This window comes from Elephas maximus, chromosome 4, assembly GCF_024166365.1.
Source record: "Elephas maximus indicus isolate mEleMax1 chromosome 4, mEleMax1 primary haplotype, whole genome shotgun sequence".
Lineage (NCBI taxonomy): Eukaryota > Metazoa > Chordata > Mammalia > Proboscidea > Elephantidae > Elephas > Elephas maximus.
The window spans coordinates 133,422,682-134,576,114 of NC_064822.1; the positions used below are offsets into that span (position 1 = coordinate 133,422,682).

General features: G+C 38.4%; 3 protein-coding genes and 1 pseudogene across 5 annotated transcripts; 2 read left to right on the top strand and 2 right to left on the bottom strand.

Annotated features, from left to right (window-relative positions):
• The first annotated feature begins 3,978 nt into the window (after nt 1-3,978).
• TPH2 (tryptophan hydroxylase 2) lies at nt 3,979-331,828 on the top strand. Of its 3 annotated transcripts, none has more exons than XR_007517278.1 (13): nt 3,979-4,052; nt 5,548-5,705; nt 8,207-8,356; nt 11,530-11,713; nt 11,823-11,923; nt 18,217-18,284; nt 42,653-42,849; nt 48,368-48,503; nt 72,264-72,390; nt 121,252-121,347; nt 134,061-134,194; nt 188,150-188,286; nt 331,743-331,828. XR_007517278.1 is itself a non-coding variant. In XM_049883908.1 (12 exons), the coding sequence occupies exons 2-12, from the start codon at nt 5,607-5,609 to the stop codon at nt 134,500-134,502; spliced, it is 1,467 nt and encodes a 488-aa protein (XP_049739865.1). In that variant the 5' UTR covers nt 3,979-4,052; nt 5,548-5,606; the 3' UTR covers nt 134,503-134,655. The 3 variants fall into 3 exon arrangements, 1 of the variants encoding a protein (XP_049739865.1); XR_007517279.1 differs by lacking the exon at nt 331,743-331,828 and adding an exon at nt 273,087-273,148; XM_049883908.1 differs by lacking the exons at nt 188,150-188,286; nt 331,743-331,828 and adding an exon at nt 134,328-134,655.
• On the bottom strand, nt 67,576-69,677 carry LOC126074800 (proteasome subunit beta type-3-like). Its single transcript, XM_049881610.1, has 2 exons — nt 69,664-69,677; nt 67,576-68,125 (listed from the first exon to the last, which is right to left on the bottom strand). Exons 1-2 carry the CDS (start codon nt 69,675-69,677, stop codon nt 67,576-67,578), a joined length of 564 nt encoding a protein of 187 aa, XP_049737567.1.
• A 97,671-nt stretch (nt 331,829-429,499) lies between the features above and the next one.
• On the top strand, nt 429,500-917,117 carry TRHDE (thyrotropin releasing hormone degrading enzyme). The gene is made up of 19 exons (XM_049883907.1): nt 429,500-430,404; nt 445,534-445,807; nt 576,474-576,600; nt 710,128-710,282; nt 713,271-713,384; nt 739,728-739,865; nt 788,864-788,929; nt 809,562-809,627; nt 810,280-810,467; nt 823,623-823,711; nt 830,751-830,884; nt 830,972-831,027; nt 871,491-871,638; nt 873,501-873,598; nt 874,065-874,172; nt 906,438-906,605; nt 907,302-907,442; nt 911,452-911,533; nt 916,974-917,117. Exons 1-19 carry the CDS (start codon nt 429,500-429,502, stop codon nt 917,115-917,117), a joined length of 3,201 nt encoding a protein of 1,066 aa, XP_049739864.1.
• Nucleotides 736,155-736,964, bottom strand: LOC126074801 (zinc finger CCHC domain-containing protein 17-like; annotated as a pseudogene).
• Nucleotides 917,118-1,153,433: the final 236,316 nt, after the last annotated feature.

Genomic DNA, 1,153,433 nt, shown 5'->3' on the forward strand with positions numbered 1-1,153,433 from the left:
TCCTTTTTCCATTTGTAACTGCTACCACTCTAGTTTTCATCAATTCTCTTTCCTCTAACGAGTCTTCCTGCCTTTTGGTCTATATTGCACACAGTCACCAGACTAAATCCTCATAAGCTATCACGTTCATTAGGCTGTAGTCCCAATAAAAAAGTAATAACTGCCTTCCCTTTATATGTAAATTTTTATCCTGGCATTCGGAGCTCCAAAATACTCGGCCCTTCATTCTATTTTTAAGTTTTAGATTTGTCTTTTAGGAACTTATCTTCCTTTGACTCTTCTTTTCCTTCCTCTCTGAACTTTTTTCTTATTCTTTAAAAAATTTTTTTTTCATTGCTTCTGAAATTTGGTGTTCCCCAGGGTTTTGTTCTTGGCTCTCTTCTCAAACAACATATTCTCCATGAGTGAAGTTATGCTTGCACAGCTTCAGTTATTTGACAATACCTAAATTTTTATCCCCACACATCTGTCAGTTTTTCTTACTGTGGTGGCTTGCGTGTTGCTGCGAGGCTGGAAGCTATGCCACAAGCTTCTGCATCCAGCTCTGGTCTCACTTCAAGTTTTAGATTCATATATCCAAATTCTATTAGACATCTTTACTTGGTGGTTCACATGCAATATGTATAAAACCTAATTGTAAAAATTTCCTCCCAAAATGTTATTGTTCCTATCTGGCCTAGTTCAATGAATGACACTATTATCTACCCAGTTCACCCAAGTCAGAAACTTAGGAGTTATTATCCTGACACCCTTTTTCTATTTCCACATCTAAATAGGGAGCTTGTCATATGGGTTTTACCTCCTTAACATCTCTTGTCCTTTTCATTGCACCCGTAATGCTCATTGTCTTAGCCCAGGTCATCATCCCTTTAAGAGACTCTTCAAGTCCTAAGTGATTTCTGCCTCTCCTCTTGAAGTCCTCCAAGCTGCCGCTTTTCTAAAATATCAGTATGGTTTAGCTATTGCCCTGCATAAGCCCTTCCAATTGTTCTCCTTTTTCTAAAGGAGTAAGTGATAAAGTGCCAAGCTCCCATAAATGTCACTAAAGGTTTACCACGTCCTGGACCCTGCTGACCTCTTCAGCCTTGCTTCTCACTGGGAACCTTTGGCCCAAACCTATGCTTCATCACTGTTGAGCAACAACAGTTCTCTAGGTTTTCTCGTATTGCTCCCCCTACCTGGAATCAGGAAACCCTGCTGGTGTAGTGGTTAAGTGCTACGGCTGCTAACCAAAGGGTCGGCAGTTCGAATCTGCCAGGCACTCCTTGGGAGCTCTGTGGGGCAGGTCTACTCCGTCCTATAGGGTCACTATGAGTCGGAATCGACTCGACGGCACTGGGTTAGGTTTTTTACCTGGAATCACTTCTCTACTATCTTCCATTATCTCTGGCTGACAAACTCACATTTATTTATTTAGGGCTAAACTTGAGTCAACTCAGATTTATTAAAAAGTAAATTATTTCAAACTTCAGCACTTCATTATTAGTAACAAGTTAATTTCCACATACCTCAAACGCTGATGAGAAGAGCTGTGTTGGACCGTAACCAGTCATCAACACCTCAGTGTGAATGAGGATCTTAGGGTGGATTCTAAATTGTGAAGTGAGGCAGACAGAACAAGAGAACAGCCGGTACTTGGAGTAAAGAAGAGGCAACCTAGGGAGAAAATTTCTCTACCTTTACAATTTTGCACAGGAACCCTGGTCTCAGGAATACCCTCTCTAGCTCCTAATCCTAGTTTACTCAAAATCATGTAAACTGGGTTCTCTAAAATTCTGATTCATATTTTACTACTACTAATTACTGTTCAAGAACCAAGGCCCCACCATGATAGAAAAAAGAAGCCTGTTCTTTCTTAGAACTTTTGTATGTTTTTTTGAACATTTTATTGTGGTTAGGTGAAAGTTTACAGAACAAATGGGTTTCCCAATCAACAATTTATACAGTTTGTTTCATGACATTGGTTGCAAACCCGTGAATGTGTCAGCACTCTCTCTCCTTCCTCTTTGGGTTCCCTGTGTCCATTTGCTCAGCTTTCCTGCCCCTCTCTTCCTTCTGACCTTTGCTTTTGGGCAAATGCTGCCCTTTAGGTCTTCTATAGTTGATTGTTCTGAGGTGTACATTTCTTGCTGATGTTATTGTTCATTTTATAGGCCTGTCTATTTTATGGCTGTAATGTGATCTCCGGAATCACTCCCAAGTTCGAACTGTGTCTACTAAGGGCCATAGTCTCAGGGGTTCCACCAGTCTTTTTCAGACCAGTAGTTCTGGTCTTATTTATGAGCTTGAATTTTCTCTCCCACTCTGTCCTACTCTTGTGGTCTTGGTGAGAGCTGTCAGTAGTGGTAGTGGGGCATCATCTAGTTCTTCTGCTCTCAGGCTAGTGGAGGCTGTGGTTCATGTGGTCCATTAGTCCTTTGGTCCAATTGCTTCTTTGAGTTTTTGTTTTTCTTCGCTTTTCTTTGCTCTGGATGGTAAGAGACCAACTGTTGTATCATAGATGGCCGCTCGCAAGTTTTTAAGACCCCAGTTGCTACTTACCAAGGTAGAATGTAGAACATTGTATGGATTATGTTGTGTGAATTGACCTAGATGTCCCCAGAGACAGTGGTCCCTAGCCCTCCAACCCAGTACCTCAGTCCCTGGAAATGTATGGTGAAGGCTAAGAAGTTTTCATGGGTATATTTGCAGCATGTACACATATATATATACATGGGTGTACATATCTACCTATGTATCCACTTGTACATTATTATTACTGTTGTTGCAATATTGTATATGTATTAGTACTTAGCTTTCTTGCCTTTTACTTTTGTATGCCTTTCAGGGTCTTCCTTTACCTTATGTTGTATTGACTTCCCCCATATTGTGTATTATGTCTCCTTTCACCAAAGTTAGTGCATATCCACTTATTGGTTTTCCTTCCCCCCTCTCCCATCCCTAGTAGCCATCAAAGAATGTTTCTTTCTGTGTGAAAACTTTTTCTTAACTTTTTACAGTAGTGGTCTTATTTGACCCTTTGTGACTGACTTATTTCACTCAACATAATGCCCTTTAGGTTCAGCCATGTTGTGAGATGTTTTGAGGATTCATCATTATCCTTCAAAGTTTCGTAGTATTCTACTGTGTGTATGTACCACAGTTTGCTTAGCAATTCATCTGTTGATGGGCACTTAGGCTGTTTCCATCCTTTTGCTATTGTAAATAATGCTGCAAAGAACATGGATGTGCATATGTCTATACATGTCACAGCTCTTATTTCTCTAGGATACGTACCTAGGAGTGGTATTGCTGAATCATATGGTATTTCTATTTCTAGCTTTTTGAGGAAGCGCCATATTGTCTTCCATGGTGGTTTTACCATTTTACATTCCCACCAGCAGTGCGTAAGAGTTCCAATCTTCCTACAGCCTACCTAGCATTTGTTGTTTTCTGTTTTATTTTTTTGATCGGTGCTATTATTATCAGTGTTAAATGGTATCTCATTGTAGTTTTGATTTTCAGCTCTCTAATGACTAATGATTACAAACATCTCTTCATTAATTTGTTGGCTGCTAGACTGTCTTCTTCAGTGAAGTGTCTGTTCATGTCCTTTGCCCATTTTTTAATTGGGTTATTTGTCTTTTTGTTTTGAGTTGTTAGAGCTTTCTATAAATTTTAGAGATTAGACCCTAGTTAGATGTGTGGTAGCCAAAAATTTTCTCCCAGTCTGTGGGTTCTCTTTTTCATTCTTTTGGAATAATCTTTTGATGAGCATAAGTATTTGACTTTCAGAAGGTCCTAATCATCTAGTTTATCTTTTGCTGTTTGTGTTTTTTTAGTTATGACAAACCCACATTAAAAGATTCAGTTCAGGTAACACTTCCCCTAACGTAGCATTAACCAGTTTGTCTCTTGTGCATCTAATGTCTTCTGTAGAGAAGTCAATATATTTTGTTTCACTTATCTATTCACATGTCTACTGTTTCGGCTAGACGGTGAACTTCTTGAGGGTAGGGACCATCTCATTCATCTTCGCATCTCCAGGACTCAGTTTCAAAGCCTAACACAAAGTAAGTACTTGACAAATTTTGCTGGATTACACATCTCCCTAAACTTGGTTATAGCTGAAGTAATCTATGTATGATCTCTAGCACCTACTTTTGTTAAGATATTTTTACTTATTTGGAATATCTTTCCTTGAGAGCCTGTACAATATAATGTTTAAGAGCATAGATTCTGGAGCCAGAGTACTCAAATTCAAATCCTATCTTTCTACTCCTTAGCTGTGTGAAGCTTTGGCAAATTACCTAAACTCTCTGTGACTTAGTTTCTCCATATATATAGAAAAGTGGTTAGAATAGAGACTGACAAATACTAAGCACTTAGTAATATTAGCCACTATCATTATTATCATTTATTTCAATCAACCTTTTCAAATTTGCCTTTTATATTGCTGGTCAGAGCTGATCTTTAGAGAAAATGCAAGTCAAATGATATTTATAGAATTAGATTAAGTAATAATCACGATCCCCCAAGACTCTGGAAACAACTAAAATCCAGTTAGTTTATCCATTCCTGTTTTGAAAATTTTCATCTTGTGCAGTCCCAGATGTTTAATTTTGCAGTCAGACAAGAACATTTGGTCAAAGGTCTTCCTTCTTCAGGAAGTTAATATTTTCCTATGGCATGGTGAATTATATGACTTCCCAAAGTTTGAATAGTAAGTATATTAATTGATCTGTACATGTCAAATTGCTGGATTTGATCTAGTTACAAGGGGAGAGGCAAAATTCGGGAACCATCAAGAGCATCGAAGAATGACTGATATAGAAGCATTTAGTTTCCTTCTACTTTCCACTTAGTGAGGCAAATTCTCGGGTTAGTGTCTGAGCTATGAGCTGTATGCATACATGGCTAAATCAAAGCCTCACATTCTTTTTGCAGTACAATTGCCTGAACATCACACTATGTAGTGGTATTACTTGATTAGGAAGCAGTGACTTTTATGAAAGCCATCACATGTGCACACACACGCACGTTGCTCATGTGCACAATCTTAACACACGTCAGGTCAGAAACAGCTTATTAACACAGAGTAAAACAGCTTAAGGCTTCAGCAGTGCTGCTGATCTTTCCTAAATTATTTTCCTCTTTTGGGAAAGGCATTCAGAAGCAGGAAGTACGCAGCCTTTGCATTCATAATCACTTAAAGGCTGAGGTTAACTTGCCATTAGCAGGTTCGAGAGATGAGCCCTAACCTCAGATGTTTTTCTTGTACAAATAACACCCCCTTGTGTATTGTTCTCCACCACCCCCGCTCAAACAGCTATTCAACCTATGAAACAAATCGCACCATGAGCACAGATAACTGGCCTGTAATCTGACTGTGGCCATCAGCAGCCAGAAATGAATTTCTCTGTAATCAGCCTTCCATCAGTCCCCAGTCACTCATATAAAGGAGCCAGGGGAGGGGAGGGTTCGTATTGCTCTTCTGCACCAGGATTCTGGACTGCGACCCAAACTGACTGCTGATCGCAGGCCACTTCCTCTCTCAATCTCCACCAGCGCTGCTACCATCCCTCTGGTCCCCCCTGCTGCAGAGAAAGAAAATTACATCGAGATCCATGCAGCCGGCAATGATGATGTTTTCCAGTAAATACTGGGCAAGGAGAGGGTTTTCCCTGGATTCAGCGGTGCCCGAAGAGCTACTTGGCAGCTTAACAGTGAGTACTGAGTACCTGGCACTCTTGAGAGGAGAGAAAATCTTCTAGGGTAGCGGCTGTCTTCTCCTCACCATATGGACACCTGGTGTATGCTGAGCACACACACCTCAACTCCCTCCTCCTTTATCATCTTTCTCCCCTACCCACCTCTCCCTCCTCCCTCCATAAAGTGAAACAGGTACTAATTGCTACTTGCTTAAACTTCCTTTCCTCCAAGTTTATCAGTATAAAGTTTAGAAGTTCCTGAAAATTAAGAATAAGTGGAAACCATATCTTTTATCCACAACCAAAAAATTTTTGAAACGCCATTTATTATGAGGAAGAACAGAGAGAAGAAATTAAATAGACCTCTCTGATTCCCACAAAATTATTTCTTCTCCTACACCCCACTCCATTTACAAAGCCCATAAGTAGAAGTAATATTTTTTTTATTCTCGCCTGTAGATGTAGGCTATTGGAATAAAAGAAAGATCAGGCTCATTTCAAATGTTTTTCTGCATTCTTCATTACTCCATTTTTTTCCAGTTTCATTGATAGAGTAATGGAAACAATATACCCATTGTCTCAGTATTTACAGTTTTTATATTCTAAATGTTAACAGAATAAAAACATAATATTTTGCAGGGTTTTGGATCCTGATTTGAGGGAATAGTTACAGGAATTAATAAAAATGGCAGTGAAAGAAAAACGTATTCAGGTTCCTACTCGTTAAAAATATTAAGTGGTATTACTTCACTTATTATCGGAGTTTATTGACTAATTCCAATTCAGCCTGTACCATAGAAGAAAATCTGTTTTAGTACTGTAGCTCCAAATAAGTGCCAGAGGCTTACATTGTGCTGACATATTATTACTGCTAAAAATATTGAAAAGTAATCACGGCAAGTTTTGTAGAATTATTTAAATCAATTTGCAAAAATGAGGCCAAAACATAAATGGATTTTCTAACATTTAAATATCATGAATATTTGGAATGAGATATTACTTTGAGGAATTTGAAGTTAAGATGAACTGTTGGAATAAAAACAAAGAAAAGACAGAGTTATGGTTAGAGTATGACCCTTTCATGTAGAAAATGCTTCTATAAGATCTGTGTGTTGTATGGTGAGGAGGAGGCAAATGGTGAGAGAACTAAGGCATTTGAGTTTTTAATGACCAAACATACTGTCAAATGTCAATGTCTACATAAACTTCTTTTCTTCAAGTCATAAATAATAAAATATTATTTTTTATCTTTTCTATGATATATAAATCTAGCAAATAAGGCAATACTAACATGTGAACCTAAAGTCAGTAAAGAAATGAGAGGATGAAAACAAATCACTATCCTACGGGTCTCCATAAAACATACATTTCTCAGTTTCACGAGGCTGTAATAGATAGGTGCGATGGTATTGTATCAGGATTTCCCAGGAAGAGAGTTCTGTTTACCCAATTCTACATTTGCATATGAAGAACACAAACTGTGTCAGGATTTTGGATCACCTGTCAAATGAAAAGTTCAGCTTCTTTTTTGATAATGTGATAGAGTTGCTTGGATCTGTCACTTATCAACATTTACAACAGGAGTAATAGCCGTTCGTAAATCATGTATTACAATATCTCGAATGGCTAACGTGTTAATTCTTTTCAGTTGGCCAGGTTCTGCTGTTTGCTTCTAAGGATTAGCTTTCTTTCTCTCTTCTTCTCTCTTTTCTTTGTGGCCGAATTTTAACAGCCATTTTTCAGCCATCATGTGCCAACCCAGATGGCCTTAGTTTTAAATGTTTTCCTATCCTTTGAACTTGTACAGGCGGATCCGTGTTGACAATGTGGACCTAATTGCAGAAAGTAATGTCATTGATTTCAGTGCATGTCTTATCGTATTTCAGATTGAAATGGCTATTTTGTTCTTAAAATTTAATTGAAGCTAAAATTAGTGTTGTGAAAAACATGCGTGGTCCCATGTTGGATATACTTTGTAATTTTTATAGTTTCTGTATGATACAAAGAACGCTGGCTATGCAGTGGTTAAGAGCTCGGTCAGCTAACCAAAACGTCAGCAGTTTGAATCTACCAGCCCCTCCCTGGAAACTCTGTGGGGCAGTTCTACTCTGTCCTGTCCCTATGGGCCGGAATGACTCGGCAGCAATGGGGAGATTTTGTATGATACAACCAGGCTAATGGACCAAATTTTTTATTGTAAAATAAACCTAGAATGGTAGGGATTATTCATAAATGATACTTCATGCTTTATAATACTCATATTTTTCTTGCTCTTAAAGTGAAGCAAATCTGGTCTCCCTTTACTTTCAACCACTAGATGATGTCATAGAGCACTGGAAAATAGTGTCCCAGAGTAAATTAGATCGATATTTCTGACTGAAAGTTATGAGTGAGATAGCAACTTCACTTAGAGTTTATAGGATTGTTAGGGAATCTCTAAAAAAGAAAAAAAAAAAAAACCTAATTATGAAGGACTCTGGAATTCTAACTAATATTTTTTCTCTTCCTTCCTGAAGCTAAATAAAGCTAGCTCTGGCAAAAATGATGACAAGAAAAGCAAGGGAAGCAGCAAAAGTGAAACTGCTACTGACAGTGGCAAGACAGCCGTTGTATTCTCCTTGAAAAACGAAGTTGGTGGATTGGTAAAAGCTCTGAGACTCTTTCAGGTGAATGTAAAATATCATTTACGTAACTTTCAAAGTGGCTGTGCACTTGGTCACAAACCTGCCATCTAGTATGAAACATTACTGAATCAATTTCTGGATAATGTGTTGAAGGAGTCAAAGAAACCAAACATCATGAGGCTTTATAGGAAGAGTTCGCCTGGCGAACAATGAAGGAAGCAGATTCATGTGGACTATGATTTATTAATTCAGAGTTAGGCTGTTAGGAACTCGGCAGACTGCTGCCAGGTGAGGAAGTCAGTAATTCAAAGTTGTGACCCTAACACCTGAAAATGCAAACACAAAAGGAGCCAAACAGGGTTCCTCTTAAATATCAAGAGCCCGCAGGATGATTTGATTTGTGCACACGTCCTAGAAACATGTTTATCGCACAAAGTGAGATACATGAGTGTAGGCAGTTGGCACTCCACTAAGCCTCATCGTTTCATGAACTTGTGTCTTTTTTGTAGACATGAGACACACTCCTTATAGATGTGTGGTAGGGTTAGCTCTCCCTTTATCTTGTAGACACGCAGTGGCCTTTTCCCAGGTCCAAATCAGTAAGAGTTGAACCTCAGGAAGGAGCCTGGTTGCGAATGGGGCTAGAAAAGCCCAGAGAAGCTGTGGCCTTCTTGCCAGGGTATGTCTGATGACTCCCCTACCCTTCAGCAAGCACCCTCACTTACAAATGCATTTTACCTGGGGACATTGGCTGCTGATTTGAGCAAAATAATGAGCCTAGCTCTGCGAGGTGCCTTGGGCGGTTCTTACAGTGGAAAGATGGCCTAAATTGCTGTCAGGGGATTCAGACCTGTGTTCTCCTAACTTGGCTGATCACTAACTGCTTCCAAAGTTCAGCTTCTTCATTTGCAAAAGAGCAATAATTCGAACCTAATAGGGTTGTTGTGATGAAATAATACGAGTGAAAGTGCTTTGTAAAGGATGCGTAATCATGATGCCTCGATGATGACCATAGAGGGGGGGAAAAGCCACCTGATTTGATGATGTATTTCCTCATTCTCTCTTGACCTCAAAGGAAAGATCAGGCACCATAAATAGAGGTAATGGAAATCTGGAGAAATCTTTTATATGTAATTGTATCATCGAGGGCTGTCTTCATACAGTGTCCAAAGGCAGGCCAATTCAATTTGACAGCTGGATGCAGTGGAAAAATCCCTGGAGAAGGAGTTAGCAGCTGTAGACTAGAGTTTTCACTTTGCCCTCAGCTGGTCATGGGGCTTTAGCTAAACCACTTAACCCATCTGGACCTCGGTACTTAACCCATCTGGACCTTAGTTCCCTTGACTAAAAATAGCTACTCTGCCTCAATCAAAGGACATTAAAAGTCCAAAGTGGCACAATGTATAGGAGAAAGTTTCTTGAACCTTGAACTTAACATTAGTCTTATTTTTATTAACAGCAATTGAGAAAATGTGGGTTTTTGCAAAGGTTAATAAAAACATAGAAATAGAGACCTTTTCCTGGTCACAGGACTAGTTCATTTATATAAGAGAGGATGCTGATGTGGTCTTACTCTGGCACTGGAAACTACCTGTTCTGTTCCTATACAGGACTGTATCAGGAATTGTGCTGAGAATCAGAGTGTACCATCTGGAGTGGTGGGGAGGTGGTGGAGTAGAGAGAACTTAGTCTTGAATTAAGGAAGTGGAAAGGAAACCTACATCACTTGGGAAATTTAAACCTTATTTTTAAGTAATAAGTTATTGCCCTCCCTCTCACACCTTATTATAAGGAGACTTCATCCCTGAAATTCCTTGTGGGCAATAGTTGCAGCAACACATCCTTGGATAAAGCCAGCCTGGAGGTTGCTGAAGGAGGACAGTTACCAAGTGACCCTATTTAAGGTTTTTTTTTTTTTTTTAACCCTTGTTTTGCTTCTTATGGCCCCCTAAGTGAGGTCCCTGGGTGATGCAAATGATTTGCGCTCGACTACTAACTGAAAGGTTGGCAGTTCGAATCCACCCAGTAGTGCTTTGGAAGAAAGGCCTGACAATCTAATGCTGTAAGATCACAGCCATTGGAAATTTCATGGAGCTCAGTTCTCTGCTGAAACACATAAAGTCTCCATTGATTGGAATCAATTTGAAAGCAACGGGTTTTGTTTTTGGTCCCCTAAGTAAGTTTTCTTTAAGTAAGTTATTAGTTTGTTTGCTATTTGCCTTCAGAGATCCTCTTTTCACTACTTTTCTTGCTCCCTCTTCTTTTCCTACAATGTGGGCTACAATTTGACGTGTGTTTCCCAAACTTTGGTCCTTTTCATATCGCTTTCTGAATGTCTAACTACATTTGCCTGCCATCTATACTATTTACTTACTTTTTAAATTATTTTTAAACTTTAGTTCACAAGTAAACCTTATATTGCTATAAAATCAAGGTTTGAGTTTTAGCTATGTTTTTGGAAATATATATATATATATAAAATATATACATATAAATTGTAACCCGTTTTTTCCCCCAAATAACCACCAGAGGATGTGGACCACCCTGGGAAGTGATGATTTTTACAATTATAATACATTTTATCTCTCCCTCTCTCTCTACCTACCTATCTTTCTATTTTATGTAAATCTTTATATGTATCTTTTTATACCTCTTTATGGAGTCCCTGGGTGGTACAAACAATTAAGTGCTTGACTACTAACCAAAAGTTTGGCGATTTGAACTCACCCAGAGGCACTTAGGAAGACAAGCCTAGCAATCTAATTCCAAAATGTCATAGCCTTGAAAACACTGTGGAGCACAGTTCTGCTCTGCACATGTGGGGTTACCATGAGTCAGAATTGACTCTGTAGTAACTGGTTTGTTTTTTGCCATATGTATGTGTAAATCTTTATATGTATATATTTTATATATCATATATAAATTCTTATGTATATATATTTCATGTATCTTTATATATCTTAAATGCCTCTTCTCTTTTTTAATGAGGTAGGAAAACCTACACACAGAGACATAAATATACAGTTAGCTTATTAATAGAGACAATGGTTGGAAACATTTTCATGTTGGAGTCAATCAAAGAACGAGGAGATTTTCTTTTCCTGTTTTGTGGGCACTTGGCATCTTGTTGCTTAACAGTTGAACAGGAACAGCCTGTATCATCCCTTTTATCATGCTCTGAAGGTGATTTAGAGATGTTGTTTATGTTTTTACAGGAAAAACATGTCAACATGTTACATATTGAATCGAGGAAATCCCGGAGAAGAAGTTCTGAGGTTGAAATCTTTGTGGACTGTGAGTGTGGTAAAACAGAATTCAATGAGCTCATTCAGTCACTGAAATTTCAAACCACAATTGTGACACTGAATCCGCCAGAGAACATTTGGACAGAGGAAGAAGGCAAGGCCAGTTTTTGCTTGTGGGGTGATTTTGCACTCTGACAAATTCTGCCGGGGGAAAACGCCATCTGTGAGCTAATATTTCTGAACATGCATTGTGTTTTCCACAGAGCTAGAGGATGTGCCCTGGTTCCCCCGGAAGATCTCTGAGTTAGACAAATGCTCTCACAGAGTTCTCATGTATGGTTCTGAGCTTGATGCTGATCACCCAGTAAGTGTCCAGTAAAATCATTCCACATGTGCTCTTTGAGCTCTGCCCTTGTGCCTGGCAGTGTGTGCCATGTTCTGTGCTGCCGTGCTTTCTTGTAGAGCAATTTATTAATTATTCTCCATAGCTGAGAGCAGACCTATAATTTATAAAACTTCCCTGCACACATGCTTGGCTAGAAACAGGTTAGAAGGGTGACATTTCCACATAATATTTATTTTTACAAGGGTTGGCTAGAGGAGGAGATTCTAAACCTTGGAGAATATTTCTGTAGAATTAGACAGCCTGACATATACTTGCAGATGGTGACCCTTGGAAATACAATGAACTGAAATTGATCACACCTCTGGGAAACTAGGGAAGACTTGGCATTATGGGGGCTTGGTGAGAGAATAAAATTCTCCTTGCTATTTCCCTTGACTGGAGGTAGTTAGGAGTCGAGTAATGTGGTTGACTTCAGTCTCAATGGAAAGGCGGAGGGTTTTAGAACAAGGCCATGATGGAAGACACATCTCTTCCCATGCCTACCCTGAATCTATCTACCGCCATCTCTCCACTACTTCAATAAAAATGACCACCTTTAAAGAAATACGATACCTGGGTAAGCACTTCCCATTATTTTTCCCCCTTCACATCAGTTTTTATTTAACACAAGAGACCTGGAATGTCTTTACAGTCAGAATGAAGTATAGCTAATAGTCGGCAGAAGTAAGCAATGCACTCATTCATTACAGGCATATTTTTTTCTTCCTAGTACACCTTGTCTAAAAATGGACAGGTGAAAGGGAAAAGCCCAAACAGCTTGGTCATGTTTATAGAGGCCTTCGTGGTCTGACGGTAACAGTTATAGATATTTATTTAAATGGAGAAAATCTGGGAATCTGACAGTGTGATTATACTCCATGCCCACTCATTGCTGTCCAGGCAATTTTGACTCACAGCAACCCTACAGGATAAAGTAGAACTACACCAAAGGTGTAATCTTTACAGAGGCAGACTCCCACATCTTTCTCCTGTGGAGCGGCTGGATGGGTTTGAACTGCTGATCTGCGTGCTTATGCAATGGTTCTCAAAGTGTGGTTTCAGGACCAGCAGCATCAGCATAACCTGGGAACTTTTTTTTTTTTTTTTTAATTTTATATTGTTGTTGAGAGTATACATAACAAAACGTACACTAATTCAACCATTTCTACATGTATAACTCAGGGACATAGATTACATTCTTCCATTTGGGCAACCATTCTTACCTTGCTCTCCTGAGTTATTCCTCTCTCTTTGACATAATCGGGAACTTGTTTTAGCAAGCCTACACTTAAGTTTGAGAACCACCACTTTAAAGGAACTATGACAATTCCAACAAGAGGGAAAATTATAATCACATCAGTCATTTGGCATAATATACTTTCAAATAAATGGCCAAACAGACCTAATTCAATTGCTTATTTTCCAAAGGCTGAACTCACTCAAAGACATGGTATATTACTTGCCAGCATAGCCTAAAATTTTAGGCTATTGGAAGTAATATACATGTAAGGCTCCTTAGAAGACCATTAGAAAAACATTCAAAAGGGTCTTTAATAATCTTGTCTGTTAGCTTCCTCCTGCTGTCCCCCCAACCCCTGGGCTTGGAATTGGCACAGGTGCCTGTATGAAGGATTAGCAGTATTAGACACCAGTTGTTAACTTGCAGGATGACCTTGGGCAAGTCACTCTACTTCTGCACCTCAAGTTCTTTATGTAAAAAATGGAAATAAAATGCTTACTGACCTCAAAGGGGTGTTAGGAAAACCTAGTTAACAAAATGACTGGAAAGCATTTTGGCAAGAGTAAATGCTTAATTCCAGGAATGGAGGTGCTGTATTAAATCCTCCACACCAGTGCCTGGACAGCAAAGGGTTTCTCCCTAACCTGCTGTTTCCAAATGCTCCCCTTAGTCTAGTTTGAAAATTACTTAACTTGGAGAAAGGGGTTCAGCCATTTTAATGGAACAACCACAGGAACCGCTGACCTTGCTGTGAAAAAAATCTATTCTGCCATCCAGTGCAAATTTTCCTGTGCTTAATTTTAATCCATTACTCCTAATTACACCCACCTATGATACCTTCTCTTCTTTTCTGTTCAGCCACTTGAAGTAATTGCAAGTCCTTAGCAATTCTATACTTCAGTGATCTTTTTTTTTTTTTTTTAACCATTTTTCTTTTGTAAGCACTCCAAATGTTCATTATGTAAAAGTTTGATAATGGTAAGTTGGTGTTTCTATACATTATTTTTTGATGAGGATGGAAAAAGAGCCTGAGTACTTTTTATGCCTTGGAATGCTCTTATCTCAGTCTTGAGTCGGACACTGGGACCCCTGTAATAGCATAGCTCAGAAAGGGCTTAGAATACAAGAATCAGGTGGCCAAGGTTCACTTTGTTGTCAGCTGCGTAGAGTTGGCTTCCTGACTCATGGCGACTCCATGCACAACCAAATGAAACACTGCTTGGTCCTGCACTGTCCCGATGTTCAGTTGCAGATGGGACCATTGTAATCCATAGGGTTTTGTAGCTGGCCAGGCCTTTCCGCCTAAGGCTTTCTGGAAAGGGTTACATATCTAGGTCCATGCCTTTCCAACGGTAATAAGCACACAAATCACCTGGGGCATCATTTAAAAAAGTAAGACGTGATTTAGTAGGGCCCAGGTGGGGCCTGCGATTCTGCATTTCTAGCAAGCTCCGAGGTGGGGCTTATATGGGAGGCCTGGGGACCATACTTTGAAGAGCAAGGATCTAGACGGGGAGGGTCTTCAAAGCATGGTTCAAGGTGCTTGTTAAAATGCAGTATCTTGAGGCTCACCTGAAACCTGTTGAATCAGAACTTTCAGGGAAGGGACCTGGAATCTGCATTTTAAAGGGTCTACAGGAGATTCCGATCAGCTCTCAAGTTTGAGAACTAATATCCAAGCTCAGTGGTTCTCGCCCCTATCTCCCCGTTCAAATCATCTGGGGTCCTCGCTGAAAACATTGAAATCAGGATCTCTGGGCAATTGTCCAGGCTTGGAGTATTATTTAAAGCTTCCCAGATGATTCAAATATGCCAGTAGGGTTGAGCCATTTGGGTTAGCTATTTGATGAGTGCCAGTGTAAATTTAACTGAATACTTTAGAGTGCAGACTGGGTCTTCAATTCTCCTTGATTTAAATGGAAGGGGGGGGGGGAGGTGTTTGTATAACAGGTGCTTCCTAGGCACTAGGGTTGCCAGATATAGCAAAAACAAACAAACAAAAAAAACACAGGATGCTCAGTTAAATTTGAGTTTCAGATAAACAAATAATTTTTTAAGTATAAGTATGTACCAAATATTTCATGGGACATACTAATACTAAAAAAAATTATTGTGTATCTGAAATCCAGGTTTAACTGGGAATCCTGTATTTACTTTTTCTGGCAACCCTAGCCCGGCTTCAGTCCAGAATGGGTGGCCAAAGAATGCTGTGTCTCTAATTGTTAGTGTTGTTAGCACCCCTGTTTTACTTGCCAGTCCATGGGTCAACCCAGGAAGCTCTGGACTACCCACGACACTTGCGTGATCACCACCACACTAGGCTAATGAGGCATGATGAGTAAATTACTCTCCTGCATGCCTGGAAAATGTGCAGGTGTTTAGTCAAGATTCTTCAGAAAGCCTAGCAGATTAGGATGCTGTTACCATGGTGTCTGGTCTGGCAGAACCAGGAAACAGATGCTGCGGTTTTCATGACTCTTTCCCTTTTGCGATAGCCCACATTTTTTTTTGGATAATAAAGATGCTTGGAAATCTTCAGCTTTACCATTGCAGGTTGTCAGGTTTCACTCATGTGTGTTGAAACACTTTTTAGATTGACCATATCTACCCTCTACATCACACACACCAGCTATCATCGAGTTGACTTCGACTCATGGTGACCTCATGTGTGTCAAAGTAGAACTGTGCTCCATAGGGTTTTCAGTGGCTGATTTTTTAAAAAAATTTTTTATTGTGCTTTAAGTGAAAGTTTACAAATCAAGTCAGTCTGTCATACAAAAATTTATATACACCTTGCTATATGCTCCTAGTTACTTTCCCCCTAATGAGACAGCACATTCCTTCCCTCCATTCTCTATTTTTGTGTCCATTTGGCCAGCCTCTGACCCCCTCTGCCCTCTCATCTCCCCTCCAGACAGGAGCTGCCCGCATAGTCTCATGTGTCTACTTGATCCAAGAAGCTCACTCTTTACCAGTATCATTTTCTATCCCACAGTCCAGTCCAATTCCTATCTGAAGAGTTGACTTTGGGAATGGTTCCTGTCTTGGGCTAACAGAAGGTCTGGGGACCATGACCTCTGGAGTCCTTCTAGTCTCAGTCAGACCATTAAGTCTTGTCTTTTTATGAGAATTTGAGGTCTGGATCCCACCGCTCTCCTGCTCCCTCAGTGGTTCTTTGTTGTGTTCCCTGTCAGGGCAGTCATCTTTTGGGTTGTCAGTGGGCACCATCTAGTTCTTCTGGTGTCAGACTGATGAAGTGTCTGGTTTATGTGGCCATTTCTGTCTCTTGGGCTCATAATTACTTTGTGTCTTTGGTGTTCTTCATTCTCGTTTGATCCAGGTGGGTTGAGACCAATTGATGCATCTTAGATGGCTGCTTGTTAGCGTTTAAGACCCTGGATACCTCAGTGGCTGATTTTGCAGAAGTAGATAGCTAAGCCTTTCTTCTGAGGTACCTCTGGGCGGACTCAAACCTCTAACCTTTTGGTTAGCAGATGAGTGCGTTAGCAGTTTGACCACCCAGGGACTCCATCTATCCTCTACAGCAGGAGTATTTACCCTTTTTTTAGGTCAGAGACCCATATGTAAATGTGATTACTATGGTCACAAATTTTTGTATACACACATTTTTAGGGGTTCACAAGCTTGCCTATGAAACACAGTTAAAAAAATTCCTGATTCATAGCACAGGAAAGAAAATGCTAGCTTATGAGTTGTGGTTGCTTTGTTTGCACAGGGTGTTCAGGTGATCTCAGAGGACGTTCTCTCCGCCCCCTCCTATTAGTAGTCCTCTTGTCATTCCCAAAAGAAAGGCCTTTAACCATGGAGGTTCTTCATTTATGTCCAGCAGATACAGTCCTGTGAGGATTTCTGGCCTCAAGACCTGTTCTTTAGGTGGACAAGAGAATGGGGTGATTTTTCAGTGAGTTTGAGGTTCCTCTTGAACAGCCCACCTGTACCTGGCAGAAATGTCTTAGTTGCAGCAGAGGCAATCTAGGCTGTTGTAGACCTGGTTCCATTCTCCTATTCTCAGATCTCATAATCCAGGTGACTTGGCCTCCATCCTTGGGGCGGTGCTTGGTCCCTGGTTCTCCTTTTGGGTTGCATAGATAATAAAATAAATTGACACAATTCCTCCTGGGCTTCCAGCGGTATGAAGAAACAGTCTCAGAAAAAATTGAATATCTGAAAGTACATGAAGGAAAGGAAAATGGAATGTCTGTTGAAGAGAGGAGAGATTTTTGAGTAAACCAGAAATCCCTCTCAAAAGGATCCTACTTGACTAAAGAACGACAGATGTGGTTTTTCATTTTCCAGGTGCATGGTGATGGATGAAAGTCTAAAGTTGGCTAAGACTAATTAGAACCATAGGAACTCAATGTGGAATGGAGCTAACCTGCTACCCTGCGCATGAGTCCCTTTATAACTGATTTTGCATTGTGTGGCTGTAGTCATAAAATACAGCAAAACCTCTTTAATTCATACTAATTTGGATATTTGATGATTATTCTGAATAATAGAAAGTTTAATAAATGTACCTTTATTAGTCGTCTATATAAAATAATTAAAATTAGGTTAATTTACTGAATAACCATGTTAAAGGGACCTGTTTTAATAAATGGGAAAAGATTAATTTGTGATTAAGATCAATTACAGGAAAAAAAATGAAAAGAAAAATCAATTACATGTAAATAATACTTGAAAACCAAAAGATACTGTTCATAATATCAATTTCCTAACTAAGCCATTCTGCCTACTTAGTGGAAAGGTAAACTTTAGTCCGAATTCCCAGCACACATCCCAAATTAAAAAACTGCCCAAATTTAAAGAGCCTTTGCTGTAGTTTTTTTTTTTTTTTTTTTTTTGCTGTAAGCACAATTCGCTTCTGCCTGTGCCATCAAGATGGTCATCTAAGGATAAGATTTACATTTGAATTGAACACTCAATAAACACCACAGTGATTTTCTTTTAGGCCTTCTGTGGCTAATTTTTCTGCACTTTGTTAAATAACTTAATCTCTTTTCTGTTTAAGGGATTTAAGGACAATGTCTATCGACAGAGAAGAAAGTATTTTGTGGATGTAGCCATGGGTTATAAATAGTAAGTACCTGTATAACTCTTGCTTGCAACTTGTCATTGGCCAGTTAAGAAAAACACATGCTGTGTTAAACAGACCTGTCTTCTCTTCACTTCAACTTTTTCAGGAAACTGAAATGAACCATTTTAAACGCTTGCCAACTCTGTAGGCTTTAAGTGCCAACCTTGACGTTTGACATCCTGGTATAATTGTAAAATAATGAGCCATGTGGGCCACGTGCCAAGTGCTACATTTTCACCATTGTTTTCGTAGCTCCACTAAGGCAAAGATCCATTTTTGAACACTTTGCTGGGCCTGGAAAATGTGTTTTAATTTTACTTTTGACTTGACTTTTTTGTAACCCCCTTTAGTGTCCAGCTTCCCCAATGAAAATAGAGGATTCAGCAAGAATGGTGAAGTGGCCATAATAGAAATGTGTTTGCTATAAATGGAAAGGGAAGCTTCCTGTAAGTTGGAGAGTTTATGAACGAGTCTCATACCTTATCCCGGGTCGGGGTTGGGATGAGAGTGGAGAGCCGTGAGATGGGGATGAGGACTGTGCACAGCGCACAGCGAGCGGTAAGTGGCAGTGAGAGGATACATCTGGGACCGCAGTAATGTGGTGTGTTGACTACAGGCCCTACCTAGGAAAATGGAATGAAGTTAACCTCCTCTGTGTTCTCTGCTCACTAGTGTAACTTATCGGCCATCACGATGCTCTCTGTGCTTCGTCTGGTATGTGATCAGCTACAGAATTTTGTCACAGAACAAGATGTAAATCCATACCTGGCCGAGGAGATTCTTCTTATCCTAGTTGAGACTAATTGAGAAGCTTGACTGTTCTGTAGGGCAAGTTTGTTCGGGGAGAGAATGTAGGACATTCTCTGTATTATGGAGGTTATCAGTGCTTGGTTTTTTAAATTTTTAAAATAGTTTCCTAAAGAGTGTGACATCGTCACTACCACTTGCTGGTGAGTCGCCTCAGACTCGTGGTGACTGCACGTGTGTCGGAGTAGAGCTGTGCTCCACAGGGTTTTCAATGGTGACTTTTCAGGAGTAGATCACCAGACCTATCTTCTGATGTGCATCTAGGTGGACGTGAGCCTCCAACCTTTTGGTTCACAATATGTATGTATGACAAGCATAATATGATACCAAAAGAAAGAAAGAAAGAAACAAAAAAACTCTTTGCCATTGAGTTGCTTTCAACTCATGGCGACCACACAAGTGCTTAACTCCAAGTGAGAGGATCCCTCATTGTGCCTTTCATCGGACCAACCATTTGCTCATTCCTAACTTCACCTGATGCTTTGTGCTTCCCCTCCCTCCACCCAAGCCCAGGCATCCTCCATCCTGTCTCTACCCTGTTTAGAGTCATGAAAACCAGGACTTCTTGGCACATGCTTTCCTACTGTACCTAGTCCATTCTCATCTCCTCTGCTCCAAGCAGCTCCTTCAGCCTCTCCATGGTGACTTTCTGCCCCCTCACAACATCAGTGCACACAGCACAGCCTTGTCCCAGCCCAGCCTCATGCCACCACTCTAGCCTCAGCCCTACCACTCACTAGCTGGGTCTCTCAGTGTTTTCTAGTCACATTGCTATGAAGGCACTGGCACTCTGATATGCTGAGCTCACTTTTTCACACGAGGCTCTGGTAAGTCATTGTGAGCTATAACACTGGGTCCCCGTGGCTCACAGGCCTCCCCGTGAATTAGGGCCTGCTTACGTAGATGGAGGTTTGGGAGGGGTGGGGGCAGGCAGGCCTTGGGGCATGGCCCGTCTGGGACATGGTGAAAGCTCAGTGCCTGGTAGAGCCTTTTCCCTTAGATAAAACAGTTCTGGAGAATTATGTATAAAAACACATATATGTGTATATATAAAACTACATATCTATATATGTGTATGTACATGTATGTGCACACATATGTATATATACATACGTACGTATACATTATACATACACTCATATACATATGTACATATACCTGTATGTATAATACACACACATATTATGTATGTGTATAACTCTATATACCGATATACATATAGGTATATATGCATACATACACATATACATATGTGTATACATACACACATAGCAGATATATGTACATATACATGTATACACAGATACATATATAAAAGATTTTGGCAGCATAGTGATTAAGGGACTATTTTTTTTTTCAAATGTTGCTATTGTGGTGATACTAACAAAACAAAACAAAAAACCCCAAACCTCCTAGTGACCCTATGGTGACACTATTAGAATTGGTATGTATGAGGCAACCAGTTTCAAGGAGCATTGAGAATAGGGAGCTATTTTGTTGTAAAGAAAACCTATTTAGATGGGGATAAGAGGAGAGGAGCATGTATTGTCAAGATGATGAAAGGCGAGGCCCTCAATGTTAACCAGTTTTCATCTGCCACCTTCCCACAGGTAGGTGACGAGTGGGATTGAGGTGTATGAAGAAAAAGGTAGAAACTGGAGAGTGAAACTGATGGAGGTGTTATACAAAGAAGGATTAGGAAGTGCTCAGGCTCCAGAGGCCTGGCTCTCAGTAACTGAATGTTCTGGAGACCAAAGTAGGCAAGAAACTGCTGATTTGCCATTTTACAGTAAGAAAAACTCTCATATGACTCATGAAGCCCTTCCTGTTGTCACAAGACCAGAGGGGCCTGCGGGTTATAACCTGAGGGTTATTTGGTGGATGTAAAGTGAAAGTAAATGATGTTTAACTTAAGAGAGTTTGAGGGGCTAGTGGCATACTTTGCTAATGGGATAGGAATGTTCCACATCCAGGGGCTATTATAACCTTCTCCCCAATACTGTTGAGTCCAGACTGACTAGGTAAACTAACAAAGTGAATAAAAACTGAGGCACTGGAGTCAGACAATCTGGGTTTGTGTCCTGGCTCCCCTGCTTCCTAGCTGGGTGATTTTGGAAAGCTACTGAACTTCACCATGCCTCAGTTTCTTCATATGTGAACTATGGCTGAAAATAGGCCCGGTCTCACAGGGTTGTTGTAAGGATTAAAAAAGGGAATGCGTGTGCTGTGTTTAGTACAGTGCCTGGCATGCGATCAGTTTTCATACGTGTCGGCTATGATTCTCACATGTTCCCCCACTCCTTTCCCACAGGCCGTCTTCAAAGTTTCCAGCTGACCCATTGTCTTCTTCTTTAGTTAATACCATTGTTTATGCAGCAGTCTTAACACATGACGTAGTTCAAATTTCCCTACAAGTATTGCTTGCAGGGAACTTCTTCAGTTTCCTATTCGAAGACTTATATATAGCAATGCTTTTCACATTGAACAATGTCCCTCTTTATGCAGAAATTTCATTGAGCCCCCGTCTGTCAGTTTGTTGTACTGTGGTGGCTTGCATCTACGATGCTGAAAGCTATGCCACTGGTATTTCAGATAGCAGCAGGATCAACCCTGGTGGACAGGTTTCAGTGGAGCTTCTAGACTGACAGACTAGAAAGAAAGGGTCGGTAAAAACCCTATGGGTCACAACAGAATGTTGAATGATATATTGTGGAGGATGAGCCCCTTAGGTTGGAAGGCACTCAAAATACACAATGGCTGCAACAATGGGTTCGAGTACACCAACAATTTTGAAGATGGCACAGGACCAGGCAATGTTTCATTTTGTTGTACGTGGGGTCAACATGAGTTGGAGCTGAAGTGATGGCAACTAACAACAATCATATTCCCATGTTTTTTGTGTGTGTGTGAGAAGCTGCCAAAATAGAGATAATAGATTGCCAGTTGCCTTGAAGGCTTCTTGTTAGTGGACAGAATGTGGAAGATGCCTATCAAAGCCAAAACCAAACCCCCTGCTGTCAAGTCGATTCCAACTCATAGTGACTATATAGGACGGAGTAGAACTGCCTCATAGGGTTCCCAAGGCTGTAATCTTTATGGAAGCAGACTGCTACACCTTTGTTCCCCTGAGTGGCTGTTGGGTTCAAACCGCTGACCTTTCAGTTAGCAGCTGAGCGCTTAATCACTGTGCCACCAGAGCTCCTTCAGATGCCTACCAAAAAAAAGAAAGAAAAACCAGACCAAACCTGTCAAATCAATTCTGACTCATAGTGACCCTATAGGACAGAGTAGAACTGCCCCATAGAGTTTCCACAGAATGCTTGGTGGATTCGAACTGAGAACACTTTGGTTAGTAGCCATAGCACTTCCAGGAGTGATTAAAATCAGGAAAATCCAGGACTTGTAGAAAGTAGAGACCAAAGGATCATTCCTTAATGTTCCTCATGATATCAAGACTTCTTATGAATATAAGCTTGAGACTGGATAGAGGATAGCCAGACAATGTGCGTGTGTGTTTGCAAGCACGCTTTTGTGCCATGTGCATGCTATGGGGAGCCCCTGGATGATGCTAATAGTAAGTGCTTGGCTGCTAACGAAAAGGCTGACGTTTCAAACCCACCCAGAGGCACCTCAGAAGAAAGCCTTGGTCATCTGCCTCCAAAAGGTCACAGCTATGAAAACCTTGTGGAGTGCAGTTCTACTCTGAAACACATGGGGTTGCCATGAGCTGGAGCTGACTTGTCGACAACTGGTTTGGGTTTTTCTTTTTGGCAGTCTAGGGTGCTGGTGGGGGTTGGGGCAAAGATACTAACAAATTCCAAGTGGGCCTTGGCCATTGTCTCCAGTTTGTCAGACATTAAGTAAAGTTTCCTTTTAGTTTACAGAAAATAAAGATGTGATTCCTAATTGAAATCGGTATTTTTCTAGTGCTTGTGGCTTTCTGAGTGAGCAAAGGAGAAAGATGTCAATAAAATAATTACTTAAAATAAGCTCATTTAAGTGGCTGTTGGCAGTCGGCTATGAACTGATTTTCCAAACCAAAGCTTGGAACCACTGGTCTGAGGAGTAGATAATTTGAAATTATTTTCAGCATGGGAGGTCTCTGCAAATATAGATGAGTGATAAAAGTAGGAACCATTCTGACATGGGGAGAATGAGTCAATTCCTTGTCGTACTCAGTCAAAGTTTCCTTGGCCCTGAGGCGGACTCAAAGATATGGTCAGAAATATAGAAGAAGGTAGACCATAGATGCTTTTGGGCTGTAGTTGGGACTGGCAGGAGGTAGTCTGAGGTGACTGAAGGTAAGGAAAAGGAAAAGAAATGAAATACAGAATAATATGTATTGAAACCACAGCCAACAAGCCTCTGGGGGATTCGTGCTGAATACTGTATTTCTTATGATAGCCTTGAAAGGATAAAGCAGGGGGAAAGAATCAACACAAGCAGAGAAAAATGAAAAAATTCCACTCTATGATGAAAACACAGCAGGCTCAAAGTCTGTATTACCATTAACCTGAAATAGGAGAGGGAGCGGGGGAAGCGTCAGCACGCTGGGAACTGTCGATAGCTGCCACTCAGGCGAGTTGCTGATTGACAGTGCTGCCAGAAACACGATTGATTACCCAGATGCCTGCAGCTGCCCGCAGACAAGCTTGGCGATGTGGCCGGGAGTGGCGGGGAGGCCTAATTTCTCACCAATAATAGCAGAGGAAACATTCGTTAGTGCAAATATCATTCTCCATAGAAGACCTGAGAATGAATGCTCTGGATGAAGAGGGCACTGTTTCTAACATCATCTTTGAGAGATGGTCCAGCAGGCCGATCACACCCCATCCCCAACACGCAAATAAATGCAATTCTGTATAAACAGAAAAAAAGCACTTCATGATTAGATAAAGTGCTGTGTCTACAAACTTGCAGTTCAGAGGCAGTGGAAGTACGTGGGGGGCTGATGGCATGTGGAGGAAGAGAAAATTATGACTGTGATGTTGTAGCTGTTAGGTTTGTCTGAAACGATCTAGTTTTCTGTCACTGGCACCTTCATATTTTAACCTTGGCATTGGCTTTGTTGCATTTCTGCGAATTCCACAGTTGCTATATTGTTGGGAAAAAATTTAGTGGCACATTTTTTTTTAATTGACTAGAAATAAACAAATTTTTCTTTGAAGGCTATTATAATGATTATTTCTCAACAATATGCACACGTATTTAATTTAATTATACTTTTGTTGGGGGCGGTGGTGGTTATTTCAATCCATTTTACTCTTGGAAAGAAGCCCTGAGCTCTGACTTTAATTATGCCACTCTTGTTTGCTTCAATTAATTTTGAATATTATTGTGATCATGTTTTGTTATGAATGTACTTGCTTCTGGTTGAAATTAAGGTAGCACATAAACCTCATGGGGGTGCTTCCTCTTTGAATTATGTTTCTTTTTTTAAAAAAATAATTTATTTTATATTTGTTGTTGTGGTTGAGAATATACACAGTAAAACATACATCAATTCAACAATTTCCACATGTACAATTTTCAGTGACATTGATTACTTTTTTTTTGAGCTGTGCAACAATTCTCACCCTCCTTTTTCAAATTATTCTTCCCCCGTTAACATAATCTTACTGGCCCGTAGGTTTCCTATCTAATCTTTCGAGTTGGTATTGTCAATTTGATCCATATAGATAAATCTTAAAAGAGCACAATGCTCGAGGGGACATTCTTTACTATTTAAGCTAAACTATAGTTTTAAGAAGGCTTCAGGGGATATTTTTGGTTTAAAGTTTATCTCAGGGCAATAATTTCAGGGGTTCATCCAGCTTCCATGGCTCCAGAAAGTCTGGATTCCTTGAGAATCTGAGATTTCATTCTGCATTTTTTCTCCTTTTGAGCAGAATTTTTCTATAGCAACTTTGATCAAAATGTTCAGGAGTGGTAGCCAAGCACCCTCCAGTTCTCCTGGTCTCATGGCAAAAGGGAAAGTTGTTCATGGAGGCAGTTAGCCACACATTCTATTTCCTCCTCCTATTCTTGACGCTCCTGCCTCTGTTGCTTCAAGAAAATAGAGATGAACTGTTGTGCCTTAAACGGCTGCTTGCAAGCCTTTAAGACCCCAGGCACTATGCAATGAACTAGGAGGTAGAGCAGAAGCACTAACCACCATATCAGGTCAATTAACTGGGATGTTCCATGAAACCACCGCCCTGAGCCTCCAAACCAAGGAACCAAATCCCATGAGGTGTTTGGTTGTACGTGAGTGACCTCAGCAGCTATCTTTTGTTTGTCTTTGTTATAAACACATCACACAACTTTTGCCAATTCAATTTTTTAAAGGTATACAACTTATTGACAGCAATTACGTTAATCAACTGTGCAGCCTCACCCTTGATCAATGCGATTTTTCCATCACCATAAACTGATGGAATCTGAAATGTAAGTAGGTAAATGCAAATGTTAAAAGGCACGGTAAACAAGAGAATTTCAACATGGCAGAATTTTCTACCTAAATCAAAGTTGGGAAATTCCCTAATTTGCCCCAAAAGCTCATTTGATTTCAAATTCAGGAATCAAAATGGTTCTTTAACAGCTCTCAGCCTCAGTTTTCTGCTCTGTAAAATGGAGATAATAATAGCTCCTCTGCCTCTCTCTTGGGAGTATTTTAAGGATTAGATGAACTAAATGGAGCATTGTTCTTAATGTACTTTGTTATTATCTTTACCAGTAACAGTGATCCAAGAATCTAGCTCAAAGGCCTGGGGTCAGACCCCCAACCAACTTGGTTGCTTTTGCCCCTTTAGGTCTGAGAGAAGCAGTGCGCGGAATCAAGAGTGTAGAAGGTGGAGCTGGACTGCCTGGGGAGCTAATCCTAGATTTACCATTTACCATTTACCCTGGGCAAATTATTTCAGTAATTTATGCCTCAGTTTCCCTACCTCTAAAATCAGGATAACTATACTACTACTTTACAGGATTATTATGATACTTAACTGAGGTAATATATTAAGAGCACTTAGCACGCTGCATAGGAGGTGCTGCATCAGCATTTGTTAATACAACTTTTTTCTACTCTAACTGATCTCTCATTTTTGTCTACCCTCATGCTCTAACCTCCCCCTTTTATTGAAGTTCTATTCACATAACATAAAACTTAACATTTTAAAGTGAAAAATTCAGTGGCATTTAGTACATTTGCTACATTCTGCAATGACCACCTCTATCTAGTTTCAAAAGATTTTCGCCACCCCTAAAAGAAAACCTGTACCCATTAAGCAAGTACTCCCCATATCCACTTCTCATCAGCCCCGGGAAAAGACCAATCTGTTTTCTGTCTCTATGGATTTAGCCATTTTGGATATTTCATAGAGGTGGGATCATATATGGCATTTTGGGTCTAGCTTCTTTCACTTAATATAATGTCTTTGAGGTTCATCCATGTTGTAGCATGTATCAGTACTTCATTCTTATTCTTATTTATGGCTGAATAATATTCTACTGTGTGTGTATACCAAAATTTATTTATCCATTTATCCTTTGATGAACATTTGGTCCAGACCTTTTTATTACCCTTTGGTTGCCACCCTTCTCCACTTTCCTTGGCTAAAGCTTTCTTTAATCTCTGACTTTCTTCTGGCTTTTATACTGTATTAGTTATCTATTGCTGTTTAACAAATTATTCCCAAACTTATCAGCTTAAGAGAAAGCATTTACTATCTCACACAGTTTCTGATGGTCCCGAATCGGGGAGCAGTTTAGCTGGGTGATTCTGAGTTAGGATATTTTGCGAAGCTGGAGTTAAAGTATTGGTCACGGATGCTTGACTGGGGCTGGAGGATCTGCCTTTAATATTCTCACTCACATGGCTATAGGCAGGAGATTTCAGTTTGTCTCCTTGTTGATCTCTCCACTGGGCTGCCCAAGTAGTCTCAGGACATGGCAGCTTGTTTTCCCAGATCGAGTGATCCAAAAGAGAGAGCAAGGCAGCATACACAAGGCCTATCTCTTCACAAAGACCATCACTCCTGCTGTATTCTCTTGGTTTCCCAGACCAAGCCTGATACAATGTGGTAGAGGACTATATAAGAGCATGAATACCAGCAGGTGGGGTTCATTGGTGGCCATGTTGGAGGTTGGCTACCACATGCACTTAACTTTTTTTCCATTTTATTTATTTATTTTTTAATTGTGCTTTGAGTGAAAGCTTACAATTCAAGTCAGTTTCTCATACAAAAACTTATACACACATTGTCATGTGACTCTAGTTGCTCTCCCTGTAATGTGACAGCACACTTCTCCTCTCCAACCTGTATTTCCTGTGTCCATTCAACCAGCTCCGTCCCCCTCTGTCTTCTCATCTTGCCTCCAGACAGGAGCTTCCCAGTTAGTCTTATGTGTCTACTTGAGCTAAGAAGCACACTCCTCACCAGTATCATTTTATGTCTTATAGTCCAGTCTAATCTTTGTCTGAAAAGTTGGCTTCAGGAATGGTTTTAGTTTTGGGCTAACAGAGAGTCCCGGGGCCATGTCCTCTGGGGTCCCTCTAGCCTCAATCAGAGCATTAAGTCTGGTCTTTTTACTAAAATTTGAGTTCTGCACCCCACTTTTCTCCTGCTCCATCAGGTCCATTTTATTTCTTCAAGGCCCTCCTTTACAGCTCTGTCATGGAGGATGCTAGTGCGTTGTCCGCAGAACTAGTCCCTATGAAAACAGAGGTAGCATGGTATAGCAGAACATGTGGGAGAATGTATAGGTTTTGGAGCTAGATAGAACTGGGTTTGAATTCCTGCTCCAACACTTATAAGTTCTGTGACTATGGGCAGTGACCTAGTCTCTTTGAACCTCTGTGCCCTAACCTTAAAATGGGGACAATACCTTGCATGGCTGAGAGGATTAACAATAATCACAGGGCCCAGAATGCCGACTGGCACAAGGAAGTGTTGAATCAGTGATAACTATGATTATTATGGTCATGTGTTAAGTAACGTCAACATGAGAAATCTCTGAGCCTGTTAAAAGTAAAAGCAGACAGTTTTATTGAGGGAAAAACAATTTACAAATTGGGCAGCACAGGGCGAAAGCACAATGTGCTCTGAAGCTCAGACAGTGCAGGGGGTTTTTACACAGTGAAGCAATTTTGTGACCACAATCATATCTTGCTTAATATCAGCTAAGTTATTTTTCAACCTCACACTCCTTAACACATCTTGTGCATTGTGAGGTACATCTGTGCCAGCATGTGTCCTAGAATTGTCTTGGACCTTCTTCCTGGGACACATCCTGCAGTGGTCACAAGAACAATTGCCACATCCTTGAGCAAGCATAGCCACATTTTTTCTCAAAAAATTATTTTGCAGGGTACAGTAGAAAGTTACAGGGGTCAGAAGCTGCATCCTTGAAGTAGAAGTTAAACTCATAATCAAAATGGAGTTTGGCTCACACCTAAGTTCAGCCAACTTTCCATGTCAGGTAGCTGAAAATTGGGATTACTCTCACACAGTAGCTAATAGTTCCTTGCTTCCATATAAATCAATTGATAAACTCATTTAAAACTAGTAAAGAACCTTAAGGAGTGAAGGATTAAGGAATTTCAGGCTCCGTTTTGGACTGGCCTATAAACCCGTTGCAGTTGAGTCTATTCTGACTCATGGTGACCCTACAGGACAGAGTAGAACTGCCCCATAGGATTTCCAAGGCTATAAGTCTTTACAAAAGAGGACTGCCACATCTTTCTCCCATGGAGCGGCTGTTGAGTTTGAACTGCTGACCTTTTAGTTAGCAGCTGAGCGTTTAACCATGGCACCACCAAGACCCCATTGGGCTGGATTACAGGAGGTTTTAAAAAATTGTGTGTGTGTGTGCGTATGCACGTGTGTGTACGCACATGTGTGTACATGCACACCTTTCAGGTCTACATAAATCATGCACGTGGCTTGTTTCTTCCATCTGAAAACTTGGCCTTCTCCAAGGTCTTCCCAGGCTGGTGAGTCTCAGTCAAGCTAAGGCTGGAGGGTGCAGGTTGGGGCTGGGCCACACTGGGCCCTGAATGTCTGATAGTAGTAGAAATGTTTGTCATATGTAGACCTCTCAGTTTGCATATTTAGCCAGCTTTAGCTTCCTTTTGTTCAATTCCTGCTATGTGGTAGGCACCATGTTAAATGTGTCACTTATGTTCTGTCATTTAACCTCAGAATAAGCCTTTGAGGTAGGTGCCATTATCGTACTCATTTTGAAGATGAGGAAACTGAGGGTGAGAGACATTAAGTAACTTACTAAAGGTGACACAGCTGACAGTGTCACCTGCATAAGCACCAGTTATTGATGCTTTAATTTCTCTGAAATGGAGTGGTAAATTAAAAAGTAGAACAAAGCCAAATATTTGTAATACTGGGGCTGTTGCCCAGATGACTAGCATAGTTTCTGAGGAAGGTCATTTTCAGGGGTTTCAAGAACATTTTTCTTGTACAATCTAAATCTCTGTCTCTGCCCAAGAGGTTATACCTTTTCTTCTTTTGTTCTGAAGTGGCTGTAGCAACTTCTGCTTGACATTGTTGATATCATACACATGCTGAAAACAGAACTAAATGACTTGGCAGTTTTAAAAGTTATCCTGCTTTTTACAGAAAACCTGTTGCCTTAAAGTAGATTCAGATTCATAGTGACCCTGTAGGACAAAGCCGAACTGCCCTACAGGGTTCCCCAGGCTGTTATCTTTACAGAAGCAGACTGCCACATCTTTCTCCTGCAGAGCGGCTGGTGGGTTTAAACTGCTGACCTTACGGTTAGCAGCCGAGCGTTTAACCACTGTGCTACCGGCGCTCCTTCTCTTTATAAGAGTCCCTGCATATTTGAAATGCACCATTCTGTGAGTATTTAACACACTTAAGGCTTTATAGAGCCAGGACTCAGACCAGCCCTGTCTGACTTCAAGGCTGAGCTGTCTTTTGCAGGTTGCTGGGGACATCTGCCTGGCTCTGGCTGCAGAGCAGAACGGATGTGCCAGTCTTGTGTGGCAATTTTGCTCTGACTGCCCAGGCCCCACGCTCTTCTCCTTCCACCCCGAGCCTGACTCTCATGGGATCTAGAGGGAATGGAAATAAACACAGCTGGACTGAGGTTGAAAAACAATTGCCGGGGATTCGCTGCTCTCTGGCTTTTCCTGGTGCCTAGCCTATTTATTTCTTGATTTCTAAAATTGTACCCTTTGTGATTCATTTGCTCTGAGTGTAAGTACACAGCTAAACAGAGACTATAAAACAAAACAGCCCCATGAGGACTAGCGTATTTGAAAAGCGCAATCACCAGCCCGGCAGGCACAGTCAGTTTGGGTGAGCTTGTGGCTATTCCACTTGGCTCCATCAGAAAGAGAGAGAGGATTTTCTCGTTCAACACTGGGTGTGAGGATTCTAACCTTCCCTCCTCCATCAAAGCAGAGAAGGGCACTTTTTAGCCACCCTTCTTCCCCTACCCACAGCCCTAAATACCACTTGATGTCAGCAGGAAGCCTGCTAAATGGAGATTTGATAATATGCCATGCATTTTAAGGTGCTTGATTAGACAAATACAGAATTGATGTGCCTTGGAATGAACATACTGGGCTTCCAAGCCAGCATCCCACTTCTTAGGAGGTCTTCTAAGTTTGCTCTTTCTCTGGGTGACTGGGTGGGATACAGACACAGGTCTGTAAAGAAGGAAAGAGATGGACGATCAGACACAGTGTTGGCTCTGGACACTGAGTAGAGCTGTGTTCTACCACCCTGCCTCTCACCTAAAAGTGCCCCAAACCAAAAAACCAAAACAGATGCCATCGAGTCGATTCCAACTCATAGACACCCTATAGGACAGAGTAGAACTGCCCCATAGTTTCCAAAGAGCGCCTGGTAGATTTGAACTGCCGACCTTCTGGTTAGCAACTGTAGCACTTAACCACTATGCCATCAGGGTTTCCTAATAGTGCCCAGTCCAGTGCATTTTGGAGGTTGCCCCTACACACAGGTAACCATAATAATTTAGCTTTGTTTTTGAGCTGGAGGATTACCGATGCTGGGTTTTTGCCTAGGAGGCATTTGCAATTACTGCAACTTGCAGAAAAGTAACTGGGTGGTTCCACCCCTCCACCTTTCCAGAAACTTCAGTTGACCTTAGCATTTCTCATTTCATGTGAGGAAAGGCATGATTTATGGATCCTGCTTGGTTTCAGAATGTAGCTTAAAGGAATACATTACTAACAGGAGTGGTGAGTGCTACATTACCTATAGGCGAATCTTAATTGGAAACATAACAAATAGAAAGTAGAGGAAGAATGGGTGGGAAGGCTATGCTTTCTTAACAGGGACAGAACTTAACTGAGGGGATGCAAGGTTTTATCCTTAACGATGTTTTCTTCATCAGTTTCATTGGCAGATGGTCACCTTGATGAATCGTGGGCTCTATTGTAATGTGGAATCACGCTTTAATTTTCTCTTTTTTTCCTTCTCTGCCTTTTTGAGAGGAGGCACCTTCGAAGGCAAATATGTTTTCTCCCCGCCTGAGCTAATTTTATCCCATTCCATTATCCTCCATTGATTTGCTTTCCCGGACTTTGAATGAAACTGAGATGTATGTGGCTGTTTGGGTGCTTTGCAACTCCTGCATAAACACCAGTTGTTGATGCTTTAATTTCTCTGAAATGGAGCGGTAAATTGAAAAGTGGAACAAAACCAAATATTTGTAATACTGGGGTCATTTCCCAGATGACTCTAATGGTTTCTGAGGAAGGTCACTTTCAGGGTTTCAAGAATGCCTCTCTTGTAGAATCTAAATGTCTTTCTCTGCCCAGGAGGCCACACCTTTTCTTCTTTTGTTCTGAAGTGGCTGTAGCAACTTTCACTTGACATTGGTGGTATCATATACAAGTTGAAAACAACAGCCAACGGAATTAAATGACTTGGGTCCTTAAAAAGTCGCTCTGCTCTTTATAGAATTCGCAGCACATTTGAAATACACAGTTCTTTCAAGTATTCAAAAGGCTTCAGTCTTTATAGAAGAATCATTTTCATGCCAAATGTTTCTCTCTACCTGAAGTTCAGCTCAATGGTGGAAAGGAAGGGAGACTGAGAGTTGCAAAGAAAAACAAAAGGGAAAATTGATTTGGCAAAGGTTTTTCCTTTTCATTCTCTGGGCTTGATGGGTTTTTTAGGGGTGCGTGAATGCCTCAGTAGGATGTTGTCTGATTATAGCACGCTCTCACAGCTTCGGAAACCATTAACACAGTATGGCCTGGCATAACTTACTGACAAGGACAGCAGATGCACCCAACTCTAATGGGTTTCACAGGGGATGAGGCATGGGTATTTTTGCTTTAAAATGATTTCCACAAACATGAAGGGTTAAAATTACTTCTGCAAGTCTTGAGAGGTGAATGGATTTATACCGAACAGTGCCGTTTTGTCATCTCCCAACCTGTTCCCAACCCTGCAAGGAAGCGATGAAATTTTATTTATTTTTGTACGGCTGGAGAAAGGAAGCCAACTATATTGACTGCCTATTACAGGCACTGGCCCAAGCACTTTACAAATGGCACCTCATTTAATCCTCACGGTATTGTGCAGTAGTATCATTTCCCTCAGTTTCAAATGAGGAAACAAGGCCAAACCTAATGCGGGGTGCGTATTGGGTTTTCCATACCTACACTGAGGTATAGTGGTTAAGAATGGGGTCGCTAGAGCTAGGCTCCCTGAATCTAAATGCCTGCTATGTCATTTTCTAGCTTTTTGATCTTGAACAAATTACTATGTCCATAAGCCTAAACTTCCTTAGCCATAAAATGGGGATACTAACAGTCATTTAATCACCCTATAAGGTGAGCATTAGAAGCCCTTTGTTGGTGCAAATGGTCAAGCTCTTGGCTACTAACACCTTGGAAGAAAGGTCTGGTGATCTACTTCCAAAAGGTCACAGCCATTGAAAACTCTATGAACACAGTTCTACTCTGAAACACGCAGGGTTGCCATGAGTTGGAATCAACTGGATGACAACTGCTTTGGTTTTTTATTTCAGGGGAGTATTATTTGAAATAATTAATGTAAAAATACCATTATATTTATTTTAAGTATTGTTCCACTTAAATGGATGAATGAATAAATGTTATCATTAACTTTTGTAGGACCATCTAGAGTACCTGTATTCCCTCATCCACCACTGAAAAAGGTCAGGACCCAGTAGTTACCAACATTTGGTCCCTGTTGGGCTAAGATGCAAGATGTATTAGACTGAATTGAGAGTGCTTGGAGTTTGTTAATGAGCCCTAGCTCTGAGCCTCTTCAGCCTGGTGTCCTGAGATTGCTGGCTGTCATTGGAGACTGAGAATTTCAGTTCTTTTCTGTACTTTGTTCTTTGAGTTCAACTTCCTTGTGTGTGTTGAGTGTGCACATATCGATGGATGTTAGACCCATTGTTGTTGCTGCTGATATTTAATTTCATGGCCATTTTTGCAGATGAAAATTACTCCTCTAGAATGTGAAGAAGGCTTTCTGCAAGGTGAGAAAATGGTGGGAAGCCCTACCCTGTGGAGCACAGGACAAATAAAAACAAATAATTTCCAGAAGTTAAATCTTCACTCCCCCCGAGGCTCCCTAGGTGCAGTAGTTTATTTTCATTATGTCTCTTGTAAAGGCAGCACCAATATTAACAATGTGAACAAAACAAACTAACATTTTTGTTTGCTACCATCTGAAAGCTCCTTAGGGCCCATAGACTCATTTGTGAAAATTCATGTGCGCAAAACTCATTTGCAAAAGCAAATAAAATATGTGATCACAAATGCACTTTACCTGACTGGCCTAGGGGACTGGCTGAAAATGTGTTTGTGCCTTTGTGTTTACTCTCTGGCGTGACTTAGCAGACTTGGGGCCTCCAATCTCTTCACCAAACGAGCCCTGATCAAGCCACATTAAGACGACTTGTTGGAATAAGTCATCTTAGTATAACTTGGTATGACTCAAAAATCCCTGTCCTCAAGGAGGATGCGTTCTAATGGGAGGATAGATTCAGCAGAGTAATATTTTGAATATTTCCTGGTTATTACTGATCATATTTTATCATAGTTGTTGAGTATGCTTTATGGTCCACATGCTGAAGTATAATTTTATCAAATACAGACTTTTCTTACAGGCTCTTGGAAATGAGTAGAAAAAATAACATTTGCTTCCCAGCAAGTTTTGCTGGAAATCATCTAATCCATTTAGGATTTTCTTTTTCCTGACTGGTGGCAACATTTTTTGTTCAATCTCAGAGGTGTAAGTGACCTTCTTGTTGAACACTTATCCAATATATGGCCACCTCTAGAGACACTGGTTGCAGGCAATACTCTTTCAGGAAAAGTGGTATCAACCAGCTGGGTGATGTTACAGGTCACTGGCTATGAGAATGAGAAAGAGAAAGAGTCATCAAGTAGTGATGGAAATTTCTACACATTGGTGTGTCACCTCAATGGTGAGAAGTGTAACAAATGCTTGGTAACAATGAATAATAAATTTTGTGAAGGATGAATCCTTTTTTTTTCTTTTTATTGCAATAGGTTAAAGTCAAGATTATGTTTACAAAAATGTTAGAATAACACTGATCTCACTCTTCTGTATTCTTAACGTGCTTTCTTCGATGGGAAGGAAAGGGAATGAATTACACATGTTGTTGTTGGGTGCTGTCAAGTCAGTTTGAACTCAGAATGATCTCAAGTGACAGAGTAGAACTTCCCCATAGGGTTTTCTAGGCTGTAATCTTTATGGAAAACCTGGAAGCCCTGGTGGCATGGTGGTTAAGAGCTATGGCTGCTAACCAAAAGGCTGGCGGCTTGAATTCACCAGGCACTCCTTGGAAACTCTATGGGGGCAGTTCTACTCTGTATTATAGGGTTGCTGTGCGTTGGAAATGACTCGACAGCAATAGGTTTTTTTTTTTGATCCTTACAGAAGCAGATTGCCAGGTCTTTCTCCTGTGAAGCCACTGGGAGAGTCTGAGTCACCCACCTTTCGGTTAGCAGCCGAGCACATAATCATTGCATCACCAGGGCTTGCTCCCTGGAGACTATGCAGAATTCAGGGTGTGCTTACTGAGGAGCACAGCTCAGGTGTCACCTAAGTCAAGAAGTAAAAAAGATAGGAACCTCTTGCTTTGATGTTCCCATAATCTTTCTCCAAAGGCCCTGTCTAGACCCTCAGAGGAGCTGCTAACTGCTAATGAATTGCAAAGCTGATGAATTTTGCATTCTACCTCTTCTCAGTTCCCTTTTGCAAACCCTCCAGGTAGAAGTGTCAATCAAGAGAGACAGGCTTAAGATGGGAAAGGAGAGAAAAGATGAGGCAGAGATGAGAGGGATAGTCTATTCCAGGCAGACAAACAGCTCTGGAATAAGTGAGGTGTCTCTTGCCCTGAGGAACATGTAATGAAATAAAATAAAATAGAAGAGTTCATTTCTAACTGTTTCTATCAGATTCACTGGTCCCCTTAACCAATTCTCTGTTTACCATCTGCTCTGTTTGGTCTTTGCCACTGAGGAAATCCAACTGTTTTCAAAGAACACAACAGGAGTTGTATTTCAACCAAGTCTTGCCATCTTGATGTAAATACTATGCATTGCTGCCTGCCATGTCTTCCTCCACCGAATAAGTGAATTGCTTCCCGCACTGGAGTTCCTCTAAAGAGAACACAAGCAGAGCAATTGCATCTCACATTAGGAATTCTAGTAGCAAGGGCTCTAGGAGGCAGCCAAGACATATCACCATGATCACATATTTTCCAATTCTCTATAATAAAATATATATATAGATGTATAAGAAAACTAGCTTGCTGTCGGACCTGTTAGAGGAGAAGATCAGACAGTTACATAAAATGAAAGCACTGTTGCTTATTTAACTGACTGCGGAATGAACTCCCACAATTTCAGTCTCGGTGGGGTACATATCGTTAGATTTCAGTGTCAAAAAAATATTTTTTAAAACAACTTTGCTCCAACAAGCTCAGGACTGCACGGAGAATGACTGTATCTGCACCTTGCCCCCCAATTAGTTTGTCTCTGCACTTTCTACTTGCTCCTCTCTGCAGGGACCGAATTATCTCCCCTCTCTAGGAAGACCGGGATTTAACCACACAGGCAGAAAGACGCCTCCCACAGCTTTCAGTGTTTCCAAAGAAAGTTCTTAGTCATCTCTGGGTACCATATTCCACCAGGGAATTTTTCCTATTGTCAAGCCTGAACCCCACGATGACTATTTCAGCATTTTCCTAGCACTGCCCTCATTGAACAATGGTTTCCTGTCGTGCTTATAAAGCCTTAGCTTGCCATTCTTATGGCAGTGAATGGAAGCTACTGAAAAGTCACATCTGTTTTTCTCCAGTGAATCAGAAATCTGTGAGTCATAATTTCAGTAGTCGTTGACAGTTCTAGAATCCTAACTAATTCCATGTAAAAGGGGGATGTTCCCTAGATACCTAATTATACCATTCACATGTAATTAGTTTGTTGAGGAGTCTCATCTTGTTGGGGTTTATTATCAACGTAAAATGGTTTTTATTTTTCCCACTCATGGCTTTCAACCATGTTGTGTTGAATCCTACTTTCCTGCTGGGAAGCAAGTTCCTTAGCAACATCTAATTTCCTGTGATTTTCCATTATTAGCATAGTCTCATTTGGGTATTTAAGACCCAGTCCTAATCATTTAAAAAATATTAATCTTAGACTGGATTCAACTGGTACTGCTCCCCACCCTCCAGTGTTTTGAGTGGATATGAATGTGGGCGATAGGGTGGTGGATGTTCTGGCTCTGAAACACCTTCTTCCCTTCCCTCTTTTAGAACCTAGTTCTTCTGGAGTTGAAGGCTGAGAGCAGAGAGGGAGGAAGAGGCTGAGGTCTTTTTACATGATTGTTGGAATGTCAGTGTGGGCAGGCCCCTGACTGCATTCAACCTGGTTCAGACGAATTATTTCTTACAGTGTGGTCTCTGCATAGTGTCATGTGCATGTCTTAGTCATCTAGTGCTGCTATGACAGAAATACCACAAGTGGATGGCTTTAACAAAGAGAAATTTATTTTCTCGCAATCTAGTAGGTTACAAGTCCAAATTCAGGGTGCCAGCTCCAGGGGAAGGCTTTCTCTCTCCGTCGGCTCTGGAAGGAGGCCTTTGTTCTCAATCTTCCCATGGTTGAGGAGCTTCTCAGGTGCAGAGACCCTGGGTCCAAAGGACTGCTCTGTTCCTGGTGCTGCTTTCTTGGTGGTATGAGGTCCCCAACTCTCTGCTTGCTTCCCTTTCCTTTTATCTCTTGAGAGATAAAAGGTGGTGCAGGCCACACGCCAGGGAAACTCTTTTTACATTGGATCAGGGAGGTGACCTGAGTAAGGGTGGTGTTACAATCCCACCCTAATCCTTTTAATATAAAATTATAATCATAAGATGGAGGACAGCCACACATGGTCTAACCAAGTCGATACACACATTTTTCGGGGGGCATAATTCAATCCATGGCAATGCAGTTTTCTTGGGACTGGATCATTCTCTCCATCTCCATGCCTGCATTATGTGCCCATCTCCATTGGCCTTGTCAGTGGTCATGCTTTAGTTTGTTGTTGTTAGGTGCTGTCAAGTTGGTTCCGACTCATAGCATCCCCATGGACCACAGAATGAAACATTGTCCGGCCCTGTGCCATGCTTGCAATTGTTGTTATGCTTGAGCTCATTGTTGCAGCCACTGTGTCAATCCATCTTGTTGAGGGTCTTCCTCTTTTCCGCTGACTCTCTACTTTACCAATCATGATGCCCTTCTCCAGGGACTGGTCCCTCCTGATAACATGTCCAAAGTATGTGAAACTTAGTCTCACCATCCTTGCTTTTAAGGAGCATTCTGGTTGTACTTCTTCCAAGATAGATTTGTTTGTTCTTTTGGCAGTGCTTTAGTTTGGAATATGAAGATAACCTTCTCCAGATTGGGCATACCATAGCTTGGGCAGTCATCATGCTCCTGCCCTTTAGTGCTCCATCATGAGGGCTAATGGGAATCAGTGGGGTCTTCTTCTCTCCCACGAGAACTGAGGGGAACTGGATGGGGTGGGGTTTCCCCATTTTTCTTCCAGACATGCCACTTTGGGTCCCACAGAAATTTTTAGACCTTTCTGGAACTCTACAGGGCAATTCTACTCTGTCTTATATGGTTGCTCTGAATTGGAATCGACTCAATGGCAACGGGTTTGGTTTTGATTTTGAGTATTAGGCTCCATGTTCACGGCAACCTCCAACTTCAGAAGACACATGTCAAGTGTTCCCTTTTCTCCACCGTAGTGTGCCATACCCCTAGACTTCCAGAACACTCTTCCAAGGACTGTCTCGCCACTGCTCCACGTTGGCGGTAGCCCCAGGTTGGGCTTGCTGCTCAGCAAGTGTCCAGTTGGGAAGTGAGATGCTAGATCTCTACTTCTTGCCAGCATCTGCAGTCCTTATAAACGATTGTCACGGAGCACGCTATAGATAGAAGTGGAGTTCCTGGGTGGTGCAAGTGGTTAATATGTTCAGCTGTTAACCGAAAGGTTGAAGGTTTGAATCTACCCAGAGGCTTCTTGGAAGGAAGGCCTGGCAATCCATTCCAAAAAAATCAGTCGCTGAAAACCCTGTGGAGCACAGCTCTACTCTGACACACATGAGGTCTCCACGAGCTGGAGTTGACTTGACGGTAACTGTTTTTTAATAGATAGATGCAAAATGATATATATCTTAAGCCTGCAAAAGATTACGACACTGCCCCGGTGGTTCTTCTCATGTGTAATTCATACACACACACACACCCCCAACGTTAAGCCATAATAAGTACAAAGAAGTGCGCACATTCTGATGTTTCCCTTGATTACTGTATTTATTTTTTCAAATGTCAAATTTCAAAGTCTTAAAGAAATATGTGGGTACCCATGCATTCCCAGTACCCCAAGCACATGATTATTCTGTTGGGGAACCCAGCACTGCCTCACAGTGTGGCTGAAAAGGTTAAATGAGGGAATAAATATGAAAGTATATGATACACAAATACAAGCTCATATCAAGATTACATATGAAATTTTCTATATATGAATATATATATCAATAAGCTAATTTTAGTTTGGTATGTGGAAATAAATTAGTGTCTGAAGTACATTTTTATTTAATTGGTATGTACAAATCAGTTAAGATGACCCTCTGTCTTGAGCCAGACTGACTGGGTTTTAAGCCTGGCTCCATGATCTTAAATAGCTTAACTTCTCTGAGCCTCAATTTCCTCATCTGTAAAATGGGAATAATAATAGTAGCTACCTAGTGGAGCTAGCTGTTGTTGAAAATCAAATGGGTTAATTCATACGAAAATATTTAACCTTGTAAAGGTGTCTGGCATATAGTAAGCTCTCAAATATTAGTTATTGTTATATACCTATGCAACCCTGGTGATGCAGTGGGTAAGAGCTTGGCTGCTAACCAAAAGGTCGTCAGTTCAAATCCACCAGCTGCTCCTTGGAAATTCTATGGGGCAGTTCTATTCTGTCTGGTAGGGTCACTATGGGTTGGAATTGACTCAACGGCAATGGGGTATACCTATATTCACTACATAGAAAAATTAGAGTTTTTTTTCTCTGTGTTTTTATAGAAATTAAATGGCTAAAGCTAATATTTACTTTATAATGAAGTTGATTTTTAAACATTTACCTTAAGAGAGTTATCTGCAAGGGGAAGGGGTTGGGTGGTGTGAGAAATCTCTTGATATGATCACAGTTAGACTCACCTGGATTGAGGGTAGCAGCAGGACACCATACCAGTCATTAACTCAAAGAGCAGACTAGTTAGTTACCCAGGAAAACAGATGAGAATAGCAGGGCTTTGAACCAGTTAGGTCTCCTTCAAACCTGGGCTGAGAATTTGCATTTCTAACAAGTTTCCTGCTCAGAATTTGCATTTCTACCCCAGATATAGTGAATCAGAACCTACATTTTAATAAGATCCCCAGGTGATTCTTATGTATAACTTCCTGTGAACTTGTTAGAAATGCAAATTTCAGCAGGGAGCTTAAGAAAAATGCAAATTCTCAGCTGGGGTTTGAACCAGAATGAACCATTTCGAAGCCCTGGAGAATACACATGACCCAACCTTATTCCCAAGCTTGTGACACTGGAAATTTATTAAGTCACAGACCATATAACACTTCTTCCCGTCTAAACTTATATTTCCTTTCTTTCTGCTGCTTATACTCATTCCACTGGCTAGCTTCAGGTCTCCTTGGAAATGCTACATGTTTGCAGATTGATGTTGAAGGGAAAAGTTTGACCTAACGATTCTTCTCAAACAGCTTCTTAATATTTCATTTATTGTTTCAGGCTCATCGCTTCCTTACCTTCTGAGTGTACACAACTCTTATTAGCTATATTGGCTTACCTGACTCAAATTGATTTAGCTGAATTTTCTGGAGCCAGAGGAGGACCGTTTATATACTTATTTCTTTACATCCTGTCTATTTTTATCTTTCCATTTCAAGCTTTCATTTTAAATTCATCACAGATGCTAGGTCTTAGCAGTTTTGATCTTCCCAGCAAATATTTGCCAGGTTGTAATTTTTTATTTGCTATCAACAGCAAAATGTAAACCAGATTAATCTTGTTCTAATTTGGTTTGTATAAAACCTAGTCTTGGTACTTAGAGAATGAAATGTTAATTTCTAGTTCCTTCTTCAGTATGTGTTATTCCTCTTACCTTATGTACTGCGGTTATATATATATATATATATATATATATATAAGTGTTTATGTATATGAACAGTTGGGCAGTAGGAACCACATTTGGGTCTAAACTTTGAACAGAAAGTATTGTGGCAAGAACACAGTGAAATATGTAGAAAGGTTGGGGGGTGGGGGTTCTGTTTGATGATCTGCTCTTGTGTTTGTCCCCCTTTCCTTTTGTACTACCCACCTCAGTAGGAACTGCTACTTTTTGATCCCGGCTTATTGGAGGTGCCGTGCATCTGGGGCAACCCTGAGTGGCGTTTTGCTGCTGTGTACGCTGCCTGTTACAGGCTGGATTACACAAATTGCAGGGGCAGGATTCCTAGTTTTGTGTGTGTATTTGGATTTCCACGTGTCATGCATGTGTATCTGCTGGCTGCAGGGGCAGACTCTGATGAGTGGTGAGTGCGAGTGGGGCGGGGGGCAGGGGGTGAGTGGGGGTGTGCTGCAGGCAGCTGTTGCGTGTGTCATGAGGTTTCTCAAACCCTGGTTGCACTTCTGGGATAAACCTATTGCTGTCAAATTGATTCTGACTCATAGCGACCCTATAGGACAAAATAGAAGTGCCCCATAGGGTTTCCAAGGCTGTAATCTTCAGAGAAGCAGACTGCCCTGTCTTTCTCCCATGGAGTGGCTGGTGGTTTCGAGCAGTCAAATTTTCAGCCAGCAGCTGAGCACTTCACCACTGTGCCACTAGGGCTCCTTCCAGAATAGGTATCTTAATCAGTGGCTAAATTCGGACTCTGGTCCTTCAAACAGTAGTTTGCAAAAAGCACATGTACATATTCCCCTCCTTCTTCCCGTCCCAGCTTGCCTTGGGCTGTTCTGTGTCCACAGCTGCTGGCTGCTATTACTACATCATTTCCTCCTCACCTGTCTTTTTGTCAGGGAACCTGCAGACCCTACCTGGCCAACAAGGTTTAGCTCGTTTGCCTCCTCCAGGAAATTCTCTTTGACCAATCCAGCCCAAAATGATCTTTCCATATTCTAAACCAGCATCAGCAAGCTACTGCTTATGGGCCAGATCTGGCCCACTGCCTGGTTTTGTAAATACAATTTCCTTTGAACAGAGCTATGCCTATTCACTTATGTATTGCCTATGGCTGCTTTTGAGCTACAATGGCAGAGTTGAGGAGTTTCAACAGAGACCGTAGGGCCTGTAAGCCTAAAATATTTACTATCAGGCCCTTTACAGGAAAAGTTTGCCAAACCCTGCTCTAAACTGAGAGGACTTAACCATGTGCTCTTCTCAGCATGACTTGCAATAAGTGCTTCTATTTTGTGGTTTGTGAAACTCTCGCTTTTAAATTCAACATAGTCTTTTAGAATTTCCCATTTTGCCCTGAACAAATAATCTCAAAATTACACTTGGAGATTGGGGTGAGCCTGGGCAAGGGACAAAGAGAACCCACAAGGCAATTTTATTTTCAAGAGACGACATCCATTTATCACTGCTGTCAGGTGATTGCAGACAAGGCTCTCGGGGCACAGCTTTGTACCTAAAACCAGTTTCTTCCAATCCTGAAGCTTATGTGTTACCGGCTTCGGTTGAAGAACATAAACCTTACCAAATTTCTGTAAAGATTTGTGAAGATGTAACTTAATTGAATCCAGTCATTTATATGGAAGTCCAACACACACATAAAATTAGAAGGTTAGCATTTACTTTATAAAATAATACCCAGTGGGATCCTTTTAAATGCTCAGGGAGTCCACTTATCAAGAATCTGACTTGGGACAGGCATTAAAGTGAGAATACAGTTATCTTGGTGCTCCAAAGCTAATTTTATTTATTTTTCTTCTCCCTTGTTTAGTGGTCAGCCCATTCCCAGGGTGGAGTACACAGAGGAAGAGACTAAAACTTGGGGCGTTGTGTTTCGGGAGCTCTCCAAACTCTATCCCACTCACGCTTGCCGAGAATATTTGAAAAACTTCCCTCTGCTGACGAAATACTGTGGCTACAGGGAGGACAATGTGCCTCAACTTGAAGATGTCTCTGTGTTTCTGAAAGGTAAGTCTCATACCGGCTGTCTTTTCCTGGCCATCAACCTCACTTGCCTCCCAAGGACATATATTGCAGCAACGGCTCTTTTTACAAAAGGAAAGTGAGTGATTTTCCCAGCCAAGAGGAATCTAAAAAAAGGACCATTGAACCAACAATTACCTGTGGCCATCCTGGAAGCAGAGGCAGGGACTCTGAGCAGGAGTGATTGACTCAGCTGCTTCCATGGCTCAGGGACTTGCTAAGGCCTCTGTGGTAGGTGGTTATAAATGTAACATCCCAAAAGTTGTTCAGGGTTGAGCTTTTCCTCAGCCCAGAACTACTCTGCTGGGGATACGTAGGTATGGAGTGGCTCCAAACGCTTCTTTTTACTTGTTGCTTTTTTAAAAATTATATACCAGATAGAGAAATGTCATGGCTAATGTTGAACGTCAGTCAGTCAGTCAGTCAACATTTTTAAGTATAAATGTGTGCCAGGGCTGTACTCATTACTGATGTTACAGTAGTGAACAAAATGAGGTATACAGTCACCTCAAGTTCACCTTCTCTCTATGGTCACTGTCTTCACTGACCCTCCTGGCACAGCAACTAGGACAATTTAGTCACCTCCCCCACATTTGGGAGGCAGGCAGAATTTCATGGTGGCCCCACTTCCGCCTTTGTTTTTCATTGTGGTTCAGTGCTTGGTTTTCTGTTCTTCCTCTTCCCCCCTTTCATATGCAACAGTTCTAAAAGCAAAAACATCATTGTCTGCCTCCTTTTTGGACCTCACTTCCTTGCCTGCCTTCTCTGTTTCTGTCAGTGATACTTTATTTTCTAGAGTCATCAAGCTTTGCTAAGGACTCCTCCTTTCAAACTCCTACCCTTCCCTGCCCCCCAATATCCAATCAATCTCTGTATTAGCTTCCTATTGCTTCTGAAACAAATAGTTACAAACTGCGTGGCTTATAACAGCACAAATTTATTATCTTATGGTTTTGGAGGCCAGAAGTCTAAAATCAAGGTGTTGGCAGGGCTACATTCCTTTTGGAAGCTTCTGTTTCCTTGCCTTTTCCAGCTTCTAAAGTCTGCCTTCATTACTTGGCTTGCAGCCCCTTCCTTGAATCACTCCAGCCTCTTGTTTCTATTGTCGTATCGCATTCTCCGACTCTGATTTTCCTACCTCCCTCTCATGTGGATTCTTATGATTACATTAGTCCCACCTGGATAATCCATGCCACTGTCCCCATCTCAAGACCCTTAACTCAACCACATGCAAAGAATATAAAGTAGCAGTTTTAGTTACAAAATTATGGGCATCTTTGGGGGCCATTAGCCAGCCTACCACAGCCTTCAAATATTGAAACTTTTGACTTTATGAACCATTCTGAATCTGCCCTTTTCTTTCTATTCTACTGCCATCACTGAAGTTGAGGTTGCCATCATTTTACAACCTTGGCTCTTGTATTTTCTCCCTTCTATTTTTTTACTCTCCTGCCCACTGCTTCAAGATAAAGCTTACTATTCCTAAAATATTACTTTCCTCCTGGCACCTCTGCTGAGAAATTCTCAGTGGCTCCCCATTGTTTTATAGGGGTCAGTAAATATTTTTATAAAGGGCCAGATAGCAACTGTTTTATACTCTGTGGGCCAAGAGGCAATATCCAGGCAATTATGTAGGAAGTAATATGATTATGAAATCCCTGGGTGGTGTAAACATTAATGTACTGACTGCCAACCAAAAGGTTAGTGGTTCAAGGACACCCAGAGGGACCTTAGAAGAAAGGCCTGGCAATCTACTTCCGAAAATCAGCCCATTGAAAACCCTATGGAGCACAGTTCTACTCTGACACACGTGGGGCTGCCATGAGTTGGAATTGACTTGATGGCAACAGGTAATATAGCTATTTAATATGTAACTATTAAAAAAAGGTAAAAGCTATTCTTAGCTCATAGAGTGTACAAAAACAGGTGACAAACTGAATTTGGCCTATGGGCTATAGTTTGCTGACCCATGTTTATAAGATCAAGTCTGAGCTGTTGATCCTGACTTCAAGGCCCTGGCCCCGCTTTCCAAGTTTGTCCCCTGTTACGGCTGCCCTGCACAGACCGTCTGCTCTAGCTGTGGGTTCTCCATACCTTTGCTTAGGCTCTGCCCTTTGCTGGGAAATGTGAATCTTCTCCACCTGCTCAAATTCTACTCATTCTTCAAGACTCAGAGTAAGTCCTGCCTCTTCCATGAATCCTGATCAGTTTGGTCACCATGATCTCTCCCTCTCTGATTTCATTATGTATCGTGCTTATATCAGGGAACGATAGCATGGTCTTATAGGCAGTATGCTGAGAACCACATACAGCACTATGGGTATGGTCATGGTGGAGGATCCCAAGTGTGAACATCACGGACTGTATTTATCACTCAGGAAAAGAGATTGAGAACCACTGGTCAGTATCATTTACACCATTTTCACACAAATAATGCACACCTTCTACGTTTGTTTGCCAACGGTGCCTTCCCCCCATGAGGTATTTTTGTATGTGCCACTACACCAGTTTTTTGGTTAAGAGCTACGGCTGCTAACAAAAAGTTCGGCAGTTTGAATCTACCAGCTGCTCCTTGGAAACCCTATGGGGCACTTCTACTCTGTCCTATAAGGTCTCTATGAATTGGATTCAACTTAACTGTGATGGGTTTTTTTTTTTTAATAAAAAAAATTAGTATAGTGAGCTTATGAAAATACCTCACGAAGGGAGGGCACAGTTGGCAAACAAAGGTAGAAGACGTGTTATTTGTGTAAAAATATGGTATTTAGCACCACACCTAATTCTGGATAATTCTTGTTATTTGTAGTAGTTGTGTTTTATAAAGTTGCTATGAACACTGAATTAGTGAACACCAAACCGTTGTTCCTAGGAGAAATACAAGGTTAGGTTCCTGCAAACCTCTGGTCACAATATTTTCATCAACCAATCAGTACCTAGCCTTTTTTTCATGTGTGTTTCTGTTTAAAGACATCTAATTTAATAAGTATTGTTGATTGATTAACATTTTACTTCCAGCCAGCAGCATGGTAACTCATGCCTGAACAACATTTATCTAGTATTTATTTTCTCTGTCAGGCACATCACAGTCTCCTTGTGCTTAGGAACACTAGACAGCACTCCAGCACTATGCTTGGGGGCCATTTTTAACAGTGAGATCATGAATGAGTAGCACAAAAATGTGAAAAAACGTGGCATTAAGTAGACCCTGAAAAGAACACTTGTTTACAGTGTGTGAGCAAAAACAAAAGGCAGAACGTCAGCTTGTTCTATCTCAGCTGGGAACAAGTGCCTCGGATGACTGAAATTTTTTGCCTCTGCCCCACGAGTATTGATTTTGGAGTCACAAATAATTTTTTTTTAGTGAGTAGGCCAATTTTCAAATAGATAATCTGTTAGTAATGAGGATTGACTGTGTATATGTAGTTTAACTAGTTTATGATCCCTTTAATTACTTTGTCCCTGTCATGTCCCTCTTTGTTTCTCACAGTTATGCACATATTATGTATTTACCATGGGCTTGGTTGTTCATATATGAGGATTACTTTGTATTGTTTTTTCAAACCTCAGTAATTAGCATACTATTTCATGATTTTTGCCATATCTGTCTCCCAACGTTAACCTTACTAACTTAATATTTTTATGAGAGGCAATATGGTATCGTGCTTAAAAGCAGGGATTCTGGATGCAGAAAGCCTAGAATGAGTCTGTGTCTTGCCACTTGCTAGCACTTGTTCTGTGCCTCCGTTTCCTCCTCTGTAAGTGGAAGTAATAATCATACTACCTTACAAGATGGTTATGAGGGAGAAACTAATTGATATACCTTAAAGCCTAATACATATTAAGTATAACAGAGTCTCAGCTGTTATTATTATTCACAATCCTTGGTGAACTGGTTGCTGGGAGCTCAGTTTGCATCGCTCATTAAGCCAAAAACCAAACTCACTGCCATTGAGTCGATTCCAACTCATAGCAACCCTATAGGACAGAGTAGAACTGCCCCATAGAGTTTCCAAGGATTGAACTGCTAGCCTTTTGGTTAGCATATGTAGCTCTTAACCACTAAGTATTATTATTTCCTTCAATTGATTCCATTTTTAAAAAGCTGTTTTAAAAAGGAAACTACAAACAATAACTATCAGGTGCCATCAAGTCAACTTCGATTCGTGGCGACCCTATGCACATCACTGTAGAGCTGTTCTATAGCGTTGTCAATGTCTAATTTTTCAGAAGTAGATCACCAGGCTTTCCTTCCAAAATGCCTCTGGGTGGACTTGAACCTCCAAACTTTCAGTTAACAACCGAATGTGTTAACTGTTTGCACACCCAGGAAAAAAATAAAAATTCTTGATGTGATAGCTGCATACATTTTTTGAATTCATGTGAAAACATATTACTACTAAAATTAGATATATAACTATTAAAATCATTCCTTATGTGTACGGGTACTTGTTTTCCATGTGTGGGATACACTGGCTTAACTGACATAAGACAGAAAAAGAAGAGAATATACTTATCTTTTTGATACTCAGTGGTGAACAATTCAAAGCAAAGGCTTTTGGGATGAGCATAATGGTGCTAGAATATGGGTCTGAGGAGGCAGGAGATCAGTGCTTATTCCATGTAGGTACCAGAAAGCCCAAACTGACCTTGTTTTATAAGCTTAATTCGTTCTTTTTACAAATATTTCCAACAATTCTGAGGTACTCTCCTAACGAGCTGAGCTTTTTGGACTGGGAGTCTTGACACTGCTGGCATCAGGGATGAGAACAGCTCTCCTGTCCTAAGTTTTCTGTGCCTTCATGAGAGGGAAGCGTTAGGTGGCCCTACCACTGAGAACACTGTTGACCCACAGCCTACCTGAGTTAGTGGTATAGGGTCATTTAATAGATTTTATTGTCTTCTGGTGGTTTGGTTTCCACTTACAATAAACCAATAGAACATGTAGAGCGTGAAGTAGTCTATCTAGCTCTTCAAACTGCAGTAATTAATATGATTGCTCTCGTAGTATCACAGAAAACAGCAATATAGAATGAAGGGGTTAGGTGGCATTGACAATAGAAAGCTACATGTAAACCGATGATCCCAAGATGCTACTGAAGGGGTCTAGCACCTGTGTGTTACTGAAAACATGCACACAGAATGGGCCCCTAGGTGTGTTTTTTTGAAAGACAGCAGGTAAATGTAGTGAGCATCACTTTAGACTGATGTCTTTCCAGTTATCTAAGGTTTGTTGATCTAATCTGGCTCTTGAATTTCAGTCCTTAAGTATCTTTTTTCACCTTTCTTTCCGTTCTAATGAATGTCTTGTTCCCCTGGAAACCATCATCTGCAGGTACATTTTAGTAACCAAAAGCCCCAAACGTGATAACAGCTAACAGTATATGTCATTCACTTGTCAAGAGCTTTAGTACCTTGATTACATTGTTTCTAGAACATTCTCGTAAATGATAGGCATCCCTCCTTGGGCACTCAAGTCAATTAGTGCTTTCTGTTGCTTCTTTAGAAAGGTCTGGCTTCACAGTGAGGCCAGTGGCTGGATACCTGAGTCCGCGAGACTTTCTGGCAGGACTGGCCTACAGAGTCTTCCACTGCACTCAGTACATTCGGCATGGCTCGGACCCCCTCTACACCCCGGAACCGTAAGTACCCACATTCTGTGCTCAGCTGAACAGAGACTATCACACTGCAGAGTGTCAAAGCTTACATTACTTGAAAATGACTTAGACCCTCTTCCACCTCTAAAGTAAGTTCCATCTCCCTGGCCAGTGAGAGCCACACCACTCACATCAAAGAATGAAGGGCTCACTGAAAACCTCCAGTGGCTCTCAGGTACTGTAGAATAAAGATCAGACATCTCAGCTGGGTATACAAGGCTCTGATAGTCTAGCTCCAGCTTGTCTCTCTAGCTTTATGCCTAACACTGAACCTTCTGCTCTGGCCAGGCTGTTGATGGCATTCTTTCTTTAAAAAAAAAAAAAAAAAGTACAATTTTTATAAAGCCATGATTCACAGAGAAGTTTTAGAACTTGCATTTAAAAAGCTAAATTCATACCAAAACTTCAATAATAAGGATAATAATAGTGAACTCATGTTGAACAATTACTACTGCCAGGTGCTGCTCTGATGAATTCATTTAATCCTCACAACAACCCTGTGGTGTAGGAATTGTTATTACCTCAGTTCTCTGATGACGAAATGAAGGCACAGAGGAGGAAAGAAATCATTGACACAGCCAAGCCACATGTGACTTTCTCATACATTAAGGAGGTTGACATAAACACTCCATGTTGTTGTTGTTCTGTTACTGCTGTTGAGTTGGCCCATGACTCATGGTGATCCCATGCACAAGGGAACAAAATGTTGCCTGGTCCTGCACCATCGTTGTGGGTCAGACCATTGTGATCCCCAGGGTTTTCATTGGCTGAGTTTTTGGAAGTAGATTGCCAGGTCTTTCTTCCTAGTCCACCTTACTCTGGAATCTCCACTGAAATGTGTTCAGCATCATAGCAACACACAAGCCTCCCCTGACAGATGAGTGGTGGTTGCACACATCATCTCTGGCACAGAAGCTGAGAATTCTACCACTGAACTACCACATACTCCATAGCAACTCTTGTTACTAATCAATCCGCTCTCCTTTGGTCTTTTTCATCACCCCCAAACTCAGAACTCTGTGTTGTGCTCTTGTTCTACAAGAGGTTCTGAACATCTTAAACACATCTCCTATCCTGCCCATCATTTCCAGATACATCTAGGATTTATGATGCTGTTTTGACTCTGTCAGCTTTTGTTGAGAGAATACACCTTGGGAGCTTTTATTCTTTCCCTCCTGCTCTATGGGTGGGGAAGGGTTGGGAGAGAAGCTAAGAGGCAATGCTGTACTGCTCTATCACAGGTGTGTGTGTGTGTGTATGGGGTAAAGTGAACCCCATGTGTTAGTAATTTGTCCTCGACCCACATGGATTGTACAGTTTCCTGGGTGGTACACTTGTTGCTGAAATTGAATAAGGTTCTTGCCTCTCACTGGTCAAGAATGAGCAGGTAAGGCACGAAGAGTTTTCCACATGAGCAAAGCTTTATTGAAGAGGCTTGCAAGCAGAGATGAGGAGGGCTTAAACAACACACACCCCTGTCTCACAGAACAAAAGACTTGCCTGGGTTTTTAAAGGTTCTTGGATGGGAAAAGATTCAGGTTTATTCATAGGCATAGGTGGGGACATGTTAACTACCCCGTGCGCGCAGCAGCTTTCCAAGATGGCTCCTGTCCCAGAGGCCTCTGGCGTTCGTAGCAGGAGTTATTATGGGGTGTTGCACCTGCACAGTCTTTTGCTCCTCAAGTTCGATTCTCCAGATGTGGCTGCAGCCCCTCACTGTCCCTGGTGGAAGGTCACACAGTGGTCACAGGTTGATGTTCTGTGCTTGTTCCTGGGGCAGGTTTTATCCAGCTGCTTCTGAAACGCAACTTTAAAGAAGTTTGTTGATACCCTGCCCCATCGTTCTGGGGAATGGCTTTGTTTCTGCACCCTGGCCCATTTCCTGTTACTTTGTTTGCAGGTTTGGGACCCTTCTGTTCCCTGTCTTACCCTGGCCCCTTTTCCTATTGTTGTTGTCAGGTGCTGTCAAATCAGTCCCTATCCATAGCCACCGCACGTACAATAGAATGAAACACTGCCAGTCCTGCACCATCCTCATAATCATTGCTATGTTCGAGCCCATTGCTGCAGCCACTGTGTCAGTCCGTCTAGTTGAGGGTCTTCCTCTTTGACACGGACGTTGTACTTTACCAAGCATGGTGTCCTTCTCCAGGGACTGGTCCCTCCTGATAATGTGTCCAAAGTATGTGAGACGAAGTCTTACCATCCTTGTTTCTAAGAAGCTGTACTTCTTCTAAGACAGATTTGTTTGTTATTCTGGCAGTCCATGGTATATTCAATATTCTTTGCCAATGCCGTAATTCAAAGGCATCAATTCTTCTTTGGTCTTCCTTATTCATTGTCCAGCTTTTGCATGAATATGAAGTGATTGAAAATACTATGGCTTGGGTCAGGTGCATCTTAGTTCTCCAAGTGACCTATTTGCTTTTTAACACTTTAAAGAGGTCCTTTGAAGCAGATTTGCCCAATGCAATGTGTCGTTTAATTTTTTTGACTACTGCTTCCATGAGCGCTGATTGTGGATCCAAGTAAAAGGAAATCCTTGACAATATTTTCTCTGTTTATCATGATGTTCTTTATTGGTCTAGTTGGGAGGATGTTTGTTTTCTTTATGTTGAAGTATAATCCATACTAAAGGCTATAGTCTTTGATCTTCATCAGTAAGTGCTTCAAGCTGAATTTTCCACTGCCTTCAGGATAGATGCATTTTACATCTTCTTGTGCATTCTTTTACTGTCCCAGCACAACACTCCTCAGAAAATCTGTCATTTACGCTTCCTATTGTCTGTCTCTTACATGTATTTAACCATGCTAGCTTTTAACATTTTAAACTGGCATCTTACTTCTTCCTTGAAATCATAAGCTACTTGAGAGCAGTGTCCCTATATTATATATCTTTGTATTCCTTTTTTTCTTCTTTAATTTAACAAATATTTATAGGGGGATTACTATGTGTTTGCATTCCCTGGGTGGTACAAATGGCTGCTAACCAAAAGGTTAGAGGTTCAGCTTCACCCAGAGATGCCTTGGAAGGAAGGCCTGGTGACCTACACCTGAAAAATCAGCCATTGAAAATCCTATAGAATACTGTTCTAGTCTGACTCACAAGGGGCCACTATGAGCTGAAATTATTTTTTTAGGTAAGATTAGGGCTAGACACTTATTTGAATGGAGCCCAAGGAGGCAGAGACCCAAAGACAGCTGGCCAAGCCCTTGCTGGCTCCTCTAGCCTCAGGGTCTTTGCACCACTGTTCTCACAGCCTAGAAAGTTCTTCCCTAGATATGCTTGAATTGTCTGGGAACATGCTTGAATTGTCTGGGAACAAGGCAATGTCCTTGCCCGCAAGGATGAATGGAGGAGAAAACAATGAGCATATAAACAGATAATATGGAGTCAGATAGTGATGGGGGCTCTGAGGACAGACAGGGCAGGGCAAGGAGATGGAGAGTGAGGGAAGCTGGGTCTTCAGGACAGCCTTTTATGAGGTGGCATTAGGACAGCGTCCTGAACAGGAACATCTGGGGGAAGAACTCTCTAGGCTGAGAGAACAGTGATGCAAAGATCCTGAGGCTAGAGGAGCCTGCATGGGCTTGGCCAGCTGTTTTTTGGGTCTCTGCCTTCCTGGCCTCCATTCAAATGAGTGTCTAGCCCTAATCTTACCTAATTTGTTACCCACTGTTCTTCAGGCCACTCGGTTTATCATTTCGCTCAGGAGATGCTGTTTTACTCGAATAATCTTGTGATTAATGGGCTGCCATGGGAAGCCCATTAACTGGGGAGCAGAGAGCCCTTGGAGGTGAAAGCAGTTAGATGGCAGATGACACCCAGCGTGGGCAGGGATTAGAGCCAGTCTCTGAAGTCTCTCCCTCCCCCTCCTTGGCTGGGTGAGGCCCACTGCCCAGGGGAGTCCCTGCAGGATCACTACATCGTTTTTTCGACTCCATCCAGCTTCCCTGAAAGCGTTTTCAGGGTAAACAAAGGTTACTTATAGGACTCCAGACATTTGGAAAAGAAATGCTTCTTAAAGTGGAGTGAGTGCTCAAAGGAGCCTTGTCAGAGTTAAAAAGGCAATCTCTAAATCTAGCCCAGAGGGTTTACAAATGGCTGTGTTTACAAATAGCAGGCACTTTGTTAGTTCCCTTGGAATAACTGGCCCTCCTGAGACCTGCAATAGCGTGCCAATAGGTATGCAGAGAGAGAGGGCAAAGAAATGAGATTTTAGCCACAGAGGTCTATAAAATTTTGGGATAATGTGTTACATTTTTACCAAAGTACTTTCAGCCAATTCATTCAGCAAACATTTATGTGCAACGCGAGGAGGGAGGTGCAGCAGATTCAAAGATGAATAAAATATAGTTGCTGCTTTTGAAAGCAGCTCACATTCTAGCAGGGGAGATAGAAACATAAATAATTATGAAAGAGTGTGGTTAGGGCTATCATTGGGATGTGTGCAAAGTGTTAGAGCAACACAGAGGGGGGGCAGTCCCAGAAGGCTTTTCAGAGAAGTTATAAACTGAGTGGGGTCTAGAAGGGTGAACAGGAATTTTGCTTTTGGACGAGACAGGGTGAGGAGGTAAGGAAACACTTTCTAAATGAGGAAAGGGCAAGTGCAAACATGGGGAGGCATGAAGAAGCCTGACTGAGTAAGGCTTGTTTGTCCAGAGTGGCCAGAGCACAGGTTATGTGTTAGGGAGAAAATGAATCTTCATCACATCATGAAAACCAGTTGCTGGTCGAGTTGATTCTGATGATCACGATCCCATGTGTATGAATAGAACTGTGCTCCCTAGTTGGGCAGACTCCAGTCCCCAACCTTTCAGCCAGCAGCCCTGTGTGTTAACTGTTGGCACCACCTAGGGATTCCAGCTCACATGGTAAAGGGCTAGTTATCAAGCTGTGTCATCTGGGCTTGATATTGTAGGCAATGTAGGGCTGGCCAAGGTTCTTAAGCATGATCAGGTAAGTGTATTTGAGGAAGATGACTAAGGGTGGGGGTGGAGGATGCGTGGAGTACGGGCCAGGTGGAGAGACGCTGGTATCAGCAGAACCAGGCGGGAGCTCACATTCCAGGGAAGGAGAACTGTAAGGTATTGAACTAGGAAAAGTCAGTGGGAAGGACAAGAGGACACCTATGTGCAAAATGTAATAGAGATGTAATTAACAATATTTGGTGATTCCAAAGGGAGTGAGGCGAGAGCAGGGTCGCTAAGGTAACTCTGAGATTTGTAGATTGGGAAGCAGAATGGGTAGTCATTTCTAATAATGATGGAGAGTACTGGAAGACGATCAGGCTGCGGAGGGAAGAGGAGGATTTGGTTTTTGGGCGTGTTGTCTTTGAGGTGCTAGGGGGACCTCCAGATGGAGATGTAGGTAGTCCCTGACTTATGATGCCTTAGAATTATGATGAACTGTACTTACGACCTGTCCATTTTTTCTTTTTTTTATATCTTATCATTAAAAAAAAAAAAATTTTTTTTTTTTATCATTAGTAATATGTACTACATACAATCTTACGGCACATGGTTTGTTGATGTTGTCATTCTCACGCCAACCCCCAAAGTCAAGTAAAGACTGGATTTATGAAGATGCTGATAACAAAGGCAATAATAATGAAAACTAAAAAAAAAAAAAAAAAAAAAAATTTGAGACATTGGACTTGCATCAAAACTGACTTAATGACTGAGTTATCTGAAAGGAACCCTGTCGTAAGCTGGGGACTACCTGTAGTTGGAAATAAGGGTTGGAGTGCAGATGTGAATTTAAAGTTCCCATTATAGATTTGAGTGTTTTCTTCTTCACTGACTCCTCTGGCTACATAGAGAAGAGGAGATTCAGTCCAGAATGGAAACTTGGGGTTCACTAACTTGTTGTTAAGGGCTTTGGATTGATTCCGACCCACAGCGACCTTATGTACGACAGAATGAAACACTGCTCAGTCCTGTGATTTCTCACAATCCCTCCAGTTCATTGTTGTAGCTGCTGCGTGTCAATCCATCTCACTGAGGATCTTTCTCGCCCTCACTGGCCCTCTACTTTACAAAACATGATGTCCTCCTCTAGCGATTGAAGCCCTCTTGATGATGAGTGCAAAGTAAGCAAGTTGGACGATGTTCTGTGTGGTCCGTAGTGTTTTCATTAGCTAATTTTCAGAAGTAAATTGCAAGGCTTTTCTTCTTAGCCTGCCTTAGTCTGGAAGGTCTCCTGAAATCTGTCCACCATGAGTGACGCTGCTGGTATTTGAAATATCGGTGGCATAGCTTCCAGTATCATAGCAGCATGCAAGCCACCACAGTACAACAGACTAACAGATGGTGGAACATTAATTTACAAGCTCTTTAATGTTTGTGGGTTTATATTATTCATTCGCTTTTTAAAATTATTATTATTTTATGAATAGGTAATGGATATATATGGTTCAGAATTCGAAGGGGACAAGAGATAAGAGTGTACTGTGAAAAGGGAGTTCCTTTCCCTCTTCCGTTGCTCTTTATACCCAGTTAATCCTCCCCATGGAGCCCTGGTGGTATAATAGTTAAGTGCTTGGCTGCTAACTGAAGGATTGATGGTTTGAACCCACCAACAGCTCTGTGGGAGAAATGATCTGGTGATCTGTTCCTGTGAAGATTATAGCCTAGGAAACCCTATGGGGCAGTTCTACTCTGTCATATAGGGTCACTATGAGTCAGAATTGACTCAACCAATGGCACACGACAAAAACAACCCTCCCCAGAGGAGACCTGCTACCAAGTTTCTATTGCGTCCTCCCAGAAATACTCTGCACAGACAAAACTCTCTGTAAAGATAATTTTAATCTTTGTGTTTTGAAAAGTTCTAAGTCCCTTTGCAGCCACACGTTTTGAATCTATGGGGCACTATACCGCAAGTGATGTTTCCTGCCCGGCACTTCCACAGGCACTATCTTAGTGATGAAATCCCATTTCCTCAATTGAAAACCAGCAAGAGGGCAGATGCTCCAATTTGTGAAGTTCAACTTGGCTACTGTGTTTGGTGCTTATGCTCTGCTTCCACGTAACTGCCTTCAATAGCTGAGCTGTTGTAGTGGAGGCGGTTCTAACGAGACAAAGATGAGCCCTGAAGATGCAGGTGGATGAGACTGAAAGCAGCAAAACGCCATTATATGAAAAAGTTTTTTTTTTTTTTTTTCTTTTCAGTCTGGGTAGAATGTATTTTGGCATCACAGCTTTCAACAGACATTGGATTTTAAGCATGTCTTTGACTTGTAAACATTTTAATGACTCTGGGTTCTCTACACCTGGCCAGTTTAATGGAACTCGAATTGAAAAAGTGATGGCAGGTTGGATTGGCTCCCTGGAGGGAGCTTTTCTGGCTTGGGGGGCAGTAGAGAAAGTCCCGGTGAGTCAGCGATTCCTGATTTTCCTGGTAGGAGGAGTTACTTTTCCACACGTTTTTACCAGCGCTGAAAGATCACCTATTCTGCTAGAAGCAGAGGTATTATTGCTCTTTCTCCCTTTGGGCAGTGCCTGAGGCAGTGATCCTGCTTTGCCTCCTGCTTTGATCAGCTGTGATGGCAGCAACTTTGTCACTAATCAGGTATTGAAGTCTGCAAATGATTTCTTTTAAAATAATCAATTGAGTCAAATTCAAGGTCATTCCAATAATAGCTTCCCTCTCAGTTACAGGAATGAGAGGGAAAGATGCAGAGTTACAAGTCACATGGATATGCGAGCATCACCTGGCATGTGCGTAGTGGTAGAACAAAAATTATAGAAGTCCTACAATCTTCCTGGTCTCCTCTGTGTCTGTTTGATGTCCGTTGTGGGCTGTGTTATGTTGAGCCCTCTGGCTACCTAATCTTCTTCTACTCTAGGGTTTTTTAGCCTTGGCAGTCTTGACATTTTGGGACAGACATTTTCTTTGTTGTAGGGGCTGTCCTGTGCGTTGTAGCATGTTCGGTAGCATCACTGCCCTCTACCCCCAAGATGCCAAGAGCATTTTTCCACTTCCACCACTTGGGGCAACCAAAAATATCTCCACACATTCCTAAATGTTCCCTGTGTGACAACGTCGCCTTTGGTTGAGAACTTCTGATAGCATGTATTAACACTGCTGCTCTGTCTGCCAATTATTGTCATCTTTGGTGGCACAGTGGTTAAGAGCTCAGCTGCTAACCAAAAATGTCAGCAGTTTGAATCCACCAGCCACTCCTTGGAAACTCTATGGGGTAACTCTTCTCTCTCCTGTAGGGTCGCTATGAGTGGGAACGACTTGACAGCAACGAGTTTGTTTTTCTTATTCGTAGAAGAGTAGTCCCTGGGTGGTGCAAACTGTTAAGAGCTTGGCTACTAACCAAAATGTTAGTGGTTTTAATCCACCCAGAGGTGTCTCAGAAGAAAGGCCTGGCAACCTACTTATGAAAGATCACAGCCATTAAAAACCCTATGGAACATAGTTCTACTCTGAAACACATGAGGTTGCCATGAGTCAGAACTGACTCCACGGTAGGCAATTTTCATCCCCCCCCTTAGAAGCAATCTGTAGAGTTTACGTTCTTACTAAAACACAAACCCGAGTGTAGCATTCTATTGTGTAACTTCTGCTGGTTCCCTGTTAAATATAGGGAAGAATAAAACCTGCTCCCATTGAACCACATCTTCTTCTCTATTTCTGCCCTCTCCTAAACCCTGTGGGGCAGCTACGCTGGTCTTCTCGCCATGCTGGTGCAAACCTGCTGGTTCACGCCTCCATTCGTTTATACAGGTGGTTCCCTCTGTGTGGAATGCCCCATCGCTCTGGCAAAATCCTTTAATTCTTTAGGACTAGGCTTAGTTGCGACCTTGCCTGGGAAGACTTTCTCAGGCAGAGTCAGATGTTCCTGTAGCACTTTGTCTTCTATTTTAGTCCTTACCACATAGTATGGTATGGTAGGTAATGATTCGTTCAAGGGTCCATCTCTTTCATAGGACTGTAATCATCTCAAGGTCAGGAACCATATTGTCTTCATTTCTGTATCCCCGGCATCTCATACAGTTTCTGGTACTTACTTAGTTGGTACTCCATTAATGTTTACTGAATAGGTGAATAAATGAATGAGTAATCCTTTGTCTTTCTCTTGGAAAAGCCCATTCATGCTGACACCTGCCTCCTTCCCCTCTTGCTTCCAATAGAAGCCTTAACTGGTCACCCTCAGTGACCTTTCCACCTCTTTCTCAATCCCCATAGAGAAGCGTGAATGGCTTGTGGTCAAGTCATTAAGAGGTAGGATAGGGTGGGACTTGGGGTCTATAATGAAGGCAATGGCTCCGGTTTCTGCAAGGGGGTCAATGATTTTTACAAAATTATATGTAAGTAAGCTGCCTTATTTCTACAGAGTGTGGTGAATGTGGCCTTAATGTGAGCATTTCTGCTTGGGGGTTGGCTAATTACACTAATTACTTTTGCCAGGGAAGGCTTCACGGAAGACGTCAGAGTTTGTTACCACTGAAGGAGGGAGGAAGGGGGGAGTGGAATGAGGGATTTCATAGGTGGAATGAATGGTTTATGGGTATAGGTTCAGCTGTATGAAGGCAGGAAAGTTGGCAGGAGCTGAATGGACCAAGCCTGGAGAGTGTGCCTCATATTTCAGTGGGTTGGTGCTGGGTGTTTCAAATGCATGCAATGTAAGTTCCATGAAGACAGTGACTGTATTTGTCTTAATGACCAGCATCTTGCCAGTTTCTCTAGCACAGAACCTGGCACATAGCAGATGCTCAATTAACTTTGGTTGAATAAATAATGATTAAAGAGACATGCCAGTGACTATATGAATAAGGGTCATACCTGTAATGTCAAATAGCAAGTTCAAGTGATGTGTGAAGTGGGTAGCGAATCGTCAGTGGCTTCCCTCTCCCTTTTTGGGCCTTCACGGCACCCTTGGCCAACACTGTGGCTGCTCCCTGCTGATGTTGTTGCTGTTGGTAATTGCCACTGAGTTGATCCTAACTCATGGAAACTACATGTGTGTCAGAGTACAACTGTGCTGTGTAGGGTTTTCAGGACTTTCTTCTGAGGTGCCTCTGGGTAGACTTAAACCTCCAACTTTTTGGCTAATACCGAGTATATTAACTGTTTGCACCACCCAGGGACGCCAAGGCAAGAAGGCCTTATTTTCTAAGGATTTGTTGCTATATAAACCCACCACCATCTTGTCAATTCCAACTCATAACGATCCTATAGGACAGAGTAGAACTGCCCTATAGGGTTTCCGAGGCTGTAATCTTTACAGAAGAAGACTGCTGCATATTTCTCCCAAAGAGCTGCTGGTGGGTTCAGACCACTGACCTTTCGGTTAGCAGCTGAGTGATTGATTATACACAGGACAATTCAGTCTTGTCCTCTTCAATACAAGACAAACCACCCTGGTCCAGATTTCTGGATGGAGACCAGAGGGAGCCAGATGACTCCTGGTCTGTCCCAGGTACCCTTTGGAATATAAAGCTTTCATTGCCAAGTTGTCATTAGGTGCAGTCGAGTCAATTTTGACTCACAGTGACCCTATGTGATAGCGTAGAACTGCCGCATAGTGTGTCCTAGGCTGTAATCTTCATGAGAAGGAGCCCTGGTGGTGTAATAGTTAAGTGCTTGGCTGCTAACCAAAAGGTCAGTGGTTCGAACCCACCAGAATCTCCAAGGGAGAAAAGACCTGGGTATCTGCTCTGATAAAGATTGCAGCCTAGGACAGCTAGGGCAGTTCTACTGCGTCCTATAGGGCCACCGTGAGTTGGAATCGACTTAATGGCACCTAACAACAATCTTTACAGGAGCAGATCACCAGATATTTCTGTTATGGAGCCGCTGGACGGGTTTGAACCACAAGCTTTAGGTTAGTAGCCAAGTTCGTAGCTTAACCGTTGCGCCATCGTGGCTCCTTCAATGCACATCCATAGCACAAAAACCCCTTACCTTGTCTGTTGCTCAGGGAGAAGAAATTCGGAAGTTTAAATATGAAGATACATCCTCTGACCTCCTTTGAGGTCAAGCCAGTACAATATCTGTCTTTCCAGACAAGCACTGCCAAAGTAATAAAGTAGTTTTGCATTGGAAATCTCTTTTTAAAAATGTATGAATGAAAATATTTCCTAAAATTGTGGTAACATTTGCATAGTATATAATTTAACCATTTTAAAGTGTTCAATTCAGCGGCATTTAGCACATTCACAGTGTTGGGCAACCATCACCACTAGCTCCCAAACAGTTTCATCACCCAAAAGGAAACTTGGCCCCCATTCCACCGTCTCTTCCCAGTCCCTCCTGCCCTACAGTCTCTCCTGCCCTAGCCTCTGGCAATCACTAATCTGCTTTCTGTCGCTATGGGTTTAGCTGCTGCCGATATTTCAGGTCAGTGGAATCTGATATGTGGCCTTTTGTGTGTGGCTTCTTTCACTTAGCATAATGTTTTCTGGGTTCATCCATGTTGTGAATGAAAACATTTAAAAATATTCATTCTATTTTATGTTTCTGATGTGTTTAACCTGCTAGTAACAAAAGTATACTTGGCACGGCATAGTAGAAGCTTTTTCCATCATGGAGCTCTCAGATTGAGGGCTGGGTTGGGATGATTTATTATTCAGCAAATGCTGATGTGGGCATGTCTTCTTATGCTGGTTCCTGGTGTTGTCACTTTTCAAATCGAAGCGCAAACTTTCACCGTTAGGAAAAAATTCACATTGCCATTGACTAATATTGCAACCTTTATTGCCATTATACAACTAAATGCATTTGCATTAAGGAAAATCTTTTTTTTGTTGCAGTTGAGCATTTTAGGGGCAACTAATGTTATTTTTTCAATATAACTGTTTTAAAGTTTAAAAAAGGATTAGCCTTCAGGTGATTTTTCTTGTAATTGCCATTGTGTTTCAATTTTACAAGAAAAATAAAAGTGGATTATTTCTGACAATATTTTTCATCTCTAAATAAAGTAAATGAATTTTAAGCCCTGGCTTCTTCAAACAAAACCCTTACTAAAACTGGCAGATGTCATTTATTTCCTTTTCTTGGGGCTCAGACATTTATTCTCATTTGTTACATAATAATATCAGCAGGTAAAGACACGGGCTTTCACATTTATAAGAGAGGTTGGCTGGTCCTCTCTTGACTGAACAGATGCCTCTCACTAGGTCTGTAATGAGAGCAAAATATGTCTTCCTAACTTTTTCCCTTGGTTCCGTGGGAGACATTCTGGGTGTGCAAACTTGTTTGACTTCAGCCCTGGATGTTGTGGGTGTTTTTAATATCAGATCTTGCCAAAGCCAAGCCTGGGCACTTACTGCAGAGCAGGGAAGATACGCCAGAGCCTTATAGAATTTAATCTTCCTTCTTAGGAGCTCTGTTTACCTTAAACTTGCTGTTTCCCAAAGGATACCCGAGTGGTGCCAAGCTTCCTGCCCTGCCAACTGGCTTCCTCGGCAGTGTCAGTCTCATTTTTTGCTGTTCAGGATAGCAGAACAGCATTACTACCAGTGATTTTCAGAAATGGCATTCTCAGAAAGCTGATCCCATCTGCCTCATTTTCCTGCTTTCTCATTCAGAGACTGTGTTCCCAGCTTAGCAGCTATCTTCTCCCTCAGGAGTGTCTTTTAATTTGGGCTACACCCAGGGCCAGTTAAGCTGTTAAAGGCCCTGAGATTTGATCAGGTTATTATGAATCCTAGGGTTGTGCAAACGATTAACACTCTTGGCTACTAACTGAAAAGTTGGAGGTTTGAGTCCGCTCAGCGGTGCTTCTGAAGAAAGGCCTGACAATCTACTTCCAAAAAACCAGCCATTGAAAACCCTACGTTTCACAGTTCTACTCTCATACCTATGGAGTCACCATGAGTGGGTATCTACTCAACTGTCACTCGTTTTCCATCCTGCAATGTAGATAATTTCAACAACAACAATAACAGCAACAAAAACCAAAAAACCAAACCAAACCCACTGCTGTTGAGTCAATGCTGACTCATAGCGACCCTATAGGACAGAGTAGAACTTCCCCATAGAGTTTCCAAGGAGCGCCTTGTGGATTCGAACTGCCGATTTCTTGGTTAGCAGCCGTAGGTAGCACTTAACCACTATACCACCAGGGTTTCCACAATAGCAACAGCAACAAAAATATTTCTAGTATGAGTAGCAAACATGTAAATATTGACTCTTACGTGCCAGGCACTCTTTTAAATGTGTATATGGATTAACTCATTGAATACAACAACCCTCTGAGTTGTTACTATTTTAAGTTTTAGACGAGGAAACTAAGGCACCAAAACCAAACCCAAACCCACTGCCGTCGACTCAATTCTGACTCATAGGGACCCTATATGACAGAGTAAAAACTGCCTGATAGAGTTTCCAAGGAGCGCCTGGTGGCTTTGAACTGCTGACCTCTTGATTAGCAGCTGTAGCACTTAACCACTACGCCACCAGGGTTTCCAAACTAAGGCACAGAGAAGTTAAACAACTTGCCCAAGGTCACATAGCTGGTAAGTAAAGAAGTCAGGATTTGAACTCAGGGAGTAGTGTCAGCATTTGTGTGCTTAACCACTTATTCTATGTCGAACAGTAACACTGAAGAGAAAAACTCAAAACTTACATGCATACTGAAGTCCAATAGCTTTTTCCTTGGTTTTCTAATTACAAATTTGGTATAAGGTAGTTGAAGGCGTGACTTTCTTACTTTTTTTTGGTGGCCCTTCTTTGCCAGAACCCTAAACACGTGCCTACTGGATGGTTTAGCACCATGCTGTCCCTGCCAGTCGGTCTGATTAATAGGCTTGTTAGAAGCCTACTCTCTCCTTTGACCTTCTCAGAGCCACCTTTAGCCTGCCCCATTTATCAAGAGGAAGCATCTCCAACTTCAGGAAAAGACTCTGGGCAAAAGAAAGGGATGGCACCTCACTACAGCCCAGTTATGCAGGTAGGCAGCTGCTTTGCCTGTGTCCTCAGGCAGAAGGACCTAACGGACTGACTGCCAGGAAGTCCGGCGCGGCTCTCAGCTGTCCGTGTGACTGTTGGCAAGCCATTTAACCTCCCTGTGTGAGGGATGGTGAAATAATGCTTTGATCTCTAGAGAGAAAAAAGCTTTATATAAATACCAAATAGGTCCACTTTTACTTGGCACCTCCTAAATTCATTTGTAGGCTGATGTGTCTCGTAAAATTCCAGCATATCCTTAGTTACAAGGCCAAGTTCCTAGACCTGGGCTCCCAGGTTTTCAGCCATAATTTCCGTCTAGTTTTGTGAGGTGCCTAAAAGCAAAACTAACCTCTAAGATTTTTTTTACACAGCCTTTTGTCTCAAGAGCTCCAAGCACTCTGACAAAAACAAAAAAGAATCCTATACATTATTTAAAATGTGTATTTTGAAACCATATTTGTGCCTAAGTGCCCTGATTTTGTTCATTTTGGCTATAATAAAATTTCAACTGTTTATCTATTTTTTTTTAGCAGATTCAAAGCAGGACTTTGCCTTGTTCTTTTTTTCCCTTCATCAACCAGATTTGTCTTCCTTCTGTGGTGCCCATAATCCAAAATTAGCACTTGTAAGCATCCTCACCTGAATACACATTTATATTCCCTCAGCGCCCTGCAGCCAGGGAGAAGTTCATTTACGTAACTTAAGGTGTGGAAGACTGAGAAGACCTGGGAGAATTTTTTTCTCAGGAATATTTGCATTTTTAAATTGTAAGCGCAGAAGAATAAATTTGAAATGATAGAATTTTGGGCCGGGAAGAGGTAACTACTGTTTTTCCCTCTTCACCACTCTGTGGAGAATCACCTGTATTGACAGGCCCAGAAACCATCGGGAGAGAGAAGGAAAAAGGGTCTGACATGCCCCACCATATTCCGCTTGTCCGGCATCATTCACTCATATCTGTGAGGCAGGCAGTAGTCATTGCCACCATTTTACAGATGGGAATTCAGAGGTTCAAAGAAGTCATATACTTTCCCTCAGGCCATATAACTAGGAAAAAACAAAACCAAGATCTGGTTCAAAGCCCTATTTTTCTACTAGAAATTAAAAAAAAAAAAAAATTAAGACTTAGGTCTCGCTTGGATTCACCTGTATTTGGAACAACTGAGCCCCATTATTGCTGCTCTTTTCTGTTGAGTTCAAAAAGGATCTATTGCATGCCAGGTTTTCTAAGCAGTGGAAAGCCAAAGATGAGCCTAAAATGATCTCTGTCCTGGAGGAGCTTACTACTCCTTGTTTAAGTGATAAAATATTTTCTAAAAGGGCAAACTTACTCAAGTACAATAGAATTAGGTATAAATACAATTTCATATAGTATGAATAGTAATAGCTAACTTCTTGGGAAATTATGCTCTCAAGGCACTATCTCACCAAAGCTTTTAAAACCATCATGAGATTGTTGTTGTTAATTGCTTGTTGCCTTTGAGTCAGCACTGACTCACTGCAACCCCATGTACAACAGAGTCTTTGCCCGGTCCTGTGCTGTCTTCGTGATCCTTGCTATGCCTGAGTACATCATTGTGGCCACTGTGTATTCTGAGTGTCTTTCAACCTAGGGGGCTCATCTTTTAGCACTATGTTGGGCGATCCATAGGGTTTTCATTATCAAGTTTTTAGAGGTAGATAGTCAGGACTTTCTTTCTAGTCCACCTTAGCCTGGAAGCTACACTGAAACTTGCCCACCATGGGCAACCCTGCTGATGTTCAAAATACTGGGGGCACAGCTTCCAGCATCACCGCAACGTGCAAGCCACCACAATATGACAAACTGACAAGGGGGTACCCTGATAGTCTCCATTTTATAGATGAGAAATTCTAAGTCTGTGGTGTCCAATACAGTAGAGTTGTGACTATTTAAATGGAGCATTAGCCACATTTCAAGTGTTCAGTAGCCACCTGTGCCACGTGGCTACCATATTGGACTGTGCAGATATAGAGCATTTCCATCGTTCTAGAAACTCCAATAGGACGACATTGCTCTAAGTAACCTGCATACACAACAATGTGGGAAATGGGCTTAGGTCTGACTCCACAGTATACGCTTTTAACTCTTCTATTATGTTGTTGTTGTTGTTAGCTGCCATGGAGTCGACCTCTGACTCATGGCGACCCCATACGTTACAGAGTAGAGCTGCTCCATTGGGTTTTCTCAGCTGGAATCTTTTACGGAAGCAGTTTGCCGGACCTTTCTTCCACGGAGCCACTGGGCAGGTTTGAATCGTCAACCTTTAGGTTGGCAGCTGATCACAAATCGCTCGCACCACCCATTATGCTATATTGCCTTCTTAATATTTTGTGGAATTTGGGGGAGGCACAAGAGTTAAAAATCTCTTATTTCCTTAAGAAATAAGAAATATCTCAGGAAAGGTAGGAAAGTAGAGACATATCAAGAGTTGCCCTTTCGTGGTACTTTTAAGGGTTGGGAATTATTGCCTTCATGAGAGTGGGAAAGTTAGTACTTGCTGTTTGGCTGCCCTTTTATGGGACCTTAAGGTGACCTTTCCCGAGTTATTCTAGGATCATGCCTTATTCATTTTTAAGCCTCAGTTCCTGACATAGTACCTGGTCCATAATAGGCACACCATAAATGCTTCTTGAACTGAATTTAAAAAAAAGATAACTATAATATCTGCCAGTCTCAAAAGAATCCTAATGAAGAAGAATAACAGCAGTGGACTTTCTTATGATTCCTAGGGGGAAAAATGCAAAGAAAGGTTTCCTCCAGAGCCATAGCCAGGTGCTCGGCGCCGCAAGAGGGCCACATATGGATTTATCTATACCGAGAGGGGGATGTAAGAGGAAGAATATTAAGAGCTGCCTGAAGTCTTATCTGGGCCAGATTTTACAGTATGCTATTTTCAACCTAAAAAAATGCTGTATATGGCTCCAAAGCATGCAATGAGTGAGAAAAAAAAATTGGTTCAATACCAAATTAACTCCCGTTATCATCTCCTTAGTGCAGTGAAAACAAACTGCGTCACCCCTGGCAGCGTGTCCCACGTCCCTGTGTATTAGCCCAGATTAGTTGCACTTACCACCAAATGTTGTGTGAAAGCAGGAAAAAAAAAAAGATACCCTGTTTTGGCTCCTGGCTCCATCCTCCTGCTTCTTTTCACCATTGCAAACTCTCCACCCCTCCCAGCCCTCTTCCTTTTCTTCTCCTCATGATTTAGCTCAAGTGTTGGCTTCGGTGTCGTTTAGAACAAACAAAATCTATAGAAATATGTTTTAAAAGACAGATGCGCTGATTCAGGATGGGAAGCAAGCCTTGGACGCTCACTCACTGCCTCTTGAAGGCTTTAATTTACAGCAAAATAAAAAGGAGTTGTTCAACACGCAGCATGAGGACTCAACTTTGAAAACTGATAAGAGGAGAAAAATGCCAGACTCATTTTGAATTTGAACTTAACAACCTGGACCCTTACTTCCCCTGCAGCAAACTGATCACAACTTTCTCAGAATGATTTAACAATTCCCTGGAGATGGTTTGCCCAGACCCCTTTGTAGGCCCATTTCAGCGGGCTTTAGAATTCCCCTAACAGGGCTTATCAGAGAAGATTCCAATTTAGAGCAGCAAAAGTTCAGTGTCTGATATCAGCTCTAGCTGTTTTTTTTCCCAAAGAAGACACGATGTTTTACTGTGTTAACCGTTTTGAAAGGTCCTACATTTCCGGAGAATGGAGCGCTTTGGTGAAAAGGACCCTGGAGAGCATTATTCAGGTGAAAATGCATCAAAGGGATGTGAGTTAAAAAGAGAAAAGTTTGCCAATGTAGAGATTAAAGGCAGCATGTGCTGACAGGTGCAATTACAGCTGAATAATTGAATCTTTTAAGAGAGATCTGGTGAGATAAGGCAATAGTTGTGGACTCACAAGGGAAACAGGTTCATAATTAGACCCTCAGGGGTCCAGCTGTGGAGGATAGTGCCAACGGAGGGATCTCGAAGTACTCTACATGCAGGACATAGTAACACTGGCACTTGCGCTTTGTGCAATGGAATAAAATAGCATGATTTCAGCCCAATAGAGCTTAACAGGTAAAAACTCTATAGAGGAGGCTCTGTGATCCTGGTGAGGCTCAGCCTTCTCCTTCAACTACCTCTAGCCTGGAACTTCTCTCAGCCCCTAGGAATGGCGAGCAACTCAGCTTCTAATCCTTTAGTCTCTTGGACATCAAAGAAAATGTGAATTTTTCCAAGTTAAATAATTGCTATGATAGAAAAAAAAAAAAAAAGTGAGTGACATTAGAAGTCTTTCTTAGCTCTTTGGCAGAAGAGTTTTTAGCGTCTCAATTTCTTTTCTATACATACCCCTTAGCCAAAGACACTGGGATAGAGAACAATCCGGTGTTTATTTCTGAGAATGTTCCACCGAAGTCATAAAAGGTAATAACTGTGTTCCTGGCTTTGGAATAGAGGTGCTTAAAGCCTTGGCCTGGCGAGTAGCGAGGTTACTATACGTACTGTGCCTGCACTTTGTTCAGACATCTGAAGGGCAGCTCTGTCTCAGGGTCTCTGCATGGAGACAGAGCTGATAAGAGGGTATAAACTATCCAGATACAGCGTTATCATTTCTACCTACAGCAGGGCAAAGGACGTCACTAACGCTCCATTAGTAATTGTGTTAGACATTTTGCTTCAGGCTTTCATTCTTATTAAAACAATGCAACTTACTCTGCTGTATCGTATGATTTTTTTTCTTTAAATTTATGATCTTTTATCCTCATTTATGTACTAAAAAACAAAACAAAACAAAAATCCATTGCCGTCAAGTGAGTTCTGACTCATAGTGACCCTACAGGGCAGAGCAGAACTGCCCAAGAGGGTTTCCAAGGAGCACCTAGTGGATTCAAACTCCCAATCTTTTGGTTAGCAGCCATAGCACTTAACCATTATGCCACCAGGGTTTCCCATTCATGTGTAGTGGGATTAAGTCATCATTCTAATGCTAAAACCTAATGCTATTAAGGGTTTTTAAATTGGCTAATGAGTTAGTTTCTGATAATGACACCGTAAACTTAAATTCAGGGGATAGCTCCTTTTCTATCATGGGGAATTTTTTTTTTTTCTTAAAGAAAAACTATTTTATTTTTTTAAAAAAGTGGACTTGGGGGTGCAGGAGGAAGAGAGGGTAATGCCATTAGGGCCTTCAGTGTCCTGGTGGTGATTCTGTCCTTCACACCGATGTGGACAATGACTCCCATTCTGGACACCACATTCTGATCCACAGTCTTTAGCATGTCCTGGGAGATGGTTTCAAATAAGTATTCTGGATCCATGCTGGGATCCCAGAGGGACTTGCACATCCCGTACATTTGTTCGGCAAAGGTGCTACTGACCACAAAGTGGTCTGGCACTATGAGGCAGCCCATGAGGCCCCGAGAGCAAATGAAGGGCTTAAAGGTCTTCAGGTCCAGCCCGGTGATGTAGTAGGGGCCAAACCATTTCTCATATAAGAGATTGGCCACCATGCTCCTGTGAGTACAAGGCTTGATCTGCTGACCTTCCTTCAGCTCACACGGGTTCAGCTGGTACTTGAGGCAGATGGTCTGAACATCAGTGGCGAGCCTCATCAGGCCAATGTACAGATGGTCTCCCATGGGAAAGATCTTCTGGAAGTCTGTGGTCACCATCTGGGTCTGACTGTATGGGGTAAATTTAACTTTTCCCAAAAAATTTGGTCCTTGGGCTTGGTTCCTGGGAGATAATCTCTAAAACCTTGGAATTTCCCAGTGACTGAAGTGTTTTTGATGAGGCCTTCAGACTCCATCTAAGGGTTTTGCTAATGAATGACTCAGGTTAGGGCTGGCCAGGTCATAAGAAAAATCAGGTGCTATCTCAGTTGAGGAGCCCTGGTGGTGCAGTGGTTAAGTGCTCTGCTGCTAACCAAAAGGTCGGAAGTTCGAATCCACCAGCTGCTCCTTGGAAACCCTGTGGGGCAGTTCTACTCTGTCCTATAGGGTCCCTATGAGTTGGAATTGACTCCACGGCAATGGGTTTGGTTTTGGTTCTGGTTCGGGTTTACCTCAGTTGACCTGGGAGTGAGATGGGTGGGTGACGATTCATTCAAGCATGTCTAAGTAATGAGGTCCTGATAAAGGCTCTGGAGAAGAAGCTCCATTGGCTTCCTGGTTGGTGGAAGACATCAATGCATGTGGTAGGGTAGCGAATCCCTTTTTGGGGAATGAAAGTTCTACATTAAGAACCATCCACGACTTCACCCTGTGCATCTCTTCATTTGTATCCTTTTTGCTGTAATAAAACTATAATTGTAAGTATAGCACTTTTCTGGATTCTATGAGTCCTTCTAGTGAACTAACAAACCCAAGGGAATAGTGGGAGTCAGCAGGTCAGAAGTTGGGGTTGGGGGAGGGTCCTGGGAACCCCTGAGCTTATATGACTGCTTCCTGAAGGGGTAGCAGGAACCTCTGAATTTATACCGAGCAGGTCAGAAGTAAGGGTGTTGCGAGAACTCCCCAGCTTGTGGCTGGCATCTGAAGTCTTGGGCAGACTTGGCAGTCTGGAGGACTGTGTCTTTTAACTTGTGAGTTCTGTTCTAGCTCCAGGTGGTTCGGGTCAGAGGAAGAAGTTCTGCATGTACAGCTGGTGTCAGAACAAAGGTAGAACAGCGGGGAGCAGAATTGATAGAGGGCATTGATTTGATTGATCATTGCAGTTTAGTGTGAGATGTGGAATAGATTGATTTTGATTTTTCTCTAGAGTCCATTGGTACCTAGGTAGATAGAAGACTGTCTTCTGCCTGAGCCTTCTTCAAGTATTTAACAAGCTCAGAAGTAAATCCCATATTGTACCAAGAATCAACAATCACTGTAGCTACAAGCTGCTCTATTCTTTTTACATTATGAAGCACTTAGCAAAGTGTTATACATGCTGGCCACTATCATTATGAATATATTTTAGTTTCTGTTAACCTTGTTTATTCATAACATGAGCAAATACCACCTTTGGTATGTCCTCATAGTTTGACATCTGGTCTAATTTGGAATTCTCATTGCCGTATCTTCTGCCTGGATCAGTGGCGTTGCTTTAGTATTTATAACATGGGGGAAAATTAGGGTATTCAGGTTTTTATAATTCCACATGGGTGCGGGCTACCTGATCTTTTTTTTAAAAAAATTGATCATAAGGGTTGAGTCTGTACGGACTATTTACCTATTTACCTTTCTCTCACCATCTTCCATTTTTTCTCCAACATTCCACAATGCTAGTGGAATTAAATATGGAGAGCTCAAAATTCAATAATCACATTCAGCTTTAGTTTTAACTGCTAGCTGCTTAAAGCATGCTAGTAGCGCTCCTGTCATCAGCAGCTATAACAGTGGTTATAAGCCCTGGCTATATTTTATTATCACCAGGAGATTTTTATAAAAACTACAGATGTACAGGTCTAACTCTGGGGTCTGGCTGAGCTGGGTTTTGGTAGGACCTGGCCACTGGTGTTTTAAAAAAAAGTAGATTGAGAGGGTCGATAACCACTAAGAAACCCCATATTAGGAAAAGAGACAGGACGTACTGTTCTGGTTGAACAATTTGCCTCCAAAATTCACGTCTACTCAGAACCTCAGAATGTGACCTTATTTGGAAATAGGGTCTTTGAAGACATAACTGATTTATGATGAGGTCATACTAGGTTAGGGTGGGCTCTAATCCAATCCAGAGACCCAGAGAGATAGCGAGAACACCAAGTGATGAAAGAGGCAAGCCAAAGAATACCAAGGCTTGCCAGGAGCCCTAGAAGCAAGGAAGAGGCAAAGTAGGGATCCTCCTTCTACCCTGAAGAACTGTGAAAGAATAAATTTCTGTTGTTTTAATTACCCAGTTTGTGGTACTTTGTGACAAAAGCCCTAGGAAACCAATATGCTACCAATTTACAATTTAACAGGCTCGACTAAACTCTCTCCCCTCAACCTAAGCCGTACTTTCCTCACTCCTTTTCTTATTTGGCCTACATCTGCAAGTTAAAACAGAGCAGAAAGAGTATAACATTGGACTCAGAAAACTTTGATCTCAAATCCAAAAAAAACTCCAGTAGTCTCTCTTAGTAACAGTGTGACCTTGGAAAAGATGCTTAAATGTGCTGAATTTTAGTTTCCTCATTTGTCAAAAGGGAATAATAAAGTTTCCTTTTAAGTGAAGATTAAATTAGTAATGTGATATGAAAACATTTAGGACAGTGCCCAGTACATAATAGGAGTGCAGCATATCTCAGTTGCCTTGCTGTCTTGACTGTCCTTTCTGCCCTGTTCTATCATGTCTTGTCTGTCCTATCCTGTCTTATCCATCCTGTCCTGTTTGCCTGGGGAATAAACACCACATATTCTTTTCTACAAATTATGTTTATCTGTAAAAAAGAAGCTATTGGCACACAGTTGACGGAATGAATTTGAAGTGTCTTTTAATATGCTATTCACCTATTCCCTCAACTGACATGTCTATGAAATGGCTGGCCAGTGTTGGGGATATGATTTGAAGGTGTGGGAACAAGATTTTTTTTTCTATTGGGTGATGCAATCTGTTTTATGTGGACATCAATCTTGTGCCTTTGATCGCCATTGCATTTGCTTCAACTGCATGACCAATCTGACCTACTTTATATTTGTAATAATAGTGGTAGCAGCTGGCATTTATACTACAGCACCTATTTGAAGTGATGCACTTCAGAGGAGTACAGGTGAAGCTAGGATCAATTACTACCTGGACAATTAGTTTTTTTTTTTTTTTGTGAAGAAAATAAAATGTTGCTGTGTGTTGATCCACCCCAGAGAGTCATAGAGAAATCCATTCCAATCTAGCTTGGTATATCATGGAACAGTTTGTGATTCATGGCAATGACTCAGGAAGGCTTCTGCCTTGCTTTGTTGTGACACATACCTGTCCTTTGCCCAGGGATAGGCTCCAAATGGAAGCTCAGGCAAATAGGGAGGTTCGAAGCTGCTGTCATTACTTAGTTCAGGCATATCAAAGCAGAGAACCAGGATGGTCTTTTGGTGCGCAGGCTCAAAGGAGTTGCTTGTGTTAGGAGCAGAATAAATGGTCTATGCTAAAAGCCACTCTGATAATGGCAATATGACCCTCTGCTGCTTCCCAGTGCTTGGCAAAGTGTAACATGGGATGCTCTGTAGCTTAGGGGTTAAGAGCAATCAGAAATCATGACAATCTGGATTCAAATTGTGGCTTCGTCACTATCTGTAATAAGACTCGGCAAACTTTTTCTGTAAGGGCCAACTAGTAGATATTTTAGGCTTTGAGGGCCATATAGTTTCAGTTACAGCTATTCAACTCTGCCCTTACAGCCAAAAGCAGTCATAGCCAATACATAAATGAATGAGTGTAGCTGTGTTCCAATACAACTTGATTTACAAAAACAGACAGTGGGTGAGATTTAGCTTGGGGATTATAGTTTGCCAACTTCTGATCTATAGGATCTTGCACTAATTACTTTTATTCTCAAAGGTTGTTTTGAGGATTAAATGAGAAAATTTATGTAATAAAACATTTACCATGTTCTTGGCACGTAGTAAGCACTTAAAAATAGTAGTCTCTGTTATTTTATTTAAATGACTATATAAGACATTGATTGTAAGATGCTTCTAGATTTCAGAGATGTTAAAATGTGATAAAAAAGAGTCTCAGAGTTGATGAAATATGGTAAAGCAATTAATTATATTAACAAGGTTATATTTAAGATTTTAAGTCTTTTGTACCAGTGGTCATTTAAAGCTTCTTGTATAACACTTCTTTATGATGTTCTTCTTGTCAGAGACACATGTCATGAACTCCTGGGTCACGTTCCATTACTTGCGGATCCTAAGTTTGCTCAATTTTCACAAGAAATAGGCCTGGCATCTCTGGGGGCATCAGATGAAGATGTTCAGAAACTAGCCACAGTGAGTCCTTTTCATTTCCAAGCTAAAAAAATATTCTGTTGTGTACATTTGTAAGTAAAGAAAGCCTCAAAGCTATTGACTATAAATCATAATTCGAACACTTTGGAGAGGGGCTGGTAGTTTTACTTCTTTACATGTTGTGTTATTTTGAAGCACAGTGTGTTCTTGGTTTGTTAACCACCAAAATATTCGTATTTCATTCTTTTAGTTCAGGAGCTGGCTAGACGTAAAGAGTTAGGTAGTAAATAGTTTAGGCTTGCAGGTCCTAGGTCTCTGTTGCAACTACTTAGCTCAGCTTCTGTAATGTGAAAGCAGCCACAGACAACATGTAAATAAATGAGTGTGACTGTGTTCCAATAAAACTTTATTTACCAAAACTGGTAGTGGGTTGGATCTGGCCTACAACTTGCTGACCCCCGGTTCTAATTCAATGTTTATTTCCTAGAAATATTAGTAACAGAAAAATATATAAATTTATGGTAAAGGAGGTGTTGTACTTGGGAGTATCTCTTTGCTTAGTTAATGTGGTATGGTCAGACATAACTTGAGTCATTAATAAGAAACTCAGGCTAAACACTTATTATAAGCACAAAACCTGAAAAAGATATAGTACAGGCAGTCCCTGGATTATGAATGAGTTCTGTTCCTAAATGTCTTTAAGGTGAATTTGAACATTTAAGTTGGGACAGATAGGCACGTTTCGTATCTAATATCAGCTAGTCAAATGTTTTTCTTAGTATATAGTGTACCTTTCTATGCATAAAAAAATTAAAGAAATACTTCTAGGTATACTAAAACATCTTAAACATAATAATACAGTAATTATGTTTTGATGTGTGTTGCAAAGTGGCACCCATATGTTATTATGAACCATTATATGTACCTGGGATTTTTAATATAATAGGCTTTACGGTGGTTGGTTCATAACTACGGGTTGTACATAAGTTGGATGTTCATAACCTGGGTGCCATGGTTACAGCAAAGTTCTTCTCAAAACAAGCAATGTGAGAGGAAAGTAATGTTGTAATGTTGGCTCCTACCTTTAAGATGCTGAGGATTTAGATCTAGTTTTATTTTCATCTCATTTCAAAGAGCTCAGGGTAAGAAAGAGGAGGCTTAACAAACTCACATACCTATAGGGACCAGTCCGTTAGCCCAAGTGAGCAAAGTCATCAGGGGAAGAAAAATGGCATCTTAAGTTATAGCTATCTGATACAGATACACATCATTGGCTTATTAGACATACAGGAATATTCTTTGCTTCTACCAAGAAATAACTTTTCTCTTAGATTTCTTGAAACACACAGCCCTTTCAGTATATCTTTTCTTTCCTACTTTTGATAGAAATATTGGACCTGAAAAATATTTCTCTACTAAAGAAAAACAGCAGTGCAAGAACCATCTAAATGGTAACTGATCCATGGTGTCATTATAGGGATTAACAGGGATTAGTAGGGACTGCAGTAAACTAGAGAGAACATGCTGCTTCTACGGCAGAAGCCTGGTTCTGTGCTCCTGATGATGGTTGTCAGGTGGAGTTGGCCTTATGTTGCCAAATCTTCCAAAATTTTGAGAGATGCTGAAAAGCAAGATTTCTAAGTAAGTTTAGTTATTTTGGCTCATTAAAAAACAAAACAAAACCTGTCACCACCATTATGAAGTGAGAAAAATATGTCTATAGACTGAATCTGGCTCTTGGCTGCCAGTTTATAACCTTTGCCCTAGGGTTTTCATTTTATGTGTATTAGTCATCTATTGCTGTGTAACAAATTACCCTAAAACTTAGTGGCTTAAAACAGCAATTATTATCTCACAGTTTCTGTGGGCCAGAAGTTTGAGAGCAGCTTGGCTGAATGGTTCTGGCTCAGGGACTCTCATGTGGTTTCTGGGCCTGCAGTTATCTGAAGGTTTGGGGATTTGCTTCCAAGATGGCTTACTCATGTGGCTATTAGCAGGAGGCCTCAGTTCCTCATTAGGTGGGCTTCTCCACAGGCTATATAGTATCCTTATGACATGGCCACTGGCTTCCTCAGAGCAAGTCATCTTAGAGAGAGAGAAGGATGCGTGATGCCTTTGTGATTTGATTACCTACTGTTCACTTTGGCCATATTCTATTCATTAGAAGGAAGTCTCTAAATCCAGCCTACACTCAAGTACAGGGGAATTAGGCTCCACCTTTTGGAGAAAGGAGTGTCAAAAAATGTATGGAGGTACTTCAAACCACCACACAATGTGTACTCTTATGTAGTTCTCAAACTTTGGCTCTGGCTTTAAACTTCAGGTTTTGAAACCTTTTTCACACCTTTAAAATTTCTCTTGAAATTTTCTAGGTTCAATTTTTGATACCATGGAGCTTCTCTTCTTGATCATAGATGAATATAGTTTTTACCTGTCTGACTCTGAACAACCACAAACTGGGATTCAGCTCTACCAGGCTCTGTGAGGAACTGACCATATGTGCGTTCAAAGAGAAGAGAAGGAATAAAGTAGAGGTTTATAGATATTAATGTAGATGGATCTTAGTGAGTGCTCTTATTTCTTTCTTAAAAACAGTTATAAGAAAGCAGTTTTATTGTCCCTTATTTTTCCCCTCTATCTAAATTTTTTTTTTTATCAAATGATTCCACCATGCATCTGGCAGTTTGTCATACTGTGGTGGCTTGCATGTTGCTGTGATGCTGGAAGCTAGGCAGTCAGTATTTCAAATATTAGCAGGGTCACCCATGATGCACAGGTTTCAGCGGAGCTTCCAGAATAAGACAAACTAGGAAGAAGGACCTGGCACTCTACTTCTGAAAAAAACTAGCCAATGAAAACCTTATGAACAGCATGGAACATTGTCTGATACAGTGCCAGAAGACGAGCCCCTCAAGTTGGAAGGCACTCAAAATACAACTGCAGAAGAGCTGCCTCCTCCAAGTACAACTGATCTTAAAGATGTGGATGGAGTCAAGGTTACGGGACCTTTATTTGCTGATGTGGCACGACTCAAAATAAAAAGAAAAGCTGTAAACATCCGTTAATACCTGGAACATGGAATGTATGAAAAATGAATCTAGGAAAATTGGAAGTCATCAAAAATGAAATGGAAGGCGTAAAGATTGATATCTGAGGCGTTAGTGAGCTCAAATACACTGGTATTGGCCATTTTGAATCAGACAATCATGTGGTCTACTGTGCTATGTGTCTTAGGCTGGGTTCCCTAGAGAATCAAAACCAGTAATGTGTATAAATATATATTTAGACAGATTTATATCATGGAAATGGCTTACACAATTGTGGAGGCTGGAATGTCCCAAGTCCATGTGTCAGGAGAGAGGCTTCTCCTGATTCTCGTAGCCACAGTGCTGGTGAACCCAAGATCGGCAGGTCAGAGAGCAGGGCTTTCGCTCACAGGCTGTGAAGATCGATGAATACCAAGATCAGCAGGCAAGACTGCAGGTAAGCTGCTAGCTCAAGTCCCAAGAAGTGGAGATCAGATGAATGGGAGCCAGCTGCAGAATCCAGCGAGAGCAAAAAGCCCATGAGCCCTGCCAGAATGTCCACCCACATTCCATGCAGGTCAGAAACCCAGGGAAACTCCCTTTCAGCTGCTTGGCTACTCACAGCAGATGCTATCATGCAGGTGATCACAACATCATACGACTGCCAAACCACTAAGAATCATGGCCCAGCCAAGCTGACACACAGCCTTAACCATCACACAGGGAATGACAAACTGAAGAGAAATGGTGTCCCATTCATTGTCAAAAAGAACACTTCAAGAGCTATTCTGAAGTACAACGCTGTCAGTGATAGGATAATATCCATAAGCCTACAAGGAAGACCAGTTAATATGACTATTATTCAAATTTATGCATCTACCACTAATGCCAAAGGTGAAGAAAGTGAAGGTTTTTACAGACTTCTGGAGTCTTAAACTGATCAGATACACATTCAAGATGCATTAATAATTACTGGTGGTTGGAATGCAAAAGATGGAAACAAAGAAGGATTAGTAGTTGGAAAATATGGCCTTGGTGATAGAAATGACATAGGAGATCACATGATGGAATTTTCAAGACCAATGACTTATTCATTACAAATAACTTTTTTCAACAACATAAACAGTGACTATATACTTGGGCCTCAATGGAAGGAATACACAGGAATCAATTAGATGACATCTGTGGAAAGAGACAATGGAAAAGCTCAAAATCATCAATCAGAACAAGGCCAGGGGCCGACTGGAACAGACCATCAATTGCTCTTATGCAAGTTTAAGTCAAAGCTAAAGAAAATTTTAAAAAGTCCATGAGAACCAAAATACAACCTTGAGTATATTTCACCTGAATTTGGAGACCATCTTAAGAACAGATTTGATGCATTGAACACTAAGACTGAAGATTGGATAAGTTATGGAATGACATCAAAGACATCATACATCAAAAAAGCAAGAGGTCATTAAAAAGACAGGAAAGAAGGAAAAGACCAAAATGGATGTCAGAAGAGACTCTGAAACTTGCTTTTGAAAGTGAAGTAGCTAAAGCAAATGGAAGAAACGATGAAAGAAAAGAGCTGCACAGCAGATTTCAAAGGGTGGCTCAAGAAGACAAGTATTATAATGAACTGTTCAGAGAGCTGGAGTTAGGAGTTAGAAGACCAAAAAAGGAAGAATGTGCTTAGAATTTCTCAAGCTGAAAGAATTGAAGAAAAAATTCAAGCCTCAAGGTGCAATATTGAAGGATTCTACAAGCAAAACATCGAACAATGCAGGAAGCATCAAAAGAATGTGGAAGGAATACACAGAGTCACTGTACCAAAAGAACTAGTTCAACCACTTCAGGAGGTAGCATATGATCAGGAACCAATGGTATTGACGGAAAAAGCCCAAGGTGCACTGAAGGTACTGGTGAAAAGCAAGGTTCCAGGAACTGATTGAATATTGATTGAGATGTTTCAACAAACGGGTGCAGTGCTGGAGGTACTCACTGGTCTATGCCAAGAAATTTGGAAGAAGCCACCTGGCCAATTGATTAGAAGAGATTCGTATTTGTTCCCATTCCAAAGAAAAGTGATCGAACAGAATGTGGAAATTATCAAACAATATCATTACTATCACTCACAAGTAAAATTTTGCTGAAGATAATTTAAAAACAGTTGTAGCAGTACATCGACAAGGAACTACGAAAAATTCAAACTGGATTCAGAAGAGGACATGGAACAAGGAATACATTGAGGATGTTGAATGGATGCTGGCTGAAAGCAGAAAACACCAGAAAAGATGTTTTCCTTTTTTTATTTTTAATAATTTTTATTGTGCTTTAAGTGAACGTTTACAAATCAAGTCAGTCTGTCACATATAAGCTTATATACACCTTACTCCATACTCCCACTTACTCTCCCCCTAATGAGTCAGCCCTTCCAGTCTCTCCTTTTGTGACTGTTTTGCCAGTTTCTAACCCTCTCTACCCTCCTATCTCCCCTCCAGACAGGAGATGCCAACACAGTCTCAAGTGTCCACCTGATACAAGTAACTCACTCTTCATCAGCATCTCTCTCCAACCCATTGTCCAGTCCCTTCCATGTCTGATGAGTTGTCTTCGGGAATGATTCCTGTCCTGGGCCAACAGAAGGTTTGGGGACCATGACTGCTGGGATTCCTCTAGTCTCAGACCATTAAGTCTGGTCTTTTTATGAGAATTTGGGGTCTGCATCCCACTGTTCTCCTGCTTCCTCAGGGGTTCTCTGTTGTGCTCCCTGTCAGGGCAGTCATTGGTTGTGGCCGGGCACCATCTAGTTCTTCTGGTCTCAGGATGATGTAAGCCTCTGGTTCATGTGGCCCTTTCTATCTCTTGGGCTCATAATTATTGTGTGACCTTGGTGTTCTTCATTCTCCTTTGATCCAGGTGGGTTGAGACCAATTGATGCATCTTAGATGACTGCTTGTTAGCATTTAAGACCCCAGACGCCACATTTCTCCTTTGTTTTATTGACTATGCAAGGGCACTTGATTCTATGGATACAACAAATTATGGATAACATTGCAAAGAATGGGAATTCCCGAACACCTAATTGTGCTCATGTGGAACCTGTACATAGACCAATAAATAGGCAGTCATTTGAACAGAACAAGGGGATACTGCGTGGTTTAAAATCAGGAAAGTAGTGGGTCAGGGTTGTATCATTTCACCATACTTATTCAGTCTGTATATTGAGCAAATAATCTGAGAAGCTGGACTATATGAAGAAGAACGTGGGATCAGGATTGGTGGAAGACTCATTAACAACTTGTCATATGCAAATGACTCAACCTTGGTTGCTGAAAATCAAGAGGACTGGAAGCACTTACAAATGAAGATCAAAGACTACAACCTTCCGTATGGATTATATACCTCAACATAAAGAAAACAAAAATCCTCACAACTGGACCAATAAGCAACATCATGATAAATGGAGAAAAGATTGAAGTTGTCAATGAGTTCATTTTACTTGGATCCAAAATGAACACCCATGGAAGCAGCAGTCAAGAAATCAAATGACATATTGCATTGGACAAATCTGTTGCAAAAGACGTCTTTAAAGTGCTTGAAAGCAAAGATATCACTTTAAGGAGTAAGGTGTGCCTGATCCAAGTCATGATATTTTCGATTGCCTCATGTGCATGTGAAAGCTGGACAATGAATAAGCGAGACTGAAGAAGAATTGTTGTCTTTGATTTATGGTGTTGGGAAAGAATATGAATATACCATGGACTGCCAGAAGAACAAACAAGTCTATCTTGGAAGAAGTACACCCAGAGTGCTCCTTGGAAGTGAGGATGGTGAGACTTGATCTCATGTATTTTGGACATGTTATCAGGAATGACCAGTCTCTGGAGAAAGACAACGTGGTTGATGAGGTACAGGTTCAGCGAAAAAGAGAAAGATCCTCAATGAGATGACAGTGACTGCAACAATGGGCTCAAACATAGTAACAATTGTGAAGATGGCACAGTGTTTCATTCTGTTGTACATAGGGCTCTATGAGCCGGAACATACTTGGCGGCACCTAACAGCAACATCAAATGATTAATTAATGATTATTTAATTCCATTACTATAACAAACATTTACAAAGAACATGACATAGTCCTCATCTTTCAGAAACTTATAGCTCATATAGATAAAACTAAGACTTTCAGGGGAGGGAAAATTCATCCTGTAAGATAAGAAAAATTTAGCCAGGTTGAGATGAGACAAAGGATGGTTAAAAGTAGACGGATAGATAGCCTAGGATTCAAGATGGTGGCTTAGTCAGACACATCATGCCATCCATCTACACCAAAGACCTGAGAAACAAAGTGAAACAGATACAGATGACAACTCTGGAACCCTGAGCATCAAATGAAAGGCTATAGAATTGGATCAAACACCAGTTGGAAAAAGAAACTGAAGGACAGCAGTGAACACGGAGCTATACAGAGTAGAGGTACCCTGCCAGACAGCCCAGCACAATAGGGCCATTTTGAGACAAAGCCAGCAGTGACCCTGGCTGAGGAGCACAAGAAGACAACATCATGGAAAGCCCGGTAGAAGACAGAGAAACTGTCAACGTACCTGGAGTGAAGCAAGGTGAGTAGGACATGACCTGGAGCTAAGGAGGGAAAGTACAGGTAAGAAGATGAGAGCTTCAGGGATCCTGGCATACACAGAGCAGGGAGGGACCCAGGACCCAGAGACACGGCAACTCTCCAGCAGTGGTACCTGACTTTTAGGGTGGATGGTGAGCATGGAGCAATAGATGAACCCACCCCCCTTTTATTGTTTTCTTTTTTTTTTCTTCTCTCTCCCCCTTCCCTTCTCACCTGCCCCATCCTTCTCCCACCAGAAGAGTGCCTACATGATTCCGGCTTCCCACCTTGCCCCTCTCCTGACTGGGAGAGTGCCTGTGCTCCCCCCTGTCACCTGCCCTATGCCTCTCCCTTTGGACAGAGAACTTGCGTGCTCTGTGGTCAACCACCCCACTTCCCCCAATGGAGGGAGAGCCTCAGTACCCTATGGATGCCCACCTTGCTCCTTGCCTGTCACCTGACCACCTGGTGAGCAACTGTGAGCACTCACATACCTCTGGATAGCATCTGCTCAGTACGCCCTCAGCTGTCTCACGCATATAGTGAATAGTGATGAGGGCTTGCTCTGCCCACTGTTGCTTTGCCCAACTAGGAGCAGAAAGTGAAGACTCCTGTGCCACCAGACTAGTGATCACCAAGGCATGCCTGACCTGCCCGGACTGATAAACCAAACCAAACCAAACCAAACCAAACCAAACCAAACCAAACCAAACCAAACCAAACCAAACCAAACCAAACCAAACCAAACCAAACCAAACCAAACCAAACCAAACCAAACCAAACCAAACCAAACCAAACCAAACCAAAAACGAAAAAATCATAGTTCTTTACCAACACCATAACTTAAAGGCATCAATTCTCTGGTCTTCCTTATTCATTGCCCAGCTTTCACATGCATATGAGGTGATTGAAAATACCATGGCTTGTGTCAGGTGCATCTTACTCCTTAAAGTGACATCTTTGCTTTTTCAACCTTTAAAGAGGTCTTTTGCAGCAGATTTGCCCAATGTGATATATCATTTGATTTCTTTCTTTGAAGTTTTCTTTTTTATTGTACTTGAAATGAAGGTTTACGGAACAAACTAGCTTCTCATTAAACAGTTAGTACACATATTGTTTTTGACAGTGGTCAACAATACCACACATCGACACTCTCCCTTCTTGACCCTGGGTTCCCTATTACCAGCTTTTCTGTTCTCTCTTGTCTTCCAGTCCTTGCTCCAGGGCTAGTGTGCACCTTTAGTCTCGTTTTGTTTTATGGGCCTGTCTAATCCTTGACTGATGGGGGACCGTCAGGAAGGACTTCATTACTGGGCTAAAGGGGTGCCCCGGGGGCCATACTCTCAGGGTTTCTCCCACCTCCGTGAGGCCAGTAGGTCTGGTCTTTTTTTGTGTGAGTTAGAATTTTGTTCTACATTTTTCTTTAGCTCTGTTTAGGACCTTCTATTGTGATCCCTGTCAGGGCAGTTGGTGGTGGTAGCCAGGCACCATCTAGTTGTACTGGACTCAGTCTGGTGGAGGCTGCAGTGGTTGTGGTCCATTAGTCTTTTGGACTAATCTTTCCTTTGTTTCTTTAGTTTTCTTCATTCTCCCTTGCTCCTGAGGGAGTGAGACCAGTAGCGTATCTTAGATGTCCACTCACAGGCTTTTAAGACCCCAGACACTACTTACCAAAATAGAATGTGGAACATTTTCTTTATAAACTATGGTATGCCAATTGAGCTAGATGTTCCCCGAGACCATGGTCCCCAAAGCTCTCAGCCCAGCAATTCGGTCCCTCAGGGAGTTGAATGTGTCTATGAAGCTTCCACGTTGTTTGATTTCTTGGCTGCTGCTTCTATGAGAGTTGATTGTGGTTCAAGTAAAATGAAATCCTTGAAAACTTCAGTGTTTTCTCCATTTATCATGATGTTGCTTATTGGTCCAGTTGTGAGGATTTTTGTTTCCTTTACACTGAGGTATAATCCATACTGAAGGCTGTAAGTTCTTCAAGTCCTCATTACTTTCAGCAAGCAAGGTTGTGTTGTCTACACATTGCAAGTTGTTAATGAGACTTCCACCAATCCTGGTGTCATGTTCTTCCTCAAATAGTTCAGCTTCTTGGATTATTTGCTCAGCATACAGATTGAATAAGTATGGCAAAACGATACAATCCTAACGCACAGCTTTCCTGATTTTAAACCACGGGATATCCCCTTGTTCTGTTCGAGCAACTGCCTCTTAGTCTATGTACAGGTTCTGCATGAGCATAATCATGTGTTCTGGAATTCCCACTTTTTGAAATGTTATCCCTAATTTGTTATGCTCCACACAGCCGAATACCTTTGCATAGTCTATAAAGCACAGGTCAATACCTTTCCTGGTATTCTCTGCTTTCAGCCCAAATCCATTTGACATCAGCAATGATATCCCTCATTCCACGTCCTCTTCTGAATCCAGCTTGAATTTCTGGCAGTCCCCTATCAATATACTGCTGCAGTCACTTTTGAATGATCGTCATCAAAATTTTGCTTGCATGTGATTATTGTTTGATAATTTCTGCATTCTACTGGATCACCATCTTTGGAATGGGCACAAATATGGATCTCTTCCAGTCAATTGGCCAGATAGCTGTCTTCCAAATTTCTTGGCATAGACCGGTGAGCACCTCCAGGCCTCCACTGTTCGTCGAAACATCTCAATTAATATTCTGTCTATTCCTGGAGCCTTGGTTTTCACCGATGCCTTCAGCGCAGCTTGGACTTTTTCCCTCAGTATCATTGGTTCTTTATCATATGTTACATCCTGAAGTATTTGAACATTGACCAATTCTTTTTGGTACAGTGACTCTGTGGATTCTTTCCGTCTTCTTTTGATGTTTCTTGCATCAAAATTTTCAATATTTTGCCCATAGAATTCTTCAAAATTGTAATTCAAGGTTTGAATTTTTTCTTCAGTTCTTTCAGCTTGAGAAAAACTGATTGTGTTCTCCCCTTTTTGTTTTCTAACTGGAGGCTTCTGCACATTTCATTATAATACTTTTCTTTGTCTTGCCCTTTGAAATCTTTTGTTCAGCTCTCTTCCTTCATCATTTCTTCCGTTCTCTTTAACTACTCAACATTCAAGAGCAAGTTTCACAATCTCTTCTGACATACATTTTGGTGTTTTCTTTCCTGTCTATTAATTGACCTTTTGCTTTCTTTATGCATGATGTCCTTGATATCATTCCACAACTCGTCTAGCTTTCAGTCATTAGTGTTCAATGCATCAAATCTATTCTCTAGATGGTATAGAAGTACATCCACATACATATATAGGTTAGGCTGTGGATATTTTTACACACATATTTGTATGTACAGCATGTATATTCATATATATGTAATAGAGCACAAAGGAGGCACAGACATAGAAGCTTCCTAGATACATTGAAATACCTTAAGGGACTGAGCTACTGGGCCTGAGACCTGACACCATGGTCTTGGGGGATATCTAGGTCAATTGGCATAATCTAGGTCAATTGGCATAACATAGTCCATAAAAAAAAAGTTCTGCATTCTAATTTGGTGAGTAGTGTCTGAGGTCTTAAAAGCTTGTGAGTGGCTATCTATGATACATCTATTGGTCCCATCCCATCTGGGGTAAAGGAGAATGAAGAAGACCAAAGACACAAGGAAAATATTAGTCCAAAGGACTAATGGGCCACATGAACTAGATACTCCACCAACCTGAGCCCTGAAGAACTAGATGGTACCTAGCCATCACCACTGACCCCTCTGACTGTAATCACAATAGAGGGTACCAGACAAAGCAGGATAAAAATGTGGAAAAATATTCAAATTCACAAAAAGGACCAGACTTAATAATCTGACAGAGACTGGAGGAGCCTGATACTATGGCCCCAGACACTCTTCTAACTCAGAACTGAAGCCACTCCCGAAGGTCACTTTTCAGCCAAAGATTTGTGTTTTATCGATTATGCAAAGGCATTTTATGAATAACGTTGTAAAGAATAGGAATTCTAGAACACTTAATTGCGCTCATGAGAAGCCTGTACGTAAATCAAGAGGCAGTCATTGGAACAGAACAAGGGAATACTGCGTGGTTTAAAGTTAGGAAACCTGTGAGTCAGGATTGTGTCCTTTCACCGTACTTATTCAATCTGTATGCTCAACAAATAATGTGAGAAGCTGGACTATATGAAGAAGAATGTGGCATTAGGCTTGGAGGAAGATGCGTTAACAATTTGCCTTATGCAGATGGCACAACCTTGCTTGCTGAAAGTGAAGAGGACTTGAAGCACTTACTGATGAAGATCAAAGACTTCAGCTTTCAGTATGGATTACACCTCAGCGTAAAGAAAACAAAAATCCTCACAACAGGACCAATAAGCAACATCATGATAAACGGAAAAAATGTTGAAGTTGTCAAGCAGTTCATTTTACTTGGATCCACAATCAATGCCCATGGAAGCAACAGTCAAGAAATCAAAAGATGTATTGCATTGGGCAAATCGGCTACAAAAGACCTCTTTAAAGTGTTAAAAAGCATAGATGTCACCTTGAAGACTAAGGCGTGCCTGACACAAGCCATGGTATTTTCAATCGCCTCATATGCATGCCAAAGCTGGACAATGAATAAGGAGGACCAAAGAAGAACTGATCCCCTTGAATTGTACTGTTGGCAAAGAATATCGAATATACCAGTGACTGCCAAAAGAACAAACTAATCTGTCTTGGAAGAAGTATAGCCAGAATGCTCCTTAGAAGCAAGGATGGTGAGACTTCTTCATCCATACTTTGGACGTGTTATAGGAGGGTTCAATCCCTGGAGAAGGACATTGTGCTTGGTAAAGTGGAGGGTCAGTGAAAAAGAGGAAGACCCTCAATGAGATGGATTGACACAGTGGCTGCAACAATGGGCTCAAGCATAGCAATGATTGTGAGAATGATGCAGGACCAGGCAGTGTTTTGTTCTGTTGTACATAGGGTCACTATGAGTTAGAGTGGACTCAGTGGCACCTCGCAACAACATAAGACAAACAATAACACATGTGAGGAATGTGCTTCTTAGATCAATAAAGTATATGAGACCAAATGGGCAACACTTGCCCAAAAGCAAAGATGAGAAGGCAGAAAGGGACAGGAGAACTGGACAAATAGAATTGGGGAACTGGGGTGGAAAGGGGGAGATTGCTGACACATTGTGGGCATTGCAGCTAATGTCAGGAAACAATTTGTGTATAAAGTTTTGAATGAAAAACTAATTTACTAATTTGCTCTGTAAACTTTCACCTAAATCACACACACACACACACACACACACACACACACACACACACACACACCCCAAAGTAGATAGATGGTTTCAGTCAGAATAAGAAATGTTATTCTGGTTTGAGGGTCAGCAGGAAATGACTCTTTACCACTTTGAGGGCCATGCTGAAGCCCAGGGTTGCATTTTGTATTAAGTTTTCTTTTGCTACTTTAACAAATTACCACAAATGTAGTGGCTTCAAACAACACAAATTTATTATCTTACAGTTTGGCGGTTAGAAGTCCTACATGGGACCACCAGGTTATGTTCCTTTCTGGAGGTTCTAGGGGAAAATCTGTTTTTCTTGTGTTTTCCAGATTCTAGAGGCCACCTGCATTCCTTGGCTTGTAGTCCCACTCAAAAGCCAGCCATGTTGTATCTCTCTGACCTTTCTTCTGTTGTCACATCTCTCTCTCACTGACTAGAGCCAAGAAAAGTCCTCTTGCTTTGAAGAACTCGTGTGATTAGATTCAGCCCGCCAGAAAATGTAGGATTATCTCTCCATCTGAAGATCCATAAACTTAATCAGCCTGCAGAGGGAACATAGTCACAGGTTCTGGGGATGAGGGCATAGACATCTTTGGGGGCCACTATACCTTTGTTTCTATTTTCACACTTGAAAGAAAGAAGCTAATACTTGTATCTTGAAACCTATTTTTCTAGGGCCAGTGAATTTGTAGGATTGAGTAACTTTTCTTTAGGGGCTTACATTCCTCAGCAGGATGCCAATACCTTGGCCGTGGATTGCCCAACTCCAACAGCTAGAAACACTTCCATCTGCTAGAGATCATTAGGTTACCAACCCTGTTTCTCTCTCTTTCTCTGACTCTTGTCGTTTCCCTGAAGGTACCTGCTTTTCTGCAAAAATTGATTCAAGTCAACAGGTATCCTTTAAGTGGCTAAAGAGTCCTCGGTACCATGAAGTAAGGCTAGGGAAAAGAGAAAGGTAATACTTACTTCAAAGAACTCATAATCCAGTGCACAAAAACACAGAAAACCCCAAAGTTTATAGCAGGTTTTATTCACATACATGCACAGATACGTAGAAAGGGTAGATTTAAGAGCGACTCTTCCAAGTGTATGTGAGTGAGCTCTGAGTTCAGTGTTGGGGGCTGGGATTCAGAATTGGGGGCAGGGATCCAGCAGAGATGTTCCTCTCTATAGGTAATAACTGGCAACAGGCAAGGAAAGGTCAAATGTCCACCAAAGAAGCAACTTGTCTGGAATCTTGCAGTGGGTTTATCAGTTTTTTTAAAAAAGGAGTGTAAACTTGCAAAAGATTTTGAGTCTCTCTTAAATGTGCTGGGCATTTGTGTGTGTCCATGAGTTTGGGGGGTACTTCCCCGTGGTTTAGCCTGATCTATTCTTTTTTCTTTTCTAATATTACATGGGTCCCTACCCCAACTCCTTTTGTTTTTTTGTCTCTCACCAGCCTTACAGTTCCAACTATTTCCGAGTTTATAGACTGCCTGTTTACTTTGAAAATTGTTTTGTAGACCAAAGGGACATTTGGAAAGATTACCCCATGTGATGTGGAAAGTGTAGATGACAGACTCAGTGTGAGGAGGCTAGGGAGATTTTTCCCGAAATGATACTAAAACTTCCAGAACTATATCCCATCCCTCAGTTAAAATGGGATGTAAAACTGCTAGAAGATGCTCTTGAGAGAAGACAGAGATTCCAGCTGGGTAATTTCAAAGTGAACCCTGGAATAAATAACCTGTTGGATAGCATGCATATTAATGGCCCTCAAGCCATGCACTGAAGCTGGAAACCCAGTTTAATGAACCATTTGCAAAGACTAAGAGATTAAGAGTTAAGGCCTCAGTGGGAGGAGAGAAGATCCTTAGGGCGGGGGAGTAGTGGTGGTTAGCCTGTTCTCAGCTGTCCGGGTGAGAAATGGAGGTATTATTAGCTGAGTTCCTCAAAGTTGTTTTCATTAAGTCCGTTGAAGAAGTACTGGAGGAAGATGAGAGATGCGATGTAACAAAGGAGACAAATCCAGAGAGGACAAATGGAAAACCACAGAAATCACTCTTTATGCAGAACAAAGAGACAGGCCATATTATTCTTTGACTCTAGGTGAGATTTATATTATTAATGACTCTGTTTATATAGTGCCTGTTTTCCTTGTTTAGTGAATTTAAGCACTTACGAAAAAGAGAGTCATGCCTAGTGAAAGCAGACACTTAATAAGTTTCTGTGAGGTACCGTCAACAAATCCATCTAAGGGAGAAAACAACCTCCACCAGGACTAATTGGCACTGCCAGACTCTGTTTTGTCCAAAGCTGCTTTTGAACTTCTGGGTCTGATCTCAGAGGGACTAGACTATCGCCTGTAGCTACCGCATCTCCTTGCTATATTTCTGCATGATATTTATTTTGACGTTTTAATAATGCTCAGTTTTGAGAATGAAGCTATCTCCCCTGTTTTATGTGGGCAGTGGTTTCTATGCCCCGGGAACCTATTGAAATGAAACTGTTTTGTGTTTGAAGAAATTCATGATGATGCTTGGTAAATGTGTTTCAAATGCATTGTTACACACATAGATAATTTGCCCCCTGGTGGATAATGAATAAGGCCGCTGGTTTTGGCGGGCACTCTCCGTTCATAGGCATCAGAGCTGTCCAGGGTCTGTGCATGATAGATATGCAAAAATATTCCCAATAAGGGCCGTGTAGACTGTGCTATAAATTCGAGTCCAGCCATTTCCCACCATAGTGCTGGTTTAAGTGGGTTTAAAAAGGATCAGTGTCTATTTCAGGAGTTGTAAACTTAAATGACTTCAGGGGCTTTTTTTTTTTTTTTAAACTTAAATGACTTCAGGGCTAGGTAGGCACCAAACGTGTGAAACAGCCTGATATAAGACAGTAAGGAGTATTGGAGCCTGTGGAGAACTAGAGAATACACGTTAACCCTGTAGGCCTTTAAATTAAAAAAATAAAGCAAAACAAAGCCTTCTGTGATTGCAAATTGAGTCTGCAAACTGAAACAGAACCATAGGGTCTCACTTGCCAGCCTGTGTATCTAAAGTTAGATTATATGTTAGACTACACTATCCTCAAGGGGCAAGCTCATGATGTATTCATCTTTATATCACATAGTAGGTACTGCTTGCTGAACAAATGAATATTTTTCCCAAGAAAAGATGGCTATTACAGTGTTCACTAGTGATAAGGATCTTACTGCAATCGAATTGCAACTTTAAATAGTTAAAAACTTGATTCTCATACATATGCACAGAGCATGTGTCAAAGATTTATTTAACTCATTAACGAGGGAAAAGCAGGATGGTAAATCTAGTTCAAAGGAGAATTTGAGAGACTGAGAATATATAGTCAAAGAAAGAAGGAATCCTAGAAAAAGAGGCAAAATGGTTTATGTCCTACGGGCACTAAAACCATAACCTTGAGGTTATCTGTTCCACCAGGTTGAAATCATCTGCATGTTTAGTAGACAAAAAATAATTTGTAATTTATCAATCTTCACAAGTAACATCTAACTTTACAATATCTGGGCCCCAATCAATAGTAAATAGGAAGTCAGACAAAGGTTATATGCCCTAGATCAGTGCTTTTCAAACTATGATGTGCATACAATAACCTGGGGGTCTTGTTAAAATGCAGATTCTGGTTCATCAAGTCTGGGGTGGGGTCTGAGACTCTGCCTTTCTTTTTTTGATTTATTTATTTTCAATTGTAATTTAGATGTAGGTTTACAGAATAATCAACTTCTCATTAAACAATATGCATATTGTTTTGTGACATTGGTTACCAACCCCACAACTTGTCAACACTTCCACCTTTTCGACCTTGGGTCTTGGGTTTCCTATTACCAGCTTTCCTGTCCCTTCCTGCCTTCTAGTCCTTGCCCCTGGGCTGGTGTGCTCCTTTAGTCTCATTTCGCTTTATGGGCCCATCTAATCTTTGGCTGAAGGGTGAACCTCAGGAGAGACTTCATTACTGAGCTAAAAGGGTGTCGGGGGAACAACTCTGCCTTTCTGACCAGCTCTGTTGATGCTGATGCTGCTAGTCCAAGGCTCACGGTTTGAGTAGCAAGGTTCTAGAGAATCAGGTGACGTTTTAGACAGGTGGGCCAGTTAGATAATGCTTGAGATTGATTACACAGTAATCTTTTAGCCTTATTTCCAAATTTTGGATTTTTTTCCCTAAAAACTGGATTAATAGGGTATTTCCAGACAAATGTTGTGCAGTGTGACTTCATCAATTTATTTAGAGATTCTAATGCAGGACCTGACAATGGACTCTTGCATCTAGGAGTGCCTCATTCTTAGTTCTGTTTGGTGTGCCTGCTCTCACTCTGTCCCATTGTTGGCTATTATACAACATGACTTGTATTATTAACTTTTATGGGAATTTTACAGAAACTTGCCGATCAGGTGAATTTAGGAACTAGTTCTAGAAATATATTGATGTTCCTTCCCCCAAATGTTAGTAAATGGAAAGGGGTGTCTTTCACCAAATGGTGCATCGCTTCCTACGATGCAGATGGCTTTGATTCAGTCTCTTCATTTCTCACATCATAAAGGCATTTGAAGCGGACAAAGCTGTGCATCAGCCGTAGGAGCAAGCAATCAGTATGAACACACCACAGATGTTTCCCGAGCAGAATAAACCAGCCTCTGGCCCTTCTGGAATTTTTCCCTCTACCAAGTGTTCTAGGCCATCCATTCAGTTCTGTCGACCCTGAAGTACGTTTACCTTCACTTTGTGATCAAAGGAACTCCATCATGGGGTCTGGGTAATGATGATGAGGGAAGAGTCTTGGCCAAGGGTAACGAAGGAAAAAAAGTAGTCTTTCCCAGAATATGTTCCCTGAACGTTAGCCTTAATAAATGTTATGAGTTCTGTAAAAGAAGGGATCGGCGGGCAAATATATTTGGGAAACACTGGATTAAATAAAGCAAATAACTCTGTTTATAACGTGTAGGACTTTTCAGAGCCTTTAATACGATAATGTGCAGAGCCAATCTCCAAAGTGATAAAAAAGTTAATTTTCCTGACTTACCCTATTTCCTACATCCTAAGATGTTATCGGTTGTAAAACATACCATTAATTTAGTAGCAGCTTTTATTGTTTTTTCTGCCAGCAAAAATTTTTGACATAGTTTCTAAAGTGAAACTCCATTTTGGAAATTATTAAAATGTGAAAGAATTGAACTTGCAAATTAAAGTACATTGTGTAGTTGGAGGAGCCTCTTTATCATAGAATGCATCTTAACGTCCCAAGCTACTCATATTACAAGGGGCACCATTTAGGACATACCAGCCTGGAATGTTTTTTGAAAGGGTGGAATTCATTGTGAGAAGAGACCTGAACACCAGGTCTTTTTTTTTGCAGGAAAGATTCACCCAAAAAACCAAACCCACGCTGCCAAGTCGATTCCGATTCATAGCAACACTATAGGACAGAGTAGAACTACCCCATAGGTTTCCAAGGCTGAAATCTTTATATAAGCAGACTGCCACATCTTTCTCCCTTGGAGTGGCTGGGTTCGAACTGCTGACCTTCATGGTTAGCGGCTGAATGCTTTAACCATTTTGCTACCAGGGCTCCTTGCAGGAAAGAACTGTCAGGAAATTAGTAATATAGGGTTCTGCTTGTACTTTCCTTTATAAAAATAAATAATTTATTTGTTCCAAGTAAAAGAGATTGCATTGATTGAGGCTTTTGATGGTTATGAATCAAGTGTGTTTGAATTTCCAGGTATAACTGGTACTTTCTCATGCTGATAGTAGTAATGAAAGATTCAGCCAGCCTTAAACTAATAATCGACCACAATTCACATTAGAAGTATAATTGGAAAGGTAACCTTAGTTTATGAATTGCTAATTAATATTTTCCTCCCTGCTGAGGACTTTAGCTTGTTTCCCAGTGTCTCACGTCCCTGCCCACCTGGCTAGGGGGCTGGGAACCTTCAATGCTGAAAGATTTATGCCCAGCTGTAGTTCTTTCTGAACATGGGTGACATTGAAAATGACCATTTCACTATCTCTACAGAAAGCTTGAAATAATCCCCAGGCTTTATTTGTTCCACATAGAGTCTTTGAACTAGTTCAGCTGAATCATTTGAAACAAAGCTGACGAAGAGCTGGAAGGAATGCACTTTTATACATTCTTCATTGAGATGTTTGGGTGGATGATCAGTTTGTGTGTTATTTCTAAGAGCAACTTAATTAAAAGTTAGTAATATCTATTCCAACTCATTACTTTCACTTTTATGTCTGCTGTGCATATGGAAAAGTAGTAGCATTTTGCAAGGCACGTTGTAATTCTTTAAGTAGCTCCATGAAGCTTAGCTTCTGTCCTTTTTCCTTGTTTTCACCACTAACTTCCTTTAGTCCTTCTCTGTGTGCTCTAAGCTCATGCTTCCCTATGACTATAACTCTCATCTGAGAACTTTGATATTTGATATTATAGCTGAGGCTATTTTTCTCTCTTCATTTTTGTATGTTTCACTGATGGTATTTGTTGTTGCCATTATGAAGTGTTTGCCATCTATTTATATTATGATGAGAACACCGCAGTTACTTGGAATTAAAAAAAAAAAGAACTCTTCATTACCCACTATGTTTAGAAATAAATACATTTGCAGTCTGGACTAGCTGGATATTTTTGCAACTCAAATCTTTTTTTGTCATTTATAACTATATCCTAGGGGTCTCAGAGCCATCACATAACTGCAGATTAAAACAAAACAAAACAAAACCTGTTTTAGATACTTGGAGGCTTATAAAAATAGACCTGCTTGGTGACTGTTCATTCTCTGTTCGTGTGCTGGTGGCTGCTGAACCTCTGTGCTCTGTATAGCGTTCATTTTATGAACGCAGCAGCACCACATTTGACAGATAGGGTCACAGCACTAATCAGAGCTTGATGAAGATGCTGTTCGGGATGTTTGGGGAGAAGTATGGGATATAGTTCACTGGTAGAATTCTTACCTTATATGCAGGAGACCCGGGTTTGAATCCCGGTGAGTGCACCTCATGTACAGCATTGCCCATCTGTCAATGGACACTTGTGTGTTGCTAGATGCTGAACAGGTTTTAGCAGAACTTCCAGACTAAGATGGACAGATGAACTAAGAAGAAAGGCCTGGAGATCTACTTCTGAACGTCAGCCAGTGAAAACCCTGTGGATCACAACAGCCTGATCTGCAAACAATCATGGGGATGGTGCAGAACCAGGCAGCATTTTGTTTTGCTATGTATGCAGTTGCCGTGTGTTGGAGTCCGATTCAACGGCAACTAACAACAAGAACATGTGATGTGGTGGAAAGAGCTTGAACTTGAAGTTGGCACAGCTGAGTTTGTGTGTCAGCTTTGCTACTTCCTAATCCACATTCCCAAGAAAGGTGATCTAACCGAATGCAGAAATTATAGAATAATATCATTAATATCACACACAAGCAAAATTTTGCTGAAGATCATTCAAAAGCAGCTGCAGCAGTATATCAACAGGGAACTGCCAGAAATTCAGGCTGGGTTCAGAAGAGGACATGGAAGCAGGGATATCACTGCTGATGGCAGATGGATCCTGGCTGAAAGCAGAGAATGCTGGATGGATGTTTACCCATGTTTTATTGACTATGCAAAGGCATTCAACTGTGTGGATCATAACAAATTGTGGATAACATTGCAAAGAATGGGAATTCCAGAACACATAATTGTGCCCACTAGGAACCTGCATATAGATCAAGAGGCAGTTGTTTGGACAGAACAAGGGGATACTGCGTGGTTTAAAGTTAGGAAAGGTGTGGGTCAGGGTTGTATTCTTTCACCATACCTATTCAATCTGTATGCTGAGCAAATAATCTGAGGAATGGGACTGTATGAAGAAGAATGGGGCATCAAAATTGGAGGAAGATTCATTAACAACCTGTGTTATGCAGATGACACAACCTTGCTTGCTGAAAGTGAAGGGGACTTGAAGCACTTACTAATGAAGATCAAAGACCACAGCCTTCAGTATGGTTTGCACGTCAACATAAAGAAAACAAAAGTCCTCACAACTGGACCAATAAGCAACATCATGATAAATGGAGAAAAGATTGAAGTTGTCAAGGATTTCATTTTACTTGGATCCACAATCAACACCCGCGGGAGCAGCAGACACGAAATCAAAAGACGCATTGCACTGGGCAAATCTGCTGCAAAGGACCTCTTTAAAGTGTCGAAAAGTGAAGATGTTATCTTGAAGACTAAGGTGCACCTGTCCCAAGCCATGGTATTTTCAATCGCATTACATGCATGTGAAAGCTGGACAATGGATAAGGAAGACTAAAGAAGAACTGACGCCTTTGAATTGTGGTGTTGGCAGAGGATATTGAATATACCAGGGACTGCCAAAAGAATGAACCAGTCTGTCTTGGAAGAAGTACAACCAGAATGCTCCTTCGAAGCAAGGATGGTGAGACTGCATCTTACGTACTTTGGACATGTTGTCAGGAGGGATCAGTCCCTGGAGAAGGATATCGTGCTTGACAAAGTGCAGGGTCAGCGGAAAAGAGGAAGACCCTCAATGAGGTGGATTGACACAGTGGCTGCAAGAATGGGCAAGCATAACAATGATTGTGAGGATGGCGTAAGACCAGGCAGTGTTTCGTCCTGTTGTGCACAGGGTCGCTATGAGTCGGAACCGACTTGACTGCACCTAACAACAAACGTGTGCCCAGGGACAAAGCACATAACTGTTTTATACCTCAATGTCTTCTGTAAAATACGAATAGTCTTCTACCACTGAGCACTAAAGTGACAGACAAATTAGGTGAAATATTTTTTGACGTATGCTATCCTATTATCTACCTTACCCAAGTGTCTACCACCCATATGTCAGCTTTGTCATACTGTGATGGCTTGCATTTTGCTGTGGTGCTGGAAGCTACACCCTAGTATTTCAAATACCAGCAAGGTCACCCACGGTGGATAGGTTTTAGTGGGGCTTGTAGACTAAGACTAAGAAGAAAGGCTTGGTGATCTGCTTCTGCAAATTAGCCAATGAAAACTTTATGGATCACAACAGAACATTGTCCAACTCACTTGCTTTGCATATGTCATCAGGAAGGATCAATTGCTGGAGGAGAACATCATGTTTGGTAAAGTAAAGGGCCAGTGAGGTTGAGGAAGACTCTTGGGAGGAATGACTTGGCACAATACCTGTAATGATGAACTTGAACATGCTGATAACAATGAGGATGACACAGAACTGAGCAATGTTCTGTTGTACATAAGATGGCCATGAGCTGGAGTCAACTTGATAGCAGCTATGTATATATCTATCTACCCAGGTGTGTTTTACTCGATCTATCTCACCAGTACCGAGAAATCCTAACTGTACCAGGACAAAGCCCTCTGCCCTCCACCAAAGGAGCTATGTTGTTAGTTAAATAATTTTAAAGTCATTTCACACCCCCAAGTTCTGTAGTTGTTCATCTAGAGATAACTTCTTCTCCCTATGATTCAAAAATCCTGGCATTGAACCCTTCTTACTTTTTCTTCTCAAAGTAAGCTAGAATGTATTCATCAAGCACAGAATATTTCTGCAGTCATTTTAATTTCCATACAGATGTATAAAAGAAGTTTTCCAGTTTAACTACAATGGGGCTCTCAAAATCTTTGACTTATATTAACAGAAATATCTATAGTGTAATTCCATTTCTAGCAGAAGCTGGGAGAAGATGGTTGGGATTTTTTTAAGAGCTAGAATAGCAGAGGAAATGTTATATCAAACGATAGGAATTTAATTACCCCATTCCACAAATGTAGTTTTCAAATAAAGGAGTCGAAAGGATTTCCAAAGCTATTCTTCTGAACTGTGATATAAAAACCCAGCATTCATTTAGTAGATGTAAAACGTATTACTGTACATTATGAGCCACCCCAATGAGTGGCAGCACAATAAGAAACATGACATGAGATTGAACACATAATGATTAAAAATCTCTTTGCTCTCTTCTTAAAATATTGCAATTTACTAAGAGTTTTATATGCTTGTCACTTTAAGGATGGGCTTTTCTAGTATATTTCTGATGGCTGGATTTCACACTGGGGAACGGTCTCCTAGAAAATGGAAATGTGGTCGTTTGAGGGCTTAAATCCAGACAAGGTGTAAGTAAGAAATGCTGTTATGGTTAGGAGGAATAAATCACCCAAAGGCCTCATCATTCTTTTCAGGGTCTGAAAGACTGTCCTTTACAGTTTCCATAAAAAAATCATTCCCTCAGAGTGCTGACATGTTGTGGAGTTGTTAACCAATGTCATAAAACAATGTGTGTACTAACTGTTTAATGAGAAGCTAGTTTGTTCTGTAAATCTTCATCTAAAGTACAATAAAGAAAAATATGATTAAAAATTTAATTAATGGAAACAAATGGAACAACACACACACACACAAAATTATTCCCTCAGCAATAAAAGGAGGGCTGATACAATCCCTAAAGTTGGAACTCCTTTATTGAAAAGTCTTTACAAAAATCTTTGTTTTTCTTTTATGACAAAAATGACACATCTTCATTGTAGAAATTAAAAAAAAAAAAAAAAGGATAAATGAAGAAAATAAAATAAAAATCATTCACAATGCCACAGCAGTGGTAACCACTGTTAACATTTTGGTATAGCCTTCAGGTTTTTCTGAAAAGTCATTTTGCCATGTTCAAATAAGAACTTGGTAAAAGGCAGTCCTGGCATGGGAAAAGGAGTAACGTTGAGTTCATCCATTTATCAAACACTTAAACTGTCAGGAGAGACTTTATTACAGAAGAAAGAACAAATTGGAAGTCCTCTAGAAATATGGGGCTTATGACTTTTTACTCAGGTACAAAGTGAATGTTGTATGTAGCTAATGAGTTTTGCTTCCTTTTCTTTTTTTGAGCAAATAATAGTAGATACCACGTTTTCATTAAAAAATTGTTTTTCATGCATATATACTCAATCTTGAAATTTTACTTCAGTCTTCGGTGAGTGCTGCTTTTCACTAGTCCAATTATGTTTACCCCTCTTATCGTCCTTAAATGAAATGTTTATGAGTAAGGTCATAAACATTCTCTGGTAGCAAATGTATTCTAAAGTTTCCCATAGCACTAAATCCTAGATCATCAGACTGGAAGGGAGTTAGAGGGAAAGAAGAGATGTATAAGATAGAGTGAACACTGTTGTAGACGATAGTATGTGTTTTTTCCTGGAGTCTGTGTACCTTAGGGATGTGCTAGTGAGGCAGTATAGAGTACAGGTAGTCCCTGATTTACAATAGGGTTTCATTCCTATGACTCCATTGTAAGTTGGTTCTGATGTAAGCCTAATACCTCATTTCTTTTTTTAAGTTTTCATTAGTATTGCTTTTTATTATCAATATCTTTACTTGCTTTTGGGGGTTGTCATGAAACTGATATCATCAGCAAATTGTGTGCTTCAACATTGTATGTAGTACATATTACTAACAACAACGTGCAAAAAAAAAAAAAAAAACCCACAAAAAACAGATGGTTGTAAGTGCTCCTTGCCATAACTCCAATATGTCATAAATCGGGAATTATCTGTAGTGGGTAATTCAGAGTGCAGGCTTTGGGGTCAAAAGGTTGTTGTATGTTTTCCACTCCATTCCAACTGATAGCAACCCCCATAGGGTTTCCCAGGCTGTAATCTTTACGGGAGCAGATCGAGAAGCGGCTGGTAGGTTCCAACTGATGACCTTTGGGTTAGCAGATGTGTACTTAACCACTGCATCACCAAGGCTCCTTGGGGTCAAATTGTTGTTGTTAGGTGCTGTTGAGTTGGTTTCAACTCATAGTGACCCTATGTACAACAAAAGGAAACACTGCTTGGTCCTGTGCCATCACAATCCTTGCTATGTTTGAGTCCGCTGTTTCAGCCACTGTGACAATTCATCTTATTGAGGGTCTTCCTTTTTCTTGGTTGCCCTATACTTTACCCAGAATGATGTCCTTTTCCATGGACTGATCCCTCCTGATAACCTGTGTAAAGTGTGTGAGATGAAGTCTTGCCATCCTTGCTTTTAAGGGGCATTCTGGCTGTACTTCTTCCAAGACAGACTTGTTTGTTCTCCTGGAAGTCCGTGATATATTCAATATTCTTTGCCAGCACCATAATTCAAAGGCATCAATTCTTCTTCCTCATTCATTGTCCAGCTTTCACATGCATATGAGGCGATTAAAAATACCATGGCTTGGGTCAGGTGCACCTTAGTCCTCAAAGTGACACCTTTGCTTTTTAACACTCTGAGGAGGTATTTTGCAGCAGATTTTCCCAGTGCAATACATCATTTGATTTCTTGACTACTGTTTCCATGGGCATTGATTATGGATCCAAGTAAAATGAAATCCTTAACGTCAATCTTTTCTCCATTTATCGTAATGTTGCTTATGGGTCCAGTTGTGAGGATTTTTGTTTTCTTTACGTTGAGGTGTAATCCATACTGAAGGCTGTAGTCTTTTATTTTCATCAGTGTTTCAAGTCCCGTTAACTTTCAGAAAGCAAGGTTGTACCACTGCATATAGCAGACTGTTAATGAGTCTTCCTCCCATCCTGATGCGGCATTCTTCTTCATATAATCCAGCTTCTTGGATTATTTGCTCAGCATACATATTGAATATCTATGGTGAAATGATACAACCCTGACGCACACCTTTCCTGATTTTAAACCACACAGTATCTCCTTGTTCTGTTTGAACAGCTGCCTCTTGGTCTATGTACAGGTTTTGCATGGGCACAATTGTTCTGGAATTCCCATTCTCCAAAATGTTATCTGTAATTTGTTATGATTCACACTGTTGATTGCCTTTGCATAGTCAATAAATCACAGGTAAATATCTTTCTGATATTCTCTGCTTTCAGCCAGTATCCATCTGACGTTAGCAATGATATCCCTCGACCCACGTCCTCCTTTCAATCCAGCTTGAATTTCTGGCAGTTCCCTGTTGATGTACTGCTGCAACCATTTTTGAATTACCTTCATTAAAATTTTACTTATATGTGATATCAATGATATCATTCAATAATTTCCACATTTTGTTGGATCACCTTTCTCTGGAATGGGCACAAATATAGATCTCTTCCGGTCAGTAGCTGTCCTTCAAATTTCCTGGCATAGATGAATGAGTGCTTCCAGCCTTACATCCGTTTGTTGAATTATCTCAGTTGGTATTCTGTCAATTCCTGGAGCCTTGTTTTTTCCAGCGCTTTCAGTGCAGCTTGGACTTCTCCCTTCAGTTCCTGATCACATGCTACCTCCTGAAATGGTTGAACATTGACCAGGTCTTTTTGGTACCATGGCTTTCTATATTGCTTCCATCTTCTTTTGATGCTTTCTGCATCATTCAATATTTCGGCCATAGAATCCTTCAATATTGCAACTTACGGCTTGAATGTTTTCTTCAGTTCTTTCAGCTTGAGATAAGCCAAGTGTGTTCCTCCGTTCTGGTTTTCTAACTCCAGGTCTTTGCACATTTCATTATAATTCTTTATTTTGTCCTCTTGAGCTGTCCTTAGGAATCTTCTGTTCAGCTATTTTAACTTCATCATTTCTTCCATTTGCTTTAGCTACTCTGTATTCAAGAGCAATTTTCAGAGTCTCTTGTGACATCCATTTTGGTCTTTTCCTGTCTTTTTAATGATCTTTTGCTTTCTTCATGTATGCTGTCCTTGATGTCATCCCACAACTCATCTGATTTTTGGTTATTAGCATTCAATGAGTCAAATCTATTTTTGAGATGCTCTCTAACTTTAGGTGGTATATACTCAAGGTCATACTTTGGCTGTCGTGGTATAAGTCTAGGAAAATTGGAAGTTGTTAAAAATGAAATAGAAGCTTGGAGATCAATATCCTAGGCATTAGTTAGCTGAAATGGACTGGCCTTGACCATTTTGAATCAGATAGTTATATAGTCTACTATGCCAGGAATGACAAATTGAAGAGGAACAGTGTCACATTTATTGTCAAAAAGAACTTTTCAAGATCTATCCTGAAGTACAATGCTGTCCGTGATAAGATAATATCCATACATCTACAAGGAAGACCAGTTAATACTACTATTATTCAAATTCATGCACCAACCACTAATACCAAAGATGAAGAAATTGAAGGTTTTTACCAACTTTTGGAGTCTGAAATTGAGAAAGCATGTGATCAAGATGCATTGATAATTACTGGTGATTGGAATGCGAAGCTAGAAACGAAGAGGAAGGATCCGTAGTTGGAAAATATGACCTTGGTGATAGAAACAGTGCCAGAGATGGCATGATAGAATTTTGCCAGACTAAAAGATTTTTTTTAATGACCTAGTCATTGGAAATGTCTTATTTCAACAACATAAATGGCAACTACACACATGGACCTCACCAGGTGAAATACACAGGAATCAAATCCACTACTTCTGTGGAAAGAGATGACAGAGAAATTCTGTTTCATCAGAATAAGGCCAGCAGCCTATTGCTGAAAGAGTCAAAATACCTGGGTTCATATCCTGGCTCTGTCACTTCCTGATTGGATACCTTTAGACAAGTTACTTAACCTCTCTTTATCCTAGTTTTTTCTTCTTTAAAAATGAGAATAATACCAGTAAAACCAGTCACTGTTAAGCCAATTCTGACTCATAGTAACCCCATGAATGTCATAGTAGAACCGTGCTCCATAGGATTTTCAAGGGTTGATATTTTGAAGTAGGTCATCAGGCCTTTCTTCCAAGGTGCTTCTGGGTTGACCTGAACCTCCAACCAACCTTTCAGTTAACAGCCAAGTATGTTAACCGTTTACACCACCCAGGGACTCCAAAAAACTGGTTGCCATCTATTGGCCTCTGATGCATGGCGACTCATGTGTGAGTAGTACTGTGGTCTACAGGGACTTCAATGGCTGATATTTTCTATCTCCTCTAGTGGAGCCCTTGTGAGGATTAATGAGTTAACCTATTGTAAAGCTACTTAGCACTGTGCTAAGCATTCAATAAATGCTAGCTAGTGTATTTGCTTGCTAAAAGTGAAGAGGACTTGAAACACTTACTAATGAAGATCAAAGACCACAGCCTTCAGTATGGATTGCACCTCAACATAAAGAAAACAAAATTCTCACAACTGGACCAACAAGCAACATCATGATAAACGGAGAAAAGATTGAAGTTGTAAAGGATTTCATTTTACGTAGATCCACAATCAACAGCCATGGAAGCATCAGTCAAGAAATCAAAAGATGCATTGCACTGGGCAAATCTGCTGCAAAGGACCTCTTTAAAGTGTTGAAGAGCAAAGATGTCACCTTGAAGACTAAGGTGCGCCTGACCCAAGCCATGGTATTTTCAATCACATCATATGCATGTGAAAGCTGGACAATGAATAACAAAGATCAAAGAAGAATTGATGCCTTTGAATTATGGTGTCGGCAAAGAATATCGAATATACCATGGACTGCCAAAAGAACGAACAAATCTGTCTTGAAAGAAGCACAACCAGAATGTTCCTTTGAAGCAAAGATGGAAAGACTGCGTCTTACATACTTTGGACATGTTGTCAGGAGGGATCAGTCCCTGGAGAAGGACATCATGCTTGGCAGAGTAATAGGGTCAGCAGAAAAGAGGAAGACCCTCAATGCGGTGGATTGACACAGTGGCTGCAACAATGAGCTCAAGCATCCCAATGATTGTAAGGATGGTACAGGACTGGGCAGTGTTTTGTTCTGTCGTGCATAGGGTTGCTATGAGTTGAACCAACTCGATGGCACCTAACAACGAGAACAACAATAAGTGTATTTGACATGATTGTACTCTTAGATATCTAGGTGGACACATCAGTAAGCAATAGAGGGCAGGACAAGCCCCTGGAGAGAATTTCTGTTCTTTTGAGTGGCCTTGGGTAATTCTCTAAGTTTCAGCAACTCAGGTTTTTGCCTCTGAAATGCAGACTATGCTGTTTATATTACAAAGAAGGTTTAAATGCAGAGAACATGCTACTTTGCAATGTAAAGTGTTTTAACCATAAATAATAAAGTAAGGCCTCCCTAAAAGATGTCAAGCTTCTCTCTGAAGATGAAGGAGGCCTCCTGTCTGTTAAAAGTACACTTCCACTGAGTGAACGTAGAGAAAGCCAAGTTGCAGGAAGCAGCTTGGGAAAACAAATGAATTAATATTGTTTGTGCTGGTGAGAGCACATAAGATATGAATTCCTGACTAAACTTCTCAAGCAGATTAGGAGCGATGGTATTCATTGATACATGCAGCACTCCCTTAATAACTAAATAAAGCAATAAATTTGGGGCTTCAAATCTTGGCTGCTCCTCCTTATGAGTTCAAGCAGCTGAGAACTCAAGCCAGGTGTTTGCAGTTTAGCTGTAAAATGTATGTGTTAACATAAAAGTATGCAAAGAAGCTTCTGGAAGAGTTCCAAAAGGTGTTGTTTGCTCTAGTTTTGATGCATTTGGATGTGACTCCATGCTTGTACCCAAAGGTCCTATGCTGGAGTCTAACTAGCAAGGCTGGAAAATTCTCTAATAAAACAAGGGGAGATACCTTGTAATGGCATAATTTAGAAACATGTGAATGTTTAGCTCTTGTCAAACTTTTTTTTTTCAGTCTGCTTACTTTTTCTTCCTCCAAATCTGATTAAGAAGACTTTGTTTTTCTAACAGAAAAATCAAGGCTAATAGAGGAGAGAGAAGGGGAATTTTATTCTGCTTCTTTACAAAGGTGTTCTAGCAAAGGCATGACCATGCTGGCTTCCTGCTAAATATCTTTTCCACAGCTCTGATAGAATCAATTATGGCCCATTCATTTATGCATTCAGTAAATATTTACTGAACGTCTACTGTGTGTCAGGCACTGGAAATTAAAATGTGGAACATGTAGACATGATCCTGCTTTTGGGGGGCTTACACTATGGTGTTGGCGAAGATACCATGAACTGCCAGAAGAATGAACAAATCTGTCTTGGAAGAAGTACAGCCAGAATGCTCCTTAGAAGTGAGGATGGTGAGACTTTGTCTTGCTTACTTTAGACATGTTATCAGGAGGGACCAGTTTCTGGAGAAGGACATCGTGCTTGGTAGAAGGTCAATAAAAAAGGGGAAGACCCTCAGTGAGATGGACTGGCACAGTGGCTGCAACAATGGACTTAAACATACCAACTATTGTGAGAATGGTGCAGGACTGGGTAGTGTTTTGTTCTTGTTATGCATGGGCTCACTATGAGTCAGAGCCAACTTGACGGCACCTAACAACAACAGCCTAGAGAAAGCTACGGATGAGTGAAGTGGGATTGAAATATAGCTTGATAAGTGGGAGAAGACAGGCACTTATCTTAACTTCAGAAAGAAGGGGTGTGATCAAAGGTGGCATCCTGGGGGAAGACTACCTAAGCAGTGAAATTGGTTATTTTCTATTTGCTGTTATATATGCTTACATATGGAATGGATGTTAACCTTTCAAAAAACTTTTGCATCTCAATGGGCTATGTCCATATTGGAAAGCTCTTTAACTCGGGTTTCAGGAACTGTTGCCCCTGCAATTAAGCCCAATAATTAAGCACAGTGACACACGCAGACCACCACCCGCCTGTCAGTTTGTCGTACTGTGGTGGCTTGGGTGTTGCTGCGATGCTGGAAGTTATGCCAGCAGTATTTCAATTACCAGCAGGGTCACTCATGGTGGACAGGTTTCAGTGGGCCTTCCAGACTAAGACAAACTTAGGCAGAAAGGCCTGGAGATCTACTTCTGAAAATTAGCCAATGAAAACCTTGTGGATCACAACAGAACACTGTCCAAGTCACTTGCTTTGCACATATCATCAGGAAGGACCAATTGCTGGAGGAGAACATTATGTTTGGTAAAGCTGAGGGCCAGTGAGGGTGTGAGAGACTCTTGATGAGATGGATTGGCACAGTTGCTGCTACAATGGACTTGAATGAGCTGGTGATTGTGAGGATAATGCAGGACCAGGCAACATTTCATTCTGTTGTGCATAAGGTTGCCATGGGTCGGAGTTGACTTGACAGAAGGTAACAACAATAATACCCATCACCTACTGCCGCCAACAATAATAGCCTACCCATAATGTAATTTCTCTGTACATCCAGAGCTCTGAGCCAGGGGATGAGTCAGTCACAAAGATAACTATGGTCTTAATTGAGCGGAGCAGGGAGCCTTCACCTAAATTAGAGCTTTTACATTGATTTAATGCTTGACAGGTTGTCATTCATTTGAATCTCACAATGGCACTTTGAGATAGGCAGCACTCATATTATTATCTCCAAACACAGTCCTTAGTGTCAACATGGTGCCATGTGCGCACTGGCATTCAATGGAAGTTTGATGAAGAAAGAAATCCCCATCCCCATTTATAGGTGAATAAAGGGAGGCTTAGACGAGTTAAATGACTTGCTCAAGATCACACGGGAAAATAATGGTAGAGGCTGAGCTATTTAGATTTTCCATCTCCTGATCCAGTGTACCAAGCCACTTCTCAGGTATCAGGGCAAAGTGTGACCAGGTGAGGCATGCACTCGAGTCCTCCAAGCAGATTGTTGTTATACAGTGAGTTTCAGATTCTTTAAAACACTCTGTTCTCTAAAGAGATTACAAATCAGTGTCCCCTACTCTGGGTAATGTCTTTGGTATCTATCTATCCATCTGTATGTCTCATCTTTTATCTGTTTTTGCCTACATCTTGGCTAGATTAAAAAAAAAGTTAATTGCCTACTATAGTGGGTTGAATTGTATCCCTCCAAAAAAGATATGTTCAAGTCCAAGTGCTTGGCACCTGTGAACGTGACCTTATTTGCAAATTGGATCACTGCACACGTACATAAGTTAAGATACGATAATACTGGATTAGGGTTGGCCTGAAATCCAATGACTGGTGTCTTTATAAGAGAAAGGAGGGAGATCTGGGGACAGAGACATAGAGGAAACACAAAGAAGAAGGCCACGTGAAGACAGTGGCAGAGATCGGAGTGATGCAGCTAGGAAACGGCAAGGGAGGAGTCTTTCCTAGAGCCTCTAGAGTAAGTCCCCAGAATAGTGAGAGAACACATTTCTGTTGTTTTAAGCCACCTAGTTTGTGGTCTTTGTTATAGCAGCCCAGGGAAACCAATACAGCTACATTTATGCCTCAGAGGTTATCCCAGGAACTTCCAGATTCCTGTTGTTGCTGTTCCCCTAATGTCTCTTTAAAAGGCCAGCCTCTCGGGCCACCTGCCTTTACACAAGGTGACAGTTGGCCAGAGCAGAGTCACTGTTGTCCCCATTACATGGGGTATGTGGTACTCAACTGAGCCTCATCATAAGTCACCTGCTTGCTCTCTCCTGAGAGGAGATTAGGGGAAGGGGGAGAGAACAGAGGAGTTCGCATTCTGGACAGCGCCCAGCTCTCATGGTAGCCAGACAGTAAGTTTGATGAAATAGCTTGCCATGAAACACCAAAAAGGTTTCAAGTCACACTGCTTTTTAATGTTTCATGAATTCCCACTATCCCTTACCAAATTTATTATATGTCCATCAAATAATGCATCTAAATCAGATGTAAGCAGGTTGCTGTAGCTTAAAGCAATGCTATATAGTAGTTTCGTAGTATGACTTTTTAATATAAATGCAATGTATTTTATTTCTAACCTAGCCTGATTTATTGTAGTCTCAGCTCTCCTGAGCTGTGCTAATTGTGGTACTATTTGTGACTGGTAAGACTCAGAAGACTCACCTTTCTTTTATGACTGTCTTACAGGGTGTGCTCCTCACTGGCTCCTGGTGGGCCTGTGCTGTCACTTGGCTGGTCCAAGGGTCACAAAAGAAATGCAGGAAACCTGCTTTAATGCAAGCCACGGAAGGATGGTTGCAGGCAAGCTAGATAGACCCCCAACTTTGCTGGCACACAGCAAACTCAACTGTCAAGAACATGGTGCAAATGTTGATTCTAGGATCCTGTAGTGTTCAGTCACTCTTAGGAGGACAATGTGGTATAATGCAAAAACATGGACTTTGGGATCAGGCACACCTGATTCCAGTCCAGCTCTATCATGCTTTAGGTTTGCACAAGCTACTTAGTCTAGGTCTCAGTTTCCTCATGTGAAAAATGGGGGATTTGGTACTTGCACCCATCACTTGTCTGTTGGTTTGTTGTATTGTGTTGGCTTGTGTGTTGCTATGATGCTGGAATCTATGCCACCAGTATTTCATATATTAGTAGGATCACCCATGTTGCACAGGTTTCAATGGAGCTTCCAGACTAAGACAGACTAGGAAGAAAGGCCAGGTAATCTACTTCTGAAAATTAGCTGGTGAAAACCCTATGGATCACAACAGAATATTGTCTGATACAGTGCGGGAAGATGAGCCCCCCTAGGTTGAAAGGCACTTAAAATGCACGGTGGCCACAACAATGGACTCGAGCATACCAACAATTTTGAAGACAGTGTAGGACCAGGCAACGTTTTGTTTTGTTGTATGTGGGGTTGTCAAAAATTGGAGCCAAGGCAACGAATAACAATATCAAAGTACTAGCACACAGTAAGAATTCAGTTAAGTGGTAGTTATTATTTTTATTTTCTCCATTTTACAGACAAAGAACCTGAGACTCAGAAAGGCTAAATGACTTTCTAAAGGTCAAGTAAATGGCACTTGAACCTTGGTCTCCCACCGCAAAGTTACCATATTATATTACCTTCACAGTGTCTGCCTCTCAGGGTCGTTATGCTTATGAAGTAGAGGACTTAGCACTGTGTCTGGTAGAGTGCAGGGCTTCAGTAATTGGTAGCAGGGGCATAGAGGGTAATGAGCGCCCAGGGGCAATCTCTAAATTGCCTCCTCCTCTCAATTTAAGATGAATAGACTTTGATAGCAGCCGTGCCTCAGCAGAAATACCTTCCTCCGCTCTCATCTGGTTGCCTCAGTCAGGTGCCTTCCATATTTGTGGCACCTCGGAATGTCATTCTGCATCTCCTCTGGGGCCCCCGTGAACTCACACCCACGGGCAAGAGCTCCCCTCTGCTCCCCCCTCCACCCCTGAATGGCGGTGATTATTATTAGAGATAGGGAACTCAATGAGCTGAAACTCCATCTAGACATTCAATTACCCGTAGGCCCTCCTCGTAACAGGGACCCCAATTCACAGGTAAGTCTTTTCAGCCCCATTTGCACATATAGAGTGTGAGAGATGATGATGGTGGTGACGGTGACTAGAAAAGAAACATGACTTCATGAATAAGAACATTAAATAGAAGGCTGTTCGGTGCAACGGAGTGGCAAGAATGCCTCTCCCTGCTAAACATACCTTTCTCACCCATATTCAGACATGTCGTCATCTTTCTGGACTCCCGGCTCTTGCCTGGAAAGTAGTAGGTGAAAGTGTGAGCTCTGTAGCCCTAATGTCCAGGAGGGTGTTACTTTAAATAATGCAGGGATAAAAATAAAACGACCCTCTCAAGTTAGTAGTGACTCTCCACGCTCACTTGGGAGTCAATAGAAGCCTCATTTTTCATGTTAGCATCCGAGAGCTGACCTTTACAATCACCACATCTGGGGAGAATGTGTGATTTGGTGCAGAACATTTTAGGGCAGGCCAAAGGATGAATGGCTGAGAATGTGTTCATCATTTTCTTCTCCTTCAAGGGGCTCAGAATTCCTTTGGTTATGAAAGTCTGTTCTTGGGCACTTCCAAACTGATAGCATTTACTTAAACAGGCCTTCTGGGCAAAGTAGATTAAGCACATATATAAGTGGGATGCTGAGCAATGCACCTGGTATGAAAATGATGAGGGCAGGGACGTGGCATATCCTCCGAGTGAAGTTTAGCCATTTCAAGGTAGCTAGTTTAGTTATATAACAAGTTCAGCACGGGGTGGTTTGGAAGAAGATGGAATTCCAAACTCTGTGAATCACTTTGTTAAGGCGATATTGCATTGAGGCTCGTGTACTACATCTAGGGTCCGAGGAGTGAAACTGCTGAATATAAAAACCAGCTTTTGATTTGGGAAACTCAAAATACCTGCAGGTCCAGAAGGCATAAAAAGAAGTCTATTTATATTCATAACACTCTTTTTAAAGAGCCGCAAAATTTTCTGGAAAACAGAGTTAGATGGATGGTCATTCCACAGAACTTATCTCCAGTTGGAAATAGTCTGATCTGTTAAATGAAGGTCTGGGCAGTGACGCTGGTATAAATTCCTTGTATCTGCTGATTCTGAGCAGACTGCGATGTGAACCACTTTGGGGCTTGGACTTACCACAGACAAACTCCTCCATAGCCTGCCCAAAGAAGTGAGCATTTTCTCTGGCTAGGCTCCAGTTGGCTTCCAATTTCAGACATGGCAAAGTGAGAGACTTTCCCCCTGACATTTTTGGGTTGAGGATCCAGATGTCAGAATCAATGGGGTTTCAGAGTTGCTACTTGTGGTGAAGGAGGCCAGAGCCACTTAACCACAAGACTGCTGAGCTTCCTCCAGAGACAGCTGCCAGTCAACCTTCACGCATGCTCCCAAAGGCCTGCAGTGTTCCAGGCCTAGGCTGTGCAAGGAGGCCGGCTCCTCCCTCCCTCACTGGCTTAGGGGACATAGGCTATTACTGAAGAGGGCACAGAGAGAGGTCAAGGAACAGATCTGTTTCTGAACATCTAAGTAAAAACTGACTTGATGGCTACCGTGGAGGGGTTTTCATCTTTCCAAAGTCTGTAATGTTTGAAAATTTGCTGAGGGTAGTAGTTGCTGACTGGAAGGCTGGCGCTCACCCTGATGGTGTGGCTCATGGGGAAACTCTTCTTGCTTAACTATTTCCTTCCTCCCCCTCCTCCCTCCTTTCTTCAATATTTGTTGAACACCTGCTATGAGTGAGGCAGGGTGCTCGAGACCAGACATTAACACAAACAAACAAGTCGGAATGCCCCCGACCTGACCTCTGGGAGCTGAGAGTTGGGTAGAGGGGACCGGCAAGAGAGCTGGCGATTTCAATATGGTTTGATAAGTGTTATATTGGGGGTGAGAATAGGAGCATCTAATCTGACAGACTGTCAGAAATTAGGTGAAGGGGCTGGGTGATGATAAGAACATTCTAGTTAGAGGGAACGCTGTGTGCAATGGCCCAGACAGGAAGCTGAAGGAATCATGGTTATTCTGCGCAATTGCGCATAGTTCCCTGTGGGGTGGGGAATGGGAGGAAGAGAGTTGAGAGATGGGGCTGGAGAAGGTAGGGGCTAGGTCATGGAGGGTCTTTCTTTTTTATGTGGTAAATATAGATGATGTTGTTCTTGTTATCAGGTGCCGTTCAGTTGGTTCTGAGTTATAGCAGCCCTATGTACAACAGAATGCAACACTGCTGGGTCCTGTGCCATCCTCACAATTGTCGTTAGGCTGAGCCCATTGTTGCAGCCACTGTGTCAATCCATCCTGTCGAGAGTCTTCTTGTTTTTCACTGATCCTCCACTTTATCAAGTGTGATGTCCTTCTCCAGGGACTGGTCCCTCCTGATAACACATCCAAATACGTGAGATAAAGCCTCACCACCCTCACTTCCTAGGAGCACTCTGGCTGTATATCTTCCAAGACAGACTTGTTTGCTTTTCTGGCAGTCCACAGTATATTCAATATTCTTTGCCAGCACCATAATTCAAAGCATCAATTCTTCTTCCATCTTCCTTATTCATTGTTCAGCTTTTGTATGCATATGAGGTGAATGAAAATATCATGGCTTGGATCAGGCACACCTTAGTCCTCAAAGTGACATCTTTCCTTATTAACCATTCAAAGATGTCTTTTGCAGCAGATTTACCAATGCAATATGCCGTTTGAATTCTTGACTGCTGCTTCCGTGGACATAGATTGTGGATCCAAGTAAAATGAAATCCTTGACACCATCAACCATTTCTCCATTTATCATGATGTTGCTTATGGGTCCAGTTGTCAGGATTTTTGTTTTCTTTATGTTGAGGTGTAATCCATATTGAAGGCTATGGTCCTTGATCTTCATCAGTAAGTGCTTCAAGTCCTCTTCACTTTCAGCAAGCAAGGTGGTGTCATCTGCATAACGCAGGTTGTTAATGAATCTTCCACCAATCCTGATGCCACATTCTTCTTCATGTAGTCCAGCTTCTCAGATTATTTGCTCAGCGTACAGACCGAATCAGTATGGTGAAGGGATACAACCCTGATGCACACCTTTCTTGATTTTAAACCATGTAGTATTCCCTTGAACTATTCAAACAACTGTTTCTTGGTCTATGTACAGTTTCATCATGAGCACAATTAAGTGTTCTGGAATTCCCATTCTTTGCAGCGCTATCCATAATTTGTTATGATCCACACAGTCAAATGCCTTGTGCAGCCAATAAAATTCAGGTAAAAATCTTTCTAGTATTCTCTGCTTTCAGCCAAGACCCATCTGACATCAGTAATGATATCCCTCATTCCACGTCCTCTTCTGAATCCTGCTTGAATCTGGCGTTCCCTGTTGATGTATTGCTGCACCACTTTTGAATGATCTGAAGCATAATTTTACTAGCATGTGATATTGTTTGATAATTTCTGCATTCTGTTGGATTACCTTTCTTTGGAGTGGGAGCAAATATGGATCTCTTCCTGTTGGTTGGCCAGGTAGCTGTCTTCCAAATTTCTTGGCATAGACAAGTGAGCGCTTTCAGCGCTGCATCCATTTGTTGAAATATCTCAATTGGCATTCCATCAGTTCCTGGGTCCTTGTTGTCTCCAGTGCCTTCAGTGCAGCTTGGACTTCCTCCTTCAGCACCATCAGTTCTTGATTATATGCTACCTCCTGAAATGGTCAGATGTTGAGCAATTCTTTTTGGTACAGTGACTCCGTGTATTCCTTCCGTTTTCTTTTGATGCTTCTCTGTTGTTCAATACTTTGTCCACAGAATCTTTCAAAACTGCAACTGGAGGCTTGAATTTTTTCTTCAGTTCTTTCAGCTTGAGAAATGCAAAGTGCATTCTTCCCTTTTGGCTTTCTATCTCCAGATCTTTGCACATTTCATCATAATTTTTTACTTTGTCTTCTTGAGTTGCCCTTTGAAATCTTCTGTTCAGCTCTTTTACTTCATCATTTCTTCCATTCACTTTAGCTACTCTATGTTCAACAGCAAGTTTCAGAGTCCGTTCTGACAGCCATTTTGGTCTTTTTTTTTCTTTTCTGTCTTTTTAATAACCTCTTGCTTTCTTTACATATCATGTCCTTGATGTCATTCCACAACTCTTCTGGTCTTCAGTCATAAGTGTTCAATGCATCAAATCTGTTCTTGAGATGGTTTCCAAATTCAGCTGGAATATACTCAAGATTGTATTTTGGCTTTTGTGGACTTGTCTTAATTTTCTTCAGCTTTAACTTGAACTTACATGTGAGTAACTGATAGTGTGTCCCATAGTCAGCCCGTGGCCTTGTTCTGACTGATCATGTTGAACTTTTCCATCGTCTCTGTCCACAAATATACTTGATTTGATTTCTGTGTATTCCATCTGGCGAGGTCCATGTTAGAGTTGGTGTTTATGTCATTAAAAAAAGGGTATTTCCAATGAATAGGCCATTGGTATTGCAAAATTCTATCATGCGATCTTCGGTATCGTTTTATCTCCAGGGCCGTATTTTTCAACAACTGATCTTTCTTCGTCTCTAAACTTTCACGTTCCAATCACCAGTAATTATCAATGCCTTCTAATTGCATGTTTGATCAGTTTCAGACTGCAGAAGTTGGTAAAAATCTTCAATTTCCTCATCTTTGGCATTACTGGCTGGTGAGTAAATTTGAATAATAGTCGTATTAACAGGTCTTTCCTTGTAGATGTATGGATGTTATCCTATTACGGACAGCATCGTACTTCAGGAGAGACCTTGAAATGTTCTTTTGACAATGAATACACCGCCATTCCTCTTCAATTTGTCATTCCTGGCATAGTAGACCATATGATTGTTCAATTCAAAATGGACAATACCAGTCCATTTCAGCTCACTAATGCCTAGGATATTGATCTTCAAGGTTCTATTCCATTTTTGATGACTTCCAATGTTCCTAGATTCATACTTCTTACCTTCCATGTTCTGATTATTAATCAGTGTTTACCACTATTTTTTCTTATTTTGAGTTGTGCTATTAGCAGCAGATGAAGGTCCCAAAAGCTTGACTCCATTCATGTCATTAAGATTGACTCTACTTTGATGAGGCAGTTCTTCCCCAGCCATATTTTGAATGTCTCCCAACCTGAGGGGGTTTATCCTCCAGCACTATATCAGACAATGTCCTGTGCTATTCATAAGGTTTTCACTGGCTAATTATTTTCAGAAGTAGACCTCCTGCTCATTCTTCCTAGTCTATCTTAGTCTGGAAGCTCTGTGGAAACCTGTCCACCAAGGGCGACCCTGCTGGTATTTGAAATACTAGTGGCAAAACTTCCAGGATCAGTGCAACACACAAGCCACCATAGTATGACAAACAGACAGATGCCTGGAATATACACAGACACACACATACTACACACATATTTACTACAGTAGGCTTTATATACATATATGTAAAACAAAACATGTGTACGTATGCATTTATGTATGTGTCTGAAACAAAACATTTGCCATTTCGCCATTTTTTACGTATGCCGTTCAGCGGTATTAATTATGTTCACCATGTTGCGCAATCATCACCATCACCTATTTCCAAATTTCGCCCTCACTTGGAGGATCTCTTCTGCCATGAGAAGAAGTTTGGGTCTTTTTTCCAGAGCAGTGGGGACAGTGAAAGTTTTCAAATAGGGCCGCTACATGATCATTGTGACTGGGCATCAGGCTCTAGAGATGGAATGTCATAGAGTGGGTCTTTTCAGAGTTTCAGGGTTGTTGTACCACAACTGTGTGGGTGAAAATTCTCTCTGTCAGTTCCAGAGACCAGGATTTGATTCTTGGCCAGTACACCTCATGTGCAGACACCACCTGTCTGTCAGTGGAAGCTTGCGTAGTGCTGTGATGCTGAACAGGCTTCAGCAGAGCTTCCAGACTAAGACGGGCTAGGAAGAAAGGCCTGGCAATCTACTGGCAAAAATCTGCCCCAAAAACCCTATGGATCACAGTGGTCCTATCTGCAAATGATCATGGGGATGGTGCTGGTCTGGGCAGCGTTTCGTTCTATTGTGCGTGGGGTCACCATGAGTCAGGGGCCAACTTGTGGGCAGCTAACAACTGTGTGGGTGGCACTGATCTGAAGTGAATGCTTCGCAAACCTGCTAGTCTATGAGCCAGAGGGTGATGTTTCTTTTTTCCTTTTTTAAATACCATTAAAGCCTTGTGTAGGAGCCAGTAAATGTTAAATGATAGTAAGTCAGGTGGCCTTCTTTGAAGTTAAAAACGCTCCCAGATAAGCTGAGGCAGGGCGCAATAAAACAGAAGTAGCCAGAGGGCAGTTAAACAAAAAGCAAAAAAAAAAACCAAAACCATCCATTTATTCCTGCAAGCAACCAAAAAGATATAGGCAACAATAGTTAAACACAGAAAAATCCTGACTAAAACAGCTCTGCCGAAAATCGCCTATGTCAATGTATTCTTCAATAAAAGCTCTTTTCTGCTGACACTACTTTTTTCCTTATGGATGTTCCTTTTATATATGATGGTCAATTTTCCACAAGGTTTGCCATAATGTTTCCTCAGAGCTTAGGTTTTTACATTTTAACTTGTTCGATGGCCGTTCTTAACCTAAGACAATGTACGCTGTTTTCAGAAATTCAGGGTCATCGCTTTGTAGCTGACAAGCCGTTCTTCAATTCTCAAAACTTCTCCTTTTCTCCACTTGTTTTTGTTTGTCTTGGTTTGGGGAGACTTACTGGTAAAAGAGGCAGTCTCTTCTGGTCCCAGTGGAGCCTGCAATTTCAAACATCTTGTAATTTGACTGACTCTGCCCTATAAGGCACAACCTCAGTGCCTGTAACACCCCTCAGCCTCTCAGGCCTCAGTGTCCTAGACCATGAATGATGTTCCTCTTTCCAGGAACTTCCCCTCTTCTCACAGTGCATTTATGATCCCATTTACCCTTCAACATCCAACACAACCTTCATATATATGTATTTTTTCTGGTTCTGTGATAAGCGAACTGCAATTTCAAGACAGTGAGAAGTTTGTGGTAAGACAAAAACCAAAAACCAGTTTCTGTAGAGGTTATTCCAACTCATGATGACCTCGTGTGTGCCACAGTAGAACTGTGCCTCATAGGGTTTTCAGTGGCTAATTCTTTAGATCACCAGGCCTTTCTTCCATGGCATCTCTGGATGGACTCAAACTGCCAACCTTTCTCTTGTCTCCCCATCCATACTGTATCTTACTTGAGCATAGAGACCGTACCTTACACTACTTTTGTATTTTCAAGTAAAGTTTGGTGCAGGGGAATTTAATAAATATAAATTTATAAAATGTGTTTTAAGTTGTGACCTGCTGAGAGCTATGGTGGTTTCCTTTTTGAGACTCAAGGACAGAATATGGTAAAAAAAAAAAAAAAAAACGAGTGTAGAAATCTAGGTATAGCTACAGTCCCACAAGGGATTCGAACCAGTAGTACTTGGAATATATATAGTGACTGACCCCCAAACAGGTGAACTTGAGCAGTAGTTTCCTTTTGCCAAAGGGAGTCTTTAACAGATCAGCTGTGGTCCATGACTGCAGAGGAGCCTGTTGGTGGAGACTGTAACAGTGGACCAGCTTCAATGACTTCTAGCTCTAAGTTTCTGACATTTCTTTCACTCTCGTTTCATACAGCACTAACCCGGGACGAAAAAATGAAGTATGTGAAATCCTCCTTTCTGCTACCTCTGGAAGCCCAGTTCTAAAGAACTTTCCCACTCAGGGACCTGACTCTGCAGAACAATGCGTTGGGGATAGTCATTGACAGTCTAGTATGATTTGGTTTTACGTGTGACTTTTGTGAGCACTTGTATTTTAAATGGCTAACAAAGCTACAACAAAAAAATGGATGTCTAGTAGGATGTTTTATGCTCTATGATACTCAAGTGAGCGATGGGGGAGAATTTAGGTGCAGTGAGGCCTCCATGGCAAAGCAGCCTCCATTTTCAGTTTTGCTTCCCAGCGTTGGTTTTTGTTGCATTGATATTCCTATCCAAAGCTTCCTGCTTAGCTATCAAGCTTCGTTCTTATTCCAATCTTACTATCATTTGTGATTTAGTCAAGTTTAAGGGATTTTGAACTAAAGGCGGGAAAACACTTCCTCTTGTAAACTGAAATTTTGATGTAGCTAAAATTCGAACTGTAGTAGCGGGGATGGGTGGTAGAGGAATGGATGGGAAGGGAAAAAGGGACAGATTTTGTTCCCTTTGAATATAGCCTGCACCTTTTAAATAACTTTTCATATGTATTCTTTGACATGGAAGGATGCTAGAGAGAGCTCTGTGAAAGGGAAGCTGAGAGATTTGGAGACACTTTTACGGGTTTTCGTCTGCACTTAACCAGAGGTGCAGACCCCCCAGTGTTAGACCATCTTTGAGTGGCATTTATCCTTTCTCAGATTAATCTTTTTGTTATGACATGGGCACCAAACAGAACAGGTGCTTGTTAGCCTAGTGCAGGAGCAGGCTCCTGGAGGTCCCAGCTCTATAGGCATTAAGCCTTTATTTGTCGGAGCATGAAAAGTGATGGTGGTGGTGGGGAAGGTGTGCCAGACGGATCTTTGAAGGGGGCTGGAGCAGCTTGGGTAGCGCTTGGGGAGCTTGGGGGTAAGGGCGATCTACACCTATTCAGGAAGTGTTTCAGTATTTCAATAACAGGAACAGCCAGTGTGACTGATAGTAGCCCTGTGTTCCTAAGGAAACATGTTCTTTCCATGAGGAAGGAACATTGGATTTAAAGTGAGGAAACTTAAGCTTGATCCCTAGCTCTCTCATCTGCTAGTTGTGGAAACTTGACAAATCACTTGAACTTTAAGTCTCAGTTTTCTCATCTGTAAAATGGAAATAATAATCTCAGTGGTTTAGGGTCATTGTTAAATTCTGTTGTTTAGTGACATCTTCAAGCATAGAAGTGTTTCGGGCTACTTCCCCAAGCACTACATATTAGATTACTGCACTTTTTGAGTGGTTGGACCAGTTTTTCTATATTTTTCTTGTTCTTCTTTTTTTGTTGGGGTGTGGGTTTGGAAGCTACGTGACTAAACTTTGTCAGAATTGTATGCAAGATAAGGATAAATAGGATCTGAGTGAGGGCCTGAGGGATTCTCTATCACATCAAATTTAGTATATCTATTCCAGGAATTTTTCAAGCTCTTTGCTGCCTTGTTGCTTCCTGCCTATGTTGTGGATATGTGAATAATGGAATTCTGGATGGGGAATGATGCATGTGATTATTTAAAAATATGTGCTACCAATATGCAAAGATCAAATTTTTAGTGGAGGTGATAGTCTATCATTCACTCATTCAAACATTTATTAAACAACACCTGTAAAACACTTTCCTGGAGAAGGTGAAAGTAGGACACCAGGACTGGCTCCTAGAAGTTGGCATAACCACTTTAAAAATATAGAACGACTCTCAGGAAGAGCTAAGGTAATTCTTTCAAGAGATGCAGGGGGTGAGGGATATGGGAGGCAAATGGACCCCTCAAGAGAAAACCTGAACAGTTAAGTTTCTTTCCCACCAGGAGTTCCTTGAAAAAGTACACCTCTTCAAGAGCTCTTTAATTGCAATAGCAAGAGCTCAGGTACCTAACACCAAACGGAAGAGGGTTGTTGCACGGATTTTTTTTGGTAGATCATCATGTGGTACCATTAAATATTTTGTTAACATGATTGAGGGCTGTAGAGTTGATTTCCCCAAACTTTTACTACTGCCCCTTTGGCTAGGCCCCAATGGTTGCGTTATGAGTCAAATTCACGGCAAAAACGTGTTTGAAATGGTTGTGTTAATGGTGTACTACCAGTAAAGACCTGAAGATGGCAGCATTGGGTGACCTATCCCATTTCCTGAGCGCACTGCCCTACACAGCACGTCCCGTAGCTACCTTCACAGCCCTGTTTGGGTTTCAGATTGTCACTCAGACTTTCTTCCGCTTAATGACTGTATGTGTGTAAATGACTCTGCTTTTATTCTGTGGAAGAGGTCCTATCTATCATTTCTGTTTTGGTTTTCAGTTAATGATTATATATAATTATATTAAAATAAAATATTTATAAATAATTATATGTAATTAGTGGTATGTAACTTTGGAATGAATGAACGTCAGCTTTGATGAAGGGTAATCTTCAGCCTGGGAGGTGTTGGTCTTAGTATTTTTATTTGTTTCTGTGTAAAAGACATTAGTGGCCAAGAACCTGCAATTCTCTTTTGCAGGTGTTCTTACAAGGTTCAGGGTTTGTTTGTTTGTTTGTTTTTTGATAACAGGTAGGGTATTCATTTGGTAAATCTCTAGGGAATATATTATAGATCCATATCCGGAGAGTGCTCTGTGGATAACAAATGATGTTTCCTTAAAGAAACAATTAATTATCTTTGAATTCTGAACGGTCTTCAAGAGGTCATCCAGTCCAACTCTAAGCAGGCTTTGCATTTAAAACCAGAGAATAGAAACACACAGTCACCCCCCAGCCCCTAGTAGTGATCATGTCCAGGGCACATGCATTTTGAGGTCTCCACTGCCATTTGGAAGCAGAAAGAGAAAAATTACCCCAAGCAAGTCCATAATTCAAATTTTGCCATCACCTGAGGTTCAGGTGCGATATACCATTTCTCTTTATCTGTAAGCCACACATGGAACTGCAAACGGGGAACTGTCTCAAAGCAAAATGTCTAATTCTCTGAGGAAAACGGGCTCTGGAAGCAGCATCTAGGGAACTTCCTTGGTTGAGGACAGCAGGAAACCAAAGGGAAAGGCAGAGAATGAGCAGATGGAGCTGTGTAAGGTCAGAGTTGCTGGATCGACTCCCAGATGAGGTATGGGGCCAGAGAGCATCTGAGCGATGGAAGGGAAGACACACAGTGGCTTGTTCCTCTGAGGTTGCCCTGATTGTAGAAGCATGTGGACAAAAGATGCACTGGTGATAGACTTAGCTCTGACTCTTTAGTCAAATTGATGCAGACCTTTTAATTATTTCCTTAAAATAGGCCGGAACACCAAATCTACGTGAAGACCATGTGTGTGGCACACCAGATTTTCTCGGAGGCTCTTTTTGCTTTTTTTTTGATTTGGATCATAGCCATGATCATGTATTATGTATGCATTGATGTAGCATAAAGAAAATTAAAAATACACTTAATAATAAAAAAAAAAAACACAATAAAAAGAAAAAAGTTTTTTTTTTTTTTCTTAATAATAAAAAAAAAACACTTAATAGGCTGACCTAAATGTTCCTGTAGCTGGCTCTGTATATGTATTTTGGGGCCTTTCTAGTATGACAGCCCCCAAAATAGGGTTTTCTAACATGACTGCACTTTTTGTTTTCTTGAACTCTTCTGTACTCAGTGTTAAGACTCCAAGGATTTCATGCCATGTGCTATAAATGAAATATCAGGTAGGGAAATCAGCCAAAGGTGCACTCAGGAAATGCCATGAGATTCCAGTTTTTCTCTATTTTAGACTTTTATTTTCCCATTTTTGGTAGTACATGGAAATCAGGCATCTATTAATCTTTTACCTAGGAACTTTAAAATGTGACACATGTCGAGCTCTTTAAAATACTGAGTTCTGTATCTCTTAAAGGAGCCCTGGTGGTGCAGTGGTTAAGAGCTACAGCTGCTAACTCAAAGGCCAGCAGTTTGAATCCTCCAGCCACTCCTTGTAAACCCTATGGGACAGTTTTACTTTGTCCTGTAGGGTTGCTATGAGTCAGAATCGACTTGATGGCAATGGGTTTTTGGGTTATATCTCTTAAATGTCACTAACCAGACTGGTTCTGGTAAATCACTTCATCTCCTAAACTTCAGGTTTTTTTTTTTTTGGTAAAAAAAACAAAAACAAAACCACTTGCCATAGAGTCAATTCCAACTCATAGTGACCTCATGTGTTCAGAGTAGAATCATGCTCCACAGGGTTTTCAAAGGCCGTGATCTTTTGGTAGTAGATCACCAGGCCTTTCTTTCGAGGTGCCTCTGGGTGTACTGGAACAACCAACATTTTGGTTAGTAGCAAAGCACTTTACTGTTTGTGCCACAAGGAAAAAAGTAGGGCTGAATTTCCAGACCTCTTCCGGGACTTTTATTCTATAACTGTATAATCACTTCTCTTTATTATGCCTGGGAATGTACAAAATTTTTTGGAGAAGAGAGTTGAGAGCTCTATTCTAATGTTTCACTACCTGTTCACATGTCTTATCTTATTTTTCTTATGAGGCCTCTGTGATATTGACTTTTTCCATTCCTCTGCCACTCCCTGGCCCAAGCCATTCACCACCTTTGTCTCTTGACTCCCCCACCTTCTAACTGTTCTCTGTTTCTATTCTTGCCTCCCTACCATCAATCTGTTCTTCACACAGCACTAGCATGATCTTTTGAAAGTCAAATCAGAACATGTCTTTGCCTAAAGCCCTCCAGTGATTTTCCATTGCCCTTGGAAATGCAAACCCACTCCTGCTTTCAGGGCCTTTGTATTTGCTTGTCCCTCTACTGGGAACTCCCTTTCCCCTAGATCTTTGCACAACTGGCTTTTCATTTTTAATGAAAAGCTGCTTTTAAAGCAGGTTGCAGCTTAAATATCACCTCCTCATAGAGGCCTTCCCTGATTGCTTTATCTAAAATAGCATGTCCCTTGCTCAATATCTGACACATTACCTACCTATTATCTACGGAGTATTTTCTACCTGAGATTATCCTATTTATTATTATTTGTTGTTGTTGTTGTTATTGCCTGTATCATATTTGCTTCAACATATATGCTTCATAGAGTCAAGGACTTGTTGCCTTGTTTATTGTATTTCCTTAGCTCTAGAGCAGAGTTTCGTATACAACAGGTGATCAAGAAGTGTTTGTAGAATGACTGAATGTCACAGGTAGGAAAACCATAGCCCAGAGAAGTTGTGGTCATGTAGCTAATTAAAAAATGGGTTTGGGACTGGAACTCAGGGCTCCCCGTGTGATTTGTTCCCCCAGATCATTGCTGCCACACAAAAAGCCTACCTTTGAGATAATTCATTCATTCACCAGTTGTTAACTTATTCAACACATATATATTGAACTCTTTATGTTTCAGACACTATTTTAGCTCAGTGATTCTCAGCTGGGGTGAAGTCACTGCCCAGGGAATATTTGGCAAGGTCTGGACATTTTTGGTTTTCATACCTTGGGAGGAGGTTGCTACTGGCATCTAGTGAGTTGAGGCTGGGGATACTTTTAAACATCCTACAATGCACAAGAAGGATTTATCCAGCCCAAACTGTCAATGGGGCCAACGTTGAGAGACCCTGCTCTAGAGGAACAGACAGAGATGTATACCTTCACAGAGTTTATAGACAGTGGAGGGAGACAGATGATGACCGGTACACAGCAAACATAAAGAAACTGCCAATTATGTCAAAACGTAGTAAGTGTGATGGAAAAGAGAAGAAAGGTAGAACAGAGTAAGGGTGAGTATTGGTGGCCACTGTGAGTGGTGATGAAGATAAGAAGGGTTGTCATTTTAGCCTCTTCAGGAGGTGAATCAGGAAAGGAACTCTAGGCTCTGGAGGTTAAGCTTCATGACCTGGAAATGACCAGTTGTTGTTGGGGTCTAGCCAGTGCTGCAGAGCATTGGACCACTCATCTTTAGAGATCGTCAGCGTATTTAAAAAAAAAAAAAATCCTCCTAAACCAAGGGATATCTTAACCTCCAAATAAAAATAGAACAAACTGCCAAGGGCTAGAAATAATTATTATTTTCCGCCCCTTTTCAGGAGTGTTTAAATTCTTGTCTTGCTCAACACCTTCGGCGCTCTATCATGGCTAATGCAGGGCTGTGTTAATGTGATGCAATTTTTATTGCTCATTGTCAGCTTCTCACTTTCTTTCATAGCAAAACCAGCATGATTTCAGCCCCTCAATGGCATCGGAATCTTTTTGGTTGTATAGAGATTTCTCTGTTTGTCTAGGTTGGTTTCCTAAACCCAGCAGAACGAGTTCAGAATTATTAATGTCCCGGGGAAGCTGTAGTAGTTGACACTTGTAAAACTCAGGCCGATGGAGTCGTTATTAAAAAAAAAAAATTACATACACACCTATGCATACATTTCACTAAACAATTATACTAGAATTATGTTCTCAATAATTTGGTAGTCATATACTCGGTTTTTGGTCTCTCTTTTGGCTCTTTACCACTGCACACCAAGTGCCAAGCTTTAGCACCTAGTAGGCACTCAGAAGAAGCTCTGATGGCACAGTGGTTAAAAGCCATGGCTGTTAACCAAAACGTCAGCAGTTTGAATCTCTCAGCTGCTCCTTGGAAACCCTATGGGTCAGTTCTACTCTGTCCTATAGGGTCACTATGAGCCAGAATCAACTCGGTGGCAACCAGTTGGTTTTTTTTTGTTTAGGTATTCAAAAAATGTTTGTTGAATGAACAAACAAACTGCAAATAATCAATTTAGAATCCTTCAGTTGTAAGTTATTTTTCCACATTGGCATGCACCTAATTTATACCACTAAAACACAACTTTGGAAAGATAGTAGCATATCCTATGGCATTATCATTGCGACATACTCATTCATGTCTAAATGTATGTCTTTTTATTTTTGAAATTATTGCAGGGAATATGATTGGACCCTTAGGGTTTCTAAATCCTGGAAGCATAAGAACCTGAGTACTTAATACCTTTTCTTCATACCTTTAACCTAAAAAAAAAAAGCACCTTTAACCTAGGGAGGGATTATTAAGCATGAGAATAAAAGTTTCAATAAATGTTCTTAACTCAGATGTATTTAAACTTAGCAGACAGTGGTGAGGAAATTATGCATAGCGTGCCTTTTTATTCTACTGCAGAGTTTGTTGACCATTCCACTGGATGTATGTCCATGTACTTTTTTTCAGTGCTATTTCTTCACGATTGAGTTTGGCCTTTGCAAACAAGAAGGGCAGCTACGGGCATATGGAGCAGGACTACTTTCCTCTATTGGAGAATTAAAGGTATGAAGCTGTAAATGAAAATATCCTTCCCAAGCAAACTGGTTCAAGGTCAGGGAAAATATTGCTTTGTTTGTCTGAGCATTTCTACTTGCAGATACCCCATAAATATTTAATACAGAGGATTTGCCACCTCAGATGTGGGTGCTGACTTAACTTTTTGCACTTCTGAAAATGGGTCATGCCTTTCTGGGTTTGTGGTGTGACTCAAATGGACGAGCAGTCATGTGCAGAAATCAACAGGAGTTACAAATGTATGTTCAAATGTTGGGTAACAAATGGCTGGCCTAAATTCAGAGCCGAAAAGAAGGCAGTAAGCTAGCAGTGATTCTACTAATTGAAATTCCCTTGTGAGGGTGGCTTGGCCACTCTGATTTCTGTCACCCATGGCCTCCCATCAACTTCCCAGCCTCTACTTCCAAAGGGGAAATGGGGGGCTATTTTAATTTCTTCAAAGTTAACATGTATTAAAACATGTTATCTTTGGGAAAAGTAAAGCCTAAATAAGGATACGGTCAGAAAGCTATAAGTGATGCCTAGAATCATGCTTTTTTTTTTTTTTTTGCCTTAAAATACCGTAAAATGATCATTTATTGAGAAATGTTCAGGCCTGGGGCATTGAGATAATTTAAATATCCTCGTTACTTAGGAATTGCTACCTATACCACAGGGGAGTAGCAATTTTTGAGGAATTTAGAATGCAATGTGATATACAATCTGGAAATGATTCTGAAAATAATTTAATCTTTGATTATTCAGAATTAATAAGAATCTTTGACTACTCAGACTTTCCTAGGGTTTTTATTTTGAGCATTAATTATCCTTATATAATTGAGAAATATGGGGTTATTGGAACTTTTTTGTTGTTTATATTTTTGAAAGATGCAATTTAAGTGTAGTTTCATTGAGATTGTTTACTGTATGAATCCATGTGGTCATCCCTCAAACATTTGTTGAGCACCTGTTGTTGCTGTTGTTTGTCGTCAAGTTGATTCCGACCCATGGCCACCCCTGTGTGCAGAGTGGAACTGCTGCATAGGGTTTTCAAGGCTGAGACCTTCTGGAAGTGATTGCCAGACCAGGCTTCTGAGGCACCTCTGTGTAGGTTTGAACTGCCAACCTTTTGGCTAGTAGTCAAGAGCTTAAATATTTGTACCACCCAGGGAACGAGTCTGTTGAGTATCTACTATATGCTATGTGCTGTTCCAGGCACTGGGGACGCACAGACAAATGATGATGATAACACACACACAAATGATGGTGATGAAAAAAAAGAAGAAAATAGCAACCTACTCAACAAACACTTTAATAGATCTTAGTATTTTAGGTGCTGTGGATATATATGAAACCCTGGTGGCGTAGTGGTTAAGAGTTTGGCTACTAATCAAAAGGTCAGCAGTTCAAATCCACCAGGCACTCCTTGGAAACCCTACAGGGAAGTTCTACTCTGTCCTATAGGGTTGCTATGAGTCGGAATCGACTGGACAGCAGTAGGTTTTTTTTGGTAGATATGTTAACCCACTTAGTTGTCATAACAATCCAATGAGATAAGTGATATTATCATCACAGATAAAAAAGATTGAGGCATAAAGATGTTAAAGAACTTGCCCAAGGTCACATAGTGGTAAGTGTTGGAGCTGGTCTCAAATCCAGGCAATCTAGGCTCCAGGATCTGTGCTCCTAACTGCTTGGTCATCCTGCCTGGGAATCCCTGCTACCAAGGAGTTACATTCTAGTGCAAGAGGTAAACAAGCGATCAGATGATATAAGTGTATGACAGTGTGCCTGGTACGCATTAAGGGGGGCTGGGAAAGGTTCCCGATAAAGGCCCAGTGCCCAAGCTGATTTTTTTTTTTTTAAATTGTGATTTAGGTGAAAGTTTATAGAGCAAATTAGTTTCTCATTAAGCAGTTAATGCGCAAATCATTCTGTGATGTTGGTTGCCAACCCTGCAATGTGTCAACACTCCACCCGTTTTCTTGTTTCCATTCGTCTAGTTTTCCTGTCCCTTCCTGATTTCTCATCTTTGCTTTTGACCTGGTGTGTCTATTAGTCCCATATACATGATTGAACTATGCAGAATATCCTTCATGTGTGTTATTGTTGGCCTGATAGACCTGTCTAATCTTTGGGTGAAGGGTGAACCACAGGAGTGACTTCAGTACTGAGTTAAAAGAGTATCTAGGGCCCATACTCTGGGGTTTCTCCAGTCTCTGTCAGACCAGTAAGTCTGGTCTTCTTTTGTGAGTTAGAATTTTGTTCTACATTTTTCTCTTGCTCTGTTTGGGACCCTCTATTGTAATCCCTGCCAGAGCAGTTGGTGGTAGTAACCAGGCATCATCTAGTTGTTCTGGGCCCAAGCTGATTCTTGAAAGACAGAGCAGATGGAACCCACGGATCAGTCAGAGGGTAACAGTGAGTGCACCTCTGAGACCCTAGTCAAAGCCTGACGCATTCAGGGAACTGCCCAAGCCTCAGCATGGTTGGAGTAGAGCGTAACATTTAATATAACATAAGCCTGATGTAATGTGGGAAAGCCATTTTACTAAATTCTAGAGGAAAATATCCATTTGGGGTCAATCGCAGCGTGGTGGCCAAAGCCCACTGCACCAGCATGATGTTATATCCCTCCCTGTAAGTAAGATCATGCCACTTACAGAGTGCTTCTTGATGTCCCTCCCTAAAAAAAAAAAAAAAAAAAAAAAGTTAGAAGAAGATGTAGCTCTTAAGCTACATCTATTTACATTCTCCTCAGAAGGTTTATAAATTACCAGAAACAATAGAAACAAGTCTCTCTCATTGCCCCAACTTTCCACAGGGTGTTCTGCCCTGGTTAATGAGGCATGTGTAGACTGCACTGGGGTGAATCTGTTGTTTTTGTTCCTACTGGTGCAGACAGAATCGTTTGGAAATGGAAATCAACCAGAAATATGTACACTGAAGGGCATTGTCCACTGTGCCTCTTCTTGTTCTGGTCCATCACCTCCAGTCATCAGCATTCTTCCATTCTCAAATTTCCACACTCCAACATCCCGATGATTGCCACTTTGGACCATTTTTACAGTTCAGAAGTTCTTTCCGTAAGAAATATCTTTTGATTTTTCACAGAGAAAGCATAACACAAGAAGCTTTCCTGAGCACCTCTTTCCCCAGCCTCTTCCCTGCCCTGCCCTGTAGGGAGCGCTCATAGCTGTCTTTCAGCACTTCTGAATTCTCTGTCCAGCAAACTTGTTTTCTTTTTAATTGTGGTAAAAACATAACAAAACCTGTGTCAATTCAACAACTTTTAATGCACAATCAGTGACATTGATTACGTTCAACATGTTGTGTAACTGTCACCACTATGCATTTCCAAATGATTCCACCATCATGAACAGAAACTCAGTGCCCCCTAGGGAATAACTGCTGCTTGCCCTCTTTCTCCCACCCTCGTAACCACTAATAAGCTTTGATCTCTTTATATTTACCCATTTCATCTAAGTGGGCTTGTACAGAATTAGTCCTTTTGTGATTGACATACTTCCCACTGCATAATGTTTTCAAGGTCCATTCGTGTTGTGGCATGCATCAGGACTTCATTTCTCTTTACGGCTGGGTGATATTCCATTTGGGCAGCTTTTATTTGAAAAAACAAATGATGGTCCTGGACTCAGGTAGAAATAACTTTATTAATAGCATGATAATTTCTGTGAAAACACTTAAAATTTTGAATGCAGTACTTTTAGTCACAAAATATTTTATGCTGTTCCAACTGCAAACCAAACACAGATCCCAGCTAAATGGTTGGAGGTATTGGTGTAATATTTATAACTTTTATGTAAGTATCCACAATTCACCTTTTCTCTTGAACGGAACACATTTTAAAATAAATTTGTGCTGTAAGAGGCTAAATTTTCCTGAGGCATAGATAACGCACTTCGAAATTGGCCAAGTACTTCTAAGAGGTGTATGTAGTTTGGAGGATAACTGTCATTTTTCCCTCTCCCTCTGTCTTGTTTTTTTGGACAGTGCTTACTTTTATCTTTGAAGAGAGAAACCAAATAAATATGGAAAAGTTTGCCAAACCCCCAAAACCAAACCCATTGCCGTCAAGTTGATTCCAACTCATAGCGACCCTATATTGGAAACCCTGGTGGCATAGTGGTTAAGAGCTATAGCTGCTAACCAAAAGGTTGGCAGTTCGAATCCACCAGGCGCTCCTTGGAAACTCTATGAGGCAGTTCTACTCTGTCCTACGAGTTGTTATGAGAATTTTGCCAAAGCTAGTATAAATCTGATAACGATAGATTTTTTTTTTCTTTTTAGCAAAGGTTTCTCTCTCTTTTCTTCCAATTGCCTGTCCTGTGATGTGCTTTCATTGGAACCCTGGTGGTGCAGTGGTTAAGCATTCATCTGCTAAGCAGAAGGTCAGCAGTTCTAATCCACCAGCCACTCCGTGGAAACCCTACGGGGCAGTTCTACTTTGCCCTGTAGGGTCGCTAGAGGTCTGAATCAGCTCAACTGGCGAAAGGTTTTGCTTTCAGGAATTCGAAAAATGTGTTTCGGTGGAGCCTTTCCATACTTTCCATTACTGAAGAAAGCAGTTAATTATAAGCTAAAGTATGTGGAAAACTGACTTTTGAAAATAGGATAGTTGATTGGTGTTTACTCAAAGTCTAGCATGTTTTCCTTTCACACTGTTTTCCTCTCTATCCCAGAGTTGACCTAGCTGTAAAAGTCTATTATTTTTTCATTTACTATTCACTCATTTATGCAACAAACACTAAATGGATGGTCTCAGTTCTCAAGGAACTTGGAATCTCTAGTTGGAATGTTCTAAGAAAGTGATCGATATGGTTTTTTGCTGAAGCCAACTCTCTTCGAGAAGCAAGAGTGAAGTCCCTTCACGTTAGATAGTACGGAAGTGATTGGCTGAGCCTTATCTCAAAGAGTTACTCCATCTCAAAAGCAAAAGACACTGTCTACTTTTTCCTGGGTAAGGTTTAATTCTTTACCTTTGTAAGGTCAGAGTTTTTTTTTTTTTTATTGAGTAGCCTTAACATCTACCCCATAGCAGTCACTGAAATCTTATACATAAATACATCTGTTCTGCTTTCATGTTTGACACAGCTGTTAGATTTTCATGTTTTTAAAAAAGTTATTGTAATTATTATTATTTTTTGGCTTAGTTTTAGGATATCCTTGCATGTAAATTTATTGCATTGTCTTTGCTATAGCTGTTAATCAGCATTTGCAGAACAGCTTTATATTTATTACAATCATTTGTATTTACTACCACTTGCAATGACTTTGTGAGGTAGTCAGAATTACCACCATGCTACAGAGAAGGGGCTCAAGCAGCCTGCGGAGTGTCTGGGGTCATCTGGTAGGTCAGCAGTGTGGCTAGAGTTAGGACTCCCTGCTCTGAGTTCCCCACCTCAACCCTTCTCAGACAGTTCACGCCTGCCTTCCTCTTCCCCTTCACTGTTAGTAATGACAGAGCAAATGCTAGAGCATTGGGGAGCTGGAAACGGTGTCTTTGGCCTTTAGGAAGGGATTCCTTGAAGAGGGAGGTAATTTCCTTACCCTGGCAGCTTATTCAAATAGTTGAAACCTTCAGCATCACTGATAAAGAAAAAAAGAAAAGTGTGAGGCTATTGTTGCCCAGTTTGGTAATAGGGATATTGTCACATTGTGCTTTGGTTAGCAGGACGAATATTTGAAAAAATACTATATATAAAGGTATATTTGTTGTTGTTCTGACGTGGGCAAAGGTGATTGTGGTGTGAGTGTAGAAGTGCTTGAAAATTCTTATTTGGAATCTAGGGCCCAAACTACCCATAAACCTGACTTCACACTGAGTTGTTTTTTTCAGCCGTAACCAGTCCTAATATAAAGAGTGAGGATCACAGGGTTTACATCTAGAATAGTTGAAATAATAACCTCTGCGTCATTGCTGCCTGTGTTGTGGCAGATGGCTAGGAGGAAGGAAGAGTGTAAATTGATTAACCCAGGGCAGACACCATTGTAGTTCAGGACTGGTAGCCTCATATCCGGGGCTGTTTCCCTCTGGATGGGTTTCAGACCCCAGGGGGAGAGGAGTTACACAAATAGTGGAAGGTATGGCTTGAATGCATTTTTGCACCAAGCATCTCATCTAGACTGCGTTAGTAATGATAACTGAATATACTGAGTGCCCCCATGTACCCCATGCTTTCCCTTGTTTAATCCTTACCACGACCCTAACCATTTAGAGTTAGGTCAGACCTCACAAGTTATAGGTACTATTACACACAAGTTATAGATAATATTGCTATTCTCATTTTCTAGATGTGTGACTTGAGGCCTATAGAAGTGAAGTAACCTACCTGAAGTCATGTATCTAGTTAGTAAGGGATGGAGCCAGATTTCAGCCTCAATTTTTCTATCCTATTTAAAGGCCTGCATTCTGAATCACTTTATTATCCACTAACAATTGGGTTCTGGGAAAATTTTGAAGTTAAAAAGGTGATTTTATATTCAAAAGCCTGGAATGGCAAATAGATCTTAACTTCTGTGCTAACCCCATTGCCGTCAAGTCATCCCAACTCATAGTGACCCTATAAGGCAGAATGGAACTGCCCCATAGGGTTTCCAAGGAAACAGACTGCCACATCTCTCTCTCTCAGAGGTGCTGATGGGTTTGAACTGCCAACCATTTGGTTAGAGCCGACCACTTTAACCACTGCACCACCAGGGCTCCTTGCCACTTGGTAATGCCATCTGTGTTGGGGAAGTTGGAAAGGCCATGTCCAGACCCAGTGGGAAAGGCTGCTGTCTTAGTTACCTCGTGCTGCTGTAGCAGAAATACCACAAGTGGGTCATTTTAAAGAACAGAAATTCATTTTCTCATAGTTAAGAGGCTAGAAGCCTGAATGGGAAGATTCTTGTCTCTTTCAGTTTCTGTAGTTCTAGTGTTCCTTGGTTCCTTGGCAACCTTCACTTGGGGTCTGCTTTCCCCCATTTGTGCTTGCTTGTCTCAGTGTCTTTGCTGCTGTTTATATATTCAGAAGTAATGACTATAGGGCACACCTTACACCGATATGGCCTCATTAACTTAACAAAGAATCCGTGTCCCCAAATGGGACTCCATCCACATGTATAGGGGTTAGGATCCAACACATATTTTGGGGGCACATAATTCAATCCATAAGAGCTCTATGCTCAGTTTATACTGGCCGAGATAGGGTAGGGGGTAATGGTATGAATGCTATGTATTTGTAACCCGTTGCTGTCGAGTCTTTTCTGACTCCTAGTGACCCCATGTGACAGAGTAGAACTGCCTCATAGGGTTTCCAAGGCTGTAATCTTTATAGAAGGAGCCCTGGTGACCCAGTAGTTAAAGCACTCAGCTGCTAACTGGAAGGTTGGCAGTTCTAAGCCACTAGCTGCTCCATGGGAGAAAGATGTGGCAGTCTGCTGCTATAAAGATTGACAGCCTTAGAAATCCTATGGGGCAGATCTACTTTGTTCTGTAGGGTCGCTATAAGTCGGAATCGACTCGATGGCAGGAAGTTTGGGTGTGGGAATCTTTATAGAAGCAAACTGCTAAATCTTTCTCCCGCAGAGCCTTAGAATTCAGGTAGGCCAGTCTTTTTAGTTTATGAAAGAGGAAGCTGGGGCCCAGCCTGGGGAAATTTTGCTCATTTGATATCACACATCTAGCTTCTGGGAAAGCAAAATTTAGAACCTGGGTCTCCCAGCTCCCAGTCTTGTCCCCTTTCCCTCAGCACGGTGGTTTAATCCAAAACGGTCCTTTTAGACAGTGTTTAGGTGAGAGAAGGTGACTCTACCATTCTTGCACTTTAAAAATGGTTTGAGAGTAAGAGATTCTCTCTGTGTTATAAAGCCTCTCGCTCCAGGAAGTTGGGTTAATTCTTGCAGACTTTGGGATATCAGACTGTTAACATTTGAGGAAGGATTCACTGCAGAGTTCCCTGGTGGCATCTGCTGGCTCAGTGTTTACAGAGAATTCACTCTGGGCACAGAAGACAGGGTCACAATAGCTGCTCCTCAAAATCTCACTGGCTTAGAGAGAAATAGGGATAAGCGTTGAGAAGCAAACTCAGTAAGGCTTCACTCCGTTGGGCAGCAGCCTTTGCAACCAAGGGAGAACACGGATGCTGTTTTACACCTCCTTGGGCCACAGTCTAACATTCAGAGACAGGGCCTTGTGGTCTGCAGGGTGTTCCTGGCAGTCATCACACTGGAGGGCTCACCATCAGGTAAATGTGGTGACTTATAGGTGTGATTGCCACCTCCTTCCTTGGCCTCATTTACTAGCTGTTCCTACAACTCCCAGGGTGGCATATGACCTTCTTGTCATTCTCCAGGCTAATCATTGGGTACTATTATTGTCCTAGATTGTGTAGCAGCCAAAGAGTGGGAGCGGTCCCTATACTACAAGAATGAAAAGGTCCCCAGCAGGTAACCAGCAGACACAGCAGGCTCCCAGAGGACACACTGCATTTTTGAGAGCTTAAAACATTCAACTCCCAGTTTTTCCTCTGAATATTACATTAGGCAAATGTAATATGTATCACCTAATTGTCTTTGCCTCAAATTATATGCTGAGAATCCATGGATTTTTCTTCAAGTCTGAGGCAGAGCACCCTGCCCTCTAGTTTACAGGGTTTAGTCTATCAGAGCCAAAAAATATCAAAACAATCGTCAGAACTTTTCTTGATCCACTCTAATCCCCTTTACCAATCGAAACAGACTAAATGAGCTCATCTGAGTATCTGGTGGAATCGTCACATGGCAAATTTTCTGAATTCAGTCTTTGCTATTGCACACACACATTCTGGAGGCACCCTATATACACAGAGTGACTACTAATATTGCTTACATCCTATCGAAGTGCTGCAGACCCAAGCAGGTGAGTTTCACCCTCTTCTTGCTCTTGTCCTTGACCCCCATGAAAGGTCGGGTTGGCTCAGCAGGATGCCTCAGGGGAGCCAGGCTGAAATGTCCTTTTAGCCTGTTCTGCTACCACTCTGCCCTCACTGCCTATTGCCAGGATGAGAGGGTAGAAAGATCGAGGACACTGTGTCAGTTGCTGTCCTTCCTTCCATATGTTCTGCGCATGAATGGACACTTGGAGCAACACATGAGAGATAAAGTGCAAACCAGAGTGTCTTGCTGCAGAGAAAGCAACTTCTAATTCTGAAAACCACGGCAAGCCAACAAGAAACCATTCTCTGCAGAGGAGCAGCAGCTCTCATAAAAAGGACATTTTGTTTCTTGAACCTGTGAAGTTGTTTTTAAAATGTGAACAGAATTATTAGTCATGTGGAACCCAAATCTGCTTGTTGTTCACTGCACCTCACTGAATCTAGCACAGATGCGTTTGCAGGTGTACTGACCTTCTGCTCATAATGAAGCTGTTCTCTGGGCCAAAAAAAAAAAAAAAGTGAGTTCACTCTGCGAGGCCCTCTGCATCCCCCAACTCATATATGCAGCGACCTGGACAACGCAACGTTGCAGGAAACCAAATCACACACAGGATAGGGACCACGTGCCCTTTCTCTCCGGTGCTGGTCCTTTGGCTCTCAATTGTGTTTTCAAACTTAGGGAACTACAGTCTTCTTCCTGGAGGGCTACAAATCATCCCATGCATTTTGAAATTGTTGGGAAACGCACCAAGAATATTGAACAGGAAAGATTTTTTTTTTTTTTCTTTTCACAATTTCTCCAGAAAACCTAGCAGTTAGAGATTGAGAAGGTAGAACAGTACTTTGGGTGGCTTTCAGTGGCTGGAACACAGTGTCTTCAGAATCGCCCAGCCCAAACCACTCATTTACAGTCGAAGAAATGGAGGCACAGAGAGGTTAAATCATTTGCCAAGGTTACTGGTGGAAAAATCAAATCCCTATCCATCTGTTATCGATTTTTTTACCCTCTGTTCTATTCTGGGAAACCCTGGTGGGGCAGTGGTTAACAGCTTAGCTGCTAACCAAAAAGTCGGTGGTTTGAATCCACCAGGCCCGCCTGGAAACTCTATGGTGCAGTTGTACTCTGTCCTACAGCTTCGCTATGAGTTAGAATTAACTCGATGGCAACGGGTTTTGTCTGTTCTATTCTAAGGAGCACTGGTGGCACAGTGGTTAAAGCACTCGGCCGCCAATCAAAAGGTTAGCAGTTCAAACGTACCGGCCATCCGGTAGGAGAAAGGCGTGGTAATCTGCTTCCATGATGATTACAGCCTTGGAAACCTAATGGGATAATTCTACTCAGCCCTATAGGGTGGCTATGAGTCAGAATTGACTGGATGGCAGTGGGTTTTGGGTTCGGTTCTACCTCTGTTCTGACACCAGCTGCACATGCCATACTTCTTCCTCTGGCCCTAACCACCTGGAGCTAGAACAGAGCTCACAAGTTAAAGGGCACAGTCCTCCAGATGCCAAGTCTGCCCAAGACCTCAGACACCAGCCACAAGCTTGGGAATCCCCATGACACTCTCACTTCTAACCTTCTAACAAACTGGATTTTTTCCTACTACTTCTTCAGGATGCCCTGTAAGCTCAAAGAAAAAAAAAAAAAAATTGCTCCGGGGTCCCCCAAATCCCCCTCACTTCTGACTTGATGGCTACAAATTTGGGGCTTTCATTTGTTTCCTCAGGATACCTGCCATAATCTCAGGGGCCCCCAGGGACCCCTAACTTCTGACCTGCTGGCTCTCACTACTCCCTTGGACTTGGTAATTCACTAGAATGACACACAGAACTCACAGAAAGTGCTGTACTTATGATTACAGTCTTATTATGGTAAAAATGATACAAATGAAACCAGGCATAAGGCAAAGTCTGGGAGGGTTCCCAACGCGGAGCTTCCACATCCCAAAAAGGCACACACTACCCTCCTGTGTACATTAGTGTCTTTCACCCGTGGAGCTTCTGTATCCAGAGCCCTTACTGGGGCCTCATTATGTAGTTCAAACTCTAGCCCTCCTCCCCTGAGGTTGGTTGATACTATGAGGTTGACATCATGCAGTGGGTCTTTCTGACATAATTAACCCCCACCCAACTTGAGTCATAAACCCTCAAGTGTGGTCTGGAATCTTCACCAAAGACGCTTCAATCATTAAGGAAAGTCCAAGGTTTTAAGGGGTTATCTCCAGGAACCAAGGACAAAGGCCAAATTTTTTGAGTAAAGTTAATCCCACAGTTACCCAGTTAGATAGCTAGAGCCCAAGTTTTCTAACACTCAGTTCAAGGCGGTTTCAGTTACCCCTTTTCTCTTTCTTTCTGCCTCTCTTTCCCAACTAATTTACCATGAAATTAAGGAAAGCACAGAACCTAGGGAAGTATTTCTCAAAATATACTTTACAATCCCTTAGATCAGCGTCACCTTAAACAAAACCAAAACCAAACCTACTGCCGTCGAGTCGATTCCGACTCATAGCGACCCTGTAGGACAGAGTGGAACTGCCCCATAGAGTTTCCAAGGAGCGCCTGGCGGATTTGAACTGCCGACCTCTTGGCTAGCAGCCGTAGCACTTAACCACTACGCCACCAGGGTTTCCTTAAAAAAAATAAAATAAAATTTACCTTTAAAATGCAAATCTTTAAATCTAACCCAAAACCAACCAACCAACTAACCGACTGAGCGACTGACCGACCAAACCTGTTGCTGTGGAGTCGATTTTGACTTATATAGGACAGAGGAGAACTGCCCCATAGGGTTTCCAAGGAGCAGCTGTTGGTTTCGAACTGCTGACCTCTTGGTTAGCAGCCAAGCTGATAACCACTGCACCACCAGGGCTCCAAGTCTCACCCAGACTTACTAAGTAAAATTGTGCCCTGAGTATCTGCATTTTTCACAAGCTTCTCAGTAATTCTTGTGCATATTAAGTTTAAGAGCTATCCATCTGGGATCACTAAATAGGCAGGTGACAGAAATGGCCACAAACTTGTCATCATTGAGTTTATCTGGAGAATGCAGACACACAGTGTGCTTTGCTGTTCTTAGTGCCAGCCATGTGGTGAGCAAAATAGAGCTAATGACGGTTCAAAGAGTAATTACACTTGCTTTCCCATTTTCCTAATGCCTGCTCTGGGCATAACTATAGCTATTAATATTAGCTCTTTTATTCCCCACCTAGCAATATTTATCTGCTATATATTGCTCTGCTGTACTCGATGGAAGGTAAATGAATGCTTGCAAGTATCCTCAAATATACAGACCCACTACAGATTCTGTTGGTACACAGTACTTGGCCTCAAAACGTCTTGCAATGACTCCACCAATAGTTCAGGCAGAGCCCCAATTACCTCTCCACGCAGGTAATTATTACTTCTGCCACTTAAGTGAAATTTCAGTACATTGCTTATAGCAATACATTTATGAGTGTATTTATGCTCTCCCTGCTTCTACTTAGAGCAGAGATTTAAAATTCTGCTTTGCTTGGGGTATAGCTCTGAACGCTCCTTCAGAATAATTTTGGCTGATAATAAAAAAAATACCATATTCTTATTTTTTTTTCCCCTCAGCACCTGATAGATTAAGGAAACAATCAGACAAACAAACAAATGCCCGATTTATCCTGCATATGGGAGAGCTTCTTATTTCATGGTAGACTAACAACCGAGCAGTCGTGCAGGAATTCTGAGCTATCGAATGTGTTGTAGAACTGTGATGTCACGGCTCTTTGGAAGTCTCATTATGGAGTTTAACAGGTTTCGTGGTATGTCTTGCAGCATGCTCTCTCTGACAAGGCATGCGTGAAAGCCTTTGACCCAAAGACAACCTGCTTACAGGAATGCCTTATCACCACCTTCCAGGAAGTCTACTTTGTTTCAGAAAGTTTTGAAGAAGCCAAAGAAAAGATGAGGTAAACTTGTTTTTCTTCCATCTAAAGAAAAATCACTTTTTATTTTTCTAGCTCTGCTCCTTTCTTCTGTCTATGTATCTCTTGTTCCAGTAGGGGTTGATCGCATATCCTTCTATTTCTGTTTATTCTGCAGGGACTTTGCAAAGTCAATTACCCGTCCCTTCTCTGTATACTTCAATCCCTACACACAGAGTATTGAAATTCTGAAAGACACCAGAAGTATTGAAAACGTGGTGCAGGACCTCCGCAGTGATTTGAACACAGTGTGTGATGCCTTAAACAAAATGAACCAGTATCTGGGGATTTGATGCCTGGGAACAGTGTTGTTGTCAGCATGATCTGTTCGGGGTTTAGCAGCAATTCAGTCAATGTCATATAACAACAATAACTTTCTGTATCATGGCTAGGCTAGGAAGCATGCAATTCTGTGTACCCCTACCTGCTTGTAACTTACTGTGTTAATGTGCGAAACACCACAAGGAACCCAATAACAGATAACCACTCATTGTATGAAAGATTATAATATGTATAAATGTCTTAAATAGATTTGACATTCTTGCTTAGTGTCTTTAACCAAACTGTACCTGTTTAAAGTTTGTAACAACTAACTCTCTTACGATTCTAGCTTATGACCTTTTCTTGCCTGAATCTAAGCCTTTCCTCTGTGTTCATTAGATAAAAGGAAAATAGCAGTGAAGTTGTTTCTGTTTTCCATAGTATCACTGTTTTCACAGCATTATTTGAGATAAACCCAGAATCGTATGAAACAGCCTATTATCACAACAATAAAAGGTTCAGTACTCTGTTTCAAAAATCGTTGAGGTAACACAGCAGTGGGAATGATTTTTGGATTGAGTATTTATATATTGTGAGAAAAGAGAACTTTGCATTGACCTTGTAGAAACTGAATTGTGGCATGCTTCCCGAAGTATCTTGGAAGATAACCCTTTCAGAAAGGACATTAGAAATACTGAATAAACCAGTTGCTGTAAAGTCAATTCTGACTCCTGGCAACTCCATGTGTATCAGAGTAGAACTGTGTTCCACAGGGTTTTCGGTGGTCTTTCTTCCTACGCATTTTTGAGTAGACTTGAGCTTCCGCTTTTTCAATTAGCTGCTGCTCAGCCCTGAGCCATTAACTGTTTGCACCACCCAAGGACTCCTGGAAATAATAGTGGAGAAGAAATTTGGGGGCTATGGATTTTACCCTGGAATAAATGAAATTATCATGCTCAGGTGTTTGACCCATTTCTTTGATTAGAGGACAATAAAATCATAAAGCTACAGAGATTATCTTTGATTTCAAAGGTGTAGAAAATGAGTTTTAGAGAGGCTAAGTGACTTGCCCAAATTGCACAGTTGGCTGTGTATTAGCATTCACAGTCCGTTGCAACCTGATTTTGGATTGCTGAGAAGTTCAGCTTAGGGTACGCTTGTGTTTATGTGGGTAGTCAGGGAAGGGAAACTAATACCCATCAAAACAAATGTTTAGGACTTGGCTTGTGATCAAGAGTTGCCAATATTTCAGATGTATCCTCTCTCAACCCCAAACCCGGCTAGATCTCTGGAAGGTTGTCCACTTTTCGAAAGTTTTCCCCAAATTTGAGTAATTTTGGGTAAACTTTAGTGATATACCACATTTTTTGGTGGTCCTTGCCGTAAGTGTAATTAGTTGATTAAATGAGCAAATAATAATCTATAGATGAGTGAATGAATTTCATCATCTTCTGGTTTCTTCACCAAACACAACAGGTGTTTCTCTGATTCTGCTTTTGGTAGTAGAGAATACTGGGTGGGGGCGGAAGGGATGAGAAAAAATAGAGGAGAAAAAATTCAGGAAATAATTTTGGAGTTAGTTATTCTAACAGATTTACTTGAGCAGTGCTATGGATTGAATTGTGTCCCCCCCAAAATATGCGTCCTAAATGATAACCTCTAGCCTGTGTTTTTAATCCCGTTTGGGAATGGGTGGGTTTTGTTATGTTAATGAGGCAGGATTAGCATAGGGTGTGTTTTGAGTCAATCTCTTTTGAGGTGAAAAGAGATTAAACAAACAAGCAAGAGAGCTGAGATGGGGAAAGAGAGATGCTGAGCCACAAGAAGATTACCTAGGAGCAGAAGCTCAGAAGAGACAAGGAGACTTTCCTCCAGAGCACACAGACAGAGAAAGCCTTCTCCTAGAGCCAGCACCCTGGTTTCACACTTCTAGTCTTCTAAACTGTGAGAAAATAAATTTCTGTTTGTTAAAGCCATCCATTTGTGATATTTCTATTATAGCTGCACTAGATAACTAAGAGAAGCAATTTCCAAGGATGTTCTTTTAATAAGAAATTACATATAATTTGAAACTAGTTCATACGCTTGAATGGGGCCCATTATGAGTCAGAAATTTCTGGACTAAATATATTCAAGAAGAATATAGGAAAGAGTTAAAATATACATCAGGAAGAGGTCAAATGAAGATGAGAATTTAGGGTTTTGGTTATCTTAATTATTGAGGACATTTCATTTTCGAAGAATTCTCAGAACAAGTTGAATTTTTGAGAAGGGATTTGGTGGATAGAATGTGAGGGTCAAGCAATTTAAGTGTTTTTTTTTTCTAGGTTAAGGGGAGAGTGCCTTGAAAAATTATTGGTGGTGGGGGAATGATGAGCAAGCTGTGCCAAATTAAAAGAATCTAGAAGGAGAAAGAAGTGAATTCTTCAATAGTTTTATAGATCCGTAGATGCATAGTTTGTTATATCATATTCTACAACACCTAGTTGACTCTGAATAACTAATTAAACAAAATAATCTAGAAAGTTCCAGAACTAGTTGCTAAGTTTTCTCAGAGGAGAAAATTGGCTAAGAAACTCTTAATATCTGTCTTCCATGTTGTTTCTGTAATTCAGTGTCACTTTAGACACAATAAAAACCAAAAAGAAAAAAAAAAACCTCAAAACTTAGATCGCTAACATTGCTTTTACCGTCAGGCCCCATGAGAAGAGCTTAACTAAATTTATTTAAGGAGGAGTTATATTTAATTGCAAACCAATTCCCTCAACAAAGGTGACACTTGAGCTGTCTTATGATTGGCTTATGGTAGAAATAGCAGTTTTCCTACATGTGAAAAATCTATTCTGTTTAAAAAATAGAGGAGTTGCAAAGCAAATAGGCTTTCCCACAGAGATTATATAGGTGTCATACAAGGAGGAGGAATTACTTGATTCTTTTCAGATTTGTTCTCCATTTGGAATAGCAGTAACCATGGTTTTCACTGTGTGAAACAATGGAATCATGGTTTTCATTTGTTGTGAGCGCTTAACATGCAAATGCCATTACAACTAATGGTGGGAAAAATCCTATAAAATTTAATAGCCGTCATAGGAAAAGGTTTGGCAGAAAAAGTTCCTGAAGGAAATTGTGCAACAAAATAATTGTAGCCAGCTTCTTGTCATATCTGATACCTGCTTAGTGTAACCATTTGTCTCCATTATGCCTCATGACTTAAAACTAATTAAATAGATCCAAGGGCAATTATAAATTTAAAGACACTTGCTCACTGTCATCGCACTGTGAGACTCTACTTTGGCTTTGCTGCTGACTTCTGTAATCAGCTAATCAGAAACCCACACAAGGTTCCCAGGCAAGACCAGGTTTTTTATGCATCATACTTTACAAGAGACAGCCAGGATCGGATTAGTCCAGTTTTCGCCGTATTTTTGTCTGCTGTGAAATAGGGTCAGGCATCTAGTATATTCTTGCATGATCAGTTTATTTGGCATCATGAGGCAATAATCAACTGTTGATAAATTGCACCTTTTAAAAATGGGGAACTTTGATCCAAGGTGTTTTTTTCTTTCTTTTTTTTTTTTTTTTACAGTTGTGTTAAGGGTTGTGAGATTTGGGTTTCTGGCTTAGTTTCATTTTTTTACTGTGTAATTTAGAGACAATGCTTTATGGGGATAATATAACTGTGCTTGCTTTGCTTCATATAGTAAATGGGCCTGACCTAATGAATGTAAAGTATTGCAACATTTACCAACATGAAAAGTCTAAAATGAAAAACAGTCTGCTTTAACGTGGAAGCAAATAGAAATACAAAGTTTCATTTTCAAATGGAGTCATGGCTCACATCATCTCATTTTCTTCATTTGAGAAGGAAAACATTAACACAAGATGTAGCTGTCCTCCAATTCATTTGATCTAATTTTCAACTTGCTAAAGTATCAAGCACTGATGCTTACTCTCGCGAACCTTGTCTTACTTATAATGAAAAAGGAAGCAGCCCAGAGTTTTCCAGTGTGTCTGTTTTTATTTCCCAATTTCCATAGACATTCTTTTATTTTGGGAAATGATTCTTATGCAGATGGCTATATTCTGGAAGGAGTCAAGGGAGTTAATAGTGGGACACTTCTTCTAATATCAGGTGTACATATGTTCAAAATAAACCAGTTTTGGAACGTGAAATGGTGATTCTTTATGATGGGACACGTTGTTGTTATTCTTGGGTGCCATCGAGTCGATTTTTGACCCATCGCAGTCCCATGTGACAGAGTAGAACTTCCCCATAGTGTTTTCTAGGCTCAGAATCTACTCTATGGTAATGGGTTTGGTGTTTGGCAATCTTTATAGAAGCAGATCACCAGGTCTTTCTCCCATGGAGCCGCTGGGTGGGTTGGAACCACCAGCCTTTAGGTTAGCAGCTGATCACTTAACTGGTGCATCACCAGGGCTCCTTTCATGTAACCTGGGGAAGGATCTCAAAAACCTTCAGCCAGGCCACTCCTAGAATGTATCAGCCACTGAGGATGCAGTGGTGAACAAGACAGAGGAGACTCATGCCCCCTTGGAAACTATACCAGATGGTTTGAGTTGTGGCAAGTTACATGAAGCAAATAGTCATGGTGATGTGATAAAGAGCAATGAGGGGAAGAAAGGAGGGGGAAATGGGGAAAACTTTTCTGACCAAGAACTATGGGATAAGAAGAAGCAGGGCATGAAGAGGGTTCTGGATAGGGTTTTCCTGGCAGAGGGAGGAGCAAGACCAAAGACATAATTCAGGTTGGTGTATTCCAGGAAGAGCTAGACTGACAGTGGACTGGAGTGGAAGGAGAGGAAGCCAGCACGGGAGGCAAGGACGAGATAATGCAGGGCCACAAGGGGGTCAGTTGTGCTCTAAATGGAGTAGAAAGCCACTGAAGGGCCGTAAACAAGGCAATGACAAAATCTGATTTACATTTTGAAGAACTCACTCTGGATGCTGTGTGGAAATAGATTGTAGTAGAATTGGAGAATGTGGTGGGAACAAGAATAGAACCTGTGAAACCAGTTAGGAGGCCATTGCAATATTGGGGATCTGCAATGTCAATACCTCTCTGGATCACCCATGGGTGTTACAAAAAATAGTTGTGTAGTCATGCGCTGTATAACATCCCTGTCTTAGTCATCTAGTGCTGCTATAACAGAAATACCACAAGTGGATGGCTTTAACAAAAAGAAATTTATTTTCTCACAGTCTAGTAGGTTACAAGTCCAAATTCAGGGTGTCAGCTCCAGGAGAAGGCTTTCTCTCTCTGTTGGCTCCGGAGGAAGATTCCTTGTCCTCAATCTTCCCCTGGTCGAAGAGCTTCTCAGGCACAGAGTCCCCAGGTCCAAAGGACAGGCTTTGCTCCAGGCACTGCTTTCTTGGTGGTATGAGGTCCCCAACTCTCTGCTTGCTTCCCTTTCCTTTTATCTCTTGTAAGATAAAAGGTGGTGCAGGCCACACCTCAGGGAAACTCCCTTTACATTGGATCAGGGATGTGCCCTGAGCAAGAGTGCTGCATCCCACCTTAATCCTTTTTAACCACAGGCAGAGATTATGATTTATAACACATAGGAAAATCACAAAATGAAGGACAGCCACACATGGACTAACCAAGTTGACACATATTTTTTGGGGATACAATTCAATCCAATACAATCCATTTAGGCAATGTCTGACCCAATATACGTCCAAAGTCTAGTGCCCCTTTGAGGAATACCCACAGCCTCAGTCAGCAGCAAGCCTGCCTGGCCAAGCCCCACCTGTGGGAACAGGCACTGCTGCCACTGGGAGGAGTAGGGCCCCATCCTGCTCCTGAATGCCCCAGGTTGGCAGGCATTGGGGCCCAGTGGGGGTGAGGGTGCTGGGCCACCAAAACCGCTTCCCTGTTGCTCTGGACCAAAACTAGAGCCTCTCCACTGTGACCTTCATGGGGCTGCAGGGCCATGAGCCCTGCAGGACCTGACCGAGCACTCACTTGAGGTGTCTGTAGCAGGAACCGCCCCAGCTAAAACCGCAAAATGACCCAGGCCATGTGCCCTAGAGCTCCAGGCTGCACTGATCCAGGTGTTTGCACAATGTCCAAATCTCATAATGTCACATAACATCCTATTTCACAAAATGGTGCTGTAGATGTTAAGCAATACATGACTGTAACTCAGTAATTTAAAAAGCTAAGTGGGTAGGGAAGAGCCATCAGATGAAACACTGGAGGAAGCTGGAATAACTGGCACCTGGCTGATACACATTTGGCTGGAAAAGCAGTCATCCAATGTCATCCACTGTCTTTCACAAATGCTTAAAGCTTCTTTTGACAAAACAACATCATCTTAAACTTTCCCTGGCCAGATCTTAAGGACAAAGATCCAGGCTGGAAAGCTAATGCAAAATTTTTTTCCCATCTTGTGACTCACAGATTGTCACTGCATAAGTGAAAATGAAAGTAAAGAACGCTGGTTGCATTATTGTGGTGCTGACATATAGGGTAATTCAGGACAAAAAAAAAAAAAAAAAAATCACAACAGGCCAACTAATTAGTTGTGTTTCCTGTCTACTCTGGCCTTTTCTACAGGGATAGGCCATAGAAATGTAAGTGAATTGGTTAAGTCTATTTCCATTCTTTTTATTGCCTCACATCTTCCCAAATGTATATTTCAGATATCCCAGGAAGGGTTCACTTGCTGTGATTTCTTCCTCTCTCCAAGAAGGATGGGTCTGGTACAGCAGCTGAAAGTACATTTCCTTCTTTGGGGAGATCACAGACAGCCTAATGTTCTACCCGAGGGCATCTGTGATTACGGTGCCTGCAGACAGCACTCTCATAATCCAGTCTAGATACAGTTTTTATGATTGAACAACATAAACATCTGACAGATGTGGGCAGGGTAATTTGAAAGCTAGATAGCACAAAGAAATCAAGTTCATTTTCTGTCAAAATCAGATCTTTAAAATAGATGGGAAAGCTAGCTCTCATTCTATAGGTTGAGAAGGATGATATTAATCACACAAGGTGGTTTTGGAATTTCCTCAACCCTTCCTCACTCCTTCCAAATCCCTTGTAGTCTTCTTACTTTTTAGTTTGCTCATTTCCATGGAACTAGCAAGATGCTGATTCAGTAGGTCTTTTATTCCCAAAGGTTTGCAAACCACTGAACACATCTAATGTACAGCTTGCCCAATTTTAGTGAACAGCTAACTTCACAGACGTTAATGAGGCCAATTATTGGCAAGTGAATTTGAAGTGAAGAACACATTAGGCTTGCCACTATAGCAGTTATTTGTTTATTGGGATTGATTTGAGGCAAACTTCCTTTTGATCATTACATCTGATTGATCACTGCGCATGGCATTATGAAAGAACGAGGTTCCCAAATCAGATAGATACTTGGAGGAAAAATCTCTACCTTGCATGGGCAGAACATGTCCCCCTATCCATTTTAGTGTGAAAGCCTAGCTATTAAATCGGAATAGATCCTAATTAGTCTCCTCACGCATCTCTAAAACTTTTTAGTCTTTCTTGTTGAGCAGAACTTAAAAGGAGCCTAAATTTCCCCCTTGCCCACATATAGCCAATATCAAAGAAAATAACTTGCAGGCTAATACTTACTGCTGAAAATGAGCACAGACATGGCAATCCTGATTTGAAGTGGCATTGGAAAGTATAATTTGATTCACCCAGCCAGATGATTACTGCGGGTACAGACCATCAGCACGGCCCACTCCAGGACATTTGAATTGGTGATCAGCTGACAGCTAATTGCCAGAGTCTGCCTCTTGAGCTTTTGCCTGGGAACAGAGTGAGCAATTCCCATTACTCCTACCTAGCTTGGACTGAGGCTTTTCTCTCATGTTGAAAATATGCCTTTTAGGATGGTTGTCATTCTGCTTATATTAAACAACTGTTGTTTGTCTAGCATCCATATATCCTTTGTCAGGTCAGTGTACCCCTATTTTTCCTTTTGTGAATCCCATCCCCACTTTTCATCCAACCTGGGGTGGGGCTGACTCAAGCTCCAAGTTCCAGTGGTAGGCTTGTGACCAAGATTTTGTCAATGAGATATTATATCTCCCTCCTGCAACAATTGACTCGGGGTGGGCACATGCCCTGAGTTGGGCCAATTAAGGTCAAACTCTGTACTTTCTTCTAGAACCATTGAGAAAGAGGTATGCGACTTTCTTCTGTGATTGTCAAGGAGGTGGGAGGTAAACTTAGAACTTCAGGAGGCCACCATATAGAGAAAGTATATGAGAATGAAGTCAACCCAGAGGAATGCAACGGCAAGAGTATAAGAGAGGGAAAAACCAAACCCACTGCTGTTGAGTCGATTCTGACTCATGACGACCCCATGTGTTACAGAGTAGAACTGCTCCATTGGGTTTTCTTGGCTATAATATTTATGGAAGTAAATTGCCAGGCCTTGGTACAGCTGGGGGTGTTTGAACTGTCAACGTTTAGATTCATAGTTGAGTGCAGGCTGTTCTTAATGACATTGTATAGGTCATGGATTCAGCTATACCTAAAGTCAGATGCACCTTTGGACTTTTCAGGTTCATACGCTAGTAAATGGCCCCCTCCACCCTTGCCCTCATTTTCCCGCTGCTGTCACTGATGCCAAACCAAATCTGTTGCTGTGGAGTCCATTCCAACTCATCATGACCCTATCCCAGAGCCCTGGTGGTGCTGTGGTTAAGAGCTCAGCTGTTAACCAAAAGGTTAGCAGTTCGAATTCACCAGCTGCTCCTTGGAAACCCTGTGGGGCAGTTCTTTGTCCTATAGGGCCACTACGATTCAGAATCGACTTGACAGCAATAGGTTTGGCTTTGTTTTTATGAGTCACAGGTACCAAAAGAGTGCGGACTAAGGCTTTACCCCCAGGATAAAAGCACAACAGGAGAGGCAAGAAATTTTAGATTTGTTATCTTCACATTTTCCTCTTGGTTCTGGAAATCACGACTTCCTGAAGAAGAACTATTTATATGCTTTTGGCTTATTCTGTGTCATAGAGATATGGGATACCTGACCTGTTTATCCTCTCTAATGTTGGAAGCAGTGTGACTTCTTCCAACGAGTTGTGGCCAGCAAGATTGCTTAACAGAATATTTAATGGGGTTCAGGTGACAACTTGAGATACAAACTGTGGGCCACTGATTTGTTTCATGGGAAAAAACATCAAAGAGAATTAAACTTAAACTGAGAGGTGACTTAGATAACCACATAAAAGCTTTTCTGGTCCAACTTTTCACTGTAACTTTTGGGAGGATCTGGTTTTCTTTAGGACTGGCCACTTTTAAACAAAAATTTTCTTCCATATTATAGTAGAAAGAACACGGGGTTTGGAATTAGGTTAAAGAGGTATAAATTCCCATTTTTCTGCTTGCCAGCTAGGTGATCTCTACAAATTTGTTGATGCTTTCTGAGCTTCAGTTATGTTTTCTGTAAAATGGTGTCTTAGTTATCTAGTGCTGCTGTAACAGAAATACCACAAGTGGGTGGCTTCAACAAACAGAAGTTCATTTTCTCACAGTCTAGTAGGCTAGAAGTCCAAGTTTAGGGCATCAGCTCCAGCGGAAGGCTCTCTCTCTCTCTCCGCTCTGGAGGAAGGTTCTTGTCATCTATCTTCCCCTGGACTAGGAGTTTCTCCTGCGGAAACCCCTGGTCCAAAGGGTACATTCTGCTCCCGGCCCTGCTTTCTTGGCGGTATGCCGTCACCCTTCTCTCTGATCACTTCTCTGTTTTATATCTCAAAAGTGATTGGCTTAAATTGTAGATTAATCTTGTTGATTGAGTCTACATAACTTTGGCTAATCCCATCTCATTAATATCACAGAGATAGAATTTACAACACATAGGAAAAATCACATCAGACGACAAAATGGTGGACAATTACGCAATGCTGGGAATCATAGCCTAGCCAAGTTGACAGATATTTCTGGGGAACACAATTCAATCCATGACAAATGGAAATGAAAATATCTCATTTATAAAATTATCATGAAAATTAAACGAGAGAGTATATATATATATAAAAAAAGCGCTTTAAAAATAAATGACTTAACAAATACTAGTTTTCTTCTCATTTCTAAATCTATCAGCCCTTAAACATTGTCTTGGGAGTTGTCTCCAGCTTTTCCTATACTTTTGGATGATAAAATCCTTGTACCTTAATCACCTAAAGGAGTACTGTACCGGTGTTATGGGTCATAGTTTTCATTTCTGTGAATTTTCAGATTTTTATTTGAGAAGATTTTAGTAGAACTGACTGAATGTCATTCAGATGTAAATCTGTAGGCTGGTGGTCATTTGCATGATGGCCTTAAGTCACTACCTGGAAATAAAAGCAACTAATACTAATGAAGTTTTGCAGTTCCCTCTGGACATCAAAATTTATATCTATGAAATGGGAATAAAAATATAAAAAGCATTCGAGTTAATGAAACAATATAAAGGTTGGAATCCTCCAGAAGAAGGACACTAACCAAATCAAACTATTATTCATAGTTCATTGAGTTGTGACAAGTTGGCTCTGAGTCATTCCACCACTGTCTACCTCAGAGAAACTAAAATAGAAGGCAGAGAGATCAGTGGGTATTATGTTCCTGTCACAGTCCATCTGCTAAAAGGCAGGCACAATCAACCCTCTCTGTGTCAAAGGTACTATACTCCCAAGGCTCCATTCAGAAAGCAATTGCTAATGCTTGTCTCTGTTGGAAATAAAGTCCTGGTCAGAGGGAACAAATTAAGTCCCGAACCAAAATGTTATTTTGTTCGCAGAGCAGGAAAGGGAAATGCTAAGTGAAAACAGGAAATTGGAATATTATGTGTTGGGAGAGCAATTCCTTTCATCCTTGCCACTAATGGACGAAACAAAAAGTGAACAATTTGTTAGATGTGATGATTCTCTAACACTAACTGACAAGGTTTCCATTTCTGAGACCTGTTCCACATTCAGCTGCGTGTTTTGTGTGCAATTATCTATCTACCGCATTTCATAAACAAGATGGCTGAAACGTCTGTGAAGAATCACCATAACTGCTTAAATCCTTCCTGGCAAAAGAAAGAGTGAGGGAAAGGCAATATGGAGAGTCTCCTACCTGCCTTAAAATAACCACCGTTCTCCTTTGAGCTGCCCTCTTCTCTGGAGAATTCACTTTTAGAACAATGATCTCATATAAGAAGGGAAGCTGTAGCTGGATTCAGTTTCACTGTGAGCTTTATTCTCGCTTCCTTTTCATCTTGGCTGTAAACTAAACAACTTTGAAAGGAGAGCTGACACTGTCTAATGACCAGACGACACACTGAACAGTTATCCCATGGCTTCTCTTTTATTAGGAACTAGACTAGGCACGAGGAAACTGACATGGGATGGCTCTCCTCATTTCTGTAAGGATTATAATTAAAGACAGGTCCACTCTTAGCTTTTTTCCATTCTAAAACATTTATTTTGTTGATGGTTATTTTTGTATTATTTGTATAATCTGAGTTAGCTTGGACAAGAAGAAAAAGAAGAGCTTTATTAGCCATGACACTTATGGAGCCTAAGAGCAGGGATGTGGTAGACCTCTGAAATGGACTAGAGCTCATAACTAGACAGACTGCAGAGTTCTCTCTGCCTTCATCTCTGCCTTTTCTCTATGTCTTTTTATTTGATTCTACTCTCTGGGACTCTCTTTTATTCTTCTTTTTTTCTCTGCTGATGAGATTTTCCACTTATCCATCTGCAGTGACTCTGTAACTCCTGTGTTTTATGTGTTAAAGTTTTAGCCACAGACAGGCTTATTGTCTCTGACTTCACATTCCAAATTTGGGAATCTAGAAAAAAGAATTTGATGGATCCAGTGTGGATCTGATAACTCTTCCTGATCCAGCTGAGTATGACCAGAGCAGAGAGGTAATGTGGTTTAGCTATGGCTGTAGAGATCTTCTCCTGTGGGTGGGTAGGCAGTTCTGAGGGAAGATGGGCTGGGAAGAAACCCAAAAAGATTTTTATATTTCAGACTACAACTATAGTCCCTTTTTAAAACTCACAGTGGCTAATGGATTTGGTCATTGGCTCCTAAGAAATTAGATTTGGGGTGGGCCTTTCCTCCTGCATCTCATTTTTATCGCACCTTTTAGAAGATTTTTTGGTTTCTTACCCAAATACTCTGATTTTTGGAGAGAGTGAAGTGAACTCCTGTTAGTGGTAAACACCACCTTTGGCCATTCCATTGTTCCCCTCACCCTGTTCCCAAACCACCTTGTACCTGACAGCATCTCAAATGCAGGCAAGAAGGGTCCCTGAAGGGTGTCTCACGTTATGTGGTAGGCAGATAGGAGAGGCAGTGGAAACAGAGGAGGAGCATCAGGAGAGGAAGGAGAGAGATGTAGGTGGGTCATGAATGTGTGGTCCCAGAGGCAAAAGAAGATGACCTTGAAGGGTAAGAGCTATGCATTCCGAAGAGCAGCATCCATAGCACCCCCAGAGGTGTCAACTGAGTGCCTGTGCACTGGGCATAACGATGAGCAAAGGAAGACAGGTTCCACGCCCTCGTGGAGTGTATGTTCCTCCTGGGATTCCTGCCTCACTCTGGGACTGGTGGTTCTTTTTTTTTGAAAGCTTGGTAAATTTTATTGCGTCTAGTTTCTGTCAAGATGCTACTTGAAAGCCAGGCTGACATAAAAAATCTAATCCCATTTGACTAGCTAGATGCCACATATATGAGAGATTTGTGGTATGTTTCCTCAGTTGCAGTCAAGTTGATTCCAACTCATGGCAACCTAATGTATCTCAAAGTAGAACTGTGCTCCACAGGGTTTTCAATGAGTGACTTTTCAGAAGTAATCTCCTGGCCTTTCTTCCAAAGCACCTCTGAATGGACTCAAACATCCAACCTTTTAGTTAGCAGCCGAGCACGTTAACTGCACCACCAGGGGACTCTTTGTGGTATGTACCATGGGAAAATTTGGTCCTGCTGCCTTACCCTGTCTTAAACTTTCCCAATACTGTTTTCTCTGGAATACTGTGACCTTGTAATTGTATCATGACTTGGGCTGTATAACCCAGAAAAATAAAGGCAGAGGCTCAAGCCTACACAGTGTCAATGTCCCCTTTAATCTTAGACAGAAGCTGACTGATTAGCTTCACTAATGCTTCAGAGTAGAAGCCTCTACTGTTACTAAATATATTGCCTTTGAATAACCACACTTGATTTTTGAAGATATTTACAGCTTTCCTCTTCTCTTTCTTGAGATGTTTAGTACTTTTTTTTTTAAGGAGGTAAAATGTTTCACTAGCTAATCATAGTTTATCATTTAGAATTACCTGTCTCAATCCAGAGAAAATTAGATAACTGTGCACTAATATTAGTTAGCTTGTTTTGTCAGGATTAGCTTAATAGCCATTATTTTCAGCATAATTGCTATACATAAAATGAAATCAAAGAGAACATAATGGCGGATTTGTCTGAACACAACATCACGTTGCCTTATTTTTTAGAGGCATAGAAAAAAGTTAGAAATCTTTCTCTCTTTTTTTAAACAGAGTAATTTTCTTTGGTTCTTTCTGAATCAGGTTTAAAGCTTGTAAAGCAGTGAGTGCTTGTCAAGTGCAGATGAGAAAATGGGTCTGGTTAGGCCTAGAAGACTCGTGGATTGTTTTATTGCTGTGATGTTGTGATTAAGAGTGTTGTCACTGGAGTCAGATAACCTGGGTTCTGTTCCTAAGCCTGTTGCTAACTAGGGTAATTAACTTAATCACTCTATTTTATGTGTGAAATGGGAACAAATAATAGTACTGACCTCATAGTGTGGCTGTGAGCATTAAATGAGATGATATATTTAGAGCACTTAGAAGAGTGCCTACCACCTAGCTCACAGAGTTCTTGTGAATAGAAAAAAATACATGAAAAGCATTTGGCCCAGTATCTGGCACATGACATTTATAAACATCCAATAAATGTAAGCCATTATTATTCTATTCATTGTTATTTTTTAACTATATGGTTACATCTTCCTACCTTTCATCTTTTATTATACAAATAAAACATCAATACATTTCTTTTTTAATTGGGAAGGAATCAAGAATAAAAAGAATGGAAAAGAAAATGTGCCTCTGTGATTCACCTCCATCATGGCCCTCCACAAATACAACAGTTGTCAATCTTTAGTTTAAGGAGATTTTGGTTCCCCCGTAATCTCAATCAGTCCTTCCACACCATTCTTTGATAGCAATATCTTTTGTTTTTTCAACTTATGCACAGTACCAAGCAAACACAACTTGGAGCTAGGTATACTGTTAGTAATTTTGAATATCTACACCCCCTTTCTATGGATTGTATTCACAAACACATGCCTTCTTTGTGCATGGGGTCTATTTGGGATCATAGTGTGCGTATTGTTCCTTTACTAGTATTTTTCATCCTTGCAGTTCTTTTCACATCATGCTTTTTCTTTTTTAACAGCTGCATTGCATCTATAGCACAAATAGACCACAATTTATTCATTATTTCCTTTTTAATGGATATTTTTGTTTCTAATTTTCCAGTAGTACAAACGATACTGTAAGAAAAATCCTTTATATTCTTACTTCTAACATGTGAGACTATTTTTATGGGATAAATTTCTGAAAGTGGAATTTCAGGGTAGAGGAATGTGCAACTTAAAATTTTGATTGCAATAGCCAACTTACCTTTCAGAAAAGACTTCGTGAAAAAGTTTCACCAATTTAAAATGTCACTAACTACGAGAGTGCCCATTTCTTATATCTTCACCAATACTCAGTATTATCTATTGTAAATATATTTTACCAATTGGAAAAACAAAAAATAAAAGTGTCATCTTATTGTTGTTTAATTTCCATTTCTCAATTGCTAGTGAAGTTATATAACTTTTACCAGATTTTGAAAGTTTCCAGCCATTATTTCTTCAAGCACTTTTTTTAGCCTCACCCTCTTCCTCCTCTTTTTTCAGGACTATAATGGCAGAAATGTCAGCTCTTTTGTTATGGTTCCAAAAGTCTCTGAGGCTCTGTTCATTTTTTTCCCAAGTCTATTTTCTCTCTATTGTTCATATTGGGTAATTTCTGTTGTTATGTTTTCAAGTTCATTGTTCCTGTCCCCTCTATTCTGCTGTTGAGCCCACCCATTGAGTTATTTTTTAATTTTAGTTGTTGTATGTTTGAGTTCTAAAATTTTCATTTGGTTCTTCATTATAGCTTCTATATCTTTGCTGAGACTTCTCTATTTCATTTATTTTAAGTGTGCTTGGAATTGCTTGTTGAAGCATTTTTATGATGGCTACTTTAAAACATTTGCCGGATAATTCTAACATCTCTGACATTTTCTGTTGGTATCTATTGTCTGTCTGTTTTCATTCAAGTTATTTTCCTGGTTCTTGGTATGAGGGGTGATTTTCTATTGAAATCTGGACATTTTGGACATTATGCTATGGGACTCTGGATCTTATTTAAACCTCTATTTTTGGAACTTCCTCTGATACTACACTGGCAGGGAAAGGAAGGGGCATCACCTTGTTTCTACCAGAAGAGAGTAAAATCCAGGTTCCCCATTCAGCTTCCACTGCTGAGAAAGGGTGGGAGTGCCTTGTTAATACTCCTTATGTGGTCTTCAGTGACACTGAAGGAGAGAGAGGCCATGTTATTGCCCAGTGAGGATGTAAATCCGAGCACCCTACTCAGCCTTCTCTGACACCATGCCAGTGGGTAGAGAGGGGGCTTGGTGCACCTAGTTGTAGCTTGTTAAGGGTAAAATTCTAGGCTTCCCTCATCATCATTGCTAGTGTGGTTGTGGGGAGGGCCACAATTTTTTCTGTAGTTTTGGCTGTAGTATAGCAGTTTCTGTCTTGCCAGACTGTGCCTTTCCTGGTGCCCAGTCTAGGATATATGAGGCAAAAAGAAAACCCAGGAAACTCACTGCTGTGTCATTTCTTGAGTCCTGAGTTCCGTAGCTGCTCTGACTGACTTCTCCTCATCTTTCAGAATCTTTTATTTTTGTTATATATATATGAACCCTGGTGGTGTAGTGGTTAAGTGCTACGGCTGTGAACCAAAGAGTTGGCAGTTCGAATCCGCTAGGCGCTCCTTGAAAACTCTATGGGGCAGTTCTACTCTGTCCTATAGGGTCGCTATGAGTCGGAATCGTCTCGACAGCACTGGGTTTATATGTATATAAATACACATTATATATGTGTATATATATATTATTCATATAATTTGTAGGGTTTTTAGTCGTACTTAGCGGGAGGAATAGGTAGAAGTATGCCTACTCCATTTCTCTGGAAGCAGAAATTCCTCAAGCCACTTTTATATGCTTATGTCTTTTTTGTATTTCTTTTTTATTCCTACCTTTTGCCATTCTGGGCAGCCCTGGTGGCACAGTCATTAAGAGCTTGGCTGCTAACCAAAAGGTCCATAGTTCAAATCCATCAGCTGCTTCTTTGAAACCTTATGGGCCAGTTTTACTCTGTCCCATAGGTCGCCATGAATCGTAATCAACTCTGGAAATCCTGGTAGCATAGTGGTTAAGAGCTAAGGCTGCTAACCAAAAGGAGGCAGTTCGAATCTGCCAGGTGCTTCTTGGAAACCTTGTGGGGCAGTTCTACCCTGTCCTATAGGGCTGCTATGAGTTGAAATTGACTCAGTGGCAATGGGTTTGGTTTTGGTTTTGGTTTTTGCCAGCCAGACTGTGGCTGTCCTGAAGACTATGGGGAGGGGAAAGAAAGAGAATTAATATTTATTGAGTGACAATTGTGTGAGACACTTTACATTTATGACTTTATTTAATCCTAACAATAATCCAATGAAGTGCTATAAATGTTATTTTACAGTTAAGAAAACAAGCCGAGAATGTTTTATTTGCTTGTCCATAGTCATACAGTTAGTGGGGAGCTGGGATTTGGACCCTGGGCAATATTTTGTTCTGTTGTACATATGGTCACTATGAGTCAGAATCTACTCGATGGCACCTAACAACAACAAAAACCACATATTTGACCTTAGAAATCCAAACACAATAAATACTAGTACAATAGTTAAAACCATCTACCTCAATGTTTTGCACTTCTGAGATCAGTGTTTTATCAGGTTGTGGGAATTAAGGGCAAAGGAGGAGTCAAGACGATAGGATGATGGAATGTTAGATGTAATCAAAATGCCCACAACGAAGGCAAGAGCTAGTTATTCTTATTTTTTCTGTAGGCACTGATATAAATTGTGTGTGTGTGTGTGTGTGTGAGAGAGAGAGAGAGAGAGATTTATTTAGAGTAAGCTAGAGAAAGGGAAAGAAACAGAGAAATGGAGACAGAGACTGAAGGGTGACATTGAGTCTGCTTGTGCTAATTACAAAGTGATAGTGTTCGTGGAAGAGTGAGAGCACTGTGTTTGCAGGCGAATTAATATCCTGACCAAAAAATGGTGAGAATAATGAAGATGTGTGTGGGTTCTTATGACTTCTCTCTGCTTTTTCCTCTTGATGAACTAGAGACTATGCTGCTTGCTTCTTGCAGTTGTAGACCAGCAATAGGGCCCTTACAAGCACTGTTTTGGGTGTCATTGTCCTAGAAACACACTGCATGTCTCCTTGGGATTGGAAGGCAACAGAGTGAGTGGTAAGTTAAAAAATTCCTGTGCCATCAAACAACTTGATCTCATAGCATATACAGAACATTCCACCTAACAGCAGCCAAGTATACTTTCTTTTCCAACACACATGCAACGTTCTCAAGAATAGACTACATATTAGGTCATAAAGCAAGTCTTAACAGAATCCAAAGCAACGAGATATTATGAAACATCTTTTCTGGCCATAAAGCCATAAAAGTAGAAATCAATAACAGAAAAATCAAGGGGGAAAAAAAAATCAAACACATGGAAAATGAACACCACCCTGCTCAAAAAGTACTGTGTTATAGAAGAAATTAAGGATGAAATAAAGAAATTCACAGAATCCAATGAGAATGAAAACACATCCTACAAGAACCTTTGGGGCACAGCAAAAGAAGTGCTCAGAGGTCAATTTCTAGCAATAAATGCACACATACAAAAATAACAAAGTGCCAAAATCAAAACATTAACTCTACAGCTCGAACAAATAGAAAAAGGGCAGCAAAAGGAGCCCTCAGTTACCAGAAGAAAGCAAATAATAAAAATTAAAGCAGAATTAAATGAAATAGAAAAACAATGGAAAGAGTTAACAAGATCAAAATCTCATTCTTGAAAAGATCAAAAAAAATAGATAAATCATTGGCCAAACTGACAAAAGAAAAACTCAAGAGGAAGCAAATAATCCAAATAAGAAATTAGATGGGCAACATAACAACAGATCCAACTGAAATTAAAAGAATCATAACAGAATACTATGAAAAATTCTACTGTAACAAATTTGAAAATCTAGAAGAAATGGACAAATTTCTAGAAACATACTACCTACCTAAACTAATACTAATACTAAATACTAACACTAAAACTAATACTAATACTCCCAAACTCATTCTATGAAGCCAGCATAACCCTGATATCAAAACTAGGTAAAGACACCACAAAAAAAGAAAATTATAACCAGTATCCCTCATGAACATAGACACAAAAATCTTCAACAAAATTCTAGCCAATAGAATTCAACAACATATCAAAAAAATAATCCACATGACTAAGTGGGATTCATACCAGGTATGCAGGGATGGTTTGACATTAGACAAACAATCAATGTAATCCATCACATAAATAAAACAAAAGCTAAGAACCACATGATCTTATCAATTGATGCAGAAAAGGCATTTGACAAAGTTCAATACCCATTCATGATAAAAACTCTCAGCATTATAGGAATAGAAAGGAAATTCCTCAACATAATAAAGGACACTTATACAAAGCCAACAGCCAACATCATCCTAAATGGAGAGAGTCTGAAAGCATTCCCCCTGAGAACAGGAACCAGACACGGATGCCCTTTATCACCACTGTTACTCAGCATTGTGCTGAAGGTCCTAGCTAGAGCAATTAGACTAGAAAAAGAAATAAAGGGCATCCAAATTGGTAAGGAAGAAATAAAAGTATCTCTATTTGCAAATGATAGGGTCTTATACATAGAAAACCCTAAAGAATTCACAAGAAAACTACTGGAACTAATAGATTTCAGCAAACTATCAGGATACAGGATAAACATACAAAAATCAGTTGGATTCCTCTACACCAACAAAGAGAACATTTAAGAGGAAATTACCAAATATATATCATTTACAATAGCCTTCAAGAAAATAAAATAATTAGGAATAAATCTAACCAGAGACATAAAGATCTATACAAAGGAAACTACAAGACATGACTGCAAGAAACCAAAAGATACCTACATAAGTGGAAAAATATGCCTTGCTCATGGCTAGGAAGACACAACATTGTGAAAATGTCAGTTTTACCCAAAGTGATCTACAGATACAACGCAATACTGATCCAAATTCCAATGGCATTTTTTGGTGAGATAGAGAAACAAATTATTAACTTTATATGGAAAGAAAAGAGGCCCTAGATAAGTAAAGCATTACTGAAGAAGAAGAACAAAGTGGGAGGCCTCACACTACCCAATTTTAGAACCTATTATACCGCCATGGTAGTCAAAACAGCCTGGTACTGGTAAAACCACAGATACATAGACCAATGGAACAAAATTGAGAATCCAGATGTAAATTTATCCACCTATGAGCCGCTGATATTTGACAAAGGCCCAAAGTCTGTTAAATGGGGAAAAGATAGTCTCTTTAACAAATGGTGCTGGCATAACTGGATATTCTTCTTAAAAAAAATGAAACAAGACCCATACCTCACATCATGTACAAAAACTAACTCAAAATGGATCAAAAACTTAAATATAAAATCTCAAATGTTAAAGGTCATGGAAGAAAAAAGAGAGACAACACTAGGAGCCCTAACACATGGCCATAAACAGTATATAAAACATTACTAACAAAGCACAAACACCAGAAGAGAAAGTAGATAACTGGGAGCTCCTAAAAATCAAAGTATTGGACTTTGTCAAATGCTCATTCAAAGACTTCACCAGAAGAGTAAAAAGATTACCTATAAAAAAAAAAATATAGACTGGGAAAAAACTTTCAGCTAAGACATATTCAGTCAGGATCTAATCTCTAAAATCTACAAGATACTGCAAAACCTCAACAACAAAAAGACAAATAACCCAATTAGAAAATGGGCAAAGGATATGAACAGGCACTTCACCAAAGATGACATTCTGGCAGCTAACAGATACATGAGGAAATGCTCCTAATAATTAGCTGTTAGAGAAATACAAATTAAAACTACAATAAGATACCATCTCACCCCAATATTAATCCAAAAGACAAAAAATAGTAAATGTTGGAGAGGTTGTGGAGAGACTGGAACACTTATACACTGCTGGTGGGAATGTAAAATGGTACAACCACTTTGGAAATCAATTTGGTGCTTCCTTTTAAGAAGCTAGAAATAGAAATACCATATGACTCAGCAATCCCACTCCTTGGAAAATATCCTAGAGAAATAAGAGCCATCACATGAACAGATATGTGCATACCCATGTTCATTGCAGCACTGTTCACCATAGCAAAAAGGTGGAAACAATATAGGTGCCCATCAACAGATGAATGGAGAAACAAATTATGGTATATTTATTCAATGAAATACCATGCAATGATAAAGAACAACAATGAATCCACAAAATATCTCATAACATGGATGAATCTGGAAGGTATTATGCTGAGTGTAATTATGCTGAGTGTAATCAGTCAGTTGCAAAAGGCCAAATACTGTATGAGGCCACTATTATAAGAAGTCAAGAAAAGGTTTCAATGCAAAAGAAAACATTCTTTGATGGTTACGATGTTAGGGAGGGAGAAGAGGGGTATTCACTAACTAGATAGTAGACAAGAATTATCTTAGGTGATGGGAAGGACAACACACAATACAGGGGATGTCAGCACAACTGGACTAAACCAAAAGCTAAGAAGTTTCCTGAACACAACCAAACACTTCAAAGGACAGAGTAGCAGGGGCAGGAGTCTGGGGTCCATGGTTTCAGGGGACATCAAGGCCAATTGGCATAACAAAGTTTATTAAGAAAATGTTCTGCATCCCACTTTGGGAGTGGTGTCTGGGGTCTTAAAAGCTAGCAAGTGGCCATCTAAGATGTACCATTTGGTCCCAACCCACCTGGAGCAAAGGAGAGTGAAGAACATCAAAGACATAAGGAAAATATTAGTCCAAGAGACAGAAAGGATCACATAAACCAGAGACTCCATCAGCCTGAGACCAGAAGAACTAGATGGTTTCTGGCTACCACCAATGACCACCCTGACAGGGAACACAACAGAGAGTCCTTGATGGCCCAGGAGAAAAATGGGGTGCAGAACTCAAATTCTAGTAAGAAGACCGGTCTTAATGGTCTGACCGAGACTGGAGGAACCCTGGAAGACATGGCCTCCAGACTCTCTGTTAACCCAGAACTAAAACCGTTCCTAAAACCAACCCTTCAGACAAAGATTGGACCGGACTGTAAGACACAAAATAATACCTGTGAAGAGTGTGCTTCAAGTAGATACATGAGACTAAATGGGCAGCTCCTGTCCAGAGATGAGATGAGAAGGCAGAAAGGGACAGGAACTGGTTGAATGGACATGGGAAATCCAGGGTGGAAAGGAGGAGTGTGTTGTCACATTATAGAGAGAGTAACTAGGGTCACATGACAATGTGTGTATAAATTTTTGTATGAGAAACTAACTTGAGCTGTAAACTTTCACCTAAAGCACACACACACACACAAAATATTCCTGTGCTTATGTTCTTGTAGTGTCATTCTTCCTATGACCCAGCCATGATCTCCTATTTTTCTTTGAGATGGATGGATCAAACTTGTCCAATTCATTCATTCAAAATATTTATTGGGCAACAATTATACATTCGAATACATATATATCTCCCACGTGTCTGTTTGTTGTACTGTGGGGACTTGCATGTTGCTTTGATGCTGGAAGCTATGCCACTGGTATTCAAATACTAGCAGGGTCACCCATAGCAGACAGGTTTCAGCTGAGCTTCCAGACTAAGACAGGCCAGGAAGAAGGACCCAGTGGTCTACTTCTGAAAAGAATTAGCCAGTGAAAACCTTATGAATAGTGGCAGAACCTTGTCTGATACAGTGACAGAAGATGAGCCCCTCAGGTTGGAAGGCACCCAAAATATGGGCAGGGAAGAGCTTCCTTGAAGTAGAGTCAACCTTAACGACATGGATGGAGTCAAGCTTTCAGGAGCTTCATTTGCTGGTGTGGCATGACTCAAAACGAGAAGAAACAACTGCAAACATCCATTAATAATCAGAATGTGGAATGCATGAAGTATGAATTTAGGAAAATTGGAAATCGTCAAAAATGAAATGGAACACATAAACATCGATATGCAAGACATTAGTGAGCTGAAATGGATGGTATTGGCCATTTTGAATCAGACAATCATGTGGTCTACTATGTCGGGAATGACAAGTTGAAGAGGAATGGCATTACATTCATTGTCAAAAAGAACATTTCAAGATCTGTCCTGAAGTACAATGCTGTCAGTGACAGGATAATATCCATACGTCTGCAAGGAAGACTGGTTAATACGACTATTATTCAAATTTATGCACCAACAACTAAGGCCAAAGGTGAAGATTTTTATCAGCTTCTGCAGTCTGAAATTGGTTGAACAGGCAATCAAGATGCATTGGTAATTACTGGTGATTGGAATGTGAAAGGCAGAAACAAAGAGAATGACGTGTAGTTGGAAAATATGGCCTTGGTGATTGAAATGATGGCGGAGATCGAACGATAGAATTTTGCAAGATCAATAACTTCTTCATTGCAAATACCTTTTTTCACCAACATAAACGGCAACTATACACATGGTCCTCACCAGGTGGAATACAAAGAAATCAAATCGACTACATCTGTGGAAAGAGATGATGGAGAAGCTCAATATCATAAGTCAAAGCAAGGGCAGGGGCTGACTGTGGTAAAAAAACCCATTAATTGCTCCTATGCAAGTTCAAGTTGAAACTGAAGAAAATTAGAACAAGTTCCTGAGAGCCAAAATACGACCTTGAGGATATCCCACCTGCATTTAGAAACCATCTCAAGAATAGATGTGATGCACTGAACACTAATGACCAAAGACCAGAGGAGTTGTGGAATGACATCAAGGACATCATACATGAAGAAAGCAAGAGATCCTTAAAAAGAGAGGAAAGAAAAGTCCAATGTGGATGTGAGAAGAGACTCTGAAACATGCTCTTGAATGTTGAGTAGCTAAAACTAAAGGAAGAAATGATGAAGTTGAATTGAACAGAAGATTTCAAAGTGTGGCTCAAGAAGACAAAGGAAAGTATTATAATGACATGTGCAAAGACCTGGAGATAGAAAACCACAAGGGAGAAACACACTCAGCATTTCTCAAGCTGAGAGAACTGAAAAAAAAAAAATTCAAGCCTCGAGTTGCGTATAAGGATTCTATGGGGAAAATATTAAACAACGCAGGAAGCATCAAAAGAAGATGGAAGGAATACACAGAGTCACTATACCAAAAAGAATTGGTGGACATTCAACCATTTCAGGATGTAGCATATGATCAGAAACTGATGGTATTGAAGGAAGAAGTCCAAGCTGTCTGAAGGCACCGTTGAAAAACAAGGCTTCAGGAACTGACGGAATATCAATTGAGACGTTTCAACAAATGAATGCAGCACTGGAGGTTCTTGCTCATCTCTGCCAAGAAATTTGGAAGACAGCCACATGGCCAACTGACTGGAAGAGATTCATATTTATGCCTATTCCCAAGAAAGGTTATCCAACCCAATTTGAAAATTATTGCTGAGTGTGATCTTTTTTAGGATCTCTTGCTTTCTTCATTAATATCACATGCAAGCAAAATTTTGCTGAAGATCATTCAGAAGTTGTTGCAGCAGTATATTGACAGGGAACTTCCAGAAATTCAAGCCAGATTCAGAAGAGGACGTGGAACCAGGGATATCATTGCTGATGTCAGATGGATCTTGGCTGAAAGCAAGGAATAGCAGAAAAATGTTTACCTGTGTTTCATTGAGTATGCAAAGGCATTGGACTGTGTGGATCATCACAAATTATGGATAACATTGCGAAGAAGGGGAATTCCAGAACACTTAATTGTGCTCGTGAGGAACATGTACATAGATCAAGAGGAGGTCGTGCAAACATAACAAGGGGATACTGCATAGTTTAAAGTCAGGAAATGTGTGTGTCAGTGTTGTATCCTTTCACCATACGTATTCAATCTGTATGCTGAGCAAACAATCCGAGAAGCTGGACTATATGAAGAAGAACGGGGCATCAGGATTGGAGGAAGACTCTTAACGACCTGTGTTAGGCAGATGACACAGCTTTGCTCGCTGAAGTGAAGAGGGCTTGAAGCACTCACTAATGAAGATCAAAGACCGCAGCCTTCAGTATGGATACCTCAACATAAAAAAAAAAAACCCACAAAAATCCTCACAACTGGACCAATAAGCAACATCATGATAAACAGAGAAAAGATTGAGGTTGTCAAGGATTTCATTTTACTTGGATCCACAATCCACACTCCTGAAAGTAGCAGTCAGGAAATCAAAAGACGGATTGCACTGGGCAAGCTTGCTGCAAAAGATCTAAGTGTTGAAAAGCAAAGATGTTACCTTCGAAACTAAGGTGCACCTGATCCAAGCCATGGTGTTTTCAGTCACCTAATATGCATATGAAAGCTGGACGATGAATAAGGAAGACCAAAGAATTGATGTCTTTGAATTGTGATGTTGGTAAAGAATACTGAATATACCTTGGACTGCCAAAAGAACGAACAAATCTGTCTTGGAAGAAGTACGACCAGAATGCTCATTGGAAGCAAGGATGGCGAGACTACCTCTCACATACTTTGGACACGTTGTCAGAAGGGATTAATCCCTGGAGAAGGACATCATGCTTGGCAAAGTAGGTCAGCAAAAAAGAGGAAGACCCTCCACAAGATGGACTGACATCAGTGCAACAGTGGACTTAAGCATAACAGCGATTGTGAGAATGGTGCAGGACTGGGCAGTGTTTCATTTTGTTGTACATAGGGTCACTATGAGTCGGAATTGATTTGATGACACCTAACAACAACATTATATGTATATATAATATATATATCACAGAGCAATGTGTGATGTGTGTGTGTATACACACATATACACATGACACTTTGCTCTGTGATATAAACATCATAATGGTGAACAAAATGTGCACATGATATCATCCCACATGGATCCAATAATCTGAAACAGGAGACAGACGTTAGTGAAATTATCACAAAATTAATGGAAAATCTCAGTTATAATGATTTCTATTCAGGAGAGGGATTGGTGTTGGAGATGTCATAGGTTGTTTGAGAAGTTTCCCTGAGAGAGCGAAGTCTAAGCTGAAATCCCAAGGCTGACTCAGACGTCACCTGGTGAAGGGCATGGATGGATGTGGTGAGATGCGAAAGAGTTTCCAAGAAGAGGCAATAGCATGTGCCGCTCAGAAGCATGGACAGGCCATCATGTGTGATCATGGTCAGCACTGCTTTTATCCTAGCGTGTAACAGGAACTTACTTATACTTTGTGTAAATGTTAGGCCCAAATGAATAAGCTTACATTCAGGTCACACAGGAAAATATACTGTTGAAAAATAATTGAGTCTAACTTTGACTGGGTTTATCAGACAAAAAGGGAAAAATCATGAAAGATCAAATACGATAAAGTCTCAACTTCATAAGATAATGTCACTATGCCTAATGCACTGTAGATGCCCATTCATCCAACTACTATGCATTGAGCACCTGTATGTGATAGAGGCCCTGGTGGCTCAGTGACTAAGAGTTTGGCTGCTAGTCAAAAGGTCAGCAGTTCAGACCTACCAGCTGCTCCTTGGAAACCCTATGGTGCAGTTGTACTCTGTCCTATAGGGTAGCTATAAGTCGGTATCGACTCGATGGCAACAGGTTTTTTTTTTTTTTCTATGTGATAAGGATGAGTTCCTCAGTGGGCAAACGGTTAACACGCTTTGCTGCCAACCGAAAGGTTGGAGGTTCAAGTCCACCCAGAGATATCTTGGAAGAAAGGTCTGGCAAGCTACCTCTGAAAAATCAGCTGTTGAAAACCCTATGGAGCATAGTTCTACTCTGACACACATTGAGTCGCCATGAGTCAGAACTGATTTGGCAGCAACTAGTTTTTTTTTTTTTTAATGTGATGTGGCGATACATCATATCAGAATGAGATATCAGCCAAGCCCTGAAAAGATGACAGGGTGAACTGGCTATTAAAGAGTTACTACTGAGCTGATCAACTCAGGCAGATGTTTATTAGTTCATACAAAAAAGCTATCAACATTAGTGATTAGAATGAACAATTGACAGTGGAACCCCTTGAACTCTCTACTTGGTGTTTAGTCTATGGCGCTTCTTATCATTTTAGTTTTTGCACACTGACATACACCCTCTCCTCACTTATCAATATGGTTAGGTTCCAAAGGTCAGGCTTTTATGCGAAATCAGTGTTATGAAAAAATGGAGGATGACCACATCAGATCACAAAATGGAGGATGACTACATCATTACATAACTGCGAAATTACATCATTCCGTTACTGCCATACCACTGAGAATCATGGCCCTGACAAATTGACAAAAAACCTTACCCCTCAAAGCTGGCACCTTGGCGTTTGTTACTGCCAGACATACACCGTTAATGTACAAAATATTCGGATAGTGGACTTTTTGCTATTGTCATAAATGCAAAATGTTCGATAATGAGATAGTTTACAAGTGAGGAGAAGGTGTACTCTGTCTCCCCAAGTAGACTATAAATTCCTTGAGGATGTTGTTGTTGTGTGCTGTTGGGTCGATTATGTCTCACAGTAACCCTATATGACAGGGCAGAACTGCTCCATAGGGTTTCCTAGGCTGTAATCTTCACGGGAGCAGATTGCTATGCCTTTTCTCCTGCACAGCCACTTGTGGGTTTGAACCTCTGGCCTTTTGGTTAGCAACTGAATGCTTAACCATTGTGCCGTGAGGATGAGGACTGTGTTTTATGTGTTTTTGCTTTCACAAGTCCAAATATCATGCTTTGCTCAAAGAAAATGCTCAAATACGTTTTTTGATGGAAGGCCAGCATAAAGCAGGTTCTGAAAACTAATGTCATATGAGTGATGCCTAAAGGAACAGGGGAGGTTTAGGCAAAAGAATACCTGCTGGGAGCATAGGAGAACTGTCTTCAGACACCTGAGCGATGTCTGCAGATTGCCTTCCTGAACCACTCCTGTATTCATTCAGTTGGGCCTTCACATTTTGTGAGTTTTTTCCAGTGCCTGTTTAACCAAATTATAGCCTAGCTTCCCTTTTGAGCTTCAAGAGAGTCAGACTTCCTTTGAATGATGTTTTGCTTTAATCTGTAAGTAACAAAAGGTTTCTTTATTCTTGAAGTGGACTTTTCACTATACTTTCACTAGACTTGGGAGACATTCAGTTCTTCGGAACATTTAAAAAATAGTTTTTGAAAGGCAGAGGAAGATTACAAAAATAACTCCCAGTGCAGAGTCTTGTTTATTATTTATCAGAAACAAATGTAGGTCTCTTCTTGCTTTTAAGTGTGTTATCTCATTAATCTTCACAATGACCTTATGAGGTAGATGCCTTTTTTATGTTCTTTTCATTTTTCAAATAAAGAATTGAAATTTGGAGAAGGTAATAACTTACCCAAGGTCATACCGAGTGCTGGTGTCGTTTCTTAAAACCCAGAATGTCTGAACCCATAGCCAAGTATCAGAATCCAGAACCTCTGTGTTGCCTTGCCTTACTTGTGCCTGACACTGGGACTGCACAGATGAGTAAGACTTGATTTTTGCTCTTGAGTAGTTCATTGTCTAAAGCAAGAGCTAAGTCAGACCCAGTCCACAGTCTATCTCTGAAGTCAGGCTTTCTGTGTTCAGATTCCTGCTCCACGACTTAGCAGCTGAATGACTTTTGACAAGTTACTCATCCTTGCCATGCTTCAGTTTTCTTGTGTGTAAAATGGGGATAACAATACTACCTACTTCACAGTTACTGTGAGGATTAAGTGAGATAATACATATGAAGCTCTTGGAATAGTACATGGCATGTAGTAAGTGCTCAACAAATGTTAACTGCTATTTTTACTATCCTTGTAATTGTTATTGAGGCTGATTGATATCTGGGCTGTAACACCTGCTGAAGGAAGAAAACTAGTTCCAAGTTTCAAAGAGATTCCCTTCCATTCCCCAAAAAGGACAATTTAATTGGGACATTTGGACTTTGTTATGGATTGAATTGTATCCCTCAAAAATATATGTGTCAACTTGGCTAGCTCATGATTCCCAGTATTGTGTGATTGTCCACCATATTGTCATCTGATGCGATTTTCCTATGTGTTGTAAATCCTACCTCTATGATGTTAAGGAGGTGGGATCAGCAAATGTCATGTTGATGAGGCAGGACTCAATCTACAAGATTAGGTTGTGTTTTAAGCCAATCTCTTTTGAGATATAAAAGAGAGAAGTGAGCAGAGAGACAAGGGGACCTCATACCACCAAGAAAGAAGCTTCAGGAATAGAGCCTGCCCTTTGGACCTGGGGTTCCTGCATGGAGAAGCTCCCAGACAAAGTGAACATTGATGACAGGGACCTTCCTCCAGAGCCAACAGAGAGAGAAAGCCTTTCCCTGGAGCTGGTGCCCTGAATTTGGACTTCTAGTCTACTGGGTCTGGGTTGGAGGCTACTAGACTGTGAGAGAATAAACTGTTTGTTGAAGCCATCCACAGGTGGTATTTCTGTTCTAATAGCACTAGATAACCAAGATAGGCTTTTCAAGATGCTCCGCTACCAAAAACCAAATCCAGTGCCATTGAGTCAATTCTGACTTGTGGCAATACGATGTATTATAGAGTAGAACTTTTCCATAAGGTTTTCTTGGCCTTAATCTTTAAGGATGCAGATTGCCAGGGTTTTCTTCCACAGTATCACTGGATGGGTTCGAACCATCAACTTTTAGGTTAGTAGTGGAGTGCAAACTATTTATCCCACCCAGGGGCCATTTTGCTCAGCTATCAAGACTGTAAAATTTGGCTTTCTCCCAAGGACATGGTGTTTTTTAGGCTTAGAGTATTTCTTTGTCATTTCCTTTTGGCTGGAGTTTGGAGCAATTCATGTTTTCTCACTACCTGGAGATAACTATTTTTTAAATTCTATTTTATTTTTTTCTGTAGTTCATTTTCAGGTCTTATTAGGAGGTAGGACAACTATGGAGTTGTAGCTAGAACCTATACTTTTTAGGCAAATCTACTGATTTGGAGGTAAGTGTTGTGACATTAACTAGTTCGTGCGAGCTGTTTCATTTCAGAGGTCTCAGTTTCTTTCAGGGCTTTGAATGAGGTTTGTTTTGGTTCAACCCCCTGCTAGTTATTTGCATTTCCACCCAAGATATACTGAATCTGAATCTGCAGTTTGACAAGATTCCCAGATGATTCTTATGCACATATAAGAATCACCTGGGTATCCATATGAATCACCTGGGGATCTTGTTAAAATGTAGATTCTGATTCAGTATATCTGGGATGGAAATGCAAATTCTCAGCAAGGAGTTGAACTGAACTGAACTTGATAGAGCCCCTGGTTTCTTTCTATGTATAAAAAAGAATTGGAGCACATAATTTCTAAGACTACTTCCATTTCCAAAATTCTTTTCATGTTCGATTTAGTGTTTTTTTCTTTTTCTATACCAATATCTACAGGCCAGATTTCCCCCAGAGTACACAGAACCCATCTAGTCCCCTGTCATATGGTTATTAAGGCTTTTCAAGTGTTTCAGACATGATTCCCTATTGCCGTTGAGTCGATTCCGACTCATAGAGACCCTGCAGGACAGAGTAGAACTGCCCCATAGAGTTTCCAAGGAGCACCTGATGGATTTGAACTGCTGACCTTTTGGTTAGCAGATGTAGCTCTTAACCACTATGCCACTGGGGTTTCCCAGACCTGATTAATCTGCTAGAAAGTGTATTAATACTCTTGAACATTTCTTAGTGCCTTTTCCCCGTATCATTCAATGACCTTTCCCTGCTATACCTCGGTTATTAATTGCAGCTCCCTGTAACCATGTTCAGAAAACTTTTCCAGAGTCCCAGTTTGAGCCACACAGGCAGACATGTTTTCTTCCATTTCAGTCCCTTTTAAATTTTTGCATTCTCATCTACTGTGTTCATAATATGTTCTCGCACATTAATAGTGTATTGTTTTTCTATTGCTGCTGTAGCAAATTACCACAAGCTTAGTGATTTTAACACAAATGTATCCTTTTATAGTTCTGTAGGTTAGAAGTCTAACAGTTTAAAAAACAAAAACAAAAACCAAATCTGTTGCCATCAAGTTGATTCTGACTCACAGCAGTCCTACAGGACAGAGTGGAACCAACCCAAAGGGTTTCCAAGGAGCGGCTGGTGAATTCGAACTGCCAACCTTTTGGTTAGCAGCTGAGCTCTTAACCACTACGCTACCAGAGCTCCAACACTTTTTGGTTAGGCTAAAATCAAACTGCCAGCAGGAGGCTTTAGGGGAGAATCTGTTTCCTTGCTTTTTCTAGGTTCTAGAAGCTGCCTGCTTTCCTTGGTTCATGTCCCCCTTTCTTCTTCTTCAAAGCCTGCAATGGTGATTGGGACCAATTTACGCAACGCCACTCTTACCTTGCTTCCATCATCACATCTTCTCTGACCCTTCTGCCTCCCTCTTTTGCTTTTAAGGAGTCTTATTGGGTTATATTATATTGGGTTTACATAAATAACCCAGTATAATCTCCCTATTTCAAGGTCAGCTGATGAGTGCACTTAATTCCATCAGCAACCTCCATTCCATCTGTAAATTTTGTTCCCCTTTGCCATGTAACCTAAAATAGTCACAGATTCTGGGAATTAAAATGTGGACATCTTGAGGGGGGAGGGCATTAATCTACCCACCGCAAATATACAGAGACGTAAAGCTACAACTCCAATACGTAGACTTTATGCACAGCTTTGTTCACGCCTTACATTTCCTCACAAGATCAAATAGTGAAGATGTTGGAAGGAATCGACAGCAACGCTGGCCAAGTGTTGCTAAAGATTCCACACTGGTGATGTTAGGTTTGAAATCCTTCTCTATAAAAAAAAACTATATCCCCTATTATTTATAAGATTAACACAGAAGAGAATCCTTTTCTTTCTGGCTGCCTACTGCCACCTAAAGAACAAAGTTTGTTTGGCTAGTGTTTCTCTTTTTAATGGTCTTAGAGGCGGCATAAAACATTATAAAACATTTATTTTAGTATCTTTGGGCTTATTCAGGTTGACATTCAATTTCCTCTTCAACACTGCTGAGTAGAGGAATATACTATATCAGCATAGACCGAAATTATTAAATACAGAATTAAGTATCGATAGTGGAAGAGTATCACTACAGTACTTCCTGAAGGCATCCATTCTTCCTGAGTGCCTTCAATGGGACTTCATGCCGGCCTGAGTATACAGAGCTAAATAAGACGATTACTTGATTTCCGGGTGCTCCACTCTAATGGGCAAGGCCCACGTGTACAGTTGCCTTTTATGTTGGTGAAAAAAGGTACCTGCAATGAATAAGTAGTTGATTTTGCACAATTTTATTATTTGATCTCTGGCATCATTTCTATCACCAAAGCCATATTTTTCAACAATTGTTCCTTTTTCTTTGATTCCGACTTTTGTATGCCAATCACCAGTAATTATCAATGCATTTTGATTGCATATTTTATCAATTTCAGACTGCAGAAATAGGTAAAAGTCTTCAATTTCCTCGTCTTTGGCATTAGTGGAAACTCTGGTTGCATAATGGTTAAGAACTACAGCTGCTAACCAAAAGGTTGGCAGTTCAAATCCACCAGGTGCTACTTGAAAACCCTGTGGGGCAGTTCTACTCTGTCCTGTAGGGTTGCTGTGAGTCGGAATCAACTTGATGGCAATGGAATTTTTTTTTTTTTTGGTTTTGGCATTAGTGGGTGGTGTGTAATTGAATAATAGTTGTATTAACTGGTCTTTATCGGTGTGTGGATATTATCCTATCACTGACAGCATTGTACTTCAGGACAGATCTTGAAATGTTCTTTTTGATAGTGAATGCAAAGCTATTCCTTGTCAATGTGTCATTCCCAGAATAGTATACCATATGATTGTTCTATTCAAAATGGTCACCACCAGTCTATTTCAGCTCCTTAATGCCTAGGATATCAATGTTTAAGCATTTCATTTTTTACAACTTCCAATTTTCCTAGATTCATACTTTGTACATTCCACGTTCCCATTATTAATGGATGTTTGCAGCTGTTTCTTCTCATTTTGGGTTGTGCCACATTAGCAAATGAAGGTCCTGAAAGCTTGACTCCATCCGCGTCATTAAGGTCGATTCTACTTTGAGGAGGCAGCTCTTCTCCAGTCGTGTTTTGACTGCTTTCCAACCTGAGGAGCTCGTCTCCTGGCACTATATCAGACAGTGTTCTGCTGCTATTCATAAGAGTTTCACTGGCCAATTTTTTTCAGAAGTAGACTGCCGGGTCTTTCTTCCTAGCCTTAGTCTGGAAGCTCGGCTGAAACCTGTCTGCCATCGGTGACCCTGCTGGTATTTGAATACCAGTGGCATATTTTAGAACATCACAGTAACACACAAACCACCAAAGTATGACAAACTGACAGACATGTGGGGATTAACATCATAGAGGTTAGGATTTACACAACACATAGGAAAATCACATCAGATCACAAAATGGAGGACAGCCACACAATACTGGGAATCATGGCCTAGCCAAGTGGACACATTTGGGAGACACAATTCAATCCATAACAAGTGGGTACCAGGATTATGCCTGCAGTAGTTAATAAGGTTACAACTGAGTGTCTAATCATAACTTCTGCCATATCTGAAGGGGTTCTTTCACTTTGAATTTTTACTGAATTTATACTGTGAAATGAAAACTGCATTCAGTTCATTATCTAGTTAACTAAGAATAATCATATATGATAAACTAGAAATGATGATAGTGAGACTAGAATTTTTCAATTCCTCGTCACTAAGAAATGAGTACAAACCTTAGCTCTAAGTGGCTCAGAGGACAGTTTTGATTCCAGGTTTCTCTCCTGTTCCATCCAAGTCCTGTTGATCCTCTTCCGTGTATCTCCTGATGTTCTTGTTCTGCATTAGAAGATTACCTCCTTTGAACAGGACGTTTCTTACTATTTGTAGCAAATTTTAGTTTCCTTCTGCTACTTAAGTGATAGAGTCCATCATAGTGTTCAAAAGGGAATTATTCCCTTCTCTGTCATGCTAAATTTTTCTCATTTGTTTCTTACTACCCTAGCAATGTTCTCCCTGGCTTTAGGGTCTTCTATACTCCTGTTCTGTTCTGTGAGCTGCCTAGTCATAGTAGTTTTGTCTAGTGTTCTGGATTTGGGCAGAAATACTGAGTCGAATTGTGCCGTAGCATAATCACTGTTCTCTTTCCTATGTCACACTGTTTAATATTCTTCTGAACTGGAGCAGGTCGGTTTAATTATTTAACGACTTCCTGACCACACTCGTGCAGACTACACTAGTAAATGATGAATGTAAAGTTACAATATAATTTATTACATTGAAAGTTGTATTCTGATATGAAAAGAATCAAAGAGAAACTTCAATGTAGAAATTCTCGTCTTCTTCGGAATTCAGGAGCAGTCTTCCTTAAAGGCAAGTGCGTGGCCTTGATGCTCTCAAAATGTTGTTTTTATTCCAATAATTATAAGATGAGGCCTTACACAAATAACAACGAAACTCAAAGTCCAGTTCAGGCAGATAAAGTTTTTTCCATGTTTACGAAGGCCTTACTTTAGGAACGAATCATTTCATCTCTGTGTTTTGCTTGTCTAAATTCTGGTCTAGATTAAAGTAGCAGCAGAAGCCCTTTTATCTAATGCAATCAGGATGGTCATAGGTTATTTAAATTGTTTAATTGAAGAAGTTGGTTAAAACAGAATTATTTTAGAAAAGACACCTTAGAGATTTTGTTTACCTCAACAACATGTATATTTACATTAAGTTGCCAATACATTTATATAGAGCCATGGCCTTCATTTTGAGACCATAATTGAGTTCTGCATAATCTTTCTTGCATTGTTGTTTGCCTTCGAGTTGATTCCAACTCATAGTGACCCTATATGACAGACTAGAATTGCCCCATAATCTTTACGGGAGCAGATCGCCAGGTCTTTTCTCCTTCAGAGCGACTGGTGGGTTCAAACCACTGACTTTGCGGTTAGCAACCCAATACTTAACCATTTTGCCATCAGAGCTCCACACCCATAACTCATTGTCTATGAGTTCTGATTTGGCCTTTTTAAGTGGAGTGATAGCCTAAAGACACTAGAGAAGCAATCTGAGTGCCAACACCTTCTACACTTTTATGATTCTTTCAAAAATATTTTATGGCTATCTCACACCTAATCTGATATGATATTTTTAGTGACTCACCTTTATAAAGCTTTCTAAAGCATTCAATATGTTTTCAAAAAAGACACAATGCTGTTTTTGCATTCACGTATCAGTCACTTACATAATATTTCATTAAATTGTACATTTATATGATTACAAAGATGAGTTTAAGAGGCATAAACAGGGTTGGGAAGAAATGTAACTGGCTCTTGGCAAGCATCCAACTCAACTGGCAGGTGTAGAACTGAGTGAGCAGAATAGAGAGCAGTCTGTTTGCCAGGGACTTCCTCACTTCTATGGGCTTCAACAGATAAGCTTTATAAACAGATGGAAACTGCGTGATCTGACAAGTTGGTTAAGTGAAGATGGGTTGAGAGAGTTCTAGCCCTGGTGGTGCAGTGGTTAAGCACTTGGCTGCTAACTGAAAGGTCAACAATTTGAACCCACCAGCTGCTCTGCCAGAGAAGGATGTGAGGGCAAATTGGTTCCTTAAAGATTGTAGTTGTTGTGTGCCTTCAAGTCAATTCTGACTCATAGCTACTCTGTAGGATAGAGTAGAGTAGATAGATAGAGTAGGAAACCCCATAGGGTTTCCTAGGCTATAATCTTACTGACGAAGATCAAAGACTACATCTTTGAGTATGCATGACACCTCAACATAAACAAGACAAAAATCCTCATAACTGGACCAATAAGCAACATCGTGATAAACAGAGAGAATACTGAAGTTGTCAAGAATTTCATTTTACTTGGATCCACAATCAACGCTCATAGAAGCAGCAGTGAAGAACTTGAAGAACATATTGCGTGAGGCAAATCTGCTGGAAAAGACCTCTTCAAAGTGTTCAAAAGCAAAGATGTCACTTTGAGGACTAAGGTGTTTGTTGTCTTAAGCAGCTACTTTGGACACCTAGTAGCTTAGTTTGGCTCTCAGTTCAGCTCAGCTCAGCTTCCTGACTTATTTGCATCACCATAATAGCCTTTCCTGGTGGTGTAGTGGTTAAGTGCAATGGCTGCTAACCTAAAGGTCTGCAGTTCAAATCCGCCAGGCGCTCCTTGGAAACTCTATGGGGCAGTTCTACTCTGTCCTATAGGGTCATTATGAGTTGGAATTGACTTGATGGCAATGAGTTTTTTTTTTTTTTTTTTTTTAATAGCCTTCCTTCATCTGGTCTTCCTTCTTCTGCTCCTTTTCCTCTATGGTCCTTCTGAACATGGCAACCAGAGCCATCCCATTAAAATGTAAATCAGATCATGTTATTTTTTTAAATCCTTCTAAAAAATTCTCATTTTCCTAAAAGGCATTGAATGATCTTTATTCCAGCCCCTTATTTCCATGGTATCATCTTTACTTTTTCTTGCCTCACTTTGTTCCAGGCATACTGCCCTCCTTGATGTTCATTGACTATGTCCCCCATACCCCTGACTCAGAGCCTTTGTACTTGCTATTAACTCCTCTTGAAATACTTTTGCTCCAGATATCAATATGGCTTGCTGTCTCATTTCCTTCACGTCTTTGCATGAATGTTACCTTCTAAGTGATGCCTTAAATATTCTATTTTCTCCCATTCTGTGCTCTTCAAATCTTGCCACCCCCAGCATTCCCCTCACCCTTGCTTGCCTTGTATCTGTGCTGTACTTATCATAATTTATCATACACATATTTTGTTTACTTTGCTTATTTTCTGAATGTCTTTACTCTAATGAAGGCTCTATTCTACGTCCTTTTAGCTGAGGTTTTCCCTCCTGTTGTTTATTGTTGTATCTCCAGTGTCTAGAAGAATGCTTGGCACATAGTAGACCCTCAATAAATATTTGTTGAATGAATGAATGATTGGATGAGTTGTACTGTTCCATCACTATTTAGTTCTCAGTGGGCAGAGAGATGATTCCTTTGCTTATTTGTGAATGTTGTTGTTGTTGTTGTTGTTGTGTGCCATCAGGTGTTTTCTCCTCCTGGAGCAGCTGGTGGGTTCAAACCATCTACCTTTCAGTTAGCAGCTGAGCACTTAACCATTGTGCCACCAGAGCTCCTTATTTGTGAATATGTAACAGTAAATATCTTAGGAATATTTATCTTTTGAAATATTGACTGTTTATATTCTCTTAAAGTGCTAAAAAGCAAAGATTTCACTTTGAGGACTAAGGTGTATCTAACCCAAAACCAAAAAAACCCAACAAAAACCAACTGCTGTTGAGTCCACTCAAGCTCATGCGACCCTATAGGACAGAGTAGACCTGTCCCATAGGGTTTCCAAGGAGCAGCTGGTGGATTTGAACTGCCAACCTTTTGGTTAGCAGCTAAGCTCTTAGCCACTGTGTCTCCAGTACTCCCCAGCGCCTTACCCAAGCCTCAGTATTTTCAGTTGTCTCATATGCATATGAAGGCTGGACAATGAATAAAGAAGACAGAAGAAGTACCGGCGCCTTTGAGTTATGGCATTGGAGAAGAATATTTAATACACCATGGACTGCCAGAAGAATGAACAAACCTGTCCTGGAAGAAGTACAGACAGAATGCTCCTTAGAAGCCAGATGATGAGACTTCATCTTACTTACTTTCAACATGTTATCAGGAGTCCCTGGAGAAGGACATCATGCTTGGTAAAGTAGAGGGTCAGCAAAAAAGAGGAAGACCCTCAATGAGATGGATTGACCCAGTGGCTGCAATAATGGGCTCAAGCATAGCAATGATTGTGAGTATGGCGTGGGACCGGGCAGCCTTTTATTTTGTTGTTCACAGGGGTCACTATAAGTCGGAACCAAGGCAATGGCACCCAGCAAAAATAAAGTCAGCTTTGGCTTTGGGAATTATTCTGTCAGAAAATTTTTATAATTTGGATATTAATTAATGAGTTATTAAAGTACACAGTAGAGAATGTATTCATTGAAATTACTTCTTTTCTACAAAGCTTGATTTCCATCTTTCCTTCTTCTTCTTTAAAAAAAAACCCAGTGCTGTAATATTTGCTCTGATTCGTTTTTTTTCTTCTGTAAAATGGCTGGTTTTGCAATTTCAGCAAAAATGGCCTCAGTTGGAGAAATAAATAAGTTTAATTCTCCTTTAGGTTTTGAGATGATTAAAATTGAGAATAGGTGGGATGTTTCTTTCATATGTTATTTCTTCAGCTTTATAATTTTATTTTCTAGCTAGTTTATTTTTCTAAGCACTCCTTTTTTTTTCCTCCTCTGATGGCAAAGTAAATCGCTTTACCTTGCAGAAATGTGCCAGCAGCATCCTGCAAAATCTTTGAAGAGGCTTAGCCATTGTCATTAATTTTGGAAGATTCATGGATCCCCATAAAAAACATAAAAAGTCAGTGCCTGGAAGCTGGTGATTATTATTTTTTACTTTTCTTCTCCTTCATATGCAAGGGGTGGGTGGGCATATTTCTTTAGTTTTAACGATAGTGATACATGATCACAGATAGTCATTCTTCCCAAGCTCTAATGGGAGGGAGTGACTGCTCATCCAAAAAACTGGAGCCTGGTATGCAGTAAGAATTATGTGTGTCTGGATGAAAGGGATTGGTTTGGGTCTCCGAACATATATCAATAAGTTTAGTTCCCTTTGTATATCTTATGAAGTTCCTTTCATTTCTTCTACTTTATGAAAGGTGATTGAAGTAGAGGTTTAAAGGAACTAAATATATTGCGGCAATTCCTTGCAACTATTATGTTCCCCTCCATATGTCAGGCTGAGGACAATTATCAATAAAATGTATAGAATTATTATATGGCACTGACACTTGCCACATAGCACACACATTTGTAAAGGCACAGGGAATATGCTGGGTTAGGCTTTCCAAGCCTTTACAAATAGCTCTTTTGATCTTTATTTTAATTCATATTTAAATGTTTTTTATTCATATTTTAATCTTCACTTTTGTACAGGGAAAAAAATATTCCTAATTAGCCTGTTTCTTTATGTTCCATATCCCAAAGGAGGATTTTTTGGGCAGCAATGCATAGTCTTGTTTTTTTCCCCTGAAATGATCAAATGAGAGTTTCTTTTTACATGAAAAAAATTGAACTTACATGGTGCTATTTTTAATGGCTGGCATAGATTAAGAAAAAAATGCTTTACACTCAGTATTTGTTCTGTTTCCTAACACTAAAGCAGTAGATCAGTGGGTCTATGTGAATGACTAGTCACCTTAGCATTCTTTCCTACAGAAACTTTTTGCATTTGTCACTAGGACCTTCTGATGTTTTCTTTGGGGCCTAATGATCTTTTGCCCCCATGTTTCTTCCAGAAAAGAAACAAGAGAACCTAACGTAAATAGACAAACAGGAAGAAAAATGAATGGACATATCACCCTGGACATACTTTGCAGATATTTCCAAAGTTAATTTCTCGCAGAGGAAGGGCAGTAAGCAGTCCTTCACTTTGGAAGGTCAAAGTCTTATTTTTAGCCATTTAAAATGGGAATGTTAATAAGAACACAATTAGAGCAAACACTGTACAGCCCATGTGAGAATCATCAAAGTTATGAATAAGAGGAGGCATTTAAGTGATAAACATAATTGCTGAAATCCTGTTGGAGAGGGAAAAGAGATCAGACTGAGAATATGCTGTGGGATTTTAATCAGATCTTTGTTCCTTTTTTTTTTTTTTCCCCTCTTCCTCTTGGAGGAGTGTCAGGTAAGCTATGGTCTTTCCCTTGGGTCTGGAGGGAAGGGAGTGATGAAGCTTCATAGACAAGGTAGTGAATACTCTCTCTCCCTGCTTGCCTTGTGATAGCCCCAGCTACTCCTGGTAGGTTTCACTCTTTGCTGGAGTCACACCCACAAGTACTGGAAGGAGGTGGGTTTTCCTCCCTGTGAAGGCACACAGGTTCTTATGAGTGAACTGCTGGTAAGACTTTATTTCTACGGCAAAATAAAAAAGGGACTTGCTGGACCTTAGGACATCTTTTTAAAACTGAAAAGCACTGAAACAGGCATTATTATCTAAAGAGGTTTTATGTTTCTGCTTTCAGAGAATGTGTCATGGCAAGCATTCAGTTTATCAATACCTATTCACTGAAGCTTATTTTGTTTCAATGTTCCAAGTTTTCACATCTGCTATCATATGGCTATACCAGGACACTGAGGACACATGGAGCTTCTTGCTTTGTGTGATTTAGACTTTGGTTGTCCAAAGGCAGGAAGCCTCACCCAGCCTGAGGAGCCGTCAGAGCAGCTGGTTAAGACCAACGCTTCTGTAGTCACATTGCCTAGCTCTGAGTTCTGGTTCTCTTGCTCACTAGCTGTGTGACCTTGTTGTTGTTAGATGCTATCAAGTTGGTTTCAACTCAGCAACTGTGTGTACAACAGAATGAAATGCTACCTGGTCCTGAGCAATCCTCACAATTGTTGTATTTGAGCCCATTGCAGCAGCCACTGTGTCAATCCATCTCACTGAGGGTCTTCCTGCTTTTTGCTGACCCTCTACTTTACCAAGCATGATGTCCTTCTCCAGAAACTGGTCCCTCCTTGATAATATGTCAAAGTAAGTGAGACAAAGTTTCACCATTCTGGCTTCTAAGGAGCATTCTGGCTGTACTTCTTCTAAGACAGATTTGTTTATTCTTCTGGCAGTCTATGGCATATTCAATATTCTTCACCAACACCATAATTCAAAGGCATCAGTTCTTTGGTTTTCCTTATTCATTGCCCAGCTTTCACATACATATAAGGTGATTGAAAACACCATGGCTTGGGTCAGGCATACCATAGTCCTCAAAGTGACATCGTTGCTTTTGAACACTTTAATGAGATCTTTTGCAGCAGACTTGCCCAATGCAATACTTTGTTTGATTTCTTGACTGCTGCTTCCATGGGTGTTGATTGCAGGTCCAAGTAAAATGAAATCCTTGACAACTTCGATATTTTCTCCATTTGTCATGATGGAGCTTATTGGCCCAGTTGTGAGGATTTTAGTTTTCTTCACGTTGAGATGTAATCCATACTGAAGGCTGTAGTCTTTGATCTTCATTAGTGTTTCAAGTCTTCTTCAGTTTCAGCAAGCAAGGTTGTGTCATCTGCATACCGTAGGCTGTTAATGAGTCTTACTCCAATCCTGATGCCCCGTTCTTCTTGTTATAGTCCAGCTTCTCGGATTATTTGCTCAGCATACAGATTGAATAAGTATGGTGAAAGGACACAATGCTGACGCACACTTTTCCTTACTTTAAACCCCTTAATATCTCCTTGTTCTGTTTGAACGAGTGCCTCTTGATCTATGCACAGGTTCCTCATGAGCACAATTAAGTGTTCTGGAATTCCCATTCTTTGCAATGTTATCCATAATTTGTTATGATCCACATAGTCAAATGCCTTTGTGTAGTCTATAAAACACAAGTAAACATCTTTTTGGCATTCCCTGCTTTCAGTCAGGATCCATCTGACATCAGCAATGATACCCCTTATTTCACATCCTCTTCTGAATCTGGCTTGAATTTCTGGCAGTTTTTTTGTCGAGGTACTGCTGCAACTGTTTTTGAATTATCTTCAGTAAAATTATTGCTGTTGAGTGCTGTTGAGTCATTTCCAACTCATAGCGACCCTGTGTGCAACAGAACAAAACACTGCCCAGTCCTGAGCCATCTTCACAATCGTTGCTATGTTTGAGCCCATTGTTGCAGCCACTGTGTCAATGCATTTCTTTGAGAGTCTTTCTATTATTTGTTGACCCTCTACCAAGCATAATGTTCTTCTCCAGGGACTTACTGTGACCTTAAAAAGCAAATAAACAACAACAAAAAAATAACCAAAAATCAAACCAGTTTCTGTGGCGTCAGTTCTGCCTCGTGGCAACCCCATTTGTTTCAGAGTAGACCAGTGCTCTGTAGAATTTTCAGTGGCTGATTTTTCAAAAGTAGATCACCATGCCTTTCTTTCAATGTGCTTCTGGGTGGGCTCGAACCTACAAGCTTTTGGTTAGCAGCCAAGCACTTTAACCATTTTTGCCACTCAGAGACTCCAAAAAGTATGTTCTTTAATCTCTCTGAGCCTCAGTGTTTTCATATGTAACCAAACCAAAACCAAACCGGTTGCTGTCAAGTTGATTCTGACTCATAGCGACCCTATAGAACAGAGTAGAACTGCCCCGTATGGTTTCCAAGGAGCTCCTGGTGGATTCAAACTGCCAACCTTTTGGTTAGCAGCCACAGCTCTTATCCACCATGCCGCCAGGGTTTCCTCATATGTAACATGAGGGGTAATAATAGCATCTCTCTCAGAGAGTCGTGGTAAAGTGTTTAGAACAATGTCTGACACATTGCAGCCCATGAGCTGGGAGTGGAGAAGCTGAGAATAAGAATGATTCTACTTTGCATTTAATGTGAGATGTGACTGAACTGTACAAAATTAAAGTGACTCATTAAAAAGTGCTACAGCAGCAATGAATGTTATTCCATCCCAACACTTAGGTGTAAGAAATTTTTTGCTTCTCTAAATCAAATTTAATCTTAACTAAGCCTTTATCTCATTATATGGTGGAAATTCAATCTTAGCAATTGTTGTTTTCTCTATCTCCGGGTTGGGTAAGTGTGTTGGGCTGAGATGGGAGAGGGGGAGGAGTAGAGGATCCTACAGTGAGGATATTTGGGGATAATTTTCATGTCTTTAGTTCTAATGAATCTCTGCCCAAGTACATGTCAACCCTTGAAGGGGAGAGGATCTGCTGGTTCAGTTACAAGGGGAGCAGCCTGGGTCTTTGTGAGTCTGGGTGCCCAGGCCCTTAGTGTCCAGTCTCTCACACTTTCAGGGGCCAATCTACAGAAATAAGTTTTAAATTGCTGACTGATCTCTCAAACAGTTGGCAATGAAAACTGTGATGGTCAATAGAAACTGCTCATTAGCGCCCCTCCTCAAGGGGGGCCCAGGGCACACACCCTACCTACCAGACCTTAGTTACACCTCTGCGTGCCTTTCAGGGTCCCTGACATCTGCCTGCTTCATGTAACCTCCTCGTTGGGGAACCTATAGAACTGAATTCCTTTCCTAGTCTTTGTGGGGGAGCTCTCCCTCCAAGCATTCACCTTTTTTCCTTCCTTTTTTCTCTGCAGACCTGGCATAATTCCCCAAACAAACTTAGACTTTTAGGAACAAAACAAAACAAAAACAGATTTGGAAAGATGCATAATCTTCAGGGTGCTCTTGCTTTGGCCTTGCAGAAAGAACTCCTCTGAGAGAAGAAAGCATGAAGTCCTGATGGCCATCTTGGAACAAGGAAGGAAGGTTACAGGCAAAAGAAAACATGTATTAATCTTTCACCATTTTGGTTTCAACATTGTGTGGAACAGGGAAGTTAATTTTCTCTGGAGTTCCTCACAGACCCCTTTCACACCTGCAAAAGTCATCTTCTCAGTTGCGCATTGAAATCAGTAAGTCATGCTCAGTGGCAGCCAATACAGCTTTAGTAATTTCTGGCCAGTTTTATGGACCACACTTTTTCTTTCACTGGCAAATGCAGATTGATTCTTCTCACAACAGAGGTCCCACATGGTGGAAGCCTGATGCACAGCAGGGCCAACTGAGGGCTCCAAACCCATCAAGGTAACACTGAATCAATGATATTTGGTCAAAGTTTTAAAATAGATTTTTTGTTTCATAGAATTGAAATAAATCAATTACATTTATTTCTGTAAAAACACCATGGACTAGATTTTTAAAAACACTGTGAACCAGTCTTTGGCCATCCATAACTTGGAATCTTCGCATGGCCCTTGAAGGAATTACGGACAGTCTGCCTCTCCCTCCCACAGGCTCACTGGTCTCCTCCTATTCTCTTTTCTTCTCTATTTCTTACCATTTGTTCCCCGCTTAATCTCCTATTCTCTTTTTGGTACTTACTCTTTCCATCTCTCCATTTTTCCTGGCTCTTTTCTAATTTTCTAGTACAGGATAGTTATTTTCTAACCCCATCAGGGAAAATCAGGCCTAAAGAGACTGTTAATTTCTGCATGGAAGGTTTTTTTTTTTTTTTTTTTTTTTCCTTTTCTTTAATCTGAGTACTTATTTTCCATTAAGAGAATGTTACATATATATAACTTGATGTCAACTTGTTATCCTTTTATTTCCCTATCCCAAGTATATAAACTATAATTTAGGGAAGCAACATAATCTCAGTAAGTATCATTCCTAGAGTTCTCATCACAGAAAATAAAGCCAATTTTCTCTATACCAGATTAAGTGTATGTGTTTGTAACCTGGTACTCTTTTGGATCTTTTAAAGACAAAGCAGCAGTATTGATGTCAGGACTTTAATTTCCAAAGTTCAGAGATTTTTGTTGCCATTAAGACTCTGCATGAAAAAGATGTTTCACTCTGTAGCAGCATTTTTCTGGACGTGGCTAGTTACCAATTATCCTTGCATTGCACCCAGTGATTATATGTATATATATGTGTGTGTGCGTATTTGTGGGTACACACACACACACGTACACACACGTATATATATATATATATATATATATATATATATATATATATATATATATATATATATATATATATATATATATATATATATATGGGCCCTGGTAGTGTAGTGGTTAAGCAGTTGGCTGCTAACCAAAATGTTGACAGTTTGAACCCATCAGCTGCTCTGTGAAAGAAGGATGTGGCAGTCTGCTTCCTTAAAGATTTCAGCCTTAGAAACTCCACGGGGAAGTTCTGTTCTGTCCTATAGGGTCGTCATGAGTCGGAATCAACTCACAGGCAATGAGTTTGTTTATACACACACACACACACATATGTATATGTATATATATAGTTAATCTCCAGCTTACGATGGGGTTCCGTTCCGATGACTTCATCGTGAGCTGGCTCTGACGTAAATCCAATACCTCATTTTTTTTTAGTTTTTATTATTATTGCCCTTTATTATCTGTATCTTTATAAATCTGATCTTTGTCTCTGGGGATTGGAAACAGTACATATAAACTAACAGGTATATTTTAATACATGCATACATAAAAACATAGAAATCATAAAAATTTACTGTGATGATGACAAAGAGTTAGATGAGGTTGGCATTTTGTCAGTTGCTGCAATAACTCCAATTGTGGAAGGTTCTGGATCATCTGGCTTATCCCTGGGAATGGGAATTGTGTTTTTAGACAAAAAATTAGTGACCATTGTCTGTATGGTCCTTTTCTTTTTTCTTCATGCATTTTTCAGTAACATCTTACCGCAGAGAGCAGTGGACAAGGAAACAGAGACACCTTTTCTCTCACCTTCGTTATATGTATGCTGGATGAGGAAACCAAAGCCCTTTGTGTTTCCATTGTATCCTGTACATACTCCTTTTATAGCACCTGTCTCTGTGTAATTGCGGTTATTATTTTCAAATGTCCATCTTCCTTACTATTAAAAAAATAACTATTAGACTATGTTTATTCAACAAACACTTATTGAGGATCTACTTTGTGCCAGACTTTGTTCCAGGCATGCAAGATATGGTAAAGACAACATCAAAATATTCTCTCTCTCTCCGCGAAGTTTACAGTCTAGATTAAGGGTTGCAAATCATAATGCCTTCAGGCAACAAACTGATAATGAAAATGAGTGGATTAATCCAGACGTAAGACACAGACTCACTTTCTTTGATTATTAAATGTGTATAAATAGTTTTCACTTTCACAGAGTTCATGTTATGTTCTAGATTTTCTGAAACATGAGATCCTCTTGGATTATCATTTGCTTTTCCAATTTTGATAGAGATATATTTGAGCTATATTTCTCCTCTATGAGAAAAACAATAGTGTGTGATAATAAAGGGCAGCTAACACTTGGCTTTGATATCAGGGAAGCAATGGGGAGTGGTGGGGGCTCTCACACATTGTAGGACAATGCCTTCTTCAAAGGAAACACCAAGCTGCTTATTGTCACGTAAGCAAATCAAGTGGATGCCGACTCATGGCATGGTGACCCCATGTGCATCAGAGTAGAACTGTGCTCCATAGGGTTTTCAGTAGCTGATTTTTTCAGAAGAAAATCACCAGACTTTTCTTCCCAGGTGCCTCTGGGTGGACTTGAACCACTAAGGGTTAACTGTTTACACCACCCAGGGTCCCCTATAGTCATATAAGCATGCTAAATCTTTTTTTGTTGTTGTTAGTGACATGGAAGAAGAAGCTGGATAACTGCTAGTTTTGTGTGAACTCCTAATTTTAAAATGATTGACTCAATTAAAAAATTACTGTGTAGGCCACGCTAAATATATGTGCCAGTCAAATTTTGTTCACAAATTTTGTGGACAGTTCCTGTTCTCTGTGTGAGACTGTAAATTCCTTGGGAATAGGTGCCTTGTTTTAATACTAATGACAATGTAATTGGACTGTAGACTGTAAAAAGTGGGCATCATCAAAGGTTTTAGGCAGGCAAGAGATACGCTGATACTTGGGCTTACGGGGAGAAGTAAACTCCTTCAACGGTGGTAGGTATGATGAATTGCCATGGGGAATTGACTATATTTGAGTTTAAGGGGGAAACGTAAACTCCTTTAACAGTCCTGGGTGTGATGGATTGCCATGGGGAATTGACTAGAGGCTGGGAGGCCAGTTTGTCCAGGAAGGAAGACACCCAACAAGTACAAATGAAGGTAAGATGGGAGAAATTACATTTTCCATATTTTTTCTTGCCTCTGATTGCTATGGACTGAATTGTCCCCCAAAAAGATATGTTGAAGTCCTAAACCCTGGTACCTGTGAACGTGACCTTGTTTGGAAATAGAATCTTTGAAAATTTCATTAGGTTAGTGAGGTCATACTGGAGTACGATAGGTCCTAATCTTTTCTGTCTTATACAAGAGGAGAACATTCAGAGTTACATAGAGGGAAGACAGATGCAAAGGTGTATTTAAAAGCTAAGAAACACCAAGATATACCCAAGACTGACAGATCCTGGAAAAAAACAAGGAAGGATCTTCCCCTAGAGTGGACAGAGAAAACATGGCCCGGTCAATGCCCGGAATTTTTATTTCTACTCTCCAAAACAGTGAGACAATACATTTCTGTTCTTCAAAGCCACCCACTTTATGGTATTTTGTTATGGCGGCCCTAAGAAGCTAAGGCACCGGGGCAGGGAAAGAACAAGGTGAACCTGAAACATATTTTTTGGGGCAGAAACCAAAGTGCTTAAAGACTACTTGTTAAAAGGATTGTAACACTGTTTGTACAGGAAGAAAAAATAAGGTGATACGTGAATCTGGGCTCTAGATTTTTTCCAGAACAATCGAAGGGCTTTTACCTAACTAAATTTTATCATTCTGTTACCAGCAGCCTAGGGAGAGGAGTGAAAACTTTGGGCAGAATGATGGATATTAGATTTTGTGTAGAAAAATTTTCAGCACGTGAAGAAAAATCCATTTTGACGTCACCATTCAGTGTTCTGACATTCTCTAGGTTGGTGCGCTGATTTACGTGCTGGGTTGGCAATGACGGTGTGCTCTTCCAGGCTGTTGGTGGGAGACTCTTAATGCCCCCCTCCCCCTTTTAAATGGCAGTAATTTGTTTTTGCTTTACTCACTTGTTGCAGAATAGTATCCAGTTTAGCTGCTCACACTTGTCGTCATTTCTGTGTTGCTCAGGAAGGTTGTTTTAATTTCGTATGCTTTCCTTTTTTCCTTTCCCCTGAAGAATCCTTTATCGAACAGATCATAACTCATTTGCTCCTCTTGAAAGCTGGTTTTCCAGGCTTGCTGTAGGCAGGCTGATTGGATAAGAAACAGTCAAAAGGCTTTCTCCGTTATCTGTTTTTTCCAAGTCTAGGTCAGTATTCTGTATTTATAGAGGTTTAAAGAACACAGGTGTCTGATATCTCTTTGCAAGTGTCTGATTCCTACTTTAGCTTGTAAACAGTCATCTCGAGAGAAAACTAGAGGAAAAAAACCCCTGAGTAGAAGGAGTTTATGCAGATGGGTTCAGATTAGCGTTATTCGTTAACCTCGGCAGTTTGTATTGGTTAATCATCGTTCCCACACTGTACTTTGGAAGATTACTTATTAGGTGGTGTAAATGTCCCTTCAAAGACGTTCTTGCTATTTCATTTAAAAGGCAATGAATTAGCTCTGGACATCTGCCATCTATAATTTCTATCTAGTGGAACTGCCCTTCTTCATAGCATATTAGATTCTAGCGCTGGGAAAATTGCACTATCAAGTAACATCTTGTTTCTCTAGCAGGGAAAAGAATTGAAATGAGAATAATGTCAGTCGTGGTGATAACATTTACATACTATTTTTGACACAAATTGTTTTAAATTCACTTTCAAAGTACCAAATAAATACATACTTAAATTGGGAAATGTATACAATGTGACACGTTATTTTAAAACATACTCAAATTTTGTGGTACATAGTGAGATAGCTCAAATTCTGAAGACGGCTAGGCCTGCGTTCCACCTTAGCTCAGTCACTGATTAAGTGTGACCTGGGTAAATTACTCAACCTATAACCCGTCACTGTCCAGTCGATTCCAACTCATAGCAACCTTGTAGGACAGAGTAGAGCCGTCCGTAGGGTTTCCAGGGAGTGGCTGGTGGATTCAAACTGCTGACCTTTTTTTTGGTTAGCAGCAAAGTGTATAACCATTGTGCCACCAGGGCTCCACTCAATCTCTACAAGCCTCAATTTCCTCAGTGCAAAATGAGGACAAAAACCAACCAAACAAAAAACTACTTTGTAGGGTGATTGAAAAAAAACAAAGGATTACAAGGGTTAATTAGACAAGGCTTGAAAAGCACTTAGCAGAGTGCATGGCACATGGTCCCGTTGCCGTAGAGTGAATTTTGACTCATAGTCACCCTATGGCATGTGGTAGGCCCCCAATAAAAGGTAGCTATAATTGTTTATTACATCAGCTTCTTCCAGGAATTAATCTATTTTTTTGTTTTTAAGTTTGATGTATGCTTGTGGATTTAATTCCTTGAGACATTGACTTGTAGGGTTCGCAACAAGAATGAATTGCTTAGAATCCAGGTTCTATTATTTACTTAACTGTGTGACTATGGACAAATTATTCATTCATTCATGCAGCCCTGTATCCATGCATTTCTTCAATATAATTTGGTGCTATTACGTTCAGGTTCCAGCCACTGGGGATAAAGAAATAAAGAAGAAAGATATGGCCTTTATCCTTATGGTGCTTGCATTCTAAGAGGGCATGTTTTTGTTCTTAGCTGTCTTTGAGTCAGCCCCTGATTCATGGTGACCCCATGTATAGAATAGAATGAATCATTGTCAAGTCCTGTGCCATCCCCATGATCGATTTCAAATCAGACCATTGTGATCCATAGAGTTTTCATTGGCTGATATCAGAAGTAGGTCACCAGTCCTTTCTTCCTACTCCATCCCAGTCTGGAAGCTCCACCGAAACCTGTTCAGCATTATAGCAACAAGCAAGCCTCCACAGATAGATGGGTGGTAGCTGCACACAACAAGCATTGGCTGGGAATTGAACCTTTTTTATCCTGCATTTTTTTTTTTTTAGGAGGCAAGAGTTCTACCACTGAATCACCGTTGCCCCCATAACAAAACATGTTAGACAACCAAAAATAAAATAAACAACAAAATAAAATATTTTGAAATGGTGCTATGGGGATCAGGAAATGTCTCTCTGGAGGGAAAGGGTCTCACTGAGAAGATTAAGAACTAAATTATGAAACAGCCAACAAGCAAGGATACATGAGAAGAGTGTTCTAGATAGAGAGAACCCTAAGTGCAAAAATGAATTAACCAGTAAGCAAAGTACACACCAGGTTATCAAAGATGTGGTGAAAACAGGTGAAATTGTGCACTACAGATTAGTAAGATTAGTAAGTAAGCACAAGTAAGTCTGTGTGTACCTTGCATATTGGGTAATCTGTCCCTGGCAAAAGCCCTCAGGGGAACTAGCTTGGTGTGGGTGGGGGCCAGAAAGAGGCCTATCATTTGGGGTCCAGTGAGCAAAGGAGAGAGTGGTAGTAGATGAGAACAAAACGGCATGCAGAGGTCAGTTGATGGCCTTGAACCCTATGGTAAAGAGTTTGAATACAATTTTAAGAATAATAGAAGTCACTGGAAAATTTTAGTCAGGTGAAAGATATGATCTGATTTTTATTAAAATTTTTTAGATTTATTTCCTTATATGTAATTGTATATAATTACGGGTACCTGATAAGATGTTGCTATGAGTCAGAATCGACTCAAAGGCAACAGTTTTTTTTTTTTTTTTTTTAATAAAGATGTTGTAGAATTAAATGAGATAACGATGCAGGTAAAATACTTTGCACTGACGTATATAATTACGAAATAAAGGTTAGCTGTTATTAGCTACGGTTCTGTTTGTGTAATTTATGTTGTTATTCCAGCTCACCTTCTTTGTTGCTGCTGTTGAATTTAGATGGCGTAATCCCTGCTTTCGCCTGACTTTGCATATGGGGAACAGCAAACATCTAGGGGCGAGTGAGCCAGGGTTAGAGATATCCTCTATGGCCGTGAAACAGGAATACTCATATTTTAGCTAAGATACTCTACAATATGAACTAAGCAGTCATGACTTCTAAGTTCATTAGTTCTGGAACAGAGACTTCCAAGCCTGGCTGCTTATAGTAATCACTGGGAGAATTCTAAAAATTACAGATTCCTGGACTCTGCCTCCGAGGTTTTGATTTCGTAGATCAGGGGTGAGCTATTAAATGTATTTATTGTTGTTGTTAGTTACTGTTGAGTTGATTCTGACTCATAGTGACCCCCTGTGTGCAGAGTAGACTGCTCTATAGGGTTTTCAAAATCTGTTTCCTGAGGTGCCTCTGGGTGGGTTCGAACTGTCAACCTTTGGCTAATAATCGAGTGCTTAACTGTTTGTACAACTCAGAGAGTTAGTAATATATAATATGCACTTTTACAAAGTACCTTAAATGCTAAGCCAAGTTGTTATGTATTGAATTATGTTCCCCCTAAAAATTTGCTGAAATCTTAACCCCCGGACCTGCAAGCTACCAGGCGCTCCTTGGAAGCTATATAGGGTAGTTCTCCTGTGTCCTATAGGGTTGCTATGAGTAGGAATCGACTCGATAGCACCCTTTTATTTTTTTTTACTGGGGCCTGCAAATATGACCCTGTTTTTTTTTAGCAATAGAGATTTTTCTTTTGTTATGTTAATGATGTCATACCAGTGTAGGGTGGATCCTGGACCTAATCACTTCTGCATTATAAAATGACCAGAATAGACACAGAGACACACACACGGGGGAAGACAGGTGCCATGCAAGGATTGTCTACAAACCAAGGGATGCCCAAGAACCAAGGAGTGCCCAGAGCTACCGACAAGGAAAGAATCAGCATGGCTGAGACCCTAATTTGGACTTCTAGCCTTCAGAACTGTAAGAAAATAAATTTCTGTTCTTTAAAGCCACCCACTTGTGATATTTGTGTTACAGCAGCGCTAAGTAACTAAGACAATGTCCATGTGAGGTCCAAGGTTTGGCTGATAGTAAAGAACCCATCAGTGGGCTAGGCTCAGCTGGATGGAGGGGAACAGGGCCGGCTTTCACACAGCAAGCACTGTGAAACAGGCCGACAGGTAGGTTCTGGTATCTGGGAGGCCTGGCAGTGGTCTGCAGACAGATGTCCTGGCTGGCGGGTTAGGATTGTCCAACTGGCAGCAGGCAGGCTGTGAGTGTCCAAGCAGGCAGGTGGTCAGTGCAGGGTTAGAGCAGGTAGCAGTCACCATGTCATGGTAACAGGGGCTCAGAGTCTGGCCTCCATATCATGAAAGGAATGAGAGAGAAAAAGATGGAATTAAAGACCCACAGGAAAAGGGTACAAGCCAAGAAGTCAAGCAGCAACTCAGTTCTTGAACACAGGGTACAATGTAGATAGAGGTTTGGGTTTAAGAGCCTCAGAGCATGGAGCTATTTTGAGTCTGCAGGTGGGAGTTAAGTGTTTGCAGCTGTGTTGCTTGGAGGCTAGGAAAGGGAACCAGGCTGATATACAATTTATAGTACCTAGGAAAAATAATAGAAAAATAAAATGTTAGCACCAGAAGTGACCTTAAAGTTGCTCTAATTTAACTCCTTATTTTATAGGGAAGGTGATGAATACTATTGAAGGCCACCTGTATTTGAGGCATCCGTCAATTGCTTTTTATAAACTGACCCATCTGATCCTCATAGCCACCCTGTGAATTAAATAGTATTTACTTTACAGACGGGTCAGAGAAGTTAAGGAATTTCTTCTGTGTCAGATAGGAAGTCAGTATTTTTGCTCAGATCTGTACTATTTTAAAGCCCTGTGATATTTCTCCTTCATAAAATAACAAGTTATAGCAAAGTTGGGCCTAAAATTCAGCCTTCTCGACTTCCAGGTTTATTCTATTTCCAATATAAGAGAAATGACTGTAATTTTATTTACATGGGTTGACTTAGAAGGAGAGGATCTAAAATGTCAATATCTCCCTTATCTCACTTGATCTGAAACCATGGATTGACTGATAATTTCCACTGGAAGCCTTGGTTTCCTGTGTTTGAGGGTTGCAGAAAATGGATTTATGCTGAAATGAACTCAAACACAGAGGAATGGTTGCATGGATTAAATTGTAACTTTGAGTCTCAGCTGAATTTTCCTATGTATAGTCTCATTCAGGGAAACCAGAGAATGCTCAACTAAAAAAATTAGGGGAGAAAAAAATCAAATAGGAAACTGCTAGCCAACTGTTGTGAAGCTTGTTTTGAAAAAGAGGTGATCTGATGGACTGGGAAGAGGCTAATGACATCCTTGCAGCCCTGCTATCACAGCCCTATTAACCCTGCAGCAGGAGCAGGGAAGACAATGGGAGCACTCGCCAGGATAGAGAAGGAGAAATTTCCAAAGCCACCTGAAAAGCTAAATAATTATAGAGTCACTTGAAAATTAGCCAGAAACATGGCATGAACAAGTCACTTAACACCTTTATTCATCCTGTTTGAATTGCAGATAAAAGCTTTCTCTACGTGCTTTATGGAGACAAAAAAAAAAAAAATACATGTAATTTTTGTTGTAAGATTCTTCCAACTATTCCACAGAGAATTCTATCTAAAGACAATGCATTGTTATTACCACTTCTTTCCTCTTTGTGTCTAGGGAGATTTTGAAAGATATTACAAATGTATCAGATGGATTAGGGATAATATGGTCCCCATTCTCTAGGAGCTCAAAATCTGTAGATATTTACGTGTCTAACATATTACATATTTACAAACCATGTTTCCCCCACTACCTACATATAGAAATGCAGATGAATCTATATCTGTATCTATAGCTATATCATTATCTATATCTATCTACTATCTCTATCTATCATCTGTCTATCTCTATGTAACATAGAAGATGTCATTGTGCAGCATATTTGTGTAAATCACTCTCAGGCTAGTCAACTGAATCTCCTTCTCTGATATGTGTTATGTTATTTGCTTTGCTTTTTTCCCCCTTCCTGCCTGTGCTCATTCTGCAAGCCTTGTCTAAAATTTCTGCATTTATTGAGATGCTATTCTACTTTCAAGGACTTTCTCTAATCTCACCTTGACCTTGTCAAACCTTCTGCTCACTCTGTTTCTTAAATCATTATTGTAGTTATCTATAGAATATAATTTAGTTATTGACAATTCTCTAATTGCTTCATATACCCCATTTCTCTGACTCAGTTTTAAGAGTCTGTAAGAATTTTATTTTATATATAAATTTTGGTATCTTGTTGCACCAAGTACAATTTTAGGCACGCAAAATGTGTTCCTCAATGTTCATTTGCTTCTTCCTTCTCATTGTCTCCCTCCTTTTTCTTCTTTCCTCTCTCTCTTTTTCTTCCTTCTTTCTTTCCTCCCTCCCTCCCTTCCTTCCTTCTATCCTTTTAGACATTTACCCTCAGTAGTCTACTACGTTTTTGATTTTCATTTGACCTAAATTTGTTTAGGAAAACTAAATAGCTCTGATTTTGTAATTGTCTTCTTTTAGTACATGTGGTTAGAAATGGGGGCCTGTCCAAATTCTGGCTTTTATAAATGTATGGAAATTTTCTTTGTGTCTAGTATAAAATTGATTCTTTTGGGAAAAGTACCTATTTTATTTCTATTTCACTTTATCTAGGCCCCAACATCTCTGGAGACCAATCAGTTTCTCACCCAGATCTGCTTCAATAAAGAAGAATTATGGTTCTATTTAGAATAATTGTTGACATGCTTTGCCAATGAAAACACCAGATACAAGATGAATCTCATGAGAAGGTAATGTCATACTGCATTTCACATACTGGTTTTCAAGTGAATACAGTGAAAAGATGCTATAGAACCAACTACTTTAGATCAGATTTTGACAAAAGGCAATTTCATCTTGGACCTCGTCCAAGGTAGTTAGACCTTTTCCGTAAGGGATTTAAATGACTAAAAGCTAGAACGTTACAGCGAGTCTCCAGGACACCTTCCCATAGCACAACTCTGTCCAAGCCCTTGCACAGCCTGCTAGTTCCAGGGACATGCTGCTCCTTCTATCACAGATGCTCCTCTCTCAAGTATGCACTTTCTTTGATTCGCTCAGATGCTCCTATCTCCTCTTTCTTCCACAAATCCTCATTTTTCCGAGTTCTTTGACAGTGTCTACGAAGCACTGAATCTTATACACATCCATTTCTTTAAGCTTCTCTTTCCTTTTAATTTCTAGTTAGACATTTTGCAGCTACTCTACAATTGAGTGACTGTCTTGCTACCACCACTTTTTCCTGGCTTGTTTAGCCTCCATTTTTTTCTATTTAGTAAGTGGTCAAGCAGAGAAAACTCTTGCCATACTCCTATATTTTATTGTATTTGCTTGGCTTATTTTTTTATAGTTTTCTTTTCACCTTAGAATCATACATGAAACCACTTGGGAAAGTATAAAGTGTTTTACAAGCATAGGTAACATTTTTGTACTTGTTATTATAATAAGATATTCAATAGTAAACCTATTTGTTTATTCTCCACTATTTTTGACTTCGACTTATACACTTTTATGTCCTCCTTGTGAATAGTTGAACTCCCATTTTCAGTTGAAAGAAAATATTGAAGAGTCTAATGAAGCACATTTATAACCAAAGCTCATATATGAAGAGATTCTGTCTTATATAGGTTCTGAAATACCGCCTAGGTGAAGATTGTGCTAAGGATGAGGCAAGATAAAAAATTAAGTTCAAATTCTTTCTTGAATGGTAGCTAATATTTCCAGTGTGCACTGAAAATAAAGTAGTTTACCAGTTACTAAGTAGGCTTGAATATGATAGGAAAAAAGTATATATATCTGGGATTGAAGTGCAAGCTCAGGAAGAGAGACGCCTAGGTTAGCTTTCTTGCCTCCTCTGGTCCCCATTTAGGTGCAGCTTGCTTCTGAAGGAAGCAATCAGCAGTGGTTTATGATGCTCAGACATTTCTATGAGGCACGCTTGCCGAAAATCATTGATGTTTCTGCTTTAACTAGATTTAGTTACTTTGGGTTGAAAGCACCGCGCTGCCTGAAATCTCATTTTACTAAACCCACCAGTGAGTAAAACCACTGAGTCCTTCAGGAAAATTCCATTGCACAGTTAGAGGAAACTGTTAATTACAGCTACAATCAGCTCTAAAGCTCTACCTTAAAGGTACAGGAATTCCGCCTGCTCCAGCTGGTCTTTGTATCTAGCCCATGTGGTGCCATTCAAGTGGTGTCATGTGGTTTAGCCTCTTTCGATGTGTTTCCTGGGAATCTATGATTTTTGCTTCCCTGCAAAATGCATTGAAAAGAAGGCCATGAACCTTTCAGGCATCTTGTCTCTTTTCCATTCCTGGGTTTCCAGGCCTCTCCTTCCTGCCCCTCTTTAGCGAAACAGCCAATTCTTAAAAAAGAAATCTAAACTAGCCCTCATTCTCAATTATTTATGAAACTGGCCCCTTTGCATAGAAAATCCAAAGACGAACTGTAGAATTATGGATTATAAAGATTTTTTTTTAATCTTAATGAAAATTAATTTGTTATGAATGGTTCATCATAACATATGCCAAGAAGAGCATGCCAGAAATAACAATCTGAAGGAACACATGGGACCTAACGCTTCTATACTTTTGCAAGAGTAAAAGAGATCATTGAAACAACACATGTCAGATGCTATTACTGTCATATTGTTGAGGCCATCTGTTAAAAACCAAGATCAGGACCTGCTGCGCTCATTGAATTTGCAGCTCTGGAAAGGACAATGTCAAGTGAAATTAAGTTGATTCTGTTAAGAGGGGTATACCTGAGGGATTAAACAACAACGACAACAACAAAACCTCACGTTATTTCTGTAGATGTACGTACAAACATAGCAGTCCTTTTTGGAAAGCACTCAATTTTGCATCATTACACTAGCTATTCAGTTTTTGAAACATAAAATTGCCATACTCGTTTGTATGTTTAGATAGATATTTGAATGTATGCATGTAAAGATGCCATATGTGAATATATACCTGATCAAGTTGGCACTTAGAATACTTAGAGGTTTTCAGAATAAATCAAGGAGGGCTGTAAAAGAATATCTGATAATTTATAAATGAAAAAAACGTGCTGTTCCATTTTGATATTCTGATGAGGCCTGAAAAGTGGAATTTAAGAGTGGTTTTAATGAGACACATGCTTACTTTTGTGCCATTCTGGCTTTTATATTGAAATATCAAGCTGGTTTTATTAAACAATAACTATGTGGGCCTCCCAGTTTCCTATATGTTTCTTTGGGCAGCCTTTCAAGTGTTCCTGCTAACATTTCCATTTGTCTGTATTCTTTGCTTTTTTTTTATTCTCTCCCAATACACCCTCCCCTTACACAAATAACAAAAAAGTTCTCTTTCTCACTCTATTTCCTAACTCTGATCAGGCTCTGTGCACAGGGTTCTTTAGTAAAAGCATATTTGCCTAATTCATTGGTTCTTGGCCAGTGGCCGAATGCATTAGGCAAATTATGGACAATCCTTCAATATTGTTTTCTCATCTATAAAATGTGGCACAGTGGTTAAAAGCTTGGCTGCTAACCAAAAAGGTCGGCAGTTCAAATTCCCCAGTCGCCTCTTGGAAACTGTATAGGGTAGTTCTACTCTCTCCTATAAGGTCACTATGAATCAGAATTGACTCCACAGCAATAAGTTTGTTTGTTTTTTTAATGTTCTTTTCAGCCCTGGTGGCACAGTGATTAAGCTTTTGGCTGCTAACTGAAAGGTAAGTGGTATGAACCCCCCAGCCCCTGGACAGGAGAAAGATGTGGGAGTCTGCTTCCATAAACGATTTACACCCTTAGAAACCCTACAGGGCAGTTCTAGTCAGTCCTATAGGGTCACTATGAGTTGGAATTGACTCGGCAGCAATGGGTTTATATTTTTAACCTCCTTTTCATCTCTAGAAGTCCGCTATCCTAGGAAAGATGAAGTCCTGTATATGTTTATGAAGCAGAAGATGTTTTAACTTTATCTCAGTAGACAATGTACGTTTAATAGATATAGCAACCAACCAACCAATTGCTGGTACATAGATTCTGATTCATGGTGACCCAGTGTGTGCCAGAGTAGAACTGTGCACCTTAAGGTTTCCTTGGCTGTGACCTTTCAGAAATGGATCAGCAGACTTTTCTTTTAAGGCACTTCTGGGTGAGTTTGAACCACCAACTTTTTGGTTAGTAACCAGCCTGTTAAACATTCACACCCCCCAGGGTCTTCTATATATAGCAAAATTACCAAGAAAATCTAAAAGTTTGAATAATAATGCTCGACATAAATCATTAACCACTAAGAGGGAGATCACATTTTCTGGATAGTTTTCTAATTTTCCTTTAGATATACATTTCCACTGTGATTTTTTTTCATTTTATCCCATGTTCCACCACAAATTCATATCTATTTCTTCCCTTCTCTTCCTCCTTCCCTCCTTATCTCTCCCTCCCTCCCGCTTTCTCCCTCCTTTCCTCTCTGTCCGTCCATCCATCTGTCCATCCATCCATCCGTCCATCTATCTACCTACCTATCTACCTACTTACCTACATAGGTAGGAAGCGTAAGCATAAGTTATCCCTGTGGGCAGAACAGAAGTGTGCTCCTCTCTCCAACAGTTTATATATAAATATAAAAATGCTGAATCTGGTTGATTGTTCACCGTCTTGGTTCTACCTACAACTCTCAGGGAACCTATTGCCTACCATTCCAGGCAGTCTTCAGAATTTATTTTAAAGAGATTACACTTGTATACTAATAGATATTGAGGATCAAAATGCTTTATGCCTTGCACTTTGTACTTCCAATAAAGAGGAACCTGTTCATGCATTTGATTGAAATGTCCTCTGAACTTAGTGACATCGTAAGCCAATGATGTATTACGATTCTTCATGGATTGAGAGAGGTTCTCTAACCCCCTGGGAAATTGTAATTGGTTTTTATAGATACTTGATTAAATTGGACAAAAAATTATTGTCTACTATTTTTTTTTTATATGCAAGGTTAAAAAAAAAATTTTTTTTATAGGCTATACAAAATAAAGCTCCTTGCTCTTTAGTATATTATAATTTGGTTTTAAAAAAAGTTAATATTGTACTTCATTGATCCTATGATATGCATTTTAATATCTCTAAAATTGAAATTCTTCTTTCAATTGATGGCTTAACATAGTTTAATTGTCAGCATTTAAAATTTCTTAGTGGTATGTAAAATTATGTGTCTTACAGCTAATATGATGAGATTTAATGAGATACGGTAGCACAAGCAATTTGGGCAATACTGCCTGCTGCTCCATTTGATGAGCACATGCCTGGGGGTGATTGTGGATTAGGAGATGTGAATCTGTAATTCCATAGGTTGATCTCAGTTCCTAGTTCCCACATGCCTCTCATTGAGTGAGCATCTCACCAGGTTAAAAATGATTCTAGATTTAAAGATATGTCATTGTCTTCCAACATACTCCCCAAATACAAACCAGTTACCTCATTTTGAATTCAGTGGAGGAAACGGCAATCTCTGTTCATAGTGGAGGAAACACTGGATTGTTCTAGACTTTCTGAAAGATAATATAAGAACTTCAACTTGACTTCTTTCTAAGAGATTTATATGACTTTTTTTTCATACATCATGACTAGAAGACCATGTAAGGTGTGTATTCACTTTATAGAACAAGACAGGATATGGCATTTTTGTCCTTAACATCAAGACTCTATGAAGACTAAATCATTTTCATGCATTCATGCATTTGAATACATATTGAATACCTATTGTGTGCAAGGTGCCTACTCAGCTTTGGGATAGTAAAATAGGGAGAGACTAAGAGATATTGTTATGAATTTTTCCTCCAATAATTTTTAAATCTAATTTAGAAAACTATATACAAATCTTTAAATGAGCAAATGCTTGCAATTGTTGATATTAAATGAGTTAATATTTTAAAATGTGTTTAGAACAGTGTTTGGGACATTTAAGTACTACATGAAAGTGTTAAAAAAAAAAAAGGAAGAAAGGCAGGAACAGAGGAAGGGAGGAAGGAGGAGAGAGGGAGGGAAGAAGGGAAAGAGAGAAAGAAGAATGGACAAATTATAGTGTAGGATGGTATGTGATAAATGACCTAAGAATGACACCAAAAAAATACTATGAAAATTCAAATAAAGAGATCTCTTCTACCTAAGGATGCTCTTAGAGAGTAGAACTTTTAAACCAGGTCTGTAAGCATTCAAGTGGAGAGATAGAAGAGAGAGTATTCCTGATCTAAAGAATGTCACGAGAAAAGTCCATGTACACTATTTTATGACACTAGAACAAGCTTGTTGGATGTATGTAGGGGCCAGAGGAGTAAGACAAAGACACAGGAGATAAAGGCGATCAATAACACAGCATGTCTTGGGAAGATGTAGGAGGTAATGGGATCCAGAACATGTGCAGAGGGGTGAATTTTAGATTAAAAAAACTAACATCTATTCTTCTGAGCAAGAAGAAAGGGTAGATATGGATGCAGATAGATGAATTGATTTTAGGGGTCAGGAATTTGGAAGTAGAGGGAGTTATGTCTGATAGCTCCTATTTTCTGTCTGAAATAGCAAGAAGGCAAGGCTGTTTGATGATTTGGAAGGGCATGGAGTGTGTGGTGGATGTGGTGAGTGAGCCAGTGAGGATTAGAGTGACGAAGCCTTAGAATAACCACTAAGGGAGGAGAAGACAAAATTGAAGAAAGATAGGAACAACTACAAAAAACTGCTCAGCAACTCAGGAAGCCCATATAAGATTAGAAACCACAACCAGTAGCAGTCTGTGAAGTTGTGAGATTCCTCATTTTGTGGCCCCTTGTCGCTCCTGGTTGCCCCTTTCCTCCCCTTGTTTCCTCGCCCCTTCACTTGTCTCCCCTCCCCTCTTTTCCCCTCATCTCCCCTCCCCTCACCTCCCCTCACTTTCCCTCTGCTTTCCTCTGTTGTTTTCTCTCTTATCAGCCAACATAATAGTTTTTAATACAGTCTATAAACTCTGGTGGTGTAATGGTTAAGTGCTATGGCTGCCAACCAAAAGGTCAGCGGTTCGAATCCACCAGGTGCTTCTTGGAAACTCTATGGGGCAGTTCTACTCTGTCCTACAGAGTCACTATGAGTCGAAATCGACTTGATGGCAGTAGGTTTGGTTTGGTTTTTGTATGTTCCCCAAACCCACTGTTGTCGAGTTGATTCCGACTCATGGTGACCCTATAGCACAGAGTAGAGCTGCCCTGTAGAGTTTCCAAGGAGCACCTGGCAGATTTAAACTGCCAACCTCTTGATTAGCAGCTTAACCACTAAGCCACCAGGGTTTCCTTTTTTATGCTCATGACTCCTAAATTACCTCCAATATAATGCTCTGCCCCAAACTCTATACCCATGTATCGGCTCATATGTGGAGCCCTGGTGGCACAGTGATTAACTGCTTGGCTATTAACCAAAAGACTGGCAGTTCGACCCCACCAGATGCTCCTTGGAAACCCTATGGGGCAGTCCTACTCTGTCGGAATTGACTCAATGGCAACAGGTTTGGTTTTGATTTTTCACGTACCATATAATTTATTTATTTATTATCCATATCCATGTGCAATAAAAGCTGCACGTGATCAGGTATGTTTATCTGCTTTCTTCACTGATGAATCCCAAGTATCTAGTATAGCATCTGGCACATGGTAAGCACTCAATAAACATTTGTTGAATGAATAAAACAATGAGTAAATGAGTGGATGATGATAGAGTACTTGCTATATGTCAGACATTTTGCTAAGTATTCCATAAGTGTTACTTGTTATTTTTATTGTTATTTTTTAGTTGAGGGAGAGGAATGGAGAATGCATTCTGGGCAGGTTTGAGAGGATAGGGAGGAAGGCTTTTAAGTTGGAACAGGTTGGCAAAATGGATTATGACCTTAAAATAAACTCTAGCTGGCTATTGTTTTCCCTATAAGAACTTTCTGGAAGATGGTACCTTTGGGAGAGCATACTTAGGAAATAATTTACCCAGGGATAATTATTACTAGCAGGAAAGAGTCTTTTCCCACCCTGATTCACTCAATGGAGACTACTTTTAAGTAATTATCTTGGTTAAGTTTTATTAATCTTTTGGCACTGAACGCAATGGCGCACTTTATTGGAGGACACTCTTCCCCACTGAGGTTTTAAAACTCTTGGGGGAGCATTTGAATGAGAATAGAATTTGATAGCAGGGTTGATTTAGGAGTGGTTGTTCACATTTTCCTGACTTTTTCTTTTTTTATATCTTGAATGTTTGGGCAATTAGTGAGCTTAAGAGAGAACTGCAAAATTTTAGTTTAGAGAATGTGGGATCTTTTGATTACTTTGAGTGAGTTTTTATGCCTTTTGAATTTTGATGCTTCGTTCCTGTTTTGCCAGTTGCTATAAATCTTGAAATGGCTTATCTGCTGAGATGGACATGAAAGTTTTAGGACAGACCCATGGAGAGAGGAAGACATTTTTTCTTAACCTTATACATTAGCCCTTATGCCACCCCTAGAGAGAACCGCTGTTAGTGGTTTGGTGTATTGTGCGTGTTCTACCGTGAATCATTTAAAAAATTGGATAGACTTCCCTTGGAGCTTGTTCATTGGGCATCAAAACCAGCTCATAGTCCACAGGCCAGTGATGCCTTCTTTGCGCTGTGGACTTGTCTTAGAATCTAATAAAAGCTATAGGTTTCTTTCTCCCAAATCCTCACATGTTATGCACCCATTTTTAGATTTATTATCATTAGTTTCACGGACAACCTGAATCCTATAATGACCTTTGGATTCTAGGTTAAAACCCTTAATGTAAAGAAGAAGGCTCTTTTTCAAAATTTTAAAAACATGATGAATAATAAAAAATTAAAATGTTTTTTTTTAATTAACTTTTATTAAGCTTCAAGTGAACATTTACAAATCCAGCCTGTCACATATAAGTTTACATACATCTTACTCCCTACTCCCATTTGCTCTCCCCCTATTGAGTCAACCCTTTCAGTCTCTCCTTTCGTGACAATTTTGCCAGCTTACCTCTCTCTCTATCCTCCCATCCCCCCTCCAGACAAGAGTTGCCAACACACTCTCAAGTGTCCACCTGATTTAATTAGCTCACTCTTCATCAGCATCTCCCCCCCCCCCCCCGCCCCGACCAGTCCCTTTCATGTCTGATGAGTTGTCTTCGGGGATGGTTCCTGTCCTGTGCCAACAGAAGGTCTGGGGAGCATTGCTGCCTGGATTCCTCTAGTCTCAGTCAGACCATTAAGTATGGTCTTTTTATGAGAATTTGGGGTCTGCATCCCACTGATCTCCTGTTCCCTCAGGAGTTCTCTGTTGTGCTCCCTGTCAGGGCAGTCATCGATTGTGGCCGGGCACCAACTAGTTCTTCTGGTCTCAGGATGATGTAGGTCTCTGGTTCATGTGGCCCTTTCTGCCTCTTGGGCTCTTAGTTGTCGTGTGACCTTGGTGTTCCTCATTTTCCTTTGCTCCAGGTGGGTTGAGACCAATTGATGCATCTTAGATGACCGCTTCTTAGCATTTAAGACCCCAGATGCCACATTTCAAAGTGGGATGCAGAATGTTTTCATAATAGAATTATTTTGCCAATTGACTTAGAAGTCCCCTCAAACCATGTTGCCCAGACCCCCGCCCCTGCTCCGCTGACCTTTGAAGCATTCATTTTATCCCGGAAACTTCTTTGCTTTTGGTCCAGTCCAATTGAGCTGACCTTCCATGTATTGAGTGTTGTCTTTCCCTTCACCCAAAGCAGTTCTTATCTACTGATTAATCAATAAAAAAACCTCTCCCTCCCTCCCTCCCCCCTTCGTAACCACAAAAGTATGTGTTCTTCTCAGTTTTTACTATTTCTCAAGATCTTATAATAGTGGTCTTATACAATATTTGTCCTTTTGCCTCTGACTAATTTTGCTCAGCATAATGCCTTCCAGGTTCCTCCATGTTATGAAATGTTTCACAGATTTGTCACTGTTCTTTATCGATGCGTAGTATTCCATTGTGTGAATATACCACAATTTATTTACCCATTCATCTGTTGATGGACACCTTTGTTGCTTCCAGCTTTTTGCTATTGTAAACAGAGCTGCAATAAACATGGGTGTGCATATATCTGTTTGTGTGAAGGCTCTTGTATCTCTAGGGTATATTCCGAGGAGTGGGATTTCTGGGTTGTATGGTAGTTCTATTTCTAACTGTTTAAGATAACGCCAGATAGATTTCCAAAGTGGTCATACCATTTGACATTCCCACCAGCAGTGTATAAGAGTTCCAATCTCTCCGCAGCCTCTCCAACATTTATTATTTTGTGTTTTTTGGATTAATGCCAGCCTTGTTGGTGTGAGATGGAATCTCATCGTAGTTTTAATTTGCATTTCTCTAATGGCTAATGATCGGGAGCATTTTCTCATGTATCTGTTGGCTGCCTGAATATCTTCTTTAGTGAAATGTGTGTTCATATCCTTTGCCCACTTCTTGATTGGGTTGTTTGTCTTTTTGTGGTTGAGTTTTGACAGAATCATGTAGATTTTAGAGATCAGGCACTGGTCTGAGATGTCATAGCTGAAAATTCTTTCCCAGTCTGTAGGTGGTCTTTTTACTCTTTTGGTGAAGTCTTTAGATGAGCATAGGTGTTTGATTTTTAGGAGCTCCCAGTTATCTGGTTTCTCTTCATCATTTTTGGTAATGTTTTGTATTCTGTTTATGCCTTGTATTAGGGCTCCTAAGGTTGTCCCTATTTTTTCTTCCATGATCTTTATCGTTTTAGTCTTTATGTTTAGGTCTTTGATCCACTTGGAGTTAGTTTTTGTGCATGGTGTGAGGTATGGGTCCTCTTTCATTCTTTTGCAAATGGATATCCAGTTATGCCAGCACCATTTGTTAAAAAGACTGTCTTTTCCCCAATTAACTGACATTGGGCCTTTGTCAAATATCAGCTGCTCATACGTGGATGGATTTATATCTGGGTTCTCAATTCTGTTCCATTGGTCTATGTGCCTGTTGTTGTACCAGTACTAGGCTGTTTTGACTACTGTGGCTGTATAATAGGTTCTGAAATCAGGTAGAGTGAGGCCTCCCACTTTCTTCTTCTTTTTCAGTAATGCTTTGCTTATCCGGGGCTTCTTTCCCTTCCATATGAAATTGGTGATTTGTTTCTCTATCCCCTTAAAATATGACATTGGAATTTGGATCGAAAGTGCATTATATGTATAGATGGCTTTTGGTAGAATAGACATTTTTACTACGTTAAGTCTTCCTATCCATGAGCAAGGTATGTTTTTCCACTTAAGTATGTCCTTTTGAATTTCTTGTAGTAGAGCTTTGTAGTTTTCTTTGTATAGGTCTTTTACATCCTTGGTAAGATTTATTCCTAAGTATTTTATCTTCTTGGGGGCTACTGTGAATGGTATTGATTTGGTTATTTCCTCTTCGGTGTTCTTTTTGTTGATGTAGAGGAATCCAAGTGATTTTTGTATGTTTATTTTATAACCTGAGACTCTGCCAAACTCTTCTATTAGTTTCAGTAGTTTTCTGGAGGATTCCTTAGGGTTTTCTGTGTATAAGATCATGTCATCTGCAAATAGTGATAACTTTACTTCCTCCTTGCCAATCCGGATACCCTTTATTTCTTTGTCTAGCCTAATTGCCCTGGCTAGGACTTGAAGTACGATGTTGAATAAGAGCGGTGATAAAGGGCATCCTTGTCTGGTTCCCATTCTCAAGGGAAATGCTTTCAGGTTCTCTCCATTTAGAGTGATATTGGCTGTTGGCTTTGCATAGGTGCCCTTTATTATGTTGAGGAATTTTCCTTCAATTCCTATTTTGGTAAGACTTTTTATCATAAATGGGTGTTGGACTTTGTCAAATGCCTTTTCTGCATCAATTGATAAGATCATGTGGTTTTTATCTTTTGTTTTATTTATGTGATGGGTTACATTAATGGTTTTTCTGATATTAAACCAGCCTTGCATACCTGGTATAAATCCCACTTGATCATGGTGAATTATTTTTTTGATGTGTTGTTGGATTCTATTGGCTAGAATTTTGTTGAGGATTTTTGCATCTATGTTCATGAGGGATATAGGTCTGTGATTTTCTTTTTTTGTAATGTCTTTACCTGGTTTTGGTATCAGGGAGATGGTGGCTTCATAGAATGAGTTGGGTAGTATTCCGTCCTTTTCTATGCTTTGAAATACCTTCAGTAGTAGTGGTGTTAACTCTTCTCTGAAAGTTTGGTAGAACTCTGCAGTGAAGCCGTCCGGGCCAGGGCTTTTTTTTGTTGGAAGTTTTTTGATTACCGTTTCAATCTCTTTTTTTGTTATGGGTCTATTTAGTTGTTCTACTTCTGAATGTGTTAGTTTAGGTAGGTAGTGTTTTTCCAAGAATTCATCCATTTCTTCTAGGTTTTCAAATTTGTTTGAGTACAATTTTTCGTAATAATCTGAAATGATTCTTTTAATTTCATTTGGTTCTGTTGTGATGTTGTCCTTCTCGTTTCTTATTCGGGTTATTTGTTTCCTTTCCTGTATTTCTTTAGTCAGTCTAGCCAATGGTTTATCAATTTTGTTAATTTTTTCAAAGAACCAGCTTTTGGCTTTGCTAATTCTTTCAATTGTTTTTCTGTTCTCTAATTCATTTAGTTCAGCTCTAATTTTTATTATTTGTTTTCTTCTGGTGTCTGATGGGTTCTTTTGTTGCTTACTTTCTATTTGTTCAAGCTGTCAGGACAGTTCTCTGATTTTGGCTCTTTCTTCTTTTTGTATGTGTGCATTTATCGATATAAATTGGCCTCTGAGCACTGCTTTTGCTGTGTCCCAGAGGTTTTGATAGGAAGTATTTTCATTCTCGTTGCATTCTATGAATTTCCTTATTCCCTTCTTGATGTCTTCTATAACCCAGTCTTTTTTCAGGAGGGTAGTGTTCATTTTCCAAGTATTTGATTTCTTTTCCCTAGTTTTTCTGTTATTGATTTCTAGTTTTATTGCCTTGTGGTCTGAGAAGATGCTTTGTAATATTTCGATGTTTTGGACTCTGCAAAGGTTTGTTTTATGACCTAATATGTGGTCTATTCTAGAGAATGTTCCATGTGCGCTAGAAAAAAAAGTATACTTTGCAGCAGTTGGGTGGAGAGTTCTGTATAAGTCAATGAGGTCAAGTTGGTTGATTGTTGTAAGTAGGTCTTCCGTGTCTCTATTGAGCTTCTTACTGGATGTCCTGTCCTTCTCCGAAAGTGGTGTGTTGAAGTCTCCTACTATAATTGTGGAGGTGTCTATCTCACTTTTCAATTCTGTTAAAATTTGATTTATGTATCTTGCAGCCCTGTCGTTGAGCGCATACATATTTAATATGGTTATGTCTTCCTGATCAATTGTCCCTTTTATCATTATATAGTGTCCTTCTTTATCCTTTGTGGTGGATTTAAGTCTAAAGTCTGTTTTGTCAGAAATTAATATTGCTACTCCTCTTCTTTTTTGCTTATTGTTTGCTTGATATATTTTTTTCCATCCTTTGAGTTTTAGTTTGTTTGTGTCTCTAAGTCTAAGGTGTGTCTCTTGTAGGCAGCATATAGATGGATCGTGTTTCTTTATCCAGTCCGTGACTCTCTGTCTCTTTATTGGTGCATTTAGTCCATTTACATTCAGCGTAATTATAGATAAATAAGTTTTTAGTGCTGTCATTTTGATGCCTTTTCATGTGTGTTGTTGGCCATTTCATTTTTCCACATACTTTTTTGTGCTGAGACGTTTTTCTTAGTAAATTGTGAGATCCTCATTTTCATAGTGTTTGACTTTATGTTAGTTGAGTCGTTACGTTTTTCTTGGCTTTTATCTTGAGTTATGGAGTTGTTATACCTTTTCGTGGTTACCTTATTATTTACCCCTATTTTTCTTAGTAAAAACCTAACTTGTATCGTTCTATATCGCCTTGTATCACTCTCCATCTGGCAGTTCAATGCCTCCTGTATTTAGTCCCTCTTTTTGATTATTGTGATCTTTTACTATTGACTTCCATGATTCCCTGTTATGTGTATTATTTTATTTATTTATTTATTTTAATTAATCTTAATTTGTTTGTTTTTGTGATTTCCCTATTTGAGTTGATATCAGGACGTTCTGTTTTGTGACCTTGTATTGTGCTGGTACCTGATATTTTTGGTTTTCTGACCAAAGAATATCCTTTAATATTTCTTGTAGCTTTGGTTTGGTTTTTGCAAATTCTCTAAACTTGTGTTTATCTGTAAATATCTTAATTTCGCCTTCATATTTCAGAGAGAGTTTTGCTGGCTATATGATCCTTGACTGGCAGTTTTTCTCCTTCAGTGCTCTGTATATGTCGTCCCATTCCCTTCTTGCCTGCATGGTTTTTGCTGAGTAGTCTGAACTTATTCTTATTGTTTCTCCCTTGAAGGAAACCTTTCTTTTCTCCTTGCCTGTTTTTAAAATTTTCTGTTTATCTTTGGTTTTGGCGAGTTTGCTGATAATATGTCTTGGTGTTTTTCTTTTTGGATCAATCTTAAATGGGGTTCGATGAGCATCTTGGATAGATATCCTTTCGTCTTTCATGATGTCAGGGAAGTTTTGTGTCAGGAGTTCTTCAACTATTTTCTCTGTGTTTTCTGTCCGCCCTCCCTGGTCTGGGACTCCAATCACCCGCAAATTATCCTTCTTGATAGAGTCCCACATGATTCTTAGGGTTTCTTCATTTTTTTAAATTCTTTTATCTGATTTTTTTTCAGCTATGTTGGTGTTGATTCCCTGGTCCTCCAGATGTCCCAGTCTGCATTCTAATTGCTCGAGTCTGCTCCTCTGACTTCCTATTGCGTTGTCTAATTCTGTAATTTTACTGTTAATCTTTTGGATTTCTACATGCTGTCTCTCTATGGATTCTTGCAACTTATTAATTTTTCCAGTATGTTCTTGAATAATCTTTTTGAGTTCTTCAACAGTTTTATCAGTGTGTTCCTTGGCCTTTTCTGCAGTTTGCCTTATTTCGTTTGTGATGTCTTGAAGAATTCTGTAAATTAGTTTTTTATATTCTGTATCTGATAATTGCAGGATTGTATCTTCATTTGGGAAAGATTTTGATTCTTTTGTTTGGGGGGTTGTAGAAGCTGTCATCGTCTGCTTCTTTATGTGGTTTGATATGGACTGCTGTCTCCGAGCCATCACTGGGAAACTAGTTTTTCCAGAAAATCCGCTAAAAAAAAAATGCAGTCAGATCCCTATCAGAGTTCTCCCTCTGGTTCAGGCTATTCGGATGTTAATGAAGCCGCCCGGGTAGGGTGGGGGAGGGATCAGAGAGATAGGAGAGCAGCACCTCAGAATATAGCCAGAGTTGCTTGTCTTGCTTGGAATGACTATTATATCTGAGATTTCCGTGGGGCGCGTCGCCTATGTGTGCTGGCTGTGTGGAGATTGCCCCTGGGGGGTCTGGCCCGCTGGAGTCACAGTCAGATCCTCTGCTGTCAGCCCCATGCCCAAGGTTAAGGTTCCCCTACTGGGACGGTGCACTGCCGACTCCAAAATCAGTTGCTGCCTCCCGGGGACTCCCCGACCAGCCAGCCGCGTCGCCGCGCCACTCCCACGAACCGGCTGGGCCCCCCCCCGAGTCAGCTCAGGAGAGTGGAGCAGCTCCCCGCGCCTGCGCCACGACCGCGTGTCCCGGCTGGGACGCCGCTTTCTCCGCTCCAAGACCAGTCACTGCCTCCCGGGGGCTTTTCCCACTGGCTGCGCCGCCACGCTGCCCACGCGAACCGGCTGGGCCCCCCCCCCGGGGTCAGTTCAGGGGGATGGAGCTGCTCCCCGCGCTTATGCCGCACCCGCGCCCCGCCAAAATCCCGGCGGGACGGCTCCCCGGCTGGGACGCTGCTCTCCCCTCTCCAAGACCCGTCACTGCCTCCTGGGGACTTCTCCCACCGGCTGCACCGCCACGCTGCCTGCGCGAACCGGCTGGACCCCCCCGGGGTCAGTTCAGGGGGATGGAGCTGCTCCCCGCGCTTATGCCGCACCCGCGCCCTGCCAAAATCCCGGCGGGACGGCTCCCCGGCTGGGACGCTGCTCTCCCCACTCCAAGACCAGTCACTGCCTCCCAGGGACTTCTCCCACTGGCTGCGCTGCCATGCCGCCTGCGTGAAGTGGCTGGGCCCCCTCCCAGAATGAGTTCGAGGTCTAGGGCTGGGCCCCTTGTTTGTGCTGTCTGCCCCCCTGGACTCTGCCCCAAATCGGGCGCTGAAGGTCACCTGACTGGTATGCTGGCTCCAGGCTCTGAAAACAATCGCTGCCTCCCCGTATTTGTTCGTTCTCCATCTCTAAATCTGTGTTTGTTGTTCAGAGTTCGTAGATTGTTATGTATGTGATCGATTCAGTTGTTTTTCCGAGTCTTTGTTGCAAGAGGGATCTGCGGTAGTGTCCACCTAGTCCACCATCTTGGCCCCGCCTCAAAATGGTTTTTTATAATACATTTTTTCAAAGGTAACTATGGTAAACATTTGTTGCTTTTATCTAACACATTTTCTCCCTTTCTTCTGGTAAAACTACCCAGCCACCTTGTTCCGAGGATGGGCATATGACCCAGGCTGCACCAAGAACGATACCTAAACTTAAAAAAAACTAAAACTTAGAATAGTTAAATATGAAAATTAAAAAGAGACTGCCATTTCACCAAATATGTAAGAATCTATGCGTCTTTGCACCTGAATGAGTGTTTTTTTTTTTTTTTTTTCCACAGTAATCACCTTGGGAGATTTCATTTCAATTATATTGTCATGACTCAAAATATTTTGAGTTTCTGTTCTGGGATTGACTTTAAAACAAATTTATGAGCTATACAAGAAAGTCAGATTATCAGAATGCTTGGTTAAAAGTTACAGAAAACTCCACCCAAATAAAAAAGAAAAAAAAGGGAATTATTATTAGTCCATGTAACTAGAAAGTTTAGAGGGGAGCTCTGTTTTCAAACACAAGGCATGGAGAAAGCCAAACAGTGTCAGTAGGATCTAGTTTCTCTCTCCTTGTCTCTGGTCCCTGCCCTCTTTGTGTTGCTTCCATTCTCAGACAGGCTCTTCTCACCTGGTGGCAAAAGTGACTATAGCAGCTGTAGTCTACATCATTTCACACTCAAGTCCATCAGAAGCAGATAACATCATTTCTGGTAACTCCCAGAAAAATGCTGACACTCTATGCCCACAGTGAAACATCTCTAAGGCAAAGGAAATACAGCTTAGTTCTTGGGGATGTGCTTCCTCCTAGAGTCTTAATTTCTCTCAAAATGTATGGACTGAGAGCAGGGGAGGAGGTTAAGTGTCAAAATAGGGGTCTATTGCTAGATGAAGGGAGAAAGAATACTGAAAATGCTCACTCTATAGTTAGTTCTTTTAATGTCACAACACATTTGTGATTCAAAACACCCACCTGCTTCACCAGACTTGGACCCAGTGCATCAATAATGGCAATAACTTACTACTATCAGAGATCACCTGTATTCCATCTGGTGAGGTTCACATGCATAGTTACCATTTATGTTGGTGAAAAAAGGTATTTGCAATGAAGAAGTTGTTGGTCTTGTAAAATTCTATCATGTGATCTCTGGTTGTTTCTATCACCAAGGCCATGTTTTCCAACTACTGATCTTCTTCTTTGTTTCCAACTTTCACATTCCAATCATCAGTAATTATCACTGCATCTTGATTGCATGTTTGATCAATTTCAGACTGCAGAAGTTGGTAAAATTTTTCAATTTCTTAACTTTTGGCCTTAGTGGTTGGTGCATAAATTTGAATAATAGTTGTATTAACTGGTCTTCCTTGTAGGCATTTGGGTATTACCCTATCACTGACAGCATTGTACTTCAGGATAGACCTTGAACTGTTCCTTTTGGCAAGGAACTCAATGCCATTTGTCTTCAATTTGTCATTCCTGGCATAATAGACCATGTGATTGTCTGACTCAAAATGATCCATAACAGTCCATTTCAGTTCATTAATGCCTGGGATTCCATGTTTATGCGTTCTATCTCATTTTTGATGATTTCCAATTTTCCTGGATTCATACTTCATATATTCCCCGTTCTGATTATTAGTGAATGTTTGCTGATCTTTCTTCTCATTTTGAGTCATGCCACATCAGCAGATGAAGGTCCTGAAAGCTTGACATTCAACCATTTCAGGAGGTAGGATATGATCAAGAACAGATGGTACTTAAGGAAGAAGTCCAAGCTGCAATGAAGGCATTGACCAAAAACAAGGGTACAGAAATTGATGGAATACTGATTGATATGTTTCATCAAGTGTATGTAGCCCTGGAAGCACTCACTTGTCTATGCCAAGAAACTTGGAAGACAAATACCTGGCACACCAACTGAAAGAGATCCATATTTGTACCCATTCTAAAAAGAAGGTGATCCAACAGAATATAGAAATTATCAAACAATATTATTAATAACACGTAGAAGTAGAATTTTGGGGAAGATCGTTCAAAAGCGGTTGCAGCAGTATATTGACAGAGAACTGCCAGAAATTTAAGCCAGATTCAGAAGAAGACATGGAACCAGGCATATCATTGCTGATGTCGGATGGATCCTGGCTGAAAGCAGAGACTATCAGAAAGGTATTTAACTGTGTTTTATTGACTATGCCAAGGCATTTGACTGTGTGGACCATAACAAATTTTGAATAATGTTGCAAAAAATGGGAATTCTAGAACACTTAATTGCACTCATGAGGAACCTGTACATAAACCAAGAAGCAGTTGTTCAAACAGAACAAGGGGATACTGTGTAAAGTTAAAAAAAGGTATGTCAGGGTTGTATCCTTTCACCATACTTATTCAGTCTGTATGCTGAGCAGATAATCCAAAAAGCTGAACTATGTAAAGAAGAACTCGGCATCAGGATGGAAGGAAGACTCATTAACAACCTGCAATATGCAGATGACACAACCTTGCTTGCTGAAAGTGAAGAGAACTTGAAGCACTTACTGCTGAAGATCAAAGACCACAGACTTCAGTATGAATTAGACCTCAATATAAAGACAACAAAAATCCTGACAACTGGACCAATAAACAACATCATGATAAACAGAGAAAATATTGAAATTGTCAAGGATTTCATTTTACTTGGATCCACAATCAAAGCCCATGGAATCAGCAGTCAAGAAATCAAATGCTGTGTTTCATCAGGCAAACCTGCTGCAAAAGACCTCTTTAAAGTGTTAAAAAGCAAAGATGTCACTTTAAGGACTAAGGTGTGCCTGACCCAAGCCATGGTGTTTTCATTCACGTCAAAGTTAGACATTGAATAAGGAAGACAAAAGAAGAACTGATGCCTTTCAATTGTGGTGTTGGTTAAGAATATTTAATATTCCATGGACTGCCAGAACAATGAACAAATGTGTCTTGGAAGAAATACAGCCAGAATGCTCATTAGAATCAAGATGACAAGACTTCTCTCATACTTTGGACATATTATCAGAAGGACCAGTTCCAGGAGAAGGACTCATGCTTAGTAAAGTACAGGGTCAGGAGGAAGAGGAAGACCCTCCACAAGATGCATTGACACAGTTGCTGTGTCAATGGACTCAAGCATAACAATGATTGTGAGAATGGCACAGGACCGGGCAGTATTTCTTTCTATTGTACATAGGGTCACTGTGAATCAGAACCACCAACATCAGAAATAATTAAAAGAATGTGTTTCAGGTTTTAAAAGCCATTCCAAGGGAGGCAAAAATCAGAACTGGGAAAACACAATTTACTCAGAGCAGTTATCTCCTAATTTATGTAAAATGGAAGGAATGAGGAATAAGACAAAGAAGTCATAAAGAAGCGTGTAAGCAAATGATTACTTTTAGCCTGCATTCTTTAAAGCCGTATCTTAAGAAAGAGACTATGAAATTCTTAAGGGATGTTTGTAACATTAAATTTAAGAAAAAATGACCACCTAGTAAATATATTAAGTTTGGAGAAATAAATTCTTCGAGCGTTCCTTGTGGGCTCAATTACGTACAATCCGTGTTACCGATTATAATGTTCTTTGTGCTTAAGCTTATTTATTACCAGATTTATACATGTGCTATTTTACTTATTTTTGTCTGTTGATCTAGCAGTTTCTGAGATGAATGTATGAAAATCTTCACCAACAATTGTTGATTTAGCTGTTTCTCTTCCCTAATTCTTCAGTCATTTAAGAATATGTACATTTCAAGGCTATGATGTTAGATGTATGTACATTGTGTATATATATATATATATATTACATACACATACATATACTGGGGTTGGGTTACATATACATATGCATACATATATACGTGTATTCATGATTGTTATATCTTTTGTGTATAATGTTCAATTTACCAACGTGTGATATCAGAATTGACCCGTCAATGAGTTATTTTTTTTCCTTATGACATTTTTCACCTAAGGTTCTATAACCTGACCTTATTTTAGTTCTTATTTTCCTGATGTATCTTTTTCCATCCCATTATTATTAATAGTTCTAAAGTTTCTTTCTTTTCCCTCCTAATATTTGCCCTAAAATTCTCTATCTTTTGATTGATGAGTTTGATTCATTTACATGTATTGTACTTATATTAAGCCTTGTATTAAGTCTTATTTCTATTATCTTATTTTGTGTTTTCTAGTTCTCATTTTTTCTTTTTGTTTATTTTCCCCTTCTTTTGTAAACTCCATTAGGTAGATAGTTTTTTTCCCTGTTGGCTTGAAAACTATACATTTTATTTTTTTCTTGTGGTGTTTATGCTCAATTTATTAAGTCTTGCACTTGTCCTTATTTTTCTCTATCAAAAAGTTTGAAAGATATTTATGTTTTTTCACTGAACAAGGTAAGAATTTTAGTACATTTTCACTTCCTTGTGATATCTTCCCTCAAACCTCATTCTTTTATTATTGTTTAGAATTTTAGTGCTAGATTTTTATGGGTATACTTTTCTAATTAACAACACGCAAGCCTCCACAGTATGACAAACTGACAGACATGTTAATAATCAGAATGGGGAATGTACAAAGTATGAATCTAGGAAAATTGGAAATCATCAAAAATGAAATGGAACACATAAAGATTGATATCCTAGGCATTAGAGAGCTGAAATGGATTGATATCAACCATTTTGAGTTGGACAACCATGTGATCTACTATGCCAGGAATGATAAATTGAAGAGGAATGGTGTTGCATTCATTGTCAAAAAGAACATTTCAAGACCTATCTTGAAGTACAACGCTGTCAGGTATAGAATAATATACATACGACTACAGTGAAGACCAGTTAATATGACCATATTCAAAATTATGTATCAACTGCTAAGGTCAAAAATGAGGAAAATGAAGATTTTTACCAGTTTATGCATATAATTCAGCTTCTTGGATTATTTGCCTAGCATACAGATTGAATGAGTATGGAGAAAAGATACAGCCCTGATGCACATTTTTTTTTTTTTTTTTTAACTTTAAACCATGCAGTGTTCCCTTGTTCTGTCCGAATGACTCCTCTTGATCTAAGTAGGTTCCTCTTGAGAACAATTAAGTATTCTGGAATTCCCATTCTTTGCAGTGTTACCCATAATTGTTATGGTCCACACACCTTCAATTGATACAGCTGAGAAAACCCTTTAATGTGGGCAGCCTCTAGCAGTTCAGTGTCACCTTGGCTAGGCTGCCGCCTACACCAATGGGCCCCCCATCATTGCCATTCTCAGTAACAATCACCCCACTTTTATTTAAGTAGCATAAAGGATGGAGCTGAAAAGAAGAACAGTACCAATTTGGCATTTGAAATAAGTATTACAAACATAGATTGTAGAGATTGTAGGATGGAGTGATGTTGATGGGCCTTGACTGGAGGGAGAGATTAGAATCATGATATCAATGAATGATTAGAAGTATGTAGGAGTTCACTGATAACACATGGTAGGTCACTGGTAGTGCATGGTAGGATATGTCCATATAGATCTGGCTTTTGTAAGCCAGAAAAAAATTTTAGTTATAACAGAGAGAAAGTTGCTAAAACTTGCTCGTACTATACTTAGTGAAATATTTGTTTCTCTAATCTAGATTTGGACCTTAAATATTTGTACCCAGAGCATCTTGTCTCTTGTTTTGGATTATCATGTGCTATTATCTATCATTTAATGCTCTGTAAACACAAAGATAAGGAGCTCTGGTGGTGCAATGGTTAAGCTAACTGAAAGGTTTGCAGTTCTAACACATCAGCTGCTTCTCGGAAGAAAGATGTAGCAATCTGCTTCCTTAAAGATTTACAGCCTTGGAAACCTCATGAGGCAGTTCTACTCTGTCCTATAGGGTAGCTATGAGTTGGAATCGCCTTGAAGGATATGGGCTTGGTTTTTTTTTTTTTTTTTGGTTAAACACATAGGTGTTTCTTTTTTGTTTTGGTATTAAAATAAAAAATTTAAAAATCATGCTCTTGTTTCTTCTGCAGTTATAGGCATCAGTTTATAATAGAATCCCAAGTTACCTTTGTCAAATTCTGAGACCAGTGATGTTGGCACTACCTGTTGAGGGGCAAGACTGCCTTTAACTGAGGTACCAGAGAAGACAAGAAAGCAAGTACACAACAACTCAGTATTCATGCTTTTTCTGAAAAATTGTCCAGTCTTCCATCCTGTTCTCCCAAGATACTACCCAGAGCATTGTGTTCTCCTTTTTTGTGTCAATTAGGACATTGATATCCTAGGCATCAGTGAGCTAAAATGGACTGGATTTGGCCATTTTGAATTGGAAAATCATATGGTATACTACCCTGGGAATGACAAATTGAAGAGGAATGGTGTTGCATTCACTGTCAAAATGAACATTTCAAGATCTATCCTGAAGTACAATGCTGTTGGTGATAGGATAATATCCATAAGCCTATAGGGAAGGCCAGTTAATACAACTATTATTCAAATTTATACCACAACCACTAATGCCAAAGATGAGACAACTGAACATTTTTACCAACTTCAGAAGTCAGAAATTGATCAAACATGCAATCAAGATGCATTGATAATTACCGGTGATTGGAATGTGAAAGCTGGAAACAAAGAAGAAGGAACAGTAGTTAAAAAAAATTGGCGTTGGTGATAGAAATGACACTGGAGAGATCGCATGATGGAATTTTGCAAGACCAACTCCTTCATTGCAGATACCTTTTTTCACCAACATAAACGGTGACTATACACATGGACTTCGCCAAATGGAATACACAGGAATCAAATTGACTACATCTGTGAAAAGAGACAATGGAAAAGCTCAATATTATCAGTCTGAACAAGGCCAGGGGCTGACTGTGGAACAGACCATCAATTGCTCCTATGCAAGGTCAAGTTGAAACTAAAGAAAATTAGAACAAGCCCAAGAGAGCCAAAGTATGACCTTGAGTATATCTCACCTGAATTTAGAGACCATCTTGAGAATAGATTTGACTCATTAAACACTAATGACTGAAGAACAGATGAGTTGTGGAATGACACCAGATACATCATACATGAAGAAAGTAAAAGGTTATTAAAAAGACAGAACAGAAGGAAAAGAACAAAATAAATGTCAGAAGAGACTCTTAAACTTGCTCTTGAACATAGAGTAGCTAAAGTGAATGGAAGAAATGATGAAATAAAAGAGCTGAACAAAGGATTTCAAAGGGAGGCTTGAGAAGACAAAGGAAAGTATTATGATGAAATGTGCAAAGACCTGGAGTTATAAAACCAAACGAGAACATGCTCAGCATTTCTCAAGCTGAAAGAACTGAAGAGAAAATTCCAGCCTTGAGTTGCAATATTGAAAGATTCTATGGGGAAAATATTAAATGTTCAAATGAAGATGGAAGGAATACACAGAGTCACTGTACCAAGAAGAATTAGTTGACATTCAACAATTTCAGGAGGTAGCACATGATCAAGAACAGATGGTACAGAAGGAGGAAGTCCAAGGTGCACTGAAGGCATTGGCCAAAAACAAGGCTTCAGGAATTGACAGAATACCAATTGAGATGTTTCGACAAATGGTTGCAGCACTGGAAAGGGTCACTCATCTATGCGAAGAAATTTGGAAGACAGCTACCTGGCCAGCTGACTGGAAGAGTTCCATATTTGTGTCCACTGCAAAGAAAGGTGATCCAACAGAATGCGGAAATTGTCCAACAAAATCACTAATATCACACACAAGTAAAATTTTGCTGAAGATCATTCAAAAATGGTTGCAGCAGTACATCAACTGGGAACCTCCAGAAATTCAAGCCAGATTCAGAAGAGGACATGGAATGAGGGATATCATTGCTGATGTAAGATGTATCTTGGCTGAAAGCAGAGAATTCAAGAAAGATGTTTACCTGCATTTTATTGACCATGCAAAGACATTTAACTGTGTGGATCATAACAAATTATGGATAACATTGCGAAGAATGGGAATCCCAGAACACTTACCTGTGCTCATGCAGAACCTGTACATAAAACAAGAGGCAGTTGTTCAAATCGAACAAAGGAAAACTACATGATTTAAAATCAGGAAAGGTGTGTGTCAGAGTTGTATCTTTTCACCATACTTATTTAATCTATATGCTGAGAAATAATCAGAGAAGCTGGAGTATGTGAAGAAGAACACCACATCAGGATTGGAGAAAGGTTCGTTAACAGCCTGTGATATGTAGATGACACAACCTTGCTTACTGAAAGTGAAGAGGATTTGAAGCACTTATTGATGAGGATCAAAGACTACAGCCTTTAGTATAGATTACACCTTAAAATAAAGAAAACAAAAATCCTCACAACTAGACCAATAAGCAACATCATGATAAACGGAGAAAATATTGAAGTTGTCAAGGATTTCATTTTATTTGGATGCACAATCAACACCCATGGAAGCAGCAGTCAAAAAATCAAACGATGCATTGCACTGGGCAAATCTGCTGCAAAAGACCTGTTTAAAGTGTTAGAAACCAAAGATGTCACCTTGAGGACTAAGGTGTGACTGACTCAAGCCATGGTGTTTTCAATCACCTCATATGCATGCAAAAACTGGACAATGAATAAAGACTGAAGATGAATTGATGTCTTTGAATTATGGTGTTGGTGAAGGATACTGAATATATCATGGACTCACAGAAGAACGGACAAATCTGTCTTGGAAGAAGTAGAGCCAGAATGCTCCTTAGAAACCAGGATGGCAAAACTTCATCTCACATACTTTGGACATGTTATCAGGAGGGACCAGGCCCTGGAGAAAATATTGTGTTTGGTAAAGTAGAGTGTCAGTGAAAAAGAGGAAGACCTTCAACAAGATAGATTGACATAGTGGCTGCAACAATGGGCTCAAGCATATCAATAATTGTGAGGATGGCACAGTGTTTTGTTCTGTTGTACATAGGGTTGCTATGAGTTGGAATTGACTTGACGGCACCTAACAACGACAGAATACTTTTAGTCACGAGTGACTGTAACCCAACTCAAACTATCTTAAGCCAAAGAGAATTTTATTTGCTTAATATCATGGATTGAACTGTGCTCCCCCAAAATGTGTGTCAGCTTGGCTGGGCCATGATTCCCAATATTATGTGATTATCCACCATTGTGTCATCTGATGCAATTTTCTCACATGTTGTACATCCTACCTCTATGATGTGAATGAGGTGGGATTAGCAGCAGTTAAATTAAAGAGGCAGGACTCAATCTACAAGATTAGATTGTGTCTTAAGTCAATCTCTTTAGAGATATAACAGAGAGAAGTGAGCAGAGAGACAAGGGGATCTCAAGAAAGCAGTGCCAGGGAGCAGAGCACATCCTCTGGACCTGGGGTTCCTGCATGGACAAGCTCCTAGACCAGGGGAAGATTGATGACAAGGACCTTCCTCCAGAGCCGACAGAGAAAGCCTTCTGGAACTTACACCCTGAATTTGGACTTCTAGCCTCCTAGACTGTGAGAGAATGAACTTCTGTTCATTGAAGCCATCCACTTGTGGTATTTTTGTTATAACAGCACTAGATAACTAAGACACTTATGTAACAAAAAATTCCAAAAGAAGACGAGGCATAGGTGAATCCACAGCACCATTGTTGTCAAGACCTAGTCTCTATCTCTCTCTTTGACTTTCCTGTGTGTTGGCTCCATTTTTAGGCTAGCTCACCCTTTGTATTGGCAAGATGCAGTCAACAGCTGTTAGTTCACATTGTTTCCATTTAGCACCACAGCAGACACATTTCGGGGTTGGCAAACAATGTCACGAAACAATTTATGTATTAACTGTTTAACAAGAAAGTAATTTTCTCTGTAAACTTTCACTTAAAGCACTTTAAAAAAAAGAGAGAGCTCTTTTCAAGAGCTCTTCTTAGAAGTCTTATCAACCGTTTAGGTCATGTGTCTATCCATTCGTGAAACAATCACAGGGATCAGAGGTCTGGGGTATACTTACTCCTGGATCACATACTTACCTTCATACTAAGTTAGGTTTGGTCTTAGTCAACTGCTAGGCAAAGGATGGATGGGTGCCAGGTAAACAAAAGTAATAGAATACACTACATCATCTTTGTCAAGTTTGGACAGTCAGAACGTATCTGGCAGATAGATGAGGAGCAGTGGAGAAGAGGACTAATGAGCTCAGGCTTTAATAGTTTAATGTCTGTGGGATATTCCGTAATTGGGTAATAGGGATCTGGAGATCAAGAGAGAGGCTAAGAAGTCTCCTCATGATTTCAGAAAGAAATTATATTTCTTGTAAGGCCTTAGCTTTCTAGAATGGAGATTCTGAACGTATTTAGCCTCACAGCATCTTGTAGTGCCATTTTCGCTTTGACTATCATCAGCTACAGGACCTTCTCTTTCATTCCTTTCTGTCATTTTCCATGGTATTCAGAATTAAATACTAGGAGATATTTTAGTCTTTTTGTTCATTGTTACATCTGTAGTGCCTAGAAGAATACTTAGCCCGTGGTGAGCATTCAAAAATTATTTGTTGAATAAACGATTGAATAAATTGCACATGTTATTTTACATATGGACGCACCATGGATTGGTATAATGTTATAATAATGAATTCTGCTTTGTCTACAATGCTTTTCATGATGAAATAGTTTCTGGTTGAGTTTTTTTTTGTTTTATTTTTTTCTATGGCTATGGTAACTTGTTTCATGGCCATTAATTCTTCTTATTCAATGTAGACCCTTTGTATTGTGCCTTTGTATGCCCTTTTGGAATGTGACTTTTCTGTTCCTATCATCCAGAGGCAGAGTCTCTTAGTTCACTTCCCTGAATTGGGACGAGACTTGTTTTGCTTTTACCAATAGAAGGTGGCAGAAGTCAAGCTGTGTAAGTCCTAGAACCTAGGCCTCAAGAGGCCTTGCGCCTTTTACCTTTGCTCTCTTTATATTTTGTCCCGAGACCCCCATATACAGAAGCTCATGTAGCCTATTAGAGGATGAGACGCCATGAGCAGGCAAACTATGGTTCCCCAGCCAACAGCCAGAACTAACTGCCAAACATTTGAACAAGGCCATTTTTATCTCCCAAACCAACCGTCTGACTGAATGTAGCTGCATGAGTAAATCCAGATGAACCCAGGTCAAAGCCTATACAATTGTGAGAAATAATTAATTATCGTTGATTTAAACCATTGATTTTTGAACTGCTGGTTACATAGCTGAGGCTATCTGAAATGTCAGCATCTCATACTGAGAATATTTAGGTCTGAAAACTCTGAGATGTCATTCTTGGATTATAATATGGTAACTAACAAGTAAAGGTCAACTATGAGTAGTTTGAATTTTTTCTCTTAAATCCATTACCTGTCTATTGTTTCATTTTGTTGTGCTTCTTCTACTCAATTACTTACGTATCATGAAAATATTAATACCAGCTTTCTTTCAATGCTTTTATTAGCATGCAGAATTTTTAGAGGTAACTAACAAAACAATGGTTTCACGTACATGTAGATCCCAACCTGGTTTCCTAGGTTAACATGTAGATTCAAATCTAATCAAATAAATGTTTCAGTGGAAAACTCCACATTACCATAAAAAAAAAAGTCTAAGATAAATACAGAAATCCAGAGTTGAGGTTCAAGAAGACAGCTCAAAGCTGTTTATGTTTCCTGAAAATGATTCAGCTCCTCTCACTTTTATTTTTGTGTTGATCCTAATGTTAACATCAATGATGAATTTTAAAATCAGGCAGAGTCTAAGATGGCACATTATTTCAGAAGTCCCAGGAAAGTATCTGGGTGTGTAGAGATTTCTGTAGATAATGAAGGCATGAATGAGCTATATTTTCTGGCTCTTTACAATGGTTCTATCTTAGAGCTATTAAAGATTAATAAAATACACCTGTGAATAGATCTTCCTTTGCATAGTGGTTAAGAAATCAGCCTTTGGAGTTAGACTCCTGTGTTAAATTCTAATTATATCACTTATAGACCGTGTGACTCTGGGCAGGCTCCTTAATTTCCTTGTGCCACAGTTCCTACCTCTGTAAAAAAGGGATGATAATAACACCTATCTCAGGTTTGTCATGAGGATTAAACAGGAAAATGTGCAATCTCTGCACATAGTAACCACTTAAACGTTACTTAATACTATGCCTTTCCAACTGCTACCATTATTACTCTTTATACTCTCCTTAGTTGGTCATTAATATATACTGTCTTATTACTTGTTGCTTGTCATAACTCTAGGACTGTGAACATTTAGCACAAACCTAATGACTTTTTGGCTGATTCAAGCTTTTGATTCTTACAATTAAACAGATGTAGGATGAAGTCAGGGATGTATAGCATGAAAGATGGTCTCAGTGGAGTCAACTAGATCACTACAGGGTGTTTGTTGCTGTCATAGTTATTTATCTTCCCTGGACATCTGTTCTACTTCTCATGAGGGAGCAAACAAATAAATAAAGATTTCTGAAAATTGCTGTTTCCTGGCTCTTTTGGGATCAGGTGAAGAATTGTTGTTGTTAGGTGCCGTTTAGTTGACTCCAACTCATGGCGACCCCATGTACAGCAAAATGAAACGTTGCCCCATCCTGCATCATCCTCACAGTAGCCAGCATGTTTGACCCCATTATGTGCCTTTTGGCCCAATCCATCTCACCGAGGGTCTCCCATGCCCTAATTGCCCTCTACTTCACCAAACATGATGCTCTCCTCTATTGATTGATTCCTCCTAATGACGTGTTGACACAGTGGCTGTAACAAGGGGCTCAAGCATAACAACAATTGTGAGCATGGCACAGGACCAGACAATGTTTCGTTCTGTGTTCATAGGGTCGGTATGAGCTGGAACTGACTCCACGGCATCTAACAACAACAACAACAATGATGTGTCCAAAGCAAATGTGTCAGATAATGTTCTCTTATGATTAATAAAGTTTTTGCTGGCTAATTTTCAGTAGATTAGCAAAACTTTCTGCCTAATCTGTCTTAGTCTGGAAGCTCCCCTGATACCTGTTCACCATGGGTGAACCTGCTGATATTTGAAATACCAGTGGCTTAGCTTCCAGTATCGTAGTAACATGCAAGCCAACATAATGGGACAAATTGACAGACGAGTGGTGGAGATGAACAACAGGACCCTTGAAATAGAAATGACCTCTCTTTCTCTTGGCTGTATTTACCTTTTCAAGGCATATTGTGATCATGACCCAGTTATCCTACCAAAGTGCAGGCTTGTTTTTATTTATTGACCCATTGTCTGGGTGTTGACCCCTTACATACATGTATCAATCTGGGATCGGATGGCAGCTCAGTCCTTAACAAGATTTTCATACTTTTCTCTGAATAGCCATAATTCATTTTGGTTGCTAAATTCATCCCAGGGTATATTATGGGTAAAATTCCAGGTCTGCTAGATGCAAACAAAGCTGCATGGGGTGTACTCCAATTCAGAAGTAAATGAAGGGTAAAATGCAATGCTAGTCTGACTGCAGTCCAGCTAATTCGAATCTCTTTGCCCTCCATCCTTCCTGTGTCAGCATAGCCATACCAAAGTGGATTCTGTGAAGCTGATTGAATTACAGCATTTAGAAGCTTAATAAGCTGCTAAATGTAAATCCTGACCTGGGGAATTTTGCATGGCTAATGAAGGCAGAGTTTGGTGTCCATGATTGCATTGCACAGCTTTACTGAAACAGTCAATAAATATTTACAAATCCATTTGATCTACTCAGTTTTTCTGCTCATAATATAGGTAGGGTGATAATGTTTGAATCACAGCTTAGCTCTTTCAGGGAGGATGAAATGAAGGGAGTGAAGCAGTAGACATAGGGTGAGTATCTGCTTTGAGACCTGGTTCAAGGACGGCCGATGTGCAATCCTCAAAGTATTGTGTTAGGTGATTACAGTATCAGCTCTATGAACAAGGAGCTTTCTACCAAAAAGTCTTGCAAATAGTTTGTCTCTGGAAGGAAATCAAGGGGGAGAGTGGAGAAAAGAGAATACAAAGGCTTTGTGCTATGAATGCTGGATTTTTCCATTTGAAATCTGTAAATAAAATATAGATTTTCCTGGCACTGAGTTAGATTTGGCAGATCCTTCATTCCATTGATCTTGAGGGTAATAATATTTATCATAGTGTAATCCTTTTAGTAGAAGCAAAAATACTTCTGACTGAAGAGACTTCCAATTACTCATGTCCCTTTGTTATTGTGCCATTATCTTTATGTTTGTTTTGTCTATTTTGGTGAAGGGAGAACAAACTGAGAAAAAAGTAGAATTTGAAATGGTACAGGGTGGGTCCTCTGGAAAATGATAAATGCACACGTAATTTTTCACTTTAAATTAGAGGCAAAGTTCATTTCAAAAGTAAAAACATAATTAGTTATAACGACAGCCTATTTTGTTTCGATCATTTTAAATTTCAAAATGTGTTGCTAAATGCACAGATTCTTTTCATCTGTTCTCCTGTGTGGGGCTGTTGCTGAAAGCAAGGGCCTCCACTATGGAACAGAGGAAATCTTTATAAAGCAGTAATCAAGCATAATGAGCACAACTGGGAGCACAAACACTTGGTGCAAATTATCCTTTTCTAGAAACCGGCCCTCAGGTATATTTAAGTATCTGGACATGCTCAACCTGTATCCAAGGTGCTTGGGCAGTCTGAATACCCTCCCCTAGATAATAGCAGGGATTAGAGTAAGGCATTAGGAGAGTGATAGAGTGACATACACATATATACACAGTTGCTTCAAAAAGCTTTCCCTGGAGCCAGACCAGATCAGTCATCTAGGGTCCTCCCCAAAAGAGGTAGAGGGGTTTGGCCCCAGGGACACAGAGAAATGCCAGTAATTTGATGGGTCCATAAAATACCCAAATAACCTCAGTATCTTAGATTACCTTGAGACAGAATCCCCACAGCCTTGAATATTTTATGGAGTGAGGTTCTACTCTGATACACATGGGGTTGCCATGAGTGGGAATTGAGTTAATGGCAACTGATTTTGGGGTTATAGAGGCTTGACAATTTTGACCCAACAGCAGGCAACTCTGATGGGCCTTTCTAGCCAATCTCTGTGGGTTGGCTGCTTTACAGTGCGACTTCTTCTGCCCAATGTGGCTTTCTTCTTCCCAAGAGCACTATCTGCACACTAAATTTCATCTTAGAGTCAGCTTCCTAGAGAGTGCAATCTGTAACACATTGCGAATATTTAGGGTCCAATTGAAATACAGCTAGAATTTAGTCAAGTAGAAGGAGCATGCCCAGATTGGAAAGGTAAAGAAGGCAGAGATTAAAGTCTCTTGTTCATAGGTTTTTTGCTGCACTACTAATGTCAAGTCCAGTTTTTAGAATATCTTATCCTGGAGAAGTATTGTGAAAGAATATCTCTGAATAATATTTTTTTTCAGCATATTCATTGGAAAGCCTACCACTAATGGGAATCCTACTTTAAGGGGATAGAGTTAAGGCCTCAATATAGCCACAGGAAAAAGACACCAGCAGGCAGAAGGGATCTAGGCATTCATAACAGCAATAATAAAAGACAGGACCTATAGCAATTTTTGCCTAAGCCCGTGTTGTACAACTTCCATTTACTGTGAATCCTGAGGTTGAAGAAGTTATGAAGAATAGAAGTATCTATTTTTTCTATGTTCGTACAGTCCTTATTTCACTATTTAAAGAATATTGTTTTAAGGATAGCCTTTCCTACTAGAGTATAAGTTTCTTAAAGGCATCGTCTTTGTTTGGGTTCCCCTGGAAGCAGACTATGAAACAAAGATTTGAATGCAAGTGACTTTTTGGAAGCAAGGACATACAGGGACTACCGAAAGGCAAAACCCAACCAAACCAAACCCGTTGCTGTAGAGTGGATTCCAATTCATAGCGACCCTATAGGAGAGCATAGAACTGCCCCACAGAGTTTCCAAGGAGTGCCTGGTGGATTTGAACTGCACACCTTTTGGTTAGCAGCCATAGCACTTAACCACTATGCCACCAGAGTTTCCGCTGAAAGGTAAGTGGAGAGGAAAGAGAGCAAAGGGGAGGAGACTAATTCCATTATTAAGTTGGTTATAGAGGCCTGCTTACATATCTTAGCATGGTGCCCCTCGAGGGTCAAGAGAATTGGGGTATTTACATACCTATGCCTCTTAGTCATTGGTAGAGGGCCGAGTGGGAGTGGGGGGGTTAGGAAGGTGAAGAGGTTTAGAAAGATGTTAATTCCCTGGCACTCTTGTTCTGCTTTGGAAGAATAGCTTCCTGAAAGATGTCCTCAGGCACAGAAATGCAGATACTGTCAGGTAGAAGTTGGAACACACCAAATCCATGAAGCCCAAAAGATATGAATATGGGGGTACGATTTGACAGTGTCTTCTCAGACGTGAATTATTCATTCTCATATTTGCACAGGGCACTGTGCCTGGCACATAGTATGTACTCAGTATTTGTTGTTGATTTCCTTAAAGATGAGACAAAGCTTAACCATGTGGTCTTTGACTGCCAGGGCATGAGACTCTCAGCTGGCTAGAGAAGAAGAACGCGCTGTGGCTCAGGTCATCTCTTGTTTCTGGAAGACAGACTGGAGAGGGTCAAGCATGCTTACACTCAATTCTTAAAGATTAATACTCGGTTTCTCTGATAAGCTCTAAATTAAAGTTGGAAATTGCCTAGTGCAATTCACGAAGGTGCATACACAAGAAGAGAGGAAAAAAAATCTGATTACAATTTTATTTGCTGACACTCCCTACCAATTTCTGTTCAAGTGCTATTTTGCTAATTAATGGCTGCTTAAGAAATGCCATGTGTCAGCAATGAATCACTTACTTTTGTTGCTCTTCAGTGGTATATGGATAATGAACAAGGACAAGTCACATAATTAAAATTGAAAATAGCCTCGCTGTGGGAAAGAGGCCCATCAATGGGAACAAGATATTATACTTGCCAGTACTGATGTGAGGCTGTTATCAGTTGAACAAGTTAAAGCACAAGAGGAGAATTTATTGATGTATATAAGCAAATAACCAAGGTGCAGGAAGGATGGATGGAGCTGTCCTCAGGGACATTGGAACCAGGTAGCAGAATACTACTTTCCATCTCTCTTCTATGCCTCTCTGTGTGTTGCCTTCATTCTTTCATGCTAGCTTTTCCATGGGGTTGGCGGCTATGGCTACTGGTGGCTCCATGCTTACAACTTACAACTAACATAGATGTTAGGGAGGAAAAGTCTCTCTTCCTTTCAAGTTTGAAGAACTTCAGAGGACTAACTTGTCATGAGGGTCATGTGACCAGGGAAGTGGACTGCAGTCTTTAAGAGTCACAAGATTTGAGGGAACATTTCCCAGAAGGGGCAGGTGCCATTGTGGATGAACAAGACTATTGATGGCACCCCTCCCATTCAAAGTGAAACTGTTAAGAAGCAGTACAAGGCACTCCCCCCCCCCAAAAAGCAACCAAACCCATTGCTGCCAAAGTAGATTCCAACTCACAGTGACCCTATAGGACAGAGTAGAACTCCCCTATAGAGTTTCCAAGGAGCACCTGGTGGATTCGAACTGCTAACCTTTTGGTGATTGAATATGTGATTGAAATTCTAGGTGAATAGTCTGGATTAAAGCTGCCATTGTAATTCATGGAATGGGGACAATATAGCTCAAATGTTTGGGGTGGTTGAGTCTTGAACTGGAATTTGAATAATGGGTAGATGGGAGAGAAAAGGCATGATAGATGAATAAGGCATGAATTCAGGATTGAATAAGGGGAACTGGTGAGCCTGGCCTAGCTGGAGCAGAGCTCGTCTGTGTTTGGGAGTAGAAGAGAAAATTGAGGAGATGAAAGATTATAGGGACAGCTATGTGTGCCAGGCAGGGAAATCATAATATTTTGAGTCCGAGAATAATATGAAAAATAATAATGATAATAATAGCAAATGCTTAAATAACACTTACTCTGGGCTGGGAGCCATTTTAAGTGCTTTATATAATATTAACTTATTTTGTCTTCATATTATCTATAAGTACAATTGTTCTCCTCAAATTACAGAGGAAAAAACTGAGCCATAGGTCTTACATGGTTAAGATCATGTAGCTGATATGTAGCCGTCTAACTCCAAGATCTGTGCTTTTAACCATTATGCTATACAATTTAAAGGTAATACGTATTACTCTTGAAACTTAGTAACACCTAACATTACTCTTGAAACTTAGTAACACCTAACATTTGCATAGTGATTTACACACTACAAAATCCTTTTATCTACATTAAGTCATGAGTCTCATAACAACCCCATGAGTTGAGTAGAACAGGTATTTATTTCTAGCACCATTTTATTTTTGAGACCAGTGAAATGCACTTGCCTCATCCCATGTAATTTCTCTAAATTCATGTGGCTGGACAGTATTTGGACTTTCAGCTCCTGTGTCTGGTTAGTGTCTTTGCCTCATTGTTTAAACGTTAGTGTATTAATGATGGATGACAGCGTAATGCAGGCTGATGGAGGAACCAAGAGTGTGCAGATGATTCAGGAGGTTGTCTAGGACATTCAAAGGAAAAATGGTAGGAGTCCAAGTTACAGTAGTTCTGTGTATTTTATAGACTAGAAGGAGAAAAAAAGTTTTTAATTTTCAAAATTAAACTCAAATGTCTTCTGATTCTCTGTAAAGGCAAAAATAATCATATTCATATTTTCCTGTGAAAAAAGTCATTTAAAATATTGAAATCATCTACTTCAAGAAATTAAACATTGCAAACCTAAGAGTTTATTCAATCAGTGTGAAGAATACTAAAAAATATTCTTTAGTTTTTCATTAACTTCAGTAAATTAAAAGGTAAGTAAAAAGAGGAGAGGAAAAGTGGAAAAAATAAAAGAATCAAAAAGAAATAAACACTGAGAGAACAACAGAGAGGGCAAGAAGCTAGTGAGAGAGGAAGACAGGATGAGTGAGATTACATATGTGAAAGAAACTAGCACAGATCCTGGCACTATCTATAGATTTGTTGTTGTTAGATGCCACAGAGTCAGTTCTGACTCATAATGACAACAGAATGAACCACTGCCATGTCCCGCACCATCCTCTCAATTACCATTATTCTTGAGCCCATTGCTGCAGCCACTGTGTCAATCCATCTTATTGAGGGTCTTCCTCTTTTTTGATGACCCTCTACTTTACCAAGCATGATGTCCTTCTTCACGGACTGGTCTCTTCTAATAATATGTCCAAAGTACATGAGATGAAGTCTCGCCATTCTTGCTTCTAAGTAGTATTCTGGCCGTACTTCTTCCAAGACAGATTTGTTCATTCTTCTGGCAGTCCATGATATACACAATGTTCTTTGCCAACACTATAATTCAAAGGTGTCAATTCTTCTTCAGTCTGCCTTATTCATTGTTCAGTTTTTGCATGCTTGGGTCAGGTGCACCTTAGTCCTCAAAGTGACATCTTTGCTTTTTAACACTTCAAAGAGATCTTTTGCAGCAGATTTGCCCAATGCAATACGTTGTCTACTTTCTTGACTGCTGCTTCCAGGGTATGGATTGTGGATCCACATAAAATGAAATCCTTGACAATATTTTCTTCATTTTATCATGATGTTGCTTATTGGTCCAGTTGTGAGGATTTTTGTTTTCTTTATGTGAGGTGCAATCCATACTGAAGACTGTAGTCTTTGATCTTCATCAATAACTGCTTCAAGTCCTCCTTGCTATTATACAAAGGTATTAAAAAAAATTTTTTTTATATATATATATAAAGAAGCTTAGTACATTTTTAGATGTATTTTGGACTCTGATGTTCAAAATATTGCTATCAGTTACATAAATGACTTTTGAAATGTTGATTCCTCACAGACATTTACTTGCTTGAATTCTTGACCATTATAGATTCTACTCTTTTTTAAAAATTTTATTTCATTGTTGCTGTTGAGAATATACACAGCAAAAACCTACAATTCAACAGCTTCTACATGTACAATTCAGTGACATTGATTATGTTCTTCAAGTTGTGCAACCATTCTCACCCTCCTTTTCTGAGTTCTTCCTCCTCCGTTAACACAAATTCACTACCCTCTCAAGTTTCTTATTTAATATTTCAAGTTTATCTTGTCAATTTGATACCATACAGATAGATCTTGAAAGAGCACAATGCTAAAGGCAGGCAATCTTTATGAGTTATGCTAAACTATTGTTTGGTTTGAAGAAGACTTCAGAGGATATATTTGTTGTTGTTGTTGTTAGGTGCCGTCGAGTTGGTTCTAACTCATAGCAACCCTATGCACAATAGAACAAAACACTGCCTGGTCCTGAGCCATCCTTACAATTGTTGTTGTGCTTGAGGCCATTGTTCAGCCACTGTGTCAATCCACCTCATTGAGGGTTTTCCTCTTTTGTGCTGACCTTGTACTTTGCCAAGCATGATGTCCTTCTCCAGGTACTGATCCCTCCTGACAACATGTCCAAAGTACGTAAGATGCAGTCTCACCATCCTTGCTGTAGCATTCTGGTTGCACTTGTACCAAGACACTATAGGATATATTTAGTCTAAGGTTTAAAGATTATTTTAGGGTAGTAATTTCAGGGGTTCATCCAGCCTTCATGGCTCCAGAAAGTCTGGAATCCATGAGAATTTGAAATTCTGGTCTGAGTTTTCCCCCTTTTGATCAGTATTTCATCAAAATGTTCAGTAATGGTAGTCAGACACCATCCAGTTCTAGTCTCATAGCAAAGGAGGCAATTTTTCATGTGGGCAATTAGCCATATATTCCATATCCTCCTCCCATTTCTGACTCTCCTTCTACTCTTAGTGTGATAATCAGAATGATCTAATATAATAGACATCTCCACATTGTTAAAAGCATTGGTAATTTATTTATTCAATAAATATTCATTGAACATCTTCCATTAGCCATATACTACCCTAGTGGTCTCAGCCCACATACAACTGTCCTGAGACTACTTCTCGTTCATAGAACTCTATCATCTGGAGTCAAAAAATCTTATATACCAATGGAGTTTATTTTCTACTCAACTTTGAGGAACAAAATGCAACAATAATCTAAATATATGCCAAAATCGTAGGACAGGAAATGAGAGAAGCTCCCAGAGTATAGCTGTAACCCTGTGGTTTCCTCTGCTGGGTCCTTTTGTTGACTAAATGTGGGTAATTAGGCGAACTCTCTCTTTCTGAACCCTTCACAATCTAGTACGAATGGGTTGGACTATCAACTGTTTCATACCTCAACAAAAGTTCTATGTTGGTGCAGCCTGGAGCTAAATCCTAAGGTGTCTCTGGCAGTTGGAGATGCAAAATTTTCAACTCTTAAAGCTACTGTGGCTCTTTAGTGTGTTGACTAAACTGCCAGATATGAGACATTGGTGGTTCAGTGGTAGAAATCTCACTTTCAATGCCAGAGACCAGGTTCGATTCCTGGCCAATGCACCTCAAAGACAGCCACCACCCATCTGTCATTGGAGGCTTTGGGTATCGAGATTATGCTCTATGGATTACACCTCAACATATATCCATTGCTGTCAAGTCGATTTTGACTCATAGAGGTCCTATAGGACAGAGTAGAACTCCACTATAGAGTTTCCAAAGAGTGGCTGATGCATTCGTACTGCCAACCTTTTGGTTGGCAGCTATGACTCTTAACCACTGTGCCACCAGGGCTCCAAAGGGGTTCTTAAGTCGTTCCACTGGGGCCTCAACATAAAGAAAACAGAAATTCTCAAAACTGGGTTAATAAACAATATCATGATAAATGGAGAAAATACTGAAGTTGTTAAGGATTTCATTTCACTTAGATCCACAATCAATGCCCATAGAAGCAGCAGTCAAGAAATCAAATTGGGCAAATATGCTGCAAAAGACCTCTTTAAAGTGTTAAAAAGCAAAGATATCACTTTGAGGACTAAGGTCTTCTGATTTAAACCATGATGTTTTCAATGACCTCATATGTTGGCAAAAGGTAGAAAATGAATAAGGAAGACCGAAAAACAATTGATGCCTTTGAATTATGGTGTTGGCAAAGAACATTGAATATACCATGGACTGCCAGAAGAATGACCAAGTCTCTCTTGGAAGAAGTACAGCCAGAATGCTCCTTAGAAGGAAGGATGAAGAGACTTTGTTTCACATACGTTGGACATGTTATTAGGAGGGACCTGTGCCCAAAGAAGGATATCAGGTTTGGTAAAGTAGAAGGTCAGTGAAAAAAAGGAAGACTCTCAATGAGATGGATTGACACAATGGCTGCAACAATTCAAACATAGAAACGATCGTGAGGGTGGCACACGACTGAGCAGCATTACTTCTGTTGTACTTGGAGTTGCTATGAGTTGGAACTGTCTTGATGGCACCAAACAACAACAACGATGCTGAACAGGCTTCAGTGGAGCTTTAAGATTAAGATGGACTAGGAAGAAAGGCCTGACTACGTACTTCTAAAAATCAACGGTGAAAACTCTATGGGTTACAAGAGTCTGATCCCAAAACGATTACAGAATGGTGCAGGAATGGTTAGAGTTTTGTTTGCATGGGGTTGCCATGAGTCAAAGGCCGACTCAACAGCAGCTAACAAAAACAACGAGCTGCCAGATACCACAGAGAGTCTCTGCAGGGCTGAGTATTATCCATGGCTCTGATCATTTGCTGAGACATTCAAACTTATTTATTATTACAGGGCTCTGTTCAGATGTTTTTGAAATGTATCATTTAATGAATTGACCTATGTAAACTTGCTGGAGTTCTTAGCTGTTTCACTTGGTTTAAAGGACTGTGCACCTGCTTTCTTGGAACTGGATTCACAAATAGTCATGAAGTGGCCTTTTGTTCTGCCTGCTTTCCTCTGGCAGTTTCTTCTTGGAATCTAAGTAGGAAAAATTGCCTGTATTTCAAATGATGAAATTATAGCTTCCTGGTAAAATGCCAAGGGCAGTCCAGTGATGGCGCAATGCTGACGCTCAATCCAGCTAACTCTCAGAAGTGGTCTTGTCCCACACCACACCTGAAAAAAAAAAAAAAAAAAAACCAGCCGGATTTATTTAGGCAAATGATAATCATTAACAATGAAAATGGATGATTATAAAGTGGTAAAACTCCTTTTTATCCAAACAGATTTTTAAGAGCAAAGTTGGTTAAGGAGCCAACACATTGAGTTTTCTTGGTGTGGTAAATACTGAAACAATCAGGATAGCAGCTCTTCACCTTCATCAAGAATGGAAGAGAGAAGAAGGAAGATATAGATGGTTTTCAGTTTTTACAAATGTTGACAGAATAGTCATAATATAATATAATAGGTCTATGATCTTGGAGAACTGATACATGTATTTTTTCAGGCTAACATCATCCCATTTGCAAAATGAACAGACACTGTTTATTTTTTGCAAATAGTCAGCTAAGCTAATGCCAGCTTCTTTGATGTTTCAGCTTTAAGAAAGTTGCATTAATGGAGGGCAATTATGGTAATATGAATTAGGAATGGAATTATGGTAATTGAAAACTTCTATGGTGACAGGTATTTGTGAGACCCTGGTGTTCTGGTGCAGTTCAGGACTGCTATTAAGCCCATGGTAATTAGCATTTTCCCCCTTGAAATGGTTGAAAGAATAAGGGAACATAAAACATAATTTGACAGTATAAGACGGGAACTGGCAACAACATTAAAACCTACAGTCAACCCGAAGAAACAAACACACTGACAGTCTTGGGCTTTTTAAAAACAGAGAATCAGAAGAAAATCACAGCTTTGTTTGGGGCGGCCCAGGAAGCTAAGCATTTATGTTGTGGGTCTGCAGCACAGAGCCATTTATAACAGCAACTTGGAGTATAGAAAGTCATTCTTTCTTTCTGGCTTAATTTCCAAATACAGTTGCAGCACAGAAGCTGTAGGTCCCCACAGTCCAAAGCATCAGAAAGCTACAACAAAGTTAGATGAATCACTCTACCATGTTCATGCAGTCATTCAACAAATGTTTACTGCTTGCCTACTCTGGGGCAGGTGCTAGAGTTATAAGGCAGATACATGAGGCTTCTGCCCTCATGGAGTTTTTGCAATCGAGCATAAGAATTTAGATCTCTTTGGATCCACCTTAAAGGCAGGGACACATTCTGTTAGATCCAGGGTTTGTTCTCCGGGCTTCCCTCATCCTGGAATGGTTAAAAGTGCTATTTTAGCTCTAATTCTTTAGACTTTGTTTCTGTCTTGGTGATTTCTCCTGAGTTCTTTAAACACAGTAAAAAGGTAGTGTCAATAAGGTAGGATATGTTTGATTGCAAATAACAGAATATTTGACTAAAAGCGTGCATATATATGCATATACACGCATATACCTACATATGTGTGTATATATACATTTTTTTTCCACTAAGGCTCCCATTCTTTCCCATTGTCTCTATATTAGTGATGCCTCCCTAAAACCAAAAACCAAACCCATTGCCATTGAGTCTATTTCGACTCATAGTGACCCTATAGGGCAGAGTAGAACTGCTCCATAGAGTTTCCAAGGAGTGCCTGGTAGATTTGAACTGCCAACCTTTTGGTGAGTGGCCGTGGCACTAATGCCTCTCTAATGGTACTTAATAGTACCAAAATGGCTGCCAAAATTTTACACACCATGATGGCTAATTTTTATGTGTAAACTTGCTTGGCTACAGTGTCTAGTTGGTTGGTCAAACACGAGTCTAGATGCTGTTTTGAAGTTATTTACACATAACTAACATTTATATAAGGAGCCCTTGCCGTACAACACTTAATTGCTCAGCTGCTAACTGAAAGCTTGGTGGTTCAAACCCACCGCCACCAGCTCTGCAGGATAAAGACCTGATGATCTACTCTGGTAAAGGTTAGAGCCTAGAAAATCCTGTGTGGGCTGTTCTACTCTATCACATGGGGCTTCTATGAGTGAAATGGACTCATCAGCACCTAATAACAACAACAACATTTATATCAATTAACCTTAAGTAAAGCAGATTACCCTCTGTCAGGGGACAGGCCCAGCAAGAAAAAGACCCTCACTGTGTGTCCTGGCAGATAATCCAAAGAACTGACACATAGCCCTTTCCAGATTCATACATTCATGGAAACTTACTGACACTGGCAAGCAGCTGCTTTCTCCAGTGGCGGCCGGCTGGAGTATTTTCCACAACCACCTAGCAAGGGACCCAGCTTATATACCATTCCAGTTGGGACCAAGGCTCATTGTTTCTTCCCACGTCCTCGGGTAGTCAGCGTTCCCAGGGATTTCACATCCAGGCCCAGATGTTTTCCTTCTTGTTGCTAAGGCATTCTTTGGCCTTGGCCGCTGGCCCAGTCATGCCACTCCCGGCCTTGTACCTTAGCCTGAGTCCATCCCAAATTCATCCCTAGCATGCTTCGGGGAAGAGCAAAGCTGACTCCATTAGGGAGGGGATGCATATAGCTGAATAGCATTACCCTACACCCCCCATAATGTAAGTGGGCCTGACCTAATCAGTTGAAGATCGTAAGAGCAAAAACTGAGGCTTTCCCAAGGGGAGAAGGATTCTGCCTCAAGACTTTAACATAGACATCCTGCAGGAAGTTTCTCACTGCCTGACCTATGGATTTTGGACGCAAGACTGCTAGAGCTTCCAGCCTGTTGCCTGACCTATGGATTTTGTACTTGCCAGCCCCAACAATTACATAAGCCAATTCCTTAAAATCTCTCTTTGTCTCTCTCTCTCTCTATATATAATTGATTTGGACTGTACCAGAGGTACAGAAGCAAGGATGGCAAGACTACGTCTCACATCCTTTAGATGTGTTATTAGGAGGGCTCAGTTCCTGGGGAAGGACATCATGTTCAGTAAAATACAAGGTTAGCAAAAGAGAGGAAGACCCTCAAAGAGATGGATTTACACAATGGCTGCAACAATGAGCCCAAGTATAGCAACAATTGTGAGGATGGTGCAGGACCGGGCAGTATTTCATTGTGTTGTGCTGTAGGGTCGTTATGAGTCAGAACCAACTTGACGGCCCCTGACAACAACAAAGCATAATCGATTCCATTTCTCTGGAGAACCTCAATACCCAGAACAATGTCCCAAGTAAGAGGAAAAGGGCAAGATCAAAACTGCCTTTTCTTTCCAGGGAAGAAGTTCTTCCTAGGGAAGAATTTTTTTTTTTTTTTTTTTTCCCACAGAAACCACTAGGAGACATCTCCTTATGTCTCTTTGGCCAAAACTGAGTCAGAAGACTATTTTTTTTGAACTTACTAGTTGGCAAATGAGAACAATATTGGCTTGATTGCTTTAGACAAATGGCTACTCATTGCCTGCAGCTGGGCACATTCCCACTCCATCAAAATCAGACTTCACTTAGCAACAAAGAAGGGAAATGGCTTTGGTTGCACAGGTGTGGAGTATTGTCAGAGACATGGAAAGGCCTCCAGGTACTTTCCCTCTACTTGCCTTCACCATTTATAATTTTTCCTTCTGGGTCTGATAATCTTTTAAATATCTTCCTATAAAAATGCAAAAGCTTTTGGGAAAGGCACTACATTAAGTCCCCAATACCTCAGTCTGTCAGATAAACTTTAGTAAGAGAGAGTGGGACACCATGAAATCACTGGGAGTCTGCAAATTTAAGGTGAGGTTAGTACTGAAAAAGTGGAAAACCATGTAGAAATGTAAGATTGGGAGTGCTGAGGACACATTTTCACTATATAATAATTTTACCAACCTTCTATGGAGAATGTCCAAAATGAGCCATATTTATAGAATATCTATTACCTGCAGAGCACTTTATCTTGTGGGCATTTAATTCCTATAACACAGGATGAGGAAAGATCTCCCTTTACAAGTGTGAAAGATAAGGAACAAAGAGGTGAAATAACAGGTATAAAGTCATGCAGGAATTTGAACCCACTCAGGTTTGACCCAAGAAGAGATTTGATGGGTTGAACACTAATGACTGAAGACCAGATGAGCTGTGGAATGACATCAAGGACATCATACATGAAGAAAGCAAGAGGTCATTAAAAAGACAGGAAAGAAAGAAATGACTGAAATGGCTGTCAGAAGAGACTCTGAAACTTGAATTGAATGTTGAGTAGCTAAAGAAAAAGGAAGAAATGATGAAGTAAAAGAACTGAACAGAAGATTTCAAAGGGCGGCTTGAGAAGACAAAGTGAAGTATTATAATGACGTACAAAGAGCTGGAGACAGAAAACCAAAAGGGGAGGACACACTTAGCATTTCTCAAGCTGAAGAACTAAGAAAAAATTCAAGGTTCAAGTTGCAATAGTGAAGGATTCTATGGGGAAAATGTTAAACGATGCAGGAAGCATCAAAAAAAGATGGAAGGAATACACAGAGTCGTTATACTAAAAAGAATTGGTCAATGCTCAGCCATTTCAAGAGGTAGCATATGATCAGGAACCAATGGTACCGAAGGAAGAAGTCCAAGCTGCACTGAAGGCATTGGCAAAAAACAAGGCTCCAGGAATTGATGGAATACCAATTGAGATGTTTCAACAAAGGGATGCAGTGCTGGAAGTGCTTACTCGTCTATGCCAAGAAATTAGGAAGACTGCTACCTGGCCAACTGACTGGAAGAGATCCATATTTATGTCTACTCCCAAGAAAGGTGATCCAACCAAATGCAGAAATTATCAAACAATATCATTAATATCACATGCAAGTAAAATTTTGCTGAAGATCATTCAGCAGTTGTTGCAGCAGTATATTGACAGGGAATTGCCAGAAATTCAGGCCAGATTCAGAAGAGGGGGTGGGTCCAGGGATATCATTGCTGATGTCAGATGGATCCTGGCAAAAGCAGAGAACACCAGAAAGATGTTTACCTGTGTGGATTATTACACATTACAGGTAACATTGCAGAGAATGGGAATTTCAGAACATTTAATTGTGCTCATGAGGAACCTGTACATAGATCAAGAGGCAGTTGTTCAGACAGAACAAGGGAATACTGAGTGGTTTAAAGTCAGGAAAGGTGTGAGTCGGAGATGCATCCTTTCACCATACCTATTCAATCTGTATGGTGAGCAAATAATCTGAGAAGCTGGACTATATGAAGAAGAACAGGGCATGAGGATTGGTAGAAGACTTGTTAACAGCCTGCGTTATGCAAATGACAAAATCTTGCTTGCTGAAAGTGAAGATGACTCGAAGCACTTACTGATGAAGGTCAAAGACCACAGACTTCAGTACGGATTGCACCATAACATAAAGAAAAACATTCCTCACAACTGGACCAATAAGCAACATCATGATAAACCAAGAAAATATCGTCAAGGATTTCATTTTACTTGGATCCACAATCAATGCCCTAGAAGCGGCAGTCAAGAAATCAAAAGGTGCATTGCACTGGGCAAATCTGCTGCAAAAGACCTCTTTAAAGTGTTGACAGGCAAAGATGTCACCTTGAAGAGTAAGGTATTCCTGACCCAAGCCATGGTGTTTTCAATCGCTTCATATGCATGTGAAAGCTGGACAACAAATAAGGAAGACTGAAGAAGAATTGATGGCTTTGAATTGTGGTGTTGGTGAAGAATATTGAATATACCATGGACTGCCAAAAAAGCAAACAATCTGTTTTGGAAGAAGTACCACCAGAATGTGCCTTAGAAGCAAGGATGGCGAGACTATGTCTTACATACTTTGGACATGTTGTCAGGAGAGATCAGCCCCTGGAGAAGGACAACATGCTTGGTGAAGTACAGGGTCAACAAAAACGAGGAAGACCCTCAAGGAGATGGATTGACAGAATGGCTGTAGCAATGGGCTCAAGCATTAACAGTGATTGTAGGCATGGAGCAGAACTGGGCAGTGTTTCATTCTGCTTGTACATAGGGTCACTAGGAGTTGGGACTGACTCAAAGGCATCTAACAACAACAGGTCTGACTCTGAAGTCCGTGGTTTTATCATTGCATCACATTTCATCTCAAATCCCAGCATAAACATAAGGTAATTTGGGAAAGTATCTGTGGATACGGTTTGCTATGTTTTTCTGACTGTTGTGAATTTTTCTCGTTATTCAAAGCTAATTTCTGTGTAACATAGAGTCCAGCAAGATTACAAGCAAACTGAGGGAAAAATTTAAAACTTTGCTATTATTATTAGGTGCCATTGAGTCATTTCTGACTCATAGCAACGGTATGTACAACAAAAAGAAACGCTACCCTGTCCTGTGCCATCCTTCCAGTCGTTGCAATGTCGGAGCCCATCATTGCAGCTACTGCGTCAATCCATCTCCTTGAGGGTCTTCCTCTCTTTTGCTGACCCTCTACTTTACCAAGCATGACATCCTTCTTCAGGGACCGATCCCACCTGATGACATGTCCAATATACTTGAGACAAGCTTTAGCCGTCAAATCTGAGGTTAGCATTTAGTACTTTTGAAAATGTACAGGTAATTAATGTTCTGACTGTAGGTGACCCCTATCGCCATGGTCCTGCAATAATTTATTTCAGATGACACATTGGTAGGAGATTTTACATTGAGTAGAGTTGTTTCAATATGGAAAGAGGGGAGAAATAGGGATATATATCTCCAAAGGGAAGTACTGTTTTGTAAATGAGCCTAAATGGCCAGTAAAGACTTGTGTTATTGTTTTGGGAGAAAATGATGGAAAATAGGGTGACATCCTAATTTGCTCAAATGAGAACTATGTCCTATTAAGTTGGCAAGTGCAAGCTTTTCTCTTTTCCTATCACTCCCAAGCAATCTGTGTTTGTGAAATGCATCATCTAGACTTCAATTCAGCAGAGGGTAGGTAATTGACCAAGTCAACTTGTCTGCAGTCAGTGATTGTCATTACCAGCTATTCCACATCCTCTGCGAGTAATCTGAGGGACAATTCAGTTACTGGAGTCTCTCTGCTAGAGAACAAATGTTTTCTTGCTGTTGAACATTAACTCATGTTACAGATGTAATTGAAACAATGATGTAGTCCATCTCAGATTGCAGGGAGGCTGGGCCTGTTGATGACCTGATTTCCGCAGCTTGATGACTTATGCCAGATGCATGAGTGTGTGTGTCTTCGACAGCTCCTGGCAATAAAAGAACTCTAAGCAGAAGGAAAACCTGTGTGTTAACCATTTCTGTTTAGATTCTCATACTATTAATGAACAAACATACAAATAGTTAAAGCTTTTCTCAGTAATTCAGAAAGACTATTTTCTTTAGTCCTTACAGTAGAAAGGGGAATGAAGCAGCTCTCCATACTAGGAAGAAAATCACATTTGGGAGTGTGAAAGAAAAATTTGACAATTATCCCTATAGTTTTAAGGTCTGAGGAAGAGAAATGACAACATTTTATTATAAAGAACTTTTAATTGAAGTAATTAGAAGTAAGAGTGCTAGTACAGGCTGCAAGATTGTCAGAAGGGAAATAGATTTCTGGTCAAGTTTGCTGAGCTTGGAGGCTTCTGGTGAACTTTCATGATAATAATTAACATAATACTTCTGAGGCATTTTCAGCCCTACCAGAAATTATTTTTCTCTGCCTCATTCCTCTTACAGATGAAATAATAATGTCCTAGCACTTAGTTGGCATCTTTCATTCTGATGGGTCCCTTGGTTCTTAAACAATTTTTCTATTTCCACATGTGTGAATAAGTATTTACATAGAGTCATTTTAGCAATTGGCAAAAATCTCAGCAATCCCACTGGGTAGCGCATTGCAGCTGTTCAGTATTATCCAGAAAAGCTACAGTGTTTGGGGGGTAGGGTGGGTATAAAGTTTTAAAAAAAAAAAAGTTAAAACCCAATGTTAATATTCTAGGAAGAATCTGGAAGGTAGACACAAAAGGATTTGGATTTGGTTAACATATACACACTCCTGCTTCTAACGTATGAGCCGTGAAGTATCTGGGAGCCAGGAGGGGATTAAGAGCTTGGTTTTAAAGTACCTTTGAAATATGGCGCTGTCAGCAGCGGGGTTTTCTGATGCTGTACTGGAGCATTCATTCAGCACTGATGCCAACCAGTGTCTGTCACTTCACTGAATGAGCAATATACTTCCTGTAGCATGCTGTATTTTCTCCAGAGGTCTCATTCAAGGACTGGTCATGTCTGCTATTTAGGTTTTAGGAGCTGCTAAGTGACTGTGATTAGCCATTCAAGTTTCATTGAAAAAGAAATAAAATAATTTAATTGCTTTAAAAAGATGCGTACACTTACAACATTGGTGTAACTGGAATTTGAAAAGTGATGGCTGCATTTCCCCAGCAAATAGTGTAGTGCCTATATAAATATTAATATTTTAAAGTGCCTAGCACATAGTAAAAACCAAAAAAACCAAACCCAGTGCTGTTGAGTTGATTCCGACTCATAGCGACCCGATAGGATAGAGTAGAACTGCCCCATACAATTTCCAAGGAGCACCTGGTGGATTCGAACTGCCAACCCTTTGGTTAGCAGCCATAGCACTTAACCACTACACCACCAGGGTTTCCTAGTAGGCACCATTAATTAAAAGAACGAATGAAAGCTTTGGGTTCCTGAAGTAACAGCTCTTACATTGTATAGTGGTAAGTATTTTTTAATGTACTTTCACAGGAATTGACTCTTTTGATTTCATTGATATTATACTAGGCTTAATTTGATATTGTGGCTGTCAGATGAATTCAACATTAAGAAATTCATCATAAGGAGATCCCTTTCTTTTCTTTTTGGCAAGCTGTTACTAACACTCCTAGACTGATTAAACTTCCAAGGCCTGTTCTCAACTTTCATGCCCGCACCCCCAACTATAAGAAAGTGCCTGGCTCAAAAACATGCAAAGCTATGTTTTAAATCATATGATTCTTTCCTATTTTGTTGGTGTTCTAGTCAGCTTCCTGAGCCACCGTGGACACCAGGAGTAGGCATGTGATCCAAGGGTAGTCATTGCACAGGCTGGCCAGTAACGTATGACCTATATCTTTGTTTACAAAGAGGAGTTGAATCATGTATCCTTTCTCTTAAGAAATTGCAATTAAGATCACAGAAAAAAAAATTTCAGGTAGCAGGGAAGCTGAAAATGAAAGGGAAGCAGGAATCAACTAGTGGCTGTGGCAAGCTGAAATCCACAAAACCAAACCTGTTGCCATTGAGTCAATTCTCATCCATGGTGACCCTAGAAGACAGAATAGAACTGCCTCATACGGTTTCCAAGGAGCAGCTGGTGGATTTGAACTACTGACCTTTTAGTTAGCAGCCATATCACTTAACCACTGTGCCACCAGGGCTCCAAAGACATATGAAAGTGACAACAGAGCAGAAAAGATAATGAGTTGAGTGAGAAAACTGCTTGGTTGTGAAGAGAAGGAAGCACATATATAGGAATCTTAGATGCTGTGAATGACTGAATGAGACTGAGGTCCCTGAGAAAGAGATAGAGAATTATTGTGACAACTTCCTGTCCAATCTGTGTGCATTTTGTAATAACCCTTTTATTTCATGAGGTGATTGAAGTGTGTCCTTGTTCCATCCAACCAAAAGGGTCAAAAGATATGTGATACACATCGGCTGGTGAACATAAAGTAGGAAAGCTTGGGCTTCTTTTCCTGGATGTGATATTACAGCAATTGATTTGATATCTTTGGGAGGAATAAACAAGCAATTGTCTTGAAATGGCATCAACTTTCTACATGACCTGGGTCTTCTTTTTTTATCCACCAGAGTACTTAGGTGCTGCTCAGCATAAAGTGCTCAGGAGGTTCCTTGCCTTCTAGAAGCTTATATTCCATTTCAAATAGTTTTTTTGTTAAGGTTTTACCTTAGAATTCTTTGACCAGGATGGTCACTGTCCCTTCCAGTATCTGTGTGGTTGGTTTACCAAACCAGGCCTAGCTGCAGATGTTGTGTTTGAGGAAATTTGGGGCCAAGAGTGATACTCTCTTACTTCTGAGAAACTTAGTTTTTTGTGCCATGGGTTCCTGAATCTATCATTTTGAAAGATAAAGAAATAAAGGAAAAAAGAAGAGTGTGTTGGGCACTAACTCAGCCAGCTGGTCTTAACTTTCCTCTCCAATATGGCTTTTCTGTCTTTTTAAAATTTCTGGGGTCAGAACCAAAGAAAGTTTTCAGGGATTACAGGTTACTTAATTTCATGCAGACGTATCTGCAAAATAGGGGAAATAGGTCTTGTCCAGCTCTCAGAGCCATCGTCGCCTGTTTGTCAGTTTGTTGTACTATGGTGGCTTGTGTGTTGCTATGATGCTGGGAGCTATGCCTCCAGTATTTCAAATACTAGCAGGGTCACCCATGGTGGACAGGTTTCGGTGGAACTTCCAAACTAAGTCAGACTAGGAAGAAAGGCCTGGTGATCTATTTCTAAAAATTAGCCAATGAAAACCTTATGGATCACAAAAGAACATTGTTCCACCTGCTTGCTTTGGACACATCATCAGGAGGGATCAATTGCTAGAGGAGGACATCGTGTTTGATGAAGTAGAAACCCAAAGAGGGTGTGGGAGACCCTTGGTGAGATGTATTGGCATGATAGCCACAGTGATGAACATGGTGGTGATCATGAGGATAAAGCAGGTCTGGACAACATTTTGTTCTGTTGGACATAAGGTCTCCATGAATCAGAGTCAATGTGATGGCAGCTAGCAACCTCATAGAAGTGTTGTGAGACTTAAATGTTAGATCATGTTCACTAAAACTTACTGAGCTCTCAAATCTGGACATACTAGATTATTCTACACGACAGAAATATTTCTCCTGTCCTGTTTGTGCACCTTATATTGGTGTTCCTGAAGGCTCCATCATTGTTCTTCCCTTGGGCTCAAGCTCTTTCTGGGTGAGCTCATTGTCTATGTCCACAGAATATGATGTCATCTATGCTGAATAATTTATGCTGAATTACACCAAAATCTTTACGCCGATGAGTTTTTTTTTTACAGCTTCAGACTCCAATATTGAACTCTGAAAAATATCTTTATCAAGATATTTCACAGACACCTGAAGAGTATTCCAAAATATCTTCAGTGACTTGGAGATAAGAAGGTAGAGGGTTTATAGATCAAATTTGGGAACCCACAACTAGTGCAGATTGGGGAAAGAATATAGAATATGAGATACAAGTGAAGAAAAAAGGGGCTAAGAAATTTATTTCTGTGGTGGCTTGTACTGTGTCAACCTAGCTATGGTGGAACTATGTTTTCTAGAATTCATTTCCCTGGTATAGTCCCATCATGGGTAGGGTTAACCACAAGAGAAATTTGCCTGAGACTTGGAAGGTGGAAGTGAAGGAGTAGCTAGATCTCAATGTAGGGCCAGATGCTGTTCAATGATCTGCCAGCTGATTGAGTTGATCTGCTCGTTCACTTGTTTGGCATGAGGCAGCAGCCAGACCAGCTTTCCTTCCTTTCCACAAACTCTCTCTCCTCCTCCCTATCCTCCTTTAGTGTCTATGAATCCTGTCTTGGGTAGTAAAGTATGGGTCTTATTCTGCTTGTTGCTCACACCATCAGTGTTGGAACTGGTGAGAGAAATACAGACTCCAGTTTGTCTTTGTCGGTTCTATTTTGTCCTCATTGGTTCCAGCTTATTTTTGCTCTTGTCTGATTCATGCCCATAGTTTCTTCTGTACTGCTTACTTCAGGCCTGTATTACTTTCCTAGGACTGCTGTAAAAAATTGCCATAAACTGGGTGACTTAAAACAACAGAAAGTTATTCTTTCACAATTCTACATGTTAGAAGTCTGAAATCAAGGTGTTGATGGGGGCAAGGCCATGTTCTCTCTGAAGAATCTAGGGGTGGCTCTTTCCTGCCTGTTCCTAGCATCTGGTGGTCACCAGCAATTCTTGGCATCCCTTGGCTTGTAGACAATATCTCCAATCTCTTCTTCTGTGATTACATGGAGTTCTCCTTGTGTGTGTCTGTTTTCTTATAAGGCCACATTCATTGGATTAGTGCCTGCCCTAATCCAGTATGACATCATTTTAACTAAATATATCTGCAAAGACCCTATTTCCAAAGAAGGCCTGTGGTTCTGTGACATGAATTATTGGGTATGCTATTCAATCCAGTACAAGGCCCAGCACCAGAGGCAGAAGCAACAGTTCACACAATTTCGAAGGGTCTAGTGTCTGTGATCTATTCTTTATTCTATATCACTTATCGTGGTTTTGCTCCTCTGATTGAACCCTAGCTGATATAGCCTCTTATAAAATCAGCACTTGTCTATTGGTTTAATTGACTCATTGATTAGTTATGACATTAAAAATTCTCTCCACACAAGAATTTCAGATAAGGAACAGAACAGGTTGTTGGGCCAGTCTCTTCTGTAATAGAACATCATGTTTAAGAAAATGATTTTTGAGAGAAAGAATTGCCAGGCAGGTTTTTTGTTTTTGTTTTATAACGATAAAATTCATAATTTAATTGCTTAAGTAAAGGTGAATTTTCACTGTTAGCCAAACTCAAAACACTTAGAGCATCATTTTGTGACATTTGAAAGGAAATCATTTCTTTGGATATTTGAAAGCTCTTTCTTATATACACTTTGCACCAGAGGTCACAGTATGTGTATCTTCCATATGCAGGTACACCACTTATCTGTCAATTTGCTGTACTGTGGTTGCTCGCACTTCGGTATTTAAAAAACCAGCAGGGTCACCCATGGTGGACAGGTTTCAGCAGAGCTTTCAGACTAAGACAGAGCAGGAAGAAGGACCTGGTGATCTACTTCTGAAAAAATTGGCCAATAAAAACCTTATGAATGGCAGCAGAACATTGTCTGCTATAGTGTCAGAAGATGAGCCACCTCAGGTTGGAAGGCACTCAAACATGACTGGGGAAGAGCTGTTCCTTGAGAGTCAACCTTAGTGATTTGGACGGAGTAAAGCTTTCAAGACCTTCATTTGCTAAGGTGGCACAACTCAAAATGTGAAGAAACAACTGCAAACATCCATTAATAATTGGAACATGGAATGTACAAAGTATGAAACTAGGAAAATTGGAAGCGGTCAAAAATGAAATGGAACACATAAAGATCGAAATACTAGGCATTAGTGAGCTGAAGTGGACTGGTATTGGCCATTTTGAATCAGAGAATCATATGGTCTACTATGCCAGAAATGACGAGTTGAAGAATAACATCACGTTAATCATCAAAAAAGAATATTTCAAGATCTATCCTGAAGTACAATGCTGTCAGTGCTAGGATAATATCCATACTTCTATAAGAAAGACCAGTTCATACAACTATTATTCAAATTTACACACCAACCACTAAAGCCAAAGAGGAAGAAATTGAAGATTTTTACCAGTTTCTGTAGTCTGAAAGTGATCAAACATGCAATCAAGACACATTGATAATTACGGATGATTGAATGCAAAAGTTAGAAACAAAGAAGTATTGGTAGTTGGAAAATATGGCAGTGGTGATAGAAATGATGCCGGAGATTGCATGATAGAATTTTGCAAAAAGAACGATTTCTTCATTGCAAATACCGTTTTTCAACAACATAGTGACTATACACGTGGATCTTACCAGATGGAGTATATAGGAATCAAATCAACTACAGCTGTGGAAAGAGATGATGGGAAGCTCAATATCATCAGTCAGAACAAAGTCAGGGGCTGACTACAAAAACAGACCATCAATTGCTCATATGCAATTTCAAGTCGAAGCTGAGAAAATTACAGCAAGTCTATGAAAGCCAAAATATGACCTTAAATATATCCCACCTGAATTTAGAGACCATCTCGAGAATAGATTTGATGCATAGAACACCAATAACCAAAGGCCAGATGAGTTGTTAAATGACATCAAGGACATCATACATGAAGAAAGCAAACGGTCATTAAAAAGACAGGACAGAGAGGAAATACCAAAATGGATGTCAGAAGAGAATCTGAAACTTACTCTTCAACTTTGAGTAGCTAAAGTGAAAGAAATGATGAAGTAAAAAAGCTGAACAGATTTCAAAAGGTGGCTCAAGAAGACAAAGTACAGTATTATAATGAAATGTGTAAAGACCTGGAGATAGAAAACCAAAAGGGAAGGACACACTTGGCGTTTCTCAAGCTGAAAGAACTGAACGAAAAATTCAAGCCTTGAGTTGCAATATTGAAGGATTTCATGGGGAAAATATTGAGTGATGCAGGGAGGATCAAAAGAAGATGGAAGGAACACAAAGAGCCACTGTACCAAAAGAATTGGTTGATATTCAACCATTTCAGGAGGTAGCATATGATCAAGAACTGATGATGATGAAGGAAGAAGTTCAAGCTGCACTGAAGGGATTGGAAAAAATAAGGATCCAGAAATCAGTGGAATACCACTTAAGATATTTCAACAAACAGATGCAGCACTGGAGGTCTATGCCAAGAAATTTGGAAAGACAGCTGCCTAACCAAACAACTGGGAGAGATCCATATTTGTACCCATTCCAAAGAAAGGTGATCCAGAAGAATGCATAAATCATTGAACAATATCATTAATATCACACATAAGTAAAATTTTGCTGAAGGCCATTCAAAAATGGTTGCAGCGGTACATTGACAAGGAACTGCCAGAAATTCAAGCCAGATTCAGAAGAGGATGTGGAATGAGGGCTATCATTGCTGATGTCAGATGGATCTTAGCTGGAAGCAGAGAATACCAGAAGATGTTTACCTGTGTTTTATTGACTATGCAAAGGCATTGGACTATGTGCATCATAACAAATTATGAGTGACATTGCAAAGAATGGGAATTCCAGAACACTTAATTGTGCTCATGCAGAACCTGTACATAGACCAAGAGGCAGTCATTTGAACAGAACAAGGGGATACTGTTTGGTTTAAAGTCAGGGAAGGTGTGCCTCAGGGTTGTATCATTTCACCATACTTATTCAATCTGTGTGCTGAGTAAATAATCCAAGAAGCTGGACTATATGAGGAAGAAGGTGGTATTGGTACTGAAGGAAGACTCATTAACAACCTGCGTTATGCAGATGACACAGCCTTGCTTGCTGAAAGTGAAGAGGACTTGAAGCACTTATTGATGAAGGTCAAAGACTACAGCCTTCAGTATGGATTACGTCTCAACATAAAGAAAACAGAAATCCTCACAACCGGACCAATGAACAACATCATGATGAACAGAGAAAAGATGGAAGTTGTCAAGGATTTCATTATATTTCAATCCACAATCAACGCCCATGGAAGCAGCAGTCAATAAATCAAATAATATAATGTGTTGGGCAAATCTACTGCAAAAGACCCCTCTCTGTAAAGTGTAAAGTGTAAAGTGTTAAGGAGCAAAGATGTCACTTTGAGGACTAAGGTGTGCCTGACCCAAAGCATGGTGTTTTCAATGACCTCATATGGATGGAAAAGCTGGACAATGAATAAGGATGACCAAAGAAGAATTGATGCCTTTGAATTATGTTGTTGGTGAAGAATATTGAATATACCATGGGCTGCCAGAAGAATGAAGCACAGCCAGAATGCTCCTTAGAAGCAAGGATGGCAAAACTACGTTTTACATACTTGGGACATGTTATCAGGAGGGACAAGTGTCTGGAGAAAGACATCATGCTTGGTAAGGTAGAGGGTCAGAAAAAAAGAGGAAGGCCCTCAATGAGATGGATTGGTACAGTGTCTGCAACAATAGGCTCAAACATAGCAACGATTGTGAGGATGGCACAGGACTGAACAGCGTCTTCTTCTGTTGTACACAGGGTCGCTATGAGTCAGAACCGACATGATGGCATCTAATAACAACACATGCAACTGGAAATTTCAGCCTTCAAACATGTGTTGTTCCTTATTCACAAGGGATTTCAAATCTATTGTTTAAAGTACATTTAAATATATAATGCACATCCTTTAAAAATACAACTGCCAAAATTTTTTACCTTAAAGAATAAAAAAGAATACTGTGACTAAAATAAAAGTGAAAGCTAGAAAAAAAGACAACACTGTTCTGAATTATTGTGAAAAAAAAAAGGAAATATTAAAACACAATACTGGGTTGCCACCCTTTGCTGGTAGATAATCTGACATTTATGTATCTGGACTTTCTTTTAAAAGTAAATTTATAGCATACAGATCATTTTTACTTCTAAACTGAAGATGTTACAAATCTAATGGAAACAGGTGATGACTGGGCTTGTGTATGCCAGAAGGGACTTGCAATAGGAAGCCATTGTAGAGTAATGAAAGCACTATTTTAGGAAGATTAATCCTATGGAAGTATGAAAAGATGGGTCAGAAATGATGCGTGAGTAAAAAAGTAATTAAATATATTAATTTTTTTCCCTACTATAAAACTAATGTGTTCTAATTAGAGGAAATTTGAAAAACGCTGATAAGAAGAAGAAAATAAAGCATTCATGAGGCTATCATTCTAGGATTCCAAACCATGGTAGCATTTTCTACTAGTCCTTTTTCCTGTTTATGGTTACATAATTCTAAGCACGATGTATGTATGATTTTTATCCCAGTGTTTTTCCATTTAACATTGTTGAAGAAATTTGGAAATCGGTCAGTGATTCATATTAAATCTTTTTATAATGGTTGAATTCATCAATACCTCTCGAGAATATACGTTTTTCGTTTCTTTGTTGCAAGTTTATCGAGGTACGGTCGTGTGCTATAAGCTACTCCTATGTAAAGTGAACAGTTTGATGAGGTTTGACAGATATCTACTCCCATGAAACCTCCACCAAAATCAAATTATTGAACATTTCCATTACCCTCAAAACTTTTCTCACGCCCTGTTACAATTACCCTTCCTCTACTCCCATCCCCAGGTAAACACTGATCTATTTGCCGTCATTGTGTGCATTTTCTAGAATTTTATATGAAAGAAATCTTGCAATATGTACTTTTTCTGTCTGGCTTCCTTCATTCAGCATAACGTATTCGAGACTCATCCGTATTGTTGCATGTGTCAGTAGTTCGTTCCTTTGTATCACTGAGTGGGGTGCTATTACGTAGCATGTAATTTCCTCCACAGAATGTGCAGAGAACGGCAACGCCACGCTGAGATGCAGATGCCAGGCGCCGCCGACACATTCGATTCGTAGTGCCTGTGGATCAAACTCACACCTCAACATAACTACGTATTTGAGTGTGTCATAAAATTTGGGGCCACCTGCAAATAATCAAAATCTCTAGTGTTAAATTCAGTCGTTCATTTGAAAGATATTAATTCATTTATTTGAAATAGATAAATTTGCTAGGCAATGTTTCAGATACTTGAAATACATCAGCAAACGAAACAAAGATCTTTTCCTCGTTGAGATAATATTGTAATAGAAGACAAGACATTATGTTTATAATAAATAATAAACATAAGCATGTAAATCATACAGTTTGTTAGAAAGTGATAAGTTTTACAGAAAAAAGAAAAAGTAGAGCTGGGTAAGGCAGACTGGGAGCGTCAGGGGTGTGTTTGGGAGATAGGGGAAGGTTGCAAGATTAAACAGGGTGACCGAGGCGTCAGTGAGGCCTAAGTTCTGATTCTGGAAGTGTCAAAGATCTGTTTACCATAGCATTTTCCACACAATTCTTTGTAAACATTATATGGCTGTACAGTATTCACTTGAGTGGTTATTTTGTGATTTCCTTCACCAGAGGTATAGTTGAGTATTTAGGTTAGTTCCAGTTTTTACTGCTATATATAATGCTGCTATGAACATTGTTGTGAATAAAAGTTTTGAATTATTCGTTATTTCCTTAGAATAGATTTTGAAGAAGTGTAATTATTATAGCAAAAGGCAAAATTATTTTCTTTCCTTTACTTTTTGGATTTTTTTAAATTTCAACATTGAAGCATTATTGTATTCCCTAGCTAAACCCTTATTGATGTGATATATTATTTCTTAAGACATTTCTAGATTCAATTTTGTGTATGTCTGAAAAATAAAATTGTCCTATAATTTATTTTCTAATGTTATTATTATTATTTTTTTCTGCTTTGGTATTAGGGTTACTCTATCATCATAAAATAAATGGGTAGCTTCCCTTCTATTTTTCTTTTCTCTGTACTAGTTTGTTTTGGGTGGAGATTTTTGTTCCTTTGAAAGTATGATAGAATTACCTATAAATCCCCTGATCTGGAGTTTTACGGAGGGAGAAATTTTTTTGCTACTGTTTCAATTTTTAAACAGTTACTGGTTTATGTAGGATTTTCATTTTTCGATATTTAATTTTATTAAAATATATATTTTTCCCTAGAAAACTATCTGTTTCACCCAAGTGTTCAAATGCATGCGTATATAGCAGTTATTATATTATAAAAATATGACTCTATTATAGGTATGTCTCCTGTTTTATCATTTTTGGTATTATTTATTTGACCCTGTTTCTTTGGTCTTAATGAGTTTTGCCAGTTTTTTAATTCATATTTTCAAAAAATTAATTTTTAGTTTTATACTTTGTATTTCTTTCAGCTTCTCTATTTTTAATTTTTCTTTCATTTATACCTTTTTTTTTTAGAGTTGTTTCTGTTGTTTCCCTACATGGAGCTGAATGCCTAAGTCATTTTCTAAAATATCTGGTTTCAAATGTGTAGCACAGAGTTGATCCTATTCCTGAGCTCAGGCCATGAGATCATCACCAGCCGAGAGCTTCATCTCTTTAATTGTTTTGCTCTTTCCTTCGTTTACTATCTACGATTCCCCCTTATTCCTCAAGCACTGACTCCTATGTATTTAATATATGCCCTTCCATTTATTATTCATACGTTTATTTTCACCCTTATAAAGTATATAGTATTTCTTGTGTGCGTGCTTTTAAAACTGCAACAACCAGCCAACCAAACAAGAAAACAAAACAAAACAAAACAAAACCATGACTATCACCACTGCTACCACTATCCCTGACCTAAACTACGTATTAAAACAAAATACAAAGCCATGGTTATAAATAAAAACAGAACAGACTCAAGAAATAGATCAATAGGGACTTGGTACTTGTTAAAATTGGCATCATATATAAGAGGGAAAAGGATAGATTATCTAGAATAAGGTCTCCTAAAAAATAAGGTCTCCAGACAGATGAAAAACCAAACAGAATATAATGGAGGAGAATATCTTTGTGGTCTTGGGATATGGAAGGATTTGCTAAACAAGACCAAAAAAAAAAAAAGAAAAGGCAAAATAGCCCTAGGGGAACTATTAATCAATTTGTCTACATTGAAATAAAAGATTTCAGAGTTCCAGGCAAAACAGGAGAAAAACAGAACAGAATTCAAATTCATGAAAGACCAGACTTAGTAGTCTGACAGAGACTGGAGGAACCCCTGAAACTATGGCCCGAACACTCTGCTAACCCAGAAATAAAACCATTTCTGAAGCCCACATTTCAGACAAGATTAGACGGGCCTATAAAACAAAAAATAACACATGAGGACGCTTCTTAGTTCCATGAAATATATAAGACCAAATGGACAACTCCTGTCCAAAAGCAAGACAAGAAGGGGCAAGAACTGGATGAATGGACACAAGGAACCTGGGGTGGCAAGAGGCACTGTGCTGTCTGTCACATTGTGAGGATTGCAACCAATGTCACAAAACAATATGTGTATAAGTTTTTGAATGAGAAATTAACTTGAGCTGTAAACTTTCACCGAAAGCACAATTAAAAACAAACAAACAAACAAACAAACAAACAAACAAACAAACCAAGATTTCTGCCAGCTGGAGAGCACCACAAAGTTAACTGATAGGTGACAGATTTGGGAGAAAATATTTGTAAACTAACAAGAAAAACTCAAGAAATGAAATAGAAAAATGGACCAAGGATATGCATAATAGGCATATGAAAGTTTCTCAACCTCACTATTAATCATAAAATTGCAAATAAATATAACATAACTACAAACTACTTATTGCCACAGAAAAATTAGAAAGGCAATATCAACTGCTGGTGAGGATAAAGGGAAATTGGAACCTTTATGACCTTCTGTTGGGATTGTAAATTGGAGTTGCCATTTTGGAAAGCAATGTGGTGATAATAAAAATATATGTATATTTAGGTCTCTTTACATAGTATCAGAATCCCTGGGTGGTACACACAGTTAAGCTCTTGACTACTAGCGGAAATGTTGGTGGTTTGAACCCACCCAGAGGTACCTCAGAACACAGATCTAGTCACAGCCTTGAAAACCCTATGGAGCACATTCTACTCTGGACACATGGTGTTGCCATGAGGTGGATTCAACTTGATGGCAAATAGCAAGGACAACATACATAGTGCCAAACTGTTTTCTCAAAAGTGCAGTGTCTTATGGTATCTGTTACTATATCCTTTTTAGTATTTTACGTATGTATGTATATGTATAGAAATATATATATTTAAGCTTAGCAAAACCATATTGTTACTTTAATTTTTTAATTAATAGCAAAGTTGAAAATTTTACAATTTCTTCATTAATGGATTTCCTCTTTGTAAATTATTTGTCCTTCAAAATTTATCTTTTGGTAACTTGATGTTTTCTTCTTATTGATACGAGCTTTCATATAAAATTATTTTTATTTTGATATATTTGCATAAAATTTTTTTGATCGTTTGCATGGTTAATTGTGCTGTAGTTACAATTGACCCCAAAATTACAGTTATCTTTTGGCTGCTGGTTGGTGACAGCTCTTCTGGGATTCGCCAGGCTCTGCTCCGCATGTGTTCTTCATCCTAGGATCTCAGCTCAGAGAGCAGCCCCAATCTGGGACGTGCTATTTTTTTGTGGTGGAGAGTAAAAATCAAGAGAACTGTTGGAAATGGCTCTTAAAGTTTCTGTTCTGAATTAGCCTTTGTCACTTGTGCTCATATATCATTACCCAGAGCAAGGAGGGATGCACAGCCAGTCACATGGCAACGGGCAGGAATGGGCAATCCTCAAACCGGCAAGGGAGTAATGAATGATTACAGAGTTTATTTGCAGATGACAAGTTAAAAAGATATGTTTATTTTGTTGTTGTTGAGAATATACACAGCAAAACATACACCAATTCAACAGTTTCTACATGTACCATTTAGTGACATTGATTACATTTTTTGAGTTGTGCAGACATTCTCCTTTTCTGAGTTGCTCCTCCATTAACATAAATTCTCTGCCCCCTAAGATTCCTATCTAATCTTTTAAGTTGCTGTTGTCAATTTGATCCCATATAGATAGTTCTTAAAAGTGCGTAATGCCCAAGACAGATATTTTATACTAGTTAAGCTATACTATTTGGATTTAAGAAGAGTTCAGGGTATATTTTTGGTTTAAGGTTTAAAGGTTTTCTCAGGGCAATAGTTTCAGGGGCTCATCTAATCTTCGTGGCTCCAGAAAGTTGTCTGCAGTCCATGAAAATTTGAAATTCTGTTCTGGATTTTCCCCCTTTTGATCAGGATTCTTCTATAGAATCTTTGATCAAAATATTCAGTGATGGTAGCTGGGCACCATCCAGTTCTTCCAGTCTCATGGCAAAGGAGGCAGTTGTTCATGGAGGCAAGTAGCTGCACATTCTTAAATCCCGATGCTCTTTCTTCCTCTGTTGCTCCAGGTGAATAGAGACCAATTGTGCCTTAGATGGCCACTTGCAAGCTTTTAAGATCCCAGGCACTATGCAACGAAATAGGAGATAGAACAGAAGCGCTAAACAAGTTATTAGGCCAATTAACTGGGATGTCCCATGAAACCACCACCCTATGACTAGTCTTTTTTTTGAAAGGATTAAAATTCTTTTATTCTTTCCCTGCTATGATGTAACAATAGAATATGAATACCTCAGGGATAGATATTTAAACAATAAGAATTTTCACTGGGAAAGTATCCTGTTGTACTTTTGGAGGTGTGGCCTGCAGCTAGGTTGGGTGTTTAATTGAAGTAGGCAACGTGGTAAACCTGTTGGTTTTCCTGCTGGAGACTGGGGAGGCTAGCTGGCTGACTAAAATAATACCGGCAATTAACTATACCTGAAGAAAGGAGCTGGGGTTTCATAGCCATGGAAGGTTTTGAGGGTTTAAAGGGTACATCGATTTTGGGAGACACTGACAATCCCAGTCTTTCAGGGGGCATTTCTTTGGGGGAAAGTTTTGCCCAACAGAAAGTGCACCAGAAAGTTAGGTCAGGCACTTTTGGGTACAGAATTAAAAAGCAAAACAAAACAAACAAACAAAAAAAGCACAGCCTCAAGACACAAGTAGTTCCCTTTTCCAGTTCCTAAATCTTCTTTGATTAATGAGGTTCTTTTAATGTGAGTGAGTCTAACCTCCTCCCAACACCCTTGCACTTACCCTCCAACACTCCGAAAAGCAGTTGTTACAAAAAATTAGCGACATTTGAGACTGTGTTGGCATCTCCTGTCTGGAGGGGAGATAGGAGGGTAGAGAGGGTTAGAAACTGGCAAAATTGTCACGAAAGGATAGACTGGAAGGGCTGACTCATTAGGGGGAGAGTAAGTGGGAGTATGGAATAAGGTGTATATAAGCTTATATGTGACAGACTGACTTGATTTGTAAACGTTCACTTAAAGCTCAATAAAAATTATTAAAAAAAAAAAAATTAGCACCATCTTCAGCTCCAAATCTGCTCACACATCAAATCTTGCTGTTTGAGGAGATTATTTTCTTTCAGTAAGTATTTATGGAGCGCTTTCACATGCCAGCTCTGTGCTGGGTGCTGGGGACACAAAGATGAATAGAGGCTTGTCCCCTAATGAGTGGACATGGACACATATAGTTATCTTTTAAGGCAGACTGATAGAGCCCAGAGGAAGGACATATTTATTTGGCCTGGAGGAGGGTGGGTCAGATGAAGTTTCATAAAAACTTCATGTCGGCAGGAGTTCTAACCGGGACAAACTGGTTCCAAGCCCTGTCATGCAACATTTGACCTCGATCTTGATGCCAAGGAGAGGTTTTCCAAGCAGAGAGACAACACTTCAGTCCCTATGAAAAGAAAAAGGAAGATCAGCTCCATGTAGCCAGAGAAGAGAGAGTATGGGAGGGGGTGGTATAAAACCAGGTCACAGAAGTAAATTGGGGCTGTGACAGAGTGTGGATTTTATTTTATAGGCAATTGGGGAGCGATTGAAAATTTTAAAAAACATACACATAGTAGCAAAGCATGCAGATCTGTGCTTCGGAAAATAGCTATTGACATTTTGAACATGAGTTATAGAAACAAGAGATTGAAAATTGGGAAATCAGTAGGAGACTAATGCCACTGTTCAGAGAAAAGTAAATAAGAGTCCTAATGAAAGCAGTGCCCGTGGAAATAGAAAGGCGGGGGCAGATTAATGGGATGCTTCACAGGTAGGATGGATAGAGTTTGATGACGGATGTAATGGGTGAGAGAGGGCGCAATCAACAGTGGCTGAGGTTGTTAACTTGAGTAAAACAATGAGAGATTACAAGAAAAGCAGGCTTAGAAGATAGGGATGGTGTGGCTGGGGAAGATAATCTCATTCGGGTCTTCTAACTGGTTCGTTCTGGTTTAAACCCCTGCTGAGAATTTGTATTTCCACTCCAGATATACTGAATCAGAATCTACAGTTTAACGAGATCCCCAGGTGATTCTCATGTATGATAGATTTTGAGAACCATTGCTCTACTTGTGGTTCTCAGAATTGGCCCCTAACCAATAGCATTAGCATCGCCTGGGAATTGTTAGACTTCCAAATTGTCGGCAGGAGTTCTAACCGGGACAAACTGGTTCCAAGCCCTGTCTGCAACATTAAGCAACCCAACAGTTTTTCCAGTAGCTTAGAGTACTTTTCCATCTGTTGGTTGAACTTCAAGGTAGACTAAAAACTATATTGACATCATAGCATTTATGCTGAACTTGGTGTCCCTTGATGTGTCCAAAAGGCTGGCCATCTCCTGATGTCTGCTACGGTGAGTGTGCTGCAGCCTCTGTGGAGTATGTAAGTGACATACCGTCCTGCTTGGTTCTAAGCTAGGTACACTGCTAGGACTGTGAAAGTTGAAGCTTCCCTTTTCTGACAACTGCTGCGTCTCCTTTCACCTCCCTTCAGCTTTTCCCTGGGTGACTGTTCTTTATGCAGAGAGAAAGCAAGCACTGGAGACAGGTGATGTTGCTGACTGTTAGGAGAGCAAAGTGGCTTCTCACGGCTTTTGTTTGTGCTGGCAGTTCAAGCTGTTAATTCACTCCTTGTTCTAATTAGAGTTTGCCAGGCCTTTGGTCGAACTTTTTTTGGAATAGACATGAATATGTTGTGGTGGAACTGACAGGTTTCCTTGTCACTGGCTCAGGCTGGTCTCTGATTTTCTTCCCATTAAAATTTGGATCAGAAAAGTAAGCAGAGTGTTGAACATTCAAATCAAGGAAATAAATTCTTCGTTCTTTTTTTTTTTTCTTCTTAAGTGTGTTTCTTGGACGATTCTGGAAAAAGGGCTGCTCCCCACTGGGCATCATCCTACAAATAAGATATATTTTGACATACCTGCAGAATTGATCTATTGCTCAGGCTCAGGAGAATAGTAGTAGAAGAGAGAGGATCATGGGAAGAAGGCTCAGGGCTGCATGCAGAAGAGAGACATGATGGCTCTGTTACATAGGGCTAGAAGCAGATTAAGCTTTAAAAAAAAAAAAAAAGCTTTAGGGCCCCTCAATTGCATGGGCCCTCTCTGAGGTCCTGGAACGGGCCCTAGCAATGTGTTGGCTTGGATATATATTTTTGTAAAATTTTATTTGCATATACTCTTTCTCAAAGAGGACTTCCCCAAATTGTATAAGCACTGTTGTGGTGGCTGTTGTTAGCTGCTATCAAGTCAGCCCTGGACTCATGGAGACCCCATGCAGAACAGAATGAAACACTGCCTGTCTTGTGCCATCCCTGTAATTGGTTGTGGATCAAACCATTTTGATCCGTATGCAGTTCATTGGCTGATTTGTAGAAGTAGACTACCAGGCTTTTCTTCCTAGTCCGTCTTAGTTTGAAAGCTCTGCTGAAACCCGTTCAATACCATAAATCCATAGCAACACACAAGCCTCCACTTACGAAGGGTGGTAGTTGCATATGAGGTGCATTGTTCAGGAATCGAACCCAAGTCCCCTGCATGGAAGGTGAGAATTCTACCACTGAACCACTAATGTATTAAAAAAAAACGTATTTAGGCTCCACAAAACCTGGGTATACTCTAATTTATGGCCCTAGAAAAAGAAGAGAAAGGAAAAATCCTAATGTGTACTTCTTTGTGCTCCCTCTGTGCTGTGTGTTAGCTTTTTCTGGCTCACTGTTACCCTACGATTCCAAATGCAGCTGTTTTCATAGCAGGAAATTTGGGGGTTGGGTATAGGAAAGGGAGTGGGAGACAGATTTCAGCTGGTCGGTTTGGTTCTATAATTTGCATAATTCCAGATAAACAAATGATGAAAGCAATGACTAATAGTTATTGTGATACTGCCTTAATTATTTCAAGCCAACAAAATGGTAGTATGTTATTTGACGCTACACTCTTTATGCTTGCTCTGTTTTGGATATATGTGTGAGCTTTAAAATTAATCACCATAACATGCAAAGCACTGTTGAAAAAGGAGAAAAAAAAAAAAAAGGAAAAAGAAAAGACAGGAATGTGAGTATGAATGTAAAAGTGCATTAAGTTCCAACATAAAATCAGATGAAACCTGGCAATAAGCCCAGGACTTGTGCAGTTTTGGACTCTAGCTCAATCACTTAAAATTGGCATTGAAGTGTCATGTTCCAGAGGCATAATCAGAATGACCAGGTCTTAGTAGCCTGTCTAGCTTTGCCAATTTGCTTCTGTTTGTTATTAATTCGTCATGTCTTTTCCAAACATTTCCGTACAATCTTCTTGTTTGAAGCACATTGCCTTTCCTTTTGAGTTCTGCAGAACCCCCATGAGGTATGATGCCAACTTTATCAGCCTGGATTTTCCATTGGTGACACTGAGACAGAATGAGATGAAGAGGCTGGCCTTGGGTCTTTTATTCAATAAATACTGGGGACAAAGCTCGCCTGTGGTCGGTAGACTTGCCAGCCCTCTACCTGGCGACTGGGACCTTCTGCTTTCATGGTTTTACTATGGGGGTGTATGTGTGTTGTTTTAGCGTACAAGTTATTTTTAAATAAAAGGGCTAGGGAAAAACGTGTTATCTTAGCTGCCTCAAGCCCCTGAAAAGACTCACAAGGGCTATTTACTGGTGATAAAATACAAGTGCCTTGTTGTGGGATGAAATCAATACGTAGTGTTCTCTCGACTTCCTGCTGAACTCCGAGGAGATTAAGTTTGTTCTGCCTTCGCTGAGGATTCTTCTCCCTTTAGAAACAAGCTGTCGCGCTCTCATCCAGGTCTCGGGCTGAGTTATGTTGCTGGGACAGATGTATTGCCCCTGGAGCTTTGACTCTTTACAGCCCCTTTTTTGTGATCAGTGCCGACATCACCGCACCGGGCAGTGCAGTAAGGGCAATCTCGGGGTTCATTTTTCCTGGAGACGTCTGCGCTTCCTCTTGTGCTGCTTGGTTTGGTGTTGCTATCAGCCCTCTGTTTATTTGCTTTGACAGGGCTACCAATGTCTGTCCTTCATCTGGGCCATGAATACGTAGTGGAAGACTCAGGACTCAATTAATTCGGAGATTTCTGAGTTTTCTGAATTGCGGCTGGCTGGGGGAGGGAGGATGCCTAGGCTTATTTTCAGTGCAGAATAGTCGGTGCTGTGAGGCTATGGGAACATCTGCAAAATGGGCTCTTTATGTTTTAAAAAAAACGTGCACTCTAGTGGAACAGGACCGTTATATACCCCATTAGCGTTAGTGTCAGTGTAGCAGCCTCAGAATTGCGTATTGGTGGGAAAATATTGATAGCAGAGTGTAAACCACTGCAAATGGGAAATGTGATAAAACTGTCTTCATAGGACCTGTAATTTATAATTAAATAGGCTACATTGAAACGATATGAAATAGAGGCCTGTATGTCCAATGGAATGGGAAGTTTAAAAGAAGGCTGCATTCCCATGGGCCTGTTGTTATTGCTGTGTGTCACTCAGTTGATTCCAACTCGTAGCAGCTGGATATGAGAGTAGAGCTGACCCATAGAGTTTCTTAGCCTGCTGTCTTTAGGGGAGGAGATTGCCATGTCTTTTCTTGCAGAGCAGCTGGTAGGTTTGAACCATCAACGTTTTGGTTAGCAGCTGAGCGCTTAACCATTGTGCCACCAGGGCTCCTTCCTTGGCCTATACCTATTGCCATCAAGGCAATTCTGACTCATAGCGACCCTCTAGAGGGTAAAAACAAACAAACAAAAAAGAGAAATAAAATGAACTTCTGAATGGATTGTATGGCCAGTGTATGGCTGATGATGGTACAATTCATGTTTTTAAATCATACCTTGGTTTTGTGTAAGATTTTCACAGGTTAATATTTTATGTACCCTGATGTAGTAGTTAGCTGACAGCAGTAAGATTTTTCATTGACGTGACCATTTTCCACAGCATGCGGATATCCATTTGGTGGGAAGATTTCCACAGACATGTAGCTGCTCTTTTGGAGAGTGAGAAATGACTGGTTTATAAGTCTAGTGAACTTACAGCCAGTCTTACACAATCGCTAAAGCCCGTTTGTAACTTCCAAAACAGGCCCTTGAAGTGCAAATGAGAAACAGTATTTTTGAAAGTCAAACCTTTCTATTTTTAAGAGTCAACTTCTACAAAACTGAGAAAAGCATCTTGTGATTCCAAAGGGAAGACCCTCAAGGAAGCTTGGCATATAGTTTATGCCAGAAGAACAGATAAGAAAGAGAAACAAAACAGTGTTCTGAACCCTGACTGAATGTTAGAATCATCTGGGGAAGCTATGAAAATACCTACTGCTAGGCTAATTGAGTCCATATCTCTCAGTAAAAAAAAAAAATTTTTTTTTTTTTATCTCTCAGTAGTGACTGGGTATTAGTTCTTAGCAAACACAACATAGCAAACCAACAACTCCCTGGATTTTTCTAATGTGCAACCAAGATTGAGAACACGTATAACTGGGAAAATCCTGGACCACCTGATCTGGGTGGCAGAAAGAGAGGGAATAAGATGAGGAATATTAAAGGAGGTATTTGGGGACTGAGATCAGGAGACTAGGTTTGGGTGGACCATACGGAAAGGATGGGATTCAGCCCGCAACACTGTCCAACCTCATGTACTGCTAACATCAAGTAGTTGTGTGGAAGGCACCAACTACAGGCCAATGATACTGTCATTTGAGTATGTGACTTGCTGAAGAGTCACCTTACCTGTATTCTTTACTCTCTGAAGAGGACATTCCACAGTTGAGTGTTTGTAGATTGTTCTGAATTGAACAGCAAAAGTGACACTCAATTTGCCTGGACTCTGCTGAGTCCTATTCAAGTTGCCCTAGTAGAGTTTCCATTTTCAATGGTGCTGAACTACAAGGAGGGTGTCCTTAACACCTTGAAGTATGGTGAGGTTATGCAAAGGACGGCACCTGAAGTTAGGGGGAAATAGACCCTGTTGCAACTCACTCTCATTATGTGAAGAGAGAACAAATTCAAATGGAGAGCACTAGATTTGCTTTACAAAGAAAGGAATTGTGAGGATAGCCTTTGACTTGCCTTTCCTCCTCTAATTAAGGGTTACCATGGTGATGTTGAAACAATGCTTGATGCACCTGGACATATATTAGGACTTGGCTCTCCAGTAGGGTGCTGCTGAGATAGTCTTTTTAAAAGAACATTTAAAATTACAATTAGCAGATCTGGGTGCGAAAGGAAGAAATACAAATGAAGGTGCTGACACCTGTGCCATTTCCGCCATCAAATTTTAAATGGCAGAACTGATTTTTATTTTTAATGTTGCAAATGGCTTTTAAGGGTAAATTCAAATGACTTTTTTTTTTTTTTGTGAGCAACATTTAGATTTCTAAAAATTTATAGTAATAAAAAGTTTAGAGAGATTATAATAGTCATACTTGCATAGCTTTAATGTTAATAATAGGGTGATAAAATACTAAGGTGTGTGTTTCATATAAAATGCATCTAAAGAAAGAGCCAAAAATTCTCATGAGGGAAAAGTTGAGGATTATTGAATCCTTTTCAGTGTCCAAGTATAACCATTATGAACTGAAATATTTTCAACCAAAGAAAGAGATTTAATTTTTTACGAAGAAGAAACCTTAGGAATGTCACAGGTGGCAGTGATGCTGAACAGGAAAATATAATTCTCTGCTCCTTGTGCCAAGTAAGCTGCCATTGAGATCAAAAGTGCCGTGCTTTCTAAAGCACTGCTGGATCCGTTCCTTATTGGAAATCAAATTTAGGTTATTATGAGAAATAGTCTTATTTAATGAGAATATAATTATTTTTAGTATGACTAGTAACAACCATGATATGAGTGACAGAATGTGGTAGGTGCTGGCTGGCTTGAGAGTCAGGCTGGGGATTCTGCAGCTGACCCTCTCCTCCTGCCTTCCTTTGTTCAGCTATAAGCTATTGTTGTTAGTTGCAGTTGAGTCGACTCCAACTCATGGCAACTTCATGTATACGGAGCAGAACTGCTTTGTAGGGTTTTCAAGGCTGTGAGCTTTCGTAAGCAGAATGCCAGAACTGTCTTCCAAGGTGCCTCTGCGTAGATTTGAACCACCAACCTTTTGACTAGTAGTTGACTGCTTAATCATTTGAGCCACCCAGGAACTCCTAGGGCAGTCATTTCAATGGATTTCATAGGTTTTTCAGAAACAGACAACAAAAATGGTGTAAATCACTAGGCAGAATATAAAATTTTCTTAAACTTTTAAACAAACTGAGAAGAGGATTAGGAAGGGTTAGTAAATCTTAGTAACTGCTTAGTAACTGCTGATGTAAGGGACTAAGATAAAAGTAATCAGAAAACTCCTACAATGTCATCATTTTGCTTTGTCAAAAGTTTTTTTTTTCCCACCAAATAAGAATACAAGATACCTAAATTTCAATTTCAGATAAACAACAAATGATTTTTTTTTCTTTAGTATAAGCATATCCCATGCAATATTTGGAATATACTTATACTTCAATACAGGGTATCCTGTATTTTATCTGGCAACCTAAATAGTTGATCACCTATGAGGTGAGACTTGAGCAGGGCCTCAAGAAAGACTTCTATATATAAAATATTCTTGTCCCCCCACTGGCCACTCTGGTGCCTGAAGTTCTACCAGTAAACCATTCCTTTGAGTTAAGGCATCCTATCCAAGAAGTCTTTACTTAAATGCAAGTGTGTTACACATTATCACATTATTTTATCTTAATTTACCAGGGACTGTAAAGTCTGTTGTAAGTCCCCACTTTTCTGCAAACTCAACATTGTACACCAAATACCTTGTGTTTTCCGCTAGTTTATTGGGGCAGAGCCCTGGTGGTATAGCGGTTAAGAGCTATGGCTGCTAGCCAAAAGGTCAGCAGTTCAAATCTACCAGCTGCTCTTTGGAAACCCTGTGGGGCAGTTATACTCTATCTTATTGGGCTGCTATGAGTCAAAATCGACTGGACAGCAACAGGTTTGGTTTTTTGTTTGTTTGTTTGTTTGCCATGTTCAATTACCAGATTGGAAATTTCCTTGTTATTGATGTTGACCTTAAAAAAAAATACTGATACTTAAATTTATCTTCCACTTTTGGAACTAGAGTTAGACAGATTATCACTGTTTTTAAGGAGCCAGCCTGTAGCCAGGTCCCAAACTCCAGTCCTGTACAGTTCAGGTGTCCTATTTTCCTAGAAAGACTTGGTCTATGGCATCTTGTCATGCCTTAAAGCTGTTTCTGGAGTGACAACACAGATAGGTGAAAGACAGTGGAAAGAGAAGGCATTTGTTGCTCCTATGGAGGACGTGGAACTGGTGATATAGTGGTTAAGTGCTACAGCTGTGAACCAAAGGGTCGGCAGTTTGAATCCGTCAGGCACTCCTTGGAAACTCTGTGGGGTGGTACTACTCTGTCCTATAGGGTCGCTATGAGTCGTAATTGACTTGAGGGCACTGGGTTTGGTTTTTTTGGATGGAGAACATGTGAAGTGGGGGAGCTTGATTTTTAGGGGCATGACAGAACTTAGTGGCAAAGAGAAAGAAATATGGTGAAATGAGAAAGTTATCTAGAATATAGAAGCTCACTCATAGTTATTCTGGGCTTTTGCTACTCTTGGATTTCTATTCTGCCTGCCCAAATCCATCAGCTCTTTCCAAACAATGTGCACTGTACCTCGTCACTTATTTGGAATGGACATACCTCCCCTATGTAAAGTGTGAAATAATATATTTTCCATTCAGTTCACCCAAGAGAAGGTTAAAATGAAGAAGGCACAAAGCAAAACCCAACTATAAAGAAAGATTCGTGGCTTAGAATTTTGTCCCATCTTCACTGATGTTTAAGCTTCAGATTGCCTTCATTAGCACACTTTTTGGTACAAACCTGACTCTTCTCCCATTTCCTCAGACATTCCTGAATTGGGAGCTAGAAAATAGATATTGACTGCAAAGAGTTAAGCTTCTCTTCCAGGGTAAATTTCAGTTGGAAGCTGCCAACTCTGCTAGGTTTGAATGGGTCTCCAGGCTCTCCAGGTTTGGTAAAGTCCTTGGATTCTGCTCGAATCTGTTTCTTTGCCTCATTCTGGATACTCCCCAGGCTAAATTGTACTTCCACCTAGCAGCTTTCCTGAGTAAAGTTCTGCTCTGGTTCCTGAATAAGTGACTTCTTTCCTAACTGGACCAAAGTACTATGCTCTAGGACCTTAGCTCTGACTTTGTCGTTGGTTTTTTTCACTTTTCCTGGAGGTAAGCCTCATGCCTCATAAGTACTTTGTAGTTGTTGGGTGCTGTGGAGTAGATTCCGACTCACGGCAGCTCTATAGGACAGAGTAGAATTGCTCCATAGAGTTTCCTAGGCTGAAATCTTTATGGGAGCAGATTCGCCAGGTCTTTTCCCTCCTGGAGCAACTGGTGGGTTGGAACCACCAATCTTTCAGTTAGAAGCCAAACACATTAACTATTGCACCCCCGGGGCTCTTTCATAGGTACTTAGTGCCATGGATTTGTGCTTTGAATTAAACAACTTGATTCTCCCATCAAGTTTATTACCCCTGAGCCTTTGCTCACACTTCACTCGTGGTTGGAATGTCCTCCTCTCTTCACCTCTTCCACTTGCTTTCCGCTTTGCCTGTGTAATTCCTCATCTTTGATATTTTGGACAAGAAATACCCCCATCAAGAGTGTCCTAGTACACACACTCTCTAAGAAGGCTGTTATTTGCTCCTTTTCTCTGCTCCTGGGATATCATCCAATTATCAATATCTGTTCTCTAGCCACACTGCACTGTCATTATTGGTGTGCAATTCTACCTCCTCCATGAGAAGTGGAGGGTAGTTTGAGGGCAACTGTATCACCAAAGTCTACAACAGTGCTCCTGTTATGACCCCTATTACATAGGATTATAAATATTTGCCTACAATGTAAGAGACACTTGAAAAAATAACTGGACAAATGAACACAAGAAAAGGTCAGTTTTATCTTCTGTGGTCCCTGATTCCCTGTGTATGGCCCATTTCATTCTGTTTCCTTTATGAAAACCCTTTTCAGTCCTCAGCTCATTTGGGTCCCAAAACTCAAAACCCACTGCCATCAAGTCGATTCCAAATCATAATGACCCTGTAGGACAGAGTAGAACTGCCCCATAGGGTTTCCAAGCAGCACCCGGGGGATTCAAACTGCTGGCCTTTTGGTTAGCAGATGTAGGTCTTAACCACTGTGCAACCAGGGTTTCCACTCATTTGGGTAGCTGAGGTAAATTTTGAAATTAGTAAATGATTAAACCTTTCTGGTACTGCTAACTATTTTTTCCCGATTCTTGAGTTTCTCTTTAATATCTTTTTTCCCAGCTGTTTTCTCAGTCAAGTAGTATACAAATCTCTTAAACATATGATTTTCATTAAAAGTAAAAATTGTTCCTTCATAGGTTTTGGGAGCTGAAGTGGGGACTCATAAAAGTGACTTTTCCTGTTTAAAAAATTTCCTCTAAGGACATTCCTGGTACTGGTCATATATTCAAATTCTTATTTCTTATTTTTAGGCATTTCTCAGTACTAGAAGCATGCCACAATAATAAGAAAGCAAGAAAACAATTTAAAATAAGGATTGTGTATAATTAAAGACACTTAGGAGTGAGTCGTGGAGCCCCTGGGGGGTGCAAATGGTTAACGTGCTTGGCTGGTTCCAGTCCACGCAGAGGTGCCTCAGAAGAAAGGCCTGGCATATACTTCTGAAAAATCAGCCATTGAAAGCCCTGTGGAGCACAGTTCTACTTTGACACGTATGGGATCAACACGAATTAGAGTCGGCTCGATGGAAATTGGTCTGGTTTTGGTTTAGGATTGAGATACATTTATACCTTAGATATTTAATTGGCTAGACTACACTGAGAGAACAAACCCTTGTCTCATATAAGACATTCAATAAACATATATCTTCATCTCTCACCCTTGTTTTTATTTTCTTGCTCTTAGGCTATTTTAATAAGCTCCATTCTCTATTTCTTCAATTTCAAATAAAATAAATAATAATAGTAACATAGCAATGATCTCCAAAGATCCCTTTTGTCATGTTATTACCTTACTCAAAAACTTGCAGTGTCTACAGGGTAGGTTACTTAATTTGTCATCTTACACTTCAGTACTGCTCTAAGTGTGTTATTTCTAACTCCCTCACATAAATTCTCGTCTCTAGCTAGTTTGGTCTGTTCATTCATCCTTCAGAATGCAGTGTCCACTCTCACATCTTGCTCCTATTTATGCTACCCCCCCCATCTGGATTGCCTCCCTAATCTTCTATCTGTTATTCCTAATTATTTTTCAAGGCATAACACAATAACATAGGGAAGCTAACCCTTCCAGGTGTGAACACATTTTAAATGGGGTAGAATTAAATCAATGACTCAGAAGAGAGAAGTGAAGAATAGATCTAAATACACAGGAAATTTGGTATATGAGAAAGTGGCTTTAAAATTAATTAGAAAAGGATGGATTATTCATATGGCTACCCAATTGTAAAATAAAATAAAAGAAAGCTATAGTTTTATCTCATCCTTGTATTAGCAGGGAACTCCTACTTGTCTAGACTCATTATTTCTATAAGACTACTTACTTCTGATAGAGTAACCTTTCTGGCCTCTTTTGGTCAGCCTCACTCCTCCCCACAGGAGGTGTGATGTACCTGATAGAAGAGTTTTGGAGAAGGATCTGAGCAGGCTTAGTTCAGCTACTTCAGGCTCCTCTCCTTTGTGGGGTGAAGTGAGCTGTTCTCAGAACGTGCACGTTCTATTCTGCCTTGCCACTGCTGGCAGATCTACCCGAGTTGAGTGCTAAGTTTGCTTAGTGGAGTATGATGTAGGCAATAGGGTAAGTTACATTCTATAATCCAATCTTATCTGCGATGAAGCTGATTATTAAAAATCTCCATCTCTATGAAAATAGCATCTACTTACCAATTGGCTTTGAACTTGGAATAGGCGAGGAGCATGTTTATTATCACTCTAAAACCTCAGTACCTTGTGCCAAAGTACCTGCCACATGGACCAAAGACAGGAATTTAAAAACCAAATAGAATACTAGAAGAATACATGGCTGAATATCCTTTACAATTTTGACGTGACCTTTCCAAACTCTAGACATCTCTCATCATTGAAAGTCATGTTGAAATCTTTCACTTCCCATCTCCCATCCTTATCCATCGAGACCCAATACTTGACATTTATTTATTGCCTTTTTGTGTGTGCGTGTGCTGGAGGTCTCTCCAGAGGAAGTTGACCAGAGATTAAACGTGTGTATTTTCTTTTCTTCAGCAAAAGTGCTCAGCTAATCATGTGAGAACCAGGAACCAGTTCCCGTCGAGTTGATTCTTTTTTCAATTTTTATTATTATGATTTTACTTTAGATGAAGGTTAACAGAACAAACTAGCTTCTCATTAAACAATTAGTACACTTACTGTTTTGTGGCATTGGTTACTAGCCCCACGACATGTCAACACTCTCCCCTTCTAGGCCTTGGGCAACCTATTACCAGCTTTCCTGTCTCCTCCTGCCTTCTAGTTCTTGTCCTTGGACTGGTGTGCCCCTTTAGTCTTGTTTTGTGAGCCTGTCTAATCCTTGGCTGAAGGATGAACCTCCGGAGTGACTTCATTACTGAGCTAAAAGGGTGTCCAGGGGCCATACTCTCAGGGTTTCTTCAGTCTCAGTCAGGCCAGTAAGCCTGGTCTTTTTTTGTGAATTAGAATTTTATTCTATATTTTTCTCCAGCTCAGTCCGGAACCCTCCACCATGATCTCCGTCACAGCATTTATTGCCATTTTTGTTGTGTTATGTTATCCTTACTAGATTGTGAACCTGTTGAAGAAGACAGTGTTTTAGTTGTCTTTGAATCCTTAAAGTACTTTCCAAAGAGTAGATGCTTGATAGATGCTGAGTGATATCAGTTGTACCGAATAGCTCCTTAGTGATCACTGCTAACTAACTCCTGCTACGGTGACTTTTCTTAAATAATATGAAGGTTATTGAATTTGTCTTGTACTTTACAATTTTCATTACACTGCATTACAAATTACATGGCTTATCTTATTAAATCTTTAAGGAATCCAGTGAGATGAGCAGAACAAATCTTATTTCCATTTCTTAGTTGTGACCAAAAAAAAAAAAAAAAAATGAGAGATGAATTACTCAGTCACACCATTTATAAATTACAAAATCCAGTTCTTCTAATTCCTAGGAGATAGCTCTTTCATCCTGCTACAACTGCCTCTTATATGAAGGTGAGAACCTCAGGTGACTTTCCAGAAACGTAAAAAATCTCACAGCATTAGAAAATATATGACATCTCCAAGGCACCAGTTGAAATTTGATGTGAAATTCCATCTGACATGTTTGTAGTAGCTTTAATTATTTAATCAGTTTAATAACAGAATATTTACAGAAGCCACAAAAATCCCTGGGCATAACCAATTTCACCCATAAATCAGACATTTTGCATCTCGGTTTTCACTCTTCAGTTCTGTTTTGTGGACTAATTGGCAACACTTGATGAAAATTTAAGATATAGACAGACTATAACAGGTGGAGCAATCACATCTTCACAAGGAAATTAATTTATACACACATGCAAATACATATGCATATTCATAGGCTTTGATCCTGCCAAGAAAAGAGCCCCAACAGTGTGGTTAGCTGCAATTATGGCTAAGTGTCATAAAACAATTTTGGCATATCATGGCGCCCACAGGAATCACAGTGATCTCTTGGTTCTTGGTCTTCTAAGCACGTTTCAATCTCATATGAATTCATGCTTGCAAGTGTTCTTTTTTTCTGTTTTGTTTGTCAGAAAAGTAATTTGACTACATCCTGCTATTCGTTTCGTGATTTTGGGGACATCGTGAAAGCAGCTATCTTGCAAGCTGGACTGGAACGAAATGTGTCAGGATGATTTATAGGAATTGCTGTGACTGCCACGATGAACAGACAACTCCATATATGACAATGTATACGCTCAAATGCCTTTTTACAAGGACGTTTTTCTCAAACTTCCTGAGTTTTTTTTTTAGTACTTCCGTAATTACATGGTTATTATTGATGGTTTGAGCAGAAGCAGTCTGTGATTACTTTGTGCTTTTTTTTTTTTTGGCAAGTTCTCACATGATTTTTCTGGTTTGACAGTTAAAAAAAAAATTAAAAATAAAATACTTCTTTGAGTCCAGAGTAGGCTACAGACCTGGCTGAAAGGTGTTCGGTGACTAAATATGATTTTCCCCAAAGGGTAAAAATGAACTACAAAAGAAAACACTTTTGATGTGTACTGAGTAAGAAAACTCAATATTAGTGATAAATTCTCATACTTCCTTTTTGTACATAGCAAATGGAGGGGGCGGAAAAGACCATTTATTATCATGAAATGTTTCATTCAACACTTCAGTCAACATGGATTAAGAAAAAGGCATTTTCACGTGAGCCATCTCAGTGATTGTTTAATTTTGAAGTCAATAAATATACAAGTAACTTAGAATAGTGTATGTTTAAGAAATTTCCATTATTGTTTCTCTGTTTCTAAAAATTGAAGTCACCAGCTTGGCATTTGTATGTTGTTTCAAAGCTAGAAGCTTAGAGTTGTATTGGGTATTTGCAGAAGTGAACACCCATGCTTTTCTCCCCACTTCAGAATAAACATAGCAAATTATAAATAATACATGATCATTGTAAAACAAAAAAATCAAAATGAACTCAAAATGCAGAAAAATATAAAGTAAACAGTACATGAAGTCCTATCATTTTTTATTAGAACAATTGCTAATATTTTGGTAAATATTCTATTAGACATCTAACTATAGAGATATGAGCACACACATAGTACTAAAATTGGATCAAACCAACTATATAATCTTTTTTTATGCATTGATACATTGTGAGCATTATTCCATATCAGTAAATACAGATTTGTATCATCATCACCAGTGGTTACAAAGTGTTCCAGTGTCTGGATATTCCATGGGCTCTTTATTCCCCATTGTTGGGCTTTAAATTATTTTCATTTTTGAGCCTTTATAAATAACATTGGTTCAAAGACACAAACATATACATATCTTTGAAAATTCATTCAACATATTTGTATTGGATTCTTTCTATGTGCCCAATAGGTGTTGGTGATATAGTGGCGAATAAGAGGTTTAAGTCTTCTGCTTTTATGGAACTTACAGTTTAGAGGGAAGTCAAACAAACAAGTAACCAAGATAGTTAAAAGTAGTGATAAGTTCTTGAAGAAAATACAACAGGCAAATATAACAGTAAAAGAATGCAAGGGACAGGTAACTTTAGCTACTGTAGTCAGGAAAAGCCTCTATAAGGAATTGAGATATTAGGGGAAACCTGGGTAGAAGGATCCAGAAAGAAAGAATATCCCAGGCAACTGCACTAGCACTGATTTAGGATGACCTTGGAGTGTTTGAAGAACGGAAGTTATGATCAGTGTATTTTGAGTGCAGCGAGTGGCAGGGAGAGTGTTAGAAAAAGAGGAAGAAAATAAGAATTGAGAAGTAGGCAGGGTTAATCCTTTAGGGGCACATGGGCTATGATTAGAAGTACTCTAATTGGGTTTTTAAGCAATTTCCAAATGCTTTTTGAGAAATTCAGGTGGAGTAGGAGCTGCTGATTTTAGGTGAAGGAGCAAGGGAACAAAGCATTTATTCAATTTCTCATTCATCAAATATTTATGAAGCAATTGTGTCATGCCAACCATGCTCTAGGCCCTAGAAGTAGGATGTTAGGAATTTACTAATGGCCAAAGCAGAGAGAGTCCTTACCCTTTTGAAGCTGACATTCTAGCTTCATATACTAGAACGTTCAGCAACAACGTGTGCTGTGAAGAAATTTAAAGCAGGGTATCAGTGGGATGTGTATATGTGTATGTGTGTGTGTGTGTGTGTGTGCATTATTTCAGATAGGGTGATCTGGAAGACCTTTTAGAAGAGATAATACTTAACAAACATAGACCTGTAGTGAAAAAGTGAGCCAAGTCAATATTCGTGAGATGATTATTCTGGACAAAGGGAACAAATCGATTAGCAATTACAATGGCCTTCTAATTGATGGCCCTAAAAATCCCAGGAAAACTGACTGGCTAGACTCAGAGCACAGAGTGTGAGAACTGTCCTGGAATGTGAAGTCAGAGAGATATCTAGGGGCCTCAAAGACTCTAGTGAGAATTTTAGCTTGTCTTCTAAATATAGTGGGAAGAAATGGGAAGGTTTTGAGTAGGAGATATTTTAAGAAGCTCAATCTAGCTGCTCTGTGAAGGTGAAATGATGAAAGTAGGGAGTAATAGAAGCCTATTAAAATAGTCCAAGCAAGATATGGTGGTAGCTTTGATGTGTGATAGTAGTAGAAGTGGTGAGAGGGTGTTAGGTTCAGAATGTCCTCTAAGATGGAGCTAATAGGATTTACTGATGAATTGAATATAACATCTTAGAAAGAGAAATGAGTCAAGCAAGACTCCAATATTTTGGCCTTATTTAACTGGTGAATGTTGGTGTCATTTCTAGAGATGGGAAGACCAGGGAAGGAATAAGTTTGAGTGCAAAATAAGAGTTCAGTTTTGAGTATATCAAGTTATAGATGCCTAATAAAATTCTATGTGGAGACGTAGAGTTGGCAGTTGAATATGCAAGTCTGGAATTCAAAGGAAAGATCAGGACTGGAGATATAAATTTGGAGAAATTATTATTTGTATGATATTTAAAACCTTAGGAGTAGATGAGACCAGGAGGTAACGAGTGACGAGACCAGATAGGAGAGAGAAGAAAAGATGTCTGAGGAAGGAGCCTGGGGAATTCCAATATTTAAAAATCAGATGTCAAGAAAAGCTAGTAGAGGAATGGCCAGAGTTCAGACTAACGTGTGTTATATCAAAAGCTAGATGAATAAAATGTTTGAGAAAGGAGAGAATGATAATATGTGTCAATGTTGGGGGAATGGTCTGCCTCTATGCCTCCCATCCAGGCTACCTAAGTAAAGGCCTTGGGCCCAGAGTAGGCAGTCAGTAAATATGTGTTGAATGAATGAATGAATAAATACAAAGTTACTGTAATTAAAACCATATTTAGACCGGCACATCAAATGGAATAGAGAGTCTATAATTAGACCTATTATATATGGGAATTCTTAATACATTAAAATGGCATTTAAATTTGGGGAGGGAGTATTCAATACATGATGCATTGATTGGCCATTTGGAAAAAATGAAATAAGGCTCAATCCTTTGAGTGGCTTTTGAGGAAATCAGGCAATAGAGAGTTGGCATAGAAAAAAAAAAAGACTCAGAAAATGAGATGTGCATGAAGTCAAAGCTTATGGTGGCAGAAACTAGTGACCATAGTAGGTGCTAGGCTAGGGACACAGCAGTGAGCAAGACAAACATGGTCCCTATCCTTGTAGAGCTTAAATTCTAGCAAAAAATTACAGACAGTTAACAACAGAAAAAAAAGTTTTGAAAATTCAAAAAATGAAAAACATGATTTCCAAAAAACCAATAATTAGACTAAAGTGATAATAATTCAAAGATGTACTTTTTTAGAAGGTTAAGAAAGGCTTCTAGAAATTGAGATTAGATGTGGCGTGCATGGCCCCAGCATTTGAATCCTTTTAGCTAAGCAGAGAAGAGCCTAGTGCAAAGGCCCTGAGGCAGGACTTCAATAATGTGAATGTAGGTGAAATTATTCTTTTGCTTGTGTGCTTTTGTATTCTTGAACTTCACTTCTTCTGGAGAATGTGTCATTATTTTTGGCATAACATATTTGGAAAAGTTGTATTTTCCAATGATTCTGTTGTCTTCTTCAGGAATACCAAATAGCTATATATTGGCTTGCTGTTGCTTTTCCTTCCTATCCATCATCTTCTCTCTAATTAGCTTTATTTAATTACCCTTCTCCTCTTTATTTCTATGTGATTTTTCTCAAACCTGTACTCTACATTATTGATTTGGTTTTCTCCATTTTTCTCTTGCTTGTCACTGCTTTGAATGTTCTATTAAATTCTCTGATGGTGTTTCTTTCCTTTAATTTTTTTAATTTCTGCTGCAGCTCACTTTTCATTTTGTTCTCATATCCCTTCATTTTTCATCTGTTGTTTTATGGAGTTGACTTCTCTAACTTCCTTTAGAGGTCAATGTAGTTATTTTCTTAAACACTATTCTTACCTGAATTATCTCTTCCTAATTTGCATTTTTCTTATATCACATTTATTTATTTATTGAGGAGACTGAATTTTTTCGTGTGTTCTTTTCTTCCTGCTATTTTTTCCTCAATTGGGGGAAGCTCTCTCTGGTTATGCTATACTGTTGGGAAAACCTCATTGGCTGTCTGTCGTGTTTCTCTGACCCCGTTTTGAATACTCCTAGGAATTAGGCTAAGGAAGACCAAAGAAGAATTGATGCTTTTGAATTGTGGTGTTGGCAAAGAATATTAAATATACCACAGACTTCTAAAACAATGCACAAATCTGTCTTGGAAGTAGTACAACTGGAATGCTCCTTAGAAGCAAAGATGGCGAGACTATATCTTACATACATTGGACATCTCATCAGGAGGGATCAATCCCTGAAGAAGGACATCATACTTGGTAGAGGACCAGTGAAAAAGAGGAAGACCCTCAATGAGATGGAGTGACACAGTGGCTGCAACAATAGACTCAAGCATAACGACGATTGTGAGGATGGTACAGGACTGGGCAGTGTTTCATTCTATTGTACACAGGGTTACTATGAGTCGGAACAAACACGATGGCACCTAACAATAGGAATTAGGCTGGAAGTCTAGATCAGTCAGTGGTTCTCAAAGTATGGCCTCCCAACCATCATCTGGGAATTTGTTAGAAATGCAAATTCTTGGGCCCCACTTCAGACCTACCGAACCAGAATCTATGGGGTTGGGGCTCAGCCATCTGAACTTTAAGAAGCCCTACAAGTGATTCTGAGGCATAGAAAATCTGAGAACCACTGGTTTAGATGTGTTCTTTCCAACTTATGTTCATGTTACATTTTTAAGCACTAGAATTTTCTTGAATTTTTCTCAGTGTTCTCTTGATAGTTGTTTAATATTATACTACTGTTTGAGTGGGACTGTTTACTGCCTAGACATTCCCTCTCATGTACTCATATTCCAGATATTTTCTGGTTTATTTTAGTAAACACAAAATATTTTTTGGTTGCTCTCATCTCTCATTTACTGTCCCTTTCATCTCCCATTGGCTGCAAACTACACCTATGTTGTGTAAGCTCTGTATCTCTGTTACTTCATATAGGTATTACCACCAATAGTCCGTATCCTTAATTGTAGCAAATAAAAACTTTTTCACATTTATCGAAATTTGGAGGGATATCTGTGGTGTTAACTATACATCAGAGTGTTGCTATCCACATTTAAGAAACACTGGTTTATATTATCTGTCTTGTCATTTTGATTTTTGTGATGAGTAAAGAAACAGCTGGGGGCTATACACAGAAATGACAGCTTTCTTCTGGGTTTTCTATGAATGAATTGAAATTTCTGTACTGGAAGATTAGATTTTTGGATATGGGAATATATCCTGTACTTTTGGGGAAGGGTTTTGGTTTATTCCCCTATGTAATAATTTGGTGTGATGTCAAATTAAAAAGAAACCCCATAGAGATGGATTACAAAGGGATCCAGGAACACTTTTGAGGGTGATGGGTATTGTCTTAGTCGTCTAGTGCTGCTGTTACAGAAGCATCACAAGTGGATGGCTTTAACAGAGAGAAATTTATTTTCTCACAGTCTACTAAGCTGGAAGTCCAAATTCAGGGCATCAGCTCCCAGGGAAGGTTTTCTCTCTCTGTTGACTCTGGAGGAAGGTCCTCGTCATCAACCTTCCCCTGGACTAGGACCTTCTCCATGCAGGAACCCCAGGTCCAAAGAATGTGTTCTGCTCCCGGCACTGCTTTTTTGGTGGCACGAGGTCCTCAACTCTCTGATTGTTTCCTTTTCCTTTTATCTTTTGTAAGGCCATACCCCAGGGAAACTCCCTTTACATTGAATTAGGGATGTGACCTGAGCAAGGGTGTTACATCCCACCCGAATCCTCTTTAACCACAGGCAGAGATTATGATTTCTAACACGTAAGAAAATCACAAAAAGAAGGACAACCACACAATACTGGCCTAACCAAGCTGACACATATTTTGGGGGGACACAATTCAATCCATGATGTTTCACCTTTTGGCTCCCCAAAATTCATGTTCTAGCCATATGTAAAACATATTCACCCCATCATCTCATAGCAAAAGTTTTAGATCAACTCCAAGTCCAAAATCCAAAAATTCCTCTTTGTCTGTGAAATCTAGAATATAAGTTATCTGCCTTCCTACAATGGTACAACAGGCAGTCACAAGCTAGACATTTCCATTACAAATGGGAGATATCGCAGGGAAAGAAGTGATAACAGGCACCAAGCAAGTCAGCAGAACACATTACATTAGCCCTCAAGACTTGAAAATAGCCCCCTGTTCTCTGTGACCATTTACCAAATAGCCCTGCCCTCCAGACTCTAGGTATTGGCCATATTCTCTGGATTCTGAGTGGAGGCCCCTTGGCCCTAGGCTTCAGCTCTGTCTTCCAGGCCCACTGGGATGGCAACTCTGCTCCCTTGGCTTTAGGTGCACCTTTACCCTAGAAACACCAGAGGCCATGGCTCCACCCTTTGAAATTCCAGAGGTTCTGGCCATACCTTTTGAGACCGAGGCAGCTCAGCTCCCTGTGTTCCTTGGCTTCTCGGCCCTTGGGCCTCACACCTGCATCTGTGCTGCTGGGGCAAGTGTTTCAAAAGACTATGGCTCCACTGATAAGTGCCTGGACACATCCCACTCCACCAGGAATCATCTTGCTCAAAGGCAGTCAGCTCTCTTGCTCTGTGGGCTGGCAAGCCACTCTGCCACTTGGACCATATGATCCAGCTGATCCAATGGTGCTTGAAGTGTCCGTGGCAGATAAGAAGGTTTCTGGAGTCTTTGGCAGGCCCCTATTGATGACTCACAGCACAGACCCTTAGGATTTTGGAGCAAAGCCCTGCCATTCTCTACAGATAACTACTCTCCTTTTAAGAAACAGCTTTTGGCTTGTTACTGGGCCTTAATAGAGACTGAGTGCTTAACCACGGGACATCAAGTCACCATGTGGCCTGAGCTGCCCATCATGAACTGGGTGTCGTCTGACCCAGGGAGTCATAAAGTTGGACCTGTGCAGTGGCACTCCATCTTTAAATGTGAGATTGGGCCTGAGCAGGACCTGAAGGCACAAGTAAGTTGCATGAGGAAGTGGCCCAAATGTCCACAGTCTCTACTCCTGTCACATTACCTTCCATCTCCCAGCCTGCACCTATGGCCTCATGGGGAGTTCCTTACAATCAGTTGAATGAAGACAAAAAAACTCGTGCCTGGTTTACAGATGGTTACGTGTGATATGCAGGCACCACTCGAAAGTGGACAGTGGCAGCACTACAGCCCCTTTCTGGGACCTCCCTGAAGGACAGTGGTGAGAGGAAAACCTCCAAATGGGCAAAACTTTGAGCAGTGCACCTGGTCATTCACTTTGCTTGGAAGGAGAAATGACCAGATGTGTGATTGTATACTGATTCATGGGCTGTGGCCAATGGTTTGGCTGGATGGTCAGAGACTTGGAAGGAACATGATTGGAAAATTGGAGACAAGGATTTATGGGGAAGAGGTATGTGGATAGACCTCTCCGAATGGGCCAAAGGAGTGAAGATGTTTGTGTCTCATGTGAATGCTCACCAAAGGGTGACCTCAGCAAAGGATGGTTTTAACAATAAAGTGGATAAGTTGATGTGTTCTGTGGAAACCAGTCATCCTCTTTCCCCAGCTACTCCCGTCATTGCTCAATAGGTTCATGAACAAAGTGGCCATGTGATAGGGATGCAGGTTATGCATGGGCCCAGTGACGTGTACTTCCACTTACCAAAAGTGACTTGGCTACAAGCACTGCTGAGTGCCCAGTCTGCCAGCAGCAGAGACCAACACTGACTCCCCGATAGGGCACCATCCCTTGAGGTGATCAGCCAGCAACCTGGTGGCAAGTTGATTATGCTGGATCACTTCCATCATAGAAAGGGCAGCGTTTTGTCCTTACTGGAATAGGCATTTCTTTGGATATGGATTTACCTTCCTTGCACGCAATGCTTCTGCCAAAACTACCATCTGTGTACTTATGGAATGTCTTATCCACCATCATGGTATACCACACAGCATTGTCTCTGATCAAGGGACTCACTTCACAGCAAATAAAGTGCAATGGTGGCCCCATGCTCATGGAATTCACTGGTTTTACCCTGTTCCCCATTATCCTGAAGCAGCTGGCTTGATAGAATGATGGAATGGCCTCCTAAAGACCACCTGGTGGCAGTACCTTGCAGGGTTGGGCAGTGTTCTCCCCCCACCCTCCAGGAGGCCATATATGCTCTAAAAGCCATCCAATATATGGTGCTGTTTCTCCCATAGCCAGAATTCATGGGTCCAGGAATCAAGGGGTGGAAATGGGAGTGGCACAACTCACTATTGCCCCTCATGACCCACTTGCAAGATTTTTGCTTCCTGTCCCCATGACCTTATGCTCTGTGGATCTAGAGGTCTTAGTTTCAAAGGGAAGAATATTCCTACCTGGAAACACATCACTGATTCCATTGAACTGGAAGCCAAAAGTGCCACCTGGTCACTTTGGGCTCCTTATGCCTCTGGATCAACAGGCAAAGAAGGGAGTTACCATACTGGCTGGTGTGATTGATCCTGATTACCAAGAGGAAATCGGATTGATATTACATAATGGAGGTAAAGAAGGGTATGTTTGGAATTCAGGAGATCCCTTATGGCATCTTTTAGTACTACTATCCCCTGTGATTAAAGTCAATAGAAAACTACAATAACCCAATTCCGCCATGACTACTAATGGCTCAGACTTTTCAGGAATGAAGGTTTGAGTCACTCCACCAGGCTAAGAACCACGACCAGCTGAGGTGCTTGCTGAGGGTGAAGGGATTATGGAATGGGTGGTGAAAGAAGGTAATTCTAAATATCAGTTACCGCCACGTGACCAGTTGCAGAAATGAGGACTGTAATTGTTATGAGTATTTCTACTTTGTATGTGTGCATTAAATATTTTCATTTTCTTTTTTTATAAAATATAAGACGTAAACGAGGCTAGTGTGCTTTTGGTTGTATGTGTGTTAGTTGTATCACATTAGGCGCAAGTATTACTTTGTAATTGTCTTTATTCAGAAATTATGTATGGTTTGGGGAGATGCGTACAGATGCCAAGTTGACAAGGGGTGGGCTATGGTAGTTAAGATTGTGTGTCAACTTAGCTGGGCCATGATTTTCAGTGTTTTCGCAGTTGTATAATCTTGTGATCACTTCCCTGTTGAAATTTGATATGTGATCACCCCCATGATGGAATCTGCTCAATGGTACCAGTGGAGGCAGGATTGGTGGTGGCTCACTGCCCCATCAGCCTTCAACTCTTTGCCCTTCACTACCTACTTCCTTCTTGCTCACCTTGTCAAGGTTTTTAGCTTGTTCTGGGTCATGCAGCTGCCTCTTATTCATATGACCTCTGGTCCTTGGGACTTGAGCTAGCAGCTTACCCGCCGTCTTGGGATTCGTTGATCTTTACAGCCTGTGAACAAGAGTCCTGCTCTACAACCTGCCGATCTTGTGTTTCCCAGCCCCTGCAGCTATGTGAATCAGGATCCTGATCCATGGACTTGGGATGTTCCAGCCTCTACAATCGCGTGAGCTCTTCCTTGGTATGAATCTCTGTCTATATATTTATATGGTTTACTGGTTTTGCTTCTCTAGAGATCTCAGCCTAAGACAGATATAGTCATCATTTTGACATGTCAATGTTTTCATGGGTGTATGCATATATCAGAACTCATAGTATTATATACTTTCAGTTTGTACAGTATCTAGCTGTTTTAAAAAAAAGCCCAATCAAATTTTGTAGGTGTGTCAGTGTCATTTCTCTTATAATATAGTTTGGGTCTTTGGATCATTGGCTCTAACTATGACCAGTAAATTTTACTTGTCTTTCCACAATTCACAGGGCAGAGAAAAAACTGCCACTGACATTATGAGGTGGGTTTTCTAGGCTTACCAAAGTGGACTAATGATGATTTTGGCTAACTCAACATCCATTCCAAACTTTTTCTAGCACGCAGAAGATGGAAAACTTGAACTGCATTTTCAGACTCTTCTGGAAGCTAGAGTTTCAGATGTAATTTAGGCTTCCTCAATCAGATACTGTTGGATGAGGCTTTGATTCTAAAATAAACACTACGGGAGAAAGCAAAGTGTGGGGTACAGCTGTGGCAAATACAAGTTCAAAAATGGAAACCCTGGTGGTGTAGTGGTTAAGTACTACAGCTGTTAACCAAGAGGTCAGCAGTTCGAATCTACCGGGCACTCCTTGGAAACCCTGTGGGGCAGTTCTACCCTGTCTATATAGCTGTGGCAGAGGTGGCATAATTCTGGAGCCAGTGTATGAAGCAGTGACACACCCCCAACATGGCAGATGGCTCTCTGATTCATCTACTTCCCATCACAGTGGTGGCAGTGTTCCCAGTTATGTCAGAATTAATATGGCTTTGTAGTCAGCAATAGTGCAAACAGCCTCCTGAATTTCTGCAGTGGTGATGGTCTCTTTCTCAATCACAACAGAGAAAGAGTGGTTCTGATGGCTTGGAGTTGGTGCTGGGAAATTAGCCTGGAGCCTGCTCCTCCAGCTCTTCAAAATATTACATAAGTACCTAATACCCTATGTGGAAACCTTTTCTGCTTAAACCAGTTAAAGTGGATTCTGTTGTGTGCAACTGAACTCTGAGTGATATACTAATTACTACTAGAAGTGATTGCAGGAAACAGAACATAAAGAAAAAAAAAAGAGAGAGAGAGATAGACTTAACTGTGTTTAAAAGCAGTTATGGTACTGAGTGAGCAGTTACTTACATTATCACCTCTGGTGATCTGAAATGATATGCCTGTTGAAGGCAAGGGTTTAGCATAGAAAGTGAATGCTGTGATAGACCATTATGGAATATGTGAGAAAGAAAGGACTTTGAGGATGGGTTGGCTTCTTCTAAATTGTGCTGGAGAGCTAAAGGAAAGAAAATGATAGACAGTTTTCAATTTACAGCTCTAGGAACTGTCCAGGAACCAAAGAATTTCTGCAACTCTGCTTAAAGAATCTCTCATCTTTTGTAGCCTAAGACTGATTTAGATGGAAATAAGATGGAAATAAGGTTGTCAAATAACAACGTAGGATTGAAGTCACAGCTTTGCCAGATCTTTTTCACAAAATTGAAAGCAATGCCTTAGAAAAAAATTAGACCTTACAATTGAAATGGTGCCATTTATGAGGACTTAGATAAATCTGTGTATTCTGTACCACTGAACCTCACCAAGCCTTCCTTGTCAGCCAAGCAGCCCCTATTCTTCTACCCAATGATGTTTATCTTGTCTTTCTTGAAGACCTTATAGCAACGTTTTATGAGGCAGGACCCTAGCAAAGAGATAGCAGTTCTCCTCTTCAGTACCTTTACTACCTTTATTGCCTCTACTGTTAATAGCCAGAGTGAGATCTCTACATGTCCCAGAATAATTACAATGTCAAGCCTTTGAGAAAAAGGCTTACAAACAAAAGAAGTTAAACAATTTTGCTAACAGATTTCTACCAGCAGAAAACTGAGGATTACGTGTGGGAAATGGATTTGGGGCTGCTAAACCAAGGGTTAGATAGGACTGGGTTTATTGATACGCAGGGACAGATTAAACAATAAGCAAGGTAGATAGATACAGGCTTAATTGTGCTTACTTAGTGATGTGTAGTGCACAGTTTCATCTTCGATGTGGTGAAACCCATGTAAAGTTGTTCATTACGGATTAGTAAGTAAACACAACTAAGCCCGTGAGTACCTTGCCTACTGTAAGTCAGTGCATAGTGTGTTTACTGGTTAATCTGCTCCTGCTGACGTGGCACACTTTTCAGAGAATTTGGATTTAATGTACAGCTTGAACATCTGACAACGTTTCTGTTTTCTCTGTTAGTGTACTGAATCCTAGACTTAATGGTAGCTTAGGCTGAATTAAATTGAGGTACTAGGAGTTCCTTAAACCCACTGCTGTCAAGTTTATTCTGATTCATAGTGACTCACAGGACAGAGTAGAACTGCCCCACAGGATTTCCAAGGCTACAAATCTTTACGGAAGCAGACTGCCACCACATCTTTCTCCCATAAAACAGCTGGTAGTTTCAAACTGCCAACCTTTCAGTTAGCAGCTGAGTGCTTAACTATTGCACTACCAAGGAGATTCCTTAGTATCATGAAAAAGAAGAAATCGAAATCTGGGGAGTTAAGAATATTAGAATGGGTTTAATGTGTGTGACCTGGTCCTGGGAAATTAGCCTGGAGACTGCTCCTCCAGCTCTTTAAAATATTATGTAAGCATCTAATTCCCTACGTGGAAACCCTTTCTGCTTAAACCAGTTAAAGTGGATTCTGTTGTAACTACATCTCTCAAGAGTATCCATACCATTGATAAATTGGTGAGAATACTGACTATATTTTGACAAGTGATGGCTGTCCTCTGTAGGCTGAAAGTGAAGACAAAACATGCTGTCATTCAAATGAATTACAAGGTCAGTGGGAATGATAGAATTTGATGTAGCAGAGGTCAAGTGTGGCACTTACCCACCCCTCAGAAGATTGAGTGTAGTTAATAGCAAGAAGAATAGCAGTGGTTTGATGGCAGGAATTTTTAGTGGTGTTTTATTGATCTTAGGGCCTGTCTTGGTTACCTAGTGCTGCTATAACAGAAATACCACAAGCGGGTGGCCTTAACAAACAGAAATTTATTCTCTCACAGTCCAGTAGGCTAGAATTCTGAATTCAGAGCACTGGCTCCAGGGGAAGGCTTTCTCTCTCTGTTGGCTCTGGAAGATTATCCTTGTCATCAGCCTTCCCTTGGTCTGAGAGTGTCTCAGTGCAAAAACCTCAGGTCCAAAGGATGTGCTCTGCTCCTGGTGCAGCCTTCTTGGTGATGTGAAGCCCCCACATATCTCTGCTTGCTTCTCTCTTTTATATTTGAAAAGAGATGGCTTAAGACACTATCTAATCTTGTAGATCTCATTAATATAACTGCTGCTGATCCATCTTATTAACATCATAGTGATAGGATTTACAACACATAGGAAAATCTCATCAAATGACAAAATGGTGGACAGTTACACAATACTGGTAATCATGGCCTAACCAAGTTGACAGATATTTTGGGGGGACACAATTCAATCCATGAGAGGGCCCTGGGAATGAAATAGATGGTCAAACTACTAAAAACTCAAGGTCTGTAAAATGAGGCATGACCCGAGACATCATGATAATTGTGGTTTCTCTACCAATTCCCAGACCTCCACCAGTTCATAGATCAGGAACCTTTCGAATGAAAGGGAATTATTATTTGCTTTCCTTGTGACTTTGGATTTCTCCCTTTTTATTGCATTAAAAGATTTGTGCATCTTTACTTATTCATCCTAGACCACTATTAAATCCAAATTTTCAACAAAAGGGTAAAAGATATCCTTGAGGAAGGACTCTACCAAAGCATCACAAGTACTTACTGTAAATCTTTATCCCACAACCAATAACAAGGCAACTATTCATGGCATAAAGATAGATATTGAGGTGTTTCATTGATTATTGATACTCGTTCTGATATAACACTAATCCATGGGTACTCAGCTACCACTGTGTTCTCTTGGTTAGAGTGGGCCTTATAGGATCTAGTGACAAGTGGTCTATGTTCTTTGAGTATTTTTGGTTGGTCTGTGCAGCAGTTTGAATCTACCAGCTGCTCCTTGGAAACTTTTGGGGTAGTTCTACTCTGTCCTATACTGTTGCTATGAGTTGGAATTGACTCTATGGCAATGGGTTTGGTTTTAGGTTTTGTCAAAATTGACTCGACGGCACTGGGTTGGGTATGTACACATACAATGGTTACTTCTTCAATTTCTGAGTATGGAATTAAAAAATATATACATACTCAACATCTAGTAGAATCCACACATGCCATGTTATCTTTGAAAAGTAACTGTTCTTTTGAGAACAGCTCTGGATGTGCTATTAGACTCTAGAAGAGACTGAATATTTAACCGTACAACCCCCCAGATATCTAAGCAAGCTGGGCTTCTTCTTGTGAACTGGGTGGTGTCTGATTCACTAAGTATGTATTCCAATACCCTCCTAGAATCAAAAATTGAAAAACTAAAAACATTTCCTAGACTCCCTTGCAGCAAATGTTTTAGATATGATTTAGATTAACACCAACCAAAAACATTTTTGTGATACACTGATTCGTAATTGAGTCACATGGGTAAAGAGTCAGGCTGTGGGGGCTCCATTCTGCCTATACAGACAGAGGATGACAGAGGTTGCATTGGTTCTAGGATCATCGGCTAGCACTTCCAAATTTAGAACGTGGCTAGCTGATTCAGCCGGCTCCTGCAGAAGTAGCTTTCCTGATCATAACAGAGACAGTGTGGCTTCGGGAGTTGTGCAGATTCAATCCTGCTCCTCCTGGCCCTCCAGCAATTTTGTAAGCACCTAATTTCCTGTATCACATCCTATTCTGCTTTGACTACGTAGAGCGGATTTTATTTTCTGCAATTGAACCCTGACCAATACGCCTTCCTTCCAATTTGGAGATATTAGTGAGGTTTTTTTCTCCTCAGAAAAATTTCCACTTACTTCCAAACATCCTGTGCTATTCTCTTGAGAAGGTAAATTATGTAGGTTACTGGCATCTTTTTTTTTTTTAATTTAATTCAAATTTAGACAAGATTTCTCAAATGTATTGGTTAGGACCCTGTCTTGTTTAAAGGGTTGATAAGGGTTTCTTTACTAATTTTGCTTCTTTCTTAGAAAGTTACTATCAAAAAAAAAAAAAAAAAAAGAGATTTTTAATAAGAGTTTTTATATTAAAAGTCATGGACTGATTTATTCTAAATTTATTTTAATTGTAAGCTCAGTTTACATTCTGTTGCTCAAGCTAGCAAACTCTAGCTATGTCTTCCTTATCTATTTGGGGGATTCTTTGAAACAAGAGAACAGATTTGCCTAACCTGAAGACATCTTATGTGATGTCATGGGATAGGTTGTTTTTTTTTCCTTTCTTTTTTTCCTAATAGGTCTAGGGTGCAATTCTACAAACCAGGGACACACGGTGGTTCTCAACCTTAGGTGCATGCAGAATAATCTAGAAAGCTTCTAAAAATTATTGATGCAAGGGCCATACCTCAGACAAATGGAGTCATTCTCTTGGTAGCATGAGTCTTTTAAAGCCTCAACCAGATGTTTCAGATTCACTATGATCATTGAGAACCACTGTCCTAGCAGAATAATTTCTTTTTTTGTACTGAATTTTAGAGCATAAGAAAAGGCAGATGAGTCATGATGATGTACCAGGTTTGGTCTGTGTGGCAACCTGGCAACTTCTGCTGCGAAGAATGGAAGGGATGGCACTAAATAGGGACAGATATGGAATGGGAGCAGGGATGAGCGTACTAGAACAGTCAATCTGAGTGAGATGGCAGACTCAAGTTTAATTCAAGCTGGCACAGGGTGCTTCAGGCCTTAAGGCATTATATCACAGGCTTGAGAACAATATCAAGACTTGTCAGGTGCTGGAGCTCTTAAAGTCATGAATACCAAAGTAAATGTCAGGAAGATGAGAATCAGCATCTCACTCCAGCAACAGGAGCCAGTAGGAATTGGATGTGTAGTCCTGTGAGCTGGTGTTCAGGACAAGGTTATTTACCATGTGGGAAAATTGGAAAGCAAGTCTTAGGACCTCAAGGGCCAACAAGGGCACACACCTGGGGAAGGTTAAAGACAGAACCCACAGAATGCTGAATCTATCCCCATGCTTAACTGATGTGGAAACATCAGACTATTTTCAAATTTCTTTTGCTGGTAAAGTGAATAATTCTTTTTTCCCTCTGGTATGACTCTCATTAGAGAGTACAATGGTAGTACAATGGTTAAGTACTCAGCTGCTAACCCAAAGGTTAGCAGTTCAAACCCACCCAGTGGCTCTACAGGAGAGAGACCTAGTGATCTGTTTCTGTGAAGAAAACCCTCTGGGGCAGTTCTATCGTCACATGGGGTCTCTATGAGTCAGAATTGACTCAACAGCTCCCAACAACACGACTCTTATTCATCTAGAATCTAGAGTAATGGTTCTCAAACTTTAGCAAGCATGAGAATTACCTGGAAGGGCTGTTCAGGCACAGATTGCTTTGAACTGTGCCCCACCCCCACAGCCACAGCTTCTGATTCAGTACGCCCGGTGTGGGGCCCAAGAATTTGCGCTTGTAACAAGTTTCCAGGTGGTGGTGATGCTGCTGGTTTGGAGACCACTTTGAGAATCACTACCTAGACAATATTGAGCTTGCATGTAGTGTTGTTGTTGTTAGGTGCCGTTGAGTCGGTTCCGACTCATCGCGACCCTATGTACAACAGAAGGAAACACTGCCTGGTCCTGCACCATCCTCACAATCGTTGTTATGCTTGAGCTCATTGTTGCAGCCACTGTGTCAATCCACCTCGTTGAGGGTCTTCCTCTTTTCCACTGACTCTGTACTTTGCCAAGCCTGATGTCCTTCTCCAGGGACTGATCCCTCCTGACAAAATGTCCAAAGTATTTAAGATGCAGTCTCGCCATCATTGCTTCTAAGGAGCATTCTTGTTGTACTTCTTCTAGGACAGATTTGTTCATTCTTTTGGCAGTCCATGGCATATTCAATATTCTTCGCCAACACCGCAATTCAGAGGTATCAATTCTTCTTCAGTCTTCCTTATTCATTGTCCAGCTTTCACATGCATATGAGGTGATTGAAAATACCATGGCTTGGGTCAGACGCACCTTAGCCTTCAAGGTGACATCTTCACTCTTCAACACTTGAAAGAGGTCTTTTGTAGCAGATTTACCCAATGCAACGCGTATTTTGATTTCTTGACTGCTGCTTCCATGGCTGTTGATTGTGGATCCAGGTAAAAGGAGATCCTTGACAACTTCAATCAAAGCTTTGTTGCATGTAGTAGACATTTTATATGTGGAAGTTGTAAAATGTAAAGCATCATATATGTGTGTCTGTATCTATAATTTCTTTCTTTCTATCTCTGAGCAAATAGCTAAATAGCAAAACACAGAGAAGGCAGGAAAGGAATGTTTGATAATGTGAGACTGGATGTTCTATAGATGCCCGGGAACCTAAATCTATCCTGAGAGCTCCTACCTAATGGGAGAAAACACTCAACAAAGAAATTATTATTTTCCCCCAAAGCTAGGAAGGTCAATAGAACCTTTTCATTATTACAGTGGCAGCACATTTTAGCAGGGGTTTCCAGGCACTTTTCAGAGTGCACATTATCAGAATTATTTAATGGATATTAACTTGTATTTGCTTTGACCCCATTTGCCTTTTTCACCTTTAACCACCAAAGGCTGATTCCTTTCAAAGAATGGATTAGAGATTTATAAGGCACCTTTGGAAAAGGAGACTTTACCCAACTGTCCAGGAAAAAAAGAGTGAGATTAGTTTTGTTGATCCAAGAGTTTAAAAAAGAGGGGCAAGACCAAAGTCCTTTGCATACAATGTGCTAGTTCTGCTGTGTGCTAATGTAAGGGATGTTTTTTTTCCAACATAGTCAGTTTAGGCTTAAAGTGTTACCTGGAGAATTTCCTGGTAGATGATTGGAAAGCGTCATGAGGAAAGTGCCTTTTCCTAATTTGCATAAAGTCTTCTTTTGGGCTAGCAGGTCCCTAACAGATTCTCAGGTTAGGAGAGATTGGTGGGACAAAGGAAGAAAAGGAGTAGAAGCTGGGTCTGACAGTCCTGATGGCTAGGCCTCATTTCTGTAAGAACTTCCATACTTGTTTTGCTATCCAATAGCAGGTGCCAAGTCTGAGAGAAGGACCAATGAGAAGGACACCACTCTCATGGTCTGGAGCAGAGCTGTACCAGAGAGTCAATACAAGTCCACTGCCAAGGGCTAGCTTATCATAAGAGGGTGTCTCTAGTAAGTAAGAACCGTATGGCTTGTGTCCACAAGATATCTCTTGCTTATTTTCCTATCATTGTGAGTCATACCATCACCCTGCCCATGTCTGCAACTTGATCACCTAGTCTTTGAATACATGAGAACTTGTGTTGTTCCAAAGGAGCCCTGGTGGTGCAGTGGTTAAAGTGCTCGATTGCTAACAAAAGATTAAACCCACCACCTGCTCTGTGGGAGAAAGATGTGGCAGTCTGCTTCCATAAAGTTTTACAGCCATGGAAGCTCTATCGGGCAGTTCTACTCTGTCCTGTAGGGTCGCTATGAGTAAGAACCGACTCAACAGCTGTGGTTTTGGGTTTGTATTGCTCATATTCAGAGTCATCAAGTGAGTGGGAGTGATGTCCTGTATAAGTCTTGAGTTTTTGCCTGGCTACCATTCAGTTGACCTGTGATGATTTTCACTGCAATACCCAATGACATTTTTAAGCCACAAGAGGTCTCTGGACATTTAGTAGGGTAAGAGAATGGAAAGAACCATCTCTGTTATGGGGTTGGACCAGAGCACACAGTAATCTCCAAGATAAGTACAGAAAGAAAAGGAGACTTAAAAAAATTTTTTTTTCTTTATTGTGCTTTAAGTGAGAGTTTACAAACCAAGTCAGCCTCTCATACAAAATCTTATATACACCTTGCTATTACCTACTCCTAGTTGCTCTCCCTCTAATGAGACAGCACACTCCTTCCCTCTACTCTCTATTTTCGTGTCCATTCGGCCAGCTTCTGCCCCCTTCTGCCCTCTCATCTCTTCTCCAGACAGGAGGTGCCCACATCGTCTCATGTTTCTACTTGATCCAAGGAGATCACTCTTTACCGGTATCATTTTCTATCCCACAGTTCAGTCCAATCCCCTTCTGAAGAGTTGGTTGTGGGAATGATTCCTGTCTTTGGCTAACAGGTCTAGGGACCATGACCTCTGGGGTCCTTCTAGTCTCAGTTGGACCATTAAGTCTGGTTTTTTAACAAGAATTTGGGGTCTGCATCCCACTGTTTTCCTGCTCCCTTTGTGGTTCTCTGTCGAGTTCCCTGTCAGGGCAGTGAGTCATTTTTCTTATGTCTACAATCACACAAAAGTCAACACATTACCTGTCTTTCAGTTTAACTTAATAGATTGCTACATTTTTATAGATAGCTACATCTCCAGCATCTTGATATTTCATTCATCTATTGAGTAGCAAGCTGTACAGAAATATTAAGTTAAACTGAAAGACAGGTAATGTGTTGACTTTTGTGTGATTGTAGACATAAGAGCTTAGAACATATTATAAAGAGCATTTATTGAACACTTACTACATGCCAGACACCATGGCAAATTCTTTTACAAGTATCATCTTATTGACTCTTCCAACATCTCTATAAAGTATGTATTATCTTTCTCAAGTATGGTGGGACTGAAGTGATGTAACCTACTGATGGGCACACAGCTGGGGAATAGTGGAGCCAGGCTTAGCCTCAAGTCTACCTGACTCTAGAGCACAGCACTATACCAACTCTATAAACCAAAAAACCAAACCCGTTGCCATCGAGTTGGTTCTGACTCATGGCGACCCTACAAAACAGAGTAGAACTACCCCATAGGGTTTCCCAGGAGCATTTGGTGGGTTTGAACTGCCAACCTTTTGGTTAGCAGCCCAGCTTTTAACCACTTCACCACCAGGGCTCCCCAATAGCATATACTATGCAATTAATGTATTACAGTTTAGACACAAGGGTATGATTAATTTGATATCAAATGGTATTTATGAGAGAAGACTTAAAATAGAGTGGGAGGTGGAAGTGGGTCAAAGGAGGTTAAAAGTCCAGGAAATGCAAAGAGAGAATGATATGGAGAAAAACCAAACTTAAGACAATACTCTGACCATTCATGGCTATAATTGTCATCAATATCCTAATAATACCAGTCCCAGAAGATGCTTCATGAGAAAAGTCTTCCATGGTTAAATACACTTAATAGATGCTGCAGAGCATTGCTGCTTCTTTAAAGATGTGCAGTGCAAACAAGCTTATTACTAGAACCTGTTTAATGTTGGCTTTACTCAACATTTTTCAAATATGTTTGCCTGCAAATCTCTTTCATGTGTAACAACAAATTTCCCAGAAGGCTCTGCTACCCTAGTGAGATGAGATTATTAGTCAACTTCAGAAACACACTGAGGTTGTATCAGAATATTATCTTTTATTACTGTATTGCATTTATAATTTTTAATTTATGTTTAAGCTCCTGACTAGTGAGCTATAAATACTTTATTCTAAAATAATTTATTTTAACTACTTCTTTTATTGTCTCTATAATACTCAATTAAATAATACCTTCAGCTATTAATAATTAGAAATATGTATTCAGGGGGCCCAAATGCTATTTGTAATCATTCTGGTGCCACAATTGGTCAGAATAAGGTGAGCTAAGAATGGTCCAACTTTGTGGCCAGGTAGACCTGAAACTGAAATAAAGCTTGGGGAGGTGGATGTGACCTGACAATGAGTGTGAAGGATTGTCATTCAGGTGCTCACCAGGTAGCTGACATTAAAGAGAAATGACCTAACTTCCAATGATACATACATAACATAAGGAAAAAGATGCAATATGAATTTAATAGGAAATCAGCCAAAACCTAGAACATAGGAATCCCTTGAAATAGTCTCCCTGAAACCCACCTTCGAAAAGAATATTGTCTGTCAGAACATCCTGTGTGTGGCCAAAATAGCTGAGCCTTTAAACCTTCACCTTGATTACTCTAGATGTAGTTGTACTGAGAAGGGCTTGTCCTCAGGATATGTGACTCTCTGTAGCTAAAGCAGACCCTGAAGGAGTTGGCTGCTGCAGGTTGTCTATTGAATCATCTCCCTACACCTGGGACAGCAAGTCCTTCTGGCAGTTGGTTTAGCTCTGTTTCTACCACACCAAGATACTAAAAAAGAGAGTGATATATATTTCTATGAATAACTGTATTATATTGTCAGTTCGTTAAAGCTGAATGCATGAATAAAAATACAGCGCTATGTTTTTCCCTAGAAGACAGTTATTAAATTTATGATGCATGTGTAGCCAATGTCATCTGAGAATGGAAAAAATACAGCAATTGAGATTGAGTCGTTAAGTGAAAAGTGGTCATTAGCTTGTTTGAAAATCTCCTGTCCTATTCCATCAATTTCATAGAGTAAGAAGGAACTTTAAAACCTTTACTTTTACAAGAGTTACTTTTCATTCAAAGGAGGTAATAGTAGAGAAGCCAAAATGGTCGTTTTAGTAACCAAGGTTGCTGTGGATTTATTTAGGAGAATAAGTTGAATAATACCTTACAGAGAGGCAGAAAGCATGCAAGAACAAGATAAAAAAGGGAAACTAAAAAGTTTTTTTCCCCCAATGGTAAGGAAGCTGGGGCAGTCCAATAGATCATGGCGACAAGTGAGCGGTGATAACTATAAAAGATATTCTTGGAATGGATACCCCCACAATTCAAGTGACTGGCCTTAGTCCAGGTCTTTATTTCTAGGTATTAAAAATGATATGTGCCTGAGCATCACCAAAGGTTTTTTTTTTTTATTTTTTTTATTGTAAATTGCTATAACTAAGGACAGATATGATTGGAATTTGGAAGGCAGCATTTATCATTGCTAAATTGGATTGCTTATATTTATAGTTCTTTCAAAAGTACCAAACGTGGGAGATTTCCACTTGCAACAATTCTGCAATATTGCATGTTAGCTCAAAAAATATGAGAATGAGGTACTTTGGAGACTTGATTTCATAGATACGGTTCCATAAATATACGTTGCGTGTAGAAACCTGATACCCAGAAGCCTAGTCAATTCAGATCATTCAGTGACATTTTTCTTGGAATGTATAGTAAATGCAGGCATTTAAAAGATGAAATAAATAGCTACCATGAAAAGATCTCGAACCACAGACTGGTAAACTATGACTATTAAAAACAAAATTATAAAGTTTTTGTAAATATTTTCATAGCTAGAGATACATTATAAATTCTACATGTGCGGAATAATGGCTAAATGCCAAAATGTTTTCCACAAAACGGGGCTTATGGAGTGCCACAGTGAGATGTGGGCTTAAACAATGAAATTTTTTTTTCTTTAAAAAATAAACATTTTAAGCTGCATGGCTGTCTGAAGTTTAAGATAGCTTTTGAATTGTCCCCCAAATACATAAAATGATAAATTATCGTCAGAGCCTGTTTTAGTTATCTAGTGCTGCCATAACAGAAATACCGCAAGTGGATGGCTTTAACAAAGTGAAGTTCATTTTCTCACAGTAAAGTAGGCTAAAAGTCCAAATTTAGGATGTCAGCTCCAGGGAAAGACTTTCTCTCTCTGTCAGCTCTGGAGGAAGGTCTTTCTTGCCAATCCTCTCCTGGACTAGGAGCTTCTCTGTACAGGAACCCTGGGTCTGAAGGATGTGCTCTGCTCCTGGTGCTTCTTTCTTGGTGGTATGAAGTCCCCAGCTGTCTGCTTGCTTCTGTTTCCTTTTATCTTGTGAGAGGTAAAGGGGGTACAGACCACACCCCAGGGAGACTCCCTTTACCTTGGATCAGGGAGGTGACCTCAGTAAGAGTAGTATTACAATCCAATCCTAATCCTCTCAACATAAAATTACGATCACAAAATGGAGGTCAACAACACATGGCCTAACCAAGTTGATATACACATTTTTTGGGGGACATAATTCAATCCAGGACAGAGCCTATATATGTATTAACCAACAATCATTACTTTTAGACCTCCCAAAAGAGAAAAATAGGTAAAAACAAGTACTTGGAACTGTTTCCTAACTTTACCCCATTTTGTATTTTGTTAAAGTCAGCTCCAAGATACATACTTCCATCATTGTAGGGAAAAAAAGCCCTGTAGCCTTCTTCTGTCAATAAAAAAAAAAAAAAAAAAATGTTTTTGAGAGATAAGTCTGGGGGCTATAATTACCAAATATATAAACGAAAAGTGTCGAATAGTTTTTTGAAGATCATTTTTAACATACATTTCAGAAAATGAGCAATTTGTAAGATGTCAAGCATCATTAATTGAAATGTTTGTGCCTTTGCCTTGATAAATTTGTCTCACTGACTTGATCTAGAAACTTTTTTCATTAAATAGTCTATGCTTCTAAGTTGAAGAATACATAGAAAGAATATTTATTTTGACTTAGTTTAGAAGCATGGTCCTGTAAGTAGAATATGGTACTGTGTATCAGGAAATTCAGGTCCAGATATTGAATTTTTAGGCGAAACACTTGTCTCAGTTATCTAGTGCTGCTGTAACAGAAATACCACAAGTGGATGGCTTTAACAAACAGGAATTTACTCTCATAATTTAGGAGGCTAGAAGTGCAAATTCAGAACGCCAGCTCAAGGGGAAGGCTTTCTCTGCCTGTCAACTCTGGGGGAAAGTCCTTGTCATCAGTCCTCCCCTGGTATAGGAGTTTCTCAGCACAGAGACCCTGAGTCCAAAGAATGCACACTACTCCCAGCATTTCTTTCTTGGTGATAGGAGGCCCCTCTGATTTCTGCTTGCTTGTTTAATCTCTTTTATGTTTCAAAAGAGACTGACTCAAGATTCAACCTAATCCTGTAGATTGTAACCTGTCTCATTAACATAACTGCCTCTAATCCTGCCTTATTAACATCACAGAGGTTAGGATTTACAACACATAGGATAATTACATCATATCACAAAATGGAGGATAATTACATAATACGGAGAATCATGGCCTAGTCAAGTTGTCACATATTTTGGGGGGATACAGTTCAATCCATAACAATACTACAATCATAAATAATATTTATAATAACAATAGTGGTAACAGTATTCATATCAAGCCCAAAATTTTAAATGTAAAAAAAAAAAGGTAAATATTCTGGTTCAGAGCCATAAAAACAGATTTAAAAGAGATCTTGCTCAATAGACCAGGCATTTTATTTCCCGAAACTCATAATATAAAGGAGTTTAAGTTTGTAACTGTCCTACTAAGTAGAAATGTCTCAATAACAGAGGGGAAGAAAATTAGCATAGCCTATGGATTTGACACAAGATTTGATGAGAGATGGAAATTAAGGAATATAAAAAATAGAGGTAGTTATCATGGTGCGTAGAGTAGTTTCGGACTGGCTAACTGGAAACCTTAAAAACCTGGAGAATCTGTCACCATTTGACACCAGTTAAAATGTTACTCTTCCCTGCTACTTGTCATACATCCTGGTATTTCTAACCCCAATAGAAAATACTGTAATGAATTTGGCCAGTACTGCTAAATTGTCTTGAAAACAGGTTTATCTGAACTGTGAAAACAAATTATACATCCAGAGCAAGAAATATCAAAATTTTTCTTTAAAATAAACAAGAAAAAATATCTTTGAGACTACTAATCATGAGAAATTGACTACAAAGATAATTTCTACCAACTGAAAATATATAGAAGCAACAATGTGGAAGGTTCCCAAATGTCACGGAAACAATGTGGCTTTGAAGAAGAAATAAATTGGACAGATGGAACCATGCAAATGTCACCTATTGGAACTCTGAACAGGAGGTGACTAATGTAATTAAAAGCAGCTTGTGACCAGAAAGCTCAGGTCCTGACTTATTGCAGATTTCTAGTATAAGAAGCTCATGACAACATTTGAAGTTGTAGGGTATTTCAAGAGTGAAGCAGAAGAATACTGGATTTAATAAGACTCGAACAAGCAGCAACTGTAAATAGCACTACTTTGAAGTCACTAAAATTTAGATGAATAACATTTTACCTACTTCCTATTACAACTATTGGCATCAGTTTTGTTATAGAAGATTTTTTCCCATTGGGAGGGAAGCATCTCTGTTGATGAGCTTCAAGGATTTTCCATGATACCGAAGGTATAAAGAATTAGACTATTACAGATTTTCTATATTTGCCTTCCAACACCTCGTGTTCCAGCCAATTTATCCTCACACACACCTGGAAATTTCCCAGTTCCATGTCTTTGCTAATGTTCACCGCTTTTTATGGGATCTCTACCTCCCCATTTCTACATATCTAAATCTTACCTTCACCTGCCACCTTCTCCATGAAGTCATTTCTGATCACCCCCAGCCAGATATAATGTCTTTTTTGTCTGGACTCTGAAGCCATAACTAACTTACAGCTCTTTTGCTTTTGACCCCTTATTACAGATAGTTATGCACTAATACTACTTCCTTATTAAAATATAACCTCCTCAAGGGAAGAGTTGAATCTGAATCATTCTTACTTTTTCTGCAGCAGCTAACCCAGTATCTTGTACGTACAGTAAACATTTGCCAAATGAATAAACAAATCACAAACTAATTTCCAAGCAATTAGTAAACTAAGTAATATGATTGAGTCCACTTAAGATTCTTTTAGTTATTTGTAGCATTTATAATGGAGCCCTGGTGGTGCAGTGGTTAAGAACTTGGCTGCTAATCAAAGGTTGGCAGTTTGAACCCATCGGCTGCTTCTTGAAAACCCTATTGAGCAATTCTCCTCTGTCCTATAGGGTCACTATCAGTTGGAATAGACTCGATGGCAATTTTTCTTTTTTTTAATTCAGGCAGTGCCTGCCCTTTATTGCTTTACAACGTGACCCTATTTTGAAGTTTATTTGTTCTCTCTTAGCTTCAGCCTATGCAAATGTGTATCAGGGTACTAAGTTTTGTCTTTTTTTATTATGTCTTTAGAGCCTAGTTATGTTTTTAAAGCAGTTTGTAATTTGCATACTTTTGGGCCAAATGGTGCATGTAGAAATGTTTGTGTGACCTGCACAGGATTTTTTAAAAATATGTAAATAGTTGCCAACATTTTAAAATTGGAGGAGTTCTCATTAAAAAAAAAAAATCTGGATTTCTGGCTTCTCTTGAAAAATCAGATGTGGCAATACTCTGTCCCCATTTTTTTATGACATACGGTAGGATTTGAATAGTGCTGGCTCATATACAGATGAAATGCTCTCCAGTTTTGGATGGTTCTCATCAGGTCCCTATCACTAATTTATGTTACTTACTGGGCTAAACCTTTGAATTCAAGATCCCTATTTTAAAACTCCTTTTGAAAAGACATGGTGTGGTAGAGGCTACTAGCTATTCATTAAAATTGATTTCTTTGTCCTAAACATACAGCTAGACTATATTTCCCAGCTTCCTGTACAGTTAAGTGTAGTCATGGCGTTAAGCTCTAACCATGAATGGGATGGAAGTAATATGTGCCACTCTCAGCCTAGTCCATGCAACTTTCCATGAAGATTTCCCCATTGTTTTTCCCCTCTGATGGCTGGATGTGAATGAGTATAATGGTCTTACGCACTGGCAGAACCAAAAATTAAAGGATCCTGGGTACTTGAATGGCTTTGCCTACAGGAGAGGTGACCTACTGACTGTTATGCCTTTGTGTGCTTTGTGAGCAAGAAATACGCTTCTATGTTACTCCTTTATTTATTGAGGTCTCTTTGGTCTTTGCTATGGCAGTTGTTGTTAGTTATTATCAAATTGTCCCCGGCTCCTGGAGACCCCATGCACAACAGAATAAAACACTGCCCACTCTTGCACTATCCGACATCATCATCTTCTGATCAGACTATTGTAATCTATAGGGTTTTCATTGGCTGATTTTTGAAAGTAGATTTCCAGTCATTTTCCCTAGTCCATCTTAGTCTGGAAGCTCCGCTGAAATCTGTTCAGCATCACAGCAACATGCAAGCCTCTACCAACAGATGGGAGGTGGATGTGCTTAAGATGAGTTGACTGGGCTTCAAACCCAGGTCTCCCATGGCGAAAATTCTACTACTGAGCCATTACTGCCGTCATTATACCCTTGCTGTTGAGTTGATTCCAACTGATAGTGACCCCATAGGACAGAGTAGAACTGCCTCACAGGGTTTTCAAGGAGTGGCTAGTGGATTTGAACTACTGATCTGTTGGTTAGCAGCTGAGCTCTTAAGCACTGTGCCACCAGGGCTCTGTCCTCATTATAACCTACCTTAAATAAACTGTAGTGCTAGCGGCCTGGTTCTACTCCTTGGAAATCCTATGGAGCAGTTCTACTCTGTCCTGCAGCGTTGCTGTGAGCCAGAATCGACTTGATGGCAGTGGGCAATGGGTAGAGATCTGGTAATTGTTAATGGCCATCCTGTATAGTGTGAAGTGATCTGATCCAAATGTCAAATAACAGAAGAAGAGTGAGAATGAATGACTTATCATTCTTGGTGGTACTATTGTTTCTGTTATGAAAAGCTACATTTAAAGCTTTGGATTCGATTCAGCACACAATTAAGGAGTGTGTGGTATGCAGAACCCTGTAAATGAAATTCTGTACAGAAAGAGGTAAAGGAGAGAAATATTGGGTCAGCCCTGACTTTTAAAATGCTTTCTACTGGGAGAAGCCCTGTCATTAGCATCAACAACAAAGCTTTCCTGAGCACCTGGTTTAATGCTTTGAGTTCATCTACAATGCCAGAGAAGTGATTTTGAATTTCTCTGATAGCTTTAGTTAAATTTGCTAAAAGAAAAAGAAAACCTCAGTTTCAACCTCCATTGCAGCCTCTTTCAGAGCCCTGGGCTACCCAAATCATCCCACTCAAATCTTTTTTAATTATCAGTTTGAGCACAAAACTAATTTAAATTAAGCATTTAATATTTATATTTTGCGTATTAGTTTTAGGTCAGATTTTGAGACTATAAGATAATTATTTACACAGAGCATGATTTAGAATTATATCTTTATGTGTTAATAATATATTGGCCCTAGTATAATCAATGTGAGAGAACATTATACCCATTCATAATTTTAAATGATTGGAGACTAGTTTCTATAATTATTCTATTTTTGAAGTGTTCATTAGGGCAGGCTTTGCCTGTGTGGGAGAGGCCTGGAAATTTCTAGCTGCTCTTTCTGCTGCTGGGTGGATAACTTCAACTTCAGGGATAGGGACAAGGAAGCCAGTCCATTGTGACCTTTTATACGTGGTATGAGGCTGTAATGTACTTGATGGCACATGAACCCATTTATAATATTGTTTTTATAATTTGATTAATGGAAACCCATTTTATGACAATTTGCAGGAACACATTGAAGTGAAAAGTGACGAATACTTGGAATTCTTTAAATTTGTAGTTTGGATGGAATGATTTTATATCTGCCGAATTGAGAGTCATCCTGATACTGAATTCATTTTGTTGAACCCATTTTGTATTAAAGCTTTAAAAGTGAATGTTATTTTAGAACCCTGGAATGTTAGAACTCAAAGAGACCTTTGGCTCTTGGCTCGTCTACCCAACTTACTACCATTCTTTGGAATTTTCCTCACGATTCCCAAAAATTAGCCAATGAAAACTCTAAGGATCATAACAGAATATTCTAAGGTATAGTGTTGGAAGATGAGCCCCTTTGGTTGGAAGGCACTCAAAATACACAGTGGCTACAACAATGGACTCAAACATACCATTGATCAAGAAGATGGTGCAGAGCTGGGCAACGTTTAGTTCTGTTATAGACAAGGTTACCACGAGTCAGAGCCAACTCAACAGCAACTAACAACAAGAGCTATAGAGATAGTGTTAGATAGTTCAGGACCTCAGAGCAGTTCTCATTAGGGATTAAATGGATTTAGTAATTACACTAAGAAATAACTCAGGGCTTAAATAGAATAAAAATATCAGCTTTATTAGTAGCAAAGTGGGGTTGGAAAGTTATCATCTCGGCACAAGGTTAAAATGAGCTGGCTTCCTACTTCTTACCCCTTGTAGTTGAAATTTTCTTCCAGTAACAGAAAAAGCAACTAGAAATCTACAAATCTCTCCCCACAGGGTCAGGGCCTACTCAGATGAGCATTCTGCACAAAGACCACACATCCCTGAGAAGAGAGAACACCCAAGTCATTTCCCGGGGAAAGGAATGAGAGAAGTGGGGTAAAGAAAGGGTACACCTTTCAACACCCTCTAAACAGGGACTATTTCCAGTTATATTGGCTAAGGCAGGAGTCTAGGGAAGGGTAAAGGCTTATTTCTCCTATATGGCCATGGAACCAGTGTTGCAAGCCAATCTATGGGAGAGTAAGAATTAGGAGTCTACAGAGAGAGGGAAAATAAGGACAGGAGAGGGGAGAGAGCCTACAGCTAAGAGATAAAGTACAGAGAGTAACCTGCTTGGTCCTTCTATTCCCATGAGGCCTGACTGTTCTTCTTGCTATGGATTCTGAGAAAGTCCCCAGAATCCTTATAACAAACCTCTATTACTAAACTGGATGGGATTACTAAACTTGGCTTAAGACCCTTCCCTTCTCTTGAACCAAACCACCCCTAAGACACTAACTTACCTTTACTGTAGGTATATTATGTGCTAAATACTGTGGCATGTGCCTAATAATCTTCAGTTAATTTGGTGATAGGCTGATTTGGTATAATGGATGTAAGCAAAGACAAAGTGATTAAAAAATTGGTATTTAAAAGTTTTAGTGTTTTAATAGCCCCGTTTGCCCCTATATAGACTTTCAGCAATTGTGCAGTATATGGTAAGCAACACGTAGAAAACCCCCCTCAAAAAACTAGTCATGTTTGGAGATTTATTAAACACTTTCTTCAGAAGAGATATGATTCCACAGAGTTGCTGTGGATATATTTGTAATAATTCTAACATTTATTTGACATAAAATGGTCAAGCGCAGGCACAAATATCATGGTATTAGGTTGAACCATATGAAATTTTCATTTTTTTTTTGGTACGTCAAAACAGTTGAATATCAGAATTTTTATGAGTCAACCTCATTATGCAACATAATAGTGTTAATGGCTCTGTATATCTGAGAGTTCAAGGGTTTTTTTTGTGCAGAGGGCTGCCTTGGCTCTATTCTAGACTCAAGTCTAGGGAAGATGATTCCTAAACCCCAGCTCATGACAAGGTTGAAACTTGTTTGTGCAAAATGAGGGAAATAATGACAATGCGGAGAATTTTTTTTTAAAGTTAAATTTCCTTCAATTTTTAAATCCTGAGATAGCGCCCTTCTTACTCTTGTAGGGTTAAAATATATTTTATTTTGTAAAATGACATTACAGTAGATGGTGCTTTTAGAAATCTACTTACTTGGAAAAAATCATGGCAAGTGTATATCGGCCTTCAAAATCATTCTTCATATTGTACTATTCTGTGAAATTCAAATGTCCAAAATTCATTAAGGGCATACAAAAAGGCCAGAAGCAGTGTGACACAAATGTAGGCTAGCAGGAAAAATGAAAGATTGTGTAGGTTACCCATTCATCATGGAATCTCCATTCTTCCACTTATTCATGCAATGTCTTGTGGACCATCAAAGGTTATTCATTGCTGCCCTAAGGAGAAAAGGGGCCTTCAGTGCCTGGGGTCTTCCCTGCTCCATTCCCTGTGTCTCTCATTTGCTTGATAGCCATAACTCTGCCTTGTAATGCATGGGCCAGAGGTGTCCCTCTAGCTCCTTCTCCTGTACAACTTTAGCAAGCTCATTACAGAGAAATTACCACTCTCTTTCTAGTACCTCCTGCCTTCCACTATTTCCAGCATAAGCACATATCTGATTATAGTGGAGATTTCTGGCATTCTTTAATGAAGGGTCTTGTGTATCTCAAAATACCAGAACTATACAGTAGGAGGACATGAATAAGGAAGACCGAAAAAGAAAGGATGCCTTTGAATTATGGTGTTGGCGAAGAATATTGAACAAGTCTGCCTTGGGAGAAGTATAGCCAGGATATTCCTTAGAAGCAAGGATGGAAAGACTTCCTCTCACATACTTTGGACAGGTTATCAGGAGGGACCAGTCTCTGGAGAAGGACATCACGCTTGGTAAAGTAGAGGGTCAGCAATAAAGAGGAAGACCCTTAACAAGAGGGATTGACACAGTGGCTGCAACAATGGGCTCAAACATAGCAATGATTGTGAGGATGGCAAGGGACCAAGCAACACTGTATTCTGTATTTTCAGTTGCCTCATATGCATGTGAAAGCTGGCCAATGAATAAGGAAGAACAAAGGAGAATTAATGCCTTTGAATTATCATGTTGGCAAAGAGTGTTGAATATACCACGAACTGCTGGAAGAACGAACAAACCTGCCTAGGAGGAAGTACAGCCAGAATGCTTCTTAAAAGCAAGGATGGAAAGACTTTGTCTCATGTACTTTGGACATGTTATCAGGAGGGAAAAGTCTCTGGAGAAGAATATCATGCTTGGTAAAATAGAAGGTCAGGGAAAAAAAGGAAAACCCTCAATGAGATGAATTAACGCAGTGGGGGCAACAATGGACTCAAGCATACCAACGATTGACTGGGCAGTTTTTTGTTCTGTTGTACATAGGAGGGCTATGAGTCTGAACTGACTTGAAGACACATAACAACACTGACAACATACGGGAGGAAAAGAGAAGAAGATTTTAATCTCGCTTCCTTTTCCCCTTATATCATGGAAAGGAAAATTTTCCTTTAGTTAAGTCTTCAAAAAGCCTCCCTCTCTCCCAACTAACCTCTTTCTTTAATATTTACAGTAAAATTTTCTACGTTTCATGTCTTCTTTCCCACCCTCTCCATCACAGGGCAAGTTTTCACACTCCCTGTTCCTTCTTTTATCTCAGAGCTTCAGGCCTTGGCTATTTGTTATCTGAATGTGAAAGAGATACTTTTTTGCTCCATGCATGGAAGAAAAGGAAACCCTGGTGGTGTAGTGGTTAAGTGCTAACGCTGCTAACCAAAAGGCTGGCAGTTCAAATCCACCAAGTACTCCTTTGAAACCCTATAGGGCAGTTCTACTCTGTCCTATAGGGTTGCTATGAGTCAGAATTGACTCGATGGCAATGAATTATGGGGGAAAAGTCAGATCCTCCATTTCTGATTCAGTCTGTCCCCCCTGTAGGTGCTGTGGTTGATTTCCTCAGTAATTTTACCTAAGCAGCAAGGTGAAAATTATTTTTTTCATAGATGATGCAACCTTATCTCAAATGGGTAAAGTATATTTCTTTTATTAGCATGGCTTGATCTCACCCATTGCAAAGCAACAACAATATAAACAAAGATTATTTTACTACAATGATTTGTTCTCTTTCTTAGTGCTGACTTTCTTTTTTTTAATATTCAATAAGCACAACTATTTCAGCTCTAAATGATTCCTCTCTACCACCCTGGAGGGGTGGCACTAGTTCCAATTAGACGCTGTTAGATTCTAAGTTTCCTGCCTGATAGAAGCAGGATAGAGCAGTTGTGTTGCCAGTTGATGCTACCACTGAAATGAAAGGAATTATATTGAGCGTGATGATACAGAGATGAATAAGGCATAGAACCAGCTTTTAAGAAGCTCATAATCTAGGTAGCCCATTGCCATCAAGTTGATTCCGACTCATAGAGACTCTTTAGGAGGGAGTAGAAATGCCCCATAGGGTTACCAAGAAGTGGCTGGTGGATTCGAACTGCTGACCTTTTGGTTAGCAGCCAAGTTTTTAACCACTGTGCCACCAGGGCTCCAACTTTATTATTATAGACATTTTTGTCATTTTGTGCTAAGCAGTATACTAGCCAGAAAAGAGTTTAAATGTTTAAAACAAGAAGCTCATACTGAGGTAACTTAAACTTACATAAGAGTAATTCATAATAGTTTGCAAAGGGTTTTCACTATTATCACCTCATTTGATCCTTATGATCATGTTGTGAGAAAGATGTTATTATCTCATTTTATGAATAATTAGAACACAGAAAGCTCAAGTAACTTGGTGAAGGAGACCCAGGTTTGAAGTGACAGAACTGGGATTCATATTGTAATTAAAAGGTACATGCTGATTTGAATGCTGTGGACTGCATTACTGGACTAAATGTCACTAAGGTCATCTATCTGCAGTAGTCCTCAATTTTAAGTGTATCAACAGATTAGGCCTGTATTATACACATAAACCCAATGATGTGATAGAAAAGAACCATTACAAAACATAGGAGAATAGAGCCGTGACAACAGAATATAAACTCTGGTCAAAAGAACAGATGTTCTGATGTTTGATAAATTTAATTAACAGTGTTGACTCCTAATATTATTCTTCTACAAAGCAAGGGTAAGAAGAATTTACACAGCAGTGACATATATTGTTGAGTATATGGTTCAGAAGAATTCCTAAAACAAATGCGTTTATTGAGTACTTTAAAGCTATTATGATTTTGGCGACAGAGGTTAAGTAGTTGGTTGCTGAATGTCTCAAGGAAGATGGAATTCATTATAGTTGTAAGTGTACTAATTCAATTACATTGACCTTTGGAATAAAACTAGACCAGTTTTCAGTTTGTTTAAATAGTTCAAACAAGTGCAAAAATGGATTTCTAAAACAATTGGCATCAAATCAGGAGATAGCGTTTCTGTATTTCAGCTATCAGGGTTCGTCTTACACCAAATTATTTATGCTGCACTTTTCTCTGTTCCCCACATCCTGCACCAAGTAGAGCTGGGGGGATAGGAATGGTAAATTTAAGTGCCTTCAAGAGTACTATTTAAGAAAAACAAAAACAAACAAACAAAAAAACATTGCCATCATGTCAGACTCACAGTGACCCTGTGAGCCCCTGGGTTACACAAATGGTTTTCACTGGACTGTGAAGCTAAAGACTGGCCATTTGAATACTTCCAGTAGCACCGTGGAAGAAAGGCCTGGTGGCATGCTTCCATAAAGATTGCAGCCAAGAAAACCCTATGGAGCAGTTCTACTCTGTAACACATGGGGTAGCCATGAGTGCTATAGGCTACTTAAAAAAGAGAGATGGGCCAGGCGTAAACAGAGACTGTTGGGTGTTATGGTGAATTGGAGAGTGTCAACTCATCTAAAGGGACAGTTAATGCCTTAGCTCCTACTGATGTTGCCATGTGAAGTTGTGAGATTAACATTGCCACATCATCCAATCTTTCAAGAAATGCCAAGACATCTGGATTTTTGTGTGATAGACTTTACTTTTGAAATGTTGAGAATAAGTTCAGCTTTTTATGCCTGTAGCTTGCATTTGGTGCAGATTGACAGTTTGATAATTATGAAGTCTAGCCTCCTTCCCTGTGCCCCTTGTAGCCATACCATCAATCTCACTGAGGCTTGCATGCCCTTGACTTTGCTAAAAGTTGTAAATCTCCCAACCACATGGTCATCCCATGAGGGAAAAGAGAAAGCCCTTTGGAGACAGACAGACCTGCCATTCAAACAATTATATTCCTACTTATTTTTTCTCATCTCTAAAATGGGGATTATAATGTATCTTCACTATGGCTTTCTCAAATATACTAGGTAGGCAGGGAATAACGAACAAATGAAGTAACATAATATCTGTAAGTGCTCAGAAAATAAAAGATTTTTTTTTTTTTTTTTGCTTCTATGCAATGATCTCCAATGACTATTATGGAGGAAAGAAATCTGACAACTTTTACTTAGTTATAAATAATTGGTGACAGTTTAATATTCTACTCATCCCTCGGTATTCCATCATTCATGTGCATGAATGCACTTGGATTTTTAGTAGTGGGATTTCAGATCTTGCAGATAAATAGATATTTGGGGGGAGGGTGGTAGACATTCTGGACTAAAACTTTTCTATCCAGAGACAGCACCCCCTCAATGTCATACCTTAAAGTAATACCAACTCTCCAACTTTTCATCTTACTCTGTTCATAATTTCATGTGTAGGATCTTAATCATTTCACCACCTGAAAGGCAAACGTGCTGACCTACTTCATTGATGACTTCATGATGGCGGGACCTGGTAAACAAGCAATAACAGGTATCCTAGATGCCTCTGTAGATGTCTTAGTTTCCTGGTGCTGCTGTAACAGAAATACTGCCAGTGGGTAGCTTTAAAGAATGGAAATTTATTTTATCACAGTTTTGGAGGCAAAATGTCCAAATCAGCATCTCTGCCGTGTCAATTCCTTCCTGGTCATTAGCCCTGGTGCTCCTTAGTTCCTTAGTGATACTTTCATGGCACCTGTCTTCCCCAGTATGTGTGTGTGTCTCTCTCTCTGTGTCTATTCTTCTCTTTATATAACTCAGCAGTGATTAAGTTCAGGATCCACTCTACACTGGTATTAGTGATTGATTGATTATATCACATTATTAATAATCTACATTGTTAGATTACACCCACAGGTATAACCAAATCCATTGCCATCAAGTTGAATCTGACTTATAGTGACCCTATAGAATTCCAGCACATAATCTGGGGACACATAGTTCAATTCATAACAGTAGGAAATAGGTAATTTGAGAGTCTGAGAAAAATCCAAAGAAAATTTAATCTCTTCAGTGAAGTTTCTCAAAGATCTGGGCTGTGAAGGGATATCCTTCCCAAGTGCATCTAAGAAGGAAGTACCATACACAATGGGCCGCTTTGGATTTTGGAGGCAACATAGGCAACATTCCAGAGTCTACTCTGATTCATTTACACAGGGAACCCATAAGGCTACCATGTTTGAGTGGAGCCAAGAGTAAGAAAAGCCACTGCAGCTAGTTCAAGCCTCAGTGCACAGCTTTGCCATCTAGTCATTATGATCTAGGCAGTAGATCCAAATGGTGCTTGGAGTATCTGTGGCAGTTTGGAATACCCCATGCAGCCTCTAGTCAACCCCTACAGGAGCATCATATGTAAAGCAATCTTGTAGTGTTTGGAAGTAAATAAATATTCTACTGCTCTTGGCTTGCCACTGGGCCCTGGTAAAAGTTGAAAGTCTGGCTATGTGAACTGGACCTTCAATAATGACCTTGGTGTTTTCTGTGCCACCAGGTGGTAATATCAAATCTGTCCAGCAGCCTACCATCATTGGATAGAAATGGCACAAATGAGTTCCTATTATATGAGGCACTAGTAAATTGTAAAGCGTGTGGCTCATATTCCTAATATAACTACTCCTTTTACAAAACACCCTGGCCTTGTGTAAACTAGCAATAATAATAATGTTTACTGAATGTCTTAGGCTGAGTTCTCTAGAGAAGCAAAACCAGTGAGCCATATGTACATGTCAGGTGTCAGACTTGAGGCTTTTCCTGATTTATATAGCTACTGGGGCTGATGAACCCAAGATCAGCAGGTCAGATGGCAGGCTACTGGCTCACAGGCTGAGGAGACGGACAAATCCAAGATCTGCAGGTGAGACAGCATGATCCTGGCTCCAGTCCTAAGAACTCAAGGTCAGATGATGACAAGCCAAATGCAGGATCCAGAGCAGATCAAAAGCCAGCAAGCTTTAACAAAAATCCATAATATTGAATGCAGGCCATGCCCCCAAGGAAAGTTCCTTTGAACTGATAAGCTACTCAGAACAGATCTCATCATGGAGGTGATTACATTACATCAGATCTCATCATGGAGGTGATTACTTCGTTACCTAACTGCGAAACCGCTGAGAATCATGGCCCAGGCAAGTTGACACACAACCTTAACCATCCCACTAATCTTATAACCATATGGACAAATTGTTTAATTTTTTGTGAATTTAGAAGAATAATTTGTTCTCTTAAACATGTCATAAAACTGTTGGAGATAGTATGGCATTTTGTGACTCATAAAAGTGTGTTACAGAATAGAACAAGTGAGTCTTAATAAAATGTGAACATCATATCTATTCATTATTTTTTTAAATCAGTGACTGAAATACATTCCAAAAACAGAATCCACCCACTGAAGTTGAGCAGTAGTATAAGCAGTAATAAAAGCTGCCTCCCTGAAAGTCTCTAAACAGTAGCTTATCTGGGTTATGTTTATAGATGGGAAAATTTGGGAGAATTCCAAAATGCAATGACTTCCCTTCCTGGCACTCACCTGGTGCATCCACTGACCTCCTTTTTTTCTCATCATCAGGTGGCAGAAGTTTGTTTGTATGCCTACTTGCAAATGACACTTTGTACATGTCACTGTGATTCTGTGTAATTTTGAAGGTTAGTGCTTGGTCTATGTGAACCTGGATGACCCATTATTTATAGCAGTGTTTTTCAAACTGGGATCTTATTCAGCAGGTCTGGGGTGCCTGAGCCCCTGGACATCTAACAAGGTCCCAGGCGATGCTTGTGCTTCTTTGGTCTGTGACCACACTTTGACTAAGATGGATTTATAAGTCAAAATTTAAAATCTCAACTAACTACTTTCTTTTTAACATAACAGCAAATATGATTCTTTCCTCTTCTAATTCAGACTTATTTGGATACAGCATTTAACTCAGACCCAATCTCAACTCATAATAAATTTTTATAAAAGAAGAAAATACACGGAGCAGTTAAGGCAGTGATGAATTACAAATTTTCAACTTTGGACCAACTCTAAGGCTTTTCTTTCTCCTTTACAAGACAGAATCTACTAAAGTGAGTGGATTCTGGAGTTAGAAAGATCTGGATTTGAACTCTAGATCTACCATTTTATTATTGCTGTTGTTATTGTATGAACTTAGGTAAGCTTCTTTAAATTCATAACCCTTGGTTTTCTCATCTGTGTGTCATATGGTCATTGAGTTGCTCCAAGGGTTAAAAGGAACAATGCAGGTAAAGTGCTTGGTAGTATAGTCCCATAAATCTTACCTATTTTATTAGTTATTGCCTTCAGTAAGGAAAGGAGTCTAAATCCAATTTGACTGTGACTCTTGCTGGAATAGAAATCCTTGACTAAAAATCTATTGGCTATTACCAGTTAGTAAGGTGGTGTGTGAAAACAAGTCCATCCTCACCATCAACAAATATGAAATTTACAGTTGCATATAAAGTACTTCACCTGAAAGAAAAATGGTAAATATCAAGATTGGATAAATTGTTTTCTGATTACTTATAATTGGACGTTGTCATATTTATAACATTTTGTTTTGTTCTTTAAGAGTCAGTATACTTGTTTTTGTCACTGTTATGAATATATAAGGAAAACAAAATATATATATTTTCTCTTTTTGAATCTTTAGCCGTGTAGTTGGCCTGAAGCCTTGTGATGAATTCCATAAAAATACACATTAATCTTCAATACATTAAATGTTCTGTATTTATCCAGCACGTTACTTTCATTTCAACCTCAGAACCTTTTTTTTTTCCATCAAGGAGGCTTTTGTGCAGTTGTTCATATCTGTAGAACTCTTAACACTGTATTTATGTAGAATTACACTTCAGTATAATTGCCTATATAATTAACATTCAGCAAGAAATTATTTATTCAGGAGCACATTTCACAATTCAATTTCAGTCTGTGACAAAGGGGCTTTTAAATGTTAATCTTATGAAAGAAAATGGAGAAAATAGTAAAGCCTGTGAATTAATACAAGAGGCAGCTATTACAGCATAACAGTTTCCCTCACTGGGAATTACCTACTTTCTACCAGAGCATCTAGTCATGCTTCAAATCTCACTGGGAAGTGTGAGGTTGGATCTTGTGTTTTGTGCATGCTGGATGGTTTCACATGAGGTGGGTAAATAAAAGAACAAAATGGCTATCAGTACTTTTGTAATTTAAGCTTTAAAAAAGAAAAGGAATAGTAAACACATATTATGGTGGGATTACAAAATGATTAGGAATATGTAGAAAATGAAAATTAGCTATATTTTCTCAGTCTCAACTCTGTGAATGTCTGCACAGAATCCCTTCTATGCTCGTGAACAGGATCTACCCCCACCACCAATTAATTTCAGTAACACATAGTAACATCTCTTGAAAAACACAGGAATGATATCTGTCACATACCTATTATCATGGGGATTAGCAAAAGTATGAAGGAGACAATAGTTATCAGAACTAACGTCATGTATTATTTGCATGTTTCTTTTTTGATTAACATAATATTATATTTAAATAAGATTGAAGAATTTGGTAGTCACCCAACAAAATGTAAAGTCTTCTGGGCGAGTTATTTTCTTAGGCATATTTGTGATAAGAGCTTAACATTATCTTTATCTCTCTAATTATTCTGATATAGAGTTTAGTGGATTGAGTTTTATTTGCAAAATAAATATGTAAATAAATACCCATGTGGAGAGAGTACTTATAATGATACATGGAGATGAGATAAACTATATGCTTGTTTAATCATAATATAAAACATCATTGTCATTGTCACTAACTTACTTAGTTCAAGTTACCAAGATCTCTTGTCTGTATTATTACACCAGCCTTCTTACTGGGCTCCCTGTCTAGAATTAACTTTTTTAATTTAACTCTGATTTTATCTGTAGCGTGCCCCCCCCCCCCATATCTATCTACCTACCTGTGCCTATGTCTCTCTAGTCTACCTTTCCTCCTCTTATTTTGGATGAACTCTTCATTCACCCATCCAAGGCCAACCAGACACTTGACATTAGAGGCCATCTTCTCTCACTTACTAAAGGCCCTCGCTGCAGATATCCTCTGTTCCTTCTCTAGCATCATCTTTATTTTCCCTCTCCATCGGATCATTTTTATGAACATTTCAACTCAGACCTCCCTTCTGCTATGGCCACATTCCTTTGCTTCCTTTTACAGAAAAAAAAATTTTACATAATTGTCAATATTCAACAAAGAATGTGCTGTACGAGGCCAGGGGTCATTCTGTATTACCCTCCTCTAAATGTCCAGTGTACAAGGCCAGCCAAAGAGAGGAAGACGCTCAGTGAGATGAATCGACACAGTGGCCGCAACAATGGGCTCAAGCATAACACCGATTGTGAGCATGGCACAGGAGTGGGCATTGTTTCATTCTGTGGTACATAGGGTTACTATGAGTTGGAACTGACTCAATGGCACCTAACAACAACAACAAATCTCCAGTGCCTAGCACAATTCTTAGCATACAGCAAGCACACAATGTTTATTTGTTGGGTAATGAAGCCTTACAGGCAAAGGGTTGTTAATCACATGGAGCCTTCCTTCTAAATTCATAGTTCAGTGTGTTGGCTAGCCTTTGGTGTTGAACTTCAGTATTGTGAGGGTATTATTAGACTCTGAGCTACGGCCCCTGGCTTGTAAGTTCTATCTTTCTACATTAACTTGATTTGTGACTTTGTTAAAGTTCTTAATGTCTGTGAGCCTTACTTTCTTCCTTTGTAAAATGAAGAGATTGGACTAGATCAGATGTTTTCCAAATATGTTCTGTGGAGATTAGTGTGTGAGGTTGCCTCGGGCACCATCCCATTCCTTCAACCAAGAGTGGCTCCAGACCTATGTGCTTCTTAAAGTAATAGGTTTCCACATATGACTTCATTTAAAAATGGTCATGGGAGATGTTTCAATGTTTAAAAAACACGGTTTAAAAACACAAACCTTTAACTCAGTATTGAAGTCACTCCTGAGGTTCACCCTTTAGCCAGAGATTAAACCCCAAAACCACTGCCATCGAGTCAATTCAGATTAGAGGCCCATAAAACAGAACGAGACTAAATGGGCACACCAGCTCGAGGGCAAGGACAAGAAGCCAGAAGGATATAAGAAAGCTAGTAATGGGGAGCCCAAGGCTGAGGAGAGTGTTGACATGTCACAGGGTTGGCAACCACACAAAACAATATGTGTATTAATTATTTAATGAGAAACTAATTTGCTCTGTAAACTTTCATCTAAAGTACAATTAAAAAACAAAACAAAAAAAAAAAAACACCAGACAGAAGGGATGGCCTTTTAAGTTGCTCTGTGCTCTAACTCTCTGTGATTTGAAATGCATTTGAAAGTCAAAAGAAAGAGGGATGGGTAGAGTGTCAGTGACTAGGAGGAGGATTCCCAGACCAATCATAGCTGGATGGTGCCTGTTGGGTTGGTGGAACTGTTTGAAAACTGGTGTGCCAAGTTGTGGCAGTGTGTTGAAGGGACAAAGAAAAGACGACAAAGATGAAAACAGATGTACACTTGGGCTAGATTTGAGAAGGCCTTGGGTGCTGAGTGATATTTGTGCTTGCAAACTCCTGCGAATATCAAGGAGCCACTATAGTGGTTTAAACAGGTGACATGATAAAAATGGCTTTTCAGGAAGATAAAGACACAGCAGACTAGCAGGCCACTCCAGGCGTGGAGATAAGCCTTCAACAGGCAGGTAATTTGGTTAAATTACTATGTTCATTATTCATTCAGTGAATTAAAGGTTTGCCATTTAATTCTTGGATTATGCGAAGATTCATCTGGTCTCTGTACACCAGTGCATTCTGATTAGGGAGCTCACATACTTTGGGTGTTCAGAGCCTGGTATTAATTTAAATTCTAAAGGTCTAGCCTGTTTGAGATTTTTTCTCCTTTGTCCTAAATTTAGTCAATTGTGGTGAAATTAAGCTTGAACTCCTTATAGTCCTTTCAGTGGTTATCTGCACGTCTGAGTTTTTTTTTTTTTTTTTGGGTGGGGAGGGGTATGTGTCTTTCAGCTAAATATAGGGTACCACTGAGTAGTTTCACAGAGTTCCAAGATATTCCGAGAAGCCTCTGAGTTCTAGCATACAAATGGATGGAGATTTATGTCCTATTGACTACGTTCCTTGGATGGAATAGAAACGGTGTCACCTCCAATCCATTAAGCTGACATCTCTTATAATTGAAAGCCAAACAAGTTTGTGTAGTAAGGATTGCTTGTGGATATGTGTATGTGTTGAGGAGAGGAAATGTGGGGTGGAGGAGAATGTGAGGAGGTAAAGTACTAGTTGAAACCTCAGTGTGTTTGAGGAGTTTGAACTCTGTCATAAGAGGGCTCCATTTAGTAAGATGCTCAAGGGATGTGTGCTAGTACTAATGTTTGCTGCTTGAGAAAGCTGGAGTTTCATTTTGAGTTACACTTCCTGCAGAAGTATCATTTGTGATGATGGTTTATATCACTTACTATCGAATCAGAAAATGCATTTTCTGAGCATAAATGGGAAACAATGCCTACTGGAAAAAAGTATTAGAAAGTTTGCTTTTGGGTTGAGATGGGGCAGTGCAGGGAATCAAGAGAGTTGAAATGGAGCTGTAATTTTCAGGGTCCAGGTTGTGTTGTTAATATTTGGTACAAGAGTGAAGATGCAGTTGTGAAAATTATCAGCCTAGATTAAGCCTTAAAAAAAAAAAAAATTTTTTTTTTTTTTTTTAAGCCTTAGCTATTGCTTAATTCAGTCACTTGTGTTTGCTGGAAACCCTGGTGGAACGAGCTATGGCTGCTAACCAAAAGTTCAGCAGTTTGAATCCACCAGGCACTCTTTGGAAACTCTATGGGGCATTTCTATTTTGACCTATAGGGTCACTATGTGTCGGAATTGACTCGATGGCAACGGATTTTTTGTGTTGTTTGTCCTGTTTGCAACATTTGATCTGGCTATCTAGTGGAGAAGACAGAAAGATAAAGAAGCTCCAATAATGGAACCCTGGTGGCACAGTGGTTAAAAAGCTCAGATGCTAACCAAAAATTCAATAGTTCAAATCCACCAGCCACTTCTTGGAAATCCTATGGGACAGTTCTACTCTGTCTTATAGGGTCGCTATGAGTTGGAATCAACTCCAGAGCAATGGTTTTTTGGTTTATAATAGAGAGTGGTTGAGGCTAAATGTACAGGATGTTTATGAGTGTACAAAGGAGGGGTATTTTCCCAGCCTTCTGGGTGTGGGGATCAGGGAAGCATTTGGGAGTGGCTAAGAGGTAAACTGCTACCAGCCACTACTTGGAAACCCTATGGGGCAGTCCTACTCTGTCCTATAGGGTTGCTGTGAGTCGGAATCAACCCCACAGCAATGGGATAAGATGTAAATTGAGCAATAGCAGGGAGTTTAGAGTAGGACAGTGATAAAAGGAGACTTCCTAGCAGAGGTAGCAGCATGTAGAAAATTTTAGAGATAAAATTATGGAGTAATATGCCATTAACTGCAATAGTTTATTATTTCTGGAGATTGATCTCTCTCTGTGTGTCTCTGATGCACTGTATATGGTAAGTGGAGGAGGTTGGTGTGGGAGTGGAAATAGAGTGGAATGGAAAAAGGCAAGGCTGGAGCAGTGAGCAGGAACGAGATTATGAAGGGCCTTGTAAACCAGGGTAAGGGGTTTTCGTCAAAAAGAAAAAAACAGAAATGAAGGAGAAAAAGAAAATGCTAAGGTTGTAAACAACAACAAAAAGAGTTTGTAAAATCCAAATCCAGTAGCTTACACTTACAATGAGTGTTTTTAGAAAACAAGTTTAGACAGCAGAGAAGGATCAAAAGAACGAAGTAAAGACAGAGAACAAGGAGAAATCAATATTTTTGGCTAAGGATTTGAAGTTTGATTTGCCCCCAATTTAGCTTAATTCTGTTAAACTTGTCATTCATTGTATGGAGTAAATCTAGCAATACAGAATTTGGAAACATAAGGGATGACTCTGGAATCCCTCTATACTCCTTGCCCTCTGGGATAATTTTCAAATGGATTACAATAGGGGTCATCTCAAAGGCTTATAGCAGTGAGGTACTTAATCTAATGGAGTGAAGCATGCTGGCAGGGAAGCGAACTGGGTGAGCATACTCTATTAAAGGGAACAGTGACTACTCAGCTCCAGCCGATTGCTGCCATGTAGCAATACTTTCTGCTTTTTAAAATATTGACAGCTAATTAAAATTTTCCCCTGGTCTTTGCCTTTGCTTATATCACAACTACTTCTTATTATTTGTGTTGTTAGAGTCATAAAACTATGCAAGCTATTATGAAATTTTCACTAGAAATCAACCAACAGTTCTTGAAATTTCCATTTTTAATAAATCTAGAATGCTATCTTACTAATTTTGAGTGATGATATAAAATGCTAAGTGGACCAGATGTTTGCATAGGACTGAACAGTACTTTTTCTGCTGGCAACATATATGGGAAGCCAATTAATCATGATGGTTACTTGGTGACATGGCTGAAATCAGATTTTAATTTAAATACGCATCTATCTCCATGGCAGGTCCAGGCCTTGGGTATGCCCAGGTTCTGTTTTTTCCTTTGCTGCTAAGACTCTTCTTTTTCTATCACTGGGCTCCCTCACCCTCTGGCTTCCCACTGGTTCTGGCCACTGTCAGCTTTGACAAGAGTTCTGAGAGAGAAAAGAGGGTGGGGTCAGTGCATTTATCCCCCTAGTTTCTTCAGATAGTATCTACATCATAGAATTGTTGAGAAGTTTAAATAATGTTAACTTCTTAGCACAGTTCCTGGCACATGTAAGTTCTCAATAGAACTTCTTTTGATCAATGTTTTTCTAAGAGTAATTAAATATAGTTTAAGAAGTCAAGTAATATTTCCCTGTCTCTGCTGTGGGAGGTTGATCTTCTCAAGGCAATCTGCTTTCCTCAGCTCTCTCTTCTTTTTGAATTTGCTAATCAGGCCTTATCATCTTCTTTTGGGTCAAAGTTGGTTTTAGCTTCTCCACTTCTAGGACCATTGGTGGCATGATAGTTAAGTGCTTGGCTGCTAACTGAAAGGTTGGTGGTTTGAACTCTCCAGTGATTCCATGGGAGAGAAGACCTGGCAATCAGCTCCCATAAAGATTTCAGCCTAGGAAACCCTATGGGGCAATTCTACTCTGTCCTGTAGGGTTGCTATGAGTCAGAATCTACTTGTTTCTTTCTAATACTTCTGTGAGGGTAAGCTGCATGAGACTCAGTATTTGGCAGTATTTGTTTTGTTATGTTTTCAAAATCTTTTCTTAAATTATGTAAATACACTGTTTATGACTGGTAGAGATCTGTGCATGTCTTTAAATTTACTTCTGAATTTTGGTGAGCTTGACTTATCTGATGAAAATGCTGCAATATATTATTCCACATAATCAACATTAATACATACTCTAGTGTTTGCGTTTTGTCGGCAATGTTTTCAGCTTCTCTTTTGGTATCCTCTTTTTGTGTCTGGCTTTCAACAATATTTTCTAAGTCATCTAGAATCTGAGTGTACAATTCCAGAATTCCACTTATTGCTACAGCATGTGCTTCCCAACATGAATTAGACATTTTAATACTTGATCATTGCCTAAATGATTGCTGAGTAGAGGCAGAAAAAAATGCTCAGAGTAACTGAACAACAGAAAAAAAAAATGACTGCTTCTGGACAACAATCTACTGTGCTACGTCCTACAGGATTAAGTGAATGTGTAGCACAAGATATGAAAATGGCATATTTATTATATTCTAAAGTTTTCTGTTGCATACCTTTATAATGCTCCGTCATGTTGGCAACATTGTAATGGGACTGGCCTCTGCACTTAGAAAAATCAATTTTTCAAACTTTACATAAATACTTGATTTGCAATTTATTCACCAGTATGACTTTTTAAGCTAGTAAATATGATAATTGCTTGACAAGTTTTCCATCCGTTGAAGATATGTACCTTAAAAGAATATTAGCTGATCTGTATGAGAAAGTCGGAAGTGGAATCTATAGACAAACTGAAATATCAAGCTATACTTATTTCACTGAAAATAATTGCTCTGATTTTATCACTTATTAAGTTTATTAATTCTCCACATGTTGTTTTAGACATATGCTATGGGTTGCCCTTTCCTGTGTTACAATATTTTGAGATGTGACCTGCTAAAAATGGGTCAAACTGAGCAACAAGTTTGAGTAAATTAAATAAAATTTCTATTTTATGGGGAACCAAACACTTAATGTCTTCTTTGAAAAGATAGCCCATGTTCAGTGACTGTTATAATGACATCAACAATGCATTGCAAAATGGCTTTCCAATACTGACATTTTTCATTAATTTGTGTTTCCAGTTCTTGAGTTAAGCCGAAACCATGTCTTCGGTTTAAATATGATAGCATACAATCTCTGTGAATTGAACTGTTTTCATGTTTATCCATCATATTTGAGTTGAGCCAATTGCTAAATCCATCCATAGCAAATCAAGAATTAAATGATTTTGGACTGAGTAATTTGCAAACAAACCAATATATGGAGCTGACTGACAAAGAATATAGTAACCACTTTTTCTTGTAATTTTCACCATTAGCTTTGCGCCTAGAAATATATTCTGGGTACAGAACCTTGTTTACCATCCAGAAATTTCCAAATGGTCCACTGTGATGTTGACAATCACTTGGCCTTCTTTCTATCCAATAATTTACATCATTAGAAGAAAAATTATTCCACAAAGCAAGATCTATATTTCTATTGTGCTTCCTGGGATTTGTCCACAGTCATTTTTCTCTTTTCTCTTAGGTAGTCTCCTTGAGTGATTACATCAACTCTTACAATTTTAACTATCATTTCTTGGTTGATGCTTCCCCACCTCTCCGTTCTAGTATACTTGCTGAACTCCAACTTTTTAATTGATTGTTCAACATTTCCATCCGGACGTGCCACAGGATCTCAAAATCAGCATGTCCAAACTTAGATTCATTACTTTCAATTCCCATCCTCTTTGTTTTAATTATTAGTAACATTGTCAAATTAGATAGGAGTAAGAATTGGCCTTTAAGGTTAGTGAGTATCTTAGAATAAAAGGCATTAACAAAACTGTCTTGTCATCTAGTGCTGCCATAACAGAAATACCACAAGTGGATGGCTTTAACAAAAAGAAATTTATTTTCTCACAGTCTAGTAGATTACAAGTCCAAATTCAGGGTGTCAGCTACAGGGAAAGACTTTCTCTCTCTGTCAGCTCTGGAGGAAGGTCCTTGTCCTCAGTCTTCCCATGGCTGAGGAGCTTCTCAGGCACAGAGACCCCACGTCCAGAGTACGTGCTCTACTCCCGGTGCTGGTTTCTTGGTGGTATGAGGTCCCCAACTCTCTGCTTACTTCCCTTTCCTTTCATCTCTTGAAAGACAAAAGGTGGTGCAGGCCACCCCAGGGAACTCCCTTTACCTTGGATCACGTAGGTGACCTGAGTACGGGTGGTGTTACAATCCCACCCTAATCCTCTCAACATAAAATTACAATCACAAAATGGAGGACAGACATACAGTACTGGGAATCATGGCCTAACCAAGTTGATACACACATTTTCGGGGGGACATAATTCAATCCATGACAAATACCAAACAATATATCTATATTTACATTTCTAAATCAGAATCACAAACTAAATAATGAGCTTCTTGTACACTTTTCTTTCCAACAGTATTTTCAATGTCTGTGTGTCTTGGGTTATTTTGACCCATGTCAGGTCATGCAAAACAGCTGTTCAAAATATAAGACAAAAAGGTCAAGATTTAGTGAACTGAAAATCTTCATTTATTTTCACTCTTTCTAGGAGTACTAAATAAGTTTTACGATGAGGACATAAAATAACTATATCCCGGTAAAATAGCTGTAAATTGTTACAGATAATAAAAAAGATGTTGTTTGATAAACAGACTGAGTTGATCCCACCATGGCCTGTGTCCCAGCCACCCAGATTACTTGTTCCTCAAATAATCCATGAGCTTTCACTCCTCTGAGTCTTTGTTCATGCCTCCCCATAGCCTCTTGTACATCAGTACTCACTCTTTAAAACTCAGGTCAAATGCAGCCACCACTCTAAAATTATGGCACTCTGAAATGGAATTAATTATTCCTTTTTTTGTGTTAACAAAGCACTGATTCTTGTTTAATTTTGTCTTGTATTTTAGTTAGTAGTTTACATATATGTTTCTTCACTAACTGTAGAGTAGGTATTGTCTACTCTTAGTCATTTCACCATGCCTACTGTAGTTCTTTGTAGGTGCCAAATGCATATTTATGAATTTAATTCCTGTTAGGAGGTAAATAATATTCTACAACTTATTGGTTATACCTCTGCCAGCATGTATAGAAAGAGTTGATTTTTCCAACATCAGCCATATCCTCTACTTTTTAAAGTAGAGGAATATGAACTATGCCTCAGTATTATTCTTTTTTCCCCATGGAATTTGATTGGTTTATTGTTGGTGTAGTCAGTCTATTACTGTTCCAAAATGAAAGTAAATATTTCTAAAAGCATTAAACATAATGCAATTATATTGCCTTATATATAACAGTTTTATTTTAAAATAAAGCATTATGTGCAATAACATAATACATGTTTACTTATATGAGATATATTTATCTATATATAATAATAAATATAGAGGAGAAAGTATTTTGCATATAATGACTTAGACTTGACAACTACTAACAACTCACAGGAAGCGAACTTGTTGAAAACAATTGGAACTACATGATTTATTGAGTACAGCTGGATGAAAAGAAGACTTTTTACCTTTTTTCTTTTAGTGTTGTACTCTAAGGTCCTCCACGTTTTCTATTACAGCTTGCTAAAGTACATCAATAAATCTCTACATTTTACTTGCAATGCTATTTTATCTTTCTCTTGGACGTCTGCTCATACTTCACCCTTTTGAGACTTTTTAAAAGGCCTTTCCTCCCCTTAAGATTGCCTGTTATTGCTGATGACCAAAAAAGATATTTGCAAAACAGAAAATGGGAGAAGGACAGCAGGGCTGTTACATATGGTCAGTTGTATTAACTTAGATCGAAAGTGCTTATTCTGCTTTTTACTCCTTGTGTCACCTGATCCTCAATTGGAATCTGACTTTAGGCAAGCTAAGAAAGAACAATCTCAGTGGGACAGTTAAAAGGACACACTGAAATTTCTCAGGACTTGAATTGAACCATGTCTAGAGGGACAACCTTGGTACCAAATGTCAATGCTAATGGAAGAAATGCAGAGAAGTTTGCACATTATAAGGCAGGATTTGATAGCAGAAAGGGTAAAGGATATATGGTTAAAATTCAATAATTATTGCCATAATTACAAAAATAAACCTCAACACAAAAGACATTGGAAGATTACAAGCTATTCTAGCAAAATGTTTGTGTTGCTCTACATTAGTAGGATAAAGCTGTGTTTGACAAGATTGAAGGGGACGGTTTATGTTGCTTTGCCTTTGCTCTTCCTTATTCCTGTGTATCCAGCAAACTAGGATGTCCTCAGGCCTCGCCATCTCTGCAGGCATTGAGGCCACATTCACATTAATGCCTATATTTTGCAGCCTGCCAATACTCACCTGTATAACTGTGAAGCCTCAGCTTTTCCCTTCCCCATCTGAAATTTCCTGTTTATTTCTAGGCCACTCTAGAAGGGGTCTCATGAGATCTCAGGAACGAGGTTATTTATCTGCTTTTGTCTCTTTGATGTTTGCTGCCTGTGAGTCACTAAGGGAAGTGTCTCACCACTGTCACTGTTGTCAGCGCTTTGCTGCGTCTCAGTTCCTTCTGTTGCCCTCTTCTCAACTGTTTCACGTTTTATCACTTGGGCTCCACTCAGCCAGTATAAATACAAGTCACAGGAAGTTCCTCCTAGACACAGCCCCTCCAGTTTCTGCCTCCAGACACACACACACACACACATCTCATTTTCCTGACACAATTCAGGCACTGAAGCAAAAACACAAACCCGAGTCCTTCCTCATTTCAAATCATGCAAATGGGGTAGAAGGAGGGACAGGACAGGTTTCATACATTTGTAGTCATCACTCAGGTTCTGTCATGAACCTGATATTCATAATATAATATTGTTGTTGTTACATGCCATCGAATCGAATTAGACTCATAGCAACCCCATGTGACAGACTAGAACTGCCCCATAGGGTTTTCTAGGCTGTAATATTTACGGGAGCAGATTGCCAGGTCTTCATCCTGCAGAGCCACTGGGTGTTTTCTTAACCACCAATCTTTCTGTTAGTAGCTGAGCACTAACCATTGTGCACCAGGGCTCCTTCATGATGTAATATATATAGAAAGGGAAAGAAAATCAGGGTGAAAGGGGTTGAATTGGTAAAAGAGAATCTAAAATAAGAAACAAGGAGAGGAGAGCTCATTGATTGCAGCCTCTTGGAAGAAGGAAGAAAGAAAGGAAAGTGGCACACTGTAGTGACTAACCCCTTGCTGTCGAGTCAATTCTGACTTAGCGACCCTATAGGGCAGAGTAGAACTGCCCCACAGGGTTTCCAAGGAGTGCCTGGTGGATTTGAACTGCCAACCTTTTGGTTAGCAGCTGTAGCACTTAACCACTACGCCACCAGGGTTTCCTTGTAGTGGCTAGGAATACCCAAAACCATTGCCATCAGGGTTGATTCTGACTCACAGTGATCACATAGGGTTTCCAAGGAGCAGCTGGTAGATTGCAACTGCTGACCTTTTGATTAGCAGTCAAGCTCTTAACCACTATGCTGCCAGGGGTCCAGGAGTACAGACTGCTGGATTTGAAAACTAGCTCCACCACTTATTATTTGATTCAGGACAAGTTACTAAAACTCACTGAGTTTAATTGTTCTTATCTACACATTGGGAATAATAATGGTTTACACATTGGGAATAATAATGGTATCTACTTCACAGAGTTATGGTAAAGATTAAATTAGTTAATATATGCAAGGAACTTATTAAGTACTGTATAAGTATTAATTATTATTATTATTTACTACTGAGCCTCTAAAATAATTCTAGATTCTATATTCTTGCCTTATTCTGGAATTGAATTAATCCACACTTATCTGTCTGTCTTGAAACCACAACCAACAACTCTGGATCCTGAGTCACTTGTTTTCAGCAGGTCATTAAAACAACCCATCCTACCTAAGACCAGAAATCCCCAACTCTGCTCACCGATGCTGCTCTTATGGTTTTACTGCCTTTCTGTTTCTCCCATCCTGCCACTGCTACCTTCATGACCTTTCCAAACTGGCCTCCTTGCCTACTCTCAGTATAGGGTATCTTCCAGACATCTTCTGCTTAGCTGGACTTGTAGTCTTGCCCTCTCCGAGTCAGTCCTCTCCTGCTGTCAATTGTACCTGGCCATGACAAGATTTGTATTCCGAGACTAGAAACAGATGGATTGTGATGAATACGATATATTATGCCCTCACTTGTCTTGGTAACAGGTGGCTGCTCAGCCAGCTGGGGTCTTCTTGAGGACACTCTCCTAGGCCCCCGTCTGACCATATGCACTCCAGTCCAGATGGTGACTTGGTTCCCCAGAGTCCTGAATCAAGTTAACGGGAGATGGCAGGGCTGTGCTCATTTTGCCTGGGGTCTAATACAAGCACAGAGTTTTATATTTTATTTCTAATTCAGGAAAAAGGAACAAACCTTATGTGACAATGATGTTCACAACACGGTTTCAAATTCTCTCACAGGAAGTCTAAATTTGTATGATTAAATTAGCATTCATAAATGCCAAAGCAAGAAAGCAAATTAATTTGTTTTTACTGCTGGAAAAGAATAAAAATGACTTTGAATCATCTAATGTATTAGGCTATTTACTTTGTCTATCTGATTTCCCTTTGTAAAAATCCTTGCTGCATTAAATGGAGGCAAATGTAGAGATATATTGGGTACAGGTTCACCGTGATAAGAGATAGGGTCAAGTTGCTTTCGTGTAAGGTTAAAACAACTACTCTACGCTATGTTCTGGAACTAACCTACTTTCAAACAAATTATGGCTTGCAAGAACAGTACATATTTGCTTAAAGTTATCCCTGCCTGTAGAGTGTTTTCAGATGCATTTATGCAAGTGCTGATTAGATCCTTCATGTTGCTTGAATGCTTATTATCACTGAATTGTTGGGTAATGAAATCCAGAAAAAATGTCCTAAGACCAAGGCATAGACATTTTTGTGGTTTAAAAAGAATAAAAGCATATGGGATTATTTAAGACAGATTGAGACATTTATAATACCTGCAAAGGGAATCATTTACGGAGTTTTTTTCAGAGACTTTTAAAATCCTAATTATTTAAATTTTCAGTCTTAATGTTTTAAACATTAACTTATTAGAACCACAAAGAGTCTAAGTTCTAGAAGATATATTTAAATATATATATATTTTTCTTATAAAGTAGTATACCTGCTCTGTGGGTGTGTGTGCCTTTAGTCAATGACATTAAAAGCTTCAGTTACATAGGCTCTGGCTTATTTACATGACAAAATTCTGATAGTGGTCTCCATTGTTCCCCCTGTCCATAATTTATGTACAATGTGTCTGCCATAGTCCATTTCTAACCCTGAAAATCAGGTTCAGTAAAGAGGAAAGAAAAGTTAGGAAAGAGAGAAAACAAAGAAATCAGGGTGGCATCAACAACATTGCCCAAATAATGCTCAATACTTGTGTTAAAGAATAATATATTTTTTTAAAAGGTAGTATCATGACTCATACACATATAAAATAAACGTGTCAAAGATTTTATTTAACTCATTAATTAATGAGGAAACAGTACGATGTTAAAGTGAGTTAAAAGGAGAATTTAACTTACACAGATGTATAGTCTCTATTAGCAAAAAAATCTGTTTGCATTTCCGTAAACAAAGATCTTTTGAATAGCTATGGAAAAGAAATTTTTGCATTACTATCAGCTTTCTGAATAGACTAGTCAAAGATAATCAGTGGTAGAAACTAAAAACCAAACCCATTGATTCCAATGCATAACCATCCCATTGGACAGGGTAGAGCTGTCCCATATGGTTTCCAAGGAGCGTCTTGTGGATTTGAACTGCTGACCTTTTGGTTAGCAGCCATAGCTCTTAACTACTAGACCACCAGGTTTGTTATCAGTTTTCTAAATAGACTAGTCAAAGATAATCAAACGTAGAGATAACTCAAATGGTTGAGTTAGACAGGGAACAGGCTTTTTTTTCTTTTTAACCATTTGAAGTTTTTCACATTTTTTTTTCCCTGACCCTTGTATGCTGTTGTTTTGTGCCATCAAGTCAATTTCCCAACTCATGGTGACCTTATGAGTGCACTTGTATAATAATACCTACATCTCACCGTAAATTAATAGGGAAAAATATTGGAGTAGTGCGAAAGGAAATGTTGCTTTATTCCAAAATTACTGGGAATTTAGCAGCTGGCTGGCAGGATAATTGATGCTTATCTACTGATGCTATCCCTCAAACTTTAGATACCTCATGAAATTCATTCCTTTCTACTAAAGGAGATGAGTGAATGAGGTGAACACTAGGAAATCAAGAACTCACTCTGTTCTTCCTGCTTCCAAAAACATGTTTATCTGCCAGCCCAGCATTCTATCCTCTTGTTCTCCTCCATTTCTCCTTCCCCATGACCAACTTCTCCTTCCTCTAAAAACTTACTTTCTCCTCAGGGACTAGGCAGGGGATAGGCATTGATGCCTGTGGGTTATATCACAGCTCTGAGTTGTTGGTGGATTTTGTTTTATTTGGTTGCTGTGAGCAAAAAAAGCAACACGAGCTTGTTGGCTGCTATCACTATCCTGTGAATCTTGAAGATCCATCTCAGAAACAGATCTGAGAGTAGTCCTACCCCAGGGCAACTTCCAATCTTAACCATTCTGAAGACATTATCAGCCCGATCTGAAACTCTTATTGTTATTCTTAAAGACTTTACGGCTCCTTTGGTGCTTGCCTGAAGGCATCAGCATCCTTAGGCTTTTGCCTCTGGGCTCCTTCTTTTCTCTTCAGCTATTTTCTTATTAGACAAAAATTTTGGAATCATTTCTTAGCCTATAGTGCTTACTTCACTGAAAGTTTCCAATGATAGAAATTACAATAACACTTAAAGAAATCATAATGAAAATAACAGAGCGAGCTCAGTGGACTCTCTCTCTAGCAAAACAACAATTTTAGCTGGTGAAAATTATTAAAAAAATAATCATTTAAATTCTCAGCATCTTCTTGATGTGTTCCACTGTGGTGTTGGCAAAAAATATTGAATATACTGTGGGCTGCTGAAAGAACAAACAGATCAGTCTTAGAAGAAATATTACCAGGATGCGAGGATGGTGAGATTTCAGCTTGCTTACTTTGGACACATCATAAGGAAAGATCAATTGCTAGAAAAATACATCATGATTGGTAGAGGGTCAGCAAAAATGTGGGAAACACTTAATGACATGGATTGACACAATAGCCACAACAATGGACTCAAACATAAAAGTGATCATGAAGATGGCACAGGACTGGACATTTTATTCTGTTGTACATGAAGTCACCATGAGTTGGAGCCAACTCATGGCAACTAACAACATCAACATCATAAATCATGACCAAGTGGAATTAGCCCCAGGAATGCAAGATTAATTGAACACCGAAAATTCCATGAATGTAAAACAAGATATTAATAGAATAAAGGATTAAAAAAAACACACACGATGATCTCAACATACACCAAAATAGCAATATTACAAAAATCTCACACCCTTTCATGATAAAAAACACTAAAAAAAATACTCAACCTTGTTAAAAACCCACAGCTATCATCATAATTAAGAGTGAATGACTGACTTCTTTCCCCCTAAATCAGGAAAAAGATAATGATATCTGCTCTTCCCACTTTTATTTAACATTAGAAGTTCTAGACTGTAAGAAAAAGAAATAAAAAGCAACTAGGTTGGAAAGGAAAAAGTAAAACAATATTTGCAGTTGACATAGTCTTGTCGTAAAAAACCTTACGGAACCCACTAAAAAGTTATTAGAACAAATAAAGAGTTCAAAAAGTCTCAGAATAGAAGATCAATATAGAAAAATCAATTGCATTTCTGTATACTAGCAATGGACAATTCAAAAATGTAATTAAGAAAACAATTCCGTTTTTAATAGCATCAAAAAAGAATAAAATACCTAGGTATAAATTTAACAAAAGAATTTCAAGACTTCTACAGTGAAAATATAAATCATTATTAAAAAAATTGAAGATCTAGATAAATGGAAATTATTCATGGTGTTCATGAATTGGAAGACTTAATCCTCTCCAAATTGATTTACATATTTAACACCATCCCTATAAAATCTCAATTAATTTTTTTGTTTGTTTTGTTTTTAATACTGAAGTTCATATGGAAATGCAAGGGATTCAGAATATTCAAAATAATCTTGGAAAAGAACAAAGTTGGAGGACATACACTTTTCAATTTCAAAACTTACTACAAACCTGCAGTAATCCAGCAGTGTAGTAATGGCATAAGGATAGACATACAGGTCAATGGAATTAAATTGAGAGTGCAGAAATAAACCGTTACCATCAACTGATTTTCAAGTAGGATGTCTAAGACAAGTCAAGGGGGGAAAGAACAGTATTCTAAAATTATGCTGAGATAACTGAATATCCACATGCAAAACAATGTATTTGGACTCTTACCTCACACTGTAAACAAAAATTAACGCATAATGGTCACAGTCCTAAATGTAAGAGCTAAAACTCTAAAATTCTTAGAAGAAAATTAGCAAATCTTCATAACCTTGGCTTAGACAATGGCTTTTTAGATACAGTACCAAAAGCACAGATGACAAAAGAAAAAACAGATAATAGGGCTCCATCAAAAATTAAAAACATTTGTGGTGCAAGTGATAACATCAAGCACATTAAATGACAACCCACACAATGCGAGACAATATTTGCAAAGCGTGCATCTGTTAAAGGACTTGTATCCAGGATATATATAAAGAATTCTTACAACTTAATAGTACAAGACACATAAAATTTTAAAAAACGGGCAAAGGGTCTAAATAGATATTTCTCCAAAAAAGGTAGACACATGACCAATAAGCACATGAAAGATATTCAACATCATTAGTCATTAAAAAAAAAAAAAAAAACTTACTGCCGTTGAGTCCATTCCAACTCATAGTGACCATATAGGACAGAGCAGAACTGTCCCATAGGGTTTCAAAAGCTGTAATCTTCACAGAAGCAGACTGCCACATCTTTCTCCCAAGGAGCATTTGGTAAGTTTGAGCTGCTGACCTTTTGCTTAGCAGTTGAGTGCTGAACAACTGCACCAGAAGGGCTCCTATTAGTCATTAGGGAAATGCAAATTAAAACCATAATAAGACACCTGTTATACTCACTAGGATGTCTGTAATACAAGACAGTATCGAGTGTTGGTAGGGATGCAGACAAATTAGCACTCTTATACATTGTTGTTATAGTGTAAAATGGCTCAGCCTCTTTGGAAAATAGGTTGACAGTTCCTCAAAATGTTAAACATAGGGTTACCATAGAATCAAGAAATTCTGCTGTCAAGTATATACCCAAGAGAGATGAAAACATGCCTACACAAAAACTTGTACAAGAATGTTCATAGCAGCATCATTTATAAAAAATAGTAGCCAAAAAATAGAAACAACTTAAATTTTCATCTCCTGGTGAATGGATAAATAAAATGTGGTATATCCATACAATGGAATATTATCTGACAATAAAAAGGAATGAAGTACTGATACATGCTATAACATGGATGAACTTTGAAAACGTTATGCTAAGTGAAAGAAACCAATCACAAGACTGCATAGTATCTGATTCTATGAAATGTCCACTTTGAAAACGTTATGCTAAGTGAAAGAAACCAATCACAAGACTGCATAGTATCTGATTCTATGAAATGTCCACTTTGAAAACATTATGCTAAGTGAAAGAAACCAATCACAAGACTGCATATTATCTGATCCTATGAAATGTCCAAAATAAGTAAATCTATAGAGACAGAAAATAGATGACTATTTTACTGTCTGTGGGGGTGAGAGGAAGGGGGGATATTGAGAATAACTGCTCATGGGTATGGGGTTACTTTTAGACGGGGTGAAGTTGTTCTAAAATTAGATTGTGGTGATTGTTACACAATCCTGTCAATATCCTAAAAAGCGTTGAATTATACACTTTAAGTAAATTGTATGTAAATTATGACTCAATAAAGCTACTAAAATTATTAAAACTTTAGAGTGCTTTACAGTTAGCAAGGACACTTTCCTAGAAATTTTTTTTTAAACATCATAGTAACCTTTGTTACTATTTCCTAAAAATAGGTATTAGTTTCAATCAGTTTTCAAAGAGAGGGAAGTGAGATTCAAAGAGAGGCAGTGACTTGCCCAAAGCCATATTACCAGACCAAGGACATGGATACTAGGTCTTCTGAATCCAAATATCAGGCTGTTTCTACTGTACTATGCTGCTTGTTATGTTACTACTACAACTAACAGATTACAACAAGTTCCTTATACTTATCTAATTTATGCACATGGATTAAAACTAAAAAAACAAACCCATTGCCACTAAGTCAATTCCGACTCATGGTGACCCTATAGAACAGAGTAGAATTGCGCCATAGGGTTTCCAAGGGATGGCTGGTGGATTCGAATCAATGACCTTTCGGGTAGCAGCCACATTCTTAACCACAGCACCACCAGGGCTCCATGGATAGACACTACAATTTTGCAAAATCCAAAAACAAATTGCTTAGCATTATACATACAAAAAAAAAAAATACATATACTACATCATAAAAGTGAATTTGGCTGCAATCTCTGTGAGCCAATTAAGAATTACAAATTAGTTGTTGTATAAAGTAATTATGAGTCAGAATCAACTCAATGGCAATGGGTTTGGTTTGATTATAACCCATATTACAAGAATCACCTAACTGGAATAAAAAAATAGAAGTCTTTATATAACTAATACTATTTAGGTCTCCTTTACTTATATATACATATTCAGTATGCAAAAATTCCCAAATAAAAACCCATGACAAACTGAAAAGTAAATGAAAACCGTAACAGCTCTTTTAATCCTTGATCACAGATATAGAACTAGACACGTATTTTTAGATAAGTTAAAATTTTAGACGTTTCACTCCCACCACTCGTCTATTTGTCATACTGTGGTATCTTGCATGTTGCTGTGATGCCGGAGGCTGTGCCACCGGTATTTCAAACACCAGCAGGGTCACCCACGGTCAGCAGATTTCAGTGGAGCTTCCAGACTAAGAAAGACTAGGAATAAGAACCTGGCAATCTACTTCTGAAAAAATTAGCCACTGAAAACCTTATGAATAGCAGCAGAACACTGTCTGATATAGTGCCAGAAGATAAGACCCTCAGGTTGGAAGACACTCAAAATGTGACTAAGGAAGAGCTGCCTCCTCAAAGTAGAGTTGACCTTAATGATGCTGGAGATGGAGTAAAGCTTTCAGGACTTTCATTTGCTGATGTGTTGTGACTCAAAATGAGAAGAAAAAGCTGTGAACGTTCATTAGTAATTAGAACATGGAATGCATGAAGAAGTATGAATCTAAGTCCAAAATGAAATGAAACAGTTGAAGATAGATATCCCAGGCATTAGTGAGCTGAAATGGACTGGTACTGGCTGTTCTGAATCAGACAATTATATGATCTGCTATGCTGGGAATGACAAATCGAAGGGAAACAGCATCACATTCATTGTCAAAACGACCATTTCAAGATCTATCTGAGTACAGTGCTGCTGGTGATAGGACAATATATAGGAAGGTAAGTAAGGCCAGTTAATATGAGTATTTTTCAAATTTACAAAACAACCACTAATGCCAAAGGTAAGGAAATTGAAGATTTTTACCAATTTCCGAAGTCTGAAATTGATCAAACATGCACTGAAGTTGCATTGATAATTACTGGTGATTGGAATGCAAAAGTTGGAAACAAAAGAGAAAGATTAGTAGTTGGAAAATATGGCCTTGATGATAAAAATGATGCGGGAGATTGCATGATAGAATTTTGCAAGACCAAAGTCATACTCATTGGAAATACCTTTTTCAACAACATAGCAGTGACTATAAATGTGGGCCTTGACAGGTGGAATATACAGGAATCAAATTGACTACAACTGTAGAAAGAGACTATAAAGAACCTCAATATCATTAATCAGAAAAAGGCCAGAGGCCGATTGCAGAACAGACCATCAATTGCTAATATGCAAGTTCAAGTTAAAGAAAATTAAAACAAGTCCACGAGAGCCAAAGTACAAGCTTGAGTATATTCCACCTAAATTTAGAGATCATCTACAGAATAGATTTGATGAATTGAATTGTAATGACTGAAGACCAGAAGAGTTGTGGGATGACATCAAAGACATCATACATGAAGAAAGCAAATGGTCATTAAAAAGACAGGAAAGAGAAAAAAGACTAAAATGGATGCCAGGAGAGACTCCGAAACTTGTTCTTGAACGTTGAGTATCTAAAGTGAACAGAAGAACTAATGAAATAAAAAAGCTGATCAAAAGATTTCTTCTTTCTTGAGAAGAAAAAGTAAAGTATTATAATGAAATGTGCAAAGACATGGAGTTAGAAAACCAAAAGGGAAGAACACACTTGGCATTTTTTAAGTTGAAAGAACTGAAGAAAATATTTAAGCCTCGGGTTGAAATATTGAAGGTTTTTATGGGCAAAATATTCAATGATGCAGGGAGCCTCAAAGGAAGATGGAAGGAATACGCAGTCCCTGTACCAAAAGTAATTGGTCAACATTAACAGCCATAGCACTTAACCACTACGCCACCAGGGTTTCCTCGACCATTTCAGGAGGTAGCAGATGATCAAGAATTGATCCTATTGAAGGAAAAATTCAAGATGCACTGAAGGTACTGTTGGAAAACAAGGCTTCAGAAATAGATGGAACATCAATTGAGATGTTTCAACAAACAGGTGCAACTCTGGAAGTACTCACTCATCTATGCCAAGAAATTTGGAAGAAATCTACCTGGCTGACTAACTGGAATAGATCCATATTCTTGCCCATTCCAAAGAAAGGTGATCCAACAGAATGCAGAAATTATCAAACAGTTTTTTTTATTATTAATATCACAGGCAAATAAACTTTTGCTGAAGGTAATTCAAAAGCAGTGGCAGTAGTACATTGACAAGGAATTGCCAGAAATTTAAGCTGGATTCAGAAAAGGATGTGGAATGAGGGATATCATTGCTGATGTCAGATGGATCTTGGCTGAAAGCAGAGGATTGCAGAAAAATGTTTACCTATGTTTAATTGACTGTGCAATAGCATTTGACTGTGTGGATCATAACAAACCAACGTTAACATTGTGAAGAATGGGAATTCCAAAACACTTGATTGTGCTTATGTGGAGCTTGTCCATAGACCTAGAAGCAGTTATTCAAATAGCACAAGGGGATACTGGGTGGTTTGAAGTCAGGGACGGTGTGTGTCAGGGTTGTATCCTTCCACCATATCTATTCAATCTGTATGCTGAGCAAATAATTCGAGAAGCTATACTATGTGAAGAAGAATGTGCCATGAAGTTTGGAGAAAGACTCGTTAACAACCTGCGATATGCAGATGACACAGGCTTGCTTGCTGAAAGTGAAGAGAATTTGAAGCCTTTTCTGATGAAGATCAAAGGCCACAGTCTTCAGTATGGATTACACCTCAACATAAAGAAAACAGAAATCCTGACAACTGGACCAATAAGCAACATCATGATAAATGGAGAAAAGATTGACATTGTCAAGGATTTTACTTGGATGCACAATTAATGCTCATGGAAGCAACAGTCAGGAAGGCAAAGGTTGTATTACACTGGGAAACTCTCCTGCAAAAGGCCTCTTTAAAATGTCGAAAACAAAGATGCCACTTTGAGGACTAAGGTGCACCTGATCCAAGCCGTGGAATTTTCATTTGCCTCATATGCATGTGAAAACTGGACAGTGAATAAGGAAGACCAAAGAAGAATGCATTTGAGTTATGGTGTTGGTGAAAAATAGTGAATATACTCTGGATTACCAGAAGAATGACAAATCTGTCTTGGAAGAAGTACAGCCAGAATGCTCTTTAAAAAGGATGATAATGAGACTTTGTCTTAAATACTTTGAACATGTTATCAGTAGGGACCAGTCCCTGGGGAAGGACATCATGCTTCATAAAGTTGAGGGTCAGAGAAAAGAGGAAGACCCCTTTCTTGGTTACCTAGTGCTGCTATTACAGAAATATCACACAGGGATGGTTTTAACAAAGAGAAATTTATTCTCTCACAGTCTAGGAGGCTAGAAGTTCAAATTCAGGGCACCAGCTCCAGGGGAAGGCTTTGTCTCTCTATAGGCTCTGGGGAAGGTCCTTGTCATCAATCTTCCTCAATGGAGGAGCTTCTCAGCTCAGGGACCCCGTGTTCAAAGTACACGCTATTCTCCTGGCTCTTGTTTCTTGGTGGTATGAGGTCTCCCTGTCTCTGCTGGCTTCTCTCCTTTATATTTCAAAAGAAATTGGCTTAAGACACAACCTGATCTTGTAGACTGAGTCCTTTGCGTTAACATAACATAACTGTGCACTAACCCCACCTCATTAACATCATAGAGTTAGGATTTGCAACACATAGGAACATTAGATGAGAAAACGGTGGACAATCACACAATACCAGGAATCATGGCCTAGCCAAATTGACAGAAAGTTTTGAGGGACACAATTGAATCCATGACAGCCCCCAAAGAGATGGATTGACACAGTGACTACGACAATGGGCTCAAACATAGTAAGAATTGTGAGGCTGATACAGGCCTGGGCAGTGTTAATATAGTTTGTGGGAAAGTGTCTGAGAAATGGTTAAGGGTTAAACCAAAAAAAAAAAAAAAACAACCAAAACCTGTTTCTGTGAGTAGATTCCAACTCCCAGTGACTCTAGAAGACGAACTAGAACTGCCCCATAAGGTTACCAAGGAGTGCCTGGTGGATTGGAACTGCCAATCTTTTGGTTAGCAGCCGTAGCTCTTAACTACTAAGCCACCAGGGTTACTGGTTAAGGGTTAATGCATTAAATAATCTGGGTATTATTTTTGGAGAGGGCAGGCAGGACTACCAATTTTTGATCCAGCTCTCTTTACAGAGTATTGCATTCTGAATATTGAAACACAACACTTCCTAGAATATAAAATAAAACCATTAGTTCTCTTTGACCTTATTCCAGGATAATTTGAGTAGAAATTAATAACTGCCAACTAGAGATATTTTGCTGGCACTAAGGTAGAATGACATGTGATTCTTCCTTCAGGTTACTCACATCGCACATTGCATTTACATTTGAAGATTAAGTTCCTGGCTGGAGTAGGGAAAGGGATTTTAATTTGCAGAACAATTATTGCTTTTTCTGAGGTCATGAATTTGGTTTTCTGGATGTTTTAAAGTGCTGCCTTACTCAGTTTCTGAGTAACAAGCAAAGCTAATGATATGGTTTCAATGGCTCTCTAATGAAGGATTCAGTGTTTACATTTGAACTGGGTTTTTATAAAACATTTAAAAATTATCCCTCAATGGCAGCACGAAACAATAGAAACAAACAACTGAAAAAATCAATGATACATGTTTGCCTTATGTTGCATGCACTGGCATTTTCTTAAAAAAAAAAAACCTGTTATAAAAAAATAAAGTTATGATTGAAATCCATATTTAACATACATGTTTACTCTTAGATAATTTTTCTTTGTCCTGTCCCTGGCTGAAGGAATATTTTGTCTTTCTGTGTATGTGTTCTGCCATGCTGCTGATAGCATCAATAGTGCTGGGTATCTGAAAGCTTTGTAGGAATCCCTAGAGAAAGAGCTATGTCTTTTTTACTCCAACCAAATAATCACTTGCTGAGCGCCTTCCTTGTGCTTGGTGCCCGTACGTGACCTCACTTATCTTTGCCTTCCAATCACTCTTTGAGGTAACAAGTTTATTCTTTATATGAGCAAAAATGAGGCTCAGAGATATCAGATAACTGGCAAAGTTCATACAGCTAGTCAAGGGTTAAAGCCCACTCTGACTCCTAAATTTACTGCTCACTTTTCTGCCTCCGGATGCAACAACTAGGGCCCCGAGGTGGCGCAGATGATTTGCACTTGACCACTAATCTAAAGGTTGGCAGTTCAAACCCACCCAGCAGTACCATGGAAGAAAGCCCTGGCAATCTGATTCCATTATGATTATAGCAAAAAAAAACCCCCAAAAAACCCTGTATAGTAGTTCTACTCAGGGGTGGCCATGAGTCAGGATTGGCTCAATGGCAATGGGTTTTTTTTTTGTTTGTTTATTTAACAACTGTTCAGGCATTTTCAATGGCTCTTACCAAATCATCATGACAATAGTTTAGTTTGGGATCCTGTAGCTTGGGTTCTCAGGACCTATGAAATTTTAGATAAACTTGGTTTCATGAGGCAGCTTTGCATTGTGTCTTCAGCAAGAGTTTAAAACAAAAGATGGAAATGTGCAAGTGGCACAACAGTGCCCTGAAACGCGTTGCATAGTGGCAGTGATGCTCGAATTCCCTGGGGAAGGGGGTGGAGGAGGCAGAAATGGTTGGATATTGGTAATACGGAAATTAAGCAGTTATCTTTGAACGTGGAGGAAGATTGTGGTTGTGTTTGTATGTCACATCTACATCCTTCACCTCAATTGTACTTTAGCCAGAATGAGCAATTTGGGTGGGCTTCTTTTTTCGGATTAGCTGGGAAAAAGTATGGGCACTGCAGTAAGACAGAGCTTGGGTTGCTTCTCATCTCTGCTTTTGCTACAGTGAGATGTTATTTAGTCAATGTTTATGATTCTCATTTATAAAATCTAGATAGCAAAATTTTTCTCTGAGTTATCAGGAAGATTAAATTAGACTACGTAAATGCCTGTGTAGTAAGTACTCAGCAGATGTTAGTAGGTCCCACGCTTTCAAGCAATCCAGCGAAAGGACTGCTTGGGTGGATTTCACACTTAATTCTATGAGTTCTAGGCTGGTGGTGTGGAACTCGGTAGATACTAAAGCAAGGCAGCTCTGTAGTGCTTTATAATTGACCAAGCATTTTCAGCCCATTATTTCATTCGATTCTTATAAAATATTTGTGATAAGGTCAGGGCTTATACTTTATATGTACACTATTTAAGCTCTCCTTAATACAGATGAGGGAATTGCTATTCAAGGAGGTAACATAACTCAGCCAAAGTCACAGAATTGTCAGGCGGGGAACCAGGATAAAAGGTCTTCTGTTTTCGGTAGTATTTCATTAGAGACCTCTCCTGAGGGGCGGGGGCATGGTGGGGCTGTAGGGTACATGGCATTCAGATCAGCTTGAGCCCACAGTTCCTACTTCTATTATTTTTCTTTTAAATATATGTCCTAAATAGAAAAGTATGCCTCTTAATGGACAATTTTGAACCCATTTTAGTGATATCTTTGTAAGTTTGACAATTTATGCTGATTGATTTGTTGTGCCACCAAAACAAATATCATTTCTATATTTTCAATTACATTTTCCATTTCCTCTAAGGTTTTATACCAGTCTAGTCATATAATGAATTAAATTTTCATTTATGTCACTTCAGAAAGGTGAGAGAATTTCCTATGATCAACAATTCAATTAAAAAATTTACATAAATCGAACTCTTGGCATTTCATTTTAATGGTATTGGCCATGGACAGTAAACAGAAACCTAGCTTGATTTTTTTTTTTTGCATCTTGTCACTGAAAGAATTTAAGTAAGTTCAGTTTAAAAAAAAAAATTAAGATTGTATTAAGAGAATAGGTCAAATGGGCAATTATAGTTTTCTGATTTCATTATACATATTTGTATCATAAATGGTTTCTTTTGGAACGTCTTTTGGTGTGCATCGCTACCTTTAGAAAAGAACGTAAGAAGAGGATAATGTTTACTGATAAGAAATGTTAAAAACGTAACAAAACAAAAACAAACGAATGAAACTGTAGGAAAGGTATTCATATACACAACATCTCCACTGCTTCCCACTCAGGAAATCGGGCTCGTAATGAACTCTGATTGTTCCATTCAGTTTTAGCTACTAGCCATAATGAATCAAGTTACTCTATAACCTCATTAATATTAAATAAGCCTCTTTCTAGGCTTTGATTCCTAAATAACTATTCATCCACATCTTGGTTAAGGACTTTCCCTAGTGCCTTTGGTAATTAATGGATGGTAGCATTCCTCAACAGCTTCTTAAAAAGCCAAAGATCATTTACTATATTTGGAAAAATCCAATGGATGTTTGACAGGACAGGAGAGTTCCTTGAATCTGTCAATCCTTTATTCGGTCATCAACTTGCAGCATGTCAGTTAGGTGGTTTCTGCAGGAGAAAGTAAGCCCTGTTAATCTCTGTAAAACCCAGAAATCCCGGCTCCATCATTCCAATTTAATGGCTGATTTTTATGCTGGAAGAACAGTGCATATACATTTAAAGTAGCAAGATCTCTGCAGATTCAACAGAATGCTAGGTGAAACAGAGATGCTTTCGTTGCACAATATAATGAATCAGAAACATGAAAATTTAAAAAACATACGCCTAAATGTCAGATTGCAGAACAACATCGACTCAACATTTTTACTGTGTTTGATGGGAAAATGTTAGAGCAAAATATTGGACTTATCTTGCAGAAAGCCAGAGTCGGATATACTCATTTATTTCTACATATTATTAAAGTAAACTTTAAAATTAGTTTAAAATTTTAATTTCATTTGTCTACAACAAAGAATGTACATATGGTTGTGAGTCACAGTGTGGCTCAGCTCACGGTGGCAGAACAGTAGCTTACGTCAGTAGCCTGGAATTTTACCTTCATTCACAGGGTCGGTGATAAAATGATATTACCTATCTATTCGAATAAAGATACCAATGTGAGTGATAGGTAATACAGAAGAGAAAAAAATGTGATTACTCTCCATATGATCATGATTTCATGTCCCTGAGATTTTAAAAGCAACTGATGGCAAGTGTTATTATTGTGGTTTCTGGATCAGTTGTTAATTTGGCTAAACAAGCTTAATTAAAATACAGTTTAAGACTACATGTGATTACCAGCTCTCAAGTAAAGGAAACGCAAAGTTGCAAATACTATCACTTTGATACTTCTAGCATAAAACACCAAACAGGTACTGGAGATTAGGACTTGGATATATCTATCTATCTATATCTATATCTTTTTTTGGGAGGGGGGCGCTTCGCTATTCCATCCACTATACTCTCTAACACCCTACTTCTGTGAATTGGTTCAAGTCCAACCTAAGTTTTACCAGATATCAGAGAAATAAGACAAGCAATAAAAATGAAGCGAATTATTCATAAAACCAAATGAATTAAATGTAGAGAATTGCCCTTAGTTCTGAGATTATGTCCTTTATAGTTTATTCTTTTTAAAGTATGATGGTGATAGTAGGTAGAAATTAAAAAAAAATTATTGTGGTAAAATACATACAAAATTTGCCATTTTAACCATTTTTAAGTATACAATTCAGACATTAATTACATTCACCATGTTATACAAACAATACAACTGTTCATTCCCAAAAGTTTTTCATCACCCCAAATAGAAACTTAAACCATAACCCCCCATTCCTCCTACTCTCAGAATCTGGTAACCCATAACAAACTTTTATCTTTACGCATTTGCCTATTCCATACAATTCATATAATGGCGACTTCGTAACCTACTAGAATGTGAGAAAATAAATTTCTCTTTGTTAAAGCCATTCACTTGTGGTATTTCTGTTATAGTAGCACCAGGTGACTAAGGCAATACCTAAGAGTAGAATTTCTCAGTCATATGATAATTCTATGTTTAATTCTTTGAGGAAATGCTGAACTGTTTTCCACAGTGTTGGTGACAATTATTTTTAATTTTTTTCCCCCCTGGCACATTTTGGTAAAGGCTGTGCTGATGCAATGAAACCCCTAAACTTACTTCTCTATCAATTGATTAGGACTCTCATTTGCCAGCAGCAGAAACCCAACTGTGGCTGAGAATGTAGCTGCTAGGAGCTCTAGATTCATTTATTCATTCAGCAGATAATTTTTGAGTACCTATTTTGTGCTTACGATACCAGGTGACATAGCTGTCAAGTGCTACAGCTGCTAACCAAAAGGCCGGTGGTTCAAATTCACCAGGCGCTCCTTGAAAACCCTATGGGGCAGTTCTACTCTGTCCTATTGGATTGCTATGAGTTGGAATTGACTTGATGGCAACAGTTTATTTTGTGCCCATCACATTCCAGATATTGGGGATACAGGTGTAAACAAGACAGAAGATGCTTTTGCTCTCAAGAAGCCCAAACTGTAGTGATTCACAGTTTTTCAATTTGACCACAAAAAGTAAGGAATAGTCCCCATCAGCTCCAGTGAAAGCCATTTTCAAGGAAGGATTACAATTGGCTCAGCTTGGGTTATGTGCTTTGCCCACCCTTGAACCAACTAGTAGGTCAGGGAGTGAGGCAATATGATTGGCCCATCTTGGGTCACATGTGCAGCTCTGAGGTCAGAATGGTAGGCCTGTTACTAGAAGGATAGAAAAAATGCTGTGCAGACAAAAACAAAAGATGTTGACGACACTCTACTACTGGGGTACTAAGTCTGCTGAAGAGCAACATAAAACTGCTTTTGTCTGTGTGTGTATGCACTACAAATTTATGGCATTTGGCCTCAGATGTTCACAGCTATTCCATGGTCCTTTTGCCCATTTTTGTATTGATTTCGTGTAGTCATTCACTGAGGGCCTGCTAAGACGTTATGCTTGGTGTTGGGGATATAATGATAAAGAATACACAGGCCCTTCTCACAAGTACTCATAGCTTGTAGGCAAGAAAGATTTTAAACATTTAATTAAAATATAACATGGCAACTACTCTCATCAGGGTATGGGAAAGTATCATTTGCAGAGATGGAAAAACAACTAACCAAGCCAGGAATCGGTTCAGATTCACAAAGGAAAGGAGAAGTGTGGAATGAATGGACCTTCCAGACATAGATAGTGAATGGGAAGTGAAAAGGCATAGGTGTTTGAAAGGGTACAGCATGGTTCCAGATCAGTTTAGGGTATTTTGACAAGGATGTGTGGTGATAAGTGTGGGAAATGAAGCTACCAGAGTGGAACTTTATATATCTTGGATTGCATCTGTTAGCAAGTCTCCTAACTGCCCTCTTGGCTTTCAGACTCTGTCTTCTTTGATCCCAAAAGTTGCTGTCAAGTTATTCTTCTTAAATTTTGCTTTGATTATCTCATCTTCCTACTAAAAACAAACAGACTCACAAAAAACAACCCATATAGATGTTTATGATTTAAAACATGTAGTCTACATTTGTAGTTGTGCTTTAGAGTTAATACAATTGAAGAACTAGAGACAGTTACACTTGTTAGTGTAGTTAGCCTGGCATTGCTGCACTCTCTAGGCTATCCCTTTCAATTTTTTCTATTACCATTTTCCTAAATATACCCTATAGTCTGTCCAAACTAGGCAAATCACTCTTCCACAAATATGTCTTGTTTCTTCCCATCTTTGTTGACCTCCTATATTATTTTCATGTGTTAAAATCTTAGCCATACTTCAAACTTCCACTCGAAGGTCAGACCCCTCTGTCATAGCCAGAAATATTTCTCCTTTTCTTTGATAACATCTTTCTTGAATCTCTCTAATGACATATAACATATAGAATCTTACACTGTGGTTATTTATGTACGTGGTATTCCATTAAGCTTGCTTTAACTGGTGCTTTTTTTTTTTTTTTTTTTTACCAGACTTCCCTTTTACCAAGGAGTGCTACTGAATACTCTTGATGTGGGTCTTCTCAGTGCTCTTCCTTATGGTGAAAGCTGTGTATGGGTAGGTCTGTCTCCAAGAGAATTTTAAAGTAATATAACAACTTTAGTTTTTTATTTTTAATAAAAGTATAGCTATTAATTAATGTTTTTTCCTGAACTCTTTAGCCAATGCAACAGGACAAGAAAATGAAATGAGGTATAAATATTGGAAAAAAGGCAAGAAAATTATACTTACTTGCAGAGGGTATGATTATTTACTTAACCAAAAAGTCAGCAGTTTGAATCCACCAGATGCTCCTTGGAAACTCTATGGGGCAGTTCTACTCTATTCTACAGAATAACTATGAGTCGGAATCAACTTGAGGGCAACGGGGTTTTTTTTTGTTGTTGTTGTTTATATGCCTGTTAGAAAACATTTAATGTATGTGTGTTTGAGGAGAAGACAATAAAATCTAATAATACTAACAACAGAAATAGAAAATGCTTGAGAATAAACTTGCCAAGAAATGTTCAGGACAATGTGAAGAAACAAACCCAAGAATTACTGAATAACATGAAAGAAATCTTAATTAAGAATTGAGAAATTTATCAAGTTACTTGGGACATGTAATATTGTAAAACAAGCTAATCTACCAATTTTAGACAAACTGAAAATTTCAGTGGTCTTTTGTTATTTATCTTTAGACCTTAAAAATGGTTCTAAAAGTTATCCAGCAGAATATGGACAACTTTTTTGGAAAAAGGCATGTCATAGATTGAATTGTATCCCCCTAAAATATCTGTCAACTTAGCTGGGCCATGATTCCCAGTGTTGTGTGAATGTCCATCATTTTATGTGGTTTCCCTATGTGTTGCAAGTCCTTTCACTATGATGAAATGAGATGGCTTCATGGCAGTTATATTGATGAGATATACAAGATTAGATAGTGTCTTAAGCCAATCTCTTTAAGATATAAAAGACAGAAGTGAGCAGAGAGACAGGGTGACCTCATAGCACCGAGAAAACAGTGCTGGGAGTAGAGTGCGTCCTTTGGATCAGAGTTTCCTGCACTGAGATGCCCTCAGACCAAGGGAAGACTGGTGACAAGGACCTTCCCCCAGAGCCCACAAAGAGAGAAAGCCTTCCCTTGGAGCTGACACCCTGAATTTGGACGTCTAGCCTATTGGCCTGTGAGAGAATAAACTTCTCTTCATTAAAGCTATCCACTTGTGGTATTTCTGTTATAGCAGCACTAGGTGACTATGACAAGGCATTTCAGGATGGGAATTGTTGTACCAAAAACCAGACCAAACCAGCTGCCGTCAAGTCGATTCTAACTCATAGTTATTCTATAGGATAGAGTAGAACCGCCCCATAGGGTTTCCAAGGAGCAGCTGGTGAATTTGAACTGCTGACACTTTGGTTTTCAGGCAAGCTCTTAACCACTGTGCCACCTGGGCTCCTGAATAGTCTTACTCACTATTAAATTACATGACATAACTATATTTTAAACAGTGCAGAGAAGGTGCAAGAAGAGAGACGCAGATCAGTAGTTTAGAGGAAAAAGTCCAGAAGTGGATTCAAGTATATGAATGCATTTAATATAGTAAGGGTGGCTTTTAAAAGGAGCAAAGAAAAGATGGATGATTTTGTAAATGGCATTAGGATGATTGATGAGATTAGGCTATAAAAAAAAAACTTTTTTTTTTTTTGCTACAAAGCAAATTACTGCCTAAATATTGGTAACTGAAAACCACAACAATAATTTTATTATCTTTCACAGTCTCTGTGGGTCAGAAATTTGGGAAAGGCCCAGATGGTTAGGTCTGGCTTGGGTTCTCTCATGTGTTACTATCGGATGGTGATGGCTGGAGCTGGAGGTGCAGGGGATCAAAGCAGCTAGGTTCTGCCCTGACATTTCTCTTCTTGTATCTCAGGACCTCTCCATGTGGTCTCTTCTCATGGGCTGGTTTGGGTTTCACCACAGCATGGAAGCCTCAGGGCATCAGACTGCTTACATGGTGGTTGAAGCCTTTGTGAGCAAGTATTCCAGCGAACAAGACAGAAGCTGAATCACTTTTTGTGATTGAGAAACAAAAGTCACACAGCATCACATTCTATTCATTATCAGTGCAAGGCCCGTGTAGATTCAAGAGTAGACCCACGGTCCTAATGGGAGGAGTGTCAATATCATTTGAAGAAGAGTATGTGGAATGGGATATATTGTTCCAGCTATCTTTGGGAAATTCAGTCTTCCACACTATATAACGTATCAACCAACTAGACTAAGTTAAATATAATAAATGAAACCATAAACACTAGAAAATAGAAGTGAATATTTATATAATTGTGAAGTATGAATTTTCTTGTTTTCAAGAGTTTGAGGCCTTTTCTTTGATGACCAGAGGAAAAAAATTGATGGTGGTAAGAGTGAAATTATTACTAATTTAAGGTGGCCTCAGAAGGATTGTGACTAAGTTAAAACACACAACAAAATCTAATTACTAAAAAGTGGATAGAATATGCCCCTGACATGTCTCTTTCTGTCTCTTCACACTCCTATTCTCAGCCCCTAGAGTGTTTTACATAGCCGCAGAGAACTTCGGCATCTACGTGTATCTCTCTCAGGAGACTTGAACAACAATACAGGTGTAACGATCACTAGGGCTTTACCTGGAGTGGGTTTAGAGGAAAGAATTCTTTTCCCTTGAGTTCTTTCTCTAGGGACCATGGATTAATTTAAATGGAAAATATCTTGCCAAATTTATTTGTCAGCAGAATCGAATATTGTTAAAAGCTTAGGGAACAAACCCCAGGGGTATTCGTGCTTTGCTTCTTTCTGAGAGTCAGCGCCGATTTATGTCATGGGCATTGTTATACTAGAACGCAACATGAAGTAGCCAGCTGGTTGTAACTATTTAGATGAATGAATACCTAGATTTAAGATAAAAAATCAGAAGCCATTCTGTATAGGAAGAAAAATAAAAGGACATAGATGTAGCTGGATCCTAATTAAAACTAGTAGATGGATAAGTAGTAATAACCTGACTTATTTGTAAATGATAAGACAAAAAGGAAAGAACATAAGCTGAGGTAGGGATAACATAAGAACAGAAATTATAAACTGTCAAAATGAAGAAAAAACAACAAAAAAGCAAATACCATATTTTTACACAAATAACGCAGGCCTTATGCATTTGTTTGCCAGCCCCTCCCTCCCCCTGCAAGGTATTTTTGTTAGTGCTGCTTTGCCGATTTTTTTTACATGTTGCTTTAAAAAAATTAACATAGTGCACTTAGGGAGCGGCTGGCAAACAAACTGAGAAGGCATGTGTTATTTGTGTGAAAATACAGTTTTTTAGTCTTATTTGTAAGCATAACATGAAAATAATTTCCATTCTATGACTTAGGATGAGTCAATGATAAAATAACATAGAAAACACATTTACCATCTTGAAACTCCATTACATGTCAAAGCATATATTCAACATCAATGTCTTAGAGGACATGCTAAAGTCATGGGAGACGTGAAACCAATCTTCCTTGGCTGGATTTCTCTGTCTCTGTCACTCTCACGTATCACGTGTTGCACGCATCCATTGCAGTATATCTGGCATCCCTGTCTCCTTCTCAATCACTTGTTATTGTTGTGTGCCAGGATTCAGGTTTGACTCATTGACAGAGTAGAACTGCCCCATAACATTTCCTAGGTTGTAATCCTTACAGCACCAGATTGCCAGGTCTTTTTTCCTGTGGAGCTTCTGGTAGGCTTGAACTGTTGACCCTTCAGTTAGCAGTAGAGCTCTTAATCATTGCATCAATTGCCTGTAGCAAAACAAACAAAAAACAAAAAAACAGTTGCCATCGAGTTGATTCTGTTAGTGCCCCACAAGTGTAAGAACTAAACCCTCAAAATTCCCAAAATGCTCCCTAGGTGGCAGTTATGGAAAGCAACAGCTCTTAAAACCTTTTTTTGATGATGCCAATCTCACTGGCACTTTCCAGTGAGAACCACTTTTGCTGAATTCAGTTTTAGCACGGTGTCACTGGTCTGCCCTGAAACTAACACTGTGTTTTCTAAACACTTAACATCGAAGATGATATTCACAACATCTTATGGTTTTATTATTTTTTTTCTATGCAGACTAATGGGAAGAAATATATTTCTGACTCAATACTGGAATAATTTAGATTCTCCTGAGTCCTCCTCTGACTTTGAGTTACATTGCCCTCTTTGTGTTGGTCAAATGAAAGCTTCAAGTCAAATTTGTGGTCTGTGTCCAGCAAGCTGATTAGATGGTTTTGAATGCCTTGTGTGTACTAAACGTCATTCTTGATTTTTACCTTATTTTATACTCTTTTGCTTTTGTCATTTCATGCAAGTATCTGTTTTTAACATAATTATTTTTTCCCTGTTGGGCCAAAATAACTCTAGACTTCTAGTTTTAATACTGCAGACTGAGCATAAACTATAATTTTCCCCTCCTCCTACCAAGTCTCTAGAATATATATAATTATATATATGTAAAAAAATATATATTCATAACTATGGTTGTAAATAAGAAGGACACCCTTTGGGGACTAGAAGCTGAGAGAAAGGAAAGCCACTAAAAGTTCCTGGACTCTTACAGGTGATCAGGTAATGGGCACCCAAGAAAGGACCGATAGGGTACGGAAGCTCAGGGATAATGGGCATGGTGGAATGTGGAGGCCAGATGGTCAGATTAATCCCTCAATATCGTATCATATTCCATACCAATTATCTTTATTTCACCAAGTGGTCTTTGAAGATTTACCAATTGTGAAGTGTTATTGTTGCTTGGGATTTGGTTGTGGGGCCATCAGGGCCACTTGGTTCCCCAGTGAAGGATTGTGAGGAGAGATTACTTTCTAGATGTGGCAATGAGTTCTGTGTCCTTAGGAAAGGGTAGGCTTCTCAGTAGTTTTACATCACATACTCAGACAAAGATAGCAATCGACAAGCTATACTTCAGTAACAATGACATTAACTGCTGGGATATAGCTTCATACTTGAATATTTTACAGTGTAATATGTCCTATGTTGTCATTGCCAGTTGCCATTCAGTCAATTCTGACTTGTGGTGACCCATGTGTGCAGAGTAGAACCACTTGTAGGGTTTTCAAGGCTGTGACCTTTTGGAAGCAGATTGCCAGGCCTTTCTTCCAAGGCACCTCTGAGTGGGTTCGAACCACCAACCTTTCAGTTAGTCCAGAGCTCAACCATTCGTGCCACCCAGAGAGTCCATATGTTCTGTAAGTTACCTTAAAACATTAAAGTAGGTTTGAAACAATATCAGTGATGTGAATGTCAGTCATATCACTCCACTAATACAAATAAATATACATAATGGCTACATTTTAATCATCTCCTTCCCCTCCTTAATCCTTGTTAGCTCATTCAACATTCTATCATTTGATTCTAATGTTTATTCTAGCTATTTTATTTATTAATACTTGGTATAAGTAATTTTAAGTTTACTTTGAAATCAATGGCACAAGCCCATCCCCTATGCTGGATGTATTGGTAAGTCCTGATTCTGCAGAAATTCTGCAGAGAAATACACCTTTTCCTAGCGAATAAGAATATAATAGTATGCTGTCTGTCATATACTAAAATGATGCAATTGACCAGCTGTCAGGAAATGTTCTCTGAAAATATTCTAGTGATCATGCTGAATTACTCTGTTGGCTATAGTTAGAGATAGTCTTTTTGCAGAAACGTTTTTCTCTCTATGAAGTTAACTGGCTCAGGTAAGGAATGAATATGCAACCTTAGCCCCATAAGCAAGCACAGTCTCTAACCAAGTGAATTGCTTTAGTAATATTCACTACTATTATATATAACAATCTATTGTTTATTAAAAGTCTGATGAAAACTGTTTTTTGTATAGAGTTAATTTATCTTCAACTGTCGTGGAAGTTAGGGAGAAGTCAGTGGAAAGATAGAAGAAAGCCAGGAAGTAGAAATGTGAATGGGATGAAGCATAAGGTAGCTTTAAACACAGGCGCTGAAATTTATTCAAAGGCCTTCCTCCAGATCTGGAAAGAAAACAATTGCGTTGGTTTCCTTGTGTCAAAGGTGAGTTATTAAGCATTTGATGTAATTACATATGGAATATCAACTACATTCCTTCTTTTCTTGTGTTTATAAGAAGCACACTATTCCTTCTTAAGAGAAGGGAGACCAGTTATTGAATTCCTAAAGAAATCAGGAAAATGAATAATTTCTTCTTTGGTCTTGAGGTTTGAAGTTTACCTGTCTGACTGCCCAGTTCTTCATTATGTGCCATGAAGAAAAGCTCCAGGGAGAGAAAGGCTGGGTGAGTTTTTCAGGAGCTTGAGAATGAAGATTTGAACTGGGGGCAGTATTCCTCAGAGAAGAAGGAACCAGAGTCTGTTTCTTTGGTGGTGGAGACCAGGATCTCATCAGAAAGCCGAGTCTTAGAGGTGTCATAAGCCCCAAATGATATCTGTATGGGTACCAGGGGGAGTTGTACACTCAAGGTTTTCATATGGGGATCATAGCTAAATTGAATGGTGATGATATGAATGCCACCTGAAAAGAAAAGCACTTTTGCCACATGGATGGGCATGAGAAGCATCTCAGCACTGCAAACATCTCTTCTCCTTTATTTCCTCAGAATTCTGTAAACTCAGGCAGGGGTCTTCCTCTTTTGAGACCCATTTAAGGGAACCATTTAAAATGATGAACACTACTGACCATGGCAAGTGGGAGTCCAGAAGTAGATTTAATTTGATTTAGAAAAATAAAGAAAGGTGACATTTTCTAGCACCTTGAGCATGAGGAACAACAGATTACATTAGCGTATACATCTTATCTCTTTTACTCCTGAGAGTTTTTAAAGAGATTAACATTATTCCTTGCTGTTCAAGTCTTCTTTGTTGTTAATGTTAGCTACCCTTGAGTCAGTTCCAACTCATGGCTACTCCATGTGTGCAGAGTAGGACTGCTCCGTAGGGTCTTCAAGGCTGTGATCTTTTGGAAACAGATTGCCAGGCCTTCCTTCTAATGCATCTCTGGATGGGTTTGAACTGCTGACCTTTCAGATAGTAATAGAGTGCTTAAATCATTTGTGCCACCTAAACCAAAAAAACCAAACCCATTGCTGTTGAGTCAATTCTGACTCAGAGTGACCCTAAAGGACAGAGTAGGACTGCCCAATATGGTTTCCAAGGAGCACCTCGTGGATTCAAACAGCCGGCCATTTGGTTAGCAGCTGTAGCTCTTAACCACTATGCCACCAGGGTTTCCTTATGCCACCTAGGGACTCCTCATTCCTTTTAAACTCCTATATATGCAAAAATGTAGAAATAGTCTTTTTATTTTGTGGGAACTGTTTAAAAAAGAACCAAATGAATTTTACTACAGTGTATTTGATCTGACAAATAGTTAATGTGTCATATCAATAAAATAGAAATTATTATGATTACTATAAATTCAAGTTACAATCTTCAGTTTATAATGTAAAACAGACTGTAAGCCTCATTGCTGATTTGTGAACTTCCAGAGACCTAAAACAAAAACAAACCCAGTGCCGTCGAGTCAATTCCGACTCAAAGCGACCCTATAGTAATTATTTGAGTTACTATCATAAAGAGTGTACCCAGGTGACAAATAGAATCATCATTTTAATATGTGAGACTGGCATAATTGAATACGTCATGAAGTTGGTATAAGATATTTAAAAGTACGCTAAAATGGGCCACGAACACAACCTCTAGTTGAATTAGCCTATGATTCAGAAACTACAGATTTTTCTTATAATTCTATCAGAGAGTAATTAGCTGAAAAGATGAGAATGGTACCTGAGATTAATGATAACATCAATAGACTATTTGAACTCAACAGGCCAAAAATGAATACTTGGAACATAGCAATTAAGCACATTTAATTTAAATAAAGCACCCTTAGTTGCCAGGAATATTATCTACTGTGTTTATGTTTTCATTGGGAAATATTTCTTGGGATTGGGGCAACAAAAATAATGGGAATAATAAGCAAGTTAAAAATACTTCAGAAAGAAAGAAAACAGACCTCCTGGCCATTATTATCTTAAATTTTTAGTAAAATATCAAAGCAGATATTAAGAAAAAAAGGTACTATATATGCTTCAAGAGAGTAATGAAAGCCTGGTGATAAACAGCATGGGCGTATAAAGAACAGATCATGCCAGACATAATTGCATTCCTTTGATCAAATTACCAAGTGAATGAACGGAATTCAGTAGTCATAATATATCTGATCTGGACTTTACTAAATCATTTGCTTTATGCCTTATAAAAGCTTACTTAAAATTTTAATTATAAGTAGCCTAACTATTTACATTGTCAAATAGCCTGAAATAAAACTCATAAATAAATAAATGGAAATGAGGTTTAGCAGCAATATATGAGCTGAAGAAGAGGGCAGTGGAAAGCCCCAAATGGGCACTGGATTTGGAAGGAACAATTCTTTGCTAAGGACAATAACTGTTAAAGAGTAGAAGAGTGAGCTTATTCAGTGTTAAAGAATATAATGACTTCTCAAATATTATAATTCAATATTCATTTTAAGGGGCTTAGAAAAAATGGATATTTTTGCAATCTGAGAAATGATGCAAATATCATTAGTTTGTAGATGTGCTAGCAAGGCAAATTCTGATCTACCACCAGTTGATAGATTTGTTCCTAGAAAACCTTGAGTTTTCAAAAGTCGTGTTAGAAAAACTATTGTGTCAGCGAAGCAAAGGGCCTTGGGTCCTAAAGAGTTTGAGAATTACAGTAGTAAAATTATATTTCCTGTATAAATTTTAATAAATATTGCTTAGATCCTGTCTAACTTTGGGTCATTTTATTAGTTTCCCAGGGCTGTCATAACAAAATACTACAAACAAGGTGGCTTATAAGAACAGAAATTTATTGACTGTAAGTCCCAGTCAACATGTCAGACATGCTGGGGCATGAAGGCTTCACAGGCTCTAGGAGAAGATCTTTTCTTGTCTCTCCCAACTTCTGGTAGCATCAGGTATTCCTTGGCTTGTAGATGTATCTTTACATGGCTGTTCTTGCCCTGTCTGTCTCTGTGTCTCTTCTCCTCTTTTGTAAGGACACCACTCGTTAGATTAAGACACACCCTACTCCAGTATGACCTAATGTTAACTGATAACATCTTTGAAGACCCTATTTCCAAACAAAGTCATGTTCACAGGTACCAGGGGTTAGGACTTCACCATATCTCTTTTGGGGACACAATTCATTCCACAGCAGTCATTAATGGTGGTCTTTGTTTTCCCATCACGTAATCCTACCACTAGTGTAGTGCTTCCGTATAGTCTTAGGATCCTTATTACCCCTACTATGGTAAAGAAAGCAGCTGTTGTAACAGTTGCTTCATTTTTTTTTCTTACATGAATGTGTTGATCCAGACCTGATCCCAATATAACTGATAAACTGTGTTTTGAAGAACATACTTTCTTATTAATCACATCATATCCAACTCAGAATGTAAAAATTCACGCTTTAGATAAATGGCTACATATAAAAGTAAATTGTTTAGGCATACGCTCAAAATGCATCTCATTCAGAAAAACTGGCTATAATTGCAGTAGCTACCACTAGATGGAAACCCTGGTGTCGTAGTGGTTAAGTGCAACCTCTGCTAACCAAAGGGTTGGCAGTTCGAATCTGCCAGGCACTCCTTGGAAACTCTATGGGGAAGTTCTACCCTGTCCTATAGGGTTGCTATGAGTCGGAATCGACTCGATGGCACTGGGTTGGTTGAGTTACCACCGGTTGGTGAGACCTTGTGACCCTCTAATATAATGATATTTTAATAAATTCTAAAGCTCCCCACTCTGAGCCCTAAGCGTGCTCCAAGATGGCTGGTTGCAAAAGCTCTCAAGGCACTGTAGCAAAAAGACCCATCAGCTTTGCTAGGGTTGAGATATATATTTTCCCTCCCCTCCCCTTGCTGTAAAAATTTTTCCCTATAACATATGCTTATAAAAATTGGCTGTGCCTTATAGACTGCTAAGGCTTATAAACCAGAAAATATGGTAATGTGTTAAACAGATATGTAGTCTTTCCACACCAGTAGCACAAAACTCTTTTTAAGGCAAACATATTGTTACTATGAATCATAATTGTGTTTTCATCACTCTATAGAAATGTAATTGAAAAATAACGCACTGGGCTTACTTTAAAAACCCAGTGCCGTCGAGTGGATTCCTACTTATAGCGACCCTATAGGACAGAGTAGAACTGCCCCATAGAGTTTCCAAGGAGCGCCTGGTGGATTCGAACTGCTGACCCTTTGGTTAGCAGCTGTAGCACTTAACCACTATGCCAGCAGGGTTTCCTAGTGGGCTTACTTTAGGACCAGGAATTAACATAAGCTGTGAAAAGAAAATGGATTAATAGGAACGATATTGTCCTTTTTGGACTTTGGGGATTTATCAACACTTAAAAGTCAGAGCTATGTTGTTGCCATAGAATTAATTCACCTACTAGGCGGAATTTTAGCTGATTAAGTTTTAGCTGTATTTGCGGAAAAAAAAAACCAAACCATAAAATGTCTATTTGACAACAAAGAACAAGCATGAAAACTAAAAAGAAAAAAATATTAAAAAATCAAACAAAACATTTTATGTTTTACTAGTCATTGAGATACCCATGATATTTGAGATAGAATTTTTACTGGCTCCTGTATTTATTTACTTCTCTCTCTCTTTTCTTTTTTTTTTTTTTTGAATTAAATGATGCAGTTATCACAACCGAATGCACACAGAGAATCTCCAGGGTTGTGGAAGTGGGATACAGTATGTGCTATTTACAAATTTTACTTGCTCAAAGAAGCCCTTCTCCCTTGCTCCCCTTTTGAAGAACTTTAGGGTTGATGAAAGCCTGTTGTACAATAGTTTGGGAAGTACCCAACTCAGTAAATTCCCAATAAGAGTTAAGGGTAGCCCATGAGGCCATTCCTCGCCTTAGCTATTTTTGTCTTATCAAACCAGACAGGTGTTTTTTTTTTAAGAGTTCAGACAAAGCAAAACAGTATCTCCAGGGAAACTAACTTATGATGCCTCTGAAACAATTATAAGTTTTCTTGGGCTACTAGATCTTCTGGACAAGACATGTTTACCTTGGATATGGTCACCTCCTTAATGAACACACTGCTCACAATTATGGTGGTGTATTACATCTGACTTAGGAGGCACCACCTATATTAAAGAGTTATGTAGAATGGACAATTGGAATAAGACTATGGAGTGATGGCAAGAGGTCATGACTGTATAACCAGAAGTGGAGTAGAATTTGTGTGCCATAAGAAAGACTGTGTGTGTATATGTGCAAACTAATTAATGGACTGTTTTAGTTATACCAAGGTAGACTCCAAGACTAGTCTGAATGTAAGTCATTATTGTAAAGAGAACTACCACTATTCCTCTAATGAAGTAAAAAGAATTTCTGAGTTGTTCACCTGCTGCCTGGGAGGGACTCTAGAATGGGAGGAAGCATCGAAGAAGTGAGAAATTTAAGAACAATAGTCCCAGTATCCTCCTTGCTATAGCTGTAACATTCGAGGGAAGGTCCCAGCTTAGGGCCTTCCATTTTCTATTCCTTTTACCTAAAGCATGCTTTTCCAACATTCTCTTTGCCTTCTTCCTTATTTTCTTCATGCCATTACCTAGAAAACATCTTTACAAAGTCTTTCCTCCACTGTCCCATGTAAAGTTGCACTCCTTCCAACAGTTCCTTTCAGTAACACTTACTACTCTCTAACATATATTTTGCTCATTTATTTTGCTTATTGTCTGTCTCCCTTCATGAGCATGCAAGCTCTATTAAAGCAGGGGGTTTTGTCTGTTTTGTTTGTGGCTGTATCTCCACGGCCTAGAACAGTGCCTCCACGTGGTAGGTGCTTAATAAATATTTGTTGAAAAGGTACATGAATGCACAGAGATGTTCAACATTCAGCTTAAAGCTGCTTTCTCTTCTCAAACCTTCAACAACATATTGTTGTGCACACAAGCTTGGGTAATGGTGCTTTGGAATATGAACGGGGAGTAGTGTCCAACTTGACATGAAATGGTGCAGAGAGAAGGTGGTAGCTCTAGGAGGAGAAAATTACTGTTAGAGATCAAGAATTAGGAAAGAGCAAAAATTCAGAATAAAAGTGCAGAGTGGGAGGTAACCAGTAGAATTTTAGTCAATTACACCCCAATTTTCAAGGAGGCAGAGGGGGTTTAGATTTCCCTGAGTATCTGACTTGGGGATTTAAATCATTTTATCTGAATATTAAAGGAAAAAAATGATTCCAAAAAGGTAAGTACCTGGGGTACACATGGGTTACAATGTCATTGCAAGAAGGCCTTAGCTAAAAGACCCTAAATCCAAACCAAACCTGTTGATTCTGACTCGTAGTGACCCTATGGGACAGAGTACAACTGTCCCACAGGGTTTCTAAGGAGTGACTGGTAGATTCAAACTGCTGACCTTTTGGTTCGCAGTCGAGCTCTTAACCACTCTGCCACCAGGGCTCCAGCTAAAAGACAGAGAAATTTTTTGAAAAATATTTAATAATAGAAAGCAAATCTGTTTCTTAGATAAGCACAATTCATCCCAGAAGGGAAGCACATTGAGTTTTGTTTAAGTGAGGAGACTTGGAAGGTCATTATCAGTGCCATTCTCAATACTTCCTTGATGATGTTATCACTGTATTTCACTGATGTATGAGAAATACAAAACCTCGGCATAAAATTTCATAGTTTATGAGTCAACAGTGAAGAGCATATACAATAACAAAGCAACCTTTAGATAAATAAAAACACTGCTATTGTTTCTGCTTGGCAAAGCTATATTCTCTTTTACACATTTTCAAGATTCCACGTTGGAGTTTTTTTTTTCCTTAGTCAATGCAATACTTGCTTTGTTTTGTCACCTAATTTTTCAATCACCTACTTCTAGCTGATAATAGAAGAGCATGAATAATGTCCTGGGTGTATGCTCAAGTCTGTATTTGTATTACCAATGGCAGGAACTGCTTGTACATAACGATAGTAGACCATTTCTCTAAACTGAGGATAATTTATTTCTATTTGTGATGTGACACATCTACTGTATACCTATGCAACAAGAAAGTACTAAATTTTATTGTAAAATTTCCTGATGAGACATGGTATACTTCAGACACACTTTAGTATAAGCAAATAAAATAAACAGAAAACATTTAAATGTTGAAGAAAGCCTTGTAATTTTTACATTCACAGCTTTGTCAGAAAGATGTTATCTTCCCAGCAGCATCATGTTATCAAAGATGTGAACCTTAAATCAACAGCTGTTACACCTCTAGCAAGTTTTGAATTTTTTTGGATTTATAGCAATCATTCTTTTTATTTCTTTTCTCAGTCAAGCAAGAAAATTAAGGTTATTTTCATGTAAAAGATACCAACACTGTGGCTTAGTATTTCACATAACCCACATCTCTTACCTTTTAAATTAAGTTTTTATTGAAATGAATGTGAGTTGAAGGCCTTTTTTTGATTAATAACAGAAATATTGTTAGTAAATAGAAGGTAGAGACATTATTTACATAAAAATAAAAAGAGAGGATAACAGTAATCATTTTTATAATTTTCATGATCTCTATTATGCTGATATAACAGAACAACAGGAATAAAAACTAAAGAGATTTGTGGTAGTAGAGGAGAGATATACTATGGTTTTATTTTTTGTAGGTTTTAAATGCTCTTTAAAAAAAAACCAACTTTGCCTTAAATACATCAAAGAAGGTTAACTTTGGGTGAATTGAGATAAATAATACTTTGAAGTTACAATCCACTTCTTGACAAGTTAAAAGTGACTTTATAATTCCTAAAAATGTTTGACGAAATTAACATCTAATAAATGATTATAGTACATTATTTGTTGTACCCACAACTCATCTATCAGTTTGTCATACTGTGGTGGCTTGTGTGTTGCCGGAAGCCATACCACCAATATTTCAAACACCAACAGGGTCACCCATGGTGGACAAGTTTCAGGGGGGTTTTCAGACTAAGGCAAACTGGGAAGAAGGACCTGGCAATTTACTTCTGAAAAAATTGGCCAGTGAAAACCTTATACATAGCAGCAGAACGTTGTCCAATATAGTGCCGGATGATGAGCCCCTTAGGTTGGAAGACACTCAGAATATAAATGGGCAAGAGCTGCCTCTTCAAAGTAGAGTCAACCTTAAAGACATGGATGAAGTAAAGCTTTCAGGACCTTCATTTACTAAGGTGGCATGACTCAAAATGAGAAGAAATAGCTGCAAACATCCACTAATATTTGGAATGTGGAATGTACGAAGTAGGAATCAAGGATAATTGGAATTTGTCCAAAATGAAATGCAGAGCTTGAAGATCCATATCCTAAGCATGAGTGAGCTGAAATGGATAGATATTGGACATTTTGAACCAGACGATCTTATGGTCTACTATGTTCGGAATGACAAATTGAAGAGGAACAGTGTCACATTCACTGGCAAAAAGAACATTTCAACATCTATCCTGAACTACAACAATGTCAGTAATAGGATAATATCCATATGCCTAAGACCAGTTAATACAACTATTATTCAAATTTATGCACCAACCACTGAGGTGAAAGATGAAGATATTGAAGATTTTTACCAGCTTCCGCAGTCTGAAATTGATCATACATACAATCAAAATGCATTGATAATTACTGGCGATTGGAATGTGAAAGTTGGAAACAAAGAAGAATCAGTAGTTGGAAAATATGGCCTTAGTAATAGGAAAGACGCTGGAGATCATATGATAAAATTTTGCAACACCAATGTCTTATTCACTGGAAATACTGTTTTTCAACAATATAAATAGTGTCTATACACATGGGCCTTCCTGGATGGAATACACAGGAATCAAATTGACTACATCTGTGGAAGGAGACTACAGAAAAGCTTGGTATCGTCAGTCAGAACAAGAACAGAGGCTGACTGCAAAAGGGACCATCAATTGCTCATATGCAAGCTCAAGGTGAAGTTGAAGAAAATAAAAACAAGTTCATGAGAGCCAAAGTACAACCTTGAGTTGTATCCCACTTGAATTTAGAGATCATCTCAAGAACAGATTTGATGCTTTGAAAACTAATGACTAAAGACCAGGCAAACTGTGGAATGACATCGAGGACACCATACATGAAGAAAGCAAAAGGTCATTAAAAAGACAAGAAAAAAAAAAAAAAAGACCACAATGGATGTCAGAAGACTCTGAAACTTGCTTTTGAACATACAGCAGGTACAGCAAATGGAAGAAATTATGAAGTAAAAGAGCTTAACAGAAGATTTCAAAGAGCAGCTCAAGAAGACAAAGTAAAGTATTCTAATGAAATGTACAAAGACTTGAGGTTAAAAAACCAAAGGGGAAGAATGCATTAGGCATTTCTCAAGCTGAAAGGACTGAAGAGAAAGTTTAAGCATCCAGTTGCAATATTGAAGGATTCTACGGGCAAAATATTGAATGATGCAGAAAATATCAAAAGAAGATGAAAGGAATACACAGAATCACTGTACCGGAAAGAACTGGTCGATGTTCAGCCATTTCAGGAAGTAGCATATGATCAAGAACTGATGATATTGAAGGAAGAAGTCCAAGCTACGTTGAAGGCATTGTTGAAAAACAAGGCTCCAGGAATTGACAGAATACCAACTGAGGTGTTTCAACAAATGGATCCAAGGCTGGAAGTGCTCACCAGTCTACACAAGAAATTTGGAAGACAGCTACTTGGCCTATTGACTGTAAGAGATCCTTATTTGTGCCCATTCCAAAGAAAGGTGATCCTACAGAGCAATATCATTAATATCACACACAGGTAAAATTTTGCTGAGTATCTATCATTCAAAAGGGTTTGCAGCAGTACATTGACAGGGAACTTCCAGAATTCAAGCTGGATTCAGAAGAGGATGTGGAATGAGGAATATCATTGCTGCTGTCAGATGGATCTTTGTTAAAAGCAGAGAATACCAGAGAGATGTTTACCTGTGTTTAATTGACTATGCAAAGACATTTGACTGTGTGAATCATAGGAAATTATGGATAACATTGCTAAGAATAGGAATTTCAAAACACTTAATTGTGCTATTGAGGAACCTATACCTAGACCAAGAGGCAATTGTTTGACCAGAACAAAATGGTTCAGAATCAAGAAAGGTGTGCATCAGAGTTGTATCCTTTCACCAAATTTATTCAATCTATGTGTTGAGCAAATAATCCCAGAAAGTGGGCTATATGAAGAAGAACAAGGTATCAGGATTAGAGGAAGACTGTGATATGCAGATAATACAACCTTGCTTGCTGAAAGTGAAGAGGACTTGAAGCACTTACTGATGAAGATCAAAGACCACAGCCTTCGGTATGGATTACAAAGAAAACAAAAATCCTCACAACTGGACTAATAAGTAACATCATGATAAATGAAGAAAAGATTGAAGTCGTCAAGGATTTCATTTTACTTGGATCCACAATCAACACCCATGAAAGCAGCAGTCATGAAATCAAATGATGTATTGCTTTGGGCAAATCTGTTGGAAAAGATTTAAAATGTTAAAAAAGCAAAGATCTCACTGTGAAGACTAAGGTGCACCTGACCCAAATCATGGTATTTTCAATTGCCTTAAATGCATGCAAAAGCTGGACAACTGAATTGAAGAAGAAGAATTGATGCCTTTGAATTATGGTCTTGGCAAAAATGTTGAATATACCAGTCTGCCAGAAGAACCAACAAATCTGTCTTTGAAGAAGTATAGCCAGAATGTTCCTTAGAAGCAAAGATGGTGAGAAATTGTCTCAGATACTCTGGACATGTTATCAGGAGGGTCTAATCCCTGGAGAATGACATCATGGTTGGTAAAATAGAGGGTCAGCAAAAAAGAGGAAGACCCTTAACAAGATGGACTGACACAGTAGCTGCAATAGTGAGCTCAAACAGCAATTGTGAAGATGGCACAGGACCAGGCAGTGTTCCGTTTTGTCGTACATTGGGTTGCTGTGAGTCAGAACCAGCTCGGCAGTACCTAACGACAACAATAACAAGAAGAAAATTCATTGTACTAAAGTGTTTTCTATAGAATAACATAATACTGGTAACAAATTTGTGGAGTTAAGTACTATTGTTGTTTGCTGTCAATTCAGACTTACAGCCACTCTAAAGGACAGAGCAGAACTGCCTCATACAGTTTCCTAGGTTATAATCTTTATGGGACCACACTGCCAGGCCTTTTCTCTCCTGGAGCTGTTGGTGGGTTTGAACCACCAGCCTTTCAGTTAGCAGCTGAGCACTAAACCATTGTGTCAGCTACCAGGGCTCCTAAGTACTATCACAGTCTTTATTTTACTGATGAGAAAATTGAGATCCAGTGTCTGGAGCAGTGCCTAAGGTCTGAGAAGGTGGAGCCAAATTAAAATCCAGGATTTTCACTCATCAGAAGGAAAAATTCAACAGATGGAACTTTGGAACATTTTGTTATATCAAGTCCTGATTACAGGGAAGAACATCTCTGCACTATTATGCACCCACTAGCAGAAGCAACCAGTACACAAATGGTCATGTTCTTGATAGCAGTCTTCTGCTGACTTATTGATGGGATGATAAGGTTTATTTTATTTATCCAACATACACTGTTATAGTGGTTATTATGTGCTAGGCACTATTCTAAACACTTTATAAATAGTAACTGTATGATATAAACAAACAAAAAAAAACCAAAACACCAAAGCAGTTGCCTTCGAGTTGATTCTGACTCATAGTGATCCCACAGGATGGGGTAGAACTGCCCCATACGGTTTCCAAGGAGCGCCTGGTAGATTTGAACTGCTGACCTTTTGGTTAGCAGCCGTAGCTCTTAACCACTATGCCACCAGGGTTTCCTTGTATGGTATAGGTACTATTATTACTTCATTTTATGAATGAGAAAACTGAGGCATAGTTCAAATAACTTGCTTAAAGAAACACAGCTAGTAAATGGTAGAGATTTGGCAGAAAGAGTTTGACTTCATAGTCTGTACTCTTAACCACACTACATTAAGGCTGTCTGTCTGTATCAGTCAGCTATTGCAACAGCAAAGAAATTTAGCAAACCACCCCCAAACCCAATGGAGTAGAACAAGTGTCTTTGTTATCTAGTGCCGCTATAGCAGAAATACCACAAGTAGATGGCTTTAACAAACAGAATTTTTTTCTCTCACAGTCTAGTAAGCTAGAAGTTCAAATTCATGGCATCAACTCCAGAAGAAGGCTTTCTCTCTGTCAGCTCTGGGGGAAGGTCCTTGTCGTCAATCTTCCCCTGGTATAGGAGCTTTTCAGAGCAGGGACCCGGTATCCAAAGGACATGTGTTTCTGGGTCTTCTTGCTTGGTGGTAATGAGGTCCCTCCACCTCTCTGCTTGCTTCTATCTTTTATATCTCAAAAGATTGACTTAATACAAAATTAAATCTTGTAGATTGAGTTCTGCCTCATTAACATAACTACCTCTAATCCTGCCTCATTATGGTCACAGAGGCAGGATTTACAACACATAGGAAAATCATATCCGTTGACAAAATGTTGGACAATCACACAATACTGGGAATCATGGCCTAGCCAAGTTGAGATATTTTGGGGGGACACAGTTCAATCCACAGCAACAAGAGTATAATTTTTTTGCTCATAGGTCTTCAGTTTAAGCATGGTTTAGCTGATCTAAAAGGCTGGATGGCTCTGCTTCCAACAGCAGGTCAGCTGGGCTAGGCTCCAGGTTATAGTTTGGCTTCAGGTCTGCAATGTGTGTGTTTTTTGAGGGACTCAGACCAAAAGGGAGCAGCTACCCAGGGGAAGCTCTTTTTAGGCAGACCACCAGAGTGCCAAGCCAAACTGCATAAGCATATTTAAGGCCCCTTCTCACATCACATCTGCTAACTTGCCATTGGCCAAAACAAGTTGGCAAAGCCCAGCATCAGTAGGACAGGAAAGTACATTCTTCCCAGAGTGGGAAGGAAAGGGGAGTGAATATTTCCTGAAAATAACCCAAATGATCACTCTCTATTCCTGAATACCATTCAACCAGACTTTGGAGCGGGGTAGTATATTAGCTAAGCTTACTCTAGCTACTAAATTACAGACATTTCCAAATTTTAATTGTTTAAAATAGTAATAGTTTATTTCTCAAGCACATGACATTTGAGCAGTCTTCCTCATGTTTATTCATAGACTCAACTATGCCCTATTGTTTCTTGGCTGTACTTTCCTCTAGGTCCTCAGAGATCTTTCCATTCAGACAGCAGATGCAGAAGGAGAATGGCGAATAGGTCATGAAAGCTTGTTATGGACCAAGTCTCAAGGTGGCTTCCATTACTTCTTCCTATTCCGTTGGTTAGGACCCAGGCACATGGTCATTCTTAACTCTAGGAGAGGCAGAGAAATGAAATAGAGTTTTGCGCTCAAAAAGAGAATATGTGGATTTGGTGAGCATCTAGCCAGTCTTTGTCACTGATGGCAAAGTAATTCTGAAAAAGCCGAAGTATTCAAGTGAGTGTACAGCAAAGCACAGATATCTGAGCTTGTGCTTCATGTTACAGCAATAGACTGCACCAGAAAGGCTTGTACACTTTTAATCCATTTCTAAAGTGAAGATAAAAATCTTAGTATAACAATCATAGCTTTACGATAACGGAACCAACAAATTGTTGGTTTTGGGGGGGAATTGGGTGGCAGGGTGGTGATGTGAAAGTAGGAAGCCATCTCCATGAATTCCTACATGTATCTCATTCTGTAAAAATGGACTTGGAGTGTGAAAGCCCATAGTTTGCATCAGACTGAAGCAGTCAAATGTACAAATGGGAAGTCTTGAAGTCCCAAAGGGGAGTATGAGTCTTTTGAGAAAAATATTTTGTGATGGCATGGTTTTCCTAGAACCATATTGAACAGACACTAATCCCTGATTCTATGAAAGGATTCTTCCTTTTTTGGAGGGTTTCAAATACATCACATCTTCCAGAATTAATCTTCACTATTTTTGCCAACCATGACCAGTTGAAACTCCGTATCATTACTTAAACTTCATGGTTTTTCTTTTCTACTTCTTTTTTGTATTTTTTAAAATAAAATTACTCATGAAAGACAGATGGAAGATGAAAGATTAAATCTATTCTTGTATGTGCCAAATTGAACCCAATTTTGAGTCATAGCTGCAGCTATACTACAAAACAAGTATTCAATTAAAGATGTTCTTCATGATATGACTAACCAATTACTAATGCAATTATTATAATGTTGCAATGACTAAAAGTTCAATTACATTACAGCAAAATTACTATAAAATACAAAATTGATATTTCTTGCCTTTTTATTTTCAGGAGATTGAAGTATCTAAATCACATCTTGTAGCTGTCACTTTTCAGTCATTACTTATGTCAGATGTACTGACTGCTAAAAGCCAGGTAGTCCTTGCTCTGCTTAAAACACTTAGAACAGTTGCTTTTGTATCTTGCGTTTTTGACGAGTACTTTTTGTGTCAAAAACATATTATGTCACAGCATAAATCATTGCTTCAACCTCTGCGTGTATGATTTTTTAGACAGAGATAAAAATCTGTTAGGTTCCTTTAAAGCAAAAAACCCGTAAAACACAATAATTAAAAAAATAAAATCTTATCCGCTATCTACCATCCACAACATTTTAGTTCAATATACAGCATTTGCTTTGCATACAGGTTATGCAGCAAATTTAATTGTGACTACGGATGCAGCATTTTTGTGTTCATGATAATCACAATGACAACTCTAATTATCAGAATTCATGCTTTAATTGATTTTGGTATTTTCATGGGAATTTCTGTATCTTGTACCTTAACAAAAGGAATCCCACAATGTTAAAAACTTAGACATTTTTTTTTTTTTTGATGTTTATTTGGTTTAGGTGGCCCTGAGAAGTATTCTTTTATTTTTTCTTTTCTATTTTAAGTAAAGTTCTTAGTGCCTGGGAAAGAAATATTCTCCAGAGTTAAAACAGCTGGTGCTTCAATATCCATATTTTTAAGCTGAAATAGTACAGTAAGATCATTGTGGATAGAAAATAAGGAAATAAATCAGCTTGTGAGATATTATCATTCACTTTACATCGTGAAAAACAAATACAGCTGTCATATTCTAACATTTGCCATAGATAAATTGAAAATATGTATCATTATTTAGCAGAATGAAAAAATAGAGAGTGTCTACGGCTATGAGTGTATAGTGTTTTAGAAATACGCCTTGTTAAAGCAAAATACACTGGCTACTGGATGGTAAAATTGCAAAGAGCTTATCAAAGTGCTGAATCATAGGGACTCAAGGTATAGAAAAAATCATATGTATTTAGGAGTGAACGAATTATTGCGGTTTATTTTATAGATTATAGCATTTTAAAAAATATTAAAAGGTATTAGTGGTCTTCTATTATTTTGTCTTCTGGGTGCCTCTCATTTCTTTTGGGTACAGGACTCTGTTTCCTTTGGGGAAATGCTTCTCCCTCTTTGTCCCCCTATCTATATGGAAAGGGTCATTGTCATTTGGGGACATGAGTCATCATCTCTGACCATAGTGACTGCACTAGGGGGGTACCTCACCCAAACTGAACCAATCCCAGTATTTCATCTTTCCTGCCAATAGTGCCTGTGATTCAAGGTGAGACTAGTAGGAGTTAGTCCTTCCCTAGGATTTTTTTTTTTTTTTTTAGCAGAGGCCTAGACCCTGGGAGAAAAGTCTTCACAGGGTCAGTGTGCAACAGGAGAGAATAAGGCCAATATGCAGCAAGAGGCAGAGAAAAGAGGATAAAGAGCAAACCTTATTAGTGTTTGAATTATTGTGTTTAGGCCCTAACATCCCAGAAGGTACTGTCCTAAGGTTTAGTTCTTTAAAATGTCCTTCAGTCTCTAAGACTCCATCGTACTCTTCCAAAAAACATTCTACCCCCTCCTTTATTTATTTATTTATTTGCTTCAGGGAGTTGAAGTTGAATTTCTATCACTTTCAACTAAAGAAATCATGGCTAACACATATTTTGAGATGTAATATAATAATGTATGTTTACGAACATGTTTACTTGAATCAGGAAAATATCTAAATAAAAATTCGAACATCTTTTAAGACTAGGTTGAGTTTTAATTAGATACTAAGGTATTTTGGAATATGTGATTTCAAGGACTAGAATAAAAAACTCACTGCCATTGAATCGATTCTGACTCGTAGTGACCCTATAGGACAGACTAGAAGTGCCCTATAGAGTTTCCAAGGAGTGCCTGGTGGATTAGAACTGCTGATGTTTTGGTTAGCTGCTGTAGCTCTTAACCACTACGCCACCAGGGTTTTAAAATAAGTTATCCTCAAAGTCCCCAAATACAAATTTTATTTTATTTCATTTAATATCTAATGAGAAAGCAAATTTCTAGGAATTCATTTATGCATTTATTCAATTTATTGAGACTCAATTTCTTGAGAGCTGCTATATACTAAGCACTGTTCTAGGTGCTGGGGATGTTGTTGTGTGCCGTTGAATAGATTCTTACTCATAGCAACACTATAGGACAGAGTAGAACTGCCCCATAGGGTTTCCTAGGCTGTAGTCTTTATAGGAAAAGATTGTCAGGTCTTTTCTCCTGTGGAACCACTGGTGGGTTCAAACCACCCACCTTTAGGTTAACAGCTGAGCACTTAACCATTGCATCACCAGGGCTCCTTGTGCTGGAAGTACATTATTGAAAAGAAATAGACAAAATAGCTGCATTCATGGAGCTTACATGGTAGAATATAGACAACAAACATTATAAATAAGAAAGTAATAGAGTCTATCAGGAGGTGAAAAGAACCACGGAGAAAAGAACACAGACAGGGAAGAAAGATAGGGGTATTGGGGTGAGGGATAAACCAGGAGGTTGGAGAGTCCAATGAGTAGGTGAGATTGAACTGACTTAAAAGAGATGAGGCAGTGAGCCATGAATATGGCTACCATGTAATTTATTATACAAACTGGAGCACTTTTAAGATTGAAAACGATGCTATTAATTATCCTTGGATAACAGATACAAAGAAAGTCTCTTTCAGGCAAACCAAGACATATGGCCACCCTAGCAATGAGGGGATTTAGAAGTAGAGAATTCCAGGCAGAGGAAAGAACAAGTACAAAGGCCTTGAGAGAGTGTGCCTGGCTGGTACAAGGTTCAGCAAGGAGGCCATTGTGGCTAGAGCCAAGTGATTGATGGACAGAGCAGGAGTAAATGAAGAGGAAGAACCTTTCATGTAAGTCCTTCAAGGCCATGATAGGGACTGTGGTATTTTTCCTGAGTGAAATAGCAAGTCACTGGAGGATGTTAATAGAGGAACGACATGATCTGACTTGAATAGTACAGTGTAGGTGGCCAAGAGCTCACTTAAGGCCAAGTGAGAAAATATGGTTTCTAGCACTGGGTGTGGGTGGTAGCAGTAGAAATAGTGAAAAGTGGTCAGATTCTAGATATATTTTAAAGATAAAACCAACAGTATTTGCTGATGAATTTGGATACGTAGTGTGAGAGAGAGGAGGCAAGGATGACTCTAAGATGTTTGGCCTAAGCCCTGGAAGGATGCAGTTGCCATTTTCCTGACATGGAAACACACTAGGAGGAGGAAATTTTAGGAGAAAAAATGAATTCATTGTTGAACCTCGTAAGTTTGAGAAGTCTGTGAAATAGCCATGTGGAGATATAACGTAGTCAATTGGATTTACAAATCAGGACTACACAGAGAAGTCTAAGCTAAAGAAATAACACTTGGTATAATTGGTGTTAAGAGGATGTTTAAGACAATGACATTGAATGTAATCACCAAGGGAGTAAGTGTAGGTAAAGAACAGAACGAAGAACACGGACTGAGCTCTGGGAAGATAAATGGACTGGGGCATCAGGAAAACCAGGAGCAGACAAGGCAGTAAAAGAAAACCAGAAGACTGCGGTTTTCATGAAGTCAGTTGAAGAAAGGGTTTCAAGGAGGAGGTGGGAATCAGTTGTGTCAAATTCTGCTGACAGGCCAAGTAAAATGCGACTGAGAATCAACTACTGGATTTAGTCATGTGGAGGTCATTGGTAGCCTCGACAGGAACAGTTTTCACAGAATGGTGGTGATTGGAGTAGGTGTAAGAGTGAAAGACAGAAGTGGACTTGGAGAATTATTTAATCTTCACATTATCTGAGGAAAATTTGATAAGCAGCATTAGGACTTTTTAGGATGCAAGTAAGAGAAACTCAACCCAAACTGACTGAAGCCCATAGAGGAGATTTACCAACTTATATCACTGGGTAATCCAGGAATAGAGCTGATGTTAGTCTTGATTAGATACTTAAATGATGTAATCAAGAATCTGTCTATATCCCTCTCTTGGCCCAACTGTCTTCTATGTTGGCTTCATTCTCACACAGGCTCTTCCAGGTGGAAACAAGACAGTAAATATTCCTCAAGCTTGGCAACTTTAGTAGGAAATGAATATCTGTTTTCTAATACTTCTACAAATATTCAACAACTGAGTCTCATTGACTTGGATTGCATCATTTATTCAACTCTGAACCAGCTGCTCTGATTGGGTGGGCTCCAGTCACAATCTTACACCAGAACTTGAAGGTAGGTTGGTACACTAAATCACATAGTTCCTCAAAAGAAAATCAAGGTACTACCATCAGAAAAAGAGAGGAAAAAAAAAAAAAGTGTTGAACAGGTCAAGTCAGGGACATAGCAACCATCACTATTGTCTTAGTCATCTAGTGCTGCTATACCAGAAATACCACAAGTGGATGGCTTAACAAAGAGAAGTTTATTCTCTCACAGTCCAGTAGGCTAGAAGTCTGAATTCAGGGCGCCAGCTCCAGGGGCTTTCTCTCTCTGTCGGCTCTGGAGGAAGGTCCTTGTCATCAGTCTTCCTTTAGTCTGGGAGCATCTGAGTGCAGGAACCTCAGGTCCAAAGATACACCCTGCTCCGAGCACTGCTTTCTTGGTGGTGTAGTTTCCCTTGTCTCTCTGCTCGCTTCTCTCTTTTATATCTCAAAAGAGATTGGTTTAAAACACTATGTAATCTTGTAAACTTCATCAGTGTACCTGCCACTAATCCATCATATTATGTCATAGAGATAGGATTTACAACACTTGGGAAAACCACATCAGAAGATAAAATGGTAGACAATCGTACAATCATATAAGGGAATCATGACCTAACCAAGTTGACAGATATTTTTTGGGAACACAATTCAATCCAGGACAACTATTATAGTAACTCTGTCCAGAAAACAAAATAAGGTTTGTCTGGCATGACTTATTTTTAGTAAATCTAAGCTAGGCCTGGGTGACACAGTTTATGCTCAGCTACTAACCGAAAAAAAAAAAAAAATGTTAACCATGGATTATTTAGAGATGCGTTGTTTAATTTCCAAGTGTTTAGAGATATTCCTATCACTGTTAATCGCCAACGAGTCGATTCAAACTCGTGATGACCCCGTGTGTGCAGTGTAGAACTGCTCTGTAGGGTCTTCAAGGCTGTGACTTTCAGAAGCATATTCCCAGATCGATCTTTCGAGGCATCTCTGACTGGGTTCGACCGCCAACCTTTCGGCTAGTAGTCAAACGCTTAACCATTTTTGCCACCCAGGGACTCTTATTTTTATCCTGTTGTTAATACCATTGAGCCAATTCTGACTCATGGTGACCCAAAGTGACAGAGTAGAACTGCCCTCTAGGTTTCCTAGGCTAGGCTGTAATCTTTATGGATCAGGTTTCCAGATCTTTCTCCTGTGGAGCACCTGGGTGAGTTCGAAACATCTTTCAGTTTGCAGTCAAGCATTTAACAACTGTGCCACCAGGGCTCCTTCATTTTTATAGTAGTTGAAGTCTGTCAGATAATTTCAACATTTGCATCTGCTGATTGTCTTCTTATGTGAGTTGAGATTTTCCTGGTCTTCCTTTTGGATTATAACATTGACATTTTAAATATTAAGTTACGAGACTTGGTTTTATTTAAATCTTTTGGATGGGTTATTGTTTTATTGTTTCAGCAGGCAATCAACCTGGTTGGGTTCAAGCTGCAAGTTCCATCCAGGCTTCTATGAGTTATGGCTTCAATGTCATATGGTTTGAATATCTCTATTATTTTTCTGTTTTCAATATCATTGGTGCCTTTCACCTATTTTATTTGCTTACTTCTGCTTTTACGGGGCCTTTCCCCTCCCCCTCCCCAAGGCATTTGTGAAGCTATTCAAATTTGTCCCATATATATACCAACCAGTGGCCAGTCTGGGACTTGGCCAGGATTCTATATCTCAGTTCTGTTCTCAAAGTCTTTGATATGTTGTTTAGGATATGATCAATGTATGTATGGCATGATGATGAGTCCAGGAGTTCATAAAAAATGTCATGGGCTTGTATTCCCAAGCTCCTACCTCTTCAACATGCCCCAGTATTGCATGGCTCCCTGTGGCTCCCTTTTATGGTCCTCTGGCTAGAAAGCTGGGGCTTTATTTACCCTGCTTTGCTTTATCATTCCTGCAACTGTTCCTAGGCTGGAACATCAGGACAGAGTGAAAGAAAAACAAAACAAAACAAATCAAATAAAACGGGAGCTCTTCCCACCTTCTTGGGACCACAGCTCCTCTCATCAGAGAGAAAGATTCCCCTTCCTCTCTGTGCCTGTGGGCTCCTGTTACCCTGACTGTTATTGCCAGAAGACTTTCCTGCTTATTTAGCTTGAACTAGAGGGCTTATTCTTGAGCTCTCTCTCCAGACCAGTGTCCACTTCTGGCTCTTGGACTGCAATGAAATCAGGCTGCTGGGAGATACTGGAGGGAATAAATGGTGAGTTCACTGCTTGTTCAGTGGTGGTTTCAGTCCTAACCTTCTACTCAAATCTGCCTGCTGCTATTTACTTTTAAAACCTTTTGCCAATGCGTCAATTCCAACTCATAGCGACCCTATAGAACAGAGTAGGAATGCCCCATAGAGTTTCCAAGGCTGTGAATTTTATGGAAGCTGACTGACACATCTTTCTCCCTCGAAGCAGCTGGTGGGTTCAAACCCCCACCTTTCAGTTAGCAACTGAGCACTTAACCACTGTGCCAACAGGGGCCCTATGGTTGCTCTATATATTATAATACACGTAATTAATTTTTTTAGTCTATCAGAATCAATGTTTTATTATGTCAAGCAGAACGTCTAATTCTTACCACAATGTATGCCCCTTTGTGGTGTATTCGTTGAACATATTTACAGTTGTTGTTAATTGCTGTCAGAGAGTCCTCATATCACTGTTCATTTCACGCACTTTGTCCATGTTTTATAGATAAATTCAGTGGAAGGGACAGGTTGGAGTGTTTCTATTTCATCCTACTCAGAACCGGAACTAGTTATATCCATTTTTTGACTGATTGGTTAAAGAATGGCATTTTACTCAATTCTGGCCAATGAGATATGAAAGGGATTCAATTAAGGGGATCTCTTAGTGAAATTTTCTTACTCCTAAGAGAGATACACAAGAAGAGATGCTCTCTTTCTACTTCTGGATGCAGTTATATCAAGACGTGGTATCTGGGACTATTGCAACCATTTTGCTACAAGCCATGCAATAAAGGCAACACACAAGATGGCAGCATAAAAACATGAAAGGAACCTGGGTCTTTGATGATATGATTGAATCTGCCCTACATCATGGCTTCCTGTGATGGCTGGTATCTACTGTCCTTATTTTTTAAGTTTATTTGAGCTTCTAAGTTTGATTTTACTTACTACCAAAAGTACCTTAAAGGTATAGTATTCTTCTTTCTCTACTTGGTACAATTTTTTTTTTTTTTTAATTAAGCTTTTCAGACAGTTCTCTGTATAGTCACCCAGTTTTTTTTTAAAATCTGTGCTAACAAGATAACCACTAGTCACATGTGTGTGTTGAGCACTTAAATGTGACTATTCGCAATTAAGACGTGCTAGAAAATGCAAAACAAATACCATATTTTAAAGAATTAGTGAAAAAATGTAAAATATTTTGTTGATAACTTTTATATTAATTACATGTTGAAATGATATTTTATTTTAGGCTAATAAAATAGAACAAATTTCACTTGTTTCTTTTACTTTTTTTAATGTGATTATTAGAAAATTAAAAGTTACAAATGTGGCTCGCATTGTGTTTCTGTTGAACAGTGAGCACTGCCTTGGATAATTCCCCCTTTTCATGTTCATTGGATCATTTGTATTTGCACTGACAGGCTTGTTTTATGAATTTCTTAACCATCTTGATCTATCTTTAGTTTTAAAGTCTTTGTGACTGAAATCATTGGATTCTCTTTTCTGAGCACTGGATTGTTCTCAAACATGACACAACTTAAACTTGGAATTATTGTAAAAAAGATAGATTTTCAAGCCCCATCCTCAGTGATTTTGATTCAGTAGGTTAGAGGTGGAGCCCATAAATCTGTATTTTTAACAAACACGCACTGACTAGTATTTTGGAATCATTATTACAGATTATATGTCTGACTATATGAACTCTAATGTTAACATTTTCTTTAAATGTTTCGTTCTTTTTTAAAATTTATACTTGCTATTTTCCTCTTTCCATTAGGATTTTGCCCCATGAATCTACTGACACAGCTCTTTCAATAGATGACCAATGAACTCCACCTAACTATATCTAATGGGCAATTCCAAGTCTTTACTGAACTTGTCTGCATTATTTGGCACAGTTTATCCAGCTTCCTTTGAGAAATTCTTCACTTGGAACTTGGATTCCAGGCCACCAATCACTTTTGTTTCCTCTCTAGTACTTCTCTAGTTTATCTTCATCATTCTCCTTGCATGTTGCGCCTCATCTTTCCGATCTCATTTCTTAGATCGCTTCTGTTTTCTATCTATAGCATTCTGTAGGGTATCTTCTTGTAAGTGCCATTCTATGCTAATGATTCTCAAATTTGTATCTCCTTCCTAGATGTCTCTTCTGAATTTCAGACTTCATATATCTAATGCCTATTCAACAGTTCCACCTGGAAATCTAATAGATATTTAAAACATAATACACCCAAAATCAAATTTCTAAATTTCTCCCCAAACCTGCTTTTTCTATCATCTTTCTTATCATAAAAACCAAAAAAACTTTCTCATCATAGTAAATGACAGCTCGGTGCTGCAAATTGCACAGGCTAAAAACTTTGGATTTTGCTTGGTTCCTTCTTTTTCTCATATCCCACATCTAAACATTCAAAATCTACCCATAATCCAAACCCATCACACCATCATTTATACTTCTACTTTAAGCTATCATCAACTATTGCCTGTATTATTGCAACAGTCCATATATTAAACACAAGCTAGAATGATCCTCTTTAGAAGTAAAGTTATACTACTCCCCTGTTCACAACTGTCCAGTGTGTACCGTATCATTTAGAATGAAAGGGACAGTACGGGCCCCACTACCTCTTCAAACTCGTGACCTTCTGCTCCTGCTCTCACTCATTTCGTGGCCTTCATGATGAACTTGAACACGTCACGCAAGCTCCTGCAATGTCTTTGGCCTTCCTGATACACCTGCCTGTAATGTGTTTCTTCCATATATCCACAGGGTCTGCTCCCTTACTTTCTTTGAGTCTCTGCTTAAATGTCCATGAGACTTTACCACCTACCTCCAGTGCACCCGGACTTCTTTACCTGGTTTTATTATTTTTTCCCATAGTACTTATCACAGTCATACATTTTATATATTTATTTTCTGTCTTCCTCCCCCCAGCCCCCACTATTCCCTAGTAGAATATAATCTCCATCAGGGTGTGGATTTTGTCTGTTTTATTCATTGCTGGATCTCTGGTATCTAAACAGTGGTTGCACATGTAAGGCATTTAATATCTAAAATAAGTCATTCCTTCCTCACTTATTAAAGTTTTATCCAGATTTACTTTTCACAGTTTACTTCTTGGTATCTTTTGAATTTTGAAATGCTTTTACTCTATACTTCAATGAATTTTATATTAAAAAAGGATAAATAAGTAATAACTCCAGAGTTGTTTCTGTCACTATTTTATTTCCTTTCTGGAAGTTGAAAATATTAGTGAGTGCAATTAAGAACCTTTCAGACAACTTACTAAGGGTGAGACTAAGACTTCCAGCAAAAATGTCCAGGTGGTTATTTCATGATTAATACTCTGTTGCCCCTTTTTTAGTTTTATGATTTATATTAACAGAAGAATGCTTCTTTTCTACTCCTGATCTTTTCTGTATAAGTAGCTGAAGTAGTTTACCTCGTGGGCCTCTCTCAGTCCCATTTACTCACTTTGGCTCTAGGAGGTTTTAGATTGGGGAATTTGGCAAGAGCATATGGGTTTTCCACAGTGTCTGTACCATTTTTGCATTCCCACCAACAATGGATTTCTCCACATCTCATCAACATTTATCATTTTCTTTTTTTGAAATATTAGCCATTTTAGTAGGACTAAAGTAGAATATCATTGTGGTTTTTATTTGCATCTCCCTATTTTTTTTTTAATGGCTAATGGAAACCCTGGTGGCATAGTGGTTAAGTGCTATGGCTGCTAACCAAAAGGTCGGCATTTCGAATCCACCAGGTGCTTCTTGGAAACTCTACGGGGCAGTTCTACTCTGTCCTATAGGGTCGCTATGAGTCAGAATGGACTCGACGGCAATGGGTTTGGTTTTTTTGGTTTTAATGGCTAACGAGAGCCCTGGTGGCACAGTGGTTAAAGTGATGGACTACTAACTGAACTCTATGGAATAAAGGTGTGGCAGTCTGTTTTTGAAGAGATTTACAGCCTTGGAAACCCTCTGGGGTTGCTATGAGTTGGAATCGACTTGACTCGAGTGGGTTTTGGTTTTGGAATAGCTAATGAGAAGAAGCCCTGGTAGAGCAGTGGTTCAGTACTCGGGTGCTAATCGAAGGGTCAGTGGTTGGAACCCACCAGCTGTTCCATGGGAGAAAGATATGGCAGTCTGCTCCTGTAAAGATTTACAGCCTTGGAAACCCTAAGGGGCAGTTCTACCTGTCCTACAGGGTTGCTATGAAACAGAATCAATTCAATGGACATGGATTAATGGCCAATGACATTGAGTATCTTTTTTTTTTATTATTGTGCTTTAAGTGAAAGTTCACAAATCAAGTCAGTCCCTCACACAAAAACTTATATACGCCTTGCTATGTACTTGTAGCTGCTCTCCCCTTAATGAGACAGCATACTCCTTCTCTCCACCCTGTATTCCCCATTTCTGTTCAACCAGCTCCTGTCCCCCTCTGCTTTCTCATCTCATTTCCAGACATAAGCTGCCCACACAGTCTCATGTGTCTACTTGAGCAAAGAAGCTCACTCCTCACCAGTATCATTTTCTGTCTTATAGTCCAGTCAATCCCTGTCAGAAGAGTTGGCTTCAGGAATGGTTCCAGTCTTGGGCTAACAGGAGGTCCAGGGACTATGACTTCCGGGGTCCCTCTAGTCTCAGTCAGACCATTAAGTCTCGTCTTTTTATGAGAATTTAAGGTCCGCATCCCACTGCTTTCCTGCTCCGTCAGCGATTCTCTTTTGTGTTACCTGTCAGGGCAGTCAACGGCTGTAGCTGGGCACCATCTAGATTTCCTAGTCTCAGGCTGATGTAGTCTCTGGTTCATGTGACCCTTTCTGTCTCTTGGGCTAATATTTATGTTGCGTCTTTGGTGTTCTTTATTCTCCTTTGCTTAAGGTGGATTAAGACGAAGTGATGCATCTTAGATGGCCACTTGCTAGTGTTTAAGACCCTAGATGCCACTCACCAAAGTGAGATGCAGAATGTTTTCTTAATACATTTTATTATGCCTATTCACCTAGATAGCCCCTGAAACCATGGTTCCCAGATCCCTGTCCCTGCTACTCTGGCCTTCAAAGCGTTTGGTTGTATTCTTTGCTTTTGGTTTAGTCCAACTGTGCTGACCTCTCCTGTATTGTGTGCTTTATTTCCCTTCACCTAAAATAGTTCTTGCCTGCTATGTAAGTAGTGAATACCCCTCTCCCTCCCTCCCCACCCTCATAACCACCAAAGAATATTTTCTTCTGTGTTTAAACTATTTCTTGAGTTCTTGTAATAGTGCTCTCATACAATATTTGTCCTTTTGCAACTAATTTCATTCAGCATAATGCCTTCCAGATTCCTTCATGTTATGAGATGTTTCACGGATTCATCATTGTTCTTAATCATTGGGTAGTATTCCATTATATGAATATACCTTAATTTATTTATCCATTCATCCATTGATGGACACCTTGTTTGCTTCCATTCTTTGCTATTGTAAACAGTGCTGCAATGAACATGGATGTGCATGTATCTGTTCATGTGAGGGCCTTTATTTCTCTAGGGTATACTCCAAGGAATGGGATTGCTGGATCGTATGGTAGTTCTCTTTCCAGCTTTTTAAGGAAGTGCCAAATCAATTTCCAAAGTGGTTGTGCCATTTTACATTCCCACCAGCACTGTATAAGTATTCCAGTCTCTCCACAATCTCTCCACATTTATTGTTTTGTGTTTTTTGGATTAATGCCAGACTTGTTGGATTGAGATGGTATCTCATTGTAGTTTTGATTTGCGACTTGACAGCACTGGGTTTAATGGCTAATGATTGTAAGCATTTCCTCATGTATCTGTTAGCTACCTAAATGTCTTCTTTGAAGAAGTGTCTGTTCATTTCCTTTGCCCATTTTTTAGTTAGGCTATTTGTCTTTTTGTTGTTGAGATTTTGCAGTATCATGTAGATTTTGGAGATTAGGTGCTGATCGGATTTGTCGTAGCCAAAAACATTTTCCCAGTCTGTAGGTAACTTTTTAACTCTTTTGGTGAAGTCTTTTGACGAGCATAAGTATTTGATTTTTAGGAGCTGCCAGTTATCTAGTTTCTCTTCAGGTGTTTGTGCACTGTTAGTAATGTTTTGTATACTGTTTATGCCATGTATTAGGGCTCCTAGCATTGTCCCTGTTTTTCCTTTCATGATCTTTATCGTTTTAGATTTTATACTTAGGTCTTTGATCCATTTTGAGTTAATTTTTGTGCATAGTGTGAGGTATGGATCTTGTTTCACTTTTTTTGAGATGGATATCCAGTTATGCCAGCACCATTTGTTAAAGAGACTGACTTTTCCCCATGTAATGGACTCTGGGCCTTTGTCAAATATCGGCTGCTCATATGTGGATGGATTTATGTCTGGATTCTCAATTTTGTTCTATTGGTCTATATACCTGTTGTTGTACCAGTTCCAGGCTGTTTTGACTACTTTGGTGGTATATGCTAAAAGCAGGTAGTGTGAGGCCTCCCACTTTGTTCTTCTTTTTCAGTAATGCTTTACTTATCTGGGGCCTCTTTCCCTTCCATATAAAGTTGGTGATTTGTTTCTCCATCTCATTAAAAAATGTCATTGGAATTTGGATCTGGATTGCATTATATCTATAGGTCACTTTGGGTAGAATAGACATTTTTACAGACATTGAGTATCTTTTGATGTGTTTGTTGTCCATTTGTAGAACAGTTTGGTAGTTCCTCAAAAAGTTAAACATACAGGTATAATATCACTCAGCAATTCCACTCTTAGGTATATGCCCAGGGAATTTGAAAGTAGCAACACAAACAGAAACCTGTACACCAGTGTTCATAATAGTCAAAAAGGTGGAAAAAACCCAAATGTCCATCAACAGATGAATGGATAAACAAAACATGGTATATGTATATACACATATATACAATGGAATACTCTGCATAAAGAGAAATGAAGTCTTGATACATGTCACATGGATGAACCTTGGAAACATTATGCTAAGTGAAATAGGTCAATCACAAAAAACAAATATTATTATATGATCTCACTAATATGAAATGCGTGGAATAGGCAAATGTATAGAGATCAGAATTTAATAGTTGTTGCCAGGGCAGGAAAGAGGGGGAAAGGTGAAGTCATGTTTAGGTAGCACTGAATTCTTGTTTATGGGTATGGAAAATTTGGTAACCGATACTGGTGATAGTTGCACAATGTAATATATGTAATTGGTCTCACAGAATTGTACATGTGAAAAATGTAGAAATGTCAAATGTGTTATGTATATTTTTACAACAACTGAAAAAAAAAAGAACAAATGGGAATGCTTATCTTAGCTCTGCCCTTTTTCTCTTAAGACAGCCTGCCTATAGAGAGTGTAAGTTTTCCTCTATTCCTCCTTGCTGTAAGCTATTTGGGAAGAGGCCTGCTTAAAACCATCATTGCCTATGATTAAATGGCCCTTGTCTTCCTAATTCAGGGGCTACTATTAAGGCTATAGTGAGGAAGAGAAATGCTAGTTATTGAGGCTTCTTCAAGACTTCTGGGAACCCTGGTGGCATAGTGGTTAAGTGCTATGGCTGCTAACCACATCCACCAGGCGTTCCTTGGAAACTCTATGGGGCAGTTCTACCTTGTCGTATAGGGCCGCTATGAGTCAAAATTGACTTGATGGCAATGGGTTTGGTTTGATTTTTTTCAAGACTTCTAATAATATACGCCAGGAATACATCACCTAATTCCTCTAACTGGCCTTGTCATCTATGATATATTTCAGTGATGGTATCATTTCCATCCCCCACTCAGCTGTATGGAGTATGTGTGGTACACTGTCTTCCTTGCCGTAAAACAGCATGGGGGCGGTATCTAACTGCCTCTGACTTCACAAGGGGGAAGGAGAATCAAGATCAACAGTGCAAGGTTGATTCTTATGAGGCAAAGGTCAGACATGCCTCTCTCTTCCATCTTTACCAATTCTAACAGCAACCGTCCCCCCCGACAGCACACTCTACTTCTCTTCTGGGTTCAATAATTCATTGCATTGGCCACACAGAACTCACAGACAATGCTCACAATTATGGGGTTTATTAGGGAAGTAATAGGTTATATTTCGGGCTCAGGAACACTCAGGATACAGTTCTTCCATCAGGACGGCCTCTTTCCAGCTGTATTCACAGGCACACCTCTCTCTGGCCCTAGGCCTCTGCCTTGTTAAGGCAAGCATTACAAAGCTCTTTTATCCCCTGCCAATAATTCCCCAGAGGCACTCCAGGCACTCAGTTTTTTCGATCCGTGGGCTGGGAAGCCCAATGTGGGGTCTCCTACTGGCCTCTCCTGCCACTACTTCTCACCATCTTCAGGGTTACAGATTGCTCTCCTTCTCAGTCTCCTGGATCCAGGAGCTTCTCATGGAAGGGATCCTGGGTCCAAAGGACGTGCTCTCTGCTCCAGGCTGTTCTTCCTTGGTAGTGTAGGATCCTCTATTTCCCACTTCTGGGGTGGCTCATTTCAAGCCCAGCAGGACGGCAAACCAACCAAGCCCTTTGGTGGGCTAAAATTACCCTATCTGCACAGTCCCGCCCAAATCTCCTGCGTAAGAGTTATGAAACCATGGTGAGAAAGGCCACACGAAAGTGATCCATCACAGTTGCCTTCTCTAAAATATCTTTTCATTGAGAATAGATTAAAGTTTTCCATCATCTCACATCATTTACTAAGCCCGAATGTTCTGTAGGAGGCTCTATTTTTCACCCTATGTTATTATATTTAGTTTATTATCCATTGTTTGCCCATTGGTACATAGATATCTGAGACTATGTTACTGATCCCTTTCCTAGTAATGTTCTCACGGACTTTCACTATCGTTCTATGTCATCCTGATAGACGGTGATTTTCAAACTGGGGTACACATAAACTTTGGGGGTAAATGAAGCTATTCTAAAGGATGTAGTATTAAAGTTGGGTAATTTTATAGAAATGTATTGTGGATTCTATAGTAAATAATTTATTTAACAACACCATTTGTAAGTCCGGGTCTTAATGGTGGCCTAATATATCTCTTCAACTGGTTATTAATTTCCCCTAATTATCTATAAAAGTAAGGAGCCCTGGTGGTGCAGCATTTAAGTGCTGAACTGCTAACTGAAAGGTTGATAGTTTAAACCTACCAGCTACTACACAGCAGAAAAATGTGGCAGTCAACTTCTGAGAAAGATTATAGCCTTGAAAACTCTATGGAGCGGTTCTACTCTGTCCTATAGTGTGGCTATAAGTTGGAATTGACTCAATGGCAATGATTTCTTTTTTTTTACAGGCAAGAGTACCTCCATGAATACATAAACTGATAAAAAAAGGAAACCATCATCACAATAAGAGATGAATTTCCAGTTAAATTTTACTTTTAAGTTTACTATTTATGATAATTTTTAATATATTTATCTTTTGATTGATTATGTACTAAAAGTAAGTTTAATGATCATTAAATCCAGAAGAAATATTGCCATATTCTATGGTCCCATAACATTTTTTAAAATTAAATGTATATACTTATTTTACTGAAGAAAATATGATAGGTTGATCAATAAAAGACTTTCAAGCATAACAATATACTATATTAAGACCAAATTATTTGAGGACTGAGAAACAAAAACATAGATTCAGAGAGAAAAAGGAATGATGTAAAATTTCCGACTGCCAAAGAAGAGCTTGTTCACGTATTTCTCAAATTGGTATGGTGTTTAGAATATTGGCTTACGTTAAACATGATGAAAGTTTTATTTTAAAATGTCGTTATTTAAAATACATAAGAAATTATATCCTTTGCAACCATTTATACTTATAATAAAATTTTTAGATGTTAACCCTAGAATGTGAAACAGATAACAATAATTTTAACAACTCTTTTATGGGCTGCAATAAGAATGCTGTTCTGTGGTAAAAACGGCCACATTTTATCTGGGCTTTTTTTCCTCCAACTCATCCTACACAATCTAAATTCCTCTTGAAGAGGCCAAATATTGTGTGGGTCAATGATATCTCACCAATCGTGCAACATGCATATATTCTTAAATCACTATAAAAGAAAACTCATTGTCTTGGAGTCAATTCTGACTTATATAGGACAGGATAAATCTGTCCCCATAGGGTTTCCTAGGAGCAGCTGGTGGATTCAAACTGCTGAACTTTGGGTTAGCAGCCATGCTGTTAACCACTGCACCACCAGGGCTCACTATACCCTGTGGTTTAGAAATTCAAATCCCAGTCTCTGTGTGTGTGTACTTACACATACACATATGTATTTATATGTAATGAGCTACTCATGTGCCACATCCTATTTTTCTTCCCAAATCCCAACCTTTAGAGGAAAAAAATTAGTTACAACACTCTCCCCTCCCATAACTCTACGGGGCAGCTCTACTCTGTCCTATATGGTCACTATGAGTCAGAATCAACTCGATGGGAACAGGTTTGGGTTTTTTTTTTTTTAACCCTCCCACATTCTCAAGGCTACAGATCCTTCGGGTTTTTCATCCAAGATTTCATAGTGCCTCTAAAAATTTCCCAAGTCTCTTCTGTGGAAATTCTCCATTCTCTGATTTCTACAAGAAGTAACAGGGTTATTATTTTTCCTTCAAAAGGTCCATCTTTACTCATATGGGTATGTTTATCTATCTATGCACATAGAAACTTACAATTTAATTTACTGTTTTTTTTTTTAATTTCCAAAAACAAGAGTAAAAAATTAGAATATATATCAATATCTACTCCCCACATTACCTTCTCCCTACACTCCATTCTCCTAGCCAGAAAATTATTATTATTTTTTTAATTTTCTAAGTATTTAAATTTATATATACACATATATTTTGTTTAGGCATTTATATGTCCATACATATTTCATATTATATAATATATATTCTGTGGGCTCCACTTAATTATTCTTTACTACAGCAAAGTATAAAGTACCATACTATATTTAACCATATCTCTATTGAAAAAAAAAAAAAATTTTTTTTTCTATTGGTAACTATTTAAGATGTTCTCAAAACTTACTCTCTTAGTCAGAAACAATGCTGCAAAGAACATTTTTGTGAACATATTTTTGTGTCCATGTTTGATTATCTATCAAGGATAGATTCCTATAAGTGCAATAATTGCATCAAAGACTGCACATTTTAACATTTTAATGTTTAAAAGATATTATACTCCAAATAACAAAACAAAAACAAACAAACAAAAAAAGCCCTACCATTTTACACTTAGATAACAATGGAAGAAAGTATGTTTTCTTACACCTTCATCAAAAATGAATATTTACAGCTTTTAAAACTTTTTGCCAATCAAGTGGGCAAAACATGGCTTCTTATGGCTATTTTAATTTGCATTTCTCTGACTTCTAGTGCATTACTCTGCAGGGAGAAGTGGCACGTACTTAATCTGAGTTTCAGTAATGCTGAGTTATTTTCTTTCTCCTCTAGGCCATATTTATCTGCTCAGTATCATTTGGATATGGATTTTGATTCCCCTCTGCCTCCTAAGAAACATATTTTCCAGTTTTCTTTTTGGGTCATTTCCTCCTTTCTATCTTTGTTTTCTCTTTCTTGATAAAGTGTATAGAGAGGTCTTCCTCAAGCCTGCTTACCTTCAGCTCAAGAAGCTGTCTTGCTTAACATAAATAGCGGGATATTGCTTCTAGCAAGAATACAAATTGAGGACACTCCCTGAAGGGCCAAAGAAGTGATCACTTTACCTTCCATTCCTCTTGCTTTTGGTTAGTTTCTCACACTTTGTTATAGTGTTGTAAAAGTTATTTTCTTTTTTATATGAAGATGGTGCTTTTGAAACTTTCCCACCAAATTGCTCCTATAAGCGGAGAAGAGTGAACTCATATTCCAAACCTCTGATCAAAATCCAAGCTGTAAGAACATTTATAATTTGTAATTTTATGCTGTTGTCTTAATTGGCTAGTGCTGCTGTAACACAAATACCACAAGAGGGTGGCTTTAAAGAACAGACATTTATTTTTTGCACAGTTCTAGAGACAAAAAGTCCAAATCAGGGTCTCCTATCGATTCCTATCTTGTCAGTGGCCCTGGGTGTTCCTTAGTTCTTTGGTGACCCCTGGCTTGTAGACGCTCCTCACATGGAATTTATGTATCACCACTGTTGTGTGTGGCTCTGTGTCTAATCTGTTTTTTTTATACCTCAGAAGTGATTAGACTTAGAATCCACCCTACATGGGTCTGATCTAATTAACTTAACAAAGAAGACCCTATTTCCAAACAGGTTTGCATCCACAGGTATAGGGGATAGAATCCCAAAACATATTTTGGGGGAACACAATTTAATCCATGATGGCTCTTCATTCTTTTGATCTTGGACACAGAATATCCCAGTTAAGAACCACTTATTGAATTGGGTGAAGATTGAAATTATGATCCATTCAGTTCAATTCAATTTTACAAACATTTATACATTACACACTAAAATTATACTCAGTATTTATATTGAAAGTTGAGGAAAGGGAGAAGGAGAAATGGGGAACTGTTCAAAAATAGTATAAGTCACAGACACGTTCCCAAGAAGTTTATTATGTAGAACAGCACTTTTCAAACTTTTTGGTCTCAAGATCCCTTTACACTATTAAAATTATTAAAGACCCCAAAGAACTTTTGCTTATGTGGGTTATGTCTACTCATATTAATTATATTAGAGATTAAAACAGGGATATTTATATTTATTAATTTCTTTAAATAACAACAATAAATCCATTTGATGGTAATATAAATAACATATATTTTATAAAAAATACCTATATTTTCCAAAGCAAAAGAAACTGAGAAGAGTAGTATTTCTTTATATTTCTGAAAATCTCTTTAATGTGTGGCTCAAGAAAAAACAAGTGGATTCTTATCTTTGCATCTTCTTTCTAGCTGTTGTAATATGTGCTGGGGTTGGAGAATATGAAGAAAATTTGCTCTCTCACACAGATATGTAGTTATAAAAGGGGGAAGTACTTTAAAAGCGTTTTCAGATAATTGATAACATCGCCAAACTCAACAAGTAGAGTTTCTTAAAGGTTAATTATAATGTGGAATCTAAAGCTATATCAATGATTTTTTGTAATCTGTCATATTAAATTCTATTAGTCTATCCTGTACTTTTAATAGATCTTTTAATCATGCATGATTTTGTAATTTTATACATGGCCATTTGGAAACCATTGATTTGCATGTTATGCAGTGTTTCCAAATATTGCCACACTCCACTGTACCATATCAAAAACTTGTACTTGTTAACATCATCACCAATTTCTTTAGAAAAGTCTTTAAGCATTTGGCAGCCATTAAGTTCAGAGTGACAGACGTGTCAGTTTGTCTACTGCGGGTGCTTGCCTATTGCTGTGATGCTAGAAGCTATGCCACTGGTATTCAAATGCCAGCAGAATCACCATGGTGAACAGGTTTCAGCTGAGCTTCCAGACTAAGACAGACTAGGAAGGAGGACCTGGCAGCTTACTTCAGAAAAGAATAAGCCAGTGAAAACCTTATGAATAGCGGTGGAACATTGGCTCATATAATGCCAGAATATGAGCCCCTCAGGTTGGAAGGCACTCAAAAGACAACTGGGGAAGAGCTGTCTCTTCAAAGTAGCGTTGACGTTAATGACGTGGAATGAGCCAAGCTTTCAGGAACTTCATTTGTTGATGTGGCATGACTCAAAATGAGAACAGCTGCAAACACCCATTAATAATCAGAACATTAAATGTACAAAGTAAGAATCTAGGAAAATTGGAAAACATCAAAAATGACAGGGAACACATGAAGACTGATATCCTAGGCATTAGTAAGCTGAAATGGACTGGTATTAGCCATTTTGAATCGGGTAATCATATGGTCTACCACGCCAGGAATGACAAATTGAAGAGGAATGGGATTGCATTCATCATCAAAAAGCACAATTCAAGATCTATCCTGAAGTACAACACTGTCAGTGATAGGAATAATCTCCACATACCTACAAGGAAGAAGAGTTAATATGACTATTATTCAAATTTACACACCAACCACTAAGGCCAAAGATGAAGAAATTGAAGATTTTTACCAGCCTCTCTAGTCTGAAATTGATCGAACATGCAGTCAGGATGCATTAATAATTACTGGTGACTGGGAATGTAAAAGTAGGAAACAAGAAGAATCAGTAGTTGGAAAATATGGCCTCGGTGATAGAAACGATTCCAGAGATCGCATGATATAATTTTACAAGACCAATGACTTTTTCACTGCAAATACCTTTTTCAATAACATTACTGGTGACTATATACATGGACCTCGCCAGGTGAAATACACAGGAATCAAATCGACTACATCTGTGGGAAGACATGAAAGAAAAGGTCAATATCATTAGTCAGAAGAAAGCCAGGGGCCGACTGTGGAATGGACCATCATTGCTCCTATGCAAGTTCAAGTTGAACCTGAAGAAAATTAGAACAAGTCCGTAAGAGCCAAAGTACAACATTGAGTATATCCCACCTGAATTTAGAGACTATCTCAAAAATAGATTTAATGCATTGAACACTAATGACCGAGGACCAGATGAGCTGTGGAATGACATCAAGGACATCATACATGAAGAAAGCAAGAGGTCATTAAAAAGACAGGAGAGAAAGAAAAGACCAAAATGGATGTCAGAAGAGACTCTGAAACTTGCTCTTGAATGTACAGTAGCTAAAGCGAACAGAAGAAATGATGAAGTAAAAGAGCTGGACAGAAGATTTCAAAGGGTGGCTTGAGAAGACAAAGTTAAGTATTATAATGACATTTACAAAGAGCTGGAGATAGAAAACCAAAAGGGAAGAACACGCTTGGCATTTCTCAAGCTGAAAGAATTGAAGAAAAATGTCAAGCCTCGAGTTGCAATAGTGAAGGAGTCTATGGGCAAATACTGAATGACACAGGAAGCATCAAAAAGAAGATGGATGGAATACATAGAATCACTGTACCAAACAGAACTGGTAGATATTCAGTCATTTCAGGAGGTAGCATATGATCAAGAATCACCGGTACCGAAGGAAGAAGTCCGAGCTGCACTGAAGACACTGATGAAAAATAAGGCTTCAGGAATTGACAGAATACCAACTGAGATGTTTCAAAAAACAGATGCGGTGCTGGAAGTACTCACTAGTCTATGCCATGAAATTTGATAGACAGCTATCTCGCCAACCGATTGAAGAGATCCATATTTAAGCCTATTCCCAAGAAAGGTGATCCAACCGAATGTGGAAATTATTGAACAATATCATTAATATCACATACAAGTGAAATTTTGCCGAAGATCATTCAAAAATGGTTGCAGCACTATGTGGACAGAGAACTGACAGAAATTCAAGCCAGATTCAGAATGAGGGGTATCATTGCTGATGTCAGATGTATCTTGGCTGAAAGCAAAGAATACCAGAAAGATGTCTGTTGTTGTTGTTAGAAGCCATTGAGTCAGTTCTGACTAATAGGGACCCTATGTACAACAAAACAAAACACTGCCCAGTCCTGCGCCATCCTCACAATCATTGTTACGCTTAAGCCCATTGTTGCAACCACTGTGTCAATCCATCTCATTGAGGGTCTTCCTCTTTTTCGCTGACCCTCTACTTTACCAAGCATAATGTCCTTCTCCAGGGAAGGATACCTCCTGACAACATGTCCAAAGAATGTGAGATGTAGTCTCAGCATCCTTGCTTCTAAGGAGAATTCTGGTTATACTTCTTCCCAAGACAGATTTGTTCATCCTTTTGGCAGTCCATGGTATATTTAGTATTCTTCTCCAACGCCACAATTAGAAGGTATCAATTCTTCTTCAGTCTCGTTTATTCATTGTCTGGCTTTCACATGCATAGGAGGTGACTGAAAACACCATGGCTTGGGTCAGGTGCACCCTAGTCTTCAAGGTGACATCTTTGATTCACAACACTTGAAAGAGGTCTTTTGCAGCAGATATGCCCATTGCAATGTGTCTTTTGATTTCTCGACTGCTGCTTCCATGAGTGTTGATTGTGGATTCAAGTAAAATGAAATCCTTGACAACTTCAATCTTTGTCCCATTTATCAAGATGTTGATCGTCGGTCCAGTTGTGAGGGTTTTTGTTTTATGTTGAAGTGTAATCCATACTGAAGGCTATGGTCTTTGATCTTCATCGTAAGTGCTTCAAGATGTTTACCTGTGTTTTATTGACTATGTAAAGGCATTGGACTGTGTGGATCATAAGTTGTGCACAACCTTGTGAAGAATGGGAATTCTAGAACACTTAATTGTGCTCATAAGGAACCTGTATATAGATCAAGAGGCAGTTGTTCAAACAGAACAAGGGCATACTGTATGGTTTAAAATCAGGAAAAGTGTGAGTTAGGGTTATATCCTTTCACCATACTTATTCAATCTGTATGCTGATCAAATAATCCAAGAAGCTGGACTATATGAAGGATAATGGGCGTCAGGATTGGAGGAAGACTCATCAACAACCTCCTTTATGCAGATCACTCAACCTTGCTTGCTGAAAGTGAAAGCAACTTGAAGCACCTACTGATGAAGATCAAGGACCACAGCCTTCAGTATAGATTACACCTCAACATAAAAAAAAAAAAAAGGAAATCCTCACAACTGTACCAATAAGGAGCATCATGATAAATGGAGAAAAGATCGAAGTTGTCAAGGATTTCATTTTTCTTAGATCCATGATCAAACCTATGGAAGCAGCAATCGAGAAATCAAAGGACGTGTTACACTGGGAAAATTTGCTGCAAAAGACTTCTGTAAAGTGTTGAAAAGCAAAGATGTATCTTGAAGACCTTAAACACCTGACCCAAGCCAGGGTGTTTTCAATTACCTCGTAAGCTTGTGAAAGCTGAACAATGAATAAGGATGACGGAAGAAAAATTGATGCCTTGGAATTATGGTTTTGATGAAGAATATACTATGGACTGCCAAAGAATGAACATATCTGTTTTGGAAGAAGTACAGCCAGAATGCTCCCTAGAAGAAGGATGTTGAGACTTTGTCTCACATACACTGGACATGGTGTCATTCCCTGGAGAGGGACATCATACTGGGTAGAGGGTCAGTGAAAAAGAGGCAGACCCTCAAAGAGATGGGCTGACACAGTGGCTGCAATAATGGGCTCATGCATAACAATGATCATGAGAATGTCACAGGACCAGGAAGTGTTTCATTCTGTCCTACACGGGGTCGCTGTGAGTAGGAACTGACTTGGCAGCAACTAACGACAAGTTCATAGTGGCAGGTACAATTTTTTAAAAATTCTAATTTTTGGCTTCAAGCTCATATTTGATCATTTGCAACAATTAGTGCATTGTTTTCCTTAAATTGACACCTCGTTTTGTTTGTTGTTGAGAAAAGGTCTGCCAACGGCCAAAGTGGGTGTAACCAAAGTTTGTTTCTCAGACTTTCGTTCAAATGAAAATGATGTCCCTTGTTAGAGCAACTAGTTCAGCTCAGCACCCAATCACACAAACGCTTTTCCTGGAGACAACCATCATTCTTTAGTACGTTGCAGAAGTGCTTCATGTGCCCTCCTCATCTTGTGGCATGAAAAGGAGTGTATTCAAGGGTCGAAATCTAATAAAAATCAATTCATAAGTTTTTCTGGTTCATAAAGGACATTATTTAGTGAAATATACTTTTGTTTTTAATTTTTTTTTTTACTGTTTGTGTGTAGTGGTGACAAGTTCAATGACTAGGATAGTTTGGTGCCACTGCCTTCATTTGTGCGGAGGTGCCAGCAGTTTTACTTACCATCACTTTTGCAGCATCAATACGAATGTCATCTTAATGAAAAAGGAAATAATATCTTTCTATTATACTTTTGACTTTTGATCTTGTGGATCCCCTGAAAGTGGACCACATTTGAGAATCCCTAATCGAGAACAATGGCTCTCGATTCCTGCGGAACATGAGAATCAATCGGGAACCGGGTAGAATATGGGACAGTGTCTTTCACATTGTCAACACTCAGAATCTACTTTGGGAACACAAACCCAGTGCCATCGAGTCGAGTCAAACCTACAAGTACAAAGATATTTAAAAGACGATAAAATAACTTAAAGCAGTATTAAGTCCCGTGTGTAGGTTAGGGTTATTTTGTGTGGGGAATGGGACAGAGCAATTTCAAGAACCTCTTTCTCAGGATTACAGACACCAGAATGGTGTTTTGGAACCTCATTTAGATTAGAAATAGACCACTGGTATCTATCTATGTATTTTTTTTTTTTAATACACACACACACATACATACACTAATGGAATCAGATTCTTAAATCATATAGTGAAATGTTGATTCATATGCCTTTTTACGTATACTTACCTAAAAAATGAATTGCTATTACAAGATGCTTTTCCTAAGTTTTGTAAAACTCCCTCCTATTTATCTTCTGAAGCCAACCGATTTTAGTGGATAAATCACCATGAATATATTTGAATGCCAGGGAAAAGTAAGGAGAGTGAGAGCAGACTTAGAATTTATTAATTGTGTAGTAGTTTTCCCAACTCTTCTTGAGTATGGGAGAGGGGTAGAATTGTTATTGATCTCTCCTTTTTTGTCATTCCCCTTTGCAAGCTTATTGAGCTGTGGGCATTTCAAGAAAATCATTTTGCTATTATTAACAATTGTAAAGAAAGAACCGGGGGTGGAGTTCCTGATAAGAGCACAATCAAGGAAACACTTACAGTTAATGCTTTTGCCTTGGTATATGTGAAATATGGGTATTTTGTTAAGAAACTAAGCACTTTATATGTTTGGACACTCATTAATAGATATTAATGTTCTTATTTATTACATTGATAGAAACTTTTTTTTAAATAAATCATCGAATCTCTAATAGATTGAGTTTTAACAATTAAGTTTAATATTAATGGAGACAAATAGAGAGAGTTGAGTTCTGGCTTTTATTATTAATCAAAGGAGAATTAGAATGTATCATAGACTTAAGTGTAAAAGATAAAACTATAAAAGCTTTACACAAAAACAAAGGATAAGATCTTCATGATGTTGGGGTAGGCAAAAATTTTGTAGACAAGACACAAAAAGCACGCCATAAAATTTTAAAATCATAATTTGGGTCTTATTCAAATTAAAACTTCGGATTTTCAAAGACACTCAGGAAAAATGATTAAAGAAAGCAACAAATTGGGAGGTAATATTCACAATACGTATACCTGACAAAGAATTTCTATCCATTATATATAAATTCAATAGTAACAAGGAAAACAACCCAGTTAGAAAATGGGCAAAAGACTTCAGCAAACACTTGATAAAAGAAGATGTATGAAGGCCAATAAACACATAAATGTATTTAACATTATTAGTCACCAGGGAAACGTAACTTAGAACCACATGATATACCACCGACTAGAATGGCGAAAATTAAAAAGACTAAAAAAATCCATGTGTTAACAGGAATGTGGAACAACTGGAACTCTTACACATTGCTGGTGGGAATGTAAAATAGTCTGACAATCTTTATGAAGTGAAACACACACCTACCCTTTGATTCAGCCATGCCACAGCTAGCTATTTACCCAAGAGAAATGAAAGCATATGACCCCATATAAAGAATTGTACATGACTGCTCTTAGCAGCTTTATTTGTAATAGCCCACAACTATACACAACCCAAATATTCATGAAGAAGTGAATGGATAATCAACATATATAGCCATACAAAGGAGGCTTCAGTCCCTGGAGAAGGACATCATGTTGGTAAAGTAGAGGGTCAGTGAAAAAGAGGAAGACCCTCAACAAGATGGACTGATAACAGTGCCTGCAACAGTAGGCTCGAGCATAATAACGATTTTGAGGATGGCGTAGGACCTGGCAGTGTTTTGTTCTGTTGTACACAGGGTTGCTATGAGTCGGAATCGACTCCACCGCACCTAATCAACTCCACCGCACCTAACAACTAACAACAGTAGCCATACGATACAATACTCAGCAATACAAAGAAACAACTACTGATAACACAACTGTATAGATAGATCTCAAAAGCATCATCCTGAGTGAAAGAAGCCAGACACAAAAGAATATACGCTCTATGCTTTCACTTCAATGAAATTCTAGAAAGGGCAAAAGAATCTATAATGATGAAAAGCAAAATAGTGGTTGCCTGGAGCTGGGGGTTGGAGAAAGAGGTCAAGGCAACTTGGGATGATGGAAATGTTCTATAACTTGATTAGGATGATGGTTCAGGGCTGAATTCATTTTTCACATGTATTGAACTTACATGTAAAAGGAGTGCTTTTTAAATTTTTTTTTTTGCCAATTCGATCTTTTTTTAAAATAATTTTTACTGCGCTTTAAGTGAAAGTTTACAAATCAAGTCAGTCTCTCTCACAAAAACCCATATACACCTTGCTACACACTCCCAATTACTCTCCCCTTAATGAGACAGCCTGCTCTCTAGCTCCACTCTCTCTTTTCGTGTCCATTTCATCAGCTTCTAACCCCCTCCACCCTCTCATCTCCCCTCCAGGCAGGAGATGCCAACATAGTCTCAAGTGTCTACCTGATCCAAGAAGCTCACTCCTCACCAGCATCCCTCTCCAACCCATTGTCCAGTCCAAACCATGTCTGAAGAGTTGGCTTCGGGAATGGTTCCTGTCCTGTGCCAACAGAAGATCTAGGGGCCATGACCACCGGGGTCCTTCTAGTCTCAGTCAGACCATTAAGTCTGGTCTTATGAGAATTTGGGGTCTGCCTCCCACTGCTCTCCTGCTCCCTCAGGGGTGCTCTGTTGTGTTCCCTGTCAGGGCAGTCATTGGTTGTAGCCGGGCACCATCTAGTTCTTCTGGTCTCAGGATGATATAGTTGCTGGTTCATGAGGCTCTTTCTGTCTCTTGGGCTCATAATCACCTTGCATCCTGCTGTTCTTCATTATCCTTTGATCCAGGTGGGTTGAGACCAATTGAGGCATCTTAGATGGCTGCTTGGTAGCGTTTAACTCCAGACACCACTCTTCAAAGTGGGATGTAGAATGTTTTCTTACTAGATTTTATTATGTCAATTGACTTAGACGTCCCCTGAAACAATGGTCCCCAGACTCCTGCCCCTGCTACCCTGGCCTTCGAAGTATTCAGTTTATTCAGGAAACTTCTTTGCTTTTGGTTTAGTCCAATTGTGCTGACCTCCCCTGTATTGTGTGCTGTCTTTCCCTTCACCTAAAGTAGTTCTTGTCTACTATCTAATTAGTGAATACCCGTCTCCCACCCTCCCTACCTCCCCCCTCTTGTAACCACAAAAGAATGTTTTCTTCTCAGTTTAAACTATTTTCAAGTTTTTATAATAGTGGTCTTATACAATATTTGTCCTTTTGCAACTGACTAATTTCACTCAGCATAATGCCTTCCAGGTTCCTCCATGTTATGAAATGTTTCACAGATTCCTCACTGTTCTTTATGGATGCGTAGTATTCCATTGTGTGAATAGACCATAATTTATTTATCCATTCATCCATTGATGGGCACCTTGGTTGCTTCCATCTTTTTGCTATTGTAAACAGTGCTGCAGTAAACATGGGTGCACATATATCTGTTCGTGTAAAGGCTCTTATTTCTCTAGGATATATTCCAAGGAGTGTGATTGCTGGATTGTATGGTAGTTCTCCCCCATGTGTCTGTCAGTTTGTCATACTGTGGGGGCTTGTGTATTGCTGTGATGCTGGAAGCTATGCCACCGTTATTCAGGTACCAGCAGGGTCACCCACGGCGGACAGGTTTCAGCTGAACTTCCAGACTAAGACAGACTAGGAAGAAGGACGTGGCAGTCTACTTCTGAAAAGCATTAGTCAGTGAAAACCTTATGAATAGCAGTGGAACATTGTCTGATACAGTGCTGGAAGATGAGTCCCCAGGTTGGAAGGCACTCAAAAGAGGACTGGGGAAAAGCAGCCTCCTCAAAGTAGAGTCGACCTTAATGACATGCATGGAGTAAAGCTTTTGGGACCTTCATCTGCTGATGTGGCATGACTCAAAATGAGAAGAAACAGCTATAAATATCCATTAATAATCGGAACCTGGAATGTACAAAGAATGAATCTAGGAAAATTGGAAATCATCAAAAACGAAATGGAATGCATAAACATCGATATCTTAGGCATTAGTGAGTTGAAATGGACTGGTATTGGCCATTTTGAATTGGACAATCATATAGTCTACTATGCTGGGAACGACAACTTGAAGAGGAATGGTGTTGCGTTCATCATCAAAAAGAATGTTTCAAAATCTATCCTGAAGTACAACGCTGTCAGTGATAGGATAATATCCATACGCCTACAAGGAAGACCAGTTAATATGACTATTATTCAAATTTACTTACGCACCAACTACTAGGGCCAAAGATGAAGAAATAGAAGATTTTTATCAGCTGCTGCAGTCTGAAATTGATCGAACGTGCAATCAAGATGCACTGATAATTACCGGCAATTGGAATGCAAAAGTTGGAAACAAATAAGAAGGATCAGTAGTTGGAAAATATGGCCTTGGGGATAGAAAAAATACTGGAGATCAAATGATAGAATTTTGCAAGAGCAACGAATTCTTCCTTGGAAATACCTTCTTTCACCAACATAAATGGCGACTATACACATGGACCTCGCCAGATGGAACACACAGAAGTCAAATTGACTACATCTGTCAAAAGAGATAATGGAAAAGCTCAATCTCATCAGTCAGAACAAGGCCAGGGGCCGACTGTGGAACAGACCATCAATTGCTCATATGCAAGTTCAAGCTGAAACTGAAGAAAATCAAAACAAGTCCACGAGAGCCAAAATATGACCTTGAGTATATCCCACTTGAATTTAGAGATCATCTGAAGAATAGATTTGATGCGTTGAACACTAGTGACCGCAGACCAGATAAGTTGTAGAATGACATCAAGGACATCATCCAAGAAGAAAGCAAGAAGTCACTGAAAAGACAGGAAAGAAAGCAAAGACCAAGATGGATGTCAGAGGAGACTCTTAAACTTACTCTTGAGCATCGAGCAGCTAAAGCAAAAGGAAGATTTGATGAAGTAAAAGAACTGAACAAAAGGTTTCAAAGGGCCCCTCGAGAAGACAAAGTAAAGTATTATAACGACATGTGCAAAGAGCTGGAGATGGAAAACCAAAAGGGAACAATGCACTCGGCATTTCCCAAACTGAAAGAACTGAAGAAAAAATTCAAGCTTCGAGTTGGAATAGTGAAGGATTCCATGGAGAAAATATTAAATGATACAGGAAGCATCAAAAGAAGATGGAAGGAATACACAGAGTCATTATACCAAAAAGAATTAGTCGATATTCAACCATTTCAAGAGGTGGCATATGATCAGGAACCGATGGTACCGAAGGAAGAAGTCCAAGCTGCTCTGAAGGCATTGACGAAAAACAAGGCTCCAGGAATTGATGGAATATCAATTGAGATGTTTCAACAAACAGATGCAGCGCTGGAGGTGCTCACTTGTCTATGCCAAGAAATATGGAAGACAGCTTCCTGGCCAACTGACTGGAAGAGACTCATATTTATGCTTATTTCCAAGAAAGGTGATCCAATCAAATGTGGAAATTATAGAACAATATCGTTAATAATACATGGAAGCAAAATTTTGCTGAATATCTTTCAAAAACAGCTGCAGCAGTATATCGACAGGGAACTTCCAGAAATTCAGGCAGGTTTCAGAAGAGGACATGGAACCAGGGATATCATTGCTGATGTCAGATGGATCCTGGCTGAAAGCAGAGAACACCAGAAGGATGTCTACCTTTGTTTTATTGACATTGCAAAGGCATTCGACTGTGTGGAACATAACAAACTATGGATAACACTGCGAAGAACGGGAATTCCAGAACACTTAATTGTGCTCATAAAGAACCTTTACATGGATCAAGAGGCAGTTGTTCGGACAGAACAAAGTTGGTTTAAAGTCAGGAAAGGTGTGCATCAGGGTTGTATTCTTTCACCATACCTATTTAATCTGTATGCTGAACAAATAATACAAGAAGCTGGACTATATGAATAAGAACAGGGCATCAGGATTGGAGGAAGACTCATTAACAACCTGCATTATGCAGATGACACAATCTTGCTTGCTGAAACTGAAGAGGACTTGAAGCACTTACTAATGAAGATTAAAGACCACAGCCTTCAGTATGGAGTACACCTCAACATAAAGAAAACAAAAATCTTCACAACTGGACCAATGAGCAACATCATGATAAACGGAGAAAAGATTGAAGTTGTCAAGGATTTCATTTTACTTGGATACACAAGCAACAGCCATGGAAGCAGCAGTCAAGAAATCAAAAGACACATTGCATTGGGCAAATCTGCTTCAAAGGACCTCTTCAAAGTGTTGAAGAGCAAAGAGGTCACCCTGAAGACTAAGGTGCGCCTGACCAAGCCATGGTATTTTCGATCGCATCATATGCATGTGAAAGCTGGACAATGAATAAGGAAGACCAAAGAAGGACTGACACCTTTGAATTGTGGTGTTGGCAAAGAATATTGAATATACCATGGACTGCTAAAAGAACGAACAAATCTGCCTTGGAAGAAGTGCGGCCAGAATGCTCCTTAGAGGCAAGGATGGCGGGACTGTGTCTTACATACTTTGGACATGTTGTCAGGAGGCATGAGTCCCTGGAGAAGGACATCATGCTTGGCAGAGTACAGGGTCAACGGAAAAGAGGAAGACCCTCAATGAGGTGGATTGACACAGTGGCTGCAACAATGAGCTCAAGCATAGCAACGATTGTAAGGATGGCGCAGGACAGGGCAGTGTTTTGTTCTGTTTTGCATAGGGTCGCTATGAGTCAGAACCGACTCGATGGCACCTAATAACAACAACAACAACATGGTAGTTCTATTTTTAGCTTTTTAAGGAAGTGCCAAATTGATTTCCATATGGTTGTATCATTTGACACTCCCACCAGCAGTGTAGAAGTATTTCAATCTCTCCATAGCCTCTCCAACATTTATTATTTTGTGTTTTTTGGATTAATGCCAGCCTTGTTGGAGTGAGATGAAATCTCATTGTAGTTTTGATCTGCATTTCTCTAGTGGCTAATGATCGTGAACATTTCCTCACGTATCTCTTAGCTACCTGAATGTCTTCTTTAGTGAAGTGTCTGTTCATATCTTTTGCTCATTTTTTAGTTGGGTTATTTGTCTTTTTGCAGTAGAGTTTTTTCAGCATCATGTAGATTTTAGAGATCAGGCGCTGATCAGAAATGTCATAGCTAAAAACTTTTTCCCAGTCTGTAGGTAGTCTTTTTACTCTTTTGGCGAAGTCTTTGGATGAGCATAAGTGTTTGAATTTTAGGAGCTCCCAGTTTTTCTTCTACATTCTTTATGATGTTTTGTATACTGTTTATGTCATGTATTAGGTCTCCTAACGTTGTCCCTATTTTTCCTTCCATGATCTTTATCGTTTTAGATTTTATATTTAGGTCTTTGATTCATTTTGAGTTAGTTTTTGTGCATGGAGTGAGGTATGGGTCTTGTTTCATTTTTTTGCAGATGGATATCCAGTTATGGCAGCACCACTTGTTAAAAAGACTGTCTTTTCCCCATTTAACTGTTTTGGGTCCTTTGTCAAATATCAACCGCTCATATGTGGATGGATTTATTTCTGGATTCTCAATTCTGTTCCATCAGTCCATATATCTGTTGTTGTACCAGTACCAGGCTGTTTTGACTACTGTGGCGGTATAATAGGTTCTAAAATCAGGTAAAGTAAGGCCTCCCACTTTGTTCTTCTTTGTCAGTAATGCCTTATTTATCTGGGGCCTCTTTCCCTTCCATATGAAATTGGTGATTTGTTTCTCCATCTCATTAAAGAATGTCCTTGGGATTTGGATCGGAATTGCATTAAATGTATAGATCCCTTTTGGTAGAATAGACATTTTTGTAACATTAAATTTTTTATCCACGAGCAAGGTATGTTCTTCCACTTATGTAATTCTCTTTTGGTTTCTTGCAGAAGTGTACTGTAGTTTTCTTTGTATAAGTCTTTTACATCTCTGGTAAGATTTATTCCTAAGTATTTTATCTTCTTGGGGGCTACTGTAAATGGCATTGATTTGGTGATTTCCTCTTCGATGTTCTTTTTGTTGGTGTAGAGGAATCCAACTGGTGTTTGTATGTTTATCTTGTATCCTGATACTCTGCTGAACTCTATTAGTTTCAGTTGTTTTCTGGAGGATTCCTTAGGGTTTTCTGTGTATAAGATCATGTCATCTGCAAATAGAGATACTTTGACTTCTTCCTTGCCAATCTGGATGCCCTTTATTTCTTTATCTAGCCTAGTTGCTCTGGCTAGGACTTGCAGCACAATGTTGTATAAGAGTGGTGATAAAGGGCATCCTTGTCTGGTTCCCGATCTCAGTGGGAATGTTTTCAGGCTCTCTCCATTTAGGGTGATGTTGGCTGTTGGCTTTGTATAAATGCCCTTTATTATGTTGAGGAATTTTCCTTCTATTCCTATTTTGCTGAGAGTTTTTATCATGAATGATTGTTGAACTTTGTCAAATGCCTTTTCTGCATCAATTGATAAAATCATGTGATTCTTGTCTTTTGTTTTATTTATGTGGTAGATTATATTAATTGTTTTTCTAATGTTGAACCATCCCTGCATACCTGGTATGAATCCCACTTGGTCTTGGTGAATCATTTTTTTGATATGTTGTTGAATTCTATTGGCTAGAATTGTGTTGAGGATTTTTGCATCTACATTCATGAGGGATATAGGTCTATAATTTTCTTTTCTTGTGGTGTCTTTACCTGGTTTTGGTATCAGGGATACGGTGGCTTTATAGAATGAGTTTGGTAGTATTCCATCCTTTTCTATGCTCTGAAATGCCTTAGTAGTGGTGGTGTTAATTCTTCTCTGAAAGTTTGGTAGAACTCTGAAGTGAAGCCATCCGGACCAGGGCTTTTTTTTTTGTTGGGAGTTTTTTGATTACCTTTTCAATCTCTTCTTTTGTTATGGGTATGTTTAGTTGTTCTACCTCTGTTTGTGTTAGTTTAGGTAGGTAGTGTGTTTCTAGGAATTCATCCATTTCTTCTAGGTTTTCAAATTTGAGTGTAGTTTTTCATAGTAATCTGATATGATTCTTTTAATTTCAGTTGGGTCTGTTGTAATATCGCCCATCTCATTTCTTATTCGGGTGATTTGGTTCCTCTCCTGTTTTTCTTTTGTCATTTTGGCCAGTGGTTTATCAATTTTGTTGAGTTTTTCAAGAAACCAGCTTTTGGTCTTGTTAATTCTTTCAATTGTTTTTCTGTTTTCTATTTCATTTAGTTCGGCTCTAATTTTTATTATCAGGTTTCTTCTGGTACCTGTGTATTTCTTTTGTTGCTTTCTTTCTGCTTGTTCAAGTTGTAGGGATAATTCTTTGATTTTGGTCCTTTCTTCTTTTTGGATGTGTGCATTTATTGATATAAATTGGCCTCTGAGCACCGCTTTTGCTGTGTCCCAAAGGTTGTGATAGGAAGTGTTTTCATTCTCATTGGATTCTCTGAATTTCTTTATTCCATCCTTAATGTCGTCTATAATCCAGTCTTTTTTGAGCAGGTTATTGGTCAGTTTTCAAGTGTTCGATTTTTTTCCCTGCTTTTCCTGTTATTGATTTCTACTTTTATGGCCTTATGGTCAAAGAAGATGCTTTGTAATATTTCAAAGTTTTGGATTCTGCTAAGGCTTGCTTTATACATAATATGTGGTCTATTCTAGAGAATGTTCCATGTGCACTAGAAAAGAAAGTATAGTTGTTTGCTGTTGGGTGGAGTGTTCTGTATATGTTTACGAGGTCAAGTTGGTTGACTGTGGCATTTAGATCTTCCACGTCTTTATTCAGTTTCTTTCTGGATGTCCTGTCCTTCACTGAAACTGGTGTGTTGAAATCTCCTACTATTATTGTGGAGCTGTCTATCTCACTTTTCAATGATGATAGAGTTTGTTTTATGTATCTTGGAGCCCTGTCATTGGGTGCATAAATATTTAATATGGTTATATCTTCTTGGTGTATTGTCCCTTTAATCATTATATAGTGTCCTTCCTTATCCTTTCTGATGGATTTAACTTTCAAGTCTATTTTGTCAGAAATTAATATTGCCACTCCTGCTCTTTTTTGATTGTTGTTTGCTTGATATATTTTTTTCCATCCTTTGAATTTTAGTTTGTGTCTCTAAGTCTAAGGTGTGTCTCTTGTAAGCAGCATATAGACGGATCTTGTTTTTTAATCCATTCTGCCACTCTCTGTCTCTTTATTGGTGCATTTAGTCCATTTACATTCAAGGTAATTATGGATAGGTATGAATTTACTGCTATCATTTTGATGTCTTTTTTTGTGTATTGACAGTTTCTGTTTCCCACTTGATTTTATGTGCTGAGTAGATTTTCTTTATATATTGTCCTTCCCTCATATTTGTCGTTGATTTTGTTTCTGCTGAGTCTGTATTTTTCCCTTGTATTTTATTTTGATGAGTAGGATAGTTTGTCTCCTTTGTGGTTGCCTTATTATTTACCACTATTTTTTTAAATTTAAAACTAACATTTATTTCTTTGTATCATCGTATCTTCCTCTCCATATGGAAGGTGTATGATTACATTTCTTAGTCCCTCTTTATTATTTTAATGCTGTCTTCTTTTATATAATAACATCGCTGTTACCCTGTGTTGGGCTTTTTTTTTTTTTTTAATGTTGCTTTGTGTTTTTTGATTTTCCCGTCTGGGTTGACTTCTGTTGCTCTGCCCAGTGTTCTAGTCTTGGGTTGATACCTGATATTATTGATTTTCTAACCAAAGAACTCCCTTTAGTATTTCTTGTAGTTTTGGTTTGGTTTTTACGAATTCCGTCAACTTCTGTTTATCTGGAAATGTCTTAATTTCACCTTCATATTTAAGAGACAGTTTTGATGGATAGATGATTCTTGGCAGGCAATTTTTTTCCTTCAATTTTTTAAATATGTCATCCCATTGCCTTCTTGTCTGCATGGTTTCTGCCAAGTAGTCCGAGCTTATTTGTATTGGCTCTCCCTTGTAGGTGACTTTTCTTTTATCCCTCGCTGCTCTTATAATTGTCTCCTTATCTTTGGTTTTGGCAAGCTTGATTATAATATGTCTTGGTGACTTTCTTTTAAGATCTACCTTATGTGGAGTTTGATGAGCATCTTGGATAGATATCTTCTCATCTTTCACAATATCAGGGAAGTTTTCTGCCAACAAATCCTCAACAATTTTCTCTGTATTTTCTGTTATCCCTCCCTGTTCTGGTACTCCAATCACTCATAGGTTATTTGTCTTGATAGAGTCCAACATGATTCTTAAGGTTTCTTCATTTTTTTAAATTCTTTTATCTGATTTTTCTTCAAATATATTAGTGCCAAGTGATTTATCTTCAAGTTCAGAAGTTCTAGCTTCTACTTGCTCAATTCTGCTCCTCTGACTTTCTGAGCTATCTAATTCTGTAATTTTATTGTTAATCTTCTGAATTTCTGATTGCTTTCTGTCTATGGATTTTTCCAGCTTATTAAACTTTTCATTATGTTCCTGAATAATCTTTCTAATTTCTTCAGTTGCTTTATCTCTGTGTTCCTTTGCTTGTTCTGCATATTGCCTCATTTCCTTCCTGATGTCTTGAAGGGTTCTGTATATTAAACTTTTATATTCTGCATCTGGTACTTCCAGGAATGCACTTTCATTTAGAAGATCCCTGGATTCTTTGTTTTGAGAGCGTGTTGTGGTGATCATGTCCTGTTTCTTTATGTGACTTGATATTGACTGTTATCTCCGAGCCATCTATGAGTTATTGTATTAGTTTATGCTTGCTTACTGTGTCGTAGCTGCTTGTTTTGTTTTGGTATACCCCTATGGGTTGCTTGAGTGAGCTAGCTTGATTATTTCACCTTTGGAGCTCTGGCGTCCTGTCCCCAGCTGGCTAGAGCTGTTATCAGGTATATCAGTCTAGGATTCCATTCAGTTTTCTTGTATGAATTCAGCTCAGGTTTCCAGGTAGCTGATATCAAGTGTGTGGTACAGGCTCTGTTCTACAGTCTTAAGAGAGGCAGGGATGATTGGCATATATACCCGTATCTGATTGTAGCAGGGGGTCACGCTCTGAACATGGCATGGGGCTGAGAACCGATCCCCGAGTGTCTCTGAGGAAAATGCGTCTCCGTTCCCTAGAGTGTGCTGGGGGGTGGGTTCTGCAGCAGGAACATGGGTACCCAAAGTTTTTGTTGTAAGGACTGGGAAGTACCAGTTATCTTTGGACGCCTGTTGCGGGTGGCTGGGTGACCTGAGTGGAGCTACCAGTCCTTAGGTCCCTGATGTGGGTAGGTGAGGACCTTGTTTAATAGGCAAAGCAATGTCAAACGTCAAACACCCACCTCTCCACTGCACAGTTGAAATGGTTGGAGTTTTCCAACAAGGGCCTATTCTCCCAAAATAGGTCCACACAAGTCCATGCAGAAGGGAAAATGCTCAAGGTCCACAGATGGTTTATGCCTGGACAAAAGCTGCTTCTGTCCTGAGCTCCCCCAGTTCATGGAGCTAGTAAATTATCTTTTCTCCCCAACTGCAAATTTTTTCCTTCCCCAAGGCCAGGAGGACGGCTCCAGGTGCTCACCAGGGTCTATCTCAGGAGCAGGGATTCAGCCCGCTGAAGCCGGCTTGGAGGTGGGGGGGGGCGGCGGTAAAATATACGCAAGTACTTAGCTTTTGCTGAGAGCACCCTTCTGCTCGGTTCCGGAGGTATGAGTAGGCTGTGTCGCTGGCTGCTTCTCCCTGAGGAAACTGAGGCCAAATGCTAGGACCAGCCCGCTGCTGCCACTGCCGCTGCCACAGCCGCTCCAGGAATGGTGCCTGAGGGCTTCCCGCAATTCAGGTGAGATAACTCCTCTCCACTTCCAAACGGCCTCTTCCTCCCCCTGACCCTCAGTTCATTGTCTAAGTTTGCCTTTGATGCTCAGGGCTCCCAGCTTGTCACAAATATACTTGTTTCACTTGGTTTTCGGGTCTTTGTTGTAAAGAGGGCTCAATGGAAGCGTCTGTCTATTCTGCCATCTTGGCTCTGCCCCCTAAAAGGAGTGCTTTTTATTGCACATTAATTATGGCTTAATTTAAAATAAAACATTAGTATAGGCAAGAAGTGTTAGAGAAGTTTACAGATGAGTAAGAGCATTGGAGCTGGCAGTTTAGACTGTAGAAATGTCAGAGCTGGCAAAACTCTGTGGAAGGCAGTCTACAATGGCAGGAAGATCACATTGGTGTGAACGTCAGATAGTCCAGCTTCAAGGATGCTTTCTTTCATCTAAATTTTTGCAGATTTTAAGGGGCTGAAAAATGTTTATTTGTTATCTAAATGTCAGGAAGTAATCAGGAACTGGAGAAAAACAGAACTCATTGTGTATGGTCAGAAAGCAACATAAGAAAAAAAATTCTAATAAGTTGCAAACAGACTCTTAAAGATACTCAAAGAATGTTTGATGCTAAGCTGCTTTGAAAACGTATCAGAGGCTTTCAGTCTTAAACAGGCGTAAGAATGAATTTGAAATATTTCTTTCTTCTTGGCCAGAGAAAAGGCCAGAGATAGTCTAAAAGATTTATGTTAGAACTAAAAAAGGTATACTATAGCTATTTGCATTTGACTTTTGCCCAAAATGTTTTGCCAAGATTTTGTTGAGAATTTTTGTATATAAGTTCATGAGAGACATTGATATATAATTTTCTTTTTTGTACTGTCTTTGTCTATTTGGGGGCCCTCATGGCACAGTAGTTAAGAGCTCGGCTGTTAACCAAAATGTCGGCAGCTGGAATCCACCAGCTGCTCCTTGGAAATCCTATGGGACAGTTCTACTCTGTTCTCTAGGGTTGCTATGAGTCAGAATTGACTGGACTGCGATGGGTTTTTTTTGGTGTAGGTTTGTCTATTTTTGGTAGTACTGGCCTCATGAGTTGAGAATTGACACCTTTTCTTCCATTTTTTTGGAAAAGACTGAAAAAAATTAGTGTTAATTCTTTTTTCAATATTTGCTAAAATTCTCTGGTGACATCGTCTGGGCTTGGAGATTTCTTTTTTGGTAGTTTTAAAAGTACAAATCCAATTTCCTTAATGTTTATGGAACTATTCAGGTTATCTTTTTAATCTTGGTAGAGTTTTGGTAGTTTGTAGTTTTCAAGGAATTGGTCCATTTCTTTTAAGTTGTCATATTTATGAGGGTAAAATTGTGCACAGTATTCCCTTACGCTTTCAATGGCTGTAGGATTTGTAGTGATATACCTTGTTTCACACTTAATATTGGTAATTCGTGGGGCCCTGGTAGTGCAGTTGGAGCCCTGGTGGCCCAGTGGTTAAGAGCTATGGCTGCTAACCTAAAGGACGGTAGTTCAAATCTGCCAGGTGCTCCTTGGAAACCCTACGGGGGCAGTTCTGCTCTGCCTTATAGAATCACTGTGAGTCGGAATGACTTGAAGTCAACAGGTTTGTTTGTTTTTTGAGTGTGATTTAGGAAATAATACTGGAGTCATTATTCCCTGTCTTTGAGCACAGAGAATGTGACCCAGCTGGAGCTGGGCTCACAAGGACTCACAGGGACAAATCAACTGGGCTCTGAGGTATAAAGACAATAGATATGATAATCTTGGAAAATATCTTTTAGGGAATCTGTCACATAAGCCAGAATACAAAAGACTTTCCATTCTTATCTTTTTCTACTAACATTTAGTGAATAGAAATTTGTTGGACCAATGAAGACCCTCCTGACTGTTGCTGAAACCTGTACTAATGATTGTTAAGAAAGACAATTCATAATGTAAGATGACAGTTTCTAGCCAATCTGTGAAAAGGTGAAGCTTTCAATGGTTTTGCCCATTTGTAATGTTAATATATACTGATGACTCTGTAACGTTCCTCGGACTTGGGCAGATATGGCTGTGGCAGCATGCTTGTCCATTTTCCCATTCTTGCTTACTCTGTGCTATTTCCTTGGATTCGGGCAGAGATGGCTGTGGCAGCATGCTTGTCTACTTCCCACTTTTGCCTTTTTGAATATATACTGAATAAAACTTTCTTTTTGCTTTACTAAACTTTGTGATGTTTTTACCCTACAACAGGAGGCACGGTGGGGAAGTGTTTGGCTGCTAACCAAAAGGTTGGCAGTTCGAATCTACCAGTTGCTCCTTGGAAGCCCTATAGGACAGTTCTACTCTGTCTTATAGGGTTGCCACAGGGCTGCTATGAGTCGAAATTGACTCGATGGCAACAGCTTTCAATGGGTTTATTGGTAATTTATGTCTTTCTTTTTTAATTTTTGTTACTCTTGCTAAGAGTTAATTTTATTGATTTTTTTCAAGGGACCAGTTTTTAGTTTTATTAATTTTCTCTATTGTTTTCCTCTTAGCTTGATTTATGCTCTTTATTATTTCCTTCTTTCTGATTATTTGGGCTTATTTTGTTCTTTTTCTAGTCTCTTAAGGTAAGAACTATAGCTTAGATTATTGATTTGATACTTTTCTAATATAAGCGTTTAGTGTTATAAATTTGTCTTTCACCAAATTTGGGAAGTTTTCCAACACTATTTCTTTGAATATTTTTTCAGTCCTATATTCTTTCTCCTTTTCTTTTGGGGCTCTGATGATATGAATATGAGATCTGTTATTGTTCTGCAGATTCCTGATAACTTGTTCATTTTTTTTTAAGTCTATTTTCTCTCCGTTGTTCAGACTGAGTAAATTCTATTGAGCGCCTATCAAGTTCACTGATTCTCTCTCTCTGTCATCTCAATTGAGCCCTTCCATCAAGTTTTTCATTCTCATTATTATATTTTCAGGTCTACAGTTCCACTTGGTTCTTTTTTATAATTTCTATTTCGTTTGGAAGAAATTCATAATTACTTGTTAAGTTGGATTTATGGTGACTACTTTACAGACTCTGTCAGATAGTTCCAATATTCGATTTATTTCAGGATTGATGTCAGTTGATTATCTTTTTTCAGGTAAGTTGTGATTTTTCTGGTTCTTGGTCTAATGAATAATTTTTGGTTGTATCTTAGACATTTTAGATATTATAGAGACTCTTAAACCAAACCCAAACCTGTTGCCCTTCAGTCAATTCTGACTCATAATGACCCTCTAGGGCAGAGTAGAACTGCCCCATAGGGTTTCTAAGGAGCGGCTGGTGGATTTGAACTGCCAGCTTTTTGGTTAGCAGCTGAGCTCTTAACCACTACACCACCAGGGGTCCTAAAATAAAAAAAAATGCATTTAAATCTTCTATGTTAACAGGCTGTTGCCTTGTTTGGGCTTAGCAAAGGTCCTGGGAGTCCTCCCTGTCTCTGCTGATGCTGTCACTGGGGGCAAGTTAGGCTTGCCACTAACTGCCAGTGTGGGGAAGGGAAGGGCTTGTCAAACTGGGCGATGCTGATGAGGATAGACCCGGTCAGTATGAGGTGAGGGACAGATTAATCCCCTAGGGGGCTGGTGGCTGGCAAATCTGGCCTATCACTGTCACCCAATTGAGACAAGGGATGGATTGGACTCTTGCTGACACCACTGTTACAGATCTTGCTGACACCACTGTCATGGACAGATCGGCTACTGCTGCCACTGGGCGTGCTTCTCCTCACTAAGTCTCTGCTGGGCTACTGTCTCCCTTTCTTTTCTTGGCCCTTTGGCCAGAAACAACAGGACTTTCTCTCTTTTTCTTGTCTGTGACTTTCAGAAGGTCTGGGTTGCAGGGCTCTCCAGTGTCTGGTCTGGGATATATGGGGAATTCAACAATAACAACAAACACTTAAGGAACTCATCCTGGCTGGTATTGTTCTTTAAGTTCTGAGATTTCTAGCCATTCCACCTTCTTCCTACTTTTCAGAGTCCTTTTTATGGTTTTTCAATTATTTGCAGGGTATTTAGTTGTATTTAGAGGGGAGGCGTAGGGAAACTTAAGTTTATTCCATCTTGTCTTGGAAACATATAACTGGGTCAGAATTTATTTTTTTATCAGGTATAACTATCTACTTGGTGGCACTTTATCCAGGTTGCAGACATAGCATCTTGCAGGGAAATAAACACTCTTATAAGTTAAAACCTATAGAGTGATACCAAGCCTCACAGAAACCATTTGCATTGCTGTGAATTTTGTTATTTAGCTATAATAACTAATAAGCTGTCCAAGGATAAGGCGTAAGAAAAGAAGAGTGGAGGGCTTATGAAAAAATCTTTGGGAACATTTGCAATTAGTGGGGAGGGGTTACTGAATGATGAGGAGCCAGGGAAGAAGACAGAACAAGAGTTATATACAGGTTAGAGGAAAACCACTTTAGCCTTGTATTATGAGGACACCCAATGAAACGCTAGATTTGGCCACATTCAGTTCACTGGTGAACTTTGCAAAAGTAATTTCATATAAGGGATAAGGACTGAAGCCATGGTGGATTAAGAAGGAAAAAAAAAAAAATTAAGGAGGAAATAGGATCCTACAAATACAGGGGGAGCACACTTGTTAGAGATTAATGGTGTCACACACACACAAAAATTAATAATATCTGTTTTAAAGAAATTTAAGACACTATTTGAAACAAACACAAAAAACTAACACTTGATTGTTAAATCAAAGCCAGATCAACATTATCTTCATGCACTCTTGGAAACGTAAAGCAGTGTTTATTCTTAAACAAAATTTCTGAAATTGCACCTAATGCTTGCTTTTTATGTATTTTTTTTTTGTATTTAAATCATTTTTATTTAAAATTTGATACTGGTTAATAATAATTTTTGCCTTTATTTATTTATTTATTTATTTAAATAACTTTTATTAAGCTTCAAGTGAACGTTTACAAATCCAATCAGTTTGTCACATATAAGCTTACATACATCTCACTCCCTACTCCCACTTGCTCTCCCCCTCTTGAGTCAGCCCTTTCAGTCTCTCCTTTCTTGACAATTTTGCCGGCTTCCCTCTCTATCCTCCCATCCCCCCTCCAGACAAGAGTTGCCAACACACTCTCAAGTGTCCGCCTAATATAATTAGCTCACTCTGCATCAGCGTCTCTCTCCCACCCGCTGACCAGTCCCTTTCATTTCTGATGAGTTGTCTTCGGGGATGGTTCCTGTCCTGTGTCAACTGAAGGTCTGGGGAGCATGGCCGCCGGGATTCCTCCAGTCTCAGTCAGACCATTAAGTTTGGTCTTTTTATGAGAATTTGGGGTCTGTATCCCACTGCTCTCCTGCTCCCTCAGGGGTCCTCTGTTGTGCTCCCTGTCAGGGCAGTCATCGATTGTGGCCGGGCACCAACTAGTTCTTCTGGTCTCAGGATGAGGTAGGTCTCTGGTTCATGTGGCCCTTTCTGCCTCTTGGGCTCTTAGTTGTCGTGTGGCCTTGGTGTTCTTCATTTTCCTTTGCTCCAGGTGGGTTGAGACCAATTGCTGCATCTTAGATGGCCGCTTGTTAGCATTTAAGACCCCAGACGCCACATTTCAAAGTGGGATGCAGAATGATTTCATAATAGAATTATTTTGCCAATTGACTTAGAAGTCCCCGCAAACCATGTTCCCCAGACCCCCGCACTTGCTCCCCTGACCTTTGAAGCATTCATTTTATCCCGGAAACTTCTTTGCTTTTGGTCCAGTCCAATTGCGCTGACCTTCCATGTATTGAGTGTTGTCTTTCCCTTCACCTAAAGCAGTTCTTATCTACTGATTAATCAATAAAAAACCCTCTCCCACCCTTCCTCCCTCCCCCCCTCGTAACCACAAAAGTATGTGTTCTTCTCAGGTTTACTATTTCTCAAGATCTTATAATAGTGGTCTTATACAATATTTGTCCTTTTGCCTCTGACTAATTTCGCTCAGCATAATGCCTTCCAGGTTCCTCCATGTTATGAAATGTTTCAGAGATTCGTCACTGTTCTTTATCGATGCGTAGTATTCCATTGTGTGAATATACCACAATTTATTTACCCATTCATCCGTTGATGGACACCTTGGTTGCTTCCAGCTTTTTGCTATTGTAAACAGAGCTGCGATAAACATGGGTGTGCATATATCTGTTTGTATGAAGGCTCTTGTATCTCTAGGGTATATTCCTAGGAGTGGGATTTCTGGGTCGTATGGTAGTTCTATTTCTAACTGTTTAAGATAACGCCAGATGGATTTCCAAAGTGGTTGTACCATTTTACATTCCCACCAGCAGTGTATGAGAGTTCCAATCTCTCCGCAGCCTCTCCAACATTTATTATTTTGTGTTTTTTGGATTAATGCCAGCCTTGCTGGTGTGAGATGGAATCTCATCGTAGTTTTAATTTGCATTTCTCTAATGGCTAATGATCAAGAGCATTTTCTCATGTATCTGTTGGCTGCCTGAATATCTTCTTTAGTGAAATGTGTGTTCATATCCTTTGCCCACTTCTTGATTGGGTTGTTTGTCTTTTTGTGGTTGAGTTTTGACAGAATCATGTAGATTTTAGAGATCAGGCGCTGGTCGGAGATGTCATAGCTGAAAATTCTTTCCCAGTCTGTAGGTGGTCTTTTTACTCTTTTGGAGAAGTCTCTAGATGAGCATAGGTGTTTGATTTTTAGGAGCTCCCAGTTATCGGGTTTCTCTTCATCATTTTTGGTAATGTTTTGTATTCTGTTTATACCTTGTATTAGGGCTCCTAGGGTTGTCCCAATTTTTTCTTCCATGATCTTTATCGTTTTAGTCTTTATGTTTAGGTCTTTGATCCACTTGGAGTTAGTTTTTGTGCATGGTGTGAGGTATGGGTCCTGTTTCATTTTTTTGCAAATGGATATCCAGTTATGCCAGCACCATTTGTTAAAAAGGCTATCTTTTCCCCAGTTAATTGACACTGGTCCTTTGTCAAATATCAGCTGCTCATACGTGGATGGATCTAGGTCTGGGTTCTCAATTCTGTTCCATTGGTCTATGTGTCTGTTGTTGTACCAATACCAGGCTGTTTTGACTACTGTGGCTGTATAATAGGTTCTGAAGTCAGGTAAGGTGAGGCCTCCCACTTTCTTCTTCTTTTTCAGTAGTGCTTTGCTTATCCGGGGCTTCTTTCCCTTCCATATGAAATTGGTGATTTGTTTCTCTATCCCCTTAAAATATGACATTGGAATTTGGATCGGAAGTGCATTAAATGTATAGATGGCTTTTGGTAGAATAGCCATTTTTACTATGTTAAGTCTTCCTATCCATGAGCAGGGTATGTTTTTCCACTTAAGTATGTCCTTTTGAATTTCTTGTAGTAGAGCTTTGTAGTTTTTTTTGTATAGGTCTTTTACATCCTTGGTAAGATTTATTCCTAAGTATCTTATCTTCTTGGGGGCTACTGTGAATGGTATTGATTTGGTTATTTCCTCTTCGGTGTTCTTTTTGTTGATGTAGAGGAATCCAAGTGATTTTTATATGTTTATTTTATAACCTGAGACTCTGCCAAACTCTTCTATTAGTTTCAGTAGTTTTCTGGAGGATTCCTTAGGGTTTTCTGTGTATATAATCATGTCATCTGCAAATAGTGATAACTTTACTTCTTCCTTGCCAATCCGGATACCTTTTATTTCTTTGTCTAGCCTAATTGCCCTGGCTAAGACTTCCAACACGATGTTGAATAAGAGCGGTGATAAAGGGCATCCTTGTCTGGTTCCCGTTCTCAAGGGAAATGCTTTCAGGTTCTCTCCATTTAGAGTGATACTGGCTGTTGGCTTTGCATAGATGCCCTTTATTATGTTGAGGAATTTTCCTTCAATTCCTATTTTGTTAAGAGTTTTTATCATGAATGGGTGTTGGACTTTGTCAAATGCCTTTTCTGCATCAATTGATAAGATCATGTGGTTTTTGTCTTTTGTTTTATTTATGTGGTGGATTACATTAATGGTTTTTCTGATATTAAACCAGCCTTGCATACCTGGTATAAATCCCACTTGATCAGGGTGAATTATTTTTTTGATGTGTTGTTGGATTCTATTGGCTAGAATTTTGTTGAGGATTTTTGCATCAATGTTCATGAGGGATATAGGTCTATAATTTTCTTTTTTTGTAATGTCTTTACCTGGTTTTGGTATCAGGGAGATGGTGGCTTCATAGAATGAGTTGGGTAGTACTCCGTCATTTTCTATGCTTTGGAATACCTTTAGTAGTAGTGGTGTTAACTCTTCTCTGAAAGTTTGGTAGAACTCTGCAGTGAAGCCGTTCGGGCCAGGGCTTTTTTTTGTTGGGAGTTTTTTGATTACCGTTTCAATCTCTTTTTTTGTTATGGGTCTATTTAGTTGTTCTACTTCTGAATGTGTTAGTTTAGGTAGGTAGTGTTTTTCCAGGAATTCATCCATTTCTTCTAGGTTTGCAAATTTGTTAGAGTACAATTTTTCATAATAATCTGAAATGATTCTTTTAATTTCATTTGGTTCTGTTGTGATGTGGTCCTTCTCATTTCTTATTCGGGTTATTTGTTTCCTTTCCTGTATTTCTTTAGTCAGTCTAGCCAACGGTTTATCAATTTTGTTAATTTTTTCAAAGAACCAGCTTTTGGCTTTGTTAATTCTTTCAATTGTTTTTCTGTTCTCTAATTCATTTAGTTCAGCTCTAATTTTTATTATTTGTTTTCTTCTGGTGCCTGATGGATTCTTTTGTTGCTCACTTTCTATTTGTTCAAGTTGTAGGGACAGTTCTCTGATTTTGGCTCTTTCTTCTTTTTGTATGTGTGCATTTATTGATATAAATTGGCCTCTGAGCACTGCTTTTGCTGTGTCCCAGAGGTTTTGATAGGAAGTATTTTCATTCTCTTTGCTTTCTATGAATTTCCTTATTCCTTCCTTGATGTCTTCTATAACCCAGTCTTTTTTCAGGAGGATATTGTTCATTTTCCAAGTATTTGATTTCTTTTCCCTAGTTTTTCTGTTATTGATCTCTAGTTTTATTGCCTTGTGGTCTGAGAAGATGCTTTGTAATATTTCGATGTTTTGGACTCTGCAAAGGTTTGTTTTATGACCTAATATGTGGTCTATTCTAGAGAATGTTCCATGTGCACTAGAAAAAAAAGTATATTTTGTAGCAGTTGGGTGGAGAGTTCTGTATAAGTCAATGAGGTCAAGTTGGTTGATTGTTGTAATTAGATCTTCCGTGTCTCTGTTGAGCTTCTTACTGGATGTCCTGTCCTTCTCTGAAAGTGGTGTGTTGAAGTCTCCTACTATAATTGTGGAGGTATCTATCTCGCTTTTCAATTCTGTTAAAATTTGATTTATGTATCTTGCAGCCCTGTCATTGGGTGCATATATATTTAATATGGTTATGTCTTCCTGATCAATTGTCCCTTTTATCATTATATAGTGTCCTTCTTTATCCTTTGTGGTGGATTTAAGTCTAAAGTCTATTTTGTCAGAAATTAATATTGCTACTCCTCTTCTTTTTTGCTTATTCTTTGCTTGATATACTTTTTTCCATCCTTTGAGTTTTAGTTTGTTTGTGTCTCTAAGTCTAAGGTGTGTCTCTTGTAGGCAGCATATAGATGGATCGTGTTTCTTTATCCAGTCTGTGACTCTCTGTCTCTTTATTGGTGCGTTTAGTCCATTTACATTCAGGGTAATTATAGATAAATAAGTTTTTAGTGCCGTCATTTTGATGCCTTTTTATGTGTGTTGTTGACAATTTCATTTTTCCACATACTTTTTTGTGCTGAGGCGTTTTTCTTAGTAAATTGTGAGATCCTCATTTTCATAGTGCTTGACTTTATGTTAGTTGAGTCGTTACGTTTTTCTTGGTTTTTATCTTGAGTTATAGAGTTGTTATACCTTTTTGTGGTTACCTTATTATTTACCCCTATTTTTCTAAGTAAAAACCTAACTTGTATTGTTCTATATCGCCTTGTATCACTCTCCATATGGCAGTTCAATGCCTCCTGTATTTAGTCCCTCTTTTTGATTATTGTGATCTTTTACCTATTGACTTCCATGATTCCCTGTTATGTGTATTTTTTTTTTAATTTAATCTTAATTTGTTTGTTTTTGTGATTTCCCTATTTGAGTTGATATCAGGACGTTCTGTTTTGTGACCTTGTGTTGTGCTGATATCTGATATTATTGGTTCTCTGACCAAACAATATCCTTTAGTATTTCTTGTAGCTTTGGTTTGGTTTTTGCAAATTCTCTAAACTTGTGTTTGTCTGTAAATATCTTAATTTCGCCTTCATATTTCAGAGAGAGTTTTGCTGGATATATGATCCTTGGTTGGCAGTTCTTCTCCTTCAGTGTTCTGTATATGTCGTCCCATTCCCTTCTTGCGTGCATGGTTTCAGCTGAGTAGTCAGAACATATTCTTATTGATTCTCCCTTGAAGGAAACCTTTCTTTTCTCCCTGGCTGCTTTTAAAATTTTCTGTTTATCTTTGGTTTTGGTGAGTTTGATGATAATGTGTCTTGGTGTTTTTCTTTTTGTATCAATCTTAAATGGGGTTCGATGAGCATCTTGGATAGATATCCTTTCGTCTTTCATGATGTCAGGGAAGTTTTCTGTCAGGAGTTCTTCAACTATTTTCTCTGTGTTTTCTGTCCCCCCTCCCTGGTCTGGGACTCCAATCACCCGCAGATTATCCTTCTGGATAGAGTCCCACATAATTCTTAGGGTTTCTTCATTTTTTTTAATTCTTTTATCTGATTTTTTTTCAGCTATGTTGGTGTTGATTCCCTGGTCCTCCAGATGTCCCAGTCTGCATTGTAATTGCTCGAGTCTGCTCCTCTGACTTCCTAGTGCGTTGTCTAATTCTGTAATTTTATTGTTAATCTTTTGGATTTCTACATGTTGTCTCTCTATGGATTCTTGCAACTATTTTTTCCAGTATGTTCTTGAATAATCTTTTTGAGTTCTTCAACAGTTTTATCAGTGTGTTCCTTGGCTTTTTCTGCAGTTATCCTAATTTCATTTGTGATATCATTAAGCATTCTGTAAATTAGTTTTTTATATTCTGTATCTGATAATTCCAAGATTGTATCTTCATTTGGGAAAGATTTTGATTCTTTTGTTTGGGGGGTTGGAGAAGCTGTCATGGTCTGCTTCTTTAAGTGGTTTGATATGGATTGTTGTCTCCGAGCCATCACTGGGAAACTAGTTTTTCCAGAAAATCTGCTAAAAAAAAATGCAGTCAGATCCCTATCAGAGTTCTTCCTCTGGCTCAGGCTATTCAGATGTTAATGAAGCCGCCTGGGGAGGGTGGGGGAGGGAACAGAGAGATAGGGGAGTAGCACCTCAGAATATAGTCAGAGTTGCTTGTCTTGCTTGGAATGACTATTATATCTGAGATTCCCGCGGGGCGCGTCGCCTATGTGTGCTGGCTGTGTGGAGATTGCCCCTGGGGGGTCTGGCCCGCTGGAGTCACGGTCAGATCCTCCGCTTCCAGCCCCACGCCCAGCGTCAAGGCTCCCCTACTGGGACAGTGCACTCTCGACTCCAAAATCAGTCGTTGCCTCCCGGGGACTTCTCGTCCCTCCAGCCGCGTGGCCGTGCCACATCCGAGAGCCAGTTGGGCCTCCTCCCGGGGTTAGTTCAGATGGTTGGAGCAGCTCCCCGTGCTTGTGCCGTGACCGAGTGTCCCGGCTGGGATGCTGTTCTCCCCACTCCAATACCAGTCGCTGCCTCCCGGGGACTTCTTCTACCTGCTGCGTCCCACACCGCCCGCGCGACCCGGCTGGTCCCCTTCCCGGGGTTAGTTCAGGGGGGTGGAGCAACTCTCCATGTTTATGCCATACCTGCGTCCAGTTCAAATCCCTGCGGGACGGTTCCCCCGTTCGGACGCTGCTCTTTCTGCTCCAAGACCAGTCACTGCCTCCCGGGGACTTCTCCTACCGGCTGCGTCCCACGCCGCCCGTGGAACCGGCTGGTCCCCCTCCTGGGGTTAGTTCAGGGGGTGGAGTAGCTCTCTGTGCTTGTGCCGTACCTGACTGGTACGCTGGCTCCAGGCTCTGGAAACAATCGCTGCTTCCCCGTATTAGTTTGTTCTCCGTCTCTAAATCTGTGTTTGTTGTTCAGGGTTCGTAGATTGTTATGTATGTGATCGATTCACTTGTTTTTCCATGTCTTTGTTGTAAGAGGGATCCGAGGTAGCGTCTGCCTAGTCCGCCATCTTGGCTCCGCCCCCCCCCTTTTTTTTTTTTTAATGTTTTTGTTTACCCTAACAGAAAGTAAGCTCTCCCAGGGCAGGGACGATCTCTTATTTATTTTTGTATGGTGAACTTTAGCAATAGGAGCACCTTAATTTTAAAACCCATTGCCATCGAGTCAATTCTGACTCATAGGGACACTACAGGACAGACTAGAACTGCCCCACAGGGTTTCCAAGGAGCACCTGATGGATTCGAATTACCGACCTTTTGATTAGCAGCCATAGCACTTAGCCACTACACCACTAGGGTTTCCTTGTTTCAACTAGAACATTTTTAAGAACCCAGTATGTAAGGGGAGGAACCTTGATGGCACAGTGGTTAAGAGCTTGGCTGCTGACCAAAAGTTCAAATTCACCAGCTGCTCCTTGGAAACCCTATGGGGTGGTTCTACTCTGTCCTATAATGTCACTATCAGTTGGAATCAACTCAAGGTCAACAGGTTCATGTAAGTGAAGGTGGTTTGGTTGAAGGATTTGATGGCTGATTCCCACCTACCTATCACCTATCTTCCTGTATAATGTCCCCCTATGGCAGAAGAAAAGATTGAAAACCCTTTCTTGTGCCCATAATTGACACACACAACAGTATATAGAACGAATAATTTCACAAACGCATGTGTACGCACACATCATTTTAAGATTCTTAATTGTATCTGAAAAGTCACTTTTTTATGTAGTAATATATTCATAGGTTCCCGGGAGTAAAGTACGGATATCTAGGGGGGTATTATTCTATATACCATGCCAAGTTTATATGAGAATAGGCCTGTGATTAAGAATTCTCAGGGAAGAACTCCCCCCACCACCCCCACAGCCTCCCCATAAAGCCTAGTCCAGAAGAAGCTGCCTTGTTTACCTTTACTGGTGAAAAATTGTTTTTCGTGATTTATCTTTTCACTGAAGACGTAACTCTCAATGTAAGGTTCTCAATTCCAACTCCATTTGTTTCATGGCTTCAGGTCTTGACTACAGTCCTTGTGAGGCAATTAAACACCATGTACTTTCATTACCAAGATCGTAGTATTCCCAGGACAGTCAAAGCATCTACTTGTCTTGATTTCTACATTTACCCTTTCTCTGTCCTTGTATTTGAGTTGTACAATTTTTTTTAATTCAGTTTATAATCTTTGTCTTTATGAAAGTGTTCAGTTTATTTCCACTTAATGCAGTTACTAATACATTGGGGTGTAAAGCTACCATCTAATTATTTGTTTTCTATTATTGTCCTAAATGACTTTTTCCTCCCTTTCTTATTTGACATTAATCAAGTTGTTTTTTTTTTTTTTTTTTTGGTTCCATTTATCCACATCTTTTGCTGTTAGTTATATATTCTTTTATTATTTTTTTTTTTATTGCTTACTCTAGATTCTAGTCTCTACCATCTTTTACAGGAAAAAACAAAACACTAGAAAGTTTCTCTGTACTCTCTTCCTACTGTTTTTCTCCTCCCACTTTTTTTTTTTCTTTTTCTATTCACTCTTGAACTCTCTGAGCCTGTTCATGCCAATCTCATTAATGACCTTTATATTGCCAGATATAAAGATCAATCCTCAGATCACATATTACTTGATTATTAACAGTATTGACACCAGATTCCTGGTCTTCCTTTCAATCCTGCCCCTCCTCAAGCCTTGTCCATTTCAGTAAATGTCAACTCCATCCCTCTAGTTGCTCAGGTCAAACACCCTGGCATCCTCCTTGAGGTATCTCACATATAACCCACATAAATCCTTCGGCAAAATGCAATCACTTCTGGCTACCTCTAATGCTGCTACCCTAGTCCAAGCCACAATCATCTTTCACCTGAATTATTTTGATAGCCTCCTAATTTTTCTATTTTTGTAAATTTTCATCAAATCCAGGAAGAATTGTCTAAAACCTACATCAGATCATGTCATTCCTCAATTCAAAACTCTCCAATGGCTTTTTCATCACTCTTAGAATAAAAAAAAAAAAACCGTTGCCGTCAAGTTCATTCGATTCCAACTCATGGAGACCCTATAAGACAGAGTAAAACTGCCCTCATAGGGTTTCCAAGGAGTGGCTGGTAGATTCGAACTATTGGCCTTTTGGTTAACAGCATAGCTCTTAACCACTGTGCCACCAGGGCTCCTCTCAGATGAAAGCCAATGTCTTATAGAGGCCTACACTCCCCCGCCGCCCCGTACAATCTTGGCTCCCATTATTCTTTCTGACCCATCTCTTTTCCTTTCTCCCTAAATTATTCCACTCTAGCCACATAGACCTCCTTGCTACGCCTCAAGTAAACCAGCCACACTCCTGCCTCAGGGCTTTTGCTCTTCCTTCTCACTCAGATAACTACTTTCTTTTCTTCCTACAGGTCTTTGTTCAAATATGAGGCCTTCCCTACTTGTCAGATTTAATATCGTAACCCCTCATCCTGGGTCCAGCTCGTCCTATTTCCCTTATCCCTTATTATATCCCCATCTATCTTAACTTTAAAAATTTTTGTCTGTCTCCTCTATTAGAGTGGAAGATCCACAAGGGCAAGAATTTTCATCTGTTTTGTTCACTATGCCCAGAGAAGTACCTTGCACACAAAGTGCTTAATGTATGTTGAATATAAGTATCAGGGAGGACAACCTTGGGACAGGTTTCAGAGAGAAATTTCATGATCTAACACTTGCAAAAGAGGCCATGCTGAAAAGAGATTGATGTAAGTCAGGTAACGCCAGCCCCCTCTTGGTGGTACCGATTACCTTAGGAGAACTGCAACCCTTTGATGGGTCTGGAGCAGATGCTGGGGGAGAAGAACATAGACTCAGGGTCCTCACACAGCACAGAGAGTGTCTTACTGAGTGGAGCTCCTCTGGATGAAATCAAACAACAGAAGCTCACATGAGCTGTGTTTGAACACTGCATCATGTGAAATGACCACTGTAAACTGTGGTTTACAGTTCAGGGTACAATAGTTCTTGACTTTCGGAATCTCAGAAGGAATGAAGATATTGGCAGTGATTCTCTGGAGGCCATAAATAAATATTATTTTAGCCACTTTGTGGTTTCTGTTATTGTTATTATTGTCATCGTCCTCCTCATCATGATGGAACTAGAGTGACTTTAAGGAGGACAGCATCATCATCATCATCATCGTCACTGAATCAGAACGATTGTGAGGACAGCATCAGGCTATTGAATAGTGTATTTCCCAAGTTTCTTCGAGGCAGGTGAATGAAAGAGAACTAAAATATCTCACCAAATGTAAAAACTTGGGGTCACTGTTTCTCAGATACTCCCGGTGTGCGGATGTCGCTCCAGATCGGTGTGCGGATGTCACTCCAGATCGTAGACAATGTGTTTGATTGTCAATTGCCTTCTTTCTACCCTACCTGTCATTACTAAAGAACGGTGGCTATTTTAATTGTAGTCAAGGAATTTGAATTTAGATCTTCTAAAGTTTCCTCTGTTTTAACAGTTTCTCACATTTCTGACAACTGCTGTTTAGAGTGACAGACTGTTTTATAGCCGACTTGATGCAGGGGAAGATAATTTAGAAAGTTAAAAAAAAAAAAAAAAAGAGTAAAGAATGGGGGGATGTTTACAGTCCTGATTTCCTTTCTTTTCATATTTTAAACAAGGAAGGGTTCGAGTACTTTCGATTATAGGTCAAGAAACATTTCTGGAGGTCTACTTTCATTTAATTAATTTCACAAACAGTTTTACATCCTTGGTCTAGTCAGAGCCGGAGGAAAAGAGTGATAAAGAGGAAGGGGCACGAGAGATGGCTGGATGGGCTGGGTAAGGAGGGGTAAGTACTGAGTTATTCTTTCTTCCCTTTGTCTCCTCGGATGTTCATACAGTGGGCGGGGTGGGCTAGGGATTTTCTACTTATAGTACCCTCTTCCAGAAGAATAAATGCTGCCTCTCAAAATAAATACATGAAGGAAAGAAAAGAAAAAGGTAAGATGGGCTTGCAGAAGGTATTCTCAAAATGTCTTTCGCTGGGCTTAAAATGCGTACGTCAGCTACATGAAGGGGAAAGTGTGAATAGGCAAAGACAGGTTGTGCCTACAGGATGCCAGGAGAGTGGCTGAAAACCACAATTATTGTGAAAACAGTCAGTTGATTGACATCACATGATTAGTTCATCTTCTCTTCCACTCTATTGTGGCTTTTATTATTGCTTTTCAACCAGTGTTCCTTTCCTGGCTTATGTAACTTCAGAGTTGTACAGTGTAAGTTCAAAAATAATACTGATGAGTGTAGAGTTTTTTTTTTTTTTTAAACTTTTCATTTTCAGATAATTTAAAACTTACGGAAAAGTTGCATGAATAGTATGATGAACTCCTGAGTACCCGTCTCCCAGAGACCCAATTCACATTTTGCCAATTGGTCCCATAATGTCCTTAGAGCCAAAATGTCCAATTCAGGATCACACATTGCACTCAGTTTCATGGCTCCTTAGCCTCCTTCAGTCTGGAATAGCTCCTCAGTCTCTCCTTGACTTTCATGACCCTGACAATTTTGGAGGTTTGTTATTGTATAGAAATTCCCTCAATTTTTGTTTGTCTGATGTTTCCTGTAGTAGACCTGGGTTACACATTTTGGGATGGAATATCGGAGATGTGATGTGTTCTGGCTGCATCTCACCAGGTGATTTGTCTCTAAGTGTTTATGCCAAATGCTAATTAACCAAAAGGTTGGTGGTTTCAAACCCACCCAGTGGTACCACAGAAGAAAAGGCCTGGAAATCTGTCTCCCTTAAGATGCTAGCCAAGAAAATCCTATGCAGCAGTTCTACTCTGTAACACTTGGGGTTGCCATAAGTCGGAATCAACTTGATGGCAACTAACAACAATAGTGTTAACTTTGACCACTTGATTCAAATGGTGTCTGTTAGGTTTCTCCACTGTAAAATTTTCTTCTCCTGCAATTAATAAACATTTTATAGGAGGATACTTTATGTAAAATCATGCATGTCTCATTTTCATCTACCAATTTTAGCATTCACTGATGTTTCTTGCCTGAATTCCTTCTATACTTAGTTGGCAGGCATTCTAATCTAAGAGCTTTCTTTTCTATCAGCCTATTCATGTCAGTATGGACTCATGGATTCCTAATTTATTCAATGTGTTATAATCCATTACTCTCATTATTTATTTTGCTCCTCAAATTGTTCCAAATTTGGTCAGTAGGAGCTCCTTCAGGGTGGCTCCTGTGTTCTTTGGCCGTGTCCCCATCATTCTTGGAGCACTCTCTGACTTTCTGGCATGCCAAGATATTAAAATATCATCTTATTCTTGCTCTGACCTACCCTTGGAAACTCCTTTGAGCCCTGGTTTCCCTACTGAGAGATGTGTTTAGAAACCAAGATTTGGGCATTAAGTGTGCTCATGCTACTGTGGCATTGTTGTTTCCAGGTTCTCTTAGTGGATATACACACACACACACACACACAATTTAAATCTATATTTACATGTCTATTTTTATATATTGAAAACCATGAATTTACATCTATACTTCCAATTCCAATCCAACTCTACGAGGTTTGTTTGAATTTCCGCCTTTCCATGTTGATGCCTTCCTTCTCCAGCACTAAGGAACATGGTTCCCTGTATGTAGTCAATTACCTGATCCTGTTTGTCCTCTGATCTGCTCACATGCCCCTCCCTCTGAGGGCCCTGATCCTTGCCAAACTGCCTTCCTGCCCCTCTCTGATACCCTGTTTGTGCAGGCCATGACCCCCATTGGACTGCCTTCCTGCTGAAAAAATGTGAAGGTGCTACCATTATTTTTTAACTAAACTTCCTGCATTGGCAGGTTATTTTAGCATCATATAAATACAGTAGTGAATTGGCAGCAGTGTTATTGAAATGATGGAGCCACATCACATGGGTGTTTTATTTACTCAAATTTAGCTTAATTAAAAATATTGAAAATACTCTTTGTATCGTACATACTATTACATAATACATTTAAATATACATATTGCTGTGTTGAAATGGGTTCACAAAACCATGACTTACCAACTATTGTGAGAAGTTTAGGGGATTTTTCAAGGGCAACTTTGACCACAGGTGCTTCTCACCTTTGTGGCCCTAATACTCTCCAGCATGTTTCCCCTTTTGAAAACGGGCAACTGAGAGCTTGACTAATGCCATGATGAACCTGTAAGTTTTTCCGCCTTCCTCTTCCTGCATCCTCCTTCACATAGCTTTGTTAATGACTTTGTTTTGCTCTAATCCTAATGACTTTGTTCTTTGTTTTGATTTGATGCTAATGACTCTGTTTTGTTCTGTCCAGCTTACAACCCCCCATATGGAGGTTGGAGCCCAGGTGTCTGACATGAATATCTTTAGCCTGATAAAGAAATGTCTAGCATGTATCTCTTTAGTCTGATAAACAGTCTCTTGTCACTATCTTGTAATGAGTAACTCCTCTGGCCATGTCATTTTCAGACTACAAAGACACTTTTAACCCTTGTAAAAATCATGTATAAACTGTAATGTAAAAATTGCCTTTTGGGATTCCATAAAGACAGTCTGAGTTGCTGTTAGGTCTCTGTTGGTGGAAGCCTCCGAAATAAACTTTCTCACTCTTTCTGACTTGGACTAAGTTTCATTGGCTTGACTGCTCAATGGCACAGACTCTAAATTAGGCAACAAATTTTTGGCACCCAATGTGGGGCTTGAATTACTCAGGCCCTGGTTCCATCTCCCTAAGGACTGAGCCTCTGGAAAGGACCTGGGAAGAGAGCAGGTGAATCCCTCCTCAAGTTGTGGAGGTCTCTCAACCTGTGGTGGCCCAGATGTCTGGAGATGGGGGAGGATTCCACAGCAGTGAGCTGCAGACAGAAGGAGAAAGTTTCTTTCGGCCATGGTGACTAGGCATCAGGTGGTAAATTCTCTGTAAAAGCTGCAGGGGTGTCAGTTCTCATAGACTATCTCCAAGAATGGGTGACTAGGTCCCATGAGGTTGGACAAGAGATGGGTGAGGTTCCCCATTGCAAATGGGTACCCAGGGACGTAAGGTTCTGTCCCACAGTCCATTAGGAACTGGACTTATTTAGGAGGGGATCCCCTGAGAGACATCTTAAAATTTTGTGTGATCAAGTGTGGTCTGTAAATGGCTCTAGAGATTTTGTGACTGACATGAAGCTAGATCTGTTCTGTACTTGAACTATCAAGTGAGATGAACAGCTTTATGTATAATGTTTTATGACTTTATGGCATAAAAAAGGATAAAGCCTCTGTTTTAGCCCCTCTTGTGCAGGCGAATGATGATGACAGGGTAAGAGACGAAGAACTGGAGGATGTTCTTCTCATTCCTCCACCTCGAAAAACCCTCCAACACCGGTTCGTGACCCCTCCCCAGTGGTATCAGAAGATGAGGATGGGAAGGCACTGAAAGGGAGGTGGAGGAGGTGGCACAGTGGGGTACAATTCTTTACCCACTCGGGGAGGTGTCAGTTCCCACTGCAGAAGGGCCACCTCAGGTGGTGTTGGTCCCTAATCTGTTCCGGGCATTTGATTTGTACAATTAAAAGCGAAAACTTCCAGAGCATCGGTTAGACCCACATGCCATGATTGAATGCATTTAAGGTCTTTACCAACAGAGATCACGTAAAAGAGGCTTAGAAAAAGAAAGAAAAAGGCCAAGACATGAAGAAACAGGCCAATCTACTGGCCACTGCTCTATGATAGTCTGTAGGAAGATGATGAGACCAAGGTAAGGACAGGCCCCAACTAAAGAAACACCAAAGTGCGTTTTGCAAAGAGGAGGGACACTGGAAAAATGAGTGCCCCAAAAGAAAGATTGGAAAGGGCTAGGCAAGACTGAAAGGGAGGGGAAGCTTTTTCGAGGAATTACAAAAGAGCAGGAGGAGGACTCTGAATGACGGAGACCAGGGGAGGTAACTTTTGATTTACCTCATACCGATTGCCTGGTAAAAGTTATGGTAGTGGGACAGCCAGTAGACTTTTTGTTGATACCGGAGCAGCCTTCTCAGTACTCACCCAGGAGCCTAAAAGGACCATCATGAACAGCAGTACTCAAGTTGTTGGGATGACTGGAAAAGAGGTGACTAGATCCTTTTTGCAGCCCATGTACTGTGAAATAAGACAAACTACTCCACCAGTTTCTATACATGTACGAATGCTCAGACCCCCTTTTAGGGCAGCATTTCCTAAGTAAAGTACATGCTGAAATCTCTTTTGACGAAAAAGACTTGTCTCTGACAGTACCACCAGCAAACACCTGGAAAGTGCAAGCAGCTCTCTTACCCCTCACCCGGTCAGTGCTATCCCCAGTGTTCGTCTCACCCACAGTTCAAAGAGTGGTTGTTGCCATCGCCTGGTGGGTATGGCCCAGTGGTCCGCCAGGATGATCTCAGACTGTCCTCCCTGTGACTGTGGAGCTGTTACCCAACATCATCCCTCCTTGGATTAAACAATACCTGCTGAGAGTTGAGGCTCGCCTGAATGATAACTAGAGTGGAGACTGTTGTGGGAGGGCCAATCCCCATTCAACACTCCTGTTCTCCTGAAGAAGAAAGCATCAACAAGTGAGTACCGTTTTGTTCAGGATTTGCAGGCTGTTAACAAAGTTGTGAAGACCTTACACCCAGTAGTCCCAAACCCATATACCCTACTATCGACCCTTCTACCTTCTGTACTCATTTTACTGTTTTGGATTTAAAAGACACTTTCTTTTGTATCCCGCTGGCCACTGAGAGCCAGCTGATCTTTGCTTTCAAATGGGAAGGGGGCAAAGGAAAGAAACAGCTCTGTTGGACTGTGCTACCTCAAGGGTTTAAGAACTCCTCCACTATTTTTGGAACAGCACTTGCCCAAGATCTAGAGTGATTAGCTCCCTTCAACCGAGGAGTGGTCCTGTAATATGTGGACCTCCTGATAGGAAGCAAGTCTGAGAAAAACTCTATTACAAATACTGTGGCAGTCTTAAATTTTTTGGCTGAAGCTGGACACCAAGTGTCTTTAAGAAAATTGCAGGCTAACCTCTCTATCAGGCTACTCAGGGGTGGCAAGAGATCCTTTCTAATGGACTCCTGGGATGGACTCCTGAGTATCAAGGAACCTTTTGTGATTTAAAGTCCTAGTTGATGAAAGCCCCAGCCCTGGGGCTGCCAGATTATCAAAAATCCTTTGAATTATATAGATGAAAGGAGAGGAGTAGCCGTTGGTGTACTAACCCAGTTGCTGGGACCATGGAGACACTCAGTCGCCTATTTCTCTAAAAATCTGGACACTGTCTCCAGCCTGCCTCTAAGCAGTTGCCGCAGCTAGCATTATCATAAAAGAGGCTAATGAATTTTACTTCGGGACATGATACTATCATGTTTGTCCCTCACGCAGTGACTGTAGTATTAGAACAAAAAGGACATTTGTCGCTCACCGCCAGCTGGCTAGCACTTTATCAAACCCAGCTTTTGGGGAGATCAAATTTAACTTTTGTGAGGTGTTCAAAACTAGACATTGAATGAAATATTTACTGGTGTGTGTAGATTCTTTTTCAGGATGGGTAGAAGCTTTTCCCTGCTGGACTGAGATGGCTAGAGAAGTAACCAAGGCACTTCTGAAAGAAATCATCCCCTGCTTCGGGTTTCCAGGAGGTCTCAATAGTGACAATGGTATCCGTAGTGGTACAACAGGTTTTAGCTGCTTTAGGAATAAAGCGGAAACTCCATAGCATGGAGACCCCAATCTAGCAGAAAGGTTGAAAGAATCAATCAGACCATAAAACATCATCTTAGTAAACTGGGCCAAGAAACCAGGCTGCCCTGGACAAATGTTCTGCCACTGGCCCTCCTCCGAGTCCATATTGTACTCCGGAGAAAACTTAAAATAAGTCCTTTTGAAATATTTTATGAGAGACCATATCGTCTCAACCAACTCTCCCCGGAATCTTCCGCCCAACCACCTAATGTAATGATGTCTAAATATTTGCTTTCTCTAACTGAAATTCTTTCCCAGCTGCATTGGGCAGAGTGGATCTGGCAGAAATTCCCTCTTGAGATACCCGCACTCTCTTTCCAGCCCAGTGACCAGGTGCTCCTTTGAAAGTGAAAGAACCTCCCGTTACAGCTAAAGTGGACTGAACCTTTCACCGTACTCCTCAGCACTCACACAGCCGTGAAGCTTGCAGGAGTCAAACCGTGGATCCATCATTTCTGTGTCAAGCCCTGCCCAGCCTATAGTAACAAGAAAGTAAAAGACTCAACCCATTGACAGCCTAAAGTTAAGACTTTCTAGGGTTAAAAAGTAAAAAAAAATTAATGCTAGCTTAGGTAGAATTACCATTAGGGCCCAGGGAGACTTCTGCCTGGGGAATCTTTGTCTCTGAGATAAATGCTCTCCCTGACCCCTTGTTAAAAGATAAAAAAAAATTTTAGATCTATATTGCTAGAAAAGTGTTAAACATTACTGATTTCTGTCTGGACGGGAGTTGCATGACAACTCGGCCCTCAAGTCATATCTCTTTGGGCGGGGTTTGTACTCCCCTAGAGGCATTAAAAAATTTCACCATTTTTAAACACACACACAGAAAAGGTTGCAATGTTTTGATATTTACAGTTGGGCGCCTGTTACAAGATTCACAAAGGATTTGATTTTTCTTGGCTGACCTCATGGCTGCCAGATTTTACCTGGCTAAAAACCTTATTAGCAGAGCTTGATTCGTTGCTATGTTGTTGTTAGGTGCTGTCGAGGTGGTTCCGACTCAACAGTGAGCCTAGGTACCACAGAATGAAAAACTGCCTGGCCCTGCGCCATGCTCACAACCATTGTTATGCTTGAGCCCACTGTTGCAGCCACTGTGTCAATGCATCTCATTGAGGGTCTTCCTATTTTCTGCTAACCCTGTACTTTACCAAGCATGATGTCCTTCTACAGGGACTGATCCTTCCTGACAACATGTCCAAACTATGTAAGACATAGTCTTCCATCCTTGCTTCTAAGGAGGATTCTGGTTGTACTTCTTCCAGGACAGACTTGTTTGTTCTTTGGCAGTCTATGGTATATTCAATATTCATCGCTAACACCACAATTCAAAGGTGTCAGTTCTTCGGTCTTCCTTATTCATCGTCCAGCTTTCCCATGCATATGATGTGATTGAAAATACCATGGCTTGGGACAGGTGCACCTTAGTCTTCAAGGTGACATCTTTGCTTTTGAACACTTTAAAGAGGTTCTTTGCAGCAGATTTGTCCAATGCAATACGTCTTTTGACTTCCTGGCTCCTGCTTCTATGGGTGTTGACCGTGCATCCAAGTAAAATGAAATCCTTGGCAACTTCAATCTTTTCTCCATTTGTCATAATGTTGCTTATTGGTCCCATTGTGAGGATTTTTGTCTTCTTTATGTTGAGGTGTAATCCATACTGAAGGCTGTGGTCTTTGATCTTCATCAGTAAGTGCTTCAAGTCCTCTTCACTTTCAGCACGGAAGGTTGTGTCATCTGTATAACGCAGGCTGTTAATGAGTTTTCCTCCAATCCTGATGCCCCGTTTTTCTTCATATAGTCCATCGTCTTGGATTATTTGCTCAGCATACAGATTGAATAGGTATGGTGAAAGGTTGTTAATGAGTTTTCCTCCAATCCTGATGCCCCATTCTTCTTCATATAGTCCAGCTTCTCGGATTATTTGCTCAGCATACAGGTTGAATAAGTATGATGAAAGGATACAATCCTTTGGTCATTAGTGTTCAATGTGTCAAACCTATTCTTGAGATGGTCTCTAAATTCAGGAGGGATATACTCAAGGTCGTATTTTGGCTCTCGTGGACCTGTTCTAATTTTCTTCAGGTTCAACTTGAACTTGCATAGGAGCAATTGATGGTCTGTTCCCCAGTCAGCCCCTGGCCTTGTTCTGACTGATGATAATTGAGCTTTTCCATCATCTCTTCACAGATGTAGTCGACTTGATTCTTGTGTATTCCGTCTGGCGAGGTCCATGTGTCCAGTTGCTATTTATGCTGGTGAAAAAAGGTATTTGCAATGAACTCTTTGGTGTTGCAAAATTCTGTCATGTGCTCTCTGGCATTGTTTCTATCACCAAGGCCATATTTTCCAACTACCGATCCTTCTTGTTTCCAACTTTTGCATTCCAATTGCCAGGAATTATCCATGCATCCTGATTGCACATTCGATCAATTTCAGACTGCAGAAGCTGGTAAAAAATCTTTATCTTTGGCCTTAGTGGTTGGTACATAAATTTGAATAATAGTTGTATTAACTAGTCTTCCTTGTAGGTGTATGGGTATTATCCTATTACTGACAGTGTTGTACTTCAGGATAGATCTTGAAATGTTCTTTTTCATGATGAATGCAATGCTGCTCCTCAAGTTGTCACTTCCAGCATAGCAGACCATAAGATTGGCAGATTTAAAATGTCCAATTCCAGTCCATTTCAGCTCACTAATGCCTAGGATTTTGATGTTTATGCATTCCATTTCGTTTTTGATGATTTCCGATTTTCCTAGATTCATACTTCATACATTGCACATGCCCATTATTAGTGGATGTTTGCAGCTGTTTCTTCTCATTTTGAGTCGCGCCACATCAGGAAATGAAGGTTCCGAAAGCTTCACTCCGTGTCCACGTTTGACTCTATGAGGAGGCAGCTCTTCCCCAGTCGTTGAGTGCCTTCCAACCTGGGGGGTTCATTTTCCAGCACTATTATCAGACAATGTTCTGCTGCTATTCATTAGATTTTCACTGGCTAACACTTTTCAGAAGTAAACTGCCAGGTCCTTCTTCGTAGTCTGTCTTAGTCTGGAAGCTCAGCTGAAACCTGTCCGCCATGGGTGACTGCTGGTATCTGAATACTGGTGGCAAACTGTCCAATGGATGGCCCAAACCCTTTGCAAGCAGAAGGCCCAATGTTTTTGCCTGAAACTTTCTGATCTAAGGAAATAGGTTGAAACTTGGGATAGGTGTATATGGCCACCAATCTTGAGGAGGGGGAAATATGTGACCCTAATACTCTTCAGCATGTTTTCTTTTTAAAATGGATGACTGAGAGCTTGACAGCTAACAGCCATGATGAATCTGTAAGTTTTCCTCCTTCCTCTGCCTACTTCCTCCTTCGCATACCTTTGTTAATGACTTTGTTTTGATCTAATGCTAATGACTTTGTTCTTTGTTTTGATCTGATGTTAATGACTTTGTTTTGTTCTGTCCAGCTACCTGTGACTTAGGACCCCCCATGTGGAGGTTAGAGCCCAGGCTGTTGACATGAATATCTTTAGCCTGATAAAGAGATGTCTGGCATGTATCTCTTTAGTCTGGTAGAGTCTCTTGTTACTATCTTGTAATGAGTAACTCCTCTGGCCATGCCATCTGCGGGCTACAAAGACACTTCTAACCCTTTTAAAAATCATATATAAGCTGTAATGTAAAAATTGCCTTTTGGGATTTCACAGACACTGCATTGCTGTCGGGTCCCTGTTAGCAGTCCCCAACTAAATAAACTTTCTCACACTTTCTGATGTGGAGTATGTTTCTTGGGCTTGACTGGATCCTAATTGGGCAACACCTTATATTCTGCCTTCAGAATGTAACTTCTGTGTGAGTATGACTCATTTGCATTGCCTAAATTGTCCCAACACCGAGTCAAATCCTCCATCCAGGAGAACAACACATCCTTTTGGTTTCTAAAGTTGAAACTGATAGGATCAGATACTGATTTAGATCTTATATACCTACAGGCTCAGTCAGGGAAAATGATGTCATTTTTGTTAGTTTATCCATTCTAAATATGGATGAAAAGACTTTCGATGAATACTCTGGTGCCAAGTCTCTGGCCTAGAGCTAGAGGAGAGCAGAGTCTTAGCTATGGCACCACCCCCAAAAGGTGGCTCACGAGGGAAGTTTATAGAAGACAATGCTAAAGAAGACCCTTAGTAGGCATGCATTCCCAAAGAGTGCTGGGCAGGGGGGAGAAGACAGAGAAAGGAGAAGGGCCAGAGAAACTGGTGATAAACACTACTGAAGGAATATTCATTCATTCATTTGATGTACATTTATTTCAGACTGAGTATCTCCCAGATTGTTTGCTTTGTAGTTACTGAATATATATGTTCCTTGTCCTGAAAAAGCTTGAAGTCTAGTAGAAGAGATGTATCTAGTAGCAGTTATAACACAAGGTGTCTCAAAAGGCTTACTACAGTTATTCAGTTTTGTGAATTTGATTGCTATTTGCTAAATTACTTTCCATAATGTTTATACGAATGTATAATGAGAAAGGTGGAAAAGTCATTTCCAAGTACTACTTCAAAAACCCATTTCACACAATGTCTTATGTATTTAAAAGGCAAAGTTTAAGAAGGGTTTTGGTAACAATTTCAGACTTCCCTAGGATTTTTTTTTTTCTTCCATTTTTTTCCTTCTCCTTCTTGAGTTGCTAAACAAATAACAAGAAAGTAGATAACGGTTTTCAGAGAAAAAGTCATAGTACCCAGTAGCTGTATTTTTCTAGATCTTGATGGTACAGGACTGGGCTCCAAAGGGTATGGAAATTATCTTCTAGTCAAAGCACTATTGACTTGTTAGTTTGTTTATTGTCATTAACTACAAAATTGTTTGAATGGTTATGGGTAAATGAAAGGTATTCAGCTTAGTTTACACTTATCTGGATTTTACAAAACCAGGTAGTCATTTTATAACAAACTTATCCCCAGGAGATTACATAGCTGGCAGAAACCTATTTTGAGGATATGGAAGAAATTATACATTACTCTTAAGTGGTTATAAATAAATAATGAAGTTGGTGATATTTACTTCCCGCAGAATTTGACTTTTAAAAATGGGATTCGGCTCTTTTCCCATACTCTGAGATACTTTATTGTTTATTGGTGAGACCTCTCTTATAGATGCCAGTGGACTGACCCTCTTTTGCTGCTGATATGCTCTCAGTTCTATAGTTTGTGGGCATAATAATGTTAGAAAAGCAAGTAAATCACCATGATGTTACTATGCATTATTTTTGCAAAAAATTCCTGGAGCAAGAGCTCTAGACTAACAAATGAGAGCCTGTGGATCATTTAGAATTTTTTCCATTTTAGAACCAATTGCCTGGGAATTGAAAAATTCAAAATCCCTTTTCATGGCATTAAAATATACATATATATTCATTTAGACCTGTTTCTATGTCTCCTGAATTTGCACTCCTAAGAAAGAAATGAAGCATGTTGTACTTCAGGGAAAAGGTAATTAAGTTCACAAAGGCACACTAGAAGATAAAGGTCCTCAAGCCAGATCATTTTTGAAGTTGTGGAAACAGACAGGAGGAGATCTGCAGCCGGTGCTGACTGTCCTTCTGCAGAGCATAAGCTCCCCTCTCAGGCAGGGAGGAGCATGCAAAGGCTTCTGAAGTGAGGCTGAGACCCAGACCACAACTGATCCTCTTGGGTAATGCAATTTCGGCTAGCTAATAACATACAAGGTAGTTCAGGAGCATTAGCATTTTGGGCCTTAGGCAATCAGATCTGAGGGCTCATTCTGTTCAAGTTATAATGCAGATTGTATTTTATAATGTTGCTAGGATGTGACTATTTGTACATCCCAGAAGGTATAGCTCCTGCTCTGAACATTTAAGAGAGAACTGCTTTGGAACTCTGAACGTTACACAGAGGACAACCACAGGTAAATCTCATGGAAATAAACGATCCTGTAATCATAGTTTTAGAACTATATATTTAGATAATTATCACATCAGCAGTTTAATTTGGCTATCTTGGCAAGCACTGAAAATAAAAGAGTGGTACAGAGTATCGTTCGTGTATTTATAACACTACAGGTTAGCAGAGTGACAACACATCTCTATTCAGACCATTTAGAAACATATATACCTCTCATGGTGCAGTGGTGAAGAATTCAGCTGCTAACCAAACGGTGGGCAGTTGGAATCCACCAGCAGCTATGAGGACCCTGTGGTGCAGTTATATTCTGTCTTATAGGGTCATTATGAGTTCGAATTAACTAGATGGTAACGGTTTTTCTTTTTTTCTCATCAAATTATATCTATCTGTGTATATTTATAGATGCAGATGAAGACACTTATACTGAAATATGACACGATGATTACAGAAAGTGTTTGTAAACATTACTCCTAACTTGTGGGCATTGATTTTAAACACATCCTTTACCTTAAATAGCTTTGATTTTCTGTCTAGAAGACAAAAGAGAACACTAATAGCCATCACTTACTGAGTTTACCAGTTGAATGTTAGTACTTCTAAAAATAAGTCAATATTCATCACTTCCCACACTGGAAGAGTAAAGGAATAAATCCTTTGTAACTGAAGTTTTCAGAAATGTCAAGAAAATATTTGGTGCAGTCTGACTTTAAGAGGAAGTAAACAGAGGCCATAAATGCCTTCTGACATTAAAGTAAAAGTCTGTTGGCATATAATGTAATCCAATTAATTAGGATCTGTTTAATCTGAAATCTGTAACAGAACAGATATGTGTTGCTGCTTGTATCTTTGTTTAAAAGAAACCAATACATTTAACATGGATATAATAAAACTTCATCACTGGAGTCAAGCTGTATGTTGAATGGACGTGTCTTATTTATCTAGAGCTGCTATAACAGAAATACCACAAGTGGATGGTTTCAACAAAGAGAAATGTATTTCCTCACAGTAAAGTAGGCTAAAAGCTCAAATTCAGGTTGTCAGCTCCAAGGGAAAGCTCTCTCTCTCTATTGGCTCTGGAGGAAGGCCTTTCTCATTAAACTTCCCCTGGACTAGAAGTTTCTCCTCAAAGGAACCCCGGGTGCTCTGCTCCCAGCACTGCTTTCTTGGTGGTATGAGATTCTCCTGTCTCTCTGCTCACTTCTCTCTTTTATATCCCAAAAGAAACTGGCTCAAGACACAATCCAATCCTGCAGATTGAACCCTGCCTCATCAACACAACTCCTGCCCATCCCCCCTCATTAACATCATAGAGGCAGAATTTACACCACATAGGAAAGTCATCTCAGATGACAAAATGGTGGACAATCACGATACCGGGAATCATGGCCTAGCCAAATTGATACACACATTTTTGGGGGACACAATTCAGTCCATGACAGGAGGTACCATTTATTAGTATACCGTGCAGTCCCCATACTCCCAACAACTGCCCATGTGCTCAACAAGTTTTCTAGATGGCATTACATAGCAGTTTATTAACCTTAAACTGAAGGGAAGACACACTTCTACCATTAAAGCTTAAGTCGAAGCATGAGGGAAAAAATGCTCAGCACTCTTCTTGCCCCCAGGTAAGAAAATCTTTTCTCTAGTTTTTTTTAGGTTACTCTAAGAACAACAACTTGTTCAATGATAGCCAAGCAAAGGCTAAATGGAGGACTACAGATTAGACATTGCCATTCTGTCATTTTTAAATATGCTCCTGTACCAAATCCGTGGGATACAAAGACTGCAAAAATTGACAATTAAAATGCATTTCCTGAAATAGGAAACACATTAATTCTAGAAACACAGCATGAGACTTGGTCAAGTAAAAAGATGACTAGGGTGATAAATTCTAAGGTTTTTGCAGTCTTACCTATAGTATGTGTGACTGCCTGGGATCTATAATATGATTTTAGCAAGCCTAAAATACTTAATTTTTGTTTTATTGGTGTGTTTCCAGCATGGGTAACTGAGAGCTTAAGACATTCAGGTTATAGGTCAAATCTGACGCCTTCCTGCACATTCAGGGGAAATTACTTTTTAAAAAACAGACGGTACAACATTCAACTGTTAATATGCCAGGAGGAGTTCAGATCCGAACATTTCCACATTCAAAGTGACCAGATTATACACGATTTTTATTTGCTCTTAAATGACTCCATAAATGCAATTTCAAAATTTATTTCTCCATCATACCACAAAAAAATACTCTGCAATAAATTCTAACATGTTTAGGTGTTCTGAAGGGGAGAAACCATTGTTTTTTGTGTGGCTATTTAAAAGATTATGACATCATCTCTAATATACAGAAAATATTATATAGGGAATATATAATACATTACGTGTATATCTCAAAATAAAAGAGAGATTTTAACATACCCTATGGATTTTTTCCTCATTCCCTCAGAGCGGCAGCATAATTAAAAAACAAACTGAGTAGGGTAACTCAATGCAAATGTAATCTGATGTTAGCAGTGAGCTGCCTACAAGACTAAATCGGAGACTAAATCAGATACAGGAGCTTTTCTGAAACAGGATTAAGCAGTGTTTTGAATCACCTAGAATCAATTCTCACGGGACATTGTTGCAAAAATGATGAAACTGAGTTGAGAAAACATTTTTCTTATGGAAAAAATCACATGTCAGAGCTTGCCACTACATTATCCAAGAGAAGTTTGGTGGTTATCCTATAAATGAACAATGATTTTTGTGTAGACACCAGTATTTCCAAGCTCTGAGAAATTGCTCCAGTGTCCAGAATGGCCAACTGCAGAAGTATGGCAAGTATCTTCTGGTGAAAAGGCTGCCTCTGAGAAAACAGAAATTATTTCACATCTGAGCTTTACCATTCCTTTCTATGACTAGCTTTAACACAGCAGAGAAAGGGGTCGGGGGGGGGCGGGGGGGAACCAAAACGCAAAACCCTATATATTTATCGTTACTGGCTAACCCACAAGGTGGCACTAAAGAGAAAAGTGACAAAAGTGAAGCTCCCAGGGAACTTACACACTGAATCAATTCTATAATGAGAATTGACCTATTTCATGACATGATCATTCAAATTTTAGTATGCTAATAACACAAAATAGTCTTCTTCAGGTTCATTGCTTCCTTCCCTCACCCCATAAACTGTTTTGGAGTAAAAAAAGTTTCATTTACTCATGCAGCTGGTGATTTCTAAGAGTTAGCAGTTTGAATTTCTCTGTGTATTTCTTTTGCAGGGAAGATTTTGTACAGATATAGACTTGCTGACCATTGGTTATAAACTATGATCATTTCTCTTTTATGTTTTATATAGTCCCTAGCACTTAATTTCTTAATATAAAGGTAAAAAAAAGTGTTATAATGTATTATAATAGAATACTTAAACTTCTAATACCTGTAGTAACAGCATATAAATAACTTTTAAAAAGGCATTTTAGCCAAAGTCTAATTGTTTGAATGTCAAGAATAATTCCTGGATTCCCAAATGCATATTATACCAAAGGCACCTGGAGAGTACCTAGAAACCCTGGTGGCACAGTGGTTAAGGATTTGGCTGCTAACCAAAAGGTCGGCAGTTTGAATCCACCAGATGCTCCTTGGAAACCCTATGGGGCAGTTCTACTCTGTCCTATAGGGTCGCTATGAGTCGGAATCAACTCGGTGGCAACGGTTTTTTTTTTTTTGTTGTTTGTTTGTTTTGGAGAGTGCCTTCTGGGTAAGTACGAGGACGTGAATAGGGAAATGCTCTCAGAAAACCATGTATACAGAAAGAAAGAAAAAAAAAAGGTATGAACTTCGTGTAGCTTTGGTATATAACCCTGGAAGTTAAGAAGTATAGAGTATGCTTAGTTACAGTGCTGTGAGCTGGAAGGAAGTGGGTGTTCTCTAGCATGCATCTCTGAATATGAGTAAGGAGATGGAATGGACCAAGAAAAGAAACTATTCTTCAGTTTGTAATTAAGAAAATGTTATTCATGCATAGGCCTAAAACCTGAAGAAAAAAAATCATGATTCATCCTTTTTCTTAATTTCAAAGTAGGGATTTAATGAAGTTGAAAAAAATTGCAATTTTGATTTTATATGTTCCTTCTGAAATACTTTCTAACAGAAGGTTTGCTTCTTACACAGACATGACGGTGGCTTTGACCAGAATACTTACTCAGCAAAAATATATTTGGTTCAGTATTATATCATTAAAAATAAAAGACAGTTTTTGCCCAAATCAGCTTTCAAAACCTCACACATAGGTATAGGACCTCAATATTAGTTATATTTTAATACTAAAAGAGAAAAATTTTACTGTATTTCTCTATCAATTTATCTACAATGATCATTTGATCCCTAAATTTAATATTCTACTTATTTAAAGAGCTATATTGGTGAACATTTACATATTAGATAAGTGTCTATCTGAGAGAATATTTTTACATTAAATAGAAGAAAAGGAAATACATTATTGGAGGAGAGAATAAGCATTTATAGATTAGAAACTAAATGTAGCGGAAATAAAACAGGATGTACTATACCTTCACTTGACTTTACATTAATATCAATCTAAGCATGCTTTTGATACAGATACTTTTTCTGGTTTGAAAGAGGCGAGGCACCATTTAAATCATGCAAATTTGATCTGTCAAATAAGCCTGGGTCAAAGATACATTTTTTAATGCACCCACGAGCTAAGATTTCTAAAGCATGTAAACTGCTTGTTCTGTAGTATGAAAACAAGCTATAGTCAACTCTTTCAACTACTTAGTTCTCAATTCAGGATGAATAATGCTGACCTTTTTTGGTCTATCATTACTAAATTATAACTATTATTCTTCTCAGGGTCATACTACATTATTCTCTATTCATTTCACTTAACAAACACCCACATAGCACTTATGATGTGCCAGACAGTGTGCCCTCCAATATGAGGGTAGAGACCACAGCTGTTTGGTTCAATCCCATAACCCTAGCTAAGTGCCTCTCACTGACTTCATAATTTATATAAAATTCAATTGGATAATTTACATTTGGTTTACCCTTCAGAAAGTAGCATAGCATAGTGGTTAAGTGTAGAAGTGACAGAGTGACAACGATTGATTTGGAATCTGAGCTCTGCCGCTGTTATGGATTGAAGTTCGGCTCTCAAAAAGATATGCTGAAGTTCTAACTTGTGGGTCCTATGAACGTGGCCTTTTTAAAAAGAGGGTCTTTGAAGATGTTATCAGTTAACATGAGGTCTTATTAGGGTAGGATGGGTCCTGATCCAATATGACTGGTGTCCTTATAAAAGGGAAGAGACGCAGAGGAAGGGTGGCCATGTGAAGATGCATCAACAAGCCATGAAATTTCTGGGGCTACCTGGGAGACAAGGAAGGATCTTCTCCTAGAGACTTTGGGGGACTATAGCCTGACCTACACATTGATTTGGACTTCTAGCCTTCAGGACTATAAGACAATAAATTTCTGTTATTATAAGTCACCCACAGTTTGTGGTACGACCACAGCCCTAGGAAACTAACACAGTCACTGACTAAATAAATGACTTTGGACATTTATCAAATTTGTCAAATGGGGATAATAACCACATTGACCTCATGGGGGTTATTTTCATGATTAAATGAGATAGCATAAATGGTCAGACAACTGTTTGGCACAAGGTAAGTCCCTGAAAAACCTTTACTGTTATTCCAATTCTTATTATCACTAATTTTTCTTTTCATATTTATATGTCATATTTATTTGAGCAACTTAAACTCATGATAAAAACTTTTTTGGTATATTTATTATTTCCATTTCTTAAGCTACTAGACAAATTGACTAGTTCAACAGAAACAACTCTAGAAAGTTACCCAATTTCTATTGTTTGTAGAATTTTGTGTGTATTATGCTTGCAAATTTCATGAATAAACTGTAAAAGCTTCCATGATACATACTTTATGGAGCTTTCTTACTGAGTTCATAAACTAAAGAGCCCAGAATGAACACTGAAGAGCTTTAACCTACCATCGTATCAGCTGCCGTTGAGTTGATTTTAACCCATGGTGACCCCATATGTGCCAGAGTAGAACTGTGCTCCATAGCACTTTCAATGGAAGATTTTTGGGAAATAGATCGACAGGCCTTTCTTCTGAGGTGCCTCTAGGTGGGCTTGAACCACCAATGTTTTGGTTAGTAGCTGAGTCCTTAACCATTTGCACCACCCAAGGACTTCAACCTACCTGTTGTTGTGTGCTGTCGAGTTGATTTCAATTCATAGGAAGCCTATATGAGAGAGTAGAACTGCCCCATAGGGTTTCCTAGGCTGCAATTTTTACAGGAACAGATTGCCAGGTCTTTTCTCCCATGGAGCCACTGGATGGGTTCAAACCACTGACATTTGGTTAGCAGCCAAGCACTTAACCATTGCGCCACCAGGGCTCCTTAATGTACTCTTCAAACCCAAAAACTAGAACCCTCAAAATATAACTTTCCAGAGATCCTAGTTATCTTTTCTCTGGATATAACATTTAACATTGGAATTGGGAATGATACTATATATATTTGGTCAGGTTGATCCTTACATTTGCATCTATTTTATGCTGTTAAGAGGTATTCTCTTTTGATATAACCATAATTATGAGATTTTCTTAGAACTAATAATTCTATATTAATATTGGTGCTGCAATGGTTAAGTGCTTGGCTGCTAACCGAAAGGTTGGCAGGTCGAACCCATTAGCTGCTCTGCAGGACAAAAGACCTTGCAATCTGCTCATGTAAAGATTACAGCCTAGAAAATCTGATGGGGGCAGTTCCACTCTTCCTATAGGGTCGCTATGAGTCAGAATTGACTCGACAGCACACAAAAACAATATACTAATACATTAGGGGATTTTTTGGGGGGGGCAATTTCATAATTTCACAGATTTGTATGTGAGAAAAAAGATACAATTAAATTTAGATGTAATTTTCATCCAGATAAATCTTTTAAATAAACAGAAGTCGGTCAACTAATAGTTAAATCAAGGGTGTTATTTATAGCTGGCAAACTACAGACATCAGGAAAATTTCACTGCTTCAATGTTAGGGCTAATTTTAAACAATTCTCCCCTCTTCATCTCGAAAATCGTGAGGAATGTTCTATCCAGAAGGGTGGTTTCTTGTATAAAACAGATGCAGTAGGGTCAAATGTGAAATTCTGAAGTTGTGTACTATGAAAATATTCATAAAGTTTGCAACAATATGAATTTCTCCAAAGTAAAAAAGTCATCAAATTATCACAGTTCCGAATTTCAAACTGCTTTTTTTTTTTTTCCTTTTTGCTATTGCCACTTGGCGGCACCACTTCAGTTTTAGCTGGTAAACAGAGACTCCCACTATTCACTGTCAGCATGGTCTCCAATTGTGTGAGGTCTTCAGGAACATGTCCTTCTTATAAAATATATCAGCCCTGTTTTGACTGCCACTGCCATAAAGGTCCCCCGCACTCCGCCCTTCCTGCCCTACTATGATCCTCTGTCTTAGTTTCTAGGGCTGCCATAAAGTGAATGGTTTTAAAGAACAGAAATTTTTTATCGTCACACAGTTCTGGAGGTTAGGAGTCCGAATTCAGGGAATCAGCAGGGCCATGATCTGTCAGCTTTAGGGAAAGATCTTTCCTTGTTTCTTCTAGTTTTCGGTAGCCCCTGGGCATTTCTTGGCTTTTAGATGGGTCTTTACATGGCATCTGTCTTCCCCATGTAACTCAATCTTCTTGTCTGATCTCCTCTTTTATAAAACACCACTCAGGTGGAATCAGAACCCACCCTACTCCAGCATGACCTTGCTAACCTAACTGACAGCATCTTCAAAGACAGACCTTATTTCCAAACAAGGTCAAGTTCAGGTGCAGGGGTTAGGACTTCAACATATCTTTTTACAGGGCAATTCTGTCCATAGCATTTTGCTACCATAGTGCATTTTTATGCAGTCTCTTGACCCATTAAAAATATTTTGTTTTGCTTCTCAATGGAGAATATTTATTAAAAAATCCCTTGGGAGCATAGAGGGTAGTATATTCGTTTCTGAATTTCTTTCATAAAATTTAAGAGCTGGAAGAGACCTCTGAGGTTACCCATTCCAACTTCTTCGTATTAACTCATCAAAAAAACGAAGTTTGTTAAGTAACTGGGCTGAGGTAACATAGGGAGGTGGGGCAGACCTGGGATCTAGTTCTTTCTCCTGAGCAACAGCTGCTTCTGGACGTGAAGTGCTAATCACATTTGAAGGGGCTGAGTACATGAGGACACTTAAATTGTGCCTCTACATACAAACCAGTTTGAAAAGAAAACAACAACAAAAAAACTAGTAGTTCAAGTGTAAACACTTCAAGAGTAAAGACTCTGAAGGCAGTACATTGACTAAAGATAGTTCACTTGATTGTTTGTTTACAGGACCAAGGTGAAGTACAGATTTAATTAAAAATAACTTCTGTTTGGCCTCATGTATATTAAACATTAAGACTGTTTTCAAGTCTCTGAATCACACAGGGCCACAAAACTGACTTTATTGGCATTTATTAGCTAAGGTCAATAATCATAATATGCACCAAATAAATAAATGTGTTTCTGAGAGAACGCATCAGGTACTTTGGAAAGCCCTGTTGCCTTGTTTAGGGTACTGCATGGCTGTCCCATTGGTAAAGTCAAAAGTGTCTTTAATCCAGTGACCCACAACACTGAAGACCTACAACACCTATAACTCTTAGTAGAAATAGTAGGAAATCATCTCAGTATTTTTGTTAGGAACACAATCTGAAATGTTGCCATTTCTTTTTAGTTTCAGGATAGTACTAACAGTCTCTAATAACGTTAATTATTCTACCTAAGTGCTTGCTTCCTAAGGTAAAAAAAAAAAAAGGGTGCTATATTTTCAGAAATTACAACAAAACAAAACAAAACTCACAAGGATGCTTTTATAACATTGATTATGAAAGGCAGAAATATTTATCCACTTGACCTTGATATTGAGTTTACTTGGTAAAATTACATTTTAGGGGAATCAATGCATTAATAAGTTGTGTATACTCTACTTGGATTTCAAAAACAATCCATCTACTAATTTATTCACATTCAGTAGAGACTTTATTAATTGGTAAATATATTTTTTAACTCTGAAATATCTGAGAGTTCCCCTGCAGAAGCATTCAGAAGTACATGAACACACGAGATACAAAGAACAGAACACCCCCCCTTGAATCTTTTCTTAATAGTATTTTAGAGACAGAAACCCCTTAAAGATCACTTAGTATGTAACTTCTTCATTTAGGCAGTGGTTCTCTGATCCTTGGGGATGGTTCCAGACCCCTTTGATAATCAAAATGTGGTAATCCATGGACTTCAGATCAATATTCCTCAACTGCCAGATTAAAACCTGAGGTCAAGGAAGTCTGGCGACCTGCTGCAGGTTCACACTACTCCATTCCCCTGCCTGCACAATATTTTCTGATACTTCGAAAACAAACGAAGTAACCCCACTCCTCAGCTCTTGAAATGCATATAGCAGATACATATGGACAGCAAGAGCAAAGAGATTTAAAGCAGGGCAGAAAAAAGTAACTTGAACAGAATGTGGCATTTTCCCTTGGTCCGTTGCTAACGGCCCACATACAGCATGCTTTAAAAAGCCACCCTGGCACTTCTTTTCATCATCATTTTAAAATGATTTAAATGGACATTTAAAATGCATGGCATTGGGCATGGATTCCATCTGGGGACACACTGAGAAGAGCTTTATCCAGAAGGGCTGCATTTTTAGTCGCTGTCAGGATAAACTTGACGTGTACTTGGTTTTCTTCTCTTTTGGCCATGCTTTTAAAGCCGAACAAAATATTTTAATTGTATATTTTCGGGTAGCGCGTACAAAGAAGTACACGTTGCTTTTTGTAAGGAAAATAACTATAAACATAAATATAATTAATATAATTTAATTATAAATGTTGATTTATTTAAAATGCCTTCAGAATCTGAAGACTGGAAAGAAACATATAAAAGGAATTATTTCATTCTCTTTATATTCTGAACTTCTTTTTAATTGACTTTGTTTTATTAAAAACTAGACTCCAGCCACTTAGATGTCACTTTTGGAGTGGCTGTTTTTTGAATATTGCTTCAATTAGAGTTCTTCACACAAATTCTGAGAGACTGATATGCCATATACTCGTACACACTCTGCCCTATAATTTAAAACTTCTATAAATTGACAAGCATCCATAACCAGGCAACGGCTTATGAACCTCTTTACGTCCTCGCTGTCAGCTAACACGGTCCTATCAATAACTTCTAACAAAGTTTACTTCTTAACAATTTTGTCTAACAATTTTCCAGATCACACCGGAAAACTGCAAAAAAGTAACTGTGGCTAGGTGAAGTGAAAAACTACCAATTACAGAAGCTGTGTTTTCACTGTTCTAGTAAGTCTAAAGTAATGGGGCTCAGATTCCCGGCTTTTTTCAGTCTCAAGTTTTTGGTCCTGAATGTTATAATGCTTAGGCATTGTAGTTTAATCATTTTCCGATCTAAAAATAGAAATTATCTCTTGGGGAAATTACCTCCTTTCTTTAGCCTTTACTTCCAAAGGATTCTAGTGCCTCATTGCTAACCGCTATTTCAGTACTGCACAGCTGGACACATCACATTGTATAATATATGCAGACAGGCTTTGGAGAATTAATTTCAATTTACATACAATCCTCCAAATCCTCTAGTGAGCTTGATGTGAAATCTGACACAGGCCACGTCTCGCCTGCAAGATCTTCCTTTGCTCTCAGTGTTCTTAGCCAAAGGCTCCAAAGATCCCTTAGAGAGCCGCGGTAGGGGTGGGAGTCGGGAAGAGGGGCGACTGTGGGGCTTGTTACGCTGAAGATTTACAATGTAGTTCTTGCAGGCGGCTCAGCAACCCCCTCTGTGGCTGTGGGTGTCTGGTGTGACAGAGCGGAGAAAAGCTTCTAATCTCCTGTGCCTGCCTCTGCCGCTCAGCCGCTCCCCTCCCTCCCGCCTTCCCTGCCTCCTCGCCTCTCTCGCTCTCTCCTTTGCCTTTCTCCGGGAGTTTCAGTCCCTGAATGCAGCTAGAGTAGCTTTGGCAATCTAGACCCGGAGCCTGTGTGTACACACACGCGCATACACGCGCACACACATGCACACGCGTTCTCACACACTCACCCCGGCTCTCCCCACCGGGATACGGAGCAAACCCGCAGCTTCATCTACCTGAAGGGGATGGCCCGGCCGGACACTTCTAGCTCACTTGTCATCTCCGGAGGGCAGAGCGACAGCAGAACAAGGGAGGTTCCCCGTCGGGTCTGCAACCTCAAGACGTTTGCCGCCACCGCTGCTTAAAGTGTCCAGGGTAGAGGAGAAGGCGACTCCAGGACAAATCCCTGGCACAGCTCCGCAGCCCCAAGACTTCCTCCGACTGCTTCATTCTGGTCTTTCCCTCTCGGCCATCCTCTCCTTCCCGGCTGCGGGGTGTATGGCTTGGGCGCCTCCGGTGCTGCCGCTGCCGCCGCCGCAGCTACTGGGAGCACATCCCACCCAGAGGACTGAACGCCGACCCTGGAGTGGGGGGAGAAAGAGGAAGCCCTAACTTCCCTCCGCAAGACGCTCGCTCTCCCCGGCGCTCTGTCCTCCCCAACCGAGGGCCCGTTGAAAGGCTCCGGCGGAAAGCAAGCGAGAGCGCGGCGCCGGGGCGGGCCAGCCGAGAACCGCAGGCGCGCAGGGGCGGGGGCAGCATGTGTCCCGGCGCCCGGCGCCCGCCCGACAAGTAGCGCGCGGTGCGGTGAGCGAGACGCTTTCCAAGTTGGGCGCTTCCCAGAGTCCGCCTCGGCCGCTCCTGTCCGGAGAGAGGCGGGGCTGATGGGGGGAGCCGAGGCTGCCGTCGCCTGCAGCCAGTGCCCGTCTTAAAAGGACCCAGGCCCGCATCCCCCCGGGTCCCAGCCGGCGTCGCGCTCTCAGCCCGCGTGCGCTCGCTGATGCCTACGCTGGCGGTGGCCCGGGTGGCCCGCCCGCGGGGGGTGCCAGAGGGGGCGGGGGAGGAGGAGGAGGCAGTGTGATGGCCCTGGACGGCGAGCGGGGGCAACAAGAGGAGGAGAAGAAAAAGAAGAAGAAAAAGAAGAGGAAGAAGAAGGAGGAGAAGGAGGAGGGGGCCGAGAAGAGCAGCTCACCCTTCGCGGCCACGATGGGGGAGGACGACACCGCACTCCGGGCCTGCGGCAGGGGGCTCTCGGACCCGTGGGCGGATTCCGTGGGAGTGCGACCCCGCACCACGGAGCGCCACATCACGGTACACAAGCGGCTCGTGTTGGCCTTCGCCGTGTCCATCGTGGCGCTGCTCGCAGTCACCATGCTCGCAGTGCTGCTCAGCTTGCGATTCGACGAGTGCGGGGCGAGCGTAGCGCCCGGCGCCGACGGCGGATCCGAGGGTTTCCCCGCGCGCGGCGGCAACGCCAGCTTCCCGGGACCCGCCCGGCGCAACCACCACGCGGGAGAGGACTCCTCGCTGCCCGAAACGGGCGCGGACGCCACCCCAGGTACCCCGTCTGCCCAGCCGCCGTCGGAAGAGGAGCGGGAACAGTGGCAACCGTGGACGCAGCTGCGCCTGTCGGGTCACCTCAAGCCGCTGCACTACAATTTGATGCTCACCGCCTTCATGGAGAACTTTACCTTCTCAGGGGAGGTCAACGTGGAGATAGCGTGTCGGAACGCCACCCGCTACGTGGTGCTGCACGCCTCCCGGGTGGCGGTCGAGAAGGTGCAGGTGGCCGAGGACCGGGCGTCCGGTGCTGTCCCGGTGGCCGGCTTTTTCCTCTATCCACAAACGCAGGTCCTGGTGGTGGTGCTGAATCGGACCTTGGACGCGCAGAGGAATTACAACCTGAAGATCATTTACAACGCCCTGATTGAAAACGAGCTCCTGGGCTTCTTCCGCAGCTCCTACGTCCTCCACGGGGAGAGAAGGTAGGGAGGGAGGCGGTGCCCCACGCCGCCCCACCCCGCCTGGCGGCCGGACCAGCTAACCGGCCGGCGACCCCGGGGACCAGGCGGGTTTCTGATAAACTTGGGAAAAGAGGGGCGGGGGAAGGAAGAAAGGTGATGGAAGACCATCACCCCAAGTCCTCGGGGTCTCCCAAATGCCTGGGCTTTCACTATGCAAACTCACTCACAAGTTCCAAACTATGAATTCCGCCCCCTCCTCTAGTCGGGACCTCCCCACTTCCGCCCCAAAGTTCTTAGCCAGCCCGGCGCAGGGCTCTTTTTCTAAAGGAGAGTGTGTAATTTGAGCGATGCCGGATTGACTTGAAAAGGCTGCCAAGTTGTCAAAGAAAAATAGGTGAGCTCCAAAGGCCAGGGCAGCAGCGCATCGCGGTAAGATGTCAGGGCAAAATGCTCCTCCCACGTCCATCTACTCTGACTTTTAGCCCTCTGGCAAACGCTGGACAAAGGGTAGGCTTTGGCCGCATGAAGTTTTCCAAAACTGGAAGATGAGATTCTTAGCAGTTTCTTGTGACAGGCTAATGGGGGTGGAGGCGGGAGGGGCGGCTGTCACGTTCAGTGCCAGCAAGAAATGCCCTTCCAGGAGCCACCAGCTCTCCAGGAACACACAGTGACTCCACTTGCTTATTCTGGAGTTTTTGCCCCTGGAAATGACTCCAGTGGTGAAGGGAGAGAAAACCTGCCGTCAGTCTCAAATGCCTTGTTAAAGAGCGCCTTTGATGCGTTTTAGACTTGCACAGTATTTTGTTATTTTATTTTTGAGAGGCTGTGGGACTTTGCACCAGTTGTTTAGAGGTTGGACTTCAGAGTCCAACAGAACTGGTTCAAATACCAGCTGCCCCTCCAACAGGTGAAGGCTTGGGGAAGTTGATTGATTTCTCACAGCCTCTAATTCCTGACAGTGATAACCTCTATTACTTACTGAGGGCCTATATTAACTCATTTATCCTACAACAACCCTGTAGGGTAGGAGCTATTATCATGCAATATTTTACAGATGGGGAAATGAAGGTATAATATAGATTAGTCAAATAACTGTGATTACGTAGTTAGTGAACTGACAAAGCAGGGATTTGAACTCAGGCAGTTTCGATCTCTCATAGGATTGTTGCAGGCGCCCATGAGCAAATACATTAAAAACAAAAAACATTTAACCCTGTACCTGGCATATAGAGTGTCTACCGTAAATATTAGTTAGCTCTTACGGGTGTCCGGTAGTAGTAAGTTCTCAGATATATTGTTGAATGAATGTATAAGTGATTCTTGATCTTTCACTTGACTCATTGCATTTAAAGTAACTGATTAAATGACTAGGGCAGGGGAACAACCAAAGTTAAAAAAAAAAAAGTTTAGAAATATAACAAAGTAAACAAACATAAAAAGGTAACCAGCAACTTGATTAGAGGTAAGTTGGAGATTAGTAACGATGCCAGTGAGAGAGCCTCTCTTTGTTCCTGAGTGACTCTCACAACAGTGGAAAACTGGGGCTCAGCAGTTAAGGGCACCTGAGGTCAGCAGGCTTGTCAATGGAGAGCTGGGACTTGAACATTGGTTTTTCTGAGTCCTAGGCCAGGGCTCACGGTGCTTGAAAACTCTCAGAGGGAGCTGTTATCTTTTAAGAGGCTGAGAAAACGTCAGTGTGTTGTTTGAGCATGCAAAAGTTTCCTTATTGATAGAGCCCGGTGAGGTAACCCCACATAAATAAAGGACCCAAATGCTTTAGTAGTTGCATGATTGTTAAAGCTTCCCATAAGTGAATTATTCACTTCCTAAATCCTAAAATCAGGTATGGATTTTATCTGCCACCACTTTCTCCAACATGTTTTAAGCAATACAAATTAAAGGTTTTTTTAAACCGACAGTCATATCCAATATGGGCTAAAGGCATAGAAGGTAAATTTGCACGTCATGTTTAGAACAAAGCTTGTTACATCAAAATGTCAATACTGGAAATTGCATTCCCCTACCGATAAATCTTGCTGTAGTAAAATGAATATATCTTGGCATGGCAAAAAAAAAAAAAAAAAAACAACAGAATTTGTTGGAAGTATTCATTTTACTACAGCAAGATTTATCAGTAAAAAAAAAAATCTATTTATTTATTTACTGATAAATTTTGCTGTAGTAAAATGAATACTTCCAACAAATTCTGTTTTTTGAACTGCGCCAAGATATATTTGGTGGAACTGAGCTTGTTTTGGTCAGTGCTTTCAAATTAACAGGACTCTTAAAAAGTCCAGATGTTTCTTCTTGACCCATAACTGATTTCTTATACCCCTGGCACATATTTGCATTCAAATACTCTCCTTCAGTTTTCCCTAAACATATAAATAACTTAGTTGAAAGTTTAACCTAGTGCACATGTGGCTAAATTCCACACCCCGATAGAACTGCAAGATTCAGTGGTTCTGGAGAACACATGATGACTTGATTTCTAAGCAGCATCTTAGAGAAAGTTACCCTTCTTCTTTTTGTTTCCTTCAATACCACAATTAATTTGGTAATTTATTGGATGTTTCTACTAGAGTCGATAAGGTAAAAGAAAATATAATAAATTGTTTACCAATTATGCCAACATGCCATATATTAGCTTTTTTTTTTTTTTTTTCCTTACTGTGGCTATTTGGAGATTTCTTAAACAGACCAATAGCAAGAACTCAGTCAGGGTTGGACTTTTATGGGTAATAATTTTGTCACAAAAAGGCAATGTAAATTGGTATTTTAAAAGCCCACTCTGCAAAAGGACGCAGATGCAAACTCTGACATCTTGGTGTCTAGTCATACTTTTGCCAATTTCATTATATGATAATTTCTGTAATAAAAACAAATATTTAATCTACCAGTTGAGGTTCACATTGATAACTTGACATACTTAAGAGAGCAAGACTACAACTTAGTCCACTTAGTCTATGCGGAAACAGTAACTCATTAATACTCAATCCATTTGATTCTTTGATGCACTTCTCAGAGATCTGAGAGAAGGGATTTTGGTGAGGGCAGGAAAGTTAGATACCTTTGTCCCTAGGAAGGTTTTACCCCCAACTTGGTATTGGAGCCCTGGTGGCTCAGCCACTAACCAAAAGGTCAGCAGTTCGACTCTATCAGCCGATCCTTGGGAGCCCTGTGGGGCAATTTTACTCTGTCCTGTAAGTTTTCTGTGAGTCGGAATCCTCTCGACAGTAAAGGGTTTCTTTTTTTTTTTCGGTTTAGGTATGGGGCGGGGGGACTGGTTATGTTTCCCAGGGAAGAGTTGCCTTTCATGGTTCCCATACTGTAACAGAGAAAAGTCCGAAGGCAAGCTCCATATTGAGTCCAATCTTTCCCTACTTGAGGCAAATCTTCTACTGTGTGTTGCTCATTTGTCTTTCTGAGAAAGAAAACTCATCACTTGTTGAGAATTGCAAATAAATAAGTTCTCTTGAAATGTTTACGTGCAAACAGTAAATTATCTCTACTAGACAGAACAAATATTCACTTTTTCCTCAAATAGGTATGCAGCAGACAGATGAAAGGGGTATGTATTTATGCCATAATCTCCTATAGGAGAATGTGCTTGCTTAGAATTAGGTAAAACGTTCATTTACCTGAAGTAATTGGTGCTTTTGGGTAGGCAGATGGTGTGCACACCCATGTTCAAAGTAGGGTACCTTAATTTAGATCCAGATGGTCGGTTTGAAAGAGGAAATTTATCTGAGGTAAATGAACATTTTATTCACTTTCGAAAGAGGGACTGGTTTTCTTTGACAAACTATGATTGGGTCTATAACATGCCAAAGTGACAGAAGACAGAATAAAATTAGAAGGTCTTTTTATGTAAAAGATTGTTTAGAGAGAAACCATGATCTCCAATTAAAATGGGAACATATTATTGTGGTTCTCAAAGAAAACTGAGACCACGTTTTTGCAAAAATCTTGTGGAGAGCATGAAGGATTTTATCTCTGGGTAGGTAGGCTTTTTTTTTTTTTTTTTTTGGGTAGGCATTCAATCTTTTGTGGTATTAGTGTACCTGGTCTGATACCTTGTTATTTTTTTTTGGATGAATTAATCATGATATTTAATAAAAATAAGAAAACACTGAATTGTTTTTATGCTAGAAAGAAGTCTCATCTCTGCCATTCATTCTGGTGAGAGATAATTTTATCTGAGAAAGTGGGAGTGTGTGGCTTTTTGCCCCTCTGTAGATATCTCTGAATTGAAAAATCTTTGAAAACCGTTTGTTTTTAAGAAAACTTTTTTTTTTTTTTTTTAATAATTCCTTAATAGACTTAGTTCATTATTTTCCTTTCAGGAACATATAACCCAGTGGCCAGATTGAAGCCAGTCCTGGATTTTGGCACAGTTCAAAATGTCACCAGTAAACCAAGTCTAAAAAAAAAAAAAAAAAGTCTAGTAAATATTAAAAACAAAACAACAATAGCAACCTGTAACAATTTAATAATGACTCACTCTGGGAGGAAAAGTAATACAGTTGATGATTCTCGTGCCTTGTTTTTCCATCATGCCCTCTGATTTGATCACTGAGGATACATTTTCTCTGAGAGTGTTAAATTAGTTTGCCCATGTTTTTTTTTTTGTTAGAAGCAGCTCCAAATGTGGCCTGTCTGTTCTGCATCTTCTTCAAACAAAGATGGATCTGTGTTATGGATTAAATTATGTCCCCACCAAAATATGTGTTGTAAATCCTAACTTCTATGCCTGTTGGTTATAATCCCATTTGGGAATGGTTTGTCTTTGTTATGCTAATGAGGTGGGGTTAGTGTGGGCTGTATTTTGAGTCAATCTCTATTGAGATGTTAAAGAGATTAAAAGAACAAACAGAGCAGAACTGAAAACCAAACCCATTACTATGGACTCGATTCCAACACGTAGAGACCCTGTAGGCCAGACAGTCCCATAGAGTGCCTGGTGGATTTGAACTGCTAGCCTTTTGGTTAGCAGCCTTAGCACTTAACCACTACACCACCAGGATTTCCAATGGTGTTGGGGTAAAATAGATGCTAGGACACATGGAGATCTCCAAGGAACCAGGAAGCAGAAGCTGAAGAGACAAGGACTTTCCTTCAGAGCCCACAGAAGAAAAAAAGCCTTCCTCTAGGGTTTCTCCTAAATTGAGAGAAAATAAATTTGTTTGTTAAAGCCATCCACTTGTGGTATTTTTGTTATAGCAGCACTAGATAACTAACAGTCTGCTACTGGTTCTCCAATATTTGTTTGGTTTGCACAGCATGTTTATTTCCTCACATTAATTTTTGCCACCTTGTATGTGGAGCCCTGGTGACACAGTGGTTAAGAGCTGCGGTGGGCTATGGCTGGTTACCAAAAGGTTGGCAGTTCAAATCTACCAGTTGCTCCTTGGAAACCCCACGGGGCAGTTATATTCCGTTTCTCTTGCCTTGTTTTTCCATCGTGCCCTCTGATTTGATCACTCAGGCAACATTTTCTGAAAGCATGTATTTTCTCAGAAAGTGTGAAATTAGTTTGCCCATGTTTGGGTTGCTATGAGTCAGAATTGACTTGATGGCAATGGGGTTAACGGATATGTAGATGAGCTTTAGACAACAGTATGGGGCAACAGGTTAGGTTTGTATGCTTGAGGTTGGTGACATTTGGTTGACATGATTACAAGACTAGGAATCACCTCTTTAATCGTGACTTCAAAGAATGATACAAAAAAGAGTGAGGAAGAAATCATTTACCTTTAGTACATGAATGTTTTACAGTCTGTAAAGGAAAGGCATCGCTCCTTCACCTCCAGGCTCATCTTCTACCCACTAGCAAAGATCATTGTTATCTTCATTGTCAAGTTCTTTGCTTGTCCTTTGCGTTCTCTCAGATTTACAATAGTGGCCGGATTCCCCTAGGATTTTTCAGAGCCTTATGCAATCCTGCATTTTACCACCAGAGAGTGGATGCTGTCTCCCACAGGCATAATTTTATTACGTAAATTTGGAAGAATACGAAGATGAAAAATACTCCCTGCTCTTCTTAGTTTCCTGAACAATCTGAAATGATTCACAAATAGGCACAGCTGGATGGTGGTGATGAGGCTGCAAGGGTAGAATAAGACTGGTAAGGTTGGGTGGGGACTGTTTGGGGGTGAAGGGCCCTGACTCACCCTTCCTGCTCTCCCTATCGCTAGGTGTACCTCCCAGGCTTTGAATGCCGTGGTCTAACTCAGATACGAGGAGCTCTGGCTCCAGTTTTTCAGGGACAGGGGCAAATCGATTCTTCCCAGTGCACACCTATTTTGACTCGAAGGATGAAGGTTTAGTTTAGTGATCCAGATCTTTCCCCAGGGTTGCATAATTCAAAAATCAAAACCGAAACCAAAACCAAAACCAAAAAACGAAAATCAGAGGATGGGAAAAAAAAGTTTTAAAATTACTGTTGCTGGTTACTTTTTCTCTCTTTTAAGCATAGGCTCAAGCCATGTTTTGGTTGTGTTGCTGAATGGAAAACTGGGTGTGAGTGTTTCATGCATTTGCTCTCTTCCTGAGCAGAAACTGCCTGGGTTCATGTCCTAACTCTACCACTTGCTAGCTTTATGATCTTGGCCAAGTTTCCTAGCTACTCTGTGTCTGGTGTCCTCATCTGCAAAATGGGGATAATGAAACCTTACTTCGTGTTGTATGGATTGTGAGAGTTAACTAAAGCACTTAAAACAGCATCTGGAATTTGGTAAGCACTTCTGTGGGTATTAAATAACACTGTATTATCCCATGGCTGGATATCTGCTATTTGAGCTGATACAGGTCATGCAGGGCCAATGTTCTTGCCTTGGGGTTTCCTCTTGCTGGCAAAACATTGTGAATATGGTCACTGTGGTTATTCCTTTGGCCACTCTTTGTTTTGCTCCCTAAGCAGAGTTCAAATGATGGGGAAGGAAGAAGCAGAACCCTTTTATCAAGAAGAAGAGAGTGTTTGTTGCATTTCACAGCTAGAGAAATCTCTTGCTTAGCTCTGACACTGTGAGATGAGAATGGTTGAGTGTTGGGGAGATGGGGAGATACCGAAGGAGCGTACAACTTCCCTAATTATGGAGCTATTCTGTATCAGCAGTGAGAATAGTAAGAACTAGTGACTCAAGGGCCAAGAGGATGCTTTCCTTATAATTGCGAGCCAGAAGAGCAAGTAGAAAAACCCTGAGTACCAAGGGAAAGCCATGTCAGTCATTCGATACTGTTCCCAAAACTGAGCTCTGACAGTAGCATGACTATAAAACTTACAGAGTGCTTTACATTTTTCCAATATAAAACAAATCTTGGACACTATTTTATTTATCTTTAGCTAAAACTAATAACATGGCCTATGAAAGTAATTTTAGTGCGTTTGTAATATTCTCCATCAAGGGTGATCAATACTCAGTACTCATTTTGATAAGATTATTTAGTTTATAAATGGGAAAACAATTAAGACTATTATGCTCTGTTTTTATAACACAATTACTCACATATGCATCACTTTCTACCTACATATTGCCAGCATTATCGTATTTTGTTTTTAGCTCTAGAATGGTTATTTAAAAAAAAAAAAAATAGACTACACTCTTGCTTATAGCACTGAATATTCAACAGGAATACTTCCCTACTGAAATGGCAGAGGTTTAATGACTCATTGGAGTACATAAAAATACACAGTCTAAACAACAGCCCATTTTAGCTTAAAACATTTTTGTCATAGAGTAATAATTTGCATTTTGATTAACAACCCTCACTTTAAATGGGAAATGTGTAACTTCCATGACCTTGTAACTTAGTCTATGTACTGCAAGCAGCTGGACAGTAACCAGATGTTCCACTGGAACTTGAGGCCTTGGAAGTTCTTATTACCAATCTTAAACTACTGGAACACTAGGAAAATTGGAATTGTGACAGAAGTAAGTTCAAAGATCATTTTTCACTGTGCTATACCAATTTCTTTTTTATACATGTGGTATGCATAGATGTGGCCCAAATGGAAACCTTTCTAACATGCTATGCCATTTGTGAGGCTCTCTTGGTTTTGGCAAATTCCATGGCGAAAGCTCATGGATCCGTCTGAATACAAACAGTGTTCAATGTAAATGTTTGTTTCCCCTGCATATTTTACCTTTATGAAAAGGCAAACTGAAAATAATGGAGCAGAAATTGTTTTGTATCACATACTGTAATTTGTTGGCAATATCAACCAACATTAATGCATCCCTTCTGCTGAATATTATTGTAATGACTTGACACAGTAGCTTGCCTAGCGAACTTCCGCAGAAATAAGAAGAAATCAATTCTGTATATCCTTCAGTGGCAGCACAGAGCTTTAAGCCCTCCTTCTTAACTCAACCAAAATGTCAAATAGACAAGTCATTAAGAAAATCAACTAATTTATTTTAGATAGAAGAGAATTAACATGCGTGTATATTATTCACATTTTTCTAGTTATGCTAAAGTGACATTCTTAGAATGACACTTCCAGAATGTCATGTTTGGAAGTGTAATTTTTTATGGTAATAGAGGGACTCATTAACAGATAAGAATGATTTTGTTTAAGAAAACAGAAGGAAAACAGACAACAAAATACTTGTCTCCATTACCTTCTGTGTCCTGCTGTTTTGTTTTTTTGCTGTATTACACATGTGTTTCATATCCATACCATGTATTCAAATGTTTTCTATTTTTAATTAATTTTTTTCGTATTTCTTGTCACTGGCGTCCTGCTACCAACTCAGTCTCATCTCCAATTCACTCAAAAAACCAAACTCATTATTTTCTTCTTCAGATCATCCTCTTTATAGGCCTTCTTAATGTTTTTAATGACACTAAGCAGGAAGGAAATCTCATTTTCACCAATTGAAGGTAACCATAAAATATATGCAATGAAGACAACATTATATTTCTGAAATCCAATAGGTGCTTTTGTCTTCTGAGGGCACTGAGCCTGAAGCCTGCTCTTTTTGTTAGAAAGGAGAATATCAAGGATACGAGTTATGAGATGGGCTCCCAATATGGAGACCTGATATAACCAGAGTCTGTTAACAGATAGCAGACAGGGTGCTAACTTAATATGCAAGTCAGAACTTTTAAAAGACTTATTTATGTCTGTGCTTCCTACAGTCAACTTACTCATTTTCCCATCAGTCTCTGACCCTTAAAATCCTACTCAGTCTTCAAGACCAATTTATATGCTTCTTCCTTCATAAAGTCTTGAATTCTTGAGACCAATGGTTATCAGCTGGAAAAATTTTGCCCCCACCCCCTACCCTACACATAAACTTCCCCATCCCAACCCCCAAGGGACATTTGGCAGTGTTTGAAGACATTTTTTTGGACTGTCACACTGGTGTTACTAGTATCTAGTAGGCAGAGAGTGAAGATGTTGCTAAATATCTTAAGATGTATAGGACAGCCCCCTAGAATAAAGAGTTTTCTGGCCACAAATGTCAGTGGTGCTGAGGTTGAGAAACTCGGCTTTAGATGAGTGTAATTTCTTCATACATTTTCCCTCTTTGCTATGACTTTTGTATAGTACCTACTCAGGTATATGTTTAATTTATTTTATTAGAGTATAAACTCCTTGAGAGAAGGAAGCATATATTTATCTTTTCTTCCCAGTATTGAACACTCAAAAAATGAATGATTAAGAGAAGTAAATGCATTATAGAACTTGTAATAAAAGGCTATTTAATGGTAATGTAATTTAGCATTTTAAGAGAACCTCATAAAATTCAAGGAGCATTTCATTTCTATTTTTTGTTGGAGGTATAGGATCTCAAGCTTGGAAAAAACCTTAAAGGTGATCTACTCCAACTGCTCTTCTTTTCCAAGGAACTTCTTTTGATTTCCTGAATGCCAAATTGAAATTCAATTGCAGTTGTCCTCAGGTGCCAGACTGTGAAATTAGTAATTCCTCATTTAGACATTATCAGAATATATGGTGGCCCTCCATGCATAGATATACATTGTGTGTATGACTTCATTAAGAATATTAATTTTAGAAAAAGTCACAAGGTCATCTTTATAGTTCTTTTCACCCTGATAATCAGTAGTTTAAATTGCTAGCATTACTAAGATGTTTCCTTACTAAGTAAGGAAAAAAAAAACCAAAAAAACTTCATAAAGTGTTCCCTTCGCATACATATTTGGTTTATTAATTTAGCCCAGAGGTATTTCAGTTTTCTACATCTGATAAATTCCTGCCCATTATTATTTAATGTCACAGACACCTTTGATTTTTACTTAAAGACTAGTGCATTCTAATTGTAACCTCTCTGTTGATCTCTTGGGGAACTTTTTCCCTACTTCTAGCCGTTGAGTCAGTTCCGACTCATAGCAGCCCTATAGGACAGAGTAGAACTGCCCCATAGAGTTTCCAAGGAGCGCCTGGATTCAAACTGCAGACCTTTTGGTAGCACTTAACCACTGTGCCACTAGGGTTTCTATGATTTGTCTTTTCGTGTGTGTGTGTGTGTGTGTGTGTGTGTTTCTTTTCAGTTAGCTAGCAAAGACCTTAAGGACAAAAACCAAGTAGCATATCCTTTTAAAAAATCTTACCAAATATCTAATATTGTGAGAAACTCATATATAGTAGGCAATACCTAGTTGTTCAGTGATTGGAATTGGTGTTCTCAGATACTCAAGTGAAAAGGGAACACTTTTCCTCGTATGTGAAATCTTGTGAGTTTATTTTTAAATCGTCTCAATAGAGAAATTGCAAGTTCAGTGGACACTTTAATTCATAAAGCTGAAAGATAAAATTCAAGAGTATTATTTAAGACAAAAATAAGGGAAAGGAAAATTGTAAATGGGTGCATTTTAACTAAAAGGTACTGACACCTCATTAAGCAAAAATGATATTACTGTCATCAGAAAGTAATAAGGAATGCCAGGATGCTGGCAAATTTGGAAATAAGAGCCCTTATTTCCTACATTTGAATGAAAATGTTGTTTATGAATTATGACTAAAATGAATCTTACTGTTTTGAGATGGAATTAGCTTTTTCTCAGACAAGAAATGTCAGTTCTAGACCCAGCTGCATACTAATTGTGTGTGTAATTTTGGATAAATCTCTTAAGCCTACTGGATCTACTTTTTTATCTTAGGAATTTGAGAGAGCTGGACTATTTGTTTATAGGAATCTTTCCACTTTAACCTTATATTTATATAAAATTTATAGTTAAAACTTCTTTTTCATACATTATCTCATTTTACCATCTCATCTGTTTTATAAGGAAGGCCAACAGACATTATTATCTTCCTTATACTAATGAAGAAACAAGCTCAGACAGTTAAGTGGCTTACCCAGGTCTGCCATGTAGCAGCCAATGCTATTTCCGAGATAGCTCTCTCTGAGAAAGCACATACAATAATATTTAGAACTATCCTATTTTTCTCGAGTACAAAACCAAGCTCTAAAAAAGTAGGCTCTTGGTGATAAATGTAAGCTTCATAATTTTAAAATGGTATATTTACTCCTGATAGTTTGAGCCAGGGATAGCCAATAAGACTCAGTATTTTTCATTTCGATCCTATTGATTGGTAGTCGCTGACAGAAATTCAAGCCAGCATCAAAACAGGACATAGAATGAGGAATATCATTGCTGATATCAGATGGATCTTCTCCAAAAGCAGAGAATATCAGGAAAATGTTTACCTGTATTTTATTGACTATGCAAAGGCATTCGACTGCATGGATCATATTATAGATAACATTGTGAAGAATGGGAATTCCAAAATAATTGTGCTCATGAGGAGCCTGTACATAGACCAAGAGACAGTCATTCAGACAGAAAAAGGGCAGTTATGTATTTGGCAGTTATGTAATGATGTAATCTGGCAGTTATATAGTGATGTAGTCATCCTCCATTTTGTGATCTGATGTGGTCATCCTTCATTTTTGCCTAAAATCAATTTCTGCACAATGACCTGGTCTTTAGAATCTAACCATGTTGATAAGTGAGGAGGGGGGTATATCAGGCAGTTCATTGTGTGGTTTAAAATCAGGAAAGGTGTGCGTTAGGGTTGAATCCTTTCACCATACTTATTCAATCTGTATGCTGAGCAAATAATCCGAAAACCTGGACTATATGAAGAAGAACGGGGCATCAGGATTGATGGAACACTTATTAACAACCTGTGATATGCAGATGACACAACCTTGCTTGCTGAAAGTGAAGAGGACTTGAAGCAGTTACAAATGAAGATCAAAGACTACAGCCTTCAGTATGGATTACACCTCAACATAAAAAAACAAAAATCCTCACAACTCGACCAATTAGCAGCATCATGATAAGTGGAGAAAAAATTGAAGTTGTCAAGGATTTCCTTTTACTTGGATTCACAATCAATGCCCACGGAAGCGCTGTCAAGAAATTAAGCAATGTGTTCTATTGGGTAAATCTGCTGCAAAAGTCCTCTTTAAAATATTAGAAAGCAAAGTCAGTTTGAGGACTAAGGTACACCTGACCCAAGCTGTGATATTTTCAATTGTATGCATGCGAAAGCTTGACAGTAAATAAGGAAGGCTGAAGAAGAGTTGATGCTTTTGAATTATGGTGTTGGCAAAAAATATTGAATATACCATGGATTGGAAACCCTGGTGGCGTAGTGGTTAAGTGCTATGGCTGCTAACCAAAGGGTCGGCAGTTCGAATCCGCCAGGCGCGCCTTGGAAACTCTATGGGGCAGTTCTACTCTGTCCTATAGAGTCGCTATGAGTTGGAATTCACTCGACGGCACTGGGTTTTTTGGTTTTATACCATGGATTGCCGGAAAAACAAACAAATCTGTCTTGGAAGAAGTACAGCCAGAATACTCCGTAGAAGTGAGGATGGTGAGATTTCGTCTCACATACTTTGGACATGTTATCAGGAGGGACCAGCCCCTGGAGAAGGATATCACGCTTGGTAAATTAGAGGGCCAGCGAAAAAGAGGAAGACCCTTAACAAGATGGATTGGCACAGTGACTGCAACAGTGGGCTCAAGCATAGCAATGGTTCTGAGGATGGCAGAGGACTGGGCAGTGTTTCATTCTGTTGTGCATAGGGTTGCTATGACTGGATGGCACCTAACAACAAGAACAACAATGAACTGCCTGATATACCCCACTCCTCACTTATCAACATGGTTAGGTTCTAAAGACCAGGTCATTATGCAGAAATTGATTTTATGCAAAAATGAAGGACGACCACATCAGATCACAAAATGGAGGATGACTATATCACTATATAATTGCCAGATTGCGTCATTACATAACTGCCAAATTACATCATTACACAACTGCCAAACCATCGAGAATCATGGCTCAGTCAAGTTGACACATAACCTTAACCATCTCAGACAGTGTTATTCTCACCTCAGCATTTGTTATTGCCATATGTATATCATTAATATGCAAAATGGTTGGATAGTAGGTTTTCTTTTATTGTAAATGTGAAATGTCAGATAACAGCAGTTGATAACTGAGGAGTAGGTGTACTGTGCTGAGAATAATTTTCAGGCCAAGCCCAGGCTCAGTGGGAAAGTGCTGTGTTAGATTAGCACATCTACTCTGGATTATAAGGAGGCTTGGTGGTGCAGCACTTAAGTACTCAGTTGCTAATCTAAAGATCGGTAGTTTGAACACCCAGCAGCTCTGTGGGAGAAAAAACCTGGCAATCTGCACCTGTAAAGATTACAGCCTAGAAAGCCCTATGGAATGGTTCTACTCTGTCACGAGACCAAAATCACATGAGTTGAAAATCGATTCGTCACCCAACATTTAACAACCCTGGATGATTAAGGGGGAGAGTGGTGGGAGAAAGAGCCTTCCAAAGAAGTTACTTTAGAATTCAGTAATGTTTTACAAAGGATCTTACCTCAAGTTTTGTAGCTAGTATTAAAAAAAAAAAAAACCAAAAACTTTCATTAACTTTTATCATGAGTATTTTCATGAATGAGGGCCTCTTTTTAAAAGTTAAAAGTGTGCCCTTCTTAAAGTACTTTATTCTCTGTAAGAGAACATGGAGGTGGCTTCTAGTTAAGAGTTTTAATGAGATGCACCTTGATTCGAAAACTTGAGGGCAAAAAAAAAAAAAAAAATCCATTGCCGTCTAGCCTATTCTGACGCAGAGCAGAACTGCCCCATAGGTTTTCCAAGGCTGTGATATTTATGGAATTTGACTGCCATGTTTTTCTTCTGTGAAATGGCTGGTAGTTCGAACTGCCAACCTTTTGGTTAGCAGCCAAGTGATTAACTACAGCACCGCCAGTGCTCTGTCTCTGTGTGTGTGTGTGTGTATATGTGTATGTATATGTGTGTTACAGTGCCCCAGGAAAGGCTGCCATTTATTGACTGCCTGCTCCATCTGCTCACCTTGATAGACGCTTCACATCCTCTTCCCCCCAGCTTTATAATACCTTCTGAGTTAGTCTTGGCTATTTTCTTTTTAAACGATCAACAACCAAACCGTAGGGCATTAGTAATTACCTAAGTCTGAGAAAGTTATGTAGCCAGGATTCAGACCAATTTTTGTCTGGCTTAAAGTCCTTGTTCTTAACAAAATCTGGCCATGTCTTGTTGAAATCTGAGAGCATAGATGTTTCCCAGTGATGGTCTGTGTTCTACATACCCTTGAGGATAGCTTTTGGAGTTTCGTTTCACTGTCTTTACCTGTTGTAACTAAACCAAAAAAGAGAATCATTTTCTAGTATTTGTTGATCATTATTTTCCAATATTTGCCAATGAATTTTTTTTCTGTAGAGTGTAATATTTTATTTAGCAAGTGCTACAAGAGGTCAGCAGTTCAAATCCACCATTTACTCCTTGGAGACCCTATGTGGAAGTTCCACTCTGTCCTATAGGGTCGCTATGAGCTGGAATCTACTTAATGGTAATGGGTACTCTGCACTGAGTGAATTTACTTCAATTGAGACAAAAACTTCATTCAGGATCTTTTATCATTTGGGAAGTAAATTATACATGAACTGTGTTCTCAAGGTATTTATGCACTTAAATTTGGTTCAGAAAAAAATAAAGCTTGCAATTTGGCAAAAATAAGTTATTCTATTAGCAGAAGCATGCACTTTAGCCAAACTTAACTCAAGCCATAAATATTATTGAGAATGTCCTTTTCTTTTTTCCAGATTCCTTGGTGTTACTCAGTTTTCACCTACACATGCCAGAAAGGCATTTCCCTGTTTTGACGAGCCAATCTACAAGGCTACTTTCAAAATCAGCATCAAGCACCCAGCAACCTATTTATCTTTATCCAATATGCCAGTGGAAACTTCCGTGTTTGAGGAAGATGGATGGGTTACGGATCACTTTTCACAGACCCCTCTCATGTCCACATATTACTTAGCCTGGGCAATTTGCAACTTCACATACAAAGAAACTACCACCAAGAGTGGGGTTGTTGTAAGTATTTTAAACTTAATGATGTTTTTGGATAATGTACCCTCTGTAAAGTAACCTGATTCTTGTATTAACGATGAATCATTTCTAACCTCTTTCATATTTTATTTAGCTGAATTCTTAACTCTCGGGGGAAAATTATCTTCCTGGTTTCAGAGGGTCAGACAGGAACCTCTCTTTTATACCTAGCTGTCTTATTCCTTTACACACTTGCTGCCTGAACCCTCCCACCCCCATCCCTGTTTCTCCTCGTTTCCACCTCCATTGCCTGGGTGTCTCTGGAGCAGTTGTTGTCTGCTTTGGGAAATTGCCTACTTTGGTTTATGAGACTGAAAAAAAGTCTTCTTTTTCTAAAGTTATGAAATATTTCAAATATACAGAAAATGTGGAGAACACTATAGTAAACCCCATGTACTCAGTAGGCAAATCTATGAAACTAAACATTTTACTATCGTTGCTTTGGTCTAATTTAATTTTTGAGAAAGTACAATAATGGATAGAGTTAAAACCCTCTCTGTACCTCTCCCTGATTTCACTGTCTTGCCCTCTTCCTTAGCTATCATTCCATCCTGAATTCAGGGTTTGCCATTTCCATGCATATTATCATATAATTATTATGCATATATGTATACCATGCTGTAAAATTTTATAGAAGTGGTTTTATACTATAGATATCATTCTGCAGCATATTTTTATTTCATTTTATTTTTTGCCTAAGATTATGTTTTTGTGGTTGGTCTGGATACAATGGTTGAATGAATATATCATAATTTTTCTGAATTTTTAAGTATTAACAGTGCTTCAGTCAATATTTTTATACATAAGTTCTCCTGACCATCTGCTAGAATTTCTGAAAGGCGTAAACCTTTTTTCTGTGGCAATGGGTTATGAGTTTATAAAGGTTTCTTTAGCCCATTGACCCCCAGATGGTGGGATATATTCTTAGAGAAGCATGAGATATAATGAGCCTGAATAATTTACTGTTTGTATTAGGTTTATAACGAGCCTAGTGGTACAATGAATAAGTGCTTGGCTGCTAACCTAAAGGTTGGCAGTTGGAACCCATCCAGTGGCTCTGTGGGAGAAAGGCCTGATGATCTGCTCTTTTAAAGATTACAGCCTGGAAAACCCTATGGGACAGTTCTGTTCTGTCACATGGGGTCGCCAAACCAAAAAAAAAAAAAACAACCAAACAGCACCATCGAGTCTATTCTGACTCATAGCGACCCTATAGGACAGAGTAGAACTGCCCCATAGAGTTTCCAAGGAACGCCTGGTGGGTTCGAGCTGCCAACCCTTTGGTTAGCAGCTGTAGCACTTACCCATTATGCCACCAGGCTTTCCCATGGGGTCACAATGAGTCGAAAATCATCTCAATGGCACCTAATAATAACACATTAAGCTTCCAATAAAAATCAAGTGAATTCTCTTTGATAGCTGTCATTTGTAAAATGATAGTGTTCTAGACACAGTGATTAAGAGCTCGGCTACTAACCAAAATGTCAGCAGTTCGAATCCACCAGCTGCTTCTTGGAAACCCCATGGAGCAGTTCTACTCTGTTCTGTATGTTTGCTATGAGTTGGAATCGACTCAATGGCAACAGGTTTTTTTTTCTCTCTTTTTTTTTCTTTTGATGTAACAACCTCCTCTCTAATTTGATGACTTATATGATGAATATGCATTTATTTTAATTTTCATGTTAGCCCTAAGGCAGGGTACTATAATTTTGTTTTTCCAAATGAGTAAAGTAAATTGAGGTTTAAAGAGATTAAGTAACTTGCCCAGGGTCAAAAAGTAAGAAAGTGTTAGAGCCTAAATTGAACCTCCATTGGTCTGATCCCAAATTTTGGGCTTTTCCCCTTATTTCTTAGGAGCTCTGTGTTTAACCATTTCACCCGTGTGTCTATAAGAGAATTCAGGTAGTAATTCTTCCCATCCAATGATGATCACATTCAGTGTTGACTGAACACAACAGTAGAGGTCAATAAAAAATAGAAACCTATATTCTTATTCTGTATGAAGTTCATAGCTCTGTAATAACCTAAATTTTGAAAAATAGGTTTGGCTAAATAAATTTTCCTCACTGTTACTTTTCATTTAAATCACTGTGGAGCGTGTTTAAAAATAAATCTGCTGCGTGCAAAATTAATACCGTTATTAAAGAACTGTATATATTGAATTCATATGCATAAACATTAAAATAATGTTCTAAGTGCTATGCATAATTACTATAGAGAGACATTTTACTTTTTTGGACTTATTATTTGATATGATGAGTTCCTTTGATGTTTCTGATGTCTCTTATGGACATTTCAAAGTTGTACTCATTGGACCAGCCAGAGAAAAGAAACACCAAGATGTCTCATTTCCTGTAATGTCTTCAAAAGCTGATGTTTGACTTGCTGTGGGTATACTGGAAATGCTTTCTTCCAGCATGTTTTCTTAAAGTGTCTTAAAAATGTTCTCGGTGCTAGACAATGATACTTGTTGCTGAGTGACACATGTTTAATACCAGACATGCTCTAATTATTTGGCTGTTACTTTTTGTTAGAGTTAAGAATCTAATTAGTAAACATTTTAAAAGTTCTACTTTATAATTTTTACGTAGAAAAGATAAAACATGCTACTGGAGAGCATTGAAAGGTCAGCTGGAATAAACTTAGATTATATAATCTAAAAATGCTAAGGTCAGTAAAAAGGAAAACAAAATTGCCATAGGGAGTTCTTATTTATCAACTGTGGACATATGGTTTAAAAACCTCTGTTCTTCTGTCACCGTTTGGAAATCCAATCTATTTTCTTTCCACTGCCTTTCCCTCTTATTATTGGAAGTACATAGAAACGACATTTCTCAGCCCTTAACAGCTGGAAGGAGTGAAAGTTTAGCTTTAGAATTCTGGGCATGGAATAGTCACGTGAAGTCCAGGTAGTCATTCAGACCAGGGACTTAAACCCTTTACTCTGGGATAGGAGAGAGGAACTTAAATAGCATCTTTCTAATACACAGCTGAATGATAGCAATGCCTCAAGTGAGCATAGTTGGGGCATCATCGTTATCATCATTATTTGCTTATTAAACTACTTACACTTTACAAGGCACTATCCTCAGTAATTAGAAAGTTAAAAAGCAGTCCAAAATCCCTTTAGTACAGATATTGAAAATGCAGCTTTCAGATCGAATCTAAGCCTGCAGACATGTTTTATTTACCTAGCCCTAAAATGCTTAACATTTTTCTTTAATTAGTTGTCAAAATCTAGAAATTGAGAGATTACACACAAAATTACTTAAATTTCTGGCCTATTTTGAAAACCTGGAAGATCTTGTAACACTGGGTTCACATTCCAACTTGGCAATATTTGTCTTCATTTATTTCTTCATCAGCCATTTATTGAATGCCCACTGTGTGCCAGGCATTGTCCTGGGCTCTGGGGATATAACAACAAAATAGACAGAGTCTCGTCTCTCAGGCAACTTACATGCTAATGAAGAGAGAGAGAGAGAGAGACAATAAACAAATAAATACATACCTCCGGTGGGTGATATATGCTATGAAGAAAATCAGCATGCTGAGTGGTGGCTGATCCACGTACATGTGGCATTTGCTTCCTAGTATAACTTAATCTAGACTACTTTCGTCCTTTTGTACCTAGTCCACTTCATCTTCTTTGATCAGGTAGTTATTTGGGTTTTCAATCCTTGTTTGGGGGATAATTCAGTAGGGGAGCCAAGGAATAAGCAATAGGAGAAATAGGAATAGGAATAAGCAGTGAATTCACTAACTGTGAATTTGTGACAATAAAAAAAAAAACATTCACTAATTCTCAAGTGAAAGTTGTAGAAGTTAAGTTCAAGACAGTTTAGAAGAGGGAGAAATTTCTGTGGGTTGGAGTCTAGAGATCTACTTCATAGAAGAGTTGGGATTTAGTGTGGACCCAAATAATGGTTTGGTTGTAGAGAAGTAGATGTGTGTATAAAATTCTAGGAAGAGGAGATGTTACGAAAAATGTCACAGATACAGGGATTTCTGTGGAAGATAGTATAGCATTTTAGTTATAAATATGGATTTAAGAATCAGGTAGGCCTGTTTTTGAATTTCAGCGCTGCTTCTGTGTGATCTTGGTTAATTACTTAACCTCTCTTTATCACCTTTTTTTTTTTTGTTTTTAAACTGAAAATACAAATTCTTCCTTTACATTGTTGTCCTGGTTACTGTTGTGACAAAACAAACACCCCAAAGCTTAGTGGCAGGAAACAACCACTTCTTTATACCGAAGGTTCCTATGGGTTAGGAATTTGGACAGGAAACAGTGGAGATTGCTTGTTTCTCCTCAGTGATGTCTGGGGCCTCAGTTGAGGACTTTGGATAGTTAGGAGTGACCCAACATCTGGGAGCCAGAATGAGCTGGAGGCATCTTCACTCATGTGTTTGGGGTTAGTACTGACAATCTCTTTGGAACTTAGCTGGGGCTATGGGCCAGATCACCTACATGTGACCTCTCCATGTGGCCTGGGCTTCCACAAAGCATGTGGCCTCAGGGTGGTTGTACCTCTTAACATGGTGCTTCAGGGCTCCAGAGTGAGTTCCCCAAAAGAACTAGATGGAAGCTATATGGCCTTTTCTGACTTATCCTCACGAGTCACTCAGTATTACTTAAACTACATCTAATAGTTTCAAAGAAGTCACTAAATATGGCCCCAATTTAGTAGAAGAGGACGTAGACCTCACTTCTTGACAGGAGAAGTGCTGAATAATTTGTGGAAGTGTTTTAAAATCAGTACAGTTTGCTCTCTGGCTGTAAGTCATTACCATTCATCCTATGTACAAAATGCACTCACTCGTTGAGAAGGAATGAACCACCAATGGGTTTCATCCTATTACAGCATCAGGCCCAAGTTGACATTCAGGATCTCACCACATAATTTAGGTCCAACTGCAGATGAGAACTTGGGCTTGGTCTCTTGGGCATGCTTTCTCTTACTCTGAAGATGTGTCAAGTAAGAAGACAAGTTAGTTACCCCAGGCACACCCAATATGCAATTGTAAAACAGGCATAAAATTATTGCAGTAGACTCTCCCATTCAAAAATGGAGAAAATAGGAGGATTCAACAGTCACTGGCCCATAGCAGTTCTGAAATCCAGTTGGGCACATGCATCCAATTCCTTTTTATGGCTCTTTGCTACTCCCTGTGAGTTATTCTCCCTGGCACTTGGCCTCATCTGTTGGGATCTTAGTATTGCTTTATAAGTCTTCTTTTCTTTTCTAATTTAAAAGTAGTTTGTGCAATTCATGACATCAATTACATTCTTCATGTTGTGTAACCGTTGTCACTATCCTCTTCCAAATTATTCCACTGCCATTAGCATAAACTCACTGCCTTCTAAGCTTTTTATCTAAACTTTCTGGATGCTGTTGTCGATTTGATCCCACATAATTCTTTGAAAAAGCACAATGCTCAAGGCAGACATACTTTACTATAAGCTAAACTATGGTTTAGAATGTAACAAGGAGTACTATTATCAGCTCATCTCATGGTCTCTTAAGTTGAGTAGAGTTTCTTAAATTGATAACCCCTTGTGTGATTGAATTTTAATTTACATTTAAACCCTCGATTTCCCCTTAATTTTTTTTTTTTTTTAAGATTCCACTTTGATGTAATAATAAAGCAAACTGTTGTTTATACACAGAAGGTTAGCTGTTACCAGGCTGTATAACTACAGGCAGGAGAAACACCACATTTCTTGGAATCTAAACCATAGCATCTTGAGAGATGGAACAAGTAGGTTATGATTGATTTCCACATCATGAAATAATATATAACTCAGGTGCTAAAACTACATCTGTCTAAAATGTTCCGTTGATTTTTAAGAAAGTTGTTTACCTTTTGGCAATATACAATATATAAATAAACTCTGAAAAACTTACACATACAAAAAAAAAGTGGTTTATGGTTGGAACTGAATAACCTTCTCAGCTTATTTCCTACTAGTGAAAGGTTGGGAGTCAAAAGCCTCTTTTTGTTTTATATTGTTTCTTTTGCTTTAAATTCAAGGAGTTGCTAATTCTTTAAAAGACAGTGGGATCTTTTATGTATCAAGTTGTATCCACTCCATTAGACAAAATTACACTCACAAATCTTTTTGAGCTGAGCCTTTCTCTATGTCAGTGCCCCTATGCCTCTTAAATGCCTTGTTATTTGAGACAAGGCTTATGAGGCACACCCTTAAAAAAAAAAAAATCCTCAAAAAAGCCTTTTGCCTTTTTGAAAACGTCTTGAGGGACCGCTTTAAGAGTTTTAGGGGTCTTGACAAAATCACACCCTTGGCATCATTTTTAGATTATGTTTTTTTCTGATAGTGCCCTGGATTTGATTTTTTTCTCTGAGGCTGTTTCTTTGAGAATCTTCTGCCATCTGTAGAGTCTGGGAAGGAAAAGCAGTTTTAATGTCAAACCCAGGAAGTCCTGGCTCCTTTATATTTTCTCTAAATTTTACTTGAAAACTCTACAGCTTGTTCCTAACTCATTTTTCTTTTCTTGTGTTTTTTTCATGGCCAATGATAAGCTAGGTGGCACTTTCAATATTCTGCCTGAAAATCTGCTTAGCTAAAAAACAGAGTTTATAGTTTTATTTCTCATTTTTCATGGTACTACAGGCAACAATGTAGCCAGACTTTCTACCACTATATAACAAAGGTCCTCTCTCATTCAGCTTCTCATAACATTTATCTTTGAAGCCCTCACCAACAGCTTCTAGTCATAGTTTGTTTATAACCCTTCCAGCTTTTGCCTATCACTAGTTCTAAAGCCATGGCTGCATGTTTAAAGCTTTTGCTATGATCGTGCCATAGGTATCAAAATCTGTTTTGGTTGGTATTGTTGCATAGCAAACCACCTCAAAATTTAGCAGTATAAAATAACTGCTTCATTATGCTCATGATTTCTGTATGTCAGGAATTCAGACAGTGTATATTAGGGAACAACTTGTCTCTGCTTTATGATATCTAGGCCCTCAGCTGGGGAGGCTCAATGGCTGGGATGACAAGATATATTGGGGGCTGGAATCGTCTGGAGGCATCTTCACTCAAGGGTCTAGTGGTTGATGCTGTTGTCTGGCACCTCAGTTGAGGCTCATAACTAGGGCATTTATACATGGCTTCTCCCTTTCCTTGAGCTTCTTTGAAATATGGTGACCACATGGTGATTGGCCTTCCTATCTGCTGATTTAGGCCTCCAAAAACAAGGGTACAAAGACATTTATATTATCTGTTCCTTCCATTATAAATAAAAAAGTTATGGAGAATTGTATCAGTCACCATCTTTTTCTTTTTTTATTGTTAACAAGGTGGAAACTGTATTACCTTTTCTGATCTAGCCTCAGTGTCACTTTTATTACACTCTGTTACAGCCAGTCACCAGGGTGACTTGCATTCAAGAGGAGAGGACATAGACTCCATCTCTCAATGAGAATAGTGTCAAAGAAGCTGCAGATGTATTTTCAAACCACTGTAGTTGTTATAAATATTGCAAGAGATTATGTATATGAAAGGTAGCCCTGGTGGTACAGTGGTTAAGTGCTCAGCTGCTAACCCAAAGATCAGCGGTTTGAACCCACCAGCTGCTCCACGGGAGAAAGATGTGGCAGTCTGCTTCTGTGAAGATTTACAGCCTTGGAAACCCTATGGGGCAGTTCTACTGTGTCCTGTAAGGTTGCTGTGGGTCATAATTGACTCGATGGCAACAGGGTTGGTTTAATGTATATGAAATCATAAGCACAATGCTTGGCATATAGTACTTTGGTGACAGTAATTAAATCGGTATGTTCATAAGTCATATAAGGGAGTAGTGATATGTAAATTTGAGAGGTAGATGTAAACTGCGTCCTTCTGTGCATAGCTGTTGAGTCGATTCCAACTCATAGCAACCCTTTAGGACGGAGTAGAACTGCTCCATAAGGGCTTCCAAGTAGCAGCTGGTGGATTCAAACTGCTGACCTTTTGGTTAGCAGCCAGGCTCTTAACCACTGTGCCACCAGGGCTCCAGATGTAAACCACATTTTAGAAAATTTTGATACAAGGTTAATATTTAAGATTTTATTCAGTGAACAATAAAAGCCACTGGAAATTTGAAAGCTGCATAAACCCATTGCTATGGAGTCGATTCCGTCTCATAGTGACCCTATTGAACAGAGTAGAACTGCCCCACAGGGTTTCCAAGGTCGTAAATTTTTACGGAAGCAGACTACCACATCTTTCTCCCATGGAGCAGCTGGTGGGTTTGAACTGCAGACCTTTTGGTTAGCAGCTGAGCAGTTAACCATTGCAGCATACGACTCCTTTAAGCTGCATACATGTGTATAATTTTGATAATCTCTGGCAACATTTGTGGGTATGAGGAGAGGCTGGAAAAGGGGAGTTCATTTAGGTACGAAATCCTGGACTAGAGTAGTTATCATTTAAAATGAATAGGATAGTATAGATATGAAAGGCATTTTAAAGGAAGAATTGGCAGGACTTGGTGAGGAACAAAGGATAGGAAAAACAAAAAGTTGAGAAAGCAAAGGGTTCAGAATGACTTTAAGGTTTAAGGTAATAACAGTTCTGTATTTTCCATACTCAAGATTCACTTTGTATTCTGAACCAGTTATCAATGAACCAGCAACCAATGTGGGTTTTCGTTCTTCCTGGCCAATTCCTTGAGTTCATAATCTACGCTGCCCAAATGATCTGTTCATCACATTATAAATGGTTATATAGAATTTTATTAGGCAGCATTCTTTCGCTAGCAGCTAACAAAGCTCAATTTAAGCTTAAGCAAAAGAGGAAATGTTTTTGGAAGAAATTGGGGTGTCTCATAGAATCCTTGGTCAGGGCGGACTTGGGGTTTGAGCACTGTGAGGAACTCATGAATCCTATTTCTGGTTGTATTAGTTTCCTAGGGCTGTTGTAGCAAATTATCATAAACTGGGTGGCTTAAGACAATAGTAATTTGTTGTCTCACAGTTCTGGAGACCAGAAGTCTGAAATCAAGTTTTCAGCAGGGCCATGCTCCCTCCAAAGGCTCTAGGGCAAAATCTTGCCTTGCCTTTTCCAACTTCTGTTGTTTTCCAGTAATCCTTGTGGTTTCAGTGATTCCTCTAAATATATCACTGTAGCCTCTGCATTATTCCCTGGGTGTGTGTCTCTTTTTTTTTTTTTTAAGGACTCCAATTATATTGGGTTAGGACCCACGCTACTCCATTATGACCTCATCTTAACTAATTACATCTGCAGAGACCCTATTTCTAAATAAGGTCGCATTCACAGGTGCTATGGGTAGGACTTGAAAATATCTTTTTGAGGACACAGTTCAGACCCCAACACAGATCCTTGTAAATGCTTCTTCTGCTTCATTTTTTCTCTCTTACTGTGGCCTTTCTTCCTCTGTTCTTTGGTTCACAAGGTGGAATACGGCTGCCCTGGTTACCAGGTTTTACATATTGCTGGGCATATCCCAAGAGAGAAGGTGACTTTTATAAATTCCCAAGTCCAAAGGCATTGATTACCTTTGTTTGAGCCCACTAATCATCTCTGGTTGCTGTGTCTAGACAATACACACATGGGTGTTTCTAAAAATAGGAGTTTCTAGGGAAGGAATGCAGGAGATGCCACGACATATGCCCAAAGCATACATTTTAGCTTTATTGTTTGGGCTGACTAGAAAGGATAAACCAAATTTACTGTGGTGGTGTGTGTTTATATACACACACATACGCATGTAAGTCACATTTCTGAGGCTCAGGTTCTAGTGAAGATATTCTGAATATACATTTAAAAAGTGGGATTACTATTCTGTGTGGTTTCCTATTGAGGACAAAACTTAGGTCTCATTTTAACTAGAGAAGTAGGTTAGTGCACTCTAAGCATATATTTCAGTTAAAAAAAAAATCCACGCTGTGAAAAGGAGTCTTATTGTCATTAGGCATTCTGTTTTGATTGTATTTCACATATAACAATGACCCACAGAGAAGGAGAAAGAAAAAGAAATAAAAAAAGTGTTGATTTGCAGTCTATTTAGGAATATGAGCAGAGACTTCCTGACTACCTCAAGAAGAGTTAGTCATCCTCCTCCTCTCCACTCTTAAAATACTGTCAGCACTCATCTCTCATAGCTATTACACAGCTGTTCATAGTCCTTCCTTGCTGGCCTCTTTGTCCATCTAGACTGTGAACACCTGAAGCAGGCACCTTGTCTTACTCATCATCATTGGATGTTCGGTAGTTCACATTGTGTGTAGAAAATGGTAGGTACTTAGGGAAAGTCCACTGGATGTCTGAATGAATGAATTCGTTTCAGAGAAGTGACAATGCCAGGGTCTTCAGATACTTTTTAGTTAGTTAAATAGGACAGAGTAGAACTACTGCATAGAGTTTCCAAGGAGTGCCTGGTGCATTTGAACTGCTGACCTTTTGGTTAGCAGCCGTAACTCTTAACCACTATGCCATCAGGGTTTCCAGTTAATTTGGTGGAAATGAAAATTCATGACAAGTAATTTTAACCAATACTGAAATATAAATAGCAAATATTGTAATACAGATATCATCACTTTTGAGGAACCCTGCAGGAAGATGTAGGTGAAAAGAGTCGTTAAAGAGGCCACTGAGGAGAAAAAGTTTTATTGCCAAAAAGAGAATTGAATCTGACGGAGTCTAGGCTCTGGAGGACTCAGTACCGGGGAGGAAAAATGAGACAGTTTTTTTTAAAGCTGAAACATTAGGAATTGTCTCTGTCCTCATAGGAAAGCGAAGTCTCGAAGTGTTGTTGATTGGCTGGTGATAGCTGGGCTTGTCAGCTAGATGTGCCTGGGCTGGCTGGCAGTGGTCTACTGTGATGTGGATGCCTGCCCTGGGATCACGGTGTCCAGCTTGCCTCTGCTGTGTGAGAAGTGTGCCTGAGTCAGGATTGGGTCATAAAGTCAGATCAGCATTGCTATCAGCAGGCTAGGTGACCAGGTCAGGGCTTAATGGGGTCAAGGAGTTTGAGAACTTTAGAAGAAAAAGAATATAATTGATAAACCTCAAGAGATTTATTGGTACGGTGGAAACAGAACAGATAGGTTCTGTTAAGGAGTGAGTGTAGGGTAAAGAAATGGATGCAGTGATTGTAGACTGTGTCTTCAGGAGTGTGCTAGTTAATTGAAAGAATAAGAAAATACATTTATGCAGAACCTAGTGCAAGTGATTTTTAGATTACAGGAAAGCTGAATTTCTAAGAAAAGGTTTCCGGATAGTGGTCAAGGGTCACTTAATGTTTAATGGCTTGTCTGTGGGGGAAATACCCAGCACGCTTTTGTGCCTTTCTGCAAGTTTTGTGAACCCAGAAATAGGAATAGAAAAAGCCCATGCAGAGAGAATCAACCTGGGGAATTGACGAGGCACATATAGCCAGTGGTCAACAGTGTAAAGATATCTAGAGTGACAGCAGAAGCGTTGTTGAAATCATTGGCCGTGGTATTTGGAGATGCAAGGAGGCAAGCAGATTCAACAGGAGCCTACAGGGAGGCAAGTGAAAAATGGATTGGGAGGGGTTGAAGAATATAAGTCACCATGAGACTAAAAGCTGGTTCATCGAGTAGAGTGATGAAGTGGATGAGGTAGAAAGATGGTCTGTGATAGAGAGGAGGATTTCAGATTTCTAGGTAAGCCAGAGGAATTTTAAGCCTGGTACTGCGAAGTTGGGTGGATAAAGGGGAATGAAGATAGAATCATGTTTTTGTACAGAGGTAAGGTAACAGTGAGGCCAGATTGGAACAAGTATTAGTAACATTAAGTGGGGAATCCTTGAGAATGTTGGTAAGAAATCTGTGAGCCAGGCTTCAGACTAATTGAAGAAGTGCAAGACCTGGAGGCCTAGATGAGGAAAGGATTTGTGCGTGCCACGAACTCCAGAAAAGGAAAATGTTTTTTACAGAAGTGGAGGAATAGTGGCATAAAAGCAGCAATAGTGGGAGTTGTGAATGTGCTCATCCCTCTCTCTGGCTCTGAGGGTGGATGAGTTGTTGTTGCCGACTCAAGGTGACCCTATGTACAACAGAATGAAACACTGCCTGGTCCTGTCCCATCCTCAAAATTGTTTTTATGCTTCAGCCCATTGTTTCAGTCACTGTGTCAATCCATCTTGTTGAGGGCCTTCTTCTTTTTCACTGACCTGTTACTTTACCAGGCATGATGTCCTTCTAAGGAACATTCTGGCTGTACTTGTTCCAAGACAGATTTGTTTGTTTTCCTGGCAGCCCATGGTATATTCAATATTCTTCACCAGCACCATAATTCAAAGGCATAAATTCTTTTTCGGTCTTCCTTATTCATTGTCTAGCTTTTGCATGCATATGAGGTGATTGAAAATACCATGGCTTGGGTCAGGCACAGCTTAAGGTGACGTCTTTGCTTTTTAATACTTTAAAGAGGTCTTTTACAGCAGATTTGTCCAATGCAATACATAGTTTGACTTCTTGACTGCTGCGTCCGTGGGTGTTGATTGTGGATCTAAGTAAAACGAAATCCTTGGCAACTTCAGTATTTTCTCTGTTTATCATGATGTTACTTGTTGGTTCAGTCACGTAGGGTGGATGAGAGCTGATTTAAATGGGCGTGAGTAAGTGGGCAGAAGTAGGAAGAGTCAGAGGTTTGTACAAAGGATAAGAGCTGTTGATAATAAGGATTATTTTCACAGGAGGTGGAATGGTAAACTGGAGGGACATGTTAACTGCAGAAGAGGGGGGGAACTGAGTAGGCAAAATTTACTTAATGGAGGAGCTTATCGAACTATACAGCCCCAGGGTTTCCATTGGGATATTGGTGTAAGGGAGTATGCCTCAGTAAATCTTCATCTCCTGGTGGCTGACCTGGGCTGATGATGGATTCAGTTATGAAAGATAATGGGTTTTGTTATATAATCCCCAATATATCAGCAGCCCGGAGGTTTAAGAGTGTACATATTGAAGAGGCTAATAGAGGCTAAGAGAAAAACTTGAAGTATAAAAACAAACAAACCTACAGAACAGAATGCTTCAGTCAGTGTAGAGTACTCATGGTTGTAGCATGTTTATACATGATAATGTGTGTGATAGGTTGCATGGTGCACAGCCAGGTTTCATTTTTTCTCTTTGTAAAGAGGAAGGAGATGATTCTGGCTGTGATGCTGTCTCCCTGAGTCTTCCAGCTAGGATTTTGGGTGGCTGCAGCGGAGACTACTAGTACAGTTGTCTTTTAGATATGGTCCCGTCATGTCTAGAGTAAAGGAATAACATGTTACCTAATCATCTAAGAAAGGAGCCCTTTCGGAACAGTAAAGTACTTGGCTGCTAACAGAAAGGTTGGTGGTTCGAACTCATTAGCTGCTCCGTGGGAGAAAGATGTGGCAGTCTGCTTCCATAAAAGATTACTGCCTTTGAAACCCTAAATGGCAGTTCTACTTTGTCCTGTGGGATCTCTCTGAGTTGGAATCGACTTGAAAAAAAAGGTTTGATTTTCTTTTTTTGCTTTTTGCCTTTCCTTCTGACTTCATATTTATTATTTTTTTCTTCTCTTTCCTTTTTCTTTCAAGTTCTTTAGGATTTTTACTTTAAAGAACTGTTTTGATAAGTCTTTATTTACCTCTAAGAAAGATAGCCCTTGGAATTTAGTTTTACTCAGTAACACATGAGGTTACCGTGAGTCGGAATCCACCTGATGGCAGTGGGTTAAGACAGGTAGTTTAATGTTGAGGAAGGAAGTGATGAGAAATGAGGTCGATTATTTATGCAGGGTCCAGATCATGAAGGCATTTGTATGCCATGTTAAGCGCTTTGATTTTATCTTTTAAGCAGAGAAAAACCATTAAAAGACTGAGCCTGGGAGGGATTCATATCATATCCAGAGCTTTCTGTAGAAGCACAGGGATAATACACAACATCTTATCACATTTGCTCCAAGAGTCTTAGTTCCTTTTTTCCATTATTTACATGATCAAGATATATTTTTCTGTTTGGTTAAGGTTATGTCATGGATTGAATTGTGTCCCTAAAAAAATATGTGTATTAATTTGGCTAGGCCATGATTCCCAGTATTGTGTGATTGTCCACCATTTTGTTATCTGATGTGATTTTTCTGTGTTGTAAATCCTATCTATGATATTGATTAGATGGGATTATTGGCAGCTGTGTTAATGAGGCAGGACTCAATCTACAAGACTGGATCGTGTCTTAAGCCAATCTCTTTTCAGTATAAGATATAAAAGAGGGAAGTTAGCAGAGAGACACGGGGGACACCATACCACCAAGAAGGCAGACAGAAGCAGAGGGCGTCCTTTGGATCCTGGGTTCCTGGGTGGGAAACTTCCTAGACCAAGGGAAGATTGATGACAAGAACCTTCCCTCAGAGCTGACAGAGAGAGAAAGCCTTCCCCTGGAGCTGGCGCCATGAATTTGGATTTCTAGCCTACTAGACTGTGAGAGAATCGATTTCTCTTTGTTAAAGCCATCCACTTGTGGTACTTCTGTTATAGCAGCACCAGATAACCAAGGCAGGCTATCATGTTGGTATAGCTCCAGGATCAAGGAACAGGCATTAAGTGGACCTATGGACAAGGAAGTGGAGTTATTATCACAGCTGACGTGAAAACAGCCATACTTTTGCATCTGGTCTCAGACATAAAATGTGTTGCAGCCCAGAGAAAAATCTCTGGATAACCATGCTATAAAACACGTGATGAGACAAAAATCTAAAGGTTGATATTACTCAGGTTCAAATGATTCTTACAGGATTTGATGTCAAATTTCATAGAGACTAACCGGTATATTTGGTTGAGAGATGTTAATATTTCTGGGGGATGGAATTTATAGGAAACAAAGAGAAAAATTATTTGCTGAAGAATCAAGCAAGCATCTTTCTGGAAGGCCTTTGTGTATAGATAGATAAATAAAGCTGTATGTTCAATGTGGAAGAAGACACCAGAAGTACTAATAGTACTGCCTGTCCTCAGCCATTGCCACTTGCTAATGTTTCTCCATGCCTTCATCAGACCAGATGGCAGGATGAAAACTCACTGGGTCTGTGAGATGCTGCTGTTCCCTGATTAGGTTTAATTTTGGGAGGAACTGATGAATGCCTAAAACCAATCACTACCCCTGTGTACTGTTTCCATGAAATTGAAAATTATATATCTTAAAACCATAGAGAACCATTCATTCATTCATAAATATAAATTGAGCAACTGTAAACAATGATGAGCTATTTCAAATATTCTAGCATAATTAGGAAGGTTAAAGAGAGAACAGCCTGGGCAGAATTCATAAATTGTTCACATAGATATAGGACTTTGAGTGATAGGAAGAGAAAAAATTCTGATTAACCTTAATTAGCCAACTAACAGACACCACTGTCTGCTCTGGGTTTAGCACCATGTTAAATACTATGCATAATCAACATGAAAGTATAGATTTTGTTTTTCAAGGGGTTTAGGAGCTCATTGACAACATGACGCTCATTGGATAGTAGAACCCAGTGCCGTCGAGTCGATTCCGACTCATAGCGACCCTATAGAACAGAGTAGAACTGCCCCATAGATAGTGGAAGGCACTATATAAAGGCAGATTCATTGGGATGCTAGATGTAAAAGAAGAACAGAGAAGGAGATCAATGAGAGCAGGTATAATTGTTGAAAAGTATTGGATCTTGAGGGATGGGTGGATATGAGTAGGTGGAAGGCAAATTAGAGAACCTTCTTTGTCAGAGGAAGAAAGTGTCCAAGGAAGGAATAACCACGAGGTTTTCTTCAGAGAGTGAGAAGATTAGTGTCAGGAAATATTATTATACCACTTTTCTAAATGAAGAAGCTGAGGCACTGAGAAAGTGGATATGTAACTTGCCTGTGATTATGTAGTTCATGAGTGACGGAGACTGGATTCAGTTGCAGGAAGTTGAGCTCCAGAGCTTGTACTCTTAAGCATGCAGGCTCCAGAAGAAGGTGCAGGATGGAGAGCCATAGGAGATAAAGTTGGACAGGTAGAATGGGGTCAGAAAGACAAATTTATATGGGGAGTGGGAGGAAATGAGGATCACAGAGGGATAAGAGAATGATGTGTTTAAAATACAGTCTAAGAAATATTAATCTCTTTTAAGCAATGTGTCAAATAATTTGGAGAGGAGAAAGCCTGGAGTTTTGAAAGCCCTGCATAAGGTCATGATCTAGCATGGATAATAGGGGTTTAGGCCTGGTAAAGGCAAATTCATTGACTGTCCGTAGCCTTTTTCATATGAAAATGAAACATTTTTTAACATGTTGTTGTTAGGTGCCGTTGTGTCAGCTTCGACTCATAGTGACCCATGCTGTTGTTGTTGTTAGGTGCCATCCAGTTGGTTCTGGCTCACAGTGACCTTATGCATAACAGAATGAAACACTGCCTGGTCTTGTGCCATCCTCACAGTTTTTGCTGTGTTTGAGCCCGTCGTTGCAGCCACTGTGTCAGTCCATCTCATTGAGGGTCTTCCTCTTTCTCACTGGCCCTCACTTTACCGAGCATGATGTCCTTCTCCAGGGACTGATCCCTCCTGATAACATGTCCAAAGTATGTGAGATGTAGTCTCGCCATCCTTGCTTCTAAGGAGCATTCTGGTTGTACTTCTTCCAAGACAGATTTGTTCGCTCTTTTGGCAGTCCATGGTATATTCAGTATTCTTTGCCAGCATCACAATTCAGTTCTTCTTCGGTCTTCCTTATCCATTGTCCAGCTTTTGCATGTCTATGAGGTGATTGAAAACACCATGGCTTGGGTCAGGTACACCTTAGTCTTAAAGGTGACATCTTTGCTTTTCAACACTTTAAAGAGGTCTTCTGCAGCAGATTTTCCCAAGGCGATGCATTATTTGATTTCTTGACTGTTACTTCCATGGGTATTAATTGTGGATCCAAGTAAAATGAAATCCTTGACAACCTCAATCTTTTCTCGATTTATCATGATGTTGCTTATTGGTCCAGTTGTGAGGATTTTTGTTTTCTTTATGTTGAGGTGTAATCCATACTGAAGGCTGTGGTCTTTGATCTTCATCAGTAAGTGCTTGAAGTCCTCTTCACGTTCAGCAAGCAAGGTTGTGTTATCTGCATAACACAGGTTGTTAATGAGTCTTACCTCCAAGCCTGATGCCCTGTTCTTCTTCATATAGTCCAGCTTCTCGGATTATTTGCCCAGCATACAGACTGAATAGGTGTGGTGAAAGGATACAACCCTGAAGCACACTTTCCTGACTTTAAACCGTGCAGAATCCCCTTGTTCTGATTGCACAACTGCCTCTTGATCCATGTACAGATTCCTCATGAGTACAATTTCCACTCTCCAAAATGTTATCCATAATTTGTTGTGATCCACACAGTCAAATGCCTTAGCATAGTCAGTAAAACACAGGTCAACATCTTTCTGGTATTCTCTGCTTCCAGCCAGGATCCATCTGACATCAGCAGTGATATCCCTACTTCCACGTCCTGTTCTAAATCCAGCTTGAATTTCTGGCGGTTCCCTGTCGATATACTGCTACAGCCATTTTTGAACGATCTTCAGCAAATTTTGCTTGCCTGTGGTGTTAATGATATTGTTTGATAATTTCCACGTTCGGTTGGATCCCTTTCTTGGGAGTAGGCATAAATATGGATCTTTTCGAGTCCGTTGTCTAGGTAGCTGTCTTCCACATTTCTTGGCATAGACAAGTGAGCACTTCCAGCGCTACATCTGTTCATTGAAACATCTCAATTGGTATTCCCTCAGTTCCTGAAGCCTTATTTTTCACCATTGCCTTCAGTGCAGCTTGGAGTTCTTCTTTCCATGAAATGCTGTGGTTCAACTAATGAGCTGAGATTAAAGACAAAAAAAAAAAAAAAATTGATATAACAAGGAAGAATTATCCTAGCACTAGAGCGTAACTGTTCTTCTAGGCAAAGTTTTAAGTTTCACCTTCTCCTTGAAGCCTTATTGATTTGTCCCAGCTGGCTTCTTCTCTTTTTAATCATAGTTTTTTTTTCTTTTCAGTTGTAATTCACTTTGAATCATTGTCCTAATAAGTTCATTTTATAGTTATCTGTACATTTTTTCTTACTAATTAGATTGGAAGCTCTGTGAGGGCAAGAGCTGTTAAATGCTATGAATATATCCTGAGAAGCTTCCAGAAATGATATATATGGTATATACTATTCACCCGTGGTACATAGCACAGTTCCTTGCCCATAGCAGTCACTCAGTAGATATCCAGAGCATTTATGGGTGATATAAGATGCATTTTGAAGAAAAAAAAAAAAATCAGTTGGACTTGATGAGTGCCTTAATTTTGTTGACGAAGGAAAAAAGTAAATCAAAGAAAACATCAAAATATCAGGCCTGCTTGAATGAGGATGGCTCATTAGTACTGTTCCCTTACTTTAGGCATTTTTTCTTTTGTTTTCTCTCCCCTTCACCCTTACTTTTTCTCTCTGCTCTTCTCTGTAAAGCTCCAGGTTTAGGTGGAGGGCTAGCCAGAGTGAGACATTTCATTTTTTTCCTTCCCCTCCAGCTTTACACAACACAATCCTGTTATATCAATGAAAGAAAATGAAGAAATATAGAGTTTTTTTTTTTTTTTTTAAATATGGCAAATTTATAATATGTGACTCTGATCAAATGTAAATCTTTTAAATGGCAAGTCAGGGTGAAAGTTAGGTTATCTCCACATATGCCTGGAATTAGTGCAGAAGAATCTCTCAGCATTTCATGTAGAAAAAAAAAATAATTGAAACCAGATCACTTTGCCTGAGTGAGGGAGTAGTCTTTTTTTTTTTTCCCCTAATATATTCATTAGGCAATGAGAACTTCCATCAGAAGGGCCTTTATGTGAACATAAGAGATGCTTACGGTGGAGACAAAGAAGTATTTTTGTACTTTACCTATTTCTAGGAAGAGGTAATGAGATTGGCTAAGTATAAAAAAAAAAGTATAGGCTGTGAAAATTTCTATGCAAAATAATCTACTCTGAATGTAGGGGTTCTATTATATGTTGTGAGATTTCCAGGAGGCCATAGAGGGGTCAAGCATAGGCTGGTTAGAAGTTACTGGAAATAGCATTGGTATTCAGCAGACTGGGGTGGGATTTTGGATCCTGCCATTTACTAGCGTTGTGACTTGGGGCAGATTTCTTAAATGGAGCCTCAGTCTCCTTTTGTATAGAATGAGAATAACAATATCTACTTTCTAATGCTGTTGAGAAACTTAAAAGAGACAATGGAAGTGAAAACCAAAACCAAACCTGTTGCCCTTGAGTTGATTCTGACTATAGAACAGGGTAGAATTGCCCCATAGGGTTTCCAGGGAGTGCCTGGTGGATTAAAACTGCCAACCTTTTGGTTAGTAGCCATAGCTCTTAACCACTTTGGCATCAGGGTTTTCAATGGAGTTGAAGTGCCCATCAGAGTACCTGGCATATAAGGGTGCTCAATGCATGGCAGCTATATAGATAACAATAAGTTTATGTCTTGTTAGTGAGCAGGACAGGACTGTAGGCGGAGAAGTAGGGAGAAAGAGCACAGAAGGTTAAAATGGGAGCCTTTGTGGGAGCAGCTTAAAAGATGAAGTTTGCAAAGGGTAAGGAGGCATCATCTAGGAGAGGATGACAGGAAGCCTGATTGTTTCATCTGGACATCCCAGCATAATGCTACTGTGGAAACTGTTTATTATTCCTGTGATTACTAACATTTTGCAAGTGACTTATAATCTCATTATTAGAGAAAGTGAGATGGGTTTGAGGGATACTTCCCTATGGTTCTGTCATATAGGGGAAGATGGCATCTTCTTAGGTTCATGGAGAATTGCTCTCATAAAGATACTAGGGAGAGAAAAGTGTTTGAAGAGATGGAGATTTGTAAAAAGTTGAATTGGCAAATGTTATGTGCTGTATATTTTTACAACAAAAGAAGAAAAAGAATAACCACCGAGGCTACTTATGTGTAACGAAACACCTCATGGAATTTGGTTTCTTGGTTTGGAGGTTTAGGGTCGTGATTTCATGGAACATCCTACTTAATTGGCTTAGTATCATTTTTAGTACTTCAGTTTTACTTCCTAGTTTGTTGCGTCGTGCCTGGGTCTCAAAAGCTTGCAAGTGGCTGTCCAATGTACAATTATTGGTCTCTATTTACCTGGAACAACATGGAACAACAGAGGAAAGAAGGAGAGTCAGGAAGAGGAGGAGGAAATGGAATGCTTGTCTGATTGCCTCCATGAACAACTGCTTGCTTTGCCATGAAACCAGAACAGGATGGTTCCCAGCTACCATTACTGAATGTTTTGATCAAAGACTCTGTAGAAAAATCCCCATCAAAAAGGGGGAAAAGGTGGAAGAGAATTTTAAATTTTCTTGGAATCCAGATTTTATGGCATTGAGGCTGGATGAACCCCTGAAACTATTGCCCTGAGACAATCTTTCAACCTTAAACCAAAAATATCCCCTAAAGTCTTCCTTAAGCCAAACAATAGTTTAGCTTAATTAATAACGAATAACTGCCTTGAGCATTATGCTATTATCAGATGGATAATAATAACTGGAAAGGTTAGATAGGAAGCCTAGGGGACAGTGAGTTTATGTTAATTGGGGGAGGGAACAATTTGGAATAGGAGGGTGAGAATGGCCGAACAACCTGACGAATGTAATCATTGTCACTGAATTGTACATGTAGAAATTGTTGAATTGGTGTACGTTTTGTTGTGTATATTTTCAACAACAACAAAAATAAAATAAAAAAAAAAAAGAAAGCAAGATTAAACTAGCAACACAAAGGTGTCTATGAAAGGCAGCCATATATAAAATAGTAGAATTGTATCCTGCTTTTTTAGTTGTCAGGCTGTTATTAAAGATGGGGTGCAGGGAAAGGGCATATAGCAGGTTAAAAAGATGGAAAAGAGAATATTTTCTACACTCTTGAAGCTTCACAAAATCATTCATTCATTCACCAAATAATGGCTAATACTTATGTATCATTCATCAAATAGTGGCCAATACTTGTTTTATTGATCATTTATTATGTGTCAGTTATCTTATTTAATCTTCATAACAATTATATGAGGAGGTTTCTATCACAATATTTTAAAATATTTTATGGATGAGGAAGGAAACCCTGGTGGCATATGGTTAAGAGCTATGGCTGCTAACCAAAAGGTCAGCAGTTTGAATCCACCAGGAGCTCCTTGGAAACCATATGGGGCAGTTCTACTGTGTCCTGTAGGGTCGCTATAAGTCAGAATCCACTCAATGGCAATGGGTTTTTTTTTAATGGATGAGGAAACAGAGGCTCAGAGAGATGGAATAATTTGCCCGTGGTAACACTGGGTTAAATGCTGGAGCTGGGAGGAAAGCTCAGATGGTCTGACTGTAGAGTGATAAACTCCTCATTGCAACATTGTACTATTCCACAAGTGTTGAGATTGAATGTCTACAGGGCAGGCACAGTGGTGAGCTCTACAAGCATTTTCTATCTTCATTGAGTTTGTTTTCTAGCTAGATATGAGACACTTCTCAGAGTGTGTATTTTGGGCATTCTAACTACAGATACATAGGTGAAGGCATCCTTTTAACACTTTCTGGAACAGGGTTTCTCAACCTCAGCACTGTTGACATTTTGACCTGAGTAATTCTTTGTTGCAGTGGTCTGTCCTATGTATTGTAGGATGTTTAGCAGAATCCCAGGCCTCTGCCCACTGGGTACCAGTAGTACCCCCAGTTGTGATAACCAAAAATGTCTCCAGATATTGCCAAATGTGCCCTGGAAAAACTACCCCTGGTTCTAGAAGAATGATTTGGTGGTTGATGATTCTATACTTTCAAGGTATGGAGAAGACTGTATATGCAGGTGTGCAGCCAGTCTGTATTTCGAGGTGACAGCAGACTTGTCAAGACTCGTCTTACTCACTGATACCTACTTACTCTGCAGATAAATGTGGGCGCAAAAGCAGTTAGAAGAGATCTAGAATACATCACTAGAGACTTGGAGGTTTGGGATAGGAAACTGAAGGATTAAGAGGGAAAAGTTTTCATATCTTTATGTGATAGTTGTTGAAAATGAAGAGATAATGTAAAGAAATAGCTCATCACGTAAAAAGGATAAGTGAGAAGTAAACATTTTACACAGTGAAACCTGGGAGAGCTGGAACTTGACGGGACTACCTTGTTTTTCTGGGTCTTTCAAGTTTTCCACCTTTAAACGTGCAGGCTTACCACTTTACTATCACTTGTTTTAGTAGAAAATATTCAAGTTTTACTTCTTTGACAGGTTTCCGCTTCTAGGAGTTGTATGGTTGTTTTAGGAGTAGTCTGAGTCGGCAATTAACAGCGTTTTTAATGTACTGATTAATTAGCATTCATTTACTCTTCATGTCCTAGATGTCTGAGAGTTGGGGGAAGCCCAACAGCAGTGGTTCTTAAACTACATAGATATCACAATAACCTGGGAACTTTTTTTTCAGAATTCACATTTATGGACCCTACTTTAGAGCTGGAGCCCTGGTGGTACAGTGGTTAAGAACTCGGCTGTTAACCAAAAAGTCAGCAGTTCAAATCCACCAGCTACTCCTTGGAAACCCTATGGGGCAGTTGTTCTCTGTCCTATAGGGTCGCTATGAGTCAGAACTGACTCGATGGCAACTGGTTTGGTGTTTTTTTTTTTTACTCTAGACCTGGAGCCCTGGTGGCCTGGTCATTAAGCACTGAGTTGCTAATGGAAAGGTCAGTGGCTAGAGCCCACCAGTTACTCCATGGGAGAAAGATGTGCTGGTCTGCTTCTGTAAAGGTTACAACCTTGAAAACCCTATGGGGCAGTTCTACTCTGTTCTACGGGGTTGCTATGAGTTGGAATCAACTCTGCAGCAGTGGGTTTGGTTTTGGTTTACTCTAGACCTATTGAATCTGAATCTTCAGTTGTGAGGCTTCAGCTTTGAGAGCATATTAAAATGCTCTGATGTACACTTCTGAAAGAGAAGCATAGACACAGCCTTTCTTCCCATGCTTCTCTATCTGGAATGATCTTTTGTGACCCTGCTTCTTCCTTTTAAGGGCATATCCTAGTATTCACACAGAGAGCATTTCTTTTTCATTCTCATTGGCCAGAGCTTTCTCACATGCTATATCTAAGTATAAGGGATGTTGGGAAATAAGTTTTTATTTCAAAAGGCCATGTGTCCAGCTAAAAATGAAGAATTCTAAAGCTAAGTAACAAGGGACAGTGGACACTGATGAACAAGTAGCAGTCCCTGGCATAGATCATTATTGTTTTTAAAATATAGTAACAGCAGTGGTCATTTATTGAACACAAGGTGGATGCCAGGAACAGGGCAAAGCCAGCAGGTAATGTCTCTGCTATGATTATCTCTGTTTTATGAATGAGGAAATGGAATCTCTAAGGGCTGTACAACTTGATCATTGTCACATAGTTGTTGGATTTTGAGCTGAAATGTTAAACAGTTTCTCTCTAGTTCTATAAGGCCATCGAATTATATTGCCTCAGTTAAAATAAAAACAAAAGACAAAAAACCAAACCCATTGCTATCAAGTCAATTCCAACTCATAGCAACCCTGTAGGACAGAGTAGAACTGCCCTATAGGATTTCCAAGGAGCAGCTGTTGTATTTGAACTGCTGACTTTTTGGTTAGTAGCCGAGCTGTTAATCACTACACCACCAGGGCTCCATTAGCCACCAGGGTCAGTTGCCCAGGACAATTTAGTTACTGTGTTTAGATTCGTTAGTTTTATGTATGAAACATATTTGGCCTTTATTGGTAACAGGAATATCAATAGTCCTTTATGTGTAAAATTTTGTTAGAATTTTACTACTTTATATTTTGAACTTAATATTTACTTTGTTTTCTGGAGAAAGTTTTAAGTGGGGGAAGAAGTGCCACTGTAAGATGGGGCAGCTGCATAGAAAGCTAAATGACTAAATGTTATTTAGTTAATTTGGGAACATTTTGAGTTTATAGTGCCCAATAATCCAGAATATCCTATATAATTATTAAGAAATTTTAGAGTAGCAGTGGTTCTACCAGATTTTGTTTCATATAAAATCTTGTTTAGATTTATATAAATGTATAAACCTCTCTCCAAGATAACTAGTTCATGATTCAAGTAGAAACATACATGGTCAAGCTTATTTATCATCTTGAGATGAGACAGTCGAACAGTAGCCTCTGAGATGTCTTAGAGGAATATCTGTCTTATCGGGAAGCCAGTTACTAGCTAGCTCCTTGTAGTGGAGATACATCCCTGAGATAGCTGTTCTCACCTACAGTCTTTCCTTAGCTTCCTGTCGACTCCCACTATCACAGGACTGGAGCCCTGGAGGTGCAGTGGTTAAGAGCTATGGCTACTAACCAAAAGGCTGGCAGTTCAAATCCACCAGCCACTGCTTGGAAACTCTATGGGGCAGTTCTACTCTGTCCTGTATGGTTGCTTTGAGTCGGAACTGACTTGACGGCACCTAACAACAACAACAACATTATAGGACCAGATTATGCACGTAACTGAACCAAAGGTGTGTTTAAAGAAATTGTTAATACGGGGCATGTGTTTCTCCAAGTCCATGACTAACCTTTTAAATAGTAAGTAATTCATAGCATGCTGGCCTCTTTTGGGAAGTATTTCCTCTTGAAGCTTGTGTATAGGGTTGTAGATAATCAGCCTTATTGTCCTGTGTGTCTGTCATTTTATCCTGTGGTTAGATAAAGACCTGAGACAAGCAAAGAGAGAGAGAGAGAGAGAGAGAGAGAAAGGAAGAGACTTTTTAAAAATTGAATCCTTCTTTTTTTTTTTTTCTTCAAGAAAAAGTTCCAATAAAATCCCAACAATAAAAGACCTTTTGTTAATTCTGAGAGGTGGTCATATGTATTCTGTCATTCAGTATTCTTTTTTTAATCTTTAACTTAAAAATATTAAAACCTCAGCAACAATAAAATAGCACCAACAAAGGTATGAAGATGATACTACATAGAAAGAAAATAATAAATGTCATTCCAGAAATGAGGTTAAATCATTTGTAACAACTTATCTTTTTTATAAAAGGATTAAAAATCTTACCTTAAGTCTCTGGACTCAGTCATTATGGACAAGAAGAAGGAAGATGTTGGAATTTTGTGGTTGCTCATGGTATGACTTTTGCAAATGACATCATAGAGGCATAATTGTCATTGATAATGAGTTAATAATCACCAAATGGTAACGAAGACTCCAGGAAGATTTTGGCTAATAAGAATCATTTCTGTCATCAGTACTATGGTTGTTGTGTGCTGTTAAATTGATTCCAGCTCACAGCCACCCTATAGGACAAAGTAGGACTGCTCCATAGGGTTTCTTAGGTTGACATTTTTTGGGGAGTAGAATGCCAGGTCTTTTTTCCCATGGGTTCGGACTGCTGGCCTTTTGGTTAGCAGCCAAGTACTTAACCATTGCATCTGCAGAGCTCCTTTCATCAGTACTAGGTCCTAGTATTTTCAGTAGGGTTTATCCTGTCTTTATGAAAACAGTTCTATCAGGATAGGCGGGAAGGATCATCGCTGCTAGAGAAAGATGATTTCTCTGTCTGGTTTAGTACATGGGGCAGGGCATTCCCAAGCCAGCGGGTAAAACCCAGCAGCAGTGAGATTTTATTATGGAAGATACAACATATGTCTAAATGAACAGAAGCAACCTGACAAGTCAGACCATTTTCTTCAGTAATTTCCACTGATTCTACTGGACTCGGTCCTTAAAACTCCTTTCTTCTCCTCATTCACAACTGTATTACTCCTCCTCTCACTCCAAGTACTGGGAGATTCTCCTAGGTTTCCTTCTTGATGTTCTGCTTCTCTATGTTTTGGCTGGAGGGCAGTGGCAGTTCAGTGGAAAAGTTCTCGCCTTCCATGAGGGAGATCTGGGTTTGATTCCTGGCCAATGCACTGTAAGCTGAGCCACCACTTATCTGTCAGTGGAGGCTTCCATGTTGCTGCAATGCTGAACATGTTTCAGTGGCCCTGACAGATTAGGAAGAAAGGCCTGGTGATCTTCCAAAAATTCGCTAGTGCAAATCCTGTGGCTCAGAACGATTCCATTGTGCATGGGGTTACCATGAGCTGGAGGCCGATGGCAGCTAACGACGACATGTCTTGGCTATTATTAATCTTAGTGTATTTGAACTTGACATTTCAGTCATACAAACAGCTCCATCTTCCTTGGCTTAATACTAGAGAGAGACACTTAGTCCTAAGAAACAGGTCCCGTGCAGTTTGAGTTGTTCTGTCATCCCTTTTCGCCTTTATCTGCCTCATGCCTGAGAGTTTGTTCTGCTGGTTGGTAACCAATTAGAACTTGCTTTCAGCTTTCATCTAAAAAAAATATTATGAGGTTAGATGTCTTAATTTAATATTTTGCAGGAGAAGCAAGTAGGATTTTGACACAACTATTTCTTATGGGTGCCTTCCATATCTGTGATATTTACTGAGAATACACCAAAGGACAGTATTCATTAATTCCCCCATCTGCTTTTGATTCCATGACACAAAGTAATTATGGACTAAGTATGCTATCTGTATAAATTACGGGCTAGTAGTGCTTTCTTGGAAATCTGCATAGTACTAACATTGTCAAATCAGGGAGGGCAGAAATCATTTATGATAAACAAAATTCCAGTACTAAACTATGCAAAGCAGACTTTTGCTCTAATTTCTCATTTATTTTAAATTTGCATCTAAACAACTGGGTAACAGTATTAGAGGAAGAGTTATGGGCATTTTAGCTGTTGCAAACAAGAACACAAGCATTCTTCTTTGTGTTGATGTCATGATTTCATTTATTCAGTCACACAGTAATATTCACTCGACAAATATTTCTTTTTGAATTGTCACTTGTGCCAGAGACTTCTCTCGGCACTGGGGGCACAGCAGTGAAATAAACAGAGAAAACTTCACAGAACTTACATTCTTTTCCAATGGAGGGAGATTGACAAAAAAGAAAATACTTGCTATGTGAGATAGTGATATGTGCTAAGAAGAAAAACTAAGCAGAGAAAGGGAGTGATGCAATTTAAAACAGGGTAGTTATTTGAATGAACTGAGAATGCACGCTTGAGCAGAGATGTAATGAATGGAGGGAGTGAGCATTATGCTATATGGGGAGAGAGGATTCCAGGTGGAGGGAATAGCAAATGCAACGGTGTTAAAGGCGAAGGAATGCCTGGAGTTTTCAGGTGCTGCAAGAAGGATATTGGAGTAAAGAGGATGGTAGGTGATTTCAGGGATGTGTGTGCAAGTGTGCATGTGTGTGTGTGTGTGTGTGTGTGTGCGCGCTCATGCAGGGCCTTGTAGGTATATTATAAGGACTTTGTTTTCAATCTGAGTGAGACAAGAAGCCTTGGGAGATTTCAAGCAAGGAATGACACATCAGACATTTCAAGGGACACCTCTGGCTGGAGCTCGGCTGCTAACCAAACTGCTGCTAACCAGCAGTTTGAATCTACCAGCTGCTTCTAGGAAACTTTATGGGGCAGTTCTACTCTGTCCTATACCTGTTGTTGCTGAGTCGATTCTGATTCATAGTGACCCTATAGGACGGAGTAGAACTGCCCCATGGGATTCCCAAGGAGTGGCTGGTAGATTCGAACTGTGGACCTTTTGGTTAGCAGCCTTAGCTCCTAACCTCTGTGCCACCAGAGCTCCACTCTGTCTTACAGAATCACTATCATTTGGAATCCACTGGATGGCAGTGGGTTTGGTTTTGGCTGCGGTATGAGAATATACTGTACGGGGCGAAGGGTGGAAGCAGCCAGACCATCTAAGTGGTTATTGCAGTGTCTGAGCAGTAGAGGTGTAGAGAAGTGGTGGGATTTGGAATATAGTTTGAAGATGGAACTGCCGGGATTCGTGCTGTATTGGTTGTGGGTTGCAAGAAAATGAGAGAATGCAAGGAATATTCTAAGGTTTGTTTTATACTTAGAAGATACCTAGAATTTCTAGAATACACAGGAAACAGGTAAGCTAGTTGTTCATTGTTGCCAGAGCAGAGCTCTGAATAAGCTCAACTAAATCGATCTTTCTATTCTGTTAATGGACAATACTGAATTACTCTACCCAACGAGGTAATTAATTGAGCTCTTGAGAAAAAATTTTGCAGCTAATACGTTTTATGCACACCTATAAAAATGCAGTATTTATTAAAAATCAGATGCTTTATAGTCAAGATAGTCATTTTGTCCTATTTGTTTCTTCCACATTACATGGTGTGGAACTCTTGTGGATTCAACCAATACCTGCCTGAAGGGTTTAATAGAATCAAGGCTGATAAATATATATTTTTTCTTTCCTGAAAATCTCTGTTATTTTGGAGGGAGGACCGGTCAGGTGATAATACAGTTGGGCTCTCAGAGCAGGGCAACCCTGATTCCCATGTCTCTTGGTGGCTAAAGTACATTTAGTTTTACTCTAGGACCATAGGCTATTGGTACTCTGTGCACATGGCAGTGAATGTAAGGACAGATTGCCTGTGACCCAGTGTTTGGCAATGATTTCTTCACACAATTGATATCTGAGAGAGGTCGTTTAATGGGCACATTGACAAGCCACTCCTTCAGATCGGTGGATGTGTATGGCATACACGAAGGATTTTAAAGCTTGGCAGATTCTGGAACTGATGCTGCTTCAATTATATATTAGTTGTGCTACTTAACCCCTTTAAATAAGCAAGCTCATTTTGTCCAACAAGCTTTCCTTGCATGTTAGGTGAAATGAAATTACATATATAAAGTAGCTGGAACAGGGAAGGTGATTTTTCTTCAAGTCTTATCTGTCCCTGTGGTATATTATATTGTCAGAAAGTAGCAAGCCCAGTCCAGGTTATCTCAATAACTATAGAAATTCTTTCAGTGAGCAATTATTTAATGTTATACACTCATTTTTAAAAATAGAAGTGATGCATAAAATGTTTAACAAATATTATTTCTGTATTTTGTAAAGCTGTTACCTAAAACCTCACCTATGAAGACGAAGTGATACATTCTTCTTTAAATTCATATAGCACAAAAAAATTTCTCAAATTCCATCATTCCCTTTCTGACTTACTTGAAACTCACATCTCCGTTCAGTGTCTAGCCTCATAATTTATGTTATCTCCTCTTTAAAAAAACAAAAAACAAACCCGTTGCTGTTGACTCGATTCCGACTCATAGCGACCCTATAGGTCAAAGTAGAACTGCCCCATAGAGTTTCCAAGGAGCGCCTGGTGGACTTGAACCGTCGACCTTTTGGTTAGCAGCCATAGCACTTGACCACTACACCACCAGGGTGTCCTTTGGATAACCCTAATTCACTTTCTTTCAGTTCATTTCTTTGTTCCTTTTTTTTTTAGTTAGAATTCTTATATTGAGTTTTTTTTTAATCAGCTTTGTTGGGGTATAATTTATATAGAATGAGCTGCCTCCTTTTTCAATGCACAGTTTTTTTCAAAGTAGTTTTAGGTTTATAGAAAAATCATACAGGAAGTACAGAGACTTCCATATACCCTCTCTACTTCCTCGATACAGTTACTCTTGTCATTAATATTTGGAATTTGTGTGGTAATTTGTTACAATTAATGAACCAATATTGATGCATTATTATTAACTAAAATACACAGCTTGTGTTAGATTCACTCTTTGTATCGTATACTTTGGTGGGTTTTGACAAATACATGTCATGTGTCCATCAGTACAATATCATGCAGAATAGTTTCGCTACCCTGAAAACTCCCTGTATTCTACATATTCATCCCTTCCCTCTCTCCCCTCAGTCCCTGGAAACCACTGATCTTTTTTATTGTGTCTATATTTTTGACTTTTCCAGAATGTCATACATTTGTAATCATATAGTATGTAGCTTCTTCAGACATGCGTCTTTCACTGAGCAATACGCATTTAAGGTTCCTCCGTGTATTTTCATCGCTTGATAGCTCGTTTCTTTGTATTGCTGATTAAAAATTCATTGTGTGGATGTACTGGAGTCCTTGGTGGCCAAAATGTTAGGTGCTCAACTATTAACATAAAGGTTTGTGTTTTGAACCTACCCAGCAGTGCCTCCTAAGAAAGGCCTGGTTATCTGCTTCCTAAAGGTCACAGCCTTGAAAACCCTGTGGAGTGCAGTTCTGCTCTATACACGTAGAGTTGCTATGAGTTGGAACTGATTTGATATATTACAATTTTTTTTTATCCATCACCTACTAAAGGACATCTTTCTTGTTGTTAGGTGCATCAAGTCAGTATTGACGCATAGCAAAGCTGTGTACAACAGAAGGAAACACTGCCCAGTCCTGTGCCATCCTCACACTTGTTAACTATGTTTGAGCGCATTGTTGCAGCCACTGTGTCAATCCATCTCGTTGAAGGACTTCTTTTTCGCTGATCTGCTTTACCAAGCGTGATGTCCTTCTCCAGGGACTGGTCCCTTCTGATAACATGTTCAAAGTAAGAGAGACGAAGTCTTCCCATCCTTGCTTCTAAGGAAGGTTCTGGTTGTATTTCTTCCAAGACAGATTTGTTCATTCTTTTGGCAGTCCATGGTATATTCAGTATTATTTGCCAACACCGTCATTCAGTGGCACCAATTCTTCTTCAGTATTCCTTATTCATTGTCCACCTTTTGCATGCATATGAAGTGATTAAAAACACCGTGGTGGCTTCAGTCAGGTACACTTTAGTCCTCAAAGTGATATCCTTGCTTTTTAACACTTTAAAAACATCTTTTGCAGCATATTTTCCCAATGCAATATGTTTGATTTCTCAACTGCTGCTTCTGTGGGCATTGATTGTGGATCCAGGTAAACTGAAATCCTTGATAACATCAGTCTTTTCTCCATTTTTCATGATGTTGCTTATGGGTCCAGTTGTAGGGATTTTTGTTTTCTTTATGTTGAGGTGTAATCCATACTGGAAGTTATCTTTGATCCTCATGAGTAAGTGCTTCAAGTTCTCTTCAATTTCCAAAAGGAAGGTTGTGTTATTTGCATATTGCATTTTGTTAATCAGTCTTCCTCCAATCTTGATGGCACCTTCTTCTTCATACAGTCCAGCTTCTTGGATTATTTGCTCATCATACAGGTTGAATAAGAATGGTGAAAGGATACAACTGTGAAGCAGACCTTTTCTAATTTTAATCCCCCAGTATTCCCTTGTCCGTGTTTGAACAGTTACCTCTTTGTTTATGTACAGGTTCTGCATGAGCACAATTAAGTGTTCTGGCATTCTCATTTTTCAGAATGTTATTCATAATTTGTTATGATCCACACAGTCGAATGCTTTTTCATAGTAAAACACAGGTAAACATCTTTCTGGTATTATCTGCTTTCAGCCAAGATCCATATGACATCAGCAATGATATCCCTCTATCCATGTCCTCTTCTGATCTGACTTGAATTTTCTGGCAGTTTCTTGTCAATGTACCGCTACAACTGTATTTTGAATTATTTTCAGCAGATTTTAGTTGTGTGCAATATTAGTAATATTGTTCTATAATTTCCATATTCTGTCAGATCATCTTTCTTTGGAATGCATACAACTATGGGTCTCTTCCAGTCGATTGGCCAGGCAGCTATCTTCCAAATTTCTTTCAGTTCTTTCAGCTTGAGAAACGCCAAGTGTGTTTTTCCCTTTTGGTTTTCTAAGTCTTTGTGCATTTCATTAAGATACTTTACTTGGTCTTCTCAAGCTGCCCTTTGAAATCTTCTGCTCAGCTCCTTTACTTCATCATTTCTTCCATTTGCTTTGGCTACTCTAGGTTCAAAAGCAAGTTTCAGAGTCTCTTCTGACGTCCGTTTTGGTCTTTCTTTCCTTCTTTTTAATGACCTTTTGTTTTCTTCATGTGTGATGGCCTTGATGTCATCCTGCAACTTGTCTGTTCTTTGGTCATTAGTGTTCGATGTATCAAATATATTCTTGAGATAGTCTCTAAATTCGGGGGGATATACTAATGGTCATACTTTGACTCTCATGGACTTGTTTAAATTTTCTTCAGCTTCAGCTTGAACTTACAGATGAGCCACTGATGGTGTGTTCCACAGTCGATCCCTGGCCTTATTGTGAACTGATGATATCGAGCTTCTCCATCGTCACTTTCCATAGATGTAGTTGATTTGATTCCTATATATTCCATCCAGCGAGGTCCACAGGTACAGTTGCCATTTATGTTGAAAAAAGGTGTTTCCAATGAATGGGTCACTGGTCTTATAAATAATCTCTCATGTGATCTTTGGTGTAGTGTCTATCACCAAGGCCATCTTTTCCAAATACTGATCCTTCTTTGTTTTCAGTCACCAGTAATTATCAATGCATCTTGATTGCATGTTTGATGAATTTCAGACTGCAGAAGATGGTAAAAATCTTCAATTTCTTCATCTTTCGCTTTAGTGGTTGGTGCATAAAATTAAAAATAGTCATTTTAACTGGTCTTTCTTGTAGGCATATGTATATCATCTGATCACTGACAGCTTTGTACTTCAGGATAGCTCTTAAAATGTTCTTTTTGACAGTAAATGTGGTGTTATTCCTCTTCAATTTGTCATTCCTGGTATATCAGTCCATTTTAGCTCACTACTGCCTAGTATATCTATATCTATCTTCAAGCATTCATTTCAGTTTTGAGAATTTCTTGTTTTCCTAGATTCATTCTTGGTACATTCCACATTCTGATTATTAATGGATGTTTGCAGTTTTGTTTCATCTCATTTTGAGTCATGCCACATCAGCAAATGAAGGCCCTGAAAGTTTTACTTCATTCATGTCATTAAAGTCAGTTCGACTTTGAGGAGGAAGCTCTTCCGCAGTCATAGTTTGAGTGCCTTCTAAACTGAGGGGCTCATCTTCTAGCACTATATCAGACAATGTTCCGCTGCTATTCGTAAGGTTTTCACTGGCCAGTGTTTTTAGAAATAGATCTGTCAGTTTGTCGTACTGTGGTGGCTTGGGTGTCGCTGTGATGGTAGAAGCTGTGGAACTTGAATTTCAAATACCAGCAGGGTCACCCATGGTGGACAGGTTTCAGCAGAGGTTCCAGACTAAGACAGACTAGGAAGAAAGACCTAGAGATTTATGTCTAAAAAATTTGGCCAGTGAAGGTCATGTTAGTTGCTTACCATTTTTGACGATTATGAATTAGCCTGCTATAAACATTCATATGCAGGTTTTTGTATGGACAAACATTTTAAATTCGTTTGTGTAAATACCTAGGAGTACACTTGCTGGATCTATGATAAGCTTCCGTTTATCTTTGTAAGAAACTGTCAGACTGTCTTCCAAAGTGGCTATTCTTTTTGTATTTCTACCAGCAATGAATGAGATTCTGTTGCTGTACATCTATGCCATCATTTGTTGCTGTCAGTGTTTTGGGTGTTAGGCATTCAACTTGACGACAAAAAGTTTGGTTTTTTAATAGGTGTATAGTGATATCTACTAGTTGTTTAAATTTGAAGCTCCCTAATGACATTTAATGTTGAGCGTCTCAATGCTGTGTATCTTTTTTGATGTAGTGTCTGTTCAGACCTTTTACCTATTTTGTAATGGGGTTGTTTGCTTTCTTATTGTTGAGTTTTAGTTGTTTTTGTATGTTTTGGAGTGAATCCTTTATCAGATATGTATTTTATAAATCTTTTTCTACCAGTTTGTGGCTTTATTTTTCATTCTCTTAACAGTATCTTTTGCAGAGCAGAAGTTTTTGATTTTAATGAAGTACATATTATCAATTTTTTCTTTCATAGATTTTGTTTTAGTTTCATATCTAAAAATTCATTGCCAAACCCAAGATCATCTAGATTTTCTCTTATGTTATTTTCTAGGACGTTTATAGTTTTGCATTTTACATTTAGGTTTATGATCCATTTTAAGTTAATTTTTGTGAAATATTTAAGGTCACTGTTTAGATTTCTTTTTTTTTTTTTTGCTTGTGGACATTCATTTGGTGCAGTGTCGTTTGTTGAAAAGACTATCCTTTCTCCATTGGATTGCCTTTGCTCTCTTGTGAAAGATCAGTAGACTGTATTTGTGTGGGTCTGTTTCTGAGCTTTCTATTCTATTCCACTGATCTGTTTGTTATTTTGCAAATATCACACTGTCTTGATCACTGTTGCTTTAAAGCCAGGTACTTGCTTAAAGTCAGGTAGTGTCAGTCTTTGCCAAGTGTCAACTTTGCTCTTCTTTGTTATTTTGTTGGCTATTCTGGGTCTTTTGACTTTCCATATAAACTTGAGAATCAGTTTGTCAGTATCTACAAAATAACTTGCTCAGATTTTTGTTGAGATTATGTTCCCAGCCCGTATACCTTTTATCTCCTTTCCTTGTCCTATTGCATTAGCTGGGACTTCTAGTATGGTATTGAATAGGAGTGGTCAGTATCCTTGTCTTATTCCTGATATTTGGAGGAAGACATCTAGTTTCTCACCACTGAGTATGATGTTAGCTCTAGGTTTTTTGTAACTGTTCTTTATCAATGTGAGAAAGTTTTCCCCTTTTCCTTGTTTGTTGAATGTTTAGGTCAGGAATTGGTGTTGGATTTTGCCAAATATTTTTCTGCATTTATTGATAGGGTCGTATAATTTTTCTTCAGCCTGTTGAGGTGATAAGTTTGCATTAAATGATCTTCAAGTTGTACCCTTTTAAAGGGTATACTGTATTGGGTATTGACAGATGTGAAACCATTGCCACAGTCAAGATACAGACACCATTTTCATCATCCCCCAAAGTTTCATCATGCCCTCCTTCCTCCCTCCTCAGCCCATGCAATTAATTTACTGAATTTAATTTTACAAGTCTTTACAAAGTCATTTTGGAGGTAGAAGCCATATGGCACTGGTTTCAGAAACAAAGAGGAAGAGAAGGACAAGAGACAGTGTATATCTACTCTTTCAAGATAAATTTGACTGCGAAGGCGAAGTCTAACGAAAAGAGGTAGTCAGAAAAAGGAAGCATTTTTAAATAATAATAAAAAAGTTTTTAGCATATTTATGTGCTGAATTCAAGAAGCAATGGAGAGGGAGATTTTAAAACTACTGGAGAGACTGAAGATCAATGGATGGAAAGAGGTCTCATAGGAGATGAGAGGGGCTACGATGAAAACAAATGTAGGGAATAACTTGAAACCAGGGGAAAACACAGCTTTTCCTTAAAAAGAGGAGGTGAAGTAGTATGAGATAAAGCAGATAATAGGTAAATTTATATACACAGAGACAGGGAGTTGAGGGGTTCATATCTGAAGATTTCAATTTCTTCAAGCAAGTAAGAGAAAAGTTCATGTGTTGAGAGCAATGGCTATGTGAAGTAAGACGGTGTCCTGAGGAAAATAATGAAGCTTTGGAATAGCAGCGGTAGAGAAATGGAAGAGAAAATTGTATGACAAGAACTATTGAGTGATACTAATGTCCTAGTAGGAGCCCTGGTGGTGCCATGGTTAGCATGGCTGCTAACCAAAAGGTCGGCAGTTTGAATCCACCAGCTGCCATATGGGGCAGAAACCATGTGGGGCAGTTCTATGTCCTATAGGGCCACTATGAGTCAGAATTGACTTAACAGCAACAGGTTTGGTTTGGCATGGGTTTTTTTTTTTTTTTTTAATGTCCTAGTTGACATCGAAGGTCAAGATTTGATGGTGGAACTAATCTCATGGTGGTTTGTTTTTAGTGGTTTGTTCAGTTGTGCTTTGTGGCCAAGATGTAGCAGCAAAAGAAGTAGAAGATGGGCTTTGTCAAAGTAGGGGAGAAGTTGCAAACAGGGTGCAGTGGGAGGAAAGGAATACCATCAAGCCAAATACTTGATTTGTTTGACTTTATATACCATAAGTTTTAAACGATTTAGGAAACCAGTCAGGGGCAAGGTCAGGATGAGGTAAAGAACATTTCATTTTCTCTGACAGTTTAGAAGCCCTCTAGGAAAAAAGAAGTGACATTCCGTTCCTCTAATTTATATGTTAATACACTTCAGTTTCCATTAAAACAAACTTGAGTAAAGTGTGTACATTGGTTAGAGTGGGACTTATGCTTGAGCGCAGGAGTAATGGAGATGCTGTTTACACATATTTCATGATGGACTGTCAAATCTGCAGCCCAAGTGACTGTTTGAATTCTGGTTCCTTAATTCTTAAGCTGTATGACCTTGGACTAGTTACTTAGCTCCTCAGTATCTCAATTTCCTCACTTGTTAAAAGGAGACAATAATACTACCCACCTCATAGGGTAGTTGTAGAAATTCAGTGTTTAAATTTATCCAAATAGGCAAGTCTGACTGTTATCATCAGGAGTCAGAAAACCTGAGTTTAAGTCTCATGTCTAAATTCAAAGCCTTGGGTCTGCAACTGGGCAAACTGTCCACGCCTTGCTGTTTGCTTTTTTTTTTTTTGTTACCTCATCTGTAAAATAGGTTAAATAATCTTCATGGAACACAGTTTAGTGACTACTGAAGGATATAGCGAAGTATAATGGAAGTCCTGGTGGCATAGTGGTTAAGAGCTATGGATGCTAACTAAAGGTCGGCAGTTCAAATCCACCAGGTGCTCCTTGGAAACCACATGGAGCAGTTCTACTCTATCCTTTAGGGTCGTTATGAGTCGGAATTGACTCAACGGCAATGGGTTTGGTTTGACTTAGCAAATGTAATTGTGGTATGTAACTCCAAAACACTATACAAAATAAAGAATTCTTATTATTCCCACATAATAGATTGGGTGTCGGATTACACAGGAACTATGTAAAGTAATGAATGTGAAAATGCTACAGAATATGCAGGATCTTTATAAATGTAGAGCAGCATTGGGATTGAAAATGTTTTGTGGTTTTTTACGAAAAAAGTGGAGTCCCTGCTTGTTGCAAATTAAGAGCTCAGCTGCTAACTGAAAGGTTGGAGGTTTGAGTCTACCTAGAGGCCCCTTGGAAGAAAGGCTGGTGATCTGCTTCAAAAAAATCAGCCATTGAAAACCCTATGGAGCACAGTTCTACTTTGACACACATGGAGTCACTAGGAGTCAGAATTGACTTGATGGTGACTGGTTTTTTATTATAATAATACTGGTTATATATTTATTTGATTATATTTTTAACCTGTAGCTCTGAAGAAAAAATTTTCTGGGAAGAAGAGAAGGCAGCCATTTAAATTCCTAATTAAAATGAGTTTTTTGCTTTCTTTGTATATCTTACTTCTTTCCTTTAGCATGTGAAGTTGAAATTTGACAGTACCTAATCAATTTTTTTTTTAATCAATACCAATTTCAGTTGTTCTGACCTCTAATGGTATTCAGCCCAAGAATTTATTCATGTACAAAATGTTGCAAGTTCTTGTAAAGATTTGTGACAACTCTGAATTTTAGCTTCATAGAGCACCATTGGAGGATAAATTACAGTATTTGCTGTCACCATGGGCTCCCCTACTTTTCTTTTCCCTTTTCTAATTAGTTGTTGCTTTTTAATAGTCAGGTTTATTTATGTATATGTTGTGTATAGTAATATTCAGCCTTTTTTTAGGTGTATATTCTATGAATTCTGACAAATGTGAATAGTCACGTAACCACCAACACAATCAGGATATAGAACATTTCCATAACTCCCCAAAGTTCCTTCATGCCTCTTTGTGATCAGTCTCTTCCTCTGACCCCCAGCCAGTGGCAAGCATTGATTCTTTTCTTTCCCAGTAATTTTTGCTGTTCCATAATGCCTTTTTTTTTTTTTTATAATGCCATTTATATCAATTAGCTATTTTTAAACAGGTTCTGGAAATTTCTTACTGGACTCAGTTTTTAATTATATCCAGATTTACTCATCATGTGTGCATGTGTGAATGTATGAATGTGTGTGTCCCTGTTTGTGGCTGGCTACGGGCAGTTGGTAAAAGAGAAGGTTAATGAGTCGGTGGATACAGGCTTTATTACTTAAAGCACCTGAGGCTGATGGTGCGATCTTTATAGAGGGGCAGTACATTAACATTACTGAAAATCTAGGGAAGGGAGGAGATTACCTTTCTCAATTGACTCTCAGTAAACATTGTTGACTGTTGTCCAAATGTATGACACTTTAATGGAAACTGACTAAATGGCTTTACCTACTGCCTGGGAGAAAGTCAGTTAATCTGTATGATAAGAATGATAATAATAATAATAGTATTAAGGCTACTTTGTCTATTACACTGGCCAATTTGGAGTGCCACAGATGAGTCAGTACATTTTGGTAAATGTCCAGTAATATAGCTGGAGAAAACTAAATTGGCTGAAAAATGGTCAGTTGAGGGGCAATAGAAATTCTTCCCATAACATACGGGGGAGAATGAAACTGATTATTTTCTTATAATTTTTTTTCTCTATTTTCTTAATTAGAATTATTATATAAATGTCATAGTCTGAATTATAGCATTACCACACAGATGTACATAGATGGGGCAGCAAAGTTAACCAACATTTGTTGAGTGTCTGCCATGCCATGTGTGTGATAGATGCGTTAAATACATCTAACTCAACCCTCACAGAAACCCTAAGAAGCAGGTATTGTCAGTACCGTTTTATAGATAAGTAAACTAAATGGGAGCTTTTCCAGGGTCATGCAGCTAGCAAAACCAGATCTGCCTTCAAAGACCGTAGTCAGTGTACATCCTCTGGCTGATTTCTCATATTGCTGCTTATTATGCTGTCTGAGGACTCTACATTGTCATCACTTTTACCCCATTTATCTACTGGCTAAATATATTGATATTGTTCACAGAGCATCAACTTTATGATTGTGTACAGTTGTTCAGCAAATAACAGGAATTGCTTTTCATTTTCTATATTTAGGGGGTTAGAACAACTCATGATAAATGTGATAACCTGTAGGTCAGACATTTCCTGTAAAGCAATGACCAGACCTTCTGCAGCCTGCTATTAATTATGATCCAAGAGCACTCAGCCATTGCTTTAAAAATAATAATAAAATAAATAACACAACAAATGATGCTTTGGTTATTATGTAACAGTGTGGTGGGTGTTAAAAAGGTAATATTGGTAGTTTGTGACTATTTCCCGTAACTTCACTCACAGAAGAGATGAACACATTTTCCGGTAGACCACAAATTTACCAGATTTTTTTTTTTTTTTGGCTTTATTGTCCTCTCAAACGTTAATAAAATTTCATTAAGGTTGTAAGTCTGTAAACTTTTTAAAGTTATGCAATTTAAAAAACTTCTTAGGCTAATGAAGAAATATTTGGCCCAGGAATTTTATTATTAACCATCCACAATCCACTATTAAGTATCTACTATTTTTCCCCTTCCTACCTCTTTCTTTTTGTCAATATACAGGAAGAAATTTATATCAAGTTTTTTGTGGATCTTGAAGCAAAAATTTTCTTAAACTTTTTAACTTATAAAGAAAAAAAGAAGAGGGTATTTTTTCTGTCCCTCCCTCTCTACTTTTGGTCTTTCTTGTTTGTATCAATTGAAAATATTTTACTATTGTGATGTAAGTCTTTGGCCAGTTTTTGATTAGATTAGAAATATTAAATTTTTTCCTAGCTATCAAGCTTTATAATTTCATTCTTTTGGGCAATACGTATTTATAATTTCAAACAACTCTATCAGGTAGCCAGATAATTTCTCTATTCTTTTCCAAAGACCAAACTTTTTGGATACTTCTGGAATATTGACTGATTTTTTAAAATGTCATAGATTTTATTGGTATTGTAGAGCACCCAATAGACTGAATATTAGTGTAAGTTTCTGTATTGTCTTTTTGCCTTTCTGTTTGACTTTATTCTATTTAAATTAAAATATATAAAATATTTGTAATATTTCTTGGATGTTTGGATGAATATTTTTAAAATGGTTTTATGCAAATAAGCTATAACGGTGGTAGTGTAAGATATAGGCAAACATATTTATTGTACTGAAATTAATTCTCCCATTGAAAGAGAATTTTTTTTTTTCCATTTGTCAACATCAAACTTTGTTCAGTTTTATTACTGGAAAAAAAATTCTTATGCTAGTATAAACCTTTATGTTTAGGTGAAGTGTAGAAATTTTTTAGAAAAAATACATTTAAGAAAGTATAGAGTATACAGCACAAAACTGCTGGTGTGTGTGAGGGAATGATGATTCTCCATGGTGTTTCTACATGTCTTATGACAGTCATTGTTCTGGACTATCTTTTCAAGGAAGCTTGCATAGCAAACAGCCTTAGAAGCTAGAGGTAGTATCTCTCTCTGGGGAAGAGGATAGATTTGTTTCCTGACCAGGGTAGACTCCCTCTGGGACAAAGTTTAGGCAAGTTTGCTTGTAGCTATCTTTATAACATTGGGGATTTACTAAGCTCAGGATTCTTCAGCTGTGACACAGACCCACTATGTGTATAACATCCATCCTGGAAGCTTCATATTGCTCCCATGGGATTCTGCTATGAGTAATAAAGTCCTTCATCTCTGACCCAGGGGTCTCGTGTCTTCTGCCAGCATTTATAAAATTGTGGAGGGCTAAACTGTTAGCTTGAAAACAAGATAAAAATCTCAGACCCCTCATAGGTCTTGACACAGGCCTGTTTTATCACATGTAAACTGAACTGAATACACTAGAACACAAGGCCTTACTTTAAAAAAAAAAAAAAAAAGAACACCACAAGCATCTTATAAACTGCAAACTTGGAATCTGTTACTCCTGATTTCTGGTTGATTTTGCAAATTCAGTGCTGGGAATGAACCATTCATATATGATATTTGCCTTATAAAACATAATCCACCATGGCAGCATTTTTTGTAGACAGTACATGAATATGAAATTCATTTTATTTGCATAAAATTGCTCCTGTTTCAAATGATAGGAAATGCTGATGATTTGGGTTTGATGTGTCCACAGTTTGTAGTTCTGTGGAGTTTAACCGTTTGACCCTTCAAAGAGCCGCAGGTAAAGTTTATATCTGAGGTTTTATAGTTTTTAAAAGTAAAGATGACTGGTGACTCTGATCTTCAGTGTTTTGCTTTTGATATTGTGTCCCTCTTTCAGATTTGGCTCAACTGATTAAATGCTGAAATTGGGAATTGGGATTGGAAATGTGGTTACACTTAAAAAAAAATAGCATTGTATTGAAGAGCAGTGTTCAGACAGTTTGATGGCAAATTTGCACTCACTGAACCAGGAACACCTGTTAATATAACTCATGTTTTCATTGCAAATTTGCCAAATTAATTCAGTGCTACCTAGTTAGAAATGAAATGTTTAGGCAGGTGTGTCTGTATAATTTACATTAGGATGGTGTCTTAAAGTTTAGAGTATTTTACTGTTAGCTGTAAAAAAAAAAAAAAGTTAAAGAATAATTTTAGTTACATTGAAAGGAAAACAATGTCTTTTACGTAAAAAAAGAAAAACAGTTGACTTGTTTTCTCAGCTACTTACTTTCAGATATTTCATTTATATACTCTATGTGATGAAGATAAACTTTTACCTTAGATTTTGGTGAGATTAGGAGGTTATTTCAAAGTGATAGCTACTGGTTGCTTTCTACTAATTTTGTAGGAAAATAAATAAATAAATTTACAGGTCTTACACAAGGGCCTTAAGGTGGCAATATTTTAGGGAGCGAGTAGTTTGAATTTTGTAAAGTCCGTATATACTTTAGATTTTGTGAAGTGTGTGTGTATGTGTTGTGTGTGTTGTGTTCAGGCAGCCATCTGTGCCATAACTCACAAAATCTTGTGCGTTTTAATCAGCATCTAGTTATGCATAGCCCCAGCCTTATTGCCACCTAAATACTTAAGACAGTATAGTGCTGCAGGATATTTGTGCATGTAGCTGGAAAATTACTGCGTGCATTGCCTTCGTACCTGAGCTAGTGATCTGCAAATCAAGGCCTCTCAAGGCACATCTGCTAAACTGCTGGAGTGCGCCTGGCAGCAGGAGCCGGGCCTCGTGTTTGAGGCTGCCAAGGGGCTTGACCTTCTTGTGGCTCAGACTTGGGATCTCCAGTTAGGGCAGACAGCCTGGTGCCCTCTTACCTCTGGCTGTCTCTGACCAGCCTTTCAGCACTGATGGAAAAGGAGAGCTAGTGACGCTGCGTTATTGCCACGTAACCTGATCGTCTGCAGTATTTTAATTGCATCATGTAGCCTCGGCATTATGGTTACTTAAAACGGATAAGCAACCATTTTTTTCCCCTTTATGTGTAATTTAGTCAGAAAAAAATGCAACTAAATTTCATTTCCAACAAAAATGTGTTATGCCAGCTGAAGATTGAGGCCTGGCCTTGATTTGCAAATTTTCACAGATTCAGAGGATGTTCTCCCAGCAGCCAGCGTAATAGCTGGGATATGGCCAAAGGGCAGCTTTTCATTGAATGTATTCTCTTCTAACTTCTGAATGCACAGATCAAAGGAACTTTTTCCTTGAGAAGACAGTGATATATTTTCTTGGAATAGCATTATACACACATGAATCAACAGCCCTGGCAAGGATATCAAGACTTGAGGGCTTTAGTTCTAAATCATGGATTTGTTACATGACTTCGAGGCAGCCACCTAAGCTGTTGCACCCTTCTCATTTTAAAAACGAGTGCATTGCCCTTTAAACAGGTGTTACTGGGGGCCTGGCAGCTACCACAGGGAATGGCTAATACTTGGGGCTACCAATTTTTTAAAAGAAACATTTTTATTGAAGTATAGCATACATACAGAAAGGTGCTCGAGTCATATGCTTATGTCTCAATGAATTGTTACAAGGTGAAAACGCCCATTTAACCACCATTTAACCAGATCAAGACATGGAGCAATGCCACCATTCCCAAAGCCCCCCCGAAGATTCCTGTAAGTCACTAACTCCACCTCTCAAAGGAAAGCGCAGTTCTGACTTCTAGCATCATGTACTAGTTTTTGTGTTTTTTAACCTTGTATATATATATAAGGGATCATGTATGCATGGCTTGTATGTTTGTTACTGCCTTGTTTCACTCACTGATATGTCCTTCAGATTCAGTCTACATTCGTTGATGCATGTAGCAAGGATTCCATCCTATGAATATACCACAATTTATTTATCTCTTAGTGAAATAAAAGGAATTTAATTAAGTAACTCTGTGGTCTTTCTTGGGTGTGAAGTTTGTAATGCAATGATCATTCAAAGAAAAGTGTTCTGATGTGTAAGTTTCATGATTACCTTGTGATCACTCATATGGGATCCAAAGGCACGTTTCAGAGAAAGTAGGATATAGCAGCTTATTTTTAATGGAGATGTTTGAGTATAATACATATTAGAAGAGTTACGTCCATTTTGTCACGTTCTGTGCTATTAAATTCATTAAACATATATTGAGTATTAGATACTGTACTAGGTATTTTTAGTTCTCACAACAACTCTAGAGGGTATTATAATTCCATTTCTAAGTTTTTTTTACATATGAGCAAACTGAGTCTCAGAAAGTTTAAGTTAGTTGCCTACTTTCACACAGCTTCTAAGTTCTAAGTGATGTAACGGAATTTAGGCTGCTTTGTCAACTTCAAATTTCATGCTTTTCCTACTCTGCCCTCTTAAAAATCTTTAAGGGATAATCCCGGCATGCCTGTAGCTTGTATTCTGGTGGTGGCTGGAGATGCAAGTGGAGAAAGCAGACAGATTAAATGAGAATTTTAGTACAATGGATATAAATTGTAACAGAGGTATAGGAACTATAAGTACATGGAGGAGGAACACTAAAGCCAACCTGCAGAGTAGGGAAGGGGTCAGAGAAGGGGAGGGAGTTGTTGGATGGAAGAGGCAGAGACCAGTCAAGATAGAGCAACAGCATTTGTAAAGGCATGGAAGGGTGTGTTTGGGGAGCATTGCTACAGTAAGGCATCTGTTCAAGGTGGGTAGTAGCGGTGGGATAGTGGAAGGAAGGATGTGTGGTAGGAATGGTGGATATGGTCGGAATGAGGCATGGATGAGAACATGGAGGGCTAGGTTTTCCTGCTAATGAGTTTGGACTTTTCTGTGTAGGGAACTTGCAGCAATCAGAGGGCTTTTCATCATGGAAAAACCATGATTAGAGGCAGTACTGCGTAGTGGTATCAGTGTTCTTTAGCCAAGGGCTACCAATAATGCCCCTGTAATTGAACAAGTTGGGATTATTCTCATTGTGATGAGGGAAAATCCATACTATGGGAAATCTTGGGTGTCTCAGGAAGAGTGTGTTAGAAAAGATTTGTAGGATTTGAGTTATGGTTGCTGATTTGGAGGTGGTCCAAAGAACTAGAGGTTTGCTGTGGATTGGATGTTATCAGGAAACAGAGGTAATTCTATAATCTGGTAATTTAATCAGTCTTATCTAGGAGGGGTGCAGAAAAGAATAAGTTTAAAGCTGTAATTGATAAAGAAGCAGAAGCCACTCATATTAGCTGGGGGGGGGATGTTTGGTATTTTGGGGGTTTGCACAGTGACCTTGTTTTTGTTTGTGCTTAGACAACATTATGAAGTAGACTTGGTTTTGGTCTCGCTTCATCACAGTCATAGTGACCTTGGCTCACGTTGGTGTTTTCTGAGATTGGTTATGCTGACAGGAGAATACTGCAGCCTGGCTGTGAGTGCCAGTACAGTCCCTGGGTGTCAGGATGCTTTCCTCTTGCTCAGTGTTTAGTAGTGCAGTGTACACACTCAGACTGCTCTGTCTCATCTCCTGGCTCCATTGTGTCTTAGCTGAGGTACCACTGACAAGCAATTTAGACTCTTTGTGCCTCAGTTTCCTTTTCTAAAAATAGGGCTACCTCATAGAGTTAAAAGGAATATATGTAATAATATATGTAAAGTGCTTAGAATAGTGCCTGACATATAGTAAAGTCTAAATAAATAATAATAATAGCTATCATTATTATTATTATTTTGGAAAGGGTACTCCTCCAGAATTGGGGGAAGTTGGCATGAGGAAGGAAATAAAGATGAGAGGTGGTTCACTCCTGAGCAAGGGCAGTGAAAATAGGCAGTGAAAGCTAACATTGACAGGACTTGGCCACGGATGGTGGGGCTAAGGCAAGAAGAGGAAATGAGACAGTCTCCCTATGTTTACGGTTTGAATGCATGGGTAGAAAGTGAGGTCACTGCTATAGATTGGGAATACAAGAATAGAGAAGCAGATTGAAGGGCAGAAATGATGGCCAGATGGAGATGTTCAGCAGCTGCTGACGATACATGTCGGAAGCTCAGGGGACAGGTCAAGTGCTATATAGCCTTTGTGCTTTCCGATACCTCAGAGAAGGGCCAGCTGTCTAGGTGAGAAGAGAAGTGCCATTAACCTTGCACTTGGGCCCTCCCTTGCCTTTCCTCTGCAGGACTGTGGGAGAAGGCTTCTGTAATCTCAGATGTAAGTACCAAACCTAGGCCATAGTCACTAGACTGTAAAAAATTATGAATTTGTCTTTAATCAACAAAATGAAGTATTCTTATACCAAGACCTTGTCAGGAATTTTTGATCTTGAACTATTCTGTATAATACTTAAAAGCTTAGATGGAGAAAAATATTACGTATGGAATGCCTGAAATGTGTGCTGTTTCTAGATACTTTCTTAGATAATTTATCTATTTGTCTATCTGCTTGCCTGCTATCTGCTTGCCTGCCTACCTGTCTGTCTATATCTATGTATCATCTATCTATCCATATAATTTATGGATTTTTATTTGTCTGGCCTTCAGATTTACTGAGTAATGGACTGTATTATTTTGGCTCATAATAGGGTTATTTTTAATGAACTATGATTTAGTATTATGTCATCTGTTTTTACTTAGAGATGTTATAAGAAACAGAGTTCTGATGGTGTAGTGGTTAAGAGCTCAGCTGCTAATCAAAAGGCCAGTAGTTTGAATCCACCAGTTCTGCACTGTACTATAGGGTCACTATGAGTTGGAATTGACTCAACAACAATGGGTTTATTATAAGAAACAGCCAAGGAACCATGGTTTATTTTTTAATTCACTATTTTGATACTGTGAAGAATCTGGTTCTTTATATTGCACAGAACTTTATTAGGACTCTCTGGGGGGAAGATGCCTCCCAGATATCAATAACAGAAAGAACTGTACTTCTCTTGAGTTCCCCCTCTCCCCCCCATGGATGGTGAACTGAGTAACTGTTGCAATTTCCCTCTTTTCTTTAGTCACTGGGAAACTCAGAGTAAAATATATGGTCCTGAATGAAGCATGTGGTAATTATGATACTAATCTCTGGCTTTATTCTCTGCTCCCTGCTTTTACTTCCCCTCACATACAGTTTTCTCAATTATTTTAGTCTTGTTGTGATGATAAGTTGCTTCAGTTCTTATTTGGAATAAGGAGTACATATGGGCATGCGTGTGCACCCACAAGCATGTCTTTGTCGTTGGGTACCGTTGAGGTGATTTCAACTTATAGCGACCCCATGTGACAGAGCAGAACTGCCCCATAGGGTTTTCTAGGCTGTGATCTTTATGGAAGCAGATAGCCAGTTCTTTCACCTGTGGAGGTGCTGTGTGGGTTCAAACTGCCAACCTTTCAGTTAGCAGCTGAGTGCTTAACCATTGTGCAACGAGGACTCTTTCACTCAGGCCTATACCTATATAGTTTTTAATAGCACTAACAGAGGAACATGGACAAAAAATGCTCTTATTCTACTGAAATTAGCTCTTTTGTATGAAATATAAAAGCAACACCCTAATTTCTATCAGTCTGGAGTTTCATCTTCATGACAAGAGTATATTAAAAAGATGCAATACGTAAGGAAATATGGGTTAGCTCTGTAACTCATATTCAGAGTGTGTTAGGAAAGGCTCTGTATTTGAAATCAGAAGATTGGATTTCACCTTTCTTAATCAATTAATACCTGTATGGCCTTGGACAAGCCACTTGATCTCGTGAGTTTTGAATTTCTTTGTAGAGTGAGAATGAAAATACCTGCCCCACTACTTTATCTTTATTGCAAAGAACAAACTAGATAATGCATGAGCCTCTGTAAACTGTAAAGAGCTATAGGTAAGATCGTTATCCAAGTTTTGACTCTATGTGGAGGATATTTTAAGTTCTTAAGTCAGAAGGGTATCTACCATAGCTTTAGAAAAGGAGACACCATCTTAATACCAATATGAACCAACAGGGGGCGAGAAAATAAAACCTGTGACTCTCAGCCTTTGTCTCACTTTTGATAGATACATTAGGAAAATAAATACTTATCTCTTAATTTTATGATGGGAAAATGGTAACCAATACTGCCACAGTATTAGGAGTAATAGGAAGTGGCAGCAACTGAGGCTCATGGGAGGGGCATGTGTCCGGTCCTGTAGGCATCCCTGGGAGGTGCAAGTGGTTAACGCTCTCAGATGCTAACCCAAATGTTGGCAGTTTCGGTCCACCCAGAGGCACCACGGAAGAAAGACTTGGTTGGCAATGTCCTCCTGAAAAGCAGCCATTGAAAACGCTATGGTGCACAATTATACTCTAACACACATGGGGTTGCCATGAGATGGAATGAAATCGATGGCAATTTTTTTGTTTTTTTGGTGTCTTGTACAGGAGGCAGCCACTACTCAGTGACAGCTAATGGTTACCAGGCAGAAGTGGGGGATGGTGTTCACAGGTTTTATTATTATTTTTTTAAAGAGAATCCAGAAAAAAATATACATTTTCTTGTAAGTTTTCCCAATTTATAACTTTTGGCAATTAATTCAAATAAAAAAAAATACATCCAGTTGGTTGATATTGTTCAGGGCAAAGTGAATGACCTGTGGGTTGCTAGTTATGATCTCTACTCCAGAAAGTGTTTTCAAAATTCACCTTGTGTTTGAGGCCACATAGACCCAAGGAAGAATATATTTGTAAGTTGTTTTTAGAAAGTAAATGGGCATCTATTTTTTCAAGTATTACAAAGCCTTTCTCTGGTGAATATTCATTAAATCCTAGACAGTGTTCTAAATATATTCAGTTTTGTTTCTAAAAGGCACCTTTCACTTTACAAAGACATCGTAAAGGTATACGTTAAGATGTACAGTTAATATAGTTATATAGTACAAAAGTGGGTTATAAACAGTTATTTGTAAATAGTGTACAGTTTTGCTTAGTGTTGATGCTCTCTGCCTAGTTGTGGATAACATGATGCCATCAAAAAACTGGTAGTCCTGGGGGCTGTATTCCACTAATATCAAAGGAGCTGTTGACTGCTCGTTTTATTACAGTAGGTCTCTGGGATAGGAGAGTATAAAATAAAAGGGAGAAATGAGGACACAATTTAATCACCCAGGCAACATATAAATATACGAAAACATTGAGGTAATTGACTAATTTTCATTACATATTACAGACTTGCAGTTACTACTTTAGAATTAAAAGAAATATATGAGAAATTCGGTAATAGCCACATGATAAATTGTAAATGAATGTTAGGACTTGAATTATCCAGGTGCATGTACAAAAAAAAGTATTTGAAAAATTCAATAATAGCCACATGATAAATTGTAAAGAAGTTTTAAAATTCCATTGCGGTCAGGTCGATCGATTCTGACTCATAGCAACCCTATAGGATGGGGTAGAAGTGCCCTGTAGGGTGTCCGAGGCTGTGATCTTTATGGAAGCAGACTGCCATATCATTCTCCTGTGGAGCAGCTGGTGGGTTCGACCTTTCTGTTAGCAGCTGAGCGCTTAACCATTGCACTCCCAGGATTCTTTAAGTGAGTGTTAGGACCTGAATTATACAGGGTCATGTACTTATCAACAGTGGGTACAGGGAGTGCATGAGCACTGGCTGAGGCTACCTAGGTTCTAGTCCTAACCTTGTTACTGATTACCTTTGTGGTCTTGGACAAGCCATTTTCACTATCTTGGGCTCCGCTTTCTCATCTCTAAAAGGGTGAGGAGAGTGAAGATTTTCAAAGTTCTCTTCAGCTCTGTAATTATGTATGTCTGTGAAAGTATTAACTTAGCACTTATGTGATTCCCTATGCTTTTGGGGGAAGGGGACAAAAAAAGGTTACAAAAATGTGCCTGTATACAGCATAGTATATACAGTTAGGAAGATCACAACCAATTTAGGGAGAACACACTAAAATGGAAACAGTAAAAAGTATGAAATGACTTATAACCAAAACAAAAACCAAACCCGTTGCTGTCAAGTCGATTCTGACTCATAGTGACCCTACAGGAGAGTAGAATTGCCCTGCAGGGTTTTCAAGGAGCCGCTGGTGGATTTGAACTGCTGACCTTTTGATTAGCAGCTGAGCTCTTATCCAGTGCACCACCAGGGCTCCGAAATGAGGTATAGTTAAGAGAGAAATTAGATCCTATTGAACAGTGGTTTTCACCCTAGATGTGGAGGTTAGGAGCCCTGGTGGTGCAGCGGTTAAAATGGCCAACTGCTAACCAAAAGATCGGTGGTTCCAAACTGCCAGTGGCTCTGTAGGTGAAAGATGTGGCCCTCTTCTTCTGTAGACGTTTAACAGCCTTGGGAACTGTGGGGTCACTATGAGTCAGAACCGACTAGATGGCAGTGGGTTTTTGGTTTCGGTGGAGGTTAGAGAATGGCTTATTAGATTCACCTAGGGGGAGGCAGAATTTTCCAAATTACCTACACACACTGCTCCTCTCCACTCTGTGCAGTCCTTCAGAATGTGTTGGATCTGAGCAAGGCCGAGAACCATTGGTAATGAATATTGTATGAACTGCTAGAAAAGGACAACAGCCTTTTTGGTGTCAAGCCCTGAAGGACCTGTTCTTTTGCAACCAAGTTTGTTCCAGGTGATCTCAAACCCACCCTCTTGCCCCGGTTACGTAAATGACTGAGTTATATGAGGACACCTGACCCAAAGGTAAACAATTCATAATTCATAGGTTATGACTGGCTAGTGGCATGACTTGGCTCAAGAAGGTGAACTGGGCCAATCAGATTTCTTAGTAAATTTGAAGTAGGAGATACAGAAATAGGCAGCATGGGCATTGAAGCTAAAAGGCAGTTGTAATGTAGAGAGAGGTTGGGTTGGTCATGATGGGTCTCTTGCAAGATAAAGTTATGAGAAAGCACACACACACATACACACACAGAAAAGTGAGGGGGAGAGGAAGAGCCTGGCTAATAGAGGGAAAAAGAGAGCAGACAGAGAATGTCTGAGTAACATAAATGGCAGGATATTCGTTGAAAACCCTGTGACTCAGCCCTACCACAGTTTTGTTTTTCCAAGATCACACCTTGCCAATACCCATTTGCTTTTTTTTTTTAACTTGAATAAAACAAAAAACCTTATTTTTTTATGTTGACATCACATTGTTATAAAAAGGCTTAATTCTTAATTAAAATTTACCTTTTTCAGTTTAAACCTGTACCTTCCAGTTATATTTTCATGTAGTCACCATTTTCCTCTTAATTCTTCGTGTTATTTTCAAACACTATACACTAAAGAGATTTAGATTTCATCTTCAGAGATTTATGTATTTTTACATGTTTATTCAAATCCCAGGAAGGAAAAAACCTAGAGAAAGAAAGCCAATAAAACAAGTGAGCAGCTCTGTTTACCAAACAGTATTTTGTAAAGAAAGAATACAACGGTGGTTTTGTTGATGTAAACAGAATTTGATATTTTAGGAGTGAAGAAGTTACGCAAATATAACAAATAACAACCACCGTGAAATCATTCATTATTGGGGGGAAAAAAAAAGAATCAAAAAAAGTATTTTGCTTCTAGTTTATCATTTCCAATGCCTGTGGATCTCTGTTGTTTTCAAGCTTTCAGAGATTTTAATCAATGATTATTAAGCCAAGTCTCTGACTATGTTAAACACTACGGTGAAACCTTTCTATTATAAAGATAAGTTTAATTACTTTAAAATAAGGAATTATTTAGTGAAATTGACAATTCAGCCAGCCAGTTCTTTTTTTAATAGTAGGTTTGGGGCTTTTTGCTTGAATTAACTAGATAACTACCTATTGTGCAATTCACTTTGCCTCTACACAAAATTGGATTCTTGGTTTATGGGACTATAAACCCAGCATTAGATGTGGTGTATTCAATCAAATAACTTGCCAGTTTGTTGGGAAAAAAAAATGTTTCTGTTGACCACTCAAAACAATTATCCATCTAGTTTTCAAATTGTTCCATGTTAATGAGGAAAGTTGTCTTTGTTATTACTGTTTTTTAAAGTTTAAACCACAACCCAATTGTCAGTTTGTTTTACTGTGGTGGCTCACATGTTGCTGTGATACTGGAAGCCGTGCCACTGGTACCAAGTGCCAACAGGGTCACCCATAGTGGACAGGTTTCAGTAGAGCTTCCAGGCTAGCACAGATTAGGAAGAAAGACATGGTGATCTGCTTCCCCAAAATTATCCAGTGAAAACCTTATGGATCACAACCGAATGCTGTAAGACATGCGTGCTCTGGACAGGTCATTAGGAGGGATCAATCTCTGGTGGAGAATATCAGGTTTGGTAAAGTAGAGGACCAACCCTACGAGACCCTAGGTGAGATGGATTGGCACAATAGCTGCAGGATAGACCCAAACATGCCAGCGATTGTAAGAACGATGCAGGACTAGACAACATTTTGTTTTAATGTACATAAGATCACCATGAAGCAGAGTCAGTGTCATGGCATCTATCAGTCTATCTATCTATCCTATATACCTGTCTGCCAGTTTAAAAACAAATGGCACAGGTTTGTAGTCAAAAGAGACTGATTTTATGTCCCATTCTGGCATTTATTAGGCTGTAAGACTTTGTTCTAGTCACCTTATCTCTCCAGGCTTCATCTATAAAATAGTAGTGTTTGGATTAAATAAAAATTCTAAGCTTAAGGAATTCACAAAACAGTCCAATTAAGAAAAAAAAAATATTGTGAACCAACAGATTAGTCAGTTTTTAGAATCGCAAGTTGGCAAAAGTAGCTCCCTAACAAATTGCCATCATTATTACCATCATTCCATCAGAGAAGGTATATTTTAACAACAAAGAAGTAGGAGCTGCACTCTCAGAATAACAGGCAATTGTTCAGGAATAAATTGAGCTTCCTCAAAACCTGCCCCTTAATAGTGACTTACTTGCTACTTGCCCTTAATTTCTTCCTTTTGATTTGAGTGGTGGACACTTTGGGAAGGAGAGGCACCAATCTAGGGAGTGCTTTTTGGGATTTCCTGGGCTAGATGACATGATAGTCAATCAGTCGCTCTCCCTCTCCTTTCCCTCTGCCTCTCTCCCTCCATTCTCACAAACTCTAAAGATGCTTGATCTTAATGGTTCTAACTTTTGTTTCTTACTTTAAACATACAATTGTAGGTTAGAGAAAGAAATAAGGTCTATTATCAAATTTTTATTTATTGGTGACTCCTTTGGAGGACTTTATTCTTATTCATTTTTCCACAAGCTTAGAGGTATTTCAGAATGTGATTTGAGCTGATGGATCCCATGAGGGGGGGCAAGAAGGATGGAGACCTTGAAAAGGATCTTTATTTAGTGAGAATGGCATCCCAGCTGGGGAGCCCTTCCTTATTTCCCCTTAATTAACGTTAAGACTTCTATTGAGGAAATGGGCATAGGGATTGAACCTGAGGGTTGGGCAGTGATTGGACTCAGGTGTAGGAGGTTTTCCAGGTGACTAACTATTGGTTGGTATGAGTGAATGAGTGAATGAATGAGTGAATGTTCTTTCTCATATCATTAAGTCTTGCTCCTAATTAAAGTAGTTAGATTAAAAAAAAAAATTTGCATGATATTCCAAAACTATTTCTATTTGGGAAATCATCATGATTTTACAGATCACCTAGTACATTGAATCATCTAACTGATTATAGGGATTTCTTTTCAGAATTCAACACTATATTCACAGTGACTTTGTCAGTGCAGGAAACTGCTCTGAGACCACAATTAAGAGCTGTTGTATATCATTTTCGGGATGATTTTTTCCCCCCTTGCAGACTTGAACAGATTTTTTCCTTTTGAAGCTCCTTAAATCCCAGATGAAACTAGCTCTTAGCAGTTGTTCTCTTTTATGGGATTAATTTTAAAAGGAAAAAAAAAGAAGATGTAACATAAAATTAACACCTAAGCTATTTGATTACCTATCAGGCTGGGAATGTAAAAGGCAGAGCTTTGACTTTCAAAAGATTGTTTTGGAAATTTGTTCTGGTCAGGCTTTTTTTGGTCAGTTGTGTCTCACACATTTCCTCATTTATTTTCTCCCTAGGAATATGTGCGGGGCAAGCAGCCCGGTTTTATTCATTGTCCTTGGTTGGTTTTTGTTCGGAAACCCTGGAGCATAGTGGTTGAGTGCTACGGCTGCTAACCAAAGGGTTGGCTGTTCGAATCCACCAGGCGCTCCTTGGAAACTCTATGGGGTAGTTCTACTCTGTCCTATAGGGTCGCTATGAGTCGGAATTGACTTGACGGCATTGGGTTTGTTTTTTTTTTTTTTTTGGCTTTTGTTTAATCAACACCAGTCAATCTAGTTTTTGCATATCGACATGCGTTGTAAATTGCTCGGTGGTATCAGTGAGAAAAACCTGGTTTACTAGGTTTAAACAATGTCAGGTTAAGAATTATATCAACCAAAGCCAAAATATTCCAATCCAAGCCCCTAAGAGTCCCTTCTGGGTTTGATATGAGTGTAGGGTACTTTTGTTTTACTGTGTATTGACACTTACTAAAATTGGAATCCTACAAAGGCCGGCATTAATAGGGTGGGTTAGGCACTTAAGGAGAGTTAAAACAGAAGCTGAGCGTTACAGATACATTATAAGTAGTTGCCTAATTTGGAATTCTTTTTTGAGGTAGGTCACCTTACTATAATTTAGTGGTTCAAATTTAAGTTTGATCGATATTCTTTTCAGAAACTGCATTCCCATTTTCTGTTGGTTTTCTTTTTAAATACTTGTACGTAAGACTAAGGTATAGATCAAGTGCCGTTCAAGAGATATTCTTATATTTATCTTTGGATTATCAATGATTTAGTTTATCATAATCTTGGGGAGATAAAATAGGAGAACAGTTTTTACTTTTATGACTTAGGGGCTTTGAGAGGTATACAGATGAACTTTATTCTAGATGCTTCTGAAATTTTATTAAATTTCCACCATGTTATATTTTAGAGGGAAATTGTACTAGACACACATCAAAAGTGGTCTGGGCCAGAAATAAATTTGTCAAAATGGTTTAACAAGACGATAATCGACTTTACATGGGATGAAATAATTTTGCAGTAGGGAAAAGTTTCCTTGCTGCTGACTTTTTTTGCATTGACATATCGTTAGGTTTCCAGTGGCATAATTTCCAGTCATTGTAAGTTTTAATAGGTGAAAATAAACTGAGCAACTTAAAAAAATATTTAGGCTATAGGAAAATCCCATTTGATTTGGAAATATCAACTGGGTATGTCTCAAGCAGATAGTGGGGAAATCAGAGAATTACTGTAATGATAGTGAATGCATGGAACCTCTTTTTTCCCTCCAGATTTGTAATGCAATACCTTTTCCTACCAAGTCTTTGAAGTGACTGTGGCATAACGTTTTAAAAGTAAATGGAACATACTAAAGAACATTGATTTCTTTGTTTTTTTTTGAGTCTATTTCTAGCTTGTTCCTATTTTGTTTCATTACTGCATCATAGGTTGCATTGATAGATGGTGAAATCAGATATCTCCATTTCAAAGAAAAATAAGGGGTGGAAGTAGAATATTTCATTTGATTATTGTTTGTCCCATTTGAATGGAAAAAAGAAATTCTCTCCCAATTGATACCATGAAATGATCACTTATTTTTTCTATCTGCTTTATCACAGAGGAAAAGCATAGCTTGGGGCTTGGTACCCCAAGGAATCACTTGTCCTGCTTTCTACCAGTTTGTTCTCATCAAAATTCAAGAACACTGGTAAGACAGGAGGGGGTGCAGAGGGGACGGACCAGAGAAACAGAAGGGAAGCAGAGAGATGAAAGTGGGACTCCAAAGAAGATAAATGGTTTCGCTGTCAGTGCAGTGTAATGAAAATGAAACCAGCATAGGCCGTGCCCATTTCCCCCATCATGCCAAGCCCCAAACACTGCTTTAAATAAAACATATTTCTTTTATTTCCCATTTCTTGCTTGCTAACTTAAAGATAAATGACTTGCTTGCAAGTGTAGTGAAAAGGAAATAAAATTGGTAACAGGCAGTGCCCAAAATGCCCCAGCTGCTTAACGGCCTGGCCTTGAGCAATTCACAGTTTTTATGGAAAAGTTTTACTGTTTGGCTGTTAAGGAAACAAAAGCAACTCTCCCCAACCCGTGTCCCCATTCTCAAAAAATAAAAGCGAAGAAAAAATTGAAAAACTAAAGTCTAAACCTCAACCGGCCAGAACTATTCAGAATCATGCATGTAGTTGGTTCATAGGGTGCCAACATTAAGAAGTGTCAAGACTGGAGCTGTGTGAGCGACATTCAGGCTGCAGTGCTGCTCTCATGGGGTGGCAGGTTGTGCTCCTGCAGCCAGGGGTCAGCCGCTGGTAATTAGCCCCAGGGGAGTTTCTAGGTAGGCAATTGGATAAGCAATTAAATAGTTTGTGAGCAGCACTTTGCAGTAGTCTCGAAGGTTGGCAATTAGACAGCTTGGGAACTGAATCAACTAGGTAATTTGATACACGGGCCGGGACATGTTAGCAGAGGAAGTAGAGTGAAAGCACTTTGAAAGCAAAAATCTTACTAAAAATAATAGGAACCGTTTAGTGAGTATCTCCTCCTGTGCCTGGCACTAAGCTAGGTGCTTTACACATGTAATTTCTTTAATCTTTAGAACCTCACAACCTTGTGTCTCAGTCTTTCATGTGTATGAGATTCACCTGGAGGGCTTGTTAAAATGTAGATTTCTGGGTCCCACTGCCAGAGTTTTTAATTCAGAAAGTCTGGGATGGGGCCAGAGTGTTTGCATTTCTAACAGGTTTCCAGGTGATCCCACTACTGCATCCCTGAAGGCCATACTTGGAGAACCATTGCCGACATAAAACTCTATAGTGATGATGGTGACAATGACAAACATTGAAGACCTACTTTGTGTCAGGCACTTTGTAGGCAGTTAATACGTATTTATCTCAGGTAGTCTTTACAAATGCTTTATTGGATATCGTTTCCTCCCTTTAAACGGAGACCTTTGGCCTCGCAGGAGCCAGAGGACTTGATCAAAGCCACAGATGAAGTGGAAGCCAGAATTTGAACCTAAGTGTTGGTTTCCAAAACCCATGCTTTAACCACTATACCACAGCACTTTCAGGTGTCTTTTGAGTAACCAAAAAAAAAAAAAAAAAACTAAAAAATTTGACCTGCCCTTGTAGCCCAAGCGAAGAATGGAAAAAGACTACTGCTGTTGATTAATTTTCTGTATTTGCTCAGCATAGGTGGTGCAAATACAAGACACGGTGAACTCTCTGTGAACTTTTACCTGACAGAAGGACATTTCACTGCTTTGCCACCAAATAGATTAATTATTGCTGCTATGGGACTGCTCACTTGTCATTTTGTCCTAGTATCCAAAAAGAATGGTGAGGTGCAGACTTCCTGGGAGGGTAGTATCAGGCTTGGCTAAGGAAACTGGGCAGGGCTTCATGGAGGAGGAAGGACTTGAGCTGAAAGGGTTGGTTTAAGTGGGAAGAGGAACAGGTGTGGGGTGCTCTAGAGATGGGCATACATTTATTTATGTGCAGCGAGAAATGTGACCCAACATAAGGGAATGTGTGTGGGACAACACAGGGGGATACAAAAAAAAGCCAGTGCCCTCGAGTCGATTCCGACTCATAGCTATAGGGGTGATGAATCAAGTGTGGATCACCTTGATGGCTAGAATGAGAGACTGAGTTTAGAAATGATTCAAGCAACTCTGTGTAGGAGAAAAGGAGCCCTGGTGGCACAATGTTTAAGCACTTGCTGCTAACCAAAAGATCAGCAGTCCAAACCCACCAGTGGCTCCACAGGAGAAAAGACCTCGTGATCTGCTCCCATATAGATTATAGCCTAGAAACCCTATAGGGAAGTTCTACTCTGCCCTATAGGGTCCCTATGAGTTGGAATCGACTAGACTGCACATAACAACAACAAATAGGAGAAGGTTGAGTCAAGATGAATGCACTGCTTCCCTATTTTTTTTCTTCTCCGGTTATGGCTCTTCCACAACTAATTTTTCGTTCCAAAGATACCTACTGAACGCTTACTACATGCTAGGCAGTAGACCAGGCACTGGGCCCAGCATGGGCATAAAAGACAGAGGCACTGCCCTCAGAGACCTTACAGTCTAGCTCCTTGCTACTCATTGCCATGGCAGCATAGGCATCAACTGGGCGCTTGTTAGAAATGCAGAATCTCAGGCCCTGGCATTACTGAATCAGAGTCTGCATTTAAGCAAGTATTCCAGGTAATTCTTACAGACGTTAATGTTTGAGAAGCACTAGACAATTCTGTTCTCAGCACTTTGCCATCTTCTCATTCTCTGAAATTATCATTCTGCATGGAAGATAGTCTGAATTAGGAGAGGAAGAACACATTTCCTAGAATGAGCAAAATAAATAAGAACATATGAGAATGTGAAGAAAATAAAACTCCTGACTAATGGCCGTTGTGTCCTTGCTTGAATGTCTCTAGTAACGGGGAGCATGTTCATTACCTTTTTATCTCTTCATCAGCTTCTAACTCAGGGCAAAGCACTTTGGTGGTGCCCAGGGAAGACTGATGGATTTTTCAAGTGGTGGAGAAACTAATAAAAATTCAATTAGAAATTATAGATTGCCCTGAATATTTACCAATTTGTATTTTAGGAAACCCTGGTGGTGTAGTGGTTAAATTCTATGGCTGCTAACCAAAGGGTTGGCAGCTCGAATCCACCAGGTGCTCCTTGGAAACTATGGGGCAGTTCTATTCTGTCCTATAGGGTCGCTATGAGTCGGAATCGACTCGACGACACTGGGTTTGGTTTTCTTTTTTTATGGGTGATTTCAGGAGCCCTGGTGGTACAGTGGTGAAAAGCACTGGGCTGCTAACAGATATGTCAGCAGTTCGAACCCACCAGCTGCTCCACGGGAGAGAAAGATGTGGCAGTCTGCTTCTATAAAGATTTACAGCCTTGGGAATGCTGTGGGGCAATTCTACTCTGTCTTTAGGGTCATTACGCGTCGAAATCGACTCATCAGGATGGGTTTGGTTTTAGTTTTGGTTTACTGGTGCTTTACTATAAGACCTAAGAAAGCATAGAAGCTGCAGGGAAAGATAATTTTAGCAGATCTGAAGGTTGTCTGAATGGGGAAATGTTAAAAATTAGGAATTTGAAATAGAAGAGTAGTAATTCAAGTGAAGACAATTCAGATCTAGTTAGGAAACAAGGTAATTCGGAGGGAGACTGTGAGGAATTTGTGACAGCAATGAGGTTAAAATAAGAGCTCTGCAGTACTAAAGGATTTCTTGCTCTCTGCATTGAAAGTAGATGGATATAGGGTAAAGGGACCATGCAATAGGTGAAAAATCACAAACCTCAATTATTAGGTCTGTTTAAGGCCAGGAGACATGTCTGTCCTTTAGTGAATTATGTTTGACCCTCTTGTTTATGTAGCCTGAATGATGATGGAAAATATATTGCTGATGATACAAAATGGGGACAAAAATATCGCAACACCACCTGTCTGAGTCAGGTATTTGGCTTTGAGGTTGAGGTGAAGTGTTATCTTGCTCCTTGGTCATCTGCATAATATTTTGTGTAGACTTCCTATTGGAAATCCTCTTACTCTAGAAACAGGTTTTTTTTTTAACATTATTACATTGAATAATTCAAATTTAAGTGGCAGTGCATGGAGAGAAGTAATGTTTTATGGTTCAGCTATTTGGGGATTAAAGTCAACCTTTGATTTCCTGTATCTAGTGGAATGGGTATAATTTTAGATTTATTAAGAGCCCTTTGAATGGTTTTCCTAATTACTTTCTCTTCTTTTAATTTGTTTAAAGGGAAAAGAGAACAGAAGCAGCGGCTTCTACAGCTAGAATTGTATTTCAAGCAGCATGGCATAAAATAATAACATTACAGTGTTCACAGACAGCAAAAATTTCTGTGTAATATATTGTTCAGCAAATCATTCATCATCATTATTGCCATAGTCGACACTTTGCTCATTTATAGATTTTCCCTTTCTTGCCAGAATTTTTCTTTAGTAAAAAATGATTTAAGGAGTAGCTATAGGGTTCAATCTGATTCTTGATGATAGAACAGGGACAAGAACAGTGTGTTTTCCAAATCCACTCCCACTCGAACTCTGTTTTATTGTGACTGCATGTTTCTTAGAGCTTGCCAATCACAGAACATTTTCTTTATGTTCTGCTGGGGGCACATTCTAGACTCTGGCATGAGATTTCGGGGAGCAGACACCATTGCTACTGCATAGCTTTTAAATGACATTTTGTACCTATTTTATAAGGAATCATTCTTTGGGGCGCAGACATGAGGTTCAGATGAACTAGTGGGCGCACATGTATGCTATTGAAATTATTTTGGCATTTGTTGTTATTAGGTGCTCTTGAGTTGGTTCTGACTCATAGTGACCCTACGTGCAACAGAACCAAACACTGGCCAGCCTTGCGCCATCCTTACAATCATTGCTATGCTTGAGCCCATCATTGCAGCCACTGCGTTAATCATATCTCCTTAAGGGTCTTCCTTTCTTTCACTGATCCTCTACTTTATCAAGCATGATGTCCTTCTCCAGGTACTGGTCCCTCCAATAATATGTCCAAAGTCCATGAAATGAAGTCTCACCATCCTCATTTTTAAGGAGCATTCTGGCTGTACTTCTTCCAGGACAGATTTGTTTGTTCTTCTGGCAGTCCATTGTATATTCAGTATTCACGAACACCGTAATTCAAAGGCATCAATTTTTCTTTGGTCTTCCTTATTCGTTGTCCAGCTTTTGCACGCATATGATCCAGACCCAGTGCCATCGAGTCGGCAGCATTGAGTCGGCAGCATGCATATGAGACGATTGAAAATACCATGGCTTGGGTCAGGCACACTTTAGTCCTCCGTCTTCATAGTGACATCTTTGCTTCTTAACACTTTAGAGTTCTTTTGTAGCAGATTTGCCCAGTGCAATATATTGTTTGATTTCTTGACTGCTGCTTCCATGGGCGTTGATTGTGGATAAGTAAAATTAAATCCTTGACAACTTCAGTATTTGTTTATCATGAAGTTTATTGGTTCAGTTGTGAGGGTTTTTGTTTTCTTTATGTTAAGGTGTACTCCATACTGAAGGCTGTAGTCTTTGATCTTCATCAGTAACTGCTTCAAGTCCTCTTCACTTTACACAAGCAAGGTTGTGTCATCTGCATATCACAGGTCGTTAAGGAGTCTTCCTCCAATCCTGATGCCGTGTTCTTTTTCATGTAGTCCAGCTTCTCAGATTATTTGCTCAGCTAGACATATTTTATTTCAGGTTTTTTTTGGTATTTAAAATCTTTTTATTGTGAAATATACACCACTTACTGTGCATAAATCATGAATGTATAATTTAATGAATTTAATAATAATAAACACCTGTGTAACCATCATCCAATATATCAGTTTTTTTAATTATTAATTTTTTTGGAAATAATTTAGGACTCATAAAAAGTTGAAAAAATAGCACAGAGTTCTCATATACCATTTACCCTGTTTAGGCCTCTCTTTGATCGGCTAAAGAGATAAGAAAGCTAGGAACCAAAATAAGAGACTTGGAACCAAACACCAGACCACACTTGGGTATGGCTATTTCATGCAGACCTTCTCCCACATTCTGCCAACCACCTCCCTGCACTCACCCAACCACCCACTAGATTGTAAGCAGCCTGTGTACAGGGGCAATATCATAATCTCGTAGGTTTGCCCCATGGAGCAACTTTAAGATAAACATCTATCAAATTGAGATTACTGACTAGCAAATTTAGTAAAACACTTCTGAGAACCTGTGGCAGTAATTCAGAATGTCCTGTTTTCTATCTCTGGTGGCCATATTTTTAAACCAAAAACTGGAGACAGTTGTTTGATGAGTGGGCAGAATATTTGAAATCAGAGCTTCCTTGAAAATTCTAGGGTGTATGATTGCCATATCTCTATTTCTGTTAAAGAATAGGTTTAGGAGCAATTATTTTAAAAATGCTTAGTAAGTGGGATAATACAGTTAACACTTTTTTTTTTTTCCAAAAGAAGTAAAATCTGTAAATTCAGTGTGATTTTTAAGCACATTTAGAGTTATCAGAAATAGAAGTAGGTATGTAAGATGGGGTGGAGGGTGAGGAGAGCATTTATGGTGAGGCTGGAGATGCTGTTTATTTTAGATGCCAGTAAAAGGCGAAGAGCTTAACAAATGTTAAGAGCTTACCTTCGTTATCCCTTCTGTAGCCCCAGAACCAAAAAACCTGTTGCCGTTGAGTCAGTTCCAACTCATAGTGACCCTATCGGAGAATAGAACTGCCCCCATAGAGTTTTCAGGGAGTGGCTGGTAGATTCCAACTGCTGACCTTTTGGTTAGCAGCCGAGCTCTTAACCACTGTGCCACCAGGGCTCCTATAACCCCAGAGATGGGCTTTATTACACCCATTTTACCGCTGGGAAACAGAAGTTCAGAGCGGTTACTTGACTCCCAAACCTGTTCTATTCTGCTCCAGACTGTCTTCTGTTAAATCACTGTAATGTCATAGACCAACCAAAGTCAAACAGCAGGTACTAGAGTGTCTCCCAGTTCTCAAATAATTCATGCTAATTATCTATGAATGAATTTATCATGAGGATTTCCTGAGTGCTCTGTCCTGATATTTAATAGCACTAATATATATTTTTTGAATATATTTTCTAACACGGCTCAAGAGGTGATTTCTCTGGGAAACTTGTTTTCTCTGTGCCTCTCAGGTTGGACTAGCTACCTATGATGTGCTGTTGTTGTTGCGCCCCACTGAGTCAATTTCGACTCACAGTAACCCCATATGACAGAATAGAACTGCTGTATAGGATTTTCTTCTTGTCTGTAATCTTTACAGAAGCAGATTGCTAGGTTTTTCTCCCGCAGAGCGGCTGCGTAGGTTCAAACTGCTAACTTTTCAGGTAGCAGGCAAGTATGTAGCCTTTTATGCTACCAGGGCTCCTTCTATGATTTGTTACCATGTTGTATTTTAGTTCTCTCTCTCTGTCTCTCCCATGAGACTCTGAGCTCCTGGCTCCTTGCTGCTGGAAGAGTGGTTCATTGACCAGCAGCATCAGTATCACGTAGGAGTGTGTTAGAAATACAGGATCTTAGGTTCCACTCCAGACCTACTCCACAGGAATCTGCATTTTAAAGAAATTGCCAGGTGATTTCTGTGTACTTTACTGGTTGAGAAGTATTGTGCCAGCACCTTGTAAACACTCATTTGAGCAAGTAGATGAAAAAAATATATATATTTAAAATTCGTGAGGCCCGGTTGTCTGCCTTTCTTTATTTTGTATGTTTGTGTGCATTTGTACTGCTATTTTGCAGTTTTTCATCACTCCAAACAGAAACTGAGTACCCATTAAACAATAACTTATCTATCCTCCTTCCTCCCAGCCCAGTGGTAACCACTAATCTACTTTTCTTTGTTTATGCATTTACTTATTCCAGGTATTTCATATAAATGAGACCATACAGTATTTGTCCATTTGTGTGTGGGTTATTTTACTTAACATAATGTTTTTAAGGTTTGCCCATTTCATAGCATGTATCAGATCTTCATTTCTCTTTATGGCTAAGTAATACTCCATTGTATGTGTATACTGGTACCCTGGGTAGTATAAACAGTTTGTGCTTGACTGCTGCCTGAAAGGTCGGCGGTTTGAATCTATCCAGAGGCTCCATGGAAGATAGGCAAGGCAATCTATTTCCATAAAATTATAATCATTGAAAACTATGAAACACACTTCTACACTGACACACATGGGGTTGCCATGAGTCTGAATTGATGACAACAGATTTTATGGGTATACTACATATACCATGTTTTGAGCTCATTGTTGCAGCAACGGTGTCAATCCACAGCAACAATGAGCTCAAGCATAACAATGATTGTAAGGATGGTGCAGGACGGGGCAGTGTTTCATTCTATTGTGCATAGGGTCTCTATGAGTCGGAACCAACTCGACGGCACCTAACAACAACAACGTGCCACGTTTTGTTTACCCATTCATATGTTGATGGACATTTGGACTGTTGCCATTTTTTGGCTGGTATGAGTAATGCTGCAGTGGACGTTGGTGTACAAGTATCTGAGTTCTGCTTTTAATTCTTTTGGACATATACCTAGGAGTGGAAATGCTGCCTGATATGGTCATTCTATGTTTAACTTTTTGAGGAGCCATCAAATCGTTTTCTTCTGCTTGAGTTTAGGAGGGTGTGGATGCTTTGGTTTCCTGGAGTGGCACAGGCATGTCTCAGAAGTGTTGGCTGACAGAGGTCTTAGCCTTCTGTCGCTGCACTTGTCGGAGCTGCATGGTGGGAGGGAAAGGGGATAGTCTCTATATAGGGCAGAGTAGCTGCAGCCACATGTCTGGTGCTCTGCCCCAATATATCCCAGGCAGAAGCAACCAACTCTCAAAACAAACGTGCTTTGATGCCAAGAAGAAAGGAAGAGAGAAGTAAATCTGAAACTTCATTTTTAGACCTCCTTCAGAGACGACGAATAGTTCCTCTCCTTAATAATTTATGGTGTTACCTTGGTGGTATTTATAGATCGTGATGAGGTTCCCTCCTTGGAGCTCATTTTCTAGACTGTATAAATTTAGTTTCCCTGAGTGTGTCTCATATGTCTTTTCCTCAGAGCCAAGAGTGAAATGCATTCTATTCCCTTTTGCCTGCTCTGTGATTTATCTGCATTATTCCTAAACTGCTGGAGTCAGAAGAGCTCCTGCTTATGGTCTTTGGCTGGTTTAGATTCCCTGCTGCCTCCCTGGTTGTTTTACATGCTGTTCCTAATATGCATATCTTAAAGCTGCACCGCCATTTTTTTTTTTTATTGTCAGCCCAGTGCAAACTTTTAAACATAGTAGAGTGCATAAATACCCTATTATTCTGCGGCATGCACTTGGCTGTGGCTGAGCACGACACTAATGATTCTTTTAGGTAAGAACTTGAGATCTGTGAAAACATAACAAAGTTAAGTAAATCCTCAAACCAACCCAGGAAAAAAGAGTATCTTGCAGAAATTTCAAATCTGCAGGATTTTTGACTACTTGGAACTCCAAAATATGTTTCATAAGACTTTTTGAACAAGTGACACTGTGCCTGCTTATGTTTTCACACAGAGTGTTGGAAAGAAATCCTTTTTCTCTTTCTTGGCTATACTTATTTATTAGATTGATGCCAAGCTTTTCCGCTGAAGCTTTTTATTGCCAATTTAGGACTTTGTTTCACCATCCTTCCTCAGGCAGAAATTCTGTTATTCTCTAACTAGAGATGGCAGTGATGATTGCTTTTTTGCTTGGCAGTTGTTATGCCGAAGGTGAGAGTTGAAGATGTAAATAGAATGGGACCTCTTCAGTTGGGTATTTTGTATTTGTAGCATTTATCTACATTTTAAATAATTCAAGAAAGATGAAGTAATAGATGTTTATTACCTAAGTTGACCTTCAGAATGTGGAATTATTGCTAGCAGAGAAAAAAACATGTTTGAGCATCTGTGTGTGGTGTGAAGTACTGTACTAGGAGTTAAAGTTAGAGAGTGTAAATTCTGGCTTTGAATCCACTAAAAAAAAAAAAAAAATTTTTTTTTTTTTTTTTAGTTATATGACCCTGTCCAAGTCACTTGTGTATTCTGAGGATAAGTTTCTTCTACTTCACAAGACTACAAGCAGGAGCTACTGGTTAATGTATGTAAACCAAAAAAACTTAAACCTGTTGACTCTGACTCATAGTAACCCTATAAGACAGAGTAGAACTCCCCCCATAGGGTTTTCAAGGCTGTAATCCTTACAGAAGCAGACTGCCACATATTTCTCCCTTGGAGATGCTGGCGTGTCCGAACCATTGACCTTTGGGTTAGCAGTCAAGCACTTAAACCACTGTACCACAAGGGCTCCTTGATATTGATAGATGTAAACCCCCACCCCACAAATAAGTAAATAAGCCCATTGCCATTGAGTCAATCCTGACTCAACGTTACCCAAGAGGACAGATTAGAACTGCCCCATAGGGTTTCCAAGGAGCTGCTGGTAGATTTGAACTGCTGACCTTCTAGCAATGTGCTGTAAAAACAAGCAGCATGTGATGATGAAGAAGCTGCTGATGCTGCTTTTGGTAATGTAATTTATGCCCCAAGGGAAAGACATAGTCTAAATAAATCCTCAGAACCTACAACTTGTCTTTAGAAAGAGATGCAGACAAAAGTCTTTTTTTTTTTTTAATTTTACTTTAGATAAAGGTTTACAGAACCGACTAGCTTCTCATTAAACAATTAGTACACATATTGTTTTGTGACATTGATTACCAGTCCCACAGCATGTTAATATTCTCCCTTTCTCAACCCTGGGTTTCCTGTTACCAGCTTTCCTGTCTCCTCCTGCCTTCTAGCTCTTGCCCTTGGACTTGTGTGCCCCTTTAGTCTCACTTTGTTCTTTGGGCCTGTCTAAACTTTGGCTGAAGGATGAACCTTAGGAGTGACTTCATTACTGAGCTAAAAGTATGTCCAGGGGCCATACCCTTGGGGTTTCTTCCTTCTCTGTCAGACCAGTAAGCCTGGTCTTTTTTGGTGAGTTAGAATTTTGTTCTACTTTTTTCTCCAGCTCTGCCTGGGACTCTCTGTTGTGATCCCTGTCAAAGCAGTTGGTGGTGGTAGCCGGGCACCGTCTAATTGTGCTGGACTCAGGCTGCTGGAGGCTGTGGTAGTTGTGGTCCATTAGTCCTTTGGACTAATCTTTCCCTTGTGTCTTTGGTTTTCTTCATTTCAAAAGGAGACTATTAATATACGTTTTTTTCCCCCAAGAATTCTAAGATGTAGTAGTCAACTTTAGAGTTCTTTAAAGAGGAAAAAATCTTAAAATGTTTTTCTCTTTTAAAAATGATTGTCTATGTATGTTTTTAGTAGAAAAATATTTTGAAAGGAAAATTCTAGAAATAACTTTCCTCTCTTGAGCATTGGATATTGTAACTATCGCCAGTTTAATTGAACTTCCACCATGGTTGGACAGTCTCATAGGAGCTTATCTTCTTTATATCTCTTAATTTCTTAGAACACTCTTATCGTAATTTTACAGACTCTCATCACTCTGAAGCTCTTACACATCTTTATTTGATTCAGGCCAATTATTTTAACCAATTGTTTTAATGAACATATTGAAGCTTTTATCCTTAAAATTTCTTCCTTTTCCTTTTCTACTTCATTTTTTTTTCTGCATAGAATCAACACTATCTTCTTTTATTGTTATCTCAACAAATGAAGTATCATTCCTTATCTTTAAGACTAGTTTTCTCTGCATTTGCCTCAACTCATATTCCTGATGTCTATGTCATTTCACACTGAGTGTGTGCCTTGATAATGTCATTTAACCTCTTTGCGGCCTCATTTACCTCATATCTAAGGAATGCCAGTCTAAGGCCAATATGGTATTTCAGCTCTGACAGCCCTCCTCATTGTAGCAGGACTAGTTATCTTCTCTTTCATGAACATCTTCTGTTTCTCCTTCATTGATATTATCCCTTCTGCCTGAAAATAGACATCTGTTCACTGGTTTGTCTTTCAATCCATCCATCCAAAACAAAATAATTGTTTTATTATCCTAGGAGTTTGCGTACTGAAAAATGAACAAGATGTAGGGACATAGTCCCTGCCTATAATGGATCCTGTGGTGCTCACCCACTTCTAGTTGCCAAGGACACCTGCTGCTAAAAGACTATAGTAGTCCCCTACTGGGAATTGGTCGTGGCCATGGGGATCTTCCTCACCTAAAGTTTATTTCCCGCATAGGGAGAAAAGGCCAAAATAAATGTCTGGCTGATATAACGATAGCAAGCCTTGTCTCCCTTGCCTCAATTGTGACAAATCTGAAGGGCCATTCTAGCTCTGGGGTGCTCCATAGTATCAGCTGAGGCCTCACTTGCAACTACATTGCAGGTAAGCTTCTTCCTCTGCCCAATCCCGCCTTACCGATGTGTCTTCTGAGAGTACATTCCAGTAGACCTTCTTTATTCAACTCTCCCCCTCAGAGCTGGTTTCCAGAGAAACCATTCTAAGATGGTACCTTTTAGGAGTTCACACACTTTAGTTAGTGTGATAGGTAGACAAGAAAACTAGTGGTTAGAGTACACTGAGCTTTCGTTAAGGGTGATGGGGAATTTGCAAACAGATAACCGTAATGGTTGAACAACCTGATAAACAGTAACTGATGTCAGTCATTGGAGCCCTGGTGGCACCATGGTTAAGAGCTCGGCTGCTAACTAAAAGGTTAGCAGCTCGAATCTACCAGCTGTTACTTGGAAACCCTATGGGGCAGTTCTACTCTGTCCTATAGGGTCACCATGAGTTGGAATCAACTCAACGGCAATGAGTTTTTGTAATGTCACTGAATTATATACGTGAAGAATGTTGAAAAGAAAAGGGAAACAATTTGTTACATGTATATTTACCACAATAATTAAAAAAAAGTATGGTAAGCATAATGGTGGAATTGTACATGGTCTTATGAGACCTTAGACGAGGGGTAAAAAAGCTCATCATGGGATATGAGAACTCAGGAAACCATAAGGAAGCAATGGTACATAACCTGACATTTGATATATTTAGAAGTTACCCACTCAGATCAAGGGGTAAAAGTAATTTAAGTAGCCAAATGCTTTTGATAAGAGAACTTGATATGATCTGGCCAGTTCTAACTAGAAATGAACTCTGCATAGATGGTGGGAAAAGGTAAGGGGAGTCAAAGTCATGAGCGGCTGGGTTCAGCGGGCGTCTTTTTTTTTTTTCCTGCCCAGTATCCATACTCTTTCTTTCAGTATTAACACCTTGATTTTGCTATAAGGAACTGTTTTAATTCAGATTAGATTTAGTTGCAAGCAATGTGGACCCCACAAATAAATAATGCATTAGAAACATGTCTATTTATCTCTCACATTAAAAAAAATAAAAAAAGTATAGAGATGCCGATATGTTGTCTGGGGCCCATCTTCACTTAATGCTGTTATTCCACCATAGATGTTTCCATTCCCAAAGCTACTTGATGTGCAGGATGGCTGCTGGGCCTACAGCTATCCCTTCTGTATTTCAGCCAGCAGGAAGGGCAAAGGAGAGAAAAAGGCATGTCCTGTATCACTAAGGATACTTCTCAGAACTTGTATACAACAACTTCCACTTATACTCCGTTGGCCAGAACGGAGTCACATGGTCATACCTACCTATGAGGGAGAGTGAAAATGTAGTCTGTGTTGTAAGAGATCATGCATGAAGCTAAACACATGAAGGAAAGACAGAGGATATTGGGAATAATGAGCAGTCAGTCTCTGCCATAGCAACTATCACCTCCTATAGACACAGGCTTATTAGAAAACAAAGGGTTGTTGCTGTTGTTGTTAGGTACTGACTAGTCGGTCCTGACTCACAGTGACATCAGAACGAAACACTGCCAGGTCCTGCGCCATCCTCATAATTGTTGCTATATTTGAGCCCACTGTTGCGGTCATTTTGTCAATCCATCTCATTGAGGGTCCTTCTCTTTTTTACTGATCTTCCATTTTATCAAGCCCAAAAGGTAGACGGGTGACTTAAACTCTGGTAAGCCCGTGTTCTGCCCATGTGATTTGAATATAAGCTGAGTGACTAAAGACTGGCATGGTTGGTGTTCTGAAGACACCATCCATGGAGTCCTGCAACATGGAACCTTCTTTTCCACCTGTTTCTTTAGTTTTTCCTTTGATTTTTGTGAGCAACCCTGTATCTTTCTTAAGTTGGAAGTTGCTTATGTTATGTGCAAAAAAAAAAAAAGAAAATTTCTAATATACTCTATTATCCGTATGAAAGGTTTTAGACATTACTCTGTAGAAGAAAGGATGCATTGATGAGTTTTAAGCAGGAAAATAATGTTATCAGATTTTTGTTTTAGAGCCTCTTTTAAAGACTTGAACACTGGATGATTTGGAAGGAGTTAAGACTGGAAGCATGGAGAGTTCTAAAATTAGTACATTAATCTAGATGAGAGATGGTGAGCAGCAGAATTTGGTAATAACAATAAGGATGGAGCCAAGAGGCACGGTTTGAAAGATATTTGGGAAGTAGAATCAATAGGATTTAAAAACTGAATATCTATTGACAAGTAATACCCATTAATAAAAGATGAGTCTAAGTTTTAAAAGACACTTTGAATAGAATCTTCTAAAAACAAATGAAGTACAGTATGTCTTTAAAATCCTTGGATGGTAAGTAATTGGTTATAGAATCAGAAGGGAAAAAAAGTTTTTGGAAGAAGTAGTCTATGTATGAAAGTGGCAAGCTACAAAGCAGCAGGAAATAAATAAGTTTAGGAAGGATTGAAACACTCACAATTCAAAATCAGTGCTCAAGAAACATATATGAGTAAAAAGAAAATACCTTAAAAATTCTCAAATTTCTCTGAATGTGGAGCGATTTGAAATAAAATTGGAACTCATTTAGAGAAAAAATTCTCCAGATTTGGTAATTCTTTTTCTAAATCGTTGTTATGTTTTTTTTTTGTTGTTGTTATGTTTTGATTGTATTCATTTGTTTGTGTTATTGCATAATAGCCTAGTTTTTTAAACTGATGAGCATAATAACCTTTTTGTAGATTGGCAAGTACCTGAGAAGAGTGGTAGGACTGGAAACAAGTTAAATCTACCAGAGCTGAAGGTTTGCTTTAGTTCTCACTACTCATTTCTTTTTAGATGTGTTCTCTAAACTAATTTCCAGTGTCTTGAACTCTTGGGAAACGGAATACATTTTCAAGAAGAAGGAAGTTTCCTGTATGTTCTAAAAGTTGAGGCTTATTCCTGCCAAAGTAGTATTTTTGAATATACTTTCCCTGTTTCCTAAAGATGGCAATAACAAAGAGAATGTGGTTGGCTGAGCACTTAACCACTTTGCCACCAGGATTCTATGATTAGTGTAGGTGATTGAGATGTGGGATTGAAAGAATTAGTCTTTTTTTATTTTCATTAGCTAGTGGGGTAAGTGGAAACCCTGGTGGCTTACTGGTTAAGTGCTATGGCTGCTAATCAAAGGGTCGGCAGTTCGAATCTGCCAGGTGCTCCTCGGAAGCTCTATGGGGCAGTTCTACTCTGTTCTATCAACTCAGCGGCACTAGGTTTGGCTTTTTTGGCTTAGTGGGGTAAGAAATTAATGAATAAAGTGTATATCATTGAAGTATGACGTTATATTACACTTAACTCTGAGAAAGAGGTCTGTTGTCTTTTGTAACTTTAGAGGATGATGAAGTTGTACATATAGAACTTAGAATATAGTTATGTAGAAAAGATTCTCAGATCAGAATTTTTTTCTTTTATGTTTTGGAACTCAGCCATTGTAGCATCTAGGCTTTGAGATCTTATTTAATTTCAACGATAATGTTAATAATCATAACCAACATACAGCATTTATCATGTGCCAGGCTCTATTTAAAGTGCTTTACATATATATAGAATACTCCTAGCATCCTATGAGGTAGGGCCTATTATAACTTCCATTTTGGAGATGAAGAAACTGAGGAGTAAAGAAGTTATGTAAATTGCCCGAGGTTAAGGTTACGCAGCTAATTATCAGGACGAGGATTTTAATGCAGGTAATCAGGCCCCGTAGTCTATGCTCTTAAGCACCAGACAACATTAAAAAAAAAAAAAAAAAGTTGGGGTTAAATAGCCCCAGGATGAAACCAGAGAAAGACACTTCTCAATATAAGTATTAGTTGCAAAGTTAAGTCTCATTAAGGTTTGCATGATTCTCTTTATGGTCCAGAGTAGTTTACATCTTCTTGTATTACCAGCAAATCAGTTGCCGTCCAGTTGACTCTGACTCATAGTGACCCCATGTGTGTCTGAGTGTGCTCCATGGAGTTTTCATTGGCTGATTTTTCTAAGTAGATTGCCAGACCTTTCTTTTGAGGTGACTTGGGTGGTCTCAAACCTCCAATCCTTCGGTTAACAGAGAAGCATGTAAACCATTTGCACCATCCAGGGAATCTTCTTGTCTTGAGCCAAATGTAATTGTTAATCTTATTATCTGTTACTTTAAACTTAATTTCATATATTTTTTAATACACTTCCTTTTGCTTATCATTCCAAGAGTTTATGATTTCAGTGTTAGTTGCTTTGCTTAGTTCATAAATGATGATAAATACTCTTCACAACAGGTGTGCTTTCTTGTAGATGTTTTTGGAACAAAAACAGAAGTATGACTAGGAGAATAGAATAGAGAAACTTATAGACTCTAAAGGAAGGGTTGTTGCTGTTAGGTGCATAGCGATGCTACATACAACAGAATGAAACACAGCCCAGTCCTGCACCATCCTCACAATCATTGCTGTGTTTGATCCCATTGTTTAGCCACTGCGTCAATCTATCTTGTCGAGGGTCGTCTTCCTCCTTTTCACTGACCCTCTACTTTACCAAACATGATGTCCTATTCCAAGGACTGGTCTCTCCTGATTACATGTCCAGATTGAGACGACGTCTTACCATCCTTGGTTCCAAGGGACACTATGGCTGCACTTCTTCCAAGACAGATTTTTTAATTCTTCTGGCAGTCCATGGTATATTCAATGGACTTCACCAACACCATAATTCAAGGGCGTCAATAACTCTTTGATCTTTCTTATTTGTTGTCCAGCTTTCACATGAGTATGAGGAGATTGAACATAACATGGCTGAGATCAGGCACACCTTCGTCCTCAAAGTGACATCTTTGTTTTCAAACACTTTAAAGAGGCCTTTTGCAGCAGATTTTCTTGGTGCAATACGTCATTTGATTTTTTTTTTCTTTTTCTTGTTTTTTTTTTTTTTAATTTTTATTAAGCTTCAAGTGAACATTTACCATTCCAATCAGTCTGTCACATGTAGGTTTACATACATCTTACTCCCTTCTCCCACTTGCTCTCCCCCTATTGAGTCAGCCCTTACAGTCTCTCGTTTCGTGCCAATTTTGCCATCTTCCCTCTCTCTCTATCTTCCCATCCCCTCTCCAGTCAAGAGTCGCCAACACACTCTCCTGTGTCCACCTGATTTAATTAGCTCACTCTTCATCAGCCTCTCTCTCCCCCCCACTGACCAGTCCTTTTCATGTCTGATGATTTGTGTTCGGGGATGGTTCCTGTCCTGTGCCATCAGAAGTTCTGGGGAGCATTGTCCCTGGGATTCCTCTAGTCACAATCATACCATTAGGTATGGTCTTTTAATGAGAATTTGAGGTCTGTATCCCATTGGTCTCCCGCTCCCTCAGGAGTTGTCTGTTGTGCTCCCTGACAGGGCAGACATCGACTGTGGCCGGGCACCAACTAGTTCTTCTGGTCTCAGGATAATGTAGGTCTCTGGTTCATGTGGCCCTTTCTGTCTCTTGGGTTCTTAGTTGTCGTGTGACCTTGGTGTTCTTCCTTTGCCTTTGCTCCAGGTGGGTTGAGACCAATTGATGTATCTTAGATGGCCGCTTGTTGGCATTTAGGACCCAAGGCGCCACAATTCAAAGTGGGATGCAGAGTGTTTTCATAATAGAATTATTTTGCCCATTGACTTAGAAGTCCCCTCAAACCAAGTTCCCCAGACCCCAGCCCCTGCTCCGCTGACCTTTGAAGCTTTCATTTTATCCCGGAAACCTCTTTGCTTTTAGTCCAGTCCAATTAGGCTGACCTTCCTTGTATTGAGTGTTGTCCTTCCCTTCACCCAAAGCAGTTCTTATCTACAGATTGATCAATAAAAAGCCCTCTCCCTCCCTCCCTCCCCACTTTGTAACCACATAAGTATGTGTTCTTCTCCATTTTTTCTATTTCTCAAGATCTTATAATAGTGGTCTTATACAATATTTGTCCTTTTGCAACTGACTCATTTCGCTCAGCATAATGCCTTCCAGATTCCTCCATGTTATGAAATGTTTCAGAGATTCGTCACTGTTCTTTATCGATGTGTAGTATTCCATTGTGTGAATATACCACAATTTATTTACCCATTCGTCCGTTGACGGACATCTTGGTTGCTTCCAGCTTTTTGCTATTGTAAACAGAGCTACAATAAACATGGGTGTGCATATATCTGTTTGTGTGAAGGCTCTTGTATCTTTAGGGTATATTCCGAGGAGTGGGATTTCTGGGTTGTATGGTAGTTCTATTTCTAACTGTTTAAGATAACGCCAGATGGATTTCCAAAGTGGTTGTACCATTTTACAATCCCACCAGCAGTGTATGAGAGTTCCAATCTCTCCGCAGCCTCTCCAACATTTATTATTTTGTGTTTTTTGGATTAATGCCAGTCTAGTTGGTGTGAGATGGAATCTCATCGTAGTTTTAATTTGCATTTCTCTTGTGGCTAATGATCGAGAGCATTTTCTCATGTATCTGTTGGCTGCCTGAATATCTTCCTTAGTGAAATGTGTGTTCATATCCTTTGCCCACTTCTTGATTGGGTTGTTTGTCTTTTTGTGGTTGAGTTTTGACAGAATCATGTAGATTTTAGAGATCAGGCGCTGGTCTGAGATGTCATAGCTGAATATTCTTTCCCAGTCTGTAGGTGGTCTTTTTACTCTTTTGGTGAAGTCTTTAGATGAGCATAGGTGTTTGATTTTTAGGAGCTCCCAGTTATCTGGTTTCTCTTCATCATTTTTGGTAATGTTTTGTATTCTGTTTATGCCCTGTATTAGGGCTCCTAGGGTTGATCCTATTTTTTCTTCCATGATCTTTATCGTTTTAGTCTTTATGTTTAGGTCTTTGATCCACTTGGAGTTAGTTTTTGTGCATGGTGTGAGGTATGGGTCCTGTTTCATTTTTTTGCAAATGGATATCCAGTTATGCCAGCACCATTTGTTAAAAAGGCTATCTTTTCCCCAGTTAATTGACACTGGTCCTTTGTCAAATATCAGCTGCTCATACGTGGATGGATTTATATCTGGGTTCTCAATTCTGTTCCATTGGTCTATATGCCTGTTGTTGTACCAGTACCAGGCTGTTTTGACTACTGTAGCTATATAATAGGTTCTGAAATCAGGTAGGGTGAGGCCTCCCACTTTCTTCTTCTTTTTCAGTAATGTTTTGCTTATCCGGGGGTTCTTTCCTTTCCATATGAAATTAGCGATTTGTTTCTCTATCCCCTTAAAGTATGACATTGGTATTTGGATTGGAAGTGCGTTATATGTATAAATGGCTTTTGGTAGAATAGACATTTTTACTATGTTAAGTCTTCCTATCCATGAGCAGGGTATGTTTTTCCACTTAAGTATGTCCTTTTGAATTTCTTGTAGCAGAGTTTTATAGTTTTCTTTGTATAGGTCTTTTACATCCTTGGTAAGATTTATTCCTAAGTATTTTATCTTCTTGGGGGCTACTGTGAATGGTATTGATTTGGTGATTTCCTCTTCGGTGTTCTTTTTGTTGATGTAGAGGAATCCAAGTGATTTTTGTATGTTTATTTTATAACCTGAGACTCTTCCAAACTCTTCTATTAGTTTCAGTAGTTTTCTGGAGGATTCCTTAGGGTTTTCCATGTATACCATCATGTCATCTGCAAATAGTGATAGCTTTACTTCCTCCTTGCCAATCTGGATACCCTTTATTTCTTTGTCTAGCCTAATTGCTCTGGCTAGGACTTCAAGTACGATGTTGAATAAGAGCAGTGATAAAGGGCATCCTTGTCTGGTTCCCGTTCTCAAGGGAAATGCTTTCAGGTTCTCTCCATTTAGAGTGATATTGGCTGTTGGCTTTGCATAGATGCCCTTTATTATGTTGAGGAATTTTCCTTCAATTCCTATTTTGGTAAGAGTTTTTATCATAAATGGGTGTTGAACTTTGTCAAATGCCTTTTCTGCATCTATTGATAAGATCATGTGGTTTTTATCTTTTGTTTTATTTATGTGATGGATTACATGAATGGTTTTTCTGATATTAAGCCAGGCATACCTGGTATAAATCCCACTTGATCAGGGTGAATTATTTTTTTGATGTGTTGTTGGATTCTATTGGCTAGAATTTTGTTGAGGATTTTTGCATCTATGTTCATGAGGGATATAGGTCTAAAATTTTCTTTTTTGGTAATGTCTTTACCTGGTTTTGGTATGAGGGAGATGGTAGCTTCATAGAATGAGTTGGGTAGTATTCCGTCATTTTCTATGCTTTGAAATACCTTCAATAGTAATGGTGTTAAGTCTTCTCTGAAGGTTTGGTAGAACTCTGCAGTGAAGCCGTCTGGGCCAGGACTTTTTTTTGTTGGAAGTTTTTTAATTACCGTTTCAATCTCTTTTTTTGTTATGGGTCTATTTAGTTGTTCTACTTCTGAATGTGTTAGTTTAGGTAGGTAGTATTGTTCCAAGAATTTATCCATTTCTTCTATGTTTTCAAATTTGTTAGAGTACAATTTTATGTAGTAATCTGAAATGATTCTTTTAATTTCATTTTGTTCTCTTGTGATGTGGTCCTTCTCGTTTCTTATTCGGGTTATTTGTTTCCTTTCCTGTTTTTCTTTAGTCAGTCTAGCCAATGGTTTATCAATTTTGTTAATTTTTTCAAAGAACCAGCTTTTGGCGTTGTTAATTCTTTCAATTGTTTTTCTGTTCTCTTTTTTTTTAATTCATTTAGTTCAGCTCTAATTTTTATTATTTGTTTTCTTCTGGTGCCTGATGGGTTCTTTTGTTGCTCACTTTCTATTTGTTCAAGTTGTCGGGACAGTTCTCTGATTTTGGCTCTTTCTTCTTTTTGTATGTGTGCATTTATCGATATAAATTGGCCTCTGAGCACTGCTTTTGCTGTGTCCCAGAGGTTTTGATAGGAAGTATTTTCATTCTCGTTGCTTTCTAAGAATTTCCTTATTCCCTCCTTGATGTCTTCTATAACCCAGTCTTTTTTCAGCAAGGTGTTGTTCATTTTCCAAGTATTTGATTTCTTTTCCCTAGTTTTTCTGTTATTGGTTTCTAGCTTCATTGCCTTGTGGACTGAGAAGATGCTTTGTAATATTTCGATGTTTTGGATTCTGCAAAGATTTGTTTTATGACCTAATATGTGGTCTATTCTAGAGAATGTTCCATGTGCACTAGAAAAAAAAGTATATTTTGCAGCAGCTGGGTGGAGAGTTCTGTATAAGTCAATGAGGTCAAGTTGGTTGATTGTTTAAGTAGGTCTTCCGTGCCTCTATTGAGCTTCTTACTGGATGTCCTGTCCTTCTCTGAAAGTGGTGTGTTGAAGTCTCCTGCTATAAATGTGGAGGTGTCTATCTCACTTTTCAATTCTGTTAAAATTTGATTTATGTATCTTGCAGCCCTGTCATTAGGTGCGTAAATATTTAATATGGTTATGTCTTCCTGATCAATTGTCCCTTTTATCATTATATAGTGTCCTTCTTTATCCTTTGTGGCCGATTTAAGTCTAAAGTCTATTTTGTCAGAAATTAATATTGCTACTCCTGTTCTTTTTTTGCTTATTGTTTGCTTGATATATTTTTTTCCATCCTTTGAGTTTTAGTTTTTTGTGTCTCTAAGTCTAAGGTGTGTCTCTTGTAGGCAGCATATAGATGGATCGTGTTTCTTTATCCAGTCCGTGACTCTCTGTCTCTTTATTGGTGCATTTAGTCCATTTACATTCAGCGTAATTATAGATAAATAAGTTTTTAGTGCTGTCATTTTGATGCCTTTTCATGTGTGTTGTTGGCCATTTCATTTTTCACATGCTTTTTTGTGCTGAGACGTTTTTGTTAGTAGCTTGTGAGATCCTCATTTTCCTAATGTTTAACTTTGTGCTTGTTGAGTCGTTAACGTTTTTCTTGGCTTTTTTCTTGAGTTATGGAATTGATATTCCTTTTTGTGGTTACCTTTTTATTTACCCCTATTTTTCTAAGTAAAAACCTAACTTGTATCCTTCTATATCGCCTTGTATCACTCTCCATCTGGCAGTTCAATTCCTCCTATATTTAGTCCCTCTTTTTGATTATTGTGATCATTTATCTATTGATTTCTATGATTTCCTGTTATGTGTATTATTTTGTTTATTTATTTATTTTTTAGAATTAATCTTAATTTGTTTGTTTTTGTGCTTTCCCTATTTGAGTTGCGTTGATATCAGAACGTTCTGTTTTGTGACCTTGTATTGTGCTGGTACCTGATATTGTTGGTCATCAGGCCGAACAATCTCCTTTAGCATTTCTTGCAGTCTTGGTTTAGTTTTTGCAAATTCTCTAAACTTGTGTTTATCTGTAAATATCTTAATTTCTCCTTCATATTTCAGAGAGAGTTTTGCTGGATATATGATCCTTGGTTGGCAGTTTTTCTCGTTCAGTGCTCTGTATACGTCGTCCCATTCCCTTCTTGCCTGCATGTTTTCTGCTGAGTAGTCTGAACTTATTCTTATTGATTCTCCCTTGAAGGAAACCTTTCTTTTCTCCCTGGCTGCTTTTAAAATTTTCTGTTTGTCTTTGGTTTTGGCAAGTTTGATGATAATATGTCTTGGTGTTTTTCTTTTTGGATCAATCTTAAATGGGGTTCGATGAGCATCTTGGATAGATATCCTTTCGTCTTTCATGATGTCAGGGAAGTTTTGTGTCAGGATTTCTTCAACTATTTTCTCTGTGTTTTCTGTCCCCCCTCCCTGTTCTGGGACTCCAATCACTCGCAAGTTATCCTTGATAGAGTCGCACATGATTCTTAGGGTTTCTTCATTTTTTTTAATTCTTTTATCTGATTTTTTTTCAGCTATGTTGGTGTTGATTCCCTGGTCCTCCAGAAGTCCCAGTCTACATTCTAATTGCTCGAGTCTGCTCCTCTGACTTTCTATTGCGTTGTCAAATTCTGTAATTTTATTGTTAATCTTTTGGATTTCTACATGTTGTCTCTCTATGGATTCTTGCAACTTATTAATTTTTCCAGTATGTTCTTGAATAATCTTTTTGAGTTCTTCAACAGTTTTATCAGTGTGTTCCTTGGCTTTTTCTGCAGTTAGCCTAATTTCATTTGTGATATCTTTAAGCATTCTGTAAATTAGTTTTTTATATTCTGTATCTGATAATTCCAGGATTGTATCTTCATTTGGGAAAGATTTTGATTCTTTTGTTTGGGGGGTTGGAGAAGCTGTCATGGTCTGTTTCTTTATGTGGTTTGATATGGACTGCTGTCTCCGAGCCATCACTGGGAAACTAGATTTTCCAGGTAATCAGCTGGTACGCTGGCTCCTCGTTCTGAAAACGGTCGCTGTCTGCCCGTATTTGTTCGTTTTCCGTCTCTAAGTCTGTGCTTGTTGTTCAGAGTTCGTAGATTGTTATGTATGTGATCGATTCCCTTGTTTTTCTGAGTCTTTGTTGCAAGAGGGATCCGCGGTAGCGTCCACCTAGTCCGACATCTTGGCCCCGCCTCGTCATTTGATTTCTTGACTGCTGCTTCCATAGGCATTGATTCCATAGGCATTGATTGTGGCTCTAGGTAAAGTGAAATCTTTGACAACTTCAGTCTTTTCTCTCTTTATCATGGTGTTCTTTATTGGTCCAGTTGTTAGGATTTTTGTTTTCTTTATGTAGAGGTATAAGCCATACTGAAGGCTGTAGTCTTTGATTTCATCAGTAAGTGCTTCAAGTCCTCTTCACCTTCAGCAGGCAAGGTTGTGTCATCTGCATAACACAGGTTGTTAATGAGTCTTTTTCCAATCTTGATGCTGTGTTCTTCTTCATATAGGCCAGCTTCTTGGAGTATATGCTCAGCATACAGATTGAATAAGTATAGTGAAAGGATACAACTCTGATGCACACCTTTCGTGACTTTAAACCACACAGTATCCCCTTGTTCTGTTCGAACTACTGCCTCTTGATCTATGTACAGGTTCCACGTGAGTACAATTGAGTTTTTTGTAATTCAGCTCTTCACAGTGTTATCCATAACTTGTTATGATCCACACAGTCAAATGTATGTTCATAGTCAACAAAAGGCAGGTAAACATCTTTCTGGTGTTCTCTGCTTTCAGCCAAGATACACCTGACATCAGCAATCATAACCCTTGTTCTACATCCTCTTCTGAATCCGGCTGAATTTCTGGCAGTTCCCTGTCGGTGTACTGCTGCAACTGCTTTTGAATGATCTTCACCAAATTTTTACTTGTGTGTGATACTAATGATATTGTTCAATAATCTCCATATTCTTTTTGATCACCTTTCTTTGGAATGGGCACAAATATGGATCTCTTCTAGTTGGTTGGCCAGGTAGCTCTCTTCCAAATTTCTTCACATAGATGAGTGAGCACCTCCAGTGCTGCATCCATTTATTGCAACATCTCAATTGGTATTCCATCAATGTTTGTTGAAACATTTTAATTGGAGCCTTCTTTTTTGCCAGTGCTTTCAGTGCAGCTTTTCCTTCTTCCTTCAATACCATCAGTTCTTTATCATAGGCTGCCTCCTGAAATGGTTGAATATTGACCAATTCTTTTTGGTATAGTGACTCTGTGTATTCCTTTCATCTTCTTTTGATGCTTCTTGCGTTGTTCAATATTTTCCCTGTAGGGCATTTGAAATTGCATCTGGAGGCTTGAATGTTTTCTTCAGTTCTTTCAGATTGCAAAATGCTGATCGTGTCCTTTCCTTTTGGTTTTCTAGCTCTAGGTCTTTGCGTATTGCTTTACTTTGTCTTCTCAGGTAAACATCCTTCTGGTATTCTCTGCTTTCAGCCAGGATCCGTCTGACATCAGCAATGATATTCCTGGTTCCACGTCCTCTTCTGAAACCAGCCTGAATTTCTGGCAGTTCCCTGTCAATATACTGCTGCAGCCATTTTTGAATGATCTTCAGCAAAATTTTGCTTGTGTGTGATATTAATGATATTGTTCTATAATTTCCACATTCAGTTGGATCACCTTTCTTGGGAATAGCCATAAATATGGATCTCTTCCAGTCAGTTGGCCAGGAAGCTGTCTTCCATATTTCTTGGCATAGATGAGTGAGCACCTCCAGCACTGCATTAGTTTGTTGAAACATCTCAATTGATATTCCATCAATTCCTGGAGCCTTGTTTTTTGCCAATGCCTTCAGAGCAGCTTGGACTTTTTCCCTCAGCACCATTGGTTCCTGATCATAAGCTACCTTTTGAAATGGTTGAACATCAACTAATTCTTCTTGGTATAATGGCTCTGTGTATTCCTTCCATCTTCTTTTGATGCCTCCTGCATTGTTTAATATTTTCCCCATAGAATCCTTCACTATTGCAACTCGAGGCTTGAATTTTTTCTTCAATTCTTTCAGCTTGAGAAACACTGATTGTGTTCTTCCCTTTTGGTTTTCCATCTCCAGCTCTTTGCACATGTCATTATAATACTTTGTCTTCCTTCTCAAGCCACCCTTTGAAATCTTCTGTTCAGTTCTTATACTCCATCAATTCTTCCTTCCGCTTTAGCTGCTTGACGTTTGAGAACAAGTTGCAGAGTCTCCTCCTCGACTGGAATGTGAAAGTTGGAAACAAAGAAGAAGGATCAGTAGTTGGAAAATATGGCCTTGGTGATAGAAACAATGCTGGAGATCAAATGATAGAATTTTGCAAGACCAACAACTTCTTCATTGCAAATACCTTCTTTCACCAGCATAAACAGTGACTATACACATGGACCTCTCCAGATGGAACACACAGAAATCAAATTGACTACATCTGTGGAAAGAGACGATGGAAAAGCTCAATATTATCAGTCAGAACAAGGCCAGGGGCTGACTGTGGAATGGACCATCAATTGCTCACATGCAAGTTGAAGCTGAAACTGAAGAAAATCAGAGCAAGTCCACGATAGCCAAAATATGACCTTGAGTATTTCCCACCTGAATTTAGAGACCATCTGAAGAATAGATTTGATGCATTGAACACTAGTGACCGAAGACCAGATGGGTTGTGGAATGACATTGAGGACATCATACATGCAGAAAGCAAGAGGTCATTGAAAAGACAGAAAAGAAAAATTTTTAGTAGTTAAGCTAAATATTATTTGGTTTTAAGAAGACTTCATTGGATATTTTGGGTTTAAAGTTTAAAGATTATCTCAGGGCAATAGTGTCGATGGTTCATCCAGTCTCTGTGGCTCCAGAAAGTTGGGAATCCATGTTAATTTGAAATTCTGTTCTGCATTTTCTCTTTCGATTAGGATTCTTCTATAGCATCTTTGATCAAAATGTTCAGTGATGGTAGCTGGGCACCATCCAGTTCTTCTGATCTCATGACAGAGGAGGCACTTCATGGAGGCAATTAGCCAGACATTCCATTTTCTCCTCCTATTTTGATTCTTCTTCTTCCTCTGTTGCTCCAGATGGATAGAGACCAATTGTGTCTTGAATGGCTTCTTGCCAGTTTTTAAGACCTCAGACAGTACGCAGTGAACTAGGAGGTAGAACAGAAATAATGAACACTTTATTGGGCCAATTAACTGGGATGTCTCACGAAACCATGACCTTAAACCTCCAAACCAAGGAGCCAAATCCTGTGAGGTATCTGGTTGTACATAAGTAGCCTCAGCAACCCTTTTCTCTCTCTTTTTTGTTATAAATATATCATACAACTTCTACCAATTCAACTTTTTACAGATGTACCACTTCTTGACAGTACTTAACAAGAATCAGCTGTGCAACCCTAGCTGTAATAATTGGGATTTTTCCATCACTGTAAACTGAAATTCAGTAGTAGAAGGTTTACCTAATATATACCCAGATATGGCCAAATTAAATATGAACTTCTTTATTATTATTTCAATAACATTTTATTGAAGTTAACCATTCACCCAGAGAAGAGATAATGGTTAGTGTAGGCAATTAAAATGTGAAATTGGAAGAAACAATCTTTTTTTGTTTTCACAAGACTAAAATAATAGTTCTTTTATCCACTCCTACAATGCAAAGAACTATTATTTTAGTCTTATTATGAAAATAAAAGTTAATGAAAACAAATAAAAGGTTCTTTCTTCCAATTTCCCATCTTAATCATGTACACTAACCATTATCTCTTCATTAAGCCTTAGTTTCTGCATTTATAAAATGGGCATAATAAGAGTACCTATTGTGTGAGTGGATTAAATAAGATAATCTATGTGAAGCACCAAGCACAGTGCTGAGCAAATTGGTGCTTAATAAATGGTAGCTACTTTAATTATGACATTTGATATTTTATTTAATCCTTGCAGCAGGTGAGATCTATTTATCCTTTTACTACAGAGGAAACTGATGCCTGAAGAGTTTGTTTTGTATAATGCTGCCCAACTAATATGTAGTGGACCAGGAACTGGAACCCATAAAATTCGCATATTCCAATTAAACTTTTGAGTCCTATTGTGTGCCAGGTGGTAGGAGGATGGAAAAAAAAGGTCATCCAATGCAACATGAACAAAGACTTGGAGGTGAAAACCACTGTGGTGTGGTGGCTGTGGAGAATTGCAAGTGGTCTGGCATTCTAGGTGTGCAAAAAGCACAATGATTAGGGCGAGTGGTATGATCTGTGGACTGCACCTGTTATATGAAGGATTGGATCAGAATGCGAGTGGGAGCCACCCTCAGTCTCCAACCCCAAGCCCTGGTCTGCTTCCAGTCTCCTGCCTTCCCACTCCTGGCTTGGTCAAGCCTCATGAAGCACCTTGCTTATGTGTGGACACCCCTGGCTATACTTCTGCCCCTTAGGGGTACATACACAGCGAGTGTGGTCCCTGTGGGTAGAGGAAGGACTTTGGGAGGAAGGAGAAAAGAGGCTATGCTAGTCCTAGAAATGAACTCTGGGCTTAGTGGTATCCTGGTAAATGTTTAACAACTAACGTTGAGTGTAATTCGCACATGAATGGTATTGTCATTTTCATTTATGGTGATGGGTGAGGTGAAAGTGAAGCAAAGAAGCAGAACTTCACTTGCTCGTCAATGACATGAGTGACTCTTTTTGCTGAATTGGGTAATAATTTTCAAATACTGGACAAGTATTTCCTAAATTTTTTTGTGACTACATTTAATAGTTACAAACATGTTGCACTTTTAAGTTTAATCTACACTATTAATATTTTGGAGCCCTGGTGGTGCAGTGGTTAAGAACTTGGCTGCTAACCAAAAGGTTGGCAGTTTGAATCCATTATCTACCTTGGAAACCTTAGGGAGCAGTTCTACTCTGTCCTGTAGGGTTGCTTTGAGTTGGAATTTGGTTTGGGTTTTCTTTTAGATTAATATTTTATCCATCATTTTCTTATATTTGGACAATTAAGGAAACAAAAATCAATGTAGCCTTTGCTGATTTATGTTTTTTTAGTACCGTCACCATGGCCAGTCTCTAGCTACCAATGTGATACCACTGAATGCAGTCAGGAAGAGATGCACAGTACCACACCCTTGTATAGTGTTTCTACCATACGGGCATGATATACATAAATAACTTCAAGAACATAAATAATGGTAGAATAATGAGTACATGATGGGTTTTGAATATTTATTATCTTTGTATTCAGTATAACTTATTTAACTCTACGTTCACATTATTTAATAATGGCCACATTTAACATTTCAGCTTCCAAAATTTCTGAAAATTTTACAGTGGACTTTCAAAAAAAGTACAGCTGGCTTCAGCAAACTACTGCCTGAGTTGTTTGGGTGTAGAATTCCAGGCTTCTGGGCATCTGAGGGATGCATGGGCTCCAGATGGGCAGAATTCGTCTGTCGGGAGAGGTGGAGCTGGACAAGAAGCAGAGAGAGGTCCTCCAAAGCACAGAGTGTGGCCTTGGGCTTTGGCTCCTGTAGCAAAGGACAGTTCTGGAGAGAAATGACAGAGCACCTTCTAGTCTTCCCTGTACCTCACAAAATGACAAGTGTTCCTCGGGTGAGTGAAGCTGTAGGACGAGCGTAATGCCTCTTGACACAGCATCAATTTTACTCATATTCGATAGGAAAATCCATTATTTTTCTATTAAAATAAGAAGGAATACATCATGTAGCATGCAAAACCTTCACTTACTTTTCAAAGAAAATGTCAGACAACACCAAAATGTCATGCTTGAGGGGGCCCGTTTCTGGATACTCAGGCAGGTTTTATTGCTCTCCCCTGCCCTTATGGACCATTCACTGGCCATCAAGGATAGCTGTTGTTGGAGCCGCCTCTAGCTAAACACTGTCTGGGCTGTTTGGGTATGGAATTCAGCTTCTTGGGTATCCTCAGTAAGAATTGGTGAGGATCTACTGAAGGAAGTTAAGTTGTGAAAGATCTGTGAGATCAGAGAGGTAGAGACCTTTACTCAGGGCTGCCAATTATGGCTGTGCCATACACCTTTACAAAAGCATTCAGCCAAGAAGGTGCACATGCAGGCTGAAATCAAGCGGTGTAATTCCTCTGCCCAGATAGACCCATTTGTGATTTGTCTGCCCAGGTGGGGTGCTTTCTTCTGATTGTTCCTTCCAGAGGAACATCTTTATGTTAATTCATCCTCCAGGAGGGGCTGCTGTTTTGAAATGTGTCTGCTTAGAAGTGGCTCCTTTTTCTCAAGCAAAAAAGCGGCGACCTGTGTGCTAGTATGTTCTGCAGCTGTATTTTTGTAGACTTGTATTTTCAGTGTCTAATTTAGAGTCTGGCATACAGGAGGTACTCAGTAAATATTTACTGAATGAATGAATAGGTGGAATGACATTGCAAAATTCATATTTCAGATAGATCTCTTTGGCAAATTGTGTAGGAGATGGATTTAGAGGAGATAAGAGTGAAGGCAAGGAGACAAATCTAGGTGAGCAATACTGAGATTCTAAAATGGAGTAATAGTAGTTGGAGTGGAGAGAGGGTCTTGCCATTCCAAAGTCAGTAATAAATTCTTCATAGATGAGGCCATTAACTAGGAGGCTATTTTTGTTGTATATTATGTGAGTTATTGCTTATTCTGTAACAAATTACCCCAAACTTTTTCTTGTTGGTTGCTGTCAAGTTGTCTCTGACTCATGGTGACTCCATGTACAACAGAATGAAAATGCTGTCTGGTCTTGTACCATCTTCACAGTCACTGATATGCTAGAGTCCGTTGTTGCGACCACTGTGTATTTTGAGTGCCTTCTCACCTAGGGGGCTTATCTTTCAGCACTATATCAGACAGTATTCTGTTTTGATTCTTAGGGTTTTCACTGACTGATTTTCAGAAGTAGATTACCAGGCCTTTCTTCCTAGTCTGCCTCAATCTGGAAACTCTGCTGAAACCTGTCCACCATGGGTGAGCCAGCTGATATTTGAAATACTTGTTGCGTAGCTTCCAGCATCATAGCAACACATAAGCCATCACAGTATGGCAGACTGATGGGTGGTGGATCCAAAACTTAGTAGCTTAAAATAACAACCTTGATTACTTCACAGCTTCTGTGGGCCAGCAGTTTGGACATGGTTTAGTGGGGTCATCTGGCTTAGGGTGTCTCATAAGACTGTAGTCCGAGTGTTGTCATGGCAAAGCTCAGCTGGGGGAGGATCCACTTCCATGCCTGCTCACGTCATTGTTGGCAAGATTCAGTTCCTCGTGGGTTGTTTGACAGAGGGCTTCAGTTCCTTGCTGTTATTGGCTGGTGGCTACCTGCAGTTCTTTGCCTTATGGGCCTCTCCATAGAGCAACCCATAACATGGCAGCTGGCTTTATGAGAGTGAGCAAGCTAAAAGTGCCCGAGAGCCCGTGAGCAAGAGAGCGAGAGCAAGTGAGGAAGATGGAGAAGAATGAGAAACAAATCACAGTCTTTTGTAACCTAATCTAGGATTTGACATTCATGACTTTTGCCATGTTCTTTCCATTAGAAGCAAGTTACTTGGTCTAGCCATCACTCAAGAAGAGGGGATTATACAAGGGTGTGAATGCCAGCAGGCAGGGATCATTGGGGACCATCTCACAGGCTGCCTACCATATATGCTTAATTGTGGGTGTGAGTGAAGATTTGCACTTTAAAAAGTTGATAACTGTCCATCGTCTGGAAATATGTTTCTTTAATCCTGTTAAGCCTGTAGAAAACCTCTGTTTGTTGGTTTAATTCTCAGTAAGTATATGTTACTCCACCTTCAGCGTCACCCTGGACCACTGGTGAAGCTGTTAATCATCCTGACCGTGACCTTGATCTTTTCGTTTTGGGAGTCTTGCTATATGAACAACTCTCTAATTGATTCAGGCCATCTATCTTCTCTTTGGTGTGAAATATTTTAAGAAGATTATTCTAGGAGCCATTATAAATCGTGGAAAATATAAGTCTATTGAAGAGGTAAAAATCTCTTATTTGTTCTACTCTTCCTATTGGAGAGGCTAGGATTTATTTTCCAGATTAAAAGTTGTTTGAGTAATTTCCTAATGGAAACAAAAACTTTTGTTGGCTGATGTGATATTTTCTTAAACTAAAATAAATAAGTAAAAGCATACATTTAAGTGCATGCCAATCAACATGCATTTTTTGAGATCTATGCACTCAGAGAAGTGTGTTGGTACTTTGATGGATATATGGCCAAAACAATATAAACAGTATGAATTTTCTGAAATTTTTCCTGACCTTAAATCATTTATTTTTGTATTTGTTTTGAGTTGGGAACATTTTGTTTAGTAGAGGTCTTTTTCACGAATAGATTTTTTCCAGTAGGATATGGTATATGGAAAGTTTGATTTTTTGTTCCCCTATTTCATGGTTAATGGATTTTGCTTTTTCAAGCTGAACTTGTATGTCTTTTCCCTCTGACATGTTTCTAGCTTCAGGGAACTTAGTCCTCTCTGGTCCATTAATATTAGCAATCATCAATGATGTAATCCTGTTTCATTTTTACTATGGATTTTATACCATAGTTATAATTTCTCATACATAAAGTTGAATTTAGCCAAGTGTGTATTTCTACCATTTCCCTACAAATTTCTTTGCATTTCTAAAAATGCTAACCATATATATCATAAATTCATTTGCTCATACAAGTATTCTGCAATCGTCATGGAAATACATAGTTTTATTTCTAATCTGCCTGACTTTATTTTATTGCCCTTATTAGACAAATAGGTGTTTCTTATGCTTCCGAAATTTTTAAGCATTATGGGGCAACAGGAATAGGCATTAGGGGAAGGAATATTGCCAGTAATGCTGTTATTAGAGTGACTTTATTTGATGACTGGGACACAATGAATTCAAACATGGCTCAGTTTTTCTTTCCTATGTTTTGCTTCTAGTAAGAGGATTTCCTTAAGAGGTAATTGACAGGCCTTTTGGCCCCTTTAGCTTTCTTTGGTTTATAGACAAACGCATACCCTTCCAGTGTCCTGAGCAGTAGACCCTGCTTCCTTTACACTGAGGCCAAACCTTATCCATTTATTGTTAAGGATGAGGATTTATGACTGTAACTCATTACACATGGAGCCCTAGTGGAGCAGTGGTTAAGAGCTGAGCTGCTAACCAAAAGGTTGGCAGTTTGAATCCACCAGCCTCTCCTTGAAAACCCTGTGGGGCAGTTCTGCTCTGCCCTGTAGGGTCATTATGAGTCGGAATTGACTTGACAACACATAACAACAACATCGCACATGTAGCTCTGGATCAGAGAAGGCCAAGCCATGTGATCGTGGGATTTATTTTGATAGAGTAAAAAGAACATGGGTTTTCAAGTGAGAAAACCTGGGTTTAAGTGTGGCCTGTTATTTCCTAAATGTATGATAGAAATAAATCACCTTTTGAGCCTTATTTGCCTCATCTGTCAAATGGGAACAGCAGCCATGCTTTTCTTATAGGGTTATTAATACCAAATAAGTATTTAAATAAAAGCTTTTTAAAGTAAGTCAGAATACACTTGTTCATACAAAAATCTAAAAAGTAATAAAGCAATGGAGCTATTGTATTCAAGTCTGCTGTCATCATTTTGTTTTAATAGGTGGTACATATCAACCATTTCCATATTACCTGTATTTTTTTCTTCAAAACTACAACTTGTTACTTCAGATAACCTACTTTCTCAACAAAGGCATATGCAAACACCACTTTATTTTTTCCTCTCTCTCCACATATTCTTGTGAAATGTGCCCAATTCTTTCAATTTACTGTGAATTGCTATGTGACTTACTCAATCTTGCATCTTTAAATATGCCAAAAGGCAGATGACCACTGGCACAACATTTTCTCCTTAAATATTCCTCCTCCTTTGGTGGATGGCCATGCTTGGAGAAAAACAGGAAACACAATTTTACGATTGAGGAAACTGAAGTTCAGGTAGATTAAAAGCATTCCTAAGGATATGTAGCTGGTAAGTGGTAGAGAATCAGATGGGTACCAAAAGGCATGTTTTTAACCAGTGCCTGCCTGTGTCTGTGTATGAGCCTGGAACTACAGCAGAGGGTTGGGATAAGTAGTTCTACTTGGCTAAGTTTGGCTCTTCTAGCTACCAAATTTTCGCCCAGGGATTGCTCAAGAGAAGTAAGTTTTGATAGAAAAATGGGGGATACAGAGATATCCTAAAGGAGATTAAAAATGCATATGTTTTCAGAGCATATGACTGGATGTGAACAAATAGATCAGATACTGCAGTTGGGGGAAGTCTTAGGCTGGGTTCTCTAGAGAAGCAAAAGCAGCAAAGCATATATATATATAGAGAGAGAGAGAGAGAGAGAGAGAGATTTATATCAAGGAAATGGCTCAAACGGTTGTTGAGGCTGAAACGTCCCAAGTCCTTGGGTCAGTCTGGAGGCTTCTGCTGATTCATGTAGCCACAGGGGCTGGTGAACCCAAGATTGGCAGGTCAGACAGCAGGGTTCTGGCTCACAGGCTGGGAAGACTGATGAATCCCAAGATCGGCAGGCAAGATGACAGGTAAGCTGCTAGCTGAAGTCCCAAAAACCAGAGGTCAGATGAACAGGAGCCAGCTGTAGGATTCAGAGGGAGCAAAAGCCCACAAGCCTTGCCAGAAAGTTCCCCTATTTTGGACATAGGCCACACCCCCAAGGAAACTCCCTTTAAACTGATTGGCTACTCATAGCACATTCCATCATGAAGGTGATCACATTACATCAGATCTCATTATGGAGGTGATCACATCATTATATGACTGCCAAACTACATCATAATTGCCAAACCACTGAGAATCATGGCCAGCCAAGTTGACACACAACCTTAACGATCACAGGGGAGAACATGGCACATATTTGCATATAACTGACTGTGAACTTGAAGGAAAAATTGTAGCAAAACCTTTAGATATGTTTGCATTTCTGTCGTGCAGAGCTTCTTCAACTAATGGAAGCTACAGAGAAAAAGCTTAGAAATTTTTCTAAATTTCTACAGGTTTTCCAGATAAAATATTTCATAAACTGGAACAAATCTTTAGAAATGAATGAAGCCCTGGGAAGTAGACATCCTATGTGTGATAATCAGACATGCTGAACAACCATAACAACTATGAAAATAACTCATGTCCCACAGGGTTAAATAGGATCATACTTTGGTCTGGAAAATTATTTCTGCCATGTTACAGAAGTGTAGACTACGGAATATCTACAACAAAAACTGTTCTTTATTCTAAATGGCATTGGAACTATTTCTTTAATGGATACATGGGAAATTCTGCCTGAATATCCAAACAGTTGCTAGAGAGCAGTTCCTTTTTGATTTATAGGGATGCGACAAACTGGCAGCCATAATAGAGAAATAAGGACAATGGCTGAAAAGATTCTTGGAGAAATTGTGAAAGAGTCTCTTTGTGCACCTTTCCTTTCCTATCTCATCGTATTAATTTTGCCTCTTCAATATCTATTAAGTCCCTCTATCTTTCTCCGTCTTCATAACCACTTCAGTCCAAGCTTGAACTTGAACTGTGGCAACTTCTTTATAACTGGTTTCCATTCTCACTGTCCTACCATTTCATTCTCAACATTAGAGCCTTCTTTCTAAAAGTCTGCCAATATCTTTCCATTTCACTTAAAATAAAGAATAAGCACTTAAAATAGCCAAATATCCAGGCAAATCCTGGACAGCCCTCTTTCTCCCCAGATTGGTCTTCAACCTCCATTCTTCCCTCCATCATAGCCATTGTTTTGAACTCACTAACTGTCCTGCATCCTAGAGTTTTGAACATGCTGTTTTCTCTGCCTCACTTGTTCACCAGCTTAATTCACCCTCTTCCTACAGCTACTGGCTCAGGAAGGCTTTCTTTAACATTCCAGACTAGTTCAGACTCTTCCACTGTATGCTGTCATGGTAACATTGACCATGACAGTGTCCCTCAGCATAATTTCACCTTTGCGTTATTTTAAAAACTACCATTTGTCTCCCTTGCTAAATTATAACCACAAAGGTTGTAATATGTTTTGCTCATTATTATAACTCCTTAGTCCAGTCAATGCTCATTAAACATAAGTTGAATGACTGACTGGATAAAACTTTGGAATTTTGGGGGAAAGAAAGATTTGGCCAACTTTTTCTTGATTGTATGTTTTATCTACTTATTATGAATACAGATAGAAAAAAGTTATTGTTCACCAGGGTGCCGACTCTGTCAGTGTGTGAATTGCTACCTGGATCACCTATACTTGCCATTTAAAGAAACCCAGAAACATATAGTAGCTCTGAATTTAAAGAGCCATCTTGGTGGCACATGGATCTGGTGGTGGCAGCTTATTATTTCTATTATTTAGCTGTGATACCCCCCATTTGTATATTAATTCTTCTCTCTCAAGATACAATTACTTTTTTCCTTAACTGATACTTTCGAATATCTGCTTAAAAAACATAATGTAGTAGTCGTAGACTTCTTATGTAGAACTCTCCCTGGCTGTTTGCACGCAACTAAGTTATCAATTTGTGTGCTGTTTTGAGTTGGTAGGAAAACAGTCACAAACTATAGAGTTCTCCACTTGGATTTCTCTGTACTTCCACACTAATTCTCATCAATGTTTATTGGCGCTTTATTACGAGCTTTTCCAAGACTTTTTGTTTTTTTATAAATGATTATTAACAAGTACATTAAAAGTGGCCTTTTAACAGCAATAAATACTAACCTATGTAGTCTAATAAAAGGAACTCTGGTGGCCGGTGGTTAAAGTGCTTGGCTACTAATCAAAAGGGTGGTGGTTCGAACCCACCAGCTGCTCTGGAAAGAAAGATGTGACAATCTGCTTCCATAAAGATTACAGCCTAGGAAACCCTATGGGGCAGTTCTCTGCTCTCCTGTAGGGTCAGTATGAGTTGGAATTGACTCGATAGCAATGGGTTTTATGTAGTCTTGTAGAAAATTATACTGTTTTGACATCCCATTTTAGGGATTGTTCCAGTCGAATAATGAATTTGAAACAGACAAAATACTTGTCTCTGAGAATATTTGACAGAGCCCATAGCTCTTGTATACTTTCTTCCTCCCCCCGCCAAAAAAAAAAAAAAAAAAATTACCGAGTAAAACCCACAAATACACTTATTTAACTTTTCCAGTCTGAAACTGTGATTTTTTTTTTAATTCCTACGATTGTGGATCTGTGTATTGTTGACTTAGAAAAATGGAATATGAATTAAATTTTATTGAAGATTTATTGACCAGATTAAAAATACATTCAGATTCAACATTCTGTTCACAAAAATGACCCAGCAAGGCAGTGAGCAGAAAAAGCAAACAATCAAAATTCTGTAAAACAAAACTGGCATGTTAATCTTTGATCACACATTCTAGGGAAATGGACACCGTATATATTCATAAGATGATGTACTATGGAATGCTCAGAAGAAATTAATTAGATTTTGTATCTAGAAATATTGATAGATCTCAAAATTAGTTGAATGAAGAAAAGTAAAAACAAAATAGAGTATAATACCATTTATAAAAAACTTAAAAAATGCACACTTGCAAAATAATATTGTGTGTTTTCCTGGATATTCTTACATGTAAAAACATGCATGGAAGGTAGAAAGGAAAGACGTAGGAGTTGATGCCAATAAGGAGAGAGAAATGATCTTGAGAATAGGGCATAAAGAAGAAAATCAACAATAAAAATAAACTGTAAAACAGAAGAAGAAACTTTCACAAACACTGTTACAAGCATGACATGACATAAGCTCAGTGTAGACAGAAATTTAGTCTGTTTTATTACTACTCTATCCCTAGTATCTAAGTCAGTACCTGAGGGTTAGCAGGTGCTTGGGTAAGTAAAATGGGAATGAAGAATGAATGTATACATTTAGGAGAATGATCAATCCAGTTCCATGTACCTGGAATCAAATCAAAACTAGTCCCCTTTCTCAATTTCTTTTCTTTAATAATTAAATGCATATTACATATAGGTACGGGGCAAGATGCTAGAGATACAAAAATAAATATATTCTCTGCCAGCTAGGGGCTAATAATCTAATTGGGGAGGTTGAATGGAAAATTATTTGTATCAATTGTGGTAAATACTAGAGGATAGGAATTTTCAGAGTACAGTGGAAGCACAGAGGAGGAACGCATGGACATTCATTCACTCATTCATTCATTTGACCAATATTGGTTGAGTTCCTGCTTTGTGCCAATTCTTCTTCTGGGTACTGGGATGCAATGGGGAGTATTCATGGAAATCTGAGTCTTTCGTAGGACTGACCTTAATTAAATAGTACTGTGGTGCGATAGATCACTTTTGTGTGGCCTTTCTCGTTATGGTCTTGTAACTCCCATCCAAGTGATGAAATCATGCAAAAAGGTCTATGGAACCTTAACAAAGGGATTGGTTTCAGTTTTGCCATAGACTTAATATGAGCTATCTCAGAGGCAAGAGAGAGAGAATCTCACCACCACCAAGAAAGAAGGGCCAAGAGTGGAACGTGTTCTTTGGACCCAGGATCCCTGTGCTGAGAAGCTCCTGGAACCAGGAGACAGAGAGAGAGAGAGAGAGAGAGCTGTAACACTGAAGATGGCAGAGAAATGGTGGCAGTAGAGGACAGCAGGAGATGGTTCAGTGGGCTTCTCAGCCCACAGAGTGAGAAAGCTGAGTGCCTTTGGGCAGGAGGCTTGTTGGAGGAGTAGGGTGCCTCTGGGCACTTGGTGGGGCTAGGTTTGCTGCCCACAGAGCTAGATCTGAACGTCTTTGTGCCAAGGCTTACTGGCAGAGTGGGGTGCCTCTGGGTACTTATTGACAGAACTAAAAGAGCTTTGTACATTTGGCCAAGTAGGGCAGAGGCTGAGGGGCCAGAGAGAGGCCTGCCTGCAGGCATAGCTGAGAAGAGGTTGTCCTGATGGTAGAAACATATCCTGAGCATTCCCAAAGCTGAATTATAACCTTGTTACTTCTGTAATAAACCCCATAATCGTGAGTATGCTTTGGGAGCTCTGTGTGGCCGTTGCAATGAATTATCAAAGCCAGTAGAGAAGTAGAGAGTGCCGTGGGAAGGATGGTTGGTGTCAGAATTGGTAAAGACGGTGGAGAAAAGAGGCATATCTGACCTTCGCCGCATAGGAATCAACCTTGGGCTGTTGATCTTGATTTTCCTTTCCCCTTGTGAAGATAGAGGAGGTGAGATGTCACTCCTGTGCTGTTTTTATAATCACACAAAAAAATGGAAGGTGCAGCATTGCAATTGTGCCAAATGTTCTCTATAAGCACTTATAAAACAAGAATCATACAAGAAACTTAATCTAGATTTGGATTCCGGGATTAGGTTTCCTTAACAAAGGATGGGAAATACGAAGGATGAGTCAAAGTTAATTAGGAAAGGGCTGTGGGATGGAGTGGTGTCGTTGGTGAAGATGTTTAAGGTTAAGTGAACAGTTTACACATCACTGGTTAGAGGCTGACCGCACAGACATTTTAGGTGTTTATTCTTAGAGCAGATGAACATGTTAAAGTTGGTGGTTAGATGATCAAATTTGGTTTCTAAATAGAACCTCCTGGCTGCATTGTGAAGAGTGTATGTAGAGGAGAAGGAATGGATGTAATAATTTATGAGGTTATTATAGTAGTCCAGTTGAGAGATGGTGATCACAGGACTAAGATGGTGGTGGTAGCTGCAGAGAGAAGTGATGGGTTCAAAATTTCTTTAAGAGGTCAAGTTAAAAGGTCTTGGTAATTGTAATAGTTTCCTACAGCTACCATTACAAAGTACCACAAACTGGGTGACTTAACACCTTTACAAAGTACCACAAACTGGGTGACTTAACACTACACAAATGTATTTTCTCAGAGTTCTGGAGGCTCAGCGTGAAGATGTTGACAGGGCTATTTCCCTCTGAAGGCTCTAGGGAAGAATTTGTCTTTGTCTTTTCTCATTTCTGGAGGTTTCCAGCAGCCTGGATGTTCCTACTTGTAAGGGAATCACTCAAATCCTGCCTCCTTCTTCATAAGGCTTTCTTTACTGTATGTCTCCTCTGTGTCTTTGTGTCTCCAGATCTCCTTGTTCTTGTACAGACATCAGACATTGGATTTAGGGTCTACCCTAATCCAGTATGATCTCATTTTAATTTGATTACACTCACAAAGACCCTATCTCCAAGTAAGTTTACATTCACAGTGTGCCACATCAGGGACAAATCCCACCTTTGTTGCCAACTGTGTGATAAGGATCGGCATGAATTCACTCCTCAAAATGTGGAGATTTTCCAGTCCTTATCTTCCCATTTCTCCATCCTCATTGCCAGCTGCCTACATGGCAGCCTCTCTCTAATCCTAGCCACTTTGAGCTAGGTCAGAGCTCACAGATTAGAAGGCCATCATCCTGTAGCCCAGCTGCCCATGCAGCACTTCTTAGCCGCTCAGAGCTGAGTCAGAGCTCACAAGTTAAAAGACCACCACCATTCAGACTGCCAAATAGTCAGATGCAAGCTGCAATTTTGGCGAGTCCACATGACACCCTGATATTCTGCCCTGCTGGTTATAGATTCAGGGCTGGTTGCCCACTACCCCTTCTGGATGCCAGCCACAAGCTCTGGAGTCCACCCGAACCCTTACTTCCTAACCCTCTGGCTCCCACTGTCCCTTAGGTTCAACAATTTGCTGGTACAACTCACAGTATCTCATGGAGACACAGGGAGTATACCATACTTACAGAATTACTTTAACCATGTTGTTGTTAGGTGCTGTTGAGTCGGTTTCAAATCATAGTGACCCTATGTACAAGAGAGCCAAACACTGTTCAATCCTGCGCTATCCTCATCGTCATTGTTATGCTTGAGCCCATTGTTGCAGCCATTACGTCAGTCCATCTCTTTAAGAATCTTCCTCTCTTTTGCTGACTCTCTACTTTATCAAACATGATGTCCTTCTCCAGGGACTGGTCCCTTCTGATAGCATGTACAAAGTACATGAGATGAAATCTTGCCATCCTTGCTTCTAAGGAGCATTCTGACTGTACTTCTTCCAAGCAGATTTGTTCATTCTTTTGGCGGTCCATAGTATATTAAATATTCCTTGCCAACACCACAATTCAAAGGTGTCAATTCTTCTTCAATCATCCTTATTCATTGTCCACTTTTTGCATGCATAGGAGGTGATTGAAAATACCGTGTCCTCAAAGTGACATCCTTGCTTTTCAACACTTTAAAGAGGCCTTTTGCAAGAGATTTGGCCAATGCAATATGTTGTCTGATTTCTTGGCTGCTGCTTCCATGGCCATGATTGTGGATCCAAGTAAAGTGAAATCCTTGAAAACATCAATAGTTTCTCAGTTTTTCATGATGTTGCTTATTGGTCTAGTTGTGAGGATTTTCATTTTCTTTGTGTTGAGGTGCAATCCATACCGAAGGCTGTAGTCTTTAATCTTCATCGGTAAGTGCTTCAAGTCCTCTTCACTTTCAGCAAGCAGCACTGTGTCAGCTATCACAGGTTGTTAATGAGTATTCCTCCAATCCTGATGCGCCATTCTTCATATAGTCCAGCTTCTCGGATTATTTGCTCAGCACACAGATTGAATAGGTATGGTAAAAAGATACAATGTTGACACACACCTTTTCTGATTTTAGACCATGCAGAATCCCCTTGTTCTGTGAACAGTTGCCTCTTGGCCTGTGTACAGTTTCTGCATGAGCACAATTGTCTGGAATTCCAGTTCTTCAGAATACTATCCATAATTTGTTATGGTCCACACAGTCGAATACCTTTGCATAGTCAGTAAAACACAGGTAAACATCTTTCTGGTGTTCTGTGCTTTCATCCAAGGTCCATCTGACATCGGCAATGATATCCCTTGTTCCACACCCTTTTCTGAATCTGACTTGAACTTCTGGCAGTTTCCTCTCAGTGTACTGCTGCAACTGTTTTTTTTTTTTTTTTAATGATCTTTAGAAAAACTTTACTTGTGAGTGATATTAGTGATATTGTTTGATAATTTCCTCATTCTGTTAGATCACCTTTCTTTGAAATGGACACAAATATGGATCTCTTACAGTCAGTTGGCCAGGAAGGTGCCTTCCAAATTTCTTTTCTTTTTTTTTTTCCACAGTCCATCTCCTTTATTCTAATAGAGACCTTGTGAAAAGATCGGATGGGCAGAGCAGAGTGAATTTGTGACTCTTCTCAGGGAAATCATCTCAAACAACTTGTCTTATGGGAAGAGGATGAACTTATACCACTTTCTCCTTCATCATCATCATAATCATCATCATCATAGTTTTATTGACATGAAATCTAGAAAACCCCTCTGCATTTAAGCAAGTCACTTAGCCTTTCTTACATAGTGTCCATATTATTTAAAGTAAGATGATCGGATCAGTCTGTCTCTGAGGTCCTTTACAGCTCCAAATTCTGAGAATTGTCAAATAAATCATAATAAGCTCACTATGCCAGGCTCTTGATGCTGTGTGTGTGCTGAGAAGTCAGCTGGGCCAGTCACCGAAACACCCACATGCAGCCTCTCCATATGCCCCAGACTGCCTCACAACATGGTGACTAGGTTCAATGGATGAATGTCCGGGTGTTCTGTCTCCTGCTGGGAACTTCGTGAAGCTGCTTTCCGTACTCCCTGTCCGTTGATCTCTGATGTGCGTGGGGCGAATCCAAGTGGCACCTATGCTGCACTTCCCAGCCTGCAGAGCCACCGCAGCCAGCCAGCAAGCTCGGAAGTAGAGCAGCCGGGAGAGAATGGGGGGTGGGGAATCGTATATCACTGGTTACCAGGTGCTCTGCCTCCTGCTGGGAGTTCCACGAAGCTGCTTTTCCGTGCTCTCTCTCTGTTGATCCCAGACTAGAGCCCAAGATGGTGGATCCATGCTGCACTAGCTGATGGGGCCCTCTAAACTTATCTCTCCTCTTTCTCTGTCTTCTGTCAGTTTCTTATTCCATTCAGTGCTTGGCTGAGTTCTTTATCTCTTCATTTGACACTTCAGGTTCCAGGGATGATGCTTGTCTCTGTTTTACTTAGTTTTTCAGGTCTTTGCTGTGGAGGGACAGCATAGTGTTTCTGTCTATGGTGCCATGTTGGCCGGAAGTCCAAATTTCTTGACATAGATGAGTGAGCACCTCGAGTGTTGCATCTGTTTGTTGAAGCATCTCAATTGGTATTCTGTAAACTCTGGAGCCTTGTTTTTCACCATTCCTTTTAGTACATCTTGGACTTCCTCCTTCAGTACCATCACTTCTTGGTCATATACTACCTCCTGAAATGATTGAAGGCCAACTAATTCTTTTTGGTACAGTGACTCTCCCCCACGTGTTTGTCAGTTTGTCATATTGTGGGGGCTTGCGTGTTGCTGTGATGCTGGAAGCTATGCGACCAGTATTGAGACACCAGCAGGGTCACCCATGTAGGACAGGTTTTAGCTGAGCTTCCAGACAAAGACAGGCTAGGAAGAAGGACCTGGCAGTCTACTTATGAAAAGCATTAGCCAGTGAAAACTTTATGAATGACAGCGGAAAATCATCTGATATAGTGCTGGAAGATGAACCTCCCAGGTTGAACGGCACTCAAAAGATGACTGGGGAAGAGTTGCCCCCTCAAAGTAGAGTCGACATTAATGACATGGATGGAGTAAAGCTTTTGGGACCTTCATTTGCTGATGTGGTATGACTCAAAATGAGAAGAAAGAGCTGCAAACATCCATTAATAATCGGAACCTGGAATGTATGAAGTGATAATCTAGGAAAAATAGAAATCATCAAAAGTGAAATGGAACGCATAAACATCGATATCCTAGGCATTAGTTAGCTGAAATGGACTGGTATTGGCCATTTTGAATCAGACAATGACATAGTCTACTATGCTGGGAATGACAACTTGAAGAGGAATGGTGTTGCATTCATCGTCAAAAAGAATGTTTCAAGATGCATCCTGAAGTACAACACTGTCAGTGATAGGCTAATACCTGTACGCCTACAAGGAAGACCAGTTAATACGACTATAATTCAAATTTACGCACCAACCACTAGGGCCAAAGATGAAGAAATAGAAGATTTTTATCAGCTGCTGCAGTCTGAAATTGATCGAACATGCAATCAAGATGCATTGATAATTATTGGCTATTGGAATGCGAAAGTTGGAAACAAAAAAGAAGGACCAGTAGTTAGAAAGTATGGCCTTGGTGATAGAAACAATGCCTGAGATCGAATGATAGAATTTTGCAAGACCAACAACTTCTTCATTGCAAATACCTTCTTTCACCAAAGTAAACGGTGACTATACACATGGACCTCGCCATATGGAACACACAGAAATCAAATTAACTACATCTGTGGAAAGAGACGATGGAAAAGCTCAATATCATCAGTCAGAACAAGGCCAGGGGCCGACTGTGGAACAGACCGTCAATTTCTCATAAGCAAGTTGAAGCTGAAACTGAAGAAAATCAGAGCACGTCCAAGAGAGCCAAAATATGACCTTGAGTATATCCCACCTGAATTTAGAGACCATCTCAAGAATAGATTTGATGCACTGAACACTAGTGACTGAAGACCAGACAAGTTGTGGAATGACATCAAGGACATCATCCATGAAGAAAGCAAGAGGTCACTGAAAAGACAGGAAAGAAAGAAAAGACCAAGATGGATGTCAGAGGAGACTCTGAAACTTGCTCTTGAGCATTGAGCAGCTAAAGCCAAAGGAAGAATTGATGAAGTAAAAGAACTGAGGAGAAGATTTCAAAGGGCATCTTGAGAAGACAGAGTAAAGTATTATAATGACATGTGCAAAGAGCTGGAGATGGAAAACCAAAAGGGAAGAACATTCTCAGTGTTTCTCAAACTGAAAGAACTGAAGAAAAAATTCAAGCCTCTAATAGCAGTAGTGAAGGATTCCATGGGGAAAATATTAAACGATGCTGGAAGCATCAAAAGAAGATGGAAGGAATACTCAGAGTTATTATACCGAACGGGATCAGTTGATGTTCAGCCATTTCAAGAGGTGGCATATGATCAGGAACCGATGGTACTGAAGGAAGAAGTCCAAGCTGCTCTGAAGGCACTGGCGAAAACCAAGGCTCCAGGAATTGATGGAATATCAAGTGAGATGTTTCAATAAACAGATGCAGCACTGGAGGTGCTCACTCTTCTTTGCCAAGAAATATGGAAGACAGCTTCCTGGCCAACTGACTGGAAGAGATCCATATTTATGGCTATTCCAACCAAATGTGGAAATTATAGAACAATATCATTAATATCACACGCAAGCAAAATTTTGCTGAAGATCACTCAAAAATGGCTGCAGCAGTATATCGACAGATAACTGCCAGAAATTCAGGCCGGTTTCAGAAGAGGACGTGGAACCAGGAACATCATTGCTGATGTCAGATGGATCCTGGCTGAAAGCAGGGAATACCAGAAGGATGTTTACCTGTGTTTTATTGACTATGCAAAGGCATTTGACTGTGTAGATCATAACAAATTATGGATAATATTGAGAAGAGTGGGAATTCCAGAACACTTACTTGTGCTCATAAGGAACTTTTACATAGATCAAGAGGCAGCTGTTTGGACAGAACAAGGGGAGACTGATTAGTTTCAATTAAGAAAAAGTGTGCGTCAGGGTTGTATTCTTTTACCATACCTATTTAATCTGTATGCTGAGCAAATAATCCGAGAAGCTGGACTATATGAAGAAGAACAGGGCATCAGGATTGAAGGAAGACTCATTTACAACCTGCGTTATGCAAATGACACAACCTTGCTTGCTGAAAGTCGAGAGGACTTGAAGCACTTACTAATGACGATCAAAGACCACAGCCTTCAGTGTGGATTGCACCTCAACATAAAGAAAACAAAAATCCTCACAACTGGACCAATGAGCAACATCATGATAAACAGAGAAAAGATTGAAGTTGTCAAGGATTTCATTTTACTTGGCTCCACGATCAACAGCCATGGAAGCAGCAGTCAAGAAATCAAAAGAAACCTTAGCAGAATCCAAAACACTGAAATATTACAAAGTGTCTTCTCTGACCATGAGGCCATAAAAGTAGAAATCAATAATGGGAAAAGAAATCAAACACTTGGAAACTGAACAATACCCTGCTCAAAAAAGACTGGATTATAGAGTCATTAAGGATGGAATAAAGAAATTTATAGAATCCAATGAGACTGAGAACACTTTCCTATCAGAACTTTTGGGGCACAGCAAAAGTGGTGCTCAGAGGCCAATTTATATCAATAAAAAGCACCAAAATCAAAGAATTATCCCAACACTTTGAACAAATAGGAAGAGAGCAACAAAAGAAACCCACAGGCACCAAAAGAAAACAACTAATAAAAATTAGAGCTGAACTAAATGAAACAAAAAACAATTGAAAGAATTAACAAGACCAAAAGCTGGTTTTTTGAAAAAATCAACAAAATTGATAAACCACTGGCCAAACTGACAAAAGAAAAACAGGTGAGGAAGCAAATAAACTGATATGAAATGAGATAGGCAATATTACAACAGACCCAACTGAAATTAAAAGAATCATATTAGATTACTATGAAAAACTATACCAAATTTGAAAACCTAGAAGAAATGGATGAATTCCTAGAAACACACTACCTACCTAAACTAACACAAACAGAGGTAGAATAACTAAACTGACCCATAACGAAAGAAGAGATTGAAAAGGTAATCAAAAATCTCCCAACAAAAAAAAGCCCTGGTCTGGATGGCTTCACTGCAGAGTTCCACCAAACTTTCAGAGAAGAGTTAACACCACTACTACTAAAGGTATTTCAGAGCATGGAAAAGGACGGAATACTACCAAACTCAATCTATGAAGCCACCATATCCCTGATACCAAAACTAGGTGAAGACACCACAAGAAAAGAAAATTATAGACCTATATCCCTCATGAATGTAGATGCAAAAATCCTTAACAAAATTCTAGCCAATAGAATTCAACAACATATCAAAAAAAATAATTCACCATGACCAAGTGGGATTCATACCAGGTATGCAGGGATGGTTCAATATTAGAAAAACAATTAATGTAATCCACCACATAAGTAAAAGACAAGAATCACGTGATTTTATCAATTGATGCAGAAAAGGCATTTGACAAAGTTCAACACCCATTCATAATAAAAACTCTCAGAAAATAGGAATAGAAGGAAAATTTGTCAACATAATAAAGGGCATTTATACAAAGCCAACAGCCAACATCACCCTAAATGGAGAAAGCCTGAAAGCATTCCCATTGAGATCGGGAACCAGACAAGGATGCCCTTTATCACCACTCTTATTCAACATTGTGTTAGAGGTCCTAGCCAGAGCAATGAGGCTAGATAAAGAAATAAAGGGCATCCAGATTGGCAAGGAAGAAGTAAAAGTATCTCTATTTGCAGATGACATGATCTCATACACAGAAAACCCTAAGGAATCCTCTAGAAAACTACCGAAACTAATAGAAGAGTTCAACAGAGTATCGGGATAAAAGATAAACATACAAAAATCAGTTGGATTCCTCTACACCAACAAAAAGAACATTGAAGAGGAAATCACCAAATCAATGCCATTTACAGTAGCCCCCAAGAAGATAAAATGCTTAGGAATAAATCTTACCAGAGATGTTAAAGACTTATACAAAGATAACTACAGTACACTTCTGCAAGAAACCAAAAGAGACTTACATAAGTGGAAAAACATACCTTGCTCATGGGTAGGAAGACTTAACATTATAAAAATGTCTATTCTACCAAAAGCGATTTATACATTTAATCCAATTCCAATCCAAATCCCAATGACATTCTTTAATGAGATGGAGAAACAAATCACCAAATTCATATGGAAGGGAAAGAGGCCCCGGATAAGTAAGGCATTACTGACAAAGAAGAACAAAGTGGCAGGCCTTACTTTACCTAATTTTAGAGCCTATTATACCGCGACAGTAGTCAAAACAGCCTGGTACTGGTACAACAACAGATACATAGACCAATGGAACAGAATTGAGAATCCAGGCATAAATCCATCCACATATAAGTAGTTGATATTTGACAAAGGCCTCAAAACAGTTAAACGGGGAAAAGACAGCCTTTTTAACAAATGGTGCTGGCATAACTGGATATCCATCTGCAAAAAAAATGAAACAAGACCCACACCTCACTCCATGCACAAAAATGATCTCAAAATGGATCAAAGACATAAATATAAAATCTAAAACGATAAAGATCATGGAAGAAAAACTGGGTACAACGTTAGGAGCTCTAATACATGGCATAAACAGTATACAAAATATTATTAAGAATGCAGAAGAAAAACTAGATACCTGGGAGCTCCTAAAAATCAAACACCTATGCTCATCCAAAGACTTCACCAAAAGGGTAAAAAGACTACCTACAGACTGGGAAAAAGTTTTTAACTATGACATTTCTGATCAGCACCTGATCTCTAAAATCTGCATGATACTGCAAAAACTCAACGGCAAAAAGACAAATAACCCAATTAAAAAATGGGCGAAAGATATGAATAGACACTTCACTAAAGAAGTTATTCAGGTAGCTAAGAGATACGTGAGGAAATGTTCACGATCATTAGCCATTAGAGAAATGCAGATGAAAACTACAATGAGATTTCATCTCACTCCAACAAGGCTGGCTTTAATACAAAAAACACAAAATAATAAATGTTGGAGAGGCTGTGGAGAGAGTGGAATACTTATACACTGCTGGTGGGAATGTCAAATGGTACAACCACTTTGGAAATCGATTTGGCACTTCCTTAAAAAGCTAGAAATAGAACTACCACACGATCCAGCAATCCTACTCCTTGAAATATATCCTAGCGAAATAAGAACCTTTACACGAACAGATATATGCACACCCATGTTTATTGCAGCACTGTTTACAATAGGAAAAAGATGGAAGCAACCAAGGTGCCCATCAACAGATGAATGGATAAATAAATTATGGTCTGTTCACACAATGGAATACTATGCATCCATAAGAACAGGGAGGAATGTGAAACATTTCATAACATGGAGGAACCTGGAAGGCATTATGTTGAGTGAAATTAGTCAGAGGCAAAAGGACAAATATTGTATAAGACCACTATTATAAGAACTTGAAAATAGTTTAAACTGAGAAGAAAACATTCTTTTGTGGTTATGAAGAGGGGGGAACTGTGGGAGAGGGGCATTCACTAGTTAGATAGTAGATAAGAACTGCTTTAGGTGAGGGGAAGGGCAACACACAATACAGGCAAGGTCAGCACAACTGGATTAAACCGAAAGCAAAGAAGTTTCTGGAATAAACTGAATGCTTTGAAGGCCAATGTAGCAGGGGCAGGGGTTTGGAGACCATGGTTTCAGGGGACATCTAAGTCAATTGGCATAATAAAATCTATTAAGAAAACATTCTGCATCCCAGTTTGAAGAGTGGCGTGTGGGGTCTTAAACACTAGCAAGCAGCCATCTAAGATGCATCAATTGGTCTCAACCCACCTGGATCAAAGGAGAATGAAGAACACCAAGGACACAATGTAATTATAAGCCTAAGAGACAGAAAGGGCCACATGAATCAGAGACTACATTAGCCTGAGACCAGAAGAACTAGATGGTGCCTGGCTACAACCAATGACTCTCCTGACAGGGAACCCAACAGAGAACCCCTGAGGGAGCAGGAGAGCAGTGGGGTACAGACCCCAAATTCTCATAAAAAGATAAGACTTAATGGTCTGACTGAGTCTAGAAGGACCCTGGTGGTCATGGCCCCCAGGTCTTCTGTTGGCCCAGGACAGGAACCATTCTCAAAGCCAACTTCTCAGATATGGATTGGACTGGACAATTGGTTGGAGAGGGATGCTGGTGAGGAGTGAGCTTCTTGGATCAGGTGGACACTTGAGACTATGTTGGCGTCTCCTGCCTGGAGGGTAGATGAGAGGGTAGAAGGGGTTAGAAGCTGGCAAAATGGACATGAAAAGAGAGAGTGGAGGGAGAGAGTGGTGTGTCTCATTATGGGGAGAGTAATTGGGAGTATGTAGCAAGGTGTACATTAAGTTTTAGTGTGAGAGACTGACTTGATTTGTAAACTTTCACTTAAAGTGGAATAAAAATAATAAAAAGAAAAAAAAGAGATCAAAAGATGCATTGTATTAGGTAAATCTGCTGCAAAGGACCTCTTTAATGTGCTGGAGAGCAAAGATGTCACCTTGAAGACCAAGGTGCACCTGACGCAAGCCATGGTGTTTTCATTGTATCCTATGCATGTGAAAGCTAGACAATGAATAAGGAAGACGGAAAAAGAATTGACGCCTTTGAATTGTGGTGTTGGCAAAGAATATTTAATATACCATGTACTGCCAGAAGAACGAACAAATCTGTCTTAGAAGAAGTACAACCAGAATGCTCCTTAGAGGCCAGACTTGTTTGGCAGAGTACAGTATCAGCGGAAAAGAGGTAGATTGACACAGTGGCTGCAACAATGAGCTCAAGCATAACAACGATTTAAGGATGGCTCAGGAGCGGGCAGTGTTTCGTTCTGTTGTGCATAGGGTCGCTATGAGTTGGAATCGACTGGACGGCACCTAACAACAACAAAATAGTGACTCTGTATTGCATTCGTTTTCTTTTGATGCCCCTGTGTCATTCAATATTTTCTGCATAAAATAGAATCCTTCAATATTGTAACTTGAGGCTTGAATTCTTTCTTCAGTTCTTTCAACTTGCGAAATGCCGAGCATGTTTTTCCCTTTTGGTTTTCTAACTCCGGGCCTTTGTACATGTCATTATAGTACTTTGTCTTCTTGAGCCACCCTTAGAATCTTCTGTTCAGCTCTGTTCCTTCATCATTTCTTTCGTTTGGTTTACCTATTCAACATTCAAGAACAAGTTTCTGAGTCTCGTCTGAAACCCGTTTTGTTTTTTTCTTTCTCTCTTTCGTATCTTTTTAATGACCTTTTGCTTTCTTTATGTGTGATACCCTTGATGTCATTCCTTAACTCATCTGGTCTTCGGTCATTACTATTCAGTGTGTCAAACCTGTTCTTGAGATCGTCTCTATATTCAGGTGGGATATACTCAAGGTGTTATTTTGGCTTTCATGGAATTTCTCTAATTTTTTTCAGCTTCGACTTGAACTTACACACGAGCCACTGATTGTTCCCCAGTCAGCCCTAGACTGGTTCTGACTGATGATGACATCAGGCTTGTTCATAGTCTCTTTCCCCATATGTTGTCAATTTGATTCCTGTGTATTCCATCTGGCGAGGTCCACATGTATGGTTGCAGTTTATGTTGTTGAAAAAAGGAATTTGCAATGAAGAAGTCTTTGGTCTTACAAAATACTATCATGTGATGTGTAAGGTTATTTATATCACCAAGGCCATATCTTCCAACTACAGATCCTTCTCCTTTGTTTCCACCTTTCACATTCCAATCACCTGTAATTACCAATACATCTTGATTGGATGTTTGATCAATTTCAGACTGGAGGAGTTGGTAAAAATCTTCATTTTCCTCATCGTTGGCATTGGTTGTTGGTGCATAAGTTTGAATAACAGCCATGTCATCTGGTCTTCCTTATAGGTGTGTGGGTAGTATTCTATCACTGACACAACTGTATTTCAGGATAGATCTTGAAATGTTCTTTTTGACATTGAATGTGATGCCATTCCTCTTCAATTTGTCATTTCTGACATATTAGACCATATGATTGTTGTCAGGAGTTGAATTGTGTCCCCCAAGAATATGTGTCAACTTGGTTAGGCCATGATTCTCGGTGTTGTGTGGTTGTACTCCATTTTGTGATTGTAATTTTATGTTAAAAAGGATTAGGTTGGGGTTATAACACCATTACCGAGGTCACATCCCTAATCCAATGTAAAGGGAGTTTCCATGGGATGTGGCCTGCAACACCTTTTATCTCTCAAGAAATAAAAAGTAAAGAGAGGAGAGCAGAGAGAGGGGACATCATACCACTAAGAAAACAGTGCCAGGGGAAGAGCACATCCTTTGGACCTGGGATTCCTGTGTGGAGAAGCTACTAGTCCAGGGGAAGATTGATGACAAGGACCTTCCTCCAGAGCCAGCAGAGAGAGAGCCTTCCCCTGGAGCTGATGCACTGAATTTGGACTTCTAGCCTATTAGACTGTGAGAAAATAAATTTCTGTTTGTTAAAGTCACCCACTTGTGGTATTTCTGTTACAGCAGCACTAGATGACCAAGAGAATTGTCCTATTCAAAATGGCCAATACCAGTGTGTTTCAGCTCACTAATGCTTAGGATATTGATCTTTATGTGGTCCATTTCATTTTTGACAAATTCCAATTTTCTTAGATTCATACTTCATACATTCCATGTTCTGATTATTAGTGGATGTTTGCAGCCATTTCTTCTTCTTTTGAGTTGTGCCACTGAGCAAATTAAGGTCCCAAATCCTTTACCCCATCCATGTCATTACTACTTTGAGTTGGTAGATCTTCCCCAGTTGTATTTTGAGTGCCTTTCAACCTGAGGGGCTCATCTTCCAGCATTATACCAGACAATGTTCTGCTGCTATTCGTAAGGTTTTCACTGGACAGTTTTTTCAGAAGTAGACCACCAGGTCCTTCTTCCTAGTCTTAGTCTGGAAGCTTTGCTGAAAGCTGTCCACCATGGATGATTCTGCTGGTATTTGAAATACCCGTGGCCTAACTTCCAACATCACAGGAACACGCAGGCCACCAGAGTACCATACATCTACAGTACCAGTATAACCATAAAGGATACAAACAAGAGATGCATAAGGTGAGGTCTGGGAGGGCTCCGTACACAAAGTTTCCAAGTGCCATGCATTACCCTCCTGAGAGCAGATGGTCTTACTAACAAGGAAGCCCTCTAAGGCTCAGGGTTCCAGGCTTTTGTTGGCCAGTTCTGCATAATAAGCTAAACCATGCCTCCTGAGGCTCGTTGATATCAGCCTTGCAGATGAATGTTTTCTGGTCTTGGCATCCCCCACCAACCGGCACAAACCATCAGGTGTGGCCTAGAAGTCCAGGGTACCACAATTACTTAAAGGGTTTTTTCCTAGAAACCAAGTACAAAGGCCAACTTGCTTTGGTACACAAAACAGAGGTCAGGACTTCAACATATCCCAACAGTACGTATAGTCCCTGACTTACCACAAAGTTCTGAAGACTCCATTATAAGTTGGTTCTGACGTACCATATTTTTACACAAATAACGTGCTCCTTCTGCGTTTGTTTGCTAGCCATGCCCTCCCCTGTGAGATATTTTTGTAAGTGTGTTATGCTAACTTTTTTCTAACAACATGTGAAAGATGATTGGCATGATGGTGCTTGTGAGGTTGCTTTGTAGGAGGAGGATGCAGCCAGCAAAGAAATGCAGAAGGCACATGTTATTTGTATAAAAATACGGTAAGTTGAATACCTCATTAAAAAAAAAGCTTTCATTATTCTTGCCTTTTATTATCAGTACATTTATAAATCTGATTTTCTGATCTTTCTTTGTCTTTGGGGGGATTGGCATGAGAATGATAACATCTGTAGATTATGAGCTGCAGCAGTGTATACAGTACATATTACTAATGAGATGTACAAAAAATGGACAGTCGTAGGTGTGGTTCCTCATAACTCCAATACATTTTAACTTGGGGACTGCTTGTAATGGATTGGACATGGGATGTGGTGATGCAGTAGAGGGAGAGATCAAGAATAATCTGAACAAAATGAGAAAAAGAAATCCTGTCTGGAAACATGATGAAGCTGTAAAACACCAGATACAAAGAAAAAACCCTAAAGTCAGCTAGAAATAATTCTGTTAGTGTATAATGGTATAAAAATGGCATGGAGGCAGTGTCTGACCTCCTTTCTCTTCGCAAGGGGGAAAGAGAATCAAGATCAACAGCCCAAGGCTGATCCCTGTGAGACAGAGGTCAGACATGCCTCTTTTCTCTATCATCTTTACCATCTCTACTTCTCTGCTGGGTTTGATAATTCATTGCAATGGCCATACTGTACTAACAGACAATACTTAAAATAGTTACATTTCAGGCTCAGGAATACTCAAGATACAGCTCTTCCATTAGGACAGCCTCTTCCCAGCTGTGCTCACAGGCACACATCTCCCCAGCCCTTAAAAAATGGCCTCTGCCTAAAGGCACTCAGCTTTCTCTCTCCATGGGCTAGGAAGCTACCCCTACACCATCTCCTGCTGCTGGGTCTCTGCAACCGCTTCTCACTACCTTCCGTGTTACAAATCCCTCTCTCTGTGTCTCCTGGTTCCAGGAGCTTTTCAATGTACGGATCCCAAGTCCAAAGCACATGCTGGCTCTGGGCTATTCTTTGTTAATGGTAATGGAGTCTTCTCTTTTCCACCTCTGGGTGGCTCTTTTTAAGCCCAGTGGATGGCAAAACTGATGAATCCCTTTGGTGGGCTACAATTACGCTATCACGCAGTCTTGCTCAACCACTTGGGTGGGAGTTACAAGCCCATGGCTAGAAAGGTCACACAGAAGTGATCTCTTGCACTGCAAATAGCATCCCAGTTACATAGGAAGATATCCGTTTTTTTTGTTTTGAGATCCATGGGGTATGGAAAAAATGACGTAATGTCTGTGATTTCCTTTAAAACAGCAAAGAAAAAATATAGATGAAGAAAATTCTAGGTAAAAGTTGAATTTGGTAGGTGTTTATATAGGGGTTCTTTCAACTATAACCTCTGCTTTTGTGTCTATTTAAAACTTTTCATATTTAATAAAAGTAACCAAAGAGACAATATCACCTACTTATTAAGAAAGGAATGATACATAGACTTCTTACCAGTAAAAACATAGTCCCCTACATAGTATAATGCATACTTTCAAAGATTTAGACAAAGTCTGAGCCATGGCCTATCTAGGCTACCATACCCTCCTAAATTATTAATTACTAGTGAAAGCAAAATATGGACATTTTCAGACAAAAAAAAAAATGACTTGGAGAATATTTACAGACCATGATAAAAAGAATGACTACAAGAAGAAGAAAATTTAACATGAAAAGGAAGAAGCAATGGGGAAGCAAACTTGTTGGTAAATTTAGATAAGCTTACCTATTAATACTAATGATTAAATTTGGTCATTTTAAAAATGAGTTGTAATATAGCATAAAAGGAAAATGAAAAATTTGTAACAATAACATATATGCTAGGAGAGCTGGTGGCACAGTGGTTAAGAGCCACGGCTGCTAACCAAAAGGTTGGCAGTTCAGATCTATCAGCTGCTCCTTGGAAACCCTATAGGGCAGTTGTACTCTGTCTTGTAGGGTTGCAATAGGTCAGAATCAACTCGACAGCAGTGAGTTTGGTTTGGTTGTATTCTAAGCCCTTCCCATATAGTGACTAATTTAATTTTCATAATATCCTAAGCAATTCTTATAATTTTTAAAATCATTAATTTTTCAGAGGAAAATACTAATATAGAGAGATGATTAATGACTTACCCAATCAACGCTAGTAGGAGGTGGAGCCAGAGCCCAAATCCTGGTAGTCTAGCTCCAGATCTGCTCACTTGACCATCACACTAAAATGAATTTATAGTATATTAAGACCCGTATGTTGTTCTTAAGGCATGTAGGGGAATGCATTGATATTAGACTATGTTAATCATTTTATTATCACTAAAGGAGTAGATATAAATGGATTATATAATTTCCAAATGAGTGCAAGGATAAAAATGGAATAAAGAAGCATGATCAATTTAACAGAAAGCAAGGAAGGAGAAAAAAGAAGGAAAATAAAAGCAAGATTAATAGAAAACATTGAGTAATATAAAACTGAGTAATGTTTCCTCGATGGCACTGTTTTTTTTTTTTTTTAATATAATAGAACCAAATTCAAACAAACCTCTCTCTACCTTTCTCTGTGCACATCTATATACACTAAACTTGCCTATTAAAATATAGAAATGGATGGATTGGATAGAGAAATAAAATCCAACACTTTGCTGTACACAAAAGAAACATCTTAAACATAAATATAGAATATTGAATGTAAAAGGAAGGAGAGAGATATAGGATAATATTCTAACTAAAAGAAAGCTTGTGTTATATGACAAAATAGATTTTAAGGTAAATAGCATTACTGGGGATAAATACTATAAAAGGACTCCTCCTGGAAGACGTGAACCTGTAGGCACCTAATAATACAGGTTCAAAATATGTGAGGCAGAAATTGGAAGAGCTACAGATGGAAAAGTCCAAATTAATCATGGGAGATTTTATTACCTTTCTTGGAAACATAAAGTAAAAAACCTAATAAATATTTAGAAGATATAAATAACATAATTAATATCGGTCAAATGGATATATTTAGAACTATGACCTAAAAATTAAAGGTTAAACTTTGTTTTCAAACATCTACACCAATTACTTATAAAACTCACCAATTACTAATCTACAAAACAAAAACAAAAAAACCCACATGCGTTAGAAATTAAGCACATACTCCTAAATAATTTGTGAGTCAAATAGGAAATTATGAAATATTTAGAAACTAATGAAAAATGAAAACACTTTATTAAATTTTCTAGTATACAACTAAAGCAGTACTTAGAAGGAATTTATAGCCTTAAAGGATGTAGTATAAAGTGTCACATTTAAAACATGAATGATTTAAAATTGATCAGCTGATCTTCACTGAAGAGTTGAGACAAAAACAGTATAATGAAAGAAAGGCAAAGCAAGAAAATTATGAGATTAGAAATTAATTAATAAAAAAAACACAAGGCTCAATCAGGCCAAAAAAAGATAAGTTCTTTGAAAAGACTAGGCATACCCCTGATAATCTTAAAAAATGAGAAGGTACAAATATTATTGGGCTTGAAAATAACTATAGATAAAAGCATAAAACCAAACCTGTTGCCATCAAATTGATATAAAGGAGAGACTTTAAAAATAGAGAATATCGTGAATGATTTTATGTGGATATCTTTAAAACAGATGAGATGGATAATTTGTTTTTAGAAAAATATAAAAGATAACTGTTTTAAAGATACTTAATCAGTAGGTGGGGTGAGTTTGAGGGAGTTGGGGCTGATCAAGGAAAAAGATCTGATCATGAGATAGCAAGGTTGCATAACAAGCTGTTTATTGAAACCAATGTCTTGACAGCTTACATGCAGGGAGGGAAGGGAGGGTTCCCCACAGCAGGAGGTCCTCCAGAGGGAGCCACCAGAAAGGGAGTAGGGTAAGGAAAATCCTAGAGGAAAAGGGAGGAGAGGAGAGGTGAAAGAGGCAGGGAGGCTTCTGTGTGCCTAGGCAGTGTCTCTCTGCAGCAAGGTGGGGTATCTCTGGGTCAGAAAACTCCAAAGGCAGCAGCAGCTTGTTGTCCTTATAACTACAGGGTTTTATCCTATCTAGGGCTATCAAATGTTGAGTAAAGTTTCACGGGATATGTTTAAAGCAAGCAGGGTCTAAATGGCTGAAAATCTACTTGTTAGGGCTAATTTTGAAACAATTGTATGTGTAAAAATTTGAACTTGGTGCCAGTGGACTGTCTTGGAATAATGGGCCCAGCCTGTTATGAAGAAATAAGCAACCAGGAGCCAATACACAGGGGCCATCTTTGGCTTATTTATGTAGCAGTAGTCAAAAATTTCTTCCTTGCTCCCCTCTACACAGGAAACCAAGGTGGCATAGTGGTTAAGTGCTATAGCTCCTAACCAAAAGGTCAGCAGTTCAAATCCACCAGGCGCTTCTTAGAAACCGTATGGGGCAGTTCTACTCTGTGCTATAGGGTTGCTATGAATCAGAATCGACTTGACGGCAATAGGTTTGGGTTTATGGGTTGGGTTCCCCCACACACGTAAAAAGCACCAGGCTCACACAGTTTCATGGATATGTTTAACCAAATCTTTGAGAACAATTAAGTCCTATCTTAAAGAAAAGAAAAATACAGGGGCAGTATCTCAACCTGAATAGATTGTTCCCACCCCCTTCAGTAAAGCAAACATGGTTTAATGTTAGAAAATTTATTACTTGAATTCACTACCTTAACAGATCACAGGAGAAAAAGAAACATATCTTTTGAATAGATGTAGAGAAAGCATTAGAAAAGTCCACAGTATTCAATATACAGTTTTGGCAAATAGTAGAGGGGAACTTTCCTAATTTGCAGCGAGAATTACAGTTGGTAGTGAACAGTAGAAACTTCCAAATAATGTCAGAAATAAGGTAAGAATGCTTTTTTCACTGTTCTTATTTGGCATTGTCCTAGAACTCCCAACTGAGAAGTATAACAATCAGAAAAACTATTACAATTAATTCAGAAAGTTGACTTGTTTCAAGTCACTTTTAAAAAATCAATGGGTAGCTAATATAAGTAATAATAGATTAGAAATATGATTTTTCAAATCCCATTCACAGTAACAGCAAACCATAAGGTATCGAGAAGTAAATCTAATAGAATATGTGAAAGTTTATATGGAGGAAATTGCAAAACTTAAAAGTAGGGCAAAGATTGTAATAATGAAGAGAGATTCTGTGAGCACAGATGTTAAGATCTAACATCTTGAAGATGTCAAATTAACCTATAAATCCAATGCAAGTCTAGCAAAATTTCCAACAGGATTTTGTGTGTGAATGTGGAAAATTTGATATGACACTTCAGGCAGAATAGTAGGGGCTAAGAATAGCCAGGAGTCTCTGGTGGTACAGATGGTCAGAAGAAAGGCCTGGCAATCTACTTCTGGGAGTGACAGGAAATCAGCTATTGAAAATCCTACAGCACGCACATCTGGTTGCCATGAGTTGGAAAGTACAACACCTGGCTGTTGGTTAAGAATAGCCAAAGAAGTTTTGAAAAAAAATTAGGAAAGTGTACTGGTGCCACTAGTTCTCATGCTTTATTATTTAGTTTCAGTGATTACAGAACGTGCTAGTGACAATAGTGCTAAACATACTAACCAATGGAAAACAATGCTGATCCAATCATATGTGGGAACTTGGTATATGAGAGAAGAGCATTGAAATAAATGGGCAAGGCAAGACTATTCAATAAATAGTACTGAAGCCATTGATTATCCAAATAGAAAGGAATATAATGAGATCCGTATTTCAGTACTCACACAAATGTATTCCATATGGATTAAACCTCTGACTTTGAAAAGCAAAAGTTTAGAACTTTCAGAAGAAAATATAGGAAACATGTCTTTTTGGACTTGAGGGCAGCGAAAGATTTCTTTGACAAGACCCAGAAAGCACAAACCCTAAAGTGAATGTTTGATACTTGACTACATTAAAAAAAAAAAAAAAAAAATTGTGTTTTATCAGATGTAATGTCAAAGACTAGCACAGATTGGGAGAAGATTTTTGTAAATGATGAACTTGCAAATGATTACTCTTCAGAATATACAAAGAACTGCTACAAGTCACGAGAAAAAGATAAATGATCCAATGGAAGAAAAGGCAAAGGAACAGGGCAATTTGTGAAAAGAAAACTATAATAGCAAATAAATGTATGAAGCGATGCTAACCTCGCTATTATCAGGAAGATCCAAATTACAATCAACATTAAGACACCATTTCATACCCACTGATTAAAAAAAAAAATTTGAAATATAAAATTTAACAAGAATGTGGGGAAGCAAGGGTTCTCGTACATTGCTAAACAAAACAAAACAAACCCATTGCCATCAAATCGATGGTGGGATATAAATTGGTAAAACTTCTTTGAGGAGCAATTGATAATATTGAGTAAAACTGAAAGAGAAATATTACCTTAATTGGAAATATACTGGACAATTGGATAGGGAATCCTCTGAATATCGAAGACTCTCATGTTGAACATAGAAACCAGTTATCACATCCATAGTTAATTCTAGAGAGGAGGGAGGGCAATGGGATAGACAGGACATGTTGCCTCAACGGAATTTGTTATTTTTTACATACTTAAACCATATATAAAACAAAATGTTGGAAAATTTCAACATTATTTAAATTTGCAGGGGGTATAAGTTTATTCTCTGTACTTTTGAATATGTTTGACATATTTTATAATCTCTTTAAAGAAAGAGTTGAATAGAGAAGCTTGAGAACTGAAACAATGAAGGTTTTAGGGGCATTGATTGGTGGCTATTCCTGAAATGCATTCCCTGTAGGAATCTATATCCATATTGCTCACATCCTCACATGTTTTATATTTTCACTCAAGTATCACTTTCTCAGGGAGGCGTTCCCGACCTTCAACATTTCCTAACTCCCTTCTCTGAATTATTTTTATTTAACACTTAATACCATGTAACATTCTATATTTTCTTTGCATTTATCTTGTGCATGTCTGCCTTTCCTACAAGAATATAAACTCTCCATGGTAGGGATTTCTATTTGTTTGGTTTACTACTGTAAACTCAGTGGCTAGGAGAGGGACTGGCACAGAATAGGGACTCAAATATTTGTTAAGGGAATGAATGGAAAAAAAAAAAAAAAAGGAATTCTGAAGTTTTAACCCTTAGTTAAAGAGCCCTGGTGGTGCAGCCACTCGGTTTCTAACTGAAAGGTTGTCGGGTGAACCCACTCAGCGGCTCCATGGGAGAATTGCTTCCATAAAAATTATAGCCAAGAGAACACTATGGGGCAGTTCTAATCTGTCATACGAGGTTGTTATGAGTCGGAATTGACTCGATGGCACGCATAGCAACAACAACCCTTAGTTGCAAAAGAATATCTGCATTATTGAAAGATAACAGGAGAGATGGGTAGTGTGGGTAGTTTGATGTGTTTGTACTAGATGATGGTGATTTGGCGGGGAAGATGGCATACGTAAATGTGAGGTCAGCAGGCAGTTGGAAATCAGGGAATAAAATGACAGATGGGCAAAACTGGACTGCAACTGAATCCAACTGTGCACTGAGCCCCTGTATTTACAAATAAATGTACTTGACCGTCGGTCTTGCTGAAGATATTTTACCAGGCATAAAATAGATAGCTTAATAAGGAAATCTCTACATTTATTATATCTTGCTTAAAAAAAAAAAAAAAAAAGAAACAACTGCAATTTAGTGTACTACAAACAAGGTACTCTATCTCAGAGAGGGGCTAAATGCTACTGTGGGCTATCTATGGGCTATGGCAGCTCTAAACAACTTTTACTGGTTTCCAAACATTGAATCCGACTCATCCATTGTTTATTGTGTATCATGCAGTCGGAAAAAAGCTTAGTTGTTAGAGTTAAAAATAATAACAGCCATGTTGAATGTATGTTTATTGAAGACTGGTGTTAAAAGATCTTTAAGGAATAAGGATATATGTACACATATATATATATATTTTTCCTATGTGTTAGGCTTCTGCTAAATATTTCTCTCAAGACTTGGGTTTGCTTGCTGTAGGACTAAATAAACAAAAGATTTCTCAGGTAACTCGAGGTCAGTGGGTTCTTCAACTTTAGTACACATGTGATTCAACTACGGAGATTGTTGAAATGAAAATTTTAGGGCCATATCTGAAAGAGATGATTCAGAACTTTTGGAGTGTGTAGGCCTCGGAATCTGAATTTTAAATAGTTATCCCAGAGGATTCTGATTCAAAGCATCCTGGGACCACACTTGGAAAAACAGCACTGTAGATGATTCTTACTTTCATTTAATCATTGCATTTCCTTTTAGTGTGTATGTGTGTGTGTGCTTTCTGTGTGCATTAATGTGTTGTGTGCTTGGTAATAATGAAGTAATACAGGCGTGCCAAACTGACACTTTGAAAGCTGTGAGGAATTATACATAAGAGAGAGAGGCACACAAAGAAACACAAAATGTGCCCCCACCTTGGGAAGCTGAAAATCACATGTAAAAGCAAATGATGTATTAACTGGCATGCAAATAAAGTTATATTGCATTAGCTTCCTATTGCCGCTATAACAAATTACCACAAATTTAGTGGCTTAAAACAACACAGATTTATTGTCTTGCAGCTCCGGAGATCAGAAGTTCACAATGAGTCTCGCAAAGCTAAAACCAAGGCATTAACAGGGCTTGTTCCTTTTGAAATCTCTAGGGGAAAATCTGTTTCCTAGGTTTTACCAGTTTCTGGAGCTGCATTCCTTAACTTACAGTCCCTTTCTTCATCTTCAAAGTCAGCAGCATAGCATCTTCAAATCCCTCTCTGCTCCCATCATCATGGAAGCACCATCTTCTCTTCTTCTTTTGTCAAATGTCCTTCTGCCTCCTTCATATAAGGACAGCTGTGATTATATTTAGGGTCCACCTGGAAAATCCAGAATAATCTCCCTATCTCAAGATCCTTAATCACATCTGCAGAGGCTCTTTGCCATATAAATTAGCGGTCACAGATTGTGGGGATTAGGGCATGGCTATCTTTGAGGGCCATATTTAGCCTACCACATATACATTTAGAAAAATGTGAATGTGATACAATGACAGACACGTAGGTCAATGGAACAGAATTGAGAACCCAGAAGTAAATCCATTCACCTATGAACAGCTGATCTTTGACAAAGGGTAGAAGTTCATTAAGTGGGGAAAAGGTAGTCTCTCTAACAAATAGTTTTGGCAAAACTGGATATCCATCTGCAGAAAATGATATAAGGTCTATACCTCACACCATACAAAAAAACTGACTCAAAATGGATCAAAGATTGAAATGTAAAGACTTAAAACTATAAAGATCATGAATCAAAAATAGGAATGATGCTAGGGGCCCTAGTATATGGCATAAATAGAATACCAAACATAACTAAAAATGCACAAACAGCAGAAGATAAACTCAATAACTGAGATCTCCTAAAAATTAAACACTTAAACACCCTTCAAAAGGGTAAAAAGAGAACTTACAGACTGGGAAAGAATCTTTAGCTACAACATATTGGACAAGGGTCTGATCTCTAAAATTTGTAGAAAACTTCAACACCTCAACAGCAAAAGGACAACCGAATTAAAAAATGGGCAAAGGACATGAACAGACACTTCACCGAAGAAGACATTCAGGCAGCTAACAAATACATGAAGAGTTGCTCAAGATCATTAGCCATTAGAGAAATGCAAATCAGAGCTATAATGAGATACACCTTACCCCATCAAGAATGGCACTGATCAAAAAAAACAGAAAACAAAAATTGGTGAGGTTGTGGGAAGATTGGAACTTTTATACACTACTAGTGGGAATGTAAAATGGTACAATTGCTATGGAAAATGGTATGGCACTTCCTTAAAAAGCTAGAATAAGAAATACCATATGATCCAGCAATCCCACTCCTAGGTATATATCCTAGAGAAATAAGAACCGTGACAAGGACAGACATACACACACCCATGTTCACTGCAGCATTATTCACAATAGCAAAAAGATGGAAGCAACCTAAGTGTCCATCAACAGAGGAATGGATAAACAAATTGTGGTACATACACACCATGGAATACTACGTAAAGATACAGAATAACAATGAATCCTCAAAACTTCTCATGACATGGATGAATCTGGAGGGCATTATGCTGAGGGAAATAAATCAATCATAAAAGGACAAATATTTTATGAGACAATTATTATAAATAGTCATGAAAAGGTTTACACACAGAAAGGGATGAGAAGAAGGGGAAATCACTAACAAGAGAATAAAGCCAAAAAAAAAAAAACAAAAAAAAAAAACTCTTGCTGTGGAGTCAGTTCTGACTCAGCAACCCCAGAGGACAGAGTAAAACTGCCTCATAGGGTTTCCAAGGAGTGGCTGGTGGATCCGAGCTGCTGACCTTTTGGTTAGCAGCTGAGCCCTTAGCCATTGCTCCACCAGAGCTCCAACTAGATAGTAGACACGTTAACTTTGGTGAAGGGAAAGACAGTACATAATATAGGGAAAGTCAGCACAATATAACCACGGCAGGGGAAGACACTGAGAAGCACACAAGAATAAAAGGCTATGAAAGGTAAGTAACATACACAATCTTGCAACAACAATAATAACAAACAATAATTTCTGTGTAGATACATAGGTAGATAAGTATGCTGAATAGGTGTGGAAGGGCGTATGGAAATACATTTACGTGCATATGTAGGTTTGGCTGTGGATATTTCTACATATGTGTTTGTATGTGCTGTATGTATACTCATATCTGTAATGGAGCACACAGGGTGCACAGTCATGGAAACATCCTAGACATAACCAAACACCTAGTAGGACTGAGTTACTGGGCTTGAAGTCTGTCTTAGTCATCTAGTGCTGCTATAACAGAAATACCACAAATGGATGGTTTTAACAAAGAGAAGTTTATTCTCTCACAGTCTAGTAGGCTAGAAGTCCAAATTCAGAGTGTTGGCTCCAGGGAAAGGGTTTCTCTCTCTGTCTGCTCTGGAGGAAGGTCCTTGTCATCAGTCTTTCCTCGGTCTGGGAGCATCTCAGTGCAGGAACCTCAGGTCCAAAGGACGTGCTGTGCTCCCAGCACTACTTTCTTGGTGGTATGAGGTCCCCATGTCTCTCTGCTTGCTTCTCTCTTTTAAATCTGAAAGAGATTGGCTTGAGACACTACCTAATCTTTTAGACCTCATTAATCTAGTTGCAGCTAATCCGTTTTATTACATCATAGTGATAGGATTTACAATGTACAGGAAAATTACATAAAATGGTAGACAATCACATAATACTGGGACTCATGGCCCAGCTAAGTTGATAGATATTTTGGGGGGACACAATTCAATCCATAACAAAGGCTAAGGACCGTAGATAGTCTTGGGGGACCAGCTAGGTATTTTTTTTTTAAAAAAGTGTAAATGTGGTAAAGTCCTACCCTTTCCTTGAAGTGTTGCTGTTGTTATTAGGTGCCGTTGAGTCGGTTACGACTCATATTTGTTGCAGCCATTTCCTTGAAGTACTCCTAAGTAATTTAAACTTGTAAGCTCCACGAATACTACACTTGGTAAATAAACGTGAAGAGATTTGCAAAAGAGACTATACGGGTTGCCACAGAGCTAATTTCCTTGCCTGAAGCAAAATGCAGTTGGAAGATGTAATCAATCTATGGTAACAGTATTTTAGTATCAGAGTGGACAAGAGCCTTCAAAGTTTATTACTGGTTTATGGAGTTAGCAGCATGTTTTCAGTCCCTGTTGGGTGTGAGGCATTGTATTGGACACAGTGGAAAGTGAAGAGAAATTGAAAAGATGGACTCAATGCTTAAAGAACTTAAAATCCTCTTGAGAAATGAAGCAAACACACTTTAAATATGAACCTACAGAATAAAGGTTGCTAGGTCCAAAAGGAACCCCTTAGAAAGCAGCAAACCTGTCTCAGAATTCTCGGCAAATATTTTACTCATGAGTTCTTAGTAACCACGAAGGGGAAGGAGGCAGGGGTGGCTCATTGGTAGGATTCTCATATTCCATGCAGGAAATCTAGGTTTGATTCCTGGTCAGTACATCTCATGCACAGCTACCACTCTTCTGCAGTGTAGGTTTGTGTATTGATATGATGCTGAACAGGTTTCAGTAGAGCTTCCAGAATAAGAAGGACTAGTAAGAAAGGCCTGGAGATCTACTTACAAAAGACCCTATGGATCATAACAGCCCAATCCTATTGTGCACTTGATGGCAGCAAACAATAGCATGAAGGGGAAGGGGTGGGAGGGGGCACAAACAGAGACAGGCCTTTAGAGCAGCTTTATCACTAACGATACTCTGGATTGTCCTTATAACAGTGTTTGATACGAGCTGGAGTTTAGCATAAAGCTGGCCTTAAAAACTTGTCGCTGTGGAGGTGATTCTGTGTCATGGTGACCTCATGTGTTACGGAGTAGAACTGCTCCATAGGGTTTTCTTAGTTGTAATTTTTATGGAAGCAGATCGCCAGGCCTTTCTTCTGTGGCACTGATGGGTGGGTTCGAATTGCCAATCTTTAGGTTAGTAGTTGGGCACAAACCATTTTCACCAGCCAGGAACTTAAGGCTGGTCTTAGACTTAAGATGTTTAAAGTATTGTTCTCAAAATATCTATCAAATGGGTCTATGACTTGGATCCAAATAAATTCCAATATTTATTTCTGCTCTGTGTTTTTGCCAGAATGATAGGTTTTGACACGACCGTGTGCCTTAATTCTTAGTTCTGAGATTTTTCTCCCCATTCATCTGCGATTCTGAATTCTCCTTCTCAGAATGAGTTCTTCCACTATTACTGGCTGTTCTCTCTCTATAAAATCTGCAGAACACATTTTTCACTTGTAATAGTATGCTTTTCTACTCACTGGCCTCCCCGTCTCCACACGTCTTCAATTCTGTTGCCTAAATAATCTCCCTTTGTTGTTTTCAGTCATGTTACTCTGCTTTAGACTATGAAGTGGCTCTCAGTTTCTCAAAGCAACACATCCAGACTCTTCCCTTGGGACGTCAAGGCCCTTCACAAATTACTGTCTCTACAGCCTACTCCACCTGCTCCAGCAAGGCCAACTTCTTCCCTACCCACCTTCCAGACTCTTCTTTAAGTTTATTGCCCCCTGAGTTTGCATTGGTACCCTGTTTCTGTCAGTTTTGCATGTATTTATTTTCCTTGTGCTTAGCCAAAAAAAAAAAAAAAAAAAAACTTAATTTCTGAATTTTAAATAAGACTCATATGCCTGGGCTTTTAGCTTTTTGTTTACTACATCCTTTTCTCTTTGTATCAATATATTTCGTCTTGTGCTTAGTATCAAAGCACCTGTGTCTTTCTCCCTGGTTTGTTGAGTTGTACTGATTTGTATGAAGAATCCCCAAATCAAATTATATTCATGTAGGTGAATTAATTTAGCTTTATTTACTGAGAATTTAGTGATAACGCGTTGTCATTTTGCAATTATTAAAGAAAGGGACTGATTTTTTCAGTTAGAGCAAAGCAAAAGTAAATTTATTATTGTTATGATAGTGATATTTTTAAGGCGTGAAGTAATTACGGTCTACCACCAAAGTTCCTAATATACTCTTGCAGCATAAAATTTTCTCAGAGAATAACTCTGGCAAGCCAGGATGTTTATTTAATTTAAAGTTCCAAGTTACAAAAGTCAAATCAGAGAAAATGTTATTCAAGTCCTTATTTAACAGGTACACTACTGTTGTAAATGTTATTTTTCTCTTTGCTATGTGGTGTAGCTACATAATGTTTCAGATAATTATATACCAAGTACCACAATTCATTCCTAACATAGCAAATAATTAAAGCAGTCCAGCAGAAAGGCTTTGGGGGGAGAGATTTCATTTCATTGTCCTTTAAAGCAGCTCTGTGACTATAGAAAAGCTTCGTCTTCATATCCTTCATCTACAAAATCAAAATTTACTGCTTAACTCCATGCCTATTCCACAGGTATTTTAGAGAGATAAATACAAAAATCTGTGAAGTATTTTAAATTATTAGGAGAAAGGCTTGAAAATTAGTAAAAGATTTCATATTTCTGACACATGTATGCATTTGCTTACCCCCTTTTTGCATTATATTACAATTATTTGTGTATTTTTACCTTTCTTTCCAAATCTTTAATACAGAGAGAGGTGCAGCGTTATACATAAGAATCTGAGTAATTGTTTGGTTCTCCTTATTTCTCTGGCACTCGTTTCCTGTTCTGCTGAATCACCCTCTCTATAGAGAGGACATCTCTGAAAAGCAAATATAAATCAGGTTCACTTTCTTCTTCTCAATTATAGTTTCTTCTTGTTGTGCCTCCCTCCAGACTGTGAGCTCCTTGAAAGAAGAGGCCATGTCTCTCTTGCTTGCCTTTGGATGCTCAGTATGTGAACAGTGGCCTGATTGTTATAGATGTGCATTAAATATTAATTGAATAAATAAATAAATAAATGATGAAATCCTTAAATAGTCTTTGGTGTTCTTACTCTAAAATGCACAAATATCAAAGACAAAATCAATCCAAATCTATGTAGAGTTCCTTTCCATTATGATTCCCTTCCAAAGACTATTCTCTCCCAGTAGTGGCAAATGTCCGGCACCAGCACTACCTCTTCTATCCTTTAGTGCACAGTGAAGATTTCACAGATTTCTTCTGCTAAGTCCCCATGTGGTCTCAGGATTCTCCCCAGCCACTCTTAGTCATTGGGTTAACTGAAATGTATCTGCTATTTGTGCTTTTGTGAGAAAGTGAGATGACTTTTAAAGGGATTGAAAGATATCTGCCTTTAGCATTTTTTTCCTTTCAGTGATTAAAAAGCTTAAAATCCTGTAGAGAGATGAAACAAACATACTTTGAATATAGAAGGTCCATGAAATTACCCGAAAACCAAACCAAACCCGTTGCCATCGAGCTGATTCCGACTCATAGTGACCCTATAGGACAGAGTAGAACTGCCCCATAGAGTTTCCAAGGAGCACCTGGTGGATTTAAACTTCCGACCATCTGGTTAGCAGCCATTGCTCTTAACTACTATCCCACCAGGGTTTCCACCATGGAATTACAGAGTGAAGCTAATTGAGTACAACAGAGACCTCTGTAGGAACGCCTATGCTTGGTGTTGGAATAGCCTAAGGAATCAAAAATCTGCAGCTCTTATACTTTGGCTCATTATTACAAAGTATTAGCACAGGGACGGAGCCATAAGAATATGTTCCCAAAGCCAGCCTCTCCTATTTCATATTGTTTGCTACAGTTATTTCTGTGTAAGCCAGTATCAAGTTCATGGGTAGATTCAGGGAAAGAAAGACCACTCAAGAGTAAAGGATGGAGAGAGGTAGCTGAACAGTGATCTGTATTTTCAAGATAAGTGAAAAATGTAAGGGAGCAAAACTATATGAAGAAAATAAAACCTTTCTTATTAGTTTCTTCTCAAAATAAATGGAGATTATATAGGAGAAGAAATTAGATTTATATGACTTATCAATCTCCCAGGCATAACAAAATGACAGACTATTACTCCTGGAAGGAACTATGAGCTGAGACGCAGAGACGTTAACAGACTCCTAAGTTAACACAAGTAGTTAGTGAGAAAGCTGTGTCTCAAATCCAAGTGTAATGTCCTTCCCATTGGACTAAATGGGCATCTTGGTTCATATTGGTTCTTGGGAGAAACTTTGTAGAAGGAGAGAGAAAGCCTGGTGGAAAAAACTAAGCAATTTGTGTTTCTAGAGCTGAGGTCTTATCTTGGAATGTCAGAAATACAAATAAGCAGGTGTAATAAAATATTTTATTGCTTCAGAGTGATAACTATGTTTATGAAGCTTTAGTTGCTGTGTAATGATTAGGTAGAGCCTAGTTACTCTAAAAGAAGAAAATGACTGTGATTTTTTTTTTCCCCACACTATAAAGTAAGTTATTGTACAGCAAATTCTTGATTAACCACAAGAGAATTGCCTAGTTTGTGAAATGTTTTGGACTCTTTCCCCATAATTCAACTGAATCTCACTCATTACAACAGGGCATTGGAGTGAATTATGTACGGATTTTTTAAGGTGACTGACTATTCTAAAATGAAAATGGGCCTACAATTGGCTTTACTTGAAAACTAAGGGACTTGTTCAAAAGAGTATTAGGACAAATTGAATAAATCCATCCATTTCTCTACATTCCTACTTCTATCTCTCTAGATCAAACCACCAGCATCTTTCATCTGTACTACTGCAGTAGCCTAACTCATTTCCTTTCATTTATTCCTAGTCCTTTTTAATCCATAATCTACGTTGCAGCTAATGTAATCTGTTAAAGCTTAATTCTGATCATGCCATTCTGTGGCTTAAAATCTTTAAATGATGTGCATTAAATTCATATTCTGTATTTCAGTTTATAGTACTGTAGTATGCTTGAGCAGTTTTTCCTTGCTTCTCTTGTCTTCCCTCTCACTATTTATCTCTTCACTTTTCTAATTTACTCTCTGCCTGCAGCCTTAACAAGCAGCCCCCTATACCTCAGTCCGCTAGGTTCAGGCCACTGATGTGATCTTTCTGAAACGAAAAACTGATTTTTATCACTTTCTGGTTTAATATCTTCCAATCCTGGAGGAAGGTATTACCTTTAAGGGGGCTGGAAAAGACTGTAGGAGGAGCAGATATATGTGTGCATGTGTGTGTATAATCAGGTGTTTGGTTTTAAACATCTTAAGTTTGAAATGCCTATTGGATGTTTGAGTGGAGGTATCAAGTGAACAGCCAATTTATGGATCTGGAATTATAGGGGAGGTTTTCAGTATCTACATGGTTTTTAAAATCGTGAGACTAGATGTGATTACCAAGGTGCTAAGTGTAGACAGTCTATGGATGAGGTCTAGGGATGAAACCTGGGGTTCTCCAGCATTAAGAAATGAGAAGAATGAGGAGGATCCAGCCAGGAGGCTAAGAAGGAGTGGTCAATGCGATAGAAGAAAAAGTGAGACAGAAGCCAAGTAACGGAAGTGTCTCAAGGAGAGGAAATTATCACCTGTGCCAAATGCTGCTGATAGGGCTAGCATGAATTGTGAGGTTATTAGTAACTGTGAATTTGATGAGAGTAGTTTTGGTAGAGTACTGGGGATGAAAGCCTGGTTACAGTTCAAGAGAGACTAGAAACAGGGAGCATAAATAGGCAAACACCCTATTTATACCTATGTCTAGGTTATATTCCCCCCTTTCATTCCGGTTTGGATGTTAATGTATTTAACTGTATAGAAAACTCTTTTGAGGGGCATTGCTATAAAAGGGAGCAGAAAAATAATGCAACAACTGGAGGAATTGGGATCAAGGATTTTTTTTTTTTTTTAACACGGGAGACATGCGTTCATGGATGAGAATGATCCAGGATGCAGGCATAAATTAGTGATGCAGGAGAAAGGGGAGAATTTTGGCAGCGATCTCTTTGAATAGGCAACAGGGGATGCAATATGGAGGGCTTGACCTTGGCTGGGAGCTTAGTCAGTTCATCTGTTATAGTATAGGAGGGAAGGCAGAGTTCACTGTTAAAATTCTCACATTGTATTATTGTTGTTAATTGGTTTGTCTTTTCAAATATTGTGAACTTCTTAAGAGTAATTATAAACATCTTGTTTATTTTGTGATAAAGACTTTTATTGTTCTCCTATCTCTCTGCCCTAGTACAATGCCTAGCACACAGCAGGCGTGCAATAAATGTTCAAATGAATAAATGAAGGCACTGTGCTAAGCATGTGTGTGTTTTATCTTCTCACTCAGATTGGATCATTTACGTCAGATTTTGACAACCAGTTTGATTTAATCATGTTTCTTTTGTCTGGTCCTGCAGATAGCTTGACTGACAGGTAGAGCTGATTGTGTTTCTACCAAAATCAATGATGCTTCCTAGGAGTAAAATCAGTGACTCTTGCTCCATCACTTTGTAGCGATCCTGGGTGTAGTTTTTTTTTTTATATAATTTTTATTGTGCTTTAAGTGCAAGTTTACAAATCAAGTCAGTCTCTCACATAAAAACTTATATACACCTTGCTACATACTCCCAATTACTTTCCCCTTAATGAGGCAGCCTGCTTTCTCCCTCCACTCTCTCTTTTCGTGTCCATTTTGCCAGCTTCTAACCCCCTCTACCCTCTCATCTCCCCTCCAGGCAGGAGATGCCAGTATAATCTCAGGTGTCCACCTGATCCAAGAAGCTCACTCCTCACCAGCATCCCTGTCCAACCCATTGTCCAGTCCAATCCATGTCTGAAGAATTGGCTTTGGGAATGGTTCCTGTCCTGGGTCAACAGAAGGTCTGGAGGCCATGACCACTGGGGTCCCTCCAGTATCAGTCAGATCATTAAGCCTGGTCTTTTTATGAGAATTTGGGGTCTGCATCCCACTGTTCTCCTGCTCCCTCAGGGGTTCTCTGTTGGGTTCCCTGTCAGGGCAGCCATCGGTTGTAGCAGGGCACTAGCTAGTTCTTCTGGTCTCAGGCTGATGTAGTCTCTGGTTCATATGGCCCTTTCTGTCTCTTGGGCTCATAATTACCTTGTGTCCTTGGTGTTCTTCATTCTTCTTTGATCCAGGTGGGATGAGACTAATTAATACGTCTTAGATGGCTGCTTGCTAGCGTTTAAGACCCCAGATGCCACTCTTCAAAGTGGGATGCAGAATGTTTTCTTAATAGATTTTATTATGCCAATTGACTTAGACGTACCCTGAAACCATCGTCTCCAAACCCCTGCCCCTGCTACACTGGCCTTCAAAGCATTCAGTTTATTCCGGAAACTTCTTTGATTTTGGTTTAGTCCAATTGTGCTGACCTTCCCTATATTGTGTGCTGTCTTTCCCTTCACCTAAAGTAGTTCTTATCTACTGTCTAATTAGTGAATGCCCCCTCCCACCCTCCCTCCCTCCCTGCTCTTGTAACCACAAAAGAATGTTTTCTTCTCAGTTTAAACTATTTTCAAGTTCTTATAATAGTGGCCTTATACAATATTTGTCCTTTTGCAATTGATTAATTTCACTCAGCATAATGCCTTCCAGATTCCTCCATGTTATGAAATGTTTCACAGATTCCTCACTGTTCTTTATGGATGTGTAGTATTCCATTGTGTGAATAGACCATAATTTATCCATTCATCCATTGATGGGGACCTTGGTTGCTTCCATCTTTTTGCTACTGTAAACAGTGCTGCAATAAACATGGGTGTGCATATATCTTTTCTTGTAAAGGCTTTTATTTCTCCAGGATATATTCCGAGGAGCGGGATTGCTGGATCGTATGGTAGTTCTATTTCTAGCTTTTTAAGGAAGTGCCAAATCGATTTCCAAAGTGGTTGTACCATTTGACATTCCCACCAGCAGTGTATAAGTGTTCCACTCTCTCCACAGCCTCTCCAACATTTATTGTGTTTTTTGGATTAATGCCAGCCTTGTTGGAGTGAGATGAAATCTCTTTGTAGTTTTGATCTGCATTTCTCTAATGGCTAATGATCATGAACATTTCCTCATATATCTGTTAGCTACCTGAATGTCCTCTTTAGTGAAGTGTCTATTCATATCTCTTGCCCATTTTTTAATTGGGTTGTCTTTTCGTAGTTGAGTTTTTGCAGTATCATGTAGATTTTAGAGATCAGGTGCTGATGGGAAATGTCATAGCTAAAATCTTTTTCCCAGTCTGTAGGTAGTCCTTTTACTCTTTTGGTGAAGTCTTTGGATGAGCATAGGTGTTTGAGTTTTAGGAGCTCCCAGGTATCTAGTTTTCTTCTGCATTCTTAATAATGTTTCGTATACTGTTTATGCCATGTATTAGGTCTCCTAACATTGTCCCTATTTTTTCTTCCATGATCTTTATCGTTTTAGATTTTATATTTAGGTCTTTGATCCATTTTGAGTTAGTTTTTGTGCATGGAATGAGGTATGGGTCTTGTTTCATTTTTTTGCAGATGGATATCCAGTTATGCCAGCACCATTGGTTCAAAAGACTCTTTTCCCCATTTAACTGTTTCGGGGCCTTTGTCAAATATCAACTGCTCATATGTGGATGGATTTATGTCTGGTTTCTCAATTCTGTTCCATTGGTCCGTGTATCTGTTGTTGTACCAGTACCAGGCTGTTTTGACTACTGTGGCAGTATAATAGGTTCTAAAGTCAGGTAAAGTAAGGCCTCCCACCTTGTTCTTCTGGGTGTAGTTTTAGCAGGAATTTACTAGTTACTTCACTTTGAATGGAAACTCTGGTGGTGTAGTGGTTAAGTGCTATGGCTGCTAACCAAAGGGCCAGCAGTTCGAATCCATCAGGCGCTCCTTGGAAACTCTATGGGGCAGTTCTACTCTGTCCTATAGGGTCGCTATGAGTTGGAATCGACTCGACGGCACTGGGTTTGGTTTTGGTTTTCACTCTGAACCTTATGAAAGCAATACATTCTTTTGCAGTATCCATTTGCCATATATGTTTTACCATTCACATGGCAAGTGTTGCTAATACAAAACTTATCCAATAAACGGTAAGCTTTTTAAGAGTGGTGATTACATCTTCACTGTTATTTTTCTCTGTAATCCTATGTACCTCATTGCTTAGAGAACATGTCTTCTTCATCACTAAATTCATAGTACTTAGCCCAGACCATGGCACAAAGCAGGTACTAACTAAATATCTGTTGAATGTATAAACACATGCAGGAACGAATTACTGTCTGTTATGGATGCTGTTGTTGTATAGTTTAGATCCCCTTTACTTTGGGCGTGCCCCCTCAGCTCTCTCTCAATGGTACACACCTGAAACTTTGGTGTGCTCGTCTCTCAGCTCCCTGTGCTCTCAATGGTGCACACCTGAAACTTCCAGAGGCCTGCCCTTGGGCTACTGGAGCTGTATTGCCAAGATGCTTCAAGAAACCTGGAGTACCTGGTATTTTATGTCCTCCCCTTGGCAAGCAGCAGCCGATGACTGACTGTGCAGGAGTATGGAAACCAAGCAATCTTGCCTCAAGGCAGAACGATCTCTCCAGTGTGATTTACACTCTAGAGGCCCTGTAGGATCAGTCTGAATTCAGGATGGCACCTGAAATTGCTGAAATTGCATCCTTGCTTGGCTTCTTACCTTTCCTTATGCTGCTTCCCCCACTCCCTTGTCGATCTCTTCTGGAAGCCTCTCCTTATTCAATCACTCAAACACTCATCCTTGTCTTACAGTCTGCCTCTTGGGTGCTCTACTTAAGACATTGACTGTTTATTGAGCAGTTGACATCAGGGACAGGGAATCATAACAACAGCCTCTCTGAGAGTGCCAAGAGTATCAGGTTCTGCTCTTTCAAATGGGCTCTCTTGACAGTTTTGGTTTTATGCTATTGCCAGCTAAAATTGTAGGTGGCTGAACTGAATTTGATATTTGACTTAGTTGCTGGGTGAGAAGTAGCTTCACAATTTTCGTAAATAATTGTTGTTGAATTCATTGCAGATAGCTTCATTGACTGGTGGAATTGATTGATAGGAAAGGCTATGTTTCTAACAGCCATTTTTGTGGTAAATATATTATTCAATAAATATGTTATTGAAACAGGTCTTTCTAAACTAATGTCAGAATGTATTTTCCTTGACTTTCTATACTTTTTGATTATGCACATCTCTGGGTTGTGCAAATGGTTTGCGATCTGCTGCTAACCTAGAGGCTGGTGGTTTGAAGCCACCCAGCAGCTCTGTGGAAGAAAGGCCTGGTGAACTGCTTCCATAAAGATTACAGCCAAGAAAACTCTGTGTACCACATGGGGCCACTGTGAGATGGAATTGACAGTGACGGGTTTTGTTTTTTTCTCTCTTTTTAACATAAACAATAGTTAATTGTGTAATCAGGTTCTATATTATGATTGAGTACAGCTTTTCTTTGTCTTCTTGTTGAATTTAAAAGTCTATTTCCATGTACTGAATGAAATATTTATTTTTATGGTGATTTGAAAAGAAAAAACCAACAAACTCCCTTTCTGTAAAATGGGATTGGGAGCAATGTGTTTTAGAAGTGAAAAACACCGTAGAAACCATCAGGTGGCCAACACCTTTATTTTATAAATGAGAAAACTTGAGATCCAAACAGGTTAAGTAATTTGTTCAATATCACCCAGAGTTTTTAGTGGCAGAATAGGACTAAAATCCAACTCCCAGTCCACTGTACTCTCAATACTCTGCAAAATACCTAGTTCTTATTCACACAATTGATATGAGGATTAGGGACCACATCTGTGAAAAATAGATTTAGCCTTTGGAAAGAAAGATGCTGGATAGCTTTATGAAAGCTTTGTGAAAACTAACCTCATTTTAACCTTTTCTGTACAATTGTTAGTTTTGTTCAGTTTTATGTTACTTGCCTTAGGCTCTTTTTTTGGCTAAGGACTAGATAATATACAACATTTGATTTAAAAATCAATATTAAGTATTTGGGTTATGTTAGAAATATGAATTACTTCATCTGGTTTTGAAGCCCCAAGCAGTTGCAGACAGCATTCCAGAATGGAGATCATTTATGTACGTGAGAGGATTTTCTATACCTAGTTTGCATATTGGGAATAAAGACAGTTGTTTACAAAGAAAAGAAGGGAGCATAAATTATATTTTTGCTCAGCTTGGTAATACTTCCAAATTTTGTTACAATGTGTTTTTTAACAAATCATGAATTTTCTCTCCTGCCGAGCCACCGTGTCTTGTCGACTTTCAGCATGGTCAGGGACCATTATACTAATCCACCGTACCTTCATATCTCTAGCAGGCACATGTAAGTGATAATGTTGAATATTTATTTTGATGCAATGTGTATAAATTTTCTCTATGTCATCATGTGAAGTGAGGAAATTGTAACTTACTCAACTTGGCTACTTTAATTGTTTAAGTTTGATTCTTTCTGCTATAGAGTGCTTTGATATATGAACAAGAATACTGTTTACTTTTGGCACTATTTGAAGTAATTTGCGTAGATTCATATTTGTAGGAAGGATGACCAAAGGGCTAAAGTAACTTTTATGCATATTTTTAATTAGGTGCGATTATATGCAAGACCTGATGCTATCAGAAGAGGATCCGGGGACTATGCTCTCCATATAACAAAGAGATTAATAGAATTTTATGAAGACTACTTTAAAGTGCCCTATTCCTTGCCAAAACTCGGTAAGAATTTTCTTGGTTATTTTATTGGAAGGCTCCTTGAAGTTGGGATTTCTTGGTTAAGACATTTGGAAAGCATAAAAATTCCAAGGGTTATATTTGTAGAGATTATGAGCATGAAATAGAATTTCTTCTGAAGTGGTAAAATAAAATATAGTGCTTCTGGAGTCTTGCCACAAAGTGCTCATAGGAATTAAGAAATTATGTAAGTTTAAGATTCTAAAAGGTAATCAAAATACTTTGTTGAAAACATAACTGTGGATGAGGTTCTTGCCAACATTTCATTTAATCTTCACAACTACCATGGAGGATAGGTATGGCTACACCATTTTTCATAAAAGGGAATTGAGACTCATGGAGTTATCCGTTCATCCAGACAGCCAGTGAGTGAGGGAGCTGGGTTTTCAATCTAGGTCTCTATGATTCCCAAAAGTCTTCAATATGTTACAGTGAGAAGGCGCTCATTGGTAAGTTTCTCTTTCCTAATTCTCAGATGTTGGGCCACAATGTATGAGTTATCCCTTTGGTTATTTTTGTTCAGTCACAGTTTGAATACAGAGTTACAGGAAATAAAAAGAAGAGAAAAGGAGGACTCTAATATTAATGGAGCTTGTGCTCATGATGAATGTTCTTACATTTCTTCCTTTTACAGAGAGAATATGCTCAATAATTGTTGGGTGGATGAATAAATGAATTAATTTTGTTACCCTAATTTGAATGAGGCTGCTTTTTTGGCAACATAATTTTTCTATGACTCTCCAGAAAGTTAGAAAATGTATATCCATTATAAATGCTGAAGTTATTTTTGCTTCTGAGAACATCTCTTTTGAAATATTACATCACAATAGTACTTTTCTTCCTCCTTCCCCCCTCCATCTTTTTTCCTTCCCAAGAGCATTTTTGATCAGCATCCACATAAAAGGTATTGCTCACCGGCAAGAATAAAGTGCTTACTCTATCAGAGTGTTAGCATTTGAACCACAAGTTCTCCTCCCTGGAGAACTAGGCTGATTTCATTAATGGACTTGCCTGCTGTGTAGCTTTACTGGTCTTATGATGAGTAGTTCAGAAAGTAGACAGAATGCTAGTTGATATTGTTATCAATGGGTGTGGCATACAATTTTTGTGAATGATACTATAAAATCCTGAGCTCATTTGGAAACATGTGCTCTCAGAATCCACAGGCAAAATTTCATTTTAAATAGGTCCCTATGTTTTCTTTTCTTTCTTCCTTTTGCCCTGTATTTTCTTTTCTTTCTTCCTTTTGCCCTGTATTTCAAGTTCCCCATTAAAATCTGTTACACTGAAATCTCCCTGGTAGGGACCCAAGGCAGAAAGGCATACCTGACCTCATTTGCATGGGAGGTGACACTGTTCTCTAGAGAAAACATTCTGGAGTGTCCCAGCTTGACCCTAATGTAAAATTCACGAGTGCTTATGTTGCAAGTTCAGCAAGAGAAATAAAATGTGGAGCTTTCTTTGTCCCTTCAGACCAGTAATCAGCAGAGGAACTCAATTTACAACTTCAGGGGGTTCCGTGTAACTGTCAGCTTGCAACAGGAAGTGTTTCTGTTCCTCTGTTTCACTCACAATTGAACCATGTAGGCTTTCCTCTGTAGAAAAGAGCTTCGTTCGCCGTTACTTTTACTCGTTAAGCTACCTTATGGTGTATATAATTGAATGATTGACTTATCCCAGCACATTCCTGTTTATGTGTCTTGGGGAGTTACCACAGCACACGTACTTTGTAAAATTTCTCTTAAAGTTCTACGTATTTCCTAATCTATAGATATTTAAATCTATATGTTAATGGCATTGTAAGTATACTTTCTACATAAAAATCCTTAACAGCAGAAGCATTTGGACATAGCCTTAGATTTTGTCGTACATCATGAATTATATTTCTGAAAAACAAATTTTGTGGAAGCCAACTCAGTCTTTATTAATGATCCATGTAGATGCGTTCTAGATATTCACTGCAGCTACCTTGACCCTTCAGATCCATCTAACATAGATTCCAAGCCCTCTTCTACCCTTCCTCCCTCTCTCCCTTCTTCTCTCCCTCCCTTCCTTCCTGCCTTCTTTCATTCCTTCCCACCTTCTTTCCTTTCTTTCTTACTCCCTCTCTCCCTTCTCCTCTCCCTCCCCTACTCCTTACTTATTCTACTGGTGTTTATTGAGTGCCTACCATATTATAGACACTCTACTATATGATGGTGATACAGTAGTGAATAAAAAAGGCAAAAGTTCCTTCTTGCCTATGACATTCTGTTAAGTGGAGGCATGTTAAAGTTTAATTTCAGATGGAGATTAAAAAAAAAAAAAAACAGAAGAACCAAGCCTGTTGCCGTTGAGTTGATTCCGACTTATAGCGATGCTATAGGACAGAGTAGAACTGCCCCACAGGGTTTCTAAGGAGCGCCTGATGGATTTGAAGTGCCTACCTTTTGATTAGCATCCATAGCTCTTAACCACTACACCACCAGGATTTCCTCAGATGGAGATAAGTGACATTAAAAATGAAGCTAGAAAGGATGAATAGAAAGTGTGTGGGGACTGGAAATGTGGCTGAAGTTTTTAAATGGGTGATCACAGAAGGCTTCATTGGGAAGGTGACTTTTGAGCAAAGGACTTAAGGGGGTGAAGGAGTTAGTCCAGTGAATATAATAAGGGCTGTAGACAGAAGGAACAAAGCAAAGTGCAAAAACCTTCAGGTGGGACTCTTGTAATGGATATATTTGAGAAAGAGGAATGAGGCAAGTGTGACTGGAGCAGAGTGAGTAAGGGAGTAACCAGTAAGAGGTGACATCAAGGAGTAATGGATGGGTGTCAAATAGTGTAGATTCAGCAAGCCATGGTAAGGACTTTAATTTTTTTTCTGAGTGAGATGGAAATCTATTGGTCAGTTTTGATCAGAGCATTATATGATATCGTTTACGTTGTAAAAGGATCATTCTTGTGGCTGGGTTGAAAATATACCATAGGGTAGTAGTTCTCAATCATGGGCAATTTTGCCCCTCAGAGAACATTTGGCAATGTTTGGAGATATTTTTGGTTCTCACAAACAGGGAAGGGATGCTACTAGCATTTAATGAGAGGCCAAGGATGTTGCTAAACATTCTACAGTGCACAGGTCAACCCTCTACAATAAAGAGTTACCAGTTCAAAATGTCACTAGTGTGGAGATTGGGAGACTCTGTTTTGGGTGAAAATGGTAAAGGCATGAAAACCAGTTACAATTTAGGCAAAATATAATAGTCACTTAGACTAGGATGTTAACAGTAGCATAGACGAGATTAGTCAAATTCTGGATATATAATGAAGGTAGAAGCAGTTGAATTTGCCGATGAGCAAGATGTGGAATGTGAGAGAAAGAGAAGAGTCAAAGATAACTCCAAGGTTTCTGGCCTAAGAACTAGAAGGATGGAATTGCCATTTACTGAGACAACAAGATTGTCTATCAAAGGAGGAGATAGACATTTTAGAGGCTGACGTGTCTATTTAACATTTAGGTGGCACCTTGATATCTGTTAGAAATTTAAGTAGACTGTTGAATTTGCAAATATGGAGCTTGGTTGAGGTCTGGCTAGAGATATACATTTGTCAGCATATAATGAAATATAAAGCCTAAGGCTGGGTGGGATCACCAAGGCAGTGAGAGAAGATAGAAAACAGAATGGAAATAAGGCAGGATTGATCCAACATTTAGAGATTAGGGCCAGCAAAGCCTAGATTGTTGTTGTTGTTAGGTGTCATAGAGTTGAAAAAGGCTGGGAAGAAGGACCTAGCGATTTACTTCTGAAAAAAAATAAGCTGGTGAAAACCTTATGAATAACAGTGGAACATATTTGATATAGTGCCAGAAGATAAACCCCTCAGGTTGGAAAGCAATCAAAAGATGACTGGGAAAGAGCTGTCTCCTCAAAGTAAAATCAACCTAAATGATGTGGATGGGGTCAAGCTTTTGGGATGGACCTTCATCTGCTGATGTGGCACAACTCAAAATGAGAAGAAACAGCTGCAAACATCCATTAATAATTGGAATGTGGAATGTACGAAGTATATCTATGAAAATTGGAAATTGTCAAAAATGAAATGGAGCCCATAAAGACCGATATCCTAGTCATTAGGAGCTGAAATGAACTGGTATTGGCCATTTTGAATCAGATAATCCTATGGTCTGCTATGCTGGGAATGACAAATTGAAGAAGAATGGCATCGTGTTCATTGTCAAAAAGAACATCTCAAGATCTATCTGAAGTACAGCACTATCAGTGATAGGATAATATCCATACACCTACAAGGAGCAACAGTTAACACTACTATTATTCAAATTTATGCACCAACCACTAATGCCAAAGATGAAGAAATGGAAGATTTTTACCAACTTCGGCAGTCTGAAATTGATCAAACATGCAATCAAGAGATATTGATAGTTACTGGTGATTGGAATGGAAAAGTCAGAAAAAAAGAAGGATTGGTAGTAGTTGGAAAATATGGCCTTGGTGATAGAAATGATGCTGGAAATCACAGGATAGAATTTTGCAAGACCAACAACTTCATCATTGCAAATACCTTTTCTCAACAACATAAGCAGTGATTATACATGTGTACCTCACCAGATGGAATACACAGGAATCAAATTGGCTACATCTATGGGAAGAGATGATGGAAAAGCTCAATATCATCAGTCAGAATGAGGCCAGGGGCTGACTGTGGAACAGATCATCAATTGCTCATATGCAAATTCAAGTTAAAGTTGAAGAAGAATTAGAAGTCTTTGAGAGCCAAAGTATGACCTTGAATATATCCCACCTAGATTTAAAGACGATCTTTAGAGATTTGACGCATTGAACACTAATGACTAAAGACCAGATGAGTTGTGGAATGACATCAAGGATATCATGCATGAAGAGAGCAAGAGGTCATTAAAAAGAGAGGAAAGAAAGGAAATACCAAAATGGATGTCAGAAGAGACTCTCAAAATTGCTCTTAAACATTGAGAAGCTAAAGCAAAAGGAAGAAGTAATGACATAAAAGAGCTGAGTAGAAGATTTCAAAGGGTGGCTCGAGAAGACAAAGTAAAGTATTATCATGAAATGTGTAAAGACCTGGAGATAGAAAATCAAAAGGTAAGAATACACTCGGCATTTCCCAAGCTGAAAGAACTGAAGAAAGAATTCAAGGCTAGATTAGGAGCTAGTAAGTGCTACTGAGAACGAGCAGCTAATTGAGGCACTGAAGAAGCCAGGAGTAAATGGCGTTTAGTGAAGAGAATATTTCAAACAGGAGCAAGCGATCAATTGTGACAAGTAAAGTTAGATGAGGACTGAAAATTGACCATTAATTAACTTTAGCAATGTCAAGGTCATTAGTGACCTTGGCAAGAACAGTTGCAGTGGAGCATTGGGGTCAAGGCCTGATGGATGTTTTCAGGAGAGAATGGGTGGGGGCACTGACTAAAAACAATGAGTATAAACCAAGGACCAGCATTTCTGCAAATTCCCAATGGGGAGAGTTCTGGGAATAGGAGGAGAGGGAGAAAGGCTTGTGTTCTAATAATGCTCAGCTCTGGGTTAGAGCTGTTTCTGCCAAACTGAAGCATCCTTACCTTGCAGGTCTGCCTGTGTTCCAAACCATGTCAAGTGAAATGTGGAACCTGCCTCTTTCTATTAGAAAACCAAAATTTAAAACAAATGAGCAGATAATAAACTCTCTACTAGTTGACTTAAGTTTACTGAAGCTTTGCAGGGGATGTGTGCGTGTGGAGGTGTTATATTACAAAATAGCCTTAAAATTTAATATTAGGTTCTCCTTTTATTAAAGGTCATTTTTGATGTCCGGTCATAAACTCTGCAATATCTTCTCTCTTCTCATTTCCTCCCTTCCCAAACACCTTCTCTACTGTGTCCTCATCTCACGCCAGCTCATCTCCAAGGATTTGAATTTTCGCCTTAAGTGGTTTTTCAGTATAGTTTCCTAAGAGGAATTCTGATGCGTGCTCTTAGGATAATAGTTTATTCCCCTTGTTATACAAAGATGGACTTTTAACATTATTAAGCCAAAATAGTTGGTGTTCACTGTGTGAGGATTTGGTTTTAAATCTCTAAATTAGGTAATTAAACTATAGATAGGGAAACTATTTGTATGAGATTGGCAGAAATTTTGTATTTCTTACTGTTAAGTTGTAATTAGAAGTATACAGTTTACTTGACACAATACAGCAAGTCTTTCTATTTCTATGTGTTCTATTTTCGTGAGAACTATCAGAGGCGTGAAGTGCTACTTTAAAAGAATGTTGTGGAAATTTAAAGAATTAAATTATCCTCTTTCCTTTTATCCCAAAGGGATGTTGAAAATAGCAACAACAACAAATACTTCTATCACATTTACGGTATGTGAGCCACTCCTAACGGCTTGATACACTTTAATTCATTTAGTCTTTACCACAACCTTCTGAGGTAGTCCCTGTTATTTTCTCATTTTCCAGATGAGGAAACCTAGGCATTTAGTGACTAAGTAATGTGCTCAGATCACACAGCAGGAATTAATGGATCTGGAATTCAAACTCAGCCTGCCTGGCTTCAGGAATAACAGAATAGGTATTTTTGTTAATTTCATACAGATATTAAAAGTGACACATGTTCCTTTTAGTGAATTTGGAAACTTAAAAAATAGAAAAAAACACATATATTGTAACTCATAATTTCATCACCCAGAAGATATATTTGAGTATTTCAAATGTGTTTTCATCATGAATGTTTTATAAATTAATTAGGTGGCAGATAAAGTGGCTCAGTTGTATGGGAATATTTTGTTATTCACTCTAGATTTCAACTAATGATTGCAGATAGCTTTCAGTTTCCTTTTGCTGCTGCTCTGTAATTTGTAAATCAGTAAGTTTCTTAAAGCATTTGCTTGATTACTTCTTTTCAGGACTTCATGCTTTTATGACGAACTCATTACCTACCTGGCACAGTGCTGCCTTTGAAGAAGGAGAACTGGTATTTTGTAACAAGAATTTCTGCCCTCAAGGAGATTGTGGTTTTGTTGAGGAGACAATACGATACTTACTGGAATAGATGAATTAGAGACTCACACAATATGGAATATAATTAAGTGCCAATATTTTTTAGGGTACAAATATAGTACCGTGTTAGGTTAAGATGGGAAATCATTATACAGTGTTGTAGGCATGAAATGCATATAAAAATAAGCCTTATTTTCACTTGAGTTCTAATAAAGAGATAGGAATTTAATGGGAGGTGGAGCATAAAGGAGAGGGGAAGTCATTCTGAAAGTTGCGTGGTAGGGAAAGTCCATGATTTTTTCTTCATACCTTGGGCTTTATGTTTCATGTTGATAGAGTCTATTTTTTTATGATAAATTATGAGATAAATTGCATTTTTGAAGTTTAGTGAATCAGGAGGCTAGCTTGAATGACTTTTTAAGTCATTAAAAAAAAAAAAAAAAAAGCCAAACCTATTGCTGTTGAGTTGATTCTGACTCATAGCCACCCTATAGGGCACAGTAGGACTGCCCCCATAAGGTTTCCAAGGAGCGCCTGGTGGATTCAAACTGCTGACCTTTTGGTTAGCAGCCGTAGTCTTAACCACTAAGCCACCAGGGTTTCCAAGTCATAATAGATACATCTGTTTCTGTATTGTGATGGTGATAATGATTTGCTACTTGCAGGTAGGAAAGCTTTCGGATAATTTTTTGTCATGAAATGTTGTATTGACTGTTAAACATTTACACTCTTTGATTATGTATTTTTTCCCTTGAATTAGTGGCTGTATTTGTTGTTTTTAATTTGAGATAATAATTATATAATACTACCCTGTAATAAAAAACAAAACAAAACCCTGTATTACAATGTTGACTGTGCATCTCACGTTTGAGATTTTCTCAATGCATTTGTGTGCGTGCCTGTGTGTGTATGTTTTCCCCAGTATGCCCTTTTTTTTTTTTTTTTTTGGCCTTTACTTAGATATTAGATTGCATAAATATTGAGTAACATGTATGTGTTTTGTTAAGAGCCTCAAGTAATATTGCTTTTTAAAATAAAATTTCTGGGGGCTCTTTATATAGTCTAGTCTAATTCTGTGTAATGGGAATTCATCCGCCAAATGCTTTCTTTCAACCAGAACTCCTCAAAGTATTTGAACTTAACACTGGAGCTGTTTAATCTTGTGGTTTCTTAGTGGGAAGTACCTTAAGGCTCTCTCTGCGGGTTAACATTAGTGCTTTCTTAAGGAAGCAGGTAAAGCAATACATCCCTTTCTTGTTCACTAAGTACCATAGGGAAATAGTTTGTTCAAACGACTATCCTTTCACTGGCTTTTTAATCAAATAAATATAGCCTTTTCCTGTCTTACGAAGGTAATTTATTTCTGCAAAGCCCTTCATAGGGTGATTTTTCTCATGAACTAAAAAAGCAGTTAAATTATTATTTTCAGTGGGAAATATTTTTATGTGTTTCCAACCCCTGGTCTCTTATCCTAAAACCACACCACATCCTATTAAAATGGATCCAGTTGCTTCAATATTTAACAGTTATTTTAACACAATTTAACAAGGCATTTTTCCCTTCATTAATTACTCTATAAAATGGCCATTTAGCTGTTCTTGTTAAGATGGTTTGTAGCTATTACATGCTATACATTTCCAAGACTACACTAAAAAACGAAATATGTGTATGGTACTCAATGTTTACGATATTTTACCACTAATGCAAAAAAAAAAAAAAGTAGAAGAGTAAAGATGAAAGAAATCAATGAAGGCAATGCATTTTAGCAGGAATGATGCATGAGATTATTACTGCAGTAAACTAATAAACCATAAGCACACTGAGAGGAGAATTTAATATAATACAAACCAACTATAGAATTGAATTAACTAGTTAATTCAACAAGCATTTATCGAGTAGTTACTATGTATGTTGCTCTCAGTAATGATCATAAATGGTCTCTTCTACTAGCAACCTAAAACCTATCTGGAAAGAGGTTTTCTACTGTTTCGCTAGCTTGCCAATGTTGTTTCATGTTCAATTTGGTTATCACCCTCTTCCCTCATTCTTTAGTTTTACGAGTTTCAACCCTTCACAACTTTGGGTTTATGCCCACGCATATTTTCCCTAATTCAGTCTGGGTCTTGTGAAAGATTGCTTCTCATCCTGAAAATAAATGCAATTTTAGAAAGTGCTTAACTTAATCAGGGCATATTTATAAGGAGGCCTCCAAGGCCTTGTTTTATATATTCCAACAGAGGTATTTGGTTCTTACAGCTTTGGTGTTGTTAGAAAATAACCGTTTCCAACATTCTTGTATTTAATCATTGCTTAAGTCTTGGGCTATATACCCTTCTCTTTGCCTATTACTATGGATCAACTGACATTGCTCCAGTAATGGACACTCCCACCTTTGTGCACCTGAGCCCATCCTCTCTCACCTTCTCTAGGACATCACTTACTTCTTTCTCCTCCCGAATCTTCAGCTTTCCCTTTTTATTGAATCTTTCCCCAATAGCACGAAAAATATGGTGCTGTTTCTCTCCGCTTAAACACACACACACACACACACACACATAAAATCACTCCCACTCATTCCAGCTACTGCACAATTTCTCTCCTTCCTTTTATAGCCAAAGTGCTTTAAAGAGTTGGCTGTCTGCACTGATTCCAATTTCTCTCTTTCCCTTGTCTCCTGAATGCACTCTACATTAGGCTTTTCCCCCCTACACTCCACTAAAACTGTGCTTGACAAGTTCAATAATGCCTCCACATTGCTAAATCCACTGTTCAATTCTCAGTCTTCCATCTTGAACTGTTAGCAGCATCTGACACAGTTGTTCTTTCTGACTCCTTGGGATACATTTTTCACTTGTCTTCCCAGGCAACACATTGTTCGATTTTTTTTTCTCCTGCTCACTGGCCATTCTTCCTCCCGTCTATTTTCTTTCCCCTCCACCTCTCTAACTGCTTAATCTTGGAGTGCCCAGGACTCAGGTTTTGCACCTCTTTCTTAGCTGCTCGCTTTCAGTCCCTTGTTGACTTCACCCAGTCTATTTAAGTACCTGCTATTGTTGTTAACTCCAAAATTTACATCTCCAGCCAAGTCCTCTCTCCTCAACTCCAGACTTCTACATTCTACTGACTATGTGACATATGTTTGAACGTCTAAAGAGTATCTCAAAATAAACATGTTCAAGTTTGAGGTGCAGATCTTAAACCACTGTCTTGTTCTGTATTCTGACCATCTCAGTAAAGGGCAATTTCATCCCTTCAGAAGTTGCTTGTTCTTGTCAGTTGCTGTCAAGTTGATTGCAAGTCATGGTGACCCCGTGTGCACAGAGTAGAACTGCACCCCACAGGGTTTTCAAGGCTGTGATGTTTTGGAAGTAGATCACCAGGCCTGTTTTCCGAGGCACTTCTGGGTGGGTTTAAACCACCAATTTTCAGCTAGTAGTTGAGTGCTTAGCTGTTTACGTCACCCAGGAACTCCACAAAAGTTGTTTAGGTAAAGAAACAAAAAACAAAACAAAACAAAAAATAATCTTCTATTTAAATTCCTTGTCTCTCATGTCACACATCCAAATCACCAACAGATCCTTTTGGCTCTATATTCTGAATATCTCAAAAAGCTAATCATTTCTAACCATGTCCACAGCTACTACTTTCATCCAAGCCACCATGCTCTCTTGCTTGGGTCAGCAGTTTAAAATGGTGAGAGAACGTGAGGTGTTTTGAATTTTACAAATTTTTGGGAAGGACATTAGATTTATCTGGTAATGTTGCTCTCCTGGTCAGACCTGTCATTGGCTTCCTATCACTCATAAAATAAAATCCAGAATTCGTCCTTTGGTCTGTAAGACTGTGAGTGATTTGGCCCCGGCTGCCATGCCAACCTCATCTCCTACTTCTCTCCAGCTCGCACACTCTGTTCCAGCTGTGCTGCCCTCCTTGCTGTTTCTAAAAACACTGAGCATGCTCTATACTTGGGCCTTTGCACTTGCTCTTCTCTTAGCTTAAAACAATTTTCTTTCAGATACACACATGGTTGAACTATTATTTTTTTCAGTGAAACATCTTCTGACATCCCCAATTTACATTGCAGCCTTGAGGGTCACTTCAGACCTTCCTTCCTTTATTTTTCTCGTTAGCACTTTTGATTATCTCATATAGCATTAATTTAATTTATTTTATTAACTCTTGGTCTCTACCCCTCCCCCAACAGTGGAAGCTCTGTGAGAACAGATGGTTTTTGTCTGTTTGTTCACTGCTGTTTTTGCACTGCCTAGAGCAGTGTCTGCACTAAGATAGGCACTCAATAAATGTTTGTTGAATGAGTGAGGGATTTCCAACTCTATTCTGTTTTTTTTTTTAGCCCAAAATAAAGACTTCTATTTTATTTACATTTAAGATTTTCCTTTGAAATTTAGCTCGTTTGGAGGGATGTGCATTTTTATATAAATACGTTTGTTAGCACTTCATGTGTTTTTATTGTAATTTAGGTGAAAATTTACAGAGAAAATTAGTTTTGCATTAAAAAACCTATATACAGATTGTTTAATGACACTGGTTGCAGTCCCTGCAATGTGTCAACACTCTCACCCTTTCCACCGTGAGTTCCCTGTGTCCATTAATCCAGTTTTCCTGTCCCTTCCTGCCTTCTTGTCTTTGATTTTGGGCAGGTGTTGCCCATTTGGTCTCCTATACTTGATTGAACTAAGAAGCACATGCTTCATGTGTGTTGTTACTAGGTGCCATCCAGTTGGTTTGAACTCATTGTGGCCCTGTGTACCACAGAACGAAACACTGCCTGGTCCTGCACCATGCTCACAATCATTATTATGCTTGAGCCCATTACTGCAGCCACTGTGTCAGTCCGACTCATTGAGGGTCTTCCTCTTTTTCGCTGATCCTGTATTTTACCAAACACTATGTCCTTCTCCTGGCACTGATCCCTCCTGACAACATGTCCAAAGTGTGTAAGACTCAGTCTCGCCATCCTTGCTACTAAGGAGCATTCTGGTTGTACTTCTTCCGAGACAGATTTGTTCATTCTTTTTGCAGACCATGGTATATTCAATATTCTTCGCCAACACTATAATTCAAAGGTATCAATTGTTCTTCAGTCTTCCTTGTTCATTGTCCAGATTTCGCATGCATATGATGCGATTGAAAATACCATGGCTTGAGTCAGGCACACCTTAGTCTTCAAGGTGACACCTTTGCTTTTCGACACTTTAAAGAGGTCCTTTGTTTTTTTTTTGCAGCAGATTTGCCCAATACAATGCATCATTTCATTTCTTGACTGCTGCTTGCATGGGTTGATTGTGGATCTAAGTAAAATGAAATCCTTGACAACTTCAATCTTTTCTCCATTTATCATGATGTTGCTTATTGGTCCAGTTGCAAGGGTTTTTGTTGTCATTATGTTGAGGTGCAGTCCATACTGAAGGCTGTGGTCCTTGATCTTCATTAGTAAGTGCTTCAAGTCTTCTTCACTTTCAGCAGGCAAGGTTGTGTCATGTGCATATTGCAGGTTGTTAATGAGTCTTTTACCAATCTTCTTCATATAGTCCAGCTTCTCGGATTATTTGCTCAGCATACAGATTGAATAAGTATGATGAAATGATATAACCCTGATGCAAACCTCCTGACTTTAAACCGTTCAGTATTTCCTTGTTCTGTCTGAACGACTGCCTCTTGATCTATGTACAGGTTCCTCATGAGCACAATTAAGTGTTTTTGGAATTCCCATTCTTCTCAATGTTATCCATAATTTGTTATCATCCACACAGTCAAATACCTTTGCATAGTCAATAAAACACCGGTAAACATCTTTCTGGTATTCTCTGCTTTCAGCCAGGATTCATCTGACATCAGCAATGATATCCCTTGTTCCGTGTCCTCTTCTGAATCCAGGCTGAATTTCTGGCAGTTCCCTGTTGATATACTGCTGCAGCCACTTTTGAATGATCTTCAGCAAAGCATTACTTCAGTGTGATATTAATGATATTGTTCAGTAATTTCTGCATTTGGTTGGATCACCTTTCTTGGGAATAGGCATAAACATGGATCTCTTCCAGTTGATTGGCCAGGTAGCTGTCTTCCAAATTTCTTGGCATAGATGAGTGAGCACTTCCAGCACTGTATCCGTTTGTTAAAACATCTCAATTGATATTCTGTCAATTCCTGGAGCCTTATTTTTCATCAGTGCCTTCAGTGCAGCTTGTATTTCTTCTGTCGGTACCATTGGTTCTTGATCATAGGCTACGTTTGAAATGGTTGAATGTCAACCAGTTCTTTTTGGTATAAACTCTGTGCATTCCATCCAGCTTCTTTTGATGCTTCTTCATCGTTTAATATTTTCCCCATAGAATCCTTCACTATTGCTACTCGAGGCTTGAATTTTTTTCTTCAGTTCTTTCAGCTTGAGAAATGCCAAGCGTGTTCTCCACTTTTGGTTTTGTATCTCCAGCTCTTTGCACATGTCATTATAATACTTTACTTTGTCTTCTCCAGCTACCCTTTGAAATCTTCTGTTTAGTTCTTTTACTTCATCATTTCTTTCTTTTGCTTTATCTGCTCGATGTCGAAAAGCAAGTTTCAGAGTCTTTTCCGGCATCCATTTTGGTCTTTTCTTTCTTTCCTGTCTTTTTAATGACCTCTTGCTTTCTTCGTGTATGATGTCCTTGGTGTCATTCTACAGCTCATCTGGTCTTTGGTCATTAGTGTTCAGTGTGTCAAATCCGTTTTTGAGGTGGTTTCTAAATTCAGGTGGGATATACTCAAGATTGTACTTTGGTTCTTGTGGACTTGTTCTAATTTTCTTCAGTTTCAACTTGAACATGCATATGAGCAATTGATGGTCTGTCCCACAGTTGACCCCGGCCTTGTTCTGACTGATGATATTGAGCTTTTCCATTGTCTCTTTCCACAGATGTAGTCAGTTTGATTCCTTTGAATTCCATCTGGCAAGGTCCATGTATATAGTCGCTGTTTATGTTGGTGAAAAAAGGTATTTGCAATGAAGAAGTCGTTGGTCTTGCAAAATTCTGCCATGCGATCTCCAGCATTATTTCTATCACCAAGGCCATATTTTCCAACTATCAAACCTTCTTCTTTGTTTCCAACTTTCGTCTTCTAATCACTGATAATTATCAATGCATCCTGATTGCATGTTTGATCTATTTCAGACTGCACAAGCTGGTAAAAATCTTCAATTTTTTCATCTTTGGCCTTAGTGGTTGGTGCGTAAATTTGAATAATAGTCGTATTAATTTGTCTTCCTGTTACTGACAGTTTTGTACTTCAGAATAGATCTTGAATTGTTCTCTTTGATGATGAATGCAATGCCATTCCTCTTCAAGTTGTCATTCCTGGCATAGTAGACCATGTGATTGTCCAATTCAAAATGGCCAATACCAGTCCATTTCGGCTCACTAATGTCTAGGGTATCAATGTTTATGCATTCCATTTCATTTTTGACGATTTCCAATTTTCGTAGGTTCATACTTTGTACATTCCAGGTTCTGATTATTAATGGATGTTTGCAGCTGTTTTTTCTCATTTTGAGTCATGTCACATCAGCAAATGAAGGTCCCTAAAGCTTGACTCCATCCATGTCATTAAGGCTGATTCTACTTTGAAGAGGCAGCTCTTCCCCAGTCGTCTTATGAGTGCCTTCCAACCCCGGGGGGCTCATCTTCTGGCACCGTATCAGACAATGTTCCACTGCTATTCATAAGGTTTTCACTGACTAGTTCTTTTCAGAAGTAGACTTCTGTGTCCTTCTTCATATTCTCTCTTAGTCTGGAAGCTCAGCTGAAACCTGTCTGCCATGGGTGACCCTGCTGGTATCTGAATACTGGTGCTGTAGCTTCCAGCATCACAGCAAGATGCAAGCCCTCATAGACTGACAGATGCGTGGGGGACCTCACGTGTGTTATTTTATTTATTTATTTTATAACCCAAAACCAAACCAAATCCGCTGCCATAGAGTCGATTCCGACTCATAGCAACTCTACAGGACAGAGTAGAACTACCCCATAGAGTTTCCAAGGAGCACCTGGCAGATTCGAACTGCTGACCTCTTGGTTAGCAGCCATAGCACTTAACTACCATGCACAGGCCTGCCTAATTTCTGGCTGAAAGGTGGACTTTGGGAGTGACTTCAGTTCTGATTTAGCAGAGTGTCCAGGGACCAGAGTCTTGGGGGTTCTTCTAGCCTCTGTCAGTCCAATGAGTCTGGTCTTTTTTGTGAATTTGAATTTTTTTCTGTGTTTTTCTCCCCCTGTGTCTGGATCCCTGTCAGATGAGTAAGTGGTGTTAGCTGGACACCATGTAGTTCTTCTGGGTTCAGACTGGTGGAGACTGTGGTTCATGAGATCCATTAGTCCTTTGGGCTAAAATTTTCCTTAATTTCTTTGGTTTTTTCATTCTCCTTTGCTCTAGTCAGGATGAGACCAATAGATGTATCTTAGATAGCTGCTCACAAGCTTTTAAGACCACAGATGCTACTCACCAAAGTAGGATGTGTAACATTTTCTTTTTGATCAATGCTATGCCAATTGGCCTAGATATCCCCTGATACCATGGTCCCCGGCCCTCAGCTCCAGTAACTTGGTCCCTTAGTTTGGATGTATCTAGGAAACTTGTATGACTTTGCCTCAGTCAAGTTGTGCTGACTTCCCCTTTATTGTGCATTGCCTTTCCTTTCACCAAAGTTAACACTTGTCTACTATCTAGTTAGTGATTTCACCTCCCCACTTCTCCCCTCCGTGGTAACCATCAAAGATTTTTTTTTTCTGTGTGTAAACCTTTTCTTAAGTTTTTATTATAGTGGTGTCATACTTGTCTTTTTGTTATTGCCTTATTTCACTCAGCATAATGCCCTCCAGATTTTATCCAAGTTGTGAGATGTTTTGCATATTCATCATTGTTCTTTATCATTGTTTTTGAATCATTGTATGAAGCCAGGATAACTCTAATACCAAAGACTGCTGAAAACACCACCAAAAAAGAAAGTTGTGGAACAATATTTCTCATGAATATAGATACGAAATTTCTCAAGAAAATTCTAGCCAATAGAATTCAGCATCATATCAAAAAAACAATACACTACGACCAAGTGGAATTCATACCAGGTATGCAAGGATGGCTCAACATTAGAAAATCAATCAACGTAATCCACCACATAAATAGAACAAAAGAAAAGAATCACATGATCATCCCAATTTATGCAGAAAAGGCATTTGATAAAGTCCAACCCCCTATTACTGATAAAGACTCAATAGAAATAGAAGGGAAATTCATCAACTTAATAATGGTCATCTATATAGTCAGAATCAAGTCGATGACAATGGGTTTGGTGTTGGTTTTGTATATAAAAGCAATAGCCAATATCATTCTCAATGGAAAGAAGCTGAAAGCATTTTCCCTGAGAATGGGAAAAAGACAAGGATGTCTTTTACCACCACTCCTATTCAGCATTGTGCTAGAAGTCCTCGATAGAGCAGTAAGGCAAGAAAAAGAAATAAAGGGCATCCAAATTGGTAAGGAAGAAGTAAAACTATTCTTATTCACAGATAACCTGATAGTATACAAAGAGAACCCCAGAGGTTCTACAAGAGATTACTGGAACTAGTAGAAAGATTCAGCAGAGTAGCAGGATACAAGATCAACATACAAAAATCAGTTGGATCCTTATACACCAATAAAGAGAGCTTTGAGAAGGAAATAGGAAGACAATATCATTTATAATAACCCCTAAATAATAAATACTTAGGAACAAATCTAAACAGGGATGTAAAAGATCTATATAAAGAAAACTACAAAGCACTACTCCAAGAAACCAAAAGAGACATACATAAAAGGAAAAACATACCGTGCTCATGGATGGGAAGAGTCAACATTGTGAAAATGAGAATTCTTCCCAAAGAAATCTATAGATATAACACAGTCCTGATCCAAATACTAACAGCATTCTTTAGTGAGATGGAAAAGCTAATTACCAATTTTATGTGGAAAGGAAAGAGGCCCTGGATAAGCAAGGCATTACTGCAGAAGAAGAACAGAGTAGGACGCCTCACACTACCTGATCTCAGAACCAACTATATACAGCCATGGTAGTCAAAACAGCCTGATACTGGTATGACAGATGCATAGACCCATGGAATAGAATAGAGAACCCAGACTTAAATCCATCCACCTGTAATTAGCTGATCGTTGACAAAGAGCCAAGGTCCATTAAATGGGGAAAAGACAGTCTCTTTAAACAAATTAACCCAAACCAAACCAGTTTCCATCGAGTCAATTCTGACTCGTAGAGACCCTCTAGAACAGAGTAGAACTGCCCATAGGGTTTCCAAGGAGTAGCTGGTGAATTCGAACTGCTGACCTTTTGGTTAGCAGTTGAGTGTTTAACCACTGCATCACCAGGGCTCCATTTAACAAAAGGTATTGGCAAAACTGGATGTCCATCTGTAAAAAAATGAAACAGGACCCATACCTCACACCATACACAAAAACTAACTCAAAATCGATCAAAGACCTAAATATAAAACCTAAAACGATAAAGATCATGGAAGAAAAAAACAGGGGCAATGCTAGGGCCCCTAATATATGGGATAAATAGTACACAAACCATAAGTAACAATGCACAAATACCAGAAGAGAAACTAGATAACTGGGAGCCTCTAAAAATTAAACACTTATGCTCATCAAAAGACTTCACCAAAAGGGTGAAAAGAGAACCTACAGACTGGGAAAAAAAAATTTTCGCCACGACAAGGGCCTAATCTCTAAAATACTTCAACACCTCAATAAAAAAAAGACAAATAGTCCAATTAAAAAATGAGTGAAGGGTATGAACAGACATTTCACCAAAAAAGTCATTCAGGTGGCTAGCAGGCACATGAGGAAAATCTCGTGACCATTAGCCATTAGAGAAATGCATATTAAAATTATGGTGAGACACCATCTCACCCTGACATTACTGGCAGTAATAAAAAAAAGAAAATAACAACTGTTGGAGAAGTTGTGGCGAGATTGAAAGTCTTAATGCACTGCTGGTGGGAATATAAAATGGTACAACCACTATGGAAAACGATATGGTGCTTCTTTAAAAACCTAGAAATAGAAATACTGTATAATCCGGCAATCCCACTCCTAGGAATATGCCCTTGAGAAATAAGAGCTGTGACAAGAATAGACATATGCACAGCCATGTTCATTGCAGCATTATTCACAATAGCAAAAAGATGGAAACAACCAAAGTGCCCAACAATAGATGAATGGATAAACAAATTATGGTACAAACTCTGTTCTATCTTCACTATGTAGGAGAAGGAGAGAAGGCTAAGTTTTGGTGACTGGGTAAATCAAATAAAATATGATTTTATTTTTTAAAATTATTTTTAAAAGTATTATTGTGATTTTTGTTGAGAATATACACAGCATAACCTACATCAATTCAACCTTCTTCACATGTACGATTCAGGGATATTGATGACATTCTCTGACTTGGGCAACCTTTCTCACTTCTCTTTTCTGAGTTATTCCTCCCTCATTAACATAAATTAATTACCCGTTACGTTTCCTATTTAATCTTTTGAGTTTCTGTTGTCAATTTGATCCCATATAGGTAGATCTTAAGAATGTAATGCTCAACGCAGACATTCATTACTAGTTAAGCTAAACTATTTTTGGTTTTACGAAGACCTCAGGGCTATTTTTGTTTTAAGATTTAAAGATTATCTCAGGGCAGTAGTTTTGGGGTTTACCCAGCCTGCATGACTTCAGAAAGTGTGGATTACTGGAGAATTTGAAATTCTGTTGTTCATTTTTCCCATTTTTGATCAGGATTCTTCTATAGAATTTTTGATCAAAATGTTCAGTAATGGCAGCCAGGCACCATTCAGTTCTTTTGGTTTTCTTTTTAAGAAAATAAACAGAGAAATAATGATTACGTACCTTAAAAATGACAAGAAAATGCCTTTCTGGTAAATACAGGTGGAAGGGATGACAAATGAGTTAACTATATGTCTTGGCCATCTTCATCTGTTAAATCTAGAATACAAGTTATCTGCTTCCAAAAGTACAGTGGCAGAACAGGCATAAGCTAGACATTTCCATTACAAATGGGAGAAATTGGAGGAAAAGAAGGGATAATAGGCACCAAGCAAGTCAGCAGAACAGGTTACATTAGCCCTCAAGGCTTTGAAAATAATCCTCTGCTCTCTGAGACTTTTATGCAATGGCTCTGACCTCCAGACTCTAGGTATTGGCCATATTCTCCAGATTCATTGTGGAGGCCCCTTGGCTCTGGGCTTCAGCTCCACCTTCTAGGCTAACTGGGACTGCAACTCTGCTCCCTTGGCTTTAGGTGTCATTCTCCTAGTCCATCTGAGTGGTGACTCCACCCTTAGAAACATTCAGAGGCCATGACTCCACCCTTTGAAACCCCTGAGGTCGTGACCGTACCTTTTGAGACTGAGACAGCTTGGCTTCTTGTGTCTCCTTGTCTCTTCAGCATCTGCTTCCTGATTTTTGGCCTCTCAGCTCTTTGGGCCTCACGCCGGCATCTGCCCTGCTAGGGCAAGTGTTCCAAAGCCCTGTAGCTCCATTGATAAGTGCCTGGAGACACCTGACTCCACCAGGAATTCTCCTGTGCACAGGCACTCTGCTGTCTTGCTCCATGGTTCGGCTCCAGTGCTGTCTTCTGGTTCTGCTGCTGCTGGTTCTCTGCCACTGCAGGTTCTCTGTTGCTGCTGGTCCTCTGCTGCTGCTGGTCATCTTCCACTGCCATTACTCTATCCATTCACAGATCAAAACTGCTCCCACATTTTAGGTATCTGTTAGAGCAGCACCCCACTCTCTGTACAAAATTCCGTCTTGGTCATCTAGAGCTGCTATAACAGAAATACCACAAGTGGATGGCTTTAACAAACAGAAGGTTATTTCCTCACAACAAAGTAGGTTAAAATTCCAAATTCAGGGCATCAATCAGCTCCAGGGGAAGGCTTTCTTTCTCGGTCAGCCTTCTCATCAGTCTTCCCCTGGACTAGAGCTTCTCCAAGCAGGGACCCTGGGTACAAAGGAGCACTTTGCTCCTGGCACTGTTTTCTTGGTGATATGAGGTCCCCCTGTCTCTCTGCTGGCTTCTCTTTTATACCTCAACAGATTGCCTCAAGATACTATCCAATCTTGTAGGTTGAATCCTGCCTCACTAACACAACTGCTGCCCATCCTCCCTCATTAACATCATAGAGGAAGAATTGATAACATAAAGGAAAATCACATAATACCAGGAATCAGGTCCCAGCCAAATTGATACATAGATTTTTTGGGGGGATATAATTCAATCCATGACACTATAGTTGCAGCAACTTTGTCCTTAAAGATCTATGTAAAGGAAGTTGTTGGTGAAAAATGAGTAAGTTGGTACTTGGAAGAAGTACTGAGCTTTGTTTTATTATCTAGGGCTTTGAACCCATTTAGAATAGTTCGGTCATGGCTGATAGAAACAAGGGCAGGCTATGCATTGCACAGTAACCAAATCTGTTGTGCATCAGATTTTGACCCAGGTAGGAAACAGGTAGCAGTGCCCCACAAGAAGATGGTGGTTGGCTACATTGCTTTGAATGCGTGTCATGGTGTGGTAGGCTGCCATCTTTGAGTGGGGCAGAGCTGCTTGTTTCCTACTTGGTTCAAAACCCGATGCACAACAGATGTGGTTGCCTTGCAGTGGGTGTGCTGCCCCTGTTTCTGTTGGCCATGACTGAACTGTTTCGAAGCCCTGTTATTATCATAGCAATTCTTGGGTAAGGTTATCAAGAAATTGTGCTTTGTACTTGGAATGTTTGCAATCTCAAAATGAAGCAACTATCTAGTTGTTTGTTAGCTTTTCTCCCCTTTTTTCTTTGAAATGAGAATAACATTCATTCATGGATTTGATAAATTTTTATTGGATATTTACTAGATTTTACTCTACTAAATGGGAATGCTAGTGGCTCAGTGGTTAAGAACTCAGCTGCTAACCAAAAGGTCGTAGTTCGGATCCACCAGCCCTTGGGAACCCTGTGGGGCAGTTCTACTCTGTCCTGTACGGTTGCTATGAGATGGAATTGACTTGACTGGCAACAGGTTTTTGGTTTATTCTACGAAATACTGGAGAGTCAGCAGTTAGCAAAAGAAACAGAACTTCTTGACCTTATTGGGCTTACATTTTAATGAGGGAGGATAGGCAGAAAATATAATAAAGTAAAATACATATAGGTTAGAAAGTGATAACTGCTCTGGAAAAAAATAAAATAGAAATGTTGGCAAGTTCGATTGTAGTTTTAAGCAGGGTGTATGGTCAGTGAAGGAGCCTTGGTGGCACAACGATTAAGCTCTTGACTGCTACAGGAAAGGTTGGTGGTTTAAACCCACGCACCCGCTCTGTGGGAGAAAGACCTGGAGATCTGCTTCTGTAAGATTATAGCCAAGAAAACTCTATGGGGCAGTTCTCTTCTGTCACATGGGGTCACTATGAGTTGAAAATCAACTCAGTGGCACCTAACAACAATAACAATGGTCAGGAAATGCCTGATTCAAATGCTGAAAACCTGAAAAGAGATGAGAGAACTCTGAAGGAGGAGGTTGTCTGACTTGTTGAAGGAAAAGCAAGGAGATGAGCGTGCCTGGGGCAGACTATGTGAGACTGAGAACTAGGTCTTTGAGGTAACTGTATCCTGATGACGAAGGGACCTTGTTTGGCCATTGAAAGGCCCACTTTCATTTTGAGCAGATGAGTGATCTGAGGTGACTTAAAATTTTAAGAGACCACTTTGGCTGCCTCATGTAAAAGAGACTTTTGGGGAAGAGGGGAGGCAAGGATAGAAGCTGAGAGGCCTTTGCAATAATCTGAGAAATAGTGGTGTCTTGGTCCAGAGTGGTAGAGGTAGTCAGAAGTGTGTGATTCCGGATGTATTTTGAAAGGAGAAGCAACACGGTTTGCTGTATTATAACACATATGAAGGCTTGATGCCAATTCCTCTGAACTGCAGTTTGCTGTATTTTGGATGGTGACTAGCTTGCAAAACTATGTATCTACAGACAAGGGGCGCAATCTTTTTATGCTTCATTCTTTCCTTTTTGGTTATTTGAAATTAACATAACAAGATAGGTAATTTGTGTTTTCAATGTTGTCCAAACAGAGCAGCTGCACTTAGAACAAAATAATGGTTGTAATAATCCTTTCTTGGAGCAAATTGTTCCTTCGCTGGCCATTGGTCAGTCTGGAGTTAATTATAACCAAGTAGCAATCCAAAGCCTCAGAGGACAGAAGGAACATTTCATTAAAGCCTAGGCTGGGGATTATTGCTGACAGAAGCACTGCCAATCAGGCAATTTTAAAAGAAAGGTGACCATTCCCATAAACTTTAGAGCTAGAATAGCTTATACTGAGAACAGTGGGTTTTTTGAAATAGCTTCATTTCAAGAAACTGAACTGAGGGATAGTTATGTAAATTAGGGTTAAGCTTCTGAAAGTCAATTAAGGCAAAATGCTCTGTAAGAGAGGAATAGTCAGAATATATTTATTTTCTTTTCCCTTTTTTCCAGGGTTATTGTGATAGTGGTTTTTATCCCGTTGAGAACTTCTCAGACCTGTTGCAAAGATGTGCGGTGATTACTTGTTGGCCGATTATCCTTCCTAAGGTTTAGAAACTTTGAATGGTTGTTATAATCAGGGCATTCCTTTAACTCTGGCATTTAGGTCTTCTGATATTATATGACAATGGAGAGTAATAAAGATCTTTGCTGTAAACCGTGGAATATCCATTTGCTCTTCTGTAAAGTGAAAAGCAGGTGTGCCATTTTTATCTGAGTGAGGCGTATTTACTTTGTTCACTCTTTTTTTGTAATCTAGCAGGTGACCCCAGAAAACCATATATAATTAAACTTGGGTAGATATTGAGAGATTATTAAAAGGAAAACAAACAGATTTTTTCCAGCTACCAAAAAATGATAGTCTTTTTTTTAGAATGAATTATTATAAAATCAGTTATTCTAAAAGTTTAAATTATGACTTTATCCGGCATGACACTGAGTTATCTGGGATTGAGCCTGAAGCTTTTTGTGGAATTTTAAATGAAAAATGTATCACTGGTCCAATTTTTAGTCTTAAAATCTCTCATCACTGTCTCTGAGAATTTTGATGCTACTGCTTATATGTTTTGAAATGTAAAACAGACTGAAGTGTAAAACAAACCTTAGCCTGTATGGGAGGTTGCAATATACAAGCAGAGCGAATCCAATATGGTAGTTGTAAATGAAGCCTCTAGGGCATTTCTAAAGCTTTTTAGAGTCTAATTTTAAAAAGAGGGTGAGCACCAAATGCCATTTTTCAGTTGGAGGAGTTTTAATAGTTTGTAGTTTAGATTTATATTTTATTGGCTTTATTTTTCTCCTTGTGGGTTTTACGTTCTTATGGGAAATAATTCGTAAATGACCTAGAGTGTGTCTTCAATAGTATAGAATAGGATGTTTTTTAGTGTTTAAATTGTTTAGCAGTGTTTTTCTATTTCACAGACTGAAAAATATTCACTAGGCTGTAAAATAATTGGTACCTTGATAATGTTTAGGATCGTTTGGCTTCTTAAATATATTTAGATACACCCTGTCAATTTTTATTAATATTAATAAAGCCAGACTGTAAGTGGTATGAAACTTGATGAGCCAAACTTTTCTAGTGGACAAAACCAACACTCCACAGTTATAGCAGAAGTTTGGTTGTAATTTCTTATACTTATTTTTTATGTAGGGACTTGGGTGGTTTTCAATACTATTTGCTTAGATTTGTGGTAATGCCAATGAGTACATGGCCAAAATACAAATTGTGAAAACTGCTTGAATTTTTCAGGCCTCGTCTTGACATATACATCTTACATGGCTTACTTTCATCATTTAAGAAATATGATTGATGTATCTTCTTAAATATCTGCAGTGAAATAATCTGTGATTAGAAAGAGTTTTCATCATGTAAAGAAGTCTCTGTGATCAATACCACAGTGATTAGCAAACATTCTTTGTAACAGGTCAGATAGCAGATAAATATTTTCAGGTTTGTGAACCATACCACTCTTGAGTTCGTTGCAACTACTCAACTCTGCAGTTGTAGCAAGAAAGCAGCCATAGACAATACATAAATGAATGAGTGTGGTTGTGTTCCAATAAAATTTTATTTACAGAAACAGATGGCTAGCTGGATTTGGCCTGTGGGCTGTAGTTTGCATTACTTGATAACCTCCTTCATTCAACAATATAAAAATCTACAATTTCCTCAAACCAAGAGGCCCTAATTAGGGATTTATTTTTTTCTGTGTTTTTGTATATGCTTGAAAATCAAATTGCACTGGCAAATTAAAAATAACTGGTATGCTTTGTTTTTATTAAGGGACTCTTTTCTCGTAAATAATAGCACATGCATTAATGAGATTTACATGTGTATTAAAAACAATAATTATATACTGTATTATTTATGTATGATATATGCATGTATCAATTCATTTATATATGCATTTTGGAACATTTTAAAATTATATATTATATAAGTATGTATAAATATGTTTATATATACCCTATTACACATTCATATTTATATATTGTATATTTATGTTCTATATATATATTTGGAAACCCTGGTGGTGTAGTGGTTAAGTGCTACAGCTGCTAACCAAAAGGTCGGCAGTTTGAATCCGCCAGGCGCCCCTTGGAAACTGTATGGGGCAGTTCTACTCTGTCCTCTAGGGTCGCTATGGGTCGGAATCGACTCGATGGCAGTGGGTTTTTGGTTTGGTATATTGCACATTCATTTGAAGACTTTTATGTTGATACCTTTGTATAATTTATTTAACATTCTCATCTAAAATGAATAACGTCTGGAAACTTCCTTGATTTATCTATCAGGATTCACCAACTCATTTTTCATTGCAACCTTGAATAATGTGTTAAGTTAAGGAGACAGGCTGTAGAGTGTAATGGCTGAGCCTATAGACATTTGAATCAAGGGGCCAGACTTAGATCTCAGATCTGCAGCTTATTACCTGGAGGACTGTTCTGAATTTCAGTTTTTTTTTTTTTTTTTTAAATCTGTAAATGTGAATGATAATATTACCAACTTCAAAGAGATGTTGTGTTCTTGGTGTAATGTAAGCATGTAATATGTGCCATTGTGGTAGTTGCTGTCGAGCTGATTTCAATTCATGGCTACCTGTATATGTAGAGTAGAACTGCTTCATAGGCTTTTCAAGGCTGTAACCTTTCAAAAGCATATCACTGACCTGTCTCCCGAGGTACCTCTGAGTGTGTTTAAAACACCAACCCTTTGGCTAGTAGTCAAACGTTTATTCATTTGAGCCACCCAGGGACTCCACAGTATATACTAGATACTTTTATTTTTATTGATACAATGCTTCTCAAAATACTAAGTTCACCAAGGCTTATGGCTGGGTCATTGATGACCCTGCTTCAGAGGTTGGTCCACAGGAAGAAGGCCCCACCTGAGAAGTGAAGGGTGGTGTGAGGCAAGGGTGGGCAAGGGTGTGCATAACCCAAAAGTTAATCTCAGGGAACAGAGAACATTTTTTAGTATCTGTCGCATTTTTAAAACCGGGAAAATGGTAAAATTGAGGCTCTGTTCCCACAGTGTCAGATTTTATGTATCTGTTGTCAAACATATCAGTCATTTGGGTTATGAGATTAAAAAAACCCCCAAAACTGCAAATAAATTATCACTACAAAGAAAATGCATTTATCCTCATTTATGGATGGCTGTTGATTTATTTGGGTTGATGTAATGTTATGTTGTAGTTGAATTTCTTTTTTTTTTTTTTGTACTGAACTTAGAGAGTGAATCTTTAAAGTTGAGCTCATAAATGAAGTATGTAACAAGTATGATAAAGACGTTGCTACAAATTTCATGAAAATAGTAAAGTTTTCTATTAATAAGTCTTTTTTTTCAAACGATAGTAGAATCAAGGTTAATATAACAATGTGTCTCTCATGCATTTGTTTTCTGAAATGCTTCTTTGGAAGAGAACGAAAGGTCAGAATCACAATTAGTAAATGTGTACATCTTTCTCATGTGACCACATTCGGGTATATGTTATTTCATTATAGGTACTGAGGTTGGCAAAAATTTAAGAAATACTAGTTTAGATAATTAGTTGCATAGGCTTGGAGACATTAAAACAGACTATGTTTAATTTAAATTTGTTAATAGGAGAAGACAACACTTTCTGAGCTCTCAAATTCTTAAAACACAGAAACTTGTTAATAGTCTAGGCAATAGATTATGAAGATACCACTTTCAACAGAACTTAAAGGAGATCCACAGAGTGATGTGTATTCTTGGTGAGATTTGTACTCTTCTCACCTCCCAACCCAACTATTACAATAGCAAACTGCCTAAGGGATCAATACTAACAAGAAAGTCATAATTAAACTTGATTATGAGCCTCTCACTATGGGATGATCAATTCTTTTCAACTTGATCAACGTCAACATTCCAAGACTTCAAAGTTGTCTTTCATAACCTTGAGTCTTTTTCACATATGTGTACATCCCCTAATTTGATTCAAATTTATATCTCTTCCAAATCCTTCCGTTATACGCTTTGGAACTCTCTATGTGTCATTAGCAAATCCCCTATATCTACAATTTCTTTTCTGAACATTTTATGTTTTAGCTCTAACTTGAGGGCACATCTTTCCCTGTTGCTCTCTCAGGTGGGAGCTATTTTTTCTTTCACACTTTGCATCATACATACCTGGAAGTGAGATAGTTGCCATCCTTTTTGCTTAGAACTGCTTCCAGATCATTATTCTTCTCTACCACCCTCCAAAAAACCTCTGTTACCTGAGTAGATACAAGTCAGCTACACTACCTGAATCCACACCTCGATTAAATTCATCTGCTCTTCTGTCTTCCAGACATTACCTTTTTTGAACTGATGTTTCACTGATGATCCTGAAACAGTGACTTTTTCTGCCCCTTCTCTGTCATCGTTCTTGGTGGCTTCAATGTCCACATCATTCTTCGTGGCTTCAATGATTCCCCCAACACCTTTGAGAGGCCTTGAGCTTCTTATTTCCAGAGGTCTTTTTCATTTTCCCCTCAGCCATCCAGTCCATCGTTATACCCTTGTCATTGACCTTGTCAAATGACCATGTCATTTCCAAAGTTGTACCAACTTGAAACACCTTTATTTCAAGCATCTCATTCTCTGCTCCAGTCTGCTAGCTCCACAGCGTCATTCTTCTAATTCTTCTGCACCAACACGTCTTCATCCTCCTCTTCTATGAGACCCCCAAACCGTTAATGTTACTACATTTTTGTGGCCATGATTCTTCTCGGACCTCACTTCTCATTTCACCCTGATTAGATGATATGATCTATCAGTGTAATCGCTCTCTTGCTTCTATCTTCAACTCCTTTGTTCCAATCGCCATAATTCTTACCTAGCAAAACCCCCACTCCAAAGGTTCATTTTTGGCCTGCATTCACTTGATCATGGTATTCACTTTAAATTTATGACCACACAGCAAAGTGGATCCTTAATGCTGTACAGAAATCATACTATGTTTCTGTAATAATTTTACTCTCCCATTCTTCAAGACACCTATCTAGCCTCTTCTCCTCTCTCCTCAAGTCTCCAGCATACACTTCCCCTTCTCACCCCTGGCGAGTGACCTGTATACTTATTAAAAAAAAAAAAAAGAAGCAATCAGAAGTGAACTTCTTTCTCTTACTATCTGCATCTTCCCCCTTATACTTTGCCTTCCGCCCTGGTATAGTGCATGAATTTTCTGTGTACCCATCTATCTTAGTCATAGTGCTGCCATAACAGAAATACCATAGTTGGATGGCTTTAACAAAGAAATTTATTTCCTCACAGTAAAGTAGGCTAAAAGTCCAAATTCAAGGCGTCAGCTCCAGGGGAAGACTTCCTCTTTCTGTCGGCTCTGGAAGAAGGTCCTTGTTCTCAATCTTCCCACGGTTAAGGAGCTTCTCAGGCACTCTGCTCCTGGTGCTGCTTTCCTGTTGGTATGAGGTCCCCCACTCTCTGCTTGCTTCCCTTTCCTTTTATCTATTGAAAGATAAAAGGTGGTGCAGGCCACACCCCAAGGAAACTCCATTTACCTTGGGTTAGGGAGGTGACCTGAGTAAGGGTGGTGTTACAATCCCACCCTAATCCTCTCAACATAAAATTACAATCACAAAATGGAGGACAACCACATAATACTGGGAATCATGGCCTAGCCAAGTTGACATATTTTTTAGGGGGACACAATTCAATCCATGACACCGTCTGAGGTCAACTCCTCCTCATATGGTCTTGATCCTACCTCTCTGGCTATTTTTAGGACTTTGCACTTAAAATTATCCCCTCTGTCTCAAATCAAGATTTTTGTCCCTCTCCACTAGATCATTTTTATACAAATAGGCCTTGGTGGCGTAATGGTTAAGTGCTATGGCTGCGAACCAAAGGGTCAGCAGTTCAAATCCACCAGGCGCTCCTTGGAAACTCTATGGGGCAGTCTTACTCTGTCCTATAGGGTCACTATGAGTTGGAAACGACTTGACAGCACTGGGTTTCTGGTAGGCCTCGGTAAACCCTATCTTAAAAAAAAAAAAAAAAATCCCCTGCTCTTGCTTACCCGTCTAGGTATGATTTTTCTGTTTCTGTTTATTGCAACGTTCTTCAGAGTTTTTTTTTTTTCCTGTATATCCTCCATTCTGTACAATTGTCGTAGGTGCCCACTTTAATCAGGCTTTTAACACCTCCTTCTGTACTGAACCACACTTTGAGTGTCACCAAGGACTCCAGGGATGTCAAGTCTAATGGTGAGTTGAGAGGTCTAATTTAAATTGGCCTTTCAATAGCATTTGACAGAGTTGATCGTTTGTGCTTTCAAAACTCTCTTTTGGAATGCCACATTCTTCCTACCTCACTGGGTGTTGTTTTTATCAGACTCCTTTCCTGGGTCTTCCTTAAGTTCCCAGCATCTACGCGTTTGCTTTTCTAGGAACAAAATCCTTGCTCTCCTCTTTTCTCTATTGTTGTTAGTTGCCACTGAGTTGGCTCTGACTTATGGAGACCTGATCTGTAACAGAATGAAACACCTGGGCTTGCACCATCTTCATTATCATTGTTATGTTTAAGTCCATTGTTGTGACTATTGTGTAGTTATTTTCAACCTGGATAGGGGGTCATCTTCCAGCAACGTATCAGACAATATTCTGTTGTCCCTATAGGGTTTTCATTGGCTAATATTTGGAAGTAGACTGCCAGGCATTTCTTCCTACTCTGTCTCAGTCTGGAAGCTGTGCTGAAACCTGTCCACCATGGGTGATCCTACTGGTATGTGAAATACTGGTGGCACAGCTTCCGGCATCATAGCACATGCAAGTGACTACAGTACAACACAGTATGACATAGTACGACACCGCTGTCATCTCCTCAGAAACTTCATTGCGTTTCCCTCAGTCTGAAGTGCTTTTTCATTAGAGACTTATTTTGGGAAAATGCTCAAATGTCACTTCCTGTAAGAGGAAGGAGAGAGACAGACCCCAACCAACCTTCCCTAATCACCTATCAAAAATAACTGGCTATTAGACCTATCTCTTTGTCCTATATTATTTTTCTTTATAGCATTTATTGCTATGTGCCATAGAATTATATAGTTTGTCATTTATATGATGCAGTGTCTATCCATTAAATTGTAAGCTTTATGAGGGCATGGATTTTTACTGTAATAGCCATGCATGGTAGCCTCTGTTCCAACAGTGTCTGATATATAATAGATGCTTAATAGATATGTACTGGATAAATGAATTATTGAAATACCGGTATCCCCCGTTTTTTGAAGGTTTGCTTTACGCCACTTTGCTTTTATAAAAGACCTACGTTAGTACCTGTTTTCACTAATGCTTTTACAAAAAAAGGGCAAAAAGTGAAACTAGCATTCAGCGTTTGTTTTGCAGCAAGCCCTTAAAGAGGCAGCATGCACCTGAACAGCGAGGATAGTGTTGCCAAGCTTTTTCCCTGGGAACTACACTGTACATAATTATTTCTACTTTATATAGGCTGTGTATTTATCATATCATTCCTGCTTTAACTATATGTTAGTGTTGTTTAGGTTTTATGTGTTATTTGGTATGATTTGGTAGATTAGTTTTTTGGGTGTGAGAACACTCAAAATATTTTTCTCATGTAAATTAATGGTACTTGCTTCTTCACTTTTTGCCATTTCGGTTTATGAAAGATTTCAGGAATGCTCTACTTTTGGATAGCGGGTAAACCTGTATCAGGGTTTCATTTCAAATAATTCCTAGTTCACTATTCTTTTTTTAGTTTACTTTTGTGAAAATTTGGACAAATTTTCAAATATTTAAAATCAGCAGAACCAAGTTTTAAAAAATTCAATCTTGTATAGAGCCTCAATATAGGCAGTAAATGAAAGCAGCATTTCTTTGGTTAATGTGGTCAGGTTGGGCTCCCTGCACTCTACCCGTCTTCAGCAGGTGCATGTGGAAGTACCATATGCTTAATGTTAATAGAACTGTTTTTCTAATCCACACTCGAGGTATTTCCAAATTAATAGAAAATTTAAGGCTTCAGGCATTACCTGAAAACGCTGGTTAGAAAAATCTTTCCAAAGTGACTTAGAATTTCCCAAACATTAGATCATGAAATTGAGTTTTCATTAGAAGAATTTCTAATTATTTTCTGTGAAAAGTACAAACCAGTTTATCCAGTAAATGTGTCAGCTTTCAATTTGTAGAATAATCTGACCCTGAACTTGAGCATTTTTGTTTATTAATAATTATAAAATGCTCCTGTGCTTCTTGTATAAGTATGGAATATATGGATGGTTTATTTAGTATAATATTTATATAAGAACATAAACGTCAATGTTGCAAGTTATATTTCTCATCCAGAAACAGTTTTTTTCCAGTGAAAAACTCTATAGATCTTCTTGGTAAAGGACAACATTTGCATACAAAAAGTTCAAATTAAACCCAGTTTGCAATTGATGAGCTGCAAAAAATAACTTCCTTTCACCAGATTTTAGATGACTTCTGCATAAGTTTAATTAAAAACTGTTCTTTCCTTCTGATTCTTTATTAAAATGTACTCATTCTTCCGACTGTAAAAAATAGACTACTTTTTTAAAAAAGAGTAAACTTCCAATGATAGATGACTGATGGATTTCTAGATTCTTTATTGCCTTTGTATCTCAATTGTCTGTGGCCTATTTTAAAATGTAGATGAACAGGCTATCAAGGGGGAATATGGAGAGGAATGATTTCAGATTTAATTTTCCACTCTGCCACTAACTCACTGTTTAATCTTTGGCAAAAATCTCTCTGGACCTCAGTTTCTTAATCTAATAAATGGGGATCTTACTATTTGTCATATTCATTTTTTGTCTACGTTATTAATAGATGGGTATCAAGCCTTTTACTTTACATCAAAAAATGACTTATTTGGTGAACATAGATTAAATGTCTATAGAAGTTTTTTAAATGCTTCAGTCCAGTCAGACAACTGTGTCTTCTTCTGTCTTACTAGGACGAAATATTTTTATAGTGAAAACTAACCGATAGGACACTGCATGCAGTAAAAGGTGTTTTGCAGGGTATTCAGGTTTATTTATACTAAAGCCGTTCATTGATTTTTGAGAGTTTTTCCGTATGGCAATGTGGAAAACTAGACATTGGTATTAACTGCTGTTGGTATGAGTTATTCTTTTGCTCAAAGCAGAGATACATCCTAAACTACCCAAATATTTATTTAATATCAAAGTGTAAGCAAAATTACATTTCACATACTGAGGAATTAAAAACTCTCAGTTTAAACTAGTGTCCAAATCTAGGGGAGGGACCTGCCTTATTGGTAGTTACGCACATTTGTAGCTATGCACTGAGGGAGCTTCCATTTAGCGAGCATTGCATATTCGAAACTTTGAGAGAGTGAGGACTTTTGGGGACATACTGGCAAAAATGCCTTTAAAGATATTAGCATGTATTTATAAGTGATTTAAGTAAGCTACATGCCTAGTTTATAGAGACGATTTTCAATGAATCATTATAAGACATGTATTTTGCTGAGTTACACATTTGGATTTTGTAGTGCATTTTAAGCTATTCAGATTTGAGAAAAGTTTTTCTTTTTTTTGTACTTAGGGATTATTGTGATTATTGTGAAACACTTTACATGCTGAGTAGTGCTCTCTTGTATCTTCTTACCTAGAGCATTTTAGCACTTTGTTTGGAGAATGTGATTTTCAATTAGAAAAGGAGAATACTGATGGACTAAAATAATTTCTTTCTTGAATTATTGTATTTTCTGTACAATTGAGATTTAAAAAAAAAAAGTTACATTGAATCGATCCCAACTCATGGCAGGCCCATGTGTTTCTGAGTAGAACTGCACTCCATAGGGTTTTCAACGGCTATGATCTTTTGCAAGTAGATTGCCAGGACTTTCTCCTGAGGTGCCTCTGGGTGGATCTGAACAATCAACTTTTTGGTTAGTATCCCAGTGCATAACTGAGTGCACCACCAAAGGACTCCACAGTTGAGAAGGATGTACTATAATCTGTTGAGTAGTATTTAGGCAATCTTTATGATAAATTATTTTTGAAAAGTCATAAGCAGACTTTTTCCATTCTTTTATTTTATGCTTAATGTTGTATTATTCTGCTTCACTTGGTTTAAAAACGACATAATGGGGGGAATGTAACAATTAGAGGAATGATTTTTAGTAATCTTTTATTTTTAAGTGATTTTTTTTTTGTTTTTGGATAGCATTGTCTTTTTTTAAAGCAGATGTCCATAAGAGCTTTGATTTTCTAATTTCTCGTAAGATAATTAATACCTATACAATGATCACCACATGTCTGTCAGTTTGTTGTAGTGTGGTGCCTTGCATGTTGCTGTGATAATGAAAGCTTTGCTGCTGGTATTTCAAATACTAGCAGAGCCACACTTGGTGGACAGGTTTCAGTGGAGCTTCCAGACTAAGACAGACTAGGAAGAAGGACCTGGCAGTCTACATCTGAAAAAATAGTCATTGAAAACCTTATGAATAGCGGCGGAACATTATCTGATATAGTGCCAGAAGATGAACCTCTCAGGTTGGAAGGCACTCAGACTATGGCTAGGGAAAAGCTACCTCCTCAAAGTATAGTTAACCTTAATGACATGGGTGGAGCCAAGCTTTTGGGACCCTCCTGTGCTGATTTGGCTTGACTCAAAATGAGAAGAAACAGCTTCAGACGTTCATTAATAATATAGTGGAATTACTCAGTGTGAATCTAGAAAAATTGGAAGTCATTAAAAATGAAATGGGACACGTAAAGATCAATATCCTGGGCATTAGTGTGCTGAAATGGACTGATATTGGCCATTTTAAATTGGACAATCGTATGGTCTACTATGCTGGAACAAAAAACTGAAGAAGAATGGCATCATGTTCATCATCAAAAAGAACATTTCAGGATCCATCCTGAAGCACAACGCTGTCAGTGATAGGGTAATATCCATACACCTACAAGGAAGACCAGTTAATAGGACGATTTTTTAGTATACACACCAACCACTAAGTCCAAAGATGAAGAAATGGAAGATTTTTACCAACCTCTGCAATCAAAATGCATTGATAATTATTGGTGATTGGAATGGGAAAGTTGGAAACAAAGAAGGATAGGTAGGTGGAAAATATGGCCTTGGTGGTATAAATGATGCTGGAGATCACATGATAGAATTTTGCAAGACCAATGACTTCTGCATTGCGGATACCTTTTTCCAGCAACATAAAGGGCAACTATACATGTGGACCTTGTCAGATGAAATAGTAGGAATCAAATCAAGTACATCTGTGGAAAGAGACGATGAAAAAGCTCGATATCATCAGTCAGAACAAGGCCAGGGGCCGACTGCAGAACAGACCATCAATTGCATATATACAAGTTCAAGTTGGAGGTGAAGACAATTAGAAAAAGCCCACTAGAGCCAAAGTACAAACTTGAGTATATCCCACCTAAATTTAGGGGCCATCTCAGGAATAGATTTGATGCATTGAACACTAATAACTGAAGACTAGATGAGTTGTGGAATGACATCAAGGGGATCATACATGAATAAAGCAAGAGGTCATTAAAAAGACAGGAAAGAAAGAAAATACCAAAATGGATGTCAGAAAAAACTCTGAAAGTTGCTCTTGAATGTCGAGTAGATAAAATGAAAGGAAGAAATGATGAAGTAAAAAAGCTGAACAGAAGATTTCAAAGGGTGGCTCAAGAAGACAAGGTAAATTATCATAATAAAACGTGCAAACACCTAGAGATAGAAAACCAAAAGGGAAGAAAATACTTGACATTTCTCAAACTGAAAGAACTGAAGAAAAATTCAAGCCTCCAGTTGCAATTTTGAAGGATTCTATGGGGAAAATATTAAATGATGCAGGAAACATCAAAGAAGATGGAAGAAATACACAGAGTCACTGTACCAAAAAGAATTGGTTGATGTTCCACCATTTCAGGAGGTCGCATATAATCAAGAACTGATGGTACGGAAGGAAGAAGCCCAAGCTGCACTGCACATATATGTGAAAAACAAAGCTCAAAGAATTGACAGAATACTAATTGAGATGTTTCAACAAATGGATGCAACACTGGAAGTGCTTACTCATCTATGCCGAGAAATTTGGAAGACAGCTACCTGATCAACTGACTAGAAGACTTCCATATTTGTACCCATTCTAAAGAAAGGCAAACTAACAGAATGCGGAAATTATTGAACAATAGCATTAATATCACACGCAGGTAAAATTTTGCTGAAGATCTTTCAAAAGTGGTTGCAGCAGTACATCGACAGGAAGATGCCAGAAATTCAACCCAGATTCAGAAGAGGACATGGAACAAGGGGTGTCATTTCTGATGTCAGATGGATCCTGGCTGAAAGCAGATAATATCAGAAAGATGTGTAATTGTGTTTTATTTACTATGCAAAGGTATTTGACTGTGTGGTCATAACAAATTATGAATAGCATTGGGAAGAATGGCAATTCAGAACACTTAATTACGCTCACCAGGAAACTATACTTAGACCATGAGGCACTTGTTAGAACAGAACAAGGGGATACTTCATGGTTTAAAGTCAAGAAAGGTGTGTGTCATGGTTGTGTCCTTTCACCATACTTATTCAGTCTGTATGCTGAGCAAATAATCTGAGAAGTTGGGCTATATGAGAAAGAATATGGCGTGAGGTTTGGAGGAAGACTTATTAACAACCTTCACTATGCAGATGACACAGTCTTGCTTGCTGAAAATGAAGAGGACTTGTAGCACTTACTGATAAAGATCAAGGACCACAGCCTTCGGTATGGATTATATCTCAACATAAAGAAAACAAAAATCTTCACAGCTGGACCAGTAAGCAATATCATGATAAATGGAGAAAAAGTTGAAGTTGTCAATGATTTCATTTTGCTTGAATCCACAATCAACACCCATGGAATTAGTAGTCAAGATATCAAATCTCACATTACATTATGCAAATCTGCTGCAAAAGACCTCATTAAAGTATTAACAAGCAAAGATGTTACTTTAAGGACTAAGGTGAACCTGACCAAGCCATAATGTTTTCTATCAACTCATATGCATGTGAAACTCGGACAGTGAATAAGGAAGACTGAAGAAGTATTGACGCCTTTGAATTATCATGTTTTTGAAAAATATTGAATATACCATGAACTGCCAGAAGAATGAACAAATCTGTCTTGGACATACAGCCAGAATAATCATTAGAAGCAAGGACTTCATCTCACACACTTTGGTTGTGTTATCAGGTGGGACCAGTTCCTGGAGAAGGACATCTTGCTTGGTAAAGTAGAGGGTCAGAGAAAAAGAGGAAGAACTTCATTGAAATGGATTGACAGTGTGGCTGCAACAGAGGTCTCAAGCATAACAATGTTTGTGAGGATGATGCAGGACTTGGCAGTGTTTCATTCTGTTGTACATAGGGTCACTATGAGTAGAAACCAACTCGACGGCACCTAACAACAACTACAACAAATTATAGCAACAATCACAGCTAATGCTCACTGAAATCTTGCTATATGTACGATGTCTTAGTTTCTTTGTGTAGGTGTAACAGAAATACCAAAGTGGGTGACTTTAAAGAACAGAGATTTTTTGTCTTACAGTTTTGGAATTTAGAAGTCTATATCTAGGGAAGGGTCCTTCCTTGTTGGCAGTGCCAGTCTTTCCTTGGCATTCCTTGTCTTGTTGACCCTTCCTCACATTGTCTTTGTCTTCCTTCTGTATACGCATCTGTCTGTTCTGCTGTTTTTTATAAGACATGAGTCTGAAATGTTTAGGACCCAGCCTACACTGGTATGACCTCATTAAAATAACTAAAGAGAAAACCTATTTCCAAACAGGGTTACATTCACAAGTACAAAGGCTAGGACCTCAACATACATTTTGGGGGGATACAATTCAATCCATAATATAAGCATTTACAAAGGATTTTACATCCATTTTATCTCATTTATTTTTGACATCCTAACATGGTAATCACTGTTATTATCCCATTTAACAGATGAAGAAACTGCACCTTCCAGTAATTAAGTGACATGTCTACGATCGCACAGAAGCAAATGGAAAACTATCAGTTTGAACCAAATCGGTGTGCTACAAAGCCTTCAATTAACTGTTGCACAAACCCAGAAGTCAGTGTTTTCCTTTATGCTCACAGCTGGTAGTTAAAAAATACAATAAAAAAGACCAAGCTCACATTAACAACAAATTTTATAAAATACCTAGGAACATCATTAATAAGAAATGTTGAATCTTGTATGTATTGTTGTTGTTCTTGTTAGGTGCCATCGAATCAGTTCTGCATCATAGCAACCCTGCGCACAACAGAATGAAACACTGCCCAGTCCTGTGCCATCCTCACAATCATTGTTATGCTTGAGCCCATTGTTGCAGCCACTGTGTCAGTCCACCTCGCTGAGGGTCTTTCTCTTTTCCCCGACCCTGTACTCTGCCAACCATGATGTCCTTCCCCAGGGACTGATCCCTCCTGACATGTCCAAAGTATGTAAGACGCAGTCCCACCATCCTTGTTTCGAAGGAGCATTCTGGGTTTACTTCGTCCAAGACAGATTTGTTTGTTCTTTTGGTGGTCCGTGGAATATTCAATATTCTTGGACAACACCACAATTCAAAGGCATCAGTTCTTCTTTGATCTTCCTTACTCACTGTCCAGCTTTCACACGCATATGATGCGATTGAAAGTATCATGGCTTGGGTAAGGCGCACCTTAGTCTTGAAGGTGACATCTTTGCTCTTTAACACTTTAAAGAGATCCTTTGCAGCAGATTTGAACAATGCAATGCATCTTTTGATTTCTTGACTGTTGCTTCTGTGGGTGTTGATTGTGGATCCAAGTAAAATGAAATCCTTGACAACTTCAACCTTTTCTCCATTTATCATGATGTTGCTCATTGGTCCAGTTGTGAGGATTTTTGTTTTCTTTATGTTGAGGTGTAATCCATACTGAAGACTGTGGTCTTTGATCTTCATTAGTAAGTGCTTCAAGTCCTCTTCACTTTCAGCCAGCAAGGTTGTGTCATCTGCATATTGCAGGTTGTTAATGAGTCTTCCTCCAATCCTGATGCTCCGTTCTTCTTCATATAGTCCAGCTTCTGGGATTATTTGCTCAGCATACAGGCTGAATAAGTATGGTGAAAGGATACAACCCTGACACACAATTTTCCTGACTTTAAACCACTCAGTATCCCCCTGTTCTGCCCAAAAAACTGCCTCCTTCACAATGTTATCCATAATTTGTTATGATCCACAGAGTCAAATGCCTTTGCATAGTCAATAAAACACATGTAAACATCCTTCTGGTATTCTCTGCTTTCAGCCAGGATCCATCTGACATCAGCAATGATATCCCTGGTTTCATGTCCTCTTCTGAATCTGGCCTGAATTTCTGGCAGCCACTTTTGAATGATCTTCAGCACAGTTTTGCTTGCATGTGATGTTAATGATGTTGTTCAATAATTTCCACATTTGGTTGGATCACCTTTTCCTGGGAATAGGCATAAATATGGATCTCTTCCAGTCGGTTTGCCAGGAAGCTGTCTTCCATATTTCTTGGCATAGAAGAGTGAGCACTTCCAGCGCTGCATCTGTTTGTTGAAATATCTCAGTTGATATTCCATCAATTCCTGGAGGCTTGTTTTTCACCAGTGCCTTCAGTGCAGCTTGGACATCTTCCTTCAGTACCATCAGTTCCTGATCATATGCTACCTCTCAAAATGATCCAACATCGACCAATTTTTTTTTGGTATAATGGCTCTGTGTATTCCTTCCATCTTCTTTTGATGCTCCCTATCTTGTTTAATATTTTCCCCATAGAATCCTTCGCTATTGCAACTCGAGGCTTGAATTCGTTCTTCAGCTCTTTTAGCTTGAGAAACGCTGAGCATGTTCTTCCCTTTTGGTTTTCTACTTCAAATTCTTTGCATGTGTCATTATATTACTTTACTTTGTCTTCTTGAGCTTCCTTTTGAAATCTTCTGTTTAGTTCTTTTACTTTATCATTTCTTCCTTTTGCTTTAGCTGCTAGAAGTTCAAGAGCAAGTTTCAGAGCCTCCCCTGGCATCCACCTTGGTCTTTTCTTTCTTTCCTGCCTTTTCAATGACCTCTGGCTTTCCTCATGTATGATGTCCTTGATGTCATTCCACAACTCGTCTTGTCTTTGGTACTTAGTGTTCAATGCATCAAATCTATTCTTGAGATGGTCTCTAAATTTAGGTGGAATATACTCAAGGTCATATTTTGGCTCTCATGGACTTGCTCTGACTTGGTCTGATTTTCTTCAGTTTCACCTTGAACTTGCATATGAGCAATTGATGGTCTGTGCCGCAGTCGGCCCCTTGCCTTGTTCTGACTGATGATATTGAGCATTGTTTATACATTCCATTTCATTTTTGATGATTCCCAATTTTCCTGGATTCGTACTTCATACATTCCTGTCTCCAATTATTAATGGATGTTTGCAGCTGTTTCTTCTCATTTTGAGTTGTGCCACATCAGCAAATGAAAGTCCTGAAAGCTTTACTCCATCCACGTAATTAAGGTTGACTCTACTTTGCGGAGGCAGCTCTTCCTCAGTTGTCTTTTGAGCGCCTTCCAACCTGGGGGGCTCATTTTCTGGCACTATATCAGACCATGTTCTGTGGCTATTCATATGGTTTTCACTGACTAATTCTTTTTAGAAGTAGACTCCCGGGTCCTTGTTCCTAGTCTTTCTTAGTCTGGAAGCTCAACTGAAACCTGTCCTCCATGGGTGACCCTGCTGGTATCTGAATGCCAGTGGCATAGCTTCCAGCATCACAGCAACATGCAAGCCGCCACAGTACGACAAACTGGCAGACTCGTGGGGGCATATATGCATTACCACTAAAGAACCTCAGAAAACTACATGGATCATTATGTACATTATTTTAGAATAAAGTTTGGAACTTGACAGAATGTTCCTAAAGTTCAGTTGGAAGAATAAAAACAGATGAGCAAGAATGGACTGTGAACTTTTGCAAAGAGTATGGTAATGGCTGGGGATGGGAATACTTGCCTTTCCAGATGTGAATAATAAGCTGGTCAGTGATATTATTGGCCAGGGATCTGGAACATCTTTTTCTGTATCTCAGGATTTTGGACACTTTATGATATGTCATTCATGGATGAAGTTGCTGGTAGTGGGTTTGAATTAAGGTTAAACTGATTATATTTACTTATTTTCTTGACTGAATTGCACTATCCTTATTGCTTTTTGAAATTTTCTTCTTATTTATGGATCACATCCCATGCCAGTTGTGACAATGCTACATTTCTTATGAAATAGCCCCACTGACTTTCTCTCAGAAGGGCACACCTTTTTCACCTTTACTTCCTATGGAAGAAGGTACTTGGCCTTGTTGGGGAGATGGCCAGATTCAATGGCAAGGAGGGAGGTGCAGTGTGCCTTCATTCTGCCTTCGAGCTGAGCAGCCATTACAAGCTGATATTTGCTCACTAATCACTCTTTGCTTCATCCAACCTCATTATTTATCTAGTTATCGCCTTCTCATCAGGTGATGTTGACATAAGATCGCATATTTTTCTGGGTTCAGTTAAACCCAGAAAAGGCTGGTTCTTATGCTGATGGAAGAGTCTCTGGGTGGCACAAATGGTTAAGCACTTGGCTACCAGCTAGAAGGTTGGAGGTTCGAGTCCACCCAGAGAAAGACACCTTGGAATAAACAGGTTCAAAGCCCTGGATAAAACTTGTTTATATTGCTGGGAGAACAAGACGGAGGAATACTTACTTGAAGAAATGATGCTTGAGCTGAGTATTGAAGGATAAAGGTAAAAATAGGAAGGGCATTTAGGTAGAAAAAATGCTAACCTGTTATCCAACCTTAATTCATTCAACACACCTTCACCTTCTCTGCTGTGTATGAAGCACCATTCTAAGTGCTTTACATATATTATTTTATTTCATCCTCAAAGCAGTTCTATGAGGCAGGTCCTAATATTTTCCTCATATTTCTGGTGAGGAAACTTAGGCTCAGAGAGATTAAAAATTCACACATGATCGCTGGGATTCATTTCCAAGTTGGACTAACTCTAAATACTCATACTCGCCTTCAAGGAAAGATGGATTCCAAAGCAGCGCATAGTTGATTCCCAGGGAACTGAATTGGACATAGGAATAGGGTGGGCCAGGCCCCCAAAATGGTAGAATTTGATTCTGAAGATTAACCCAGAATCTGGGAAGTCAGCTTTGCCAGCTAACATTGGGTCACTTCCAACTCAAGCTGATCTCATGTATGTCAGAGTAGAACTGTGCTCCATAGGGTTTTCAATGGCTGATTTTCTTGAAGTACGTTGCCAGGCCTTTCTTTCGAGATGCCTCTGGGTGGATTTGAACCACTAACCTTTTGGTTAGCAGCCTAAGGTGTTAACTGTTAGATTTCTATCTAAAAAGAATAGTCAGAAAGGCAGAATCTAACAGGACAGGAACTAGAAGTATGGTACCAGAGCATGGGGAGTTTGGAATGGAGTGGAGTTAGGTCCTAGCTGGAGATGGTTTTAGTAGTCATTTCTGATTTGAACTATGGGCAGAAAGAAGAATGTTTAAGAGATCAGGTTGACTCAGACACTCAATTCTGTTCTTTACAACTAAGCTGAATGCACACAAATGTGTGTGTATGTGTATGTGCGCTTCTACAGTATCAGGACTCAATTTGGTATACTAGGTACAAGCCAGACTGCCTGGGTTAAAAGTCGTAGTTCTAACACTTCCCAGATATGTGACCTTTGGCAAGTTAGTTGTCCTATCAGTGTCTCTCTTTGCTTGTCTATAAAATGAGGATAACACTGGTATCTGCTTATAAAGCATGTAGACCATGTCTAGTGTGTAGCAAGTGTTCAGTTAACAATAGTATTAGATATGATTAAAAAATCAAAAACCAAATCTGTTGCTGTAGAGTCAATTCCAACTCATATATTTTAGCTATGATTAATTCTGCAGAAGAGTGCAACAAGGGAAACAGGTTTAGAGAAAAATTCAGAGCATACCAGTAGTGATCATTATTAACAGAGTGCTCACTGTGTTTCACTGTGTTTAAAGTGTGTTGTAAAGCCTTTTAGGAGTTATTTAATTCTTCAGGCATCATTGACTTTTTTTTCCATAAACAAAACCGAGACAAGGAGAACTATATGTATATGTATGTGTATGTGTATGTGTATGTGTATGTGTATGTGTATGTGTATGTGTATGTGTATGTGTATGTGTATGTGTATGTGTATGTGTATGTGTATGTGTATGTGTATGTGTATGTGTATGTGTATGTGTATGTGTATGTGTATGTGTATGTGTATGTGTATGTGTATATGTATGTACATGTATGTTTATATATATATGTATGTATATGGTAGAGCACCAGCCCAGTGCACTACAATAATGCTATTTGGTGGTGGGGGTGGCCTCTTGGGTGAGATGGTGTTTAATATTTTATCTCTTGACTTTTAGAAATTGTATATTACTTGACTGTTGATGTTCATTTAAATTGATCTCTCCATAGATCACTACTATGCTTGCTGTTCTTTTCAATGGTTCCCTACTGTGATTTGATTTAATTCTCCACTAGGAATTCTGGTCTGTAATATTTGATTAATTCATAATTATACTTTTCCCTCAAATCATCACTTAACTTAGGTATCTTCTGTTGAAAGCTTCTGTTATTTCCCTTTTTCTCTATCCAAAGTCTTCTCTCACATCTGTTCTCCAAGTGCTTGGGCCAGAGAAGGGAAAATTAAAAACAAAACAAACAAATTAAAAAAGAGAACACTTGGCTAGTTCAGAAGAGGTTTTATGTAGATTAATTTAAAGCTGTACATCTAGGATCCTCTGTGATGTTTCTAAAAGGGTGAATGCTTGGCCAGTGTAAGGGAAAACACAGCATCATGAGGATTACATTTGCAAGCAAGTTGGCAGTCTTGCATGCATGGAACAGTTACCGAGGACAAGATTCTGGGGTGTAATATAGAATAGATGGTCAGTGTCCCTGTCTTCAATTCATATCACTATTACCTTCGCGTGAACCTTTGCATTGTAGGACTTGCAAACTGAAGTAGCCCTTTCTCTGTCTCATTAACTCCCCTCAATATTCAAACATTTCTTTGCTCACTGGCCCATAAGACTTACTTCTCTCCTGCTTAAAGAAAAAAAAAAAGAAGCTTAAGTAAGTAACTTGGCTGTTTTACTTGAAATCATTCAGGGATGCAGGACTCTGAAGGCTTCTATATAAAATAATGTGTTATATTATTTCAAATACTGTGTTTACAGAGCTCATACTGCTAAGGATTAAAGGAATGTGCCGTGACAAATCTGATTCTGAGCAGGACTGCCTTCCCCAAAATAGATCAGTTGCATTCAAGTGGAGCTTTTGACTTATGAGAATTAGAGCTACCCCAGGCATTGTATAGTGCTCCATCTAATGTCAACAAATTACTGTTTCCATTTAGGCTCCCAGTGGAAGTCCAGCAAAGTCCAGCAAACAGTTCTCAGTCTGTAATATCACTCTTTCTCAGCAGGGGCTGAGATATTCAGGTTTCCCCTCATGCAGGAGGCACACAACTTTTAGAGGAAATAGGGTTTTTGCTGGTAGGTGTTAATTGTCTTAATAGGAAATGAGTGGATGTCTTTGGTGAGGGAGAAATTTCCTGCTCCTAATTTTTTTTTTTTAAAGGAGGCTTTAAAATAGCTACTTCTCCTAGGTACTGTTTAAACACTATTTACTATCTTTCAGAAAGCTTTAAAGCTTCTTTCCCCTCTTCTTTCTTTGATGTATACAGATTTATTGCCTTCCTTTTCACCACTGGATTTTGGATGTTTTTGTAAATTAACCAATAAAACCAAACCTGTTGCCATTGAGTTGATTTCTACTCATAGCGACCCTATAGGACAGAGTAGAACTGCTGCCCCATAGAGTTTCCAAGGAGCGCCTGGTGGATTTGAACTGCCAGCCTTTTGGTTAGCAGCCATAGCACTTAACCACTACACCACCAGGGTTTCCTTTTGTAAACTAGTGATTATAAAATTCTGAAAGCCGTTACAATTGACTACATCATGTGGTTTTATTTGTATCTTTTAAAACATTTTTGTTGTTAAAGAAACAGTGTACATTGATATCAACCTTCTCTCCATAAGCAGCAGAAATTGTGGCTAAAACGTGGGGTTAAAATTTTTAAAAAGAACATTTTAATAATTTGTTTCTGATTATGAAAAACAACACCAAAGAGTACAGGATGATGCTCCATTTTTTACTTAAGTGTCAAAACAGTAGATACAAGGATACCAAATAAGAGTAGAGAGTTTGCCCCGATACAGAATTTGCAGAGAATGAATGGACGACCTGTTCCGTGACACTTGGACCCATCAGCAAGATCACGGCCCTTAAAGTATCAGAGAAGATTTGGGAGAAATGGTTTGCCAGAGAGAGTTCTTTCCAGCCAACTCTTGCCATAGAGTCAGTCTCTATTCTACTGCCTTTGGGAGATGGTCTGTTCCCTCCTTCAAACCTTGTTAAGAAGTACTCCAGTGAGACAACACAGAGAGCTTCAGTGTGTTTCCTTCATCTGAGAGTCATACAACACCAACAGAGCAAAGCGTGACTCTAGACTGAGGCCTGACTCCTTCATGAGAAATCTGGAAGTGATAACAAGTTGACAAGTTGCTTTGTGACAAAGCATCAGACAGAGCACCAATGCATTTGAATTGACCTGCACTTCCAGAGTTTCTTGGGGCAAGGGATGTGCAGCATTTCTCCTATAGACTAGATGTGATAAACTGGTGTGGAGTCATCTGAGGTTTAGCCCATTGGTCACCCCCAGAGGAAAGAGGATGGAGGTGTACTGCCAATGACCACGGGTTAATAAAATTGTCTCAAATGACCATCAAGAATAGAGATGTATTTGTCCTATCAGGAAACACACACTGAGTCTACAAAATATGCCATCAGAGTAAAACATAAAACAGAAACATACCTCAAAATATTTCCAATATTGAAATTATAGGCAAAAGTTATAAAATAAGCTTGTTGACAATGTTGAACAAAATAAAAACATTCTTGAAATAGTAACACTATAAATATGCCTTATCAGGTTTGAAAAATAAACCTTTAGAAATGAGAAACCTGATGACAGAAATTAAAAACTCATTGAATTGATTAGAATAACTATCCAGAGTCTTCCTCCAATACTGATGCCCCATTCGTCTTCATATAATCCAGCTTCTCATATTATTTGCTCAGCATACAGATTGAATAGGTATGGTGAAAGAATACAACCCTGACACACACCTTTACTGACTTTAAACCAATCAGTAGCCCCTTGTTCTGTCTGAACAACTGCCTCTTGATCTATGTAAAGGTTCCTCATGAGCACAATCAAGTGTCCTGGAATTCCCATTCTTTGCAATGTTACCCATAATTTGTTATGATCCATACAGTCCAATGCCTTTGCATAGTCAATAAAACACAGGTAAACATCCTTCTGGTATTCTCTGCTTTCAGCCAGGATCCATCTGACATCAGCAATAATATCCTTGGTTCCACGTCCTCTTCTGAAACTGGCCTGAATTTCTGGCAGTTCCCTGTCGATATACTGCTGCAGCCATTTTTGAGTGATCTTCAGCAAAATTTTGTCTGCATGTGGTATTAATGATATGGTTCTATAATTTCCACATTCAGTTAGATCACCTTTTCTTGGAAATAGGCATAAATATGGATCTCTTCCAGTCAGTTCCTTGCTAAAAGTGAAGAGGACTTGAAGCACTTACCAATGAAGATCAAAGACCACAGCCTTCAGTATGGATTGCACCTCAACATAAAGAAAACAAAAATCCTCACAACTGGACCAATGAGCAACATCATGATAAATGGAGAAAAGATTGAAGTTGTCAAGGATTTCATTTTACTTGGATCCACAATCAACAGCATGGAAGCAGCAGTCAAGAAATCAAAAGACTCGTTGCATTGGGTAAATCTGCTGCAAAGGATTTCTTTAAAGTGTTGAAGAGCAAAAATGTCACCTTGAAGACTAAGGTGCGCCTGACGCAAGCCATGGTATTTTCAATTGCGTCATATGCATATGAAATCTGGACAATGAATAAGGAAGACCAAAGAAGAAATGACGCCTTTAAATTGTGGTGTTGGTGAAGAATATTGAATATACCATGGACTGCCAAAAGAAGGAACGAATCTGTCTTAGAGGAAGTACAACCAGAATGCTCCTTAGAAGCAAGGATGGTGAGACTGTGTCTTACATACTTTGGACATGTTGTCAGGAGAGATTAGTCCCTGGAGAAGGACATCATGCTTGGCAGAGTACAGGGTCAGCAGAAAAGAGGAAGACCCTCAGTGAGGTGGATTGACACAGTGGCTGCAACAATGAGCTCAAGCATAGCAATGATTGTAAGGATGGCTCAGGACCGGGCAGTGTTTTCATTCTGTTGTGCATAAAGTCACTATGAGTTGGAACTGACTCAGTGCCACCTAACAGCAACAACAACTATCCAGAAGATCAGTCAGAGTGATTTTCCAGAATATAGCACTGAGGCAAAGGTATAAAAATACATGAAAGGGACATTAAAAGCCACGGAGGATAGAAAGTCTAATATGTGAGACCCAATATATGTGTGATTGGAGTGCCAGAAGAAGAGAGAAAAATGGGCAGAGGCAATATTTCAGGAGATGTTGGCTGTAAATTTTCCAGAGCAGAAGTAAGATAGCAATCTATGGATTCAAGATTGCCAACAAATCCTAAGAATGATAACCAAAAAACCAAAACCAAACCCATTGCCATTGAGCCGATTCTGACTCACAGCGACCCTCTAGGACAGAGTAGAACTGCCCCATAGTAGAAGGAAATATACACCTGAATATGTCATAGGGAACCTGCACTACACCAAAATACAAATTAAGATCTTAAAAGCAGCCAGAGATTAAAGAGAGATTACTTTAAAGTATTAGCAGTTAGACCGATTGCAAATTTCTCAATAGTAACAATGAAGTCAGAAGAAAGTGAAATAATGTCATTGCTGTGCTGAAAGGAAAAATACCTAGTGAACTGCATACCCAGAGGAGATATATTTCAAGAAGGTCAGTAAATAAGATATGTTTTTCAGACAAATATGGTTTTGTCACCCATAGACCCTGTCTAATGGAAATGCCAAAGGATGGTAGGGTAGATCTTATTAGTATCAAATGGTTTTCTGGCTCTTTCTAATAGAGATCTCATGCCTCACTGACATCAGATTGAACATATCACTTTATTGTCCAATAAAATATGAGTTGAAGTGACATCAGACAGTTCTGATCAGAAATTTTAAAATGAGTGTCCCAGATAGGGTTTGCTTCTTCAACTTTGATCCTAAAATAAAGAACCCATTGATTGGAGCTGTAGTGGTTCCATTATGGACATAGATGTGAGAGAAAAAGAAATCTTTGCTGTTGTACTCCTGGGAGATATTGGAATCATTTGTTATTACAGCATAATTTGGCTTAAATTATTGATACAGATGTCATTCAGACTAAAGGAAAATGATCCCAGGTGGAAGCTCTGGAAAGCAAGATGGAATGACAAGGGAAAAAAGCTGGTAAATATGTAGGCAAATATAACATTAATTGTTTAAGGCAATAATAATGATGTAGGCTTTAAAATAGAAATAGATAACTGGCAATTATACATATATAATATATGTACATATATATTATATAAGTCATATACACATATGTATATATATATGGTAATTAATGAAATTACATTGTTTTCAGGTCTTACATTGTTCAGGAAGAGGAAAAAATTAAATAATTAGAGAAAAATTCAAAAGAGGCGATCAACAAAGCCAAACGCTGGTTTTTCTAAAAAGAATGATAACATTTACAAATGATTCATTAAATAAATCAAGGAATAAAAAGAGAATGAACAAATAATAAAAGTAAGGAATAAAAGGCTTATCAATGCAGATACCGTATGTATTAAAAATAATATGAAGATTGTATTAATATTTTATGCCCATTGTTTTGACCATTTGTGTAAATGGACAAATTCCTAGAAAAATAAACTTACTGATGTTGAAAAAAAACAGAAAAATAATAAATTAAATCTGTTAAAATATTTCTACAAAGAAAACTCTGGGTCTATATGGCTTGACTATTGAATTCTATTATATTCTACCAAATACTAAAAGGAAAGATAATGCCATTCTTACACAAATTCTTACATGTTAATAGAAAAGAAAGAACACTCCCAAATTCATTCTATGGTTCCTTCATAACTTTACTATCAGAAGGTTACAAAGCCATCATGAAAAGGGAAAATTACATTAACTTAGGTGCAAACATTCTAAACAAAAAAGTAGCAAGTATAAAATATATATCATTGCAAAATTGAATTTATTCCAGAAATGCAAAATTGGTTAAATATTTGAAAATAAGTCAGTGTACACCAGCACAATAAAATAATACAGGAGAGAAAATATGTGATCATTTCAATCTATGCAGAAAAACATTTGTTCAAACTTAACATCTAATTTATGGCAAAAAACCTTAGCAAACAAGGATGGGCTTCGTTAATATAAAAGGTTATTTGCAAACATTATATGTCAGACTCAAACTTGATGAAATATTGAATATTATCTATTTTGTATCAGGAATCAGACGATGATGCTGGTCTGCTGTCCACCGCTTCTATTCAACATCACACTGGAATCTTTAGCCAGTGCAGTAAGTCAGAAAAAAAAATAAAAGATCAAAAAAATATGAGGATTAAAAACAAATACAGAATTGCTGTAGTTTACAGATGATGTGACCATATGCGTGGAAAATCCAAGAGAATCTATGAATCAATTATTATGACTAATAATAGTTTCTAGATATATATTAATATCCAATATGAATTATATTTCTATATTCCAGCAACATAGCAGTTGAAATGATACACATTTTACTCTAGCTTATAAAATATGGACTACTCCAGAATAAATCTAACAAAGATGTGTAAGAATTCTGTAGAAAAAAATATAAACATTTACATTTAAAATGACAAATACATTTAGAACAAACTCATAGATTGGAAGATTCAAAATAATAAAATGTCAATTCTGCCTCATTTGATCTGTTTTATTGTTGTTGTTAGGTGCCATCGAGTCAGTTCCAACTCACAGTGACCCTATGTATAACAGAAGGAAACACTGCCTGGTCCTGTGCCATCCTCACAATCATTGTTATGTTTGAGCCCATCGTTGCAGCCACTGTGTCAATCCGTATCATTGAGGGTCTTCTCTTTTTCTCTGACCTTCTACTTTACCAAGCGTGATGTCCTTCTCCAGGGACAGATGCTTCCTGAGAACACGTCCAAAGTGTGTGAGGCATAGTCTCACCATCCTTGCTTCTAAGGAACATTCTGGCTATACTTCCAAGAGAGATTTGTTCATTTGTTTGGCAGGGCATGGTATATTCAATATTTTTCACTGATACTGTTATTCTAAGGTGTCAACTCTTCTTTGTTCTTCCTAATTAATTGTCCAGCTTTCACATGCTTATGGGGCAATTGAAAACACCATGGCTTGAGTCAGATGCACTTCAGTCTTCAAGGTGACATCTTTGCTTTTTAACACTTTTGAAGCAGTCTTTTCAGCAGCTTTGCCCAATGCAATACGTCATTTGATTTCTTGACTGCTGCTTCTGTGGGTCTTGATTGTAGATCCAAGTAAAATGAAATCCTTGATAACTTCAATGTGTTCTCTGCTTATCATGATGTTGCTTATTGGTCCAGTTGTGAGGATTTTTATTTTCCTTAGGTTGAGTGTAATCTATACTTAAGGCTGTGGTCTTTGATCTTCATCAGTAGGTCCTTTAAGTCCTCTTCACTTTCAGCAAGCAAGGTTGTGTCATCTGCATAACACAGGTTGTTAACGAGCCTTCCTTCAATCCTGATGCCCTGTTCTTCTTCATATAGTCCAGTTTCTTGGATTATTTGCTCAGCATGGAGATTGAATAAGTATGGTGAAAGGATACAACCCTGACATACGCCTTTCCTGACTTTAAACCACACACTAATCCCTATTCTGTTCCAATGACTGCCTCTTGATTTATGTATGGGTTCCTCAGGAACACCATTAAATGATCTGGAATTCCCACTCTTTGCAATGTTATCCATAATTTGTTATGATCCATACAGTTGAATACCTTTGCACAGTCAGCAGAACACAGGTAAACATCTTTCAGTGAATTCCAAACCAAATCCTATCAGATTCCTTTGTTCAACTCAACAGGCTTTTTTAAACATAATATGGAAGTTCAAAGGGTCAAGAAAAGCTAAGAAACTATTGGAAAAGGAGCATGATATGGGGCTTACTGTCTTGTCAGTTATGAAGAGATATTTTAAAGCTGTATAACTAAGCAGTGGCATAGACTAGACAAATATACCAATGGAATAGAATGGAGACATCCCCACCTCCAAAACTTCACTTATTTATGGACATTTGATACATGAAAGAGGTAATCCTGCAGATAAGTGTGAAAAGGACAGACTCTTTAATAGATAGTGCTGGACCATTTAGATATCTAAATATAAAAACGAAAAAAAACCCCAAAAAACCCAATTTTGACTCCTACCTTACAACATGTAGAAACTGACTCCATGCAGACTACAATCTTAAATGTGAAAGACAGTATAAAGCTCTGGAAGATGATATAGGAATATCTACATCATTTCAAGGCAGGGAAAGCTTTCTTAAACAAGATGTAAAAATCAGTACCCATAAATATTGATATATTTATTTCATTAGAATGAAGAATGTCTGTTCATCAAAAGACCCAGTTAAAAGCAAGGGAAGACAAATTAAGAGTTGGGTAAGATATTAACAATTTGTATAGCCAAAGCATGGACTAATACCCAGGAAACATAAAGAACAAAAAAATCAATAAGAAAAAGAGACAGCCTAATAGTAAAATGGACAAAAGGGTTCTACAAGAAAATCGCAAAAGTGGAAATGTAAATGATCAACAAATATATGAAAAGGTAACCAATTTCATTAATAGAAAAATACAAAATAACAATGAAATGTTATTATATACCTATCTATTTGGCAAAAATTATAAAGTCTGATAACACCAGTTATTGGTGAGGACATGGTAGAATTCACTGGTGGTGGAAATTAAAGTTCGTTTATCATTTCAGATAAGTTTGGCATTATATAGTAAAACTTAAGATGGTCCTATCCTATGATACACCAAGTCATTCCTAAGCGTGTTCTTGAGATACTCTTTGTCTTAGTTATCTAGTGATGCTATAACAGAAATATCACAAGCGGACACTTTAACAAACAGAAATTTATTCTTTCACAGTTTAGAAGGCTGGAAGTCTGAATTCAGGGCGCCAGCTCCAGGGGAAGACTTTCTCTGTCTGCTTTGGGGTAAGGTCCTTTTCGTCAATCTTCCCCTGGTCTTGGAGCTTCTCAGCACAGGGCCTCAGGTCCAAAGGACGCAGTCCTCTTCTGGTTGTTCTTTCTTGGTGGTGTGAGGTCCCTCTCCTCTCTGCTTGATTCTCTCTTTTATATCTAAAAAAAGAAAGACTCAAGATACAACCTAATCCTGTAGGTTGAGTCCTGCCTCATTAACATTACTGCCTCTAGTTCTGCCTCATTAACATCATAAGGGTTAGGATTTACAACACACAGGAAAATCATATCAGATCACAACATGATCGACAATCTCACAATACTGGGAATCATGGCCTAGCCAAGTTAATACACATTTTTGGGGGACACAATTCAATCTGTAACAGTCTTACGTATATACCTCTCCACAAGATACATGGGCAGGAATATTTATAGCAGCATTATTTATTATAACCAAACACTAGAAAGAATTCAGATGTCAATGAACAGTTGAATGGTATAGTCATATAACTACTACATACCCATGGAAATCAATAGACTATCACATGTGTTAATCTTACAGAGATAATTTTGAGCAGATGTTCCATTTTTCCAAATATACATACTACCTGATTCCATTTACATGAAATTAGCAAGCAGAAAACCTAAACTATTGTCTATTGTTTAGGGATACATACTGATGTGATAAAACTATACAAAAAAAGGTAAGAAAATGATTATCATAAAAATCAGTATTGAGTTTAACTCTAAGGAAGAAGTGTGTTGTAATCAGAGTTGTTTACAGCAGGTGTCAGGGTGGTTTATGGAGTGGTTAGATAAGTTCTGTTTCTTGACCTGGATGGCATTTGTATGTGTCTTTGCAATGTATTATTGTTTTTGCAATTGCATTTACATTTTATGTGTCTTTTATATGTATGTTATCTCACGGTAATAATAATAATAAAAGAGCCAGTTAGGCAATAAAATACACGTAGTTGCCAATGCTACTTTGGATCCAAGGCAATTCTGTATCATAATTCATATATTTTTTATTGCTTTCAACATATGTGGATGCTTTGCAAACTGTGGAGTCATTGTCTCTAGACTTTTATGGTGGATAAGAACTTAAAGTTTGTCTAGAACTACACTGTGCAGTATGGTAGCCACTAGCCACATGTGACTGTTGAGCACTTAAAATGTGACTAGTTCAAATGGAAATGTGCTGTAAGTATAAAGAGCACACTGAATTTCAGAGATTTAGTGTGAAAATAAGGAGCCCTGGTGGCGCAAGTGTTAAGCACTTAGCTGCTACTGAAAAGTTGGCAATTCAAACCCACACAATAGCTCCAAGGGAGAAAAACCTGGCAATCTGCTCCCATAAAGATTATAGTCTAGAAAATACTGTAAGGCAGTTCTAATCTGTTACACGAGGTCCCTATGAGCTGAAATCAACTCAATTATATACCTCATTAAACCCACCCAGGGCCGTTGAGTCGATTCCGACTCATAGCGATCCTATACCTCATTAGTAATTTTTATATGAGTTTTATGTTAAAATGATAGTTGGAATATATTGGGTTAAACATTGTTAACATAAACCTTACCCACTTCTTTCTTTCTCTCTCTTTTTTTAATGTGGCTGTTAGAAAATTTGAAATTTATGTAAGTACCTTACATTATACTTCTCTTGGATCACTCTTACCTAGACTGTATTGCAGATGAGAAAATGAGTTGCAAATATGAAAAATTACTTATCCAAAGTTTGTATAACCTAATTAAAACATACATCAAAACCTAAAAAATTTCCTGAGTTTCCTGGAGTCAGGAAAGATTATGAGACTCATAGCCCTCCTTGCTGTGCCTCTCCACAATTCCTTATCTTGTCATATGATTGTAGTGAAAAACAGCGTGTATTGGCCTCGTTGGCATACAGACTTGAGTTCAAATGCAAGCTGTACAAGGCAGTAGCTATATTACCTTAATAAAGTTATTTAATTTAATAAGACCTTGAATTCTTTGTCTATAAAATCGTATAATACCCCTTAATTCACTCTGTGATTTTACCAATAAAATGAGATAAACTATGTGCCAGTTCTCAGAAAGGTGACCATTGTAGAATAAATCTTTTTAAAAATTATTTCCCCTTAGCGTTTCTATGGGCTACCCCTGTCATAGAGATCTTCCACTTGCTTATATATTGTCTTAGAGATGAGGCCTAATATTTTTCCTCTTTTTATTTTACTTCTATAAATGGATTCTAAGTTGCTGTGGGTAGACCTGGGGATATACATAGAAGGGAAGTTTCTAATTATGAAAAAATATTTAAGTGTCCAGGGTCAAATTTAAAAGTCAACACTCTATAAAATATGTGCCCCATGGAAGATACTGTTTTGATAAGTACCTAGGTAATTACAATAGCTTTTTGGGGAGAAGAGATTCCCTTGTGCTTACTCATGCTGTGTGGCCCAGATGGAAGTTGCAAACTCTTATGTGATCGTATTGCTAGGAGTGATATTTTATACATCATGGGTATATTGCTTTTGTGTGATATTTTATACATAGAGTAATGAATAATAATTACATGATTTTGACTAGGATTAAAACAAAGCAATGACAAAAGTAGGGCTCAAATTAGACTTAGGGGTTTTTAAGGGAGTGCTGAAACTGATTATAAATTTTTGCCAGTTGCCTTGGAGCTGTTCTGACTCATGATGACCCACTGGGTGTCAGAGTAGAACTGTGCTCCATAGGGTTTTCAATGGCTGACTTTTTGGAAGTAGATCACCAAGCATTTCTTCCAAGGTGCCTCTGGGTGAACTCAAACCTCCAACCTTTTTGTTAGCAGCCAAGGACATTAACCTTTTGTTCCACCCGGGAACCTACTTTAGCAATTAGATGTGTGTGTGTGTGCGTGTGTCTGTGAGGGGGGAGATTCGGAATCCATACATAACTTTGGATAAGATTGAGACTGATAGAAATACAGAGAATGAAATCCATGTGCTGTGGTACGAGCCCAATATTAGTTAGTAGCTACTTGGGGTAATTGCTCATTTGCAAAGGGTTAGAAGAAAGAACAAAGAAAAGTTAAAGGCATTTATAGATATTAGTTTAAAACAATGAATTTTAAAAGGCTGAGAGTGCCTCAGTAACAATTCTCTGTCTAGAGCTTAGAAATAAGACTGACGTACGATAATTGAATAAGGTCAAGAAGAAAGTGACTTTATTTGCAGTTATGTAAGCAGTAGGGACAAGCATCTTGCCAGCCAGGTTGTTGATCAGTATGATAACCTAGTAGGGATGGTTGGCTGTAAAACTGCTCTTCCTCCAAGTCTTTAATATGTACAGTGTTTAGCTTCGGTACAGGCCAGGGGTTGTATTAAATGATCTCTGTTAAGTATAATCTGGGGTTGTGGGTGGGGGTAAAACATAATTTATCCATTTACTACTCTTCTGCTGGTCTCTTTACATACATTAAAACATTTAATCATTATAACAGTCCCATAAAGGAGATATGAATATGCTTTTATTTTTAATGAAGAAACTGAGACCAAGAAAATTTAAGTTGTTCAAAGTCTCACAATTACTAAGGGTTCCGAATGAGAATTTGAATTCAGTTATGTCTGATTCTGAGACTGGTTGTAGGTGCCTCTGTGGAAGTGTCTCCTACTGTTAATGGTAGTTTATGTATCTGTACTTTAGGATTTTAGAGATTAGGTCCTTTATACGAATGAAATCTCTGTTTGTAATACAGGTGCCTCACATTGCCCAGCTTCTTAACATGGCACTTGGAAAACCATCACTATAGTTCATTAATCTGTTATTTACTTCTTATTACTTTTGGTTCTACCACTAACCTATCAAAGACAAGCATAGTAACCACAAGGGGGGGTGGAACATAACTTTGATAGTCTTAAATTTCAGTCATGTTTTTTCAATAGACACGTAATTGGAATCAGTGGGAGTTTAGCATTGGTGAAGATTACAGACTTAGGCTCTTACTATTCTTGCAATTTCACATCAGCTTTGGCTTAGTTGATTACTTTGGTTTTCTTTTTTGCTCTGTACAGTCTGAGGCAAGCCAAGACGTTAGTGACTCTCTGGAAAACAACTGTGTTTTCCATGTTGGAGTTGCTGTAAGCAACTGATGCTATTTTTATCAAATATAATGCTGACGATTTTAGATTTCAAGTTGTTATCCAGAGGAAGAAATAATGCAAGGAGGTGTGGGGTTTTACTGTTTTTTTCCTTTACTCATTTATTGACATCAGTGCTTTGTGATGGATTCATTTTCCAAAATCACTAGGGCTGTGACGTTCTATTTGGTGTATACATTTTATATTGTTATTGAAGTTGTTTCTTGGTTTATTTCCTGAATTTCCTAGATAACTGTGTCTCCTTCTGTGACTAATCATATAAATAAGCCTTACATATTTCTAGATCATTGTAATTTCCTACCCCAAAATATTAGTATGTAATTTATTTGATTTCTTTTAAGGCAAACTACCAATTTTTATTAGCCTTTCTTATATATTTTTTCATCTATCTTTCTCAATTACATAGGCAAATTCAATGTCTGCCTGTTAATCGTTTACCAAACGTAGTAGAAAATGAAAATTTCATGTTCGGCAGTTGCTAATTATTTGACCTATAAAACCCCTTGCCGTGGAGTCATTACCCACTCATGGCCACCCTATGGGACAGAGTAGAACTGCCCCACAGGGTTTTGAAGGTTGTAAATCTTTACGGGAAGCAGACGACTACATCTTTCACCTGTGGAGCAACTGGTGAATTCGAACCTCCAGCTTTTCAGTTAGGAGCTGAGAGCTTAAGCGCTGTGCCATCAGGGCTTCTCAGATAAGTGGCGAAATGTCTGGAAATAGACACGAGAAGCTCAACCAGGGATGTTTTATGTTTTCAGATGCCCTCGGTATTAATTTTTAAAGGTATTTTAGAATTTATGCTAAAGTTCAAATATTTTCATAATTCCTACTGTATTAACTCTTGTTATCAAAACCGACTGGCAGGGAGAAACTGTTGCTCAATTTCTTTCAGGCATAAAGATGTGAATCAAGAATGGTTCTCAAGAGTAACTTTTAATTCCCACATTTATTCAGGCATGACCAAAGTTTTTACTGAGTGTTTCTCTTTTTGTATTCCATTTAAGTGGCAGAATGCAAGGTAAATGCTTTCATGGATGAATTAAAAATATGTGATATTTACTAGAAAATGCATATTAACTTTTTCAGGTAAATGCATATTTAAAATGTTTAAAAGCTGTCAATTGCATACAGCTTCTGATATGCTTCATGGTTCTGGTGACAACTCATAGTACACTCTCATTGAATGTGTATCATTTTCTATGGGAGTGTCTTCCTTCTCCCCCAGCACTGTTTCAAAACAAAAAGTCAGTAAAATGGATTTTTTTTTTTTTTAACTTTCCATAGAGCCTGGAGAATTGATTTCTCCATCTTTTAAGGGGAAATCAAAGTGATAATAGAGCGACTTTTATCAGAGGCACTCAAAGTACTTTGCAAACATTGCCTCATTAATCCTCATACCACTAATGGGAAAACATTATTGTCCCAGTATTTTAGGTGAGAAAAAGGAAACATCAAGAAATCTTGTTGTTTCAAATCACATGCTAAGTCAGTGATCAAGTCTATAATAGAATTTTGTCTTTTGTTTCTGTTATCAAGGAGTGTTGCTCTCTTCTGTGCATTTTGTTGCCAAAGAACAAGAGAGTGCTTCAGAACATTCACCATTTTTTTTAAAGTTATCAAAGAAACACAAAGATAATGATGATAAGCAGGAGTCACTGTTGGTTTCTTGGGAGATAGAGTGACAAGACTTAAATCTGGCCAAGCAGGCACTAAATATTAAAGAGGAAGGGATAGGAAGGAATGCTAAGAAAAAACAAACAAACAGCTGTGCCATCAGAGAGGAGCTATTTGAACACATACCAATTCAAAATTATTAGAGAAAAAAATATTTGTAATTCATTTGATGGAGACTTTAGGCATGAGACGATATAGATGAAGAGAAATGGAAAATATTCCAAAATAAAATTCTGACAATATAATCATAAATGATTCTAATGAGGTAGGAAATATATCAGTGTTTAAAGAATTTGATATGTCTATCCAGGAAACTGCCTGATGAATTTGTTAGAGAAGAGATGTAAAAGGATATGTACAAAAAGATGAAAAGGGAGCTGGATGACCAAGGATGACAATAGAAATACTAGATAACATTCACCTTGCTGCAGCCGCATACTGTTTCAAATCTCACAACACATCATATTTTGGATAATATTGTTATTTCCATTTTAGAGATGCGACAACTGAGCCACAGAGAAGTTAAGCAACTTGGCCAAGGTCATATATTAAAGGTTGGGATGCTGTGAGGCTTTTTAAAGAATAAAAGAAATGTGAACAATCAAAAGGGCAAGTCCTATTTGGGGTAAGAAAATGGCATAATCCTTTGGACAGATGGCAGGAAAAAGAAAAAGAACTTTAACTCTTCTTTCTTCTTTGTGAAGGGAATGATTGTTAGATCAAAGAGAGAAATGTTTATAAAGAAAACTTAGAAATCCAGGATTGAGGAGATTATAGGAGGCAAATAGCTGCTCAATATGAGTTTAAACTTTATGGCAGTTGAGAATGGTGGAAGAATCATGAGTTTTAGAATTAGAAAGACTTGGATTTGATGCTGGCTTCTTCCACTTTCTTGCTTTAGAACTTGGACGGGTATTTAACCTCTATGAGTCTCAGTTTCCTTACCTGTTAGTTAGGAAGAATACACCTACCACCTACTTCATAGAAGTTATGAGATTAAAGGAGATAACTAACTTCATCCCCACCACCACCCACTGCCATTGCATCCATTCCGACTGATAGTGACCCTGTAGATCAGAGTAGATGTGCCCCATAAAATTTCCAAGGCCGTAAATCTTTATGGAAGCAGACTCCTACATCTTTCTCCCATGGAGTGGCTGATGGGTTTGAACAGCTGGGTGCTTCAACCACTGTGCCATGAGGACTCCTAACTGATGTAACTAAAAACCCCAAACCAAACTGTGGTTTGATTAATTACTTTTGTGTGTGGCCTTTCTAGCCATGGTCTTGTAACTCTCACCCAGGTGATTGGGTGGGGATAAGCAAATAAAATAATTGTGGCTCACCAAGGGGACTGATCAATTCTGTCTTAAAAGACAGCCAATTCCAGAGCAGAAAGGAGGAACCCACCACCAAGGAAGGACAGACCAGCAGGAGAGAACCAGCAGGAGAGACCCAGAAGTAGGAAACGGCATAGTGGGTTTCCCAGCCCACAGGTGTTAGAGATGAGAGAAAGAGGAAGGGTTGGCTGGTCAGAAGTAAAAGGGCTTGTTGGGCTCCTGAAGTTTACAGATGGAACCTGTTGACCTAGTCTAGGCTAGGGATGAGAGTGTGCGAATGTTCTGTCTAAAGTGCCAGGAGGTGTGTGAACTCTAGAGCGTGAGGCTGTGACCCATTGTGACCTAGCTTGGATGGCTAGGGATGACCCGACCAGAACCTGACTGAATGAAGAGAAAGAAGTTTGACACTGTGAGCTGGTGTAGGTTGCTGCAGATTGATGGCTTGCTCTGGACTGGACTTTGGTTATGGATGCAGATGCTTAAAGACCCAACTGGAACCAGAAGATTCTTCAAGGCCAAGGAACATACTTGTCTCCTCAGAGTGCCGGTTTGATAGGGACAGGCAATTTAAACATTGGCTATCTTTTTTTTTTTAATCTAAAATGGGAGGAGATAAAGGAGAGAAGTGGCTGGCTTACGTGCTTTCGTGGGTGTGCTTACAGTCAAAATGAGGGGGGCGAGGGAGGATCCCCGCTAAATAGTTCCTCTTTTCCTGATGGATCTGGGGAAGAGGGGGTGGGGGGGGATTCTGATACCACTGTACAGTTCTTCCCCATATCACCTAAAATTGCTTTTCTCTTGCTGGATGCTGTGGTTCCAGGACCAGGGATACAACTGCAGGTGCTGGAAGCAGGGGTGATCCTTACGCAAGAGACTCTAACTATATCCCAGAATATGTATTCCAGAACTCCCAAGGGCCTGATGGGATGGATTGTACCTTCCCCCTATCGGGGCAAAACTGGGGTTGACAGTGAATACTGCCGTATTGCCTAGTGGGCAACATAGCCCACTAGTGTTATACCTATGTAACCCTACCCAGCATGAATGAGTGGACTGAGCAGGAAGCACTTGCTAGACTGGGCTTGCTACCAGCAATCTGGACTAGCACAGCAGCTGAACCTGATCGTTCTTTCCAAGGTGGAAAAGTTTGAGTAAAAATAAATGACAAATGGAAGGAAGGAGAAATAATAGCTGAAGATAAAGGAATGAATAAACGGGTTATGCAGCAGGGGAGACCTAACCTGCTGATTCCTTGAGAGAGACTTAGAGCAAGGCAATAATCTTCTCTGAGTTTAATTTTGTCAGAGGCCAGAAAGGGGGAAGACAAGATGACTTTTGGAGAACCTGACCAGATCAGATGGAAGCCTGCAGCAGACCTGAATGGCTGGTATCTGAGTAAACTCACCCTTTAGACTCTTCACCTTATTGAAGGACTAATTTTTAATGACTGTTTTGGACTGGTAAAATGATTGGGAGGGGGGAAGTTATCCACCAAATATGAAAGAGCCATGCTAGAAAAGCCAGAGAGTGGCCTGTGATGTGATTAGTTACTTTTGTGTGTGGCCTTTCTAGCCATGGTCTTGTAACTCCCACCCAGGAGGTTGGACGGGGATGTGTAAGTAAAATAATTGCGGCCCACCAAGGGGATTGATCAGTTTTGCCTTAAAAGAGGAGAGCCAATTCCAGAGCAGGAAGGAGGAGCTCACCACCAAGGAAGTAGAGACTAGCAGAAAAGGCCCAGTAACAGAGACCTGGCAGCAGGAGATGACATGGTGGGCTTCCTGACCCACAGAAAGAGAAAGCTGAGTACCTTTGGGCAGGACTGAGGGCCAGGGAGAGGCATACCTGCAAGCATGACTGGGAAGAGGCTATCCTGATGGAATAACTGTATCTTGAGTGTTCCTGAGCCTGAATTGTAACTGTTACTTCCCCAATAAACCCCATAAGTGTACATATGGTCTGTGAGTTCTGTGTGGCCTTTGCAATGAATTATCAAACCCAGTAGAGAGTACTGTGGGAGGAATTGTTGGGGTCAGAATTGGTAAAGATGGCAGAAAGAGGAGGCATGTTTGACCCCCACCTCATCTGAATCAGCCTTGGTTCTCTTTCCCCCGTGATGGTGGAGGACCAGACACTACCCCCATGCCATTTTTACGCACGTCCATTGCTATCAAGTTGATATTAAAAAAAAAAACCCTGCTGCTGTCGAGTCAATTCCGATGTTTGCCTTCTATTTTCTTTCTGCTGTTGATCCTGATAAATTGTATCCCAGTGAATCGCAGAGGATGCTGCTAAACTATTATAAAAAAAATAATAGGTAACCTTTTTGAGGAATCAGAGAAGATAAGGAAATGAAGACTGCTCCATTGCTCAAGCAAGTGGAAAAGGAAAATTAGGAAAGCTACCAGCCTACAAATAAGCACATACAAAAAATGGGTAAAATGCTACAATGCGTTATTTAAGAGATTGCCACCTTGAGCCTAAGGGGGGCACCATGGGCCTAAGGGGCAAGCAATTATCTCTATTAATCAGTGATTTTTTCATGGACTTTACATTATGTGGTATCCTACAGCTCGGGCCACTTGACCCCATCTGTAGATTCAGGCCCACCTCACATCTCTTTAAACCTGGTCTGAAATTAGGTTGAATGCAGTAAAGGAGCTCAGCTGAGACCTCTGAGAGTCTGTATCAAGGCCAGCTAGTCCTAATTTTGGAAAATGCAGCCATGTCTTGTTTTGTATTCTTGATCTTTTTCCTAAGCAGCCATTCCTAGTATCCTAGTTTTTATAAGATGAAGGTCCAGACAGAGCTGAAAGGAAAATTTGGGGACAGAAAGGCTGCCTCATTTCTGAAGGGTGCAAACTGTTCATATAAGCAAGTCCAAGGAACCTAGGACCTTTCTGATCCAATGGATCTGCATAATAAAGTGTATAATATTTTATCCATGGTTCTTTGCATTAGGTGGGTTATTAGTCATAAGTAAGGGAACCTGAATGGTTTCCTAGAAGCAGACCTTAGCCCTAGAGAACAGGGTCCTGAAGCAAGTCAAGGGGTTTAGAGTATCATCTGAATGGATTGGGCTACAATTCCGCCAGAGATCAGGGCATAGAACCAATCAAACAGGCTAGCCAGACAGAGAGTATATAGGGAGGCTCTAGCTCAGTTTCACATGTACTGAGATAGTCTCCATCTCTGAGACATCAAATGAGAAGTAGATCCCAGTATTAGTGAAGAAAAAGCTCTTAAATACTCTCAGGCTAGACTGTCAAACTCAGTCTGAGGGTTGGGCATGGCTCTGATCTTGTAGGTGGTAGAGATTAATACATGAACTCTTAACAAACTAACTTTGATTTTAGTAGTTTCTATACCAAATGTAAATTAGGTTTTGTGCTCCAGTTATATAACACTGCATAACAAACCTCTCCAAATTTTCTGGTGTTAAACAACAACCATTTTGTTATGCCCATGGATTGTGTGGGGATGGCTTGTGTCTGCTTCATGATGTTTGAGACTTCAAATGAGAAATCCTCAGACTGTGGGTGACTCTTAGATGGCTGGGAAATCATTTAGAGGCCTCTGTACTCACATGGAAGCCCTGGTGGCGCAGTAGTTAAGAATGCAGCTGCTAACCAAAAAACATTGGCAGTTCGAATCCACCAGTCACTCCTTGGAAACACAATGGGGCAGTTTTACCCTACCCCATAGGGTCACTATGAGTTGGAATCAATTCAATGGCAGCAAGTTTTTTTTTTTTAATGGGTACTCATATGTGTGATTCCTGGGCCAAGAAGAATTTAAGCCTGGGCTTGGCTGGGACTAGGGGTAAGGATACTTGCACGTGGCATCTTTGGCCCTTCTGCATGATTTGGCTGTCTTACAGGGTGAAAACTGGTTTCAAAGGGAAAAGCCTAAGAAGGGGCATCAGGAAAGGGCGTCCCATGAGACCAAGGCAGGAGATGAAGGATTTATTCTGACTTGGTTTCTGAAGTCATGCAGCTTTATTTTTGTGACATTCTTTTTTTCAAAAAAATTTTAAAAAATTTTGTTGTTATTGACAATACACTGTAATTGTTGTCATTAATTTGTACACCGGTAAAAAGTTGAATTGGCAAAAGTTATTTGATAGGTATATTTACAACAATGACCAAAAAAAAAAAAAAGAGTAGCTGCTGAGGCTGCTTGGGACATTCTTTTTACTTCAAGAGAGTCTCTAAAGTTAGACCAGATTCAAGGGGAGGGAAATTAGCAAGATCATGTTGTTGAAGAACCTATGGGACGGGAGATACTCTTGTGGGCATTGTGGGGAAAGGCAATCTGCCACACTGTGCAGGTTTTTGTTTGCTTGTCTCTTGTATTGAATGAGTAATGTGGGAAGACCACTAAATTATTTCTTGCTAGGCACCTGAGCTTTTTTGGAATCTTCTGTGGTAGTGAAACTTGATGGCAACTGGTTGGGTTTTTTGGTTTTATGGTAGTAATGGCAGTCCGATTATGAGTTTTAAAATCTTCATTGCTTCAGGACATTTTTGTCAGAGCTGGGATGTGTATATACTCAAATACCCTATTACATAGAAATGTTATGTAAACAAGAATGCCAAATATTTTATGGTCCAGAGACGATAGATATATATGTCCACCTTTATTCCTCAGTATTGACATAGATTTATTGTTACAAAGCATCTTGTGTCTTTTTCATAGCTACGATGACTCATTATTTCTCATCTGAAACAATTGCTTTACAATACTCTAGAGCAGCTCTTGTTCATCTCTCATATTATATTAAATTTTTATCTCTAGAAATAGTTTCTTTTTCAGTTGGGATTTTATGGTTCCTAGAAATAATGACAAGAGTATAAAAATTTTGCCAGTTTTAAAGTGGTAAGCATTTGAAAATTGGTTAACTAGCAGTTAGCCTCCTGTTGAAATGGAAAGGACTAACATTTACTACAACTTCTACCACTTAATCTTTGCATTCTCTATACAATCCTCCAAGTCTATATTCATTAGCAATGAAAGACAAGATGCTGTGTTCTGGTTATATGCAGTTCCAAGTGACTGAAACATTTTGATTAGCAATCTATCTTTTCAATTCTAGCCAGTGATTTATTCTCGGAGAGAAACGCATTAAGATAGGAATAGTAATTTTTTATGGCTTCATAACTGAATAATACAAAATGATATTATTTCAGTGTTACATCTTCAAAGACTACAGAATGTTTTCATTTTACTCTTCCTGCACAAATTTCTTTCTGTGGAGAAAGCAAATGTGTCCAAGAAATAGATGGCTCTCTTTCTATAATATGTTTGGTTTCTTGACCTTCCAAGTTAAGTTAAATTTACTTAGGTTGGCCTTAAAGTTCTTTAGACTCCAGCCTTAACTTTATTTCCGAATGTATTTTTCATGAATACCCTTTAGATTATCCTTTGCTATGATAAAGCTACACTATTTACATTTCCATAATCACAATCTTCACTTTCCTATTTCTGTACATAGACTCAAAGCATTCTTTCCACTTGGGATATATTCCTTTCAAGATCACCAGTCAAAAATCCTGCTCAAATTTTAAGGTAGTGTGGGTTTTCTGGTGCCTGTTCGTCATATATCAAATGAGGCTTACAAATCTATTTTTGTTCATTATTTTCAACAGACGCAAAGCTGATTCTAATATAAGTGGTCTGAGTACCACAGTTTGGGAAATTCTGGTTTATGGACTACTGTAGGCAAAATAATCACCACATCCTAATCTTTGGGATCTGTGAATATGTCATAGTAAATGGTAGACGAGAATTAATATTGCAAATAGAATTGCGGTTGTTAATCAATTGAGCTTTAAATGGGGAGATTATCATGGATTGTCTGGTTGGGTCATATATAATCACGAGGTTCTCTGAAAGTGCAAGAGGGACACAGTAAAGGAGTCAGAGTCAGAGAAGGAGATGTGATGATGGAAGCAAAGGTCAGTGATTTGATGTGAGTAGGACTAGAGCCTTCTGGCTTGAAGATGGAGAAAAAGGGCCACAAACCAAGAAATGTTTGTGAAACATTTTAGAAACATGTGAATCATGTTTAGAAACTGAAAAAGAAAAGGAATCGGATTCTCCCCTAGAGTTTACAGAAAGTAACATAGACCTACCAATGGCTTGATTTTAGCCTAGTTGAGACAGATAGGGTTAACTGTGCTGGCGGAACAAAAGAGCTGTTAAAAGATTACCACATAGAAGTTGGGTAAACAGGAACCACACCCTGTCAACATGAGATGAGGTTGAAACAACCTGTGAACTACTATCTCCTTCTTAGCATTTTTCTAGTCCCTTCCCCCTTTTCTTTCCCCCTTTACAGGCTCCCACATGCACAGAAGAACAAAGTGTGACTGCTGTTTAATCTTACGTAGCCCTCCGAAGATGGCGATGTAGTGCCAAAGATCAGTGTGCTTGTGCTATATCCCATAATAAGTGATACCAAGGGCTGCCGGAAGGACTTCATCTTGAATATCAGCGGGTTCCATCTTGGATTCCAGATGCAAGGGCAACCTAATTAACATCCACTGCCATTCTTTTTTTTTTTTGCCATTCTTAGAAGTACTCTCCCCTTGAAAGAAGCCCACTAAATATTCATTATTGTCTCTGCTGAACCCATGTAAGCTCTAGCCTTGCCTCCCTTTTCAAGTCAGCCTTGTGGAGAAGCTTAGTCCCCTGCTGACTCCTTTTGGTTGACTCAAGCGAAATAAAGTTTGCTGAAGATAAAGTTTGTCTTTCAGGTGTATTCTTACTCGGGAAAAGACAAGGCCCCTGTGTGTTAGATTGGCTATTGGTTACATAGTGAGACCCTTGTTGAAGTTTTAATCTCCAGACTGTTGGAAAACAAATTTGTATTGTTTAAACTGCTAAATAAGAAGCAATTTGTTACAGTAGTCATAGAAAACTAATACATGGACTAATTCAAATGCTATCTCATCTATGAAAGTCTTTATCTTCCTTTACTAAATTGCAGCTCCCTTCCCAATACGAACTTGTTTATATTTCTCTAGTTAAATATGAACCATCAGTCATTCGGTTGTTATTTTGTCATAGTTTGTATCCCACTAATGCTAAATTTCTTGAAGGAAGAGGCATTTTGTTGTTCATTTTTGTATCTGCTCGAATAACTAGTACCAATAAGGTCGCTATGAGTCGGAATAGACTTGACAGCAGTGGGTTTGGGTTTCAGTTTAATAGCCATTCAGTAAGTACTTAGTGAAAGAGTGTTGAATTTTCCTGTAAAACCCCATTCCTTTTGTCATAGTGTCAAGTAATTCTCTCAGAACAACTACTTTAAAACTAAAATAAAAAAAGAGAAAGGAAAAATAAATTCCTTTAAAACTTTATTATAAAACCATTTTATAGTAACTTCTAAAGTAACTATAAAAACTTTACTCCTATAAGAGAAATGAAAATAGTATTGGTCTTGCATTGTACATTAAATTTTATGTGGGTTTTGGATATCTTGGCGAAAAGAGCAATTGTATATGCATTTTGTTGCTGTTAGGGTGGTTAAAGTCCAAGAGTACTTTTCAAGTGTGGCACAGAAAGTGTTGGCATTCTATTAAGTAGCGAAACCCTCAATCTTTGCTCTTGAAAAGCTAAAATGGATCAATTTTGTTTTTCTCTCTGAGTTCTGCAGCTAACGGAAACTGCATGAGATATAGTTAATGTTATGCATTGAATTGTGTCCCCTCAAAATGTATGTTGAAATCTTAACCTCTGTACCATAAATATGACCCTGATTGGAAATATGTTTTTATTTCTTATGTCAATGAAGTCATACCAGAATAGTGTAGGTCCTAAACCTAATCACTTCTGAGTCATAAAAAGAGCAGAATAGGAACAGAAGCACACGCAGGGGGAGGAGGAAGACAGCCAAGGAGACAGATGCATCTACAAGCCAGGAAAGCCAAGGATTGCTGGCAGCTATTAGAAACCAAAATAGACAAGGAAAGACCTCCTAGAGCCACACCCTGAACTCAGACTTCTAGTGCCCTGAACTGTAAAAAAAAAAAATGAATTTCTGTTCTTTAAAGCCACCCACTTGTGGTATCCCTGTTATGGCAGCATGAGGTAACTAAGATAGTTAATATCAATACTTAATTTTGGTTTGTGGTTTCCAAATGTACATTTAGATGTTTTAAAAAGTTCTTACAGAAGAGTTTGAAAGAATTTGTAAAGCAGATGGTATATGTATGTTGGCTCCATTTAGTTTAGTAATTGTACTTTAAATTTATCAAATCAATTGAGTTTCCATACTTTGTCATCAGTTAAAATTCCACTTAGTGACAGCTGATGGGAATCTCTTGAAAGAATTTTTCACTATAGGACAAGAGTGAAAATAAGTGGGAAAACAATACTTTCTTACTGGCTCAAGTCTATGCAGCAGTTTCTTTACAAGTTTGGAATTTCTGTGTCATTTTTCTGTTTCCAACACTGGTTGAGAGAAACCATTTTAAGCTAATTAAAGAGGATAAACCTTGATACAACATCATACTATTGAAGAGAGAGATTAAAAAAAATATATTATTGTTATTTTTTACTGTGGGTCTGTGAAAAATAAACCATACTTAGTGCTGTGGATAATAACAGCAACAAGAAACAAAAATTTCCATATGGTCACAGGGGATCTAGAAAGGAGTGTAAGATACCAGGTGTTCATGCCAATCAGCATTGGTGACAGAAACAACCAACTGAGCTAATGGCGGGGATGAAAGCTATGTGTGCAGTAAATGCAGTTACATAGTAATTAAATATAGTGTGTATATCCTCTTAATAATTAAAAGTACAGTGTTGTAAAGTGCTATGGGAGATATCCTAAATAAAGATATATTTGTTTTACAGAAGAAATAATCACATCGTCAATATTCTTCTCTCAATATATTTTATCATTCTCAAATGTAATAAAAAATTGTAAAATGGTAAAAATGGGTAAAATGTCTTCATAGGAATACATAGTATGTTGGACTTTCCTACTCTGATTAAAAAAAAAAAAAAACCCATTGCTGTGGATTAGATTCCAACTCATAACGACCTTATAGGACAGAGTAGAACTGCCTCATAGGGTTTCCAAGGAGCAGCTGTTGGATTCGAACTGCTGACCTTTTGGTTAGCAGCCAAAAGTTTAACCACTGCACCACCAGGGTGTAAACTTTAATCTCTGTGACAGATACCGATAGGAAAGTTTCAATATTTCTAGGAAAAAGAATGGCACTTTTAAGTGGTCACAATAAACTGTGTATTGTAATTAAAGATTCTCAGAAAACAACAACAAATGCTCTACTATGTGCCAGACATGATTATAAATAATCTACATACATCATCTCAGCTTATCCTAACAATAACTTCTGAGACTTTTGTTATTGTTAGGTGCCGAGTCCGTTCCAACTCATAGTGACCCTATGTACAACAGAATGAAACATTACCCAGTCCTGCATCATCCCCACAATTGTTGCTGTGTTTGAGGCCACTGTTGCAGCCACCCTGTCAGTCCATCTCATTGAGGGTCTTCCTCTTTTTTGCTGACCTTCTAATTTGCCAAACATGATGTCCTTCTCCAGGGACTGGTCCCTCCTGATAATATGTCCAAAGTACGAGTATATTAGCTGTATTTCTTCCAAGACAGATTTGTTCATTCCTCTGGTAGTCTGTGGTATATTCAACATTCTTCTCCAATACCATAATTCAAAGGCAGTAGTTCTTCTTCAGCTGTCCTTATTCATTATCCAGTTTTAGCATGCATATAAGACACTGAAAATACCATGGTTTCGGTCAGGTCCACGTTAGTGCTCAAAGCAACATCTACTTTGTAACACTTTAAAGAGGCCTTTTGCAGCAGATTTGCCCCATAAAATCCATCCTTTGATATCTTGATTGCTGCTTCCACATGTGTTGATTGTGAATCCGATAAAATGAAATCCTTGACAAGTTCAATCTTTTCTCCATTTATTATGATGTTGCTTATTGGCCCATATGTCAGGATTTTTGTTTTATGTTGAGGTATAAACCATACTGAAGGCTGTAGTCTTTGATCTTCATCCGTAAGTCCTTTTCACTTTCAGCAGGCAAGGATGTGTCATCTGTATTTAGAAGGCTATTAATGAATTTCCTCCAGTGCTGATGCTGTGTTCTTCTTCATATAGCCCAGTTTCTCAGGTTATCTGCTCAGCGTACAGACTGAATAACTATGGTGAAAGGATATAGCCCTGACACACACATTTCCTGATGTTAAACCACACAGTATTCCCTTGTTCTGTTTGAAGACCTGCTTCTTGGTCTGTGTACAGGTTTAGCATGAGAATAATTGAGTGTTCTTGAATTCCCATTCTTCACATTGTTATCCATAGTTTGTTATGATCCACATAGCCTGATGCCTTTGCATAGTCAATAAAACACAGGTAAACATCTTTCTGGTATTCTCTGCTTTCAGCCAAGATCCGTCTGATTTCTACAATCTCAGTTTGAATTTCTGGCAGTTCCCTGACCATGTACTGCTTGCAAATTTTTGAATTATTTTCAGCAAAATTTTACTTGCATGTGATATTGATGATATTTTTTTGTAATTTCCACATTCCGATGGATCACCTTTTTTTGGAATGGGTGCACAGTTGGTTGGCCAGGTAGCTGTCTTCCAAATTTCTTGGCATAGACCAGTGAATGCTTCCAGCACTACATTCATTTGTAGAAACATCTCAATTGGTATTTCGTCGATTCCTGGAGCCTTGTTTTTCTTCATTCCTTCAGTCCAGCTTGCACTTCTTCCTTCAATACCATTGATTCTTGACCATATGCTACCTGAGTTGGAATCGACTCGACAGCAATGGGTTTGGTTCAGTTGGTTTGAAATGATTGAATGTCGACAAATTCTTTTTGAAACAGTTACTCTTTTTATTCCTTCCATGTTCTTTTGAGGCTTCCTGCATCATTCAATATTTTGCCTATAGAATCCTTTAATATTGCAAATCGAGACTTGAATTTTCTTCAGTTCTCTCAGCTTAATAAATCCTGAGCGTGTTCTTTTCTTTTGGTTTTCTAACTCGAGGTCTTTGCACATTTCTTTATGCTTTACTTTGTCTTCTTGAACCACCTCTTGAAATCTTCTGTTCAGCTCTTTTACTTCATCATTTCTTTTTTCCCTGCTAGATTTTTATTTTATGTATTTATTTTTAAATTTTTATTGTGCTTTAAGTGAAAGTTTATAAATCAAGTCAGTCTCTCACACAAAAACTTATATACACCTTGCTACGTACTCCCAATTGCTCTCTCCCTAATGAGACAGCCCGCTCCCTCCCTCCACTCTCTCTTTTCATGTCCATTTCACCAGCTTCTAACCTCCTGTACCCTCTCATCTCCCCTCCAGGCAGGAGATGCCAACATAGTCTCAAGTGTCCACCTGATCCAAGAAGCTCACTCCTCACCAACATCCCTGTCCAACCCATTGTCCAGTCCAATCCCTGTCTGAAGAGTTGGCTTTGGGAATGGATCCTGTCCTGGGCCAACAGAAGGTCTGGGGGCCATGACCACTGGGGTCCTTCTAGTCTCAGTCAGACCATTAAGCCTGGTCTTTTTATGAGAATTTGTTGTCTGCATCCCACTTCTCTCCTGCTCCCTCAGGGGTGCTCTGTTGTGTTCCCTGTCAGGGCAGTCATTGGTTGTAGCCAGGCACCATCTGGTTCTTCTGGTCTCAGGCTGATGTAGCCTCTGGTTTATGTGGCCCTTTCTGTCTCTTGGGCTCGTAATTACCTTGTGTCCTTTGTGTTCTTCATTCTCCTTTGATCCAGGTGTGTTGAGACCAATTGATGCATCTTAGATGGCCTCTTGCTAACGTTTAAGACCCTAGACGCCACTCTTCAAAGTGGGATGCAGAATGTTTTGTTAATAGATTTTATTATGCCAATTGACTTGGATGTCCCCTGAAACCATGGTCCCCAAACCCCCAACCCTGCTACACGGCCTTCAAATCATTCAGTTTATTCAGGAAAGTTCTTTAGTTTTGGTTTAATCCAGTTGTGCTACTTCATCATTTCTTCCACTCACTTTTGCTACTCGATATTCAAGAACAAGTTTCATAGTCTCTTCTGACATCCCTTTTCTGTCATTTTAGTGACCTCTTGCTGTCTTAATGTATGATGTCCTTGATGTCATTCCACTGTTCGTCTGGTCTTCGGTCATTAGTGTTCAATGTGTCAAATCTATTCTTAAGATGGTCTCTAAATTCAGGTAGAGTATACTTTAGGTTGTGCTTTAGCTCTCACGGACTTTTAAAATACTTTTTAGCTTTACCTTGAACTTGTATATGTGTAGTTGATGGTCTGTTCCACAGTTGGCCCCTGGCCTCCTTCTGACTGATGATATCGAGCTTCTCTATCATCTCTTTCCACAGATGTAGTGGGTTTGATTCCTATGTATTCTATGTGGCAAGGTCTATGTGTATCATCTCCCTTTATGTTGTCGAAAAAAGATATTTACAGCGAAGAAGTCATTGGTCTTACAAAATTCTGTCATGCAATCTCCAGCAATGTTTCTGTCACCAAGGCCAAATTTTCCAACTACCAATTCTTCTCTTTTTTTCTAACTTTTGCATTCTGATCACCAATAATTATCAATGCATCTTGATTGCATATTTGATCAGTCATAATCTTCCATTTCTTTATATTTGGCATTAGTGGTTGGTGCATAAATTTGGATAATAATTATGTTAACTGGCCTTCTTTGTAGGCTTATGGATATTATCCTATCACCGACAGCATTATACTTCAAGAAAGATCTTGAAATGTTCTTTTTGATGATGAATGTGATGTTGTTCATCTTCAATTTGGCGTTCCTGGGTATCTTAGTCATCTAGCACTGCTATAGCAGAAATACCGCAAGTGGATGGCTTTAACAAAGACAGGTTTATTCTCTCACAGTCTAAGAGGCTAGAAGTCTGAATTCAAGGTGCCAGCTCCAGGGGAAGCCTTTCTCTCTCTGTTGGCTCTGTGGGAAGGTCCTTGTCATCAATCTTCCCCTGGTGTCACAGCTTCTCAGTGCAGGAACCTCAGGTCCAGAGGACATGCCCTGCTCTGGTGTTACTTTCTTGGTGCTAAGAGGTTTCCCCCATGTGTCTCTGCTTGCTTCTCTCTTTTAGATCTCAGAAAAGATTGATTTAAGATGCAACTTAATCTTGTAGATTGAGTCCTGCCTCATTAACATAACTGCCTCTAACCCTGCCTCATCAGTACCATAAAACCAAAAACCAAACCCCTTGCAGTCTAGTTGTTTCTGACTCGTAGCCACTGTATAAGACACAGTAGAACTGCCCCATAGAGTTCCAAGGAGTGCCTGGTGGATTCAAACTGCTGACTTTTTGGTTAACAGCTGTAGCTCTTAACCACTACGCTACCAGGATTTCCATTAGCACCATACAGATAGGATTTACAACACTATCACATCAGATGACAAAATGGTGGACAATCACACAAAGTGGGAATCATGGACTAGCCAATTTGATACACTTTTTTTGGGAGGGTGGGACACAATTCAATCCATAACACTGGCATAGTAGATCATATGATTGTTTGGTTTAAAATGGCTAATGAGAGTACTTTTCAGCTCACTAATACCGGGGATATCGATCTTCAAGCATTCCATTTCATTCCTGACAACTTCCAGTTTTCTTAGATTCATATTTCATACATTCCCCACTCCAGTTACTGATGGATGTTTGCAACTGTGCCACATCAGCAAATGAAGATCCCGAAAGCTTTACTCTATCCACATCATTAACACTGACTGTACTTTGAGGAGGCAGCTCTTCCCTAGTCTCATTTTGAGTGCCCTAGAACCTGAGAAGCTAATCTTCCGGCACTGTATCAGACAGTGTTCCACTGCTATTCATAAGGTTTTCTCTGACCAGTTTTTTCAGAAGTAGATCATCAGATCTTCCTCCCCAGTCTTAGTCTGGAAGCTCTGCTGAAACCTGTCCACCATGAGTGACCCTGCTGGCATTTGAAATACTGGTTACATAGCTTCCAGCATCACAGCAACACACAAGCCACCACAATACAACAAACTGACAGACGGGTGGTAGGCTTCTGAGGTAGAAACTATTATTTTACAGGTGAGGGACCTCATATGAAGTTATTTTTCAGGGGTTGCCCAGCTTGTAAGTGATGGAGATGGGGTCAACAGCCATTTATTGAGACCTCTATATGTGAGGCACTGTTTTAAGTTCTGGGGACATAGCAGCGAGCAATAGAGATAAAAAAAATCCTGTCCTTATGGTATTTATATTTTTATAGATTCTTTACCCTGGGGATAAGATTCAGTTGCCAGAAAGTCAAAAATATCTTTTAGTAAGCCACAGAGAAAATCACTGTGAATACTCCATTGGCTATTGTTGTTCTCCCCCTACCCACCCCCTGTCTCTTCACACTGTCACATCTCTTTCTCCGTGAAATGTAAAATTCTTTATCCTATTCATTTCCACTTAGTGGCCAGATATGATCTATCTTTCATCCTGGCCCTTTGATGACCCAGAAGATTAACGGTGATTCTTTAGTCACGTTCTATAACAAATTCTAGGAAAATTGTATTATCCAGGCTCTAGAACAGTGCTGTATTTTCAGCTTCGTGAGCCATAAAGCCTCAGTAGCAACTACTCAACTCTGTAGTTGTAGCCTGAAAGCAGCTGTAACCAAAAAAAAAAAAAAAAAAAGCAAAAACAAAAAAACACAGCACTGGATTGTTGATTTTGACTCATGGGAACCCCACGTGTTACAGAGTAGAACTGCTCCATAGGGTTTTCTTGGCCGTAATCTTTATGGAAACAGATTGCTTGCCAGATCTTTTTTTCAGGGTACCACTGGGCCGTAGAAAATATCTATATGAATGGATGTGACCAGATTTGGCCTCTCAGGCTGTAGTTTGCCAGTACTCTGCTCTAGAGGTTGGGATCACCTGGAAGAAGAGGCCCCTTTTTCTCATTTGTACATAGGTGCTGTGGTGCCTGATGTCGCAGGGGCCCAGCTTATGGACCTGCTTTATCTTCTTTTGTGGGACAGACCTCTCACAGACCTTTAACCTCTCTGCATTCCTTCCCTAGGACTCAGCCTCTCCTCTTCAGTTTCTGGGTAGAGCTGTAAGTCATTTCATTCTGCCATGTTTCACACTGTATAGATAATTGCCTCTTAGCACATCTCATGGAGGGTATTAGCTAGACTCACTGTTTTCACTGTGCATTTAGTCTTAATAACAGCTTGCACCATCTGTATCTTTGCTTTTGTGTGGTGTGGGGGGGGGCGGGGAATGGGTAAGGAAAAAAGATTCTTCCTCCGGAAATTTTATACTTTCTCCCACATGACTTAATTTGCCATTATTGTAATGAAGAACCACATGAGTCATAGAGTCTGCAGAACAGGCACTAATGGGTGACTTTTAATATATTCAGACTCAACATAAACAAAGCATGCTAACACTTTTCTTTTTAACACGTAGAGCTCTCTGATGATAGAATAATCTGTCATCTGAGGTCAAGCTATTCCTCTCCCTTTAAGTGTTCATGTATAGGCTGGATGGCCGTGTGCCTGAGAAGTTTTGGATGCCATTCTTTTATTAGGTTAGAAATTAGATAGGTTTCCTGAATCCCACAGCTCTGCCTGATTGTCTATGTTAGAATGACCTGGAGAGCTTGGAAAAACTCACATTCCTAGGTCATTCCCTGAGAAGTAGAGTGGGTCTGGGGTGGGGTCCAGTGAATTATCTGTTTATGAGATCCACATCATTGTTAAACATTCAGAAAACATAGAAAAGTTAAAAAAAAAATTAAGAGTTGTCTCAGCACCCAGATGTTAGTCCTGTTAACATTCTGGTTTATATTATTCCATATTTTTCTTTTTTTTTTAATGTAACTTGGCAAGATTGGGTCAATCCTCACATATCCTACTGTGCCTTTTTAAAATTTGCCCTAGCCGTATATTTGGGACATGTTTACAAATCAGTACATCAGAAAAAAATGCATCTATGTGATGGTTTTTGATGACACTATAGGATATTGTAGGATTTGAAAGTGTTAAATTATTTATCTAATTCTATACTATTAGATATTTGGGCTGTTTTTTATCATTTGCTGTTACAAAGAATGCAATGGTAAACATTTTTGTGTATGTTGCTTATATGCCTTTGTACACTTGCTGGAATGCATTTGTAAAGTATGGCTTCAGTAATAAGAGGACAAAGCATTATATCTTTGACAAACCTAGATCCAATTTTTCAAGTATAAATTTTAACACAATAATATTGAGATACATTTTATATACCATACAATTCATCCATTCAAAGTGTACAGTTAAGTATTTTTTAGTATATTTGGAGAGCCATGTAATCATCACCACAGTCAAGTTTAGAATATTTTATCAACCCATAAAGAAACACTATGTCCATTAGCAGTCACTTCCCATCTCATCTAACCACTTTCCAGCCCTAGACAACTACTCATCTGTTTTTTATTATCTGTGTAGATTTGCCTCTTCTGGATGTTTCATATAAATAGAATCATACAATACGCGGTTTTTGTGGCTGACTTCTTTCATTTAACATAATGTTTTTTAGGTTCATCCATGTACTTGATTCATTTTTATAGCTGAGTAGTTCTGTAGTATGGACATGCCACATTTTATTTATCCTTGCTCAGGTGATGGACATTTGTGTTGTTTCCCCTTTTTAGCTGTTATCAATAATGTTGGTGTGAACGTTCATGTACAAGTTTTTGTATGGGGATATATTTTCATTTCTCTCGGGTATATAGCTAGAGGTAGAATTGCTGGATAATGTGGTTAGTGTATGTTTAACATTTTGAGGAACTGCCAGAATGTTTTCCAAACAAGTTGCATCATTTTAGATTCCTATCAGCAGTGTATGGGAGCCCAATTTCTCTACATCCTTGCCAAAACTTATTATCTATCCTTTCAGTTATAGACTCCTAGTTGGTGTGAAGTGGAGTCTCATTTGCATTTCCCTGGTGGCTAATAATGTTGAGCATATTTTCATGTACTTATAAGCCTTTTGTGTATCTTCTTTGGAGAAATATCTATTCAGATCCTTTCCTCACTTTTTAATTGGGTTATTCTCTTTTTATTGTTGAATTGTAAGAGTACTTGGCATAGTCTAGTTACAAGTCCCTTATCAGATATAAGATTTGCAAATATTTTCTTCTGTCCTGTGGGTTGTCTTTTCACTTATTTGATGGTATGCTTTAAGAATAAACGTTTTAATTTTGATAAATCTAATTTTATCTATTATTCCTTGTGCTTTTAGTGTTATTATATCTAAGAAGGATTTGCCTAATTCAAGGTCATTAGGATTTACTTCTATTTTTATTTTTCTAGGAGATTAATAGTTTTAGCCCCTACATTTAGGTCTATGATCCATTTAATTTTAGTGTATAATGTGAGAAAATGACCCAACTTCATTCTTTTGCATGTGGATATTCAATTGTTCCAGGATCATGTATTGAAAAGACTGTTTCCCCCTTGTTAAAAATCAAATGACTATAAATGTGAATATGATTTATAAATAAATCTATCCATAGATCTATATGACTATCCGCATGAGTATACCACAAATGTGTTGATTACCATAATTTTGAAGTATGTCTTGGTTACCTTGGTTTCTAGGACTGCCATAACAAAAAATACCACAAATGGGTGACTTTAAAGAACAGGAATTTTATTTGCTCACTGTTCTGAAGGCTAAAAGTCCAAATCAGGATCCTGGCTATGCTGACTCCTTCTGTGGGCCTCCCTCCTGGTTTCTGGTGATTGCCAGCAATCTGAGGCTTTCCTTCGTCCTTACATATCTGTGGTGCCTTCCCTGTGTGTGTGTTCATGACTTTTCTGCTCTTTATATAAAACACCACTAAGAATTGATTAGGTTAGGACCCATCCTACTCTGGTATGACCTTATTAACATAACCAAAAAAACCCTTTTTCCAAACAGAGTCATATTTACAAGTACCAGGGTTTAGGACTTTCACATGTCTTTATGGGGAACACAATTCAGTCCATAACAAAGCGTGATTACTCCGATTTGTTCTTATTTTACATGATTACTTTGGCTGTTCTGGGTCCCTTGAATTTACAAATAAGTTTTAGGATTGGTTTGTCAATTTCTGCTAAGAAGCCAGCTGAGATTTTCATAGGGATTGTGTGTTGACTCTGTAGATCAATTTGGGGAGTATTCCCACGTCAGAATTAAGCCTTCCAATCGATGACCAAGGGATGTCTTTCCATTTATTTAGGTCTTCTTTAATTTCTTTCAACAATATTTTGTCATTTTCAGTGTGAAAGTTTTGTATGCCTTTCATTGAATTTATTCCTTAGCATTTTATTCTTTTTGATGCTATTATAAATGAAATTATTTTCTTAATTTTATTTTCGAATTGTTCATTGCCAGTATATATACATTTGATTTTTGCATATTAAACTTGTATTCAGTAAGCTTGCTGAACCCGTTTGTTAGTTCTAATTGTTTTTTAGTGAAGTCCATAGTATTTCCTATATAAAAGGTCATACCATCTGCAAATAGAATCAGTTTTACTTCTCCCTTTTTGTTATGGATTAAATTGTATCTTCCAAAAAGGTATGTTGAAGTCCTAACCCTTGGTACCTGTTAAAGTAACCTTGTTTGGAAATAGAGTATTTGAAGATGTTATCTACTACATTAACATGAAGTCATACTGGGATAGGGTGGGTCCTAATCCAATCTGAGTGTCCATATAAAAGAGAAGAGGTACAATGAGGCAGGGAAGACAACCACATGATGATACATCTATAAGCCAAGGAACGTCATCTCCATTGTTTTCAAAAGCACTTGTGATTTGAACTTCACATTATATTCCCAATAAAAATATCTCTGGGGGTAACTTTTGAGCTATCTGATGGCTTGCCTTTCCTCTGGGCAAATCTCTGGTCCACTACTTTGGCACTGGTGTCAGGAACAGTGGCTTACTTCTCTAGGAGTGATACTCCTGATTTATGAGTGAGGTACTGGGCAGGGGCAAAAGCCTCTGGCTTGCTTCTCTGAGCATAGAACTTCCACCCTATGAGTAAGCTGTAGCAAAGGCGATTGAGGCTCCTGTATGCTTGACCTACTTTACCTGGGGCAGGGCTTCCAGCCTATAGGTGGGCTGGATTAGGAAGGGGCCACCCCCTGACTTCTCATCACATGTGCCTCTGAACTTGGAACTGGGGGTGAGAAGAAATGTCTCTCCAGAGGAGATGAAGTATACCTTGACTGGGAGCTGGTGGCTGATGGAGTCTCGCGCTCCATCTTTATGGCCTCATCTGCCCATAGTGGCTTCCATCATGCTGAGCTGGGAGACGAGTGAGAGACGGAGTGGGTTGTGGTTCAAATGCCTCAAACTTTCACTCTCTTACTGAGAGTTAGTAAGTTTTCTTGAATAAATATTTCTTCATTTGGGGTATGTTCTTAGGACAATTTCCAGAGGCTTTATGTAGTTAGGAGTCCCTAACATGGTGCAAACACATTAAAGTATTCAGCTGCTAACCAAACAGTTGGAGCTTTAGGTCCAACCAGAAGCTCCTCAGAAGAAAGGCCTGGTGATCTACTTCTGAAAAATCAGACATGGAAAACCCTTGGCATGCAGTTCTATTCTGACCCACGTGGGGCCGCCATGAGTTGGCATTGACTCAGTGGCGACTAGTTAGGTTATATGGTAGCTATCTGTACCATTTTCACCTGCTAACCCTGATGGCATAGTGGTCAAGAGTTTGGCTGCTAACTGAAAGGTTGGTGGTTCATATCCGCGAGGTGCTCCTTGGAAAGCCTATGGGGCAGTTCTACTCTGTCCTATTGGGTTGCTATGAGTCAGAATTGACTCTATGGCAATGGGTTTTTTATGTTTGTTTTGCTGGGGAGCGGGTCCTTGGAGTTCTTCAGGCTGCCATATCAGAAATGGAAATCCCAGACTAAATTTTCAGTTATTACTGATCTTTTGTCACATTAAATGTCTGTTAAAAATAAAGGTTTCTCAATGATTCTGATAATAGTCCGGCTTGGGGGAGCCCTGAACTAAGTGACCTCATAGGTTCTTTCTAACAATAAGGTTTCATATTTCAGTGTGTAACTCTTAACTTCCATCCTACATCAACTAGGGGGAAAACCAAGGGCACAGGTTAAAAAAACAAAAACAGAAACAAAGAATGTTGAGCTCTGTCTACATAATTGCACTCATTTCCAACATACATTCACACTTTTGTGGGTACTTGTTCTCTTTCTACTGTCCCCATACTTGAGCCCTCTGTAAGGGAGGACTCATGAGTAGAAAGACAATGAGAGTTGGTCTTCAAACTATGTAACAAGGATCATGAATTTAAATATGCCTACAGGAATCAGGCGTGTAATTGGAGACCTAGGGATTGCGGCAAAGACCTACCACCCTTTAAGGGAGAAATTCTTCATCGGCAGCAGATGATCATTTCCACATGCAAATGCCTACCACTGTTGTCACATCTTGGCATTTTTCAAGAATAGTCAGAAATTCAGATTCATTTTATATGTGAAATCTCCCAAATTGGTAAGTATTGGCAACTAATTTAAGAAACAAACAGAGGAGGCGGGACCAAGATGGTGGAGCAGTCAATTGCGTCCTGTGGCCCCTCTTACAACAAAGACCCAGAAAAAACAAGTAAATCGATTATATATAAAAATCTAGGAGCCCTGAACATCAAAGGCAAAGTTGAAGAATCAGACTTAGTGGCAGGGGGAGGGAGAGACAGTTCAGAAGCACCAAGGAGCTGCCAGACGTGACCCAATAGGAACTGGTACTCTGTAGGTTGGATCGGCTGGTGTGAGGGCTGAGGCAAGCAGTGGCACTTGGGACATGTTTTCCACACTGGGAGAGACTGAGCAGCAGAGGGTCTACGCTAGCCTCCAGAACCAGTGAAAAGTGGTGCTCACTCTGTAAAAGATAAGTACATGCATCTAATCTACCACGCAGATCAAAAACTATCCCTTTGGGAAAAACCTCTCTACCATTTACCTACCCCCTCCCCACTGTGCATCAGGTCCCAGTCTGGCTTCAGAGATTGCTGTGTCACCTGGGCTGGAAGTAGGACCTGTCACATGCCCTGAGCCATTTTCTTGGCCTTAGTGGGAACAAATTAACAAATAGGAAGAAATAATCTGCCAGCTCCCCTAAGCGGGGAAATCAGGGCAGGCTTAGATCCTTTGCCTAGGCACAGGCATAAGGGGTCCATGGACTTTGAATGCATCTCACCCCTGCATAGACCTGCATAGGCCCTCATTAACACAGTACAACAGGGTATATATACCTGGAGACTAACTTCAACTGTATCACCTGTATGGTGGAGTGGTAGATTTGTGACATTTGACACCACTCTGCAGGGTCTTCACCGATCCACATCAGGGGCCTGAGGACTGGTGGCTTCACGCATGCCACCTAGTCACCCAAGACAGGGGTCCTACAATAAATGGTGCCTCCCAGTCCTTACGGCCAACAGCATTGGATGCCCATAGTCTGGCTGCAAAACCCACCTACCTACATGCTTTAGGGAACAGGGACATGTTTTCCTCCCAGACACTCAGGGAGCTGTCAGCCCCCTGCCTTGCTCAGCGCGTGACCCCCTACTGTGCCCAGATACCTGTGCCTACACCAAGCACTCCTGCCCCTCTAGGACTGAAGGTGAAAGCCTGCACCACACACTTGGTAACTGACTACCTGGACACCTAGGCTGAATCCATTCAAGAAAAGAAAATGGACTCCTGGGCTCACATACCTAGTAACAGATCTGACCACCAGGTGACAGGATGTTAGAGTTTCAAAGGCACCAATAATCAAACCAGCTCATATGACCAGCCTATTTGGGCATATCAAAACAAAACAAGCTAGGACACAGTAAGCAAACATAAAATAAAGGAATATAACTTACTGATGGCTCAGAGACAACAGTCAATATCAATTACATAAAGAGGCAGACCATGATGGCTTCAGCAAGCTTCTAAAACAGATTCAAGAAATCTTCCAGAGGAAGATAACTTCCTGGAATTACTGGAGGTAGAATACAAAAGATTAATATATGGAACTCTTCAGGAGATCAGGCAAAATGCAGAACAAGCCAAGGAACACATAGACAAAGCAATGGACAAATTTAAGAAGATTACAGAAGAGCATAATGACAAATTTAACAGGCTGGGAGAATCCATAGAGAGAGCAAACGGAAATCCAGAAGATTAACAATACAACTTCCAAATTAGACAACTCAATAGAAAGTCATAGGAGCAGAACTGAGGCAGTGGAAGTCAGAATAAGTGAGACTGAAGATAAAACATTTGACACCATATTATTTGAGTAAAAATCAGATAAATGAATTAAAAAAATGAAGAAACCCTACAAATTATGTGGAACTGTATCAAGAGGAATAACCTATGAGTGACTGGAGTACCAGAACAGGGGGAGATAACAGAAAATACAAAGAGAATTGTTGAAGATTTCTTGACAGAAAACTTCCCTGATATCGTGAAAGATGAGAAGATAGCTATCCAAGATGCTCATCAAACCCCACACAAGGTAGATCCCAAAAGAAAGTCACCAAGACATATTATAATCAAACTTGCCAAAACCAAAGATAAAGAGAGAATTTTAAGAGCAGCTAGGGATAAACAAAAAATCACCTACAAAGGAGAGTCGATAAGACTAAGCTCGGACTACTCAGCAGAAATCACACAGGCAAGAAGGAAATGGGATGACATATATAAAGCCTTGAAGGAGGAAAATTCCCAGCCAAGAACTATATATCTAGCAAAACTGTCTCTCAAATATGAGAGAGAAATTAGGGCATTTCCAGATAAATAGAAGATCAGGGAATTTGCAAAAAACAAACAAAAATCACAAGAAATACTAATGGGAGTCCTCCATTTAGAAAATCAATAATATCAAATAACAACCCAAGACTAGAACACAGGACAGAGCAACCAGATATCAACCCAGATAGGGAAGTCATAAAAATAATCAAAGCTAAAACACTCAAAATAGGGAAACAGAGATGTCAATATGTAAAAGATGACAACATTAAAACAACTAACTAAAAAATGTAGTCACAGATGTTTCATATGGAGAGGGAGTCAAGGCAATGTAAAGAAATAAAAGATTGGTTTAAAGTTAGAAAAATAGGGATAAGTATTAAAGTAATCACAAGGGGAACTAACAATCCTACACATCAAAATAAAAAACATGGAAAACATAAAGACCCAGCAAATACAAAATTAATAACAATGAAAAAGATGAAAAGAAAATGTATAAAGCAAAACAACTCAGCACAGAAAATTAAGGTGAACAAAGAAACTGTCAACAACACCCACAAAAAAAAAGACATCAAAATGATGGCACTAAACTCATAAAAAACAAAAAAAAAAACTCATACCTATCCGTAATTACGCTGAATATAAATGGACTAAATGCACCAATAAAGAGACAGAGAGTGGCAGAATGGATTAAAAAAAAAAGATCTGTCTATATGCTGTCTACAAGAGACACACCTTAGACTTAAAGACACAAACAAATGAAAACCCAAGGGATGGAAGAGAATATATCAAGCAAACATCAATCGAAAAAGAGCAGGAGTGGCAATATTACTTTCTGACAAAATAGAGTTAAAGTAAAATCCACCAGCAAAGGATAAGGAAGGACACTATATAATGATTAAAGGGTCAACACACCAGGAGGACATAACCATTATAAATACTTACACACCCAATGGCAGGGCTCCAAAATGCATAAAACAAACTCTAAGAGCATTGAAAAGAGAGGTAGACAGCTCCACAGTAATAATAGGAGACTTCAACACACCACTTTCAGTGAAGGACAGAACATCCAGAAAGAAGCTCAATAAAGACACGGAAGATCTAAATGCCACAATCAACGAACTTGAACTAATAGACATATGTAGAACACTTCACCCAACACACAGCCAAGTATACTTTCTTTTCCAACACATGTGGAACATTCTCCAGAACAGACCACATATTAGGGCATAAAGCGAGCCTTAGAGAATCTGAAGCATTGAAATATTACAAAGCATCTTTTCTGACCATAAATCCATAAAAGTAGAAATCAATAACAAAAAAGCAAAGCAAAAAAAAACCTCAAACACATGGAAACTGAAAAACATCTTGCTCAAAAACTTCTGGGCTGTAGGAAAAATTAAGGTTGGAATAAAGAAATTTACAGAATCAAATGAGAATGAAAACACATCCTACCAGAACCTTTGAGACACAGCTAAAGGAGCTCTCAGAGATCAGTTTATAGCAATAAGGGCACACATCCAAAAAAGAAGAAAAGGCCAAAATCAAAACATTTACTCTACAACTTGAACAAATAGGAACAAAAGGAGCCATGAGGCACCAGAAGAAAGCAAATAATAAAAATTAGAGCAGAATTAAATGAAATAGAGAATGGAAAACAATTGAAAGAGTTAACAAGACCAAAAGCTGGTTCTTTGAAAAGAACAACAAAATTGATAAACTATTGGCCAAACTGACAAAAGAGAAACAGATCAGGAAGCAAATAACCTGAATAAGAACTGAAATGGGCGATATCACAACAGACCCACCTGAAATTAAAAGAATCACATCAGAATACTATGAAAAAATGTACTCTAACAAATTTGAAAACCTAGAGGGAGTGAACAAATTCCTGGAAACACACTACCTATCTAAACTAACACTAACAGTGGTAGAACAACTAAATAAACCTATAACAAATGAAGAGATTGAAAAGGTAATTTAAAAACTCCTAAGGAAAAAAAAAAGCCCTGACCCTGATGGCTTCACTGGAGAATTCTACCAAACTTTCAGAGAAGTGTTAACACCACTACTATGAAAGGTATTTCAGAGCATAGAAATGGATGGAATACTCCCAAACTCATTCTGTGAAGCCAGCATAACCCTGACACCAAAACCAGGTAAAAACACCACAAAAAATGAAAATTACAGACCAACATCCCTCATGAACATAAACACAAAAATCCTCAACAAAATTCTAGTCAATAGAATTCAACAAAATTCTAGCCAATAGAATTCAACGACATATCAAAAAAAAAAAAAAAAATTCACCATGACCAAGTGGGATTCATACCCGGTATGCAGTGATTGTTCAACATTAGAAAAACAATCGATGTAATTCATCACATAAATAAAAGACAAGAACCACATTAGCTTATCGACTGATGCAGAAAAGGCATTTGACACTGTTTAACACCCACTCATGATTAAAACTTTTAGCAAAATAGGAATAGAAGGGAAATTCCTCAAGATAATAAAAGGCATTTATACAAAGCCAACAGCCAGCATCACCCTAAATGGAGAGTCTAAAAGCTTTCCCCTTGAGCATGGGAACCAGACGAAGATGCCCTTTATGACCACTCTTATTCAACATTGTTCTGGAGGTCCTAGCCAGAGCATTTAGGCTACAAAAAGAAATAAGGGACATCCGAATTGGTAAGGAAGAAGTAAAAGTATCTCTATTTCCAGATGATGTGATCTTATACACAGAAAACCCCTAAGAAGCCACAAAAAAACTACTAGAACTAATAGAAGATTTAAGCAAAGGATCAGGATATAAGATAAACATACAAAAATCAGTTGGATTCCTCTACACCAACAACGAGAACTTCAAAGATAAAATCACCAAATCAATACCATTTCCAATAGCCCCCAAGAAGATAAAATACTTAGGAATAAATCTAACCAGAGATGTAAAATGCCTATACAAAGAAAACTACAAGATACTACTACAAGAAACCAAAAAGAGACCTACCTAGGTGGAAAAACATGCCTTGCTCATAGATAGGAAGACCCAACATTGTGAAAATATCTATTCTACCCAAAACCATCTACGGATATGATGCAATCCTGATCCAATTTACAATGGCATTTTTTAATGAGATGGAGAAACAAATCAGCTTCATGTGGAAATGGAAGCGGCCCCAGATAAGTAAAGCATTACTGAAGAAGAAGAACAAAGTGGGAGACCTCACAGTACCTCGTTTTAGGACCTATTATATTGCCATGGTAGTCAAAACAGCCTGGTACTGGTACAACAGCAGATACGTAGACCAATGGAACAGACTTGAGAATCCAGTTGTAAATTCATCCACCTATGAGCAGCTGATATTTGACAAAGGCCCAAAGCCTGTTACTTGGGGAAAAGACAGTCTTTTTAACAAATGGTGCTGTCATAACTGGATTTCCATCTGTAAAAGAATGAAACAAGATCCATACCTCACACCACATGCACAAAAACAAACTGAAAATGGATCAAAGACCTAAGTATAAAATGTAAAATGATAAAGATCATGGAAGAAACAATAGGGACAACACTAGGAGCCCTTATATATGATACAAACAGAATACAAAACATTACTAACAATGCACAAACACCAGAAGAAAAGCTAGACAACTAAAAAAAAAAAAAATAACTGGGAGCTCCTAAAAATCAAATACTTATGCTCATCCAAAGATTTCACCAAAAGAGTAAAAAGACAACCTACAGACTGGGAAAAAATTTTTGGCTATGACAAATCCAATCATCGTCTAGTCTCTGAAATCTACAAGATGCTGCAAAACCTCAACAACAAAAAGACAAATAAGCCAATTAAAAAATGGGCAAAGGATATGAACAAGCACTTCACCAAAGAAGACTTTCAGGTGGCTAACAGATATATGAAGAAAGGCTCACTATCATTAGCCATTAGAGAAATGCAAATCAAAACTACAGTGGATTACCATCTCACCCCATCTAGGCTAGGATTAATCCAAAAGGCACAAAATAATAAATGTTGGAGAGGTTATGGAGAGACTGGAACACTTATACACTGCCCAAGGGAATGTAAAATGGTACATCTGCTTTGGAAATAGGTTTGATGCTTCCTTAAAAAGCTAGAAATAGAAGTACCATAAAAAAAAAAAAATAGAAGTGCCATAGGATCCAGCAATCCCACTAGTTGGAATATATCACACGAATAGATATATGCACACTCATGTTCATTGTACCACTGTTCACAATAGTAAAAAGTTGGAAACAACCAAGGTGCCCATCGGTGGATGGATGGATACACAAATTATGGTATATTCATACTACACAATGATAAAAAACAATGATGAATCCCAGAAACACCTCATAACATAGATGAATCTGGAAGGCATTATGCTGAGTGAAATTAGTCAGTCACAAAAGGGCAAAATATTATAGGAGACCACTATTATGAGAACTCAAGAAAAGGTTTAAACACAGAAGAAAACATTTTTTAATGGTTACTAGGGTGCAATAGGAGAGAGAGGGCTATTCACTAACTAGATAGTAGACAAGAATTATCTTAGGTGAAGGGAAGGACAACATACAATATAGCGGAAGTCAGCACAACTGGACTAAACCAAAAGCTGTTTCCTGAATATAACCAAACACTTCAAGGGACAGGGTAGCAGGGGCAGGGGTCTGGGGACCATGGTTTCAGGGAACATCTAGATCAATTGGCACAAACAAGCTTATTAAGAAAACGTTCTGCATCCCGCTTTGGTGAATGGCGTCTGTGGTCTTAAAAGCTGGCTAGTGGCCATGTAAGATGCATCAATTTTTCCCAACCCACCTGGAGCAAAGGAGCATGAAGAACACCAAAGACACAAGAAAAATATGATGAGCCCAAGAGACAGAAAGGGCCATGTAAACCAGAGACTCCATCACCCTGAGACCAGAAGAACTAAATGATGCCTGGCAACCACCAATGACCACCCTGACAGGGAACATAACAGAGAATTCCTGATGGAGCAGGAGAAAAGTGGGGTGCAGAACTCAAATTCTAGTAAAAAGACCTGACTTAATCGTCTGACTGAGACTAGAGGGATCCCAGAAGGCATGGCCCCCGGAATCCCTGTTTGTCAAAAACTAAAACCATTCCCAAAGCCAACTCTTTGAACAAAGATTAGGCTGGAGTATAAGACATCAGATGATACTTGTGAAGAGCGTGCTTCTTAGCTCAACTAGATACATGAGCCTAAATGGTCAGCTTCTGTCCAGAGGTGAGATGAGAAGGCAGAAAGGGACAGGAGCTGGTTGAATGGATGTGGGAACTACAGGGTGGAAAGGAGGAGTGTGCCGTCACGTTATAGAGAGAACAACTAGGGTCACACAACAATGTGTGTATAAATTTTTGTATGAGAAACTAGCTTGAACTGTAAACTTTCACTTCAAGTACAGACACACACACAAAGAAACAAAGAAGTAAACAAAAAAAGGAAACAAAATACCTGGAGGTCAAGCAAAACATGTCTGTCATCTATACCTGACTGTCAGATAAAATGAAGATCTACTTTAATAAGCTGTCTTCCCCAAAGGGTGGAAATCTCCCTTCAAAGAGCAATAAGTATTTAATCTTGAACAAGCCGATTTCTGTATGACATCAGTTCATTGCCTTTGTTGATCTTTTAGGTTGCAAGCCCCCTCTGTTGAGAAGTAGGCCAGAACCTCCCTAAACTGGTGTGGGCAGCTATTCAGGACAGAATGATTCTCTTTTAAATGTCTTCTAAATCAGTTTGTTATATATTTGATTAGAATGTGGAAAAAAAAAAAAACAAACCTTAATTTTATAATGTTAATAACACCGCTTTTCTTGGGAAATCACTCATAATGCACTTGATTCAATTTTGTGGGCAAGATACTTGAATGAAAATATAACCAAAGTTGAGCATCCTTTCTTGGTCTAAATTCCCCCAATCCACCACTGCATTGTGTATGCACTGAATAACGTGGTTAACAGGCATTTTTTCATAGTTCTTTTGGGATGCAGTATAAGAATTTATTATTATTAGCTGATATAAGAGAAACATAATTTTGAACTAATGACCTGATAGGTAAAAGAATAAATAGCTGCAATATAAAAACCAGTTCCCAAGGACATAATTATGTTATTACTTGAAAACAGAGAGTTTCTAGTTCATTAAGCCAGAAAGAGGGAAAAAAAAAAAATAAGTATACATGATAAAGGTGAAAATTTAATTTTTTCACCTGCTCATATCTTTTCCCCCTTGACTAATAAAAATGAGAAGGAGGTTTTTTACACTAAATGAAAATGTAAACGGTGAAGCCTTTCTTAAAGCCAGGGCCATGTGCCTGTTCCCAAGTTTTTTATTATGTGGCATTTGACCTTTATTTAAAGAGCATCTCTGTTTGATGATAATTGATGGTGCTTTGAGTGAGAGTTTATGACAGTATTTCTACTTGATAAAAATATTTTCCTTAAGGTGAAGATACTTCTTTTTAACTTTTGTCCTAGCTTAACCTTTGGAAATACCATATGAGCTTAGTTGCATTTATAGATTTAATTAGCATGTTGTGGGCTTTTTTCATGTTATTAATAAAAATATGGGATATGACCAGACTTATTTCTAATCCTCATAACTCAAGCTTTTTTCACTTAATAAATCATTCATCCTTCCTTTTTTCCTGTTGGCTTTTAGTCTGATTTGATGGTAATAATTCAAACCCATTAAAATTTTAAAATGTTCTTTATATAAGGACATTATCCTAATTACTTCACTGGTATTTTGAGGTCTTACTACAAAATAATGGTGTTTTCTTTTGTTTTGTTTTATTTACTAAAGCATAACCCATCTGCTGAGCTTCACAGAGTTCCTTTGAGGTCAGGCCCAATGGTAAGATAGAGACTGGCTACAAGTATTAATGCTTTCTTTTGTAATATTCCAAGATAATCAGTCCAGCTTGCTTTTCAGAATTAGGATGCTTGAACTTTCAGTAAAGTTGAGGTACTGAAGAACACTTATTTCTCTGAACTCTTTTGCTGTCCTGCTTCTAGAAGGATATTCTGTTTGATGCTATCCAGGAAGCATATGGATAGGTTAAGTGTAGTATAAACTCCCTTTTTCAATGCCATAATCAAACATTCCCACGTACTTCACAGATCCTAGGATATTAGATCCTAGCTTATTAAAGCAAAATTTTAACATGGAATCATTTATACATGTTGTTGCTGTTGTTAGGTGCCATTGAGTCGGTTCTGACTCATAGAGACCCTATGCACAACAGAACGAAACACTACCCGGCCCTGCGCCATCCTTAAAATCGTTGTTATTCTTGAGCTCTTTAGATTCATACTTTGCACATTCCAGGTTCCGATTATTAATGGATGTTTGCAGCTGTTTCTTCTCATTTTGAGTCGTGCCACATCAGCAGATGAAGGTCCCGAAAGCTTTACTCCATGCACGTCATTAAGGTCGGCTCTACTTTGAGGAGGCAGCTCTTCCCCAGTCATCTTTTGAGTGCCTTCCAACCTGGGGGGCTCATCTTCCAGCACTATATCAGACAGTGTTCCACTGCTATTCATAAGGTTTTCACGGGCTAATGCTTTTCAGAAGTAGACTGCCGCGTCCTTCTTCCTAGTCTGTCTTAGTCTGGAAGCTCAGCTGAAACCTGTCCTCCAATGGTGACCCTGCTGGTATCTGAATACCGGTGGCATAGCTTCCAGCGTCACAGCGACATGCAATCATTTATACATATTAACTTTATATTAATATTTGATTAACTATACCCTGAAGCATACCCTCCATTATCTATTTTCACATATTTCTAAATTCAGCTAATACATGACCTTGTCAAGTTAACTACTTAAGCCACAAGAGGGAGTCAGTATTCAGAGTGAATAAAAGTCAGACTGGGCACAATTCCTGTCTACAGCCCTCACTGGCTATAATATATTCTTGGGAATGTTAGTTAACCTCTTTATGTCTCTATATGTAAAATGAGAGTGAAAATAATAGTTGTTACTTACAGTGAAGTCAGCTCTGACTCATAGTGACCTTATGTGTAGAAGAATGAAACATTACCTGGTTCTGTGGCATCTTCGTGATCATTGGTATGGTTGAGTCCATTGTTGTGGATATTATGGCAGTCATCTCATTGAGGGTATTCCTCATTTTCCTTGACCCTCTACTTTACCAAACATTATGTACTTTTCTAGAGATTGGCCTTTCCTGATGTTGTGTCCAAAGTAAGTGAGCTAAAGTCTCGCCAGCGTCACTTCTACCCCATGTAAAATATAAGTGTTTCCTATTTTAGGTTTTGAAAATAACTGATTAGAAGTCAGAATCAGGCATGTTTTGAAGTATAATTGTCACCTTTAGCTCATTATATGGTTTCGTAATATTTATGGACTTACAGGATGTTTGGCATCTTCAGAAGTCAAATTTTAATTCATCTTTATACACATGCTTTTCAGTACTGATCTAACTCATCTCCTTGTTGCATTTGGCATTAATGATCCTTTCTTCATTCTCAGAACTTTATTTCCTCTGACAGCACTGTATGCAATTTTTACATACATGTTTTTACATACATATCATATTCCCCAACTTTTATAAATGCTGGGGCTGAGGTGCAGAGAGTTTAAGCAGTGGCAATAAATGGCAGATTCAGGATTTAATTCTGGGCAGCGTGCCTCTAGCATCCAGGGTGAAACACTCCATGTTCTCTCAGTGGGACATAAAACGTGCTCAGAGCACCAGGAGCAGATCTCACCCAGTACAGGCCCGGCACAGGTGGATGCTCAGTAAGTATTTGCTAATGATGGCAAACAGAACTTCAATTATTGGGACTCAGGTGACATCAAGCCTTCACTGTGACTGTAAAGGATAGCAGTGTGCCTATGAAAAATGGATTTTAATCAAGGAGATAATAACGAATATCTCAACTAGTAAACAATATACACTTGGTGATTTTTGGGGGTGAAGGATATTCATGTCTGTTATGACTCTCTGAAATGAGGAAAATTCGGGATGAATCAGGAAGCATTAGAATTCTATTTTACGTAGTTCCATGTTATTGCTTTAGATTTTAGTACTTTGTAAGGCGGTCAGGGTTTAAAGAAAAACAAAAAACAGATCAAATTTAACTATTTGCAGCTCAGAGGGACTGTGTTGTGATGTATTTCCTTCTGTTTGATTTTTGTTGTTATTTTGTTTTGTTTCCTAATTGGCACTTTCCCCTGGTCTCACATACCGTTTTTTGCCTTTTTAATATTGAAGTTATGCAGTCATTTGCAAGGAAAGATATAATTTGTTGTTTGGCTGAAGCAGAAATAAAATTTTCAATTTTCCCTTTTCTTCCTCTGCTTGCTTCCCTCATCCCTGCCCCCACGATGACTGACTTGCTCTTTCTACTGAAACCTCCAGTGATGAGTATATCTGGATAAGGCAGTCCATCGTTGCCGTCCACAAGGTGGTTGACATCAAGCTGGACAGCCAGGAAAGGGAAATGGCAGGAGGGGTGAGAAAAGTCTGATGAGAAGTATACCTTCCTATTAATTCTCCTTTAAAATGTCTTAAAAACTCTTTAAGTGGTTTACTGTTACAGGAAGAATCATAAAGTATAAGTAATACTGGGTTTGAATTTAATGAAGACAGCTGTTATGAGTGCATTCTCATTTCCAGAGAACCAGAAACTCTTCCATTCCTCTTGATGTTGTTAGGCCAAATACCACACGTACATGTTGAATGTAATTCCCCAAATCCAGGGATAAACAAGATAATAAAGCAATGCTTGTGACAAACAGAAAAATAATATTATTTCAGAAGCAGTGCTTAAAAAAAAAAAGGAATAATTTGATGAGAACCCCCGCCTTTTCTGCTATCCATTTATTTATTTTTATTTTTTGATACACAGAACAACAGACAGGATTAGAATCCTCTAGAATATTCCCTGTAAACACTAACCAAGAGATGGGGTGGTCAAACTGAAGCTGCACGTCTTTTTATATTTTTTTTTAGTGTTTGAAGTGTGTTTAGGGTAACATTCCATTCCGCAAGGATGGTGTAATCCCTAAAAGTTGTTGTCATTAGGTGTCATTGAGGTGATTCTGACTCAGAGAGACCCTATGTGTGCAGAATAAAACTGCATAGGGTTTTCAAGACTGTGACCTCTCAGAAGCGGATCACCAGGACTGTCTCTTGAGGAGCCAGTGGGTGGGTATGAACCGCCAACCTTTGGCTAGTAGTTGAGTACTTTACCTTTTATGCCACCCAGGTACCTGTCCCTAAAAATTCTGGGATCATTTTAGATTTATGGGTTGTCATTCTGCCTCATCCTACCCCTCTTCACTTAGGAGACCTATGAAGGTAGTTGGTAACTGTCACAATGCCTTTTTAATGTAACTGAGGTTTTATACTTACTCTAAGGATAATGACTCTATCTTCAGGCCATCTTGATAGAGACTCTCACTGATGAGTGATAAAGTACCAAGGAACTTTCTGCTGCATAAAAAGAGGGCAAAGATATTTGGGCAAATCCATCCATCTGGATGGGTTTGCAATGTCTGGAAGATTTGGTGCCTCCACTTCTTCTGTACTTAGTCATTCCTCAGCCTATTGGTGTCTGGCTCTTACCCCCAGTAGTCCACTAAAACTGCCTGACAAAGGCAAAATTGCCAAATTCAATAAACACTTTCCCAGTACTATCTAACTGCACCTCCTTGCTGCATTTGGCATTATCGATCCTGTATTCATTCTTGGAACTTTATTTCCTCTGACAGCACTCTCCGCTGTTTCTCTTTCTGCCTCTTTGATTAATGCTTGCTGGATCTCCCCTCCTGGATTATGACTCATATTTTTGCAACAGATCCAAACAAAGCTTAACATCTCTTTTCCCCGTTTTGCTCTTCCTTTGTATTCCATATCAGTTGTTTGCGCTCCATGTAAGAACTTGTCTGAAGGTGATGAACTCGAGAGGCTTCTTAGATTCCTCCACTTCACTGCCCACCATACCACTCCTTCAATTTTATATCTTAAATATTATTAATTCTATCCTTCTACAGTTCTATATATACCCTATACAATATAAAGGCCTCAATTGTCACAAATTTTTTGCCTGTTGTCATTTTTACTTGAGATTCATCTTTCAAACTTGAAAATGACAAATCTGGCCATGTCATTCTTCTGCACCCTTCACTGGCTTGCCATTGCCCCTAGAATAAAATCCAAGCCCTTACCTTGACATATAAAGTCCTCTGTGATTAGCCAGTGACTACCACTTGAACTTCATTTCCCCATGCTCTTTGCTTCCAACTCTACACTATAATAATAATCTATAGCTTGGTTTCTACACATACTGTGCTATTTCACCCACTGTGTCTTTGCTTTCACCAGTCCAACTGCTTGGGTTGACGTATGCCCTCTTTTTCTTACAGCTCTTGCTCTTCTTTGTCTATAGGGAAATGTAGTCAAGTACCTCTGAAAAATCACCCATTGAAAACTCTATGAAGCATAGTTGTACTCTGACACACATGGGTCTCCATGAGTTAGAGTTGAATCAAAGGCAACTGGTTTACTGGGTTTTTTTTACTCAAACGTCATCTACTTTAAGAAGGCTTCTTTTAAGCCCTGATTGGGTTAGACGCTCTATTTTTGTGTTTTTATATCATGCTGGGAAACCCTGGTGGCATAGTGGTAAAGTGCTACGGCTGCTAACCAAAGGGTCGGCAGTTCGAAACCACCAGGCGCTCTGTTGGAAACTCTATGGGGCAGTTCTACTCTGTCCTGTAGGGTCGCTATGAGTTGGAATCGACTTGACGGCACTGGGTTTGGTTTTTGTGTTTTATATCATGCTGGGCATGTGTCACTTGCTACATACTTAAACTATTTGTTCGTCTTTTTGAATCCTAAGAAGCAGAAACTTGGATTGAGTATTATTCATTTTCCTATTCCTAGAAATTAATTCATTTATTCAGTACTTATTTGCCTCCTATTATGTGCCAGGCATCCACTTTTTTTTCTTCCAAAATTAAAAAAAAAAAAAGTTCCTATTGTGTAGAAAATTTGTTGGTGAAAAATAACAACAAAACAATAAGTAATTATAATATAATATTGTAAGTGCAGTGATAAAGATATGGAGAGGGTAATATGCAGATATGAGGAGAGGTGTATATTCCAGCCTTCAGGTAAGGGAAAGGTATCAGGAAGATTTCTTGGAAGAGATGGCTTGAAAAATCATGGATTTGGGTTTGTTGGGGTGATACCACTCCACATGTTTCTTATTCTTCTTCTGAAGTCAGTAGTTGGCAGAGCATAGTCTTATGGTGATGTCAGACCCAGAGGAAAAGCCTGAATGCACACTCACATTGTTTCCTATCTTCTAAGATTCATTGGCCAAGGCAAGTCAAAAATGAAGAGACACATGAGGTAAGGTCTGGGGACGGTTCCTAACATGAAGCTTCTGTATCTCAGCAAGGGATATGCTACACTCCCATGAGCATTGATGTCTTTCACTAACCAGGAAGCACCAGTTACTATTCATTTTTGTGAAACTAGGATGTAGCATGGTAGCTGGGTACAAACATGGCAATGGTTAATGAAGTAAACTCTTAAAAACTTTTTTGAATTTTATGTGGAAAAATGAAGAACATGTTGAGCAGACCATTTTGCATTAAGTTCTCTGTGTGTATAAATATTGTCCCCCCCCCCCTTCTCTCTCCATTGTTAGTAACATATTATGGCAACATGGGAGCCCTGGTGGTTTGGTTCAGAGCTCAAGCTCCTGACCAAGAGGTCAGCAGTTTGAATCCACCAGCTACTCTTTGGAAATCCTATGGGCCAGTTCTACTCTGTCCTATAGGGTCGCTATGAGTCAGACGGTAATGAGCTGGATGTGGCAACTCGGTCCGGAAGAGCCAGTTTTTTTTCCAACTGCATATCCTTTCTATGGTTTTGGATTTGTTACTAACCCAGAGGTAAAGGAGTTTCTCACTGTAGAGTAATAAGGCTGTAATAGAAAGGTAATGAATTCCAAGAGAACAGTGTGACTTACTATGTGTGACTTACTATGATCAGGGTTTACATATCAAATTACTCAAATATCCCATAGAAATGAGAGAATTTTTTAATTAAAGAGGGCAATAAAGATTATCTACTTCATCATCCCATCAAACTGGTGATGTCAAACACAGAGCCTGACAGATAGTAGGCCTTGACTAAATGTTAATTTCTTTCTTTCTTCCTTTTGCATATTCGAAAACAAAAGATGAGGGCAATTTCATATAGAGTAACTGAAATGACTAGGGCATTTTCATATAGAGTCACTAAAATGGCTTGGCTTTGAGTCACATGGTTTCTTATAGGCAAAGGTAAAAACTAAGGACTTTTGATTTTCAGCACAGTGATCTTTTATACCATGTACTTAATTTCAACATTTTAAAAAAAATCCCCCAAATATGAGTGATTATCTTATAAATGGCAGGGATTATTCACATTTGTATCCCCTAATCCTGGCAGCTTCAACTACATATTCCCTTATTTTGATAGGGCTATAAAAGCCTGTCTGCCATCTGTTAATATATGTCATTTAACTTCCCATATGAGTTCCTTCTTCCTTTTTTTATTTTTGTTTTTTAAGAAATCATTTCATCTAATATATTTTTGCCTTTTAAATACCATTGGCATATCCAACTTTTTTTTTTTTTAAAACAGGTTGGTGGCAGAATAAACTAGGAGATGATAATGATTCTTTCAAATATTGAACAAAAGACATCCTGTTAAACTTTGTTTTATTATTCCAATTGTCTAACTGCAGAAACTTGAAAAGTTTATAAGTATGTATGTAGTTGTCCTTAGGTGCTGCTGAGTCAGTTTCGACTCATAGCAACCCTGTGCACAACAGAACGAAACACTGCCTGGTCCTGTGCCATCCTTACAATTGTTGCTATACTTGAGCTCATTGTTGGAGCTACTGTGTCAGTCCACCTCATTGAGGGTCTTCCTCTTTCCCGCTGACCCTGTACTTTGCCAAGCGTGATGTCCTTCTCCAGGGACTCATGTGTGTAGAGTACAGAAAAGTATTGTCCTAATTGCTGGTCTAATTGAAGGGCTGTGAAAAGAAGTGAGATAGGGTTGCATGGTTTAATAGAATTAAAGCTAAACTGTATTATGAACACCTTTTATTATTGACTAAGAAATGAGCTAGTGATCCTGGAGAAAGAATCATTTGAGATTATGGAGTAAAGCGTTGCCTCATGAAAGGGATGTGTTCACAAGGATAGCCTGGTTAAGAAAGATTAGATATTTTCCTTAGCCTTTTTCTATTCCATTACTATGTTTTTTAGGAAACTTTGCTTGTTTACTGGTGTTCTAGCAGAGTAATAAGCAGTTTTCACAACTTTTCTGTTCTCTTTTCTCCCACTCAGAAATGTAATTTGACTTTCATGATTCTTTTCAGTCTGCTTAGCTACACCCTATGAGTTTTTCTAGTCTTAAGCGACTTTTTTGAAAGGTGCCTTCCTGTTATTCTCTAGCTAGCTTCTAAGTTTCTTAGATGTCTTTAATAAGCGATTATATGAAGGTTTAAAGTAAAAATTCTCAATGTCCAAGAAATCATTAAAATGTAGTGCATTGAGCATATTTGTACGCCTCTACTGGAAATTCTTTTTCCAAACTGCTTCTTAGTTAAAGGAAATGATACAATTCAATATTATTATATAAAGTGGAATGGAGATTGTTTTACCACATTTTCCTTAAATGTGAAAATAAATTCTACATACATAAGACTTCTGTTTTTCTTTCACTCCTAGAGGCTTATGACTAGAAATTTTTCAGTGTCCATAGATGTATTTATCAGTAAACACAATCAAATGCATCAACCTTTCCCATTTTGAGATTGATTGTCCTCACATCTCATGTTCTTCAAAGGCACTCCTGAGGCATGTCAGCATCCTCTCTTGCTTCCGACCTTACAGCTGCATAAGTTTTCTTCCATAACTTGTATTTCAAAGCTGTCCTGTCTAGCATTTATTTCCATTGCTTTGCTGACCTCTTGTCAGGCAAAAGTCTGCCCTATGGAAAACAATTATCTGTTACCAAAGATATCATTTATCTTAAGCTTTAAAGAGAAAATGCTAAAGGAATTCCTTTTTCAAATTTTAACTCAATGTGTGATTGGCTCTTTCTATGTTAGAGGTCACAGCTGGACTATGGACCAAATATGGCCCGCAGACGTATTTTATTTGGCCTTGAAGATGTTATAAAACCTTTGAATTAATTACCAATATTTTACAGTTCAGAGATTTCACATAAACATCCAGATTACAAATTTTCTTGAGAAATTAGACTATTTGGGTACACTGGGCCTGCATTTCCACATGGGCACTCGTTGGTTAGAGCTGAAGGGTTTAGAATATGAGCTCTTCAGTTATTCTCAGTTTCCTAACCTGTTCTATCCCATCGATATTTCTCTTTGCTCCAAAAAAAAAAAAAAAAAAAAAATTATTTGTTTATGCTCTATACAAGGGGCTTCTGAAATTTTAAATTCCCTATGAATCATCAGGGGATCTTATTAAAATTCAGATTCTGATCCAGTTGTTCTGGGTTGGGGCCTGAGATTCTGCTTTTCTTATAAAAGCCCAGTGATGTCCATGTTGCTATCCTGGGGCAACATTTTGAGTAGCAAGTTTTTAGACCAATGGTGCTCAAAGGTCGTTCTTGGGCCAGCAGCAACAGCACTTACTGAATCATGAATTCTGGAATGGGGCCCAGAATATGTTTTATTAAGCCCTCTTAGTGACTCTGACGCCCACTAAAATTTAAGAACCACTGGTCTAGACTCTCTTAGGACCAAATACTATTCCTAAAAGTATCTGTGTTAGAGGTTCTAAAACCTGGCTGCACATTAGAAACCATCCAGGGAACTTTCCAAAAACACTGATGCTTGGACCCTATCGTAGGTATTCCGACATAATTGGTCTGAGGTGAGGGCCGGGCATCAGAATTTTTAAAAATGCTTTAATTCATCCTAAATTAAAAAAAAAAAAAAAAAATTTTTTTAAATGTACGGCAAAGCTGAGAACCACTGCTAAATAAAGAGACATTTTTGCCACATCCCCTGAATATTCAGTAGCTCTCTTGTCAGAAATAATGTTATAACTAGCATTTATAACTTAAATCCATTTGTATTTTGCTATATCCTTTGTGAAGCAAATTGTACCTGATTTCCTATCATTTACTTAATGATCACTGGGTTCTTTGGTCAAAATACGATATTTCAAAGTTAACCCTTCGCTAGTGTGTTTTTTAAAAAATTTGAAAACCTGTCTCACTATCTCTTTGCAGAGCGCATTAAACTTCTGAACTACGTGGATGAGAAAACATTTCTTCTTAATACTGTTGACATAACCTAATAGATTAGGTTGTGTATTGCACAACTCTAGGAGGGTGCTGTTCTCGTTTGCAGTGAACATAGATTTGTATGTTTATTGAGATCTTTTTCTGGCAGGAGGTAGAACAGTGCCTGGAGGAAGAGACGACATTTTCTACATTGTATAATAGCATGATTTGGGCTAGCAATAGGGGTGTGTTTAATTGCACAGATAAGACCACTATAACTTCACGATGGAACAGATTTCCCGTCACTGAAAATATATGCTAAGAAATCAATTGTTTTTCAACTAAGTATTGGTTCAGTTTAGTATTATTTAGTGTTAAGAGGTTAAATGTTTTAATTCGCTAAGATCCTGCTAAATTTAGGGTGGTAGTATGCCAGTAAAAATTGATTTGAAGGTCAGATATTAATTCCTAATTTGTTTTGCTATTTTAGAACTGTTTCTTAAAGTTGTGCCCATTATGAATTACATTCTTTAATATGGAATTATTAGGAAATAAAATCTATCATCTCTAAAACATTTTAGAGTATGTAAAGTCCTATCACAGGTTAGCCTAATGATTTGAACTACAGTGTTATAGAAAGCAATTTAGGAAAGAAAATGAAAAGAAAGAAAAGAAAAAAAAAGACATGTTATTGCTACTCATTTTTGTTTGCCTTTGGAGATAATGGAATTTTTTTTATTTTTACTTCTTTTTTTTTAATATATGTATAGAAGAAGCAACAAAATGACTTAAGCTAATGCTAAAAATAGAATGGCTCCTTTGCCTTTGGGCTTGAAGTGTGAGTGACTGGCTTGTAATGCCACTTTACCACCTGCTGTTACATTCAGCCAGAGTGGAAATGAAACATTTTTATATTATTGCAGTCAGTACTGTGCCATATATATTTTCTTAATTTGAGAATGTCAATAGAGCGTGGTTTGCATCTGATCCCAATTTCCCCTTTTCCTTTAAGGATTGAAATTTACTAGTTCTTATTATAGGACGTTTGTGTATGAGGGAAGCAGGTTTTGATGTTTTTCATTCACACCAGATAATATGCCATACTACAGAATGCAGGCTTTTGGTTAATAAACAACAAAAATATATTTAGAGATCTAACTGAATCTTTGCGTGAACTCACTGGCATTTAAGCAAATGAATTTATAGCAAGTCTATTCAGACTCTAGTGTTTTATAATAAAATTCTACAAGAGAGGCTTGAGTATTTGTAGAAATCAACACTAGAATACCATAATAAGACTGAAGATGTTGTTTATTTTATATTTTCCTATATACTAGCAGAAGAAGACCACGTGATCTGAAATTTGAACATTTTTTCAGTCTTGCAGACACACTGCCTTTATTATTTTTCTTTCAAAAAGTTTTTTAAAATAAATTTTAGTTCAGACTATGTAATAAGTAATAAAAAGATAGATAGACTGAGATTAGGCACAATCTTTTCAGAGTCTCATCAGCTCTGGATGCTAATCCCTCTTATTTTTGACATTTTTTGGCCTTTAGTTCCTTTCCATCAACATAAAAATGGAGCAGGATGCAGCCAAGAGTTTAAGACCATGGCTTCTCAATCTAGGCAGCATATGTTTTAACTATTTGAAAGGATTTAAAGACATATATGATGTTAGTCCCTGGGTAGTGCAGATGGTTAACACCTTCAGCTGCTAATGGAAAGGTTGGAGGTTCATGTCTACCCAGTGGTGCCTTGGAATAAAAGCCTGGCACTCTCCTTCAAAAAATTAGCCATTAAAAACCCTGTGGAGCACAGTTCTGCTGTGACATACATGGAGTCGCCATGCACTGGAGTGAACCCACGGCAACTGGTTCGGTTATGATGTTAGAGGGAAGGAACTTCAGCATCGCTTTTCCATTACAAGCAAAAATTGACTTCTTGAGCTTATCATTGTGAAAATAATTTGTTCTATTTTTAGTATAAATTTCCCTTCTCTCTCTCTCCTCCCTTCCTTTCCTCATTCTCCTCCTTGTGGTTCCCTGGGTTCAAGATCTTGGTTAATGGAGTACCATGATCCCATTCATTCAACTAGGTAGCATGTTCTATGTCTCCTTAGTGGATTTACTTAGGTATTTAATTAAATACCAAGTCCTGTCCATTTCCAGAAACCCTGGTGGCATAGTGGTTAAGAGCTATAGCTGCTAACCAAGAGGTCAGCAATTCAAATCCACCAGGCACTCCTTGGAAACTCTATGGGGCAGTTCTACTCTGTCCTATACGGTTGCTATGAGTCAGAATCGACTTGATGGCAATGGGTTTGGTTTTTTGGCCCATTTCCACCTCTGAAACACCTCTATATTTTAGTAAGGATTCTATTATCTCTTACCTGGACTAGTCTTTCTGCTTCTATTCTCCCCAAATCTAAAGCAGTGATTTTCAGCTCTTACTGAATATTAGGCCATTTAAGCGATAAAGAGGCTCCCCTGCTAACTGAAAGGTCAGTGGTTTGAACCCACCAGTGGCTCCAAAGGAGAAAAGACTTGGCAATCTGCTCCCATTACAGCCAAGGAAACCCTATGGAGCAGTTCACCTCTGTCCAACAGCATCACTATGAGTCAGCATCAACTTGATGACAACTAACAATAACAGGTTCCACTTTAGAATAATTAATTCAGAATCTTCGGGAGTGGAACCCAGGATCAGTACATTATAAAAGTGTTCCAGGTGACTCAAACGTACAGCAGTGCTTAAAGGCCTCTGTTCTAAAAGCTCCTCCATTACAGTGGTTCTCAAAGTGTGATCCTCAGGCTGTCTTATTAGAAAGGCAAATTCCTGGGCCTCATCCCTTGATCTGCTGAATCAGAAATTCAGGGCATGGGGCCCAGCAATGTGTTGTAATAAGCCCTACAGGTGATTGTGATGCATGTTCAAGTTTGAAAACCACTGTTCTACAAAAGTAGCACCTCTCTTTTTAAAGTTGTTTGCCACTATTCGTAGATTTTTTTTTTTTTTGAGCATGTCCATCTCTACTTATATTGAATTTGAAATAGTATGTATCCCTTTCATGATTGTTGGGATAAACAGTTGCCCACCAATATTTTCTGCCTCTCAGGTTTATTGGGAACCTGCTTTCCCACTTACAGTGTGTGCTGTTGCAAGGCAGGGGCCTTTATGACCGATTGAAACTGACAAAATGGGCATGTGCCACACATTGCTGTTTCTACAGGATGTTGTATGAGGTATGTGTATTTTTGGCAGGAAAAATGGATATTTTCTGTTAAAATTTGATTTATGTATCTTGCAGTCCTGTCATTGGGTGCATAAATATTTAATATGGTTATGTCTTCCTGATCAATTGTCCCTTTTATCATTATATAGTGTCCTTCTTTATCCTTTGTGGCGGATTTAAGTCTAAAGTCTATTTTGTCAGAAATTAATATTGCTACTCCTCTTCTTTTTTGCTTATTGTTTGCTTGATATATTTTTTTCCATCCTTCGAGTTTTAGTTTGTTTGTGTCTCTAAGTCTAAGGTGTGTCTCTTGTAGGCAGCATATAGATGGATCATTTCTTTATCCAGTCCGTGACTCTCTGTCTCTTTATTGGTGCATTTAGTCCATTTACATTCCGCGTAATTATAGATAAATAAGTTCTTAGTGCTGTCATTTTGATGCCTTTTCATTTGAGTTGTGGCCATTTCATTTTTCCAGATACTTTTTTGTGCTGAGACGTTTTTCTTAGTAGATTGTGAAATCCTCATTTCCATCGTGTTTAACTTTATGTTAGTTGCGTCGTTACGTTTTTCTTGGCTTTTTTCTTGAGTTATGGAATTGATATTCCTTTTTGTGGTTACCTTATTATTTACCCCTATTTTTCTAAGTAAAAACCTAACTTGTATCGTTCTATATCGCCTTGTATTACTCTCCATCTGGCAGTTCAATGCCTCCTATATTTAGTCCCTCTTTTTGATTATTTTGATCGTTTATCTATTGTTTTCCATGATTCCCTGTTACGTGTATTATTTTGTTTATTTATTTATTTTTTAGAATTAATCTTAATTTGTTTGTTTTTGTGCTTTCCCTATTTGAGTTGTGTTGATATCAGGACTTTCTGTTTTGTGACCTTGTATTGTGCTGGTACCTGATATTATTGGTCATCAGGCCAAACAATCTCCTTTAGCATTTCTTGCAGTCTTGGTTTAGTTTTTGCAAATTATCTAAACTTGTGTTTATCTGTAAATATCTTAATTTCTCCTTCATATTTCAGAGAGAGTTTTGCTGGATATATGATCCTTGGTTGGCAGTTTTTCTCGTTCAGTGCTCTGTATACGTCGTCCCATTCCCTTCTTGCCTGCATGGTTTCTGCTGAGTAGTCTGAACTTATTCTTATTGATTCTCCCTTGAAGGAAACCTTTCTTTTCTCCCTGGCTGCTTTTAAAATTTTCTGTTTGTCTTTGGTTTTGGCGAGTTTGATGATAATATGTCTTGGTGTTTTTCTTTTTGGATCAATCTTAAATGGGGTTCGATGAGCATCTTGGATAGATATCCTTTCGTCTTTCATGATGTCAGGGAAGTTTTGTGTCAGGAGTTCTTCGACTATTTTCTCTGTGTTTTCTGACCCCCCTCCCTGTTCTGTGACTCCAATCACTCGCAAGTTATCCTTCTTGATAGAGTCCCACATGATTCTTAGGGTTTCTTCATTTTTTTTAATTCTTTTATCTGATTTTTTTTCAGTTATGTTGGTGTTGATTCCCTGGTCCTCCAGAAGTCCCAGTCTACATTCTAATTGCTCGAGTCTGCTCCTCTGACTTCCTATTGCATTGTCTAATTCTGTAATTTTATTGTTAATCTTTTGGATCTCTGAATGCTGTCTCTCTATGGATTCTTGCAACTTATTAATTTTTCCACTATGTTCTTGAATAATCTTTTTGAGTTCTTCAACAGTTTTATCAGTGTGTTCCTTGGCTTTTTCTGCAGTTAGCCTAATTTCATTTGTGATGTCTTTAAGCATTCTGTAAATTAGTTTTTTATATTCTGTATCTGATAATTCCAGGATTGTATCTTCATTTGGGAAAGATTTTGATTCTTTTGTTTGGGGGGTTGGAGAGGTTGTCATCGTCTGTTTTTTTTATGTGGTTTGATATGGACTGCTGTCTCCGAGCCATCACTGGGAAACTAGTTTTTCCAGGTAATCAGCTAAAAAAAAATGCAGTCAGATCCCTATCTGAATTCTCCCTCTGGCTCAGGGTATTTGGATGTTAATGGAGCCGCCTGGGGAGGGTGGGGGAGGGATCAGAGAGCTAGGAGTGTAGCACCTCAGAATATAGAGCTGATCCCCATGTTCACGCTCCGCCCTTGCCTGCCAATTCCCAGCGGGACGGCTCCCCGGCTGGGATGCTGCTCTCCCTGCTCCAAGACCAGTCACTTCCTCTCAGGGACTTCTCCCTCCGGCGCGCCGCTCCGCTCGCGCGAACTGGGTGGGCGTCGCCTGCATGAACGGCTGGGCCCACCCCCGGGGTCAATTCAGGGAAATATAACTGGTCCCCACGCTCACTCCCCGCCCGTGCCCGCCTGATTCCCAGCGGGACACCTCCCCGGCTGGGATGCTGCTCTCCCCACTCCGAGACTAGTCACTTCCTCCCGGGGACTTCTCCCTCCGGTGCACCGCACCGCTCGCGTGAACTGGGTGGGCGTCGCCCGCACGAATGGCTGGGCCCGCCCCCGGGGTCAATTCAGGGGAATATAACTGATCTCCGTGCTCATGCCCCGCCCGCGTCCACCAAAATCCCAGCGGGACGGCTCCCGGCTGGGATGCTGCTCTCCCTGCTCCAAAACCAGTCACTTCCTCCCGGGGACTTCTCCCTCCGGTGCGCAGCGCCGCACACATGAACTGCGCACGAATGTCTGGGCCTCCCCCCGTGGTCGCTTTAGGGAAATATAGCTGATCACCACGCTCGCGCCACGCCCGCTTCCCGCCAACCTCCCGGCGGGACGGCTCCCCGGCTGGGACGCTGCTCTCCCTGCTCCAAGATCAGTCACTGCCTCCCGGGTGCTTCTCCCACCGGTTGCGCCGCTACGCCGCCCGTGCCGACCGGCCAGGCTCCCTCCCGGGATGAGTTCAGGGCTAGGGCTGGGCCCCTTGTCTGTGCCGTCTGCCCCCCTGGGCTCTGCCCCAGATCGGGCTCCGAAAGTCACCTGCCTGGTACACTGGCTCCTGGTTCTGAAAACGATCGCTGTCTGCCTGTATTTGTTCGTTCTCCGTCTCTAAGTCTGTGTTTGTTGTTCAGAGTTTGTAGATTGTTATGTATGTGATCGATTCACTTGTTTTTCTGAGTCTTTGTTGCAAGAGGGATCCGCGGTAGCGTCCACCTAGTCCACCGTCTTGGCCCCACCTCGAGTTTCTTAGATTTTTTGTAGTATACAGTAGATCTTATTTATTTTGATGTCATAATGCAAATGATGAATAGTGGCTGAGGATTTTAGCCAGATTGTCAAAGTCTGCAGCCCATCTCTGCCAGTACATCTCAGCTTGGGCAATTTACATAATTTTTTTGTGCCTCCATTTCCTCATTGGCAAAATGGAGCTGCTGATAGTGCCTGTCTCATAGAATGGTTAAGATTAACTGAATTAATACATGCCATTAGTTAGTAAGTGCCTGGTCTGTAGTGTGTAATTAAAAATATTAGTTATTCTTACTAAAAATTGAGAAACTGTGCTGCCATTTTCTTGTTTCTTGGTATCTTTGCATTATTAATATTAATCTAAATCTAGGATTTTTTATTGGCATCTTTTTTAAGAGACCTATTTATCTTGTGAGGGTTGGTTTAGTTAAGGTAAATAATTGTTTTTGTTAGGTGCCCTCGAGTCAGTTCCGACTCATAGCCTTGGCAATAGAAACGACTCTGGAGATTCCATGATAGAATTTTGCAAGACCCACCGCTTCTTCACTGTAAATACTCTTTCAGACAACATAAATGGTAGCTATATGCATGGACATCACAGGATAGGATACACAGAAATCAAATTGATTACATCTGTGGAAAGAGACAATGGAGAAGCTCAATATCATGAGCCAGAACCAGGCCAGGGGCCAACTGCGGAACAGACCATCAGTTGCATGCATGCAAGTTCAAGCTGAAGATGAACAAAATTAAAACAAGTCAACAAGAACCAAAGTATGACCTTAAGTATATCCCACTGAATTTGGAGACCATCTCAAGAATAGAGTTGACACACTGAACACAAATAACTGAAGAGCACACAAGTTGTGGAATAATATCAAGGACAACATGCATAAAAAAAAAAAAAAGAAAGGTCATTAAAAAGACAGGAAAGAAAGAAAAGACCAAAATGGATGTCAGAAGAGACTCTGAAACTTGCTCTTGAACATAGACTAGCCAAAGTGAACAGAAGAAATGATGACGTAAAGCTGAATAGATTTCAAAGGGCGGTTCAAGAAGACAAAATAAAGTATTATAATGAAATGTGCAAAAACCTGGAGTTAGGAAACCAAAAGGGAAAAATACGCTCAATATTTCTCAAGCTGAAAGAACTGAAGAAAAAATTCAAGCCTTGAGATATAATATTGAAGGATTCTATAGGCAAAATACTGAACGATGCAGGAAGCAACAAAAGAAGATGTAAGGAATACACAGAATCACTGTACTAAAAAAAAATTGGTCAATTTTAAGTCATTTCAGGAGGTAGCAGGTGCTCAAGAGCTGGTGATATTGAAGGAAGCTGCACTGAAGACATTGATGAAAAACAGGTTTCCAAGAATTGATGGAATGCCAACTGAGATGTTTCAACAAACAGATGCAGCTGTGGAAATGCTCTTTTGTCTATGCCAAGAAATTTGGAAGACACCTATCTGGCCAAATGGCTGAAAGTAATCCTTATTTGTGCCCATTCCAAAGGCAGGTGGTCCAAGAAAATGTAGAAATTATCAAACAATACCATCAACATCACACACAAGTAAAATATTTCTGTAGATAGTTTCGAAGTGGTTGCAGCAGTACGTCCGCAGGAAACTTCCAGAAATTCAAGCCAGATTCAGAAGAGGACCTGGAACATGGGATATCATTGCTGATGTCAGATGACTTTTTGCTGAAAGCAGAGAATAGCAGAAAGATGTTTACCTGTGTTTTATTGACTACGCAAAGGCGTTAAACTGTGTGGATCATAACAAATTATGGATAACATTGTAAAAATGGGAATTCCAGAACACGTAATTCATACATAGACTAAGAGGCAGTTGTTCAAACAGAACATGGGAATACTGTATGGTTTAGAGTCAGGAAAGTTGTGCGGCAGGGTTGTATCCTTTCTCCATACTTATTCAATGTGTTTGCTGAGCAAAGAATCGGAGAAGCTGGACTATATGAAGAAGAATGGGGGATCAGGGTTGGAGCGAAACTCATTAACAACCTGCAATATGCAGATGCACAACCTTGCTTGCTGAAAACAAAGAGGACCTGAAGCACTTACTGATGAAGGTCAAGGACCACAGCGTTCAGTATGGATTACTCCTCAACATAAAGAGGACAAAAATTCTCACAACTGGACCAATAAGCAACGTCATGATAAATGGAGAAAATATTATAAGTCAAGGATTTAATTTTATTTGGGTTTACAAATGGCATCCATTGAAGTAGCAGTCAAGAAATCAAACAACATATTGCACTGGAACAACTGCTACAAAAGACCTCTTTCAAAGTTAAAAAGTAAAGGTGTCACTTTAAGGACTAAGGTGCACCTGACCCAAACCATGCTGTCTTCAATTGCCTCATGTGCAGGTGAAACCTGGACCATCAATACAGAAGACTGAAGAAGAATTGATGCATTTGAATTATGGCGTTAGTGGAGAATATTACGAATACCATGGACTGCCAGAAGAATGAACAAATCTGTCTTGGATGAAGTATAGCCAGAATGCTCCTTATAAACGAGAATGGCCAGACTTTGTCTTGCATACTTTGGATATATTATCAGGAGGGACCAGTCCCTGGAGAAGGACATCATGCTTGGTAAAGTAGAAGGTCAGGGAAAAAGAGGAAAACCCTCAATGAGATGGGCTGACACACTGCAATGATGGGCTCAAGCTCAGCAATGATTGTGAGGATGGCTTAGGACTGGGCAGCAGTTCCCTCTGTCATATATATGGTCACTGTGAATCGGAACCTGTCAACAACATATATGCATGTGTTTACTGAGTTCCAGAGCCCTGGTGGTGCAGTGGTTAAGAGATTGGCTGCTAACCAAAAAGATCGGCATTTCAAATCCACCAGCCACTTCTTGAAAACCCAATGGGGCAGTTCTACTCTGTCCTGTAGGGTGCTATGAGTCATGGACTTGAGAGCAATGGTTTTACACTGATATCCAATTGTGTATATAGGATCCCTCCTGCTGCAGTAGTTAAACACTTGGCTGCTAATAGAAAGGTTGGCAGTGGAACCCACCACCCACACCTGGGAAGAAAGATGTGGCAGCCTACTTTAGTGAAAATTTACAGCCTTGGAAACCCTACGTGGCTATTTTACTCTGTTTATAGGGTTGCTTTGTGTCAAAATCAACTTGGTGGCAACTGGTTTATATGTATGTATAGATATAGGATAGATATAGATATATAGATAAAGATATGCGTACATATGATATCTAAAGATGTATATATATTATATCTAATATATAATGTTTATACACACACACACTGAAACTGTATATATATACACACACACACTGAAACTGTATATATATATACACACACACTGAAACTCTCTATATATGTACACACATACACATCTGTGTGTACATATATATAGTTTCCTGAGACACTACAACATTCTTTGGAAAGTTTCCTGCCCAGGCTGTAAGGGTGTCCAGGCCGTAAAAGTGCCATCCCCCATCCAGGACTTGAATATCCCAACTGCTACTGTCAAACATGAGCAGATGCTCTAGGGCTCCTGGACCTAAGCATTTTAGTGCAGCACTGCACATGGTGATTATATTAGAATACGGGGGTTTTCATTTTAATAACTATTCAAACAGATTCCAAGTACACAAGTAAAGGATTTGCATCTTGTATTACGAGGACACGACAAAACATGAACAATGAAAGGGGTGTTACAATTTTCTTCCGGGCAGTCTCCCTGCTGCCAGTGTACACTGATCAGTTACATGTCCTGAGTTGTGGAACCCTCCTGCTTTATTAACTGCAGTGTCAGGAAAATGGCTCCTGGCAATTTTCCATCATGTCAATTCCCTGAGTATTTACATTAGGAGCAACATTTTTATGATAGGAAAAAAAAAAATTCTCCTCTTTTCTGCATTTTCCCATTAGGTATACAGAATGTTTTCCCTCCTGTAAAATACACTTTAGTAGTCTAACTTAGTGATGCACATTAGATATTGGAGATTGGAGAAGTAAAGGGTTCAGTTCAATCTCTGGTTCATTATTAGCTCTTCCTGTATTTCATTTCTTGATCTAATGTAAATTGAACTAGGGAATATTTAGAATACTCGTAATGGGTTTTGGGAAAAGGGGGGAAAAAACATTGAACAGAAGCTCTCAGAAACTTTTCTGTGAAAAAATTTAGAAAAGGTAGTTTCTTTACACTCTCAAGATACTTATACAGAAGCATCAGGTACCTTCAGTAATGAAAGGCATTGTTCATATTTTGATCAATTCCCCCAGCTGATACATGATTCAGGCCGAATGGGACATGACATTCATTTTTCTTCACCACATTGAGTGACTTGATGCTATTTCAAATGATAAATCTACAGGCTAGGGTAATACAAAGACAGTCTTTTAGTAATATGCAGGTCAAGGACTAATTGATAAGGTTCCATTTAGTTTCCTTCAAGGAAAATTAGCTTCATGTTAGCATCAGAATTTAGTAAAATAGTACATTATTATCATATTTTCTTTTTTTATAATTCCACTTTTTTTTTTTTTTTTAATTCAGTTTTGTTTCTATTTTCCCTCTGCCTTCATTACACCAAACATTCTCAAAAGCTTCCCTAGGAACCTTTAAAAGTCACAGTGAATTTCAGTATCTCAGCTTATAGTACTAACTCTCTGAAAATCCATCCCTTGCCTAGATGCCAGTTAATATTAGGTAATACTTTGTACTACAATATGAAGTGATTAAAAAACAAAACAAAACAAAAAAACAAACCACTACTGGGTGTTAGTGATTCCCCCCCACCGCCTGCCCAGGGACTTCAACTAGTATTTGATTTGTTTTGAAATTAATGCTAGACAGTTTCAGACTAAGAATCCAACATTATTTCCTTTGAATTATATGCTTACATTTTTATTGTTCTCGTTGAATAGCGTATGTACTACTAGCACAGTTTGTGCTAAGAGGAACTGGCCTTAAGGCATGATGACTTTTTGTTTCCACTTACCAAATTTACATAAATAATTTCTTTTAGTGGTAACCACTTTGTACTCAGACTGTCTAAAATGTATATGATTTTGGAAATACATTTTACTGACAACTTCAAATTTTAAGAGTTAAGAACGCTTGTCTGTAAGTACTATTTTCATACTCTCTGCTACTGGAAGTGTGTATCTGTCAACTTAAAAGTGTTAAAAACTACCCAAAAACTCTAAAATGACACCCAGGTATCTCAGACTTATAAAACAAGGAAGGTCCTTGAGTTCCATGCTGTGGGATCGGCCTGCTCTAGCTATTGACATTCACTAAGTGTCTTATTTTCCTTTTTTTATAATTTTTATTGTGCTTTAAATCAAAGTTTACAAATCAAGTCAGTCTCTCACACTCTTATATACACCTTGCTGCATACTCCAGTTGCTCTCACCCTAATGAGACAGCCCACTCCCTCATTCCACTCTCTTTTCATGTCCATTTTGCCAGCTTCTAACCCCATCTACCCTCTTATCTCCACTCCAGGTAGGAGATGCTAACATAGTCTCAAGTGTCCACCTGATCCAAGAAGCTCACTCCTCACCAGCATCCCTCTCCAACCCATTGTCCAGTCCAATCCCTGTCCGAAGAGTTGGCTTTGGGAATGGTTCCTGTCCTGGGCCAACAGAAGGCCTGGGGGCCATGACCACTGAGGTCCTTCTAGTCTCGGTCAGACCATTAAGTCTGGTCTTTTTATGAGAATTTGTTGTCTGCATCCCCTTGCTCTCCTGCTCCCTCAGGGGTTCTCTGTTGTGTTCCCTGTCAGGACAGTCATCAATTGTAGCTGGGCACCATCTAGTTCTTCTGGTTTCAGGATGATGTAGTCTCTGGTTCATGTGGCCCTTTCTGTCTCTTGGACTCATAAATCACCTTGTATCCGTGGTGTTCTTCATTCTCCTTTGATCCAGGTGTGTTGAGACCAATTGATGCATCTTAGATGGCTGCTTGCTAGTGTTTAAGATCCCAGACACCACTCTTCAAAGTGGGACGCAGAATGTTTTGTTAATAGATTTTATTATGGCAATTGACTTAGATATCCCCCAAAACTATGGTCCCCAGGCCCCCCTGCCCCTACTACGCTGGCCTTCGAAGCATTCAGTTTATTCAGGAAACTTCCTTGCTTTTGGTTTAGTCCAATTGTGCTGACCTCCCCGTATTGTGTGCTGTCTTTCCCTTCACCTAAAGTAGTTCTCGTCTATTATCTAATTAGTGAATGCCCCTCTCCTCCCTCCCTCCCTCCCTCCCCCTCTCATAACCACAAAAGAATGTTTTCTTCTCAGTTTAAACTATTTCTCAAGTTCTTATAATAGTGGTCTTATGCAATATTTGCCCTTTTGCAACTGACTAATTTCACTCAGCGTAATGCCTTCCAAGTTTCTCCATGTTATGAAATGTTTCACAGATTCTTCACTGTTCTTTATCGATGCATAGTATTCCATTGTGTGAATAGAGCATAATTTATTTATCCATTCATCTGTTGATGGGCCCCTTGGTTGCTTCCATCTTTTTGCTATTGTAAACAGTGCTGCAGTAAACATGGGTGCACATATATCTGTTCGTGTAAAGGCTCTTATTTCTCTAGGATATATTCCAAGGAGTGGGATTGCTGGATCGTATGGTAGTTCTATTTCTAACTTTTTAAGGAAGCGCCAAATCGATTTCCAAAGTGGTTGTACCATTTTACATTCCCACCAGCAGTGTAGAAGTGTTCCAGTCTCTTCACAACCACTCCAACATTTATTATCTTGTGTTTTTTGGATTAATGCCAGCCTTGTTGGAGTGAGATGAAATCTCATTGTAGTTTTGCTCTGCATTTCTCTAATGGCTAATGATCATGGACATTTCCTCACGTATCTCTTAGCTACCTGAATGTCTTCTTTAGTGAAGTGTCTATTCATATCTTTTGCCCATTTTTTTAATTGGGTTATATGTCTTTTTGTAGTTGAGTTTTTGCAGTATCATGTAGATTTTAGAGATTAGGCGCTGATCGGAAATGTCATAGCTAAAAACTTTTTCCCAGTCTGCAGGTAGTCTTTTTACCCTTTTAGTGAAGTCTTTGGATGAGCATAGGTGTTTGATTTTTAGGAGCTCCCAGTTATCTAGTTTTTCTTCTACATAATTTATAATGTTTTGTATACTGTTTATGCCATGTATTAGGGCTCCTAACGTTGTCCCTATTTTTTCTTCCATGATCTTTAGTGTTTTAGATTTGATATTTAGGTCTTTGATCCATTTTGAGCTCGTTTTTGTGCATGGAGTGAGGTATGGGTCTTGTTTAATTTTTTTTGCAGACGGATATCCAGTTATGCCAGCACCATTTGTTCAAAAGACTGTCTTTTCCCCATTTAACTGTTTTGGGGCCTTTGTCAAATATCAACTGCTCATATGTGGTTGGACTTATGTCTGGCTTCTCAATTCTGTTCCATTGGTCCATGTATCTGTTGTTGTACCAGTACCAGGCTGTTTTGACTACTGTGGCGGTACAATAGGTTCTAAAATTAGGTAAAGTAAGGCCTCCCATTTTGTTCTTCTTTTTCAGTAATGCCTTATTTATCTGGGGCCTTTTTCCCTTCCATGTGAAGTTGCTGATTTGTTTCTCCATCTCATTAAAGAATGTCATTGGGATTTGGATTGGAATTGCGTTAAATGTATAGATCGCTTTTGGTAGAATAGATATTTTTGTAATGTTAAGTCTTCCTACCCATGAGCAAGATATGTTCTTCCACTTATGTAAGTCTCTTTTGGTTTCTTGCAGAAGTTTACTGTAGTTTTCTTTGTATAAGTCTTTAACATCTCTGGTAGGATTTATTCCTAAGTATTTTATCTTCTTGGGGGCTACTGTAAATGGCATTGATTTGGTGATTTCCTCTTCAATGTTTTTTTGTTGGTGTAGAGGAATCCAACTGATTTTTGTATGTTTATCTTTTATCCCGATACTCTGCTGAACTCTATTAGTTTCAGTAGTTTTCTAGAGGATTCCTTAGGGTTTTCTGTGTATAAGATCATGTCATCTGCAAATAGAGATACTTTGACTTGTTCCTTGCCAATCTGGACGCCCTTTATTTCTTTATCTAGCCTAATTGCTCTGGCTAGGACTTCCAGCCCAATGTTGAATAAAAGTGGTGATAAAGGGCATCCTTGTCTGGTTCCCCATCTCAGTGGGAATGTTTTCAGACTCTCTCCATTTAGGGTGATGTTGGCTTTGTATAAATGCCCTTTATTATGTTGAGGAGTTTTCCTTCTATTCCTACTTTACTGAGAGTTTTCATCATGAATAAGTGTTGAACTTTGTCAAATGCCTTTTCTGTATCAATTGATAAAATCATGTGATTCTTGTTTTTTGTTTTATTTATGTGGTGGATTACATTAATTGTTTTTCTAATGTTGAACCATCCCTGCATACCTGGTATGAATCCCACTTGGTCATGGTGAATTATTTTTTTGAAATGTCGTTGAATTCTATTGGCTAGAATTTTGTCGAGGATTTTTGCATCTACATTCGTGAGGGATAAAAGTCTATAATTTTCTTTTCTTGTGGTGTCTTTACCTGGTTTTGGTATCAGGGATAAGGTGGCTTCATAGAATGAGTTTGGCAGTATTCCGTCCTTTTCTATGCTCTGAAATACCTTTAGTAGTAGTGGTGTTAACTCTTCTCTGAAAGTTTGGTGGAACTCTGCAGTGAAGCCGTCCAGACCAGGGCTTTTTTTTGTTGGGAGTTTTTTGATTACCTTTTCAATCTCTTCTTTTGTTATGGGTCTATTTAGTTATTCTACCTCTGTTTGTGTTAGTTTAGGTAGGTAGTGTGTTTCTAGGAATTCATCCATTTCTTTTAGGTTTTCAAATTTGAGTATAGTTTTTCATAATAATCTGATATGATTCTTTAAATTTCAGTTGGATCTGTCGTAATATCGCCCCTCTCATTTCTTATTTGGGTCATTTGCTTCCTCTCCTGTTTTTCTTTTGTCATTTTGGCCAGTGGTTTATCAATTTTCTTGATTTTTTCAAAAAACCAACTTTTGGTGTTGTTAATTCTTTCAATTGCTTTTCTGTTTTCTATTTCATTTAGTTTGGTTCTGATTTTTATTATTTGTTTTCTTCTGGTGCCTGTGGGTTTCTTTTGTTGCTTTCTTTCTATTTGTTCAAGTTTTAGGGATAATTCTTTGATTTTGGCCCTTTTTTCTTTTTGGATGTGTGCCTTTATTGTTATAAATTGGCCTCTGAGCGCTGCTTTTGCTGTGTCCCAAAGGTTCTGATAGGAAGTGTTTTCATTCTCATTGGATTCTCTGAATTTCTTTGTTCCATCCTTAATGTCTTCTATAATCCAGTCTTTTTTCAGCAGAGTATTGTTCAGCTTCCAAGTGTTTGATTTCTTTCCCCTGCTTTTCCTGTTATGGCTTTCCACTTTTATGGCCTTATGATCAGAGAAGATGCTTTGTAATATTTCAATGTTTTGGATTCTGCTAAGGCTTACTTTATGACCTAATATGTGGTCTATTCTAGAGAATGTTCCATGTGCACTGGAAAAGAAAGTATACTTGGTTGCTGTTGCATGGAGTGTTTTCTATATGTCTACGAGGTCAATTTGGTTGATTGTGGCATTTAGATCTTCCGTGTCTTTATTGAGCTTCTTTCTGGATGTCCTGTCCTTCACCAAAAGTGGTGTGTTGAAGTCTCGTACTATTATTGTGGAGCTGTCTATCTCACTTTTCAATGCTGATAGAGTTTGTTTTATGTATTTTGCAGCCCTGTCATTGGGTGCATAAATATTTAATATGGTATATCTTCTTGGTGTATTGTCCCTTAATCATTATATAGTGACCTTCCTTATCCTTTCTGATGGATTTAACTTTCAAGTCTATTTTGTCAGAAATTAATATTGCCACTCCTGCTCTTTTTTGATTGTTTGTTCGATGTATTTTCTTCCATCCTTTGAATTTTAGTTTGTTTGTGTCTCTAAGTCTAAGGTGTGTCTCTTCTGGGCAGCATATAGACAGATCTTGTTTTTCACTCCATTCCACCACTCTGTCTCTTTATTGGTGCATTTAGTCCATTTACATTCAGGGTAATTATGGATAGGTATGAATTTAGTGCTATCATTTTGATGTCTTTTTTTGTGTATTGACAGTTTCTTTTTCCCACTTGATTTTATGTGCTGAGTAGATTTTCTTTATATATTGTCCTTTCCTCATATTTGTTGTTGTTGATTTTGTTTCTGCTGAGTCTGTATTTTTCCCTTGTATTTTATTTTGATGAGTAGGATAGTTTGTCTCCTTTGTGGTTGCCTTATTATTTACCCCTATTTTTCTAAATTTAAAACTAACTTTTATTTTTCGTATCGCTGTATCTTCCTCTCCATATGGAAGGTTTATGATTACATTTTTAAGTCCCTCTTTATTATTTTAATGTGGTCTTCTTATAGAACATAGCTGTTACCCTGTTTTGGGCTTTTTTTTTTTTTTTTTTATAATATTGCTTTGTTTTTTTGTATTTCCCCGTCTTGGTTGACTTCTGGTTGCTCTGCCCAGTGTTCCAGTCTTGGTTCGATACCTAATATTATTGATTTTCTAATCAAAGAACTCCCTTTAATATTTCTTGTAGTTTTGGTTTGGTTTTTACGAATTCTCTCAACTTGCGTTTATCTGGAAATGTCTTAATTTCACCTTAATATTTAAGAGACAGTTTTGCTGGATATATGATTCTTGGCCGGCAATTTTTTTCCTTCAATATTTTAAATGTGTCATCCCGTTGCCTTCTTGCCTGCATGGTTTCTGCTGAGTAGTCTGAATTTATTCCGATTGGCTCTGCTTTGTAGATGACTTTTCGTTTATCCCTCGGTGCTCTTATAATTCTCTCTTTATCTTTGGTTTTGGCAAGTTTGATTACAATATGTCTTGGTGACTTTCTTTTAACATCTACCTTATGTGGATTTCGATGAGCATCTTGGATAGATATCGTCTCATCTTTCACAATATCAGGGAAGTTTTCTGCCAACAAATCTTCAACAATTTTCTCTGTATTTTCTATTATCCCTCCCTGCTCTGTTACTCCAATCACTCATAGGTTATTTGTCTTGATAGAGTCCCACATGATTCTTAAGGTTTCTTATTTTTTTAATTCTTTTATCTGATTTTTCTTCAAATATATTAGTGCCAAATGAGTTATCTTCGAGTTCAGAAATTCTGGCTTCTACTTGCTCAGTTCTGCTCCTCTGACTTTCTATTGTGTTATCTAATTCTGTAATTTTATTGTTAATCTTCTGAATTTCTGATGGTTGTCTGTCTATGGATTTTTCCAGCTTGTTAAACTTTTCATTATGTTCCTGAATAATCTTTCTAGTTTCTTCAGTTGCTTTATCTGTGTGTTCCTTGGCTTGTTCTGCATTTTGCCACATTTCAATCCTGATGTCTTGAAGGGTTCTGTATATTAAACTTCTGTATTCTGCATCTGGTAATTCCAGGAATGTACTTTCATCTAGAAGATCCCTGGATTCCTTGTTTTGAGAGCCTGTTGAGGTGATCATGGTCTGTTTCTTTATGTGACTTGATGTTGACTGTTTTCTTCGAGCCATCTATAAGTTATCGTATTAGTTTATGCTTGTTTACTGTGTTGTAGCTGCTTGTTTTGTTTTGGTATATCCCTATGGGCTGCTTGAGTGAGCTAGCTTGATTATTTTTGCCTTTGGAGCTCTGGTATCCTGTCCCCAGCTGGCTAGAGCTGTTATCAGGTATATCAGTCTAGGATTCCATCAGTTTTCTTGTATGAATTCAGCTCAGGTTTCCAGGTTGCTGATATCAAGTGTGTGGTACAGGCTCTGTCCTGCAGTCTTAGAGGGGCAGGGTTGATTGGCATATATACCCGTATCTGATTGTAGCAGGGGGTCACGCTCTGAACAAGGCAGCAGTCTGAGAACCGACTTCCAAGTGTCTCTGAGGAAAACGTGTCTCTGTTCCCTAGAGCGTGCTGGCGGGTGGGTTCTGCAGAGGGACCATGGGCACCCAGAGTTTTTGTTTGTAAGGACTGGGAGGTACCAGTTATCTTTGGACCGCTGTCATGGGTGGCTGGGTGACCTGAGTGGAGCTACCCGTCCTTAGATCCCTGATGTGGGTAGGTGAGGACCTTGTTTAATAGGCAAAGCAATGTCAGACATCAAACACCTACCTCTCTACTGCACAGCTGAAATTGTTGGAGTTTGCCAACAAGGGCCTATCCTCCCGAAATAGACCCACACAGGTCAATGCAGAAGGGAAAAGTGCTCAAGATCCACGGACTGTTTATGCCTGGAAAGGAACCGCTTCTATCCTGAGCTCCCCCGGTTAATGGAGCCAGCAAATTATCTTTTCCCCCAGTTCTAATTTTTTTCCTTTCCCAAGGCCAGGAGGATGGCTGTAGGTGCTCACCAGGGTCTATCTCAGGCCCAGGGATTCAGCTGCTGAAGCTGGGTTGGGGGTGGGGGGCACGGTAAAATATACGCAAGTACTTAGCTTTTGCCGAGAGCGCTGTTCTCCTTAGGTTCCAGAGGTGTGAGTAGGCTGTGTGGCTGGCTGCTTCTCCCTGAGGAAACTGCGGCTGAATGCCAGTACCAGCCCACCACTGCCACCACCGCCACCACTCCAGGAATGGTGCTTGAGGGCTCCCCACGATTCAGGTGCGATAACTCCTCTCCACTTCTGAATGGTCTCTTCCTCCCCCTGCCCCTCAGTTCGTTGTCTAAGCTTGGCTTTGATGCTCAGGGCTCACAGCTTGTCACAAATATACTCGTTTCACTTGTTTTTTTGGGTCTTTGTTGTAAAGATGGCTCGCCGGAAGCATCTGTCTATTCTGCCATCTTGGCTCTGCCTCTCACTAAGTGTCTTATTAATGAGTGCCTCTAAGAGAGTCTTGTTGTTATTTTTCTTTTTTTCCTTCAGATATTTACGCCGATACATATAATTAGACATTGTGTTACCTGTGTAAAGATTTTATAATTCATTTTGAAAATCCTGGCGTAGTGGTTAAATGCTACGGCTACGAACCAAAGGGTTGGCTCTTTGAATCTGCCAAACACTCCTTGGAAACTCTAAGGGGAAGTTCTACTCTGTCCTACAGGGTCTCTATGAGTTGGAATCAACTCGACAGCACTGGGTTATGAAGAATGATATTAAAAGACTAATTAGTATTCTTTGAAAGTACAATAAAAAGATTAACTACTGGAGTGTATATTATCTGTGTTTTATAAATTTTATAAATTATAAGATATTCGCAGACACTGTTGCCTCCTCTCTTCTTTCTGGATGGCTCACTACTCTTGACTGATGTGATGTCATGTGCTCCTGGTTTTCTTCACCTCTCTTATGACAGAACATTCCCATTATCCTTTTGGGCTCTGCTCCCTTTGCCTGTATTCCTCTATCTCTTAAATTTCAGTGCTCAGACGTCTTTCTTAGTCCTCTTCTACTCAGTATTGTTCAGAGTCTTCTACTGTCTATATGTGGATGGCTTCTTGGCTCTGTTTCCCCAGCCCAAACTTCTCTCCAATGCATCTGACCTCTACAGTCAGCCTCTTACTAGACATCTGCCTTTGAATGTTCCAGAGGTACCTCAAACTCAGCATGTGCAAAACAGGATTTGTTACTATAAGCTTCCACCATGTTGATTTAGTATTTGTTTCCTGAAAATACATGTTCTCTCTGTTTTCTTTCCACATACTACTTCTGTGGCTTGATGCTGCAGTCTTGAGGCAGGATTGCTTCTTTTCTGGGAATCCTCAGTTTTACTCTTAAGACCTCTTACCTTAGAGCCCCGGTGACACGGTGGTTAAGAACTTGGCTGCTAATGAAAATGTCAACAGTTCGAATCTACCAGCTGTTCTTTGGAAACCTACTCTACCCTGTAGGTCACTATTGGTTGGAATTGACTTGACAACAATGGGTTTGTTTTTTTATTTTGATTTTCGGGTTAGCTATTATTCACCCAGTAAATCTCAGAATTAATTTTTGTTTCTGGAAGGCTTCCTTGTTTCTTGTGTCAAGGATAGTGTCCTCTTTTATGTAGTAATGATAGTGATAAAAGTAATGATATGGTAATGATGATGATGATGACTGTGTTAGTTTCTTTTGCTGCTGTAACAAATTATCACAAACTTAATGGCTTTAAGCAACACAAATTTATATTTATTATCTTGTTATGGAGGTCAGAATCCAAAACTAGATTTGCTAGGTGTCTTAGATATCTAGTGCTACTATAACAGAAATATCACAAGTGGGTAGCTTTAACAAACAGAAATTTATTTTATCACAGTTTAGGAGGCTGGAAATCCAAATTCAGAGCAGCAGTTTTAGGAGAAGCCTTTCTTACTCCGTGGGCTCTGAAAGAAGGTCCTTGTCCCTTTTTAGCTTCTGTTCTTAGGGATCTTCATGTGGCAGACATCTTCCCCTCCATTTGTGCTTGCTTCTCTGTACCTAGTGTGCTCTTCTTATATCTCAGAAGTAATTGGCTTAAGACACACTCTGCACTGACATGGCCCCATTAGCATACCAAAGAAAACACTATTTCCAAATGGTTTTATACCCACAAGTATCCCATTGCCATCCAATCAATTCTGACTCATAGTTGGAACTGATAGGACCTATAGCAGCCCTACAGGACAGAATAGGGTTTTCAAGGGGTGACTGGTGGGTTTGAACTGCCCACCTTTTGGTTAGCAGCCAAACTCTTAACCACTGTGCCACTAGGGCAACACATTTTTTGGGGACACAATTCAATTCATAACACTAGGTTAGCATGAATGTGTCAGCAGCGCTGTGTTCCTTTCTAGAGGCTCTAAGGCAATATCTATTACTTGTCTTTTCTACTTTCTAGAAGCTTCCCACATTCCTTGGTACCTGGTCCTCTTCCATTTTCAAAGCCAGCAATGTCCAGTTGAGTCTTTCTCACACTGTATCACTTTGACCCTAACTTTTCTGCCTCCTGCTTCCACTTTCAAGGAGGAGCCCTGGTGGTACACTAGTTAAGTGCTACAGCTATTAACCAAAAAGTAAGCAGTTAGAATCCATCAGCCACTCCTTGGAAACCCTGTGGGGCAGTTCTACCCTGTCCTGTAGGGTTGCAATGAATTAGAATCAACTTGACATCAACAGGTTTTTTTTTTTTTTTTTTGGTGATTACATTGGGTCCACTTAAAAAATTCAGGACAGTCACTCTCTTTTAAAATCAGAATACTAGCAACTTTTAATCCATCTGCAATCTTAGTTCCCCTTTGCTATGCAACCTAACATATTCACTAGTTCTAGGAATTAGGACATGGACATCTTTGGGGGAAACGATATTCTGCTTACCACAGTAGCCAGGAGTTATTGGTAACTTACCACATACACTGGGTGGTGGGTAGGCACTCTTCTAATCACCTTATGCATATTAACTCATATAGTTGTCAAGCACCATGAAGGATCTGAGATTTTACCTTACCCTACCTGCAAGCTTAACAGGTCAGCGTGACATAGTTTCATCCATGCAAGACAAAAGACTTAATTGCTACAGCAGTAACAGCAGTCAGAATATCAGCTTTTTCTTTCTTTTTTTTTTTTTTTTGGTGTCTGTTCTCTGAGCCTCATTTTCCAAGGGCGACACATAAAGGGCCAGGTGAAACATGAACATGTTATGGTGTTATGGATTACATTACAGGTGAGGAACTCTGAGCCGAGGATTTTTTATTCTTTTATATGTGGCAGTAGGCATGCCTGCCCTTTGCTCCAGGCACTATCTTTATATTTGCTATGTAATCATGCTTAAAAATATGGTCTGGCACAAAAAGCAGTCAATGTCTGTCCTCTCACAGTGTACAGAGTTGTGTTCCAACAACAGTCCTCACAGTTATGCTGTGAAGTAGTTGCTGTCATAATCATCTCCATTTTGCAGGTGAGGACAATGAGGGACAGAGAGGATAAGTAACATGTTCCAGGTCACAGATCTAGTAAGTAGCAGAATTGAGTTTGAATCTAGACTCTGGCTTCAGAACCCATGTTCTTAATCTCTGTTCTCTGTGGCATCCTTTATACTGTGTACTCATTGTAGCATATATACTGTACTGGAATTGTCTTCACGTGTGTCTATAATATACATGTTTTTTCACTAGTCTGTACCCCTACTCATTTTTAAGCTCTGAGGGTCTACAAGGACTATATGTTTACTGTTTAAGGTTTATATACCCAGTACTCAGATGAGTCTGGCCTAGATTAAGTAATGAATATGTATTTATGGAATAAATGAAAATATATCGTAAATGGAACCTTAATAGAAAGGTACCTTTATTTCCAGCCTGCAGTCTCTTAGATTAAAGCAAATCTTTGTTACATAACAGCATTAGTCAACTATGCCTGTCATCAGTTGGTGGGGATAGGGGTCATTTAGTGTGTTTGTTGTGTTTATGCCTGATCATGTCCATTAAAACAAAGATCATGAGAGTTTTGAAAGCGCTAGAAAGAAGAGAAACAATATGATGAAGGAAACTAAAGTTTAGCTAATTTGAAAACTTAAAGGGATGAGAAAATGACAAATGTTCTCTGTGCACATGGGATAACTCCTTTGGCATAGGCATTACTTTGCAAGGACAGAGGACATTGGCAACACATGAAAAACTTTCCTCCTTTGCAATTGATGGTAATCAGCAAGTGTCAAGAAAAAGTAATTGCAGAAATGAAAAACACAAAAAAGAAAAACAAAACAAAACAAAACAAAATCTTTTGAGTGTGTGGCAGGAGAATCAGCAAAAACATTAACTGCATGTTATGGCCTAGTGGTAACTCAGAAGAATGCCCGGGTTTGGGAATGGGAAAGCTAAGCTGGGAAATCCAAGTGCCGCTGCAGAGAATTCTGTTAGAGGCCGCCGTGGGGAGGTGAAACTAGCCTGTGTCTGAAGGAAGGGTGCCGACATAGAAAGTGCACCGGGAGAAAAGTGCATGTAGGTTTAAAAGCTTTGACGAACCAAGTCACTCTTCAGTTTGGTGGGGATGTATCCAGGGATGGCAAAGCTTAAACTCTTCTTTGTCAAATGAACTTAAAAACAGTCATTCAGAGCCTATCCTGTTTGTGAGTAGAAAAACTTTAGACTATGCACTTGGAAGGAAGAAAAAGAAAGGCTGTTGTCAAGTTACAAATATTTATAATGGTGAAATCTATGGATTTTACCTGTTTACTCTTACTGTTATAAATTCAATTTATGTTTTTGCTAGCCGTATACGGTAAAGTTCAGAGCAAGGAGTTTTTTATACTTAAGCAAAACACGTATGTAAGTAGTATCTTAAACAAGTGCCATAACGGTATAATCAAAATACAACTTTTTTTTTTTTTACCTACCATAGGGTCGCTATGAGTCAAAACTGACTTGATAGCACCTGATGACAATAACAATACCTTTAACTTTTATTTAGTGCCCCCAAATGATAATAAAGGCGTGTCTTATGATTTTTTTTGTTTCATTCTTGAAACTGAAATACAATTTCAATTCAGAAATCAAACCATTAACAAACATGTTCATTCAAAGACAAAAACCCAAGGTAAGACCTGTGATAAATTCTATTCTCCAAGGTGAGGAATAATTGGAGAGGACCCAAATAGTGATGACTTAACACTAACGTATCATGTGTTTTGTACCTAGGGCTAAGTGCTTTACATAGAGTACCTCATTTAATCCTCACACCAGCCTGCCAGCAGGTACCATTATTACCCCCATTTTATCAGCAAGGAACTGGTGGTAGCAGAGAGAAGTTGAGCAATTTGTTCAAGTTCCCAAAGCCAGTAAGTGGTAAACCTGGGTTTGGATCAAAGACACTGGATTCTAGAGCTCAAAACTTTAACAATTATGCCCACTGTCCTCTGCAAAGAAGGCCTGAGCAGTAGAGCTGGAAAGATAACTTGCACTGTGATTGAGATACTGCTGTGTTACAACATGGAAGACAGTTTTGTTGTTGTTATTGTTGATAGCTGCCAATGAATCTGTCCCCAGATCATGATGATCCCATGTACAATGCGGGGGGGTGGGGGGGGAAGCTACTAAATGCTACCTGGTCCTGGTACTGCCCCATGATAGGTTGAGGATCAGACCATTGCAATCCACGGGGTTTTCATTGGCTGATCTTTTGGAAGAAGATCACCAGGCCTTTCTTCCTTGTCTGTCTTAGTCTGGAAGTTTCTCTGAAACCTGATTAGCACCTTAGCAACATGCAAGCATCCACTGACAGATGGGTGGTGGCTGAGCATGAGGTACATTGGCCTGGAATTGAACCTGTGTTTCCTGCGTGGAAGCTGAGAATTCTACTGAACCACTACTGCCTCCCATGGAAGATAGTATGAAGCATGAAATTTAAAAGGTGAACCACTACTACCCCCCATGGAAGACAGTATGGAGCATGAAATTTAAAGGGTGAAGTGAGTCAGGAAATAGAAGTAGACTTAGCTCAAAAGCCTAAGGATTTGAGTCAAGATGGATTGAGGATGGAAGGACCAGGGCAAACAGTCTAGGACCTGTCTGTGATTGTGTAGGGAGTACATCTGTATGATACTTAGCATAGGAGCAGAGAGGTGATTTGAAGACACAGCAGAGCACTTCACATGACAAAGAGTTAAACCATAGAGCTCATGACCAGACCTGGTAATCTGTGTAGAACTAAATGCCCTTTTTTGGACGGCTATTGGTAATGGTTATACATGTGTTCCATTTATAACAGCAGACAAAACTAGTTGTTAGCTATATTCAATGTAACTTGTCATGACAACACACATTAGTCATTCACTTAACAACTTTTGAGCACCACACATGTGCTTGGCAGTGTTCTGGGCACTGGAGGTACAGCAATTGAAATAAAAAGTGTCCTGCCTGTATGGAGCTTAAAGGTCAATTGGGTTGGCATTCCATCTCCTCAGAGAGACTTTTCCTGGTCACTCAATTTAAAGTATCTCCCCACAATAGTTACTCCTTAGTATGCTCCTATATTATTTTCATAGCTCCAGTCACTATCTCGTAGCACCAATCACTATCTCATATTTTTTTGTTTATCTGTTTGTGTATTATTTGAGTCACTACCCTTCCCCAACTCCCTCACCTGCAAGCTGGAGTGTGAGCTCTGTGAGAGCAGAATCCTCGTCAGTCTCATCCTCTGTTACACCCCTAGACCCTGAAGAGAATAAGGATTCAACAAACTTAGTCGGGTGAATGGATGGTATTAAGTGTACAAGGAAAATCAGAAAAACCAGTAACCCCCATGAAGAAAAGCACGATGGAATTTTTTTCTGTTCTGACACCGTAACCTCTGGCATAGTGGCAGTCTAGACTTTCTGAGAAACAATTTCCGTACCCAGGACTTAAAGGAATTGGCTGCTGAGGTGATGCTCCTAGATAGTTGGAGGCACTACTTCCTTCCTTGGCATTATACCTCTTGTTTTCCAAGACCTTCCGTCCTTTTTTAGCTCAAGATTGAAGCCTGGGACATTGGGTTTTTAATCTTAGCAAGGATATTCTTACTAGTCTCAAAATATTTAAATTACTAAATGGATGACAAATCTAAACTGAATTAATATGATTGGGTGTAGGTGACTATAAGGCAGAAGTTGTCTGGTGAAGAAATAATGCTGAGGAGTCAGGACCCTATGGAGTTCGGTTTAGGCAAAAGGGCAAGTGTCAAGAGACCAGTATCTGAGGTCTTGTGTCTAAAATGGTATCTCCTCCACTTCTGTCACTCATGGCTGGGACGTTGAATGTGAGCTTGATGATGCAGCAGAGAATATCTGAGCTGGATGATACCAGACTCTTTTACCATGGAACCAGGGCTTAGATGAGTCGAAAGGTAAGAGTGAACGCATCTGATTCTAGACTGACAAACTATGATAACTTATGAGCTCAGAATTTGACTGTGGTTTTTTTTTTTTTTAGAGAGGAGAGGACTGGTACCGCATGCAGTTTTTGTTAGTGGTTACTTGATTATGTAGGCTATGTTAGACTATATTTCTAGATTACGAAGTTATGTATCAGAAGAATAAATTATAGTAACTGCAAGTAATGCTGGAGACTGAATTTTGGTGTGAATGTACTTTTAGATAAATCCTCTGGTGATTATTTGGGCCTTTGCATGTAACTATGGGTTCCTCACAGATTGGTGTTCTCAGGGTAGTGGAAATTCTTTTATGGAGTACAAAAGTAGATGCTGCAAGGCTTTCTTAATACTTATACCAGATTAAAGGAGAGGGTGCCTACTTCAGAAGGCACAGTTCATCGAGGGACTATCCAATAGCAGTCTGCTAAAAGGTGCTTTCCCCCACGTGTCTGTTAGTTTGTCGTACTGTGGGGGCTTGTGGGTTGCTGTGATGCTGGAAGCTATGCCAACGGTATTCAGATACGAGCAGGGTCACCCATGAAGGACAGGTTTCAGCTGAGCTTCCAGACTAAGACAGACTAGGAAGAAGGACCCAGCAGTCTACTTCTGAAAAGCATTAGCCAGTGAAAACCTTATGAATAGCAGCGGAACATTGTCTGATATAGTACTGGAAGATGAGCCCCCCAGGTTGGGAGGCACTCAAAAGATGACTGGGGAAGAGCTGCCTCCTCAAAGTAGAGTCGATCTTAATGACGCGCATGGAGTAAAGCTTTCGGGACCTTCATCTGCTGATTTGGCACGACTCAGAATGAGAAGAAACAGCTGCAAACATCCATTAATAATGGGAATCTGGAAAGTACGAAGTATGAATCTAGGAAAATTGGAAATCATCAAAAATGAAATGGAATGCATAAACATCGATATCCTAAGCATTGGTGAGCTGAAATGGACTGGTATTGGCCATTTTGAGTCAGACAATCATATAGTCTACTATGTTGGGAATGACAACTCAAAGAGGAATGGTGTTGCATTCATCGTCAAAAAGAACGTTTCAAGATCTATCCTGAAGTACAACGCTGACAGTGATAGGATCATATCCATATGCCTACAAGGAAGACCAGTTAATACATCTATTATTCAAATTTATGCACCAACCACTAGGGCCAAAGATGAAGAAATAGAAGATTTTTATCAGCTGCTGCAGTCTGAAATTGATCGAACATGCAATCAAGATGCGTTGATAATTACTGGCAATTGGAATGCGAAATTTGGAAACAAAGAAGGACCAGTAGTTGAAAAATATGGCCTTGGTGATAGAAACAATGCTGGAGATTGAATGATAGAATTTTGCAAGACCAACGAATTCTTCCTTGCAAATACCTTCTTTCACCAACATAAACGGCGACTATACACATGGGTCTCGCCAGGTGGAACACACAGAAATCAAATGGACTACATCTGTGGAAAGAGAAGATGGAAAAGCTCAATCTCATCAGTCAGAACAAGGCCAAGGGCCGACTGTGGAACAGACCATCAATTGCTCATATGCAAGTCAAAGCTGAAACTAAAGAAAATCAGAGCAAGTCCACGAGAGCCAAAATATGACCTTGAGTATATCCCACCTGAATTCAGAGACCATCTCAAGAATAGATTTGACGCATTGAACACTAGTGACTGTGGACCAGATGAGTTGTGGAATGACATCAAGGACATCATCCATGAAGAAAGCAAGAGGTCACTGAAAAGACAGGAAAGAAAGAAAAGACCAATAAGGATGTCAGAGGAGACTCTGAAACTTGCTCTTGAGCATCGAGTAGCTAAAGCAAAAGGAAAAATTGATGAAGATTTCAAAGGGCCTCTCGAGAAGACAAAGTAAAGTATTATAATGACATGTGCAAAGAGCTGGAGATGGAAAACCAAAAGGGAAGAATATGCTCAGTGTTTCTCAGGCTGAAAGAACTGAAGAAAAAATTCAAGCCTCGAGTTGGAATAGTGAAGGATTCCATGGGGAAAATATTAAATGATGCAGGAAGCATCAAAAGAAGATGGAAGGAATACTCAGAGTCATTATACCAAAAAGAATTAGTCGATGTTCAACCATTTCAAGAGGTGGCATATGATCAGGAACCGATGGTACTGAAGGAAGAAGTCCAAGCTTCTCTGAAGGCATTGGCGAAAAACAAGGCTCCAGGAATTGATGGACTATCAAGTGAGATGTTTCAACAAACAGATGCAGCGCTGGAGGTGCTCAGTTGTCTATGACAAGAAATATGGAAGACAGCTTCCTGGCCAACTGACTGGAAGAGATCCATATTTATGCCTATTCCCAAGAAAAGGTGATCCAACCGAATGTGGAAATTAAAGAACAATATCATTAATATCACACGCAAGCAAAATTTTGCTGAAGATCATTCAAAAATGGCTGCAGCAGTATAGCAACAGGGAACTGCCAGAAATTCAGGCTGGTTTCAGAAGAGAACATGGAACCAGGGATATCATTGCTGATGTCAGATGGATCCTGGCTCAAAGCAGAGAATACCAGAAAGATGTTTACCTGTGTTTTATTGACTATGCAAAGGCATTCGACTGTGTGGATCATAACAAACTATGGATAACACTGTAAAGAATGGGAATTCCAGAACACTTACTTGTGCTCCTGAGGGACCTTTACATAGATCAAGAGGCAGTTGTTCGGACAGAGCAAAGGGATACTGATTGGTTTAAAGTCAGGAAAGGTGTGCGTCAGGGTTGTATTCTTTCACCATATCTATTTAATCTGTATGCTGAACAAATAATCCGAGAAGCTAGACTATATGAAGAGGAATGGGGCATCAGGATTGGAGGAAGACTCATTAACAACCTGTATTACGCAGAGGACACAACCTTGCTTGCTGAAAGTGAAGAGGACTTGAAACACTTACTAATGAAGATCAAAGACCACAGCCTTCAGTATGGATTACACCTCAATATAAAGAAAACAAAAATCCTCACAACTGGACCAATAAGCAACATCATGACAAACGGAGAAAAGAGTGAAGTTGTGAAGGATTTCATTTGACTTGGATCCACAATCAACAGCCATGGAAGCAGCAGTCAAGAAATCAAAAGACACATTGAATTAGGCAAATCTGCTGCAAAGAACCTCTTCAAAGTGCTGAAGAGCAAAGATTCCACCCTGAAGACTAAGGTGTGCCTGACCCAAGCCATAGTATTTTCAATCACATCATATGCATGTGAAAGCTGGACAATGAATAAGGAAGACCAAAGAAGAGTTGACGCCTGAATTGTGGTGTTGGTGAAGAATATTGAATATACCATGGACTGCCAAAAGAACGAACAAATCTGTCTTGGAAGAAGTGTGGCCAGAATGCTCAAATGTCACCCATCACCCGAAACCCATTGAGTGGGTTCCGTCTCATAGTGACCCTATGCACAACAGAACAAAACATTGCCTATTCCTGCACCATCCTCACAATTGTTGTTATGCTTGATCCCATTGTTGCAGCCACTGTGTCCATCCATCTCGTTGAGGGTCTTCCTCTTTTTTGCTGACCCTCTACTTTACCAAACATGATATCCTTCTCCAGGGACTGATCCCTCCTGACAACATGGCCAAAGTATGTGAGACAGAGTCTCGCCATCCTTGCTTCTAAGGAGCATTCTGGTTGTACTTTTTCTAAGACAGATTTGTTTGTTCTTTTGGCAGTCCCTGGTATATTCAATATTCTTTGCCAACACCACAATTCAAAGGCATCAATTCTTCTTCGGTCTTCCTTATTCATTTTCCAGCTTTTGCATACATATGAAGCGATTGAAAACACCATGGCTTGTGTCAGGTGCACCTTAGTCCTCAGGGCGACATCTTTGCTTTTTAACACTTTAGAGATCTCTTGTAGCAGATTTGCCCAATGCAATGTGTCTTTTGATTTCTTGACTGCTGCTTCCATGGGTGTTGATTGTGGATCCAAGTAAAATGAAATCCTTGACAACTTCAATCTTTTTTTCCATTTATCATGATGTTGCTTATTGGTCCAGTTGTGAGGATTTTCATTTTCTTTATGTTGAGGTATAATACATAGTGAGGGTTGTGGCATTGATCTTCATCAGTAAGTGCTTCAAGTTCTCTTTACTTTCAGCAAGAAAGGTTGTGTCATCTGCATAATGCAGGTCATTAATGAGCCTTCCTCCAATCCTGGTGCCCTGTTCTTCATGTAGTCCAGCTTTTCAGATTATTTGCTCAGCATACAGATTGACTAAGTATGGTGAAAAGATACAACCCTGATGCACACTTTTCCTGACTTTAAACCATGCAGTATCCCTTTGTTCTGTTCGAATGACCTCTTGATCCATGTCCAGATTCCTCATGAACACAATTAAGTGTCCTGGAATTCCCATTCTCTGAAATGTTATCCCTAATTTGTTATGATCCACACAGTCGAATGCCTTAGCATAGTCATTAAAACACAGGTAAACATCTTTCTGGTGTTCTCTGTTTTCAGCCAGGATCCATCTGACAGCAGTAATGATCTGTCTGGTTCAATGTCCTTTTCTAGATCCGGCTTGAGTTTCTGGCAGTTCTCTGTTGATATAGTGCTGCAGCTGCTTTTAAATGATTTTCAGCAAAATTTTGCTTGCATGTGATATTAACGATATTGTTCAATATTTTCCGCATTTGATTGGATCATCTTTCTTGGGATTAGGCATAAATATGGATCTTTTCCAGTCACTTGGCTAGGTAGCTGTCTTCCAAATTTCTTAGCACAGATGAATAAGCACTTCCAGCGCTATGTCCATTTGTTGAAATATCTCAGTTGGTATTCTGTCAGTTCCTGGAGGCTCATTTTTCCCTTCCCTGCAGCTTGGACTTCTTCCTTCATTACCGTCTGTTCCTTATCATGTTACCTCCTGAAATGGTTGAATATCGACCAATTGTTTTTGGTATAGTGTCTCTGTGTATTCCTTCCATCTTCTTTTGATGCTTGCCTGCATTAATATTTTCCCTGTAGAATCCTTCAGTATAGCAACGTGAGCCTTGAATTTTTTCTTCAGTTTTTTCAACTTGAGAAATGCTGAGATTGTTCTTTCCTTTTGGTCTTCTGTCTCCAGGTCTTTGCACATGTCGTCATAATACTTTACTTCGCCTTCTCAAGCTGCCCTTTGAAATCTTCTGTTCCCTACAATTGTAAAATCAGAAATCTGTAGGGCAGATTGGCACACTGATCTCAGGCAGGAGTTGAGATTGCGGTGTTAAGGCTGAATTTCTTCTTCTCTGGGAATCTTCAATTTTACTCTTTAGGCCTTTTACCTTACTGGATGAGACCTACCCGTATCTTTGAGGGTAATCTTCTTTACTGAAAGTCAACTAATTATAGATGTTAGCCACAGCTACAAAATACCTTCACAGCCACACCTGGAGTATTGTTTGATTGAACAACTGTGTATAAGAGCTACTTAAGTTGACACACAAAACTAACCATAAAACTAGTATAACTTGAACATTTCCTATCGGCCTTTTTTCAGACTGCGATAATTAAATGTTTGGAATCAGGCTGCTATGAATAATTTTATACAGAATCTTCTTTAAATTGTCAAGTAAATTAGATTCTAAAACATTCGTGTCCTCTTCTGTTTTTGAGGCATATTAACAAGTTCCAGTTGCACATTTTAATGAATATAGCCTCATGACAAATTAATTTTGCAAAAATTAAGATAATTTCATTCATTGTGAATAAATGCTATCTTCTTAAAATGGAACAAAAGAATATCTTAGTTACTGGCCTAAGGTTTTTTTTTTTTTAAAAACAGCCTTGTCGAAGTGTTAAAAAACCAAAGAAATCAAACCCATTGCTATCAAGTTGATTCCGACTTATAGCAACCCTAGAGGACAGTGTAGAACTGCCCCTAGGGTTTCCAAGGAGCGGCTGGTGGATTCCAACTGCTCACCATTTTGTTTAGCAGCCTGAGCTCTTAACCACTTGGCCATCAGGGCTCCTTATTGAGGCATAGTGACATACAATAAACTGTACATATTTAAACTGTATAATTTGATAAGTTTTAATATATGTATACACCCATATGCATATCATAATTAAGAGAGTGAACATATTTGTCACCCTCAAATATCTTCTGTTGCTGTGATCCCCCCTCCATTCTTTTTTCTCGGGCAATTACTGATCATTTATCGCTAGAGATTAGTTTGCATTTTCTAGAATTTTATATAAATGAAATCATGCAGCATACATTCTTTTTTAAAACAACCATCTTGAGATTCATCTATGTTATTGCGTATATCAACAGTTCAATTCTGTTTATTCCTAAGGAGTATATTTTTGTATGGATAGATCATGCTTTATTTACCCATTCACCTATTGATAGACATTTGGGTTGTTTCCAGTTTTGGGCTATTACAAATACAGCTCCTATGAACATTCACATATAAGTTTTTTGTATGGATATATGCTTCATGCTAACCAAAGGGTCAGCAGTTTGAATCTACCAGGTGCTTCTTAGAAACTCTCTGGGGCATTTCTTCCATGTCCTATAGGGTCACTGTGAGTTGGAATTGACTTGATGGCAATGGGTTTGGCTTTGGGTTTTGTATGCTTAATGCAGGTATTCTTGAGTTATAAAACTATCACATGAGATTCCTTAAGGCACAGTTAAAGTACCTGTCCTAATTTCTTCAGTGCTTTGTTAAATGGTTATTAGATTTGTAATAGGACAACCTAAGCTTCAGTTTCTTGTCTTTTTTTTCTTCTTTCCTCTATCATCTGTAGACATGGTTCACCCATGTCTATTATAAAGGGTCTCTGAGCCTGAGAGGCAGTCCCCAACTCCTGATCCCTCTCTTTTACTGTGCTCCTCAATCGTTTCACCTTAATTCCAGTTGCATTTGCTGGAGGGTTCTTATCTGGCTGATACATACATAGCTTTGTCACCCAGGCCTGACTTCTGTGCCTTTGTATGTCTGGATACCAACCTGTCACCAGTTGCCTGCTTTGATCACCATTACCTTCCACCAACCTTCATCTGCTCCCTTCATCAAACCTGCTTGTGCTGCTAGTCAGGGTTTTGCTATCTTATGTCCATCTCCTGAGTGTACTTTCCTCTTTATTCCAAACTCTTACACTGTATCTGGCCCTTATGTCCGGAGTCTTTTCTCTGTATCATTTGAGCCAATCTAAATTCCAATATATAGACTGATCTGCCCACTTAGTCTTGAGAACCTGACTTCTCTCAGCTCTTGGAGGACCATCGCGTACAGAAGTGCCTCCACTTTGTAACAGACTGGGTTCCCCAAGATAGCTCATTAGTCCAGGAGTTCCTACAAGCAAATAACACTAGACATGAAACTGCCGTTGCCATCTACTGGTGGCAGACAGAGTTGATGCACTCTTGTTCTGTTGCCTAGTTTGTTCCTGTTTAGGCAAATTCCTAAGTTAAAATCTTAAGTAGAAGAATGTTTATTTGTTATGCACTGACAACTTGTACCAATTCTCTGATTTGTATTCCTCTACTATATATATTTTAGTCACACTCATTTTCTTTCTGTTTGTCCAACATACTAGTCACATTTCTACCTTAGAGCCTTTGTCCTTGCCATCCAATCTTCCTAGAACACACTTCCACAGATCTTCAAACAGCTGGCTTCAACGATCATTCAAACCTCAGGTGAAATGTAATTTCCTTAGAAAGGTCTGCCTTGACTACATTACACCCATCCCACCTGTCTTACTGTCACTGTCTTACTCTATTATATTTTCTTTGTAGCATTTATTACTTGCTTAATTTCTTTCCCATCACCTGCCTGTGAGTTTGTTAGCTTGTGTGTTGCTGTGATGTTAGAAGCTATGCTACTGGTATTTCAAATACCAGCAGTGTCACCCATGGTGGACAGGTTACAATGGAGCTTCCTGGCTGAGACAGACTAGGAAGAAAGGCTTGGTGATCTATATCCAAAAATTAACCGGTGAAAATCATATGGATCACAACAGAATATTGTCTGATATAGTGCTGGAAGATGAGCCTCCTAGGTTGGAAGGCACTAAGAATCACAATGGCCACAACAGCGGACTTGGGCATACCAACAGCTGTGAAGGTGGCATAGGGCCAGGCAATGTTTTGTTCTGTTGTATAGTAGATTGCCATGAGTTGGAGCTGAGTTGACAGCAACTAACAACAACATGTTTTCTCAACATGTTTTTCAGATTATTGGTGTTGATACATGTAGTGCTAGAATCTTACAATGAGATCATTTATTTCAATTGTTGTATAATACTCCTTTACATGACTATTTCACAGTTTCTTTGTCTATTATCCTGGTAAAAGGCATTTGGTTTCCAATTTTCACGCTTGCAAAGAATATTGCAATGAACATTCTTATAAAAATTCCCTTAACATTCTAGGGAGTTACAGTAGGGTTTATACCAAGAAATGGAACTTCTGAGTCAGAGACCAAGAATACTCTGGCATTGTGGTTAAAAGTGCTGGTGTTGCAGCCAGGCTGCCTGGGTTCAAATCCCTACCCTGCCACTCACTAGCTTTCCCACAAAGCATTGGGTTTTTTGGCCCTTTTTCATGAATGCATCCCATCTCAACCCTCGGCATCAAGAAGTCAGCTTGGATTAGGTTCTCTTGGCTCTGGTGAAGCCTGTCGGAGCCAATTCCCAGCTACCACTGCTTGCTCCTGCAGCCAGAAACCAGCAGGCCTGTGGCTTCACACTCAGTCACCACTTTGCATTTCTGTACCAATTCTGGCCCATGGAGAGTTTTATTTTTGAGCCTAGAGGTGTTTTTTAGTTATCTCTTTTAATATTTTGTCATCTCTCTTTCTATTTTTTTTTTTTTATATGTTTGGAGCAGCAGTTCAAATCCACCAGGGGCTCTTTCGAAACCCTATGTGGGAGTTCTACTCAGTCCTATAGGATCGCTATGAGTCAGAATCAACTAGATGGCAATGGGTTTGGTTTTTTTTTTCGTGTGTGTATGTTTGAAGCAGAGAGAGTACATCAAAGCATGAACTTACTGTGCCACGTTAACCAAAAGTTGATAATACCTCTACGACCTAAAGTAAGCACAAATCTTAGAATTGTTTAATCATAGATTTTTGGCACTGGGTGGAATTTTAGAGATAATTAAGGCCAATAATCCTATTTTATAGGTGAGGGCATTGCAGGCTCAAGAAATTAAGTGAATTTTCCAGTGTCATATATATCTAGTTATGGTAGAGGCAGGACCAGAACCAAAGCTTGGGGTTACCTCAGTACTCCTTTTTGCCACTATATCCACTGTCCTATTTTTCTCTACAAACTCTATTAATATATAATATTTATTTTTAACAGAACCCAAAAATAAATTAGAATTTAAGCAATTAGAAAATGACAGTGGCATTTTAAAACTGATATAAAATGTTTACTCTTGGAAAATATTGAGATAAGAGTACAGTATCCACTGCATTGAGCTGAAATTATTTTCATTAGAAGACCCAATGCCTTTGACTCTGTAGATTTCTGCATTTGGTTTCCTTGACTCTCTGAAACTTATTAGGATGGGCCCATCAGTAATAGTGCCAGTACTTCCAGCCACCTATAGCATTGGGCCTGAAAATGAACTGTGATGAATGGATATGACCAGCATTTACAGAGATAGCCTATATTTCTGCTGTCATGTAGAAACGGCAGGTAGTTTTAATTTAGGAAAAAAAAAAAGTTACCGAGATATAGCAACTATTCTTTCTAATTAGGATTTCGAGACTTATTTCAAGATATGGGTTTAAAACCTGCTGTCTTTATTAAAGCCTTTGGAACTGTTTTATTCTATTTCCAGATCTTTTAGCTGTGCCTAAGCATCCGTATGCTGCCATGGAGAACTGGGGACTAAGTATTTTTGTGGAACAAAGAATACTACTGGATCCCAGTGTTTCATCTATTTCTTATTTGCTGGATGTCACCATGGTCATTGTTCATGAGATATGTCACCAGGTATGAGAAAAGGATCAGGTGTAAGTATAATGTGCAAACGATCAAGAATGTACAATTGTTTCAGATGCTTAGATTAGGAGCTAAATTATTATCCTCCCAATTAAGTTTTAATTATATACAGAGCACTGTGTAGTTCTTTCTAGAAGATATGTCATTTTTCCTGGATGACAGCGCAAACAGAAATAAACACACTGATTATACTGAATAAGCAACTCTCATTCGGTTTAGCCTGAGGAGTGAGGTGGCTCTGCTACTCAGCAACGGCTTTGGAGATCCTATCTGGTCACTATTCTTTGTCAACCTTGCTTTATTTTCTTGTGATTATTGGTGTGTATATATGATAAGTGCAGTGATAGCGATGATTTATTGCATTGCTCCCAGATGCAGCTGAGTTTTGTGTATGTGTCAGACTTTGCTTTTGCTGAAATCAATTTGCTATTCCCCTTTTCCCATCACGCAGACACTTAGGAAGTCTTTCACTAACTCAGCTATAGACCTTTTGTTCTCAAATGATTGATATTTTTTGTCTTGGCATGTTTAGAAATTCATATGTAAATTAGTTAACTTTGTAGTGAAGCTAAGGTAAAATTAATTTCATTTTGATTTTATGCACTTTAGTGAAAGGTATTACAGAGATTTTGCAGGGCTTATTTGAATCTTGATTTTATTTAAAAAAAAAAAAAAGCTGAAAACAGATGTTCATTCTAGTAAAAAGTGATGCTTGCCCTGATTGCCAATAACTATGTGTAGTCTTTAACTTAAAAAAGACCATAAATCTTATTGTGCTTCAATATGAGTTCAATTTGTTATATACCTAAAACCTTTCTAAAACATTAGAAAAACTCAAAAAAGAGTGATGTGGAAAGTGCTGTCAGTGAAAGGTGAAGTGCTAAGTGCTAATAAATGAATAAAAAAAAAAATTTTTTTTTTTTTAACTGACTGATAAATCGATACAGGCCATATGATCATTTACCTAAATATCAGCCTTTTGCAGTGAACCTGTGACAGAAAGATGTTTATACTCATCATGCTGGCCAGGCTGGGTACATGCTCCTCTTTACCTCAGAGACTTAAGGGGAGTCATTACAGAGATAACCAGAGTCTCTCTTCTGTGTTAAGGAGACTGGTTTTTTACCTAAATGTATAATTCTTTGCAGAAAAAGCAGTTTTTATTTGAATGTTCCTATAAATGGTAAGATACATAGGTCTGTAGAAATAAGACCGCACTGATAATGTTATAACTCGTCAAACTGGATTCCACGTCCTACATTACTTTCTAGTTAACATAATGTCACTGCATTATTACTATGAAGAAACAAGCCAGAAACTAGGAGAATCACCTGTAATAGTTTCTACTCTCATTGCTAAATTATTTTCTATGCTACTCTTCCTTCCTGTTAATTATTCCTTTAATTCTTAAGATTTAATTTAAAAGTGAAACATGCATTTTTGATAAAGAATAAAGATTATTTTAAATATCCTATGTTTTGTGGTTGTCAATAAATTCAGAGTGCTGTCTTATATTTCAATTCGAGATCTTCTTGGGTAAGTGATTCATTCTTACTTTGGATACTGAAACACTCAATCACCAAACTCTTTATTATGGCAGTTAAGGCTGTTCGTGATCTGGCTCTTTTCCACCCCGAGGAACTCTTCACCTGGTTCTACTGGCCTGCTACATTGCTGCCACACTGGCCTTTCTGTTTCTTAAATAGTCCATTTCCACCTTAGGGCCTTGGCACTAACAGTTACATACAGCTGCCTGAAATTCTCTTGCCCAAGGCTTCCTCATGGCTGGCCCCTTCTTATCATTAAAGTCTGAGCTCAAAAGTCATCTGCTTAAAAAAAAAAAAAACCTGTTGCTGTCAAGTTGATTCTGACTTATAGGGACCCTGTTTTTAGTTTTTTATAGGACTGTGTAGATCTGCCCATAGAGTTTCCAAGGAGCGCCTGGTAAATTCGAACTGCTGACCTTGGCAGCCATAGCTTTTAACCACTATGCCACCAGTTTAGAGAGAACTTTTTTGGTTTTATAATCTGAAATGACCCCCTTCTCCCATCATATCTCACGTTATTATAATCTGAAATGATGTTGCTCATTTGCTTATTTATTCATTTTTTTTGTCTGTCTCATCCCACCCCACCCCCAATAAGATGTCAGCTACATGAAAAGGGACATCACCTGACTTTTTGCCATTGAGTTAGCTCCTGGCATTTAATTTTTTTTTTTTTTAATGAAACAAGAATTTCTTTAATGTTTTGTTGAACTAAGCAAGGGATTCAGAGTAATGCATCGCGATCTAATCAAAACACCAATTAAAATTACATTGTTTTCCATGAAGGGATCTTAAAGATTTTTATGGGCCAGTCCCTCATTATCACAGAATCATGGCGAGTCAGGTGTGGAATACCCCCAAAGCCCTTCATTCCATCAATCAGCTGCTGTCTTTTGTGAATATTTTCTGCCACTAGAAGGTGATGCTTCAATACGTCCTGTGATGAGTCCTTCACTATCTCCCCAGGCAGTGTTTTCCATCTTCAGCCATCTCAGCTTGTTAGAGGGTTTTCTATATTTTTGGCAGACATCTACCAGTCCTAACTTACATCCATTAGTTCTGATTTGTCCCTTGCAGGGCTACAATGAAGAAGCCTTTTCCTCATTCACATAACAGGCCTTCAAATGTTTAAAGATGCCTGTCATTTGTGTTTTTCTCCTTAGTCCTTTCGTCTTCAGCTTAAATATTTTTGTGTGTGTGTTCCTTGATCATTTTTCTTGTTCTTCTCTGAATCCATTTATAAAGAAACTAGTGTAGCCGAAGTAGTTGAATAAATCAATACAGTCTTGCCACAACACATTTTGAGATCACAAAATCAATTGGGGAATGAATTCCAGTTATGATAATTGTAGTCTAATACATTTAATTTTAGATAAAATCATTCTGGAACAGATTTAATTATATCTGATGACTGTTTGTTTTGTCACTGCAGTGGTTTGGTGACCTTGTGACTCCTGTGTGGTGGGAAGATGTGTGGTTGAAGGAAGGTTTTGCTCACTATTTTGAATTTGTTGGCACAGACTACCTCTACCCTGGCTGGAACATGGTAAGTGTGCTTCTCTTTGATTGTATGGAACTCCCAGTGAAAGGCTGATGGCGTGTTGCTTTAGGATTAGTGACTGAAAATACCAACTGATGCATGAAAAAATTACATGTCCAAGAGAGAAGAAGTAACCAGAAATTTAAATGACAGTATTCTAAAAGAGTTACCTTTTATTAGCAATGAAATAGAGTCTGATTTCTTGTATATTGATTTCAAAATGCAACAGCTTTTCCAAGAGGAAATATTTTGCATTGTGGTATTTGGTAATAAAGACAAAATATCTTTTAAAATAGAGGTTAACAGTAATTGGTATGTGATATTCTAGATGTATAGGATATTTCAATATGTAGAGAAATGAGAGCTTAACATTTCTTCTATGTGATGACCAAAAAAACGAGCTAAAGTATTTGACGCATTATTGTTGGAGAGAGATGTGATTTAGGATTAAATGACTTAATAAGAGATCATTAGCTTTATTAATGAAGAACTGTGTACATTATACTCATACTGTAGGAAACATACTTGTACATCTGTACCTAAAGTAGGGTTTGTTGTCCCTTGAGCAATGATGTTCTAGGACATTCCAGAAGAAAAAATAAAGTAAATTGCTTTTATTAAATGGCAGTGTTATTAGTAAACTGTACCCAGGGTATATGTTGATTTGCAACTCAAATTTTAAATTTATTTTAAGTAGTATTATATAAAAATTGCAAAGCGCCAACATTTAACCAATTTACAAAAGCTCAAATTTCATCCGTGATATATCATTAAAAAAAAAAAATTAGTTTTTTATGCCTTTCTTTTGTGATGTTATAAATTATGAGTGATAGGTGATTATCTAATTGCATGTCATTATTCCAAGTACTGTGTGAAGAGGATGTAAACCAAGGTGGAATACAAAGGCACCTGAAAGTCATGATGTAAATACTTTGCTATAAATTCAGCTGTCTCCTGCTGAGTAAATAATGTGGCCTTACATATCTCTCAGAGGAAATGTTACAATGGTAATACTTTTGATATGTTTTCAATTATATTCTTGCAGCTTTGCCCATATTTCTTAAAGGCAATCTAGTTCATTTGCACAAATGTTTGAGATAAGTTTACTCAGATTTATATAGCTAGGTATGTATGTATGAGGCATTTAAAAAAATCTTACTAGAATTATCTTTTTATGGCATTTAAGTTAATTAAAAATGCCTTTATAGAAATAAAAAACTTCACCAATACCAAGCAGTATTATTATTTGAAGCATTCTTTAACAAATGTGAAATTTTATAACTTAAATGTTTAAGACTATTGAAACATTTCCAAAAGTATCTCTTGGCTTTTAGATGACTTTCAACTAACTTTGTTTAAACTTTTCATTTAATTTTTATTATGCTGTGGATTATTACTGATTTATAATTTCATTATGTTTCAATATTAAAAGATGTCCTTATTACAAATGACATGTTACTCATACAGGTAAGCTTTTTTTTTTTTAGCTCATTCCACTATCTTAGATAAAATTCTTTCTACTCATCATTATGAAAAATACATCTTGGATTAAAAAGTAATCAATAGAATTATACATGGGTGACAGCCTTTGATGGCTTTAGCGTGGAAATGTTGCCTAAGTTTCAATGTCCTTATACTGGATTTTGCCTTTGAGTAATTTTTTTATTCTTCCATCATTTCCATCAGTTAAGTTATAAACCTAGGTCTTCTGGAGAGTATTTTTGTAAGAGATATATAAAATGAACATAAAGTCTAAATAACACATTTGAGACTTTATCTTTAATAGAATGCAGACCAGGTAATGAAAATACAAAATCCTGTGACACAGAAGCCTCCACTCTCAAACTAAGAAATGAAAGCCTAATTAATTAATTAGTCAGTTAATAATGAGAAGAAACAAGTCTTATTATGATGACTTATCTTAGGTTGGATTCTCTAGAGAAGCAAAACTAGTGAAGCGTGTGTGTGTGTGTGTATATATATATAAATAGGGAGAGAAAGAGAGAGAAATTTGTCTCAAGGAAATGGCTCACGTGATTGTGGAGGCTGGCAGTATACAAAATACTTGGGTCAGGCGTAGACTTCTCCTGACTCACGTGGTTGCAGAGGCTGATGAACCCAGAATCAGCTGGTCAGATGTCAGGCTGCTGGCTCATAGGGCTGCAGAGCTGGCAAATCCCAAAGTCAGCAGGTTTGATGACAGGCTGCAGGCTCAAGTCCCAAGAACCAGAGGTCAGATGATGAAGAGCCAGAAATAGGATCCAGAACAAGCAAGCGAGTTTTTCCAGAATGTCCACGTATACATTGGGTGCAGATCACACTCCGGTGGAAACTCCCCTTACTATTGATTGGCTGATTATATTAGATCACAACTTGGAGGTGATTACATTGTCTTATGGAAGATCACAAAATGGACGATAATTACATAATACTGAGAATCCTGGCCTAGCCTAGTTGACACATAACATTAACTATCACAACTCTTTATGTTCAGATTGTAAAGATTAAAAATACTTTCCTGATCATTGGTGGCTCTTTCTTTTTAGTAGTTTCTTTATTTAGTTTGTTGTTATTGTTGTTAGGTGCCATCGAGTTGGTTCTGACTCATAGTGACCCTGTGGACAATAGAACAGAACACTGCCTGGTCCTGAACCATCCTCATAATCTTTGCTATGTTTGAGCCTATTGTTGCAACCACTGTGTCAGTCCGTCTCGTTAAGAGTCTTCCTCTTTTTTGCTGACTGTCTCCTTTACCAAGAATGATGTCCTTCTCCAGGGAATGGTCCCTCCTGATAACATGTTTGTGAGATGAAGTCTTGCCACTGTTACTTCTTCTTTTTTTTTAATGAATGATTCCCCCCTTTTTTTTTTTTTTTTTTAAGTAATGTGCATCTCTGGCCTGGCTTTGTACTGCAAGCCCTCCATCAAGATATAGTAAAATAACTGTGGCTGCAGGTTTTTCTGCATGCTCTGCAATTCAGATCACAGAGACAGAGCTTGGGAGGGTGGGAGGGCAGGAGGAACAGTAGGGAGAAGACTATCCTCACCCCTGGCCTCTCCATGCTGGCTTGCCCATGGAATGATGAGAAAATGAAGGCAATGGCTCCTTCCCACAGCAAGCCTAGGGGCACTTAGCAAACTGCCTGTCTTAGTCATCTAGTGCTGCAATAACAGAAATACCACAAGTGGATAGCTTCAACAAAAGGAAATTTACTCTCTCACAGTCTAGTGGGCTAGAAGTCAAAATTCAGGGTGTCAGCTCAAGGAGAAGGCTTTCTCTCTCTGTTGGCTCTGGAGGAAGGTCCTTCTCATCAATCTTCCCCTGGACTGGGAGCTTCTCTGCGCAGAAACCCAGGTCCAAGGATGCGCTCTGCTCCCAGCATTGCTTTCTTGGTGGTATGAGGTTACCCTGTCTCTCTGCTTGCTTCTCTTTTGTATCTCAAGAGATTGCCTCAAGACACAATCCAATCTTGTAAATTGAGTCCTGCCTCACTAACACAACTGCTGTCCATCCTCCCTCATTAACGTCATAGAGGCAGGATTTATAAACACATAGGAAAATCACATCAGATGACAAAATGGTGAACAATCACACAATACTGGGAATCATGGCCTAACCAAGTTGACGCACATTTTTGGGTGATACAATTCAGTCTGTGACACTGCCCTTGAGAATGTTTAGGCCCAGGCCATCCTAAGGCCCCACAACTTTTCATCTGGATTATTTAATAAAAAAAATACAGTAAAATTAAGTAACAGCTTGGTCCTGAGGACACTGAGCTAACATGTCCACAGTTTTTGGCACCCCCCCTCCCCAAAAAAATCATGTTTTTTTCTGTTGCTCTGGAGTACAGGCTTGTTTTCAAATTCATTTTTAGAACACATTCCCTGTAAGACCCTGGGGGTGGGGCTGTGTGGGAGCCTAAACCCTGGACACACAGACTCGTCTTGTCTTGTTAGCACCAGCACCACACTGTCTCCTTTTAGAGAACAGGTACTAGGGTGGGGGTGCAGGCCAAGAAGAGTGGTACCACTATTAGCATGGGTCATGGAGAGGCTGAGATGCCACACAGCAGCTGTGGTCAAGAGGAGGGGTCAGTTTCCACCCTGAGCCAGGGCTGAGGTGGAAGCAGGAGCATGTCCTCATGCCTTTGGAGGATAGGGCTGGGGGTGCCTGACAGAGGTCCCTGGGGGGAAAGGTGACAATGAAGAGGCCCAGGCTCAAGTGGCAAAGTACAGCACATATTTCTGCAAAGCCAGCTGCTTTCATTTTCTCTTCTCTCTCAAGGCGTACATCACCTATAACAGTCTAGAACTGAAATATATAAAAACCATCAAATATGATCTGAGATATAAATTAACAAGTACAAGACCTCACATTACCTGATGTGAAAAGGCTAAAAACAGTGACAGAAACTACATTCATAAAAGTGAATCATCAGCATATAATGAAGGCTTTGGCTTGTTTGGGCGCGTGGGCATATCTGGCAATGAGCTACTTGGCCCTAATCCTCAGCTCCCTGGAGATGCCCTTCCCTGGGCACTGGCTTATTTTTCTTTAATGACAACTCCCAAGGAAACTGAATGTCAAGAGGGAGGAGCTTTTGCAACAGGCACATTTTGGAGGGAACGTCATTGCTTGTAATGAGCATTCTGGCTGTACTTCTTCCAAGACAAATTTGTTTGTTCTTTTGGCACTCCATGGTATATTCAATATTCTTCACCAGCACTGTAATTCAAAGGCATCAGTTCTTCTTAGGTCTTCCTTATTCATTGTCCAGCTTTCATATGCGTATGAGGTAACCGAAAACACCATGGTTTGGATCAGGCACACCTTAGTCCTCAAAGTGACATCTTTACTTTTGAATGCTTTAAAGAAGTCTTTTGCAGCAGATTTGCCCAATGCAATATGTTGTTTGATTTCTTAAATGTTCCTTCCATGGGTGTTGATCATGGATCCAAGTAAAATGAAGTCCTTGACGATATTTTTTCTGTTTATGATGATGTTGCAGAGTACCCCAATATATTAAATAAACTGTCCTTCCATATATTAATCTCTTCTTTGCAAGAAAATTTTAGCCACAGAAAAAGAGAAACTAGGAAGTGGCTTTACAGCTGTCATTGTTAGGTGCTGTCAAGTCGGTTCCGACTCATAGCAACCCTGTATACAACAGAATGAAGAACTGCCCAGTTCTGTGCCATCCTCAGAATTGTTGCTGTGTTTGAGCCCATTCTTGGAGCCACTGTGTCAATCCATCTCGTTACAGCTGTACCAGCAGTATTTTTTATAATGGCATCAGCAAAAGAGTGAAAGAAATACGCCAAAAATGCAAGTGAAGGCTGTGTCAGCAGTAATTCATACTGTTGTGATATGCACAAAAGCTTACCTAGAAGTGCGTGGCTTGGACTTCACTAGAGCTGAGCCTAAGATAGAAAAACCAGAAGTCAGGCCTGTGTCAGGAGTGAAGAAATTTAGGAAGCTGACCTCTTTTGCCTCTAATTTCAAAGCATAGCCTTTAATTGTTTTTAGAAACCAAGGCTCAAATGCTAAAATACAATTTCAATTTGCTAGAGAGATCACTTGTGACAATCTACCTTCAGTGAAACAGCAATAAAGAAGCCCGGAACTACATAGTCCTCTTAATAAAGCTCTTATATTGATGTAGGCCAGTATCCTTGCTTTGTCTGCTCAACTATTAGTAAAATCTTAGGGTGTGTTTGTGCTTCAGAGCTGGTTTCTGATATAGAAGCAATCAGCTTTTCCATTTGGAACACTACATGGAATAAAAACTTGTATGATAATTTGGTGCCTGAACAAAGATCATTTTATAGGTATGGACATTGACAGATGATATGATGTCAGGTGGGGCAACGAATAGAAAGGAAGAAATTCAGATTCCAAGAAAGGTATTTTTACCTCTCTGACTCATCCTTATCATTTGAAAAATGGGACAATAGAACTGATTTACTAAGCTCACATGATGTTTTGTGAAGATAAAATGACCTGTGAAGCCTTTGAAATATATGAACCACTAAACAAATGTGAGCAGGCATCATGGACCTAGAAAATAAATGCTCCATTAGAAGGGTGCATTGATTTTATATATAGAATTCTCTAACATATCCAACCCTAGTAACCTGTTCTGACACCCTAGTTTTATATCAATTATGTTTAGATTACAAAATAATTTCTATAAACTTTATATCTAGACTCAGACTCACCAAATCAATTCTTCTCTCTACTGGCAACATGGACTAGTCTATAGGAACATAAGCCTTGGGTAATGTTTCATTCATCAAACAGAAATGTCAGGATCATTGGAGGCAACTTCCTTAGCTCAGGGCTAAGGATACATTTCATGGGACGAGTAGTCTTTTTGCTTGATGTTATTTTATCAGTGTTGGCTGTTAGTGACAGCTTTACTGGAAGGATCAAGTTATGGTCTGCTGTTGATGGCAGTCATATTAAATCTTATTGTGTTTCCTCAAAAGGGAATGAAAAGAAAGACTGAAGCAACATGCAGTTGCTAGCCTTCCACAAGTCTTGATCATTTTACGTTGGAGAAAGTCCATTCTAAAATAATTTTAATACAAGAAAAGAATACACAATGAAATGTTGTGATGAAGAACTTTTTTTTATAGAGCTGGTGCTGATACAGGTCGAATCAAAACCTGTGCATATTACACAGGTTTTCATTATAATTTTCACAGTTTATATTGTGGGTGTCTCCTTTAGTCTCCTGAATGTGGCCTTGTAAGGAAGTGCTGCTATAATGGCAATCATTGCACATGCATATATGTTCTTTTATTAAATGAATTGGAATGTTACAGGACCTCACATAGCAATATGCTTGCAAGTTATACATTAGTTCAGGCCTGCAGACTGGGAACTCTCCCTAAATTGTGAGGACACATACCTGGACGTAAAGATAAATATTAATGAAGAATCATGCAACTAAACCTTCATCACGCTAAACGCTTAGGACGTTTCAAAGTGTATTGCTTAAAACCATGATAAATGATCTCAGTTGTCTCTATCATGGGCAAGACTAAAATAGCAAAAAATGAATTGTACCATTAGACTCAGTTTCTTTTTAATATGCATTGACACATATTGCCTTTAAAATGTAACAAACATTGCAATAAAATTATCCTCATCTTTCAAACTATTTTATTTTTATTCAAAAAGAAGTCAAGAAAATTGACAAACTAAAATATACAGAGAGTTTATTGAGTTCAATGTTTTTTGCAGTTTAAATGTAAAGATATATAGGGTGATCATTCTAAACAGTAATATACACTCTGCTATTCAGAGAGGGGGATATTGAAAAACAGAAAAACTTCATTTTGGTTAACATTTTATTGTTCAGCTGTTCATTTCTTAAGTCCATTATTGATTTAATGTCTGTAGAGAAAAATGCTTCTACAATCTTCTCAAAGTTATTTAATATATATTGTGACAATAGTTGGTATACGGTTGCTATTGCATATAATTTATCAATATCAAAATTTATCTGTTCAATAGACCTATGGGATCAGAAATAGACCAAGTGTAAGTGAAATATTCATTGTAGAATCTTATCCCTTTTGTGGTCTCTGGCACATTTGTGTTCCAACTATATTTTCTGCCCCTGGAGGTTTATTGGCAGGCTATAGAGTCACTTTAATACATTCTGGCACCCTGGCAGATACCGGTGCAAGTGCCTAAAAAAAGAGGAAGTTGGTCTGCGCCACATTTGAGTGTTGAGAGCCATTTGTATGAGAGGATGCTTCCCAAAGGCGTGATTGTGTGAAACTCCCGTGTCTTTTGGCTTCTGTACAGCGAGATAAACCTTGCAATTTCCTTTGTGTTATTAGGAAGGTATGGTTCCTGGCATTCGGAAATATTCAAGTAAATGGGGGTGAAAACAATTTTTGATACACTTCCTGGGCAATGGTACCAACATGCACTGTGTGTGAGATGTGCTTCATGGAACATGGAACCAATATGGCATGCTTGCATTGGTCACCTCCCTGATGACATCTTTTATAAAGTGCATGCTGTAAGTTGAGTAAGATATTTTATGGTTCAAGTGTAACCAGGAAGTTTGATGCACTTCCTGGGCCATAATACCAATATGTACCATGTTTGTGATGTACTTCATAGAACGTGGCACTGATATGGACTGCTTGCAATTAACTAAACAAAAACCCTGTTGCCGTCGAGTTGATTACAATTTATAGTGACCCTATAATAGGACAGAGTAGAACTGTCCTGTAGAGTTTTCAAAGAGTGGCTGGTGGATTCAAACTGCCAACCATTTAGTTAGTAGCAGAGCTCTTAACCACTGTGACACTAGGGCTCCAGTTTTTTCAAATAACAAAAAACCACCAACAAACAATGACTCAGCAGCCATTCCATTAGTAAATAAACGTGGCATTACCAAAAAGTTACAAAAAAAAAAATTCATTCTTGATAGGGTTACCTTATAAATATTGAATACCGAGTAAATGTACATATGTACAGCCAAACCCAGTGCCGTTGAGTTGATTCTGACTCATAGCGACCCTATAGGACAGAGTAGAACTGCCCCATAGAGTTTCCAAGGAGCACCTGGCAGATCCGAACTGCCGACCCTTTGGTTAGCAGCCATGGCACTTAACCACTACACCACTAGGGTTTCCCGTATGTATATGTACTCATGATTTTCTGTATAGTTGCATTTGTCTTTTATGATAAAAGGCCACATTATAAGCTACCCCTCCAAAATCAGTAAATTAGGAGGTGATCCAATTTTTTTCTACTGGTCACTGATGTTTTATTCTCAAATGACCAACACATATGAAATGTAAAAGATTTAAAGTCTTCTTAGGGCTAGTTCTAAGGGCCTGTGGTTATTTTGATCCCGTTCAAAAGCTTCAAAGTGGCATTTACATTGAAAGACTAGAAGGAAAAGTAGGACTGCCTTCCTGGGTCTCTCGAGGTCAGTTCCCAAATGTGGGAGTGTGTTTTCCCTTCACTTTTCCTCTTCTCTCCCCTCTGGAAGCAATTATTTTCCTGCTGAAAACAGACATTTTTTTTTTTTAAAGAGGAGAAAAAATATCCTCCCCATTTAAGGGGTGTCAGGGAGTAGTAGCTCCCTATTCTGGGAGAAAGGTTTATTTTTTTTTTTCCTAGCATTAGCGGTCAGAACAGTTTTTGGCCTTGGTGGATAATGGGCCTATAACAAAGACAAAGGAAGTACAAAGAGGGAGTAAGAGCAGCAGTGAGAACATCAGCTAATACCGTTAAAGGAAATTGTCTAGTACTTATGCTGTATCTGAACTCTGAGTAAACGCAGAAGGAATCCTAATGTACATATGCTCAGAACATTGAGGATTAGGCTGAGACTCAGAGTGTACAAATTAGGGTAATCCAAAGGGATGTCAGTGTTAGGACGCAGGCCTGAGATTCAGATTCTAACCAATGGTGACTGATATTAATTACAAATTTCTAGCAAGGAATAACAGTTAAAACAGAAACTGTTCATGCTGGTGCCTGTTACACTAAAAAAAAAAAAAAAAAATGAAAATAGCCCTTACTATGGCTAATACAACAACAAATCGTATGTGCATTTTCTCTTATTTTAAGACCTATTCTGTGCATTTCAATGTACTGGTTGCCCTGTTAAGGATACCAGTCAGAAGGAAGAATAGGGACAGGATATGCATTTGTTAATTACTGAAGTACATTAACTGGTTTAGAAGCTCTACGGCAAAAACAGATTTAGGAATATAAAACTATAGTGATCAAGAATAAGTATACATTCATACATTCTGTTTTGTTTAAACTCCTGATACTTTTATAAAAATCAAGACTTTTAGCTCCAGTCATTCGGAATTTGGGAGCTTTTGAAGAGCTTGAATGTTATCAAGGTGTGTTATTTCACACTCAGAAAAGTAAACCTGCTTTAGTAACTGCTTCAAATGGCAGACTGGCTTTTATTAGGTAAAATGTGTTAAAAAGAAAGGAGAAAATGAACGTGATTTATTAGCATTCATATGTATTCACATATTTTTCTATATATACGGGTATGTACCTTGGAGGTTTGTTTTAGTTTTATTTCCTCATTTCTTTTTTCTGTATGCATTTTTAAAATTTAAAACAAAGTTGCAAGTTGAGAATTTCGTATATACTCTTAGTCATTTTGTTAAGAAAGGTACTGTTTCGGGTTTTGTACACTTTAAACCTGGAGATAAAAGATAAATGGACATTCCCTCCAGAATAAGGTATTTCTTTACAGGACGATGTTCAGGTTTGCTTGGTGTCAAGGTCTTTCTATATTTCCTTAGGAATTTTAAAACCAGCTGCTAAATTGTCAAGATTGAACATTTTCAAAGAAGAAAACTATTAATGAACTCAGAGCTTACAATAATGAAAAAGGTATTCTTTATCCTATTTAGAAACATTTCAGGGAAAATTAACCTATTCATTCCCTTTTCAAATAAGAGCTGTCATTTGTAAGCAAAATATTTCAACTCACTAAAAAATATTAGACGTCACATGATGTACCAACACCTTGATAATGCCAAAAATTGATGCTGAAATAATGAAATGTTCTCTTAGGTATCATTGTCTTCAAATACATATTTACGCTGCCGTCCTGGCCACCAGCTGTGGCAAAAATGTTCATCTTCCTATAATATATGAATTTTTCAACATCCAGTACTATTCAACATTTTCCCAGGTTAGTTAGAAAGAATTTGAGAATACTACCAACAATGAAAGCTGGGGGCTAAGTGGACACTCAAGGAATAATTCATAATTTTTTTAACTCTCACTCATCCTTAATCAGACAGCTATATGTTTTAAAAGACAAGAGAACCCAACTCGATTTCTAAGCAAGGAGTGACTGTCTCAGTTCATAACATTTTATGGGGCTTTTTTTTTTTTCCCCTTTTCATCAAGGTTACTTTAACACTGTTCAGATGATACCGGACAAGGATGTCAGAAATGAAAGCAGTGAGTTAAAGTGATATGAATCTAAAAATGTAAAAGAGCTATTTGTGAAGAGAAAGAAAAAAAAAAGCAGAGATAATATGATCGATGAAAACTTTTTTGCATCCACTGATCCTGAAACAGTTGTAACAGTAAAGACCTATGAAGAATTTACTGTGTACCACTAAACACATTACATGTATTAATTCATTGTGAAAAAGGGTAAGATGATATTCTGCTAAGCAGGTATCTTGAGAGTACACAGCCTCTCTATTACCGCTTAGGAGCATGGAGTATGTTATACTGGCCCACACCACTGTTCATTACACCATTCAGGTAGCTTTCTGCAACCATGTACCCAAAAAGCTGATTTCTGGTAGAACATGCTTTTGAAACTGAACAATGTTAATAACATCTGTATCTACCATTCACAAATTTAAGCAGACCTTTCTTGAAACGGTATACAGTAAGTTTTTACCTCTCCCTTGGATTGATGAAATAAAATTCTTTCCAATGATTGGTGTTTATCCTTTGTCCCATTTTTGTCATCTTTGTCATACTTGTCTTTAAAAAATAATAAGATCTATGGAAATGCTTGTTTTTCTAAGAACTTACTTCAAATACACCTGTGTCCAATTAATTCCCTTAATCACTTTATTTTCTCTTCCCCCAGATTTTATTTATAGTTCTGTGATGCTTTTCTTGAAATGCTGTTAACAGTAATTAGCTCAGTAATTTTATGTAAATTAGTCTCATATATTGCTGCCTCTTTTTTGCCTTTCCATTCATTCATACATTCTTCATGCAAAGAGTTATCAAGCACTTAAAATGAGCCATTAACTATGCTGAGTTCTATGGCGTGAACCTCATGGCATTATCAGCATGGCCCTGGTATATATCACTTTCTCATCTGCATGGTATTTTACCTTCAGTGCAGTGTTTTCAGTTAGTAGGTGTGGAAGACACTTGAGGTTTTTGTGTTTTTTTGTATTGTTTTTGTCTCTTAGCTGAAAAACCTTGCCCCTGTCAGAAGTTGTTTTGTTTATAGAGTAGCTCAAAAACACAGAGCCACAACCTCAATCAAACTATTCATATTCATGCGTATATTTGAAAAAGAACCTTTGACATACTAGGTCTCAGAGGATTAACCCTGTCATGGGACTACGAGGACATATATCTTCCTATGATTATTTTTATATTATATTTTCTGTAAAATGTACTCAGTTTTACCTAGTTATAATGTTCATTACCTTTCATTTAGGGTTGAGTGTCTTTCTGCTCAGGGCTGTTCTGTTTTTGAGTCCTGTTTTTTTTTTCTCAGCTTCACAGCTTTGCTTGGAAGATAAGTACTTATACCATGAAAACAGATTTCTCTTGTCTTGGGTTTAGTGGTGCTGATGTTGATAGGGTAGGCCATTTTCACTTACATATTGTTTTCCAAATTGTATGATTAAATATACGGTCAAATTACTGTTCTGAGCAAAAGTTGGCATTGGTTACAATTTATTGATTATTGATTCTTTTCATAACTGCTCACATGATTTGTCCAATTTGAAGAACTTCTGAAACCTGGTAACACTATTGGTGATAGCTAATCAAAAATAAAAGCTCTCTGAACAATGTTTGTTGCCCTACTTTTAAGATTACAAGGAGCTTTTCTTGGAATCTTTGACTCCTTTGAGAGCTCACAGGTTATATTCCTTACTAGGCCTGAAAATGGAAACTCTGGTGGCATAGTGATTATGAGCTATGGCTGCTAGCCAAAAGGTTGGCAGTTCAAATCCATCAGGCAGTCCCTGGAAACCCTGTGGGGCAGTCCTACTGCATCCGATAGGGTTGCTATGAAGTCAGAATCGACTCAACGGCAATGGGTTTGGGGATTTTTTTGTTTTAGCCTGAAAATGATTTGACTTCTCACAAGATACTATTTTTCTGTTTGTTACTAAGTAATTTGCTAGCACGTTTTGGCCCTAATTAACCAATTATTTCCAGGAATTAATCTATGTTGCCTCCATTATTTTTCATTATTTAACAAGCATTTATTGATTGCCTATTCTTTGCTAGTTTCTCTATTGGAGCTGAGGAGCACTCAGAATAGTATGACACATCAGTGTCCTCAAAGTCTCATGACCTATTTTACCAATGTAGTTCAGTGGTTAAGTGATACAGGTGCTAACCAAAAGGTCAACAGTTTAAATCCACCAGTCGCTCCTTGGAAACCCTATGGGGCAGTTCTTTTCTGTCCTCTAAGGTTGCTATGAGTCGGAATCGACTCAACGGCACTGGGTTTTTTTTTTTAAGGTTGCTATGGGTCCGAATTGACTCAATGGCAACAGGTTATTGTCAAACTAAATTGACAAAATACAACCAATGTAACTCTTACAGCCAATATGAATGGTCCAACCTAACATATGCCTAGAATGAAGTTCAATTTCTCTTTTCTACCCATCTCATGGACTAAAATTTTGGCTCTGTTCCACCTACTAGCTGTATGATCTTGTTTCTAAATCTTCAAAATGTGTATTAAAATGTCTGTGTTGCTTTGGTCACAAAATAGTTTTAAGGATCAAAAATATTTTTATTTTTTTCTATCATTATTACCAATACAATTGTTACTGTTAGGTTCTTAAGTATAGTTTTATTACATATAGGGTCCAAAAATGTTTTCTAATGGAGTAGCTTGCAAATCATATATTAAAAAGTAGTGAGAGCGACAGGAAAAAAAAAATTCATGTAATACTTTTGAGTGTATCTATTCCATTCCTGAATGGTTCTGCAAAGGTAATAGTATAATACTTCTCCACATTGTAAATGGATTGATAGCTCAGCTTTTATATTCTGAATAGTGAAGTTTTTCTTTACTAATTATACAATTAGCTTATAAATATGATAACTTACTTTTGAAATGCAAAAATAAATATTTGATGTGGGAATAAAAATGTAACTTTCTTTTTGAGTTAGCTAATTTGTTGGGTCTTAAATATTCTCCATGTCCCTTTGTGCTGGCGTGTTTGCTCTATGTTATAAAACCTTTCAAATTTGAAAAAGAAATAGTTTTTATTTTCACTGAAAAGATAAAGACTTCCATGATTTGGCAACAAGTGCCAAGTTTGGTCAGACTAGGTGTTTAATGAACTGACCATTTATATCACTAAATGGTGAAATTAAAGTATAAAAAATGAGGTGTTTAGTAAATCTGCTCATCAAATTAATAAGAATTTGGTTACAGAATTAAGGCCATTTGAATTATTATTTATTTCACTAGTTAAAATAATATAAAATAAAGTAGCTACTTGGTAACCATGCTAATAACTTTTGTGAGTTGATTAGCTCATCCATGAGAGTTTACCAGACTGAATGGTATGAAAAGGTATCTGTTTTAAACAGAGATGGAATCTGTTTAAGACAGTCAGTATGTCTTTAAAAATACTCTGGATTTCATTTTATCAATCAAATACTAGAGTGCCTTGATTAGCTTATTATGTGTATCTGCAAAATATTGGAGACTCCTTGTGGTGGATGTGAGAAATAAGTATGTGAGGATCAAAAAAATTGGCAAATTTGATTTTATTTAAAAGTCTTATCAGCTGTCAAAAAAAAATTGAGCATAAAGATAGAGAAAAATATTCTTAGTGCCAAGGTAGAGATAGGATTATTGAAAAGACGAGAATCTTGTTGGGGGTAAATTATCTCTCGGAAGCTTAAAAACTATGGACAGGATCCCGAAGTGGCACTCTAGACAAGGAGGAATAAGTCCCTGTTAACTAGTAAAGGATGGGGCATTGGTACTTTAGTGGTGGAATCCTCGCCTAGACTGTGGCAGAGACCCAGGTTTCATCAGTAGTCAATGCACCTCATGTGCGGCCACCATCAGTCTGTCAGTGGAGCCTTGCATGTTGCTATAATACTGAACACGTTTCTCCAGAGCTTCCAGCCTAAGATGGACAAGGAAGAGAGGCCTGATGATCTACTTCCGAAATTCAGCCAAGAAAACCCTATGACCCACAACAGTCCTGTCTGCAACGAGTCATAACACTGGTGCCTAGGATGGGGCCACCATGATATGGGGGCCAACTCATCAGCAGCTAACAGCAACAACTAGTAAAGGAAAGGAAGTAAGATTCCCTCACTAGACAATACACTCCATCAGGTCAGGGACTGTCTTGTTCACCATCATTTCTCAGCGTTTAACCCAAACTGTAGCAAATATGAGGGGCTCCATAATAAAAATCTGGCTAAATAATAACAAGAATTATGAATTGTTATTAAACAGATAAGCCATGAAAGCTTATAAGAATTCCTATATCTATATTAGGAACTCATTCAATGAACTAAAAAGAATATTGAGATTAAAAATATGTGAACCAAATTGGATAAATATTTGAAGGAAAACAGGGAAAGGTGTCAAGAAATCCTCAAAAATTAAGGGAAACTAAATGACTTGTATGAATTAAGAGGGCTATATGAAAACACATGGCATATGGTGATTGTTCACAGTGATTTTTTTGGCTGCTAGAATCAGAATGAGCTATGTAATTAGACAACCTGTTGTAATTAGTACTATGATTGGCATTATTTGGAGCACGTTCATGATTGTTCTGTAAGACCCAACATTATCATAATTAATGAAAAATTGAGTGACAGATTAGTGATAGCTTCTGCTGTATATCAACATTGCTGTATCTTTAAGATTCTTGAATAAGTCTGTGGAAGGTTCAGAATTTGGTTGTATACAGTGCAGGCTGTTTAGTAGTCCGTGTTAGCATTTTCCTGCAGCTGCATCACACTGGCTATTATGAGGCATGACACATTGAGCTTGGATGTTACAAACAAGACAAAACAGCTGAAGGATGTGGTCACTGAAGGGACTCACAATTTAACCCACTTTCTCCGCATTAGGTGTGTTTGAGAGTAGGTTGTTGTTGCTGTTGACTCAGCAGCTCATAAAAACTTATGCCAGGAGTTACTTGGGCTTTTGAGTGGTTTCTAAGTCATTCAGCGTATTCTTATATAAATATAATTGCTTTTTTAGTGTGTGTGTTGATTAAGGTATCTTAGAGAATTTGTGGCTTGGCAGTAGATGAAATGTGGTTGATAGTTAAAGGAAATCAGAACATATAGCGTATATTATTTCAGCTACTTACTATAAAGCTTATGTGAAATCACTAAATAATGTTATAAGAGATCTGCCCGAAGTTTCTGTTAGTGTACTACCTTCTGTGAAAGGCTCTGTCAACACATATAGAGGCAAACTTTTCAGTTAAGTGCTTGTTTCATTGCAGACAGTAATGGTGATTATTTTTAAATTATTCTTCAATGTCTAGTATATATGTGTGTTTACACAAGTTTGACTTTAATATAAATGGACTTCTTTAACAACTCACACATGAAAATGATTATTAACATTTTGGGTGTGGGTATTTTAAACATGGGCTTATGAAATATTAATTTTTGAAGTGCATTGTTATATAGAACCAGCATTTATTCTCACTAGCCCTTTAGATTTATTTCATCTATCAGTATGTTTCAGCTGTCTATAAAATATTAACTAGTCAGCTAAATGATATGATATTTCGCAAGTAAATATAGCTTTCAACTAAGTAAGGCTTAACATACTTTTGCATATTTTAGGACTTCATAAAAAATAGAATGACTATAAAATTACAGAGTAAAGTTCTTTTAATGTTATAGGAAACTTGGGGCCCCAAGAATTTCTGATGTTCTCAGATATGGTTTTGTGATACATATTTAACAATGATGATAATTGAAAAGTTACCTGGATAGCATATCACTAGAAAACATGAATGAGACATAATGGATTTTTTTTTTCTCAATACATTTGTCTTTTTTGTTTGAATTCTCATTCATATTCCTCTGCTTTAACCTTTGTCCTGATTTGAGTAAATTGTGAAGAAGAGTAAAAAAAGTCAACTGCATAATACTGGGTATACCTGTATCTTTCATTTTAGCCTTGTATAAGGCAGGGGTTCAGATTAGTAATGATATATGTGGTTAACTGTTTGATCTATGAAACCTTAAAAATCTTAATCTTATGGTAATATAGATTTTCAGAGAGCTGAAACATAGATGGCATATCGTATCTTATTTCTCCTCTTTATAATAGACCAGTTGAGGTTAAAACAACATGGTCATAAACACTGAAAACATTTTACGTATAACTTCCTCTCTACTCTATAGAGGGAAAGTTAAGGGTAAAGTTAAATACGCCACAGTACTTTATGTTAATAATATTGCACCCATCACATGGTGTTAACTGGTTGTACACATATCTGTCTTTCCTAACACGTTGGGGGTTGCTTGGAGGCAGGAAACATGTCTTGGTTATATTTGTTTCCCTGACGTCTAACACAGCATCTCCCATATATGAAACAGTCAGTAAGCACATAGAATTAGATTGCATTGTTCAAAGAATTTAGTTCAACATTCTTATGGATCAGAATCCAGAGATTAGAAAAGTACTTTTATAGTTATTCAAGAGTATATTATAAACATTAAAGACTTACAGACTTTATATTAATAAGTGGATTTCATTCACATTTTGAAAGAATGTATTGAAAAATACACTTTTTTAAACTATTATTGGAATAAGGCATTATTTTACATAAACAAATGAAAATACCTTAAAAGGAAATATTTTATCTATTTGGATATCTATATATGTGTTAACATACATATTTATATGCCCATGTCTATACCAAACCAAACCCAGTTCCGTCGAGTCGATTCCAACTCATAGCGGCCCTAGAGGACAGAGGAGAACTGCCCCATAGAGTTTCCAAGGAGCACCTGGTGCATTCAAACTGCTGACCCTTTGGTTGGCAGTGGTAGCACTTAACCACTATGCCACCAGGGTTTCCGCTTTTTTTTTTTTTTTTCCGCCCATATCTATGTTTAATTCATACATATTGGGACTCCAAAATAATTCCTTGTTTGATCACCATTGGTTATCCACAAACTGAATTAAATTTGAAAGAAATAATTAGTACATTGTGTGATCACAACCTCAAGCCTATATCGTGTGCTAAAAACAAACAAAAAAACAAACCTATTGCTGTCGAGTCAATTCTGACTCATGGAAACCCTATAGGACAGAGTAGAACTGCCCCATAGGGTTTCCAAGGAGTGCTGGTGGATTCGAATTACTGGCCTTTGGGTTAGCAGCCAAGCTTTTAACCACTAAGCCACCAGGGTTTCCATTTTGTGTGTGTATAATTATGCAACATTGTCCTGTTCTTCTTCTTCTGGTTGCTGCTTACTCTAGTCCACTCTCCCATGCTTTATTCAGAGTAGTATCTCTAAATATGAGTCTGATGATGTCACTTCTCTGGATCTCTAAATTGGCATGGGGGATCATTGATAATTTTGTTCTTGTCTATCTCTTTGTGCTCATCACCAGTCATTCACTCCATTATACACCCTGTCGTCTACATAGAACACTGTAGTCCCCCAAACAGACCATGACTTTGCACACACATTTCTTTATGCCCAAAATGTCCTTTTCTGTCACATCCTCCTAAAAAAACCAGTCCAAACCTGTTGCTGTCAAGCCAATTCCAACTCATAGCGACCTTATAGGAGAGAATAGAACTGCTCCATAGGATTTCCAAGGAGCAGCTGGTGGATTGGAACTGCTGACCTTTTAATTAGCAGCCAAGCTCTTAACTACTGTGCCACCAGGGCTCCAAAACTCATAGCAGAGGATGGTTTTGATCCATCGATCTCTGGTGTATGGGCCCACACACTTCCGCTGGCTACGTCTGCCTAGAAAACTCAAGTTATGCATAAAAATTCAACTCAAACTATCACCTCAGAAGCTTCTTGGCCTCCCCCAGGCAGAACAAATCACACACATCTCTGCGTAGTCACAATATACCTGGAACCTACAGAGTGAACATTTCATTCTCTTGCACATAGGGTGACTATGAATCAAAACTGACCTGATGGCACCTAACAACAAGATCTTTCATTTTCACATATAATAAGTTGTGTTTTAATATTTGTTTTTATTTCTCTCTTTCCTTCTAGTACTGTAAAGTCTTTGAAGATAAGATCCATGTCTTTGTATCTCTCTCTGTCCTTAATATGGGGCATACCATCTGAGATATAACAGATGCTTAATAAATATTTGTAGAACAAATTGTCTTATTTAATCTTCACAACCAAATTTGTTTATAGATGAGGATGCTGAGGTTTAAAAATGTTGAGTAACTTGCTCAAGGACATACTGCTAGTGAATTGGAGATATTTTTCTTCTAACCTAGGGCTCTTTTATCAGCTTTAGAGCAGTGTGCATGACTTTTATCCTAGGAATATTAAAAAATTCCTTTATGTTTAGGTCCTTTTTCCTAGAAAATTGAATCCTTTCAGCTGTTCTGATGTAACCCAGGTCTTCCCTAAGAGATTTTTTTTTTTTTCCCTTCTCTCTCATGCCTGCGAACACCTCATCATAACTTGAATTGACTCAGGCTTGGCTCTCATCTTCCTAGTCTTGGTTTGATGTATCTGACTTTCTTTGGTCTCCATTCAGATTATTCTCTGATTTTATTTTTTCCTTTTCTGGTGACAGAGTCAAAATGTGTGTCTGGTTTTGCTCTTCACTAAAATTAGTCAGCCTCCATATAGGAAATTGCGTACACCCCTTTCTCTTTCAGTACTACTTCCTCCTTCCTCACCCATCACCAATGACTGATTTCAACTCCCAGCAACCCTATAAGATAGAGTAGAATTGCCCCATGGGGTTTCCAAGGCTGTGATATTTTACAGAAGCAGGCTACCTCATCTTTGTCCCATGGTGTGCCTGATGGGTTCAAGCTGCCAACCTTTCAGTTAGCAGCCTAGTGCTTTAACCACTGTACCACCAGGGCTCCTTTAACTGTGGTTAGACTGGGCATATTCTGTTTTAACTGCTCAGACTTGGACATGTTCAGGCAGAACCCATTTTGAAACCTCAAGGAATAGAATATATCAGGTGTATCTAAGATCATGATAAACCAAAAAGACCAAACCCATTGCTGTTAACTCTGACCCGTAGCAACCCTATAGAACAGAGTAGAACTGTCCCATAGGGTTTCCAAGGAGCAGCTGGTGGAATCAAACTGCCAGCGTTTTGGTTAGCAGCTATAGATTTTATCCACTGCGCCACCAGGGATCCACATATTCTACTAAATGGCAATATATGAAGTGCTAATGTTAGAAATAAAGAAGTGGATTCTTTCCAAGACTTCATTTATATTTCTATACAAACAAATTTGTTGGCATAATTTTTAGCATTTATTGGCATAAATTTTAGCTTTTACTCTCAGTTGCCTGTAGCACATCTCTTTTTGGATGTTCACGGTCTCTTTCCTTGTGACATATTTAAAACTGATATTTTTAGCTTGTCCTCCAAACCAAACTTTTTTTTCCCACTTCTCCATTTCTGTCAATAAGCTTCACATTTTTTAAATTTTTAATTCCATCAGTCTATAAGCCATGCATGAGTCGGAACCGACTCAGCGGCAACAGGTTAACGGGTTATAAGCCATGCAGTTATCTTTGAGCACTTTCTCTCCATCATCGACTAAAGGGATCAAGGCATCAATGTCGGTTGATTTTTCATTCAAAATATCTCTCAGATCTAACAATCCTTCAGTAACACCTTGTTCTAATACATCATCACCACATACTTTCTTAGTACAGTAGCCACTTCCTGTTTCCGGTCTCTACATCAAGCCACCCGGCATACCAGAGATAAGTTAATTTTCCTAAGACATTACTTTTATTGTGTCATTATTTCTGCTACTGCCTAATTTATTAAGTCCAAACTCTTCAGCCTGGTAATTGAAAATTCAGACAGAGTGGAGTTTTTCATTTTGTTTTTGTTTTTCTCCTGTTTCCTCTGCCTGGATTTGCCCTTTTTAGCTGCTTCCCCCATTCATCTGAGTAAGTCATCCTTCAACAGTCTGCTTTAATGTCACCTCTCTGTGATGCCTTTTCTGAACTAATTAATCATTTCATCCTCTATGTTTTTATAATAGAATTTGGCCATTGATCTGCCTTTCTCTTGTACTTTCTCTTCCACTCTTGAGCATTTTACAGTTAGGGACTCAATGTTAGTCGTCTGTTTAGTCCCAAAACACAGCACAGTACCTGACATAGAGTAGGAACTTAATGCATATTTCTTAAGTGAGTGACTGAATGAATAATTAACATGGCGGCAGCTTTCCTCAAGACTGAGCATTTACTCACACGTTTTCACTTTTCTGAAATGCCTTTTCATTATTCTCCCAAAATTCAAATGCAATTTATTTTTAAAATAATAGTATACAAAATGATGTTTTAGAGATCATTGGAACTATTTAGATGTATGCATGTGTTCAGAAACTCGATGTGGCCTTTGTATTAGGATTAATTGCTACTGTTAACATTAACTTCTTTTAAACAGATCTAAAATTCTCCAGTTTGCCTTATTTTGGTGCTTTTGTTACAGTGGTAGACCAGCCTACCTTGTGACCTTAAACTATGAAATAAGATGAAACTAGCTGTTGAATATGCACCACAAATATAGTTTCCCCTATACGACACACATACAAATTCACACACACCCCAAAATTTAAAGTTCTTCAGGGGTCAGATCAAATTCCACTTCTTTTATTAAACTTTCCATGAATAATTCTGTTTTTCAATTTTTTTCTCAGAATCCCTTTAACATTTGTAATCTGAATATTGTTTTATTCACTGTAGCCAACTATTTTGTTTTACTTTTATATTGCGTTAGTGCCGGCATTTTCTTTTTTTTTTTTAGCTTTTCCCCTTCCCACTCCTCCTCCAACAAACCACCAAACCCATTACCACTGAGTTGATTCCAACTCATATCAACCCTATGGGGGATCACTATGAGTAAGAACCACTTTCTCAAGTACCATGAATTTAAGCAGAGATCTGAAGTGGAACTGACTGACTCACACAATAGTAAGTACAATGTAGAACAGTGACCTTGGCTTGGGCTTTCTGGTTCAGCAGCCTGGCAGAATGTTATACACAAGCTCAAAAAAAACAAAAAACAAAAAGGTCTATTGCCATCTAGTTGATTCCAATTCATAGTGTCCCTATAGGACAGAATAAAATTGTCCCCTAGAGTTTCCATGGAGCAGCTGGTGGATTTGAACTGCCAACCTTTTGGTTAGCAGCCAAGCTCTTAACCACGCACCACCAGGGCTCCTACACAAACTCAGTCACTGCAAATCGTCTTTTGGCTGTGGCCATTGGCTGCCATTTCTAGTGTTGTAGACCGTGCTAGCAGAATGGAAAAGTGCTCACCACTCTTACTTACTACGCTTACCCTTATGCTGCCAGTCTCCCTCTGCCCTGGTATTGGATACATCAGGGATCACCTACCAATCAGCCCAGGATAGACCAGCAGGGAGGGGCCAATTGCTCTGGTATTCCCCAACTTCAGACAGACCCACCTCCTCAACAGTATCTGTGGCTCTATCCTGGTCTCTTACAAAGGAATCTAGCTCTGGTAGTTAGCAGCTGGAGAAGGCAGGGGGACCTCCTGCTAAAAGAGCAAAGCTGGGTGAATGAATGAGTGAGCTGCATAGATCACTTGTAAACAGATCAGGAGTGATAAAGGAACAGCTCATTCAGGCAGATAACTCCTAATGCCTAACTCCAAATCCTGCCTATTGCAAAGAGGCCATCTCCCCTGGGAGAGAAGTTAATGGGATGTTAGGCCATATTCCTCCTACTGAATCTTTCCAGGAGCCAGGGCTCCTGGTTCTTCGTTCTCTAAGCTACCCTCTCCTCTCCTTTAGCTCTCATTCCTTGTGCTGCTTGTGCTTGTTCTTTGTTGCCTTGCTGTCTTTGGATGTGTGCCTCGCCCTTTTGACTGTATGACTTTTTGAACCTAAACTGTCAGAGTCAGATTACTTTCTATCCTTATGTTTCTTTTTTTTTTCCTATCTTTTTCTAGAAGAATTCCCTGTGTGGTCAGGCTTATTAAACTTTGCTGATTTGCCTCTTCCTTCTTCTCTTCCTCATCAGGTGTCAAAGACTATTTGGTCTCACCTGGTTGCGTGAAACAATCCTTTGCAGAGTGACCTTTGCACGCTCACGTTTTGGAGATAGTGCCAGGGCAGCTTCGAGGGTCATCTTCTCCCTAGTAAAATCTTGGAAAGACCTCCTCCACCTCTTTTCTTGCACACTAATAATGCTGTTGGGATTGAGGTCTTCCCCAGTCCCTCAGTTGACAATTTCAATGTAGATGGATACTTTTATCCTAGAATTTTTTTCTCTTTCTTAGTAAACTTCTCACACACTTTGTCTCCAACATCTATTATCTCAGAGGGCTTATCTACCCGACGGAATGACATGTAAGTTGGATAGACTAGGCCTTGCTTCCAAGGGCCTGGGATTTTGGTAATGGCTTTGTAGTCGGTTAGTCTGTTACCATGGCAACTTCTCCTTGGAAAATAATGCAGAGCAGGCAAGTTTTCCCTGGCCTTGGTTCTTTCTGAATTCTTCTTAATATCCCATTGCTCTTCCATCTTCTCTTCTGCTGAAGCTCCTTTAAGCTTCTCAGTGTTGGCTCCCAATTCCCAGTCAGGTCGTTGTGCAAAACTCCACATTTAACTTCATTTTTAAACTTTCACAGTCCCTGGTAAACAGTAGGCAATTAATCAATATTTAGTGATTTCTTTTCTCTCTCTTTTGTTTTTTGTTGTTGTCGATGATGAGGGTCCTGGCCAAGTACTGCCAGCTAGGATAATTTCTTATTGTTTAGTGACACAGATCTTTATAAAATATTAGTACCTTCTCTCCTGTAGACTCTTTGTAGTTCTGTTAAATTGAGCTTGCCTCTGGCTGGAATTTTCTTTTTCATCCTCAGTTTAAGGTATTCTGTCTTCTGGGCTTTGTGACTGTTCTTCCAGGATTTTTTTGTTTTTGTTTTTTTCTTAGTATCTATCTGCACATAAACCTTTTTTTCTTAATTACACAGTTATCATTCTTCTAACAATGAAGACAGGTAGGTAACAATGAAGAAGATGAATCTTTTGCTGATGACCTAACAAAAAAAAAAATTTTTTTTTTTTTTTTATTGAAAGTCTACTTACTAAACAAAGATTTGTTTTTGTTTTGGTACGGAAGCGTCCAGCAATATATGATATGTAACTTATATTTCCTTAAATATGAAAGTTCCCCATTTGAAATTTACCTTAGATTCCGTTTTTAAGATTACTTCGCTGTTTATTTTGTGTTACTTAAAAAATCACAAGTTTAGCAAAGATGTTTACTAAATTTTAATATCGATAAATACATATTTAGTATTGCTAAATATTAAAAATTAGAATTCCAATAAACATCATTTTAAGCTCACTTTACACTGTGGTTTTAGATTAGATGTTTGAGTAAAGGTACTGGAGCAGACAATCACTGTTTGAAGAGTTGAGTATTGTTCTATCTTCAGAATGGAAATCACATCTTCAATGAGGACTTCTTATCAATGAAAGTGTTCACTGAGCAAGTTGTAGTAAAAGTATACAGTTTATAACTTCTCCCATTAATTCCAATGTCAAATAATTTTAACGTGCATTTTAAAATTACGTGAGTAACAGGTTTGGACATCTGATTAAAAGTAAGTTAAATTTTTTTTTATTTTTGAATTGGCACATGATTTTTCCTTATTCTGTAAATTCAGGCCATTTGTCTGAAATCTTGTTTTTTCGTGGACTTAAGATGAACAATGTGTATACCATTTTTTTATTCTTAAAAATTTAAACCACAATACCTAGTCTGTTTTTCTCAGTTCACGTTGAATAAGGAACTTAATTTGAGAAGGAATATGTCCTATGTTTATGTCATATTTCTCACTTAATTCAGTCTAAGTTTGAACTATTGATCTGTGGCCTTGTGGGGCCTGGAGCAGTCCTCTATGGTTCAGAATGCGGTTTGGTTCAGTTGTTTCTACACAGTTCTCTTTGAGGGAACACAGGCCATTGCTGTGAAACTCTTGGTGTAAAAGAGGAAGGAATAAATTATATAAAAAGTAAGCTATTAGAAAAAAACCTTACTTTGTAGAGTTGGATGACTCATTAATTGAATTATTGATTAAACATGTTAACTCATTGAGAAAATAATTAGAAAAACATTTCTTTAAAGCAAAATTAAGGTAACACACACTTATATGCTCCAGTTAACTCTTCTTTTCTTGCCATATTTATTCTCCATTTCCATTTCTCTAAATTCAGGATTAGTCTATGTTCAGCTTGAAATTACATCTTCCTCAGAAACAACACACTGTTCATCTGCTGGCTCAAAACTACAAGGCTCCAGTAGTGAGCTCAGAATTAGAGCAGTTTAAGCTTTGCCGTCTTTAATCTCTGTAATGATATTCCTTAGGTCCCATCTATCTAGGGACTATTTAGCCCTTGTTATTGCTTGCAACTTTTTTTTTTAATTTTATTTTACTCCTCCCTCAGTGAAGGCAGGAGGCCAGAAGGACTAATAGCTGCCAGCATTTTTGTTAACAAAACCCAAGATGTTTCCTTAAAGGAGGGTTTCTTAAAAACAACAGAAAAGTACTCTTCTACTCTATTTCTAACATAACAAATTGGCTTTTAATAGAGCAAATACTAATGTCTCAATAATGCACAGAATAGAAGTCTTGTGATTTTGTCTATTTTTACTACCTCATGGTAACAGATTATTAATACTTATGTTATCTACTTTGTATTCTGAATTCACATCCACTGATATTATAGTTTGGTGTCAATAGTGCTTTTGTTTCTTGTGGTCTCCTGAAACTCTTCCAGAAAATAATTTTTTTTTTTTTTTTGTGTGTGTGTGTGTGTGTGTGTGTGTATGAGCGCATGTTGAGAAAAAGAGAGAGAAAGGGAGGGAGGGAGGGAGGGAGGATAAGCTTTTCAAATGGTACTAAGATAAACGGTATATATAGTAAAATAGTGCCAGAATCCTGAAATTTCGTTAGCATTCTTATATTGAATTTGCCTTAAAAATTACTTTGAGACTTGAATTGTAGTCTTGAGATTGTAGAGCACGCAAAGAAGCCTGTATCATAGTCACTTTCGTTATATGCCCACTGTACAAATTTGCTTTAACCACTGTTAAAGTACAGAGTCAACTGTTTTTTTTATCTACTTAGAGCCCATTGTAGTTCATTGATTTTGCTTCATGTTGCCCTCAAATCAACCACCTACATTTTAGAGTAACTTAAGAGGCTTTTTATTTACTGGGTTCTCTTTAGAATTGAGTCTTGCCATGTAAGGCTGATGAACTTCATCAAAAGTGACACATGTTCTGTTCCTGTTGTCACACACATCCTGTCGTAACCGTGAATCACCTATGATATTGCTCCATCTACTGTATTGCAGGAGAAACAGAGGTTTCTGACGGATGTTCTGCATGAAGTGATGCTGCTCGACGGCTTGGCCAGTTCCCATCCAGTATCACAGGAAGTGCTACAGGCAGCAGATATTGACAGGGTGTTTGACTGGATCGCGTATAAAAAGGTGGGAATAGATAAGACCCAAGTGCCAACTGGATATTTCACCAAACTGTTTCATGCTAGATGTATTATATTTGTCTCCTCTTCCTGACAGAGAGAAATGGACTACGAGTTAGAAAATATTAAAGTCACTAGGTTCATGTTATTTTTATGAGTCAGGACTTTGCTTTATAAACAGTAAAATGGTGATGACTGTTTGCCAAAAATGTATAGATATATTGGAAGTACTAATGCATCAATGTTTGGAGACTCACTGTGAAGTTGCTATACAAACGGTACTATACAAATGTCAGTTTTATTATTAATAATAACAGAACTTACTAGTATACTCACAATTATTTTTCACAAGTGCCTCTTACATACTTATTTATTTTGATTGGCCAATGCAAATGGGTATAGGCAGCGATTTGATATGTGTGTTTTATAAACAATTTTTATGGAGACATTTTGGGAATTAAACATCTTTTCTAGAAATGAGGATTAAAAAACAAACAGGCAAAGAAAGCAAACCCGTTGTGATCAAGTGGATTCCAACTCATGGAGACCCTATAGGACAGAGTAGAACTGTCCCATAGGATGTGTGAGGAGGTGCTGGCTGGCTGGCTGGCAGATTCAAACTGCCGACCTTTTAGTTAGCAGCCAATGTCTTCACCACTGCGCCACCAGGGTTCCTAGAAATAACTATCAAAAAAAAAATTAAAGATGAGACTTTGAATAGCAAATAAAAATTTTGGGCCAATAATTAAGGAGCCCCGGTCACACAGCAGTTAAGGACTTGGCTGCTAACAGAAAGATCAACTCACCATTCTGTGGAGAAATATGTGGCAATCCACTTCCGTAAAGGTTTACAACCTTGGAAACCCTATGGGGCCATTCTACTCTGTCCTAAAGGGTCACTATGAGTCAGAATTGACTCTGCAATAGTGGGCTTGGTTTTTGGTTTGGGACGGATAACTAGACACAGAAATAGGATATCTTACACTCATTTTTTCCATTGCTACTTGGATTAGGACCTGAATTTTTTCTTATACCTCTATCCCTCAGTTCTATTTTTAACATAAGAGTGTACACCTCAGTGTTTAACACTCAGTAGCTACTTTATAATTGTTAAAATAGGTTTAACATCTGCTGTCATCAGTTATAGGATAACACTAATTGCATCCATTAGGATTGGTATGTACTTTATTGATTTAAATTTTTCCCATTTTTTAACATTGCTAAGATTACTTTTTCTGTAAAAAGATATCCTTGTTTAATAAAATGTGTTCAATTAATGATTCATGGAAGTCCTTCATTGGCAATTTGGATATTTGGTTTTTGCACTCAGATGACCATGTCAATGACCATTAGTTAATATTTTATGTTATAATATATAAAGATATGAATTATGTTAATAGAAAACCTCTTTTTAAACTGGTGGTCATTGCATTGGCTAAAATCTTATGTGGTTTGATGTTTTATAAAAATAATGGAAGTTTAGAACCACAATATATTTAAAAATGTATTAAACTTTATATATGAGTTTTTTGACTGAGGTTTGTTATATGGATGAGTTCATTCGAAAGGGTCGATTCTTTAAATGTGACACAAAAATAATTTATTAACATAGTTTGAAATGAACTTGGAGGCATGTTTGTGGTTACTCCTCAGTTCTAAAAGTCAATTTGTAAATACCTAATCTACTCCAGCATGAATGAAATCAGGAAAAAGATCTTTTGATTTAAAATGTTATCTGTGTTTTTTCAAAAATAAATAACATCTCTTCCATATTCCAGAAACCCTGGTGGCGTAGTGGTCAAGTGCTATGGCTGCTAACCAAAGGGTTGGCAGTTCAAATCCACCAGGCGCTCCTTGGAAACTCTTTGGGTCAGGTCTACTCTATCCTATAGGGTCACTATGAGTCGGAATTGACTTGACGGCACTGGGTTTGGTGTTTTATTCCATATTCCATAAATTTAGAGCGGTTTTTAATTTATTCAAGAAGCTTAAGAATCAGAACAGTAGGAAAGAATGAAGATAAAATGATTATTATTTCACTCTCTCTACACTTAGGTGCAGATGCTAGCCAATTTACGATTGTGAAAAAATCGTTAGCATGCTAGCATTCTGAGGACCTCCACCCACCATGGTTACTGATTTACTTGTCTCAAATGATTTCTCTTTATGCTTAAAATACCATTGGAAATATTGTTCTGTGTTTTCAAGTGATGGCAGGATCCATCCATTTCTGGTGAAGACTTCTCAGGAATACTTTTTCTTATTTCTTTTCTCCTTCCTTTTGTCCTTCCTTCCTTCTTTCCTTCCTTTCTTCCACAGATAAATTGAAGTAGAAATAAAATGAATTGCACATATTTAAAAGGAAGAATTTGATATGTTGTGACATATGTAAACATTCGTAAATATATCACCACAATCAAGTTAACGAACATATCAATCACCCTGAAAAGTTCTCTTATGCCCCTTTGTAATCCCTTTGCCCAGTCTCTCTTCCCTTCTTCACTGATTTCCTTTCTGTCACTATACATTAGTTTGCATTTCTAAAGTTTTATATAAATGGAATTATACAGTGTGGACTTTTTTAGACTGCCTTGTTTCTCTCAACATGACATTTTGAGATACATATACATTGTAGACTATATGGATATATCACAGTTGGTTCATACAGTCACCTTTGTTTGATATTTGGGTTGTTTTCAGTTTATGGCTGTTACCAATAAACCTTGGTAACTGCTGTGAGCATTCATGTACAGGTCTTTGTAGGTGCATATGCTTCCCCCTCACCGTGTCTTAGTTGTTTAGTGCCGCTGTAACAGAAACACCACAAGTGGATGGCTGTCTTAGTTGTTTAGTGCCACTGTAACAGAAACACCACAAGTAGATGGCTGTAACAAACAGAAATTTATGCTTTCACAGTCTAGGAGGCTAGAAGTCCAAATTCAGGGCGCCAGCTCCAGGGATAGGCTTCCTTTCTGTCTGCTCTGGGGGAAGGTCCTTTTCATCAATCTTCCCCTAGTTCTAGGAGTTTCTCAGCTCAGGGGCCCCGGGTCCAAAGGATGTGCTCTGCTCCTGACTCTCCTTTCTTGGTGGCAGGAGGCCCCCGTACTGAGAAGCTCCTAGGCCCAGGGGAAAATTGATGACAGGGAGCTTCCCCAAGAGCCGACTGAGAGAGGAAGCCTTCCCATAGAACTGACACCCTGAATTCGAACTTATAGCCTCCTAGATTGTAAGAGAATAAATCCCTGTTTGTCAAAGCCATCCATTTGTGATGTTTCTGTTATAGCAGCACTAGATAGCTAAGATAGAATTTGGTACCACGAGATAGATATATCAATTTGCTCAAGCAATGAAACCACAACTGGAATAGCAGCTGCAACTGCAGCCACCACCTAGTTTTCAATAATTCACAGTCATTCTCCAAGACATTGGGTAAATATCCATCAGTGGATATCCACGTTATATGATAAGCATGTTTAATATTTTAAGAAACTACAAAACTGTTTTCCAAAGGGCTGTAAGATACATTCCCATCGATGGTATATCAGAGTTATAGTTTTTCCATATCTTCACCAACACTAGGTGTAATTAGGGCTTTAATTTTAGATATTTTAGACCTGAGTTCGATTCATGGTCAATATACCTCATATATAGCCACTGCCCATCTGTCAGTGGAGTCCTGAGTTTTGCTGTGATAACGAACAGGTTTCAGCAGAGCTTCCAGTCTAGTACAATTAGAAAAAAAGACCTGCTGATTTACTTCTGAAAATCACCTGGGGAAAACCTTATGGATCACAATGACCTGATGCACAACTGGGCATCGTTTCATCTTGTTCATTGTGCATGGGGTTGACATGAGTGAGGGGCCAACTCAATGGCAGCTAACAGCAATAACCACAATAGTTATGTAATGGTATCTCATCACGTTTCTAATTTGCATTTCCCTGATGACCAATGATGTTGACCATCTTTTACTTTGCATATTTTCTCTGCGTATGTCTTCCTTAGTGAAGGGTTTACATCTTTTAACTATTTTTTTTTTAATTTGGGTAGTTTGTTTTATTACTGAGTTTTGACGTTATTTATATATTCTGACTACAAGATATATGACACAGATATATGATTTGCAATTTTTTTTCCCCTGTTTGTGGCTTGCCTTTCATTTTCTTAACAGAAGATTTCAAATTAAATGAAGTACATTTTATCATGCTTTTCTTATCTGGATAGTATACCACTGGTACCATATCTAAGAAGTCATTGCCTGATTTAAGGTCATGAATCTTTTTCTTTTAAAAGTTTTATATTTAGGTCTGTGATCCATTTTGAGTTAATTTTTATGTATAGTGTGAAGTATGAATCAAATTTCTTTTGTCTTTTTTTCTTCCTTTTTTTTGCATATGCACATCTAATTGTTCAAGTGCCATTTGTTGAAAAGTCTATTCTTTCTCTGCTTAATTGCCTTTGCACATGTGTTGAACAACAGTGGTCCACATATGTGTGAATCTATTTCTGGACTATTGATTTTGTTCTGTTGATGTGTTTATCTATCTTGACGCCAGCGACATGGTCTTGATTACTGTAGTTTTGTAGTACATTTTGAAATAAGATAGTGTGAGTCCTCCAACTTTGTTCTTTCTTTGCAAAGTTCTTTGGTTATCCTTGTTCATTTGCAATTCTATATGAATTTTAGAATGAGTTTCTCCAAAAATCCTGCTAGGGTTTTGATCAGAATTGCATTGAATTTATTAATTTGAGAAAATTGATATCTTAGCAATATTGACTCTTCTAACTGATGAATATACTATATCTCTCCATTCATTTAGTTCCTCTTTATTTTCTCTTGGCAATGTAGTTGTCAATGAATAGAACTTTCACATCTTTTGTCAGTCTTATCCTTAAGTATTTATGATTTTTACTCTATTGTAAATGGCCTTGTTGCTTTTAAAATTTTTATTTCTGATTTTGTGTTGCTATACATAGTAAAAAAAAATTTTTTTATTATATACATAGAAATACAGTGGCTATTTGTAGATTTATTTTGTATCCTGTGATCATAATAAACTCAATACTAGTTCTAGTAGCTGTTTTATAGAGTCAATCAGTTTTTCTACATAGATGATAACATTAACTGCTAATAAAGACATTTTTATTTTTCCTTTCCTATCTGGATTCTTTTTATTATTTTGTGTCCTTTCCTTATTGTATTTGTTAAAAGCTCCAGTATGATATTGTATAGAAGTGCTGAGAACAGACATTCTTTTCTTGTTCCTGATTTTAAGGGCAACACATTCAGTCTTTCACTAGTAAGGGTGATTTAACCTTTAAAATTTTTAAGTACCCTTTATCAGGTTGAAGAAGTTGCATTCTATTCCTACATTGCTTAGAATTTTAATCAGAATCAGATGTTGATTTCATCAAATGCATCTTCTGAATCTATTGAGATGGTCATTTTTTTTTGTTTTGGTGTTAGTTTTTTAGTTTGTTAACATGCTGAATATAATCCTGGCCTCATAGAATGAGTTGGGATCTATTACCTCCTTTTCAGTTTTCTGAAAGAACTTGTCTAGAATTGATGTTCTTTCCAGTGGAGTTATCTGGGCATGGAATTTCCTCCTTGGAAAGGTTTTTAACTAATATATATATATATATATGTATATATATATATATATGTATATATGTATATATATATATATATGTATATATATATATATAGAGGAAACCCTGGTGGCTTAGTGGTTAAGTGCTATGGCTGCTAATCAAAGGGTCGGCAGTTCGAATCTGCCAGGTGCTCCTTGGAAACTCTATGGGGCAGTTCTACTCTGTCCTACAGGGTCGCTATGAGTCAGAATTGACTTGAAGGCACTGGGCTGGGATATATATATATTTTTTTTATATATATATATATATATATATGTTTCCTTGGGCTGCCATAATGAAGTATCACAAACTGGATGGCTTATAAGAACAGAAATTTATTGTCTCAGAATTATAGAGGCCAGAAGTACAAATGGATATTGGCCATGTTGATTCCTTATGAGGGATACAAGAGAGAAACTGTTGCGTGCCTCTTTCCTAACTGCTGGTAGCTCCAGGTGTTCCTTGGCTTACAGCTGCAGTGTAATATGACTTCATTACCCTCTGTTTCCCTGTCTCTGTGTATCTTCTTTACTTTTATAAGGACACCAGTTGGGACTCACTCTACTCCAGTATGACCTTATGTTAAACTAACTGATAACATCTTTAAGGGCTCTATTCCCAAACAGTGTCACATTCACAGATACGGGGGGCGGGTGGCTAGGACTTCAACATATCTTTTTTGGGGCACACAATACAAGCCATACCAATAGGGTTATACAGGTTATTTATTTCTTTGTGAGTGAGCGTTGGTAATTTCTAAGGACTTGGCCCATTTCATCTAAGATGTTTAATTTATTGATATAAAATTATACATTATATATTTCCTTATTATCCTTTAATAATTACCTTAGAACCTCTCATTATGTCCCCTCTTTCATTCCAGATATTGGTAATTTTTGTCATATCCCTTTATTCTCAATCAGCTAGAAGTTTATCAGTTTTATGGATCTGCTAAAAACAAACTAAACCAGCTTTTGGGTTCATAGATTTTCTCTCCTCTTTTCTATTTCATTGATTTCCTATTTAATAATTATCATTTTTTTTAAATATAACTTTGGGTTAAATTTGCTGTTTTTTTCCTGGTTTCTTAAGGTGAAAACTGAACTCATTAATTTGAGACCTTTTTAATTTATAGTTCATTTTTCATGTAAACTAAGTATGGCTTTAGTGGCATCCCAGACATTTTGATATATTGAATTTTCACTTTTATTCAGTTCAAGATATTTCTAGGTTTTTTTTTTTTTTTAATTTACTGATTCATAGGTTACTTAGAAGTCTGTTGATTAGCTAATTTTTAAAATATTTTCTAAAGAACTTTCTGTTATTAATTTCTTATTGAATTCTATTTTTAGAGCAAATACACTCGGTATGAGTTGAATGTTTTTAGACTTACTGAAGGTCATTTGAAGGCCCAGGATTTTGTGTCTGTTGCTTAATGTACTGTGTGCACTTGAAAATAATCTGTTCTCTGCTCTTGTTGACTTGGTGTTATATAAATGTCAGTTATATCAAGCTGTTTGATAGAGTTGTTCAGATTTTCTATGTATTTATTAATTTTTCTGTCCCTTTGTTTCATCAATTATTGCAAGAGCTATAGAAATCTCTATGATTGCAGTTTTGTTTATTTTTCCTTGTAGATCTATCAAATTTTGCTTCATGTATTTTGAAGCTCTCTTTTTAAGTACATAAACATTTAAACTTGTTATGTCCTTTTGATGATTTGACTCCTTTGTCATTAGAAAATGACCTTTTTTTTTTTATCCCTGGTAATATTCTTTGCTCTGAAATCTCTTTGGTCTGATATTATTATAGCTACTCTAGATGTGTTTTTATTAGAGTTGGCATATTATATCTTTCCCCATCATTTTACTTTAAACCTATTTGAGTCTCTATATTTGAAGTCCATTTTTTCAGTCAGGATGTATTTAGGTCATATTATTATCTTCACTCTGACAATCTCTGCCTTTTACTTTTGATATTTAGACATTTAGCTTTAATGTTATTAATGATATGGTTTGATTTAAATTCTCTCTGTTCTTTGATCCTTTCTTACTTGCTTTGCCTTTTTTTGGGTTAATTGAATTTTTATGATTCTGTTTTATATTCTTTGCTATAGTGCTTTGTTTTATAATTTTAATGATACTTTAGGTTTATGTTATACATCTTTAATCACAGTATATCTAGAAGCAATATTATACTACTTCATAAATAGCATAGGAACCTCACATAATGTAATTCTATTTCTCTCGTCATTTTTTCATATATTTCCTTTATATATTTAAAAAACTTCACAATACATTGTTATTAGTCAATTGTCTTTTAAAGAGCTTTTAATAATAGGAAAAATCTTATATGTTTACCCATATAGTTACTATTTTTGGTGCTCTTCATTCCTTTGTTTCTATCTGAGGTCATTTTCCACCTGCCTCTTTAGCATTTCTTGTAGTGTGGATCTGATGGTGGTAAATTCTTTCAGGAAAGACATCTTTTTTCCTCTTTTGTTTTTGAACGGTCTTGAAGAACTAATGAAGGGTTTAAAGCAGAGGAGTAATGTAATTACTTTTGCATTCTGTAGGTGTTGCAGATGATGGAATTAATATGACATCTGAGGATTATAGAGATTATTATAAAACCTAGAATTTATTTTGTTTCCCCCCCCCTTTTTTTTAATGTATTATGTTGTTTCACTTAATAAAATCTTACTGCTGATCATCTGCTCTCTTTCCTGTAGATCTCTGTTACTAGCCAACGTTAACCTCTGCCAACGGTCAACCTCTCATTGCATCAGTGCTTATTGCATCATCTCTTGTAATTAGTTCCTTACTAATTGTTCCAACTTCTATTTCATTACTCTTCCTGAATTGTAATTTCAGTATGCTTTTAACATCTTTTTTATATAGAAATGCATCCTAGATGTGTGGAATATTATAGACAAACAAAAATTAGGACCCAGTAGAACAGATACAAATTTTTGTAGGCTTGAATTTAAGAATGAGTGTCTTTGAAGAAATAATGAATGCAGTTCAATATGAGTAGTCCTAAGACCAGTATTAAAAAAAAAAAAAAAACTACTAAAATTATATCATGCATATTCTTAGAATGGGAAGAGAAAAAGTGAGAACTAGTCTGGGAAAACAAGTTAGATTTAGTGATATACGTTTTCCAAATTTAATAGTAGATTGAAAAAAAAAGAATGAAAGATAAAAGTAGAATGGAAACAGGACAATACTGTCCATAGACAGGAAGGGCTGCAAAAGATGGATTAAAGCTGTCTCTTTGCTCTAAAAGCACAAAAGGAAATAAGAATCAATGACCCAATGACCTTGATGATGAGAAAGAGAGAATGCTCATTAAATTTACATGAGATGCCAAGTTGGAGAGGTTGCCTATAAGCTTGGAAGTGAGGAACAGATTTCAAAATGACTTAAGCAAATTTAAAGAGGATCCTTTAAAAACAAGAACATATTTCAGCAGTTCTTATATCAAGGTTACAATATTTTAGAGGCCAAATGAAATTACAGAGTCAAATGAAAGAGTTTGCAAGTAAAAAAAAGAAAAAAAAATTCCTAAGGATCATGATGGACACAAATTAATAAGAAAAAGCCAATAAAATTTGCAATGTTCTACCAATATATTCCACACGCAAAGTTTTTGAAATCCTTGTGTAGCTATCAGAGCAAATATATAAATTATCTATTATCTGTAGAAATGGGTATGAAAAGTCCACCTGGCCATTTGCAATTGCTGTCTTTTGTGATACCAAGCTCCCCATCTATAGCATCATGTCAGCAAGGCCATGGTTAACACATGGATAATGCACATACTGATGGAAACACTGGTGGCGTAGTGGTTAAGTGCTACAGCTGCTAACCAAAAGGTCAGCGGTTCAAATCCACCAGGGGCTCCTTGGAAACTCTATGGGGCAGTTCTATTCTGTCCTATAGGGTCGCTATGAGTCAGAATTGACTCGACAACAATGGGTGGGTAATTCCACATACAGATTGGGTTGTTTCTGTAGAAAAAAAAAATAAGATGGTGCTTTTCTTCAAGAAGGTTATAACCCAGTAGAAGACATAAAACAAGCAGCCTTCGTGGTGCAGTGTTTAAGCACTCAGCTGCTAGCTGAAAAGGTTGGTGGTTCAAGCCCACCAGCTGTTCCACTACAGAAAGATGTGGCAGTCTACTTCTGTAAAGCTTACGGCCTTGGAAATCCTATAGGGCAGTGCAGTCAACTCGACGGCAATGGGTAGACATAAAACACATGAAATGATACCAGTAATTTTATTAAGAGTAAACAATAACACTTTTGCTGAAGATAATTCAAAAATGGTTTGCAACAGTACATCAACAGGGAACTGCCAGAAATTCAAGCCGGATTCAGAAGAGGACATGGAACAAGGGATATCACTGCTGACGTCAGATGAATCTTGACTGAAAACAGAGAATACCAGAAAGATGTTAACCTGTGTTTTATTGACTATGCAAAGACATTCGACTGTGTGATTCTATAACAAACTATGAATAACATTGCGAAGAGTGGGAATTCCAGAACACTTAATTGTGCTCATGAGGCACCTGTACATGGACCAAGAGGCAGTCATTCAAACAGAACAAGGAGATACTGCATGGTTTAAAGTCAGGAAAGGTGTCCCTCAGGGTTGTATCCTTTCACCATACTTATTCAGTCTGTATGCTGAGCAAAGAATCGGAGAAGCTAGACTATATGAAGAAGAACTTGGCATCAGGATTGGAGGAAGACTCATTACCCTGCGTTATGCAGATGACACAATCTTGCTTGCTGAAAGTGAAGAGGACTTGAAGCACTAATGAAGATCAAAGACTATAGCCTTTAGTATGGAGTACTCTCAACATAAAGAAAACAAAAATCCTCACAACTGGACCAATAAGTAACATCATGATAAACGGAGAAAATATTCAAGTGTCAAGGATTTCATTTTACTTGAATCCACAATCAACCTCCATGGAAGGAGCAGTCAAGAAATCAAAGGACATATTACATTGGGCAAATCTGCTGCAAAACACCACCTTAAAGTGTTAAAAAGCAAAGGCGTCACTTTGAGGACTAAGGTGTGCCTGACCAAAACTATGGTGTTTTCAATCACCTCATAAGCATGAGAAAGCTGGACAATGAATAAGGAAGACCAAAGAAGAATTGATGCCTTTGAATTATGGTATTGGCAAAGAATATTGAATATACCAATGACTGCCAGAAGAATGAATATATCTGTCTTGGAAGAAGTACAGTAAGAATGCTCCTTGGAAGCAAGGATGGCAAGACTTCATCTCATGTATTTTGAACATGTTATCAGGAGGTATCAGTCCCTGGAGAAGGACATCATGCTTGGTAAATCAGAGGGTTAGTGAAAGAGAGGAAGACCCTGAACAAGATAAACTGACACAGTGGCTGCAACAATGGGCTCAAACATAACACTGATTTTAATGCTAGTGGAGGACTGTGCATTGTTTTGTTCTGTTGTATGCAGGATCACCGTGAGTTGGAACCAACTCAATGGCACCTAATAATAACAACAACAACAATACACATCTATCATTTAATGACCATTTACTATGTACAAGGCATTTTTTGAAAAGCTTCAAAGGTCTTTTTTTTTTTTTTTTAACCCATTTCACTGATTAGGAAACAGACTTAAGCAGTTAAGTTATTTGTACAGGGTCAGACATCTAGCAAGTGAACAGACAGGTTGTGCACTGGGATCTAACCCCACATTCTGGGCTCTTATTTACAACACCTATATTTCAAGACAATTATGATATGAACCATTTCAGTTGATGATAATTCCTGGTTCTCAGGTCACCTTTAATCCTCTCTTTCTCTCATCCTATTTGTCAGGAAATTCTGTTGGCTCTACCATCAAAATATTTCCAGAATCTCACCTCTTTTCACTACCATCAGTATTGCTAGCCAGGTTTGAATCACTACCACCTCAGAGCCCTGTTGGTACAGTGGTTAAGAGCTACGGCTGCTAACTAAAAGTCGGCAGTTCAAATTCACCAGCTGCTCCTTGGAGACTATGGGCAGTTCTACTTTATTCTACAGGGTCGCTATGAGTCAGAATTGACTCGACAGCAACAGGTTTGGTGTTTGTTTGGTTTATCATAGCAGTTTCCTAAAAGATGTCTCTGCTGCTAATCCTGCCCCCCTGCAGTCTGCAGTGTATTTTTAACTAGTCAGAATGATGTTTTTGAAACCTAAGTCATATAGTGTCAAAGTTTTACAATGACTCCCTACCAAAATGAGAATAAAAGCCAGTCTTTACAGTGACCCATGAGGCCCTACCTGGCCCCCTCTATCTCACTCTCCCCATCCTGCCACTGACCCTTAATTTACCTCTTATCCCTATGACTTCATCTCTTAATACACTCCCTTCACTTCTGGTGCTCCTGCCTCACTACTCCTTTGCTTTCTCTGGACTCCACCAAGTTCCCTCCCACACTAGGGCCTTTAAACTAGCTGTTCCCTTTTCATGGAATGTTACTCAAGATATTGGCATGGCTCTAGTTTGCTATTCCTGAAGACTTTGCTTAAATACCACCTTCTCAAAGAGGCCTTCCATTTAAAACAGCAAGTGACACCCTTGTTCTTGATTTCCAGCTATGGCTGCTAACCAAATGTTGGCAGTTTGAATCTACCAGCTGCTCCCTGGGAACCGTATATGGGGCAGTTCTACTCTCTCCTATAGAGGCACCGTGAGTCGAAATCACTAGATGGCAATGGTTTTTTTTTTTTTTTGAATTAAAGTGAATATCAGAAAAACAGCGTAAGCAAAACATCATGGTGTTTCCGAGAGAAACACTCCATCTTTTTATAAGAATTAGAAGGAAAAAGTTGGCACTGGAAATAGGATTAAGGCGTTTCAGACATAAAAAAAAATTTTTTTTTTTTTTTTTAGACATAATTTCATATCAATTCGGGAGAGGTAAGGAAGATTGTGTTGCACAAACATTCTGTTTTCTAATGGGTCCTGTCACATGTGCCCTGACCTTTCAGCCCTGGACCCCTGGGGAACTCTTCCTGTCAATTCAGATCTTCTCCTGCTGCCTCTTTGCTCTCCTGCCTCAGGCGCAATCATCCTTCCTGTTCTGCAAGCTTCTCCTGCTCTTATTTTTCTAAACATGTCCTTCCTCTTAGCCTTTGCTTTCCCTATCCACAGCCTCAACTGCTATGTCTATACTATAAAATAAATGTAATTCATTACTGTTTTGTCCTCTTTGACACATAGTATATGCTTTATTATGCATTACCTAGTATATTATGTATGGTTAAGCATTTGGCTGCTGACCAAAAGGTCAGCAGTTAGAATCTACCAGCTGCTGCTTGGAAACCCCATGGGGAGGTTCTACTGTGTCCTATAGGATTTCTATGAGTCAAAATCAACTTGACAGCAATGGACCTGGATTTGGGGTTTATAGAAAATATGACATACACCCAAGTAAAGAATGTTCTGTACAAAAGAAAAATAGAATCTCTTTAATAAGTAATATACTAACATGCCAATTCAAAAATGAAAGCTGTAAAATCTGGGAAGTGATCATATCTGGTTATGATCATCTCAGTTACAAAGAAAATGTGAGCAAGATTAAGAGACAGAAAAATTAAGTGAAGAAGAGAAAGAGAAAGAGGGATGGAGAGAGAGATTGATTTTGAAATGTTTGGAGATAAAGCCCATCAGAAAAGTTACATATGTCCACCGTGGAGGATAGGGGTCTAGGAGGTGACTTAATAACTGGTTCCAGTATATGAATGGTCATTATAAGAAGACTGCTCACCGCTTCTCTGTCAAAATCAAAGTCAGAGTAAAAGAAATGGAACAAATTTTAATTAATATAAGAAAGAATTTCTTGACATAAAAAGAAATTAAGCATGTGTAATATCGAAGATTGTAAAATCTTCATTTTTTGATACTTTTTAAAAAATTTTTATCATGCTTTAAGTGAAAGTTTACAGATCAAGTCAGTCTCTCACACAAAAACTTATATACACCTTGGTACATACTCCCAATTACTCTCCCCCTTATGAGACAGCCCGCTGTCTCCCTCCACTCTCTCTTTTCGTGTCCATTTCGCCAGCTTCCAACCCCCTCTACCCTCTCATCTCCCCTCCAGGCAGGAGATGACAATATAGTCTCAAGTGTCCACCTGATCCAAGAAGCTCACTCCTCACCAGCATCCCTGTCCAACCCATTGTCCAGTCCAATCCATGTCTGAAGAGTTGGCTTCAGGAATGGTTCCCGTCCTGGGCCAACAGAAGGCCTGGGGGCCATGACCACTGGGGCCCTTCCAGTCTCAGTCAGACCACTAAGTCTGATCTTTTTATGAGAATTTGAGGTCTGCATCCCACTGATCTCCTGCTCCCTCAGGGGTTCCCTGTTGTGTTCCCCGTCAGGGCAGTCGTCGGTTGTAGCCAGGCACCATCTAGTTCTTCTGGTCTCAGGCTGATTTAGTCTCTGGTTCATGTGGCCCTTTCTGTCTCTTGGGCTTGTAATTACCTTGTGTCCTTGGTGTTCTTCATTCTCCTTTGATCCAGGTGGGTTGAGACCAATTGATGCATCTTGGATGGCCGCTTGCTAGCGTTTAAGACCCCAGAGACCACTCTTCAACGTGGGATGCAGAATGTTTTCTTAATAGATTTTATTATGCCAATTGACTTAGATGTCCCCTGAAACCATGGTCCCCAAACCCGTGTCCCTGCTACGCTGGACTTCGAAGCATTGAATTTATTCTGGAAACTTCTTTGCTTTTGGTTTAGTCCAGTTGTGCTGACCTTGCCTGTATTGTGTGTTGTCTTTCCCATCACCTAAAGTAGTTCTTATCTACTGTCTAGTTAGCACATACCCCTCTCCCAATCTCCCTCCCTCCCCCTTCTTGTAACCATCAAAGAATATTTTCTTCTCTGTTTAAACTATTTCTTGAGTTCTTATAATAGTGGTCTTATACAATATTTAGCCTTTTGCAACTGACTAATTTCACTCAGCGTAATGCCTTCCAGATTCCTCCATTTTATGAAATGTTTCACAGATTCCTCACTATTCTTTATTGATGCATAGTATTCCACTGTGTGAATAGACCATAATTTATTTATCCATTCATCCATTGATGGGCACCTTGGTTGCTTCCATCTTTTTGCTATTGTAAACAGTGCTGCAATAAACATGGGCGTGCATATATCTGTTCGTGTAAAGGCTCTTATTTCTCTAGGATATATTCCAAGGAGTGGGACTGCTAGATCGTATGGTAGTTCTATTTCTAGCTTTTTAAGGAAGCACCAAATTGAATTCCAAAGTGGTTGTACCATTTTACATTCCCACCAGCAGTGTAGAAGTGCTCCAATCTCTCCATAGCCTCTCCAACATTTATTATTTTCTGTTTTTTGGATTAATGCCAGCCTTGTTGGAGTGAGATGAAATCTCATTGTAGTTTTGATTTGTATTTCTCTAATGGATAATGATGGTGAGCATTTCCTTATTTATCTGTTAGCTACCTGAATGTCTTGTTTAGTGAAGTGCCTGTTCATATATTTTGCCCATTTTTTAATTGGGTTATTTGTCTTTTTGCCATTGAGTTTTTGCAGTATCATGTAGATTTTAGAGATCAGGCGCTGATCAGAAATGTCACAGCTAAAAACTTTTTCCCAGCCTGTAGGTAGTCTTTTTACTCTTTTGGTAAAGTCTTTGCATGAGCATAGGTGTTTGATTTTTAGGAGCTCCCAGTTATCTAGTTTTTCTTCTACATAATTTATAATGTTTTGTATACTGTTTATGCCATGTATTAGGGCTTCTAATGTTGTCCCTATTTTTTCTTCCATGATCTTTATTGTTTTAGATTTTATATTTAGGCCTTTGATCCATTTTGAGCTCGTTTTTGTGCATGGAGTGAGATATGGGTCTTGTTTCATTTTTTCTGCAGATGGATATCCAGTTATGTCAGCACTGTTTGTTAAAAAGACTGTCTTTTCCCCATTTAACTGTTTTGGGGCTTTTGTCAAATATCAACTGCCCATATGTGGATATTTTCTGATACTCTTTAAAAGTAAAATTGAAATATCTGCTCCCAAATTAGCAAACTAAATTGGAGGATCATTGAGAAAAAATTCTTACTGAATCTTGGTTTCGTGGTACATGGTAGTCAAAGCATGTAATACAAAGTCTGTACTTTATTAAAAATTAGTTTTGCATGCACATATTTATGTTTCCATCATCCCTTCTCTATCTTGGTGATAAATACACCATGGTGGTAAAAGAAACAAACCACTTGCTTCTTATGTAAAATTGAAAAATACTAAAGCAATTCCTATCCATCTCTGAATTATCTGCTGCCATCTCTAAAAAATTATCAAAAGAATTTCCAGGAGAAAATGTACTTTGCTGACTGTTAGTCTTTATTACTAGAGAGTCTTGTCTTTGCCTTTGGCCTTGAACTACGATTATATTAGGCTAGAGGTGATTTTAAGACATAATGTAAAGGAAATGCTTTTTTGCCCTTGTAAAGAAAATGTACATGGTGAGAGGACATGATTTTATTGACATTTCTGTGATAAATGCCTTTACCACTTACTGGTAAATTATTAATTTGTGCATTTTGCTGAAGGAGGCAAGTTTTCTTTTGTACATGTGTTTCATTTATCGCTGTTTAAATGTGTTCTTTATTTTCATGCTCAAAACTTAATACCTAAAACAGCTTGTTGTTTCTTCTTCTTGTACTTGGGAGAACTTGTACTTCTTGCAACTAGATGTTCTGCTCTGATTTAGCTTGATAAAACTGAAAGAAAATGTCTGTTATTTAGTGAAAATAGGTAGCAGGTTGTTCACTAGTGTAATGAATGGATTAACCCCATCAAAAATTCTCGTGATCTTCTCCTGCCCCCTCTTGTGTCAAATTGTTTTTTTTACTGATGATTTTTATATGCTATTTTTTTAAATTTCTCTGTTGCACACAATTTCTATCTTTTTTATTTTGCTGAAATGCTTAAGAAGGTGTAGTGTTGGTTTTGACTTTATTTACCTGCTATTTCTTATGCTGCCTTTATGAAAGCTGAAGTGGTGATCACATGATATAAAAAAGCTTAAAAACCAGACCTATGTTAGTCTTAGCTTGCAGAACTCGGCTGTAGTGAGATTCTGCTTCTGCAGCTTTCTGAAATAATTTCCCAGTTACAGTTGTTTTTAGTGTTTGCTTATGCAAAAAGCCTAGTTCTAATGACTTTTGCAATGATTCATTTATACGATAGCCATACTTAAGAATAAAAAGTTAACATTTCAATTAGTATACAGGTTAATATACAAAGTATATTTCATTCCCGTAACCTGCTCACCTTGCAACTATGTGGGGCTCTGATTCCATTAGGCTTGGAAGTAGTTTCAGTGCAGCTCAGAAAGGACTGGAGCTTCCACTAACTGCACAAGGTCAATTCAGTCCTGAGCCTTTCTGAATCTCAAATTGTTTTATACAGGATATTCAGAGAAGAGTTGGCAATTGAAGATAAAAACTAAATAGAAGTGGGACTAAACCAATATATATTTCCATAGCACATAGTTAGGAAAGGGGAATTGCAATGCTTTGAATAGATTTTACAGAATGAAGGAATTCTAAAATGGTTAGAAAAAGGACAAGTTATAAAGTTAGAAATAAATTAAGGTTTAAAGGATAAACAAGCAAATCCACTGGAATTAAAGGTTTGACATCTTGACAAATGAGAAGTATAGAAGAAGGAAAAGGAGAACAGAGATACAACTTTCTTTTTACAAAAAGTATTTTTTGGAGAAAGTTCAGAATAAAAATATTCACAATATACATAGTCTGTATACTTATAGTAATGGAATGGAATATATTAGAAGAAATTGAACTGAATCAAAATTTCCTTTAGAATAATCACGTATGGGTTGTGTTTTAGCATCTGATGGGCTCACCTTTTTAGTTATCATAAGTACAGGACCGTTTTTAATTAACCACATGTATTGATATAATGTACAGTTACCAATGTTTTATATATATATGTGTGTATATGTATGTATCTTAGTTACCTATTGCTGCTATAACAGAAATGCCAAAAGTGGATGACTTTAACAAACAGAAATTTATTCTCTCAGTTAGGAGGCTAGAAGTCTGAATTCAGGGTGCCAGCTCTAGGGGAACCCTTTCTGTCTCTATGTTGACTCTGGGAGAAGGTCCTTCTCTCCTTTCAACACCTGTGGACCCTTAGTCCCTTGGAGATCTCCATGTGTCCTGGCATCAATCTTCCCCTGGGTCTAGGAGGTTCTCAGCACAGGGACCTCAGGTCCAAAGGTCACATGCCACTCCTGCCTCTTCTTTCTTGGTGGTACAGAGGTCATTCTCTCTCTGCTAGATTGCCTCTCTGTTTCTCTCTTATAAAATAAAGGGTGATGCAGGCTACACTCTAGAGAAACTCCCCTTAGATCAGGGCTGTGACCTAAGTAAGGTGGTGACTTAAGTAAACTGAGGCATCCCACCCTAATCCTGCCTCATTAATATAACAAACATAACTTAATTCTCTTTGTGATAACCTAATCCTGCCTCATTAACCACAGGCGAGGGTTAGGGTTTACAACACATCACAAAATGGGGGATAATGGAATTATGGCCCAGCCAAGTTGACACATATGTTAGGGAGACACAATTTAATCCATGACAATGTAATTCAAAAGCGTTAGTCCCCATTGTTTCACTATTAGGGACCACTTTCACTGTTATCTCTTTTTGGACCCAAAGATTATATATTTTTTTTCCAACAAAAACAACAAAAAACCTTAGCAGTTATTAAACAATTTACCTCTTTATTAATCAAGATCTTGAAGTCTCAATCAAAAGTTCTGCTTCAACCAGATCAAACTGTTTTCACACAGGATAGATACAATTCTAGTCAAAGCATAAAACAAAGGGCAAAACAGAACAGCACCAACAACAAAAAACAAATCTCTTCGGCTCATGTAACCTTTTTGAAGGTAAATCTGTTTTTCTTTTGAAATAGTGAAAATATTTATTTACACACTTTCAGAGATATTTTCATGGATGTCTTTTAGGGAAGGCTAAGGGCTATGTGATGACTTACTGAGAAAATTATCTAGAGACTACTTGTTTTCTACATCCTTTATCCTTTATCCTATTGTGTATTTCCTGGTAGCACTGAAATCAAGTTGTCAGTTTTTCTGCTTTTTAAAAATAGAATGTCTTTCAGCTTTTCTTCAATTGTGTCATATCAATACTGGAAGACTTGGCCCTGACTTCATACAACATATTCTTACCTTTAAAGAACACAGAGGTTAAAAGAAATATTGAAGCTGACTTTTGTCTTGAGGGCATTTTCCCAACTAGGAGAACTTGCACATCAGTTTTGAAGGTTTCATGAAGTTAGAGAAGGAGGACAAAGCCAATGGTGAGATGTTTAATAGGAGACCTCCCATTAAGCCAGGACCTTGAATGGATACACCTTTAGCACACAGATGAAGTAGAAATAAGCCTACCTCCATCCTCAAAGGACTACAAAGAATTTGTCCGTTTCAAACTTTAATAGTGATTGGAGAGGAAAAGAATATTTCCCCTGAAAATTTGCAACCATATTGCAAACCTCAGGTCAGTATTTTAAAGTGGTTGATCCTGCACTGCAAATGCCCCTAGATGCCAGGTTAAAACTAAATCAAATCCTTTCTAGAGAACCTATCTTCTCATTTCACCACAAAAGATTTCCACAGATAAATCCCAAAGAAAAATAGCATCTTACAGTCAAAAATCACCAATTATGCAAGGAAATATGGTTCCATGAGCTTGTGTGAGCAGAGACGATAGAAGGAAGAGTCAGTCCTGCATATAATTAAGACATTGAATGTGTCAGGGATAGAGTATAAATAGTATGTTAATAAATTGAGGAATTAGAGACTTGAACATATGAGTAAAATGCAAGCAGATTTGGAGAACAACTAAAGAGGATTCCTAGAAATGAAAGTGTAATAACTACATTTGAAAAAAAAGTAAGTGGATTTAATGCAGATTAGAAAGAACTGAAGAGAGAATTGTAAACTGGAAGATAGCGCTAAAGAAAATATCCATAGTGCAGCATAAAAAAAAAATGCATAAAGAGACAAAGAAATAGGACATATGAAAGACAGACATAGGAGAGAGAGTAGGAAGTTCTAATGAATGGATACTGCATGGACTCAAGGCTTAGTTTCACTGACATCCTAAGTGTCCTTTGTTTCCATCCTTTGTTTCTTTATTAAATAATTGCTTTATCATATCAGGGCCTAAAGTTTTTGCCTTAAGCAGTGACATCATTCTTAGAAACAGAACACTGAATTTGATCTAAGACTTTATCTTAGAGTATTGGATTCTACCCATCAACAAAAACATTTCTTTAATCATCTTTGTTGTCCTTTATTAGCATCTTTAAAGCTTTAGCAAGATAAAACAATGATATTATTTTAAAAAACTGCATATTTTTTCATGTTAATATTATTTTTTAAGTACTCACTACATTCCCAAAGTTATACAATATATCACACCATTTAAACTTTCAACAAGTTGAGGCCTAGGGTTGTTTCACTGTATGCCTGAGGTAAAGAGCCAAGATTTCAACCCAGCCTACCTAAATCCAAATTCTGCCCACTCGTGTGTATTGACTGATCATGTAGTCAAATAGGCGTTGACTTTCATAGTACAGAAAGTTATACATTAATTCAAATGATTCTACCTTTTATCAGGTTGTTTAATATCTGTTTTAGAATGACCTTCAGATACATTTCCTACCTGCCCGAGGAAACCAGTCTTACTAATGTGTAGTTTCTAGAGCCTCTTATGATCGGATACTTTTAACTTATTTCTCCCTCCTTCTTATCAACCCCTATTTTACTGTATTTAGCTTTTCCTGGCTTACTCTCCTTTGTATTTGAGCTAAACAGCCACAGATCCTTAGAGCAATGCTATGCTAAGGCTTAAGAGATATACATGGGCTAGAATGGAGCAGCGTAGGCCTCTGTGACTCTGAGAGGCGTAGTTAGGCTTCTACAGGGCAGAGCATATCCAAAAGCAAACAAACTGGTGTAACTCAGTTGTGCATTGCCTCTCTGCGGTAATTTTACAATAAGATGTAATTACCTCAGCACCATAAAAATATCTAAAGTAGAGAATTTTGGGTGTATAGCTCTCCCGGTAAGTACTATCATTCAAATCAAAGCAATGATCAAGCAGTTGCATGTGTGTGCTTGGCTCACATGTTCCCAAAACTGTTTTTCAGCTGCATAATTTTAGTATGAAATGTGCAAACATTTATTGGCACATCATTTTCCTTCTGGAAGGGCGTCAGTCACAGCAGGAACCTCATGACTTTGTTGCTCCATGCTCCTCATGGAGCAGTTGAAACAATTTCAGTAGACACATTTACCAAGCCTAAGAAATGTTTTTTCCAGTTTGAAAGGAGCATGGGTGGTAATGCTGGGAAAAAGTTAGCATATTTATAGATATTTATGTCCAAAATAACCACCCCAGTTAATACCTATAAAACAATATGTGCTGGTCACTTTGTATAATTCCTATACATTTATTAGTCATTTAATCCTCATGACAACCATACAATATAGATACTATTTCTGTCCACTTTGTATTGATGAGAAACTGAGGCAGTAATTTGCCCAACATTACAAAGTTAACAAATGGTGGAGTCAGGATTCAAACACTAGCAGTTGTATCTCTGCCCTTAATCACTGCACTAGGCTTCTAATCTTTTGATTTCTGTCTATATTTACAGACCACATTGCACATTTCTCAAAACATGAAGAGGCACTCGTTTCTTTTCTAATAGAGCCCTTATATTTCATAAATATTTGTGTAGATCTGTTTAATTAGTCCTCTTAGAATAGAAGCTGTATCTTTAGCAGTGTCCTAGTTATCAATTATCACCTAGTTCAGCATCTTGTAAATAGCGAGCACAAAGTAAGTACTTGTAGCTCAAATGAATTTTAACTATGATTAACTCTATCCTACAAACCCTCAGAAGCTTCATTCAAGGGAGTAATACAAATTTAATTTCTGGTGGAGTCAGATTCACCCTCACAGCAGTGAGTTTTGGGATACTTTTTTATTTCAGACATTTAACATGAAAAAGAGAATGTGTCTCTGTAGTATTAAGCAAAGTCATACTTTCTTAAGTGCTTATTATTTTTTTTTAAGAGTTCTTTAGTTTGAAGTCTTCACACCTTTCCTGAAAACTAATGAGGAGTAACACTTTTTTTGGCTTGTTCTAAATCACTTTTTTTCATTCACCAAGTGACATTCCCTAGTTATGGTATCTTAACATTCCTTAGCCAAACCAAAAGGAGAAGTTAAGAATGTTCAGAGCATTAACCCCTCTGGCCTCAACATCTGAGATGAAGCTCATGGACAACAACAACAAACTGCCTCTAAGTGTCCCTTGATGACTATCAGAAACAACCCGGAGTCTGGCAGACCATTGATCTTCTCTTTTATGGCATTTTTGTTCTTAATTCCACTCTTGTTTACTTTAAAAGCTAAACCTTTCACTGGTTTCCACTTCTGCTTGAGAAAACATTTTTATAGCTTTGGGACCAAATATTTTTCATCAGCTCATTTTAATTCCTCTTTTCAATGACCTTGTTGCCAGCTGAAGCCATGATGTTGCTGGTAGAATATTAGAGAAATTTTCTATGGGTGAAGTATAACGCTTTTTCTTTTCCCTCAAAATAGAACATAACGGTAGCTTGCTTTTTCACTTTTAAATGTGCTCTAACCAATTTAAATCGTAACAAAGCCAAATTGACCATAATTGTTCTAAAATGGAAGGATGCTACATTGTCAAGTATGATGGTAGTTTATTTCTTCTAGGCTTTGACATTAGCAATAATCAGTGTTTCTTGTTTCGGTAAGAGGAATCAAGGGAAGTTAGAGATAGAAATTTTGCTGCTACATGGAAGAAGCTAAAGTTTGTAGATATAATAACAGAACCTGTGATGTAGATGTTTGCCTAGAGTGTTAAATGTTTCCTTATAGGTTCCTAGGGAAAAGGGCACAGTGTGTTTTATGCACGGCTCTTGGGAAATTTTATTCTGTAGAGGTGGTGTTTCCCAATATGGGATCTGCGATATACCAGTTCTACTGTATGTTCTTTTAAAATTACTTTCTTCCCCTTTAGTCATATATTGGAACTCAGATTTCATCAGATTTAACTTAATGGCATTTTGCAAAACTGCTATTTAAGTGAGAAGTTTAAGCAGCGAATATCTTACATTGTCTTGCTAGTTAGCTCTGGCAAGATTCTATTTGCTTGTTTTGATATAAAAACTTAGATGGTTTCTTTCCGCTCATGATCCACCGCTGTCATAAGAGTTTGCTTCATGATAAATGGCTTGTTACTTTGGTTACCTGGATGATACGTTTTTGAGTTTGAAACTCTCAGGAGACAGGCTACATCTGTGCTTTACAATACTGAGAACAAAGAAAATCAAAAGCTGGATACAAAAGCTGTCTTTACGTGTTATGAGAGGTGATCGTGATGAATATTTCCCTTATTGACTGACTTCCAGATGTTATCAAGTCCACAATACTTGTTGTTCTTGTTACGTTGTTAGTTATCGTCGAATCAATTCTGACGCATAGCGACCTTATTCACAACAGAACGAAACACTGCCCAGTCCTGCACCACCCTCACAATTGTTGCTGTGCTTGAGCCCGCTGTGTCAGTCCATCTCGTTGAGGGTCTTCCTCTTTTTTGCTGACCCTCATGTCCTTCTCCAGGGACTGATCCCGCCTGATAACATGTCCAAAGTACGTGAGACGTAGCCTCGCCATCCTTGCTTCTAAGGAGCATTTTAGTTGTACTTCTTCCACGACAGATTTGTTTGTTTTTTTGGCAGTCCAGGGTATATTCAATATTCTTCTCCAACACCACAATTCCAAGGTGTCAATTCTCCTTCGATCTTCCTTATTCGCTGCCCAGCGTTCGCATGAATATGAGGCAACTGAAAATACCATGGCTTGTGTCCTCAAGGTGGCATCTTTGCTTTTCAACACTTTAAAGAGGTCTTTTGCAGCAGATTTGCCCAACGCAATGTGTCTTTTGATTTCTTGACTGCTGCTTCCATGAGTGTTGATTGTGGATCCAAGTAAAATTAAATCTTTGACACCCTCAATGTTTTCTCCGTTTATCATGATGTTGCTTATTGGTCCAGTTGTGAGGATTTTTGTTTTCTTTACGTTGCGTAATCCACACTGAAGGCTGTGATCTTTGATCTTCATCAGTGTTTGAAGTTGTGTCATCTGCATAACGCAGGTTGTTAATGAGTCTTCCTCCAATCCTGATGCCCCGTTCTTCTTCATACAGTCCAGCTTCTCAGATTATTTGCTCTGCATACAGATTGAATAGATATGGTGAAAGGATATGGCCCTGACAGACTCCTTTCCTGACTTTAAACAATGCAGTTTTCTCTTGTTCTGTTTGAATGACTGCCACTTGATCCATGTACAGATTCCTCAGGAGCCCAATTAAGTGTTCCAGAATTCCCATTCTCCACAATGTTATCTGTAATTTGTTATGATTCACACAGTCGAATACCTTAGCATAGTCAATAAAACACAGGTAAACATCTTTCTGGTGTTCTCTGCCTTCAGCCAGGATCCATCTGATGTCAGCAATGATATCTCTGATTCCATGTCCTTTTCTAAATCTGGTTTGAATTTCTGGCAGTTCCCTGTTGATATACTGCTGCTTTTGAATGATCTTCATAAATTGCTTGCATGTGATATTAGTGATATTGCTTGATAATTTCTGCATTCGTTTAGTCACCTTTCTTGGGAATAGGCATAAATATAGATCTCTTCCAGTCAGTTGGCCAAGTAGCTGTCTTCCAAATTTCTTGGCATAGACAAGTGAGCATTTCTGGTGCTGTATCTATTTGTGGAAACATCTCAGTTGGTATTCCGTCAATTCCTGGAAGTGCCTTCATTGCGGCTTGGCCTTCTTCCTTTAGTACCATCAGTACCCCTTACACGTCTGTCAGCTTGTTGTGCTCTGGGGGCTTGTGTGTTGCTGTGATGCTGGAAGCTATGCCACCAATATTCTATCCAGCAGGGTCACGTATGGTAGACAGGTTTCAGCTGAGCTTCCAGACTAAGAAAGACTAGGAAGAAGGACCCAGCAGTCTACTTCTGAAAAGAATTAGCCACAATGCTTACCTGTTCCCTATTACACTTTGGTGTACACAAGCATCCAAACTGAAGTTATGACTTTTACCTTTCTAGAGGAGAAGCAAAGAAAGAAATAATCCACTTCTCAATGAAATAAGTGAAGAGGCTAATTTATTTTCTTGAGAACAGCTGAAGGTAGTTTGATGAAACTTTAGTCTGGGCGTTTCATTGTCTCTGTATGCTCTCCCTGAAGTCAGAATAGCAGAAAGGGAGACAGAGAAGACCTTACTCAGGCAATCATTTCCCTTATCCTGCAAATATTGCTACAGTAAAATAATTTCCTTAGCCTCCAGAGAACCAGTCATGTCATGTATGAATGAATCTGACAATGAAGATTAAAAGTTTTATCCAACCATCAAGCCCATGCCCTATACAAGATGTTTTTATTCTTTGCTTTCCTGTTATATATGTGATAAAATGATGTGCAGATCTCAACTGGTCCATTTCCTTTGTGGATTAATTGCAATGACTGAAGCATTAGTTACATTGGTATTCACTTTTAGTACATATTTTATTTACTATAGATCTAGAAGGATGGTAAATTCAGTTTTACAGCACAGTGGAGTTTGAGAAGCGTGGCTTTATTCAGTATTGTTCTTGAACTCTGTGATGGCCCATCAGTGTAAATAATCTCATCAGCCTCTTGTGTGAGCCCATCCTTGAAGATTTTTTCATATGGGTGCTTAATGAAAAAATACAGTACACTTTTGTCCTTGTCAGTGGTGTCAGAACGTGTGAGATGTTCAGTACAAATGCTAAATGGAGCTCCTGCTGTAAGAGGAGCCCAGCAACATTTTGCCTGGATGAATAAGCAGCTTGTGCATCCTGGTTTCACAGAAAAAAGACGATTCTGAGTCCATATGAAGGACATAGTTTTTATGGTTATATCTAGTGACCCTGTGCATGTGGGACCAAAAAAAAAAAAAAAAATCCATTGCCTTCAAGTCAATTTTGTGTCCACGTGATACAAAGTAGAATTGCTTCATAGGGTTTTCTTGGCAGTAATCTTTATGGAAGGAGTTTGCCAGGCCTTTCTTCTGTGGACCCTCTGGGTGGGCTTAAACTGCCAACCTTTAGGTTATCAGCCAATTGCAAACCACTTGTGCCACCCAGACTCTTGTGCATATGAAAAATATGCCTAAAATTCCAGAGAACTGACCTTTACATTTCGAGTCTTCTTGACTTGAATTCCTTTAATTTTCCACGCAGGTTTCTTTTAACACTTACCCCTGAAGGTGCATTCTAAGTCCATCCTACCCTAAGATATACAGGAATATGAGGTTTTGGATTTTTACACAAATAACCTTGTGAGTCTGGTTGTAGTACAGTTTACTCATTTTAATGTCATTTAGAAAAAAAATCACTTGAACACACACATGTTTTAGAAAACAAAAGTTTTGAAAATCTGAAATTCCCTTTGAAAATAGAGATAAAATAATTTTGCCTGTTAGACATTTATTATTTTTAAATTGAGAAATCTACCCTAAATCAGAACCCTGGTGTTTTAATTTTTTTCTAAGGTTGCTTATTTCTATAATTTGAACTCTTTTTAATTTAAAGGCTGATGCAAGAGAGTGAAATATTTAAAAATCAACCTAATGAACTAAAAAATAAAAAGGTTCTGTCTGGTATACTTTGGGTAACTATTGAAATTTAGGCTTAGATTTGCTTACCTTTACTGTATATAAGGAAAACCTGGTGGCATAGTGGTTAGTTGCTACGGCTGCTAACCAAACGGTTGGCAGTTTGAATCCACCAGCCGCTGCTTGAAAACTCTATGGGGCAGTTCTACTCTCTCCTATAGGGTCACTATGAGTCGGAATCAACTTGATGGTGCTGGGTTTGGTTTTTTGGTTTCACTGTATATAACCACATGGAACCTTGACATATCACACTAGTATTTTTCTACGCCTTATTTGAATATATATGTGTATGTGTGCAGCTAGCAATTTTCAGGCCATTATCTTCTTCTCAAAAGGAATAACTGTCAGTAATGGTAAAAAAGGATTTCAGAGCAGCAAGTATATTAGTAGAAAGTTGGATGATTAAATGAATGAAAAGTGAAAGAATGTGCCAATTTGGAGATGGGCTAAGCAAGAATTCACACGCCGCAATTTGATTGTAGCAAGTATTAACTTGAAAACATTCTTTTGCATTTAGGCAGATTAATACTTAAACCCTTGATACAAAAAGAAAACACAGCTTTATTCAAACTACCTTTTGAAGGACAATATGTATGTCTCATTGATGATTAATGCCAAATAGTAAGGTTGTCATGGTTAAGAAAAAATTTTTTTTTTCCAAATATAAAGTTTTAATCATTTTTTTTTCTCCTGCGTGGTTGCTTTTTAACTCCCAGTAGACTTGGTGGTGGAAACCCTGATGGTGTAGTGGTTAAGTGCTACAGCTGCTAACCAAAATGTCGGCAGTTCAAATCTACCAGGCGCTCCTTGGAAACTCTGTGGGGCAGTTCTACTCTGTCCTATAGGGTCGCTATGAGTCAGAATCGACTCAACAGCAGTGGGTGGGTTAGACTTGGTGGTAAACCAACAACATTTTCCTTATATGACACTTTCCTGTATTTTAAAATTATTACTAAGTGTTTATCTGGCCTTCTTTTTTCAAAAAAAAAAAAAAGTTCATATTTTTAAAAATCTTTTGTCCTTTCTTTGGATTTTCTATGATGTTCCTTCATTATTTTTACATATATATATGTATATATATTTTAAATTTTCAAGAACACAGTTATTTCAGCTCCTAATGTTCCATAAGGTCTGAATAGCACATGTTGATTCTGAGGGTACTGAGGAGCCAAAGGCCGTGCGTTCTGTTGCTCCTCTTTTACTGGGTTGATTTCTTTATGTCTTTTCAGACTACTTATTGCCAAAATCCTCTTTCTTAGCAACTAAGACAATAGCAATTACTTACTTTTTGTCAGATATTAGTAGAAGATTTAGAAATATTAGTTTAAGACTCAAGCTATACCTGAACTATTCTGAGGCTGCTTTTGACTTAGGTTAATATGTTTGTAATAAATATTTTATGTGGTTGGGATGATTGTACTTTCTAAATATTCTGTTGATGACATGTGATAGTTCATAATTATTTCTTAAAAATGAACATACAGAGCTGGATAACATTAGCAAAAGTGGTGCATTAGGGAGCTACAAGAGCCTGGTCTTCCACAGAAATATCAAAGCCTTAAGCTAAAACTGTCAGAAGCCACTTTGTTGGGACTCTGAGAAACAGTCAAAGGTGTACAGCAAAACTAGCCTTCAAAAATGAAGAAAAAATTGTGATACGGATAAAGAAAAGCTAAGAGGTTTTGTCACTATTAAAACTGCCAAGAAAAAGAAAAGGCATCAAAATTGGAAAAGAAGAAATAAAACTATCTCTATTCACAAATGACATGATCCTATATATTGAAAATCCCAAAGAATACACACACACACACACACACACACAAATTACTAGAACTAACAAATACATTCTACAAAGTTACATGGTTCCAGATCAATGCATAAATATCAGTTAAAATTCTGTACATCAGCAAAGAACAATCAGAAAAGGAAATTAAGAAAAAATAATTCTATTTTCAAACACATCCAGAAGAATAAAATACCTAGGAATAAATTTAACCTGAGAGATGAAACACTTGTACACTGAAAGCTATAAAACGTTGTTGAAAGAAATTAAAGAAGACCTAAATAAATGGAAAAACATCCAGTGTTTCTGGATTGGGAGATTTAATGTTAAGATGTCAATAATACCCCAAACTATCTACAGATTCTACATAATCCCTATCAAATTTCCAGTTGCCATTTTGTAGAAATGGAAAAGATGGTCCTCAATTTTGTATAGGCTATCAAGGGGCTTCAAATACCCAAAACACTATTGAAATAAAAGAGCAAAGTTCAAGGAGTCACGCTTTGCTTTCAAAACTAATTAAAAAGCTTCAGTAATTAAAACAAAGTATTACCGACGTAAGGATACACTTATAAATCAGCAGAATAGAATTGAGTGTACAGAAATAAACCCATACATCTACAGCTTATTGATTTTTGACAATGGTGCCAAGACCATTCAATGGAGAAAGTATAGTCTTTTCAACAAATGGTGCTCAGACAACAGAATTTCCACACGCAAAGAATGAAGTTGGATCCCTACCTCATACCATATGCAAAAATTAATTTAAAATGAATCAACAGCCTAAGTATGAGAGCTAAAACCATAACATTCTTAAAACAGTGGTAAATCCATATGATCTTGGATATGGCAATGGATTTTTAGATATGACACTAAAAGCATTAGCAAAAAGAGGAAAAAATTGGACTTCATCAAAATTAAAAAACCTTTTTGCATCAAAGATCATCATCAAGAAAGTGAAAAAAAATACAGTGCATGTAAATATTTTCAAATCATGTGCCTGAAAAGGGTCTAGTATGCAGGACATATAAAGAACTTCAAGGACTCAACAACACAAAGAAAACCCAATTAAAAAATGTGGGGAAGGGGGGAACTTGAATAGTCAGCTCTCCAAGAAAATATACAAATGACCAACAATCACATGAAAAGATATTCAGGAATTCAATGTCATTAGCCATTAGAAAAATGCAAGTCAAAACTTCAGTGTAATGTCACTTCATGGCCACTAAGATGGTTATAATTAAAAATACAGAAAATAACCAGTGTTGATAAGGATGTGGAAAAATTGGAACCCTCACACATTGCTGGTAAGAAGGTAAAATGGTGCAACTGCTGTGGAAAACAGTTTGATGGGTTCTCAAAAATTTCAGCATAGAATTAACACATGACCCAGAAACTGCACTCCTAGGTATGTACACCCCCAAAACTGAAAACAAGTACTCAAATATATATACATGCATGCTCACAGCAGCACTATCTGCAATGGAGCAAAGGTAGAAACCACCCAAACGCCTGTCAATGAATGAATGGATAAACAACATTGTGGTAAATTCATACAATGGAATATTATTCAGCAATAAAAGCAGTGATGTACTGATACATGCAGCAGTGTTGAAAAACAGTGTTGAAGAACTTGGAAATCATCGTGCTAAATAAAGGAAGAAAAATGTCACATATCGTGTGATTCCATTAATATGAAATATCTGGAATAGTTAAATCCATAGAGATTAAAAAATATGTTTGTAACTCGGAGCTGGGGGAGCAAAGAATGTGGAGTAACTGCTTAATGAGCATGGGGTTTCTTTTGGAGTGATGAAAATGTTTTGGAACAAGATAGACACGGTGGTTGCAGAACCTTGTGAATTACTAAATGCCATTGCACTGTTCACTTTCATATGGTTAATTTTGTGGTATATGAATGTCACGTCAGTATAAAAAATGATTATGCAGAGGCATTTCCTCAAGTAGTATAAAATGAGTTTTTCATAACATGCAAACAGGTTTTCCCTAGTAACATGGTGATTACACAAAAGTGCATGTATTGTCTTACAGTTCATCTTGCCCAGTGTCTTTCTCAGTAGGGTTAGTTAACCTTGGTGGTATTCCTGTTTGACTGCAGAATGAGAAAGCTGTCTGCACATGTGTAGCTAAGTTTTAGGGCCAGGTCTTTTTATAAATTTGAGTAAATATCAAAAGTACCTGTGACAACCAAGGGATATAATTTAATGGCTAAATGGAAAGAGGTTAAGTGGTTAAATTAGAAATATTAAGTGTATTAGGGAGAATCTATGAAAAAGATTTGTGATTTTGGAAATCACAAAAAGAAGAGAGTCAATGTAGATGAGTCATAAAATCTGCATTCAATCTCCACCTGGGTTGTTCTGTAGAAAACAGAAGAAATATTTACCAAGGCATAGTCTTTGGTCCAGATAATGCTGCTATTATACTTACTGTTTTTTTTTTTTTTTTCCTCCTACTGTTTCATGCTATGGAAACCCTGGTGGCATAGTGGTTAAGTGCTATGGCTGCTCACCAAGGGGTCAGCAGTTCAAATCCACCAGGCGATCCTTGGAAACTCTGTGGGGCAGTTCTACTCTGTCCTATAGGGTCGCTATGAGTCGGAATCGATTCGACAGCACTGGGTACTGGGTATTTCATGCTAATATTTCATACATTAATGTATTCACTCCATTATCTAGTTAAACAGACATGTATTGAATGCATAGGATTCTCTGGGTGATGCAAATAATTAAATTCTTATTTCCTAAGCGAAAGGTTGGCAGTTCAAACCACCCCAGGGCACCTTGGAAGACAGGACTGACGATCTGCTTCTAGAAGGTCACAACCTTGAAAACCGTATGGAGCAGTTCTACTCTGCACATGTGGGGTTGCCGTGTGCTGGAATTGACTCTGCTGCAACTGGTTTAGGTTTTTGGTTTGATTGAATGTCTAGTCATACAGAGAAATGCTGGGTTTTGCGGGACATGGGCCCTCTCCTCTCTGACTCATATTTTAGTGATGCAGCCAATATGTGTTATATATAAATTCTTAAAATAAGACAGACTGTGCTATATACTAAAATAGATTTTAAAACAAATGGTACGGGAGAATTATGAGAAGAATTTTAATTCGGACTTGAATCAGAAAAGATTTCTTAGAAATATCATATGTGGGTTATACCATATAAGTTAACACTTTGAATTACCGCATTTGGGGAACTTCAGGCATGGAGAAGTTGTACCAACCAAAGGATAATGGGAAGTGCAGGGTTTGTCTTAGGAATCAGAAGGAAGGGCCATTAAGGAACTGGGAGATCAGATACATGGCTCTTTCTACAGCCTCTTAGAAGACAATGAAGCCAGAATATCAGAGAAGAGGCAGGCTCAAGGTTTTTTTTTTCTTGTAAGAGTCAAATGTCTACTATTTTTTATCTTCTTTCTTTCAATAAATCAAGTAAAAATTATGAAGGAACTGACATATGTTCCATATATCATTTATATATATATCAATATAAGTGACAATATAATAAAAATGTAGTTTAAAAAGAAAAGAAAAACTTGGAAGGAAGCATGAAAGCATGAGTTGAACCATGTAACTGAATTTTGTGTTTACAAATGAGTTTATGAATAACTGTCAGATGTTTGAATATTTTTAATTTGATAACTAGGTGAAAAAATGTTTAGATTATTCAAAAAATTGGTACTCTTTTTGAGTTTAGTTCTGTACACTAAAATTCATAACACTCACAATATATTGTTGTTTGCATAATAAAGCAAATTTGCTTAAGTTGTTACTGTTCAGTGAAATCCAGCGATGTCTCTTAAGGAAGTACTGTGCCATCTTTTATAGTAGGAGGACATTAGGGAAGTAGTTTGTATTCAAAATGTATCTGAAATCTAATTTGTAATGATCCCGTTAAGTGTTTAATTTGTGACATTTGCTAGCACAATATTATGCAAGCGTCTTTTAAAAGTCTTGTTTATGTAGCACGTTTGACATGCCTTGTTCACTAACATTAATTCATGTTGTACTTTTCTTAATAAGCTAAATTTCATATGGGTTTCCAGCTGTGATAGTCTAACTCCAACAAGGAACAATTGTTCTGTAATAAGTGACAAGGATGCCATTTGTTGGCCGGTCTTCAAAAACACAAAGGATGTTGACGTCTTTGTGCAATTATTTTACAGCCTGTTATTCTCAATTCTAAAATGAATTTAGGATTAAAGGATATTTAAATTTTTAGGAAAAATAGTGTTTGCTGAACTCAAGATAATTAAATTAATTTTACTTATTCGGCATTGTTATTTAGACATCTCAGCTTTCCATTTGGTTCAGGAACAAAATATACGTATATGGAAACCCTGGTGGTATAGTGGTTAAGAGCTATGGCTGCTAACTAAAAGGTCAGCAGTTCAAATCCGCCAGGCGCTCCTTGGAAACCCTACAGGGCAGCCCTGCTGTGACCTATAGGGTTGCCATGAGTTGGAATGGACTCGATGACAAGGGAGATTATATATATATATATATAAAATCATTTATTCATAAACCATTACTTTACTAATATCTTTGTACTTTATTACAAATTATAATATGCTAAATAATAGTTCAATTTTTTAAAGAAATCATTGTTTATAAGATCTTAATTTTTTAAAGGATCACACCAAATGTTTGGTAATGCAATTCAACTCATCATTACCTTTTTTCTCCATCAGATATATTCATTTTAAATTAAGAAAAAAACAAACAAACAAAAAAACCATAACACCAAAATACTTATAGAAAGCTCTACAGATTTATCATGAAACATGGATGCTCTGCCGCTAAGATCTCAATAAAACATAGGGGACTGAACTAAATGAGATTAATCTCAGGTGTTCTAGTTTAGCATATCCCTTCCTAATAAGAAAGGCTATTTATTATTTTCAAGTAAAAATTTCAATTAAGAAAAATTTCAAACATATAGAGAGTATCGAGCATACATGTACTCAGGATCCAGACTGAAAAAATACTATCATTTTGTTAAAGACACACACTAAAGCCTGTTAAAGCTGGAACTGAAAGCCTGTCAGAGAAGGAACACTCAAGTATTTTCCACTAATAGTGATAGGAAAGTGATGAGACTGCACTCTACCAAAGGCAGAAAAATTGTGAGACTGTGAAAAACAAGGCAGTTCCACCGAGTTCTGACTTTCACAGGTTTCACTGTAGTTACTTATGATTTCTTTGAAAGAAAAAACATTAAATTGGAAGCCCCTAATCCCTTCCCTCATCTCATGCCTCTCCCTTTCTCCCTGGAGATTGCTATTAGATTACTATTGTTGTGTGCTGCAGAGTCGATTCCAACTCATAGTGATCCTATGTGACAGAGTAAAACTGCCCAATAGGGTTTTCTTGGCTGTAATCTTTAGAAAAAGAAATCGCCAAGCCTTCCTCCCACAGAGCCCCTGAGTGGGTTCAAACTCGCTACCTTTTGGTTAGCAGCTGAGCACTTAATCATTGTGACGTCAGGGCTCCTAAACCATTAAAAAGACATTGTAAATTTACCTCATCCATATTTTTATACTCAGTTTTCTGTCATTCATTTTGACTGCTATACAATATTTCATAACATGAATAAAAATCTGTACACTTACCTATTCATGGGCCTGTTTGTTTGGAGCTTTTGTCTATTAGAAGCTATTGAAATTAGAAATTAGAAACCCTATTGCAAATATATCTTTCTACATGTGTCCTTGTGTTCATGTGTGGGTGTTTCTCACTAACGGTATATACACTGGTTAGTGAAAATTGCTGGGCTTATAAGTTATGTGCATTACATTTCCCCAATTCACCCCTCTTCCAGACAGTAGTACCTACTTTCTTCTCTTTCCTTAAAATGTTCATATTCCTTTATCTTTCCTCACTCTCAGCTGATGCTCTGCTTATTTCATTGAAATAATAGAAGCAATAAACATTTCAAAATTCTTTCACACCAAACTTATACATCCCACCTGTAAATTCCATTCATTCTGCTTTCCTTTCTCTTTGTTATAGTGAAAGAATGTCTGCTCCCTTCTAGGCCAACCCCTCCACTGTGTACTGACCACATCCTCTGTTGCAAACTCAAGGATATTGCGCATGCAAAGCTGTCTCGTCTTTCTCAAATCATCAGTTCTTCCTTCTTTACTCGAATATCCTTCCCAGCATAAAACATACTCTAGTATTTTGATATTAGACATTCCTTTGACTTATATATCCCTCAGCCTTGACTATTTTATATCTTGGCACTTTTGTGAAAAACTTCAATTTTTTTTTCCCTTTATTTCTTAAAATCACTCTGATTATGTTTTCATTCTTAACCATTTGACCAAATCCCTCTTTTCAGGTCAAAAATTAATCAGTCTTCATCTTAGTTGACTTGCTTTCTCAGCAAGTGAGGACTATTCTTTTCTTGAAACACTTTTTTTCCACTTTGTTTTCTAGATGGAACTTTTTTTTTTTTTGGTTACTGACTTTACTGTCCATTTCTCCTTCATTTCTTTTGATGGATTCTATTCCTTTTCTCAACCTTTAAATGTTGGAATGCCCCAGACTCACTCTTCAGACATTTTGTTTGTTTGTTTTTTCCATTTACACTTGTTCCTTCTGGGTTTTTGCCCTGATCTCTCTCCTAAATGTCAGATTTAAAAATCCATCCATATTTGTCTCTCTGTCTGGAATGCTCTTCCCCAGTTACCTCCACGGCTTGCTTCTTGATTCATGTCTCAGCTTAAATGTCAGTTCATTAGAGAAATCTTCTCTGCTTGCCTTGTATCAAATTGAGAGCTCACCTCCATTGGCCCTATTTATTTTCTCTATAGCAAGAATACTTTACATTATTGTTATTATTTTGCTTATTAAATGTCTCTCCTACCTAGAATGTAAACTCCATGAAGGCTTTATTTAGTTTGTTCCCTGGATCATTTTCATACTCTAAAACAGTGCCTGGAACAGCAGGCACTTGATAATAGGTAAATTAAGTAATAAATGAATCTTTGATTTTGCCTTGGTGAGTTACCCCTCCCCCTGTGTGTTTGTACCCGTGTGCACTTCCATTAAAGTGATTGAGAGGTCCTGTTTCCTCACATCCTCACAGATACGTGGTATTATTAAAAATTTTCAACATTTTTATCTGGCTTATGCCTGTGGTGTTGCAGGGGTTAAGAGCTCGCCTGCTAACCAAAAGGTCAGCAGTTCGAATCCAGCAGCTACTCCTTAGAAACCCTGTAGTGCAGGTCTACCCTGTCCCATAGAGTTGGGTCGCTATGAGTTAGAATTGACTTGAGAGCAGTGGGTTTGGTTAGAAACCCTGGTGGCGTAGTGGTTAAGTGCTACGGCTGCTGATCAAAGGGTCGGCAGTTCAAATCAGTCAGGCGCTCCTTAGAAACTCTATGGGGCAGTTCCACTCTGTCCTATTAGGGTTGCTGAGTCGGAATCGACTCGACAGCACTGGTTTTATTTATTATTATTATTTATTTATGAAATGCTATCCTCTTTTAAGTTGCTTCTCTTCTGTATGAGTGAGGTTCAATCTTTTTAATGTATTTATTTCCTTTTGGATTTCTCACTTTTTGGATTTTCTGTTTATATCCTTTGACCATTTCCAATGGGATCTTATTTTTATTTAATTTGTTTATTTACTTATTTTATTATAATTATTGCTTCAAAAGAGTTTCTGTTTGTTTGTTTTTGGTATTCGCAAAACAAAAACCAAAGCCATTGCTGTCCGAGCAGATTCTGACTCATTAGCGACCCTATAGGACAGAAAGAACTGCCCCATAGAGTTTCCAAGGAGTGCCTGGTGGGTTCAAACTGCTGGCCTTTTGGTTAGCAGCCGTAGCTCTTCACCTCTACTCCAACAGGTTTTCCTTTGCTATTCTGGATACCAAAATTTGATTGGTAATAAGTCTATCAAACCAAACCAAACCCATTGCTGTCAAGTCGATTTCCAACTCATAGGGACCCTATAGAACAGAATAGAATTGTCCCATAGAGTTTTCCAAGGTGCATAGTTTAATCTTTTAATTTATGATGTCTTTTATCATAAGATGATTTTGATTCAGATATATTGTGTTTGCCCTTTTTTTGTGTGTGTTTTGTGCTTTTTTTTTTAAGTATCTTTCTCTACCCCACGTTCATAAAGATATTCTTTGAAATTTTCTCAATATTCTTAAAGTTTTGTATTTAGATGTTTAGCTTGTTTCTTTGTTTATGCTGTGATGTAATATGTAATTTAATTTTTATGCAGGTTATCAGTCATCCCAATGCCATATATTGAATTCCTTGCCCTTTTCTCACTGGTTTGCAAGTGGCCTCTGTCATCTATCACCAGTATCAGCATTGGTGTATTTCCAGGCCTTTATTCTGGTCTCTTCATCTCTATGTATCCTTGCACCAATAAGTCTGTGTTCTAACCACTCCAACTTTATAGGGTTGATAGCTGGTGTGATGACTCTCCTTTAAAATTGGAATTGTTGGCCTTTTGCTATTTCATATGAATTTTCCAATCAAGGGAGTTTTTGGAGGGAAAACAACTCTCTTGAAGAGTTTATAGATTATTTTGGAAACATTTCACATTTTTACAGCTCTTTCTAGCTTTGTAAGGAATACAGTTCTTCATTATTTTTAAGTCTTTATGTCTTCAGGTAGGTTGTATAATTTTCTCCATGGAAGCTCTGAAAAACTTTGAACTTTTTTTTGTTGTTTTATTTGTATTTTTTATTTTGAAGGTGGGATTCTTTATAAATTACATTTTTAAAAATTATTTTTATGTATTCAGAGAAAACTCTTGAGTTTTATTTATTGATCTTGTGTTTGGCAATTTTGCTGAACTTCTATTTATTTCATAGATTTGTTCTATAGATTCTCTTGGATTTCTGTGAGGACTCTCACTTCATCTGTAGATAATGCTTATTTTGTTGCTCCATTTCCATCTTTTTTCCTTTTGTTTGTTCTCTGATTTTGTTGTACTTTTAGATATAAATATTAATAGAGGCATCCTTGTCTTACTACCATCTTAAAGAAGACAGATAAAATGGTTTACTCTCAAGTATAATTCCATTATTGTAATTTGTATTTCACATGAAAATGGAATTCCCACCTCTTTGTAGTTTATCAATATATATTATTTTGAGTGAATCCTAAGTCATATCAAATGTTTCTGCCACATATATTGAGATGATTGAATAGTTTGCTGCCTTTAATTTGTTAATATGGTGATTTTCATTAATAAAATTTTTATTATTAAACTTGCATTAAATTCCTGGGATGAACTCTACTTAGTCTCTCTCTTTCTCTCTGTGTATATAATAATATATATTGTATTATATATTATATATATGGCTAATTGGCATTTATATTATTACATGTAAGTGGGTTTGATCCCAGAAATTATATATAATTAATATATAATATAAATTATAAAGGTGCCTAGGTTGTGCAAGGAGTTTGTGATCAACCGGTAGCCCAAAGCTTGCTGGTTTGAACCCACCCAGATGCTCTACAGAAGAAAGACCTGGCACACTGCTTTCATAAAAGTAACAGACAAGAAAAAACCCTATGGAGTAGTTCTACTCTGTAACATATCAGGTCGCCATGAGTTAGGGGCCAACTTGACTCAAACAACAACATAAATTTTAAAGTTTCTATGTATAACTATAAAGGAGACTGACCTAAATTTTACCTTGTCTAATTTTTATATCAAAGTTATATAGCATCATAAAAAGAACTAGAAAACTTTTACTATTTTTCTATTACTTTCAGCGGTACGGAGGTAAAGACTTGGCCTCAGTGAATAGAAAACTAAAGAGCACTCCAAGGCTGCAAGCATGGGTGACTGGGGCAATGGGGCATTAATTCTGCTTTCTTATGTCATATTAATTGTCTTTCTCTTTTCTTCCTCTTTCTTCTACTTTCTGTCTCTCAGACTTTCTTTTTGGTAACCAGTTTGTGAGAGGGAGATACTATTTAGGTTTAGGCATTTTCTTTCTTTCTTTCTTACTTTGGGCCCTAAATATAGCTATCATATTATTGTTAAAAAAAAAAAAAGTTTTTGAAAAAACCATAGGGGTATTTAAGATATGTTTTATTCCAGACCAAAAACCATTCATAAGTAGCAAAATAGTTAGAACTTCAGATTATCTTCACGTATGTCTAGGTTTAGTGCAGTGACAACTTTTAGAAATTTATATTTTAAAAAGTACTTTGACTTAGAATCAATAAACTGATCCTTTCAACAACTCAGGTGATAACAAGAAAGTCTTAGTTCATAATTTCTGTGTTGATCAAAGAACTCAACAACTGAGTGGATGGAAGCTGGTCTGGAGAAAAGTTCCAGCAACTACTATACTAGGTAACTTTGGAGAAATTACCTAATACCTTGGCCTCAGTCTCTCCCGTATGTAAACTGAAAATAATGATACATTATTCCTTACTTTCTCCTAAAATGGAGGAAAACAAGCCATAAAGCCCGCACCTTTGTAGTATGGAATACCCACCAACCAAAGGACTGTTTGAGAGGAGTAAAAGGGAAAAGACCTAGTTTTAGTGTGTGTTTTACTTGTTACTAGTGTCCTCATTACCACCTTGTTCCAGTGACTTCTCATCCAACAGTTTACACTTTTTTGAATCTCAGCATTTAAAATTGTCCTACTGGGTTAGTTCAGATCTGCTCAGAAGTAGGCAATGTGATGTGCAAGACATTTTTTTGGGAAGGGAATAGGAAAAAGCAGGGAAAGCCTTGTGCTGACAATGCAGGTTGACCACCTGTGCAAGGAGAGACAGAAGGAAGGAGCATGGGTTCATAAGACCTTCCTATTGTGGCCCGATTACAAGAAACATTCATCCAGGCCAATGGGCAGTTCTTAAGCCAGAGTTGCCCACTGGCAAAGTCCCTTGGCTCCCTGGAATGGACTTGCCTAGTTCCACTGCCATGCTCAGTCATTGGCTAGGAACAACCCATGGAAAGTGTGGCCTTGGTTATGATGGTAATGGCAGTGGGAAGTATGAACAACGCATTTTCATGGCTGCCACACCCACATGTAACATCTGATCAAAACATCAAAATACCACAATTTCAACCTCATTAGCCCTTTATTCCTACTGAACCTGCCCTAAGCTATCATTATGTTTCCTAGTCTATCATGTCCTATTCAGCTAGCTCATTTAGAGATTCTGTTCCATCACCAATCCTGGGCATCTTGGTCAACCATTTCAACTCTGACTCATTAAATTAAATTTTCCTACATACTCCTCTGTGAACAGCTTACTGATTCCAAACGTGGAGTAATTGTAAGAATTTCTTTTCTTTTTCTTAGTTGTTGCTATACCCAGTGTGTCTGGAGAGAGTCATGTAACTATTTTGTTTTGGGATAACAAGAGGTAAGCTAAAATAGTCAAGGTGACTGATTTTGGAGTTGTATATAACTGGGCTTCTAATCCTGGCTCTATTACTTACTACCTGTGTCAATTTGGGCAAGTTATACAACATTTTAAGCCTCTATTTCCTGGTCCAACAAATAAAGATAGTAATATGTTTCTTATAATATTGTGAAGATGGCACATGGTAAGTGTTTAGTAAATGTTGGATACATTATTAATAACTTCAACTAGGATCTATGGCTTTTCTGTACTTTGATACATTTTTTTTACTCCCTATTATTACCTTCTCACTGAAGTTATTTCAAACCTTTTTATCCACTAACTCTCTTAAACTGGGGACCACTTCTCCTACTTTGTTTAGAAGTGACAGGCCACCAATCTGTCAGCCAACCAGTATTTATTGAGAATCTACCATGTACTAGGAACTGTTTTTGACAATGTGCCTATAGTGGTGAATCAGACAAATCAAGTTTTCACCTTGATGGAGCTTATAGGCTGACCCATGCATTGTATTCCTCGATTCCTAAGTTTTACACTTCATAATCCCCCATATGTCTTTACTTCCCTCTCATACCTCTGTCCTGTCTCAGAGGAAGACTGCCCTCTTCTTTTCCAGACTAACCTTGATCTTTGTTCTTACTTGGCTTTCCTGGAATCTTGCTCCAACAATTTTTTTTTTTTCCATTTGTTTATGTATTCAACAAACATTATCTGAGCCTATTAAAGCACTTGTAATTTAGTATGCTAAGTGCAACAATCCAGGTAAGCTCATCATTCCACACATAATGGCAAATTTAGGAAGCTTCACGTAGCTTAATAAAATTTCAAGGCAAGGGCCATATAGAGGGAGATGAGGCTGGAGAGGAAGGCAAGGGGCAGAGTATGTGGGTATCAGCAGCAGTGGCAGCAGCATCCCAACTCTTCCTGTTATCAGTCATGTGATCTCAGGCTGGTTACTTAACCTCTTCAGACTTCATTTTTTCCATCTCTTTGTGACAACACAGCATGCAGCCCAGATGTCCTCGCAGGACTGCTCATGATGGTTGAACTGAGGCTTCCACTCTTTAATTGGCTGGTCTGCGAAAGCCACGAGGACCCCCTTCTGGTCCACCAGGGCAGCGCGGACACTTCCTGTTCCAACGTCCATGCCCACATAATAGCTCCTTGGTTCCTGTTCTCCACCAGACATTGTGGCCCTTTGACCTTAATTAAAAAATACTTCATTGGCTAAAAAATACTAGCTATCATCTGAGCCTTCCGCGGTCATAATCTTTTTGCTGGTGGAGAATCTTGTCTCGATGTCAACAACTATCTTTTGATATGGTGCATCTCTAGTCTTTATTTCCATTGGATCCTCTTCTTTTCCCAAACTTTTCTCACATATTCTTCGAAAGGAAAACACAAAAAAACCTCACTTGAACGTGTTTCTGGCTTCCTTTTTCCGTTCTCTTTTTTGTTTCAATTTGCTTTTCATATCCGTAAGTTTATTTGAATATGTCTCTTAAAAGTGATCTACTATGGTCTTCTCTTAGCTATCGTTTTCATTGAAATTGGAAACATTTATTCTTAAAATATATCTTCTCTGATGCTACTTCACAGTATGTCATTCTTTGCTCTTAATTCCATTTCTTCATTGATTTCCTTGAATAATACACTTCATTTATCTATTGAGTGGCTATCATGGGCACTCAAATGCAAGTCATACAGAATCTGTAGAGAGATTTTAAGATTCTGTTTTTTATCTCCTTCACTAAAACCTCAGTATTTTTCTTTTGGCAGTCTCACCCACTCCAGATTCCAATGTGTGTCTTCAATCATGATCTCATTTCCATGTTCACATTTTCTTCTGTTTCTTAGGCTCCTTACCTGTTCTTCAAACCCACATTTCAAATGAATACTATCATAGTCACCTATTCCACACTTTCTTCTAAGCTCTATTAAAAAATAAAAAGCTCTATATATATATCTGTTAATGTCACCTTCCAGTCACTCATACTTTAAAAATCAAAACTGTCTTTGTTCTCTTTCTTAAACCTATCTCTTCATTTTATCCTCATTGCTACCATTTGTTTCTGGCTTTTTTACTTCCTGGAGTATCATAGGTAAGTCCCAACTTTTTTACCACCTTTCTGAAATCCTTCCTGATCCTCTAACAAAGTCCAAATTTCTTAGCCCTGGTACTCAAACTTCTCTAACAACTGCCCAATGCTTTCTTCCAACCTAATCTTCCATGATCCTGTAATGTGCCCTTTGTCTTTCAGTATCATGCCCCCTACTTGTGCTTTCCACTTTCACACCTGCATAACTAGGCAAAAGCCATTTCTGCCATGCCTATGCAATTGTCATCTTTTATCTTTGTTCATGGAACCCCATATATCCTTCAGGGTTCAACACAAATGCCACTTCTTTAAACCCTCTCCATCCTTCATCCATCCAGAAACAATAACCTCTCCCTCTTGTGAAACACACAGAATATTTTATTTCTTTTGTCATTCATCTTATACTACTTTGTATCTTCTCACCTTTCCTACAAGGTTTTGAGATCCTTGAGGACAGAGGCTTGTGGCACTCCTATTTATATTCTACAGGATACTAAGCACACCATCTTACTCAATAAGCTTACCTGAAGGAATAATTACTTTAGAAGATCTCTCTCTTCACAATTGATTACTTATCACTGAAGCACACCAATGAAAAAATAAACTGTGTATGCCGGCTGAGTACCAGCTCTTCAAGAATTCCAAGTAATTGCTATGTGCACAGAAAGTTTTTCTTTCTCTCTCATCTATTTAATAACTTAAGGGGAGAACCTCCTCTGAGCTAGGCACTGGGCGAGGGGGAACCAAGGCATGAGGGCACGTTCCTTCTCTGGAGATGTTTAATGTCTGCAGGGCTGATACCCATGCAAATTTTTACAATGTAGACTAAAATAAATTTTAGCTGGAGACTTATATGAAAACGATTTCTCCAAATGTAAAAATTACTAATGGATAAATGGGTTTATAAGCATACTTTTGTGAAATATTCTTTCTGAAACCTCAAACCAAAACAAACAAAAAACAGCAAGTCATTACCATCTTAGTATTTCTCTGAACCTAAGTTTAGCTAACATAGTGATGAATGTTCTTGAGCTAATCTCAAAATTTCAAAAATCTTGCTGAAACAGTGTATTCCCCCCCCACCCCATACAGCTACTCAGGCTTCCTAAATGTCCGCTTTTTTTTTTTTTTATTATTGCGACAGAAATTTTAAGTGACAAGCGAGTATAAATTACAATTTTGTAAACACTATTTGCTTGGTGAACAAATGCTTTAAAGAGATGATGAAAGAAGATTCAATGCTTTTAAAAATATGTATGTATATTTATAGTGAGTTATGTCTATGGTAAGATATGTGAGCTTTCTTATAACACATACATAGTAGGTACTTAATATATGTTGGCTGAATGAGACAGCTGGAGAAACTATCTGGCTATGAATTCTATGAAACAGGGATCTTTAAAATTTTCTTTGGAAAGAAAAGGCAACATTAAATACAGAAGAGTGCATGCTACTCCGGGGACTGTAAAATCCTCAAGTGGGTAACACAGACATATTTTCTAAAAGTTAATTAACTCCCAATTATAGTAGTGATATTATGTAACTTTTAAAATATTGATGATACTTCTCGGCTTTATATCTAGTTAGCACATAGCTCCAGCTTAACCCAGACAGGAAAATGAGCACATTCCTTATAATTAGAAAGGATTCTTTTGTCGTTAAAACAAAACCAAACCCATTGCCCTTGTGTCAACTCCAACTGAGAGTTCACATAGTCGAACTGCCCCATAGGGATTCCAAGGAGCGACTGGTGGATTCCAACTGCCAACCTTTTTGGCTATCAACCAAACCCTTAACCACTGTACCACCAGGGCTATGCTAAATTGATAGTTTTTAAAGCCTGACACTAGATGAAGTCATCATTCAGAACCCACTGCTGTCAAGTTGATTTCGACTCAGCGACCCTATAGGACAGAGTAGAACTGCCTCATAGGATTTCTAAGGCTGTAAAACTTTAAAAAAGCAGACTGCCACATCTTTTCTCCTGCAAAGGAGCTGGTGGGTTTGAATGGCTGAACTTCCAGTTAGGAGCTGCGCGTTTTAAACCACTATACCACCAGGGCTCCTAAGTCATCATTACCTGGGGGAAACATTTAAATCATGTAAAGACGGTGATTCAGTTCTGAAGGAAAGTTTGAGTTGACTGCTTGCGATTTAAACCTCCCTCACGAGAAAGCAAGGGTTAGGTTTGCTGCAGAACTGACAGTTTCCACCCTCGGGGTGGATAGGTTAGATCGGGAAATGTATAGGAGGAGAGCTTGTCAGGGAAATTCAAGAAGCAGAGATGATAGGTTCTAGAGGGAATTCTAACCTGGTCCCCAGATTGAATCATAAATACTTATTTTTTATGGATTTACACAAGCGTGCAGAAATTAAGGAGGAAGAAGCAAACAAAAGAGAAAAAAGTAGAAAGTGTGAGAGGAAAAAAAATATCAGAAGAATCATAAAACTCTGACTTTTGTCCAGCTCATCCTTTGTTGATTTGTGAATAAAATTTTGGTGGTAACCGAAGCTTTTTTAAGACCCTTCTTTAGTGGTGATACATGGAACCTGAGTGTTGTATAGCATTAAAATCTCAGAATTATAGGGAACAATTCTCATAACAAACAATAGAATTGCATTCTTGCATCTCTGAACTGGCCGCAGCAGTCTAGTCCCAGACAAGATGAGTCTATATGTGGTTCTTACGATTCTCTTGTAAAAAAAGGACATCTGGCAAGAAATGAGTTATTGGAGGGTGTGAATTTGTAATGAGTATGAAATGGAATATGTAGCTATAAAGGATTTTTTTTTTTCTTCTAGAACTAGGCTCTTATTGTATTTAAACTTCTGCTGCTTACAATTGACTGCTCCACAGTTGAAACATTTTGGTGTGGATCGAAGACTTATATTTTGTTTCTCAAGTCACTTAGGGTATAGTTATCACTCAATTATAATATCTTTGTGGAGATTTTTTTTAATTGTATTAATTTATTGGGCATTTTTAATTTGAGGAAATGTTTATAAAACGGAGAAGAGTCTTTGCATTTATGGGAGATAGCTTACACAAACCATTTAAGCCAGGTAAATTGTCGAGTACTTGTAATAAAAATGAAAGGAGAAAAAGAACTCAGGAGAAAGTTCTTGGTTATGGCAACTGATATCCTGAAACATATTTAAATATTATTAATATTATTTCAATGACATCCAGGACCCTAGTCCAAAAAAAAAGGAAAAAACAAGTCCTCTGTGTTCCAGCAGTTCCTGTTCTTCACATACTAATGGCACCCTGAGGGATGTCTCGTGCCATATGGACTTTCCATCTTCCCCCAATCTAAGCTGCCGTTCATAAGTCTAACGTGAACTGGTTACCTAATTAAAGAACCTAATGCTACAGACTGAATGAATGGTCTCTAAGGAGCAGACATGTATAGTTATCACATGTGAATCTTAATTTGTGGGACTATGAGTAAGAGGCGCTTGTAATGCAATTTACTAATTTCTTTTCTTTACTATTCCCTCAAAACAAAATAACATCACATGCTGGAAGCACACGGCCGTATACCACTGGGCCTTAGGACGTTCTCAAGTGATTTTGTATGATATATGGCTCTATCTTTGGAGCATAGTGGTTAAGAACTACGGCTGCTAACCAAAGAGTTGGCAGTTCGAATCCACCAGGTGCACCTTGGAAACCCTATGGAACAGTTCTACTCTGTCCTATAGGGTTGCTATGAGCCGGTATGGACTCGACGGCAACGGGTTTTGTTTGTTTGTTTTATATATAAACAGTCATCTCTGGGGTAAAAACATGTTACAGAAGGTACAGAGTGCAAGATGGAAGTTTTTAAGAACCTGCTAGGTTCCCTATGGGTTTACTTGTTGTTTTTTTAACTTGCTATTAGTGCTAACAAAGTTAATCATTGGCAAATTCCTTGTTATCTCTGTCTAGGTCTGCTTTTAGGTTTTTTCAATATAAAATGACTGTTTAACAGAGAGAAAAGAAGGCAAAGGGAAACACAGAATCTGTAAACGAATTTTTCTTTTAAGTGGACCTGTGGGCGGAGCATCTTTTTTCTTTTTTAACCACTGCACCAGTCATTTGCTCTACTGAAGTATTGTAATCTCAGAGCAGTTTTGATGCTTTCTGTTAGTCTGTACAAGTCCGGCATTTGCTAATACTCATTTTTCCAGTCCCTACCTATCTGGATCTCACATTCCGGTGGGTGCTTTTTTGCTACTCCCTTATCAGTCATTTTTGTAGGATTGACTCAGTATGGCAAGAGTTAGCTATCAATAGCAGGGTCTTTTATCTTTTATCATGTAAATATCTAGGCCAGATCTGACTGCCTGGGTTCCCGCCTCTACTACTTACTGGCACTATAAACTTGACTCCTCTGAAAAATAGAGATAATAATAACACTTACATCATAGGGTTGTTGTGAATTAAGATGTGTAAAGCATTTTGATAAGTACCTAACACTGTGTTTTCTGTCATCATCATCATCATCACCACATCATAACCATCACCATTCTAGTCTACCTAGATTTTTAAAAATATAATTGGATCATCTGTGGCCTTAATGAAGCAGTATTATAATTTTAAAGTGACTGTTTGTCCACATTCACATTCATTTATGGAACAAATGCTTATTGAGTACTTGCTCTATGCCAGTCAGGGTTCCATACACTAGGAATATTATAGTCAACAAGACAGACCCATCTCTGCTATTGTGGAGCTTATGTTCTGAGAGGGGAAAACAGAAAACAGACAAGTATACAAGCATGATAATTGCACGGAATAGTAAGTGCTATAAAAACAATAAATGGGTAATAATAAAGATAAGTTTTAAAATAATAATTAAATAATAAAAAAAATAAATTAATGTGATAGAATGAATTGATGTTGGACTACATGAGATAGATTTTTAAAAAAATTCTTACTGTGGTGAAATATGTGTAACAAAACATTTCAATCATGTTTGCCTGTACAATTTAGTGACATAAATTACATTCCCCATGTTATATAAAATCACCATTATCCGTTTCCCAATTTTTCCATCACCCTTAACAAAAACTCTGTACTCCTCAAGAATACCCATCCATTTCCTCTTTCAGCCCACCCCTGGTAATCACTAAGGAACTTTGGTCTTCATGCATTTGCCTGTTCTTGATACATCATGAACATGGGATTATGCAATATTTGTTCTTTTGTGTCTAATGTATTTCACTCAGCATGATGTTTTCAAGGTTCATCCAAATCATAGCATGTATCAGAACTTCATTTCTGTTTATGGCTGAATATTTCCTTGTATGTATATATCACATTTTATTTATCCATTCGTCTGCTGATACACACTTGAGGTGTTCCCACCTTTGGCTGTCATTGCTGCAGCAAACATTGGTGGACAAATGTCTGTTTGGTTTAGATAGATTTTTGATTCATGCAATTTAAATGCTGTAACCAATTTTACTAGTTTACCTTTTCACTTGAATTTTTTTTGTTGGTTTGTTTTAATCTGAGCTTAACCATCATTACTTGGAATGTTTCACATTGACTCTACCTTTTTGCACTGATATTATTCTACTGTATTATAACAATGGTTCTCAAAGTGAGTTTAAGTTATAGCATTTTTATGCCAATAACGAGTAAAAAAAAAAAATTTTTTTTTCTATATTTGTTTGCCAACCACGCCCCCCCAAAGTATTTTTGTAAGCATGCTATGACATTTTTTTTTTTTTATAGCTACATGTAAAAAGAAAGGCATAGCAGTGCTTATGAAAATGCCTCATCGGGGAAGGGCAGCGTTGGCAAAGAAACATAGAAGGTGTATTTTGTGTGAAAATATGGTAGTATTTTCTCTATTCCTCTAAATACTGATCACATTTGTTTTACTTGTATATGGATACATTTGGCTAAATGTAGCCTCTAAAAGGAATAGACAGGAAATTAAAAAAACAGTTTGATATAATACTGATAGCTAACATCCATATGTTGTCGTATTGCCGTCCAGTTGATTCTGAGTCATAGTGACCCCATAGGACAGAGTAGAACTGCCCCATAGGGTTTCCTAGATTGCTTGGCTGCTAACTTGAAAGTCAGTCATTTGAACCCACCAGCTGCTATGAGAAAAATGATTTGACAGTCTGCTTCCATAAAGATTATAGCTATGGAAACTCTATGGGGCAGCTGTATTCTGTCCTATAGGGTCACTATGAGTCAGGACTGACTTGACAGCAATGAGAGATATTTATGGGAGCAGATCCTAGGTCTTTTCTCCCATGGAGCAACTGGTGCGTTCGAACTGATTAGAAAGCTTAACCATTGTATCACCAGGACTCCTTAACACTCATATAGTGCCTAGTATTTTTCAGACCCTGTTTAAACCACTTTGCATATATTAAATTATTTAATCTTAAGAACAACCTTATGAAATACAGATGACTACTAAATATATGTTAGAAGTGAGGAAAGTGAGAAAGAGAGCAATTAAATAATTCTCCCAAGGAAACATGGTAAGTGGCAGAACCAGTATTTGAACCCAGCAATCTGGTGGCAGAGTCTGAACTTTTAACCAGTACTCTCTACTCTCCACTCCCACAGCTATTCTTGGTTGAGCCAGAGGTGCAGTAAGTATCTGTGTTACTCCAAACTTATATTAACTAGTGTGAACAGCCCTCCCTTACTAGTTTATGAGCTCATAAGCACAGGAACTACTTTTTTATTTACTTTGTTATATATAGATTGCTCAGTAAAATGTTTATTTCACTTGAATAATAGCTTATTATTGTCTTGAGATACTCTGTCCGGGAGACATCTATTCTGCAGTCACAGGTTTTACATTCACAAAACTTTTAGATCTACAAAACAAAATGTGCTTGTTACCTATAAGTGGTATCTGTTTTATGAGTCCCTTTTTATGAGTTCATTGTTTCTTTATGGAAACCCTGGTGGTGTAGTAGTTAAGTGCTACGGTTGCTAACCAAGAGGTCGGCAGTTCAAGTCTACCAGGTGCTCCTTAGAGACCCTATGGGGCAGTTCTACTCTGTCCTGTAGGATTGCTACGAGTTGGAATCGACTTGGATTTGGTTTTGTTTCTTAACTGTTATATTTTAGAATAAAATAGCATGGATGAAGCTGACTCTTTTTGATTGATATAGGGACATTTTGGAATCATGCTACTAGGTTGAAATTCTTTTCTTTTTTAAATATTCTTTCCTACAGGGTGCTGCTTTAATTAGAATGCTGGCTAATTTTATGGGCCATTCAGTATTTCAGAGGGGTTTGCAAGTAAGTAAAATGCTTTATTTTCTCTTAAAATTTTCCTTGTCAATATATTTTAAAGATATTTCACAGTTTAGGAAATTGCTAATGCAAGATTACTGAATTCGATGGAAAACTTTAGAATGTATAAGGTAAGCAGTGTCTTTCAGTATGACAAATGAAAGCTATAGATACCACGTGCACTGTATCCACAGACCGAACTTGAAAGGTTATATGATTTAGAATCTGTTTAATTTGCATTTTTAAATTGAAATTATTTCAGATATGTAAGAGCATAAGTAATCAACAGAAGATTTTCAGAAAGCTGGCTTTTCTTTTTTTCCAGTGAAAGGTTTATATAAGGTGAAAATAAATTCTATTAACATTAGTAGAATTACATTTTTAAGAAAACCTTAATACCATTTTTCAGATACATACTTTTTATGTATTTGTTGTTTCACTGTTGCTGTATGTAGGTGGTTATTTGTTCAAAGATTGTTTAAAAGTTTTTTTCAATTGAAAATGCAATGCTTTATAAAATGAAGGAAAAGAAACTGTTTTATCTAACTGCGTTTAGAGTAGGAAGTACGGACTCTAGAAGCAAATTCTTCCAAAAAGAGGATTCTTAAACTCTTTTAAAACAAACACCAATACAGGAAAATAGAGCTTTTATGCCATTGAAATCCATTGGAGTAAATCATGTTCCCAGCACAGTGATTGATGAATTATTTATGATGCATTCTGCTACTTAGAAGTGTCCTTTAAAGTGAATTGATGTTCACCTGAAATACAATTATGCTAAGACATAGAGCGCAATCAATCTTATCTGTTCTTAGTAAGCTTTTCATTTTGAAATTTAAATAAACTACATCTGGGATCAGGTCGTTTTTTAGAAGTATAATTCTGTCTTGACCCAAAATTAACCAAAAAAGCTGAAATACAAAGCAAGAGTTAAATGTTATGGCAAAGCTACATATACTTAATGCAACAAAGAGAAAATATTAACTTCCCGAAGAATAATTTCCCTTAGAAAATACTTTAACAGATTTGTTCCAGCAGGGGTTGAAATTTACTTCAATCAGCTCTTTCCATTAGGGACACCTCCAGGATAGCTGAATCTATAGAACCTATCTTGCCAGGTGTAAAAAGTTCTATTCTGATCACGTAGTTGGGAAAATCTTTTTGTCTTAGGAGTGCCTTCCATGAATATCAACTGTTTAGAGCAATGTCCTTCTTTATCACCATTTCTTTGTTTTTCCCATTGAAGTTGTAACAGGACGGTTCCAGAAAATATCTAAGCTTTCGTAAGGACAACACAGATTGAGTTTGATTTCCTGGTAGCAAGTCGATGCGAAATCATTTTCTGAATACTGTTTTTATTCTTTTTCCTCATCTATATGTATAGATTTGCTCAGCAGATTGAATAATTATGTTATTTGCAAAGGATTATTATTTTGCAGCTTTTTTCTTTACCCTGTCGTACTTTTCTTGGTATGCAAAATACATACATTTTTAATAGATCCTTTTTTACTGACTCTGTTCAGTTTTATCTGAAACAGGCTATTCCTCTGACTCCCATTATATTAAACTTTGATTCAAAACTTGTATCAATGTGTGGCTTTATGCTCCGAAACTTGACTTGGTTAATTTTCAAGTGAGGACTCCATGTTTGTCAACGTTGCATTTCATTTGCCAACGTGACATCTCATTGATCAGATAGATCTGTGTCCTTCAGTACTTCACTTTCAGCTTTATTTATACTCATCACTCAAACTGATTTAGTGTATCATCAGCAGTTTGGATTAGTTTACAGTAGATCTCTACATCCAGGTGATAAATTATCATCTCTTGTACATCAAGATGTATGGGATACATTTTGGAAATGACCTCCTGAACAGACGCTTCACGTCATGGTGCTGAGTGGTCACAGAGTTGATATTGGTATGCTTCCCTTCCACAAGGCTCTGGGGAGTATTGGTTTGCAAGTTGTTGCAACAGCTAATCCAGGCTGTCAGGATTTACCTCTGCTGGAAAATCTATTAATTGTTTTCCTGAAAGCTGTGGCTATTTCTGTGTTAACAAATGGTTAAAATACATGTATTATTTGCAAACAGACACACGATTAGATTCACAGTTACAGACAATCCCAAATTACAAATAATATGTTTTCCCAATTTTATTCTTTTTTTTTTCTCTCCTCCCTCTCTCTTTCCCTCATTTCCCTCTCTCTCTCCATCGTTTCCTTTCCCTCTCTTTTTTTTTCTTTGTATTTGGAATTTAGCTCTCGTGTTTCACACGTGAAGAATGTTATAAAGATGGTTTTCTGTTGATTTCTTATCTAAATTATCTTATAATTTTTGTGTTCTCTTGCAATTTTGTGTAACCTTACCTATCTTAAGTTTTTTTGGGAACAAGACAACACTCTTTATAACAAAACTGTAAATATATATAGTACAAGAAAATAAAAGTAACATAGAAAGATGTGATACTAGGTTTCTGGGTCAGTTCACATGTCCACATTTAATTTATAAAGTATCTGAACATAGGTTCTACTATGTTTTCTACCTTTTATAATGTATTATATGGAAAATGTTTCAGTTTTCAATTCATACACACATGTATTCCTCAGTAGGAAGGGGGTCTAGTAAATTTTTGAGAAAATTTTGTTCTCAATAGCTATATATTTCATTGGATCAGCTATTATAAAGTTCAGAGAACAGTTTTATACTGAATAATCACAACTTTACTTGGTCTAGACTTATTGATACATTTTTGTCTAATTCCCTTTACTTCTTGAATTTTGTCTGATGCTTACATAGTTCATTCTTGCATAATTTATTTTTTAAATAAGTGATTTCAGTTTTTTTTTTTTTTTAAATAAACAGTATATACAAACATAAAAATTAGTCCTGGCTACCATTAATATGTTAGCTTCTGTTTTGATGCTTGGATTGAAAGTGAAACTTGGAGTGAACAAACATTGAATCCTTTTGTAGTTGGATTGTTATGCCACTCATAAACAATATATATTTAAAATGTAGAGATGTTTATATTTTTGCAAACTCTATATATCTATTGTTCTACATAATTCACTTCCCAAAATGATAGCAGGCATATTCCAGGAAGCATAAAGCAATGGAACAAATAGAAACAAAAATGGTTCTCTTTTTTTCTGTAATTACTGGTGGACTTTCTGCAAGTAAGTAAACCTGTGTTGGCCTCGTAGTTTAAAATACAAAGGTTGGACTAGAGAATCTCTAAGATTCTTTCCATATTTCACATTCTCTGAATCTAAGATTTATTTAATATGAATTACTAGTTAGACAGTTTTAGTTTGAATTCTTTAATTTGAAACAGTTATTCTTAATTCAATGGGGAAATGTAAATAGATGGGCAAGAGTAAGTGATTCCTATTCTTGAAGCTTCAGTTAAACATCTGGCTATTAACACTGTTTGACTTCCATTATATATACTACTTTAACTATAGTCAAATCAGGCCAGTATTTGTTGTTACGGAGTTTTCTTCCAGTAACGTGTTTCTTTCTGCCAGTACTTGGAAACAATTTACATTTGCTTTTTAGTTATCTGTCCATTTTCATGTTTTTTTGGTAGATACTTCACATTTTTGTGATTAAACTTCATTTGTCTTAGATGATATTTTCTAAGAACTTGAAATTTCTTGATGCATTTCAGTGTTTATGCTATCTTCTGTAAAATCAAATTTCTCACTTGTAATCCTGAAATCTGCTGGAATTAACTGTACTTACGAATTTGATGGCAATGAGGTGGATTGAAGGTTGGTCTTAAGGAGAATTAGCGCTCCCCTTTTTTTGATGAGTAGATTTATAGGGTATTCAAACAAGGAGAAACAGTTTCAGAGACAAAAAGAACTAATTTTGATGCCAAGGGAAGCTCAGAGGAATTTAGACTTTCAAGGTCCCCATTCCAATTCACAGTGTCTCACCCTTTCCCAATCAATACTATAACTTTCATATAAAAGACCTAATAAAGCAATGAAGTTAACTTGAGTTATAATTTTGCTGCTTAGAATTTAAAACCATGGTTTTGCTACATTGACTTTAAACCTGCAAGAGATACTGGATTCCTTAACAAAATCATGGATCTGGTTTCCTGATCCTGCCTTAAGCTGAGATTTCAAAGCACAGAGCTTATTGTTTTCTTTTTGTAATTTTTCCAATTCAGCCAGATGTGACAGTCCACCTCAAAGACTTTGTAATTCTCTTTTCCACCATAATGTTCTATTGAAACAATCACTTCTTTTCCCAAAACCTATCCTTCAGTTTAGGCAACTATAGATTATAATTGAAGAGACTGTTTTTGCTCTGGTAAACATAGCCTAACAGGGTTTTATTACACAGTCAATGATATTCTTTGTCAAATCTAATCAAGACAGTAAACAATCTTAGATACTCATCTTTGTGGGTCTGTTTCATGGCTTCATGGAACCACTTATGGTATTGATATAGTAGCAAAACCAAAACCAGTCTAGCTATTTCAAGCGGAAAGGAATTTAACATAGGGAATATGAATTTTATAAAATGGTTGGAAGGACTAAAGGAGTGAAGGTCAGGGAGCCAATACTAGCCTTCAGAAAAATCAAGAAATTCAGGTATCACAAGAAAATAACACCCATATGCTCAGCTGCCTGCAGTGTACCTGGAAGCCACAGCAGTACCTTACTTCTGCACCTGAGTAATGATAACTCTCCCTTCTTTAGTGCCTTCCATTTATCTTATACATGCATTTCATTTGGCAGAACTTTAACCTGAACCCAACCAGCAAGGGATTTTGAGAAATGTAGCTCCCAGGCTTCTAGCCCATACAGTGCACAAAAGGGTGTAGAAGGTAGAAGTGGAGGTGAGTTGCCAAAAGATAATCTGACACACTTAATCTATGCATTTCTTTATTGATTAAATATTATTTGTACGTATTTATGTAGGTTGTCATATTAAGATAGTGTTTTTTAAATGTTAATTCTTTTATTTTTCTCTTAATATTTGTATTACGATGATGTGATACTACTCTAGCCAGAGCAGACTGTTTTAAATCAATGTCAATAATTTTGTCAGGATTTAGGATAGGTGAAATTAGGAAAATGAAATGAATGGTGACCATAGTTCGCTCACTGCATAACCATACTCCAGTTGCCTATGGTCTTGTTATCTCCAGTCTACTCTTTGAATGGTTTGTGTTAGCTATGTCAGGGTGAATCAGTACTAGCGCTATGTCTAAAATTTCTAAATGTCTAAAGTTATTGCTCTTCTAAGAAAATAAGCTCTGAAAAAAAAAAAAGAGAGGGGTATTTACTATTATAAAAAGTTTTACTTTTAAATTAACTTAAGAAATTTTAAACTTTTGGTTTGCGTGATCATAACTGTTGGATCTTCATTCTACTCCCTTCACCCCCATCCTCCTAGGATATGATAAGTGCAGGGAGAAGAATCTAAGCAGCAGTTTGCCTAAATTGCTTTTAATTTAAGATCAACTATGCATAGGACACCTGGAGAGTGAGCTTATATGGTTTTCCAACCCTGGATTTCTTCCTAGCAGTGATTCCAGTGAGTAATGAAGGTGAAGAAAACAACTGCTTGATATATTACCAATGGGGACCTAAATAGAGATAATGAGAAATGCAGAAGGCAAGTCAACAATAACCAGAAACTCTCTGTTGCATACAGGAACAAGTTATACCTTTTATACACAATGTAGTGCTTACGTTTATGACCTCATTTTTGTCTGTAGTATGAGCATCTCCAACCAGCTTCCTAAATCATCCTTTAAAGAGAAACTAGCAAAAACACTCATCGGTTCTATGTCTATATTTACACTATTTGCTCATTATGTTACTCAAAACATAGCAGATTCCTCACTGGCAGGGTACTTGAGTGAGGTATGTGCAGTGTAACCTCATTTCTACACACTTGGACAAACTTCAGTGCCCAATATTGTTGTCTTTCTTTTCCCATGTGGTAACTGCTGTGTAAATAAAATGCTGTTTTGCTCTCATTTTTTTCTCTCTCTACAAGTTCTTAGCGATTTTACGTGTCTCCCTGAAATCTCCCTTGTTCCTCAAAATTTCTAGAAAAACTTCCTACCACACATCTTTTGGTAATAGTTGCATTTTTTGTATACTAGGGTGAAATTTTATTGTGCTTTAGGTGAAAGCTTATAGTGCAAATTAGTTTCTCATTCAAAAATGTATACACAAATTATTTTGTAACATTGGTTGAAATCCCTGCAATGTGTCAGCGCTCTCCCCGTTTCCATTTACACCCTGGGTTATCTGTGTTATACTAGGGTTCTTGTTTAAATGTATAGAGATTAATTTTTACCCATAGGTAGAAGTACTTCTGGTTAAAATACATATATGATCAACAAATTAGAATCTACTCCTTTTAGTATATTTTTATAATTTAGGTTAAATTCCTAATTCTGTATAAGTGTTACAGGATTACTTTTAAAGTAAGTAATTCAGATGATGATCCTTTTAGATGGAACTTTTTAAATTACTTGAACCTTTTTTTTTTACTTCATTTTTCCTTGTTTTAATTCCCTAATTACATTTTTTTCTTATTCTCTGATGTTTCCAGTAACAAAATAGTAAAGCTATAATTATGAAATCCTCAGATAACATTGATTGGCTCAAGTAGCTGTTAAAAAAATAATTAGTACCTAGCACTATTGCTTTTTCTTTTCAAACAAAACAGTGATGTTTTAATGATTTGGATCTAGTGGTGCCATTCTTTATGTTGTTATGAGTTAACATTAGGGAATTGAAACTATGAAGAAAGATCAATGTTAAGATTGATATAAACTCAAACCCTAAAATCCGTGTCAGAAAATGAGTCACCTTCCCACTCAACCACTGAGGGTAATTTGATATCATCTAAAATATGGTTGAATAAAGAAAGATTTCTCTTGATTAGTATTTAACTGCTCTTTTCCATAAGATAACCTACAACAAGATGTTTGGCTCCAATTATCAGGGTGGAAATTGCTTATGCAAGTCAATGTAAGGCAATGAGGTGTGGATAAAAAGCAAAAGGGAAGTATCATTATTATTGGTTTGTGCTCATAAAATCCTAATAGCCTGAAGGTAATGACAGGCACAAAGCCATAGGGATTATTAGTAGCAAAAACATACTCAATAACTTGTGTTCCAGTGAGTTGTTATATGTTAGCATGTGTATGCAAGATTTTTGTTATCTGCAGGCTTACATTTGTGAAAGACTGTTTGCTTCCTGCATATAGGCTTACATATAAATGAAAAGTCAGAAAATAATAGAGGAACAGAGGCAGTGTGTCAAAGTTAATTTCCTTTCTGAGGAGATGGTATTATGTTTTCATCCAGATGGTAGCTCAGTTTTATTTAATCTAAAACGAATGACTGTAGACAGTTTCTGCTCAAATGTCTCTGCGTTTCACTTAAACGCAGTGCAGTTTTAGATAGGTGATGGGGAAGATGGTTAATATTTGCCAATAATTTTTTTTGTAATCACTCAAAACCGTGTGATAATAATATCATCATTACTGGTTCTAGACATTTGGATTTGACCAAATTAGCATTTATTAAAAACTAACTACACACCTGAAATTAATGAGCATGTAAAAGAGAAAAAGATTTAATTTTATGGAAAGATTCCATGGTATAAGAACCAAGAATTTTATCTTCAATGAAAGACAAGTACTTTCTCAAAATTAAATAGCAATAGCTATTTATATTTATTAAAAAAAAAAAAAAACTTCATCAGTTTCAATGAATTTGTTTATTTACAGATCAGTGATTGAATCCTTATGATTTTGCCTCTGAATTGCGTGGTGTTAACTTGTAACTGATCTCTGTAGCTATATGTAATTAACTAAAAAGTCTTTACTATTAAAGACATATATCTCCATTTGTTCATCCTGCAGACATTTTCCCTGCTCAGTGGGAAGCCACATAAATTTATATTTATTGGTGATTTTTTTTTACCAGTTAGTTAAGGCATCAAGATATATTATTATACATTTTAGCTAGTAGAGTTAGTACTATAAAATAATGTCTTCAATCACTTTATTTCAAATATTTCTGTGAAAATATTAGACATATTTAGCTGATAAGAGGGATATAAATATATGAATATGTTGGTATGCATGTAAATGCACATTCATTTGTGAAAAATGTACACACATTTGGATTTTTTTTTTTTTTTTAATCTAGAACCGTGGACACATGTTTGTAGACACATCCATGTAGTCAGATTGCTACTTCAGAAGTACAATAAACTTGCCTTGGAGGCATTTTTCTCTAACCTATTTAGCTCCTGCATCAGCAGTTTTCTTTCTTTTCCCTTTTTAATTTATTTTTCCTCTTTTTTTTTATGTTCTCTTTTCTCAGGAAGTGCCTGCGATAGCCTGAAACTGCCTACTTGGCAATGTTACAAGTGTTGACACTAACAAACCCAAACAATTTTTAAGCTGTTATTTTTCCTTTTTACTCATATTTTGTAATTGGTTGATGATTTTCTTACAAAGTTTAATACTATTAATATGACATAGATGTCCCATAATATATTTAAGTCTTCTCCCTTTGTGACCATCTAATTTTGAATTTTTTGTTAAATAAACAACTCTTTAATAGTCTTCAAAATATAGATTTTTCCCCTTATAGTTTGGATCATCTCTTCACATACATTCTTGGAAGCAAGCATATTACCAAAATTTTCCTCCAGAATGTTAGACTAGTATATTCTCCTATTAGTAAAGCTTGGAAGTTCTCTTTTTATAATACATTGAGCAAACAGCATTGGGTCTTTATATAATTTTAAAATATACTTATTATTAATTTAGTAACTGAAAAACCATCCCACTCTTATTTTAGTGTATATATTTTTATCATAAATGAGACTGAATTTTTTTTGTATATTCTCTTCTTGCATTTCACTCGATTTATACTATTTTATGAACTTTTTATCCAGGTGTTTCATCCGTTTAAAAATTGAGAGTCTTACTCCTCTTTTTGTAACATCGTATAAATGTGTGTACAATAAAAATAATGAACTTTAACATATATACTACACAAGTCTTTTTTTCCATGTGATACCAAATCATTGTCATGAAAAGCCATGTGTCATGAGTTAGTGCCTTAAAAGAAATGCAGTGAAGACCAATTCTAAGTTTTGTATTTGGAATCTGGCTTACAAAAGGATTAAGTGCGTTCAAGACACCATTTTGGTCAATAGTGTTCTACCTTTCTAATTCAGTCTCATGGTAGAGAGAACTTCATGTTAAAAAAACAAAAACCAAACCCACTGCCGTTGAGTGGATTCCGACTCATAGTGACCCTATAGGACAGAGTAGAACTGCCCCATAGAGTTTCCAAGGAGTGCCTGGTGGATTTGAACTGCTGACCTTTTGGTTTTTAGCCATAGCACTTAACCACTACGCCACCAGGGTTTCCAACTTCACGTTAGCATGACGTAAAGAATGGTGGTATCATTTGCTGTACTCAATCTGATTTCCATTTGCAGCCAGTCTCCTATATCCATCTTCTCTCTTCTGCTCAAGGCCTCTTCTTGTGATTGTTTTACAGATCATTTTTTTTCACGTTTAAGAACACTAACATATTTAAATGTAAAAATGGCTTGTTAAATGCTTTGTTCTAACAAAGCAAAATTTACTATTTTTCTTCCTGCACCAGAAGCTTTACTTAGTTTTATATGTACAGCCCACATTTATGACCCATCAGACATTTGTTTATTCTAAACATACTTATTACACACTTGCTCTACGTCAGACATCGCATTAAGTAAAAAAAAAAAAAAAAAAATTTTTTTTTTAAGTACTGAGTATTTAATACATGCTGTGCAGCAGAGATAGTAACTGTTCCTATAAGTCATATAATATGGTAAGAGAGACACAGAATAAGTAGGGAAAATAAAATATATATTGCTCAATGTGAAAAGTGCTATAAGGAGAAAATAGGATACTATGGGAGAGTGGGGGGAGGCAACTTTAGGTTGAGTGTTCAGGAAATCTTTCTTGAGAAAATGGAATGTATGCTGAGGTCTGAGGGATGAAAAAGAGCCTAGGAGAGATCATTCAGGAAGAGAAAAGACCTTGTCCAAAGGGCTCAGGCAAGAAAGTGTTGAGCATGTTAAGGAAAATAAAGAAAACAGTGTGAATGAGCAGATTCGTAAGGACAAAAGACTAGGTGAGAGAGATAGTTAGGAGCCAATCATATGCTACCAAAGTAGACTATGCAGAAAAAGTATTATTCTAAGTACAGTGGGATGCTACTCAAGAGTTTTAAGCTGGGAAGTGACATGATTTGTTTTATATTAAGGGGTATCTACCTACTTACAAAAATGCATTGGCATTGGGAGAGTTGACAGACCAAGAGAGGAATTGGTAAATAAAATTAGGAGAGTATTTTAGTATTCTGGTGGAAGATGACGGAGGCTTAGATAGGATGTCAGTAGATATACAGAGACATGGATGGATTCAAAATGTATTTTGAAGACAGAATTAACTGCACCTAGGAATAGATTGGATGAAGAATGAGGTGTGAGAACAAAGGGAGAGAAAGTAATCAAGAATGCTTCTGAGGTTTCTGATTTGAGGGCTTGAAATCAAGGCCTGAAAGACTGTAACAGTTGGAGTTTCAGAGAAGAGCAGGGACCACCAAAGGAGCTTGAGATGGAATGGCTGTAGAGGTGGGCAGAATACCAAGTGTGATGCCAAGAGAAAAACATGTTTCAACAATATGAAAGTCATCAACAAAGTTAAATACAGCTGAAAAGTGCAGTAGGATAAAGACTGAAAAGTGTTCATTTTGGCAGTATGCAATTTTTTATTAGTTTTGGTGGAATGGGTTAAAGAGTAAACGGGAAATTTAGAAGTGGAGACAGTGTATGTAGAATAATATTTAAAGAAATTTGCTAAAGAAGGATATTAGAAAAATGGGGTCAGTAACTAGCAGGGAATAAGGGCTCAAAGGAGGCTTTTGTTTTGTGTTTAAAGATGGGAGACAGTTGTACTAGCTGTAGACTGATAGAGAAGGAGAGGGAGGGTTTGATAATGCTAGAGAAGTAAGAGATAACTCTGGAATCTTGGTCCTTGAGAAGGAGAAAGGACTGGTCATTGATAGGAGAGATGCTTCCAGTACATTTGAAGATTTGGTAATGGGAAAATGAAGGAGCTCTTTCTGATTATTTCTACTTTTTTCAGTGTTGTTTGAGACAAGGGTCAGTAGCTGAAACTGAAGTGAGGGTAGGAGACGAAAAGTTTAAACACTGAGCATTGAGAATGGGTAACCACATCTAGTGAGTGCCTATCGAGTTGGGTGATTATGAATTTACAATAAAATGAACCTGCTCAATTACGTGATTTTTTCCTGTGATGTTCAGCTTCGTGAGTGCAGGGTTGGAGAAGACAAATACTTGAATTCATCCAGGATTGGGTTTTTGCCAAGTAGTATGACTGAAGAACAGAACTGCAAAGGAGAGGAGGCTGTTTGCCAGGAACTGGTTAAGATGAACTATGAAATCTAAGGAAAGTGAACACAGGAAGGATCTAATAGACAAATGCCTTCCATTAAGAATGAGAACAGTAAACAATATATTAGCATAGTATGTATGATTTTAACACTGAATAGAAGAAATTCCCCATGCCTCTGAGCGTATGGGAAATTTAATCTGTCCTTATTGAATTTCCCTTATGCCCATTCATGTAAGAAAGTTCAAGGCAGCTTTATCAGTCCAGAACATGTGGGGAAGAGCCCTCTGGTCTCCACCACACTGATAGGCAGTTGTATTGATTTCATGGAGTGGGTTGAAGTGTGAATGGGAGAGAAGTGGAGATAGCGTGTGTTTTTTTCAATGCTTGGTATGCATCTTGTCCAGACCTTTCTGGTAACCTGAAGGTTAGTGTCTTTGCTGATTCTGTATCAGTTTGCCATGGGGATATTGCACTAATGAACCTAATTTGTATCCCCATTCCCTGGTCTATCCATCAGTGGTCTTGTCACTTCAGAAGAATGCTGGGTAAAAGGAATGTGCTAGACCCCACAACCAGAGGAACCTCCCAGCCTGTTTTCTTTTTCCAGACTTAGAGGGAAATCTTCTAAGCTTTTCTCGGGCATAAAGAGGCTTTGGTTTCAACTTTTTTTTCTGCTTTTTATGTTTTTGTTTTCCTCCAAGCACTTTCCTCCTTCAGGTTAGTTCATATAATTTCCGCTCATTGGGCCGCTAGAATATTTTGACTTCGCTTGGAGACAGGTTGAAGAAGAAGCTGCTCACCTTGGGCTTTTCGTTTTTCTTGAACTTGCTCTTAAAATAACTGATGTTTCCTGGGTTCGTTGTGTGACATACATTTTTCTAAATACTTGTTTTTTGCCATTTTCTGTTCACACACTTATCAGGTAGGTATTAATGTTATCGCATGGCTGGTAAGGGTCAGCCAGAAATCTTATCTAGTTCATCTTAATATACACACCAATTACTTCTCAACTAAATTGCCTTTTCTTCTCAACTAGTCACCAGCACTGGGTGCTGAATGAGAACAGGGGTCGGAGGCGAACTTCATGGACATAGCCTACAGTCGGTGGCATCTTGATTCAGAAGAGGCGGTACATTTTGACCAGCCAGGACATAATTTATCTATTTTGTGATCTTGTAGTGGTCAAAGCCCTTTATCAGGACATTTAGAAAAAACAACTCACAAACTTCAGTTTTACCGATAGATTCGTTTTATGTTTTAGCAATATTTCAGGCTAGCAGCAAAAGTGAAAGGTGGGGATGTTTTAGTACCCCCCAGAACACTCCTATAGACTACTACATTCCCACCATTTCACTGACAGGTGCAAGACCCTATCAGGTTGTTCCGGAACATAGTACAAATCCAAAAGTAGCAATATTTCCTCTCTGTTGGTGTGCCTTCATGCTGATGCATTGATGGTAGGATCTATAATTAATACATAAAAGATATATGGAAACAAAACTGGTGTGAGAATATGCTACTGTCTGTAATTAAAACAAACAAATGAACAAACTGAAAACCTTTCATGTGCTTGCATTTTCTTTTGAGTGAAAGTTTTCTGATTTTCTGCTATATTTAGCAACTCCTTATAAAGTGTACTGATTTTGCGAACACTCATTAGTTGGAGTGATGGATTTTTAAAACATGCAAAATCCCGTTTTGTTCATAGAGTAATATCTGGATCCTCCTATATCCAAGCAAGCTACTTATGAAGATGAATTTAGAGTAAACACGCATTTAAAAAATTAGAATCAGAATGGTGTGCAAATGATGATATAACTGACTTTTCAACTGCTGTTCTATGTATTCAAATGGCTTTGTTCCTAAATGCCACCTCTCTGTTATCATGTCTGGTGGCCAGAAACCCCATACATGAAAAGTGTAGTTATGATTCCTATTATACTGGATTCGCTTCTGGGAAGCTTATTTTACTATAATTTAATGATAAAGATAGGTTTTATTATCACTTATACCTCTTTCTTCTTGGTTTTTATCTAGTATAATTAAAAAACGAACAATTGTTTATTTTATTTTTGTATCATGCTTTGTCAATGCTTTGTTACTCAGTTTTTACTTAATCTCACAGTCTCCAACTAGTCTCCAGGTATTAACCAAAATATAATATGTTGGTCTATATATAGTCTAGTTTTCTTATGTTTTACTTGGTCCTATGTCACTGTTTTAGTCTCCTTGCTTCTGTTTCTCAAGGTCAGGGATTGTAGAAACATCCTCTGAAGTGCACAGGCCAGGCTTCAAATAGATTTTATCCCACTCTTGGGTGACATTACTGTGATCTGGCAGCTTTTAATCTGTTTTTGTTGTTGCTCATGGACCCTTTCAAGATTATCTCACTCTAATAATGCATGTACTTAGAAAGATTTAAGTTCAGAGCTTATGGTCCCCAGCTTAAGAGCCCTTGCTCTAGAAGCTTTTTTAAAGACAAAAATTTAGCATATTATTATGGAGCTTTCTGTACCTTCCACATTTTCGTTTCAGTTTCTGTGTGTGTGTTTTAATCTAACCCTCTTGTTTGACTCTTTAAAGAAATTATTCATATTTTCCCCCATTCCTAGTATTCATAACACAAAATGAAAGCCTAGTACTTATTTAGATTTACTAATTAGAGCTTGATGTTCTCATTTTGTGAAAGTTGTAAGAGATAGTTTACATTTTTATTTTTGCAGATTACCAAGAAAATTTAAAGGTATTTATTTTGTTTTGCTTATGTCACCATTAGTATTATATCAGTCAGGGCTTTGGGTTACAAGCTACAGAAATAAACTCTGGCTAAATTACACAAAAAGAATTTATTGGAAGGGTGTAGGGTAGCCTGTTGAATCAATGAGAATGCTGGATAACTAGCCTTAGGAAATATAGTAGGAACTAAAATATGCTCAGAAATCAAGAAACTTAGCCAAGGTCATGCTACAGGAGTGCAAGGTTCAGTCGCTGCCATTATCATGGCCACCAGTCAACTCTAACAGTCTCCGTCACAAGGAAGACTTTTTCAACCATCCCTACTTCTTTGCATTACTCCATTAGGATTCACAATCCTGGGAGAAAGTAGGCAGCTGTCTGAGGACAGGGCACATGCCCATGCTTCTTTTCCAGAGAGAATGGAAAGGCACCACATGCAGTATTTTGTCCTTTCCATTTCAATAGTGGAAGGTGGAGTCATTGCTTTCCTGCAAGATTCCATAGTGAGTTATTGCCCTCACATAAAAGTGGTGTTCAAATTTAGGAAAACCCAAAAATGACAAATGTCTACTACAAATTTTCTGAGGTACAATTATTCTGGATAGAAAGAAACAATATTTCAAGTCTCTGTTTCAGGCTTCTTGTCCCATAGTCAGAAAAATCAACGCCTGAATTCACCTAGTACTTTTCAGAGTAGTCTTCCAAGTAGATGGCATCCTACTCCCAGTGTCACTGAGGCCCACACTTGTGTCCCCTGTCTCATTGTAGAAAACACCGTTAGTGGTGTACTCATAAACTAGTCTCCTCCTCTTATTCATTAACTGAATTCTGATTTTGTTCAGCTTCTTTGCCCTCTTCTGTACAGCCATGTACCTCCAAGGACTGGATCCTGCACTTGTGTAAGCCCTAACAGTACTCCCCAGAGCTGCAGTAGCATGTTTTGGCTATGTTTATTAAATGATTTATTAAATGATGATTATACTCTCTAACTGATAACATCATGCAGTTCTGACAAACGAGAATTGTGGAGAGTTTTCAGTAGGAATTAAGGAAGAGATTTCTTGATTATTAAAAAGTGATTGGCAGAAAGAAATTCTGTTTCTCTGGGCAATGTCATGTCTGAATGTCATGCTAGAGATTGCTATAGCTATGTAGTGACAAACCAGAGAATGAATTCAAACCTAAGAGTGAGGCTAAAAGAAATCCAGAAGAAGAGAGTTGCCTCTCACCATACCTATTTATAAAAAGAAAGAGTCAATTTTATCATTTTAAAAGTCATCCGAGGGTGGATTTTTTTGTTACTTGCAGCTAAATGCATATAAAGCAATTCATATATCTTTGGTTTTATTGAATGATTCCTCTGTATCCTGAGGAATAGACTACCCATGCAGTTAATCCTCTGTCCTAATATGCTGAAGAACTCATTAATAGGAGAGTAAGTATTCCGTAACTATTTCTCTGTATATCTTAAAAGATAATAGTGCTTTACTTCCTCAGCTCACCGTTTTTACTTTTCCTTTTGCCTTTATTAGTCCCACTGGCTTTTATACATGAAACATTATGAACCATATCACTTGTTAGCAAAGAAAGTAAAACAAAAATGGTCTTATATCTAATAAGTTTATAATCTTTTGATGACATCGCATGGAATTGCATATATATCAATGAAAATTATATATCTGACAAATATGTACTGAAAAAATGAATTATGCTCTATATTGGTGTCTAGATATAACATTTCTGGGGAACCTGATGTGCAGAGTAAATCTCTTTTTTCTTTATTGTCAGTTACTAACAGAAATGCATATTGACTAAGGAGTGTCAGAAATCACACATGTAGCCATTTCAAGACCCAATTATTTTCTGCTTTGAATTTTTTGTTGATACCATGTGTTTTCATTAATGGAAGGCATACTGAATTAAGGAACATTTCTGAAATTTTGTTATGAAATATGGATTTTGATATATATTTTGTGGGGCATGTATATCCCCAAAATATTAACATTTTCAACATGGATCAATACATGCATTTGGTTACATTGGACAACTCTAACTTTCCAAATATCACACACACACACACACGCACACAAAACCAAACCTACCAGGGCTCCCTAACTATCACACATAAAGCTATAAATATGCTTACAAGGATAGCTGTATAAAAGCCAAAAGAGACAAAAGTTTGACCCAGTCATAATTCCTGGTTACACTGCCTCACACCTCAGCCTTCTACCTTAGTGAATTTTTGCCAAAGAGCATTTCTTTCATTTTTAACTGTTGTACAAGCCCCCACTGGAGGGCAGCATATACTTTTAGTGGGACAAATAGCTTCCCGAGAAATCTGAAAACCCAAAAACATTTGTGGGTGCATTCTGTCCCAAGAATCATGAAAGGACATTGAGCATCTATTGTATACCAGACTGGAAGTATATGTGTTGGTTAAACAGTGATAAACGAGGATAACTGGGTCCTTGCCTTATGGAGTTTACAGACTACAGACTAGGCAGTTAAACTAGTAGATAGGCAATTATAACACAGTATATTAAATGTTCTTATATGGTGCAAGGTGTGAGAATATAAGACAGACATTTAACTCAGATTCAGGAAGGGAGTGGGAGTGGGCAAGCAAAGATTCTTGGAGGAAATGCATTAAAGCTGAAACTTGAAGACTGAATGGAATTTAAACAGGCAAAGGAGAAAAGGTACGTGTAGAGAACTAGAAAGGAGAGAAAATACACATTAGGCATCTTCAGAAAACTGAAAGTGGTAAAATTAAGGCAGAGAACAAAAAGGTAACAAGTTGGATTGAGGAAGTACAGAAGGACTAGTTCATGAGGGATGTTTTTTAAGTGATATTAAGGTGTTTGGACTATATTCTGAACACAGCAGGGATTCATGTGCGTATATGATGAATATTCTGTCTGTATCTGAAAGGAACAGAATGGAAGCAGTGGCAACTGAAGTGATCCATGTAAGATGCTGTAGAGTGTAGAGACACATGCTAGAGGAAGATTTAGGATGCCAAGTCAGCAAGGGAATGTGATGGGAAGTGGGGGGAGGCATCAAAGATGAATCTTTGGTTCAGGTTCATCAGTAGGGGAAGGCTCCCAAGAAGAGCCCGGAAGGGGGAGAAAAATGAGTTCGGTTTGAATATGGCACTTAGTTATCTGTCAAGAATCCAGTGAATATTGGAAAAGCAGCTGTGAACACAGGTACGGAGCTTGGATATGGAGTGAAGTCTCTGAGTTCCAGTTTTCTGATTTATTAAATAATGATTACATTATCTAATTCATAATGTTATGTGGATTGAATATAAAAAATAAATTCACAGAGTGCTAAAAAAGGAAAATATTATAGTTTTCATGTGCTATATTCCTTAATTATTATTGTTAATGATGGTTTTCCTTTTCTTACTTCTGTTACAGTTTTCTAATCATTAGCCTGAGGTGATTAAAAAGATTGTTGTAGCTAGTATCTACTGAATACTTACTGTGTACTAGCCCCTCTGCACTGCTCTAAGCACTGTACATATAGTAAGTCATTTAATACTCATAAAAACTCTGTCCGATAGGTACTTTTATTATTCCAGTTTTATAGAAGAGAAGACAGGCACAGAGAGGTTAAGCAACTTGCCCAATATCAAACAGCTAGTGAGTACTGGAGACTGGATTTGTACCAATGCACTCAGGCTACAGTTCCTGACACTTTACTATGTATGTTGCCTTTCTCTGTAGGTAGATATATCAGAATACATTTTTGTTTAGTACTCTTTTAATTTTTAATCAGTTTATACTGCTGGATATGTCCCTTAAGAATATCCAAGTGATCATCTTTGTGTATTCTTTTCGATAACTGTATTATTTCTGAAAGACCTAGGATAGATAGCCCATGATTCTTCTTACAGCTGATATTAAAACATTATATACATTACACTACTTTATATCATAGTGTCATATCTATTGCTGATTGGCTTTCATACCTATAAATATAAGCATAGATTTGTATTTCAGTTTCATATCCAGTCATTTTCATATTCATTGACTGACTGGTAGGTTTGAAAGGAACTTAAGTCTTCTTATTCAGTCATATACCAAGTGTTTAAATTTATTTTGCCAACAATTTATGGTTGTTGGACCAAGGCTTTTCAGTTTCAGTCACAGGGACCTGCTCAAATTACATCTCATTATTTTCAGTTGTTCTCAGTTGTCTTTGGTCCATCACTGTTCCTCCAACACCTAGAAAGGTGCCTGGCACATGCTAAGTGCTTCAGACATTTTGTGTAAATGGAAGAATAAATGATGTGTAAATGGAGGAACAAATGACTGACATGCTTCCTAATAAGCATGTTCACTATCCTTTAAGTTTCTTTGTAATTCTACAAAGATGAAGCAAAATTCTTGATTCAAAATATGCATATTGTTGTGCAAGAGAAAGGCTAGAATAGCTAAGGAAAACATATTTTTAGAAAAAAACAGTTGACATATATAGAATTCCAATAACGTGAATATTGGGGCTGCTGGGATTCCAAGAAAACATGCTATCTCTTCCCTGGATATCAAGCCAGGCATGCTAGGAGCTGCTTCTTAAGCCTGGGTCATTGCTATTTCAGCCTGGTCAAAACTTAAATTTGAGCCTTATTCTGAATTAGGGAGGGAACAAAGAACTCAAGCTAATAATTAAAATCGAGCCAAGAGCCAATCCATACAAAGTTGGACAGTCTATAGCTTTTATGATGTCTCCAAGGGGAAACCTGTAGTTCCATACTGGTCCTTTCAAGGTCAAGTCACTGTTCCTTTGCTCCCCATTTTGTATTATCCTAGCAGGGCTCTCCATAAACAGAATCCAATATTAAATCATTTTAAATACTTTTTTTTTGTAGGATCACGTAAATAAAATTCAAATTTATGTTTCATGATTTCTGCTATTCTTAAATTTATTCAAATGACCCCCCCCAAAAAAGAATGATTTGATAATAATTTTGAGGGCTAAATCTGAAATAATTTATTTAAATCCTGGTTCCAGGATTCAGATAAAAAGTGCTTCCTAAGTCCTGTCCAAAGCTAAAATTCAGATTCACATTGGTTATTTAAGGATACGTATTTTCAATAAAGTTATTCGTAACACCTCTTGACGACGATGAATTTGTGGCTGCTTAGTCAGTGCTGGACATTTCTTCTCTAGGCAGCTGATTAAGTGGGAGTTGCCATTTGCTGTGCTGTGAGTTGCCCACAAAAGTGGAATCTGTCACAGGTGCTACAATTTGTATTTCAGAAAATTTGCTTCCCCAACTTTAATTATCCCGAAAGTATTCCACTTTACATAAAGTACTGAATGGAGCCAGCAATTTTTTCTTCAGTTTCAGTACTATAATATAAATTAAGATTTTCCTATTACCTACATGTTGTAGAGGTGAAGGAATTTCAAATGAAATAGGAGACTTTGTTTTACAACATAACATATTTTCTTTTCATCCCCCCACTTTGAAATCAGAAAAACTTAACGCCCAGTAATTATAAGTCAATGACACATTCACAAGGACATAAACCATACCCCACAGAAAGAAACAAGACCTGAAATCAGAAAGAAAGCTGTGTAGATTTAACTAATGGTTGGGAAGTCCTAAGCTCAAAAATGTTAAATACATTTAAAACTCATTTTTTAATGAAATAATAATGTCTGCTTCAAATTAATGAAAAGCAGCATTCATCATTTTTGTAATAGGCATCTCTCCTGTGCAGAGATGCTAGGAAAGGTTGTAGAGACAGTCCTCCTTCTTGGCAAAGCAATTCCTCTTAACTGATTGGCTTTTTCATTGCCAAACAGGAGGCACTGGGAAACACCACATGCTCTGTGGCTGAATAAACAAAAAATACCCGATCCCAACTTGACCAAACTTATCAACTAGGTATTCTGGTAAAGTTCACACATAAGCACATATTTTTTTGCTGTGGAATCATCCTTGGGATGTAAGTTTTGATTTCAGTCAAAAAAAGTAAAGATTTTCAGCATAAACCAAAGTTCTTTTTTTTATTCCATAAAAGAATTTTCTAAAATACTGTAATATAAAAGCCCAATAGATAAGTTTCCACTAAATATTTCACTGGAAAGTGATTTTCTTCCAATTGGCTGAGGCTGACTTGATAAATAAGGGGAAGATCTTTGATCCCAGAAATCCATACGTGATTACGATTTTGAAAATCATTTTTTAAAAGATTACTATTGTTTGAGGACTTAATTAGAAAATATGTTATTGTTAAATCTCTTTGGAATATTTTAAAATTAGATTCTTAATCTTTTTGAGTCTTTCTCTTCGTATTAACGCAATTCCAACAAATAGAATTGGTTTAATTGAATTGAGAAATGCGTGTGTTTACTGTAATTGTTTAGCTTTTGAATTGTAATTGCAACTTTATCTTCTTCGTAGGATTATTTAACCATTCATAAGTATGGCAATGCAGCCAGAAATGATCTCTGGAATACACTGTCAGAGGTAAAGTATAGGCAGCTTGGACACCAAAACCTCTCCTTGAATATCTGAATTGAGTTTATAAAGCATTCATAACTTTGACACTGACAGTTTCTTTTCACTTTGTCCATTTCCCTTTTTTCTCATATTGCTTACTTGTTTTCTTTTTGATATATTATAAAGATAATGGGATTTAAATTTATTTTAACTATGAATGGTAGTATAAGATACCTTGCCTACTTTCAAAAATGAGAATATTTCTGAAATATAATTTTATTATGTTCAGTCAGGTATCCATACTTAAGTGAGGAATATTGAAAGTTTTAAAGAGATATCTCCTTCTATCTATGAATGACAAATATTTAAATGTGCCTACTAGGCACACTGGGGATACTTGATGATGCTGCCAAGTACTTACTTTGCCAGTAAAATGTATTTTATCCTCCATTATGTAAAAACTTTAATGCTAATAAAACTCCCATTTCTTTATACACATGCATGAAGCTTAACTTAAGGTGAGAAGATTAATTTTACTAGCACATTATCTTAGCCTCCCTGATTTTAAGTATTTCATATTTTTAGGTAAATTGTAAAGACAAAAATGAAAATGGTTTAATGTTAATTATGTTTAAAATTCATGCTTATAAAACTAATTTATACAATTTTGGTTATAAAGGCTTTAAAAAGGAATGGAAAATATGTAAATATACAAGAAGTAATGGATCAGTGGACGCTCCAGATGGGCTATCCTGTTATCACAATCTTGGGAAATACAACAGCAGAAAATAAGATAATAATTACCCAGCAACGTTTTATTTATGATATCAGTGCTAAAACCAAAGCACTTGCACTTCGAAATAACAGGTACAACTCTCTTTTTTATTTACATGAAAATACTTGCTTTTGTTCTTTTCACTTTGCATTTTTAGTATTTGTAAAGCTTTGATAACGGAATTCCGCAATGTTGTAAGTGAAGAACTTTTTTTTTCTTTATTTACATATGCTATTTTTGTTTTGATTCCTCTTACTACTGCCACCCCCAGGATATTTTAAACCACAAGTTGACAGAGTGCCAGAGTCATTTTGTTTAGGAAGACAGAATGTTAATTTATTGCAGTAATTTTAAAATATAAGGTGTGATTTTTCTTTTTTTTACTTTTCCTTAGAATGTTTGTTGAATCAAATTCAAGAAAGGTAAGGTGTGTTGGAGTGAATTGCATAGAATTGGACACACTGAGATTTATAAAACAAAAGAGAACAAAAACAAATAATTTAGAAAAACCTATTAAAAGGAAAAATAATGTCTGAGCCAAAAAAACTCAAGCTAAATACCTTAAGATGATCTAAACATCAGTGCCACTTAGTCCCAAAATACATTCTCTTTCCCTCATTTTTGGTGTTTAAAACTACTAAACAGACAACATACATGGAATTTTGATTTGCTGTTACTTTAACTTTTTTTGAAACTCTTACTTAATTACTACTAATTCAGCATGTACCAGTTATTTCTTATTTTTCATTTCATATTTTCTGGCTATTTTATGTTTAAGTAAAGACTGAGCCAAGGAAAGAGAGTAGAACTTAAACTAGCCAGTTTCATTTTTTATGGGGTGTCCTGGTAAAAGGTTGGTGGGGCTGAGGAGAGGGGAAATACAGAGGTTAAAAGTAATAAATAAAATAATGTGTTTGCATTAAGTTACTCATGCTCTCTTCTATTACCTTGAGAAATTAGGAGTCTGATTTTATCATCCATCAATATGTGAGAGATCTGGGGTACATATTAAATTTACTTTGCTATCTCTTAGATGAGTGGATGTCATTCCCAGGTAAGCTAGCTCCGAATAGAAGTGAGTAGACGTGATTGAGAGAGTCATGAATGTTTTCTGGGGGTTAAATTTAGAATTCAATTTAAGAAAACATTAAATCTTAAATCCTCTTCTTGAGATAGGTATAGACGTAAGTATAGGCACAGGCATAGGCATAGGCATAGGCATAGGTATAGGAAAGGGCTTTCATGTCACAACTGTTAAGCACTGAGCTGCTAACTGAAAGGTTGGCAGTTCAAACCCACCCAGCCATTCCGCAGGAGAGAGACCTGATAATCTGCTTCCATAAAGATTACAGCCTAGAAAACCCTATAGGGCAATTTCACTCTGTCATATGGGGTCGCTATGAGTCAAAATCGACCCAATGGCACCTAACATGCATATGGGGACACGTATAGGTATAGGCATAGGTATACCATGATAGGCCTTCAACAATTTGTCGTTTGCAATTAAACTGCTTGAATCTGTGGAATACTGTATTTCCCTTCCACACTGTCAGGGCCTGACTCTGTCACTGTTTCTTCACCCAGCCTGGATCCCCCACAGCTGCCAAATGCTGCTTCTGAACTTCCACCATCTGGCCCTAGGCTAAACATGCGTAGACATCATCACTGGCCTTGCCAGGAAGTACATAAAAACTACTTGACTGTGGCAAAGTTAGATTCAAGCCATGCCTTTGAGAATGATCAGTCTGACACAAACCTCACTGATGCAGAAAAACATAAAGGACACGCAGATGACAGAACAAATATTGAACAAAAATACTCTGTCAACCCGTAACATGCATCAGATATATCAGCCAGGGGTATTACTCTCTAAAGGGAGAATTTCTCTCAGACTGTATAAGCGTATGTAACATACACAGCTTTGCTTTTGCTGGAGTTATAAAATCACGTGGACGGTTTTGAACCTGAGAACTTGGCATATAAAAAATATTGAGTAAGATAAAAGGAACCCCGGTGGCGCAGTGGTTAAATGCTCGACTGTTAACTGAAAGGCCGGCAGTTCGAACCCACCAGCTGCTCCATGGGAGAAAGATGTGGTAATCTCCATCCGTAAAGATGACAGCATTGGAAACACGATAAGGCAGTTCTACTGTGTCCTATTGGGTCAGCATCGGTCAGAATCCACTCAAAGGCACACAACAACAAGATAATACATGCCATTCCATTAATCTTAAAAAAATATATATTTTCTATCTATTTTGAAACAATACATCTCTCTTGAAAATTTAGTATTCCATGTTTAGATTATTGATCATTTAATTCACATTAACACTAACATTGTCGTCAAAGTTTAAAAAGCAATTCCATCTGCATAGCCTCCCTAGCTCTTTACAATGCCAGCACAGTAGATGTATTAAAATTACCAGCCATATATGCCAGAAATCCTGGGAATTACGGATAATTTCTGAAACAGTGCAATAGATTTTTTGTGCTGATTTTTCTATGGAATAATTATCATTACCACATGCCTAGAATATTTTTAATGTATACGGTAATTATATTTTCCACATGTAATATGTAATACTTATATGTCATAGCTGTAGTCACATAGAAAGGAAAGATCTTTGACATTACTGATAATTGCATAAAGTTAGTTACTGTGTTAGGTAATGGAGCCCTGGTGGTGGTGGTGCAGTGGTTAAGAGGTACTACTGATAACCAAACGGTCAGCAGTTCCAATCCACCAACTGCTCCTATAGTGTCGAGTGGGAATCGACTCGATGGCAACAGGTCAGTTAATGTGTATAAGTGTGTAAAGTATTTGTTAGAATTTGGATACACAGGAAGTTGTGAATTTTTTAGTTTTTTTTGTACAGTTAATGAACTACAGTGTTAAGTAATGTCTCCTCATTTGCTGCGGAACTTCCCAGAGTCCTGTACTACAGGGAAGTCTACCTATTTCCACAGCCGTACATTCCTGCTCTTATTGACCACAGTGGGAGCAATCTCTAGAGAGTTTTTCGCGAAGTCTACATTAATGCTTTATTATTTAGTAGAAAATTTTTTTTGTAATCATTTCTCACTCGAGCTAAACTTCACTGATTCTTTTCTACCTTAGCATGATCATTAGAATAAACATTGATTTATTATAAACATGTGAACTACTGATGAGGAGAAAGGAAAAAATATACTAGGGGAACTTTGGAAATGCGTGTTTTATTTTGTTTTTGGATTTTTGTTTGTTTTTGGCTTAAAAACAGATATCCAAATTTCAAGTTAAATGTAAGGAGGCAGAACACAATCTAATTTCACATTTTCATTTTTCTGATCCCTTTTTAAGCATGACATACTGCAGCCTTAGGTTTCTTTACAGGATACCACACAGGACTCTTCACTTAACTGCGTTTAGTGTCTTCTAACCTTTTAAGTTGTAATCATAAAACAACATCATTATCATGCTTTCCTTGATTTTCAAGTGAAACTTATAAAAAGACCAAATACATGTTGTTTGGAAAGATGAAAAATAACTTATACGCTACTGACAGTATAAAAATAAAAAATATATATATATTTTTGACAGTATAGCAATCCAAAAATGAATATAAATTTCAGACCTGCTTGGTAACCTCTAGCATCTAATTTGTCCTTAGAAACAGGTATAGATTTTGGTTTTGGCAATAGATACAGAGTGAGAAAATCATTAGGAAAATATGGAAGTCAGTTTTAAAAACTTTACCAAATGCCCCAATATTTGTATTCCAACGCCTCGTACCTTACTTGTATCTGAACATGTGCTGAAATTACTGCCTTTTAGGAGGTGCCCTGTATCGGCTCAAGCGACATGTGGTTATTGATATGGGTATCTTTTTCTTGTATTTTAGTGGCTTTTGCTGAAACTCAGATAGTGAAACATACCCGTTTTGCCTCATAATCTTTAGTTATTTAGAAGAATACAGTTTAAACACACACACAATTATAAATTTATATTAGGGCCAAATGATGCTACAAAAAAAACTAACAAGAAAGGTAAAATTATCCTTGAGGATCTTCAGATATCCTCAATTTTATGTATTGATCGATGCTTATTTGACTTCACGATTTAGGTTGAGCTAACTTGATGTGGAAGATATATACTTAAAAGTCAAGTTGATAAAGTTACATAATCTATTCTTACCAATAGGTTGGTCTTTTATTTTGCTTATATTCAATCCAATTGGAAAGGAATTGGTTGAATCCCTTCCATTTCTAGGCTTTTGCATGTATACAAAAATGAACCTGTGTTTTAACTAGAGAATTAGATCCAGAGTTAGGTGCTGTTGCCTCTTAACTTATTCCAGTTAACTGAAAGAGATTCGTTATATTTAGAAAAGGAGAGCTGTTAAAGAAATAAAGCAATTCTCTGTGCCTTCCTTACAGTGAATCTATCATCAAATATTTATGGCATATTTTTAGTTGTATGTTAGGAGCTTGGAGGTATTTGTTAAGGAACTTACATTGTTCTTGTTCACTAACTTCTATCTGAAGAATCAGTATAGCCTTGGCTACTATAAATTGTTCTTTACCTGACCAATTATGTGGGGTCAATTCCAGTAGAACACGGTGTCTCCACATAGTTGGCATTCAAAAATGTTTCTCTAATTAAGCACAGCATACAATTTTAAAATTCAGAATCTTAAAGATATGATTTTGACTTTTCATGTTGGAGATAGTAGTTATTATGAAATAATGAATTTTTTCCTCTCTCCCATCTGGACATTTTACTGTTACTGAATTCGTGCTTATTAATTGTGAATGGGAGAAATGAAATGATAAAACAATCAAGTTTCACTGGACAGATTCAGAGATGTCCTTCTCTGTATCCCCAAAGAAGACATGTTCATTATTCTACTCTACCCCAGGCATGTTCCCTGATTCTCAATTCTCTACTCACTCTTCCAGTTATTGAGCTGACACAGTGTCTCTGTTTACATTACTAAAATAGAAAAAAAGTATTTTCCTATGCTAGATGTTGTTGTCTACTCCTGTTGCTAATGGTACAATGATAGATTGAAGAAATCTGGCTATATTTCAAGAAACGAAACAAAATATAGTCCTTGGACTTTTTGTAAGACCATCTAGCATTTCTCTGACTAGTCATTTGAGATTAAATTGATATTACTTCATGTACAAGTGTAGGCCTCAATTTTTACCCTATAAAGAGACAAATATTAGAAAACGTCTCTCTTTAATCACTGAGACCCACAGCTGATCACTGCATGTTGGTGGATGTTCTGCCAATCCATTTGGAAATTCCACTTAAAAAAACAGAATATAAAGTGTATCCCACAGTGTTCTTTGTATTGATATGGATTCTAAGGGAATCTGATTAGTTTTATTTTTAGTTCTCCTTGGCTGAGTAACCTTAGGTATGCCGTATTAACCTTTATGCAAAATATGAAATAGGGTCTCTCAGAATAGTTAGAGAAATAAATAATGAGAATGTTGAAATGTAAATGCATGAAACCACTGAAATGTTTATTAATCTCATATAGAAACAAATAGAAATGAGTTATTTTTAGACATTAATCAATATATGCTGTGGATCATATGTATAGAGTTTAGCCACTTGTAATTCCTAATGCAAAATGAAAATCTATTTTTTTGGCAAGATAAATTCTTTATTAGCACATCCCTTCTGCACTGGAATTAAAACCCTTAGAGGCTAAGCCTTCTAAGTGGCATTGAAAAAGTGAATTGGTCTTCTTGGCTTAGTATTTACTTTTTTTTTTTTTTTTTTTATAATAACTTTTATTAAGCTTCAAGTGAACGTTTACAAATCCAATCAGTCTGTCACATATAAGTTTACATACATCTCACTCCCTACTCCCACTTACTCTCCCCGTCTTGAGTCAGCCCTTTCAGTCTCTCCTTTCTTGACAATTTTGCCGGCTTCCCTCTCTCTCTATCCTCCCATCCCCCCTCCAGGCAAGAGTTGCCAACACAATCTCAAGTGTCCACCTGATATAATTAGCTCACTCTTCATCAGCATCTCTCTCCCACCCGCTGACCAGTCCCTTTCATTTCTGATGAGTTGTCTTCGGGGATGGTTCCTGTCCTGTGTCAGCTGAAGGTCTGGGGAGCATGGCCGCCGGGATTCCTCCAGTCTCAGTCAGACCATTAAGTTTGGTCTTGTTATGAGAATTTGGGGTCTGCATCCCACTGATCTCCTGCTCCCTCAGGGGTCCTCTGCTGAGCTCCCTGTCAGGGCAGTCATCGATTGTGGCCGGGCACCAACTAGTTCTTCTGGTCTCAGGATGATGTAGGTCTCTGGTTCATGTGGCCCTTTCTGTCTCTTGGGCTCTTAGTTGTCATGTGGGCTTGGTGTTCTTCATTTTCCTTTGCTCCAGGTGGGTTGAGACCAATTGCTGCATCTTAGATGGCTGCTTGTTAGCATTTAAGACCCCAGACGCCACATTTCGAAGTGGGATGCAGAATGATTTCATAATAGAATTATTTTGCCAATTGACTTAGAAGTCCCCGCAAACCATGTTCCCCAGACCCCCGCGCTTGCTCCGCTGACCTTTGAAGCATTCATTTTATCCCGGAAACTTCTTTGCTTTTGGTCCAGTCCAATTGAGCTGACCTTCCATGTATTGAGTGTTGTCTTTCCCTTCACCTAAAGCAGTTCTTATCTACTGATTAATCAATAAAAAACCCTCTCCCACCCTCCCTCCCTCCCCCCCTCGTAACCACAAAAGTATGTGTTCTTCTCAGGTTTACTATTTCTCAAGATCTTATAATAGTGGTCTTATACAATATTTGTCCTTTTGCCTCTGACTAATTTTGCTCAGCATAATGCCTTCCAGGTTCCTCCATGTTATGAAATGTTTCAGAGATTCGTCACTGTTCTTTATCGATGCGTAGTATTCCATTGTGTGAATATACCACAATTTATTTACCCATTCATCCGTTGATGGACACCTTGGTTGCTTCCAACTTTTTGCTATTGTAAACAGAGCTGCAATAAACATGGGTGTGCATATATCTGTTTGTATGAAGGCTCTTGTATCTCTAGGGTATATTCCTAGGAGTGGGATTTCTGGGTTGTATGGTAGTTCTATTTCTAACTGTTTAAGATAACGCCAGATAGATTTCCAAAGTGGTTGTACCATTTTACATTCCCACCAGCAGTGTATGAGAGTTCCAATCTCTCCGCAGCCTCTCCAACATTTATTATTTTGTGTTTTTTGGATTAATGCCAGCCTTGCTGGTGTGAGATGGAATCTCATCGTAGTTTTAATTTGCATTTCTCTAATGGCTAATGATCGAGAGCATTTTCTCATGTATCTGTTGGCTGCCTGAATATCTTCTTTAGTGAAATGTGTGTTCATATCCTTTGCCCACTTCTTGATTGGGTTGTTTGTCTTTTTGTGGTTGAGTTTTGACAGAATCATGTAGATTTTAGAGATCAGGCACTGGTCGGAGATGTCATAGCTGAAAATTCTTTCCCAATCTGTAGGTGGTCTTTTTACTCTTTTGGTGAAGTCTTTAGATGAGCATAGGTGTTTGATTTTTAGGAGCTCCCAGTTATCGGGTTTCTCTTCATCATTTTTGGTAATGTTTTGTATTCTGTTTATACCTTGTATTAGGGCTCCTAGGGTTGTCCCAATTTTTTCTTCCATGATCTTTATCGTTTTAGTCTTTATGTTTAGGTCTTTGATCCACTTGGAGTTAGTTTTTGTGCATGGTGTGAGGTATGGGTCCTGTTTCATTTTTTTGCAAATGGATATCCAGTTATGCCAGCACCATTTGTTAAAAAGGCTATCTTTTCCCCAGTTAATTGACACTGGTCCTTTGTCAAATATCAGCTGCTCATACGTGGATGGATCTATGTCTGGGTTCTCAATTCTGTTCCATTGGTCTATGTGTCTGTTGTTGTACCAATACCAGGCTGTTTTGACTACTGTGGCTGTATAATAGTTTCTGAAGTCAGGTAAGGTGAGGCCTCCCACTTTCTTCTTCTTTTTCAGTAGTGCTTTGCTTATCCGGGGCTTCTTTCCGTTCCATATGAAATTGGTGATTTGTTTCTCTATCCCCTTAAAATATGACATTGGAATTTGGATCGGAAGTGCGTTAAATGTATAGATGGCTTTTGGTAGAATAGACATTTTTACTATGTTAAGTCTTCCTATCCATGAGCAAGGTATGTTTTTCCACTTAAGTATGTCCTTTTGAATTTCTTGTAGTAGAGCTTTGTAGTTTTCTTTGTATAGGTCTTTTACATCCTTGGTAAGATTTATTCCTAAGTATCTTATCTTCTTGGGGGCTATTGTGAATGGTATTGATTTGGTTATTTCCTCTTCGGTGTTCTTTTTGTTGATGTAGAGGAATCCAAGTGATTTTTGTATGTTTATTTTATAACCTGAGACTCTGCCAAACTCTTCTATTAGTTTCAGTAGTTTTCTGGAGGATTCCTTAGGGTTTTCTGTGTATATAATCATGTCATCTGCAAATAGTGATAACTTTACTTCTTCCTTGCCAATCCGGATACCTTTTATTTCTTTGTCTAGCCTGATTGCCCTGGCTAAGACTTCCAACACGATGTTGAATAAGAGCGGTGATAAAGGGCATCCTTGTCTGGTTCCCGTTCTCAAGGGAAATGCTTTCAGGTTCTCTCCATTTAGAGTGACATTGGCTGTTGGCTTTGCATAGATGCCCTTTATTATGTTGAGGAATTTTCCTTCAATTCCTATTTTGGTAAGAGTTTTTATCATGAATGGGTGTTGGACTTTGTCAAATGCCTTTTCTGCATCAATTGATAAGATCATGTGGTTTTTGTCTTTTGTTTTATTTATGTGATGGATTACATTAATGGTTTTTCTGATATTAAACCAGCCTTGCATACCTGGTATAAATCCCACTTGATCAGGGTGAATTATTTTTTTGATGTGTTGTTGGATTCTATTGGCTAGAATTTTGTTGAGGATTTTTGCATCAATGTTCATGAGGGATATAGGTCTATAATTTTCTTTTTTTGTAATGTCTTTACCTGGTTTTGGTATCAGGGAGATGGTGGCTTCATAGAATGAGTTGGGTAGTATTCCGTCATTTTCTATGCTTTGGAATACCTTTAGTAGTAGTGGTGTTAACTCTTCTCTGAAAATTTGGTAGAACTCTGCAGTGAAGCCGTCCGGGCCGGGACTTTTTTTTGTTGGGAGTTTTTTGATTACCGTTTCAATCTCTTTTTTTGTTATGGGTCTATTTAGTTGTTCTACTTCTGAATGTGTTAGTTTAGGTAGGTAGTGTTTTTCCAGGAATTCATCCATTTCTTCTAGGTTTTCAAATTTGTTAGAGTACAATTTTTCATAATAATCTGAAATGATTCTTTTAATTTCATTTGGTTCTGTTGTGATGTGGTCCTTCTCATTTCTTATTCGGGTTATTTGTTTCCTTTCCTGTATTTCTTTAGTCAGTCTAGCCAATGGTTTATCAATTTTGTTAATTTTTTCAAAGAACCAGCTTTTGGCTTTGTTAATTCTTTCAATTGTTTTTCTGTTCTCTAATTCATTTAGTTCAGCTCTAATTTTTATTATTTGTTTTCTTCTGGTGCCTGATGGATTCTTTTGTTGCTCACTTTCTATTTGTTCAAGTTGTAGGGACAGTTCTCTGATTTTGGCTCTTTCTTCTTTTTGTATGTGTGCATTTATTGATATAAATTGGCCTCTGAGCACTGCTTTTGCTGTGTCCCAGAGGTTTTGATAGGAAGTATTTTCATTCTCGTTGCTTTCTATGAATTTCCTTATTCCCTCCTTGATGTCTTCTATAACCCAGTCTTTTTTCAGGAGGGTACTGTTCATTTTCCAAGTATTTGATTTCTTTTCCCTCGTTTTTCTGTTATTGATCTCTAGTTTTATTGCCTTGTGATCTGAGAAGATGCTTTGTAATATTTCGATGTTTTGGACTCTGCAAAGGTTTGTTTTATGTCCTAATATGTGGTCTATTCTAGAGAATGTTCCATGTGCGCTGGAAAAAAAAGTATATTTTGCAGCAGTTGGGTGGAGAGTTCTGTATAAGTCAATGAGGTCAAGTTGGTTGATTGTTGTAATTAGATCTTCCGTGTCTCTGTTGAGCTTCTTGCTGGATGTCCTGTCCTTCTCCGAAAGTGGTGTGTTGAAGTCTCCTACTATAATTGTGGAGGTATCTATCTCGCTTTTCAGTTCTGTTAAAATTTGATTTATGTATCTTGCAGCCCTGTCATTGGGTGCGTAAATATTTAATATGGTTATGTCTTCCTGATCAATTGTCCCTTTTATCATTATATAGTGTCCTTCTTTATCCTTTGTGGTGGATTTAAGTCTAAAGTCTATTTTGTCAGAAATTAATATTGCTACTCCTCTTCTTTTTTGCTTATTGTTTGCTTGATATACTTTTTTCCATCCTTTGGGTTTTAGTTTATTTGAGTCTCTAAGTCTAAGGTGTGTCTCTTGTAGGCAGCATATAGATGGATCGTGTTTCTTTATCCAGTCTGTGACTCTCTGTCTCTTTATTGGTGCATTTAGTCCATTTACATTCAGGGTAATTATAGATAAATAAGTTTTTAGTGCTGTCATTTTGATGCCTTTTTATGTGTGTTGTTGACAATTTCATTTTTCCACATACTTTTTTGTGCTGAGGCGTTTTTCTTAGTAAATTGTGAGATCCTCATTTTCATAGTGTTTGACTTTATGTTAGTTGAGTCGTTACGTTTTTCTTGGTTTTTGTCTTGAGTTATAGAGTTGTTATACCTTTTTGTGGTTACCTCATTATATACCCCTATTTTTCTAAGTAAAAACCTAACTTGTATTGTTCTATATCGCCTTGTATCACTCTCCATATGGCAGTTCAATGCCTCCTGTATTTAGTCCCTCTTTTTGATTATTGTGATCTTTTACCTATTGACTTCCATGATTCCCTGTTATGTGTATTTTTTTTTTTTAATTAATCTTAATTTGTTTGTTTTTGTGATTTCCCTATTTGAGTTGATATCAGGACGTTCTGTTTTGTGACCTTGTGTTGTGCTGATATCTGATATTATTGGTTCTCTGACCAAACAATATCCTTTAGTATTTCTTGTAGCTTTGGTTTGGTTTTTGCAAATTCTCTAAACTTGTGTTTGTCTGTAAATATCTTAATTTCGCCTTCATATTTCAGAGAGAGTTTTGCTGGATATATGATCCTTGGCTGGCAGTTTTTCTCCTTCAGTGTTCTGTATATGTCGTCCCATTCCCTTCTTGCCTGCATGGTTTCTGCTGAGTAGTCAGAACATATTCTTATTGATTCTCCCTTGAAGGAAACCTTTCTTTTCTCCCTGGCTGCTTTTAAAATTTTCTGTTTATCTTTGGTTTTGGTGAGTTTGATGATAATATGTCTTGGTGTTTTTCTTTTTGGATCAATCTTAAATGGGGTTCGATGAGCATCTTGGATAGATATCCTTTCGTCTTTCATGATGTCAGGGAAGTTTTCTGTCAGAAGTTCTTCAACTATTTTCTCTGTGTTTTCTGTCCCTCCTCCCTGTTCTGGGACTCCAATCACCCGCAGATTATCCTTCTTGATAGAGTCCCACATAATTCTTAGGGTTTCTTCATTTTTTTTAATTCTTTTATCTGATTTTTTTTCAGCTATTTTGGTGTTAATTCCCTGGTCCTCCAGATGTCCCAGTCTGCATTCTAATTGCTCGAGTCTGCTCCTCTGACTTCCTATTACGTTGTCTAATTCTGTTATTTTATTGTTAATCTTTTGGATTTCTACATGTTGTCTCTCTATGGATTCTTGCAACTTATTAATTTTTCCAGTATGTTCTTGAATAATCTTTTTGAGTTCTTCAACAGTTTTATCAGTGTGTTCCTTGGCTTTTTCTGCAGATATCCTAATTTCATTTGTGATATCATTAAGCATTCTGTAAATTAGTTTTTTATATTCTGTATCTGATAATTCCAAAATTGTATCTTCATTTGGGAAAGATTTTGATTCTTTTGTTTGGGGGGTTGGAGAAGCTGTCCCGGTCTGCTTCTTTAAGTGGTTTGATATGGATTGTTGTCTCCGAGCCATCACTGGGAAACTAGTTTTTCCAGAAAATCCGCTAAAAAAAAAACTGCAGTCAGATCCCTATCAGAGTTCTCCCTTTGGCTCAGGCTATTCAGATGTTAATGAAGCCGCCTGGGAAGGGTGGGGGAGGGAACAGAGAGATAGGAGAGTAGCACCTCAGAATATAGCCAGAGTTGCTTGTCTTGCTTGGAATGACTGTTATATCTGAGATTCCCGCGGGCGCGTCGCCTATGTGTGCTGGCTGTGTGGAGATTGCCCCCGGGGGGTCTGGCCCGCTGGAGTCACGGTCAGATCCTCCGCTTCCAGCCCCACGCCCAGCGTCAAGGCTCCCCTACTGGGACGGTGCACTCTCAACTCCAAAATCAGTCGCTGCCTCCCGGGGACTTCTCGTCTCTCCAGCCGCGTGGCCGTGCCGCCTCCGTGAACTAGGTGGGCCCCCTCCCGGGGTTAGTTCAGATGGGTGGAGTAGCTCCCTGTGCTTGTGCCGCGACCGAGTGTCCTGGCTGGAACGCTGTTCTCCCCACTCCAATACCAGTCGCTGCCTCCCGGGGACTTCTCCTACCGGCTGCGTCCCACGCCGCCCGCGCGACCCGGCTGGTCCCCTTCCCGGGGTTAGTTCAGGGGGTGGAGCAACTCTCCATGTTTATGGCGTACCTGCGTGCAGTCCTAATCCCTGCGGGACGGTTCCCCGGCTCGGATGCTGCTCTTTCTGCTCCAAGATCAGTCACTGCCTCCCGGGGACTTCTCCTACCGGCTGCGTCCCACGCCGCCCGTGGAACCAGCTGGTCCCCCTCCCGGGGTTAGTTCAAGGGGGTGGAGCAGGTCTCTGTGCTTGTGCCGTACCTGACTGGTACGCTGGCTCCAGGCTCTGGAAACAATCGCTGCTTCCCCGTATTAGTTCGTTCTCCGTCTCTAAATCTGTGTTTGTTGTTCAGGGTTCGTAGATTGTTATGTATGTGATCGATTCACTTGTTTTTCCGTGTCTTTGTTGTAAGAGGGATCCGAGGTAGCGTCTGCCTAGTCCGCCATCTTGGCTCCGCCCTCCAGTATTTACTTTTATGATGCAGAATTTTTTTTTAGTCCCTCTAAAAATGAGTAATAAAAACCACACAGAAAGTGTACAGAGAAAAAAAATTTTAATATATAACCATTTTTATTCTTAAAGCTTCTCTTTTATTTTGCAGTTACCTGTGGCAGATTCCATTAACCATTGTGGTAGGAAATAGAAGCCGTGTGTCTACAGAAGCAATTATTTGGGTGTCTAACAAATCAGGTAAAATATATATATTCTTCCCTGAGGAACAATTTGGTTTCAGATAATTGTTTAGCAACTTAACCTCTGGTTTCAGGTGTTATAAAAAATGTGAATAAAGACAAATGGAAAGAGAAGATGGAGAAATGATAATCACTTCTACAAAATTAGAAAGAATAACAGGATCTCTTTAGTATAATTTCTAACTCATCTAATTTCGCTCTGCCGATATAATTCTTGTTGATTTGTTTCTTTGATGGTGAAGAGAAAATTTTAAAATGTTTTTGTAGGACTCATCTTAGCAGTTTTAAGCTGTATAATTTTATAATCACTAATGTAATTAAAATATAAGCAGAGCTCTCCATAGAACAGTATATCAAATACTGAAACACAAGCCACACTTTTAATCCCATTTCCTTATCTTCTCATTACCAGACTGTCTCTTTAAGGGATGGGGGAGGAAATATCCCTCATGGAATTAGATAATTATTGGCTAGAAGAGAGGGGCCTTGGTATTTCATCAAACCAAACCCTACATAGGGTCAAACCTCAAAGAGCAGAGAAGAGGGAGATTCTATTTTTTTCTAAATATCTTCAAATAAGATAATGGCCTTTTTCAACTCACCGTCGGAAAGCTGTTTCTTGAATCCAATCTAAATCCTTCATTCTGGAGCATGAACCAGGTCCCTTTTATTTCTGTTTTCCACTGAATTGGAGAAAAAGCCAATTATCATCTTTTATGAAACACTCAAACATAACGATTGTAAGGATGGCACAGGACCAGGCAGTGTTTTGTTCTGTCATGCATGCGGTTGTTATGAGCCGGAACTGACTTGATGGCACCTGACAACAACATCGTATAACACTTCATTGGTATTAAGATGGTTAAATATTTCTACATTTTGTTTTTCTCCTTTCTGATGTGCTGCTAGATGGTGATATCTTACTATGTCATAAGCATAATTTTAAATATCCACAAATCTTTTTTTTTTTTTTTTAATAAAGTGAGGTATATGGCACAGTTCTACTCTGTCTTATAGGGTCGCCATGAGTTGGAATCAACTTGATAGCAATGATTTTGTTTTTTTGGCTTATAAATAAATAAATAAACAAGTAAACAAACATTTGTTTCTTCTCCTCAGTCTTGTAGAAAGGGGAGATTTAAGTACTCAAAATAAATACATGCATACATACATGGAAAAGTGCTTAAAGCAAAATCTAATCTGGTTCCCAGAAATATAAACTCTTGTAGTTACAGGTAGGTTTTTATTCAGAATTTCGTGTTGTATTTTTAATCTGTGATCATATATTATGAAAATGCACGCTTTCACTTAAACCCATTGTGTATAAAACATTCATATGTAAAGTGGTGAAGCACTGAAAGGCTTATTTTGAAATTTATTGGTGTTTCTCCTTGTACACTATTTATTATAATCTATTTTTTTTTATTATTTTAATTTCTTTGAGTTGGTATTTATATCATGATTTTGAATTCACGCCTACAGTATTATTTGCCTTTATACTTCTATCTTATCACCATGTAGCGGTTTTATTTACCTACATAATTTGTTATGACACAGTGAGTAAAAGCAGAGAATTGTTACTGTAATTATCCAGCTATTGAATGACGTCATCCCTCCATAGGATTGCTAGAAGCATGGAATAGAGTAGTCATCAGAAATAAGGTAAAACTTTTCCTTTGGATGGTCTGGTGGAGATGAAAAATTTAGAGGCGTGTAAAGATACTGATCAAACATCTGGATCAGCCCACAATTTCGTTATTACGGAGTAGGGGGTACAGGATGTCAGTTCTTCTTAGGTAACTACCTTGGATCCATTTCCTCTTACCCCATACAAAGTATTGATGATAGTGTAAGCCTTTCCTTGACCAGTAAACACAGGGTATCATGTTTGAGAGGTTATTTCCCTTTATGATCTTTCATTATTAATCAGGAATAATGAAAAGATGTCATTTCAAAATAATATTAATATGAATGATTGCTATAAACAGCTGCACAGCTTGCGTGGTTCGTAACTCAAGGAGATGCTATTTACATAGGTGATAATATAAATGGTACATCCCCACCCTGAAGCTGTACAGTTTGTGAACTTCACGGTGTAATGCGTCATGGTGCTTTAAATCCTAGTAGCTATCTTCTAGAAGTTTGATGTAAGTATTGTCACACTTGAAATGTTGAAGCTTTTTGGGGATACCCCATACCAAGTAAATTCTTTTTCGTATATCATTTGAAAACTTTACAAAATGCACAAATCTGGAAGACAGGTTCCAAGAGAAATCTAAAAGAAAAGTCATCTTTTTTGTTTTGCCTTTTCATTGTCATTGTAACTATATACAATTTTATCTTGAAGTCCTTCATGCCAATGATGACTAGGAGAAAACTGACACCAGACAAATGTTAGGTAAAAAAGAAAAGATTGGTAACTCTTGACTCCTTTTTTTTTCAAAATAAACCAACTAATATCAATGAAAATTATTTCTCCATACAGGCATGAAGAAAATATTATGATCAATTGTTATAAATATATGTAAAAAAAACTCCCCATTTTAATTATAACAGCCAGATCAATGTTTTTGTAATTTTTCATTGCCAGTGGTGATATAGATTTGATCTCACAAGCTATTAAGGCAAAGCTATTGGTGAATATTATGAAGATAAATTTGATTTGCATCATCATATATTCTTGACAGTTGAATTTGTTTTTGAAAACTTTGGATGAATATCTAATTATTTCTGAGAGAGAGCATAAATTATTTAGCCTAAAAATATTTTTAAACCAATTTTTAAGTTATTAAAAGCAGGTTAAAGTGTTTTATCTCTTTCACTTGTACTATGAAAATACTGAGAGTGCAGACATTTATAAATGTAGTAGCTTGCATATTGACTGGCTCTTCAATTAATGGGGAATGGAAGGGAATAAATTTAATGCCAAATCTTAGGAAAGGAAAGATTCAGAAGAAAAGAAAGCAATCCTGAAAATTAAAAGTAAATATTAAAAATAGCCTAATGCTGTAGTGCTTTCCTCAATTGAGACTCACAGCCTTTAAAGTTAACATTATTTTTATCCTCATTTTAAAAATGAGGATATTAAGACCTGAGAAGTAACTTGGCCAAAGTTAGCTGGGTAGTTAGGTGAAGAGCTGGGTCTAGGAGCTTGATTTTCTTCTCTTAAAGTATTCCCAGCCCTCCTACCGTCACCACTCCCCACCACATAGATAAGATTGTAATACTTAATTAGGAAGCTTTGGAGATCAGTTAATTATTCAACACACTGTCATTGGGTATATATGCACAAGGTTATTTACAGATCTTTAAAACATGATCTCATTTAATTCTCTTAAGAGTCCAGGGAAAAAACCAATATGCATTGTTGCTGAGTTTGTCTCACATTGTTGTTTTTGTTATCCAGGCTGACATTTTTCTCTTCCTCTCTTTTCTTTTTAATTATGATACTTCCGCAATCAGCCAAGGTTGAGTAGAAATACCGTTTTCTTTCTCTCTCTCTCTTTTTTTTTTTGGTTTCCTGTAAAGGAATTACAGCAGCTGAAATCTTTTAAAATACCAACTACTTGGTATCTTGATATAGTCTAAGTCTTGTGCCATTTTGGGGACATTCTAAATATAAATTTTAATTATTATTACCATCCCTCAAAATATAGCTTCCATACTTTTTATTATGGTACCCATCATACACTGTACCTCATTAGGCCGTTGGAAAAGATCTCTTTAAAATTCATTGCTTGTCATTAGTTAATTTGAAGAATATTGTAGGGATATAATTAACTTGAACCAAAAAGATATTTAAAAATCTATTACAGATCTTTCAAGGGATTATTTCTCTAAAGATTTCATTTATACTAAAGGCATAAAAATATTCATGAATAGTAATAACCTTCAGGATTTAATTATCAATTTAGTAATGGCATACTTAAAAACAATAGATGCCTGCAGTTTTTATTCTGACTAGACTACGTAAAAGGAATAGGACTCATTCACCTTATTTACATATACATATTCATTTTAATTTGACTGTACCTATAAATTTTTGAATGGAATAGGTTTAAAAACTAGAGCCAAATTTTTTTTTTATATAAATTTTTGAATGGAATAGGTTTAAAAACTAGAGCCAAGTATATCAGATGGGCTTTATAGAAAATGTGAACAGGAAATAACTTAAAAAAAAATAGATTTAATCATAAGAAGTCATGACCATTTCAAACCTAAATCATTTGTTCATATATTAAACTTGATATTTTAATGTTGCAACTTAAAAAAAAATGACTTCTTAGAAAAAATGATCAAAGTTGCTCTTAGTCTGAGTGAATTTAATCATAGTTTTAATATTTCTTTGTAAGAAAAAATCACAGTATACTTACAGACACATGAAGACAGAGTTATGGTAATTCAGGAGAAATAGTATCCTCAATATTTCAATCTTAATTTTTCTTCACTGAAGTTAGACATGATTAATTAAGATTTCCCTTTATGAAGTTAGTTTTGTTTTACATGCATATTTTATTGTTAGTTTTTTTCTCTTGTCATTTTTACATCTATAAAATGGGGTTGATATTCTAAAGTGTCTTTGTAACAGTTGTGTAGATGAGCATTGAAATTTTGGAAAAATATGCGATTATAAATTTTCATAAACCTAGGAAGAAATTTGTTTTAGAACAATACTTGATACATTTATTTTCCTAAATACCATGATTTAAAAAAAAGCTGGCAAAATCTCAAATTAAGAGAAATAGCTCCCCTTTTCCACTGAATCATAAAATTGAAAGGGACCTTAAAGGTCACTGTCTGGCCCTCATGTTACAGGTAAGGGAATTGAGAGCTAAAGGGAAGCAATGACCTAAGTTCAAACATTTACGTGTAGGAGAGCCCGGCTTTCTTGTTTCTATTCTAATTCTCTTTCCAATGCCATTTTTTGCCCTTTCAAATCAATACAGGAATGTGAAAAATGTGTATCGTATTATAGTCAAAGTGTTATACCACTTTGACGTAATGAAACATAATGAAATAGAAAGGACACTGAAGTCAGGAGACCTGAGATGGACCATTTTCAGCTTTCTTGGACAATTCGATTAACCTGCCTGAGCCTCAGTTCTTTATCTGTTGCAGCGCATGCTATATATAAGGATGGCAAAAAATTGAAGTGCTATTGAAAACATTAAAGATTTAATTTTTTGTTCAATATACTTTTGTATTTAAGTATATTTTATTGTACTGTAATTTTTGACAATTAATCATTGGTAACATATTTGGACTTAGTAGGACACCCATTCCAGATCTGAGCAATTAATGGTTGGTCATTAAGGTCCACACAATAATTTTTGTGGTATAATCTCTTCTTGTGTGGCTTCTACTTGAAAGAGAGTACTCTCTGTAAATGCAGTCCTTTAGGGAAGTAAAGGAAAAGCCTGTCTTGGAGTCTGATGTTTAAAACCCTGATAACGGAGTGAGAGCTAGAGGTTGTGTCCCAGGTTCAGATGTGATGCATATGGTTTCTGTGATGCATTTTCTGGTTTGAGTCATCGTAGAAATTAAACAGAATAGTGTATTTTCTTTGTTCTCCTGGCTGTCAGACCCTTCCAAGTGTAGGCTTTGATGTTGAGTTCTCTATAAAAAAATAGTCCTGCAAATATATATATGTATTTATATATATATAAATGTTGTTGTTAGGTGCTATCTATGAGAGCCCTGGTGGTGCAGTGGTTGAGAGCTCAGCTGCTAACCAAAAGGGCAACAATTTGAATCCACCAGCATCTCCTTCGGAACCCTGTGGGGCAGTTCTACTCTGTCTTGTAAGGTCGCTATGAGTTGGAATCGACTCAACGGCAACGGACATTTTTGGGTTCTACTATGTATTGTAAGTCATAGCTACTGTATAGGACAGAGTAGAACTGCCACCTAGGGTTTGTAAGGAGCGGCTGGTGGGCTTGAACTGCACGTCTTTTGGTTAGCAGCCAAACACTTAACCACTGTGCCACCAGAGCCCTATATATCTTATATATATATTTATATAAAACCCATTGCCGTCGAGTCGATTCTGACTCATAGAGACCCTTTAAGACAGACTAGAGCTGCCCCATAGAGTTTCCAAGGAGCACCTGGTGGACTTGAACTGCTGACCTTTTGGTTAGCGGCCATAGCACTTAACCACTGTGCCACCACGGTTTCTATATATATATAAAATATATACATAGCCAACTTAAAACAGTATGCAACTTCTAGGACACATGAGTCTTGAAAACATCAACAACAAAATACAAAGTCATTATAATTGTGACCTACGGCTTGACAAAGTCAATAAAGGTAAATTTAAAAAGTGAATGGAGTTCTCTATCTGTACCATATTTGAAGGAGTTAAATATGTAAGAAATTATAAGATTGTTTATACTGTCTTCCTTTAATTGAATTAGCTGACAAACATAATCAAGTTACTATTTCCCAAAGTGATTCCAATAAGCAGAATTTATTATTTTTGTTTCTAATTATATGTAGAAATATTAGATTCTTGAATAAATGAGGTCCTTTTTTCTAGCATTATTGATGATGCTGGAAACTCTGTTATTTATTGTGCTTCCAAGAAAGCAGAAGAAAAAAGGCAAGGAACAACAGTGACTTTCAAACAAATGAGCTCTGTTGTTTTAATGACTTTCTTACTGAATAAAATAAGTAGATCATATGCCTCAAAACTTTCCCTTTGTTTTAGCCATATATACACATACAATCTAATTATAAGCCACATAAACACATCAGTACATCTTTAGGTTACATTTATGTTGAGTAAAAATTATGTATAAATGGTAGGATTTTATCAAGAATAAAAATGTTGATTAAAATCAACTAAAAGTTTTCTAGCAAATTCTAGATGCAAATGATTGATTTAAAGAGTAGTTTTCAATTAGGTAATTAGGATGTTGTTCTCTTTTCATTATTGGTACTGTTAGCATCTGGTATTAAGAAAACATACTTTATGCCATATTAACCCTTTAAATTTTAAATCTATTTTATCCTGAAAAAAATGCTGTTTTTAGAGCACCACAGAATAACTTCTTTGGACAAAGGAAGCTGGTTGCTGGGAAACATCAATCAAACTGGCTACTTTAGGGTCAACTATGACCTAAGGAATTGGAGATTATTAACTGAACAATTAATAAGGAACCACGAGGTAAACCCTGGATTCTTCTCACAAAGATCTGTTTTGATATGTGAACACCTGCCATTTTAATTCTAAGTAGTAAAATTTTTTTCATAGGTTCTCTCTGTCAGTAACCGAGCAGGTTTGATCGACGACGCCTTCAGCCTAGCCAGGTATGTTCTCCTATGGATCTTCACAATAAAAATTTTGTACCTCTGAGACTTCATCTATTAAGTCGAATAGCATGTATGTTTTAAAAAATTAAGAAATCCTTTAAAACGATTTTTGTTTCACGGGCTATTTGTTTTAGATATGAATTATAATAAGTGTCCCAAACTCCTAATCAATAGTAGCTGTAGGGTGTTTTTGAGTATGGAGAAGCTTGATCAATTTCCACTGCAAGTTCAATTGAACACTCTGGAGATTAATAATCTCTTCCTAATTTCATTAATGAACTCTACAAAATGACCATTGTGCTGTATTTAATTTTTGATAGAAAATACCTTCAAGCATCAATAATTTTTTTCCTTAAATGTATATCCTTTTTTAATGTGGTTTTCTTTTTAATGTATTTTGAAAAGCTTGTGCTGCAAGACAGAAATGAACATTCTACAGGGTAAAACAGTTCTGGGCAAAATACATAGTGATCAGATAGCAGTAGTTTGGGTAATATTTTTGTTATTTTAATAATTATACTGTTAAAATCATTTATTCCTTTGCATAGTCAATAAATGAAATAATTTGATCAAAAACCCAAGTTATTTACTCATTTTGAAACCAACTAGGAAAATAAACTCAGTTCTTTTAATATTTTGTACTGCTTCATGTGCAAGTTTTAATTTTAATAATCCAATTTTACAAGCTACACAATGTGTGTGTTATGTGTGTTAGGTGCCCTGGAATCGGTTCCAACTCATAGGGACCCTATGCACAACAAAACAAAACACTCCTGGTCCCGCACCATCCACACAATCCTTGCTGTGTTTGAACAAATTGTTACAGCTACTGTGTCAATCCATCTCATTGAGGGTCTTCTTTTTCCCTGACTCTCTACATTAGCAGGCATGATGTCCTTCTCCAGGGACTGGTTCTTTCTGATAACATGTCCAAAGTACATGAGATGAAGTCTCACCGTGCTTGCTTCTAAGAAGCATTCTGACTGTACTTCTTCCAAGACAGATTTATTTGCTCTTTTGGGAGTTCAGTGTTCTTCACCAACACTGTAATTCAAAGGCATCAGTTCTTCTTCGGTCTTCCTTATCCATTGCCAAGTTTTCCCATTTATGAGGCAATTGCAAACACCATGGCTAAGGTCAGGGAGACCTTAGCTCTCAAAGTGACATCTTTGCTTTTTAACACTTTAAAGAGGTCTTTTACAGTAGATTTGCTAAATGCAGTATGTTGTTTGATTTCTTGACTGCTGCTTCCATGGGTGTTGATTGTGGATCCAAGGCAAATGAAATCCTTTACTTACCTGGAGTTAAGGGGTATTCATACTTCATTGTTTTCTAGTATATAATCGATAATTTTGCTCTTCAATCCATATTTACCTTCTTTCAGTTTCCTAAATATATCATGCCCCCTTAGCCTTCTTTAAAGATAATGAGTAAAAGAGTAGCAAATATTTATTAAATTCTCATGTGTCAGGTACTGTGCTGAGGCTTTTATGAATGATCTCATTCAGTTTTTTCAGCAGACTATTCAGTGGGGTGGTTACTGCAGACATTGTATAGCTGAGGCGCCGTGGTTAAGAAAGGTTAAGTCACTTAGCTAAGGCTGTACAACTCTTAAATGGGGGGTGGGAGGCAGCCTCAAACAGTGGCACAGCACAGGCCATGGCCTCAAGTCAGAGTAACTTGGCCCATTACTCAAAATTCCTTTCATTCCCCTCCCCCTAGTCAGCTGGGGTTATACAACTATTCATTTTAAAGGAATTATTTCACTGGCACTCCTTCAAAAAAAAAAATCATTATCTGTCCACTCCAGCAAGAGTAAGGTGTTCTTTAGCACACCGCTTCGAACCCACCAGCTGTTCCTTGAAAGAAGTATGTGACAGTCAGCTTCCTAAAAGATTTATACCCTTGAAAACTGTATGGTGCAGTTCTACTCCATCCTGTAGGGTTTGCTGAGAATCAGAATTGACTCATTGGCAACAGGTTTGGCTTCTGTTTTTTTATAGTCCTATATAGTTTTATACTATAGCAGTTGTCACTTTGCACCACAGTATTTTCTTTTCTGGGTCTTTAATGATTGTTGGATGATCTTGAGATGGGACTTTGTCTCATCCTTATATTACCACCTCCTAACCTAACCTAGGAGCCCTGGTGGCACAGTGGTTAAAGAGCTCAACTGCTAACCAAAAGGCCAACTGTTCAAATCCATCAGGTGCTCCTTGGAAACCTGATGGGGCAGTTCTACTCTGTCCTATAGAGTCACTATGAATCAGAATCAGTTCAACAGCAATGGCTTTGATTTTTCAGTTTTTTTCAACCTAACCTAGGAGCCCTGGTGGTGCAGTGGTTAAGAGCCCGCTCACTAACTGAAAGGTTGGCAATTTGAACCCACCAGCAGCTCGGGAGAAAGATGTAGCAGTCCAGTTCCGTAACGATTACAGCCTTGGAAACCCTGTGGAGCAGTTCTACTCTGTTCTATAGGATTGCTATGAGTTGAAATTAACCTGATGGCAATTTGCTTTTTTTTTTTTTTGGTTTGGGTAACCTAACCTAAGGTACAATATTGTTCCAATATACGTTTGTTGCATTAATTAATGATTAACCATTATTAAAACTATAAACTTCCATGCTATTATTTTTTGTGCAATTAAGTAGACATGTGCGAGGTATTTTTTTCACTGTTGTTTTAAAATATATAAGTAATATATGAATGCAATCTAATTGTAAAAGATTAAAACAAAACAAATAGAATATGAAAATCTTTCACTTTCATGCCCTGCCCTCCTCAGTGGTAAAAGTATTACTATTTTGTGTGTATATGTCCAGCCATTTTTCTTTGCATTTCCACAGAGTTCAACATTTTTCTATATGAACATGAATGCATTCTGTTCTCTCTTTTATAAAAATATGTCTGGAGAGCTTTTTTTTATTGCTTCTAAATTTTCACTATTATAATCATGGCTGCAGTGAGTATCCTTGAACAGTCTTTTCTTCTGCATATGAATGTTATTTATAGGATTTGTTACTATGAATGGGATATTTGGAACAAAAGGTATGAACATTTTGATAAATATTACAGAATGTATTCCAAAAGGTTTTACCAGGTTAACTCTCCACTACCCATGCATGAGACAGTCCAAGTCCCTCAAACCTTAATATTATTGTAGTGAATATAGTAAATCTTTTAAATTTTTGGTAGTCTCGTAGCAAAAATATTTTTTGAAGTTGTTACAGTAAGGGTTAAATGAGGTCATGTATCCTTCCATATGTATCTGCCATTTTTTTTGTTTCTTCTGTGAAATGTCTCCTAATTTATTTAAAAAAAAAAAAAAGATAAAACAATAGGAAATTGACATGGGTTTTTTTTTTTTTTTTTCCTACTATATTTTCCTTATTTTGGGTGTTTTTGGATATTAACCCTTTTTGTAGCATACATTTTACAATATTTTTTTTTCTCAATCCTATGTCAATTCTTTTTTTTTTAAACTTTGTGGTACATTTCACCATTCAAAGGCTTTTGATTTCTATGTAATCAAAAATGTCAAATCATTCTCTTCATGGCTTTCCCGTTCTGCCTTACACAAAAGGCCTTCCCTTTCTAAAAATTTAGAAAATATTCCATTTTTTTCTTTAATTGCTAGTTATGTAGGGAATGAAATAGGGATCCAATTTTCTTTAACATTAATAAACTCATAACCAATTATTTTCATTCTGTTTATTTTTTAAAAATTTGTCTTTATTCACTGATTTTATGTAATATCTTCATCTTAATACAAATGTTTATATTTATAGGGAGTTGTTTTAATCCTGTTCTGTTGGTCTATTTGTTTTTTTCTGCTCCAGTACTATTTTGTTCCATTTAGTAGAGGCTTATAGTATGACAACATTTCCTCTTATTCTTCAAAAAAATCTTATACATTTCCTCTTCAATACCAATCTTAGAATCAATTTGGTAAATTATTAAAAATTCATGTTTTGATTATGACTTGGTATGCATTGAACTTATGAATTAATTTGTAGAGAATTAACTTTAAAAAATTTTGAGCCTTGTAATTTTACATACATGAGTTCTGATAATTTCAGAACCTTATAAATTGGGGATAGATTAGGGAAACTATAACTTTAAAGCCACTGAAAATATAATGGCTCATGAAGAAGCAAATTATGAGAACATCCAAAACCTACCTTCTCACATTTATTTTGTTCGGAGTCCTAGTTTCAGGAATGGTAACAGCATTTTTAAAATAACCTTAAAATTTTGGCAAACTAAGTGGTAATAATCTGACTGAATCTGTAATAAGTCTCCTTACTGGACTCCTTCCAACATGGTTTTTATTAGAAGTTCTGTTGTGTCTTCTGAATGGAGCCCCAGTTCCTTGTTTAAGGTTTGTCTTGCAAAACATTTGTTGATCATTTCTTCACTTGTTGCCAAAAATAGCAACACGATGTGCTTGAAAAAGCAACTGAACTTTGAATGGGGTAGAGGGACAGCTGCTTTTCCTAGTCTGATAGCTGGTTGTTTAAATGGGTAAAATGCTGCCCTTTCAGAAATGAAATTGAGAAGGAATGACTTAGAAACTTTTTGTACAAAATACCTTGGCAGCCAGGACTCTGTCCTGGTTTCCCCACTCTGTAATGCTTTGCCTTAACTGAACGCGGCTATGCAAAAGCTGATTAAGGATCACTGGAGCCCTCAGATACTGCTCAGTGCTTTGCAAATGCCAATGTTATGGAGGACATTTAGTTCTGGAATTCTTTCTCCAATCCCTACCCTTTTCTTTTTTAAAGTACGATCTCAGCCTAAACATTTTTCTTTCTTAGTTGTGTTTTCTTATGGAATAGTAAGAGTTATTAATAATAATGGAACATTGATTCAAATGTATTGTTTATTATACTCACTGGGCAGGAAGAGAAGGATAATTCTTTAGCTCTTTGAATTAGACTCATATGGGAGAAGTATCCCTATATGCGTTTGCTCTTAGTTATCTTCTGTTAAGCCACCAAAATGTGTGTGCAAAATAATTAAAATTAAATATTTATGAAATCCTGAAAGTGATAAAATTGTTTATTGCAAAATAAGATTTATTGTTGGCTATGTGCTTCCAGTCTTCTGCCATTGACCAAGAGCTATTAAAATTAATTCGTATGGTTGTTATCTTCTCAGCCCTGTAAGCAGTGCAGGTTCTGTGCCATCAGCAGTGTTTTATAGCGAGCATATCCAGGACCTTTGTGGTCACCCTTGAAAGCTCACAATGTCTCTCATATCTTGGAGGCTAGGGATTCCAATGATCCATTTTTCATAAACGGTAAATATTCATCTTTTTCTTTTTTATTTTACTTTAGATGAAGGTTTACAGAATATACTAGTTTCTCATTAAACAGTTAGTACACATATTGTTTTTAATGACATTGGTTAACAGCCCCACGACATGTCAACACTCTCCCTGCTCGACCTTGAGCTCCCTTTTACCAGCTTTCCTGTTCCCTCCTGACTTCTAGCCCTTGGCCCTGGGCTGGTGTGCCCCTTTAGTCCTGCTTTGTTTCATAGGCCTGTCTAATCTTTGGCTGAAGGGTGAACCTCAGGAGTGACTTCATTACTGAACTAAAAGAGTGTCTGGGGCCCATACACTTGAGATTTCCCCAGTCTCTGTCAGACCAGTAAGTCTCGTCTTTTTTTGTGAGTTAGAATTTTGTTCTACATTTTCCTTTAGCTCTGTCTGAGACCCTCTATTATCATCCCTGTCAGAGCACTCAGTGGTGGTAGCCAGACACCATCTAGATGTACTGGACTCAGTCTGGTAGAAGCTGTGGTAGATGTGGTCCATTAGTCCTTTGGACTAATTTTTCCCTTGTATCTTTAGTTTTCTTCCTTCTCCCTTGCTCCCAAAGGGGTGAGACCAGTGGAGTGTCCAAGATGGCTGCTCACAAGCTTTTAAGACCCCAGATGCTACTTACCAAAGTAGAAGGTAGAACATTTTCTTTATAAACTATGTTATGCCAATTGAGCTAGATATTCCTTGAGACCATGGTCCCCAAAGCCCTCAGCCCAGCAATTCGAGCCCTCAGCCCAGCAATTCGGTCCCCCAGGGACTTTGTGCCTATGGGGCTTCCATGACCTTGCCTTGTACAAGTTGTGCTGGCTTCCCCAGTATTGTGTACTGTCTTAACCTTCACCAACGTTACCACTTATCTATTGTCTATTTAGTGTTTTTCTATCCCCACCCCTCCCCTCCCTCGTAACCATCAAAGATTGTTTCTTTTTGTGTGTAAACATTTTCCTGAGTTTTTACAGTAGTGTCCTGAGTTTTTACAGTAGTGGTCTCATACAATTTTTTTTTTTTTTTTTGCGATTGACTTATTTCTCTTAGCATAATGCCCTCCAGAGTCATCCATGTTATGAGATGCTTCACAGATTCGTCATTCTTCTTTATCATTGTGTAATACTCCATTTTGTGTATGTACCATAGTTTGTTTATCCATTCATCAGTTGATGGGCATCTAGGCTGCTTCCATCTTTTTGCTATTGTGAACAATGGTGCAGTGAACGTGGGTATACATATGTCTATTCATGTGACAGCTCTTATTTCTCTAGGATGTATTCCTGGGTGTGGGATTGCTGCATCATATGGTATTTCTATTTCTAGCTTTCTGAGGAAGTGCTGTATTGTTTTCCAAAATGGTTATGTCATTTTGCATTCCCACAAGCAGTGCATAAAAGTTCCAATCTCCCCACAGCCTCTCCAACATTTGTTATTTCCAGTTTTTTGATTCGTGCCAGTAACGCCAGAGTGAGATGGTATCTCATTGTGGTTTTAATTTGCATTTGCCTTAATGCCTAGTGATCTCGAACATTTTCTCATGTGTCTAATGGCCACTTGAATGTCTTCTTTGCTGAAGTGTCTGTTCATTTCCTTTGCCCATTTTTTAATTGGATAATGCTCATCTTTAGATACAAAAAAGAGTCACCTTGAAGCCCTTTCATTTTATACCTTTTTACATACAATTGCTTAAAAATCCATACCTAAAAGGCCTTTAAATTAGTTACAATATTTGGGCACAGATAAATTAAAAATAGTCTGAGAAACACTTTCAGGACATTTTACTGTAAAGAGCTGGGAGTCTTTAGCTTTCTTTCCATGATAACCCAATAAAAACCTAGAACATATTCTTAAATTTTCAGGATATACTGCTGCTGCAGGCATGAGCTGGCTTGCTGTAGGTTAGAGAGTGAGTTAATAAGTTCCTTTGAGCTACATTTAGAAATCTATTGAGGGTGGAATCATAGGTATTGTCCTTGGGATGAGGATTTAGGGGGAGCAGTGTTTAAGAGCTTGGCTGCTATCATGGATTGAATTTTGTCCCCCAAAAATACGTGTGTCGATTTGGCTAGGCCATGATTCCCAGTATTGTGTTATTGTCCACCATTTTGTCATCTGATGTGATTTTCCTACTTGGAAACCCTATGGGCCAGTTCTATTCTGTCCTACAGGGTCGCTCTGACTCAAAATCAAGTCATTGGCAACAACTTTTTGGTTTAGTGGTATGGTGGGAGCCCTGGTGGTACAGTGGTTAAAGCACTGGGCTGCTAACTTAAAGATCAATGGTTTGAATCTACCGACAGCTCCATGGGAGAAAGATGTGGGAGTCTGCTTCTGTAACGATTTACAGTTTTGGAAATCCTATGAGGCAGTTCTACTATGTCCTATAGGGTTACTATGAGTCAGAATCAACTCGGAGGCAATAGGTTTGGTTTTGGATACGCTGGTGGCACAGTGGATAAGCACTCAGCAGCTAAACAAAAGGTCAACAGTTCAAATCCACCAGCTGCTCCATGGAAACCCTATGGGGCAGTTCTATACTGTTTTATATGGTCACTATGAATTGCTGAAAGTAAAGAGGACTTAGAGCACTTACTGATGAAATCAAAGACTATAGCCTTCAGTATGGATTACACCTCAACTTAAAGAAAACAAAAATCCTTAAAACTAGACCAATAAGCCACATCATGATAAATGAAGAAAAGGTTGACTTTGTAAAGGATTTCATTTTACTTAGTTAGATCCACAATCAATACCCATAGAAGTATCAGTCAAGAAATCAAAAGATGCATTGCATTGGGCAAATCTGCTACAAAAGACATCTTTAAAGTGTTAAAAAGCAAAGATATCACCTTGAAGACTAAGGTGCACCTGACCCAAGCTATGATGTTTTCAGTTGCCTCATATGCATACGGAAGCTGGACAATGAATGAGGAAGACTGAAGAAGAATTGACACCTTCGAATTGTGGTGTTGGTAAAGAATACTGAATATACCATGGAATGCCAAAAGAATGAACAAATCTGCCTCGGAAGAAGTACAGCCAGAATGCTCCTTAGAAACAAGGATGGTGAGACTTCGTCTCACATATTTGGGATGTGTTATCAGAAGGGATCAGTCCGTTGAGAAAGATATCATGCTTGGTAAAGTCAAAAAAAGAGGAAGACCCTCAATGAAATGGATTGACATTGTGGCTGCAACAATGGGCTGAAGCATAACAGCAATTGTGAGGATGGTGCAGGACTGGGTAGTGCTTTGTTCTGTTGTACATAGGGTCACTACAAGTCGAAACCAACTCAACGGCATCTAACAAAAACAACACGAAATAGAAACGATTCAACGGCAACGAGTTTGTTTGTTGTTGTTACCATACCAAGTAGTTCAGAAAAGTGCAAATCTCCCAAGGCATTAAGGGCAGGCCTATGGCTCTTGAGGATGGCAAACTTTCTTCAAGGCTTCTAAATTGCACTGCATTAAATCAAAAGCAAATTTGTAACTTTCAGTGCCAAATTTGTGTTTTAGCTCTGTAGGCAAAAAAGTTTTAATATTAATGTCTAATGTCCAAGGCTGCTGAGTAAAAAATAGAAGTATTTTGACATTGTTCTGTACCTTTGATCCACTTTCATTGCAAACAGCCTGCACCCTTGAGTTATAAAAATGTGGCTGATATTTGTTGATTACAGGAGCCATTTTATTTGGTTAGTTATTTTAGAATACATATTTTAAGTTTCCAAATGTAAGTACAAATCTGTTTGAATAAGTATATGTTTTTATGTTCTTCAGCATCTCACACACTAAAAATTGTTTTATGAGTCACATTGTAGTTAGTACTGTGGTTATATTTAACACAAATTGGGATTCTTTTGATTCTCTAGTTGTTTTAAAACTGAAGCCTAAGATTTAATAGGAGTTTGCTCTAGACTCTCTTTACTGGTACCATACCAGTTACCCTCAAGTCGATTGCAACTCATGGTGGCTCCATGTGTGTCAGAGTACAACTGTGCTTCATAGGGTTTTCATTGCTGATTTCTCAGAAATAGATCTCCAGGCCTTTGTTCTGAGCCACCTCTCTGGGTAAACTCAAACCGCCAGCCTCTATGTTGGCAGCCAAGTCCACTCATGGACTCCAGACTCTGTAATTCCCTCGAAATTTGAAGTGCTTGTTGTTGTTAGGTGCCATTGAATCTGTTCCAACTCACAGAGACTCTGTGTACACCAAAAGGAGGACACTGCCTCGTTCTGCAGCATCCTCACAATCATTGCTATGTTTGAGCCCATTGTTGCAGCCACTGTGTCAGTCCATCTCGTCCAAGGGCCTTCCTCTTTTTGGCTGACCTTCTACCTTACCAAACATGACATCTTTCTCCAGCGAATGGTTCTTCCTGATAACATGTCCAAAGTACATGAGATGAAGTCTCACCATCCTCGCTTCCAAGGAGCACTCTGGCTGTACTTGTTCATTCTTTTGGCAGTCCATGATATATTCAATATTCTTTGCCAACACCATAATACAAATGCATCAATTATTCTTTGGTTTTCCTTATTCATTGTCCATTTTTCACATACACATGAGGTGATTGGAAAATACCATGGCTGGGGTCAGGCGTACCTCAGTCCTCAAAGTGACATCTTTGCTTTTTAACACTTTACAGAGGCCTTTTGCAGCAGATTTGTCCAATGCAATGCGTCTTTTGATTTCTTGACTGCTGCAGGCATTGACTGTGGATCCAAGTAAAATGAAATCCTTGACAACTTCAACGTTTTCTCCGTTTATCGTGATGTTGCTTATTGGTCTGGTTGTGAGGATTTTTCTTTCCTTTTTCTTGAGGTATAATCCATACTGAAGGCTGTAGTCTTTGATCTCCTTCAGTAAGTACCTTCAAGTCTTCTTCACTTGCAGCAAGCAGGGTTGTGTCATCTGCATATCACAGGTTGTTAATGAAACTTCCAACAATCCTGACGCCACATTCAAGTACTTACCTGTTCACAAATAATTTAAAAATTATATAGACCGCTCCCTCCAAACATATTCCTGGGACTACCTGAGAATCTGCATTTTAGTAAGTACCTCACATGATTTTGATCTTTAGAACAATTTAAGGATCACTGCTTTTGAGGCCCAGAGGGTATTTATGACAGCAGGTTAGCGGAAAGGTGCTCCTTTGAAGCTGAGAGGCCTTAAATAGGCATCCTTAACAGCAATAAATCTGGCCTCCTTTGGGTTCTAGAGTCATGAGCTGGTCATTTAACAGTCAGGATATCAGGAAATCAGGTATGAGTATTGGAAAACATTTTTATTCATATTGTTTAATACGTTATTATTTCAGATATTCCATTTGATAGCTACAAACAAAGCTTATAATTTGGGTGTCTCAGAAATTTCTTTAGCCTTAAAAGATGCTGGAAGTTCTCAAATTAGGAGACACCCTTCTGTGTAAATGGCACATATCCATCATGCATATATTTCTAAGGTGTTCACTAGCTTGCCCAGATGAAAGACATGCAGCATTTTCTTGCAGGCTAACCTGGCTTCAAAGCCTGGAATAATCTACAGATCTCTTCATAATGTAAGTAGGCAGTGCCACTCAAACCACATGGGGTGTTAACTGGGAGAAAAGGGCATCTTTAGGCTTTTTTTGGTCATTCTGTGAGGTACTTTGAGGGCATAAGGAACTTTGAAAGATAGAGGAAAGTAAAAACAAAAACATAAGTAAATAGATCCTTTCAGCAAGGAATAATTGATAAGAACCCAATATTGAGAGGAGTTAATTTGATCATTCTAGATCCTACAGTTTTGACACAATTTGTCAGTCTCCTCAGAATCTGGTCAAAGGTCTGTGAAGAACTGATCGAACTCATTTCTGATCTGTTGTAACTGCGTGCTGATGGCAAATCTTGGTTGCTTTTCATATCCACCCAGAGGCATAGCCACTCAGTTCTGTTTGTTTCCTTAGGTTTCCTGGAGATTCAGTGAGATCCTAAATGTTGTCTAAGCCACATATCATAACCTTCTCCTTACTGCTTTTATTCAGTGTGGATTCACAACATATTTTAAAATTATTTAAACCTTTTTCATAACACTTCCTTGAAATGAATATGAAGTAACCCTCTCTTCCAGATTAGCCCCAGAAGATTACAAGTGTATGGGGATCAGAGCAGAAATTAGCCCACTACAAAAAAAAAAAAAAAAATTTTTTTTTTTATAATCTGTGCTTAGCACTCTGAGCCTCCTCTGTGGAAAAGTCAAGTCCCCCTGAGCTCTTTTGTTCTCTATCCTTTTATTGCATCTTTATTTGAAAGCGATGTGAGATTTTAGATGTCATTATCCTTTAGTTTGTGTATGCCAGAGCCCTATCAATGGTCAACAGATGTTTGGTAGGTTAGAGAATAAATACAACTGATAATTTGCTTGCATAGAAGTATCCAAGAAGTCTTGTATTTGCCAGCCACAGTACTGTATATTGAAAAACAATATTGTCCTTATATTCCCCTAGTATGTATTCAGCCAAAATAGAGCCTACCTGTTGGGAAAACCTGATCTCTTTGCTTAAATCTGTTGCCACTACCTCCTGGGAGAGTCTCAGCTTCTGTTTAGCTCCTGGCATTCACCTGTCTGTGATTGTGTGTACATACTCGAACAAGACTGGTCATTGTCCCAGGAATGATGGTCAAAATAATTGGGTACAATTTGCTTGGAATTGTACAGGTAGTCTGTGATTATAGATTCTCAGATCTATTTTTGTCTGTTTCTTCATTTCATTTTTAATGTTTAAAAATACTGTATGTCAATCCTTATTACATTCTAGAAATTCAGTGCTGTCTTTCTCTCCTTTGTCGTACACTTGTAACATTTACCACATTCTGCTTAATCCAAACTAGCTTCTTAATTGGTAGGAGCCTTGGCTGTAAAGACAGGAAGAATTGGAATTCTCACTCCATGAATTACTAACAGTTTGTTTTAGGGTTTGTAAGAATCAAGATAAGTCGCACACATTTTGGGCTAGCACTTCACCCTTGGCTGCTGTCGAGTCTGACTCATAGAGACCCTATGGGACAGAATAGAACTGCCCCAAATGGTTTCTGAGGAACGCCTGGTGGATTCCAACTGCCGACCTCCTGGTTAGCAGCCATAGCTCTTAACCACTATGCAACCAGGGTTTCCTCACCCTTAGTAGACATCGATATTTTTTTTCCTTTTCTTTTCCCTTTCCTGCTTGCACAGCCTACACTTATAGCCACTCCACAATAACTAGACGTCATATTTCTTTCCTGCACATCATCTTGATATTTACCGTTTTCATTGATTTCTTCTCACATAGGCCTCTCTCTTGGCCAGTTCCCAACCATACTTAAGCACTCATCCTAGTATCAGCTCTAAGAGAAAGAGAAACATGGCTAAAGCAGAGCTGGTTCTTGCTTCTGCCAAGAGAACGGAAACTACTTGATTTTTGATTGCTGTGAAGAGTCTCATATACACAGCCAAAGTGGGACCCTCCAGTCTCCCAGTGAAGGAAATCAGATTTTTGAGTTAGATCCAGTTTGTGGAAAAATTAAACTGAATTATTTTGGCATTTGACCTGTTCATTTAAAATGCCTCGTTTTCAAAAATTTCTATGTCTCATCTGGCTTACACAAAGCCTCCTTTCATTTTTATTGTGATAAAATTAAATTATAAGGAAATATTTAAAGTAAGGAGTATATGAATGTAAACATTCATATAGGATTTAGGCTGAAGTAATTACTCATTGCTTTAAGTTGTCTTGTAATGATATTTCTCCACGTCAGAGCAGACATACATTCACAGGGGCCCTTCAGATATTCATCTTTCTTAATACACATGCTGATGAATCAGTGATAAAATAAAGAGCTGCTCATATTTTTCCCTTAGAACTCATGAAATCTATTTTTGGCCCTTAGTGTTATTTACCTAAGGTAGCAGTACTACCTTGATAAAGAAACTAGAAGAAAGATAATGGAAAATAAGTATTTTACATTATACTTTGCTTTCAATGCAAATATAGCAGATTCTATTTTTAAGTCCGAAGTGGTGATATTTTGGGGAGAGAGGAAAGGAAAGAAAATGTTCTTCAAAGATTTTTTGCGATGAAGGTGAGTGATTAATTCAAAATAACACAACCTTTTGCTTATGTGGCAAATCTTTAAGCCTTAGGGGATGATTTGAAATACATGATGTTCTCTGTTAATTGCATCCAAGTTGAACTATTCTGTGTGGAATACTTGAAATGCCCTTATGTAGAATGGAGTATCAGTGAAGAGGCTTTCACTATTTTGGATGTAAGAAAACATCAGATAGGAAAACCTGACTCACTGCAACTGTGTCAAAGCCTTTCTGATGTTGTTTAAAGATATGAGTACAGGCCAACTCAGAAGTTAAGAAGTAGTGCTGGGTCCTGCGAAATCAGACCGCATTTAATTCACAGGTTGGATACTTCCTTCCTAGCCTGAGAATGACTTGGAGTGCAGTTGACTTACGCCTCTAAAGGAAGAGAGGCAGAGAATTTTGGTTACTCAGCAGCTTTACCCAATTAGGCTTGAGGATTACAGAAGTTCAATATCAAATTTCCAAGTCACCAGGTGGTAGTGCTAACCAAAAGGAGAAAAATAGGTTGCAATAAGGAAGAAAATATTGTAGGTGTCTAGGTCTGACAAATACAAGTGAGGCTAACAGGCCCTGAAGAGAATAATGATTATCAGAGAGTTTTATGTGGATGCTAACCTAAAAAAAAAAAAAACCTAAACACAGTCTAAATTAGTGAAAAGTTCCTTGGAATGCTGCCAGAAATGCCAAAATAGAAAGAACTCCAGGAGAAAATTAGTTCACTTTGCATTCCCAGTGTGCAGATACATTGGATGTTAATTGTGTAAGCTGAGGGCAGATCACGAATTTTATCCATGTCATGTCGAAGGAAATATTACTTCTCCTTTTTTAACCAACAGTGAGACTGCCATTATTATACTAATATGGTTACTAAGGTGGATCTGACCCAAGCCATGGCATTTTCAATTGCCTCATATGTATGCGAAAGCTGGACAATGGAAAAGGAAGACGGAAGAATTAACACCTTTGAATTATGGTGTTGGCAAAGAATATTGAATATACCAAAAGAATGAACAAATCTTGGAAGAAGTACAGTCAGAATGCTTCTTAGAAGGAAGGATGGCAAGACTTCATCTCACATACTTTGAGCATGTTATTAGAAGGGATCAGTCCCTGGAGAAGGACATCATGCCTGGTAAAGTGGAGGGTCAGCGAAAAAGAGGAAGACCCTCAACGAGATGGATTGACATGGTGGCAGAACAGTGGGCTCAAATATAGCAATGATTGTGAGGATGGCACAGGACCCAGCAGTGTTTTATTCTGTTGTACATAGAGTCAATGTGTGTCAGAACCGACTGAACAGAACCTAATGACAACAAAAGTCACTACGGAGAGTAGTTTGACCTCTGGCCTCCTAGCTTGCTATGATTTTTAATTTCTATTTTTGTAGAATTTTTAGGATTCTGTTTCCATTTTAAAAATGTTACTGCCTTCTGTTGAATTTTGACATTGATAAATTATCAGCTATTTCTTAGAAGTATGAATAATTGAGAAATCCATATGAAAAATGTGAGTTTCATTAGACCCCAAAACAATATATAGGGATTTTTATTAATTTATATATGCAATGTAAACATTAATGAGTTGGTTGATAGATACATGAAAAAGTAGGTGGATAACAAACAGACCCATAATACTTATTTTATGCTTTGGTGAAAACACTATATTTAGCCTTAGAAAGGTTGTGTTCTCATACTGAGTGTCATATGAGAAAAAATAATACAGACTTTTAAAATTAGAGAATTATAGCTGATGTTTAGTTAAAGCAAATAAATTCAAGTAATTTTCCTAATGGAAGAAAAATGTTACTGAAAGATGAGTATTTAAAGCACATGAATTCTATACTAAATAATTATCACATGTAACAATATAAAGTTATAAGTGTCTGAAGCAGAAATGTTCAGATATTTACTGACGTCAAAACCAAAACCAAACCCGTTGTCGTCGAGTTGATTCCAACTCAAAGCGACCTTATAAGACAGAGTATAACTGCCCCATAGAATTTCCAGGGAGCGCCTGGTGGATTCAAACTGGTGACCCTTTGGTTAGCAGCCATAGCACTTAACCACTATGCCACCAAGGTTTAAGTTAACATCAAAGATATGCCAAATTAAAGGTAAACTAAAAACGTGTTCTTTGTTAGTCTATATTTAATTATAAAAATGCACAGAAGCTAATGGAAAAACATTTTAATAGTCATTTAATTGGTCTCTATGCACTCTTACGCAATACCTATTTTTCATTGCACATGTTGGTTGTTGTTAGGTGCCCTCGAGTCCGTTCCAACTTATAGTGACCCAGTATACAACAGAAAGAAACACTGCCTGGTCCTGAGCAATCCTAACAATCCTTGCCCATTATTGCAGCTACTTTGTCAATCCATCTTGTTGAGAGTCTTCCTCTTTTTTGCTGACCCTCTACTTTATCAAGCATAATGTCCTTCTCCAGGGACTGATCCCTCCTGGTACTGTGTCCGAAGTATGTGAGATGAAGTCTTGCCATCCTTGCATCTAAAGAGTGTTCTGGTTGTACTTTTTCCAAGACAGATTTTGTTCATTCTTTTGGCAGTTCATGGTATATTCAATATTCGGCGTGAATGTCACAATTCAACATCATCAATTCTTTCTTCCTTATTCACTGTCCAGCCTTCACATGAATATGAGGCGATTGAAAACACTCAGGCACACCTCAATCTTCAAGGTGACATCTTTGCTTTTCAACACTTTAAAGAGGTATTTTGCAGCAGATTTGCCAAATGCAGTTTGTCTTTTGGTTTCTTGAGTGCTGCTTCCATGGGTATTGATTGTGGATCCAGGTAAAATGAAACCCTTGACAACTTCAAACTTTTCTCTGTTTATCATGATGTTGCTTACCGGTCCAGTTGTGAGGATTTTTGTTTTTTGTTGAGATGTAATCCATACTGAAGGCTGTGGTCTTTGAACTTCATCAGTAAGTGCCTCAAGCCCTCTTCACTTTCAGAAAGCAAAATTGTGTCATCTGGTTAACACAGGTTGTTCATGAGTCTTCCTCCAGTCCTGATGCATCACCCTTTCTTCTTCTTATAGTACAGTTTCTCAGATTTTTTGCTCAGCATACAGATTGAATAAGTATGGTGAAAAGATACAACCTTGACAAACATCTTTCCTGACTTTAAACCACATAGTATCTCCTTGTTCTGCCTCTTGATCTATATACAACTTCCTCATGAACACAATTAAGTGTTCTGGGATTCCTACTCTTTGCAATGTTATCCATAATTTGTTATGATTCACACAGTCAAATGCCTTCGCATAGTCAAGAAAACACAGGTAAACATCTTTCTGGTATTCTTTGCTGACATCAGCAATGATATCCCTGGTACCATGTCCTCTTCTGAGTCTGGCTTGAATTTCTGGCGGTTCCCTCTCAATATACTGCTGCAACTGCTTTTGAATGATCTTCAGCAAAATTTTTTGCCTTTCCAATAGGCATAAATATGGATCTCTTTCAGTCAGTTGGCCAGGTAGCTGTCTTCCAAATTTCTTGGCATAGGTAAGTCAGCACTTCCAGCTCTGCATCCATTTGTTGAAACATCTCAACTGGTATTTTGTCAATTTCTGGACCCTTGTTTTTTTGCCAGTGATTTCAGGGCAGCTTTGACCTCTTTCTTCAGTATCATCATTTCCTGATCATATGCACCCTCCTGAGATGGTTGAACATTGACCAATTCTTTTTGGTATAGTGACTCTGTGTATTCCTCCCACCTTCTTTTGATGCTTTCTGTGTTGCTTAATATTTTCCCTGTAGAATCCTTCAATATTGCAGCTAGAGGCTTGAATTTTTTTCTTCACTTCTTTCAGCTTGAGAAATGCCAAGCTTGTTCTTCTCTTTGGTTTTCTAACTCCAGATCTTTGCACATGTCACTATAAAACTTTAATTTGTCTTTGAAATCTTCTGTTCAGCTCTTTTACGTCATCATTTTTTTCCTTTTGTTTTAGCTACTCGACATTCAAGAGTAAGTTTCAGAGTCTCTTCAGACATCTATTTTGGGTTTTTCTTTCTTTCCTGTCTTTTTAATGACATTTTATTTTCTTCACCTATGATGTCCTTGATGTCATTCCACAACTTGTCTGGTCTTTGATCATTAGTGTTCAACGCGTCAAATCTGTTCTTAAAATGGTCTCTAAGTTCAGGTGGAATATATTCAAGGTCTCTCATGGACCTGTTCTAATATTCTTTAGCTTCAACTTGAACTTGTGTATGAACAATTGATATTCTGTTCCACAGTCAGCCCGTGGCCTTGTGCTGACTGTTGATATTGAGCCTTCCCATTGTTTATTTACACAGATGTAGTCGATTTGATTCCTGTGTATTTCATCTGACAAGGTCCCCGTGTACAGCCACTGTTTATTTTGGTAAAAAAAGGTATTTGCAACAAAGAAGTTGTTGATTTCACAAAATTCTATCAGGCATCGTTTCTATCGCCAAGGCCATATTTTCTAACTACCGATGCTTCTTCTTTGATTCCAACTTTCACATTCCAATCACCAGTAATTATCAATGCATCCTGTTTGCATGTTTGATCAATTTCAAACTGCAGAAGTTGGTAAAAATTTTTAATTTCTTCACCTTTGGCTTTAGTGGTTGGTGCATAAATTTGAACAATATTCGTGTTAACTGGTCTTTCTTATAGGCGTATGGATATTATCCTATCACTGACAGCTTTATACTTCAGGATAGATCTTGAAATGTTCTTTTTGATGATGAATGTAATACCATTCCTCTTCAAGTTGTCATTACCAGCATAGTAGACCACAGGAGTGTCTGATACAAAATGGCCAATACCAGTCCATTTTAGCTCACTAATGCCTAGGATTTTGATGTTTATGTATTCCATTTCATTTTTGACGATTTCTGGTTTTCCGAGATTCATACTTCATACATTCCACTTTCCTATTATTTATGGATGTTTGTAACTGTTTCTTCTCATCTTGGGTCGTGCCACATCAGCAAATGAAGTTCCCAAAAGCTTGACTCCACCTATATCATTAAGGTCGACTCTACTTTGAGGAGGCAGTTGTATTTTGAGTGCCTTCTGACGTGAGGGGCTCATCTTCCAGCACTGTGTATCAGACAATATTCTACTGCTATCCATCAGGTTTTCACTGGCTAATTCTTCTCAGAAGTAGACCCCTGATTCCTTCCTCTTAGTCTGCCTCAGTCTGGAAGTTCAGCTGTAGCCTGTCAGCCATGGGTGACCCTGCAGATATTTAAATACCTGTGGCATAGATTTTAGCATCACAGTAACATGCATGCCCCACAGTATGACAAACTGACAAGTGTGTTGGGGTACATTACACATAAGTTAATCATTTTCTAAAGTGTATATAGGCACATGACATTGACATGAACTGTGTATTCTTCTTGTCTTCTATAGATAAGTTATTTGAGAGCTTCTTTCACAAACATGCAAAATGAAAATAATGAGAAACTCTTACAATACTTTGAGTGGACTGACCTTTTTTTATTTTAATTTATGATGCTTGTTAGTAAATAATTTACAAATGGCAAGTTCTGTGATACAAAGTTAGTCGACAATATCTTGCAATTATATAATAGCTCAACTTTGTACCTTTGAAAATACATGGGGTTTGAACATATGTAGAAAAGGATGGAAATGATGATCCAAAATGTCCTATTAACAATGTGACATTGCATTTGTTCACCAAATACTTAATAAACATCTACTCTGTGCCAGAAACTATTACAGGCACTAGGATTAACAGCAGGGAATAACAGAGCAAAAATCCCTGCCCTCATAGAGTTTACATATCTGCTCCCTCTCCTTTAATTTTTAGTTTTAAAAAATTAGTCGTAAAGATCATTGGCTCTAGAATTAAATGGAATATTAGTTCCCAGCTCCAGCAAAATGTGACCTTGAGAAAGTTATTAACTTCTCTAATCCTTAATTCCCTTGTCTATAAATTGTTGATAATATAATATCTATGTCATAATTTTGATTTGAGCATTAGACAGTGTATGTAATTAAAAATTTCTGTATATACCTATCCCCTCCAAGTGATCTTTTTTTTTTTTTTTTTTGCTAATGTAAAACATTCACTGCTACACTGAAATCCAACTCATGACATTCTAGGGATATATAATATTGAGCTTAGACTTTGGGGCTACCTAAGTATCTAATTCAGAATATGCCCTTATACCTTAGTTTTATCTCAGTGTAAAATAAATTATTCAGGACTGATTTTTTTTTTTTTTTGGAAATGTATATCCGAGTTTTGTCATATGAGTTAGTTTTTTTTTTATTATTATTAATATTTTATTGTCTTTTTGGTGAAAGTTTGCATAGTAAGTTAGACTCCCCTTTGACAATTTCCATACAAATTGATCAATGACAATTACATTTTTTACATTGTGCTAACAGCCTCATCAGTTGTGTTCTGCTTGTTTTATTTCCAGTACCGTAGTTTCCCTGTCCCCTTATCTTCTCATCTTTGCTTTGGATTAAACGTTGACCTTCACTCATACAGATTTTTTTTTTTTTTTTAGTAGAAGACTGTATGAGTCCATTTTGATGAACTTGTTAGCTTTCAGTTTTAGTCTTAATTCATAGTATCATATATTTGATCTTAGCTTTTTTGTATAAGAAATGTCATTGTAGCTAGATTCATGTTTCTAACATTTATGTAATTTTAATTATGAAGGTTGCATACCCATATTAAATTTAGTAGTTTGGATAATTAAGTAGTTATTGGAGGTACAAACATCTATGAATAAATATGACTCCATGATATTAGAAGCAAAGAACCTCTTAAAAATAACATTCATATACAAAATAAATTTTTGCACCAAATGATCTCTATTAGAAATATATGTAGTTCATTTATTAAGTAAATAGTTATGAGTTATCTATTGCAACAGTATATTATGCTAACACAAACTTTAATAGAAGATCCTCAAATGACTTCAAATTTAGAGAAAGATTATAATCCCACAATTATGTAATGTGAGGTATTAATCTAATATAATATGTTGGTCTAATGTAGCTAATATCTATCTGATATAAATGTCAGATAGCTTAAGAATGATTATAAGGAATATTTAAAAAGAGGGAGAAGTCACTTCGTGATGGTATACTGACAGTGCCCTAATGCTTCATGGAAGAGGAGTAATTGAAAATTTAGGAGTAATTGAAAAACATTTGGAAGAAGGAAAGAAGTAACATCACCAAATAATATAACAACCTCTGCATCCAGCATTATCGGGTAATTGGACTCAAGCACTTTAGCAGTGCCTGGTATTTTGGGACAATCTTCAAAGAGACCCATCCCAAACAAAGTGACTGCAGCCAGTGCATGTGGAAGAGGGAGGAACATGTGAAGAAATCAGCATGAAAAAGATAAATTGAGAGTATCTGTTAAAATTTAATTAAAAAAAAAAAATCTCTGCCATTATGAAAACCTGCTCCAAATTTTGGATTAAAAAGTATGCTCAGATTTCAAATCTCAGGATAGAGCATGTACAAGTGTTGGCTTTACCGAGTTAGAGTGACCTGCCAAAATAGAAAGTCCGTTTAAAAATATTTCTTTTGCCAATGAGTGTCACTTTTTATGTGGACCAGTTTGAAACCATCTTTCTCTGAATTATATCACTAATGAAAGGGCACTATAGGAAAGTAAAATAATTTGGCATTCTAGAGAACATAAAGCATCACTGGCTACACACTGCTGTATGGAAACTCACTGAGGATGTGAAATACAGATGTTTCTCTCCAGTTAGCCTCATTGAACCGGAGAACTTTTGGCATTTCTAATTGTTGGACCCATGCTTAGAATATTACAGTGCATGCATTTTCTTTTTGAACTACTGGCAATGTTCTTGGTCCTTTTTATATTGTATTATTATTAAATAGTAATTTGTAGTTTAAAAAAAATTAAGACTGGGTTTTATATATGAAGTTAATATACATCCATTCCAAATAGAAATCACATACGAGGTTTTCTAAAGCCACTAGTGTGCTAAAATACTTCTGCTTTATGCTATAATAGAGGCGATAAAAAGAAAGAAAAACTATTGTAAATGTCTTCTTTTTCTTAAAATATTCTTAAGACTTTATCTCAGATAATTATCTAATAGTACTTATTTGTCTGGTCAAAATTAAGCATACTCATATCAACTTTTTCCTCCACAGATTGTGTAACATATCCAGCATGTGCCCCCCCCAAAAGATCAATTCATTAACACTTAGCAATTAACAATACTTTACATCGATGTATATTTAGTTATCCCCCATGCATCTGTCAGTTTGTCATATTGTAGGGGCTTGCATGTTGCTGTGATAGTGGAAGCTAAAGAAGTTAGAGGGAATACACAGAGTCACTATACCAAAAAGAATTGGTCAATGTTCAACCATTTCAAGAGGTAGCATATGATCAGGAAGCCATGCTACTGAAGGAAGAAGTCCAAGCTGCGCTGAAGTCATTGGCAAAATACAAAACCAAACCAAACCAAACCCTTTGCCGTCAAGTCAATTCCGACTCATAGCGACCCTATGGACAGAGTAGAACTGCCGCATACGGTTTCCAAGGAGTGCCTGGTAGATTCGAACTGCTGACCTTTTGGTTAGCAGACGTAGCTCTTAATCACTATGTTACTAGGGAAAAATACAAGGCTCTAGGAATTGATGGACTATCAATTGAGATGTTTCAACAAATGGATGCAGAGCTGAAAGTGCTCACTTTTCTATGCCAAGAAATTTGGAAGAGAGATACCTGACCAACCTACTGGTAGAGATCCATATTTATGCCTATTCCCAAGAAAGGTGATCCAACTGAATGTGGAAATTATTGAACAATATCATTAATATTACACACAAGTAAAATTTTGCTGAAGATCATTCAAAAGCATTTGTAGCAGTATATCGACAGGGAAATCCAAAAATTCAAGCCAGTTTCAGAAGAGGACATGGAACCAGGGATATCATTGTTGATGTCAGATGGATCCTGGCTGAAAGCAGAGAACACCAGAAAGATGTTTACCTGTGTTTTATTGACTATGCAAAGGCATTTGACTTTGTGGATCATAACAAATTATGGATAACATTGTGAAGAATGGGAATTCCAGAACATTTAATTTTGCTCATGAGGAACTTTACATAGATCAAGAGGCAGTCCTTTGAACAGAATAAGGGGACACTGCGTGATTTAAAGTCAGGAAAGTAGTGTGTCAGGCTTGTATCCTTTCACCATACCTGTTCAATCTATATGCTGAGCAAATGATCCAAGAATCTGGGCTATATGAAGAAGAACGGGGCATCAGGATTGGAGGAAGACTTACTAACAACCTGTGTCATGCAGATGACACAACATTGCTTACTGAAAGTGAAAAGACTTGAAGCACTTACTGATGAAGATCCAAGATCACAGCCTTCAGTATGGATTGCACCTCAACATAAAGAAAACAAAAATCCTCACAACTGGACCAATAAGCAACATCATGATAAATGGAGAAAAGATTAATGTTGTCAAGGATTTCATTTTACTTGAATTCACAATCAATACCCATGGCAGCAGCAGTCAAGAAATCAAAAGACAACACATTGCATTGGCAAATCTGCTGCAAAATACCTCTTTAAAGTATTGAAAAGCAATCACCTTGTAAACTAAGGTGTACCTGACCCAAACCATGGTTTTTTCAATCGCCTCATATGCATGAGAAAGCTAGAAGATGAATAAGGAAGAACAAAGAAGAATTGATGCCTTTGAATTGTGGTGTTGGAGAAGAATATTAAATATACCATGGTCTGCCAAAAAAATGAACAAATCTGTCTTGAAAGAAGTACGACCAGAATGCTTCTTAGAAACAAGGATGGCAAGACTACGTCTCATATACTTTGGACATGTTATCAGGAGGGACCAGTCCCCGGAGAAGAACATCATGCTTGGTAAAGTAGAGCATCAGCGAAAAAGAGGAAGACCCTCAAAGAGATGGTTACAACAGTGGGTTTAAGCATAACAACTATTGTGAAGATGGCTTAGGACCAGGCAGTGTTTCATCCTGTTGTACGTAGGGTCTCTATGACTCGAAATGGACTCCATGGCACCTAACAACAAAAACAATATATTCAGTTATAATCAGCATTGTCTTTATACATGTTAGACTTCCATATTGCCCTAGCTTAATTACTACAACGCTTTTTATATTATAAAGGCTTGTACCTGATAAAGTATAAGGAGTAGATAGGATTGTCATCCTTTTTTTTATTTTGAATTTTTTTCTCAATAACATATTTTATTTTTGTTGTTGAGAGTACAGATAGCAGAACATACACCAGTTCAACAATTGCTACATGTACAATTCAGTGACACTGATTATATTCTTTGAGTTGTGCAATCATTCTCACCCTCCTTTTCTAAGTTGTTCTTCCCTCATTAAGATAAAGTCAGTAACCCCTAAATTTCTCATCTAATCTTTCAAGTTGCTGTTGTCAATTTGATCCCATATAAACAGATCTTAAAAGAGCACAATCCTCAAGGCAAATATTCTTTACTAGTCAAGTTAAACTATTGTTTGGTTTTAAGATGACTTTAGGGGGATATTTCGGTTAAAGATTTAAAGATTATCTGAGAGCAATAGGGATTCATTAATTCTCCATGGCTTCAGAAAGACTGGATTTCATGAGAATTTGAAATTGTTCTTCATTTTCCTGCTTTTGATTAAAATTCTTCTGTAGAATGTTTGATCAAAATGTTCAGTAATGGTAGCTGGGCACCATCCAGTTCTGCTGTTATGGCAAAGGGAGAACTTGTTCATGGAGGCAATTAGCGACATATTTCATTTTCTTCCCCTATTCCTGGCTCTTCTTCCTCTGTTGATCTCAGTGAGTACAGACCAATCGTTGTACCTTGCAAGCTTTTAAGACCACAGGCGCTATACAGCAAACTAGGAGGTGGAACAGAAGCACTAAACACAATATTAGGCCATTTAACTGGGATGCCCTATGAAACCATGACACTAAACCTCCAAACCAAGGGACCAAATCCCATGACGTGTTTGATTATACATAAGCAGCTACCTTTTCTTCACTTGTCATTGTTGTAAATATATCATGAGACTTTTGCCAATTCAACTTCTTACAGGTATACAACTTATTGACAGCAATTACATTAATTGACTATGCTTATGAAGTGCTGTTTCAGTTTGTTTTTTCTTTTAAATAAATGGAATGCTATTTCTTGTGTGTTTGTCCTATAGTCTTGCTCAGCAAACTGGAAATCCAAATGAATCCTTTTGAAATTTTATCTTTTGACAAATAACGAAAGACCCACCTCAAACTTAGTATCTCAATGCTTTACTATCTAAAGCACAGACCTCCATACTAGAAACCTATAAATTAACAACTCGGTTGTCCCTCACACAACCAATTTTTAGTGATGAAGCAAGGACACAGTAAAATGTGCCATTCAAAATGGAAGGGTGGGTAATATTTCTTGATTAGATTCTGATTCTACCTTTAGGAAGAACTTCCTGTCTGTAGAAAGCTGGGTACACAAGAGTTGTTTCAAGTCTTGAAGAGTCAGACGCTCTTTTAGTCCAGGATTGTAGCGTCTTTGGTGGTACTGGTGGTACAGTTCTCTTAAAAACCTAGTAGATTTCTTACTTCATTCCAGCAAATCCCATATGTCAGTACTTATTTCCAACAATTATTTCAGAGACTTGGTTCTCAGAAGTTCTGTATTTCTCTGATATATAGAGGATTATCTTGAGTCCATGGGCCTTTAACAGGAGATCCAGCCCCATAGGCTCTTCCCCTGAATTATTTTATTTGAAAAAATTTACTGGTCAAATAGACTTCCTCCAAGACCCAGAATTATTACCGCTGACAAGTCTCTCCATTCTAGCCGCCAGAATGGCTCAGGGCATGAAGTAACAAACAATAGCTTTTAATATGCCAGCCTTAAAAAGACTCACATGAAAACAGTCACGTAGTAAAAAGACTCACATAGAAATCACATGGTAAAGATTCACATAGAAAGGAAAACACATGGTAACATCTACTTTTAAGTAAATCAGAGAAATAAAGCTTGGTTGTGTCTTCAGGGTGAATAAAGAAATGGATCTGGTGAAGAGTAAGCGGAGTACCCCACAGATTCATACCAATTGAATATGCTACTAGCAATACGTGAGAGTGCTCTTTTCAGAGCAACCTTCTCAGAATCCATATTATCAACATCATTTTTTTAATGTATTTATTTGTTTGATTTTTCTGCTTTGCTTTTTAAGGACTTCCAGTTGAAGAATGTGAAATACATATATTTCTAATCCTTTGCTTACTCAGATAGCACCTGCTAATAACAAAAGTGTGAAAAAAGAGAGATGAAAAACCACTTCTTGTGACATTTAGAGACAAGCACAACTCCAAACCACAAACAACAAATACTGTGAATTATGGACCAAAACACAGAAGGATTCTAAGAACAGACACAGGAATCCACTGATCCTGTATAGGACACAGAGGTTTCCAGAAGTGGAATGCCTTATTTGGAAGAGTGAAATCTAAAGGCATAAAGGGTCACGTTGCTGAATTTTTCTCCACATGAAAAAGCAGGAAGCATTCAGGGCTGAAAGAAAATATATGCAACCCCCCTGTTTTTATAGGAAGCAGGGGGCAGAAATGGTGGGGTGGGGAAGAAGTATATATGGCAATTGGTTTGGCAACCATTAATTGAGACAGCTGGAGAGAAACAATTAAATGCTAAATCACCACAGTGATAACCTACAATATACAGGGTTGAACTGTGAATCACACAGCTCTCCAGCATATTCTGAAATGGGACTATGGAGCAGAAATATGCCTTTAAACAGATGGAACCGTTGATTTGATTAGAACTAGGTCTGAAATAACACAATGTAAACTGCAACTGCTCCAACCTATTCTCCATGATTGCTCTTTAGCCACAATTCTTCAGCAACTGCTTTTACTGGGTAGGACCCTCCCCTGCAAATATGAATGACACTTAGGCATAAACTAGCATAAGAGCCTTAGAATTATGGAAAGACACCATAAGAAAGATAGTTAAAAATCATAATTCAGCAGAAGAACGACATCAAGCAGACAAATGTTAAATATACCCATCTCTGTGATTTGAAGGCATTAAAACAAAGATGTGGTTTCTTTGAAGCAAAAGTTTAAAGAAAACGTATAAGAGAATCAAAGAAGAATGCAACGAAGAGAATGAAAATGATCTGTCTTTACAAGAAAGAAAGCCATATTAGAAGCAATAAAAATATAAACACAAGGAAAATCATAGTCAGGAAATGGAGACATTGTTTGAGATAGATGAGATAACTGAAATGAGGAAAACAATGAAAATCATTATGTAAGCAGGAGACATCCAGTGTGCACACATACACACACACATACACAGTTGGTATTTCTGAAAAACGAGAAACCAAATGGAAAAGAAAAAGAAATTTGAAAATATTGGAGAGCAGACTTTCTTATAATAAAGACGTAAATATGTAAAAAGAAAGGGTACCACTTGTTTTAGGAAAAAAATGAAACAGAGGGACTAACGTTAAGTTGTATCCTGGTGAACACACTGGCCTTAAGGATTAAACCAAAACCAAAAAAAAAAAAAAAAAAAACAAACGCACTGCCGTTGAGTCGATTCGGACTCATAGCAACCCTATAGGACAGAGTACAACTGCCCCACAGAGTTTCCAAGGAGCACCTGGTGGATTTGAACTGCCAACCCTTTGGTTAGCAGCAGTACTCTTAACCACTACACCACCAGTGTTTCCAGGATTAAACAAAAGAAGAGGAAAATTCAGGCTGACTCAGATCTCTATAGGCAAAAAATTCCAGTAAAAAGAATACAGAATTATGTATAATCACGTTTTCCTTTGACCAAAAAGGAACGATGGTGAGCCTTGAATTCACTTACGTGGAACCAAGAAACAAGGAAATAAAGTTTACAAAATAGAAGGTAAATCTTTAAACAAAGAAACTTAAAAAAAAAAAAAATTCAACAAAAATCCACAGGGGCAATACCACCCCCCGCCCCACAAAAAAAAAAAAAAAAATCTGTTGCCTTCGGGTAAATTCTGATGCCTAGCAACCGTATAGGACAGAGCAGAACTACCCCATAGAGTTTCTAAGGAGCACCTGATTTGAACTTCCAGCCTTTTGGTTAGCAGCCATAGCTCTTAACCACTTCATCACCAGGGTTTCCTCAGGGGCAATAGAGGTGGTAAAAAGTGTTGTTAGATGCCATCAAGTTGTTCCTACTTATGGGGAACCTATGTACAAAAGAAACATTGCCTGGTCCTGTGCCATCCTCACAATCATTGCTGTGTTTGAGCCCATTGTTTTAGCCACTGTCAGTCTCTCTCATTAAGCATCTTCCTCTGTTTTGCTGACTCTCTACTTTACCAAGCATGATGTCTTTCACCAGGGGCTGGTCCTTTCAAAGTACATGAGACGAAGTTTCACTATCCTCATTTCTAAGAAGCACTCTGGCTGTACTTCTTCCATGGCAGATTTGTTCATTCTTTTGGCAGTCCATGGTATATTCAATATTCTTTGCCAACACCGTCATTCAAAGACATCAACTCTTCTTGGATCTTCCTTATTCGTTGTCAAGCTTTCATATGCATATGAGGCAATTGAAAATACCATGGCTAGGGTCAGGGAGATGTTAGTTGCTTTTTAACATTTTAAAGAGGCCTTTTGCAGTAGATTTGCCAAATGCAGTATGTTGTTTGATTTCTTGACTGCAGCTTCTTGGGTATTGATTGTGGATCCGAGTAAAATGAAACCTTTGCCAACTTCAATTTTTCCTCCATTTATAATGATGTTGCTTACTGGTCCAGTTGTGAGGATTTTTGTTTTCTTTATGTTGAAGTGTAATCCACACTGAAGGCTGTAGTCTTTGATCTTCATCAGTAAGTGCTTCAAGTCCTCTTCATTTTCAGCAAACAATGTTGTGTCATCTGCGTATCTCAAGTTATTAATGAGTTTTCCTCCAATTCTGATGCCAAGTTCTTCTTCATATAGTCTAGTTTCTCAGATTATTTGCTTAGCATACAGATTGAATAAATATGGTGAAAGGATGTAATCGTGACACACACCTTTCCTGACTTTCAACGAGGCAGTATTCCCTTGTTCTGTTCGAACGACTGCCTTTTGGTGTATGTACAGGTTCTTCATGAGCACAATTAAACGTTCTAGAATTCCCATTCTTGGCAATGTTATCCGTAATTTGTATGATCCACACAGTGTGTGTAGAAAGTGTAAGTGTGCTGATTTCCTCATCTTTCTTACCAAGGACTCAGTGGATACTGATTAAACTACTCATAAACCCATAAGAAAGAGAAATTGATTCTTTTAATATTCTCTAATTTAATTGAGAATCTTTTGGAAAAAATAAGAATAGGGAGCATAACTGTTTAAGAGTACTTTAGTCACAGTGTACCAGTTTTCTGTAATTTTTCTGAATGTATAACTTTTTTAAAAAGATTTAATCACTTTGTCATCTCTTCTAATATTTCTTTCTTAATATGAAAAATATTAAATATGTGTCTTGAAAATAATTTCATCCCCAGTATTATATACTAAATAATAATTTTAATGATTTTTATTAAGCTATGATTCCAGAATTTTCTTTTCATAAAAATGACCTTTTACTTGAGAGTAATTTCTCATTTTTTAATCTCATGTAATTGCCAATTTCATTAATATTTTTGAACTATATGCCATCATTTTAGCAAAATATGAAATAATTTTAAACAAATGTGATTTTTAAAAAAATGATAATTGCACATTTTATTTTATACTTTCATATTTTGGGAAAAAGTATATCTTCATTCTGAATTAACTTGCACATTTTTTTGGCATTGTTTTGTATTTCATTGATGCTTCAACTTTAGAAAATTACTTCTTACAAGTGGTAATGAGGGGTAAATTTTCAGACAGTAAGGAAGGTTTTTCTTTTTTTTAAGGAAGGACTATCATTAAAATTAATGAGTGTCACTGTTAGAACACAGTGCATCTATACCATTAATATCCTGTAATTGTTAATCATCATTAAAGAGTTAGAACATCATTATCATTACTCTTCCCTAACTTTTATTTGAATATCATTAACGTTAAAGGAAAATCAAAGAAAGGTTTAGGTTTTACATTTCTGAGCTGATGATTCAGAATTAATAAAATATTTTTATATAAATAGTGTATCTTCAGAATCTTATTAAGCTTGGTGTTGAAGTTAAAATTGAGATATGTGTAGATATTAAACCAAAAAAAAAAAAAACTAGTTCTCGTTCAGTTGATTCAAGTCATGGCAACCCCAGGCGTTAGAGTAAAGAACTGCTCCATAAGGTTTTCTTGACTGTAATCTTCATGGACGCAGATTGCCAGGCCTTTCTTTCATGGTGCCATTGGGTGGGTTCAAACACCAACTTTTAGGTTAGTAGTCAGGCACAAACTGATTAGAGGAAGCTATTTCACGCTGTGCCTTCTGTCCTTAGACATTTCATAAACTGTCTACAAGTGACTGCCCCAAAGAACAAAAAATATTCATGCTATTAAAATATATAACTGTTAGCTGATTTCAGAAGGATTTCCAGTGAGTAATAATTCTAAGAATTGAAAACGTCCTGGTATAAATCCAAAGCACCTTGCAGGTGTAAATTCTCAAACAAGATCATAGCATTGTTCCCAAACCAGCATTTACTGTATACAGTTGTGGCTCAGCAAGTTGGTTTAGCTTTGCCCTTTATTTCCTTATCATTTAGCCCTCTTAAGAAGGAGAGCAAAGTATCAAAAAATCTAGCTAAAATACCTTCTTCCCCAAAGGTGACTTCAGGAAAGCACAGCTGTCTTTTCAAGATAGTCATCCTTTTTCTATACCATTAATTACATAGTTGAAGAAGTCCTTTTTCCCTCTCACTTGATAATAAAAAATATTTGCCTTCCACATTTCATCTGCAATGGCATTGGGTAGATTTATTTAAAATAGAGTATAATAGTCCGAAAGGCAGGAAAATATCACTTAAAATGGTAAAGAATTATATTTGATATTTCATTTTTCTGGTAAGCAATTTCATTAAGATTAGAGAAGGAGAAAACACACAGCTCACACAAAAAAGGCATGTCCTTCATATCCCTTTTTCTCTCATTCACTATCGTTGCTTGAGATAGTTTATTTCTCTGACATGCTTTAATGACTCTAATAGCAGAAATGATTGAATTTAAGAGAAATGCAAATGATTGGCTATTATCATTCCTGATTGAAAAATGTCCTTTTTTTCTTGGATGCAGTAGAAAAATGTGTAAAAGCAAACCACTATCACATGTCCCGCCTACATGAGACAGCTGATGGGGTATTTCTCTTGCTGATGACTGAGTAAATCACCTCATTTTCATTGTTTCCACAATGTTGACCAACGTGCTCCCAGCCTGGCTTTCCTCATCTGATTTAAACAAAAGATTCAGAATGACTTTGGAGGGTTGTGATACTCACGGATTTATGGGGCACTTTTGTATGTATGTAGGATTCTCATCATTGTACAGCAACCCTGTCGTTTTTGTGACAGAGTCTGTTTGACTGGTTTTGGATTTATGATGGAAATAATTCAGAACAGAGTAATAATTTTCCCTTGGCAATTACACTACCATTTGGTACTTTGTCCCTAAGGGAAAAATGAATGTGCTGGGATCTATCCATGAGTTTAGTAGCTCAGTGTAGGGAACAAATCAAGGTCAGAATACAGATGTAGAGCACATGGTTGCAGAATTCTAGTTCTGGTCCTTCAGCCTTAAGGCTCTTCACATTTCTCTGACACTTTACACTTTATACGACTCCTCCATTTATTGCCTTTTAACCCTTATGATGACCATGGGTGGTAAATAGCATTTTTCGCATTTTGTCAGAGAGGATACTGAGATTGAAAATGTTGACTTTCTTGAAGATCATATTCAGCAAATGCTTTTAATCGTGCACCATATGATGGCTTTGTGATGCATATGCTGGTATACACAGAAAAATAAGACTTAATCCCTGCTTTGATTTTCTAAGTTTTTATTACAAAGAATTTCAGATATATACAAAAGAGACCAAAGAGTGCAATGAACCCCTTAGCATCCACCATCCTGCATCAACAATTTGTAACTCATGGTCTGTCTTATTTTATCTACTATACGGCAGTGGGCTATTCTCTTCTACCTTTCCTACTATTTTGAAGCTAATTCCAGACATCAATTATTTCATCACAATTATTATCCCTACGTAGTTCTAAGTATACCCGTTGCTGTTGCGTTGATTCCAACTCATAGCGACACTATAGGGCAGAGTAGAACTGCCCCGTAGAGTTTCCAAGGAGCGCCTGGTAGATTCAAACTGCCAGTCTTTAGGTTTGCAGCCATAGCTCTTAACCACTACACCACCAGGGTTTCCCTTCTAAATATATATATATATATATATATGCTTAATGACCACCTAAAACTAACATTTCTTCAATCATATCGAACATCTAAGAAGTGTTCAAATTTTCAGTTATCTCATAAATGCCCTATTTTCTTTTTTACAATTTGTTGGAGGCAGGATTGAAATGATGTCACTGCTCTGTCATTGGTTGATATATGTTTTCAGTCTTTTAAGCTTATAGATTTTCCCCTTCATCATAAAAAAAAAAAAATGTTTTCACAGTATTTGGTGAAGAACTTGGTTGTTTGTTGTATGCAAAGTCCCACAGTTTGGCTCTTGGTGATTGCATCCCCACTGTGCACTTTCATTTTTCCTATGTCGTCTCTATTGCCTCTCAATTGGTAATCAGTAATCAAATCTAGAGGCTTGATCAGATTCAGATTTAAATTTTGGCAAGATTACTTCTTCCTCAAAAACCAAAAAACCAAACCCAGTGCCATCGAGTCGATTCTGACTCATAGCGACCCTATAGGACAGGGTAGAACTGCCCCATAGAGTTTGCAAGGAGCGCCTGGCGGATTTGAACTGCCAACCTTTTGGTTTGGTTAGCAGCCGTAGAACTTAACCACCATGCAACCAGGGTTCCCACTTCTTCCTCAGCAGACTTAAAATAACTAGTCACGTCTGTTTTTATAGTATTTGCAGCTGTTGCTGTTCAATGCCTAGATTTATTAAGTCACTAACAAAAACCAAATCCATTGCCTATGGAGTCGATTCCAACTCTCAGTGACCCTATAGGACAGAGTAGAACTGCCCCATAGGGTTTGCTAGGCTGTACCCTTTAAGGAAGAAGATAGCCACATCTTTCTCCTATGTAGCGGCTGGTGGGTTCAAACAACTGACCTTTTGGTTAGCAGCCGAGTGCTTAACCACTGCACCATCTTATTAAGGTTCCTTATTAAGTCACTACCAAAAAACAAAAAACCAAACCCTTTGCCGTTGAGTCGATTCCAACTCATAGTGACCCTCTAGGATAGAGTAGAAATGCCCCTATGATTTCCAAGGGGCACCTGGTGGATTCAAGCTACCAACCTTTTGGTTAGCAGCCATAGCCCTTCAGCACTTCAACACCAGGGTTTTCTTATTAAGTCACAAGAAGTTGCAAAATGGTGACTCATTCATTTGTTTTTCATTTATAAATCGAATATTTCCTTGAAGAGAAATTTGTTCTCATTTACTGCTTGGTGACCCAGTGATACAATTCTTAGAGGAAATACAGGGTAGGTGCATGATTGTTTCCTCTTATTTTCAGTTTTAAAAATAATGAGCCAGTTCCCCAGCATGATCCATAGTAAGCAATTTGTTGTGTTTTCTTTTTCCTTCAGTATCATTTTGACTTTATGGATTTAAATATATTTGATATGTTTTAGTCTTTCCGTAACTTTTATACTTACTGACACTCAAAGTGTTCTAACTTTGGGCAGGATCCTCTTCAAGTTTCCTGTTTTTCTCTGAAAAACAGCCTTCGAGAAGTTAGAGAAGCTCCCCTGATTTATGGACATTTAGTAAACCCTGGTGGCGGAGTGGTTAAGTGCTTTGGCTGCTAACCAAGAAGTCGGCAGTTTGAATCCACCAGGTGCTCCTTGGAAACTCTATGGGGCAGTTCTACTCTGTCCTATAGGGTCGCTATGACTCGGAATCGACTTGACGGCAGTGGGTTTAGGTTAACATGTTTGATATCCTAACAGCACTAAACCCAATTTCTGCAAAACCCTGCTGGAAGTTTTTATTCCTTTTACTCCCATATGGTTTTGTAGAGCATCAGAGAACCTCACCACCTGATAAGCAGAATTCCATGCCAGCTTTCAGCATTGTCTTTTGTGTGGGAATCATAAGCTATATTGATAATTTCCCTAGTGTTCCTTTATGCTATTTTCCACGTTTAAACCCTGGAATCTCTCTGCTAATTAACCTGAGATAGAATATATAACTTCCTGAGTTTATGCTTTAAGAATATATTCATTGTTTAAACAATTTCTGAATGACCTTCCCAATGTTGTCCCATGTTGTTTTTAATAGTTGAGCAATAATAAATCATGCGTGGATAAGCTTTTGGAATTTTTATACCTCCATAAAAAAACTTTCTGCAGCAAATATTATGCAATGTCTATCTTAAAATATCATGTTCTCTATTTTTATGTCATCCATTTCATTCACTAGGTATATATTTTGCTCATAAGCATAATCTGTAGAGTGAGAGAGAAGATCAACTACGAAATTATATTTCATTTCATTCTCTTCTTGAAAAACTGTGTGGCATGTTTGAGTTTGCTCTCTGCAGCAGCCAGCCACCCTTTTGAGGCAGAAATCAGATCATGTCATTCCCCAACTAAAAAACTTGCAGAGGTTTTGCATCACACTTAGGGAAAAAAAAAACAAAAAACAAAAAACTAATGTCATTATTATTTAAGGTCCTTTGTGATCTAGCCACCACCAACCCTTGCAACCTCATACTTTACACTTTTTCCCTACTTTATTCCATTCCAGCCGTGAAGGTGTTCTGGCCATTCTTCCAACACCCCAAATTTGTTCCTACCAAAGGACCTTTCAACTTGCTGCTTTCCTCAGATAGAACTCTCCTATATTTGCTCAATGTGTTTCCTCACTTAATACAGTTGTCTTTAGTGAGACTTTCCCTGGCCACCCTATTTAGAGTTCTCTCATAATTCTACTTCCACTAACCTTGCTTGTTTTCCCTTCGTAACAATGGGGACTACATTATATGTTTATTTGTGTATTAAGTCTAATGTGATAAGTGCGATGGCAGTGACATGTAGACAGATGGTGTTAAGGGAAGGGAGAAAGTCTTTAACTCTGTTTCAGAGTGGTATTTGGGGTGGCTGCCTCATGGAGCACATCCAGTAAGACCTTTCTTTTCAGTTCTGGCTTTGAATTCCAGCTCGGACACTTATTAGCTAGGTGAGTTTGGCAATTTGCCTATCTTCTAGAAACTTTAGCTTCTTTATCTGTAAAATGGGCATAGTAGTACTTATCTTGAAGCTTCTTAAGGATAGTAAACTGAAACAAACTTATATCACCTTTACGTAACACTGTAGTTGACATACTCTGAGTCCTCAAAACATGATAGTTTAAAATGTTTAAGGTGATAACTTTCTAAAAAATATTTGCCTTTGGCTGTAAAACTAAGGTAATTCCCATGTTGGCTAAATAGCTGACATCTATTATTACTTCCAATTAATGGCCAAACATTGATCCTACTTCTTAACACTCTGGAGCACCCAGAAGAACCTCTGTTTTAAGATGTTGACTGATTTCCTGTGAAATTATGTTTGGAAATAATTAAGCAAGTGTGTGTGGAAAGGAAAGTCTGGTCACAGTGGTGATACTGGGCCTACAGGAGTTACAAAAATAATTTGTTTTATTTTTAATTATTTAATGTTTACTGGAGAAGGGGCGTTAGAGATCATGTTTGTCAATATGGTGTCTAGGAAGCAGAGATTTCCAAACCTCCAATCAATGTATTTAAATGCATGGTATAAAATAACACTCTTGCTTCTAGGCAAGTAATTTGCTAATCAGAAAAAAAAAAAAAAGAGATTTTCATATAATGCCTCTGCTAGCTCATTGACTTTAAAACTATTTTATCTTGGTATAGAGTAAGACCAAAACCTGTTGCTGTTGAGCCCATTCCAACTCATAGCGACCCTACAGGACAGAGCAGAACTGCTCCATGGGGTTTCCAAGGAGTGCCCAGTGGATTTGAACTACCAGCCTTTTGATTAGCAGCCGTAGCTCTTAACCACTGTACCACCAGGGCTCCTGGTATAGACTAACCTGTTTAAAACTGTTGGCTACATAGCACTGCCTTATCTTTTATAACATTTACCATTAATAAACCAGATGAGCAAAAATACTATAAATGTTATTCTAATAAGATTTTCTCATCCTGCTGGTATCTTTTAACCTTAGGAAATGCATAATGTTGTTTAACATTATGGATGTTTTTAAGTTTTAATATACTTGGCAAGCACTCTTCCTTTGAAGAGTTTTGGTATTATTGCCATAATTTAGTTTGAAGAACATGAAATGAGTGCCTATTTTGGCTAGGTTCTGTATTAGACTATGCGGGTGAAAAGATGAGTGAAGCATGCTTCATTTCTTTCAAGATTTTAAGTTCAGTGAGGGAGAAAGGTAATATTATGATAAAATTATGATTAATATTATGTATTAAGAATAGAGGTGTTATCAAGGTGTTATCTGAGCCCAGAAAAGAGGTGCATAAGTCTCTCAGTAAAAGGATTTCTGGAAGAGACAGAAAAAGCAGAAAAGGAGGATGGGGAGGAACAGGAGCGGGAGGAGAAAGAAGAGGAACTATGTGGACTCTTTAGTGTGCAACTTTTCCCACTCCCAATTTTATGGGGCAAAAATCCATTTCAGTTTGGCAATTCCTGAACGATATTCTTTTTTATTTAGAAAATGACCAAATGGATGGATGGTTGGCAGTGATACCTTCCCCCATGTATAGCCTTTTCTATTCTACGATATTCTGAGAACTATTTGTGTTTCCAATCTATGCCATAGGATCTTCCCACAAAGACCATATAAATATTTTTCTTAATAGCGAATAATAAAGCATAACTGATAAAACCTACTAAGCTTTTAAATTAAAAATTTCAACAAATGCTTTAAAGAAAAAAAAAAAAAAGCTGTGCCCTAAGAGAAAGTGATAGTCTCTTCTGCATATATTATAAAATACGTAATAGGCTGTTGGTTTTTAAATGTATACTAAATTATGGTGGTCTGAAGAGTCTGAAGATTGTGATTTGCTTTTTTCCCTGAGTTTCAAAGCACCCAGGAACTAACTGCTTTTAAAGAAAACTCACAATAAATGTAGTCATTTGTTTATAAAGCACCCTTTTCAGTAGATCCTAGAGTTAACATTCACAGTTTTCAGAATGGTTTTAAAAAAGCATATTGGGATCTTAGGTGAAAGCAAAGCTGGTAAGATCAGTGTATTTCAACATCAGCGAATATACTCTGATTTAAATCTCCTTCTTAAAAAAATACCTTTTTTTTTTTTTAACCCCTAAAGATATATGTCTTTGCAAGCTCTGGTCAATTGGAGAAGGAAGAGGGAAGGATGTTTGTGAGGGAGGCTGGGAGGGGCAGACGTATAGCTGCATCTGGAAGTCTTTCCTCTGTTTCTTCAACATCCTCATTTGCTTCTCTAACTTTTTGTCTTTGATTCTGAAATCATTTCTTATGCCCATCCCACCCCAACAGTAGAGAAGATGGAAGATACCTACAACCTCTCCGTAAAATATTAATAACACACATTTAATTATGCACAAAATATTCTTTAAAATTGCTAATTTTTTTCTTCCATTTTGTTAGCAACATTTTCCTGTGTTGGTGAAAATTTAGGGAAACTGCATTTCAGCATTAAGACCCTAAGTATGCTCCCTACTGTGCTGATTACTTTGAGCTAATGTAATGTTCCATTCACTGGATTCCACACACTTCCCCTATATTGATTACATTATCGGTAATAGTAATCACAGCTCTCATTACCAGCCAATTACACAAACACATATCTAAGCTAGGTAACTTATTAACTAACATAATCTCTTGCAATTCTTAATTTTGTAATGAAGCTGATCATCCCCTTGTCCAATTAAATGTAGCTATATAGTTTGACCTAGTAGGCTTAAATACAAATATATGGAATTATGTATTGGGTAATTACTTACATATGTTAGTAACAAACCAGAATGAGGGCAATTTGAATGTAATCTCTTTCTTATTCTATTTGAGAACTACATTAGATAAGGTTAACTGTTTTAAAAAAATAGACCCAAACATGTATATAGATCAAACACAATAGAAGTGTATTTCCTTCTGAATCACATCAGAATATTGTCTGATATAGTGCTAGAAGGTGTGAGTCCCCTAAATTGGGCTGCAACAATGGACTTTAGCATACCAACAATTGTGACAGTCTAGGCAATATTTTATCCTGTTTTCCAAGGAGTCCCCATGAGCCAGAACCCACTTGAGCAACCAACTAGAATCATAGTCTAGGCTAGGAAGAAGAGGGGAGCATGGATTTTGGTAGCAGTTATCCCTAAGGACTCAAAACAGAACTTGTTTCATTTCTGTACTTACTGAATTCTTTTCTTTATTTACTTTGTTACCATTTGCAACGTCTATCAGGCTTATTTCGTGCAATGCCACATGTCTTATAAAACCTAGATTGAAGCCCTGCCTCTTAGGCTTTTATATATTAAACAGCTGAAGAATGGGGAATATAAAATTACAAAGTATTTTTTCAGGTTTTTAAACAAATAAGTTATACCCATAACATTGTAATGATTTCTTAGCAGGTTAAATTATAGATACATGTTAGAATAAAAGGTTTGGGGAGTTAAAAAGGATGTGTACTGGTTCAGCTCTCTTATTTCACCAGTAAGGAAAGTGAGCCCTGGGGAGATTAATTTGTTTGCCTAATTGTACAGAGTATAAATGGGAGAAGCAGGTCCACACTCTTTTCAAGTCCACATCTCTTTCCATAACATTATTAGTCATTTTCTGACTTGCAGTTATATTGCTCGCAGAGCATAAGTCATTAAATATTGTCCATCCATTTATAGCAATGAACTAAAACATAACATATTGCAATTGACATAATACTATTATGACTAAAACTCCTGGAAAATAGGCCTAACCTTTCTGGATTTTCTAACCCGATTTGAAGATCCATAATAATTTATCTGGTTACTAAAGATTCTTTTTTTATAAATATTATTTTTCTTGTTTCTTCAGCAAAAGAGTAATAGCTTCTAGATAAATCTTTTTCAACTCTGATGTTATATAATCCATTGCATGTGTTCAGGGAAGCAAGTTTATGACCACCTGCTAATCAATATTTAGAAGTAAAATCTCAGGGAGACAGATTACAAAAATATAAAATATTAGAAGATATGTTTCTTTTAAGAAAGAAAATCAAATCATTATTCCTATGAAGTATATATGCATATATATATATTCCTTTTTCAGTTGACAATAAACCCTTGAAAGCAAAATTTAACTGTATCATTAAAATGCTACTCTAGCAAAAAGCTAAAGTTACTGATTTAGTTGTTGTTGCCATGGTCTAATTTCATGCCATTTCTCCAAGGATGTATATAATAGTAACTGCTTCTGCAAAGTGGCACACATCTAGCTGTAGTATAAATCATAGAAACTTTAGGAAATTTTGAAATTATATGAGAATTTGGGGTTATCCTCGCCATTCTTATTCACTGTGATTGATCTTGTACTATCAGTGAACCAAAGTCATTAGGGTGACACTTTTTTAATTCGAAGAAAACTGAAGCACAATCTTCAGAACTGTTTTTGTATTATGAAATTATAAACACAGTTATTTGTCTATAGAGTAATGTTTGCTTATCACATCAAGTAAGGACTAAATAATCTGGCAGACTTATTTCAAATGAAGATGAGAAAAGCTTTGCTGTCTCCTTGTCCACCTTCCACAAAGTACAAATAAATGGATTCTTTCAGTTTTGTGATGCTATGTAAAACAATAGTGTGAAATACAGATAAGGGAGATAGCTAGGCTTTGGTTGTTTTCTTACTTCCCCGTTCCCTGTTTTAAAACTCTGCATTAAATTGATATAAAAAAAATTGATATACTAATGGTAAAAATTCTGCAAAATACATAGTGTCGCTGTATGTATCAGGGACATTAAAGCTTAAGACCATCTTTAATGCACTATGGTCATTTATATGCTTTGATTTTGCGTGCAATCTACTGAAGAGTAGAGATAGACACTTTATTTTGACTTTTTTTTTTTTTTTTGGCTGTTTTTCAGATAATTTTAAAGCATACATTTTAGTATTTTCCACAAAATCCGACATTGGTCACCAAAGCGACATGGCATCTTATTTGAAAGAAAATAATAGAAGGAAAGAGTCTCTTCTTTTAATATTTTTGCGATTTGATTGCTCTTAAAATCTAACTCTCATTTTCATAGATGTTAATGGAAAGCAATGTTTTTTTTTAAACAGGTTTGAAAAATGCTTATATTGTAAGGTAACAGTCAAAACTGTGCATTGCTGCTTTAATTTAACCATTCTTTTGAAAACGATGTGTATTAAGTTATTACAGAGCTGCATAAAAAATAAAGAGAATACATTGAGAAACCAAAATTCCAAGTCAATGATCAATTATTTTCAATTACTTTTGACCTCTGAAGACTTTTTGTGAAGGAAAATAGCAAGGACTGATTTTGTTCAAATTCCACAATTCTTTCCTTTTCAAAAATATGCATTCTAATGTTTTTGTGTTCACGGAAATGTTTAACTCTCCAACTCTGTATATATTAAGGAGCATTGGCAATTTAAGTAGGAATATATTTAAAAAGTGAGAAATTATATTTTTTTAAGTACCAAATATGGTTTCTTCACACTGTGATGAATCTTGCTTCCTGTATTTTATTTGCATAAGTAAAATCTTCATTTTTGCATCATCATGTATCTTTTCTGCATATAATTAACATTAAATTCTTTGACTGTGCAGAGCTGGCTATTTGCCTCAGAATATTCCCCTGGAGATTATCAGATACCTGTCTGAAGAAAAGGATTTTCTTCCTTGGCATGCTGCCAGCCGAGCTCTTTATCCTCTAGATAAATTACTGGACCGCATGGAGAGCTACAATGTCTTCAATGTAATAATACATATTCTCTTCTTTCTTATTTTCAGATGATAAACTTTTTTTTTTAATTTACTATATACAACTAATCCTAAATTACTTTAGCTCCTCTTTCTAATTTGTGTTTTTACTTTTGTCCTGATTTTTTCTTTTTCACACTGACGAATATTATTTGCAGAAGAAATGTAATACAAGGTACCTTTTGCTCTGGCCTCAAAGTGTCAATTAAGCTTAAATGCTTCAGAATTTAAGAACAAATATACATGGCAAATCCTTAAAATTCAAACTTACTTTTTAATAGTTAAAGGGCTCTGTGTTCACAAAGGACTTAACCTGGGTAGAGGGATCCCAAAGATCTTACAGGACTATAGACAGTTTCAGTTAAGATTCTTAGTCATTATTTTTATCCAAAAGGGCATAGTGAATTCAATTCACTACCTTAATTAACAAGGATAAGATCAACATTGAGGCAAAAGCTCGTTCATAATTGGGTCCAAGGGGATACGGGAGAGCACACAACAGATAATCCAAACAGACATGAGGACATGACAAACATTCCAAAACATTACCTGACCAGATTTCCTAAGCCTGGAGCCTGGTAAACCAAAACTGCACTGCTGACACCTAATAATCTAATTTAATAATCATTTTGAATAAGATTAGGATTAAGTACTGTTAACGAACTTTTGATTTCTAAATTTCATATCAGCAGCAAGACTTTGCATATGAGAGTGTGTTTCTGTGCCTTCTATCATCTTTGTTCACTATTTGCTTTCCTTTAGTTATTTTAAGAACCTGCCCTGTATTTCTTATGACAGACTGCTCTCCTAATTAACCTACACATTTGGAAACTGGACTGCCATGACATGAAATCTGGTTATTAAAGCCATCAAATTGTCTGACGGCCATCAGAGTTGCTTCTTTCTTATCCTAAGCTAGCATGAAAGCACCTCTGTTTTAATAAATTAAAAAAAAAAAAATGGGAACTGTCTTGGCTCGACTGTTCTTTGCTGTTAGTTTTGTCTAAGCCCTTGCAAGAGACTTGAAAAGAAATGTGGCATTTCAGTTATGGTATAAATTTTATCCACTAGAGAAAGACTTATTACACATTTCTTTTTTCCCTAATACAAACACACTGCAGTACTAGACTTCTGTAAAAGTAAAATATGTTTTTGTATATTTTTTACTTTAGAATAGTGTATCATGTCGGACACCTCATTTTCAGTAAAAGTTAAAAATTGCCTTTATTGTCATTTCAGTGCTTTCATTCCTTTGACAAAATTCAAGGACCACTTTAAATTGAGGGAGAGCATGTCTTATATTGCTACTGATGTTTAAATATGTCATTAGCTGAAGGGACTGTTGACTCTGAAATACCATATCATTATACTGAAGAGTATATTCTGTGTAAGTCAGCTCAACAATGCTAGGCTATTGGCTGGGCCTACATGATAGTTTTGCTTTAAATATGTTCTATTGACATAAAATATATAAATGCTTTATGCTTATTTTCATAAACTATATCTGATATAGATTCATATACATGGATGTATGGATGCCATTATCAACATTCCTCAGTTTCCTCATTTTGTTGCAAAAATTGTCATCTAAAATATTTAATATTGTAAAGTACTCAGTTGTTCAATAGGAAGTAGAGAGTAGGCTTCTATCATTTCCATAGTATTGTATCCATATGTTCTATATTTGAAGTACTAAATTAAATAAAATCATAATGGGAAATTACTGTGCTTATAATTTTACTGATATTTTAAAGTAGCTACATCTAGAAAATATTTTAATTTTATTATAGAATAATAATTGTCAGCATGGAGAGGTTTAAAACTGACATTATCTTTTTATCCCCTGCCTCCATTTAGGAATATATTTTAAAGCAAGTTGCAACAACATACATCAAGCTTGGATGGCCAAAAAATAATTTTAATGGATCCCTTGTTCAAGCATCCTACCAACATGAGTACTGTTTTCCTTTCTTCTTCTCTTCTTTTCCCCCAGAGCTATACAATAAAATACTACTGGTACCATTGTGATTTCAGCAGCATGAGACAGTGTTTCTTTCCTTCTTCATCTTTCATTTCCTTTTCTTGGGAGGGCTCCTACTGGGTAGCACTGTTTCCACCACCTAACACTGAGAACAAAGGCATTTCCTTGCCATGTTGAACTTAAAATCCCCCTTAACTGGTGATGTTGAGGTCTGGACCCATGCCTTCGCCATAGTACTCTTTCCAGAACAGACTGTTAGTATGTGTAACGTCCACTCTGCCTAATTGTTAATCTGCAGTGTAGAATTTCAGAATCTAAAAAAAAATTTTCATGTTAATTATTTAGTCACCAACTGTGTATTTGACAAGTTACCCTGACTTTCTTTTAGGATATTAACACTGCTTTTTCATTTTATTTTCCTTCCTTTTCATGATGTCTAGAGAACTACGCAGAGAAGTTATAATGCTGGCATGCAGTTTCGGCAACAAGCACTGTCACCAGCAGGCATCAACACTTATATCAGATTGGATTTCCAGCAACAGGAACAGGTAAGTTGAAACAAGTACCGTATTTCCGATATGATTGAACACTACTTTCAGATTGTCAGTAGATACGTTCCATTTATCAGCTCTTGAAAAATAAGACAAGAAAAAAACCACTATGAAACTTTATTTCAGGTTCACAGCTTAAGAGACAACAGCATAAAAGTTAACACTAATCTTTGGAATATTTCATCGAGTGTTAGGCAAACTTTCTTAATCTACACGCTCGTTCTTCATATATAAGGTGCCAGCTTGTTTCGACTTTTGACAGCTCTGCCATCATTCTATGAGAAAAAATAAATAAATAGGGGCCCCCTTCTTTAAGCCTCTTTAAAAAGGCTGTGCTATTTTTTTTTTCAAAAACAATTACCAGTGTATGTCATAAACAAAGTAGGATAACAAATGTTAATATTTTAAAAATCAAAAGGTTATGAAAGGAGATCTTTACTTTTTCAGTGGCCCTTGGCAGTAACCTTGAACTTGTATCTTATCTAGAAATTTCACAACGTGGCATTTTAATAATATATAATATGTGGTTAAAATTATGTAATGTAATTACTTTTGAGAAAAAAATACTAAAAGTCAATTGTTAATATTAATGAAAACCAAAGCCATTGCCCTCGAGTCGATTCTGACTCATAGTGAACCTATAGAACAGAGTAGAACTGCCCCATAGGGTTTCCAAGGAGCACCTGGTGGATCCAAACTGCTGTAGCTCTTAACCACTACCCACTGGGGTTTCCAATATTAATGAAAGGAATACTAAATATGAAAGAATAAAAGATCATTTATCTTCTTACGACGGTTTGTTCAACCTTCTTAAACTGTCATTGTATTTGCAAGGACTCTCATGTTCCATTTCTTTTTACACTTTGGGCAACAGATACATTCCCCTCTCCAGTTGTTGGTCACTGTGTGTAACTAACATCGGATGGGAAGGAAGACAAGATAAGAGGCAGTTTGTATAGATGATGCTATTTGAAGAGGTGCAGTGGTTTTGTCTCAATATGTGTGTCAGGGATGAGCCTATGGACAATAGAAGCAGGAACTTGTTCTGGATGAACATAGAAAACCACATTCAGTGTAACCTACTATGGAACAAATTGGTATTTGTCTTGTCAGGAGTTACTTACGTTTAAGTTTAGTATCTAAATGACTCCAGATCAAAGGGTAACTAATCTGTTTTAAAGGTCACTGAGGGAAATCTTTCACTGCAATATTTAGTAATTTGTCATAATATCTCACATCCTGTAGCATTTTCCTGTTTGCCCTTTAAGCTAATCGTTTCTGGTCTTGTACTAAGCTAAGAAGGAAAATAGTTTATCACTATCGTCTCTCAATTGATCCATCACATACTTGATGACAGTGATTAAATGCATCATCAGCCTTCTCTAGAACTAAAAAATCTTCGTTTTTTAAAAAAACTTCTCCTAACGACCGTGCTTTTTGCTAAGTCTCTGAAAACTATCATATTTGACCTGAAAAATGTTAAATGAAATTTTTTTCTTATTTCTTACCACCTCCTTCAATTCAACCACATATTTTTAGGTATGAAAATATCAACACTAATCCAAGATCAATACATGCCTTTTCTCAGAGCTGATAGTTGTTGTTGTTTAGACTTTTATAATTTTTTATTTTGATATAATTTCAAGCTTATAGAAAGGTTATAAGAGATGATTGCTTTTTAACTCTTTAATGAATTTCATTTCCTGCATTAAAAAATACATAGTTATTGTAAAAGTGCTATTTTAAAAATTTTTATTGAGCAATTCTCAGTACCAGGTGGGAAAGAAAGAGAAAAGGTGGAGCTCAAAATTAAGAGAAGAGACAACCCTATTAAACAAATAATTTTACTATGAAGTAAGAGCTAAGCACAAAACGGGGTGTAAACATTAAGAAGGGTGGCTTACTTCTTTGGAGGAATCATATTCTGACTTATGAGAGTGAATAGGAGTTTGGTAGCTGGACAAAGCTGGGCTGGAGGCAGAACAAGTTGTTTCTTAATATACGAGGGTGGGTGGGTAGGGATTCCAGGCAGAGGGAAGGTGGATGCATGGCTCGATGTTTATAGTCTGATAAGTATAGTGATTTTTGACTCGTGATCTTGAAAAATCATCACTTCTATAATTCCCTTATAAATGAAAGTTCACACATAAGATGTCAGCTCATTTCAGTTTTAATAACTCTGCCATTTATTCATGGTGAGATAATTAAATTTGGGCCAGATACTTGAAGGTTCTTTTGTCATTCCCTTTATTATTTTCTCCTACATTGTTTGCTTTTGTAATGGGTAAGTAAACATGCTAAGTGAAACTCACTGTGTTTACTAAGATTTGCTCAACCAAACAAATGACATGTCTCAGCATATATAAGTGACCTCCTGCAGCGAGGGCACTTGCTTCACTGAGCTACCTATGTGCGAAGATCAGAAGTTTAATCTGTGTTTTTTGGATGTTAATAGTAAAGCTATAATTGAATCCTATAGCTGGTGCTGAGTTTATTAAGTTGAATCCATCAAGGGGAGGGCAATGAAGGGGAGGGCATGGTTTCTTTTTAAATGTAACTGAAGCAACAGATCAGTCAGCTTTGTTTGCTTTTGTTTAACTGGAATTTAAAAAGAGTAACTTGTAAAAATCATCTTAGTAGTAACGGCACCTAACAACAACAACAAGGGTTAATATACAGTTAGATTCTCAACTGCTAACCAAATGTTGGCAATCCAATGCACTCAGCAGCTCCACTGGAAAAAAACCTGGCAATCTGCATCCAAAAAGATTATAGCCAAGAAAACCCAATGGGGCAGTTCTCCTTTGTCATGTGGTATCTCTATGAGTAGAAAGCAACTCAACGGCATCTAACAACAACAACAAGAACAACAACATGCTTATAAAAAGTTTCAGGAGATGTGTATCTATACTGATAAACCTAAAGGATAGTGAATCATGGGAGTAGCAGGAATTGAAAATCAATGAAGCATAATCTTCATACACTGGGGAGATGGGTAGAATCAGTGACATTAGATTTAGGAAAACAGAATGGACTTGAAAGTTTGGTGCAGGAAAGGCTAATGGCACCAAAAAGTGTAACAAATAGCAAGAGATGGTAGCAGCAGAGAGAAAAATCCAGGAATTACGGGGAAAGATAAATTGAATGAACCAACATTCTGATCCCTGTAAAAATATTCAAATGTTACAGTGTGTTGAATTGTAATGGTGATGTCATGCATAAACACAGACTGAGTTACGTTCAGGTCTTATTAGGCTGTGATTTGGAAACTAAGTTCAGCAGAATGCCACATTTCAGAAAAGAAACAGATTGCTAAGCATTCAGTGGAGAACAATACAAATGAAAAAATATCTTGAAAACATGAGCTATGCGAGGAGCTTGTAGGCCTTGGAAATTTTAGTCTATAAAAAATTAAAAAGACATAAGAAAGATGATATCCTTTTTGTATGTACAAAAGCATATTAAAAGGTACAGAAATTGGTTTCTTTCACTGGTTGGTGCAAATAAACAAGAAATTATAGGCCTAAGCATTCAAAAACCCAGGTCTAAGCATTCCTGAGTAAAATATACAAAAATATTATTACTGTAGTTGAATTACAATGTGAGATCTCTGAATTAAAATATTATTGAGGATCACAGCTAACCATATAGAGATCGGCTGCTAACCAGATGGTCGGCAGTTTGAATCCATCAGCCGCTCCTTGGAAACCCTATGGGGCAGTTCTACTCTGTGCTGTAGGGTCACTATGGGTTGGAATCAACTTGTGAGCAATGGGTTTGGTTTTGGTTTATACAGAGATCACAGTATGGCAATATGGGGTTTTCTCTGAATAATAAATTTAACTTGAAATTAAATGTCCATAATAACACAGCCTCTTAATTTTGTAATAATGTATTATTTTTCAAATAATTTTAAAAGCACAGTTTAAAGCTTTAAGCCTATTTAATTTAAAGAATTGACCGATAATAATATCAATTACCTAATCCAAAAATTGATGACTGATATCCTCACTCTATTTTAAAAATACTGCGAAACAATGTAGTATCTTGTAACTAGTAATTTACCAGTTGCAGTCGAGTCAGTTCCAACTCATAACTACTCCATTTGTGTCAGAGTAAAACTGCTTCATAAGGTTTTCGATGGCTGGGTTTTGAAAGTATGTTGCCAGACCTTTCTTCCCAAGCACCTCCGGAAATCAAACTTTTCAATTAGTAGCCATTAACATTAATCATTTGTACTACCCAATGTATAATTAGGGAAAAGGAGGAGTTAAAGTTGAAAACCGGTCTGGCAGAGAGAAAATAAAGTTCATCAAAAGGATTTTGGTATATATGCGTGTATTGTTGTTGTTGTTGTTAGGAGCCATTGAGTTGTTCCGACTTATAGTGACCGTATGTACAACAGAACGAAACACTGCCGGTCCCGCTCCATGCTCACAATTGTTGCTATGCTTGAGGCCCTTGTTGCAGTCGTTGTGTCAGTCCATCTCGTTGAAGGTGTTCTTCTTTTTCGTTGACTATGTATGCATGTGTTATGTGATTTTTTATTTACAAATTTTATACTCTGTAGATTTTTGATGTAATGTTTATTCCAAACAGTAGTTTTAAAACATGCTTTTGTACATGATCTCATCATTTTTGTTTTATTTTACAGAAAACATTTGAAAACTCACAAAGGTTATGTAATTTGCCAAGATTATATAACTACTAGGTGGTAGAGCTGGGTTTCTACCTCCAGACTGCCTTAATGTAAGCAATTCTGTGGTAGTGTATAAAATTACCATGTATCAGTAATATATGATTATCTAAAAATGATTTTAAAAAAATCCAAGCTCAAGTACTCTGTGCAGTGAGTGTATGCAACAGTTTTATGCATGTGGTGCTACATACATAGGCCAGTGGCTCTCAAACCTGGGCTTGTCTCAGACTCACCAGGAAGACTTGTTAAACAGATAGCTAGGCCCCACTCTCAGAGTTTCTGACTCAGGAGATGGGATGGGGCAGAGGCACTTGGTAGAAATACAAGCTCCCAGAAGGTGCTGATGCTGTTGGTCTGAGGACCACACTTTGGGAACTACTGGGGTAGGGCAAGGTTACTGTCTTCAGAATCAGAGACACCTGTAATCAGAATGAAGCTGTTTCAGTAAATGATCTTGGGTGTGTCCCTTAGTTTCTTCATCTGGAAAAGGGTGATAATGTTAGCAACCACATAGGTTAAGAGCTATCTAAAGAATGCCAGTTAATTCCTGACCCTAGGGAAGGACATCATGCTTGGGAGAGGGTCAGCTAAAAAGAGGAAGACCCTCAAGAAGATGATTGACACAATGGCTGCAACAATGGGTTTAAGTATAACAACGACTATGGGGATGGCGAAGGACCAAGCAGTGTTTTGTCCTATTGTACACAGGGTTGTTATCAGTCGAAACAGACTCAATGGCACCTGACACAACAGTCAGAAATCATGAAAAATTAGTATGCTTTGATGTTACTCTCTACTTACATGTAAATTTTCAGTGGGAAATTATAGGCAGTAATATTTATTGAATGCCTTCATTCCAATTCTGATTCATGCAGACTCCATGTGTTACAGAGTGGAACTGCTCCATAGGATTTTCCTGGCTGTGATGGCACAGTGGTTAAGAGCTTGGCTACTAACCAAAAGATCAGCAGTTAAAATCCACCAGCCGCTCCTTGGAAACCCTACGGGGAAGTTTTACTATGCCCTATAGGGTCACTGGGAACCCTGGTGGCATAGTGGTTACATGCTACAGCTGCTAACCAAAAGGTCGGCAGTTCAAATCTGCCATGCGCTCCTTGGAAACTCTATGGGGCAGCTCTACTCTATCCCATAGGGTTGCTGTGAGTTGGAATCGACTCAAAGGCATTGGGTTTTTTTGGGTATAGGGTCACTATGAATCAGAATCACTGGATGCAACAGGTTCGGTTTTTTAAAAATCTTTACAGAAGCAGATTACCAGACCTTTCTTCCCCATTACTGCTGGGTGGGTTCAAACCATCAACAGTTAGGGTAGTGTTCATCAAAAACCATTTGTACCACTCAAGGACCTGCCTTCAATGTTAGGCCTATCCTTTATAAGATTTTAGGCTTACAAGGATATGACCTGCAACAACAACAAAAAATATTAAAAAATATTACCATAGAGGTTCTTGATTAGAAGCTGAGGGTTATTTGCAGCTTTTCTCCTACTTTTAGAAATACTTCTTCTCTTGGCTTCCAGGTGAACATTACTTTTGCTTCCTTGCTCTCTTTAATCAGTTGCTATTTATGGCCCATGCCCCTCCATCAGCCATAGCTCACCTTATCTCGGAGTGTAAAGAGCTCCAGATAAGCTCTTTTCCTTTGTGTCTGACCCCTGTTCAACAATGGCTGATTTCTTCCGTGAGAATATAAAGGTAGAGGGACAAAGGACTCTTTTCACTATGATCTGTGCTGTGTGTGACTGGTCCAGAAAGCTCATGTTTTTCTTCCTCCAAAACATAGATACTACCTTATTGCCCATGTTTCCCAGTTATTGTGGTACCATTTTCCCTGTTCTTTGCATTGTCTTTTCTATTCTTCTCACTATAAATTGGCCCACTCTGTATTTTCATAGGCTAAAGTCCTTACCAACCAGACCTGCCATTTTGGTGCTCAGTAACTAGCACAGGCATTTTGAAAACAAGTATACACAGCATGGAGTCGTATGTAGTAATGGAAAGGACAGGGACGTTTAGGCCACCAGTGATCCGTGGGTTAGGAATTTAGGTTCATGCCTAGTTTTTCCATTAAATAGCTGTGCCTTTGGACAAGTCACTTAGTTTCTCAGAATCTTGGGATTATTTCTATAGTAAAGACATTGCCCTCAAATCTCCAGTACTTATATCAGCTTTAACACACTCTCTGTACATGAACATCGTTGTTAGTTGCTGTTGCGTCAGTTCTGACTTATGGTGATCTCGTGTGCAGAGTAGAACTGCTCCATAGGTTTTTCAAGGCTGTGCCCTTTTGGAAGCAGATCTCCAGGCATGTCTTCAGAGATGCCTCTGTTTGGGTTTGAACCACCAACCTTTTGGCTGGTAGCCAAGGGCATAACCATTTTTGCTACCCAGGGACTCCTTTTGCATGACCATAATTCATTCCATTTCCCCACAATAGTTGCAATCGTAGTTCCTTTTGATTATGTAGTCAAAAGGCATGGGTTCATTTATTCATACCTTCATTAACACATTTTGAGCAACTATTTTTTTTTTTTTACTATGTGTAGGGCACTACGCTAGACACTCAGAATGCAGCATTTATTCATTCAACTGATATTAGCTCCTGTTTCTTGGCAGGTGTTAAGAATACATGGTTCCTACCCTTATACACCCTAAAGTTTAGTAGTGGTGGTAGTGGGGATGCTAGGGTATAGACAGAAGTTGTACAAAATAATCACACAAAACTAAAAAGAAAACTCAGATAAGCAACCAAGGAGAGATCCATTGGGTTCTGAGAGACATCATATGAGAATTTGACCAGATCAGATCAGAGAGAACTTCCAGCCCTGAGCGCTGGTGGTAGAAGTGGATAAACATGGGCATATTTGAGCATTATTGAGGAAAGAAAAGGGACAAGAGTTACTGGTTGTTTGGGTATAGGAGGTGAGAATAAGGAAGGCATTAAGGACAATTCACTAGAACAGTTCACTTTTATACACATACATGAATCAGAATTGACTCCATCTTCACAGCAACTAACAACATCCCCTGAAACAATTTTTTTATGCTTGCAGTTAAAATACCCATTATACATTTAAATAATTACAAAAGATTTAATTTCTAGAATATTATAAATAGTATTTTTTAAATTATTTCAAGACCTCTAAATGCATCCAATGGAATCTGTTTACCGTAGCTATTTTATGTCCACAATTAGCCACTTAAAAATATAATTCTTATTTAATAGTTACAAATTTTATATTATTCCTCTTTCCTTCCTAGAATTGGATATATGTAATATATTTTTGCTTGAAAATCTTTTAGAGATCACCCTGTTATCTTTCTCTGCAACAAAAAAATACACATACTCTAAAAAAATCGTTATTTTCACATTATTCTGAGACCCTGTGTTAAAATTTTTCTTCTAAGTTTAGTTATCATTACCAAAAAAACCCAAACCCAGTGCTGTTGAGTCGGTTCTGACTCATAGCAACCCTAAAGGACAGGTTAGAACTGCCCCAGAGAGTTTCCAAGGAGCGCCTGGCGGATTTGAACTGCCAACCCTTTGGTTCACAGCCGTAGCACTTAACCACTATGACACCCGGGTTTCCTAGTTATCATTACAATGATTACTAATATATAACTGATCAAAACATTATAAATACATTGCAAATTCTGATAAATTTCCAAACATGAAAGTAAAAAGTATAAAATGTAAAAATGAGATTTTTGTAAAACCAATTTATATATTCGTGAATAAATATTACTCACTGCTACAGTGAAATACATTTTATCATCAATTCTATTCTTATTTTTGCGTTAAAGTGCTGAGAAACCTTATACATAGAAATAAGGAATGAAAGATGTTTTGTTATAGCAATGTAACACAATTCTTCAAAATCTTTCCAAGTTTTGAGCCAAAAGTCACGTAGTAATCTATCACCCAAATTTTTAATTATCACTTGGCAACGTGATTAGGCCCTTTTTTATATTTTATGGAAGGAAAGAATTTAAAAATTTGAAAACTCATTTTCTAAACGTCAACACCAATATTTACAGTTTTCTTTTTGTTTGGAACTGCAGTAAATCCACCCCAGGAAGAATGAAGGAAGAATGAGAAACATGCTTGAATTCTATAAATTGGGAGAAAGTGAGAGAACTTTTATGAAAGGGGAAGCGTCTGTCTGAAAGTGTAGGATTTGGAAATTGATTCCCATGATGGTACCCATGTTCTCGGATACTCCTGGAAAGACTTCCCTTACCCCTAGAGGTGCAAACCAACTCGTTTTGAAGAACTCTTCACTAGAACGTGGGTAGAGAAACGAAAGAATGAGAGGTAGATGACATTGTTCAGGGAGAGCATATAACATAAGGAGAGAAGTTCAAGGCCAAGAATTGAGAAATGTCAACCTCTAATAGCTGGGTGTAACCCAGACATGGTTGTGGCCCTCAAAGCTTATTTACAAGGTCATTCTAAGAGTTGTTTTATTTCTCCTACCAATTTCTATGAATCTGTTTATTTTCCATTTATTTTTACTCCTTACCACTTCAAATCCAAACAGCCTGGTGCTGCAGTGGGTAAAAGCTTGGCTGCTAACCAAAAAAGTCATCAGTTCAAATCCATCTTGGAAACCCTTTGGAGCAGTTCTACTCTGTCCTATAAGGTCACTATGAGCTGGAATTGACTCGACGGCAACGGGTTTCGTTTTCTGATTTTATAGATATAGATATGTAACATGATATATATGCAAAAATGGGCTCAAGCATAATAATTGTGAGGATGCCGCAGGGTCAGGCAGTGTTCTGTTTGGTTGTACACAGGGTCGCTGTGACTGGAAACCAACTCAACAGCACCTAACAACAACAATGTATTCTAAGAATTTAAGTCTAGAATTCATTCTTATAGGTGTTCCCAGGAACCTCATGCAATTCGTAATTTTATTTTTAATTATTTCTCTTTACAAAAAAAGTACTTGCGTTCTATTTTGTATTGTAAAATAGGCAGTTTATATCTTAGTTTTAGTTTACCTAATTTCCTTACATATATGTAAATATTTTACTTAAAGCACTATTTTACTATATTAGCCATTGTTGTTGGGTGCCTTTGAGTTGGCTCTGACTCATAGCAACCCTATGTACAAGAGAACAAAACACTGCCTGATCCTGAGCCATCCTCATGGTCATTATTGTACTTGAGACCATTGTTGCAGTCACTGTGTTGGTTCATTTCATTGAGTGTCTTCCTCTTTTTCACTGACCCTGTACTTTACCAAGGCATGATATCCTTCTCCAGGGACAGATCCTTCCTGATAACATGTCCAAAATATGTGAGAGAAAGCCTCGCCATCCTTGCTTCCAAGGAGCATGCTGGTTGTACATTCTAAGACAGATGTCTTCATTCTTTTGGCAGTCCATGGTATGCTCAGTATTCCTCGCCAAAATCCTATTTCAAAAGCATCAATCCTTTGGTTTTCCTTATTCATTGCCCACATTTTGCCTGCATATGAGGTGATTGAAAACACCATCGCTTGGGTTAGGTACACCTTACTCCTTAAAGGGACATTTGTGCTTTTTAACACAATAAAGAGGTCTTTTGTAGCAGATTTGCCCAATCAATGCAGTACCTTTGATTTCTTGACTGCTGCTTCAATGGGTGCTGATTGTGGATCCAAATAAAATAAAATCCTTGACAACTTCAGTCTTTTCTCTGCTTACCATGATGTTGTTTATTAGTCCAGTTGTGAGAATTTTTGTTTTCTTTATGTTGAGGTGTAATGCGTACTGAAGGCTGTAGTCTTTGATCTTTATCAGTAAGTGCTTCAAGTCTTCTTCACTTTCAGCAAGCAAGGTTGTGTCATCTGCATATCGCAGGTTGTTAATGAATCCTCCTCCAATCTTGATGCTGCGTTCTTCTTCATGTATTCCAACTTCTCAGAGTATTTGCTTGACATACAGATTGAATAAGAATGGTGAAATGATACAACCTTGATGCACACTTTTCCTGACTTTAAACCACATAGTAAGTATCTCCTTGTTCTGTTCCAACAACTGCCTCTCGATCTACATACACGTTCCTCATAAGCACAATCAAGTGCTCCAGAATTCCCATTCTCTGCAGTGTTATCCACAATTTGTTATGATCCACACAGTCAAATGCCTTTACATAGTCAATAAAACACAGGTAAACTTCTTTCTGGTATTCTCTGCTTTCAGCCAGGATCCATCTGACATCAGCAGTGATATCCCTGGTTCCATGTCCTCTTCGAATCTAACTTGCATTTCTGGCAATTCCTTGTCAATGTAATGCTGCAATCACTTTAGAATGACCTTCAGCAAAATTTTCCTTGCGTGTGATATTAATGATATAGTTCGATAATTTCTGCATTGTATTGTATTACCTTTCTTTGTATTAGGCGTAAACATGGATCTCTTCCAGTCACTTGGCCAGGTAGCTGTCATCCAAAATTCTTAGCATAGAAGAGTGAGCATGTCCAGCACTGCATCTCTTTGTTGAAACATCTCAACTGGCATTCTGTCAATTCCTGGAGCCTTGTTTTTTGCCAGTGCCTTCAGTGCAGCTTGGACTTCTTCCTTCAGTACTAGCAGTTCTTGATCATATGCCACCTCCTGAAATGGTTGAACATTGATGGATTCTTTTTGATACAGTGACTCTGCATTCCTTCCATCTTCTTTTCGTTGCTTCATGCGTTGTTCAATATTTTGCCCATAGAATCCTTCACTATTGCAACTTGAGGCTTGAATTTTTCTTCAGTTCTTTCAGCATTAGGAATGCCGAGTGTGTTCTTCCCTTTTCATTTTCCGTCTCCAGGTGTTTGCACATTTCATTACAATACTTAATTTTCTCAAGCTGCCCTTTGAAATCTGTTCAGCTGTTTTTCTTCTCCATTCCTCCATTCACTTTAGCTAGTCTACTTTTGAAATCAAGTTCCAGAGTCTCTTCTGACATCCATTTTGGTCTTTTCTTTCTCTCCTGTCTTTTTGGTGACCTCTTGCTTTCTTTACATATGATGTCCTTGGTGTCCTTCCACAACTTCTCTGGTCTTCGGTCATTAGTGTTCAATGCATCAGATGTATTCTTGAGATGGTCTCTCAGTTCAGGTGGGATATACTCAAGGTCAGACTTTGGCCCTCCGTGAACTTGCTCTAATTTTCTTCATCTTCTACTTGAACTTGTGTATGGGCAATTAATGATCTGTTCCACAGTCGGCCCCTGGCCTTATTTTGACTGATATTGAGCTTTTCCATCATCTCTTTCCACCATTGTAGTAGATTTGATTCCTGTGTACTCCATTTGGTGAAGTCCATGTGTATGGTCACTGTTTATGTTGTTGAAAAAAGGTATTTGCAGTGAAGACGTCTTTGGTCTTGCAAAAATCTGTCATGTGATCTCTGATATCGTTTCTATCACCAAGATCATATTTTCCAACTGCCAATCCTTCTTAGTTTCCAACTTTCACATTTAAATCACCAGTAATTATCAATGCATCCTGGTTCCATGTTCAATGAATTTCAGACTGCAGAAGCTGGTAAAAATATTCAGTTTCTTCATCTTTGGCCTTAGTGGTTGGTGCATAAATTTGAATAATAGTCATATTAACTGGTCTTCCTTGTAGATGTATAGATATTATCCTAGCTTGACAGTATTGTTCTTCAAGATAGATCTTGAAATGTTCTTTTTGATGATGAATGCAAAGTCATTCCTCTTCAATTTGTAATTTCTGGCATAGTAGACCATAGGATTGTCTGATTTAAAATGGCCAATACCAGTCCCTTTCGTCTCACTAATGCCTAGAATATCAATGTTTATGTGTTCCATTTCATTTTTGACGATTTCCAATTTTCCTTGATTCATACTTGGTACGTTCTATGTTCTGATTATTAATGGATATTTACAGCTGTTTCTTCGCATTTTGAGTTGTGCCACATCAGCAAATGAAGGTTCTGAATCCATCCACTTCATTAAAAGTGACTCTATTTTGAGGAAGCAACTCTTCTCCAGTTGTATTTTGAGTGTCTTCCAACCTGAGGGGCTCATTTTCTGGAACTATATCAGACAACATTCTTCTGCTATTCATAAGGTTTTCACTGGCTAATTTTTTTTTCAGAAGTGGACCACCAGGTCCTTCTTCCTCTTCTGTCTTAATCTGGAAGTTCAGCTGAAACCTGTCCGCCATAGGTGACCCTGCTTATGTTTGAATACTGGTGGCATAGCTTTTAGCATCACAGCAACTGGCAAGCTCCCGTAGGGTGACAGACTAACACACATGTGGGGGATTGACTATTACTGCTTTTAAAAGTCAAGTTATGTACCTCTTACCCTCTTACCTTCTGCCTTTACCTAGCATAGGAATTGCTGGGGCTTTTTTTTTTTTTTTGTCAGAGTATCAGAAATTAATTTTTAATTTTAAGTGTTTAGGAAGTTTGCTGTAAAAGGTGTGTATTTTCTCAATGAATTAAGTAGCTTAAAATTGATTGAACTGCATTCTAGTTGTTCACATTTTTGCATGTGGAGTAATACCACATCCTACACTGTAATTTTGTTTGTCTAGTGCCTTATTATGTACAATACACGGTATGGGCCACTGTTAATACAGAATTGCTTGCACCCCTTGTTATTTTACCCTGCATGAAAATTCCACCCTAAACATTCTTCATAACACACTCATTGAGGTTGAGGAGGAAAAAAAAAAAAAGAAAACTACAGTGAATAACATACTTGAATATTGGTAGTACAGGTTTTAGAAGTAATTTCAGCCAGTTTCCCCAATACAAAACTTGAGGACACATTTTTTGTATACTTGCATTACATGCTTGAAAAAAAAAGTTAAAAAATGGTCACCTCCCCTCTTTCACATTTTTCTGTCCCAGGAATTTATATTTCAGCAGTTATGGCTGGTCACCTCGTTATGAATTATGGCTGCATAACCCCAGTGTAGAGACTTAGAACTTACTCATAAGAATTTTCAAAGCAGAAAGTAATAAGGGCACTTCTGTAATAATTTACAGTTATCACCAGGATCAACATTATCATTGATATTTTATTATCAATTTATCTAACTATATTGCTCTCAGGAAGAGTCAGTGCCTGGGTGGTTCACAGGTTTAATTTCTAAACTACTAACCAATATGCTGACACTTTGAACCTACCCAGAGGCACCTCTGGAAGAAGGGGTATGAAAACCTTATGGAATGCAGTTCTACTCTGCAACGCATAGAATCACCATGAGTCAGAATCGACCCAACAGCAACTTTGTAAAAAATACTCCAAGGTTAAGAAATAAAGTCTTCGCCACGGCTGTGTCCCTCACAGTGGTTGCAGTGTTGCAGAACCAGATTCACCAGTCTACATTTGGGTAATGGGATATCTAGTTATCCAGATTTTTATTTTTAATCTCAGCTCTATTTCTAAAATAAATTACTATTGCACAATATTTCCATTGTAATTAGCTTACTTGTTTTAATCTGTATTAATTCAAACTCTTACAGTACTTGATTCATGTACAAAATATTCCCGAGTCTTTGCCTGACGATGCTAGAAGGTACTAGGGATCCAACTACAAGCATAAAAGACAAATTTCTGTCCTTGTAAAGCTTACAGCCTGATGGAGTAGACCAGCTTCAGTCAGGTGCCATACAAATAAAGTAAGATTGTTACTGTGAGGGTTACCTAGAAGAGTAGTTTACAAGAAAAGGGCCATATGACCTCTTGGTGAGCTTGACTGTTCTGCAGAGCAACAGCTGTCCTGAGGTCTACAGGGAAGATAACATGTTCACTAGGCGAAGGTGTAAAGAAGGCGTTAAGTGGAAGGAACAGTGTGTCAAAAGGTCTTCCTCATCAACATCATTTCTCAAGATTAAGTCTTGGTACCTTTAAATAGTTTCACCGATTGGGCAGAATATGCTCTGACCTAAGAACACCTTCGGAATGTTTTGTAAGACAATTTTTTTTTTTCAGTTAATCAGTTTGTTTTGTCTTTATTTGCCGGGAATAGCAAAATCCCTGTTAATTGATTATGCTCCTTCATCAAAGCTTTGGGGGATCTTGATTCTAAGATTAGAATCCCTTACCAAACAAATGTTTTGAAAAACAATGTGTAAGAAAAATAACATATGAAATGTAGTAAGTGTGCTTGCTCTCTGAATTAACGTTATTGTGAATTCCTTTATCAAACTGCAAACTTCTTTCATATCCAGTAATCGCTACCTGACTTCCATTTGTGTAAATATAGATCTGTATATATTAAGATTACTTAAATAGTGGCTATACCTGAATATAAAAGGGGACTTTATTATCCTTCTTGTTTCTGCAAGCTTCTCTGGAATCACAATGAAGTATGATTTTCCTTGACACTGGAGAATTCAATACATACTAACTCAGTTCAGTCCATCATGACACAAATATTTGACTTGAATGACCTGCTTAAGAGACTAACTAATCTGAATGTATTTTCGATTTACATTTTGGTGTAGCAGAGAATTTAATTGCCTGTAGAGCTAATATATAACCCAAGTAAGTGCATATTTCTACCTATTTTCTTGTAGTCACATTTAGTTTTTAACCTAAATGCATTAATGATTTTATATTTTAGTTTAAAATACAGAAATAATCATACACTTGTTTTTCTTTTCCCAACACATTGAGCTTCTTTCCTGACATTTTATTAAAAAAAAAAAAATTATATTACTAGTCATGCATAGAGACAAATAGTCAATAGTGTTTTTTCAAGAATAAGAATTAGGCTTTTTGAAGGTGACTTGATTTAATTTAATTTTTTTCTTCTTAGTGTAATTGGTTTTTCCAAGTTTGTGCCAATAGTAATGTTCCTATTGTGCTAGTATTGTTTGCCTAATATCATACCAATTTCAGGCATAATACTATTGAAATTTTGCTCAATATCATCTATCCAAAGATATGCCTATTGACTAGTTATAGAATAGCTCTATTTTAACTGCCTATTTATCACAGTACAAGTGTAAGTGAATATAGATTTATATGAACAACTCAGGGAACACTGCCGATTAAACTCACAATACTAATCGCTGCTATTTAATAAGCCAGAGCTGAATAGCCAATAAAAATATTTGCAGCTTCTAAAATATTCCTTATTACTCACAGAGAATAGATTATACTGAAGGATTCAGATACATTGATTATAAGGTTCATTGCCATGTCTGCCATATACAGATTTCCTCTACATTTTCCCAAAGTAGTCTAAACATTTCTATTACCACTGAGGAGATTCCTTCAACATCAATAACATTTCTTTTCTGTTTCTTTTCCCATCTTGTGATTAAGGCTTAAAATTGGTTCCGTGCATATAATCCACTCTCTCTCTCAAGTCCCTTATCTGTAAACTAAGAATAATTCATGTTAGCCTTTTTTTCTAGTGGTAGTGTGATAATATTTATTTAACATTGTGATGATTTTAGGTGAAAAAATGTTCCATTAGTATCAAATGCTGTTGTTGTGATTTGTATGTCTTAAAATATTTGAAAAATGAGAAAGTTGGAGCTTTGATAGCTTGTAATTTCTTGGTAATAACAAGGAAATTAAAAAGCACATACACATTCAGCCTCTGCCTTTTGTTAAAAGCTTGGTATATAATCAACATTTTGGGTTGTTTTTCTTTTTTGGATAGAATTTCAGGGAGTGCAACAGGTTGTAAATAAAGTTTTAGCTAACTTCATCCTACCTTTATTTCTCAAGATTTTCATCCAGAAAAGGAAGATATCTTTCTGTCATCTTTTCACATTTTTTAGTTGTATACGAAAAATAAAATACAGAAGAGTTTCATGTCATGAAGACAGCTAATGTATATTATATTTATATCCACATCACCACCACCACTAGCAGTTGCCAGTAAGTCAACTTTGACTCATGGCGATTCCATGTGTGTCAGAACTGTGCTCCATAGGGTTTCCAGAGAAACACCAAACCAAACCCATTGCCGCTGAGTCACTTCCAACTTATAGCGACCCTAGAAGACAGAGTAGAACTGCCCCACAGAGCTTCCAAGGAGTGCCTGGTGGATTCGAACTGCCAACCTTTTGGTTAGCAGCTGTAGCTGTTAACCTCTATATCACCAGAGTTTCCATAGGGTTTTTAGTGACTGATTTTTCAGAAGTAGATATCCAGGCCTATCTTCCAAAGTGCCTCTGGGTGGTCTCGAACCTCCAACCTTTTGTTAATAGCCGAATGGATTAACTTTTTGCACCACCCCAGGACTCCTAGGTATTTATATTTATTGATATCCCTAAAATTTACAGCAAAGAAGCTGTTCTCATTTTTCAGGATTCTTTCATTTCTAAGTGTTTAGTAGGAGTTTCTTCTTTTTCTTTCTAATGATTTGAAATTCCTTATATAAGTAAAAAATTTTTCAAATAGAAAAATATTGACATGACTTCTATTTTCACTTACAAATAAACCATGCTTGTTTTATCCTAAAATACGTAGGGTAGGTATCCAGTGTGTGATGTTTTCTTAATCACTTCATGCATGTGTAATGCTGTAACCAGTTCCTGTCAGTTACATGTACCTGTGCATATATACATTTCAAGTTTATCAGTTATTCCACAAAATAACGAACTGTTTTGACTCTTTTAAAGTACATTTTTCTCAGTTATATAATCTCCCAATACAAAATATACCCTTTAGCCTATCTTCTAATGTTTTAGTTCACTCATGCCATTCTCATTTTTTCCCAATAAGAATCCAGATTGTTTCATTTTTGGTGTTTTTCTGTTACCTCACACGACAGGCTTAGATGCTTCATAAATATTTTTAAGTGAATATCCTTTCTTAAATATAATTATACTAATTCTTAGTCCTTTAAACACACACACACAAGGTTTATCATGGACTTCTCCACTTTTGCACATAAAAAGATAGCAGATGGGTCAAAAGTATATTTCAGTGAATCCATAGAATTTCCAGTTTTATATGAATAAGAACACTTCTATATATCAATATTGCATATCTACATATATATAATATGTTGATATATATATATATCATGCAGAGTTGCATTTTGGACAATACACACACACACACTCAAACATTCACATATAAATAGTAAAACTGGTTTTGGCCAAAATAAATTTTTGGTTGAGGATATTTCTAGTGAAAAAAAATACATTATTCATTGCCGACTCAAGTTTTGTGGTTACATGCTTAAAAAATGAACTAAGTCACCATAGTAGGTTCTTCCAGGCTGGAGAACCAACTTTGTTAACCTCAGTGACCTTGACAGTACATTAGAGATGAAGGTAAACCACATTTGCACAGAACCCTCATATTTACAGATGTAGCATTTTGATGGATACGATAAAACTGTGCATTTTTCAGCCTTTGTATGAAGAATACAAAAGACGATGACTGTTGCTATAAATTATTCCTGGGCAACAAACATTATTTGTCGAGATGGAGCCCAATGTAATCCAATGGAGTTTTCATAGACACTCACGCCTCAGTCATGATTTGAATGAGAACAGTGTTTATATACTTGCTTTTGTAACTAACATGTCATTCCCATCATTTATCTTTCATCTCAACAGTTAACCTAAAGTACTGATTCCTAATTATTGTGATTCAGACAATGCCATTAATTTTTGTGATAGATTTAGACTTTTTATCATAGCAGACACTTAGATTTACAGGGCTCTGACCAGAGTTGAGTGAAAAAGAAGCTTAAATAATCACAGATCAGGACAGAGCAGGTGAAGCCATGAAAAATAGGCAATGGATTATCAGGAAACAATTTATCTCATCTTTAACACAAGCATCTATAAATAGATAGGGCAATTTATCAGCCATTTCACAACTTCTATAACAACTGTATACCTTTTAAGTTTTAAATTATGTTGTGCGCTTAGAGCTATTTATATTAACAGACTGCTGCTCAGTTTTCAAGTGATTCATCATAGATATCTTAATTTTTATACTTTTGTTATAAAACATTTTTTGAGCTCTTATGTCTCTCAGCGATTCTGGGTAACTTGTAAGAAAGCCATAGTGTTCTGAGTTGTGAAATACTAAATAATACTGTTCTGGCTTTTCAGTAGCATGTGCTTAAAATCCAGGCCAAAGAAAAATTTTAGACAAGTCATGAATTCTTCACTTAAGTATTTGCTGTTTTTCCTCACCTTTTGGTAGATCTTTGTCATCTTTGTCACTTCTGTCTTTGTCATCATCACTCAGCATTTTTTGGCCTTTCTGCACATTTATCACTCATGTTCCTTTTGTCTTTCTATCTTTTTTTGATGTCTCCTTTTCCTCCTGTTCTCTTGAATGCTGTCTGGATCACCCTGTTTCTTTTGTTTTTGTGCCTTAGCAGTTACACCTGACAGAGTCTTATAGTTCAGATACTTAACTCTGACCACTCCTTTCAGTTACCACCCAGTTGTATGATGTATTAGTTTTCTAAGGCTGTAGTAACAAAGTACCACAACATAGGTAGTTTAAATCAGCAGAATGTCATTATGTGGAGGCTAGAAGTCCAAAATCAAGGTTTCAGCAGCGTCATGCTCTCTCTGCAGGCTATAGGGGAAGAAGTTCTTCCTTGCCTCTTCTATCTCCTGTTGGTCCAAGGCCTTCCTTGGCTTGTGGACCATAGCTCCAATCTCTGCTTCAGTCAGCACATGGTCATCTTCTCTCTGCATTCATCTGTCTCTGTGTCTCTTCTTTTCTTCTTATAAGAACACCAGTCATGTTGCATTAGGGCCCACCCTACTCCAGTATGACTTCATGCTAACTCAACTAATTACGCATGCAAAGATGTTGTTTCCAAAAGAGGTCACATTCAGTTATGAATTCAGTACATCTTTTTGAGGGACACAATTCAACCCATGACACATGGCTAAAAGAAATAATAGTTATTTTATATATGGGACTTTAAACGTTTAAAGCGTCATTTCATATATGTTAATTCACCTTAAATCCTTGTCTTTTTCAGAGTGCACGCACTTGAATTTTAAAAGCCACTTAAAAGAAGTGCAGTTATCTTAGAACATAATCTTTTGATATATTTGGGATGTTAAGCATTAAATTGATTATCCCCTCCCCTGCCCCCAGAAATCTTTTTTTCTTAAGAACAATATATGCCTCTCTGCAAACATGCCAAATTAAAATATAAAAAAGTATTGAACGTCATTTTGGAATACATTAGATCATTTTAGACATACATGGTCCGTACTTCACCTGTCTCTCCAACTCTATTTTTGAGGTCTAAAGGGCCATGCAGAGTGTTTTTGAACAGCCTTTTCCTTTGTTCTGATGTATTAATATTCCTTTTGGTTGTACTTAAGGTATTCAATAGGAATAAGCAAATTCTGTTTGGGGACAAGTAAGAGGACTCCCTGGAAACAGAGCAACCGTAGCTGTGGTCTGAAAGGTGCCTAGTTAATGACGTTGTTGCCGAGTGTCCCTTCCACCCATAACTGACTGCGTACTGTACATGGGATTCTGTTTTCTTTTTGCCAAAAGGCTTGTAAAAACTGATTGCCGCTGAGTTGATTCCAACTCATAGTGAACCTATAGGACAGGGTAGAACTGCCCCATAGTGTTTCCAAAGGCGGTGGATTCGAACTGCCGACCTATTTGGTTAGCAGCTGAGCTCTTAATTACTGAGCTACCAGGGCTCCAAAAGGTTTGTAGAGATACTGAAAAACAATATTTATGGATGCAGGGCATTTTATTTAGATTCAGTGGCATATTTGATTGGCAAGTATATCAGTAAAATAGGTGGATTTATTTAAAAAGTTTATTTTATTGTGATGCCTTAAACTTGAGATTTTATTGTCAGTCTTTTTTTTTTTTTTTTTACAAATTACTCATTCACTTGTAGTGATATTGTCTAAAATTTTTATTCCTGCTTTTTGGCATGCATAGCACTCATTTGAGAAACATAGGGATATTGGTTATTACTTTATCCTAATAATAAACGTTATAATTATAATGAGGTGGCAAGTCATTACTACTTATTAAGGCCATTTTCTGTCTCCAGCACTAGCCTATGCAACCCGTGTAGATAAAGCTTATTCTGAGCCCTGGATATGTGTTAGTCACTGTCCTAAGCACTGAATAAACATATTAATTTATTTAAGCATTGTAACAACCCTATATACTCATTGCCATTGGTCGATTCTGACTCATAGCGACCCTATAGGACAGAGTAGAACTGCCCCATAGGGTTTCCGAGGCTGCAATCTTTACAGAAGCAGACTACCACATCTTTCTCCTGAGGAGTGACTGGTGGGCTCAAACCATCAACCTTTTGGTTAGAGCCGAGCACTCAACCACTGCGCAACCAGGGTACCTAACAACGCTATAAGGAATAATTACTCCCATTTTACAGATGAGGGAATTGACACTTAGGTACAAAAGTCACATATTCTTTCTAAACAGTTCTAAAACATTTCATTCAAAATGCCTTTCTTAGCAGCAGCCAAAAGGCTAAGGAACACTGGTAGAATGAGAGATATGGGTAGGAGCCACTATGAATGGGGGTGACCTTTGGTAAATGCAGACTATTTTTTCGTCTGATATTTTAACTCATGGATCGTCTACCTTGAATACGTATGATTACAAGCACTTATAAGAGAGAACAAGATTTGGAGTGCTAGAAAGGAAACCTCAAACAAGGCTGTATTTTAATTTTTAGTTAGGGTAGCAAATGATCTTTCAAATCAATTAATTAGTTGCAAATTATTTAAAATTAATTGAATAGTGGCTTCCAGTATATACCAATGGCATGAATCTGAAATAAAGGTGCTCTTAAAGAGGCTACTGATTTGAGAAATTTTTCTCATTGTATTTGAAAATAATTAAACTCACATGTTCAGTGTTAATAGAATCACTAATGAAAAGAATTTTGTAGGACAGAGCAGGAAGGGACCTTAGATATCATGTGCTTCAGCTTCATCCAATTAAGATGAAAAATAAAGCCCAAAGCGTTGACCTTGACTTGCCCAGTCTTAGAGGCAGTTACTGGCTGAGTTAGGTCTACTGAAAACCTACTTAGAAATAAACCCATATCAAGATTAAACATCCAAATTTGTATTTTAAAACGGTGTGATTCTTTCTTTGTCAAATACAGTTTTCCCCTGAAAAATATTTAAAATATATCATCAGAATTACTTCTGCATATTATTCAATAGCATTTTTAGATATTACAATGCATTTTATTTCAATAGGTAACAGAATATGATCTTTATAACTAGAATTGATATACCTTAGTTACAAAGTACTTGTAAAAATTATTAAATTTAAAACATCTGAACCCAGCCCTGGGAGCTGCAGTTGCCCTCCATGCTTCCCTGCCCTCCCCACTGACGCCATACTCCAGTTCTGCTTGAATTTACTTTTGGCAACATCGTTGGAATGTATCTGGCTGAGAACTATGACATACCAAACCAGCCCCCCAAAAACTGAAGAAATGAAGAAGGACTTGGATGGCAAGAAGAAGCCACCTAGCTCATGAGGTGACTCCCACTGCTGGTGGATACAGTGATCAGACCACTTTGAGGGCCTCCTCACCTTCGAACCCTAGGCTCCTGTTCTCATCACAGCCTTCTCAAGGTTCTTCTTTGCTAGACCCTGAGTTGCCTTAGAGCAAAAATGGGGCCACCAGTTAAGAGTTCCCTGTACCTTCCCTACATCCTCACTTCTCTCCACACTTCTGGGAGTTTGAGGGATCCTAAGACGGATTATGGTGCCAGGTTAGTAAACATGACCTTCAATTAGTAGTCTATGTCTTGTTCTTTGGGATTTCTACCACCTTTGTTCAAAAGAAAACTCAATGAGTTTTGTATAACTGATCAGATACAAATAATGCTAATTGCACAGTTACAGCAGTTGTAATAGGTGCTTGGTAACCATTTGGTAATGAATGATGTTTCAATAAATTTAAATTAATATCTGGAAGTCAGTTTCTAGTGAATTGCCCATTTATCTTATACTGCGGTTAGGCAGCTCCATAGTTGCTTGTTTAACCAGTAAGTCAATTTACTATTCACTAAGTGAGAAAGTGAGAAACTATATTCTGAGAACCTTGTTAGGAACTGGGGAATTAAAAAATATGTAAAACTATGGTCCTTGCCCTCAGTAGAGTTCATAGTCTACTTAGTGTGCATATGTTTTGTACTGATGTATTTGATCTAGTTTTTCTCCCTCAAAAAAATCATACTCATTGTAAGGGGTTACAAGTACATTTGACATCACAAGAATAATGAGAAGTTGTTTGGAAAGGAAATTTTAGGTCTTTTTGCATTTAAAAAAAATATGTATTTATATTATATCTCCTAAGAAAAATATGTCCCAAGTGTATAGTAATAAATAAAATAAAATATCTGAGTTAATAAAAGAAAGACTAGTTACCCATAATCTCCAAACCCAGAGCCAACCATTGTTAATATTCTCTTATTTATCCTTGTCGCCTTTTTTCATGAGTATACACATTATACATTTTTAAAAACATATCAAAGTTGCATTATGCAAGTTTTTAACCTGCTCTTTGTCTTTAATAATATATTTTTTTACTATGTTTAATAATATATTTTACCATATCATTAAATATTCTTTCCTGGTATCACCCTGAGTTTCTATTTATACCTAACTTAAGAAACTAGTCCCCTATTGTTGATATTTTAGATGAGTCCAGGAATTTTTTTTTTACCTAAAAAAACAAAGAAGTGCAACAACTAAAACTTCTCTAGAAAAATCTTTGGAAATGTTCTTAATTACTTATTTTCATTTACCAATCTACTTCACAATTTTTAATTTAATAACTGAAGTACCAATTAATTAAAGTTTAAAGTATTATTCCTATTCTATCATTTTTGTTTAACTTGGTAAAAGGCTACCTTTCTGAAAAGTATATGCCTTTATGTTGCCAGAGTCGACTCGATGGCACTGAGTTTTTTTGTTTATTTTTCTTCCTTTTTGTTTAATTTTGACCTCAAAGCATTTAGTTTTTAAGCAGTTGTTTTAGCAAGATAAATGTAAGGCTAACGTATCACTGAAATATGAAAGTATTCTTTCAAAACAATAGACTGAACTTTTATGCTTTTAAAAATTTTATTATACAAATGAATTCTGTCATAATCCTATTTAATATGAGAATGGAATAAAAAGTATAGCATGAGTTACACAATTTGGTAATAATTTTTGCAATGTTAGTATCCTAGGAAGCATAATGGAACTTTATTTTGGCTAAGCATTGCTCCATGCATCTCCTGTGAAGATAGCTAGGAGAGTAGCTCGCTTGTTGTTCACGTATATCATGGAAATAAAGTTTCATATCTAGAGAGAAACAAGTATAGCTTTCCTTCCCAGATGATAAAATTCCATTAAGTGATTTACTTCTGAGGCAGCAGTTAAAGAGAAATGACCGTGGGGATATTCATATTTTCATAAACAATTTTCACGTTCATGAGGAGGGGCCCTCTCTCCCTGTAATCCCGATATTAAGAGTCTCATAGGACTCATTTGTGCTGTTCATAACTATGGGTTCTGAGTTTTTTAGCTCATGCTTTACAAACAAATGAGTTTTTTCATTTGTTCCTAATGACTTTGGTTTATACAAAGAGATCTTAAACTGTCCCCAGAGCAATAATTTTCCTAAAATGTTATTAGAACATCTTTACAAATTTAGCAACAAAAGGTTTCATTAACAATGGAAGGCATTGGGAACTGTAGGCCCTCGGCAAATACAGTGTTCACCAGTCTTGTTTTATTTTCAGTGATGATTACAAATGATCTTTGAACTGTACATTGATTCTTTATCTGATGTGTGAGTAAGGAGGATGAGTTGATGGGGTGGGGAGAGATGCTAGAAAAATCAGAACAGTGGTCTCAGGCAAATCAGCTCTATCCGAACTTTTCCTAGGAGTTTCAAGAACCTGCGCAATGTGTACATCCAACCTTTTGCTAATAAAGCCGTGCCTTCTCCAAGAGCTTGAGGATTTGTAGTGAGACTGAGAATTATTTTCAATGGGCCATCAACTGGCTTCAGATTATATCTGTAAGCATCTATTCGTCTCATTTCATAGTAATCAAAGTTGACACATCTGCTACTCTAAGAGGGATGACTGCAACAAGCCTGAAACTTAACCTAAGTTCCTTTCAGGGCACGTCCACATTATGTGATCTTTCTCTGGGTTTTCAGCTGCAGTTGCTGATGAAGGACCTGCCCCTGTTCTAGGCAACCTTGCCTTCAAAAGCTTTCTCTGCCAAGGACACTTTGTGTTGGCTTCCTTTAGGGTGGTTGGTCTGTCATTTCATCTAATACTTTACTGCTCGGTGTCCTTTGAGGATTTCTTCCCCTTGCTCTGCCTATGAACAACTTGCCACACAGTAGTTTCTTACATACATCACTGACCTATGTCCTTTTCAGCCACCCAGAGGCTGTGTTTTAACAAGTATCACTTCAAAGCTGATGAACAGAACGGATTCTTATTGATGTCTTGCCAGCATTGAATATTGCTCAAAATAATTGATTCGACTGTAGGTGGAAAAAAAAAAAAAGTTACTAAAAAGCAGGTGAGAGGTGACATCTGTGACCAGTTCGGCCCCTCACTGAATAGGTCTGGTGCCTGGTGACAGTACCTTCTTACAGGATATGGTATCTTTTATTTAAAATTTGTTGTTGCTTTCACTTCATATCAGTTAGGACTTTATTGGACAACAAAAAGCAGAATTCATTGACATTAGCAAATTATTACTATTAATGCCACTACCGTCGAGTTGATTCCAACTCATAGCAACCCTACAGGACAGAGTACAACTGCCCCATAGGGTTTCCAAGGAGTGGCTGATAGATTTGAACTGCCAACCTCTTGGTTAGAAGCTGAGCTCTTAACCACTGTGCCACCAGGGCTCCATTACTGTTAATAGACATCAATATATTTTGCCTTCATGGTCGTTAGCCATCTCTAAGCTGAAGAAAATAAGAAATATTTTCATGTCCAAAGCGTCCTGATTCTGTTATTGTAGTGCATAATATACTCTGTACGAACAGAGTTCCCTCTCATGCAACAAAAGTTCATAAGACAGACATCATGGTATTATTGTAGAAGTTAAATAAAATAAGACGTAGCTAGAACAGTGTTGTAGTTAGGTATCATCAAGTCAACTCTGATTCATAGTGACCTCATGTGTGACAGTGTAGAACTGCTCCATAGGGTTTTCTTGTTTATAATCTTTACAGGAGCAGATCATCAGGTCTTTCTCCTATGGAGCTGCAAGGTGGATTTGAACAGCCAACCTGTCTGTTAGCTCCTATGGAGCTGCAAGGTGAATTTGAACAGCCAACACTTCACTGTTTGCACCATGAGGGTGCTTTAACTAGAACACAAAACAAACAAACAAACAAAAAGAAAACCAAACCTATTGTCATCAAGTTGAATACAACTCAGAGCGACCCTACAGGACAGAGTACAGCTGCCCCATAAGGTTGCCACAGCTGTAAATCTTTATGGAAGCAGACTGCCACATCTTTCTCTCGAGGAGCAGCTGGTGGATTTGAACCAACCTTTTGGTTAGCAGGCGATCACCGAACCACTGAATTGTGAGGGCTTCTTAAAACATAACCAATAATAATAAACTGTGGCTGTAGACTGGCCCCATAGGGTTTCCAAGGCTGTAAATCTTTAAGAAAGCAAACTGCCACATCCTTTTCCAACGGAGTGGCTGGTGGGTTAGAACTGTCATCCTTTCAGTTAGCAGCTGAAGCTTTAACCGCTGCCACCAGGGTCCCCTGCTTAAAACATAGCACAATGCAAAAGTGTTATATTCTGCCTCTAATGCCCCTTTAGCCAAAGTCCAGGTCTTTGGATGGGCCGACCCATTTATTGATTTGTATATGTGTCTGACAGTTTAACATGAGCCAGTAGTAAACCAAAAAACCAAAACCAGTGCCGTCGAGTCGATTCCGACTCATAGCAACCCTATAGGACAGAGTAGAAATGCCCCATAGAGTTTCCAAGGAGCACCTGGTGGATTTGAACTGCTGACCCTTTGGTTAGCAGCTGTAGTACTTTAACTACTACACCACCAGGGTTTCCTAGCCAGTAGTAGCTACTGAATAATGAGAATATGAACTTTTGATGTTAAGGAGCTCTGGTTATAAACTTGGCTAATAACCAAAAGGTCAACAGTTTAAACCCCTCAGGGGCTCTGCAGGAGCAAAGACCTGGTGATCTGCTCCTATAAAAATTACAGCCTAGGAAACCTTGTGGGGCAATTCTCTTCTGTCCTACGGGGTCACTGTGAGTGGGGATCAACTCAATGGCATCGAACAACAACAACATAGTATATGGCACTGTGTTCTTTCCGGGAAATGCAGTTTAACGTCTGCTTTTTCATTTCTTTTGGCTTTTCTATATTTTCATTTACCTTTTCTTCTTGAAACCATTGAAATTGCAGACTGGTTCTGTAGGCAGTAACAGACCTAACTCAATTGACCCTATGCCTGTATTTCCTGTGCTATCTTAATACATTCCTCATAGAAAGCAAGCTGTTACTATTAAGTCTAATATTACGAAAACATGCCTTGGTTGATGAATTGGTGATTTCAGTAGATATTTTATTTTTATTTCTCACAAATTGTCATGTTAGTCTCTTGACCAACATTATGGCAGTCATGCAGCGATGTGCTCTGTAGCCTGTAATATTTGGAGTAAACGACTCTCTTTTATAGCAGTTGATGTAGGGCAAATCTGTGTTTCTTAACTTTCTCACTGAAGTTAGTAAAAGATGGTTGCATCTCTATAATCTCACATTGTATCTATCGGTATTGAGCATGTTCTTCAAAATACGGTTTTCATCATGATTTCGGTGTGCTGTGTGGAGAGCTGTTCGTAACCAGAGCAAGGGGCAGAAGCTATCACCAACCATCAGGAAGGTTACTGATACTTTGAAAAAAAGGAGTTCAGGGCTGAGAGGGAAGCCAAAAGAAAGATATGAAGCTCTTTGCAAGTTTCTTCTCTTCGTTCTTTAAAAACAAATCAAAGAAACAGCCCAAAGAAAAAAAGACTGCTTGCCTCTAACACCACAGAGAAAAAAAGCTTCAGTCAGCGAAGGTCAAGGAACTTTTCCGAAAACAGTTTAATTACTTGCAGGAAGAGATAGTTTTAGCCATTTCTGGAAACTATGAATTTTGTATGATATTTCCTACAACGTCATACATCTGGTATAATGCCACCGAATCCTGATCGTAGCCCTCCGTAGCAGCTTAACAAAATACAATGACAGACATCTTACTTGTAGTCACTGAGAAACTTCTTCCTGTTGTCCGGACACTCCTTTAACCAAACAGTGTTTTAATCATCAAGATCCTAAATCTGTCAGAAGGGATAGTGGCATTTTGTTATCTAGACATAACGCTTTGTTATTATTAGCCATGTTCGAATTATAGATGAGAAGTTTTAATAACAGTTTAGTGAATATACAGAAGCAAAATTAAATTTTTTAAAGTTTTTTTTTAATTACTGGAGTGTTCTTTCAGATAATATTTTAAACACTTATTAAATGTGGTATATATACAGAAATTTGAAGGAATACTATTTAGCAAAACAATTGATATAGCAAAGTAGATGTGAAAATTTACAATTTATGAATAGCCAAGGGTAATGAAATCTACTGAAAAAGTTTTCCACTATAACACTGTATTTTGGAGTCCAAATCAAAATTTAATATATATATATGTATTTTTTTTGGAGGGGGTGATAGTTTTTATAAAGATAAGGGGAAATACTTTATATGTTCTCCTGATTTCTACTTATGTTTTATTAACTATGGTATTTTTTCCAGGTTCCAGAATTTGGAGTGTTGTTTGGAAAAATTATTTTCAGAGAAAATTATGTAATAATTTAGGAGAAAATGTTTATGCAGTCTCCAAATTAATTAGACTTTTCAGCCAGTGTTTTCTTATCATTCTTGCGTCTACCAGTTATAAGAGCAAAATTTTGGCACAGGAAGTATATTAATGTAGGTTGAAATATAAAGCGCCCTGTTTTAATTGGTTTTTGAAACCTATGTTACTAATTTTATTTAAACATCATTTCAAGTATGGAAATAATAGTTGTATTTAATTGTTGTTGTTAGGTGCCATCGAGTCAGTTCTGACTCATAGCGACCCTATCCACAACAGAACGAAACACTGCCCGGTCCTGCACCATCCTTACAATCGTTGCTATGCTTGAGCTCATTGTTGCAGCCACTGTGTCAGTCCACCTCATTGAGGGTCTTCCTCTTTTCCTCTGACTCTGTACTCTGCCAAGCATGATGTCCTTCTCCAGGGGCTGATCCCTCCTGACAACATGTCCAAAGTATGTAAGACGCAGTCTCGCCATCCTTGCTTCTAAGGAGCATTCTGGCCACATTTCTTCCAAGACAGATTTGTTCTTTCTTTTGGCAGTCCATGGTATATTCAATATTCTTCGCCAACACCACAATTCATAGGCATCAATTCTTCGGTCTTCCTTATTCCTTGTCCAGCTTTCACGTGCATATGATGCAATTGAAAATACCATGGCTTGGGTCAGGCACACCTTAGTCTTCAAGGTGACATCTTTGCCTTTCAAACCTTTAAAGAGGTCCTTTGCAGCAGATTTACCCAATGCAATGCGTCTTTTGATTTCTTGACTATTGCTTCCATGGCTATTGATTGTGGATCCAAGTAAAATGAAATCCTTCACAACTTCAGTCTTTTCTCCATTTATCATGATGTTGCTCATTGGACCAGCTGTGAGGATTTTTGTTTTCCTTATGTTGAGGTGCCATCCAAACTGAAGGCTGTGGTCTTTGATCTTCATTAGTAAGTGCTTCAAATCCTCTTCACTTTCAGCAAGCAAGGTTGTGTCATCTGCATAACGCAGGTTGTTAATGAGTCTTCCTCCAATCTTGATGTCCCGTTCTTCTTCATATAGCCCAGCTTCTCGGATTATTTGCTCAGCATACAGATTGACTAGGTATGGCAAAAGAATACAGCCCTGACGCACACCTTCCCTGACTTTACACCAATCAGTATCCCCTTGTTCTCTCCGAACAACTGCTCTTGATCTATGTAAAGGTTCCTCATGAGCACAATTAAGTGTTCTGGAATTCTCATTCTTCGTAATGTTATCCATAGTTTGTTATGATCTACACAGTCAAATGCCTTTGCATAGTCAATAAAACAGAGGTAAACATCCTTCTGGTATTCTCTGCTTTTAGCCAGGATCCATCTGACATCAGCAATGATATCCCTGGTTCCATGTCCTCCTCTGAAACCGGCCTGAATTTCTGGCAGTTCCGTCGATATACTGCTGCAGCCATTTTTGAATAATCTTCAGCAAAATTTTGCTTGTGTGCGATATTAACGATATTGTTCTATAATTTCCGCATTTGGTTGGATCACCTTTCTTGGGAATAGGCATAAATATGGATCTCTTCCAGTCAGTTGGCCAGGAAACTGTCTTCCATATTGCTTGGCATAGATGAGTGAGCACCTCCAGTGCTACATCTGTTTGTTGAAACATCTCAATTGATATTCCATCAATTCCTGGAGCCTTGTTTTTTGCCAATGCCTTCAGAGCAGCTTGGACTTCTTCCTTCAGTACCATTGGTTCCTGATCATATGCCACCTCTTGAAATGGTTGAACATTGACTAATTCTTTTTGGTATAATGACTCCATGTATTCCTTCCATCTTCTTTTGATGCTTCCTGCATCATTTAATATTTTCCCCATGGAATCCTTCACTGTTGCAGCTCGGGACTTGAAATTTTTCTTCAATTCTTTCAGCTTGAGAAACGCCGAGCGTGTTCTTCCCTTTTGGATTTTCATCTCCAGCTCTTTGCATTATAATAGTTTATTTTGTCTTCTTGAGACGCCCTTTGAAAGCTTCTGTTCAGTTCTTTTACTTCATCAAATCTTCCTTTTGCTTTAGCTGCTCGATGTTAGAGAGCAAGTTTCAGAATCTCCTCGGACATCTATCTTGGTCTTTTCTTTCCTTCCTGTATTTTCGATGACCCCTTGTATTCTTCATGTATGATGTCCTTGATGTCGTTCCACAACTCGTCTGGTCTGTGGTCACTAGTGTTCAATGTGTCAAATCTGTTCTTCAGATGGTCTGTAAATTTAGGTGGAATAATACTCATGGTCATATTTTGGCTCTTGTGGACTTGCTCTGATCTTCTTCAGTTTCAGCTTGAACTTGCATATGAGCAATTGATGGTCTGTTCCACAGTCAGCCCCTGGCCTTGTTCTGACTGATGGTATTGAGCTTCTCCATCATCTCTTTCCACAGATGTAGTCAATTTGATTTCTGTGTGTCCCAGCTGGCGAGGTCCATGTGTATAGTCACTGTTTATGTTGATGAAAGAAGGTATCTTGCAAAATTCTATCATTCGATCTCTGGCATTGTTTCTGTCACCAAGGCCATATTTTCCAACTGCTGATCCTTCTTCTTTGCTTCCAACTTTCACATTCCAATCGCCAATAATTATCAATGCATCTTGCTTGTATGTTCAATCAATTTCAGACTGCAGCAGCTGATAAAAGTCTTCTATTTCTTCATCTTTGGCTCTAAGTGGTTGGTGCGTAAATTTGAATAATAGTTGTATTAATTGGTCTTCCTTGTAGGCGTATGGACATGATCCTATCACTGACAGTGTTATATTTCAGGATACAACTTGAAACATTCTTTTTGATGATGAATGCAACACCATTCCTCTTTGAGTTGTCATTCCCAGCATGGTAGACTGTATGATTGTCTGATTCAAAATGGCCAATACCAGTCCATTTCAGCTCACTAATGCCTAGGATATTGATGTTTATGTGTTCCATTTCATTTTTGATGATTTCCGATTTTCCTAGATTCATACTTTGTACACTCCAGGTTCTGATTATTAATGGATGTTTGCAACTGTTTATTCTCATTTTGAGTCATGCCACATCAGCAAATGAAGGTCCCAAAAGCTTTATTCCATCCATGTCATTAAGGTCGACTCTACTTTGAGGAGGTAGCTCTTCCCCAGTCATTTTTTGAATGCCTTCCAACTGGGGGGCTCATCTTCTAGCACTATATCAGACAGTGTTCCGCTGCTATTCATAAGGTTTTCATTGGCTAATGCTTTTTCAGAAGTAGACTGCCGGGTTCTTCTTCCTAGTCTGTCTTAGTCTGGAAGCTCAGCTGAAACCTGTCCTCCATGGGTGACCCTCCTGGTACCTGAATACCAGTGGCATAGCTTCCAGCTTCACAGCAACACGCAAGCCCCCACAGTATGACAAACTGACAGACACGTGGGGGTTGTATTTAATACTACCTTTTTTTTTTTTTAAATAAAATACATATTTTTTCATTCTTTGACCAATAAAATACATATTTTTTCATTCTTTGACCAATATATCTGAATGTCATTACTATATAATATTACTCATTTTCAGATACAATCTAGTTAATAAAGTCATCTTTTAAAATTGACTGTCATAAAGCCTGATCTGCCTTTATTGTCAATACTATGAAGCTTTTCATTAATAGAAAACTACTGTGGATTGCTTCTTTAGAATACCACTAAACGTTAGAGACATAGTCTACTGTACAGGAGTTTCCCTACTGGATGAGGATGTCTGGGAATTCATATGGATGAAATTCCACTCCACCACAGCGGTTTCTGAGAAGAAAATATTATTGGAAGCTTTAACTTGTAGTGATGACAGGAATTTATTAAACAGGTGGGTCAAGTAATTTTCCAATTAATTTGAAAATGTGTAATGAAAGTATTCCTGTGTTAATCAGAGTGCTCTGGAGTTGTTTTTATTTGCTTGAATATATGCTAGTTACTCTAAAATATATCTTCCCAAGGCGTAGAAAAACTGTACATTTTATTTACCACATCTTTCTCCCTCTAAGAGACTGGTGGGTTTGAACTGCCAGCCTTTCAGTTAGCAGCTGAGTGCTTTAACCACTGGGTCTCTTTCCTTGAATACGTGCCAGTTACTCTGAAATACATCTTCCCAAAGCATAGAAAAAATATTAACAGGACTAGAGCTACTTGACTTGAAAGATACACCTTTGTTCATGACTATTATGTTTGTATACATAGACATATATAGGAAAATACTTCATTGTAAAAGGAAGTGTTTACTGTTTAAAAATATTTTTAAGTGAGTATTGCATCATCAAACCAGAATTGTGAGTTCTCCACCCCCAGGGTTTTCAGACTTTAGTTAATATATTTATTTCAAAATACTATATGAGTTTGACCCTTTCCCTTTTTTTAAGCAAAAATTTGTCCCATTGATTAGTAAAGTTGACAGTGAACTCTTCTTTTGAAGAACATGACAAACTAAATTATATATTTAATTAGGATGATTATAAAAATGTTGAAGTCATTGCACTAAAAATTCATCCACAATTCTACCCTTAAGGCTCCTGAATCTGTCCCTGAATTCTGAGGTGGTGCTGGATCAAGATGCGATCGATGTCATAATCCATGTTGCTCGAAATCCACATGGCCGAGACCTTGCCTGGAAATTTTTCAGAGATAAATGGAAGATATTAAATACCAGGTAGAAATAAAAATTCAATTATTCATACTTGAGTGAATAAATTAATGGTGATATATGAGTGATAAAGTCCCCAATTTTTTTGTTATACCCAAGATCCAAGAAATAGGATACGTTTTAAAATAGTCAACCAAGATGGCAACCAAGTGATATTGCCCCTTATGTAAAACTCAGGATTATTTTATAAATTCTATAACATTATTCATTTATTAGAGGCAGATAACCTTAATTAATTTTATATGTAAAGGTGAAGAGTGCAAAAGGTTTAATGGAGCAACTTTTCTGAAAATCTATCAAATTGTCTGAGGTTCGAGAAATCATACCATAAAACTCCTGTATCCTTAACATGTTATAGGAAAAATGACTTATAAACTTAATATGACACTATAATAAGAAAACTTTAATTACTTTTGTAAAATTGCTTTACATGTCCCTAAAATAGAAAATATCTGAAACAAAGCCAGGAGGCAGAGAAGGAACATTAATACTTCGAATCATTGTAAGATTTTAGTTGCTGTAGAATTCATTCCCAGGACATCTTGTTTCATGGTAGGATTTCTTCAGCCTCAATTTTAAAAATATTTCATTATGTATTTAAATATATTATAATAAATGTTAATTTATTAGTCTGATAATCTCTGTGGTATTTTAAAAGTTAAATTTATTATAGAGCGTGTAAATGCTGCATGTTCCTCTCAAACTTAAATGTCTCCAGACAGTAAGCAGTTCTGTTGACCTTCCTCTTAAAAATTGGCATATAGACTTTATTACTTTTAACCACACCTTTATCAGTTGCTGCTATAAGGAATTCTATTTGAATTGTTTGAATATGAATATTAAAGCACACTTTTATGTAGAGATATTTCATTGTCAGAAAGCACTGATATCCCTAGAAGGCACATTGGCTCTTTTTTATTTTGGGTTCAGAATTTGGAATGACTGGAAGCTTAGAGTTTGCTTTGCTGTCAAGCAAATAATACAATGAACTGTCAGACACTTAAGATGAAATTAATGTATGCAAGCATTTTACTTTAGAGTGTAGGAATACGCAATACACAAGAGTTTCTTTAGAGTGGCTTTGAAGTGCAGTATAATCCGTATATACTTTAATTTCTACCAAAAATGTTTGGTTCCTGGTATGCCTATTTTGTCTCACTGAAAGTCAGTGATCTCTATGCCAAAGGTAAAAAAGATTGACTTTTCAATGTATCTATAAATACAGTAGCGGTTTTCTTGACAAACACAATTGTCTTCTTCTGCTCCTAAAAACTACTCCTCTGTAAATCCTTAGATGTTGGACTTCTTGGGAGCCCCGTCTTTTTTCCCCTTCATGTGCTCTCCCTGATTTTAGTTGACAACTACTATTAATGTTTTCAGTCATTCTCAAGTCTGTATCTCTATCTCATACATTTCACCTAAGCTTCACCTTATGATATCCAGTTGCCCCTTGTGGGCCTCTCTGGGGGTGTGTTTGGAAAACTTTTTTCTTTTGTCTTCCTTTTCTCAGTGAACCATTATATGGCCATCCACTAATTGTTCAAGCCAGATACCTGGATGTCTGCGTAGGGATTCCCTTTCCCTTGCCTTGTATAAACAACTACACTTCAGGTTTTGTTAGTTTAACATCTTCTGATTGTTTCTTGGATTCTTTCTTTCTTTTTCTGCTACCATTGCCCTAGGGAATGCAGGTTCTTACCTATTTCCAGTATCCATCCAATAGCCTCTGTCTCACTGCCTCTATAATCAACCCCACACACCACCCTCCTCCCTCTGCCCCAAGCAGTTTTTTAAAAAAGCAAATGTGATATTTTCCTGCTAAAAATCCTTCAATGGTTCTGTGCCATACCTAAAATCTAAGCTCCCTGATAAGTCCCCTGACTATCGTCTTGACCTCTTGTTCTGCTCTCCTCAGCCTCACAATTTATACTTTCTTAATCCTAAACTGTTATTAGCTGTCTGTATACACTTTGCCATGTCACACCTCCTTGCTTTTATGTTGGTCCTCTGACTAAAATTACTGTCTTCCCTGCTACTTAGATTCACTCCGTACTCAATCTAGATTCCATTATCTCTTAGAAGCCTTCCCCAAGGCCCCAGCTAAAGGGACTTTGTCTGAACACTCTGTATAACTTTTTTCATCATCAGACTTTTTTTTCAATTTCCAGTTGCCGTCGTGTCAAGTTGATTCCAACTCATGGTGACTCCATATGTATCAGAGTAGAACTGTGCTGCATAGGGTTTTCAATAATCTTTTGGAGCTAGATCATCAGGCCTTTCTCTCGAGCCACCTCTGGGATGACTTGAACCACCAACCCTTCAGTTAGCAGTTAATCATTTGCACTACCCAAGGCATAGCCACATTAAATGATTATCTGTTGACATGTCTAGCTCCTCAACTAGGTAGGGTAGTATTTTGAAGGAAAGGATTGTACTTTATATGTCATCACATGACAGTGTAAGCAAAGTATAACCAAAAACAATTACCACTCTTTTAGAAAAAGAATGATTTTTATTTCTAGACAGTAGGCCACTTCTCTAACCACAGACTGAATATTAATGCTTATTCTTGTTATTTGTGGATGCCTATTTGTTTGTTTTTAGTTTTTTTTAACTCTTATCCATGGAATAGTGCAATGTTAGAATGACAACTAGTCATGGTGGTCATCCAGATCAGCCTCCTGATTTAACAGATGAGAAAACTGAGAGTCCAGAAGCTGAATTATTTAAGATCACACAGTTAAAGGTAGCATTGGAAAACCTCTTGTAATGGTGACTGGGCCATTGCTTCCAAAAACCCATACCCTTATTTTTGGTTTACTTACCTTAATTCTGAGAGTATTATTGTCTGTGATGGATATCCTTAGCACAGTGGAGACTAATCAGTAAAATGAGAATTTTTTCCAACTTACTGACACAAATTGTTCTTTGCCTTGGATAGTAAGTCAAATAATAATTATTCATGCCACACAAGGGTTATACAATCCAAATGAACAACTAGATATTTTATTATGCTACACACATGAAAAATGCTAATATTTTTGCAGCATTGTTGAGGAATTTGGTTCTGTTTCTAAGCAAGAAAAAAGGCAAATGCCAGTGGCAATTATGACTGACTAAACCAAAGGCACATTGTTCAGACTGTATAACATACTGATGTAATATCCAAGTTGATCTTGCAGTCCTCTTTCTTTTCCTGAGATCCTTTCTTCTTACAGTGAAGGAACCTGGTGGCTTTAAAGTTGAAAATTTTGGAATATGTTTTTCTTAAGTCTTGGATTAAAAATATAATACACCAAAAACTCACTGCTGTTGAGTCAATTCTGACTCATAGTGACCCTATAGGACAGAGTAGAACTGCCCTCTAGGATTTCCAACACTGTAAATCTTTACAGAAGCAGACTGTCACATCTTTCTCCTGTGGATTCAAACCACCGATCTTTCAGTTAGCAGCAGAGAACTTAACCACTGCGCCACCAGGGCTCCTTGAAAGTATAATAAAAAAAACCCAAAACTAAACCCATTGCCATTGATTCTGACTCATAGGAACTTCTAATTCCATTTTTAGAAGACTTCATTTTGTTTTGTTTGTTTTTAATTTAGTTTTTTAGTTGCTCATCAAGTCAATTATGACTCATGGCAACCCCGTGTGTGCAGAGCAGAATTGCTCTGTAGGGCTTTCAAGGCTGTGACCTTTCGAAAACAGATTGGCAGAGGCACGTCTGGGTGGGTTTAAGCCACCAACTTTTTGTTCAGTATTCCAGCCAGTAAACATTTGTGCCACCCATTCTCCTGTCTGAAATATTTTGGACCAAACCCTATGGTATCTGATGGTATCTTCTCTGCAGTTTCCCTAGAGAAATATCCTTGAATACTCAGAGTTCTTAATGGTAGTTAGGACAACGTCAGTCAAATGGAACCCTTGAGAAGAACTCTAAAATATTGTTATAGTAGTATTTCTTAAATTACTGACTATATTGACATTAAGACCTTTTTTTTTTTTTTATCTTTTGAGGTATGGAGAAGCATTATTTATGAATTCCAAACTTATCAGTGGAGTTACAGAATTTCTTAATACTGAAGGAGAACTCAAGGAGGTAAATATTTTAAGATGAGTTCTAATGACTTTCTTTTATAAACATATAAAATCATACATTTACTTCAACCATTTCTTTCCAAAAGATTTACACCCTTTCCTTTGCAACAAACTGCCGATCACATACACACTTATCTGTGTTAAAAACTTTACTCAGATCATTAACTGCCTGCAAAAGGCATTTGATTCTAATGATTTTCAAACCAGGGAACTCCAACGCCTCTCTAGACGTCTTTGTTCCAATCATCTGCCCTTCAGCTGATTCTGTGAACCCAGTATAGGATACACTAAGGAACAAAGCAATCCTGTCAATAACTCTGGATTTGGATACAAAGGACAAAAGTTGATGTTGAAGTGCAGAATTTGCAGTTAGTCCCACTGATTTATAGTAATGCCTATGCAGATAACTGGTCATGATAATAATACTCCATGTTATTTAGAGTGCTAAATTGAATGAATTCCAATTGTATTGACAGGAGCCTGTTCAGTAGTACTTACGGAGTTTAACAGTTCGCTTAAAATTCTTAAAATTAGAATTGAAATACACTTTGTTTTTTTAAGGAGTAATGTGTAGTTTGTACCCTGGTGGTATAAGGGTTAAGAGCTCAGCTGATAACCAAAAGGTCAGCAGTTCAAATCCACCAGCCACTCCTTGGAAACGCTGTGGGGCAGTTCTACTCTGTCCTATAGGGTCACTATGAGTCGGAATCGACTCGATGGCAATGGGTTTGGTTTTTTTGTTTGCTTATTTGTTTGTTTGTTCTGGTTTGTGGAGTATCTAACATTTCCTGTATTCTTCTCTGGCTTATTTCTCTGGAAATTTAAACCAACCAGTTTTTTGACCAGTAACTTACCTCTCTAACAAGAGGGGTGTGATTATGGGGAGGGGTAAGTAGGAATGAGCAAAGAGCAAAATATAGATAATTTGAATTGATTAAAATGAGATGGACGTCAAACATCTGTTGCTGTCTCCTCTGCTGCTCTTTCATTCTAAAGTATAGCTGAGAGTTGGCTTGTGAATCATGATTTCCTCCGTTTTCACTGACAGTAGTGCCTGATACTCTGACCCAGAGCTAACCACATTAGATGGCATCCCCCTAGAAGTATTAACCCTGGCCCCATTCCTCAAATCTTTTAATATTGACCAGTTTCCTATGATTATCCCCCATGAACTAATTTGGATTCTTTCATGTCATGAGCTAAACCAACCTAAATCTCTGATTGTGATGGTTTGAAATTTAATTTTTATCCCTGCTGTGTGTGCTCCCAACACTGAGTGATTTGATTTTGAAAGTCCCAGCACATATTTTTCTCTCTTTTTTTTTTTTTTTAATAAAAGAAGATAAATGGGAAGGACTTCTTTCATATCCATAAGACACAGAAAGAAAGAACAATTAAATTAATGATGGCTTCCAGGTTTTCTCTGTATTTAAATGAGGTATTCATGACTTTACATTCAATAATTTGGGAATGAAAGACTCATTTAGTCACAATCTGTGCAGTCATTGGAGTGAACACAAGAAGTGAAACATCTTCCACCCCTCGTCTCTTCTCCTCTCATCACTCCTCCCCCCTTGCTTTCCTTCCCGTTCTCCTCACTTCTCCCTTCATTCTCCCTTCCATCTTCCCTCTTCTTCTCACCTCCACTCCCCTCTCCTTCCTCTCTTTTCTTCTTTCTCTCCCTCATCTTCTAATTCTATATATATCTTTCTTCTTTTTCCTTGATTGCGTAATGCCCAGGCCATGAAAATACATCTTTTAAATGGGCATTTAATTGATTTTATCATATACTGACCATTTGTTTTATGTATTTTAATTATATATTTAATTTTGACACTTTACTTAATTGCCATCTTAGATGCCCCCAGATACCTCTTCATGAAAAGTGCAATTTCAAATCTGTAACAAAATCGTGGCTGTCATTTCATAATCTACAAAATAGCTAACTACACAATAAAGGCTTTCAGTGGAGTGAGCAATGAATCCCCTTACTAGGAGCAACTTGCTCTGACTTTCCAATTTTAATAACTAGTGCCTGAGGCTTTTTCATACTTTCATCATCTAATCATAGCTTATAGGATTGGGGACCACTATTTAAAAAAATTTTTTTTTTTTTTATTGTTTAGGTGGAGCCCTGGTGGCACAATGGTTAAGAACTTGGCTGCTAACCAAAAGATCGGCAATTTTGAATCCACCAGCTACTCCTTGGAAACCCTATAGGGCAGTTCTAGTCTGTCCCATAGAAAAAAAACATAGGGTTGCTATGAATTGGAATTGACAGCAAGAGTTTTATTGTTTGGGTGAAGGGCTTCATTTATATTGACAATAATCTCCCCTTCCTTAAGTAGAAAGGGGCCAAGGAAAATCCATTCTCCATCACTAATAACCCATAAGCTTCATGAGCAGAAACCCATGTGCCCATGCCATATGCCATATTCTTATTTCCAAGGGTTTATATATCAAAAGGGAATCATCATCTTTATGAATTCTGAAAACTCAATCAGGGTTTCAATGATATCCATCAGCTTTTGGGGCATTTGATAGAGAAACTTAAATTGGTTTCATAATACCTTCCCCAAAACTGCATTTAGTACCTGAAACTGGCGATATTCTATTAATTACATGGCTCTAGCAACTTGAGCAGTGTTTCTCCAAGTGACAGTCCATCATTTCCTTCATTTTAAATTAATGGAAGTACAACCTCTTGGAACTGCAAAGGTCTTTGCCATTTTTCCATATGAAGGTTCATTAAGCAATCCTTTTCGGCATGACAGCCACTGCTTTTCTCACCTCTTGAACCTATTAAACAACACTTTCATAGAAGAACATGGATCCTGTGCATCACAGATATCACATTTACAATTTTAATGCTGAAAATATAAACCTGATAATTGGACTTTTTTTTTTTTAATCCTATTTGTATTGTGTTTTGCAATTTACTACAAAACTTATGAAATGCATTATGTGATGTTGGGGCCTAAAATCAGAGTTGTTGTTTAAAATGCCAAAATACTTTTAGTAGAGAAATTTTTAAAATGCCTAGGAATTTTATGCTAAGAAGAATAGGGAGCATAAACAATTCTGACCTCTTACAAAATTTTAGAATTGACTAAACTTGAAACTTGTTTGAATAATAGCATAAAATGACATGTATATTTAGCAAGCACAATTTTAAAACTAATAGCAGCACAAAAAGCTACCAGAATGCTGAAGAAGTAAGCTAACTGGAATGCCCAATGCCTTTCATTGATCCCATGCCCTCTAAAGTAAGGCTGGGGTCCCTGAGGCACTGAGATCATCCTGAAGGACCAGTTAGACAGCCACTCTGACCGCATGTTTGCCTTAAGAGCTGTGGAGAAATACAGGGAATAAGATCAAAGATACCAAATATGGAACGTAGACCAGATGTGCTCTCATGAACAAGCTACTCTTAAGATGTATATGAGTCACCTCAGGCTCTCTGAGCTTGCAACGGAAGTAATTAGTGCTCTTAAATAGTAATGAATTCCCAGAGATATATTCAGAGTTCTCTTCTAGGATAATCTGACTTCCTATTCTTGTGTCAATAGCACGTTCATACTCAAACCCATAGTTTGCCTTTGAAGAGGACTTAGAGTTTTACCTCCTGTGTTCAGACCCTCCTGCTATCCCATAAAGAGGCCAAGAGGATGCTCTACAGAGTCAAAGTTGCCAAGGGGTAATTTATCACTAACTGGCTTATTCAGTGGCAGCCTAAGCAAAAATGTAATAATGCAGAATATATTTTAAAAGGAATATATATATATATATATTATTAATTGACATGCATTATGTAAATAATGCCACTGTTATGTCATATTTGGCAATAAATGAAATTACTAATTAGGAACATAGATCAAAATGTATCATTTGTTGCTTTAAGGATAAAAACTCAGTGCCGTCTATACGGACTGAATATTGTCTGAGAATAAATATATAAGTAAAAATAAAAACGTATTGTGTTAATCAGCTAAATTAAAAAAATGTATCTGTATGGTGTAAGTGTTTCCATTAGACTTCCCTGGGGAAATGTTATGTGTGTATGTGTAGTAGCTATACACAGACACAGCACCTGCAATAATATTGAAGACAGTCAATAAAGTCCAATCCTTTCTCTTCTTTTTAACATGTGTAAATTTGATCAGATGTCAAATCCATTTTTAAGATAGCAGAGATTATTTTTTGTTATAGATTATATATTTTATGTGTTTATTATAAATACTTGGCTTCTGCACTGTTATAACAGATGTAGCTCTGAGATACGATTATCCATGGCTGATCCTGCAGGGCACAGGTTTTGTAGAAAAGTAGAAAATAAACTTTGCAGGTGAGAAAACTCATCAGTACCATGTAAGCAAAGTTACTGTCATAAACAAACTAAGCTGTCCATGAACTCATTTCTAAATTAACTCAGAAAGGTATAATTAACTGCATCTTAAATCCCCTCCCCATGGCCCCAGAGCCAGTCTTGATGCACTACATTTCCTTCCTTTATACCCTAGCATATACTCCATGTGGCGCCTGCCATGTGATGAATCACACCCCACACTAATTACACCTCATAATGTTTTTGCGTTACAAGCTGATTTTTCACATTTGTCTATTAGCATTGCAATTGTTGGTTGGTTGCCAGTTTCTTAAAACAAATGGAACAGAAAGAAAAACTGCTAGTATTTAATCTTGAAGTTAAATCTGTGAATATTCCCAGAGTATGTGAACTCTCCAAAGAAAATCTTAAGTCAGTAAAAATTTTGACAAAACACTTAATAATTATAACTTTGTTTTTATTAAATGCTCACTTTTTCTAGCTAAAGAGAACACTTCGCTCCTACCTTCTTTCTAAATCTAGTTACTTAGGTGATTGCAATGTCATTAATCATTCAGTCTCATAGCATCATTTTTTTTTTTTTCCACTACCCAGTAACCTTGTTTCCTCCTTCCCATCAAGGACAATGTCAAACCTTCACACTGCTAATTTGGAGAGGAGGAAGAATAATTTTCTCTCTATAAACAAAAAAGTGAACTTTACAGATTCAATTTTTAACACTATTTCTTGCATTGGATATTCGTGCTAATTAGAATTGGTCTTTGCCACAATCCCATCCACAGATTATGACAAGATAAATTAAATATGTCTGTTTTAATATTTATTCATAAATCGAGAAGCTGAATTGGGAGCTATTTAAAGTGTGATGTCCACTTTTTCCTTTCCTTTCCATCCCAGAAGCAATTACATCACACCTAGTCGACACAATCTGTTATCACATTCATTGCCTTTCATTACGAAGCCAGTGCCACAACCTCACATGGACCTTCGGTAGTGAATACGACACTTTGTCTCAAACAGATTCTTGTTCACATGTGCTGGACATGAGTTCATTTGAAGACGTGCAAATTTATCATTGTAAAAATTCTATTTGCAGCTAAAGAGCTTCATGAAGAGCTATGATGGGGTAGCTGCTGCTTCTTTCTCACGAGCTGTGGAAACCGTCGAAGCCAATGTGCGCTGGAAAATGCTTTATCAAGACGAGCTTTTCCAATGGCTAGGAAAAGCTTTGAGACACTAATATGTGTCTTTGATAAACAACTCAACTGAAAATTTTTGAGAAGACCTGCATGATGTGAAATGAGGAAAATATGCTACATGAAAAATGGCCAGAATTTCAAACTGTTAACGTGTGGGAGGAATTTTTGTTGTTCTGGTTTTGTTTTGTTGGTTTTTGTTTTGGGGAATATTTTTGTTTCTTTCAGTCTATTTTGTTTTTCTACTGGGCATACTTCTCTAAAGAACTTTTTGCAAATGAACCTAGCCATGGTTGCTTCGGCTGTATGTTCCTTGCTGTACAGGACCAAATATGATAGTGGCGCATGTTGATGTGACACTCACTTTGGGAAAACATATTTAGAATATTTTGTGCATGGTTGTTTGGTCCTCCCTGTGTTCCAGCATGCTTATTTAAAATGTCCAATGTCGTATGTGAATATATGTTACACCCAGAAAGGGCATTATGCAAAAGCACAAAGATTTTCTATGACAATCAGTGTTGTGATGAAAGAAAAGCTTTTAAAAAGGTAATTATATCCTCAGTTCTGGGAAATGTGAGAAGTACAACAGCCCTTAAGGTATTAATGTCACTGATTTCAGCACTTGGATTGTCTGTCAATGGTTATTGCGTTGCTAACTCCTTTGCGTTAAAGCTGCGCATACCTTTAAAGAGGCATACTGCTAGTGTATGCATATGTATATGTACACAGGGAACCCCCAAATGTATACAGTATGCTGTACACTGCACATGTGCAAAGAATCACTTCAGATCAAAGAAAATTTATCTCTTTTTATAAATGTATGCAAACTTTGAAAAGGCTTAAAGTAATTTATCCCAACACTATCCTTCCTGAAAATTTCTAATTTTCTCAGCTGGTATGGGTTTTTGTCTCCTTCCTAGACAATGGTCTATTCTACTAGGTGAAGATGAATTCCGACAAAATTTATGTATAAACACCTTTCTAATTCTCTTAAGTAAGTGGCAGCCTTGCATTCTAAATATGAATTCTGTCATGATTTTGGTGAAACTTTCTATCACATAAAACAATTCTATAAATATAAAATTATCAGTGCTGAGAAAGTGTTTATTTTCCATATTGCTTTTTTTCTCATCTCATGTTGCATGGTCCAGAGAGTTAAAAACTTTCCTCTGTGTTGGTCTTTATGTCTGTGTTACCCTAATCCTCCATTAAGCAACCATACCTCAAGTGGATCTATTAGTATTTAATGACCTTTTAAGGCCAGTTGTGCCATCCGTTAAAATGAAAAGTGACTTTCTTTGTGTTACTGTGCAAAGCTTTTCTTTTGGCATTGACAACTCTGTTCTACCTGGGAATTTTGAATAGCCCTTTTCATGGCCATGTATTAAATAGCACAAATGTTTTTGAAATGGTATTCTCACCCAGTAGGCCAGCTCTCCAAAAAAAAAAAAAAAAAAGGTTCCTTAAATGTTCCAAAATTAGTGTATTTTAAGTTTGCCATTAAAAAATACCAATATACCTACTGTACATAAGTCATAAATACAGAACTTCCTATTCCCTTGCAACTGAAAAAAAAAATCTAGACATTTTAGAAAATGGAGCCACATATTTAGTAAATTTGTAGGAAAGAGAAGCAATTCTTTAATCCACATAACAAGTATTACCTAAAATTGAATCCATTTAGCAATTAATACCTATTTCTCAGACCTAAATTTTTCAGTACTTCATTTAATTTAAACAAGGATTTTGAATGTTCTATGTGATATTAACAAGGCATGGTAATGCTTACTATAAAATCTAAAATTCACTTCACTATCAAAAGTGATAAATTTCAGTTACTATACAACATATTTATATCCTTAAGGTATAACTTCTAAAAGAAAATAATAAATATCATACTGCCATGTAGGTTCCAAATATATACTATATCACCCTTAGATTCAAGCAATGGAGAAGATGAAAAATTAGAGGTGGATGTCTTATTTTATATCATGAATTACTAAAAAACTTTAGTGGTTGTAGTATTCTTTTGATTGAAATCGCCACATCCAGCTTAGAGTTAGAAGGGCCTTTATATTTCTTTTTTCCTCCCCACTGTTAATAATCTTAATTCCTCTCTCATTATTGTAGTGGCTTTCAACAACTGGTTTAGCTACCATGTCAAATCCTAAGTGTATAATTATGTGCAATGTTCAATACCTCATACAATACTTACTCTACAATCAAGTGGTATCAATGGCATTGAGATGGCATCTCTGTTTTACATATTTTTCAATAATTTATCTTTCCCAATGTTGAAAATTATATCAGGCTTTAATGTTTTTTAATTGTCTAAGTAATATTTTTAAAATAAAATGACCAGTGATATCTCTTGGAATACTCTGTAAAATGTAGTTATAAGATTCTATTTTCTACATAGAGTTTTTATCTTTTTTTCTCTTCTTTGCTTATTTTACAAATCATATGCATGAAATCACAAATTGTTTGAAATTGTTAAATATCTAGGCTTAAAAATTATTGTTTTAAAAAATGTATAAAAGCAAAACTTGGTTTCAATTAAAAAGAACTCAATTAGTTACCACACTGGGTAGTAAACCTCTCTAGCTATCTTGTAAATAAAAGGTTTTTTTTTTCCAATTTTTACCAAATGACTCTTTCCCTAAAATTTTGCTTATGATCTTTGAAGTTTTTAAAATGCACAAGTACCTTTAATGCAAGGTCTATTCTTGAATTTCAGTAATGTGGATTTTAGCTGGAGCTTAAACTCACTTTTTTTTTTTAACTCACTATATTATATCTAAGATTTTTGTGGTAAAATAATTTACAAATACTACAACTGTAATATTTTACAAGGTTATTCAGGTGATGCTATGTATTTATGAAAAGTGTTTCATCTTCAAAGGACTTTTACATCTGTTGTTTTATTTGACTCTTTACAAAAACATAATTTTATTAACCTTGATGTTCTGATGAGGATACTGAGGCTCAGAGTAACAATACGATCTATTTAATATTCCCCAAACCAGAAACCAAACTCATCGTTGAGAAAATTTCAACTCATAGCAACCCTATAGGACAGAGTAGAACTTCTCATAAGGTTTCCAAGGAGTGGCCAGTAGATTCGAACCGCCAGCCTTTGGTTAACAGCCTGACCTCTTAACTACTGCATCACCAGGGCTCCAATTTAATATTAACTTTAATTTAATATTTAGTATTTAATTTTTATATTTAATATTAATTTAATAGTTTAAATTTAATACTTAATATTAGATCATTGTTATTTTGGCTACAGATATAGTTACCTAAGAATCTCAGTACATCCCTTCTACAGCTAAAATATAAAAAATATATTTAAAACACCTCCATTCATTGCATTTGTTGGATATTTTCCACCTACTGGAAGCAGCATTGACATACTGATTAAATGTATCTACAGTAATTGTATATATTTTTTTGAAGTCTGTGTTTCTAATTTGCATGACGTCAAACTGGATGAAAATTTAAATCAACAATTACTGTGGTCAGCATCAGTATAACTGTTTGCACCACCCAGGGCCTCCTTTAGTTTCTTTATCTTTTATTAAACATTGTTTAATAAAGACCTTAAAATATACATAATTCACTTTGCTCACAAAAATTTGTTTCATCAACTCTATCTATAGTAACAGATGGTCAGACCACAAATAGAATGGTGTCCATCTAAATCAGTGAAAATAATATTTGGTGAAAATGTTGGCAAAATGTTTATTATCTATGCAGACTCAGTTGTGAAAATGCAATTTTATGCAATTGTAATACTGGATTAGATAGAGTAAAGGAATGGCTATGTCTCATTGTTAGCTGCCAGCAAGTCATTCTCTGACTCCTGGTGATTCCATGTTGCTCCAGAGTGTTTTCTTGGCTATTATCTTTAAGGAAGCAGTTCGCCAGGCCTTTTCTTCCGCAGAGCCACTATGTGAGTTCAAACTGCCACCCTTTGGGTTAGTAACTGATCACAAACCACTTGTGCCACCCAGGATCCTTGGAATTGCTATCGAAGTTTACAATAATATATTTAATTAAAATATACTGGCTATTAATATTTTAAGGGAATTTTTTCTAAGATGTTGGAAAACATGAAATAGTTCAGTTATTCTCAGTAATTCTATGAGGTAATCACTTATACCTACTGAACAGTAAAAACTCAGAAAATGAGAAATTAAGATTTCCACATCTATTTTTCCTTTATCAGAGAATATAGCTGAATTGTTACCATTTGACATCGCAAGTTATATAGTGGCAGAAGTCAGTTTAAACAAATATTAATTGATCACCTTTTATTTCACAAGGCACTTTGTGAGGAGCAAGGACGGCAGAAATGAATAAAGCCTGAAAGAATTCACGTCACAATGTATGGAAAAAAATAAACAAATAGTGAACCAATCAGAAAGATAAGAACAGCATGAAAAATAATGGCATGCTACAACGGAAGAAGTAAATCATTTTTAGGCATAGATAAAAGTACGTAATTATGTTGTACACTAGTTCTCAACACTTTTATGTTACTTCAGTATAATTTTCATGGTCTGGTTTCATAGCATTTAGTTGTGTTTTAAGGAAATAACGTAACATGTTGAAAGTATAATAAAATCACATAGTTTGAAATAATTGGAATATAAATTGGATTAGAACTTATCATTGAGACAAAAAGCTGTTTGAGCAATTTAGTAATATCAGTAAGTTTCAGCAAGAACTTTTAACCTACTTTTGAAAAAACTGTTTTAAAACAATTTTAAAATACCATTTGTATAGTCACAATGTGTTAATTTTTAGCTAATTGTATTTTCTTTTAATTAGGTTCAATCATACTCATCCTAGGCAATGATTTATTTGTTCAAACTAGTATGTGTGAACTTGAGTTCAAAATGTTCTCATAACATAGTCTAGAATTCCAAATTTTAATTATATAAGAGTGGCCTTCTGTTCAATTGTTTTGAATTAACATGAACTTTTTTGTTTTTAAGGAATACTTTGATATAGTGTAGATTCAGAACAAGTCTAACAACAGTGTACTCTAGTAGCTTTTATTTTCAACTTTATTTGATGAAATTTTCTTTGAAGGGTTAGTTTAGGAAATTTTAAAGTATTTTAAATATTAAAAATAAATGATGAAAACATATGCTGTAATTTTAAATATATTACATATATATGATGAAAATCAAAGACTACAGCCTTCAGTATAGATTACACCTCAACATAAAGAAAACAAAAATCCTCACAAATGGGCCAATAAGCCACATCATGGTAAAAGGAGAAAAGACTGAAGTTGTCGAGGATTTCATTTTACTTAGATCCACAATGAACACCCATGGAAGCAGCAGTCAAGAAATCAAAAGACTCATTGCACCAGGCAAATCTGCTGCAAAAGTTCTCTTTATAGTGTTGAAAAGCAAAGATGTCACCCTGAAGACTAAGGTGCACTTGACTCAAGCCATGGTGTTTTCAATCGCCTCATATGCATGTGAAAACTGGACGATGAATAGAGACCAAAGAAGAATTGATGCCTTTGAATCGCGGTGTTGGTGAAGAATACTGAATATACCATGGACTGCCAAAAGATTGAACAAATCTGCCTTGGAAGAAGTACAACCAGAATGCTCCTTAGAAGCAAGGATGGCGAGACTATGTCTCACATACTTTGACGTGTTATCAGGAGGGATCAGTCCCTGGAGAAGGACATAATGGCTGGTAAAGTAGAGGGTTGGCAAAAAAGAGGAAGATCTTCAAGAAGATGGATTGACATAGTGGCTGCAACTATGGGCTCAAGCATAACAACGATTGCAAGGTGGCCCAGACCAGGCAGTGTTTCGTTCTGTTGTACATAGGGTCACTATGGTTCAGAACTGACTCGACGGTACCTGACAACAAAACATGTGTTATTACATGCATTTCATTTTTTAAATAAGATTCTTCACAAAGTGGCTCTGTTTTACAAATCTGACTTCTTGTTTTGACTCATCTTTCAAGTTGTTGCACCATTATAGTTCACTGTATAGTTAATTGAAACAGGGTAGTTCATATTAAGAGGTGGAATTTCTGTAGAATTCTTACCCTGTACAGCTTGAATTTCCCTGTTAGGGTCATGCAAACAAGTAACAAACTTTTCACTAACATTTGTCTAATTCATTGAGTGCTTTATCTTTTCAATTATTTTGAACGTGAAATATACAATATATGGAATACTGCATATTAGTCATACGACAAGTAAATAATTTTTATTATACATTTGTTTATTTACTTAAATTTTTAAATTTTGCTTCTGATATTTTTTGACCAGTTTAATCATTTAAATTTGTATTGACATATGTATTCATTTGTAGCAATGAACATAGTGCCTTGTATATAGTAGATATACAATAAATAATTGCAGAATAAATAAGTGAACTCATGGTAAATAGTATTATTTGCCTAAATTTTGAAAACATAGTCTGTAAGACCTTTGATTTTGAATATTTAGTACTTTAAGAATAGTCCTTTGAAGGTGTTTATCTTTTAGAAGTCTTTAGTCTATGTCCTAATGCACTAAGGGAAAAAAAAAATCAATCCTCTATGTTGTCCCAAATTAAAATTTTTTATACCTTGTACTGTTAAGAAGATTGAATGTAGGGAAAAAAACAGAAATTTATTGAGTGTCTATTAAATGCTACGCACTTTATAAACAACATCTCATTTAATAACCCTGTGAAATGTCATTGTTTCAATTTTACTGATGAGAGTGAGGCTAAGAATTGTTATTATTTCCAGTTTACACAGCTAATTACGTGGGAGTTAAAAGCTTGCAAACTCAAACATATATGGCTCAAATTGCCATTAAGCTGCCTAGATAGAATTGCATAGAAACAATGATTGTCCACAGAGACAGGTATGTATAGCAGAATTGAATAGATACTTTGTTCACTTTCTCATTAACATTGGCTCATTTGGAAGAAGTATTCATTAGTGCATTTTGGTTTATCACTCATTTCTTAACAAAGTTACTTCACATATCCTATAAAATTTTCACCAAACTGTCTTACATTATTAAGGGTCAGCAGTTCGAATGCACCAGGTGCTCCTTGCAAACTCTGTGGGGCATTTCTACTTTGTCCTATAGGGTCACTATGAGTCGGAATCGACTCGACGGCACTGGGTGCTGGGTTATAGTGAGTTTTAAGCCATTACAGGTGATTAACAGATACTCCAGCCAATGAGCCAGGTAAAAATAAGTGAAAAGAGAGGTTGAATTGCAAAGTTGTGGATCAGTGGACCACAAAGATAAAGCTAAACTTCTGCCTCTGCACGAGGAGACCTATTAGTCTAACCAGAACTTTGTTTTTACTTCATAATGAGGTCAGAGAATTATTTCTCTCTTTCTGTTTGTAACAGTAGATGGACTGCAGCTTAATTTGTTTAAGGTTAGATTTTCAATGGTCCTGCTGTGTGTGGATACAGTCCGAGATAACTGGTTTGACCTGACTCTGTACAGGTCAGCTTATTTCTAGTCTCACACATTTTTATTGTTCATGTCAGGTAAGTGAGAGAGGGAAACATTCTGTAGCAAATATTACAGTGAAGTTAAGAACACCTGCCTTGAATGTGCAGTGGGTTTATTTTCTAAATTAATCGTTCTGTGGCCAACCTCTTAACCCCTACTAAGTTCACAGGGTTGTGCTTGCTCTTACATGCAAGTCTGTTCCCACCGTCACATAGTTTATGGCCTACTGGGTGAGAACATTCATGATTACTTTTTTGTTATTTGATTTCATTTTGAAGTAGAAGTATGAAACATTTTCAGATGAATTTCTCCTCAAACATTGTGTTCTACGTTTTTAAATACTGTATAATAGCAATCTCACATTAGCTTTTTTAAGTACTTCTGTACATTGCCATAAGTGAATATTTGTGCCATTTTTCCTTGCTATATTTTAGTTCCTTAAATTTTGATAAAGCTTGAAAACAGATTAGGGCTACAAAACTAAATCAGAGTTAAAATTTATGTGTCATTTTTTGAAGAAAGAAGGGAAATTTTACCTTTGGGCTTTCATAATTAGGTTTTTGGACACTACTGAATTAATCAGATTTTCTTTTTGAAAGATTATAGGGACTATTACTAATGAACTTGAATTTCCTGAGTAACAAAGTTTATTTTCCTACAGCCATTCCCCAAATGAATAGACTTATTTAAAGATGCCAAATGGAAGCATTTGTTTTCCTTTCTAATATTTTAGAATTGAGGAATAAAAAAGGAACTGTTCTTTTGATAAATACAAGTTACTAAAGCATTTACCAAATAAGAACATTGGGTCAGTTTACCAGATAAATGTTTTCTATGGTATGCCTTTAAAATTATTCAGTAAAAATTGAATCAGTATGTATTCAACATGAAATTTTGATTCCATTCTAACCAAGCACTAGTGAAATGGATTTTTCTAAATGAGAAAATTTGTCTTCTGTATTTTAAGCAGAACAAATTTGAATTTTGACTCTGATAATAAAATTTTGTACAGTAACGTGTAATTCATCACTGTCTTAATTCCATGACACGGGCAGTTAAGGGCAAGATAAATAATACCCTCTCCTTTGTTATCATGCTTTCATTTTCAGTCACTTGAGAACCCATTTTAAAAATTCTGAGAATACACCACAGAGGTCCATGAAAAAAGAGGAAAAAATCACTCTCTTTTTCTGACATGGACTTTTTTCAAAATTATACACATACTGGTGTTAGAATAAAGAAGTATTTGTGCTATATTGTAAAAAGAAAAAAAAATACCAATTCATTCTCCTTTCTAATCATATCCTTCAGAATAAATGAAATGATCTGCACTTTGGTAAAAGTGATTTCACCTGAAATGCATTTCAGATTGCTTTTTAATAGGTTTTCTGCATTCGACAGACTGTCAGGCTTTCTGGATTTCAAAAACAGTTTTCAATAAGAATGGGACTATAAAATATATGTAATCATGGCTGATAAGTAGTACTCTGAATATATTTTTCAATGTCTCTGGGTTTTTCTGTAAGGATTGTTCAGAGAGCATTAGAACTTGACTCTGCCTCGCCACCCATTTGAGCCCTACCCATGACAGTTCACACAGTCTTGGGAATCCTTCTCTGGCATGACCACAAGGGTACAAAATGAAAGGCTTGCCAGGCCAGAATAAAGATATTCTTATTAGAGGATATACCCAGTGTCTACATGGCATTACATGCATACATTTTTTTTGTGAAAACATTTACGTGAGCATATGTATTTGTATTATATGTATATATAAGTATCCAAAGAATTGTGATGCAGAACAGTCACTTAAGTCAGAAAATATCTATTGCAAAATATGAATTGGGTGAGGAGAACATGGGTACAGTCTTTACCTGAAAAACCTGTCAAATGATTGTTCCAGTTGAAGGCATGATAGCAAAGATTCTCTCTAAAGAATCATGGGGGAGCTTATTTAGAATCATTATCTCTGGCCTCCAACCCCAGATGGATTCTCAGTACAAGCAGCTCCTGGGTTACGAATGAGATCCGTGCCTCACTTTAAGTCGAGTTTGTGGGTAAGTCGGAACAGGTGCATACAATTGCCTTACTTCAGTGCAAGAAAAGGCTTGCTGCCTTTTTAATGATTAAAAACCTGCACATGCAGCAAACGAAGGCGACTGTGATGACGAATCTGTTGCAAGGGTTGGCTCAGTGAGGGCAAATTTACAGAACATTAAAGGGCAAGTAGGAGTTGTCTTTAAGTATGACATTTGTAACTGGGGGCTGCCTGTAGGTGTTGGATGGGATACAGCCATCTTCATTTTAACAAGGATTGCAGGGAATTCCGGTGGAGGCAATTCCGCTTTGCCAGACTTTAAGAAACATTCACTAGGTACAGTAGTTCTCTGTCCTGACTATACAGTAGACTCACCTGGACTGTGTTTAAAACATACTGGACTACACACCAAACCGATGAAAGAAGGATCTTTGGCATGGAGCTCAGGCAACAGTTTAAAAAAAAAAAAAAAACTTCCAGGTGATTCTAATACACAGCCATTATTAAAAGCCAACATTAAGAACAGGCTAGAGGTACCAAATGGAGCATTAAGTAGCTTAAGCAATAGTTACAGAAGTCACAGGAAGTGCCCTTCTCTAAGAAGTCATTACTATTGTTTGCAGAGGTGGATTATTCATAAGCAAAGTAAACATAGTGCTTACTTTGCTTACCAGGTCACTGGAGGTGAACAATTTCACATTTTTTCACCACGTCAAGGATTCTGTTTCTAGGTATGGCTGGTCTCTTGTCTATCTCCCAACCCCACAGCACCCTCCTACAGAATCAAAGCCTCTTTTTAAATTTACAATCTCTATGCCACAATACAGAAAGCCTAGACTGGTGTGGTGCCTTCCATGTACATTCCTCATTTTCCACGTATTCTGACACTGGTATTCTCCTGTCACCCACTTTGTCTTATACCCTTTCCTCTACAGTCCTCATGAGTATAACCATATCCACATCTACTATTATCAGTAATAAGAGCTTTTCAACTTTTGTTTCCAAATAGAGGAGAAGGCTTATTGGAAAGTCATTCCATTGAATAGCTACACCTTTGCTCTGCTAAACACAGCAATTTTTCTCACTTGCTCATTTTGCAAGTGCCTAAAATTGGAGATCAGATAATATGTTACAATTATTACAGAAGGTGATAAACACCATAAATTATTGTTATGTAGTATTATCACCCAAAATATAATTTTTTCTAGTTCTTAACACTTTCTTTTACTAGATTCTTCCTCTCACTCTCTAGTGACCTGCCAGCTGAGTACTGAGCCCCCTTTTTCAGCAAAAGACACTACTTTTTCGCTTGACATTCCAAAAAGAATAGTGAAAGTTTTGCATTGTTTCTATATCAGTGTGTATAATAGAAAGTGACATGTGTTCTGGGGATTGTCAAACAGGGCCCAAAGGGCATCTGGGTACATTGAAACTGCTTGGATGTGCTCTTGAGGCTTCGTGCTCATTCGTCAATCCTTTAGTCCTGGTCTTCCTTGAGTTGTTAACATCTGCTTTCCTTTCCTAAAATCTCTAGCTAATTTAAGATATCAGAATACAAACTAATTCAGTTTTTCAGTAAAAAGGGAACTAGGAACATTGTCACCTGTGAAACATTTTAGTAAGGTAGTAGAATGTGAATCATTTAATTGGAGAAGTCTTGAGCCTCATCTGACAAAAAAAGAGTCCCTCTTTCCTACTTTTGCTATTTTTTTTTAGTTCTCCATCTTTCACCCTATATGTAAATGACTTCATAGGATTTGAAATTGAGCACATTTTAATACGGAAAGGAAATTTTGCAGTAGAGTAAGACCTTCCAAGGGAGTATCTTGTTATTAAGTTATCAGAATTCTTAAGATGACTAACTTCACAGAGACATTTATGACAAATTCAGGTCTACCCGAGAACTCCAACAACTGCCTGCTGGGTAAAGTAAAGGAGAGAACTGCTTAATGAGCAAAGATCTATATAGAAGTCCTAAAGTTAAATCTTAGTGGAAATGGCTTCAATTCAGTATTACTAGGTAGACACACACCAACATTTAAATTTAGCACAGGAATGGGGATTAGAAGTAGGCTTGCTATATTTAAAATGGCGGTGGCCTTCAGCAGATAGGGAACATGCCAAGATGTCACGGTTGTCTGAATGATCCCAGACAGTTTAATAACCACATGATAAATACTTTTTCTATGGGCAATAGTTATTCTGGAGCTTGGGTGACTCCAATATTTTCCAGTGGTATTAGAGTGAAAATAATTGAGTGAAATAAATGGAACATTTTGGATGATAAACACAAGCTGTAAAATAAATATGAATTCCTGTTCTGGTCAACTTACCTAAGGAAGAGCAAAACCTGGATAGTTTTTAATGTGTGTTTGTGTGTGTGTGTGTGTGTGTGTGTGTGTGTTGGATGGGGGAGCAGGAGAGAGTGAAGAAAGGTTGAGAGTAGATGACAGAGCTTTTTACCCAGCATATTTCCACATGCAAAAATAAAATGAATTTACAGTCCTATGTTATACATTAAAACAGTTTTTCTGATCTTTAGATTCAATTTATTCAATTCACTGCTTTGAAAATTCTCATTTTGTTGCGTATGAGAATATACTTGATGATTTAGGGGAGAAATTGAGACTGAAGTGAAATATTAATACTTCTGGTACAATAAAAAGTGACATGAGTTTCTAGAACTGTCAAGTAAGATTCATTGTATATCTGGGTACATGGAAACAGCGTTCTCTTGAGAGGAGAAGGAGATATCAAAACCTAACTTTGGATAAAAGAAACCAAAACAAACAAACAAAAAATCAAGTTGCCCTTTCTGGTTAGTAACGAAAATCAGGAGCTCTAATGTTAGCGGTGATATATGAGCCTCTGCTTGTTCTGACACAAATTCATTTTAAAATAAGGGTCCCCAGGTGTCAAGTTTCTAGTCATTCTCAATTACTTGGACAAGTCGAGGGTAGGCAAATTCTTTGCCTGATATTTGTGGGAAAATACCTCATTTGCTTTGACTATGGGCACTTTCCTTATTTACCATAATATTTATCACTAGAGGTTTGCATTTGTAATACAGACCTTATACAGATAGGCCAAATTATAAGAATTGAGCAAACTACCACTTCACTGCCCTAAGCACTATACTTGCAGTCATGCTTAACTTTGCATAGCTTCCTTATAAAGAGCAATTTGATCCACATGACTTTTAGAGTCAATTAAAGGCCCAAAGTTTGACTACTCTTCAGTCAAATCTCTTTAATTAAATATTGGCTGGTTTTGGGACCCAAACCAAGATATTAATATTTCATTCTTGTTAAATTTTGTCATGTGAGAATTTTGAGATCCCGATCCCTACTGTACATATATGAGTAGTGTGCCATCTATTTCCCCATTTGAATTGGCAGATGGAATTGCTTTTTTCTAGTCATTGCTGTGCTAGCATAACTGAGCTGTCAGTGGTTTATTCCCTTAGTTAGATAAGTAGCTCCAGTGGGTAAACTATGTTCATACGGGACTTGTTTGGGAAGAGCCCCTTCATGAGTTCATAAAAAACAGCTAAAAGAACCTGGTAACAGAAGCCTGTACTTCTGTGTTCTAATCATTCTACTCTAGCTACCTCACAAACATAGAAATGGCAGCTACCAACATACCAGATTGCCAGAAATTGCTTTTACTCTAATATTTTGCCAAAGCTTTTTAAAGGAGATTGGGTGGTCCCCCCCCCCCATTTCAGTATTTTACCACATACCTGGAAACAGACAACAAACCAATTGGAAACCTTATAATCTGCATTAAACATTGATTTCCCTACAGCTACATTATTTATTTATTTATTGTCAGCTTGAACTCTCTCCTCTCAACAGATTCTGTTTTTTGTGTGTATAGTCTACAATGACTATATTATCCATTTCACATTTGTTTGATATTTTATATCAGTATATTTTATCTGGAAACCCTGGTGGCCTAGTGGTTTCTTAACTGCTCAGCTGTTAATCAAAAGGTCAGCAGTTCGAGTCTACCAGGTGCTTCTTGGAAACCCTATGAGGCAGTTCTATTCTGTTCTATAGGTTACTATGAGTCAGAATTGACTCAAGGGCAACGAGTTTTTTTCTTTGTTTGTTTTTGTTTTTTAATTTTATCTCTCAACTAGATTATAAATTCTTCAAGGATAAGAAATGGCATCTTTGTCCATCTCTTAACAGCGACTTCAAATACAATAAGTTCTCAATTGCATTTTGTTGATTGAGAACAACCTAAGTGCTAGTATAAAAAACAATGGCTTTCCAGTTTAAGTAAACATAATACAAAGCAGGAAGTGTTTTAGGGATTTAGGGGCATAGCTAGAATAAAAAGTGTTGATCATTTTTTAAAGTATTGCAAAGCTAAAGCTTTAAAACTCACTCCATTCCTTTAATATGTTCAAAAATATCACTTTAGAGTAACACTTGTTATTGACTTTGACCTGCTTGGTGGAGAAAGTAGAAAAGGAGGAGGATAACAGGATACTATTTCATGACACATCTATTACAGTTATTCATTTATAGAACGGAACCTTTGCCAATGATAAATGCATGTTACTGTGGTGCAATTATGAACGTACCTTGGCTTTTCAACAATAAAACTGCCAAAAGGTTGCAAAATGCACAAGGGAGAGAGAAATTTTAGTTGAAGAACTGAACTAACCAACAAGTATAATTTTTTTTAAAAGTAAGAGTCAATACAGTTTCTTTAAAGACATTTTTGTTCACTATTAATAGAGAATCTGTAATAACAAAGCAGACTTTCTATTTAATATTTTATCAGCTTCACATTTGCTTGACTTTGCATGCATGCTGCCTTCTCAGATTATCTTCATACGGAAAACATTTGTAGTATCTCCCTTATAACCACAAAATTTAAATCTAGCTAAGAAAATGACGCCATATATGATTTTGAAATTCCTTGCAAGAACATAGATTGGACTAGGAAAATTGTGATAAGCCCTTCACTTATTAATATGAATTGGGGGGTAGGTAGAATTACATAATCATCTGGCTCGGATGCCATAACTATGCTTGATAGTCTGTACTGAATGGTGAAGGCCTAAGCTACTATTACTATGAAGCTAATGAATGGTGAATTTTTCTTGACCTCCTACTTTGCACTCAAACTTATGTTAGAAGCTATGCTGACAGTAAATATAAGCCACACTTCTTAGCCTAGAGGAATTTTTTAAATTGGTGAAATGGCAATTATGCATTAAAAAAGTAAGAGAATACAGACAAACATATAAAACATATTTTGAGGACACTATTCTGAGAAGGAGGAAGTTGAGTATGGACGAAACTTAAGGAAAAGCTTTGCGGACTAAATGGAGATTATTGGCCAGTATCTGTGGTTTCTATGAGAGGAAAAGTAAGAAGGTGAGAGAGGGGATGGGAATAAAAAGGCATATTTAACGGCGTAGAAAAAGTTACTAAGAGGACTTTGAGATCTCAGCCACCTCATATGTATGCAAAAGCTGGATGATAAATAAGGAAGACCAAAGAACTGACGCCTTTGAATTGTGGTGTTGGTGAAGAATATTGAATATACCATGGACTGTCAAAAGAACAAACAAATCTGTCTTGGAAGAAGTATAGCCAGAATGCTCCGTAGGAGCAAGGATGGCGAGACTATGTCTCACATACTTTGGACATGTTATCAGGAGGGATCATTTCTGGAGAAGGACATCATGCTTGGTAAAGTAGAGCGTCAGTGGAAAAGAGGAAGACCCTCAACAAGATGGATTGACACAGTGGTTGCAATAATGGGTACAAGCATAGCAACAATTGTGAAGATGGCGTAGGACAGGGCAGTGTTTCATTCTGTTGTGCATAGGGTCACTATGAGCCAGAATCAACTAGACGGAACCTAACAACAACAATATTTATGTTTTTATATCCACCGAAGTTAGAGAAATGTTCTGGTCTCCTTTAACTTAATTCAATCTGAGCTGATCAGAATAAACTATTTCTATTTTGGGGGGCTAGCTTTTAGAAGCAGCGATTATTATGAGAAGAATCTGAGATTTCAGACAAAAATGTGATTGATGAAAACATAAAAGAAAATGAACAAATACGTTATAATTCTTTAAGTTTCCATTTCTTGATTTTTGTATTTACATAAAAGGATTAAAATCATATTTTTTTTCTATAGTGCTCAATAATAAGACCTCTGGGATTCTGCTTAACATGCTATATGAAAGCTCTTTAAGAAACAATTTGTAATGACTGCTGTAAATGCCTAACGAACATGGGATGCTTGGGGTGGGGGATGAGTATGCAAGAATAACCCTTAGTTTGAGGATATGTTTAGGTTTTCCTACATTTGTCTTACCTTTGGCCAATTTCTCCATACTTCTGATGGCAGTTCAAACGTCCCACAGCCCAGTTTGGATCTTGTTTAGTGATTCTCCTTGGTCTGTTGAATAGTTCCCTTGACCTAACATCAAGATCACCATTAGCTTTTGACTTAATATTGACTCCTTGGTTCTTATCCCCTACCATATACTACAATTTAGTTACAGTGCTCTTGGCTCTTTTGGTAGCTTTTTTTTTTTTTTTTTTTTTGGTAATGGGCATTTAAAAAATTCTGATTTGCTTGAGGCCGAATACGTACTATTTAACATCCTGCAATGTTTTTCCTTCAGTCCTAGCCCCAGCCTCTGTTGCTTCAGCTGCCTGTTGACACAGATAAGGAGTGCTGGGTTCCTCTTCTCCAGTGAAACGTTGTGTGAGGGCAGATAATATGTAAAGTAGGGATGCAGGGATGACAGTGAAAGTAAAATGTAAATGAGGGATTTTGAGCTGGCGCCTAATCAAAGATACAGGGCAGAGGAAACCCCCAATCACTTAGCAATTTGATCACAGAAGAAAGACAGCTGACTCTCCCACCACCCTCCAGGCCGTGACTATCATTGGCACATGGTAGTGAGTATTGTCCACCGATTGCGGGCATAAGAAGAGCCAGCCCGATACCGGGAAAATAGGACTGTGTATTATGTTTGCTTAGAACATGTCAAGCTACACAAAGGGCATTTCCTGACAATACCACTATTTAATTTCAGCAAAGTCCAAGTGAATGAAGAAAGCATACCAAAATCAAAGATTGGAAGCAGGGTCTGAACTTCATTTATTTAGCTGCAGTTATGGTGAGAGAAAACTGATGGCTGCATGTTGTGCCAAAAAAGAGCTATGATTTTGCTCAGCTCTCTCGGGAGTCCTAAAGCTATATCCCTGGCAATGTGAGGATAACTTCTTAATACTTTATATACTCTTTCTTCAACTTCTAGTCAACTGAGGGATAATGGGGGGAGGGGCAATATTAAATCTGTTCTGCTGCTGAACTTTTTGTCTCTCCATTTTCCTCAGAAAACCATTGTCATTTTAATAGGATAATTATAATTGGGGGAGGGATTCCAAAGCCTTCCACAGAGATCAGATAATCCTTGGGCACCTATCTGCTTATTTATTCTATCATTCCTTTCATCTGAATACTTTCTCCTTTCATTTCTTCCTTCTCCATCCTTTTTATCTTTTAAGGCTCTAGCCATATGTTTGTAAAGCATGGTACTAGGGCCATTTCTATCTCAATCACCTGAGGCACTGGTTAGAAGTGCAGACGTCATAAATCAGAATCTTGAGGAGGGTACAAAAACCTAAATTTTAACAAGCTCCCCAGACATCTTTTATGCATGTCTCATGCTGAAGTTTGAGACATTTCCCCTATGCATGTCTCATGCTGAAGTTTGAGACACTTCCCCTAGAAAGCCGAAGTACATTCTCTGTCTTTGGAATTTTCAAAAAAAGTTTGCTTTTGTTTCTATCCCATAGTATTTATATTATTCTGTCTTATATTATAATTTGCCATATCATAATGATCTGTGCACTTGTTTTATTCCCTCTGTGATAGATATAAGCTCCTTCCAGGCTAGACCTGTGTATCTCCGGAGCATCTGGCGTGGAGCTTTGCTTCTAGCAGGTGCTCAGTTCTTATCTCTAAGAATGCATGAAATGCTACCTCCAGGCCTTTCCCTGCTCTTCTGTCAGCACACTGTGAACATAAGCTACAGTGTAACTCCAAAATACTTGTACCATATTAAAATAAATGAACTGCTTAGAAAACCTCTTGCTCGAACTAAGCTTAGTTCACAGAATTTGGTCCCAGATAAATAGTCGACTCAGGCTTTTTTGTTCTCTGTAAATCTCCTTATCAGCAGAAGGTTTATTTTTGAAACTCATGGCACAACGTAGTGAAAAGTAGTCACTTGAATCAAGAGCTAAGGAACGATTCATGGTGCAGGTCGTAAAAAATTACCTGTATGTCTATCACTGGCAAATCATTTATGATGGCCTCAGTGCAGTATGAGTTTTCAAAAAGTTACCTTTGGACGTGCGTTTTTAGCATGCGTATGTTTGCTTAGAATACATCAAGCGACAAAAAGGGTATTTTCTTACAATAAAAAAAAACTGTATAATTTCAACAAAGTCAAAGCGAATGAAAAAAGTATACCAAAATCAAAGATTGCAAGCATGGCTTGAGCTTCAATTATTTAGCTGCAATTATCATGAGAGGGTTTCTTGGTATTCGGCTTTCCTGAAATCGGGGTATCTCCTAACTAAACATGTGTTGCTATAGATATAAATGATCTGAGTGATTTTCTTTGCTTTCTAATGTTAAATGAACATGATTTTTTTCTTATATTTTTATAACCTGTTGCTGTTGAGTCAATTCTGACTCATAGCGACCCTATAGACAAAGTAGAACTGCCCCATAGGGTTTCCAAGGAGCCACTGGTGGATTTGAACTACCCACCTTTTGGTTTCTGTAGACCAGGTAAAATCCAGTAACACACACACACACACACACACACACAGAAAATATAATTGAACTACTAATTAAAAAAAAGAAAAAAGCTAACAGAGGATGAATTTCTCTAAGCCTCTGTAAGTATTACAAGAGTTTTAATTAAATTTAATTCTGCATCGAATAAAAATTACATTAGTACATTACACTAGAGTTGACATCTAAATAGCAACCATCATAGAAAGGATATCACAAATACTTTTACAGAGGTAAAATATTTATTTACCCTTCAATGTCTTATAGATCTATTCCTTGCTCACATGATAGAGGAGGAAACATTTTAGGGAGAAACATTTTAGGCAAGAAAATGGTATAAATGTCCAAGGCTTAAATAAACAGCAAATACAACATTTTGACTTCAAATAAAAGTCACTGATTAACATGCTATCAAAAGTAATCTAAAGGCAAGGAAATAAACTGTCAAATGTTAGCAAGTATATGTTTTAGAAATATAAAGACTCTCCAGAATCAGGTATCTCCCAAAAAATGCCAGGAAAGCTTGCCTCTCTCCAGATCAGCTCAGTCGGTTACTTTAACTATCCCAAAGCTCAATGCTCTCTATCCAAACTTTTTTGGATAATTTTCATTGTCCAGGCTAAATCAGGTCTGAATTCCTATAGCACATTTCTAAGTGTATCTTCTTGCCTCCCGCCTTCTCCCCGTTTCTCTTCCAACTCTCAGATGCCATCCTACACACCCCTGCCAAAATGATTCCTGTCAAACATTGTTTTCGTCAAGTCACTCCTCTGCTTGAGAATTTAACATAACTTTCCATAACTTGTTATGTAAAATCCAAACTTGCCTTGCTATAATGTCTTCCACCAACTGGACTGCCCTTTCATCTAACCAAGCAAATAACACTGTCAGAAACGTGTTTCTGTACCGTACATAATCAGCTTGGAGTCTTCAGGAAAATTCTGAAAGCTTTTTGAAAAAAATTACCGGATGTCCTTTCAATGGAATGATGCATGTTATCTAGGGGACTCTCCAAGAATTATCTGATTCCAGGGGGTGTGTTCCTTTGATCGTCTGGGCTGGTATATTTTAACCCTTTTTAGATATAGATATTAGCATCCAGAGGGCTGATTACAGAGCAGATATTTCCTGTCCCTAGCAATGTAACTGATTCCTGTTTATGGCAATGTGAATAAATCTTGTCTTCATAAGTCCAGTTCTTCTTCCAAGTGGCTTTTACATCTTACTTAATGAGTTAAATTGTTTGCTTGTGTCCCTTTTATACTTGCATAGAAGTCATGATTTTTTACCTTTATGAAATCATGAATTAACTGGGTTTAGTATACATAATCCTATTGCCATTTCTACCCTTGTAAGTTTCCACATGTCACCTGCCCTCTTCTTGCTTAGTACATACCTACAGTCCCTTTAAAGCTCAGTTCACATTCAGCCCTTTCCAGAAACCTTATAATGTGGATGTTGTTAATTAATGAGGAGCCAGAAATATGTTACAAGCTGTTCAAAAGGGAAGTCAAACAACTATACGTATATAAAAAAAGGCCAGCAGAAATGATAAAATAAATTTTCCTGATGGAGGAAAAACCAGCAAATCTGGTCAATATTCACAGGGTAGTAATCAAATAAATCTCCACCAGGCACAGTTTGCATTTCTGTGGAAAAGAACTATTTACATTACTATCAATATTCTACAATTTGCTGGACACTGTTCTAGACACTGGAGATATAGGAATAAACAAAACAAAGTCTCTGCCTTCTTGAAGCTTACATTCTAACGAGTGTGTGTGTGTATGTATGGGACGGGGTGGAGTCAGAAATGGAGATAAGTGCTATGAAGAAATACATAACAAGATATTAAAGGTGAGCAAAGGAGGCTAAAGGTGAGTACTAATTTACATAGTGCTGTCAGAAAAGGCCACTGGTAAGGTGACATTTGGATGAAATCCTGAAGGAAGAATAGGAGCAAATTATGGGATATGGGGATTTGGGTTTTGGGGGATTGAAGGAGACAGAGAGTTCTATACATAGGGAACACAGTGTAAAAGTCCTAAGGCAGGGCCACAGGAACTGGACTGAGGCCTGTTGTGGCTAAAATTGAATGAGTTCCAGGAAGAGTTCTGAGAAATAGCCTCAGTGCAGGAGGGAGTCAGGCAGGTGTGGAGAGATTATGATGAACATTTTTGTCCTCTTTCAAGACTTTGATTTTTTACTTCAAGGGGAATGGAATATCACCGGAGGATTTGAGCAGATGTGGGACATGATCTGACATTGTAAACATATCAGCTGCTATGAGGTGAATAATCTAAAGGAGTCAAGAGTAAAGCAGGGAGACCATTTAGGAGGTTATTACAATAATAACTCATGTGAGAGATAATGGTGACTTGGCCAGATTGGTGCTGGTGGAGATTCTGAGGGTGGTTGGATCTGGGATACTTTAGAAAAGTAAAATCAGCAGGATTTGCTGATGGATGTGTGTGTGCTAGGGAGAGTCAGAAATAAAAAATAAACACAGCTATTACTTATAGAACCCTGGTGTTGCAGTGGTTAAAGCAATCTACTGCTAACCTAAAGAGTGTCAGTTCACAACCACCAGTGATTCCACAGGAGAAAGATGGGGCAGTCTGTTTCCATAGAGATTTATAGTCTTGGAAACCCTATGGGGTCACTATGAGTCAACATCAACTTGACAGCAATGGGTATCACTTCTAAGAATTGAACTCAGGAAGACTTAACAGCCATATCTCTGAACTATGATGACAGATATCTAGGATATTTATACTATAAGTTTGCAATGGAGGCCAAGCCTAGAAGGGTCAAATATACTGGCAGCTGTCGAATATTGATCTTGTTCTGTGTACTAGGCTCTTTTTATACATTATTTATTTAAACCTGCCAAAAGTCCTGCAAGGTAGGTATTATTATGCTCATTTTACAAATAAGAACCCTTCACTCAGACATGTTTTATATGCGCTCGAGGAAGTATTAGAGGAAAAATTGAAATCCGGATTTTTCTGATGTCGGCACCAACTTTCCATTAAGAATTGAACAATGCTTTAGGGAATAAAACCATGTTTCTGAGAAATATGGATGCCAAACAAAATATCTCTCATTTGTTGCTTAGTTTTAGAATGCTTTCACATATTCTTAAAATACATGGAATACTCCTGCTCTTGATAGTTTTTGTGTCTTCATGGAACCGAGTTTACTGCTAGGTATGAGCAGATACTCGAAGTATACCCATCAGACTTGAAGTAATTTACTAATTGGTCCTTCGGATTGATCATTAGACTTCTGTGATTTTGTATAATTCAGCATGATATCTCCTGCTTGTACATGCTTAATATAGGCTAAATAAAATTTCTTTATATTTGAATAATACTTTACAATATACCAAAAACTTTCATACTTGTCCCAATAACACTGACATGGCAGAGAGGGTCCTGGTTATCCATTGCTGCTTACCAAACTCTCTTAAAACTTGGCTTAAAACAAGATAACCTACAGTCCCTGGAAAAAGACATTATGCTTGATACAGTAGAGGGTCGGAGAAAAAGAGGAATACCTTCAACAAGATGGACTGACACAGTGGCTGCAACAAGGGGCTCACGCATAACAACAATTGTGAGGATGGTGCAGAACTGGACAGTGCTTCGTTCTGTTGTCCATAGGGTCACTATGGGTTAGAACCAGCTCAAAAGCGTCTAACAACAACAACAAAGTCATTTTTTAATTACATCTCATGGCTCTGGCAGTTGAATGAGCAGAAATGGTTCTTGCTCAGAGTCTCTCATGCAGTTGCAGTCAGACAATGGGTGAGTCCACAGTCACCTCAAAGATTTCCTCGATCCACATGTCTGGGGTTGACTCTGGCTAGGATTCTAGTTGAGACTGTATGTCTGAACACCTACACATATCTCTCCATGTGGCCTGGGCTTCCTCACAGAGTAGAGGCTGGCCTTGGAAGGGAGCATAAAAGAAATAAGAAGTAGAAGCTGGCTGTTTCTTAAGGAAACTGGCACAGTGTCACTTCTACTATTGGTCAGTTACAGAGCTGATATGCAAAGAGAGAAACACAGATCCCACTAGAATCATAGACACCACCTCTCAATGGAAGAAGTATAAAAGAATTTTGGAATCAATTTAAATCCTCTAAACCAGTTGCCATGTAGTGGGTTTTGACTTGTGAGGACCCTGTGTATTTCAGAGTACAACTGTGCTCAGTAAGTAGCCGAGTGGTTAGCCCTTTGAGCCACCCAGGGACTCCTTTAAATCCTCAACAAAAGAAAAAAAAAGCTTTTATGCAGAGGAAGTTGAAATGCTGAGAAATTAGGAGTCTTGTCTAAAATCACAGGGCTTCTACATGCTGCTGCTGAAATTCAAACCAAATTCTCCTAAATTGTTTGCACTTTCTAGCATTAGAAAGTAGTAGGGTGGAGTGTTTAAGAACTTGGTGTTTGTAGTTACACATTTGGGTTTGACTTCTAGTTCGTCTACTTTCTAGGTCTGTGACCTTGAATAAGTCTCAGCCTTTTTTGGCTTAATTTCCTCATCGGCGAAATGAATTAATAGCCCTACCTAATTTAGGGAGTTGAGAGGAATAAGTGAACAAATGCACATAAGAACTCAGAACAATGCCTGGCATATGGTAGACAATCAATAAAAGTTAGCTATTACCATGCTTTTCCATTTGGCTGGCAGTATTTATGAAGGAATTTGGTAGTTATGTAGTTTAAGCTAATGCATGTAGTATGTTAAGGCACACATGGATGAGGCACGCATGGCATATGACAAGATTGGCTGGCTTTACAATGTGAGGAGATGGATGCTTCGCCGATGTTTGGTGCTGTTGTTTTGTTTAGCTGACAGTGGGTCAGTCCCTGATTCATGATGACCCCACGCACAGCAGAATGAAATGCTGCTTGGTCAGTTGCTGTTTGGACTGTTGTGAGCCATAGAGTTTTCACTGGCTGATTTTCAGAAGTAGACCTCCAGGCCTTTCTTCCTAGTCTGCCTTAGTCTGGAAGCTCTGTTGAAACCAGTTCAGGATCCCAGCAACACACGAGCTTCCACTGACAGATGGGTGATGGCTACATCTGAGGTATATTAGCCAGAACTCGAACCCAGGTCTCCTGCGTGCAAGGTGAAGATTCTACCACTGAACCACCACTGCCCTCTGGTCAATGTTTAGGTGCCTCTTCTCTGTTCTTTCCTCCTATTTAATTCATCTAAATTATCACACTTTCCACACTGTATAGAAAGGATTGTTTATTCATTAGTCCTCTCACTAGAATATCAACTCCAGGAGAACAAGGACTATTCTTACTTGCCTTGGTATCTTAGTGGCTTATCCAGAATCTGGTACATAGTAGGAGTTCAATATACTGGTCGAATAGGCACATAGTAGATCAACGCATTGAACTGACAAACAGAAATAAAGAAGGGACACTACAATCTCTGAGGGTTTTCCTTTATGGACTTGTGGGCATACATATCAAACTCCAGAAAATATAAGAAAAGACAGGGGAGGGATGTGCAGGCTGGGATCACAACCAAACAACCCACTTACTTCAACATTCATTCATTCATTTACTTATTCACTAAAAGTTTCTTCTATATCCCCTTACTCACAAGAGTGTTAATTTTTTATTATTTTTATTTTAGGGCCAATTCGTTATGTATTATACAGCCCAACTGCTCTGGGTTAGATAGGATGCAGCAGTGCATTTTTACTCATGAGAAAATGATGCCCAACCTTCTGAATTCATATCAGGCCTGGTAAATGTCAGGAGTTACTGTCATGTATGAGTGCACTGAATTAAGCACTCCCCTGCTCTAAGACTTAGTGATTTAAATATATTTTTAAATATATATTTCATTTTAATTTAAAATGGCCTTTATCTTTTCTGTGATGTTGATAATCCCTTGAGAAATGGAAGAATGATTTGGAATTCTAATCTCTCGAGTCACTATGAGGGAAAAAATTATAAGAAAGCTCTAAAATACCCCCAGATCGGTATTTGAGTAAATGGGATTTTGATGCAAAGATAAATCTTTTGGCGCATTCACCGTCCCTCTTTGAGTGTATGGGAGAGTCCTGCCCTGTTGAATATTACATAGGTGGCCATTAAATGCAAATTCTCTTTCAAAGGAGAGGCAGAGATTAATGAGTAAAACCATAGTGATGCATTAAATAAGCCTGATGAGAGAGCTTATATAAAGACCTAACAAAAATACTCGTGAGATAAAAGTAATTGCAAAGTGATTATGAATGATAACCTTGAGGAAAAGGGCCTTACCTAAAAACAGATATTATTGTACTAATATTTTTCATAATACTTCAAGCAAGTTTTGACAATTTGGTTTAGGATGTTGTAAACACTGAATATGTTTGCGTGGGTATTTTTCTTACTATTTTTTGAGTTTCCACCAACTTTTCTTTCATCAGCAAGTTCTAGATCATAGATAGGAGAAAAAAAAAATGAAGAAAATATCTCTAGTTGTGGCTCTAATATTGTCTATTTCTTTTCCATTCCACCCACATTGAAAATATAGGGAAAGCTTGATGCTAAATTCAGTGTAGTTTTTTTTTTTTTTTTCCTTCTGAGAGTAAATACTTGGTTCTCTAGAGGTTTAAAATTGCTCATAAGAAAAATTACTCAACGAGGGAATCAGTTAACGTTATTAGAAGAAGGGCACTGACCAGCTGTTCTCTTCCTGAGGGGGAAGGGGGCAGACGTGGAAGAAATAGGCTTACGTAGGAAATGGAAAGTTATAAGGAAGAAGCCTTCCTGACCACAAGGTTGATAGAAACCTAGGGGATTTGAGAGTAAACCTGAGTCGGTGCATGAAAGTCTAGTCTTTAATCTGAGCTTGATTTCTGATTCCACACCTTCCTTGCCATGTCTATGTCTTTGGAGAACTTGAACTTATCTAGCCTTCATTTCATCAGCTGTAAAAAGGAGAAGCAATAGTACTTAACTCTTAGAGATATTGTGAGAATTTTGAAATAATTTATATAAAACTCTTGGCACATCACGGACATTCAATAAATGGTAGCTAAGGTTGTTTTATAGCCCCTGATTGGGGATGTGTAATCTTACAGCAGTTCATGGTGATATCAGTTGCAATGATCACACCAGACTTCATTTGGAGGAAAGGAAGCTAAGTGAGTAATATACAAAGTGGTTCTTAAAAATCGTTAAGTGACAATGATTATTTCCCCTTTAATAATAGGAGAGAGAAGATTCTTAAGATTTTCTGGAGGAGGAAACCCATTTTTCTCTAATGGCATCTCATAATGTGCTGCTGCCCATATCCCTGCCATCCTAATTTACAATAATAATATGCTAATTTTATGCTTGCAATCTTAGATTGGATTAAGTGCCAAATTTTTAGAGAAATGAATGACAAACTACATTTCTTCTGAATATATTTATACAGAAACATACTTAAACACTTCCAGTGATTATATTTGGCATGTACATCTAAAGCATGATCACATCTTGCTTAGCTTGTTCTTTTACAGGCACTTAATGGAAATGTGTGAATGTTTAGGAAAAAAGATTTCACTTTTATAAAAAATATTAACTATGGGCTTGTTCGGAAGAGCAATAGAGAATTCGGGTTGTTGCTTTTTCTCCCCCCTCCCCTTACCTTGGCTTAAATTGGGAAATCATTCTATTCTTTAAGTTTGGGTTGTAATTTTTCTGCAATTAGAACCAATGCATAAATCAATTATATCAACATACATTGTGTGCAGACGCCAGAGCTACACACTTTGAAATCAATATAAATGCAAACAATACGTATTTACAAGCCATGGGAAAGTACAAACCTAAATTAGATTAATCTATGAAAAAATCTGATGACTCCTACTGGCTTTTCTTACCAGGTGAAAACTCCTGTGTGATTCTTATCACAGAGACATTCTTTCCTAAACTAGGTATTCAATACTCCTTAGGGGTATTACTGTTCTACTCTGTCCTATAGGGTCACTGTGAGCTGGAATCGACTGGATGGCATTGGTTTTTTTTTTTTTTTTTAGGGGCATTAAGGAATGAAGGCAAACCCTCCATTCCCCGGGTAGAAGTTGGATTTTATTGTTCCCATTTTTTTTTTTTTTCTGTATGACACTCTCTAGCCATTCTATCAGAGAAATTAAATGGAGTGTGTTTTAGATTGCCCTTGCTGACAATATTTAATCAATTAAGAAATATTTACAATGTACTCTGTATTGTATTAAGTACTCAAGAGACTAATACAGAAGGAAAAGATATAACAGTTTCAACGACATATTTATCAAAATATTTCATGGAGAGGCATGATTTATTTATAAGATGTGACTTCTAGACAACCATTTCTTTACCTTCATTTATTATTTCAATCATTCTTTCATCAAAAATTTATTGAATACACATTTTATGCTATAAGTGTCCTAGATTTGGGGGTTACACTGAAGAAAATAAATTGTTTCTGCTTTTGAGGGAGGAGCCCTAGAGGCACAGTGGTTAAGAGAGCAGGTGCTAACCAGAAGGTCGACAGTTCGAATCTACCACCCACTCCTTGGAAACCCTATGGGGCAGTTCTACTCGTCCTGTAGGGCTGCTATGAGTCAGAACAGACTGAATGGCAACAGGTTTGGATTGGGCTGGCCCTTGAGGAGAATGTGACAATGATTATAAAGGAGCTATATACAAAGAACAATGGACATAGGAAGAGAAAATGCCTAATTTCTAAAGTACTGCCAGGGAATTATTATTTTTTTAATTGACCCTTGAAAGATGACTTGGAGTTCATGGGGCAGATTATGGTCAATCAAGGAGGAAGGTGGTAGGGTTAAAGACATTGTTGCCTGGGGTACAGTGAATGGACAAATGAGGAAGTGTGAAACAAGACAGCATGTTTGGAAAATTGCAAGTAGTTCAATGTGGCAGAGGCATAGGAACAAAGCAAGTGGTAGAAGACGGGACTACACTGGAAAAGGGCATTAGCCCATGTCATGGATTGAATTGTGGCCCCCAAATTATGTGTCAACTTGGTTAGGCCATGATTCCCAGTATTGTGTGGCTGTCCTCTATTTTGTGATTGTAATTCTATGTTAAGGAAGATTAGGGTGAGATAGTAACAGCCTTACTAAGTTAACATCCCTGATCCAGTGTAAAAGGAGTTTCCCTGAGGCGTGGCCTGCACCACTTATTGTCTTACAAGAGATAAAAGGAAAGGGAAGCAAGCAGAGAGTTAGGGATCTCATACTAACAAGAAAGCAGCTCTGGGAGCAGGGCATGTTCTTTGGACCCAGGGTTCCTGCACAGAGAAGCTCCTAGTCCAGGGGAAGATTCATGAGAAGGACCTTCCTCCAGAGCCAACAGAGAGAGAAAGCCTTCCCTTGGAGCTGACACCCTGCATTTGGACTTCTCTCCTACTAGACTGTGAGAAAATAAATTTCTTTTTGTTAAAACTGTTCACTCGTGGTACTTCTGTTATAGCAGCACTAGGTAACTAAGACAGAATTTGGTACTGACAGAGTAGGGTGCTGCTCTAACAGATACCTAAAATACGGAAGCAATTTTGAAACTGTGAATGGATAGAAGACTCAGAAGGAAGTGAACTGTTAACACTGGAGAAGGTGCAGATGGTGGGAAACAGCAGCAGTGAACCGGCCACAGCAGAATCAGGAGACAAGTGCCAGACAGCGCTGGAGCTGACCCATGGAGCGAGAGAGCTGAGTGCCTGTCCGCAGAAGGCTTCCCAGTGGAGTGGGGTGCCTCCAGGTGCTTACTGGCGGAGCTACTTAGCTTTGGAACACTTGCCCCATCAGGGCAGGTGTGGGCATAAGGCCCGAGGGCTGAGAGGTCAAGGAACCAGGAAGCAGAAGCTAAGAGACAAGGAACACAAGAAACAGAGCTGCCTCAGCTTCAAAAGGTATGGCCTTGACCTCTGGGGCTTCAAAGGGTGGAGCCATGGACTCTGGTGTTTCTAAGGGTAGAGTCTCCTAGATGGACTAAGAGAATGGTGCACCTAAAGCCAAGGGAACAGAGTTGCCGTCCCAGTGGGCCTGGAAGGCAGAGCTGAAGCCTAGGGCCCAGGAACCCCTATTCAGAATCTGGAGAGTGTGGCCAATAGCTAGAGTCTGGAGGGCAGGGCCACTTGGTGCCTGCTATACTTTCTTTCCCTGCAATTTCTCTCATTTGTAATGGAAGTGTCTAACTTTTGCCTGTTTGCCCACTGTACTTTGGAAATAGGTAACTTGTATTCTAAGTTTCACAGATGAAGAGGAATTTTTGGATTTTGGACTCAGAGTTGATTTAAGACTTTTGGTTTGATATGGTGAGGTGAATGTGCCTTGCATGTAGCAAGGACATGAATTTTGGGGGGCCAAAGTGTGGAATGTTATAGATTGAATTGTGTCCCCTCAAAATATGTATCAGCATGGTTAGGTCATGATACCCAGTATTGTATGATTTTCCTCCATTTTGTGACTGGAATTTTATGTTAAAGACGATTAGGGTGGGGTTGTAAACCCTTACCGAGGTCACATCCCTGATCCAATGTAAAGGGAGTTTCCCTGAGGTGTGGACTGCACCACCTTTTATCTTACAAGAGATAAAAGGAGAGGGAAGGGAGCACACAGTTGAGGACCTCATACCACCAAGAAAGCAGTGCAAGGAGCAGAGCCTGTCCTTTGGACCCGGGGTTCCTGCACAGGGAAGATTGATGAGAAGGACCTTCCTCCAGAGCCAACAGAGAGAAAAAGCCTTCCCCTGGAGCTGAAGCCCTGCATTTGAACTTCTCACCTACTAGACTGTGAGAAAATAAATTTGTCTTTGTTAAAGCCATCCACTTTTGGTATTTCTGTTATAACAGCACTAAATGACTAAGACAGCCAAATTATGAAGACTCATAAATTTCCTACTAAGGGGTTAGCATTTATTTATCTTACAGGTGATGAGGAGTAATTGAGATATGGAATGGATTATTGTTACTGTATTTGAGTTTTATGAAAGTGCTAGGGGTAATATGAAATGTAAACAAAGACCGATGGCTTTGACATCATTTAGTAAACATTTAGCCATGACAGAATTAATGACTTTCTGAACAGGAGCTTGAAAATAGACGTGGAGCAAAGAGAATGTCGTTGATAACAATTGTGTGCAGTTGAGTCAATTCTGACTCATAGCAACCCTATATAACTGAAAAGAGCTGCCCCCATAGAGTTTCCTAGGCTGTAATCTTTACATGCAGCCCAGGTGGCACAGTGGTTGAGAGCTAAGGCTGCTAACCAAAAGGTTAACAGTTTGAATCTACCAGCTGCTCCTTGGAAGCCTTATGGAACAGTTCTATTCTGTTCTTTAGGGTCTCTATGGGTCAGAATATAGTCCATGGCAATGGTGTTTTTTTTTTTTTTTTTAATCTTTACTTGGTAAAGTAGAGGATTAGTGAAAGAGAAGAAGATCTTCAATGAGATAGACCGATACAGAAGCTGCAACAATGAGCTCAAACTTAGCAACAATTGTGAGGATGGCACACAACCTGGCAGTGTTTCAGTCTGTTGTACACAGGGTCGCTATGAGTTGGAACTGGCTTAGGGCACCTAACAACAGTGACAATAATCTTTGCAGAATGGAGACCTGGAGATACAGTGGTTAAGCACATAGCTGCTAACCAATAGGTAGGCAGTTCGAACTCACCAGTTGCTCCTTGAAAGAAAGATGTGGCAATCTGCTTCTATAAAGATTGCAGCCTTGGAAGCCCTATGAGGCAGTTCTACTCTATCTTATAGTCTCACTATGAGTCAGAATCATCTCATTAACAATGGGTTTGTTTTTGCCTTTTTTTTTTTTTTAAGTCTTTGCAGAAACAGATCACCAGGCTTTTCTGCCACTGAGTGGCTGGTGGATCAAACTGTCAACCTTTCTGTTAGCAGCCAAATGTTTAGCCATTGACTTTAACCATTGTGCCACCAGGAATGCCTTGATAACTATGAGGAGGTAGGAACTCCAAGCTCTAACCACCGTTAAGTGTCATGGCTACAAGGCAGGGAAGAGTTTCCCATCATAAATAGGTTTCTGTTGATAAGCTGAACCTAGAGTAAGTTTCATGGCACAGAAACTGGCAGAAAAAAATGCCAGGAAGACAAATGAACAACACGTTGTTGTTAGGTGCAGTAGAGTTGGTTTCTTATAGTGACCATCTGTATTAACAGAAAGAAACACTGCCTGGTCCTGCGCCATCCTCACAACAGTAGGTATGTTTGAGCTCATTGTTGCAGCCACTGTGTCAACCTATCTTGTTGAGGATCTTCCTCTTTTTAGCTGACCTTCTACTTTACCAAGCATGACTTCCTTCTCCAGGGATTGCTCCCTCCTGATAACATGTCCAAAGTACATGAGATGGTCTTGCCATCATGCCTCCTGGCTGTACTTCTTCCAAAACAGATTTGTTTGTTCTCCTGGCAGACCATGGTGAATTCAATATTTTTCACCAACACCATAATTCAAATGAGTCAATTGTTCCTTTTTCATTGTCCAGCTTTCTAATGAATATGAGGCGATTAATAATACCATGGTTTGGGTCAGGTGCATCTTAGTCATCAAAGTGACATCTTTGCTTTTTAAAATTTTAAAGAGGTCTTTTGCAGAAGATTTTCCCTATGCAATACTTTGATTTCTTGACTGCTGCTTACGTGGGCATTGATTGTGGATCCAAGTAAAATGAAATCCTTGACAACTTCAATATTTTGTCCATTTATCATGATAATGCTTATTGGTCCAGTTGTGAGGATTTTAGTTTTCTTTATGTTGAGGTGCAATCCATACTGAAGGCTGTGGTCTTTGGTCTTCATCAAGTCCCCTTAACTTTTGGCAAGCAAGGTCTTGTTATCTGTGTATGGCAGGTTATTAATGAGTCTTCTTCCTATTCTGGTGCCACATTCTTCTTCTTACAGCCGAGCTTCTCAAATTACTTGCCTGGCATACAGATTGCATAAGTATAGTGAAACGATACAACCTGGACACACACCTTTTCCCATTTTAAACCACATATAAAAGATCCCAAATATTCCACAGAATAAATGCATTAATTTCAGGGTAAGGGCTCAGGAAGAAAAACAGGTTTTGGAGTCCTGATGCCTTTTTTGGAAACCCTGGTGGTGTAGTGGTTAAGTGCTATGGCTGCTAACCAAAGGGTCAGTAGTTCAAATCCGAAAGGTGCTCCTTGGAAACTCTATGGGGCAGCTCTACTCTGTCTTATAGGGTCACTATGAATCAGAATCAACTCGACCGCACTCGACGGGATGCCTTTTTTACTCTGGTGGAACATTCTTAAAAAAAAATGATTACAGTATTACCAGTACAATTCCACACATTGCTAGAGGCCCCTCCCTAACTTTGGAAGTGAAACAGTGAAGGTTCCTGACTTTTAAGCTTCGTGAACATCCCCCTCTGCTATTTTTCTCTTTCTCCTCGACACACAGAGTCCTTTGAAACTGGGCAGAGTAAGTCATTGAAGAAGGGTGGGAAGTGTGGAAACATGCTGTAGGAATCAACTGGAAGGCAAGTGATCTGGTCTGGTCCTGTCCTAAATGCATTCAAATTCAATAAAAAAACAAGCAAACACCCTGCTGGCCAAACCGAACCACCAATCAGGTGCCGCTTCTTTATCTCCAGTTGACAACCGCGTTAAACCCCAAACCAAACTCACTGCCTTTGAAATGATTCAGTCAGAGACCTCATAGGACAGGATAGAAATGTCCCATGGAGTTTCCAAGGCTCTATCTAGTCTTTTAGGATTGAAACCCTGATGGCGCAGTGGTTAAGAGCAATGGCTGCTAACTAGAAGGTCAGTAGTTCGAATCCACCAGGCACTCCTTGGAAATTCTATGGGACATTTCTACTCTGTCCTATAGGGTCACTGTAAGTCAGAATTGACTCGCCAGCAATGGGTTTGGTTTTTTTTTTTTTTTTTTTCAGTCTTTTAGGGAAGCTGACTGCCACACCTTTCTCCCACAGAGTGGCTGGTATGTTCAAACCACAGATCTTTTGGTTAGTGCTCAATGCTTAACCACTGCACCACCAAGGCTCCAAGTCAAAACTCAAAAACCAAATTTGTTTCCATGAAGTCGATTCTGACTCAGCCACATCTTTCTCCAATGGAGCAGCTGGTGGGTTAGAACCATCTACCTTTCTTTCAGTTAGCAGCCTAGCTGCTTAACCACTGTGCTACCAGGGCTCCTTCAAGCTCCAAATTAACCCAAAAAAACAAACCCACTGCCGTCGAGTTGATTCCGACTCATGGTGACCCTATAGTACAGAGTAGAACTGCCCCATAGAGTTTCCAAGCAGCGGCTAGTGGATTTGAACTGCCGACCTTTTGGCTAGCAACCGTAGCACTTAACCACTGTGCCACCAGGGTTTCCAAGCTCCGAATTAGGGACCTTAAAATAAGGTAATTATCCTGGATTATTTGGGTGGGCTTAAATCTAATCATCTGAGTTTAAAAAGCAGAAAACTACTCCAGCTATAAAAATCAAAAGGTGAAGTCAAAGAGATTCAATGCCATATTGCTGGTGTGAAGTGAAGATGGAAGGCACAAGGTGAGGAGGCATGCAGGTGGCTTTCAAGGAGCTGAGAGAAGCTCTCCCTCTCCAGCCAGCAGGGAAACAGGGATCTCATCTGTTTCCAACCACAAAGAACTGAATTTTGCCAATAACCTGGATGAGCTCAGAAGCTGACTCATCCGCAGAGCCTCCAGAGAAGATCACAAGACTGCCAACACCTTGATTCATCCTTATGAGACTCTAAACAGAGAAACAACTGAGCCACTCTGTGCCTGGACTTCGAACCCTCAGAAAATTTAAGCTAGATAATACATGGTAGTTGCTTGAAACCTCTAATTCTGTGGTAATTTCTTAAGGTAGCATTAGGATACTAATATACAAGTCAGAGTTCCCACCCCTTCTTTTGTCTTACAAAGTGACCGCTCAGGCTTCAGCTGGATAATAATAGAATTAATTAATTCAGGCTGCTGGCCCCATAGGACAAGTGGGAAAAGGGGAGGTCTGGCCCTGTGGCTGGCTGGAAGTGTTAGACTGTAGATATTCTATCTTGAATTTTCTTTCTGTGAGCTAATGATGGCTGTGTCCAGTTTTACTCCTGAATTTCATCAAAATAAATATCCTTCAGCAGGAAGATTATTTATTTGTATTTATTTATTTATTTTTGATGAGCACACTTTTTTTGGTCATGCATTTCAAAGCTATTTTCTTATTTAATCCTTTTAAATCGACAGAAAAAATAAAAAATTGATGTCGAGTCAGTTCCAACTCATCGTTACCCCGTGTGTATCAGAATAGAACTGTGCTCCACTGGGTTTTCCATGGCCGATTTTTCAGAAGTAAATCTCAATGCCTTTCTTCTGAGACACTTCTGAGTGGCCTTGAACCTCCAACCTTTCGGTTAGCAGCTGAGAGCTTTAACCATTTAGACACCCAAGGACTTCTCTACATTGACCTGTACTACTAATTCCCATTGTTCACAGATGATGAAACTTGCCGTAGGGCCCAGTAACAAGTAGTGTGGTGGGATTCAAACCCAGGTCTTTGGAATTCCAGCAATAGTGAGAAGATGATGGGTTTGAAAACTGGCGTGAAGCAGAATTGAATTTTATTCATCCTTTGCGTTCAGATGTGATATCTTTCCGCCCTTCTGTGTAACTGTTTTCCCATTTTCATAAGAAAGTGATCCCTCCCCACTGTCTGTAACTACATTTCTTTTTGTCAGTTGAAAATTCAGAGCATCAGAGCACTTGCCTAATTTCTATGGGGCATTTGTTGTAGTGCTTATAATTTAAAAGCCATGTGCTGATGTATGCGGCGTGAAATATCTCTATGTATTTCCATAGAATATTTTCTAGTGCTGCAAGATAGCAGAGCAGCCTGCATCCCCTCTCCTGGTTAGTTTCCATTGTTGCATGCTTCCAAAACTAACATTTTTATTCTTTTAGGCTAGAAACTCATATCAGTGACATCACTGTTTTTTTTTTTTTCTCACCAGATTGCAAACCTCTTTTAAGAAGGAAGGCCGTTGTATCTCCTGGAATACACCCTGCAACGAATACAGTAGGAACTCCATACATACCTGCTGAAGAAATTTAATGATGAAATCCCATGATAAAAAATAAAAATGGAAGGGTAGGAGCATATACAGTAGGAATTCTATGCATATTTGTTAAATAAATGTAATTAAATCCCATCATAAAAAATAGAAGGATAAATACTGTATTATTTTACAGAGAGAGGTCTTATCCTGAGTATTACTCACTTGATAGTATATTTTACTGAGTGGGAAAGGAGTTACCAGAAATCCTGAATCATATTCAGACTGGCATCTGCAATTTTAGATTAGTTCTCTAACTTTTTTGCCTCATTTCTTTGTTTCTTCTTATTTTTTTTTGTATTTGTGTGCACTTATTGCTTGACTGAGGACAGGCTGTTATGAGTTTGAGAAAAGAATACGATTAAAAAGCATGATGCAATCAAGTGGGTGTTTGCCTACTTAGTGTGAACCAAGGACCACACTAGCCTATGTGGAGCCTAAGACTGAATCAGAAAAGAAACTTCCGTTGGGCAGAGGAGACCTGAAGGGGCAGCCTTGGCTCATACCTTCTGCTGTTATTATGCACTATACAAGCTTAACAGTGCACACGATGGTCCTGTGTGGGCTGACTTGGTTATAGAAAGCAGCCTAATATTTTTTAGGCAATTGCCTAGAATGTCCTTTGGCCTAATTTTCTTTTTCTTACACTCCTTGGTTTCAGACTCCTGTTCCTCCATACCTCTCTATTCCATAGCCTCAGATTGGGTGGCCCTCTGAGTCACCTCATATCATTTCATCCTGAGCATTTTTCTGTGTTTTGGCTTTGCTCACTTCTTTGACCTCCTTGCCACTTATACCCAAAGAGTGGGAATTCTTAACTCTAGTCTTGGCACAGCAGAATCCGTAACCACTCAGCAGCAAGTCTACCTCACTCTCCCAGGGGAAGAGTGGGACTTCAGCCAATATCAATGCTTTTAAATAAATAAATATTTCAAAGAACAACTTGGAATGTGTCCCTGTGATCAGAAGCATCAGGCAAAGGTAGACTCAGTGTGATGTTCTAAATTGCCACAGAGACCTAATTACATAAACTATGACAAATTTGATCATTTTTGGAGAAAAAATGCATTGAACCAGCTGAAAAGTAAATGATCACATCATAAAAAGTTTCATTATGTAGGCATGGAAAGTTTACCTTATGTTCAAATCATAACTCATGAATACATATTATAGCAAAAGTGGTCATTATTTCTCTTTGGTTGAACAAAGTAAGTGCAGGTGAACAGCTGTGTCAGGGCATCTGCCACACTTAAATAATCACATTCATTAAAGTACCCTAGGGAAGGAATTATTAATAAACACGCCTCCTGTCAATATTTACTCCCTGAGGGCTATTATTCTGAAAGTTATTATGATGATAAAGAATGAAAGTTTTGGGGGACAAAGACTAAGACCTCTTGCAATTCTGAACATAGCTGGTAGAACCTCCTTAAATAATGCAAATACCTGTTCCGAGACATTTCAGCCTCCAGAAATTGTAGCCATGCAAATCTCTTTCTACCATCTATCACCGTCATGATGTTTTCATCAAGCTACTTCTAATGGTTGTGTTGCTGCTTCTGACTTGAAATTTTAAGGAGATGAATGAAGTGATAAATGGATGAATGAATGCATGCTAACTTAGAACTGTCTTGTTCTGAGTGGGTGGGAGTCAGTCAGATAGCACTGATGGGGAATGCCAACAAGGAGAAGCTCTTCTTTGCCCATATTAATGAAACTGTAGTGTTATAACTCAATGATTCCACCAACTGATGGGAGACAGACAGCTGCAGTGAATTTTAAAACAATTCACAGCTCAAGTTGCACAATCAGAACATGTAATTAAGAGTACTTTGACTTTTTAGTTCAATGGATTTATGTTCTTTGTAATTGTATTTTTAAAATTTATGTGAATAGAAGTAATACATTAAATGAGGAAAAGTCAGAAACATTGAAATCTCCCTGTTTCTAATTCAAACTCCAGAGCATCAATTTCACTTCTTGATGGGAAGCCCTATGAATAATCTCGTAAGCATCTTTCTGAAAGTATTTGTTAGTATAAAAGAACATATTCGTGTGTATATGCGTGTGTGTGTGTGTCCTTTTTTATTTACACTAATGAGGCTGCATTAAACATACTGGCATTTACTTGGCTTTTCTCAGTCACTAATACATTTTAGAAATTATATCAGCCAATTAAGATCTGCTCCATTTTTTACATTTAAAAAAATATATTTTAATTATGTTACCGCAATTTCATGAGTTAGAGCCGCCAGCCGCAAACAGCCAATTCTTGAGACAGGGGTGAGGTGGGTAGCAAGAGCTTTATTAGATATACCGGTATATGGAGACAGAGGGGAATGATCTCCTCCTAAAGTCCTCTGTCTCAGCAGACTACCAATCAGCTCGGGTTTTTAAGGGAAAAGGGGCCATAAGTTTTAGGGACTTGTGGAATGTGTACTCTCTTTCTTCTGTTTGGTTTCGATGGTCCTATCTCAAACATGTTGACCTTTTCCTGCCATTATCCCATCAGCTCAGGGGGTAGCTGGCACCATCCTTCCTCTTATTTGACAGGCTTAGATCAATATCACTTGTTTTCCACAGTCTTAGAGGAAACATTGGTTAACACTTAACCATTTGGGGAGCTAACATCAGGATCTTACTTGGAGGCAAGAATGGGCTAGGGGAGGGAAAGGAGAGAAAGAAGAAGGAAAAAAGTTGGCTCAGGTACTGTTTAAGGTATGGCTGAGCAGCCTGTTTCAATTATATGCAATGAATTATAAGCAATGATAAAAGTTAAATTTTATCTGCTCCTGCCAATGCATTCCTAGTAGCAACCTTTAAAAAAAAAATAAAAAAACTGCTTTTCTGTTTTTACACTCATTTGGAGGTTACTTTTTTTTTTTTTAAGCCACTTAAAAAAAAAAAAAAATTCGTAATAGCAGACCTCTATTATGACCAAGAAAACCCTGGTGGCGAAGTGGTTAAGTGCTACAGCTGCTAACCCAAGGGTCGGCAGTTCAAATCTGCCAGGCACTCCTTGGAAACTCTACGGGGCAGTTCTACTCTGTCCTATAGGTTTGCTATGAGTTGGAATTGACTCGACGGCACTGGGTTTGGTTTTTTGGTATTATGACCAAACTTCTATTATCACCTTTAAGCAATCACTATTGACTCGATTCCACAAAACATGAGCATTTGTTTTGCCTATCTTAACTTTCATCTTTCCCCTCTTTTTCTAGTTTTTGATAGTTATATTATCTGTGCAATTTTAAATAATAAATTTATAACAATTTCTTGTTCCATCATTCAGAATACCCTCTAGGGCTCTTAACTTCTGAGGCAGAGACTACACCAAAATCCATTCTATTTTTCCTCCATAGGAGTCCCTGGGTGATCCAAAGGGTTAATGTCCTTGGCTGTTAACCAGAAGTTGCAGATTCAAGTCCACCCAGAGGCACCTGAGAAGAAAGGCCAGGTGATCCACTCCCCAAAATTTAGCCATTGAAAACCCTGTGGAACACAGTCCTACTTTGAGACATTAGGGTTGCCATGAGTCAGAATCGACTCGATGGCAACTAATACCTGGTTTCTTCCGTAGTAAGACAATAGTAGCCGGGATGTGGCTGCTTACCTAAGGACTATAATCCCTAGACAGCCTTATTGCTAAATGTGATCATGTGGCAAAATTCTTGCTAATCGAATGTTAAGTGGAAATGATGGCTGTTAATTTCAACGTACTTGCTTAAATTGAAATCTGAGCTCCTAGACTTCTGCTTTTTTCTTGTTTCCATGGTGAAAAAGGTGACTGGCAGTGTGGCCTTGGAAGCCAAATGTTGAAGACTGCAGAGCCACCACAGCCTTGTACCCTGAATGTCTGCATGGAACAGAGCCACTTGTTGATCAGGAACTTGGAGTGTAATATCAGAGGAAAATAAGCTCCTGTCTTTTCGAGCCATAGTATTTTGGGGGTATCTTTGTTACAATAACTTAGCTTTTTTACTCTAAAAATAAAACCTATCTGTTGTATATCCATTTTCTCACTTTCCATCAGCTATTAGCTATATCATATGTAATATTTGCAACCGATGCCCTGCCCATATCCCCTTGGCACTCTCTTTTCCAATATATACCACAGTGCCCTAATGCAAGTTCCTACCACCGTCAGTCTGAGAGGTTTCTCTCGACTAATGTGCAGGGCTAGAAGCAATCCTTGACCAATGATAGATGGAAGCTTGAAGATAAATATTCCCTTTCTTGACCCTGGGGAAGGGTAATTCTGAGGCATGTTTTACATTGTTTCCAAGAGTTCCTCATTCAGGTTGCATTTTAGTTGCCCACATGGGTAACTTTCCTGATAACACATTCTTTATTGGACTCCCTTCCCTTATTTGTCTTACTTCTTGGGAATGCCCCTCAAATAAGCTACTTGTCCTCTAATCTTTTTCTCATGTACACTTGTTGAAGAAGCCAACTGAGGATAGTCCCAGAAGTTTTTTAGGAAGTTGTCCCTTGGTATGGGATTCTGGAATTGGAGAGCCTGTCTAAAGATGGGAATAGAAGCCTAATTGGCAATTTTCCCTAGGCTCAGAGCTATTGCCTCTTGGGAAATTCCTTAGGACCAGCTGATGGAGGAGCAAAACATCTATACATGTATCATGGATGAATTAATTCGATATGTTGTGCAAGTGGAAATAGGACTGCTGCCATGCTACTGCCAATCAAGGGTGACCTTGAAAGACAGTGGTGAAGGAAAATACTTTAGCAGGCATAACTTCATTTAGTATATCTTGTCTTCAACTTTATGGAAGGAAGAAGTGGTCAGAGATAAACAATCTCCTGGGAAGTGGTGCATAGCTTGGTAATTAATGAATGTATACCTTGGTGTGTGTATTCTCACAATTACTATGAGTTGCCTGTGGTGAATTGGTGATGAGATACAGGTGAAAAGGCATGAAGTGGCTTATGCTATAGCTTTAGCCCTTGAGAGATTTGAAGGAAATAATTATTACATGAATCCTGGAGTTGACTGGCTATTGATAACTGCTGTAGAAACCCTGGAAGAAGAAAATAAAAGGCATAGGCCAGCTATCCATAAATAAAGGGATTGTGCAAAAGCCAGGAGTGCTCCATGCATCCCTGGGTGGGGGGCGGGGAGCAGGGTCTGCTAAAAACCAGGTCAAATATCTGATTTTAAGTGTAGTATAATTTAACAAGGTAGAATTCACAGAGACCTGGTGGCTAGTTGTTAAGATCTCAGCTGCTAACTAAAAGTTTGGCAATTTGAATCCACCAGGTGCTCCTCGGAAACCCTGTGGGGCAGTTCTACTCTGTCCTACAGGGTTGCTATGAGTCGGAATAGACTCAATGGCAACAGGTGCAGTATCGTACTTACATCAGAGTTGGACGTTGATATGGAAGCAGTGGGATGCTGAGAGCTCGATAAAGATATTAGGGTGGAAGTACTTGAGAAAAGGAGCCCTGGTGGTGCAGTGGTTAAGAGCTTGACTGTTAACCGAAAGGTTGGCAGTTTGAATCCGTTAGCCACTCCGCATGAGAAAAATGCCTGTTTCCATAAAGATTTACAGGCTTGAAAACCCTATGGGGCAGTTCTCCATGGCAATGAGATTTTTGGTTTGGTACTTGAGAAGTGTGAACTCTCAGATTCCTAGGTCAGCAGAAATGTCCCTCCTGTTTTGGAAGAGGAGAGAAGCCTTTTCTTATTTGTATGCTTACATTCCTCAGGACCTTTCCCTATCCTCCTTACTGTCCTTTAGACCAATAAATAAGGTTAAATCTCAGCATGGCCCAAGCACCTAAACAGAAGGAAAAGAACAGTGGAATCAGGTAAATATATGCTAGCAAGAACTGGAAAAATCTGTCTTCCAAAGAGTCTTGAAATGTTGTCCTAGGATAAGGAGTAGGGGGGGTGAAATATAAGACTAGATAGTGGGCACTATTGATATGGGAGCAGCCTATCATAACTAAGGATTTAACACTGAGGAAAGGTGACCTTGACCTTGTCCTATCATATTTCTGGGATGACTTCTTGAAATTTGGAAATGATAGCTTATAGTAAATAATGTGAAATCACTAGAACTGCCTTGGCAGAGTATTGAAGAAGGAGCACGACACTCAGAATACTGAGAGTGTTAGGATTAATTTATTATGTAAATTAAGAAAACCCACATCTGATGTTTCTTTGAGGTACCCAGAAGACATTGTCTTTACTAAGGTGATGAGGAATTTGCCATCAAAAAATATACTGAATTTGCTAAAAAGCTTGGTGGTGACTGTCTCTATAGGCCCGGGTTGATGATAGGAGATGCTACTATAAAACTAGTCCCCCTGGAATCAATAGGGTTAAAGTCATAGCATATGTGATGTCAGGTAGCAGCAGTTAACCGTCAGCAGCAAAGTGGATATAATTAATATGATCGGAGGCAAGCTCAGAATGGTGTGTGCAGGGCCTACTTTTAGGGATCCATCTCAATTAATAGACCCTTCAGTTCCTAGGGATAAGACAGATGGTCAGCCAGCAGAGGTATTACTTGACCTGCATCAGGGGTGAGCAAACTATAGTCGGTGGAACACAGTCATGTCTATTTGTTTACATATTGTTTATGGATGCTTTTGTGCTATAATGGGAAAGTTAAACCTAATATATTTACTAGCTCACCCTCTACAGATGAATTTTGCTGAACTCTGACCTGTATAATCTAAAAAGATCAAGAACGAGTGAGAAGAAGATTGATGTCAGCCTCTGTAATGGAAAATCACAATCCTGGTTTCCAGGCCTTAACCAGTTTTGAGGCTCAGAGCTATTGATTGAAAGAAAGGAAGGATCCTACAGAAGGAATATACATAGAAAGCACATTCAATAGCCTCATTCCTTTTCCTTTAATATAAAACGTGTACACTGGGGAAAACTTCTAAGAACTCTTGGTAGAGATTTTGAGCTGACACGCATACCAATGGACCCAAACACCAACGTGCCCCCCCACCACAGACACACATTGAAAGAGAATATACAGAGGCCTCTTAATTTCATGTGTTATTATTTTTAATGTTCCTGCGCTTGTGTACATATGTACAATTACTTTGCAATTCTTTTACTATCATTTTTAGGTTTTAGTTATCCTCACTATTCTGATTTTGTAAAATAAGTTTCAAAGCTTTTCTTTTTCTCTGTTTTGGCAAAGTGGACATAATGATGGAGACACAATAAAACCGGTTGCAGTCAAGTCAGTTTTAACCATGGTGACACCATGTGTTGCAGAGTAGAACTGCACTGTCTAGGGTTTTCAAGGCTGTGATCTTTCAGACAGGTCTTTCTTCTGAGGCGCCTCTGGGTGGGTTTGAACCACCAACTTTTCCACTAGAGTAGAACCCTTATGCACTTGTACCACCCAGAGTCTGTTAATTACTGAAGGTAAAATAAAGAGCTGTGAAAAGTTAAAGCTCTTGGCCAGAAATGAATTTTCCCCAGGAGACATTTGGTAATGTCTGGAGCATTTTCAGTTGTCCACTGGGGATGCTACTGGTAGCTAGTGTGTAGAGCCAGGGATGCTACTAAACATTCTACAATCTCACAGGGGAATCCCACATGACAAAGTATTATCCTGTCCAAAATATCAATTGTGGCCAAGTTGATAAACCTTGGTAAACCTAAAACTGATAAAAAGTGAATAGGGAATATTTAGGTGAAGTAAGTAAAAGGACAAAGAGGGAAAAGAATGTTCTTTGTAGAATGAGTAGTATGTGCCAAGATAAGTGAGACTGGCATGTCATTTGAGGAACTATGTAGCTTAATAGATTGTTAATATGACTGGATTTAGAGGCATAGGGTTAGGAATTGAGACTGACAAAATGTAAACTGGAGTCAGATCATAAAGACCTTGTATCCCATGCCAGAGAGTTTGGCAGAAGTTACAAAGTTATAAGTGTTATAAGAAGGACAGTAACATGATGAGAACTGACTTTTAGACAGATCACTGTAACTAAAGGGCAGAGACTGTATTGGAGGAAAGCAAAACCAGAATGCAACAAAAAAGAAAAGAGGCCTATTGAAGTAATTCAGGTGAAAGAATATAAGAAATGGGGCAAATAGAGAGTGAACTGAAACATGTTGCATATATTAAAATTGTAGGATTAATATGACTTCATTTTCCTTCAGGTTTATGGGCATTCAAGGTAAGGGAGAAGTTAAGGGCAATGTCCAGATTTTGGATTAGGAAAACAACATTAATAGATGTGACACTGGATACAGACGCAGAACACAGGAAAAAGAGCAGATTGTTTGGCAAAACGATAGATCCTTGATTAGTTTTCTGACTCGAAGGATCGATTGGAATTACCCAATGTGTAGTACTACTAAAAATTCAGAATTTATCAGAGAGGTCAGGGCAAATTTTTTTTTTTAATAGCAATTTAGAGTACATAAAACAACACACAAAAGAAATACAGAAGAGAAGGTGGGGCCAAGATGGCCAAGTAGTCAGACACCTCCAGTGAACCCTCTTACAACAAAGACCCCCCAAAAGAAGTGAAAAGATTATATTTATGACAAGCTAGGAGCCCTGAACATCAAAGAAAAAGTTAGAAAAGGGACAAAGCAGCATGGGGAAGAAGAGGCAGTTCAGAACCGGAGAGGAGATGCTGGACCTGAATCACTGAGAATTCTCAGGCACCATTCCCAGGAGCAATGGCAGTGGGCTGGTGGTAGAATTTGGCCACAGTTTCCTTAGGGAGAAACAGCCAGCCACACAGCCTACTCAAACCTCTGGAACCAGAGAAGAATGACGCTCTTGGCAAAAGCTAAGTACTTCTGTATATTTTACCATGCCCATAGACCCCAAGCTGGCTTCAGTGGCTGTTGATCTCTCTGGGCCTGAGATAGATCCTGCTGAGCACTCTAAGCTGTTCTCCTGTCCTTGGAGAAGGAATAAATCCACACTTGGGGGAAAAGATAATCTGCCAGCTCCACTAGCCTGGGCAGCTCAGGACAGAAGTAGCTCCTGTCCAGGCATACATGGTCCATAGACTTTGAATATGTTTTCCCCCTGCTTGGACCTGTGTGGGCCTATTTCAGGAGAATAGGCCCTTGTTGGCAAACTGTAACTATTTCAGCTATGTGATGCCGAGGTGGGTGTTTGATGTTTGACACCACTTTGCCTATTAAACAGGGTCCTCACCTACACATATCAGGGGCCTAAAGACTGGCAGCTCCACTCAGGTCACCCAGCTGGTACCTCCAAGTCCTTACAACCAAATGCATTGGGTGCCCATGGTCCAGCTGCAGAATCCACCCACCTGTGCGCACTAGGGAACAAGGACACACTTTACTCACAGACACTCGGGGGATGGTTGTCAGCCCCCTGCCTTGTTCAGCGCATGACACCCTGCTGGAACCAGATACTGGTACCTACACTGATCACTCCTGCCCCTCTAAGACTGTAGGACAGAGCCTGTACCACACACTTGATGACCAACTACCTGGACACCTGAGCTGAATCCAACAATAAAACTGAGTGGACTTCTAGGCTCATATACCTGGTAACAGCTCTAACCATCTGGTGACAGGATGTTAGGGCTTCAAAGACAAAAATAATCAAGCTAGCTCACTCAAGCAACCTATTTGGGCAGTTCATAACAAAACAAAGAAAGAAGCTAGGCTACAGTAAGCAAACATAAAATAAACTAATACAATAACTTATAGATGGCTCAGAGACAACAGTCAATATCAAATCACAAAAAGAAGCAGACCATGATCACTTCAACAAGCTCTCAGAACAAAGAAGCAAGGGAAGTAATGGATGAAGGTGCATTCCTGGAATTACCAGATGCAGAATACAAAAGACTAATATACAGAACTTCTCAAGACATCAGGAAGGAGATCAGACAATATGCAAAACAAGTCAAGGAATACACAGATAAAGCAGTTGAAGAAAGAAAAAAGGTTTTTCAAGAACATAATGAAAAATTTAATAAGCAGCAAGAGTCCATAGAGAGACAGCAATCTGAAATTCAGAAGATTAACAATAAAATTACAGAATTAGACAACTCAATAGAAAGTCAGAGAAGCATAATTGAGCAAGTGGAAGGCAGAATTGGTGAGACTGAAGATAAAGCACTTGGCACCAATATATTTTGAAGAAAAATCAGATAAAATAATTTAAAAAGATGAAGAAACCTTAAGAATCATGTGGGACTCTATCAAGAGAAATAATCTACGAGTGATTGGAGTACCAGAACAAGGAGGGATAACAGAAAATACAGAAAGAATTGTTGAAGATTTGTTGGCAGAAAACTTCCCTGATATCGTGAAAGATGAGAAGATATCTATCCAAGATGCTCATAAAATACCACATAAGGTAGATCTTAACAGAAAGTCACTAAGGCATATTATAATCCAACTTGCCAAAACCAAAGATAAAGAGAGAATTTTAAGAGTGGCTAGGAATAAATGAAAAGTCACCTACAAAGGAGAGTCAATAAGAATAAGCTTGTACTACTCAGCAGAAATCATGCAAGCAAGAAAGCAATGGAACAACTTATATAAACCATCGAAGGAAAAAAAATTACCAGCCAAGAATTTTATATCCTGCAAAACTGTCTCTCAAATATGAAGGCAAATGTAGAACATTTCCAGATAAATGGAAGTTTAGGGAATTTGTAAAAACCAAATGAAAACTACAAGAAATACTAAAGGGAGTTCCCTGGTTGGAAAACCAATAATATCCGATATCAGCCCAAGACTAGAACACTGGACAGAGCAATCAGATGTCAACCCAGACAGAGAAATCACGAAAATAAATCAAGATTAAAAAAAAGCTCAAAACAGGGAATCGGCAATGTCATTATGTAAAAGAATAAAACAATAAAGAGAGACTAAGAAATGTAGTCATAGATGTTTCATAAGGAGAGGAAGAGAAGGTGATATAAAGAAATAAAAGTTAGGCTTAAACTTAGAGAAATATGGGTAAATATTAAGGCAACCACAAAAGAGGCTGTCAATCCTACTCATCAAATGAAGTACAAGAACAAAATAGACACTCAGCAGAAACAAAGTCAACAACAACAAATAAGAGGAAAAGAGAATATATACAGATAAAATACTCAGCACAAAAAATTAAATGGGAAAAAGAAACTGTCAACAACATACAAAAAAAGACATCAAAGTGACAGCACTAAATTCATACCTATCTATAATTACACTGAATGTAAATGGAATAAATTCCCAATAAAGAGACAGAGAGTGGCAGAATGGATAAAAAAACATGATCCATCTACAAGAGATACACTGTAGACTTAAAGACACAAACAAACTAAAACTCAAAGGATGGAGAAAAATATATCAAGCAAACAACAGTCAAAAAACGGCAGGAGTAGCAATATTAATTTCTGACAAAATAGATTTTAAAGTTAAATCCACCACAAAGGATAAGGAAGGGCGCTATATAATGATTAAAAGGACAATATACCAGGAGGATATAACCATATTAAATATGACAGGGCTGCAAGATACATAAAACAAACTCTATCAGTATTGAAAGTGAGATAGACAGCTCCACAATTATAGTAGGAGACATCAACACAACACTTTCGGTGAAGGACAGAACATCCAGAAAGATGCTCAATAAAGACAAGAAAGATCTAAATGCCACAATCAACCAACTTGACCTCATAGACATATATACAACACTACACCCAACAGCTGCAAAGTATACTTTATTTTCTAGTGCACAAAGAACATTCTCTAGAATAAACCACATATTAGGTCATAAAGCAAGTCTTAAGAGAATCCAAAACATTGAAATAGTACAAAGCATATTCTCTGAGCATAAAGCCATAAACGTAGAAATCAATAACAGAAAAAGCAGGGAAAAGAAATCAAACACTCAGAAACTGAACAATACCCTGCTGAAAAAAGACTGGGTTATAGAAGACATCAAGAATGGAATAAAGAAGTTCATAGAACCCAATGAGAATGACAACACTTCCTATCAGAACCTTTGGGACACAGCAAAAGCAGTGTTCAGAGGTCATTTTATATCAGTAAATGCACACATACAAAAAGAAGAAAGGGCCAAAATCAAAGAATTATCCCTACAAATTGAACAAACAGAAAGAAAGCAGAAAAAGAAACCCTCAGGCTGCAGAAGAAAGCAAATAATAAAAATTAGAGGAGAATTAAATGAAATAGAGAGCAGAAAAACAATTGAAAGAGTTAACAAGACCAAAAGCTCGTTCTTTGAGAAAATTAACAAAATTGATAAATCATTGGGCACAGTGACAAAAGAAAAACAGGAGAGGATGCAAATAACCCGAATGAGAAATGAGATGGTTGATATCACAACAGACCCAACTGAAATTAAAAGAATCCTATCATATTACAATGAAAAATTGTGTTCTAACAAATTTGAAGACCTAGAAGAAATGGATGAATTTCTAGAAGCACACTACCTACCTAAACTAACACAGAGGTAGAATGACTAAATAAACCCATAAGAAGAGATTGAAAAGGTAATCAAAAAACTCCCAACAAAAAAAAAGCCCTGGCCCGGACATCTTCACTGCAGAGTTCTACAAAACTTTCAGAGAAGAGTTAATTCCACTACTACTAAAGGTATTTTACAGCACTAAAAAGGATGGAACACTCCCAAACTCATTCTATGAAGCCACCATATCCCTTATACCAAAACAAGGTAAACATACCACAAAAAAAAAGAAAATTATAGACATAGATCCCTCATGAACTTAGATGCAAAAATCCTCAACAAAATTCTAGCCAATAGAATTCAACACCCACCCAACCCCAGTGCCGTGGAGTGGATTCCGACTCATAGCAACCCTACCAAAAAAAAATTCACCATGACCAAGTGGAATTCATACCAGGTATGCCATGGTTCAAAGTTAGAAAAACAATTAATGTAATCCATCAACAAAAGACAAGATCACATGATCTTATCAATTAATGCAGAAAAGGCATTTGACAAAGTTCAACACCCACTCATGATAAAAACTCTCAGCAAAATAAGAATAGAAGGAAAATTCCTCAACATACTAAAGGGCGTTTATACAAAGCCAGCAGCCAACATCATCCTAAATGGAGAGAGTCTGAAAGCATTCCCCTTGAGACTGGAAACCAGACAAGGATGCCCTTTATCACCACTCTTATTCAATGTTGTGCTGGAGGTCCTAGCCAGGATAATTAGGCTAGATAAAGAAATAAAGGGCATCCAGATTAGTAAGAAAGAAGTAAAACTATCTGTTTGCAGATGACATGATCTTATACACAGAAAACCCTAAGGAATCCTCAAGAAAACTACCGAAACTAATAGAAGAGTTCAGCAGACAATTGGGATAGAAGATAAACTTGCAAAAATCCGTTGGATTCCTCTATACCAACAAAAAGAACATCAAAGAGGAAATCACCAAATCAATACCATTTACTGTAGCCCCCAAGAATATAAAATACTTAGGAATAAATCTTACTAGAGATGTAAAAGACTTGTACAAAGAAATCTACAAGATACTACTGCAAGAAACCAAAAGAGACCTACATAAGTGGAAAAACATACCTTGCTTATGGATGGGAAGACTTTACATTGTAAAAATGTCTATTCTACCAAAAGCGATCTATAGATACAATGCAATTCTGATCCAAATTCCAAGGACATTTCTTAATGAGATGGAGAAACAAATCACCAACTTCATATGGAAGGGAAAGAGGCCTGGATAAGTAAAGCATTAATGAAAAAGAAGAACAAAGTGGGAGGCCTCACTCTACCTGATTTTAGGACCTGTTATCCCACCACAGTAGTCAAAAGAGCCTGGTACTTGTACAACAACAGGTACATTGAACGACGGAATTGAATTGAGAATCCAGACATAAGTCCATCCACATATGAGCAGCTGATACTTGACAAAGGTCCAAAGTTAGTTAAATGGGGAAAAGACAGTCTCTTCAGTAAATGGTGCTGGCATAACTGGATATCCATCTGCAAAGAAATGAAACAAGAACCATACCTCATACCATGCAAAAAAACTAACTCAAAATGGATCAAAGACTTAAATATAAGATCTAAAATGATAAAGATCATGGAAGAAAAAAATAGGGACAACATTAGAAGCCCTAATACATGGCATAAACAGTATACAAAACATTACTAACAATGCAGAAGAGAAACTAGATAACTGGGAGCTCCTAAAAATCAAACACTTATGCTCATCCAAAGACTTCAGCAAAAGAGGAAAAAGATTAACTACAGACTGGTAGAAAAATTTTTAGCTATGACATTTCTGATCAGCGTCTGATCTCTAAAATCTACATGATACTGAAAAAACTCAGCTACAAAAAGACAACCCAATTGAAAAATGGGCAAAGGTATGAACAGGCACTTCACTAAAGAAGATACCAGGTAGCTAACAGATACATGAGGAAATGCTCACAATCATGAACCATTAGAGAAATGTAAATCAAAACTACAGTGAGATTCCATCTCACTCCAAAGTTGACATCAATCCAAAAAACACAACATAGTAAATGTTGGAGAGGTTATGGAGAGACTGGAACACTTATACAGTGCTGGTGGGAATGTAAAATGGAATAACCACTTTGGAAATCGATCTGGCGCTTTCTTAAAAAGCTAGAAATAGAACTATCATACAATCCAGCAATCCCACTCCTTGGCATATATGCTAGAAAAATAAGACCCTTTACAAGAAGAGATATATGTACACTGTAGCACTGTTTACAATAGCAAAAAGACGGAAACAACCAAGGTGCCCATCAAGGGACGAATGGATAAATAAACTATGGTATTTTCACACAATGGAATACTACACATCGATAAAGAACAATGATGAATATGTGAAACATTTCATAACATGGAGGAATCTGGAAGACATTATGCTGAGTGAAATTGGTTAGTTGCCAAAGGACAAATATTGCATAAGACCACTATTATAAGAACTCAAAAATAGTTTAAACAGAGAAGAAAATATTCTTTGATGGTTATGAGAGTAGGAAGAGAGACTGGGAGAGGGGTTTTCACTAATTAGATAGTAGATAAGAAGTATTTTAGGTGAAGGGAAAGACAACACACAATACAGGAGAGGTTGGGACAGCTGGACTAAACCAAAAGCAAAGAATTTCCCTGAATAAACTGAATGCTTAGAAGGCCACTGAAGCATGAGTGGGGGTTTGGGGACCATGACTTCCGGGGACACCTAAGTCAATTGGCATAATAAAATCTATTAAGAAAACATTCTGCATCCCACCTTGGAGAGTGGTGTCTGGGGTCTTAAACACCAGCAAGTGGCCACCTAAGATGCATCAATTGGTCTCAACCCTCCTGGAGCAAAGGAGAATGAAGAACACCAAAGACACAAGGTAATTATGAGTCCAAGAGACAGAAGGGACCACATAAACCAGAGACTACATCAGCATGAGACCAGAAGAACTAGATGGTGCCTGGCTACAACCGATGACTGCCCTGACAGGGAACACGACAGAGAACCTCTGAGGGAGCAGGAGAGCAGTGGGATAAAGACCCCAAATTCTCATAAAAGACCAGGTTTAATGGTCTGACTGAGACTAGAACGACTCCGGTGGTCTTGCCCCCAGACCTTCCGTTAGCCCAGGACAGGAACCATTCCCAAAGCCAACCCTTCATACAGGGATTGGACTGGGCGATGGGATAGAAAATGATACTGGTGAAGAATGAGCTTCTTAGATCAAGTAGACATGTGAGACTATGTGGGCTGCTCATGCCTGGATGGGAAATAAGAGAGCAGAGGGGGTCAGAAGCTGGCTGAATGGACACAAAAATAAAGGGTGGAGAGAAGGAGTGTGCTGTCTTATTAGGAGGGAGAGCAACTAGGAGTATATAACAAAGTGTATGTAAATTTTTATATGAGAGACTGACTTGATTTATAAACTTTCACTTACAGCATGGAAAAAAAAAAAAAAGAAGAAATACATAAGAGACTTGAGAAATAGACCTTGTTGAATATCAATACTTACAGTATGAAAAAAGGAAGTGGGGAAACCCTCAAGAAATTTTGAGCAGTGGTCAAGTGGTAGGGAGAACACAGAGAAGAATTTTGACACAGAACCCAAACAAAGAGAATTTCAAAGAGAAGGTAATGGTAAATAATATCAAATGATGTAGAGAATTTGAATTTGATAAGAACTATCAAGTACTCCTTAACATACCCTTTGCTGTCGAGGTCGAGTGGATTCAGATTCTTAGTGACCCTATAGGACAGAGTAGAACTGCCCCATAGGATTTCCAAGGAGCGGCTGGTGGATTCGAATTGCCGACCTCTTGGTTAGCAGCTGAGCTCTTAACCACTGTGTCACCTGGACTCCTCTTAATTATATAAAAAACATCTAGAAATTCTTGTAGAGCAATTTCTGTGGTTTGCAGATTCAAACTGCAGTGGGTTGAATGGGAGGTGAGAAAGAGCCCCTCGGGGTGTTAGCACTGCTATAAAGCAAAGGTAAAGGGCAATGGTTCTGGTAGAGAATGCAGCCACCACCAAACTAGTAAGTTTGTACTACTGTGGTGGCTTGCATGTTGCTGTGTTGCTACTGGTATTTCAAATACTAGGAGGGTCACCCATGGCAGGTTTCAATGGAGCTTCAAAACTAAAACAGGCTAGGAAGAGGGATCTGGCAAACTAATTCTAAAAAAAAATGGACACTAAAAATCTTATGGAGAGCAGCATAACATTGCCTGGTATAGTGCCTGAAGATGAGCCCTTTAGGTTGGAAAAAACCCATTGCTCTCAAGTGGATTCCAATGCATACCAACCCTATAGGACAGAGTAGAGCTGCCCCACAGGGTTACCAAGGAGCAGCTGGTGGATTTGAACTGATGACTTTTTGGTTAGCAGCCAAATGCTTAACCACTGCACCACCAGGGCTCCCTTAAGTTCGAAGGCACTCAAAATATAGCTGGGAAAGAGCTGCCTCCTCAAAGTAGAGTCTGGCTTAATGATGTGGATGGAGTAAAGCCTTTGGGACTTTCATTTGCTGATGTGGCATGACACAGAATGAGAACAAACAGTTGCAAACATCCATTAATAATCAGAATGTGGAATGTACAAAATTTGAATCTAGGAATATTGGAAGTGGTCAAAAATGAAACGTAACACACAGGAAAGATTGATATCCTAGGCATTAGTGAGCTAAAATGGACTGGCATTAGCCATTTTGAATCAGACAATCATAAGGCCTACTATGCTGGGAATAACAAATCGAAGAGGAATGGTGTCATCAATTGTTCATATGTAAGTTCAAGTTGAAGCTGAAGAAAATTAAAACAAGTCCTCGAATGATAAAGTATGACCTTGAGTGTATTCCACTTGAATTTAGAGACCAACTCAAGAACAGATTTGATGCCTTAAACACTAATGACCAAAGACCAAATGAGTTGTGGGATGACATCAAGAACACCATCCATGAAGAAGCCAAAAGGTCACTAGAGATTCATATTTGTGCCCATTTGCCAAAGAAATGTGATCCAATAGAATGCAGAAATTATCTAATAATATCATCAATATTACATACAAGTAAAGTTTTGCTGAAGATAATTCAAAAACGTTTACAGCAGTACATCAACAGGGAATTGTCAGAAATTCAAACCAGATTCAGAATGGGATGTGGAACATGGGATATCATTAATGATGTCGGGTGGATCTTAACTGAAAGTAGAGAATACCAGAAATGTATTTACCTGTGTTTTATTGACTATGCAAAGATATTCGACTGTGTGAATCAACGAATTATGGATGTTTCAAAGAGTGGGAATTTCAGAACATCTGATTATGCCCACCTGGAACCTGTATGAGAACAAGAGGCAGTCATTTGAACAGAATAAGGGGATACTGAGTGTTTTAAAATCAGAAAAGTTGTGTGTCAGTATTGTATCCTTTCACCATACTTATTCAATCTGTATGCTGTGTAAATAATCTGAGAATCTAGACTATATTAAGAAGAACTCGGCATCAGGATTGAAGGAAGACTCATTAACAACCTGCATTATGCAGATGACACAGCTTTGCTTGCTGAAAGCAAAGAATACTTGAAGCACTTACTGATGAAGATCAAAGACTACAGCCTTCAGTATGAATTACACCTCAACATAAAGAAAACAAAAATCCTCACATCTGGACCAATAAGCAACATCATGACACACGGATGAAAGATTGAAGTTGTCAAGGATTTCACTTGGGTACACAACCTGCTTGGAAGCAGCAGTCAAGAAATCAAACCCCATATTGCACTGGGCAAATTTGCTGCAAAAAGGCTTCTTTAAAGTGTTAACCCTTTGATGAATGAATTTTTTTTTTTGAAGTTTTGGTGATGCTGTGTTTTTTCACTAACGAAATGGATGCCGAATCATTATATGTTGGTAGCTTTTTTATTATTTGAAAAAATGTGGTGCCAATCTCAAATGGGACATATCAGTCCCATGTTCCATGAAGCACATCTCACAGACAGGATATATTGGTCCCATGGCACATCACATTTCCTGGTTACACCTGAGCCATAAAATATCTTACTCAACCTTCCAAAATACATAAAAATACACATGAAATACTAAATAAACATTGTACTTGCTGTACATAATTGTTATCAGTTCGATATAGAGTGGCCATATTGGTACCATGGCCCAGGAAGTGCATCACCAACTGTTTTTGCCCCCTAAATAACTAGTCTACTTGAGTATTTCTGAATGCCAGTAAATGTACCTTCCTAATAACACAGAGGAAACAATAAACACACAGGCCTTATCTCAGTGTACAGATGCTAAAAGACAAAAAGTTTCACACAATCACTCTTCCAGGAAACATCCCCTCACATGAATGGCTCTCAACACTCAAATGTGGCACAGGCCACCTTCCTTGTTTTTAGGCAGCTGTACCAGTTATCTGCCACAATGTTAAAATGTACTAAAGTGGCTTAAAATGCCTGCCTATAAACCTCCAGGAGCAGAAAAACTTAACAGAGGCATATATATCCCCTGGTTAAAAAACAAAGGTGTCACTTTGAGGACTAAGGTGTGCCTGATCCAAGCCATGGTATTTTCAATCTTCTCATATGCATGCAAAAGCTGGACAACGAATAAGGAGGACTGAAGAAGAATTGATGAATTTGAATTATGGTGTTGGGAAAGAATATCCAATACGCCACGGACTGCCAGAAGAAAGAACAAATCTCTCTTGAAAGAAGTACAGCCAGAACATTCATTAGAAGCAAGGACAACGAAACTACATCTCACATACTTTGGACATGTTGTCAAGAGGGACCAGTTGCTGGAGAAGGACATCATGCTCGGTAAAGTAGAGGGTCAGCAAAAGAGAGGAAAACCTTTAGCGGGATGGATTGCCATAGTGGCTACAACAATGGACTTAACCATAGTAGCGACTGTGAGGCTGGCACAGATCTCGGCAGTGTTTCGTCTTGCTGTACACAGGGTCATTATGAGTCGGAACTTAACAACAATAACAACAGAGAATGTGGGAGTCCACCTGGGGAGATGAAAACTGAGCAGAAATGATTGCATATCTTTGCTACACATATTAGGTTTTTACAATGAAGCCATTTTTAGGTAAAATGCTACCTCCTGTCAAGATCTAAGGGAAGAGAAAAAGATCTTATTTTCCTTAAGATACTTTTTTCATTTACATCTTTAAATTGTCTGTAAAATTTGATCTTTTGATTGTATTTCTTTTTTGTGGGCTTTGCCAGAGAAATGTTTTGGGAAATAGACGCTGCTGATTTAAATGCTGCGTTCCAAGTTCCTCTCAGTGACAGCCTATTGTTTTAATTTGCTACACACTGAGAAAGAGAGTGAAAAGGTAGAATGTAAAATGATGTATTTGTTCTTACAGCTGTTTTAATTTATAAAAACTAAAGCACTTAAATGCAGTATCCCCACAATAAGATTCAAAATTCAAACTTATGGGTTTTTTCCCTTTGTGAGAGTGATTACAAGCATGAAGAAAACCCCAAGGGGTAGCCTATCATCAGTATGGATTTAACACCAAATGATCTACTGGCTTGAGAAACAAAAGTAGAAAAACACAGTCAGTTCTGAATTAGCCGTGTGTGAATTGTCTATTAGGCTCATTCCCTCTAGCTACCTTCCTTGAGTGCTTTCCACTTTTTTTTACATTGCTTGGAATGCTCTCCTGGGCAACAAATGCATGTTAATGTTAATCTGAGAAACTTAATAAGCAAGATAAATCAGCTCAACGTATATGTTCTAAGGACAGTCACAGGTATATTTTGTGTTATTGATAAAATGCTTTTTTTCCTACGTGTATATGTGTGAGGTTCCTATATATTTTATATAATTGATGAAAGCAATTTCTACCAGGAGATATAGATGCTGGGAAAGATCATGGGCTGTGAAATTAGTCCATTACTTGATTTTGTCTGTATCCTTCTTGGGTTGTATAACTTGGAGAACCTTATCGAACCTTTCTGGATCTCACTACTGTCGTTTGTAAAATTGGGACTGTGGATACCTTTGGGGGGTTTTGTGAGCTGAATATTAGATAATGCATTCAGGTAAAATGCTATCACAATGCCTACAAATTAACAGAGGAGCAATTAATTATCAGCTGCCACATTCATTCTAAATCTCACGATGTGTTAGAAGTTTTCCCGAGGAGGGTAAGGAGGGGCTCAGCTTCTGTTTAAAAACTTATGTTCCAGACCATAGGGATTTTTTTTTAAGCTCTGCCTCTTATCTTTTACCATGATCCTTTTCACTCTCTTTCAGTGACTCTAACTGCCCTGTTGCCTTGTACCTATTTTCTGTCTCACGGCCTTGTTGTTAGCTGCCCTCGAGTCAGCTCCAGTGTGTGGCAACAGAAGAAAATGTTGTCCAGTCTATTGAATTGATGCGTGTGTTTTAATATCCATTTGGCTTAACTCCTGCTTTTCCCCTGGTTGTCATCGTGCAGATCTGCCTTAGCTCTTGCTCTGAGATGCTCCAAGCTAGCCCCACTGTCATTACCAGACCTCGATCCTAGGACTCCAGCCTTAGGCTAGCACCATGCCAACTTTTTCCAGGGGGGGCATTTCAGTAAGTCTGTTTGTAAGTGAGATGCTTTAATATAACTTTCACCTATGAGGAGAGAATCTTATTGTATTGCTTGTTTAATATGTGAGTTTTAGGAATACTGTACCTAATTATTATACAACTCTCATATCACCACTTCCATCACGATTAGTTGGGCCTCCTCTCTGTATGACTCATAATCTGAAGAGTAGATGCTGATTAATAGGAGAAATTTTAAGGAAGACATACTCATTTCACCTTCTTGATGAATATTTCTTGTGCAATTTATATTATGCTAAGGGCACTGGCTATTTGTTTATTTGTTCTTAGCCCCACAGTTGCCCACCTATTCTATTCACTGTACTGTTAGAGCTAGAAAGCTGCAAGTGGCATTTCTCAGATTCCATACCAGCTGATTTTTTGTTAGGTTTTGCCAGTGGGAAGCACTGGACAGAAAGTAGATGACAGAAGAAAATGAGAAGCAATTCTTCTTTTAGCTCCAGTGGGAGCATACTGGTCATATTTGAAGAACTGAAAGATTCCAGTGTAACTGGAGTAGAGAATGAATGGGGGGAGGGGGAAGAGTCAGGAAAATACTTCTGACAGGCAGAGGCCAAATCATGTATGCAGGGCCTTGTGGGTGTTGACAATGGCTTTGTATGCAGGGCCTTGTGAGTGGGTGCAATGGCTTTGGATTTTATTCAAAGTATGGTGAAAAGCCATGTCATGTAAAGTTTTGAGTGGAGGACTGATATGGTCTGTATTATGGCTTAAGAGGGCAGTTGGCTGCTTTGTTAAGAATAGTCTGTAGAGATATGGGGAAAAGAATGATATCAAGGAGACCAGTTTGGAGATTGTATCAGTCAGGCTAGGAATGACACAAGCAAAGAGTGCTGTACTTCAAGGCAGAACTCGGTGAAGTGTTGGAGGCTGTTCCCATTTTATGGCACCTCCACACCAACAAGTGCTTTCACAATTGCTGCAGAAAGGAAAGCAAGGTGTCTGGTTATGCAGTGCTGCTATAACAGAAATACCACAAGTGGGTGGCTTTAACAAACAGGAATTTATTCTCTCACAATCTAGGAGGCTAGAAGTCTGAATTCAGAGTGCCATCTGCAGGGCAAGTCTTTCTCTTTCTATTGACTCTGGAAGAAGGTGTTTGTCATCAATCTTCCCCTGGGTCTCAGAGTTTCTCAGGGCAGGTACCCTTGGCCCAAAGGACGTACTCCACTCCTGGCTTTTCTTTCTTGGTGGTGATGACTCCTCATCTCACTAGGTATAAAAATCAAAGTTCTCATCATGACTCAAGGTCCTGAACTCTTACTTTTCCAGTTTGCCTCTTGAACTTCATCTCCTACAACGTTCCCTCATCTTATTTCCTGAATCATCGCTGGCTTCTATGTTATTATTTATACACATCACACAGGTTCCTGGCACAGGTCTTTTCCACTTTTTTTTTTCTGCTTGGAATGATTTTTCCCAGAATATCTTCATGGCTTGTTCTATGACTTCCTTCAGATGGCATCTTCTGAGTGAGGTCTTTCATGGCCATTTTTTCTAAAATGTTAACAGCCTTCCCACTCCCTTCTCTTTCATACTCTATTCTTTTATTCTATATTATTTTTGTTTATCTAGGCCTCCGACAATTTAGGTCTTTATTTATTTGTTTATTATCCACCCTCTCCATGTGAGTTTTATGCGGTCACAACTTCTACTTTACATCCCTGGTACCAAGGATAGTCCATGGCACTTATAAGATAGGTGCTATTATTATCCTCTTTTACCAATTAAACTTAGTTAGCAAGTGGGACTGACTAGTAAGTGGGACCCAAGGACAGGCAGTTTGAGTCTAGAACCTACGTTTTAACTCAGTGTGTTGAATAATCAGAACTCTCCTACTTTCTAGCCAGCTCTCAGAATCTGCCCATTGTATTTTTAGTGATTTCGGTTATGCATCAAGCCTTCCCATGATATTCATTTTAGCCTGATTTTATTTATACAATTATATTCATGGCAGCAAGGAGCACAATGGGATGGCCTCCTGTCCCCAGAAGCCATTTCAGTTACCCCTGAGCGTATTGCAATATCTGTAGGGATGAATTGGCTACCAACACCGATAATTTGGAATCAGCAAATTTCCAATAGGCTACAGGGCAGATGCCCCTATCAATTTGGTTCTTAAAAATGAGGAGAAATTCAATAATTGGAAACAACTATGATATATAATAGCATTTGAGACCTCAAGAGAAATAAATAGAAAAAAAAATGAATAAAAACTAGGAAAACTGATAAACTATCTTGTGCTCTAGTTATGATGATTTCAGGGGAAGACAATGGATCACAAAATAACTGGAAATAGACACAATTATCAATTTAAATTTAGTCATGAATATGGTGAGCCAGGTTTTTTTTTAATTTATATTACCTTGAAAGGTAGGTATTCATTGGCTGCTCTGCCACTTAACATTTTTTATGTGTATCAGCTTTCTCAGAGAATTAAAAGGATATATTTTTAAAATGCTAATATAATGCAGTTTAAAAGAGTAAACACCATTTTTCATATATGTATACAAATAGCAAAAATAAGTAAGCATGTCTAAGTTACTACATATCCAGAATCAATATTATTCAGGAAAAATCCACTTAAATTTTATGTCCCTGCTTATACAACTAAAGCTAAACTGCAGTTGAATTGAACAGTTAGAAAATTGAGTTACTTTTTTCTGTAGCAATGAAATTAAAATTCCATTCACTTGAATTTAAATAATTCTGTGAGTTGATGACAAGATCTGAATGAAATGAATCATATGAATAAGAAAATTTTTATACCTATTGCCACCATCTGTCCCTTCTGCCCTGCACTTTAACGAATAGCTTCAAAATGCTCTCCATTTTTTAAATTAACAGTAACTATCTTTTTTATCATTACACTGTATGTTTTCAGCTAAACATGTCTTTGAAAAATCCCTTGGATATTCAAAAAGGAAATAAAAGTAACATCGCTTTGGTAATTCATGTACCATATTTTTTGCACATAACAATTCCCATGCCTTGGAAGATGAAAGCGAGACAACTTCAGTCAGGAAATGAACTCAGTTTACAGAACATAAGGAGCACATTTCAAGTAGATTCATCAGAAATGCAGTCAAAATGTACTATTGTGATTAAAATTGAGATGCAAAATTATCTTTATGAGTTATTTTCATTTTAATAGTTAACATTTTAAATTTATTTATTTGTAAATCTGGAATTATCACTGAAAATTCTATTTACAAACAAATTTTTGAAGAGGTAATGTCCAGGTTTATTTTTAAACTATCTGAATACATATATATTAATATGCAGAGATAAAAGTTCATTCTGAGAATTATTGGACCATTTTTTGTATCCTGAAGCTGCAATATCATTTAAAGAATTACTCCCATTTAGGATAATATAATGCTCAGTTGGGGTACTGTGGTCAGCCAGGGGATATAATTTGAATACTTGTATTTTCAAAAAATAGTCTATCTTATTGTAACAAAGTCTGAATCCATTAGAAGGTTAGCCAGAAAATACATACAACCTGCTGTTTAAGAGGCATAAATTTTTTTTTTTTGCTATTGTATGGAAAATAGATTAACATAAAGAAGAAAAGCAGATTAATCAAATACGTAACATAAAAGTGGATTCAAATCATCTGCGGAAAGTGAATGTGAATATTCTTTTTGTTTTAGTTTATAAATGAAGGAGAGATGACTTTTTCATATTCAAATACAAGTATTAGACAAACCCAGAAGATTCTACAAGAGTAAAAACACTTTTATCATTTCTAATACTATGATTAGAGAAAAACAGATTTTTATAAAACCATTATGTATTTCTTGGCTAAGCAATAGAAATATAATTTATTTCTGACCCACTTCAAATCTAAATAGTGTTACTTAATAACATAAATTTCTTTTCAATTAATTGTGTCTAGAACTATTTTTAAGGCTGTGTTAAAGAACCTCAGATTGAGTTGAAATTATATTTCTAATGACCTTAAACCCTCTTCTGGAAAAGTATAAAATACTAATCAATTAAATAATAACTTTTTGGCTTTTATAAAAAAAAAATCTGACCTCTACAAAGTAATTTCATAACAACTTGGTTTATATACATTAAAACGTTTTTATAGCACTTTCTCATGTATTATTCCATTTGATCTATGAGAAACTGAGTGCTGGTGCCTTTGTGTAAGAAGCCATGGTAAGAAGTGTTCTGGTGAGTCAAGAAAACAAAACCATGGATCAGCCTTTGTTCCTCATGGGCAGCCCTTTGGAAGGATTTTCCCAGAGCGAGGTGGAGCTAGAAGGATTATCATCAAAGCAAGTCTATGAGCACATCAGGCTAAGATCAGTTGTAGCTTGGAGGGCCGAGAACACACAGCAAGTCCAGGAAGGTACTGGTGGCAGTATATCCATGTAGACAAGGCCATGGGCTTTAATGTCAAGCAATTCTGGGTTTAAGTTTTCGGTTCACCTCTCAACAGCTGTAAGATCTTCAGGCCCCAGTTTCCTTCTCTGTAAAATGGGCTTAAATATTCTATTCAAGTCAAGGAGCTGTTGAAAGGGTTACATGAGACTGAATGTGTTAAGAAACTATCACCATCTCTGATACATACTTGTGGTGGTTGTTATTATTCTATCATCAACATCATCACCATTATAGAATGAGAAAACAGGTCAAGAAGCAGAGAATGTGAGCAATGAAAGTAAACAGTGACAAGTAGGGCAGTTCAGGAAACTAGGTTGGAAAGTCTTAGGCATGAAGAAGATGTTTTCTGTTATGCAGACCTCAGCATGTGCTGTCAGAGTGGGGCGGCTCCTTAATGGTACTGCTCCAGGCTATAAATGAATCAGGAGGGATACACATAGCCCCAAACTGTCACCCACACAAACCAATTTAAATTGGTCATTAAGTAGAAACCTTTCTCAGTCATGTGCTGACTCTACTGGGTCAGAAAATCATGTGCGATCTAGACCCTGGCCAAAAACATGACATTATCACAACACTGCATTAAATTGCAAGGAAAAAAAAAAAAAAAAAGGCATAGGAAAGAATAATGAAGAGATAGCAGAACTTATTTTTTTTTCTAGTTATATAGCAATTCAGCCTACATTCCCTTATGCCAGTTATGCTGTAAACAGCATATTTAGAATCTCCAAGAAGTAGGTACATGAGGATCAATTAAGGAAACCCATCACGCAAAATCAAATATATTTGTTGGTTTCATTTTATTATATACATAACATACAAAATAGGTTTGTTTTATTTTATATGCATATATAATAAAACAAAACAAATAAGTTTGTTTTACATATATATATATAACGTATATAAAAAACAAATAGGGGCTAGAAATAAAAAAATATATATATATAAAACGTATATAAAAAACAAATAGGGGCTACAAATAGAAGTTCCTTAAACATAACCGATCATGTCACAGAATTAGTTTTCTTGGTTTGAAGACTTACGGTCATAGTCTTATAGGACAATTTGGCATAATGTAATTCATAAAGTTTATGTTTTACTTCCTAGTTTGATGAGTAGTGTCTGGGGTCTTAATAGCTTGAGAGCAGCCATATAAGATACAACTGTTGGTGTCTACTCATCTGGAGCAAATGATAAAGAAGGAAACCCAAGAATCAGAGAAGTAACTGGTCTACAGGAATAATTGTCTCCATGAACCCCGGCCTTCTCTACCTTGAGACCAGAAGAACTAGATGATGCCTGCTACCAACACTGAATTTCTGATCAGAGTCACAGCAGATGCATTCTGATAGAAAAGGAAAAAAATGTGGAACAGACCTTCAAATTTTCAAAGAACCCACCCTTACTGGGCCCTACAAGACTGGAGGAATCTCCGAGACTATTGCCCCAGATACTCTTTAAACCTTGAACAAAACTATCCCCTTTTAACTAAATGTTGTTGTTGTTGTTAGATGCCTTTGAGTTGTTTCCAATTCAAAGCAACCCTATAGAGCTTCCAGGGAATGCTGGTGGATTTGAACTGCCAACCTTTTGGTTAGCAACTGAGCTCTTAACCACTACAACACCAGGGCTCCTTTAACTAAATAAAAAAAAAAAAAAATAGCCCCTTTTAATTATATAGTCACCTTTAAACTAAATAGCAGGTGAAATAAAAAAAGCATGTCACCCTAGATATTTAATGAGATATTAATTTACTCTGTAAACCTTCATCTAAAGCACAATAAAAAAAAAAAAGCCAAATAGTTATTCTTAGTGTAATCAACGCCCCTGAATTGTACATGTAGAAATGGTTGTATTAGTGTTTGTTCTGCTGTATATATTCTCAGCAACAACAACAACAAAAAGATTGTCACCCTTGGTACTGTGCTTTTTAAAAAATTAGCTATATGAGACCTAATGATAAATAGTTACTCCAAAGCATGGATGAGAGGGTTGAGGGGCAGTGAGGCAAAGTTAACGGGAATGGAAAAACCATAATGGAAATAATGAGAATGTTGACACAGTGTGGAAAATGTAACCAACATCACTGAACAACATGTGTAGAAATTGTAGATTGGGAACCCGTTTTGCTGTTAACTTTCACCAAAAATACAATAAAATATTTAAAAAAGAAAATTATACCAAGTAAAAAGAAGACCCATTATTAATATGCTCAGGGATGTAACAAGTATTAAAGCTATATGAGTTGCCTTAAAACTTTCCTAAAAAGTAGGGATTAGAAGTCAGACTGGTAGTAGCAGATTAACTAAGGGTTTGCTCTCTTGTGAGGCCACATGGGGACAGTGCTAGAAGTATGGGTGGAGAAAATTGTTGTAAAGAAGCTTTTTATTATTGTTCCTGGCAATATGGCATGGCTATTAGATGCCCCACTTGTCTGTCAGTTTGTCATACTGTGGGGGGTTGTATGCTACTGTGATGCTGGAAGCTTTGCCACCGATATTCAGATACTAGCAGGGTCACCCACGGAGGACAGGTTTCAGCTGAGTTTCCAGACTAAGACAGACTAGGAAGAAGGACCTGGCAGTCTACTTCTGAAAAGCATTAGCCAGTGAAAACCTTGTGAATAGCAGCAGGACATTGTCTGATAAAGTGCTGGAAGATGAGCCCCGCAGGTTGGAAGGCACTCAAAAAATGACTGGGGAAGAGCTGCCTCCTCAAAGTAGAGTCGACCTTAATGACGTGGTTGGAGTAAAGCTTTCGGGACCTTCATCTGCTGATGTGGCGTGACTCAAAATGAGAAGAAACAGCTGCAAACATCTGTTCATAATCAGAAGCTGAAATGTAAGAAGCATGAATCTAGGAAAAATGGAAATCTTCAAAAATGAAATAGATTGCATATACATCGATCTTCTAGGCACTAGTGAGCTGAAAGGGACTGGTATTGGCCATTTTGAATTGGATGATCATATAGTCTACTATGCTGGGAATGACAAGTTAAAGAGGAATGGTGTTGCATTTATTGTCAAAAAGAACATTTCGAGATCTATCCTGAAGTTCAGTGCTGTCAGTGATCAGGTAATATCCACACACCTACAAGAAAGAACAGTTAATACCAACCACTAAGGCTAAAGATGAAAAAATAGAAGATTTTTATCAGCTGCTGCAATCTGAAATTGATCGAACATGCATTCAGGATGCATTGATAATCACTGGTGATTGGAATGTGAAAGTTGGAAACAAAGAAGGATTGGTACTTGGAAAATATGGCCTTGGTGATAGAAACAATGCTGGAGATTGAATGATAGAATTTTGCAAGACCAATGACTTCTTCATTGCAAATAACTTATTTCACCAACAAAAAAGGTGACTATACACATGGACCTTGCCAGATGGAACACACAGGAATCAAATTGACCTCATTTGTGGAAAGAGGCGATGGAAGAGCTCAATATCATTAGCCAGGATAAGGCCAGGGGCCGATTGTGGAACAGTCCATCAATTGCTCATATGCAAGTTCAAGCTGAAACTGAAGAAAATCAGAGCAAGTCTACAAGAGCTGAAATATGAACTTGAGTGTATCCTACCTGAATTTAGAGACCATCTGAAGAATAGATTTGATGCATTGAACACTAGTGACCAAAGACCAGACGAGTTGTGGAATGACATCAAGGACATCATACATGAAGAAAGCAAGAGGTCATTGAAAAGACAGGAAAAAAAGAAAAGGCCAAGATGGATGACAGAGGAGACTCAAACTTGCTCTTGAGCGTCAAGCAGCTAAAGCAAAAAAAAAGAAATGATGAAGTAAAAAAACTGAACAGAAGATTTCAAAGGGCATCTCGAGAAGACAAAGTATTACAATGACATGTGCAGAGAGCTGGAGATAGAAAACCAAAAGGGAAGAACACACTCAGCATTTCTCAAGCTGAAAGAACTAAGGAAAAAATTCAAGGCTCGAGTTGCAATAGTGAAGGGTTCTATGGTGAAAATATTAAATGATGCAGGAAGCATCAAAAGAAGATGGAAGGAATACATAGAGTCATTACACTGAGAAGAATTAGTCCATGTTCAACCATTTCAAGAGGTAGCATATGATCAGGAACTGGCAAAAAACAAAGCTCGAAGAATTTATGGAATATCAATTGAGGTGTTTCGACAAACGGATGTAGCGCTGGAGATGCTCACTAGTCTATGCCAAAAAATATGGAAGACAGCTTCCTGGCCAACTGACTGAAAGAGATCCATATTTATTCCTAGTCCCAAGAAAGTTAATCCAACTGGATGCAGAAATTATAGAACAATATCATTAATATCACACACAAGCAAAATTTTGCTGAAGATCATTCAAAAATGTCTACAGCAGTATGTTGACAGGGAACTACCAGAAATTCAGGCTGGTTTCAGAAGAGGACGTGGAACTACGGATATCATTACTGATGTCAGATGGATCTAGTTAGAAATAGAACTACCATATGATCAAGCAATCCCACTCCTTGGAATATATCCTAGAGGAATAAGAGCCTTTATACGAACAGATATATGTACACCCATGTTTATTGCAGCACTGTTTACAATAGCAAAAAGATGGCAGCAACCAAAGTGTCCATCAGTGGATGAATGGTTAAATAAATTATTGTATATTCACACAGTGGAATACTGGGCATCAATAAAGAACAATGAAGAATCCATGAAACACTTAATAACGTGGAGGAATCTGGAAGGCATTATGCTGAGTGAAATTAGTCAATTGTAAAAGGACAAATATTGTATAAGACCACATTAGAAGGACTCAAGAAATAGTTTAAACACAGAAGAAAATATTCTTTGATAGTTACAAGGGGAGGCAGGGAGGGAGGAGGTATTCACTAAGTAGACAGGAACTATTTTAAGTGAAGGGAAAGACAACACACAATACGAGAGAGGTCAGCACAATTGGACTAAGCCAAAAGCAAAGATGTTTCCTGAATAAACTGAATGCTTCGAAGTCCAGAGTAGCAGGGGCAGGGGTCTGGAGACCATGGTTTCAGGGGACATCTAGGTCAATTAGCATAACAAAATCTATTAAGAAAACATTCTGCATCCTACTTCGGTGAATGGCATGCATAAAAAGTGGCATATGTGGTCTTAAATGCTAGCAAGCAGCCATCTAAGATGTGTCAATTGGTCTCAACCCACCTAGAGCAAAGCAGAAAGAAGAACACCAAAGACACAAGGTAATTATGAGCTCAAGAAACAGAAAGGGCTACATAAATCAGAGACTACATCAGCCTGAGACTAGAAGAACTAGATGGTGCCTGGCTATAGCCATGACTGCCCTGACGGGGAACGCAACAGAGGATCCCTGATGAAGCAGGAGAGCAGTGGGATGTAGACCTCAAGTTCCAGTGAAAAGAACAGACTTAATGGTCTAACTGAGACTAGAAGGACCCCAGAGATCATGGCCCCCAGACCTTCTGTTAGCCCAAAACGAGAACCATTCCCAAAGCCAACTCTTCAGACAGGAATTGGACTGCAGAATAAGATAGAAATTGATACTGGTGAGGAGTGAGCTTCTTGGCTCAAGTAGACACATACGACTATGTCTGCAGCTTCTGTCTGGAGGAGAGATGAGAAGGCAGAGAGGGACAGAGGCTGCTTGAATGGATACAGGGAATACAGGGTGGAGAGAAGGAGTGTGCTGTGTCACTAGTGGGAGAGCAACTAGGAGTACATAGCAAGGCATACACAAATTTTTGTATGAGAGACTGACTTGTAAAATTTTACTTAAAGCACAATTAAAAAAAAAAAAGAAGAATGATATTCAAAATATTTATCAACCAGTATGACAATCTCTGGCCAATCAGAGAGAAGTACCATTCAGATTAAGAAGGGTGTTAGAGACCCCTGTTGGTTCAGGTGGTAATTCTTTAGTTGATGGATTGTGGAGATGTTCGTAGAACCAAGAGCAATGATAGCCTGGGTGGCTGGGTGGTGGAGAAGTGCACTCAGGAGCTTGGGCAGAGGCTATTTCCAAACTAGCAAGAAGTATTTGATATGTTAATAATCAGTACAGCTGTATTCATTATCTATTGGTGCATAATAAATTAACACAACCTTAAAAAAAACACCAAACCCGTTGCCATAGAATTGATTCCAACACATAGTGAACCTATAGGACAGAGTAGTACTGCTCTGTAGAGTTTCCAGGGAGTGCCTGATGGATCCGAACTGGTGACCTTTTACTTAGCAGCTGTAGCACTTAACCACCATACCACAAGGGTTTCCACCAACACCTTAGTGGTTTAAAATAACATAGATTTATTATCACAATTCTGTGGGTCAAAAGTCCAGTCACAGAATAGTTGGGTCCTCTGATCAGGGTCTCAGAAGGCTGCAACCTAGATTTTGGCAGGTTTTCCAAGCTTGCATAGTTGTTAGCTAAATCCAATTCCTTGTAGTTGTCAGATTGAGGTCTCTGTTCCTGTTCTCGCATCATCCAGCTCCTAGAGGCCTCTTGTAGTTCCTTGCCATGCCACCCTCTCACGGGACCTCTTACAGGCCCTCTTACAACATAGAAGCTTATTTCTTCAAGGACAAGCGGAAGAATCTCTGATCTTAGGGAAGATCTGAACCCTCTTTTAAAATGCTTACCCTTTTAGGTGAGCGTCACTTGGGTTAATCTCCCTTTTGATTAACTCAAATCAACCTGTTTAAGGACTTAATACACCTTACAAAATCCCATCACTATTGCTTGTAAATGTAGACTAATCATGAGTGTGACATCCCTCAAATTTACAAGTTCTTCCCACACTCAAGGTAGGAGGATTGTACAGGGTATGTACACCAGGGAGCATGAATATCAAGGGCCATCTTAGAATTCTGTCTAACATGATAACCCTACCGATAATACCTGTGCTATTATAAGCCCTGAGCCTCATCATTTAATAAAAACATTTTGACTCTAGGCTACAACTTTTAGACATGATGTACTTTCTCTCTTTGAGCTATGCATCTGACAGCTAAAGGGATAAAAAGATTGGCATTAAAGTCAGAAAAAGTTAATGCAGTAGTATAGAAAAACTTTCTGATGATACATTTATAGGTCTTAATAGCCTCTCTCTGAAAACTTTATAGCTATTCAATTAGCAGTCTTTATTGATTGATTGATTTGATTTTGAAAGGCAGATAAAATGCATATAAATTAACATTTCAAAAGCATTTTTATATTTCAAAGTTCTAAACATAAACCCAAAATATAGAGCATGTCTTTTTTAGAAATGTGTGAAAGTATTTGTATAAAGTTGCGTTTCATATTCTGTCACATCAAACGATAGATCAGCTGAACCCTGGTGACGCAGTGGTTGAGAACTCGGCTGCTAACCAAAAGGTTGAGAGTTCAAATTCACCAGCTGCTCTTCAGAATCCCTACGGGGCAGTTTTACTCTGTCCCATAGGGTCGCTATGAGTCAGAATCTACTCAATGGCAGTGGGTTTGCTTTTGGTTTGGTAGAAGACTCATTTTTTTTCAAATAGAAACAAAGGGACACAACATAACAAGTAAGAATAATGGGAATTATAATGAATTTTTTGGAACATAAAGCCTTCGATGTCTGTGATAAAACAGCTATTTAATGTTTAACTAAAAAACTAGGTGCTAAGGCCTAACCAAAGGAACCCTGGTGGTGCAGCGCTTAAGCACTTGGCTCCTAACCAAAAAGGTCAGCCATTCGAATCCACCAGCTGCTTTTCCATCACAAGTCTGTCACTTTGTCATACCGTGGTGACTTGCGTGTCACTGTGATACTGGAAACTTTGCTTGTTGAACAGGTTTCAGTGGAGCTTCTAGACTAAGACAGACTAGGAAGAAAGACCTGGCAATCTACTTCTGACAAAATTAAGCAATGAAAACCTGATGAATAGCAGCAAAACATTGCCGGGTTGCAAGGCATTCAAAATACAACCAGGGAAGAGCTACCGCCTCAAAGTAGAATTGACATTAATGATGTGGATGAGTCAAGTTTTGGGGACTTCATTTGTGGCACAACTCAAAATGAGAAGAAACTGCTGTAAATATTCATTAGAAATCAGAACATGAAATGTACAAAGTATGAATCTAGGAAAACTGAAATTGCCCCAAATGAAATGGAACAGTTGAAGATAGATATCCTAGGCATTAGTGAGCTCAAAAGGACTGGAATTTGCCGTTTGAATCAGACATTCATATGGTTTACTATGCTGGGAATGACAAATTGAAGAGGAATGGCATTGTGTTCATCGTCAAAAAGAACATTTCAAGATCAATCCTGAAGTACAACACTGTCAGTGAGAGAATAATATCCATAAGCCTACAAGGAAGATCAATTATTATGACTCTTACTAAAATTTATGTACCAACCACTAATGCTAAAGATGTGAAAACTGAAGATTTTTGCCAACTTCTGCTGCAGTCTGAAATTGATCAAACATGCCATCAAGATGCATTGATAATTATTGGTGATTGGAATTTGAAAGTTGGAAATAAGGAAGAAGGATCAGTAGTTGGAAAATATAGCCTTGATGGTAGAAACAACGCCTGAGATCACATGATAGAATTTTGCAAGAACAATGACTGATTCATTGCAAACACCTTTTTTGAACAACATGAATAGCAACTCGATGGTTGGAAAACACAGGAATCAAATCAACTACATCTATGGAAAGAGATAATGGAAAAGTTCAATGTCATCTGTTAGGACAAGTCCAGGGGCCAACTGTGGAACAGGCCATCAATTGCTCCTATGCCAATTTGAATTGAAGCTGGAGAAAACTAAAACAAATTTACCGGAGCGAAAATATGAACTTAAGTATATCCCATCTGAATTTGGAGACAATCTCAAGAATATATTTGATGAATGGAACACTAATGACCAAAGACTGGATAAGTTGTGGGCAGACATTAAAGACATCATGTATGAAGAAAGTTAAAGGACATTAAAAAGACAGGAAAGAAAGAAGAGACCAAAATAGATGTCAGAAGAGGCTATGGAAATTGCTCTTGAACATAAGTAGCTAAAGCAAAGAGAAGAAATGATGAAGAGTTGAACAGAAGATTTCACAGAGCAGCTGGAGAAGATGAAATAAAATATTATAATTAAATGTACAAAGAACTGGAGTTAGAAAACTGAAAGAACTGAAGAAAAAATTCAAGCCCCACAGTCCAATTTTCAAGGACTCTACAGGCAAAATATTGAATGATGTAGGAAATATCAAAAGCAGGACAGAATACACAGTCACTGTACCAAAAAAGCTGGTCAATGTTCAACCACTTCAGGAGGTAGCATATGATCAAGAACGGAACAAAGAAGTCCAAATTACACTGGAGACATTGGCTTAAAACAAGGCTCCAGGAACAATTGAATACCAATTGAGATGTTTCATCAAATGGATGCAGCGCTGGAGGTGCTCACTTATCTGTGCCAAGGAATTTGGAAGACAGCTACCTGGCCAACTGACTGGAAGAGATCCATATTTGTGCCCATTCCAAAGAAAGGTGATCCAACAGAATGTGGAAATTATCTAATAATAATACTAATATCACAGGCAAGTAAAATTTTGCTGAAGACCATTCAAAAGCTGTTGCACCAGTACATTGATAGGGAACTGCCAGAAAGTCAAGCCAGATTTAGAAGAGGACATGGAACCAGGGATATCTTTGCTGATGTCAGATGAAACTTGGCTAAAAGCAGAGAATACCAAAAAGAGGTTTACCTGTGTTTTATTGACCATGCAAAGCATTTGACTATGTAGATAATAAAAAATTATGGATAGCATTGAGAAGAATGGAAATTCCAGAACACTTAATTGTGCTCATCTAGAACATGTACCTAGACCAAAAGGCAGTCTTTCGAACAGAGCAAGGGATTATTGCATGGTTTAAAATCAAGAAATATGTGCGTCAGGGTTGTATCCTTTCACCATACTTATTCAATCTGTATCCTGGGCAAATAATCTGAGAAAATGGACTATACGGAGAAGAATGTGGCATCAGGATTGGTGGAAGACTCATTAACAACCTGTGATATACAGATGATACATCCTTGCTTGCTGAAAGTGAAGAGGACTTGAAGCACTTACTGATGGAGGTCAAAGACTATAGCCTTCAGTAGCAATTACACCTTGACACAAGGAAAACAGAAGTCCTCACAACTGGACCAATAAGCAACATCATGATAAATGGAGAAAGGATTGAAGTTGTCAAGAATTTCATTTTACTTGAATCCAGAATCAACACCCATGGAAGCAGCAGTCAGGAAATCAAACTATGTATTACCTTGGGCAAATCTGCTTCCAAAGACCTCTTTAAAGTGTTAAAAAGGAAAGATATCACTTTGAGGACTAAAGTATGCATGACCGAAGTCATGGTATTTCCAATAGCCTCATATGCATGTGAAAGCTGGACAATGAATGAGGAAGATTGAAGAATTGTTGCCTTTGAATTATACTGTTCGCCAAGAATACTGAATATACCAAGGACTGCTAGAAGAATAAACAAGTCTTTCTTGGAAAAAATACAGCCAGGGTGCTCCTTGGAAATGAGGATGGGGGGACTTTGTCTCAAGTGCTTTGGGTAATGTTATCAGGAGGAATCAGTCCCTGGAGAAGGACATCATGCTTGTTAAAGAAGGTCAGTGGAAAAGAGGAAGATTCTCAAGGAGATGGGTTAACACAGTGGCTGCAAAAATGGGCTCAAACACAAAGATTGTGAGGACAATGTAGGACCGGACAGTGTTTCATTCTCTTGTACATAGAATCATTATGAGTTTGAATCATCTCAACAGCACCTAACAACAACAGCAACAAGTTGCTTCTTTAAAGAAAGATGTGTCAGTCCACTTCCATAAAGATTTACAGCCTTTGAAACCATGCGGGGCAGTTATCCTCTGGCCTATAGGGTGGCTATGAGTCTGAATCAGCTTGAGGGCAGTGGGTTTGGTTTAATTTTGGTATGGTTTCATCACGTTGGTACACAAAACTACCCATTCAAAAACCAAAACCAAACCAGTTGTCTTTGAGCGAATTCTGACTCTTGGCAACCCTGCATGTTGTAGAGTATAACTGTACTCCATAGAGTTTTCATGGCTTTGACCTTTCGTGAGCAGATAGCCAGGCCTTTCTTCTAAGGCACCTCTGCATGAGGTTGAACTCCCAAACTTTTGGTTAGTAGCCAAGCAAATGGTTTTTTATCCTTTAATTTGTCCCTATTTGTGATTTTAGAAAAACATGTCTTGTAGGCATCTTGTAGATAATTTTTTATGCCAATCTGACCACTTCTGCCTTTTGATTGGAATTTTTTAAACTATTTGTAATGATAATTCATTGTGTTTTAAAATGCATTGATTTCACATTAATCATCTTTTCATATGATTATTTACTCTTTATCTTCTTCAAGGAAATATCTATTCAAATATTTTGCTATTTTTTTTATTGGGCCATTTGTCTACTTATTATTGAGTCAAAACAGTGCCCTTATCTATTATAAATGTGAGTCATTAATTAGATGTATGTTTTGCTAATATTTTCTCCCAATATGTGGCTTTTTTTTTCCATTTTCTTAAGTGACCTTTAATAGCAGAAGTTTTAAACTGTATTTTAAAATTTAATCAATTTTTTTTTTCTTTTTTAATTTTTTGTGCCGTACTTAAGAAATCTCTAACTCAGGGTCAACAGATTTTATGTTTTCTTATAGAAATTTTACTTATTATGCATTTTTAGTTAATTTTTGTATATTGTGTGTGATTAGGGATAAGATTTATTTTGTTTGCATGTGGTTATCTAATTATTCTGCACAATCTTTTAAAAAGATTATACTTTCCATGTTGAATTTCCTTGGCACCTTTGTTAAAAAGCAACTGACCATATATGTTTTGTTCTATTTTTGAATTTTTCTTTTGTTCCATTGTTTATACTGTTTTTTTGTTTTTAGTTGCTGTCAAATCCATTCCAACTCATGGTGACCCCACATTTACAGAGTCCCTGTGTGGTGCAAATGGTAAAGCGCTCGAGTACTAGCTTGAAGGTGGTCAGTTCTAATCCACCCAGAGGTGCCTGGGAAGACAGGCCTAGCTATCTGCTTCTGAAAGTTAACAGCCTGGTCTTTATTAGGAGTCAGCACACTATGCCTTTGGGCCAAATTTGATCATGCCCGCTTGTTTATGTATTATCTATGGTTGTATTGGAAACCCTGGTGGCTTAGTGGTTAAGAATCTACCAGGGGCTCCTTGGAAGACCTATGGGGCAGTTCTACTCTGTCCTATAGGGTTGTTGTGAGTCAGAATCCACTCGCTGGCAATGGGCTTTTTTTAATGGCTGTATTTGTGCTACAGTGGCCGAGCTGAGTAGTTCCTACAGAGATTTTCTGGCCTGCAAAGACTAAAATATTTACTATCTGACCCATTACATAAAAAAAAATCTTCCAACTTCCTGCCTTTGTAAACAGCCTATGGTAGACACATGCTTATGATGTTCACAGAATAGCAAGAGTGCTAATAGCAGTATATCTGGAACTTGGTAAGCATAAGGGACATATGGTGATGTGAGTCTATATAAGGTCTCTTCTGGTCCTTTTAATTTTCTCAGTGAAATATGAAACAACATCACCAGCTAGGAATGAAGACAAGGGAGAAAGAGTTGGATGTTAAGAAGTATGAAAGTGTCTTCTAGACTACTGAGAGAGTTGAACGGACTAGAAAGATATGATTATTGGGCAGCGTTAGGGTAGTCTGAGGTTTGTTTCCATGAATATAAGGTCAAGCCAATCAGTTTGGTTGTATGTTTTTCCAGCCACACTGAGCTACTGAGATTGGGAAGGGATTTAACCAGGTGTGGGATTTTTCCAAAAGCCATAGATGAAAGAACGGCAGGGAATTGAAGGTATTTGCCAGGATGTTATATAATGTTTGACTAAGAAATTTAATAAGGAGGGAAGTGAAGACATGAAGAGGGTGAAGGACAGTGAAAAGGTGATAGAATCAATGATTTGAAGATCATGAGATCAACAATCAGGAGTAACCATGAAAATAGGAGGAGGTAGTCAAAAAAGGGAATACATGAAACAAAAATTATGGAAGGGTGACAACCATGAACAGTTTAGGAAACATCCTTGGGAACAAATGGCTGAGATGCTGTGGAGGATAAAATCATTGGAGAAGTTTTCTTTAAAGGAGGAAGACTGTTGGATGCATCAATCAACCCTCCAGCAAATATTCCTCCTTTCCATAGTAAAAACCAGTTGCTATCAAGTTGAGTCCAACTCATTCCATCCCCGCATATGTCAGAGTAAAACTGTGCTCCATAGATTTTTCAATGGCTGATTTTTCAGAAGTAGAACACCAGGCCTTTCCTCCAAGGCACCTCTGGGTAGACTCCAACCTCCAGCCTTTCAGTTGGCAGCTGACCCCATTAACCATTTATATTACCTAGGGTCTCCTGTCCATAATAGAAGCATTAAAATGAATGGATACCTTTGTTAAGGATAAAATCATGAACTTTCATAGGCCTTTCTTTACCCTTTACCTACTTCCCAAGGTGTTTGTGGATTTGCAATTCCCACTGTCTGTAATGTCAAATACCTCATTTTACCAAAGATTCTTTCTTTCTTTCCTATTAAGGAGTGGGGTGGCTGGCATCTAATAAGTAGTATCCTTTCTTCTTTTTTTCTCTTTACTTCTGAGTCTCAACTAACTGAAACTTCATAGAGAATTTCAGGGTGTGCTCATGCCTTCAGATGGCTAATGTAGGCTAGGAAAGACTGGATATGTGTGGCCTTTTTCCGGTTCTCTTTCCTTTATTCTCCACTGCCTTGCATTTCATTTTTTTGAATACTAATCTCACAACTAAGCTGCAAGTGTTTTCGTCATATTTCTGCCAGGAAGTTAAGAACATCATAAGCTCCCTTAGCTGATATTTTACTTTGCCAAAAACTTGATTTAAAGCTAAAAGCCAGTAAAACCCAGTCCTAACACCCCATGACCCTCACTTTACACACTGTTTTTAGGGTATGTTTCTTTTTTATTATTATTGTGGTAAAAAACATACATAACAAAACATTTGCCAGTTCAAAAATTTTTACATGAATAATTCAGTGGCACTGATTACATTCATCATCTTGTGCAACCATTATCACCATCCTTTTCTGAATTATTCCACCACTATTAATTAACAGAAACCCGGTGTCAGGATGGGAGTTGTTTAAACTTTCTGTAATACTACTTTTTCTCAAATGTTGGGAAAGGACATTATTTTTTGCTTTTCAATTCATAGTTAAAATTCTTCTTCCATTGGCAGCCCCTCTATATACACATACCAAAAATGCAGAACCTTCCCTCCTCAGATTCATTCAAAAACAAGCTGCATATCTTGTCTCAATACCTGGGTGCGGCTATCATCTTAAGGAATCAGGGTGAACAATGCCAGACCCAGATAAATACTGGGCCTTCTTAATCCTTAATTCTGCCATTGTTCGTGGATCATCTTTCCTTTTACTATAGTAATGAAAAATGTCTTTTAAAACTTTGTGTTGAGTGAAAGAAAAGTACAGATTACTCTCCATGGGTTTTTTCCCACTGATATTGCTTCTAGAAAAGGATCTCTGTGAGTCAGACTCATGGACTCATGCAATAAAGACAGCTCTGGCTTTCCAAATGCAACATCATTCTCAAAACTTCCAGAGCCCCAGTAACCAACATACCACTTTCATTCCTGCCCTCACCATAACCTCTTCCTGCTGAGAGAGTGTTCCCAAAATCATGATTGTTCATAATGGACTCACTCATATTTTTTATACCATTTTCCTGATAGCTTGAGTGGCATATGAAAGGTGATTCCAATATTTTTGTCACTCTCTCCATTAAGAGGTAGAGTTATTTGGAATTTACTTATCCAAAATCTGAGCTGACCTCATGACAACTCAATCAACAGGATGTGGTGAAAGTAACATTTTCACAGTTCTGGCCTAACTTTTAAGAGGACTGACAGCTTCTGCTTCCACCATCTTGAACCATTTACTCTTGGCACACTCCCTTTGGAATTCAGTCACCATACTGGAGAAGTCCAAGCCACATAACAGGCCATGTATAGGTGATCTAGTCTACAACATCAGCTAAGCATCTAGCCAATAGACATGCTGAGTGAATCATATTGGACATTCCATGCCAATTGATCACCCAGATAACTACAACCCCTACAAACACTGTATTCATCAGAAGACCTGCCCAGCTGATCTCAGTCAACATACACATGGATATTGTTGTTAGGTGCCGTGGAATTTGCTCTGACTCATAGTGAGCCTGTGTACAACAGAATGAAACACTACTCAGTCCTGCGCCATCCTCACAATTGTTGCTATGCTTGAACCCATTGTTGCAGCCACTGTGTTAGTCCATATCGTTGAGGGTCTTCCTCTCTTTCACTGACCATGTACTTTGCCAAACATGATGTTTGTATTATGTCCCTCCCAAAATGTGTGTATCCATTGGGCTAGGCCGTGATTCCTGGTACTGTGTGATTTTTCTATATGTTGTAAATCCTGCCTCTATGATGTCAATGAGGGAAGATGGGCGGCAGTTGTGTTAGTGAGGCAGGGCTCAGTCTACTAGACTGGATTGTGTCTTGAGGCAACCTCTTGAGATATAAAAGAAAGAAGCGAGCAGAGAGACAAGGGGACCTCATACCACCAAGAAAGCAGTGCCAGGAGAAGAGTGCGTCCTTTGGACCTGAGATTCCTATGCTGAGATGCTCCCAGACCAGAGGAAGATGGATGATAAGGACTTTCCAGAGTCAACAGAGCGAGAAAGCCTTCTTCTGGAGCTGATGCCCTGAATTTGTACTTGTAACCAACTAGACTGTGAGAGTATAAAGTTCTCTTTGTTAAAGCCATCCACTTGTGATATTTTTGTTAGAGCAGTACTAGATAACCAAGGCAATGTCCTTCTCCAGGGACTGGTCCTTCCTGATAATATGTCCAAAGTATCACCATCCTCGCTTCTAAGGAGCATTCTGGCTGTACTTCTTCCAAGACAGTTTGCGCCTTCTTCTGGCAGTCTGTGGTATATTCAATATTCTTCACTGATACCACAACTTAAAGGTGTCAATTCTTTATTCATTATCCAGTTTTCAAATGCATATGAGGTGATTGAAAATACCATAGCTAGGGGTCAGTTGTACCTTAGTCCTTAAAGTGACATCTTTGGTTCAACACTTTAAAAAGATCTTTGGCAGCAGATTTGCCCAATGCAATAATACATCATTTGATTTCCTGACTGCTGCTTCTGTGGGTGCTGATTGTAGATCCAAGTAAAATTAAATCTTTGACAACTTCAATCTTTTCTCCGTTTATCATGATGTTGCTTATTGGTCCAGTTGTGAGGATTTATGTTTTCTTCATGTTGAGGTGCAATCCATACAGAAGGCCTAAGTCTTTGATCTTCATCAGTAAGTGCTTCAAGCCCTCTTCACTTTCAACAGGCAAGGTTGTGTCACCTTCATATCACAGGTTGTTAATGAGTCTTCCTCCAATCCTGATGTGGCATTCTTCTTCATATAGCCCAGCTTCTTGAATTATTTGCTCAGCATACAGATTGAATACATTTGGTGAAAAGATACAACTCTGATGGACACCTTTCTTGATTTTAAACCATGCAATATGTCCTTGTTCTGTTCAAACAACTGCTGCTTCGCTGATTCCTATCATGGTTGACCCTGCTGTTATTTGAAACATCAGTGGCATGACTTCCAGCATCACAGCAACATACAAGCTACCACAGTACAACAAACTGAGAGATGAGTGGTAGCCAAAGGGACGAGAGATCATAAAATGGTTGTTATATTAGGTCACTAAGTTTTTGCTTTTTTAAAGGCACGGGGCTTGTTATATAGTAATTAATAGCTGAATCAGTTTGGATACAGCGATGGAGCAAACCCGGCTGATATTTATGCTTCCATATGGACAGTCCTATAAATCACACTATTCAACACTCACACAGTTCAATGATACACTACTAAAAATAACTCCTTCATTGTCCTCATAAAAATTGTATTGACATATAGGTCTAGTTAAGCCCAGTTAGGAAAGTCATTCTATTAGCTGAAAATTAAAATGGAAACTAGGGGATGGTATGAATCATTATTTATCTTGTCTACCTCTCTACCTCTGTCTGTCTGTCTGCCTATCATATATCTATATTTGTCCATCTATCTATAATCTATCATCTATGTATTAGTTTATCTATATTTTGTCTATCTCTCTCTATTATCTACCATCTATCTATTTTTATTAGGTCACTGTGGTTGATATTTGTTATGTTTTTGCCTGCTCTGTAGCTTCTCCTTTGGAAACTTCTCCTCTTCCATTTAGTGGACTTGTCAGAGAGGTAGGCATGGACATACATCCCAGGCTGGCTGTTTAGAGCACCTTATCCCTCTGGATATAATGATTGATTGAGGGAAGAAAAAAAACAATCAGTATCATTTGGAATGTTTTCAGAAGCTACTGGCTGACTTTGCCAACAAATAGAGCTTTCCTAAAAATGAATCAAACTTAAGGAAAGCAGAATTAAATGAATAGAGAGATAGAAGTAGAGGGAGAAAGAGAGAAAGGTAATGAGATGATCCTAATAGTGAGATCTGAGGCCCTGGTTCCAGATATGCAAAATTCACCTCTGGAATTTAAAATTCAAAGAGCCAATGAATTATCTTTTAAATTCAAGCTAGTTTGAGTTAGGTTTATGTCACTTTCTTATTGTCTACTTTTATTACTGATGAAACTTTAATTCCCTTCTCTTTTTGGTCTTCCTCCTTCTTCTCTTTTGTTCTCCATCAGTACTATTCTAATCCTCTTTGCCTACCTTTCCTCTCAATGTATATTAGCTAACATAAAGCTAATTGTTATAATAACAAACCCCATATTTCCAGTGAAATAACACAATAAATATTTCTTTCTTACTCAAGCTACAATATGATGAGTTTTATTTTGGTCAGTGGGTGACTTTCCTCCTTGTCTTGATTGTAGGTCCCTGGATTCTGCCAGTTTGTGATTTTATCACCATCTCAGAGATTTCTGTCTAGCCAGTAGAAGAAAAAAGTGGAAAAAGTATATGTGAAAGGTTTTAATGGATTAATCCTTTGGTTCACATTCCTTTAGCAAGGACTTACATGACCTGCAAAGTAGGCTGGCAGATATAGTCCAGCTGCTTGCCCAGGAAAAAGAGAAATAAGAATTTTGGCAAATAGTTAGCTGTCTCTCCCATACCAAGGTATAGGTTGTATTCCTAAGAAAAAAAGTGAGTAGATTTAGGCACTAAAAAAAAGGCATTAACTTGTACTACAATATGGATGTTAAAATAAATAAATAGGCTACTAGCTTTTTTATTGAATTGCATTTTTATTAAATGATTTGCACTTCTTTCTGAGCACCCATTTTCTGGATAGTACAGGAAAAAAAAAAAAAAAAAACGTATGATTTGGTTTGAAGCTTAGCCTGATCTAATAAATAGACTCTCAAGTAGAATTCAGTTTTTCTTGAACAAAATTTTTCATTATCTCGGGTACTGAAGCCTCATCTCCCCCTGCTTCTCTCCTTAAGGTAAGGTCTGGTACATGGGTGGAGGGATGTGGGGCTTAAGCGACCTTGAGTTAGAAGAGAAGCTTCAGTTTCATTTTTCATTGAGCCTAGTGTTCTCTGAGTGCTGAAGCAAATTCACGCGCAATGGGATAATGGAAGTCTTGATGTCCTTCACTGCTCGTGTGTGTGGCCAGTGAGTGCATTACTTATTTTACTTATTGATTTTCTTGACCCTGGTAATGCCCTCTGTGGCACTCTCTCATCTTAATTTCTGCTGATTTTAGAGCCTTTGGCATCTGCTAGACTCTCCTTCTGATCCTCTGGCCTGGAGTTCCTCCCACAGACTCTGCATAAGGCAGGGGGCAGGCTCTTGCCTTTCCACACTACACACCATGGCAGGTCTCTTGGGAACTGAGGGTGGCTTGGAAATATTCCAACCTAGGGTCCTCTGTGCCACAAGTTACCTTGATCTGTCAATGCCTCAGATTGTTATAGGGAATTCAGCGAGATGGTTTCCTCCTTGAGCCCTAATCAGGGAATGGGGACACTTTTACCTCTTCCTTTGTGATACCTAGAGAAATGACATACTTGTGCTTGTCTCTCTCCTGGATCCTACTTTCTTGTCTTCACCTCAGCACTTCAGGGTAAGAAGAGAAATTCATTTCCCCAATATCATATAATCTCTATATCATTACAGTAACCTGGCTCTTTGAGGTGGTTGGAAGACCATGCTGAGGGAGAACTCTATAATCTATGTCTTGCAGTCTCTGTGTCAAGCAGATAAAGGAAATAACAAAGAATCTGGGCAAATTCACTCTCAAGAGCATCACCTGGCTTGCAACACTATCACTTCAATGCACTTAGTTACATATCTAAAGTCAAATATTGCACTGCTTCTTCACCAAGAATTAATTCCTTCTATATCAAATGCCAAGCTCCTTGCCACTTCCCAAAGCACTGTTTATCCGCCATGGCCCAGGCAAATGGATGCGTTGGACAGTTTAATGAGTCTTGTGCTTAGGAAGGCAAAGAAGAGAACTCATGGATAACACTGAAAGTATTATTCCTTTTACATGTGTTTTCATATTCTTCTAGGTAGGCTGTCATTAAAACAGCTATCTTTTCTCCTCAGATATATTGACCAACCAACTGATTTGCTCATGACCTAAGGGTTTCCTGGGGTACAAGACTTTCAGTGCTAAAATCAGGAAAATTCTGAGTAAACTGGGAAAGCTGGTCATTCCCCCTGCAAATGATGAATGACTCTGAGGATAATATCAATGTGTTAATATGCTGATGAAGTGTCTGTAGCTTTATCCTGCCTGAGAAAAGCTTCTGTTCCCACAAGAAGTGAGAGGTTAGAGAAGAAGATATGATAAGGAGGAGGCAGGGTGATGGTGTCTTACCGTGATTTCTTTGATCAAGTATTAAAAAGATTATATATATATATAATAATTGTTAAGTATTAGCCTTGCAGTAACTTGTTGGGAAAAGATATACTCTATTAAAATATTCAGGGAAAATATAAATACCTAAGTTTAAACTATTGAATTGTCATCCAAATTTATCTCTCACTGTCTGGGCAACAGTGGCCAAACACCAACCATTGCAAAAGTAATAAAAAACTTATTAGAACAATTGTGTAAAATACTACTAAGTGCATAAATATACTGTAATAAAAATTATTTTACAAGTAAATAATGATAGGAAACATGTTTTGAGTAAGTAAACAATCGTTTTAAAGTGTTTTTAAGAACCTAAACGTGTAGTTCAGTAGGCAAAAGTATAGCTGAATAAAGAATAGGTTACATCTTACCATGCATGGAAATTAGCCATTGTAGCACTGGCCAGAAGTTAAGTGATTAAAATGTTTATCAATTGGGTATATATGTAATCATTTGAATATTTGGTCATATGCTTCAGTCCTTTTCCCTCTCTTTCTCTTTTTTTTTCTTTTACCTGGAACCAGCGTGGCTTGATGGCTTAACCAGTACCAAAATCACCTAGGTAGCATGTTGAAGCTTTCATTTCCTGCATTCCACCAAAGACCTAAGCAATCAGAATATCTGAGGTTTAGAGCAGTTTTAATAAGATCCTTATGTACCATAAAGTTGGAGAACCACTGGAACTGTATAAATAAGGAGGCCAAACCATATACCTGTTAGCAGGTGCCCGAACTGCAGCCACTGTATCTGGGTATATGGTGTTAGACTAACAACATAACCTTTGTGATAGATATCTTCTTATTTTACTAATTGGAGATAAAACCTATTCTGTAGAGTAAATGAAAGCTGCATATGTAGAATATACAATATTTTCACAGGCGACAAACTCAAGTGCACAAAAAAGTAACTTTATTTTCCCATAACTGAACTTAATTTCTTTCTTGAGCCCCCGTTTCATCCAGGAGTGGAAACTTCAATCATTTCATCCTAGGGAAACAGAGATTTTGCAATCATTTTGAGCTTAAAATCAAATTTAGAATTGCTTCCCTTTGCTTTCCTTATCCCCAGAGTTGATTCTAAGCTTCAGGGCTTATGAAAAAAATCCGTATTATTGGTAGAGAGAGGCCTTACTTCTTGGTGTTGATCTGTCCTGTGCTGGTATCCAGGGAGACGTGCAATTGTTTGGCTTCCACTTCCACTGACATTTGATGCGAAGCCACACTATTTGTGAATGCACATCTTCATTGAGTTAAAGATCTTCTCCCTTAGTTAATTTTTGTGGCATTCTCGTAGCTACAGGTAAGGTTTGATGGTGTTCCTTGATCTCTCTGAGGCTGAGGGAGCCTGTGCTCTCATCAAATATTCTCTGCCACGAAATCCCAGGCAGCCATCTTGATTCCACTTCTACATCATTGTGACCTAGGGCACATCTGCAAGCCTCTCAAAGCTCAGCTGGAAATTGGGACTCACATACCCTCTGCCTTTGTTTTCCAGAATTTACAGAGGAATGTCTTACCTCAGTTTCAGCACTCCCACATTGACAACCAAGCTCTGTTTTTGTTTTCTTTCAATATTCTTTATTCTCCCCAGATCAGAGGCTCTTATAGAATTGGAGTGGTGGGTGGTGGGGAGAGTGCCAGATAAACTTACCGAAAAAGTTGTTTTACTAATTTACGCATAGACTGTAAGTTATTAAACCCTAAAAAGTAATAATTAGCCATTCGTTTTCCAGGTCTTCTAATAATAACCCCCACTTGCAGCAAGAGGAGCTCATTTTTCCTTCCCAAATAGAGGAGAGTCTTGAGGTAAAATTATGTGCAGTTGGTGAAAGAAGATTGTACAGAGATTAAGACATTTTATAGCATCTTTTTGCACATGTGAAGCAGTTAGCAAAGAGCTAACTATGAAAAACTAATTGGTAATTCATAACAGTTACAATAATATTTATGCTAAAAGTACTGAGTGTCTCTATGCATGAGGTCTTATATGAAACTCTTTATATTCATGATCTTATTTAAAACTCACAACATCCTCATGAAGTAGGAATTATTATACCCATTTTACTGGGGAAGAAACAGGTTTACAGAGATTAAATAATTTGCTCAGGCACATAGAACCAGGAAGTGGTAGAGCTAAAGCTCAGATCCAAGTCTGCTTTCAGTCTAGACTCTGTGCTTAACCATGCCACCATCCCATTACTACCTTGCTTGTTCCCCCTCCCATTATAGATCTGGCTTAGTACACCTAAACTTTTAATCTAACAGGGATTGAGAGAGGGATGTGGAAATAAGAATGAGCGTGGGATGCTTGTGTGACAGTGATGCCAGTCATATACAAGAGTGGGGTTTTTGTGATGATCCATTTAAACAAGAATTGAAAGTAAAATAAAAGACCTACACAAATACAAGGTTTTATTACTGTGATCAGTGGAAACATAACTGTTCTAAAAATTCTCATTGTTTCCTTTGCATCTGTAACGTTTCCGAATTTTCTGCATGAGAAGTTTTCCTCAGCAGATGTGGTTTCATATTTTCCTTAAGCCAGGCTTGCCAATGAGTTTGTTGCTTTTAGCTTCCTTTTTGCATTAAACACCAATCCTCAGACAAAAAGCCCATATTTTGATAGAGGTGCATTTTACTGGAACACTAGCTCGTTCATCCTGTCTCTTAAAATTAGGCAGTTTGAGTTTTAAGGATATGAAGCCTTTTCCTGGCTACCTGTCAGTGTGAAAGAGCTAATTATATCTCTACAGCTCTAATTTGTTTTCTTTTATTTTAACTTTGTTTCTGCTTCCGTATTATTTGGCAAATAATCAGTGAAAGTCTGAGTTTAATAATAAAAGAGCTAAGGTATCTTGGCATAGCTGTGTGGGCAAGCTTCCTACACTGTAGTATGCCTGGCTCTAGGGACATAATTATTTGTCCCTGGACTCAAAAGCTTAAAAACAAACCTATGAGGTTTTAGAAAAAAAAAAAAAAAAAGATACTAATGACATAGACCAGAAAAATAAAATGAAATCTTTCTAGAAGTTTCCAATATTTGTGAGAGGGTAATATAGAATTTAATATATTTAAATTTAATATATTTAAATTCTATATTACCCTCTCACAAATATTGGAAACTCCTAGAGAGATGTTAAAGTATACCTTTTTATTAACAAAATTTGTTAAACACTCCAAAATCAATAAAACAATGAACCATGTATATTAAACTTGAGCCAGTTTTATTTTGTAGGAGTTCTGTGGTTATTCGGATTGGAATCAAGTTCTTCATAACTAGTTAAGCTGGTGTTATACAAGAAGAGACTCCATGCTCAGCTATATCCAAACACATTTTCTTGTATTCTGGAGACTTTCCTCCTTGATAACGAGTTCCACAATATTTATCACTGTCCCAAAGTCTCCAGGTTGCATTTCTAAAAAAAAAAAAAAAATCTATAAATAGGTGATAGTTCAAACCTAGTCGACCTGGTGCTACCGCATCAAAACCCACATTACATCCAGTAGATGCCCTGACTTTGAATGCCTTTCCGTAGGTTTACGAAGAGATGAAGGGACCATATACATCTTGCCCTTTTCTCAAAAGAAACTAGTTATTAACCCATATATTGTGACATTGTAGGATTTATATATTTTTTTAATTTTTATTGTTCTTTAAGTGAAAGTTTGCCAATCAAGTCAGTCTCATACAAAAATTTATACACACCTTGCTATACATTTATAATTGCTCTTCCCCTAATGAAAAAGCACACTCCTTCCCTCCACTCTCTCTTCATGTCCATTCGGGCAACTTCTGGCCCCCTCTGCCCTCTCATCTCCCCTCCAGACAGGAGACGCCAACACAGTCTCATGTGTTTACTTGATCCCAGAAGGCTGTTCTTCACCAGTAACATTTTCCGTCCCATATTCCAGTCCAATCCCTGTCTGAAGAGCTGACCCTGGGAATGGTTCCTATCTTGGGCTAACAGAAGGTCTGGGGACCATGACCTCTGGGGTTCTTCTAGTCCCAGTCTGACCATGAAGTCAGAATTTGGGTCTGCATCCCACTGCAATCCTGTGTTGCCTGTCAGGGCAGTCATCGGTTGTGGCCGGTACCATCTAGTTCTGGTCCCAGGCTGATGTAGTCTCTGGTTTATGTGATCCTTTCTATCTCTTAGGCTCATAGTTACCTTGTGTCTTTGGTGTTCTTCATTCTTCCTTGTTCCAGGTGGGTTGAGACCAATTGATGCATCTTAGATGGGGTTTGCTAGCATTTAAGACCCCAGACGCCACTCTTCAAACTGGGATGCAGAATGTTGTCTTAATAGATTTTATTACGCCAATTGACTCAGATGTCCCCTAAAGCCATGGTCCCCAGACCCCTACCCCCGCTTCGCTGGTCTTCAAAGCATTCAGTTTATTGAGGAATCTTCTTTGCTTTTGGTTTAGTCCAATTGTGTTGACCTCTCCTGTATTGTGTGTAGTCTTTTCCTTCACCTAAAATAAAACTTATCTACTATCTAATTAGTGAAAGCCCTTCTCCCTCCTTCCCTCCCTCCCCCTCTTGTAACAATCAAATAACATTTTTTTCTCTGTTTAAACTATTTCTTCAGTTCTTATAATAGTGGTCTTATACAGTATTTGTCCTTTTGCAACTGACTAATTTCACTCAGCATAATGCCTTCCAGACTTCTCCATGTTATGAGATGTTTTATGGATTCTTCATTGCTCTTTATTGATGCGTAGTATTCCGTTGTGTGAACAGACCATAATTTACTTATCCATTCATCCATCGATGGTCACCTAGGTTGCTTCCATCTTTTTGCTATTGTAAACAGTACTGCAATAAACTTGGGCATGCATATATCTGTTCGTGTAAAGGCTCTTATTTCTCTAGGATATATTCCAAGGAGTGGGATTGCTGGATCGTATGGTAGTTCTATTTCTAGCTTTTTAAGGAAGCGCCAAATCAATTTCCAAAGTGGTTGTACCATTTTACACTCCCACCAGCAATAAGTGTTCCAGTCTTTCCACAGCCTCTCCAGCATTTACTATTTTGTGTTTTTTGGATTTTTGCCAGCCTTGTTGGAGTGAGATGGACTCTCATTGTAGTTTTGATTTGCATTTCTGTAATGGCTAATGATCATGAGCAATTCCTCATGTATTTGTTAGCAGCCTGAATGTCTTCTTTAGTGAAGTGCCTGTTCATATCCTTTGCCCATTTTTTAATTGGGTTATTTGTCTTTTTGTAGTTGAGTTTTTGCAGTATCATGTAGATTTTAGAGATCAAACGCTGATTGGAAATGTCATAGCTAAAAACTTTTTCCCAGTCTGTAGCTAGTCTTTTTACTCTTTTGGTGAAGTCTTTAGATGAACATAGATGTGTGATTTTTAGGAGCTCTCAGTTATCTGGTTTCTCTTCTACATTTTTAGTAATATTTTGCATACTGTTTATGCCATATATCAGGGCTCCTAGCATTGTCTCTATTTTTTCTTCCATGAACTTTATTATTTTAGGTTTTATATTTAGGTCTTTGATCCATTTTGAGGTAGTTTTTGTGCATGATGTGAGGTATGGGTCTTGTTTCATTTTTTTTGCAGATGGATAACCAGTTATGCCAGCAACATTTCTTAAAAAGACCATCTTTTCCCCAGTTAACTGATTTTGGACCTTTATCAAATATCAGCTGCTCATATGTGGATGGATTTATGTCTGGATTCTCAATTCTGTTCCATTGGTCTATGTATCTGTTGTTGTATCAGTACCAGGCTGTTTTGACTACTGTGGCGGTATAATAATAGGTTCTAAAATCAGGTAGAGTGAGGCTTCCTCTTTGTTCTTTTTTTCAGCTATGCTTTACTTATTTGGGGTCTCTTTCCCTTCTATATGAAGTTGGTGATTTGTTTCTCCATCTCATTAAAAAATGTCATTGGAATTTGGATCAGAATTGCACTGTATCCATAGATGGCTTTTGGTAGAATAGACATTTTTACAATATTAAGTCTTCCTTTTTTATCCAGGAGTAAGGAAATGTTTTTCACTTTGTAGGTCTCTTTTGCTTTCTTGCAGTAGCGTCTTGTAGTTTTCTTTGTATAGGTCTTTGACATCTCTGGTAAGATTTATTCTGAAGTATTTTATTTTCTTGGGGGCTACTGTAAATGGTATTGATTTGGTGATTTCCTCTTCAATGTTCCTTTTGTTGGTGTAGAGGAATCCAACTGATTTTTGTGTGCTTATCTTGTATCCTGATAGTCTGCTGGACTCTTCTATTAGTTTCGGTAGATTCCTTGAGGGTTTTTTAGGGTTTTCTGTGTATAAGATCATGTCATCTGCAAATAGAGATACTTTTATTTCTTCCTTACCAATCTGGACACCCTTTATTTCTTTATATAGCCTAATTGCTCTGGCTAGGACCTCCAGCACAATGTTGAATAAGAGTGATGATAAAGGGCATCCATGTCTGGTTCCCGTTCTGAAGAGGAATGCTTTCAGAATCTCTCCATTTAGGATGATGTTGTCTGTTGGCTTTGTATAAATGCCCTTTATTATGTTAAGGAATTTCCCTTGTAGTCCTATTTTGCTGAGAGTTTTTATCATGAATAGATGTTGAACTTGGTCAAATGCCTTTTCTGCACGAATTGATAAAATTATGTGGTTCTTTTCTTTTGTTTTATTTATATGGACTACATTAATTGTTTTTCTAATGTTGAACCATCCCTGCATACTTGGTATGAATCCTTGGTCATGGTGAATTATTTTTTTGATGTGTTGTTGAATTCTATTGGCTAGAATTTTGTTGAGGATTTTTGCATCTAAGTTCATGAAGGATGTAGGTCTGTAATTTTCTTTTTTTGTGGTGTCTTTACCTGGTTTTAGTATCAGGGATATGCTGGGTTCATAGAATGAGTTTGGGAGTATTCTGTCCTTTACTATTCTCTGAAATACCTTTAGTAGTAGTGGTGTTAACTCTTCTCTGAAGTTTGGTAGAACTCTGCAGTGAAGCCGTCAAGGCCAGGGCATTATTTTTTGGGGAGTTTTTTAATTACCTGTTCTTTCTCTTCTTTTATTGTGAGTCTCTGTAGTTGTTCTACCTCTGTTTGTGTTAGTTTAAGTAGGTAGTATTTTTATAGGAATTCATCCATTTCTTCTAGACTTTAAAATTTGTTAGAGTACAATTTTTTGCAGTAATCTGATATAATTCTTTTAATTTCAGTTGATTCTGTTGTGATATCACCCATCTCATTTCTTATTTGGGTTATTTGCTTCCTCTCCTGTTTTTCTTCTGTCAATCTGGCCAATGGTTTATCAATTTTGTTGATTTTTTCAAAGAACCAGCTTTTGGTCTTGTTAATTCTTCCAATTGTTTTCCTGTTCTCTAATTCGTTTAATTCTGCTCTTATTTTTATTATTTGTTTTCTTCTGGTGCCTGAGGGTTTCTTTTGTTGGTCTCTTTCTATTTGTTCAATTTGTAGGGATGATTCTTTGATTTTGGCCCTTTCTTCTTTTTGGATGTGTGCATTTATTGATATAAATTCACCTCTGAGCACTGCTTTAGCTGTGTCCCAAAGGTTCTGATAGGAAGTGTTTTCATTCTCATTGGGTTCTATGAATTTCTTTATTTCATCCTTAATATATTCTATAACTTAGTCTTTTTTGAGCAGGGTATTGTTCAGTTTCCAAGTATTTTATTTTTTTCCCTGCTTTTTCTGTAATTGATTTCTACTTTTATGGCCTTATGGTCGGAGAATATGCTTTGTAATATTTTGATTTTTGGATGCTGCTTGCTTTATGACCTAATATATGGTCTATTCTATAGAATGTTCCATGTGCAGTAGAAAGGAAAGTATACTTGGTTGCTGTTGAGTGGAGTGTTCTGTACATGTCTGTGAGGTCAAACTGGTTGATTGTGGCATTTAGATCTTCTGTGTCTTTATTGAGCATCTTACTGGATGTCCTGTCCTTCACCAAACGTGGTAGGTTGAAGTCTTCTACTATAATTGTGGAGCTATCTCACTTTTCAGTGCTTTCAGAGTTTGTTTTATGTATCTTGCAGCCCTGTCACTGGGTACATAAATATTTAATATGATTATATCTTCCTGGTAAATTGTCCATTTAATCCTTATATAGTGTCCTCCCTTATCCTTTGCGGTGGATTTAACTTAAAGTCTATTTTGTCAGAAATTAATATTGCTACTCCTGCTCTTTTTTGATTGCTGTTTGCTTGATGTATTTTTTCCATTCTTTGAGTTTTATTTTTTTTGTGTCTCTAAGCCTAAGATGTGTTTCTTGTAGGCAGCATATAGTTGGATCATGTTTTTTGATCCATTCTGTCACTCTCTGTCTCTTTATTGATGCATTTAATACATTTACATTCAGTGTAATTGTGGATAGGTATGAGTTTAGAGCAGTCATTTTGATGCCTTTTTTTGTATGTTGTTGACAGTTTCATTTTCCCACTTACTTTTTTGTGCTGAGGAGTTTTCCTTTGTAAATTGTGTGTTTCTCTTTTTCATTGTAGTTGAATTTTTTTTTGCTGAGTCTTTACGTTTATGTTGGTTTTTATTTTGAAGTGTGGGATCAATAGTCTTCTTTGTGGTTATCTTAATATTTACCCCTATTTTTCTAAATATAAACCTAACTTGTATCTCCCTATATTGCCATGATTTCCTCTCCATATAGAAGATCTGTGCCTACTTTATTTAGTCTCTCATTATTATTGTCATCTTTTACATGATAACATCACTGCTGATTCCATTTTGAGCTTTTTTTTTTTTAAATCTTATTTATTTTTGTGAATTTCCCTGTCTGAGTTGATATCTGGATGCTCTGTTCTGTGCCCTAGTGTTGTGTTGATATCTGATATTGATTTTCTAACCAGAGAATTCCCTTTAGTATTTCTTGTAGTTTTGGTTTGGTGTTTGCAAATTCCCTAAGGTTGTGTTTATCTGTAAATGACTTAATTTCACCTTCATATTTGAGAGACAGTTTTGCTGGATATATGTTTCTTGGCTGGCAATTTTTCTCCTTCAATGCTCTATATATGTCATCCCATTGCTCTCTTGCCTGCATGGCTTCTTCCAAGTAGTCCGAACTTATTGATTCTCCTTTGTAGGTGACTTTTTGCTTATCCTTAGCTGCTCTTAAAATTTTCTCTTTATCTTTGGTTTTTGGCAAGTTTGATGATAATATGTCTTGGTGACTTTCTTTTGGGATCTACCTTTTATGGGGTTCAATGAGCATCTTGGATATATATCCTTTTATCTTTCATGATGTCAGGAAAGTTTTCTGCCAGCAAATCTTCAAATATTCTCTCTGTATTTTCTGTTATTCCTCCCTATTCTGGTATTGCAGTCACTTGCAAGTTATTCTCCTTGATAGAGTCCCACATGATCCTTAGGGTTTCTTCATTTTTTTTTTAATTCTTTTATCTGATTTTTTTCAAATATATTGCTGCCAAGTGCCTTATCCTCCATCTCTCCAATTCTGCTTTCCAGTTCCTCAATTCCGCTCCTCTGACTTTGTATTGAGTTGTCTAATTCTGTAATTTTATTGTTAATCTTTCGAATTGCTGAATACTGTTTCTCTGTGGACTCTTGCAGTTTATTAAATTTTTCATTATATTCTTGAATAATCTTTTTAATTTCTTCAACTGCTTTATCTGTGTGTTCCTTGGCTTTTTTTGTGTATTGCCTGATCTCATTCCTGATGTCTTGAAGCTTTCTGTATATTAATCTTTTGTATTCTGCATCTGGCAATTCTAGGAATACATCCTCATCTGGGAGAGTCCTTGATTCTCGGTTTTGGGAGTGTCCTTGATTCTCGGTTTTGGGAGTTTGTTGAAGCAATCATGGTCTTCTTCTTTATGTGATTTGTTATTGACTGCTGTCTCTGAGCCACGTATAAGTTATTGTAATAATTTATCTTATGTTCATTCACTGTGTCCTATCTTCTTGCTTTGTTTTGTTTCAATATACCCAAATAGGCTACTAGAGCACACTAACTTGAGTATTGGAGGCTTTGAAGCACTAATGTCCTGTTACCAGATGGTTAGAGCTGTTACCAGGTATATGAGCCTATGAGTCCATTCACTATTCTTGTATAGATTCAGGTCAGGTATCCTCATAGTCGGTTACCTGTTGTGTAGTGTAGGCTCTCATCTTCTATCTTAGAGAAGTAGTAGTATTGGTTGTATGCACTTGTTTCTGGTAGTGGCTGGGGGTCACAATCTGGGATGGCACAGTGCTGATAGCCTTCCCCCAAGTGTCAGCGAAGTAGGAGCATTTCTGTTCTCTAGAGTGCTCTGGTGGGTGGGCTCTGTAGCTGTACCTTAGGCACCCAATGCTTACACCTATAAAGACTAGTAGGCACCAATATCATCAGACCCAATTTGTAGGTTGCTAGGTGGCATGGATGGAGCCTCAACCCTCAGGTCCCTGCTGTGGGTAGGTGAGTACTCTGTTTAATAGGCTGAGTGGTATCAGACCTCCAAAACCCACCTCTCCACCACACTGCTGAAACAATTACAGTCAGACCTCTAACAGATTTGCACTTGCATTATAATAGCCACCTGGTTCTATGTAGGGGTGACAGCTAAAGTCTGTGGAAAGCTTATGCCTAGACTGGAGCTGCTTCTGCTCTGAGCTTCCAGTTTAGGGGAGTCAGGGAAGTATTTTCCTCCCCTTTGTTAATTTGCTCCTTCTCCCAGGCCAAGAGAAGGGGTCAGAGAGGGCACAGTATGTTCTATCTCAGGCCCAGGGAATTCAACTGCTAATGAAGCCAGTTGGGGTAGAGGAGGAGGGATCAGATAGATAGAAGAGAGTACTTTCAAAAGAAGGAGCTATTAGATCCATGCGGTAAGTTAGACAAAATCACTTATCTTGTGTCAAGAGCACTGTTTCATCTCTGATTCCAGAAGTGTTGTAGCCTGTGTGTGCTGGCTGGGTCCCTGCCATGATTGCCCCAGGGGGTTAGGGCCGCATCCTGCACTTGCCTTCTTTAGCTGAAGCAGCTTTGTCCTAAACTCCTCAGCCAGATCTGTGGCCATCACGCCAGGGGATCAGGGTGCTGGCACTTCATTTGACTTCTCTCACTGAAGCAGCAGCTTCCTGAACTCTGCAGCCAGCCACACTTTAGACATTCCACAGATTCAGGGGTGCACCACTTTGCTTGCCTTCTGCCATGTCTCAGGAAACTATCATCAGCGCTGCAGCATTCGTGCTAAAGAATGGCACCAAGGAATCAGAGCCGAGGCGCAGCATGGGCTTGACTACTCGTTGCTGCTTCTGCACTTTCTCTTGCTCCCCTGTCACTCAGATTGATTCCTTAGTCCTGTGTTTGATGCTCAGGGTTCATAAATTGTCATATATGTAATAGATTCCTTTGTTTTTTTGGGACTTTGTTGCAAGAGGGTTCAGTGGAAGCTTCTGACTAGTTAGCCATCTTGGCCCCACCTCTGTATCTGTTGGATTTATCTTAAACCCTTGAAGGACTGGTGGCAGTGTTGAAAAGTTCATCATGGCTTGACAGCTAGGTTACCACTATGTAAGCAAGAATTTTAGATCTTTGCTTGGAGTGTGGTGGAATGACTCTGAAGAAAATCTTCAGATTTTAAGTCTGGTCCACTTATTCATTCCACAATCATTTAAAGGGATCACCTCATCGTTAATCATCTGGTTTTGATTTCTACTTCTGTGAACTTTAGTGGCTTTAGGAATGCTCTTTAGTATCTTTGATTTGAAGTTTTCTCATCTATACAATGGGAATAAGATTACCTCTGTCAAAAGAAGTATTTTTTTAATTAAGGGAAAGAACGCATGTGAAGTCCTACCACAGTTAAGCATTCAATAAATGTGGGGATTATATATATTTGGAGACAGATAGCTCTGGATTTAAATTCTAGATCTTTCTCTCATGATCTATATAACCTGGACTAAGTTACATAGAAAACATTTTGTTTCTTAATTTGTTGCTGATACTTTAACTAATGGGTGGTATGTAGAAAACATTTAGAGGGAACTTTCTGTGCAAAGACTAAGCTAAGCAATTTATAAGCATAATTCCTTTAATATTTTTAAGTTATGTATCATTGTTTCTATCTTTTGCAGATGGGAAGTAACAATCCAAAGGTAGAGGTTCCTACCATTACAGTCTGTTATTGTGATTGAACAAGCAAGAGTAGCACAAATACCTAGTTCAATGGTCAGAATATATTAGGAGCTGGGAAAACTTTCCATATTCCTTACTTCTGTCTAGTAATAGATTTTACAGTAGATTTTATCCAAAAGACTTTGGTTTGTTGCCAGAGAAACAATAAATACGCATGAGGTTTGCATGACATTTGGCTTCAAATAATGAAATCTATGACAAAAAGCACTTTTACTTTGGTGTGGTATTTAAATATGTGCATTGCTTTCATGGATCAGTCTTCTAAACTCTTAGCTAATGCTACATCCCTAGAAGCTTAAAGGTGTGTATCCTTTGAGTCAGATAAAAAATAATGTGGCAATATTTGTTACAGAATATATTTCAACTACATTTTCCACAGGGACAAAGTTATAGGTAATCGCACAATTCCAGTTATTCCAGGCAGCAGGTCTAAGCAAGTGTTATTTGGAGAAGCCAGGAACAAAAATTATATTTCAGAGGCATTTCAGGTACAAGCCCCCTTTCTTAACACTTTTAAAAAAGGTCTATGTCTTAAAGGAGTAATTTTAAATGCCACCAGAGACTTTTGAAATAGTGGAGACTATATGAAGAGTGCTTTAACACAGAGCCTTTAAACACAGGTCTTCAATGGTGACCACAGTGTATAAATGGAGAGATAGAGAATTAATTCATTGTACAGTGGAGCAGAAAACTCACATCTGTTCTTTATACAACCCAGTACACCCCATTTATTAATGTTGTTCTCTGCACTGTCAGGTCAAAGCAACGAACTTGCTCAGACTGTGTTCTGTGGGGATAGACAGTGTGTTTATCAGGGGAATATACTGTTTTTTGCTCTTTTGAAAGAACTACAATAGCCCCTATGTCCCATATAGGTGGAAGTACTATCAATTTATAGTCCTAGGGTAATTTCAGTGCCAAAGTATTATTCAAAATTTTAAGTAATACATAAAAGTTCCGGACTTTTTTTTTTTTTTAAATCAACCAGGAATACATCATTTTGAGTGAAGTCCAATACAGTTCTTTTAGTTTATTGATATCATTTCTAAATATATTGGCTATCCACATAACTGATAATCTGGGAAGGGAAAAAAAGAAAAAAATTCTGTCATTGCCAGTAAATAGCAACAAAAGCAGATTATATTTATATCAATATTGATAAAGATATTTAATATGTGCTACTCTTCTGAGGTGCTATTCTATGAGCTGTGATGAACTTATAAATAAGAAGATGGTGTATTTTTGGATGGATTCCAGGTTTTACAATAAGAAAAAATGATGTCTAACCCTGTATCTCTCATGAAGTTTCTATTTTTATTTAAACTTCATTTTCTAGCTCTTCTACAAATAGAAAGTGCTTAGTTCTTCATTTTACCTCAGTAGTTACTCTATGGTGGAATATTCCAGAGTACCAACAATGGAATGATTCAAGTTGTCAACATGGAACTTTTCTTGTGAACACTCATGGCTTTAAATATCACCTACATACTAACCTAAACCAAAAAACTAGTGAGTTCCAATTTCTTTTCAATAGATTTGGCATCTATTCCTAAATTCCAGAATTCTACAACCAATTGCCTAACTAACATCTCATGTAGGTGTTTAATAGGCATCTCACATTTGGTATTTTTCAAAATTGGACCTTCCACCCTTTCCTTACCTCCTCCCTCACCCCCTATAACATACTCCTTCTTTCTCAGTGTTCCCAATTTTAGTAACTGACCCAGTCATTCACCTAATGGTAACCTAGTAACCATAGAGACATCTAGACTCTTCTTTCTCTCATAATCCTCATCCAATTCATTAGCAAAAACTCCAAAAGGGATACAGAGTCCTGAAACTTGTTTCTTTTACTTGCTGCCTAGCCTAATCCACCATCATCTCTCACCTTAACCTATATAGTACCTTCCTACTTGGTTATTTTGCTTCCTCTTTTGTGCCCATGTAGCAGCCCCAGTGATCCTTTTAAAACATTTATTCCCTTATTCAAATTCTTCAATGATTTACCATCAAACTAGTAATAAAATCCAAAGTGTTTTTCTTTGAGTCAAAGTGCGTCACTTAATCTGGCCCCTTCATCCCTAGGTACCTTGGACTTTGTCTCCTAAACAGTCTCCCCCTTAATTCCTCTGTACTAAACACAATGGTCTCCTTCTTGTTCCTCAGCCGTGCTCCTGCCTCAGGGATTTTGCACCAGCTGTTCTTTTTGCTTAGCATTTTTCTCCAGATAACTGCCTTGATCACTCAACTCTATTTGTGTATCTTTTAAAATGTCACCTTTTCAGGAAAACCTTTCCTGATTATCTTTAAAAAAGTATATTTCCAAAAATAACAGTGCATTTTTGTCAATTGGAATCACTTAGCACTTAAGCACATATTGCTGACACTCTATGTTCATTTGCTTATTGACTTATTTCAAATAAAATTTAAGAACAAGGTTTTTTTTCTTTCTTGCTACTTAGTGTCCAAGCCTTGCTTGGTTCACAAAGTGTTCAAGAAAATATGTTGGATGAATAAATATACAATGGGATTATTCTATCTTCATAAACTTTATTAAGGGTAAAAAAACAGACAAACAAAAATTATTATTAAGGGTAAAGCCTCGCATGAATCTACTTTTGTCACATAGCATTATTAAATGTCAAAATTTGGTCATTATTTAATTTTTAGGGTTATTATCAATTACCAAAATGAGACTCAACATTTACACCAAGTCAAATTTTCCTATTTAGTAACTAAAAATAACTGGGGCATTGTGAAATTTCTCCTTTCTTTAGTGCTGTGTAGAAAGAGCATGAGACTGATATTTACCAAGTGCCATTAAATTTTACTGCTTGAGCAGATGGTGAACCAATCTTCTGGGAATATTATTGGCCAGGTTGCCTTTGAAGATTTTCAACCAACAAATAAAATACTGTATAGCAAAGATGGATCTATATATGATGAAAGAGAACAGATATTATTTGAAAAGATTAGAACATTTCATGTGTTCTATAGCGTTTACTCATTAATTTCTTTCTTCAGTGCTTTTTAGTGTCTCAGAATTGAGACTATACGTCATGGATTGAATTATGTTCCCCCCAAAATGTGTGTATCAACTTGGTTAGGCCATGTACAGTTGTCCTCCATTTTGTGATTGTGGTTTTATGTTGAGAAGATTAGGGTGGGATTGTAACACCACTCTTACCCAGGTCAGCTCCCTGATACAAGGTGAAGGGAGTTCCCCTGGGGTGTGGCCTGCACCACCTTTTATCTCTCAAGAGATAAAAGGGAAGCAAGCAGAGCATTGGGGAATTCATACCACCAAGAAAGCAGCACCAGGAGCAGAGCGCTTCCTTTGGACCTGGGGTCTTTGCACCTGAGAAGCTCCTCAACCAGGGGAAGATTGGTGATGGGGAATCTTCCTTCAGAGCCAACAGAGAGAAGGCCACCCCCTGGAGCTGACACCCTGAATTTGGACTTTGGTCTGCTAGACTGTGAGACAATACAATTTTCTTTGTTGAAGCCATCCACTTGTGATATTTCTGTTGTAACAGCACTACTAGATAACTAAGACACTATAATTTACATGCAGTTTTTCTCTAAGCAAGATCCTATCCATCTCTTCCAAGCCAGACTCAACATTGTGTATAGTAGAGTCAGTTTATCCATACAGAAGACCCAAATGAAGTAAGGCCAAAAAGGAATCTTCTTCAGAAATATTTTGATAAACCCCAATGCTTCTTTCTCTGCACCCTACTCTGTCATTCATAGCTTCCATTAAGACCAAATCCATTGCCATCGAGTCGACTTCGACTCATAGCAACCCTATAGGACAGTATAACTACCCCATATGGTTTCTGAGGAGCAGCTGATGGATTCGAACTGCTGATCTTTTGGTTAACAGCCTGGGCTCTTAACCACTGTGCCACCAGGGCTCCCATTCATAGCTTGTCGTTGTTGTTGTTAGGTGCTGTCGAGTCGGTTCTGACTCATAGTGACCCTATGCGCAACAGAAGGAAACACTGCCTTGTCCTGCACCATCCTTACAATCGCTGTCATGCTTGAGCCCATTGTTGCAGCCACTGTGTCAGTCCATTTCATTGAGGGTCTTCCTCTCTTTTGCTGACCCCCTGCCTTACCAAGCGTAGTGCCCTTCTCCAGGGACTGGTTTCTCCGGATAACACGTCCAAAGGACTTGAGATGAAGTCTTGCCATCCTTGCTTCCAAAGAACACTCTAGGTGTACTTCTTCCAAGGCAGACTTGTTTATTCCTCTGTCAGTGCATGATATAGTCAATATTCTTCACCAACACCATAATTCAAAGGTATCAGTTGTTCTTTGGTCTTCCTTATTCATTATTCAGCTTTCCCATGCATATCAGGCTATTGAAAATATGGCTCGGGTCAGGCTCACCTTAGCCCTCAAACTGACATCTTTGCTTTTCAACACTTTAAAGAGTTTTTTTGTAGCTGATTTGCCCAATGCAATGCATCCTTTGATTTCTTGACTGCTGCTTCTATGGGCATTGATTGTAGATCCAAGTAAAATGAAATCCTTGACAACTTCAATCTTTTCTCCATTTATCATGATGTTGTTTATTGGTCTAGTTGTGAGGATTCTTGTTTTCTTTATGTTGAGCTGTAATCCATACTGAGGGTTGTAGTCTTTGATTTTCATCAGTAAGTGCTTTAAGTCCTCTTCACTTTCAGCAAGATTGTGTCACCTGCATATTGTACATAGTTAACAAGTCTTCCACTAATCCTGGTGCTGCATTCTTCTTCATATAGTCCAACTTCTCAGATTATTTGCTCAGCATACAGTTTGAATAGTACGGTGAAAGGATATAACCAAGATGCACACCTGTCCTGATTTTAAACCACGTGGTATCCTCTTGCTCTGTTCAAACAACTGTTTCTTGTTCTATGTATAACTTTTGCATGAGTACAATTAAGTGTTCTGGAATTCCCATTTTTCACAATATTATCCATAATTTGTTATGATCCACATAGTTGAATATCTTTGTATAGTCAATAAAACACAAGTACATCTTCCTGGTATTTTCTGCTTTCAGGCAAGGCCAGTCTGACATCAGCAATGCTATCCCTTGTTCCATGTCCTCTTCAGAATCTAATTTGAATTTCTGGCTCTTCCCTGTGGATTCCTGCTGCAACAATTTTTGAATGACTGGCAACAAAATTTTACTTGCATATGATATTAATAATATTGTTTTGATAAATTTCACATTCTGTTGGATCACCTTTCTTTGGAGTGAGCACAAAGATCTCTTCTAGGCAGTTGGCCAGGGAGCTGTCTTCCAATTTTTTTTGGCATGGGCAAGTGAGCACCTCCAATGCTACATCCTTTTGTTGAAACATTTCAATTGATATTCCGTCAATTCCTGGAGCCTTGTTTTTCACCAATGCCTTCAGTGAAGCTTGGACTGCTTCCTTCAATGCTATTGATTCTTGATTATATGCTACCTTTTAAAATGGTTGAATATCAAACAATTCTTTTTGGTACAGTGACTCTGTGTCTTCCTTCCATCTTCTTTTTTTTAAAATATAATTTTAATTGTGCTTTAAGTGAAAGATTACAAATCAAGTCAGTCTTTCACACGAAAACCCATATACACCTTGCTACACACTCCCGATTACTCTCCCCCTAATGAGACAGTCTGCTCTCTCACTCCATTCTCTCTTTTCATGTCCATTTCACCGCTTCTAACCCCCTCCATCCTCTCATCTTCCCTCCAGGCAGGAGATGACAACATAGTCTCAAGTGTCCACCTGATCCAAGAAGCTCACTCCTCACCAGCATCCCTCTCCAACCCACTGCCTTCCACCTTCTTTTGATGCTTCCTGTATTGTTAAATATTTTGCCAGTAGAATCCTTCAAAATTATAATTCAAGGTTTGAATTTTTTTTTAGTTCTTTCAGGTTGAGAAATGCTGAGAGTTTTCTTTGCTTTTGGTTTTCTAACTCCAGGTCTTTGCACGTTTCATTATAATACTTTACTTTGTCTTCTTGAGCCTCCTTTTGGACTCCTCTGTTTAGCTCTTTTACTTCATATTTTGTTTCATTCACTTTAGCTAGCTTACACTCAAGAACAAGTTTCAGAGTCTCTTTTGACATCTGTTTTGGTCTTTTCTTTCTTTAAAATGATCTATTGCTTCCTTCAGGTGTGATGTCCTTGATGTCATCCCACAACTCGTATGGTCTTTGGTCATTATTCTTCAGTGCATCAAATCTCTTCTTGGATGGTGTCTAAATTCAGGTGGGATATACTCAAGGTCATACCTTGGCTCTTGTAGATTTGTTTTAATTTTCTTCAGCTTCAACTTGAACTTGCATATGAGCAATTGTTGGTCTGTTCTAGGCTGCCCATGGCCTTGTTCTGACTGAAGATATTGAGCTTTTCCATCATTTCTTTCCACAGATGTAGTTGATTTCATTCCTGTGTATTTCATCTGGTGAAGTCCATGTGTATAGTAGCCATTTATGTTGTTGAAAAAAGATGTTGGAAAAGAATGTCATTGGTTTGACAAAATTCTATCATGCAATCTCTGGCTTCATTTCTATCACAAGTCCGTATTTTCCAACTATTGATCCTTCTTGTTTGTTTCCAGTTTTCACATCTCAATCGCTAGTAATTATCAATGCATTTTGATTGCATGTTTGATCAATTTCAGACTGCTTAAGTTGGTGAGAGTCTTCAATTTCCTCATCAGCATACTAAAAAGAAAAATCATAGGATTATCTCAGTACCCCCAGAAGAAGCATTTAACAGAATTCAAAATCTATTTATGCTATAGAAAGAACTTGCTCAGCTTGATAAATAAAAAAGCATTATGAAAAGTCTACATCTAGTATAATATTGGAAGATGGAATGCTTTTTCATTAAGACTGGGAATAAGACATGGGTACCTATCTGTTATCATTACATTTTTTCACATTTGTACTGGAGGTCCAAGCCAGTGTAGTAAGGTTAAAAAAAAGGATAAAAATAAATTATATGTATATGTATATGTATATGTATATGTATATGTATATGTATATGTATATGTATATGTATATGTATATGTATATGTATATGTATATGTATATGTATATGTATATGTATATGTATATGTATATGTATATGTATATGTATATGTATATGTATATGTATATGTATATGTATATGTATATGTATATGTATATGTATATGTATATGTATATGTATATGTATATGTATGTATATATACACACTGTGGGAAAAAATTGCCTTTGAGTCAATTCTGACTCATGGTGACCCAGGTGTTTCAGAGTAGAACTGCACTCCTTATGGTTTTAAATAGATGGCTGTGATCTTTCAGAAGACCTCCAGACCATTTTTCTGAGGAGCTTGTGAGTGGATTCAAACCATCAACCTTTCAGTTAGAAGCTAAGCACCTAATGATTTGAGCCACCCAGGGACTCCATATGTTGTGAAGGACAAAGTAAAATTGTCTTCTTTTATAAATGGTGATCACTAAAGAAACTACGAAAAACCACTACAACTAAAGAGTGATTTTATCAAGCTCCTAGGATACAAGATAAAATATGAAATAAAATATTTGTGTATGTATTAGTAAAGAAAAATAGGACACTGATATTTAAAAATAGATGATATAATGTATGACAACATCAAAAACATTGAATACTTGGAAATAAACAAAACAGATTTGGGTGAAACAGGTACATTGAAAACTATAACATACTGCTGATAGAAGTGAAGGGAGTGCTGGATAAATTAACTCTGTGCTGTGTTTTATGTGTTGATGCATTTGAGGAAAAAGACATCCTAGCTGCTGAGGGGCTGGGGAATGTACACTCAAAGAACTGGGTAGCCAGAGATAGTATCTTTTCATCCAACATTCTTCTCAGCATCTGTGCTATGTTTTCATGCTTTCCTATATATTAAGAAGAGATATAGTGACTGTAGGTAAACTGCTTGACTTGGAGTGATAGATCTCAATCATCTTTTGTCTTTAAGTTCATTCTTCAGGGAAAAACAATGTTTACACTGTTACAGAATATGCAAAACTGACTTATAATTCATAGACCCTATATTAGTTTCCTATCGCTATTATAACCGATTACCACATATTTAGTGATTTAAAATAATAGAAATCTATTATCTTAAGAATTCTGGAGGTCAGAAGTCTGAAACTGGTTTCAGTGGCCTGAAATCAAGATATCAGCAGGCCTACATTCCTTCTGGAGGCTCTAGGGGAAAACCCATCTCCTTGCTTTTTCCAAATTCTGGAGGCTGTCTATATTTTTTGGCTTGTGGCCCCCTCCTCCACCTTGAAAGCCAGCAGGGTAACATTCTCTTCCTCCTCCTGGACAGCTGTGCTACCATAATTTTATCACCTCCTCCTGACTCTGATCCTCCTGTCACTCTCTTAAAAGAACATTTCTGATAACATTGGGCCTAACTGAATAATCCTGGATAATCTCCCCATCTCAAAATCCTTCACTTAATCTATATTCTATAATGTTTCTTTTCCAATTTAAAGAAGCACATTAGAAGCTGGAAAAGATCAGGAAATAGATTCTACTCTAGAGCCTCCGGAAAGACAGTAGGCCTTTTGACACACTGATTTTTAGCTCATTGAAACTGATTATAAATTTCTGACTTCCAGAACTGTAAGATAATAGATTTATATTGTTTTAAGTCATGAATTGTTGATAATTAGTTATAGTAGCAACAAGCAATTAATATAGTCCATATTAACTGATTTCGTGTTCTATGATGTATTGCATTCTAGCATATTTTATGTCTCTGACAACAAATTCAACTTCCTGTAAATGGTTCTCTTGAAGTATACCCCTTATAGGTTTGGAAGTGATGGTGGTGAAGAACAAGGGAATAGATTAAATAAAAACCCTTTGCCATCAAGTCAATTCCAACTCATGGCAACCGGATGTGTTTCAGAGTAGAACTATGCTTCATAGAGTTTTCAATGGCTGTAATCTTTCAGATGTAAATTGCCAGGGCTTTCTTCTAAGGTGCCTCTGGGTGGATTACTTTTGGTTAGTAGCCAAGCGCTTAACAGTTTGTGCTACCCAGAGACTCCTGGGGAATAGAATAGTGATCAGTAAAATAATAACATGGGCTCAGGATGCACAATGCCTGTGTTTGAATCTCAAATATACTTCATCATGGCTATGTGATCATAGTATGCTACTTAGTCTCCCTACCTTTAGTTTACTTAGATGTAAAATAGTGGTAATAAGTATAGCTATCTCATGAACATGCTTTACTTTAAATGAGATAATCTATGTAAAATGCTGGACAAACAGTCTGGGCACACAGACTAAAGATAAAAAAAAAAAAAGAAAGCCTAAAATTCAAATGGATAGGAGAGTTAGCCAATTGGTTTGACTGTATTAGTAACTGTATATATGTTAGTAACGTTTTTGGCTAAAGGAGACTGGAAAACAGGAAGGATATTTTATATATATGTAATTTTTTAAAATTTTGTTGTTGAGAATGTAAACACCAAAACATACACCAGTTCAACAGTTTCTACATGTATCAGTTAGTGACATTGATTACATTCTTTGAGTTGTGCAATCATATTCACCTTTTCTGAGTTGCTCCTTGCCCATTGACATAAATTTACTGCTCCCTAAGATTCCTATCTAATCTTTCAAGTTGCTGTTGTCAGTTTGATCCCATACAGATAGTTCTTAAAACAGCAATGCTCAAGGCAGATATTTTTTACTAGTTAAGCTAAACTACTGTTTGGTTGTAAGAAGACTTCAGGGAATGTTTTTGGTTTAAGGTTTAAAGATAATCTCAACAAAATAGTTTAGAGGGCTCATGCAACCTTTGACTTCAGGAAGTCTGGGGTTCATGAGTGGTTTAAATTCTGTTCTGCATTTTTTCCCTTTTGATCAGAATTCTTCTATGGAAACTTTGATCAAAATATTCATTAATGATACCCAGGCACCATCCGATTCTTCTGGTTTCGTGGCAAAGCTGATAGTTGTTTATGGAAGCAATTAGCCGCACGTTCCATATCCTCCTCGTATCCCTGACTCTCCATCTTCCTCTGTTGTTCCAGGTGAATAAAGACCAATTGTTGTGCCTTGCATGGCTGCTAGCAAGTTTTTAAGACCCCAGACACTACACATCAAACTATGAGGTAGAATAGAGGCACTAAACATATTATTAGGCCAGTTAACTGGGATGTCTCATGAAACCATGGCCCTGAACCTCAAAGAAACCAAATTCCATGAGGTTTTTGGTCATATTTAATCAGCCTCTGCTGCTACTCTTTTTTGTCATTGTAAATATATCTATCATGCAACTTTTGCCTATTCAGCTTTTTATAGGTATACGACTTATTGACAGCAATTGTAATAATAGGCTATGCAACCCTACCCTTAATCAACTCGATATTTCCATCACCATTAATCCCCCTTTTCCCTTCCTGCCACACCTGGTAAACACTAATAAATTTTGTTCTGTATACATTTGTCTTTACTTTTTATATAAACAAGATCATACAATATTTGTTCTTTTGTAGTTTCACTCGATGTCTGAGTTATTTAGCGCTGGTATAACAGAAATACCACAAGTGGGTGGCTTTAACAAACAAACTTATTTTCTCACAGTTAGGAGGCTAGAAGTCTGTGTTCAGGGGGCTGCCTGTAGGAGAAGGCTTTATCTCTTTAGACTCTGGAGGAAGCTCCTTGTCTCTTTCAAGTTTCTGCTCCTGGGTGATCAATTGTGGCTTGACATCTCTTCATCTCTCTTGCTTGTTTAATGTCTTTTATATCTCAAAAAAACTTGGCTAAAGACATACCCTGCGTTAATCCTGTTTCATTAACATAACAAAGGCAACCCATTCCCAAAGGGGATTATAATCACATAGAGGTTAGGATTTACAATACATAATTTTTGGGGACACAAATCAATCTATAACACTCAGCATAATGTCTTCCAGCTCCATTCATATTGTGTATTGTAGCATGTATCAAGACTTCATTTCTCCTACTGGCAGAGTACAGCCAGCTCCCAGGTTAGGAAACTCTAATTATGTACATTCTGTTGTTACAAAACAACCCCTGTAAAACCTATAAAAATTTGAGGTACATACAATGATTCATAATAACAAATGGGTGTTACTTTGCAACATGCACCAAAACATTATTATTACCATATTATTATGTTAAAGATGTTTTAGAATATCTGGAAGTGTTTCTTTAATATTTTTTATGCACGGAAAGGCATACTATACACTGTGTACTAAGAAAAATATTTGACTAACTGACATTAGACATAAGCTGTACCTAACTGTTCTGACTTCTGTACAAATGTGACTTAAAAGACAGACTTGGGAACAGAACTCGTTCATAGTTCAGGAGCTAGCCTCTAGTAAAAACAGGAAGGATCTTAAAGCACAAAGGTGGGGCTGAGCGTAGAACTCAAATGGAAAACAGCATTCCAGGGAGAGTCAAATGATGATGATAAACTTCAAAGATTTCCCAGGCCTAATATACATTTGTCTTGGTCAATAAAATAAAGGGTAATTTCACCTAAAAGTGAATGTGTTTGTGGGCTCCAAAATGTTAGTACCCAGTGCCATCGAGTCATCAAATATCATCTAGTATGGGCATAACGGCCCATTTCCCTTTATAAGTGTTAATGAAAGAAAGAAAATGAACATTTATTTAATGTTAGATATTTATTTATTACAATTGTCTAAAGAATATTATTGCTTCTGTGTTATAATTGAGGAAACGAAGTCAGTAGTATGCATATAGACTTGAATTCAGATTTATGTCCCACCAAAGTTTATATTATTTTTTCATGGTACCATGTTAATATTTTGCCATCTTTTTGCAGCACCAATATTTTCTTTGAGGAATTCTTTGTCTTTATAAACTCCAGATATCTAGCCCTAGACATCACTGATTAGTTAAAATCATGTAACAACCATTTTTGTCAAAAACTAACTCATTAAAATAGTCAGGCATTCACTCAGGACTTATTTATTTAATTTTAGAAGAAGAATGGATTACGGGGTGCTTATATTTTAAAATAAACTCAGATAGAAAGAGCCCAGGATCTTTCCATCATTAGAGAGACAGTGACTCTGATCCTTTTCCTGGGTGTTCTTGAGTTTGCTGAAGAACTCTCTAAGCACATCTAAACCTCTCGACCTTGACTGACTACTTAACACCAGAAAAGAGAAATCAGAGTAAGAAGTTTACTTAAAATAGAGGAGAGATAATTAGCTTTATCTATTTAATGAAAGAAACCAAAGAAGTCATAATTGAAATGGAGAAGATTTCTTTTTAAATGAAATAGAAATTGAAGTTGCAACCCAGCTGTGGGGAGAAAAGACTGAGAATACGAGATGTAAGCAAGATGTTTAGGGGTTGTTTCATTGATAATGTCTATGGTAAGAAATAGATTAATGAACAAAGTGAAGCACAAATAAAAATGCCATTTATGAATGTGTTCAGATCACCTCCTATTCACCCCAATGATGAAGGAGAGATACCTTGGCCTAAGTAATATAAGATGGCCAAACATACGACACCTTACACTGGACAGATGAGACAGGCAGCAGCTTCTTATTCATATATACTCACAGCCCAGGGGAAGAGGATACCACATGCCATTCAAGAACAAGCAGAGGTTGCCCTCAGGAACAAACTAAGCCAGCAAGTGTTGTGGGAAGCAGGCTTTGTAGTAACAAGAGGATTGGGTGACTCCTGTTTACTACAGGAGGGTGTGAGTGGATTGTTTGAATAATTTCATGGGCTGGCAGAGAGGTGAATCCCATTATTAGGTTGAGGACCAGGTGGGGTGCAGCTGGTCTGATTGATAGGGGTATTAGAAGAGTGGGGAGCCTTTACGGCTGGATGGGAGCACATATGGTGAGAGCAGAACTCATGGGTAAGGCTTTCGGGGCCCTGTGAGACTTAAGGATATCAAGGCAGCACTCAAAATTTTGAGACCTTACAATACAGAATGTTATCATGATTTTTGAACTTTGCCTGTCATGCACCATCCCTAGGTATGAGTCTACAGTCTTGACTTTAACTCTAAAGCTCTTTCCAAACTAAGTCTCTGGGGCTCTATTAATTCAAGTTTTTATGATTCCATGTGTAATTTGTTTACCAGCAAATTTAATAGGGGTCAACTTAGGAAGTGACTTTATTTTTTCTCCAATTACTATATAATAACTATGATTTGTTGTTTCTTTCATTACTGCCTCGGAACATCAGTTTACCTAGATCATTTAGCTTTTTTCCTCTTCCACATTCTGAAAAGTCCAATCCACTTTAGTTTGAACTGAAATTTCAATTTCAAATCCATTTTGAAGCTGTCTCCTCTTTGTTCTAGCTCTGGATGGTGTTTTAGTCCTTCTTTAGTTGCTTTCATATAGTCATGGGGTGCCCAAAACCTTTTGCCTCATGGGATGCATGGATGGATTCCTAGGAAGGGCCTGAATGAGGTCTCTCAGATGTACAGTTGCCATATTTGTGAAGAGCACTCTGGGATAACCTCCTCTGACACTTTTCCTCAGCTCCTATAGAGGCTCCTGTTGCTGGGAGCTTCTTATGCATCATATAGTTTTCTTGGGTAGGCATTAGAAAGATGGTGCAAGCCCAGCTATATTCCATAGAAAGCCTTAACCCAAACAAAGAAGAGAGTCAGAGCAGGAAGTCTGCCCTCTGAGTGTCTGTACATCACGAGAATGAGACATCAGGCTCCTTTCCTTGTAGGAGCCTGTCATCTTTATAACTGGTTTCTCCTGTTCTTGTGATAAGAGGAAGAACTTCTTTTTCTTCAGGGACAAGGGAGAGGGTCACACCAATTTCCCTCTAAGTTCTGGGCAATTATTCCTGGAAAACCACAGAAAATGGATATTTGGGGGAAGTTTGATATAGGAAAGAGCCCTGGTGGTACAGTGGTTAAACAATCAGCTGCTAACCAAAAGGTTGGTGGTTGGAACCCACCTGCCACTCCACAGAAAAAAGATGTGACAGTTGGCTTCCGTAAAGATTTACAGCCTTAAACTGCCCATATGAGTAAGAACTGACTCGACAGCAAAGGGTTTTTGATTTTGGTTTACGGTGTAGAAGATCTGCTTTGGCGCCAGATGGACTTAGATCCAAATCTTTACCTCTTTACCCCTTTGAGTTAGGATTATTAGATTATACACCCTGTAGGCACCTTCCTGGTGGTAAAGTGGTTAAAGTGCTCAGTTGCTAACCAAAAGACCAGCAATTCAAACCTACCAGCTGCCCCACGGGAGAAAGACATGGTAATCTGCTTCTGTAAAGATTTTACAGCCTTAGAAACCCTATGGGGCAGTTTTACTCTGTCCTATAGGGTCTCTATGAGTCAGAATTGACTGGATGACAGTGAGTTTGTTTTTATTTAATTTAGGCATCTTCAATCCTCTGTGTGTAGAATGGAGTTCTGCACCTCAAAGGGCTAATGAGAGATTTCAGTAATGCCTATGGCAAGGCCTAGCAAGGTTCCTGGCAATACATACATAGCTTCCTCCTTTAGGGATGCCTTCTGCCTTTCTTCACAGGTCTTCTAAGTGTCCTCAACATGCCCTATTTCCAAATTTCCTGAAGTAACTATTTGATATCTTCCTAATTTTCCTAAGTGTCCTACTCCACTAACCAAACCATCTGAGCAGTGAAAAGAGAGCCTATTCAGACATTTAACTCTCCACTCCTCCTCTTGCCACATAAAAAAAAAAATCTAATGTACGTTTTTTATTGCCTTTCTTTGTACTCTTGAAAGCTAATCTTATCTCCAGTTCTCTCAACACACACACACACACACACACACACATATATATTTCTCCCTTTCTTTCAGCCTATAAAAATGCTGCCTTTTCATCCTAAAAATAAAAACAAACACGAAAAAGCAAAAAACAAAACAAAACAAAAAAAAACTCCCTTCAATCTTTCATCCTCCTCCGGCCGTACTGTACAACTTTCATCTTTTTTCAGGAAAGCATCATAAAATAGTTATTTTCACAAGATGTCTCCTTCACTTAACTTCCTATGCTTTCCTCAATTTACAATTTGACTTCTATTTCTCCCACCTCATTGAAATGCATATGAAAACATCATCAGAGGAAGCTAAAACAACTCTACTAATTCTCAACAACCTCTCTCACATAGACAAAATAGGAGCCACTTATCCTGCAAAGCCTTTTAGTGAATAGTGCTACATCAACCCAATTGTTAGGCCTAAAGTCTTAGTGCCATCCTCTATGCCTCTTCCTTATTCACAGCCCTTGACTCCTGTATGCCAACATCCAATAAGTCAACCATTGACTTCCAGATGACTTTCATATCTAATTTCTAATTTCTCATCTTCTCTCCCTCAACTATTTTAGTAGCTTTCTATCAAGATATCTGTATTTCTATTTCTCAGCCTTGCTCTGTTCCTCTCTTCTTATAAGCTTCGTTTTTCTCATAGGACAATGTCAAATAACCTTAGCATGTTATGTCTTCTCCATTTAACCTCATCTTCAGCCATTCAAAACTAAGTTATAGGCTCTAAATGTTATTCTCTCAGGCCACCATGATTTAACCCTTACATAATCCCTTATTCTTGGAATGTCTTTATGTAGTGTTTGCTTCTCAATCTTTAAGTATATTACTTGTTCTTTAAGTGCCAGGTAGGAGTTATCTCTTCTGGGAAGTTATTCTAAATTTATCTAATCAGAGGTAGTGGCTCACTCTCCTGTGTTCTTAAAAATACATCTTGTCTATGCCGTTACTATAGCTTTTACTATATTGCTTTAACATAATTTGTTTACATTCCTCTTGTGGTAGATTGATAGCAAAATATCTTCTCAATTATTCCCTTTTTGTATTCTTCCATTTTCCAAAGTGACTTTGTAGTCACTGTATAAGGAAGTAGAGTCTATTTCTTCTCTCCTTGAACTTGGAATAGACTTGCAACTTCTTTTAGCCAATAGAATGTACCAGAAGTAACCATTTGTTAGTTCTACACCTAAGCCAGAGGAGGCCTTGCATGCTTCAGCGTTCCCTCTTAGAGCACTGCAGACACCAGTAAGAGGGTGAGAGACCATATGGAACAGAGGCTACTACTAGTCCTCGACTGAGGCCCTCCTGGACCAGCCAACTGACTTAGTAGGTGACGGCATTGCATAGAGGCCTCAATCAGGCGATCCTCACCTGATTAAGCAGAATTGATCAGCTGACCCATTAACTTGTGAGCTACACAAGTGTTTTTTGTTTTAAGCTAGTAAGTTTTGCAATGGTTTGTTATGCAGCAGTAGCAATAGCTCTCTATCAGTAGATGGTAAACTTCTTGAAGGCAAGGAACATGTCAAATTCATATTGGTGCTGAAAATGGTCCAACTGTATAGAATATGTAGAATATTTATTTAACTAATGCATACAAATGATTTTTTTTAAAATAAATGTTTCCACTTCTGAAATCTTGTTCTTTTTTGTCACTACAAAATATAACTTTTGGGATGACATTACCTTGTTTTTTCATTCATAACATGGCAGAATCTGGACAATTATTTCTACTTTTTATCCTACTGTTAAATTCATTTGTTTAACATTAGAATAATTTCTCATCATGGCAAATATGCTTTCCCTCTTTTATTTTAATCATTCTCTTTTCTGTTACGAACACTGTCATCCATCAGCTTTCTGTGCTAGGCTTTTATAATGTACTCAAACTCTTGCCTTACATTTCTTATCTAGTTAGATCTTATTTCTATTTATTTTCTTTTTCCAGTGTCAAGCTAAACAGCATCACTAGTCCATTCTATCTTTCCCTCTTCCTTCTCCCAGATTCTGAACATACATGATTCCATTCTCTCTGGATTTGCCTACTAACAAACCAGATCTTCTTCTACTGCCTTCTGAAAAGTGTGTCTTCAATTAAAATACATGTCCTATATAGAATGCCTGAAATCTGATTTTTGCCTTTTAGTTACCTTAGCCCTCTTTTGAATCTCATATGAATTATATTATCTGAGTACTTACTTGCAGGCACATAATTCAAATTCTATTTTCCCATGCGTTTCATGACTCTGCTTTAAGGCTCACATTCAATGACTAAAAAGTAAAGCTGTACTACACAGCTATAACAAGTACATGCAGAGTCAGATTCAGAAGAATTAAAGAACTCTGTGGCATTGACAATATACGATATAAAGTAGGAAAAAAAACACATGGGACATAATAATCTATATTGTCATTCCCTGTTAAATTTTGTTCATTTTTCCCCTTGATGAAGGTAGACCCAGTAAAAGTATTTATTAGCCAGCACACACAAAGGGAGGGAGAGATACTAATTTTTTATAATACTATAAAAAAAAAATGCTAACTGGGACTCATAGGTTATGGTCTCTATAGTATCTAGAAAAATAAGAGAATATTATCAGCTATTCTTCATGTAATGCTGTACAAAGGGATTAGGCACCCAAGAAGGCAGTATGGATGCTACAAAATTCATAGGGACATATAGAATATTGAGAAAAACGTTTCTTGGGACAATTACAGTGCTGCCTGTTGCCAAGGAGATCCTAGGAATAATTATTATTGTGGCCTCTTTTCAACAGGAGAAATAACATCCAAGAGTTTTGGGCCTCAGAGGCTGAGGAAGAGATAGCTCTTGATCCTGATTACAGGACACTATGATGGAAGTTACCATAGGGATTTTGGATGAAAAATGACAGCAAAGGCTCTAATTGGTTTTAGCTGATGGGGATCTCAACAAAGATCCTGCAGGCTGGCTTTCAGTTGAGCTCTAGAAAACTGGTTAGGGATAAGGGTAAGGAGAAGTAGACGATTGCTGGAGTGGACTTCATGGTACTCAGATAAGAATTGCTTTTACAACTGACTTTTTTTTATGTACTAAATTACTATAAATAAAATTATTTATTTTGAGAATGCAGAGGAATTGAAGTTTTTTCTTTTTTGACTTATGCTTACCTGCTTCTCATGGTATGTAAGCATGAGAAGTAACTAATGTGCTGAACAAGGTAAGTTAAAATTCTGAGGGAAATATAATGGATTAAAATCGAGTTTACGCAAATTAAAATCAATACCGGTTATTCTATTTTCATGAAAGGAACTTAGAGAAAATTCTTGAGAGACAGGGAATGATAGGACATAATAAAGATTTTATTTGTGTTGGGTTCAGTGTTAAAAATACTACTGAAATAATTATTGATTTGCAGACAAAAGGCTTTTATTCTGCTTTAAATCATAGGATGATAGCACAAATCTTCAGACAAAAATAACTCTGAAGTAGATGCGCTGAGATGTAGTACTATCACTCCCATTTAAGAGATAAACACAATGCGAACACACACTCATGAAACATTATGTCATCACCATAATCTAAAACCAGGTAAACAAAGTTAGAAATAAAATTTTAAGCCATAAGTGATCAGTAGAGCTTCCGCATTTTTATGACCTGGAAAAAAATTGAAAGTATTGGATGGCACAACTTTGGGACAACCGGTAAAAATTGAAAAAAATGAAAATAGTTTAGGCAGGACATCGACTTCTGTTTTTCGAAGTTCTTGCTCATCTTGACCTCCAAGCCCCTTATATCTTCATTTTCCTTTCTGTTCACCTCTTCACACCTGAATCTTCTTATTCTTTCAATCCTTCCAGTCCCATTTTTGACTTTCTTTCACTCTACAGTAGAAGTACTTGATCTATGCCTGTTCATTATTTCCACACTAGCTTAATGGGTATGACAGGGTTAATCTATTTTTCTGCCCAGGGAACACATTGTAATTTTAGCAGAAATCTTCTGATAAGAAAATTTCTTCATCCAAAGAAATGATGTTTGGTCTTGGGAGAAGGTGATTTAAGGCAATGTCATGCAAGTATGTGATTTTTTTCTTTTTTTTGAAAAGTCAGGTCTTGAGGTATATCTCAAATTATACCTTATAGAGGCAATGGCTGCACATCAATCAGATCAGCATTGCTTCTACAGTGTCTTTAGGTGAATTTATCTCAGAGAAGTACAATGGGTATCCTTGGAATTCAGATAATGTAAGATCATAATGATAATCTAAAATTTATATATAGAAAACTATTATTTACATACTATGACCTGATTTAAAACTCAATTTAAAAACAAAACAAACAAAACTCTAAATGGCTTTTTCAGGACTGAACAGGAAACCTATAGGATATTTTTGAAACTTATGAAGTAATTCATCAGGATGAATTAGACCATTCAAGTGGTATTTTTAAACCTAAAGTAATATCAAATAATGTGAAGTATGAACTTTGCTGCTTTGACTGTATTAGATGACTTTATATCTAACAGAGAAGTTTGATTTAGGGGCTAGACTTTGGCAGAATGACTTTCAAAAGCACTGGGATAAGCTATTGAGCTAACAGCAATTCGCCTACAATATTCAGAAGACCTTGCCTCTTCTAGAACGGTAACTGGTTCTATTTCTCTGGCTCTGTTTTCAGTGTGTTAAAAATGTGTTCATGTATAACTTATTATCACTTTTTCAGAATTGGATAAAGTAGTGAAACCTGACAGTAATACCTAAATTCTGGTAAAGAGCAAAATACACAGTATGCTTTTTTACATAAGAATATGACTCATGTTAATATAAATTCATAATTTTGGCTTCAGTCTGAAATTATTCATACTTTGAAATACTAATTAAGGACTCTCTCATCCTTCTAACAGAGCTGCATATACAAAGGCCATGTTACATCCCTAGGTAATTTAAATGCTTAAGAGTTAATAGGTGATACTATTGGTGTTAAAATAGGATCCAAGAAATTAACTACATTGTTAAAATGCACCAGTGATTAGAGCAAAGATCTAAGTGAAAGTATTTATAGGTATTGCTGATGAGTTTAACAATATTTCAAATATTCATGTTTAACACCTGTGTTATTAACTAAGGTTTACTAAAAATAAGTCTTACAAAATTATTCTTCTCAATCACTGTGATCTAAAATGAGACTTCCTTTTGTGTTGCTAAAATGGCTTTATTTTTCATATCACAATTATTTTGAAGTGTATTCTGCTTTAAGAAAGTTAATATAAATTTATACATTAAGGATAATTTTAAAAACTTGTTTCATAAAAAGATTCATGATCACATTCTTTGAAATAACATGCTCACTTAGCACACCTAAATGCTGGTTTACACATCATTAACTACTTGACAGAGAGGAAAAGTTGAGAACAGAAGAGAGAAATTTATAACTAATGTAAAAAAATGTAATAGAAGTCACTAATAATCGAGTACAAAAAATTATCTGAAATGTATAAAGTAAGTCAATGAGGACAGGTGTTTTTATTTCATGGACAATTTAAAACTATATCTATGGCATAAAGTGAAATAAACCTTCAATTTATCTTATTAAAATATTTAAGGTAAGCAGTTTTTGAAAATTTCCTTAGCTGTCCTCAAGTCAGCACAAAAGGTGACTATAATTTTTTCATTAATAATTGTCAGCAGTGTTCAATTCAGAGGTATGAGTTTTTATGGCAACTTAATACTCTACAGTCTCAGAGCTGGAAAATACAGATCGATAGCACACAGTAGCAGTAATCAACATGCAGATTAATGAACAGGGCCAGATCCACCAGGGAACACTAGAACAAAGACCAGTTGAACATTTTAATTGCTAAGTTTCTGCTAAGTCTCAATTCCCCATCAATCTCCATCCATTATGACCATTGATGCATAGTAGACATTAAGAGGAAAACAATAACATAATGATCCCTAAGTGCTAGGGTGCAAATGAATGGTTAGCTCTGGGAAAATCATGGCTGTGATTATTTCACGGCTCAGCCTACCTAAAAGATCTGACACATTATTTCTAATTTTCATTGTTCTGTTGACCTGACCTGTCTATATTTAACAAGTTGGTTTTATGGAACTAATAGCACAGCAAAAGGTTAGTTGAACAATTTTTTTTCTCTAGCTATCTCAACATTCAATTCAACATTGAATTGTTTCTTTAACTAACTTACTTAGAAAAATCACAGCCAGAGTAATTAGAAGAGGTCTCATTAAATCATCTAAAATATTATCATCTTGTGAAGGCGAAATGTTCTCACAGTAAAATCATGTAACTAGCTACCTTCCACAGCCTTTATCTTTATTTTCATTAACATTGACAGCCAGATTTACTTCTAGAAATTTCACCTAAATCTCCTAGAAGCTGGTCTGAATGCCATCCTTATGACTGTTTCCTGAGCTGGGAGGTAATTTTCCACACTTCTGTTGGAAGTTATAAAAACAATTATGATGTAGAGGTAGCACTATATTGGAGATTATATCCTTACAACAAGTTTTTTTTTTTTTACATTTTTTTCTTTATTGTACTTAAAATATTTAAGTACAATATTTAGATGAAGGTTTACAGAACAAACTAGTTTCTCATTAAAGAGTTAGTACACCTATTTTTTTTATGACATTGGTTAATAAACCCACGACATGTCAACACTCTCCCTTCTAGACCTTAGGTTTCCTATTACCAGCTTTCCTGTCCCCTCCTGCCTTCTAGTCCTTGCTCCTGGGCTGTCATGCCCCTTTAGTCTTGTTTTACTTTATAGGCCTGTCTAATCTTTGGCTGAGGAGTGAACTTCAGGAATGACTTCATTACTGAGCTAAAATGGTGTCCGGGGGCCATACTCTCCGGTTTCTCCAGTCTCTGTCAGGACAGTAAATCTGGTCTTTCTTTATACGACAGCTTTTTGATGTAAATGGTATTATCATTCCTTTTACAAGTGAAGCAACTGGAGCTTGGTAACTTTCCTAAGTTAAGTCAACCATAAGCTGTGAAGCTACCATGCAAACACAGATCGTTCAGGCTCCAGAGTATGCGCCATTTCCCCTACATCTTGCTGGTTCCTAGACAATAAGCCTGGGCTGGTGCTGCCTGGGCATTGTTATTTATCAATGAATTTAGAAACCTTCAACACTGTAACAGATTTCACACATTCTTATCACTAAAATATCAACCTCCTAACTTCTGGGCTCTGTTAGCTATAGGAACCTCACTCTCCAACGGTAACCATCTCTTTAAATGTGTTTTAGTTTACTTTCCCTGAGTACCTGTTACCTTACTGGATGAACTTTCCGTACAAGCTGTTGTAGAAGGATGGCCTCAGGCAAATGAATTCTGCTTAGAAAATATCTCAGTGTTCTCTAGAGAAACAGAACCAGTAAGATATATATGTACATTATCTATCACCTATCTATCTATCTATCTATCTATCTATCTATCTATCTATCTATCTATCTATCTATCTATCTATCTATCTATCTATCTATCTATCTATCTATCTATCTATCTATCTATCTATCTATCTATCTATCATCTATCATCTATCTATCTGTCTGTCTATCTATCTATCATCTATCTATCTATCTATCTATCTATCTATCTATCTATCTATCTATCTATCTATCTATCATCTATCTATCTATCTATCTATCATCTACCTATCTATCTATCTATCTATCTGTCTGTCTGTCTGTCTGTCTACCTACCTACCTACCTATCTATCTATCTATCATCTATCTATCTATCTATCTATCTATCTATCTATCTATCTATCTATCTATCTATCTATCTATCTATCTATCTATCTATCTATCTATCTATCTATCATCTATCTACCTATCTATCATCTATCTGTCTATCTATCTATCATCTATCTATATCTATCTAATCATCTGTCTATCATGTATCTGCCTTTCTATCTACCTATCTAGCTCTCATCTATCTGTCTAATCTATCTATCCTGTATCTATCTATCATATATGTACCTACTCCCAGAAAAAGAGATCCTTTTTAAGGAATTGGCTCATGCTATTATGGGGGCTGGCAAGTTGAAAATTCATAGGTCAGGTGATGGGAAGAGGCGAGGAGTTCTATAAAGATGTTCTGAGACATAATGTACCCTAGGGAAAACAAGGCCTTCAGCTGATTGGATGAAACCCACCCACATTATGGAGGGTAATCTGCTTTACTCAAGGCCAACTAATTTAATCACATGTAACTGTATATAACTTTATGACAGCACCCAGACTTGTGTTTGAACAAACAGCTAGACATCATAGCCTAGCCGGTTGAAAAATAAAATTAACCATCACAGGAAGTTAGAGCATATTATTAAGTCCAGATTCAGGTAAAATTATAGCTTAATTAACATAAGCTTTATCTTTTACAGAATCCTGCCAATATATTTTTTTATTTGATTCTCACTGCAGTGTTGTCAAGTAGTTAGTACAGATATTAGCCTTAATTTGCACATTTAAAAGCTGAGAATCACAATGATTATTCAATGATTCATATCAAATTTTTCTGACTCCTTATATAGTGCCATTGTCACTTCTCACAAGTCAGTTTGGAACATATCACGAAATGAAATGCAGAGAAGTAACAATATCACAAAAGACCATCCTTGAATTCACCGTGGTAGAATGATCCTCTCTCTGCTTTCTCTTGACCTCCAAAAAATTGGTGTAGTATTTTTCATTTCTAGTTGAACTTCCATTCTCAGTAACTCTATACATTAAAATCAGAGTATATTGGCATCCCTGATGCTGATGTTAAAGTCAGACCTATCAGTGGTGGATAGGTAAAGCAAAGAAACTAGTAGTTAATAGAATACTTAAATTCTAGTTCTTGTTCAGTCAAATATTTGATCTAAGATTCTGAACTAGTAACTAAACTTTCTTGGAATCATATTCTTCATCTATAAATATAGAACATTTAAAAAAATAATGTGGTCTGACAAGGTCCCCTTGAATTTTGACTTAATTATAGAACTATACATCATACATTCTTATTTTGTAAGTCAGTAGTTCTTTCAGCTACCTTCTTAATTGACCCTCTATTATATTATACTGACTTGGGATTAAAACTTCTTTTAAGGTGCTACTTTCATGTCTGTGTGCTGTATTCTGTCTTTCAGTGTGTCCCTCTCTGCTAAGCTGGAATCCTGGGCACTTGCAATGGCTTGTAGTTTTATCATATTCTGTAATCTTACCTTCAACCCAGAGTCATTGAACTATAAACACTATCTCACATATCTTTACGCCATAGAATTTGGTTTTTAGATTATTCTCAAGCCTGGACTTATTTTTATTCTATACTCCTGTTTTTAAGCTCAGAATCTCTGTCTTTTGCTGGTATGTGTTACACCTTTCAATTAAGAAACAGCTGGGAATTTAATTAATGTGCTGTTGACTCCCACCCCTTTCCAGGTCATTAATGAGAAGGTTAAATCAGACTAGACTAGATGTTAGCTTAGGTCTTACAGGAACCATTTCGCTCCCCCATAACTTTTCTATCCATTTGCGTTGTTTTAGAGAATTCATGCCGTATGACACTGAATGTATTTTGGAAATATGGCATTAGAGGTGTTAAAGGAATTGTTTTGATATTAAGAAGATGACATGCTTTTAGTCACATCATATTTTTAAAATACTTCTCCTCTTACAGAGATTGTAATCTGTGGGTCAGTGAAGTTATATTTTGGGAGAAATCAATGAGTTGACCTGTAAAGCAGCACACCATATCATCAGTGGTATTTCCTTCAACATTTTACAAATACGCCAACTTTATGGAATGTAGAATGGTCTGAGATATCCACAGAGAGTATATAGGAATCAGGAAGAAACTATGGTCATAAGCATGTCTAATAAGCAGTGGACCATTAGAGTTTATTGCTATTAGAGTCACTATCTTGGCAGCAATGGCATTTTGTAAAATCAAGGATTTATATTTATGATACTTACGCTAATGTTTATGAGTACACATGCATACACACACATACATGCTGATCAAAATTGACAATGAGAATAGCAATTAGCCAGTATCAAGTATTTTCTATTTAAATCTCAAGGGTGAAGTGACACACTGCAAAAAAGGCAGGACAAAGTACAGGTTTATAAATCCTTCCCCTTCAAAACAATCACTGAAATTTTTAAATGGGAGAAAAGCATTCTTAACCCTGTAATTAGAGAATGATTTTCTTCTATTTATATTGCTTGGACTGCCTGATAAACACCTTGAAATTTGCAACAAAATGAAGGCAGAATTTGGAAAATATCATGGATCCTTCCACCCACACCTACCACACATAAAACATACTTCTCAAACAAATGCTGCACTGTTTCAGCAAATGAATTGAGTGTGGGGCATGAGCAGACAAGGGAAAGAAGGATGCACTCCATTTGAAAGCTGGTTTCCTTTGGACTTATTGATGCCATACTGATACTTCAGTGGAAGAAATTCAATGAGATAGTTATGACCAGAAATTTCTGTTATTTATTTATTATTTACTTATTTTCTGTCTTTACTCTCTAATAATCACAAGGTTAATTCAAATAAGGGAGAGAGTTTCCTCCTTATCTGGAAGGACAATTATGTGACATACAGGACTGTATTAGCTTTCTGTGGCTGCTGTAACAAATTATTCACAAACTAGGTGGTTTAAAACAACAGAAATTTACTCTTTTATAATTACGGAGAACAACAATCTGAAATCAAGGTGTCAGCAGGGTAATGCTTCCTGCAAAGGCTCTAGGGAAGATCCTTTCTTGTCTCTTTCAGCTTCTGTTGGATTCAGGAGTTTCTTGGCTTCTGGCTGCAAAGCTCCAATTTCTGTCTTTTCCTTCTCTCTGTGTCTCACCTTTGTTTGTTTAAGAACATTTGTCATTGGATTTAGGGTACACAAAAGTAATTCAAGATGATCTCATGTTGAGATTCTTAGCTTAAGTACATCTACAAAGACTCTCTTTACAAATAAGTCACATTCACAGATTTGGGACTACCATTTAACCCATTTCAAAGACACAAAGAGAGAAAGTGAAAAAGAATTTTGTAAAGATTTTGTGTGTGTGTGTGTGTGTGTTTGGTTCAAAAGGTAATGTTTTTATTTTTATTTATTTATTGTTTTTTATTGTGCTTAAGGTGAAAGTTCACAGCTCAAGTTAATTTCTCATTCAAAAATTTATACATATATTATTTTTTTACATTGGTTGCAATCCCCACAATGTGACAGTACACTCCCCCCTTCTACCCTGGGTTCTGTGTGTCCATTTGACCATTTCCTGTCCCTGCCAGTCACCCTGCCTCCAGACGTTTGGTCTCGTATACCCATCTGAACCAAGAAGCACTTTCCTTATGTGTATCATTCCTTGTCTTACAGTCTTGACTAATTTTTGTATGAAGAGTGGGCATCAGAAATGGTTTCAGTTCTGGGTTAACAGAGCGTTCAGGGGCCACAGTTTCAGGTGTTCCTCCAGTCTCTGTCAGACCATTAAATCTGGTCTTTTTATGTGAATTTGAATTCTGTTCTACATTTTTCCCCTACTTTGTCCTGGACTCCTGTTGTGTTCCCCATCGTGGAGGTCATTGGTGGTAGCTGGGCACCATCTAGTTCTTCCAGTCTCATGCTGGTGGAATCTCGGTTCATTTGGTCTTTTAGTCCTTTGGGCTAGTATTTTCCTTGTGCCTTTGTTTTCTTCATTCTCCTTTGCTCCAAGTGGGATGGGACCTTTAGATGTATCTTAAATGGCTGCTCACAAGCTTTAAGATCCCAGACACTACTCTCCAAAGTAGGATCTAGAGCAAATTCTTTATAAACTATGTCATGCAATTGACTAGATATCCCCAAAACTATGGTCCCCAGGCTCTAAAGCTATTTTACAACTAGAGACCAACAGCAGCATACTGCTGAGACAAGATGTATGCCCACACCAAATTAAAAGGATACGTGTCTTTCAGAAATACCTTTTTACTGAGATGGTCAAAGAAGGAACAAAATCTATAAGGTACCTCAATATGGTATCGTATCCTCCTAACTCAGCAGGAAACTTGACTCTTAGGTAGAACTTTAACATAAGAAGGAAAAGAATACTGATATATTGGTGGCACTTGGTGGTCTTAGCTACCTTCCTACTTCTTTCAGCTTACTGAATGGATGAAACCTTAAGAGTCAGTACTGAAGCTTGAGGTTGAAGGGAAAAAGACAAGTGATATCCAAGTAGAACAGTTCATGGAAGCAAATGGATATACCTACCCTATTCTGAGTATAAAATTTTGCTTATAAATTTTCCCACATTTGTAGATATGTAAGCAAAGACAAATTAACCCCAAACTTGAATTTATTTAAAAAATATAGCAACACAAAGAAGGAAAGAAACACAGCATGCAAAAGAAAAGCAGAGATCACATTAGAGGATATATATTGAAAACTTAAAAAAATTCATTGAACTCAACAAATATGTATTGAGCACTCCATTTGTGACAGGAATGTACTAGTGACTGGGATATGAGCAGGAGTAAAAACAGACAAAAAATTCTACTAACTTTGAGTAGGGAAAATAGATAATAGGAACAAAGTAGGTTGGGCAGAGATAGCTACTAAGAAGAAAAATAAAATAAGGGGAAAGAAAGTACAGAGTACAATTTTAGATGAGGTAGTCAAGGTAGATAATAAGTGACTTACAGTCTCAATGGATTATATGAAAAAAGAAATGAAAATCTGAGTCAAGTGAAATGAGAGTTAAGAAAACTAAGGAAAGAACAAAACAGGAAAAATTAAAATATGACTACAGGAAATTTAAAGAGCGATTGGGTATAAGACGCTATTAGATCGATGTTACAGATGACCAAAAAGACAGGTACAGAAGAAGTTTAAAAATAAGATAGATTGGAGAGGAGAATGATGGTGTCGGAAATAACAAAAGAGAGCATGGCCAATACTGAGTACGTGTAGTGCAGCTATCCCTATGCATTTGTCAGTTTGTTGTACTGTGGTGGCTTGTGTGTTGCTGTGATGCTGGAAGCTATGCCACTGGGATTTCAAATACCAGCAGGGTCACATATGTTGAAGAGGTTTCAGCAGAGCTTCCAGACTAAGACAGACAAGAAAGAAGGATCTGACAGTCTACTTCTGAAAATATTAGCGAGTGAAAGCCTTATGAGTAGCAGCAGAACATTGTCTGGTACATTGCTGGAAGGTGAGCCCTTCATGTTGGAAACCACTCAAAATAAGACTAGGGAAGAGCTACCTCCTCAAAGTAGAGTTGACCTTAATGACATAGAGGGAGTAAAGCCTTCAGGACCTTCATTTACTGAGGTGGCCTGACTCAAATATGAAGAAATAGATGCAAACATCCATTAATATTTGGAACATGGAATGTACAAAGTATGAATTTAGGAAAATTGGAGGTCCTCAAAAATAAAATGAACTGCAGAAAGATTGATATCTTAGGCATTAGTGAACTGAAATGAACTAGTATTGGAAATTTTGAATCTGATAATCATATGGACTACTATGCCAGGAATGACAAATTGAAGATGAATGGTGGTGTCACATTCATTGTCAAAAAGAACATTTCAAGATCTATCCTGAAGTACAATGCAGTGATAGGATAATATTCATATGCCTACAAGGAAGATCAGCTAATATGACTATTATTCAAATTTACCCACCAACTGCTAATGCCAAAGATGAGGAAATTGAAGATTTTTTCCAACTTCTGCAGTCTGAAATTGATGAAACATGCAATAAGATGCATTGATAATTATTGGTGATTGGAATACAAAAGTAGGAATCAAAGAAGAAGGATCCTTAGTTGGAAAACATAGCTTTGATGATAGAAATAATGCTCGAGATTACATGATAGAATTTGCAAGACCAAAGTCTTCATTGCAAATACGTTTATTCGACAATGTAAATGGCAGCTATACACATAGACCTCGCCAGATGGAATACGTAGGAATAAAATTGACTACATCTGTGGAAAGAGACAATGGAGAATCTCAATATCATTAGTCAGAACACAGCCAGGAGCTGACTGTGGAGCAGACATTATTGCTCATACGCAAGTTCAACTTGAAGTTGAAGAAAATTAGAACAAGTCCACCAGAGCCAAAAGACAATCTTGAGTATATTCCACCTGAATTTAGAGACCATCTCAAGAATAGATTTGATACATTGAACGCTAATGACTGAAGACCAGACTAGTTGTTGAATGACACCAAGGACATCATACACAAAGAAAGGAAAAAGTCATTAAAAAGGCAGGAAAGAAAGAAAAGACCAAAATGGATGTCAGAAGAGACTCTGAAACTTGCTCTTGAAAGTAAAAGTGAAAAGGAAGAAATAATGAAGTAAAAGAACTGAACAGAAGAGTTCAACGGTGGGCTCGAGAAGACAAAGTGAAGTATTACAATGACATGTGCAAAGACCCAGAGTTAGAAAACCAAAATGAATTTTTGGTATTTCTCAAGTTGGCAGAACTGAAGAAAAAATTTAAGCCTCAAGTTGCAATTTTGAAGGGTGCTATAGGCAAAATATTGAATAACACTGAGAGTCAAGGTTGTTAATGAGTGTTCCTCCAACCCTTCATATAGTCCACCTTCTCATATTATTTGCTCAGCATGCAGATTGAATAAGTATAGTGAAAGGATACAACCCTGACACACACCTTTTCTGACTTCAAACCATGCAGTATTCCATTGTTCTGTTGGAAAGACTGCCTCTTGGTCTATGGACAAATTTCTCCTGAACACAATTAAGTATCAAAAGCATCAAAAGAAGATGGAAGGAATGCAGAGTCACAGTACCAAACATTCAACCATTTCAGGAGGTGGCATATGATCAAGAGCTGATGATACTGAAGGAAGAAATCCAAGCTGCACTGAAGGTATTGGCAAAAAACAAGGCTTCAGGAATTGGCAGAATACCAGTTGAGATGTTTCAACAAATGAGTGAGTGCTGGAAGCACTCACTCATCTATGTCAAGAAATTTGGAAGACAGCTTCCTGGCCAATTGACTGGAAGAGATCCATATTAGTGTCCACTTCAAAGAAATGTGATCCAAGAGAATGTGGAAATTATCAAACAATATGGGGTGGGTTATCAATATCATATGCATGTAAAATTTTACTGAAAATATTTCAAATTTGCAGCAGTACATCATCAATACGGAACTGCCAGAAATTCAAGCAGGATTCAGAGGAGGACATGAAATGAAGAATATTACTGCTGATCTCAGTTGGACCTTGGCTAAAAGAAGAAAAACCAGAAAGATGTTTACCTGTGTTTTATTGACTTTGCAAAGGCATTTGACTGGGTGAATCATAACAAATTACAGATATCATTGTGAAGAATGAGAACTCCAGAACACTTAATTGTGTTCAGGAGGAATTTGTCCATAGACAAAGAGGCAGTCTTTCCAACAGAACAACGGAATATTGCATGGTTTAAAGTCACAAAAGGTGTGTGTCAGGGTTGTATCCTTTCACTATACTTATTCAATCTGCATGCTGAGCATATAATCTGAGAAGGTGGACTATATGAAGGGTTGGAGGAACATTCATTAACAACCTTGCTTGCTGAAAGTGAAGAGGATGCAAAGCACTTACTGTTGAAGATCAAAGGCTACCGCCTAAGTATGGATTGCACATCAACATAAAGAAAATAAAAATCCTCACAACTAGACCATCAAGCAACATCATAATAAATGGACAAAAGATCGAAGTTGTCAGGGATTTCATTTTACTTGTATCCACAGTCACTGCCCATGAAAGCAGCAGTCAAGAAATCAGACAACAACATAACATTCTCCTTGGGAACAGGAACAAGACAAGGATGCCCTTTATCACCACTCCTATTTAACATTGTGTTGGAAGTCCTAGCTGGTGCAATAAGGCAAGAAACAGAAATAAAGGGCATCCAAATTGGTAAAGAAGAAGTTAAACTCTCCCTATTTGCAGATGATATGATACTATACATGGAAAACCCAAAAAGACTCCATGAAAAAATTACTGGAACTAATAGATTTAGCAGAGCAACAGGATACAAGATAAACATACAAAAATCAATTGGATTCCTATACACCAAGAAAAGAGAATGATGAAAAGGAAATCAGGAAAACAATACCAGTTATAATAGCCCCTAAAAAAATTAAATCTAACCAGGGATGTAAAAGACCTGTACCAAGGAAACCACAAAACAATACTGCAAGAAACCAAAAGACATTTACATAAATAGAAAAACATACCATGCATAGGGATAATTAAACTTAACATTGTGAAAATGATAATTCTATCCAAAGTGATTTAAAAATACAATGCAATACCTATACAAATACCATCAACATTCTGTAAGGAGTAGGAAAAACTTATCATTAACTTTACGTGGAAAGGGAAGAAGCCCTAGATAAATAAAGCACTACTGAAGAAGAAAAGTAAAGTAGGAGGATTTGCACTACCAGATCTTAGAACCTACTTACTGCTACAGTAGTCAAAACAGCCTGATACTGGTACAATGACAGACACATTGACCAATGGAACAGAATTGAGAACCCACATGCAAATCCATCCACCTACGGTCACCTGATCTTCAACAAGGGCCCAAAGTCCGTCGAATGGGGAAAAGACAGTCTTTTTTAACAAATAGTGCTGGCAAAACTGGATGTCCATTTGCAAAAAAATGAAACAGGACCTGTCCCTTACACCATATTAAAAAAAAAAAAAAAAAGCAAAATGGATCAAAGACCTAAATATAAAGCCAAAAACCATGAAATTCATAGAAGAAAAAACAGGATCAACTCTAGAGGCCCTAATACACAGCATTAACAGGATACAAGCCACAAGCAACGACACACAAGCTCCAGAAGATAAGCTAGATACCTGGGATCTTCTAAAAATTAAACACTTATGCTCATTAAAGACTTCACCAAAAGAGTAAAAAGAGAACCTATAGACTGGGAAAAAAATTTTGGCTATTACGAATCAGACAAAGGTCTAATATCTAAAATCTACAAGAAAATCCAAAACCTTTACAACAAAAAGACAAATGATTCAATTAAAAAATGGGCAAAGGAAATGAATAGATACTTCACGAAAGAAGACGTTCAAGTGGCCAATAGACACATAAGGAAATGCTCACTATTTCTAGCCATTAACCCAAAACCCATTAAACAAAACCACAGTGAGATACCATCTCACCCCAGCATTACTGGCACGAATCAATAAAACAAGAAATAACAAATGTTGGAGGGGCTGCAGGGAGATCGGAACTCTTATGCACTGCTGGTGGGAATGCAAAATACAAAATGATACAACCATTTTGGTAAACAATATGGAACTTTTTTAGGACTATATCCTAGAGAAATAAGAGTGGTTAAACGAATAGACATATGCACATCCATGTTCACTGCAGCATTGTTCATAATAGGAAAAGGATGGAAACAACCTAGATGCCCATCAACAGATGAATGGATAAACAAACTGTGGTACATACACACAATGGGATATTACACAATGCTAAAGAACAATGATGAACCTGTGAAGCATCTCATAAAATGGATGAATCTGGAGGGCATTCTGCTGAGCAAAATAAGTCAATCACAAAAGGACAAATATTGCATGAGAGCACTACTGTAAAAACTCATGAAAAGGTTTACATACAAAAAGCAACAATCTGATGGTTACGAGGGAGGGGAGGAGTGGGGATGGAAAAACACTAAATAAACAGTAGATAAGTAGAAACTTTGGTGAAAGTAAGACCGTACGCAATACTGGGGAAGCCAGCACAACCTGTACAAGGCAAGGCCATGGTAGCTCCACAGACACATCCAAACTCCCTGAGGGACCGAATTGCTGGGCTGAGAGCTGTGGGGACCATGGTCTTGAGGAACATAGAGCTCAACTGGCATAATATAGTTTATAAAGAATATGTTCTACATTTTACTTTGGTGAATAGCCTCCGAGGTCTTAAAAGCCTGTGAGCAGCCAGCTAGGACACTCCACTGGTGGCACCCCTTTGGGAACAAGGAAGAATGAAGAAAACTAAAGATACAAGTGAAAGATTACTCCAAAGGACTAATGGACTGCATCTACCATGGCCTCCAGCAGACTGAGACCGGTAAAACTAAATGGTGCCCAGCTACCACCACTGACTGTTTTGTCAGGGAGCACAGTAAAGGGTCCCGGGCAGAGCTGGAGAAAATGGTAGAACAAAATTCCAACTCAAAAAGAAAGACCAGACTTTCTGGCCTGACAGAGGCTGGAGAAATCCTGAGAGTATGGCCCCTGGACATCCTTTCAGCTCAGAAATGAGGTCACTTCTGAGGTGCAGCCTTCAGCCATAGATTGAACAGACCCATGGAACAAAACAAGACTAAAGGGGCACACCAGCCCTGGGGCAGGGACTGCAAGGCAGGAGGGAACAGGAAAGCTGGTAATAGGAAACTCAGGCCTGAGAAGGGAGAGTGTTGTCATGTCATGGGGTTGTTAACCCAGGTCATAGAACAACGTGTATGCTAACTGATGAGAAACTAGTTTGTTCTGTAAACCCTCGTCTAAAATACAATTAAAAAAAAAAAAGATTTTACAGAAAAAAAGAAAAAAGAGAAATCAGACAGCCTATTGCTTTGGGCAAACCTGCAGCAAAAGATTTCTAAAGTGTTGAAAAGCAAGGATGTCACTTTGAGGATGAATGGGTGCCTGACCCAAGCCATGGTATTTTCAATCACCTCATATCCATGGGGAAGCTGGGCAATGAATAAGAAAGACCAAAGAAGAACTGATCCCCTTGAATTATGGTGTTGTTAAAGAATACCATGGACTGCGAGAAGAATGAACAAGTCTGTCCTGGAAGAAGTACAGCCATTCTGTTTCTTAGAAGCGAGGACGGCAAGACTTCGTCTCAGGTACTTTGGATATGTTATCAGGAGAGACCAGTCTCTGGAGGAGGATATTATGCTTGGTAAAGTGAAGGGTCAGTGAAAAAAGAGGAAGATTCTCAACAAGATGGATTGACACGGTGGCTACAACAATGAACTCAAGCATAGCAAAGATCGTGAGGATGGCGCAGGATTGTTTGGTTCTGTTGTGCATAGGATCACTATTAGTCGGAATCGACTAGACAGCACCTAACAGCATATGCGATTCTAACAACTGGATGCTAATTGGCCTGAAATTACTGACCGACAAGGTCCCTTCCAGCTTTAATGCTCCTGAGGCAATAAAGACTTGAGCCAGTATGGTGGCTGGGGGAGTGAAAATTAAGTTCCAGTGTTAACTTTTTTTTAAAAATGACGTGCTTCAAGACTTGACTCAGATGCCATTCAAACTTCCTCCTCTTCTTAATCCCTAACTGAAATAGGCCTTTTGCAAAATACTGAAAATATTTACTTGTCTATTACCACTAAATTTTGAACTATGTGAGATTGGAGTCTTCCACATCTTTATCTCTGGACAAAGCATAAATCATAATAATAGAGTAAGTGCTGAAATAAAATCTATGTAATACGTCAAACAGTGAATGAGAGAGATAATACTTTGATTTTTATTTCAAAGTGTATTGCGTGGTTGTCCTCCATTTTTTATTGTAATTTTATGTTAAAGAGAATTAGGGTGCAATTGTAACACCCTTACAAAGGTCACATCACTGATCCAAAGTAAAGGGGGCTTCCCTGGAGTGTGGCCTGCACCACCTTTTATCTTACAAGAGATAAAAGGAAAGGGAAGCAAGCAGAGAGGACAGACCTCATACTAACAAGAAAGAAGCACTGGGAGCAGAGCGTATCCTTTGGACTCGGGTTTCTTGTGTGGAGAAGCTCCTAGTCCAGGGGAAGATTGACTAGAAGGGCCTTCCTCCAGAGGCAAAAAAGAGAGAAAGCCTTCCCCTGGAGCTAACACCTTGAATTTGGACTTCCAGCCCACTAGACGGTGAGAAAATAAATTTCTCTTTGTTAAAGCCATCCACTTGTGGTGTCTCTGTTACACCAGCACTAGATGACTAAGACAGATGGGCTCTTGATTTTTGAATGACATAGAGAAATTAAATCCTTTGCCATTGAGTCAATTCTGACTCATAGCAACCCTATAGGACAGAGTAGAGCTGCCCCAGAAGGTTTCCAAGGAGCAGCGGGTGAATTCAAGCTGCCGACCTTTTGATTTGCAGCTGTAGCTTTTAACGGCTGCGCCACCAGTGCGCCATAGAGAAAATAGGAGGCATAAAAGCTTTTGGGGAAAGGGATGGAGAAGATAGTGAGTTCAGTTTGGGTAAGTTAAATTGTAAGACACTAACGGAGATGGCCATGTCATGCTCAATAGCTTTTCACTGCACTAGCAATAGTATCCAAAACCCTTTCAGTGGTCTACAAAATCTTGTTATCTGTGTTACAGCTGAGTACATTTTATTATCTGTTCCTTCTCTGGCCTCCTTCTCTCTTGCTTACTCACCCCTCTCTTTTTCACAGTTCTAGGATAATCCCAAGCCATATAGTCTCTGCATTGGCTGCTCTCTTTTCCTAGAATGTTATTTCCTCCAATCTTTGCATAGCTTCTCCCTTACTTTATGAAGATTCTCTTCAAAGACCATCTCCTCAGAAAAGTCTTCCATTTTCTGAGGTCACCTCAACACTGTCACTATCTATCCTCTTACCTTCTTTTGTATGTCTTCAAAGAAGTTAGTATTAACTGAATTTAGGGGCTGGGTGTGTTTGCGTGCACGTGCACAGGTATGCATGTGTCTGTCTCTTTCATTAGTCTATACAGGCTTAATTTTGGCATCACCTTATCCCCATATTTTTAGTGCCTAGCATATACTATGTGCCTGATAACTATTTGTTAGATAAATAAATGAACAAGAGAGTGGCCCAAGCAGTAAAGACTAATTCCTTTCACTTAGATTTCATTTTGGTGCCTAGGGCATACCATTTGTGCCTTGTATTTTTGGTTTTCAATTTCTCGCTTAACCCATACAGGGAAAATGTGTGCCTTTTCTGTTCATAATTTTCTTTTGAAAGTCTTAAAATACGAACCCCAACTAGGATGGAAGCAGAGCAGCATAACTATCAAAAAAAAAAAAAATGCTAACCACTCAAGTCCTTCTTTTTTTTTATTTCCTGTATGTGGTGTGTGTGTGTGTGTTGTGTGCATGTGTGTGTATCGTTCTATGTTAAAAAAAAATCAGCACACTTATATGCTAAAGCAAACAGAGGAAATCATTTAAGAAAAGATTGGGTTAAAGGCCTGTTTGTGAAAGTGAAGTTGCATATTATGCTTTGTCTGCTCTCTTTAAACAGGGCTCAGTCAGCTCAATTAGGTTATCAAACACGACAGCATCCCCAAGGTATCTAAATATAAGCTGCAGCACTTCCTGCATACTTAACCCCCCAAAATAACTCAACAGTAGTTATAGTATTCACACTCCCTAATCTACCATGTGCTGGAAATCTTGCCATCAATGACATAGCAAGAGAAAAGCACTCTTGACTCCTAGATATATTTCAACACCTACAAAATGTATTGTTTGAAATTTCATTTTTCTTCTTTCATTCCATGCTGGTGTATTTCCAGAATCTGCATATTTGTTTTAGGAAAAAAAATATATCTATATTTTTTCAGAATACACGATGATGAAAGGATATTATCTGTCTTGTTCAGAATTTACCAGAAGTCTTGGCAAAACCAGGGCTAAATATATATGTGCTGAATGAATGATGTAAGACACATGAATAAATGATCCAATTTCAGTTTCATGTAAAAGAAAAGAAGCTTTTTTTTTTTTCTTAACATTTTGATTCTTCTTATTGTTCCTTTGGAGCACTGGTGGCATAGTGGTTAAGAGCTCAGCTCCTAACCAAAAGGTTAGCAGTTCGAATCCACCAGCTACTCCTTGGAAACCCTATGGGGCAGTTCTACTCTGTCCTATAGGGTCACTATGAACCGGAATTGATTTGACCCAACAGGTATTACCCTTTTGGATTATTTGACCCTTTCTTTTATCTTTTTCGCTTTTAACCACATGTTTTTAGTTTTATTTCTCCTATGTTTTTACTGTACACCACAGCAAATTCTTTTTGAACCAAGAGTTTATACTTCAACCAATTCTTTCCACTTTTCTGCCTCTACTCATATTTTTGTTACTTATGATTATGGTTATAATGTAGTACTTTGTTCACTTTAATATTCTGACAATACCAAATCTCAAAATTAACCAGCTGAACATTTTTTAATCCATTTAAACTTTTGGATTAAATTGTTTTAATTCTCTAGCAACTTTTTCATTGTTTTTTTATTATGTTATTAAAATAATTATAAATAAATGGCTTGATAGATTCATTAGTTTCTGTTATTACCTTGAGGTATTCAAAATGCTGATTTAAAATCTCATACTTATGGGGTTGAGATGGTCATATTTTCCCCTTAATTTTACTATTATTTTCACCTAAGCAACCTGGGGAATATTTCGACTCTGAAACTCAGATCAGGAGTGATTGGTATTTCTTTGTATTAAATATTTCAGAAAGGGACAATAATTCCTGACTTCAAGAAAGAATTTCCCCAGACATGCAAAAAGCAATTAAAGAACCACATAGTTGAATGATCCAAAATGCCTTAAAACTCATCATAGCAGCTGTTAGGTTGGGGAAGTATAGACATTTCAACATAATGTATATTTAGAGATGTTTGTCACATCGATTATAAAAATAGGACTTTAAGAGACTCAAAAGGACCCTTTGTTTTAGTATCTATTCTCGGGTTGTATGTGCTTAGCTTTTTAGGACCTGGCTTAACTGACCCCAGTGGTAGTTGTGATGGGTATAAACAATGTGATCCTGTCCCTGTGGCCATACTTGATATTACTAGAGGAGATAACTGACTGAAGCTTGGCCAGCTAGTTCCCTAGGAATTTGGGCCCCAAAGGCAGTCATGTTTTCTACTATGCTGTACACGGAGAAAGAAGCATAGAGAAGCAGAGAATACAGATGGAGAGGAAGTTTAGATACAGTTACACTTCCTGGCTCTTCTTTCTTTTTATTAGTTATCTATTGCAATATAACAAATTACTGCAAAACACAGCAACTTAACGCTGTTAACATTTATTACCTTACAGTTTTGTGGATCAGGAATCTAGACATGGAGTAACTAAGTCTTTCAAGGTCTCTCCTAAACTGCATTGAAAGTATTGGTTAGGTCTGCTGCTTTCTCAAGGCTAGACTGGCAGAAAATTCGCTTCTAAGCTTACTCATACGGCTGTAGGCTGGTTTAAGGTCCTCCTAGATATTGGCCTAAGGTATCATTTCCTTGTCTCATAGGCCTCTCCTTGGGTTTTACTCTCCCCAGAGCTGCTTCCACCAGAGTGAGAGCCAGGAGAGAAAGACAACGAAGAGCAAGAGAAGGCAAGCAAAGCAGAAGTCACAGTTTTTATGTAACCTAACCTTGGAATTTACTTGTCATCAGTTTTGCAGTATTTTATTTGTTAGTGCCAGCTTACACTCATGAAGAGGATGTATGGAATGACTTCAGTGTTCCTAAAATATGTACATTAATCCCTAACCCCTATACCTGTGGACATAATCCCATTTAAGAACAGGGTTTTCTTTGTTATGTTAATGAGGTCATATCAGTGTAGGGTTTGTCTTAAACCTAGCCGCTTTTGAGATGTAAAAAACAGAGATTAGGTACAGAAACAAGCAAGCACAAATGGGCCAAAGAGAGGCGTCACATGGAGATCTCTAAGGAATGCTAGAAAAGCGGAGACAAGAACTTTTTCCCCCAGAGTGGACAGAGTTACCTTCCCCTAGAGCTGGTGCCCTGAATTGAGACTTCCAGAGAAAATAAATATCTGTTCTTTAAAACACCCACTTGTGGTATTTCTGTTAAAACAGCATTAGATAACTGAGACTGAAAAGGAATAAATACCAGGAGGTGAGGATCCTTGAGGGCTGTTTTAAAGGCTAGCTCGGAAACGACGATGGCACTAGTTTTTTTTTTTTTTTTTTTTTTTTACTGTAGTCTACCCTCTAGTTCCGAAAGATTTATGTCCCATCTTTCTCAGGTTCCCCAAAATCTCATTTTATTACAACATCTCCTCGAAACCCAGAAGCTTATTATATAAATCAAGACCAATTGCAGACAAGTCTCCTTAAGTATAATTTCTCAAATGTAGCTCCTTAGATACAGTTCGTCTTATCTGCAGATATAAGAAATTGAAGAGACAAGTTACCTACACCTCCACACACCAACCCTATGGTGAGACAGGCATTGTCGTTGTTAGGTGCCACTGAGTTGATTTTGACTCATAGCAACCCCATGTGACAGATAAGAACTGCCCCATAGGGTTTTCTAGGCTATAATCTTCACAAAAGCAGGTCATTAGGTCTTCCTGGTGAAGCTGCTGAATAGATTGGAACCTTCAACCTTTCCGTTAGTAGTAAAGTGCGTAACCATTTGCACTACCATGGCTCCTTCAAGACAGGTATAGGATAACCCATATAGACATTTCTGTTCTAAAAGGGAATAAATGGGAAGAAGAAGAATTCATTGGTGCTTAGAAATTCTGAAATCTAGTCTGGAAAATGTTGGGAATAACTTGATTAGGTCTCAAGTCCTAAGAATAATTCTCCACGATATTGGTTCCACACTTTGGACTCTTGGTTTAACCTTCTCAGTCATCCTTCCATATTCATGAAAGGCAGTAAGTTTTTGCAGCTGACTAGTTTTTTTTTTTTTTTCACCATTTTTCCTGCGAGTAGAATTTTTGGGGTTTCAGTGGCCTTTTTTCATTTTATACTGTCTCTTTCCTTTTCAGTCCAAGCTGACAATATTTGTGCTTGCTTGATGTAATTCTCTCAGAAACTTTGTGGCCTTCTATGAATCTTACTGGCATTTACTTCGTTAGATAAAAGTGTCACCCACAAATCTCTTTGATATAAGCACCTATATTAGTCTCTCAGGGCTGCTATAACAAAGTACCACAAACTGGATGGCTTAAACAACAGAAATTTATTGTTTCACAATTCTGGAGGATGGAAGTCCAATATCAAGATGTTGACAGGGCCATGATCTCTTTGAAAGCTCTAGGGAAGGATGCTTCCTTGCTTCGTCCTAGCTTCTGGTGGTTGCCAGCAATGCTTGGTGTTCCTTGCCTTGCAGCTGTATAATTCCAGTCTCTACCCCCATTGTCACAATACATTCTCCCCATTTACCTCTGTGTCTCTGTTTTCTCTTCTTAAAAGAACACCGTCATCAGACTAGAGCCCACCCACATTCAGTATCACCTTATCTTAACTTGACTACATCTATAAAAATTACATTTCCAGATAAGGTCACACTCACAGTTACCAGGGGTTAAGACTTGAACACATCTTTTTTAGGTGATACAATTCAACTCACAACAGCTCCTTTCTACTGTGGACTCCTGCTAAGATGGCTGAGGAAAAAGATGCCATTAAACTTTCTAGAGGCCTATTGTTTGAGTATGAGAATCTGTGAGGAACTCTGTTAATCTCTTTAAAGTTCACTTTGTTTGACTGAATTATACTCTGTGGTACCACCTTCGATATTTCTGTGGCATTAACAAACATTTTTATAGTCATACCCTTAGCTTCATCTTTAGACCATGTTCTCCTGGCAGTGACCTGGCTTTGAACTTTGCTCAGAAGTTCTTAACTTTAGCAAAATTTTTGACACATGGAGAGGGTAAGAATTTTCAGAACCATCAAGTTCTTGCTCCTTTTCTCTGTCTCTCTGCTCACTTTTCACCATAAGCAGCAAAAAGAAACCTGACAGTACTTTCAAAACTTTGCTTATAAACATCTTTAGCTAGATCATCTAATTCATCAGATACATTTCCCACTTTTCATATTAAAGACACTAATATTGTTGCTAATATCTCTGTCACTATACAGCAAGAATCTCCCTTGCTCCAGTTTTCAATAACTGTCCCTCACCTCCATTTGACTCTAACTGGCAGAGTTCTCAAAGTCAAGATCTCTACCAACTGTCTGTTCACTGCAATGTAGGTTTTCTCTGTTATGGTGTTTAAAATTCTTCCAGTCTCTGCCCACTGCTTGGTTCCAAAGCCACTGTCACTATTTTAGATATATATTATTGTTGGCTGTACTTCACTTAAAGGTACCAATTTTTTTTTCAGTTATCTATTATTGCTTAACAAATTATCCCCAAACTTAGCAGCTTGGTACAACAAACATTTATTATTTCACCTGCAGTCCAAGAATCTGAGCATAGCTAAGCAGAATGCCTCTGCAATCAAAGTATCCACCAGTGCTCATCCCAAGGTCATCCCAAGAGTTGACTGAGGGAGAATCCATGCCCATGCTTACTCACATGGCCATTGGCAGGCTCCAAAATATACTCTTCCAAGCCCACCCATATGGTGGTTGTTAACTAGGCTTGGATTAATTTTTGTCATGCGACCTCTCCATAGGGCTACTCATAACATGGTAGCTGTCTTCACCTAGAGCAATTGCTAGGAGAGGGGATGGGAGGAGGAAGAGAGTAATCAAGACAGAAACCACAGTACTTTTGTAACCTAACACTAGGAATGACATTCTATCACTTTTGCTATATTTTATTCATCAAAAATGAGTCACTATGTCCAAACCATATTCAAAGGGAGGGGGTTACATTCATTCCTAGCATGAATATTAAACCCATTCCCAGTGCCAGGCAAGAATCACTGGGGGTGCATTTTGGAGGCTGCTTACTACATCCTTCTAAAAGCCTTGCTTTATTCCTGTCCTGGATTACATTGAGACACATAAGTCTTGTAAAAATGTCCCTTTTGTTGATAAGCTAGCTCAAGTTGATTCCTACTACTTGAAACCAAAATGTTAAGTCCAGCTTCTTTGTTATTAAATTGGGCTCTTCTTATCCCTTCCTTGGAGCCCAGGTAGCACATCGGTTAAGAGCCTGGCTGTAACCAAATCCACCAGCTGTTCCTTGAAAACCCTATGCAGCAGCTCTATTTTGTCCTTTAGGAGTCAGAATTGACTACATGGCAACAGGTTTTTTTTTTTTTTGGTTATTCTTTCCTAGTATTTTCTTAAAAGTCAACCTATTTTGTAGCATTCAGTATAGGTTCAAAGTTTCTCACTCTCGGAAAGACTTTCATTGTTTCCTGCAATTTTTTTTTTTTCTTTTCCAATCATAATTTACCTTCTTGTTGCTAAAATCCACTGGATAGATTCAAGTCATTTTAGTTGACATTTCCGTAGTATTTGACGATATTAACTCCTGTTTCCTTCTTGAAATACTTGATTACCTTGGTTTCTATGATATCATAAAAAAAAGTCTCCTGGATTTCCTTTTAATTATTTCTTTTATGGAAACATCTGCCTTTTAATATCCTTTGTATTTTCATGTATTTCAGGATTCTATCTTTTGTCCTCTTTTCACACTACAAATAGTCCTTGAATTAGTGTGCCCCATACGGCTTCAATATCATCATCTACAGCTGGGAAATTTAAATCTCCATTCCAGATTTCCATCACACCAATAGTTACAACTATCTATTCAATATTTCCGTATGCATATCTGACAGGAACTTACAATCTAACACTTATTATCCCAATGTCTGCCACATCCTTTTTGTTGTTTTTCAAACATCCAGTATAGGTTGAAAGATTCTCACTCTCAGGAAGATTCTCATTCTCTCCTCCAATTTTTTTTTTTACTTTTTTCAACCATAATTTACCTTCTTGTTGCTAAAATCCACTGGATAGATTCAAGTCACTTTAGTTGACATCTCTGTAGTATTTGACAATATTATCTACTGTTTCCTTCTTGAAACACTTGATTACCTTGGCTTCTATGAAACAAGATAGAAACTTGGATTTCATTCTTGATTTTTTCTTTCTTACCCACACCACTTCCATCTAATCCTGTAGCATGTTTTGTCAGTTTTCCCTCCTTAATATCTCTCTTTTTATTACACTTTTTCCTATCAAAACTATAATTTTTTTTTTTTTAATATATAAACTGCCACCATCTTTCTCCTTGATGTACAAAATAAAGAGGTTAAGTGTATGGGATCTGCAGGGAACCTATCTGGTTTTGAATCCTCACTCTACTACTTACCTACTTACTAATTATTTGACCTTGAACAGGATTCTTAATCTCTTTGTAATTCAAGTTCCTCCTTTGTAAAATGTGGGAAATAACGTTACCTACCTGTCCTATAGGGTTGCTATGAGTCGGAATCGACTCGACAGCACTGGGTTTGTTTTTTTTGTTTTACCTCCACTGAGCTTTTGACAAGATTAAATAAGGAAGTGAAATATTTAGAGTAGGGTGGTTGTTGTTGTGTGTCCTTGAGTTGATTCGGACTCACAGCAACCCTAATAAAAAAAAAAAAAAACCTGTTGCCATTGATGAGTTGATTCTGACTCATAGTGACTCTATAGGACAGAATAAAACTGCCCCAAAGTAGAACTGATCCTAGACTGTAATCTTTATGAGAGCAGATCGCCAGGTCTTTTCTCCTGGGGAGCTACTGGTGAATTTGAACCACCAACCTTTCAGTTAACAGCTTAGCACTTAACGACTGTGCCACCAGAGCTCCTACAGAGTAGGGCTAGATTTATAACAAATGTACAATACATATAAGTTATTATCCATATTAGTTAATGACTTCAAATACCTTCCAAGTGGCACTCCTTTCTTTACTCTTAGTCATCAGTCTAAACCGTTGTACATATTGCAGTGGAATGCAAATGCAGTCATGTCCTTACTCTTATTTCAAACATGTCAATGTTTATTAGTTCCTCTTGGAACCAAAATAGCTATGTGACTTAGGAAGATCTTCATGATCTGGTTCTCATTTATCTTCCCACCTACATCTCTTGCCTTTCTTTTCTATCCTCGCGTTCTAGTATCATTCATTTTTTCCATTCTTGCTGAGTAAATACTATTTGCACCTATCAGGCATGGGGTATGGAGTAATACTGTCCTGCTCTCATAAAGTGTGTGCTCCTTATGGAGCCATTCATGTTGTCCAATTTTCAGTTCCCCAAAATGATAATGCTTTCTCTCAGCCCTAGGCCTTTGAAAATACTGTTTCCTCTGCCTCTCCTGCTTTTCTCCATGTTATTTGATGGTGGACTTTGAGCTTAGATGGATTTTAGCTTAGATGTTATTTTCTCCAGGGAAGACTTCCCTGATCACTAACACAGATTCATTTACCCTCATTGGTAAATGGTATTAGTAGTATCAAAATTTTCAATTTACTTTTCAGTTTTGCTCACTAGACTCTAAGCCTCTTGAAGGCCAAGACTGTGTTCTTATTTATCATTTCAACTCTAATATCTGATATGCAGAATATGGGCTGGGCCTTCAACGCACACCTATTGAATGAATGTCTGGACATACTCCACTGGAAGATCATTGGGACAAGGATCTAGGTATATGAGGGACCATGAACCCACGTGGATAAGAATTTTTCCCAGTATGAAGTTAAAGATGTTGAACTTAGAAGCATTAGGCTAGCAAGATTGAATAGGGACCACTTTGGATACAGAACGGAGTCAGTTATTTAAAAGAGTCATCTGGTCCAGCATCATGGAAATATCTCTCTTTTCCTGAGGTAAGTGAGTAAAACTAGAAGAAAGAAAAAAACAAGAAGTGAGTTAATACTAAAGTAAATTTGAACTGTTTTACTGATATTTCTGAGGTAACTGATAGCATAAGAACTCAACAGAATCTGTCATAGAGACTTTGTTAGCAATTGTCACTTTAGCAGGGACATAGACTGTGCTGTTCTTACAGACAGCAGCTCTCTGGGTATCTGGCATTGGAAACCTCAGCACAGACTTCAGGAGATACCAGGAGCAGTGACAGTGTCCCTGGTGTGCACTAGCTATGGAAATAATCTTTTTTATGTTGGCAGAATACAGAAGACATCTGTGCAGCAAGCTGAGCCAGAGAGGAAGAAAAGTGGTAGTTGTCACAGGATAATCAAGAAGACTAATCTAGAACCTCCCTTGAAATATTTCAAAGTTATTTATGAAAATATCTGGAAGGACTCTGTAGACAAAGATTGGGAGGATGAAGAGCAGGTGGGGGGAGAGAAAAACATATTTTATTTTTGACTATTTTTATTTATTTTGACTATTAATAAAAATCTAACTTAATCTTCAATGTGCAATAGCTATCATTATAATTTTGGCCAGCTCTTATAAACATGCATCTTTTTTTTTTTTTTTCTTTACCTCTGCATGAATTTTCTTGAAATTAGCTCTTTTTTGATTAGATACCATATGCATCCATGTTGTTTGGATGCTTTAAATATTAGTCAATGTTTGCAAGGTTATGTAAAGTAACAAACAACCCCCTAATGTCTATGAGAGCAACAAAGGTTAATTTCTCCTTTATGTGTCTGCTGTAGGTTGGCTCTGACTTTACTTCTTCATTCTAGGATCCAGACTAAAGAATACACCCCCTTTTTAGATATGTTATTCTTACGGCAGAGCAACAACAAAAAGATGCAAAATCTAGCAATGATTCTTAAATCTCCTGCAATAAACTTCACTTCAAAGTCCATTGGCAAACATCCATAGAGAGGGGCACTGCAAATCACATGGGTAGGAGTAGGGACGGTTAATCCTTTTACTGCACTCACATGTAATAATTGAGAACAGTAATCCAGCATACTCCATGTTTTGTAATTATACAAAAATAATGTTTAATTTCCCAGATTATTTTCCCTTTCTATATATATCTGAGGGAAACCCTGGTGGCATAGTGGTTAAGAGCTATGGCTTCTAACCAAACGGTCAGCTGTTTGAATCCACCAGGTGCTCCCTGGAAACCCTATGGAGGGGTTCTGGTCTGTCCTTTAGGGTCGCTGTGAATAGGAATCGACTCCACGGCAATGGTTTTATATGTATGTATATATATATATATATATATATATATATATATATACATCTCTGAGTAGATGATGTGTACTCTAGCTCTATTGTTGCCTCGTGTGGTTTCTTACTCACTATGGCTATTCATCTACCTTTCTTGAATGGTCAATTAGATATAATAACAAATTAATAACTGTCATTTTCTTCTTATGTTAGAACTTTGTGTCCTCAGTTTTCCTTCTTATTTTGAGAACTACATGTCTGAAAATTGACTTTCAATTGATTTCCTATTTCATCTTTAAGGAACAAGTTTTAGTCATTTAGATATCACTAGTGATTCTCCCCATTATTGGCACTACTTTCTTTTATGCAAAATTTATTGTATAAGTGTGAAACTTTTTCATACTCTGCAACATCTCTTTGATCACCAGCATCAATTTCCAATTACCCGCATGCTCACAATTATTCCCATTATAGACAGTCCAGAATTATTTTATTTTATTTTTTAATATCTTACACAATAAAACGTTCTGAATTTAATTAAAAGATTAGGAGACTATTTATTTCCCTATAGTAAGGCGCATATATTACAGGTGGTCTAGAGAAGTAGGATGCCCAGTAATTAATATATCCATGAAAATGATTTACTCCTTGAAGGTAAGATTTCTCAGTTCTTCCATTTATAATTTTGAGCCCCTGATGCAAACAATTTCACCATTTTGCAATTTTTCTTACAGCTTTCTCAATGAGTTTTTTTTTTAATCCAAGTGAGAGAGAAAACTTCCATCAAAAGGGCTTGTCCTCAAATGATTAGGGAATTTATTGATGCACATAAATGGAAGTCCTGAAGTAGAACTAGCTTCAGGGTAGACATAATCAAACACCTGTTGATTATTTGACTACTTATTTATTCTCTGTGATAGCAAAGGGGTTATAGGCTTCACATCCATGCATGATAACAAGTAGAAGATAAAAATATTGTCACTTCTGGAAGACTTTTCAGGAAAAATAAATAAAAAAAATCTTAGAAGAACTTACGCAGAATCTCTGAGGAAATCTTTGCAGTACCTCATTAACACAAATAACATCACATGTCATTTCTTACTCAACCACTGGTAAGGAGAATTTGGTTACCCTTAATCCAGTCCGGCACTGTGGGAGCTGGTGTGAATGGCACTTGTGGCATATGATTTCAAAAACAAATCTGTTTATATAGATGGTTCTCTAAAGTTAAGACAACTTAGTTATTTGATTTATTTCCTCCAATGATCTTGTCCTACACTTTCCCTTGACCATCTTTTCCAATGTCATAGCCTAGTCTTTATCATTACTAATAACCACAACCTGTCCTTAATCCCAATTTCAAACCTGGATCTCTAAAATTGAACAAAGCTGGATGACTATATAGCTGTCTTACTTTAAATTTATGATTACTAATCTCAAGTAAATTTTTAATATTGTCTGGCAATCAGACTATATATATTTCTAGTCCACTAGCCCTCCTTCTCTCTTATATAATTATTTTATAGATTTAAGGTTTTTTCTCAAACTTCCGGTTTCCCAACCCCATACTCTGTCTCAGTTCATGACCTTGTTTTTTATTTTATTGAAAACGGAGAAGCAGTTGGAAGAGAACTACCACTAGAACCCATCACTGCACCTGAGAATGGGCCTATATACTGGGCTGTCTTTCATTTTATTGTGGATGAACTGTCTGTGCTTCTAGCAAAGCTAGACCTGTCTGTTTGTGCTCTCACCCATCCCCTCTTGCAATCTTAAAATCATTATTCCATCAAATCCCCCCCCCTTTCTCCTGTATTTCTCTTCTTCCCATAAGCATACAAACCTTATTTTTTCTCAGCTAAAAAAAAAAATCTTATATTGACCCTACTTATTCTGCCAATTTCCATCCCATTTGTCTGCTCCTCTTTGAAGCAAAACTCCTTAGAGTGTTGTCCTTATTCACTGATTCCAAATTTTCTCTTCCTATTCTTTCTTGAAATTTTTCTAATCAGGCTTTTGTCCCTCTCCATTGAAACTGATGAACTAGCAGCAATTTAAATCAGGTTTTGTATAGGGAAGAACTAGATAGATTGTATGATTCAGAGGTGTATCTGACATCTGGGTGCCGGAGAATTTTCCGTACTTAATAAGAGCATCTAGTTGCCTATCAGATTAAAATGTTACTCATAATTGAGCCACCAGTGCCTGCAAACCATAACTAACAAGGCTTGGAGAAGTAGAGATTCATCTACTAGGAGCAGTGATTGTCTTTGATAAAGAATCTGAAAGTCAGAGTGGTGCTGTTGAAAAGTCTTTGGAACAATGTATGTTTGGATATTGAATGCCTCACATGAAAGTCACACATGCCCAGTGTTATGTGAGCTTACTAAGTGAATTGCCAGAAAGTCAGTCCCAACTCACAGTGACTCCAAGTGTGTCTGGGTAGAATTGTGTTCCATAGGGTTTTCAGTGGCTGATATTTTGGAATCAGGCCTCCCCACCCCCAACCCACCCCACCCAGGTACCTCTGCATGAACACAAACTGCCAAACTTTCATTAGCAACCAAGCGTATTAACCATTTGTACTGCCCAGGGATTCTTTCTGAGCTTATTAAAATAGATCAAAGAAACTCCTTCATGAAGTATCTAGCTGTACATTTGTGTATAAGCCAAACTTGACATAATTTTGTAGAAAATTGGAGAATTTCATGGAAGAAGAAAAGAGATCTGTTGCTAATTAAGGGGCCTGATCTACTTTATAAGCTATGACAGGACTGCTATTGAAAAGTATAATAAATACAGTGTTTATGCTTGTGGATGAGAGCTTATACTACATAGAAACTAGAGGGTTAGGGAGGAATCAGCTGGCGAAGAGAGTCCAATGCCAGGAATTTGAGAGGGTGGTTTTGAATTGTGGTTAGAACACAACACTGAAATGTTAGTGGAGCATGAGCCCTCTGAGCTATAGATACAACAGTGATTAATAGAAAGTTGGCAGAGTCTGGTATTAAGAATTATATATGCTTTCAAAACCCACGAATGCCTGCTTTCTACAGAAGAATGTCTGACATCAGTCAAAAAGTTGCTCAATAATGCAGGTGGTTGCTGGGACATATGTCAAGTTTGTGAAGCTACATCATCAGAAGCACCTTAACATGTATGTCAAGACTTGAGGGATTTTTGCATCATGGTGTTGTGGAGGTCAGTGTGAAAAATCATATCCTATTGGTGCAAGTTGCTTCAGGAACTGTTACAATAAAGAGAATTTAAGGCTCCAGGAAGAGCAGAAAGTCTCTCAGTTTCTCGCTTCTAGTAAATAGATTTGGGAAGAAGAAATGGGAGAGGCAAAATTACTAGAAAAACAAGATGGAAAAGTCAGGTGTTTGGGACTGACGGCAACAGTTGGGGGAGCTGGCCTGATGCCCACAGATTATGCTCCCTGATCTAATCACAGACCAGCCAAATCTCAGGGAAGGGAAGTGAAAAGACCATTCACCACTGGCCAGGAAGTTCCCCCAAAAGATGCCAGGGGATCTGCTCTGAGGCTGTGCTTACCAGTTGGCTTACAGCTGGCACAAAAAAGCAGTTGTATTCATCTATGCAGGCTTTGAACCCTTAGCACCTAGGAGTCCCAAGTACAATTTGAGGGCAGATTCAGACAAAAAATATAAAAGAGTTCCTGCAACTACATAAAGTAGAAAATACCATGGATGAAACAAAGGAGGGAATCTTGGGATAAAATATGCAATTATAAAGAACAATGATGAATCCATGGAATATCTAACAACATTGATGAATCTGGAAAGCATTATGCTGAGTGAAATAAGTCAATCACTAAAGAACAAATATTGTATGACACCACTATTATAAAAACTCAAGGAAAGTTTTACACACAGAAAGAAATAATCTTTGATGGTTATGGGGTGGGGTGAGGAGGGGAAATCACTAACTAGATAATAGATAAGTGATACTTTGGTGAAGGGAAAGACAGTACACAATATAGGGGAAGTCACAACTTGACCAAGGCAAAGTCATAGAAGCTTCATAGACACATCCAAACTCCCTGAAGGACCAAGGGTTGGGGATCATGATCCTGTGGGACATCTAGGTCAATTGGCATAACAAAGTTCATGAAGAAAATGTTCTACTTCTGAATTTGATGATAGAGTCTGGGGTCCTAAAAGCTTGTGAGTAGCCATCTAAAATATATCTACTGGCTCCATCCCCTCCAGAGCAAAGGAGAATGAAGAAAACCAAAGACACAAGGGAAATTAGCAGTCCTAATGGGCCACAAATACCACAGCCTCCACCAGCCTGAGCCCAAAACAACTAGGTGGTATACGGCTACCACCACGGACTCCTCTAATAGGGATCTCATAGAGAGTCCTGGAGAGAGCAGGAGAAAAATGTAGAACAAAATTCAAATTCACCCACATGAAAAAAAGACCAGACTTACTGGTCTGACAGAGACTAGAAGAACCCCCAAGACTATGGCCTCTGGGCACCCTTTTAACTCAGAACTGAAGTCACTCCTGAAGTTCATCCTTTAGCCAATGATTAGACAGGTCTATAAAACAAACAATAATACAAGTGAGGAACATGCTTCATAGTTCAATCCTGCATACAAGACTAAATAGGCACACCTGCCCCAAAAGCAAAGACAAGAAAGCAGGAAGGGTCAGGACAGAACAAATGGAAATGGGGAAACCGGAGTGGAGAAGGGGAGGGTGTTGACACATCACAGAGATTGCAACCAATGTCTCAAAATAATTTGTGTATTAGTTGTTGAATGAGAAACTAATTTGCTCTGTAAACTTTCACCTAAAATGCAATCCAAAAAAAAATAAGAGATGGGCTGGAGTGATGAGTGATTTTACTATCATGAAGAAAAATCTTAGCAAAAGCACCCTTTTTAGAATACAGTGCCCCTGGAATGGACTGCTGACATGAATGAGTAGCCTACATAGAGGTTGGCTCTGGATTTGAGAGGGAGGGTACATAGCAAAGGACCCAGGAAGCTGAACTGGCCGCCTTTCCTGACTACCTAGGTAGTAAGAACTACTGGAGATATAAACTGACACTGAAGGAGAAAATGAAGTCCCAGGAAATATTTTGCCTATGTAGGGAGATATATGGGCTCAAGCAAAACAGCGATCATGAGGATAGCACAGAACGAGCAGTGTTTCATTCTGTTGTACATAGGGTCACAATAAGTCTGAATCAACTCGAAGACCCCTAACAACAACAGGGAGATATGTCCTAGGAAAAGAGAGAAAATTATTTCATCCATTTAAGTGACTGGCTACCTAGGGAGACATTCTGTAACACAATTGCAGATGTACAAGGCAGAAAAGAAGGATGGGGTGGGCCAAAGTGCTCCAGGTAAATTCTGTATATCGTTATCTTCTGGAGGTGACACGCACTGTGTATAAGGAATATGTTAGAAGTAAATTTTTTAAGGGATATGTAACAACATAGTGAAACTTTTATCTTTTTAGCAGCAGACACGAAAATTCCTTTGAGGAGAATGATCTGCTTTGTTAAAACCATGCTTGATAAAACAACTATGGAGAAGACAACCCAAGCTGGAAGTGGGCTTTTCTGTGGAATAAGACCTGAGAGGAAGGAGGAGAGGAGCTGAGTTCCCCACTCCAGGAGAATGGATCAAAGGAGACATATGAGTTGGTTACTAGGGTCAGGAGGAAAGGCTGGACATCCAAGGCAAACCCAATGATTTTGACATGTTGTGCATGTAACATTTATTAAACATTCATTAAATCTACATGCCTTGTGTTTAGGTTTTTTCAGAAAGCTGTTAGTGGTACCAACCTATGGGTCAAGTTTTGGTTTAGGTAGACACAGATGGGTTACATAGAAGTGGTGACTGTCTAACAGCTGAGTTATCATTTTCATTGATGCATAAAATTTGTTTTTATGTCTATAGCATTTTTTATATAGTTCTATTTCGATGGCAGTGGGCTTTTTTTTTTTTAATATCCAAAGTATTTTGAGAAACATTTATGAAAACTTGGTCAAAAACATCTCTTTAAATGTTCAAAATATGGTTTGTATAGATAAATGAAAAGTGAATGGTAAGTAAAAAATATTATCAGTTATTGTTAGTCCTTAGTCGGTTTTGATAGCTTCAGTGAAAGCAAAATTTAGTAGTTAACACTCTCATATTTATGCAAAAAGAAATCAATAAGCTAAATCCAGTGTTCTTATTGTTAGGGAATGCATTAGTGCACACACAAATTAGGGTATAGTCTCACTTCTTAAGACAAGTATTCTTCTACCAGAGAAGCAAAGTACTGACCTTGCTTTTATTTATAATTTTGATATTTTGTTCAGCATGGACATTTTTGTATTAATTATGATTTTTAAAAATATTTCACTTAATACTATTTGTCTTGATTACTAAGTTTTTGGAAACCTCTTAAATTTTGTGCCTGAGGCAATTGCCTCAGTCTCCTTACCCTATTCCTCAGTCTGGACTGTAGCAATGTCACAAGTTTAGGTTAGATGCTGAAATGAGCAGGAATTGCAAGAAGTCTGCAGCATTGACACCTGTAGTTGGAGGAAACTGCCTAAGATATCCTGAATATCTCCTAAATTATTTGATATAAGCTGCACTTTTTGATATGGCCAGTTGTAATGAAAATTTGTACCCTCCAAAGTGAAACCTGATGTACATCTGAAAGAGAGAAGCTTTTAAATTATTTCTAGGTTACACATTTCTTTGAAAGTCTTCAGGGATTCAAGTTAGAAAGTTAACTCCTGTTCTGAACACAGTAAAAAGAGTTATAACCAAACAATGGAGAAGAAACACGGTGGACAATAAAAAAGCTCCTGCTGAGGTGAGACAGATAGTAAGAGCTTCCATCCTGCATAGGAGGATAAAATGAGGAGACCATTGAGAATTTATGATTTTTCCTTTTGAACTGTGTTCCTCTTTTCATCTTTTAGGATCAAGCTTCGTGTAACTCCACCAGTTAAGCCCAGGCAACATTCTTCCTCTATTTTCAACGCTATTGTGTTTTCCATCCTTCTATTTTCCTACACTGTTCCCTGTGGGTGGATTCATCAAAGTACTTTCAATGTAGGCCCAATTCCAGCCAAATTCTTGAGTCAATTACAATAGAATCAACAAATATACTCTCAGTTTTTCCTTGACCTCTACAGCCCCAGTCTAATTGTCTTTGGATTCAATCTCTGTCCTGTGCGTGGGATCTGGAGAACCATTCATCTTCTGTATAGCTCATTGATCAATGTTCCTTTAGCGGCCAATAAAATTGCAAATTAAGTGTGTCTGGTATAAGCTCACCTAGCTACTAAGCTTAGCGCCACTATGGCCCCAAATATGAGAACATAGGATTGAGCACTTCTTTACTTTGGACTCATGTATTCTGTTTCAGCATTTCCTGCCTGTAGGACAAAAGTTTCAACGTAAAGAACATCTCTCATTCATCCTTATGCCTTGTCTTTGATCTTGCTCTTGTTGGCTTATTTTCCCTGGAGCTCGATCCTGCCTCATCTCTCAACTGTTGACAATTTCTCCTACATATTCCCAAATTTTTAGGAATGACAACTGTTATATCTTTGTCTTTTTGGGTCCTAAGAATTGAGCTAACACCTGGCTTCCTAAGTTGATTGGTTGCTTTGGAACTTACTGCTAAGGGAATAAGACTACTGGTGTTGTGGCCCCTCAGAAGTTATTTTTATACAGGTCTAATGAACCAAATATAAAAATACAAATATTTGTTGAATGAACAAAGAAAAGGAGTGATGCTGCCTCAATTACTTTTTGTATGATATGGAGGAAAGAGTAAAAATTACATAAGGGTAACTGAGCAGTACATGTTGATAATGTTTTTTTAAAGGTGTTTTTGTAAATTCATAATATACTTTGCTTGTGAAATTTGTAAACAGACTCTAGATGCAGTGCCAAAGAAAGGGATTCAAAACTGTTTGACGTGGCACTAAATTGCTATTAGTCTTTAGTCTCCTTGCAGACTCTCGGCCTGGAAGGGCAATGCTCATTTTTGGAGCCCTTGTGGCACAGTGGTTAAGAGCTCAGCTGCTAACCAACAGATCAGCAGATAGAATCCACCAGCTACTTCTTCAAAACCATATGGGGCAGTTCTACTCTGTCCTATAGGATTGCTATGAGTTGGAATCAACTCAACAGCAAAGCAGTGTCTATTAAAAAATATTTTTAGTGCTTTGGAATTATACTTCATAGAACTTTGTGCTAAATGATCAAATTTAATAAAAGTTTGAGCTAATATTCTGAAGACAGAAAATTATGCAGTTGTGATTGTCATTATTGGTGAGGGCTAGTCAGGTCACCAATAGAGACCAACATTTCAATTAGAGGCCTTCGTTTTTAAGTATGCTCACTTAAATTGTCAAAAGATATAAAAACATATTTAGGGAGACAGGGCATATGGGATCTCTCTGTACTTTCTAGGCATGATTTTTCTGTAAACCTAAACTACCTTAAAAATAAAGTGTATTAAATAAAAACATATTTAGCTATACAAATAACAAATCAACCCTTTATAAATCAAGTAAGTTATGCAAATAAAATTTTATTGAACCTTAAGTTACCCTGACTCTTCTCTTTCTCTTATACCCCATATTCAATCCGCATTAGTTTTATTATTATTATTATTACTATTACAACAAATTATCACAATTTCAGTGGCTTAAGCAATGTGAATTTTTTGTCCTATAGTTCTGTAGATTAGAAGTCTGGTACGGGTCTCACTGGGCTAAAATCAGAATGTTGGCTGGGATGCTTTCCTTTCTGGAAGATCTAGGGGAGAATCCATTTCCTTGCTTTTTATATTTTCTAGAGGCCACACATATTCCTTGGCTTATGGTCCCCTTCCTCTATATTCAAAGCCAGCAATGGTACATCTCTCTGTGCCTTTCTTCAGTAGTCACATCTTGCTCTGATTCACTCATTTGCCTCCCCCGTCCACTTTTGAAGATTATTGCCTTGTGCCCCTCCAGATAATCCAGCACGATCTCCCTATTTTGGGGCCAGCTCATTTGCAACCTTAATTCCATCTGTAGCCTTAATTCCCTTTTGCCAAGTAATTACGTACAGATGGGTTCCAGGTCATGGACATCTTTGGGGTGCTCTTTTTCTGCCTGCAACACAGCAAATTGCTCCCAAGAACCAAGACGGTTTTCTCTACTTTCCAAACATATCAGACTCTACCACTTCTCAGCACCACCGCTGCTCCACAGCTAACACTGTGGCCAAGCATCATCATCTCTTGCCAGGATTATTACTTTCGCTTTCTAAATGGTCTCACTGCTTCATCCTTGCCCTCTATAGTCTATTTATTCTCCACACAGGAGCCCAGTGAGTCTCATAAAATATAAGTAAGGTTTACATCATTTTCTGATTCAACACCAGGCCTTCCAAGACCTGACCAAAGTTACCTCCCTGGCCTCACCTCTGCCACACTTTCCTTTTCTCACTCTGTTTCAACCATTTTGATATCTTTTTTTTTTTTTTTTAACTTTTATTGAGCTTCAAGTGAATGTTTACAAATCAAGTCAGTCTGTCACATATAAGTTTATATACATCTTACTCCATACTCCCACCTGCTCTACCCCCAATGAGTCAGCCCTTCCAGTCTGTCCTTTTGTGACAATTTTGCCAGCTTCCAACTCTCTCTATCCTCCCATCCCCCCCTCCAGACAGGAGATGCCAACACAGTCTCAAGTGTCCACCTGATATAATTAGCTCACTCTTCATCAGCATCTCTCTCCCACCCATTGTCCAGTCCCTTTCATGTCTGATGAGTTGTCTTCGGGGATGGTTCCTGTCCTGTGCCGACAGAAGGTTTGGGGACCATGACCGCCGGGATTCCTCTAGTCACAGTCAGACCATTAAGTATGGTCTCTCTATGAGAACTTGGGGTCTGTATCCCACTGATCTCCTGCTCCCTCAGGGGTTCTCTACTGTGCTCCCTGTCAGGGCAGTCATCGATTGTGACAGGGCACCAACTAGCTCTTCTGGTCTCAGGATGATGTAGGTCTCTGGTTCATGTGGCCCTTTCTGTCTCTTGGGCTCTTCGTTGTCGTGTGACCTTGGTGTTCTTCATTCTCCTTTGCTCCAGGTGAGTTGAGACCAATTGATGCATCTTAGATGGCCGCTTGTTAGCATTTAAGACCCCAGACGCCACATTTCAAAGTGGGATGCAGAATGTTTTCATAATAGAATTATGTTGCCAATTGACTTAGAAGTCTCCTCAAACCATGTTCCCCAGACCCCCACCCTTGCTCCGCTGACCTTTGAAACATTCATTTTATCCCAGAAACTTCTTTGCTTTTGATCCAGTCCAATTGAGCTGACCTTCCATGTATTGAGTGTTGTCTTTCCCTTCACCTAAAGCAGTTCTTATCTACTAACTAATCAGTAAAAAACCCTCTCCCTCCGTCCCTCCCTCGTGACCACAAAAGTATGTGTTCTTCTCAGTTTTTACTATTTCTCAAGATCTTATAATAGTGGTCTTATACAATATTTGTCCTTTTGCCTCTGACTGATTTTGCTCAGCATAATGCCTTCCAGGTTCCTCCATGTTATGAAATGTTTCACAGATTCGTCACTGTTCTTTATCGATGCGTAGTATTCCATTGTGTGAATATACCACAATTTATTTACCCATTCATCCGTTGATGGGCACCTTGGTTGCTTCCAGCTTTTTGCTATTGTAAACAGAGCTGCAATAAACATGGGTGTGCATATATCTGTTTGTGTGAAGGTTCTTGTATCTCTAGGGTATATTCTGAGGAGTGGGATTTCTGGGTTGTACGGTAGTTCTATTTCTAACTGTTTAAGATGATGCCAGATAGATTTCCAAAGTGGTTGTACCATTTTACATTCCCACCAGCAGTGTATAAGAGTTCCAATCTCTCCGCAGCCTTTCCAACATTTATTATTTTGTGTTTTTTGGATTAATGCCAGTCTAGTTGGTGTGAGATGGAATCTCATCGTAGTTTTAATTTGCATTTCTCTAATGGCTAATGATCGAGAACATTTTCTCATGTATCTGTTAGCTGCCTGAATATCTTCTTTAGTGAAGTGTGTGTTCATATCCTTTGCCCACTTCTTGATTAGGTTGTTTGTCTTTTTGTGGTTGAGTTTTGACAGAATCCTATAGATCTTAGAGATCAGGCGCTGGTCGGAGATGTCATAGCTGAAAATTCTTTCCCAATCTGTAGGTGGTCTTTTTCCTCTTTTGGTGAAGTCTTTAGATGAGCATAGGTGTTTGATTTTTAGGAGCTCCCAGTTATCTGGTTTCTCTTCATCATTTTTGGTAATGTTTTGTATTCTGTTTATGCCTTGTATTAGGGCTCCTAGGGTTGTCCCTATTTTTTCTTCCATGATCTTTATCGTTTTAGTCTTTATGTTTAGGTCTTTGATCCACTTGGAGTTAGTTTTTGTGCATGGTGTGAGGTATGGGTCCTGTTTCATTTTTTCACAAATGGATATCCAGTTATGCCAGCACCATTTATTAAAAAGACTATCTTTTCCCCATTTAACTGACACTGGAGCTTTGTCAAATATCAGCTGCTCATATGTGGATGGATTTATATCTGGGTTCTCAATTCTGTTCCATTGGTCTATGTACCTGTTGTTGTACCAGTACCAGGCTGTTTTGACTACTGTGCCTGTATAATAGGTTCTAAAATCACATAGAGTGAGGCCTCCCACTTTCATCTTTTTCAGTAATGCTTTGCTGATCCGAGGCTTCTTTCCCTTCCATATGAAGTTGGTGATTTGTTTCTCCATCACCTTAAAAAATGACATTGGAATTTGGATCAGAAGTGCATTGTATGTATAGATGGTTTTTGGTAGAATAGACATTTTTACTGTGTTAAGTCTTCCTATCCATGAGCAAGGTATGTTTTTCCACTTAAGTATGTCCTTTTGAATTTCTTGTAGTAGAGCTTTGTAGTTTTCTTTGTATAGGTCTTTTACATCCTTGGTAAGATTTATTCCTAAGTATCTTATCTTCTTGGGGGCTACAGTGAACGGTATTGATTTGGTGATTTCCTCTTCGGTGTTCTTTTTGTTGATGTAGAGGAATCCAAGTGATTTTTGTATGTTTATCTTATAACCAAACTCTTCTATTAGTTTCAGTAGTTTTCTGGAGGATTCCTCAGGGTTTTCTGTGTATAAGATAATGTCATCTACAAATAGAGATAATTTTACTTCCTCCTTGCCAATCTGGATGCCCTTTATTTCTTTGTCTAGCCTAATTGCCCTGGCTAGGACTTTTAGCACGATGTTGAATAAGAGCGGTGATAAAGGGCATCCTTGTCCGGTTCCCGTTCTCAAGGGAAATGCTTTCAGGTTCTCTCCATTTAGAGTGATGTTGGCTGTTGGATTTGCATAAAAAAAAAAAAAAAAAGATGCCCTTTATTATGTTGAGGAATTTTCCTTCAATTCCTATTTTGGTGAGAGTTTTTATCATAAATGAGTGTTGGACTTTGTCAAATGCCTTTTGTGCATCAATTGATAAGATCATGTGGTTTTTGTCTTTTGTTTTATTTATGTGGTGGATTACATTAATGGTTTTTCTGATATTAAACCAGCCTTGCATACCTGGTATAAATCCCACTTGATCATGGTGAATTATTTTTTTGATGTGTTGCTGGATTCTATTGGCTAGAATTTTGTTGAGGGTTTTTGCATCTATGTTCATGAGGGATATAGGTCTGTAATTTTCTTTTTTTGAAATGTCTTTACCTGGTTTTGGTATCAGGGAGATGGTGGCTTCATAGAATGAGTTGAGTAGTATTCCGTCATTTTCTATGCTTTGAAATACCTTTAGTAGTAGTGGTGTTAACTCTTCTCTGAAAGTTTGGTAGAACTCTGCAGTGAAGCTGTCCGGGCCAGGGCTTTTTTTTGTTGGGAGTTTTTTGATTACCGTTTCAGTCTTTTTTTTTGTTATGGGTCTATTTAGTTGTTCTACTTCTGAGTGTGTTAGTTTAGGTAGGTAGTGTTTTTCCAGGAATTCATCCATTTCTTCTAGGTTTGCAAATTTGTTAGAGTACAACTTTTCGTAATAATCTGATATGATTCTTTTAATTTCAGTTGGGTTTCTTGTGATGTGGCCCTTCTCGTTTCTTATTCGGGTTATTTGTTTCCTTTCCTGTATTTCTTTAGTTAGTCTAGCCAATGGTTTATCAATTTTGTTAAGTTTTTCAAAGAACCAGCTTTTGGCTTTGTTAATTCTTTCAATTGTTTTTCTGTTCTCTAATTCATTTAGTTCAGCTCTAATTTTTATTATTTGTTTTCTTCTGGTGCCTGATGGGTTCTTTTGTTGCTCACTTTCTATTTGTTCAAGTTGTCGCGACAGTTCTCTGATTTTGGCTCTTTCTTCTTTTTGTATGTGTGCATTTATCGATATAAATTGGCCTCTGAGCACTGTTTTTGCTGTGTCCCAGAGGTTTTGATAGGAAGTATTTTCATTCTCGTTGCATTCTATGAATTTTCTTATTCCCTCCTTGATGTCTTCTATAACCCAGTCTTTTTTCAGGAGGGTATTGTTCAGTTTCCAAGTATTTGATTTCTTTTACCTGATTTTTCTGTTATTGATTTCTAGTTTTTTTGCCTTGTGGTCTGAGAAGATGCTTTGTAATATTTCGATGTTTTGGATTCTGCAAAGGTTTGTTTTATGACCTAATATGTTGTCTATTCTAGAAAATGTTCCATGTGCGCTAGAAAAAAAGTATACTTTGCAGCAGTTGGGTGGAGAGTTCTGTATAAGTCAATGAAGTCAAGTTGGTTGATTGTTGTAATTAGGTCTTCCTTGTCTCTATTGGGCTTCTTACTGGATGTCCTGTCCTTCTCCGAAAGTGGTGTGTTGAAGTCTTCTACTATAATTGTGGAGGTGTCTGTCTCACTTTTCAGTTCTGCTAAAATTTGATTTATGTATCTTGCAGCCCTGTCATTGGGTGCATAAATATTTAATATGGTTATGTCTTCCTGATCAATTGTCCCTTTTATCATTATATAGTGTCCTTCTTTATCCTTTGTGGTGGATTTAAGTCTAAAGTCTATTTTGTCAGAAATTAATATTGCTACTCCTCTTCTTTTTTGCTTATTGTTTGCTTGATATATTTTTTTCCATCCTTTGAGTTTTAGTTTGTTTGTGTCTCTAAGTCTAAGGTATATCTCTTGTAGGCAGCATATAGATGGATCGTGTTTCTTTATCCAGTCCGAGACTCTCTGTCTCTTTATTGGTGCATTTAGTCCATTTACATTCAGCGTAATTATAGATAAATAAGTGTTTAGTGTTGTCATTTTGATGCCTTTTTATGTGTGTTGTCGAGAATTTCATTTTTCCACATACTTTTTTGTGCTGAGACGTTTTTCTTAGTAAATTGTGAGATCCTCATTTTCGTAGTGTTTGACTTTATGTTAGTTGAGTCGTTACGTTTTTCTTGGCTTTTACCTTGAGTTATGGAGTTGTTATACCTCTTTGTGATTACCTTAATATTTACCCCTCTTTTTCTAAGTAAAAACCTAACTTGTATTGTTCTATATCGCCTTGTATCCCTCTCCATATGGCAGTTCTATGCCACCTGTATTTAGTCCCTCTTTTTGATTATTGTGATCTTTTACATATTGACTGCAGTGATTCCCTGTTATGAGCAATTTTTTTTAATTAATCTTAATTTGTTTTTGTGATTTCCCTATTTGAGGTGATATCAGGATGTTCTGTTTTGTGACCTTGTGTTGTGCTGGTATCGGATATTATTGGTTTTCTGACCAAACAATATCTTTTAGTATTTCTTGTAGCTTTGGTTTGGTTTTTGCAAATTCTCTAAACTTGTGTTTGTCTGTAAATGTCTTAATTTCGCCTTCATGTTTCAGAGAGAGTTTTGCTAGATATGTGATCCTTGGCTGGCAGATTTTCTCCTTCAGTGTTCTGTATGTGTCGTCCCATTCCCTTCTTGCCTGCATGGTTTCTGCTGAGTAGTCTGAACTTGTTCTTATTGATTCTCCCTTGAAGGAAACCTTTCTTTTCTCCCTGGCTGCTTTTAAAATTTTCTGTTTATCTTTGGTTTTGGCAAGTTTGATGATAATATGTCTTGGTGTTTTTCCTTTTGGATCAATCTTAAATGGGGTTCGATGAACATCTTGGATAGATATCCTTTTGTCTTTCATGATGTCAGGGAAGTTTTCTGTCAGCTGATCTTCAACTATTTTCTCTGTGTTTTCTGTCCTCCCTCCCTGTTCTGGGACTCCAATGACTCGCAAGTTATCCTTCTTGATAGAGTCCCACATGATTCTTAGGGTTTGTTCGTTTTTTTTAATTCTTTTATCTGATTTTTTTTCAGCTATGTTGGTGTTAATTCCCTGGTCCTCCAGATTTCCCAGTCTGCATTCTAATTGCTCGAGTCTGCTCCTCTGACTTCCTATTGTTTTGTCTAATTCTGTAATTTTATTGTTAATCTTTTGGATTTCTGCATGCTGTCTCTCTATAGATTCTTGCAACTTATTAATTTTTCCACTATAAAAAAAAAATTTCCACTATGTTCTTAAATAATCTTTTTGAGTTCTTCAACTGTTTTATCAGTGTGTTCCTTGGCTTTTTCTGCAGTTTGCCTTATTTCGTTTGTGATGTCTTGAAGCATTCTGTAAATTAGTTTTTTATATTCTGTATCTGATAATTCCAGGAGTGTATCTTCATTTGGGAAAGATTTTGATTCTTTTGTTTGGGGGGTTGTAGAAGCTGTCATGATCTGGTTCTTTATGTGGTTTGATATAGTCTGCTGTCTCCGAGCCATCACTGGGAAGCTTGTTTTTCCAGAAAATCTGCTAAAAAAAAAAATGCAGTCAGATCCCTATCACAACTGCCTTTGGATTATAACCGCCACCTTGTTCCCTGTTAAGGATGAAAGTCCGAGATTTGGATCATATATGCTTGGCTGTTGCTGGTTCTGTGTTTTTAGTCCAATTAGGGATGGATTTTTGGTCCCTGGGTTTTTTGTGGTTCCTTCTCTCAGGTCGGCAGAATGGGTCAGGAAAAGACCAAAAGAAAAAAAAGGGGGGGGGAAGCAAAGCCGCCGCGGAGCCGGAGCTGTTCTCCCTCTGGCTGAGGAAATTCCAATGTTAATGAAGCCGCCTGGGAAGGGTGGGGGAGGGATCAGAGAGATAGGAGAGTAGCACCTCGGAATATAGCCAGAGTTGCTTGTCTTGCTTGGAATGACTATTTTATCTGAGATTCCCGAGGGGCCTGTTGCCTATGTGTGCTGGCTGTGTGAAGATTGCCCCCCGGGGTCTGGCCTGCTGAAGCCGCGGTCAGATCCTCCGCTGCCAGTCTAAAGCCCAGCGTCAAGGTTCCCCTGCTGGGAGGCTGCACTCCCGGCTCCAAAATCAGTCGCTGCCTCCGGGGGACTTCTTGTCCCACCAGCTGTGTTGCCACGCCGCCCCGCGGACTGGCTGGGCCCCCTCCCGGGGTTAGTTCAGGGGAATAGAGCTGCGCCCTGTGCTTGCACCATGACAGTGCCCAGTGAAAAGGCTGGCGCCAAGGTTCCCTGGCTGGGAGACTGCACTCCCGGCTCCAAAACCAGTCACTGCCTCCCGGGGACTTCTCCCACCAGCCGCGTAGCCACGCCGCCCGCTTGGACCGGCTGGGCCCACTCCCGGGTTCAGTTCAGCGGGGTAGGGCTGCGCCCCATGTTTGCGCCATCACAAGATTTATGAGTTCAGCTCCCCTGGACCCAGAAGCCCAGCACCAAGGTTACCTGACTGGGATGCTGGCTCCAGGCTCTGAAAACAGTCGCTGCTTCCCCGTATTTGTTCGTTTTCCATCTCTAAATCTGTGTTTGTTGTTCAGGGTTCGTAGATTGTTATGTATGTGATCGATGCACTTGTTTTTCCGAGTCTTTGTTGCAGGAGGGATCCGAGGTAGCGTCTCCCTAGTCCACCATCTTGGCCCCACCTCCCCATTTTGATATCTTAATGTTATGCCAATAGGCCAGGATTGTTTCCTCTCAAAGTCTTTGTATGTTTCCCTCTACTTAGATCCCCCCATGTGTCTGTTACTTTGTTGTACTGTGGGGGCTTGCATGTTGTTGTGATGCTGGAAGCTATGCCACCAGTATTCAGATACCACCAGGGTCACCCATGGAAGACAGGCTTCAGCTGAGCTTCCAGACTAAGACAGACAAGGAAGAAGGACCCAGCAGTCTACTTCTGAAATAATTAGCCAGTGAAAATCTTACGAATAGCAGTCGAACGTTATTTGATATAGTGCCAGAAGATGAGCCCTCCAGGTTGGAAGGCACTCAAAAGACGATGGGGGAAGAGCTTGCTCCTCAAAGTAGAGTAGAACTTAATGATGTGGATGGAGTAAAGCTTTCAGGATCTTCTTTTGCTGATGTGATACAACCCTGTGGAAACAGATGATGGAAAATCTTAACATCATCAGTCAGAACAAGGCCAGAGGCCGACTGTGAAACAGATCATCAATTGCTCACATGTAAGTTCAAGCTGAAACTGAAGAAAATCAGAGCAAGTCCACGAGATCCAAAATACAACCTTGGGTATATCCCACCTGAATTTAGAGACCATCTCAAGCATAGATTTGACACGTTGGACACTAATGACGGAAGACCAGATGAGCTGTGGAATGACATCTAGGACATTATACATGAAGAAAGCAAGAGGTCATTGAAAAGGCAGGAAAGAAAGAAAAGACGAAGATGGATGTCAGAGGGACTCTGAAACTTGCTCTCAAACATTGAGCCGCTAAAGCAAAAGAAAGAAATGATGAAGTGAAAGAACTAAACAGAAGATTTCAAGAGGCAGCTCAAAAAGATAAAGTGTTGTAATGACAAGTGCAAAGACCTGGAGATGGAAAACCAAAAGGAGAGAACATGCTTGGCATTTCTCAAGCTGAAAGAACTGAAGAACAAATTCAAGCCTCAAGTTGCATAGTGAAGAATTCTATGGGGAAAATATTAAACAGCACAGGAAGCATCAAAAGAAGGTGGAAGGAATACACAGAGTCATTATACCAAAAAGTATGAGTCGACGTTCAACGATTTCAAGAGGTAGCATATGATCAGGAACCAATGGTACTGAAGGAAGAAACCCAAGCTGCCCTGAAGGCATAGGTGAAAAACCAGGCTCCAGGAATTGACAGAAAATCAATTGAGATGTTTCAACAAAAGGATGCAGGGCTGGAAGTGCTCACCAGTCTATGCCAAGAAATATGGAAGACAGACAGCCTCCTGGCCGACTGACTAGAAGAGATCCATATTTATGCCTATTCCTAGGAAAGGTGATCCAACCAAATGCAGAAATTATTGAACAATATCATTACTATCACACGCAAGTAAAATTTTGCTGAAGATCATTCAAAAGAGGCTGCAGCAGTATACAGACAGGGAACTGCCAGAAATTCAGGCCAGATTCATAAGAGGATATGGAACCAGGGATATCATTGCCGATGTCAGGTGGATCCTGGCTGAAAGCAGAGAATACCAGAAGGATGTTTACCTGTGTTTTATTGACCACCCAAAGGCATTCAACTGTATGGATCATAACAAATTATGGATAACATTTCAGAGAATGGGAATTCCAGAACACTTAATTGTGCTCACAAGGAACCCGTACATAGACCATGAGGAAGTTGTTTGGACAGAACAAGGGGATACCGAACGGTTTAAAGTCAGGAAAGTGTACGTCAGGGTTGTATCCTTTCACCATACCTATTCAATCTCTATGCTGAGCAAGTGATTCAAGAAGCTGGAGTATATGAAGAAGAATGAGGCATCAAAACTGGAAGAAGACTCATTAACAACCTGTTTTATGCAGATGACACAACTTTGCTTGCTGAAAGTGGAGAGGACTTAAAGCATTTACTGATGAAGATCAAAGACCACAACCTTCAGTGTGGATTGCACCTCAACATAAAGAAAAACAAAAATCCTCACAACTGGACCAAAGAGCAACATCATGATAAATGGAGTAAAGGTTGAAGTTGTCAAGGATTTCATTTTACTTGGTACAATCAACAGCCATGGAAGCAGCAGTCAAGAAATCAAAAGACACATTGCATTGGACAAATCGGAGGCAAAGGACTTCTTTAAGGTGTTGAAAAGCAGAGATGTCACCTTGAAGACTAAGGTGCACCTGGCCCAAGCCATGGTATTTTCAATCACATCATATGCATGTGAAAACAGTACAATGAATAAGGAAGACCGAAGAAGAATTGACTCCTTTCAGTTGTGGTGTTGGTGAAGAATATTGAATATACCATGGACTGCTAAAAGAACGAACAAATCTGTCTTGGAAGGAGTACAACCAGAATGTTCCTTAGAAGCAAGGAAGGTGAGACTGTCTTACATATTTTAGACGTTGTCAGGAGGGATCACTCCCCGGAAAAGGACATCATGATTGGTAAAATATAGGACCAGCGGAAAAGAGGAAGGCCCTCAAAGAGGTGGATTGACACCGTAGCTGCAACAATGAGCTCAAGCATAGCAATGATTGTAAGGATGGCGCAGGACAGGGCACTGTTTTCTTCTGTTGTGCGTAGGGTCGCTATGAGTTGGAACCGACTGGATGGCACCTAAAAACAACAGCAACTTATAATGTTTTTTCTTCACATGTCTCTATGTTTCACTCCTTTAAAATACCAGCTAATGAAGGATATTTTCCCTGGAAATCCCTATCTAAAATACTACTCTTGCACAGTCTCAATCTAATTTTATTTTTCTTTATAGCAATTACCAGGATCTGACATATAACATATTACCAGTCTCCTGCCAATAAAATATAAGCACCATGAGGACAGTGAATTTCATTCATTGTTGAATCCTTAGTATCTGGAAGAATACTTTGCACAGAGTGTGTGTCCAATAAATATTTGTCAAGTGGTTATAGCACTGAAGAAATCCATCATATGAAAGCTTCCCTCTGTGGTTCATCTTGAAGATTTCTGAACACGTTCTGACAAGTAGCTTTCATATGTATCTTTGCTCTTATATTTTAAGAATTATCTCTAGCCAGCATTAATATTTGTCCTCTCACCAAGGAACCGGTCTAACATCTTCATCTTTTTATCTAGGTCATGGATGCCACAGTTCATAATTCTTCTTTTATTCATAGAAGAAATGTCTGGTAAATAAATCTAGATACAGAAATGCTTTATGGCATTTGCATTATACTCTAACTAATCCTGCTATAGTTACTGTCATTACTATCCTTGTTTGACCTTAATCACTGAAATAAATTAAGATTGTTCTCTTGTTAGCAAATGCATTAATTTTTCTTTTCGTATGGGATCATTTGGCTAATCTAAATTGAGATTACTAATAGAGGAAAGCATACATATATATGTAAATTATTATTTAAAAATGAATGGTTTAAGAAAATTCTCACACAATTAAAATATCAGATTTGAAACAAAACAACATCAAAATTCCAATTTTTTTTTTTGACACATTTAGTGTGCTATACATTCTGGGTGCCTATTAATAGTCTATAAGGCAGTTATACATATTTTATACAAAAAAAATACAAAAGGATGTCTTAAAAGGCTATACCTTTGTAGATAATAAGCTGCTTACAAAAACACATTCATGAAAAAATTATTTATATTTATTTGGAACAGGAAAAAGCTGCCATTTTGGAAGGTGAGATGAGACAAGCAACTAGCAATAACTATTAACAGTATTTGGTCTTGAATTGGGTACCTGAATACTTACTTCCAATCACCTCAGAAAGTAGTTACCAGGTGTAATTTAACCAACCAAAACTTTTATGTAAAGTGTTCATTGGCTGAATTTTTTGGAAGAAGGTCACCAGGCCTTTTTTTCTGAGGCACCTCTGAGTGGACTTGAATCTCCAACATTTTAGTAAGCAACCAAGTGTTTGTACAACCTGAACGGTTGGAGATTCTAGCCTACCCAGAGATGTCTCAGAGAAAGGCCTGGTGATCTACGTCCAAAAAAATCCAACCATTGAAAACCCTATGGAGCATAGTTCTACTGACACACTTGAAATCTCCATGAGCCAGAGTCAAATTGATACTAACTCTTTTTATGCATCTATAGTTTCTCAGTTTGGCTTATTATTATGATTAATTTGCAAAGAAAGTGTTTTCCTTCTTTATACCTTGTGTTTCCCAGGCATCCCTACAAAATTGAAAAACAATTATTGCTAAACAAGTAATTTCTTTTATATGAATCAGCACAAAGCTTGTTCGTATGAGGTGAAGGTTAAAGATGTCCCAAATGTCCAAATTTTCCAAGCTGCTATACCACTCCATCATCTCTAAAATCAACTGCTCCCTCCTGCCTCAGTGCTCTCCCTTCTGTCTTTGGGTCCCTTAATTCTCTGCAAAGTCTCACAGAACTCACAAACCATATAAAGGAAACGGCTCATGTGATAGTGGAGGCTGGCAAGTCCTAGATTCTTGGCATCAGTCATAGTCTTCCCCCTGTGCCCAAAGGTGCTCACCTTTCTCACTCAATGGGCCAGGGAGCCCACTGTACTGTCTGCTGCAGGTCTTTTCTGAGGATCTCTCCTCTGGGTCTCTCCTGTGAGTCTTTCCTGCTGGTACCTCCTGCTAGTCTCTCCTTCCTTGGTGGTGGTAGGCTCTTCTCTTGCCTGCCTCTGCAATGGCTCATTTCAAATCCAGTGGAATGACAAAACTGATCAATCTCCTTGGTGAGCCACAATTACCCTATCACACAGTCCCACTCAATCACCTGAGTGGGAGCTACAAGAACAGGATTAAAAAGGTGACACAAAAAGCAATCCATTACACTACAATTGAGATTTGTCTGAAAAATGTCTTGAGATTTTGCCACCATTTCATTTATTTATTTATTTTGTAATTGTTTATCTGTCTATCATCTGCCTGCCTGCCCGCCTGCCCTCCTGCCTGCCTGCCTATCATCTATCTGCCTATCTGCCTATCATCTATCTATCTATCTATCTATCTATCTATCTGTCTATCTATCTATCTATCTATCTATCTATCTATCTATCTATCTATCTATCTATCTATCATCTATCTATCTATCTATCTATCTATCTATCTATCTATCTATCTATCTATCTATCTATCTAATCTATCTATCTATCTATCATCTATCTATCATCTATCTATCTATCTATCATCTATCTATCTATCATCTGTCTATCATCTATCTATCTATCTGTGTGTCTGTCTGCCTATCTATCTGCCTATCATCTATCATCTATCTATCTGCCTATCTGCCTATCATCTACCTATCATCTATCTATCTATCATCTATCTGTCTTTCTATCATCTATCTATCTATCTATCTATCTATCTATCTATCTATCTATCTATCTATCTATCTATCTATCTATCTATCTATCTTTCTATCTATCTATCATCTATCTATCTATCTGCCTATGTGTGTGTCCGTCTGCCTGTCTGCCTATCTATCTATCTGCCTATCTATCTATCATCTATCTATCTGCCTATCTATCTGCCTATCATCTACCAATCATCTATCTATCTATCTATCTATCTATCTATCTATCTATCTATCTATCTATCTATCTATCTATCTATCTATCTATCTATCTATCTATCTATCTATCTATCTATCTATCTATCTATCTATCTGCCTATCATCTACCTCTCATCTGTCTATCTATAATCTCTCATCTATCTATCTATATATCTATCTATCTATCTATCTATCTATCTATCTGTCTGTCTGTCTGTCTGTCTGTCTGTCTGTCTGTCTGTCTATCTATCTATCATCCATCCATCATCTATCACCTATCTATCACCTATCTGTCTATCTGTCTATCTATCTATCTATCTATCTATCTATCTATCTATCTATCTATCTATCTATCTATCTATCTATCTATCTATCATCTATCTATCTATCTATCATCTATCTATCTATCATCTATCTATCTATCTATCTATCTATCTATCTATCTATCTATCTATCTATCTATCTATCTATCTATCTATCTATCTATCATCTATCATCTATCATCTATCATCTATCTATCTATCATCTATCTATCTATCATCTAATCTATCTATATCTTGGGAGGAAATACTCTTGAGAAAGAACCTTATGACCTCACCCACTAATAATTTAACTAGAATGAAAAAACCGTGCAAGATTATGACATTCTTATTAAGAACGGTTTGCCTGTTATCACAATTGATACCATCAAAAGCATTGATAATTTCTACATTTTGCATCTCACTTTGGAGAGTGGCATCTGGGGTCTTAAATGTGAGCAAGTGGCCATCTAAGAGGCATCAGGGGCCTCATCCTACCTGGAGCAAAGGAGAATGAAGAACACCAAAGACACAACATAATTATGAGCCCAAGAGACAGAAAGGGCCACACAAACCAGAGACTACACCAGCCTGAGACCAGAAGAACTAGATGGTGCACAGCTACAACCAATGTCTGCCCTGACAGGGAACAAAAGAGGGAACCCATGAGGGAGCAGGAGAGCAGTGGGATGCAGACCCTAAATTCTCATTAAAAGACCAGACTTAATGGTCTGACTGAGACTAGATGGACCCCAGAGGTCATGGTCCCCAGACCTTCTGTTAGCCCAAGACAGGAACCATTCCCAAAGCCAACTCTTCAGACAGGGATTGGACTGGACTATGGGATAGGGAATGATACTGGTGAAGAATTAGCTTCCTGGATCAAGTAGACACATGAGACTATGCTGGAATCTCCAGTCTGGAGGGGAGATGAGAGAGCAGAGGGGGTCAGAAGCTGGTTGAATAGACATGAAAATAGAGAATGGAGGGGAGGAGTGTGCTGTCTCATTAGGGGGAAAGCAATTAGGAGTATATAGCAAGGTGTATAAATTTTTGTATGAGAGACTGACTTGTGAACTTTCACTTAAAGCACAATAAAAATTAAAAAAAAATCCTTGGTAATTTCTGTGGCAGAATAAATGTTACAAAAAGAGCCCTCAGAATTTTTTTTTTCTTGTATTTTATTTTGATGAGTAAAATTGTTAGTCTCCTTTGTGGTTACCTTAATATTTACCCCTATTTTTCTGAGTTTGAACCAAATTTTTTTTATTTATATTGCCTTGACTTTCTCTCCATATAAAAAGATCTATGACTACATTTTTTAGTCTCTCTTTATTGTTTTAATGTTGTTTTCTTTTACATAATGACATCACTGTTTCCCTGTTTTGGGTTTTTTTTTTTTTTAATCTTGATTTATTTTTGTGATTTTCCTATCTGGGTTGACATCTGGATGCTCTGTCTTGTGTTCTAGTCTTGGGTTGATATCTGATATTATTGATTTCCTAACCAGAGAACTCCCTTTAGTATTTATTGAAGTTTTGGTTTGGTTTTTACAAATTCCCTAAACTTCTGTTTATCTGTAAATGTCCTAATTTCACCTTCATATTTGAGAGACAGTTTTGCTGGATATATGATTCTTGGCTGGCAATTTTTTTTTTCTTTCAATGCTTTATATAAGTCATCCCATTGCCTTCTTGCCTGCATGGTTTCTGCAGAGTAGTCTGAGCTTATTCTTATTGACTCTCCTTTGTAGGTGACTCTTTGTTTATCCCTAGCTCCTCTTAAAATTCTCTCTGTATCTTTGGTTTTGGCAAATTTGGTTATAATATGTCTTGGTGACTTTCTTTTGAGATCTACTTTCTGTGGCATTTGATGAGCATCTTGGGTAGATATCTTTTCATCTTTCACAATATCAGGGAAGTTTTATGCCAACAAATCTTCAACAGTTCTCTCTGTATTTTCTGTTATCCCTCCCTGTTCTGGTACTCCAATCACTCATAGGTTATTTCTCTTGATAAGGTCCCACATGATTCTTAGGGTATATTCCTTTTTTTTTTTTTAATTCTTTTATCTGATTTTTCTTCAAATGTATTGGTGCCAACTCTTTTATCTTCAGTCTCACTGATTCTGCCTTCCATTTCCTCAATTCTGCTCCTCTGACTTTCTATGAGTTACCTAATTCTGTAATTTTATTGTTAATCTTCTGAATTTCTGTTGTCTCTATGGATTCTTCCAGCTTATTAAATTTTTTATTATGTCCTTGAATAACCTTTTTAATTTCTTCAACTGCTTTATCTGTGTGTTGCTTGGCTTGTTCTGAATTGCCTGATCTCCTTCCTGATGTCTTGAAGAGTTCTGTATATCACTCTTTTGTATTCTGCACCTGGTAATTCCAGGAAGACACCTTCATCTGGAAGATTCCTTGGTCCTTTGTTTTGAGAGCTTGTTGAAACAATCATGTTCTGCTTCTTTATGTGATTTGATATTGGCTGTTGTCTCTGAGCCTTCAATAAGTTATTATATTAATTCATTTTATGTTTGCTTTCTGTATTCTAGCTTCTTGCTTTGATTTCTCTTGATATGCCCAAACAGGCTGCTTTAGTGAGCTAGCTTGATTATTTTCATGTTTGAAGCTCTAACATCCTGTCAGCAGACGGCTAGAGCTGCTACCTGGTATATGAGCCTAGGAGTCCAAAGGACATGCTCCCCTCCTGGTTCTTCATTCTTGGTAGTAGGAGGCTCCTCTGTTTCTCTGCTTGATTTTCTCTTTTATATCTCAAAAGAGATTGACTCAAGTTATGACCTAATCTTGTAGATTGAGTTCTGCCTCATTAAGATAACTGCCTCTAATCCTGCCTCATTAACATTACAGATGTAGGATTTACAACACATAGGAGAATCACATCAGGTGACAAAATGGTAGGCAATCACACAATACTGGGAATCATGACCTAGCCAAGTTAGCACACATTTTGGGGAGACATAATTCAATCTATAACAAATGTCAACACAGAACTCTGAAGAAGATACCCAAAAAAAAAAAAAAGAAAAATACTATCTACAAACCAAAATAACCGTGGTAGCATGAGTGTGAGAGTTATTCTGGATTTAAATCCTAGCTCTAACTCATCTGAGCTAGTATACCTCCTTCATCCAAATAAAACAAGCATCAGTAGCACTCAAGTCCATCACTAGTTTGTTGAACCCCATGAGGAAAACACATAGGCCCCAGCAATGTTCTTACAGCTTGGTATTTTCCTTCCAACTCTTTACCTTCACATGCTGTTCCTCCAACTATTTGCTCAACAATCCTTCACTAACCACACCCACAAAAAGATCCTCTTTGAGCCCTTAATCCAAAGGCATTTTGTTTGTTCTCTTTCCTTGACCCCTGAGTTTCTGTCACGTATACTTACACCAGTTTGACACTAAATATTGTGCTTCAAAAACTTCCAAAGACCAAAGCACTGAAGCACTCAAGCTGAATGCATATAACTCCTCTTAATAACTACCTTACAGCTACCTATTGTGATGATAAAATGAGATAATGGCTTTGAAAACACCTGGCAAATTGTTAGGGACTTTATAAAGGGTAACTATTATTATGTAAACAGTTTATTGCATGGTTTGAACTCAGTGGAATATAAATAAAAAAAGTTTTATTTTATTTTCTAGAATACTGTCTTCCAACAGGTTGGACCAGGCTCCCTTTCCTGTCCCTGGATATCAGGCAGATGTCATAGCTTTCCCAGGTGTGTTGGGATGTTAGAACAGATAGAGAAAACTCGAGTCATATATAAAATCAGAACTTCAATCTGTTGGCCAATTGAAAATTTCTCCCAGCTCAAACCTAACCCAAACTCTTGCCAATGAAGAAGGGCTGAGATCTGCCTTACCAGTCTTTTTATTCCACCCTCCTTCACTTTTTGCTGTTTCTGGTCCCTCAGAGGCTGGGCAGTTAAGACCTATGTATAGGTTATGCATTGAATTTAGGTGATTATATTCACATTTAAAAAATGAAATAGACTACCCTAACTTTGCATAGCATAGAAAAAACTGGAAAATTGCAGAATGCATTTCATACAAGAAAGGTGTGCATTATTTTGTAAAATTTTGATAATCAAGAACTGTATCTATTGCTTATCAAAAGATAAGAGTATGTAGGTTTGCCTGGGTGTCTACACTGAATTACCATGTAAAATGTATTTCAAATCACAGGTTATGATCAGAAGAGTTTTCAATCCATTGCATCATTGGTGCTGGCCATTAATACCCTCTGTCCTTGGAACAGCAGCTTTTTCTTTCCTGGGATTCTTTAATTCTCTTCAGAGACTTTTCTTGTTGCACTCAAGCTGTGTTCTCCAGATGATACACTCTCCTGTCAATCTATTATGACATACTTACCACTGACCTCCAGTGTTGCACCTCAGTTGTCTCTTCACCGTAACAGACAACTCTCCTGCAGGGCCATTTTCAGTGTGCACTTGGCCCATAGGACACACTCTCCCTTGCCCTGCCAAGAGTGGAAGTGAAGGTTACTACTACTGCAACCCTCTTCTTCCAGCCTTCCATGTTTAGACTACTCCGGATAAAAGCTAAGATCTAGCCCCCTCACTCCAGGAGATTCAAGTTAGGTTCTTAGAGGAATTTTCTCACACTCTATCCCAATCCCACTCCTGAGAAGACTTAGGAAGTTCAGAAACTCAGTGATCATCCAGTTGGAGAGTCAGATAGCAGTCTCACCTGCTGTTCATCAAGCTCTGTAGCTCCTGGGTTCAGATGCTGATATGGCTGCTGAGCTGGGGCAGCAGAAGAAGAGAAGATCATAGGTTTCTTTTAAAACCAATTCCCTCCAAAGGATCCTTTGGATTTACTTCTGTTCAATAAATGTTTTAGAAACTCTTGCATAAATTGATGATAGAATTGGTTAAAAGGCACAAGATTGGATTTGGCTACCTCTTTGCAAGTTCTGTAGAGATGTGTTTATTACCTCTGTGAAGATTATAGGTGAATCATTTTTACTTATTATTTTCAGTTTTGGGGCCTCAGTGAAACTCACGCAATAGGAAGAATACCATACACTATCTTGTTAAGTTTAATATTGTACTTATGAATTATCTCCTTTTCCTTACTGTGCTGATGACCAGGATCCTCTAATTGGGCACTGAGGGGATTCTGGATAAGATGTGTGTTTATATTTTTTCTGGTTCTGTTTAAATCATGGGAAAATATCCCCAGAGTACAAGACTCTTGATTGATCCAAATATGGGCACCTGATTTAACCTGGATCAACAAGTCCATTTTCTGAGATTTTTTTTCTTTTTTTAATATGGATTTGGAGAAATTTTAATATCAATTTATCTCCAGTGGATCAACATGGAAGATTTTACAGAAACAAGTTATTGGTGGTTATTGTATGGAAATGGCTCCACCATGGCACCCTCGTGACCTTTCATGTATCCACCTACACCACACAGTCAAATGCTTGTACAGCATCTAATCTGAGTCTTATAATCCTTGTGCCCAAGGTCTTTTAACCTTCCCAGGACCAGAGAAGATAGAAGGCCTGTAAGGAGCTGCTATGAGGCCATCCCCACTTGCCTTCTATCTTTCCTGTCAGGCTGTCACAAGACAGTTTCTCATCCCCTCCCAGATTCTGATGAGGTATAGAGCTTTCTGCCTCACCCCATTCAGATTAGAGCTACAGCATATAAACCCACTTAACTGCAGATTAGAATTGGCTCCTCAGCGATACAGTGCTGTAGTCACTAAACATTTTTTGTTTCCTTATCATCATTTTGGGTGTGTGGTACTAAAGCTATGAGAAGCTGACACCTTTGGCTTACTTTTCTTTTTGCTGTCTATGTAAGTAATAAACTGGATCTAAAAATGATTCATTTTATCTTTACCTGTTGAATCAGTCAGGCCTTGGCCTTGACCTTGACCTTGCCTTGTCTGTGTATGTTTAAGAGTTATATATTCTTCCCATTTGGGAAAATATCAATCAACAATGAAAGAGAATAAAATAGAGACAAGATATGGAAATAATATGCGAGAATCCTGGCAGCCTTTGAGTGTCTGAAGGCCTGCCGCACCCCTGTTCTTGTAAGGTCTTATTTGTTCAAGCCTTTTCTGGATCCCACAAAAGATTAGATTTTTTGGATTTCTGTTTCTCAAAATGAAATGTCTTAAATAATATTCTCTTCTCAACCCTAGTGTCTTAGTGACAGTGTTTTCCAGAAGAATTTTAATAGACTTAAATTATGAGTTTTTTATGAATAAGGAAGACTAAAGAAGAACTGATGCCTTTGAATTATGGTGTTGGCAAAGAATATTTAATACACCGTGGACTGCCAGAAGAATGAACAAGTCTATCTTGGAAGAAGTACAGACAGATGCTCTTTCAAAGTGAGAATAATGAGACTTCGTCTCAGGTACTTTGGTCACTGTGATGGTTAAGGTTTTGTGTCCACTTGGTTGTGCCATGATTCTGAGTTTATATGTGGTCACCTCCATAATGGGATCTGCTGTGAGTAGCCAGTCAGCTGAAAGGGAGTTTCTTTGGACTTGTGGCCTGTGTTAGAATATAAGTGGACATTCTGGGTTTTGCTTATTCTGGATCCCGCAGCTGGCTGCTATTCATCTGACTTCTGGTTCTTGGGACTTGAGCTAGCAGGTTACCTGCTGATCCTGGGTTCACCAGCCCCTGCAGCTATGTGAATCAGGAGAAACCTTGCAGCCTTGCCTGCTGATCTTGGGATTCATTGGTCTTCACAGCCTGTGAACAAGAGCTTTGCTCCCTGACCTGCCCATCTTGGGTTTGCCAGCCCCTGTGACTATGTGAATCAGTAGAAGCCTCTATCTTGATCCACAGGCTTGGGATATTCCCACTTTTACAACTACATGAGTCATTTCCTTTATATAAATCTCTTTACATATATATTTATATGCTTTACTGGTTTTATTTCTCTAGAGAACCCAGGCTAAGACATTTGGTACTGTCATGGAGAGAATTGTGTCCCCCCAAAGTATCTGTCAACTTGGCTGGGTCATGATTCCCAGTATGTATGATTGTCTACCATTTTGTTATCTGATGTGATTTCCCTATGTGTTGTAAATCCTATTACTATGATGCAATGAGATGGATTAGTGGCAGTTATATTGATGAAATCTACATGATTAGAGAGTGACTTAAGCCAATCTCTTTTGAGATATGAAAGAGAGGAATGAGCAGAGAGACACAGGGACCTTACACCACCAAGAAAGCAGTGCTGTGACAGAGTATGTCTTAGGACTTGAGGTTCCTGCTCAGAGAAGGTCCTAGGCCAAGGGAAGATTGATGACATGGACCTTCCACCAAAGCCAACAGAGGAAAGCCTTTCCCTGGAGCTGATCCCCCGAATTTAGACTTCTAGCCTATTAGGGTATGAGAAAATAAATTTCTCTTTGTTAAAGCCATCCACTTGTGGTATTTCTATTATAGCACCACTAGATGACTAAGACAGGTACCGAGAGTGATTCTAGAGAAATAAAATTGTTAGGATGGTTCTCAAGTCTGGTTAGTTTTAAAGATGTTGATGACTCTGCTTCCAGCAGTAAAGAGGGCACTGCTAATCCATGGCATGAGGTGGCCATACAAATACGCAAAATATCACCACAAGTAGATCAGGTATCGGTGAAAGATGAGGCTCTGGGTGAACATATGTGTGATGTTTTTCTACAGTTTTGTCATAATGAGAAGTGTAAAGAAGCTGGTTGTTTGGTCCTATTTTTGACAGAAAAACTGGTGAAAGAGATGTACTCAGGGCTTCAGAGTCAAAGCTCAAGAGCCACATGAATGACCGCAAAGTTTCCACTTGTGCTTTGAAAGAAAGCCTTATTTCTTGTAGTAACAGAGCTGATATTGCCAAAAACCGAACCTAGACTCTTACTGTACTAGTGGCTGAATTACAACACCAGCTCAATTGCCAACCTCGAGAGGTGGCTGGAGTTAAAGTGAGGGCATTGATTGAGAATAAATGGGAACCTCAAACTTGGGATGGGGGCATATGGGCAGATAATCGGGATGCTAGAGACACTGAGCCCCTAAATTCCATTGAATCACTCCTGCCAAAAGAACCACTCCCATCTGAAGGGATAACTTAATGTTTGCCTACTACACTACCCTGCCCAGAAAAGCCATTAGTCCCTCCACTCCCATCTAATGAGATTAGACCTAGCTCAGCTGCCTCTAAAGAGCCCTTGCCTGAATCATTACCTGAGACAGATGCTTTACAAGACAAAGCTAAATGTTCTCAAAACAATTCCACACTATCAAGTCTGGCTTCTAGACTTATAACTAGACTTAAGTCCCAGTGAGCCTCAAAAGGTACAAAGTGTAACCCAGGAGGAGGTATCCTACACTGCAAAAGAAATACTTGACTTTTCTAATATGTACAAACAGAAACCTGGGGAATATGTATGAGAATGGCTATTAAGGGTGTGGGATAATGGTGTGGGGAACATAAACAAGAATCAGTCTGAGTTTATTGATATGGGTCCAACAAGCACAGATTCTTCATTCAAAGTTTCAGTTTGAGAAGTTAGGAAAGAATCTAATAGTTTATTTGGTTGGATTGCTGAAACATGGTTACACTAAATCAAGTTGAAGTACCAGACCTGTCTTGGCATACTGTAGAAGAAGATATCCAAAGGCTTAGGGAAATTGACATACTAGAGTGAATTTATCAGGTTAGACCCACAGACCCACACATGGAGTCCCCAGAGGACACATCTTCTACCACAAGAGTAAGAACAAATTCGTGAAGGGAGCCCCAATATCCTTGAAGACTCTTTTGATCAGTATTTTATGTAAGTCAGATTTGGCAGTGGGAACTGCCCTAGCTGAATGAAGACATCCAACTACAATGGGGCTATTGGACCCTGTGGTATTAGAGGCCGAGTGGTGACACTCAATCTACAAAGACAAGGTAGGTATGGTTACAGTAATGGATAGTGGAGTCAAAGCAGTAATCAGAATAGTCTGACTTGTATGGACTTATGGCATTGGCTACTTAGTCATGGGGTCCCTAGGAGTTAAATACATAGGAAATCTACTAAATATTTACTTGATCTGTATAAGCAGATGAATTCTAGGTCAGGTGAACAGCAGTCTAACTTGAATACTCAGAATAGAGAGTCACAGTCCCTCAATCAATTCCCAGACTTGAGTGAATTTAAAGACACACAGCCTCTTGAATGAAAGGAAGACCAGGTCCCCTTGAGGAAGGACTCCAACACGCTGCCAAAAATTTACACTGGTAATCTCTTTCCCAGCCTTCCCCAAAGGAAACGGCCTTTTACGAGAGTGAGAGTTCAATGGGGAGAAGGAAATAATCATACCTTTCGGGATCACTGGGTACTGGCTCTGAACTGATGCTAATTCCAGGAGTCACAAAACATCTCTGTGGTCCATCAGTCAGAGTAGGGACATAGGGAGGTCAGGTTATTAGTGGAGTCCTGGCTCATGTCCATCTCACAGCTGGTCAAGTGAGTCTCCAAACCTATTCTGTAGTGATTTCCCCAGTTCCAGAATGCATAATTGGAATAGATATACCCAGGAACTGGCAGAATCCCCCACTGGGTCCCTGACAAATGGAGTAATGGCTATTATGGTAGGAAAAGCCAAGTGGAACCCATTGGAACTGCCCCTACCTAGGAAGATAGTAAACCAAAAACAATATCACATTCCTGGAGGGACTGCAGAGGTTACTGCCACCATCAAAGACTTGAAGGGTGCAGGGGTGGTGATTCCCACCACATCCTCGTGCAACTTGCCTATCTGGCCTGTGCAAAAAACAGATGGATCTTGGAGAATGACAGTGCATTATTGAAAACTTAATCAGGCGGTGATTCCAATTGCAGCTGCTCTTCCAGATGCAGTTTCATCTCTTGAGAAATTAATACATCTCCTGGTACTGGTATGCAGCTATTGATCTGGCTAATGCCTTTTTCTCCATACCTGTTTTGAAGGACCATCAGAAGCAGTTTGTCTTCAGCTGGCAAGGCCAGCAATACACCTTCAGCTGATAACCCCAGAGCTACATCAGCTCTCCAGCCCCGTCTCATAGTTTAGTCCGCAGGAATCTTGATTGCCTTTCCCTTCCACAAGACGTCACACTGGTCCACTATGTGATTGGACCTAGTAAGGAAGAAGTGTCAATGACTCTGGATTTATAGGTAAAACATTTGCATGCCACAAAAATTCAGGCACTTTCCACCTCAGTGAAATTTGTAGTAGTCCAGTGGTGTGAGGCATGTTGAGATATTCCTTCTAAAGTGAAGGAAAAGTTATTGCATCTGGCTGCTCCCACAAGTAAAAAGGAGGTACAACATCTAGTAGGCCTCTTTGGATTTTGAGGCCACATATTTCTCATTTGGGTGTGTTAGTCAGGCCTATTTACAAGTGACTTGAAAAGCTGCTAGTTTTGAGTGGGGCCCAGAACAAGAGAAGGCTCTGCAACAGGTTCAGGCTGCTGTGCAAGCCATTCTGCCATTTGGGCCATATGATCCAGCTGAACCCATGGTGCTTGAAGTGTCAGTGGCAGATAGAGATGCAGTTTGGTGTCTTTGATAGGCCACTATTGGTGAGTCACAGTGCAGACCCTTAGGATTTTGGAGCAAAGCCCTGCCATCCTCTGTAGATAACTACTCTTCCTTTGAGAAACATCTTTTGGCTTGTTACTGGGCCTTAGTAGAAACTATTAACTTAACCATGGGACACCAAGTCATCATGCAGCCTGAACTGCCAATCATGACCTGGGTATTGTCTGACCCACAGAGTTATAAAGTAGGTCGTGCCCTCCATCATTAAATGGAAGTAGTGTATACAAGATGGAGCCAAAGCAGGACCTGAAGGCACAAGTAATTTGCATGAGGAAGTGGCCCAAATACCCATAGTTTCCACTCCTGTCACATCACCTTCCATCTTCCAATCTGCACCTAGGGCCTCATGGGGAGTTCCTTATGATCAGTTGACTGAAGAAGAGAAAACTTGTGCCTGGTTTACAGATTGTTCTGTGCAATATGCAGACTCCACTAAAAAGTTGACATCAGCGGCACTACAGTTTCTTTCTGGGACCTCCCTGAAGGACAGTGGTGAGGGGAAATTCTCCAAATGAGCAGAACTTAGAGCAGTGTATGTGGTGGTTCACTTTGCTTTGAAGGGGAAATGGCCAGATGTATGATTGTATACTGATCCATGGGCTCTGGCCAATGGTTTGGCTGAATGGTCAGGGACTTGGAAGGAACATGATTGGAAAATTGGAGATAGGGATTTATGGGGAAGAGATATGTGGATAGACCTCTCTGAATGGGCCAAAGAAGTGAAGATGTTTGTGTCTCATGTGAATGCCCACCAAAGGGTGACCTCAGCAGAGGAGGATTTTAACAATCAAGTGGATAGAATGACGTGTTCTGTGGAAACCAGTCATCCTCTTTCCCCAGCTGCTCCCATCATTGCTCAATGGGCTCATGAACAAAGTGGCCATGGTGGCAGGGATGGAGGTTATGCATGGGTCCAGCAACATGGACTTCCACTCACCAAGGCTGACTTGGCTACCACCACTGCTGAGTGCCCAATCTGCCAGCACCAGAGACCAACACTGAGTCCCTGATATGGCACAGTCCCTCTAGGCAATTGGCCAGAAACCTGGTGGCAAGTTGATTGCATTGGACCACTTACATCACAGAAAAGGCAGCATTTTGTTCTTGATGAAATAGGCACTTACTCTGGGTATGGATTTTCCTTCCCTGCATGAAATGCTTCTGCCAAAACTACCATCCGTGGACTTACAGAATGCCTTATCTGCCATCATGATATCCCACACAGCATTGCCTCGGACCAAGGGACTCACTTCACAGCAAATGAAGTATGGCAGTGAGAACATGCTCATGGAATTTACTGGTCTTATCATGTTCCTTATCATCCTGAAGCAGGTGGCTTGATAGAACGAAGGAGTGGCCTCCTAAAGACACAATTATGGGGTCAGCTAGGTGGCAATACCTTGCAGGATTGGGGCAATGTTCTCCAGGGTGCTGTGTGTGCTCTAAACTGGGTCCAATATATGGTGGTATATCTCCCATAGCCAGAATTCCTGGGTCCAGGAATCAAAGGGTGGAAACGGGAGTGGCACCACTCAGTATTACCGCTAATGACTCACTTGCAAGATTTTTGCTTCCAGTCCCCACAAACTTATGCTCTGCAGGTCTAGAGGTCTTAGTTCCAAAGGGAGGAATGCTCTCACCTGGGGACACATCACTGATTCCATTGAACTTGCAGCTAAGAATGTCACTGGACCACTTTGAGCTCCTCATGTCTCTGGCAAGGAAGGGAGTCACCATACTGGCTGGTGTCATTGATCCTGATTACCAAGAGAAAATTGGATTGATCTTACATAATGGAGGTAAAGAAGAGTATGTCTGCAATGCAGGAGATCTCTTAAGGTGCCTCTTAGTACTACCATGCCCTGTGATTAAAACCAATGGAAAACTACAGCAACCTACATTCTGACATGACTACTAATTAATTTCCTACGCCCTTCAGGAATAAGGTTTGGGTCACCCCATCAGGCAAAGAACCACCACCAGTTGAGGTGCTTGCTGAGGGAAAAGGGAATACGAAATGGGTGGTGGAAGAAGGTAGTTCTAAATACCAGTTATGGCCACGTGACCAGTTACAGAAATGAAGACTGTAATTGTTATGAATACTACTGCTTTGTATGTGTGCATCAGATATTTTAGTTACCTTCACTTATAAAATATAACGTGTGTCATGGATTGAATTATGTCCTCCAAAAAATGTATGTATTAACTTGGTTAGGCCATGATTCTCAGTATTCTGTGGTTGTCCTCCATTTTATGATTATAATTTTATGTTAAAGAGGGTTAGGGTGGGATTGTAACACCCTTACCAGGCACATTCTTGATCCAATGTAAAGGGAGTTTCCCTGGGGTGTGGCCTGCACCACCTTTTATCTCTCAAAAGATAAAAGGAAAGGAAAGTAAGCAGAGAGTTGGGGACCTCATACCACTAAGAAAGCAGCACTGGGAGCAGAGTGTGTCCTTTGGACTTGGAGTCCCTGCACCTGAGAAGCTCTGTGACCAGGGGAAGATTGATGACAAGGGTATCTTCCTCCAGAGCCGAGAGAGAGATAAAGCCGTCCCATGGAGCTGACACCCCGAATTTGGACTCATAACCTGTTAGACTGTGAGAGAATAAGCTTCTCTTTGTTAAAGCCATCCACTTGTTGTATTCTGTTATGGCAGCACTAGATAACTAAGACAACACGTAAACAAGGCTAGTGCATTTTTAGTTGTATGTGTGTCTGTTATATCATGTATCATGTCACGTAAACAGGACTAGTGCATTTTCAGCTGTATGTTTGTTGTATCATGTTAGGTATAACTTTATTCTGAGATTATATATGGCTTAAGGAGATGTATACAGGTGCCAAGTTGACAAGGGGTGGACTGTGGTGGCTAACATTGTGTGTCAACTTGTCTAGGCCATGATTCTCAGTGCTTGTATGTGGTCACCTCCATGCTGGGATCTGCTGTGAGTAGTCAATCAGTGAAAAGGGAGTTTCCTTGGGGTTGTGGCCTGCATCTGAATATAAATAAACATTCTGCCTTTTGCCTGCTCTGGACCCTGCAGCTGGGTTCTGTTTGTTTGACTTCTGGTTCTTGGGACTTGATCTAGCAGTTTACCTGCCAATCTTGGATTAGCCAGCCCCTGCAGCTATGTGAATCAGGGGAAGCCTTAGGATCTTGCCTGTTTATCTTGGGATTCACTGATTTTCACAGCCTCTGAACAAGAGTCCTGCTCCCCAACTTGCTGATTTTGAGTTTGCCAGCCCCTGTGGCTACATGAATCAGGAGAACCTTCCAATCTTGATCCATGAACTTGGGATGTTCCAGCCTCTACAATTGCATAAGCCAGTTCCTTCATATAAATCTTTCTCTTTATATATATTTATATGATTTACTGGTTTTGTTTCTCTAGAGAACCCAGCCTAAGACAGACATGTTATCAGGAGGGAGAAGGGCATCATGTTCAGTAAAGGATTAACAAAAAAGAGGAAGACCCTCAGCAAGACAAACTGACACAATGGCTGCAACAATGGGCTCAAACATAGCTATCTGAGACATCTAGTGTTGCTATAACAGACATACCACAAGTAGGTGGCTTTAACAAAGAGACATTTATTCTCCAACATTCTAGTAGGCTAGAAGTCCAAATTCAGGTCCAGGAGAAGGCTTTCTCTGTCAGCTTAAGGAGGAAGGTCCATGTCATCAATCTTTCCTCAGCCTAGGAACTTCTCTGCACAGGAACCTCAGGTCCAAAGTACACACTCTGCTCCCAGCACTTCTTTCTTGGTGGAATGAGGTCCCCAACTCTCTGCTTGATTCCGCTTCCTTTTAGCTTTTGTAAGATAAAAGGTGGTGCAGGCCACAAAAACCTGAGGGAATTTCCCGTTACATTGGATAAGGGATGTGACCTGAAAAAGGGTGTTACAACCCACACTAATCCTCTTTAACCACAGGAAGAGATTTTGATTTATAACACATAGTAAAATCACAAAATGGAGGACTACCACCCAATAGTGGGAATCGTGGCCTAACCAAGGTGACACACATTTTGGGGAACACAATTGTAATTCAGGGAATTACAATAGCAATGATTGTGAGGATAGTGCAGAACCAGGCAGTGTCTTGTTCCGTTGTACATAGGGTCACTATGAATCAGAACTGACTCCACAGAACCTAACAACAATAACAAATTATGAGTTTATGTTGTATTCAGTCAGACTGTTCTGTGTTGCAATTATCCCTGTTCTTCTATAGAATGCGTGCTGTTTCTACCAAAGAGTGGCTTTTATGTGCCTGCATACACATATTTCTGGAAATTGTTGCAGTCAGCAATGATTGTATTTGTCTAGGTCAGATCTCAGACCAGAAATAATTAATCAATACACAGATACTGGTGTCTGAGCAATTACTTTAAAAAAAAAACTCCCACAGGTATGTTTTCATGCACCATTAGTTAAAAACAATGCCTGTCCCAGTGAAGTCAACATGGCACTATAGACAGAAGCACCACGCCATCCCTCCACAGCAAAGACTGGAAAAGCTAAGCAAAACAGAGACAAAAGCATTTCTATAATCCTAAAAGTCAAATGAAGAGATAAAGAACTCAGCCAAGCACTGAATGGAATAAGAAACTGACAAAGAACAGAAAGCGAGGAGAGATACGTGTAGAGGTTCCCTATCAGTTCATGCAGAACAAATTCACCATCTTGGACTCTTGTTGGAGATCATCAGACAGGGAGTACGGGAAAGCTGCTTCACAGTTTCTGGCAGGAGACAGAACACCCAGTAACCAATGATATACACTTTCGCATCCCTCATCCTTCTCCCCCCTACTCTACCTCAGTCACTTCCCGCTGGCTGCAGCCTCTGGGCTGGGGCTTGGATTCGCCCGCCCAGACTGCCTGGCTCCGTCAGTGCCAATTGTTTGCTGCTATTGTTGCTTTTTAAGATTACTTTTAGTTCCCCCCATCTCTTACCACCTCCTCCTCCTTTGCCTCTAATACCTGGCTCTGGGAACCAGCTTTGCTTCTTGAAAGGCTGTGAACTGCTTCCCCACACCACACCACCATGCTGGTGTGATCCCTGGGGACTTTTTTTTTTTCTTTTCTTTGGCTGTTTTCTTTTTGTTTTTGAAGCTTGGGAGCATCTTCTAGCTGGGCTGTACTGCCCAGCTTGGGAGCCACTTTCCTGGTCTGTAAAGCCATGCTGGTGGGATCCCTAGGGGCGTTCTCTTTTTTGGTTGTTTTTTGTTTTGTTTGTTGGTTGGTTTTCTTTTTCCTTTCATGGCTTGGGAGCCCTTTCTTGCAAGGCTGTACTGCATGGCATGGGAGCCACTTCCCAAGTCTTCACAGCCACATCAGTGGGATCACTGGGAGATTTACTTTTCTTTTTTTCTAATTTTTATTTATTTTATTATTTCTCTCTCTCTTTTTTTTTTTTTCTTTTTGTTTTTCTGCATTTCTCAGTTTCTTGTCTCTCCACTCCACTGGCAAGCTCCCTTAGCACTCTTTTTTTGCAGGGAGGGTCCTGTTTCTCTCTCCTCTCTCTCTTCTTTCCCATATCCATTTTAGCTGTACACATCACATCTCCCCTCCTTCCTGCCTACTTGTACCATGTGATGAACTCCGCACCCCTGAGCAGCACAGGCATGGCCTACTGGAATTTGCCCTGCACTGATTCCCAGCCTGCTCTGTCAGTCCTAGTATGTCCAGAAAACAACCCATCTCAGCCCTTCCCATTCAGGTGGACCTGCCCTGCTGCACCAGAGCTGAGCTACTGGCCCTGCCCATTGGACAAGGAAGTGAAAAGTATCATGGCTACAGACCAGCAAACAACAGAAAAGAGACAGCTCAGCTGCTCAGACATAAACAAATAAAATCAGAATGAAACAAACAAATCTAAAATCAACAAAGAAAATAGCTACCGTATGCCCCTATGACCGCAGGCAATAACGAAAAATATTTAAAAAAAAAAAAAAGGAAAGGATGGTTCCAGTAGGAATCTAAAATAAAAAGCAAGATGACTTTCCAGTAGAAAAAAAGGCACTAGAACTACCTGATAGGAAATTTAGATCTCTACTATTCAGAGCTATCCAAGAATTGAAGCAAAAATAAGACAAAAAGAAGAAAAAATAGACAAATTAGTGGAAAAAGCAGACGAATTCATGGAAAATACAGACAAAAAAAAATGGACGAATTCAGGAAAATAATACAAGAACAAAATGCCAAATTAAATTCACAAGTAGAAATCCTATAAAAATGACAATTAGAAATCCCATAAGAAAAACAATTAGAAAACCAAAAGATAAACAAGATTTCAGAAATGAACAGTATCATAGAAGAGTTGAGGAGCACATTTGAAACAATGGAAGACAATATCAGTGAAACTGAAGACAAACTCTTGGATACAACTTTGAGGAAAAATCAAAAATTAATGAAGAAAATGAAGAAACCCTGAAAATTCTGTGGGATACAATTAAAGGCAAAAATTTGTGAGTGATTGGAGTTCCAGAACAGGAGGAGCAAATCGAAAATACAGAGAGGATCATTGAAGAATTGCTAACAGGAAACTTCCCTGATAGCACGAAAGATGAAAAGCTGACCATCCAAGAAGCTTGAAGAAAGTCATATATGATAGACCCCAAAATAAAATCACCAAGGCATATCATAATCCCACTTGCTAAAAGCAAAGACAAAGAAAGAATCCTGAGAGCAGCTAGAGAAAAATGTAAAGTCACATACAAAGGGGAAACAATAAGACTAAGCTCTGATTACTCGATGGAAACCATGCAGGCAAGAAGTCAATGGGATGAGATATATAAAACCTTGAAAAAAAAAAAAGTTACCAACCAAGAATACTATATACTGCAATACATGATGGTGAAATTAGGACATTTCCAGATAAACCAAAATTAATGGAAAAAGTAAAAATCAAACAAAATTTAGAAGAATTATTAAAGGGAGTCCAGTTTGAGAACAAACAACATCAGACCACAGGCTGAATCTAGGATGCAAGATCACACTAACCAGTTACCACCCTAGGAAATGAACTCTCAAGGACTAACCAAAACCAAAAGAATTACAACAGGGAACCATAGAGGTTAATCTGTAAATGACAGCAATGTCAGAACAATAAAAGAGGGAATAAATAGTGTAGGTAAAGAACTTTCTAGTGGGGAGGAAGGCAAGGTGATACAGAGTAATAATAGACAGATTCAAACCAAGGAATATAAGGATAAATTTCAAGGTAACCGCAAAGAAAGCAACAAACCTACTCATCAAAATGAAGAAAAACATGAAGTCTCAATAAAAACAAAATCTACAAAAAGAAAAGAAATGAAAAAAAAAAAAATCTGCAAACAAAAGAAATCCAGCACAGGAGAGTAAGAGAAACAAAGAAAATGTTAGCACCACAAAAAAAAAAAGCACTACAAAATGACAGCAATAAACTCACACCTATCAAAAATTAACCTGAATCTAAATGCACCCATAAAGAGACAGAGTGACAGAATGGATAAAAAAGCAAGATCCATCAATGTGCTGTCTACAAGACATGCAGCTTAGAAACAAAGGCATAAATTTATTAAAAATCAAAGAATGGGAAAAAATATATCAAACAGCTACCGAAAAAGAGCAGGAGTGGCAATACAAATCTCAGATAAAATAGACTTTAAAACAAAATCCACCTTAAAAGACAAAGAAGGGCACTATATAATGATTAAAGGACAACCTATCATGAAGACATAACCATAATAAACATCTATGCACCCAATGACAGGGATCCAAAATACATAAAACAAACTCTAACAGCACTGAAAAGGGAAATTGGCAGTACCACTATAATAGTAGGAGACTTCAAAGCACCACTTCAGTAAAGGACAGAATATTTAGAATGAAACTCAACAAAGATACAGGAGAGCTAAGGGCACAATCAGCCAACTTGAGTTCATAGACATATATAGAGGACTCCACCCAACAGCTGCAAAGTACACGTTCTTTTCTAACTGACATGGAATGTTCTCCAGAATAGACCACATCTTAGGCCACAAAGCAACCCTCAACAAAATTCAAAATATTGAGAAAATAGAAAGTATCTTCTCTGACCAAAATGCCATCAAGGTAGAAATTAACAACAGGAAGATCAAGGAAAAAAAATCAGTTACATAGAAACCGAATAACACTCTGCTTTAAACTCTATTGGGTAATAGAAGAAATCAGGGATGGAATAAAAAAATTCCTAGAATCAAATGAGAATAAAAACACATCTTGGACACAGCAAAGGCAGTCCTCAGAAGTCAATTTATAGCAATAAATGGCACACTTCAAAAAAGAAGAAAGGGACAAATCAAAGCATTAGCTATACAACTTGAACAAATAGAAAGAGAAAAAGAAAAAAAAAAAGCCACAGCCACCATAAGAAGGGAAATAACATCAGAGCAGTAATAAATGAAATAGAGAATAAAAAATCAATAGAAAAAAATCAACAAAACCAAAAGTTGGTTCTTTGAAAGTATCAACAAAAGCAACAAACCCCTGGCCAAAATGACAAAAGAAAAACAGGAGAGGATGCAAATAACCCAAATAAGAAATGAAATGGAGGACATTACAACAGACCAAGTGAAATAAGAAGAATCATAACAGTATTATGAAAAACTATACTCAAACAAATTTGAAAACCTAGAGGAAACGGATAAATTTCTAGAAATATACTACCTACCCAAACTAACACAAAATGATGTTGAAAATCTGAACAGACCCATAACAAAAGAAGAGACTGAAAAGGTAATAAAGAAACTCCCAACAAAAAAAGCCCTGGCACACAACTGAGGTCTTAAATGCTAGCAAGCGGCCATCTAATATGCATTAATTTGTTTCAACTCACCTGGAGCAAATGAGAATGAAGAACACCAAAGACATAAGGTAAAGATGAGCCCAAGAGACAGAAAAGAACACATAACCAAAGACTATATCGGCCTGAGACTGGAAGAACTAGATTGTACCTGGCTACCACCAGTGACTGCCCTGAGAGGAGACACAACAGAGAATCCTTGATGGAGCAGGAGAACAGTGGAATGCAGACCTCAAATTCTTGTAAAAGACCAGACTTAATGGTCTGACTGAGACTAGAGGGACCCCTGAGGTCTTGGTCCCCAGAACCTTTGTTAGCCCAAGATGGAATCATTCCTGAAACCAACTCTTCAGACAGAGATTGGACTGGTTTATAAGACAGAAAATGACACTGGAGAGGAGTGAGATTCTCAGCTCAAGTAGACACATGAGACTATGTGGGCAACCCCTGCCTGGAGGTGAGATGAGAAGGCAGAGGGGAACAGGAACTAGTTGAATGGATATGGGAAATACAGGGTGGAAAGGAGGAGTGTGCTGTCTCATTAGGAGGAGAGCAGCTAGGAGTACATAGCAAGGTGTGTATAAGTTTTTATATGAGAGATTGACTTGATTTGTAAACTTTCATTTAAAGCACAATAAAAAAAATGCAGATTGAACCAGAATCACCTTTCTGAAAGGGTTTTTAAAACAGATTGAGGGCAACTAGAGACATTAGATAGGATGCTTAGGGGGCAATGAGTTCATATTAATGGGGGAGGAAAATTTGGAAAAGGAAATTGAGAATGGTTGCACAGCCTGAAGAATGTAATCCATATCAAAGAATTGTACATGTAGAGAGTGTTGCCTTGGTGTATGTTTTGCCCTGGCTCAGATGGCTTCACTGGAGATTCTACCAAACATTCAGAGAAAAACTTACACCAGTACTACTCAAACTATTTCAGAACATAGAAAAGGAAGTGATACTTCTGAACTCATTCTATGGAGCAAGCATAACCCTGATACCCAAACGAGCCAAAGACACCACAAAAAAGAATTATGAACTAATATGTCTCATGAATATAGATGAAAATATTCTCAACAAAATTGTAGCAAATAGAATTTAGCATCACACCAAAAAAATAATATACCACAACCAAGTAGGATTCATACCAGGTATGCAAAGATGCAAAGATGGTTTAACATTAGGAAATCAATCAATGTAATCCAGCACATAAATGAAAGGAAAGAAAAGAATCACATGATCATCTCAAGTGAGGCAGAAAAGGCATTCGACAAAGTCCAATACCCATTCCTGATAAAAACTCTCAATAAAATAAGTATAGAAGAAAAACGTCTCAACATAATAAAGGGCATATATGCAAAACCAACAGCCAAAATCATTCTTAATGGCAAGAGGATAAAAACATTCCCCTTGAGAACAAGAACAAGACAAGGATGTCCTTTATCACCACTCCTATTTAACATTGTGCTGGAATTCTAGCTAGAGCAATGAGGCAAGAAAAAATAAATAAATAAAGGGCATCCAAACTGGTAATGAAGAAGTTAAACTGTCCCTATTTCCAGATGATATGATGCTATACAAAGAAAGCCCAAAAGACTCCACTAGAAAACTACCGGAACTAATAGAAAGATTCAGCAGTGTAAGCAGGATACAAGATAAACATACAAAAATCAGTTGGATTCCTATATGCCAATAAAGAGAATGACAAAAAGGAAATCAGGAAAACAATACCACTTATAATAGCCCCTAAAAAAATACTTAGGAATAAATCTATCCAGGGATGTAAAAGACCTATATGAACAAAACTACAAAACACTACTGCAAGAAACCAAAAGAGATCTACATAAATGGAAAAAAATACCATGCTCATGGATAAGTAGACCCAACACTGTGAAAATGACAATTCCACCCAAAGCAATTTACAAATACAATGCAATCCTGATCCAAAAAGCAACAACATTCTTGAAAGAGGTTGAAAAACTAATTATTAGTTTTATATGGAAAGGGAAGAAGCCCTGGATAAGTGAAGCACTATTGAAGAATAAAGTAGGAGGTCTCGCACTACGTGACCTCAGAATCTACTGTACAGCTATGGTAGCCAAAACAGCCTGATACTAGTACAATGAGCAATACATTGACCAATGGAACAGAATTGAGAACCCAGATGTAAATCCATCCACCTATGGTCACCTAATCTTCGACAAGAGCCCAAAATCCATCAAATGGGGAAAAGACAGTCTTTTTAACAAACAGTGCTGGCAAAACTGGATATCCATCTGTAAAAAAAATGAAACAGGACACATACACTAAAACTAATCCAAGATGGATCAAAGACCTAAATATAAAGCCCAAAACTATAAAGTTCATAGAAGAAAAAATAGGGTCAATGTTAGAGGCCCTAATACACCGTATGAACAGGATATAAAGCATAACCAACATGTACTCCAGAAAACTTCTAAAAATTAAACACTTATGCTCTTCAAAAGAATTCACCAAAGAGTAAAAAGAGAACGTACAGACTGGGAAAAAACATTTGGCTATTACAAATCAGACAGAAGCCTAACGTCTAAAATCTACGGGAAAATCCAATACCTCTATAACAAAAAGACAAATAATCCAGTTAAAAAATGGGCAAAGAAAATGAACAGACACTTCACAAAAGAAGATGTACAAACCGCCAGCAAACACAGGTGGAAATGCTTGTGTTCACTAGCCATTAGAGAAATGCAAATCAAAATCACACTGAGAGGAGGGGGGGCCAAGATGGAGGACTAGGTGGACGCTACCGCGGATCCCTCTTGCAACAAAGACTCGGAAAAACAAGTGAATCGATCACATACATAACAATCAATGAACCCTGAACAACAAACACAGATTTAGAGACGGAGAACGATCAAATATGGGCAGGCAGCAATTGTTTTCAGAGCCTGGAGCCAGCGTACCAGTCAGGTGACCTTCAGCCCCCGATTTGGGGCAGAGCCCAGGGGGGCAGACGGCACAAACAAGGGTCCCAGCCCTAGCCCCCGAACTCATTCCGGGAGGGTGCCCAGCCAGTTCGCGCAGGCGGCATGGCGGCACAGCCGGTGGGAGAAGTCCCTGGGAGGCAGTGACTGGTCTTGGAGTGGGGAGAGCAGCATCTCAGCCGGGGAGCCGTCCCGCCGGGATTTTGGCGGGCTGCAGGCGCCGCATAAGCGCAGGGAGCAGCTCCATCCCCCGGATCTGACACCGGGGGGGGGCCCAGTCCGTTCGCGTGGGCGGCGAGGTGACACAGCCGGTGGGAGAAGTCCCTGGGAGGCAGTGACTGGTCTTGGAGTGGGGAGAGCGGCGTCCCAGTCGGGATGCGCGGTCGTGGCGCAGGCACAGGGAACTGCTCTGCTATCCTGAGCTGACCCCGGGGGGGAGCCTAGCCGGTTCGCGGAGGCGGCGCGGCGACGCGGCTGGCAGGATGGGGAGTCCCCAGGAGGCAGCAACTGATTTTGGAGTCAGGAGTGCACCGTCCAAGTAGGGGAGCCTTAACCTTGGGCGTGGGGCTGATAGCGGAGGATCTGACCATGACCCTAGCGGGCCAGACCCCCCGGGGGCAATCTCCACACAGCCAGCACACATAGGCGACACGCCCCGTGGAAATCTCAGATATTACAGTCATTCCAAGCAAGACAAGCAACTCTGGCTATATTCTCAGGTGCTACTCTCCTATCTCTCTGTTCCCTCCCCCACCCTCCCCAGGCTGCTTCATTAACATCCGAATAGCCTGAGCCAGAGGGAGAACTCTGATAGGGATCTGACTGCATTTTTTTTTAGCGGATTTTCTGGAAAAACTAGTTTCCCAGTGATGGCTCGGAGACAGCAGTCCATATCAAACCACATAAAGAAGCAGACCATGACAGCTTCTCCAACCCCCCAAACAAAAGAATCAAAATCTTTCCCAAATGAAGATACAATCCTGGAATTATCAGATACAGAATATAAAAAACTAATTTACAGAATGCTTCAAGACATCACAAACGAAATAAGGCAAACTGCAGAAAAGGCCAAGGAACACACTGGTAAAACTGTGGAAGAACTCAAAAAGATTATTCAAGAACATAGTGGAAAAATTAATAAGTTGCAAGAATCCATAGAGAGACAGCATGTAGAAATCCAAAAGATTAACAATAAAATTACAGAATTAGACAACGCACTAGGAAGTCAGAGGAGCAGACTCGAGCAATTAGAATGCAGACTGGGACATCTGGAGGACCAGGGAATTAACACCAACATAGCTGAAAAAAAATCAGATAAAAGAATTAAAAAAAATGAAGAAACCCTAAGAATCATGTGGGACTCTATCAAGAAGGATAACTTGCGGGTGATTGGAGTCCCAGAACAGGGAGGGGGGACAGAAAACACAGAGAAAATAGTTGAAGAACTCCTGACAGAAAACTTCCCTGACATCATGAAAGACGAAAGGATATCTATCCAAGATGCTCATCGAACCCCATTTAAGATTGATCCAAAAAGAAAAACACCAAGACATATTATCATCAAACTCGCCAAAACCAAAGATAAACAGAAAATTTTAAAAGCAGCCAGGGAGAAAAGAAAGGTTTCCTTCAAGGGAGAATCAATAAGAATAAGTTCAGACTACTCAGCAGAAACCATGCAGGCAAGAAGGGAATGGGACGACATATACAGAGCACTGAAGGAGAAAAACTGCCAGCCAAGGATCATATATCCAGCAAAACTCTCTCTGAAATATGAAGGCGAAATTAAGATATTTACAGATAAACATAAGTTTAGAGAATTTGCAAAAACCAAACCAAAGCTACAAGAAATACTAAAGGATATTGTTTGGTCAGAATACCAATAATATCAGGTACCAGCACAATACAGGTCACAAAACAGAGCGTCCTGATATCAACTCAAATAGGGAAATCACAAAAACAAACAAATTAAGATTAATTAAAATAAATAAATAAATAAAATAATACACATAACAGGGAATCATGGAAGTCAATAGGTCACAATAATCATGGAAGTCAAAAGATCACAATAATCAAAAAGAGGGACTAAATACAGGAGGCATTGAACTGCCAGATGGAGAGTGATACAAGGCGATATAGAACAATACAAGTTAGGTTTTTACTTAGAAAAATAGGGGTAAATAATAAGGTAACCACAAAAAGGTATAACAACTCCATAACTCAAGATAAAAGCCAAGAAAAACGTAACGACTCAACTAACATAAAGTCAAACACTATGAAAATGAGGATCTCACAATTTACTAAGAAAAACGTCTAGCACAAAAAAGTATGTGGAAAAATGAAATTGCCACCAACACACATGAAAAGGCATCAAAATGACAACACTAAACACTTATTTATCTATAATTACGCTGAATGTAAATGGACTAAATGCACCAATAAAGAGACAGAGAGTCTCGGACTGGATAAAGAAACACGATCCGTCTATATGCTGCCTACAAGAGACACACCTTAGACTTAGAGACACAAACAAACTAAAACTCAAAGGATGGAAAAAAATATATCAAGCAAACAATAAGCAAAAAAGAAGAGGAGTAGCAATATTAATTTCTGACAAAATAGACTTTAGACTTAAATCCACCACAAAGGATAAAGAAGGACACTATATAATGATAAAAGGGACAATTGATCAGGAAGACATAACCATATTAAATATTTATGCACCCAATGACAGGGCTGCAAGATACATAAATCAAATTTTAACAGAATTGAAAAGTGACATAGACACCTCCACAATTATAGTAGGAGACTTCAACACACCACTTTAGGAGAAGGACAGGACATCCAGTAAGAAGCCCAATAGAGACACGGAAGACCCACGTACAACAATCAACCAACTTGACCTCATTGACTTATACAGAACTCTCCACCCAATTGCTGCAAAGTATACTTTTTTTCTAGCGCACATGGAACATTCTCTAGAATAGACCACATATTAGGTCATAAAACAAACCTTTGCAGAGTCCAGAACATCAAAATATTACAAAGCATCGTCTCAGATCACAAGGCAATAAAACTAGAAATCAATAACAGAAAAACTAGGGAAAAGAAAGCAAATACTTGGAAAATGAACAATACCCTCCTGAAAAAAGACTGGGTTATAGAAGACATCAAGGAGGGAATAATGAAATTCATAGAATGCAATAAGAATGAAAATACTTCCTATCAAAACCTCTGGGACACAGCAAAAGCAGTGCTCAGAGGCCAATTTATATCGATAAATGCACACATACAAAAAGAAGAAAGAGCCAAAATCAGAGAACTATCCCTACAACTTGAACAAATAGAAAGTGAGCAACAAAAGAACCCATCAGACACCAGAAGAAAACCAATAATAAAAATTAGAGCTGAACTAAATGAATTAGAGAACAGAAAAACAATTGAAAGAATTAACAAAGCCAAAAGCTGGTTCTTTGAAAAAATTAACAAAATTGATAAACCATTGGCTAGACTGACTAAAGAAATACAGGAAAGGAAACAAATAACCCAAATAAGATACGAGAAGGACCACATCACAACAGAACCATATGAAATTAAAAGAATCATTTCAGATTACTATGAAAAATTGTACTCTAACAAATTTGCAAACCTAGAAGAAATGGATGAATTCTTGGAAAAACACTACCTACCTAAACTAACGCGTTCAGAAGTAGAACAACTAAATAGACCCATAACAAAAAAAGAGATTGAAATGGTACTCAAAAAACTTCCAACAAAAAAAAGCCCTGGCCCGGACAGCTTCACTGCAGAGTTCTACCAAACTTTCAGAGAAGAGTTAACACCACTACTACTGAAGGTATTTCAAAGCATAGAAAATGACGGAATACTACCCAACTCATTCTATGAAGCCACCATCTCCCTGATACCAAAACCAGGTAAAGACATTACAAAAAAAGAAAACTATAGACCTATATCCCTCATGAACATACATGCAAAAATCCTCAACAAAATTCTAGCCAATAGAATCCAAAAACACTTAAAAAGAATAATTCACCATGATCAAGTGGGATTTATACCAGGTATGCAAGGCTGGTTTAATATCAGAAAAAACATTAATGTAATCCATCACATAAATAAAACAAAAGATAAAAACCACATGATCTTATCAATTGATGCAGAAAAGGCATTTGACAAAGTCCAGCACCCATTTATGATAAAAACTCTTACGAAAATAGGAATTGAAGGAAAATTCCTCAACATAATAAAGGGCATCTATGCAAAGCCAACAGCCAATATCACTCTAAATGGAGACAACCTGAAAGCATTTCCCTTGAGAACGGGAACCAGACAAGGATGCCCTTTATCACCACTCTTATTCAACATCATACTTGAAGTCCTAGCCAGGGCAATTAGGCTAGACAAAGAAATAAAGGGTATCCAGATTGGCAAGGAGGAAGTAAAGTTATCTCTATTTGCAGATGACATGATCTTATACACAGAAAACCCTAAGGAATCCTCCAGAAAACTACTGAAACTAATAGAAGAGTTTGGCAGAGTCTCAGGTTATAAAATAAACATACAAAAATCACTTGGATTCCTCTACATCAACAAAAAGAACACCGAAGAGGAAATAACCAAATCAATACCATTCACGGTAGCCCCCAAGAAGATAAGATACTTAGGAATAAATCTTACCAAGGATGTAAAAGACCTATACAAAGAAAACTACAAAGCTCTACTACAAGAAATTCAAAAGGACATACTTAAGTGGAAAAACATACCTTGCTCATGGATAGGAAGACTTAACATAGTAAAAATGTCTATTCTACCAAAAGCCATCTATACATATAATGCACTTCCGATCCAAATTCCAATGTCATATTTTAAGGGGATAGAGAAACAAATCACCAATTTCATATGGAAGGGAAAGAAGCCCCGGATAAGCAAAGCATTACTGAAAAAGAAGAAGAAAGTGGGAGGCCTCACTCTACCTGATTTCAGAACCTATTATACAGCTACAGTAGTGAAAACAGCCTGGTACTGGTACAACAACAGGCACATAGATCAATGGAACAGAATTGAGAACCCAGATATAAATCCATCCATGTATGAGCAGCTGATATTTGACAAAGGACCAGTGTCAGTTAATTGGGGAAAAGATAGTCTTTTTAACAAATGGTGCTGGCATAACTGGATATCCATTTGCAAAAAAATGAAACAGGACCCATACCTCACACCACGCACAAAAACTAACTCCAAGTGGATCAAAGACCTAAACATAAAGACTAAAACGATAAAGATCATGGAAGAAAAAATTGGGACAACCCTAGGAGCCCTAATACAAGGCATAAACAGAATACAAAACATTACCAAAAATGATGAAGAGAAACCTGATCACTGGGAGCTCCTAAAAATCAAACATCTATGCTCATCTAAAGACTTCTCCAAAAGAGTAAAAAGACCACCTACAGACTGGGAAAGAATTTTCAGCTATGACATTTCAGACCAGCGCCTGATCTCTAAAATCTACATGATTCTGTCAAAACTCAACCACAAAAAGACAAACAGCCCAATCAAGAAGTGGGCAAAGGATATGAACACACATTTCACTAAAGAAGATATTCAGGCAGCCAACAGATACATGAGAAAATGCTCTCGATCATTAGCCATTAGAGAAATGCAAATTAAAACTACGATGAGATTTCATCTCACACCAACAAGGCTGGCATTAATCCAAAAAACACAAAATAATAAATGTTGGAGAGGCTGCGGAGAGATTGGAACTCTTATACACTGCTGGTGGGAATGTAAAATGGTACAACCACTTTGGAAATCCATCTGGCGTTATCTTAAACAGTTAGAAATAGAACTACCATACAACCCAGAAATCCCACTCCTCGGAATATACCCTAGAGATACAAGAGCCTTCACACAAACAGATATATGCACACCCATGTTTATTGCAGCTCTGTTTACAATAGCAAAAAGCTGGAAGCAGCCAAGGTGTTCGTCAGCGGATGAATGGGTAAATAAATTATGGTATATTCACACAATGGAATACTACGCATCGTTAAAGAACAGTGACGAATCTGTGAAACATTTCATAACATGGAGGAACCTGGAAGGCATTATGCTGAGCGAAATTAGTCAGAGGCAAAAGGACAAATATTGTATAAGACCACTATTATAAGATCTTGAGAAATAGTAAAAACTGAGAAGAACACATACTTTTGTGGTTATGAGGGGGGGAGGGAGGGAGGGCGGGAGAGGGTTTTTTATTGATTAATCAGTAGATAAGAACTGCTTTGGGTGAAGGGAAAGACAACACTCAATACGTGGAAGGTCAGCTCAATTGGACTGGACCAAAAGCAAAGAAGTTTCCGGGATAAAATGAATGCTTCAAAGGTCAGCGGAGCAGGGGTGGCGGTCTGGGGAACATGGTTTGAGGGGACTTCTAAGTCAATTGGCAACATAATTCTATTATGAAAACATTCTGCATCCCACTTTGAAATGTGGCGTCTGGGGTCTTAAATGCTAACAAGCGGCCATCTAAGATGCATCCATTGGTCTCAACCCACCTGGAGCAAAGGAAAATGAAGAACACCAAGGTCACACGACAACTAAGAGCCCAAGAGACAGAAAGGGCCACATGAACCAGAGACCTACATCATCCTGAGACCAGAAGAACTAGTTGGTGCCCGGCCACAATCAATGACTGCCCTGACAGGGAACACAACAGAGAACTCCTGAGGGACCAGGAGATCAGTGGGATGCAGACCCCAAATTCTCATAAAAAGACCATACTTAATGGTCTGACTGAGACTAGAGGAATCCCGGTGGCCATGCTCCCCAGACCTTCTGTTGGCACAGGACAGGAACCATCCCTGAAGACAACTCATCAGACATGAAAGGGACTGGTCAACGGGGGGGAGAGAGATGCTGATGAAGAGTGAGCTAATTAAATCAGGTGGACACTTGACAGTGTGTTGGCAACTCTTGCCTGGAGGGGGGATGGGAGGATAGAGAGAGAGGGAAGCAGGCAAAATTGTCAAGAAATGAGAGACTGAAAGGGCTGACTCAATAGGGGGAGAGCAAGTGGGAGTAGGGAGTAAGATGTATGTAAACTCATATGTGACGGACTGATTGGATTTGTAAACGTTCACTTGAAGCTTAATAAAAGTTAAAAAAAAAAAATCACACTGAGATACCATCTCACCCCGACACTGTTTATGTGAATCAAAAAAAAAAAAAACAGGAAATAACAAATGCTGAAGAGGCTGGAGGGGGATTGGGGAAATCTTATGCACTGGTGATGGGAATGTAAAATGATACAACCATTTTGGAAAATGATATGATGGTTCCTTAGAAAGCTTGAAATAGAAATACCATATGATCCAGCAATCCCACTCCTAGGAATATATCCTAGAGAAATAAGAGTTATCACAGGAATAGACATATGCACACCCATGTTCACTGCAGCACTGTTCAGAATACAAAAAGATGGAAACAACCTAGATGCCCATCAACAGATGAATAGATAAATAAACTATACACGCAATGGAGTCTTAGACAATGATAAAGAACAATGATGAATCTGCAAAGTATCCCATAACGTGGGTGAATCTGGAGGGCATTATGCTGAGTGAAACAAATCAATTGCAAAAGGACAAATACTGTATGAGACCACTACTGTAAAAACTCATGAAAATGTTTACACACAAAAAGAAATAATCTTTGATGGTTACAAGGGAGGGGAGGAGTGGGGATGGAAGAACTCTAAATAGACATGTGGTAACTTTGGTGAAGGGTAAGACAGTACACAATACTGGGGAAGCCAGTGCAACTTGTACGAGGTAAGGTCATGGAAGCTCCATAAACACATTCAAACTCCCTAAGGGACTGATTTGCTGGGCTGAGGGCTGTGGGGACCACGGTCTCAGGGAACATCTAGCTCAACTGGCTTAACATAGTTTATAAAGAAAATGTTCTACATTCTACTTTGGTGAGTATCACCTGGGGTCTTAAAAGCCTGTGAAAGGCCATGTAAGATACTCCACTGGTCTCACCTTTCTGGGAGCAAAGAAGAATGAAGAAAACTAAAGACATAAGGGAAGGATTAGTCCAAAGGACTACTGGACCACGTCTGCCCTGGCCTCCACCAGTCTGAGTCCAGTACAGCTAGATGGTGCCTGGCTACCACCACCAACTGCTGTGACAGGGATCACAATAGAGGGCTCTGGACAGAGCTGGAGAGGAATGTAGAACAACATTCTGACTCACAAAAAAAGATAAATGGCCTGACAGAGACTAGAAAAGCCCCCAGATACTCTTTTAGCTCAGTAACGAGGTTGCTTCTGAGGTTCACCCTTCATCCAAAGATTAAACTGTCCCATAAAGAAAAACGAGACTAAAGGGGCACCACAGCCCAGGCGCAGGGACTAGAAGGCAGGCGGGGACAGGAGACCTGGTAGTAGGGAACCCAAGTTTGAGAAGGGAGAGTGTTGAAATGTTGTAGGGATGTTAAACATTGTAATAAAGCAATAGGTATACTAATTTTTTAATGAGAAGCTAGTCTGTTCTGTAAATTTTCCTCTAAAGTACAATTAAAAAAAAAAAAAAAGCCTGTGTAGCTTTTGTGGGAGTGGATGACGTTCCATAATTCCCATGCACTAGAACAGCCCTTATCACAAAACAGAACTTACAGACTTGCATCTGATAAGATCTGAGAGACAATATTAAAAAAGAATAAGGGAAATTAACATTTATCAGATGTGCACTGTGTAACCAAGCCCAAATCTCAAGAGGCAGCATGATGCAAGAAGTAGGGCCTGGACTTCAGCCAGCCAATTAGTGGGAGCTGGATCCTCTTTCTAGCTTCTCCAATTACTGTGTGACCTTGGGCATGTCATTTAACCATACTCAAGTTCAGTTTCTTCACTTGGAAAATTGGCTTGAATACCACCTATATTATAGTTGTACTATGATGATAAAATCAGGTAATAAATGTAAAGTGCTTGGCTTAGTGCCATGCACATATTTAGTGCTCAAAATGTAATTGTTATAATTACCCATGTACCCAAAGGTTTCTTGCTTCTTTCTGATTACACAATTAGAACTTCAATCTTTTTTTCTCCTAAAGGCCATGCAATCACTAAGTACTACTCATTAAGATACAAATGTCCCTGGGTTAGGTTACCTTTTATTCTAATTTTAGCAGGTCAGAAATAATAGTTTTCAATGGACCAGCTCTCCAGAGGAGAAATGTCTTGAGCAAAGATGAAGAGATGGATTGATTCCTTGGTTGGTGTCAGAAGTGTGGAGGCTGGAGGAGACCAAAAGAGGGTTGTGAATTGGAGAGGTGAGATAAATTTCCGTAATTTTACCAAGCAAAACAGTACAATAACCCAAAGAGTAGGCTATTTGACAGTATGAATGATGATAACATACTAACATAATATATATTAATAGCTATATAATTATATAAACATAATAAACTTGGAATTTACTTTTTCCTTGAAGACTCACAACAATCCTGCTGTACATATAGTATTGGCCCTATTATAGACGAAGGCCCTTCGGTAGCTCAAACAGTTAATGCTTATCTACTCACTTAAAGTTTGGTGATTTGAACTCATCCAGCAGTGCCACAGAAAAAGACCCGATAATCTCCTCCATAAAGATTAAAAAAACAGCCAAGAAAATCCTATGGAGCAGTTCCCCTCTGTAACACATGGGTCACCATGAGTTGGAATGGACGGAACAGCAATAGGTTTGGTTTTTTTGCTTTTATTACAGATGAGAAAACTCAGAGTCAGTATATTAGGGGAACCAGTGCTAGCAGCTGCATAGAAAATAAAAATAAAAACCAATTGCTGTCTGTTGTTGTTTTTAGTTGCCATCGAGTCAGTTGTGACTCATAGCCACCCTATGTACAACAGTAAGAAACACCGCCTGGTCCTGCAGCATACTCACCATCGTTGCCCTGCTTGAGTCCATTGTCGCAGCCACCTTGTCAGTCCATCTGGTTGAGAATCCTCCTCTTTTTCGCTGACTTTACCAAGCGTGATGTACTCTTCTAGGTACTGGTCCCTCCTGATAACACGTCCAAAGTAAGTGAGATGAAGTCTCAAAATCCTTGCTTCTAATGAACATTCCGGATGTGCTTCTTTCAAAACAGATGTGTTCATTCTTTTGGCAGTCCATGGTATATTTAATATTCTTCACCAATACCACAACTCAAAGGTTTCAATTCTTTTTGGTCTTCCTTATTCATTGCTCACCTTCACATGCTTATGAGGCGATTGAAAACATCAGGACTTGGGACAGGTGCGCCTTAGTCCTTAAAGTGATATTTTTGCTTTTTAACTCTTTAAAGAGATCTCTGTCTAGTCAATTCCAACTCATGGCAACCCCATATGTGTCAGAGTAGAACATAGGGTTTTTAATGGCTGATTTTTCACGAGCAGGTAGCCAGGTCTTTCTTCCAAGGAGACTCTGTGTGAACCTTCAACTTTTCGGTTATCAAGTGAGCCTGTTAATTTTTTGCACCACCCAGGGACTCCTGCTGTATCCAAACTATCCCCAAATTTCAGTAGCCTAAAACATTAATCATGAGAGTTTATTGCTTCCTGAATAGCTTTCCTCTAAGCAGTGACTGACTCCGGGATGCAAGTTCTTTCCTTAATGAGTTGGCAGTGTCAGTGTTCTTTCCTTCCAGACACACAGGCTGGGAAGAGAGAGGGAGCTGAATTGCCCCTGGAGATTTTAGGGGCCAGGTTAGAAAAAGACGTACATAACATCCACTCATTTTCTTGGCATTTTGGCCCTAACGTAATTACAAACGAGGCTGGGAAATTAAGCCTCCCTGTGCACCCAAGATGAAGAAATAGGATCCGTGAGAATTTACCTTGTCCCTGCCATCCTCAGGAAACTTAGAGTGTTGGTTTGGAAACTCCATGAAGGCAATAAGCAAAACACCAGTTGCTGGGGAGTTGATTTCTACCCATGTGTGTTAGAGTAGAACTGTGCTCTATAGGGCTTTCATTGGCTTATTTTTCAGAAGTAGATTCTGAGGTGCCTCTGGGTGGACTCAAATCTCCAAAGTTTCAATTAGCAACCAAGCATGTTAACCATTTGCACCACCCAGGGGCTTCCATGAAGGCAATAGGGGTATTGTAATATTCATGAAAACAAGACTGAGTACAGAATTACATAGGAAGGACTCGAGTGAAAATAAAACAAAACAAAACATTTCCTAATGACAGAAAGGCCAGTAACATTGTCCTAGAGATTCTGCCGGCTGTTAGATTTCCTACTTTTCCACACTTATTCATGTTCTTAGCCTGGGTGATGCCCAAAGGAGCAGCAAAGAGCTACAGTTCTGAGTAATATTACCAGTAGCATATAATCTCTGTTATAAAAAATAATGTTCTGTATTGAGTCGGAATCGACTCGATGGCACTGGGTTTTTTTTTTTTTTTTTTCATGTTGGTATAGAGGTCACTCTGTAGTTTTGTCAGTCTTCCGTGACCATAAATCCTGAATATATTACGGGAGTGTGAGAGAAGTAGGTTAGGTAACAGACTGGGTCAATGTGTCTCTTAGCTTAGTGAGAAAGAAGGAATGCATACCCGCTATGGTCCTCGTGAGGGAATTAGAGAAAGACTTAATTCCTTTACCTAGTGATCTAGTGTAAGTCAGCTGAGCCCAGTAATTACAGATTTGCTTTGATTCTAAAAATAAAAGGTACCTATTACGACGTCTGAGGCGAATCCTTAATGACTGTCATTTGTGAGCTTTGGAGAGTGGCATATCACACTTGGGGATATGGCCTTAAAACAGCTGCTGGGGAAACTCCTACAGCATTTTGTTCTTAGTCACTGGTGCTAATTTTGCAGTGAGAACAATTTCTGGAAACTTTAGTAGAGGAGGCAGGAACAGATAACTGTTGCATAGTTGCTGAGAATAGATAATATCCGTCTCCCTCAGGTTTGAAATTTCATTTTTGCCTACCTTACCTCAAATCAAAAAATGATAGGCTAAGGGCAGTTTGTCATTTTGAAATGAAGAACATGGTGTCCTAGTTAAGGAAAATGGATGACTGCAAGGGGAGATGGTGGTCACGATGCTCTTTCCACACTAATATCAAATAAAATGGTGTTAATTTTTAAATTATTTTCTTTATTACAAAATAATACAGGTTCATTGTTAAATTTTGGTAAATATAAATAATAAAAATAATATATAATAACCATAATTTCATTCCAGAGACAACCACTAAAAGCATTATTTGTCTATTTTCTCAACTTTTTTTTGTTTCTGTATATCACTTTCTCTCCACAGAAATTCATCCTACTCTATATATTTTGATTTTTCAAAAGTGATTTCAAAGTCAACAATTTATTGTGACCTTATTTTTTTTATTATTATTGTTGTTAATCTTCTATGATTTTTTAATGGCTTCATGAATATTCCGGATATTGTTTCCCTTGCCTGACCTGCTCTTTCCTCTGGTTTTCATGTGGCTATCTTCTTTTATGTTATTCCCTTCTCAGCAAATGTCAACATGCTGAGATGGGCCTTCCTCAATTATCTAATCTGAAGTAGCCCTCTAATCACTTTCTGTCACACTGCTCTTCAAATTGTCTGTATCCAGTTGTCATGGAGTCAGTTCTGATCCATAGCGACTTCATGTGTGCCAGAGTACAGCTGTGCTCCATAGGGTTTTCAGTGTCTGATTTCTTTGAAGTAGTTTGCTAGGCCTTTCTTCAGAGGCACCCCTGACTGGACTTTAAAACTGTTACTTTAAAACAAACAAATAAGGTTTTTGGGATTATGTAATTTATCATAATAATAAGGTTTTGGGGGCTATGTAATCTATCATAATAGCACTGGAAAGTTAATCCTGCTTGTTTTCTTAATGCGTAGAATATCTCTGGACAAATACCTCTTAGAAACCAGAACACTTATATACTTTGCTTAGTTTTGCAGAGTTATGCTGTACTATAATATAATTTGGAAAGCATATTTTATAGAACACTATTCCATTTTTACGTTATGGCCTAAGATAATTTTCCATGTCTCTCTACACATCCTGTTTTAAAATTTAAATTGAACCTAAGAAAATAATTTCACTTCAAAAATTGTTGGTAGACTCTGTAATGCTGATGGCAGATTCAATTTCTCAGTAATGTTTTAAACTAAATTTATTTAATACAGGCAGTCCCCAATTTATGATGGGGTTCTGCTCCAATGACTCCATTTTAAGTCAAATCTGAACATAAGTCAACTACATCTTTTTCTTAATTTTCATCATTATTGCCTTTTATTATCAGTATCTTTATAAATCCCATCTTTGAATATCTGTGAGTGAACTTCTGAGAATGTTCTTGTTATTATTGTTAGATGCCTTCCAGTCAGAGCCGACTCATAGCCACCTTATGTACAACAGAACCAAACACTGTGCCATCCTCACAATCATTGTTATGCTTAAACCCATTGTTGCAGCCACTATGTCAATCCATCTTGTTGAGGGTCTTCCTCTTTTTCACCGACACTCTACTTTAACAAGCATGATGTCCTTCTTCAGGAACTGATCCCTCCTGACAACATGTCCAAAGTATATGAGATGTAGCCTCTCCATCCTTGCTTTTAAGGAGCGTTCTGGTCATACTTCTTCCAAGACAGACTTGTTTGTTCTTCTGGCAGTCCATGGTATATTCAGTATTCTTCGTCAAAGCCACAATTCAGAGGCATCAATTCTTCTTCAGTCTTCCTTATTTATCTTCAAGATTTTACAAGCATATGAGGTGACTGAAAACATTATGGCTTGGGTCAGGAGCACCTTAGTCTTCAAGGTGACATCTTTGCTTTTTCGACACTTTAAAGAGGTCTTTTGCAGCAGTTTTGCCCAATGCAATGTGTCTTTTGATTTCTTCACTGCTGCTTCCATGGATGTTGATTGTTGATCCATGTAAAATGAAATCCTTGACAACTTCAATCCTTTCCTCATTAATCATGATGTTGCTTATTGGTCCAGTTGTGAGGATTTTTGTTTTCTTTATGTTGAGCTGTAATCCATACTGAATGCTGTGGTCTTTGATCTTCATCAGTAAGTGCTTCAAGTCCTCTTCACTTTCAGCAATCAATGAGTCATCCTTCCCTGCTCTTGTTCATATAGTCCAGCTTTTTGGATTATTTGCTCAGCATAGAGATTGAATAGATATGGTGAAAGGATTCAACCCGACACATATCTTTCTTGATTTTAAACCATGCAGTATCTCCTTGCTCTGTTCGAACAACTGCCTCTTAATCTATGTACAGGTTCCTCACGAGCACAATTAAGTGTTTTGGAATTCACATTCTTTACAATGTAATTCATAATTTGGTATGATACACACAGTTGAATACTTTTGCATAGTCAAAAAAAAAAAAAAACACAGGTAAACATCTTTCAGGTATTCTCTACTTTCAGCCAGGATCCATCTGACATCAGCAATGATATCCCTGGTTCCATGTTCTTTTCTGAATCTGGCTTGAATTTCTGGCATTTTCCTGTCGATATACTGATGCAGCTGGTTTTGAATGATCTTTAGCAAAGTTTTATTTGTGTGTGATATTAATGATATTGTTCCATAATTTCTGCATTTGGTTGGATCACCCTTCTTGGGAATAGGCATAAATGCAGATCTCTTCCAGTCAGTTGGCCAGGTAGCTGTCTTCCAAATTTCTTGGCATAGACAAGTGAGTACTTCCAACACTGTATCTGTTTGTTGAAACATCTCAATTGGTATTTCTGGAGCTTTGTTTTTTGCCAATGCCTTCAGTGCAGCTTGGACATCTTCCTTCAGTACCATGTGTTCCTGATCATATGCTGCCTCCTGAAATGGTTGAACATCAACCAATTCTTTTTGGTATAATGACTCTGTGTATTCTTACCATCTTCTTTTGATGCTTCCTGTGTCGGTTAATATTTTTGCCATAGAATCCTTCAAAATTACAACTCGAAGCTTGAATTTTTTCTTCAGCTCTTTCAGCTTGAGAAATGTCAAGCGTGTTCTTCCCTTTTGGTTTTCCATCTCCAGGTCTTTGCACATGTCATTATAATACTTTACTTTCTCTTCTCGAGCCATCCTTTGACATCTTCTGTTCAACTCTTTTGCTTCATCATTTCTTTCTTTCACTTTAGCTGCTTGACGTTCAAGAGCAAGTTTCAGAGTCTATTCTGACATCTATTTGAGCCTTTTCTTTCTTACCTGTCTTTTTAACAGACTTTTGCTTTCTTCATGTATGATATCCTTCATGTCATTCCACAACTCATCTAGTCTTCAGTCGTTAATGTTCAACGTGTCAAATCTATTGTACTTTGGCTCTTGTGGACTAATTCTAATTTTCTTCAGTTTCAACTTGAACTTGCATACAAGCAATTGATAGTCTGATCCGTCGGCCCCTGGCCTTGTTCTGACTGATGATATTGAGCTTTTCCATCTTCTCTTTCCACAGATGTAGTCAATTTGATTCCTGTGTATTCCATCTGGTGAGGCTCACTCACATGTGTAGTCGACCTTCATGTTGGTGAAAAAAAGTATTTGCAATGAAGTAGTCATTGATCTTGCAAAATTCAATCATGCCATCTCCAACATTGTTTCTGTCATCAAGACCATACTTTCCAACTGCAGATCCTTCTTCTTTGTTTGCAACTTTTACATTCCAATCACCAGTAATTATCAGCACATCCTGATTGCATGTTCGATCAATTTCAGGGTGCAGAAGTTGGTAAAAATTCTTAGTTTCTTCATCTTTGGCCTTAGCAGTTGGTGTGTAAATTTGAATAACAATTTCATTAACTGGTCTTCCTTGTAGGCATATGGATATTATCCGATCACTGTCAGTGTTGTACTTCAGGATAGATTTTGAAATGTTCTTTTTGGCAATGACTGCAATGCCATTCCTCACATCTGAGAATAACATCAGCAGGTTGTGGGTTGTAACATTGTATGTAGTATATATTACTAACAATAAGAAGTATGAAAAAAGGCCACAAGTGCAGTTCATATAACTTGAATATGTCACCTGTATAGGCAAAACATGGGTTTCTTTTAAAACCTGAATATTTAATGTGTTTTATAACATAACTAAAGAATACAAAGTTCTTAGGTGACAGCACAAATATGGAATAAGACAATGAGCAGTTCATTGGGATATATTTGTTTTTAGTGGTGAACATTTTAATATCTGGTTATTTGATCTTAGACTAGCAACTTAGCTTCTCTGGCCTTTAGTTCCTCATTTGAAAAATGATGAAGATGAACAAGTTATTGCCCAACATGACTTACAGATCAAAATGTCTATGATGTCTGTTATAAAATGTATTGGAAACATCGTGTGTGGCTTTGTCATGACCTAGCCCTGCTGTTCATCTATTCCAAAACATTATTGCATGCTGGAAATACCATGTGAATTTTAACTATTAGTCATTAGCATTAGTCTCTGTGAGGTTGTATAGATTTTATAATTTCACAATTTTCTTGATTAAACAATGTGCTTAAAAATCTTTCTAGAGATACCTTGTTTACAGAACAGAAAAAAGTAAGATTAAAATGAGCTGTCAATTTGGGTTAAATTTTCTGAAAGCTATCCTTGAAGGAAATAGGCACTTATGATTCTTCCCCTAGTGTTGTGTATAATTTGTAAGATGACTGGAGAATATACTGATATATTAGGAAAACATCTGCAAGTTCTTTATCTAAAATCCAGGACTTCAGAACTTTTACACATAACCATACTTCAAAATAAACTTACTTTTCCCTACTCTTTAAACACAAATAAAATCCAGAAGAAAACTTGGTGATTAGATAGTACCTAAACAGAAAGATAATATTGACATTTTTTCTTTTTTTTTATTTATTTGAGCAAGATAAAAACCCATAGACCTGGCTTTTGTCAATCATTGGGCCTGCATATTCCTGCTTGGCAGCCATAAAAATTAGGTGTAAGCAGTGAGGCTAAAGTTTGCCTCCTCCAATTATATTCTCCATCAATTTGCTCAAAAGACAATCTCAAGAAAATATTTTTATCTAAACAAATCAGTAAAGTGGCCATGCTAATACAGTTTCAAAATAAATTCAGACCTATCCTATGTCACCTCTTTCTCTTTCCAACTAATTTGTATTGGTAAACCACTTCTATAAGGATGTTTGGGAGGCTGGAAGCCTCTGTGGAAATCGGTAGCCTTGGTTAGAGTTAACCAATCCAGTGCAAAGCCTTTGAAGAAACTATTGCTCTGAGTGCATTTTCTCTGAACTTAAAATATCCTCCTCATGACCTACTCTCATCTGAACAGTAATATCTTGGTATTTGAAGAGAGTATGAAGATTTATTTTTATTTATTTTTAATTTTGGTGTTTTCTGCCTCTTTTCAATCAATCAGTTAAGATACATTTGGCTCTTCACTAAAACTGTTTGTTCCTTCACTAACAGTGTGCAAAACATTTGTTTGGGTGCTGAGGGAATATAAAGTAGTAAAAGGGTGGAATCCAGTAAACTTTTAAAGGAGATGGACAACCAAGGTGTCTCTAACCTTAGAAGACAAATAATAGTAAAAAGAGATGCTGCTAGGTGGCCAATGAGTAACTACTCTGTCATTGGTGGAAGTTCAAACTGCAGAGTTCAGAGGAAATTAAGTTTTTCTTGTTGATGGAATTGAGCAGGATTCTTGGACATGAAGGGGCCTTATAGGATCACTATGAATCAGAATCAATGTAACAGCAACAGGTTTGGTTTTTCCTGACTTTAAACCATGCAATACCCCCTTGTTCTGTTCAAACAACTGCCTCTTTTGGTCTATGTACAGGTTCCTTGTGAGCGCAATTAAGTGTTTTGAAATCCCCATTCTTTGCCATGTTATCCATAATTTATTATGAATGCCTTTGCATAGTCAATAAAACACAGGTAAACATCTTTCCGATATTCTCTGCTTTCAGCCAAGATCCATCTGACATCACTAATGATACCCCTGGTTCTACGTCCTCTTCTGAATCCAGCTTGAATTTGTGGCAGCTTCCTGTGGATGTACTGCTACTGCTTTTGAGTGGCCTTCAGCAAAATTTAATTACCTGTGATATTAATGATATTGCTGTATAAGTTCCACATACTGTTTCAATCCTCTTTCTCTGGAATAGGCATAAATATGGATCTCTTCCAGTGGGTTGGGCAGGTAGCTCTTTCCCAAATTTCCTGGCACTTCTAGTGCTGCATCTGTTGAAACATCTCGATTGGTATTCCATCAATTCCTGCCTTGCTTTTTGTCAATGTCTTCAGCGCAGCTTGGACTTCTTCTTTCAGTACCATTGGTTCTTGATCATATGCTTCCTCCTGAAATGATCAGATGTTGATCAATTCTTTTGGTTCAGTGACTCTGTGTATTCCTTCCATCTTCTTTGGTACTTCCTGTGTTGTTCAGTATTTTGCCCATAGAATTCCTAGGGGCTTGAATTTATTCTTCAGTTCTTTCAGCTTGAGGAATGCGGAGCATGTTCTTCTTTTTCGATTTTCTAACTTCAGGCCTTTGGACATGTCATTATAACACTTCATTTTGTCTTCTTGAACAGCCCTTTGAAATCTTCTGTTCAGCTCTTTTACTTCATCATTTCTTCCATTCACTTTAGCTACTCTATGTTCAAGAGCAAGTTTCAGAGTCTCTTCTGACATCCATTTTGATCTTTTCTTTCTTTCCTTCTTTTTAATGACCTCTTGCTTTCTTTAAGTATGATGCCCTTGATGTCGTTCCACAACTTGTCTGGTCTTCAGTCATTACTGTTCAGTGTGTCAAATCTATCCTTGAAAGCCAAAATACAACCTTGAGTATATCCCATATCCCACCTGAATTTAGAGACCATTCCTGACAATGAAGTTAATTTTTTGGTTACTTTATGCTTCTATAAATGACTGAGGCTGCTCGTCTGTGGTATTTAAACTATTTTAATTGAACAATTTATTTACACAAAGTTAGCCTGAAGCTTTAGGGTAAAGGTTGTATTCTAAAATCAATAATAAAGGCTAGATCTCAGTCTAGTTTAATGGAAAGGATCAATACTTTGTAAAAGAGCTTTGGAAAGTGGATTTTTGATGCTGGAAAAGAAAAGTTTAATTTTAGCAAAAAAAATCAAAATAAGAACCATTATTTTTTCTTAATTTTTAAAATAATGTGTTTTAAATATTTTCTTTCTTTTTACTTTGACATGTATATATATAAATGCATAAATATATAAATTCATTTACTTCATACACACTTTTCCTAATCTTTTTCTGTGCTCTACCTATTTTCTAAGATTTCCCCTCCCTCAAGACTCCCTCACCCTAACATATTTACCCCACACAATCCCAGTCATAAACATAATTACATGTATTGTTTCATTTTTTTTTCATTTTTCAAAGTTATAGGAAAATTGTATTATTACTATACCTAGAGATTTCTCTTTAATAATTGTTTTTCAGAAATGGATCATAATATGTATTATTTTTTGGATTTAGAATTTTTTACCTGCTCAACTGTACCTTCTGGAAATCTCTCCAAATCAACTGGTTTACTTCTAATTTAGTATTTTTAAATATTTCAGGGTGAGGTGTGTATCATAAAACATTCAGTCATGGGTCTAATGATGTTGACTTACTTTTTTCTTGATTTTCTTTTCCTTTTTTAGTTCTGTGAATTAATACTGCTAGGATATTCTTGTTATAAAACCTTTTTATACTAGTGCCATTATATGTAGAGAGAATGAATTCTCAGAAGAGGAGTTTCCAATGTGTATGTATTTTTATTTTAATGTACTTTGTCAGGTTACATGATAACATAGTTGTAACAATTTACTTTTTCACCAGCAATGCATCAGAATCCTTTTATTCTTACATCCCCACCAAACCAAGATGTAAATTTTCAAAAGAAATACTGAGAAAATGTTATCATATTTATCATATTTAAAGTTGATTTGTATAAAGCTGACTGAGAGATCCACCTGACCCATCCACAAAGTAGAGGGCTTCAGGAGTTCCCCCTTTACCTCCAATTAAGAGAGTGACTTCGACATAGCTACTACTAGTTGTAGGGTTGACAGGTAAAATGTAGAACACCTAGTTAAATTTCAGTATCAGATAAGCAATGAATGGACTTTTAGTAAAAGCATGTGCCAAGTATTGCATGGGCATACTCACACTGAAATAAAAACAAAAACAAAACCATTATTTATCTGAAATTTAAATTTAACTGGATATCCTGTTTTTTTTATTTCACTAAATCTGGCAACCCTAATCAATAGGGCTTGGTATTATTTAAGCTAACAAAATTGACCAGTATTTCACAGTGATATTTGGACAAGTGTCCTGCTTTGATTGGAATTGACCTGCATGCTCTTCATTTATCTGAGCAAAACTGAGTTCTTTGTCCCCCATCAACCATATGTATGGCATGAGCAAAGGGACCAGTGTATCAGTTCAGCTAGCACTTAGAGAACTGTATTCAGCAGACCACCAATTCCTAGAACTTGAAGAGGAATTAAGAGAACACTGAAGTGTAGTACCTTCGTGTGAATCAAGGAGGTTTTGGGTTAGAGAGAATAATAAGCGAGCTTTCCAAAGAACCCACAAGGTAGGAAGCAGTGAGAAAACATTAAACCTGTTGTTGCTGTTAGTTGTGTCAAGTTGATTCCGACTCATGGAGACCCCATGTGTGCAGAGTAGAACTGCTTCACAGGGTTTTCAAGGCTGTGACCTTTCAGGCGCCTCTGGGTGGGTTCAAACTGCCAACTTTTCAGCTAGTAGTTGAGTCCTTAACCGTGTGCACTACCCAGGGACTCCATATTAAATCTACTGGACCAAAAATGTGAGACCTCCTTATGAGAGTGTCAATCAAGTAAGATTTCCTGTTTCCCTTTCCACTTCTCTGTTTTGACAACTAAAGTTGAAAAAACAAAGAAGTGGAAGAATAAAATGTGGAAGAAGAGGTTTATGCCCTATCCCTTATGCCTACATTTTGCTTTCAGTAACCCCCAAGTAAGAAGCCCTGGTGGCACAGTGTTTAAGTACTGAGCTGCTAACCAAAAATTTGGCAATTCAAACCCACCAGCCACTTCAAGAAAGAAAGCTGTGGCAGTCTGCTTCCATAAAGATTACAACCTTGGAGATCTTATGAGGCAGCTCTATTCAGTCTCTATAAGTCTGAATTAACTTGATGGCAATGAGTATGGTCGATTGGTAAAAGTATGTGCTTTTTTCCCTTTAGTTTATTGATGCTATGGATTATTTGATACATTTTCTATTATTGAACCACTTGCATTTTGAAGTAAACCATGCTTGGTAAAAATATACCTTCTTCAGGCCCCACCCTGTGCTGTTCCCCAGACTTACCCTGCTGGAGGTTATGCCTCTGAGTAGCATCAGCACAGACCTCTGGACCCCACCCATGCTGCCCTGGGTCCCACCCTACCAAGCTCTGTGCCCCAGAGCAGCATCGGCATGGGCCTTCAGCTCCCCTCCCTGTGCCACCTCCAGCCCCACCCCACTGAATACCACACTCCAAAGCAGCACCAGTGTGGACCAATGGACCGTGTCCTGTGCTTCCCCTAGCCCCATCCCACCGAGGACAATGCCCCCAAGCAGTATCTACATGGACATCTGGAACCCCAGACCCCACCCTGCTGCACCTCCCCAGAACTGCCCCACTTGCCCAAGTTTATGCCACAAATGATATATCCCTGCCCCTCCTCAACCTACTCTGCTACATCAGAGCTGAGCGACCTGCCCTGCCCACCTAGAAAAAGTGGTGAAAACTATCATGCCCAAGGAAGAGCAAGCAACAAAACATGCCCAGCCCACACATCCAGACGTAACCAAATAAAGCAAAAAAGCAGGATGAAACAAACAAACCCACAATCTACAAACAAAGAAAATAATTCCCGAATGTCATGGAGACAGCAGACAATATCAAAACATATATTAAAAAAAAAAAAAAAGACATGATGGGTCCAATAAGCAACCAAAATAAAATACCAGATGGCCTTCCAGTAGAAGAAAATGCACTGGAACTGCCTGAATCTGACAGAGAATTCAAAAGCCTAATATTCAGGCCTCTCCAAGAGATTAGGAAAGAGATGAAGGAAGACACAGACCAGAAAAAAAAAAAAGGGCACTACAAAATGACAGCAATAAACTCACACCTATTATAATCGCATTGAACGTAAACAGCTTAAGTGTACCCATAAAGAGACAGACAGTGACAGAGTGGATAAAAAACATGACCCATCAATATGATATTTATAAGACACCCACTTCAGGGACAAAGACATTAAGTATACTAAAAATCAAAGGATGGGAAAAAATATATCAAACAAACAGCAACCTAAAAAGAGTGGGAGTGGCAATACCAGTCTCAGATAAAATAGACTTTAAAACAAAATCCATCATAAAAGACAAAGAAGGACATTATATAATAAAGGGACAATCCACCATGAAGACATAACCGTAATAAATATCTGCACAACAAATGACAGGGCTCCAAGATACGTAAAACTACCTTTAACAGCATTGAAAAGAGAAAATGACGGTACCACAATAATAGTAGGAGACATCAACACACCACTCTTGGTAAAGGGCAGAACATCTACGAAGAAACTCTAACAATGATACAGAAGATCTAAAGGTCACAATCAACCAACCTGATATATGTAGAACACTCTACCCAACAGTAGCAAAGTATACATTCTTTTCCAACACACATGGAACATTTTCCAACATAGATCACATCTTAGGCCACAAAGCAACCCTCAACAAAATCCAAAACACAGATAATACAAGGCATCTTCTCTGATCTTAATGCCATAAAAGCACAAATCACTAACCTGAAGAGCAAGAAAAAAAATCAAATACATGGAAACTGAATAACCTTGTTTATAAACCATGGGGTAATACAGGAAGCAAGGATGGAATAAACAAATTCTTAGAATGAAAACACATCATACCAAAATCTTCAGGACATAACAAAGGCAATACTCAGAAGTCAATTTATAGCAATAGATGCACAAGTCAAAAATGAAAAAAGGGATAAAATAAAAATGTTAGCTTCAGGATTTGAAAAAAAATAGAGAACAGCAAAAGAAGCCCACAGCCACCAGACAAAAGGAAATAATAAAGATCAGAGCCAAAACAAATGAAATAGAGCATAGAAAAACAATAGAAAGAATCAACAAAACCAAAAATTAGTTCTGTGAAAAGATCAACAAAATTGAGTACTTGGCTGATGGCTGGGAATCGTGGTCTCAGAGGACATCTAACTCAATCGGCATAACATAAAGAATATGTTCTACACCCTACTTTGGTGAGTGGCATCTGGGATCTTAAAAGCTTGTGAGTGTCCGTCTAAGGTAAGTCTACCGGTCTCACCCCATCTGGAGCAAAGGAGAATGAAGAAAACCAAAGACACAAGGGAAACATTAGTCCAAAGGACTTATGGACCACAACTACCACAGCCTCCACCCGACTGAGTCCAGCATAACTAGATGGTGCCTGGCTGCCATCACCGACTGCTCTGACAGGAATCACAATACAGCATCCTGGACAGAACTGGAGAAAAATGAAGAACAAAACTCATAGCCACAGGCACACAAAAAAAAGAACAGTTACTGGTCTGATAGAGACTGTAGAAACCCCGAGAGTATTTCCCCCTTAACTCACTACTGAAGTCACTCCAGAGGTTCACCCTTCAGCCACAGATTGTTGTTGTTGCTAGGTGCTGTCAAGTGGATTCTGACTCATAGTGACTCTATGCAAAACAGAAGGAAACACTGTCTGGTTCTGCGCCATTCTCACAATTGTTGCTATGCTTGAGCCCATTGTTGAAGCCACTGTGTAATCTATCTCGTTGAGGGTCTTCCTCTTTTTCACTGACCCTGTATTTTACCAAGCATTATGCCCTTCTCCAGGGACTGATCACTCCTGATAACATGTCCAAAATACGTGAGACACTGTCTACATCCTTGCTTCTAAGGAGCATTTTGTTTGTACTTCTTCCAAGATAGATTTGTTCATTCTTTTGGCAACCCATGGTACAGTCAATATTTTTCACCAACACCACAATTCAAAGATGTCAATTCTTCTTCTGTCTTCCTTATTCATTGTCCGGCTTTCGCATGCATGAGATAATTGAAAACACCACGGCTTGGGTCAGGCACATCTTAGTCCTCAAGGTAACATCTTTGCTTTTCAACACTTTAAAGATGTCTTTTGCAGCAGATTTGCCCAAAGCAACGTGTCTTTTGATTTCTTGACTGCTGCTTCCGTGGGCATTGATTTTTGATCCATGTAAAATGAAATCCTTGACAATCTCAACCTTTTCTCCATTTATCACAATGGTGTTTATCGGTCCAGTTGTGAGGATTTTTGTTTTCTTTATGTTGAGACGTAATCCACACCGAAGGCTCTGGTCTTTGATCTTCATCAGTAAGTGCTTCAAGTCCTCTTAATTTTCAGAAAGCAAGGTTGTGTCATCTGCATAATGCAGGCTATTAATGAGCTTTCCTCCAATCCTGATGCCCAGTTCTTCTTCACTGAGTCCAGCTTCTTGGATTATTTGCTTAGCATACAGATTGAATAGGTATGGTGAAAGGATACAACTCTGACACACACCTTTCCTGACTTTAAACCATGAAGTATTCCTGTTCTGTTCAAACAACTGCCTCTTGATTCATGTACAGGTTTCTCATGAGCACAATTAAGTGTTTTGGAATTCTTATTCTCCTCGGTGTTATCCATAATTTGGTATGATCCAAGCAGTTGAATGCCTTAGCGTAAAACACAGGTAAACATCTTTCTGGTATTCACTGCTTTCAGCTAGGATCCATCTGACATCAGCAATGATATCCCTGGCTGCCTATCCTCTTCTAAATCCAGATTGAATTTCTGGCAGTTTCCTGTCATTATACTGCTGCAGTCGCTTTTGAATGATCTTCAGCAAAATTTTGCTTACAAGTGATATTAATGACATTTTTCAATAATTTCTGCATTCAGTTAGATCAACTTTCTTGAGAATAATCATAAATATGGATCTCTTCCAGTCAGGTGGCCAGGTAGCTATCTTCCAAATTTCTTGGCATAGACAAGTGAGCATTTCCAGCACTTCATCTGTTTGTCGAAACATCTCAACTGGTAATCCATCAATTTCCAGAGCCTTGTTTTTCGCCAGTGCCTTCAGTGCAGCTTCAACTTCTTCCTTCAGTACCATTGGTTCCTGATCATATGTTATCTCCTGTCATGGATTGAATTGTGTCCCCCCAAAATATCTGTCAACTAAGCAGGGCCATGGGTCCCAGTATTGTGGGATTATTCACCTTTTTATGTGATTTTCCTATGTGTTGTAAATCCTAGCACTATGATGAAATGAGGTGGATTTGTGGCAGTTATATTGACGACGTATGCAAGATAGTGTCTTAAGCCAATCTGTTTAAGATATAAAAGAGAGAAGCAAGCAGAAACAGATGAGGACCTCATACCACCAAGAAAGCAGTGCCGGCAGCAGAACGAGCCCTTTGGACCTAAAGTTCCTACTCTGAAATACTCCCAGACCAAGAGAAGACTGATGACAAGGACCTTCCTCCAGAGCTGACAGAGGGAGAAACCCTTCCCTTGGAGCCAGTGCCCTGAATTTGGACTTCTAGCCTACTGGACTGTAGGAAAATAAAATTGTCTTTGTTAAAGCCATTCACTTGTTGTATTTCTATTATAGCTGCACTAGATGATTAAGATACCTCCCAAAGTGGTTGAACATTGAACAATTATTTTTGGTATAGTGACTTTGTGTATTCCTTCCATCTTCTTTTGATTCTTCCTGTGTTGTTTTTTTGGTTTGCATTGTTTAATATTTTTGCAATTCTTCAGTATTGCAACTCGAGGCTTGGATTTTTTCCTCAGTTATTTCACCTTGAGAAATGCTGAGCATAATTTTCCCTTGTAGTTTTCTACCTTATGAGCAATTGGTCTGTTCAGTAGTCGGCCCTTGGCCTTGTTCTGACTGGTGATATTGAGTTTTTCCATTGTCTCTTTCCACAGATGTAGTCAATTTGATTCCTGTGCATTCTATCAGGTGAGGTCCATGTGTACAGTCACTGTTTGTTGGTGAAAGAGGTATTTGCAATGAAGAGGTCGTTGGTCTTGCAAAATTCAATCATGTCTTCTCTGGCATCATTTCTATCACCAAGGCCACACTTTCCAACTACCAGTCTTTCTTCTTTGTTTCCAACTTTCACATTCCAGTCACTAGTAATCATATCCTGATTGCATGTTTGATCAATTTCAGACTGCAGAAGTTGGTTAAAAGTTTCAATTTCTTCATCTTTGCCTTACTGGTTGGTGAGAAAATTTGGATAATAGTTGTATTAACTGGTCTTCTTGTAGGCCTGTGGATATTATATCCTATCACTGACAGCATTGTACTTCAGGATAGATCTTGAAATGTTCTTTTTGACTGTGAATGCAACACCATTCTGCTTCAAGTTGTTGGTCCCGGCATGGTAGGCCATATGAGTGTCTGATTCAAAATGACCAATACCAGCCCATTTCAGCTCACTAATGCCTAGGATATTGATCTTTATTTGTTCTGCTTTATTTTTGATGATTTCCAATTTTCCTAGATTCATACTTTGTACATTCCAGGTTCTGACTATTAATGGATGTGTGCAGCTGTTTCTTCTCACTTTGAGCTAAAGATTAGATGGGCCTATAAAACAAACAATAACACAAATAGTCAACCATAAATATGAAACTAAATAAGCATACCAGCCTAGGGGCAAGGACTTGAAGGCAGGAGAGAACAAGAAAGCTGTGTGAATAGAAATGGGGGACACAAGGTCAAGAAGGGAGGAGTGTTGACACATCATGCTGCTGGCAAACAATGTCAGGAAACAATACATGTATTAATTGTTTAATTAGAAATGAATTTGCTCTGTAAGCTTTCATCTAAACTAAAAAAAATAGTGTTGTTTTCCAGTTGATTCCAACTCATAGCAACCCTATAGAACAGAGTAAAACTGCTTCATAAGGTTTCCAAGGAGTGGCTGCTGGATTCAGACTGCTGACCTTTAGCTTAGCCACAACGCTGTTAACCACTGTGTCACATAAAGCACGATTAAAATGTATATGGTCTCAGGGGACATCTGGCTTAATTGGCATAACATAGTTTATAAAGTATTATGTTCTACATCCTACTTTGGTGAGTTAAGTCTGAGGTCTTAAAAGCTTTTCAGCAGCTTTGAAAACCATCTTTTGCTATTTGGGCTGATTTCTTGAGTGAGACTGGTCTACAGCTTTCTTTCTTTCATTCATCCTTTCTTACCTTCTCTCTATCTTTTTCATTTTTCCCTCCTTCCTTCCTTCCTTCCTTCCTTCCTTCCTTCCTTCCTTCCTTCCTTCCTTCCTTCCTTCCTTCCTTCCTTCCTTCCTTCCTTCCTTCCTTCCTTCCTTCCTTCCTTCCTTCCTTCCTCCCTCCCTCCCTCCCTCCCTCCCTCCCTCCCTCCCTCCCTCCCTCCCTCCCTCCCTCCCTTCCTCCTATCTTTATTTCTTTCTACCTTCCTGCCTCCCTTCCTTTCTCCCTTTTTTTTAATTCTATATTTCGTATTAAAGGAGACCTTGTGGCACAATGGTTAAGAGCTTGGCTCCTAAACAAAAGGTTATCAGTTCAAGTCTGTCAACCTCTCCTTAGAAACCCTGTGGGATGGTTCTGCTCTGTGCTATGGGATCACTGTCTTAATTATCTAGTGCTGTTATTGGTAAAAACCTTCAATTTCTTGCTCTTTGGCATTAGTGGTTGGGGCGTAAATTTGAATAATAGTCGTATTAACTGGCCTTCCTTGTAGGCTTATGGATATTATCCTATCACTGACAGCATTGTACTTCAGTATAGATTTTGTAATGTTCTTTCCGACTTTGAATGTGATGCCACTCCCCCTCAATTTTTCATTCCCGGCTGTCTTAGTTATCTACCCATATACCCATTGATTCTGACTCACAGTGACCCTATAGGACAGAGTAGAACTGCCCCATAGGGTTTTCAAGAGCAGCATTAGCTCTTAACCATTACACCACCAGGGTTTCCATCTTAGTTATCTAGTGCTGCTATAACAGAACTATCACAAGTGGATGGCTTTAACAAAGAGAAATTTATTCTCTCACAGTCGAAGAGGCTAGAAGTCCAAAATCAGTGTGCCACCTCCAGGGGAAAGTTCTCTCTCTCTGTCACCTCTGGGGGAACATCATTGTCATCAATCTTCCCTTGGTCTAGGAGATTCTCAATGCAGGGACCTAGGGTCCAAAGAATGCACTCGCCTCCTGGTTCTTCCTCCTTGGTGGCATGTTCCTCTCTGCTTGCATCTCTCTTTTATATCTCAAAAGGGATTGACTCAAGATACAATCTGATCTTGTAGATTGAGTCCTGCCTCATTAACACAACTGCCTCTAATCCTGCCTTATTAACACCATAGAGGTAGGATTCACAACACATAGGAAAATCACATCAGATGACAAAATGGTGGACAATTACACAATAATGGGAATCATGACCTAGCCAAGCTGACACATTTTGGGGGGACATAATTCAATCAACTACATTCCATCCTTTGGCCCCCCGAAATTCATGTCCTTGTCAGATGTAAAACACATTCATCCTATCACATCATAGCAGAAATCTGAAATCTACAAGCTCAAAACCCAAAAATTCCCCTTCATCTGTGAAATCTAGAAGAAGAGTCATCTTCTTCCAAAGTACAATGATGGAAAAGGCACAAGCTAGACATTTCCATTACAAATGGGAGAAAATGGTGGGAAAGTAGATATAATAGGTACCAAGCAAGTCAGTACTAGCTCTCAAGTCTTGAAAATAATCTGTTATCTGAGACCATTTAGACAATGGTCCTGCCCCACAGACTCTAGGTATTGGCCACACTCTCCAAATTCTGAGTGGTGGCCCCCCAGCCCTCCGTTCCATCTTCCAGGCCCACTGGAACAGCACCTCTGCTTCCTTGAATTTGGGCAACCCCATTCTCCCAGTCCATCTGAATGGTGACTCCACCCCCTCAGCCTAGGCAGGCCTCGTTCTTCTGCCCCTTGAGAATGGCAGCCCTGTCCCCTCAGCTTTGGGCAGTGGATCTAGTCCCATCCCACCAGCACTCGTGAAAGGCAGCCCCACACTCTGAAGCCCAGTTGGTGAAGATCTTATTCTTTAAAACCTAGGAAGCTCTGGCCCCACCATTTGAAACCCCAGAGGCTATCATTCCACTCTTTGTCACCCCAGAGATTGTGGGCCTGCCCTTTGAGACTGAGGTAGGTCTGCTTTTTGTGTTCGTTGTCTCTTCCACTTCTGCTTTCCAGTTCCTTGGCCTCTCAGCCCCTCAGTCCTTGCAGCCTGCATCTGGCCTGCTGGGGCAAGCATTCCAAAGCTCTTTAGCTCCACCGATTAAGTGCCTGGAGGCACCCCACTTCACCAGTAAACTTTGGCCAGAAGGCACTCAACTCTCTTGCTACGTGGGTCAGTTCCAGTGCTATCTCATGCTGGTCTCCTGGTTCTGCTGCTGCTGCAATTTCTCTCCTGCTGCTTTTTGCCATCTCCACTGTCTCCAGTATAAGAACTTTCCTCATTTCCTTTGAGTCCTCACCAGAATTGTCTTTGCTGTCCATAATTCCATCAACAATCTCTTCAAGGCAATCTAATTTTTTATTATCAGTCACTTTAAAACTCCTCAAGCCTCTATCCATTCAGTTTCAAAACAGCTTCCACATTTTAAAGTAGCAACCCACTCTATTAGTACCAAATTCTGTCTTAGTTATCTAGTGCTACTGTAACAGAAATACTACAAGTAAATGGCTTTAACAAAGAGAAATTCATTCTCTCACAGTCTAGTAGGCTAGAAGTCTGAATTCAGAGTGCCAGGTCCAGGGAAAGGCTTTCTCTCTCTGTTGGCTATGGAGGAAGGTCCTTGTCATCAATCTAGGCCAATAATTCCCAGCATTGCATGATTGTCAATCATTTTGTCACCTGATGTGACTTTCCTAGGTAAATTTCTTGGCCATCTTATGATTTATTCATAAATTTTTGGATTGCAACCATAGAATTTGATTTCTACAAACCCATACCCATCGCCATCGAGTTGATTCTGACTCATAGTAACCCTATAGGACAGAGTAGAACTGCCCCATACGGTTCCCAAGGAGCACCTAGTGGATTAGAACTGCCGACCTTTTGGTTAGCAGCCATAGCTCCTAACCACTATGCTCCCAGGGTTTCCATGTGATTTCTAGAAATATATAATACGTATACACATACATTTCCAGTTCTTGGGCCTACTATTCAATCTCTGTTATTAATTGCTTGTTTCTGTCTTCTTGGTTTGTCCAGTTCAAAAAAGGCTGTATTAAAATCCACCACCAGAGGGGCGGGGCCAAGATGGTGGACTAGGTAGACGCTACCTCGGATCCCTCTTGCAACAAAGACTCGGAAAAACAAGTGAATCGATCACATACATAACAATCTACAAACCCTGAACAACAAACACAGATTTAGAGACGGAGAACGAACAAATACAGGGAGGCAGCGACTGTTTTCGGAGCCTGGAGCCAGCGTCCCAGTCAGGTAACCTTGGCGCCTGGCTTAGCTCTGGGCCCAGGGGAGCTGACGGCGCAAACAAGGGGCACAGCCCTATTCCCCTGAACTCACCCCGGGAGGGGGCTCAGCCGGTCTGTGCGGGCAGCGTGGCGACGCAGCCGGTGGGAGAAGTCCCCGGGAGGCAGTGACTGGTTTTGGAGCTGGGAGTGCAGTGTCCCGCCCAGGGAACCTTGGCACCGGGCTTTTGACTGGGCGCTGTCACGGCGCAAGCATGGGGCGCAGCCTTACTCCCCTGAACTAACCCCGGGAGGGGGCCCAGCCGGTCTACAGAGGCGGTGCGGCGACGCACCTGGCAGGATGAGAAGTCCCCGGGAGGCAGGGACTGATTTTGGAGCCAGGAGTGCAGCGTCCCAGCAGGGGAACCTTGACTCTGGGCATTGGACTGGCAGCAGAGGATCTGACTGCGGCTTCAGCAGGCCAGACCCTCGGGGACAATCTCCACACAGCCAGCACACATAGGCGACACGTCCCTCGGGAATCTCAGATAAAATAGTCATTCCAAGCAAGAAAAGCAACTTTGGCTATATTCCGAGGTGCTACTCTCCTATTTCTCTGAACCCTCCCCCACCCTTCCCAGGCGGCTTCATTAACATTGGAATTTCCTGAGCCAGAGGGAGAATGGCTCTGGATCCGCGGCGGCTTTGCTTTTCCCTTTTTTTTTTTTTTTTTGTCTTTTCCTAACCCATTCTTCCGGCCTGAGAAAAGGAACCACAAAAAACCCAGGGACCAAAAATTCATCCCTAATTGGACTTAAAACGCAGAACCAGCTACAGCCAAGCATATATGATCCAAATCTCGGACTTTCATCCTTAACAGGGAACAAGGTGGCAGTTATAATCCAAAGGCAGTTCTGATAGGGATCTGACTGCATTTTTTTTTAGCAGATTTTCTGGAAAAACAAGTTCCCCAGGTCTGATATCTCTGCTTATTCAACAGAGCCCTAACTAACCCACAAAAGGGAACTGAGGGCTAAAGCTCCCCCCAGACCACCTAGTCTCTTGCCTTGGGGGTCTAAGGAGGGTGACATCTACCAATCAGTAGAGGTACTTGCATTGGGGCCCTAAGGTACACCTGCAGTGCCCTCCCACCAAGGTGCCATAGGAATAGAGACACACCTACCTCACTGACACTTGGGGGAACCCTGTCAGCATCCTGTTCCCACTGGAGGGTGAACCCCAGCTGCTAATAGAATCTGGTGCACACAACTATCGCCACTACTTCTCGAGATGGATAGGTGTTAGGGTGCAGCACACCTGATGACCCAAAATCAGATTCTACTCAAGAACAGTGAATAGACTCAGCCATATATATCTGGCAACAGCCCAAACCAGCTGGTAATAGGTCATAAGTAAGTCAAGGGCTACAACAAACAACACAGCACAATATAGTAGCCCATCCACGTATATTGAAAGAAAACAAAACAAGATAAGACTCAGCGAGCAATTACAGAATAAACCACTACTTATATCTTTTAGTGATGGCTCGGAGACAGCAGTCCATATCAAACCACATAAAGAAGCAGACCATGACAGCTTCTACAACCCCCCAAACAAAAGAATCAAAATCTTTCCCAAATGAAGAAACTATCCTGGAATTATCAGATACAGAATACAAAAAACTAATTTACAGAATGCTTCAAGACATCACAAATGAAATAAGGCAAACTGCAGAAAAAGCCAAGGAACACACTGATAAAACTGTTGAAGAACTCAAAAAGATTATTCAAGAACATAGTGGAAAAATTAATAAGTTGCAAGAATCCATAGAGAGACAGCATGTAGAAATCCAAAAGATTAACAATAAAATTACAGAATTAGACAATGCAAGAGGAAGTCAGAGGAGCAGACTCGAGCAATTAGAATGCAGATTGGGAAATCTGGAGGACCAGGGAATTAACACCAACATAGCTGAAAAAAAATCAGATAAAAGAATTTAAAAAATGAAGAAACCCTAAGAATCATGTGGGACTCTATCAAGAAGGATAACTTGCGGGTGATTGGAGTCCCAGAACAGGGAGGGGGGACAGAAAACACAGAGAAAATAGTTGAAGATCTGCTGACAGAAAACTTCCCTGACATCATGAAAGACGAAAGGATATCTATCCAAGATGCTCATCGAACCCCATTTAAGATTGATCCAAAAAGAAAAACACCAAGACATATTATCATCAAACTTGCCAAAACCAAAGATAAAGAGAAAACTTTAAAGGCACCCAGGGAGAAAAGAAAGGTCTCCTTCAAGGGAGAATGAATAAGTATGTTCAGACTACTCAGCAGAAACCATGCAGGCAAGAAGGCAATGGGACGACATATACAGAGCACTGAAGGAGAAAAACTGCCAGCCAAGGATCATATATCCAGCAAAACTCTCTCTGAAATATGAAGGGGAAATTAAGATATTTACAGATAAACACAAGCTTAGAGAATTTGCAGAACCAAACCAAATCTACAAGAAATACTAAAGGACATTGTTTGGTCAGAAAACCAATAATATCCGATACCAGCACAACACAAGGTCACAAAACAGAACATCCTGATATCACCTCAAATAGGGAAATCACAAAAACAAATTAAGATTAATTTAAAAAAAAATGCTCATAACAGGGAATCACTGCAGTCGATATGTAAAAGATCACAATAATCAAAAAGAGGGACTAAATACAGGTGGCATAGAACTGCCATATGGAGAGTGATACAAGGCGATATAGAACAATACAAGTTAGGTTTTTACTTAGAAAAATAGGGGTAAATATTAAGGTAACCACAAAAAGGTATTACAACTCCATAACTCAAGAAAAAAGCCAAGAAAAATGTAACGACTCAACAAACATAAAGTCAAACACTACGAAAATGAGAATCTCACAATTTACTAAGAAAAAAGTCTCAGCACAAAAAAGTAAGTGGAAAAATGAAATGGTCAACAACACACATAAAAAGGCATCAAAATGACAACACTAAACACTTATTTATCTGTAATTACGCTGAATGTAAATGGACTAAATGCACCAATAAAGAGACAGAGAGTCTCGGACTGGATAAAGAAACACGATCCGTCTATATGCTGCCTACAAGAGACACACCTTAGACTTAGAGACACAAACAAACTAAAACTCAAAGGATGGAAAAAATATATCAAGCAAACAATAAGCAAAAAAGAAGAGGAGTAGCAATATTAATTTCTGACAAAATAGACTTTAGACTTAAATCCACCACAAAGGATAAAGAAGGACACTACATAATGATAAAAGGGACAATTGATCAGGAAGACATAACCATATTAAATATTTATGCACCCAATGACAGGGCTGCAAGATACATAAATCAAATTTTAACAGAACTGAAAAGTGAGATAGACACCTCCACAATTACAGTAGGAGACTTCAGCACACCACTTTCGGAGAAGGACAGAACATCCAGTAAGAAGCTCAATAGAGACACGGAAGACCTAATTACAACAATCAACCAACTTGACCTCATCGACTTATACAGAACTCTCCACCCAACCGCTGCAAAATATACTTTTTTTTCTAGCGCACATGGAACATTCTCTAGAATAGACCACATATTAGGTCATAAAACAAACCTTTGCAGAATCCAAAACATCAAAATATTACAAAGCATCTTCTCAGACCACCAGGCAATAACAGAAAAACTGGGGAAAAGAAATCGAATACTTGGAAACTGCACAATACCCTCCTGAAAAAAGACTGGGTTATAGAAGACATCAAGGAGGCAATAAGGAAATTCATAGAATGCAACGAGAATGAAAATACTTCCTATCAAAACCTCTGGGACACAGTAAAAGCAGTGCTCAGAGGCCAATTTATATCGATAAATGCACACATAAAAAAGAAGAAAGAGCCAAAATCAGAGAACTGTCCCGACAACTTGAACAAATAGAAAGTGAGCAACAAAAGAATCCATCAGGCACCAGAAGAAAACCAATAATAAAAATTAGAGCTGAACTAAATGAATTAGAGAACAGAAAAACAATTGAAAGAATTAACAAAGCCAAAAGCTGGTTCTTTGAAAAAATTAACAAAATTGCTAAACCATTGACTAGACTGACTAAAGAAATACAGGAAAGGAAACAAATAACCCGAATAAGAAACGAGAAGGGGCATATCACAACAGACCCAACTGAAATTAAAAGAATCATATCAGATTATTATGAAAAATTGTACTCCAACAAATTTGCAAAGCTAGAAGAAATGGATGAATTGCTGGAAAAACTCTACCTACTTAACTAACACATTCAGAAGTAGAACAACTAAATAGACCCATAACAAAAAAAAGAGATTGAAACGGTAATCAAAAAACTCCCAACAAAAAAAAGCCCTGGCCCGGACGGCTTCACTGCAGAGTTCTACCAAACTTTCATAGAAGAGTTAACACCACTACTACTAAAGCTATTTCAAAGCATAGAAAATGACGGAATACTACCCAACTCATTCTATGAAGCCACCATCTCCCTGATACCAAAACCAGGTAAAGACATTACAAAAAAGGAAAATTACAGACCTATATCCCTCATGAACATAGATGCAAAAATCCTCAACAAAATTCTAGCCAATGGAATTCAACAACATATCAAAAAAATAATCCACCATGACCAAGTGGGATTTATACCAGGTATTTTTTTATGCAAGGCTGCTTTAATATTAGAAAAACCATTAACGTAATCCACCACATAAATAAAACAAAAGACAAAAACTGAATGATTTCATCAATTGATGCAGAAAAGGCATTTGACAAAGTCCAAAACCCATTCATGATAAAAACTCTTACCAAAATAGGAATTGAAGGAAAATTCCTCAACATAATAAAGGGCATCTATGCAAACCCAACAGCCAACATCACTCTAAATGGAGAGAACCTGAAAGCATTTCCCTTGAGAACAGGAACCAGACAAGGATGCCCTTTATCACCGCTCTTATTCAACATTCTGCTAGAAGTCTTAGCCAGAGCAATTAGGCTAGACAAAGAAATAAAGGGCATCCGGATTGGCAAGGAGGAAATACAATTATCTCCATTTGCAGATGACATGATCTTAACACAGAAAACCCTAAGGAATCCTCCAGAAAACTACTGAAACTAATAGAAGAGTTTGGCAGAGTCTCAGGTTATAAGATAAACATACAAAAATCACATGGATTCCTCTACATCAACAAAAAGAACACCGAAGAGGAAATAACCAAATCAATACCATTCACAGTAGCCCCCAAGAAGATAAAATACTTAGGAATAAATCTTACCAAGGATGTAAAAGACCTATACAAAGAAAACTACAAAGCTCTACTACAAGAAATTCAAAAGGACATACTTAAGTGGAAAAACATACCTTGCTCATGGATAGGAAGACTTAACATAGTAAAAATGTCTATTCTACCAAAAGCCATCTATACATACAATGCACTTCTGATCCAAATTCCAATGAAATTTTTTAATGTGATGGAGAAACAAATCACCAACTTCATATGGAAGGGAAAGAAGCCCCAGATAAGTAAAACATTACTGAAAAAGATGAAGAAAGTGGGAGGTCTCACTCTACCTGATTTTAGAACATATTATAGAGCCACAGTGGTCAAAACAGCCTGGTACTGGTACAATAACAGGCACATAGACCAATGGAACAGAATTGAGAACCCAGATATAAATCCATCCACATATGAGCAGCTGATATTTGACAAAGGCCCAGTGTGTTAATTGGGGAAAAGATTGTCTTTTTAACAAATGGTGCTGGCATAACTGGATATCCATTTGCAAAAAAATGAAACAGGACCCATACCTCACACCATGCACAAAAACTAACTCCAAGTGGATCAAAGACCTAAACATAAAGACTAAAACGATAAAGATCATGGAAGAAAAAATTGGGACAACCCTAGGAGCCCTAATACAAGGCATAAACAGAATACAAAACATTACCAAAAATGACGAAGAGAAACCCGATAACTGGGAGCTCCTAAAAATCGAACACCTATGCTCATCTAAAGACTTTACCAAAAGAATAAAAAGACCACCCACAGACTGGGAAAGAATTTTCAGCTATGACATCTCCGACCAGCGCCTGATCTCTAAAATCTATATGATTCTGTCAAAACTCAATCACAAAAAGACAAACAACCCAATCAAGAAGTGGGCAAAGGATATGAACACACACTTCACTAAAGAAGATATTCAGGCAGCTAACAGATACATGAGAAAATGCTCTTGATCATTAGCCATTAGAGAAATGCAAATGAAAACCACGATGAGATTCCATCTCAGTCCAACAAGGCTGGCATTAATCCAAAAAACACAAAATAATAAATGTTGGAGAGGCTGCGGAGAGATTGGAACTCTTATACACTGCTGGTGGGAATGTAAAATGGTACAACCACTTTGGAAATCTATCTGGCATTATCTTAAACAGTTAGAAATCGAACTACCATACAACTCAGAAATCCCACTGCTCGGAACACACCCTAGAGAAACAAGAGCCTTCACACAAACAGATATATGCACACCCATGTTTATTGTAGCTCTGTTTACAATAGCAAAAAGTTGGAAGCAACCAAGGTGTCCATCAAAGGATGAATGGGTAAATAAATTGTGGTATACTCACACAATGGAATACTACGCATCGAAAAAGAACAGTGACGAATCTGTGAAACATTTTGTAACATGGAGGAACCTGGAAGGCATTATGCTGAGCGAAATCAGTCAGAGGCAAAAGGACAAATATTGTATAAGACCACTATTATAATATCTTGAGAAATAGTATAAACTGAGAAGAATACATACTTTTGTGGTTACGAGGGGGGGAGGGAGGGAGGGAGGGAGAGGGGTTTTTACTGATTAATTAGTAGATAAGAACGGCTTTAGGTGAAGGGAAGGACAACACTCAATACATGGAAGGTCAGCTCGATTGGACTGGACCAAAAGCAAAGAAGTTTCCGGGATAAAATGAATGCTTCAAAGTTCAGCGGAGCAAGGGTGGAGGTTTGGGGACCATGGTTTAAGGGGACTTCTAAGTCAATTGGCAAAATAATTCTATTATGAAAACATTCTGCATCCCACTTTGAAATGTGGCGTCTGGGGTCTTAAATGCTAACAAGGGGCCATCTAAGATGCATCAATTGGTCTCAACCCACCTGGAGCAAAGGAAAATGAAGAACACCAAGGCCACACGACAACTAAGAGCCCAAGAGACAGAAAGGGCCACATGAACCAGAGACCTACATCATCCTGAAAAACTGAGACCAGAAAAACTAGTTGGTGCCCGGCCACAATTGATGACTGCCCTGACAGAGAGCACAATAGAGAACCCCTTAGGGAGCAGGAGATCAGTGGGATGCAGACCCCAAATTCTCACAAAAAGACCATACTTAATGGTCTGACTGAGACTAGAGGAATCCCGGCGATCATGGTCCCCAAACCTTCTGTTGGCACAGGACAGGAATCATCCCCGAAGACAACTCATCAGACATGGAGGGGACTGGACAGTGGATGGGAGAGAGATGCTGATGAAGAGCGAGCTAATTGTATCAGGCGGACACTTGAGACTGTGTTGGCATCTCCTTTCTGGAGGGAGGATGGGATGATAGAGAGAGTTGGAAGCTGGCAAAAATGTCACGAAAGGAGAGACTGGAAGGGCTGACTCATTAGGGAGAGAGCAAGTGGGTGTACGGAGTAAGATGTATATAAACTTATATGTGACAGTCTGACTTGATTTGTAAACGTTCACTTGAAGCTCAATAAAAGTTAATATAAAAAATCCATCACCATAATATTTTTTAGAAATTAAATTCTACTTACATTTCTTTTAGGTTGTGCTTCAGACATTTAGCTACTATATTGTTTGAGGCATATAGATTTAATTTTCTTATGTTTTCTTTACAAATTATACTTTCATTTTGTTTATCATTACATAAAACCATTACATAATAACCTTATTATATTGTCATGTTGTCCATAAACAAGGCAAAGTGAACTTTCAAGTTAGGAGCAGTAAAAAAGATATTGTCAATATTATAATTACATAACATCCTTGTGATTTGGACGATAAAGATTTTTAAAATAATCATGATCCATTTAGTTTTGAACAGGAAGAATAGAAGGGGCAAGTATATAGAGGCAAGTGGAGTAATGACTAATTAGAAGGTTACTATTTGAAAAGCAGTGGTAGGTGAGGATCTGAATAGAATAATAAAGTGAAAGAGTGGGAATTTATGTGGGAGGATCCAGGAAGAAAGGACGGAAGGATGGAGGGAAGAAAGGGAGGGAGGAAGGAAGGAAGACTAACAGGATGGCAGGGAAAGGGAAGAATGAAGACTGGCAAGAAAATTTGGATATAGGGAAAATGATGGTCCTATTCACATTTTGAGAATAAAATTTGATTTAGTGCTTATGAAATTTCAAATGGTTTTCCATACTTATTTGAAGAATTAAAGATTGTTTAATTTTCTGAGGTTAAACACATCTGTCTTTTCCTTTTGTTCTTTTGTAATAATTCTGTTGTTTTTAGTCAAATTAAAACCTTCAGTTACATAGTTATTCTTTATGAGGTTAGATTTTGTTTAAAAAAAAATTTTAAAGCCTTGTATTAGTTAGAATATTGGTACAAATTCTTTGAGAGATCACTTAGAAATGACTGAAACATACCAGATTTATTTCTTTTCTACACAAAATCTATGCTGGTACATAATTGGATGTAGAAGAGTTGCTTTTCCACCATCAGCATGAATTCCATCCTTGGATCCAAGAAAACTTTTCCTTTTGTTGCTATCTCCATGCCTTGAAAAGGGGAAAAACAGGAAGTGGAAAGCAAATAGCTTCCTTTTAAGAATACGATCTGGAAATTGCGCACATTGCATTGGCTAAAACTTGGTCAAAAAGGTTACACCAAGTTGCAAAGGAGTCTAGGAAATGTCATGTCTAGATGGGCATCCCAGTCAACATTTGGTATGAGAATAATTTGTTTCTAAAATGAAGACGGGTAGTTCCTTGTGAAAAAACTCAAATCTGCCAATATTTCTTATAGCACACTGTAACTTAATGGTGTGTATTTATGATTTAAAATTTTTCTTTTCATATTTTATCATGCTTTCTTTGTCAGTTACAGATTTAATTATAAAAGTCTGATTTATTATTATGTATATCAGAATGTCCTATAGGGTCGCTATGAGTCAGAGTTGACTTGATGGCAGTGGGTTTGGTTTTTTTTTTTTAATATCAGAAAAATGTGAAGATACTTGAGAACAATATCCCGCATAATAATTATTCAAGTAGAAAATATTATGAAGCCATGATACTTGTCCATATAAGATGGTCTTTATATCTAATCTAAATGATCATTTTTTATTTCCTGGCCTGTATATATGATGTATTAGTTGTAAGAGATTATTTCTGTGGGCCTGAAATACATTGCTTTGGATTGAATTGTGTTCTCCAAAATATATGTTGAAATTCTAACCCCTGTGCCTCTAAGTATGACCCTGTTTGGAAATATGGGCTGTCTGTGTGATCTATAGGGTTGTTACGAATCCAAATTGACATGACAGGGCAGTGGGTTTTTTTTTTTTTTTTTTTGGATGTGATGTTGTCAGAAACCCTGGTGGACTACTGGGTAAGTACTATGGCTGCTAACCAAAAGGTTGGTAGTTTGAATCCACCAAGAGCTCCTTGGAAACTCCATGGGGCAGTTCTACTCTGTGCTGTAGGATCACTATGAATAGGAATCCAATAAGTTTGGTGGGGCTTCTGGGGTTACTGTAATGTTAATGAAGCCATACAAGACTAGGGTGGGTCTTAAACCTAGTCACTCTGAGTTATAAAAAGAGCAGCATAGGAACACAAGAGGAAGATGCCATGTGAAGACAGACATACATGGCAGATACGTCTGAAATAGACAACGAATTTCTCCTAGTGCCACACTCTGAATTTAGACTTCTGGCCTCCTGAACTGTGAGAAATAAATTTCTGTTCTTTGAAGCCACACACCTGTGGTATTTTCTGTAAGGGCAGCACTGGGTAATTAAGATATACTCCTTACTCCAAGTATTATTTATATTAATTAATATGCATAGAGGGTAATTTTTTTGGCTGAAAAGGATGGCACGTAGTGTTTTTGAGGCTGATGCTCTTGAGAAGAGAGAGGAGAGCCATGCGGACAATAAAGATAAGGAAAAGTTGCCTGTTATGCCAATCACCTCTGCACACTCTTGGTCAGTAGACTGGACTTAAGCCATTTGAAAAGTGATTCTCAGATGAAAGGCTGAAGAGATTGTGTGTGTGAAGGAAGGTGTTTGATCTTGGGCACTAAGAGTGCTGCTTAGGAGCCCAGGTGGTCAATTTTAATATGATTTTCAGAGGGATCCATTCTTCACCATTTTCTGAAACCTGGCATAGACGGCAGGACATATCGATTATCCTGAGGACTATCAGAGGCAGGAAGGAGAGATCACTGTGCCTGGGGATCACAAAGAGTAGGGAAAAATGAAGGGAAATATGTTAAAGTTGAGGAATGACACGTGTACTTGTTATATTTCTACACAGTGATTAGCAGAAAAGACTTGGTGGTGTTGATGGTGGGAAATTTGGGGGAAGGAGTTACAATTCCTAAATGGATACGCCTAGGCTTGGATCAGGGGAGAGTCATGGATTATTAATATTATTATTTGTCTTTGAAAAAAATATAAATAATAATGCGACCTAATGTGTTCTCGGGAACCCTGGTGGCATAGTGGTTAAGAGCTCAGCTGCTAACCAAAAGTTTGGCAATTGAATCTACCTGTTGCTCCTTGGAAACCCTATAGGGCAATTCTATTCTGTCCTATAGAGTCACTAAATGTTGGAATGAAATTGACGGCAACAGGTTTGGTTTAATATGTGCTCAAAGACAAAGTTTAGGACGAACTTCAACATGCATACGAATCACCAGAAGACCTTCTTAAAAGTAGATCCCCATTTAGTATCTGGGGTAAGCCAGAGATTGTGCATTTTTAATAAGCTCTCAGGTGGTGCAGATGCTGCTGTTTTACAGACAATGCTTCCAGTAACAAGTGTTTAGTAATATTGAATTAATCAACCATTTATCCTCCCCATCTGCCAATTCCTATTTCTTTCAGAAAAGCTTGGATTTCAAAACTGGATATACCACTAACAAGTTAAGTGTCACCGAGTAAGCTATTCAACCTCTCTGAGGCTTAGTTTCTTTTACTCAAATGAGTTTTTATGACCACTGTGATGTTGGATATTTCTGTCCGATAAATGCATCTGTTTTTCTTGTGTATATGGTAAAAACATAGTAGGATTGCTCCTTTGAAGCTAGGCGTGGCCATATATCTGCTTTTGTCAATAAAATGTTATGTGCCACTTGTGTGATTTTTTACCTTCTCTTTCTCTGTGCCTTGGCTATTGTCAATGTCATAGTACATGCTTTATCATAAACATGTAACATGAGAATAAATTTTATTGCTTTAATCCACTGAGATTGTGGGAGCATTTGTTTTATTGGCATAACCTAGTTTATCCTGATTGACACATCAGTAAATGGGAAAAGTTTATATATATAGAGAGAGAGAGAGGGAGAGTGAGGGCCCTGGTGGTGTAGTGGCTGAGAGCTCAGCTGCTAACCAAAAGGTTGGCAGTTCAAATTCACCATCCACTCCTTGGAAACCATATGGGGTAATTCTACTCTGTCCTATAGGGTTGCTATAAGATGGAACCAACTCGATGGCACCTAACAACAACAACTATATTATTCTGAATACTGTGTCATAATATATACATATATACAAACATATATGTATATATTATGACACAGTATTCAGAATAATTTTCCCTTTTTCTATCCCTAACCCCCTGGCTTTTGGTCTTTTCTCTGCGTCTGTACTATAAGAGTAATAAAGAAATTTAAGAAATGGTGAAACTATATTTATATTAGCTTTTCAGTCCTCATAAAATTATGTTGATGAAAAATTTAGAATTTACAGATAAACAAGCTTCTATTTTTCTAGAAGCTTCTTTCTTCCCATTATCATGACTAATTTCAAATTAGCTAGAATTGGAACATATGATGAATTCTAATCTGTTGGGTGATATTTAGCACTATAACTGCTGGAGAAACACAACAACTGATGAAGCAGGCCCACACAAAGGACACTTAGTCACAGTGATGGCTGTTTCAATTTGCATTACTACATTTTTATTTCTATATTTTTTGCTTGCTAGAAGAATGGCATTTTTATTATTCCTCTGTGCACACATTTGAATTTGGTACAAATGTAGCAAAGGACATTCTTTCTATTTTTAAATTATCATTGTTGTTGTTAGGTACCATCATGTTGGATCCGAACAATAGAACAGAACACTGCCTGGTCCTATGCCATCTTCACAATTTGTTGTTATGCTTAAGCCCATTGTTGCAGCCACTGTGTCAATCCATCTAGTTGAGGGTCTTCCTCTTTTTCGCTGACCCTCTATTTTACCAAGCATAATGTATTTCTCTTTTAATATTTCATTGTTCTAAGAAGTAAAGTATTAACCAGCATTTCTTTGACCTTTTTGATGGGTTATAATTTAAGCATCTGGTATTTATTTTTATCCTTCACATTTCTTCCTTCTCTGTAATCCATGTGACAGAAACAGAATTATCACCTAATCAAAATAGAGACAATTTACAAGTAATGTTTAAACCAGACTTCCTTTGAACTTTCATAGTAATTATTCTTTATCGTTTCTTCAGCAATTTTTTTCCTATTTCCCATGAAACTCTGTCTTCTAAGACAAGTTTATTTTCCTTCTCTCCCATCATGCTTATTTTATTTTAAAAACGTTATCACTTAGAGTCTTTTGAGTTTCATATATGTATCAGTCACCTATTGTTTCATGTCAAAGTACCCTAAAACTTAGCTTAAAACAATCAACAATTATTACCTCACAGTTCCTGTGAATGAGAAATTCAGAAGCTGCTTAGCTCAGTGGTTCTGGCTCAGGGTCTCTCATGAGGATGCAGTCATCTAAAAACTTGACTGGAGCTGGAGTTTCACCTTTCAAGATAGCTTACTCATTTTGGCTATTAGCAGTAGGCCTCAAATCATTTCTGATTGCTGGCGAGAAGACTCAGGGATCTTAGAATCCTTTCCACCACATTTACTTCCACATCACTTCTACCTCATTCAATTCATTAGAAGCTGGAGTCACTAAGTCTAGCCCACATTCAAGGGGAGGGGATTTAGACTCTACATTTTAAAGAGAAAAATATCAAAAAGTATGTGGATATATTTCGAGACAACATAGAAACATGAGAGACCTTGTCCCTGGCCCATAAACCAACCTCTTCGTCTCCTACCCTTGACTCAATCCTGCATTAGGTGTGGCCTCATATGTACATGTGTAAACACCCAACCCACACATTCAAGATTGGTCCACACATCCCACCAATATCTACTTCTTGTCTATTTCTCAGTCTTAATGGTGTAGGACAGCAGGGTATCCAAATTCACTGTTCCAACAGGATGACTCTTTACTTAAAGGGGCAATTTTTCAAAATAAATAAGGCTTCTGTTAGAAAGAGTAAATGCATGATGAGGGACACAAAATAACAAATGTTCACTGTTTTAAGCGTGTGTATATAACATGTAACATAACAAATCAAAACATGAAATGTATGAAGTATAAATCAGGAAAAGTGAAAGTCATCAACAATGGAACAGAATGCATAATGATCAATATCCTAGGCATTAATGAGGGGAAGTGGACTTGTGTTGGCCATTTTGAATTGAACAATCTTATGATCTACTATGCCAGAAATGACAAATCAAAGAGGAATGGAGTCACATCCATCATCAAAAAGAACATTTCAAGATCTTTCCTGAAGTACAACACTGTCAGTGATAAGCCATTATCCACAAGCCTACAAGGAAGACAAGTTAATAAAATTATTATTCAAATTTACACACCAACCACTAATGCCAAAGATGAAGAAATTGAAGATTTTTACCAACTTCTGCAGTCTGAAATTGATCAAACATTACAATTAAGATACCTTGATAATTATTGGCAATTGAAATGCAAAAGTTGGAAACAAAGAAGGATAGTAGTTGGAAAATATAACCTTGGTGATAGAAAGGATGCTGAAGATTGCATGATAGAATTTTACAAGACAAATGACTTGTTTATTATAAACACCTTTTTTTCAGCAACATAGACTGCAACTATACATGTAGACCTCACCAGATGGAATACACAGGAATAAAATTACCTACATCTGTGGAAAAAGATGATGGAGAAGCTCAATATCATCAATTAGAACAAGGCCAGAACCTGACTGTGGAACAGACCATCAATTGCTCGTATGCAATTTCAAGTTGAAGCTGAAGAAAATTACACATCCACAAAAGCCAAAACACAACCTTGAGTATATCCACCTAAATTTAGAGGCCATCTTCAGAATAGATTTTATGCATTGAACACTAATGACAGAAAACTAGGCTAGTTGTGGGACAACATCAAGGACTTCATACATGAAGAAAGCAAAAGTCCATTAAAAAGACAGGAAAGAAAGAAAAGACTAAAACAGATGTCTAAAGAGACTCTGAATGTTGCCCTTGAACATAGAGCAACTGAAGCTAATGGATGAAACAATGAAGTAAAAGAGATGAACAGAAAATTTCAAAGGGGAGCTCAAAAAGACAAATTAAAGTATTGGAATGTGCAAAGACCTGAAGTTAGAAAAATAAAAGGTAAGAGCAAGCTCAGAATTTCTCAAGCTGAAATAACTGAAGAAAAAAATCAAGCCTTGAGTTGCAATGCTGAAGGATTTTATGGGCAAAATATTGAAGGACACAGGAAGCATCAAAACAAGATGTAAGCAATAAACAGAGTCACTGTAGGGAAAAGAATTGGTTGGCATTCAACCACTTCAGGAGATAGGATATGATCAAGAACCGATGGTATTGAAGGAAGAAGTCCAAACTGCACTGAAGGCATTGGGGAAAAATAAGGCTCCAGTACTTGATGGGAGACCAAATGAGATATTTCAACAAACAGGTGTACCATTGGAGGTGTTCTCTTGTTTATGCCAAGAAATTTGGAAGACAGCTACCTGAATGTCTTAGTTATCCAGTGCTGCTTAGTTATCTAGTGCTGTTATCACAAGTGCATGGCTTTAACAAACCAAAGTTTATTCTCTCGTAGTCTAGGAGGCTAGAAGTCCCAAGTTAGGGTGCCAGCTCCAGGAAAAGGCTTTGTCTCTTTCTCGACTATTGGGGAAGGTCCTTGCCATCAATCTTCTCCTGTTATAGTAGCTTCTTATTGCAGAGACCCCAAGTCCAAATGACATGCTTGCTCCGGGCTCTTCTTTCTTGGTTGTAGGAGCTCCCTACCCACTCTGTCCACTTCTCTCTTTTAAATCTCAAAAGAGATTGACTCAAAATACAACCTAATCCTGTAGATTGAGCTCTTTAGCATAACTGCCTGTAATCATGCCTCATTAACATCATAGAGGTTAGGATTCACAGCACATAGGATAATCACATCAGAATACAAAATGGTGGACAACCACACAATACTGGGAATCATGGCCTAGCTAAGTTGACACACATTTTGGGGGAACACAATTTAATTCATTACACTGACCAATCTACTGGAATAAATCCATATTTGTGCCCATTCTAAAGCAAGTTGACCCAACAGAATGTGGAAATTATTGAACAATATCATTAATATCACACACAAGTAAAATTATGCTGAGGATCATTCAGAAGTGGTTGCAGCAGTACATTGACAGGGAACTTCCAGAAATTCAAGCCAGATTCAAAGAGGACATGGAACAAGGGATATCGTTGCTGATGTTAGATGGATCTTGGCTGAAAACAGAAAATACCAGAAAGATGTTTATCTATGTTTTATTGACTATAACAAATTATGGATAACATTTAGATGAATGGGCATTCCAGAACACTTAATTGTGCTCATGAGCCTGTACATAAACCAAGAAGCAGTTGTTCCAACAGAACAAGGGGATATAGTGTGGTTTAAAATCAGGAAAGTTGTGCATTTGGGTCGTATCTTTTCACCACACTTATTCAATTTATAAGCTGAGCGAATAATCTGAGAGGCTTGACTATATGAAGAAGAACAAAAGACTCATTAACAACCTGCATTATGCAGATGACACAACCTTGCTTGCTGAAAGTGAATAGAATTTGAAGCATTTAATGATGAAGATCAAAGACTTCAGCCTTCAATATGGGTTACACCTCAAAATAAAGAAAACAAAAATCCTCACAACTGGATCAATAAGCAACATCATGATAAACAAAGAAAAGACTGAAGTTGTCAAGGATTTCATTTCACTTGGACCCACAATCAATGCCCAAGGAAGCAGCTGCCAAGAAATCAAATGACATACTGCAATGGCCAAATATGTTACAAAAGAATTCTTTAAAGTGTTAAAAAGCAAAGATGCCACTTTGAGGACTGTGTGCCTGAACCAAGCTTATATGCACGTGAAAGCTGAGCAATGCATAAGGAAGACCAAAGAAGAACTGATGCTTTTGATTATGGTGTTGGCAAAGAATATTGAATATACCATGGATTGCCAGGAGAACGAAAAATTCTATCTTGGAAGCAGTACAACCAGGATACTCCTTAGAAGTGAGGATGGCGAGACTCCATTTCACATACTTTGAACATGTTATCAGGAGGAACCATTCCTTGTAGGTGGACATCAACTGGTAAAGTAGAGGGTCAGAGAAAAAGAGGAAGATCCTTAATGAGATGGATTGACACAGTGGCAGTAAAGATGGGCTCCTTCATAGCAAGCAATGAATGTGAAGATGGCTTAGGGCCAGGCAGTGTTTTGTTCTGTTGTGCATAGGGTTGCTATGAGTCAGATTAGATCTGAAAGCACCCAACAACAACAACATGTAATGTGTAATATATAATATCAAGTGCAGGTGGAGCAGTGGTTAAGAGCTTGCCTGCTAACCAGGTTGCAGCAGTGCAAGTCCAACAAGCACTTCTTGGAAACTTTGGGGCAGTTCTACTCTGTCCTATAGAGTCACTGTGAGTTGGAATCAACTCAGTGGCGATGGGTAGGAATATATAAGATGTGATGTGTGTGCGTGTGTGTATAATATGTCCATTTCCATTATGTGGCTCATATATATATCTCCACATAATGATAAAGAAGAGAAATGACTCTTATTTAAGTTAGCCAATTAATTTAACAGATTAAAATGAGTGTTTTTCTGTGAACTCATAATTGACTAAAAACCAAGGAAAAAATATGAAGTCATGATCATATTTTTTTTTCAACTATTGTGCTCTTTGTCAGTTAAGTTATAAAATCCTCGCTCATTTATTAACACGTCAGGTCCAAATTCAAACAAACTTCTATTATGTATTAATCTAGCTGGTGTATTGACCCACATAATTCCCTTCATTGCCTTTTAGAACATTTGGAAGAGTCAAGAGACAGAGGGAGGATTAAGAATACTGCTTTCTGGGGCCAGACTGTCTGGGCTTCAGTCTGGGCCCCATCACTTACTAGCTGGTGGACCTTGTGCAAAATATTTAATCTCAGCTTTAGGTTCCTCATTTTAAATGGGGATGAAAATGGCATCCATCTCATAGGATTGCTATGAAGATGAAATGAGCTAATTGATGTCAAGTGCTTGGAACGACATTTGGTCCACAGGCAGCTATATGTGTTAACTGTTCCCGTTAAGTCTTGGTTTCTCCGAACTCTCTAATAAACCATAAACCCTTTTGAAGGCAGTGATCAAACCTTTTTCTTTGCATTAGCCCTTTAGCTCTTAACACAGTATCTTAAGAAGTGCTTAGTAGATAAATTAAATATTGAGAAAGCAATTATAAGTCCTAGTATTCATACTCTAAGTTTCACATAGGCTAGCTCTTGTTTAACTCAATTTTTTGTTATTTTGTAATTGTGTTGTTGTTTTTCAATAATAAAGATAAAATAATCTCTTCTAAAACTGCAGTAGGTGTTAGTGATGATATTTGCAATTGTCTTCCCTCTGCCTTGTTGGTGGGAGTATAATTGGAGCAATCATTATGGGAAAAATATGGTTTTATTTTATAAAGTTGACCGTTCATACCTCTCTAGCAATTCCGTTCCTAGTTATATATCTAAGAGAACCTCTTGCACATATGAACAGATGACATATACAAAAATGTTCACTACACTGTTCATAATAGTGTTGAATACCAAATAGTTTAGATTACCAAATGTCATCTAAATCTCTGTTGAGAAGAGAACGGATAAATAAATTGTCAAGTATAGAGAACAAAATAGAGTAACATGTAGATTGTAGCCGTAAAAAAAAAAAAAAAATTACTGCTACAATCTACATGTTACTCTGTTTTGTTCTCTAGCAGTGAGCATCCCCAATTTTGTTTATCCTTTCCTAAATCAACGTATCTTCTAGTACTGGGCTTGATCGTGTGACTTCCTGTGGCTAATGAGTCAACAGCAAATGTGACACAAACCAAAACTCAAAAACTGCCTGTTAATTGGAGTTTGTTGCTTATGGGAACTCTGCAACTGTCACTATGTGTATAAGCCCAGGCGAGCCAGGTAGAGACATGTGTCTCAGTTTAACTCTATCACCCTAGGATTTGGAACCTACTAACATCTAGCACAAATCATCAAACATGTAAGGGACACCATACCTCCCTAGATCAACCAATCACCACCTAAAACTATGAGTGTGCACAGTGAAACCAGTGGAAGTACAATTCATTTGAACCCGGACTAAATTTCTGACTCACAGAATTATAGGCTAAGAAGTGATGTTGTTTTAAACCACTACATATTGGCATGGTTTGAAGCAAAATTTCACAGATGTGAGCAGTAAAAATATCTGAACTGTGGTTACATACAACAACACTGAATTGTAATAATTTTGTTAATTAAGAAAAAAAGGTTGCAGAGGCCTATGTGAAGTTTGAAAACCTATAAGCAATATATTGCCTAAGTGTTTTTATATGTTAAAATTCACTGCAATTTCAGACCATAAAGATAATACAATAAAATTTTTGCTATTTCCTTCTAGCATTTTTTCTATGCATACAAATACATGTAAAGAAAAACATAATTGAATAATATGTGTGGATTTTTACACCTTGTTTTTCTTACTTCACATGTCATTAAGTTCTCCTCCAAAAACATCATTAAAGACGGCTAATAATCCATGATATGACATAATACAGTGTATTTGATCAGTCTCCTGTGTTTGATATTTAGGTTGTTTTTAACTTGTTTTACTATCATCAATTGCAATATATATAACATTTATACATTTTGGATGCCCCCATAGAATAATTTCTTAAAAACGGGTTTACTAGATCAAAATATTATAAAAATTTTTAAAAGTATTAATACACTTCTAATTGCATTTCAGAATAGGAAAAAAAAAAATTACATCCCACCAGGTGTATAGATCACCTTCGTTGTTTAACATCTACAAGCATTTGGTATTCTTCTATTCATATTCTTTGATAATTTGATAGGTGGAAATGACATCTCACTATTATTTTCATTGTTAAGTTAGGAACTGAACTTACAACTTTATTCGATAGTCATTTGTATTTTTACATCTCTGACTTATCTTTCCATGTATTTTACTCTAAATTCTTTCTTTTGACACTTTATAACGCAGTTGATTGGGTTCCACCTTTCTTAATTACAGTCACATTCTACTACTGCCTGTTGGAGATTATACCCTTATCACCTTGATTGTACTTCACTATTTCTGTAGTTCTCAGCCACACATTTAAAAATGGTATTTTACTGATGATTAAGCTCTTCCTTTATGACTATCTGATAATTCATATAATTGTGTCCTTAGTTTTATTCCTTAGAAGTCCAAAAAAACTCGAAATGGCTAATTTTTAGTTGGTTCTTAATAATTATGTAGGGCATAATTATTTCTAAAACCACAAGGGCACCTTACAATATTTGTTCCAATGTATTATTTTCATGCAAGCATACATATCTGATAAGATAAATTAGAAGAAAAGATTTTGGAAGGATATTTATATATATTTTTTCCCTTTAAGATTCTATTAACTTTCCTAATGATGTAAAGGAGAAGTTCATGAAGGCTTTTTGACTAGGACTAAATAACTGAATTAAATTCACTTTTTGCTGAATTAAACTGGCATTTACATGCCTGCCTGAGACTCTTCATTTACCTAGCTGCTCTCAGCAGAATCAACCCAGACTTTTCACATGCACCTGTAATTTGACTCCTTAATTGCTAGTAGCAATGGGAACTGAGGAAGTTTTACTCTGCGATCAAGCCAGGGTATAAAAAGAATTCAGTCTAAGGAAGGGACTCTTGACACTGGGGTCTTTTTGTGTAAAATAGGCCTAAGAAATGTTTCTTTATGACAAGGATGCAATGAGAAAAAAATTGTTTTGAAAGGGTCCTGGAGCTAGCCTTATCTAAAGTTTCCCAGAAACTTAATAAGCTGATTAGAACTGCTTACCATCAACCAGTGATGTTTTTATGACCCTTCCTGAAGGATATGTGATTATGATTGAAAACCTCTGTAATTAGTCCCTGAAACCAATCACTATAAACCTCTGTACACAATTATCCAACAGAAGTCCATTCCCCACCTCCCTAACCCACCCTTCTTGTGACCTTAACCAAAGACTAACCAATCAAACAACTGTATTATAGTTTCTTTGTTCCTTGGACTATATCTGTTTCTGTCAGACGCTCTCTCACTGGAGACATCAGTTTTCACTTATATGAACTGGTATCTCTCTGCATTCAAATTTAACCTTTGAAAACAAGGTGATGTAGGACGATACGAGTTAGGTTTTTACTTAGAAAAATAGGGGCAAATATTAAGGTAACCACAAAGAGGTCTAATAATTCCAGAACTCAAAATAAAAACCAAGAAAAACATAACTACTCAGCAAACTTAAATTCGACTACTACGAAAATGATGAACACACGATTTACAAAGAAAAACGTCTCAGCACAAAAAAGGAAGTGGAAAAATGAAATTGTCAACAACGCACACAAAAAAGGCATCAAAATGACGGCACTAAACACATTCTTATCTATAATTACACTGAACCTAAATGGACTAAATGCACCCATAAAGAGACAGAGAGTCTCAGACTGGACAAAGAAACACAATCCGTCTATATGCTGCATAAAAGAGACACACCTTAGACTTAGAGACACAAACAAACTAAAACTCAAAGGATGGAAAAAATATATCAAGCAAACAACAATCAAAAAAGAGTAGGAGCAGCAATACTAATTTCTGACAAAATAGACTTCGAAGTTAAATCCACCACAAAGGATAAAGAAGGACACTACATAATGATTAAAGGGACAGTTGACCAGGAAGATATAACCGTACTAAATATTTATGCACCCAATGACAAGGCTGCAAGATACATAAAACAAATTTTAACAGAACTGAGAAGTGAGATAGACACCTCCACAATTATAGTAGGAGACTTCAACACACCACTTTCGGAGAAGGATAGGACACCCAGTAAGAAGGTCAATAGAGACACGGAAGACCTAATTGCTACAATCAACCAACTTGACCTCATAGACCTATACAGAACACTCCACCCAACAGCTGCAAAATATACTTTTTTTTCTAGTGTACATGGAACATTCTCTAGAATAGATCACATATTAGGTCATAAAACAAACCTTTGCAGAATCCAAAACATCAAAATATTACAAAGCATCTTCTCAGAACACAAGGCCATAAAAGTGGAAATCAATAACAGAAAAATCAGGTAAAAGAAATCAAATACTTGGGAACTGAACAATATCCTGCAGAAAAAAGACTGGGTGATAGAAGACATTAAGGAAGGAATAAAGAAATTTATAGAATGCAACGAGAATGAAAACACTTCCTATCAAAACCTCTGGGACACAGCAAAAGCAGTGCTCAGAGGTCAATATACATCGATAAATGCATACATACAAAAAGAAGAAAGAGACAAAATCAGAGAACTGTCTCTACAACTTGAACAAATAGAAAGCGAGCAACAAGAGAATCCATCAGAGACCAGAAGAAAACAAATAATAAAAATTAGAGCTGAACTAAATGAGTTAGAGAACAGAAAAACAATTGAAAGAATTAACAAAGCCAAAAGCTGGTTCTTTGACAAAATTAACAAAATTAATAAACCATTGGTCAGACTGACTAAAGAAATACAGGAAAGGAAACAAATAACCCAAATAAGAGATGAGATGGGCCACATCACAACAGACCCAACTGAGATTAAAAGAATCGTATCAGATTATTATGAAAAATTGTACTCTAACAAATTTGCAAAGCTAGAAGAAATGGATGAATTCCTGGAAAAACACTACCTACTTAACTAACACATTCAGAAGTAGAACAACTAAATAGACCCATAACAAAAAAAGAGATTGAAACGGTAATCAA

Bases quoted from the DNA above. Each gene is read 5' to 3' on its own strand.
- TPH2 (XM_049883908.1), top strand. From the start codon at position 5,607: ATGCAGCCGGCAATGATGATGTTTTCCAGTAAATACTGGGCAAGGAGA. The intron at 5,706-8,206 runs GTGAGTACTGAG...TCCTTCCTGAAG, and splicing joins AGCTACTTGGCAGCTTAACA to CTAAATAAAGCTAGCTCTGG. The intron at 11,714-11,822 runs GCAAGGCCAGTT...TGTTTTCCACAG, and splicing joins CATTTGGACAGAGGAAGAAG to AGCTAGAGGATGTGCCCTGG.
- TRHDE (XM_049883907.1), top strand. From the start codon at position 429,500: ATGGCCCTGGACGGCGAGCGGGGGCAACAAGAGGAGGAGAAGAAAAAG. The intron at 430,405-445,533 runs GTAGGGAGGGAG...TCTTTTTTCCAG, and splicing joins GTCCTCCACGGGGAGAGAAG to ATTCCTTGGTGTTACTCAGT. The intron at 874,173-906,437 runs GTAAGTTGAAAC...TTGCTTCTTTAG, and splicing joins ATTTCCAGCAACAGGAACAG to AATACCACTAAACGTTAGAG.